Genomic DNA, 1153433 nt, shown 5'->3' with positions numbered 1-1153433 from the left:
CTGATACATAGCATGCTAACTGCTCTGATATCCCTGATACACTGCATGCTAACTGCTCTCATATCCCTAATACACTTCATGTTGACTGCGCTCATATTCCTTTTACAAAGCATGCGAACTGCCGTCATATGCCTTTTACACAGCATACTAAATTTTCTCATATCACTGATACACAGAGTGCTCACTGCTCTTATATCTCTGATACACGACATGCTAACTGCTCTGATATCCCTGATACACAGCATGCTAACTACTGTCATGTCCCCGATACATAGCATGCTAACTGCTCTCATTTCCCTAATACACAACATGATAACTGCTGTTATATGCCTGATACACAGCATGCTAACTGCTGTCATATCCCTGATACACCGCATGCTAACTGCTCTCATATCCCTAATACTCAGCATGCGAACTGCCCTCATATCCCTTTTACACAGCATACTAACTGCTCTCATATCGCTGATACACAGAGTGCTCACTGCTCTCATATCCCTGATACACAGCATGCTAACTGCTCTTATATACCTGATACACTGCATGGTAACAGCTCTCATATCCCTTTTATGCAGAATACTAATTGCTCTCCTATCCCAGATACACAGCATGCTAACTGCTCTCATATCCCTGATCCAAAACATAATAACTGCTCTCATATTCCTGATACAAAGCATATTAACTGCTCTTATATCCCTGAAGCACAGCATGCTAACTGCTCTCATATCACTTTTACACAGCATGCTAACTGGTCTCATAGCCCTCTTACACTGCATCATAACTGCTATCATATCCCTGATACACATCATGCTAACTGCTCTGATATCCCTGATACACAGCATGCCAACTGCTCTCATATCCCCGATACATAGCATGCTAACTGATCTCATTTCCCAAATACACAACATGCTAACTGCTGTTATATGCCTGATACACAGCATGCTAACTGCTGTCATATCCCTGATACACAGCATGCTAACTGCTCTCATATCCCTAATACACAGCATGTTTACTGCGCTCATATCCCTTTTACAAAGCATACTAACTGCTCTCATATCGATGATGCACAGCTTGCTAACTGCTCTTATATCCCAGTAACACAGCATGCTAACTCTTCTCATATACCAGATACACAGCATGCTAACGGCTCTCATATCCCTGATCCAAAGCATAATAACTGCTCTCATATCCCTGATACAAAGTATGCTAACTACTCTTATATCCCTGATACACAGCATGATAACTGCTCTTCTATCCCTGATACACAGCATGCTAACTGCTCTCATATCCTTGATACAAAGCATACTAACTGCTCTCATATCCGTAATACACTGCATGCTAACTGCTCTCATATCCCTGATACACAGCATGATAATTGCTCTCATTTCCCTAATACACAACATGCTAACTGCTGTCATATCCCTGATACACAGCATGCTAACTGCTCTCATATCCCTGATCCAAAGCATAATAACTGCTCTCATATCCCTGATACAAAGCATATTAACTGCTCTTATATCCTTGAAGCACAGCATGCTAACTGCTCTCATGTAACGTTTACACAGCATGCTAACTGGTCTATTATCCCTCTTACACTGCATACTAACTGCTATCATATCCCTGATACACAGCATGCTAGCTGCGCTGATATCACTGATACACAGCATGCTAACTGCTCTCATATCCCCGATACACAGCATGCTAACTGCTCTCATTGCCCTGACCCAAAGCATAATAACTGCTCTCATATCCCTGATACAAAGCATGCTAAGTGCTTTTATATCCCTGATACACAGCATGCTAACTGCTCTTCTATCCCTGATGTACAGCATGGTAACTGCTCTCAAATTACCGATACATAGCAGTCTAACAGCTCTCATATCCCTGATACAGAGCATACTACCTGCTCTCATATCCCTGATACAATGCATGCTAACTGCTGTCATATCCCCGAAGCATAGCATGCTAACTGCTCTCATTTCCCTAATACACATCATGCTAACTGCTGTTATATGCCTGATAAACAGCATGCTAACAGCTGTCATATCCCTGATACACAGCATGCTAACTACTCTCATATCCCTAATACACTTCATGTTTACTGCGCTCATATTCCTTTTACAAAGCATGCGAACTGCCCTCATATCCCTTTTACACAGCATACTAACTGCTCTCATATCCCTGATAAACAGAGTGCTCAATGGTCTTTTTTCCCTGATACACGGCATGCTAACTGCTCTCATATACCCGATATGCAGCATGCTAACTGCCCTCATATTCCCGAAACACTACATACCAACAGATCTCATACCACTCATACAAAGAATATTCACCGCTCTCATATCCCTGATACACAGCATGCTAACTGCACTTATATACCTGATACACTGCATGGTAACTGCTCTCATATCCCTTTTATGCAGAATACTAACTGCTCTCCTATCCCCGATACACAGCATGCTAACTGCTCTCATATCCCTGATACAAAGCATATTAACTGCTCTTATATCCCTGACGCACAGCATGCTAACTGCTCTCATATCACTTTTACACAACATGCTAACTGCTCCCATATCCCTGATACAAATCATGCTAACTTCTCTTATATCCCCGATACACAGCATGCTAACTGCTCTTATATACCTGATACGCAGCATGCTAACTGCTCTTCTATCCCTGATGTACAGCATGCTAACTGCTCTCAAATCCCTGATACACAGCATGCTAACTGCTCTCATATCCCCGATACACAGCATTATAACTGCTCTTATGTACCTGATGCACAGCATGTTAAATGCTTTTCTATCCCTGATGTGCAGCATGCTAACTGCTCTCATATTCCCGATACATAGCATGCTAACTGCTCTCATATCCCTCTTACACAGCATGCTAACTGCTCTCATATCCCTGATACACAGCAGGCTAATTGCACTCATTTCCCTAATACACAACATGCTAACTGCTGCTATATGCCTGATACACAGCATGCTAGCTGCTGTCATATCCCTGATACACAGCATGCTAACTGCTCTCATATCCCTAATACACAGCATGTTTACTGCGCTCATATTCCTTTTACACAGCATGCTAACTGCTCTCATATCCCTTTTACACAGCATGCTACCTGCTCTTATATCCCAGTGACACAGCATGCTAACTGTTCTCATATACCCGATACACAGCACGCTAATTGCTCTCATATCCCAGATCCGAAGCATAATAACTGCTCTCATATCCCTGATACAAAGCATATTAACTGCTCAAATATCCCTGATACACAGCATGCTAACAGGTCTCACATTTCCGATACATAGCATGCTAACTGCTCTCATAACCCTGATACACACCATGCTAACTGCTCTCATATTCTTGTTACACAGCATGCTAACTGCTCTCATATCCCTGATACACAGCATGCTAACGGCTCTCATATCTCTCTTACGCTGCATGCTAACTGCTCTCATATCCCTGATACATAGCATGCTAACTGCTCTGATATCCCTGATACACTGCATGCTAACTGCTCTCATATCCCTAATAAACTTCATGTTGACTGCGCTCATATTCCTTTTACAAAGCATGTGAACTGCCGTCATATGCCTTTCACACAGCATACTAACTTTTCTCATATCACTGATACACAGAGTGCTCACTGCTCTTATATCTCTGATACACGACATGCTAACTGCTCTGATATCCCTGATACATAGCATGCTAACTAATGTCATGACCCCGATACATAGCATGCTAACTGCTCTCATTTCCCTAATACACAACATGATAACTGCTGTTATATGCCTGATACACAGCATGCTAACTGTTGTCATATCCCTGATACACCGCATGCTAACTGCTCTCATATCCCTAATACTCAGCATGCGAACTGCCCTCATATCCCTTTTATACAGCATACTAACTGCTCTCATATCGCTGATACACAGAGTGCTCACTGCTCTTACATCTCTGATACACGGCATGCTAACTGCTCTCATATACCCGATATGCAGCATGCTAACTGCTCTCATATGCCCTATACACTGCATACCAACAGTTCTCATACCACTGATACACAGAATACTAACTGCTCTCATATCCCTGATACACAGCATGCTAACTGCTCTTATATACCTGATACACTGCATGGTAACTGCTCTCATATCCCTTTTATGCAGAATAATAACTGCTCTCCTATCCCAGATACACAGCATGCTAACTGCTCTCATATCCCTAATCCAAAACATAATAACTGCTCTCATATTCCTGATACAAAGCATATTAACTGCTCTTATATCCCTGAAGCACAGCATGCTAACTGCTCTCATATCACTTTTACACAGCATGCTAACTGGTCTCATAGCCCTCTTACACTGCATCATAACTGCTATCATATCCCGGATACACATCATGCTAACTGCTCTGATATCCCTGATACACAGCATGCTAACTGCTCTCATATCCCCGATACATAGCATGCTAACTGCTCTCATTTCCCAAATACACAACATGCTAACTGCTGTTATATGCCTGATACACAGCATGCTAACTGCTGTCATATCCCTGATACACAGCATGCTAACTGCTCTCATATCCCTAATAAACAGCATGTTTATTGCGCTCATATTCCTTTTACAAAGCATGCTAACTGCTCTCATATCCCTTTTACAAAGCATACTAACTGCTCTCATATCGATGATGCACAGCTTGCTAACTGCTCTTATATCCCAGTAACACAGCATGCTAACTGTTCTCATATACCCGATACACAGCATGCTAACGGCTCTCATATCCCTGACCCAAAGCATAATAACTGCTCTCATATCCCTGATACAAAGTATGCTAACTGCTCTTATATCCCTGATACACAGCATGATAACTGCTCTTCTATCCCTGATACACAGCATGCTAACTGCTCTCACATTTCCGATACATAGCAGGCTAACTGCTCTCATATCCCTGATACACAGCATGCTAACTGCTCTCATATTCTTGATACACAGCATGCTGACTGCTCTCATATCCCTGATAAACAGCAAGCTAACGGCACTCATATCTCTCTTACACTGCATGCTAACTGCTCTCATATCCCCGATACATTGCATGCTAACTGCTCTCATTTCCCTAATACACAACATGCTAACTGCTGTGATATGCCTGATTTTCAGCATGCTAACAGCTGTCATATCCCTGATACACAGCATGCTAACTGCTCTCGTATCCCTAAGACACTTCATGTTTACTGCGCTCATATTCCTTTTACAAAGCATGCGAACTGCCCTCATATCCCTTTTACACAGCATACTAACTGCTCTCATATCCCTGATACGCAGAGTGCTCACTGCTCTTATATCCCTGATACACGGCATGCTAACTTCTCTCATATACCCGATATGCAGCATGCTAACTGCCCTCATATTCCCGATACACTACATACCAACAGTTGTCATTCCACTGATACAAAGAATATTAACTGCTCTCACATCCCTGATACACAGCATGCTAACTGCTCTTATATACCTGATACACTGCATGGTAACTGCTCTCATATCCCTTTTATGCAGAATACTAACTGCTCTCCTATCCCCGATACACAGCATGCTAACTGCTCTCATATCCCTGATACAAAGCATATTAACTGCTCTTATATCCTTGACGCACAGCATGCTAACTGCTCTCATATCACTTTTACACAGCATGCTAACTGCTCCCATATCCCTGATACAAATCATGCTAACCTCTCTTATATTCCCGATACACAGCATGCTAACTGCTCTTATATACCTGATATGCAGCATGCTAACTGCTCTTCTATCCCTGATGTACAGCATGCTAACTGCTCTCAAATCCCTGATACACAGCATGCTAACTGCTCTCATATCCCCTATACACAGCATTAAAACGGCTCTTATGTACCTGATGCACAACATGCTAAATGCTTTTCTATCCCTGATGTACAGCATGCTAACTGCTCTCATATTCCCGATACATAGCATGCTAACTGCTCTCATATCCCTTTTACACAGCATTCTAACTGCTCTCATATCCCTGATACACAGCAGGCTAATTGCTCTCATTTCCCTAATACACAACATGCTAACTGCTGTTATATGCCTGATACACAGCATGCTAGCTGCTGTCATATCCCTGATACACAGCATCCTAACTGCTCTCATATCCCAAATACACAGCATGTTTACTGCGCTCATATTCCTTTTACACAGCATGCTAACTGCTCTCATATCCCTTTTAAACAGCATGCTACCTGCTCTTATATCCAAGTGACACAGCATGCTAACTGTTCTCATATACCCGATACACAGCACGCTAATTGCTCTCATATCCCAGATCCGAAGCATAATAACTGCTCTCATATCCCTGATACAAAGCATATTAACTGCTCAAATATCCCTGATACACAGCATGCTAACTGCTCTTCTATCCCTGATACACAGCATGTTAACAGCTCTCACATTTCTGATACACACCATGCTAACTGCTCTCATATTCTTGATACACAGCATGCTAACTGCTCTCATATCCCTGATACACAGCATGCTAACGGCTCTCATATCTCTCTTACGCTGCATGCTAACTGCTCTCATATCCCTGATACATAGCATGCTAACTGCTCTGATATCCCTGATACACTGCATGCTAACTTCTCTCATATCCCTAATACACTTCATGTTTACTGCGCTCATATTCCTTTTACAGAGCATGCGAACTGCCGTCATATGCCTTTTACACAGCATACTAACATTTCTCATATCACTGATACACAGAGTGCTCACTGCTCTTATATCCCTGATACACGGCATGCTAACTGCTCTGATATCCCTGATACACAGCATGCTAACTACTGTCATGTCCCCGATACATAGCATGCTAACTGCTCTCATTTCCCTAATACACAACATGATAACTGCTGTTATATGCCTGATACACAGCATGCTAACTGCTGTGATATCCCTGATACACAGCATGCTAACTGCTCTCATATCCCTAATACTCAGCATGCGAACTGCCCTCATATCCCTTTTACACAGCGTGCTAACTGCTCTCATATCGCTGATACACAGAGTGCTCACTCTTCTAACATCTCTGATAAACGGCATGCTAACTGCTCTCATATACACGATATGCAGCATGCTAACTGCTCTCATATACCCTATACACTGCATACCAACAGTTCTCATACCACTGATACACAGAATACTAACTGCTCTCATATCCCTGATACACAGCATGCTAACTGCTCTTATATACCTGATACACTGCATTGTAACTGCTCTCATATCCCTTTTATACAGAATACTAACTGCTCTCCTTTCCCAGGTACACAGCATGCTAACTCCTCTCATATCGCTGATCCAAAGCATATTAACTGCTCTCATATCCCTGATACAAAGCATAACTGCTCTTATATCCCTGAAGCACAGCATGCTAACTGCTCCCATATCACTTTTACACAGCATGCTAACTGGTCTCATATCCCTCTTACACTGCATCATAACTGCTATCATATCCCTGATACACATCATGCTAACTGCTCTGATATCCCTGATACACAGCATGCTAACTGCTCTCATATCACCGATACATAGCATGCTAACTGCTCTCATTTCCCAAATACACAACATGCTAACTGCTGTCATATCCCTGATACACAGCATGCTAACTGCTCTCATATCCCTAATACACAGCATGTTTACTGCGCTCATATTCCTTTTACAAAGCATGCTAACTGCTCTCATATCCCTTTTACAAAGCATACTAACTGCTCTCATATCGATGATGCACAGCTTGCTAACTGCTCTTATATCCCAGTAAAACAGCATGCTAACTGTTCTCATATACCCGATACACAGCATGCTAACGGCTCTCATATCCCTGATCCAAAGCATAATAACTGCTCTCACATCCCTGATACAAAGTATGCTAACTGCTCTAAAATCCCTGATACACAGCATGATAACTGCTCTTCTATCCCTGATACACAGCATGCTAACTGCTCTCACATTTCCGATACATAACAGGCTAACTGCTCTCATATCCCTGATACACAGCATGCTAACTGCTCTCATATTCTTGATACACAGCATGCTAACTGCTCTCATATCCCTGATACACAGCAAGCTAACGGCTCTCATATCTCTCTTAAACTGCATGCTAACTGCTCTCATTTCCCTGATACACAACATGCTAACTGCTGTTATATGCCTGATACACAGCATGCTAACAGCTGTCATATCCCTGATACACAGCATGCTAACTGCTCTCGTATCCCTAAGACACTTCATGTTTACTGCGCTCATATTCCTTTTACAAAGCATGCGAACTGCCCTCATATCCCTTTTACACAGCATACTAACTGCTCTCATATCCCTGATACACAGAGTGCTCACTGCTCTTATATCCCTGATACACGGCATGCTAACTGCTCTCATATACCCCATATGCAGCATGCTAACTGCTCTCATATACCCGATACATCGCATACCAACAGTTTTCATACCACTGATGCACAGAATACTAACTGCTCTCAAATCACTGATACAAAGCATGCTAACTGCTCTTATATACCTGATACACTGCATGGTAAATGCTCTCATATCCCTTCTTTGCAGAATACTAACTGCTCTCCTATCCCAGATACACAGCATGCTAACTGCTTTCATATCCCTGATCCAAAGCATAATAACTACTCTCATGTCCCTGATACAAAGCATATTAACTGCTCTTGTATCCCTGAAGCACAGCATGCTAACTGCTCTCATATCACTTTTACACAGCATGCTAACTGGTCTCATATCCCTTTTACACAGCATGCTAACTGCTCCCAAACCCCTAATACAAAGCATGCTAACTTCTCTTTTATCCCCGATACACAGCATGCTAACTGCTTTTATATACCTGATACACAGCATGCTAACTGCTCTTCTATCCCTTATGTACAGCAAGATAACTGCTCTCATTTCCCTGATACACAGCATGCTAACTGCTCTCATATCCCCGATACACAGCATTCTAACTGCTCTTATGTACCTGATACACAGCATGCTAACTGCTTTTCTAACCCTGATGTACAGCATGCTAACTGCTCTCATATTCCCGAAACATAACATGCTAACTGCTGTCATATGCCTTTTACACAGCATGCTAACTGTTCTCATATCCCTGATTCACAGCATACTAACTGCTCTCATATCATTGATACAAAGCATACTAACTGCTCTCATATCCGTAATACACCGCATGCTAACTGATCTCATATCCCTGATACACAGCATGCCAATTGCTCTCATTTCCCTATTACACAACATGCTAACTGCTGCGGTATGCCTGATACACTGCATTCTAACTGCTGTCATATCCCTGATACACAGCATGCTAACTGCTCTCATATCCCTAACACACAGCATGCTTACTGCGCTCATATTCTTTTTACAAAGCATGCTAACTGCTCTCAGATCCCTTTTACACAGCATACTAACTGCTCTCATATCCCTGATACACAGCATGCTAACTGGTCTTGTATCCCAGTAACACAGCATGATAACAGTTCTCATATACCCGATACACAGCATGCTAACTGCTCTCATATCCCTGATCCAAAGCATAATAACTGCTCTCATATCCCTGATACAAAGCATGCTAACTGCTCTCATATCCCGGATACACACCATGCTAACTGCTCTTCTATCCCTGATGCACAGCATGCTAACTGCTCTCATATCCCTAATACACTTCATGTTTACTGTGCTCATATTCCTTTTACAAAGCATGCGAACTGCCCTCATATCCCTTTTACACAGCATACTAACTGCTCTCATATCCCTGATACACAGAGTGCTCAATGCTCTTATATCCCTGATACAAGGCATGCTAACTGCTCTCATATACCCGATATGCAGCATGCTAACTGCTCTCATATTCCCGATACACTACATACCAACAGTGCTCATACCACTGATACAAAGAATACTAACTGCTCTCATATCCCTGATACACAGCATGCTAACTGCTCTTATACACCTGATACACTGCATGGTAACTGCTCTCATATCCCTTTTATGCAGAATACTAACTGCTCTCCTATCCCCGATACACAGCATGCTAACAGCTCTCATATCCCTGATACAAAGCATATTAACTGCTCTCATATCACTTTTACACAGCATGCTAACTGCTCCCATATCCCTGATACAAAGCACGCTAACTTCTCTTATATCCCCGATACACAGCATGCTAACTGCTCTTATATACCTGATACACAGCATGCTAACTGCTTTTCTATCCCTGATGTACAGCATGCTAACTGCTCTCATATTCCCGATACATAGAATGCTAACTGCTCTCATATCCCTTTTACACAGCATGCTAACTGTTCTCATATCCCTGATACACAGCATACTAACTGCTCTCATATCCTTGATACAAAGCATACTAACATTCTCTCATATCCGTAATACACCGCATGCTAACTGATCTCATAACCCTGATACACAGCATGCTAATTGCGCTCATTTCCCTAATACACAACATGCTAACTGCTGTTATATGCCTGATACACAGCATGCTAACTGCTGTCATATCCCTGATACACAGCATGCTAACTGCTCTCATATCCCTAATACACAGCATGTTTACTGCGCTCATATTCCTTTTACACAGCATGCTAACTGCTCTCATATCCCTTTTACACAGCATGCTACCTGCTCTTATATCCCAGTGACACAGCATGCTAACTGTTCACATATGCCCGATACACAGCATGCTAACTGCTCTCATATCCCTGATACAAAGCATGCTAACTGCTCTAATATCCCTGATACACAGCATGCTAACTGCTCTCACATTTCCGATACATAGCAGTGTAACTGCTCTCATATCCCTGATACACAGCATGCTAACTGCTCTCATATTCTTGATACAATGCATGCTAACTGCTCTCATATCACTGATACACAGCATGCTAACGGCTCTCATATCTCTCTTACACTGCATGCTAACTGCTCTCATATCCCTGATACACAGCATGCTACCTGCTCTTATATCCCAGTGACACAGCATGCTAACTGTTCTCATATACCCGATACACAGCATGCTAATTGCTCTCATATCCCAGATCCAAAGCACAATAACTACTCTCATATCCCTGATAAAAAGCATGCTAACTGCTCTAATATCCCTCATACACAGCATGCTAAAAGCTCTCCTATTCTTGATACACAGCATGCTAACTGCTCTCATATCCCTGATACACAGCATGCTAACGGCTCTCATATCTCTCTTACACTGCATGCTAACTGCTCTCATATCCCTGATACACAGCATGCTACCTGCTCTTATATCCCAGTGACACAGCATGCTAAATGTTCTCATATACCCGATACATAGCATGCTAATTGCTCTCATATCCCAGATCCAAAGGCTAACTGCTGTCATATCCCTGATACACAGCATGCTAACTGCTCTCATATCCCTAATACACAGCATGTTTACTGCGCTCATATCCCTTTTACAAAGCATACTAACTGCTCTCATATCGATGATGCACAGCTTGCTAACTGCTCTTATATCCCAGTAACACAGCATGCTAACTCTTCTCATATACCAGATACACAGCATGCTAACGGCTCTCATATCCCTGATCCAAAGCATAATAACTGCTCTCATATCCCTGATACAAAGTATGCTAACTACTCTTATATCCCTGATACACAGCATGATAACTGCTCTTCTATCCCTGATACACAGCATGCTAACTGCTCTCATATCCTTGATACAAAGCATACTAACTGCTCTCATATCCGTAATACACTGCATGCTAACTGCTCTCATATCCCTGATACACAGCATGATAATTGCTCTCATTTCCCTAATACACAACATGCTAACTGCTGTCATATCCCTGATACACAGCATGCTAACTGCTCTCATATCCCTGATCCAAAGCATAATAACTGCTCTCATATCCCTGATACAAAGCATATTAACTGCTCTTATATCCTTGAAGCACAGCATGCTAACTGCTCTCATGTAACGTTTACACAGCATGCTAACTGGTCTATTATCCCTCTTACACTGCATACTAACTGCTATCATATCCCTGATACACAGCATGCTAGCTGCGCTGATATCACTGATACACAGCATGCTAACTGCTCTCATATCCCCGATACACAGCATGCTAACTGCTCTCATTGCCCTGACCCAAAGCATAATAACTGCTCTCATATCCCTGATACAAAGCATGCTAAGTGCTTTTATATCCCTGATACACAGCATGCTAACTGCTCTTCTATCCCTGATGTACAGCATGGTAACTGCTCTCAAATTACCGATACATAGCAGTCTAACAGCTCTCATATCCCTGATACAGAGCATACTACCTGCTCTCATATCCCTGATACAATGCATGCTAACTGCTGTCATATCCCCGAAGCATAGCATGCTAACTGCTCTCATTTCCCTAATACACATCATGCTAACTGCTGTTATATGCCTGATAAACAGCATGCTAACAGCTGTCATATCCCTGATACACAGCATGCTAACTACTCTCATATCCCTAATACACTTCATGTTTACTGCGCTCATATTCCTTTTACAAAGCATGCGAACTGCCCTCATATCCCTTTTACACAGCATACTAACTGCTCTCATATCCCTGATAAACAGAGTGCTCAATGGTCTTTTTTCCCTGATACACGGCATGCTAACTGCTCTCATATACCCGATATGCAGCATGCTAACTGCCCTCATATTCCCGAAACACTACATACCAACAGATCTCATACCACTCATACAAAGAATATTCACCGCTCTCATATCCCTGATACACAGCATGCTAACTGCACTTATATACCTGATACACTGCATGGTAACTGCTCTCATATCCCTTTTATGCAGAATACTAACTGCTCTCCTATCCCCGATACACAGCATGCTAACTGCTCTCATATCCCTGATACAAAGCATATTAACTGCTCTTATATCCCTGACGCACAGCATGCTAACTGCTCTCATATCACTTTTACACAACATGCTAACTGCTCCCATATCCCTGATACAAATCATGCTAACTTCTCTTATATCCCCGATACACAGCATGCTAACTGCTCTTATATACCTGATACGCAGCATGCTAACTGCTCTTCTATCCCTGATGTACAGCATGCTAACTGCTCTCAAATCCCTGATACACAGCATGCTAACTGCTCTCATATCCCCGATACACAGCATTATAACTGCTCTTATGTACCTGATGCACAGCATGTTAAATGCTTTTCTATCCCTGATGTGCAGCATGCTAACTGCTCTCATATTCCCGATACATAGCATGCTAACTGCTCTCATATCCCTCTTACACAGCATGCTAACTGCTCTCATATCCCTGATACACAGCAGGCTAATTGCACTCATTTCCCTAATACACAACATGCTAACTGCTGCTATATGCCTGATACACAGCATGCTAGCTGCTGTCATATCCCTGATACACAGCATGCTAACTGCTCTCATATCCCTAATACACAGCATGTTTACTGCGCTCATATTCCTTTTACACAGCATGCTAACTGCTCTCATATCCCTTTTACACAGCATGCTACCTGCTCTTATATCCCAGTGACACAGCATGCTAACTGTTCTCATATACCCGATACACAGCACGCTAATTGCTCTCATATCCCAGATCCGAAGCATAATAACTGCTCTCATATCCCTGATACAAAGCATATTAACTGCTCAAATATCCCTGATACACAGCATGCTAACAGGTCTCACATTTCCGATACATAGCATGCTAACTGCTCTCATAACCCTGATACACACCATGCTAACTGCTCTCATATTCTTGTTACACAGCATGCTAACTGCTCTCATATCCCTGATACACAGCATGCTAACGGCTCTCATATCTCTCTTACGCTGCATGCTAACTGCTCTCATATCCCTGATACATAGCATGCTAACTGCTCTGATATCCCTGATACACTGCATGCTAACTGCTCTCATATCCCTAATAAACTTCATGTTGACTGCGCTCATATTCCTTTTACAAAGCATGTGAACTGCCGTCATATGCCTTTCACACAGCATACTAACTTTTCTCATATCACTGATACACAGAGTGCTCACTGCTCTTATATCTCTGATACACGACATGCTAACTGCTCTGATATCCCTGATACATAGCATGCTAACTAATGTCATGACCCCGATACATAGCATGCTAACTGCTCTCATTTCCCTAATACACAACATGATAACTGCTGTTATATGCCTGATACACAGCATGCTAACTGTTGTCATATCCCTGATACACCGCATGCTAACTGCTCTCATATCCCTAATACTCAGCATGCGAACTGCCCTCATATCCCTTTTATACAGCATACTAACTGCTCTCATATCGCTGATACACAGAGTGCTCACTGCTCTTACATCTCTGATACACGGCATGCTAACTGCTCTCATATACCCGATATGCAGCATGCTAACTGCTCTCATATGCCCTATACACTGCATACCAACAGTTCTCATACCACTGATACACAGAATACTAACTGCTCTCATATCCCTGATACACAGCATGCTAACTGCTCTTATATACCTGATACACTGCATGGTAACTGCTCTCATATCCCTTTTATGCAGAATAATAACTGCTCTCCTATCCCAGATACACAGCATGCTAACTGCTCTCATATCCCTAATCCAAAACATAATAACTGCTCTCATATTCCTGATACAAAGCATATTAACTGCTCTTATATCCCTGAAGCACAGCATGCTAACTGCTCTCATATCACTTTTACACAGCATGCTAACTGGTCTCATAGCCCTCTTACACTGCATCATAACTGCTATCATATCCCGGATACACATCATGCTAACTGCTCTGATATCCCTGATACACAGCATGCTAACTGCTCTCATATCCCCGATACATAGCATGCTAACTGCTCTCATTTCCCAAATACACAACATGCTAACTGCTGTTATATGCCTGATACACAGCATGCTAACTGCTGTCATATCCCTGATACACAGCATGCTAACTGCTCTCATATCCCTAATAAACAGCATGTTTATTGCGCTCATATTCCTTTTACAAAGCATGCTAACTGCTCTCATATCCCTTTTACAAAGCATACTAACTGCTCTCATATCGATGATGCACAGCTTGCTAACTGCTCTTATATCCCAGTAACACAGCATGCTAACTGTTCTCATATACCCGATACACAGCATGCTAACGGCTCTCATATCCCTGACCCAAAGCATAATAACTGCTCTCATATCCCTGATACAAAGTATGCTAACTGCTCTTATATCCCTGATACACAGCATGATAACTGCTCTTCTATCCCTGATACACAGCATGCTAACTGCTCTCACATTTCCGATACATAGCAGGCTAACTGCTCTCATATCCCTGATACACAGCATGCTAACTGCTCTCATATTCTTGATACACAGCATGCTGACTGCTCTCATATCCCTGATAAACAGCAAGCTAACGGCACTCATATCTCTCTTACACTGCATGCTAACTGCTCTCATATCCCCGATACATTGCATGCTAACTGCTCTCATTTCCCTAATACACAACATGCTAACTGCTGTGATATGCCTGATTTTCAGCATGCTAACAGCTGTCATATCCCTGATACACAGCATGCTAACTGCTCTCGTATCCCTAAGACACTTCATGTTTACTGCGCTCATATTCCTTTTACAAAGCATGCGAACTGCCCTCATATCCCTTTTACACAGCATACTAACTGCTCTCATATCCCTGATACGCAGAGTGCTCACTGCTCTTATATCCCTGATACACGGCATGCTAACTTCTCTCATATACCCGATATGCAGCATGCTAACTGCCCTCATATTCCGGATACACTACATACCAACAGTTGTCATTCCACTGATACAAAGAATATTAACTGCTCTCACATCCCTGATACACAGCATGCTAACTGCTCTTATATACCTGATACACTGCATGGTAACTGCTCTCATATCCCTTTTATGCAGAATACTAACTGCTCTCCTATCCCCGATACACAGCATGCTAACTGCTCTCATATCCCTGATACAAAGCATATTAACTGCTCTTATATCCTTGACGCACAGCATGCTAACTGCTCTCATATCACTTTTACACAGCATGCTAACTGCTCCCATATCCCTGATACAAATCATGCTAACCTCTCTTATATTCCCGATACACAGCATGCTAACTGCTCTTATATACCTGATATGCAGCATGCTAACTGCTCTTCTATCCCTGATGTACAGCATGCTAACTGCTCTCAAATCCCTGATACACAGCATGCTAACTGCTCTCATATCCCCTATACACAGCATTAAAACGGCTCTTATGTACCTGATGCACAACATGCTAAATGCTTTTCTATCCCTGATGTACAGCATGCTAACTGCTCTCATATTCCCGATACATAGCATGCTAACTGCTCTCATATCCCTTTTACACAGCATTCTAACTGCTCTCATATCCCTGATACACAGCAGGCTAATTGCTCTCATTTCCCTAATACACAACATGCTAACTGCTGTTATATGCCTGATACACAGCATGCTAGCTGCTGTCATATCCCTGATACACAGCATCCTAACTGCTCTCATATCCCAAATACACAGCATGTTTACTGCGCTCATATTCCTTTTACACAGCATGCTAACTGCTCTCATATCCCTTTTAAACAGCATGCTACCTGCTCTTATATCCAAGTGACACAGCATGCTAACTGTTCTCATATACCCGATACACAGCACGCTAATTGCTCTCATATCCCAGATCCGAAGCATAATAACTGCTCTCATATCCCTGATACAAAGCATATTAACTGCTCAAATATCCCTGATACACAGCATGCTAACTGCTCTTCTATCCCTGATACACAGCATGTTAACAGCTCTCACATTTCTGATACACACCATGCTAACTGCTCTCATATTCTTGATACACAGCATGCTAACTGCTCTCATATCCCTGATACACAGCATGCTAACGGCTCTCATATCTCTCTTACGCTGCATGCTAACTGCTCTCATATCCCTGATACATAGCATGCTAACTGCTCTGATATCCCTGATACACTGCATGCTAACTTCTCTCATATCCCTAATACACTTCATGTTTACTGCGCTCATATTCCTTTTACAGAGCATGCGAACTGCCGTCATATGCCTTTTACACAGCATACTAACATTTCTCATATCACTGATACACAGAGTGCTCACTGCTCTTATATCCCTGATACACGGCATGCTAACTGCTCTGATATCCCTGATACACAGCATGCTAACTACTGTCATGTCCCCGATACATAGCATGCTAACTGCTCTCATTTCCCTAATACACAACATGATAACTGCTGTTATATGCCTGATACACAGCATGCTAACTGCTGTGATATCCCTGATACACAGCATGCTAACTGCTCTCATATCCCTAATACTCAGCATGCGAACTGCCCTCATATCCCTTTTACACAGCGTGCTAACTGCTCTCATATCGCTGATACACAGAGTGCTCACTCTTCTAACATCTCTGATAAACGGCATGCTAACTGCTCTCATATACACGATATGCAGCATGCTAACTGCTCTCATATACCCTATACACTGCATACCAACAGTTCTCATACCACTGATACACAGAATACTAACTGCTCTCATATCCCTGATACACAGCATGCTAACTGCTCTTATATACCTGATACACTGCATTGTAACTGCTCTCATATCCCTTTTATACAGAATACTAACTGCTCTCCTTTCCCAGGTACACAGCATGCTAACTCCTCTCATATCGCTGATCCAAAGCATATTAACTGCTCTCATATCCCTGATACAAAGCATAACTGCTCTTATATCCCTGAAGCACAGCATGCTAACTGCTCCCATATCACTTTTACACAGCATGCTAACTGGTCTCATATCCCTCTTACACTGCATCATAACTGCTATCATATCCCTGATACACATCATGCTAACTGCTCTGATATCCCTGATACACAGCATGCTAACTGCTCTCATATCACCGATACATAGCATGCTAACTGCTCTCATTTCCCAAATACACAACATGCTAACTGCTGTCATATCCCTGATACACAGCATGCTAACTGCTCTCATATCCCTAATACACAGCATGTTTACTGCGCTCATATTCCTTTTACAAAGCATGCTAACTGCTCTCATATCCCTTTTACAAAGCATACTAACTGCTCTCATATCGATGATGCACAGCTTGCTAACTGCTCTTATATCCCAGTAAAACAGCATGCTAACTGTTCTCATATACCCGATACACAGCATGCTAACGGCTCTCATATCCCTGATCCAAAGCATAATAACTGCTCTCACATCCCTGATACAAAGTATGCTAACTGCTCTAAAATCCCTGATACACAGCATGATAACTGCTCTTCTATCCCTGATACACAGCATGCTAACTGCTCTCACATTTCCGATACATAACAGGCTAACTGCTCTCATATCCCTGATACACAGCATGCTAACTGCTCTCATATTCTTGATACACAGCATGCTAACTGCTCTCATATCCCTGATACACAGCAAGCTAACGGCTCTCATATCTCTCTTAAACTGCATGCTAACTGCTCTCATTTCCCTAATACACAACATGCTAACTGCTGTTGTATGCCTGATACACAGCATGCTAACAGCTGTCATATCCCTGATACACAGCATGCTAACTGCTTTCATATCCCTAATACACTTCATGTTTACTGCGCTCATATTCCATTTACAAAGCATGCGAACTGCCCTCATATCCCTTTTACACAGTATACTAACTGCTCTCATATCCCTGATACACAGAGTGTTCCCTGCTCTTATATCCCTGATACACGGTTTGCTAACAGCTCTCATATACCCGATATGCAGCATGCTAACTGCTCTCATATACCTGATACATCGCATACCAACAGTTTTCATACCACTGATGCACAGAATACTAACTGCTCTCAAATCACTGATACAAAGCATGCTAACTGCTCTTATATACCTGATACACTGCATGGTAAATGCTCTCATATCCCTTCTTTGCAGAATACTAACTGCTCTCCTATCCCAGATACACAGCATGCTAACTGCTTTCATATCCCTGATCCAAAGCATAATAACTACTCTCATGTCCCTGATACAAAGCATATTAACTGCTCTTGTATCCCTGAAGCACAGCATGCTAACTGCTCTCATATCACTTTTACACAGCATGCTAACTGGTCTCATATCCCTTTTACACAGCATGCTAACTGCTCCCAAACCCCTAATACAAAGCATGCTAACTTCTCTTTTATCCCCGATACACAGCATGCTAACTGCTTTTATATACCTGATACACAGCATGCTAACTGCTCTTCTATCCCTTATGTACAGCAAGATAACTGCTCTCATTTCCCTGATACACAGCATGCTAACTGCTCTCATATCCCCGATACACAGCATTCTAACTGCTCTTATGTACCTGATACACAGCATGCTAACTGCTTTTCTAACCCTGATGTACAGCATGCTAACTGCTCTCATATTCCCGATACATAACATGCTAACTGCTGTCATATGCCTTTTACACAGCATGCTAACTGTTCTCATATCCCTGATTCACAGCATACTAACTGCTCTCATATCATTGATACAAAGCATACTAACTGCTCTCATATCCGTAATACACCGCATGCTAACTGATCTCATATCCCTGATACACAGCATGCCAATTGCTCTCATTTCCCTATTACACAACATGCTAACTGCTGCGGTATGCCTGATACACTGCATTCTAACTGCTGTCATATCCCTGATACACAGCATGCTAACTGCTCTCATATCCCTAACACACAGCATGCTTACTGCGCTCATATTCTTTTTACAAAGCATGCTAACTGCTCTCAGATCCCTTTTACACAGCATACTAACTGCTCTCATATCCCTGATACACAGCATGCTAACTGGTCTTGTATCCCAGTAACACAGCATGATAACAGTTCTCATATACCCGATACACAGCATGCTAACTGCTCTCATATCCCTGATCCAAAGCATAATAACTGCTCTCATATCCCTGATACAAAGCATGCTAACTGCTCTCATATCCCGGATACACACCATGCTAACTGCTCTTCTATCCCTGATGCACAGCATGCTAACTGCTCTCATATCCCTAATACACTTCATGTTTACTGTGCTCATATTCCTTTTACAAAGCATGCGAACTGCCCTCATATCCCTTTTACACAGCATACTAACTGCTCTCATATCCCTGATACACAGAGTGCTCAATGCTCTTATATCCCTGATACAAGGCATGCTAACTGCTCTCATATACCCGATATGCAGCATGCTAACTGCTCTCATATTCCCGATACACTACATACCAACAGTGCTCATACCACTGATACAAAGAATACTAACTGCTCTCATATCCCTGATACACAGCATGCTAACTGCTCTTATACACCTGATACACTGCATGGTAACTGCTCTCATATCCCTTTTATGCAGAATACTAACTGCTCTCCTATCCCCGATACACAGCATGCTAACAGCTCTCATATCCCTGATACAAAGCATATTAACTGCTCTCATATCACTTTTACACAGCATGCTAACTGCTCCCATATCCCTGATACAAAGCACGCTAACTTCTCTTATATCCCCGATACACAGCATGCTAACTGCTCTTATATACCTGATACACAGCATGCTAACTGCTTTTCTATCCCTGATGTACAGCATGCTAACTGCTCTCATATTCCCGATACATAGAATGCTAACTGCTCTCATATCCCTTTTACACAGCATGCTAACTGTTCTCATATCCCTGATACACAGCATACTAACTGCTCTCATATCCTTGATACAAAGCATACTAACATTCTCTCATATCCGTAATACACCGCATGCTAACTGATCTCATAACCCTGATACACAGCATGCTAATTGCGCTCATTTCCCTAATACACAACATGCTAACTGCTGTTATATGCCTGATACACAGCATGCTAACTGCTGTCATATCCCTGATACACAGCATGCTAACTGCTCTCATATCCCTAATACACAGCATGTTTACTGCGCTCATATTCCTTTTACACAGCATGCTAACTGCTCTCATATCCCTTTTACACAGCATGCTACCTGCTCTTATATCCCAGTGACACAGCATGCTAACTGTTCACATATGCCCGATACACAGCATGCTAACTGCTCTCATATCCCTGATACAAAGCATGCTAACTGCTCTAATATCCCTGATACACAGCATGCTAACTGCTCTCACATTTCCGATACATAGCAGTGTAACTGCTCTCATATCCCTGATACACAGCATGCTAACTGCTCTCATATTCTTGATACAATGCATGCTAACTGCTCTCATATCACTGATACACAGCATGCTAACGGCTCTCATATCTCTCTTACACTGCATGCTAACTGCTCTCATATCCCTGATACACAGCATGCTACCTGCTCTTATATCCCAGTGACACAGCATGCTAACTGTTCTCATATACCCGATACACAGCATGCTAATTGCTCTCATATCCCAGATCCAAAGCACAATAACTACTCTCATATCCCTGATAAAAAGCATGCTAACTGCTCTAATATCCCTCATACACAGCATGCTAAAAGCTCTCCTATTCTTGATACACAGCATGCTAACTGCTCTCATATCCCTGATACACAGCATGCTAACGGCTCTCATATCTCTCTTACACTGCATGCTAACTGCTCTCATATCCCTGATACACAGCATGCTACCTGCTCTTATATCCCAGTGACACAGCATGCTAAATGTTCTCATATACCCGATACATAGCATGCTAATTGCTCTCATATCCCAGATCCAAAGGCTAACTGCTGTCATATCCCTGATACACAGCATGCTAACTGCTCTCATATCCCTAATACACAGCATGCGAACTGCCCTCATATCCCTTTTACACAGCATACTAACTGCTCTCATATCCCTGATACACAGAGTGCTCACTGCTCTTATATCCCTGATACACGGCATGCTAACTGCTCTCATATACCCGATATGCAGCATGCTAACTGCTCTCATATACCCTATACACTGCATACCAACAGTTCTCATACCACTGATAAACAGAATACTAACTGCTCTCATATCCCAGATACACAGCATGCTAACTGCTCTTATATACCTGATACACTGCATGGTAACTGCTCTCATGTCCCTTTTATGCAGAATACTAACTGCTCTCCTATCCCAGATACACAGCATGCTAACTGCTCTCATATCCCTGATCCAAAGCATAATAACTGCTCACATATCCCTAATACAAAGCATATTAACTGCTCTTATATCCCTGAAGCACAGCATGCTAACTGCTCTCATATCACATGTTACACAGCATGCTAACTGGTCTCATAACCCTCTTACACTGCATACTAACTGCTATTATATTTCTGATACACATCATGCTAACTGCTATGATATCCCTGATACACAGCATGCTAACTGCTCTCAAATCCCCGATACATAGCATGCTAAATGCTCTCATTTCCCAAATACACAACATGCTAACTGCTGTTATATGCCTGATACAGAGCATGCTAACTGCTGTCATATCCCTGATACACAGCATGCTAACTGCTCTCATATCCCTAATACACAGCATGCGAACTGCCCTCATATCCCCTGTAAACAGCATACTAACTGCTCTCATATCCCTGATAGACAGAGTGCTCACTGCTCTTATATATCTGATACACGGCATGCTAATTGCTCTCATATACCCGATATGCAGCATGCTAACTGCTCTCATATCCCTTTTACACAGCATGCTAACTGCTCTCATATCCCTGATACACAGCAGACTAATTGCTCTCATTTCTCTAATACACAACATGCTAACTGCTGTTATATGCCTGATACACAGCATGCAAGCTGCTGTCATATCCCTGATACACAGCATGCTAACTGCTCTCATATCCCTAATACACAGCATGTTTACTGCGCTCATATTCCTTTTACACAGCATGCTAACTGCTCTCATATAGCTTTTACACAGCATGCTACCTGCCCTTATATCCCAGTGACACAGCATGCTAACTGTTCTCATATACCCGATACACAGCATGCTAATTGCTCTCAAATCCCAGATCCGAAGCATAATAACTGCTCTCATATCCCTTATACAAAGCATGCTAACTGCTCAAATATCCCTGATACACAGCATGCTAACTGCTCTTCTATCCCTGATACACAGCATGCTAACAGCTCTCACATTTCCGATACATAGCAGGCTAACTGATCTCATATCCCTGATACACAGCATGCTAACTACTCTCATATTCTTGATATACAGCATGCTAACTGCTCTCATATCCCTGATACACAGCATGCTAACGGCTCTCATATCTCTCTTACGCTGCATGCTAACTGCTCTCATATCCCTGATACATAGCATGCTAACTGCTCTGATATCCCTGATACACTGCGTGCTAACTGCTCTCATATCCCTAATACACTTCATGTTTACTGCGCTCATATTCCTTTTCCAAAGCATGCGAACTGCCGTCATATCCCTTTTACACAGCATACTAACTTTTCTCATATCACTGATACACAGAGTGCTCACTGCTCTTATATCCCTGATACACGGCATGCTAACTGTTCTGATATCCCTGATACACAGCATGCTAACTACTGTCATGTCCCCGATACATAGCATGCTAACTGCTCTCATTTCCCTAATACATGACATGATAGCTGCTGTTATATGCTTGATACACAGCATGCTAACTGCTGTCATATCCCTGATACACAGGATGCTAACTGCTCTCATATCCCTAATACTCAGCATGCGAACTGCCCTCATATCCCTTTTACACAGCATACTAACTGCTCTCATATCCCTGATACACAGAGTGCTCACTGCTCTTATATCTCTGATACACGGCATGCTAACTGCTCTCATATACCCGATATGCAGCATGCTAACTGCTCTCATATCCCCTATACACTGCATACCAACAGTTCTCATACCACTGATACACAGAATACTAACTGCTCTCATATCCCTGATACACAGATGCGAACTGCTCTTATATACCTGATACACTGCATGGTAACTGCTCTCATATCCCTTTTATGCAGAATACTAACTGCTCTCCTATCCCAGATACACAGCATGCTATCTGCTCTCATATCCCTGATCCAAAGCATAATAACTGCTCACATATCCCTGATACAAAGCATATTAACTGCTCTTATATCCCTGAAGCACAGCGTGCTAACTGCTCTCATATCACTTTTACACAGCATGCTAACTGGTCTCATATCCCTCTTACACTGCATACTAACTGCTATCATATCCCTGATACACATCATGCTAACTGCTCTGATATCCCTGATACACAGCATGCTAACTGCTCTCATATCCCCGATACATAGCATGCTAACTGCTCTCATTTCCCAAATACACAACATGCTAACTGCTGTTATATGACTGATACACAGCATGCTACCTGCTGTCATATCCCTGATACACAGCATGCTAAGTGCTCTCATATCCCTAATACACAGCATGTTTACTGCGCTCATATTCCTTTTACAAAGCATGCTAACTGCTCTCATATCCCTTTTACAAAGCATACTAACTGCTCTCATATCGATGATGCACAGCTTGCTAACTGCTCTTATATCCCAGTAACACCGCATGCTAACTGTTCTCATATACCCGATACACAGCATGCTAACAGCTCTCATATCCCTGATCCAAAGCATAATAACTGCTCTCATATCCCTGATACAAAGTATGCTAACTGCTCTTATATCCCTGATACAGAGCATGATAACTGCTCTTCTATCCCTGATACACAGATGCTAACTGCTCTTATATACCTGATACACTGCATGGTAACTGCTCTCATATCCCTTTTATGCAGAATACTAACTGCTCTCCTATCCCAGATACACAGCATGCTATCTGCTCTCATATCCCTGATCCAAAGCATAATAACTGCTCACATATCCCTGATACAAAGCATATTAACTGCTCTTATATCCCTGAAGCACAGCATGCTAACTGATCTCATTTCACTTTTACACAGCATGCTAACTGGTCTCATATCCCTTTTACACAGCATGCTAACTGCTCCCAAACCCCTAATACAAAGCATGCTAACTTCTCTTATATCCCCGAGACACAGCATGCTAACTGCTTTTATATACCTCATACACAGCATGCTAACTGCTCTTCTATCCCTTAGGTACAGCATGATAACTGCTCTCATTTCCCTGATACACAGCATGCTAACTGCTCTCATATCCCCGATACACAGCCTTCTAACTGCTCTTATGAACCTGATACACAGCATGCTAACTGCTTTTCTATCCCTGATGTACAGCATGCTAACTGCTCTCATATTCCCGATACATAGCATGCTAACTGCTCTCATATCCCTGATTCACAGCATACTAACTGCTCTTATATCATTGATACAAAGCATACTAACTGCTCTCATATCCATAATACACCGCATGCTAACTGATCTCATATCCCTGATACACAGCATGCTAATAGCTCTCATTTCCCTAATACACAACATGCTAACTGCTGCTGTATGCCTGATACAAGACATGCTATTGCTGTCATATCCCTGATACACAGCATGCTAACTGCTCTCATATCCCTAATACACAGCATGTTTACTGCGCTCATATTCCTTTTACAAAGCATGCTAACTGCTCTCATATACCTTTTACACAGCATACTAACTGCTCTCATATCCCTTATACACAGCATGCTAACTGCTCTTATATCCCAGTAACACAGCATGATAACTGTTCTCATATACCCGATACACAGCATGCTAACTGCTCTCATATCCCTAATACACAGCATGTTTACTGCGCTTATATCCCTTTTACACAGCATACTAACTGCTCTCACATCACATTTACACAGCATGCTAACTGGTCTCATAACCCTCTTACACAGCATACTAACTGTTATTATATCCCTGATAAACATCATGCTAACTGCTATGATATCCCTGATACACAGCATGCTAACTGCTCTCATATCCCCGATACATAGCATGCTAACTGCTCTCATATCCCTGATACACAGAGTGCTCACTGCTCTTATATCTCTGATACACGGCATGCTAACTGCTCTCATATACCCGATATGCAGCATGCTCACTGCTCTCATATACCCTATACACTGCATACCAACAGTTCTCATACCACTGATACACAGAATACTAACTGCTCTCATATCCCAGATACACAGCATGCTAACTGCTCTTATATACCTGATACACTGCATGGTAACTGCTCTCATATCCCTTTTATGCAGAATACTAACTGCTCTCCTATCCCAGATACACAGCATGCTAACTGCTCTCATATCCCTGATACAAAGCATATTAACTGCTCTTATATCCCTGAAGCACAGAATGCTAACTGCTCTCATATCACTTTTACACAGCATGCTAACTGGTCTCATAACCCTCTTACACTGCATACTAACTGCTGTTATATCCCTGATACACATCATGCTAACTGCTCTGATATCCCTGATACACAGCATGATAAGAGCTCTCATATCCCCGATACATAGCATGCTAACTGCTCTCATTTCCCAAATACACAACATGCTAACTGCTGTTATATGCCTGATACACAGCATGCTACCTGCTGTCATATCCCTGATACACAGCATGCTAACTGCTCTCATATCCCTAATACACAGCATGTTTACTGCGCTCATATTCCTTTTACAAAGCATGCTAACTGCTCTCATATCCCTTTTACAAAGCATACTAACTGCGCTCATATCCCCCATACACAGCATGCTAACTGCGCTAATATACCTGATACAAAGCATGCTAACTGCTCTTCTATCCCTGATGTACAGCATGGTAACTGCTCTCACATTTCCGATACTTAGCAGTCTAACTGCTCTCATATCCCTGATACACTGCATGCTAACTGCTGTCATATCCCCGATACATAGCATGCTAACTGCTCTCATTTCCCTAATACACAACATGCTAACTGCTGTTATATGCCTGATAAACAGCATGCTAACAGCTGTCATATCCCTGATACACAGCATGCTAACTGCTCTCATATCCCTAATACACTTCATGTTTACTGAGCTCATATTCCTTTTACAAAGCATGCGAACTGCCCTCATATCCCTTTTACACAGCATACTAACTGCTCTCATATCCCTGATACACAGAGTGCTCACTGCTTTAATATCCCTGATACACGGCATGTTAACTGCTCTCATATACCCGATATGCAGTTTGCTAACTGCCCTCATATTCACGATACACTACATACCAACAGTTCTCATACCACTGATACAAAGAATATTCACCGCTCTCATATCCCTGATACACAGCATGCTAACTGCTCTTATATACCTGATACAATGCATGGTAACTGCTCTCACATCCCTAATACAAAGCATATTAACTGCTCTTATATCCCTGACGCACAGCATGCTAACTGCTCTCATATCACTTTTAAACAGCATGCTAACTGCTCCCACATCCCTGATACAAATCATGCTAACTTCTCTTATATCCCCGATACACAGCAGGCTAACTGCTCTTATATACCTGATACACAGCATGCTAACTGCTCTTCTATCCCTGATGTACAGCATGCTAATTGCTCTCAAATCCCTGACACACAGCATGCTAACTGCTCTCATATCCCCTATACACAGCATTATAACTGCTCTTATGTCCCTGATACACAGCATGCTAAATGCTTTTCTATCCCTGATGTACAGCATGCTAACTGCTCTCATATTCCCGATACATAGCATGCTAACTGCTCTCATATCCCTTTTACTCAGCATGCTAACTGCTCTCATATCCCTGATACACAGCAGGCTAATTGCACTCATTTCCCTAATACACAACATGCTAACTGCTGTTATATGCCTGATACACAGCATGCTAACTGCTGTCATATCCCTGATAAACAGCATGCTAACTGCTCTCATATCCCTAATACACAGCATGTTTACTGCGCTCATATTCCTTTTACACAGCATGCTAACTGCTCTCATATCCTTTTAAACAGCATGCTACCTGCCCTTATATGCCAGTGACACCGCATGCTAACTGTTCTCATATACCCGATACACAGCATGCTAATTGCTCTCAAATCCCAGATCCGAAGCATAATACCTGCTCTCATATCCCTTATACAAAGCATGCTAACTGCTCAAATATCCCTGATACACAGCATGTTAACTGCTCTTCTATCCCTGATACACAGCATGTTAACAGCTCTCACATTTCCGATACATAGCAGGCTAACTGCTCTCATATCCCTGATACACAGCATGCTAACTACTCTCATATTCTTGATATACAGCATGCTAACTGCTCTCATATCCCTAATACACAGCATGCTAACGGCTCTCATATCTCTCTTACGCTGCATGCTAACTGCTCTCATATCCCTGATACATAGCATGCTAACTGCTCTGATATCCCTGATACACTGCGTGCTAACTGCTCTCATATCCCTAATACACTTCATGTTTACTGCGCTCATATTCCTTTTACAAAGCATGCGAACTGCCGTCATATCCCTTTTACACAGCATACTAACCTTTCTCATATCACTGATACACAGAGTGCTCACTGCTCTTATATCCCTGATACACGGCATGCTAACTGCTCTGATATCCCTGATACACAGCATGCTAACTACTGTCATGTCCCCGATACATAGCATGCTAACTGCTCTCATTTCCCTAATACACGACATGATAGCTGCTGTTATATGCCTGATACACAGCATGCTAACTGCTGTCATATCCCTGATACACAGCATGCTAACTGCTCTCATATCCCTAATACTCAGCATGTGAACTGCCCTCATATCCCTTTTACACAGCATACTAACTGCTCTCATATCACGGATACACAGAGTGCTCACTGCTCTTATATCTCTGATACACGGCATGCTAACTGCTCTCATATACCCGATATGCAGCATGCTAACTGCTCTCATATTCCCTGTACACTGCATACCAACAATTCTCATACCACTGATACACAGAATACTAACTGCTCTCATATCCCTGATACACAGCATGCTAACTGCTATTATATACCTGATACACTGCATGGTAACTGCTCTCATATCACTTTTATGCAGAATACTAACTGTTCTCCTATCCCAGATACACAGCATGCTAACTGCTCTCATATCCCTGATCCAAAGCATAATAACTGCTCACATATCCCTGATACAAAGCATATTAACTGTTCTCATATCCCTGATTCACAGCATACTAACTGCTCTCATATCATTGATACAAAGCATACTAACTGCTCTCATATCCCTGATACACAGCATGCTAACTGCTCTCATATCCCCGATACATAGCACGCTAACTGCTCTCATTTCCCAAATACACAACATGCTATCTGCTGTTATATGACTGATACACAGCATGCTACCTGCTGTCATATCCCTGATACACAGCATGCTAAGTGCTCTCATATCCCTAATACACAGCATGTTTACTGCGCTCATATTCCTTTTACAAAGCAGGCTAACTGCTCTCATATCCCTGATACACAGCATGCTAACTACTCTCATATTCTTGATATACAGCATGCTAACTGCTCTCATATCCCTAATACACAGCATGCTAACGGCTCTCATATCTCTCTTACGCTGCATGCTAACTGCTCTCATATCCCTGATACATAGCATGCTAACTGCTCTGATATCCCTGATACACTGCGTGCTAACTGCTCTCATATCCCTAATACACTTCATGTTTACTGCGCTCATATTCCTTTTACAAAGCATGCGAACTGCCGTCATATCCCTTTTACACAGCATACTAACCTTTCTCATATCACTGATACACAGAGTGCTCACTGCTCTTATATCCCTGATACACGGCATGCTAACTGCTCTGATATCCCTGATACACAGCATGCTAACTACTGTCATGTCCCCGATACATAGCATGCTAACGGCTCTCATTTCCCTAATACACGACATGATAGCTGCTGTTATATGCCTGATACACAGCATGCTAACTGCTGTCATATCCCTGATACACAGCATGCTAACTGCTCTCATATCCCTAATACTCAGCATGTGAACTGCCCTCATATCCCTTTTACACAGCATACTAACTGCTCTCATATCACGGATACACAGAGTGCTCACTGCTCTTATATCTCTGATACACGGCATGCTAACTGCTCTCATATACCCGATATGCAGCATGCTAACTGCTCTCATATTCCCTGTACACTGCATACCAACAATTCTCATACCACTGATACACAGAATACTAACTGCTCTCATATCCCTGATACACAGCATGCTAACTGCTATTATATACCTGATACACTGCATGGTAACTGCTCTCATATCACTTTTATGCAGAATACTAACTGTTCTCCTATCCCAGATACACAGCATGCTAACTGCTCTCATATCCCTGATCCAAAGCATAATAACTGCTCACATATCCCTGATACAAAGCATATTAACTGTTCTCATATCCCTGATTCACAGCATACTAACTGCTCTCATATCATTGATACAAAGCATACTAACTGCTCTCATATCCCTGATACACAGCATGCTAACTGCTCTCATATCCCCGATACATAGCACGCTAACTGCTCTCATTTCCCAAATACACAACATGCTATCTGCTGTTATATGACTGATACACAGCATGCTACCTGCTGTCATATCCCTGATACACAGCATGCTAAGTGCTCTCATATCCCTAATACACAGCATGTTTACTGCGCTCATATTCCTTTTACAAAGCATGCTAACTGCTCTCATATCCCTTTTACAAAGCATACTAACTGCTCTCATATCGATGATGCACAGCTTGCTAACTGCTCTTATATCCCAGTAACACCGCATGCTAACTGTTCTCATATACCCGATACACAGCATGCTAACAGCTCTCATATCCCTGATCCAAAGCATAATAACTGCTCTCATATCCCTGATACAAAGTATGCTAACTGCTCTTATATCCCTGATACAGAGCATGATAACTGCTCTTCTATCCCTGATATACAGCATGCTAACTGCTCTCACATTTCCGCTACATAGCAGGCTAACTGCTCTCATATCCCTGATACACAGCATGCTAACGGCGCTCATATCTCTCTTACACTGCATGCTAACTGCTCTCATATCCCCGATACATAGCATGCTAACTGCTCTCATTTCCCTAATACACAACATGCTAACTGCTGTTATATGCCTGATACACAGCATGCTAACAGCTGTCATATCCCTGATACACAGTATGCTAACTGCTCTCGTATCCCTAATACACTTCATGTTTACTGCGCTCATATTCCTTTTACAAAGCATGCGAACTGCCGTCATATCCCTTTTACACAGCATACTAACTGCTCTCATATCCCTGACACACAGAGTGCTCACTGCTCTTATATCCCTGATACACGGCATGCTAACTGCTCTCATATACCCGATATGCAGCATGCTAACTGCTCTCATATACCCAATACATCGCATACCAACAGTTTTCATACCACTGATACACAGAATACTAACTGCTCTCATATCCCTGATACACAGCATGCTAACTGTTCTTATATACCTGATACATGGCATGGTAACTGCTCTCATATCCCTTTTATGCAGAATACTAACTGCTCTCCTATCCCCGATACACAGCATGCTAACTGCTCTCATGTCCATGATCCAAAGCATAATATCTACTCTCATATCCCTGATACAAAGCATATTAACTGCTCTTATATCCCTGAAGCACAGCATGCTAACTGCTCTCATTTCACTTTTACACAGCATGCTAACTGGTCTCATATCCCTTTTACACAGCATGCTAACTGCTCCCAAACCCCTAATACAAAGCATGCTAACTTCTCTTATATCCCGAGACACAGCATGCTAACTGCTTTTATTACCTGATACACAGCATGCTAACTGCTCTTCTATCCCTTAGGTACAGCATGATAACTGCTCTCATTTCCCTGATACACAGCATGCTAACTGCTCTCATATCCCCGATACACAGCCTTCTAACTGCTCTTATGAACCTGATACACAGCATGCTAACTGCTTTTCTATCCCTGATGTACAGCATGCTAACTGCTCTCATATTCCCGATACATAGCATGCTAACTGCTCTCATATCCCTGATTCACAGCATACTAACTGCTCTTATATCATTGATACAAAGCATACTAACTGCTCTCATATCCATAATACACCGCATGCTAACTGATCTCATATCCCTGATACACAGCATGCTAATTGCTCTCATTTCCCTAATACACAACATGCTAACTGCTGCTGTATGCCTGATACAAGACATGCTATTGCTGTCATATCCCTGATACACAGCATGCTAACTGCTCTCATAACCCTAATACACAGCATGTTTACTGCGCTCATATTCCTTTCACAAAGCATGCTAACTGCTCTCATATCCCTTTGACACAGCATACTAACTGCTCTCATATACCTGATACAGAGCATGCTAACTGCTCTTATATCCCAGTAAAACAGCATGATAACTGTTCTCATATACCCGATACACAGCATGCTAATTGCTCTCAAATCCCAGATCCGAAGCATAATACCTGCTCTCATATCCCTTATACAAAGCATGCTAACTGCTCAAATATCCCTGATACACAGCATGCTAACTGCTCTTCTATCCCTGATACACAGCATGTTAACAGCTCTCACATTTCCGATACATAGCAGGCTAACTGCTCTCATATCCCTGATACACAGCATGCTAACTACTCTCATATTCTTGATATACAGCATGCTAACTGCTCTCATATCCCTGATACACAGCATGCTAACGGCTCTCATATCTCTCTTACGCTGCATGCTAACTGCTCTCATATCCCTGATACATAGCATGCTAACTGCTCTGATATCCCTGATACACTGCGTGCTAACTGCTCTCATATCCCTAATACACTTCATGTTTACTGCGCTCATATTCCTTTTACAAAGCATGCGAACTGCCGTCATATCCCTTTTACACAGCATACTAACTTTTCTCATATCACTGATACACAGAGTGCTCACTGCTCTTATATCCCTGATACACGGCTTGCTAACTGCTCTGATATCCCTGATACACAGCATGCTAACTACTGTCATGTCCCTGATACACAGCATGCTAACTGCTCTCATATCCCTAATACTCAGCATGCGAACTGCCCTCATATCCCTTTTACACAGCATACTAACTGCTCTCATATCCCGGATACACAGAGTGCTCACTGCTCTTATATCTCTGATACACGGCATGCTAACTGCTCTCATATACCCGATATGCAGCATGCTAACTGCTCTCATATTCCCTATACACTGCATACCAACAGTTCTCATACCACTGATACACAGAATACTAACTGCTCTCATATCCCTGATACACAGCATGCTAACTGCTCTTATATACCTGATACACTGCATGGTAACTGCTCTCATATCCCTTTTATGCAGAATACTAACTGCTCTCCTATCCCAGATACACAGCATGCTAACTGCTCTCATATCCCTGATCCAAAGCATAATAACTGCTCACATATCCCTGATACAAAGCATATTAACTGTTCTCATATCCCTGATTCACAGCATACTAACTGCTCTCATATCATTGATACAAAGCATACTAACTGCTCTCATATCCCTGATACACAGCATGCTAACTGCTCTCATATTCCCTATACACTGCATACCAACAGTTCTCATACCACTGATACACAGAATACTAACTGCTCTCATATCCCTGATACACAGCATGCTAACTGCTCTTATATACCTGATACACTGCATGGTAACTGCTCTCATATCCCTTTTATGCGGAATACTAACTGCTCTCCTATCCCAGATACACAGCATGCTAACTGCTCTCATATCCCTGATCCAAAGCATAATAACTGCTCACATATCCCTGATACAAAGCATATTAACTGTTCTCATATCCCTGATTCACAGCATACTAACTGCTCTCATATCATTGATACAAAGCATACTAACTGCTCTCATATCCCTGATACACAGCATGCTAACTGCTCTCATATCCCCGATACATAGCACGCTAACTGCTCTCATTTCCCAAATACACAACATGCTAACTGCTGTTATATGACTGATACACAGCATGCTACCTGCTGTCATATCCCTGATACACAGCATGCTAAGTGCTCTCATATCCCTAATACACAGCATGTTTACTGCGCTTATATCCCTTTTACACAGCATACTAACTGCTCTCACATCACATTTACACAGCATGCTAACTGGTCTCATAACCCTCTTACACAGCATACTAACTGTTATTATGTCCCTGATAAACATCATGCTAACTGCTATGATATCCCTGATACACAGCATGCTAACTGCTCTCATATCCCCGATACATAGCATGCTAACTGCTCTCATATCCCTGATACACAGAGTGCTCACTGCTCTTATATCTCTGATACACGGCATGCTAACTGTTCTCATATACCCGATATGCAGCATGCTAACTGCTCTCATATACCCTATACACTGCATACCAACAGTTCTCATACCACTGATACACAGAATACTAACTGCTCTCATATCCCTGATACACAACATGCTAACTGCTCTTATATACCTGATACACTGCATGGTAACTGCTCTCATATCCCTTTTATGCTGAATACTAACTGCTCTCCTATCCCAGATACACAGCATGCTAACTGCTCTCATATCCCTGATCCAAAGCATATTAACTGCTCTCATATCCCTGATACAAAGCATATTAACTGCTCTTATATCCCTGAAGCACAGAATGCTAACTGCTCTCATATCACTTTTACACAGCATGCTAACTGGTCTCATAACCCTCTTACACTGCATACTAACTGCTATTATATCCCTGATACACATCATGCTAACTGCTCTGATATCCCTGATACACAGCAAGATAAGTGCTCTCATATCCCCGATACATAGCATGCTAACTGCTCTCATTTCCCAAATACACAACATGCTAACTGCTGTTATATGCCTGATACACAGCATGCTACCTGCTGACATATCCCTGATATACAGCATGCTAACTGCTCTCATATCCCTAATACACAGCATGTTTACTGCGCTCATACTCCTTTTACAAAGCATGCTAACTGCTCTCATATCCCTTTTACAAAGCATACTAACTGCGCTCATATCCCCGATACACAGCATGCTAACTGCGCTTATATACCTGATACAAAGCATGCTAACTGCTCTTCCATCCCTGATGTACAGCATGGTAACTGCTCTCACATTTCCGATACTTAGCAGTCTAACTGCTCTCATATCCCTGATACACTGCATGCTAACTGCTGTCATATCCCCGATACATAGCATGCTAACTGCTCTCATTTCCCTAATGCACAACATGCTAACTGCTGTTATATGCCTGAAAAACAGCATGCTAACAGCTGTCATATCCCTGATACACAGCATGCTAACTGCTCTCATATCCCTAAAACACTTCATGTTTACTGAGCTCATATTCCTTTTACAAAGCATGCGAACTGCCCTCATATCCCTTTTACACAGCATACTAACTGCTCTCATATCCCTGATACACAGAGTGCTCACTGCTCTTATATCCCTGATACACGGCATGCTAACTGCTCTCATATACCCGATATGCAGTTTGCTAACTGCCCTCATATTCCCGATACACTACATACCAACAGTTCTCATACCACTGATACAAAGAATATTAACTGCTCTCATATCCCTGATACACAGCATGCTAACTGCTCTTATATACCTGATACACTGCATGGTATCTGCTCTCACATCCCTAATACAAAGCATATTAACTGCTCTTATATCCCTGACACACAGCATGCTAACTGCTCTCCTATCACTTTTACACAGCATGCTAACTGCTCCCATATCCCTGATACAAATCATGCTAACTTCTCTTATATCCCCGATACACAGCAGGCTAACTGCTCTTATATACCTGATACACAGCATGCTAACTGCTCTCATATCCCCGATACAGAGCATTATAACTGCTCTTATGTACCTGATACACAGCATGCTAAACGCTTTTCTATCCCTGATGTACAGCATGCTAACTGCTCTTATATACCTGATACACTGCATGGCAACTGCTCTCATATCCCTTTTATGCAGAATACTAACTGCTCACCTATCCCCGATACACAGCATTCTAACTGCTCTCATATCCCTGATCCAAAGCATATTAACTGCTCTTATATCCCTGAAGCACAGCATGCTAACTGCTCTCATATCACTTTTACACAGCATGCTAACTGGTCTCATATCCCTTTTACACAGCATGCTAACTGCTCCCAAACCCCTAATACAAAGCATGCTAACTTCTCTTATATCCCCGAGACACAGCATGCTAACTGCTTTTATATACCAGATACACAGCATGCTAACTGCTCTTCTATCCCTTATGTACAGCATGATAACTGCTCTCATTTCCCTGATACACAGCATGCTAACTGCTCTCATATCCCCGATACACAGCCTTCTAACTGCTCTTATGAACCTGATACACAGCATGCTAACTGCTTTTCTATCCCTGATGTACAGCATGCTAACTGCTCTCATATTCCCGATACATAGCATGCTAACTGCTCTCATATCCCTGATTCACAGCATACTAACTGCTCTTATATCATTGATACAAAGCATACTAACTGCTCTCATATCCATAATACACCGCATGCTAACTGATCTCATATCCCTGATACACAGCATGCTAATTGCTCTCATTTCCCTAATACACAACATGCTAACTGCTGCTGTATGCCTGATACAAGACATGCTATTGCTGTCATATCCCTGATACACAGCATGCTAACTGCTCTCATATCCCTAATACACAGCATGTTTACTGCGCTCATATTCCTTTCACAAAGCATGCTAACTGCTCACATATCCCTTTTACACAGCATACTAACTGCTCTCATATCCCTGATACACAGCATGCTAACTGCTCTTATATCCCAGTAAAACAGCATGATAACTGTTCTCATATACCCGATACACAGCATGCTAACTGCTCTCATATCCCTAATACACAGCATGTTTACTGCGCTTATATCCCTTTTACACAGCATACTAACTGCTCTCACATCACATTTACACAGCATGCTAACTGGTCTCATAACCCTCTTACACAGCATACTAACTGTTATTATATCCCTGATAAACATCATGCTAACTGCTATGATATCCCTGATACACAGCATGCTAACTGCTCTCATATCCCCGATACATAGCATGCTAACTGCTCTCATATCCCTGATACACAGAGTGCTCACTGCTCTTATATCTCTGATACACGGCATGCTAACTGCTCTCATATACCCGATATGCAGCATGCTAACTGCTCTCATATACCCTATACACTGCATACCAACAGTTCTCATACCACTGATACACAGAATACTAACTGCTCTCATATCCCTGATACACAACATGCTAACTGCTCTTATATACCTGATACACTGCATGGTAACTGCTCTCATATCCCTTTTATGCAGAATACTAACTGCTCTCCTATCCCAGATACACAGCATGCTAACTGCTCTCATATCCCTGATCCAAAGCATATTAACTGCTCTCATATCCCTGATACAAAGCATATTAACTGCTCTTATATCCCTGAAGCACAGAATGCTAACTGCTCTCATATCACTTTTACACAGCATGCTAACTGGTCTCATAACCCTCTTACACTGCATACTAACTGCTATTATATCCCTGATACACATCATGCTAACTGCTCTGATATCCCTGATACACAGCAAGATAAGTGCTCTCATATCCCCGATACATAGCATGCTAACTGCTCTCATTTCCCAAATACACAACATGCTAACTGCTGTTATATGCCTGATACACAGCATGCTACCTGCTGTCATATCCCTGATATACAGCATGCTAACTGCTCTCATATCCCTAATACACAGCATGTTTACTGCGCTCATATTCCTTTTACAAAGCATGCTAACTGCTCTCATATCCCTTTTACAAAGCATACTAACTGCGCTCATATCCCCGATACACAGCATGCTAACTGCGCTTATATACCTGATACAAAGCATGCTAACTGCTCTTCCATCCCTGATGTACAGCATGGTAACTGCTCTTACATTTCCGATACTTAGCAGTCTAACTGCTCTCATATCCCTGATACACTGCATGCTAACTGCTGTCATATCCCCGATACATAGCCTGCTAACTGCTCTCATTTCCCTAATGCACAACATGCTAACTGCTGTTATATGCCTGAAAAACAGCATGCTAACAGCTGTCATATCCCTGATACACAGCATGCTAACTGCTCTCATATCCCTAAAACACTTCATGTTTACTGAGCTCATATTCCTTTTACAAAGCATGCGAACTGCCCTCATATCCCTTTTACACAGCATACTAACTGCTCTCATATCCCTGATACACAGAGTGCTCACTGCTCTTATATCCCTGATACACGGCATGCTAACTGCTCTCATATACCCGATATGCAGTTTGCTAACTGCCCTCATATTCCCGATACACTACATACCAACAGTTCTCATACCACTGATACAAAGAATATTAACTGCTCTCATATCCCTGATACACAGCATGCTAACTGCTCTTATATACCTGATACACTGCATGGTATCTGCTCTCACATCCCTAATACAAAGCATATTAACTGCTCTTATATCCCTGACACACAGCATGCTAACTGCTCTCCTATCACTTTTACACAGCATGCTAACTGCTCCCATATCCCTGATACAAATCATGCTAACTTCTCTTATATCCCCGATACACAGCAGGCTAACTGCTCTTATATACCTGATACACAGCATGCTAACTGCTCTCATATCCCCGATACAGAGCATTATAACTGCTCTTATGTACCTGATACACAGCATGCTAAACGCTTTTCTATCCCTGATGTACAGCATGCTAACTGCTCTTATATACCTGATACACTGCATGGTAACTGCTCTCATATCCCTTTTATGCAGAATACTAACTGCTCACCTATCCCCGATACACAGCATTCTAACTGCTCTCATATCCCTGATCCAAAGCATATTAACTGCTCTTATATCCCTGAAGCACAGCATGCTAACTGCTCTCATATCACTTTTACACAGCATGCTAACTGGTCTCATATCCCTTTTACACAGCATGCTAACTGCTCCCAAACCCCTAATACAAAGCATGCTAACTTCTCTTATATCCCCGAGACACAGCATGCTAACTGCTTTTAAATACCAGATACACAGCATGCTAACTGCTCTTCTATCCCTTATGTACAGCATGATAACTGCTCTCATTTCCCTGATACACAGCATGCTAACTGCTCTCATATCCCCGATACACAGCCTTCTAACTGCTCTTATGAACCTGATACACAGCATGCTAACTGCTTTTCTATCCCTGATGTACAGCATGCTAACTGCTCTCAAATCCCTGATACACAGAGTGCTCACTGCTCTTATATCTCTGATACACGGCATGCTAACTGCTCTCATATACCCGATATGCAGCATGCTAACTGCTCTCATATACCCTATACACTGCATACCAACAGTTCTCATACCACTGATACACAGAATACTAACTGCTCTCATATCCCAGATACACAGCATGCTAACTGCTCTTATATACCTGATACACTGCATGGTAACTGCTCTCATATCCCTTTTATGCAGAATACTAACTGCTCTCCTATCCCAGATACACAGCATGCTAACTGCTCTCATATCCCTGATCCAAAGCCTAATAACTGCTCTCATATCCCTGATACAAAGCAATATTAACTGCTCTTATATCCCTGAAGCACAGAATGCTAACTGCTCTCATATCACTTTTACACAGCATGCTAACTGCTCTCATATCCCTGATTCACAGCATACTAACTGCTCTTATATCATTGATACAAAGCATACTAACTGCTCTCATATCCATAATACACCGCATGCTAACTGATCTCATATCCCTGATACACAGCATGCTAATTGCTCTCATTTCCCTAATACACAACATGCTAACTGCTGCTGTATGCCTGATACAAGACATGCTATTGCTGTCATATCCCTGATACACAGCATGCTAACTGCTCTCATATCCCTAATACACAGCATGTTTACTGCGCTCATATTCCTTTTACAAAGCATGCTAACTGCTCACATATCCCTTTTACACAGCATACTAACTGCTCTCATATCCCTGATACACAGCATGCTAACTGCTCTTATATCCCAGTAACACAGCATGATAACTGTTCTCATATACCCGATACACAGCATGCTAACTGCTCTCATATCCCTAATACACAGCATGTTTACTGCGCTCATATCCCTTTTACACAGCATACTAACTGCTCTCACATCACTTTTACACAGCATGCTAACTGGTCTCATAACCCTCTTACACTGCATACTAACTGTTATTATATCCCTGATAAACATCATGCTAACTGCTACGATATCCCTGATACACAGCATGCTAACTGCTCTCATATCCCCAATGCATAGCATGCTAACTGCTCTCATAACCCTGATACACAGAGTGCTCACTGCTCTTATATCTCTGATACACGGCATGCTAACTGCTCTCATATACCCGATATGCAGCATGCTAACTGCTCTCATATACCCTATACACTGCATACCAACAGTTCTCATACCACTGATACACAGAATACTAACTGCTCTCATATCCCAGATACACAGCATGCTAACTGCTCTTATATACCTGATACACTGCATGGTAACTGCTCTCATATCGCTTTTATGCAGAATACTAACTGCTCTCCTATCCCCGATACACAGCATTCTAACTGCTCTCATATCCCTGATCCAAAGCATAATAACTGCTCTCATATCCCTGATACAAAGCATATTAACTGCTCTTATATCCCTGATGCTCAGCATGCTAACTGCTCTCATATCACTTTTACACAGCATGCTAACTGGTCTCATAACCCTCTTACACAGCATACTAACTGCTATTATGTCCCTGATACACATCATGCTAACTGCTCTGATATCCCTGATAAACAGCATGATAAGTGCTCTCAGATCCCCGATACATAGCATGCTAACTGCTCTCATTTCCCAAATACACAACATGCTAACTGCTGTTATATGCCTGATAAACAGCATGCTAACAGCTGTCATATCCCTGATACACAGCATGCTAAGTGCTCTCATATCCCTAATACACAGCATGTTTACTGCGCTCATATTCCTTTTACAAAGCATGCTAACTGCTCTCATATCCCTTTTACAAAGCATACTAACTGAGCTCATATCCCCCATACACAGCATGCTAACTGCGCTAATATACCTGATACAAAGCATGCTAACTGCTCTTCTATCCCTGATGTACAGCATGGTAACTGCTCTCACATTTCCGATACTTAGCAGTCTAACTGCTCTCATATCCCTGATACACTGCATGCTAACTGCTGTCATATCCCCGATACATAGCATGCTAACTGCTCTCATTTCCCTAATACACAACATGCTAACTGCTGTTATATGCCTGATAAACAGCATGCTAACAGCTGTCATATCCCTGATACACAGCATGCTAACTGCTCTCATATCCCTAATACACTTCATTTTTACTGAGCTCATATTCCTTTTACAAAGCATGCGAACTGCCCTCATATCCCTTTTACACAGCATACTAACTGCTCTCATATCCCTGATACACAGAGTGCTCACTGCTATTATATCCCTGATACACGGCATGTTAACTGCTCTCATATACCCGATATGCAGTTTGCTAACTGCCCTCATATTCCCGATACACTACATACCAACAGTTCTCATACCACTGATACAAAGAATATTCACCGCTCTCATATCCCTGATACACAGCATGCTAACTGCTCTTATATACCTGATACAATGCATGGTAACTGCTCTCACATCCCTAATACAAAGCATATTAACTGCTCTTATATCCCTGACGCACAGCATGCTAACTGCTCTCATATCACTTTTAAACAGCATGCTAACTGCTCCCATATCCCTGATACAAAACATGCTAACTTCTCTTATATCCCCGATACACAGCAGGCTAACTGCTCTTATATACCTGATACACAGCATGCTAACTGCTCTTCTATCCCTGATGTACAGCATGCTAATTGCTCTCAAATCCCTGACACACAACATGCTAATTGCTCTCATATCCCCGATACACAGCATTATAACTGCTCTTATGTCCCTGATACACAGCATGCTAAATGCTTTTCTATCCCTGATGTACAGCATGCTAACTGCTCTCATATTCCCGATACATAGCATGCTAACTGCTCTCATATCCCTTTTACTCAGCATGCTAACTACTCTCATATCCCTGATACACAGCAGGCTAATTGCTCTCACATTTCCGCTACATAGCATGCTAACTGCTCTCATTTCCCAAATACACAACATGCTAACTGCTGTTATATGCCTGATACACAGCATGCTACCTGCTGTCATATCCCTGATATACAGCATGCTAACTGCTCTCATATCCCTAATACACAGCATGTTTACTGCGCTCATATTCCTTTTACAAAGCATGCTAACTGCTCTCATATCCCTTTTACAAAGCATACTAACTGCGCTCATATCCCCGATACACAGCAGGCTAACTGCTCTTATATACCTGATACACAGCATGCTAACTGCTCTCATATCCCCGATACAGAGCATTATAACTGCTCTTATGTACCTGATACACAGCATGCTAAACGCTTTTCTATCCCTGATGTACAGCATGCTAACTGCTCTTATATACCTGATACACTGCATGGTAACTGCTCTCATATCCCTTTTATGCAGAATACTAACTGCTCACCTATCCCCGATACACAGCATTCTAACTGCTCTCATATCCCTGATCCAAAGCATATTAACTGCTCTTATATCCCTGAAGCACAGCATGCTAACTGCTCTCATATCACTTTTACACAGCATGCTAACTGGTCTCATATCCCTTTTACACAGCATGCTAACTGCTCCCAAACCCCTAATACAAAGCATGCTAACTTCTCTTATATCCCCGAGACACAGCATGCTAACTGCTTTTATATACCAGATACACAGCATGCTAACTGCTCTTCTATCCCTTATGTACAGCATGATAACTGCTCTCATTTCCCTGATACACAGCATGCTAACTGCTCTCATATCCCCGATACACAGCCTTCTAACTGCTCTTATGAACCTGATACACAGCATGCTAACTGCTTTTCTATCCCTGATGTACAGCATGCTAACTGCTCTCAAATCCCTGATACACAGAGTGCTCACTGCTCTTATATCTCTGATACACGGCATGCTAACTGCTCTCTTATACCCGATATGCAGCATGCTAACTGCTCTCATATACCCTATACACTACATACCAACAGTTCTCATACCACTGATACACAGAATACTAACTGCTCTCATATCCCAGATACACAGCATGCTAACTGCTCTTATATACCTGATACACTGCATGGTAACTGCTCTCATATCCCTTTTATGCAGAATACTAACTGCTCTCCTATCCCAGATACACAGCATGCTAACTGCTCTCATATCCCTGATCCAAAGCATAATAACTGCTCTCATATCCCTGATACAAAGCATATTAACTGCTCTTATATCCCTGAAGCACAGAATGCTAACTGCTCTCATATCACTTTTACACAGCATGCTAACTGGTCTCATAACCCTCTTACACTGCATACTAACTGCTATTATATCCCTGATACACATCATGCTAACTGCTCTGATATCCCTGATACACAGCATGATAAGTGCTCTCATATCGCCGATACATAGCATGCTAACTGCTCTCATTTCCCTAATGCACAACATGCTAACTGCTGTTATATGCCTGAAAAACAGCATGCTAACAGCTGTCATATCCCTGATACACAGCATGCTAACTGCTCTCATATCCCTAAAACACTTCATGTTTACTGAGCTCATATTCCTTTTACAAAGCATGCGAACTGCCCTCATATCCCTTTTACACAGCATACTAACTGCTCTCATATCCCTGATACACAGAGTGCTCACTGCTCTTATATCCCTGATACACGGCATGCTAACTGCTCTCATATACCCGATATGCAGTTTGCTAACTGCCCTCATATTCCCGATACACTACATACCAACAGTTCTCATACCACTGATACAAAGAATATTAACTGCTCTCATATCCCTGATACACAGCATGCTAACTGCTCTTATATACCTGATACACTGCATGGTATCTGCTCTCACATCCCTAATACAAAGCATATTAACTGCTCTTATATCCCTGACACACAGCATGCTAACTGCTCTCATATCACTTTTACACAGCATGCTAACTGCTCCCATATCCCTGATACAAATCATGCTAACTTCTCTTATATCCCCGATACACAGCAGGCTAACTGCTCTTATATACCTGATACACAGCATGCTAACTGCTCTCATATCCCCGATACAGAGCATTATAACTGCTCTTATGTACCTGATACACAGCATGCTAAACGCTTTTCTATCCCTGATGTACAGCATGCTAACTGCTCTTATATACCTGATACACTGCATGGTAACTGCTCTCATATCCCTTTTATGCAGAATACTAACTGCTCTCCTATCCCCGATACACAGCATTCTAACTGCTCTCATATCCCTGATCCAAAGCATATTAACTGCTCTTATATCCCTGAAGCACAGCATGCTAACTGCTCTCATATCACTTTTACACAGCATGCTAACTGGTCTCATATCCCTTTTACACAGCATGCTAACTGCTCCCAAACCCCTAATACAAAGCATGCTAACTTCTCTTATATCCCCGAGACACAGCATGCTAACTGCTTTTATATACCAGATACACAGCATGCTAACTGCTCTTCTATCCCTTATGTACAGCATGATAACTGCTCTCATTTCCCGGATACACAGCATGCTAACTGCTCTCATATCCCCGATACACAGCCTTCTAACTGCTCTTATGAACCTGATACACAGCATGCTAACTGCTTTTCTATCCCTGATGTACAGCATGCTAACTGCTCTCATATTCCCGATACATAGCATGCTAACTGCTCTCATATCCCTGATTCACAGCATACTAACTGCTCTTATATCATTGATACAAAGCATACTAACTGCTCTCATATCCATAATACACCGCATGCTAACTGATCTCATATCCCTGATACACAGCATGCTAATTGCTCTCATTTCCCTAATACACAACATGCTAACTGCTGCTGTATGCCTGATACAAGACATGCTAATTGCTCTCATTTCCCTAATACACAACATGCTAACTGCTGCTGTATGCCTGATACAAGACATGCTATTGCTGTCATATCCCTGATACACAGCATGCTAACTGCTCTCATATCCCTAATACACAGCATGTTTACTGCGCTCATATTCCTTTTACAAAGCATGCTAACTGCTCACATATCCCTTTTACACAGCATACTAACTGCTCTCATATCCCTGATACACAGCATGCTAACTGCTCTTATATCCCAGTAACACAGCATGATAACTGTTCTCATATACCCGATACACAGCATGCTAACTGCTCTCATATCCCTAATACACAGCATGTTTACTGCGCTCATATCCCTTTTACACAGCATACTAACTGCTCTCACATCACTTTTACACAGCATGCTAACTGGTCTCATAACCCTCTTACACTGCATACTAACTGTTATTATATCCCTGATAAACATCATGCTAACTGCTACGATATCCCTGATACACAGCATGCTAACTGCTCTCATATCCCCAATGCATAGCATGCTAACTGCTCTCATAACCCTGATACACAGAGTGCTCACTGCTCTTATATCTCTGATACACGGCATGCTAACTGCTCTCATATACCCGATATGCAGCATGCTAACTGCTCTCATATACCCTATACACTGCATACCAACAGTTCTCATACCACTGATACACAGAATACTAACTGCTCTCATATCCCAGATACACAGCATGCTAACTGCTCTTATATACCTGATACACTGCATGGTAACTGCTCTCATATCGCTTTTATGCAGAATACTAACTGCTCTCCTATCCCCGATACACAGCATTCTAACTGCTCTCATATCCCTGATCCAAAGCATAATAACTGCTCTCATATCCCTGATACAAAGCATATTAACTGCTCTTATATCCCTGATGCTCAGCATGCTAACTGCTCTCATATCACTTTTACACAGCATGCTAACTGGTCTCATAACCCTCTTACACAGCATACTAACTGCTATTATGTCCCTGATACACATCATGCTAACTGCTCTGATATCCCTGATAAACAGCATGATAAGTGCTCTCAGATCCCCGATACATAGCATGCTAACTGCTCTCATTTCCCAAATACACAACATGCTAACTGCTGTTATATGCCTGATAAACAGCATGCTAACAGCTGTCATATCCCTGATACACAGCATGCTAAGTGCTCTCATATCCCTAATACACAGCATGTTTACTGCGCTCATATTCCTTTTACAAAGCATGCTAACTGCTCTCATATCCCTTTTACAAAGCATACTAACTGAGCTCATATCCCCCATACACAGCATGCTAACTGCGCTAATATACCTGATACAAAGCATGCTAACTGCTCTTCTATCCCTGATGTACAGCATGGTAACTGCTCTCACATTTCCGATACTTAGCAGTCTAACTGCTCTCATATCCCTGATACACTGCATGCTAACTGCTGTCATATCCCCGATACATAGCATGCTAACTGCTCTCATTTCCCTAATACACAACATGCTAACTGCTGTTATATGCCTGATAAACAGCATGCTAACAGCTGTCATATCCCTGATACACAGCATGCTAACTGCTCTCATATCCCTAATACACTTCATTTTTACTGAGCTCATATTCCTTTTACAAAGCATGCGAACTGCCCTCATATCCCTTTTACACAGCATACTAACTGCTCTCATATCCCTGATACACAGAGTGCTCACTGCTATTATATCCCTGATACACGGCATGTTAACTGCTCTCATATACCCGATATGCAGTTTGCTAACTGCCCTCATATTCCCGATACACTACATACCAACAGTTCTCATACCACTGATACAAAGAATATTCACCGCTCTCATATCCCTGATACACAGCATGCTAACTGCTCTTATATACCTGATACAATGCATGGTAACTGCTCTCACATCCCTAATACAAAGCATATTAACTGCTCTTATATCCCTGACGCACAGCATGCTAACTGCTCTCATATCACTTTTAAACAGCATGCTAACTGCTCCCATATCCCTGATACAAAACATGCTAACTTCTCTTATATCCCCGATACACAGCAGGCTAACTGCTCTTATATACCTGATACACAGCATGCTAACTGCTCTTCTATCCCTGATGTACAGCATGCTAATTGCTCTCAAATCCCTGACACACAACATGCTAATTGCTCTCATATCCCCGATACACAGCATTATAACTGCTCTTATGTCCCTGATACACAGCATGCTAAATGCTTTTCTATCCCTGATGTACAGCATGCTAACTGCTCTCATATCCCTTTTACTCAGCATGCTAACTACTCTCATATCCCTGATACACAGCAGGCTAATTGCTCTCATTTCCCTAATACACAACATGCTAACTGCTGTTATATGCCTGATACACAGCATGCTAACTGCTGTCATATCCCTGATACACAGCATGCTAACTGCTCTCATATCCCTAATACACAGCATGTTTACTGCGCTCATATTCCTTTTACACAGCATGCTAACTGCTCTCATATCCCTTTTACACAGCATGCTACCTGCCCTTATATCCCAGTGACACCGCATGCTAACTGTTCTCATATACCCGATACACAGCATGCTAATTGCTCTCAAATCCCAGATCCGAAGCATAATAACTGCTCTCATATCCCTTATACAAAGCATGCTAACTGCTCAAATATCCCTGATACACAGCATGCTAACTGCTCTTCTATCCCTGATACACAGCATGTTAACAGCTCTCACATTTCCGATACATAGCAGGCTAACTGCTCTCATATCCCTGATACACAGCATGCTAACTACTCTCATATTCTTGATATACAGCATGCTAACTGCTCTCATATCCCTGATACACAGCATGCTAACGGCTCTCATATCTCTCTTACGCTGCATGCTAACTGCTCTCATATCCCTGATACATAGCATGCTAACTGCTCTGATATCCCTGATACACTGCGTGCTAACTGCTCTCATATCCCTAATACACTTCATGTTTACTGCGCTCATATTCCTTTAACAAAGCATGCGAACTGCCGTCATATCCCTTTTACACAGCATACTAACTTTTCTCATATCACTGATACACAGAGTGCTCACTGCTCTTATATCCCTGATACACGGCATGCTAACTGTTCTGATATCCCTGATACACAGCATGCTAACTACTGTCATGTCCCCGATACATAGCATGCTAACTGCTCTCATTTCCCTAATAAACGACATGATAGCTGCTGTTATATGCCTGATACAGAGCATGCTAACTGCTGTCATATCCCAGATACACAGCATGCTAACTGCTCTCATATCCCTAATACTCAGCATGCGAACTGCCCTCATATCCCTTTTACACAGCATACTAACTGCTCTCATATCCCTGATACACAGAGTGCTCACTGCTCTTATATCTCTGATACACGGCATGCTAACTGCTCTCATATACCCGATATGCAGCATGCTAACTGCTCTCATATACCCTATACACTGCATACCAACAGTTCTCATACCACTGATACACAGAATACTAACTGCTCTCATATCCCAGATACACAGCATGCTAACTGCTCTTATATACCTGATACACTGCATGGTAACTGCTCTCATATCGCTTTTATGCAGAATACTAACTGCTCTCCTATCCCCGATACACAGCATTCTAACTGCTCTCATATCCCTGATCCAAAGCACAATAACTGCTCTCATATCCCTGATACAAAGCATATTAACTGCTCTTATATCCCTGATGCTCAGCATGCTAACTGCTCTCATATCACTTTTACACAGCATGCTAACTGGTCTCATAACCCTCTTACACAGCATACTAACTGCTATTATGTCCCTGATACACATCATGCTAACTGCTCTGATATCCCTGATAAACAGCATGATAAGTGCTCTCAGATCCCCGATACATAGCATGCTAACTGCTCTCATTTCCCAAATACACAACATGCTAACTGCTGTTATATGCCTGATAAACAGCATGCTAACAGCTGTCATATCCCTGATACACAGCATGCTAAGTGCTCTCATATCCCTAATACACAGCATGTTTACTGCGCTCATATTCCTTTTACAAAGCATGCTAACTGCTCTCATATCCCTTTTACAAAGCATACTAACTGAGCTCATATCCCCCATACACAGCATGCTAACTGCGCTAATATACCTGATACAAAGCATGCTAACTGCTCTTCTATCCCTGATGTACAGCATGGTAACTGCTCTCACATTTCCGATACTTAGCAGTCTAACTGCTCTCATATCCCTGATACACTGCATGCTAACTGCTGTCATATCCCCGATACATAGCATGCTAACTGCTCTCATTTCCCTAATACACAACATGCTAACTGCTGTTATATGCCTGATAAACAGCATGCTAACAGCTGTCATATCCCTGATACACAGCATGCTAACTGCTCTCATATCCCTAATACACTTCATTTTTACTGAGCTCATATTCCTTTTACAAAGCATGCGAACTGCCCTCATATCCCTTTTACACAGCATACTAACTGCTCTCATATCCCTGATACACAGAGTGCTCACTGCTATTATATCCCTGATACACGGCATGTTAACTGCTCTCATATACCCGATATGCAGTTTGCTAACTGCCCTCATATTCCCGATACACTACATACCAACAGTTCTCATACCACTGATACAAAGAATATTCACCGCTCTCATATCCCTGATACACAGCATGCTAACTGCTCTTATATACCTGATACAATGCATGGTAACTGCTCTCACATCCCTAATACAAAGCATATTAACTGCTCTTATATCCCTGACGCACAGCATGCTAACTGCTCTCATATCACTTTTAAACAGCATGCTAACTGCTCCCATATCCCTGATACAAAACATGCTAACTTCTCTTATATCCCCGATACACAGCAGGCTAACTGCTCTTATATACCTGATACACAGCATGCTAACTGCTCTTCTATCCCTGATGTACAGCATTCTAATTGCTCTCAAATCCCTGACACACAACATGCTAATTGCTCTCATATCCCCGATACACAGCATTATAACTGCTCTTATGTCCCTGATACACAGCATGCTAAATGCTTTTCTATCCCTGATGTACAGCATGCTAACTGCTCTCATATTCCCGATACATAGCATGCTAACTGCTCTCATATCCCTTTTACTCAGCATGCTAACTACTCTCATATCCCTGATACACAGCAGGCTAATTGCTCTCATTTCCCTAATACACAACATGCTAACTGCTGTTATATGCCTGATACACAGCATGCTAACTGCTGTCATATCCCTGATACACAGCATGCTAACTGCTCTCATATCCCTAATACACAGCATGTTTACTGCGCTCATATTCCTTTTACACAGCATGCTAACTGCTCTCATATCCCTTTTACACAGCATGCTACCTGCCCTTATATCCCAGTGACACCGCATGCTAACTGTTCTCATATACCCGATACACAGCATGCTAATTGCTCTCAAATCCCAGATCCGAAGCATAATAACTGCTCTCATATCCCTTATACAAAGCATGCTAACTGCTCAAATATCCCTGATACACAGCATGCTAACTGCTCTTCTATCCCTGATACACAGCATGTTAACAGCTCTCACATTTCCGATACATAGCAGGCTAACTGCTCTCATATCCCTGATACACAGCATGCTAACTACTCTCATATTCTTGATATACAGCATGCTAACTGCTCTCATATCCCTGATACACAGCATGCTAACGGCTCTCATATCTCTCTTACGCTGCATGCTAACTGCTCTCATATCCCTGATACATAGCATGCTAACTGCTCTGATATCCCTGATACACTGCGTGCTAACTGCTCTCATATCCCTAATACACTTCATGTTTACTGCGCTCATATTCCTTTTACAAAGCATGCGAACTGCCGTCATATCCCTTTTACACAGCATATTAACTTTTCTCATATCACTGATACACAGAGTGCTCACTGCTCTTATATCCCTGATACACGGCATGCTAACTGTTCTGATATCCCTGATACACAGCATGCTAACTACTGTCATGTCCCCGATACATAGCATGCTAACTGCTCTCATTTCCCTAATACACGACATGATAGCTGCTGTTATATGCCTGATACACAGCATGCTAACTGCTGTCATATCCCAGATACACAGCATGCTAACTGCTCTCATATCCCTAATACTCAGCATGCGAACTGCCCTCATATCCTTTTTACACAGCATACTAACTGTTCTCATATCCCTGATACACAGAGTGCTCACTGCTCTTATATCTCTGATACACGGCATGCTAACTGCTCTCATATACCCGATATGCAGCATGCTAACTGCTCTCATATACCCTATACACTGCGTACCAACAGTTCTCATACCACTGATACACAGAATACTAACTGCTCTCATATCCCAGATACACAGCATGCTAACTGCTCTTATATACCTGATACACTGCATGGTAACTGCTCTCATATCGCTTTTATGCAGAATACTAACTGCTCTCCTATCCCCGATACACAGCATGCTAACTGCTCTCATATCCCTGATCCAAAGCATAATAACTGCTCTCATATCCCTGATACAAAGCATATTAACTGCTCTTATATCCCTGATGCTCAGCATGCTAACTGCTCTCATATCACTTTTACACAGCATGCTAACTGGTCTCATAACCCTCTTACACAGCATACTAACTGCTATTATGTCCCTGATACACATCATGCTAACTGCTCTGATATCCCTGATTAACAGCATGATAAGTGCTCTCATATCCCCGATACATAGCATGCTAACTGCTCTCATTTCCCAAATACACAACATGCTAACTGCTGTTATATGCCTGATAAACAGCATGCTAACTGCTGTCATATCCCTGATACACAGCATGCTAAGTGCTCTCATATCCCTAATACACAGCATGTTTACTGCGCTCATATTCCTTTTACAAAGCATGCTAACTGCTCTCATATCCCTTTTACAAAGCATACTAATGAGCTCATATCCCCAATACACAGCATGCTAACTGCGCTAATATACCTGATACAAAGCATGCTAACTGCTCTTCTATCCCTGATGTACAGCATGGTAACTGCTCTCACATTTCCGATACTTAGCAGTCTAACTGCTCTCATATCCCTGATACACTGCATGCTAACTGCTGTCATATCCCCGATACATAGCATGCTAACTGCTCTCATTTCCCTAATACACAACATGCTAACTGCTGTTATATGCCTGATAAACAGCATGCTAACAGCTGTCATATCCCTGATACACAGCATGCTAACTGCTCTCATATCCCTAATACACTTCATTTTTACTGAGCTCATATTCCTTTTACAAAGCATGCGAACTGCCCTCATATCCCTTTTACACAGCATACTAACTGCTCTCATATCCCTGATGCACAGAGTGCTCACTGCTATTATATCCCTGATACACGGCATGTTAACTGCTCTCGTATACCCGATATGCAGTTTGCTAACTGCCCTCATATTCCCGATACACTACATACCAACAGTTCTCATACCACTGATACAAAGAATATTCACCGCTCTCATATCCCTGATACACAGCATGCTAACTGCTCTTATATACCTGATACAATGCATGGTAACTGCTCTCACATCCCTAATACAAAGCATATTAACTGCTCTTATATCCCTGACGCACAGCATGCTAACTGCTCTCATATCACTTTTAAACAGCATGCTAACTGCTCCCATATCCCTGATACAAAACATGCTAACTTCTCTTATATCCCCGATACACAGCAGGCTAACTGCTCTTATATACCTGATACACAGCATGCTAACTGCTCTTCTATCCCTGATGTACAGCATGCTAATTGCTCTCAAATCCCTGACACACAACATGCTAATTGCTCTCATATCCCCGATACACAGCATTATAACTGCTCTTATGTCCCTGATACACAGCATGCTAAATGCTTTTCTATCCCTGATGTACAGCATGCTAACTGCTCTCATATTCCCGATACATAGCATGCTAACTGCTCTCATATCCCTTTTACTCAGCATGCTAACTACTCTCATATCCCTGATACACAGCAGGCTAATTGCTCTCATTTCCCTAATACACAACATGCTAACTGCTGTTATATGCCTGATACACAGCATGCTAACTGCTGTCATATCCCTGATACACAGCATGCTAACTGCTCTCATATCCCTAATACACAGCATGTTTATTGCGCTCATATTCCTTTTACACAGCATGCTAACTGCTCTCATATCCCTTTTACACAGCATGCTACCTGCCCTTATATCCCAGTGACACCGCATGCTAACTGTTCTCATATACCCGATACACAGCATGCTAATTGCTCTCAAATCCCAGATCCGAAGCATAATAACTGCTCTCATATCCCTTATACAAAGCATGCTAACTGCTCAAATATCCCTGATACACAGCATGCTAACTGCTCTTCTATCCCTGATACACAGCATGTTAACAGCTCTCACATTTCCGATACATAGCAGGCTAACTGCTCTCATATCCCTGATACACAGCATGCTAACTACTCTCATATTCTTGATATACAGCATGCTAACTGCTCTCATATCCCTGATACACAGCATGCTAACGGCTCTCATATCCCTCTTACGCTGCATGCTAACTGCTCTCATATCCCTGATACATAGCATGCTAACTGCTCTGATATCCCTGATACACTGCGTACTAACTGCTCTCATATCCCTAATACACTTCATGTTTACTGCGCTCATATTCCTTTTACAAAGCATGCGAACTGCCGTCATATCCCTTTTACACAGCATACTAACTTTTCTCATATCACTGATACACAGAGTGCTCACTGCTCTTATATCCCTGATACACGGCATGCTAACTGCTCTGATATCCCTGATACACAGCATGCTATCTACTGTCATGTCCACGATACATAGCATGCTAACTGCTCTCATTTCCCTAATACACGACATGATAGCTGCTGTTATATGCCTGATACACAGCATGCTAACTACTGTCATATCCCAGATACACAGCATGCTAACTGCTCTCATATCCCTAATACTCAGCATGTGAACTGCCCTCATATCCCTTTTACACAGCATACTAACTGCTCTCATATCCCTGATACACAGAGTGCTCACTGCTCTTATATCTCTGATACACGGCATGCTAACTGCTCTCATATACCCGATATGCAGCATGCTAACTGCTCTCATATTCCCTATACACTGCATACCAACAGTTCGCATACCACTGATACACAGAATACTAACTGCTCTCATATCCCTGATACACAGCATGCTAACTGCTCTTATATACCTGATACACTGCATGGTAACTGCTCTCATATCCCTTTTATGCAGAATACTAACTGCTCTCCTATCCCAGATACACAGCATGCTAACTGCTCTCATATCCCTGACCCAAAGCATAATAACTGCTCACATATCCCTGATACAAAGCATATTAACTGCTCTTATATCCCTGAAGCACAGCATGCTAACTGCTCTCATATCACTTTTACACAGCATGCTAACTGTTCTCATATCCCTGATTCACAGCATACTAACTGCTCTCATATCATTGATACAAAGCATACTAACTGCTCTCATATCCGTAATACACCGCATGCTAACTGATCTCATATCCCTAATACACAGCATGCTAATTGCTCTCATTTCCCTAATACACAACATGCTAACTGCTGTTATATGACTGATACACAGCATGCTACCAGCTGTCATATCCCTGATACACAGCATGCTAACTGCTCTCATATCCCTAATACACAGCATGTTTACTGCGCTCATATTCCTTTTACAAAGCATGCTAACTGCTCTCATATCCCTTTTACAAAGCATACTAACTGCTCTCATATCGATGATGCACAGCTTGCTAACTGCTCTTATATCCCAGTAACACCGCATGCTAACTGTTCTCATATACCCGAAACACAGCATGCTAACAGCTCTCATATCCCTGATACAAAGCATAATAACTGCTCTCATATCCCTGATACAAAGTATGCTAACTGCTCTTATATCCCTGATACAGAGCATGATAACTGCTCTTCTATCCCTGATATACAGCATGCTAACTGCTCTCACATTTCCGCTACATAGCAGGCTAACTGCTCTCATATCCCTGATACACAGCATGCTAACGGCGCTCATATCTCTCTTACACTGCATGCTAACTGCTCTCATATCCCCGATACATAGCATGCTAACTGCTCTCATTTCCCTAATACACAACATGCTAACTGCTGTTATATGCCTGATACACAGCATGCTAACAGCTGTCATATCCCTGATACACAGTATGCTAACTGCTCTCTTATCCCTAATACACTTCATGTTTACTGCGTTCATATTCCTTTTACAAAGCATGCGAACTGCCCTCATATCCCTTTTACACAGCATACTAACTGCTCTCATATCCCTGATAAACAGAGTGCTCACTGCTCTTATATCCCTGATACACGGCATGCTAACTGCTCTCATATACCCGATATGCAGCATGCTAACTGCTCTCATATACCCAATACATCGCATACCAACAGTTTTCATACCACTGATACACAGAATACTAACTGCTCTCATATCCCTGATACACAGCATGCTAACTGCTCTTATATACCTGATACATGGCATGGTAACTGCTCTCATATCGCTTTTATGCAGAATACTAACTGCTCTCCTATCCCCGATACACAGCATGCTAACTGCTCTCATATCCCTGATCCAAAGCATAATAACTACTCTCATATCCCTGATACAAAGCATATTAACTGTTCTTATATCCCTGAAGCACAGCATGCTAACTGCTCTCATATCACTTTTACACAGCATGCTAACTGGTCTCATATCCCTTTTACACAGCATGCTAACTGCTCCCAAACCCCTAATACAAAGCATGCTAACTTCTCTTATATCCCCGAGACACAGCATGCTAACTGCTTTTATATACCAGATACACAGCATGCTAACTGCTCTTCTATCCCTTATGTACAGCATGATAACTGCTCTCATTTCCCTGATACACAGCATGCTAACTCCTCTCATATCCCCGATACACAGCCTTCTAACTGCTCTTATGAACCTGATACACAGCATGCTAACTGCTTTTCTATCCCTGATGTACAGCATGCTAACTGCTCTCATATTCCCGATACATAGCATGCTAACTGCTCTCATATCCCTGATTCACAGCATACTAACTGCTCTTATATCATTGATACAAAGCATACTAACTGCTCTCATATCCATAATACACCGCACGCTAACTGATCTCATATCCCTGATACACAGCATGCTAATTGCTCTCATTTCCCTAATACACAACATGCTAACTGCTGCTGTATGCCTGATACAAGACATGCTATTGCTGTCATATCCCTGATACACAGCATGCTAACTGCTCTCATATCCCTAATACACAGCATGTTTACTGCGCTCATATTCCTTTTACAAAGCATGCTAACTGCTCTCATATCCTGTTTACACAGCATACTAACTGCTCTCATATCCCTGATACACAGCATGCTAACTGCTCTTATATCCCAGTAACACAGCATGATAACTGTTCTCATATACCCGATACACAGCATGCTAACTGCTCTCATATCCCTAATACACAGCATGTTTACTGCGCAAATATCCCTTTTACACAGCATACTAACTGCTCTCACATCACTTTTACACAGTATGCTAACTGGTCTCATAACCCTCTTACACTGCATACTAACTGTTATTATATCCCTGATAAACATCATGCTAACTGCTATGATATCCCTGATAAACAGCATGCTAACTGCCCTCATATCCCCGATACATAGCATGCTAACTGCTCTCATATCCCTGATACACAGAGTGCTCACCGCTCTTATATCTCTGATACACGGCATGCTAACTGCTCTCATATACCCGATATGCAGCATGCGAACTGCTCTCATATACCCTATGCACTGCATACCAACAGATCTCATACCACTGATACACAGAATACTAACTGCTCTCATATCCCAGATACACAGCATGCTAACTGCTCTTATATACCTGATTCACTGCATGGTAACTGCTCTCATATCCCTTTTATGCAGATTACTAACTGCTCTCCTATCCCAGATACACAGCATGCTAACTGCTCTCATATCCCTGATCCAAAGCATAATAACTGCTCTCATATCCCTGATACAAAGCATATTAACTGCTCTTATATCCCTGAAGCATAGCATGCTAACTGCTCTCATATCACTTTTACACAGCATGCTAACTGGTCTCATAACCCTCTTACACTGCATACTAACTGCTATTATATGCCTGATACACATCATGCTAACTGCTCTGATATCCCTGATACACAGCATGATAAGTGCTCTCATATCCCCGATACATAGCATGCTAACTGCTCTCATTTCCCAAATACACAACATGCTAACTGCTGTTATATGCCTGATACACAGCATGCTAACTTCTCTCATATCCCTGATACACAGAGTGCTCACTGCTCTTATATCTCTGATACACGGCATGCTAACTGCTCTCATATACCCGATATGCAGCATGCTAACTGCTCTCATATACCCTATACACTGCATACCAACAGTTCTCATACCACTGATACACAGAATACTAACTGCTCTCATATCCCAGATACACAGCATGCTAACTGCTCTTATATACCTGATACACTGCATGGTAACTGCTCTTATATCCCTTTTATGCAGAATACTAACTGCTCTCCTATCCCAGATACACAGCATGCTAACTGCTCTCATATCCCTGATCCAAAGCATAATAACTGCTCTCATATCCCTGATACAAAGCATATTAACTGCTCTTATATCCCTGAAGCACAGCATGCTAACTGCTCTCATATCACTTTTACACAGCATGCTAACTGGTCTCATAACCCTCTTACACTGCATACTAACTGCTATTATATCCCTGATACACATCATGCTAACTGCTCTGATATCCCTGATACACAGCATGATAAGTGCTCTCATATCCCCGATACATAGCATGCTAACTGCTCTCATTTCCCAAATACACAACATGCTAACTGCTGTTATATGCCTGATACACAGCATGCTAACTGCTGTCATATCCCTGATACACAGCATGCTAACTGCTCTCATCTCCCTATTACACAGCATGTTTACTGCGCTCATATTCCTTTTACAAAGCATGCTAACTGCTCTCATATCCCTTTTACAAAGCATACTAACTGCGCTCATATCCCCGATACACAGCATGCTAACTGCTCTTATATACCTGATACAAAGCATGCTAACTGCTCTTCTATCCCCGATGTACAGCATGCTAACTGCTCTCATATCCCTGATGCACAGCATGCTAACTGCTCTCATATCCCCGATACACAGCATTCTAATTGCTCTTATGTACCTGATACACAGCATGCTAACTGCTTTTCTATCCCTGATACACCGCCTAATAACTGCTCACATATCCTTGATACAAAGCCTACTAACTGCTCTCATATCCGTAATACACCGCATGCTAACTGCTCTCATATCCCTGATACACAGCATGCTAATTGCTCTCATTTCCCTAATACACAGCATGCTAACTGCTGTTATATGCCTCATACACAGCATGCTAACTGCTGTCATATCCGTGATACACAGCATGCTAACTGCTCTCATATCCCAAGTACACAGCATGTTTACTGCGCTCATATTCCTTTTACAAAGCATGCTAACTGCTCTCATATCGCTTTTACACAGCATACTAACTGCTCTCATATCCCTGATAAACAGCCTGCTAACTGCTCTTATATCCCAGTAACACAGCATGCTAACTGTTCACATATACCCGATACACAGCATGCTAACTGCGCTCATATCCCTAATACACAGCATGTTTACTGCACTCATATTCATTTTACAAAGCATGCTAGCTACTCTCATATCCCTTTTACACAGCAAACTAACTGCTCTCATATCCCTGATACACAGCATGCTAACTGCTCTCATATCCCAGTAACACCGCATGCTAAATGTTCTCATATACCCGATACACAGCATGCTAACTGCTCTCATATCCCTGATTCAAAGCATGCTAAATGCTCTCATATCCCTGATAAACAGCATGCTAACTGCTCTTCTATCCCTGATGCACAGCATGCTAACTGCTCTCACATTTCCCATACATCGCAGGCTAACTGCTCTCATATCCCTGATACACAGCATGCTAACTGCTCTCATATTCTTGATACACAGCATGCTAACTGCTCTCATATACCTGATACACAACATGCTAACGGCTCTCATATCTCTCTTACACTGCATGCTAACTGCTCTCATATCCCTGATACATAGCATGCTAACTGCTCTCATTTCCCTAATACACAACATGCTAACTGCTGTTATATGCCTGATACACAGCATCCTAACTGCTGTCATATCCCTGATACACAGCATGCTAACTGCTCTCATATCCCTAATACACAGCATGTTTACTGCGCTCATATTCCTTTTACAAAGCTTGTTAACTGCTCTCATATCCCTTTTACACAGCATACTAACTGCTCTCATATCCCTGCTACACAGCATGCTAACTGCTCTCATATCCCAGTAACACAGCATGCTAACTGTTCTCATATACCCGATACACAGCATGCTAACTGCTCTCATATCCCTGATCCAAAGCATAATAACTGCTTTCATATCCCTGATACACAGCATGCTAACTGCTCTTCTATCCATGATGCACAGCATGCTAACTGCTCTCATATCCCTAATACACTTCATGTTTACTGTGCTCATATTCCTTTTACAAAGCATGCGAACTGCCCTCATATCCCTTTTACACAGCATACTAACTGCTCTCATATCCCTGATACACAGAGTGCTCACTGCTCTTATATCCCTGATACACGGCATGCTAACTGCTCTCATATACCCGATATGCAGCATGCTAACTGCCCTCATATTCCCGATACACTACATACCAACAGTTCTCATACCACTGATACAAAGAATATTAACTGCTCTCATATCCCTGATACACAGCATGCTAACTGCTCTTATATACCTGATACACTGCATGGTAACTGCTCTCATATCCCTTTTATGCAGAATACTAACTGCTCTCCTATCCCCGATACACAGCATGCTAACTGCTCTCATATCCCTGATACAAAGCATATTAACTGCTCTTATGTCCCTGACGCACAGCATGCTACCTGCTCTCATATCACTTTTACACAGCAACTAACTGCTCCCATATCCCTGATACAAAGCATGCTAACTTCTCTTATATCCCCGATACACAGCATGCTAACTGCTCTTATATACCTGATACACTGCATGGTAACTGCTCTCATATCCCTTTTATGCAGAATTCTAACTGCTCTCCTATCCCAGATACACAGCATGCTAACTGCTCTCATATCCCTGATCCAAAGCATAATAACTGCTCTCATATCCCTGATACAAAGCATATTAACTGCTCTTATATCCCTGAAGCACAGTATGCTAACTGCTCTCATATCACTTTTACACAGCATGCTAACTGGTCTCATAACCCTCTTACACTGCATACTAACTGCTATTATATCCCTGATACACATCATGCTAACTGCTCTGATATCCCTGATACACAGCATGATAAGTGCTCTCATATCCCCGATACATAGCATGCTAACTGCTCTCATTTCCCAAATACACAACATGCTAACTGCTGTTATATGCCTGATACACAGCATGCTAATTGCTCTCAAATCCCGGATCCGAAGCATAATAACTGCTCTCATATCCCTTATACAAAGCATGCTAACTGCTCAACTATCCCTGATACACAGAATGCTAACTGCTCTTCTATCCCTGATACACAGCATGTTAACAGCTCTCACATTTCCGATACATAGCAGGCTAACTGCTCTCATATCCCTGATACACAGCATGCTAACTACTCTCATATTCTTGATATACAGCATGCTAACTGCTCTCATATCCCTGATACACAGCATGCTAACGGCTCTCATATCTTTCTTACGCTGCATGCTAACTGCTCTCATATCCCTGATAGATAGCATGCTAACTGCTCTGATATCCCTGATACACTGCGTGCTAACTGCTCTCGTATCCCTAATACACTTCATGTTTACTGCGCTCATATTCCTTTTACAAAGCATGCGAACTGCCGTCATATCCCTTTTACACAGCATACTAACTTTTCTCATATCACTGATACACAGAGTGCTCACTGCTCTTATATCCCTGATACACGGCATGCTAACTGCTCTGATATCCCTGATACACAGCATGCTAACTACTGTCATGTCCCCGATACATAGCATGCTAACTGCTCTCATTTCCCTAATACACGACATGATAACTGCTGTTATATGCCTGATACACAGCATGCTAACTGCTGTCATATCCCTGATACACAGCATGCTAACTGCTGTCATATCCCTAATACTCAGCATGCGAACTGCCCTCATATCCCTTTTACACAGCATACTAAGTGCTCTCATATCCCTGATAGACAGAGTGCTCACTGCTCTTATATCTCTGATACACGGCATGCTAACTGCTCTCATATATCCGATATGCAGCATGCTAACTGCTCTCATATTCCCTATACACTGCATACCAACAGTTCTCATACCACTGATACACAGAATACTAACTGCTCTCATATCCCTGATACACAGCATGCTAACTGCTCTTATATACCTGATACACTGCATGGTAACTGCTCTCATATCCCTTTTATGCAGAATACTAACTGCTCTCCTATCCCAGATACACAGCATGCTAACTGCTCTCATATCCCTGATCCAAAGCATAATAACTGCTCACATATCCTGATACAAATCATATTAACTGCTCTTATATCCCTGAAGCACAGCATGCTAACTGCTCTCATATCACTTTTACACAGCATGCTAACTGTTCTCATATCCCTGATTCACAGCATACTAACTGCTCTCATATCATTGATACAAAGCATACTAACTGCTCTCATATCCGTAATACACCGCATGCTAACTGATCTCATATCCCTAATACACAGCATGCTAATTGCTCTCATTTCCCTAATACACAACATGCTAACTGCTGTTATATGACTGATACACAGCATGCTACCTGCTGTCATATCCCTGATACACAGCATGCTAAGTGCTCTCATATCCCTAATACACAGCATGTTTACTGCGCTCATATTCCTTTTACAAAGCATGCTAACTGCTCTCATATCCCTTTTACAAAGCATACAAACTGCTCTCATATCGATGATGCACAGCTTGCTAACTGCTCTTATATCCCAGTAACACCGCATGCTAACTGTTCTCATATACCCGATACACAGCATGCTAACGGCTCTCATATCCCTGATCCAAAGCATAATAACTGCTCTCATATCCCTGATACAAAGTATGCTAACTGCTCTTATATCCCTGATACACAGCATGATAACTGCTCTTCTATCCCTGATATACAGCATGCTAACTGCTCTCACATTTCCGCTACATAGCAGGCTAACTGCTCTCATGTCCCTGATACACAGCATGCTAACGGCGCTCGTATCTCTCTTACACTGCATGCTAACTGCTCTCATATCCCCGATACATAGCATGCTAACTGCTCTCATTTCCCTAATACACAACATGCTAACTGCTGTTATATGCCTGATACACAGCATGCTAACAGCTGTCATATCCCTGATACACAGTATGCTAACTGCTCTCTTATCCCTAATACACTTCATGTTTACTGCGCTCATATTCCTTTTACAAAGCATGCGAACTGCCCTCATATCCCTTTTACACAGCATACTAACTGCTCTCATATCCCTGATAAACAGAGTGCTCACTGCTCTTATATCCCTGATACACGGCATGCTAACTGCTCTCATATACCCGATATGCAGCATGCTAACTGCTCTCATATACCCAATACATCGCATACCAACAGTTTTCATACCACTGATACACAGAATACTAACTGCTCTCATATCCCTGATACACAGCATGCCAACTGCTCTTATATACCTGATACATGGCATGGTAACTGCTCTCATATCCCTTTTATGCAGAATACTAACTGCTCTCCTATCCCCGATACACAGCATGCTAACTGCTCTCATATCCCTGATCCAAAGCATAATAACTACTCTCATTTCCCTGATACAAAGCATATTAACTGTTCTTATATCCCTGAAGCACAGCATGCTAACTGCTCTCATATCACTTTTACACAGCATGCTAACTGGTCTCATATCCCTTTTACACAGCATGCTAACTGCTCCCAAAACCCTAATACAAAGCATGCTAACTTCTCTTATATCCCCGAGACACAGCATGCTAACTGCTTTTATATACAAGATACACAGCATGCTAACTGCTCTTCTATCCCTTATGTACAGCATGATAACTGCTCTCATTTCCCTGATACACAGCATGCTAACTGCTCTCATATCGCCGATACACAGCCTTCTAACTGCTCTTATGAACCTGATACACAGCATGCTAACTGCTTTTCTATCCCTGATGTACAGCATGCTAACTGCTCTCATATTCCCGATACATAGCATGCTAACTGCTCTCATATCCCTGATTCACAGCATACTAACTGCTCTTATATCATTGATACAAAGCATACTAACTGCTCTCATATCCATAATACACCGCACGCTAACTGATCTCATATCCCTGATACACAGCATGCTAATTGCTCTCATTTCCCTAATACACAACATGCTAACTGCTGCTGTATGCCTGATACAAGACATGCTATTGCTGTCATATCCCTGATACACAGCATGCTAACTGCTCTCATATCCCTAATACACAGCATGTTTACTGCGCTCATATTCCTTTTACAAATCATGCTAACTGCTCTCATATCCCTGATACACAGCATGCTAACTGCTCTTATATCCCAGTAACACAGCATGATAAATGTTCTCATATACCCGATACACAGCATGCTAACTGCTCTCATATCCCTAATACACAGCATGTTTACTGCGCTCATATACCTTTTACACAGCATACTAACTGCTCTCACATCACTTTTACACAGCATGCTAACTGGTCTCATAACCCTCTTACACTGCATACTAACTGTTATTATATCCCTGATAAACATCATGCTAACTGCTATGATATCCCTGATAAACAGCATGCTAACTGCCCTCATATCCCCGATACATAGCATGCTAACTGCTCTCATATCCCTGATACACAGAGTGCTCACCGCTCTTATATCTCTGATACACGGCATGCTAACTGCTCTCATATACCCGATATGCAGCATGCTAACTGCTCTCATATACCCTATACACTGCATACCAACAGTTCTCATACCACTGATACACAGAATACTAACTGCTCTCATATCCCAGATACACAGCATGCTAACTGCTCTTATATACCTGATACACTGCATGGTAACTGCTCTCATATCCCTTTTATGCAGAATACTAACTGCTCTCCTATCCCAGATACACAGCATGCTAACTGCTCTCATATCCCTGATCCAAAGCATAATAACTGCTCTCATATCCCTGATACAAAGCATATTAACTGCTCTTATATCCCTGAAGCACAGCATGCTAACTGCTCTCATATCACTTTTACACAGCATGCTAACTGGTCTCATAACCCTCTTACACTGCATACTAACTGCTATTATATCCCTGATACACATCATGCTAACTGCTCTGATATCCCTGATACACAGCATGATAAGTGCTCTCATATCCCCGATACATAGCATGCTAACTGCTCTCATTTCCCAAATACACAACATGCTAACTGCTGTTATATGCCTGATACACAGCATGCTAAATGCTGTCATATCCCTGATACACAGCATGCTAACTGCTCTCATATCCCTAATACACAGCATGTTTACTGCGCTCATATTCCTTTTACAAAGCATGCTAACTGCTCTCATATCCCTTTTACAAAGCATACTAACTGCGCTCATATCCCCGATACACAGCATGCTAACTGCTCTTATATACCTGATACAAAGCATGCTAACTGCTCTTCTATCCCTGATGCACAGCATGCTAACTGCTCTCACATTTCCCATACATCGCAGGCTAACTGCTCTCATATCCCTGATACACAGCATGCTAACTGCTCTCATATTCTTGATACACAGCATGCTAACTGCTCTCATATCCCTGATACACAACATGCTAACGGCTCTCATATCTCTCTTACACTGCATTCTAACTGCTCTCATATCCCTGATACATAGCATGCTAACTGCTCTCATTTCCCTAATACACAACATGCTAACTGCTGTTATATGCCTGATACACAGCATCCTAACTGCTGTCATATCCCTGATACACAGCATGCTAACTGCTCTCATATCCCTAATACACAGCATGTTTACTGCGCTCATATTCCTTTTACAAAGCTTGTTAACTGCTCTCATATCCCTTTTACACAGCATACTAACTGCTCTCATATCCCTGCTACACAGCATGCTAACTGCTCTCATATCCCAGTAACACAGCATGCTAACTGTTCTCATATACCCGATACACAGCATGCTAACTGCTCTCATATCCCTGATCCAAAGCATAATAACTGCTTTCATATCCCTGATACACAGCATGCTAACTGCTCTTCTATCCATGATGCACAGCATGCTAACTGCTCTCATATCCCTAATACACTTCATGTTTACTGTGCTCATATTCCTTTTACAAAGCATGCGAACTGCCCTCATATCCCTTTTACACAGCATACTAACTGCTCTCATATCCCTGATACACAGAGTGCTCACTGCTCTTATATCCCTGATACACGGCATGCTAACTGCTCTCATATACCCGATATGCAGCATGCTAACTGCCCTCATATTCCCGATACACTACATACCAACAGTTCTCATACCACTGATACAAAGAATATTAACTGCTCTCATATCCCTGATACACAGCATGCTAACTGCTCTTATATACCTGATACACTGCATGGTAACTGCTCTCATATCCCTTTTATGCAGAACACTAACTGCTCTCCTATCCCCGATACACAGCATGCTAACTGCTCTCATATCCCTGATACAAAGCATATTAACTGCTCTTATATCCCTGATGCACAGCATGCTACCTGCTCTCATATCACTTTTACACAGCAACTAACTGCTCCCATATCCCTGATACAAAGCATGCTAACTTCTCTTATATCCCCGATACACAGCATGCTAACTGCTCTTATATACCTGATACACAGCATGCTAACTGCTCTTCTATCCCTGATGTACAGCATGCTAACTGCTCTCAAATCCATGATACACAGCATGCTAACTTCTCTCATATCCCCGATACACAGCATTATAACTGCTCTTATGTCCCTGATACACAGCATGCTAAATGCTTTTCTATCCCTGATGTACAGCATGCTAACTGCTCTCATATTCCCGATACATAGCATGCTAACTGCTCTCATATCCCTTTTACACAGCATGCTAACTGCTCTCATATCCCTGATACACAGCAGGCTAATTGCTCTCATTTCCCTAATACACAACATGCTAACTGCTGTTATATGCCTGATACACAGCATGCTAACTGCTGTCTTATCACTGATACACAGCATGCTAACTGCTCTCATATCCCTAATACACAGCATGTTTACTGCGCTCATATTCCTTTTACACAGCATGCTAACTGCTCTCATATCCCTTTTACACAGCATGCTAACTGCCCTTATATCCCAGTGACACAGCATGCTAACTGTTCTCATATACCCGAAACACAGCATGCTAATTGATCTCATATCCCAGATCCGAAGCATAATAACTGCTCTCATATCCCTGATACAAAGCATGCTAACTGCTCAAATATCCCTGATACACAGCATGCTAACTGCTCTTCTATCCCTGATACACAGCATGTTAACAGCTCTCACATTTCCGATTCATAGCAGGCTAACTGCTCTCATATCCCTGATACACAGCATGCTAACTGCTCTCATATTCTTGATACACAGCATGCTAACTGATCTCATATCCCTGATACACAGCATGCTAACGGCTCTCATATCTCTCTTACGCTGCATGCTAACTGCTCTCATATCCCTGATACATAGCATGCTAACTGCTCTGATATCCCTGATACACTGCATGTTAACTGCTCTCAAATCCCTAATACACTTCATGTTTACTGCGCTCATATTCCTTTTACAAAGCATGTGAACTGCCGTCATATCCCTTTTACACAGCATACTAACTTTTCTCATATCACTGATACACAGAGTGCTCACTGCTCTTATATCCCTGATACACGGCATGCTAACTGCTCTGATATCCCTGATACATAGCATGCTAACTGCTCTCCTTTCCGTAATACACAACATGCTAACTGCTGTTATATGCCTGATAAACAGCATGCTAACAGCTATCATATCCCTGATACACAGCATGCTAACTGCTCTCATATCCCTAATACACAGCATGTTTACTGCGCTCATATTCCTTTTACAAAGCATGCTAACTGCTCTCATATCCTGTTTACACAGCATACTAACTGCTCTCATATCCCTGATACACAGCATGCTAACTGCTCTTATATCCCAGTAACACAGCATGATAACTGTTCTCATATACCCGATACACAGCATGCTAACTGCTCTCATATCCCTAATACACAGCATGTTTACTGCGCAAATATCCCTTTTACACAGCATACTAACTGCTCTCACATCACTTTTACACAGCATGCTAACTGATCTCATAACCCTCTTACACTGCATACTAACTGTTATTATATCCCTGATAAACATCATGCTAACTGCTATGATATCCGTGAGAAACAGCATGCTAACTGCCCTCATATCCCCGATACATAGCATGCTAACTGCTCTCATATCCCTGATACACAGAGTGCTCACTGCTCTTATATCTCTGATACACGGCATGCTAACTGCTCTCATATACCCGATATGCAGCATGCTAACTGCTCTCATATACCCTATACACTGCATACCAACAGTTCTCATACCACTGATACACAGAATACTAACTGCTCTCATATCCCAGATACACAGCATGCTAACTGCTCTTATATACCTGATACACTGCATGGTAACTGCTCTCATATCCCTTTTATGCAGAATACTAACTGCTCTCCTATCCCAGATACACAGCATGCTAACTGCTCTCATATCCCTGATCCAAAGCATAATAACTGCTCTCATATCCCTGATACAAAGCATATTAACTGCTCTTATATCCCTGAAGCACAGCATGCTAACTGCTCTCATATCACTTTTACACAGCATGCTAACTGGTCTCATAACCCTCTTACACTGCATACTAACTGCTATTATATCCCTGATATACATCATGCTAACTGCTCTGATATCCCTGATACACAGCATGATAAGTGCTCTCATATCCCCGATACATAGCATGCTAACTGCTCTCATTTCCCAAATACACAACATGCTAACTGCTGTTATATGCCTGATACACAGCATGCTAACTGCTCTCATATCCCTAATACACAGCATGTTTACTGCGCTCATATTCCTTTTACAAAGCATGCTAACTGCTCTCATATCCCTTTTACAAAGCATACTAACTGCGCTCATATCCCCGATACACAGCATGCTAACTGCTCTTATATACCTGATACAAAGCATGCTAACTGCTCTTCTATCCCCGATGTACAGCATGCTAACTGCTCTCATATCCCTGATGCACAGCATGCTAACTGCTCTCATATCCCCGATACACAGCATTCTAACTGCTCTTATGTACCTGATACACAGCATGCTAACTGCTTTTCTATCCCTGATACACCGCCTAATAACTGCTCACATATCCTTGATACAAAGCCTACTAACTGCTCTCATATCCGTAATACACCGCATGCTAACTGCTCTCATATCCCTGATACACAGCATGCTAATTGCTCTCATTTCCCTAATATACAGCATGCTAACTGCTGTTATATGCCTCATACACAGCATGCTAACTGCTGTCATGTCCCTGATACACAGCATGCTAACTGCTCTCATATCCCAAGTACACAGCATGTTTACTGCGCTCATATTCCTTTTACAAAGCATGCTAACTGCTCTCATATCCCTTTTACACAGCATACTAACTGGTCTCATATCCCTGATAAACAGCCTGCTAACTGCTCTTATATCCCAGTAACACAGCATGCTAACTGGTCACATATACCCGATACACAGCATGCTAACTGCGCTCATATCCCTAATACACAGCATGTTTACTGCACTCATATTCATTTTACAAAGCATGCTAGCTGCTCTCATATCCCTTTTACACAGCAAACTAACTGCTCTCATATCCCTGATACACAGCATGCTAACTGCTCTCATATCCCAGTAACACCGCATGCTAAATGTTCTCATATACCCGATACACAGCATGCTAACTGCTCTCATATCCCTGATTCAAAGCATAATAACTGCTCTCATATCCCTGATACAAAGCATGCTAAATGCTCTCATATCCCTGATAAACAGCATGCTAACTGCTCTTCTATCCCTGATGCACAGCATGCTAACTGCTCTCACATTTCCCATACATCGCAGGCTAACTGCTGTCATATCCCTGATACACAGCATGTTAACTGCTCTCATATTCTTGATACACAGCATGCTAACTGCTCTCATATCCCGATACACAACATGTTAACGGTTCTCATATCTCTCTTACACTGCATGCTAACTGCTCTCATATCCCTGATACATAGCATGCTAACTGCTCTCATTTCCCTAATACACAACATGCTAACTGCTGTTATATGCCTGATACACAGCATCCTAACTGCTGTCATATCCCTGATACACAGCATGCTAACTGCTCTCATATCCCTAATACACAGCATGTTTACTGCGCTCATATTCCTTTTACAAAGCTTGTTAACTGCTCTCATATCCCTTTTACACAGCATACTAACTGCTCTCATATCCCAGTGACACAGCATGCTAACTGTTCTCATATACCCGAAACACAGCATGCTAATTGATCTCATATCCCAGATCCGAAGCATAATAACTGCTCTCATATCCCTGATACACAGCATGCTAACGGCTCTCATATCTCTCTTACGCTGCATGCTAACTGCTCTCATATCCCTGATACATAGCATGCTAACTGCTCTGATATCCCTGATACACTGCATGTTAACTGCTCTCAAATCCCTAATACACTTCATGTTTACTGCGCTCATATTCCTTTTACAAAGCATGTGAACTGCCGTCATATCCCTTTTACACAGCATACTAACTTTTCTCATATCACTGATACACAGAGTGCTCACTGCTCTTATATCCCTGATACACGGCATGCTAACTGCTCTGATATCCCTGATACATAGCATGCTAACTGCTCTCCTTTCCGTAATACACAACATGCTAACTGCTGTTATATGCCTGATAAACAGCATGCTAACAGCTATCATATCCCTGATACACAGCATGCTAACTGCTCTCATATCCCTAATACACAGCATGTTTACTGCGCTCATATTCCTTTTACAAAGCATGCTAACTGCTCTCATATCCTGTTTACACAGCATTCTAACTGCTCTCATATCCCTGATACACAGCATGCTAACTGCTCTTATATCCCAGTAACACAGCATGATAACTGTTCTCATATACCCGATACACAGCATGCTAACTGCTCTCATATCCCTAATACACAGCATGTTTACTGCGCTCATATCCCTTTTACACAGCATACTAACTGCTCTCACATCACTTTTACACAGCATGCTAACTGATCTCATAACCCTCTTACACTGCATACTAACTGTTATTATATCCCTGATAAACATCATGCTAACTGCTATGATATCCGTGATAAACAGCATGCTAACTGCCCTCATATCCCCGATACATAGCATGCTAACTGCTCTCATATCCCTGATACACAGAGTGCTCACTGCTCTTATATCTCTGATACACGGCATGCTAACTGCTCTCATATACCCGATATGCAGCATGCTAACTGCTCTCATATACCCTATACACTGCATACCAACAGTTCTCATACCACTGATACACAGAATACTAACTGCTCTCATATCCCAGATACACAGCATGCTAACTGCTCTTATATACCTGATACACTGCATGGTAACTGCTCTCATATCCCTTTTATGCAGAATACTAACTGCTCTCCTATCCCAGATACACAGCATGCTAACTGCTCTCATATCCCTGATCCAAAGCATAATAACTGCTCTCATATCCCTGATACAAAGCATATTAACTGCTCTTATATCCCTGAAGCACAGCATGCTAACTGCTCTCATATCACTTTTACACAGCATGCTAACTGGTCTCATAACCCTCTTACACTGCATACTAACTGCTATTATATCCCTGATACACATCATGCTAACTGCTCTGATATCCCTGATACACAGCATGATAAGTGCTCTCATATCCCCGATACATAGCATGCTAACTGCTCTCATTTCCCAAATACACAACATGCTAACTGCTGTTATATGCCTGATACACAGCATGCTAACTGCTCTCATATCCCTAATACACAGCATGTTTACTGCGCTCATATTCCTTTTACAAAGCATGCTAACTGCTCTCATATCCCTTTTACAAAGCATACTAACTGCGCTCATATCCCCGATACACAGCATGCTAACTGCTCTTATATACCTGATACAAAGCATGCTAACTGCTCTTCTATCCCCGATGTACAGCATGCTAACTGCTCTCATATCCCTGATGCACAGCATGCTAACTGCTCTCATATCCCCGATACACAGCATTCTAACTGCTCTTATGTACCTGATACACAGCATGCTAACTGCTTTTCTATCCCTGATACACCGCCTAATAACTGCTCACATATCCTTGATACAAAGCCTACTAACTGCTCTCATATCCGTAATACACCGCATGCTAACTGCTCTCATATCCCTGATACACAGCATGCTAATTGCTCTCATTTCCCTAATATACAGCATGCTAACTGCTGTTATATGCCTCATACACAGCATGCTAACTGCTGTCATGTCCCTGATACACAGCATGCTAACTGCTCTCATATCCCAAGTACACAGCATGTTTACTGCGCTCATATTCCTTTTACAAAGCATGCTAACTGCTCTCATATCCCTTTTACACAGCATACTAACTGGTCTCATATCCCTGATAAACAGCCTGCTAACTGCTCTTATATCCCAGTAACACAGCATGCTAACTGGTCACATATACCCGATACACAGCATGCTAACTGCGCTCATATCCCTAATACACAGCAAGTTTACTGCACTCATATTCATTTTACAAAGCATGCTAGCTGCTCTCATATCCCTTTTACACAGCAAACTAACTGCTCTCATATCCCTGATACACAGCATGCTAACTGCTCTCATATCCCAGTAACACCGCATGCTAAATGTTCTCATATACCCGATACACAGCATGCTAACTGCTCTCATATCCCTGATTCAAAGCATAATAACTGCTCTCATATCCCTGATACAAAGCATGCTAAATGCTCTCATATCCCTGATAAACAGCATGCTAACTGCTCTTCTATCCCTGATGCACAGCATGCTAACTGCTCTCACATTTCCCATACATCGCAGGCTAACTGCTCTCATATCCCTGATACACAGCATGCTAACTGCTCTCATATTCTTGATACACAGCATGCTAACTGCTCTCATATCCCGATACACAACATGCTAACGGCTCTCATATCTCTCTTACACTGCATGCTAACTGCTCTCATATCCCTGATACATAGCATGCTAACTGCTCTCATTTCCCTAATACACAACATGCTAACTGCTGTTATATGCCTGATACACAGCATCCTAACTGCTGTCATATCCCTGATACACAGCATGCTAACTGCTCTCATATCCCTAATACACAGCATGTTTAATGCGCTCATATTCCTTTTACAAAGCTTGTTAACTGCTCTCATATCCCTTTTACACAGCATACTAACTGCTCTCATATCCCTGCTACACAGCATGCTAACTGCTCTCATATCCCAGTAACACAGCATGCTAACTGTTCTCATATACCCGATACACAGCATGCTAAATGCTTTTCTAACCCTGATGTACAGCATGCTAACTGCTCTCATATTCCCGATACATAGCATGCTAACTGCTCTCATATCCCTTTTACACAGCATGCTAACTGCTCTCATATCCCTGATACACAGCAGGCTAATTGCTCTCATTTCCCTAATACACAACATGCTAACTGCTGTTATATGCCTGATACACAGCATGCTAACTGCTCTCATATCCCTGATACACAGCATGCTAACGGCTCTCATATCTCTCTTACGCTGCATGCTAACTGCTCTCATATCCCTGATACATAGCATGCTAACTGCTCTGATATCCCTGATACACTGCATGTTAACTGCTCTCAAATCCGTAATACACTTCATGTTTACTGCGCTCATATTCCTTTTACAAAGCATGTGAACTGCCGTCATATCCCTTTTACACAGCATACTAACTTTTCTCATATCACTGATACACAGAGTGCTCACTGCTCTTATATCCCTGATACACGGCATGCTAACTGCTCTGATATCGCTGATACATAGCATGCTAACTGCTCTCCTTTCCGTAATACACAACATGCTAACTGCTGTTATATGCCTGATAAACAGCATGCTAACAGCTATCATATCCCTGATACACAGCATGCTAACTGCTCTCATATCCCTAATACACAGCATGTTTACTGCGCTCATATTCCTTTTACAAAGCATGCTAACTGCTCTCATATCCTGTTTACACAGCATACTAACTGCTCTCATATCCCTGATACACAGCATGCTAACTGCTCTTATATCCCAGTAACACAGCATGATAACTGTTCTCATATACCCGATACACAGCATGCTAACTGCTCTCATATCCCTAATACACAGCATGTTTACTGCGCTCATATCCCTTTTACACAGCATACTAACTGCTCTCACATCACTTTTACACAGCATGCTAACTGATCTCATAACCCTCTTACACTGCATACTAACTGTTATTATATCCCTGATAAACATCATGCTAACTGCTATGATATCCGTGATAAACAGCATGCTAACTGCCCTCATATCCCCGATACATAGCATGCTAACTGCTCTCATATCCCTGATACACAGAGTGCTCACTGCTCTTATATCTCTGATACACGGCATGCTAACTGCTCTCATATACCCGATATGCAGCATGCTAACTGCTCTCATATACCCTATACACTGCATACCAACAGTTCTCATACCACTGATACACAGAATACTAACTGCTCTCATATCCCAGATACACAGCATGCTAACTGCTCTTATATACCTGATACACAGCATGGTAACTGCTCTCATATCCCTTTTATGCAGAATACTAACTGCTCTCCTATCCCAGATACACAGCATGCTAACTGCTCTCATATCCCTGATCCAAAGCATAATAACTGCTCTCATATCCCTGATACAAAGCATATTAACTGCTCTTATATCCCTGAAGCACAGCATGCTAACTGCTCTCATATCACTTTTACACAGCATGCTAACTGGTCTCATAACCCTCTTACACTGCATACTAACTGCTATTATATCCCTGATACACATCATGCTAACTGCTCTGATATCCCTGATACACAGCATGATAAGTGCTCTCATATCCCCGATACATAGCATGCTAACTGCACTCATTTCCCAAATACACAACATGCTAACTGCTGTTATATGCCTGATACACAGCATGCTAACTGCTCTCATATCCCTAATACACAGCATGTTTACTGCGCTCATATTCCTTTTACAAAGCATGCTAACTGCTCTCATATCCCTTTTACAAAGCATACTAACTGCGCTCATATCCCCGATACACAGCATGCTAACTGCTCTTATATACCTGATACAAAGCATGCTAACTGCTCTTCTATCCCCGATGTACAGCATGCTAACTGCTCTCATATCCCTGATGCACAGCATGCTAACTGCTCTCATATCCCCGATACACAGCATTCTAACTGCTCTTATGTACCTGATACACAGCATGCTAACTGCTTTTCTATCCCTGATACACCGCCTAATAACTGCTCACATATCCTTGATACAAAGCCTACTAACTGCTCTCATATCCGTAATACACCGCATGCTAACTGCTCTCATATCCCTGATACACAGCATGCTAATTGCTCTCATTTCCCTAATATACAGCATGCTAACTGCTGTTATATGCCTCATACACAGCATGCTAACTGCTGTCATGTCCCTGATACACAGCATGCTAACTGCTCTCATATCCCAAGTACACAGCATGTTTACTGCGCTCATATTCCTTTTACAAAGCATGCTAACTGCTCTCATATCCCTTTTACACAGCATACTAACTGCTCTCATATCCCTGATAAACAGCCTGCTAACTGCTCTTATATCCCAGTAACACAGCATGCTAACTGGTCACATATACCCGATACACAGCATGCTAACTGCGCTCATATCCCTAATACACAGCAAGTTTACTGCACTCATATTCATTTTACAAAGCATGCTAACTGCTCTCATATCCCTGATTCAAAGCATAATAACTGCTCTCATATCCCTGATACAAAGCATGCTAAATGCTCTCATATCCCTGATAAACAGCATGCTAACTGCTCTTCTATCACTGATGCACAGCATGCTAACTGCTCTCACATTTCCCATACATCGCAGGCTAACTGCTGTCATATCCCTGATACACAGCATGCTAACTGCTCTCATATTCTTGATACACAGCATGCTAACTGCTCTCATATCCCGATACACAACATGCTAACGGCTCTCATATCTCTCTTACACTGCATGCTAACTGCTCTCATATCCCTGATACATAGCATGCTAACTGCTCTCATTTCCCTAATACACAACATGCTAACTGCTGTTATATGCCTGATACACAGCATCCTAACTGCTGTCATATCCCTGATACACAGCATGCTAACTGCTCTCATATCCCTAATACACAGCATGTTTAATGCGCTCATATTCCTTTTACAAAGCTTGTTAACTGCTCTCATATCCCTTTTACACAGCATACTAACTGCTCTCATATCCCTGCTACACAGCATGCTAACTGCTCTCATATCCCAGTAACACAGCATGCTAACTGTTCTCATATACCCGATACACAGCATGCTAAATGCTTTTCTAACCCTGATGTACAGCATGCTAACTGCTCTCATATTCCCGATACATAGCATGCTAACTGCTCTCATATCCCTTTTACACAGCATGCTAACTGCTCTCATATCCCTGATACACAGCAGGCTAATTGCTCTCATTTCCCTAATACACAACATGCTAACTGCTGTTATATGCCTGATACACAGCATGCTAACTGCTGTCATATCCCTGGTACACAGCATGCTAACTGCTCTCATATCCCTAATACACAGCATGTTTACTGCGCTCATATTCCTTTTACACAGCATGCTAACTGCTCTCATATCCCTTTTACACAGCATGCTACCTGCCCTTATATCCCAGTGACACAGCATGCTAACTGTTCTCATATACCCGAAACACAGCATGCTAATTGATCTCATATCCCAGATCCGAAGCATAATAACTGCTCTCATATCCCTGATACAAAGCATGCTAACTGCTCTAATATCCCTGATACACAGCATGCTAACTGCTCTCACATTTCCGATACATAGCAGGCTAACTGCTCTCATATCCCTGATACACAGCATGCTAACTGCTCTCATATTCTTGATACACAGCATGCTAACTGCTCTCATATCCCTGATACACAGCATGCTAACGGCACTCATATCTCTCTTACGCTGCATGCTAACTGCTCTCATATCCCTGATACATAGCATGCTAACGGATCTGATATCCCTGATACACTGCATGATAACTGCTCTCATATCCCCGATACATAGCATGCTAACTGCTCTCATTTCCCTAATACACAACATGCTAACTGCTGTTATATGCCTGATACACAACTTGCTAACAGCTGTCATATCCCTGATATACAGCATGCTAACTGCTCTCATATCCCTAATACACTTCATGTTTACTGCGCTCATATGCCTTTTACAAAGCATGCGAACTGCCGTCATATCCCTTTTACACAGCATACTAACTTTTCTCATATCACTGATACACAGAGTGCTCACTGCTCTTATATCCCTGATACACGGCATGCAAACTGCTCTGATATCCCTGATACACAGCATGCTAACTACTGTCATATCCCCGATACATAGCATGCTAACTGCTCTCATTTCCCTAATAAACAACATGATAACTGCTGTTATATGCCTGATACACAGCATGCTAACTGCTGTCATATCCCTGATACACAGCATGCTAACTGCTCTCATATCCCTAATACACAGAGTGCTCACTGCTCTTATATCTCTGATACACGGCATGCTAACTGCTCTCATATACCCGATATGCAGCATGCTAACTGCTCTCATATACCCTATACACTGCATACCAACAGTTCTCATACCGCTGAAACACAGAATACTAACTGCTCTCATATCCCTGATACACAGCATGCTAACTGCTCTTATATACCTGATACACTGCATGGTAACTGCTCTCATTTCCCTTTTATGCAGAATACTAACTGCTCTCCTATCCCAGATACACAGCATGCTAACTGCTCTCATATCCCTGATCCAAAGCATAATAACTGCTCTCATATCCCTGATACAAAGCTATTAACTGCTCTTATATCCCTGAAGCACAGCATGCTAATTGCACTCATATCACTTTTACACAGCATGCTAACTGGTCTCATAACCCTCTTACACTGCATACTAACTGCTATTATATCCCTGATACACATCATGCTAACTGCTATGATTTCCCTGATACACAGCATGCTAACTGCTCTCATATCCCCGATACATAGCATGCTATCTGATCACATTTCCCAAATACACAACATGCTAACTGCTGTTATATGCCTGATACACAGCATGCTAACTGCTGTCATATCCCTGATACACAGCATGCTAACTGCTCTCATATTACTAATACACAGCCTGTTTACTGCGCTCATACTCCTTTTACAAAGCATGCTAACTGCTCTCATATCCCTTTTACAAAGCATACTAACTGCTCTCATATCCCTGATGCACAGCTTGCTAACTGCTCTTATATCCCAGTAACACAGCATGCTAACTGTTCTCATAAACCCGATACACAGCATGCTAACGGCTCTCATATCCCTGATCCAAAGCATAATAACTGCTCTCATAACCCTGATACAAAGTATGCTAACTGCTCTTATATCCCTGATACACAGCATGATAACTGCTCTTCTATCCCTGATACACAGCAGGCTAACTGCTCTCATATCCCTGATACACAGCATGCTAACTGCTCTCATATTCTTGATACACAGCAAGCTAACGGCTCTCATATCTCTCTTACACTGCATGCTAACTGCTCTCATATCCCCGATACATAGCATGCTAACTGCTCCCATTTCCCAAATACACAACATGCTAACTGCTGTTATATGCCTGATACACAGCATGCTAACAGCTGTCATATCCCTGATACACAGCATGCTAACTGCTCTCGTATCCCTAATACACTTCATGTTTACTGCGCTCATATTCCTTTTACAAAGCATGCGAACTGCCCTAATATCCCATTTACACAGCATACTAACTGCTCTCATATCCCTGATACACAGAGTGCTCACTGTTCTTGTATCCCTGATACACGGCATGCTAACTGCTCTCATATAACCGATATGCAGCATGCTAACTGCTCTCATATACCCGATACACAGCATGCTAACTGCTCTCATATCCCAGATACACAGCATAATAACTGCTCTCATATCCATGATGCACAGCATGCTAACTGCTCTCATATCCCTGATACACAGCATGCTAATTGCTCACATATCACTTTTATACAGCATACTAACTGCTCTCATATCCCTGATACACAGCATGCTAACTGCTCTCAAATCCCTTTTATACAGCATACTAACTGCTCTCATATCCCTGATACACAGCATGATATCTGCTCACATATCCCTTTTACACAGCATACTAACTGCTCTCATATCCCTGACACACACCATTCTAACTGTTCTCTTATCCCTGCTACACAGCATGCTAACTGCTCTTATATCGCTGATACACAGCATGCTAACTGCTCTCATATCACTGATACACAGCGTACTAACTGCTCTCATATCCCTGATACACAGCATGCCATCTGCTCTCATATCCCTTTTATATCGCTAATTAACTGCTCTCATATCCCTGATACACAGCATGCTAACTGCTCTCATATCCCTTTTACACAGCACACTAACTGCTCTCATATCCCTGACACACACCATTCTAACTGTTCTCTTATCCCTGCTACACAGCATGCTAACTGCTCTTATATCACTGATACACAGCATGATAACTGCTCTCATATCACTGATACCCAGCGTGCTAACTGCTCTCATATCCCTGATACACAGCATGCCATCTGCTCTCATATCCCTTTTATATCGCTAACTAACTGCTCTCATATCCCTGATACACAGCATGCTAACTGCTCTCATATCCCTTTTATACAGCATGCTAACTGTGCTCATATCTATGATCCACAGCACACTAACTGCTCTTATATCCCCGACACACAGCATGCTAAGTGCTCTTATATACCTGATACACAGCGCACTAACTGTTTTTATATCCCCGATACAAAGCATGCTAACTGCTCTTATATACCTGATAAACATCATACTAACTGCTCTTCTATCCCGGGTGCAGCATGCTAACAGCTCTCATATTCCCAATACACAGCATGCTAACTGCTCTTATAATCCTGGATACACAGCTTGCTAACTGCTCTCATATCCCTTTTACACAGCATACTAACTGCTCTCATATCCCTGACACACAGCATGCTAACTGCTCTCATATCCCCGTTACACAGCATGCTAACTGCTCTCACATCCCTTTCACACAACATGCTAACTGCTCTTCTATCACTGATGTACAGCATGCTAACTGCTCTCATATTCCCGATACACAGCATGCTAACTGCTCTGATATCACTGATACACATCATGCAAACTGGTCTCATATCTCTTGTACACAGCATGCTAACTGCTCTCATATTCCTGATAAACAGCATGCTAACTGCTCTTCTATCACTGATGTACAGCATGCTAACAGCTCTCATATTCCCGATACACAGCATGCTAACTGCTCTCATATCCCTGATACACAGCATGCTAACTGCTCTTGAAAGCCAGTAACACAGCATGCTAACTGCTATTATATCCCCGATACACAGCATGCTAACGGCTCTCATATCCCTGATCCAAAGCATTATAACTGCTTTCATATCCCTGATACAAAGCATACTAATTGCTCTTATATCTCTGATGCTCAGCATGCTAACTGCTCTCATATCACTTTTTCACCGCATGCTAACTGGTCTCATATCACTTTTACACAGCATGCTAACTGCTCTAATATCCCTGATACACAGCATGCTATCTGCTCTTATATACCTGATACACTGCATGCTAACTGCTCTCATACCCGTTTTACACAGCATACTAACTGCTCTCATATCCCTGATACACAGCATGCTAACTGCTTTTATATCCCGGTAACACAGCATGCTAACTGCTCTCATATCCCTGATCCAAAGCATAATAACTTCTCTCATATCCCTGATACAAAGGATGCTAACTGCTCTTATATCACTGATACACAGCGTGCAAACTGCTCTCATATCCCTGATACACGGCATGCCATCTGCTTTCATATCCCTTTCATATCGCTAACTAACTGCTCTCATATCCCTGATACACAGCATGCTAACTGCTCTCATAACCCTGATACACAGCATTCTAACTGCTCTCATATTCTTGATACACAGCATGCTAACTGCTCTCATATCCCTGATACACAGCATGCTAACGGCTCTCATATCTCTCTTACACTGCAAGCTCACTGCTCTCATATCCCCGAAACATAGCATGCTAACTGTTCTCATTTCCCTAATACACAACATGCTAACTGCTGTGATATGCCTGATACACAGCATGCTAACAGCTGTCGTATCCCTGATACACAGCATGCTAACTACTCTCATATCCCTCATACACTTCATGTTTACTGCGCTCATATTCCTTTTACAAAGCATGCGAACTGCACTCATATCCCTTTTACACAGCATACTAACTGCTCTCATATCCCTGTTACAAAGCATGTTATCTGCTCTCATATCACTTTTACACAGCATGCCAACTGCTCTCATATCCCTGATAGACAGCACGCTTACTGCTCTTATATCCCGGATACACAACTTGCTAACTGCTCTCATATCCCTTTTACATTACATACCATCTGTTCTCATATCACTGATAGACAACATGCTAACTGCTCTTATAAGCCGGTAACACAGCATGCTAACTGCTCTTATATCCCCGATACACAGCATGCTAACGGCTCTCATATCCCTGATCCAAAGCATTATAACTGCTCTCATATCCCTGATACAAAGCATACTAACTGCTCTTATATCTCTGAAGCTCAGCATGCTAAATTCTCTCATACCACTTTTACACCACATGCTAACTGGTCTCATATGCCTTTTACACAGCATATTAACAGCTATGATATCCCTGATACGCAGCATACTAACTGCTCTCATATCCCTGATACACAGCATGCTAACTGCTCTCATATCCCTTATACACAACATGCTAACTGCGTTTATATCCCTGATACACAGCATGCTAACTGCTGTCATATCCCTAATACACAGCATGCTAACTGCTCTCATATCCCTGATACACAGCATGCTAACTGCTCTCATATTCCTTTGACACAGCATGCTAACTGCTCTCATATCCCTTTTAACAGCATACTAACTGCTCTCATATCCCTGATACACAGCATGCTAACTGCTCTTATAATCCCGGATACACAGCTTGCTAACTGCTCTCATATCCCTTTTACACTGCATACCAACTGTTCGGATATCACTGATACACAGCATACTAACTGCTCGCTTATCCCTAATACACAGCATGCTAACTGCTCTTATATATCTGATACACGGCATGCTAACTGCTCTCAAATCCCTTTTACACAGCATACTAACGGCTCTCATATCCCTGATACACAGCATGCTAACTGCTCTTATATCCTGCTAACACAGCATGCTAACTGCTCTCATATCCCCGATATACGGCATGCTAACTGCTCTCATATCTCTGATCCAAAGCATAACTGCTGTCATATCACAGATACAAAGCAAACTAACTGCGCTCATATCCCTGATTCACAGCATGCTAACTGCTCTCATATCTTTGATACACAGCATGCTAAGTGCTCTCATATCCCTGATAAACAGCACGCTTACTGCTCTTATATCCCAGATACACAGCTTGCTAAATGCTCTCATATCCCTTTTACACTGCATACCAACTATTCACATATCACTGATACACAGCATACCAACTGCTCTCATATCCCTTATGCATAGCATGCTAACTGCTCTAATAAGCCGGTAACACAGCATGCTAACTGCTCTTATATCCCCGATACACAGGATGCTAACGGCTCTCATATCCCTGATCCAAAGTATTATAACTGCTCTCATATCCCTGATACAAAGCATACTAACTGCTCTTATATCTCTGAAGCTCAGCATGCTAAATTCTCTCATACCACTTTTACACCGCATGCTAACTGGTCTCATATGCCTTTTACACAGCATATTAACAGCTATGATATCCCTGATACGCAGCATACTAACTGGACTCATATCCCTGATACACAGCATGCTAACTGCTCTCATATCCCTTATACACAACATGCTAAATGAGGTTATATCCCTGATACACAGCATGCTAACTGCTGTCATATCCCTAATACACAGCATGCTAACTGCTCTCATATCCCTGATACACAGCATGCTAACTGCTCTCATATTCCTTTGACACAGCATGCTAACTGCTCTCATATCCCTTTTAACAGCATACTAACTGCTCTCATATCCCTGATACACAGCATGCTAACTGCTCTTATAATCCCGGATACACAGCTTGCTAACTGCTCTCATATCCCTTTTACACTGCATACCAACTGTTCGGATATCACTGATACACAGCATACTAACTGCTCGCTTATCCCTAATACACAGCATGCTAACTGCTCTTATATACCTGATACACGGCATGCTAACTGCTCTCAAATCCCTTTTACACAGCATACTAACGGCTCTCATATCCCTGATACACAGCATGCTAACTGCTCTTATATCCTGCTAACACAGCATGCTAACTGCTCTCATATCCCCGATATACGGCATGCTAACTGCTCTCATATCTCTGATCCAAAGCATAACTGCTCTCATATCACAGATACAAAGCAAACTAACTGCGCTCATATCCCTGATTCACAGCATGCTAACTGCTCTCATATCTTTGATACACAGCATGCTAACTGCTCTCATATCCCTGATAGACAGCACGCTTACTGCTCTTATATCCCAGATACACAGATTGCTAACTGCTCTCATATCCATTTAACACTGCATACCAACTATTCACATATCACTGATACACAGCATACTAACTGCTCTCATATCCCTTATGCACAGCATGCTAACTGCTCTAATAAGCCGGTAACACAGCATGCTAACTGCTCTTATATCCCCGATACACAGGATGCTAACGGCTCTCATATCCCTGATCCAAAGTATTATAACTGCTCTCATATCCCTGATACAAAGCAGACTAACTGCTCGTATATCTCTGATGCTCAGCATGCTAACTGCTCTCATATCACTTTTACACCGCGTGCTAACTGGTCTCATATCCCTTTTACACAGCATGCTAACTGCTCTAATATCCCTGATACACAGCATGCTATCTGCTCTTGTATACCTGATACACTGCATGCTAACAGCTCTCATACCCCTTTTACGCAGAATACTAACTGCTCTCATATCCCTGATACACATCATGCCAACTGCTCTTATATCCCGGTAACACAGCATGCTAACGGTTCTCATACCCCCAATACACACCATGCTAACTGCTCTTCTATCCCTGATGTACAGCATGCTAACAGCTCTCATATTCCCGATACACAGCATGCTAACTGCTCTCATATCCCTTTTACACAACATGCTAACTGCTCTTCTATCACTGATGTACAGCATGCTAACTGCTCTCATATTCCCGATACACAGCATGCTGACTGCACTCATATCCCTGATAAGCAGCATTCTAACTGCTCTGATATCACTGATACACAGCATGCTAACTGGTCTCATATCTCTTGAACACAGCATGCTAACTGCTCTTATAATCCCGGATACACAGCTTGCTAACTGCTCTCATATCCCTTTTACACTGCATACCAACTGTTCTGATATCACTGTTACACAGCATACTAACTGCTGGCCTATCCCTAATACACAGCATGCTAACTGCTCTTATATGCCTGATACACAGCATGCTAACTGCTCTCATATCCCTTTTACACAGCATACTAACTGCTCTCATATCCCTGATACACAGCATGCTAACTGCTCTTATATCCTGGTAACAAAGCATGCTAATTGCTCTCATATCCCCGATATACGGCATGCTAACTGCTCTCAGATCCCTGATCCATAGCATTATAACTGCTTTCATATCCCTGATACACAGCATGCTAACTGCTCTTAAAAGCCGGTAACACAGCATGCTAACTGCTCTTATATCCCCGATACACAGCATGCTAACGGCTCTCATATCCCTGATCCAAAGCATTATAACTGCTTTCATATCCCTGATACAAAGCATACTAACTGCTCTTATATCTCTGATGCTCAGCATGCTAACTGCTCTCAAATCACTTTTTCACCGCATGCTAACTGGTCTCATATCACTTTTACACAGCATGCTGACTGCTCCAATATCCCTGATACACAGCATGCTATCTGCTCTTATATACCTGATACACTGCATGCTAACTGCTCTCATACCCGTTTTACACAGCATACTAACTGCTCTCATATCCCTGATACACAGCATGCTAACTGCTTTTATATCACGGTAACACAGCATGCTAACTGTTCTCATATACCCGATACACAGCATGCAAACTACTCTCATATCCCTGATCCAAAGCATAATAACTGCTCTCATATCCCTGACACAAAGCATGCTAACTGCTCTTATATCCCTGATACACAGCATGCTAACTGCTCTCATATCCCTGATACATAGCATTCTAACTGCTCTCATATTCTTGATACACAGCATGCTAACAGCTCTCATATCCCTGATACACAGCATGCTAACGGCTCTCATATCTTTCTTACACTGCATGCTCACTGCTATCATATCCCCGAAACATAGCATGCTAACTGCTCTCATTTCCCTAATACACAACATGCTAACTGCTGTTATATGCCTGATACACAGCATGCTAACAGCGGTCATATCCCTGATACACAGCATGCTAACTACTCTCATATCCCTAATACACTTCATCTTTACTGCGCTCATATTCCTTTTACAAAGCATGCGAACTGCCCTCATATCCCTTTTACACAGCATACTAAGTGCTCTCATATCCCTGATACACAGAGAGCTCACTGGTCTTGTATCCCTGATACACGGCATGCTAACTGGTCTCATATAACCGATATGCAGCATGCTAACTACTCTCATATACCCGATACACAGCATGCTAACTGCTCTCATATCCCAGATACACAGCATAATAACAGATCTCATATCCATGATACACAGAATGCTAACTGCTCTCATATCCCTTTTACACAGCATGCTAACTCTTCTCATATCCCTGATACACAGCATACTAACTGCTCTCATAACCTTGATACAAAGCATACTAACTGCTCTCATATCCCTAATACACAGCATGCTAACTGCTCTCATATCCCTGATATACAGCATGCTAATTGCTCACATATCACTTTTATACAGCATACTAACTGCTCTCATATCCCTGATACACAGCATGCTAACTGCTCTCAAATCCCTTTTATACAGCATACTAACTGATCTCATATCCCTGATACACAGCATGCTAACTGCTCTCATTTCCCTCTTACACAGCATACTAACTGCTCTCATATCCCTGAGACACACCATTCTAACTGTTCTCTTATCCCTGATACACAGAATACTAACTGCTCGCATATCCCTGATACACAGCATGCTAACGGCTCTCATATCTCTCTTAAACTGCATGCTCACTGCTCTCATATCCCCGAAACATAGCATGCTAACTGCTCTCATTTCCCTAATACACAACATGCTAACTGCTGTTATATGCCTGATAGACAGCATGCTAACAGCTGTCATATCCCTGATACACAGCATGCTAACTGCTCTTATATCGCTGATACACAGCATGCTAACTGCTCTCATATCACTGATACACAGCGTGCCATCTGCTCTCATATTCCTGATACACAGCATGCCATCTGCTCTCATATCCCTGATACACAGCATGCTAACTGCTCTCAAACCCCTGATAACCAGCATTCTAACTGCTCTCATATTCTTGATACACAGCATGCTAACAGCTCTCATATCCCAGATACACAGCATGCTAACGGCTCTCATATCTCTCTTACACTGCATGCTCACTGCTCTCATATCCCCGAAACATAGCATGCTAACTGCTCTCATTTCCCTAATACACAACATGCTAACAGCTGTCATATCCCTGATACACATCATGCTAACTACTCTCATATACCTAATACACTTCATGTTTACTGCGCTCTTATTCCTTTGACAAAGCATGCGAACTGCCCTCATATCCCTTTTACACAGCAGACTAACTGCTCTCATATCCCTGATACACAGAGTGCTCACTGGTCTTGTATCCCTGATACACGGCATGCTAACTGCTCTCATATAACCGATATGCAGCATGCTAACTGCTCTCATATACCCGATACACTGCATGCTAACTGCTCTCATATGCCAGATACACAGCATAATAACTGCTCTCATATCCATGATACACAGAATGCTAACTGCTCTCATATACCTTTTACACAGCATGCTAACTCTTCTCATATCCCTGATACACAGCATACTAACTGCTCTCATAACCTTGATACAAAGCATACTAACTGCTCTCATATCCCTAATACACAGCATGCTAACTGCTCTCATATCCCTGATACACAGCATGCTAATTGCTCACATATCACTTTTATACAGCATACTAACTGCTCTCATATCCCTGATACACAGCATGCTACCTGCTCTCAAATCCCTTTTATACAGCATACTAACTGCTCTCATATTCCTGATACACAGCATGCTATCTGCTCTCATATCCCTTTTACACAGCATACTAACTGCTCTCATATCCCTGACACACACCATTCCAACTGTTCTATTATCCCTGCTACACAGCATGCTAACTGCTCTTATATCGCTGATACACAGCATGCTAACTGGTCTCATATCACTGATACACAGCGTGCTAACTGCTCTCATATCCCTGATACACAGCATGCTAACTGCTCTCATATCCCTGTTACACAGCACACTAACTGCTCTCATATCCTTGACACACACCATTCTAACTGTTCTCTTATCCCTGCTACACAGCATGCTAACTGCTCTTATATCGCTGTTACACAGCATGCTAACTGCTCTCATATCACTGATACACAGCGTGCTAACTGCTCTCATATCCCTGATACACAGCATGCCATCTGCTCTTATATCCCTTTTATATCGCTAACGAACTGCTCTCGTATCCCTGATACACAGCATGCTAACTGTGCTCATATCTATGATACACAGCACACTAACTGCTCTTATATCCCCGACACACAGCATGCTAAGTCCTCTTATATACCTGATACACAGCATGCTAACTGCTCTCATATCCCTTCTATATAGCTAACTAACTGCTCGCAAAACCCTGATACACAGCGCACTAACTGTTTTTATATCCCCAATACACAGCATGCTAACTGCTCTTATATACCTGATTCACATCATACTAACTGCTCTTCTATCCCTGGTACAGCATGCTAACAGCTCTCATATTCCCAATGCACAGCATGCTAACTGCTCTTATAATCCCGGATACACAGCTGGCTAACTGCTCTCATATCCCTTTTACACTGCATACCAACTGTACTGATATCACTGATACACAGCATACTAACTGCTCGCTTATCCCTAATACACAGCATGCTAACTGCTCTTATATACCTGATACACAGCATGCTAACTGCTCTCATATCCCTTTTACACAGCATACTAACGTCTCTCATATCCCTTTTACACAGCATACTAACGGCTCTCATATCCCTGATACACAGCATGCTAACTGCTCTTATATCCTGCTAACACAGCATGCTAACTGCTCTCATATCCCCGATATACGGCATGCTAACTGCTCTCATATCCCCGATATACGGCATGCTAACTGCTCTCATATCCCTGATCCAAAGCATAACTGCTCTCATATCACAGATACAAAGCAAACTAAATGCGCTCATATCCCTGATTCACAGCATGCTAACTGCTCTAATATCTTTGATACACAGCATGCTAACTGATCTCATATCCCTGTTACAAAGCATGTTATCTGCTCTCATATCACTTGTACACAGCATGCTAACTGCTCTCATATCCCTGATAGACAGAACGCTTACTGCTCTTATATCCCAGATACACAGTTTGCTAACTGCTCTCATATCCCTTTTACACTGCATACCAACAATTCACATATCACTGATACACAGCATAATAACTGCGCTCATATCCCTGATACACAGCATGCTAACTGCTCTCATATACCTGATACACAGCATGCTAACTGCTCTGATATAACCGATACACAGCATGCTAACGGCTCTCATATCCCTGATCCAAAGCATTATAACTGCTCTCATATCCCTGATACAAAGCATAATAACTGCTCTTATATCTCTGATGCTCAGCATGCTAAGTGCTCTCATATCACTTTTACACCGCATGCTAACTGGTCTCATATCCCTTTTACACAGCATACTAACTGCTCTAATATCCCTGATACACAGCATGCTATCTGCTCTCATATACCTGATACACTGCATGCTAACTGCTCTCATACCCCTTTTAAGCAGAATACTAACTGCTCTCATATCCGATACAAAGCATGCTAACTGCTCTTATAGCCCTGATGTAGAGTATGCTAACTGCTCTTCTATCCCTGATGCACAGAATGCTAACAGCTCTCATATTCCCGATACACAGCATGCTAACTGCTCTCATATCCCCGATACACAGCATGCTAACTGCTCTCATATCCCTTTCACACAACATGCTAACTGCTCTTCTGGCACTGATGTACAGCATGCTAACTGCTCTCACATTCCCGATACATAGCATGCTAACTGCTCTCATATCCCTGAGACACAGCATGCTAACTGCTCTCATATCCCTCTTACACTGCATACTAACTGCTCTCATATCCCTGATACACAGCATGCTAACTGCTCTCATATCCCTGATACACAGCATGCTAACTGCTCTTATATCCCTGATACACAGCATGCTAACGGCTCTAATATCCCTGATCCAAAGGATTATAACTGCTCTCATATCCCTGATACAGAGCATACTAACTGCTCTCATATCCATGATACACAAAATGCTAACTGCTCTCATATCCCTGATACACAGCATGCTATCTGCTCTTATATACCTGATACACTGCATGCTAACTGCTTTCATACCCCTTTTACGCAGAATACTAACTGCTCTCATATCCCTGATACACAGCATGCTAACTGCTCTTATATCCCGGTAACACAGCATGCTAACTGCTCTCATATACCCGATACAAAGCATGCTAACTGCTCTCATAACCCTGATCCGAAGCCTAATAACTGCTATCATATCCCTGATCCAAAGCATGCTCACTGCTCTTATATCCCTGATACACAGCATGCTAACTGCTCTTCTTTCCCTGATGTACAGCATGCTAACTGCTCTCACATTCCCGATACATAGCATGCTAACTGCTCTCATATCCCTGAGACACAGCATGCCAACTGCTCTCATATCCCTCTTACACTGCATACTAACTGCTCTCATATCCCTGATACACAGCATGCTAACTGCTCTCATATCCCTGATACAGAGCATGCTAACTGCTGTCATATCCCCGATACACAGCATGCTAACTGCTCTCATATCCCTGATCCAAAGCATAATAACTGCTCTCATATCCTTGATAAAAAGCATACTAACTGCTCTCATATCCCAGATACACAGAATACTAACTGATCTCATATCCCTGACACACAGCATGCTAACTGCTCTCATATCCCTTATACACAACATGCTAACTGCGGTTATATCGCTGATACACAGCATGCTAACTGCTGTCATATCCTTAATACACAGCATGCTAACTGCTCTCATATCCCTGATACACAGCATGCTAACTGCTCTCATATTCCTTTTACACAGCATGCTAACTGCTCTCATATCCCTTTTTAACAGCATACTAACTGCTCTCATATCCCTGATACAAAGCATGCTAACTGCTCTCATATCCCTGATACGCAGCATGCTAACTGCTCTCATATCCCTTTCGCACAACATACTAACTGCTCATCTATCCCTGGTACAGCACGCTAACAGCTCTTATATTCCCAATACACACCATGCTAACTGCTTTTATAATCCCAGATACACAGCTTGCTAACTGCTCTCATATCCCTGATCCAAAGCATAATAACTGCTCTCATATCCTTGATCCAAAGCATTATAACTGCTCTCATATCCCTGATACAAAGCATACTAACTGCTCTTATATCTCTGCTGCTCAGCATGCTAACTGCTCTCATATCACTTTTACACAGCATGCTAACTGGTCTCATATCCCTTTTACACAGCATGCTAACTGCTCTAATATCCCTGATACACAGCATGCTATCTGCTCTTATATACCTGATACACTGCATGCTAACTGCTCTCATCCCCCTTTTACGCAGAATACTAACTGCTCTCATATCCCTAATACACAGAATGCCAACTGCTCTTATATCCCGGTAACACAGCATGCTAACTGTTCTCATATACCCGATACACAGCATGCTAACTGCTCTTATAATCCCAGATACACAGCTTGCTAACTGCTCTCATATCCCTGATCCAAAGCATAATAACTGCTCTCATATCCTTGATCCAAAGCATTATAACTGCTCTCATATCCCTGATACAAAGCATACTAACTGCTCTTATATCTCTGCTGCTCAGCATGCTAACTGCTCTCATATCACTTTTACACCGCATGCTAACTGGTCTCATATCCCTTTTACACAGCATGCTAACTGCTCTAATATCCCTGATACACAGCATGCTATCTGCTCTTATATACCTGATACACTGCATGCTAACTGCTCTCATCCCCCTTTTACGCAGAATACTAACTGCTCTCATATCCCTAATACACAGCATGCCAACTGCTCTTATATCCCGGTAACACAGCATGCTAACTGTTCTCATATACCCAATACACAGCATGCTAACTGCTCTTCTATCCCTGATGTACAGCATGCTAACTGCTCTCACTTTTCCGATACATAGTAGGCTAACTGCTGTCATATCCCCAATACACAGCATGCTAACTGCTCTTCCATCCCTGATGTACAGCATGCTAACTGGTCTCATATTCAAGATACACAGCATGCTAACAGCTCTCATATCTCTGATAAAAAACATGCTAACTGCTCTCATATCCCATTCACACAACATGCTAACTGCTCTTCTATCCCTGATGTACAGCATGCTAACTGCTCTCATATTCCCGATACACAGCATGCTAACTGCTCTCATATCCTTGTTCCACAGCATGCTAACTGCTCTCATATCCCTGCTACACAGCATGCTAACTGGTCTCATATCTCTTGTACACAGCATGCTAACTGCTCTTATAATCCCGGATACACAGCTTGCTAACTGCTCTCATATCCCTTTTACACTGCATACCAACTGTTCTGATATCACTGATACACAGCATACTAACAGCTCGCTTATCCCTAATACACAGCATGCTAACTGCTCTTATAAACCTGATACACAGCATGCTAACTGCTCTCATATCCCTTTTATAAAAGCATACTAACTGCTCTCATATCCCTGATACACAGCATGCTAACTGCTCTTATATCCTGGTAACACAGCATGCTAACTGCTCTCATATCCCCGATATACGGCATGCTAACTGCTCTCATATCCCTGATCCAAAGCATAACTGCTCTCATATCACAGATACAAAGCAAACTAACTGCGCTCATATCCCTGATTCACAGCATGCTAACTGCTCTCATATCACTGATACACAGCATGCTAACTGCTCTTATATCGCTGATACACAGCATGCTAACTGGTCTCATATCACTGATACACAGCGTGCTAACTGCTCTCATATCCCTGATACACAGCATGCTAACTGCTCTCATATCCCTGTTACACAGCACACTAACTGCTCTCATATCCTTGACACACACCATTCTAACTGTTCTCTTATCCCTGCTACACAGCATGCTAACTGCTCTTATATCGCTGTTACACAGCATGCTAACTGCTCTCATATCACTGATACACAGCGTGCTAACTGCTCTCATATCCCTGATACACAGCATGCCATCTGCTCTTATATCCCTTTTATATCGCTAACGAACTGCTCTCGTATCCCTGATACACAGCATGCTAACTGTGCTCATATCTATGATACACAGCACACTAACTGCTCTTATATCCCCGACACACAGCATGCTAAGTCCTCTTATATACCTGATACACAGCATGCTAACTGCTCTCATATCCCTTCTATATAGCTAACTAACTGCTCGCAAAACCCTGATACACAGCGCACTAACTGTTTTTATATCCCCAATACACAGCATGCTAACTGCTCTTATATACCTGATTCACATCATACTAACTGCTCTTCTATCCCTGGTACAGCATGCTAACAGCTCTCATATTCCCAATGCACAGCATGCTAACTGCTCTTATAATCCCGGATACACAGCTGGCTAACTGCTCTCATATCCCTTTTACACTGCATACCAACTGTACTGATATCACTGATACACAGCATACTAACTGCTCGCTTATCCCTAATACACAGCATGCTAACTGCTCTTATATACCTGATACACAGCATGCTAACTGCTCTCATATCCCTTTTACACAGCATACTAACGTCTCTCATATCCCTTTTACACAGCATACTAACGGCTCTCATATCCCTGATACACAGCATGCTAACTGCTCTTATATCCTGCTAACACAGCATGCTAACTGCTCTCATATCCCCGATATACGGCATGCTAACTGCTCTCATATCCCCGATATACGGCATGCTAACTGCTCTCATATCCCTGATCCAAAGCATAACTGCTCTCATATCACAGATACAAAGCAAACTAAATGCGCTCATATCCCTGATTCACAGCATGCTAACTGCTCTAATATCTTTGATACACAGCATGCTAACTGATCTCATATCCCTGTTACAAAGCATGTTATCTGCTCTCATATCACTTGTACACAGCATGCTAACTGCTCTCATATCCCTGATAGACAGAACGCTTACTGCTCTTATATCCCAGATACACAGTTTGCTAACTGCTCTCATATCCCTTTTACACTGCATACCAACAATTCACATATCACTGATACACAGCATAATAACTGCGCTCATATCCCTGATACACAGCATGCTAACTGCTCTCATATACCTGATACACAGCATGCTAACTGCTCTGATATAACCGATACACAGCATGCTAACGGCTCTCATATCCCTGATCCAAAGCATTATAACTGCTCTCATATCCCTGATACAAAGCATAATAACTGCTCTTATATCTCTGATGCTCAGCATGCTAAGTGCTCTCATATCACTTTTACACCGCATGCTAACTGGTCTCATATCCCTTTTACACAGCATACTAACTGCTCTAATATCCCTGATACACAGCATGCTATCTGCTCTCATATACCTGATACACTGCATGCTAACTGCTCTCATACCCCTTTTAAGCAGAATACTAACTGCTCTCATATCCGATACAAAGCATGCTAACTGCTCTTATAGCCCTGATGTAGAGTATGCTAACTGCTCTTCTATCCCTGATGCACAGAATGCTAACAGCTCTCATATTCCCGATACACAGCATGCTAACTGCTCTCATATCCCCGATACACAGCATGCTAACTGCTCTCATATCCCTTTCACACAACATGCTAACTGCTCTTCTGGCACTGATGTACAGCATGCTAACTGCTCTCACATTCCCGATACATAGCATGCTAACTGCTCTCATATCCCTGAGACACAGCATGCTAACTGCTCTCATATCCCTCTTACACTGCATACTAACTGCTCTCATATCCCTGATACACAGCATGCTAACTGCTCTCATATCCCTGATACACAGCATGCTAACTGCTCTTATATCCCCGATACACAGCATGCTAACGGCTCTAATATCCCTGATCCAAAGCATTATAACTGCTCTCATATCCCTGATACAAAGAATACTAACTGCTCTTATATCACTGATACACAGCATGCTAACTGCTCTAATATCCCTGATACACAGCATGCTATCTGCTCTTATATACCTGATACACTGCATGCTAACTGCTTTCATACCCCTTTTACGCAGAATACTAACTGCTCTCATATCCCTGATACACAGCATGCTAACTGCTCTTATATCCCGGTAACACAGCATGCTAACTGCTCTCATATACCCGATACAAAGCATGCTAACTGCTCTCATAACCCTGATCCGAAGCCTAATAACTGCTATCATATCCCTGATCCAAAGCATGCTCACTGCTCTTATATCCCTGATACACAGCATGCTAACTGCTCTTCTTTCCCTGATGTACAGCATGCTAACTGCTCTCACATTCCCGATACATAGCATGCTAACTGCTCTCATATCCCTGAGACACAGCATGCCAACTGCTCTCATATCCCTCTTACACTGCATACTAACTGCTCTCATATCCCTGATACACAGCATGCTAACTGCTCTCATATCCCTGATACAGAGCATGCTAACTGCTGTCATATCCCCGATACACAGCATGCTAACTGCTCTCATATCCCTGATCCAAAGCATAATAACTGCTCTCATATCCTTGATACAAAGCATACTAACTGCTCTCATATCCCAGATACACAGCATACTAACTGCTCTCATATCCCTGACACACAGCATGCTAACTGCTCTCATATCCCTTATACACAACATGCTAACTGCGGTTATATCGCTGATACACAGCATGCTAACTGCTGTCATATCCTTAATACACAGCATGCTAACTGCTCTCATATCCCTGATACACAGCATGCTAACTGCTCTCATATTCCTTTTACACAGCATGCTAACTGCTCTCATATCCCTTTTTAACAGCATACTAACTGCTCTCATATCCCTGATACAAAGCATGCTAACTGCTCTCATATCCCTGATACGCAGCATGCTAACTGCTCTCATATCCCTTTCGCACAACATACTAACTGCTCATCTATCCCTGGTACAGCACGCTAACAGCTCTTATATTCCCAATACACACCATGCTAACTGCTTTTATAATCCCAGATACACAGCTTGCTAACTGCTCTCATATCCCTGATCCAAAGCATAATAACTGCTCTCATATCCTTGATCCAAAGCATTATAACTGCTCTCATATCCCTGATACAAAGCATACTAACTGCTCTTATATCTCTGCTGCTCAGCATGCTAACTGCTCTCATATCACTTTTACACAGCATGCTAACTGGTCTCATATCCCTTTTACACAGCATGCTAACTGCTCTAATATCCCTGATACACAGCATGCTATCTGCTCTTATATACCTGATACACTGCATGCTAACTGCTCTCATCCCCCTTTTACGCAGAATACTAACTGCTCTCATATCCCTAATACACAGAATGCCAACTGCTCTTATATCCCGGTAACACAGCATGCTAACTGTTCTCATATACCCGATACACAGCATGCTAACTGCTCTTATAATCCCAGATACACAGCTTGCTAACTGCTCTCATATCCCTGATCCAAAGCATAATAACTGCTCTCATATCCTTGATCCAAAGCATTATAACTGCTCTCATATCCCTGATACAAAGCATACTAACTGCTCTTATATCTCTGCTGCTCAGCATGCTAACTGCTCTCATATCACTTTTACACCGCATGCTAACTGGTCTCATATCCCTTTTACACAGCATGCTAACTGCTCTAATATCCCTGATACACAGCATGCTATCTGCTCTTATATACCTGATACACTGCATGCTAACTGCTCTCATCCCCCTTTTACGCAGAATACTAACTGCTCTCATATCCCTAATACACAGCATGCCAACTGCTCTTATATCCCGGTAACACAGCATGCTAACTGTTCTCATATACCCAATACACAGCATGCTAACTGCTCTTCTATCCCTGATGTACAGCATGCTAACTGCTCTCACTTTTCCGATACATAGTAGGCTAACTGCTGTCATATCCCCAATACACAGCATGCTAACTGCTTTTCAATCCCTGATGGACAGCATGCTAACAGCTCTCATATTCCCGATACACAGCATGCTAAATGCTCTCATATCCCCGAGACACAGCATGCTAACTGCTCTCATATCCCATTCACACAACATGCTAACTGCTCTTCTATCACTGATGTACAGCCTGCTAACTGCTCTCATATTCCCGATACACAGCATGCTAACTGCTCTCATATCCCTGATACGCAGCATGCTAACTGCTCTGATATCACTGATACACAGCATACTAACTGGTCTCATATCTCTTGTACACAGCATGCTAACTGCTCTTATAATCCCGGATACACAGCTTGCTAACTGCTCTCATATCCCTTTTACACTGCATACCAACTGTTCTGATATCACTGATACACAGCATACTAACAGCTCGCTTATCCCTAATACACAGCATGCTAACTGCTCTTATAAACCTGATACACAGCATGCTAACTGCTCTCATATCCCTTTTATAAAAGCATACTAACTGCTCTCATATCCCTGATACACAGCATGCTAACTGCTCTTATATCCTGGTAACACAGCATGCTAACTGCTCTCATATCCCCGATATACGGCATGCTAACTGCTCTCATATCCCTGATCCAAAGCATAACTGCTCTCATATCACAGATACAAAGCAAACTAACTGCGCTCATATCCCTGATTCACAGCATGCTAACTGCTCTCATATCACTGATACACAGCATGCTAACTGCTTTCATATCCCTGTTACAAAGCATGTTATCTGCTCTCATATCACTTTTACACAGCATGCTAACTGCTCTCATATCCCTGATACGCAGCATGCTAACTGCTCTCATATACCTTTCACACAACATACTAACTGCTCATCTATCCCTGGTACAGCATGCTAACAGCTCTCATATTCCCAATACACAGCATGCTAACTGCTCTCATATCCCTGATCCAAAGCATAACTGCTCTCATATCACAGATACAAAGCAAACTAACTGCGCTCATATCCCTTATTCACAGCATGCTAACTGCTCTCATATCACTGATACACAGCATGCTAACTGCTTTCATATCCCTGTTACAAAGCATGTTATCTGCTCTCATATCACTTTTAAACAGCATGCTAACTGCTCTCATATCCCTAATAAACAGCACGCTTACAATTCTGATATCCCGGATACACAGCTTGCTGACTGCTCTCATATCCCTTTTAAACTGCATACCAACTATTTTCATATCACTTATACACAGCATGCTAACTGCTCTCATATCCCCCATACACAGCATGATAACTGCTCTCATAACCCTGATCCAAAGCATAATAACTGCTCTCATATCCCTTATACACAACATGCTAACTGCGGTTATATCCCTGATACACAGCATGCTAGCTGCTGTCATATCCCTAATACACAGCATGCTAACTGCTCTCATATCCCTTATACACAACATGCTAACTGCGGTTATATCCCTGATACACAGCATGCTAGCTGCTGTCATATCCCTAATACACAGCATGCTAACTGCTCTCATATCCCTGATACACAGCATGCTAACTGCTCTCATATTCCTTTTACACAGCATGCTAACTGCTCTCATATCTCTTTTTAACAGCATACTAACTGCTCTCATATCCCTGATGCACAGCATGCTAACTGCTCTCATATCCCTGATACGCAGTATGCAAACTGCTCTCATATCCCTTTCACACAACATACTAACTGCTCTTCTATTCCTGGTACAGCATGCTAACAGCTCTCATATTCCCAATACACAGCATGCTAACTGCTCTCATATCCCTTTTACACTGCATACCAACTGTTCGGATATCACTGATACACAGCATACTAACTGCTCGCTTATCCCTAATAAACAGCATGCTTACTGCTCTTAGATACCTGATACACAGCATGCTAACTGCTCTCATATCACTGATACACAGCATGCTAACTGCACTCATATCCCTGATAGACAGCACGCTTACTACTCTTATATCCCTGATACACAGCTTGCTAACTGCTCTCATCTCCCTTTTAAACTGCATACCAACTATTCTCATGTCACTGATACACAGCATATTAACTGCTCTCATATCCCTGATACACAGCATGCTAACTGCTCTTATATCCCAGTAACACAGCATGCTAACTGCTCTTATATCCCCGCTACACAGCATGCTAACTGCTCTTATATCCCCGCTACACAGCATGCTAACGGCTCTAATATCCCTGATCCAAAGCATTATAACTGCTCTCATATCCCTGATACAAAGAATACTAACTGCTCTTATATCCCTGATACACAGCTTGCTAACTGCTCTCATCTCCCTTTTAAACTGCATACCAACTATTCTCATATCACTGATACACAGCATATTAACTGCTCTCATATCCCTGATACACAGCATGCTAACTGCTCTTATATCCCAGTAACACAGCATGCTAACTGCTCTTATATCCCCGATACACAGCATGCTAACGGCTCTAATATCCCTGATCCAAAGCATTATAACTGCTCTCATATCCCTGATACAAAGAATACTAACTGCTCTTATATCTCTGATACACAGCATGCTAACTGCTCTAATATCCCTGATACACAGCATGCTATCTGCTCTTATCTACCTGATACACTGCATGCTAACTGCTTTCATACCCCTTTTACGCAGAATACTAACTGCTCTCATATCCCTGATACACAGCATGCTAACTGCTCGTATATATCCCGGTAACACAGCATGCTAACTGCTCTCATATACCCGATACAAAGCATGCTAACTGCTATCATAACCCTGATCCGAAGCCTAATAACTGCTATCATATCCCTGATCCAAAGCATGCTCACTGCTCTTATATCCCTGATACACAGCAAGCTAACTGCTCTTCAATCCCTGATGTACAGCATGCTAACTGCTCTCACATTCCCGATACATAGCATGCTAACTGCTCTCATATCCCTGAGACACAGCATGCTAACTGCTCTCATATCCCTCTTACACTGCATACTAACTGCTCTCATATCCCTGATACACAGCATGCTAACTGCTCTCATATCCCTGATACACAGCATGCTAACTGCTCCTATATCCCCGATACACAGCATGCTAACGGCTCTAATATCCCTGATCCAAAGCATTATCACTGCTCTCATATCCCTGATACAAAGAATACTAACTGCTCTTATATCTCTGATACACAGCATGCTAACTGCTCTAATATCCCTGATACACAGCATGCTATCTGCTCTTATATACCTGATACACTGCATGCTAACTGCTTTCATACCCCTTTTACGCAGAATACTAACTGCTCTCATATCCCTGATACACAGCATGCTAACTGCTCTTATATCCCGGTAACACAGCATGCTAACTGCTCTCATATACCCGATACAAAGCATGCTAACTGCTCTCATAACCCTGATCCGAAGCCTAATAACTGCTATCATATCCCTGATCCAAAGCATGCTCACTGCTCTTATATCCCTGATACACAGCATGCTAACTGCTCTTCTATCCCTGATGTACAGCATGCTAACTGCTCTCACATTCCCGATACATAGCATGCTAACTGCTCTCATATCCCTGAGACACAGCTTGCCAACTGTTCTCATATCCCTCTTACACTGCATACTAACTGCTCTCATATCCCTGATACACAGCATGCTAACTGCTCTCATATCCCTGATACACAGCATGCTAACTGCTCTCATATCCCCGATACACAGCATTCTAACTGCTCTCATATCCCTGATCCAAAGCATAATAACTGCTCTCATATCCTTGATACAAAGCATACTAACTGCTCTCATATCCCAGATACACAGCATACTAACTGCTCTCATATCCCTGACACACAGCATGCTAACTGCTCTCATATCCCTTATACACAACATGCTAACTGCGGTTATATCGCTGATACACAGCATGCTAACTGCTGTCATATCCTTAATACACAGCATGCTAACTGCTCTCATATCCCTGATACACAGCATGCTAACTGCTCTCATATTCCTTTTACACAGCATGCTAACTGCTCTCATATCCCTTTTTAACAGCATACTAACTGCTCTCATATCCCTGATACAAAGCATGCTAACTGCTCTCATATCCGATACGCAGCATGCTAACTGCTCTCATATCAATTTCACACAACATACTAACTGCTCATCTATCCCTGGTACAGCACGCTAACAGCTCTCATATTCCCAATACACACCATGCTAACTGCTCTTATAATCCCAGATACACAGCTTGCTAACTGCTCTCATATCCCTGATCCAAAGCATAATAACTGCTCTCATATCCTTGATCCAAAGCATTATAACTGCTCTCATATCCCTGATACAAAGCATACTAACTGCTCTTATATCTCTGCTGCTCAGCATGCTAACTGCTCTCATATCACTTTTACACCGCATGCTAACTGGTCTCATATTCCTTTTACACAGCATGCTAACTGCTCTAATATCCCTGATACACAGCATGCTATCTGCTCTTATATACCTGATACACTGCATGCTAACTGCTCTCATCCCCCTTTTACGCAGAATACTAACTGCTCTCATATCCCTAATACACAGCATGCCAACTGCTCTTATATCCCGGTAACACAGCATGCTAACTGTTCTCATATACCCGATACACAGCATGCTAACTGCTCTTATAATCCCAGATACACAGCTTGCTAACTGCTCTCATATCCCTGATCCAAAGCATAATAACTGCTCTCATATCCTTGATCCAAAGCATTATAACTGCTCTCATATCCCTGATACAAAGCATACTAACTGCTCTTATATCTCTGCTGCTCAGCATGCTAACTGCTCTCATATCACTTTTACACCGCATGCTAACTGGTCTCATATCCCTTTTACACAGCATGCTAACTGCTCTAATATCCCTGATACACAGCATGCTATCTGCTCTTATATACCTGATACACTGCATGCTAACTGCTCTCATCCCCCTTTTACGCAGAATACTAACTGCTCTCATATCCCTAATACACAGCATGCCAACTGCTCTTATATCCCGGTAACACAGCATGCTAACTGTTCTCATATACCCGATACACAGCATGCTAACTGCTCTTCTATCCCTGATGTACAGCATGCTAACTGCTCTCACATTTCCGATACATAGTAGGCTAACTGCTGTCATATCCCCAATACACAGCATGCTAACTGCTCTTCAATCCCTGATGGACAGCATGCTAACAGCTCTCATATTCCCGATACACAGCATGATAAATGCTCTCATATCCCTGATACACAGCATGCTAACTGCTCTCATATCCCATTCACACAACATGCTAACTGCTCTTCTATCCTTGATGTACAGCATGCTAACTGCTCTCATATTCCCGATACACAGCATGCTAACTGCTCTCATATCCCTGTTCCACAGCATGCTAACTGCTCTGATATCACTGATACACAGCATACTAACTGGTCTCATATCTCTTGTACACAGCATGCTAACTGCTCTTATAATCCCGGATACACAGCTTGCTAACTGCTCTCATATCCCTTTTACACTGCATACCAACTGTTCTCATATCACTGATACACAGCATACTAACAGCTCGCTTATCCCTGATTGACAGCATGCTAACTGCTCTTATAAACCTGATACACAGCATGCTAACTGCTCTCATATCCCTTTTAAAAAGCATACTAACTGCTCTCATATCCCTGATACACAGCATGCTAACTGCTCTTATATCCTGGTAACACAGCATGCTAACTGCTCTCATATCCCCGATACACAGCATGCTAACTGCTCTCATATCCCTGATCCAAAGAATAATAATCGCTCTCATATCACAGATACAAAGCAAATTAACTGCGCTCATATCCCTGATTCACAGCATGCTAACTGCTCTCATATCACTGATACACAGCATGCTAACTAATTTCATATCCCTGTTACAAAGCATGTTATCTGCTCTCATATCACTTTTACACAGCATGCTAACAGCTCTCATATCCCTAATAAACAGCACGCTTACAATTCTGATATCCCGGATACACAGCTTGCTGACTGCTCTCATATCCCTTTTAAACTGCATACCAACTATTCTCATATCACTTATACACAGCATGCTAACTGCTCTCATATCCCCCATACACAGCATGCTAACTGCTCTCATAACCCTGATCCAAAGCATAATAACTGCTCTCATATCCCTTATACACAACATGCTAACTGCGGTTATATCCCTGATACACAGCATGCTAGCTGCTGTCATATCCCTAATACACAGCATGCTAACTGCTCTCATATCCCTTATACACAACATGCTAACTGCGGTTATATCGCTGATACACAGCATGCTAGCTGCTGTCATATCCCTAATACACAGCATGCTAACTGCTCTCATATCCCTGATACACAGCATGCTAACTGCTCTCATATTCCTTTTACACAGCATGCTAACTGCTCTCATATCTCTTTTTAACAGCATACTAACTGCTCTCATATCCCTGATGCACTGCATGCTAACTGCTCTCATATCCCTGATACGCAGTATGCAAACTGCTCTCATATCCCTTTCACACAACATACTAACTGCTCTTCTATTCCTGGTACAGCATGCTAACAGCTCTCATATTCCCAATACACAGCATGCTAACTGCTCTCATATCCCTTTTACACTGCATACCAACTGTTCGGATATCACTGATACACAGCATACTAACTGCTCGCTTATCCCTAATAAACAGAATGCTTACTGCTCTTAGATACCTGATACACAGCATGCTAACTGCTCTCATATCCCTTTTACACAGCATACTAACGGCTCGCATATCCCTGATACATAGCATGCTAACTGCTCTTATATCCTGGTAACACAGCATGCTAACTGCTCTCATATCCCCAATATACGGCATGCTAACTGCTCTCATATCCCTGATCCAAAGCATAACTGCTCTCATATCACAGATACAAAGCAAGCTAACTGCTTTCATATCCCTGATTCACAGCATGCTAACAGCTCTCATATCCCTGATAGACAGCATGCTTACTGCTCTTATATCCCAGATACACAGCTTGCTAACTGCTCTCATATCCCTTTTACACTGCATACCAACTATTCACATATCACTGATACACAGCATACTAAGTGCTCTCTTATCCCTTATACACAGCAAGCTCACTGTTCTAATAAGCCGGTAACACAGCATGCTAACTGTTCTTATATCCCCGATACACAGCATGCTAATGGCTCTCATATCCCTGATCCAAAGCATTATAACTGCTCTCATATCCCTGATACAAAGCATACTAACTGCTCTTATATCTCTGATGCTCAGCATGCTAACTGCTCTCATATCCCTTTCACACAACATACTAACTGCTCTTCTATTCCTGGTACAGCATGCTAACAGCTCTCATATTCCCAATACACAGCATGCTAACTGCTCTCATATCCCTTTTACACTGCATACCAACTGTTCGGATATCACTGATACACAGCATACTAACTGCTCGCTTATCCCTAATAAACAGCATGCTTACTGCTCTTAGATACCTGATACACAGCATGCTAACTGCTCTCATATCACTGATACACAGCATGCTAACTGCACTCATATCCCTGATAGACAGCACGCTTACTACTCTTATATCCCTGATACACAGCTTGCTAACTGCTCTCATCTCCCTTTTAAACTGCTTACCAACTATTCTCATGTCACTGATACACAGCATATTAACTGCTCTCATATCCCTGATACACAGCATGCTAACTGCTCTCATATCCCAGTAACACAGCATGCTAACTGCTCTCACATTCCCGATACATAGCATGCTAACTGCTCTCATATCCCTGAGACACAGCATGCTAACTGCTCTCATATCCCTCTTACACTGCATACTAACTGCTCTCATATCCCTGATACACAGCATGCTAACTGCTCTCATATCCCTGATACACAGCATGCTAACTGCTCTTATATCCCCGATACACAGCATGCTAACGGCTCTAATATCCCTGATCCAAAGCATTATAACTGCACTCATATCCCTGATACAAAGAATACTAACTGCTCTTATATCTCTGATACACAGCATGCTAACTGCTCTAATATCCTGATACACAGCATGCTATCTGCTCTTATATACCTGATACACTGCATGCTAACTGCTTTCATACCCCTTTTACGCAGAATACTAACTGCTCTCATATCCCTGATACACAGCATGCTAACTGCTCTTATATCCCGGTAACACAGCATGCTAACTGCTCTCATATACCCGATACAAAGCATGCTAACTGCTCTCATAACCCTGATCCGAAGCCTAATAACTGCTATCATATCCCTGATCCAAAGCATGCTCACTGCTCTTATATCCCTGATACACAGCATGCTAACTGCTCTTCTATCCCTGATGTACAGCATGCTAACTGCTCTCACATTCCCGATACATAGCATGCTAACTGCTCTCATATCCCTGAGACACAGCATGCCAACTGCTCTCATATCCCTCTTACACTGCATACTAACTGCTCTCATATCCCTGATACACAGCATGCTAACTGCTCTCATATCCCTGATACACAGCATGCTAACTGCTCTCATATCCCCGATACACAGCATGCTAACTGCTCTCATATCCCTGATCCAAAGCATAATAACTGCTCTCATATCCTTGATACAAAGCATACTAACTGCTCTCATATCCCAGATACACAGCATACTAACTGCTCTCATATCCCTGACACACAGCATGCTAACTGCTCTCATATCCCTTATACACAACATGCTAACTGCGGTTATATCGCTGATACACAGCATGCTAACTGCTGTCATATCCTTAATACACAGCATGCTAACTGCTCTCATATCCCTGATACACAGCATGCTAACTGCTCTCATATTCCTTTTACACAGCATGCTAACTGCTCTCATATCCCTTTTTAACAGCATACTAACTGCTCTCATATCCCTGATACAAAGCATGCTAACTGCTCTCATATCCCTGATACGCAGCATGCTAACTGCTCTCATATCCCTTTCACACAACATACTAACTGCTCATCTATCCCTGGTACAGCACGCTAACAGCTCTCATATTCCCAATACACACCATGCTAACTGCTCTTATAATCCCAGATACACAGCTTGCTAACTGCTCTCATATCCCTGATCCAAAGCATAATAACTGCTCTCATATCCTTGATCCAAAGCATTATAACTGCTCTCATATCCCTGATACAAAGCATACTAACTGCTCTTATATCTCTGCTGCTCAGCATGCTAACTGCTCTCATATCACTTTTACACCGCATGCTAACTGGTCTCATATCCCTTTTACACAGCATGCTAACTGCTCTAATATCCCTGATACACAGCATGCTATCTGCTCTTATATACCTGATACACTGCATGCTAACTGCTCTCATCCCCCTTTTACGCAGAATACTAACTGCTCTCATATCCCTAATACACAGCATGCCAACTGCTCTTATATCCCGGTAACACAGCATGCTAACTGTTCTCATATACCCGATACACAGCATGCTAACTGCTCTTATAATCCCAGATACACAGCTTGCTAACTGCTCTCATATCCCTGATCCAAAGCATAATAACTGCTCTCATATCCTTGATCCAAAGCATTATAACTGCTCTCATATCCCTGATAGAAAGCATACTAACTGCTCTTATATCTCTGCTGCTCAGCATGCTAACTGCTCTCATATCACTTTTACACCGCATGCTAACTGGTCTCATATCCCTTTTACACAGCATGCTAACTGCTCTAATATCCCTGATACACAGCATGCTATCTGCTCTTATATACCTGATACACTGCATGCTAACTGCTCTCATCCCCCTTTTACGCAGAATACTAACTGCTCTCATATCCCTAATACACAGCATGCCAACTGCTCTTATATCCCGGTAACACAGCATGCTAACTGTTCTCATATACCCAATACACAGCATGCTAACTGCTCTTCTATCCCTGATGTACAGCATGCTAACTGCTCTCACATTTCCGATACATAGTAGGCTAACTGCTGTCATATCCCCAATACACAGCATGCTAACTGCTCTTCAATCCCTGATGGACAGCATGCTAACAGCTCTCATATTCCCGATACACAGCATGCTAAATGCTCTCATATCCCCGATACACAGCATGCTAACTGCTCTCATATCCCATTCACACAACATGCTAACTGCTCTTCTATCACTGATGTACAGCCTGCTAACTGCTCTCATATTCCCGATACACAGCATGCTAACTGCTCTCATATCCCTGATACGCAGCATGCTAACTGCTCTGATATCACTGATACACAGCATACTAACTGGTCTCATATCTCTTGTACACAGCATGCTAACTGCTCTTATAATCCCGGATACACAGCTTGCTAACTGCTCTCATATCCCTTTTACACTGCATACCAACTGTTCTGATATCACTGATACACAGCATACTAACAGCTCGCTTATCCCTAATAAACAGCATGCTAACTGCTCTTATAAACCTGATACACAGCATGCTAACTGCTCTCATATCCCTTTTATAAAAGCATACTAACTGCTCTCATATCCCTGATACACAGCATGCTAACTGCTCTTATATCCTGGTAACACAGCATGCTAACTGCTCTCATATCCCCGATATACGGCATGCTAACTGCTCTCATATCCCTGATCCAAAGCATAACTGCTCTCATATCACAGATACAAAGCAAACTAACTGCGCTCATATCCCTGATTCACAGCATGCTAACTGCTCTCATATCACTGATACACAGCATGCTAACTAATTTCATATCCCTGTTACAAAGCATGTTATCTGCTCTCATATCACTTTTACACAGCATGCTAACAGCTCTCATATCCCTAATAAACAGCACGCTTACAATTCTGATATCCCGGATACACAGCTTGCTGACTGCTCTCATATCCCTTTTAAACTGCATACCAACTATTCTCATATCACTTATACACAGCATGCTAACTGCTCTCATATCCCCCATACACAGCATGCTAACTGCTCTCATAACCCTGATCCAAAGCATAATAACTACTCTCATATCCCTTATACACAACATGCTAACTGCGGTTATATCCCTGATACACAGCATGCTAGCTGCTGTCATATCCCTAATACACAGCATGCTAACTGCTCTCATATCCCTTATACACAACATGCTAACTGCGGTTATATCGCTGATACACAGCATGCTAGCTGCTGTCATATCCCTAATACACAGCATGCTAACTGCTCTCATATCCCTGATACACAGCATGCTAACTGCTCTCATATTCCTTTTACACAGCATGCTAACTGCTCTCATATCTCTTTTTAACAGCATACTAACTGCTCTCATATCCCTGATGCACTGCATGCTAACTGCTCTCATGTCCCTGATACGCAGTATGCAAACTGCTCTCATATCCCTTTCACACAACATACTAACTGCTCTTCTATTCCTGGTACAGCATGCTAACAGCTCGCATATTCCCAATACACAGCATGCTAACTGCTCTCATATCCCTTTTACACTGCATACCAACTGTTCGGATATCACTGATACACAGCATACTAACTGCTCGCTTATCCCTAATAAACAGCATGCTTACTGCTCTTAGATACCTGATACACAGCATGCTAACTGCTCTCATATCCCTTTTACACAGCATACTAACGGCTCGCATATCCCTGATACATAGCATGCTAACTGCTCTTATATCCTGGTAACACAGCATGCTAACTGCTCTCATATCCCCAATATACGGCATGCTAACTGCTCTCATATCCCTGATCCAAAGCATAACTGCTCTCATATCACAGATACAAAGCAAGCTAACTGCTTTCATATCCCTGATTCACAGCATGCTAACAGCTCTCATATCCCTGATAGACAGCATGCTTACTGCTCTTATATCCCAGATACACAGCTTGCTAACTGCTCTCATATCCCTTTTACACTGCATACCAACTATTCACATATCACTGATACACAGCATACTAAGTGCTCTCTTATCCCTTATACACAGCAAGCTCACTGTTCTAATAAGCCGGTAACACAGCATGCTAACTGTTCTTATATCCCCGATACACAGCATGCTAATGGCTCTCATATCCCTGATCCAAAGCATTATAACTGCTCTCATATCCCTGATACAAAGCATACTAACTGCTCTTATATCTCTGATGCTCAGCATGCTAACTGCTCTCATATCCCTTTCACACAACATACTAACTGCTCTTCTATTCCTGGTACAGCATGCTAACAGCTCTCATATTCCCAATACACAGCATGCTAACTGCTCTCATATCCCTTTTACACTGCATACCAACTGTTCGGATATCACTGATACACAGCATACTAACTGCTCGCTTATCCCTAATAAACAGCATGCTTACTGCTCTTAGATACCTGATACACAGCATGCTAACTGCTCTCATATCACTGATACACAGCATGCTAACTGCACTCATATCCCTGATAGACAGCACGCTTACTACTCTTATATCCCTGATACACAGCTTGCTAACTGCTCTCATCTCCCTTTTAAACTGCTTACCAACTATTCTCATGTCACTGATACACAGCATATTAACTGCTCTCATATCCCTGATACACAGCATACTAACTGCTCTCATATCCCTGATACACAGCATGCTAACTGCTCTCATATCCTTGATGCACAGCATGCTATCTGCTCTCATATCTCTGATACACAGCATGCTAACTGCTCTCATATCACTTTTACACAGGTTACTAACTGCTCTCATATCAATGATATACAGCATGATAACTGCTCTCATATCCCTGATACACATCATGCTAACTGCTCTTATATCCCCGATACACAGCATGCTAACGGCTCTAATATCCCTGATCCAAAGCATTATAACTGCACTCATATCCCTGATACAAAGAATACTAACTGCTCTTATATCTCTGATACACAGCATGCTAACTGCTCTAATATCCTGATACACAGCATGCTATCTGCTCTTATATACCTGATACACTGCATGCTAACTGCTTTCATACCCCTTTTACGCAGAATACTAACTGCTCTCATATCCCTGATACACAGCATGCTAACTGCTCTTATATCCCGGTAACACAGCATGCTAACTGCTCTCATATACCCGATACAAAGCATGCTAACTGCTCTCATAACCCTGATCCGAAGCCTAATAACTGCTATCATATCCCTGATCCAAAGCATGCTCACTGCTCTTATATCCCTGATACACAGCATGCTAACTGCTCTTCTATCCCTGATGTACAGCATGCTAACTGCTCTCACATTCCCGATACATAGCATGCTAACTGCTCTCATATCCCTGAGACACAGCATGCCAACTGCTCTCATATCCCTCTTACACTGCATACTAACTGCTCTCATATCCCTGATACACAGCATGCTAACTGCTCTCATATCCCTGATACACAGCATGCTAACTGCTCTCATATCCCCGATACACAGCATGCTAACTGCTCTCATATCCCTGATCCAAAGCATAATAACTGCTCTCATATCCTTGATACAAAGCATACTAACTGCTCTCATATCCCAGATACACAGCATACTAACTGCTCTCATATCCCTGACACACAGCATGCTAACTGCTCTCATATCCCTTATACACAACATGCTAACTGCGGTTATATCGCTGATACACAGCATGCTAACTGCTGTCATATCCTTAATACACAGCATGCTAACTGCTCTCATATCCCTGATACACAGCATGCTAACTGCTCTCATATTCCTTTTACACAGCATGCTAACTGCTCTCATATCCCTTTTTAACAGCATACTAACTGCTCTCATATCCCTGATACAAAGCATGCTAACTGCTCTCATATCCCTGATACGCAGCATGCTAACTGCTCTCATATCCCTTTCACACAACATACTAACTGCTCATCTATCCCTGGTACAGCACGCTAACAGCTCTCATATTCCCAATACACACCATGCTAACTGCTCTTATAATCCCAGATACACAGCTTGCTAACTGCTCTCATATCCCTGATCCAAAGCATAATAACTGCTCTCATATCCTTGATCCAAAGCATTATAACTGCTCTCATATCCCTGATACAAAGCATACTAACTGCTCTTATATCTCTGCTGCTCAGCATGCTAACTGCTCTCATATCACTTTTACACCGCATGCTAACTGGTCTCATATCCCTTTTACACAGCATGCTAACTGCTCTAATATCCCTGATACACAGCATGCTATCTGCTCTTATATACCTGATACACTGCATGCTAACTGCTCTCATCCCCCTTTTACGCAGAATACTAACTGCTCTCATATCCCTAATACACAGCATGCCAACTGCTCTTATATCCCGGTAACACAGCATGCTAACTGTTCTCATATACCCGATACACAGCATGCTAACTGCTCTTATAATCCCAGATACACAGCTTGCTAACTGCTCTCATATCCCTGATCCAAAGCATAATAACTGCTCTCATATCCTTGATCCAAAGCATTATAACTGCTCTCATATCCCTGATAGAAAGCATACTAACTGCTCTTATATCTCTGCTGCTCAGCATGCTAACTGCTCTCATATCACTTTTACACCGCATGCTAACTGGTCTCATATCCCTTTTACACAGCATGCTAACTGCTCTAATATCCCTGATACACAGCATGCTATCTGCTCTTATATACCTGATACACTGCATGCTAACTGCTCTCATCCCCCTTTTACGCAGAATACTAACTGCTCTCATATCCCTAATACACAGCATGCCAACTGCTCTTATATCCCGGTAACACAGCATGCTAACTGTTCTCATATACCCAATACACAGCATGCTAACTGCTCTTCTATCCCTGATGTACAGCATGCTAACTGCTCTCACATTTCCGATACATAGTAGGCTAACTGCTGTCATATCCCCAATACACAGCATGCTAACTGCTCTTCAATCCCTGATGGACAGCATGCTAACAGCTCTCATATTCCCGATACACAGCATGCTAAATGCTCTCATATCCCCGATACACAGCATGCTAACTGCTCTCATATCCCATTCACACAACATGCTAACTGCTCTTCTATCACTGATGTACAGCCTGCTAACTGCTCTCATATTCCCGATACACAGCATGCTAACTGCTCTCATATCCCTGATACGCAGCATGCTAACTGCTCTGATATCACTGATACACAGCATACTAACTGGTCTCATATCTCTTGTACACAGCATGCTAACTGCTCTTATAATCCCGGATACACAGCTTGCTAACTGCTCTCATATCCCTTTTACACTGCATACCAACTGTTCTGATATCACTGATACACAGCATACTAACAGCTCGCTTATCCCTAATAAACAGCATGCTAACTGCTCTTATAAACCTGATACACAGCATGCTAACTGCTCTCATATCCCTTTTATAAAAGCATACTAACTGCTCTCATATCCCTGATACACAGCATGCTAACTGCTCTTATATCCTGGTAACACAGCATGCTAACTGCTCTCATATCCCCGATATACGGCATGCTAACTGCTCTCATATCCCTGATCCAAAGCATAACTGCTCTCATATCACAGATACAAAGCAAACTAACTGCGCTCATATCCCTGATTCACAGCATGCTAACTGCTCTCATATCACTGATACACAGCATGCTAACTAATTTCATATCCCTGTTACAAAGCATGTTATCTGCTCTCATATCACTTTTACACAGCATGCTAACAGCTCTCATATCCCTAATAAACAGCACGCTTACAATTCTGATATCCCGGATACACAGCTTGCTGACTGCTCTCATATCCCTTTTAAACTGCATACCAACTATTCTCATATCACTTATACACAGCATGCTAACTGCTCTCATATCCCCCATACACAGCATGCTAACTGCTCTCATAACCCTGATCCAAAGCATAATAACTACTCTCATATCCCTTATACACAACATGCTAACTGCGGTTATATCCCTGATACACAGCATGCTAGCTGCTGTCATATCCCTAATACACAGCATGCTAACTGCTCTCATATCCCTTATACACAACATGCTAACTGCGGTTATATCGCTGATACACAGCATGCTAGCTGCTGTCATATCCCTAATACACAGCATGCTAACTGCTCTCATATCCCTGATACACAGCATGCTAACTGCTCTCATATTCCTTTTACACAGCATGCTAACTGCTCTCATATCTCTTTTTAACAGCATACTAACTGCTCTCATATCCCTGATGCACTGCATGCTAACTGCTCTCATGTCCCTGATACGCAGTATGCAAACTGCTCTCATATCCCTTTCACACAACATACTAACTGCTCTTCTATTCCTGGTACAGCATGCTAACAGCTCGCATATTCCCAATACACAGCATGCTAACTGCTCTCATATCCCTTTTACACTGCATACCAACTGTTCGGATATCACTGATACACAGCATACTAACTGCTCGCTTATCCCTAATAAACAGCATGCTTACTGCTCTTAGATACCTGATACACAGCATGCTAACTGCTCTCATATCCCTTTTACACAGCATACTAACGGCTCGCATATCCCTGATACATAGCATGCTAACTGCTCTTATATCCTGGTAACACAGCATGCTAACTGCTCTCATATCCCCAATATACGGCATGCTAACTGCTCTCATATCCCTGATCCAAAGCATAACTGCTCTCATATCACAGATACAAAGCAAGCTAACTGCTTTCATATCCCTGATTCACAGCATGCTAACAGCTCTCATATCCCTGATAGACAGCATGCTTACTGCTCTTATATCCCAGATACACAGCTTGCTAACTGCTCTCATATCCCTTTTACACTGCATACCAACTATTCACATATCACTGATACACAGCATACTAAGTGCTCTCTTATCCCTTATACACAGCAAGCTCACTGTTCTAATAAGCCGGTAACACAGCATGCTAACTGTTCTTATATCCCCGATACACAGCATGCTAATGGCTCTCATATCCCTGATCCAAAGCATTATAACTGCTCTCATATCCCTGATACAAAGCATACTAACTGCTCTTATATCTCTGATGCTCAGCATGCTAACTGCTCTCATATCACTTTTACACTGCATGCTAACTGGTCTCATATCCCTTTTACACAGCATGCTAACTGCTCTAATATCCCTGATACACAGCATGATATCTGCTCTTATATACCTGATACACTGCATGCTAACTGCTCTCATCCCCCTTTTACGCAGAATACTAACTGCTGTCATATCCCTGATACACAGCATGCCAACTGCTCTTATATCCCGGTAACACAGCTGCTAACTGTTCTCATATACCCGATACACAGCATGCTAACTGCTCTTCTATCCCTGATGTACAGCATGCTAACTGCTCTCACATTTCCGATACATAGCAGGCTAACTGCTGTCATATCCCCAATACACAGCATGCTAACTGCTCTTCAATCCCTGATGGACAGCATGCTAACAGCTCTCATATTCCCGATACACAGCATGCTAAATGCTCTCATATCCCCGATACACAGCATGCTAACTGCTCTCATATCCCTTTCACACAACATGCTAACTGCTCTTCTATCACTGATGTACAGCATGCTAACTGCTCTCATATTCCCGATACACAGCATGCGAACTGCTCTCATATCCCTGATACGCAGCATGCTAACTGGTCTCATATCTCTTGTACACAGCATGCTAACTGCTCTTATAATCCCGGATACACAGCTTGCAAACTGCTCTCATATCCCTTTTACACTGCTTACCAACTAATCACATATCACTGATACACAGCATACTAACTGCTTTCATATCCCTTATGCACAGCATGCTAACTGCTCTAATAAGATGGTAACACAGCAAGCTAACTGCTCTCATATCACTGATACACAGCATGCTAACTGCTCTCATATCCTTGATAGACAGCACGCTTACTACTCTTATAGCCCTGATACACAGCTTGCTAACTGCTCTCATCTCCCTTTTAAACTGCATACCAACTATTCTCATATCACTGATACACAGCATATTAACTGCTCTCATATCCCTGATACACAGCATGCCAACTGCTCTTATATCCCGGTAAGACAGCATGCTAACTGCTCTTATATCCCCGATACACAGCTTGCTAACGGCTCTAATATCCCTGATCCAAAGCATTATAACTGCTCTCATATCCCTGATACAAAGAATACTAACTGCTCTTATATCTCTGATACACAGCATGCTAACTGCTCTAATATCCCTGATACACAGCATGCTATCTGCTCTTATATACCTGATACACTGCATGCTAACTGCTTTCATACCCCTTTTACGCAGAATACTAACTGCTCTCATATCCCTGATACACAGCATGCTAACTGCTCTTATATCCCGGTAACACAGCATGCTAACTGCTCTCATATACCCGATACAAAGCATGCTAACTGCTCTCATAACCCTGATCCGAAGCCTAATAACTGCTATCATATCCCTGATCCAAAGCATGCTCACTGCTCTTATATCCCTGATACACAGCATGCTAACTGCTCTTCTATCCCTGATGTACAGCATGCTAACTGCTCTCACATTCCCGATACATAGCATGCTAACTGCTCTCATATCCCTGAGACACAGCATGCCAACTGCTCTCATATCCCTCTTACACTGCATACTAACTGCTCTCATATCCCTGATACACAGCATGCTAACTGCTCTCATATCCCTGATACACAGCATGCTAACTGCTCTCATATCCCCGATACACAGCATGCTAACTGCTCTCATATCCCTGATCCAAAGCATAATAACTGCTCTCATATCCTTGATACAAAGCATACTAACTGCTCTCATATCCCAGATACACAGCATACTAACTGCTCTCATATCCCTGACACACAGCATGCTAACTGCTCTCATATCCCTTATACACAACATGCTAACTGCGGTTATATCGCTGATACACAGCATGCTAACTGCTGTCATATCCTTAATACACAGCATGCTAACTGCTCTCATATCCCTGATACACAGCATGCTAACTGCTCTCATATTCCTTTTACACAGCATGCTAACTGCTCTCATATCCCTTTTTAACAGCATACTAACTGCTCTCATATCCCTGATACAAAGCATGCTAACTGCTCTCATATCCCTGATACGCAGCATGCTAACTGCTCTCATATCCCTTTCACACAACATACTAACTGCTCATCTATCCCTGGTACAGCACGCTAACAGCTCTCATATTCCCAATACACACCATGCTAACTGCTCTTATAATCCCAGATACACAGCTTGCTAACTGCTCTCATATCCCTGATCCAAAGCATAATAACTGCTCTCATATCCTTGATCCAAAGCATTATAACTGCTCTCATATCCCTGATACAAAGCATACTAACTGCTCTTATATCTCTGCTGCTCAGCATGCTAACTGCTCTCATATCACTTTTACACCGCATGCTAACTGGTCTCATATCCCTTTTACACAGCATACTAACTGCTCTAATATCCCTGATACACAGCATGCTATCTGCTCTTATATACCTGATACACTGCATGCTAACTGCTCTCATCCCCCTTTTACGCAGAATACTAACTGCTCTCATATCCCTAATACACAGCATGCCAACTGCTCTTATATCCCGGTAACACAGCATGCTAACTGTTCTCATATACCCGATACACAGCATGCTAACTGCTCTTATAATCCCAGATACACAGCTTGCTAACTGCTCTCATATCCCTGATCCAAAGCATAATAACTGCTCTCATATCCTTGATCCAAAGCATTATAACTGCTCTCATATCCCTGATAGAAAGCATACTAACTGCTCTTATATCTCTGCTGCTCAGCATGCTAACTGCTCTCATATCACTTTTACACCGCATGCTAACTGGTCTCATATCCCTTTTACACAGCATGCTAACTGCTCTAATATCCCTGATACACAGCATGCTATCTGCTCTTATATACCTGATACACTGCATGCTAACTGCTCTCATCCCCCTTTTACGCAGAATACTAACTGCTCTCATATCCCTAATACACAGCATGCCAACTGCTCTTATATCCCGGTAACACAGCATGCTAACTGTTCTCATATACCCAATACACAGCATGCTAACTGCTCTTCTATCCCTGATGTACAGCATGCTAACTGCTCTCACATTTCCGATACATAGTAGGCTAACTGCTGTCATATCCCCAATACACAGCATGCTAACTGCTCTTCAATCCCTGATGGACAGCATGCTAACAGCTCTCATATTCCCGATACACAGCATGCTAAATGCTCTCATATCCCCGATACACAGCATGCTAACTGCTCTCATATCCCATTCACACAACATGCTAACTGCTCTTCTATCACTGATGTACAGCCTGCTAACTGCTCTCATATTCCCGATACACAGCATGCTAACTGCTCTCATATCCCTGATACGCAGCATGCTAACTGCTCTGATATCACTGATACACAGCATACTAACTGGTCTCATATCTCTTGTACACAGCATGCTAACTGCTCTTATAATCCCGGATACACAGCTTGCTAACTGCTCTCATATCCCTTTTACACTGCATACCAACTGTTCTGATATCACTGATACACAGCATACTAACAGCTCGCTTATCCCTAATAAACAGCATGCTAACTGCTCTTATAAACCTGATACACAGCATGCTAACTGCTCTCATATCCCTTTTATAAAAGCATACTAACTGCTCTCATATCCCTGATACACAGCATGCTAACTGCTCTTATATCCTGGTAACACAGCATGCTAACTGCTCTCATATCCCCGATATACGGCATGCTAACTGCTCTCATATCCCTGATCCAAAGCATAACTGCTCTCATATCACAGATACAAAGCAAACTAACTGCGCTCATATCCCTGATTCACAGCATGCTAACTGCTCTCATATCACTGATACACAGCATGCTAACTAATTTCATATCCCTGTTACAAAGCATGTTATCTGCTCTCATATCACTTTTACACAGCATGCTAACAGCTCTCATATCCCTAATAAACAGCACGCTTACAATTCTGATATCCCGGATACACAGCTTGCTGACTGCTCTCATATCCCTTTTAAACTGCATACCAACTATTCTCATATCACTTATACACAGCATGCTAACTGCTCTCATATCCCCCATACACAGCATGCTAACTGCTCTCATAACCCTGATCCAAAGCATAATAACTACTCTCATATCCCTTATACACAACATGCTAACTGCGGTTATATCCCTGATACACAGCATGCTAGCTGCTGTCATATCCCTAATACACAGCATGCTAACTGCTCTCATATCCCTTATACACAACATGCTAACTGCGGTTATATCGCTGATACACAGCATGCTAGCTGCTGTCATATCCCTAATACACAGCATGCTAACTGCTCTCATATCCCTGATACACAGCATGCTAACTGCTCTCATATTCCTTTTACACAGCATGCTAACTGCTCTCATATCTCTTTTTAACAGCATACTAACTGCTCTCATATCCCTGATGCACTGCATGCTAACTGCTCTCATGTCCCTGATACGCAGTATGCAAACTGCTCTCATATCCCTTTCACACAACATACTAACTGCTCTTCTATTCCTGGTACAGCATGCTAACAGCTCGCATATTCCCAATACACAGCATGCTAACTGCTCTCATATCCCTTTTACACTGCATACCAACTGTTCGGATATCACTGATACACAGCATACTAACTGCTCGCTTATCCCTAATAAACAGCATGCTTACTGCTCTTAGATACCTGATACACAGCATGCTAACTGCTCTCATATCCCTTTTACACAGCATACTAACGGCTCGCATATCCCTGATACATAGCATGCTAACTGCTCTTATATCCTGGTAACACAGCATGCTAACTGCTCTCATATCCCCAATATACGGCATGCTAACTGCTCTCATATCCCTGATCCAAAGCATAACTGCTCTCATATCACAGATACAAAGCAAGCTAACTGCTTTCATATCCCTGATCCACAGCATGCTAACAGCTCTCATATCCCTGATAGACAGCATGCTTACTGCTCTTATATCCCAGATACACAGCTTGCTAACTGCTCTCATATCCCTTTTACACTGCATACCAACTATTCACATATCACTGATACACAGCATACTAAGTGCTCTCTTATCCCTTATACACAGCAAGCTCACTGTTCTAATAAGCCGGTAACACAGCATGCTAACTGTTCTTATATCCCCGATACACAGCATGCTAATGGCTCTCATATCCCTGATCCAAAGCATTATAACTGCTCTCATATCCCTGATACAAAGCATACTAACTGCTCTTATATCTCTGATGCTCAGCATGCTAACTGCTCTCATATCACTTTTACACTGCATGCTAACTGGTCTCATATCCCTTTTACACAGCATGCTAACTGCTCTAATATCCCTGATACACAGCATGATATCTGCTCTTATATACCTGATACACTGCATGCTAACTGCTCTCATCCCCCTTTTACGCAGAATACTAACTGCTGTCATATCCCTGATACACAGCATGCCAACTGCTCTTATATCCCGGTAACACAGCTGCTAACTGTTCTCATATACCCGATACACAGCATGCTAACTGCTCTTCTATCCCTGATGTACAGCATGCTAACTGCTCTCACATTTCCGATACATAGCAGGCTAACTGCTGTCATATCCCCAATACACAGCATGCTAACTGCTCTTCAATCCCTGATGGACAGCATGCTAACAGCTCTCATATTCCCGATACACAGCATGCTAAATGCTCTCATATCCCCGATACACAGCATGCTAACTGCTCTCATATCCCTTTCACACAACATGCTAACTGCTCTTCTATCACTGATGTACAGCATGCTAACTGCTCTCATATTCCCGATACACAGCATGCGAACTGCTCTCATATCCCTGATACGCAGCATGCTAACTGGTCTCATATCTCTTGTACACAGCATGCTAACTGCTCTTATAATCCCGGATACACAGCTTGCAAACTGCTCTCATATCCCTTTTACACTGCTTACCAACTAATCACATATCACTGATACACAGCATACTAACTGCTTTCATATCCCTTATGCACAGCATGCTAACTGCTCTAATAAGATGGTAACACAGCAAGCTAACTGCTCTCATATCACTGATACACAGCATGCTAACTGCTCTCATATCCTTGATAGACAGCACGCTTACTACTCTTATAGCCCTGATACACAGCTTGCTAACTGCTCTCATCTCCCTTTTAAACTGCATACCAACTATTCTCATATCACTGATACACAGCATATTAACTGCTCTCATATCCCTGATACACAGCATGCCAACTGCTCTTATATCCCGGTAAGACAGCATGCTAACTGCTCTTATATCCCCGATACACAGCTTGCTAACGGCTCTAATATCCCTGATCCAAAGCATTATAACTGCTCTCATATCCCTGATACAAAGAATACTAACTGCTCTTATATCTCTGATACACAGCATGCTAACTGCTCTAATATCCCTGATACACAGCATGCTATCTGCTCTTATATACCTGATACACTGCATGCTAACTGCTTTCATACCCCTTTTACGCAGAATACTAACTGCTCTCATATCCCTGATACACAGCATGCTAACTGCTCTTATATCCCGGTAACACAGCATGCTAACTGCTCTCATATACCCGATACAAAGCATGCTAACTGCTCTCATAACCCTGATCCGAAGCCTAATAACTGCTATCATATCCCTGATCCAAAGCATGCTCACTGCTCTTATATCCCTGATACACAGCATGCTAACTGCGCTTCTATCCCTGATGTACAGCATGCTAACTGCTCTCACATTCCCGATACATAGCATGCTAACTGCTCTCATATCCCTGAGACACAGCATGCCAACTGCTCTCATATCCCTCTTACACTGCATACTAACTGCTCTCATATCCCTGATACACAGCATGCTAACTGCTCTCATATCCCTGATACACAGCATGCTAACTGCTCTCATATCCCCGATACACAGCATGCTAACTGCTCTCATATCCCTGATCCAAAGCATAATAACTGCTCTCATATCCTTGATACAAAGCATACTAACTGCTCTCATATCCCAGATACACAGCATACTAACTGCTCTCATATCCCTGACACACAGCATGCTAACTGCTCTCATATCCCTTATACACAACATGCGAACTGCGGTTATATCGCTGATACACAGCATGCTAACTGCTGTCATATCCTTAATACACAGCATGCTAACTGCTCTCATATCCCTGATACACAGCATGCTAACTGCTCTCATATTCCTTTTACACAGCATGCTAACTGCTCTCATATCCCTTTTTAACAGCATACTAACTGCTCTCATATCCCTGATACAAAGCATGCTAACTGCTCTCATATCCCTGATACGCAGCATGCTAACTGCTCTCATATCCCTTTCGCACAACATACTAACTGCTCATCTATCCCTGGTACAGCACGCTAACAGCTCTCATATTCCCAATACACACCATGCTAACTGCTCTTATAATCCCAGATACACAGCTTGCTAACTGCTCTCATATCCCTGATCCAAAGCATAATAACTGCTCTCATATCCTTGATCCAAAGCATTATAACTGCTCTCATATCCCTGATACACAGCATGCTAATTGCTCACATATCACTTTTATACAGCATACTAACTGCTCTCATATCCCTGATACACAGCATGCTACCTGCTCTCAAATCCCTTTTATACAGCATACTAACTGCTCTCATATCCCTGATACACAGCATGCTAACTGCTCTTATATCCCGGTAACACAGCATGCTAACTGCTCTCATATACCCGATACAAAGCATGCTAACTGCTCTCATAACCCTGATCCGAAGCCTAATAACTGCTATCATATCCCTGATCCAAAGCATGCTCACTGCTCTTATATCCCTGATACACAGCATGCTAACTGCTCTTCTTTCCCTGATGTACAGCATGCTAACTGCTCTCACATTCCCGATACATAGAATGCTAACTGCTCTCATATCCCTGAGACACAGCATGCCAACTGCTCTCATATCCCTCTTACACTGCATACTAACTGCTCTCATATCCCTGATACACAGCATGCTAACTGCTCTCATATCCCTGATACAGAGCATGCTAACTGCTGTCATATCCCCGATACACAGCATGCTAACTGCTCTCATATCCCTGTTCCAAAGCATAATAACTGCTCTCATATCCCAGATACACAGCATACTAACTGCTCTCATATCCCTGATACACAGCATGCTAACTGCTCTCATATCCCTTATACACAACATGCTAACTGCGATTATGTCGCTGATACACAGCATGCCAACTGCTGTCATATCCTTAATACACAGCATGCTAACTGCTCTCATATCCCTGATACACAGCATGCTAACTGCTCTCATATTCCTTTTACACAACATGCTAACTGCTCTCATATCCCTTTTAAACTGCATACCAACTATTCTCATATCACTGATAAACAGCATATTAACTGCTCTCATATACCTGATACACAGCATGCTAACTGCTCTTATATCCCGGTAACACAGCATGCTAACTGCTCTTATATCCCCAATACACAGCATGCTAACGGCTCTAATATCCCTCATCCAAAGCATTATAACTGCTCTCATATCCCTGATACAAAGCATACTAACTGCTCTTATATCTCTGATACACAGCATGCTAACTACTCTAATATCCCTGATACACAGCATGCTATCTGCTCTTAAATACCTGATACACTGCATGCTAACTGCTTTCATACCCCTTTTACGCAGAATATTAACTGCTCTCATATCCCTGATACACAGCATGCTAACTGCTCTTATATCCGTGGTAACACAGCATGCTAACAGCTCTCATATTCCCAATACACAGCATGCTAACTTCTCTTATAATCCCGGATACACAGCTTGCTAACTGCTCTCATATCCCTTTTATACTGCATACCAACTGTTCGGATATCACTGATACACAGCATACAAACTGCTCGCTTATCCCTAATACACAGCATGCTAACTGCTCTTATATACCTGATACACAGCATGCTAACTGCTCTCATATCCCTGATAGACAGCACACTTACTACTCTTATATCGCGGATACACCGCTTGCTAACTGCTCTCATCTCCCTTTTAAACTGCATACCAACTATTCTCATATCACTGATACACAGCATATTAACTGCTCTCATATCCCTGATACACAGCATGCTAACGGCTCTTATATCCCGGTAACACAGCATGCTAACTGCTCTTAAATCCCTGATACAGAGCATGCTAACGGCTCTAATATCCCTGATCCAAGCGTTATAACTGCTCTCATATCCCTGATACAAAGCATACTAGCTGCTCTTATATCTCTGATACACAGCATGCTAACTGCTCTCATATCCCTGAGACACAGCATGCCAACTGCTCTCATATCCCTCTTACACTGCATACTAACTGCTCTCATATCCCTGATACACAGCATGCTAACTGCTCTCATATCCCTGATACAGAGCATGCTAACTGCTGTCATATCACCGATACACAGCATGCTAACTGCTCTCATATCCCTGATCCAAAGCATAATAACTGCTCTCATATCCTTGATACAAAGTATACTAACTGCTCTCATATCCCAGATACACAGCATACTAACTGCTCTCATATCCCTGACACACAGCATGCTAACTGCTCTCATATCCCTTATACACAACATGCTAACTGCGGTTATATCGCTGATACACAGCATGCTAACTGCTGTCATATCCTTAATACACAGCATGCTAACTGCTCTCATATCCCTGATACACAGCATGCTAACTGCTCTCATATTCCTTTTACACAGCATGCTAACTGCTCTCATATCCCTTTTTAACAGCATACTAACTGCTCTCATATCCCTGATACAAAGCATGCTAACTGCTCTCATATCCCTGATACGCAGCATGCTAACTGCTCTCATATCCCTTTCACACAACATAATAACTGCTCATCTATCCCTGGTACAGCACGCTAACAGCTCTCATATTCCCAATACATGCTAACTGCTTTTATAATCCCAGATACACAGCTTGCTAACTGCTCTCATATCCCTGATCCAAAGCATAATAACTGCTCTCATATCCTTGATACAAAGCATACTAACTGCTCTCATATCCCAGATACACAGCATACTAACTGCTGTCATATCCCTGATACACAGCATGCTAACTGCTCTCATATCCCTTATACACAACATGGTAACTGCGGTTATATCCCTGATACACAGCATGCTAACTGCTCTCATATCCCTAATACACAGCATGCTAACTGCTCTCATATCCCTGATACACAGCATGCTAACTGCTCTCATATCCCTGATACTCAGCATGCTAACTGCTCTCATATCCATTTCACACAACATACTAACTGCTCATCTATCCCTGGTACAGCATGCTAACAGCTCTCATATTCCCAATACACAGCATGCTAACTGCTCTCATATCCCTGATCCAAAGCATAACTGCTCTCATATCACAGATACAAAGCAAACTAACTGCGCTCATATCCCTGATTCACAGCATGCTAACTGCTCTCATATCTTTGATATACAGCATGCTAACTGCTCTCATATCCCTGATAGACAGCACGCTTACTGCTCTTATATCCCAGATACACAGCTTGCGAACTGCTCTCATATCCCTTTTACACTGCATACCAACTATTCACATATCACTGATACACAGCATACTAACTGCTCTCATATCCCTTATGCACAGCATGCTAACTGCTCTAATAAGATGGTAACACAGCATGCTAACTGCTCTCATATCACTGATACACAGCATGCTAACTGCACTCATATCCCTGATAGACAGCACGCTTACTACTCTTATATCCCTGATACACAGCTTGCTAATTGCTCTCATCTCCCTTTTAAACTGCATACCAACTATTCTCATATCACTGATACACAGCATATTAACTGCTCTCATATCCCTGATACACAGCATGCAAACTGCTCTTATGTCCCAGTAACACAGCATGCTAACTGCTCTTATATCCCCGATACACAGCATGCTAACGGCTCTAATATCCCTGATCCGAAGCATGATAACTGCTCTCATATCCCTGATACAAAGAATACTAACTGCTCTTATATCCCTGATACACAGCTTGCTAACTGCTCTCATCTCCCTTTTAAACTGCATACCAACTATTCTCATATCACTGATACACAGCATATTAACTGCTCTCATATCCCTGATACACAGCATGCTAACTGCTCTTATATCCCAGTCACACAGCATGCTAACTGCTCCTATATTCCCGATACACAGCATGCTAACGGCTCTAATATCCCTGATCCAAAGCATTATAACTGCTCTCATATCCCTGATACAAAGAATACTAAGTGCTCTTATATCTCTGATACACAGCATACTAACTGCTCTAATATCCCTGATACACAGCATGCTATCTGCTCTTATATACCTGATACACTGCATGCTAACTGCTTTCATATCCCTGATACGCAGCATGCTAACTGCTCTCATATCCCTGATACGCAGCATGCTAACTGCTCTCATATCCATTTCACACAACATACTAACTGCTCATCTATCCCTGGTACAGCATGCTAACAGCTCTCATATTCCCAATACACAGCATGCTAACTGCTCTCATATCCCTGATCCAAAGCATAACTGCTCTCATATCACAGATACAAAGCAAACTAACTGCGCTCATATCCCTGATTCACAGCATGCTAACTGCTCTCATATCACTGATACACAACATGCTAACTGCTCTCATATCCCTGTTACAAAGCATGTTATCTGCTTTCATATCACTTTTACACAGCATGCTAACTGCTCTCATATCCCTGATAGACAGCACGCTTACTGCTCTTATATCCCAGATACACAGCTTGCGAACTGCTCTCATATCCCTTTTACACTGCATACCAACTATTCACATATCACTGATACACAGCATACTAACTGCTCTCATATCCCTTATGCTCAGCATGCTAACTGCTCTAATAAGATGGTAACAAAGCATGCTAACTGCTCTCATATCACTGATACACAGCATGCTAACTGCTCTCATATCCCTGATAGACAGCACGCTTACTACTCTTATATCCCTGATACACAGCTTGCTAACTGTTCTCATCTCCCTTTTAAACTGCATACCAACTATTCTCATATCACTGATACACAGCATATTAACTGCTCTCATATCCCTGATACACAGCATGCTAACTGCTCTCATATCCCAGTAACACAGCATGCTAACTGCACTTATATCCCCGATACACAGCATGCTAACGGCTCTAATATCCCTGATCCAAAGCATTATAACTGCTCTCATATCCCTGATACAAAGAATACTAACTGCTCTTATATCCCTGATACACAGCTTGCTAACTGCTCTCATCTCCCTTTTAAACTGCATACCAACTATTCTCATATCACTGATACACAGCATATTAACTGCTCTCATATCCCTGATACACAGCATGCTAACTGCTCTTATATCCCAGTAACACAGCATGCTAACTGCTCCTATATCCCCGAAACACAGCATGCTAACGGCTCTAATATCCCTGATCCAAAGCATTATAACTGCTCTCATATCCCTGATACAAAGAATACTAACTGCTCTTATATCTCTGATACACAGCATGCTAACTGCTCTAATATCCCTGATACACAGCATGCTATCTGCTCTTATATACCTGATACACTGCATGCTAACTGCTTTCATACCCCTTTTACGCAGAATACTAACTGCTCTCATATCCCTGATACACAGCATGCTAACTGCTCGTATATATCCCGGTAACACAGCATGCTAACTGCTCTCATATACCCGATACAAAGCATGCTAACTGTTCTCATAACCCTGATCCGAAGCCTAATAACTGCTATCATATCCCTGATCCAAAGCATGCTCACTGCTCTTATATCCCTGATACACAGCAAGCTAACTGCTCTTCAATCCCTGATGTACAGCATGCTAACTGCTCTCACATTCCCGATACATAGCATGCTAACTGCTCTCATATCCCTGAGACACAGCATGCTAACTGCTCTCATATCCCTCTTACACTGCATACTAACTGCTCTCATATCCCTGATACACAGCATGCTAACTGCTCTCATATCCCTGATACACAGCATGCTAACTGCTCCTATATCCCCGATACACAGCATGCTAACGGCTCTAATATCCCTGATCCAAAGCATTATAACTGCTCTCATATCCCTGATACAAAGAATACTAACTGCTCTTATATCTCTGATACACAGCATGCTAACTGCTCTAATATCCCTGATACACAGCATGCTATCTGCTCTTATATACCTGATACACTGCATGCTAACTGCTTTCATACCCCTTTTACGCAGAATACTAACTGCTCTCATATCCCTGATACACAGCATGCTAACTGCTCGTATATATCCCGGTAACACAGCATGCTAACTGCTCTCATATACCCGATACAAAGCATGCTAACTGCTCTCATAACCCTGATCCGAAGCCTAATAACTGCTATCATATCCCTGATCCAAAGCATGCTCACTGCTCTTATATCGCTGATACACAGCATGCTAACAGCTCTTCTATCCCTGATGTACAGCATGCTAACTGCTCTCACATTCCCGATACATAGCATGCTAACTGCTCTCATATCCCTGAGACACAGCATGCCAACTGCTCTCATATCCCTCTTACACTGCATACTAACTGCTCTCATATCCCTGATACACAGCATGCTAACTGCTCTCATATCCCTGATACAGAGCATGCTTACTGCTGTCATATCCCCGATACACAGCATGCTAACTGCTCTCATATCCCTGATCCAAAGCATAATAACTGCTCTCATATCCTTGATACAAAGCATACTAACTGCTCTCATATCCCAGATACACAGCATACTAACTGCTCTCATATCCCTGACACACAGCATGCTAACTGCTCTCATATCCCTTATACACAACATGCTAACTGCGGTTATATCGCTGATACACAGCATGCTAACTGCTGTCATATCCTTAATACACAACATGCTAACTGCTCTCATATCCCTGATACACAGCATGCTAACTGCTGTCATATTCCTTTTACACAGCATGCTAACTGCTCTCATATCCCTTTTAAACTGCATACCAACTATTTTCATATCACTGATAAACAGCATATTAACTGCTCTCATATACCTGATACACAGCTTGCTAACTGCTCTTATATCCCGGTAAAACAGCATGCTAACTGCTCTTATATCCCCGATACACAGCATGCTAACGGCTCTAATATCCCTGATCCAAAGCGTTATAACTGCTCTCATATCCCTGATACAAAGCATACTAACTGCTCTTATATCTCTGATACACAGCATGCTAACTGATCTAATATCCCTGATACGCAGCATGCTATCTGCTCTTAAATACCTGATACACTGCATGCTAACTGCTTTCATACCCCTTTTATGCAGAATATTAACTGCTCTCATATCCCTGATACGCAGCATGCTAACTGCTCTCATATACCTTTCACACAACATACTAACTGCTCATCTATCCCTGGTACAGCATGCTAACAGCTCTCATATTCCCAATACACAGCATGCTAACTGCTCTTATAATCCCGGATACACAGCTTGCTAACTGCTCTCATATCCATTTTACACTGCACACCAACTGTTCGGATATCACTGATACACAGCATACAAACTGCTCGCTTATCCCTAATACACAGCATGCTAACTGCTCTTATATACCTGATACACAGCATGCTAACTGCTCTCATATCCCTGATAGACAGCACACTTACTACTCTTATATCCCGGAACACCGCTTGCTAACTGCTCTCATCTCCCTTTTAAACTGCATACCAACTATTCTCATATCACTGATACACAGCATATTAACTGCTCTCATATCCCTCATACACAGCATGCTAACTGCTCTTATATCCCGGTAACACAGCATGCTAACTGCTATTAAATCCCCGATACACAGCATGCTAACGGCTCTAATATCCCTGATCCAAAGCGTTATAACTGCTCTCATATCCCTGATACAAAGCATACTAACTGCTCTTATATCTCTGATACACAGCATGCTAACTGCTCTAATATCCCTGATACACAGCATGCTATCTGCTCTTATATGCCTGATAAACTGCATGCTAACTGCTTTCATACCCCTTTTACGCAGAATACTAACTGCTCTCATATCCCTGATACACAGCATGCTAACTGCTCTTATATCCCGGTAACACAGCATGCTAAATGCTCTCATATACCCGATACAAAGCATGCTAACTGCTCTCATATCCCTGATCCGAAGCGTAATAACTGCTCCCATATCCCTGATCCAAAGCATGCTCACTGCTCTTATATCCCTGATACACAGCATGCTAACTGCTCTTCTTTCCCTGATGTACAGCATGCTAACTGCTCTCACATTCCCGATACATAGCATGCTAACTGCTCTCATATCCCTGAGATACAGCATGCTAACTGCTCTCATATCCCTCTTACACTGCATACTAACTGCTCTCATATCCTTGATACACAGCATGCTAACTGCTCACATATCCCTGATACACAGCATGCTAACTGCTCTCATATCCCTGATCCAAAGCATAATAACTGCTCTCATATTCTTGATACAAAGCATACTAACTGCTCTCATATCCCAGATACACAGCATACTAACTGCTCTCATATCCCTGATACACAGCATGCTAACTGCTCTCATATCCCTTATACACAACATGCTAACTGCGGTTATATCCCTGATACACAGCATGCTAACTGCTGTCATATCCCTAATACACAGCATGCTAACTGCTCTCATATCCCTGATACACAGCATGCTAACGGCTCTCATAATCCTTTTACACAGCATGCTAACTGCTCTCATATCCCTTTTTAACAGCATACTAACTGCTCTCATATCCCTGATAAACAGCATGCTAACTGCTCTCATATCCCTGATATGCAGCATGCTAACTGCTCTCATATCCATTTCACACAACATACTAACTGCTCATCTATCCCTGGTACAGCATGCTAACAGCTCTCATATTACCAATACACAGCATGCTAACTGCTCTTATAATCCCGGATACACTGCTTGCTAACTGCTCTCATATCCCTCTTACACTGCATACCAACTGTTCAAATATCACTGATACACAGCATACTAACTGCTCGCTTATCCCTAATGCACAGCATGCTAACTGCACTTATATACCTGATACACAGCATGCTAACTGCTCTCATATCCCTTTTACACAGCATACTAACGGCTCTCATATCCCTGATGCACAGCATGCTAACTGCTCTTATATCCTGGTAGCAGAGCATGCTAACTGCTCTCATATCCCCGATATACGGCATGCTAACTGCTCTCATATCCCTGATCCAAAGCATAACTGCTCTCATATCACAGATACAAAGCAAACTAACTGCGCTCATATCCCTGATTCACAGCATGCTAATTGCTCTCATATCCCTGATACGCAGCATGCTAACTGCTCTCATATCCCTTTCACACACCATACTAATGCTCATCTATCCCTGGTAGAGCATGCTAACAGCTCTCATATTCCCAATACACAGCATGCTAACTGCTCTTATAATCCCGGATACACAGCTTGCTAACTGCTCTCATATCCCTTTTAAACTGCATACCAACAGTTCGGATATCACTGATACACAGCATACTAACTGCTCGCTTATCCCTAATACACAGCATGCTAACTGCTCTTATATACCAGATACACAGCATGCTAACTGCTCTCATATCCCTGATACCTAGCATGCTAAATGCTCTTATATCCCGGTAACACAGCATGCTAACTGCTCTTATATCCCCGATACACAGCATGCTAACGGCTCTAATATCCCTGATCCAAAGCATTATAACTGCTCTCTTATCCCTGATACAAAGAATACTAACTGCTCTTATATCTCTGATACACAGCATGCTAACTGCTCTAATATGCCTGATACACAGCATGCTATCTGCTCTTATATACCTGATACACTGCATGCTAACTGCTTTCATACCCCTTTTACGCAGAATACTAACTGCTCTCATATCCCTGATACACAGCATGCTAACTGCTCTTATATCCCGCTAACACAGCATGCTAACTGCTCTCATATACCCGATACAAAGCATGCTAACTGCTCTCATAACCCTGATCCGAAGCCTAATAACTGCTATCATATCCCTGATCCAAAGCATGCTCACTGCTCTTATATCCCTGATACACAGCATGCTAACTGCTCTTCTATCCCTGATGTACAGCATGCTAACTGCTCTCACATTCCCGATACATAGCATGCTAACTGCTCTCATATCCCTGAGACACAGCATGCCAACTGCTCTCATATCCCTCTTACACTGCATACTAACTGCTCTCATATCCCTGATACACAGCATGCTAACTGCTCTCATATCCCTGATACACAGCATGCTAACTGCTCTCATATCCCCGATACATAGCATGCTAACTGCTCTCATATCCCTGATCCAAAGCATAATAACTGCTCTCATATCCTTGATACAAAGCATACTAACTGCTCTCATATCCCAGATACACAGCATACTAACTGCTCTCATATCCCTGACACACAGCATGCTAACTGCTCTCATATCCCTTATACACAACATGCTAACTGCGGTTATATCGCTGATACACAGCATGCTAACTGCTGTCATATCCTTAATACACAGCATGCTAACTGCTCTCATATCCCTGAGACACAGCATGCTAACTGCTCTCATATTCCTTTTACACAGCATGCTAACTGCTCTCATATCCCTTTTTAACAGCATACTAACTGCTCTCATATCCCTGATACACAGCATGCTAACTGCTCTTATATCCCTGATACACAGCATGCTAACTGCTCTTCTATCCCTGATGTACAGCATGCTAACTGCTCTCAAATTCCCGATACATAGCATGCTAACTGCTCTCATATCCCTGATACACAGCATGCTAACGGCTCTCATAATCCTTTTACACAGCATGCTAACTGCTCTCATATCCCTTTTTAACAGCATACTAACTGCTCTCATATCCCTGATAAACAGCATGCTAACTGCTCTCATATCCCTGATATGCAGCATGCTAACTGCTCTCATATCCATTTCACACAACATACTAACTGCTCATCTATCCCTGGTACAGCATGCTAACAGCTCTCATATTACCAATACACAGCATGCTAACTGCTCTTATAATCCCGGATACACTGCTTGCTAACTGCTCTCATATCCCTCTTACACTGCATACCAACTGTTCAAATATCACTGATACACAGCATACTAACTGCTCGCTTATCCCTGATACACAGCATGCTAACTGCTCTTATATACCTGATACACAGCATGCTAACTGCTCTCATATCCCTTTTACACAGCATACTAACGGCTCTCATATCCCTGATGCACAGCATGCTAACTGCTCTTATATCCTGGTAGCAGAGCATGCTAACTGCTCTCATATCCCCGATATACGGCATGCTAACTGCTCTCATATCCCTGATCCAAAGCATAACTGCTCTCATATCACAGATACAAAGCAAACTAACTGCGCTCATATCCCTGATTCACAGCATGCTAACTGTTCTCATATCCCTGATACAGAGCATGCTAACTGCTCTCATATCCCTTTCACACACCATACTAATGCTCATCTATCCCTGGTAGAGCATGCTAACAGCTCTCATATTCCCAATACACAGCATGCTAACTGCTCTTATAATCCCGGATACACAGCTTGCTAACTGCTCTCATATCCCTTTTAAACTGCATACCAACAGTTCGGATATCACTGATACACAGCATACTAACTGCTCGCTTATCCCTAATACACAGCATGCTAACTGCTCTTATATACCAGATACACAGCATGCTAACTGCTCTCATATCCCTGATACCTAGCATGCTAAATGCTCTTATATCCCGGTAACACAGCATGCTAACTGCTCTTATATCCCCGATACACAGCATGCTAACGGCTCTAATATCCCTGATCCAAAGCATTATAACTGCTCTCTTATCCCTGATACAAAGAATACTAACTGCTCTTATATCTCTGATACACAGCATGCTAACTGCTCTAATATGCCTGATACACAGCATGCTATCTGCTCTTATATACCTGATACACTGCATGCTAACTGCTTTCATACCCCTTTTACGCAGAATACTAACTGCTCTCATATCCCTGATACACAGCATGCTAACTGCTCTTATATCCCGCTAACACAGCATGCTAACTGCTCTCATATACCCGATACAAAGCATGCTAACTGCTCTCATAACCCTGATCCGAAGCCTAATAACTGCTATCATATCCCTGATCCAAAGCATGCTCACTGCTCTTATATCCCTGATACACAGCATGCTAACTGCTCTTCTATCCCTGATGTACAGCATGCTAACTGCTCTCACATACCCGATACAAAGCATGCTAACTGCTCTCATATCCCTGAGACACAGCATGCCAACTGCTCTCATATCCCTCTTACACTGCATACTAACTGCTCTCATATCCCTGATACACAGCATGCTAACTGCTCTCATATCCCTGATACACAGCATGCTAACTGCTCTCATATCCCCGATACACAGCATGCTAACTGCTCTCATATCCCTGATCCAAAGCATAATAACTGCTCTCATATCCTTGATACAAAGCATACTAACTGCTCTCATATCCCAGGTACACAGCATACTAACTGCTCTCATATCCCTGACACACAGCATGCTAACTGCTCTCATATCCCTTATACACAACATGCTAACTGCGGTTATATCGCTGATACACAGCATGCTAACTGCTGTCATATCCTTAATACACAGCATGCTAACTGCTCTCATATCCCTGAGACACAGCATGCTAACTGCTCTCATATTCCTTTTACACAGCATGCTAACTGCTCTCATATCCCTTTTTAACAGCATACTAACTGCTCTCATATCCCTGATACAAAGCATGCTAACTGCTCTCATATCCCTGATACGCAGCATGCTAACTGCTCTCATATCCCTTTCACACAACATACTAACTGCTCATCTATCCCTGGTACAGCACGCTAACAGCTCTCATATTCCCAATACACAGCATGCTAACTGCTCTTATAATCCCAGATACACAGCTTGCTAACTGCTCTCATATCCCTGATCCAAAGCATAATAACTGCTCTCATATCCTTGATACAAAGCATACTAACTGCTCTCATATCCCAGATACACAGCATACTAACTGCTGTCATATCCCTGATACACAGCATGCTAACTGCTCTCATATCCCTTATACACAACATGCTAACTGCGGTTATATTCCTGATACACAGCATGCTAACTGCTCTCATATCCCTAATACACAGCATGCTAACTGCTCTCATATCCCTGATACACAGCATGCTAACTGCTCTCATATCCCTGATACGCAGCATGCTAACTGCTCTCATATCCATTTCACACAACATACTAACTGCTCATCTATCCCTGGTACAGCATGCTAACAGCTCTCATATTCCCAATACACAGCATGCTAACTGCTCTTATAATCCCGGATACACAGCTTGCTAACTGCTCTCATATACCTTTAACACTGCATACCAACTGTTCGGATATCACTGATACACAGCATACTAACTGCTCGCTTATCCCTAATACACAGCATGCTAACTGCTCTTATATACCTGATACACACCATGCTAACTGCTCTCATATCCCGGATACACAGCTTGCTAACTGCTCTCATATCCATTTTACACTGCATACCAACTGTTCAGATATCACTGATACACAGCATACTAACTGCTCGCTTATCCCTAATACACAGCATGCTAACTGCACTTATGTACCTGATACATAGCATACTAACTGCTCTCATATCCCTTTTACACAGCATACTAACGGCTCTCATATCTCTGATACACAGCATGCTAACTGCTCTTATATCCTGGTAACACAGCATGCTAACTGCTCTCATATCCCCGATATACAGCATGCTAACTGCTCTCATATCCCTGATCCAAAGCATAACTGCTCTCATATCACAGATACAAAGCAAACTAACTGCGCTCATATCCCTGATTCACAGCATGCTAACTGCTCTCATATCTTTGATATACAGCATGCTAACTGCTCTCATATCCCTGATAGACAGCACGCTTACTGCTCTTATATCCCAGATACACAGCTTGCGAACTGCTCTCATATCCCTTTTACACTGCATATCAACTATTCACATATCACTGATACACAGCATACTAACTGCTCTCATATCCCTTATGCACAGCATGCTAACTGCTCTATTAAGATGGTAACACAGCATGCTAACTGCTCTCATATCACTGATACACAGCATGCTAACTGCTCTCATATCCCTGTTAGACAGCACGCTTACTACTCTTATATCACTGATACACAGCTTGCTAACTGCTCTCATCTCCCTTTTAAACTGCATACCAACTATTCTCATATCACTGATACACAGCATACTAACTGCTCTCATATCCCTGATTCACAGCATGCTAACTGCTCTTATATCCCAGTAACACAGCATGCTAACTGCTCTTATATCCCCGATACACAGCATGCTAACGGCTCTAATATCCCTGATCCAAAGCATTATAACTGCCCTCATATCCCTGATACAAAGAATACTAACTGCTCTTATATCCCTGATACACAGCTTGCTAACTGCTCTCATCTCCCTTTTAAACTGCATACCAACTATTCTCATATCACTGATACACAGCATATTAACTGCTCTCATATCCCTGATACACAGGATGCTAACTGCTCTTATATCCCAGTAACACAGCATGCTAACTGCTCTTATATCCACGATACACAGCATGCTAACGGCTCTAATATCCCTGATCCAAAGCATTATAACTGCTCTCATATCCCTGATACAAAGAATACGAACGGCTCTTATATCTCTAATACACAGCATGCTATCTGCTCTTATATACCTGATACACTGCATGCTAACTGCTTTCATACCCCTTTAACGCAGAATACTAACTGCTCTCATATCCCTGAGACACAGCATGCTAACTGCTCTCATATCCCTCTTACACTGCATACTAACTGCTCTCATATCCCTGATACACAGCATGCTAACTGCTCTCATATCCCTGATACAAAGCATGCTAACTGCTCTCATATGCCTGATACGCAGCATGCTAAATGCTCTCATATCCCTTTCACACAACATACTAACTGCTCATCTATCCCTGGTACAGCACGCTAACAGCTCTCATATTCCCAATACACAGCATGCTAACTGCTCTTATAATCCCAGATACACAGCTTGCTAACTGCTCTCATATCCCTGATCCAAAGCATAATAACTGCTCTCATATCCTTGATACAAAGCATACTAACTGCTCTCATATCCCAGATACACAGCATACTAACTGCTGTCATATCCCTGATACACAGCATGCTAACTGCTCTCATATCCCTTATACACAACATGCTAACTGCGGTTATATCCCTGATACACAGCATGCTAACTGCTCTCATATCCCTAATACACAGCATGCTAACTGCTCTCATATCCCTGATACACAGCATGCTAACTGCTCTCATATCCCTGATACGCAGCATGCTAACTGCTCTCATATCCATTTCAGACAACATACTAACTGCTCATCTATCCCTGGTACAGCATGCTAACAGCTCTCATATTCCCAATACAAAGCATGCTAACTGCTCTTATAATCCCGGATACACATCTTGCTAACTGCTCTCATATCCCTTTAAAACTGCATACCAACTGTTCGGATATCACTGATACACAGCATACTAACTGCTCGCTTATCCCTAATACACAGCATGCTAACTGCTCTTATATACCTGATACACACCATGCTAACTGCTCTCATATCCCGGATACACAGCTTGCTAACTGCTCTCATATCCCTTTTACACTGCATACCAACTGTTCGGATATCACTGATACACAGCATACTAACTGCTCGCTTATCCCTAATACACAGCATGCTAACTGCACTTATGTACCTGATACATAGCATGCTAACTGCTCTCATATCCCTTTTACACAGCATACTATCTGCTTTCATATCCCTGATACACAGCATGCTAACTGCTCTCATATCCTGGTAACACAGCATGCTAACTGCTCTCATATCCCCGATATACAGCATGCTAACTGCTCTCATATCCCTGATCCAAAGCATAACTGCTCTCATATCACAGATACAAAGCAAACTAACTGCGCTCATATCCCTGATTCACAGCATGCTAACTGCTCTCATATCTTTGATACACAGCATGCTAACTGCTCTCATATCCCTGATAGACAGCACGCTTACTGCTCTTATATCCCAGATACACAGCTTGCGAACTGCTCTCATATCCCTTTTACACTGCATATCAACTATTCACATATCACTGATACACAGCATACTAACTGCTCTCATATCCCTTATGCACAGCATGCTAACTGCTCTAATAAGATGGTAACACAGAATGCTAACTGCTCTCATATCACTGATACACAGCATGCTAACTGCTCTCATATCCCTGTTAGACAGCACGCTTACTACTCTTATATCCCTGATACACAGCTTGCTAACTGCTCTCATCTCCCTTTTAAACTGCATACCAACTATTCTCATATCACTGATACACAGCATACTAACTGCTCTCATATCCCTGATTCACAGCATGCTAACTGCTCTTATATCCCAGTAACACAGCATGCTAACTGCTCTTATATCCCCGATACACAGCATGCTAACGGCTCTAATATCCCTGATCCAAATCATTATAACTGCTCTCATATCCCTGATACAAAGAATACTAACTGCTCTTATATCCCTGATACACAGCATGCTAACTGCTCTCATCTCCCTGTTAAACTGCATACCAACTATTCTCATATCACTGATACACAGCATATTAACTGCTCTCATATCCCTCATACACAGCATGCTAACTGCTCTTATATCCCAGTAACACAGCATGCTAACTGCTCTTATATCCCCGATACACAGCATGCTAACAGCTCTAATATCCCTGATCCAAAGCAATATAACTGCTCTCATATCCCTGATAAAAAGAATACTAACTGCTCTCATATCCCTGATACACAGCATGCTAACTGCTCTCATATCCCGGTAACACAGCATGCTAACTGCTCTCATATACCCGATACAAAGCATGCTAACTGCTCTCATAACCCTGATCCGAAGCCTAATAACTGCTATCATATCCCTGATCCAAAGCATGCTCACTGCTCTTATATCCCTGATACACAGCAAGCTAACTGCTCTTCTATCCCTGATGTACAGCATGCTAACTGCTCTCACATTCCCGATACATAGCATGCTAACTGCTCTCATATCCCTGAGACTCAGCATGCTAACTGCTCTCATATCCCTCTTACACTGCATACTAACTGCACTCATATCCCTGATACACAGCATGCTAACTGCTCTCATATCCCTGATACACAGCATGCTAACTGCTGTCATATCCCCGATACACAGCATGCTAACTGCTCTCATATCCCTGTTCCAAAGCATAATAACTTCTCTCAAATCCTTGATAAAAAGCATACTAACTGCTCTCATATCCCAGATACACAGCATACTAACTGCTCTCATATCCCTGACACACAGCATGCTAACTGCTCTCATATCCCTGACACACAGCATGCTAACTGCTCTCATATCCCTTATAAACAACATGCTAACTGCGGTTATATCGCTGATACACAGCATGCTAACTGCTGTCATATCCTTAATACACAGCATGCTAACTGCTCTCATATCCCTGATACACAGCATGCTAACTGCTCTCATATTCCTTTTACACAGCATGCTAACTGCTCTCATATCCATTTCAGACAACATACTAACTGCTCATCTATCCCTGGTACAGCATGCTAACAGCTCTCATATTCCCAATACACAGCATGCTAACTGCTCTTATAATCCCGGATACACATCTTGCTAACTGCTCTCATATCCCTTTAAAACTGCATACCAACTGTTCGGATATCACTGATACACAGCATACTAACTGCTCGCTTATCCCTAATACACAGCATGCTAACTGCTCTTATATACCTGATACACACCATGCTAACTGCTCTCATATCCCGGATACACAGCTTGCTAACTGCTCTCATATCCCTTTTACACTGCATACCAACTGTTCGGATATCACTGATACACAGCATACTAACTGCTCGCTTATCCCTAATACACAGCATGCTAACTGCACTTATGTACCTGATACATAGCATACTAACTGCTCTCATATCCCTTTTACACAGCATACTAACGGCTCTCATATCCCTGATACACAGCATGCTAACTGCTCTTATATCCTGGTAACACAGCATGCTAACTGCTCTCATATCCCCGATATACAGCATGCTAACTGCTCTCATATCCCTGATCCAAAGCATTATATGCGTTCTCATATCACAGATCTAAAGCAAACTAACTGCGCTCATATCCCTGATTCACAGCATGCTAACTGCTCTCATATCTTTGATACACAGCATGCTAACTGCTCTCATATCCCTGATAGACAGCACGCTTACTGCTCTTATATCCCAGATACACAGCTTGCGAACTGCTCTCATATCCCTTTTACACTGCATATCAACTATTCACATATCACTGATACACAGCATACTAACTGCCCTCATATCCCTTATGCACAGCATGCTAACTGCTCTAATAAGATGGTAACACAGAATGCTAACTGCTCTCATATCACTGATACACAGCATGCTAACTGCTCTCATATCCCTGTTAGACAGCACGCTTACTACTCTTATATCCCTGATACACAGCTTGCTAACTGCTCTCATCTCCCTTTTAAACTGCATACCAACTATTCTCATATCACTGATACACAGCATACTAACTGCTCTCATATCCCTGATTCACAGCATGCTAACTGCTCTTATATCCCAGTAACACAGCATGCTAACTGCTCTTATATCCCCGATACACAGCATGCTAACGGCTCTAATATCCCTGATCCAAATAATTATAACTGCTCTCATATCCCTGATACAAAGAATACTAACTGCTCTTATATCCCTGATACACAGCATGCTAACTGCTCTCATCTCCCTGTTAAACTGCATACCAACTATTCTCATATCACTGCTACACAGCATATTAACTGCTCTCATATCCCTCATACACAGCATGCTAACTGCTCTTATATCCCAGTAACACAGCATGCTAACTGCTCTTATATCCCCGATACACAGCATGCTAACAGCTCTAATATCCCTGATCCAAAGCAATATAACTGCTCTCATATCCCTGATAAAAAGAATACTAACTGCTCTCATATCCCTGATACACAGCATGCTAACTGCTCTCATATCCCGGTAACACAGCATGCTAACTGCTCTCATATACCCGATACAAAGCATGCTAACTGCTCTCATAACCCTGATCCGAAGCCTAATAACTGCTATCATATCCCTGATCCAAAGCATGCTCACTGCTCTTATATCCCTGATACACAGCAAGCTAACTGCTCTTCTATCCCTGATGTACAGCATGCTAACTGCTCTCACATTCCCGATACATAGCATGCTAACTGCTCTCATATCCCTGAGACTCAGCATGCTAACTGCTCTCATATCCCTCTTACACTGCATACTAACTGCACTCATATCCCTGATACACAGCATGCTAACTGCTCTCATATCCCTGATACAGAGCATGCTAACTGCTGTCATATCCCCGATACACAGCATGCTAACTGCTCTCATATCCCTGTTCCAAAGCATAATAACTTCTCTCAAATCCTTGATAAAAAGCATACTAACTGCTCTCATATCCCAGATACACAGCATACTAACTGCTCTCATATCCCTGACACACAGCATGCTAACTGCTCTCATATCCCTGACACACAGCATGCTAACTGCTCTCATATCCCTTATAAACAACATGCTAACTGCGGTTATATCGCTGATACACAGCATGCTAACTGCTGTCATATCCTTAATACACAGCATGCTAACTGCTCTCATATCCCTGATACACAGCATGCTAACTGCTCTCATATTCCTTTTACACAGCATGCTAACTGCTCTCATATCCATTTCAGACAACATACTAACTGCTCATCTATCCCTGGTACAGCATGCTAACAGCTCTCATATTCCCAATACACAGCATGCTAACTGCTCTTATAATCCCGGATACACATCTTGCTAACTGCTCTCATATCCCTTTAAAACTGCATACCAACTGTTCGGATATCACTGATACACAGCATACTAACTGCTCGCTTATCCCTAATACACAGCATGCTAACTGCTCTTATATACCTGATACACACCATGATAACTGCTCTCATATCCCGGATACACAGCTTGCTAACTGCTCTCATATCCCTTTTACACTGCATACCAACTGTTCGGATATCACTGATACACAGCATACTAACTGCTCGCTTATCCCTAATACACAGCATGCTAACTGCACTTATGTACCTGATACATAGCATACTAACTGCTCTCATATCCCTTTTACACAGCATACTAACGGCTCTCATATCCCTGATACACTGCATGCTAACTGCTCTTATATCCTGGTAACACAGCATGCTAACTGCTCTCATATCCCCGATATACAGCATGCTAACTGCTCTCATATCCCTGATCCAAAGCATAACTGCTCTCATATCACAGATACAAAGCAAACTAACTGCGCTCATATCCCTGATTCACAGCATGCTAACTGCTCTCATATCTTTGATACACAGCATGCTAACTGCTCTCATATCCCTGATAGACAGCACGCTTACTGCTCTTATATCCCAGATACACAGCTTGCGAACTGCTCTCATATCCCTTTTACACTGCATATCAACTATTCACATATCACTGATACACAGCATACTAACTGCCCTCATATCCCTTATGCACAGCATGCTAACTGCTCTAATAAGATGGTAACACAGAATGCTAACTGCTCTCATATCACTGATACACAGCATGCTAACTGCTCTCATATCCCTGTTAGACAGCACGCTTACTACTCTTATATCCCTGATACACAGCTTGCTAACTGCTCTCATCTCCCTTTTAAACTGCATACCAACTATTCTCATATCACTGATACACAGCATACTAACTGCTCTCATATCCCTGATTCACAGCATGCTAACTGCTCTTATATCCCAGTAACACAGCATGCTAACTGCTCTTATATCCCCGATACACAGCATGCTAACGGCTCTAATATCCCTGATCCAAATCATTATAACTGCTCTCATATCCCTGATACAAAGAATACTAACTGCTCTTATATCCCGGATACACAGCTTGCTAACTGCTCTCATCTCCCTGTTAAACTGCATACCAACTATTCTCATATCACTGCTACACAGCATATTAACTGCTCTCATATCCCTCATACACAGCATGCTAACTGCTCTTATATCCCCGATACACAGCATGCTAACAGCTCTAATATCCCTGATCCAAAGCAATATAACTGCTCTCATATCCCTGATAAAAAGAATACTAACTGCTCTCATATCCCTGATACACAGCATGCTAACTGCTCTCATATCCCGGTAACACAGCATGCTAACTGCTCTCATATACCCGATACAAAGCATGCTAACTGCTCTCATAACCCTGATCCGAAGCCTAATAACTGCTATCATATCCCTGATCCAAAGCATGCTCACTGCTCTTATATCCCTGATACACAGCAAGCTAACTGCTCTTCTATCCCTGATGTACAGCATGCTAACTGCTCTCACATTCCCGATACATAGCATGCTAACTGCTCTCATATCCCTGAGACACAGCATGCTAACTGCTCTCATATCCCAAATACACTGCATACTAACTGCACTCATATCCCTGATACACAGCATGCTAACTGCTCTCATATCCCTGATACAGAGCATGCTAACTGCTGTCATATCCCCGATACACAGCATGCTAACTGCTCTCATATCCCTGTTCCAAAGCATAATAACTTCTCTCAAATCCTTGATAAAAAGCATACTAACTGCTCTCATATCCCAGATACACAGCATACTAACTGCTCTCATATCCCTGACACACAGCATGCTAACTGCTCTCATATCCCTGACACACAGCATGCTAACTGCTCTCATATCCCTTATAAACAACATGCTAACTGCGGTTATATCGCTGATACACAGCATGCTAACTGCTGTCATATCCTTTATACACAGCATGCTAACTGCTCTCATATCCCTGATACACAGCATGCTAACTGCTCTCATATTCCTTTTACACAGCATGCTAACTGCTCTCATATCCCTTTTTAACAGCATACTAACTGCTCTCATATCCCTGATACAAAGCACGCTAACTGCTCTCATATCCCTGATACGCAGCATGCTAACTGCTCTCATAACCCTTTCACACAACATACTAACTGCTCATCTATCCCTGGTACAGCACGCTAACAGCTCTCATATTCCCAATACACAGCATGCTAACTGCTCTTATAATCCCAGATACACAGCTTGCTAACTGCTCTCATATCCCTGATCCAAAGCATAATAACTGCTCTCATATCCTTGATACAAAGCATACTAACTGCTCTCATATCCCAGATACACAGCATACTAACTGCTGTCATATCCCTGATACACAGCATGCTAACTGCTCTCATATCCCTTATACACAACATGCTAACTGCGGTTATATCCCTGATACACAGCATGCTAACTGCTCTCATATCCCTAATACACAGCATGCTAACTGCTCTCATATCCCTGATACACAGCATGCTAACTGCTCTCATATCCCTGATACGCAGCATGCTAACTGCTCTCATATCCATTTCACACAACATACTAACTGCTCATCTATCCCTGGTACAGCATGCTAACAGCTCTCATATTCCCAATACACAGCATGCTAACTGCTCTTATAATCCCGGATACACAGCTTGCTAACTGCTCTCATATCCATTTTACACTGCATACCAACTGTTCGGATATCACTGATACACAGCATACTAACTGCTCGCTTATCCCTAATACACAGCATGCTAACTGCTCTTATATACCTGATACACACCATGCTAACTGCTCTCATATCCCGGATACACAGCTTGCTAACTGCTCTCATATCCCTTTTACACTGCATACCAACTGTTCGGATATCACTGATACACAGCATACTAACTGCTCGCTTATCCCTGATACACAGCATGCTAACTGCTCTTATATCCCGGTAACACAGCATGCTAACTGCTCTCATATACCCGATACAAAGCATGCTAACTGCTCTCATAACCCTGATCCGAAGCCTAATAACTGCTATCATATCCCTGATCCAAAGCATGCTCACTGCTCTTATATCCCTGATACACAGCATGCTAACTGCTCTTCTATCCCTGATGTACAGCATGCTAACTGCTCTCACATTCCCGATACATAGCATGCTAACTGCTCTCATATCCCTGAGACACAGCATGCTAACTGCTCTCATATCCCTCTTACACTGCATACTAACTGCTCTCATATCCCTAATACACAGCATGCTAACTGCTCTCATATCCCTGATACACAGCATGATAACTGCTCTTATATCCCGGTAACACAGCATGCTAACTGCTCTCATATACCCGATACAAAGCACACTAACTGCTCTCATATTCCTGATCCGAAGCATAATAACTGCTCTCATACCCCTGATCAAAAGCATGCTCACTGCTCTTATATCCCTGATACACAGCATGCTAACTGATCTTCTATCCCTGATGTACAGCATGCTAACTGCTCTCACATTCCCGATATATAGCATGCTAACTGCTCTCATATCCCTGATCCAAGGCATAACTGCTCTCATCTCACAGATACAAAGCAAACTAACTGCTCTCATATCCCTGATTCACAGCATGCTAACTGCTCTCATATCATTGATACACAGCATGCTAACTGCTCTCATATCCCTGATACACAGCATGCTAACTGCTCTCATATCCACGATACACAGCATGCTAACTGCTCTCATATCCCTGACACACAGCATGCTAACTGCTCTCATATCCCTTATAAAAAACATGCTAACTGCGGTTATATCGCTGATACACAGCATGCTAACTGCTGTCATATCCTTAATACACAGCATGCTAACTGCTCTCATATCCCTGATACACAGCATGCTAACTGCTCTCATATTCCTTTTACACAGCATGCTAACTGCTCTCATATCCCTTTTTAACAGCATACTAACTGCTCTCATATCCCTGATACAAAGCACGCTAACTGCTCTCATATCCCTGATACGCAGCATGCTAACTGCTCTCATAACCCTTTCACACAACATACTAACTGCTCATCTATCCCTTAGACAGCACGCTAACAGCTCTCATATTCCCAATACACAGCATGCTAACTGCTCTTATAATCCCAGATACACAGCTTGCTAACTGCTCTCATATCCCTGATCCAAAGCATAATAACTGCTCTCATATCCTTGATACAAAGCATACTAACTGCTCTCATATCCCAGATACACAGCATACTAACTGCTGTCATATCCCTGATACACAGCATGCTAACTGCTCTCATATCCCTTATACACAACATGCTAACTGCGGTTATATCCCTGATACACAGCATGCTAACTGCTCTCATATCCCTAATACACAGCATGCTAACTGCTCTCATATCCCTGATACACAGCATGCTAACTGCTCTCATATCCCTGATACGCAGCATGCTAACTGCTCTCATATCCATTTCACACAACATACTAACTGCTCATCTATCCCTGGTACAGCATGCTAACAGCTTTCATATTCCCAATACACAGCATGCTAACTGCTCTTATAATCCCGGATACACAGCTTGCTAACTGCTCTCATATCCATTTTACAATGCATACCAACTGTTCGGATATCACTGATACACAGCATACTAACTGTTCGCTTATCCCTAATACACAGCATGCTAACTGCTCTTATATACCTGATACACACCATGCTAACTGCTCTCATATCCCGGATACACAGCTTGCTAACTGCTCTCATATCCCTTTTACACTGCATACCAACTGTTCGGATATCACTGATACACAGCATACTAACTGCTCGCTTATCCCTGATACACAGCATGCTAACTGCTCTTATATCCCGGTAACACAGCATGCTAACTGCTCTCATATACCCGATACAAAGCATGCTAACTGCTCTCATAACCCTGATCCGAAGCCTAATAACTGCTATCATATCCCTGATCCAAAGCATGCTCACTGCTCTTATATCCCTGATACACAGCATGCTAACTGCTCTTCTATCCCTGATGTACAGCATGCTAACTGCTCTCACATTCCCGATACATAGCATGCTAACTGCTCTCATATCCCTGAGACACAGCATGCTAACTGCTCTCATATCCCTCTTACACTGCATACTAACTGCTCTCATATCCCTGATACACAGCATGCTAACTGCTCTCATATCCCAGATACAGAGCATGCTAACTGCTGTCATATCCCCGATACACAGCATGCTAACTGCTCTCATATCCCTGTTCCAAAGCATAATAACTGCTCTCATATCCCAGATACACAGCATACTAACTGCTCTCATATCCCTGTTACATAGCATGCTAACTGCTCTCATATCCCTTATACACAACATGCTAACTGCGGTTATATCCCTGATACACAGCATGCTAACTGCTGTCATATCCTTAATACACAGCATGCTAACTGCTCTCATATCCCTGATACACAGCATGCTAACTGCTCTCATATTCCTTTTACACAGCATGCTAACTGCTCTCATATCCCTTTTTAACAGCCTACTAACTGCTCTCATATCCCTGATACAAAGCATGCTAACTGCTCTCATATCCCTGATACGCAGCATGCTAACTGCTCGCATATCCCTTTCACACAACATACTAACTGCTCATCAATCCCTGGTACAGCACGCTAACAGCTCTCATATTCCCAATACACAGCATGCTAACTGCTCTTATAATCCCAGATACACAGCATGCTAACTGCTCTTATATACCTGATACACAGCATGCTAACTGCTCTTATATCCCGGATACTCAGCTTGCTAACTGCTCTCATCTCCCTTTTAAACTGCATACCAACTATTCTCATATCACTGATACACAGCATATTAACTGCTCTCATATCCCTGATACACAGCATGCTAACTGCTCTTATATCACGGTAACACAGCATGCTAACTGCTCTTATATCCCCGATACACAGCATGCTAACGGCTCTAATATCCCTGATCCAAAGCGTTATAACTGCTCTCATATCCCTGATGCAAAGCATTCTAACTGCTCTTATATCTCTGATACACAGCATGCTAACTGCTCTAATATCCCTGATACACAGCATGCTATCTGCTCTTATATACCTGATACACTGCATGCTAACTGCTTTCATACCCCTTTTATGCAGAATACTAACTGCTCTCATATCCCGGTAACACAGCATGCTAACTGCTCTCATATACCCGATACAAAGCACACTAACTGCTCTCATATTCCTGATCCGAAGCATAATAACTGCTCTCATACCCCTGATCAAAAGCATGCTCACTGCTCTTATATCCCTGATACACAGCATGCTAACTGATCTTCTATCCCTGATGTACAGCATGCTAACTGCTCTCACATTCCCGATATATAGCATGCTAACTGCTCTCATATCCCTGATCCAAGGCATAACTGCTCTCATATCACAGATACAAAGCAAACTAACTGCTCTCATATCCCTGATTCACAGCATGCTAACTGCTCTCATATCATTGATACACAGCATGCTAACTGCTCTCATATCCCTGATACACAGCATGCTAACTGCTCTCATATCCACGATACACAGCTTGCTAACTGCTCTCATATCCCTGATCCAAAGCATAATAACTGCTCTCATATCCTTGATACAAAGCATACTAACTGCTCTCATATCCCAGATACACAGCATACTAACTGCTCTCATATCCCTGATACACAGCATGCTAACTGCTCTCATATCCCTTATACACAAAATGCTAACTGCGGTTATATCCCTGATACACAGCATGCTAACTGCTGTCATATCCTTAATACACAGCATGCTAACTGCTCTCATATCCCTGATACACAGCATGCTAACTGCTCTCATATTCCTTTTACACAGCATGCAAACTGCTCTCATATCCCTTTTTAACAGCATACTAACTGCTCTCATATCCCTGATACACAGCAAGCTAACTGCTCTCATATCCCCGAGACGCAGCATGCTAACTGCTCTCATATACCTTTCACACAACATACTAACTGCTCATCTAACCCTGGTACAGCATGCTAACAGCTCTCATATTCCCAATACACAGCATGCTAACTGCTCTTATAATCCCGGATACACAGCTTGCTAACTGCTCTCATATCCCTTTTACACTGCACACCAACAATTCGGATATCACTGAAACAGCATAATAACTGCTCGCTTATCCCTAATACACAGCATGCTAACTGCTCTTATATACCTGATCCACAGCCTGCTAACAGCTCTCATATCCCTGATAGACAGCACGCTTACTACTCTTATATCCCGGATGCACAGCTTGCTAACTGCTCTCATCTCCCTTTTAAACTGCATACAAACTATTCACATATCACTGATAAACAGCATATTAACTGCTCTCATATCCCTGACACACAGCATGCTAACGGCTCTTATATCCCGGTAACACAGCATGCTAACTGCTCTTATATCCCCGATACACAGCATGCTAACGGCTCTAATATCCCTGATCCAAAAAGTTATAACTGCTCTCATATCCCTGATACAAAGCATACTAACTGCTCTTATATCTCTGATACACAGCATGCTAACTGTTCTAATATCCCTGATACAAAGCATGCTATCTGCTCTTATATACTTGATACACTGCATGCTAACTGCTTTCATACCCCTTTTACGCAGAATACTAACTGCTCTCATATCCCTGATACACAGCATGCTAACTGCTCTTATATCCCGGTAACACAGCATGCTAACTGCTCTCATATACCCGATACAAAGCATGCTAACTGCTCTCATATCCCTGATCCGAAGTGTAATAACTGCTCTCATATCCCTGATCCAAAGCATGCTCACTGCTCTTATATCCCTGATACACAGCATGCTAACTGCTCTTCTATCCCTGATGTACAGCATGCTAACTGCTCTCAAATTCCCGATACATAGCATGCTAACTGCTCTCATATCTCTGAGACACAGCATGCTAACTGCTCTCATATTCCTTTTACACAGCATGCTAACTGCTCTCATATCCCTTTTTAACAGCATACTAACTGCTCTCATATCCCTGATACAAAGCATGCTAACTGCTCTCATATCCCTGATACGCAGCATGCTAACTGCTCTCATATCCCTTTCACACAACATACTAACTGCTCATCTATCCCTGGTACAGCACGCTAACAGCTCTCATATTCCCAATACACAGCATGCTAACTGCTCTTATAATCCCAGATACACAGCTTGCTAACTGCTCTCATATCCCTGATCCAAAGCATAATAACTGCTCTCATATCCTTGATACAAAGCATACTAACTGCTCTCATATCCCAGATACACAGCATACTAACTGCTGTCATATCCCTGATACACAGCATGCTAACTGCTCTCATATCCCTTATACACAACATGCTAACTGCGGTTATATCCCTGATACACAGCATGCTAACTGCTCTCATATCCCTGATACGCAGCATGCTAACTGCTCTCATATCCATTTCACACAACATACTAACTGCTCATCTATCCCTGGTACAGCATGCTAACAGCTCTCATATTCCCAATACACAGCATGCTAACTGCTGTTATAATCCCGGATACACAGCTTGCTAACTGCTCTCATCTCGCTTTTACACTGCATACCAACTGTTCGGATATCACTGATACACAGCATACTAACTGCTCGCTTATCCCTGATACACAGCATGCTAACTGCTCTTATATCCCGGTAACACAGCATGCTAACTGCTCTCATATACCCGATACAAAGCATGCTAACTGCTCTCATAACCCTGATCCGAAGCCTAATAACTGCTATCATATCCCTGATCCAAAGCATGCTCACTGCTCTTATATCCCTGATACACAGCATGCTAACTGCTCTTCTATCCCTGATGTACAGCATGCTAACTGCTCTCACATTACCGATACATAGCATGCTAACTGCTCTCATATCCCTGAGACACAGCATGCTAACTGCTCTCATATCCCTCTTACACTGCATACTAACTGCTCTCATATCCCTGATACACAGCATGCTAACTGCTCTCATATCCCTGATACAGAGCATGCTAACTGCTGTCATATCCCCGATACACAGCATGCTAACTGCTCTCATATCCCTGTTCCAAAGCATAATAACTGCTCTCATATCCCAGATACACAGCATACTAACTGCTCTCATATCCCTGTTACATAGCATGCTAACTGCTCTCATATCCCTTATACACAACATGCTAACTGCGGTTATATCCCTGATACACAGCATGCTAACTGCTGTCATATCCTTAATACACAGCATGCTAACTGCTCTCATATCCCTGATACACAGCATGCTAACTGCTCTCATATTCCTTTTACACAGCATGCTAACTGCTCTCATATCCCTTTTTAACAGCATACTAACTGCTCTCATATCCCTGATACAAAGCATGCTAACTGCTCTCATATCCCTGATACGCAGCATGCTAACTGCTCTCATATCCCTTTCACACAACATACTAACTGCTCATCAATCCCTGGTACAGCACGCTAACAGCTCTCATATTCCCAATACACAGCATGCTAACTGCTCTTATAATCCCAGATACACAGCTTGCTAACTGCTCTCATATCCCTTTTACACTGCACACCAACTGTTCGGATGTCACTGATACTCAGCATACTAACTGCTCGCTTATGCCTAATACACAGCATGCTAACTGCTCTTATATACCTGATACACAGCATGCTAACTGCTCTTATATCCCGGATACTCAGCTTGCTAACTGCTCTCATCTCCCTTTTAAACTGCATACCAACTATTCTCATATCACTGATACACAGCATATTAACTGCTCTCATATCCCTGATACACAGCATGCTAACTGCTCTAATATCCCTGATCCAAAGCGTTATAACTGCTCTCATATCCCTGATGCAAAGCATACTAACTGCTCTTATATCTCTGATACACAGCATGCTAACTGCTCTAATATCCCTGATACACAGCATGCTATCTGCTCTTATATACCTGATACACTGCATGCTAACTGCTTTCATACCCCTTTTATGCAGAATACTAACTGCTCTCATATCCCGGTAACACAGCATGCTAACTGCTCTCATATACCCGATACAAAGCACACTAACTGCTCTCATATTCCTGATCCGAAGCGTAATAACTGCTCTCATACCCCTGATCAAAAGCATGCTCACTGCTCTTATATCCCTGATACACAGCATGCTAACTGATCTTCTATCCCTGATGTACAGCATGCTAACTGCTCTCACATTCCCGATATATAGCATGCTAACTGCTCTCATATCCCTGATCCAAGGCATAACTGCTCTCATATCACAGATACAAAGCAAACTAACTGCTCTCATATCCCTGATTCACAGCATGCTAACTGCTTTCATATCATTGATACACAGCATGCTAACAGCTCTCATATCCCTGATACACAGCATGCTAACTGCTCTCATATCCACGATACACAGCATGCTAACTGCTCTCATATCCCTGACACACAGCATGCTAACTGCTCTCATATCCCTTATAAACAACATGCTAACTGCGGTTATATCGCTGATACACAGCATGCTAACTGCTGTCATATCCTTAATACACAGCATGCTAACTGCTCTCATATCCCTGATACACAGCATGCTAACTGCTCTCATATTCCTTTTACACAGCATGCTAACTGCTCTCATATCCCTTTTTAACAGCATACTAACTGCTCTCATATCCCTGATACAAAGCACGCTAACTGCTCTCATATCCCTGATACGCAGCATGCTAACTGCTCTCATAACCCTTTCACACAACATACTAACTGCTCATCTATCCCTGGTACAGCACGCTAACAGCTCTCATATTCCCAATACACAGCATGCTAACTGCTCTTATAATCCCAGATACACAGCTTGCTAACTGCTCTCATATCCCTGATCCAAAGCATAATAACTGCTCTCATATCCTTGATACAAAGCATACTAACTGCTCTCATATCCCAGATACACAGCATACTAACTGCTGTCATATCCCTGATACACAGCATGCTAACTGCTCTCATATCCCTTATACACAACATGCTAACTGCGGTTATATCCCTGATACACAGCATGCTAACTGCTCTCATATCCCTAATACACAGCATGCTAACTGCTCTCATATCCCTGATACACAGCATGCTAACTGCTCTCATATCCCTGATACGCAGCATGCTAACTGCTCTCATATCCATTTCACACAACATACTAACTGCTCATCTATCCCTGGTACAGCATGCTAACAGCTCTCATATTCCCAATACACAGCATGCTAACTGCTCTTATAATCCCGGATACACAGCTTGCTAACTGCTCTCATATCCATTTTACACTGCATACCAACTGTTCGGATATCACTGATACACAGCATACTAACTGTTCGCTTATCCCTAATACACAGCATGCTAACTGCTCTTATATACCTGATACACACCATGCTAACTGCTCTCATATCCCGGATACACAGCTTGCTAACTGCTCTCATATCCCTTTTACACTGCATACCAACTGTTCGGATATCACTGATACACAGCATACTAACTGCTCGCTTATCCCTGATACACAGCATGCTAACTGCTCTTATATCCCGGTAACACAGCATGCTAACTGCTCTCATATACCCGATACAAAGCATGCTAACTGCTCTCATAACCCTGATCCGAAGCCTAATAACTGCTATCATATCCCTGATCCAAAGCATGCTCACTGCTCTTATATCCCTGATACACAGCATGCTAACTGCTCTTCTATCCCTGATGTACAGCATGCTAACTGCTCTCACATTCCCGATACATAGCATGCTAACTGCTCTCATATCCCTGAGACACAGCATGCTAACTGCTCTCATATCCCTCTTACACTGCATACTAACTGCTCTCATATCCCTGATACACAGCATGCTAACTGCTCTCATATCCCTGATACAGAGCATGCTAACTGCTGTCATATCCCCGATACACAGCATGCTAACTGCTCTCATATCCCTGTTCCAAAGCATAATAACTGCTCTCATATCCCAGATACACAGCATACTAACTGCTCTCATATCCCTGTTACATAGCATGCTAACTGCTCTCATATCCCTTATACACAACATGCTAACTGCGGTTATATCCCTGATACACAGCATGCTAACTGCTGTCATATCCTTAATACACAGCATGCTAACTGCTCTCATATCCCTGATACACAGCATGCTAACTGCTCTCATATTCCTTTTACACAGCATGCTAACTGCTCTCATATCCCTTTTTAACAGCATACTAACTGCTCTCATATCCCTGATACAAAGCATGATAACTGCTCTCATATCCCTGATACGCAGCATGCTAACTGCTCTCATATCCCTTTCACACAACATACTAACTGCTCATCAATCCCTGGTACAGCACGCTAACAGCTCTCATATTCCCAATACACAGCATGCTAACTGCTCTAATAATCCCAGATACACAGCTTGCTAACTGCTCTCATATCCCTTTTACACTGCACACCAACTGTTCGGATATCACTGATACTCAGCATACTAACTGCTCGCTTATGCCTAATACACAGCATGCTAACAGCTCTTATATACCTGATACACAGCATGCTAACTGCTCTTATATCCCGGATACTCAGCTTGCTAACTGCTCTCATCTCCCTTTTAAACTGCATACCAACTATTCTCATATCACTGATACACAGAATATTAACTGCTCTCATATCCCTGATACACAGCATGCTAACTGCTCTTATATCACGGTAACACAGCATGCTAACTGCTCTTATATCCCCGATACACAGCATGCTAACGGCTCTAATATCCCTGATCCAAAGCGTTATAACTGCTCTCATATCCCTGATGCAAAGCATACTAACTGCTCTTATATCTCTGATACACAGCATGCTAACTGCTCTAATATCCCTGATACACAGCATGCTATCTGCTCTTATATACCTGATACACTGCATGCTAACTGCTTTCATACCCCTTTTATGCAGAATACTAACTGCTCTCATATCCCGGTAACACAGCATGCTAACTGCTCTCATATACCCGATACAAAGCACGCTAACTGCTCTCATATTCCTGATCCGAAGCGTAATAACTGCTCTCATACCCCTGATCAAAAGCATGCTCACTGCTCTTATATCCCTGATACACAGCATGCTAACTGATCTTCTATCCCTGATGTACAGCATGCTAACTGCTCTCACATTCCCGATATATAGCATGCTAACTGCTCTCATATCCCTGATCCAAGGCATAACTGCTCTCATATCACAGATACAAAGCAAACTAACTGCTCTCATATCCCTGATTCACAGCATGCTAACTGCTCTCATATCATTGATACACAGCATGCTAACTGCTCTCATATCCCTGATACACAGCATGCTAACTGCTCTCATATCCACGATACACAGCATGCTAACTGCTCTCATATCCCTGACACACAGCATGCTAACTGCTCTCATAGCCCTTATAAACAACATGCTAACTGCGGTTATATCGCTGATACACAGCATGCTAACTGCTCTCATATTCCTTTTACACAGCATGCTAACTGCTCTCATATCCCTTTTTAACAGCATACTAACTGCTCTCATATCCCTGATACAAAGCACGCTAACTGCTCTCATATCCCTGATACGCAGCATGCTAACTGCTCTCATAACCCTTTCACACAACATACTAACTGCTCATCTATCCCTGGTACAGCACGCTAACAGCTCTCATATTCCCAATACACAGCATGCTAACTGCTCTTATAATCCCAGATACACAGCTTGCTAACTGCTCTCATATCCCTGATCCAAAGCATAATAACTGCTCTCATATCCTTGATACAAAGCATACTAACTGCTCTCATATCCCAGATACACAGCATACTAACTGCTGTCATATCCCTGATACACAGCATGCTAACTGCTCTCATATCCCTTATACACAACATGCTAACTGCGGTTATATCCCTGATACACAGCATGCTAACTGCTCTCATATCCCTAATACACAGCATGCTAACTGCTCTCATATCCCTGATACACAGCATGCTAACTGCTCTCATATCCCTGATACGCAGCATGCTAACTGCTCTCATATCCATTTCACACAACATACTAACTGCTCATCTATCCCTGGTACAGCATGCTAACAGCTTTCATATTCCCAATACACAGCATGCTAACTGCTCTTATAATCCCGGATACACAGCTTGCTAACTGCTCTCATATCCATTTTACAATGCATACCAACTGTTCGGATATCACTGATACACAGCATACTAACTGTTCGCTTATCCCTAATACACAGCATGCTAACTGCTCTTATATACCTGATACACACCATGCTAACTGCTCTCATATCCCGGATACACAGCTTGCTAACTGCTCTCATATCCCTTTTACACTGCATACCAACTGTTCGGATATCACTGATACACAGCATACTAACTGCTCGCTTATCCCTGATACACAGCATGCTAACTGCTCTTATATCCCGGTAACACAGCATGCTAACTGCTCTCATATACCCGATACAAAGCATGCTAACTGCTCTCATAACCCTGATCCGAAGCCTAATAACTGCTATCATATCCCTGATCCAAAGCATGCTCACTGCTCTTATATCCCTGATACACAGCATGCTAACTGCTCTTCTATCCCTGATGTACAGCATGCTAACTGCTCTCACATTCCCGATACATAGCATGCTAACTGCTCTCATATCCCTGAGACACAGCATGCTAACTGCTCTCATATCCCTCTTACACTGCATACTAACTGCTTTCATATCCCTGATACACAGCATGCTAACTGCTCTCATATCCCTGATACAGAGCATGCTAACTGCTGTCATATCCCCGATACACAGCATGCTAACTGCTCTCATATCCCTGTTCCAAAGCATAATAACTGCTCTCATATCCCAGATACACAGCATACTAACTGCTCTCATATCCCTCTTACATAGCATGCTAACTGCTCTCATATCCCTTATACACAACATGCTAACTGCGGTTATATCCCTGATACACAGCATGCTAACTGCTGTCATATCCTTAATACACAGCATGCTAACTGCTCTCATATCCCTGATACACAGCATGCTAACTGCTCTCATATTCCTTTTACACAGCATGCTAACTGCTCTCATATCCCTTTTTAACAGCCTACTAACTGCTCTCATATCCCTGATACAAAGCATGCTAACTGCTCTCATATCCCTGATACGCAGCATGCTAACTGCTCGCATATCCCTTTCACACAACATACTAACTGCTCATCAATCCCTGGTACAGCACGCTAACAGCTCTCATATTCCCAATACACAGCATGCTAACTGCTCTTATAATCCCAGATACACAGCATGCTAACTGCTCTTATATACCTGATACACAGCATGCTAACTGCTCTTATATCCCGGATACTCAGCTTGCTAACTGCTCTCATCTCCCTTTTAAACTGCATACCAACTATTCTCATATCACTGATACACAGCATATTAACTGCTCTCATATCCCTGATACACAGCATGCTAACTGCTCTTATATCACGGTAACACAGCATGCTAACTGCTCTTATATCCCCGATACACAGCATGCTAACGGCTCTAATATCCCTGATCCAAAGCGTTATAACTGCTCTCATATCCCTGATGCAAAGCATTCTAACTGCTCTTATATCTCTGATACACAGCATGCTAACTGCTCTAATATCCCTGATACACAGCATGCTATCTGCTCTTATATACCTGATACACTGCATGCTAACTGCTTTCATACCCCTTTTATGCAGAATACTAACTGCTCTCATATCCCGGTAACACAGCATGCTAACTGCTCTCATATACCCGATACAAAGCACACTAACTGCTCTCATATTCCTGATCCGAAGCATAATAACTGCTCTCATACCCCTGATCAAAAGCATGCTCACTGCTCTTATATCCCTGATACACAGCATGCTAACTGATCTTCTATCCCTGATGTACAGCATGCTAACTGCTCTCACATTCCCGATATATAGCATGCTAACTGCTCTCATATCCCTGATCCAAGGCATAACTGCTCTCATATCACAGATACAAAGCAAACTAACTGCTCTCATATCCCTGATTCACAGCATGCTAACTGCTCTCATATCATTGATACACAGCATGCTAACTGCTCTCATATCCCTGATACACAGCATGCTAACTGCTCTCATATCCACGATACACAGCTTGCTAACTGCTCTCATATCCCTGATCCAAAGCATAATAACTGCTCTCATATCCTTGATACAAAGCATACTAACTGCTCTCATATCCCTGATACACAGCATACTAACTGCTCTCATATCCCTGATACACAGCATGCTAACTGCTCTCATATCCCTTATACACAAAATGCTAACTGCGGTTATATCCCTGATACACAGCATGCTAACTGCTGTCATATCCTTAATACACAGCATGCTAACTGCTCTCATATCCCTGATACACAGCATGCTAACTGCTCTCATATTCCTTTTACACAGCATGCAAACTGCTCTCATATCCCTTTTTAACAGCATACTAACTGCTCTCATATCCCTGATACACAGCAAGCTAACTGCTCTCATATCCCCGAGACGCAGCATGCTAACTGCTCTCATATACCTTTCACACAACATACTAACTGCTCATCTAACCCTGGTACAGCATGCTAACAGCTCTCATATTCCCAATACACAGCATGCTAACTGCTCTTATAATCCCGGATACACAGCTTGCTAACTGCTCTCATATCCCTTTTACACTGCACACCAACAATTCGGATATCACTGAAACAGCATAATAACTGCTCGCTTATCCCTAATACACAGCATGCTAACTGCTCTTATATACCTGATCCACAGCCTGCTAACAGCTCTCATATCCCTGATAGACAGCACGCTTACTACTCTTATATCCCGGATGCACAGCTTGCTAACTGCTCTCATCTCCCTTTTAAACTGCATACAAACTATTCACATATCACTGATAAACAGCATATTAACTGCTCTCATATCCCTGACACACAGCATGCTAACGGCTCTTATATCCCGGTAACACAGCATGCTAACTGCTCTTATATCCCCGATACACAGCATGCTAACGGCTCTAATATCCCTGATCCAAAAAGTTATAACTGCTCTCATATCCCTGATACAAAGCATACTAACTGCTCTTATATCTCTGATACACAGCATGCTAACTGTTCTAATATCCCTGATACAAAGCATGCTATCTGCTCTTATATACTTGATACACTGCATGCTAACTGCTTTCATACCCCTTTTACGCAGAATACTAACTGCTCTCATATCCCTGATACACAGCATGCTAACTGCTCTTATATCCCGGTAACACAGCATGCTAACTGCTCTCATATACCCGATACAAAGCATGCTAACTGCTCTCATATCCCTGATCCGAAGTGTAATAACTGCTCTCATATCCCTGATCCAAAGCATGCTCACTGCTCTTATATCCCTGATACACAGCATGCTAACTGCTCTTCTATCCCTGATGTACAGCATGCTAACTGCTCTCAAATTCCCGATACATAGCATGCTAACTGCTCTCATATCTCTGAGACACAGCATGCTAACTGCTCTCATATTCCTTTTACACAGCATGCTAACTGCTCTCATATCCCTTTTTAACAGCATACTAACTGCTCTCATATCCCTGATACAAAGCATGCTAACTGCTCTCATATCCCTGATACGCAGCATGCTAACTGCTCTCATATCCCTTTCACACAACATACTAACTGCTCATCTATCCCTGGTACAGCACGCTAACAGCTCTCATATTCCCAATACACAGCATGCTAACTGCTCTTATAATCCCAGATACACAGCTTGCTAACTGCTCTCATATCCCTGATCCAAAGCATAATAACTGCTCTCATATCCTTGATACAAAGCATACTAACTGCTCTCATATCCCAGATACACAGCATACTAACTGCTGTCATATCCCTGATACACAGCATGCTAACTGCTCTCATATCCCTTATACACAACATGCTAACTGCGGTTATATCCCTGATACACAGCATGCTAACTGCTCTCATATCCCTGATACGCAGCATGCTAACTGCTCTCATATCCATTTCACACAACATACTAACTGCTCATCTATCCCTGGTACAGCATGCTAACAGCTCTCATATTCCCAATACACAGCATGCTAACTGCTGTTATAATCCCGGATACACAGCTTGCTAACTGCTCTCATCTCGCTTTTACACTGCATACCAACTGTTCGGATATCACTGATACACAGCATACTAACTGCTCGCTTATCCCTGATACACAGCATGCTAACTGCTCTTATATCCCGGTAACACAGCATGCTAACTGCTCTCATATACCCGATACAAAGCATGCTAACTGCTCTCATAACCCTGATCCGAAGCCTAATAACTGCTATCATATCCCTGATCCAAAGCATGCTCACTGCTCTTATATCCCTGATACACAGCATGCTAACTGCTCTTCTATCCCTGATGTACAGCATGCTAACTGCTCTCACATTACCGATACATAGCATGCTAACTGCTCTCATATCCCTGAGACACAGCATGCTAACTGCTCTCATATCCCTCTTACACTGCATACTAACTGCTCTCATATCCCTGATACACAGCATGCTAACTGCTCTCATATCCCTGATACAGAGCATGCTAACTGCTGTCATATCCCCGATACACAGCATGCTAACTGCTCTCATATCCCTGTTCCAAAGCATAATAACTGCTCTCATATCCCAGATACACAGCATACTAACTGCTCTCATATCCCTGTTACATAGCATGCTAACTGCTCTCATATCCCTTATACACAACATGCTAACTGCGGTTATATCCCTGATACACAGCATGCTAACTGCTGTCATATCCTTAATACACAGCATGCTAACTGCTCTCATATCCCTGATACACAGCATGCTAACTGCTCTCATATTCCTTTTACACAGCATGCTAACTGCTCTCATATCCCTTTTTAACAGCATACTAACTGCTCTCATATCCCTGATACAAAGCATGCTAACTGCTCTCATATCCCTGATACGCAGCATGCTAACTGCTCTCATATCCCTTTCACACAACATACTAACTGCTCATCAATCCCTGGTACAGCACGCTAACAGCTCTCATATTCCCAATACACAGCATGCTAACTGCTCTTATAATCCCAGATACACAGCTTGCTAACTGCTCTCATATCCCTTTTACACTGCACACCAACTGTTCGGATGTCACTGATACTCAGCATACTAACTGCTCGCTTATGCCTAATACACAGCATGCTAACTGCTCTTATATACCTGATACACAGCATGCTAACTGCTCTTATATCCCGGATACTCAGCTTGCTAACTGCTCTCATCTCCCTTTTAAACTGCATACCAACTATTCTCATATCACTGATACACAGCATATTAACTGCTCTCATATCCCTGATACACAGCATGCTAACTGCTCTTATATCACGGTAACACAGCATGCTAACTGCTCTTATATCCCCGATACACAGCATGCTAACGGCTCTAATATCCCTGATCCAAAGCGTTATAACTGCTCTCATATCCCTGATGCAAAGCATACTAACTGCTCTTATATCTCTGATACACAGCATGCTAACTGCTCTAATATCCCTGATACACAGCATGCTATCTGCTCTTATATACCTGATACACTGCATGCTAACTGCTTTCATACCCCTTTTATGCAGAATACTAACTGCTCTCATATCCCGGTAACACAGCATGCTAACTGCTCTCATATACCCGATACAAAGCACACTAACTGCTCTCATATTCCTGATCCGAAGCGTAATAACTGCTCTCATACCCCTGATCAAAAGCATGCTCACTGCTCTTATATCCCTGATACACAGCATGCTAACTGATCTTCTATCCCTGATGTACAGCATGCTAACTGCTCTCACATTCCCGATATATAGCATGCTAACTGCTCTCATATCCCTGATCCAAGGCATAACTGCTCTCATATCACAGATACAAAGCAAACTAACTGCTCTCATATCCCTGATTCACAGCATGCTAACTGCTTTCATATCATTGATACACAGCATGCTAACTGCTCTCATATCCCTGATACACAGCATGCTAACTGCTCTCATATCCACGATACACAGCATGCTAACTGCTCTCATATCCCTGACACACATATGCTAACTGCTCTCATATCCCTTATAAACAACATGCTAACTGCGGTTATATCGCTGATACACAGCATGCTAACTGCTGTCATATCCTTAATACACAGCATGCTAACTGCTCTCATATCCCTGATACACAGCATGCTAACTGCTCTCATATTCCTTTTACACAGCATGCTAACTGCTCTCATATCCCTTTTTAACAGCATACTAACTGCTCTCATATCCCTGATACAAAGCACGCTAACTGCTCTCATATCCCTGATACGCAGCATGCTAACTGCTCTCATAACCCTTTCACACAACATACTAACTGCTCATCTATCCCTGGTACAGCACGCTAACAGCTCTCATATTCCCAATACACAGCATGCTAACTGCTCTTATAATCCCAGATACACAGCTTGCTAACTGCTCTCATATCCCTGATCCAAAGCATAATAACTGCTCTCATATCCTTGATACAAAGCATACTAACTGCTCTCATATCCCAGATACACAGCATACTAACTGCTGTCATATCCCTGATACACAGCATGCTAACTGCTCTCATATCCCTTATACACAACATGCTAACTGCGGTTATATCCCTGATACACAGCATGCTAACTGCTCTCATATCCCTAATACACAGCATGCTAACTGCTCTCATATCCCTGATACACAGCATGCTAACTGCTCTCATATCCCTGATACGCAGCATGCTAACTGCTCTCATATCCATTTCACACAACATACTAACTGCTCATCTATCCCTGGTACAGCATGCTAACAGCTCTCATATTCCCAATACACAGCATGCTAACTGCTCTTTTAATCCCGGATACACAGCTTGCTAACTGCTCTCATATCCATTTTACACTGCATACCAACTGTTCGGATATCACTGATACACAGCATACTAACTGTTCGCTTATCCCTAATACACAGCATGCTAACTGCTCTTATATACCTGATACACACCATGCTAACTGCTCTCATATCCCGGATACACAGCTTGCTAACTGCTCTCATATCCCTTTTACACTGCATACCAACTGTTCGGATATCACTGATACACAGCATACTAACTGCTCGCTTATCCCTGATACACAGCATGCTAACTGCTCTTATATCCCGGTAACACAGCATGCTAACTGCTCTCATATACCCGATACAAAGCATGCTAACTGCTCTCATAACCCTGATCCGAAGCCTAATAACTGCTATCATATCCCTGATCCAAAGCATGCTCACTGCTCTTATATCCCTGATACACAGCATGCTAACTGCTCTTCTATCCCTGATGTACAGCATGCTAACTGCTCTCACATTCCCGATACATAGCATGCTAACTGCTCTCATATCCCTGAGACACAGCATGCTAACTGCTCTCATATCCCTCTTACACTGCATACTAACTGCTCTCATATCCCTGATACACAGCATGCTAACTGCTCTCATATCCCTGATACAGAGCATGCTAACTGCTGTCATATCCCCGATACACAGCATGCTAACTGCTCTCATATCCCTGTTCCAAAGCATAATAACTGCTCTCATATCCCAGATACACAGCATACTAACTGCTCTCATATCCCTGTTACATAGCATGCTAACTGCTCTCATATCCCTTATACACAACATGCTAACTGCGGTTATATCCCTGATACACAGCATGCTAACTGCTGTCATATCCTTAATACACAGCATGCTAACTGCTCTCATATCCCTGATACACAGCATGCTAACTGCTCTCATATTCCTTTTACACAGCATGCTAACTGCTCTCATATCCCTTTTTAACAGCATACTAACTGCTCTCATATCCCTGATACAAAGCATGCTAACTGCTCTCATATCCCTGATACGCAGCATGCTAACTGCTCTCATATCCCTTTCACACAACATACTAACTGCTCATCAATCCCTGGTACAGCACGCTAACAGCTCTCATATTCCCAATACACAGCATGCTAACTGCTCTTATAATCCCAGATACACAGCTTGCTAACTGCTCTCATATCCCTTTTACACTGCACACCAACTGTTCGGATGTCACTGATACTCAGCATACTAACTGCTCGCTTATGCCTAATACACAGCATGCTAACTGCTCTTATATACCTGATACACAGCATGCTAACTGCTCTTATATCCCGGATACTCAGCTTGCTAACTGCTCTCATCTCCCTTTTAAACTGCATACCAACTATTCTCATATCACTGATACACAGCATATTAACTGCTCTCATATCCCTGATACACAGCATGCTAACTGCTCTTATATCACGGTAACACAGCATGCTAACTGCTCTTATATCCCCGATACACAGCATGCTAACGGCTCTAATATCCCTGATCCAAAGCGTTATAACTGCTCTCATATCCCTGATGCAAAGCATACTAACTGCTCTTATATCTCTGATACACAGCATGCTAACTGCTCTAATATCCCTGATACACAGCATGCTATCTGCTCTTATATACCTGATACACTGCATGCTAACTGCTTTCATACCCCTTTTATGCAGAATACTAACTGCTCTCATATCCCGGTAACACAGCATGCTAACTGCTCTCATATACCCGATACAAAGCACACTAACTGCTCTCATATTCCTGATCCGAAGCGTAATAACTGCTCTCATACCCCTGATCAAAAGCATGCTCACTGCTCTTATATCCCTGATACACAGCATGCTAACTGATCTTCTATCCCTGATGTACAGCATGCTAACTGCTCTCACATTCCCGATATATAGCATGCTAACTGCTCTCATATCCCTGATCCAAGGCATAACTGCTCTCATATCACAGATACAAAGCAAACTAACTGCTCTCATATCCCTGATTCACAGCATGCTAACTGCTTTCATATCATTGATACACAGCATGCTAACTGCTCTCATATCCCTGATACACAGCATGCTAACTGCTCTCATATCCACGATACACAGCATGCTAACTGCTCTCATATCCCTGACACACATATGCTAACTGCTCTCATATCCCTTATAAACAACATGCTAACTGCGGTTATATCGCTGATACACAGCATGCTAACTGCTGTCATATCCTTAATACACAGCATGCTAACTGCTCTCATATCCCTGATACACAGCATGCTAACTGCTCTCATATTCCTTTTACACAGCATGCTAACTGCTCTCATATCCCTTTTTAACAGCATACTAACTGCTCTCATATCCCTGATACAAAGCACGCTAACTGCTCTCATATCCCTGATACGCAGCATGCTAACTGCTCTCATAACCCTTTCACACAACATACTAACTGCTCATCTATCCCTGGTACAGCACGCTAACAGCTCTCATATTCCCAATACACAGCATGCTAACTGCTCTTATAATCCCAGATACACAGCTTGCTAACTGCTCTCATATCCCTGATCCAAAGCATAATAACTGCTCTCATATCCTTGATACAAAGCATACTAACTGCTCTCATATCCCAGATACACAGCATACTAACTGCTGTCATATCCCTGATACACAGCATGCTAACTGCTCTCATATCCCTTATACACAACATGCTAACTGCGGTTATATCCCTGATACACAGCATGCTAACTGCTCTCATATCCCTAATACACAGCATGCTAACTGCTCTCATATCCCTGATACACAGCATGCTAACTGCTCTCATATCCCTGATACGCAGCATGCTAACTGCTCTCATATCCATTTCACACAACATACTAACTGCTCATCTATCCCTGGTACAGCATGCTAACAGCTCTCATATTCCCAATACACAGCATGCTAACTGCTCTTTTAATCCCGGATACACAGCTTGCTAACTGCTCTCATATCCATTTTACACTGCATACCAACTGTTCGGATATCACTGATACACAGCATACTAACTGTTCGCTTATCCCTAATACACAGCATGCTAACTGCTCTTATATACCTGATACACACCATGCTAACTGCTCTCATATCCCGGATACACAGCTTGCTAACTGCTCTCATATCCCTTTTACACTGCATACCAACTGTTCGGATATCACTGATACACAGCATACTAACTGCTCGCTTATCCCTGATACACAGCATGCTAACTGCTCTTATATCCCGGTAACACAGCATGCTAACTGCTCTCATATACCCGATACAAAGCATGCTAACTGCTCTCATAACCCTGATCCGAAGCCTAATAACTGCTATCATATCCCTGATCCAAAGCATGCTCACTGCTCTTATATCCCTGATACACAGCATGCTAACTGCTCTTCTATCCCTGATGTACAGCATGCTAACTGCTCTCACATTCCCGATACATAGCATGCTAACTGCTCTCATATCCCTGAGACACAGCATGCTAACTGCTCTCATATCCCTCTTACACTGCATACTAACTGCTCTCATATCCCTGATACACAGCATGCTAACTGCTCTCATATCCCTGATACAGAGCATGCTAACTGCTGTCATATCCCCGATACACAGCATGCTAACTGCTCTCATATCCCTGTTCCAAAGCATAATAACTGCTCTCATATCCCAGATACACAGCATACTAACTGCTCTCATATCCCTGTTACATAGCATGCTAACTGCTCTCATATCCCTTATACACAACATGCTAACTGCGGTTATATCCCTGATACACAGCATGCTAACTGCTGTCATATCCTTAATACACAGCATGCTAACTGCTCTCATATCCCTGATACACAGCATGCTAACTGCTCTCATATTCCTTTTACACAGCATGCTAACTGCTCTCATATCCCTTTTTAACAGCATACTAACTGCTCTCATATCCCTGATACAAAGCATGATAACTGCTCTCATATCCCTGATACGCAGCATGCTAACTGCTCTCATATCCCTTTCACACAACATACTAACTGCTCATCAATCCCTGGTACAGCACGCTAACAGCTCTCATATTCCCAATACACAGCATGCTAACTGCTCTAATAATCCCAGATACACAGCTTGCTAACTGCTCTCACATCCCTTTTACACTGCACACCAACTGTTCGGATATCACTGATACTCAGCATACTAACTGCTCGCTTATGCCTAATACACAGCATGCTAACAGCTCTTATATACCTGATACACAGCATGCTAACTGCTCTTATATCCCGGATACTCAGCTTGCTAACTGCTCTCATCTCCCTTTTAAACTGCATACCAACTATTCTCATATCACTGATACACAGAATATTAACTGCTCTCATATCCCTGATACACAGCATGCTAACTGCTCTTATATCACGGTAACACAGCATGCTAACTGCTCTTATATCCCCGATACACAGCATGCTAACGGCTCTAATATCCCTGATCCAAAGCGTTATAACTGCTCTCATATCCCTGATGCAAAGCATACTAACTGCTCTTATATCTCTGATACACAGCATGCTAACTGCTCTAATATCCCTGATACACAGCATGCTATCTGCTCTTATATACCTGATACACTGCATGCTAACTGCTTTCATACCCCTTTTATGCAGAATACTAACTGCTCTCATATCCCGGTAACACAGCATGCTAACTGCTCTCATATACCCGATACAAAGCACGCTAACTGCTCTCATATTCCTGATCCGAAGCGTAATAACTGCTCTCATACCCCTGATCAAAAGCATGCTCACTGCTCTTATATCCCTGATACACAGCATGCTAACTGATCTTCTATCCCTGATGTACAGCATGCTAACTGCTCTCACATTCCCGATATATAGCATGCTAACTGCTCTCATATCCCTGATCCAAGGCATAACTGCTCTCATATCACAGATACAAAGCAAACTAACTGCTCTCATATCCCTGATTCACAGCATGCTAACTGCTCTCATATCATTGATACACAGCATGCTAACTGCTCTCATATCCCTGATACACAGCATGCTAACTGCTCTCATATCCACGATACACAGCATGCTAACTGCTCTCATATCCCTGACACACAGCATGCTAACTGCTCTCATAGCCCTTATAAACAACATGCTAACTGCGGTTATATCGCTGATACACAGCATGCTAACTGCTCTCATATTCCTTTTACACAGCATGCTAACTGCTCTCATATCCCTTTTTAACAGCATACTAACTGCTCTCATATCCCTGATACAAAGCACGCTAACTGCTCTCATATCCCTGATACGCAGCATGCTAACTGCTCTCATAACCCTTTCACACAACATACTAACTGCTCATCTATCCCTGGTACAGCACGCTAACAGCTCTCATATTCCCAATACACAGCATGCTAACTGCTCTTATAATCCCAGATACACAGCTTGCTAACTGCTCTCATATCCCTGATCCAAAGCATAATAACTGCTCTCATATCCTTGATACAAAGCATACTAACTGCTCTCATATCCCAGATACACAGCATACTAACTGCTCTCATATCCCTGATACACAGCATGCTAACTGCTCTCATATCCCTTATACACAAAATGCTAACTGCGGTTATATCCCTGATACACAGCATGCTAACTGCTGTCATATTCCTTTTACACAGCATGCTAACTGCTCTCATATCCCTTTTAAACTGCATACCAACTATTTTCATATCACTGATAAACAGCATATTAACTGCTCTCATATACCTGATACACAGCTTGCTAACTGCTCTTATATCCCGGTAAAACAGCATGCTAACTGCTCTTATATCCCCGATACACAGCATGCTAACGGCTCTAATATCCCTGATCCAAAGCGTTATAACTGCTCTCATATCCCTGATACAAAGCATACTAACTGCTCTTATATCTCTGATACACAGCATGCTAACTGATCTAATATCCCTGATACGCAGCATGCTATCTGCTCTTAAATACCTGATACACTGCATGCTAACTGCTTTCATACCCCTTTTATGCAGAATATTAACTGCTCTCATATCCCTGATACGCAGCATGCTAACTGCTCTCATATACCTTTCACACAACATACTAACTGCTCATCTATCCCTGGTACAGCATGCTAACAGCTCTCATATTCCCAATACACAGCATGCTAACTGCTCTTATAATCCCGGATACACAGCTTGCTAACTGCTCTCATATCCATTTTACACTGCACACCAACTGTTCGGATATCACTGATACACAGCATACAAACTGCTCGCTTATCCCTAATACACAGCATGCTAACTGCTCTTATATACCTGATACACAGCATGCTAACTGCTCTCATATCCCTGATAGACAGCACACTTACTACTCTTATATCCCGGAACACCGCTTGCTAACTGCTCTCATCTCCCTTTTAAACTGCATACCAACTATTCTCATATCACTGATACACAGCATATTAACTGCTCTCATATCCCTCATACACAGCATGCTAACTGCTCTTATATCCCGGTAACACAGCATGCTAACTGCTATTAAATCCCCGATACACAGCATGCTAACGGCTCTAATATCCCTGATCCAAAGCGTTATAACTGCTCTCATATCCCTGATACAAAGCATACTAACTGCTCTTATATCTCTGATACACAGCATGCTAACTGCTCTAATATCCCTGATACACAGCATGCTATCTGCTCTTATATGCCTGATAAACTGCATGCTAACTGCTTTCATACCCCTTTTACGCAGAATACTAACTGCTCTCATATCCCTGATACACAGCATGCTAACTGCTCTTATATCCCGGTAACACAGCATGCTAAATGCTCTCATATACCCGATACAAAGCATGCTAACTGCTCTCATATCCCTGATCCGAAGCGTAATAACTGCTCCCATATCCTGATCCAAAGCATGCTCACTGCTCTTATATCCCTGATACACAGCATGCTAACTGCTCTTCTTTCCCTGATGTACAGCATGCTAACTGCTCTCACATTCCCGATACATAGCATGCTAAATGCTCTCATATCCCTGAGATACAGCATGCTAACTGCTCTCATATCCCTCTTACACTGCATACTAACTGCTCTCATATCCTTGATACACAGCATGCTAACTGCTCACATATCCCTGATACACAGCATGCTAACTGCTCTCATATCCCTGATCCAAAGCATAATAACTGCTCTCATATTCTTGATACAAAGCATACTAACTGCTCTCATATCCCAGATACACAGCATACTAACTGCTCTCATATCCCTGATACACAGCATGCTAACTGCTCTCATATCCCTTATACACAACATGCTAACTGCGGTTATATCCCTGATACACAGCATGCTAACTGCTGTCATATCCCTAATACACAGCATGCTAACTGCTCTCATATCCCTGATACACAGCATGCTAACGGCTCTCATAATCCTTTTACACAGCATGCTAACTGCTCTCATATCCCTTTTTAACAGCATACTAACTGCTCTCATATCCCTGATAAACAGCATGCTAACTGCTCTCATATCCCTGATATGCAGCATGCTAACTGCTCTCATATCCATTTCACACAACATACTAACTGCTCATCTATCCCTGGTACAGCATGCTAACAGCTCTCATATTACCAATACACAGCATGCTAACTGCTCTTATAATCCCGGATACACTGCTTGCTAACTGCTCTCATATCCCTCTTACACTGCATACCAACTGTTCAAATATCACTGATACACAGCATACTAACTGCTCGCTTATCCCTAATGCACAGCATGCTAACTGCTCTTATATACCTGATACACAGCATGCTAACTGCTCTCATATCCCTTTTACACAGCATACTAACGGCTCTCATATCCCTGATGCACAGCATGCTAACTGCTCTTATATCCTGGTAGCAGAGCATGCTAACTGCTCTCATATCCCCGATATACGGCATGCTAACTGCTCTCATATCCCTGATCCAAAGCATAACTGCTCTCATATCACAGATACAAAGCAAACTAACTGCGCTCATATCCCTGATTCACAGCATGCTAATTGCTCTCATATCCCTGATACGCAGCATGCTAACTGCTCTCATATCCCTTTCACACAACATACTAATGCTCATCTATCCCTGGTAGAGCATGCTAACAGCTCTCATATTCCCAATACACAGCATGCTAACTGCTCTTATAATCCCGGATACACAGCTTGCTAACTGCTCTCATATCCCTTTTAAACTGCATACCAACAGTTCGGATATCACTGATACACAGCATACTAACTGCTCGCTTATCCCTAATACACAGCATGCTAACTGCTCTTATATACCAGATACACAGCATGCTAACTGCTCTCATATCCCTGATACCTAGCATGCTAAATGCTCTTATATCCCGGTAACACAGCATGCTAACTGCTCTTATATCCCCGATACACAGCATGCTAACGGCTCTAATATCCCTGATCCAAAGCATTATAACTGCTCTCTTATCCCTGATACAAAGAATACTAACTGCTCTTATATCTCTGATACACAGCATGCTAACTGCTCTAATATGCCTGATACACAGCATGCTATCTGCTCTTATATACCTGATACACTGCATGCTAACTGCTTTCATACCCCTTTTACGCAGAATACTAACTGCTCTCATATCCCTGATACACAGCATGCTAACTGCTCTTATATCCCGCTAACACAGCATGCTAACTGCTCTCATATACCCGATACAAAGCATGCTAACTGCTCTCATAACCCTGATCCGAAGCCTAATAACTGCTATCATATCCCTGATCCAAAGCATGCTAACTGCTCTCACATCCCTGATACACAGCATGCTAACTGCTCTTCTATCCCTGATGTACAGCATGCTAACTGCTCTCACATTCCCAATACATGGCATGCTAACAGCTCTCATATCCTTGATACATAGCATGCAAAGTGCTCTCATATCCCATTTACAAAGCATATTAACTGCTCTCATATCCCTGATCCACAGCATGCTAACTGCACTCATATCCCTGATACAGAGCATTCTAATTGCTTTCAGATCTCTGATCCACAGCTTGCCAACTGCTCTCATATCCCTGATCCAAAGCATAATAACTTCTCTCAAATCCTTGATAAAAAGCATACTAACTGCTCTCATATCCCAGATACACAGCATACTAACTGCTCTCATATCCCTGACACACAGCATGCTAACTGCTCTCATATCCCTGACACACAGCATGCTAACTGCTCTCATATCCCTTATAAACAACATGCTAACTGCGGTTATATCGCTGATACACAGCATGCTAACTGCTGTCATATCCTTAATACACAGCATGCTAACTGCTCTCATATCCCTGATACACAGCATGCTAACTGCTCTCATATTCCTTTTACACAGCATGCTAACTGCTCTCATATCCCTTTTTAACAGCATACTAACTGCTCTCATATCCCTGATACAAAGCACGCTAACTGCTCTCATATCCCTGATACGCAGCATGCTAACTGCTCTCATAACCCTTTCACACAACATACTAACTGCTCATCTATCCCTGGTACAGCACGCTAACAGCTCTCATATTCCCAATACACAGCATGCTAACTGCTCTTATAATCCCAGATACACAGCTTGCTAACTGCTCTCATATCCCTGATCCAAAGCATAATAACTGCTCTCATATCCTTGATACAAAGCATACTAACTGCTCTCATATCCCAGATACACAGCATACTAACTGCTGTCATATCCCTGATACACAGCATGCTAACTGCTCTCATATCCCTGATACACAGCATGCTAACTGCTCTTATATCCCTGATACACAGCATGCTAACTGCTCTCATATCCCCAGTACACAGCATGCTAACTGCTCTCATATCCCTGATACACAGCAAGCTAACTGCTCTCATATCCCTGATACGCAGCATGCTAACTGCTCTCATATCCATTTCAGACAACATACTAACTGCTCATCTATCCCTGGTACAGCATGCTAACAGCTCTCATATTCCCAATACACAGCATGCTAACTGCTCTTATAATCCCGGATACACAGCTTGCTAACTGCTCTCATATCCATTTTACACTGCATACCAACTGTTCGGATATCACTGATACACAGCATACTAACTGCTCGCTTATCCCTAATACACAGCATGCTAACTGCTCTTATATCCCTGATACACACCATGCTAACTGCTCTCATATCCCGGATACACAGCTTGCTAACTGCTCTCATATCCCTTTTACACTGCATACCAACTGTTCTCATATCACTGATACACAGCATACTAACTGCTCGCTTATCCCTGATACACAGCATGCTAACTGCTCTTATATCCCGGTAACACAGCATGCTAACTGCTCTCATATACCCGATACAAAGCATGCTAACTGCTCTCATAACCCTGATCCGAAGCCTAATAACTGCTATCATATCCCTGATCCAAAGCATGCTCACTGCTCTTATATCCCTGATACACAGCATGCTAACTGCTCTTCTATCCCTGATGTACAGCATGCTAACTGCTCTCACATTCCCGATACATAGCATGCTAACTGCTCTCATATCCCTGAGACACAGCATGCTAACTGCTCTCATATCCCTCTTACACTGCATACTAACTGCTCTCATATCCCTAATACACAGCATGCTAACTGCTCTCATATCCCTGATACACAGCATGATAACTGCTCTTATATCCCGGTAACACAGCATGCTAACTGCTCTCATATACCCGATACAAAGCACACTAACTGCTCTCATATTCCTGATCCGAAGCATAATAACTGCTCTCATACCCCTGATCAAAAGCATGCTCACTGCTCTTATATCCCTGATACACAGCATGCTAACTGATCTTCTATCCCTGATGTACAGCATGCTAACTGCTCTCACATTCCCGATATATAGCATGCTAACTGCTCTCATATCCCTGATCCAAGGCATAACTGCTCTCATATCACAGATACAAAGCAAACTAACTGCTCTCATATCCCTGATTCACAGCATGCTAACTGCTCTCATATCACTGATACACAGCATGCTAACTGCTCTCATATCCCTGTTCCACAGCATGCCAACTGCTCTCATATCACCGATACAGATTATGCTAACTGCTCTCATATCCCTGATACACAGCATGCTAACTGCTCTCATATCCCTTATACAAAACATGCTAACTGCGGTTATATCGCTGATACACAGGCATGCTAACTGCTGTCATATCCTTAATACACAGCATGCTAACTGCTCTCATATCCCTGATACACAGCATGCTAACTGCTCTCATATTCCTTTTACACAGCATGCTAACTGCTCTCATATCCCTTTTTAACAGCATACTAACTGCTCTCATATCCCTGATACAAAGCACGCTAACTGCTCTCATATCCCTGATACGCAGCATGCTAACTGCTCTCATAACCCTTTCACACAACATACTAACTGCTCATCTATCCCTTAGACAGCACGCTAACAGCTCTCATATTCCCAATACACAGCATGCTAACTGCTCTTATAATCCCAGATACACAGCTTGCTAACTGCTCTCATATCCCTGATCCAAAGCATAATAACTGCTCTCATATCCTTGATACAAAGCATACTAACTGCTCTCATATCCCAGATACACAGCATACTAACTGCTCTCATATCCCTTTTACACTGCATACCAACTGTTCGGATATCACTGATACACAGCATACTAACTGCTCGCTTATCCCTGATACACAGCATGCTAACTGCTCTTATATCCCGGTAACACAGCATGCTAACTGCTCTCATATACCCGATACAAAGCATGCTAACTGCTCTCATAACCCTGATCCGAAGCCTAATAACTGCTATCATATCCCTGATCCAAAGCATGCTCACTGCTCTTATATCCCTGATACACAGCATGCTAACTGCTCTTCTATCCCTGATGTACAGCATGCTAACTGCTCTCACATTCCCGATACATAGCTTGCTAACTGCTCTCATATCCCTGAGACACAGCATGCTAACTGCTCTCATATCCCTCTTACACTGCATACTAACTGCTCTCATATCCCTAATACACAGCATGCTAACTGCTCTCATATCCCTGATACACAGCATGATAACTGCTCTTATATCCCGGTAACACAGCATGCTAACTGCTCTCATATACCCGATACAAAGCACACTAACTGCTCTCATATTCCTGATCCGAAGCATAATAACTGCTCTCATACCCCTGATCAAAAGCATGCTCACTGCTCTTATATCCCTGATACACAGCATGCTAACTGATCTTCTATCCCTGATGTACAGCATGCTAACTGCTCTCACATTCCCGATATATAGCATGCTAACTGCTCTCATATCCCTGATCCAAGGCATAACTGCTCTCATATCACAGATACAAAGCAAACTAACTGCTCTCATATCCCTGATTCACAGCATGCTAACTGCTCTCATATCATTGATACACAGCATGCTAACTGCTCTCATATCCCTGATACACAGCATGCTAACTGCTCTCATATCCACGATACACAGCATGCTAACTGCTCTCATATCCCTGACACACAGCATGCTAACTGCTCTCATATCCCTTATAAAAAACATGCTAACTGCGGTTATATCGCTGATACACAGCATGCTAACTGCTGTCATATCCTTAATACACAGCATGCTAACTGCTCTCATATCCCTGATACACAGCATGCTAACTGCTCTCATATTCCTTTTACACAGCATGCTAACTGCTCTCATATCCCTTTTTAACAGCATACTAACTGCTCTCATATCCCTGATACAAAGCACGCTAACTGCTCTCATATCCCTGATACGCAGCATGCTAACTGCTCTCATAACCCTTTCACACAACATACTAACTGCTCATCTATCCCTTAGACAGCACGCTAACAGCTCTCATATTCCCAATACACAGCATGCTAACTGCTCTTATAATCCCAGATACACAGCTTGCTAACTGCTCTCATATCCCTGATCCAAAGCATAATAACTGCTCTCATATCCTTGATACAAAGCATACTAACTGCTCTCATATCCCAGATACACAGCATACTAACTGCTGTCATATCCCTGATACACAGCATGCTAACTGCTCTCATATCCCTTATACACAACATGCTAACTGCGGTTATATCCCTGATACACAGCATGCTAACTGCTCTCATATCCCTGATACACAGCATGCTAACTGCTCTCATATCCCTGATACACAGCATGCTAACTGCTCTCATATCCCTGATACGCAGCATGCTAACTGCTCTCATATCCATTTCACACAACATGCTAACTGCTCATGAATCCCTGTTGTACAGCATGCTAACTGCTTTCATATTCCCAATACACAGCATGCTAACTGCTCTTATAATCCCGGATACACAGCTTGCTAACTGCTCTCATATCCATTTTACAATGCATACCAACTGTTCGGATATCACTGATACACAGCATACTAACTGTTCGCTTATCCCTAATACACAGCATGCTAACTGCTCTTATATACCTGATACACAGTATGCTAATTGCACTCATATCCCTGATACACAGCTTGCTAACTGCTCTCATATCCCTTTTACACTGCATAACAACTGTTCTCATATCACTGATACACAGCATACTAACTGCTCGCTTATCCCTGATACACAGCATGCTAACTGCTCTTAAATCCGGTAACACAGCATGCTAACTGCTCTCATATACCCGATACAAAGCATGCTAACTGCTCTCATAACCCTGATCCGAAGCCTAATAACTGCTATCATATCCCTGATCCAAAGCATGCTCACTGCTCTTATATCCCTGATACACAGCATGCTAACTGCTCTTCTATCCCTGATGTACAGCATGCTAACTGCTCTCACATTCCCGATACATAGCATGCTAACTGCTCTCATATCCCTGAGACACAGCATGCTAACTGCTCTCATATCCCTCTTACACTGCATACTAACTGCTCTCATATCCCTGATACACAGCATGCTAACTGCTCTCATATCCCAGATACAGAGCATGCTAACTGCTGTCATATCCCCGATACACAGCATGCTAACTGCTCTCATATCCCTGTTCCAAAGCATAATAACTGCTCTCATATCCCAGATACACAGCATACTAACTGCTCTCATATCCCTGTTACATAGCATGCTAACTGCTCTCATATCCCTTATACACAACATGCTAACTGCGGTTATATCCCTGATACACAGCATGCTAACTGCTGTCATATCCTTAATACACAGCATGCTAACTGCTCTCATATCCCTGATACACAGCATGCTAACTGCTCTCATATTCCTTTTACACAGCATGCTAACTGCTCTCATATCCCTTTTTAACAGCCTACTAACTGCTCTCATATCCCTGATACAAAGCATGCTAACTGCTCTCATATCCCTGATACGCAGCATGCTAACTGCTCGCATATCCCTTTCACACAACATACTAACTGCTCATCAATCCCTGGTACAGCACGCTAACAGCTCTCATATTCCCAATACACAGCATGCTAACTGCTCTTATAATCCCAGATACACAGCATGCTAACTGCTCTTATATACCTGATACACAGCATGCTAACTGCTCTTATATCCCGGATACTCAGCTTGCTAACTGCTCTCATCTCCCTTTTAAACTGCATACCAACTATTCTCATATCACTGATACACAGCATATTAACTGCTCTCATATCCCTGATACACAGCATGCTAACTGCTCTTATATCACGGTAACACAGCATGCTAACTGCTCTTATATCCCCGATACACAGCATGCTAACGGCTCTAATATCCCTGATCCAAAGCGTTATAACTGCTCTCATATCCCTGATGCAAAGCATTCTAACTGCTCTTATATCTCTGATACACAGCATGCTAACTGCTCTAATATCCCTGATACACAGCATGCTATCTGCTCTTATATACCTGATACACTGCATGCTAACTGCTTTCATACCCCTTTTATGCAGAATACTAACTGCTCTCATATCCCGGTAACACAGCATGCTAACTGCTCTCATATACCCGATACAAAGCACACTAACTGCTCTCATATTCCTGATCCGAAGCATAATAACTGCTCTCATACCCCTGATCAAAAGCATGCTCACTGCTCTTATATCCCTGATACACAGCATGCTAACTGATCTTCTATCCCTGATGTACAGCATGCTAACTGCTCTCACATTCCCGATATATAGCATGCTAACTGCTCTCATATCCCTGATCCAAGGCATAACTGCTCTCATATCACAGATACAAAGCAAACTAACTGCTCTCATATCCCTGATTCACAGCATGCTAACTGCTCTCATATCATTGATACACAGCATGCTAACTGCTCTCATATCCCTGATACACAGCATGCTAACTGCTCTCATATCCACGATACACAGCTTGCTAACTGCTCTCATATCCCTGATCCAAAGCATAATAACTGCTCTCATATCCTTGATACAAAGCATACTAACTGCTCTCATATCCCAGATACACAGCATACTAACTGCTCTCATATCCCTGATACACAGCATGCTAACTGCTCTCATATCCCTTATACACAAAATGCTAACTGCGGTTATATCCCTGATACACAGCATGCTAACTGCTGTCATATCCTTAATACACAGCATGCTAACTGCTCTCATATCCCTGATACACAGCATGCTAACTGCTCTCATATTCCTTTTACACAGCATGCAAACTGCTCTCATATCCCTTTTTAACAGCATACTAACTGCTCTCATATCCCTGATACACAGCAAGCTAACTGCTCTCATATCCCCGAGACGCAGCATGCTAACTGCTCTCATATACCTTTCACACAACATACTAACTGCTCATCTAACCCTGGTACAGCATGCTAACAGCTCTCATATTCCCAATACACAGCATGCTAACTGCTCTTATAATCCCGGATACACAGCTTGCTAACTGCTCTCATATCCCTTTTACACTGCACACCAACAATTCGGATATCACTGAAACAGCATAATAACTGCTCGCTTATCCCTAATACACAGCATGCTAACTGCTCTTATATACCTGATCCACAGCCTGCTAACAGCTCTCATATCCCTGATAGACAGCACGCTTACTACTCTTATATCCCGGATGCACAGCTTGCTAACTGCTCTCATCTCCCTTTTAAACTGCATACAAACTATTCACATATCACTGATAAACAGCATATTAACTGCTCTCATATCCCTGACACACAGCATGCTAACGGCTCTTATATCCCGGTAACACAGCATGCTAACTGCTCTTATATCCCCGATACACAGCATGCTAACGGCTCTAATATCCCTGATCCAAAAAGTTATAACTGCTCTCATATCCCTGATACAAAGCATACTAACTGCTCTTATATCTCTGATACACAGCATGCTAACTGTTCTAATATCCCTGATACAAAGCATGCTATCTGCTCTTATATACTTGATACACTGCATGCTAACTGCTTTCATACCCCTTTTACGCAGAATACTAACTGCTCTCATATCCCTGATACACAGCATGCTAACTGCTCTTATATCCCGGTAACACAGCATGCTAACTGCTCTCATATACCCGATACAAAGCATGCTAACTGCTCTCATATCCCTGATCCGAAGTGTAATAACTGCTCTCATATCCCTGATCCAAAGCATGCTCACTGCTCTTATATCCCTGATACACAGCATGCTAACTGCTCTTCTATCCCTGATGTACAGCATGCTAACTGCTCTCAAATTCCCGATACATAGCATGCTAACTGCTCTCATATCTCTGAGACACAGCATGCTAACTGCTCTCATATTCCTTTTACACAGCATGCTAACTGCTCTCATATCCCTTTTTAACAGCATACTAACTGCTCTCATATCCCTGATACAAAGCATGCTAACTGCTCTCATATCCCTGATACGCAGCATGCTAACTGCTCTCATATCCCTTTCACACAACATACTAACTGCTCATCTATCCCTGGTACAGCACGCTAACAGCTCTCATATTCCCAATACACAGCATGCTAACTGCTCTTATAATCCCAGATACACAGCTTGCTAACTGCTCTCATATCCCTGATCCAAAGCATAATAACTGCTCTCATATCCTTGATACAAAGCATACTAACTGCTCTCATATCCCAGATACACAGCATACTAACTGCTGTCATATCCCTGATACACAGCATGCTAACTGCTCTCATATCCCTTATACACAACATGCTAACTGCGGTTATATCCCTGATACACAGCATGCTAACTGCTCTCATATCCCTGATACGCAGCATGCTAACTGCTCTCATATCCATTTCACACAACATACTAACTGCTCATCTATCCCTGGTACAGCATGCTAACAGCTCTCATATTCCCAATACACAGCATGCTAACTGCTGTTATAATCCCGGATACACAGCTTGCTAACTGCTCTCATCTCGCTTTTACACTGCATACCAACTGTTCGGATATCACTGATACACAGCATACTAACTGCTCGCTTATCCCTGATACACAGCATGCTAACTGCTCTTATATCCCGGTAACACAGCATGCTAACTGCTCTCATATACCCGATACAAAGCATGCTAACTGCTCTCATAACCCTGATCCGAAGCCTAATAACTGCTATCATATCCCTGATCCAAAGCATGCTCACTGCTCTTATATCCCTGATACACAGCATGCTAACTGCTCTTCTATCCCTGATGTACAGCATGCTAACTGCTCTCACATTACCGATACATAGCATGCTAACTGCTCTCATATCCCTGAGACACAGCATGCTAACTGCTCTCATATCCCTCTTACACTGCATACTAACTGCTCTCATATCCCTGATACACAGCATGCTAACTGCTCTCATATCCCTGATACAGAGCATGCTAACTGCTGTCATATCCCCGATACACAGCATGCTAACTGCTCTCATATCCCTGTTCCAAAGCATAATAACTGCTCTCATATCCCAGATACACAGCATACTAACTGCTCTCATATCCCTGTTACATAGCATGCTAACTGCTCTCATATCCCTTATACACAACATGCTAACTGCGGTTATATCCCTGATACACAGCATGCTAACTGCTGTCATATCCTTAATACACAGCATGCTAACTGCTCTCATATCCCTGATACACAGCATGCTAACTGCTCTCATATTCCTTTTACACAGCATGCTAACTGCTCTCATATCCCTTTTTAACAGCATACTAACTGCTCTCATATCCCTGATACAAAGCATGCTAACTGCTCTCATATCCCTGATACGCAGCATGCTAACTGCTCTCATATCCCTTTCACACAACATACTAACTGCTCATCAATCCCTGGTACAGCACGCTAACAGCTCTCATATTCCCAATACACAGCATGCTAACTGCTCTTATAATCCCAGATACACAGCTTGCTAACTGCTCTCATATCCCTTTTACACTGCACACCAACTGTTCGGATGTCACTGATACTCAGCATACTAACTGCTCGCTTATGCCTAATACACAGCATGCTAACTGCTCTTATATACCTGATACACAGCATGCTAACTGCTCTTATATCCCGGATACTCAGCTTGCTAACTGCTCTCATCTCCCTTTTAAACTGCATACCAACTATTCTCATATCACTGATACACAGCATATTAACTGCTCTCATATCCCTGATACACAGCATGCTAACTGCTCTTATATCACGGTAACACAGCATGCTAACTGCTCTTATATCCCCGATACACAGCATGCTAACGGCTCTAATATCCCTGATCCAAAGCGTTATAACTGCTCTCATATCCCTGATGCAAAGCATACTAACTGCTCTTATATCTCTGATACACAGCATGCTAACTGCTCTAATATCCCTGATACACAGCATGCTATCTGCTCTTATATACCTGATACACTGCATGCTAACTGCTTTCATACCCCTTTTATGCAGAATACTAACTGCTCTCATATCCCGGTAACACAGCATGCTAACTGCTCTCATATACCCGATACAAAGCACACTAACTGCTCTCATATTCCTGATCCGAAGCGTAATAACTGCTCTCATACCCCTGATCAAAAGCATGCTCACTGCTCTTATATCCCTGATACACAGCATGCTAACTGATCTTCTATCCCTGATGTACAGCATGCTAACTGCTCTCACATTCCCGATATATAGCATGCTAACTGCTCTCATATCCCTGATCCAAGGCATAACTGCTCTCATATCACAGATACAAAGCAAACTAACTGCTCTCATATCCCTGATTCACAGCATGCTAACTGCTTTCATATCATTGATACACAGCATGCTAACAGCTCTCATATCCCTGATACACAGCATGCTAACTGCTCTCATATCCACGATACACAGCATGCTAACTGCTCTCATATCCCTGACACACAGCATGCTAACTGCTCTCATATCCCTTATAAACAACATGCTAACTGCGGTTATATCGCTGATACACAGCATGCTAACTGCTGTCATATCCTTAATACACAGCATGCTAACTGCTCTCATATCCCTGATACACAGCATGCTAACTGCTCTCATATTCCTTTTACACAGCATGCTAACTGCTCTCATATCCCTTTTTAACAGCATACTAACTGCTCTCATATCCCTGATACAAAGCACGCTAACTGCTCTCATATCCCTGATACGCAGCATGCTAACTGCTCTCATAACCCTTTCACACAACATACTAACTGCTCATCTATCCCTGGTACAGCACGCTAACAGCTCTCATATTCCCAATACACAGCATGCTAACTGCTCTTATAATCCCAGATACACAGCTTGCTAACTGCTCTCATATCCCTGATCCAAAGCATAATAACTGCTCTCATATCCTTGATACAAAGCATACTAACTGCTCTCATATCCCAGATACACAGCATACTAACTGCTGTCATATCCCTGATACACAGCATGCTAACTGCTCTCATATCCCTTATACACAACATGCTAACTGCGGTTATATCCCTGATACACAGCATGCTAACTGCTCTCATATCCCTAATACACAGCATGCTAACTGCTCTCATATCCCTGATACACAGCATGCTAACTGCTCTCATATCCCTGATACGCAGCATGCTAACTGCTCTCATATCCATTTCACACAACATACTAACTGCTCATCTATCCCTGGTACAGCATGCTAACAGCTCTCATATTCCCAATACACAGCATGCTAACTGCTCTTATAATCCCGGATACACAGCTTGCTAACTGCTCTCATATCCATTTTACACTGCATACCAACTGTTCGGATATCACTGATACACAGCATACTAACTGTTCGCTTATCCCTAATACACAGCATGCTAACTGCTCTTATATACCTGATACACACCATGCTAACTGCTCTCATATCCCGGATACACAGCTTGCTAACTGCTCTCATATCCCTTTTACACTGCATACCAACTGTTCGGATATCACTGATACACAGCATACTAACTGCTCGCTTATCCCTGATACACAGCATGCTAACTGCTCTTATATCCCGGTAACACAGCATGCTAACTGCTCTCATATACCCGATACAAAGCATGCTAACTGCTCTCATAACCCTGATCCGAAGCCTAATAACTGCTATCATATCCCTGATCCAAAGCATGCTCACTGCTCTTATATCCCTGATACACAGCATGCTAACTGCTCTTCTATCCCTGATGTACAGCATGCTAACTGCTCTCACATTCCCGATACATAGCATGCTAACTGCTCTCATATCCCTGAGACACAGCATGCTAACTGCTCTCATATCCCTCTTACACTGCATACTAACTGCTCTCATATCCCTGATACACAGCATGCTAACTGCTCTCATATCCCTGATACAGAGCATGCTAACTGCTGTCATATCCCCGATACACAGCATGCTAACTGCTCTCATATCCCTGTTCCAAAGCATAATAACTGCTCTCATATCCCAGATACACAGCATACTAACTGCTCTCATATCCCTGTTACATAGCATGCTAACTGCTCTCATATCCCTTATACACAACATGCTAACTGCGGTTATATCCCTGATACACAGCATGCTAACTGCTGTCATATCCTTAATACACAGCATGCTAACTGCTCTCATATCCCTGATACACAGCATGCTAACTGCTCTCATATTCCTTTTACACAGCATGCTAACTGCTCTCATATCCCTTTTTAACAGCATACTAACTGCTCTCATATCCCTGATACAAAGCATGATAACTGCTCTCATATCCCTGATACGCAGCATGCTAACTGCTCTCATATCCCTTTCACACAACATACTAACTGCTCATCAATCCCTGGTACAGCACGCTAACAGCTCTCATATTCCCAATACACAGCATGCTAACTGCTCTAATAATCCCAGATACACAGCTTGCTAACTGCTCTCATATCCCTTTTACACTGCACACCAACTGTTCGGATATCACTGATACTCAGCATACTAACTGCTCGCTTATGCCTAATACACAGCATGCTAACAGCTCTTATATACCTGATACACAGCATGCTAACTGCTCTTATATCCCGGATACTCAGCTTGCTAACTGCTCTCATCTCCCTTTTAAACTGCATACCAACTATTCTCATATCACTGATACACAGAATATTAACTGCTCTCATATCCCTGATACACAGCATGCTAACTGCTCTTATATCACGGTAACACAGCATGCTAACTGCTCTTATATCCCCGATACACAGCATGCTAACGGCTCTAATATCCCTGATCCAAAGCGTTATAACTGCTCTCATATCCCTGATGCAAAGCATACTAACTGCTCTTATATCTCTGATACACAGCATGCTAACTGCTCTAATATCCCTGATACACAGCATGCTATCTGCTCTTATATACCTGATACACTGCATGCTAACTGCTTTCATACCCCTTTTATGCAGAATACTAACTGCTCTCATATCCCGGTAACACAGCATGCTAACTGCTCTCATATACCCGATACAAAGCACGCTAACTGCTCTCATATTCCTGATCCGAAGCGTAATAACTGCTCTCATACCCCTGATCAAAAGCATGCTCACTGCTCTTATATCCCTGATACACAGCATGCTAACTGATCTTCTATCCCTGATGTACAGCATGCTAACTGCTCTCACATTCCCGATATATAGCATGCTAACTGCTCTCATATCCCTGATCCAAGGCATAACTGCTCTCATATCACAGATACAAAGCAAACTAACTGCTCTCATATCCCTGATTCACAGCATGCTAACTGCTCTCATATCATTGATACACAGCATGCTAACTGCTCTCATATCCCTGATACACAGCATGCTAACTGCTCTCATATCCACGATACACAGCATGCTAACTGCTCTCATATCCCTGACACACAGCATGCTAACTGCTCTCATAGCCCTTATAAACAACATGCTAACTGCGGTTATATCGCTGATACACAGCATGCTAACTGCTCTCATATTCCTTTTACACAGCATGCTAACTGCTCTCATATCCCTTTTTAACAGCATACTAACTGCTCTCATATCCCTGATACAAAGCACGCTAACTGCTCTCATATCCCTGATACGCAGCATGCTAACTGCTCTCATAACCCTTTCACACAACATACTAACTGCTCATCTATCCCTGGTACAGCACGCTAACAGCTCTCATATTCCCAATACACAGCATGCTAACTGCTCTTATAATCCCAGATACACAGCTTGCTAACTGCTCTCATATCCCTGATCCAAAGCATAATAACTGCTCTCATATCCTTGATACAAAGCATACTAACTGCTCTCATATCCCAGATACACAGCATACTAACTGCTGTCATATCCCTGATACACAGCATGCTAACTGCTCTCATATCCCTTATACACAACATGCTAACTGCGGTTATATCCCTGATACACAGCATGCTAACTGCTCTCATATCCCTAATACACAGCATGCTAACTGCTCTCATATCCCTGATACACAGCATGCTAACTGCTCTCATATCCCTGATACGCAGCATGCTAACTGCTCTCATATCCATTTCACACAACATACTAACTGCTCATCTATCCCTGGTACAGCATGCTAACAGCTCTCATATTCCCAATACACAGCATGCTAACTGCTCTTATAATCCCGGATACACAGCTTGCTAACTGCTCTCATATCCATTTTACACTGCATACCAACTGTTCGGATATCACTGATACACAGCATACTAACTGCTCGCTTATCCCCAATACACAGCATGCTAACTGCTCTTATATACCTGGTACACACCATGCTAACTGCTCTCATATCCCGGATACACAGCTTGCTAACTGCTCTCATATCCCTTTTACACTGCATACCAACTGTTCGGATATCACTGATACACAGCATACTAACTGCTCGCTTATCCCTGATACACAGCATGCTAACTGCTCTTATATCCCGGTAACACAGCATGCTAACTGCTCTCATATACCCGATACAAAGCATGCTAACTGCTCTCATAACCCTGATCCGAAGCGTAATAACTGCTATCATATCCCTGATCCAAAGCATGCTCACTGCTCTTATATCCCTGATACACAGCATGCTAACTGCTCTTCTATCCCTGATGTACAGCATGCTAACTGCTCTCACATTCCCGATACATAGCATGCTAACTGCTCTCATATCCCTGAGACACAGCATGCTAACTGCTCTCATATCCCTCTTACATTGCATACTAACTGCTCTCATATCCCTGATACACAGCATGCTAACTGCTCTCATATCCCTGATACAGAGCATGCTAACTGCTGTCATATCCCCGATACACAGCATGCTAACTGCTCTCATATCCCTGTTCCAAAGCATAATAACTGCTCTCATATCCCAGATACACAGCATACTAACTGCTCTCATATCCCTGTTACATAGCATGCTAACTGCTCTCATATCCCTTATACACAACATGCTAACTGCGGTTATATCCCTGATACACAGCATGCTAAATGCTGTCATATCCTTAATACACAGCATGCTAACTGCTCTCATATCCCTGATACACAGCATGCTAACTGCTCTCATATTCCTTTTACACAGCATGCTAACTGCTCTCATATCCCTTTTTAACAGCATACTAACTGCTCTCATATCCCTGATACAAAGCATGCTAACTGCTCTCATATCCCTGATACGCAGCATGCTAACTGCTCTCATATCCCTTTCACACAACATACTAACTGCTCATCAATGCCTGGTACAGCACGCTAACAGCTCTCATATTCCCAATACACAGCATGCTAACTGCTCTTATAATCCCAGATACACAGCTTGCTAACTGCTCTCATATCCCTTTTACACTGCACACCAACTGTTCGGATATCACTGATACTCAGCATACTAACTGCTCGCTTATCCCTAATACACAGCATGCTAACTGCTCTTATATACCTGATACACAGCATGCTAACTGCTCTTATATCCCGGATACTCAGCTTGCTAACTGCTCTCATCTCCCTTTTAAACTGCATACCAACTATTCTCATATCACTGATACACAGCATATTAACTGCTCTCATATCCCTGATACACAGCATGCTAACTGCTCTTATATCACGGTAACACAGCATGCTAACTGATCTTATATCCCCGATACACAGCATGCTAACGGCTCTAATATCCCTGATCCAAAGCGTTATAACTGCTCTCATATCCCTGATGCAAAGCATACTAACTGCTCTTATATCTCTGATACACAGCATGCTAACTGCTCTAATATCCCTGATACACAGCATGCTATCTGCTCTTATATACCTGATACACAGCATGCTAACTGCTTTCATACCCCTTTTATGCAGAATACTAACTGCTCTCATATCCCGGTAACACAGCATGCTAACTGCTCTTATATCCCTGGTAACACAGCATGCTAACTGCTCTCATATACCCGATACAAAGCATGCTAACTGATCTCATATCCCAGATTCGAAGCGTAATAACTGCTCTCATATCCCTGATCCAAAGCATGCTCACAGCTCTTATATCCCTGATACACAGCATGCTAACTGCTCTTCTGTCCCTGATGTACAGCATGCTAACTGCTCTCACATTCCCGATACATAGAATGCTAACTGCTCTCATATCCCTGAGACACAGCATGCTAACTGCTCTCATATTCCTCTTACACTGCATACTAACTGCTCTCATATCCCTGATACACAGCATGCTAACTGCTCTCATATCCCTGATACACAGCATTCTAACTGCTCTCATATCCCCGATACACAGCAGGCTAACTTCTCTCATATCCCTGATCCAAAGCATATTAACTGCTCTCATATCCCTGATACACAGCATGCTAACTGCTCTCATAACCCAGGTACACAGCATACTAACTGCTCTCATATCCCTGATACACAGCATGCTAACTGCTCTCATATCCCTTATAAACAACATGCTAACTGCGGTTATATCCCTGATACACAGCATGCTAACTGCTGTCATATCCCACTACACAGCATGCTTACTGCTCTCATATCCCGGATACACAGCTTGCTAACTGCTCTCATATCCCTTTTAGACTGCATAACAACTGTTCGGATATCACTAATACACAGCATACTAACTGCTCGCTTATCCCTAATACACAGCATGCTAACTGCTCTTATGTACCTGATACACAGCATGCTAACTGCTCTCATATGACTTTTACACAGCTTACTAACGGCTCTCGTATCCCTGATACACAGCATGCTAACTGCTCTTATATCCTGTTAACACAGCATGCTAACTGCTCTCATATGCCCGATATACGGCATGCTAACTGCTCTCATATCCCTGATCCAAAGCATAACTGCTCTCATATCACAGATACAAAGCAAACTAACTGCGCTCATATCCCTGATTCACAGCATGCTAACTGCTTTCATATCTTTGATACACAGCATTCTAACTGCTCTCATATCCCTGATAGACAGCACGCTTACTGCTCTTATATCCCAGATACACAGCTTGCTAACTGCGCTCATATCCCTTTTACACTGCATACCAACTATTCACATATCACTGATACACAGCAAACTAACTGCTCTCATATCCCTTATGCGCAGCATGCTAACTGCTCTAATAAGCCGGTAACACAGCATGCTAACTGCTCTTATATCCCCGATGCACAGCAGGCTAACGGCTCTCATATCCCTGATCCAAAGCATTATAACTGCTTTCATATCCCTGATACAAAGCATACTAACTGCTCTTATATCTCTAATACACAGCATGCTAACTGCTATAATATCCCTGATACACAGCATGCTATCTGCTCTTAAATACCTGATACACTGCATGCTAACTGCTTTCATACCCCGTTTATGCAGAATATTAACTGCTCTCATATCCCTGATACACAGCATGCTAACTGCTCTTATATCCCGGTAACACAGCATGCTAACTGCTCTAGTATACCCGATACAAAGCATGCTAACTGCTCTCATATCCCTGATCCGAAGCGTAATAACTGCTCTCTCATCCCTGCTCCAAAGCATGCTCACTGCTCTTATAACCCTGATGCACAGAATGCTAACTGCTCTTCTACCCCTGATGTACAGCAGGCTAACTGCTCTCACATTCCCGATACATAGCATGCTAACTGCTCTCATATCCCTGAGACACAGCATGCTAACTGCTCTCATATCCCTCTTACACTGCATACTAACTGCTCTCATATCCCTGATACACAGCATGCTAACTGCTCTCATATCTCTGATACACAGCATTCTAACTGCTCTCATATCCCCGATACACAGCATGCTAACTTCTCACATATCCCTGATCCAAAGCATAATAACTGCTCTCATATCCTTGATACAAAGCATACTAACTGCTCTCATATCCCAGATACACAGCATACTAACTGCTCTCATATCCCTGATACACAGCATGCTAACTGCTCTCATATCCCTTATAAACAACATGCTAACTGCGGTTATATCCCTGATACACAGCATGCTAACTGCTGTCATATCCCGAATACACAGCATGCTTACTGCTCTCATATCCCGAATACACAGCTTGCTAACTGCTCTCATATCCCTTTTACACTGCATACCAACTGTTCGGATATCACTGATACACAGCATACTAACTGCTCGCTTATCCCTAATACACAGCATGCTAACTGCTCTTATATACCTGATACACAGCATGCTAACTGCTCTCATATCCCTATTACACAGCATACTAATGGCTCTCATATCACTGATACACAGCATGCTAACTGCTCTTATATGCTGGTAACACAGCGTGCTAACTGCTCTCATATGCCCGATATACGGCATGCTAACTGCTCTCATATCCCAGATCCAAAGCATAACTGCTCTCATATCACAGATACAAAGCAAACTAACTGCAATCATATCCCTGATTCACAGCATGCTAACTGCTCTCATATCTTTGATACACAGCATGCTAACTGCTCTCATATCCCTGATGGACAGCACGCTTACTGCTCTTATATCCCAGATACACAGCTTGATAACTGCGCTCATATCCCTTTTACACTGCATACCAACTATTCACATATCACTGATACACAGCATACTAACTGCTCTCATATCCCTTATGCACAGCATGCTAACTGCTCTAATAAGCCGGTAACACAGCATGCTAACTGCTCTTATATCCCCGATACACAGCATGCTAACGGCTCTCATATCCCTGATCCAAACCATTATAACTGCTTTCATATCCCTGATACAAAGCATACTAACTGCTCTTATATCTCTGATACACAGCATGCTAACTGCTCTAATATCCCTGATACACAGCATGCTATCTGCTCTTATAAAACTGATACACTGCACGCTAACTGCTTTCATACCCCTTTTACGCAGAATACTAACTGCGCTCATATCCCTGATACACAGCATGCTAACTGCTCTTATATCCCGGTAACACAGCATGCTAACTGCTCTCATATACCCGATACAAAGCATGCTAACTGCTCTCATAACCCTGATCCTAAGCGTAATAACTGCTCTCATATCCCTGATCCAAACCATGCTCACAGCTCTTATATCACGGATACACAGCATGCTAACTGCTTTTCTATCCCTGATGTACAGCGTGCTAACTGCTCTCACATTCCCGATACATAGCATGCTAACTGCTCTCATATCCCTGAGACACAGCATGCTAACTGCTCTCATATCCCTCTTAAACTGCATACTAACTGCTCTCATATCCCTGATACACAGAATGCTAACTGCTCTCATATCCCTGATACACAGCATGCTAACTGCTCTCATATCCCTGATCCAAAGCATAATAACTGCTCTCATATCCTTGATACAAAGCATACTAACTGCTCTCATATCCCAGATACACAGCATACTAACTGCTCTCATATCCCTGATACACAGCATGCTAAATGATCTCATATCCCTTGCACACAACATGCCAACTGCGGTTTATCCCTGATACACAGCATGCTAACTGCTGTAATATCCCTGATACACAGCATGCTAACTGCTCTCATATTCCTTTTGCACAGCATGCTAACTGCTCTCATATACCTTTTTAACAGCATACTAACTGCTCTCATATCCCTGATACACAGCATGCTAACTGCTCTCATATCCCTGATACGCAGCATGCTAACTGCTCTCATATCCCTTTCACACAACATACTAACTGCTCATCTATCCCTGGTACAGCATGCTAACAGCTCTCATATTCCCAATACACAGCATGCTAACTGCTCTTATAATCCCGGATACACTGCTTGCTAACTGCTCTCATATCCCTTTTACACTGCATACCAACTGTTCAGATATCACTGATACACAGCATACTAACTGCTCGCTTATCCCTAATACACAGCATGCTAACTGCTCTTATATACCTGATACACAGCACGCTAACTGCTCTCATATCCCTGACAGACAGCACGATTACAACTCTTATATCCCGGATACACAGCTTGCTAAATGCTCTCATCTCCCTTTTAAACTGCATACCAACTATTCTCATATCACTGATAGACAGCATATTAACAGCTCTCATATCCCTGATACACAGCATGCTAACTGCTCTTATATCCCGGTAACACAGCATGCTAACTGCTCTTATATCCCCGATACACAGCATGCTAACGGCTCTAATATTCCTCATCCAAAGCGTTATAACTGCTTTCATATCCCTGATACAAAGCATACTAACTGCTCTTATATATCTGATACACAGCATGCTAACTGCTCTAATATCCCTGATACACAGCATGCTATCTGCTCTTATATACCTGATACACGGCATGCTAACTGCTTTCATACCCCTTTTACGCAGAATACTAACTGCTCTTATATCCCGGTAACACAGCATGCTAACTGCTCTCATATACCCGATATAAAGCATGCTAACTGCTCTCATAAACACTGATCCGAAGCGTAATAACTGCTCTCATATCCCTGATCCAAAGCATGCTCACTGCTCATATATCCCTGATACACAGCATGCTAACTGCTCTTCTATCCCTGATGTACAGCATGCTAACTGCTCTCACATTCCCGATACATAGCATGCTAACTGCTCTCATATCCCTGAGACACAGCATGCTAACTGCTCTCATATCCCTCTTACACTGCATACTAACTGCTCTCATATCCCTGAAACACACCATGCTAACTGCTCTCATATCCCTGATACACAGCATGCTAACTGCTCTCATATCCCCGATACACAGCATGCTAACTGCCCTCATATCCCTGATCCAAAGCATAATAACTGCTCTCATATCCTTGATACAAAGCATACTAACTGCTCTCATATCCCAGATACACAGCATACTAACTGCTCTCATATCCCTGATACACAGCATGCTAACTGCTCTCATATCCCTTATACACAACATGCTAACTGCGGTTATATCCCTGATACACAGCATGCTAACTGCTATCATATCCCTAATACACAGCATGCTAACTGCTCTCATATCTCTTTCACACAACATACTAACTGCTCATCTATGCCTGGTACAGCATGCTAACAGCTCTCATATTCCCAATACACAGCATGCTAACTGCTCTTATAATCCCGGATACACAGCTTGCTAACTGCTCTCATATCCCTTTTACACTGCATACCAACTGTTCGGATATCACTGATACACAGCATACTAACTGCTCGCTTATCCCTAATACACGGCATGCTAACTGCTCTTATATACATGATACACAGCATGCTAACTGCTCTCATATCCCTGTTACAAAGCATGTTATCTTCTCTCATATCCTTTTACACTGCATACCAACTGTTCGGATATCACTGATACACAGCATACTAACTGCGCGCTTATCCCTAATACACTGCATGCTAACTGCTCTTATATACCTGATACAAAGCATACTAACTGCTCTTATATCTCTGATGCTCAGCATGCTAACTGCTCTCATATCACTTTTACACCGCATGCTAACTGGTCTCATATCCCTTTTACACAGCATGCTAACTGCTCTAATATCCCTGATACACAGCATGCTATCTGCTCTTATATAACTGAAACACTGCATGCTAACTGCTCTCATACAACTTTTACGCAGAATACTAACTGCTCTCATATCCCTGTTACACATCATGCCAACTGCTCTTATATCCCGGTAACACAGCATGCTAACGGTTCTCATATACCCGATACACAGCATGCTAACTGCTCTTCTATCCCTGATGGACAGCATGCTAACTGCTCTCACATTTCCTATACATAGCATGCTAACTGCTGTCATATCCCCAATACACAGCAAGCTAACTGCTCTTCTATCCCTGATGTAGAGCATGCTAACAGCTCTCATATTCCTGATACACAACATGCTAACTGCTCTCATATCCCCAATACACAGCATGCTAACTGCTCTCATATCCCTTTCACACAACATGCTAACTGCTCTTCTATCACTGATGTGCAGCATTCCAACTGCTCTCATATTCCCGATACACAGCATGCTAACTGCTCTCGTGTCCCTGATACGCAGCATGCTAACTGCTCTGATATCACTGATACACAGCATGCTAACTGGTCTCATATCTCTTCTACACAGCATGCTAACTGCTCATATAATCCTGGATACACAGCTTGCTAATTGCTCTCATATCCCTTTCACACTGCATACCAACTGTTCTGATATCACTGATACACAGCATACTAACTGCTCGCTTATCCCTAATACACAGCATGCTAACTGCTCTTATATACCTGATACAGAGCATGCTAACTGCTCTCATATCCCTTTTACACAGCATACTAACTGCTCTCATATCCCTGATACACAGCATGCTAACTGCTCTTATATCCTGGTAACACAGCATGCTAACTGCTCTCATATCCCAGATCCAAAGCATAACTGCTCTCATATCACAGATACAAAGCAAACTCACTGCGCTCATATCCCTGATTCACAGCATGCTAACTGCTCTCATATCACTAATACACAGCATGCTAACTGCTCTCATATCCCTGTTACAAAGCATGTTATATGCTCTCATATCCCTTTTACACAGCATGCCAACTGCTCTCATATCCCTGATAGACAGAACGCTTACTGCTCTTATATCACGGATACACAGCTTGCTAACTGCTCTCATATCCCGTTTAAATTGCATACCAACTATTCTCATATCACTGATACACAGCATAAAAACTGCTCTCATATCCCTGATGCACAGCATGCTAACTGCTCTTATATCCCGGTAACACAGCATGCTAACTGCTGTTGTATAACTGATACAAGCATGCTAACGGCTCTAATATCCCTGATCCAAAGCATTATAAATGCTCTCATATCCCTGATACAAAGCATACTAACTGCTCTTATTTCTCTGATGCTCAGCATGCTAACTGCTCTCATATCACATTTACACCGCATGCTAACTGGTCTCATATCCCTTTTACACAGCATGCTAACTGCTCTAATATCCCTGATACACAGCATGCTATCTGCTCTTATATACCTGATACACTGCATGCTAACTGCTCTCATACCCCTTTTACGCAGAATACTAACTGCTCTCATATCCCTGATACACAGCATGCTAACTGCTCTTATATCCCGGTAACACAGCATGCTAACTGCTCTCATATACACGATACACAGCATGCTGACTGCTCTCATATCCCTGATCCAAAGCATAATAACTGCTCTCATATCCCTGATCCAAAGCATGCTCACTGCTCTTATATCCCTGATGTAGAGCATGCTAACTGCTCTCACATTCCCGATACATAGCATGCTAACTGCTCTCATATCCCTGAGACACAGCATGCTAACTGCTCTCAAATCCCTCTGACACTGCATACTAACTGCTCTCATATCCCTGATACACAGCATGCTAACTGCTCTCATATCCCTGATCCAAAGCATAATAACTGCTCTCATATCCTTGATAAAAAGCATACTAACTGCTCTCATATCCCAGATACACAGCATACTAACTGCTCTCATATCCATAATACACAGCATGCTAACTGCTCTCATATCCCTGATACACAGCATGCTAACTGCTCTCATATTCCTTTTACACAGCATGCTAACTGCTCTCATATACCTTTTTAACAGCATACTAACTGCTCTCATATCCCTGATACACAGCATGCTAACTGCTCTCATATCCCTGATACGCAGCATGCTAACTGCTCTCATATACCTTTCACACAACATACTAACTGCTCATCTATCCCTGGTACAGCATGCTAACAGCTCTCATATTCCCAATACACAGCATGCTAACTGCTCTTATAATCCCGGATACACAGCTTGCTAACTGCTCTCATATCCCTTTTACACTGCATAACAACTGTTCGGATATCACTGATACACAGCATACTAACTGCTCACTTATCCCTAATACACAGCATGCTAACTGCTCTTATATACCTGATACACAGCACGCTAACTGCTCTCATATCCCTGACAGAAAGCACGCTTACAACTCTTATATCCCGGATACACAGCTTGCTAACTGCTCTCATCTCCCTTTTAAACTGCATACCAACTATTCTCATATCACTGACAGACAGCATATTAACAGCTCTCATATCCCTGATACACAGCATGCTAACTGCTCTTATATCCCGGTAACACAGCATGCTAACTGCTCTTATATCCCCGATACACAGCATGCTAACGGCTCTAATATCCCTCATCCAAAGCGTTATAACTGCTTTCATATCCCTGATACAAAGCAGACTAACTGCTCTTATATCTCTGATACACAGCATGCTAACTGCTCTAATATCCCTGATACACAGCATGCTATCTGCTCTTATATACCTGATACACTGCATGCTAACTGCTTTCATACCCCTTTTACACAGAATACTAACTGCTCTCATATCCCTGATACACAGCATGCTAACTGCTGTTATATCCCGGTAACACAGCATGCTAACTGCTCTCATATACCCGATACAAAGCATGCTAACTGCTCTCATAAACCCTGATCCGAAGCGTAATAACTGCTCTCATATCCCTGATCCAAAGCATGCTCACTGCTCTTATATCCCTGATACACAGCATGCTAACTGCTCTTCTATCCCTGATGTACAGCATGCTAACTGCTCTCACATTCCCGATACATAGCATGCTAAATGCTCTCATATCCCTGAGACACAGCATGCTAACTGCTCTCATATCCCTCTTACACTGCATACTAACTGCTCTCATATCCCTGAAACACAGCATGCTAACTGCTCTCATATCCCCGATGCACAGCATGCTAACTGCTCTCATATCCCTGATCCAAAGCATAGTAACTGCTCTTATATCCTTGATACAAAGCATACTAACTGCTCTCATATCCCAGATGCACAGCATACTAACTGCTCTCATATCCCTGATACACAGCATGCTAACTGCTCTCATATCCCTTATACACAACATGCTAACTGCGGTTATATCGCTGATACACAGCATGCTAACTGCTGTCATATCCCTAATACACAGCATGCTAACTGCTCTCATATCCCTGATACACAGCATGCTAACTGCTCTCATATTCCTTTTACACAGCATGCTAACTGCTCTCATATCCCTTTTTAATAGCATACTAACTGCTCTCATATCCCTGATACACAGCATGCTAACTGCTCTCATATCCCTGATACGCAGCATGCTAACTGCTCTCATATCTCTTTCACACAACATACTAACTGCTCATCTATGCCTGGTACAGCATGCTAACAGCTCTCATATTCCCAATACACAGCATGTTAACTGCTCTTATAATCCCGGATACACAGCTTGCTAACTGCTCTCATATCCCTTTTACACTGCATACCAACTGTTCGGATATCATTGATACACAGCATACTAACTGCTCGCTTATCCCTAATACACAGCATGCTAACTGCTCTTATATACATGATACACAGCATGCTAACTGCTCTCATATCCCTGTTACAAAGCATGTTATCTGCTCTCATATCCCTTTTACACTGCATACCAACTGTTCGGATATCACTGATACACAGCATACTAACTGCGCGCTTATCCCTAATACACTGCATGCTAACTGCTCTTATATACCTGATACAAAGCATACTAACTGCTCTCATATCTATGATGCTCAGCATGCTAACTGCTCTCATATCACTTTTACACCGCATGCTAACTGGTCTCTTATCCCTTTTACATAGCATGCTAACTGCTGTCATATCCCCAATACACAGCAAGCTAACTGCTCTTCTATCCCTGTTGTAGAGCATGCTAACCGCTCTCATATTCCCGATACACAACATGCTAACTGCTCTCATATCCCCGATACACAGCATGATAACTGCTCTCATATCCCTTTCACACAACATGCTAACTGCTCTTCTATCACTGATGTACAGCATTCCAACTGCTCTCATATTCCCGATACACAGCATGCTAACTGCTCTCGTATCCCTGATACGCAGCATGCTAACTACTCTGATATCACTGATACACAGCATGCTAACTGGTCTCATATCTCTTGTACACAGCATGCTAATTGCTCATATAATCCTGGATACACAGCTTGCTAACTGCTCTCATATCCCTTTCACACTGCATACCAACTGTTCTGATATCACTGATACACAGCATACTAACTGCTCGCTTATCCCTAATACACAGCATGCTAACTGCTCTCATATCCCTTTTACACAGCATACTAACTGCTCTCATATCCCTGATACACAGCATGCTAACTGCTCTCATATCCCTTTTTAACAGCATACTAACTGCTCTCATATCCCTGATACACAGCATGCTAACTGCTCTCATATCCCTGATACGCAGCATGCTAACTGCTCTCATATCCCTTTCACACAACATACTAACTGCTCATCTATCCCTGGTACAGCATGCTAACAGCTCTCATATTCCCAATACACAGCATGCTAACTGCTCTTATAATCCCGGATACACAGCTTGCTAACTGCTCTCATATCCCTTTTCCACTGCATACCAACTGTTCGGATATCACTGATACACAGCATACTAACTGCTCGCTTATCCCTAATACACAGCATGCTAACTGCTCTTATATCCCTGATACACAGCACGCTAACTGCTCTCATATCCCTGACAGACAGCACGATTACAACTCTTATATCCCGGATACACAGCTTGCTAAATGCTCTCATCTCCCTTTTAAACTGCATACCAACTATTCTCATATCACTGATAGACAGCATATTAACAGCTCTCATATCCCTGATACACAGCATGCTAACTGCTCTTATATCCCGGTAACACAGCATGCTAACTGCTCTTATATCCCCGATACACAGCATGCTAACGGCTCTAATATTCCTCATCCAAAGCGTTATAACTGCTTTCATATCCCTGATACAAAGCATACTAACTGCTCTTATATCTCTGATACACAGCATGCTAACTGCTCTAATATCCCTGATACACAGCATGCTATCTGCTCTTATATACCTGATACACTGCATGCTAACTGCTTTCATACCCCTTTTACGCAGAATACTAACTGCTCTCATATCCCGGATACACAGCATGCTAACTGCTCTTATATCCCGGTAACACAGCATGCTAACTGCTCTCATATACCCGATATAAAGCATGCTAACTGCTCTCATAAACACTGATCCGAAACGTAATAACTGCTCTCATATCCCTGATCCAAAGCATGCTCACTGCTCATATATCCCTGATACACAGCATGCTAACTGCTCTTATATCCCTGATGTACAGCATGCTAACTGCTCTCACATTCCCGATACATAGCATGCTAACTGCTCTCATATCCCTGAGACACAGCATGCTAACTGCTCTCATATCCCTCTTACACTGCATACTAACTGCTCTCATATCCCTGAAACACACCATGCTAACTGCTCTCATATCCCTGATACACAGCATGCTAACTGCTCTCATATCCCCGATACACAGCATGCTAACTGCTCTCATATCCCTGATCCAAAGCATAATAACTGCTCTCATATCCTTGATACAAAGCATACTAACTGCTCTCATATCCCAGATACACAGCATACTAACTGCTCTCATATCCCTGATACACAGCATGCTAACTGCTCTCATATCCCTTATACACAACATGCTAACTGCGGTTATATCCCTGATACACAGCATGCTAACTGCTATCATATCCCTAATACACAGCATGCTAACTGCTCTCATATCCCTGATACACAGCATGCTAACTGCTCTCATATCCCTGATACGCAGCATGCTAACTGCTCTCATATACCTTTCACACAACATACTAACTGCTCATCTATCCCTGGTACAGCATGCTAACAGCTCTCATATTCCCAATACACAGCATGCTAACTGCTCTTATAATCCCGAATACACAGCTTGCTAACTGCTCTCATATCCCTTTTACACTGCATACCAACTGTTCGGATATCACTGATACACAGCATACTAACTGCTCGCTTATCCCTAATACACAGCATGCTAACTGCTCTTATATACATGATACACAGCATGCTAACTGCTCTCATATCCCTGTTACAAAGCATGTTATCTTCTCTCATATCCTTTTACACTGCATACCAACTGTTCGGATATCACTGATACACAGCATACTAACTGCGCGCTTATCCCTAATACACTGCATGCTAACTGCTCTTATATACCTGATACAAAGCATACTAACTGCTCTTATATCTCTGATGCTCAGCATGCTAACTGCTCTCATATCACTTTTACACCGCATGCTAACTGGTCTCATATCCCTTTTACACAGCATGCTAACTGCTCTAATATCCCTGATACACAGCATGCTATCTGCTCTTATATAACTGATACACTGCATGCTAACTGCTCTCATACAACTTTTACGCAGAATACTAACTGCTCTCATATCCCTGTTACACATCATGCCAACTGCTCTTATATCCCGGTAACACAGCATGCTAACGGTTCTCATATAACCGATACACAGCATGCTAACTGCTCTTCTATCCCTGATGGACAGCATGCTAACTGCTCTCACATTTCCGATACATAGCATGCTAACTGCTGTCATATCCCCAATACACAGCAAGCTAACTGCTCTTCTATCCCTGATGTAGAGCATGCTAACAGCTCTCATATTCCTGATACACAACATGCTAACTGCTCTCATATCCCCAATACACAGCATGCTAACTGCTCTCATATCCCTTTCACACAACATGCTAACTGCTCTTCTATCACTGATGTGCAGCATTCAAACTGCTCTCATATTCCCGATACACAGCATGCTAACTGCTCTCGTATCCCTGATACGCAGCATGCTAACTGCTCTGATATCACTGATACACAGCATGCTAACTGGTCTCATATCTCTTCTACACAGCATGCTAACTGCTCATATAATCCTGGATACACAGCTTGCTAACTGCTCTCGTATCCCTTTCACACTGCATACCAACTGTTCTGATATCACTGATACACAGCATACTAACTGCTCGCTTACCCCTAATACACAGCATGCTAACTGCTCTTATATACCTGATACAGAGCATGCTAACTGCTCTCATATCCCTTTTACACAGCATACTAACTGCTCTCATATCCCTGATACACAGCATGCTAACTGCTCTTATATCCTGGTAACACAGCATGCTAACTGCTCTCATATCCCAGATCCAAAGCATAACTGCTCTCATATCACAGATACAAAGCAAACTCACTGCGCTCATATCCCTGATTCACAGCATGCTAACTGCTCTCATATCACTAATACACAGCATGCTAACTGCTCTCATATCCCTGTTACAAAGCATGTTATATGCTCTCATATCCCTTTTACACAGCATGCCAACTGCTCTCATATCCCTGATAGACAGCACGCTTACTGCTCTTATATCACGGATACACAGCTTGCTAACTGCTCTCATATCCCGTTTAAACTGCATACCAACTATTCTCATATCACTGATACACAGCATACAAACTGCTCTCATATCCCTGATACACAGCTTGCTAACTGCTCTTATATCCCGGTAACACAGCATGCTAACTGCTCTTATATAACTGATACAAGCATGCTAACGGCTCTAATATCCCTGATCCAAAGCATTATAAATGCTCTCATATCCCTGATACAAAGCATACTAACTGCTCTTATTTCTCTGATGCTCAGCATGCTAACTGCTCTCATATCACATTTACATCGCATGCTAACTGGTCTCATATCCCTTTTACACAGCATGCTAACTGCTCTAATATCCCTGATACACAGCATGCTATCTGCTCTTATATACCTGATACACTGCATGCTAACTGCTCTCATACCCCTTTTACGCAGAATACTAACTGCTCTCATATCCCTGATACACAGCATGCTAACTGCTCTTATATCCCGGTAACACAGCATGCTAACTGCTCTCATATACACGATACACAGCATGCTGACTGCTCTCATATCCCTGATCCAAAGCATAATAACTGCTCTCATATCCCTGATCCAAAGCATGCTCACTGCTCTTAAATCCCTGATGTACAGCATGCTAACTGCTCTCACATTCCCGATACATAGCATGCTAACTGCTCTCATATCCCTGAGACACAGCATGCTAACTGCTCTCATATCCCTCTGACAATGCATACTAACTGCTCTCATATCCCTGATACACAGCATGCTAACTGCTCTCATATCCCTGATCCAAAGCATAATAACTGCGCTCATATCCTTGATAAAAAGCATACTAACTGCTCTCATATCCCAGATACACAGCATACTAACTGCTCTCATATCCCTAATACACAGCATGCTAACTGCTCTCATATCCCTGATACACAGCATGCTAACTGCTCTCATATTCCTTTTACACAGCATGCTAACTGCTCTCATATCCCTTTTTAACAGCATACTAACTGCTCTCATATCCCTGATACACAGCATGCTAACTGCTCTCATATCCCTGATACGCAGCATGCTAACTGCTCTCATATCTCTTTCACACAACATACTAACTGCTCATTAATGCCTGGTACAGCATGCTAACAGCTCTCATATTCCCAATACACAGCATGCTAACTGCTCTTATAATCCCGGATACACAGCTTGCTAACTGCTCTCATATCCCTTTTACACTGCATACCAACTGTTCGGATATCACTGATACACAGCATACTAACTGCACGCTTATCCCTAATACACAGCATGCTAACTGTTCTTATATACATGATACACAGCATGCTAACTGCTCTCATATCCCTGTTACGAAGCATGTTATCTGCTCTCATATCCCTTTTACACTGCATACCAACTGTTCGGATATCACTGATACACAGCATACTAACTGCGCGCTTATCCCTAATACACTGCATGCTAACTGCTCTTATATACCTGATACAAAGCATACTAACTGCTCTTATATCTCTGATGCTCAGCATGCTAACTGCTCTCATATCACTTTTACACCGCATGCTAACTGGTCTCATATCCCTTTTACACAGCATGCTAACTGCTCTAATATCCCTGATACACAGCATGCTATCTGCTCTTATATAACTGATACACTGCATGCTAACTGCTCTCATACAACTTTTACGCAGAATACTAACTGCTCTCATATCCCTGTTACACATCATGCCAACTGCTCTTATATCCCGGTAACACAGCATGCTAACGGTTCTCATATACCCGATACACAGCATGCTAACTGCTCTTCTATCCCTGATGGACAGCATGCTAACTGCTCTCACATTTCCGATACATAGCATGCTAACTGCTGTCATATCCCCAATACACAGCAAGCTAACTGCTCTTCTATCCCTGATGTAGAGCATGCTAACAGCTCTCATATTCCTGATACACAACATGCTAACTGCTCTCATATCCCCAATACACAGCATGCTAAATGCTCTCATATCCCTTTCACACAACATGCTAACTGCTCTTCTATCACTGATGTGCAGCATTCCAACTGCTCTCATATTCCCGATACACAGCATGCTAACTGCTCTCGTGTCCCTGATACGCAGCATGCTAACTGCTCTGATATCAGTGATACACAGCATGCTAACTGGTCTCATATCTCTTGTACACAGCATGCTAACTGCTCATATAATCCTGGATACACAGCTTGCTAACTGCTCTCATATCCCTTTCACACTGCATACCAACTGTTCTGATATCACTGATACATAGCATACTAACTGCTCGCTTATCCCTAATACACAGCATGCTAACTGCTCTTATATAACTGATACAGAGCATGCTAACTGCTCTCATATCCCAGATCCAAAACATCATAACTGCTCTCATATCACAGATACAAAGCAAACTCACTGCGCTCATATCCCTGATTCACAGCATGCTAACTGCTCTCATATCACTAATACACAGCATGCTAACTGCTCTCATATCCCTGTTACAAAGCATGTTATATGCTCTCATATCCCTTTTACACAGCATGCCAACTGCTCTCATATCCCTGATAGACAGCACGCTTACTGCTCTTATATCACGGATACACAGCTTGCTAACTGCTCTCATATCCCGTTTAAACTGCATACCAACTATTCTCATATCACTGATACACAGCATACAAACTGCTCTCAGATCCCTGATACACAGCATGCTATCTGATACACAGATCCATGCTAACTGCTCTAATATCCCTGATACACAGCATGCTATCTGCTCTTATATACCTGATACACTGCATGCTAACTGCTCTCATACCCCTTTTACGCAGAATACTAACTGCTCTCATATCCCTGATACACAGCATGCTAACTGCTCTTATATCCCGGTAACACAGCATGCTAACTGCTCTCATATACACGATACACAGCATGCTGACTGCTCTCATATCCCTGATCCAAAGCATAATAACTGCTCTCATATCCCTGATCCAAAGCATGCTCACTGCTCTTATATCCCTGATGTACAGCATGCTAACTGCTCTCACATTCCCGATACATAGCATGCTAACTGCTCTCATATCCCTGAGACACAGCATGCTAACTGCTCTCATATCCCTCTGACACTGCATACTAACTGCTCTCATATCCCTGATACACAGCATGCTAACTGCTCTCATATCCCTGATCCAAAGCATAATAACTGCTCTCATATCCTTGATAAAAAGCATACTAACTGCTTTCATATCCCAGATACACAGCATACTAACTGCTCTCATATCCCTAATACACAGCATGCTAACTGCTCTCATATCCCTGATACACAGCATGCTAACTGCTCTCAGATTCCTTTTACACAGCATGCTAACTGCTCTCATATACCTTTTTAACAGCAGACTAACTGCTCTCATATCCCTGATACACAGCATGCTAACTGCTCTCATATCCCTGATACGCAGCATGCTAACTGCTCTCATATCCCTTTCACACAACATACTAACTGCTCATCTATCCCTGGTACAGCATGCTAACAGCTCTCATATTCCCAATACACAGCATGCTAACTGCTCTTATAATCCCAGATACACAGCTTGCTAACTGCTCTCATATCCCTTTTACACTGCATACCAACTGTTCGGATATCACTGATACACAGCATACTAACTGCTCGCTTATCCCTAATACACAGCATGCTAACTGCTCTTATATACCTGATACACAGCACGCTAACTGCTCTCATATCCCTGACAGACAGCACGCTTACAACTCTTATATCCCGGATACACAGCTTGCTAACTGCTCTCATCTCCCTTTTAAACTGCATACCAACTATTCTCATGTCACTGATAGACAGCATATTAACAGCTCTCATATCCCTGATACACAGCATGCTAACTGCTCTTATATCCCGGTAACACAGCATGCTAACTGCTCTTATATCCCCGATACACAGCATGCTAACGGCGCTAATATCCCTCATCCAAAGCGTTATAACTGCTTTCATATCCCTGATACAAAGCAGACTAACTGCTCTTATATCTCTGATACACAGCATGCTAACTGCTCTAATATCCCTGATAAACAGCATGCTATCTGCTCTTATATACCTGATACACTGCATGCTAACTGCTTTCATACCCCTTTTACGCAGAATACTAACTGCTCTCATATCCCTGATACACAGCATGCTAACTGCTCTTATATCCCGGTAACACAGCATGCTAACTGCTCTCATATACCCGATACAAAGCATGCTAACTGCTCTCATAAACCCTGATCCGAAGCGTAATAACTGCTCTCATATCCCTGATCCAAAGCATGCTCACTGCTCTTATATCCCTGATACACAGCATGCTAACTGCTCTTCTATCCCTGATGTACAGCATGCTAACTGCTCTCACATTCCCGATACATAGCATGCTAACTGCTCTCATATCCCTGAGACACAGCATGCTAACTGCTCTCATATCCCTCTTACACTGCATACTAACTGCTCTCATATCACTGAAACACAGCATGCTAACTGCTCTCATATCCCTGATACACAGCATGCTAACTGCTCTCATATCCCCGATACACAGCATGCTAACTGCTCTCATATCCCCGATGCACAGCATGCTAACTGCTCTCATATCCCTGATCCAAAGCATAATAACTGCTCTTATATCCTTGATACAAAGCATACTAACTGCTCTCATATCCCAGATGCACAGCATACTAACTGCTCTCATATCCCTGATACACAGCATGCTAACTGCTGTCATATCCCTAATACACAGCATGCTAACTGCTCTCATATCCCTGATACACAGCATGCTAACTGCTCTCATATTCCTTTTACACAGCATGCTAACTGCTCTCATATCCCTTTTTAACAGCATACTAACTGCTCTCATATGCCTGATACACAGCATGCTAACTGCTCTCATATCCCTGATACGCAGCATGCTAACTGCTCTCATATACCTTTCACACAACATACTAACTGCTCATCTATGCCTGGTACAGCATGCTAACAGCTCTCATATTCCCAATACACAGCATGCTAACTGCTCTTATAATCCCGGATACACAGCTTGCTAACTGCTCTCATATCCCTTTTACACTGCATACCAACTGTTCGGATATCATTGATACACAGCATACTAACTGCTCGCTTATCCCTAATACACAGCATGCTAACTGCTCTTATATACATGATACACAGCATGCTAACTGCTCTCATATCCCTGTTACAAAGCATGTTATCTGCTCTCATATCCCTTTTACACTGCATACCAACTGTTCGGATATCACTGATACACAGCATACTAACTGCGCGCTTATCCCTAATACACTGCATGCTAACTGCTCTTATATACCTGATACAAAGCATACTAACTGCTCTCATATCTATGATGCTCAGCATGCTAACTGCTCTCATATCACTTTTACACCGCATGCTAACTGGTCTCATATCCCTTTTACATAGCATGCTAACTGCTGTCATATCCCCAATACACAGCAAGCTAACTGCTCTTCTATCCCTGATGTAGAGCATGCTAACCGCTCTCATATTCCCGATACACAACATGCTAACTGCTCTCATATCCCCGATACACAGCATGCTAACTGCTCTCATATCCCTTTCACACAACATGCTAACTGCTCTTCTATCACTGATGTACAGCATTCCAACTGCTCTCATATTCCCGATACACAGCATGCTAACTGCTCTCGTATCCCTGATACGCAGCATGCTAACTACTCTGATATCACTGATACACAGCATGCTAACTGGTCTCATATCTCTTGTACACAGCATGCTAATTGCTCATATAATCCTGGATACACAGCTTGCTAACTGCTCTCATATCCCTTTCACACTGCATACCAACTGTTCTGATATCACTGATACACAGCATACTAACTGCTCGCTTATCCCTAATACACAGCATGCTAACTGCTCTCATATCCCTTTTACACAGCATACTAACTGCTCTCATATCCCTGATACACAGCATGCTAACTGCTCTCATATCCCTGATACGCAGCATGCTAACTGCTCTCATATCCCTTTCACACAACATACTAACTGCTCATCTATCCCTGGTACAGCATGCTAACAGCTCTCATATTCCCAATACACAGCATGCTAACTGCTCTTATAATCCCGGATACACAGCTTGCTAACTGCTCTCATATCCCTTTTACACTGCATACCAACTGTTCGGATATCACTGATACACAGCATACTAACTGCTCGCTTATCCCTAATACACAGCATGCTAACTGCTCTTATATACATGATACACAGCATGCTAACTGCTCTCATATCCCTGTTACAAAGCATGTTATCTTCTCTCATATCCTTTTACACTGCATACCAACTGTTCGGATATCACTGATACACAGCATACTAACTGCGCGCTTATCCCTAATACACTGCATGCTAACTGCTCTTATATACCTGATACAAAGCATACTAACTGCTCTTATATCTCTGATGCTCAGCATGCTAACTGCTCTCATATCACTTTTACACCGCATGCTAACTGGTCTCATATCCCTTTTACACAGCATGCTAACTGCTCTAATATCCCTGATACACAGCATGCTATCTGCTCTTATATAACTGATACACTGCATGCTAACTGCTCTCATACAACTTTTACGCAGAATACTAACTGCTCTCATATCCCTGTTACACATCATGCCAACTGCTCTTATATCCCGGTAACACAGCATGCTAACGGTTCTCATATACCCGATACACAGCATGCTAACTGCTCTTCTATCTCTGATGGACAGCATGCTAACTGCTCTCACATTTCCGATACATAGCATGCTAACTGCTGTCATATCCCCAATACACAGCAAGATAACTGCTCTTCTATCCCTGATGTAGAGCATGCTAACAGCTCTCATATTCCTGATACACAACATGCTAACTGCTCTCATATCCCCAATACACAGCATGCTAAATGCTCTCATATCCCTTTCACACAACATGCTAACTGCTCTTCTATCACTGATGTGCAGCATTCCAACTGCTCTCATATTCCAGATACACAGCATGCTAACTGCTCTCGTGTCCCTGATACGCAGCATGCTAACTGCTCTGATATCAGTGATACACAGCATGCTAACTGGTCTCATATCTCTTGTACACAGCATGCTAACTGCTCATATAATCCTGGATACACAGCTTGCTAACTGCTCTCATATCCCTTTCACACTGCATACCAACTGTTCTGATATCACTGATACATAGCATACTAACTGCTCGCTTATCCCTAATACACAGCATGCTAACTGCTCTTATATACCTGATACAGAGCATGCTAACTGCGCTCATATCCCTTTTACACAGCATACTAACTGCTCTCATATCCCTGATACACAGCATGCTAACTGCTCTTATATCCTGGTAACACAGCATGCTAACTGCTCTCATATCCCAGATCCAAAGCATAACTGCTCTCATATCACAGATACAAAGCAAACTCACTGCGCTCATATCCCTGATTCACAGCATGCTAACTGCTCTCATATCACTAATACACAGCATGCTAACTGCTCTCATATCCCTGTTACAAAGCATGTTATATGCTCTTATATCCCTTTTACACAGCATGCCAACTGCTCTCATATCCCTGATAGACAGCACGCTTACTGCTCTTATATCACGGATACACAGCTTGCTAACTGCTCTCATATCCCGTTTAAACTGCATACCAACTATTCTCATATCACTGATACACAGCATACAAACTGCTCTCAGATCCCTGATTCACAGCATGCTAACTGCTCTTATATCCCGGTAACACAGCATGCTAACTGCTCTTATATAACTGATACACAGCATGCTAACGGCTCTAATATCCCTGATCCAAAGCATTATAAATGCTCTCATATCCCTGATACAAAGCATACTAACTGCTCTTATTTCTCTGATGCTCAGCATGCTAACTGCTCTCATATCACATTTACACCGCATGCTAACTGGTCTCATATCCCTTTTACACAGCATGCTAACTGCTCTAATATCCCTGATACACAGCATGCTAACTGCTCTTATACCCCTTTTACGCAGAATACTAACTGCTCTCATATCCCTGATACACAGCATGCTAACTGCTCTTATATCCCGGTAACACAGCATGCTAACTGCTCTCATATACACGATACACAGCATGCTGACTGCTCTCATATCCCTGATCCAAAGCATAATAACTGCTCTCATATCCCTGATCCAAAGCATGCTCACTGCTCTTATATCCCTGATGTACAGCATGCTAACTGCTCTCACATTCCCGATACATAGCATGCTAACTGCTCTCATATCCCTGAGACACAGCATGCTAACTGCTCTCATATCCCTCTGACACTGCATACTATCTGCTCTCATATCCCTGATACACAGCATGCTAACTGCTCTCATATCCCTGATCCAAAGCATAATAACTGCTCTCATATCCTTGATAAAAAGCATACTAACTGCTCTCATATCCCAGATACACAGCATACTAACTGCTCTCATATCCCTAATACACAGCATGCTAACTGCTCTCATATCCCTGATACACAGCATGCTAACTGCTCTCATATTCCTTTTACACAGCATGCTAACTGCTCTCATATACCTTTTTAACAGCAGACTAACTGCTCTCATATCCCTGATACACAGCATGCTAACTGCTCTCATATCCCTGATACGCAGCATGCTAACTGCTCTCATATACCTTTCACACAACATACTAACTGCTCATCTATCCCTGGTACAGCATGCTAACAGCTCTCATATTCCCAATACACAGCATGCTAACTGCTCTTATAATCCCAGATACACAGCTTGCTAACTGCTCTCATATCCCTTTTACACTGCATACCAACTGTTCGGATATCACTGATACACAGCATACTAACTGCTCGCTTATCCCTAATACACAGCATGCTAACTGCTCTTATATACCTGATACACAGCACGCTAACTGCTCTCATATCCCTGACAGACAGCACGCTTACAACTCTTATATCCCGGATACACAGCTTGCTAACTGCTCTCATCTCCCTTTTAAACTGCATACCAACTATTCTCCTATCACTGATAGACAGCATATTAACAGCTCTCATATCCCTGATACACAGCATGCTAACTGCTCTTATATCCCGGTAACACAGCATGCTAACTCCTCTTATATCCCCGATACACAGCATGCTAACGGCTCTAATATCCCTCATCCAAAGCGTTATAACTGCTTTCATATCCCTGATACAAAGCAGACTAACTGCTCTTATATCTCTGATACACAGCATGCTAACTGCTCTAATATCCCTGATACACAGCATGCTATCTGCTCTTATATACCTGATACACTGCATGCTAACTGCTTTCATACCCCTTTTACGCAGAATACTAACTGCTCTCATATCCCTGATACACAGCATGCTAACTGCTCTTATATCCCGGTAAGACAGCATGCTAACTGCTCTCATATACCCGATACAAAGCATGCTAACTGCTCTCATAAACCCTGATCCGAAGCGTAATAACTGCTCTCATATCCCTGATCCAAAGCATGCTCACTGCTCTTATATCCCTGATACACAGCATGCTAACTGCTCTTCTATCCCTGATGTACAGCATGCTAACTGCTCTCACATTCCCGATACATAGCATGCTAACTGCTCTCATATCCCTGAGACACAGCATGCTAACTGCTCTCATATCCCTCTTACACTGCATACTAACTGCTCTCATATCACTGAAACACAGCATGCTAACTGCTCTCATATCCCTGATACACAGCATGCTAACTGCTCTCATATCCCCGATACACAGCATGCTAACTGCTCTCATATCCCCGATACACAGCATGCTAACTGCTCTCATATCCCTGATCCAAAGCATAATAACTGCTCTTATATCCTTGATACAAAGCATACTAACTGCTCTCATATCCCAGATGCACAGCATACTAACTGCTCTCATATCCCTGATACACAGCATGCTAACTGCTCTCATATCCCTGATACACAGCATGCTATCTGCTCTTATATAACTGATACACTGCATGCTAACTGCTCTCATACAACTTTTACGCAGAATACTAACTGCTCTCATATCCCTGTTACACATCATGCCAACTGCTCTTATATCCCGGTAACACAGCATGCTAACGGTTCTCATATACCCGATACACAGCATGCTAACTGCTCTTCTATCCCTGATGGACAGCATGCTAACTGCTCTCACATTTCCGATACATAGCATGCTAACTGCTGTCATATCCCCAATACACAGCAAGCTAACTGCTCTTCTATCCCTGATGTAGAGCATGCTAACAGCTCTCATATTCCTGATACACAACATGCTAACTGCTCTCATATCCCCAATACACAGCATGCTAAATGCTCTCATATCCCTTTCACACAACATGCTAACTGCTCTTCTATCACTGATGTGCAGCATTCCAACTGCTCTCATATTCCCGATACACAGCATGCTAACTGCTCTCGTGTCCCTGATACGCAGCATGCTAACTGCTCTGATATCAGTGATACACAGCATGCTAACTGGTCTCATATCTCTTGTACACAGCATGCTAACTGCTCATATAATCCTGGATACACAGCTTGCTAACTGCTCTCATATCCCTTTCACACTGCATACCAACTGTTCTGATATCACTGATACATAGCATACTAACTGCTCGCTTATCCCTAATACACAGCATGCTAACTGCTCTTATATACCTGATACAGAGCATGCTAACTGCTCTCATATCCCAGATCCAAAGCATCATAACTGCTCTCATATCACAGATACAAAGCAAACTCACTGCGCTCATATCCCTGATTCACAGCATGCTAACTGCTCTCATATCACTAATACACAGCATGCTAACTGCTCTCATATCCCTGTTACAAAGCATGTTATATGCTCTCATATCCCTTTTACACAGCATGCCAACTGCTCTCATATCCCTGATAGACAGCACGCTTACTGCTCTTATATCACGGATACAAAGCTTGCTAACTGCTCTCATATCCCGTTTAAACTGCATACCAACTATTCTCATATCACTGATACACAGCATACAAACTGCTCTCAGATCCCTGATACACAGCATGCTATCTGATACACAGATCCATGCTAACTGCTCTAATATCCCTGATACACAGCATGCTATCTGCTCTTATATACCTGATACACAGCATGCTAACTGCTCTCATACCCCTTTTACGCAGAATACTAACTGCTCTCATATCCCTGATACACAGCATGCTAACTGCTCTTATATCCCGGTAACACAGCATGCTAACTGCTCTCATATACACGATACACAGCATGCTGACTGCTCTCATATCCCTGATCCAAAGCATAATAACTGCTCTCATATCCCTGATCCAAAGCATGCTCACTGCTATTATATCCCTGATGTACAGCATGCTAACTGCTCTCACATTCCCGATACATAGCATGCTAACTGCTCTCATATCCCTGAGACACAGCATGCTAACTGCTCTCATATCCCTCTGACACTGCATACTAACTGCTCTCATATCCCTGATACACAGCATGCTAACTGCTCTCATATCCCTGATCCAAAGCATAATAACTGCTCTCATATCCTTGATAAAAAGCATACTAACTGCTCTCATATCCCAGATACACAGCATACTAACTGCTCTCATATCCCTAATACACAGCATGCTAACTGCTCTCATATCCCTGATACACAGCATGCTAACTGCTCTCATATTCCTTTTACACAGCATGCTAACTGCTCTCATATACCTTTTTAACAGCAGACTAACTGCTCTCATATCCCTGATACACAGCATGCTAACTGCTCTCATATCCCTGATACGCAGCATGCTAACTGCTCTCATATACCTTTCACACAACATACTAACTGCTCATCTATCCCTGGTACAGCATGCTAACAGCTCTCATATTCCCAATACACAGCATGCTAACTGCTCTTATAATCCCAGATACACAGCTTGCTAACTGCTCTCATATCCCTTTTACACTGCATACCAACTGTTCGGATATCACTGATACACAGCATACTAACTGCTCGCTTATCCCTAATACACAGCATGCTAACTGCTCTTATATACCTGATACACAGCACGCTAACTGCTCTCATATCCCTGACAGACAGCACGCTTACAACTCTTATATCCCGGATACACAGCTTGCTAACTGCTCTCATCTCCCTTTTAAACTGCATACCAACTATTCTCATATCACTGATAGACAGCATATTAACAGCTCTCATATCCCTGATACACAGCATGCTAACTGCTCTTATATCCCGGTAACACAGCATGCTAACTGCTCTTATATCCCCGATACACAGCATGCTAACGGTTCTAATATCCCTCATCCAAAGCGTTATAACTGCTTTCATATCCCTGATACAAAGCAGACTAACTGCTCTTATATCTCTGATACACAGCATGCTAACTGCTCTAATATCCCTGATAAACAGCATGCTATCTGCTCTTATATACCTGATACACTGCATCCTAACTGCTTTCATACCCCTTTTACGCAGAATACTAACTGCTCTCATATCCCTGATACACAGCATGCTAACTGCTCTTATATCCCGGTAACACAGCATGCTAACTGCTCTCATATACCCGATACAAAGCATGCTAACTGCTCTCATAAACCCTGATCCGAAGCGTAATAACTGCTCTCATATCCCTGATCCAAAGCATGCTCACTGCTCTTATATCCCTGATACACAGCATGCTAACTGCTCTTCTATCCCTGATGTACAGCATGCTAACTGCTCTCACATTCCCGATACATAGCAACCTAACTGCTCTCATATCCCTGAGACACAGCATGCTAACTGCTCTCATATCCCTCTTACACTGCATACTAACTGCTCTCATATCACTGAAACACAGCATGCTAACTGCTCTCATATCCCTGATACACAGCATGCTAACTGCTCTCATATCCCCGATACACAGCATGCTAACTGCTCTCATATCCCCGATGCACAGCATGCTAACTGCTCTCATATCCCTGATCCAAAGCATAATAACTGCTCTTATATCCTTGATACAAAGCATACTAACTGCTCTCATATCCCAGATGCACAGCATACTAACTGCTCTCATATCCCTGATACACAGCATGCTAACTGCTGTCATATCCCTAATACACAGCATGCTAACTGCTCTCATATCCCTGATACACAGCATGCTAACTGCTCTCATATTCCTTTTACACAGCATGCTAACTGCTCTCATATCCCTTTTTAACAGCATACTAACTGCTCTCATATGCCTGATACACAGCATGCTAACTGCTCTCATATCCCTGATACGCAGCATGCTAACTGCTCTCATATCTCTTTCACACAACATACTAACTGCTCATCTATGCCTGGTACAGCATGCTAACAGCTCTCATATTCCCAATACACAGCATGCTAACTGCTCTTATAATCCCGGATACACAGCTTGCTAACTGCTCTCATATCCCTTTTACACTGCATACCAACTGTTCGGATATCATTGATACACAGCATACTAACTGCTCGCTTATCCCTAATACACAGCATGCTAACTGCTCTTATATACATGATACACAGCATGCTAACTGCTCTCATATCCCTGTTACAAAGCATGTTATCTGCTCTCATATCCCTTTTACACTGCATACCAACTGTTCGGATATCACTGATACACAGCATACTAACTGCGCGCTTATCCCTAATACACTGCATGCTAACTGCTCTTATATACCTGATACAAAGCATACTAACTGCTCTCATATCTATGATGCTCAGCATGCTAACTGCTCTCATATCACTTTTACACCGCATGCTAACTGGTCTCATATCCCTTTTACATAGCATGCTAACTGCTGTCATATCCCCAATACACAGCAAGCTAACTGCTCTTCTATCCCTGATGTAGAGCATGCTAACCGCTCTCATATTCCCGATACACAACATGCTAACTGCTCTCATATCCCCGATACACAGCATGCTAACTGCTCTCATATCCCTTTCACACAACATGCTAACTGCTCTTCTATCACTGATGTACAGCATTCCAACTGCTCTCATATTCCCGATACACAGCATGCTAACTGCTCTCGTATCCCTGATACGCAGCATGCTAACTACTCTGATATCACTGATACACAGCATGCTAACTGGTCTCATATCTCTTGTACACAGCATGCTAATTGCTCATATAATCCTGGATACACAGCTTGCTAACTGCTCTCATATCCCTTTCACACTGCATACCAACTGTTCTGATATCACTGATACACAGCATACTAACTGCTCGCTTATCCCTAATACACAGCATGCTAACTGCTCTCATATCCCTTTTACACAGCATACTAACTGCTCTCATATCCCTGATACACAGCATGCTAACTGCTCTCATATCCCTGATACGCAGCATGCTAACTGCTCTCATATCCCTTTCACACAACATACTAACTGCTCATCTATCCCTGGTACAGCATGCTAACAGCTCTCATATTCCCAATACACAGCATGCTAACTGCTCTTATAATCCCGGATACACAGCTTGCTAACTGCTCTCATATCCCTTTTACACTGCATACCAACTGTTCGGATATCACTGATACACAGCATACTAACTGCTCGCTTATCCCTAATACACAGCATGCTAACTGCTCTTATATACATGATACACAGCATGCTAACTGCTCTCATATCCCTGTTACAAAGCATGTTATCTTCTCTCATATCCTTTTACACTGCATACCAACTGTTCGGATATCACTGATACACAGCATACTAACTGCGCGCTTATCCCTAATACACTGCATGCTAACTGCTCTTATATACCTGATACAAAGCATACTAACTGCTCTTATATCTCTGATGCTCAGCATGCTAACTGCTCTCATATCACTTTTACACCGCATGCTAACTGGTCTCATATCCCTTTTACACAGCATGCTAACTGCTCTAATATCCCTGATACACAGCATGCTATCTGCTCTTATATAACTGATACACTGCATGCTAACTGCTCTCATACAACTTTTACGCAGAATACTAACTGCTCTCATATCCCTGTTACACATCATGCCAACTGCTCTTATATCCCGGTAACACAGCATGCTAACGGTTCTCATATACCCGATACACAGCATGCTAACTGCTCTTCTATCTCTGATGGACAGCATGCTAACTGCTCTCACATTTCCGATACATAGCATGCTAACTGCTGTCATATCCCCAATACACAGCAAGCTAACTGCTCTTCTATCCCTGATGTAGAGCATGCTAACAGCTCTCATATTCCTGATACACAACATGCTAACTGCTCTCATATCCCCAATACACAGCATGCTAAATGCTCTCATATCCCTTTCACACAACATGCTAACTGCTCTTCTATCACTGATGTGCAGCATTCCAACTGCTCTCATATTCCCGATACACAGCATGCTAACTGCTCTCGTGTCCCTGATACGCAGCATGCTAACTGCTCTGATATCAGTGATACACAGCATGCTAACTGGTCTCATATCTCTTGTACACAGCATGCTAACTGCTCATATAATCCTGGATACACAGCTTGCTAACTGCTCTCATATCCCTTTCACACTGCATACCAACTGTTCTGATATCACTGATACATAGCATACTAACTGCTCGCTTATCCCTAATACACAGCATGCTAACTGCTCTTATATACCTGATACAGAGCATGCTAACTGCTCTCATATCCCTTTTACACAGCATACTAACTGCTCTCATATCCCTGATACACAGCATGCTAACTGCTCTTATATCCTGGTAACACAGCATGCTAACTGCTCTCATATCCCAGATCCAAAGCATAACTGCTCTCATATCACAGATACAAAGCAAACTCACTGCGCTCATATCCCTGATTCACAGCATGCTAACTGCTCTCATATCACTAATACACAGCATGCTAACTGCTCTCATATCCCTGTTACAAAGCATGTTATATGCTCTCATATCCCTTTTACACAGCATGCCAACTGCTCTCATATCCCTGATAGACAGCACGCTTACTGCTCTTATATCACGGATACACAGCTTGCTAACTGCTCTCATATCCCGTTTAAACTGCATACCAACTATTCTCATATCACTGATACACAGCATACAAACTGCTCTCAGATCCCTGATACACAGCATGCTAACTGATCTTATATCCCGGTAACACAGCATGCTAACTGCTCTTATATAACTGATACACAGCATGCTAACGGCTCTAATATCCCTGATCCAAAGCATTATAAATGCTCTCATATCCCTGATACAAAGCATACTAACTGCTCTTATTTCTCTGATGCTCAGCATGCTAACTGCTCTCATATCACATTTACACCGCATGCTAACTGGTCTCATATCCCTTTTACACAGCATGCTAACTGCTCTAATATCCCTGATACACAGCATGCTATCTGCTCTTATATACCTGATACACTGCATGCTAACTGCTCTCATACCCCTTTTACGCAGAATACTAACTGCTCTCATATCCCTGATACACAGCATGCTAACTGCTCTTATATCCCGGTAACACAGCATGCTAACTGCTCTCATATACACGATACACAGCATGCTGACTGCTCTCATATCCCTGATCCAAAGCATAATAACTGCTCTCATATCCCTGATCCAAAGCATGCTCACTGCTCTTATATCCCTGATGTACAGCATGCTAACTGCCCTCACATTCCCGATACATAGCATGCTAACTGCTCTCATATCCCTGAGACACAGCATGCTAACTGCTCTCATATCCCTCTGACACTGCATACTAACTGCTCTCATATCCCTGATACACAGCATGCTAACTGCTCTCATATCCCTGATCCAAAGCATAATAACTGCTCTCATATCCTTGATAAAAAGCATACTAACTGCTCTCATATCCCAGATACACAGCATACTAACTGCTCTCATATCCCTAATACACAGCATGCTAACTGCTCTCATATCCCTGATACACAGCATGCTAACTGCTCTCATATTCCTTTTACACAGCATGCTAACTGCTCTCATATACCTTTTTAACAGCAGACTAACTGCTCTCATATCCCTGATACACAGCATGCTAACTGCTCTCATATCCCTGATACGCAGCATGCTAACTGCTCTCATATACCTTTCACACAACATACTAACTGCTCATCTATCCCTGGTACAGCATGCTAACAGCTCTCATATTCCCAATACACAGCATGCTAACTGCTCTTATAATCCCAGATACACAGCTTGCTAACTGCTCTCATATCCCTTTTACACTGCATACCAACTGTTCGGATATCACTGATACACAGCATACTAACTGCTCACTTATCCCTAATACACAGCATGCTAACTGCTCTTATATACCTGATACACAGCACGCTAACTGCTCTCATATCCCTGACAGACAGCACGCTTACAACTCTTATATCCCGGATACACAGCTTGCTAACTGCTCTCATCTCCCTTTTAAACTGCATACCAACTATTCTCCTATCACTGATAGACAGCATATTAACAGCTCTCATATCCCTGATACACAGCATGCTAACTGCTCTTATATCCCGGTAACACAGCATGCTAACTGCTCTCATATACCCGATACAAAGCATGCTAACTGCTCTCATAAACCCTGATCCGAAGCGTAATAACTGCTCTCATATCCCTGATCCAAAGCATGCTCACTGCTCTTATATCCCTGATACACAGCATGCTAACTGCTCTTCTATCCCTGATGTACAGCATGCTAACTGCTCTCACATTCCCGATACATAGCAACCTAACTGCTCTCATATCCCTGAGACACAGCATGCTAACTGCTCTCATATCCCTCTTACACTGCATACTAACTGCTCTCATATCACTGAAACACAGCATGCTAACTGCTCTCATATCCCTGATACACAGCATGCTAACTGCTCTCATATCCCCGATACACAGCATGCTAACTGCTCTCATATCCCCGATGCACAGCATGCTAACTGCTCTCATATCCCTGATCCAAAGCATAATAACTGCTCTTATATCCTTGATACAAAGCATACTAACTGCTCTCATATCCCAGATGCACAGCATACTAACTGCTCTCATATCCCTGATACACAGCATGCTAACTGCTGTCATATCCCTAATACACAGCATGCTAACTGCTCTCATATCCCTGATACACAGCATGCTAACTGCTCTCATATTCCTTTTACACAGCATGCTAACTGCTCTCATATCCCTTTTTAACAGCATACTAACTGCTCTCATATGCCTGATACACAGCATGCTAACTGCTCTCATATCCCTGATACGCAGCATGCTAACTGCTCTCATATCTCTTTCACACAACATACTAACTGCTCATCTATGCCTGGTACAGCATGCTAACAGCTCTCATATTCCCAATACACAGCATGCTAACTGCTCTTATAATCCCGGATACACAGCTTGCCAGCTGCTCTCATATCCCTTTTACACTGCATACCAACTGTTCGGATATCATTGATACACAGCATACTAACTGCTCGCTTATCCCTAATACACAGCATGCTAACTGCTCTTATATACATGATACACAGCATGCTAACTGCTCTCATATCCCTGTTACAAAGCATGTTATCTGCTCTCATATCCCTTTTACACTGCATACCAACTGTTCGGATATCACTGATACACAGCATACTAACTGCGCGCTTATCCCTAATACACTGCATGCTAACTGCTCTTATATACCTGATACAAAGCATACTAACTGCTCTCATATCTATGATGCTCAGCATGCTAACTGCTCTCATATCACTTTTACACCGCATGCTAACTGGTCTCATATCCCTTTTACATAGCATGCTAACTGCTGTCATATCCCCAATACACAGCAAGCTAACTGCTCTTCTATCCCTGATGTAGAGCATGCTAACCGCTCTCATATTCCCGATACACAACATGCTAACTGCTCTCATATCCCCGATACACAGCATGCTAACTGCTCTCATATCCCTTTCACACAACATGCTAACTGCTCTTCTATCACTGATGTACAGCATTCCAACTGCTCTCATATTCCAGATACACAGCATGCTAACTGCTCTCGTATCCCTGATACGCAGCATGCTAACTACTCTGATATCACTGATACACAGCATGCTAACTGGTCTCATATCTCTTGTACACAGCATGCTAATTGCTCATATAATCCTGGATACACAGCTTGCTAACTGCTCTCATATCCCTTTCACACTGCATACCAACTGTTCTGATATCACTGATACACAGCATACTAACTGCTCGCTTATCCCTAATACACAGCATGCTAACTGCTCTCATATCCCTTTTACACAGCATACTAACTGCTCTCATATCCCTGATACACAGCATGCTAACTGCTCTCATATCCCTGATACGCAGCATGCTAACTGCTCTCATATCCCTTTCACACAACATACTAACTGCTCATCTATCCCTGGTACAGCATGCTAACAGCTCTCATATTCCCAATACACAGCATGCTAACTGCTCTTATAATCCCGGATACACAGCTTGCTAACTGCTCTCATATCCCTTTTACACTGCATACCAACTGTTCGGATATCACTGATACACAGCATACTAACTGCTCGCTTATCCCTAATACACAGCATGCTAACTGCTCTTATATACATGATACACAGCATGCTAACTGCTCTCATATCCCTGTTACAAAGCATGTTATCTTCTCTCATATCCTTTTACACTGCATACCAACTGTTCGGATATCACTGATACACAGCATACTAACTGCGCGCTTATCCCTAATACACTGCATGCTAACTGCTCTTATATACCTGATACAAAGCATACTAACTGCTCTTATATCTCTGATGCTCAGCATGCTAACTGCTCTCATATCACTTTTACACCGCATGCTAACTGGTCTCATATCCCTTTTACACAGCATGCTAACTGCTCTAATATCCCTGATACACAGCATGCTATCTGCTCTTATATAACTGATACACTGCATGCTAACTGCTCTCATACAACTTTTACGCAGAATACTAACTGCTCTCATATCCCTGTTACACATCATGCCAACTGCTCTTATATCCCGGTAACACAGCATGCTAACGGTTCTCATATACCCGATACACAGCATGCTAACTGCTCTTCTATCTCTGATGGACAGCATGCTAACTGCTCTCACATTTCCGATACATAGCATGCTAACTGCTGTCATATCCCCAATACACAGCAAGCTAACTGCTCTTCTATCCCTGATGTAGAGCATGCTAACAGCTCTCATATTCCTGATACACAACATGCTAACTGCTCTCATATCCCCAATACACAGCATGCTAAATGCTCTCATATCCCTTTCACACAACATGCTAACTGCTCTTCTATCACTGATGTGCAGCATTCCAACTGCTCTCATATTCCCGATACACAGCATGCTAACTGCTCTCGTGTCCCTGATACGCAGCATGCTAACTGCTCTGATATCAGTGATACACAGCATGCTAACTGGTCTCATATCTCTTGTACACAGCATGCTAACTGCTCATATAATCCTGGATACACAGCTTGCTAACTGCTCTCATATCCCTTTCACACTGCATACCAACTGTTCTGATATCACTGATACATAGCATACTAACTGCTCGCTTATCCCTAATACACAGCATGCTAACTGCTCTTATATACCTGATACAGAGCATGCTAACTGCTCTCATATCCCTTTTACACAGCATACTAACTGCTCTCATATCCCTGATACACAGCATGCTAACTGCTCTTATATCCTGGTAACACAGCATGCTAACTGCTCTCATATCCCAGATCCAAAGCATAACTGCTCTCATATCACAGATACAAAGCAAACTCACTGCGCTCATATCCCTGATTCACAGCATGCTAACTGCTCTCATATCACTAATACACAGCATGCTAACTGCTCTCATATCCCTGTTACAAAGCATGTTATATGCTCTCATATCCCTTTTACACAGCATGCCAACTGCTCTCATATCCCTGATAGACAGCACGCTTACTGCTCTTATATCACGGATACACAGCTTGCTAACTGCTCTCATATCCCGTTTAAACTGCATACCAACTATTCTCATATCACTGATACACAGCATACAAACTGCTCTCAGATCCCTGATACACAGCATGCTAACTGCTCTTATATCCCGGTAACACAGCATGCTAACTGCTCTTATATAACTGATACACAGCATGCTAACGGCTCTAATATCCCTGATCCAAAGCATTATAAATGCTCTCATATCCCTGATACAAAGCATACTAACTGCTCTTATTTCTCTGATGCTCAGCATGCTAACTGCTCTCATATCACCTTTACACCGCATGCTAACTGGTCTCATATCCCTTTTACACAGCATGCTAACTGCTCTAATATCCCTGATACACAGCATGCTATCTGCTCTTATATACCTGATACACTGCATGCTAACTGCTCTCATACCCCTTTTACGCAGAATACTAACTGCTCTCATATCCCTGATACACAGCATGCTAACTGCTCTTATATCCCGGTAACACAGCATGCTAACTGCTCTCATATACACGATACACAGCATGCTGACTGCTCTCATATCCCTGATCCAAAGCATAATAACTGCTCTCATATCCCTGATCCAAAGCATGCTCACTGCTCTTATATCCCTGATGTACAGCATGCTAACTGCTCTCACATTCCCGATACATAGCATGCAAACTGCTCTCATATCCCTGAGACACAGCATGCTAACTGCTCTCATATCCCTCTGACACTGCATACTAACTGCTCTCATATCCCTGATACACAGCATGCTAACTGCTCTCATATCCCTGATCCAAAGCATAATAACTGCTCTCATATCCTTGATAAAAAGCATACTAACTGCTCTCATATCCCAGATACACAGCATTCTAACTGCTCTCATATCCCTAATACACAGCATGCTAACTGCTCTCATATCCCTGATACACAGCATGCTAACTGCTCTCATATTCCTTTTACACAGCATGCTAACTGCTCTCATATACCTTTTTAACAGCAGACTAACTGCTCTCATATCCCTGATACACAGCATGCTAACTGCTCTCATATCCCTGATACGCAGCATGCTAACTGCTCTCATATACCTTTCACACAACATACTAACTGCTCATCTATCCCTGGTACAGCATGCTAAAGCTCTCATATTCCCAATACACAGCATGCTAACTGCTCTTATAATCCCAGATACACAGCTTGCTAACTGCTCTCATATCCCTTTTACACTGCATACCAACTGTTCGGATATCACTGATACACAGCATACTAACTGCTCGCTTATCCCTAATACACAGCATGCTAACTGCTCTTATATACCTGATACACAGCACGCTAACTGCTCTCATATCCCTGACAGACAGCACGCTTACAACTCTTATATCCCGGATACACAGCTTGCTAACTGCTCTCATCTCCCTTTTAAACTGCATACCAACTATTCTCCTATCACTGATAGACAGCATATTAACAGCTCTCATATCCCTGATACACAGCATGCTAACTGCTCTTATATCCCGGTAACACAGCATGCTAACTCCTCTTATATCCCCGATACACAGCATGCTAACGGCTCTAATATCCCTCATCCAAAGCGTTATAACTGCTTTCATATCCCTGATACAAAGCAGACTAACTGCTCTTATATCTCTGATACACAGCATGCTAACTGCTCTAATATCCCTGATATACAGCATGCTATCTGCTCTTATATACCTGATACACTGCATGCTAACTGCTTTCATACCCCTTTTACGCAGAATACTAACTGCTCTCATATCCCTGATACACAGCATGCTAACTGCTCTTATATCCCGGTAACACAGCATGCTAACTGCTCTCATATACCCGATACAAAGCATGCTAACTGCTCTCATAAACCCTGATCCGAAGCGTAATAACTGCTCTCATATCCCTGATCCAAAGCATGCTCACTGCTCTTATATCCCTGATACACAGCATGCTAACTGCTCTTCTATCCCTGATGTACAGCATGCTAACTGCTCTCACATTCCCGATACATAGCATGCTAACTGCTCTCATATCCCTGAGACACAGCATGCTAACTGCTCTCATATCCCTCTTACACTGCATACTAACTGCTCTCATACCACTGAAACACAGCATGCTAACTGCTCTCATATCCCTGATACACAGCATGCTAACTGCTCTCATATCCCCGATACACAGCATGCTAACTGCTCTCATATCCCCGATGCACAGCATGCTAACTGCTCTCATATCCCTGATCCAAAGCATAATAACTGCTCTTATATCCTTGATACAAAGCATACTAACTGCTCTCATATCCCAGATGCACAGCATACTAACTGCTCTCATATCCCTGATACACAGCATGCTAACTGCTGTCATATCCCTAATACACAGCATGCTAACTGCTCTCATATCCCTGATACACAGCATGCTAACTGCTCTCATATTCCTTTTACACAGCATGCTAACTGCTCTCATATCCCTTTTTAACAGCATACTAACTGCTCTCATATCCCTGATACACAGCATGCTAACTGCTCTCATATCCCTGATACGCAGCATGCTAACTGCTCTCATATACCTTTCACACAACATACTAACTGCTCATCTATGCCTGGTACAGCATGCTAACAGCTCTCATATTCCCAATACACAGCATGCTAACTGCTCTTATAATCCCGGATACACAGCTTGCTAACTGCTCTCATATCCCTTTTACACTGCATACCAACTGTTCGGATATCATTGATACACAGCATACTAACTGCTCGCTTATCCCTAATACACAGCATGCTAACTGCTCTTATATACATGATACACAGCATGCTAACTGCTCTCATATCCCTGTTACAAAGCATGTTATCTGCTCTCATATCCCTTTTACACTGCATACCAACTGTTCGGATATCACTGATACACAGCATACTAACTGCGCGCTTATCCCTAATACACTGCATGCTAACTGCTCTTATATACCTGATACAAAGCATACTAACTGCTCTCATATCTATGATGCTCAGCATGCTAACTGCTCTCATATCACTTTTACACCGCATGCTAACTGGTCTCATATCCCTTTTACATAGCATGCTAACTGCTGTCATATCCCCAATACACAGCAAGCTAACTGCTCTTCTATCCCTGATGTAGAGCATGCTAACCGCTCTCATATTCCCGATACACAACATGCTAACTGCTCTCATATCCCCAATACACAGCATGCTAACTGCTCTCATATCCCTTTCACACAACATGCTAACTGCTCTTCTATCACTGATGTACAGCATTCCAACTGCTCTCATATTCCCGATACACAGCATGCTAACTGCTCTCGTATCCCTGATACGCAGCATGCTAACTACTCTGATATCACTGATACACAGCATGCTAACTGGTCTCATATCTCTTGTACACAGCATGCTAATTGCTCATATAATCCTGGATACACAGCTTGCTAACTGCTCTCATATCCCTTTCACACTGCATACCAACTGTTCTGATATCACTGATACACAGCATACTAACTGCTCGCTTATCCCTAATACACAGCATGCTAACTGCTCTCATATCCCTTTTACACAGCTTACTAACTGCTCTCATAACCCTGATACACAGCATGCTAACTGCTCTCATATGCCTTTTTAACAGCATACTAACTGCTCTCATATCCCTGATACACAGCATGCTAACTGCTCTCATATCCCTGATACGCAGCATGCTAACTGCTCTCATATCCCTTTCACACAACATACTAACTGCTCATCTATCCCTGGTACAGCATGCTAACAGCTCTCATATTCCCAATACACAGCATGCTAACTGCTCTTATAATCCCGGATACACAGCTTGCTAACTGCTCTCATATCCCTTTTCCACTGCATACCAACTGTTCGGATATCACTGATACACAGCATACTAACTGCTCGCTTATCCCTAATACACAGCATGCTAACTGCTCTTATATACCTGATACACAGCACGCTAACTGCTCTCATATCCCTGACAGACAGCACGATTACAACTCTTATATCCCGGATACACAGCTTGCTAAATGCTCTCATCTCCCTTTTAAACTGCATACCAACTATTCTCATATCACTGATAGACAGCATATTAACAGCTCTCATATCCCTGATACACAGCATGCTAACTGCTCTTATATCCCGGTAACACAGCATGCTAACTGCTCTTATATCCCCGATACACAGCATGCTAACGGCTCTAATATTCCTCATCCAAAGTGTTATAACTGCTTTCATATCCCTGATACAAAGCATACTAACTGCTCTTATATCTCTGATACACAGCATGCTAACTGCTCTAATATCCCTGATACACAGCATGCTATCTGCTCTTATATACCTGATACACTGCATGCTAACTGCATTCATACCCCTTTTACGCAGAATACTAACTGCTCTCATATCCCTGATACACAGCATGCTAACTGCTCTTATATCCCGGTAACACAGCATGCTAACTGCTCTCATATACCCGATATAAAGCATGCTAACTGCTCTCATAAACACTGATCCGAAGCGTAATAACTGCTCTCATATCCCTGATCCAAAGCATGCTCACTGCACATATATCCCTGATACACAGCATGCTAACTGCTCTTATATCCCTGATGTACAGCATGCTAACTGCTCTCACATTCCCGATACATAGCATGCTAACTGCTCTCATATCCCTGAGACACAGCATGCTAACTGCTCTCATATCCCTCTTACACTGCATACTAACTGCTCTCATATCCCTGAAACACAGCATGGTAACTGCTCTCATATCCCTGATACACAGCATGCTAACTGCTCTCATATCCCCGATACACAGCATGCTAACTGCTCTCATATCCCTGATCCAAAGCATAATAACTGCTCTCATATCCTTGATACAAAGCATACTAACTGCTCTCATATCCCAGATACACAGCATACTAACTGCTCTCATATCCCTGAGACACAGCATGCTAACTGCTCTCATATCCCTCTTACACTGCATACTAACTGCTCTCATATCCCTGAAACACAGCATGCTAACTGCTCTCATATCCCTGATACACAGCATGCTAACTGCTCTCATATCCCCGATACACAGCATGCTAACTGCTCTCATATCCCTGATCCAAAGCATAATAACTGCTCTCATATCCTTGATACAAAGCATACTAACTGCTCTCATATCCCAGATACACAGCATACTAACTGCTCTCATATCCCTGATACACAGCATGCTAACTGCTCTCATATCCCTTATACACAACATGCTAACTGCGGTTATATCCCTGATACACAGCATGCTAACTGCTATCATATCCCTAATACACAGCATGCTAACTGCTCTCATATCCCTGATACACAGCATGCTAACTGCTCTCATATTCCTTTTACACAGCATGCTAACTGCTCTCATAAACCCTTTTTAACAGCATACTAACTGCTCTCATATCCCTGATACACAGCATGCTAACTGCTCTCATATCCCTGATACGCAGCATGCTAACTGCTCTCATATCTCTTTCACACAACATACTAACTGCTCATCTATGCCTGGTACAGCATGCTAACAGCTCTCATATTCCCAATACACAGCATGCTAACTGCTCTTATAATCCCGGATACACAGCTTGCTAACTGCTCTCATATCCCTTTTACACTGCATACCAACTGTTCGGATATCACTGATACACAGCATACTAACTGCTCGCTTATCCCTAATACACAGCATGCTAACTGCTCTTATATACATGATACACAGCATGCTAACTGCTCTCATATCCCTGTTACAAAGCATGTTATCTTCTCTCATATCCTTTTACACTGCATACCAACTTTTCGGATATCACTGATACACAGCATACTAACTGCGCGCTTATCCCTAATACACTGCATGCTAACTGCTCTTATATACCTGATACAAAGCATACTAACTGCTCTTATATCTCTGATGCTCAGCATGCTAACTGCTCTCATATCACTTTTACACCGCATGCTAACTGGTCTCATATCCCTTTTACACAGCATGCTAACTGCTCTAATATCCCTGATACACAGCATGCTATCTGCTCTTATATAACTGATACACTGCATGCTAACTGCTCTCATACAACTTTTACGCAGAATACTAACTGCTCTCATATCCCTGTTACACATCATGCCAACTGCTCTTATATCCCGGTAACACAGCATGCTAACGGTTCTCATATACCCGATACACAGCATGCTAACTGCTCTTCTATCCCTGATGGACAGCATGCTAACTGCTCTCACATTTCCGATACATAGCATGCTAACTGCTGTCATATCCCCAATACACAGCAAGCTAACTGCTCTTCTATCCCTGATGTAGAGCATGCTAACAGCTCTCATATTCCTGATACACAACATGCTAACTGCTCTCATATCCCCAATACACAGCAAGCTAAATGCTCTCATATCCCTTTCACACAACATGCTAACTGCTCTTCTATCACTGATGTGCAGCATTCCAACTGCTCTCATATTCCCGATACACAGCATGCTAACTGCTCTCGTGTCCCTGATACGCAGCATGCTAACTGCTCTGATATCAGTGATACACAGCATGCTAACTGGTCTCATATCTCTTGTACACAGCATGCTAACTGCTCATATAATCCTGGATACACAGCTTGCTAACTGCTCTCATATCCCTTTCACACTGCATACCAACTGTTCTGATATCACTGATACATAGCATACTAACTGCTCGCTTATCCCTAATACACAGCATGCTAACTGCTCTTATATACCTGATACAGAGCATGCTAACTGCTCTCATATCCCTTTTACACAGCATACTAACTGCTCTCATATCCCTGATACACAGCATGCTAACTGCTCTTATATCCTGGTAACACAGCATGCTAACTGCTCTCATATCCCAGATCCAAAGCATAACTGCTCTCATATCACAGATACAAAGCAAACTCACTGCGCTCATATCCCTGATTCACAGCATGCTAACTGCTCTCATATCACTAATACACAGCATGCTAACTGCTCTCATATCCCTGTTACAAAGCATGTTATATGCTCTCATATCACTTTTACACAGCATGCCAACTGCTCTCATATCCCTGATAGACAGCACGCTTACTGCTCTTATATCACGGATACACAGCTTGCTAACTGCTCTCATATCCCGTTTAAACTGCATACCAACTATTCTCATATCACTGATACACAGCATACAAACTGCTCTCAGATCCCTGATACACAGCATGCTAACTGCTCTTATATCCCGGTAACACAGCATGCTAACTGCTCTTATATAACTGATACAAGCATGCTAACGGCTCTAATATCCCTGATCCAAAGCATTATAAATGCTCTCATATCCCTGATACAAAGCATACTAACTGCTCTTATTTCTCTGATGCTCAGCATGCTAACTGCTCTCATATCACATTTACACCGCATGCTAACTGGTCTCATATCCCTTTTACACAGCATGCTAACTGCTCTAATATCCCTGATACACAGCATGCTATCTGCTCTTATATACCTGATACACTGCATGCTAACTGCTCTCATACCCCTTTTACGCAGAATACTAACTGCTCTCATATCCCTGATACACAGCATGCTAACTGCTCTTATATCCCGGTAACACAGCATGCTAACTGCTCTCATATACACGATACACAGCATGCTGACTCCTCTCATATCCCTGATCCAAAGCATAATAACTGCTCTCATATCCCTGATCCAAAGCATGCTCACTGCTCTTATATCCCTGATGTACAGCATGCTAACTGCTCTCACATTCCCGATACATAGCATGCTAACTGCTCTCATATCCCTGAGACACAGCATGCTAACTGCTCTCATATCCCTCTGACACTGCATACTAACTGCTCTCATATCCCTGATACACAGCATGCTAACTGCTCTCATATCCCTGATCCAAAGCATAATAACTGCTCTCATATCCTTGATAAAAAGCATACTAACTGCTCTCATATCCCAGATACACAGCATACTAACTGCTCTCATATCCCTAATACACAGCATGCTAACTGCTCTCATATCCCTGATACACAGCATGCTAACTGCTCTCATATTCCTTTTACACAGCATGCTAACTGCTCTCATATACCTTTGTAACAGCAGACTAACTGCTCTCATATCCCTGATACACAGCATGCTAACTGCTCTCATATCCCTGATACGCAGCATGCTAACTGCTCTCATATACCTTTCACACAACATACTAACTGCTCATCTATCCCTGGTACAGCATGCAAACAGCTCTCATATTCCCAATACACAGCATGCTAACTGCTCTTATAATCCCAGATACACAGCTTGCTAACTGCTCTCATATCCCTTTTACACTGCATACCAACTGTTCGGATATCACTGATACACAGCATACTAACTGCTCGCTTATCCCTAATACACAGCATGCTAACTGCTCTTATCTACCTGATACACAGCACGCTAACTGCTCTCATATCCCTGACAGACAGCACGCTTACAACTCTTATATCCCGGATACACAGCTTGCTAACTGCTCTCATCTCTCTTTTCAACTGCATACCAACTATTCTCCTATCACTGATAGACAGCATATTAACAGCTCTCATATCCCTGATACACAGCATGCTAACTGCTCTTATATCCCGGTAACACAGCATGCTAACTGCTCTTATATCCCCGATACACAGCATGCTAACGGCTCTAATATCCCTCATCCAAAGCGTTATAACTGCTTTCATATCCCTGATACAAAGCAGACTAATTTCTCTTATATCTCTGATACACAGCATGCTAACTGCTCTAATATCCCTGATACACAGCATGCTATCTGCTCTTATATACCTGATACACTGCATGCTAACTGCTTTCATACCCCTTTTACGCAGAATACTAACTGCTCTCATATCGCTGATACACAGCATGCTAACTGCTCTTATATCCCGGTAACACAGCATGCTAACTGCTCTCATATACCCGATACAAAGCATGCTAACTGCTCTCATAAACCCTGATCCGAAGCGTAATAACTGCTCTCATATCCCTGATCCAAAGCATGCTCACTGCTCTTATATCCCTGATACACAGCATGCTAACTGCTCTTCTATCCCTGATGTACAGCATGCTAACTGCTCTCACATTCCCGATACATAGCATGCTAACTGCTCTCATATCCCTGAGACACAGCATGCTAACTGCTCTCATATCCCTCTTACACTGCATACTAACTGCTCTCATATCACTGAAACACAGCATGCTAACTGCTCTAATATCCTTGATACACAGCATGCTAACTGCTCTCATATCCCCGATACACAGCATGCTAACTGCTCTCATATCCCCGATGCACAGCATGCTAACTGCTCTCATATCCCTGATCCAAAGCATAATAACTGCTCTTATATCCTTGATACAAAGCATACTAACTGCTCTCATATCCCAGATGCACAGCATACTAACTGCTCTCATATCCCTGATACACAGCATGCTAACTGCTGTCATATCCCTAATACACAGCATGCTAACTGCTCTCATATCCCTGATACACAGCATGCTAACTGCTCTCATATTCCTTTTACACAGCATGCTAACTGCTCTCATATCCCTTTTTAACAGCATACTAACTGCTCTCATATCCCTGATACACAGCATGCTAACTGCTCTCATATCCCTGATACGCAGCATGCTAACTGCTCTCATATCTCTTTCACACAACATACTAACTGCTCATCTATGCCTGGTACAGCATGCTAACAGCTCTCATATTCCCAATACACAGCATGCTAACTGCTCTTATAATCCCGGATACACAGCTTGCTAACTGCTCTCATATCCCTTTTACACTGCATACCAACTGTTCGGATATCATTGATACACAGCATACTAACTGCTCGCTTATCCCTAATACACAGCATGCTAACTGCTCTTATATACATGATACACAGCATGCTAACTGCTCTCATATCCCTGTTACAAAGCATGTTATCTGCTCTCATATCCCTTTTACACTGCATACCAACTGTTCGGATATCACTGATACACAGCATACTAACTGCGCGCTTATCCCTAATACACTGCATGCTAACTGCTCTTATATACCTGATACAAAGCATACTAACTGCTCTCATATCTATGATGCTCAGCATGCTAACTGCTCTCATATCACTTTTACACCGCATGCTAACTGGTCTCATATCCCTTTTACATAGCATGCTAACTGCTGTCATATCCCCAATACACAGCAAGCTAACTGCTCTTCTATCCCTGATGTAGAGCATGCTAACCGCTCTCATATTCCAGATACACAACATGCTAACTGCTCTCATATCCCCAATACACAGCATGCTAACTGCTCTCATATCCCTTTCACACAACATGCTAACTGCTCTTCTATCACTGATGTGCAGCATTCCAACTGCTCTCATATTCCCGATACACAGCATGCTAACTGCTCTCGTATCCCTGATACGCAGCATGCTAACTACTCTGATATCACTGATACACAGCATGCTAACTGGTCTCATATCTCTTGTACACAGCATGCTAATTGCTCATATAATCCTGGATACACAGCTTGCTAACTGCTCTCATATCCCTTTCACACTGCATACCAACTGTTCTGATATCACTGATACACAGCATACTAACTGCTCGCTTATCCCTAATACACAGCATGCTAACTGCTCTCATATCCCTTTTACACAGCATACTAACTGCTCTCATATCCCTGATACACAGCATGCTAACTGCACTCATATGCCTTTTTAACAGCATACTAACTGCTCTCATATCCCTGATACACAGCATGCTAACTGCTCTCATATCCCTGATACGCAGCATGCTAACTGCTCTCATATCCCTTTCACACAACATACTACCTGCTCATCTATCCCTGGTACAGCATGCTAACAGCTCTCATATTCCCAATACACAGCATGCTAACTGCTCTTATAATCCCGGATACACAGCTTGCTAACTGCTCTCATATCCCTTTTACACTGCATACCAACTGTTCGGATATCACTGATACACAGCATACTAACTGCTCGCTTATCCCTAATACACAGCATGCTAACTGCTCTTATATACCTGATACACAGCACGCTAACTGCTCTCATATCCCTGACAGACAGCACGATTACAACTCTTATATCCCGGATACACAGCTTGCTAAATGCTCTCATCTCCCTTTTAAACTGCATACCAACTATTCTCATATCACTGATAGAAAGCATATTAACAGCTCTCATATCCCTGATACACAGCATGCTAACTGCTCTTATATCCCGGTAACACAGCATGCTAACTGCTCTTATATCCCCGATACACAGCATGCTAACGGCTCTAATATTCCTCATCCAAAGCGTTATAACTGCTTTCATATCCCTGATACAAAGCATACTAACTGCTCTTATATCTCTGATACACAGCATGCTAATTGCTCTAATATCCCTGATACACAGCATGCTATCTGCTCTTATATACCTGATACATTGCATGCTAACTGCTTTCATACCCCTTTTACGCAGAATACTAACTGCTCTCATATCCCTGATACACAGCATGCTAACTGCTCTTATATCCCGGTAACACAGCATGCTAACTGCTCTCATATACCCGATATAAAGCATGCTAACTGCTCTCATAAACACTGAACCGAAGCGTAATAACTGCTCTCATATCCCTGATCCAAAGCATGCTCACTGCTCATATATCCCTGATACACAGCATGCTAACTGCTCTTATATCCCTGATGTACAGCATGCTAACTGCTCTCAAATTCCCGATACATAGCGTGCTAACTGCTCTTCTATCCCTGATGGACAGCATGCTAACTGCTCTCACATTTCCGAGACATAGCATGCTAACTGCTGTCATATCCCCAATACACAGCAAGCTAACTGCTCTTCTATCCATGATGTAGAGCATGCTAACAGCTCTCATATTCCCGATACACAACATGCTAACTGCTCTCATATCCCCAATACACAGCATGCTAACTGCTCTCATATCCCTTTCACACAACATGCTAACTGCTCTTCTATCACTGATGTGCAGCATTCCAACTGCTCTCATATTCCCGATACACAGCATGCTAACTGCTCTCGTGTCCCTGATACGCAGCATGCAAACTGCTCTGATATCACTGATACACAGCATGCTAACTGGTCTCATATCTCTTGTACACAGCATGCTAACTGCTCATATAATCCTGGATACACAGCTTGCTAACTGCTCTCATATCCCTTTCACACTGCATACCAACTGTTCTGATATCACTGATACACAGCATACTAACTGCTCGCTTATCCCTAATACACAGCATGCTAACTGCTCTTATATACCTGATACAGAGCATGCTAACTGCTCTCATATCCCTTTTACACAGCATACTAACTGCTCTCATATCCCTGATACACAGCATGCTAACTGCTCTTATATCCTGGTAACACAGCATGCTAACTGCTCTCATATCCCAGATCCAAAGCATAACTGCTCTCATATCACAGATACAAAGCAAACTCACTGCGCTCATATCCCTGATTCACAGCATGCTAACTGCTCTCATATCACTAATACACAGCATGCTAACTGCTCTCATATCCTTGTTACAAAGCATGTTATCTGCTCTCATATCCCTTTTACACAGCATGCCAACTGCTCTCATATCCCTGATAGACAGCACGCTTACTGCTCTTATATCACGGATACACAGCTTGCTAACTGCTCTCATATCCCGTTTAAACTGCATACCAACTATTCTCATATCACTGATACACAGCATACAAACTGCTCTCAGATCCCTGATACACAGCATGCTAACTGCTCTTATATCCCGGTAACACAGCATGCTAACTGCTCTTATATAACTGATACAAGCATGCTAACGGCTCTAATATCCCTGATCTAAAGCATTATAAATGCTCTCATATCCCTGATACAAAGCATACTAACTGCTCTTATTTCTCTGATGCTCAGCATGCTAACTGCTCTCATATCACATTTACACCGCATGCTAACTGGTCTCATATCCCTTTTACACAGCATGCTAACTGCTCTAATATCCCTGATACACAGCATGCTATCTGCTCTTATATTCCTTATACACTGCATGCTAACTGCTCTCATACCCCTTTTACGCAGAATACTAACTGCTCTCATATCCCTGATACACAGCATGCTAACTGCTCTTATATCCCGGTAACACAGCATGCTAACTGCTCTCATATACACGTTACACAGCATGCTGACTGCTCTCATATCCCTGATCCAAAGCATAATAACTGCTCTCATATCCCTGATCCAAAGCATGCTCACTGCTCTTATATCCCTGATGTACAGCATGCTAACTGCTCTCACATTCCCGATACATAGCATGATAACTGCTCTCATATCCCTGAGACACAGCATGCTAACTGCTCTCATATCCCTCTGACACTGCATACTAACTGCTCTCATATCCCTGATACACAGCATGCTAATTGCTCTCATATCCCTGATCCAAAGCATAATAACTGCTCTCATATCCTTGATAAAAAGCATACTAACTGCTCTCATATCCCAGATACACAGCATACTAACTGCTCTCATATCCCTAATACACAGCATGCTAACTGCTCTCATATCCCTGATACACAGCATGCTAACTGCTCTCATATTCCTTTTACACAGCATGCTAACTGCTCTCATATACCTTTTTAACAGCAGACTAACTGCTCTCATATCCCTGATACACAGCATGCTAACTGCTCTCATATCCCTGATACGCAGCATGCTAACTGCTCTCATATACCTTTCACACAACATACTAACTGCTCATCTATCCCTGGTACAGCATGCTAACAGCTCTCATATTCCCAATACACAGCATGCTTACTGCTCTTATAATCCCGGATATACAGCTTGCTAACTGCTCTCATATCCCTTTTACACTGCATACCAACTGTTCGGATATCACTGATACACAGCATACTAACTGCTCGCTTATCCCTAATACACAGCATGCTAACTGCTCTTATATACCTGATACACAGCACGCTAACTGCTCTCATATCCCTGACAGACAGCACGCTTACAACTCTTATATCCCGGATACACAGCTTGCTAACTGCTCTCATCTCCCTTTTAAACTGCATACCAACTATTCTCCTATCACTGATAGACAGCATATTAACAGCTCTCATATCCCTGATACACAGCATGCTAACTGCTCTTATATCCCGGTAACACAGCATGCTAACTGCTCTTATATCCCCGATACACAGCATGATAACGGCTCTAATATCCCTCATCCAAAGCGTTATAACTGCTTTCATATCCCTGATACAAAGCAGACTAACTGCTCTTATATCTCTGATACACAGCATGCTAACTGCTCTAATATCCCTGATACACAGCATGCTATCTGCTCTTATATACCTGATACACTGCATGCTAACTGCTTTCATACCCCTTTTACGCAGAATACTAACTGCTCTCATATCCCTGATACACAGCATGCTAACTGCTCTTATATCCCGGTAACACAGCATGCTAACTGCTCTCATATACCCGATACAAAGCATGCTAACTGCTCTCATAAACCCTGATCCGAAGCGTAATAACTGCTCTCATATCCCTGATCCAAAGCATGCTCACTGCTCTTATATCCCTGATACACAGCATGCTAACTGCTCTTCTATCCCTGATGTACAGCATGCTAACTGCTCTCACATTCCCGATACATAGCATGCTAACTGCTCTCATATCCCTGAGACACAGCATGCTAACTGCTCTCATATCCCTCTTACACTGCATACTAACTGCTCTCATATCACTTATAAACAGCATGCTAACTGCTCTCATATCCCTGATACACAGCATGCTAACTGCTCTCATATCCCCGATACACAGCATGCTAACTGCTCTCATATCCCTGATACTCAGCATGCTAACTGCTCTCATATCCCTGATCCAAAGCATAATAACTGCTCTTATATCCTTGATACAAAGCATACTAACTGCTCTCATATCCCTGATACACAGCATGCTAACTGCTCTCATATCCCTTATACACAACATGCTAACTGCGGTTATATCGCTGATACACAGCATGCTAACTGCTGTCATATCCCTAATACACAGCATGCTAACTGCTCTCATATTCCTTTTACACAGCATGCTAACTGCTCTCATATCCCTTTTTAACAGCATACTAACTGCTCTCATATCCCTGATACACAGCATGCTAACTGCTCTCATATCCCTGATACGCAGCATGCTAACTGCTCTCATATCTCTTTCACACAACATACTAACTGCTCATCTATGCCTGGTACAGCATGCTAACAGCTCTCATATTCCCAATACACAGCATGCTAACTGCTCTTATAATCCCGGATACACAGCTTGCTAACTGCTCTCATATCCCTTTTACACTGCATACCAACTGTTCGGATATCATTGATACACAGCATACTAACTGCTCGCTTATCCCTAATACACAGCATGCTAACTGCTCTTATATACATGATACACAGCATGCTAACTGCTCTCATATCCCTGTTACAAAGCATGTTATCTGCTCTCATATCCCTTTTACACTGCATACCAACTGTTCGGATATCACTGATACACAGCATACTAACTGCGCGCTTATCCCTAATACACTGCATGCTAACTGCTCTTATATACCTGATACAAAGCATACTAACTGCTCTCATATCTATGATGCTCAGCATGCTAACTGCTCTCATATCACTTTTACACCGCATGCTAACTGGTCTCATATCCCTTTTACATAGCATGCTTTCTGCTGACATATCCCCAATACACAGCAAGCTAACTGCTCTTCTATCCCTGATGTAGAGCATGCTAACCGCTCTCATATTCCCGATACACAACATGCTAACTGCTCTCATATCCCCGATACACAGCATGCTAACTGCTCTCATATCCCTTTCACACAACATGCTAACTGCTCTTCTATCACTGATGTACAGCATTCCAACTGCTCTCATATTCCCGATACACAGCATGCTAACTGCTCTCGTATCCCTGATACGCAGCATGCTAACTACTCTGATATCACTGATACACAGCATACTAACTGCTCGCTTATCCCTAATACACAGCATGCTAACTGCTCTCATATCCCTTTTACACAGCATACTAACTGCTCTCATATCCCTGATACACAGCATGCTAACTGCTCTCATATCCCTTTTTAACAGCATACTAACTGCTCTCATATCCCTGATACACAGCATGCTAACTGCTCTCATATCCCTGATACGCAGCATGCTAACTGCTCTCATATCCCTTTCACACAACATACTAACTGCTCATCTATCCCTGGTACAGCATGCTAACAGCTCTCATATTCCCAATACACAGCATGCTACCTGCTCTTATAATCCTGGATACACAGCTTGCTAACTACTCTCATATCCCTTTTACACTGCATACCAACTGTTCGGATATCACTGATACACAGCATACTAACTGCTCGCTTATCCCTAATACACAGCATGCTAACTGCTCTTATATACCTGATACACAGCACGCTAACTGCTCTCATATCCCTGACAGACAGCACGATTACAACTCTTATATCCCGGATACACAGCTTGCTAAATGCTCTCATCTCCCTTTTAAACTGCATACCAACTATTCTCATATCACTGATAGACAGCATATTAACAGCTCTCATATCCCTGATACACAGCATGCTAACTGCTCTTATATCCGGTAACACAGCATGCTAACTGCTCTTATATCCCCGATACACAGCATGCTAACGGCTCTAATATTCCTCATCCAAAGCGTTATAACTGCTTTCATATCCCTGATACAAAGCATACTAACTGCTCTTATATCTCTGATACACAGCATGCTAACTGCTCTAATATCCCTGATACACAGCATGCTATCTGCTCTTATATACCTGATACACTGCATGCTAACTGCTTTCATACCCCTTTTACGCAGAATACTAACTGCTCTCATATCCCTGATACACAGCATGCTAACTGCTCTTATATCCCGGTAACACAGCATGCTAACTGCTCTTATATACCCGATATAAAGCATGCTAACTGCTCTCATAAACACTGATCCGAAGCGTAATAACTGCTCTCATATCCCTGATCCAAAGCATGCTCACTGCTCATATATCCCTGATACACAGCATGCTAACTGCTCTTATATCCCTGATGTACAGCATGCTAACTGCTCTCACACTCCCTATACATAGCATGCTAACTGCTCTCATATCCCTGAGACACAGCATGCTAACTGCTCTCATATCCCTCTTACACTGCATACTAACTGCTCTCATATCCCTGAAACACAGCATGCTAACTGCTCTCATATCCCTGATACACAGCATGCTAACTGCTCTCATATCCCCGATACACAGCATGCTAACTGCTCTCATATCCCTGATCCAAAGCATAATAACTGCTCTCATATCCTTGATACAAAGCATACTAACTGCTCTCATATCCCAGATACACAGCATACTAACTGCTCTCATATCCCTGATACACAGCATGCTAACTGCTCTCATATCCCTTATACACAACATGCTAACTGCGGTTATATCCCTGATACACAGCATGCTAACTGCTATCATATCCCTAATACACAGCATGCTAACTGCTCTCATATCCCTGATACACAGCATGCTAACTGCTCTCATATTCCTTTTACACAGCATGCTAACTGCTCTCATATCCCTTTTTAACAGCATACTAACTGCTCTCATATCCCTGATACACAGCATGCTAACTGCTCTCATATCCCTGATACGCAGCATGCTAACTGCTCTCATATCTCTTTCACACAACATACTAACTGCTCATCTATGCCTGGTACAGCATGCTAACAGCTCTCATATTCCCAATACACAGCATGCTAACTGCTCTTATAATCCCGGATACACAGCTTGCTAACTGCTCTCATATCCCTTTTACACTGCATACCAACTGTTCGGATATCATTGATACACAGCATACTAACTGCTCGCTTATCCCTAATACACAGCATGCTAACTGCTCTTATATACATGATACACAGCATGCTAACTGCTCTCATATCCCTGTTACAAAGCATGTTATCTGCTCTCATATCCCTTTTACACTGCATACCAACTGTTCGGATATCACTGATACACAGCATACTAACTGCGCGATTATCCCTAATACACTGCATGCTAACTGCTCTTATATACCTGATACAAAGCATACTAACTGCTCTCATATCTATGATGCTCAGCATGCTAACTGCTCTCATATCACTTTTACACCGCATGCTAACTGGTCTCATATCCCTTTTACATAGCATGCTAACTGCTGTCATATCCCCAATACACAGCAAGCTAACTGCTCTTCTATCCCTGATGTAGAGCATGCTAACCGCTCTCATATTCCCGATACACAACATGCTAACTGCTCTCATATCCCCGATACACAGCATGCTAACTGCTCTCATATCCCTTTCACACAACATGCTAACTGCTCTTCTATCACTGATGTACAGCATTCCAACTGCTCTCATATTCCCGATACACAGCATGCTAACTGCTCTCGTATCCCTGATACGCAGCATGCTAACTACTCTGATATCACTGATACACAGCATGCTAACTGGTCTCATATCTCTTGTACACAGCATGCTAATTGCTCATATAATCCTGGATACACAGCTTGCTAACTGCTCTCATATCCCTTTCACACTGCATACCAACTGTTCTGATATCACTGATACACAGCATACTAACTGCTCGCTTATCCCTAATACACAGCATGCTAACTGCTCTCATATCCCTTTTACACAGCATACTAACTGCTCTCATATCCCTGATACACAGCATGCTAACTGCTCTTATATCCTGGTAACACAGCATGCTAACTGCTCTCATATCCCTGATCCAAAGCATAACTGCTCTCATATCACAGATATAAAGCAAACTCACTGCGCTCATATCCCTGATTCACAGCATGCGAACCGCTCTCATATCACTAATACACAGCATGCTAACTGCTCTCATATCCCTGTTACAAAGCATGTTATCTGCTCTCATATCACTTTTACACAGCATGCCAACTGCTCTCATATCCCTGATAGACAGCTCGCTTACTGCTCTTATATCACGGATACACAGCTTGCTAACTGCTCTCATATCCCGTTTAAACTGCATACCAACTATTCTCATATCACTGATACACAGCATACTAACTGCTCTCATATCCCTGATACACAGCATGCTAACTGCTCTTATATCCCGGTAACACAGCATGCTAACTGCTCTTATATAACCGATACAAGCATGCTAACGGCTCTAATATCCCTGATCCAAAGCATTATAACTGCTCTCATATCCCTGATACAAAGCATACTAACTGCTCTTATTTCTCTGATGCTCAGCATGCTAACTGCTCTCATATCACTTTTACACCGCATGCTAACTGGTCTCATATCCCTTTTACACAGCATGCTAACTGCTCTAATATCCCTGATACACAGCATGCTATCTGCTCTTATATACCTGATACACTGCATGCTAACTGCTGTCATACCCCTTTTACGCAGAATACTAACTGCTCTCATATCCCTGATACACAGCATGCTAACTGCCCTTATATCCCGGTAACACAGCATGCTAACTGCTCTCATATACACGAAACACAGCATGCTAACTGCTCGCATATCCCTGATCCAAAGCATAATAACTGCTCTCATATGCCTGATCCAAAGCATGCTCACTGCTCTTATATCACTAATGTACAGCATGCTAACTGCTCTCACATTCCCGATACATAGCATGCTAAATGCTCTCATATCCCTGAGACACAGCATGCTAACTGCTCTCATATCCCTCTGACACTGCCTACTAACTGCTCTCATATCCCTGATACACAGCATGCTAACTGCTCTCATATCCCTGATCCAAAGCATAATGACTGCTCTCATATCCTTGATACAAAGCATACTAACTGCTCTCATATCCCAGATACACAGCATACTAACTGCTATCATATCACTAATACACAGCATGCTAACTGCTCTCATATCCCTGTTACAAAGCATGTTATCTGCTCGCATATCACTTTTACACAGCATGCCAACTGCTCTCATATCCCTGATAGACAGTACGCTTACTGGTCTTATATCCCGGATACACAGCTTGCTAACTGCTCTCATATCCCGTTTAAACTGCATACCAACTATTCTCATATCACTGATACACAGCATACTAACTGCTCTCATATCCCTGATACACAGCATGCTAACTGCTCTTATATCCCGGTAACACAGCATGCTAACTGCTCTTATATAACCGATACACAGCACGCTAACGGCTCTAATATCCCTGATCCAAAGCATTATAACTGCTCGGATACACAGCTTGCTAACTGCTCTCATATCCCGTTTAAACTGCATACCAACTATTCTCATATCACTGATACACAGCATACTAACTGCTCTCATATCCCTGATACACAGCATGCTAACTGCTCTTATATCCCGGTAACACAGCATGCTAACTGCTCTTATATAACCTATACACAGCATGCTAACGGCTCTAATAACACTGATCCAAAGCATTATAACTGCTCTCATATCGCTGATACAAAGCATACTAACTGCTCTTATTTCTCTGATGCTCAGCATGCTAACTGCTCTCATATCACTTTAACACCGCATGCTAACTGGTCTCATATCCCTTTTACACAGCAAGCTAACAGCTCTAATATCCCTGATACACAGCATGCTAACTGCTCTTATATCCCGGTAACACAGCATGCTAACTGCTCTCATATACACGAAACACAGCATGCTAACTGCTCTCATATCCCTGATCCAAAGCATAATAACTGCTCTCATATCCCTGATCCAAAGCATGCTCACTGCTCTTATATCCCTAATGTACAGCATGATAACTGCTCTCACATTCCCGATACATAGCATGCTAACTGCTCTCCTACCCCTGAGACACAGCATGCTAACTGCTCTCATATCCCTCTGACACTGCATACTAACTGCTCCCATATCCCTGATACACAGCATGCTAACTGCTCTCATATCCCTGATCCAAAGCATAATAACTGCTCTCATATCCTTGATACAAAGCATACTAACTGCTCTCATATCCCAGATACACAGCATACTAACTGCTCTCATATCACTAATACACAGCATGCTAACTGCTCTCATATCCCTGTTACAAAGCATGTTATCTGCTCTCATATCACTTTTACACAGCATGCCAACTGCTCTCATATCCCTGATAGACAGTACGCTTACTGCTCTTATATCCCGGATACACAGCTTGCTAACTGCTCTTATATCCCGTTTAAACTGCATACCAACTATTCTCATATCACTGATACACAGCATACTAACTGCTCTCATATCCCTGATACACAGCATGCTAACTGCTCTTATATACAGGTAACACAGCATGCTAACTGCTCTTATATAACCGATACACAGCACGCTAACGGCTCTAATATCCCTGATCCAAAGCATTATAACTGCTCGGATACACAGCTTGCTAACTGCTCTCATATCCTGTTTAAACTGCATACCAACTATTCTCATATCCCTGATACACAGCATGCTAACTGCTCTTATATCCCGGTAACACAGCATGCTAACTGCTCTTATATAACCGATACACAGCATGCTAACGGCTCTAATATCCCTGATCCAAAGCATTATAACTGCTCTCATATCGCTGATACAAAGCATACTAACTGTTTTTATTTCTCTGATGCTCAGCATGCTAACTGCTCTCATATCACTTTTACACCGCATGCTAACTGGTCTCATATCCCTTTTACACAGCAAGCTAACAGCTCTAATATCCCTGATACACAGCATGCTATCTGCTCTTATATACCTGATACACTGCATGCTAACTGCTCTCATACCCCTTTTACGCAGAATACTAACTGCTCTCATATCCCTGATACACAGCATGCTAACTGCTCTTATATCCCGGTAACACAGCATGCTAACTGCTCTCATATACCCGATACACACCATGCTAACTGCTCTCATATCCCTCTGAAACTGCATACTAACTGCTCTCATATCCCTGATACACAGCATGCCAACTGCTCTCATATCCCTGATCCAAAGCATAATAACTGCTCTCATATCCTTGATACAAAGCATACTAACTGCACTCATATCCCAGATACACAGCATACTAACTGCTCTCATAGCCCTGATACACAGCATGCTAACTGCTCTCATATCCCTTATACACAACATGCTAACTGCGGTTGTATCCCTGATACACAGCATGCTAACTGCTCTCATATCCCGAATACACAGCATGCTAACTGCTCTCATATCCCTGATACAAAGCATGCTAACTGCTCTCATATCCCTGATACAGAGCATGCTAACTGCTCTCATATTCCTTTTACACAGCATGCTAACTGCTCTCATATCCCTTTTTAACAGCATACTAACTGCTCTCATATCCCTGATACACAGCATGCTAACTGCTCTCATATCCCTGATACGCAGCATGCTAACTGCTCTCATATCCCTTTCACACAACATACTAACTGCTCATCTATGCCTGGTACAGCATGCTAACAGCTCTCATATTCCCAATACACAGCATGCTAACGGCTCTTATAATCCCGGATACACAGCTAGCTAACTGCTCTCATATCCCTTTTACACTGCATACCAACTGTTCGGATATCATTGATACACAGCATACTAACTGCTCGCTTATCCCTAATACACAGCATGCTAACTGCTCTTATATACATGATACACAACATGCTAACTGCTCTCATATCCCTGTTACAAAGCATGTTATCTGCTCTCATATCCCTTTTACACTGCATACCAACTGTTCGGATATCACTGATACACAACATACTAACTGCGCGCTTATCCCTAATACACTGCATGCTAACTGCTCTTATATACCTGATACATAGCATACTAACTGCTCTTATATCTCTGATGCTCAGCATGCTAACTGCTCTCATATCACTTTTACACCGCATGCTAACTGGTCTCATATCCCTTTTACACAGCATGCTAACTGCTCTAATATCCTTGATACACAGCATGCTATCTGCTCATATATAACTGATACACTGCATGCTAACTGCTCTCATACCTCTTTTACGCAGAATACTAACTGCTCTCATATCCCTGTTACACATCACGCCAACTGCTCTTATATCCCGGTAACACAGCATGCTAACGGATCTCATATAACCCGATACACAGCATGCTAACTGCTCTTGTATCCCTGAAGCACAGCATGCTAACTGCTCTCACATTTCCGATACATAGCATGCTAACTGCTGTCATATCGCCACTACACAGCAAGCTAACTGCTCTTCTATCCCTGATGTAGAGCATGCTAACAGCTCTCATATTCCCGATACACAACATGCTAACTGCTCTCATATCCCCAATACACAGCATGCTAACTGCTCTCATATCCCTTTCACACAACATGCTAACTGCTCTTCTATCACTGATGTACAGCATTCATACTGCTCTCATATTCCCGATACACAGCATGCTAACTGCTCTAGTATCCCTGATACGCAGCATGCTAACTGCTCTGATATCACTGATACACAGCATGCTAACTGGTCTCATATCTCTTGTACACAGCATGCTAACTGCTCATATAATCCCGGATACACAGCTTGCTAACTGCTCTCATATCCCTTTCACACTGCATACCAACTGTTCTGATATCACTGATACACAGCAAACTAACTGCTCGCTTATCCCTAATACACAGCATGCTAACTGCTCTTATATACCTGATACACAGCATGCTAACTGCTCTCATATCCCTTTTACACAGCATACTAACTGCTCTCATATCCCTGATACACAGCATGCTAACTGCTCTTATATCCTGGTAACACAGCATGCTAACTGCTCTCATATCCCTGATCAAAAGCATAACTGCTCTCATATCACAGATACAAAGCAAACTCACTGCGCTCAAATCCCTGATTCACAGCATGCTAACTGCTCTCATATCACTAATACACAGCATGCTAACTGCTCTCATATCCCTGTTACAAAGCATGTTATCTGCTCTCATATCACTTTTACACAGCATGCCAACTGCTCTCATATCCCTGATAGACAGCACGCTTACTGCTCTTATATCCCGGATACACAGCTTGCTAACTGCTCTCATATCCCGTTAAAACTGCATACCAACTATTCTCATATCACTGATACACAGCATACTAACTGCTCTCATATCCCTGATACACAGCATGCTAACTGCTCTTATATCCCGGTAACACAGCATGCTAACTGCTCTTATATAACCGATACACAGAATGCTAACGGCTCTAATATCCCTGATCCAAAGCATTATAACTGCTCTCATATCCCTGATACAAAGCATACTAACTGCTCTTATTTCTCTGATGCTCAGCATGCTAACTGCTCTCATATCACTTTTACACCGCATGCTAACTGGTCTCATATCCCTTTTACACAGCATGCTAACTGCTCTAATATCCCTGATACACAGCATGCTATCTGCTCTTATATACCTGATACACTGCATGCTAACTGCTCTCATGCCCCTTTTACGCAGAATACTAACTGCTCTCATATCTCTGATACACAGCATGCTAACTGCTCTTATATCCCAGTAACACAGCATGCTAACTGCTCTCATATACACGATACACAGCATGCTAACTGCTCTCATATCCCTGATCCAAAGCATAATAACTGCTCTCATATCCCTGATCCAAAACATGCTCACTGCTCTTATATCCCTGATGTACAGCATGCTAACTGCTTTCACATTCCCGATACATAGCATGCTAACTGCTCTCATATCCCTGAGACACAGAATGCTAACTGCTCTCATATCCTTCTGACACTGCATACTAACTGCTCTCATATCCCTGATACACAGCATGCTAACTGCTCTCATATCCCTGATCCAAAGCCTAATAACTGCTCTCATATCCTTGATACAAAGCATACTAACTGCTCTCATATCCCAGATACACAGCATACTAACTGCTCTCATATCACTAATACACAGCAAGCTAACTGCTCTCATATCCCTGTTACAAAGCATGTTATCTGCTCTCATATCACTTTTACACAGCATGCCAACTGCTCCCATATCCCTGATAGACAGCACGCTTACTGCTCTTATATCCCGGATACACAGCTTGCTAACTGCTCTCATATCCCGTTTAAACTGCATACCAACTATTCTCATATCACTGATACACAGCATACTAACTGCTCTCATATCCCTGATACACAGCATGCTAACTGCTCTTATATCCCGGTAACACAGCATGCTAACTGCTCTTATATAACCGATACAAGCATGCTAACGGCTCTAATATCCCTGAGCCAAAGCTTTATAACTGCTCTCATATCCCTGATACAAAGCATACTAACTGCTCTTATTTCTCTGATGCTCAGCATGCTAACTGCTCTCATATCACTTTTACACCGCATGCTAACTGGTCTCATATCCCTTTTACACAGCATGCTAACTGCTCTAATATCCCTGATACACAGCATGCTATCTGCTCTTATATACCTGATACACTGCATGCTAACTGCTCTCATGCCCCTTTTATGCAGAATACTAACTGCTCTCATATCCCTGATACACAGCATGCTAACTGCTCTTATATCCCGGATACACAGCATGCTAACTGCTCTCATATACACGATACACAGCATGCTGACTGCTCTCATATCCCTGATCCAAAGCATAATAACTGCTCTCATATCCCTGATCCAAAGCATGCTCACTGTTCTTATATCCCTGATGTACAGCATGCTAACTGCTCTCACATTCCCGATACATAGCATGCTAACTGCTCTCATATCCCTGAGACACAGCATGCTAACTGCTCTCATATCCCTCTGACACTGCATACTAACTGCTCTCATATCCCTGATACACAGCATGCTAACTGCTCTCATATCCCTGATCCAAAGCATAATAACTGCAGTCATATCGTTGATACAAAGCATACTAACTGCTCTCATATCCCAGATACACAGCATACTAACTGCTCTCATATCACTAATACACAGCATGCTAACTGCTCTCATATCCCTGTTACAAAGCATGTTATCTGCTCTCATATCACTTTTACACAGCATGCCAACTGCTCTCATATCCCTGATAGACAGCAAGCTTACTGCTCTTATATCCCAGATACACAGCTTGCTAACTGCTCTCATATCCCGTTTAAACTGCATACCAACTATTCTCACATCACTGATACACAGCATACTAACTGCTCTCATATCCCTGATACAAAGCATGCTAACTGCTCTTATATCCCGGTAACACAGCATGCTAACTGCTCTCATATACCCGAAACAAAGCATGCTAACTGCTCTCATATCCCTGATCCAAAGCATAATAACTGCTCTCATATCCTTGATACAAAGCATACTAACTGCTCTCATATCCCAGATACACAGCATGCTAACTGCTCTCATATTCCTTTTACACAGCATGCTAACTGCTCTCATATCCCTTTTACACAGCATACTAACTGCTCTCATATCCCTGATACACTGCATGCTAACTGCTCTCATATCCCTGATACGCAGCATGCTAACTGCTCTCATATCCCTTTTACACTGCATACCAACTATTCACATATCACTGATACACAGCATAATAACTGCTCTCATATCCCTTATGCACAGCATGCTAACTGCACTAATAAGCCGGTAACACAGCATGCTAACTGCTCTTATATCCCCGATACACAGCATGCTAACGGCTCTCATATCCCTGATCCAAAGCATTATAACTACTCTCATATCCCTGATACAAAGCATACTAACTGCTCTTATATCTCTGATGCTCAGCATGCTAACTGCTCTCATATCACTTTTACACCGCATGCTAACTGGTCTCATATCCCTTTTACACAGCATGCTAACTGCTCTAATATCCCTGATACACAGCAGGCTATCTGCTCTTATATACCTGATACACTGCATGCTAACTGCTCTCATACCCCTTTTACACAGAATACTAACTGCTCTAATATCCCTGATACACAGCATGCTATCTGCTCTTATATAACTGACACACTGCATGCTAACTGCTCTCATACCCCTTTTACGCAGAATACTAACTGCTCTCATATCCCTGTTACACATCATGCCAACTGCTCTTATATCCCGGTAACACAGCATGCTAACGGTTCTCATATACCCGATACACAGCATGCTAACTGCTCTTCTATCCCTGATGGACAGCATGCTAACTGCTCTCACATTTCCGATACATAGCATGCTAACTGCTGTCATATCCCCAATACACAGCAAGCTAACTGCTCTTCTATCCCTGATGTAGAGCATGCTAACATCTCTCATATTCCAGATACACAACATGCTAACTGCTCTCACATCCCCAATACACAGCATGCTAACTGCTCTCATATCCCTCTCACACAACATGCTAACTGCTCTTCTTTCACTGATGTACAGCATTCTAACTGCTCTCATATTCCCGATACACAGCATGCTAACTGCTCTCGTATCCCTGATACGCAGCATGCTAACTGCTCTGATATCAGTGATACACAGCATGCTAACTGGTCTCATATCTCTTGTACACAGCATGCTAACTGCTCATATAATCCCGGATACACAGCTTGCTAACTGCTCTCATATCCCTTTCACACTGCATACCAACTGTTCTGATATCACTGATACACAGCATACTAACTGCGCGCTTATCCCTAATACACAGCATGCTAACTGCTCTTATATGCCTGATACACAGCATGCTAACTGCTCTCATATCCCTTTTACACAGCATACTAACTGCTCTCATATCCCTGATACACAGCATGCTAACTGCTCTCATATCACTAATACACAGCATGCTAACTGCTCTCATATCCCTGTTACAAAGCATGTTATCTGCTCTCATATCACTTTTACACAGCATGCCAACTGCTCTCATATCCCTGATAGACAGCACGCTTACTGCTCTTATATCCCGGATACACAGCTTGCTAACTGCTCTCATATCCCTTTTAAACTGCATACCAACTATTCTCATATCACTGATACACAGCATACTAACTGCTATCATATCCCTGATACACAGCATGCTAACTGCTCTTATATCCCGGTAACACAGCATGCTAACTGCTCTTATATAACCGATACAAGCATGCTAACGGCTCTAATATCCCTGAGCCAAAGCTTTATAACTGCTCTCATATCCCTGATACAAAGCATACTAACTGCTCTTATTTCTCTGATGCTCAGCATGCTAACTGCTCTCATATCACTTTTACACCGCATGCTAACTGGTCTCATATCCCTTTTACACAGCATGCTAACTGCTATCATATCCCTGATACACAGCATGCTAACTGCTCTTATATAGCTTATACACAGCATGCTAACTGCTCTCTTATTCCTTTTATGCAGCATACTAATTGCTCTCATATCCCTGATACACAGCATGCTAACTGCTCTTATATCCCGGATACACAGCATGCTAACTGCTCTCATATACACGATACACAGCATGCTGACTGCTCTCATATCCCTGATCCAAAGCATAATAACTGCTCTCATATCCCTGATCCAAAGCATGCTCACTGTTCTTATATCCCTGATGTACAGCATGCTAACTGCTCTCACATTCCCGATACATAGCATGCTAACTGCTCTCATATCCCTGAGACACAGCATGCTAACTGCTCTCATATCCCTCTGACACTGCATACTAACTGCTCTCATATCCCTGATACACAGCATGCTAACTGCTCTCATATCCCTGATCCAAAGCATAATAACTGCAGTCATATCGTTGATACAAAGCATACTAACTGCTCTCATATCCCAGATACACAGCATACTAACTGCTCTCATATCACTAATACACAGCATGCTAACTGCTCTCATATCCCTGTTACAAAGCATGTTATCTGCTCTCATATCACTTTTACACAGCATGCCAACTGCTCTCATATCCCTGATAGACAGCAAGCTTACTGCTCTTATATCCCAGATACACAGCTTGCTAACTGCTCTCATATCCCGTTTAAACTGCATACCAACTATTCTCACATCACTGATACACAGCATACTAACTGCTCTCATATCCCTGATACAAAGCATGCTAACTGCTCTTATATCCCGGTAACACAGCATGCTAACTGCTCTCATATACCCGAAACAAAGCATGCTAACTGCTCTCATATCCCTGATCCAAAGCATAATAACTGCTCTCATATCCTTGATACAAAGCATACTAACTGCTCTCATATCCCAGATACACAGCATGCTAACTGCTCTCATATTCCTTTTACACAGCATGCTAACTGCTCTCATATCCCTTTTTAACAGCATACTAACTGCTCTCATATCCCTGATACACAGCATGCTAACTGCTCTCATATCCCTGATACGCAGCATGCTAACTGCTCTCATATCCCTTTTACACTGCATACCAACTATTCACATATCACTGATACACAGCATAATAACTGCTCTCATATCCCTTATGCACAGCATGCTAACTGCTCTAATAAGCCGGTAACACAGCATGCTAACTGCTCTTATATCCCCGATACACAGCATGCTAACGGCTCTCATATCCCTGATCCAAAGCATTATAACTACTCTCATATCCCTGATACAAAGCATACTAACTGCTCTTATATCTCTGATGCTCAGCATGCTAACTGCTCTCATATCACTTTTACACCGCATGCTAACTGGTCTCATATCCCTTTTACACAGCATGCTAACTGCTCTAATATCCCTGATACACAGCAGGCTATCTGCTCTTATATACCTGATACACTGCATGCTAACTGCTCTCATACCCCTTTTACACAGAATACTAACTGCTCTAATATCCCTGATACACAGCATGCTATCTGCTCTTATATAACTGACACACTGCATGCTAACTGCTCTCATACCCCTTTTACGCAGAATACTAACTGCTCTCATATCCCTGTTACACATCATGCCAACTGCTCTTATATCCCGGTAACACAGCATGCTAACGGTTCTCATATACCCGATACACAGCATGCTAACTGCTCTTCTATCCCTGATGGACAGCATGCTAACCGCTCTCACATTTCCGATACATAGCATGCTAACTGCTGTCATATCCCCAATACACAGCAAGCTAACTGCTCTTCTATCCCTGATGTAGAGCATGCTAACATCTCTCATATCCCAGATACACAACATGCTAACTGCTCTCACATCCCCAATACACAGCATGCTAACTGCTCTCATATCCCTCTCACACAACATGCTAACTGCTCCTCTTTCACTGATGTACAGCATTCTAACTGCTCTCATATTCCCGGTACACAGCATGCTAACTGCTCATATAATCCCGGATACACAGCTTGCTAACTGCTCTCATATCCCTTTCACACTGCATACCAACTGTTCTGATATCACTGATACACAGCATACTAACTGCGCGCTTATCCCTAATACACAGCATGCTAACTGCTCTTATATGCCTGATACACAGCATGCTAACTGCTCTCATATCCCTTTTACACAGCATACTAACTGCTCTCATATCCCTGATACACAGCATGCTAACTGCTCTCATATCACTAATACACAGCATGCTAACTGCTCTCATATCCCTGTTACAAAGCATGTTATCTGCTCTCATATCACTTTTACACAGCATGCCAACTGCTCTCATATCCCTGATAGACAGCACGCTTACTGCTCTTATATCCCGGATACACAGCTTGCTAACTGCTCTCATATCCCGTTTAAACTGCATACCAACTATTCTCATATCACTGATACACAGCATACTAACTGCTCTCATATCCCTGATACACAGCATGCTAACTGCTCTTATATCCCGGTAACACAGCATGCTAACTGCTCTTATATAACCGATACAAGCATGCTAACGGCTCTAATATCCCTGAGCCAAAGCTTTATAACTGCTCTCATATCCCTGATACAAAGCATACTAACTGCTCTTATTTCTCTGATGCTCAGCATGCTAACTGCTCTCATATCACTTTTACACCGCATGCTAACTGGTCTCATATCCCTTTTACACAGCATGCTAACTGCTCTTATATCCTGGTAACACAGCATGCTAACTGCTCTCATATCCCTGATCAAAAGCATAACTGCTCTCATATCACAGATACAAAGCAAACTCACTGCGCTCAAATCCCTGATTCACAGCATGCTAACTGCTCTCATATCACTAATACACAGCATGCTAACTGCTCTCATATCCCTGTTACAAAGCATGTTATCTGCTCTCATATCACTTTTACACAGCATGCCAACTGCTCTCATATCCCTGATAGACAGCACGCTTACTGCTCTTATATCCCGGATACACAGCTTGCTAACTGCTCTCATATCCCGTTAAAACTGCATACCAACTATTCTCATATCACTGATACACAGCATACTAACTGCTCTCATATCCCTGATACACAGCATGCTAACTGCTCTTATATCCCGGTAACACAGCATGCTAACTGCTCTTATATAACCGATACACAGCATGCTAACGGCTCTAATATCCCTGATCCAAAGCATTATAACTGCTCTCATATCCCTGATACAAAGCATACTAACTGCTCTTATTTCTCTGATGCTCAGCATGCTAACTGCTCTCATATCACTTTTACACCGCATGCTAACTGGTCTCATATCCCTTTTACACAGCATGCTAACTGCTCTAATATCCCTGATACACAGCATGCTATCTGCTCTTATATACCTGATACACTGCATGCTAACTGCTCTCATGCCCCTTTTACGCAGAATACTAACTGCTCTCATATCTCTGATACACAGCATGCTAACTGCTCTTATATCCCGGTAACACAGCATGCTAACTGCTCTCATATACACGATACACAGCATGCTAACTGCTCTCATATCCCTGATCCAAAGCATAATAACTGCTCTCATATCCCTGATCCAAAACATGCTCACTGCTCTTATATCCCTGATGTACAGCATGCTAACTGCTCTCACATTCCCGATACATAGCATGCTAACTGCTCTCATATCCCTGAGACACAGAATGCTAACTGCTCTCATATCCTTCTGACACTGCATACTAACTGCTCTCATATCCCTGATACACAGCATGCTAACTGCTCTCATATCCCTGATCCAAAGCATAATAACTGCTCTCATATCCCTGTTACAAAGCATGTTATCTGCTCTCATATCACTTTTACACAGCATGCCAACTGCTCTCATATCCCTGATAGACAGCACGCTTACTGCTCTTATATCCCGGATACACAGCTTGCTAACTGCTCTCATATCCCGTTTAAACTGCATACCAACTATTCTCATATCACTGATACACAGCATACTAACTGCTTTCATATCCCTGATACACAGCATGCTAACTGCTCTTATATCCCTGTAACACAGCATGCTAACTGCTCTCATATACCCGATACAAAGCATGCTAAGTGCTCTCATATCCCTGATCCAAAGCATAATAACTGCTCTCATATCCCTGATCCAAAGCATGCTCACTGCTCTTATATCCCTGATGTACAGCATGCTAACTGCTCTCACATTCCCGATACATAGCATGCTAACTGCTCTCATATCCCTGAGACACAGCATGCTAACTGCTCTCATATCCCTCTTACACTGCATACTAACTGCTCTCATATCCCCGATACACAGCATGCTAACTGCTCTCATATCCCTGATCCAAAGCATAATAACTGCTCTCATATCCTTGATACAAAGCATACTAACTGCTCTCATATCCCAGATACACAGCATACTAACTGCTCTCATATCACTAATACACAGCATACTAACTGCTCTCATATCGCTGATACACAGCATGCTAACTGCTCTCATATCCCGTCTACACAACATGCTAACTGCGGTTATATTCCTGATACACAGCATGCTAACTCCTGTCATATCCCTAATACACAGCATGCTAACTGCTCTAATATCCCTGATACACAGCAGGCTATCTGCTCTTATATACCTGATACACTGCATGCTAACTGCTCTCATACCCCTTTTACGCAGAATACTAACTGCTCTAATATCCCTGATACACAGCATGCTATCTGATCTTATATAACTGACACACTGCATGCTAACTGCTCTCATACCCCTTTTACGCAGAATACTAACTGCTCTCATATCCCTGTTACACATCATGCCAACTGCTCTTATATCCCGGTAACACAGCATGCTAACGGTTCTCATATACCCGATACACAGCATGCTAACTGCTCTTCTATCCCTGATGGACAGCATGCTAACTGCTCTCACATTTCCGATACATAGCATGCTAACTGCTGTCATATCCCCAATACACAGCAAGTTAACTGCTCTTCTATCCCTGATGTAGAGCATGCTAACATCTCTCATATTCCAGATACACAACATGCTAACTACTCTCATATCCCCAATACACAGCATGCTAACTGCTCTCATATCCCTTTCACACAACATGCTAACTGCTCTTCTTTCACTGATGTACAGCATTCTAACTGCTCTCATATTCCCGATACACAGCATTCTAACTGCTCTCGTTTCCCTGATACGCAGCATGCTAACTGCTCTGATATCAGTGATACACAGCATGCTAACTGGTCTCATATCTCTTGTACACAGCATGCTAACTGCTCATATAATCCCAGATACACAGCTTGCTAACTGCTCTCATATCCCTTTCACACTGCATACCAACTGTTCTGATATCACTGATACACAGCATACTAACTGCGCGCTTATCCCTAATACACAGCATGCTAACTGCTCTTATATACCTGATACACAGCATGCTAACTGCTCTCATATCCCTTTTATACAGCATACTAACTGCTCTAATATCCCTGATACACAGCATTCTAACTGCTCTTATATCCTGGTAACACAGCATGCTAACTGCTCTCATACCCCTGATCCAAAGCATAGCTGATCTCATATCACAGATACAAAGCAAACTCACTGCGCTCATATCCCTGATTCACAGCATGCTAACTGCTCTCATATCACTAATACACAGCATGCTAACTGCTCTCATATCCCTGTTACAAAGCATGTTATCTGCTCTCATATCACTTTTACACAGCATGCCAACTGCTCCCATATCCCTGATAGACAGCACGCTTACTGCTCTTATATCCCGGATACACAGCTTGCTAACTGCTCTCATATCCCGTTTAAACTGCATACCAACTATTCTCATATCACTGATACACAGCATACTAACTGCTCTCATATCCCTGATACACAGCATGCTAACTGCTCTTATATCCCGGTAACACAGCATGCTAACTGCTCTTATATAACCGATACAAGCATGCTAACGGCTCTAATATCCCTGAGCCAAAGCTTTATAACTGCTCTCATATCCCTGATACAAAGCATACTAACTGCTCTTATTTCTCTGATGCTCAGCATGCTAACTGCTCTCATATCACTTTTACACCGCATGCTAACTGGTCTCATATCCCTTTTACACAGCATGCTAACTGCTCTAATATCCCTGATACACAGCATGCTATCTGCTCTTATATACCTGATACACTGCATGCTAACTGCTCTCATGCCCCTTTTATGCAGAATACTAACTGCTCTCATATCCCTGATACACAGCATGCTAACTGCTGTTATATCCCGGATACACAGCATGCTAACTGCTCTCATATACACGATACACAGCATGCTGACTGCTCTCATATCCCTGATCCAAAGCATAATAACTGCTCTCATATCCCTGATCCAAAGCATGCTCACTGTTCTTATATCCCTGATGTACAGCATGCTAACTGCTCTCACATTCCCGATACATAGCATGCTAACTGCTCTCATATCCCTGAGACACAGCATGCTAACTGCTCTCATATCCCTCTGACACTGCATACTAACAGCTCTCATATCCCTGATACACAGCATGCTAACTGCTCTCATATCCCTGATCCAAAGCATAATAACTGCTCTCATATCCTTGATACAAAGCATACTAACTGCTCTCATATCCCAGATACACAGCATACTAACTGCTCTCATATCACTAATACACAGCATACTAACTGCTCTCATATCCCTGATACACAGCATGCTAATTGCTCTCATATCCCTTATACACAACATGCTAACTGCGGTTATATCCCTGATACACAGCATGTTAACTGCTGTCATATCCCTAATTCACAGCATGCTAACTGCTCTCATATCCCTGATACACAGCATGCTAACTGCTCTCATATTCCTTTTACACAGCATGCTAACTGCTCTCATATCCCTTTTTAACAGCATACTAACTGCTCTCATATCCCTGATACACAGCATGCTAACTGGTCTCATATCCCTTTTACACAGCATGCTAACTGCTCTAATATCCCTGATACACAGCAGGCTATCTGCTCTTATATACCTGATACACTGCATGCTAACTGCTCTCATACCCCTTTTACACAGAATACTAACTGCTCTAATATCCCTGATACACAGCATGCTATCTGCTCTTATATAACTGACACACTGCATGCTAACTGCTCTCATACCCCTTTTACGCAGAATACTAACTGCTCTCATATCCCTGTTACACATCATGCCAACTGCTCTTATATCCCGGTAACACAGCATGCTAACGGTTCTCATATACCCGATACACAGCATGCTAACTGCTCTTCTATCCCTGATGGACAGCATGCTAACTGCTCTCACATTTCCGATACATAGCATGCTAACTGCTGTCATATCCCCAATACACAGCAAGCTAACTGCTCTTCTATCCCTGATGTAGAGCATGCTAACATCTCTCATATTCCAGATACACAACATGCTAACTGCTCTCATATCCCCAATACACAGCATGCTAACTGCTCTCATATCCCTTTCACACAACATGCTAACTGCTCTTCTTTCACTGATGTACAGCATTCTAACTGCTCTCATATTCCCGATACACAGCATGCTAACTGCTCTCGTATCCCTGATACGCAGCATGCTAACTGCTCTGATATCACTGATACACAGCATGCTAACTGGTCTCACATCTCTTGTACACAGCATGCTAACTGCTCATATAATCCCGGATACACAGCTTGCTAACTGCTCTCATATCCCTTTCACACTGCATACCAACTGTTCTGATATCACTGATACACAGCATACTAACTGCGCGCTTATCCCTAATACACAGCATGCTAACTGCTCTTATATGCCTGATACACAGCACGCTTACTGCTCTTATATCCCGGATACACAGCTTGCTAACTGCTCTCATATCCCGTTTAAACTGCATACCAACTATTCTCATATCACTGATACACAGCATACTAACTGCTCTCATATCCCTGATACACAGCATGCTAACTGCTCTTATATCCCGGTAACACAGCATGCTAACTGCTCTTATATAACCGATACAAGCATGCTAACGGCTCTAATATCCCTGAGCCAAAGCTTTATAACTGCTCTCATATCCCTGATACAAAGCATACTAACTGCTCTTATTTCTCTGATGCTCAGCATGCTAACTGCTCTCATATCACTTTTACACCGCATGCTAACTGGTCTCATATCCCTTTTACACAGCATGCTAACTGCTCTAATATCCCTGATACACAGCATGCTATCTGCTCTTATATACCTGATACACTGCATGCTAACTGCTCTCATGCCCCTTTTACGCAGAATACTAACTGCTCTCATATCCCTGATACACAGCATGCTAACTGCTCTTATATCCCGGATACACAGCATGCTAACTGCTCTCATATACACGATACACAGCATGCTAACTGCTCTCATATCCCTGATCCAAAGCATAATAACTGCTCTCATATCCCTGATCCAAAGCATGCTCACTGCTCTTATATCCCTGATGTACAGCAGGCTAACTGCTCTCACATTCCCGATACATAGCATGCTAACTGCTCTCATATCCCTGAGACACAGCATGCTAACTGCTCTCATATCCCTCTGACACTGCATACTAACTGCTCTCATATCCCTGATACACAGCATGCTAACTGCTCTCATATCCCTGATCCAAAGCATAATAACTGCACTCATATCCTTGATACAAAGCATACGAACTGCTCTCATATCCCAGATACACAGCATACTAACTGCTCTCATATCACTAATACACAGCATGCTAACTGCTCTCATATCCCTGTTACAAAGCATGTTATTTGCTCTCATATCACTTTTACACAGCATGCCAACTGCTCTCATATCCCTGATAGACAGCTCGCTTACTGCTCTTATATCCCGGATACACAGCTTGCTAACTGCTCTCATATCCCGTTTAAACTGCATACCAACTATTCTCATATCACTGATACACAGCATACTAACTGCTCTCATATCCCTGAGACACAGCATGCTAAATGCTCTCATATCCCTCTTACACTGCATACTAACTGCTCTCATATCCCCGATACACAGCATGCTAACTGCTCTCATATCCCTGATCCAAAGCATAATAACTGCTCTCATATCCTTGATACAAAGCACACTAACTGCTCTCATATCCCAGATACACAGCATACTAACCGCTCTCATATCACTAATACACAGCATACTAACTGCTCTCATATCCCTGATACACAGCATGCAAATTGCTCTCATATCCCTTATACACAACATGCTAACTGCGGTTATATCCCTGATACACAGCATGCTAACTGCTGTCATATCCCTAATTCACAGCATGCTAACTGCTCTCATATCCCTGATACACAGCATGTTAACTGCTCTCATATTCCTTTTACACAGCATGCTAACTGCTCTCATATCCCTTTTTAACAGCATACTAACTGCTCTCATATCCCTGATACACAGCATGCTAACTGGTCTCATATCCCTTTTACACAGCATGCTAACTGCTCTAATATCCCTGATACACAGCAGGCTTTCTGCTCTTATATACCTGATACACTGCATGCTAACTGCTCTCATACCCCTTTTACACAGAATACTAACTGCTCTAATATCCCTGATACACAGCATGCTATCTGCTCTTATATAACTGACACACTGCATGCTAACTGCTCTCATACCCCTTTTACGCAGAATACTAACTGCTCTCATATCCCTGTTACACATCATGCCAACTGCTCTTATATCCCGGTAACACAGCATGCTAACGGTTCTCATATACCCGATACACAGCATGCTAACTGCTCTTCTATCCCTGATGGACAGCATGCGAACTGCTCTCACATTTCCGATACATAGCATGCTAACTGCTGTCATATCCCCAATACATAGCAAGCTAACTGCTCTTCTATCCCTGATGTAGAGCATGCTAACATCTCTCATATTCCAGATACACAACATGTTAACTGCTCTCATATCCCCAATACACAGCATGCTAACTGCTCTCATATCCCTTTCACACAACATGCTAACTGCTCTTCTTTCACTGATGTACAGCATTCTAACTGCTCTCATATTCCCGATACACAGCATGCTAACTGCTCTCGTATCCCTGATACGCAGCATGCTAACTGCTCTGATATCAGTGATACACAGCATGCTAACTGGTCTCACATCTCTTGTACACAGCATGCTAACTGCTCATATAATCCCAGATACACAGCTTGCTAACTGCTCTCATATCCCTTTCACACTGCATACCAACTGTTCTGATATCACTGATACACAGCATACTAACTGCGCGCTTATCCCTAATACACAGCATGCTAACTGCTCTTATATGCCTGATACACAGCATGCTAACTGCTCTCATATCCCTTTTACACAGCATACTAACTGCTCTCATATCCCTGATACACAGCATGCTAACTGCTCTCATATCACTAATACACAGCATGCTAACTGCTCTCATATCCCTGTTACAAAGCATGTTATCTGCTCTCATATCACTTTTACACAGCATGCCAACTGCTCTCATATCCCTGATAGACAGCACGCTTACTGCTCTTATATCCCGGATACACAGCTTGCTAACTGCTCTCATATCCCGTTTAAACTGCATACCAACTATTCTCATATCACTGATACACAGCATACTAACTGCTCTCATATCCCTGATACACAGCATGCTAACTGCTCTTATATCCCGGTAACACAGCATGCTAACTGCTCTTATATAACCGATACAAGCATGCTAACGGCTCTAATATCCCTGAGCCAAAGCTTTATAACTGCTCTCATATCCCTGATACAAAGCATACTAACTGCTCTTATTTCTCTGATGCTCAGCATGCTAACTGCTCTCATATCACTTTTACACCGCATGCTAACTGGTCTCATATCCCTTTTACACAGCATGCTAACTGCTCTAATATCCCTGATACACAGCATGCTATCTGCTCTTATATACCTGATACACTGCATGCTAACTGCTCTCATGCCCCTTTTACGCAGAATACTAACTGCTCTCATATCCCTGATACACAGCATGCTAACTGCTCTTATATCCCGGATACACAGCATGCTAACTGCTCTCATATACACGATACACAGCATGCTAACTGCTCTCATATCCCTGATCCAAAGCATAATAACTGCTCTCATATCCCTGATCCAAAGCATGCTCACTGCTCTTATATCCCTGATGTACAGCAGGCTAACTGCTCTCACATTCCCGATACATAGCATGCTAACTGCTCTCATATCCCTGATACACAGCATGCTAACTGCTCTCATATCCCTGATCCAAAGCATAATAACTGCACTCATATCCTTGATACAAAGCATACGAACTGCTCTCAGATCCCAGATACACAGCATACTAACTGCTCTCATATCACTAATACACAGCATGCTAACTGCTCTCATATCCCTGTTACAAAGCATGTTATTTGCTCTCATATCACTTTTACACAGCATGCCAACGGCTCTCATATCCCTGATAGACAGCACGCTTACTGCTCTTATATCCCGGATACACAGCTTGCTAACTGCTCTCATATCCCGTTTAAACTGCATACCAACTATTCTCATATCACTGATACACAGCATACTAACTGCTCTCATATCCCTGATACACAGCATGCTAACTGCTCTTATATCCCGGTAACACAGCATGCTAACTGCTCTCATATACCCGAAACAAAGCATGCTAACTGCTCTCATATCCCTGATCCAAAGCATAATAACTGCTCTCATATCCCTGATCCAAAGCATGCTCACTGCTCTTATATCCCTGATGTACAGCATGCTAACTGCTCTCACATTCCCGATACATAGCATGCTAACTGCTCTCATATCCCTGAGACACAGCATGCTAAATGCTCTCATATCCCTCTTACACTGCATACTAACTGCTCTCATATCCCCGATACACAGCATGCTAACTGCTCTCATATCCCTGATCCAAAGCATAATAACTGCTCTCATATCCTTGATACAAAGCATACTAACTGCTCTCATATCCCAGATACACAGCATACTAACTGCTCTCATATCACTAATACACAGCATACTAACTGCTCTCATATCCCTGATACACAGCATGCTAATTGCTCTCATATCCCTTATACACAACATGCTAACTGCGGTTATATCCCTGATACACAGCATGCTAACTGCTGTCATATCCCTAATTCACAGCATGCTAACTGCTCTCATATCACTTTTACACCGCATGCTAAGTGGTCTCATATCCCTTTTACACAGCAAGCTAACTGCTCTAATATCCCTGATACACAGCAGGCTATCTGCTCTTATATACCTGATACAATGCATGCTAACTGCTCTCATACCCCATTTACGCAGAATACTAACTGCTCTAATATCCCTGATACACAGCATGCTATCTGCTCTTATATAACTGACACACTGCATGCTAACTGCTCTCATACCCCTTTTACGCAGAATACTAACTGCTCTCATATCCCTGTTACACATCATGCCAACTGTTCTTATATCCCGGTAACACAGCATGCTAACGGTTCTCATATAACCCGATACACAGCATGCTAACTGCTCTTCTATCCCTGATGGACAGCATGCTAACTGCTCTCACATTTCCGATACATAGCATGCTAACTGCTGTCATATCCCCAATACACAGCAAGCTAACTGCTCTTCTATCACTGATGTACAGCATTCTAACTGCTCTCATATTCCCGATACACAGCATGCTAACTGCTCTCATATCCCTGATACGCAGCATGCTAACTGCTCTGATATCACTGATACACAGCATGCTAACTTCTCTCTTATCCCTTTCACACAACATGCTAACTGCTCTTCTATCACTGATGTACAGCATGTTAACTGCTCTCATATTCCCGATACACAGCATGCTAACTGCTCTCATATCCCTGATACGCAGCATGCTAACTGCTCTGATATCACTGATACACAGCATGCTAACTGGTCTCGTATCTCTTGTACACAGCATGCTAACTGCTCTTATCATCCCGGATACACAGCTTGCTAACTGCTCTCATATCCCTTTTACACTGCATACCAACTGTTCTGGTATCACTGATACACAGCATACTAACTGCTCGCTTATCCCTAATACACAGCATGCTAACTGCTCTTATATACCTGGTACACAGCATGCTAACTGCTCTCATATCCCTTTTACACAGCATACTAACTGCTCTCATATCCCTGATACACAGCATGCTAACTGGTCTTATATCCTGGTAACACAGCATGCTAACTGCTCTCATATCCCCGATATACGGCATGCTAACAGCTCTCATATCCCTGAACCAAAGCATTATAACTACTCTCATATCCCTGATACAAAGCATACTAACTGCTCTTATATCTCTGATGCTCAGCATGCTAACTGTTCTCATATCACTTTTACACCGCATGCTAACTGGTCTCATATCCCTTTTACACAGCATGCTAACTGCTCTAATATCCCTGATACACAGCATGCTATCTGCTCTTATATACCTGATACACTGCATGCTAACTGCTCTCATACCCCTTTTACGCAGAATACTAACTGCTCTAATATCCCTGATACACAGCATGCTATCTGCTCTTATATAACTGACACACTGCATGCTAACTGCTCTCATACCCCTTTTACGCAGAATACTAACTGCTCTCATATCCCTGTTACACATCATGCCAACTGCTCTTATATCCCGGTAACACAGCATGCTAACGGTTCTCATATACCCGATACACAGCATGCTAACTGCTCTTCTATCCCTGATGGACAGCATGCTAACTGCTCTCACATTTCCAATACATAGCATGCTAACTGCTGTCATATCCCCAATACACAGCAAGCTAACTGCTCTTCTATCCCTGATGTAGAGCATGCTAACATCTCTCATATTCCAGATACACAACATGCTAACTGCTCTCATATCCCCAATACACAGCATGCTAACTGCTCTCATATCCCTTTCACACAACATGCTAACTGCTCTTCTTTCACTGATGTACAGCATTCTAACTGCTCTCATATTCCCGATACACAGCATGCTAACTGCTCTCGTATCCCTGATACGCAGCATGCTAACTGCTCTGATATCAGTGATACACAGCATGCTAACTGGTCTCATATCTCTTGTACACAGCATGCTAACTGCTCATATAATCCCGGATACACAGCTTGCTAACTGCTCTCATATCCCTTTCACACTGCATACCAACTGTTCTGATATCACTGATACACAGCATACTAACTGCGCGCTTATCCCTAATACACAGCATGCTAACTGCTCTTATATGCCTGATACACAGCATGCTAACTGCTCTCATATCCCTTTTACACAGCATACTAACTGCTCTCATATCCCTGATACACAGCATGCTAACTGCTCTTATATCCTGGTAACACAGCATGCTAACTGCTCTCATATCCCTGATCCAAAGCATAACTGCTCTCATATCACAGATACAAAGCAAACTCACTGCGCTCATATCCCTGATTCACAGCATGCTAACTGCTCTCATATCACTAATACACAGCATGCTAACTGCTCTCATATCCCTGTTACAAAGCATGTTATCTGCTCTCATATCATTTTTACACAGCATGCCAACTGCTCTCATATCCCTGATAGACAGCACGCTTACTGCTCTTATATCCCGGATACACAGCTTGCTAACTGCTCTCATATCCCGTTTAAACTGCTTACCAACTATTCTCATATCACTGATACACAGCATACTAACTGCTCTCATATCCCTGATACACAGCATGCTAACTGCTCTTATATCCCGGTAACACAGCATGCTAACTGCTCTTATATAACCGATACAAGCATGCTAACGGCTCTAATATCCCTGAGCCAAAGCTTTATAACTGCTCTCATATCCCTGATACAAAGCATACTAACTGCTCTTATTTCTCTGATGCTCAGCATGCTAACTGCTCTCATATCACTTTTACACCGCATGCTAACTGGTCTCATATCTCTTTTACGCAGAATACTAACTGCTCTCATATCCCTGATACACAGCATGCTAACTGCTCTTATATCCCGGTAACACAGCATGCTAACTGCTCTCATATACACGATACACAGCATGCTAACTGCTCTCATATCCCTGATCCAAAGCATAATAACTGCTCTCATATCCCTGATCCAAAGCATGCTCACTGCTCTTATATCCCTGATGTACAGCATGCTAACTGCTCTCACATTCCCGATACATACCATGCTAACTGCTCTCATATCCCTGAGACACAGCATGTTAACTGCTCTCATATCCCACTGACACTGCATACTAACTGCTCTCATATCCCTGATACACAGCATGCTAACTGCTCTCATATCCCTGATCCAAAGCATAATAACTGCGCTCATATCCTTGATACAAAGCATACTAACTGCTCTCATATCCCAGATACACAGCAGACTAACTGCTCTCATATCACTAATACACAGCATGCTAACTGCTCTCATATCCCTGTTACAAAGCATGTTATCTGCTCTCATATCACTTTTACACAGCATGCCAACTGCTCTCATATCCCTGATAGACAGCACGCTTACTGCTCTTATATCCCGGATACACAGCTTGCTAACTGCTCTCATATCCCGTTTAAACTGCATACCAACTATTCTCATATCACTGATACACAGCATACTAACTGCACTCATATCCCTGATACACAGCATGCTAACTGCTCTTATATCCCGGTAACACAGCATGCTAACTGCTCTTATATAACCGATACACAGCATGCTAACGGCTCTAATATCCCTGATCCAAAGCATTATAACTGCTCGGATACACAGCTTGCTAACTGCTCTCATATCCCGTTTAAACTGCATACCAACTATGCTCATATCACTGATACACAGCATACTAACTGCTCTCATATCCCTGATACACAGCATGCTAACTGCTCTTATATCCCAGTAACACAGCATGCTAACTGCTCTTATATAACCGATACACAGCATGCTAACGGCTCTAATATCCCTGAGCCAAAGCATTATAACTGCTCTCATATCCCTGATACAAAGCATACTAACTGCTCTTATTTCTCTGATGCTCAGCATGCTAACTGCTCTCATATCACTTTTACACCGCATGCTAACTGGTCTCATATCCCTTTTACACAGCATGCTAATTGCTCTAATATCCCTGATACACAGCATGCTATCTGCTCGTATATACCTGATACACTGCATGCTAACTGCTCTCATACCCCTTTTACGCAGAATACTAACTGCTCTCATATCCCTGATACACACCATGCTAACTGCTCTTATATCCCGGTAACACAGCATGCTAACTGCTCTCATATACCCGATACACAGCATGCTAACTGCTCTCATATCCCTGATCCAAAGCATAAAAACTGCTCTCATATCCCTGATCCAAAGCATGCTCACTGCTCTTATATCCCTGATGTACAGCATGCTAACTGCTCTTACATTCCCGATACATAGCATGATAACTGCTCTCATATCCCTGAGACCCAGCATGCTAACTGCTCTCATATCCCTCTGACACTGCATACTAACTGCTCTCATATCCCCGATACACTGCATGCTAACTGCTCTCATATCCCTGATCCAAAGCATAATAACTGCTCTCATATCCTTGATACAAAGCATACTAACTGCTCTCATATCCCAGATACACAGCATGCTAACTGCTCTCATATCACTAATACACAGCATACTAACTGCTCTCATATCCCTGATACACAGCATGCTAACTGCGGTTATATCCCTGATACACAGCATGCTAACTGCTGTCATATCCCTAATTCACAGCATGCTAACTGCTCTCATATCCATGATACACAGCATGCTAACTGCTGTCATATCCCTAATTCACAGCATGCTAACTGCTCTCATATCCATGATACACAGCATGCTAACTGCTCTCATATTCCTTTTACACAGCATGCTAACAGCTCTCATATCCCTTTTTAACAGCATACTAACTGCTCTCATATCCCTGATACACAGCATGCTAACTGCTCTCATATCCCTGATACGCAGCATGCTAACTGCTCTCATATCCCTTTTACACTGCTTACCAACTATTCACATATCACTGATACACAGCATACTAACTGCTCTCATATCCCTTATGCACAGCATGCTAACTGCTCTAATAAGCCGGTAACACAGCATGCTAACTGCTCTTATATCCCCGATACACAGCATGCTAACGGCTCTCATATCCCTGATCCAAAGCATTATAACTGCTCTCATATCCCTGATACAAAGCATATTAACTGCTCTTATATCTCTGATGCTCAGCATGCTAACTGCTCTCATATCACTTTTACACCGCATGCTAACTGATCTCATCTCCCTTTTACACAGCATGCTAACTGCTCTAATATCCCTGATACACAGCAGGCTATCTGCTCTTATATACCTGATACACTGCATGCTAACTGCTCTCATACTCCATTTACGCAGAATACTAACTGCTCTAATATCCCTGATACACAGCATGCTATCTGCTCTTATATAACTGACACACTGCATGCTAACTGCTCTCATACCCCTTTTACGCAGAATACTAACTGCTCTCATATCCCTGTTACACATCATGCCAACTGCTCTTATATCCCGGTAACACAGCATGCTAACGGTTCTCATATAACCCGATACACAGCATGCTAACTGCTCTTCTATCCCTGATGGACAGCATGCTAACTGCTCTCACATTTCCGATACATAGCATGCTAACTGCTGTCATATCCCCAATACACAGCAAGCTAACTGCTCTTCTATCCCTGATGTACAGCATTCTAACTGCTCTCATATTCCCGATACACAGCATGCTAACTGCTCTCATATCCCTTATACGCAGCATGCTAACTGCTCTGATATCACTGATACACAGCATGCTAACTTCTCTCATATCCCTTTCACACAACATGCTAACTGCTCTTCTATCACTGATGTACAGCATGCTAACTGCTCTCATATTCCCGATACACAGCATGCTAACTGCTCTCATATCCCTGATACGCAGCATGCTAACTGCTCTGATATCAGTGATACACAGCATGCTAACTGGTCTCATATCTCTTGTACACAGCATGCTAACTGCTCTTATCATCCCGGATACACAGCTTGCTAACTGCTCTCATATCCCTTTTACACTGCATACCAACTGTTCGGATATCACTGATACACAGCATACTAACTGCTCGCTTATCCCTAATACACAGCATGCTAACTGCTCTTATATACCTGATACACAGCATGCTAACTGCTCTCATATCCCTTTTACACAGCATACTAACTGCTCTCATATCCCTGATACACAGCATGCTAACTGCTCTTATATCCTGGTAACACAGCATGCTAACTGCTCTCATATCCCCGATATACGGCATGCTAACAGCTCTCATATCCCTGATCCAAAGCATAACTGCTCTCATATCACAGATACAAAGCAAACTAACTGCGCTCATATCCCTGATTCAGAGCATGCTAACTGCTCTCATATCACTAATACACAGCATGCTAACTGCTCTCATATCCCTGTTACAAAGCATGTTATCTGCTCTCATATCACTTTTGCACAACATGCCAACTGCTCTCATATCCCTGATAGACAGCACGCTTACTGCTCTTATATCCCGGATACACAGCTTGATAACTGCTCTCATATCCTGTTTAAACTGCATACCAACTATTCTCATTTCACTGATACACAGCATACTAACTCTTCTCATATCCCTGATACACAGCATGCTAACTGCTCTTATATCCCGGTAACACAGCATGCTAACTGCTCTTATATAACCGATACACAGCATGCTAACGGCTCTAATATCCCTGATCCAAAGCATTATAACTGCTCTCATATCCCTGATCCAAAGCATGCTCACTGCTCTTATATCCCTGATGTACAGCATGCTAACTGCTCTCACATTCCCGATACATAGCATGCTAACTGCTCTCATATCCCTGAGACAAAGCATGCTAACTGCTCTCATATCCCTCTGACACTGCATACTAACTGCTCTCATATCCCTGATACACAGCATGCTAACTGCTCTCATATCCCTGATCCAAAGCATAATAACTGCTCTCATATCCTTGATAAAAAGCATACTAACTGCTCTCATATCCCTGATACACAGAATGCTAACTGCTCTCATGTACCTGATACACAGCATACTAACTGCTCTCATATCCCAGATACACAGCATACTAACTGCTCTCATATCCCTGATACACAGCATGCTAACAGCTCTCATATCCCTAATACACAACATGCTAACTGCGATTATATCCTTGATACACAGCATTTAACTGCTCTCATATTCCTTTTACACAGCATGCTAACTGCTCTCATATCCCTTTTTCACAGCATACTGACTGCTCTCATATCCCTGATAAACAGCATGCTAACTGCTCTCATATCCCCGATACGCAGCATGCTAACTGCTCTCATATCCCTTTCACACAACATACTAACTGCTCTTCTATCCCTGGTACAGCATGCTAACAGCTCTCATATTCCCAATACACAGCATGCTAACTGCTCTTATAATCCCGGATACACAGCTTGCTAACTGCTCTCATATCCCTTTTACACTGCATACCAACTGTTCTGGTATCACTGATACACAGCATACTAACTGCTCGCTTATCCCTAATACACAGCATGCTAACTGCTCTTATATACCTGATACACAGCATGCTAACTGCTCTCATATTCCTTTTACACAGCATACTAACTGCTCTCATATCCCTGATACATAGCATGCTAACTGCTCTTATATCCTGGTAACACAGCATGCTAACTGCTCTCATATCCCCGATATACGGCATGCTCACTGCTCTCATTTCCCTGTTACAAAGCATGTTATCTGCTCTCATATCACTTTTACACAGCATACTAACTGCTCTCATATCCCTGATAGACAGCACGCTTACTGCTCTTATATCCCGGATACACAGCTTGCTAACTGCTCTCATATCCCTTTTAGACTGCATACCAAATGTTCTCATATCACTGATACACAGCATACTAACTGCTCTCATATCCCTGATACACAGCATGCTAACTGCTCTCATATCCCTGATACACAGCATGCTATCTGCTCTTATATCCCGGTAATACAGCATGCTAACTGCTCTTATATCCCCGATACACAGCATGCTAACGGCTCTAATATCCCTGAGCCAAAGCATTATAACTGCTCTCATATCCCTGATACAAAGCATACTAACTGCTCTTATTTCTCTGATGCTCAGCATGCTAACTGCTCTCATATCACTTTTACACCGCATGCTAACTGTTCTCATATCCCTTTTACACAGCATGCTAACTGCTCTAATATCCCTGATACACAGCATGCTATCTGCTCTTATATACCTTATACACTGCATGCTAACTGCTCTCATACCCCTTTTTCACCGAATACTAACTGCTCTCATATCCCTGATACACAGCATGCTAACTGCTCTTATATCCCGGTAACACAGCATGCTAACTGCTCTCATATCCCCGATCCAAAGCATAATAACTGCTCTCATATCCCTGATCCAAAGCATGCTCACTGCTCTTATATCCCTGATACACAGCATGCTAACTGCTCTTATATCCCTGATGTACAGCATGCTAACTGCTCTCACATTCCCGATACATAGCATGCTAACTGCTCTCATATCCCTGAGACACAGCATGCTAACTGCTCTCATATCCCTCTTACACTGCATACTAACTGCTCTCATATCCCCGATACACAGCATGCTAACTGCTCTCAAATCCCTGATACACAGCATGCTTACTGCTCTCATATCCCCGATACACAGCATGCTAACTGCTCTCATATCCCTGATCCAAAGCATAATAACTGCTCTCATATCCTTGATACAAAGCATACTAACTGCTCTCATATCCCAGATACACAGCATACTAACTGCTCTCATATCCCTGATACACAGCATGCTATCTGCTCTCATATCCCTAATACACATGCTAACTGCGATTATATCCCTGATACACAGCATGCTAACTGCTGTCATATCCCTGATACACAGCATGCTTACTTATCTTATATCCCTGATACACAGCATGCTAGCTGCTCTCATATTCCTTTTACACAGCATGCTAACTGCTCTCATATCCCTTTTTCACAGCATACTAACTGATCTCATATCCCTGATACACAGCATGCTAACTGCTCTCATATACCCGATACACAGCATTCTAACTGCTCTCATATACCCGATACACAGCATGCTAACTGCTCTCATATCCCTGATACACAGCATACTAACTGCTCTCATATCCATGATACACAGCATGCTAACTGCTCTCATATCCCTGTTACACAGCATGCAAACTGCTCTCATATCCCTGATACACAGCATACTAACTGCTCTTATATCCTTGATACACTGCATGCTAACTGCTCTCATATCCCTGATATACAGCATGCAAACTGCTCTCATATCCCTGATACATAGCATGCTGACTGCCCTTATATCCCTGATACACAACATGATAACTGCTCTCATATCCCTGACACACAGCATACTTACTGCTCTCATTTCCCTGTTACACAGCATACTAACTGCTCTCATGTCCCTTTTACACAGCATGCTAACTGTTCTTATATCCCTGATACACAGCATGCTAACTGCTCTCATATCCCTGATAGACAGCATGCTAACTGCTCTCTTATCCCTGATACACAGCATGCTAACTTCTCTTATATCCCTGATACACAGCATGCTAACTGCTTTCATCTCCCTGATACACAGCATTCTAACTGATCTCATCTCCCTGATACACAACATTCTAACTGCTCTCATATCCCTGATTCACATCATGCTAACTGCTCTCATATCCCTGAAACAAAGTGTGCTAGCTGCTCAGATCACTGATATACAGCCTGCTGGCTCTTGATATTTCTGAAACACATTATGCTTATTCCTCTCATATCCTTGATAATTAAACAGAATTGTGGCCATGTTGAATGTGGGAATAGAGGCACATATCCGCTGGATTTTAAGCACGAGTGTTCTGCCAAAGACCACCCCACCTGCATCGGGACACGTTTGGTCACAAGCACAAGAGGTTGCATATAGAATCATAGAATTGTTATCGCAGAAAAGGAGTCCATTTAGCCCATTGTGTCTGGGCTGTCTCTCTGCAAGTGTAACTCACCTAATGCCCCTCCCCTAACTTTTCCAGCCTTGATTGGGGCTCTGACTGCAACAGGGTTGGGGGTGTCGAGTGGGCAGGGGTTCAGGGTTGTATGTGCAAGGGCTGAGAAATTGGAGCACCTTAAGTAAAGTTCTTATTGCCATATGGCCCTTTTCCACCTTCTCCTCCATAGCTCACCTGAAATTCACTGCTAGCCAAGAGCCAGAGGATGATTTGCTGCATGGCAGTGAGCTGTCTACAGCTAAGACAAGGCTTTCCTCCATCCTGTGTAAAATGACAATCACAGAGTGCAGGCTATTAGTCTGGGCCATCATGCACTCGGGCACCTGCTGTGTTTGATTCTCCATGCGAGTGGCCACTCTTTACATGAAGGTGGACTTCAGCGTAACTTCCGTAGTTATCATTGTGCTCATGCTAGAGATGGATTTCTTCATTCTCTCTTCAATCTGCTCACTGCTTTTGGAAATGCTGTCAGTAGTTTACATATTTCCCATTGCTGTTCCGCAAATTTCCTTCTCATGGCTGGCACCCAAAGCTCAGCTGCTTCTCTCACAGGTTCCTCATGATGTGGCAGTTTAGCCATCTCTAATAAGGCGCGTGTACCTGGACTGGTGGAGAGTGCTCACATGATGATGGATCCTTTCCGTCCTCTGAAGGCTCCTTGGTTTGATCCCTCATGATCTCCTCCATTACCTTTGAAAGACCTTGAAAGAGGTGAAAGACAATGAGATATTGCTAATGTTAAGAAATGATATAAACTCATCATGGTGCAGATCATGACAGTTCAGTTATTGGAGATATCAATTCAACATGAGTTACAGTCAATTGCCAAGTGGCACTGCATCATCCAATGCTGTCAACAGGTCCCTGGGCTACTCTTTCTCACCATTGCCAACACACAGTGTGTGTGTCACCCTGCCAATGAAACAGCTAACCAGAGGAGGAGGCTCCAGGAATATCCCCATTCTCAATGATGATGGAGCCCGGCACATCAGTGCAAAAGGCAAGGCTGAAGCATTTACTACCAGCTTCAGCCGCAAGTGCCGAGTGGATGATCCATCTCAGCCTCCTGCAGATGTCCCCAGCATCACTGATGCCAATTTTCAGCCAATTCAATTCACTCCACGTGATATCAAGAAACGGCTGATGGCAATGGATACAACAAGGGCTGTGGGCCCTGATGACATGCCGGCAATAGTACCACTGCAGTACGAGCTTCACCTTGTTGAGCTTCTTGAGTGTTGTGGGAGCTGCATTCATTCAGGCAAGTGCAGAGTATTCCATCACACTCCTGACTTGTGCCTTATGGAAGGTGGATAGGCTTTGGGGAGTCAGGAGGTGAGTTATTCTCCACAGAATTCCCAGCTTCTGACATGTTCTTGTAGCCACAGTATTTATATGGCTGGTCCAGTTCAGTTTCAAAAACAGTTCCTCTGAAATGTCCTCCTTCTTCCTAAGGTTTTCCACCCATGGTGGTTGACAGGGCCTTCAACCGTGTCCAGCCCATCTCCCGTGCATCCGCCCTCACGCCTTCTCCTCCATGCCAGAAGCATGATAGGGTCCCCCTTGTCCTCACTTATCACCCCACCAGCCTCCGCATTCAAAGGATCATACTCCGCCATTTCTGCCAACTCCAGCATGATGCCACCACCAAACACATCTTCCCTTCACCACACTGCAGCGCCACCTCCCCACCCCCACCCCCCCCCCCCCCCCCCCCCCCCCCCCCCCCCCCCCCCGCCACCCCCCACCCCCATCGACCCCCCGGCGGCATTCCGTAGGGATCGTTCCCTCCGTGACAACCTGGTCTACTCCTCCATCACCCCCTACTCCCAAACCCCCTCCCACGGCATCTTCCCATGCAACTGCAGAAGATGCAACACCTGCCCCTTCACTTCCTCTCTCCTCACCGTCCAAGGGCCCAAACACTCCTTTCAAGTGCATTTCACTTGCACTTCTCTCAACTTAGTCTACTGCATTCGTTGCTCCCAATGCGGTTTCCTCTACATTGGAGAGACCAAACGCAGACTGGGTGACCGCTTTGCAGAACACCTTCAGTCTGTCCGCAACCATTACCCAGACCTCCCTATCACTTGCCATTTCAACACTCCACCCTGCTCTCATGCCCACATGTCTGTCCTTGGCTTGCTGCATTGTTCCATTGAAGCTCAACGCAAACTGGAGGAACAGCACCTCATCTTTCAACTAGGCACTTTACAGTCTTCTGGACTGAATATTGGGTTCAACAATTTTAGATCTTGAACTCTCTCCTCCATCCCCACCCCCTTTCCATTTCTTCCCCCTCCTTTTTGTTTTTTCCAATAATTTATATAGATTTTACTTTTCCCACCTATTTCCACTATTTTTAAATGTATTTCCACCCATTGTTTATCTCTACCTTTTAGTATTCCTTCACGCCACCTATCTGTACCTTGTCTGTCCTGCTTTCTACTCTTAATTAGCACAATTATTTAGATAATATCACCATCTTCAACACCTGTTTGTCCTTTTGTCTGTGACATCTTTTGGTTATCTCCACCTATTACTGGCTGCTTGTCCCAACAAGCCCCACCCCCCACCCCCTGCCCCCCCCAAACCAGCTTATATTTCACCTCTTTCCTATTTTTACTTAGTTCTGTTGAAGGGTAATGAGGACTCGAAACGTCAACTGTGTTCTTCTCCACCGATGCTGCCAGACCTGCTGAGTTTTTCCAGGTATTTCTGTTTCTGTTTTTGTTTTGGATTTCCAGCATCCGCAGTTCTTTGCATTTAAGATTGCTAAAGGTGTCTGGTTGTGGATACTGTGTCAAATAGATGGAGACAAACAGAGGATGTGTGTGTGTGTGTGTGTGTGTGTGTGTGGACTGGGTGTAAAAACAGATAGAGTCCAACAGAGGGAGTTTGTCACAGATATCAGTTTCTGTGACCAGCATGTAAAAACAGGTGGAGGAAACAGTTGGAATGCTAAAGGTATGGACTGTGTATAACCCAGAGGTCATCCAACAGAGGCATTTGCTAAAGCTGATTGTGTGAGTTGACCAGATGTAATGCAAGTAGAGATGAACAGAGGGAGATTGCAAAAGGTATCTGTGTCTGTCAGGGGTATAATACAGACAGAGTGCAGATCAGGGTTATTAAATGCATATTGATAGTGTATGGACAGATAGACTCCAAAAGAGTGTGATTTCAAAATGCATCTTTAAGGAAAGCCAGCACAGAATTGTTCAAAGAGAATTGTATTTAACTAAATTGTTTGAGCTTTGATAAGGTTACTGAGAGAATTGATGACGGTAATGCTGTTGATGTGGTGTACATGTACAGGTCAAGGGAAACATCCTTCCTGCATCCAACCTGTTGATCCCTGTAAGGATTTTATATGTTTCAATGGGACCACCTCTCATCCTTCTAAACTCTAGAAAATATGGGTCCTATCAGCAGGTATATCTTTCCTTAGGTAAGGAAACCAAAACTGAACACAACACTCCAGGTGCGGCCTCACCAAGGCTCCATATAATCACAGCAAGACCTCTTTACACCTGTACTCAAATCCTCTTGTAATAAAGGCCAGCAAACCATTGTCTTCCTAATTGCTTGCTGCACTTTTCAGTGACTTAGGAACAACAATATCCAGGTCCCTTTGGACATCAACACTTCCCAATCTCTCACCATTTAAGAAATACTCTGCACATCTATTTTTCCTACCAAAGTGGATAACTTCAATTTTTTCCACATTATATTCCATCTGCCATGTTCTTGCCCACTCAGCCTATCTAAATCCCCTTGAAACCTATTTGCATTCTCCTCACAACTCACATTCCCGCCTAGTTTTATGTCATCAGCAAAGTTGGAAATATTACATCCAAATTATTGATATAGTTTGTGAATAGCTGGGGCTCAACTACTGACCCTTGCAGTATCCACTAGTCAGAGCCTGCAACCTGAGAATGATCCATTTATTTTTCTGCCCATTAACCAATTCTCAATCCATGTCAGCATATTACTCCCAATCCCATGTGCTCTAATTTTGCTTACTCATCTCTTGTGTGGGACCTTATCAAAAGCCTTCTGAAAATCTAAATACATCACATCCCCTGGTTCCCTCTTATCTGTTCTACTAGTTACACCCTCAAAGAGCTCCAACTTTTTTGTCAAACATGATTTCCCTTTGTTGACTCTGCCCAAGCCTGTTGTTCTTTTGTAAGTGTTCAGTTGTCACATCCTTTAGAATAGATTCCAGAATTTTCCCTACTACTGATCTCAGGCTAACAGGTCTGTAGTTCCCCATTTGTTCTCTACCTCCTTTCTTAAATAGTGGGGTTACAGACAATGGTATGCTGGCCTTTATTACAAGAGGATTTGAGTACAGGAGTAAATTACAATATGTCCACTATCTCTACAGCCACCTCTTTCAACATTCTGGGATATAAATCATCAGATCCAGGGAACTTATCAACTTTCAGTCCAGCAATAGTTTTTGTTGAGATTCATTCCAAGCAGCAGGACTCTGTGCTCTATGGACCATTCCCAGGGATGCACACTGAGAGAAACATTACTGCAGCGAGAGGACTATCAGCTCAGTGAAAGACACTCTTTGGTCTGCCTGGAACTTGCTGGTCGTACAGTGCAGAGTTGTCCTCAATCGAGTGTTGCACATTGGCACATTCCAAGGCCCAGGACTACACACTGAGGGATGCACTGAAGCTTGGGGTAACCTCCACAGGGGCATAATAAGGAAAGGTTACTGTCTAAGGTCTTTCAGTTATAGTACACCAAAGGGCTGGTGTAGAACCCCTCAGGCCTGTCAAGAGTATTGAAATTGAATTGAGGCACCTCAGAGAGGAACATGCTGCATGAAAGAATGTTGAATTATATTGCATTTTATGTCATGTTTCAATTTAAAATGTTTTTACCTTCAGGCTGTATGCCTGATATTGAATGTATATTGTAAATATCAGGAGTATTGAAATTGTATTGAAATAGTTTGTCATGTACTTCCACAAATTTTATGAATAATTATTCATGTGTGTGAGTGTTTATGTAGCAGGGTAAAGACCATGATCAGGTTTCTCCCTGCATGTGTGCAAGTGTTTTTTTGGGTTTCATTTGTTTAACTGGGGGGTTTCAGTGAAGTCTTCAGTGCCTAATGTCGGAAACTTAAAGAGGTGATCGCTGCAACCAGTCGAGCCCAAACCACCCACTAGGGTGGCGGTGAAAGACAGCGAAGGAGGCGTTCCCATTGTCTGTGCCTTTTTCATTAAGAGAATTCTTTCGGAATCCTGTGGGTTCGAAGCTGCAGACATCTACTATCTGCAGGACTTCCCCAGCGCTGAATACTTTGACGTGATCTTCAAGAATGTTGGTGCCTGCATCAAGTTCCTGAAGGTGTTTGAGGAGAAGAGAAGGCTGCCACAGCTGAGAATCCTCAAGGTGGTGCTGCTCTTTACTCTGCCGTCACAACAGGATCACATAGTGACTGTGTACCTCTACTGTTCCTGTCAGCCATGTGCTCACCTTCTTTGTCAAGTAGGTCGACAAGTTAGGGAACTGCACCGAGGTCAAGGATTTGGACCAGCAAACAGCAGGTCAAGGTGACTCACAAGGTTGATAGTAAGGGAACAAACCTCCACCCTCTCTCCAGCTTCACTATCGGGGGAAGCCACGGCTACCTTGTCTACGCCTGGCAGCCCAAAGTTTGTCCTTCCTGCAGTATCTGCTCATGTGGCGGCCAACTGCAATACCGTCACCTGCAAGATCTGCAGTCAGGAAGGGCATCAGACAAAGGACTGCAAGCAGTCTAAGTGCTGCAACCTGTGTGGCAGGTCAGGCCATCTCTACAAGACCTGCCCCAAATGCTGCCTCACTACTGATGCACAGGTAGCAAAAAGCAAGGAGCGCCAAGCAGACAGAATGATGAATGTGAATAATGCCAAGGAGACTTGAAAGCCTCTTTCTTCTGTTGGCAGCACCTACAGAAGAACTGGCAAAGCTCCAGGGAGCTGGAAGAGGAGACACCCGAGCTCCAGAACATGAGAGACAACGAAGAGACCAACACACCCCGATTACAATCTCAAGGTGAAGAGCTCAGCGCAGCCCAGCTCCAGGAAGACAGGAGCAGGAAGGAGTTCAGCACAGCCCAGCTCCAGGAAGTCAGGAACAATGAAGAGCTCAGCGCAGCCCAGCTCCAGGAAGTCAGGTACAATGAAGAGCTCAGCGCAGCCCAGCTCCAGGAAGTTGGGAACAGTAAGAAGCTTGGTGCACACCAGCTCCAGGAAGTTGGGAGCCGTGACGAGCTTGGAACACCCCACTCCTGGAAGCTGGGAGTGATGAGAAGCTCGGCGCACCCCAGCTCCAGGAAGCTGGGAGCCATGAGGAGCTTGGCGCACCTGAGCTCCTGGAAGCTGGGAGCAGTAAAGAGCTCAGCTGATTCCAGCTCCAGGGAGCCAGGAGCCCTGATGAGCTTGGTGTACCCCAGCTCTGGGAAGCTGGGAGCAGTGAAGAGCTCAGCTCATCCCAGCTCCAGGAACGCAGGAGCAGCAAGGAGCTTCCTGATGGAAACAGTAAAGGATGCCAAGCTGCACGATATCTTCAGCAACCCTGCAGATGCAGCATAGCATAGATACACCTGGTTGTGGCCAGACAGGTCCATCTTTTCCAGGATAGACTTCCTGTCTGTATCCCGAGCATTCACAGTCAGGTTCACCAATGTCAACTTGGTGTTCTTCTCTGACCTTTGCCCCCTACTGGCTGACTGTCACTTATAGCAAGAGCAGGGGATTGGCAGGGGGACATGGAAGCTGAACGTGAAGCTGTTGACCCCCAGAGAACATTGAGAAAATGCAGGGATTATAAAGATTGGAAAACCATGAAACTCCTCATTGAGTCCCTGACATACAGTTGGGAAGCAATCAAGGAGAACATCAAGAGGTTTTTCATCCTCAAAGGTGTTCAGAAGGCTAGAAAGGAACAGAGCAAAATGTCCCAGCTCCAGAAAAGCCTGCAGAAGTTGCTCTGGCTGCAGTCGATGGGGGTCGATGTCAAGGAGGACCTCCAAAACGTGAAGAGCCAGCAAGCCTTGCTCTTTGCCTCGGAGACCTCTAAGATCATCTTCTGGTCCAGAGTCCACTCCATGGAGCAGGATGAGATGTGTACTCGTTTCTCCTTCCAGAAGGTGCACAGAGAGAGCTCTGTGATCAGCAGCATGAAGGAAGAAGATGGCTCAGTAAGGTCATCGCAGTCCAACATTTTGAGAGTCAGCAAATCCTTTTACGCCAGATTATATGATGTGAAGCCCACAGAGAGCACAGCCTCCCAGTTTTTCCTTTCCTCTATCATGGAGGTCTTAGATGACAGTACGCGGGAGAGTCTGGACAAATCACTAACTCTGGATGAGCTGACTAAGGCCCCAGAGTTGTATTTGGCTCTGTGGGACTGGATCAGCCCAGACCTGCTGTTTGAATGTGGACTGTAAAAATCTGTTCAAGGTCATCACCAATTGAGTGAGATCTGCTCTGGAGTTGGTGCACATTCGAGCTCCGGGAAGACTGGAAAATTGAATCACCCAGCACATTCCAGCTCCGGGAAGACAGGAACAGTGAAACACCCAGCACACTCCAATTCCGGGAAGAGAGGTGCAGTGAAATACCCAGCATCCTCCAGCTCCGGGAAGACAGCAACAGTGAAACACCCAGCACATTCCAGTTCCGGGAAGACAGGAGCAGTGAAATACCGAGCACCTTCCAATTATGGGAAGAGAGGAACAGTGAAACACCCAGCACATTCCAGCTCCGGGAAGACATGAGCAGTGAAAAACCCAGCACGTTCCAGCTCCAGGAAGACGGGAACAGTGAAACACCCAGCACATTCCAGTTCTGGGAACAAAGGAGCAGTGAATCAACCAGGACGTTCGAGCTCCGGGAAGACAGGAGCAGTGAAATGCAGCATATTCCAGTTCTGGGAACAAAGGAGCAGTGAATCAACCAGGACATTCCAGCTACGGGAAGACAGGAGCAGTGAAACACCGAGCACTTGCCAATTCCAGAAAGTCATGAGCAGTGAAACAAACAACACATTCCAGCTCCGGGAAGACAGGAACATTGAAATATCAAGCACATTCCAATTACGGGAAGACAGGAACAGTGAAACACCCAGCACTTTCCAGCACCGAGAAGACAGAAGCAACGAATCAGCCAGCAGATTCCAGTTCCGGGAAGAGAGGGATAGTGAAGCACCCAGCACATTCCTGCTCCGGGAAGACAGGAACAGTGAAACACCGAGCACAATCCAGCTTCGATAAGACGGGAGCAGTGAATCACCCAACAAAATCCAGCTCCGGGAATACAGGAGCAGTGAACCACCCAGCACACTTCAGCTCAGGGAAGACAGGAACAGTGAAACCCACTGCACATTCCAGCTCCGGGAAGACAGGAACAGTGAAACACTCAGCACATTCCAGCTCCGGGAAGACAGGAACAGTGACACACCAAGCAAATTCCAGTTCCACGAAGACAGGAACTTTGAATCACCCAGCACATTCCAGCTCTGAGAAGACAGTAGCAGTGAATCACCCAGCACACTCCAGTTCCAGGAAGACAGTAACAGTGAAACGCCCAGCACATTCCAGTTCTGGGTAGAAAGGAGTAGCTAATTGTGTACAATATTCCAGCTCCGGGAAGACGTGAACAGTGAAACACCCAGCACATTCCAGATCCAAGAAGAAAGGAACAGTGAATCACCCAGCACAATCCAGTTCCAGGAAGACAGGAACAGTGAAACGCCCAACACTTTCCAGCGCCAAGAAGACAGGAGCAACGAATCAGCCAGCACATTCCAGATCTGAGAAGACGAGAGCAATGAATCACCCGGCACATTCCAGTTCTGGGAAGGAAGGAGTAGCGAATCGCCTAGAATATTCCATGGCTAGGAAGACAGGAACAATGAAACACCCAGCACATTCCAGCTCCAGGAAGACAGGAACAGTGAAACCCACAGCACATTCCAGTTCCGAGAAGACAGGAACCGTGAAACGCCCAGCACTTTCCAGCGCCAAGAAGACAGGAGCAGCGAATCAGTCAGCACATTCCAGTTCCGGGAATACAGGAGTAGTGAAACGCCCAGCACATTCCAGATCCGAGAAGACAAGAGCAATAAATCACTCAGCACGTTCCAGCTCCGGGAACAAAGGAGCACTGAATCAGCCAGCAAACTCCAGCTCCGGGGAGACAGGATCAGTGAAACACCCAGCACACTCCAGCTCCGGGGAAACAGGATCAGTGAAACACCCAGCACACTCCAGCTTCAGGAAGACAGGAGCAGTGAATCACCGGCACATTCCAGTTCTGGGAAGAAAGGAGTAGCGAATCGCGTAGAATATTCCATGTCTAGGAAGACAGGAACAGTGAAACACCCAGCACATTCCAGTTCCAGGAGTACAGGAGGGGTGAAAATCCCAGCACACTCCAGCTTCAGGAAGACAGGAACGGTGAAAAACCCAGAACACTCCAGCTCCAGGAAGAGAGGAACAGTGAAACCCACAGCACATTCCAGCTCCGGCGAGACAGGAACAGTGAAACACCCAGCTCATTCCAGCTCCAGGAAGAACGGAACAGTGAGACACCCAGCACACTCCAGCTCCAGGGCGACAGGATCAGTGAAACACCCAGCACACTCCAGCTCCGGGGAGACAGGATCAGTGAAACACGCAGCACACTCCACTTCAGGGAAGACAGGCATAGTTAATCACCCAGTGCATTGCAACTCCGGGAAGACTGGAGTCGTGTTTCAGCCAGCACATTCCAGATTCTGGAAGACAGGATCAGTGAATCGTCCAGCACACACCAGTTCCGGGAGTACAGGAACAGTGAATCAGCCAGCACATTCCAGTTCCGGGAAGAAAGGAGTAGCTAATCGCCTAGAATATTCCAGCTCTGGGAAGATGGGAGCATTGAAACACCCAGCACATTCCAGCTCCGGGGAGACAGGAACAGTGTAACACCCAGCACATTCCAACTTGGCAATAATGGAACAGTGAAACACCCAGCACAATGCAGCTCCGGGGAGACAGGAGCAGTGAAACACCGAGCACACGCCAGCCCCGGGAAGCACAGAACAGCTAATCGCCCAGAACATTCCAGTTCCAAGAAGACTAGAGCAGTGAATCATCCAGCAAGTTCCGGTTCCGGGAAGAAAGTTCTGGGAAGAAAGGAGTAGCGAATCGCCTAGAATATTCCATGTCTAGGAAGACAGGAACAGTGAAACACCCAGCACATTCCAGTTCCGGGAAGACAGGAGCAGTGAAATACCGAGCACACTCCAGCTCCGGGGAGACAGGATCAGTGAAACACCCAGCACACTCCAGCTCCGGGGAGACAGGATCAGTGAATCACCCAGCACATTCCAGCTCTGGGGAGACAGGAACAGTGAAACAGCAAGCACATTCCAGCTCTGGGGAGACAGGAACAGTGAAACAGCAAGCACATTCCAGCTCCGGGGAGACAGGAACAGTGAAACACCCAGCACTTTCCAGCTCCGGGGAGACAGGAACAGTGTAACACCCAGCACATTCCAACTCAGCAATAATGGAACTGTGAAACACCCAGCACAATGCAGCTCTGGGGAGACAGGAGCAGTGAAACACCGAGCACACACCAGCTCCAGGAAGCACAGAACAGCTAATCGCCCAGCACATTCCAGTTCCAAGAAGACTGGAGCAGTGAATCATCCAGCAAGTTCCAGTTCCAGGAAGATAGGAACAGTGAAACACCCAGCACATTCCAGCTTCAGGAAGACAGGAACAGTGAATCACCCAGCACATTCCAGCTCCGACAAGACAGGAACAGTGATACAACCAGCACATTCCAGTTCCGGGAATACAGGAACAGTGAATCACCCAGCACATTCCAGCTCAGGGAAGACAGGAACAGTGTAACACCCAGCATGTTCCAGCTCCGGGGAACAGGAACAGTGAATCACCCAGCATTTTCCAGCTCCGGGAAGACAGGAACAGTAAATCACCCAGCAAGTTCCAATTCAGGGATGACGGGAACAGTGAAACTCCCAGAACATTCCAGCTCTGAGAAGACAGTAGCAGTGAATCACCCAGCACACTCCAGTTCCAGGAAGACAGGAGCGGTGAATCACACAGCATATTCCAGCTCCGGGAATACAGGAACAGTGAATCAGCCAGCACACTCCAGCTCCGGGAACACACGAGCAGTGAATCGGCCAGCACATTCCAACTCCGGGAACACAGGAGCAGTGAATCAGCCAGCACACTGCAGCTCCGAGTTGACAGGAATAGTGAAACACCCAGCACACTCCAGATCTGGGAAGGCCGGCATAGTTAATCACACAGCACATTGCAACTCCGGGAAGACTGGAGTAGTGTAACACCCAGCACATTCCAGTTCTACGGAGACAGGAACAGTGAAACACCCAGCACACTCCAGCTTCAGGAAGACAGGAGCAGTGAATCACCCGGCACATTCCAGTTCTGGGAAGAAAGGAGTAGCGAATCGCCGAGAATATTCCAGCTCTGGGAAGACATGAACAGTGAAACACCCAGCACACTCCAACTCAGGGAAGACAGGAACAGTGAAACACCCAGCACATTCCAGCTCCGGAAACACAGGAGCAGTGAATCAACCAGCACACTCCAACACCGGGCAGACAGGAACTTTGAATCACCCAGCACATTCCATTTCCGGGAATACAGGAGCAGTGAAACACTTAGCACACACCAGCTCAGGGAAGACAGGAACCATGAAACACCCAGCACACTCCAGCTCCGAGAAGACAGGAACAGTGAATCACCCAGCACATTCCAGCTCCGGCAAGACAGGAGCAGTGAAACAACCAGCACACTCCAGCTCCAGGTTAACAGGATCAGTGAATCATCCAGCAAGTTCCAGTTTAGGGATGACAGGAACAGTGAAACACCCAGCACACTCCAGCTCTGAGTAGACAGTAGCAGTGAATCACCTAGCACATTCCAGCACCAGGAAGTCAGGAGCAACGAATCAGCCAGCACATTCCAGTTCCGGGAAGACAGGAGCAGTGAATCACCCAGTTCCAGGAATACAGGAACAGTGAAACACCCAGCACCCTCCAGCTCCTGGAAGACAGGAGTAGTGTAACACCCAGCACATTCCAGCTCTGGGAAGACATGAGCTGTGTAACACCCAGCACACTCCAGCTCCTGGAACACCGGAACAGTTAATCAACCAGCACATTCCAGTTCCTGGAAGACAGGAGTAGTGTAACACCCAGCACATTCCAGCTTCAGGAATACCGGAGCAGTGAATCAACCAGCATTTTCCAGCTCCGGGAAGACAGCATCAGTGAATCACCCAGCACATTCCAGTTCCTGCAAGACCGGAACAGTTAATCACCCAGCACATTCCAGTTCCAGGAAGACAGGAGTAGTGTAACACCCAGCACATTCCAGCTCTGGGAAGACATGAGCTCTGTAAAACCCTGCACTTTCCAGCTTCGGGAAGACAGTAACAGTGAAAAACCCAGCTGCGTCCAATTCCAGGAAGACAGGAAATGTGGAACTTACAGCACGTTCCTGTTCCAGGAAGACAGGAGCAGTGAATCACCCAGCACATTCCACTTCCGGGAATACAGGAACATTGAAACACCCAGCACACTCCAACTCCAGGGAGACAGGAATTGTGTAACACCCAGCACATTCCAACAATGGGAAGACAGCAACAGTGAATCACCCAGCATATTCCAACTCTGGGACGTCTGGAACAGTGAAACACCCAGCACATTCCAGCACCGGGAAGACAGGAACAGTGAAACACCCAGCACATTCCAGTTCCAGGAAAAACCCAGCAGTATGCAGTTCCATGAAGACAAGAACAGGGAATCACCCAGCACATTCCAGCTCCCCCAAATCAGGAGCTGTGAAGCCCTCAGCACACACCAGCTCTGGGTAGACAGGAACAGTAAAACACCCAGCACATTCCAGTTACTGGAAGACAGGAACGTTGAGACACCCAGCACATTCCAGTTCCGGGAAGACAGGAAAAGTGAACCCAGCCCATTCCAGTTCCGGGAAGACAGGAACAGTGTAACAGGCAGCACATGCCAACTCGGGTATAATAGAACAGTGAAACATCCAGCACAATGCAGCTCCAGGGAGACAGGAACAGTGTAACACCCAGCACATTCCAACTCGGGAATAATGGAACAGTGAAACACCCAGCACAATGCAGCTCTGGGGAGACAGGAGCAGTGAAACACCGAGCACACGCCAACTCCGGGAAGCACAGAACAGCTAATCGCCCTGCACATTCCAGTTCCAAGAAGACTGGAGCAGTGAATCATCCAGCAAGTTCCGGTTCCGGGAAGACAGGAACAGTGAATCACCCAGCACATTCCAGCTTCAGGAAGACAGGAACAGCGAATCACCCAGCACATTCCAGCTCCGACAAGACAGGAACAGTGAAACAACCAGCACACTCCAGCTCCGGGATGACAGGATCAGTGAATCAACCAGCAAGTTCCAGTTCAGGGAAGACAGCAACAGTGAAACACCCAGCACACTCCAGATCTGGGGAGACCGGCATAGTTAATCAGCCAGCACATTCCAGATCCGAGAAGACGAGCAATGAATCACCCAGCACATTCCAGCTCCGGGAAGACAGGAACAGTGAATCGGCCAGCACATTCCAGCTCCGGGCACACAGGAGCAGTAAATCAGCCAGCACACTGCAGCTCCGAGTTGACAGGAATAGTGAAACACCCAGCACACTCCAGAAATGAGAAGGCCGGCATAGTTAATCACACAGCACATTGCAACTCTGGGAAGACTAGGGTACTGTAACACCCAGCACATTCCAGCTCTAGGGAGACAGGAACAGTGAAACACCCAGCACGTTCCAGTTCTGGGAAGAAAGGAGTAGAGAATCACCTAGAGTATTCCATGTCTAGGAAGACAGGAACAGTGAAATTCCCAGCACATTCCAGCTCCAAGAAGACAGGAGCAATAAATCAGCCAGCACGATCCTGTTCTGGAAGACAGGAACACTGAAGCACCCAGCACATTCCAGTTCCAGGAAGACAGGAATGGTGAAAAATCCAGAACACTCCAGCTCCAGGAACACAGGAACAGTGAAACCCACAGCACATTCCAGCTCCAGGGAGACCGGAACAGTGAATCACCCAGCACATTCCAGCTCCGGGGAGACAGGCAGAGTTAATCACCCAGTACATTGCAACTCCGGGAAGACTGGAGTAGTGTTTCAGCCAGCACATTCCAGATTCTGGAAGACTGGATCAGTGAATTGTCCAGCACACTCCAGTTCCGGGAATACAGGAACAGTGAATCACCCAGTACTTTCCAGCGCCGGGAAGACAGGAGCAACGAATCAGCCAGCACATTCCAGTTCCGGGAATACAGGAACAGTGAAACAGCCAGCACATTCCAGTTCTGGGAAGAAAGGAGTAGCTAATCGTCTAGAATATTCCAGTTCCGGGAAGACTGGAACAGTGAAACAGCCAGCACATTCCAGTTCCAGGAAGAAAGGAGTAGCGAATCGCCTAGAATATTCCAGCTCTAGGAGGACAGGAAAAGTGAAACACCCAGCACACTCCAACTCAGGGAAGACAGGAACAGTGAAACACCCAGCACATTTCAGCTCCGGAAACACAGGAGCAGTGAAACACCTAGCACACACCATCTCCGAGAAGACAGGAACAGTGAATAACCCAGCACATTCCAGTTCCGGCAAGACAGGAGCAGTGAAACAACCGGCACACTCCAGCTCCAGGATGACAGGATCAGTGAATCATCCAGCAAGTTCCAGTACAGGGATGTCGGGAACAGTGAAACACCCAGCACATTCCAGATCTGGGAAGACCGGCATAGTTAATCACACAGCACATTGCAACTCCGGGAAGACTGGAGTAGTGTAACACCCAGCACATTCCAGCTCTAGGGAGACAGGAACAGTGAAACACCCAGCACACTCCAGCTTCAGGAACACAGGAGCAGTGAATCACCCGGCACATTCCAGTTCTGGGAAGAAAGGAGTAGCGAATCGCCTAGAATATTCCATGTCTAGGAAGACAGGGACAGTGAAACACCCAGCACATTCCAGTTCCAGGAAGATAGGAGCAGTGAAAATCCCAGCACACTCCAGCTCCAGGAAGACAGGAACAGTGAAACACCCAGCACACTCCAGCTCCGGGATGACAGGATCAGTGAAACACCCAGCACACTCCAGCTCAGGGAAGATGGGCATAGTTAATCACCCAGTACATTGCAACTCCGGGAAGACTGGAGTAGTGTTTCAGCCAGCACATTTTAGATTCTGGAAGACAGGATCAGTGAATCGTCCAGCACACTTGAGTTCCAGGAATAAAGAAACAGTGAATCACCCAGCACTTTCCAGCGCCGGGAAGACAGGAGCAACGAATCAGCCAGCACATTCCATTTCCGGGAATACAGGAACAGTGAAACACCCAGCACATTCCAGTTCCAAGAAGAAAGGAGTAGTGAATCGCCTAGAATATTCCAGCTCTGGGAAGACAGGCACATTGAAACACCCAGCACACTCCAACTCAGGGAAGACAGGAACAGTGAAACACCGAGCTCATTCCAGCTTCAGGAAGACAGCAACAGTGAATCACCCAGCACATTCCAGCTCCGGCAAGACAGGAGCAGTGAAACAACCAGCATACTCCAGCTCCACGTTGACAGAATCAGTGAATCATCCAGCAAGTTCCAGTACAGGAATGACGGGAACAGTGAAATGCCCAGCACACTCCAGCTCTGAGAAGACAGTAGCAGTGAATCACCCAGCACATTCCAGCGCCAGGAAGTCAGGAGCAATGAATCAGCCAGCACATTCCAGTTCAGGGAAGACAGGAACAGTGCAACACCCAGCACATTCCAGCTTCAGGAAGATAGGAGCAGTGAATCACCCAGCATTTTCCAGCTCCGGGAAGACAGGAGCAGTGAATCACCCAGCACATTCCAGTTCCTGGAAGACCGGAACAGTTAATCACCCAGCACATTCCAGTTCCAGGAAGACAGGAGTAGTGTAACACCCAGCACATTCCAGCTCTGGGAAGACATGAACTGTGTAACACCCTGCACTTTCCAGCTCCGGGAAGACAGTAACAGTGAATCACACAGCACATTCCAGTTCCAGGAAGACAGGAGCAGTGAATCATCCAGCATATTCCAACTCTGGGAAGTCTGGAACAGTGAAACACCCAGCACGTTCCAGCTCCGGGAAGACAGGAACAGTGAAACACCCAGCACATTCCAGTTCCAGGAAGACAGGAACTGTGAAACACCCGGCAGTATGCAGTTCCATGAAGACAAGAACAGGGAATCACCCAGCACATTCCACCTCCCCCAAATCAGGAGCTGTGAAGCCCCCAGCACATACCAGCTCTGGGAAGACAGGAACAATAAAACACCCAGCACATTCCAGTTCCTGGAAGACAGGAACATTGAGACACCCAGCACATTCTAGTTCCGGGAAGACAGGAACAGTGAACCCAGCCCGTTCCAGTTCCGGGAAGACAGGAACAGCGAAACACCCAGCAGCATCCAGTTACTTGAAGACAGGAACAGTGGAACTCACAGCACATTCCTATTCCAGGAAGACAGGAGCAGTGAAACAACCAGCAAACTCCTACTCCGTGAAGACGGGAACAGTGAAACACCCAGCACATTCCATTTCTGGGAAGACAGGAACTCTGAATCACCCAGCATGTTTCAGCTCCGGGAAGACAGGAACAGCGAAAATCCTAGCACATTCCAGTTCCGGGAAGACAGGAACAGTGAAACACCGAGCACATTCCAGCGCTGAGAAGACAGGAACAGTGAAAATCCCAGCATGTTCCAGTTCCAGGAAGACAGGAGTAGTGTAACACCAGCACATTCCAGCTCTGGGAAGACATGAGCAGTGTAACACCCTGCACACTGCAGCTCCGTGATGACAGCAGCAGTGAATTACCCAGCACGTTCCTGTTCTGGGAAGACAGGAATCAGTGAATCGCCCAGCATATTCCAGCTGTGGGAATACATGAATAGTTAAACACCCAGTAAGTTCCAGTTCCCGGAAGACAGGAAAAGTGAAACAACCAGTACATTCATGTACTGGGAGGACAGGAGAGGTGTAACATGCAGCACATTCCAGTTCTAGGAAGACGGGAGCAGTGAAACACCCAGCACATTCCAGCTCCGGGGAGATAGGAACAGTGTAACACCCAGCACATTCCAACTCGGCAATAATGGAACAGTGAAACACCCAGCACAATGCAGCTCCGGGGAGACAGGAGCAGTGAAACACCGAACACACGCCAGCTCCGGGAAGCACAGAACAGCTAATCGCCCAGCACATTCCAGTTCCAAGAAGACTGGAGCAGTGAATCATCCAGCAAGTTCCGGTTCCAGGAAGACAGGAACAGTGAAACACCCAGCACGTTCCAGTTCCAGGAAGACAGGAGCAGTGAATCGTACTGCACATTCCAGCTTCAGGAAGACAGGAACGGTGAATCACCTAGCACATTCCAGCTCCGACAAGACAGGAGCAGTGAAACAACCAGCACACTCCAGCTCCAGGATGACAGGATCAGTGAATCACCCAGCAAGTTCCAGTTCAGGGAAGACGGGAACAGTGAATCACCCAGCACACTCCAGCACCGTGTAGACAGAAACAGTGAAACACCCAGCACACTCCAGATCCGGGAAGACTGGCATAGTTAATCACCCAGCACATTCCAGCTCCGGGAAGACAGGAACAGTGAAACACCCAGCACATTCCAGCTTCAGAAAGACAGGAGCAGTGAATCACCCAGCACACTCCAGTTCCAGGAATACAGGAACAATGAAGCACCCAGCACTTTCCTGCTCCGGGAAGACAGGAGCAATGAGTCAGCCAGCACGTTCCAGTTCCGGGAAGAGAGCAACAGTGACATACCCAGCATTCTCCAGCTGCAGGAAGACAGGAACAGTTAAATACCCAGAAAACTCCAGTTCTGGGAAGAGAGGAGCACTTAAACACCCAGCACACTCTAGCTCTTGGAAGCCGGGAACAATTCAATGCGCAGCGCTCTTCAACTCTGGGAAGACAGGACCAGCAACTTCCTAAAGGAGGAACAGAGTGTAAGACTGCTCCAACAGAGGGCAGCAGATACCTTGCTATTTGCAATACCACTACCCTCACCATCCATGTCACCCAGGTGTAACAACGCAAGCTGGGCTGTTCAGAATGGCTTTCTCTGACCTACAACCGTGAATGTGTTTGCAAATACTATGGGCATGCTGGAGCAAAACCAAGATCTGGTGCTATTGAAGACAACTGGATTGTTAAGCGACAAAATGCTTTAAAACAGTCCTTCAGATTGCTTCCATCAATATACATAGCATTAACTCAACTACACAACTTGTTTCACCATTGGGTTACCTTGCCAAGGTCAAAGCTGATGTGCTGTTTCTGAAGGAGTGTGAAATACTGCATCTTAGCTCCTACAGGCAATGGTCACAATGGTGATTCCATGGGCCATCAATCTTGTCAGCAGGAATTTCTTTCCGTTCTTCCAGCCTGGGTATTCCGCTATAGGAAGGCAACTTCAACTCCTGAAATTAAAGGGGATGGGCACCTCCTCATAGTGGAGTTAATGTAATAATGCCCCGCTCCAGTTAATCATCATGTAAGCTGTCATGAAGCTATTAATTTATATATTATTGGAAATTATTTTTCTTTTAAAAATAAAGGATTAGTCTGTGGTTGTGTCTTAATTGGATTAAAGCCAGCTAGTCTGTGTGCTTTGATGTATACTAGTTTTGAGATGTAAGGCAGGTAGGGTAAATTTGCATTTTGTTGAATAGAGCAGTCAAGAAGGGGAGTGAATTCTGGCACCCAGATGGCAGAGACCAAGCAAAATGTTCACATTACTAATAAAATTGCTGCTATGAAAGGGGTTTTATTGTTAGAAGAGATGGAGTACAAAGGGGCTGGTGATACAGTGGGGAGAATTTACTTTCAATGAGCTGTGTTAGGTATAACAGACAGCAGTTTTGTGTGTGCAGGGCAGAGAAGCAATGTAACATCAAAGCAGCTATAAGCCTACAACTGTCTGCACAGGAACCAAAGTGAGAGGAACCTCATTTTGAATTCCTAAGTTGAAAATGCTTTGCCTGGTGTTTTGGTTAAGTCTATGGATTGCTGTTGCCTTAATGGAGATTTGTCTGGAAATTTGTTAAAAGTTATGATAGTCGTAATTTGTAGCAATGTATATGTGTTTAATGTGCTGTAACTTCATAAAATGTTTCATTTAGTTTAACCTAAATCCTCTGAGAACTGATGGTCTGATTCCTGAATTTAGAGCTGCATCTCAAACATATCACTTAAAATATAGGTTATGACAGTTGTTTAAAGTTTCCCTCTGGGATTTTTAAATAACTCCCCTTTACCAACTGCTGGGTCATAACATATGCCCTGTCTCCAACTAGCGAGCTGCTGGCCATCCTTCATCAGCTCTGACAGTTGCTGGTGACATCCAGGCTGGTTGTTTTAGCTGGTGATTCAGCTGCATCATTGGCTGAACAATCAAAGCAGTGCCAATAGCAAACTGGATGCCACATCCATACCGTTGATAGAAACAGTAAAGATGCCTGACGATCTCAGCAACCCTGTAGAGGGAGCACTATGGTGAGTCTGTTGTTCTAGGATAGAATCCCTGCTTGTGTCCCGAACCTTCATGGTCAGATTCACCAATGTCAAGTTGGTGTTCTTCTCTGATCACTGCCTCCTCCTGACCAATTGTGACATACAAGAAGACCACAGGGATGGCAGGGATCATGGAAGTTGAACGTTGACCCTAGAAGGAAACTAGAAGGGTTCAAAATTGATAAGGGGAGGGGTTGGATAAACTGTCAGTACTTCAAGTTGACAAGACACCAGGACTGGATGAGGTGCATCCAAGGATGTTGAAGGAACCAAGAGTGTAAACTGCAAGGGCACTGGCCATAATCTTTCAGTCTTCCCTAGACTCAGGGGAGGTGCCAGAGGACTGCAGAATTGCAAACATTACACCCTCGTTCAAAAAATTATAAGGCTAAGCCCAGCAATTACAGACCAGTCAGTTTAACTTCAGTGGTCAAGAAGCTTTTAGAAACAATTATTCAGGGTTGAATTAGTAATCACATGGAAAAATGTGGGTTGCTTAGGAAGAGCCAGCATGGATTTCTAAAGGGAAAAACATGTTTAACTAACTTGCTGGAGTTTTTTGAAGAGGTGGCAGAGAGGGTTGATGAAGGTCATGCTGTTGATGTGGTGTACATGGACTTTCAAAAGGCATTTGATGCAGTGCTGCACAACAGAAGTTTGAGAAAAGTTACAGCTCATGGAATAAAAAGGACAGAAGCAATGTGGAAACAAAATTGGCTGAGTAATAGAAAACAGAGGGTAATGTCAATGTATATTTTTATGGCTGGAGGAAGGTTTTAAGTGGAGTTTCCCACAGGTCGCTATTGGAACCCTTGCTTTTCCTGTTATATATCAATTATCTAGTTCTTGGTGTGCAGGGGACAATTTCAAAGTCTGCAGATGATACAAAACTTGGAAGCATAGTAAACTGTGAGGAGGACAGCGTAGAACTTCAAAAGGACATTGACAAATTGGCGGAGTGGACAGACAAGTGGCGGATGAAGTTCAATGCGGAGAAGTGTGAGGTGATGCATTTTGGTAGGAAGAACATGGACAGACAATACAAAATAAGCGGTACAATTCTTAAGGGGGTGCAGGAGCAGAGGAACCTGGGTGTGTATGAGCATAGATCATTGAAGGTGGCAGTACAGGTGGAGAGAGCAGTTAATAAAGCATATGGGGCTTTATTAATAGGGGCATAGAGTACAAGAGCAAGGAGGTTATGCTGAGCTTATATATGACACTAGTTAGATCTCAGCTGGAGTATTGTGTACAGTTCTGGGTGTCACACTATAGGAAGGATGTGAACGCTTTGGAGAGAGTACAGAAGAGATTTACAAGAATGGTTGCAGGGATGAGAAACTTCAACTATGAAGATAGATTGGAGAGGTTGGGTCTGTTCTCCTTGGAGAGGAGAGGCTAACAGGAGATTTGATAGAAGTGTTAAAAATCATGAGTGGGCTGGATAGAGTAGGTATGGAGAAACTGTTCCCACTCGTAAAAGGATCAAGAACGAGAGGGCACAGATTTAAAGTGATTTGCAAAAGAAGCAAATGCGATGTGGGGAAAAGCTTTTCATACAGCGAGTTGTTCGAGTCTGAAATGTACTGCCTGAAAGGTTAGTGGAGGCAAGTTCAATCGAGGCATTCAAGAGGGCATTAGATGATTATTTAAATAGAAGTAATGTGCAGGGTTATAGAGAAGAGAAAAGGCAGAAGGATGGCGCTGAGCCATAATACTTATTCGGAATTCCAGCGCACGATGGCCGATTGGCCTCCTTCTGTGCCGTGACAATTCTGCGATTCTGAAAACATTGGCTGGAATTTTACAGCTCCCTCGTGATGAGAATGGGGCCATAAAATACGGCGAGCCATTCTAAACTCCATTGACTTCGGCTGGACCGTAAAATTCCACCGGCATAAAATTCCATCCATTAAGCAACTCGAATGGGATCACAAAGATTGGAGGACTGTGAAATCCTCTGAGTCTCTGACACACTGGTGGGAAGTGATCAAGGTAAACATCAAGAGTTCATTCTCAAAGGTGTTCAGAAGGTGAGAGAAATGCCCTGACTCCAGAAAAGTACTCAGAATCTTCTCTGGTTGCAGTTAATGGGGGTCAATGTCAGGGAGGACCTTCCAAGAGGCAAAGAGCCAACAAGCCTCACTCTTTGCCTCAGAGACCTCCAAATCATTTCCGGTCCAGAGTCCACTCCATGGAGCAGAATGAGACATACTCACGTACCTTATTCCAAAAAGTGCACAGAGAGAGCTCTGTGATCAATAGCTGAAGGAAGAAGATGGATGAGTAGCATCATCACAGTCTGACATACTAAGGATCAACAAATCATTTTATGCCAGATTGTATGACATGAAGCCCACAGACAGCACGCTTTCCCAGGCCTTCCCGTTCTCTATCAAAGAGATTTTAAAATGACAGCATGCAGCAGAGTCTGGATAAGGTGTTAACTTTGGACAAGCTGACAGATGATGTCAAGTTCTTTGTGACAAGTAAAATTTCGAGCAGCAACAGTTTATCTGCCAACTCTGTGGGACTCAATCAGCCCAGACCTGCTGGAAGTGTACGAGAGTATACTTCCGGCCGGCAGCATGTCAGAATCCATGAGCAAAGGTAACATTACCCTCATCTACAGGCGGAAGGGGGAAGAGGGAGGAAATCAGAAATTGGCAACCATTTCACTGCTTAATGTGGACTAAAGATTTGTGTTCAAGGTTATCACCAGTCAGGTCAAGTTTGCTCTGGAGTTGTGATCCACCCTGACCAGACCTGCACTGTAGCAGGCAGCAAGATCTCTGATAGCCTTGTGCTTCTCAGGGGTATGACCACTGATGTGCAGGTCTGTGGACGGATACTTCCTTTATCAGCTTGGACCAAGAGAAGGCCTTTAATGGAAGGTTGCACACTGACATAATGGCGCGGTGGGTAGCGCCCCTACCTCTGAGCTAGAAGCCGCGGGTTCAAGTTCCACTCCAGGACTTGGTGGCCACAGGAGGTTCATAACATGGCCAAACAGGTTGACTATCAACCTATAAATCCTTCCATCACACTCCAATGGTTCAACAGTAACAGCAGGTGAGATTCCTGATCAGCCATATGAAGGAAACAATATTGGAGCCTCTACCATCACTATCCATTGCTCCAGACTACAACATGCATGTGAAAGTGCTTGTTGCAACAGCAACTTGGACTCCCTGAGTGAACTGTAACACAACACCACCATAACACAATGGATGTGCTCTCCAAAATGGGGTTTGGGGAGCACAGTTTCAATCAATGGATGGAATCGCAAAGTTTTCTGATCAAGTCTGAAGTCAAGTAGAGCTGTTCTCTTTCCCCTGTTCAGTTTGTGTGCTGCATTGAACGGTTTGCTGAGTCCGTCAGGAAGGATTTGGGCATAAGAGGAGTGACAAACCCAGGAATTGGAGGCACTCAGGTCAAAATTCCCCTGTACATGGACGATGACACCATCTTCTGCTCAGATCCACTGTCAGTGCACAGAATGATGAACATGAAATGCAAGACATGGCATATGTATAATTTAAAGGACAGACCTTATTCAATGTGGACATTGAATAGAGAAGCTGTCCAAAATATTGGTTTAAAAAGAAAGTCACTGTATCCTCAAAATGGTAGTTGAACATCAGGTGACACTGTATGTGGATTCCATAATCCAGTCAAGGAACTGATTCACTGCCTTATATATACATTCAATGATCCAGCCTCCATTGCTTTCTGGGGAAGAGAATTACACAGGCTAATGACCCTCTGGGAGAAAGAAATTCTCCTTATGTCCATCCTAAATGGGAGACCTCGTATTCTTTAACTATGTCCCATAGCTCTAGTTTCTCCCACAAGTGGAAATATCTTCTCAGCATCCACCCTGTCAAGACCCTCAGGATCTTATATGTTTCAATAAAATCACCTCTCATTCTTCTAAACTGCAATGGATACAGGCCCAAACTTTACAACCTTTCCTCATAAGATAATCCCTTCACCACAGGAATCAGTGGAGTGAAACTTCTCCGAACTGCTTCCAGTACAATTATATCCTTTCTTAAGTCAGGAGACCAAAACTGTTCACAGTATTCTAGATCCAATCTCACCAATGCCCTGTACAGTTGTAGCAACACTTTCCTCCTTTTATAATCCATTTGCTTTGCAATAAACTACAACATTCCATTTGCCTTCCTATTCACTTGCTCTACCTGCATACCAGCTTTTTTTGATTTGTGTACCAGATCACCTAGAGCCCTCTGTACCTTAGAGTTCTGCAATATTTCTCAATTTAAACAATTTGCTGTTTTTCTATCCTTCCTGCCAAGGTGGACAAGATTACATTTTCCCACATTGTACACCATCTGCCAAATTTTTGCCCACTCACTGAATCTATCTAAATCTGCCTGTAGCCTCTTTATGCCCTCTTGACAACTTATTTTTCTACCTATCTAACATGAACCCACCTTATAAAAATGGCTGCCCAAACTTCAGATTTTTGGTCCAGGAGGACAGGCTGGAATAGGAATCGGGGTGGACTACCCCAGAACTAGTGAGGGGTCAGAGGCAGGCTGGCACAGGCTGGATGACTTGGGTGCAGATAAAAAGTCGGTCTTCAGAAAGGCCCATTCAATAGGTTGGTCATCAATGTTAAAGCCCCTGTGCCTCGGAGGAGACATCATTGTCTTGTCAGGTGAGTGTCCAAGCTGTAAATATTGTCCAACTGTTTGCTTACCCTGGAACGGATGGCCCATCATGGTCTTTCCCTCTGGGAGAATTGTCATTGTTGCTGCCTAATCAAAGTGTACTGTACTGAACCACTAAAAGCATGGAGTGGGTTCACAAGACACAACCATGGAGATGGCATTGCCCTGCCACCACTACCTGGAACAAATATGCCAAGACTCTGTGGGCAGATGAATGACGAGCAGAGCCATGATCATTATCACACACACTTGCCCTCTTGCCACCCATCTATCAGGATGTGACCACACTGTTGACCCTTGACCAGCTCGTTCACAGCTGCACACTGTCACCATATAACAGTGGGACTGAGGAGGCGGAAACCGGTAGGGCTGTCAGTGGTCATGGAGCACAGCATGTTACTTTGGAGTCACAGCCACAACATACATTGCACCAAGCATTTGTGTGGAGCCAGTTTCTCCACCACACCATTAACAGTAATCATTTTTGAGATGCTGAAAACGGTTAGTGCATGTGAGCACACAAAAGTGAATGAGAGTGTTGTTATCTGATTGGTTCACAAACATGCAAACATACCAGTTAGGAGCAGCAGTCGACCCTTTGGCTCCTCAAGCCTGCTCCACCATTCACTAAGATCATGGCTGATCTGAATGTGGCCTCAACTCCATATTGCGCCTACCCCCAATAACCTTTGACTCCATTGTTAGAAAAGAATCTATCTACCTTTGCCTTAAAAATATTCACTGACCTGGTCTTCACCACTCTCTGGAGAAGAGAGTCCCAAAGATTCACAATGCTCCAAGAGAAAACATTTATTCTCATCTCCATCTTAAATGGGAGACCCCTTATTTTAAAACTGCGTCCCCTAGTTCTAGTCGCTCCCACAAAAGGAAATAACCTTTCAGCATCCACCATGTCATATTCCAACAGGATCTTAAATGTTTCAATAAGATCATCCCTCTTCTTCTGAACTCCAATGCATACAGGCTCAGCCTGTCCAAACTTTCCTCATAGGATAACTCCCCCCATCCCAGGTATCTGTCGAGTGAACATTCTCTGAACAGCTTCCAACACATTTATTTCCTTTCTTAAATAAGGAGTACACAGTATTGTAGATGTGGTCTCACCAACACCCTCTACAACTGTAGCAAAACATCCCTACTTTTATATTCCATTCCCCTTGCAATAAACGACAACGTTCCGGTTTGCCTTCCTAATCCTTGCTGTATCTGCATACCAACTGTCCTGATGCATGTTCCAGGACACACAGATCCCTCTGTACCACTGAGCTCTGCAATCTGTCTCCATTTAAGTAGTATACCACTTTTCTATTCTTTCTGCCAAAGTTGTCAAGTTCACATTTTCTCACATTATACTCCATCTGCCAAATTCTTGCCCACTCACTTAACCTATCTATGTCCCTTTGCAGACACCTTATTTCTTCTTCACAACTTACTTTCCTATCTATCATTGTGTCATCAGCAAACTTAGTAACCGTACATTCAGTCCCTTTATCCAAACCATTGATATAAATTGTAAATAGTTGAGGCCCTAACACTGATACCTGTGGCACTCCACTCGTCACATCATGCCAGCCTGAAAAAGACATTTATTCCTATTCTTTCTTTCCTATTGGTTAACCAATCTTCTATCCATGCAAATATGTTACTCCCGACACCATGAGTTCTTCTTTTGCATATTAACCTTTGATGTGGCACCTTCAAATGCCTTCTGGAAATCGAAGTACAGCACATCCACAGGTTCCCGTTTATCCACGTTGCTTGTTACTTCCTCAAAGAACTCCAATAAATTAATTAAACATGATTTACCTTTCATAAAACCATATTGACTCTGCCTGATTGCATTGAGATTTTCTAAGTGCCCTACCGTAAACTCCTTAATAATAGATTCCAGCAATTTTCCTATGACAGATGTTAAGCTTGTAGTTTCCTGCTTTCTGTCTCCCTCCTTTCTTGAAGAATTTTTTCTTTCTTGAAGAACTATTTTCCAAACGAATGGGACCTTTCCAGAATCTAAGGAATTTTGAAAATTTAAAACCAATGCTTCCACTATCTCAGCAGTCACTTCATTTAAGATCCTATGATGAAATCCATCAGGACCTTGGGGACTTGTCAGCTTTTAATTCTAGTAATTTTCTCAGTGCTCTTTCTTTGGTGGTTGTAATTGTTTTAATGTTCCTCCCTCCTTTTCCCTCCTGATGCACAATTTTTTTGGAATGTTATTTGTATCCTCTGCAGTGAAGACAGATACAAAATATCTGTTCAATTCATCTGCTATTTCCTTATTTTCCATTATTAATTCCCCTGACTCACTTGCTAGAGGATGAACACCCACTTTACTTATTCTTTCCCTTTTTAAATATCTGTAGAAACTGTAGTTTTTATATTTCTAGCTAGCTTTCTCCCATACTCTAGTTTCTCCCTCCTTATTCAGCTTTTAGTCATTCTTTGCTGTTCTTTATATTCTGTCCAGTCTTCTGACCTGCCACGCACCTTTGCGGAATTATAAGCTTTTTTTTCAATTTGATACTATCTTTAGCTTAGTTAGCCACGAATGGTCTGACCTTCCCTTACAGCATTTCTTTTTCACTGGAATGTATCTTTTCTGAGTATTCTGAAACATCTTCTTAAATGTCTGCCATTGCATCGCTGCTGACCGATCCCTTAACCTAATTTCCCAGTTCACTTTAGCCAGCTCTGTCTTCAAACCCTCATAGTTGCCCTTATTTAAGTTTAAAATGCTACTCTTAGATCCCTCCTTTCTCCCTCAAACTGAATGTGAAGTTCAAAAATATCATGATCACTGCTACCTAGGAACACCTTCACTATGAGATCATTAATTAATCCTGTCTCGTTGCATATTACCAGATTTAGTATAGCCTGCTCTCTGGTTGATGCTAAAACATGCTGCTCTAAGGAACTGTCCTGAAAATACTCTATTAACTCACCATCCAGGCTACCTTTGCCAATCTGATTTGTCCAATCGATTTGTAGATTAAAATCACCCATGATTATTGCCAAATCTTTCTCACAAGCTCCCATTATTTTCTCCTTTATACCCCTCCCTATAATGTTAGGGTGGGGGGGGGGCGGGGCTATAAACTACTCCCACAAGTGGCTTCTTATCTTTACTATTTCTCATTTCTGCCCAAATAGACTGTAAATCTTGATCCCCAGAACTAAGGTCATCTCTTTATTGTACCAACGTCATCCTCAACTACCAGAGCTATTGCTCCACCTTTTCCTAGCTGGCTCCCTTCCTAAATGTCATGTACCCTTGAATATTCAGGCCCCAGCCTTTGTCATCCTGCAACCATGTCTTTGTAGTGGCTATCAGATCATACATATTTGTTTCTATTTGTGCTGTCAATTCATCTGTTTTGTTACAAATGCTACATGCTTTCAGATACAGAGCTTTTAATTCTGCCTTTCTGCTATTTTTGTAATCTCTTGCCTTATCTGCTGGTGCACTCTTAGGTTTGTACATTCTGACCCTTCCTGCCCCACTTTGATCATCATTTCCCTTATTTATACCTTGCTCTCTTGCCTTGTCTTCTCTATTTAATTTATCACATCTTCCCAAACTTGATCCTTCACCCACACTATTTAGTGTAAAACGCTCTCTACCACCTTAGCTCTACAGCTCACCAGAACACTGCTCCCAGCACGATTCAGATGAAGACTGTCCCAGTGGTACAGCTCCCACTTTCCCCAGTACTGGTGCCAGTGCCCCATGAATTGAAACCCAATCTTTGAGCCACGCATTTAACTCTTTAATCTGATTTACCCTATGCCAATTTTCTCGTGGCTCAGGTAGTAATCCAGAGATTATTACCTTTGAGATTCTGCTTTTTAATTTGGGCCCTAGCTGCTCATACTCCCTCAGCAGAATCTCTTTCCTAGTTCTACCTATGTTGTTAACTACGTGGTCCACGACCTCTGAATCCTCTCCCTCTCACTGCAAGTTCCTCTCCAGCCCAGAGCAGCTATCCTGAACCCTGCACTGGACAAGCAACACAGCCACCTGGACTCCTGCTTTTGGCTGCAAAGACCTATGGTTGTCCCCTACTACACAGGCCCCAATAGTACTACATTCCTAATTCCATCCCCCGCTCCCTTTTTTAGAATGGAGATCCCATCATTTGGGGCACTTTTTCCCGAGGCAGGTACAGCAAACTCGGAAATTTCCCAACTCCCGATACCCGACTCGGGAGTGAAAATCCAGGCCAATATTGACATCGAAGTCAAACGAGGTTTGCAGAGGAGCCTCATCTTGAGGAAGTAGGTGAAAGCCACACATTCTACTGGGTTGGCAAATCCAACAGACATACAGGCCTTTGCCATTCAATCTCAATTAACATTTAACTTGACTCACTTCCCAGGGTATCAAAGCCTGACTCAGGGTACTTTGAATAAGTCTTGCTAGAAAGCATTATACATCATTGATCCGCACCTATGCACCAACAAAGACATTCATGGACAAAGAAGCTCCTGCAATAATCTCAGCAAGCTCATCAGTGGAATACCACATCAGGACAGACACATCATCTTTGGTATTGGTACAGATTATAATACATGGAGGGGATCATTAGGACACCATGGCATTGGTGGAATACACTCCAATGGCCAGCTTCTTCTCTCTGAGTGCAGCAAGTTTGACCTCACCATCTCAAACACAATCTTCCAATAAACTGAAAACATGGACGCAGCACAGATCAAAACATTGGCACACATTGGACTACACTATTGTATGACAGGAAGATCTCAAGGACCAACACTCTACCTGCTGCCTTAGAGATGCTGAATGCTGGTCAGACCATGAGCTTGTCAGGAGTATCAAGTAATTGAAGATAACACCTAAAGTGACACAACACAGAGTCAAATCACAAAGGAAATTTGACGTAACTGTCCTAAAAGCCTTGGCCAAGAGACAGGAACTGGCATAAAAATTAACCACAGAGCTTGCTGGTATCTGAGAAGATAAAATAGATGTGGAAGATTCTTGGAAGAAGTTAAGGGGTGTCACCAATTGCACATCATCTAAGGGCCTTGGATTCATCAAACAAAAGCACCAAAGTTGGTTCAATATGATCAACCAACATCTAGTAAGATTATGTGTACATTGCTCCGAGATCCTACATATCTGACAAAGAAAAATCACCACCAGGGAAAATACCATCAAGCAAAACCCACGCTGCAGGCCAAACTAAGAGAGATGATGGGAGAACAAGGCTGCAGAGCATCAGGAATCTGCCAATAAATATGACCTGAAGACTCTCCATGAAGGCCTCCAATCTGTCCATGGTCCCAAAACCGATGGTACCACACCTGTTCTCTCAGCAGATGGCAATCAGCTCCTTACAAACAAACATGTGATTCTCTCTCATTGGGCAGAGCACTTTCCTAATCTCCTGAACTTAGGTGTCACTTCATCATTTCCACAGTATCACATTCTGGGCAAGCTTCCGCTCAATCCACCTCAAGTTGAAGTCACTATAAAGTAACTGTGAGTAAGTGTCCAGGAACCGATGGCATTCCACCTAAAGTGTTCCAGGTATGGAGGAGCTCACATGGTTAGGAAACTCGCCACCCTCTCCTGCTTAATCTGGAACCAGGGCATTGTGCCCCAAGATTACGAGGGTTGCTTCCATAACTCACATATACAAATGAAAGCAAGTCCCTCTGTGACAATCATTGTGATATTTCACTTCTCTCCACATTGAGAAAATTGTTGCAATGGTTATACTCAAAGGATTATCACTTATCTTAGACTCATTGTACCCGGAATCACAGTGTGGCTTTCATGCTGGGCAAGACGTGGTCAACATATTCTTTGTCATGCATTAAATTCAAGAAAAGTCCCCTGAACAGAACAAGGACCTCTACATGGTGTTCATTAATCTGACCAAGACCTTCAACATAGTAAACCAGGAAAGTCTATGGAAGGTAATGTACAAATATAGCTGCCCTGAGAAGATGATCAGGGTCATCCATTCACTTTATGATGGTATGAGGGCCAGTGTGATGCAGAATGGCATCTCATCAGATGCTTTTCCTGTCACCAATGGCACCACGCAAGGCTGTGTAATGGCTCCAGTTCTGTTGCCATCTACTTTTTGGCCATGCATTCAAAGATCTTGATATAGGAGTACAGATTGAGTTCAGTCCAGATGGTAACCTCTTCAATCTGCAAAGACTCAAGGCTGGCACAAAGAACACAGAAGAGCTACTAAGTGAACTCTTGTTTGCCAGCATAGTACATACTCCAGAGGGCATCCAATTGTTTGTTGCCTAAACCTCAGAACATTTTGGCCTTATAATAAATCTGACAAAACAGAAATTCTGTATAAACCTGCTTCTGGCTACAAACTCCAAGACCCCATAATCACAATCAACAATGTACTGCTGAAATTCTGCTACTTTGGGAGTATCCTCTCCAATAACATTGAATGATGAAATCACCCATCACCTGACAAAAGGAGGCTCAGCATCCAACAGGTACCCATAGGCTTTGGGAATAACTTGGAGTTTGTCTCAAAACTGAGATCAAAATCTGGCAGGCAGTGGTTCTCACATCATTTCTCTATGGCATGGACAGCCAACTGGCATCACATGAAGCAACTAGATGTATTCCACCTTCACTGCTTAAGATCTCCCGCAATATCAAATGGCAGGGCAAAATCCCAAACATGTAAGTTCTTGCATGGTCACATACCTGGCTTTGACAGCATGCTCATCAGAGCTCAGCTTCACTGGGCTGGTCATATGGTTCACATGGAGGAGTCCCGCATCCAAAGACAGTATCTATGGCCAGCTGAGCATGGGAACCCGGACCACAGAACATCCCAGACTTAGGTACAAAGACAATATGAAAGCCAATCTCAGAGCCTATTGCAGAGTAATGGGTTAATGGATATGTTAATAAGACCATGATGATATTAATTATGTAATTGTGACATCAGTAGTCAAATGACCGAGAGGCTCCAAAAGAGCTAGGTGCAGGATAGTCTGTGTCCTGAATACCATGTGCATACCCTGAGGTCTTTGTAAATAATTTAGAATAAATTGTTTGAAGTTCCACTATACCGACAATCTCAAGGGAATCTCAATCTCAAATGTAATAGGGAAGCACAGGTTCATCAAGGTTTGTAAGACTAGAATGCATGGCATGAGTAAAACCTCACTAAAGCTCGGCAACAGCATTGAAATATGGTGGCAGCCTGGAGGCCATAGCCTAGCAAACTGTGGCCACTGACCAGCAATCCATGAGTGGCGACTGGCGATAAAAGAAAATTGACTTCACAGCAATGAAGATCAGACCCAGCAAGAGGACTGTGAGAGATACATAATGTTGATAGCCAGTGAGCAGCCACTACCCCTTCCACAGCCTTTCCAACACATTGAGGGTCCACAGCAAGGACTCTGGAAGAGACAGTTTGAAAGGCACTGAACGGCTTTGGGGTTACCAGAGAAACCTCAAATGCCAGGTCGGTATACTTTTATATTCTGTGGGAGCTGTAGCTGTTGATGTTCTCATGTGACAAGGCATTGAGGAAACCTTGGCATCATACAATGAGGAGACGGAAGCTTTTGAGAAATATTTCAGCCCCAAAAAGAATTTGGTTATTGAAAGAGCAAAATTCAATCTGAGAACTCAAAGGCCAGGGGAGTCCATTGATCCCTTCGTTAATGATCTATATCGGTTAGCAAGTACCTGCAGTCATGGAGCCTTAAAACATGAATTGATTAGAGACCACATTATAGCCAGCATCCTTGACCACACACTGTCCAATTTGCTACAGTCCAAAGAGGGTTTGACCCTAGAGAATCTGAACAGATCGCAAAATTGCAAAATTGGGGTTTAACTTGGGGTGACACCGAGTCTTGGGAGGTGTTGGTTCAGTATGTAGGCCCAAGGTTGGGATCCCTAACCATTAAAAATCCCATGAAAAAGCTTGAAAAAACCATTGAAGGGGCAGGGAGAACTCTTCCATCTACAGTCAGGTGCTGCAGATGTGATGCGAAGTGCAACACTGCTCTGAAGGCTGCCCAGCAGGGGGAGCTGATTGCTTTCTCTCTGGCAGCAGTGGTCACTTTAAACAGTTTTGGATATTATAAACAACATTCAAGGGAAGAAACGTGGAACATATTCTGAGCCAGCTTGAAGTCCAAGAAATATGAGATATACCTCTCCAATCTGATGATTGCCTAAAGAGATGAAAGAAACCGATAAACAGTACTGGTCTGTGTATTTGAAAGTTCAAGGCTACAGAACAAAGTTTAAACTGGACACTGGAGCAGGAGTCTTGGTCTTATCAAACAGATTGAACTGCCTTCCAAATTGACTTAAATAAACCAAGTCAGAATGGTGAGTGGCTTGGTGGGGCACTTGCAGGTGGTGGTGTTCCCACATGTCTGCTGCCCTCATCCTTCTAGATGGCAGTGGTTGTGGGTTTGGAAGCTGCTGTCAAAGGAGGCTTGGTGAGTTCTTCCAGTGCACCTTGTACATTGTACACACTGCTGCTACTGTGCGTCGGTGGTGGAGAGAGTGAATGTTTGCGGAATGGGTTCCAGTCAAGTGGGCTGCTTTGTCCTGGGTGGTGTCCTGTTTCTTGAGCATTGTGGGAGCTGCACTCATCCAGGCAAGTGGGGAGTATTCCATCACACTTCTGACTTGTGCCTTATAGATGGTGGACAGGCTTTGAGGAGTCAGGAGGTGAGTTACTCATTGCACGATTCCTGGCCTCTGACCTGCTCTTGTAACCACAGTATTTATATAGCTAGTCCAGTTCAGTTTCTGGTCAATGGTGATCCCCAGGATATTGATAATGGGGAATTCAGTGATGGTAATGCCATTGAATATCAAGGGGCAATGGTTGGATTCTCTCTTGTTGGTTTAAGCTGGTTTAAGGTGTGTGTGTGTGGGGGGGGGGTGGAGAGAGAAATGGAGGGGGTTGGTGTGGTTGTAGGGACAAACAAGCAGTGATAGAAGCAGATCATCAAAAGATGTCACAAACAACAGAACAAAAGAACACATAGGAGTTAAAACTTGGTGATATTATCTAAACGAATGTGCTAATTAAGAATGGATGGTAGGGCACTCAAGGTATAACTCTAGTGGGGGTGGGGGGAGCATAAAAGATTTAAAAATATTTAAAATAATGGAAATAGGTGGGAAAAGAAAAATCTATATAATTTATTGGAAAAAAAACAAAAGGAAGGGGGAAACAGAAAGAGGGTGGGGATGGAGGAGGGAGCTCAAGACCTAAAGTTGTTGAATTCATATTCAGTCTGGAAGGCTGTAAAGTGCCTAGTCGGAAGATGAGGTGTTGTTCCTCCAGTTTGCGTTGGGCTTCACTGGAACAATGCAGCAAGCCGAGGACAGACATGTGGGCAAGAGAGCAGGGTGGAGTGTTAAAATGGCAAGCGACAGGGAGGTTTGGGTCATTCTTGCGGACAGACCGCAGGTGTTCTGCAAAGCGGTCACCCAGTTTACGTTTGGTCTCTCCAATGTAGTCTCCTCGCCCCCTTTCTGCTTGTTTGTCCCTACAACCACACCAACCCCCTCCACTTCTTTCTCTCTCTCTCTCTCTCTCCCCACACCCCCTCCCCACGCCCCCCCACACACACACACCTTAAACCAGCTTATATTCCACCTCTTTCTTGGACTCACTCAAGTTCTGTCGAAGGGTCATGAGGACTCGAAACGTCAACTCTTTTCTTCTCCGCCAATGCTGCCAGACCTGCTGAGTTTTTCCAGGTAATTCTGTTTTTGTTTTCCAAGCATGTCAATGTGGCTGTATCTGAACTGTCTCAGCTGCGGAGGAATGGTCACTTTATACAGGTTTCCCTAATGTGTGGCTACTTCCCTCCCCCCCCAGCATGTGCTTGTGAACCACCATCAAGTGCAGTGCAGCCTTTGTCCCCGCAAGTCACCTTAACCACTGTATAGACCTTGCCCTCCCCAACTTGCCTCAACCGCAGTGTAGCCCTTGCCCCAGCACCGCACTGTCAGCCAGCTGAGAAAAGGCAACTTGCCTGTGACCTCGCCTGAATGCACCGTGCCCCAACCTTGAGGTCCCATGGTCGTCACTTGCGAGTGCTACACAACATTACTGTGCACTCATCTCCGAGATCCTCTCGAAGTGTAGCTTGTCAGGTGTACACCTTATAAATGCTGTCATAAAACACCAATGTACCCAGATGATCCAGCGTGGAGGGATGATTCTGGTGGGCTGGCCTTATAATGATATGCAGATGTATTACAATGAGGTTCCGACGTCTGACGGCAGGAAACGTGGCTTACCATCGAATGGCGGAGCAGACAGATGTAAATGTATTTCACCACAACATGAAAATGATTTTTGGTTTCCTGCCAGGTTGTCTGCTCATGCCTGTCATAACGCCCGATGCCAGGGTAATGGAAAATTCTGCCAATTTATCTCTCTCCAGACCTTCTTTGCAAAGGCACATTCTCTTGCCCACCACAACTACCTCATGCGAAAAGTGCGGAGGAGGTGAGACTCCAGGCAGGTAGGAAGGATCTGATGGGGAGGACCTTTCTCACATCACGAGCCAAGCTAGGTCTTGGTGCTTGTTTGAACATTCTGGTGATGAGACATTCTGCTAAATGGTTTTGACAGTCTGCTCAGGGAACCACTGGACAGGATCCACCAACTCCTTTTCCCACGGGGCCTCTAGGACGTCACGTGCAGACCCAAGGGCAAGTCTAGTTAACAACACAAGTTGGCCCTTTAAAGAAAGTCCTGTAAACTGAACTGTTGGAACTGGAGATGGGAATCGACAAAGAAATGAGTTAAAACAGAATTACCTGGAAAAACTCAGCAGGTTTTTCTGAGTTTTTCTTGCTAATTCTGTTTTTGTTTTGGATTTCCAGCATCCGCATTTTTTTTGTTTTTATCTCTGAGTTAAAACAGGGCGGGGGAGTCGAGCGCTGTCTGTGGTGCTGAAACACTTGAATCGCGGAAATAAACTGCTGCACTCGTTCAGCTTACAAATATAAAACAAAAACCTTGGCCTCTATCTGTGCCTGAAGTACTTCGCTGAAATGAAGCTCGGCTCATGTGTTATTAAGCCACAGTTACACTAACTTGATTGCTGAGGTCTGGGCTTGGCAATCTCTGAAGTAACACGTAAATTAAATTCGAAGAGCGAATAAAAATCTTTTCTTCCGAAGCCCGGAGACCTGCAGCAATTCTCCGAACGCGATGTAAATGTGAAGCATTTGAAGGCAGGCCTGCCGAGCTGGAATTTCCTGTTTATCAGGCTTGTACATAGAAATGTCAATCAAATAAGTTGACTGAATTGTTCATAACTATGATGATGAGGAAACTTGCAAATGATGTATAGGTGGGACAGATTCTAAATCCCGCCAAAACTTATGCTGTGTCTCGCACAGGCAAAACTCCGGAATTGTAAGAGTCCTGTTGCTGTCAGATTACTTATAATACAGGTCTCAGATGTCAACGAAAAGAAAGGTTGGATAGGAATACTGGTTAAAAACTAGTTATCATCAGGAGGCAACGGTGCGAAAAGCAACGTTATAACTTGCATCGAAGAAAATTAAATCTGCAAAAATACTAATCCTTGGCATATAGGATACTAGAAAAGTGAATGACAAGTGAATTGTGATACTCATTACAGTTTTACAGGCAGCAGTAATTGACAATACACGCAGCCAGTGTTGTCTGTACTGAACCAGGATCACTTCTCAAAGCCGGGCAACACATCACCGTCTTATTCAGCTTTTGATTGTCGACACTCGAGAGAATTTTCCGCACAGAAAGTCTTCATTGGTTTCGTAAGAGCAGTGTTTCAGTATGGAATGCTTTAACCATTTCAATGCAAGGTGCTGTTTAAAAAGCTCAGACATGAGGGATTTTGATTTGACAGTGAACTATTTCGATGCGCCTCACTCTTAAGGAAACACAAACGTATAGTTTGAAACGAGTTGTAAACGTGCATCAATGCTTAAAATATGTTTTTACAGATTTTCTCCTGATGATAACAGCTACCGTTTAAATCTGCCAAACGTTATCAATATGCTTGTTTCCTTTCCAAAATATACTTGATTCATGCACTTTATAAAAGTACATTACATGACTGTTCAAAGTTGACATTATATAAAGTGCAAATCAAATCAGTTTTACCCAATACTGTATGTTACTCACTACGTATACAATTACAGTCAATACAGTCAAGGCTCCTCAGGCAGCACCTTCCAAACCCAGGGCTGCTACCAAATAGAAGGACAAGGATAACAGACACATGGGAACACCACCACCTGCAAGTTCCCCTCAAGCCACTCACCATCCTGACTTGGAAATATATCGCTGTTCCTTCAACGTCACAGGGTCAAAATCCTGGAACTCCCTTCCCAACAAGTGGGTGTACCTACACCACATGGACTGCAGTGGTTCAAGATGGCGGCTCACTATCACCTTCTCAGGGCAATAAATGCTGGCCTAGCCAGAGACGCCCACATCCCATGAAAGAATTTGTAAAAATCACAATACTCATTACATGTCAAACATACAGCCCAAGGGGTTTTTATCCAGTTGCAGCCCCTCGAGGTAAAATGCCTGAATGGTCCTTTCTTCATTGAGCCTATGTGGTAGAGGCCCCAGTCTTTAATATAGCTCTCAGCAGCTGGCTCTGGACCTTGGAATATGCCAGTCTGCAATGCTTGAACATGGACAGCAAGTTTCGGGCAGACCAAAGAGCACCTTTCACCAAGTTGATGGCCCTCTAGCTGCAGTTGATGTTTGTCTCAGTGTGCATTTGTGGGAACAGCCATAGAACACAGAGTCCTGCATTGCAGAACTGCCTGAGATGAACCTTGACAAAAACCACTGCATCTCTCTCCAGACCTTCTTTGTATGTTCCAGAAGGAGGTGGACAATGGTCTCTTGCCCACCACAGCAACCTCAAGGGAATGAGACTCCAATCATGCAGGAGGGATCTGATGGGGAGAGCTCTTCTCACTGCCAGCCAAGTTTGGTGCTTGTTTGAAAGTTCTGGCAATGAGGCATTCTGCCAAATAACCTTGACAGTCTGCTCAGGGAACTATCCAACATGATCCACCATCTCATTTCCCGCAGGCCTCGAGGATGTTACCTGTGGACCACTGTGGACTTGTGGTCAAAGATGTTTTTCTGCATAAACTTTTCCTTGAAGTACAGGTCCAACTGAATGAAGCATCCCACAGCAACATGGCCAGATCCATCCTTCACAACACCAGGGACAAGTAGAAGCTCAGCAAGTAGTGATAGTTGTAGACACTTGGTGTTTGGGTACCAAGGGTCTACACATAGCTTGCACACAAAGGTGGTCATCAGGATGAGGGCATGGGTATGCTTTCTCCCTCTTTGTCTAGAGATTTGTCCATCACATTCCTGCAGATACAGTCAAGTTTCAATCTCTGGAGGAAACAAAAGAATGGCTCAGGTGACTACCATGGCCCAGGAATGGAGTATGGGCCAAATCTGCACAAAGTACAGAAACATCGAGAGCTCCTTGCACCTGATGACTAGGTTCCTACTCACAATGGAGAAGGAGCATTGCTCCCACATGCCTAGTTTCTGTTTCACCAGAACTATTTTCTCCTTCCAGTTTTTGGTACATGCTCCAGCCCCTCTGAACCATATCCCAAGCACCCTCAGGTAGTAGGAGCATAGGAGCAGGAGGAGGCCATTCAGCTGGTCGAGCATGATATGCCATTCAATTAGATCATGGATAATCAGCTGCATCAATATCATTTTCCCATATCCTGTGATGTCATTAGTCTCTAGAAATATATCAATTTCTGTCTTGAACATGCTCAATGATTGAGCTTCCACAGCCCTCTGGGGTGGCGAATTCCAAAGATTCACCACCCTCTGAGTGAAAAAATTCCTCCTAATCTGTCTTAAATGACCTGCCCCTTATTCTGAGGTTGTGTCCCTTCGTTCTAGACCCACCAGCCAGGGAAAACATCCTTCCTGCATCTACCCTGACAAGCTCTGTAAGAATTTTGTATGCTTCAGTGAGGTCACCTCTCATTCTTATCAACTCTAGAGAATGCAGGCCCTGTCTCTACAATCTCTCCTCATAAGACAATCCCGCCATCCCAGGGATTAGTCTGGTGAACCTCCATTGCATTCCCTCTATGGCAAGTATATCTTTCCTTAAATAAGAAGACCAAAACTGTGCACAGTCCTCCAGATCTCCAGATGCGGCCCTAATGCTCTAAAACTGCAGCAAGACATCTTTACTCAAGTACTAAAATCTCCTTGTGATGAAGGCCAACATACCATTTGCCTTCATAATTGCTTGCTGCACCTACGTGCTAACTTTTAGTGACTCATGAAGACACCCAGGTCCCTTTGGACATCAACACTTCCCAATCTCTCGCCCTTTAAGAAAGTCTCCTGCCTTTCTGTTTTTTCTACCAAAGTAGAACTTCACACTTATTCATATTATAGTCCATCTGCCATGTTCAAGCCTGTCCAAGTTCCCTTGAAGCCTCCTTGATTCCTCCTCACAACTCCCACTCCCACCTAGTTTTGTGTCATCAACAAATTTGTAAATATTACATTTGTTCCCCAAATCCAAATCATTGATATAGATTGTGAACAGCTATGGTCCAGCACTGATCCTTGCAGTATCCCCCTAGTAGCAGCCTGCCAACCTGAGAATGATCCATTTATTCCTACTGTCTGTATATATTATATACAGATATTACCTGTAATATTACAGGTATTACTATATTACCTCCAATCCCATGTGCTCTAATTTTGTTTACTAACTTGTTGTGTGGGACCTCATCAAAAGCCTTTTGAATATCTCCTGAAAGCCTTCTGACAGCAAAGGATCAAACGTCCAGTTCCCAAAGAACATGACCTCACTCTTGCCATGATTTACTTTGGTTCCTGAGGCCAGTTTGAAATTCTCACAAATGCTTATCCGTCTGCACGCTGACAGCAGATCCAAGCAGAATACGCTGACACTGTCCTTTGACCTGAGTGCCTCTGCTCCTATGATTGTCACCCGTCTTATGACCACATCCTTCCTGATTGACACATTCAATACAACATGTGAATAGGACAGGGAAGAGAGGATAGCCCTGCCTGAATCCAGATTTGATCGAAAAACTTTCCAATTCCCACCGGTTGATTGAAACTGCACTACTGATGTTTTGTGTAGAGCAATTGGATCCAATTGCAGTTTCCTTATCCAAACCCCATTATGGAGAGCACATCCATCATGTAGTTGTACAATATTCTGTTAAAGGCCTTCTCCTGATCCAAGTTGATGAGACAAGCATTCACCCCCACTGCCCTGAACATAGGCGATTCCATCCCTGAGTAGTGAGAGGCTCTCAGAGATCTTCCTGTTAAGTAGAGTGCAGGTCTTAATTTAATCTGTATAAATTAAGATGCCCAAAGGTCATGATAAATAAAAGTTTTTTTCTAATTTTCCTGGAATAACTTGTACTATATTTCCAGAGAATTATCTTTTAACAGATAAATTTCTCAGAGCTACGGTGAACATTGTTACAAAAAATCCTCAAATGAAGTTTATAAACCAATTATCAATCCATATTGGTTTATGTCTGAAAAAATAGAAACACAAGATTTTTATGCCAAATCTTTGATTTTTAAGAATTTGACTCTGATTTATGAGATGTTGAGAGTTGGCATGTCTATATCTGCCTTCTGACTGATGGAAGTAGTTTTGCATGATAGTCTATTCTCTTACATTTCCTTGCCATTAGCATCCCTTCATTTGACTGAGTAAACTGGGATACATTGATTCAGGGACAATTCCCATTTACACATTTAAGTAGGTCACAGCACATTATGGTTTGAAGTTAGCTGTGGTCTTTCCTAAATTCAACATCAAGCAACCTCAGGAGAACATCTTTTATTCAATTTTTTTGGAGTTCAGCAAACAATCAGGAGAAACCTCAAACAAATAATTTAAACACACATCCAACCAACACACCAGAATGAACCATGTGACTATCTCTTCCCAAATAAGGTCAAGTGTTCAAACTTTTTGCAGCTATAAACCTATTGAGATTGAATGGGGCCTGGGGACTGGGTAATGTGGTTCCAGATGAAAAGAATGTGATAGAGTTCTACTTACAAAATCTCTATAAATAATTGATAGAAAATAAAGTAAAATCATTTCAAATAACGTATTTAATCTCACGCCATACCAATGTCCTGTTATTTCATTCACCATTGTATTTTGGGATGGGTGGATAATGTATCTTTGAAGTGGTGAATTTAAATAATGTAAGGGCTAAATAGCCAGCACCTTCTTCACCCAACTTAAGGGGCAATTTAAGCCCAAATTCCCTGTATATTCAGAATCAAATGTATTGATAGATTCCTGTTTGTGTTGTTATAACCAGGTGAGAAGGAGTGAACTAGCTCCCCTCCATTCAACCTCCTCAGTTGGTCACAACAAAGATTTATTTCTTTATCACAAGTATACACCATTTCCAAATCAAAATATATTTAACTATTTAAGCTGTGAGCAATAAGGAACCAATCAAATAAGGATTTTTTGAGTCAAAAAGCAAATTTATTAACCGCTAAACTGAGAAAATTAATAAAAATGCAACATCAAGCATTCAGCCTCATGCAATAATAAGGGCGCACACACACACACACACACACACACACACAAATGTAAACACATGGACACAAACACACATACATGCTCAAATGCAAAATACATGGACACACCCGCACACAGACACATACACACACACAAACACACACTCACACAGACACACAGACACACACACAGGTATCAGAAATAAGGGGAGTTAAAGTCTAATAAAAAAAAGGTAAAGAAGTGTCCTTTGATTGTCCTTGAGGCATAGATTTTAAATTTTGTAGCCAATTTAGATTAGCTGGTTTCTTGAATGTGGTCAGATATAGAAAATGATGCAATTATTACGAGACCTCAGTTTGCTGGTAGGTTCCTGGTAGAATTGGCTTCTTTTATTCCAAAAGAGAGAGCAGTCTTCAGGCTGTTTCCTCTGCTGAACACTTTCTGGACAATGCCTGTGTCACTTGCAATCTCTGTCTAGTGGCCAGGCAGCCTTGCCTTGAAATACTTCACCCATTGTGTATTTCCGAGAAGTTTTGGGTGTGTCTGTTTGTGAATGCCATTGTTTCAATAGCCAGTACTTTGCATTTTTTAATGTCTCTTCATTGGACACTTGTGAGTGTCGATCTGCGTCTGGAAACATCTCTCTTTTCACAATCTACTGAGGGTGATTGCTGGTTTCTCACCTTCATCTTGGAATGTGGCCTTGCATTTTTAAGCAATTGGTTCTGTCTCAGTTCAAATTGCAAAATTTACAGTCAGTTGAAAGTTGAAAAATCATAATTTCAAAAATAAAGGGGCATAGCCTCGAAACAGTATCCTGATCATTCACAGTTAGGCCAACTGTCACCTACAGGATGATTGGGGGTGGCAGAGGGGATCTGGAAGCTGAACTTGAGATTTTAAACTATAGAAATCATTGAGGAATTCAAAAGGGATTACAAAGGTTGGAGAACCATGAAAATGTTTTTGAGTCCCTGACGCACTGGTGGGAAGCAGCCAAGGTAAGCATCAAGAGACACTTCATACTCAAAGGTGTTCAGGAGGTGAGACAGAAACAAGGGCAAATGTCCTGACTCCAGAAAAGGATGCAGAACCTGTTCCTGCTGTAGTTGATGGGGTCAACGTCAAGAAGAATCTCCAGCAGCCCAGTCCCTAACCAAGCTGTTACAGTACAGCTACAACACTGGCATTTACCTGGCAATGTGGAAAGTTGTCCAGGTTAGCTCTGTCCATAAAAAACAGACAAATCCAACCTGGCCAATTACCATCAGTCTACCCTCAGTCATTAGCAAAATGATGAAGCATGTTGTCAACAGTGCTATCAAGTGGCACTTGCACAGCAACAACTTGCTTACTGACACTCAGTTTGGGTTCTGCTAGGGTCACTCAGCTCCTGACTTCATTACAGTATTGGTCCAAACATGGACAAAAGAGCTGAACTCCTGAGGTGAGGTGAAAGTGACTGCCCTAGACATCAACTCTGTGGGACTGGATCAGCCCAGATCTGCTGGTTGACAAGAGTATACTTCTGGCCAGCAACATGTCAGAATCCATGAGGAAAGGCATCATCACCCTCATCTACAAGCGATAGGGGTAGAGGGAGGAAATTAGAAATTAGCTTCTCATTTTGCTGCTCAATGTGAACTAAAGATATGTGTTCAAGGTCATCGCCAGTTGCTTCAAATCTGCTTTTACAGATTATTCCAATGTTTTAACCTGTTTTTAAAAAAGATCATTGCCACCTTGTAAGAAATACCCAAAAGTGTGGACAATAGTTTATTCCTTGAATGTCAGGTGATTGTTTTTGAACAGTTTCAGAGTGACTACTTAAGTCAGAAACTGTTCAGTGGCAGATATTACAAAATGAACAAAAACAAAAATACCTGGAAAAACTCAGCAGGTCTGACAGCATCTGCGGAGAGAGATACAGTTGACATTTCGAGTCCGTATGACCCTTCATCAGAACTAAGGCATAGAGAAATGAGATGAAATATAAGCTGGTAGAAGGAGTATTACAAAATGAAAGCTAACATAATGGTGATTACATTGTCTAACACGGACTTGTACCCATTGAAACATGGAAAATAGGAGCAAGAGTAGGTCATTCGGCCCTTCGAGCCTGCTCCACTATTCAATATTATCTGGCTGACCCTGTATCTCAATGCCATACTCCCACTCTCCCCCCCATACCCCTTGACATGTTTAGAGTACCAGAAATCTATTTCCTCCTTAACTATATTCAGTGACTTGGCCTCCACAGCCTTCTGCGGTAGAGAATTCCAAAGGCTCACCAACCTCTGAGTGAAGAGGTTTCTCCTCATCTCAGTTCTAAAGGGTCTACTCTGTATCCTGAGACTGTGACCCCTTGTTCTAGACACCCCCCCAGCCAAAGGAAACAAATCCCTGCATCAAGCCTGTTCATCCCTGTCAGAATGTTATACATTTTTCTCCTGCATGAGATCAGATTTTTTATAATTTGTTTAATCTCCAGTACAGCACTTCAGGTGTACTGCACTGTTGGAGGTGCCATCTTTCAGGTGAGAGGTTAAACTGAGACCCCATCTGACTACTTGTGTGTATGCGAAGGACCTCATGGCACTATTTTAAAGAAGAGCAGGGGAGTTATCCCTGGTATCCTGGACAATACTTATCCCCCAATCTAGATCATAAAAACTGATTATCTGCTCATTACCACATTGCTGCCTGTGGGACTTCGTTGTGCACAAAATTGGCTGCTGTGTTTTCCATATCACAACAGTGACAACGCTTCAAAAATACTTCATAAGCTGTGAAGTGCTTTGAGATGTCAGCTGGTCAAGTAGATTGCTTTCCAAATGCAAGCCTTTCTTTAACAATAGCATTACTTTAATTAAATTTACAGAACCGCAAAAAGTCAAAAATTGAAATGGCCAATTTTAAACTAACGTGGCAGATTGAAGTTGTTTCAAAATATTTGACAATAAATATTATGTCTGCACTCTGAACAGCAGCATCTTTTTTCTAAACATAATTTTCTGGTTCATATGCCAGGAATATTGGTAATGAACACTCTGGGCAACATGGCAGTTTACAAATGCTCAAACCGACCTCAAACCAACAAAAACACTTGCCAATCATGTGCAGGATTCCACTGGAGATAATGTAGGCTACCAGGACCAAAACTCTTGTCTCCAGCAAGAAAGCTGTTCTTCCAGTCCAGGAGTCTGACTGTGTTTACTGGGTTACAAGCATTTCACACCAAAGCAGAACATATTGACAAAAAGAGAAACAAGGGACGATGGGAGGTGACACCATCTTAAGACCTGCTGCACCAAGATGGACTCATTTCTCAAAACTCCAGAGTTTTCTGAACTCTCTTGGGCTCAATTTTGCTGATAAATTGTATTTTTAAATTTTATTATTTCATGGGATGTTGGCGTTGCTGGCTGGGCCAGCATTTATTGCCCATCCCTTATTGACCTTGAAAAGGTTGTGATGAACCAAGTTCTTGAAATGCTGTAGTCCATGTGGTCTCGGTGCACCCATCGTGCTGTTAAGAAGAGAGTTCCAGGATTTTTACCGAGCAACAGTGAAGGAATGGCAAAATAGTCCAAATCAGGATGGCGAGTGGCTTGGAGGGGAACTTGCAATTGGTGATGTTCCCACACATCTGCTGCCCTTTCCCTTTGAGATGGTAGAGGTCATGGGTTTGGAAGGCGCTGCTGAAGGAACCTTGCTGCATTGCTGCATTGCATCTTGTAGATGGTATACACTGCTGCCACCGTGAATCAGTGGTGGAGGGAGTGAATGCTTAAGGTGATGAACGGGGTGCCAATCAAACAGGCTGCTTTGTACTGGATGGTGTCGAGCATCTTGCGTGCTTTTAGAGGTGCACTTATCCAAGCAAGTGGAGAGTGTTCCATTAAACTCCTGATTTGTGCCCTGTAGATTGTGGACAGACTTTGGGGAGTCAGAAGGTGAGTTACTCTCTGCAGAATTCCCAGTCTCTGACCTGCTCTTGTAGCCACAGTATTTATTTGGCTAGTCCAGTTCAATTTCTGGTCAATAGTAACTCCAAATATGTTGATGTTGGGGGATTTAATGATGGTAAGACATTGAACATCAAGGGGCAATGGTTAGATGCTCTCTTATTGGAGATGGTGATTGCCTGGCGCTTGTGTGGCATGAATGTTACTTGTCACTTATCAGCCCCGGCCTGTATGCTGTCCAGGTCTAGCAGCATATGGACATGGACTGCTTCAGTATCTGAGCAATCGTGAATGGTGCTGAACAATGTGCATTCATTCGCGAACATCTCTACTTCTGACCTTATGATGAAGGGAAGCGTTGTATTATAGTGTTAGCCATTGTGCCTCATTGATGGGAGAGTCTTGAGATTTTAATGTTTAAACATGAGCTCTTTATTGGTAATCTTTAACTATTTACAGACCCCAGGTTAAATCTTGCATGGTGCTGTTGCCAGGCAGGTATGCTGCTTCTGGAGTTTTCTGTCTAGACTGTTCTCTGAGTCTATTATCATGTGACTCTGTACATCATACTGTGGGCAGTATTATTCTCCGGTCGCACCTTGTGGTACCGAGCACCTTTACATTACAATGGCATGCAGATGCACACAACATCATACAACGGGAAGGTCACTGATGAAGTAATGGAAGATGGTTGGGCCTAGGACACTACCCTGAGGAACTCCTGCAGTGATATCCTCGGAATGAGATGATTGACCTCCAGCAGCTACAACTATCTTTCTTTCTGCTAGGTATAGCTCCAACCAGTGGAGTGTTTTCCACTTGATTCCCATTGACTCCAGTTTTGCTAGGGCTCCTTGATGCCACACTCAGTCAAATTCTGCCTTCATGGCAAGGGCAGTCACTTTCTCCTCACCTCTGGGGTTTACCTCTTTTATCCATGAGTTCAGGAGCTGAGTGGCCTGGCAGAACCCAAACTGAGCGTCAATGAACAGTCATTGCTGAGTAAGTGCTGCTTGATAGCACTATTGATCGCTGTCCAGTACTTTGCTGATGATAGAGAGTGGACTGATGGGGCAGCAATTAGCCCGGTTGGATTTGTCCTGCTTTTTGTGTACAGGACATACCTGGTCAATTTTCCATATTGCTGGGTAGATGCCAGTGGTGTAGCTGTACTGGAACAGCTTGGCTAGGGTCGGGCAAGTTCTGGAGCACAAGTCTTCAGTACTATTGCCAGAATATTGTCAGGGCCCATAGCTTTTGCAGCAGCCCGTTTCTTGATATCACATGGAGTGAATAGAATAGGCTGAAGGCATGGCATCTGTGATGCTGAGTGTAGAGTAAAAGGTTAACATCAGAAGCACCTGATGTTGATATAACTATGAGGTAATACCACATGACTGAGTAACAGAGATCTGGAGGGAAGAGAAGTTCCAACCTCATGCAGAGTTCTTGAGATGTACATGGAGCTGTAAATAAATAATAATGATTTTAACAAACTGCAGTCTTAAGCAGTTTACTTTGGGAGAATAGAAGGACGAAAGGAACTAATTGAAGACCCAGCAAAAAAGTCAGAGCGTCATAGGTGCAGCAGATGCAAACTGAGACACAGACCCAGAATCTGGACAGCAGGCAAGAATCAACAACCAACACCAGTGAAGCAGCAGCTTGGTACAAGCATGGAATGCACACTACCACTCCCAGAATCTTTCTGGAGATCTGATGGCTCAAACAGGCTCAGAATTGGGCAACTAGGGTAAGAGATTTACCAGATATAGAAGCACTTCTGGTTTGCACAAAAAGGAACAAAGGATCAGGTTAGTACTTTATGCTATGCAGTTTGAGCTATTGCTGACAATGTAATAGTGAAGCAGGGAGTTGATGAGACTTCAAGTTCTTACGAGGAAGCCCTCCAAGCATTTGATTCATATTTCAATGTTCAAGAACTTATAATTTCTATAATAATTCTGTAATAATTCTATAAATTAATTATAGAAAGGACAAAATTTAACAAGTGAAAGCAAAGACCGGGCGAAAGCATGGATTTGTTCATCAACGATCTCTACAGGCTGGCAGAAAATTGAGACTGCAGAATACTGAGGGATGAATTGATTTGTGAAACTCTATCAGATGAAACTCTATCAGATTTCTTGCAAATGAGAGGAGATTAATTCTAATCAAGGCAGTACAAATCGCAAGGCAAACTGAGCTCAGAAAGCAATGGAAATGAGGCCATTCAGTTTATAAAACACAAAAGGAAAAGCGCACCAGAACAGAAGCCCATGAAATCAGGGAGAAGCGCACCAACCACCATCTTTAAATGCTCTCCATATGGCAGGAAGAACCTGCACAAGCCGGAAGAATGCCCAGCAGGGAAAGCAGAATGTCTCAACAAAAGGATATTTTAAAATTGTTTGCCGGTCTAAAACACAGGTAGTCTGCAAAAAGAAGGAAAAGATATTGAAGCTAAACCATGCACAAGAAGTGGAAGAACCACAGAAAATGAAATAACTTTCCTGGGGCAAGTAAATGAACCAGAAAATAAACATTGGAGCATTGAACTTGAAGTGGATTGACACCCCACAGAGTTTAAAATTAGACACAGGTGGGTGTTTTAATCTTACCTGACAAAGTAAAGTGGCTTAAGCATATTATACTGCAGTTAACATCCATCCAGTTACAAGGTCCAGATGGGACTACACTGATACTCAGGTCAGCACTTGCAAAATTAAAATACAAGGATCGAGAAATTATTGAACATCTGAGGAGAGCACAAGATGAGGACCCTGTGACAGGAAGTCAGCAGCATTTAGAGGAGAGTGTGAGAGGAGAACCCTGGGACAGGCAGTCAGCAGCACCTAGAGGAGAGTGTGAGAGGAGAACCCTGGAACTGGCAGTTAGCAGCACCTAGATAAGAGTGTGAGAAGAGGACCCCAAGCCTGGGGTGCACATTATTTTTAAAAGCAGGGGCTACTTACATTTAACAAAGAAACACAAGCAGTAGGGAAATAAAGTTAAGTCATGGCCAGGTAAAATAAAGTTGCATATGTAAACCAAAGTAAAATAAAGTTAATGCAAGAGAAGCAAATTGGGGCGGGGCGGTGGGGTGGGGGGGTGGTATGTTTAGACTAGATTGGCAGGGGGATAGGAACCTGAGGGCAGATTCAGAGCAGGGAACAGGAGACAGAGAATTAGTGAGTGAGTGACTCTAAAAGACAGAAGCAGCACAGATTAAAAAGTGTACAGCATAGGAATTTGGCAGTGTTAAAAGGTATATATGTAAATGAAAGGAGCATAGTAAATAAAGCCAATGAGCTGAGGGCACAGATAGACACATGACAGTATGATATCCGCTAGAACATAAACCTGGCTTAAGAAGGGCAAGAATGGCAGCTCAACATTCCAAGATATAGAGTTTTCAGGCAGGATAGGGAGGGGAATAAAAAAGGTGGGGCTGTAGCATTATTGGTTAAGGAATCAATTATAGCTGTGAGGAGGGATGATATACTAAATGAACCATCACATGAGGCCATATGGGTTGAACTCAGAAATAAAAATGGAGCAGCCATACTGCTAGGAGTGTACTATAGACCCCCAAATAGTGGATGGGAGATAGAAGAGCAAATATCTAGACAGATTTATGAGTGCAAAAACAATAGGGTTGTACTCGTTGGGGATTTCAACTACCCTAATTTCAATTGGGATACAAACATGTGAAGGGTACAAGTGCCACAAAATTCTTGAGTTGCATTCAAGAGAACTTTCTTAGCCAGCACATAACAAGACCAACGAGTGGGGGCACTATTCTAGATTTAGTCTTAGGAAAATGAAGCTGAGCAAGTGGGTGAAGTAGCAGTGGGGGGCCATTTTGGAGATAGTGACTATAAAGTAGTTAGATTTGGCATCATTATGGGAAAGGACAAAGATACAATAGGAGTAAAAGTTCTAAATTGGGGGAAGACAAATTTTACAAAGCTGAAAGGTGAGTTGATAAGAATGGTCTGGATACAGCTATTAGAAGGAAAAGCTGTGTCAAATCAGTGGGAGGCATTCAAAGGTGAGATCCTAAGGGCACAGTGTAAACATTTCCCCACAAAGAAAAAGGGTAGTACTGCCAAATCTAGAGCCCCTTGGTTATCTAGAAGCATACAGGCCAAGATAAAGCAGAAAAAGAAAGCTTATGACAGTCACAAAAGACTTAATGCTATAGAAAGCCTAGAGGAGTATAGAAAGTACAGGGTGAAGTAAAAATGGAAATTAGGAAAGCAAAGAGAGGATACAAAAAAATACTGGCAGGTAAAATTGAAGAAAATCCTAAGATGTTTTACCAGTACATTAAGCACCAGAGAATAACCAAGGAAAAGGTAGGGCCTGTCAGAGATATACATGGTAATGTGTGGGTTGATGCCAAAGATGTACGCAGGGTTCTCAATGAGTACTTTGTCTCTGTCTTCACCCAGGAGAAGGATGATGCAGACATTCTAGTTAAAGAGGAGGACTGTGACTGTGTCACTTGCCATTTTAGCACTCCACCCTGCTCTCTTGCCCACATAACTGTCATTGGTTTGCTGCATTGTTCCAGTGAAGCCCAATGCAAACAGGAGGAACAGCACCTCATCTTCTGACTAGGCACTGTACAGCCTTCCGGACTGAATATTGAATTCAACAACTTTAGATCTTGAACTCCCTCCTCCATCCCCACCCCCTTTCCGTTTCTTCCCCCTTCCTTTCGTTTTTTTCCAATAATTTATATAGATTTTTCTTTTCTCACCTATTTCCATTATTTTTAAATCTTTTATGCCCTGCTAGTCTTTCCACCCCACCCCCACTAGAGCTGTACCTTGAGTACCCTGCCATCCATTCTTAATTAGCACATTCATTTAGATAATTTCACCAACTTCAACACCTCTTTGTTCCTTTGTCTGTGACATCTTTTGATTATCTGCTCCTATCATTGCTTGCTTGTCCCTACAACCACAAACCCCCCCCACTTCTCTGCCCCGACCCCCACCCCCAACCTTAAACCAGCTTATATTTCACCCCTCTCCTATGTCCCACTCAGTATCTGTGGCAGCAGCAGCTAGTTTGGAGAGGATCCAGTTTGAATAAACAACCCTACTCAAAACTCCGTCTGTCAACAGATGCCACATAACCTAGAAAGCATTTACGGCTTTCTCCATTTTTGTACTCAGAGCTTAACTTGTGAGTAAAGGTTAAAAAAGGAGTAATTTTATTAGCATTGAGACTAAACAGAATTGAGTTTTCAAGATAATATAGGGATTTGGACAAGCTGATCCAGACAAATTATTCATTACGGCAAAAAGAGTTAAAATGCTATTGGGCATAAGGTAACAAGTGGAGAACTCAGTTGAAACACTTTAATACAAAAGTTTATTAGAATTATGGAAAAAAGTAACAATGGAAAGCCTTGAACATACTGTACAGACGACTTCAATAAGCGATTCATTATTGGAGAAGGGATGAAGGATTATGATGAGATGGCAGGTAGGTCTATCACAACTGTAGACTTATTGGGTTTTATTTAAAGTTAGATAAAGAGTAATGAAGGACATGCAACACCTAGATGTTTGAATGCAGTGTATCAGTGATGACAATGTATGTTGTGTTCAGAATTCAAAACATGACAAATTCCTAATCTTGGCTGTATTACTAGAAGGAGGTGTTAATCAGGATAAGTACTTCTTGCGAGTAAGAAACATCTCGAATGCAAGTCATGTGAGACTGCCTTTTCTCATCACTTACTTTATGCTGGGACAATCATTATCCAACTTTAGCAGAAATGCTGAAATGCAAACTACTGCCTGGCTGTTGCCTAGCAAATTGCCAATTGCTTTTACCATCAAACACTGTCAAAATTTAAAATATTAAAAAACTGTCATATATGAAGTAAAATAAAAAAAGGACAGTAGTATCGAGAAAGAGGTGGGATTTTTATTCCTGTCTTACTGTCTTTTATTATTAGCTGTTGAATGGTTAGACCTGAAACATTATCCTCTTCTTTGAAATGCTGATCAAATTCCTGTGTATCTTTAGTATTATAAAGCTAATGGACTTAAAAATCCTTCCATAGCAAGCTAATGTGATGCTAATGCAATAATTTTACACAATAAGGAAAATAGCATTTAATGATTCCATGCTGAAGGTAGGATAACATTAATTTCACCAGGGGTTCTATTGGAAAAATGTAACCAATCATCTAGTGCTGCATGTCTAAAATATCAGCTTTGAACTACCATTCTGGGCTCCATTACTTTATTTTAAAGTGTTTCTGAGATTAATCATTTTGTGGCTGAGATCATTTTATGTAACATGGCAAACCTAAGAGATGAGAACTAACAGGAGCATGATTGTAATCAAAAATTGTCATAACTCATAAGTAAGGAAGTCATAATCACCTCACAAGTGGAATTCCATTCCATGAAATTTCAAACATTGCATGATATGTTTAATTTATATGAATTACAAGTTTCAGTTAGTTACAAAGCATAATTATGAGTATGTTTTATGCACCCTGAGGAAGTCAGCTGAAATCACCATGCAATACCATTGAATGAAAAGTGTTGGAAATTCATGAAACTTCATTAAGGAATTTGTTAACTGTCCTTAATGAGACTCAAGTCATCAAATTCATATCTTGATTGTACATAATCCCCTTAAAACAATTATATCCAATTTGCATTATATCAGGACTGTTGAGATGTCAACATTTGTTCCAATGTTTAATATATGTATTCAGGTTATCAGGGCTGTGCTGAATTTTCAAATTCACTTTGAATTTTTAATAATATTGGAATTAAGCTTTGTTTATGTTTGAAATTTCCTTTTCATTCCTGTGTTAAGCAATGTTTGCATTGGGAGAATGTCAAAAGAAACTGTTTATTATAAAATTAGAACACAAAATTTGCTGGAAGTGTGGCAACTTCTGTGGAACAATTAGAGAGTAAATAGAAATTGTATACCTGGAATAATAGGGTATAACTATGCCAAGGTTATGCTGAAGGTTTATAATGTTGCATAAATGAGGAAAGATTCGAGGAATTCAAAAGATTAGTGGTGGGGGTTGGAGGCCAGGAAAAGTGGTACCTAATGTAAATTATTAAACGGCATATAGCATGGAGAATGTGAATACAGAATGTTATTCTAGGGTTAGTCAGGCAGTACTTAAAAGGACATGGATTTTAATGAACAAAATCTCAATTTAAAACAAAAAGAGAAAAAAATAAAATACTAATATTTGTGATGATCAATCAGGTTAATGTATTGGAGTCAAAATTGGAGGAGATCAAGCTGAAGTCGTGTGCCAGGCTAGATGAGATGAAGGGAGGGAGGGAGCGGTTCGATTGGTCTAGACTCAGGACCTTTCATTCCATTGAGTATGAAACGAGCTATGGCACAGTCTTTAAGCAATTGAGAATCTTCTTTAACAATAATGTTCAATTTAATCCATCACAAGACAGTTTGCCTGTTGCTCCTGCTGTCATGTCTGCACCTTTCCCAGTGGATTAGGGACTTGAAGAGTGTACCAGATAATGATGTGGAGCTGGGAGGAGTCAAGTGATTCTCCCTGTCGAGTGGAGCTAGAGGGAGTCCGGCCATTCCTCCCTCGCCTCCCCTTCAATTCCGGAGCTGATCCAGAGTAACAGCAGCAGAGAGAGAGCGGGAGACTCCACCTCCCCCCCCCCCCCCCACCACCCTTCCTTATCCCTCCATCCTTTTCCAGCGGCAGCGGCGGGGAGGAGCAGCCGAAGCGAGCCCAGCATCCAAGGTTCGAGGGCAGGTTGAGCAGCAGCTCCTGTCGGCTGGGGCGGATGGCGGAGCGGAGAGGCTGCGGGGAGAAGATGCTGAGAGGCCGGCTGTACTGGCTGGCCTGAGACCCCTCCCTGACAATAACAAGCAGAGAAGCGGCTTGTTTTCCTTGGGGACGGACTGGCTGATACTGAGGGGAAGATGTCGGCATCGCTGGGCCCCCGCGGTCCACGGCCACCCGCCGCGCCGCCCACCATGCCCGAGATGCCGGACCTGAGCCACTTAACTGAGGAGGAGAGGAGCATTATCATGGCCGTGCTGGAGAGGCAGCGAGAGGAGGAGGAAAAGGAAGAGGCGATGTTAAAGTAAGGAGAATGTTCACACATTTCATTTCTTCCCCCAGTGATGCAGAAGGTGTTTTACCGGTTTCTGACCCGCCCTCACATTTCTGCTGGTTATTTTATTTATAGACAATTTTTCAGCAGACCCCTTGCTTATTTGAAATGAATTTGATGAAACGAAAAGCCTGTAGTTGTTTTCTGTTCTGTTGTGATTACTTGTCAATCAACCTCCTTATTGTATGTGTTTTCATTGCTCTTAAAATTTTCTAACAGTTCTAGTTATAAAAACCTAAATGGACAATGAAGAACGATGAGAACAATACATTTCTATTCTGTGCTCTTAATTCCAATGATGTAGCTCAGGCCACGTCTGACAGGAACCCGCCTCTACCAGATGATTTTTTTTTTATAAAATGAGAGGCCTGATCCTAATGTAGATCTTGGACTTAACGAGTACAAACACTTATCCATCTCCGATTTCTTTGCTGTTCAGCTGTTACACACACAGCTTCCCACTACATTGTATTAGACTACAGTCTCTCTCATTACCTTCCACGGTCTGTTGGGCGGGGGTGGGGTGGGCTGGGGTTAAGGTGTGTGTTGAAGATACAATTATAAAACCGGTAGGCTGAACACATGGTTAGATTATTTAGTTTAAAAAAAAACTGTTTTGTCCCACTCTTCAGTTTTTTTTGTATAAGCATTTTTAATCAGCGACTTACATAATCAGTACATATACCAACAGAGTGATGCTGCATCACCAGCTTTGGTTATCTGCAAAACATAATAAGCATAAATATGAATTCAGTTTTCTGAATAATAATTTTGTAAAAGCTAATCCATAATTGGCTGCTGCATTGTGACTGAAATGACCTGTCAAAGTAAAAAACACTTGGATATGTTTAGCATGAAGCATTGAGGGCCCAAAGCAAAGACTGTCACAGGTGTAGCGTGCTTCATGACTGTATGTGGGTGTGGTTAACATCCGAGTATCTGATGTGCATTAATGTTTGCTGTGCTTTTTCTGTGTGCGCAGATTCTATGATATGTATGCTGCTAGGGACTTCAGGATTATGGTACTTAAATACTCAGTGTGTTATGCTAATATTTTGGAAGAACACAAATGTTCATTCAGTTTTCCCAAATGGTGTGGTAAAGTATAGGTAATTATACGGATGTTCTGAACCAGTGGACACACAACAAACAATAAGTGGAATGATTTTTATTTATTTTCCTGATGCTCTGATTTAATCTGTACTTTCTGAATGGTTGTTGTCATTTGAATAGCAAATTACATTTTCAGTTTGTGCATTTAATTCACATACTATGTATGTGTATATGTATGTGTGTATGTATATATATGTGTAAATATATATTACATATATATATGATTATATGCACAGATTATGGGAGGATTGCTGTTAATTTTAGCAGGAAACTACAATTGCTGACATTTTAAATGGAATACTGAAGTCTTTACCTCGCTCTTTAATTGATTAACTTTTGTGACACTTATATATGATGCTGTGAGCTGAGGGAACTCATTACTTTTCCCTCGTTAGATTGTTATGATTTCCTTTCACATTTAAAAAAATTGCTGCTCCTCAGCCTCACAGTGGTTTTAACTGTTACCTGTATGGAAGAGAACAGTGTGTTTAACAACATCCAGTCAAAATAGGTTTAGGTAAGTTTTTGTTTAGGTATTTATAAGGTATCCAGAAAAACGAGATTCCAACATGAGGATAATTTGAAATAACATATTGTAATGTCTAGGCATACATGTGTCGCTGTTTTGAAACTTGTGTTTAGATTTGATTTTGGAATTTAAGTTTGTGTTTTTAGTTTGCAAAGAACCATAGGCCTGGAAGTCTCATTGTAATCATTTTTAGGTTGGACATTTTAACATGGGTTCACGGTATGGCTGTGTAGAACTGCACAGTAGAACTCCATATTTAAGTCACATAACTTGCTCCATGGGTGGAATCTCATTGGTGACTTGACTTTCCTTCTCTCCCCAGCTCAGTTTATTTGCTAATCTTGCCATATATATCTGTGTGTTTGTGATGAAGTGGACTAACTAACCAGATCAGCAATGAGTGGGTAAAAACAGTACTGCTGTTTGTTTTTGAAAGACTTTGAAAGAGCCTGACCATAGCAGCAGACAAGTGAAAGAGATCAACCTCTTAGTCTGAATTTGCAATAACTGGATATGAACTGGTTGCAATTTTTGGTACAGGTGAAATACAATTTACTGGTTGTTATAAGTGAAACAAAATAAATGATTGTGCTGCAGGATACTTTTGGTTTATGATGTCCAAAAGTTATATTATTCATATCTCCCTCTCCTTTAGCTTTTTGTTTCAGACACTCCTCATTTGACTGACTGGCCTGGTGACAAGCTCTGAGTGCCAATACTGGTGATCTGTGATTATATAGCATGAGTGTTTTGTAGGTTAACAAATTCCATGATTTTATTTCATAGTTCTGCAGCAACTCCCATCGTTCACTTGATGATGCATTGTCCACATGCAGTTTTGTCATGGAGCCAGGAAAATCATAGGAACATCAGAAAAGAAAGAGGCCAGATAGGCTGTTGAGCCTCTTTCGCCATTCAATTAGATCATAGCTGATTTTCATCTTAACTCTATTTACCAGTCTTGGTTTCATATCTCTTAATACCCTCAGCACCAAAAACCTATCAATCTAATTTTTCACAATTTTCCAACTTGTATCACCTCAATATTGACCATGTGCTGTGTTCGGATGTGCCCCCCACCCCAGGTCATTTCCCCCCTCCCTCTGGCCTCTGGAACCTCACTGGGTTTAGGTTTGCACTCCTCGCTAAGACTCCAGGACCCAGACTTACCTCCGTATAGTTGGACTGCCTGTAGTCCCAGCAGTGGCCACCGCTCATGATTGGCCAGCAGTTCTCTAAGGCAGGACTTCCTACCAAGATAGGGGTGGAACTCTCACCTTAAAGCAATTAATGTTGCCCCCAGTGTTAAATTGCTGTGGGGTAGCCACTGGGATCATGGGTGGGCACCCTGCCCTGACTTTTAAGCTGGGCAAATGGGGAACAGGGTGCCCTGTAAATCCAGCCGTCATGGCATCATTTCCAAGTAAGATCCAATACCTTCAGGAAAGGGGTTCTGAGGGGGCGGCGGGAAAATAAATGTAAACTTTCCTTCCTGATTGGAGGTTCCTCTGTCTGATGAGGTGAATGAACTGAGACAGGCCATTTACTCTATGGACTGTCAGCTAATTTTCTGACTACATACATTTGGCACACAATTATTTTTCTATTGTCCTTACCAGTTTACATTTCTCTGTTGCCTACTTTCAGTGGATAACCAAATTGAGAGGAGAGAAAAATTGCATCCAAATCATTAATATTGGATATGAATGTCCCTGAAGCTCAAGCTGGTATTTTCAGATATTTTATGTAGGAGATGAGAACCAGGCGGGAATGTACTAATCCAGTATCACTGCAGCGCATGGGTATCTATAAGGACCCTTTATGCTAAAATGAATCCTATATGCTCCTAGTAGCATCTGTATTGGTTTATATTATGTGGGGTCAATTATGACAAGCTTTGTATTTATATTTGTTACTTTCTAGCAAAATGGAGATATAAAGCCCCTGGGGGCACACAACTCTTATTGATTTAGATAGAAGTTTGCTTGTTGTTTAGTACCCTGTCTGTGATAGCAACGTGGGTTTACAGCTCCATCAACTGATGGTCAGTTTTTATTCCAGCTGAGGTAAGATGCTTTGGGTCAGTAATGTATCTCAAGCAATGTATAAAAATCTCAATCAAAATGTTACTCTGCATATAGAGTGTTCCTTCCTGTACCTTCCATGCTTAAGAAAGTAATTAACCTGAGCTGAATTAAATGACTTGGTGTTTAATATGGTGCCAAATACAAGCAGCAATGTCGTATTTTGGAAAACAATTTCAATTAATCATACTCATTACCTCTGTACGTGTGCAACAGAGTTTGTAGAAGGTCAGAAATCCCTGAGCTCCCCCAAATCTGATTTTGATGTGTGCTTGAGCATTACCTTTTATATTCCATTGTGTAGCAAATGACATCATGAAATCCCAAAGAGCTAGGTTTAATAGATCCAAAGCTTAATTTGACCGACAGTGACAGGGACAATGATCTTTGGACAAAGGTGATGGGGGTGGCTAGGCTTAACAGATCTAAAGCTTAAATCATTACAAAATGTTACATTGGTTTTAATAAATTTTGAGCATTCAATTTTATTGTAACATTGGATAGTGTTTGGTTGCTGACCTTGTGGGTATTTGGCTGTTAATAGTTCACAATTACTGTTTTATGTTGGGAAGGGACAGCTTTTTTGGGACTCATTAAGATTCTTTTGCTCTTGTGATGTACTCCTTTAGATTGTAGTACACTGGAAAATATGAAATCAAGATACTCTTTGTCCCTCTGCTACTGGGAGACCTGCTGCTGCTAATTGCAAAGGATGGCAGTCAGTTAGTCTTGCTGCCCCTCCACTGTCTCCCACCTCATTTCTGCAGGATAAATAAGGTGGAAGCCTCGCTCTCCTTAAATATATTTGAATAAATAAGGGTGTCTCTTGCAACTTTCATGCTGTCTTGCTAAAAGACACTGTTTTCATGAGAATCCATGCTTCATTTGGCAAACTGGACTATGAATTTGGGCACTTTGGAACCCGGATTGAAAGTAGCCAGATTTACTGTGTGGGACTGTTAATAGTTGTAAAACATCCTATCAATGTCAATTGTATTTAAATCCAAGTTCATGAAGCTGAAGGGCAGTTCCATGATAGACTGCATTCCACTGTCTGTGGGCAAAACCTTCTCATGTTGAGGGTCCCAACGATGGAACTCATGTGCAGTCACGGTTGCCAGCTAATTAGATATGCAGTGGTGTGGGCCCCAGCCAATCATCTGGTAGAGATGGACAGGAAGTTGCTGTCCCCACTGTTACCTCATGGGGTCAAAGGTCCAGGTGCTAAGTTTGAATGATACTTTGATAGGCATTCCCCACTCCTTGCCATCCAGCAGCATCTGTCTGGTGTTTGTGAATTATTTGTAATCCCTGGGTTCTGCTGGCATGTACACAGCAGTGTTTCATGCAGGGACATCATTCTGGCTGGAATCTGGATGCAATGAGGGTGTCACAGGCCTCTCCGGTGCATTGCTCAATTACCTTTTCCTCTCTACCTTTGGTGATGTTTGACCCATCCCCCTTGACCAACTATCATTCACTCGTAGAGCTTCCCCTGTCACTGTTGGTCAGCACCCCCCCTCCCCCCTCTACCCCCCTACCCCAATACACTCACCCTACAATCCGTCATCCTTGACCTTTCCACTATCATCCTTGACCTCTCCTCTGTTACTTCCAACTCTCAGGACTTCAGCATTGACCTTATCTCTATAATGCTTGATCACTCCACAATCAAGCTTAACCTACTGTCTGCAGACATTGAATTTTCCTGTGTGGTCCAGTTTCCTCCCTCTGTCCCCCACAAGCCTTCGTAGGGCTGCCACCTTCCTCCCTCCTTCCCTCCTTCGATCAGCCATGCCTTTCACAGCAGCGAACCATTCTCAATGGATCAATGCCTCCTTCCCAGTTCATCAAAGTTCCCCACACAAGAAAAGCAGCTTCGACTCTGTTCAAATCTACCAAGAAGATTACCTCGCCTGCTACATGCCACCTTAACCAGTTGTGATTCTGAAGGCACGAGTTTCACGTTTGGTTCATACTTAATTTAAAAGGTACAATTTAATCTGGTGAAGCATTGAGCGTACATGAGGTGATTTATTAAAAATAGGTCCCCACCACTTGCTGTGGCGAAGCACGATCTGTCCTCAATCTGCCACCAATCTAATGACCAACTTTCATTCTGCTGTCGGAAGCTGACATTTGACTTCCCGCTCAGATAGATGCCCTTGCCTGCCTCATTCCCTGCTCATCGGAGCTTACAAGATTCTGCATTTAACCAACACTTAAAGCATCAATGTCCTATAACCCATTGGATAATTAACTTGACTGCAGCAGTGTTTTGATTAGCTCTTTAGTAAAATTGTTGTAATTGTTTGGGATGTGAATTAACATTAATCAAGAGGAATTTTCAATAAGTACTGAAATTCTGAAATTGATCAAAATATTCGTCTTCTCTCTATTTCCTGATAATATCAGATGAATTCCCCAAGTAGGTTCCATCTCATAATTTGTCAAAAGCTCAATTGATTTGGCAGTCATAGCCTTTACAGGGCAATAAGCTCCACACCCTCAAACCATTCATGTGAAGGGTTTTCTTTCTGCATTTGGTCTTAACAGGATTAGTTGTAATTTTAAGATTATGTTCCTTTTGTTCTGAATTCCCTGACTGGATGAAAGAGTGATTCCCTTTCTGCTCTTTAATTATTTCAAACATCTAAATTAGATTGCCCTTTTTATCTGTAGGGAATATAGTCCAAAATAACTGAATTCCTCAACATGACTATCGCTGGGACTTTCTGGCCTCGCTGCGGCGGGCTCCCCCACGGCAGATGTGGTGATCCATTCAAATCCTCGTTGATTTCATTGGAGCAGGAGGATCCTGCTGGTTGAGGGACTGGAAAATCCCACCTTGTGACTCTATGGATAAGTCCCTTCATGTCAGTTATTGTTAGGATGAATTTTCATTGGAAACCAAAGTCCGCATACCCTTTCTAAGGTGAGGTGACTAAAACTGAGCACAGTATTTCTGGTATTTCTTTGCTTTTGCATTCTGTACTGCATAATGAAAGCCAGTATGTTATTAGTCATTTTTATTTGTCTTTGCATATGTGAACTTGCTTTTCATCACTTATTTTCCCAGATAGTTCAATCCCTTTGTCCATAATCATCTTCTGTGCTTCCTCATGCAGCCTATATTTGGGTCCAAAGTAGAATCATAGAATGGTCATAGCACAGAAGGTCCATCATGTCCCTGCTGGTTCTCTGCAAGAGCAACTCAGGTAGTTTCACCCCTCACCATTCTTTCCCTGTAGCCCTGCAATTCTTTTCTCTTTGGGTAATTAACTAATTCTCTTTTGAATGCCATGATTGAATTTGCCTCCACCAGTCTCAAAGGTAATGCATTCCGGATTCTAAAAGCAGGCTGCATTAAAAAAAGTTTCCCCTCATGTCACCTTTAATTTTTTGTTTGCTATTCACCTTAAATCAGTGTCCTCTGATTCTCAATCCTTTGCCAATGGGAATATTAGTTTCTCCCTATCTACTTTGTCCAGACCTCTATCAAATCTCCTCGCAAGCTTTTCTAAGGGGAACAGCCCCAGTTTCTCCAATCTATCCACATAACTGAAGTTTTTTATCCCTGGAACCATTCCAGTAAAGTACCTCACATTGTTGCAATGAACTGCATGTGTCATTGTTCCACCCATTCAGGCAGCAGAGACTGTCTGTTAGTGGGCCTAACAAGTCAAAGCCTAAGTGCAAATGCAATTGTGTCACCTGGAAGGCCCCAGGGTGTATAGGGACTGGAGGCAGAATGGAATGGAATGTGATAAATATTTGTAGAAGATTTCCATAAGTAATGTAGATATAGGAACTTCGATTGGAAATGGTTGTCGGGAATTGTGTGTAGATGTAACATTTTTAATATATTACTCGTTGATGTCCAGTGTATTGCACATGTTAAGTCAGAAGATATGATGTCTCTCCTGTTGCTACTTATTTCAAATGCTGCTGTTTGCCTCTCTTTCCCTTCTCTTGTTTTCCTTCCCATAACTCATCTTTTGCCCTTTTAGCTCAGGGATCCATTTTCAAATAGATTAGTAACCACAGACTCCTATTTAGATTATAATACTGTATAATACTCATATTTTGTAAATGCCACAGATAAAGAATGTTTTAATAATGCTGTTAAGAAAACAGGGTATTTACTTACAGCTATCAATCAGATGGCTCTTCCTGCTTCTCCTTTCAGAATCTGTCTATTCTTGGTGCCATGTTTGACAAAGATCGTAAATCAAATTTTTCAGAAAAAGTGGATGGAATTTCAAAACGTAGCTTTCAAAAGCACCTGGAAAAATTCTGAGAAACAAGAATTAGATAAACTCAGAAATGTTGGAAACTCTCAGCAGGCCTGGCAGCATCTGTGGAGAGAGAACCAGAGCTAAAGTAAAGTAATGTTAACTCTGTTACTCTCTCCACAGATGCTGCTGGATCTGCTGAGTGTTTCCAACATATTTATTTTAATTTCAGATTTCTAGCACTTGCTGTATTTTGCCTTAGATTTACTCGCTCTGATAAAATATTGGCTGTGCAGAGTACTGGGAGGCTGACATCTCCTGGAATCATAGTGCCCCAATACAAGAGGCTGCAGCCTCTGCTAACATAAACCCTTGGGCAGGGCTTTTGACCAAAAAGCTCAGTTGTTTAAGCAGCGGCAGGCAATCCTGAGAGGCACCTGTCGGATGCAAGCAGTTCATGGCGTCCTGGCTGGTTGCCCACATCGTGCACCCATAAGGACAGCTACACTCAGTATGCACTTTCATATTATTGCAAGGACCCTTGGAAAGTCTCTCTGGACCCTAGTTTGAGGACCACATTTCTCACTGGCTTTTTCTTCCCTTTTGCTTTACCTTCATGTGGAAAGTGGTGGTTGTGTGGCAGAGAAAGGAGAATCCAATGCTTGCAGGCTGCACCTGAGGTGATTCTTGCCCACTCTGTCTTTCTTGCTCATCCTTTGTCCCTGCATTCTCTCCATTGTCCACCTTCCCCTCCTCTGTTCCTCTCTCGCCCTCCCTTTCGCTCCCACCCTTGTTTACAGCTCTTACTACTAACCATATTATTTAGAGATATTGTAAGGGAGGGGGTTAAGGATTATTTTCAGAGAAAACTTGGAAACTGTTACAAGGCTTTTTGTTATCTCACCAGTTAATTCCTTCTATTTCCAGGCTTATTGCTGCATTTCAGAGCTGGTAAAGTAGCAAGTTGGGGTAGATGATCCAGAACCAATGCTGTGTGAAGTTGTAAGATCTGATAGAAAAGAAAAATTGGAAACAGAAATATGTGAAATGAACAAGGGAGGCAATGAGGGGCTGATTGTATCAGTGAATCCAAAAGTGATTTGAGGCAAAGTAGATGTATGATGCTTCCTTGATAGTGGAGAGTTATTTTGGGCACTGGGTGAAAACAGGCACTCAGTGGGTACAATATAAATAATACTAGCCTGTTTGAAAGTCTGGATTTCGCACACAGTCTGGTCCTAATTGCTGATTCCCATAATTTGAACTTGTTTGGAGGTGCAAAATCAGAAACCTGCAGATTCAGCACCCAAGTGCTGATTGGATCCAGTTTCCATGGAGCAGTATATGTGGATTTTTCATAACCACTTCGACTGAGGATGTGGAGTATTCCAGCTGATCAATGTTTCAGGATTGCACAGAAGTTGAGGGAGAGACTGCACAGATTCTTGGATATGGCACTAGAGGTCCTGTGGAGTAGACCCAGAGGAGGAGGGATATCCTGCACCCATATTAGAGAAGCACATCACTTTGTTCTACTATCCCTGTCTCCTGCAGCAGCTAGAGCATGTTTGCTTGGTCTCATGTCCTCCTACCAGTCCAAGCCCTTCTCCAGGCCAAGAAGACCCCCTCGCTCCTGACCCCAGCAAGATGCCCATGAACAAGCATTCTCCTTAGGATTTGGGATTAGAATAGTTAGGTACTTGTTTGACTGGCACAGACTCAATGGGCCGAATGACCTTTTTCTGTGCTGTAGACCTCTGTGATTCTTTCTTTTGGTGACTCCTGTCCTATGCAATGTTATATGCACTTACTCTATTTAGCTGAAATCTGAAATAAACGTTGCTTGAGTCTTGGCATAGTGTTTTAGAAAGGCTCCGGATGTGTTTCAGCTGTCTTTTCCACAGCTCTAGCAGCAGCTGAACATAGGAACATAGAAAATAGGAGCAGGAGTAGACCACTCGGCCCCTTGAGTCTGCTCCACCGTTCAATTAGATCAAGGCTGATCTTGCACCACAACCCCATTTTTCCATACTATCCCCATCTCCCTTAATATCCAGAAATCTATTGATCACTGCTTTGAACATATTCAATGACTGAGCTTCCTTAGCACTCTGGGATAGAGAATTCCAAAGGCTTACCACCCTCTGAGTGAAGAATTCCTCCTCATCTCAGTCCTAAATGGCCTGCCTCTTATTCTGAGACTGTGTCCCCTGGTTCTAGACAGGTTCCTAGCCAGGGGAAACACCTGCATCTACCCTGTCGAGCCCAGTAAGGACTTTGAATGTTTCAATGAGATCACCTCTCAGGGACAGAAAGAGAAGACCTCTCCATCAAACCAAGCAAGCCTTGGTGGAGGTTGCAGAGGAGGTCAGTAGACATGGAGTCATGGAAAGAAGCTGGCTGCAGTGCCTCAAGTAGGTCAATGACTTCTCCACTCAAACCTTAATCTCCTTTGGGGGTTCCAGCAAATGGAGAAGTATAGCGGTCTGAATGTTCGAGAGGGAGAGCCGATCATGTCCGCGCCTGTAGGTAGAGGCTGCTGCATCTCCTGGGAAAGGGTTAGCTGCAGCTCTGTCTGGGAATGGGCGCCAAGGTCGCTTCAGAGTAGCCCACTGTCACATGTAAACCATTAGTTATAGATTTTGCAGTAACTGTGCAAAGTGATTAGGCATTATGTTTGATCTGGTATGGCCACTAACACCAATCTCCTGTGGCTCTGTGTGCTCATCATTTACACATTGCAGAAGCAACAGGTGCTTGTGATTGAGGGGGGTCTGGGTTTCCAGTAGAGTGAGTGGCTTTTGTCTGCTTGGATTATGGATCTTTACCTGGATGGATGATTGAATTGTTAAGGGTCAGTAGAAATGAATAAGTGCCTCCCTAGATCTCCAAGCGGGACTGCAACTCCTATTCTGCTTCCTCATCTGAGGATGTCCCATGCTCCACTATGGCTTTGGCAACCCAACCACAGGCAGCAGGTTGTGTAAAGCACAGCAGACTGTCCCAGTCCAGGAGATCCTTGCTGGGGCATAGTAAAGGGTGCCACCTGATCAATCCAAGCACCCGAATCTCATTTTGAGGAGGCCAGTGGTTTGCTGGATGGTTGCTCTGGTTGCAGAGTGGCTCACGTTATAATGTTCCTCTACCTCAGTCCTTCGGTTCCTCACTTGTGCCATCTTCAGTAAACCTTGTCGGCAAGTACCTTTCCTTGTAGGCATGCTGACTTGTGTTGTGGGGAGTGGGTGGGGTGGGCTGCGAAAACCATAGTGGAGAATGGGATATCCTCAGATGAGGAGAATGATAAGCATGCATAATAGCAGTTGCAGTCTCACTTGGAGGGTGTCAAGATTTAGGGAGGCCCTTCCACTCACACATTCCTATTGACAAGTCAACCATCCATCTACATAAAGCTCCACACTCCATGCAGACAAAAGCCACTCACTCTGCTGGAAACCCAGACCCTCTCAGGTGGGGGGCATGGGAAGCTGTTTCCCCTGGGAGTGCCAGAGAATGTAACCAATGTGATTGCTCTCAGGGTAATGAGCACACCTGCACCTTCCACTGAGGGTCATCATAGACCTGATTGAAGTTGAGGGAGTGAAATCTCTTCTGGTTGATGAAGGCTCCTGGCTGGTCTGCAGGAGCCTTGATGACCACATGCATATAGTCTATGAGACCTTGCACACGGGAAAATTCCACCATGGAGTCAAAAGCTCTGGCTTTTTCAGAGATACTGCCACTCTGACATCTGGAGGGAGCTCATCTGTTATCTGTACACCCTGACCACTGGGCATCCTTTGTGTTATAATGGTATAATAGCACCAATCACTCATTAGAGATTGTGCAAACACACTGGTGGGTGGGTTTATTAAGAACAGGCATATGTGAATATATATATACATGGATAGAAAGCTTGAGGACATCAGCAGCAGGCCTGTGTGTCTTCATCTTGAAGCCGAGGTGAAACTGAGGCTGGATCACATGACTCATTTCCTTAAAGTGATACCATGCTACTATCTCTTAAAGGCATATTACATCACCCCCCCCCTTTTTAAATATATTTACCCCTCCCCCCCTCCAAAGAAGTACTTACAATACATGTTCATGTTTAGTTACGATTACATAGGTGTAGGTGAATATATGAGTGTAAAGGTAATCTGCTGGTGTGCCCAGGTCTTGTAACGGTAACCTTGTCTGGAAATGTCTTTAATTGCTTATAGTGATCTGTGGGATTATCATTATTGGATGTTGTTCCTGGTTGCAATTTGGATCTTGGCCTTGTGCAGTAGGACTACATGGTGGTTGAAGAGCTGGAATGGGTTGGATTTGTCCTCGGTTACACCTCACTGTTGTGCCTTTGTGTGTAATGACTTCAAAGGACCTGGATTCCAAACAAATCCTTGTCACCTCGGCTGGTAACCATGTACCTTCTGTGAGAATCTGGATGAGAACTTGCTGTTCCAACTGTAAACTTGGCAATTCTGTGCCCACTTTTTATCATGCACGCTGGTCATCCTCTCTTGCAGCTTTAAATTTTGCTCTTTAGTTCCTGAGAGAGTAGAATGGGTAAGAGTAGGTAAATTGGTACGCACTGGCCTGCCAGACATGAGCTCTGCTGGTGATGGAATAGTTGCACGTAAAGGTATCGTTCTCAGATGTAACATTACAATGTGCAGATCTTGCCTGGTCTGCCATATTTGAGATTAGGGATTTCACTGTGCAAAACATTCGTTCAGCTAAGCTGTTAGATCAAGGGTAATGAAGAGAAGATGTAGTGTGATCGATGTTCTACTTCTCTCTCACATCGTGAAATGGCTTACCAATAAATTGTGGACCGTTATCCGAAATAATCTCTGTAGGCACACCAAATAAACTGAAAATAACTACATGACAGTTGTACTTGACATATTATGAAATTTTTGAATAATGGGACACTTGTTAGTCAACAATGATGATGAAGTCAGTGCCATGGACATCAAAGAGGCTGGATGTGATTTTGGATCAAGGATAGGTACGAACCTCGTGTGGAATCAGAAATTCTTTGTGTTGGCATTTGCTCTTGACATGCCTTGCACTTCTTGATGATGACTTCAATACCATTGTTCATATCTGGCCAGTAGATTGTCTCTCTTGCGGGAATTCTCATCCATCTATGTCCACGTTTGAGTGAGTGATGGCATCTATCTTTTCTACAAGATTGACAGTGTGAATCATGTGTCCCCCGCTTTTTGTCTCTTCATGCATATCATGACCTTGTTTGTCAGTCATCTCATGTATATGTTTCCGCCTGGATACCAGATGGTTATTCTTATTTCTTGAAGGTACCCATTGTGTATGGTCTGTTTGGATCAATGCATGGCTCTTTGTAGGTGCATCAGCCTTTGCTTTATTGCACTGCTGCATCTACATGCCTTGCAGAATTGGTGGAAAGCTGGACATTTCCTTGATGCATGCAGAAGGCCACACCTTCCACATGTCTTGCTAGGTTTGGGTGTTCTAGTGTTGTAATTGGTGTTGTAAACATTGTTGACCTGTGAGGATTGCTTCGTACTTGCATCCATTCTTGAGTAGCTCTTTGATGATATTCGCTTTGGGCTAGTGTAGCAGATCTTTCTGGAATGTTTCCATGAGAGTGGATGCGATCACCAGCTCTACAATTCTGTCTGCTAGCTCTGCGTTTCAAAAGTCACTACTTTTCTCTGTATCTGCTGACAAAGTGGTCTATGGGTTCTGTAGGTTTTTGTTGAAATGACATGAACTCTAGTCGATGAATATGGAAGTTTAACCTAATTCTGAACTGGTCTTCCAATGTAGTCCATATCTTATAGGGATCCTTTAGCTTTTCTGCTGTTAACACTGGTATGTTCAGCCTGTGTAAATCTTAATTCCCAATTACTAGGTGAATTTTTATGGCTTGCTTGTCTGGTTCAGATGCACCTGAATCGAGAAACTATAGCTCTGTATGCTGTTTAAACATTCTGAATTTGGATAGTAGGTCAACTGCGTCCCAATTCATAATTGGGGAATTTTGTGGGCTTTTTGACATTATCTCTTTGACCTTCTTTGTCCTATAGTGTCTGGGATGAGTGTTGCTGTAGCCGCTATTCTGAAGCTCCATTGTGATAATCTCAACCTTCTCTGATGGTTTTGTTTTTGTGTTTTTTTTTGTTTGACTCACTCTCGCTCACTATTCATCCAGCCCACATCCTGGTCACTCACTTTTCCTGACTGAGCCAACCCTGTGCTGGTCCTCTCGACATGCTGTCTCATTCACGGACCTGACGGACTATGTGCTGCAATCTCACCACAAGGGGTTTATCTGCTTACCAGCTCTTTATGGAGCGTTGTGTCTTCAAAACTTTTCAGTGCAGTCACCACGATTTGATATCAATGCGTTCTGATGACGCTACTCTGTTGCAGCCTGACCAGATCATCGAGGGTTGTCTCATGCCATTTAGCGTTATCTAAGACTGTTCACCATGTTATAACTGTGCTGAACCTTGTTGCCAGGCTGAGCACTACATCTTTTAGAAGGAATCACTGCTTTCACCATGCCTTGTGTGTTATAGTGGTATAAAGGCACCAAGTGCTCATAAGGTATTGTTCAAACATGTTGTCGGTTCATTTATTAAGCACAGGACTATGTGAACAGAAAGATGGTTAGAAAGTTTGAGGATATCAGTAAAAGAGCTGTGTATGTGTGTTCTGCTCTAGGTCAAAGTGAAATTGTGGCTGGAATACATGACACACTTCCCTGAAAATGATGGCATCCTGCTGTCCCTTAAAGGCATATTACAACACTGGGCAGCTGCATCTCTGCATTGGTCTATGCACCCAGTCCCTGCTGGGGCCTCTCTTGCTTCCCCATCATGAGGCTAACCCAGCAGATGGCCAGGAGGTATATGGTGTCAGTTTCCATTTGTCTGTTTCCCCGTTTCTCTCAGGTTTACCTCCTCACAGTGGGAACTGCCACCGGAATGCACAGTACCCATGTCACATGGGAGTCATGTCACAGGGCAAATGCTGCTTTAAGGGGCCACCCTTCCCGTACTTGCAGAAACCATGCTAGTCCGACCCCCTGACTCCCCTGAGGCCCCTACCAGGAGGACTAACCGTTCACAGGGCCCTCAAGCCAAAACTTGTGGGAAATCCACAAAATTCAATACTGATTTCTCAAAACCAACCAGTGATAGGTAAACCCAAGTCTCAAAATGTTTTGGGTTAGAGGCAGGGATTGTCATCAGTTCATGGAGGTAACGGTCCCAGTGTTGTGCATGTTTTTAATTACATCACACAAAAGAAATGATATAATATTTCTTTAAAGCCAATGACCCTTTCATATTAGTATTTAGAATATAAATAGGAAAAATATTTCCCACCCCTTATCTTGCCTTTCAATTCAATGAAAAGGCCTCAGAGCAGCTGATGAGTGCAGGCTTACCACCCTTTTGCACTCTTTCAATGCTGCTGAAGTTCTGACCCCATAGGTTCGCCACATACTGCTTGCAAAGTTCATCTGGAGGTTCTCGTAAAATCATCATCAAGTGTCTCCTCAGTGGCTTCTGATTGATCGTTTAGAGTTTGAGAGTTGAGCCATCATTCAACGCGCCAACTGCCCCTGATGAAATTACATTCCAGCATTCTGACATTGGGGGCTTGACCTGATGTCATCACCCCCAACTTCAGAGCCCCCCCCCCACACTTCCATCCCCATCGTCGTTTATTTAACAAAGGTAAAATTCCAGCCTTTCAGTGGCATTCAGTCCTTTACCAGGATAGTCTTGTGCTACTTGTGGGCATACCCTATATTGAAGCTTAAGACCCCATCTTGGCCACATCAGCGGCTCCCTAGTATCTAAAGCATCCCCCGGGGACTGGTTAGATAATGTCTTTTAAACTTAAATAGAAAAGGCAAATCTTTTCTTTAAGAACAACTTACAGTAAGCACATTTTTCCTAAATATTGTGCTTGTTCATTTTGGAGAGGACCAGTGATAATTGGTAAAGGAAATGTTTGGAGAAAATTTGAAGCTTAATACAGATGAGACTTTTGTACTTACCCACCCTAGGAGATGGGCTTGATAACCAGACCACCTCCTTCATGGTATTGCAGCGACTCCATCCTTCTGCAGCATTAATGCTCCCTGTAGCCTGTTTCACATAGCTGCTTGGGAGTCACATGGATGCTTGAAATATTTTAGGCTGTCAGTTTTAGTCTAATAATTGTGCACACAATACATGCTGGTTCCAAGTCTTCTCTAGAATCTCCTTTTGTGATTTACTCACTTTCCACTATGCCCTCTGGGTTCATAATTCTTTAATGGCAAGTATGTTCCTGGTCCAACACTGTTTGAGCTCATATCTGAGGGATGGACACCTGGCTGAGATTATAGAAGGCTGTTGCTCTCAATTAACTCCATATAGCAGATTGGTTCACTTCTGTCCCGAAGGCAGTATTACAATGAGGTAGAACTGGGTGGTTGGAGTTAAGAGTCAGTAGTTTGGATGTTCCACCAATAGTGGAAAAGCAGGGGACTGAGGGACGGAGGAACTTAAAACAATCGCAATTGCTAGAGAAGAAATATGAGGTAAACAAGTGGAGCTAAAGGCTGAGAAGTCCCCTGGACCTGATGGACTGCATCCTAGGACCTTAAAAGTAGCTGCTGCGGAGATAGTGGATGCATAGGTTGTAATCTTCCAAAATTCCCTAGTTTCAGGAGAGTCTCCAACAGATTGTGAATGTGACACCTCTGTTCAAGAAAGGAGGGAGACAGAAGACAGGAAACTATAGGCCAGTTAATCTAACATCTGACATTGGGAAAATGCTAGAATCCATTATTAAGGAGGTAATAGGACATTTAGAAAATCATAATACAATCCAGCAGAGTGAACATGGTTTTGTGAAGGGGAAATTGAGCTTGACTAATTTATTAGAGTTCTTTAAGACATAACAAGCATGGCGGATAAAGGGGTATATACGAACATTGTCATTGAGGGCTCAGAGGAGGCTATTCAGCCCATCAAGTCCATGTCGGCTCCCCACAGAGCAATCCAATCAGTCCCATACCCCTGCTTGTTCCCCATAGCTCTACAAGTTTTATTTCCTTAAAATACCAATCCAATTTCCTTCCAAAATCCTTATTTCCACTTCTACCACCCTCGCGGGCAGCGAATCCCAGGTCATCACCACTCGCTGTGTAAAAAAAGTTCCCTTCGCATTCCCCTGCACCTCTTGCCCAAAATCTTAAACCCCTGTCCCCTAGTTCGTACAGTTAGCTAATGGGAAGAGTTTTCTTTGCTCACCTTACATTTGAGCAAATGAATTAGGAGCAGGAGTAGGCCATTTGCCCCCTTGAGCCTGCTCCACCATTTGATAAGATCATGGCTGATCTGAATGTGGCCTGAACTCTAGTCTCCTATCTATCCCCTATATCCTTTGGATCCCTTGTCAATCAAGGATCTATTAAACTCAGCCTTTAAAATATTCAGTCTCCTGTAAGCTGTCAATCAAACTGGCAGGACTACTCCTGCAGGGTTGATTGTTCTCCATTCCTTCCTTCTGCTCATGGCAATAGGTTGGAGAAGTGTTTGAAGAGTTGGCCTTCTGTAGCCCTCAGATAGCAGATGACCAGCTATGTAAATCGCTTCCCAGCTCCCATTGTGGGTGGCACGACTTAGGTTTTGCTTTATTTATGTCATTTACTAATAACTGTTTAATTCCTTATTCCTTGCAAAGGTTTAGATATTTTGAAGCACTTTATTCATTTCTTACTCACTTTGTATAGGGCCAACGTTCACTTTGTTAACTTTTTTCTTTTTTAAATTATCTATAGATCTTACTATCTGTCTTTATATTTCTAGCTAGTTTTCTCTCCTATTCTAATTTTTCCCTCCTTATTAATCTTTTCTTCTAATATTGTTTTTTATATTCTGGCCAATCTTCTGACCTGCCACCTACCTTTGCACAATTGTGTGCTCTTACTTTAAGTTTGACACATCCTTTAACTTTTTTAGTTAACTGCGGATGGTGGATCCTCCCCTAGGAATTTTTATATCTCATTGGAATGTATGTATTCTGCTAAATCCGAAATACCCTCTTAAATGTCTGTCACTGCATCTCTATTGAACTATCCCTTAACCTAAATTGCCAATTCACTTTCACTAGCTCTGCCTTCATGCCTTCTTAATTGCCCTTAATTAATTTTAAAATACTAGACTTGGACCCATTCTTCTATCACTCAAACTGAATATTAAATCATATTATGATCATTGCTACCTAGGGGTTCCTTCACTATGATGCCATTAATTAATCCTATATCATTGCACAATAGCCTGCTCTGTGGCTAGCTCCAGAATGTGCTGATCTAAGAAATTATCCTGAAAACATCCTATGATTTCATCGTTTAGGCTACCTTTGCCCATCTGATTTTTCCATTCTATATGCAGATTAGAATCCCCCATGATAATTGCCATACCTTTCTGATAAGCTCCTATTAATTTTTTCCTTGATACCCCATCCTACCATGTGATTACTGTTTGGGGGCCTGTACACCACTCCCACAAATGACTTCTTGACTTTATCATTCCTCATCTCTACTCAAACCATTCCTATATTCTGGTTTGTTGAACTTAGGCCATCCCTCTCTATTGTGCTAATGTTGTCTTTAATTAACAGCGCCACTTTTCCCAACTTCTTTTCCCAACTTCCTAATTGTCACATAACCTTCAATATTCAGATCCCAAGCTATGTCATCCTGCAGCCATGTCTCTGTAATGTCTATTAGATAGTGCAAATAGAGATAAATAAGTACGATCAGTTCATCTTTTTTCTTCGAATACTACCTGCATTCAGGTACAGAGCTGTAATTATTGTCCTTTTATTATTTTTGTAACCCCTAGCCTTATCTGTTGATTTACTATTAGAATTGTACTCTCTGTACCCTCTGTCCCTTCCTGTCATGGTCAGTTTATCATTAATAGCAAAGCTGTCCTGCACAAGACACAGGTATATTCAATACAATCGTAGCAGTTGGAACAGAACTCATTTACTTGGCATGATTTCCCACTGCAGTTCCTGGTACCTGAAAGATGCCAGACAGTCTGCCTATAGTTATAGATGTGGATTGTGGAAAATAACTGGTGCACAGTGAGTGAGTTAATCATTTATTTCCTTTTTATATCTGTTGCTACAATTTCAGTAACAAGACTGCAGCAAGTTAGATATTTTGCATGTGCATGTGAGAGAAATTTGTTTAGTGGAAATTAGAATAGTGTTAAGCTTTTCAGGGTTGGTTTCAGTGAGATGAGAGTGGGAGTTCGATGAATAAATGCTGTAATATTTCATGTGGGTGTACTTGCCTAGTGCTGTGGTACAGAAGTGATGGTCGAGCTGCTTTATTGAGTGTGGTTTCCCAAATTGAGTGAATAATTTCAACTATACTGTCCTATAGAGATGCTGAGTGGCAGGCACACACTTTTCCACAAGTATTACTTTGTGCCTCACTTTGGACAGTTGTAGGCCAATTCTCGTGAGCAGGAAACTGAAGATAGTGTGTATAGTGAAGGAGGAGGGAGACTGATTAAAGCAGCACTTGATCACAGTGGGGGAGAAGAGAGAGGAGGGCGAGATTATGGAGGTGGAGTCTGATGGTGGGGCGGGTGGGGGGCGGTGGTAGAGGGAGCGGTGGTGAATGTGGGTGAGTTATCCCAAACCTGAGATATTCTGACCTCCTTCAAAGTGAATTGTGAACTTTGATTTGTGCTTCTCACAGGTATCAGCACTTGTCCTTTGTTTGTTAATTCAGAAATTTTGAAAGAGCAGGCACATTTAAGGAGTGATTACAACTTAAGCCTGAGATCTGATCCTTTTAATTAGAGGAAGGTAATTATCTAAGCTATGTAATGCTATTAAATATCACAGCCCACATAGCTGTATTGTGGAGGCTGGGGCTTGGGGGGTAAATTGAGTAAGTCTGGGATGAGGTTGGGAAGATGGGAAAGGCTTGGAGAGTATTGGGGTGTTGTGGAGGGGTGGAAGATTGTGAAGGCTGCGGGAATAGGGGACAGACCTTGGAATTGGAATATAGGAACTCAGGATGTAGGAGCAGGAGTAGGTTATTCAGCCCTTCAGCTCTGCCCCGCCATTCAATAAGATCATGGCTGATCTGACTGTGTTTCAACTCCACTTTCCTGTCTCTCCATAACCCATCCACACCCGCCCCCCTCAAATAACCCTTGACTACCTTGTCCATCAAAAATCGGTCTCACTCAGCCTTGAATATATTCAATGACCCAGCCTCCACTGCTCTCTGGGGAAGATGATTCCACAGACAAATGACTCTAAAAAAAAATTTCCTCACTTTATCTTAAATGAGAAACCTCTTATTTTTAAACTGTCTCCTAGTTCTAGTCTCCCACACAAGAGGAAACACCTTCGTGATATCCATCCTATGAGGTCCCCTCAGGATCTCAATTGTTTCAATAAGATCATCTCTCATTCATCTAATGGTCTTAGGGAAGGCTGGTATGGGAGGGAGGATGTGTGGAGATCAGAATGGCTGGGGAGTAGTATTGCCCAGTCACTCCACCATGCATCCTGGTAGGGTTTAACCCCCCGACCCCCTCCTGCACCCCGAACTACCATCGTGTTGCCCATTGTTGTCATGATAAAGCCAGTAGTTTTTCAAGCTTTTCTTTGTACTTGTATTTCTTTAGAACCTTATTGAACCTTACAGAATCTGTATTGTACCATACTGATAGTGTGGAGTTCAAAACTGCATAATAATTGAGATCTCATTAAGATTCTATATTGTTACAATCCTAGAACAGACTCCCAAGTTTTTGGTAAGATTTGGTTAGGGACCAGTAAGTTTTGTTCAAAGTTAACGAAGTTTGAGATTCCAGGTTTTTGTCAAGAAAACAAAGCCACAAGATTCCATTGGTTTTGAACAAACAAAAGTAAACTTTACATGGTCAGGAAGATAAAACAATTTACAATATCTATCTTATACTCTAACATTCAGGGCTAATATGAGTTACGTATGACTTAACAGCCAAACTGGTCAAACACACCACAATAAGTGGCAGATATGACCAAGAGAGAGTCCACAAACTTCTCAACAAACATAGTAAACACTGTGAATCAACACATCTCATTGAAACTGTGTCTCTCTGACGAGGTGCTCCAGTCTTCACCTTCAAAGATCTAACCTTGGAATTCTCTCCTAAAGTCGCTGCAGCCCGAATGGCCTCAACAACGGCCCACCTCACAAGGTTCCAATCTCATTTCCCAAGACTCTGTATCCCTGGATTCTTAGGTCTGCACTCCAGCACCAACTCACAAGCACAATATCAGCTCTTTGGCCGTACCAAGCAGAACACTACTACAAAGGGATACTTTCAGCCCCTGTGGCCTACAGCACAGAGTCACCAACCTTCTGCTACCTTCCTAGATTTTCAGGGCTTCTCCCAGGCCCTCTTTGATTGCCAGGGCTTCTCCTGAGTCCTCACCACTTAAAGTCTGCTAACCACAGCCCTTTTTCTGATTGGAGCCTCCTTCTTTGCTCCTCTTTCTTCTTAACTGGGACCTTTCATGACCCCTGTCTGGGACTTTTCTCCCAGGACCTCTTCCTGTCCCCTGCCTTGGACTCTTCCCTAAATATGGTGCCCTGCTCCTGTCACCTGATCTGGCTTTTGACAACGTTTCTTATATTCTTCTTTTCATGCAGGCACCTTGAGAACTTCAAAACCACTGCCAATCTGTGCATGTGCAGAAACTCTCAAGGAATGCTGGGAATTGCAGTTCCCAGCCTCCTGTTGGCTCGGTAAGTCTGGTTCTCATAACAATATAACTTCACATTAACATTTGGTTTTTGTATGTTATACTTTTTGCCATAAAACCTCATCTGTTGTCTTTTACAGCTTCAAGGGAGATGGATATTTTGCCAGGTTGGGCCCATTAAGCTTGGCACATTTATTGATGAGGCAGTTATAAAAAGAACATACTTAGCAAACAAGCAAAGTGTCAGTCATGGTTCAGTTGGTAGCATGCTTGCTTTGATTCAGAACGTTATGTGTTCAAGTCCCACTCCAGGACTTGAACACCAAAATCAAAGCTAACACTCCAGTGCAGGACCAAGGGAGTGTTGCATGATTGGAGATGTCATCTTTTGAATGAGACATTAAGCCAAGGTCCCATCTGCCCCCTCAGGTGGACATAAAAGAGCCAAAGACACTATTTTGAAGAAATAGTTATATGTTTGAGTTATATTCAGTGTCACTACTATTACATTATCACTACTATTTTTGGGAGTTTTCTGTACGCACGTTGGCTGCCCTGTTTCCTATATTACAACAGTATCTGCACTTCAACGGTACTTCATTGGCTTTCAAGTGCTTTGGGACCATCCGGTGGTCATGCAAGTCCCTAAATGTCTTCCTTTTTCCATATATAAGAACATTGGCACAGGAGTAAGATGTTCAGCCCCTTAATCCTGTTGTTCCATTCAGTTAGATCATAGTTAGTCTGGACCTGAACTTCATTTATCCACTTTTGCTTCACATTCCTTGACCTCCAAACAAGAATCTTGAAAATTTCATTTGACCCTCAACATCTGTGGCCTTTTGGGGAAGAAAGTTTCAGATTTTCACATCCCTTGTTGAATGTGACAGCTTAAGGATATGGCACAATCCATATGGATATAAGTTATTATAATAAGATCAACAAAGGAATAATTGGCAATGGCTGTCATAGTGCGGAAGAAAACAGCAAGCTGAGAGCTGCAAGTTAATGATTCTGGGAAATGTCATTATTCTGGTGGAGATATTTAAGATTTGAGGTGGACAAAATACACAAAAATTAACTGGAGATGCCAGGTAATCATTCCTTAACACAACATGCTTAGACGAGTGTGGCAGATACATTGGAGGAGTGACTTTGTGGGACATTAATGTATGTGAATTTATCTGAAATTTCTTTTTGCTGCATTAACATGGTTAAAACAATTAGGCTAATGCCAGTATGATACTTGGAAAAAAATAAATTTTAGACTCATGTTCAAGGGCCTTTATGCTCGTGGGACTTTGATAATTTCAGGGCCTTAGTTTTTAGCATTGGCAGACCACTTGTCATAGTTATTTTTGTCTTTTTATGGATGTGTGTGTCACTGGCTAGGCCACCTTTTTTTGCCGATCCTAATTGCCCTTAAGGTGGTGGTGAGCTGCTTTCTTGAATTGCTGTAGTTCATGTGGTGTAGGTACACCCGTAGTGCTGTTAGGCAGGGAGTTCCAGGATTTTGACTCAGCTACAGTGGAGGAATGGCAATATATTTCCAAGTCAGGATGATGGTTTGGAGAGAAACTTGCAGGTGGAGGTGTTTCCTTGCATCAGATGCACTTGTCCTTTGAGGTGGTAGAAGTTCCAGGTTTGGAAGGTGCTGTTGGGGGATCCTTGGTGAGTTGCTGCAGTGCATCTTGCAGATGGTGCACACTGCTGCCACTGTGTACCGGTGGTGGGGGAGCAAATGTTTAAGTTGGTGGATCGGGTGGAGCTCATGGTGTAGATGGTAACATATTAACATGGATAGAGGATTGGTCAGCTAACGGAACAGAGAGTAAGCATAAATGGAATATAGAAGTGGTGGCTTAGTAATAATATCACTATACTAGTAACCCAGAGGCCAAAGCTAATGTTCTGGGGACATGGGTTTAAATCCCACGATGGCAGCTGGTGGAATTTAATTCAACTAACACATCTGAAATTAAAATCTAGTCTCAATAATGGTGACCATTATTGCCTTCTTGAATTGCTGTAGTTCATGTGATTCAAGAAGTGACTCAGTTGTATCACATTGCTACAAAGCCTAAAAAAAAAGGAATAGAACTGAACAGACCACCCGGCACCGGAAACAACAAAGGCAAAGCCAGCCCTGTTGATCCTGCAATGTCCTCCTTAGTAAAATTTGAGGGCTTGTGCCAAACTTGGGAGAACTGTCTCATAGACTAGTCAAGCAACAGCCTGACATAGTCCTACTCATGGAATCATACCTTACAGATAATGTCCTAGACACCACCATCACCATCCCTGGGTATGTCCTGTCCCACCAGCAGGCACAGTGTTATACAGTCGGGAAGGAGTTGCCCTGGGAGTCCTCAACATTGACTGTGGACCCAATGAAGTTTCGTGGGATCAGGTCAAATGTGGACAAGAAAACCCCCTGCTGATTACCACCTACTGCTGCTCCTCCACCCCCAACACCCCTCCCTCAGCTGATCAATCGGTACCACACAATTTTGAACTCCAATTGGAAGAAGCACTGAGTGTGGAAAGGGCACTGAATGTACTCTGGGTGGGGGACTTTGATGTCCATCATCAAGAGTAGGTCAGTAGCACCACTACTGACCAAGCTGGCCAAGCCCTAAAGGGCACAGCTGTTAGATTGGGTCTGTGGCAGGTAGTGCTGGAACCAAAGAAGAGGGAAAAACCTTCTTGACCTCATCCTCACCAATCTACTTGTCGCAGAAGTACCTGTCCGTGACTGTATTGGGAGGAGAGACCACTGCACATTGCTTGTGGAGACGAAGTCCCATGTTCACGATGAGGATACCATCCATCGTGTTGTGTGGCTCTACCACTGTGCTGAATGGGATAGATTTCGAACAGATCTGGTGACTCAAAACTGGGCATCCATAAGGTGCTGTGGGCTATCAGCAGTAATTGAATTGTTTTCAGCCACAACCTGTAACCTTATGCCTGGTATACCTCCCACTCTACCATTACCATCAAGCCAGAGGATCAACCCTGGTTCAATGAAGAGTGCAGGAGGGCATACCAGGAGCAGCAGCAGACATACCTGAAAATGAGGTGTTAACCTGGTGAAGCTACAGCACAGGACAACTTGTATACCAAACAGTGGAAGCAGCAAGTGAGAGAGAGAGCTAAGCATCCCACAACCAACAGAACCGTTATAAGCTCTGCAGTCCTGTAACTTTGATTCATGAATGGTGGTGGGCAATTATGCAAATAACTGTAGGGGGAGGCTTCACAAATTTCCCCATTGTCAATGATGGAGGAGCCCAGCACATCAGTGCAAAAGATAAGGCAGAAGCATTTGTAGCCAGGTGGATAATCCACCTTGGACTCCTCCAGAGGTCCCCAGCGTCATAGATGTCAGTCTTCAGCCAATTCTAATTCACTCTATGTGATATCAAGGAACAGCTGAAGGCACTGGATAGTGCAAACGCTATGGGTCCTGACAACATTACAGCAATGATACTGAGGTCTTGCTCCAGAACTAGCCTGGCCCCTAGCCAAGCTGTTCCAGTGCAGCTACAACAGTGGCATCTACCCGGCAATGTGGAAAATTGCCTAGCCTGTCCTGTCCACAAAAAGCAGGACAAATCCAACCCGACCAATTACTCTCATCATCAGCAAAGTGATGGAAGGTGTCATAAACAGTGCTATCAAGCAGCACTTGCTTAGCAATAACCTACTCACTGACACTCAGTTTGGGTTTCGCCAAGTCCAATTGGCTCCTAACCTCATTACAGCCTTGATCCAAACATGGAGGTGAGGTGACCATTCCTTGACATTTAATGGCATTACCATCGCTGAATGCCCCACTATCAACATTCTGGGGCTTGCCATTGACCAGAAACTGAATTATGGCTACAAGGGCAGGTCAGAAGCTGGGAATCCTGTGGCGAGTAACTCATCTCCTGACTCCCCTAAGCCTGTCCACTATCTACAAGGCACAAGTTAGGAGTGTGATGGAATACTCTCTGCTTGCCTGGATGCGTGCACCTCCCACAACACTCAAGAAGCTTGACATCATCCAGGACAAAGCACCCTACTTGATTGGCACCCCATCCACAAACATTCACTCTCTCCACCAATACACAGTAGCAGCAGTGTGTACCATCAACAGGATGCACTGCAGTCACTCACTAATGGTCTTTCAACAACATCTTCCAAATCCGTGACGTCTACCACCTTGAAGGACAAGGGCAACAGATGCATGGGAATACCACCACCTGGAAGTTCCCCTCCAAGTCACTCAGCTTCCTGACTTGGAAATGTATCTCCATTCCTTCACTGTTGCCAAGTCAAAATCCTGGAACTCCCTCGCTAACAGCACTGTGGGTGTACCTACACCAATTGGACTGCAGCAGTTCAAGAAGGCAGCTCACTACCACCTTCTCATGGGCAATTAATTCTGGCCCAGCCAGTGATCCCCACATCCTTGAACGAACAAAAATAAAATGGCACATTTTTGGGCTGGCAAGATGTAACAAATTGAGTGCCACAGGGATCAGAGCTCGGGCTTCAACTCTTTACAATCTATATCAATGACTTGGATGATGGCATTGAACGTATGGTTGCTAAACTTGCAATAATAGTAATTTGGAAAGTAAGTTATGAAGAGGACTTGAGTCTGCAAAGGTATATAGTTAGGCTAAGTGAGTGGGCAAAAATTTGGCAGATGAAGTAAATTGTAGGAAAACGTGAGGGATCTGGTGTCCTAATGCATGAAACACAAAAGATTAGTATGCAGGTACAGCAGGTGATTAGGACTGCACATGGAATGTTGTTTATTGCAAGGGGAATGGAACATAACAGTGGGTGTATATAATAGCATTAAACTTAAGGAAAAAACATATAACTATGCAAAGATGAGTGGCAGGTCAGATGATTGGTCAGAACATAAAGAACAGCAAAGAATGACTAAAAGATTAATCAGGAGAAAAAAATAGAGTATGAGAGGAAGCTAGCTAGAAATGTAAAAATGAATAGCAAGAGTTTCTGCAGGTATTTAAACAGGAAAAGAGTAAGTAAAGTGAGTGTTGGTCCTTTAGAGAGTGAGAATGGAGAGTTAATAGTGGGTAATAGGAAAATGGCAGATGAAGTACGCAAGTATTTTGCTTCTGTCTTCACTATAGAGGTTACAAAAAGCATTCCAGTAATAGCTGTAAATCAGGAGGTGGAGGGGAGAGGGAAATTACAATCATTAGGGAAGCAGTGTTGAGCAAATTGATGGAGCTGCAGGCTGACAAGTCTCCGGTTCCAGATGGACTTCATTCTAGGGTCTTAAAAGAGGTGGCTAATGAGGTGGTAGATAACATTGGTGTTGATTTTCCAAAATTCGCTAGATTGTAGAAATATTTAATCAGACTGGAAATAACTCCTCTATTCAAGAGGGGATAGAGACAAGAAACTATAGGCGGGTTAGCTTGGCGTCTGTCGTGGGGAAGGTGTTAGAGTTGATCATTAAAGTGGTTCTAGTTGGGCACTTAGAAAACACAAGGTAATCAGGAAGAGTCAGCATTGTTTTGTGAAAGGGAAATCATATTTAATCAATTTATTGAGTTTTTTTGAAGAAGTAACATGTGCTGCGGATAAAGGGGAGCTGTAGACGTACTGTACTTGGATTTCCAGAAGGCATTTGATAAGGTACCACATCAAAGATTATTGCGGAAAATATCATGCTATGGGTGTAACATCTTAGCAAGGATAGAAGATTGGCTGGCAGAAAACGGAGAGTATGCATAATTGGGCCTTTTTCTGATTGGCAGGATCTGACTGGTGGAGTCCCGCAGGGGTCTGTGCTGGGGCTTCAACATTTTACAATTTACATCAATAACTTAGATGAGGGAAGCAAAGGCATGGTCGCTAAATTTGTAGGTGACACAAAGATAATTAGGAAAGTAGCTTGTGAAGAAGACATAGGGAGTTTGCAGACGGATATAGATAAGTCGAGTGACTGGGCAGAAATCTTGCAGATGGTGTATAAGGTGGGAAAATGTGAGGTTGTTCATTTTGGCAGGAAGAATAAAAAAGAGTATTACTTAAACAGAGAACGACTGCTGAATTCCGAGGTGCAGAGGAATCCAGGTGTTCTTGTGCATGAGTCACAAAAAGTTAGTATGCGGGTATAGCATGTAATCAAGAAGACTAATGGAATTCAGTACGAAAGGAATTGGACATAAAAGTAAGGATGTTATGCTTTAGTTATACAGGGCATTGATGAAACGACATCTCTCAAATTGTGTGCAGTTTTGGACTCCTTATTTAACAAAGGATGTAAATGCATTGGAGGTGGTTCAGAGGAGGTTTACTAGATTGAGACCTGGAGTGAGCAGGTTGTCTTATGAGGAAAGGGTGGACAGACTAGGCTTGTTTTCACTGGACTTTAGAAGAGTGAGGGGTGACTTGATTGAAGCATACAAGTTCCTGAATGGTCTTGACCAGGTGGATGTGGAAGGGATGTTTCCCCTTGTGGGGGAGCCTAGAACTAGGGGACACTATTTTAAAATTAGAAGTCACCCTTATAGGCAGAGATAAGGAGAATTTTTTTCTGAGGGTTATACGACTTTGGAATTCTTTGCTTCAGGCAGTGGAAGCAGGGTCACTGAATCTTTTTAAGGCAGAGTTAGATAGATTCTTATTCAACAAGGGAATCAATGGCTATCGGGGGTAGATGGGAATGTAGAACTCAACACAAACAGATCAGCCATGATCTGATTGAATGGCGAGCAGGCTCGAGGGGCCAAATGGCCTACTTCTGCTATTTCGTTATGTTTTGCTATGGTTGTATAGGGTATTGGTGAGGCCACATCTAGAGGACTGTGTACAGTTTTGGTCTTTTTTTTTTAAGAAAGAATATAGTTGCATCAGAAGCAGTTCAGAGAAGGTTCACTCGACTGATACCTGGGATGGGGGGCTTAACCTATGAGGAGAGGTTGAACAGGTTGGGTCTGCATTCATTGGAGTTTGGAAGAATGAGAGATGATATTGAAACATACATAAGATTCTGAAGGGACTTGACAGGGTGGATGCTGAAGGGATGTTTCCCCTTGTGGGAGAGACTAGAATGAGGGTACTCAGTTGAAAAATAAGTGGCCTCCCATTTAAGACAGAGATGAAAAGAATTTTTTTCTGAGGGTTGTTGAGTCTGGAACTCTCTTTCCCAAAGAGCAATGGATGCAGGGTCATTGGATGTTTTTAATGCTCAGTTTGATAGATTCTTGATTGACAAAGGAGTTAAAGGGGATAGTGGTAGGAAGCAAAGTGGAGCTCAGGCCACAATCAGATCAGCCATGATCTTATTGAATGGTGAAGCAGGCTCAAGGGGCTGAATGGCCTACTCCTGCTCCTATTTCATATGTTCATATGTATGAGTACTGATTAAGTGGGTTGCTGTGTCTGTTTGGTGTCAATATCTTGATGTTGTTGGAACTGCATTCATCCAAGCAAGTGGAGAATATTCCATCGCACTCCTGACTTGTGCCTTGTAGACGATGGACAGGTTTTGGGGAGTGAGTGGGTGAGTTACTCGCCGCAGAATTTCCAGCCTCTGACTAGTCTGCATTTGGTCTCCTCAGTGCAGAGAAAACCACAATGTGAACAGTGAAACAGTACACTTAATTGAAAGAAGTATAAAAATATAGCTGTTTCACATGGAAGGGGAGAAGGGAGGAGGTTTAAAAACTGGGAGAATGGAACAGAGTCCTTACAGGAAACAGTGTGTGAAGAAGTATAGCCATGTAGCTGTGGGAGTCTGTGGGTTTATAGTGAACAGAGACCGAGAAATCAAGGAAGAGTTGGAGCTGGACCAGGTGGAGATGAGAGATGATGGAAATTGGAAGCAAAGTTGATGAACTTTTCCAGTTCTGGATGAAAGCAGAAAGCAGGTACAATCATCAATGTACTGGAAAAAGAGTTGAGGGAGTGAGTCTTGTAGGATTGGCACAGGCAATTTTCCACACATCCCACAAAAAGGCAGGCATAGCTGGGATCCATTCATGTATCCTTAGCAACACCTTTTATTTGGAGGAATTGAGTGGAATTGAAGGAGGCGTTGCTCAATGTGAGAAGTTCAGCCAGGTAAACTGTTATCCAATCAGTGTACCTATCAATCTGTGGACTTAATCAGGAGTCTGAATGTACCTTATTTCTCTTATGCTGCACTTAAATGTGAAATACTTTGGAAATAAAAATCTTATTCATCCTGTTACAACATATCATAGTGAAATTGCAGATCTTCTATTAAAGCAGCTTGGGAAGGGATAGAACTGGGTCCAACCTTGCCATACTCCCACATTTCTTAACAGAGTCACACATCACAAGTATTGAGTTCCTAATCCAATAACCACAGTTTTAGCCTATGTCTATTTTAGGTACTCAAGTGAACACAACCTGCACACAGTTAAACACAATGAAGTATAATGAACAGAGTTGAATGGTGGGGATTACAAGGATAGATATGGTTTAGCTGTCGGAGGTGGAGAGAAAATTTGCAGAATTTTCCATTTGGGGAGAGAATACTTGGTGGGTATGCTTTGGGGATAGATTGGAGAGGGTGGGACTGTTCTCATTGGAAAGAAGGCAAAGAGATTTGATAGTGATATTCAAAATCATGAGGGGGCAGGACAGAGTAGATAAGGAGAAGCTGTTCCCGCTCGTAAAAGGATCAAGAACGAGAGGGCACAGATTTAAAGTGATCTGCAAAGGAAGCAAATGTGACATGAGACAAAACGTTTTCACACCAAAGAGTGGTTCGGGCCTGGAATTCACTGCCTAGAAGTGTGGTGGAGGCAAGTTCAACTGAAGCGTTCAAGAGAGAATTAGATGATTGTTTCTATTCAAATCATGTGCAGGGGTATGGGGAAAAGGCAGGACAATGGCACTAGGTCTTAATGTGCATTTAGAGAGCTGGTGTAGACACGATGGGTGGAATGGCCTTCTTTTGTGCTGTTAAAGTTCTGTGATTCGGTGGGTAAAATGACTTTTTCTCATTCCCTTAATTGTTTCAACTGAAAATGTAATTATTTTGAGCAAAATATGAAAGTTTAAATGAGAATTCAAGAGTTATCCAGAAAGCCAGAAATGTGGAGTACTTAGCATATCTCAATGCTGTGCATGATTTATCTTTTATAAAAGCACTTTCATTATATCATCTGCTATATGAGTGTAGGAAAGAAAGCTGCATCCCCAAGTTACAGACTGATCAAACCTGATGTAGACAAAAAGAAAGACTTACCTAGCACCAAGTAAAGACATACACCAACAAAGTGGCTAACTCTAACTTTCATTAGTAACATTTCCAATTTCGGAATGAGATGCAACATGTTGTATGGCCATGGTGGTTGCTTTGCACTGTGAGCAATTTTAGGTGTCCTGACTAACGGAGTAATAAATACTGTTAAGTATCTGCCACAGAGTTGATTGACAGGTATAGAGGTCACCCTTATTTATGAAAAATAATTAATTGTTTTTAAAACAATTCAATTAAAAAAAATCAGTGGATTTTAAAAGGCAAATCCAAAAAAAATTCTGGACCTGCATTGACTAAAAGTACTCTGAGAGATGTCCATGTTTGAACCAATGCTGCAGTGAGGTCAGGAGCTAAGTGATCCTAGCGGAACCCAAACTGAGCGTCAGTGAGCAGATTATTGCTGAGTAAATGCCCCTTGATAGTACAGTCAAGAACACCTTCCAGCACTTTACTGATGATCAAGGGTAGACTGATAATTGGCTGGGTTGGATTTGTCCTGCTTTTTGTGTATGGGACATACCTGGACAATTTTCCACATAGCCGGGTAGATGCCAGTGTTGTAGCTGTACTGGAACAGCTTGGCTAGGGGTGTGGCTAGCTTGGAATGTTGTCAGGGTCCACAGTCTTTAGCCATTTCTTGATGATATGTGGAGTGAATTGAATTGACTGAAGACTGGCATCTGTGATGGAGGAAGCCAAGATGGATTATCCACTCGTTGCAAATTCTTCAGCCTTAACTTTTGCACTGATGTGCTGGTCTCCCCCATAATTGAGGATGGGGATATTTGTGGAGCCTCCTCCTCCGGTGAGTTGTTCAATTGTCCACCACCATTCACGACTGGATGTGGCAGGACTACAGAGCTTAGATCTGATCTGTTGGTTGTGGGATCACTTTGAATAGTCACCAGCTACAAGAGGCTGAGAAAAAGGTATAAAAAGCTGGAGCTCCTTTCACCTTTGCACCAAATTCACAAGTTAGCACTCGTACCTCAAAAGTATTTTGTACTCAGCTCACTTTGTGCTTCCACACGCTGGGTCCTGCCAGTTTGTCTTTCCACCAGTCACCCAAAGTCCCATCTCTGCCCCATCCTCATCTCCCCTTCCTTTACACTTTCAATCCAGCTTGGCTCTGCCAGATTTCATGCTCCACCAATCAGCAAGCTCCCCATCGGTTTACAGACCCTAACGCCGCAGAACCAGTTATACTGTTCTGCTTGAATTGATGCAGAAGTTTTTTTTACTTCAAAAGAGAAGTGATTGTGTTCCTTGACTCCTTGGCACACCAAAGGTAAGATTTGTGAGACTGCTTTCAGGAATTTGTTCCACACTGCTTGAGCTTAATATTGCCTTTAACCTAACTTTTTTATACTAGGAAATGTGTTTAAAAAGCTTCCAGAACTTGCAGAGCTTCATCATCCATTGAGAGAAATGACCCGTAATGCAAGCCAGGTCTGCCAGCTCTAGATCATATTATTTTATTCATTTATGGGATGTGGGTGCTGCTGGCTAGGCCAGCATTTATTGCCCATCCCTATTGCCCTTGTGAAGGTGGTGGTGAGCTGCATTTCTGAAACACTTCAGTCCATGTGGTGTAGATACACCCTCAGTGCTGTTAGAGAGCGAGTTCCAGGATTTTGACCCAGCAACATTGAAGGAAGGGCAGTATATTTCCAAGTCAGGATGGTGGCTTGGTGGGGAACTTCCGGGTGGTGGTGTTTCCATTTGTCTGTTGCCCTTGTCTTTCTAGATGGTAGTGACCATGGTTTTGGAAAGTGCTGCCAATCAAGCGGGTGGATGGTGTTAAGCTTCTTGAGTATTGTTGGAGCTGCACTCATCCAGGCAAGTGGGGAGTATCCCATCACACTGTTGACTGGTGCCATGTAGATGGTGGACAGGTTTTGGGGAGTCAGCAGGTGAGTTAATTGCTGCAAGATTCCGAGCCTGTGACCTGCTGTTGGCTGTAATGAAGTCAGGAGTTGAGTGGCCCTGGTGGAACCCAAACTGGACATCCATGAGCAGGTTTTTGCTAAGTAAGTGCTGTTTGATAGCACTGTTGATGACCCCTTCCATCACTTTACTAATGATCAAGAATAGACTGATGAGGCGATATTTGGCCGGGTTTGGATTTGTCCTGCTTTTTACAGGACATACCTGGGCAATTTTCCACATTGCCGGGTAGATGCCAGAATTGTAGCTGTACTAGAACAGCTTGGTTAGGTGACCGGCAAGTTCTGGAACACAAGTCTCCAATAGTATTGCTGGGATGGCAGGATTGTTGTATGAGGAGAGATTAAGACAAGTAGGCCTGTATTCACTGGATTTTAGAAGAATGAGAGGCCATCTCATTGAAACGTATAAAATTCTGACAGGGATGGACAGACTGGATGCAGGGATGATATTTCCTCTGGCTGGGGGGGCCTAGGACAAGGGGTCACAATCAGGATACAGGATAGACCATTTAGGACTGAGATGAAGAGGAACTACTTCACTCAGAGGCTGGTGAACCTGTGGAATTTTCTACCACAGAAGGCAGTGGATCCCAGTGAATATATTTAAGAAGGAAATAGATTTCTGGACTCTAAAGGTGTCATGGAGTATGGGGAGAAAGTAGGAGTTGGCGTTGAGATAGAGGATTAGCCATGATCATATTGAATGGCGGGGCAGACTCAAAGGACCAAATGACCTACTCCTGCTACGATGTTTCTAATAAAGTCAGAGCCCATAGCCTTTACAGTATCCTGTGCCGTCAGTCATTTCTTGATATCATGTGGAGTGAATTGAATTGGCTGAAGACCAATCTGTGATGCTGGGGACCTCTGGAGGAGGCCAAGGTGGATCTTCTGGCTGAAGATTGTTGCAAATGCTTCAGTCTTATCTTTTGCACTAATGTGTTAGGCTCTCCCATCATTAAGGATGGGCATATAAGCGGAGCCTCCTCTTCCAGTGAGTTTAATTGTCCACCACCATTCACGACTGGATGTGCCAGGACAGCAGAGAATAGATCTGATCCGTTGGTTGTGGGATCGCTTAGCTCTGTCTGTTACTTGCTGCATATGCTGTTTGGCATGCAAGTAGTCCTGTATTGCAGCTTCCCCAGGTTGACACCTCATTTTTAGCTAAGCCTGGTGCTGCTGCTGACATGCCCTCCTGCACTCTTCATTAAACCAGGGTTGATCCCCTAGTTTGATGGTAATGGGAGAGTGGGGGATTTGCCAGGCCATGAATTCACAGATTGTATTTGAATACAATTCTGCTGTTGTTGGTGGCCCACAGGGACTCATGGATGCCCAGTCTTAAGTTGCTAGATCTGTTCGAAATCTATCCCATTTAGTGCAGTGGTAGTGCCCTACAACACGATGGAATGTGAAGATGGTACTTCATCTCCACAGGGTCTGAGGTGGTCACTCTTATCGATAGTGACATTGGCAGATACATCTGCGACAGGCAGGTTGGTGAGGATAAGGTCAAGTAGGTTTTTTCCCTCTTGTTGGTTCCCTCACCATCTGCTGTAGGCCCAGTTTAGCAGTTGCGCCCTTTCAGATTCGGCCGGCTTGGACTTTAGTGGTACGACTGAGTCACTCTTGGCGATGGATATTAAAGTTCCCCCATCCTGAGTACACTCTGCGCCCTTGCCACCCTCTGTGCTTCCTCCAGGTGGTGCTCAACATGGAGGAGCACTAGTTCATCTACTGAGGGGGGTAATCAGCAAATTTCCTTGCCCATATTTCACCTTATACTATGGAACTTCATGGGGTCCAGATGATGGCCTGAGTCAGTTCATTGTGTATCGCGTGACCACACCAACACTCGCCCTTTACAGACTGATGTTGAAAAACACTAAATGTTTCTTTTTAACTCAACTATTTTTGCCTCAAGTTGTGGGGCTTTCCAAGTTTCTTATTGAAATCAATCACAAAACCAAGAAGGACTTTGTTATGTGATGTGGGTAGATAGGAACTTTCTACATATGTTATGGTTCAGTGGGTTGGATATGCTTCTCTTAGCAATGAGACGGATCTCTGGCATTGTTAGGACCAGTTTCAACTTGCTATACAGCATTACTGATTAGTGTTGGAACTTACCGAGAAACATTGCATGAGAACTTTACTTTCTGGCATTTAAGCTTCCTTAGAGTCTGAGTTGGCTTAGTTATGTTGGTGATTTAATTACTTGGAGCACGTACTGCACTGTTGATAATTCATACAGCAGGGTACTGTTCTGTGTATTGGTAAATTACTGATCACAAGATGCTTTACAAACATAAAATGGAAGTATTTTCATGGTAGGTCATATTATACGGGCATTGATATCCAACTAAAACCTCTATGCCAACTCAAATATAACTGTATAATGTGAATAGAATCCAAGCTGGCTTGTGAAGTCAACACAAAGCTTTTCTTTCCTGAGAGAGTTTATTTGGTCTCATAGCTCTTCCCTCCACTAGTATCCCAGCTGTCCTCTATTTATATGTGCTCAAAGTACTTAACTAAACAGTGCCCTTCACCTATGTGTCTTAACATGCTATTAACGTATAATGCATAACTGCCCCATTAAATAACTTACCATATTCCAGTGAATAAGGGATATTTTTAAAAATCTAGGCTGTTTTTGCAAGTATGGTATTATTTGCAAGAGTTGATTCTACATGTGTTCACTCATACCAAAGAACGCGAATGAATCAACCTGAAATGTCCCAGGACACACTCCAAGTTGGTAACTCCATGGTATATCCCTGTAGTTTAAGCATTCTTTTTCCAAAAATATACTTTATTCATTAAATTTATAAGAGTATATTACATGACCGCTCAAAGTTGACATGACATAAGGCAGAAACCAAATCAGTTTCTTCCGATAGTTTATGTTGCTCATTCCATTTATGATTACAGTTAATATTTACAATGTTCATTATACATCAAACATATAGCCTGAGGACTTTTACCCAGCTTCTGGCCTCTTGGTGTACCATGGCAGGTGTATCTTTGACAGTGGCCTTTCCCCACTGTGCCTTTGCAGTGGCTGACCCAAGCTTCCGTGCATCCTTTATCTTGCTATGTGCCAGTCTGTAGTACTCATTCAGGGACAACTCTCTCCACTGGAAGACCAGCAGTTTTCAGGTAGACCAAAGAGCATCATCCACCAAATTGATGGCCCGTTAGATGTGGTTGATGTTTATCTTGGTGTGTATTTCCAGGAACAGCCCATATTGCACATAGTCACGGAGCTGTTTGGGGTGATCCTTGGTAAAAAGCCACTGCATCTCTTTCCAGACTTCTTTGCAGAGGCATGTTCCAGAAGGAGGTGGACAGTGGTCTCTTCCCTACCACTGCCCCCTCAAGGCAGAGGTAGTGAGACTCCAGCATGCAGGAAGGACCTGACAGGGAGGGCCCTTCTCAGCTCCAACCAAGCTATACCTTGGTGCTTGTTTGAAAGTTCTGATGAAGAGGCATTCTGCCAAATGACTTTGCCACTCTGTTCAGGGATCCAAGACTAAAAGGTTTCCCTTTTAGGGTGAAGATGAGGAGAATTTTTTTCTCTTAGAAACTTGTTAGGCTGTGGAACTCTCTTCCCCAGAAAGCAGTGGAGGCTGGGTCATTGAATTTATAGAAGGCTGGCTGATTTTTGATAGACAAAGGAATCAAGGATTATGGGGGACAGACAGGAAAGTGGAGTTGAGACCACAACCAGGTCAGCCTTATTGAATGGTGGACCAGGCTCGAAGGGCCAAATTATGTACTTCTGCTCCTAAGTCCTACGTTCCTATGAATCCACAATTGCACCCAACTCCTCTACACATATATCTGTAGTGCAGTTTCAGTCAATGGGTGGGAATCAAAAAGCATCCCAGCCAAATCTGAAGTCAGGGCAGGCTGTACTCTCTTCACCCCTCTTGTTTGTGTGCTGTGTCAGGCCTTTTGCAAGTCGATTAGGAAGGATTCAGGCATAACAGGGGTGAAAATCCCAGGCAGTGGAGGCACTCACAGGATCCACCATCTCCTTTCCCACAGGGCCTTGAGGACATTACAAGCGAACCACTGCCTGATGGAATTGTGGTCAGAGGTGTTTTTCTGCATAAACATTCCACGAGGGATAGGTGATATGGAATGGTTCAACTGAATGGAGTGTCCTGTGGCAACATGGTCAGACCCATCCTTCACAGCACCGGTGACAGGTAGAACGTCAGCATGTAGTGATACTTGGTGTTTACGTACTGAGGGTCTACGCACAGCTGCTGCTCACAAGGTGGCCATCAGGTTGAGGGTGATAATGAATATTTTCCCATTTATCTAGGTGTTAGTATATCGTATCCTTGTAGACAAGGTCTGTTTATAATCTCCAGATAATGCAGAAGATGGCTTGATGCAGAAGACCACCACAGTGCATGACTGGGGAATGGGCCAAATCTGTACAGCAACACAGAGAGCTCCTCACAACTGATGACCAGGTTCTTACTGGCAATGGAGAGGGAGTGTCGCTTCCACATGTCCAGTTTTTGTTTCATGGTGGCTACATGCTCCTTACAGTTTTTAGCGCAGTCCCCAGCCTCTCTGAACTATAACCCAGCACCTTCAGGCAGTCTGACCTGATGGTGAAGGGGACATAAGATTGGTTGACCCAGTTCCCAAAGAACATGGCCTTGCTCTTGCTACGATTTGCTTTCGCTCCTGAGGCCAGTTCTTACTGGCCACAGGTGTTCATCAGACTGGGAAGTGTGAGTGGATCCAAGCAGATGATGATGACATCATCCATGTACAGGGAGGCTTTGACCTGAGTGCCTCCACTGTCTGGGATTTTCACCCCTGTTATGGCTGAATCCTTCCTGATAGACTTGCAAAAGGCCTGACACTGCACACAAACGAGGGGTGAAGAGAGTACAGCCTGCCCTGACTTCAGATCCGTTCTGCTGAAGGGTCGTGAGGACTCGAAACGTCAACTCTTTTCTTCTCCGCCGATGCTGCCAGACCTGCTGAGTTTTTCCAGGTAATTCTGTTTTTGTTTCTGACTTCAGATTTGGCTGGGATGCTTTTTGATTCCCACCCATTGATTGAAACTGCACTACAGATGTATGTGTAGAGGAGTTGGGTGCAATTGTGGATTCATAGGAACGTAGGACTTAGGAGCAGAAGTACATAATTTGGCCCTTCGAGCCTGGTCCACCATTCAATAAGGCTGACCTGGTTGTGGTCTCAACTCCACTTTCCTGTCTGTCCCCCATAATCCTTGATTCCTTTGTCTATCAAAAATCAGCCAGCCTTCTATAAATTCAATGACCCAGCCTCCACTGCTTTCTGGGGAAGAGAGTTCCACAGCCTAACAAGTTTCTGAGAGAAAAGAATTCTCCTCATCTTCACCCTAAAAGGGAAACCTTTTAGTCTTAAAATGTGCCCTCTGGTTCTAGTCTCCCCCACAAGAGGAAGCATCCTCCCAGAATCCACCTTCTCAAACCCCTCAGGATCTTATATGTTTCAATAAGATCACCTCTCATTCTTCTAAAGTCCAATTGGTATAGGCCCAACTTGTTCCACGTATCTTGATCAGATAAGCCCTTTATCCCAGGAATGAGTCGAATGAGCCTTCTCTGAACTGCTTCTAAAGCAATTATATCCTTTCTAAAATAAACCAACCAAAACTGTACACAGTACTACAGAGATAAAAACAAAAAAACTGCAGATGCTGGAAATCCAAAACAAAAACAGAATTACCTGGAAAAACTCAGCAGGTCTGGCAGCATCGGCGGAGAAGAAAAGAGTTGACGTTTCGAGTCCTCACGACCCTTCGACAGAACTTTAGTTCGAGTCCAAGAAAGAGTTGAAATATAAGCAGGTTTAAGGTGTGTGTGTGGGGGGGCGGAGAGATAGAGAGAGAGAGAGGTGGAGGGGGGGGGTGGTGTGGTTGTAGGGACAAACAAGCAGTGATAGAAGCAGATCATCAAAAGATGTCAACGACAATAGTACAATAGAACACATAGGTGTTAAAGTTAAAGTTGGTGATATTATCTAAATGAATGTGCTAATTAAGAATGGATGGTAGGGCGCTCAAGGTATAGCTCTAGTGGGGGTGTTTTTTTTTGGTTTTTTTTATAATGGAAATAGGTGGGAAAAGGAAAATCTTTATAATTTATTGGAAAAAAAAGAAGGGGGAAACAGAAAGGGGGTGGGGATGGGGAAGGGAGCTCACGACCTAAAGTTGTTGAATTCAATATTCAGTCCGGAAGGCTGTAAAGTGCCTAGTCGGAAGATGAGGTGTTGTTCCTCCAGTTTGCGTTGGGCTTCACTGGAACAATGCAGCAAGCCAAGGACAGACATGTGGGCAAGAGAGCAGGGTGGAGTGTTAAAATGGCAAGCGACAGGGAGGTTTGGGTCATTCTTGCGGACAGACCGCAGGTGTTCTGCAAAGCGGTCACCCAGTTTACGTTTGGTCTCTCCAATGTAGAGGAGACCACATTGGGAGCAACGAATGCAGTAGACTAAGTTGGGGGAAATGCAAGTGAAATGCTGCTTCACTTGAAAGGAGTGTTTGGGTCCTTGGACGGTGAGGAGAGAGGAAGTGAAGGGGCAGGTGTTGCATCTTTTGCGTGGGCATGGGGTGGTGCCATAGGAGGGGGTTGAGGAGTAGGGGGTGATGGAGGAGTGGACCAGGGTGTCCCGGAGGGAGCGATCCCTACGGAATGCCGATAAGGGGGGTGAAGGGAAGATGAGTTTGGTGGTGGCATCATGCTGGAGTTGGCGGAAATGGCGGAGGATGATCCTTTGAATGCGGAGGCTGATGGGGTGATAAGTGAGGACAAGGGGGACCCTATCATGTTTCTGGGAGGGAGGAGAAGGCGTGAGGGCGGATGCGCGAGAGATGGGCCAGACACGGTTGAGGGCCCTGTCAGCGACCGTGGGTGGAAAACCTCGGTTAAGGAAGAAGGAGGACATGTCAGAGGAACTGTTTTTGAAGGTAGCATCATCGGAACAGATGCGACGGAGGCGAAGGAACTGAGAGAATGGGATGTAGTCCTTACAGGAAGCGGGGTGTGAGGAGCTGTAGTCGAGATAGCTGTGGGAGTCGGTGGGTTTGTAATGGATATTGGTGGACAGTCTATCACCAGAGATTGAGACAGAGAGGTCAAGGAAGGGAAGGGAAGTGTCAGAGATGGACCATGTGAAAATGATGGAGGGGTGGAGATTGGAAGCAAAATTAATAAATTTTTCCAAGTCCCGACGAGAGCACGAAGCGGCACTGAAGTAATCATCGATGTACCGGAGAAAGAGTTGTGGAAGGGGGCTGGAGTAGGACTGGAACAAGGAATGTTCCACATACCCCATAAAGAGACAGGCATAGCTGGGGCCCATGTGGGTACCCATAGCCACACCTTTTATTTGGAGGAAGTGAGAGGAGTTGAAGGAGAAATTGTTCAGCGTGAGAACAAGTTCAGCCAGACGGAGGAGAGTAGTGGTGGATGGGGATTGTTCGGGCCTCTGTTCGAGGAAGAAGCTAAGGGCCCTCAGACCATCCTGGTGGGGGATGGAGGTGTAGAGGGATTGGACGTCCATGGTGAAGAGGAAGCGGTTGGGGCCAGGGAACTGGAAATTGTTGATGTGACGTAAGGTGTCAGAGGAATCACGGATGTAGGTGGGAAGGGACTGGACAAGGGGAGAGAGGAGGGAGTCAATATAACGAGAAATGAGTTCTGTGGGGCAGGAGCAAGCTGAGACGATTGGTCTACCGGGGCAGTTCTGTTTGTGGATTTTGGGTAGGAGATAGAAGTGGGCCGTCCGAGGTTGGGCGACTATCAGGTTGGAAGCTGTGGAAGGGAGATCCCCAGAGGAGATGAGGTCAGTGACAGTCCTGGAAACAATGGCTTGATGTTCAGTGGAGGGGTCATGGTCCAGGGAGAGGTAGGAGGAAGTGTCTGCGAGTTGACGCTCAGCCTCCGCGAGGTAGAGGTCAGTGCGCCAGACAACAACAGCACCACCTAAAATCCTACCTAAAATCCATTAAAATCTTTTTGAAATGTCAATTACCCTTAAATTATTGGGTCCCAGACTTGGTCTCCTTGCAACCATATCTCTGTAATGGCTATCAGTTATACATATTTCTTTCTATCTGTGATAGCAACTCATTCATATTGTTGCAAATGCTGCACGTATTCAGACACAGCCTTTAACTCTGTCTTTTTACCATTTTTTTTCACCTTCTGGCCTTATCTACTGATGTGCTCTTAAGTTTCTACTCTCTTTCCCTTCCTGCCTTACTCAGGTTATCGTTATCCAAATTGCTACCTTGCTGTATTACCTTGTTGTTTCCCTTTGATTTACTACATCTCCTCTCACTTGGCCCCTCGCCCCCATTATTTAGTTTAAAGCCCTCTCTACCACCCTAGTTATATGAATCTCCAGGACACAGGTCCCAGCATGGTTCAGGTGAAGACTGTCCCAGTGGTGCAACTCACACTTTCCTCAGTACTGGTGCCAGTGCCCCATGAATCAAAACCCATTTCCCGCACACCAATCTTTAAGCCAAACATTCATCTCTCTAATTGTATGTACCCTATGCCAGTTTGCTTGCGGCTTAGGTATTACCAGCAATTATTACCTTTGAGTTTCTGCTTTTTAATTTAGCCCAGAGGTGCACATACTAAGTGGACTCCCTTTCCTAGTCCTTTCCATGTCGTTGGTACACACGTAGATGACAACCACTGGACCCTCCCCCTCCCACGGCAAGATCGCCTGCCCAGATGTCCTGAAATCTGGCACTGGGCAGACAGCACAACTTTCTGGACTCTACCCTGCTCATCCACCTATCCACTCTCAGCCATACAGGCTGTGAGACACTTGAACCTGCTGGACAATTGCAAGGGCTGAGGCTGCTCCACTTATATCTTCTCTATCACTATGCCTGCCTCGCTCATAGTTTACACTCTCCTGTCTCTGACCATGGACAAAATCAGATCACCCTATCCTAAGGGATGTGACTGCCTTCTGGAACAAAGAGTTCAGATCACTTTTCCCCCTCCTATAGATCAGCCTCCAGCTCATTGGCTCTGAGCCAAGCTCCTCAAGCTGCAGGCACTTTTTGCAGACGTATTTGCACTGGATCACACAGGTGTCCAGCATACCCCATGTAGTTCAGCCACAACACATCACCTGACATGCCATATTTATTATTTGTTAATTTATTTTCCTAATTAATTTATAATGAGTAAACCCTACTACTAATTAGCCTTACTACTGTCCGTAAACCTTACTACTAATAAAACCTTACAGTTACTATTAAATTATTTGAATCTTGAGAGATAAATGTTTAACATGTTTAATTTTGTTTTTAAAAAGGAAGTGAAGTTTTTCCTTCACTTCCTTTATAAAAACAAAATTAAACATGTTAAACATTTATCTCTCAAAATTCAAATAATTTAATAGTAACTGTAAGGTTTTATTAGTAGTAAGGTTTACGGACAGTAGTAAGGCTTATTAGTAGTAGGGTTTACTCATAATTTATTTTCCTAATTAATTTATAATCACCAACCAAACAATTACCTGTTATCTTATGACATCACACTTTGATTTTTCTCAGAACTTGGGTGGTCTGTTCTGGAGTTAGTCTGAGCTCCTAGCTGTTTTGTCTGGTCCACCATGTTCTCACCCTTGTCAGGAAAATATAATAATTTTCATAATGTTATTGAAATTTATTGTAAGTTAGGAATAGTGTGTGTCTGTGTGTGTCTTTGTGTGTGTGTGGGACTTAATTGAATTATAGACAGCTGATCTGAAGGCTTTGATGTATGAGAAGACCAGCTGGATTTGAAATGTTAAATAGGTAAACATGGTTGAAGTTGCAGAATGAGGTATAAAAGGAAAATCTGCATTTTTAGATAGACCTGACCAGTGAATTTCAAAGAGGTGGTAAGTTGTTACACCTAGCCAACAGAGGCTAAGCGAAATGGTGTGTTTATTTTTCCCAAAGCTTGCTCATAAAATTGGTACTATGAAAGATTTTTATTATTAGAAAGGTAAAGTCCAAAGACATATTGAAACAATGGGATTAAATTAAGAAAAGGAGAAACATGTATATAAGAGATGAGATTATATGTAAGGAAAGAAGGCAATCTAAGATCTAGCAAGCATGAAAAGCTTTCATACTCTAAACCTCAAGTTGCTGTCTACATGAACTGAAGTGAAGAAACTGCACTTTGAATTCAACTGTTTAGGCTATCGTGTTACTTTGCCTGGGTCTTTTAAAATCTGTGTTTTACTGTTGCCTTAATGGAGGTGTAACTGGGAGTTAGATTAACTAGGAGAGCTAGGAGATATCACAGTAGGAATTTGTAAACCTATGCATGTGCTTAAAATAATTTTTTAAAAATAAAGGTTTAATTTAGTTTTGTAAGAAACCTCTAAGACTCAATTGTCTTATTACTACTGAATTCAAGGTATGCATACAATACAAATTGTAAAATAGTTGTGGCAGTTGTTTCAAGTTTCCCTCTGGGATTTGAACAGCTCAGCATTTACCATCTGATGTCCTCTTGCGCTGATTTATCTGGTCCAAACACCATTTTGGAGAGCATATCTATCATGTACAAGTACAATATTCCATAAAACGCCATCCCCTAGTTCAAGCTGATGAGAGATGTCCATCCCTGTCCTGCATATAGGCGATCGTATCCCTGAGTAGCACGAGGCCATCTGAGATCATTCTGCAAGATAGAATGCAGATCTGATCAGGGTCGCTCACCAACCCCAGGACAGACTTGACCTGATTGACGACGACCTGGAACTTGTTAAGCAGTGAAATGGGGTTGCCAATTTCGATTTTCTTCCCCTTCCCCTCCCCCTTCTAGTCGAGGGTGATGATGCTTTTCCTCCTGGGTTCTGACATGCTTTCAGCCAAAAGCAATACTCTCATATATTTCCAGCAGGTCTGGGCCGCTGAGTCCCACAGAATTAAATACAACTCCTGTTGCTTTCAGGCATTTTACTCACCTCGAAGGACCTGATAGCCTTGGTCAGTTTGGCCAGAGTTAGCGGTTTGTTCAGACTCTCCTGCGTACTGTTGCCTGAGACCTCCGTGATAGAGGACAGGAAGGTCTGGGAGCCCGGGCTGTCTGTGGGTTTCACGTCATACAGTCCGGCATAAAAAAGGATTTGCTGATCCTCCACATGTTGGACTGCAATAATGTTACTGAGCCATTTTCTTTCTTCAGGTTGTGATCTCTCTCTCTCTCTCTCTCTCTCTCTCTCTCTGTCTAATTTTTGGAAGAAGAAGTAGTTTGATCCTGCTCCATGGAATGTACAGTTGTTCATAGATATCAGTATAATTTCAGCATGATGACCTCAGTGCTCAGGAATCATATACCAGGCGTCACTCAATGGCCATCCTAGTCAGCTGTGGCTCAGTAACAGCACTTTCACATCTGAGTCAGGAACTTGTGGGTTCAAGCTCCACTCCAGAAACCCTTTAGTATCTATGTTGGCAGAAGAGCAGGAACTTCACCTGGAGTCTTATCGCTCAAGTAATGTTCTAGGAACTAGAATATCTGGTCATTTATCTCATTGATGTTTGTGGGACTTTACTGTGCACAAATTTGTTGTTACATTTCTGTACGTTATATCATGACTGCACATCCAAAATATTTGATTGACTCTTGATTGACTCTAAAGTGCTTTAGGATGTCCTGTAGTCATAAAAAGAGCTATATAAATGCTTCCCCCCGCCCTACCCTTTTCTTTGGAAATCAAATGCAGAAACACTTCAGGACTTTCACACTTTCTCATGACAGTTGAAACTCCCCTAATGGCCTAATCTGCTTTTAATCTTTAACCTGTTTGTAAACAGAAACACCTCTGCTTTTTGCAAAGTAGAATCAATGTTTGGAATAGCAACTCTTTCACAATGGCAAGATGGGCTGAATGGCTGCCTTTGCTGTAAAATTCCATGATTCTATGAACAGAAAATAAAAAATTGCCAGCATTCAGTTTGGTATTTATAGGTCAGAAATTTTAGCCCCTCTAGATGCAGTGAAAATTTTAATCTAAACTGTCAATGCACTGTGGCATTGCAGATAGCAAATCAGAGACTATGACCCTGGTGCTGTTTCTCTCCTCTTTGTTCATACCTCTGAGCAGTTCTGCTTCCCTCTGTCTTTTGCTTCTTTTCCTTGCTTTTGAGTGGTAGGTGGTATGACATGGTTTGGAGAGGAAAGGAGCCACCAGTGGCTGCAGGCAGCATTTGTAGTGGGAGTTGCAGGGAATTTGGCACTAATGTGCTACCTTCCCATTCCCTTCTCCCATCACCCTTGCTTTCCCCACAGCATTCTCCCATTGTACCCATTGCCATCCCTTCTCCCACTGCATCCATTGCAATCCCTTCTTCCCACTACCCACATCCTTTTCCTAAAGTACCTCTTGTCTGCACATGGGAATGAATTGTGCATTGTGCTGCGTTTATTCCAAAGATGGCTTAGAGAGTTGTTAATAATAAGGGCCCTGGATCAACTTGTTTGCCTGCTAATTTGATTATTAATTGGCAGAAATCTTGTCTAAATGGGCTTTAATTTATTGAATTTGAACTGAAACTGGTGTTTTAAAAACACTTTTTGTTATTCATTCATGGGATGTTGTCTTCACTGGCTGGGCCAGCATTTAATGCCCATCCCTAGTTGCCCTTGAGAAGGTGATGGTGAGCTGCCTTCTTGAACTGCTGCAGCCCATGTCGCGTTGGTACATCCACAGTGCTGTTAGGGAGGGAGCTCCAGGATTTTGACCGAGTGGCAATGAAGGAACGGCGATATATTTCCCAGTCAGAATGGTGAGTGACTTCACAGAATCACAGATTTTCAGAATCACAGTGCAAAAGAGGCCCTATGGCCCATCGAGTCAGAGGAGAGCTTCCAGGTGGTGATGTTCCCATCTATCTGCTACCCTTGTCCTTCTAGGTGGTAGTGGTTGTGGGTTTGGAAGGTGCTGTCAAAGGAGCCTTGGTGAATTATGTAGATGGTAAACACTGCTGCTACTGTGCATTGGTGGTGGAGGGAGTGAAGGTTGGTGGATGGGGTGCCAATCAAGTGGGCTGCTTTGTTATGGACAGTGTCAAGCTTCTTGAGTGTTGTGGGAGCTGCACTCATCCAGGCTAGTGGGGAGTATTCCATCACACTCCTGACGTGTGCCTTGTAGATGGTGGACAGGCTTTGGGCATTCAGGAGGTGAGTTACTCGTTGCACGATTCCTAGCCTCCGACCTACCCTGGTAACCACAGTATTTATATGGCTAGTCCAGTTCAGTTTCTGGTAAATGTAACCCCCAGGATGTTGGTAGTGGGGGATTCAGTGATGGTAATGCCATTGAACATCAAGGGGCAATTGTTGGATTCTCTCTTATTGGTGATGATCATTGCCTGACACTTGTGTGGCGCAAATGTTTTTTGCCACTTGTCAGCCCAAGCATGGATATTGCCCAGGTCTTGCTGCATTTGGACATGGACTGTTTCAATATCTGAGGAGTCATGTATGGTGCTGAACATCGTTTGTGGTTTCTAAAAAGGCAGTTGTGGCTGCACAGTAAGGAGGGAACAGTATCTGGTACTCTCATTTGATTCTCATGTAACCCCATTGTGGGGTTGGAGTCATACCTAGCACAAAGGAAGATGGTTGTGGTTGTTGGAGGTCAATCATCTCAGCTCCAAGACATCACTGCAGGAGTTCCTCAGGGTAATGTCCTCGGCCCAACCATCTTCAGCTGCTTCATCAATGACTTTCCTTCCGTCAAAAGGTCAGAAATGGGGATGTTCGCTGATGACTGCACAATGTTCAGCACCATTCACGACTTTCCAGATACTGAAGCAGTCCGCGTCCATATGCAGTAAGACCTGGACAATATTCAAGCTTGGGTTGACGAGTGGCAAGTAACGTTCATGCCACAAAAGTGCCAGGCAATGACCATCTTCAGCAAGAGAGAATGTAACCATTGTCCCTTGACATTCAATGATGTTACCATCACTGTATCCCCCACTATCAACATCCTGGGGGTTACCATTGACTAGAAACTGAACTGGACTAGCCGTATAAATACTATGGCTACAAGAGCAGGTCAGAGGCTAGGAATCCTGTGGTGAGAAACTCACCTCCTGACTGCCAAAAGCCTGTCCACCATCTACAAGGCACAAGTTAGGAGTGTGATGGAATGTTCTCCACTTGCCTGAACGAGCGCAGCTCCAACAATACTCAAGAAGCTTGACACTATCCAGGACAAAGCAGCTGGCTTGATTGGCACCCCATCCACAAATATTCACTCCCTCCACCACTGACGCACAATAACAGCAGTGTGTACCATCTACAAAGTGCACTGCAGGAACTTACCAAGCCTCCTTGGACAGCACCTTCCTAACCCACGGCTACTTCCACCTGGAAGGACAAGGGCAGCAGACACATGGGAACACTACCGCCTGGAAGTTTCCCTCCAAGAACTCACCATCCTGATTTGGAAATATATCACCTTTCCTCCACTGTCACTGGGTCAAAATCCCAAACTTCCTCCCTCACAGCACTGTGGTTGTACCTACTCCACATGGACTGTAGAGGCTCAAGAAGGCAGCTTCACACCATCTCCTCCAGGGTAATTAGAGATGGACAATAAATGCCGGCCTAGTCAGTGATGCTCACATCCCATCAATGAATAAAAAAAGCAAGCATGAAAATGGGTTCAAAGCAGAAAAATGTTTGGGAAGCACTGTCGTATGGAAAAACGTAAAATCTCTCAGTGTTAAAGGCCTTTTGGATAAATGCACAAAGGATTTGTAACAAGGTAGATGTATTGATAGCACAAATAGAAATAAATAAGTATATGACAGCCATTACAGGGATGTGGTTGGAAGGTGATCAAGGCCAGGAACTGAATATTCAAGGGTATTTGACATTTGGAAAGGATTGGAAGAAAGAAAAAGGAGGTAGGGTAGCTCTGTTAATAAAGGATGAGATCAGTACTGTAGTCAGAAATGATCTTGGCTCAGAAGATCAAGATGTAGAATGAGTTTGAGTGCATAAAGAAATAGTAAGGGAAATAAGTCATTGGTGGAAGTAGTTTATAGACCCCCTAACAGTAGCTATACTCCAGGACAGAGTAAAAATCAAGAAATGATGGGGATTGATAGCAAGGTCCTGCAATAATCATGGGCAATTGTGATCATCACATAGATTGGATGAATCTCACTGGTAAAGGTCGCATTGAGGATAAGTTCATAGACTTGCGGCATGGGAATGTATAATGAGATAGGAGTAGTTAATGATCTCATAAAGGGTCCTTTAGGAAAGAATGATCCTTATATGAAGAATCATTATCATATGGGACTAAAGCTTGACATGGCCCCTGGAGCTGATGGCCTGCATCCTAGGGCCTTAAAAGATATGGCTACAGAAATAGTGGATGCATTGGTTGTAATCTTCTAAAATTCTCTAGATCCTGGAAAGGTCCCAGCAGATTGAGAAACTGCAAATGTAATGCTCCTATTGAGGAAAGAAGGGAAAGCAGAACTAGATAGAAAACAGGAAATTATAGGACAGTTAATGTATCATCTATCATGGTGTTAAATACTGGAATCCATTATTAAGGAAGTAGTAGCGGGTGTGAAGAAAATTCTAATGTAGTCAAGCAGAGTCAACGTGGTTCTACTAAAGGGAAATCGTGGTGGATGAACTGTAACCAATAGATGTTGTGCATTTGGATTTCAAAAAGGCATTCTATAGGTTGCTCTACAAGGTTAACAGTGCGGAAAGAGAGAATCAGGAGAGGTGCATCATTTTCAGATTGGCAAACTGTGGCTAGTGGGGTGACACAGGGATCAGTGCTGGTGCTCAACTAGTTACGATTTATCATTAACGACTTGGATGAATGGAGAGAGCATACTGTAGCCAAATTTGCAGGTGATACAAAGATAGGGAGGAAAACAAGTTGATAGGAGGTCACAGTCTGCAAAGGGGTACAGCGAGGTTAAGTGAGTGGGCAAAAAATAGGCAGGTGGTTTATAATGTGGGAAAATATGAGGTTGTCACTTTGGTAGGCAGAACAACAAAGCAAAACAAGTGGAGAGAGACTGCAGAATGCTGCAGTACAGAAGAACCTGGATGTCCTCACACATGAATCACAAAAGGTTAGCATGCAGGTACAGCAAGTAATTAGGAAGGCAAATGGAATGTTGGCCTTTGTTGCAAGGGGGAAGTCGGGAAGTCTTGCTACAACTGTACACGACATTGGTGAGACAGGACCTGAAGTACTGTGTACAGTTTTAGTTTCCTTATTTAAGGTGGGATATAATAGGGTTGGAGAGAGGTCAGAGAAGGTTCACTAGGTTGATTCCAGATAAAAGGGTTGCCTTTTGTGGAAAAGTTGAGCAGGATGGGCTGAATTTCGGACTCCAGCTCATCAGCTCTGAGCTGAAGTTCCTCGAGCTCTAGATGCTTCCTGTAGATGCGGTTGCTGTGGATCACACTGGGGTCCACCAGCTCTCACGTGCAAGAACTGTAACGATTACTTATAGTTATATTTAGTTTAATTAGTTATGCTCTAAATGGAATATAGTTCTTATACTTCCCAGATCCTTTTTATCTACTGATGCAGTTTTGAGAGAAAAAAACTTAAAACTCACCAACCAATCATCTACCTGCTCGCCTAATTAATGCCTTAAGATTTGAGCTACCTGGTCTCGTAGCCTGTCATTTCCTGTCTCAAATCACTCCTTGTCTTGTAAAAGATGAGAGTAGCACCTCTTCTCTCACTCACTAAATTTCCGAGTTCAGTACTGTGTCAAATCTGTGCTCCGTCAAGCTGGTCACTGTGCTGTTTACTCAGAAGCTGGGCTGTTCCCCTTGGAAAACGGAAAATTGAGAGATGGTTTGATGGAGGTGCTAAAACCAAGAGGAATCTGGACAGAGTAGATGGGGAGAAACTGTTTCTGTTAGAAACGTTGAGAACCAGAAGACACTGATTTAAGATGAATGGCAACAGAACCAAAGGAGGAAACACTCGTCCAGTATCGAGTGATCAGGGTTTGGAATGCGCTGCCTGAGAGTGTGATGGCAGCAGATTCATTCGTCGTTTTCAAAAGGGAATTGCATAATTACCCAAAGAGAAAAAAATGGCTGGACTGCAGGAGAAAGGTGGGGCAGTGAGATTAGGTGAGTTGCTCCTGCAGAGAGCCAGCACAGACATGACGGACTAAATGGCCTCCTGTGCTGTAACCATCCTCTGATTCCATTAACTTCACAATCTCAATATCTAGGGTGACCTAAGAGTTGAAAGACAAACCTTTCTCAATTGTATGGTAGAAGCAAGAATGTATCTTGGAGAAAATTTTTCTGTGCTTGTTGGCATGAGCGGACTATATGGCAGGAAGGCCAAAAATCGGTTTCACGATATTGTGAAACTTGTTTGCAATCATCTGCTCTGCCCATCAATGACAGAGCTGGCCATCGGGAACTTCATTTTAATGCATCTGCATATCATTTTAAGCCCTGCTAGCCGGAATCATCCCCCACCACGTGCCCATTTGGACACGTTGGCATGTTTCACAACAGCATTTATAAGGTGTGCACCTGGCAAGCTAAACTTTGAGGGGAACTCGGAGGTGAGTGCACGCTAACATTGCTTGCAAGGGTCATGTGTTGGACTTCAAGGTTGAGGCGAGGGCACAGGCAAGTCGCCTTTTCCCTGCTGGCTGTCAGTGCCATGCCGGCGCAAGGGCTAAACCGAGATTCGGGTGAGTTGGGGGGTCTGGGGCAAGGGCTGCATTGCTGTTGGGGCAGGCAAGGGCTGCCCTGCGGTTGAAGCTATTGCAGATGCACGTGCGGGGTTGGGGGGAGGGAAGCAGCCAGGCATTAGAGAAACCTTGTATAAAGTGACTATTCCTCCGCAGCTGAGACAGTTCAGATGCAGCCACATTGACATGCTTGGCGTCTGGCCTCTAGCTTATCTACCCACCCAAGCAATGTAGAGGCATGAATGTGCCACCAAGTGCCTGAGAGCTTTTCACCTTTCGGGCACAGACTGCAAACTAATAAGCGCTTTAGTGGGCTGCAGAACAGTTGGATGACTGCACATGTTGTACAGTCTCCTCACTAAAGCTGGCCATGGAGCAGTCATTGCTGGAGGCGCTCACAGCCCCTTGCAATGTCATCATCCTGGTTTGGACCAGTCTCCCCCATGGTTCAAGCTAATAGTGTAGCCTTGCACTGCAGGTTAGCAGAATGCCTGCCCTGACCTGAGAGCAGAGTATGCAGTCCAATGGGTGAAGCTGCTGCCAATTGGTCAGGTTGAGTGGGTCGGAGGGTGAGGTTTCCGGCAGCCATGCAGCGCACCAGACTCTGGCCATCCAAGTGGTGGCCAGCAAGCTCTGGAGTGCGTTAAGGTGTCTTCAGACTTAACCAAGGGAGGTTCTTAGTACACCCATGCTAACCTCTCTCTTTTATCCTGCAGGAGGAGTACATCAGGAGCATGGAGCCTGGAGACCAAGCTGCATGCCTCGTGGCTTACAGAGAGCGGAGATGAAGGAGAAGTATGACTGAGGCCGTTGGATGGACAGAGGGAGGAGCAGCACCCCCAAGTAGAAGGGGCAGCTGGGGCTCCCTTGCAAGCCGCCGAGGAGCCACAATGATCCATCGCTGGTCTAGCTAGACCCAGAGTCTATAGCTGCCGCCTTTCATTCCTGCAGATGACCAAAAACCAGTTTTGCCAAAGACAACATATGCCCAGGGAACTGGACGGTCACATCTGCCAGTTACTGCAGGATTTGGCACCATGGGGGCCATCCACTGCCAGTGGCCATGAAAGTGACCATGGCACTCAATTTCTACCACAGTGGGTCCTTTCAGGGCTTCACAGGTGACCTCTGTGGGATATTGCAAGCCTCCGCCCATAAATGTATCCAGGAAGTCATGGATGCCATTTTTGCAAAGGCACGCGACTTTGTGCATTTAACCCGGGACCAGGAAAGCAGGATGGAAGAGCGATTGGATTTGTCCAGATCGCAGGTAAAGTGTGCCACTGACTGCACTCACGTGGTGCTCAGATCTCTGTGGCAACAAGCGGTCAATTATGTCAACCACAAGGGCTTCTACTTGCTGAAAGTTCAGCTGGTGTGTGACCACCACAAGTGCATCCTACAGGTCTGTGCACGGTTCCCAGGGAGTGTCCACGACTCCTACATCCTCAATAGCTCTTGTCACGACTCACTGGGGATAATGTGCTGTAATATCAGCCCCACTGTTCCCCGAGCCATGACAAATGTGAAAAGTTTGACCAAGCCACCAGATTGTCCCAATTCTACCTAATTGTTTAATTTAGGTTAACAGAATACGAGCACCAGGTTTGTAAACTTAATAAGTAAATAACTGTTTATTGATCAAATTGTCTTTAACTAGTGGCAAAAGAAAGAAATAGAAGTGCTAACTTCTAACACTAACTTAAACCCTACCCCCTTCTTAAATCCCTATGTGTATATATACACACAAACACACGACACAACACACAAATCATAGATTTTAAGGGTGGGATAAAATGGTTCAATAGCACCAGTCCGGAGTTCAGGATTAGTTAGATGGGTTGGTTTTAATAGATGTCTTCCAAATTCCTTTCAGTTCTTGTTGATGACAGGAAGTGGTCTTCTAGCACTTTCAGTATTTAGATCACTGGTTGAGAACTTGCTTTTCAATGTCCCTAACAGTGATTTTCCCCTTTTCCTTTTTACAGGGGCTTCTTCAGAGAGAGAGCAGGTTATAGAGATATGAGCAAAGAGATTTTAGATTTTTTCTCTTTTCAGGCCAGGAGCTTTCTGCTGCACTACTACCACACAAAACCCTGGCCACCTGGTCAGGAGCCAATTAAAATGCTGTTGTTAGGCAGCTCCTTTGGTCCAGGACTCCTTTCTGGCACCAACCTATCTTTCATGACACACACTGCCTCAGGACTGCAACATTGTATATATCTTTCGTCCTGTTCCAGTGGGCATGTCCTTTAAACTGCAGCCATTGTAATTCTAATGCACAATCCAACAGAAAATAAAAAGATGTGTTCCTTACACTCTCAAATCCCTGACATCTTCCAGGGACAAGAGAGCCTGGACCCTGCAGAGTTGGCTCCTTGGAGACAAGGGCTACCAGCAGAGGATATGGCTGATGACACTCATGCGGCGGCCTCAGAGTGCAGCAGAGAAAAGATACAAGAAGTCTCATGCTGCAACTTGCACCTTGGTGGAGCAGACCATCGGAATGTTTCAGTGAGGTTCTGGTGCCTGGACCAATCTGGTGGAGCCCTGCAATATAGTCCACAGAGGATGTCACGCATCATCTTCACCTGCTGCACCCTTTACAACCTGGCGCTGCAACAGGAAGAGGAACTGGCTGAAGTGTAGATGGAGGAGCTGCACGTCTCCTCCAATGAGGAGGATGTTGATGGGGATAACGGGAAGATCCTCAAAGATGAGGATGACAGCAGTGAGTCCATTGCACTGGCCAGACGAGGCAGGCACGCTTGAGAGGCCTCATGGCAGCTAGATCCATGGAGGATGGTGATGACATGCAGTGAGGAGACACCATAGATCCTCACATTGCAAGTGTGAATGTGACCCCTGTCTGACTGGTGGCAGCACACCAATCCTCTGATAAGGCTCCTGTCATGGAGACAGTGGATGCCCATAGTCCCTACATTCCAAGAGGATGATGACGACATGCAGTGGAGACACTCTATAGATCCACATAGCGTGAATGTCTGACTCCTGTCCGGCTGATGGCAGCTTGTTTGCACTTTGTGAACAGAGTCACATCATAGGGATGCAGCGGGAAGACTTTTACTTCTCTGGATCCTATGGCATCCTTTGTGAGCTGATTCAGGACCAGACTGTCACTGGACACAGAAGCTGATGATTTGGGGGGGGCCCAACCACACCTCAAAGGTGCTGAGAGACACAGAGAATGAGGGACTCTGTGCCCCCGGCCCAGGACATTCTGGCAACAATGATGAGACCCATCGAGGTGCGGACATGGCTGATGTGTCCAGTGACAGTGAAGGCACACCATCAGTGTGCTGGGAGCGTTGCACAAAGCACGGAGAAGAGGTCCTGGACTGAGACACCTGTCTTTACCTTGTGCAGGAACAAAGGTTTCACATCTGAGTGTCACGAACTCTGCTCATCAGAACAAGGAGCCAGAGGCAGGGAGACATTGTTGAGAGTTTATTAACAATAGTGAACATTATGTACAAGTCATGAACACCTGTGCCCAGGCTGTGCAATTACATCTTCTTAACCTTCCTAACCCTGCCACTACATCTTGGTGGTGCTCCTACATCAACAGCGGAGGCCCTGTCAGTGGTGATCTTGACAGGTGTCCTCTGGAAGGTCTCGACCTGCTTTTGGGGTCTTGCTAGGTGGCAGCAGCACCCTTCTTAACCTATGAAGCTGGAGCTGCTTGGGTCACAGGAAGAGGGGATTTGAATGGGCTGGACACTCCCGGAGTTGTCTGGGTGGATGACCTTGGGGTGTGCACCTACTGATCTCCCTCCCTGTGGGTGACTGAGGGCCTCTGGCTGACTTTTTTAGGAAAAGGGGAAGCTGCATTGAGATCGAGCTGCCCCGCACCCCTCTTGCATTGACAATGTTGGAGGCCAACTATGGCATCAGTGATGGAGTTTAGCCCACGCAGCAATGCAGGGCCGATATCCTGAACCAAAGCCTCCATGGCCACCATGTGCCATGTGTTGGCATGCCGCTGCTATTGCCTCTGCCTGAAGGTGGACAGACTCCTCCATCATGCCTTCCAATCTGAGGAGTGCAGCTGACATCCCTTCCTGATGTTCCTGAGCTTGCAATTGCAGCCCCAGCAACTGAGATATGACCGAGTCCAGAGGTTCATCATCTTACTCGGACTCTGCAGATTTCTGGCCTCCAGCAGTCCTCCGAGTACCAGAAACCTGGGAAGTCCCTGCTGCCGTCTGCTGTGGATCAGATAGTGTAATGTGCTCACCAGGTTGTGAACCCAAGGCTACTCTCAGGCTAGATTCCATCGAGATGTGTGTCTCTGCGCTGGTGAAGGGTGTGGTTGAGCACTGTGATGGCTGTTCATTGAGGGTTTTATCAGATTCCTCTTCTGAGATGTCTTCAGGGCTTGAATCGAGGACCTGGGTCGTGGACTCCCTTGGCTCTTTCCCAGACGCGCTTGCGAAAGCAAGGAGAGATAATTAGTGCATGGCAGTAGCCTGTGAAATAGGACACACCATTCGCAGCATAGTTTTCTGATGGATGTTGCATTGCTGAGTCCTCACTTGCTTGAGTACTACCGACCTCACCCTCAGCACAGGAATGGTCCAGATCTTTGCTGGCCAGCTGTCTGACTCTATTTTCAAAGTCTGTGAGGACCTTGATTTCCGGCATTCCTCCACCAGTCTGTTATCTCGTCCTTCTGTTATGTGCCAGCTTGTTCTGCATGAATACAGATGGAGAGAGTGTAAGCAGGAAACGTGTTAGGCCAGATGGTAAGTATGCCTGGCATGTGAGTTGTGCCATGGATGGGATGAGGACGTGATTCGCAAGGGCAGATGAAGATGTGTGAGAGAGTGTAAATGTTGATGACCCTTGAACTGGCAGTGAGTGAGATCCCTGTGGGTCTGTGATGGGTTTGTGAGTGTGTGAGATGAGAGTGATGAGAAGAGTGACTTTCCCTGGCAGAACAGAGGAAATCATTCATACTTTTTCAGCACTGGTGGCTGCCCTCTTTTGCTGGGTGTTGGTGCTTGCCACTGCCTCCCCGGCTGGATTGGTGACCTTGCTTGCTGATCTCCGCCCACAGCAGGAGTAGAGGACATTGTGGTGGGCTTCCACTGCATCAGTAGGCACCCGAGGGAGGCATTGTTGCATCTGGGGGCAACATGATTCCTCCCTTTGGCAGCCATCAGTTTCCACCATCTTCCTATCCCTTGAAGAGTGCTAGCTCTTTGCAGGGGCAGCCTTTAAATATGGCACCTGGTTTACTGAAGGCCTGATGTAATGGCGGGGTGAGCAAATGAGAGGACCAGCGACCCGGCGTGTTTCCCAGGAATGCATGGTTAATGAGGTGGGATTGGGACGATACGGCCATGAAAACCTGCCATTGAGGCCAGCGCTCAAAATGTCCTTTTTTCTACCCTATACTGCACATAGTGCAAATCTGGCATGATTCCACACTCAGTCTTGGAATTTTACTGCTCGAATGTTTGCTATTTTATGTCAGAATTTGTACATTTTCTGAGTGGTGCATAAATACTAAAAAGTTGAAATTTGTAGGGTGGATAAGTCATTTGTCCGTTTGTTTTGATGAATCTTTCACTTGAGTCTGTATAAGTTGTTGATTAGCAAGCTATTGCTAAGTTAAGCCTAGCCAGGGAGTGGGACTAATTGGATAGCTCTTTTCAGGGGCCAGCATAGGCAGAATGAGCTGAATGAATCATAGACTGAGACCATTCTGAGTGTAAACTAGTTTCTCCTTAAGTAATAGACAACTTGGACATGTACACTGAGGAAAGTTCATGTTGTAGGACAGATCAGCTACATATGAACAAACAAACGTACAAATTAGTATCAGGAGTAGGCCACTGGGCCCCTCGTGCCTGCTCCACCATTTAATAAGATCATGGCTGATCTGATTGTAACCTCAACCCTACATTCCTGCCTACCCCTGATAACCTTTCATCCCCTTGTTAATCAAGAATCTATCTTGCTCTGCCTTAAAAATATTCAAAGACTCTGCTTTCACTGCCTTTTGAGGAAGAGAGTTCCAAAGACTCTCAGCCCTCTGGGAGAAAAAATTTCTCCTCATCTCTATCTTAAATGGACAACCCCTTATTTTTAAACAGTGACCCCTAGTTACCCAAATCCATTTGACAAATTCCCTTTCAGATTTTACGAATGTGGATTAAATGCTCACCTCCAAGATTTTGCTTTTGCCCAGTGATGATAAATTATTTTCCTTAGTCAGCCTTCAAAGCTAATTGATTTCAAACATGGCTTTGTTGTGTTATTGCTCATTTTTTAACCTTTTCCAATAGCTCTGAGTCCACTTCTTAAGATACTAACCAAAACTAAATACAAACCTTCCAAGTGTCATCTCACTAAAGCTTTGCTGTTTATTACATCTTAAATTTATGGGCTATGATTCTATATGTATAAATACATATTAGTTGCATTGGTATCTCCTACTATCAAACTCTCCACTGTTTTACAAATGAACAGACGTATCCTTAAAAATCAACAGATTTGGTTAAAAAAAAAAATCAGTTGTTTTTTTTTAAACATAAGCCAATATAGATTGACAGTGACTGATAAACCTTGTTAAATCCTGACAGGTCAGAGCTCTTGACAAAAACTATCTTACTGACTTATTTATGGTTAACCGCCATTAATTTATAGTAAGCAGGTGTCTTTTTTCCTCCTTTCTTAGTCTTGTGACACAATCCAGAATTAATGGATTTGTGCACACACACACACACACACAGACACACAGACACACAGACACACAGACACACAGACACACAGACACACAGACACACAGACACACAGACACACAGACACACAGACACACACACACACAGATGCACGCACACGTAGGTGTGCGCGCACACAAATGACACAAATGGACAGAGACACACAGGTGCGTACACATGACACAGACGCATGCACGCACTCATGAGCACATATGCATGCATGGGCGCACACACACACTTGCGCACTTTCTCTCGCGTGTGCGCACACTCGCACATGCTCTCTCTCGCATATGCACTAGCACAGGCACTTTCTCGTACACGCGCACACATTCCCTCGCATGCGTGCGCTCTCTTTCGCGCATGCTCTCTTGCTCGCCCTTTCTCTGTCTCTCAGGCTCTCTCTCACTGTCGCGTGCTCTCTCTCACTGTCGCGTGCTCTCTCTCACTGTCGCGTGCTCTCTCTCACTGACATGTGCACTCTTTCTCTCGGTCTCTCTCTGTTGGTCTCTCGGTCTCTCTCTGTTGGTCTCTCGTTCTCTCTCTGTTGGTCTCTCGGTCTCTCTCTGTTGGTCTCTCGTTCTCTCTCTGTTGGTCTCTCGGTCTCTCTCTGCTCTCTCGGTCTCTCTCTGCTCTCTCGGTCTCTCTCTGCTCTGTCGGTCTCTCTCTGCTCTGTCGGTCTCTCTCTGCTCTGTCGGTCTCTCTCTGCTCTGTCGGTCTCTCTCTGCTCTGTCGGTCTCTCTCTGCTCTGTCGGTCTCTCTCTGCTCTGTCGGTCTCTCTCTGCTCTGTCGGTCTCTCTCTGCTCTGTCGGTCTCTCTCTGCACTCTCGGTCTCTCTCTGCACTCTCGGTCTCTCTCTGCTCTGTCGGTCTCTCTCTGCTCTGTCGGTCTCTCTCTGCTCTGTCGGTCTCTCTCTGCTCTGTCGGTCTCTCTCTGCTCTGTCGGTCTCTCTCTGCTCTGTCGGTCTCTCTCTGCTCTGTCGGTCTCTCTCTGCTCTGTCGGTCTCTCTCTGCTCTGTCGGTCTCTCTCTGCTCTGTCGGTCTCTCTCTGCTCTGTCGGTCTCTCTCTGCTCTGTCGGTCTCTCTCTGCTCTGTCGGTCTCTCTCTGCTCTGTCGGTCTCTCTCTGCTCTGTCGGTCTCTCTCTGCTCTGTCGGTCTCTCTCTGCTCTGTCGGTCTCTCTCTGCTCTGTCGGTCTCTCTCTGCTCTGTCGGTCTCTCTCTGCTCTGTCGGTCTCTCTCTGCTCTGTCGGTCTCTCTCTGCTCTGTCGGTCTCTCTCTGCTCTGTCGGTCTCTCTCTGCTCTGTCGGTCTCTCTCTGCTCTGTCGGTCTGCAGCGCGCTCGCTCTGTCGGTCTGCAGCGCGCTCGCTCTGTCGGTCTGCAGCGCGCTCGCTCTGTCGGTCTGCAGCGCGCTCGCTCTGTCGGTCTGCAGCGCGCTCGCTCTGTCGGTCTGCAGCGCGCTCGCTCTGTCGGTCTGCAGCGCGCTCGCTCTGTCGGTCTGCAGCGCGCTCGCTCTGTCGGTCTGCAGCGCGCTCGCTCTGTCGGTCTGCAGCGCGCTCGCTCTGTCGGTCTGCAGCGCGCTCGCTCTGTCGGTCTGCAGCGCGCTCGCTCTGTCGGTCTGCAGCGCGCTCGCTCTGTCGGTCTGCAGCGCGCTCGCTCTCTGCGCGCGCTCGCTCTCTGCGCGCGCTCGCTCTCTGCGCGCGCTCGCTCTCTGCGCGCGCTCGCTCTCTGCGCGCGCTCGCTCTCTGCGCGCGCTCGCTCTCTGCGCGCGCTCGCTCTCTGCGCGCGCTCGCTCTCTGCGCGCGCTCGCGCTCGCGCCGTCTGTTGCGCGCGCTCGCGCTCGCGCCGTCTGTTGCGCGCGCTCGCGCTCGCGCCGTCTGTTGCGCGCGCTCGCGCTCGCGCCGTCTGTTGCGCGCGCTCGCGCTCGCGCCGTCTGTTGCGCGCGCTCGCGCTCGCGCCGTCTGTTGCGCGCGCTCGCGCTCGCGCCGTCTGTTGCGCGCGCTCGCGCTCGCGCCCGCTGTTGCGCGCGCTCGCGCTCGCGCCCGCTGTCTGTTGCGCGTGCTCTCGCTCGCTCCCGCTCTCTCACTCTCTCTGTCTCTCGCCATCTGGCTCGGGCGCTCTGGCTCTCTCCCGCTCTCTCTCTCTCTCTCTCGCCATCTGGCTCGGGCCCTCTGGCTCTCTCCCGCTCTCTCTCTCTCTCTCTCTCTCTCGCCATCTGGCTCGGGCGCTCTGGCTCTCTCCCGCTCTCTCTCTCTCTCTCTCTCTCTCGCCATCTGGCTCAGGCTCTCTGGCTCTCTCCCGCTCTTTCTCTCTCTCTCTCTCGCCATCTGGCTCGGGCGCTCTGGCTCTCTCCCGCTCTCTCTCTCTCTCTCGCCATCTGGCTCGGGCGCTCTGGCTCTCGCTCTCTCCATCTGGCTTGGGCGCTCTCGCTCTCTCGCTTGGGTGTTCGTACTCTCGCTCGCTCTTTCCCTCTCCCTTGCGCGCTCCCTTTCCCTCATGCACTCTCCCTCTCTCTCCGTCGCGCTCTCTCTCGCTCTCTCTCCCTCGCGCTCTCGCTCCCTCTCCCTCGCGCTCTCGCTCCCTCTCCCTCGCGCTCTCGCTCCCTCTCCCTCGCCCTCTCGCTCCCTCTCCCTCGCCCTCTCGCTCCCTCTCCCTCGCCCTCTCGCTCCCTCTCCCTCGCCCTCTCGCTCCCTCTCCCTCGCCCTCTCGCTCCCTCTCCCTCGCCCTCTCGCTCCCTCTCCCTCGCCCTCTCGCTCCCTCTCCCTCGCCCTCTCGCTCCCTCTCCCTCGCCCTCTCGCTCCCTCTCCCTCGCCCTCTCGCTCCCTCTCCCTCGCCCTCTCGCTCCCTCTCCCTCGCCCTCTCGCTCCCTCTCCCTCGCCCTCTCGCTCCCTCTCCCTCGCCCTCTCGCTCCCTCTCCCTCGCCCTCTCGCTCCCTCTCCCTCGCCCTCTCGCTCCCTCTCCCTCGCCCTCTCGCTCCCTCTCCCTCGCCCTCTCGCTCCCTCTCCCTCGCCCTCTCGCTCCCTCTCCCTCGCCCTCTCGCTCCCTCTCCCTCGCCCTCTCGCTCCCTCTCCCTCGCCCTCTCGCTCCCTCTCCCTCGCCCTCTCGCTCCCTCTCCCTCGCCCTCTCGCTCCCTCTCCCTCGCCCTCTCGCTCCCTCTCCCTCGCCCTCTCGCTCCCTCTCCCTCGCCCTCTCGCTCCCTCTCCCTCGCCCTCTCGCTCCCTCTCCCTCGCCCTCTCGCTCCCTCTCCCTCGCCCTCTCGCTCCCTCTCCCTCGCCCTCTCGCTCCCTCTCCCTCGCCCTCTCGCTCCCTCTCCCTCGCCCTCTCGCTCCCTCTCCCTCGCCCTCTCGCTCCCTCTCCCTCGCCCTCTCGCTCCCTCTCCCTCGCCCTCTCGCTCCCTCTCCCTCGCCCTCTCGCTCCCTCTCCCTCGCCCTCTCGCTCCCTCTCCCTCGCCCTCTCGCTCCCTCTCCCTCGCCCTCTCGCTCCCTCTCCCTCGCCCTCTCGCTCCCTCTCCCTCGCCCTCTCGCTCCCTCTCCCTCGCCCTCTCGCTCCCTCTCCCTCGCCCTCTCGCTCCCTCTCCCTCGCCCTCTCGCTCCCTCTCCCTCGCCCTCTCGCTCCCTCTCCCTCGCCCTCTCGCTCCCTCTCCCTCGCCCTCTCGCTCCCTCTCCCTCGCCCTCTCGCTCCCTCTCCCTCGCCCTCTCGCTCCCTCTCCCTCGCCCTCTCGCTCCCTCTCCCTCGCCCTCTCGCTCCCTCTCCCTCGCCCTCTCGCTCCCTCTCCCTCGCCCTCTCGCTCCCTCTCCCTCGCCCTCTCGCTCCCTCTCCCTCGCCCTCTCGCTCCCTCTCCCTCGCCCTCTCGCTCCCTCTCCCTCGCCCTCTCGCTCCCTCTCCCTCGCCCTCTCGCTCCCTCTCCCTCGCCCTCTCGCTCCCTCTCCCTCGCCCTCTCGCTCCCTCTTCCTCGTGCTCTCGCTCCCTATCCCTCTCCCTCTCCCTCTCCCTCTCCCTCGTGCTCTCGCCCCCTCTCGCTCGCGCGCGCGCTCCCCCGCCCCCTCTCGCTCGCGCGCGCGCTCCCCCGCCCCCTCTCGCTCGCGCGCGCGCTCCCCCGCCCCCTCTCGCTCGCGCGCGCGCTCCCCGCCCCCTCTCGCTCGCGCGCGCGCTGCCCCGCCCCCTCTCGCTCGCGCGCGCGCTGCCCCGCCCCCTCTCGCTCGCGCGCGCGCTGCCCCGCCCCCTCTCGCTCGCGCGCGCGCTGCCCCGCCCCCTCTCGCTCGCGCGCGCGCTCCCCCGCCCCCTCTCGCTCGCGCGCGCGCTCCCCCGCCCCCTCTCGCTCGCGCGCGCGCTCCCCCGCCCCCTCTCGCTCGCGCGCGCGCTCCCCCGCCCCCTCTCGCTCGCGCGCGCGCTCCCCCGCCCCCGCTCTCTCTGTTGCGCTCGCTCGCTCTCTCTGTTGCGCTCGCTCGCTCTCTCTGTTGCGCGCGCTCGCTCTCTCTGTTGCGCGCGCTGGCTCTCTCTGTTGCGCGCGCTCGCTCTCTCTGTTGCGCGCGCTCGCTCTCTCTGTTGCGCGCGCTCGCTCTCTCTGTTGCGCGCGCTCGCGCCGTCTGTTGCGCGCGCTCGCTCGCGCCGTCTGTTGCGCGCGCTCGCTCGCGCCGTCTGTTGCGCGCGCTCGCTCGCGCCGTCTGTTGCGCGCGCTCGCTCGCGCCGTCTGTTGCGCGCGCTCGCTCGCGCCGTCTGTTGCGCGCGCTCGCTCGCGCCGTCTGTTGCGCGCGCTCGCTCGCGCCGTCTGTTGCGCGCGCTCGCTCGCGCCGTCTGTTGCGCGCGCTCTCGCTCGCGCCCGCTGTCTGTTGCGCGCGCTCTCGCTCGCGCCCGCTGTCTGTTGCGCGCGCTCTCGCTCGCGCCCGCTGTCTGTTGCGCGCGCTCTCGCTCGCGCCCGCTGTCTGTTGCGCGCGCTCTCGCTCGCGCCCGCTGTCTGTTGCGCGCGCTCTCGCTCGCGCCCGCTGTCTGTTGCGCGCGCTCTCGCTCGCGCCCGCTGTCTGTTGCGCGCGCTCTCGCTCGCTTCCGCTGTCTGTTGCGCGCGCTCTCGCTCGCTCCCGCTCTCTCTCTCTCTCTCTCTCTCGCCATCTGGCTCGGGCGCTCTGGCTCTCTCCCGCTCTCTCTCTCTCTCTCTCTCTCGCCATCTGGCTCGGGCGCTCTGGCTCTGGCTCTCTCTATCTGGCTCGGGCGCTCTCGCTCTCTCGCTTGGGTGTTCGTACTCTCGCTCGCTCTTTCCCTCTCCCTTGCGCGCTCCCTTTCCCTCATGCACTCTCCCTCTCTCTCCCTCGCGCTCTCGCTCCCTCTCCTTCGCGCTCTCGCTCCCTCTCCCTCGCCCTCTCGCTCCCTCTCCCTCGCCCTCACGCTCCCTCTCCCTCGCCCTCTCGCTCCCTCTCCCTCGCCCTCTCGCTCCCTCTCCCTCGCCCTCTCGCTCCCTCTCCCTCGCCCTCTCGCTCCCTCTCCCTCGCCCTCTCGCTCCCTCTCCCTCGCCCTCTCGCTCCCTCTCCCTCGCCCTCTCGCTCCCTCTCCCTCGCGCTCTCGCTCCCTCTCCCTCGCGCTCTCGCTCCCTCTCCCTCGCGCTCTCGCTCCCTCTCCCTCGCGCTCTCGCTCCCTCTCCCTCGCGCTCTCGCTCCCTCTCCCTCGCGCTCTCGCTCCCTCTCCCTCGCGCTCTCGCTCCCTCTCCCTCGCGCTCTCGCTCCCTCTCCCTCGCGCTCGCGCTCCCTCTCCCTCGCGCTCGCGCTCCCTCTCCCTCGCGCTCGCGCTCCCTCTCCCTCGCGCTCGCGCTCCCTCTCCCTCGCGCTCGCGCTCCCTCTCCCTCGCGCTCGCGCTCCCTCTCCCTCGCGCTCGCGCTCCCTCTCCCTCGCGCTCGCGCTCCCTCTCCCTCGCGCTCGCGCTCCCTCTCCCTCGCGCTCCCTCGCGCTCCCTCTCCCTCGCGCTCCCTCGCGCTCCCTCTCCCTCGCGCTCTCGCTCCCTCTCCCTCGCGCTCTCGCTCCCTCTCCCTCGCGCTCTCGCTCCCTCTCCCTCGCGCTCTCGCTCCCTCTCCCTCGCGCTCTCGCTCCCTCTCCCTCGCGCTCTCGCTCCCTCTCCCTCGCGCTCTCGCTCCCTCTCCCTCGCGCTCTCGCTCCCGCTCCCTCGCGCTCTCGCTCCCGCTCCCTCGCACTCTCGCTCCCTCTCCCTCGCGCTCCCTCTCCCTCGCGCTCCCTCTCCCTCGCGCTCCCTCTCCCTCGCGCTCGCGCTCCCTCGCGCTCGCGCTCCCTCGCGCTCGCGCTCCCTCGCGCTCGCGCTCCCTCTCCCTCGCGCTCCCTCTCCCTCGCGCTCCCTCTCCCTCGCGCTCCCTCTCCCTCGCGCTCCCTCTCCCTCGCGCTCCCTCTCCCTCGCGCTCCCTCTCCCTCGCGCTCCCTCTCCCTCGCGCTCCCGCTCCCTCGCGCTCCCGCTCCCTCGCGCTCCCGCTCCCTCGCGCTCGCGCTCCCTCGCGCTCGCGCTCCCTCGCGCTCGCGCTCGCGCTCCCTCTCCCTCGCGCTCGCGCTCCCTCTCCCTCGCGCTCGCGCTCCCTCTCCCTCGCGCTCGCGCTCCCTCTCCCTCGCGCTCGCGCTCCCTCTCCCTCGCGCTCGCGCTCCCTCTCCCTCGCGCTCGCGCTCCCTCTCCCTCGCGCTCGCGCTCCCTCTCCCTCGCGCTCGCGCTCCCTCCCCCTCGCGCTCCCTCCCCCTCGCGCTCGCGCTCGCGCTCCCTCTCGCTCTCCCTCTCGCTCTCCCTCTCGCTCTCCCTCTCGCTCTCCCTCTCGCTCTCCCTCTCGCTCTCCCTCTCGCTCTCCCTCTCGCTCTCCCTCTCGCTCTCCCTCTCCCTCTCGCTCTCCCTCTCGCTCTCCCTCTCCCTCTCGCTCTCCCTCTCGCTCTCGCTCTCGCTCTCGCTCTCGCTCTCGCTCCCTCTCCCTCGCGCTCTCGCTCCCTCTTCCTCGTGCTCTCGCTCCCTCTCCCTCTCCCTCGTGCTCTCGCCCCCCTCGCTCGCGCGCGCGCTTCCCGCCCCCTCGCTCGCGCGCGCGCTCCCCGCCCCCTCTCGCTCGCGCGCGCGCTCCCCCGCCCCCTCTCGCTCGCGCGCGCGCTCCCCCGCCCCCTCTCGCTCGCGCGCGCGCTCCCCCGCCCCCTCTCGCTCGCGCGCGCGCTCCCCCGCCCCCTCTCGCTCGCGCGCGCGCTCCCCCGCCCCCTCTCGCTCGCGCGCGCGCTCCCCCGCCCCCTCTCGCTCGCGCGCGCGCTCCCCCGCCCCCCTCTCGCTCGCGCGCGCGCTCCCCCGCCCCCTCTCGCTCGCGCGCGCGCTCCCCCGCCCCCTCTCGCTCGCGCGCGCGCTCCCCCGCCCCCTCTCGCTCGCGCGCGCGCTCCCCCGCCCCCTCTCGCTCGCGCGCGCGCTCCCCCGCCCCCTCTCGCTCGCGCGCGCGCTCCCCCGCCCCCTCTCGCTCGCGCGCGCGCTCCCCCGCCCCCTCTCGCTCGCGCGCGCGCTCCCCCGCCCCCTCTCGCTCGCGCGCTCCCCCGCCCCCTCTCGCTCGCGCGCGCGCTCCCCCTCTCGCTCGCGCGCGCGCTCCCCCTCTCGCTCGCGCGCGCGCTCCCCCTCTCGCTCGCGCGCGCGCTCCCCCTCTCGCTCGCGCGCGCGCTCCCCCGCCCCCTCTCGCTCGCGCGCGCGCTCCCCCGCCCCCTCTCGCTCGCGCGCGCGCTCCCCCGCCCCCTCTCGCTCGCGCGCGCGCTCCCCCGCCCCCTCTCGCTCGCGCGCGCGCTCCCCCGCCCCCTCTCGCTCGCGCGCGCGCTCCCCCGCCCCCTCTCGCTCGCGCGCTCCCCCGCCCCCTCTCGCTCGCGCGCTCCCCCGCCCCCTCTCGCTCGCGCGCGCGCTCCCCCTCTCGCTCGCGCGCGCGCTCCCCCCTCTCGCTCGCGCGCGCGCTCCCCCTCTCGCTCGCGCGCGCGCTCCCCCTCTCGCTCGCGCGCGCGCTCCCCCTCTCGCTCGCGCGCGCGCTCCCCCTCTCGCTCGCGCGCGCGCTCCCCCTCTCGCTCGCGCGCGCTCTCCCTCGCCCCCTCTCGCCCCCTCTCGCCCCCTCTCGCCCCCTCTCCCGCCCCCCTCTCCCGCCCCCCCCTCTCCCGCCCCCCTCTCCCGCCCCCTCCCCCGCCCCCTCTCCCGCCCCCTCGCCCCCTCTCGCGCTCTCCCGCCCCCTCGCCCCCTCTCGCGCTCTCCCGCCCCCTCGCCCCCTCTCGCGCCCCCTCTCGCGCTCGCGCCCCCGCTCGCGCTCGCGCCCCCTCTCGCGCTCGCGCTCGCGCCCCCTCTCGCGCTCGCGCCCCCTCTCGCGCTCGCGCTCGCGCCCCCTCTCGCGCTCGCGCTCGCGCCCCCTCTCGCGCTCGCGCTCGCGCCCCCTCTCGCGCTCGCGCTCGCGCCCCCTCTCGCGCCCCCTCTCGCGCCCCCTCTCGCGCCCCCTCTCGCGCCCCCTCTCGCGCCCCCTCTCGCGCTCGCGCCCCCTCTCGCCTGCACGCGCTCTCTCTCTCGCCCTCGCACGCGCTCCCACTCGCTCTCTCGCTCCCCCACCCCCTCTCGCCCCCTCTCGCCCCCTCTCGCCCCCTCTCGCCCCCTCTCGCCCCCTCTCGCCCCCTCTCGCCCCCTCTCGCCCCCTCTCGCCCTCTCCCGCCCTCTCTCGCCCCCTCTCGCCCCCTCTCGCCCTCTCCCGCCCTCTCCCGCCCCCTCCCGCGCTCTCTCGCCCCCTCGCCCGCTCTCTCGCCCCCTCGCCCGCCCCCTCGCCCGCTCTCTCGCCCCCTCGCCCGCTCTCTCGCCCCCTCGCCCGCTCTCTCGCCCCCTCGCCCGCTCTCTCGCCCCCTCGCCCGCTCTCTCGCCCCCTCGCCCGCTCTCTCGCCCCCTCGCCCGCTCTCTCGCCCCCTCGCCCGCTCTCTCGCCCCCTCGCCCGCTCTCTCGCCCCCTCGCCCGCTCTCTCGCCCCCTCGCCCGCTCTCTCGCCCCCTCGCCCGCTCTCTCGCCCCCTCGCCCGCTCTCTCGCCCCCTCGCCCGCTCTCTCGCCCCCTCGCCCGCTCTCTCGCCCCCTCGCCCGCTCTCTCGCCCCCTCGCCCGCTCTCTCGCCCCCTCGCCCGCTCTCTCGCCCCCTCGCCCGCTCTCTCGCCCCCTCGCCCGCTCTCTCGCCCCCTCGCCCGCTCTCTCGCCCCCTCGCCCGCTCTCTCGCCCCCTCGCCCGCTCTCTCGCCCCCTCGCCCGCTCTCTCGCCCCCTCGCCCGCTCTCTCGCCCCCTCGCCCGCTCTCTCGCCCCCTCGCCCGCTCTCTCGCCCCCTCGCCCGCTCTCTCGCCCCCTCGCCCGCTCTCTCGCCCCCTCGCCCGCTCTCTCGCCCCCTCGCCCGCTCTCTCGCCCCCTCGCCCGCTCTCTCGCCCCCTCGCCCGCTCTCTCGCCCCCTCGCCCGCTCTCTCGCCCCCTCGCCCGCTCTCTCGCCCGCTCTCTCGCCCCCTCGCCCGCTCTCTCGCCCCCTCGCCCGCTCTCTCGCCCCCTCGCCCGCTCTCTCGCCCCCTCGCCCGCTCTCTCGCCCCCTCGCCCGCTCTCTCGCCCCCTCGCCCGCTCTCTCGCCCCCTCGCCCGCTCTCTCGCCCCCTCGCCCGCTCTCTCGCCCCCTCGCCCGCTCTCTCGCCCCCTCGCCCGCTCTCTCGCCCCCTCGCCCGCTCTCTCGCCCCCTCGCCCGCTCTCTCGCCCCCTCGCCCGCTCTCTCGCCCCCTCGCCCGCTCTCTCGCCCCCTCGCCCGCTCTCTCGCCCCCTCGCCCGCTCTCTCGCCCCCTCGCCCGCTCTCTCGCCCCCTCGCCCGCTCTCTCGCCCCCTCGCCCGCTCTCTCGCCCCCTCGCCCGCTCTCTCGCCCCCTCGCCCGCTCTCTCGCCCCCTCGCCCGCTCTCTCGCCCCCTCGCCCGCTCTCTCGCCCCCTCGCCCGCTCTCTCGCCCCCTCGCCCGCTCTCTCGCCCCCTCGCCCGCTCTCTCGCCCCCTCGCCCGCTCACTCGCCCCCTCGCCCGCTCTCTCGCCCCCTCGCCCGCTCTCTCGCCCCCTCGCCCGCTCTCTCGCCCCCTCGCCCGCTCTCTCGCCCCCTCGCCCGCTCTCGCGCCCCCTCGCCCGCTCTCGCGCCCCCTCTCGCGCTCGCGCCCCCTCTCGCGCTCGCGCTCCCTCTCTCGCTCGCGCTCCCTCTCTCGCTCGCGCTCCCTCTCTCGCTCGCGCTCCCTCTCTCGCTCGCGCTCCCTCTCTCGCTCGCGCTCTCTCCCTCGCTCGCGCTCTCTCCCTCGCTCTCTCGCGCGCGCTCTCTCCCTCGCTCTCTCGCGCGCCCTCTCTCCCTCGCTCTCTCGCGCGCCCTCTCTCCCTCGCTCTCTCGCGCGCCCTCTCTCCCTCGCTCTCTCGCGCGCCCTCTCTCCCTCGCTCTCTCGCGCGCCCTCTCTCCCTCGCTCTCTCGCGCGCCCTCTCTCCCTCGCTCTCTCGCGCGCCCTCTCTCCCTCGCTCTCTCGCGCGCCCTCTCTCCCTCGCTCTCTCGCGCGCCCTCTCTCCCTCGCTCTCTCGCGCGCCCTCTCTCCCTCGCTCTCTCGCGCGCCCTCTCTCCCTCGCTCTCTCGCGCGCCCTCTCTCCCTCGCTCTCTCGCGCGCCCTCTCTCCCTCGCTCTCTCGCGCGCCCTCTCTCCCTCGCTCTCTCGCGCGCCCTCTCTCCCTCGCTCTCTCGCGCGCCCTCTCTCCCTCGCTCTCTCGCGCGCCCTCTCTCCCTCGCTCTCTCGCGCGCCCTCTCTCCCTCGCTCTCTCGCGCGCGCCCTCTCTCCCTCGCTCTCTCGCGCGCGCCCTCTCTCCCTCGCTCTCTCGCGCGCGCCCTCTCTCCCTCGCTCTCTCGCGCGCGCCCTCTCTCCCTCGCTCTCTCGCGCGCGCCCTCTCGCCCCCTCTTGTGCTCGCGCCCTCTCGCCCCCTCTCGCGCCCTCGCCCCCTCTCGCCCCCTCTCACGCCCTCTCGCCCCCTCTCGCGCGCGCTCGCGCCCTCTCGCCCCCTCTTGCGCTCGCGCCCTCTCGCCCCCTCTTGCGCTCGCGCCCTCTCGCCCCTTCTTGCGCTCGCGCCCTCTCGCCCCCTCTTGCGCTCGCGCCCTCTCGTCCCCTCTTGCGCTCGCGCCCTCTCGCCCCCTCTTGCGCTCGCGCCCTCTCGCCCCCTCTTGCGCTCGCGCCCTCTCGCCCCCTCTTGCGCTCGCGCCCTCTCGCCCCCTCTTGCGCTCGCGCCCTCTCGCCCCCTCTTGCGCTCGCCCCCTCTCGCCCCCCTCTTGCGCTCGCGCCCTCTCGCCCCCCTCTTGCGCTCGCCCCCTCTCGCCCCCCTCTTGCGCTCGCCCCCTCTCGCCCCCTCTTGCGCTCGCCCCCTCTCGCCCCCTCTTGCGCTCGCCCCCTCTCGCCCCCTCTTGCGCTCGCCCCCTCTCGCCCCCTCTTGCGCTCGCCCCCTCTCGCCCCCTCTTGCGCTCGCCCCCTCTCGCCCCCTCTTGCGCTCGCCCCCTCTTGCGCTCGCCCCCTCTTGCGCTCGCCCCCTCTTGCGCTCGCCCCCTCTTGCGCTCGCCCCCTCTCGCGCTCGCCCCCTCTCGCGCTCGCCCCCTCTCGCGCTCGCCCCCTCTCGCGCTCGCCCCCTCTCGCGCTCGCCCCCTCTCGCGCTCGCCCCCTCTCGCGCTCGCCCCCTCTCGCGCTCGCCCCCTCTCGCGCTCGCCCCCTCTCGCGCTCGCCCCCTCTTGCGCTCGCCCCCTCTCGCGATCGCGCCCGCTCGCCCCCTCTCGCGATCGCGCCCTCTCGCCCCCTCTCGCGATCGCGCCCTCTCGCCCCCTCTCGCGATCGCGCCCTCTCGCCCCCTCTCGCGCCCGCGCCCTCTCGCCCTGGCCCGCTCTCGCCCCCTCGATCGCCCTCTCCGTCTGGCTCGGCCGCTCTCGCCCCCTCGATCGCCCTCTCCGTCTGGCTCGGCCGCTCTCGCCCCCTCGATCGCCCTCTCCGGCTGGCTCGGCCGCTCTCGCCCCCTCGATCGCCCTCTCCGTCTGGCTCGGCCGCTCTCGCCCCCTCGATCGCCCTCTCCGTCTGGCTCGGCCGCTCTCGCCCCCTCGATCGCCCTCTCCGTCTGGCTCGGCCGCTCTCGCCCCCTCGATCACTCTCTCTCGCTTGGGCTCTCTCTTGCTCGCTCTCAGTGTTCATCGCCAAGAGTGGCACTACTACTGACTGAGCTGGCTGGGTACTGAAGGACATAGCTGCTGAACTGGGTCTGTGGCAGGTGGTGATGGAATCAACAAGAGGGAACAACATACTTGATCTCATCCTCACCAACCTACCTGCTGCAGATGCATCTGTCCATGACAGTATGGGTAGAAGTGACCACCACACAGTCGTTTTGGAGACAAAGACACATCTACACGTTGAGGATACCCTCCATGTTGTATGGTACTACTATCGTGCTAAATGGGGAAAATTGCCCAGGTATGTCTTATACACAAAAAGCAGGACAAATCCAACCTGGCTAATTACCACCCTATCAGCCTACTCTCGATCATTAGCATAATGATGGAAGGGGTCATCAACAAGGCTATTAAGTGACGCTCGCTTAACAATAACCTGCTCACTGATGCGCAGTTTGGGTTCTGCCAGGGCCACTCAGCTGCTGACCTTATTACAGCCTTGGTTCAAACATGGGCAGAAGAGCTGAACCCCAGAGGTGAGTTGAGAGTGGCTCCCCTTGACATCAAGGCTGCATTTGACTGAGTGTGGCATCAAGGAAACTTAGCAAAACCAGAGTCAATGGGAATCAGGGGAAAAACTCTCCACTGGTTGGAGTCAATCCTAGCACAAAGGAAGGTGGTTGTGATTGTTGGAGGTCAATCACCTTAGCTCCAGGACATCCCTGCAGGAGTTCCTCAGGGTAGTGTCCTTGGCCCAACCAACTTCAGCTGCTTCATCAATGACCTTCTTTCCATCATAAGGTCAGAAGTGGGGATGTTCACTGATGATTGCACAATGTTAACCACCATTCGTGACTCCCCAGATATCGAAACAGTCCAAGTCCAAATGCAGCAGGACCTGGACAATATCCAGACTTGGGCTGACAAGTGGCAAGTAACATTTGTGCCACACAAGTGCCAGGCAATGACCATCTCCAACAAGAGAGAATCCAACTATTGCCCCTTGATGTTCAATGGCATTACCGTTGTTGAATCTCCCACTATCAACATCCTGGGAGTTACCATTTACCAGAAACTGAACTGGACTAGCCACATAAATACTGTGGCTGCAAGAGCAGGTCAGACGCTAGGAATCCTACAGAGAGTAACTCACCTGGCTTCCCAAAGCCTGTTCACCATCTACTAGGCACAAGTCAGGAGTGTGATGGAATACTCTCCACTTGCCTGGATGAGTGCAGCTCCTACAACACTTAAGCTTGACACCATACAGGACAAAGCAGCCTGCTTGATTGGCACCCCATTCACAAATATTCACTCCCTCCACGACCGACACACAGTAGCAGCAGTGTGTACCATCTACAAGATGCACTGCAGGAACTCACCAAGACTCCTTAGACAGCACCTTCCAAACCCATAACTACTATCACCTAGAAGGCCTAGTCCAGCAACACCCACATCCCATGAATGAAGTAAAAAAAAGATATATCTGGTTTGTCTAAAGCATTGCTGCTTGTAACTTCAGTGATATCGTTTTATTGTGCTGGTAAGGCAGTGGCAGTGCTCTATCTAATTTTTAAGTAATCAGAACCTCCGGCCATTCAGCCTTTAATTGCTTTTTAGTCACGGAGCTTTGCAAATTGTAGTCATCTTGCCAGTTTCAGGTTCAAATTGAGCAGAAAACGTTTTAAGATTGTTTTGCATCTGTAACAAGATATGACACTTGTAGCTTATTATCTGGATGCAGATGTACAACTTTTAAGGTATTAAATGGGTATATAATTTAAAAGGAAATAAAAATCTTCAGTGACATGTTACGTAAGGCACTCTATTAACTTTATTTAACTGCAATCTTTCTACTAACTTGGAGACGCATGGTGCATTTCCTTGGTTCAACTTGTTTACTGACATCAGTGAAGATGAACTGCTTTGTGAATCCATTTTAGTTATTTTTATTCATTTGAATTCAGCTAGTCCTTGCATTGGGAACCTGAGGACAAATTTGCAAAAGTCTCGAGACCATAACAGTGAAGCCCATTTTATCTGAGGAATGAAGAGGAGGTTTTAGATCAAGGCTTTGAGAGGGTAGCCACACTGATGAGAGATAGGGAGCAGGCAGTGGAGGAGGAAAGATGACAATCTTAAATTGTATGCCAACGTGTTTCACAACTGTACATAAGTGATGTGCACCTGGCGAGCTGCACTTTGCTTGGGACTTTGAGGTTTGTTTGCCATCCTTGCTTGGGGCAGCACTCAGTTATCAGCAACAAGCTTTGCAGGCAGCACCACATCACTTTTAGGGGGGCTCACAAATTGGTCTGTACCTACCAGACCAGCCGTAAGGTGGGAGTGGCTTCTTAACAGCTGCAGCGCTAGGGCTTGCTTGGGGAAGGGGTAAAAGTGGCCTCAGACAAGGGAAGAGGCTGCAGGATGTGGGCTGTAATGGGGAAGGCTGGTATTGCAGGGTGTGTGTGGGGGCACGTGTTGATCTGTGCAAATGGCCTCATGATGGTGAGAGCTGAGGAGGCAGTCTCCTGTGGAGGTGATGTCAGATGGAGGTGTGAGGGTGTGTGTGAGAGAGTGAGTGGTGATGTCTCTTGAGCTGGCAATGAGTGAGATGCCAGTGAATATGTGATGGGCTTTGAGTGTGTGAATTTAGAGTGATGGGATGGTTGCCACACCCTGGCTGCATGGATGAGAACATTCATCTGTTTTCTGCACTGGATGGACGACCTCTTCTGTGCAGTGTTGGCACTGACCACCTCTGCCACCGCCTCACAAGCCGGAGTGGTGAGACTGATGAGCCTCCTGTGGCCAGAGTGGGGATAAAGGACATCATGGCGGGTCTTCACGACATCTAGAAGGCATCCCAGGGATGTATCACTGATTCAGGGGGCTGCATTCTTCTTGGCTTTTGGGCCAAGTCTTCACCAGAAAAGTCCTCGGCTATAAGCACTGAGTGTGTGCATAGCTGCAATTTAAATATGGTGCCCTGCGTGAGGAAGCGGCAAGGTAACGGCATGGCGGGCAAATTGGAAGCCATCCATTAGTGAGATGGCGTGTTTCCTTTGGCTGCATAATTAATGAGATGGGAATGGAACGATACAACGTAAAAACCCGCCATAGCAACCGGCGGGTAAAACAACTTTTTTCCTCGCCCGCTACCACACTTTGTGCAAATCTGGGATGATTTTGCCCATTGTGTATTTGGATTCCCTAAAGGCTTTTGATGAGATGCCATCTAAAAGTTTACTGCACAAGATAAGACCATGCATGTTGGGGGTGATGTATTAGCATAGATAGAGGATTGGATAACTAACAGGAAACAGAGTTGGGATAAATGGGTCATTTTCAGGTTGGCAAACTGTGACTGGTGGATTGCTGCATGGATCAGTGCTGGGGCCTGAACTATTTACAATTTCTATTAATGACTTTCAAGGAGCCAATTGCATTGTCGCCAAATTTGCTGATGTTACAAAGATAGGTATGCGAGTAAGTTGTGAAGAGGATACAAAGAGTCTGATAAAGAACATAGATTAAGTGCGTACCTGGATTACTGTGTACAGTTCTTCTCTCCTTACTTAAGGAGAGATACACTTGCATTAAAAGCAGTTCGGAGGCTGGTTCCTGGATGAAGGGCTTGTCTTATGAGAAAAGGTTGAACCCCTATTCGTTGTAGTTTAGAAGGTATGTATAAGATTCTGAGGGGGATTGACAGGGTGGATGCTGAGATGATGTTCCCTCTCATGGGAGAATCTAGAACTAGGGAGCACAGTTTAAAAATAAGGGGCCTCCCATTTAAAGTGGAGATGAGGAGGAACTTCTTCTCTGAGGGTCTTTGGCATTCTTTGTCAAAAAGTGAAGAGTGGGCTATTGAAACAGAAACATAGAAAACAGAAGGAGTAGGTTATTCGGCCCTTTGAGCCTGCTCTGCCATTCAATATGATCATGGCTGGGGATCTCCTACCTCAATGCCATTCTCTCTCTCTCCCCATACCCCTTTAGAGTCTAGAAATATATTGCCTTCTTAAATATATTCAGCGACTTGGCCACCACAGCCTTCTGTGGTAGAGAATTCCACAGGTTTGCCACCCTCTACGTGAAGAAGTTTCTCCTTATCTCAGTCCTAAATAGCCTACTCCATATCCTGAGACTGTGATCACTTGTCCTAGACCCCCCAGCCAGAGGAAATATCATCCCTTCATCCAATATGTCCATCCCTGTCAGAATTTTATACATTTCAATGAGATCTCCTCTCATTCTTCTAAACTTTAATGAATACAGGCCTAGTTGACCCAATCTCTTCTTATACAACAGTCCTGCCATCCCAGGAATCAGTCTGGTGAACTTCTGCTGCATTCTCTCTATGGCAAGTATATCCTTTCTTGTGTAAAGAGACCAAAACCGCACACACAACTCCAGGTGTGACCTCACCAAGTCCCTGTATAGCTGCAATAAGGCATCCTTGCTCCTGTACTCAAGTCCTCTCGCAATGAAGGTCAACATACCATTTGCTTTGTTAACTGCTTGCTGCACCTGTATGCTTACTTTCAGTGATTTGTGTACAAGGACACCCAGGTCCCTTTGTACATCAACATTTCCCAATCTATTACTGTTTAAATAATACTCTGCCATTCTGTTTTTCCTATCAAAGTGGATAACTTCGTACTTATCTGCCATGTACTTGCCCACTCATTCAACTTGTCTAAATTGCCTTGAAGCCTCTTAACATCCTCCTCACCGCTCACATTCCCACCAAGTTTTGTATTGTATTCAATGCTGAATTTGACTGATTTTTGATTGACAAGGGAATCAAGATTGACAGGCAGGAAAGTGGAGTTAAAGCCACAATTAGATCAGTCATGATCTTATTGAATGGCAGAGCAGGCTCAGTGGGTTGAATGGCCTACTCTCCTCCTCTTTCTTATGTTCTAACTTCCTGGTTTGGGATATATTGCATCAACTTGAAAAGATTTTGCCAAGGGATGAAGAGCAACAAGTTATCATAGTCTAAATCAAAGCTATTGATGCAGTTAAAGAAAATGCTGAAGGTTTAGTAAGATGAATTCAGGAGTTTAGAAAACAAGTTTAAGAACAGGACATCACATGGAGAAATCCCAGGAATACTCACTCAGCCATGTGCTAAATTAGGGACGGAGAGGAAGATTAATGAAACCACGGGCTGGCCAGAGGGCTGGTTTCAGAAAGAGAGATTCCACTTTTCTTGGACATTGGCATCTGGGTAGATTGAGGCTGCTCTGTAAGGGTGAGCTACATCTGAACAGAAGTGCTGCTTATATAGTGACAAAACAAATGAACAGGGAAATGATGGGTTATTAAAATTAGAAGGGGAAATAGATGAGGATGCTACCCAACATTGCCCAACAAAAGTAGAAAGAGGAATATATGGAGTGGGGGAATTAAATCAAATGGACAAGTTATAAACAGAGAAAAATAAAGGCTCCTGTAAAAATCCACGGGTAAAAAAAGAACGGTGCTGAATAAAGAAAGTTAAGAAAGGAAGCAGCATGATATTATTTGTTAAAGTGGGAATGCATGTTGTAAAGAAAGTTGATGTTTATGAGCAAGGGGCACAGATAGTTAAAGATTAAAAATTGGGCTGTGCATTAGTTGGGATGTATTACAGATCTCCAGGGGAAGGAAATGGCAGGCAAATCTGCCATTGGATAAAATGGATGAGAAGGAATAATAAAATTATTGTTTTGGGAGATTTTAATCCCCATTTAGCAATTGGGAACAGAAGAAAATTAAGAAAAGGGAATTGAATTCCTATAACGCGTGCTGGGCTTCCTAAACCTGTATGTCAATAAGCAGACCAGAGCCATTGCTACACCTCATTATGAGTACCAAAGTAGATGAAATGAATAAGAGGCAACACATTGGGTGTAGTGGCCACAATAGGATATGGCTTAATATCTAACTAGGAAGTCCGGAAAGTCACCCTGCTCAGGCCTCGGTTGAGAGGCGAAGGGAGAACCTCCTTCAATGGTGTCCTTTTCGCATCAGGCACCCACTCCCTCCCCACAAGATCTGCTCCCTGCACCTGAGAGGTCAGGGTCACCCCCTGACCTCTCTATCAAAGCCCCCACCCTCTCAGATTGTGAGATCCCTCACAGTTACCTGGCCCTGGACTCTGGGACTTGGAACTTGAGGACTGTTTGTACTCCCAGTCCTGACCACTATACTGCTGAAGCAGTTAGAACTACTGAATGGCAGGCCAATCAGAGCGGCCAGCAGCTCTCTGAGGTGCGACTTTCTCCTGATTGAGGGGCGGAGGTCCTGTCTCCAGTTAATTAACACATTAAGTGGCTGCGGGCAGCCACTATCGGTGGGGATAACTCTTTGGGTGATGGGGCATGAAACCCTGCCATCTGAAAAATTCTGCCCCATGTTTCATGATTGAGAAAAAATAGTTAGAAATAATCAACAGCAATTTCAAAGGGGTTAGTTAGGCTTGCCAAACAGATTTTTTGAGAAGTTATTGGATGGATGGTCGATGGGTAATGCAGTGGATACAGTTAGTGTATATATAGACTATGGGAAAAACTTTGAAAAGGTACACAGAAGAGATTACTGGAGAAGAACATAAGATATGGAATTCAAGGATGAGATAGAAAAGTGGATTTAAAATAGGTTAGAAAGTAATAAACAGAGAGCAATAGTTAGGCGCAGATGTTCAGAGTGGCTGGAAGTGGGTGCGGCACCACACAGAGTTCAGTTCTTGGGACGCTTCTATTCACTGCGTACATTGATGATTTAGATATGTGCCTAGAGGGATTGGTGTCAAAATTTGCCAATGATACTGAAAATAAGATGTAAGTTAGTTAGAAGACTAAAGAAAGCAGCAAAGTATTACTGATAATATGGGAAAATAAGCTGAAGAGCGGTGGACCTAACTCAATGGCCTAAATTCAGGTTTTATGTGGCCCCCTAAGTCCACGCACCTTATTGGGAAAGGACAAATGAGGCATCCTTTGCTCATGACTGAAGCTGGTGTTAGGCACTTTGCCTATGCAAATAAAGGTCCTCATGCTTGCTCCAGGGCCATGCTGTAGCACTGATGTACCCCTTCTGGTGCTGGCTGTCAGGGTGTGTGGGGGGGGAAACTAACTCTAAAAATTACCTGCAATAAAAAGGTAACACACGAATAATAAATGTAATCTGGACTATTTTATCACTTGGAGGATAAATGCCAACATGAACTCTTGGATAAAATGTTCTGTTCCTGTGTTGTAGCATATTTCAATGCATAGATGCAATTTGCCATTTTGCCAGTTGTAACTACTGGTTGCAACTCTGCCAGAATTTCCAGATATCCTTCGACACATGGAATGCTAGGGGCATGTATGAAGGGGTCAAAAAGGCAACAAGTGCATCAGCAAAGAAAATGGCTCCATTGAAAATAAAGGCAGTGAAGGTCATCGCTGACTATAATAAACAATTGGAAAGATGGCCTGGAACACTACCTTGAGTTGTATTCTCGGGAGAGTACTGTCACCTAGAAAGCTGTAGACATGATAGACATGGGTAGGCTGGATGTCATACCCACAGTGGAGGAGCTTAGCAAAGGTATTGACTCACTTGCGATGTGCAAAACTCCAGGTGCTGATGCTATACTGCCTGAACTCATCAAGCGTGGGAAACCGGCACTCACACAGCATTTGCACCAACTTCTCTGTCTCTGCTGGAGGGAGGAGCCAGTGCCCCCGGAATTGCATGATGCCAAGATTGTGATCCTGTGCAAGATCAAGGACACCAGCAGTGATTGCAACAACTATTGAGGTATCTTCATGCTGAGCGTCGTGGGAGAAGTATTGCTTGCGTTGCCCTTGTCAGACTGCAGTTCCCGGCTGATGCACCTCCCCAAATCCCAGTTTCAGAACTGGAAGATCTACTATTGACATGATCTTCTCAGTCCAGCAGCAGTAAGAGAAATGTTATGAACAAAGGCGATCATCTATTGCCTTCATCGAAGACATTTGACCATGTGAGCAGAGGCGGTCCATTTTTTATTCTTTATTCTTTCAAGAGATGTGGGTGTTGCTGGCAAGGCCAGCATTTGTTGCCCATCCCTGATTGCCCTTGAGCTGAGGGCAGATAAGAGTCAACCACATTGCTGTGGGCCTGGAGTCACATGTAGGCCAGAGCAGGTAAGGATGGCAGATTTCCTTCCCTAAAGGACATTAGTGAATCAGATGGGTTTTTATAACAACTGATGACAGTTGTCATAGTCACCATTACTGAGACTGGCTTTACATTCCAGATTTCTTAACTGAATTCAGATTCCAACAGCTGCCATGGTGGATTTGAACCCATGAAGCCAGAGTATTTTCTTGACCTCTGGATTACTAGATCACTACACCATCATATCCCCCATTTGAGCTGCTAGAGAAAATTGATTGCCCAACAAAACTGCTCAATGTGACCTCTTTCCATGACAACGTAGTGGATAAGGTCAGCTATGACAGGGTAACATTGGAACCGTTTGAGATCCACAGTGGGGTCAAACAGGGTTGTGTTCTGGCAATGACACTCTTTGGCATATTCTTCTCTTGCTGTTGCCATGTATTTTCGGCTCACCTACTAAGGGTGCCTATATAGAGTTGCTGTAAGCTGACGATGCCGCACTAGTATTCCATACTTCAACAGCCTCTATTACTTCTGAAAAGAGCATCAGCGTCAGGAAGACAAATGTCATGGTCCAGTATGTTACCATACCACCATCTATCAGCATTGACAATGTGACTCTGGAGGTTGTTGATAGTTTCGCATATCCAGGCTCTAAGTCATCAGCAATCTGTCACTTGATGCTGATGTCAACACACACATTGCAAAACCTGCAGTTGTTACGTCCAAGCTGAGTAAGAGAGTGTGGAACAACAGCAACCTGACTGAGAACATCAACCTCCGAGTCTACCAAGCCTGTGCCCTCAGCACACTCCTCAACAGTGGTGAGATCTGGACAACATTTGCTAGGCAGGAGAAAAGGCTGAACAGTTTCCACCTTCGCTGTCTCAAATGTATTATAGTTATCTTTTGGCAGGACAAGGTGACCAACTCTCAGGTCCTGGAGTGTGCTAATTCCATCAGCATACAGTCATTGCTAAGCCAACGATATCTGCTGTGGCTTGGCCACGTTCATCGATCAATGATGGCTGTATACCTAAAGACCTTCTGCAACGTGAACTGGCCACTGGGTCTTGGCCTCCTGGGCACGCATACCGCTACTACAAGGATGTGATATGAAGATAGCAAACATTAACATTGACAACTGGGAGACAGTTGCTCATGGCTGTGACCTGTAGACGCTGGCTGTATGGAAGGGCATTGGAAGAGGTGAGCAGAAATGCAAAGCTCAGCTGGCCGAGAAGAAGAGTCAGAGAAAACAAAGACCATTGATTCAGGCTTCTTCTCAGCCCACTGTCTACCCTGGTGGCAAATGCAGCAGAGACTGCCTTGCTAGAATGGGGTTCCTAAGCCACACTGGTTGATGCTTGACACAGGGTTGACCAACAACACAAGAAACAGGAGCAGGAGTGGACCACATGGCCTGTTGAGCCTGTTCTGCCATTCAACATGATCATAGCTGATATGAGTTTCAACTCCACTTCCCTGCCTACTCCCATATCCCCTGAATCCCTGAGAAACCAAAAATCTGTCTATCTGAGCCTTAAACATATTCAGTGATAGAGCATCCATAACCCTTTGGGGTAGAAAATTCCAAAGATTCACAAATTTGAGTGAAGTAATTTCTCCTCCTAAATGATAGGCCTCTTATTCTGAGACTATGCCCCGTGTTTTAGATTCTCCAACTAGTGGAAACAATCCCTCAGCGTCTACCCTATCAAATCCCCTCAGAATCTTGTATGTTTCAATGAGGTCACCTCTCATTCTTCTCAACTCAAGGGATATAAACCCTGTTTATTCACGGTGTAAACCATTGTCTCACATGATGAAAGGCTGTCATTTGTCTGCCCTGTTTAAAGTATTTGTAGTTTCTTTGAAGATTCATTCCCAATACTCCTTTGTGTCATCTGCATATTGAAATACTCTAACTGCAGCAGATTTAAATGTTACATACAGAAGAAATCTGAGAACCAGCCTCTGGGGGATTCCACTGATCAATTACTGTTGCCACCCTCAGATCCTATTATTCAACCAATTAATAACCACAGTTTATAACTTCATCTTGGATTTCTTGAAATTTGACTCCAGCCATCAGCCATATCAAATGTTTGGAAAATTTAAGAGTGTTGAAATCCAGGTTCAGTGCACTGCCCGTGATTCCAACTCATTTTCTAAGATCTCAACTGTGAAGTTTCCATCTTTCATGCAGTCAGTAGATGAAGGGTTTTAAAAACTGAAACTTCTGGGGCTGGATGTTCTTCATTGGCTCAGGAATTGCAAGTTTGCAATTTGACGATATTGCGTTCCTGAGTTCTGAATGAACCTACATGCACATGATATTTTCACCCCAGGGAGTCGGGTGGGGCCATTGGCTCCCGGTGCAACTCTGAAATAAGAATGGAGATGTTCAGATGCCGAGGCAGGCAGGTTAGAAGGCTTTCCTGCACAGCTGTGTAAACAACCCCTGTGAAAACAAACACTCCAGAGCGCAATACAATAGAATATTTGAAGTTGCCTGTAAAGTTGGCTATCTGCTCTCTTGTTTAATTTATTCCAAAGGCTCAACAGTTGTACTTTCAATCAAAGAATTCAGATTCTTTTCAAAGGCTCAAGAGATGCCAATTCAATGTAAAAATCAAGGAACAGCCCAGATGAGGTATTAAAATCAGATTCTCAATACTGTTGAATGCAGAAAAGCACTTTGTCCCTCGGATAATGTACTGTAATGCGTGTGAACACTTACACAATGCAGGTCAATTTAATGGTTGCTTACCTTTTAAGGACAGAGCCCTGTGAACAATCATTGCATTAATAATGTACTTACATAGCATCTATTTATGACATTTGAAGTTGGGAAAAGCTTTTAAAATTACCTATTAAAACGCCTCCGACTCCACAACAGTTCCAATGTTCATGAACTGACTGACCTGACGTGACTCACACAGGCTTCAGGGATCTACATGCCTCACTGAAAATATTAATATTAGGGAAATTCATAATTGAGCAGGCATTTAAAAGGCTGAAGTAGACGTCACTTTGAGTGTACATCACGTCTCCACACACTGCAATTGTCACGCCAATCAAAATGCCAGCCTGCGGGAATCAGGTATCCCCCACTCTACCATTACTATCAAGCCACGGGATCAATCCTGGTTCAATGACGAGTTCAGGAGGGCATGTCAGGAGCAGCACCAGGCATACCTAAAAATGAGTGTCAACCTGGTGGAGCTGTAACCAGGACTATTTGTGTGCCAAACAGCATAAACAGTGTAATAGAAAGGGCTAAATGATCCCACAATCAATGAATCAGATCTAAGCTCTGCAGTCCTGCCTTATCCAGTCATGAATGATGGTGGGCAATTGAGCAACTCACTGGAGGAGGAGGCTCCACAAATATCCCCATCCTCAATGATGAAGGAGCCCAGCACATCAGTGCAGAAGATAAGGCTGAAGCATTTGCTACAATCTTCAGCCAGAAGTGCCAAGTGGATGATCCATCCTGGCCTCCTCCGGAGGTCCCCAGCATCGCAATACTAGTCTTCAACCAATTTGATTCACTCCACATGATATCAAGAAACAGCTGAGGGCATTGGATACTGCAAAGGCTATGGGCCCTGACAATATTCTGGCAATAGTACTGAAGACATGTGTTCCAGAACTTGCTGCACCCCTCGCCAAGCTGTTCCAGTACAATGACAACACTAGCATCTACCCGGCTGTGTGGAAAATTGCCCTAGTATGTCCTTTACACAAAATGCAGTCAGCATTGTTATGAAGCAGTCTGGGAAGAGTTTCCTGCAGTCAGCATCACGGTGAAGCAGTCACTTCAAAAAGTGGTGTCAGCACAAAGGTGAGAGCTGATTGATGAGTAGTGGGTAAGTGTTTTTCTCCAGTTTCTTAATTCAGTTTTTCTCCAGTTTAAAATAGATTAAGATAAGGAAAGGTAAGGATTCTAGTTTTTATTTAAAGTACAAAAATAATTTAACTTTTTTTATTGTATTTAACTTAAAGTAAGGGTATTTTTTTCAACTAGAGGCATGGCAGGGCAGCTAAGTCCTGTGATATGTACCGCCTGCAACATGTGGGAAGTCCTAGACACCCCTTGCGCTCTGACTGACCACGTATGCAGGAAATGTCATCAGCTGCAGCTACTTGAGCTCCGCGTTCGGGAGCTTGAGCAGCAGCTGGAGGCACTGAGTTGCATCCGCGAGGCTGAGAATTTCATAGATGTCACCCCACAGTTCATGGAAGTGCAGACAGAGTGGGAATGGGTGACCATCAGTCAGAAGAAAAGTGTCAGGCAGGTAGTTAGGAAATCCCCTGGGTGCATCTCGCTCAAGAACTATTTTTCTGTGTTGGAAAATGGTCAGAGTGATAGTTCCTCTGGGGGGGTGCAGCCATGCTCATGGCACTGAGTGGCTCAGATGCATGGGGTGGGGAGGCAGTGGAATAGAGAGGAAGAGCAATAGTGGTTGGAGACTTGATAGTAAGGGGAACAGACAGGCGTTTGTGCGACTGTAGATGTGTCTCCAGGATGGTATGTTGCCTTCCTGGTGCCGGGGTCAAGGATGTCACTGAACGGCTGCAGGGCATTCTAAAGGGGGAGGGCAAATAGACAGAGATCGTGGTACTTATTGGTACCAATGACATAGGTAGAAAGAGGGCTGAGATCCTGCAAGCAGAATTTAGGGAGCTAGGAAACAGATTAAAAAACCGGACACAGGACCTCAAAGGTAGTAATCTCTGGATTACTTCTGGTGCCATGCGCTAGTGAGTATGGAAATAGGGGGTTAGTCCAGATGAATGTGTGGCTGGAGAGATGGTGCAAGAGGGAGGGCTTTGATGGGCTTCTTTCAAGAAGGAAATAGGGAGAGTACAGGGCCAACATATTCCAGTAAAGATAAAGGTTGGGACCAACAGATCCAGGGAACCCTGGATTTCGAGGGATATACAAGATTGGATAAAGAGAAAAAGGGAGGCTTGTGGCAGATACCGAGGGCTCAAAACAGCGGAAGCCCTAGAGGAGTATAGAATGTGTAGGGGGAACTTAAAAAGGAAATTAGGAGAGAAAAAAGGGGGCTGGAAAAAAATTGTCAGGTGAAATTAAGGAAAATCCAAAGTTATTTTACAAGTACATTAAGAGTAAGAGGATAACTAGGGAAAGAGCAGGGCCCATTAAGGACCATAGTGGTAACTTGTGTGCGGAGCCAGAAGATGTAGGCAGGGCTCTAAATGAATACTTTAGCCAGAATTTTTCCGTCGGTGAGTTTGGGGCGGGGTCCACTCGCTGACGCGAAAATGACGCGGGATGACATTGGGGGGGGAGCCCTGATGTCATCCCACCCCATTTAAATACTCAGGAAGGTGGGTGGACTGAACAGCTGTGCACCTGCCGACCTGTCAATGGCCAATCGAGGCCATTGACAGGGTAGTTAAAACAATTAAAGACCCTGACCGTCCAACCTTAAGGCTGGCGGGCAGGCCAGGAGCCCCGGTGGGCTTCTGAAAAAACATGAAACCTCATCCACTGGTGGGATGAGGTTTCATGTCAGTTTTTAAAAACTTTAATAAACTTTGATATTTATTAACATGTTCCATCTTGTGTGACATTGTCACATGATGGGGACGTGCTAATAATTTTTTTATTTTTCTATTTTTTAAGTTTATAACACTTTCAGCGTTCTCCATGAGACAGCACTTAGTCTCAGGGAGGTGTGTGCTCTTTCGCGTGCATGCGTGAAAGATCGCATTTTGACAGTAGGCGAATTCCACCCTCCCACCCCGGCACAGGAAGCGCATAGTGTTTCCCATCGGGTGGCGGTGGGGCCCATTTCAGTGGCGGCGATCGGCTCCCCGCCCACCACCGAGCTGGTGGGGCCCGCCCGCCCATCAAGGGCAAAATTCTGCCCTTTGTGTTGGTTTTTGCAAGTAAGAGGGACAATGTGGGTATGGAAATCAGTCAGTAGGACTGTGATATAATGAAAGAAATTAGCATAGAAAGGGAAGAGGTTCTAAGTGGTCTGGCAAGCTTAAAAGTAGATAAATCTTCAGGCCTGGATGAAATATATCATGAAATGTTGAGTGAGGCGAGGGAGGAGATAGCAGGGGCACTGACAATAATTGTCAACACTTCTCTGGCCACAGGAGAGGTGCCAGAGGACTGGAGGACAGCCAATGTGGTACCGTTATTCAAGGAGGGAGGAAGGGATAAACCAGGGAACTACAGGCCAGTGAGTCTGACCTCAGTGCTTGGGAAACTATTGGAAGCAATTCTGAGGGACAGAATTAATCTACACTCAGAGAGGCAGGGATTAATCAAGGACCGTCAACATGGTTTTGTTAAGGGGACATCATGTCTGACCAATTTGATTGAATTTTTTGAGGAGGTGACCAGTTGTGTAGATGAATGCATTTGACATAGTCTACTTGGACTTCAGCAAGGCATTTGATAAGGTCCCGCTTGGGCGACTGATAACGAAGGTGATCCAAGGCAATTTGGCAAATTGGATCCAGAACTGGCTGAGTGGCAGGAAGTAGAGGGTGATGGTCGAGGGGTGTTTTTGTGACTGGATGCCTGTGCCAGTGAGGTTCCACAGGGATCGGTGTTGGGTCCCTTGCTGTTTGTGGTATATATAAATGATTTATACCTGCATGTAGGAGTGTTGATCAGTAAGTTCGTGGATGACACAAAAATTGGTAGGGTGGTAAATATTGAAGAGGATAGATTACAGGAGGATATAGATGGGCTGATCAGTGGCAAATGGAATTTAATCAGGATAAGTGTGAGGTGATGCACTTGGGCAGGACAAACAAGGCACAGGAATACACAATGAATGGTAGGACCCTGGGAAGTACCGAGGATTAGAGGGACCTTGGTGTGCATGTCCACCAGTCCCTTAAGATAGTGGGACAGGTGGATAAGGTGGTTAAGAAGGTATATAGGACACTTGCCTTTATTGGCTGAGGCATTGAATATAAGAGCAGGAAGGTTATGCTGGAACTGTATAAAACACTGGCTAGGCCACAGCTAGAGTATTGCGTGCAGTTCTGGAATTTGCATTATAGGAAGGATGTGATTGCACTAGGGAGAGTGCAGAGGAGATTTGTCGGGATGTTGCCTGGGCTGGAGAGTTTTAGTTATGAGACATTTGATAGACTGGGGTTATTTTCCCTATAGGAGATTGAGGGGGGACATGATTGAGGTGTATAAAATTATGAGCGGCATAGATAGGGTAGACAGGAAGGAACTTCTTCCCTTTGTGGAGGGATCAATAATCAGGGGGCATAGATTTAAGGTAAGGGGCAGGAGGTTTAGAGGGGATGTGAGGAAGAATTTTTTCACCCACAGGGTGGTGGGAATCTGGAACTCACTGTCTGAAAGGGTGGTAGAGACAGAAACCCTCATAACATTTAAGAAGTATTTGGATGTGCGCTTGCGATGCCATGGCATACAGGGCTATGGGCCTGGTGTTGGAAAATGAGATTAGAATAGTTAGGTACTTGTTTGACCGCCACAGACTCGATGATCTTCTGTGCTGTGGACCTTTTATGACTCTAAATCCAACCCAGCCAATTACCGCCACATCAGCCCACACTCGATCATCAGTAAAGTAATGAAAGGGTCATCAACAGTGCTATCATGTGGCACTTGCTTAGCAATAACCTGCTAATTAAGCGCAGTTTGGGTTCTGCCAGGGCCACACAGCGCTTGACCTCATTATAGCCTTGGTTTAAACATGACAAAAGAGCTGAACTCCTGGGGTGAGGTGAGAGTGACTGTCCTTGACATCAAGGCAGCATTTCACCGGGTGTGGCATCAAGGATCCCTAGCAAAACTGAAGTCAATGGGAATCGGGGAAGACTGTCCGCTGGTTGGAGGTCTACCTAGCACAAAGGTTGTGGTTGTTGGAGGTCAGTCATCTCAGCTCCAGGACATCACTGCAGGAGTTCCTCAGTATAGTGTCCTCAGCCCAACCATTTTCAGCTGCTTCATCAATGACCTGCCTTCCATCATAAGGTCAGAAGTGGGGATGTTCGCTAATGATTGCACAATGTTCAGCACCATTCGCAACTCCTCAGATACTGAAGCAGTCCATGTCCAAATGCAGCAAGACCTGGATAATATCCAGGCTTGGGCTGACAAGTGGCAAGTAACATTCGCCAGATGCCAGGCAATGACCATCTCCAACAAGAGAGAATCCAACCGTAGCCCCTTGCTGTTCAATGGCATTACCATCACTGAATCCCCCACTATCAACATCCTGGGGGTTACCATTGACCAGAAACTGAACTGGATTTGCCACATAAATACTGTGGCTACAAGAGCAAGTCAGAGGCTAGGAATTGTGACTCCCCAAAGACTGTCCACCATCTACAAGGCACAAGTCAGGAGTGTGATGGAATACTTCCACTGGCCTGGATGAATGCAACCCCAACAACACTCAAGAAACTTAACACTGTCCAGGACAAAGCAGCCCACTTGATTGGCACCACATCCACAAACATTCACTCCCTCCACCACTGACACACAGTAGCAGCAGTGTATACCATCTACAAGATGCACTGCAGTAATTCACCATGGCTCCTTAGGCAGCACCTTCCAAACCCATAGCCACTACCATCTGGATGGACAAGGGCAGTAGATAGATGGGAATACCACCACCTAGAAGTTCTGCTCCAAGTCATTCACCATCCTGACTTGGAAATATATCACCATTCCTTCACTGTCGCTGGGTCAAAATCCTGGAACTCCCTCCCTAACAGCACTGTGGGTGTTCGTACACCACATAGACTGCAGCAGTTCAAGAAGATGGCTCACCACCAGCTTCTGATGGGCAACTAGGGATGCGCAATAAATGCTGGCCAAGCCAGCCAAGTCCACATCCCATAAACTAATATTTTTTTTAAAATGGGAAGTTTGAATTTAAGGTCCCCCTGCTGCAATTTCCGGCCACCTGTGTGGATTTGTCCAATGTCAGGATGGCAAAAATCTAGCCTTGGTCACTTACCCATTATGGTTTTATCTGCCTTCAATTTTGGTGCTGTCTTGTGTTATCAGTCATAACCCTCCATCCTCCATCTGTTTATTTCAATCATTTCAAAAAATGCATCCTTTCTAACATCCTCGGAGTTTAAATATATATTGCACTATCTGACTTGTAATCCCATGTTTTTTATTTACTGTTTTAGGGGTGCTGCACAGTTTGCATTGTGTCCTTAATATTGAATTCCAGTATTTTTCCAATATGTTCACAGATAAGTGGCCTTATATTTCCTACTAACATGCTTTTGACTTTTTAAAGAATCAAATCCATTCTCTGGTAGTATGCTTGTGGGGTTCATTAGTGACAGTAAAATGCTTGTTTTTGTACTCTTTATTCTCCACCTATGATATTAAAACTCTCGAACGTTGCATTTGGAGCTGAGTTTAATGGACCTTTTTGCTGACCATTATTTTCTCCAGAGCCAATATTGGCATGTTATTTACTTGTCAATTACATGTTTGTGAATGCTATGAATCTGTTTTCCTATGATGGCAGTTTTTAGAGCTCCAAGAAAGTTGTCTTTCCATCTCATCCTTAAGCGGTCCTACATGTCTTTTAATGGCTTGCTTGCACAGCAAATATATACCAAGGAATTTCTTTCAAACTTTCTCCAGATTTCCAGAGAAGGTGAAATAAGAGAAGCAGAGAGAGGATATAAGAGCAGATGTCTTCTATGTCCACATAAAGTACCAGATAACAGGCTAGTTAATAAAGTTGAAGCTGATAGAATAGGTGGGTCAGTGTCAACTAGGATGAAAAAATGGCTTAGTGACAGAAAACAGTGGTTCTTGTTAAGTTGTTGTTTTCCACATTACAGGTTGGTAGATAGTGGTGTTATCCGAGGGTCAGTGTTAGAATCACCACTTTTTATTTTTTTTCATATATGTAAAGAGTATAAGTGTGGCAAATGAAAGAGTTGTGCTGATTAGGGATCAAAAAGGGTATTTATGCATGGAGACAGAGGGCATGGCTGACGTATTAAGTAATCTGATTGCATCTATCTTTACGAAGGAGGAAGATGCTTCCCAAGTCGTAGTGAAAGAGAAAGTGGTTGAGACACTGGATGAACTAAAAATTGAGAATCAGGAGGTAATAGAAAGGCTGACTGAACATAAAGTTGAAAAGTCACCAGGACTGATCAGATGCATCCAAGGATATTAAAATAATTAAGAATGGAAATTGAGGAGTTAATAGCTGTAATGTTCTAATCCTCCTTAGATACAAGGTTGCTGCTAAGGGACTGGAGAACTGCAGGTGTTCTGCTCTTGTTAAAATAAAGGATGTAAAGATAAACATAGCAACTATCGGCCAGTCAGTTTAACCTTGGTGGTGGGAAAGTTTCGAAAAATGGTAGCCCAGGGCAAAATTAAAAGTCACTTAGACAAATGTAGACTAATTAAGGAAAACCAGTATAGATTTGTTTGGGCTGGATGTACTGGGAAGTTTAGTCATGCTTAGGGTGGATAAGCCATCAGACCTGGATGGCTTATACCCTTGGTTGCTCAGGGACATGGGGGTGGAGATAGCAGAAGAGCCTGCCTTAATCTTCCAATCTTTGCTATATAAAGGGGAGGTGCCAAGCATTGGCAAATGTGACACCGTTATTCAAGGAAAAGAAAAGGTGTAAGGATGTTCTTAGTAACTACAGGCTGATGAGTTTTGCATTAGTGGTAGGTAATCAGGGAAAGCGTCAACAGGCAATTGGAGAGGTTTGACTCAATTAAGGAGAGCCAGCATGGATTTGTAAAAGGCAGATGGTGCTTGACAAATCTAATTGAATTTTTTTGAAGAGAGTACAATGGATGCTGTCTATATGGATTTTAAGCAAGCATTTGATAAAGTACCAGATAACAGGCTAGTTAATAAAGTTGAGGCTGATAGAATAAGTGGGTCAGTGTCAACTAGGATGAAAAAATGGTTTAGTGACAGAAAACAGTGGCTCTTGTTAAGTTGTTGTTTTCCACATTACAGGTTGGTAGATAGTGGTGTTCTCTGAGGGTCAGTGTTAGAATCACCACTTTTTATTTTTGATTTCATATTTGTAAAGTGCTGGACATTTTGGAAGGGCTGGAAGAAAGGAAACGGGGCTAAGGTAGCTCTGAGATCAGTACAGAAATAGAAATAATCTTTCTTTAGAAGATTGAGATGTAGATTCGGTTTGGGTGGAGATAAAGAAAAACAAAAAGAATTCCCTGGTGGGAGTAATTTATAGCTCCCCTGACAGTAGCTACACTGTAGAACAGAGTATAAATCAAGAAATAATGGTGGCTTGTAAGAAAGGTACTGCAATAATCATGGGTGATTTAAATATGTATATGCATTGGTCAAATTAAATTAGCAAAGGTAGCCTTAAGGATGAGATCATAGAGTGTATTCAGGACAGTTTCTTAGAACAATATCTTATGCAACCAACCAGGGAACAGGTTATCCTAGACCTGGTAATGTGTAATGAGACAGAATTAATAAATGATCTGATAGTAAAGGACCCTTGAGGCAAGCGTGATCATAAGTTTCTACAAGCATATGAAAAATAAGAGGGTAGCTAATGTGAACATTGATCCTATAGAGGATGAGATTGGGGAATTAATAATGGGAAACAAGGAAATAGCAGAGACTTTGAAAAAGTATTTTGTATCTGTCTTCACAGGAGAAGACACTAAAGGCATCACAAGAATAGTAGAAAATCAACTTTTAATTAAGAAAGCAGGAAAATTTATACCAGTTAGGCAAACATCTGTCTTTGGGAAAATGCTAGAATCCATTATTAAGGAGGTAGAAGCAGGATATTCAGAAAATCATTATACAATTAGACAGAGTCAACATGGTTTTGTGAAAGGGAAACTGAGTTTGACAAATTTATTAGAGTTCTTAGAGGATGTAATGAGTAGGGTGGATAACCATTGGATTTCCAAAAGACATTCAATAAGGTGTCACGTAAAATGTTACTGCAGAAGATAAAGGCTAATGGAGTTGAGGGTAATTATTAGCTATAATAATTATAATTATTATATTACCTTGGGTAAAAGCCATCAAACAGGAAACAGAGTTGGGATAAATGGATTATTTTCAGGTTGGCAAACTGTAACCAGTGTACTACCATAGTGATCAGTGCTGGGGCCTCAACTATTTACAATATATGTTAATGACTTGTATGAAGGGATGAGTGTATTGCAACCAAATTTGCTGATGATGCAAAGATAGGTAGGAAAATAAGTTGTGAGGAGATCACAAAGAGTCTGCAAAGGAATATAGATAGATTAAGTGAGTGGGTAAAAATTTGACAGAGCATAATGTCGGTAAATGTGAGGTGGTCAACCTTCGTGGAAATAATAGGGAAGCAGAATATTATTTAAATGGAGAGATGTTGTAGAACCCTGAGGTATGGAAGGATCTGGGTGTACTGGTACATGAATCAGGAGCAGTTAGTATGTAGGTACTGCAGGGATTTGGAAGGCAAATGGAATATTGGCCTTTATTGTAAGGGGAATTGAATATAAAAATACAGAAAATAAAAGCAAACTACTGTGAATGCTGGAAATCTGAAATAAAAACACAAAATGCTGGTAAAACTTAGCAGGTCTGGCAGCATCTTCGGAGAGAGAAACAGAGTTAACGTTTCAAGTGCATTTGACTCTTCAGAGCCATGCAGAAAGATTGAATAGGTTGGGCCTATACTCATTAGAGAAGAATGAGAGGATATCTTATTGAAAAATATAAGATTCTGAGGGGCTTTGACAAGGCAGATGCTGAGAGGGTGTATCCCCTTGTGGAGAATCTAGAATTGGGAGCACATTTTCAGAATTAGGAGTCCCTCATTTAAGATGGAGATGAGGAGCAATTTCTTCTCTGAGTGTCATTAATATTTGAAATTCTCCACCCCAGAGAGCAGTGGAAGCTGGGTCATTGAATATATTGAAGGCTGAGATTTTTGATCCACAAGAGAGTCAAGGGTTATGGGGGACAGGCAGGAAAGTAAAGTTAAGTCCACAATCAGGTTAACAACAATGTTATTGAATAGCAAAGCTGTCTCAAGGGGCCGCTGGCCTACTCCGACTCCTATTTATTAATTTCTTATATTGGAATTCGGAATGAAGTTACAACATTTGGCAGTGCTACCAAATTTGTAGGTATAGCAAACATTGAAGCTGATACTAGTCGACTAGCAAAGTACTGGTCATAGCATAAGGGATTCATGATCTTTATAGATGGCAAGACATATTGAGAGAGTGGCTGGCAAAACCTTTGGGATCTTGGGCTTCATAAATAGAAGTATTTGGTACAAAAGCAGGACATGTTATGCTGAACATTTATAAAGCTCTGGTTAGGCCAAAACTCGAGTATTGTCCAGTTCTGATCGCCAAACGTTAGGAAGGATTTGCAGGTCCTAGAGAGGGTGTAGAGGAGATTTACTGGAATGGTCCCAGGAATTAGGCATTTTAGTTACAAGGTTCGTTTGGAGAAGTTGGGTTTGTTCTCCTTTAAGCACAGGAGATTGAGGGGAGATTTGACAGAGGTTTACAAGATAATGATAGGTTTAGATAAGGTAAACAAAGAATAAATGTTCCCATTAGCTAATGGTATAAGGACTAGGAGATAAAGATTTAAGATTTTGGACAAGAGATGTAATGTAAGAAAGAGCTTTTGCACAGTGAGTGATAATGATCTGAAACTCGCTGACTACGAGGTGGTGGAAGCAGAGATGATTAATGACTTTGAATGGAAACCGTCTGGGTGCCAGACGGTAATAAACTTACAGCACTACTAGGATAGAATGGGGGATGTGACAGACTGGGTCGCTCGACAGAGAGCTGACATGGACTCAATGGGCCACATGGCCTCCTCCTGTGCTGTAATGACTTTTATGATTCTGCCTTCACATTTATAATGAAATACGTTAACTTGTCATGCTGAGAATACACCCTCCTGCTGTAATACCTACATTGGCGGTCAAGAATCTTTACATTGTGGCAAGTTTTATCAGCAGTTTTCATTAAGTGAAAATAGGGATTTGTAATGGAAATAAGTTGGCAGCATGGGTATACGGGATGTAAGATTTTTGATACATTATTTATCTAACAATATAATATAATTCAGTGGGCAGTGACCACCTGCTTTGCCTTTCTAAACCACCTCTTTCATTCCTGTTGTGATATCTATGGTATATGTTATGTGTAAAATTTAATAAACAGGATTCTCAGTGCAGTCATTAACTAACATCAGTATACATGCTTTTGTCAACTAACATTGATAGAGATACTGTCATTAATGAACATCAATACACTTGCAATCATTAACATCAGAATATGTACAAGTCGTCAACTAATGTCAGAACACTTTCGGTTACTATCTGGCATGAGTATAGGTGCAGGTATTAACCAACAGTACATGACCAGCCATCAACTCATATCAGTATGGATGTACTCATCAACTAACATTAGTATTCACGCAATTATTAGCTAGCTTAAGTAGACATATGTTCATTTAGTAGCATCAGTATACATGAAATCATTAATTAACATCAGTATATTTATACTTATAAACTTACAATTATTAACAGCAGTGCATGTGCTGCCATGCACCAACATCAGCACAGGTGTGATCATTGACTGTCAGTGCATGTGCAGTTGTCAACTAACGCCAGTATACGTGCGGTTACCAATTAACATCAGTACATGTGCAGTTATGACCTATCGAAATACTCACATTGATGAACTAATGTCAGCAATTATTAACTAACATTAACTAAAATTAACTAACATTAGTATACATACAGTTGCCTATTAACATTAATATACTTACACTCATCAACTAATATACTTGCAATAATTAACTAACATCAGTACTTATGCTGCAATTAAATAATATCAGTATATATGCAGCCATCTATTCGCATCACCATACCTGCTGTCAAGCACTAACATCAGTTCATGTCTGGTCATCAACTAATGTCAGTATGCATGCAGTTGTCAACTAAACATCAGTACATGTACAGTTTCTAACATCACTAGATGCCCAGTCATTAACTAACAGCACTATGGATGCAGTCATTAACAGATGTCAGTATACATGCTTTCTTTAACCAACGTGCTCACGTGCTGTCGTTAACTAACATTAATATAGGTGCAGTCAATAACTAACAAATATGCATGTAGTCATCTACTAAATTAGTAAACATGCAGTCGTTAACTAACATCTGTCCACATGCAGTCATTATCTAGAGGTAGACATGCAGTCATTAACTAACATTAGTATAGAAACTAGGAGCAGGAATAGGCTATTCGGCCCTTCGAGGCTGCTCTGCCATTCATTACGATCATGGCTGATCATCCAACTCAATAGCCTGCTCCTGCTTTCTCCCCATACCCTTTGATCCCTTTTGCCCCAAGAGCTATATCTAACTCCTTCTTGAAAACATACAATGTTTTGGTCTCAACTACTTTATGTAGTAATGAATTCCACAGGCTCACTACTCTCTGGGTGAAGAAATTTCTCCTCATCTCAGTCCTAAATGGTCTACTCCATATCCTCAGACTGTGACCCCTGGTTCTGGACTCCCCCACCTTCGGAAACATCCTTCTTGCATCTACCCTGTCTAGTCCTGTTAGAATTTTATAGGTTTCTATGAGATCTGCCTCATTCTTCTGAACTCCAGCGGTTATAATCCTAGTCGACTCAATCTCTCCTCATATGTCAGTCCCGCCATCCCAGGAATCAGTCGGGTAAGCCTTCGCTGCACTCCCTCGAAAGCAAGTACATCCTTCTTCAGATAAGGAGACCAAAACTGCACACAATATTCCAGATGTGGTCTCACCAAGGCCCTGTATAATTGGAGCAAGACATCCCTGTTCCTGTACTCGAATCCTTTGGCTATGAAGGCCAACATACCATTTGCCTTCTTTACCGCCTGCATGCTTACCTTCAGCGACTGGAGTACAAGGACACCCAGGTCTCGTTGCACATTCCCCTCTCAATTTATAGCCATTCAGATAATAATCTGCCTTCCTGTTTTTGCTACCAAAATGGATAACTTCACATTTATCCACATTATACTGCATCAGCCATGCATTTGCCCACTCACTCAGCTTGTCCAAATCACAGTGAAGCATCTCTGCATCCTCCTCACAGCTCACCCTCCCATCCAGCGTTGTGTCATCTACAAATTTGGAGATATTCCATTTAATTCTCTCATCGAAATCATTAATATATACATATAACTGGGATCCCAGCACTGATCCCTGCGGCACCCCACTAGTCACTGCCTGCCATTCAGAAAAAGACCTGTTTATTCCTACTCTTTGTTTCCTGTCTGCCAACCAGTTTTCTTTCCATCTCAATACACTACCCCCAATCCCATGCGTTTTAATTTTACACGCCAATCTCTTATGTGGGATTTTGGCAAAAGCCTTCTGAAAGTCCAAATAAACCACATCCACTGGATCCCCATCATCAACTCTACTAATTACATCCTCGAAAAATTCCAGTACATTTGTCAAGCATGATTTCCCTTTCATAAATCCATGCTGACTCTGTCCGATTCTGCCACTGTTTTCCATGTGCTCAGCTATTAAATCTTTTACAATGGAGTCTAGAATTTTCCCCACTACCGACGTCAGGCTGACTGGTCTATAATTCCCTGTTTTCTCTCTGCCTCCCTTTTTAAATAGTGGGGTTACATTAGCTATCCTCCAATCTGTAGAATCTCGGAAAATGACCACCAACGCATCCACTATTTCTAGAGTCACTTCCTTAAGCACTCTGGGATGTAGATTATCAGGCTCCCGGGATTTATCGGCCTTCAATCCCATCAATTTCCCCAACACCTTTTCCCTACTAATACTGATTTCTTTCAGTTCCTCCCTCTTACTAAACCCTGTGTTCCCCAACATTTCTGGTATGCTATTAGTGTCCTCCTTTGTGAAGACAGAACCAAAGTATGTATTTAGTTGGTCAGCCATTTCTTTGTTTCCCATTATAAATTCCCATGTTTCTGACTGTTAGGGACCTATATTTGTTTTCATCAATCTTCTTCTCTTCACATACCTGTAGAAACTTTTACAGTCAGTTTTTATATTTCCTGAAAGTTTACTTTCGTACTCTATTTTCCACTTCTTAATCAATCCCTTGGCCCTCCTTTGCTGAATTCTAAACTGCTCCCAATCCTTAGGTCTGTTGTTTTTTCTGGCCAATTTGTATGCCTCTTCCTAGTATCTAATACTATCTGTAATTTCACTTGTAAGCCATGGTTTGGTCACCTTTCCTGTTTTACTTCTGCACCAGACAGGAATAAACAGGTTTGCGGAACACCTGCAAACCTCCCTGTCGCTTGCCATTTAACACTCCACCCTGGTCTCTTGTCCACATGTCTGTCCTTGGCCTGCTGCATTGTTCCAGTGAAGCCCAGTGCAAACTGGAGGAACAGCACCTCATCTTCCGACTAGGCACTTTACAGCCTTCCGGACTGAATATTGAATTCAACAACTTTAGATCTTGAACTCCCTCTTCCATCCCCACCCCCTTTCTGTTTCTTCCCCCCTTCCTTTTGTTTTTTTCCAATAATTTATATAGATTTTTCTTTTCCCACCTATTTCCATTATTTTTAAATCTATACCTTTTATGCCCTGTTAGTCTTTCCACCCCACCCCCACTAGAGCTGTACCTTGTGTGTTCTGCCATCCATTCTTAATTAGCACATTTGTTTAGGTAATATCACCACCTTCAACACCTCTTTGTTCTTTTGTCTGTGACATCTTTTGATTGTCTGCTCCTATCACTGCTTGCTTGTCCCTCTAACCACACCCCCCCCCCTCTTCTCTCTGCACCCCCCCCCACCTTAAATCAGCTTATATTTCACCCATCTCCTAATATTACTCAGTTCTGTTGAAGGGTCAAGAGGACTCGAAATGTCGACTCTTTTCTTTTCCGCCGATGCTTCCAGACCTGAGTTTTTCCAGGTAATTCTGTTTTTGTTTTGGATTTCCAGTATCTGCAGTTTTTTGTTTTTATAGGAATAAACAATTGTTGCAGTTCACCCATGCACTCTTTGAATGTTTGTCATTGCCTATCCACCCTCATTCCTTTAAGTAATGTTTCCCAATCCATCATAGCCAACTCGGCCCTCATACCTTCGTAGTTTCCTTTATTAAGATTCAGGACGCAAGTCTCAGAATCAACTACATCATTCTCCATATGTGTACTAATTTACAGCGCAATGCAGTCATTCACTTATATGTGTACATGTGCAGATGTTAACTTTCAGTATATCTGCAGTTAATCAATTAATGCAGGTACAGTAATTAACTAATATCAGTCCACATGCTATCATCAACAAACATCAGTATGCATGCAGTCATTAACATGAGTGTCAGTGCAGTCATTAACTATTAGTACACATGCAGTCATCAAATAATGTCAAAATATGCATTCTCATCAATCAACATCAGTATACATGCAAAACTCTACTAACATCAGTACTAGTTCAGTCATCAACTATGAATACATATGCCATTGTTAACTAACCACCAAAGCACGGTAGAAACAGTGTGTACCATCTACAAGATGCACTGCAGGAATTCACCAAGGCTCCTTAGACAGCACCTTCCAAATCCACTATCATCTAGAAGGACAAGGGCAGCAGATAGATGGGAACATCACCACCTGGAAATTCTCCTCCAAGCCATTCACCATCCTGACTTGGAAATATATCACCATTCCTTCACTGTTGCTGGGTCAAAATCCTGGAACTCCCTTCCTCACAGCACTGTGGGTGTACCTACACCACAAGGACTGCAGCGGTTCAGGAATGCAGCTCACCACCACCTTCTCAAGGACCAACTAGGGATGGGCAATAAATGGCCCAGCCAGCGAAGCCCGCATCCCATGAATGAATTAAAAAATTTTCAATTATTAATAGCACTGCACATGCAGTCATTAACTAATATCACTATGACTATTGTCATCTATCGCTCTAGATAGTGAATTCCAAAGATTCACCCTTTGTTTGTAGTAATGTTTTCAAAAAATTATTTCATGGGATGTGGGCATAGCTGGCAAGAGCTGCATTTGTTGCCTATCCCAAATTGCCCTTGAACTGAGTGCCTTGCTAGGCCATTTCAGAGGACAGTTAAGAGTCAACCACATTGCTGTGGGTCCGGAGTCACATGCAAGCCAGTCTAGGTAAAGATGGCAGATTTCCTTTACTAAGTGAACCAGATGGGTTTTTACGACAATCAATGATAGTTTTATAGTTAACATAACTGAGACAAGTTTCCAATTCCTCAACTTTTTTATGAATTGAATTCCATGGTGGGATTTAAAGAGGGCATTAGCCTCTTGATTACTAGATCAGTGACATTACCATTGCCACCTTTTCCCCTTATTTCTCCTCACCTCAGTCCTAAATGGTCAGACCCTTAACCTGAGACTCTGCTGCTGTGTTTTAGATTCCATGACCAGCAGAAACAATCTCTCAGTATCTACCCTATCAAACCCTTCCAGAATCTTGCATGTTTCAAAGAGATCACCCCTCATTCTTCTAAACTCCAGAGAACATAGGCCCAATTTACTCAGCCTCTCATCCCAGGAATCAGTGGGCTTGCACACGAACAGGGGAGAGACCACATCCTGAGTGGGGCACAGCCAGAGTGGGTATTGGCAATTTGGTGCAAAGCGGGAATTCAGTGCACAGGGGACGAGATGCTCTTTGCATTTTTTCCTTGCTATCCAACTTCTTAAATCTTCAGAGCATGGGTCTTGCCCTGCTGCAGCAGTAGAGGCTACAAAGGAAAAGAATCACTGGTAAGTAGTGGGTAAGGTATTTACTACTTTAATCGCTTATAGTTTAAGGTCTTTTTGTGGTTTATAGATTATATATTCTACAGTAATGAGGATCAGGAAACAGGGGCCCTAGAGTAATTAATTTAAAAGGTTTAATTTAAAGGGATAAGTTATGGCAGGTGCGCTCAAAGCTGTGTTGCGCTCCTCATGCTCCATGTGGGAAGCCGGGGACATTTCCAGTGCCCGGGACCAGCAAGTGTGCAGGAAGTGTGTCCAGCTGCAGCTCCTGGGAGCTCGGGTTTCAGAGCTGGAACGGCAGCTGGGGACACTGTGGAGCATCTAGGAGTCTGAGAGCATCGTGGATAGCATGTTTAGAGAGGTGGTCACACCGAAGATGAAGGGACTTGAGGGAGGAAGGAAGGGAATAGGTGACCACCAGGCAGTCCAAGAGAAACAGGCATGTAATTCAGGAGTCCCCTGGGGTCCTCCTCGCAAATCAGTATTCCATTTTGGAGGCTGATAAGGGTGCTGGTTCCCCCAGGGAGTGAGGACAGAGCCAAGCTTCTGGCACCACAAGCAGCCTGTCTGTACAGGAGGGGAGGAAGAGAGGAAGAGCAATAGGGGATTCTATAGTCAGGGGAACAGATAGGAGCTACTGTGGCTGTCAGCGTGACTCCAGGATGGTATGTTGCCTCCCTGGTGCCAGGATCCGGGATGTCACTGAATGGCTGTTGGGCATCCTGAAGAGGGAGGGTGATAAGGCATAGGTCATGGTACATGTTGGTACCAATGACATAGGTAGAAAGAGGGATGAGGTCTTGCATCAAGAACTCAGGGAGTTAGGCAGTAGACTAAAAAGCAAGACCTCTCGGGTTGTAATCTCTAGATTACTCCCAGTGCCACGTGCTAGCGAGCTCAGAAATAAGAGAATAGTGCAGATGAATACGTGGCTTAAAAGTTGGTGCAGGAGGGAGAGTTTTAGATTCCTGGATCACTGGGACCGTTTCTGGGGAAGGCGGGATCTGTACAAGCAGCACGGTCTACATCTGAATCAGAGTGGGACTAACATTCTTGTGGGCGGGTTTGCTAGTGCTGTTGGGAGGAGTTTAAACTAATTCAGCAGGAGGAGGGGATACAGAATGTTAGCAGAATAGGGACACATCATAATACAGTAAAACAATCAAGCCAGGGGGGTGCAGCTGCAGTAAGCTTCAAGGGAGTAAGGCAAGGCTGTGGGCCTCTAAGATAAAAGCAAAAAACTGGATGCTGGAAATCCAAAACAAAAATAAAAATACCTGGAAAAACTCAGCAGGTCTGACATCATCTGCTGACAGGTACACAGTTAACGTTTCGAGTCCGTATGACTCTTCAACAGAACTAAGGAAAAATAGAAAATAGGAAATATAAGCTGGTTTAAGGGGGGGTGGGACAGGTAGAGCTGGATAGAGGGCCAGTGATAGGTGGAGATAGCCAGAAGATGCCATAGACAAAAGGACAAAGAGGTGTTGAAGGTGGTGATATTATACTCTCCTTTAATGCCAAGAGTATTACAGGTAAAAGGGATGGGTTAAGGGTGAGGATTGACACGTGGAATTGTGATATATTAGCCAACACTGAGATATGGTTGAGGGAAGGGCAGGATTGGCAGCTCAACATTCCGGGATATAGAATCTTCAGGCGAGACAGGGGAGCGTGTAAAAGAGGAGGAGGCATTGCATAATTAGTTAAGGGCTCAGTTACTGCAATAAGGAGAGATGATATCTTGGAGGGGGCATCAAATGAAACTTTGTGGGTCGAGCTTAGGAATAAAAAAGGGGCAGCCACATTGTTAGGTGTTTATTATAGACCCCCAGATAGTCAGCAGGAAATTGAGGATCAAATATGTGCATAATTTGTGGAGATGTGTAAAAACAAAAACAATAGGGTCAAAAACAATAGGATAATTATATTAGGTGATTTCAACTTCCCCTACATTAATTGGGATAGACATAATGTTAAGGGCTTGGATGGAGTGGTTTTCTTGAAATGTGTACAGGAGAACTTTTTAGGTCAACACGTAGAGGGTTCAACAAGGGACAGTGCATTGCTGGACTTAATTCTGGGGATTGAAGCTGGACAGGTGGTTGTGGGCGAGCATTTTAGCGATAGTGACCACAACATGGTACAATTGAAGTTTGTTATGGACAAAGAAATCAACAAGTTGCAAAAAAATGTTTTGGATTGCGGGAGAGCGGATTTTAGTAAAATAAGGCAGGATCTGGCCAAGGTAGAATGGGAACAATTACATGTGGGGAAATCTACAGAGGAACAGTGGGCGATGTTCAAAAAGGAAATAGGGAGGGTACAGGCTCAATATGTTCCCTCTAGGGTGATAAGGAATAACAAGCCAAAAGAACCATGGATGACTAGAGATATTCAGGTAATGATGAAAAGGAAAAGAGAGGCTTTTTTTTTTAGCAGGTACAAGGGAAGCAAATCAGCAGAGGCATTAGTGGAGTACAGACAGTGCAGGGTGGAGCTTAAGAAAGCAATTAGGAGAGCAAAGGGGGGATATGAGAAAGCTCTGGCTGGTAAAAGTAGGGAAAATCCCAAGATAATCTATAAGTATATCAACAGGAAGAGGATAACTAGGGAAAGAGTAGGGCCCGTAAGGCATCAAGGGGGCAATCTATGGCTGGAGCCAGAGCACATCTCTAGAGTGTTGAATGAATACTTCACATCTGTCTTCACCCTAGAGAATGAGGATGAAGGTATCGAACTCGGGGAGAGAGACTGCGAGGTTCTTAAGCAAATTGATATAGGGAGTGATAAGGTATTTGAGATGTTGGCAGGCTTAAAAGTGGACAACTCTCCAGGTCCAGATGATTTGTGTCCCAGACTGCTGAGGGAGGCAAGGGAGGAGATCGCAGGGTCTCTGACCCAAATTTTAGTTCTTCTCTGGCCACAGGAGAGGTGCCAGAGGACTGGAGAACAGCTAATGTGGTTACGCTATTTAAGGAGGTTTGTAGAGATAAGCCAGGGAGGCCAGTGCAGGCCAGTGAGTCTCACATCAGTCTCAGGGAAACAATTGGAGAAAGTTCTGAAGGATAGTATCTATCTCCACTTGGAGAGGCAAGGTTTGGTCAGGGATAGTCAGCATGGCTTTGTCAGAGGGAGGTCATGCCTAACAAATTTGATTGAATTTTTTGAGGAGGTGACCAGGTGTGTAGATGAGTGTAGTGCAGTTGATGTAGTTTATATGGATTTCAGCAAAGCCTTAGATAAGGTCCCACATGGGAGACTTATAAAAAAAGGCAAATGCACATGGGTTACAGGGTAATTTGATAGGGTGGATTCAAAATTGGCTTAGTTGTAGGAGGCAGAGGGTGATGACAGAAGGATGCTTTAGTGACTGGAAGCCAGTGTCCAGTGGGGTACCACAGGGGTCAGTGCTGGGTCCCCTCTTATTCGTTATTTATATAAACGACATAGATGACTATGTGGGGGGTAGGATTAGTAAGTTTGTGGATGACACAAAGATTGTTCGGGTGGTTAACAGTGAGGTTGAGTGTCTTGGGCTACAGGAAGATATAGACGGGATGGTCACATGGGCAGATAAGTGGCAGATGGAATTTAACCCTGAAAAGTGTGAGGTGATAGACTTTGGAAGGAGTAATTTGACAAGGAAGTATTCAATGAATAGTATGGTACTAGGAAGTTCTGAGGAACAAAAGGACCTTGGCGTGTGTTTCCATAGATCTTTGAAGGCAGAGGGGCATGTTAGTGGGGTGGTGAAAAGGGCATATGGCACACTTGCCTTTATCAATCGAGGCATAGATTACAAAAGTAGGGAGATCATGTTGGAGTTTTATAGAACCTTAGTGAGGTCACAGCTGGAGTACTGTGTGCAGTTCTGGTTGCCAATTATAGGAAGGATGTAATTGCACTGGAGGGGGTGCAGAGGAGATTCTCCAGGATGATGCTTGGGATGAAACATTTAAGTTATGAAGAGAGGTTGGATAGATTTGGATTGTTTTTGTTGGAGCAGAGAAGACTGAGGGGCAACCTGATTGAGGTGTACAAGATTATGAGGGGCATGGACAGGGTGGATAGGGAGCAGCTGTTCCCCTTAGTTGAAGGGTCAGTCACGAGGGACATAAGTTCAAGGCGACGGGCAGGAGGTTTAGTGGGATGTGAGGAAAAGCTTTTTTACCCAGAGGGTGGTGATGGTCTGGAATGCACTGCCTGGGAGGGTGGTGGAGGCAGGTTGCCTCACATCCTTTAAAAAGTACCTGGATGAGCACTTGGCACATCATAACATTCAAGGCTATGGGCCAAGTGCTGGTAAATGGGATTAGGTAGGCAGGTCCGGTGTTTCTTACATGTCGGTGCAGACTCGATGGGCCACTTCTGCACTGTGATTCAGTGATCAGCCCAGTGAACCTTCCCTGAACTGCTTTCAATGTAAGTAATATTCCTCCTTAAGTAAGCTGACCAAAACTGCGCACAATACTCTTGGTGTGGCTTCACCAATGTCCTGTAGAATTGCAGCAAGAATTCCCTACTTGTATACTCCATTACCCTTGCAATAAAGGCCAACATTCTGTTTGCCTTCCGTCTGGGTCAAAGGTCATCACACCTTTGAGTGCCGATTCAGTTTGCTTTTGAAATTGTTAATCATCTCCGCTTCTACCATCCTTGTAGGTTACAAGTTTCAAGTCATTTATTACTAACCTCTGTGTAAAAAGGGTTCTTCCTCACACATCCCTTGCATCTCTTCCACAAAACCTTAAATCTGTGATCCCCTAGTCCTTGTACCATAATCTAACAGAAAAACGTTTTCTTTGTTTACCTTACCTAAACCTGTCATAGTAGTATGCAGTATTATGTATAATTATATATAATCTTGTACACCTCCATCAAATCTTCCCTTAATTACTGTTGCTCCAAAGAGAACAATCTCAGCTTCTCCAACCTAACCTTGTCACTAAAATCCCCCATCCCTGGAACCATTCTGTAAATCTCCTTTGCATCCTCTCAAAGATCCTCACATTCTTCCTGAAGTGTGGTGACTCAGTACTCTAGCTGTGACATAATCAGAGTCTTATGAAGCTTCACTTCCCTGCTTTTGTACATAATGCCTCTACTCCTGAATCCCGAGACCCCATATGCTTAGCTAACCACTTTCTTAATCTGTGCACGTGGACCACAAGGTTTCTCTGCCCCTGCGCACTCCTTAGAACCGTGCCGTTCAGTTTGTTGGGGGGGTGGAGAGAAGTGGTGGGGGTGGTGTGGTTGTAGGGACATGGATGGGATGAGGTTTCATGAAGGTTTTATTAATTAAATAAAAATTTTTGAGAAAATTCATAAACATGTCCCTGTCACATGAGGGGACATGTATGAATAATTTTATCTTCTTTTTCCAACTTTACAACTGCACTTGGGGGAGAATTATCTCCCCGTCAGATGGGCCGGTCAGGAACGTGCGCGGGCAGGCACAGAGCTGATCGCCATACGCGATCGGCTGCGCACTTTTTTAATTGGCCCTCTCAGTGTGATGTGCGCCTGTAGCGGGTGGGGGGAGGAAGGAGAGTTGGGGCACATAGCAATCTCCCTGAGGCACGGAGATGCCTCGGTGATTAAGTGCAGTTGGAAAGTTGGGAAAATAGAGAAAAAATAAAATTATTCATACATGTCCCCTCACGTGACTGTGTCACATGAGCTAGGACATGTTTATCCATTTTCATAAAATTTTTAATTTAATTAATAAAACCTTCATGAAATCTCATCCCACCCGTGGATGAGGTTTCATACAAAACGTGAAGGCCGCTTTTGATTAATAGCCTTAACAGGCCTTTGACAGTTCGGCGGTCATGCTGCCGACTCCGGTGCTTGCCTGCCGAATGGAAGATCAGGATGACACGCGGTGACGTTGGGACGCATGCTCGACATCACTGCGCATCATTTTACGCGCCGGCATGCTCCCGCAGGCTGAAGAGAAAATTCTCCCCTTAATCTCCCTGAGGCATGGAGCTTCCTCGGAGATTGCTGTGCCCTTTCGCATGCATGCATGAAAGAGCGCAGGCCAGACTCTCCCTCCTCCCCCTGCCCACCTAGGTAGCGCTGAGCCCTACTGGCGGGCCGCTAAAATTGGCTCTGTGCCCACCCCTGAACTAGCCCTTCGACGGGGGGGATAGTTCTCCCCATGGAGTCGTGTATTGAACAGAAGGACGCCTTTCAGCCCATGTCATGTCAGCTATCTGTGGAGAAATCTGGTTAGTTTCGCTCCCTCACTCGATCCCCATAGTCCTGCAAGTTTATTTCATTCAAGTGCCCATCCCATTTCCATTTGAAACCGTTGTTTGTTTCCACTTCCACCATCCTCGTGGGCAATACGAGGATTCTTGTAAAGAAAGCTTTTGGCATACTGGTCTTCATAAATCAAAGTATTGAGTACAGGAGTTGGGATGTTATGGTGAGGTTGTATAAGACATTGGTGAGGCCAACTTTGGAGTATTGTGTGCAGTTCTGGTCACCTAACTACAGGAAGGATATGAGTAAGATTGACAGTGCAGAGAAGATTTACTAGGATGTGGCCGGGTCTTAAGGAGTTGAGTTACAGGGAAAGATTAAACAGGTTAGGACTTTATTCCTTGGAGCGTAGAAGAATGAGGGGAGATATGATAGAAGTTTACAAAATTATGAGGGGTATAGACAGAGTAAATGCAAGTAGGCTCTTTCCAATTAGATTAGGAGAGATAAACATGAGAGGACATGGCTTTAGGGTGAAAGGGGAAAGGTTTAGGGGGAATATTAGGGGGAACTTTTTCACTGATAGAGTGGTGAGAGTGTGGAACGGACTACCATCTGACGTGGTAAATGCGGGCTCACTCATAAGTTTTAAGAATAAATTGGATAGATACATGGTTGGAAGAGGTCTGGAGGGTTATGGACTAGATGCAGGTCAATGGGACTAGCGGAATAATATTTTGGCACAGACGAGAAGGGCCGAATGGCCTGTTTTCTGTGCTGTAGTGTTCTATGGTTCTAACAAGTTCCAGGTCATTACCACTCGCTGTGTAAAAATACTTCTTCCTCACGTTTTCCCCTTTATCTCTTGCCCAAAACTTTAAACCTGTGTCCCCTAGTCCTTGTATCCTTAGCTAATTATCCAAATCTGTCATAATCTTGTGCACCTCAATCAAATCTCCTCTCACTCTCATTTCCTCCAAGGAGAACAACCGCAGCTTCTCCAACTTAACGTGGTGACTAAAATCCCTCATCCCTGGAACCATCTAGATAAATCTCCTCTGCACCATCTCAAGGACCCTACATCCTTCCTAAAGTGTGGTGACCAGAACTGGACACATTAATCTAGTTGGGGCCTGAGCAGTTGTTGTGGCCCTGAGAGAGCTGAGGCTAATTGCATTCATCCATGGATAACCTGAAGAGTAAGTTTGCGACAGAACAATATCTCATTTTGTTGACGAAATGCTTGAAATTTGTACAATAGTGGTAGTAGTTATTTTTAAATAGCAAATACCAAAAAGATGTCCTGCCTATTGCACGTAATGTGGTATTTTTAAAAACTTAGGCCAGGTCTTGAAGTCTCCTTTGCTGCATAGAAATGAGCCGTGCATTGTGAGCCTGCGGGGCGGGGTCAGGGAAGGAACTTCCTACCGGGCAGCATGGATTGGGATCTGTGTGCAATTCTGCAGGTGCAAGTTGCTACGCTGTGCTATGTCAGTCCAGTCAGGGCAGGTGGAGGCTTGATGAAGAGCCTGTGTACAGTCTGGTAACACTTAACTATACCTGGCAAAATTCGATAACCAACACAGGAGCAAGGCTATACAAACTGTGTTAACATTTCGAGTCCGTGTGACTCTTCTTCAGCTCTGAAGAAGTCATACGGACTTGAAATGCTAACTTTGCCTTTCTCTCCACAGATGCTGTCAGACCTGCTGAGCTTTTCCAGCATTTTCTCTTTTTGTTTCAGATTTCCAGCATCCGCAGTATTTTGCTTTTATACAAACTCTGTTCAGCCTGATAACTGACACTCGAGAGTGGGGAATAGTGTCTGCAGACTTCCAGTTCACAAGTCAACTGTTTCCAGTAAATCACAACTGGCCATAGCTAAAGCCAGTTGACAAATCTGGTGCCAACTGATTTCCAGTTGGATTACCCAGTTGTTTTGGTTGCTCCCAGTGCACGCCGGCTATTCCCACTGGAGGCTGGTTAGACGCAGTTGCAGTCTTCGACCATTTTCAACTTACTTCTCCTTCAGAGCTTTATAAAGGTTCTACACAGCATGCCTGCTTTTGTACATATGTAGCTATTAACTAACATCGGTATAGTCCCAGACATCATGTAAAATCAATATCAACGATCATTCGAGGAAGGGGACATTGCTAATTCTGGTTCTGGGGGATGACTTGCGTTAAGTTGATCAGGTGTCAGTTGGGGAACATTTTGAGGACAGTGATCATTGTATCATAAGGTCTTGATTTAGCTATGGAAAAGGACAAGGAGCAATCTAGATGAAGAATAATTATTTGGGAGAGGATCACCTTCCATGGGGTGAGAATAGATCTGGCCCAGATAAATAAGGCTCAAAGACTGGCTGACAAAACTGTAACTGAACATAGAGCAATAGAGGTCTACAGCCCAGCAAATGACCCTTCAGCCCATTGAGTCTGCGCCAGTCAAACAAGTACCTAACAATGGGCTGTCTTTAAAGAGGAAATAATTTGGGTGTGGTCAAGGAACATTCCGACAAGGGGGAAAGGTAGGGCAAACAAATTCAGAGTTCCCTGAATGACAAAAGAGGTAAAGAACAAAATGTAGCTGAGAAAGGGTACATATGTCAGGTGGATAATGTAAGAACCAGGTTGAATATAGCCATTTCAGAAGGGAAGTGAGAATACAAATGAGGTAAGCAAGGAGAGAATATGAATAAGGGCTTGCAGCTAACATAAAAAGGAATCCATGGGCGGAATTTTACGTCCTCATCGTGGCAGGGGAGGGGTCATAAAACATAAGACTGGAAAATCCCGCCGGCGGAAGGGGCTGTAAAGTTCCACACCATAAGTCTTCTATAACCTGATAAATAGTAAAAGGGTGATATGAGTAGAAGTGGGGACAATTAGGAACCAAAAAGGGGATTAACACATGGAAGCAGGGTATTAAATGAAGACTTTGGCTAGGATTTTCCAAGTGGGCCCAGTCACGGGCGGGGCAGAGAATTTGGTGTGGCAGCCAAACGTCTGGGACCAGAAAATCCCTGCCTTTGCTTCGGTGTTTACCAAGGAAGAAGATGCTACCTGGGCCGTGGTGAAAGATGAGTTAGTTCAGACATTTGAAGGGTTTAAAATGAATAAGGAGGAGGTATTGGGATAGGCTGTCTGTACTTAAAGTTGATAACTCACCACTACCAGATCAGATGCATCCAAGGGTACTGAGGGAATTAAAAGTGGAAGTTGCAGAGGCACTGGCCATAATCTTCCAATCCTCCTTGCATTTGGGGCTGGTTTCAGAGGACTGAAGAATTGCAAATGTTACCTCCTTGTTCAAAAAAGGGAGTAAGGATAAGCCCAGCAACAATAGGTCCATCACCTTAACCTCTGTCGTGGGGAAGATTTTGAAAAGAGTAATATGGGACAAAATTAACAGTTACTTGGACAAACATGGGGTAATTAAGGAAAGAAGCCAGCATGAATTTGTTAAGGGAAAATCATGTTTTATTAACTTGCTTGAGTTTTTTGATGAGGTAACAAAGGGTTGATGAGGATTATTGTGCCGTATATGGACTCGTGGACAAGTGGCAGATAAAGTTCAATACAGAGAAGTGTGAAGTGATTGATTTTGGTAGGACGAATATGGAGAGATGATACCGTACTGCACCTATTTCTTTTCTAAAGGCTGCCCCTTGTTCAGTTACAGTTTTGCCTGCTAATCTTTGATTCCAATTTACCTGGGCCAGATCCATTCTTACCCTATTGAAGTTGGCTTTCCCCCAATTAATTATTCTTACTATGGATTGTTCTTTGTCCTTTTCCATAGCTTTATGATACACTGATCATTATCCCCTAAATGCTCCCCTACTGACACTTGATCCACTTGGCCCATCTCAGTGCCAAAAGCCAGGTACAGCAATGCCTCCTTTCTCTTTTGGGACTGGACATGTAACAGTTGTTGAGATTTTCCTGAACACTGTAGGAACTCTTGCTTATCTCTGCCCTTGACACTACTACAATTCCAGTCTACATTCAGATAATTAAAGCCCCCATTATAACTACTCTACAATTCTTGCCCTTCTCTGTAATTTCATCGCAAATTCATTCCTCTGCATCTTTCCTGCTTGTTGGTGGCCCATGGACTCCAATGACTAATGTAATTGTACCTTGTTTGTTCCTTAGCTCTAGCCAAATAGATTCTGTCCCTGAAGCCTCTGGGACACCCTCTTTCTCCAGCACAGCAATGCTCTCCTTAACCAATAAAGCTACCCCTCCCTCTTTTCTACCTTTCCTGAACACCTTGTATGAGGAATATTTAATAGCCAGTCCTGCCCTTCTTTGAGTTAGTCTCTGTTATAGCCTCAACTTTATATTTTCATGTGGCCATTTAAGCCTACAACTCACCAATCTTATTTACCACATTGCACATGCACATACATGCACTGGAACCCTAACTTAAACTTTATTACTATCCCTCTTATGCTGAACCCACTAATACCTTATATTTCCTCCTGCAGCCCTATCTGTCTCTCCCAGTATTCTTTGCACTTTGGTATTACCGTCTAGTATTACCTCCTGGTTCCCACACCCCTGCCAAGTTAGTTTAAACCCTGCCTAGTGGCACTAGTAAATCACTCGCAAGGAAGTTTGACCCTGTTCTATTTAGGTGCAACCTGTCTGGCCTGTACAGGTCCCATCTCCCCCAGAACTGATCCCAATGTTCCAAGAATCTAAAGCCCTCTGTCCTGCATCATTTCTCCAGCCAAGCATTCATCTTTTCTTTCCTCCTGTTTCTACACTCACTTGCACATGGTACTGGGAGTAATCCAGAGATTATTACTTTTGAGGTCCTGCTTGCCGATTTCCTGCCTAGTTCCCTAAATTCTGACTGCAGGATCACATCCCTCTTTCTGCCTATGTCGTTGGTGCCAATGTGGACCATGACTGCTCACTGGTCACCCTCCCCCTTCAGGGTGTTCTGTAGCCATTCTGTGACATCCTTGGCCCTGGCACCAAGGAGGCAACTTACTATCCTGGATTCACTTCTGTGGCCATAGAAATGCCTATTTGTTATCCTAACTATTGATTCTTCTATTACTGTTGTTCTTCCAGTCTTCTTTTTGCCCCCATGTGCAGCTGAGCCGGACATGGTGCCATGGACTTGGCTCTGGTTGCACTCCTCAGATGAACCATCGCTCTCATCAATATTCAGAACTGATCCTAACTTCCTGTTTGCATCTTGCAAAAATCCAGAGCTACTAACATGAATTGCCTTGTTTGTGAGCTGGGTAGAATTACAATTACAAGTGCCCAATTTGAGCTAAATTTACTTTGCTGCTCAACTATTTTCTGTAAAATGAGATGACTGATGGTAAGTAATATAATATGTCTGTTATGATAATCAATATTCCAATTTTTAAACATTTTTTCACAGAGTGTGGGTGTCGCTGGCTAGGCCACCATTTATTGCCCATCCCTAATTGCCCTTGAGAAGGTGGTGGTGAGCTGCCTTAGAACCATAAGAAGTTTCTGTGCCATAAATTTTCTATTTTTCTAAGGCAGCTCGCCACCACCTTCTCAAGGGCAATTAGGGATCGGCAATAAATGTTGGCCTAGACAACAACACCCACACCCTGTGAAAGATTTTAAAAAATAGCTGCAGGCTGCGTCAGTGGTGGAGGGAGTGAATGTTTGTGGATGTGGTGCCAATCAAACAGGCTGCTTTGTCCTGGATGTTGTCCAGCTTCTTGAGTGTTGTGGGAACTGTGCTCATCCAGGCAAGTGGGGAGTATTCCATCACACTCTTGACTTGTCAGATGGCAAATCTTGGGTATTGGAAAGCATCATATAGAAGGGGAGGATTAGAAGGGAAGAAAGGAGGAAGGGATTGAAAGCAAGTGGTCCATGGTTACAACATCTGCAGCTTGCACTTTGTACCGGATAGCAGGATGAGGATGAAGTGGGATTTGAGAAGGTACATGAGGCAGGAGGCTGGCATCATTGGTAGGTGGATGAGGGTGAGGTGGAACACTGACCATTAGACATGAATCCTGATTGTTGAGTGATGGGGCTATGGTTCATTGAGTAGTGTGAGAAGTTGGTGGTGCAGTGAGTGGGAGATTGAAGATGCCTTGACCTGTACTTAATCAGTGCTTTGAGGTCATTGACTATTTTTGTGGAACTGCTGCCAGACTCCAGAAACTGCCTTTGCTGATCATCTGCCCCATCCTCCCCACAGGATGTACCTCGAAGGTCTACTTGCCTCTTATAGAAACATAGGACAAAATCCTCCCTTCCCGCCATTAGCAGGGAGGGGGCGGAAGATATGGCAGCGAGTGAAAAATTGGTTTCCCAATGTCGGGAAATCAGGTTGGGATCGTTCCCTCCTGACGTTCATGGCGGGTTGATAGTGGGTCAGGTTTGCTGCAGAAGCTTGACAGGAACTCATTTTGCATTTTGTGCATGTCATTAAAAGCCCAACAGATTGGAATCATGCACCTCCGGCAACTCTTTCTCCCTACCAGCAAGAATTTACACCATTCTGTTACCTGACTGTACATTCATGGCATGCACCTAGAGAGGGAGAATAGAGAGGGAGAATTTGAAAACACTTACCTTAGAGTCGAAGCTGGCTGCACCACTGGAACTGACGGCAGGTGGTGCACGCAAAAGACACAATGCGGGGAGGTCCAGAGGAGATGAAGCGGGGAGGGTGCAACGCACATAGCTGGTGGGGGGGGGGAATGGTGTCCAGAGGAGAAGAAGGGGTGGGGGTGTGTGGGTGGAGTGAGAGGGAAGAAAGGCATGAAGGGTAAGAGGGAGGGAGGAAGGCATGAAGGGGAGGGAGCGAGGGAATTGGGGTGGGGCCAGAATGTTTCAGAGGGAGAAGTCAGTCGAATCAATGTTGGAATCCCGGGTGGAGAAATAGGGCTGCTGATGTTAGGAGGAGACCGTGACTTGAGAGGGGGAAGTGGGACGCGGTGTGGTGGAAGGGTCTGGGTGTGGCAGGTCTATTTCTCATCAGGGGGGTCAATGAGTGGGACAACGATGGTGACACGGATCATTAGACTGGGGAAGAACAGGGGGTGGCGTAGGAATGGGGACTCAGTGGGGCAGTAAGACATGTCCAAATTAACAGGATCAAGAGTGATGGGGGGGGGAGGGGCTCAAGGGTTATTGAGGGGAGAGTTGAGGTGATATTGAGAGGGTAGAGGGTAATGGGGGGGAAGTTGGTGGGTGACAGGGGAAGGGTAAAAGGAGGTGGAGATTGTTTGAAATGAAATATGCACCATCCTGAGACAGAGCTAACTCCAAACCAAGGCACCCTCGATGTCCAAATGCAAAACATCGAGGTCGGGATTGCGGGGGGGTGCAGGGTCTTCTCAGGTGGGTGGAGCTGAAGGTCAGCACAACTGGAAACTAAAGGGGAACCAAAATAAACATCTGGAGACTATGAGAGCTTTCTCATTTGCTATTCCTCACTGTCTGGTGAAGGCCACGTGGCAGCAGGTCTGGCCCAGAGGGTTCTCATTACAAAAAGACCCAGCAAGGTGTATAGCTGCTGTTCACTCTGGGCCATTGGCTCCAGTCAGAGTTAGGGAAGAAAGGAGGGACTGGGGAAGGGAAAGAGGGGGATGCTTACGAGGGGCACGCAGGTGAATGGCAGCCTAGCTCCGACTGCAAACCTTCATCCTTCCAGGGAATGGACCTGCCTGAGAAGGGCTCATATGGTTAGTCTTCCCATTGTGATAAGGCCTCTCTATAGTGTCTCAAGGACAGTGGAGGCAAGCGTAATAGTGTGAGTGGGAGGCCTCTTGCATATGGCCATCATCAGCCTTGTCAAATAGTGGTGTCTCCATGTGCAGCCATATATTAGGGGGAGAAAGAACCATCCTATGTCCCCCTTGGAAGGAGCGGAGGGCCTGCAACCATTAAAACAACAAGAAGCGAGAATGAATCCACGAGACTTCCACTAGGTGCAAGTTAACAGATAAGTGCCAAAACTATATAAAATGATTGTACCCCCATGCCACCAGTGTTAATTCAAAGCTTCTTAATTTTCTTAATTCTACCGCTATATCTAGGCGCATTCCTGGGAACCGCAGTAGAGATGGAGGCATGCTTGCTGACTACCATGCCCTGTTGTCTGTGATGATTTTGGCGGGTGTCCCCTGGAGGTTTGATGACTGGTGGGCCCCAGCCTGGTTTGGGTCTCCTGCTTAGGGGCAAGTGCACCCTTCTAAGCCTGAGCAGTTGGATCTGATGGGGTCAAGAGGGGATTGGGAGCACAAGGATACTTTTGGAGTGTCCTGGGTGGTTGCCCCCAGGCTGTTCCTCCTGTCTTTGGGTGCCCGAGGGCCTGTCCCTGACTCCTTGAGTGGAAGGGGGACCTGGAGGGAGGTTGAGATGCCCCACCCCCTCTCACGTAGCCCTGCAAAAGCTCACCCATGGCTAGAGCAATGGAGTGCATCCCTGGCAGAAACTGTGTGTTTTGCTGGACCAAGCTCTCCATGGCGTCTGCCACCCGCCCCATAGAGACTTTGCTGCACTCACATGCCAGAGCCATGATAATAGAGAGCAATTGGACACACTCCTCCACCCCTCGTGCCACTCTGTTGAGGGCCTCTGTCACCTCTGCCTGATGATCATCTGTGGCTCTTTGATACTCCAGCATCTTCTCCATGGCTGCTTCCAGAGGCTCAACATCTGACTCAGATTTAGAAGAGGCCTTTTCTCTAGGTCATCTGAGTGCCAGATACCTCGGCTGTCACTGCCTTCTCCTGCTGTGGACATGCATCTGTAAGGTGACCACCAGAGTGTGAGCCCAAGCCTAAACTAGACATATCACCCTCCGTGATGTATGCTGGTGAAGGATGCAGATGAACGCTGTGATGGCTGTGCAGGTGAGAAGTCGTCCTCATCCTCTTCCGAGGTGTCCTGGGGACTGAAGCTGAGTTCAGGTGTGGGGTCTGGGCTGAGTTCAGGTGTGGGGTCTGGCCTCACCTTCTTTTACTGGCACCTAGAATGGAGAGAAGAGAGAATGAGTGACTGCCTAGGCTGGCCGAAATGTGGCTGGCCCTCATCAATCACCTTGATTTTCCAAAGTTGCCTGGGATTTCCATGCTTTCTCACTGCATTCTTGGAGGAAACCTACCTCGCTGTTGGCACAGGCGTGCTCACAATCCTCCCTTGACAGCTCAACGGTCTGCTGTTCAAATGCAGTGAGGGACCTGAGCTCCTGTTTTCTCTCTCTCCCTCCTGTTGTGCGATGTCTTCTCCTGCATAAAGACCTATGTAGATAGATTGTCCGCACATCTGATCAAAGAGCAGGTCACAGACTGCTAATTCTGTGGCTAATAACTGACCTCATGACTCCCCAAGACCCGACCACCATGTGCATGGCACACATGAGGAATGTGATGGAATAATCCTTATTTACCTGGATGAGTGCAGCTCCTACAGCACTCAAAGCTGGATGACATCCAGGATAAAGCAGCCCGCTTGATTGGTTCCCCATTCAACACCCTCAACATTCACTCCCTGCACAGTGGCAGCAGTGTGTACCATGTACAAGATGCACTGCAGCAAGTCATCAAGACTCCCTTAACAGCACCTTCCCAACTCTGCGATCTCTACCAGCTAGAAGGACAAGGGCAGCAGATACATGGGAACAGAAGCGCCTGCAAGTTGCCCTGCACTTCACCCCGTGGCTGTGCCTTCACTGTGGCTGGGTGAAAATCCTGCAGCTGTCTCATTTACAGCACAGTACATGGACTGTAGGGGTTCAGTAAGGCAGCAGCCCACCATCTTTTTAAGGACATTTGGGGATGGGCAACAGAATTATTAGCCTTGCCATTGACGCCCAGGTCCCACGCGACAAATGTGCAACAAAAAGTGGTGAGGAGGTTTGGGAGGGTAGAAGGTTCGCTTACCCTAGCGGCACAGATTAGATCTTTGACCTGTTGCCTGCACTGCACAGTGGCCCTCTTCTGCACCCCATGGGTGCTGACCGCCCTGGCAACCACCTTCCAGATCAGCTTGGTCAGTGGGGCAGGCCTCCTGCGGCCAACCCTGGGGGAATAGCCTTTCCTGAGCTGCCTCGAGGAAACGATCGCTGAAGTGGGGAGCCACGACTTGTTGCCTTCTCCTGCTCATCCTTCCTGTTATTAATGAAGGCCTGTCCAGGTGCCTTTTAAATATGGTGCCCGGACACGATAGCTGGGCGGCTGACTTCCTGCCCACCCACCCCCACTCGACATGGACTGCGCTCATGCGTAACTAATGAGGCGGGGAGTGGATAGTTGTGCATAAAAGCCGCTCCATGGCGGGAGTCACTCTGACTTTCTCATCCTGTCACTGAATGTGTGGCAGGAAGGGACAATTCTGCCTATGATCTCTCTGCTCCTTTTGACATGTCTACGAACGTGGAGAGGCCTCTGTCTGGCCTATTACCAGCTTTCTTCCTTTCATCGGAACCTTCCTCAAACGTTCCAGTGCTGCTGTGGCCTGAGTGCACCTGCCCTTTAAGAGGGGCAGACTAGCTGTACGTCATGCTCATCACACATGCGCCTGGATCCTGTACTAGGCGTGGAGTCAGTCAGTAGCATGTCTCACTCTGGGCTACACTCCACAATCATTGAGAAGAACAGGAAGGATGAAGTTTGCATGCTGTCTGCATCACCTCAACTGGGCGTGAGGTCATCACACATCGTGATCTCCATGTCTGATGTTGGGTCGAATCAAATTCTCCCCCCCAGAGAATATAGAAGCCGAGAGGTGATGATGAATTCTTAGTTAGAGCACTGTGTGCAGTACTAGGCTTCACACTTTCAACAGGATATTGAGGATCAATACAGGGTACAATACAGATTCACTAAGATACTGCAAGGTGTGAGAAAATATAAAGAAATTCGAGAAATTGGATCTTTTTTGTTAGAAGACTACAGATTATGGGATGTAAACATAGAAGTGTTTGGAAAAAAATCTTAAGAATGGGCAGGGTGGTAAGCAGACTGTGTCCAGTGATTGAGGAGTCTAGAACAATGGCTGTTTCCATGTCGATTGCATGATGTGCATCCATTGATTTACAAACATTTCCTGCAGTGTGACGAACCAGGCTGGTCTGGAACACTTTATTAGAAACACTTCGAGAAAATGGGCGACATTGTAACTGAAATGTTATGGAATTGTATGTTGACATGTAAAGAGCAACGGCATATACCTAACAATTTCGGCACACACAAATGTTGAGATGTTTGGACTGTAATGTTTAAAGATTATTTACTAAAATGCTTATATAGTAACTGTTGCTTGAAGAAATGTAGTGACTGTAGCTTTAAGACTTATTGTACTGTGCAGTATCATGTGACAGTGTGAACAAATCAGCATGAAGTGTGTGGAACCTTAAGAATGGAATTTGTGTCTAGTTGTGGTACTTGATGGAAGCATGTATTTGCTGCTGAAGCCTTGTAAATAAAGTTGACTGTTTCTTATGAGAAACCTGTCTGGAAAATTAAGCCCATGACAGCTTCCGTAGATCTAAACAAGTTAATACATTACCTATCCAGCCCAGTACAAATGTTTATCTTGAACTCCATCAGCATATGTTTTAAAGTGAAATTATCCAAACAGATTTTCACTCTCTGAAGGCCTGTGTAGTCTCAACAAGCAAGACAATATCGAGCTTCCCCAATACAAGCTCTGTGACGACATTTAATCTTTTAAATTGAGTTTTGCTTGCCCCAAGATGCTGTCTTTAACCAACCAAGCATCTATAAAACCCTTGATAACCATTGCCTAGTTTATCAGCATCAGATGAACAAGATACTCGCTGAAAATATTCTTTGGGTAGATTTTCAAAGAACATACATCTTGACCATCGAGTTACTACCTGGAAAATATTCCAGTTAAGAATGCTTCCAGTGTTAAGCTCACTTTCTACAATTTAATGTATGTTTAATAGTGAGATGATTAGTCATGCTGTCTAGCCAATTGTGAATGGGGCAGATTCAGTTAACTTCAGTAATTACATATATCACAATGTTTCACAATCGGAGAACTCTGGCACTGCAAAGGCCTTGTTACAGCTGAATTATATAACATCGTATATTAGAGAATGCAGCAGTGTACTTTAGACTCTGCAAAAAATACTGTTCTGACTGAGGATGGGCGGACTGGACAAAAGCTGGCATACCACGAAGAATCAAGAGCAGACCAAACTCATGCTTGGAATGTTCTGGTTTTCTGAGGAGCACTGAGCTCAAAGGGTTAAGGTCGTACAACAAAATGGTTACATTTCTGTGGTGGTAGGAAATGCTACCTGCACAACACCACAGTCATTGCTTACATCAACTGGAAGGGTTTCTGTGCCCTCAACACCGAGTCTCATTCAACAGGGGAATGGGCTAGAGGTCAGCACACCTGATTTACAGTATCCTACATTTCTAGTGATTAATTTATTTCACCAGAAAATTGTGAGCACTGATTTCCACAAGTGATTCTTCTTCTGCCTGACTCTACGCTGAAAATATATCTTGACAGAATTTATCCAGTCATCCTGATGTGTCCATCCATTTTATGCATCTGATTATTTAATACAACAGCTTTTATTTTCCCGTTGCATTGCTTCACAGATGGAAACTGATCATCGCTACAATTAAGCACGTAAAACAAAAAGACGACATTTCTACAGGTGTCACAACCCCAGCACTATTTGTACAGGCGTTGCAGCCCCAGCACTGTTGTACAGGTGTCACAGCCCCAGCACTGTTTGTACAGGCGTCGCAGCCCCGGCACTGTTTGTACAGGCGTCGCAGCCCCAGCACTGTTTGTACAGGCGTCGCAGCCCCAGCACTGTTTGTACAGGCGTCGCAGCCCCAACACTTTTATATATAGTATGATACATGGGATGGATTTCTCAGCTTTATTCCAGGGAGCGGATTTCTCAGCCAATCAGTAGATATAATGCGCAGTAGGCAATCACTGGATGTATGGGGATGGTGGTGCGGTGGCCATGTTATGGGCATAGTAATCCAGAATCCCAAGTATCTGGGGATGAGAGTCCAAATGGCAGCTGGTGGAATTTAAATTCAATTAATTAACAAGTTTGGCATTAAAAGCTCATTTCAGTAATTGTGACCATAAAATCCAAGGGAAAGAATTCTGCCATCCTTATCCAGTCTGGCCGACATGTGACTCCAGACCCTCAGCAATGTAGTTAACACTTAACTGTTCTCTGAAATGGCCTAGCAAGTCACTCTGTTGTATCAAACCGCTACAGAAAAGTCAAAAAGGAATAAAACTTGTCCAACAACTATTGACCTAGGCACTAGAAATGACAAGCAATCATAGCTGACTGCAAAGTTCTCCTTCAGGGGGCTTGTGCCAAAATTGGGAGACCTGTCTCATAGACAAGTCAAGCAACAACCCTCAGTTGTTCCCTGATGTCTTTATTTATCCATTGGGTTCCACCAGTGTTTAGTTTATTCTTTCTTTAAGTGGGATATATTTTCCCTGCACTCTGTCAAACACCATTTTAAATGTTTCCCACTGTTCTCCCACATCGTTGTTTGCCACTATTATAGCCCATTTTATTTTCCTCAAGTTCTATTCTCAGCCCCTCAAAGTCAGCTTTTCTCCAGTCTATTAGCTATATTCAATATCATCATCTTTACATGCAGTATATTATGATCACTGTTGCCTAGATATTCCCCTATGTTTACTTCTTTTAGCTGTTCTGGTTCATTCCCCTTTAGTGCATCCAAAAGTGAACCTTCCCTTGATTGGGTTAGAAAGGAGTCTTGTACACATTGTAGGAACTCCATTCCCTTTCCCCTGGTATTAATTGGACAGAAAAAGTAGGTACATGAAATCCCCCATGATTATTATTCTATGTTTTTACTCAATTTCCTAATTTGTCTGCATAATCCTTCCACCCCCTCTCTTCCACTGCGAGGTGGTCTGTAGACAATACCTATTAGTGTAATTGATCTTTTACCATGTCTTATCTCTATCCATTGGATTCTATTTTTGTCTTTCTGATAGCTGAGTTCCTTTTTTTCTGCTGTCATTTATGTTATCCTGAGTAAGTACAACTACTCCACCTCCCTGCTTTCCCCCTCTATCTTTTCTAAATATATTATACAGTGCAATGTTTAATTCCTGATTTTTCATTAGCCATGTCTCAATAATCCTCACTATGTCTGGTTCCTCACAACACATGATTGCCTCCACCTCCCCTGTTTCATTATGGGCACTGTATGCATTGCTGTATAGATATTTTACTTCATTTTCAGTGGGATATCCTCTTACTTTATGTTTAACCAAGTGTTTAGATTGCTGCCCTATAATTCTATTTGTTCCTTTCCTTTCAATGTCCTCCTTTATTTTATTCTTTCCTATGTTCTCCTGTCCTGCTTTGTTTTTATTGAGGCTGCTTATATTTCCAGTAGATCCCTCCTCACTACCCCACCTTACTAGTTTAAAGCCATTTGCGACCTCCCTATTTACCCTTTGCACTAGGACATGGATCCCATCCCATTGGTATAGCTCCTTCCTGTCCCAGAACTGGTTCCAATATCCCATGGAAATGAACCCTTTTGAAAACGAACTCCTCTTTTCACTGCCAGCTCTTTAACCAATTTTCTCCTATGTCAATTTGCACATGGCTCAGGCAATTATCAGAGATTATGACCCTCCAAGCTGCATATTAATTTAGAGCCTAATTTCTCATTCCCTTTCAGCTGGACCTCCTCCTGTTCTTACCAATGTTGTTTGTTCCAAATGGACCTTGTCTCTAACCCCTCCCTTTCCAAGTTTCTCTCCAGCTGTTGTGTGGACATCCCTTACTCTGGGATTGACTAGGTAACACACCCTTTGGGATTCTTGTTCTTGCTGCAGAGGACTATTGAGTTTCCTCTTGCTACAACATTTCCATTCTGCTCTTGCCCCCCAGGACAGCCTCCTGAGCTACGGTGTCTTGGTCCACATTGTGACAGTCCTCCCTGCAGTCTTTCTCCTTGTCCTCACAGGTGGTGAGTATATTGTACCTGTTGGACATGACCAGTGTCTGCGGGACCTCTCCTCTCCTCTCCTAAATCCTGGCTATCCGGATCCAAAACAGTCATATCCTCCCTTTCCTGAACCTGTGTATTAAGGGGGTGGGTGTAACTATGTTCTGGATCAAATTGTCCAGAAACCGTCCCCTGATGCACTAAGTCTCTCCAGCTCTCTGCTACACAATGGGCTAAAAATGCTTTCATATCTGCTTACAGGCACAGGTGTCATGATTTGTTCTGCCCATGCCTGGTCCTGTTCACAGAATCACAGAATTGTTGCAGCACAGAAGGAGGCCATTTGGCCCATCGCATATGGACTATATCTCTGTGGGTGCAATTTATCTGGGGCCAATCCCCCGTTTTCTTCCCATAGCCCGGCACATTCTTCCTTTTCAGATAACAATCCAGTTTCCTTTTGAATGTCTTAATTGAACCACTCTCAGGCAGTGTTCCAGATCCTAACCACTCTGTGTAAGTGTTTCTTTTTGTCTCCATTGCTTCTTTTGCCAATTACATTAAATTTGTGCCCTCTTGTTCTTGATCCTTCCACCAATGGGAATTGTTTTTCCCTATCTACTCTGTCTAGATGCCTCATGATTTTGAATACTTCAATAAAATCTCTTCTTCGCCAAGGGAAACACTCCCAGTTGCTCCAAACTATCTTCATAACTGAAGTTCCACTTCTCTGGTACCATTCTCATGAACCTTTTCTGCACCGCTCTCTAATTCTAGTTGAGGCTAAACCAGTCTTCCAGACAAATTTAATTTAAATTCCTTGCCTTTATAGTGCATGCCCCTTTTAATAAAGTCGAGACTGCTGTGTGCTTTATTAATCGCACTGTCAACCTATTCTGCCACCATTAATGATTTATGCAAATATACACCCGGGTCCCTCTGCCCCTGAACCCACTTGAGAATTCTACCCTTTATTTTATATTGTTTCTTAATGTTCCACTAAAATAAGTCACTTCAAATTTCTTTGCATTAAATTTCATCTGTCAATTGTCCACCCATTCCACCAACTTATCTGCGACCTTTTGAAGCTCTACACTATCTCCCTCATAGTTCACAATGCTTCCTAGTTTTGCATCATCCACAAATTTTGAATTGATCCCTTGAACACCAAGACTGGGTCATAAATATATAACAGAAAGAGCAAGAGTCCCAGCACCAACCCCACTATAAACTCCAATCTGAAAAACATCCATTAACCACCAATCTCTGTTTCATATCACTCAGCCAATTTGTATCCATGTTGCTACTATTCCTTTTATTCCATGAGCTATAACTTTGCTTACAAGCCTGTTGTGTGGTATTTTATCAAATGCTTTCTGGAAGTCCATGTACACCACATCAACAGCATCACCTTCATCAATCCTCTCTGTTACCTCTTCAGAAATTCCAGCAAATTAATTAAACGCAATTTGCCTTGAACAAATCCATGATGGCTTTCTTTACTTAACTCGCATTGCCCAACTGACTATTGATTTGGTCCTGAATTATTTTTCCAGAAGCTTCCCCACCACCAAAGTTAAACTGACCGGCCTGTAGTTGTTGGGCTTGTCTTTACACCCTTTTTCGAACAAGGATGCAACATTTGCAATTCTCCAGCCCTCTGAAGCCATCCTCGAGTCTAAGGAAAACTGAAAAACTATGGCCAGTGATTCCACAACTTCCACTGTTATTTCCTTCAGTATCTTTTTATGCATCTCATCTGGTCCTGATGTCTTTTCAACTTTAAGCACAGACAGCCTATCTAGTGCCTCCTCCTTATCAATTTTAAACCCTTCATCTATCTTGGTAGCATCTTCTTCCTTGGTAAAGACAGATGCGAAGTATTTATTTAATACCTCAGCCATGCCTCCTGCCTCCATAGGTAAACCCCTTTTGGTCCCTATTCAGCCCCACTCCTCCTTTTACAACTATTTTACAATTTATATGCCTGTGGAAGACTTTGGGATTCCCTTTTATGTTAGCTGCCCATCTCTCAATGCTCCTTCTTTGCTTCTTTTGTGTTTGCTCATCTCCCCTCTGAAACTTCTATGTTCAGCCTGGTTCTTGGCTGTATTGTTCACCTGACATCTGTGATAAGCATACTTTTTCTTCTTCATCTTAATCTCTGTCTCTTTCATCATCCAGGTAGCTCTGGATTTGTTTGTCCTGCCTTTCCACTTGGTGGGAAATTATCTTCTGTGCCTGAACTATCTCCTCTTTAAAAGCAGCCCACAGTTCAGATACCATTTTGCCTGCCACCCTTTGATACCAATTGATCTGGGCCAGATCCATTCCTGCCCCATTGAAGGCGTATTTCCTCTAGAGGAAATACTGTTGAAATGCTGTTCTTTGGATTGTTCCTTGTGATAGAATAATCACTGTTCCCTAAATGTCCCCTATTGATCCTTGATCCACTTCGCCCACTTCATTCACAAGAACCAGATCCAAGGCAAATGCCTTCTTTCATGTTGAAGTGGAAACATACTGGTGTCAAAAATTCTCACTAGGAACTCTTGCCCCTCTCTGCCCTTTACACTACTATTATCCAAGTCTATGTTTGAATAGAGTCCCCCATTTTATTCTATAAATCTTGCACTTCTCTGAAATTGACTTGCAACTATGTTCCTCCACATCCATCCTACTAGTTGGTGGCTGAAAGACTACAATGAGCAATGTAGTTGCATCTATTTTGTTCCTTAGCTCTAGCCAAATAGATTCTGTCCTTGACCCCTCTGGGACATCCTCTTTCTCCAGTACTGCAATGTTCTCCTTAATACTGCCACCCCTTGCCCTTTCCTTCCTTTCCTTCTTTTCCTATCTTTCCTGAACAGCTTGTGTCCAGGAATATTTAACACCCAGTCCTGCCCTTCTTTGAGCCAGGTCTCTGTTTTAGTGACAATATTACCTTTCCACCTGGCAATCTACATTTATAACTCGGCAACCTTACTTACCACGCTCCTCACAGGATGCGTATTCAGCATAGGTTGGGTACATGATTAGTTGTTTAACTGTCCACTAGTCTGTGTGGACAATATCTTGGCTGGGACTGACAAGTGGCAAGTAACATTTGTGCTACACAAGTGCCAGACAATGACCATCTCCATCCAACAAGAGAGAATCTAACCATCACCCCTTGACATTCAATGGCATTACCATCACTGAATCCCCTATCAACATCCTGGGGGTTACCATTGAGCAGAAACTGAACTGGACTAGCCAATAAATACAGTAGCTACAAGAGCAAATCAGGGGCTAAGAATTCTGCAGTGAATAACTCACCTCCTGACTCCCCAAAGCTTGTCCACCATCTATAAGGCACAAGTCAGGAATGTGATGGAATGCTCTCCACTTGCTTGGATGAGTGCAGCTCTATCAACACTCAAGAAGCTTGACATCATCTAGGACAAAGCAGCCCATTTGATTGGCACCCCATCCACAAACATTCACTCCCTCCACCACTGACGCACAGTGGCAGCAGTGTGTACCATCTACAAGATGCACTGCAGGAACTCACCAAGGCTGCTTCGACAGCACCTTTCAGTCCCATAACATCTACCATCTAGAAGGGCAAGGGCAGCCAATGCATGAGAACGCCATCACCTGGAAATTCCCCTCCAAGCCACTCACCATCTTGACTTGGAAATATATCGCCATTCCTTCACTGTTGCTGGGTCAAAACCCTGGAACTCCCTCTCTAACAGCACCACACCACATGGACTGCAGTGGCTCAAGAAGGCAGCTCACCGCCACCTTCTCAAGGGCAGTTAGGAATGGGCAATATATGCTGGCCTTGTCAGCAATGCTCAAATTCTGTGAAAGAATTTTTAGAAAGCATGTGAGCTAGCATATGTTCAATCTCACCTTGAGCTCTTGAAGACCGTCTTAAACGGAATCTGCACTAAATGAGAAAAGGCTACTGCTGACTGTCAGTGCTGCAGAAAAAGGGAAGTAAACTGGAACTTCTTGCATTGCTCAATGCACCACCTCACCCATCAGCAGTCCCTTGCACTTTGGACATATTTCTAACATTCATATGCCCCAATAAAAGTAAAATGCTGGAGATCTGAAATAAAAACCAGAAAATGCTGGAAAAATTCAGCAGGCCTGACAGCATCTGTGGAGAGAGAAACTGAGTTAATGTTTCGAGTCCAATATCACTCTTCTATCCAACTCCCTTTCACAAGCCTTCCAAGCATGCCAGCCTCACACTGAGCTCTCACTGCTTCCACATACCTTCTGCTATTCAGCTTTGGTACACACATCAGCCAAACACAGTGCAGGGCACCCTCTTATATTCTTCTCTCTCTTGCAGAACAAGGTGGCTCACAGTAGAAGGGAGCACAGCTGAACCTGTGGGAGACGAGCTTCCCTGCATCTCCTGAGTCTGACAGAGGAGATGGTGCTGTGCATCATGGGGCAATCTGTGACAGAGCCCATGGCATCCAGCATCATCAAAAACATCCAGGATGTAGCTCTCTTATGCCCCTGTGCAACTCCCACTTCATTGGTTATCTTTGCATGAACTTTAGAGGTGGGTTTGGAGCTGTGATGCACACACAATTAGTCATTGGACATGTGTTTGCTGTAGACAGACCAGGGGGATAGGATAGCATACGGTCTCACTCCATGGAACTCAGATGAGAACTTTGATGGGAGGGCACACACTGATGAATGTGCACATTGAGGTTCATGTTGCATTGGTGGGCCTGCTAGAGGGCCTCCTGTCACTGTCAAGAAACATGGTGGGGCCCAGCTCCAACTTGGCACAGGACATCACGCGGCCCTTTGAGCCCATCCTTTTGAATATGAAAGTGGAAGCCAACTCCATGACAGCACTAGCAGACCCAGGCATGATGCCGCATCTGGTGGTCAATGTTTCAAACCCAGGTGAGTATCACTATTGCTATAATTTTAAAGGTCATTATGGTGTGAATATACAGTTAAAAAATTTGCATATGAGCCAATCAGCTGAATAGCATGCCTAGGAGGAATACAGTTCTCAACAATTAACTGCAACAGATTGAGCCATAGCAAGTGTGAAATGGCATATGTGCAATTCTCCAGATAAATAGATGTAAAAAAAAATGCGATGCATCAAAATGGAATAATGAGAACAGTCTTTCAAGGCACTGCAGCGTTCATAAATATGAACTATGTTCACCCAACATTACATCAAAATTATTGAGCAGAAGACTGTGTGATTTCCCACTTTATACTTTCATTTAGTAAGGATAAATGTAAAATAACCCATGTTTTTTATGGGATGTGGGCATCGCTGGAAAGACCAGCATACGTAGCCAATCCCTAATTGTCCTTAAAACTGAGTGACTTACTAGAGCAGTTTAGAGTCAACCACATTATTATAGACTTGGAGTCACATGTAAGCGAGACCAGGTAAGGACAGTAGATTCCTTTTCCTAAAGAGCATTAGACAACAAGATGGGTTTATAGGACAATTGCTGATAGTTTCATGGTCACCATTACTAAGACTAGCATTATATTCCAGGTATTATAATTTAATTCAAATCGCACCAGCTGCCATGTCAGGATTTGAACTCGTCCTCACAGCATTAGACTGGGCCTATAGATTAGTAGTCCGGTAACAGTACCACTAAGCCATCATCTCCTCCCTATGTTATAGGGATGGTGGAAGAAAACTACTGAAATCCCTGTTACCTTCCGAAGTGTCCAATCAGTTAATTTTTTGAGAGGAATATGCGAGTATATGTTTTAACCTTAAAATGTGTGGATGACTTGATTAGCCAGCAGCAAGCACTGTGTGGGTTTAAACAAAGAACGGTGATTGTTCATTTTAGCACTCACCCTGAAACCTAATACTACCCACCCACTCACAATCACATATACAAACACACTCAGGGAAGGTACAGTTGGAGAGAATAGTGCACTTTTACAAGTTAATGAAAAAAGGAATAGTTTATTATTCATGTGGCTGTCTTGTTTTAGAAGAAATGTGCTGCAGGCCTGATGGAAGGCTTTCTTCATACCCAAAGTATGATTTAGGTGAGTTGAACATCTGACATCAAATGTCAAAGTTGTTTGCAAGATGTTTTCAAAGTGATGGACTTTCTATAGGTCACAAAGTCAGTTTCTTGCAGTCTTGTTACTAGGTCTTTGATTAATTGTTTTGGTGGACCCAACTTGGAGATCTTATGATATTCCAACCTTCAGGTCCTTTTCAGGCACAGTCATTACTGCCTTTCTCTGTCTCTCTCTTACTGCAGACAGCGTTCCTTATTTAAAGATTCAAAAGGACAAACATGGCTGTTCCACTATGTTACTCCTCACAACATTGGTTTCTTTACCGAATATGGTGACATTGTTAGATTGATGAGCCACATCCTGCTTTATTGTTTCTGGATTACTGTCCAATTGATTAAGACACCCACCTTGATGAGTAAAGCAATTACATTCTTCATTTTTCAGAAGACCTATTCATTTCAGGAATGCCCTGAATGGTTTTCCAGCATATGCATAATTTACACCTTTAAATGGAATGCATTTTTGTCTGTCTTTAGGACATAGCCAGACGATAAGTCCATTCCTGGGTTCGTTCCTTGAATACACAGACCAGGTTATCTGACCCCTGGTGGCCATCTTTGTCAGAGCATGTTGTCCATTTTAAAAAGGAAGTGAATTCAGAGATTCTACATTGAATAAAGTTTGTATTTTAAAGTGTATGAATATGACATGCCTTTATATGGGCATGTCACATGGTAGTTTCGAAGAAGAACAGGCAAATTCTCCCCATTGTCCTGACCAATCCTTCAACTGACATCACTAAAACAGAATGTCTGGTTAAATAAGAACAAAGTACTGCAAATGCAGGAGATCTGACAGTACACCTGTGGATGGAGAAACTGTTATCTAGTTATTTATTTAACTGCTGTCAGTGGAACGTTGCCATAACACACCCATGTTGTTGCATTTCCGATATTAGAACAGTCCTTCAAAAGTACTTAATTAACTTTGGAAGATTCTGAGGATGTGAAAGATATAAAATATAAATGCAAGTCTAATTTTTATGAAGTAGGGGAAGAAGATTAGACAATGGACACACATGGTCAGAATTGTTGGCAGATGGTGGAGAGGAGACAAGCAATTTGGCGGAAGGGACAGAGAGAGGGAATATGGACTTAATGGCAGAGCTCTAAAGAGTGTGCAGCAATAGAGAGACCTGGGAGTGCATTTGTGTATATCATTGGGGTGCAGGACATATTGAGGTATTGAGTATAAAAGCAAGGAAGTTATGCTGAGCCTTTATAAAGCTCTGCTTAGGCTATAACTAGAATATTGCACCCAGTCCTGGTCAGCACACCTTAGGAAGGATGAGTGGGTCCTAGAGAGGGTGCAGAGGAGATTTACCAGAATGGTTCCAGGGATGAGGGATTTTAGCCACAGGGTTAGACTGGAGAAGCTGGGGTTGTTCTCCTTGGAGCAAAGTAGATTGAGGGGAGATTTGATAGAAGTGTACAAGAATATAGCAAGTTAGGATAATGTAGACAAAAAAATATTGTCCCCATTAGTTGTTTGTACAAGGACCAGGGAGGATAGATTTAAGGTTTTGGGCAAGAGTTGGAAGGCAAATGTCATGAAAAATGTTTTTATACAGTGAGTGGTAATGGCCTGGATCTTGCTGCCTAGGAGGTCGATGGAAATAGAAACTATCAGTGATGTCCAAAGAAAATTGGATGATCATTTGAAGGAAATAAATTTGCAGGGCTATAAAGATGGAACAGGGGAATGGGACTGTCTGACTGACAGAAAGCTGGCATGGACTCAGTGGGCCAAATGACCACCTCCTGTGTTGTAATGACAATTACAATTATTTATATAGTACTTTTCCCAATCACCAATCATCTCAAAGTCAAAATAGGTAGATTTGAAATGTTGTAATATCCAGATTTTCCCTTTCGTCTTTACACAATAGCATCAGCAGAAAAACTAAAGGTTTCAAGAAAAATCAGAAGCACATTTTCAATTGCAGAAATGATCTTCATTCCATTATCAACACTGATAACAGCAATGTTTTACAGCTGAACCAAGTCAAAGTGTACAATAACCATTGTTGCTGCAAGTGTTTAATGTGTGCCTAGACTGGCCAAGCTTGCTGCTTTCAATTAAATTTGTACTTTTGTGGACTCTAAATTTATCCAATCTCCTGAGAGAAGTAAATAACCACAGACAAAGCTTCCAAATATAATGAAGGAAAACTCTGGAATGTTATTTTTGCACTGGACACAATTCAATCCTGACATTTTCAAAAGACAACTTTCCAATGGTCTTACTAATTGGTGACCTAGCATTTGGTCATTTTATTCAGTGTTCAGACTTATAACTTTTAATCCCATTAATTTGTTCAGCATATTTTTGGTTTGTTGAATTTATTGAGATTAATCAATTAAATTATCCTCATTGGACATCACTTTGGAATTTTAACTGACTGATGCAAGCTTTATTATGCAATATAAATTTTCTGCGAAAGTTGGGGGGTAGTGGGAGGTGTCTATGCAACCATTTATGCAGCATGTCCTGGATAGACCAAAAGTAACAATGCAAAATTCAGTTGAAATACAGGTACATAATTTTTTGCTTTAATTCAATAAGATAGTTTCACATCTACCTCGTAACAAACTAAACTGTTTTTCATAATATGGAAAATTCTTCGTTGGTTTCGGTGTTAATCACTAAAATAAAAGCATAATTCAGCAGAAGAGACATCTCTTATTTAATTATTCGCATGTAGAAAACCTGATTTGATTAACAGGTATTTATTGCCTCCATAATTTGTATGTAAAAGAATTTAACCTTGTTTATAACACTGAACAAGTCCCTCAACTAGCTTCATTCTAAAATGTCTAGTGAATCTTCTGTTTACAAACAACTGGATGACAAAATCGTGTCATGATGTGATGTTGCTCACTTATCTTCCCTAACAAAAATGGTTGCCAAACATGTTTTCACATGCTCCTTTAAATTAGAGAGAAAACCTACAGACATTATGAGGAAAAGATAATTTTTTTCATTTACAAGAGAAATTTGTTGGTCCAGGAATAAGACAAGCAAGTACCATCCTTGGATAAACCACTTTAAACAGGACAACAGATACATCTTTGTTTAAATTGCTTTAAACATGACAAGCAGTAAACCCTTGGATAACCCAATTGGAGCTGTTTTTTCTTTACAGCAAAAAGATCAAAATTTATTTCAATTCCACAAATATCCAGTCCACAAAATACATATAACCTCCTCATTTCTCAGATTCCTGATTTTTTTTAAGAGGTTAAAATAGACTATTCCTTCTAGGTTTGGTTTGACTATTATTTTAATCATCAATCTGGAAAGCTCAGCAAACAAGACAGCGCAATATCCCACCTCTTCACCCCTTTGGCCGGAATTTTCCCTTCCAGAACTAAGTCCTGTGGTGGGGGCAGGAAGGTGGAGTGTTTACCGCCACGGAGGCTGCTGGAAATCCAAATCGTACTGCGCGATCCTGGTCTCATTAATTATGCAGTCGGGGGTTTCCTAACGTATTGTGCGGTGGAGCAGGCTGGATGGCGTGCGCCCTGCCCTCATGTCTGGGTGCCATATTTAAAAGGCGCCCGGACAGCAACCTACACAAAAGTGAAGATAGAAGACCCAGCTCCTGGAAGATCCTGAAGTCAGAAGATCCATGGTGTAGATCCTCCAGTCACCCACTGCTACACATGGTGTTCCAGGATTCAGTTGCTGGAGGCCTCCATCTTCCCTTCCGATCTGCACAAGCTTCCCATGGCCCCCTTCAGATAAGTGCCAGCGTGTACACACCACGTTGGTCAGACGTGTTCTGGACCAGCGTGAGTTCCCGATGGTGGCGTGGGTGATTGGACATGCAGGGCTGGGTGGGCAATTCCAGTTGGGCCTTCATCAGGATCCCATTAATGGGCTGCAAATCAATTTCACACTGGCCTCTGGCGGGAATGGCCACCCGCCCTAGTAGGCAGGAGAGCAAGTTCTGCCGTCATTTTACACTGGTCAGAAACTGATTTTTTAGCTCCTGCCGCATTATGTCCTCCCCCCACCATTAAATCTGCTGCAGTGTGGGCTGGAAAATTCCGTCCTCTGCTTTTAAAAACGATTAGTGAAGCTGTTTCCCAATCCTCCTTATGTAGGTGCAGGAAAGGAAACGAAACACCACTTTCTTCAACCAGCAAGTCTATTTATAGCAATTGAGGCAGCACCACTTGTTTACATTGAAACTACCACATTCGCTCTACAGAATGAGAGAGTGAAAATGTCTTCTTTCCCAAAGTAAATAACTGCACAGATTGTTGTCTTGTTTATCTCATTATCAGTGCCTTTGAACAGTGGAAGCTAGTAACGTTAGGAAGGAAGAGGCAGAAGAGTTACTTAGCTTCATAGTAGAGGTGTACTTCATTTAAATGAAGCAAAGAACTGACATGGAATGATTATTGCTGTGGCTGAAGTTAATGGCCCAGGGAGCGTTGCACCCTGTAGACAAGCTAGGGGACCCCGGAAGTCCCCACACAAGGACTGCACAGGAATTGCCCGGGAAGTTTCACCCTCCATTGGGAATTACCCTGAGCCTGGAGCCATCCAATACCCTGACTTAAATTGCAGACTTCGGATGATTCCAACTGTCTTAGCAGAATAGTTACCTGGGAAAGGTTAGAAGAATTAAAACCATTTTTAACTCCTGGGTAACTATACCATTGATCCCCCTGGATCCCATGACTCCCCACTAGGACCCCCTGATCACCCGAACACCCCTACCTACTCCCCAAACTCCGCGACTACCTTCCCGACCCTCTGGCTACTCCCCCATGCCGACTAACCCCCCCCCCCACAAAGATCCCTTTGACTACCCGACCGCTCCAACCCTTGACTACACCCCTACCCCTGACCACCTGACTAACATCCTCATGACCTGACTACCCCCTTACCCTTGACCACCTGATTAACATCCCCACAAAGACCTATTCACCCATCACCCCTTCTGCATTAGCTCCTGGGCAATCAATGTCTTGATTTAAAAATTCTCATCCTTGTCTTTTAATCCCTCCTTGGCCTGGTCCCTCCCTATCTCTGCAAACTCCTCCAGCCCTGTGCCTTCTGAATTATCTGCATGGCCCTACTTCTGGTCTGTTCAGCATCCCAGATTTTAATCATTTTAACATTGGTTGAATTTTAGTTGCCTTGGCCCTAATATTTGGAAATCTCATCACTCCCCAACACCTCTCCACATCTCTACCTCGCTTTCCTCCTTTAACACACTCCTTAAATCTCTATCTCTTTGACCAAGCTCTTTTGTCATTTGACCTAATATCTCCTAATGTAGCTCCTATGAATCACCTTGGAAGATTTGTTACGTTAAAGGTGCTATATCAATGTAGTTTATTGTTGTTATTGTACCAATGTTAGTTAATAACTACACATGTATCATTGTTAGTTAATGACTACATTTTACTGTTAGTAGATGACTGCAGGTATGCAGTTGTCAGTTAGTGGTGACAGGTATGTTATTGTTAGTTCTTGACTTAGATCACTGTACATATACTGATTTTAGTTAATGACTGTACTTTTTCTGATGTTGGTTGACACTGATTTTACTTAATGTCTGCAATTATACTGATTTTCGTTAATGCCTGCACATGTACTGCTGTTAGTTATTAATTGCACATGTACTGAAATTAGTTAATGACTGTGCATATTGATGTATACTAATGTTAGTTGATGACTGCACATATCTGGTATTAACTAATGACTGACTGAGCATGTACTAATTTTAGTTAATGACTAGAGTCATTGAATGATTATAGTACTGAAGGAGTTTATTTGGCTCATTGTGTCTGTGCCGGCTCTCTGCAAGAGCAACTTACCTAATCCCACTATCCCATCTTTTCCCAATAGCCGTGCAAATTTTTTCTCTTTAAATAATTCTCTTTTGAATGCCATGATTGAATGTACCTCCAATAAACTCTCAGGCTGTGCATTCCAGATCTGAACCACTCACTATGTAAAAGAATATAAGAAATAGGAGCAGGAAAATACCATATATCTCATCAAGTCTGCGTGGCCATTCAGAATGATCAAGGCTGTTCTTGTGGCTACAATTCCACTTGCCTGCCCGCTCCTCATATCCCTTGATTCCCTGAGAGAACAAAAATCTGTCTATCCCAGCATTAAATATATCCAATGATGGCAGCTGCACAACTCTGTTGGGTAGAGAATTCCAAAGATTCACAACCACTTGAATGAAGAAATTTCTGCTCATCTCAGGGACCTGAGTGTATATATACATAAATTATTGATGGTGTCAGGACAGGTTGAGAGCGCAGTTAATAAAGCATATAGCATCCTGGGCTTTATCAAGTACAAAAGCAAGGAAGTTATGGTGAGCATGTAGAAAACACTGGTTCAGTCTCAACTGGAGTATTGTATTCAGTTCTGGGCACCACACTTTAGGAAGGATGTGAAAGTGTGAGAGAGGGTAGTTCCAGTGATGGGTATCTTCAGTTATCTATAAAGATTGGAGAAGTGGGAACAATTTTCCTTGGAGAAGAGAACATTGAGAGGAGATTTGATAGAGGTATTCAAAATTATGAGGGATCTGGACAGAGTAGATGGGGAGAAACTGTTCCCATTGGTGGTAGGACCAAGAACCAGTGAGCACATATTTAAGATAATTGGTAAAAGAAGCAATGGAGAAATGAGGAAAATCGTTTTTACACAGTGAATGGTTAGGATCTGGAATGCACTGCCTGAGAGTGTGGTGGATACAGGGTCAATCGAGTGTTTAGGATCTGGAATACGCTGCCTGAGAGTGTGGTGGAGACAGGGTCAATTGAGTGGTTAGGATCTGGAATAAGCTGCCTGAGAGTGTGGTGGAGACAGGGTCAATCGAGTGTTTAGGATCTGGAATACGCTGCCTGAGAGTGTGGTGGAGACAGGGTCAATCGAGTGTTTAGGATCTGGAGTACGCTGCCTGAGAGTGTGGTGGAGACAGGGTCAATCGAGTGGTTAGGATCTGGAATACGCTGCCTGAGAGTGTGGGCGAGACAGGGTCAATCGAGTGGTTAGGATCTGGCATGCACTGCCTGAGAGTGTGGTGGAGACAGGGTCAATCGAGTGGTTAGGATCTGGCATGGACTGCCTGAGAGTGTGGTGGAGACAGGGTCAATCGAGTGGTTAGGATCTGGAATACACTATTGAGTATGTGGTGGAGGCAGGATCAATTGAGGCATTGCCTGGAAAGGAAAAATTTGCAGGGCCAAGAGGAAGAAGTGAATTGCTCGTTCAGAGGAACAACACAGACATGACATGCCGAATGGCCTCCTTTTGTGCTGTCACCATTCTATGATCCATTCCATTATTCTGTAGGAAGGTTTAGAAGCTATATAAGGATAAGTCAGAATGAAAATTAGATGAATTTTGAAGGCAGTAAAAAGATCTTTAAGCAAGAGCAAGTAGAGGGATCCAAAGAAGCTTTTTATGATGGTTTTAGATGTATTAAAGTATCTAAAAAAAAAATCAAACATGCATGTTTTTTTTATTCCTTCGCAGGATGTGGGTGTCATTGGCTAGGCCAGCATTTATTGCTTATCCCTAATTGCCCCTGAGAAGGTGGTGATGAGCTACATTCTTGAACTGCTGCAGTCCATGTGGTGTAGGTACACTCACAGTGCTGTCAGGGAGAGAGTTCCAGGATTTTGACCAAAGAAGGAACGGTGATATATTTCCAAGTCAGAATGGGATACGGCTTGGAGGGGAACTTGAAAGTGGTGGTGTTCTTGTCATTCTAGGTAGTAGAGGTCATGGGTTTGAAAGGTGCTGTCTAAGAGTCCTGGTGAGTTGCTGCACTGCATCTTGTAGATGGTACAAACTGCTGCCACTGTGTGCAAGCAGTAGAGGGAGTGGATGTTGAAGGTGGTGGATGGGATGTCAATCAAGCCAGCTGCTTTGTCCTGGATGGTGTCGAGCTTCTTGAGCATTGTTGGACCTGTACTCATCCACGCAAGTGGAGAGTATTCCATCACACTTCTGACTTGTGCCTTGTAGATGGTGGGCAGGCTTTGGAGAGTCAAGAGGTGAGGATTCCCAGCCTCTGACCTGCTCTTGTAGCCCAGGTGGAACCTAAATTGAGTATCAGTCAGCATGTTATTGCTGCTTAAGTGCTATTTGATAGCAGTGCTGATGATGGTGAGTGGACTGATAGGGCAATAATTGGGCAGGTTGGATTGTTCTCCATTCTGTGGACAGGACATACCTGGGCAATTTTCCACATTTCTGGGTAGATGCCAGTATTGTAACTCTACTGGAATAGCTTGGCTAGGGGTGTGGCTAGTTCTGGAGCACACTTTTTCAGTACTGCTGCTAAGATGTTGTCAGAGCCCATAACCTCTGTTTATCCAGTGACTCCAGCTGTTTCTTGCTATCACATGGAGTGAATCAAATTGGCTAAATATTGGCATCGGTGATTTTGGGAGCCTCCAGAGGAGGCCAAGATGGATAATTCACTCGGCATTTCTGGATGACGATGGTCGCAAATGCTTCAATCTTCTCGTTTGCACTGATATTCTGGTAGGTTCTCCCTCATTAAGGATTACGATGTCTATAAAGCCTCGTCCTCCTGTTAGTTACTTAATCGTTCACCACCATTCATGACTGGATGTTGAAGGACTGCAGAGCTTAGATCCGATCAGTTAGTTATGGGATCACTTAGCTCTATCGCATGCTGATTTATTAGATTTATTAGATTTCCCAAGGCGTTGCTCATGGTGAGTCAGAGGATTCCTTGATTTCATAGCCATTGGAATGTTTATGCCATGTAAGAGATAACATTAGGGCCACTGAATTACAATAACTGGATATCACTTTTTATTCTTTATTTAATAGTATTTTGGCATCTTTAATGCTGCTTTGGCGATTCAGTTCCACAGCTTGAACCAATATTCTGTGAAAATCAAAATTGAGTAACCTTTCCTAACCAGGTTTAGAGCTGAGTACACATTGCAAGATACCTCAATTGCAAATATACATTTGGTATCCAGCAGTACTGGGAAGGGGAATGAGCTTTTAGAGACAGATTTGCACTTTGGTAGTACTGTGGAATGGATTGGAGTTTAGAAAACTGGAACGGGGACATTGGTCGCACCGCAATCAGATAACAGGAGTTTGACGGCATGATCCATTGATTTGGAATGGCTGTAATAGGTGAAACCAGGGATTTGGCAGAGCTGTGGAAGCTGACCTGAGCTTTGCTTTGAGGTTTAAATTTGTTCTATTCTTGGTTGCGACAGTGAGGTGAGAAACAGGACAAAAGTCTGAAGAACGTAAGAAATAGGAGCAGATATAGGTCCTTTAGCTCCTTAAACCCATTCCACCATTCAATAACATGGCCGATCTGATTGCTGCCATATCCCCACTTTTCTGTCGGTCGCCACCCCGACACCCTCCCTCTGCGCATCCCATAACTGAAAAATCTGTCTAATTCAGCCTTACATATTTTCAATGACCCAGTATCCACTGCTCTTGGTGGGTGTACCTACGCCACATGGACTGCAGCAGTTCAAGGACACAGCTTACTATCATTTTCTCAAGGGCAATTAGGGATGGGCAATAAATGCTGACCTAGCCAGCAACACTCACATCCCATGAAAGAATAAAAAGGAAAGAGAATTCCAAAGATTAATGACCCTCTGAAAGAAAAAAAAAACATCTTAAATGGGAAGCCCCTTATTCTGTAACTGTGTCCCCTAGTTCTAGAATCCTCCATGAGGGGAAACATCCCCTCAGGATCTACCTTGTCAAGCCCTCTCGGAATCTTATATGTTTCAATAAGATCACTTCTTATTCTATTAAACTCCAATGAAAATAGGAGCAACCTGCTCAATCTTTCCTCAGAAGACAAACCCTTCATTCCAGGAATTGGTCTAGTGAAACTTCCCTGAACTGCTGTGAATGGCAATATATCCCCCCTTAAATAAGGAGGCCAAAACTGTCCTGTGCTCCTCCAGCATCCACAAAGAGAACCTGCACCTCCTCCATCCTGGCCTTGCTTTCTCCTCCTTTCCCCTGACCACAATTTCACCCTTCCCTCGGGCCCCTGATGCCTGTGAGCTTCCTCCTTATTTGTAATGTGGTACTGGAACTCAAATAGCTCGAGCTCCATGCCAGCACTGTCAGAGGTGCTTCCTGCCCACCTCACACTTGAGTCCGGAGTTAACCTTGGCAATTCAATTCTTTGGACAGAAGTTATTTTAGGGAATGTTTGCACTACACATTTTCACTTAATTTTTACACCAAGGTTTCAGGTACATTTTAACTGTAGCTGAAATCTGTAGGCATGGTTAATCCAGGCTTGTCCCTGGAGTTAAATGGAGCGACACTCTCTGAAAGAGGGTGACTCGTTGCACTGAGCTTTGGAGTCTTGGGGCCTTAAAACCAGAAGGCCTCTGCAAGTTTTGTACCAGCGTAAATCACTCTCACTATGGTGTAAACATAGCAGACAACAGAGCTCCATTACACTTCAGGAATTTCACAATCTATTCCAGTGCCCATTTGTTGTGATCCAGATCCTAGCCATTCTCCAAACCAGAGGCAAAAAGTATCAATCAGATTGTTTTCCATGAGGCAGCCCTTGCTGGTCCTTTTCCTAGATCCCTCAGGATTGGTTTAATTAGTTTTTATTGAAATGAATTGATTTACAGCACTCAGTGCTTGATGCATTACCTGCCATTTTACATTATTTAATATTTAAGATCATAGGCCAGAATTTTGTCGGCGGATCTTTAAAAATGGCGGGTGGGACCCGGATGCAGAAATCCCACCCACCCCCCTCCCCCCTTTTTGGACAGTTCCAATTTTTGCTGATAGGGTAGGGGATCCGGGATATGAATCACACAAAAGAGAAACCTGAACTCAGCAAGGCCATTTGAACTCAGTGCAGATTTTAAGCAGACCCCATTTTGGCTGTTGTAAAGGCCTTAACTCATAGCATGGAAGTCACAAATTTATGGAATAGATGTAAATATTCTTGAAGGGCAGATAAGGTCTATTTAACTGTCATGATCTGAAGCTTGTTTTAAATCCTCCGTTCTTTAATCTGTTTTAAAAAAAACCTGAATGCAGTGGTCACTGATTGTTTAAAAAAATGTCTATTGGGCTGCTTTTATTGACAGGCCAGCTGGTGTTGCATCTGTTTGAACAGTTTAATGGAGTACAAAAATAAAAATACCTGGAAAAACTCAGCAGGTCTGGCAGCATCTACGGAGAGGAACACAGTTAATGTTTTGAGTCCATATGACTCTTCAACAGAACGGTTTAATAGAGTGCTTTGTTGACATTTCCTTAAGGGCTTGCTACATATTCCTAATGTCATAGTTCATGTGTTTTAAAAGTATCGCTTTTTTGTTTTAAGAATTGAACTTTAAATGTATATTCAGTGACAAGCACTGGTAAACATCTTGAGGCTGGCAAACCATACAGACTTAAGATAATTACGATTCAAAAGGTATCTTGTGTCACAGCTGAAAGGGTGAGAGTCATAAGATGGCAGTTGGGCTTACTTAACTAAAGGACTGGAGACATGACATCTGGAATTATTCCATTAGAGATAAAAAATCAGAATTGAGGAAAGCTTTGGAATTAAAAGGTAGTTCATTTGCATTTTTATCCGAAACTAGCTGTGTGTGTCACATCGCATGGAGATGGGGGGCAGGAGCTGAGTGTGATTCATTGATTTTGAGCTTATCTCTGTGCATTCCATTAGTGAATAGTCAGCTGCAAGACTTGCTGAGAGAAGCAGTTATAAGACTATGCCAGCTTTGGCCTAATGTAGCTTATAGCTCCTTGGATGTAGAGAGATAAAGCCAGACCTACACCTGAAGTAGCATAGATGCTGGATCTATTATCTATGACTCAGCCTGCGATTAGGAGCTGGTATTCAGTGTAAGATAAAATTGGAAAAGGGAAAAATGACTGGGAAATTTGTTTAACTCAGAGCTAAAAGAAGAAATCTACAGTATTCGTCTCAGTGAAAAGCAACTGGCCTTGTTTCAGTTGGAGTTCTGGATTACAGTATGATTACAGTTTGAAACCATAGCAGTAGGCTAATGGAAACCCACAGTGTATTTTGATGTATGAAGCCACTGCACAGGAGTCAAAGGGAGGCCTGTGCTTGAGCTGTGGAAGCCAGAGTCATGAGGTCAGTAAAGAAATTGGAGGGTCAAGTAAGCAAATGCTGATGGAGGGACCCCATGGAATCTTGATGAATAGCTTAAAGACTGAAAAGAAATCAGAGTGAATTCTTGGGAGCAGTGTATACTTTTTGAGTTGGTCCCAAGGAAAGTAAATTAACTTTCAAGGTTTTGTAAGAAATGGGTACTCTTGGGAAATAAAAAGTAGAACTGAGTTTATAGCATAAGTCTTTATAAGCTATAGTGTTAAGTTAATAGAGTTTAATTCTTTTACATGTACAATAAGATTTGTTTTTGTTAAAAAATATGAAGTTGCTGGGTGATTTGATTTCTTCCTCAAATGTTAATAATCCCTAACCAATCATAACATCATGAATGCTTGGCTGAGTTTCAAAAGCTAAAATCATCTCAGCACGGGGTTCTGAGTTCACAGTTGATTGACAGATTAAAGAAGCCAATAAAGGATTATGGGGTATGAACAGATGTTTGTTGTTGTAAGAGATTAACCATTTGAGATTTAAAAGCTTTGATGCTTTCATGAATGGGATCACAGAATGGTTACGGTGAAGAAGGAGGCCATTCGACCATTGTGTCTGCACCACTCCCCTGAGCATTTTAACTTGGTGCCAATCTCCTGATTTTTTTCCCGCCTGTATAGTGAGAACTGTATTAGATTTGAGACTTTTTTTTTCCATTTCCACATGGCTCCTGAGGTTTGCCCATTGTGCATACCTGGTGAGTTTTGGCAGTGTGCTGGCCTTGTGGGAGCATGAATTAGCATTGAGTTGGCATGGAGGATGTGAGCAGTCACAGGGTGGATGCCGGGTGACGGGGTGAGAGGGTGGCAACTTAAGGCCCTATAATCTTTTGAAACAACTGGAACTAAATCCCAGAGAACTGAGGCCATCCAGCCACCCTGTCTTGGCCTTTGCCTGCCCCCATGTCCTCTTAGCAATTGCTTCTGGAGTTGGTGGGCCTGACTCTATCCTGCAGCCATTCCTTTAGATTGAAAATCTTGTAATTCGGGGCACTTATTACCAGGGTGGCTGCAGGGAGTCTAGGCATTTATAGACTCGAGCTACCTGCTTCAGTAGCCAAAACCCAGTCCTATGTGCTAGGTGATAAAATGAAATGAATAGATTGCCAATAGATTTGCTCATGGTGACTAGGGACGTTATTAACAACTTGTATTTATATAGTACCTTTAAAGCGTGGCCACTAATGGTGGAGCATTTAGAATTGAAGATTCTCCAAGGCAAAAATTAGAAGAGCGCAGATGTCTTGGAGTGTTGTGGGGATGGAGGAGACACAAAGATACGGAGGGATTTTAAATCAAGGATGAGAATTTTAAAATCAAGACTTGATTGACTGGGAGCCTGTATAGTCCAGCAAGCACAGTGGGTGATGGGTGAATGGGACATGGTGCATGCTAAGACATGGGAGCAAAGTTTTGGATGACTTCAAGTTTCAATGTGGAGACCAACCAGGACTGTGTTGGAAAAGTTGCTCTAGAGGCACGCATGAAGGTTTCAGCAGCAGGTGAGCTGAGACAGGGGTAATGTCAGAGGTGGAAACTGTCACTCTTAGTGATGATGTGAACATGTGGTTGGAAGCTCAGCTCAGGATTGAATATGGCACCAATGTTGCAATCAGACTAGTTTAGTTTCAGACTGTTGCTAGGGAGAGGAATGAAGTTGGTAGCTAGGGAACGGAGCTTGGAACAAGGATTGAAAACAATGGCATCTTCAACTTTCCAATATTTCCCAATTTCTGCTCACCCGATACTGGATGGTGGAAGAGTAGTCTGAAAGTTTAGCAATGGTCTGCTAAATATTGGACGGTTGTGATATAGTTAATCTCTCATAGCTTTGCTCACTAAAATAATAAAATTCTCTCTGTATCTGTCTAATTGTTTGTTATCTTGTATTTTCCACTTCTCCTCACTCTCCTTGCTCCCCTCAGTTTAGTTATCACAAACTTTTCTCAATGTGGTGCCTTGTTTCCCTCACTCTTCCTGTAATTCTCTCCTCTCTTCTCCCTCTTCTGTCTCCAATGTCTGCCTTGTTCACGTAATGTTCCTTTCCTGATGTGCTCAGTACTTATTTGTTAGCTTTTGCAAAATTGAATGTACACAAACCAATGAACACAAACTCAACTGGGGTCGGTTCTGGGCAGAGGCTGTTGGAGAGGTGCTGCATTATGGACATTTGGAAGACAAAGTGGTGTGAGGGTCAGATGAGAAAGGGCTGGTGGAAGACTGTTGTCAGCAAAAAGTAACGATTTAGAGGTGGAGTGTGAGACAGAGGGGCTGCAATTTGGAGCAAGTAGAGAGCTGGCCCTGGGAATTATTGTGGAGAATGAGATTATGCTGTGGGACCTGGGAAGATTTTGGGGATGCTTTGGGGAAACAGTTCAGGACACGTGATTGGGCACCAAGTACAGCCAAGTCTAGAGCACTAGCCCAGGTTTGGTGGTGGCCATATTCAATATAGATAGAGCACAGGAGTGCAATAAAGGTGAAGGGGGAAATAGGGCTGAGTGAGATCAGAGATGGTCACTGCAGTGAGACATTGAGAAGGAACAGCGGAAGAGGCTGTGAAAGTGGTTTTTAGATGGGAATGTTCCAGAGGTGTTGCAAGGGTGTAAGCTTGAACAAAATATAAAGAAAAACTCTCAGGAGAGATGAAGCATTAGTGTTCAGCTGGACACGAGAGGAACTTGAAATCTGCTGTTGGAACAAAGACCATACAGTGATTCTAGCACTTGCATAACTATAAACCTTTCTTGGAAATAAGTATTTGTGAAGAGAAACACATTTTCAATGACATGTAAAAAAATATTATGGCGAGGACTGTGGATAATATATGGATGAGGTCAGGGTCTATGAATTTCTGTATGCTTCACTTAGCCATGGTCGTGTATATTTGGCATGAATCAGTACCCGAAGTTTCAGTGTATTTCAGGTAACTATATCCATCTCAGTAACAATTCATCTAATAATGTGATGTCTAGATAGCCTTATATATGCTCACCTCTCCACATGTACAGTGACTCTACTTCTGTCCATTCAAAATGGAGAAATTACTCCACTTTTAATATGACCAATATTAAACAGAAGAGCACTTTTGCATTTTGCTTTCACAGCCCACTCCACCCCCACAAATCCTGCCTGATTCCTTCGCCACCTGTCAGTTTCCTCCTCCGTGTATCTTTATTCAACTTCATACTGTATTTGTGATGCTGCAGTTGCAGCAAACCTTCTGAATTGATTATTTTTTAATAGGCCTCTTTGTATGTTACTATTAACCAAGATGGCAACTCAAAGCAATCTCAGAAAATTCTGCTAGTGATTACATTGGTAAAATTCTACTACTTTCCAGTTTTGAAACTTTCAAACTAAAACCTGGTTATTTAACTACTTGTTTTTCTTTGGATGCTTATTCTTTCTACATTGGGAGTCACCAATCCAATTGGATCATTCTTGTCAGTCAGCTACTTTAATAGTTAAGTCAGCATTTCAGTTAATCACTACTCCCTATTCAGTAGATGTGTGACACCATCACACAGGGTCACAGATTCAGAAGAAGGGGTCAGCTGTTTAGGTTGAAAGCAAAATATTGGACTTTACATGACTGTTCAAAGTTGACATTACATAATGGACTTCTTTAAATTTTATCAATGAAGTAGATTTTTGGGGAAATAAAGTCAGTCAAAGTACTACCTCATGTTATGCCAATTAGCTTCTTCCATTCATCAAATCGAATGGAGAACCAACCCTTGAAAGAGAAGCTTGTGATTAAAGGTAATGGCTATGATCTCTTCAAAGTTAACAACCCATTTTGTTGTTGATAGAATCTCACAACTTGTGAAGCCCAGTCTGGCTTGAGCCAGTTGGATTTCTGTTGAAAAATGCCTCATGGCATTTGGGCATTTTCCCTTTAAATACTGTTTCTGCCAACTGAAAACATGGTTAAAAGCTCAACTTAGACAAAAAACATATTTTTGGTCCTGAGTTGTTTTATTATTCTTTCATGAATGGGCAGCGTCTGTTACCCATCCCTAATTCCCCTTGAACTGAGTGGTTTGCAAGACCATTTCAGAGGGCAGCTAAGAGTCATAGAATCAAAGAAAGCTTATGACACGGAAAGAGACCAATTGACTCATTGGGTGGGATTTTCCAGTCCCACCAGCGGTGGGCATTGTTGTGGGAGGGATGGGAAAATTTGGAGAGCCCGATGGCTCGAATTACACCGAGAATTCGTCTTCTGAAAGCTCTGTGGCCGGTGACAATGTATGGCTGTGAAAGCTGGACCATCAAATAAGAGCATTAGGAATGGAAGGACTCAGCCAGATATTGCGTGTGTCATGGACAGACAAGCGGACAAATGATTGGCTGCTTGAGAAAGCTGGTGTTAAGAGGAACTTGTTTGAGGCAGTGATATCAGGAATGCTCATGGATTTTGGACACGTGATGTGAACAGGAAGGGTGTGTTTGGAAAAAGAGATAATGCAAAGAAAAGCACCTAGGAAACATAACAAGGAAGACCCAAGATGGCATGGATGGATAATATGAGAATGTGGAATGGCCTCTCTCTGGGACAGGCAGTAAGGGCAGCGGAGAATAGAAATCAGTGGAGAGAGGTTGTTCATCGACAAGACACTAACCCCAGAGTAAGAAAATTCTCATCAAGGAATAATCTTATTGGCAAAAAAGGCAATCATAAACTCAGAATGAAAAATAACAAGATAAATGACAGATTGGGCAAAAAAGTTTAATTGTTAACATTCCACTAGTTGGGACATGGTACAATACACAAGTTCAATGCATGTTGATCTGTCTTTCCATGGTTCCCAGGACTTCTGGGGTCTTCTCTTCTTGGTTCCTTGTACCTGGTCTCTTTACTCATGACAATTTGAGCTTTTAATCTAGTCAACTTAACTTAAAGCTGCAAGGGATTTGTATGTATGTTTAAGACATAACCATAGTGAATCCTTTTCTCTCTCACTTTCTCTCTATGGTGGAGATAGTTTTCTAACAAAGACTCTTTGCTATTAGCTCTAACACTGGATTCTAATACTGATCTGGATTCTTATGACACCCCCCCCCCCCCCCCCCCCCCCCCCGCCCCCAACAATCTATGACAATTAGCAGTTGACTGGCAATATTTCCACATAAGTGCTAACTTCCTAGCAAGTGCTCTACTATTATTATGATCCTAGTTGATGTTAATACTGGACAAGTCAGATCCCAGATTGAAAGCTGGCATGGTCGGGGAGGCGATGGCATAGTGTTATTGTCGCTGGACTAGTAACCCTGTGTTCTATTCCCCCCACGGCAGATGAATTTTTATTGAATTTGAATTCAACAAAAAAAATCTGGAATTAAACGCCTAATGATCACGATGGAACTGTTGTCGATTGTTGTAAAAACCCATCTGGTTCACTAACACCCTTTAGGGAAGGAAATTGGTCTTCCTTACCTGGTCTGGCCAACACTTGACTCCAGACCCACAGCAATGTGGTTGACTCTTAAATGCCCTCTGAAATGGCCTAGCAAGTCACTCAGTTGTAACAAACCGCTACAAAGTCACAAAAAAGGAATGAAACTGGACGGACCACCCAGCATCGACCTAGGAAACGGCAATGGCAATCTCAGCCCTGTTGACCCTGCAAAGTTCTCCTTACTAACATCTGGGGGCAAGTGCCAAAACTAGGAAAGCTGCCTCACAGACTAGTAAAGCAACAGCCTGACAGTCTCACGGAATCATAGCTTACAGATAAAGTCCCAGACACACCATCACCGTCCCTGGGTATGACCGGCCCCACTGGCAGGACAGACCCAGCAGAGGTGGCAGCACAGTGGTGTACAGTTGGGAGGGAGTTGCCCTGGGAGTCCTCAACAACGACCCCGGACCCCAGGAAGTACTCGAACACAATCTGTAAACCCATCGCCCGGCATATCACCCACTCTACCATTAGCACCGAGCCAGGGGATCAGCACTGGTTCAATGAAGTGTGCAGGAGGGCATGTCAGGAGCTGCATCAGGCATACCTAAAAATGAGGTGTCAACCTGGTGAAACTATAACATAGGACTACTTGCATGCCAAACAACATAAGCAGCAAGTGATAGCTAAGTGATCCCACAACCAATGGATCAGATCTAAATTTTGCAGTCCTGCCACATCCAGTCGTGAATGGCGGTAGACAATTAAACAACTCACTGGAGGAGGAGGCCCCACAGATATCCCCATTTTCAATGATGGAGGAGCCCAGCACATCAGTGTAAAAGATAAAGCTACAATCTTCAGCCAGAAGTGTTGAGTGGATGATCCATTTCGGCCTCCTCCGGAGATCCCCAACATCATAGATGCCAATCTTTAGCCAATTTGATTCACTCCACATGATATCAAGAAACGGCTGAAAGCAGCTAATACTGCAAAGGCTATGGGCTTTGACAAAATTCTGGCAATAGTACTGAATACATAACTTGCCGCTCCCCTAGCCAAGCTGTTCCAGTACAGCTACAACACTGGCATCTACCCGGCTATGTGGAAAATTGCCCAGGTATGTCCTGTACACAAAAAGCAGGACAAATCCAACCCGGCCAATTACCGCCCCATCAGTCTACTCTCCATCATCAGTAAAGTAATGGAAGGGGTCAACAGCAGTGCTATCAAGCGGCACTTGCTTCACAATAGCCTGCTCACTGATGCCCAATTTGAATTCTGCTCGGGCCACTCAACTCCTGACCTCAGTGTAGCCTTGGTTCAAACATGGACAAAAGAGCTGAACTCCTGAGGTGAGGTGAGAGTGACTGCCCTTGACCTCAAGGCCGTATTTGACAGAGTGTGGCATCAAGGAGTCCTAGCAAAACTGGAGTCAATGGGACCAGGGGAAACCTCTCCACTGGTTGGAGTCATACCTAGCACAAAGGAAGATGGTTGTGGTTGTTGGAGGCCAGTCATCTCAGCACTAGGACATCACTGCAGGAATTCCTCAGGGCCGTGTCCTAGGCCCAACCATCTTCAGCTGCTTCATCAATGACCTTCCTTCCATCATAATGTCAGAAGTGGGGATGTTCACTGATGATTGTAAAATGCTCTGTGTCATTCACGACTCCTCAGATACTGAAGCAGTCGATGTACAAATGCAGGAAGAGCTGGACAATATCCAGGCTTGGGCTGACAAGTGGCAAGTAATATTTGTGCCATACAAGAGTCAGGCAATGACCATCTCCAACAAGAGAGAATCCAACCATCGCCCCTTCATGTTCAATGGCATTACCATTACTGAATCGCCCACTATCAACATTCTGGGGGTTACTATTGACCAGAAACTGAACTGGACTAGCCATATAAATACTGTGGCTACAAGAGCAGGTCAGAGGATAGGAATCGTGCAATGAGTAACCCACCTCCTGACTCCCCAAAGTCTGTCCACCATCTACAAGGCACAAGTCAGGAATGTGATGGAATACTTCCCACTTGCCTGGATGAGTGCAGCTCCCACAACAATCAAGAAACTTGACATCACCCGGGACAAAGCAGCTCACTTGATTGGCACTACATCCACAAACATTCTTTCCCTCTGTCACCGATGCACAGTAGCAGCAGTGTGTACCATCCACAAGATGCACTGCAGGAATTCACCAAGGCTCCTTGGACAGCACCTTCCAAACCCACCACCACTGCCACCTAGAAGGGCAAGGGAAGCAGATAGATGGGAACACCACCACCTGGAAGTTCCCCTCCAAGCCACTCACCATCCTGTTTTGGATTTATATCACTGTTCCTCCTCTGTCGCTGGGTCAAAATCCTGGAACTCCCTCTCTACAGCACTGTGGGTGTACCTGCACCACATGGACTGCAGCGGTTCAAGAAGGCAGCTCACCACCACCTAATCAAGGGCAACTAGGGATGGGCAATAACTGCTGGCCCAGCCAGTGAAGCCCACATCCCATGAATGAATAAAAAAAAATTGTTTTCTGTTAGAAACCATGAGGAAAGTTACTGAACAAATCCACAGGAGTCTGCTGATGAACTTTTAACGTAATGAATGAAACATTTATTAAACAAGAAAAATGAACCATGTTACACCAGACAAAAAGGTTGGAAAGATCTCAATATAAGAATATAATTCAAATACTAACAATTCCTTCAACCCAGCTATATCTTTACAGACATATGGAAATTAGGAAAGATAATACAATTGACCACATCTATCTAATACTCAAATATTCAGGGTAAGTATGAGGTACATGTGAATAACAAGTGAACTGTGGTCAGACACACTACACTCCAAAATAAATAACAGATGTGACCAAAGCTGTTTTCATAGGTTTCTCAATGACCCACCCAGATGTTTGTCACATCGTGAGCCAACCAATCTCACTGAAACTTTGTCTTTCTCACAAGGTTTTCCAATCTCCACATTTGAAGATGTCACCTTGAAATTCTCTTCAATTGTCGCTCCCCCTCAGATGGCTTCAACAAGAGTCCGCCTCCAGGGTCTATTCTTGCCTTCTGAGATTCCTTTCCCTGGATCTCCAAATACACTCAAGCTTCACCTTCCAAGCACAATTTCAGATCTTCGGCCATGCCAAGCCGACTGTCACTGCTCCAAAAGGCCTGGAATAAGGAGCCACCAACCTTCGGCTACCTCATCGGATCTTCAGGATTTCTGTCAAGCCCCCGCTTCGCTTCAAGTCTGCTCTTCTTAGCTCTCTCAGAGCCTATTCATCTGTTCCTTCCTTTTAACTTGGCTTCTCAGCACCAATGTTTGATTCCTGTCTTTGTCCCTGGCTGGGATTTTCCTCCCCTGGTCCCTTTCCCATGTCCTCCCTGGGACACCTTCTCTGGAATAGTGCTCCAGTTCAGGTTACCTGACCTGCAGTTTTCAAGTCTTTGCTTCTTTTCTGCGCAGGTCTGTGTTTCGGCCTAAAGATGGTAAAAGACAGCAACTGTGCATGTGTGGCCACTTCCCGGTTGGCGCCTGTGCAAAGGATCCGAGGCCTGCTGGGAACTCATTCCTAGCCAGCAGTCTTGGATTAAGTATTTGCGTTTTATCACACTACAAACCCCTATTTTTTTCTCCTTACAAGTGCCCCCAATGCCACAAAGCGTCCCGAGATAAAAGCTCTGGCAAGTGCAAAAACCCTATTGATACTTCCCTATTTTTATTACCTACTTTTATTTTGCAGGCAGACTTTGCCACATCCAGCCCAAGCATGTCCACCTGTGTCAACACACCTAACAACCTCTAATCAAATATTGCAAACTATGACCAATGTGAAGTGTTCCTGGCTTCCTCACAATTTTAACTTTCACCTTTTCGACCGAAGATTCATCTTCAGACCATTCTTCTAGCCAATCAGTATTACAGTCTTAGCTTCTGTTCACTGCGAATGCTAGACTCATTGGAGCCCAAATATGAAAAATGTGTCCTAACTGTAACTCCATGGGCAGAATTTTGCCCTTGGCAGGTGGTGCTCAATGGGGGCGGGCGCAGGCAGTCGGGAAGCCAATCGGCACCGCACCGCGATTTCACGCTGGTGGGCCAATTAAGGTGCTGCCTGTGCTGGGCGGGCGGGGGGTGGGTTTTGGGGTGGGGGGTGGGGGGGGCAGTGCGAGTGGGCTGAGCACGAACTTTGCACATACACACGAGTGCGCACTGCATAATCTCCCTGAAGCACGGAGCTGCCTTAGGGAGCTGAAGAGATATGAAAAAAAAATCTTAAAAAATGTAATAAAACATGTCCCCTTGTAACTGTCACATGTTGTTAATGAAAAATTAAAGTTTTTATTTTTATTTGCTTTTGGAAACCTCATCCCGCCCGTGGATGGGCAACGAAAAATTTAATTTAAGTGATTACTTAAAAGCCTTAACTGGCCTTTTAGTTGTTGGTGGGCGCAGTGCCAGCTCTGGCGCGTGCCCACTGACCGAACTATCGCGCGACTGCGTATTGATGTCAGCACACTTGGCTGACATCAGCGCACATCATTTCATGCTCGAGTGGATCGGGTGTGTGCCCACCCACTGAGCGCAAATTCCTGCCCCATGTGTTCTTTCTTTTAGCTATATTACAGTACTTTGTCACTTGGAGTGTGGCACCTAGCGGGTGGCAGGGGTCTGGGACACAATGCCTGAAAGGGTAATAGAGGCAGAAACTCTCAGGTCATTCAAAACGTGTCTGGACATGCACCTGAACTCCCATAACCTCCAGAACTATGGACCATTTTCTAGCAAATGGGATTAGGCTGAGTAGCTCATTTTTCGGCCGGTGCAGACACCATGAGCTGGTTGTCCTCCTGTGCTATAAATCTTTCTAAATTTTCTAAATCTCTGAAAAGGAGGAATGTGAAGGGATGTGAGGAGAGGGTGGAGGTGTGGCAGTCCATGAATTTCTCCTTAGGAGAGCCAGCATCAACATGATGGGTCAAGTGACCTCCTTCTGTGCTGTAATGATTCCATGATTCTAAATTAACTCTCTTAACATTTTAATAATACGTACAAATTAAGACTTTTCATCACTTAATGTACAGTACAATTTGATAACTTAATTCTTACTAATTACACAAATGTGCCAATGAAGTGAACTCATGAGGTGTATTCCACCTCATCCTGTCTCCCACCAGAAAGTTTAAAAGTACATATCTGGTTTTTCACTTGTTTGTCTTGGTGTGAAATTCACTACCATTTCTCAAGCCTACAAGTAAAAATTGCAGTCACGTCCTGACATACTTAAGCGAAAAAATACGACTAGTTTTGTTTGGCGTCATTGTTGCCAGTAGGAAAAATCCCAGCAGGTTAGGTCCTAACAGTTCCAAGGCAAGTCACTGAACTGGGGAATTTTAATTGCTTACCTGGTTTAGCCTGGCGGGGAGGGTTTAAAATCGTGCCTTTTTCAAGTTTAAACAGTTTGGGTTAGCATGGGATTAAGGGCAAAATTGATCCAAATTGCTCATCCTCAATTTCTTGAAACTGTATTGATCTTGCTAGTAAATTGGTAAAATGTTTGTTGTCAATCTGCAGAATATAAATTTATGATTGAAAAATAATATTTTGATTAAAACGCTATCACAGTACTTCTCATTGGTGCTCTTGTTATACTTATAGCCTTCATCAGACATGTCTGTGGAAAATCTATGGTCTTCCTTTCATTTATTTTGTGATTCTCAGTTTGATGGAAATTCATGGGGAAGGAAACACTTCCTCATTTCAGGCACCCACTGCTGATGTTAACTACACCTAACAAGGCAGTTGCAGACTTAAATTCATTTGGATCAGATATAATGTGCCTAGTCCTGTACTAATTCTATACTATTTTCCACACCAGGCATCCTGTGGCATCTCTTACCGAGACTGGTACTTATCCTGTCAATTAGAGTCAAACTAGGGCAGTTTAATGCTGTGGGTTTGTGCTCACAAGTAACTGGCTTGAGTCTGTTAAAACCCATTTTACACAGGATTCTTACTGTCAGCAGCAAGAGAGAAGACTTTAATTCTATCATGCCAGATTTGAACTCCTATCCAAGAAGTGAAAGGGCAGTTGGTTAACCCACTGCAGCATCCAATTTCCTTCCCATCATGCCTTGACATACATATTGCAATTATTATCCTATACCTTAATAGTTTTACAAGCTTTCTGTATGCATAGTTTAACTTAATAATGGCTCATTAGTCTGTTTCTTGGAAACACCCACATACTGTAGCCCGCAGATCAGTATTCCTGTTAATTATGTAGCCCCATCTTAGCTGACAGTAAAAAGTCATCCACTCTTTTGCTTCCGCCATAACTTCTCATGAACATGTTTACAATCAAAGGCAAACAGTTCTCAAAAATATTTGCAATGTCCTACAGTAACACTGACTCATTGTGTATTAAAAATAAAGCAGTAGCGAGATGTGCCAGATCTGTTCATATGCAGTGATTAGATCCTCCAAAGTAACCCTCTTCATAATAGTCAAAAGATTGATTGGGGATCAATTTTCATAAGGAGTTCAGAATACATGAGTGATGTCCAATTTGAGCATAAATTCTATTTGTTCAGCCTCAGCAAGGTTTAGAATTAAATTCATTACTGGTTGATTTGATTTCTGTTCCTTACAGTCTGAAATGTCATTGTGAAAAACCAGCATTCCTTTCCCCAGAGTCAGGAATAAAAAGGTAAGATTCAGGGCATGGCTGTCATTACTCTTCCCTGTGTGACATTTGCTTTTCTCACAGCAGCCATCCATGCAGCTGCCAAAGATAATGCACACTCTTCTCATCTTACCATCTGTGACCAACGGTGAACACTTCTGTTTGTGTCCTGCTGCCCTGGTTATCTCTTATGGATTTACTCATACTGTCCTGAATGATGGGTAGTCTTTTTGTCACTGATTAGCTGGTAGCTGGACTGAAACAGTCTAATAGCATTTGACTTGACACTCAAGAAAGAGTGCAAGCTATGATTTCTGTAGCTTGGCTTTGAATGATGCCTCCTATCACATGTACCATCTATTGTCATAAGGCTTTATTTTTAAATCTCAGCTTGTTTTTGGAATTTTGTGCCCTTTCCTTGCCTCTTGTAGTATCTTCAGAATATCATTTGGTTTGAAATCAGAATTGGAATCTGTACATTCAATAATATACGTACTTCTCTTTGAGCTTCAAATGTGGTTTGCTTGTTGTAACTTAACTCCCTCATAGAGAATAGTGTGAAATAGTGGAAGGATTCACAAGCTGTGCAACAGTCTCATGTGGTATGACCTGAATGCTTCTCCAATGATCTTAACCATCTTCATATTAGCTGACAGGATGTTAATCATATATGGTGGGGGTGTTTTATGGTCTCCTACTACCCATATAATGACTAGGGTGGGAGGCACCTACACACTCTAGACATGAATAGCCCACTGGATGCCCATCTAGAATTCAGGGTTGGAGCTCAGCCCATGAAGTACTACTGATTCAGAGGCAGGTACCCACAAATAAATCAAAGGTTTACTCCCCCTGTTATTGTGATGTACCTTCAGTCAATTCCACTTACCATTCATTTCAGAAGAATTGTGTTTTCGAGATTGACCTCCTTGACAATATATGGACACTCACTTTTCCTCTTACTATCCTCAACCTATGGCTAACACAACTTTTTGCTCTATGCCTGATCTGAAGCTCCTTGTGTTGTATTGGTGAAAACATTTACAAGAACAGATTTATGAACAATCCATTGTGAGAGGGGGAAAAAAAAGAAAGATAACTAAATAAATAGTGCTAGGATCATTCCTAATATGGCAACACATCAAGGGTGTGTGTATACAACTTAACATTTGATAAAATTAAGCTCTTCTTTAGTAAGGAGGAGAAATGGAAAATTTAGAGAATCATTCAATTTAGAGATTTAAACCAATTAGAAAGGTGCATGGAAGGGCTAATTGTACATGGTGTGTGGGAGATGTACTGAAAGTGTTTTCTTTCTCTGTGATGTCTTATGCTTGGCTTTTTCAGATAGTTAAGTATCTAGCTATTCAAAGTGCTGAGAAAAGCAGAAAGCTTAGCTAGAATATCGAGGGGATCAGTTCAAGTTGGACCAATGGAAGCTCAAACTAATTGTTTTTAAATCTCAATAATTGCATAATTCCTGTTCTTGACTCAAATGAATAATTACTTGCAGTTAGGAATCATAGTTCAGACTATTATCACCAATTCCTGGGTGATCTTGCCCATCCTTCTTTGATAGGCATCCCCTAATTGTGCATACGCTGGGGGTGTGGGTGGAACTTGTGTTACGTGTTTGGCTTAGCACAAGCACAAATTGCCTGTTAAGATGTAACCATTTTAATGTCTGTAATCCACTGGGCTAACAGCTGTAAAGTGAGAATAAAGATTAAAATGTGTAGAAAACCAGGAGATAAATTTAAACTATTTTTTTTTCCTTTTGGCACAACTTCCAAGTTTTACAGAATAATAAAGTGCTACAGAAAGACAGTATGGCATATAAATGGCACAATTTTACAAAGTATGGTTGAGCAGAGAGACCTTGGTGTCTGTAAACAGAAATCTATATTCATTAAGGTGGCAGGACATGTTGAGAAGCTGGTTTAAAAAAAGCATATGTGTTACTTGCATTCCCAAGCATTTGTATTACTTGCATTTATAAATAGAGGAATAGAATGCAAAAGCCAAAAGTTCATGCTTGAACTTTATAATTCAGTGGTTCAGCTAGAGCAATCCGAACAATTCTGTGCACTAAGCTTTAGGAAAATGTAAAGGTTTTAGAAAGGGTAGGGAGGAGATTTACCAGGGATTAGAGACTTCAGTTATGAGGAGAGGATGGAAAAGTTAGGACTGTTCTTGGAACAGAGGTTAAGAAGTGACTGATCGAGGTTTTCAATATAATGAGGATTTAATAGTGTTATGATCTCTGTAAAGACTGATAACATTTAAAAAGATATTTAAACTTCCAGGTAACTGACTGAAAGGATCACCCGCCAAGATTTTGAGTTTCATGACTTTTACTGTAACACAAACTAAAAGCAATATTGACTAATCATTGTTTAAGTGTACTCTAAACTACTACTCTCTCTCTCCATCTCTCTCCCCTTCTCCTGGAACCAGTCCAAAGTGATTCTTGGCTCCCATGGACTTGCCTCCTTTCTTATCATTTCTGAGCCGGGTAACTCTTACTCCCAGAACTGACTTTTGTGATGAGGGACACATTGGAGATTCTTCCCTTCAGCTAAAGCTAGACGAATCTTCCAGCCCCATTCAAGTCCTCATGATACCAGTCTCTTCAATCTGAGTGTGAGCTCCCATCTGTATTCTTGTGTGGTGAACCATAGAGGTTTGCTGTGTCTATCTCCCACTCTCCTTTGGTTCAATGCAGGCTGACTGAGGTTCAATGATATTTTATTAGAACATTGATCCTATAACGGCTTCCAATGGACTCTTCCCCCACTTAAAGCTCATTTCCATGCCAATGTGAATCACATGGGCCTTGCATCCAGGTAGAAATGCTGATATGCTCTCCTTTAGATCCCTACCTCTATTCTATTTTGGAATTCAATAGACAGTAAAATAACCATTTTAACCAGACATTTTTAACACTTCCCTTTGATTTGAAAACCAACAATCTACCCACTGTCATCAGAGCTGCACGGGTCATTGTTTACAGGCATGAACACCTTGCACCTTCTTCCCAGTAAAGCAACCTTTAACATCCAAGCCATTCAAGTTTGCTGAATTTGGAACAGGTCACATGACACCCTCCATTTCTATATTTTACCTTAAATTAAAGACACAATCCCAAAAAGCAATGTTATATAACCTTACATTTGTAACACCTCCCCAAAAGGATGCCCAACAACAAAAGGATGAATTTTCAAAAACACTATCCAAAATATAACAACTTATAATATTCTACACATTTTAACACCTAATGATCTACATACAGTATAAGTAGTATTCTCCCCCACTCCAGGCTGTCATGTTTTGCCATTTCCTCTTGGCAGCATCAAATTCAGTGCTAACTTTGTTCAACTACTCTCACAAAAAGCAATGGCTTCATCCTCCTGAAGTTTTAAGATTCACAGCATGAATTCATCCTTGCAGTTCCACGGTATCAGATTTAGTTACAGCTAAATCATTTTGTCTTAAAGCAATGCCTCCCTTTGTTTTTCTGTTAAACCTGGAACGCTGCTATATTTTGCTTTGACATCTCTGGGTTAGTGTCTGCAGTCAGGCTTCATTCAGGCAGCTCCAATTCTTTTCCAGGTTTCTTTAAATCTTTATTGTCAGTTTGAGGTTACAATAGCCAGACTTTTCCAGCCCCCACCACGGTGGGTTCTCCCAAGCTGTGGCCGGCAAGCCATCCGTTCACATTGGCAGAACTGAAAGATTCTGCCGGTGTAAGGGGCTGGAAAATTCCTCCCCAATGTCTTTTTAATCTCAGAAGTCAGGTTTTGACTCTTTGGGCAGCTCTCGAGTCAAACCATTGTTCTTTGCAACAGATTAAGAGACAGGCATGTGATTTTCCAACTCCATTGATCTTGTTGATACATCGACACAATGGAACAGTTAAAACATTTCCGTCAATGCCCTAAATCAATACACTTTTATTGAGTGAACTTCCTGGAGAGAAATTCACTTCTTTTGCTAAAATCAGGAATTGAGCCAACCCTGTGTCTCTGAGAATTATTATCTTTTTGGCCACTTTATCAGCCAAAAACTAAGTTACTTCATCCTCAAATATAAAACTCCCTTAATCTTTTATATTCTGATTTATACCACTGTAAATACATTGGACGATTTTAGTTTGCCAGAAGCTTTATCCACTGGTACAGCATTTCCTTAAATGACACGAGACACACCTTCACACGCTGCTGGTTTAGCTTTTAATTTCTAGGAATCTGCTTTTACATGCTGTTTATACCGGGATGGGAGGAATGCGTGTATGATCCAGCCCCACTACTCCACAGGCCGTACCATTAATTTAAAAGTTTAATTTTCTCACCAAAATAGCCAATCGTCTATTTCCCTGACTCGTGCCCAGAATAAAGAACCAAGCTTCTTTCAAAAAACTTAGAACGGCTGTTTATTCTAAAATGAAACTTCTTTTTAACAATTGCAAGTACTAGTTAACACACAATTGTAATCGGGAGGTATAACTATCTATTTCTTCCTAAAGATTTCTCCCCTAGCACACACACACAGACAAATAAAGGACAAATAGATAGAATCTCTCTGCAGAGTTAGGCTTTAGAGGATGGGCATTATAAAATAAATGATAAAGGTCACAGGGTCTCGAAGCTGTTGACCTGGAGTTCCCTTGTGCGAAGATGGGCCGCTAGCCCCACTGGACGTCTAGAAGTTCTCACCAACTGGTCTCAGTTTTGCAGGCCCAAATGCAGACCAGTTACACTCTGATGAGGGTTCTCTGGCTACAGGTTGATAGCCACACATAATTTCAGGCAAGGTAAAGAGAGAGAGCCAGTTATGGTAGCCTTCCTTCTTCAAGTGGTTCCCTAGCAAGACTGCTTTCAAAACCAGCAGGTTCACAGTTTAAGCTTTTTTCTCTCTGCCATGTGATTTCCAGCAAGTTACTAGCCTTTCATCTTCTTCAGTTTTTTCTTCCATCAATTGAAGTGATTGCAGCTCTAAAAAAACAACCAGATCTTCAAGTGCCATAAAGGTAAGGTGATTTCTTGGAAGAGGCCTACTTGTTGACAGTTCCAAGGTGAATTTACGACCTTTTTGAAAAAAATCCCAGGTCAGCATCCAAATGTACAGATATTGTCATGAGGTGATGGCATAGTGGTATTCTTGCAGGACTAGTAATCCAGAGACCCAGGGTAATGTTCTGGGGACCCAGGTTCAAATCCTGCCAAAGGCTGATGGAATTGAAAGTCTAAACTCTATCGAGTTCACTAATGTCCTTTAAGGAAGGAAATCTATTGTCCTTACCTGGTCTGGCCTACATGTGACTCCAGACCTTGACTCTTAAATGCCATCTGAAATAGCCTAGGAAGTCACTCAGTTACAAAGCCTCAAAAAAAAGGAAGGAAACCAGACGGTCCACCCAGCATCGACCAAGGCACCAGCAACAACACTGACAAAATCAGTCCTGTCGACTGTTCAAAGTCCTCCTTACAAACATCTGGGGGTTTGTGCCAAAATTGGGAGAGCTGTCTCACAGACTAGTCAAGCAACAGCCTGACATAGTCATACTCTCAGAATCAAATCTTACAGATCATGTCCTAGACACCGCCACCTCCCACCAGCAGGACAGACCCAGCAGAGGTGGCGGCACTGTGGTGTACAGTCGGGAGGGGGTTGCCCTGGGAGTCCTCAACATCGACTCCAGACCCATGAAACCTCGTGGCATCAGGATAAACATGGGCAAGGAAACCTCCTGCTGATTACCACGTACTGCCCTCCCTCAGTTGATAAATCAGTGCTCCTCCATGTTGAACACAATTTGGAGGAAGCACGGAGAGTGGGAAGAGTGCAGAATATACTCTGGCTGGGGAGTCTTCGATGTCCATCACCAAGAGTGGCTCGGTAGCACCATGACTGATTGAGCTGACCAAGTCCAAAAAGACTGCTAGACTGGGTTTGTGGCAGGGGGTGAGGGAACCAACAAGACAGATACACATACTTGACCTCAGCCTTACCAGCCTGTCTGCCACAGATGCATCTGTCCATGACAGTATCGGTAGGAGTGACCACCGCACAGTCATTGTGGAGACTAAGTCCTACCTTCACATTGAGGATACCCTCCATAGTGTTGTGTGGTACCATCACCAAGCTAAACGGCATAGGTTTCGAATGGATCTAGCAACGCGACTGGGCATCCATGAGGCACTGTGGACCATCAGCAGCAGCAGAATTTTTACTCAAACACAATCTGTAACTCCATGGTCCGGTGTATTCCCCACTGTACCATTACCATTAAGCCAGGGAGTCTATCACTCTTCGATGAAAAGTGCAGGAGGGCATGCCAGGAGCAGCACCAGGCTTACGTAAGGATGACTTGTCAACCTGATGAAGCAATAATAATTGCGTGCCAAACAGCATACGCAGCAAATGATAGGCAGAGCTAAGCGATCCCACAACCTACAGATCAGATCTAAGCTCTGCAGTCCTGCCACATCCAGTCATGAATGGTGGTGGACAATTAAACAACTCACTAGAGAAGGAGGCTCAACAAATATCCCCATCCTGAATGATGGAGGAGCCCAGCACATCAGTGTAAAAGATAAGGCTGACGCATTTACTACAACCTTCAGCCAGAAGTGCTGAGTGGCTAATCCATCTCTGCCTCCTCCAGAGGTCCCTAGTATCACAGATACCAGTCTTCAGCAAATTCAATTCACTCCACGTGATTTCAAGAAGCGGCTGAAGGCACTGGATAGTGCAGAGGCCATGGGCCCTGACAATATTCCGGCAATAATACTGAGGACTTGTGCTCCAGAACTTGCCATGCCCCTGAACCAAGCTGTTCCAGTCCAGCTACAACACTGGCATCTACCCTGCTATGTGGAAAATTGCCCAGGTATGTCCTGTACACAAAAAGCAGGACAAATCCAACTCAGCCAATTACCGCTTCATCAGTCCACTCTCGATCATTAGTAAAGTAATGGTAGGGGTCATCAACAGTGCTATCAAGCAGCACTTGCTTAGCAATAGCCTGCCCACTGATGCCCAGTTTGGGTTTCACCGGGGCCACTCAGCTCCTGATCTCATTACAGCCTAGGTTCAACCATGGACACGAGCTGAGCTCCCAAGGTGAGGTGTGACTGCCCTTGATATCAAGGCAGCTTGACAGAGTGTGGCATCAAGGAGCCCGAGCTAAACTGGAGTCTATGGGAATCAGGGGGAAAGCTATCCGCTGGTTGGAGTCATACCTATCATAAAGGAAGATGGTTGTGATTGTTGGATGTCAAGTCATCTCAGCATCAGGACATCACCACAGGAGTTTCTCAGGGTAGTGTCCTCGGCCCAACCATCTTCAGCTGCTTCATCAATTGCCTTCCTTCATCATAAGGTCAGAATTGGGGATGTTCGCTGATGATTGCACAATGTTCAGCACCATTCACGACGACTTAGATACTGAAGCAGTCTGTGCCCAAAAACAGCAAGACCTGGACAATATCCAGGCTTGGGTTGGCAAGTAACATTCGTGCCACAGAAGTGCCAGGCAATGACCATCTCTAACAAGAGAGAATCTAACCATTGCCCCTTGATGTTCATTGGGATTACCATCACTAAATCTCCCACTATCAACATTCTGGGGTTGCCATTGACCAGAAACTGAACTGGACTAGCCATATGAATACTGTGGCTACAATAGTAGATCGGGGGCTAGGAATCCTGCACCAAGTAACTCACCTCCTGGCTCCCCAAAGCCTGTCCACCATCTACAAGGCACAAGTCAGGAGTGTGATGGAATACTCCCCACTTGCCTGGATGAGTGCAGCTCTAACAACACTCAAGAAGCTTGACACCATCCAGGACAAAGCAGCCTGCTTGATTGGCACCACATCCACAAACATACAGTCCCTCCACCACTGATGCACAGTAGCAGCAGTGTGTACCATCTACAAGATGCACTGCAGGAATTCACCAAGGTTCCTTAGATAGCAACTTCCAAACCATGACCACTACCATCTAGAAGGACAAGGGCAGCAGACATATGGGAACATCACCAGCTGGAAATTCCCCTCCAAGCTACTCCTTGTCCTGACTTGGAAATATATCACCATTCCTTCAGTGTTGCTGGGTCAAAATCCTGGAACTTGCTCCCTAACAGCTCTGTGGGTGTACCTACACCACATGGACTGCAGCAGTTCAAGAAGGCGGCTCACAACCACCTTCTCAAGAGCCACTAGGGATGGGCAATACATGCTGGCCTAGCCAGCGGTGCCCACATTCCCATAATGCCTTATTTTATGGCAAAAGTATCCTGTTGGTTCCCTTAAATAATACTTGACAGATGCATCGTCTTTTCATTTCTGTCATCCCCCTCATGATAATTAGTGTCCTGTTCATTATCACTTCTCTTATTTTTCCAGTTTCTGCGTGGGTTTGCAAAAGAGTGTTTGCTGCCACCTCTGTGCGATAGTTGATCACATCCTCCAAAACAACAATTTCCCTTATTTTAGAAACTTTACTATCTTTTATGTGGGACCTCATTCTGAAAGGGATGCTGTTTTAAAATTTTCCATTAACAGCACTTCTCTTCGGTTTTGAAAGTGTTGCACAAGTTTATCTTCAAGATCTTCCGTCCATAGCCTCCAACCTCGAACAGCCCACTTCTACTTCCTTCCCAAAATTCATAAACTGGCGCTTTCGACCCATTGTTTCATCCTGTTCCTGACCCACTGAACTCAATTCTTCCTATCTTGACTCTATACCCCTCGTATAGTCTTTTCCCACCTACATTTGTGATTTTTCTGATGTTCTGTCACATCAACAGTTTCCAGTTTCCTGGCCCTAACCACCTCCTCTTCACTATGGACATCCAGTCCCTCTACACCTCCATCCCCCACTAGGACAGTTTCAGAGCTCTCCACTTCTTTCTTGAATGGAGGCCCAACCAGCCCCCACCCACCTTCACCCTCCTTCCCCCTGACTGAACTTGTTCTCAATCTGAACAACTTCTCCTTGAACCCCACTTACTTCCTCCAAATAATGGTTGTTCCTATGCATACCTGCATGGGTCCTATCTATATGGGGTATGTGGAACATTGATTATTCCAGTCCTACTCGGCCCCCTCCATCATTTCTTTTTCCAGTACATTGGTGCCACTGCCTGTTCCTGCCATGAACTGGAAAATTTGATTGAGTTTGTTTCCAATTTCCATCCATCTCTCACCTTCACCTGGTCCATTTCTGACTCTTTCCTTGCTTGACTTCTCTGTCTCCATTTCTGGGGTCAGACTATCAATATTAACTTCAAAACCACTGACTCTCACACTTACCTTGACTACACTTCCTCACATCACGCTTCATGTAAGGATTCCATTCCGTCCCCCAGTTTCTCCCTATCCGTTGTATCTTTTGTGATGATGCAATCTTCCACACCAGCCCATCTGACATATCTTCCTCTTTCTTCAGTCAAGGATTCCCACCCAGTGTGGGTGACAGAGCTTTTCACCTTGTCCAATCCATTTACTGCACTTTTCTCCTAGAACCATGATGGGGTACCCCTTGTCCTCATCTTCCACCCCACTAGCCTCAGTATTCAGCGGATAATCCTGCACCATTTTCACCAGTGCGATGCCAGCACAAATCACATCTTCCCCTTTCATCATTCTGAAACCTGCGACTCCCTGGTCCACTCCTCAGTCACCCCTTCCCTTCCATATGGCACCTTTCCGCATAAGTGCAGGAGATGTAACACCTGTCCTATCACCTCTCCCCTTCTCACCATCCAAGGCCACAAACACTCCTCCCAAGTGAAACAGTGATTTATTTGTACTTCTTTAAAAACATACACTTTCAATATTCTTGATGTGGTGGTCTCTACGTTGGAAAGATGAAACCTAGACTGCGTGACTGCTTTGTGGAATACCTCCGGTCAATCCAAAGCATGACCCCGACCTTCCTGCTGCTTGCCATTTTAATTTTCCACCTTGCTCCCACTCTGACCTTTCTGTCCTTGGCCTGCTGCAGTGTTCCAATGAAGCTGAATGAAAGCTTAAGGAGCAGCACCTTATCTTTCGTCTCAGCACTCTACAGCCTTCTCAATATTGAGTTCAACAACTTTCGATTATAATCTCTGCCTCCATCTTGTTCTTTGCGTTTTTGTTTTTATTTTGCTGGCTTGGTTCTTTCTTCATTGCTTAATGTCACGTTCAGATGCCTGCTATATTGCCATTCGCATCTCACCTGGGCATAACCTTCATACTTCAACTATACCCATTATATTCTCTTTGGTTTTGTATCATGAAAATAGGGATGTGTTGTTGCAACTGTACAAGGCATCGGTGAGACCGCCCCTGGAGTATTGTGCAGAGTTTTGGTCCCCTTATTTGAGGAAGGATGTAGTTGCGCTGGAGGCAGTTCAGAGAAGGTTCACGAGATTGATTCCAGAGATAGGGGGCTTGTCTTATGAGGAGCGAATAAGCAGTTTAGGCTTATACTCACTAGAGTTTAGAAGGATGAGAGGAGATCTAATTGAAGTACATATGATGCTAAAGGGGATAGCCAAAGTAGACGTGGAGCGGATGTTTCCCCTTATGGGGCATTCTAGAATGGGAGGCCATAGTATTAAGCTAAGGATTTAAATCAGAAATGAGGAGGAATTACTTTTCTCAAAGATAAAAACAAAAAACTGTGGATGCTGGAAATCCAAAACAAATACAGAAACAAAAATACCTGGAAAAACTCAGCAGGTCTGGCAGCATCGGCGGAGAAGAGTACAGTTGACTTTTCGAGTCCTCTTGACCCTTCAACTGAACTAAGTAAAAATAGGAGAGGGGTGAAATATAAGCTGGTTTAAGGGGGCGGGGGGGGGGGAGAGGAGAAGTGGGGGTGGTTGTTGGGACAAGCAAACAGTGATAGGAGGAGATAACCAAAATGTGTCACGGACAAAAGAACAAAGAGGTGTTGAAGGCAGTGATATTATCTAAAAGAATGTGCTAATTAAGAGTGGATAGCAGGACAAGCAAGGTACATCTAGCTCTAGTGGGGGTGGGGTGAAATAAGACTAAAAGGGCATAAAAGGTATAGATATATTGTGGGTGGAATATATTTAAAAATAATGGAAATAGGTGGGAAAAGAAAAATCTATATAAATTTTTGGAAAACCAAAAAGAAAAGGGGGTGGGGATGGAGAAGGGAGTTCAAGATCTAAAATTGTTGAACTCAATATTCAGTCCGGAAGGCTATAAAGTGCCTAGTCAGAAGATGAGGTGCTGTTCCTCCAGTTTGCGTTGAGCTTCACTGGAACAATGCAGCAGGCCAAGGGCAGACAGGTGGGCAAGAGAGCAGGGTGGAGTGTTAAAACGGCAAGCGACAGGGAGGTCTGGGTGATGCTTGCAGACAGACCGAAGATGTTCTGCAAAGTGGTCACCCAGTCTGCGTTTGGTCTCTCCAATGTAGAGGAAACCGCATTTGGAGCAACGAATGCAGTAGACTAAGTTGAGGGAAGTGCAAGTAAAATGCTGCTTCACTTGAAAGGAGTGTTTGGGCCCTTGGACGGTGAGGAGAGAGGAAGTAAAGGGGCAGGTGTTGCATGTCTTGCATTCACATGGGGAGGTGCCATAGGAGGGGGTTGAGGAGTGGAACAGGGTGTCACGGAGGGAACGATCACTACGGAATGCCACCGGGGCTGGGGGGGTGAAGGGAAGATGTTTGGTGGTGGCATCATGCTGGAGTTGGCGGAAATGGCGGCGGATGATCCTTTGAATGCAGAGGCTGGTGGGGTGATAAGTGAGGACAAGGGGGACCCTATCATGTTTCTGGGAGGGAGGAGAAGGCATGAGGGCGGATGCGCGGGAGATGGGTCGGACATGGTTGAGGGCCCTGTCAACTACCGTGGGTGGAAAACCTTGGTTAAGGAAGAAGGAGGACATGTCAGAGGAACTGTTTTTGAAGGTAGCATCATCAGAACAGATGCGACAGAGGCGAAGGAACTGAGAGAATAGGATGGAATCCTTACAGGAAGCGGGTGTGAAGAGCTGTAGTCGAAGTAGCTGTGGGAGTCTTGTAATGGATATTGGTGGACAGTCTATCACCAGAGATTGAGACAGAGAGGTCAAGGAAGGGAAGGGAAGTGTCAGAGATGGACCATGTGAAAATGATGGAGGGGTGGAGATTGGAAGCAAAATTAATAAATTTTTCCAAGTCCCGACGAGAGCATGAAGCCGCACCGAAGTAATCATCAATGTACCGGTGAAAGAGTTGTGGGAGGGGCTGGAGTAGGACTGGAACAAGTCCACATACCCCATGAAGAGACAGGCATAGCTGGGGCCCATGCGGGTACCCATAGCTACACCTTTTATATGGAGGAAGTGAGAGGAGTTAAAGGAGAAATTGTTCAGTGAGAGAACAAGTTCAGCCAGACGGAGAAGAGTAGTGGTGGATGTGGATTGTTTGGGCCTCTGTTCGAGGAAGAAGCAGAGAGCCCTTAGACCATCCTGGTGGGGGATGGAGGTGCAGAGGCATTGGACGTCCATGGTGAAGAGGAGGCAGTTGGGGCCAGGGAACTGGAAATTGTTGATGTGACGTGAGGTGTCAGAGGAATCACGGATGTAGGTGGGAAGGGACTGGACAAGGGGAGAGAGAATGGAGTCAAGACAGCAAGAAATGAGTTCCGTGGGACAGGAACAGGCTGACACGATTGGTCTGCTGGGACAGTCCTGTTTGTGGATTTTGGTAGGAGGTAGAAGCGGGCCGTCCGAGGTTGGGCGACTATCAGGTTGGAAGCTGTGGGAGGAAGATCTCCAGAGGAGATGAATCAGTGACAGTCCTGGAAACAATGGCTTGATGTGCAGTGGTGGGGTCATGGTCCAGGGAGAGGTAGGAGGAAGTGTCTGTGAGTTGATGCTCAGCCTCCGTGAGGTAGAGGTCCGTGCACCAGACAACAACAGCACCACCCTTGTCAGCGGGTTTGATGACAATGTTAAGGTTGGGTCAACAATTTCACACGTCACATCAACAATTTCCAGTTCCCTGGACCCAAGCCTCCTCTTTACCATGGACGTCCAATCCCTGTACACCTCCATGCTGCACCGGGATGGTCTGAGGGCTCTCTGCTTCTTCCTCGAACAGAGGCCCGAACAATCCCCATCCACCACTACTCTCCTCCGTCTGGCTGAACTTGTTCTCACACTGAACAATTTCTCCTTTAACTCCTCTCACTTCCTCCAAATAAAAGGTGTGACTATGGGTACCCGCATAGGCCCCAGCTATGTCTCTTTATGGGGTATGTGGAACATTCCTTGTTCCAGTCCTACTCCGGCCCCCTCCCACAACACTTTCTACAGTACGTTGATGATTACTTCGATGCTGCTTCATGCTCTCGTTGGGACCTGGAAAAATTTATTAATTTTGCTTCCAATCTCCACCCCTCCATCATTTTCACATGGTCCATCTCTGACACTTCCCTTTCCTTCCTTGACCTCTCTGTCTCAATTTCTGGTGATAGACTGTCCACCAATATCCATTACAAGACTCCCACAGCTACCTCGAGTACGTCTCCTCACACTCCGCTTCCTGTAAGGTCTCCATCCCATTCTCTCAGTTCCTTCGCCTTCGTTTCATCTGTTCTGATGATGCTACCTTCAAAAACAGTTCCTCCTTCTTCCTTAACTGAGGTTTCCCACCCACGGTAGTCGACAGGGCCCTCAACCGTGTCCGGCCCATCTCCCACGCATCCGCCCTCACGCCTTCTCCTCCCTCTCAGAAACATGATAGGTTCCCCCTTGTCCTCACTTATCACCCCACCAGCGTCCGCATTCAAAGGATCATCCTCCGCCATTTCCGCCAACTCCAGCATGATGCCACCACCAAACACATCTTCCCTTCACCCCCCCGCCGGTGGCATTCCGTTGTGATCATTCCCTCCGTGACACCCTGGTCCACTCCTCAACCCCCTCCTATGGCACCTCCCCATGTGAATGCAAGATATGCAACACCTGCCCTTTACTTCCTCTCTCCTCACCGTCCAAGGGCCCAAACACTCCTTTCAAGTGAAGCAGCATTTTACTTGCACTTCCCTCAACTTAGTCTACTGCATTCATTGCTCCCAATACGGTTTCCTCTACATTGGAGAGACCAAACGCAGACTGGGTGACCGCTTTGCAGAACATCTTCAGTCTGTCCGCAAGCATCACCCAGACCTCCCTGTCGCTTGCCATTTTAACACTCCACCCTGCTCTCTTGCCCACTTGTCTGTCCTTGGCCTGCTGCATTGTTCCAGTGAAGAAGCTCAACGCAAACTGGAGGAACAGCACCTCATCTTCCGACTAGGCACTTTATAGCCTTCCGGACTGAATATTGAGTTCAACAATTTTAGATCTTGAACTCCCTCCTCCATCCCCACCCCCTTTCCGTTTCTTGCCCCTCCTTTTTGTTTTTTCCAATAATTTATATAGATTTTTCTTTTCCCATCTATTTCCATTATTTTTAAATGTATTCCACCCAGGATTTATCCATACCTTTTATGCCCTTTTAGTCTTATTTCACCCCACCCCCACTAGAGTTATCTGTACCTTGCTTGTCCTGCTATCCACTCTTAATTAGCACATTCTTTTAGATAATATCACCACCTTCAACACCTCTTTGTTCTTTTGGCTGTGACATCTTTTGGTTATCTACTCCTATCACTGCTTGCTTGTCCCAACAACCACCACCACCCCCCCCCCCTTAAACCAGCTTACATTTCACCCTTCTCCTATTTTCACTTAGTTCCGTTGAAGGGTCATGAGGACTCGAAACGTCAACTGTACTCTTCTCCGCTGATGCTGCCAGACCTGCTGAATTTTTCCAGGTATTTCTGTTTCTGTTTTTGTTTTATTTTTCTCAAAGGGCTGTGAATCTGTGGAATTCACTACCTCAGAGTGCAGTGGATGCCAGGACGCTGAATAAATTTAAGGAGATAGACAGATTTTTAATTCGTAATGGGTTGAAAGATTATGGGGAGAGGGTGGGAAATTGGAGTTGAGGCTGAAATGAGATCAGCCATGATCGTAATGAATGGCGAGGCAGGCTCGAGGGGCTGAATTGCCTACTCCTGCTCCTAGTTCTTTTGTTCTTATGAAATCTTTTGTTAATTTATCTCTTCAGTCCTCCATGCTATCACAGACCTTCCCTTTTCATCTTCCTGCGTCCTCCCCCTTCTACTGACTTAAAAACTCTTCTGTTTCTACCTTCTGTAGTCAGGGAAAGGTCATTGAACTGAAACATTAACTCTGTTTCTCTCCACAGATACTGCCTGACCTGCTGAATATTTCCAGCACTCTTTGTTTTTATTGACTAAATACTATTTCAGCAGGCAGCTTATGCTCTCAACTACAGAAAAAATGGCCCATTTAAAATTTAAAATAACAAAAATTTCCCTCCATGTTTATTTATTTTTTATTCATTTGTGGAATGGGGGAAGCCCTGGGGTTGGGAAAGAGGAGGTCGGGGAGGCTAATGTGGAGTGGGATTTTTGGGAAGGAAGGGAACATGCACGTTCACGAGGACATCCCCGAAGGAAAAGGGCTATGGCCGGTAGGTCATAGAGGGGAGGTGAAAGGTGATGCCAGTGGGGTCAACTGTGTTGGGTTAAAGGAAATGGATGTCTGGAGGAGTGTAAAGGACGGGGGAGTGAAACTAAAACTGAATTAGCACCATGCTGTCCAAAGCAGAAGTGAAATGAGAGTTGTGGTGGGCGAGATCGGATGCTGCATGGGAGTTTGATCATTGGGTGGGCGGAGATGCAGGTCAGCTCAGATGGACAACTGAAAGTGAACCCCAGCAGGCAATGCTCAGGACAGTGGGATGACTGTGATATGGGAAGGATCTGTGTGCTGGGGAGAGTGTTTGCATGAGTCTCCGAAAGGCCCTGCCACACACACACTTCTCCCTCCAAAATCACTCGTTAGCCTGCTGCTCCCTCTGCGGTGACAGAGGATGAGGTTGAGGGGGTCACAGGCAAAGGGGACTCGGAGGGAGAGGACAGCCTCTGAGATTCCTGAGTGGAAGACACAGGGGTGTCCAGCTGCTGCTCCCCCTCCCTTCGCGTGCCCAGGGGCCCCGGACTGACTCCTTGAGGGGAAGGAGCACCTGGAGGGACGGCAAGGTGCCACATTTTCCTCGCTCATTGCCACTGCAGGAACTCGCCCATGGCTCCTGAGATGGAGTGCAGGTCTATGTGCATCTCCACGTTCCCCTGGACCAGGGTCTCCATGGCATCCACTATCCTCCCCGTGGAGACCTTCATACACACAGATGTGGGCACCACTTCAGAAAACAGGCGGACGCACTCCTCCGACTTGCGAGCCACTCTGTTGAAGCTTTCCAACAGTTCTGCATGATGCTCCCATGCCCTCTGTTGACTTTTCAGGATGAGTTGGAAGGCCTAATCCAGAGGCTTGTCATCTGACTTGGACCTCACAGATGCCTCTTCCCCTGCAGTGCTCCAAGTGCCAGGGAGCTCGGCTGAGCCTGCCTTCTCCTGCTGTGGACACGTGTCCATGTGGTGACCTCTGGATTGTAAACCTGAGGCTGCTTTAAATCTAGGTCCCACCGAGGTGCGTGCCTTTTGCGCTGGTGGAGGGCATGGGTAAGCACTGTGACGGTCTTCCAGGCTGCTTATTTCCAGCTCTTCAATGGAGGAGGTGTCCTCTTGGCTGGAGTTGAGGACGTGGATGGAGGTGAGGGACTGGCTGGCTGAGGGTGTCGGTCGCTTGGCAGAGCTCCCAGTGAACCACAGTAGAGATAATTAGTGCATGACAGCAGAGTCAAAAGCAAGAGAGAGAGCACTACAGTTGCGTTGAGAGAGGAATGGTGGGGTGCAGGATCCTTACGAGGGTGTTTGCCATTGATCTCACCATCACCGTAGGCACGGTCCACATCTTCACCAGTCAGTGCGATGACACGCTCCTCAAAGTAAGTGAGGGGCCTAATGTAGGCCACTCCACTCCCCAGTCTGGGATCTCTCTCTGCTGATGTAAGCAAGCTTTTCCTGCATGGAAACAGATGGAGAGAATGTGAGCAGGATACATGGCACTGCATGGAATGTTTGTCTGGTGAGCGGAGCCATGGACAGGATGAGGATGCGAGTTCCAGAGGATATGAGCCTGAGGAGATGTGAGGGTGTGTGTGAGAGTTAGTGTTGTTGTCGCTTGAGGTGTGAGATCCCTCTGGATGTGTGATGGGTTCGTGAGTGTGTGAGTTGAGAGTGATGAGAAGAATGACTTACCCTGGCCAAACTGATCAGACCATTTATCCTGTAGCAGCACTGGGTGGCTATCCTCTTCTGCAGGCCAATGGTGCTGACCGCTGCTGCCCCACCTCCTATGCTGGATTGGTGATGCAGCTGTCTCTCCTGCGGCCAGAATGGGGTCAGAGGACACCACGATGAGCCTCCATGGTGTTCAAAAGGCACTCGAGGGACGCATCACTAAACTTGGGGTCTGCGGTTTTCTTACTTTTTGGGACCATGTCTTTCATACAACAGTCGTGGGTTGGAAACACTGAGAGGTGTGTGTGCGGCTGGACTTTAAATATGATGCTTGGCATGATGAAGGTGCGAGATGATGGCATGTCGGGTGAATGAGAGCCTGCCTGTGATTTAAATGGTGTGTTTCCTGGGAATGTATTATTAATGTGATTGCTTTGGGATGATACGGTGTGAAAAGCTGCCATTGCGGTCAGTGGGCAAAACGTCGTTTTACTGCTGCACTGAATGCAAATCTGGGACGATTCCGCCCTGGGGCCAACCTGCCTTAATGCACTGAAGTTTGTTTTGATTGTTAATAATTTGCTTAATAGCAGATACTAAAGAAAGATATGTAAATTTACTCAGTTAACTTCATTCACTCATCTTTTCAATTTCAGAGAATTAAAACAGAGGCAGGGTTTAAGGTGGACAGAGGAAGATTTATTTAAGGAGGAAACTTTTATTGAATTAGGCAGCACTGATATTGCTGATAGCTGAAATATTTAGAAGAGGGAAACAACAGTCGAGACAAATTGTTGCTTAAGAGATTGAAAACAGGCTTTTGAAACTATTAATCAATACAGCAGACACGTCAGATCCATCAATTACACTGTACTGTACTTGGAACTCAATAATGAATAGTATACAAGGTTAGGAAACTGTTCCTTTGATCTGTTCCTGTAAGCAGATATAAAGCTGCAAACTTACAGGGCTACTAGGAAAGATTGGAGTAAAAGGACTGACTGGATTTGCTCTGTAGAGAGCTAGCATAGACTCAATGAACTGAATGACCTCCTTGTGTATCATAATGACGCTATGACAACAGGGCACTTCCAGAACCAACAATCTGCTTAGCCCATCTTAGGTTCACTATATTGTCATTTGCATCATAGAATCATACAGCATAGAAAGAGGCCTTTCAGTTCATAGTGTCTTTAAGAGCCATTAGATTAGTCCCACTCCCCTATGCTTTCTTCATGGTTCTACATATTTCTGCCATCTTGCATCGCACATTGGCACATACCAAATACCATCAAACAAGTAGCACCACCTTGAGAAGCAAGCCCAATTTGTTTTGCATTTCCCAAGTCACCATTAACTGCTGTCAGTTGACATTGTGCCCTTAGAAGGAATGTCCCTCTTTTATTAACAAAATGGTTTGTTGCGTCCTTAGTGTCCAGATAACATGTGATTACCAGCAATATAACTTTCTGAAAGTGGCTGTTTACTTTCCGGGAAATGTTCATGTTGCATATATCTTGTAAATTCAGATTCATAATGTTCAAGACAAAAACTATAGTTGGCTTCTAGGAGAGTTTTTCCTGCTCAGAAATGGCCAGTGACAATTTGGCAAAACCCTTGGATTCCACAAAAATTCCGCATGTGTGAAGCAGATATTGGTCTCAGAACATTTTTCATCTCCTGGATGACCCTGGCTGCTCTGCAGTATGAGCTGAAGTGACTTGGCATTATCCGTGCGGTGCGATATTACCAGTAGAGGAGACATATAAATGCTTCGGTACAGGAGCTTCAAGACAGGTCTAGAAAGAGGTTGAGGGGGAACATGAATCCTATCAGCAAATCACCTGGTGGCCTAAGCAGCAGAGGCTCAAATGCCTTTACACAGCCATTTTTGTGGGTAGACAGAAAGAATGGAGATCATTGTACCTCTAGAGAAGCCCCGTATTGACAACTTGGAGAGAAGAATAGCTAACACCACAGTGTGCAAATACCTAGGCATTATAGAACAAAGTTTGGAATGCCTTGCCAACTGAAGATGGAGAACCACCGTATATTTAAGTTGCCTTCTTAGCTACAAGTAGGTATGTTTGTTCTTATCAAGCAATTTTTTATTCTGTAATAACCTCATTCACTTTCATGCTCCACCCCCAGCAATGTATTAGCAAAAATTCAGGTTTATTAGAAACTAGTCATGCCAACATTGTTAGGACTAGAAGTCTCTGTACTTTTGGCATTTCTACCTGTTGAAGATAACTGCCTCTTATTGCGACTACCAGGTCTTCTTTTACCTTGATAGATTTTTCTAGTTTAGCATTCTTACTTTTGAATCATCAGCCCAGATTTTTGTGGAGTCATGGAGACTCTGTTGACCTTTAAAAATGGCAGGTGGGACTCAGATTCAGAAGTCCCACCCTCATTTCTGGCAGATCCCATTCTCCCATTTTGGGGAGTTTCTCCCGAGGTGGGTGTGGCAAGCCAGGAAATTTTGCAACTCATGCTACCCACTTGGGAAACGAAAATCCAGGCTATCTTTATCCTTTTATATTTTTGCATTGAACATCATTCAGTTATAGCTGTCATGAAGGTAATTATCCACTTCTTCTGTCCTGACTGTCTAACAATGGCTTGTAAATGCCCAGAATCTGTGGAGTTAGTTCATTTCTGATGCTGCTAAGTGTGCTCATTGGCACTAATATTCATTGCTCCTGAGCTTTAATTTTCCAACACTTACTGCAAATGTAATGCCACTGGATATATTGAGGATCTATGAAGGCTGACACAGCACAATCCACACATTTGAGGATTGTCTGCGTATAGTGTTATCCTGAATTCTAACGCCAAACGCTCACAAGAATCAAACCCTTCTTACTTATTTCACACATGTTAATTTTAGGGGAATAGCACACTGAGGCTAAACTCCACAGTCTTCTTGTCTTTCACTCTTTGAGGCCTCCATCTACCCTCAGCTAGAATTAAAGCATGCACTATTTCAAGGAAGCACAGGGGAATTCTCTCTGAACAATACTCATTCTGAACAGCAATCCCTGATCAATATATCACTGAAGCAGATTATCCAACTATTTATACCATTTCTTTTTGCGGGACTTTTTGAATTGACTGCAGTATTTCCGACATTACGATAACGAGACAATTGAGAACATACTTCGGCAAAATACTGTGGATGCTTGAAATCTGAGATATAAACAGAAAGTGCTGGAAGTACTTAACAGCCCTAGCCAAGCAGCATCTGTGGAAAGAGAAAGAAAGTTAACCAGTTTGAAATATTAACTACTTTCTCTCTCCAAAGATGCTGTTTGGCCTGCTGAGTCTTTCCAGCATTTTCCGTTTATACTTCAAAAAGTATTTGGTTGTTTAAATTCTTTTGGATGTCCTGAGAATGTGACAAGTGTTATGTCAATGCAAGCCTTTTTCATATTCCACTGGTTTCTCACTGCTCAGGATTGAGCTCTCAATACTCGACTGAGATTTATACCAGCTTACTGTACTCAGTTGATCAACTGCCATGGGAAAAGAAAGTTAGATAACACCTAATTATAGTCCCATTGTAACCCATTACTATCTCAAACCAGCTCACAGTTAATGCACATAATAAACAATCAAACAGCTTCTAGTAATAAGCAAGTAAAATGAAAAATTAAACTCAAATTACAGTCAGTCATATAGAAAATATTCAATTCTCAATCACATCTACTGAGGTTAAACCTCCAGGCTCTTTTGGCCTCACAATTTACTGGCCACTTGCAGCTCGAGAGCACACAATCCATGTTTGACACTTTAGTGTAGTAATAAGGGTATTGTTCAAGTCTTTCAGAGACATGAAATGGCGCTGTTGTTCAGGTAGAAATATTTTTTTTTCCTGGTGCTATTCAGAGGCTAAGGAGGTCTGTAGTATTCTGACCTATGTTCTTCCTCACCCAATATCACCAATTAAAATCCTTGGCCATTCATCTTGCCCATTGTTTATGAGACCTTGAGCTGATTGACTGCTGCATTTGTCTACATAAAAAGAGCACTTCACTGTGACTTTTGCTATGAGTCATCATGATCTGATACACAGGGATTTAACCCGGCTCTATTTACTGTCAATAATTAATGAACATGGGCCCGAATTTTCTGGCCCTGTTGGCATTGGATGTCATGGCGGGCGCAGGGTGGGGGCATAATATGACGAGAAGGCCAAAAATCAGTTTCACACTGGCGTGAAAACACAACTGGATCATCTGATGGTGTTCACCATGGCAGAACGCGAATCCTGCTGGAGGCTGATCCCGGTAATGGGATGCAAAGTAAGGCCTGACCGGAATCATCCCCTCATGCCTAATTTACTGTTACACCGATAGGAAAACACGCTAATCCCGAACACCTCTGACAAGATTGACATGCAGAAGTTGGGACTTACCGGTAGGGCCTTGCTCAGATCGCGTTCATTTGAAGACCAGAAGATGCTGGAGTCCTACAGCTACCATACCCTGGAGGAACATGTGCATCGCATGCTGGGTGGATTCTCATAGACATGGCTTTGCCATGAAGCAGCTCACAGAAGGTGGAAGATCTCCGTTGATGTCTGGGGTCTGCTTCGGCTGCTATGGGTGATCAGCGTGGGGTTGGGGGAGAGGAAGGTCCAGCTGTTAGTGTGAGAGAAAGGTGTACTGGCAGGTGTGGGATTGGAGGGGGGAGATGAAGGGGTTGGCGATGGGGGTGGGGGGGGTGGGGGTGGGTGTTGAGGTTGGAATTGGGATTGGGTAGGAGGGAGTATGGTGGAGGTGGGCGTAATGGGGAGAATGCGGCAGGAGTTTGGAGGGGGGGAAGGTGTCTTCGGGGAGAAGGGAGGAAGGGTGGAGGATGGAGTAAAAGCGGTGGAGGGGTTAAGGGGTGGGGGGATGTCCAGGTGAACGTGCAAGGCATGGGTCTGTGGAGTCAATGACTGCCTCCTGGGGAGTGAACTGAGGGTAGGCCTGGTAGCAGGGAAAGGTAAGAATGAGAGGGAGCAGAGGGAGCTCGAAGGGTGGGAGGGTGTGTGTTGGTAGTGATAGAAGGGGCAGCAAGGGTGGTTGATGAGGACCAGGAGGCAGACACGAATCCTGGAGTGGGAAGGAGGAGGGTGGGGAGGTCAATGTGGGTGTTATGACCACAGCCGGTGTTAATTGCTGCACAAACCAAATCCCAGAGGGAAACTTAACTTACGGGCCGCAACCCTTTTTTGTATTCTGAAAATGAGAAGGTGTACGATCTCAGCCCTTAGAGGTCCAGTAACACTTCGGGTTTTTAAAAAGAATTAAAAGTAAAAGTTTTATTAACAAAAAATAAAAGAAAACTTAAGCACACAACGTTACATTTATACAATGAAGGTTAGTCTTACAAAACATTCCCCCAAAAACTCTTCACATGGTCAAAGCCACAAGTAACCACTTTCCAGGCAACACTCCCTTTTAGATGTTTAAATATGAAATCCAGTAATATTACACAAGGCAAACTGCAGTAGCTTCAATAAAAGTATACCACGTGATCTTTACCCGCATCCACCCTGTGGTGGAATCCACTTCAGAATAAAACTGCTTGCTACAGCCCAAGACATTTCTGTCTTGAGTGGATGGGTGACACAAATTGCATCATCTCCCAGCCCAGCACTCCAGCTATCTCAACAGTTCAAACAGCTCCAGCCATCTCCAGCTCAACAGTGAAAAACCAGCTATCCATAGTAACTCTAATATACCTGTTTTCCTTTTCATCTCAGTCCCATTGTTCCCACACCCCACTTGAAACTCAAACCCTTCCAAATATAAGATATTTTATGTTTCCACCTTGTCTTTGCTTTTGGGTCAATAAAATATAATATCCTCATTACTTGTTTGTCTATGAACTTCTGCAAGATGCAAATATTTTCCTTGCAACCTGACTCCCCTTTGATATTCAAACAGCCTCTCAACTTATCTAAAAACGCAAATGTTAGATCTAACCTATTTACTTGTACCCCAACCTAATGCCGCTATCCTTTTCATGTTTCCAAACTCCCAGACAACCTGACTCTTATCAAACTCTTGCCCAGCTAAAATAAATCTCACACACACACAGACACAGACACCCAGCCTTCTTTACAGAATAACACAATATTCCCCAAAATTAAAAAAAAAAATCCATTCTCACGGTGGGATTCTCGGGGAGGTAGAGAATGTGCACATTTACCTGGACATTCTGGAAAGACGAGAGCTCAGGTTGGTAGGTGACGGTGGAGAGATAGAAGGTGAGGCCGATGGGGGGGTCGACAGTGATAGGGGAAGGACATGCGTGACTGGAGGAGGGGAGAGGACAGGGAAGCTCATCAGAAATTGAACGACTACCATGGCTGTCAAAATCAAAAGTGAGCGGAGCCTAATGTTGGACGGGCACAGGTACTGCATGGGAGTGCAATCAGTGGGTGGGCAGAGAGGCAAATCAGCTCAGGTGGACAATTGAAAGAGAAACCCAACAGGTAGCATTAAAAATGCTCGGGACTGTAAGATGAGCAAGATGGAGGAAGGCTCCACGTGTGGGGGAGAGTGCTTGCATGTGGCCCTGCCACATACACACACTTCTCCGTCCAGAATCACTCGAGGTCTGGCTACATGCAGCTGAACTGCTAGTGGGGGGTGGGAGGAGTGCAGCTGGAGGATTCACAAAGCCTGTTTATGAAGCTGAAAGACAACATTACACATTGTTCAGTGAAAGTGAATATATCTTGAGAGTATAAAGTGCAACCACTTGTGATCAGAATTTCTTAACTTTTCTAGGCCTACCACTTCTTCTAGGTGCTGCCCTGACATCTGCAGCAGGGGTGAAGAGAGCCTGTGCAATGTTTGGCCCAGTGTCTCTGATGACTTTTCCACGCGTCTACTGGAGAGCTGAGGCCTTGAGGGCCCTGGCTTGCTTTGGCTGTCCTCCTGTGGGCCAGCTGCTCCCTCTGTGGTGTTGAAGGACAAGATTGATGGGGTCATAGGCAAAGGGGTCTCGGAGAGAGCAGACAGCCTCTGAGATTTCTGAGTGGATGACCCAGGGGTGTCCAGCTGAGGCTTCTCCTCTCTTTGGATGCCTCAGGACCCCGGCCTGAGTCCTCAAGGGGTAGTAGCACCTGGAGGGATGTCGAGGTGCCCAGTTTCCCTCTCGCATTGCTATTGCAGGAACTCACTCATGGCTACTGCAATGGGGTGCAGGTCTGTGTGCATCTCACGTTCTGCTCGACCAGGGTCTCCATAGTGTCAACCACCTTTCCCGTGGAGACTCCATATGCACAAATGTGGGCACCACTTCATCCGTGAGTAGGCGGACACACTCCTCGGACTTGCGTGCTACTCTGTTGAGGGCTTCCAACAGCTCTGTGTGATGTTCCCCTGCCTTTTGCTGACTCACCTTGAGGAGTTGTAAGACCAAATCCAGAGGCTTGTCATCTGACTCAGACTTCACAGATGCCTCTTCCCTAGCATTCTCCAGCAATTATTTACAATATATATTAATGACTTGGATGAGGGAAGTTAATGTACTATCGCCAAGTTTGCAGGTGACACAAAAATGGGTGGAAGGCAAGTGGTGAGGATGACACAGAGTCCACAGAGGGATATGAACAGGTTAAGTGACTGGGCAGAAACTTGGCAGATGGAATGTAATGTGGGAAAATGTGAGGTTATGCACTTTGGCAGGAAGAATAGAGGAGCTGAGTATTATTTAAATGGAGAAAGACTGCAGAAAGCTGCAGCACAGAGGAATTTGGGGGTCCTTATGCATGAATCCCAAAATAACTAGCATACATGTTCAGCAGGTAATAGGAATGTTGGCTTTTATTTCAAAGGGAATGGAGTATAAAAATAGGAAAGTCTTGCTAAAACTATACAATATATACTATACAAAACCAAACAGAGACCACACCTAGAATACTGTGAACAGTTTGGTCCCCATATCTAAGGAAAGATATACTGGCATTGGAGGCAGTCCAGAGAAGATTCACTAGGTTGATCCTGGGTATGGAGGAATTTTCTTATGAGGAGAGGTTGAGTATGTTGGGCTTGGAGTTTAGAAGAATGAGAGGCAACCTTATTGAAAAACGTATAAGATTTTTAGAGGGCTTGACATGGTAGATGCTGAGAGGTTGTTTGCCCTTGTGTGAGAGTCTAGGACCAGGGGGCATAACCTCAGAGTCAGAGGGTCACCCATTTAAGAGGAGGAATTTATTCTCTCAAAGGGTAGTGAATCTGTGGAATTCTTTATCGCCGTGGGTTGGAGAGGCTGAGTTGTTAAGTATATTTAAGGCTGAGATAGGCAGATTTTTAATCAGTAAGGGAATCAGGGTTATGGGGAAAAGGCAGGAAAGTGGATTTGAGGATTATCAGATCAACCATGATCTCATTGAAAGGCAGAGCAGACTCCGATGGACTGAATGGCCTACTTCTGCTCCTACGTCTTATAATCTTGTGGCAGTCTTCCGAGTGCTAGGGAGCTTGGCTGAACCTGCCTCCTCCTGATGCGGACATATATCCCTGCGGTGACCACCAGATTGTGAACCCAAACCTGTTCTAGATCTAGGTCCCACCAAGTTGTGTGTCTCTGCACTGGTGGAGGGTGTGGGTAAGCACTGGGATGGGTCTTCCAGGCTGCTTATTTCCAGCTTTTCAATGGAAATGTCCTTGTGGCTGGAGGTGAGGACGTGGACGGAGCTGAGGAACGCTGACGGAGCTGAGGAACGCTGACTGACGGTGACGTTCTTTGGCAGAGCTCCCTGTGAACCAAAGTAGAGATAATTATTGCATGGCAGCAGAGTCATAAGCAGGAGAGAGAGAGCACTCAGTTGTGATGAGAGAGGGATGTTGTGGTGCAGGATTCTCATGTGAGTATTCGCTGCCAATCTCACCAGCTATGGGCCTCGTCTTCACCAGTCAGTGCTATGGCATGCTGCTCAAAGTGAGTGAGGGGCCTAATGTGTCTGCAACCTCTCCCTGTTATTGTGAGCCAGCTTCTCCTGCATGAAAACAGATGGAGAGAATGTGAGCAGGAGACATGGCACTGCATGGAATGCTTGTGTGGTGAACGGAGCCATGGATGGGATGAGGACCCGAGCTCCAGAGAATAAGAGTCTGATGGAGATGTGAAGGTGTGTGTGAGAGTTAGTGGAGTTATCCATTGAGATGTGAGATCCCTGTAGATGTGTGATGGGTTTGAGAGTTTGTGAATTCAGAGTGATGAGGTGGTTGACTTACCCTGGCAGAACGGATTAGAGGATTCATCCTCTACCTCCACTGGATGGCTGACCTCCTCTGTGCTCCAGTGGCACTGATCGCCACTGCCACCACCTCCCAGGCTGGACTGGTGACTCTGGTGGACCTCCTGTGGCCAGAGCAGGGGTAGAGGACATTGCAGTGGCTTCCACTGTGTCCAGCAGGAGAGGCATCACTAAATTTGGGGGCTGTCATCTTCCTGGCTTTCAGGGCCATCTGTCACCTGGAGCAGTCCTAGTCTGTAGACATGAAACAGGCTGTGCTCTGGTGCGTTTTAAATATGATGCCCGGAGCATGGAAGCGCCGAGTCACAGCCCTCCCGCCAGCGATCTGGAGTGTTTCCTTATTAATGAGCCTGGGGATGGGATGATACAGCATGAAGCCCGCCATTGTGGTCAGCAGGTAAAACAGTGTTTTCATGCCCGCTACCGCCCTTAGCACAAATCTGGGATGATTCCACCCATGGAGTTTCAGACGCAAAGAGCAATGAAGTTCATGTCAATAGCTGGCTTTCTATAAATGCAAGATGTGATGATTGCACACACATCACCATCAAAGCACCATTGCAGGAGGTGCACAGATACATAATAGAAAATGATTTCAGTCCATCAACATGCAGCTTGTGTGAGGCCACAAAAAGGTTTTCCTCCACCTTTTGAGCATGATTCCCTGGAAGCCGCCATGACTCATTCATCTTGAAGGAGTCAAATTTGCCACAACGTTTCAAGCCTAGACTCCAGGTCTGTGGCTGACCATTGGGGGCAAAGATGACCCATTGAGGAGGTGGTTTCTTGCCTCCTTGTGCCAACCAGAGATGCTACTAGAACAGCATTATAACACCAGTCACTTTCAGACCAGGGCACTCATCGAGCAGGCTACAGACCCTTTGAAAATGCGTTTCTGATACCTTGACCGTTTGGGAGGAGCATAGAAACATCGGATTTAGGAACAGGAGTAGGCCATTGGGCCCATCCAGCCTGCTATGCCAATCATTGAATCATGGCTGATCTGAATATAACCTCAACCCTACATTCCTGTCTACCCCCAATAACCTTTCATCTCCTTGCTAAGCAAGAATCTATCCACCTCTACTTTAAAAATATTCAAAGACTCTGCTTCCACTGCCTTTTGAGGAAGAAATTTCCAAATTTCCTCATCTTTGTCTTAAATGAGCAACCCTTTATTTTTAAACAGTGACCCCTAGTTCTAGATTCTCCCACAAGAGGAAACATCCTCTCCACATCCACCCTGTCAAGACCCCTCAGGATCTTAAAAGTTTCAGTCAAGTTACCTCTTACTCTTCAAATGTCTCTGGATACAGTCAGAGACATCTGTGCCATGTTGGAGACAGACCTCTTACTCTTCTAAACTCCAGTGGATACAAGCCTAACCTGTCCAACATTTCCTCATAAGACAACCCACCATTCCAGGTTGTAGTCTAGTAAACCTTCTCTGATCTGTTTCCAACTCAATTTCATGCTTTTTATAAAAAAGTATTCGGCTTAATCGCAAAGTAAATAACCTCACACTTCCTTTTGTTAAACTGCATCTGCTACCTTGTTAATACCAGTTACAATATGACAACTTGAAAATGCCCTTTTCATTTCTAGTTTCTTGTTGTGACCGGCATGGGAGGAGTGCGCAGTTTCTATAGCCCTACAACTCCACAGGTCGCAGCAATAGTGCAAATGCTAAATTCACTCACCCAAAATGGCCAGTTGTTTACCTTCAGTACTGCTAGACCCAGAACAAGAGACTTCAACCAAGCTGCTTTCAATAAACTCAAAATAACTGATTTATTATGAAACAAAACTTATTTTTTAAAAATAAGCTGCAAAACTGGTTAACATACAATATGTAATTCAGAAGTACAATTTACCCCTTTTAAAATACCAACACACACAGAAAACAAAGGACAAGACAAATAAGGTCTTTGCAGAGGTTGGCTCTGCGTAAGGTAACACTTCATGATAGCGTATAAAGTTAGAAAATGTCTTTTTTATTCATTCACAGGGATGTAGGCTTTGCTGGCTGGGCCAGCATTTATTGCCTATCCCTAGTTGCCCTTGAGAAAGTGGTGGTGAGCTACTTTCTTGAACCACTGTAGTCCATGTGGTGTAGGTACACCCACAGTGCTGTTAGGAAGGGAGTTCCAGGATTTTGACCCAGCGACAGTGAAGGAACAGCGATATATTTACAAGTTAGGATGGTGAATGGCTTAGAGGGGAACTTCCAGTTGGTGGTGTTCCCATCTATCTGCTAAGCTTCTCCTTCGAGATGGCAGTGGTCATGGGTTTGGAAGGTGCTATCTAAGGAGCCTTGGTGAATTCCTGCAGTATATCAAGTTAAAGGTACACACTGCTGCTACTGTGCGTCAGTGGCGGAGTGAGTGAATGTTTGTGGATGTGGTGCCAATCAAGCGGGCTGATTTGTCCTGGATGGTGTCCAGCTTATTCAGTGTTGTGGGAGCTGCACTCATCCAGGCAAATGGAGCTTATTCCATCACACTCCTGACTTGTGCCTTGTAGGTGGCGGATAGGCTTTGAGGTGTCAGGAGGTGAGTTTCTTGTCGCACGATTCCTAGCCTCTGATCTGCTCTTGTAGCCATAGTATTTATATGGCTAGTCCAGTTCCATTTCTGGTCAATGGTAACTGATGCTGTTAATTTGGTGTTCCTGCGTGTGAAGTTGGAGCTCTGGTGTTATGGCACAGCAGATGGCAAATGCTGAGCTGCTCAAATCCCAGAGGGAAATTTGAAACAGCTGCCACAACTGTTTTTGCAATTTGTATTTTACTTTGAAATGCGTGCCTTGAATTTTATGTAATTTTATCTACACTACTTTCATCTGCACTGCTTACTGCCTATCTTTGTGACGTCAACAAATTTGAATATGTGGCTTTTAATCTTGCCATCTAAGTCATTAAACATATGTGGAATAGTTGAGGCCCAACACACTGGTCAACATTCTGCTAATTAGAGTATTTGCCCCTATCCTTCCTCTCTGTCTCTTGCTGCAGAGCCAATGTGCTTACCAGTACCATAAGTGTCAACTTTAGCTAACAGTCTCTAATGTGGGCCTTTATCAAGTGCCTTCTGGAAATCCATAAAAATAATATCCATAGATATTCCCTGGTTGACTACTTCTTCAATAAATTCAGTCAGGTTTGTCAGATGTGACCGACCCTTCACAAATCCATGCTGGCTCTCTCTGGTCACCCTATCCTTAATTTTAAAGTCTAGCAATTGCCTGACAACAAGCGTTAGGCCAGCAGGTTTATAATTCCCTGGTTTCTCTCACTTTTTAAAAAAAATAGCGTACTATAATGCATAATTTTCCAGTCGAGAGGAATGGTTCCTGAATCGAGAGAATTTTGGAAGCTTATAGTTAGGGCAGCTGAATTTTTTTTGCCTGCTTCCTTAATAACTCTAGGATGGAAACCATTTGTTGCTGGGGATTTGTCCGTCTTTAGTGCCATTATTTTCTTCTTCTTTCCTGTTATTTTGACTATTGCTGAGAAAAGACATTTTGTCGAAGTTTTTTGTCTTGCACTCATCAGGACAATCGCAAGAATACCAATGTCAGGGGAAGGAACAACTTATACTGTATGAGAAGAAAGTGCTGATTGGTTGGCAAGTGGACTCTGACTGGTAGAGGCATTGCCATGGTGAATGCCACCAGTTAATGGTGACTGACAGTTAACTGCCAAGAATTGTTTGAAATTTAAACCAGGCAGATTGACTCTGGTCAAGGTGTGGCCCTGAGGAATGAACCAGCGAATGGCTATCACTTATTATGTTTAGCTGAAACAGGTGCAATGTGTGTACATTTTCTTTCTGTCTGCAAAGCACAGGGCCCTGTGTATTAATATATGTAGTGTCCACACCACGAGTCTCACTGACAATCCTAAATTGGTTGTCAGTGCAATTCTTAGCACACTGAGGATTATTTAACAAATGTTATCCAATTGTGGTATCACATCAAATGTTGGACATGGTATTTTGAGTTCCGCAAGCATGGGCTGGTTGGGTATGGTCTGTACTTTGCCTGTTGCGAACAGCTAAAGGGATAGGTTGTTTGATATGATCCGCCAGTTGTTGGGATGTACGGCCTACATACCTAACATCACACTGGCAGTGATATTCATATAAAGCATAAATTATTTGTGTTGTTACTGCATAATAGCAATGTGAAACAGCTAGCTTCACTTGTTGCTCAAATTTTTGAGATACCTTGTCCTTCCAGGGTAATCTGAGGTAGACTGGGCACTTTTCAGAGCCAAAGGTGACGACCTTAGGCCTGTTCATGAGTTTGCGTGATATAGAGTGCAAAATGATCTGATCAAGGTAGCAATTATCCCGCAGGATGTCTTTGATGTGCCCTATTTCAGCTTCAAGCTTGCATGTTGAACAAATGGTTTTGGCCCTATTTACAAGGTTGCTGATAAGGCCAATCTTATGAAGTATGGAACTGTAAGAATCCCAACACATGTAGTGACCAGTGAAGGTAGGCTTGTGGTAGACCATGGTAGAGAACACCCTGGCAGATTTCAAAACTAGTATGTCATGGAAAGGGGGTTATCTGACTGATCCAATTCAAAGGTTAATTTGAGAGCAGGATGGAGCCTGTTAAGATATGCAAGGAAATTGTCACATGCTGCTATGGATTTAAATATAGCAATATATTATCCACATATCAGAAATATGTAAGTGTAGGAGGCTAGGTATCATTCCATCGAAGACTTATTTCTTATGGGACCCAACAACAATGTTTGCGAGAGCTGGGCCTAGAGGTAACACCATCTATTTGAGCATACGTTAAAGCTGAACTCAACTGCATGAGTTGCCAAGTTTATAAGCTCAATGAATACTTATTCACTTAATGATGTTAGGACTAGATCACCATTATATAGTACAGCAGTTCAAATACCTGTGGCTTCCTTAAGTGGAACATTGGTGAATAGACTAGCAATGTCAAATGAGCACATGGTCACAGCATTGCTTTCGACATGCAAGTCCTGTATGGTCTTCACAAATGTGAAGGAACCTATCACCGTGTATCTGGAAAGCTTGCTCAAAACTGGTTGTAAAAACACGCCCAACCATTTGGCCAATTCATGCTGTGCAGAACCAGTCATAGATAAGATAGGGCGTTATTTTCCTTATGTTAATTGTGGCGACTCTCTGTGCCTGATTCAATATTAGTTTCTTCTACTTGAAACACACCATCCTAATTATTTTTCCTTTCTGCATTCTGCTGAATTTAAGATAAGGCATACCATTTACTCCAACTCATTGTTTCTCAGGATCTCAGAACTGAGAAACACTTCACTATCTTCAGTCACACTTCCTCCTTATAATCTTGACATCACCTACTCACTACTTCCTAATTTGCCTTTTGCTCTCCTCATTGTGGATTTTTACCCTTCGCCTAGACGTCTGGGAAAGAGCCTGTAAAATCACACTCAGTAGCAAACTGAAATGAGCATTTTTTAAGCTATAACACCACAATTAGTTTATTTTTAAATGTACCTACAAAGTGATGTGATCTCATTATAAGAAATGTTGTGATTGGTTTTGGGAATGTTTATCACGTGTGTCACTTTTTTTTTTAAACGAACTTGCAGGATACACATGGATTTAGAATTCATGCTCACCCTTCTGACTCCAGCTTCTACCAGCTTATTACCTGTATCTTCTTTAGCTAATTTTATACAGTTGCACATAGCCATGGCTTTGAATCTTTGGATTTCCTGGTAAACTAAGGGATAAAAGTGCGTGTGAAAAGCTAATTAGTTAAAACACTGGAGGAGGTAAAACCTTATTTATAAAAAAAACTGCAACTCATTATTCTTTTATAAGTAATTACCTTCAAATACATTCAAATTAACAAAGTGCTTTGTACTTTACAGTTGACATTTGCTCGTTTTAAACCAATTCAGCCAGCAGGAGACAAATCCTTAAATATTCCTCTTCTTTTTTCATTCATCAAACACATAGTGAAATGCACACATTTATAAAATTATGCAAATTTATAAAGTATTCTGATCAGAGGGTAGTCTGTGAACTGGCATCCAACCCTTGCAACCTACCGTGATAGGCAAAACACCAAGGATTTTCAGAAGCTATCTGATTAAGTGCCGCATAATAGAGTTGCTGGCTATGTTGGAGCCCATGGGCTTAAGGGGGCATTGGCAGCATGGTACAAAATTGGCTCAGAGATCGAAAGCTGAAAGTAGTCATCAATGGTTGTTTTTCAGACTGGCGGAATATATATAGTGTGTTTCCAGGGATTGGCATTCGGACACCTCTTTTTGTTATATGTTGATGATCTGGACTTGGGGACGCAGGGCATACTTTCAAAGTTTGCATATGAAATGTAGTAACAATAAAGAAGATAATAGAATTTAGGTGGATATAGACAGACTGGCGAAATAGGCACACACGGCAAATGAAATTTAATGCACAGAAGTATGAAGTGATAAATTTTTGAAGGAAATATAAAAAGTGGCAATATAAATTGGAATCAAAGAGGGAGGCCATTTGACAAATTGCACCTATGCCAGCTCTATCCGATTGGCCCTACTTGCCTGTTAATTGTCACTTGAGCCCTTATAAGGAGAGACAGACTTAAACTGTGATTATCGAGTTAGGAGGTAAATGCTTGCAATGTATAATTTTATACATAAATACAGAAGTGTGTAAAGATTGGCTCCAGTTCTATCCTTCGCCAACTGGCTTTCTGGAATAGAACATCTGCTCCTCTTCTCTCACAGCTCTGTATTTTTTTCTTTTCCTGTATTTATTCAATTCCCTTTTGAAAGTTGCTACTGAATCTGGTGCCATCACTCTTTAAGGCATTACATTCCAAATCACAACAAACTGTGTTTAAAAGAAAATCCTGCTGCTATCTGTATTTTTCTTGCCCATCACCTTAAACCTATGCCCTCCGATTACAGACACTATTACCACGAGAAACTATTACTATGGAAGTTGTAACAATGCACTTAGAAAAGCATAGTATGATTAAAACAAGTCAACATAGTTTTACAAATGTATTTATTAGTGTTTTGAGGATTCAAGTAGTGGCGCAATAAAAGGGAACCAGTAGATGTAGTATACTTGGATTTCAAAAAGGCACTTGATAAGGTGCCACACAGAATAAGGGCTCATGAAGTTTGGGGTGATATATTAGCACAAATAGAGGATTGGTTAATGGATATGAAGTAGAGAGTAGGAATAAATGGGGCATTTTCAAGTTGGCAGGCAGTGAATAGTGGAATGCCATAAGGATCTGTGCTGGCATCTCAGCTACTTACAATCTATATTAATGGGCAGAATTTTCCCCCCGTCGAGGGGGAAGTTCAGGAGCAGGCATGAGGCTGCCCAATTGGGGGTGGCCACCATCTTACGTGGGCGGGCCAACTAAGGCCCCCCCAGTGTGACGTCCACAAGGAAGCGCTATGCACTCCCCGTGCGGGCAGGGGGAGGATTCCCTGAGCCGAGAGTGTGCTCCTACGCACATGCGCACGAAAGAGCGCACTCATCTCCCTGAGGTTAAATTCTGCCTCCGGGAGATCAGCTCCACAATAAAAAATCTTAAAAGCAGAAAAATAAAATTTCCCTGACATGTCCCCTCACTGTCACATGAGTTGGGACATGTCCATCACTTTTAAATACACTTTTATTAAATTTTTAAAAACCTACATGAAACCTCATCCCTCCCGTGGACAGCTGACTCGTCTGAGCCCCCGTTGACCTGAAAATTGAAATGCGGCAGGGTGATGTCGGGAGTTCTGCCCGACGTCATCCCGTGTCATTTTACGCGTCGGCGAGTGGGCCCTGCCTCCCCGCTCGCCGACCGGGAAATCCTGGCCAATTAGATGAAAAGACAGCGAGTAATGTATCTTAGTTAATTGATGATACAAAGCAAGGTGGGAGTTCCAGCTGTGAGGAGGACACAAAGAGGTTGCGAAGAGATATAGACAGGTTAAATGGTGGGCAACAAGATGGCAGGTGGAGTGTAATGTGGGGTAGTGTGAGGTTACTCACTTTGATCGTAAGAGTAGAAAAACAGAACATTTTTTAAAAGGTGTGAAACTTATTGATGTAGTCGTTTGGTAGTACAGAACTTGAGTATTGCTAAAAAAAGAGACATGCTATCAAAGTTTTTCATCTTCTATGCATTAGGACAGATTCACAAGAATAACAATTCTAAAGGAAGCAATAATTTATACTGCATGAGACAAGAGTGCTGATTGGTTGACAATCAGAGTTCACTTGCCAATCAAGCAACAATCTCTTTTCATGCAGTATAAATTGTTGCTCCTTTTAGAATTGGTATTCTTGTGAATCTGTTCTGATGAGTACAAGGTGAAAAGCTTCAACAGCATGTGTCTTTTTTAAGCAATTCTCAAATGTTGATGTGCAGGGAGACTTGGGTATACTCAAACAAGGAACAAAAATGTTAGCACGCAGATACAGGGAGCAATTGGGAAAGCAAATGACATGTTGGCTTTAATTGCAAGAGGATTGGAGAACAAGAATAAAGAAGCCTTACTATAATTCTGCAGGTGAGACCACACCTGGAGTGTCTGTGTGCAATTGTGAGCTCCACATTTAAAGAAGGATATATTTGTATTGGAGGCAGCACAGCAAAGGTTTTCTGGTTTGGTAACAAGGGTGAGATTGTTGTCCTATTATGCAAGGTTGAGTAAATTGGGTGCATATTCCCTGGAATTTAGAAGAATGAGAGGTGTTATTGAAACATACAAGATTATGAAGGATAAAAACAAAAAAAACTGCGGATGGCTGGAAATCCAATACAAAAACAGAATTACCTGGAAAAACTCAGCAGGTCTGGCAGCATCGGCGGAGAAGAAAAGAGTTGACGTTTCGAGTCCTCATGACGCTTCGACAGAACTTAAGTTCGAGTCCAAGAAAGAGTTGAAATATAGGCTGGTTTAAGGCGTGTGTGGGGGGCGGGGGGGAGAGAGAGAGAGAGAGAGAACTTCTTTCTCAGAAACAGATCTCAGAAACTTTCAAAACATCGATCTTGGTCTCTTGTCTATCTATAGGCGGGTGTCAGATATGTTTTAATTTCTATAAAAAGATTGATTCATTTTTCTGATAGGGAACAGCACATTATACAGTTCAAAACATGACAGGTTGGAAATGAGTTGGGGAGACTGCTTACTTTGCACATCCTGTTCCTTCATATTATGACATTATAGACCCCTCAGTTTATGTGTTGCAATGGGTCCAATTTAGTCCTAATGTCTCTGCTTCTCAGTATTAAGTCATGATATATCTTTGATTTATCTTGGCTTAAATGCTGTTTTTTAAGCTGGTGATTATGAAAAACAATAACTAAATATATCAGCTCTCTAACATCTGAAAAAGCATTGCTCTATTCCTTTTTGTCACTTTTTTATATTAATTTTCTTCATCAACAAATAGACATCAACAATTTGATTGTTTGGATGCAGAGAAGGAACTACAATTTTCAAACCCTCCCACAATCTACAGTTTTAATCCAAAGTTTAATGTCACTGAACCACCACAAACTGATGTACTTTGTCTTCTCTTGCACTCTTTTCAGCCATGGTGTGACTGGTGCTTAACTCTTCAGCAAACCTGCACTTTTTTTTGAGTGGAATTTATCTGTTAACCTGAAATGGAGAACCCGAATCAAACTGTTGCCTTGGAATTACCTGTCCATTATGAAGTAAATATTACATAGGTGGTAATTCACTGAAAGGTACCAAAAGACTCAGCACAATGGAAAAAATCCTTGGAAAATCCAGCAATGATTATAAATACTTTGCAGAAGTTTCTGGGCTCCGTTGACACCTGAACACTGGCACTTGCTCATATTTTTTATTTTTATTCTCCTTTATAGAAATATTGGAAAATCCATTAGTGTGGGCAGCATCAGCTCAAGAGGCAATTTGATTCCTTGTTGGAGAAGGGTTATTAAGGGATATGAGAGCAGGCAGGGTTAGTCATGTGTCAGATGTGGCCCAATTGTTTGCACTCTTGCCTCTGAGATTCCTTGATGCTATTTTGTAGAAGAGGTGGGGGGGTGGGAAAGCTTGCTGTGCACAAATTTGCTGATGCATTTCCTACTTTACAACAATGATTATGCTTCAGAAGTGTTTCAATGGCTGTAAAGCACTTTGGGATGTCCAGTGGTCATCAAAGACAACATATAAATGCTAATGTCTTTTAAGATTATAGGTCAGGTTTATTGGTCCTAATGACCTTTTTCTGTTCAGATACAAAACTATTCTTTGAAGAATAGTACATGAAAAGGGTGTCTAAGTTGTTGTACAATATATTAATAAAACAGTGGTTTGATTGATTAACAAGGTAACACGACCTCATTATGACAGGTGGGTATTTGATGTGCAATTTGTGACTTGCAACCAAATATCTTCACTAAAAATAAAGCTGCAGAGAGATTCGTACTGGTGAGGTACCTTTTTACTTCAAAAAAAATCTGACTCATATTTTAGCCTCTCTAGCTTCAAGGTTATCTTGTAATACCAAATGGTTGGGAACATCATTCAGCTTCTACATTTTGAGGGAATGTTAAAAGCACAGGTAACATTTTAGGCAAGATGCTGGATAAAAACCAGAGTTGAACCTGTGGCGTCTGAAGGGAGTTTGCTCTTCGAGTTTCACATTGTTCTAGGATTGAATCTGTCCGAGATTTGTTTTTGAAGAAACTGATTTTCCTGTTCTGTGGCCAACCATGTTGGTCTCCTACAAGCAACAAATAGATGAAAATTAGATGCCCATAAAGGAACTGTTCAAATTTTGTACCCTTTTACTTCAGTACACCGTCTCCATGGAATACAGGATACCCAGGTTCCTCCATGCTTCTAGTGTTATATTGATGTTACTATGGTAATTACAAATACACTATTCTACAGACTCTTCCTCCTTCCATCTCACATTCTAACTCTTGCATGCTCCAAAACTACAGCAGGCTCATTACCGCCTGTTGTTCACCTGGGAGTGCTTGTTTTCCCAACACCATGCAGGAGCCAGAGGAATGTGATGCTGGGTCTCTGCAGCCTTTGCATTGCCTGGGATTTCCAGAAACTCTGCAGGAGAAATGCAAACATTGAAATAATATGGAAATACGATAGGATTTCACCAACACACCTCCTGTCTCATTTACTTGGGTCTCCACTTTATTAAGACACAAATGTAAGAGTAGCCCCTGACCTTGCTCCCAGCTTGCACAGCTCCTCCAGTTTGAGCAGAGTCAGGATGCAAACTAGTGTCCCAGTCCTAAAACCACTAGGATGTACTTCAGGTGTGTAGGCTTGTTGGCTACTGTATTTGAAGCTTGTATGCCCGTGTACAGAGGGCATTTAAGAGTCAACCACATTGTTGTGGGTCTGGAGTCACATGTAGGCCAGACCAGGGTAAGGACGGCAGATTTCCTTCCCTAAAGGTTTTTAGTGAACCAGATAGATTTTTACTACAATTGGCAATGATTTCATGGTTATCAGATTGCCAGATTTTTACTGAATTCATTTCAGCATCATTTGGTTTTCCTCCTTCATTCCATGCTTCAGGCCTCTGCTATGGGAACATCACATTGTGGGTGTATTTTGTCTGATCTGTGGCCACGTGGAGAAGGGGTTGAAAAATTAGCCCTTCCCGTTGATAGGGCTATATTTTCTGTTTTTACGGATGGAGGTGATAATTGTCTTTTTTTGTTTGCGCTGCTAACAAGATGGCAGAAACACATAATTTTAAAATATGCAATTTGGACCGTGGGAAAATAAAACAGCTAACTATATAATAATGCCCCTTTCACAATTCGCAGGCAGCTGGTGTAAATATCGAAATGTTTGTAGAGTGTGTGTGATATTTGTGGAAAGTAACCGAGTAGCAAACTTGAAAGCCAGTTCATCTTTGAGGGCTTGCATGAAACAGAAAGCTCTTATTGCCACAGGAGGGCAGTTCAAAATATGCAAGCCACATAGACAACAAATGGCACAAAAATATTCTGTAAATTGCAGCAGAGGACATGGAGATGGAGGAGCTCACAGTTAAAGATATCTTCAAAAAAGAATTCTGCACGAGCAGAGAAATGTCAAAAAGGATAGTAATGGCAAATGAAAACCATTCATGAACCCATGTGTTCATTCTTAAAGCTACATCACACAATTTGGCACTTAAAGGGATGCCAACTTTAAAAACTTTCTTAACAACATACCCCAAATTTCAAGAATCACCTCAATAATACATACATTTTATGACTTATTGTCACTAAGCTTATATACAGTACAATTTGATAAATTAAACCTTATTAATTACACAAGTGTGCCAATGAGGGGAAGTCTAATAACTGTCACGACCATGTAAAAGGCATTCCTTAAAGTGGTCCATGAGATAAGAATTTGTGTGCCCCTTTTTAATTTATGAATGGTTCAATTTAAACATAATCCAGCAGACAAGCTTTAGTCTTAAACAAGATAAGGGTACAAGAACTGCTGATGAAGGTTCCTTAGGTAAAAGTGATAAAGTTAGTAACAAAAATACAGATACAAAGATTAAAAGCAGATACTTAGATACAAAGATTAAAAGCAAATACTTAGAGAGACTGATTTGAAATCTCATCTTTGAGATATCATTGCAGACCTGTTGCTTGAGTTCCTCCTTTCCGAAGTGAAGAAGACGAAACATGAGGTTTTGTTTTGCAGCTGTGATGGCTTCTGCAGCTGACCAGTCGTGGAGGCGGTGACATAATGGTATTGTCACTGACTAGCATTCCAGAGACTCAGGATAATGCTCTGGGGACCTGGGTTTGAATTCCACCACAGCAGATGGTGAAATTTGAATTCAATAAAAATCTGGAATTCTGATGATGACCATGAAACCATTGCCAATTGAAGTAAAAATCTATCTGGTTCACTAATATCCTTGAGGGAATGAAATCTGCCTTCCTTACCTGGTCTGGCCTACATGTGACTCCAGACCCACAACAATGTGGTTGACTCTTAAATGCCCTCTGTACAAGGGCAATTGGTGATGCGCAATAAATGCTGGTCTAGCCAGTGACGCCCATATCCCATGAATGAATAAATAAAAAGTCGATGTTTGCCTTCTTTTAGATTGATTGAACAAGTAGGACAGATCCTGGGAGTGAGTGAAGGTTCCTGTTTTCACTTCTACAGTACTGCAGATGGTGGCTCTTGGTAGTGGCTCTTCGAACAGCAGTCCATAAGCTGTTTCTGATAAGTTTCCTCAGTGTCTTCTTGTTGAAAAATAGTTTCTGTTTCAGGGTGCTTTCTTCACGATGTTCAAGATGGTTCTGCACACAAGAATGGCCGCTTACAGTTCACTGTCTTTATACAGTTCAAAATCTAAAATGGCTGCTATCCCATACTGTCGAATCACGCTTCCATGTTAGGTATTGGGTTGGTTTATTGAACGTAGTCCCATCCATTACCATTTTAGCTGAGGTAATTAACCTTTTAAATGTCTCAGCCATTAACTTAAACGGTTCCTATTCTCCCAGGTATGAGGAGATTGGAAAGAGCTATTCCAGGGAGAACACAATGAGTTTCTGTTTACCCTTGGGGAAATGCGAATGGAATTTCAAATATCTTCACATGTCTGGATATGTCTACCCTATAATCCACTTGGAGTTTCTGGAAGCTTGACCATGTTGCAGTTGAAAAGATCAGGTGACTTTTAGCAGCCATCTCTAAGGCTTCTTGTGTCCATTTAAAAAGAAAGAATAGCTGTAGTTTTACAAATTCTATTGCATCACAACTACACATTCATGACATACCATTCTTGCTGTAATGTGGTGACCAGAACTGTAAACAGTACTCTAACTGCAATTGATCTAGTTTTTTATACATTCGAGCATAACCTTCATTTTTTTCAAAAATATACTTTATTGATAAAATCTATAGAAATGCATTAGATGACCGTTCGACTTTGACATTACATAAAGTAAAAACCAAATTAGTTTCATCCAAATCTGTATGTTACTCACTACATTTAAAATTACAGTCAATATTCACAATGTTCATGACATTTCATACATACAACCAATGCGGTCTCCTCTACACAGCAGAGACTAAATGCGGACTGGGTGACCGTTTTGCGGAACATCTTTGCTCAGTTGGCAGGCATGACTAGACCTTCCTGTCTTTTACCATTTCGACACACCGTCTTGCTCTCATGCCCAGGTGTCCGTCCTTGGCCTGCTGCAATGTTCCAGTGAATCCCACTGCAAACAATCTCATCTTCCGATTAGGCACTTTATAGCCTTCTGAACTTAACACTGAGTTCAACAACTTCAGACCATGAAGTCTCTCCTCCATCTTTACCCGTTTTTTAATGCAATGTTTTTATTTTTTTTATTTATTTAATCCTTTTTCATAAATACCACCCACCCCACCACTGCACCAGAGGGCCATCTATCACTTGTTTTTGTGTTGTGCTTTCACAAACTGCTGATTCTTGTTCTGCTATTAACACATTCTGCAATCTTACCTTTATTCCACTATCAGCACCTTCTTTAGTCTTTAACATTACCATTAACACTCCCATTGTCTTGTGTCCATGACATCTTTTTCAATCTTTCCTGAGTTCCCACCTATCCCTGACCTTCTATTTTGCTCCACCTGCTCCACCCTCTCTTAAAAAGTATAAAATTCATCACATTTTTACTTCACTTTAGCTCTAAAGAAGAGTCACATGGACTAGAAACTTTAACACTGTTTCTCTCTCCACAGTTGCTGCCAGAGTTGCTGAGTTTTTCCAGCATTTTCTGTTTTTATTTCAAATTTTCAGCATCTGCAATATTTTGCTTTTATACCACCTAAGGGTTTTTTCACTGTTTCCAGCTCCTCAGTGTATGATTCCTGAAGGGCCTTAGACAATGACCTTTCCCCATTGTATCTTTGCAGCAGCTGTCTCAAGCTTTAGTGTGTGCCTCAGCCCCTGGAATGTGCCTGTCTGCAACAATCAGTCATGGACAACTCTTCACACTCAAAGAGCAACAGGTTTTGGGTAGGCCAAAGAGCACCTTTCACTGAGTTGATGGTTCTCCAGCCACAGTTGATGTTGACAGTCCTGTGTCACAGAGCTGCTCGGGATGAACCTCCACAAAAGCACTGCATCTTTTTTCAGATCTGCTTTGCAAAGGCACATTCCAGAAGGAGGTGGATGATGGTCTCTTCCCTATTGCAGACACCTCAATGGCTAAGTGTGAAGGGGGTGAGACTCCAGGTGTGTAGGAAGGATCTGACAGCAAGGGCCCTTCTCACCATCAGCCAAGCTTGGTGCTTAATTGAAAGTTCTGGTGATGTGGCATTCTGCCAAGTGACAGTCTGCTCAGGGAACCATCTGATAGGATCCACCATCTTCTTTTCCCACTAGGCCACAAGGACATTACCTACAGACCACTGCCTGATGGACTTGTGGTCAAAGTTGTTCTTCTGCATAAACTTCTCCATGATAGATAGTTGATTCAGCAGCCTCCAACTGAATGAACATCTGCAGCAACACGGCCACACTCGTACTCCGCAACACTTCTCACACTTCTGGTAGATCTTACAATGCTTTCCCTAACACATAGCCTCATTCTCCCATATACATGTTTTTCCCTTTTAATGTAAATTCCATAATTTCCTTTGGAATTTTACCTTTCTCATGGTATAAATCTTTTCATGGTACTAATATTGTTGTAATGTTTGGGAAAAATAAACGCACTGCTTGGCCCAGCTTCTCCAGATAGGTCTAAACATCCTACCATCTCTTTGAAATTCAAAGTGCCCTGATTTATATAAAAAATGCAAATTCCCCTCACCTTACATTCTAAGACTTCAGCCCTGATTACGTATTTAGCATTTCAAACCTAGCTTCTTTTGATGAGTCAAAGCCTCCAGACCAGCTGTCTCCAATTCAATTAAATCCCACATCCCCCCCTCCCCACACACACAGAGAACTATCCAAACCTCAATATTAACCTACTTTTACAATAAATTCACAACAATATTATGAGAATTATTATACTTTCATGACAAAGAGGCAACTTGATTGAAACATATAAGATCCTGAGGGGGAGGTCCTGACAGGGTGGATGTGGGAGAATCTAGAACTAGGGGTCACGGTTTAAAAACAAAGAGGGTTTCATTTAAAATGGAGATGAGGTGAAAATTTTTCTCTGAGGGTCGTTAGTCTTTGGAACTCTCTTCCTGAAAATGTGGTGGAGGCAGAGTCTTTGAATATTTTTAAGGCAGAGGTGGATAGATTCTTGGTAAGCAAGGGGATGATGGATTATCGGGGTAAGCGGGATGCAGATTTGAGGTTACTATCAGATCAGCCATGGTCTTATTAAATGGCGAAGCAGGCTGAAGGAGTCAAAAGGCCTACTTCTCCTTGTTTGTATGTTCATATACCAACAGGGAGCCGGTGGCTTCTGCTGGTACCATGCCTACCTGAGGCCTTGGATCAAGGGGGGACCCAGGCACAAGTGAGTGCCACCTCCCTCCATCCAATGCCAGGTCCCATGATCAGACACTGAGTGCCTTTGAACAAGAGACCCCCCGCTTCTCCAGGAGCCTGCAATTTGCTTATCATGCTCCTGGTATGGCCAGCACCCTGCTTGCCGCTGGATGAGCATTGGGTTGAGGTTCATAAATGGACATTAGTTGGCCATTTAAAGGTGGCAGGGTCGGAAGGCCATCCATGGGCTGTTACTCCACAGTAATTGGGGTGGAGGTTGAACAGTGGCAGGGTCCCTGCCTCCCATCCACCCACCTGAGTTAATGCCCCTGAGCACCAACAGATGCACGATTCTGTCTGTTATCTATTTTCCAAATTTTGTTTCCTCAGCCTTCCATTATTACTTTCTAATTTTATGTTTTCTATTTCCAGCTTTGTTTCTTTCCCCTTTGAATCAATGTTCAGGTTCTGATCTCCCTGTCAAGTTACCTCAAACTCTCCCCAAAAGCACCAAGAGTTTGAAGAACAGTGGATTTATTTTGGAGGGGTACAGTTTTGCAGATATTGAAGGGTTTTACATTCCAACTAGCTTGTATCATTTCAATTCTATCTTCTGTGATTTTGTCAATAACAAATCAGAGTTTCATACACACTGATTATAATAAACCAAATGGGTAAATGTATGAATGTCATTCGAGGGTTACATTTCTTCAGCCTTTCATTTTGAAATAACATTAATTTCCTTCAACTGAATTATACTATGATGCACATCAGATTTGAAGAACTAAAGAGGAACAATCATTCTGAAAGATGGAGAAGAACATTTCAGAACACATAGTAGCACATGTGTAACATTGCAAGACGAGCAGCAGTAATAATAGCTGAAGACAGCCTGGTAGGCACAAGTTCATGGCAAGTGGACCATCTGGAATTGTTACTAAATGCAGTGCACCACAGCGGTGTCAGCTCCCCAAACCCCTTAGGAATCATGCATGTTGAGACTGCAGTTCACTAGGGATACAATCATTCAGTTGTGTCGTCTCATGAAACCGGACCCAAAATCAAGAAGTAACATACAACAGCGCTACCAGTTACAAAAACAAAAAATCATCAGAGTCATACATACTCGAAACGTTAACTCTTGTCTTCCCCTCCACAGATGCTTTCAGATCTGCTGAGTTTTTCCAGCAATTTCTGTTTTTGTTTCAGATTTCCAACATCCGCAGTATTTTGCTTTTATCTTAGTGCTACCAGTTAAACTGAAATTGTCTGCCAAACTAAACTCCACACCATTGGCTCCTTTCAGGTACCAGCAAAAGAATTCAGAATGGTCAGTCAGGATTGCATTGTCTGCTGCTCAAAGAGCTAACAGGTGCCACATTTTGGCCTCCATCTGCATACAGGATGTTCAGCACCAGGGTACAGGAGCTGCTGCAGAAGCAGATCCAGTCACTTTGTCTTCCAGTTTTGTTCTCCCTTACCTGTCCTCAAGTTTTACTCCTGAGTAATAATTCTACTGGGGCCAGTGGTCCCTTTAATAATTTGCCACCATAGTCCTTATTCATTAACAGTACAAGTTGGTAAATTGTCTCATTGCTAAACCCAGTTTTGTCCTAAAAGTCACCCACTTACTGACTGAATCAAGCTCTCTGGGTCAGGTGTGATACATTAAATACAGAGTGAAGTTCATCTCTGCTGCCTCAATATTGTTCCTTAACCCAAATCTTAAAGAAAACTTTCTTAATGCACCAGTCTGAATTTTCCCACTTTCTTTCAGAGACATTTCTTTAATGGCTCTGAATAAAATTGCCTATTTCATGACAATTCACAAACCAAGGGGAGAAGGTGGCATAGTGGTAATCCAGTAAATTAGAGGCTAGTAATCCAGAGACCGAGGCTAATGGGTTCAAATCCCACCACAGCAGCTGGTAGAGTTTGAATTCAGTGGATAAATCTGGAATATTAAGTTAGCTTATGTTATGATGACCATGAAACTATCATCAATTGTTGTAAAAAAACCCATCTGGTTCACTAATGCCCTTTAGGGAAGGAAATCTGCCATCCTTACCTGGTCTGGTCTACATGTGACTCCAGACCCACAGCAAAGTGGTTGACTCTTTACTGCCCTGTGAAAAGACCTAGTAAGCCACTCAGTTCAAGGGCAATAAATGCTTGTCTTGCCAGTGACCCTCACATCCCATGAAAGATTAAAGAAAAAAGAACTGTGCTACGGCTGACCAAATGTATTCCACACAAACATTACCAAGCTGATTCTAGGATTCCTAATTGCTAGTTTCACTGATCATGGTTTTGATGACTAAGTTGGTCAATCTTCCACCTTGCACCCTCTGTGAAGTTAAACTCATCCAAAGCTCTGCTGCCCATATCCTAACTCCACCAAGTTTTTTTCTATTTTTTACAATTAATTGCCCATCCCTAATTGCCCTTGAACTGAGTGGCTTGTTAGGCCATTTCAGGAGACGGTTAAAAGTCAACCACATTTCTGGAGCCGGACTGGGTAAGGACAGCAGATTTCCTTCCCTAAAGGACATGAGTGAACCAGATGGATTTTCCCTACATCCTACTCTTCATTCACCTCTTGATGATCTACACTGGCTTTCTGTCCAGCAATGCCATGATTTGAAAGTTCTCATCCTTGGTTTTAAATCTCTCCATGGTCCCACCCCTCTGTATATTTGTAACATTCTCCAGCCCTATTGCAAGGAGACCAGAGTACAAGACCATGGAAGTCATGCTATAATTGTACAGGGCTTTGGTGAGACCACACCTGGAGTACTGTGTTCAGCTTCGATCTCCAGGGAATTGAGGGATATGGGGAGTGGGTGGGAAAATAGCGTCAAGGCAGAAGGTTAACCATGATGCTACTGAGTGGTCGAGCAGGCTCGAGGGACCGTATCATGTGATCCTGCTCCTTTTTACTATGTTCTTACGTAATTCTAGAATTTAGCGTTTCTCCATTACTGGCCTCTATGGCATCCTGATTCCCTTCATCCCACCATTGGTGCCTGTGCTTTTAGCTGCCTCATCCAGTTACTCTGGAATTTTCTCCCTGAACTTCTCTTCCTCTGTATCTTTCTCCTCTCCTGTAAGATGCTTCTTAGAACCTACCTCTTTGACCAGCTTTGGACCACTTGTCCTAGTATCTCCATATGTGGTTCAGTGCCAGATATTGTCTGATAATCGCTCTTATGAAGTGCCTCAGGGAATTTCACTATGTTCAAGGTGCTTTATAAATGTAAACTGTTGTATTGTTTCTCCATTTTTTTGCCTTTGCTAATTAAAACCTCTTTTTAAAAATTTCTGTCACTATTTTCTCTAGTACAATGCAGCTTCTTGGCCTGAATTTCTCATTCATCAGGCGCGTGTGATCAGCAGGCCTGGAACCGGGCGGGAAATGGGTCTCCAGCCTAGATCAGCCCCTGACTGTAATTTCACATTGGTTAACCATTTAACAGCCAGCCAGTGTGAAACGTGCACTGAGAAATGCTCAGCACTGCCAGTGGGGGTGGGAAGAGGGCAGGTGCTGACCTAACTGAGGGTGTGGGTGAGCGTTCCTAGTCAACTCCCTGAAGGCAGACAGCTGCCCCAGGGAGCTGCAGACCTCCACAGAATAAAGGAAACAACAAAAATGCTGCCAAAATATGTCCATGCAGCACAATCAAGCATCTGAAAGCATACCTCATAAAAAACCAGTCCCCAGATATCTCTTTTTATTTTACTTCCCCACGGAGATTTCATCCTGCCCTGGACTGAGGTTTGAGCTGAAATGTGATTGCCGCCTGGGGGAATGGCCCATCCGCCAACTTTAATTGTGGACCGGTCATGTAAAATCGCTGTTAATTGCATTGTTAAAGGGTTGAATTGCCCACTTAATGGTCGGCGGGCATCTTTCCGACTGCTGCACGCACCTGCTGAGTGAAATATCGTGCACACGCGCGATGACTTCAGGACGCTTACCCAACTTCAGCTCGCACTATTTCACGTCCATTCGGATCAGGCCCACCTGCAGGACATAAAATTCTGGTCCTTGTGTAGCATTCAGATATCACAGCCAACAGGTAAACTATCATGCCTTTAGTTTGGACTGCATTGACACCCAAGTCCTAGCAATGAAATAACAGTTTCCCAAACCATTACATCACTCTGTCCCCAGCCTTCATTAGAAGATAAATCACTCCAACACTTCTTGTGACTAAATGACTAATTGTGCCTGTTTTGCCAGTAATTCAATTTGTAGAAGTATGATTATACAAATGTTTTCAGTCTGGATGGGTTTTTTTTCCCTGGCACAGGCACAATGGGCCTTCTGCACTATGAATCTTTCTATGTTTTTGAATGGATTCAGAAACAGTGAGCAGAATTTTGCCTTTGGCGGGCGGGTTTGGCGAGGGTGTGGGGGAGGTGTGTGTCAGGAAGCTGACCACCACCCACGATCAGCACTACACCGTGATTTCACGCTGGCAGGCCCGCCCAGCATGAAACGCAAGCAGCAGCACTCAGCGCTGCCTGTGGGGGTGAAGAGCAAAATTTGCGCATGTGTGCAAGTGTGCATTTTATAATCTCCTTGAGGCACAGAGCAGCCTCAGGGAGATGAAGTGTTGTTAAAAAAGAAAATAAAGAAAACAAAAATGTGACACTGTCCACATGAACAGGGACATGTTATTAATTCAATTGTGGAACATTTATTTTATCTTAATTTGCTTTTGAAACCCTCATCTCACCCACGGATGAGTTTTCCAAAAAAATGCAAAGGCCGCTTGGCCTTTTTGCCTACCTGCCGACTGTTGGGTTGGACGTGCAGCGAAAAATTGATTATTTAATGGCCTTAACAGGTCTTTTTATTGTTGGCAGGCGTGCTGCCGGCCCTGGTGCATGACTGCGCATTGACGTTGGCACACTTGGCATGTCATTTCACGTTCGGGCCCACCCACTGAACGAAAATTTCTGCCCAGTATAATGGCAATTGAGATTATGTCAATTGAGATGATCATGATGTGTAAATTTTTGATGGGAGTCTTCTAATTAATTAAAACAGTCACCAAATGCATGGAATTTGGTCCTTCACCTTTGTTTCACAAAAGCATAAAATCTGCGTGGAATAAGGACTCAAAATTATGGCCAACATGACTGCCGTGCCTGAGCTTTTCTTCTGTAATGCATTGGGCCAGTATGCCTCTTTTTGTGATAATGATTTATGTTTCTTACAAAACTTTTGCTAAATGCAGAACATCAGTGAGTTGGTAATGATATTCTGTTTGATATTTGCAATTAATGTATTTGCATCATTTCATTTTCAAGGAGGTGCTAGCATATTTATAAAATAAACCGTTTAAACCCCTGATTTTTATATCACAAGTTGTGCTTTCAACTCCAAAACCTTTTGTAAGAAAGTATTTTTTTCTTTTTCTTGTTGACATTTATCATGACATTTGACATCCTCCTTGACATTTTATCAGTTGGTTTGACTCTCACTTTATTTCAATGGACAGTGAATTTGCTGTACAACTTTACACTATTTGCCAGAGGGACATAGTCTCCTCAGGTTACTGAAACATCTTTCCAAAAAGTAAGATTTTTTTAACTAGAATGTCCTGTTTTTGTACATTTTAATCTGATCTCCCTTATACTCTGTAAATTTTAAAGGTAAAGTAGTTTTTGTTTTAGTGAGGTTGTCCCAGCATACCTCACCCAGTTTTATTTGTAACTACAGTTGAATTGAAAGATTTGAACACAGGTGAAGCTTTATAATTGAATTGCAAAATCAGAGCAATCTGTACTTTTTTAAAATCACACTTGTTTTTGAGTCTGTAACTAAGGACAATATTTCTGTTTCTAAGCTGTGCTCCTGGAATATTGCACTAATTTGAAAGCAGATCTACCCCCTGCAGACTCCCTGAAGATCCTGATATAGTTCCATCAAAGAAAGGTTAATCCTCAATCAGTTAATTCATCATTAACACACCATCTGTGGCTGTACTCCATTTTACTGACCCCAGCTTCTGAATTAGTACACTTTGTATTGAATTTCAAGTTCTTTGCTCAAGAAGCTGAACTTGTTTGTTCTCATGTAATTCACTCCTTAAAATGCTTAATACAATCCTTTTCTGTAACTTGAGATTCCTCTGAGAAGCCATGAAGATTATTTCTGGAATGTTGAGACCAACACAGCTAAAGTAGCTTCCTGTGCTATCACATATTGAATCTCCTTATGTCTACAGGGAAAATATCCTCCCCAAAGAACACTACCGGCTAACAGCACTCCCATTGGCACAGGACCTCAAAAAAATACACATAGTCACCTGAAATCCTAAACAAACACACAATTACCTGGAAAAACTCAGCAGGTCTGGCAGCATCGGTGGAGAAGAAAAGAGTTGACGTTTCGAGTCCTCATGACCCTTCAACAGAACTGAATGAATATTAGGAGAGGGGTGAAATATAAGCTGGCTTAAGGTGGATGGATGGATGGGTGGGGGGTGGGGGGAGAGAAGTGGGGGGCGGTGGATGGACGGATGGGTGGGGGGTGGGGGGAGAGAAGTGGGAGGCGGTGGTTGTAGGGACAAGCAAGCAGTGAAAGGAGCAGATAATCAAAATATGTCACAGACAGAAGAACAAAGAGGTGGTGAAGGTGGTGATATTATCTAAACGAATGTGCTAATTAAGAATGGATGGCAGGACACTCAAGGTACAGCTCTAGTGTGGGGTGGAAAGACTAGCAGGGCATAAAAGATATAGATTTAAAAATAATGGAAATAGGTGGGAAAAGAAAAATCTATATAAATTATTGGAAAAAACAAAAGTAAGGGGGAAGAAACGGAAAGGGGGTGGGGATAGAGGAGGGAGTTCAAGATCTAAAGTTGTTGAATTCAGTATTCAGTCCGGAAGGCTGTAAAGTGCCTCGTCGGAAGATGAGGTGCTGTTCCTCCAGTTTGTGTTGGACTTCACTGGAATAATGCAGCAAGCCAAGGACAGACATGTGGGCAAGAGAGCAGGGTGGAGTGTTAAAATGGCAAGCGACAGAGAGGTTTGGGTCTTTCTTGCGGACAGACCACAGGTGTTCTGCAAAGCGGTCGCCCAGTTTACGCTTGGTCTCTCCAATGCAGAGGAGACTGCATTGGGAGCAACGAATGCAGTAGACTAAGTTAGGAGAAATGCAAGTGAAATGCTGCTTCACTTGAAAGGAGTGTTTGGACCCTTGGTCGGTGAGGAGAGAGGAAGTGAAGGGGCAGGTGTTGCATCTTTTGCGTGGGCATGGGGAGGTGCCATAGGAGGAGGTTGAGGAGTAGGGGGTGATGGAGGAGTGGACCAGGGTGTGCCGGAGGGAACGATCCCTACGGAATGCCACTGGGGGGGGGTGGGTGAAGGGAAGATGTGTTTGGTGGTGGCATCATGCTGGAGTTGGCGGAAATGGCGGAGGATGATCCTTTGAATGCAGAGGCTGGTGGGGTGATAAGTGAGGACAAGGGGGACCCTATCATGCTTCTGGGAGGGAGGAGAAGGCATGAGGGCGGATGCGTGGGAGATGGGCCGGACACGGTTGAGGGCCCTGTCAACGACCGTGGGTGGAAAACCTCGGTTAAGGAAGAAGGAGGACATGTCAGAGGAACTGTTTTTGAAGATGCGACGGATTTTATCTCACCTGAAATCCTTTAGACCCCATTGGAACACACACACACACACACACTCACTCCACACCCTACAAACTGATGACAGCCCTGCCTCTCAATGGCACAACTACGGGTTGACTGCAAACATCAACAACCACAACCTGATTGTAGTATATTGCAAGATCTGAGCATCTTTTTACACTGCCCTCTCTGTTGGGAGGTGCAAAAAACGTTAGTTCAATAATGGTTGCCTGCATGTGTTAGCCTTATTCAGTGCAACATGCAACAGAAAGATAATGATGAGGAAGGGATGGAATTTTCTTTCACACTTCATTGAGAAATTAAGGAATAAAGAAAATTTTGACTTATTTTTGGAACTCCTAAAGTTTCTTTGGAGAAAGGAGAGCTCTTCTACCATGCACTCCCCATATACTTCAGCGCATCCAAAATACTACTACCCATGTCCTATCCTGAACCAAGAACTGCTCAGCTGTCATCCTCATTGATGATCTACATTGGCAACATATGGATTTTAAAATTCTCGTCCTTGTGTTCAAAGCCCTTCATGGCCTCTTTAACTCTGGGCCTCCCCCAGTTCTACAACTCTCTGAGATAGATGCATGAATTGAAAGATTGCCCTGTGTGCATTTCTTGTCAGCACAGTATGTGATTAAAACAATGGCACTGAAGACATTCTAGGGCACAATGGGGCAATTCAACCCTAGCACAGAGAACTAGCGTAATTATGGACGAAGGTTACACATTTTAGTGATAGCGACCACAACATGGTACAGTTTAAGTTTGTTATGGACAAAGAAATAGATAAGTTGCAACAAATTGATTTGGATTAGGGGAGGGTGGATTTTAGTAAAATAAGGCAGGATCTGGCCAAGGTAGACTGGGAACAGCTACTTGTGGGGAAATCTACAGAGGAGCAGTGGGGGGCATTCAAAAAGGAAATGGGGAGGGTACATGCTCAACATGTTCCCTCTAGGGTGATAGGAAGGAGTAACAAGCACAGAGAACCATAGATGACCAAAGATATTCAGGTTACAATGAGAAGGAAAAGGGAGGCTTTTAGCAGGTACAAGAGAAGCAAATCAGCAGAGGCATTAGTAGAGTACAGAGAGTGCAGGGTGGAGCTTAAGAAAGCAATTAGGGCATATGAGAAAGCTCTGGTTGGTAAAAGTAAGGAAATTCCCAAGATATTCTATAAGAATATCAATGGGAAGAGGATCACCAGGGAAAGAGTAGGGACCAAGAGGGCAATCTATGGGTGGAGCCAGAGGATATCGCTCAAGTGTTGAATGAATACTTCACATCCATCTTCACCCAAGAGAACGAGGATGAAGGTATCAAATTCGGGGAGAGAGACTGAGAGCTTCTTGAGCAAATTGATATAGGGAGTGACAAGGTATTGGCAGGCTTAAAAGTGGACAAATCTCCAGGTCCAGATGATTTGCATCACAGATTGCTGAGGGAGGTACGGGAGGAGTTCACAGGGGCTCTGACCCAAATTTTTAATTCCTCTCTGGTCACAGGGGAGGTGCCAGAGCACTGGAGAACAGCTAATGTGGTTCTGCTATTTAAGAAGGGTTGTAGAGAGAAGCCAGGGAACTACAGGCCAGTGAGTCTCACTTCAGTCGTAGGGAAACTATTGGAGAAAATTCTGAAGGAGAGAATCTATCTCCACTTGGAGAGGCAAGGTTTGATCAGGGATAGTCAGCATGGCTTTGTCAGAGGGAGGCCTAACAAATTTGACTCAATTTTTTGAGGAGGTGACCAGGTGTGTAGATGAGTGTAGTGCAGTTGATGTCGTTTATATGGATTTTGGCAAAGCCTTTGACAAGGTCCCACGTGGGAGACTTATAAAGAAGGCAAATGCAAATGGGATACAGGATAAGTTGATAAGGTGGATTCAAAATTGGCTTAGTTGTAGAAGACAGAGGGCGATGACAGAAGGATGCTTTAGTGACTGGAAGCCAGTGTCCATTGGTGTACCACAGGGATCAGTGCTGGGTCCCCGATTATTTGTCATTTATATAAATGACATAGATGACCATGTGGGGGGTAGGATAAGTAAGTTTGCGGATGGCACAAAGATTGGCTGGGTGGTTAACAGTGAGGTTGAGTGTGTTGGGCTACAGGAAGATATAGACGGGATGGGCAGATAAGTGGCAGATGGAATTTAACCCTGAAAAGTGTGAGGTGATACACTTTGGACGGAGTAATTTGTCAAGGAAGTATTCAATGAACGGCATGACACTAGGAAGTTCTGAGGAACAAAGGGACCTTGGCATGTATGTCCATAGATCTCTGAAGGCAGAAGGGCATGTTAGTGGGGTGGTGAAAAGGGCATATGGGACACTTGCCTTTATCAATCAAGGCATAGATTACAAAAGTAGGGAGGTCATGTTGGAGTTGTATAGAACCTTGGTGAGGCCACAGCTGGAGTACTGTGTGCAGTTCTGGTCACCATATTATAGGAAGGATGTGATTGCACTGGAGGGGGTGCAGAGGAGATTCACCAGAATGTTGCCTGGGATGAAACATTTAACTTATGAAGAGAGGTTGGATGGACTTGGGTTGTTTTCATTGGAGCAGGGAAGACTGAGGGCCGATCTGATTGAGGTGTACAAGGTTATGAGGGGCATGGATAGGGAGCAGCTGTTCCCCTTAGTTGAAGGGTCAGTCACAAGGGGACATAATATCAAGGTGAGGGGCAGGAGGTTTAGGGGGAATGTGAGGAAAAACGTTTTTACCCAGAGGGTAGTGACGATCTGGAATGCACTGCCTGGGAGGGTGTTGGAGACGGGTTGCCTCACATCCTTTAAAAAGTACCTGGATGAACATTTGGCACGTCATGGCATTCAGGGCTATGGGCCCAGTGCTGGTAAATGGGATTAGGTAGGTAGGTCAGCTGTTTCTCATGTGTCGGTTCAGCCTCTTCTGCACTGTGTGATTCTGTGATTTGACTGAAAGTGAATGAAATTGGAGATGAGGATAAAGTAAATGTTTTCCTCACCATGATGGGTCCAGAAACTTTTGAGGTGGTGTCCAACCATTGTTATCCATGAGATCCCAGTACTATGCACTATTCTGGAAGTAATGAGATTCTGGACTCATTATGGCACAACTAAGAATGCGATTACATTGAGAGCTGCAATCCATAAAAGAAAGATTGCCAAGTGAGGTTGTTGCAGATACATTCTTGCATTAAAGAAACTCTCTCCTCACTGTGGGTATGGTACAAACTTAGAAATCAACCTTAGAGACACGTTTGTTGGAGGCTTAAAGGACAATAAAATCCAGGCCAAGCTTTTGAGTAAAGGCAATAAGCTGGCATGAAAGGAGGCCTGTGATGAGCCCACAGCAATGGAAATGGCAGAAAGAGAGGGTTGCAAATTGTAAGGAAGTTCTTTTCCTTAGGTGGCAGGGGAGGTCCACCGGAGTTCAGCCAGACCCAGGCCGCGGCAAGTTCACAGTCTCAGAGTCAGAAATTTGGATGTTACCATGGTAGCCACCAGCCATTTAAATGCCACCATTTCCAGTTAAGCCTGTGTGAAAATCAGTCAGATCCAGATTGCATGAAGGAGTAAAGGAACAGTAACGCTCCAGATCATGGTGAAGCTCCAGGTCACAGCCACGCACCAGATTGAGGTTGTGGTAGATCTAAAGCTAGTTCAGGAGTCTGGGAATTCTCATATGATAGATGTGGAAACAGAAGTTGCTGTTATCGATCAGGAAGATCAAGAGTTGTGCTCAGTCAGAGAGCAAGAAAAACAGCACATGGAAGATGAGTGTAACAGGGCTGAAGATAAAATTCCAGTACCCACAGTCAAAATGAAAGTCAGACATTCACAACTCACTTTCATCATTGATACAGCTGCAGCCGTGTCTCAGGAGAATACAAGAAGTCTCAAGTCACATTCCCTTACTTGAAACTGGTGCGAAACTAACTAGCTATTTCAATAACAGTATTCCAGTGTTTGATGAAGTTAGTGTTGGAATACAATGATGTATCATGTGACTTGCCATTGATAGCAGTATGAGGGAATAGCATCTCTCTGATGGGAAGGAATTGGCTTAAGAAAATACAGTTAAACTGGGCCCAATTATTTATAGTAGGGAATCAGTAAGAGTATGTCTGACATTGAGCAAATATTAAGTGAGCATAAAGTGGTCTTTGAGCTAGGAAGACCAAAGGATAAAATTAGGCATCACAATGCTGAAGTCAAGATAAAGGACAACGTACAGCTGACATTTCGCAAAGCTAGGCCTGTGCCTTATGCACAGTGAGAATCAGGGAGTAAAGAGCTGGATAGACAGTGACAAAACAGAAGGTGAAGAGCAGTAAAAGGGCCTATGTGGGCCATTGTAGTCATTCAAAAAGCAGACAGGTTCACCTCAGATTTATGGAGATTATAAACAAACTGTAAAATAAGATGATACTTATCCACTGCCTACCAGTGAAGATTTGTTTTCTAATTTAGCCAATGGAAAGGTGTTCAGTAAGATAGATTTGTCAAATGCCTATTTACAATTAGAATTTACTGACAAGAACAAGGGACTGCTAACCATTCACAAAGGGTTGTACCAGTATGAAAAGTTACCACTTGGAGTGTCTGTTGCTCCTGCAGCATTCCAGAGCATCATGCATCAGGTACCAATTGGGACGAAATGAGCGTGCTGCTTCTTAGATGACATTCTGATTAGGATTAAGGCAGAGAATAAACATGTTGTAAGGTTCAGTGAAGTCCTAAGTCATACTCAAGTATGGCATCAAAACTGAAAAGCGCAAGTGTTGCATCATGGCATCAAGTGGATTATACCTGGGTCACCAAACAGGCGGTGAAGGTATCCACTCAGTTCAGGGGAAGCTTGAGGAGATTTTGAAAGCAAAGAGATCAGAGAACAAAGAACAACTTGGAACATTCATAGGGATTGTTGTCTATTATTCTAAGTTCATCCCTGACTTAGGAAACACATTCGCTCTACTATATCAACAGCTCAAAGATGGAATAGATTGGGAATGATGTGTAGAGTGTCAGAAAGCATTTGAATAAATGAAGAAAGTACTAATTAATTTTTTGACCCATTATAATCCCAAGAAACAATGGGTTTTAGCATGTGATGCCTTCTCACAGGAGCTACTTGTGGTGTTATCTCACATAATGGAAGACGGTGTGGAGAAGCCTGTGGAATATGCTTCACGTACTTCAACAAAGTCAGAACAAAATTACTCAAGTTGAGAAATAGACATGAGTAATCATATATGGTGTTATTAAGTCCCACAAATACTTGTACAGTAGGAAGTTCACTTTTTTAACTGAACACCAAGCTCATATGATTATTTTTGGTCCAAAGAAGAAAAATACCATCCCTAGCAGGAGCATGGCTTCAGAGATGGGCATTGATTTTGATCACTCATTGGTATAATATAAAATATAGCAAGTCAGCAAATCATGCAATTGTGCATGTTCTTTCAAGATTTCCTCTGAAAACGTATTCATTTCTAGCCATTGAGTTACTTTACATACACAAATGACATGCCAAAGTATGCCAGAAAAATTAGTGAAGAAACTCGCAAGAATGTAGTGCTCAGTAAAGTGCTCAATTATGTCACGAATGGCTTGGCTAAAGAGTGTGATTGATGAGAAGTTGCAGGAAATGAACTGGGGGTAGGTCAAGGCTGTGGTTCATGAGTCATTATTCCGCCAAGGTTCAGAGAGAGATTGTTAGAAGAACTTCATCAAGAGTGCACATGGATAGTCTGTATGAAAGCAGTGGCAAGAAACTGTTTTTGGTAACCAAAGGTAGATAGAGATATTGAAAAGTTGTGAAGTGTGCCTCAGAATGAGAAATGATCCAGCCAAAGTTCCTTTCATTCCATGGTCAAACACAAGAAAACAGTGGGAACAAATAAATTGCTTTGAAGCGGAAGATAAACAGTGCAATGTGTTGATCGATAGCCATGGCAAATGGTTACCTTACGTCTTTGCCCAATACTCAAGTGCCAAAACTGCTGAGGTTTTCAGAAGTTGATTTGCAAATTTATGGGTTGCCAGAGATGGTAGTGTCATGTAAGGGTCCACCGTTTACATCGGAAGAGTTATAAATATTTCAAAGTGGTTGTGCAGAAATATTTTCTGGGTGACTTGCTAGGCAATAATTTCCACATTTTTCTTTGGCATAGGCTAGGCAATTTTCTGTTCTCTAACGGAATAACCCCACAGTCTACAACAGTTGCTCACTTTACCTGCATTTAAACACACTCCTAGGACAAGCTTTAGTTTGCTTAAGCCCCTCATCAGTGGCAATGTGAAGAGAAAAGCAAGACAAAATGAAGATGAATCATGATACTCAAGGCATGAAACTTAGCGAGTTCAGTGCTGGTCTGAGGGAGATGGTGATAAATCACTGAGGTGATAAGAAGTATGTGATCGAAGTTGCTGTAAAGAAGTGTAAATGTAAAGGTGCATTCACATACCTTGTGAAGATTAGAGAAAGACTTTGTCCGTGTGATGTAGATCATTTGCTTGAAAGAGGAAACCTGACAATTGGAGATCATGAGCAACCTCCTACAGTACAAATTCCTCGCACAGCTCAGTGATAGTCGCAAAGAAATTGGAAGTTTGCCAATATCACAGAATCCATTGGTAGAACAAAGTGAGCCAGGGTCTTTGATTAAGACAAATCAATCCATGTCACAATCCCAAACATTAAGTAGCGATGGTATTCAAAGTCATAGTTTAGATTTGGCATGGTCAGAGGTGTTGAGAGAACAGAGTCAAGTTAGTGGAAATGGAAGGAAATATGCAGCAGAAAGAGAAAAAAGCCAGATAGGTTAATTGAAAGTATGTTGGAAGGAAGAAGATGGCCTGTTCATTACTTCTTGTCAAATTAAAATATTTTTGTTAAACACATACTGGTGTTAAGGAAAAGCATTTTTTTCTTTACATGTAAATTACTCTGGCAGCACCAATCATATATGTTTTAATTGAAGTTACAGTAAAAACAAATATGCAAAACAACTTGTTAAATTTCAGGTATTGCTGATGTTGGTTTAGCCATCTAGTATTCTGGGAGCTTATACAATCATGCGAAAATACAAGTTAGGAGCAGGAGTAGGCCATTTGGCCCGTCAAGCCTGTTCCGCCATTCAGTATGATCATGGCTGATCTGATTGTGGCTGAACGTCCACCTTGATACCCTTTGACTCCTTTGTTAATCACGAATCTATCTACATCTGCATTAAAAATATTCAATAATCCTGCCTGTACCACTCTCAGGGGAAGAGAGTTCCACAGACTCATGACCCGCAGAGAAAAATATTCTCCTCATCTCCATCTTTATTGTTAAACTGTGTCCCTATTTCTGGTCTCCCCCACAAGGGAAAACATCCTTTCAGCATCCACTCTGTCAAGACCCCTCAACATCTTAAATGTTTTAATAAGATCACCTCATTTTTTTTTTAATTAATTGATGGGTTGTGGATGTTGCTGGCTAGGCCAGCATGTATTGCCTATCCCTAATTGCCCTTGAAAAGGTGCTGGTGAGCTGCCTTCTTGAACCGCTACAGTCCATGTGGTATAGGTCTTCTAAACTCCAATGGATACAGGCCCAAGCTGTCCACCCTTCCCTCATAAAATAATCCCCTCATTCCAGGAATAAGTGAAGTGAACCTTCTCTGAACTGCTTCGAATGCAATTCTGTCCTTTCTTAAGTAAGGAGACCAAAACTGTTCACAGTACTCTAGGTGTGGTCTCATCAACAATCTGTACAACTATGGCAGATTATCCCTACTTTTATATTTCATTCCATTTGCCTTCCTAAAGACTCATTGTACCTGTAAGCTAATTTTTTGTGATTTGTGTACCAGGATAACCAGCTGCCTCTGTACCTCAGAGTTCTGCAATCTTTCTCCATTTAAATAATTTGCTGCTTTTCTATTCTTCCTTCCAAAGTGGACAAGTTCACATTTTCCCACATTATACTCCATTTGCTGCTTTTTTGTGCACTCACCTAACCTATTTATATCCCTTTCCAGACCCGTTATGTCCTCTTCACAACTTACTTTCCTACCGATTTTTGTGTTATCAGCAAATTTAGCAAATTATGCATTCAGTCCCTTCATCCAAGTCATTGATATAAATTGTAAGTAATTGACGTAAGTAGCTGTGACACTCCACTCATCACATCTTGCCAACATGAAAATGACCCATACTCACTGCTTCCTGTTAGCTAATCAATCTTCTATCCATGCTAATATGTTACTCCGTACACCATGAGCTTGATTTTGTGTAGTAACCTTTGATGTGGAGGCCAGGCCATTGAGTGTATTTAAGACTGAGATAGATAGGTTCTTGATTGGTATGGGGAGAAGGTGGGAGAATGGGGTTGAGAAACTTATTAGCCATGATTGAATGGTGGAGCAATCTCGATGGGCCGAATGGCCTAATTTCTGCTCCTATGTCTTATGGTCTTATATGGCACCTTGTCAAATGCCTTCTTGAAATCTAAGTGCAGCACATCTGCAGGTTCCCCTTTATCCATGTTGCTGGTTACTTCCTCAAAGGACCCTAATAACTCAGTCAAACACGATTTCACTTTCACAAAAGCACGTTGATTCTGCCTGATCACATTCAGATTTTCTAAGTGCCCTGCTATAACCTCCTTAATAATAGATTCCAGCAATTTCCCTATGACAGATGTTAAGCTGACTAGCCTGTAGTTTCCTGCTTTCTGTCTCCCTCCTTTCTTGAAGAGAGGTGTCACATTCACTATTTTCCAATATGATGAGACCTTTCCAGAATCTTGGGAGTATTGGAAAATCTAAACCAATGCTTTTACTACTCAGCGGCCATGTCTTTTAATACCCTACGATGAAGTCCATCAGACCTGGGGACTGTCAGCTTTTAGTTCTAATAATTTTCTCAGTTATCTTTCCCTGGTGATTATAATTGTTTTACGTTCTCCTTCCCTTTCACCTCTTGATTCCCAATTATTTCTGGAATGTTATTCCTTTCCTCTACAGTGAACACAGATGCAAAATATCTGTTCAATTCATCTGTCATTTCCTTATCTTCCATTATTAATTTCCCTGTCTCATTCTCTGGAGAATGAACACTCACTCTACTTATTCTTTTCTTTTTTAAATACCTGTAGAAACTATAATGTTTTTATATTTCTCTTGTACTTAAGTTTCTCCCTCCTTATTTTTCATTTAGTATCCTTTTCTGTTTTCTATATTCTGTCCAATTTTCTGACCTGCCCATAATCTTGGTGGAATTGCATGCTTTTTCTTTCAATTGATACAATTGCATGTTTTTTTTTCAATTGATACTATCTTTAACTTCCATAGTTAGCCATGGCTGGTGCATCCTTTTCCGAGAGTATTTCTTTCTCACTGAATGTATCTTTACTGAGTGTTATGAAATGTCTGCCACTGCATTTCCACTGACTGATCTGTTAACCTAATTTCCCAGTTTGCTTTAGCCAGCTCTGTCCTCATGCCCTCGTAATTGTCTTTATTTACATTTAAAACACTATTCTTACACCCACTCTTCTCCCCCTCAAACTGAATGTCACTAGTATTAGACCCATTCATTGCTCCATTAAACTGAATGTCAAATCCGATCATGCTATGATCCACGGGCAGGATGAGGTTTTGATGTTAATTAAAATTAAAATAATTTTTAGAATTAATTTTCAACATGTCCTCGCTCATGTCAGAGTCCCATGAGGGGACATGTTTTCCTGTTTTGTAAAACTTTATTTTTAATGTGAAAAATCTTCAGCTCCCTGAAGCAGCTCTGTGCCTTCAGGGAGTTTTCACTGAGCGCACCAGTGCGCATGTGCTGACTTGTTCACTCGCCCTCCTCCCCCCAACAACTCTGGCAGCGCTGAGCTTATCAGCGCATGTTTCACGCTCGATGGCCGTTAATTGGTCAACCAGCATGAAATCACGGTTGGGGCCTGATCGCGGGCGGCGGTCCATTGTGTGGCTGTTCTTGGATCCAACAGCAATGTAAAAATTCTGCCCAAAGTTCCTATAGCTTCAGACACTCACTGCAGTTTGGTTTGGATCACATTGGTGTCCAAGAGTTCCCACATTCTGCATGCGGAACACATCTTTGTTGCTATCTTTGCTTTAATTAATTTATTATTTTTCTTAATTAAATTATAATTAATAAACATTACTGCTCATGAAAAGCTTTACCACAGCTAGTAAATCTTACTAATCTCACAGAATCAAAGAGTTTTAATGGCACAGAAGGAGGCCATTCAGCCCATCGTGTCTGCAGTAATGAAACCTTAATATTACCAATAAATTACACAGGTTTTCAAGGATAATTGTGCTAAACATACACCAACCAATGTCACATTTGGATTTTTTTTCAGAAAGCAGTTGGCCAAGAGACCAGCCTCACTGGGTCTCTCCCTCTCTTGCCAGATCCCTTCCTTTGTCGCCAGGTCCTTCCCTCTCCCGCCTAGTCCCTCCCTCTCCCGCCAGGCCTCTCACCCTCCCTCTACTGCTGGGCTTCTCCGTCTCCCTCGTCCGCTCCCACCAGGCCTCCCCGTCTCCCACCGGTCCTCTCGCTCTCTGTTTCCATTTCCCTCTCCCGCCGGGCCTCGCCCTCTCCCTCTCTCACCGGGCCTCGCCCTCTCCCTCTCCTGCCGGGCCTCGGCCTCTCCCTCCGCGCCTCTCCCTCTCAGGGCCTTTCCTACTCTCTTCCTCTCCCCCTCCCCTTCCGAGTTCCCCCTCCTCCTACCCCTCCCCCTCTCCCGCTGGGCCTGCCCCTCTCCCGCGGGGCCTCTCCCTCTCCCGCCAGGCCTCTCCCTCTCCCTCTTCTTCACCCGCCGGGCCTCGGCCTCTCCCGCAGGGCCTTTCCCTCCCTCTTCCTCTCACCATCTCTCTCTCCCTCTCCCACCCTATTGGGTCTCCCCCTCCCCCTCCCCTTCCGGGTTCCCCCTCCTCCCCCCCCACTCCCGTCGGGCCATTTCCTCTCCCTCTCCCGCCGGGCCTCTTCCTTTCCCCCTCCATCTCCCTCTCCCAACGGGCCTCTCCCTCCTCCCCTCTCCCTCTCCCTCTGCTGCCAGACCTCTAATCCTCCCCTTCCCCCTCCGGGCCTCCCCCTTCCCTTCTGCTTCCCCTTCACCTCCCCCTCCCCCTTCATCTCTCTTCCCCCTCCCCCCCCATCCGCCCCTTTCCATTCCCCATCCCCCTCCCCTCTCCTCCCCTCCTCTTCCCCTCTCCCTGCCCTTTCACCTCACTTCCCTGCCCTTCCCTTTCCCTTTCCCCTCCCCCTCCACTTCCCCTGCCCCTTCCCACGCCGGGTCTCACCACCCCCCTCCCCTGCCGCCCCTCCGCAGCCAGGCCTCCCTCTCCCCCTTCATCTTTCACGCTTGGGCCCCCCCACTCCCAGTCCCCCCACTCCCAGTCCCCCCACTCCTTTCAACCCCTCCCCTTTCCCTCTCTCCCTTCACCTTCCCCATCCCCTTCCCCCTATCCTTTCCCCTCCCCTTCCCCCTATCCTTTCCCCTCCCTTCCCCATGCCGGGCTTCACCTTCCCTTCCCTCCCTCTTCTCTCCCTGCCCCCTCCCTCTCCCCGTCCTGCTCCCTCCCTCTCTCCCTCCTACCCCTCTCCCTCCCTCTCGTTGGGTCTCTCGCTCATGCCTGGGTCTCTCCCTCGCTGGGTCTCTCCCTGTCGCTGGGCCTCTCCCTGTCGCTGGGCCTCTCCCTGTCGCTGGGCCTCTCCCTCTTGCTTGGGTCTCTCCCTCTTTCCTCCCTGCACTTGTACTCTATGCCCCTATTAATAAAGCCTAGGATACCATATGCTTTATTAACCATGCTTTCAACCTGTCCTGCCAACTTCAATGACTTATGCACATATACACCTAGGACCCTCTGTTCCTGCACCTCCTTTTGAACTGTACCCTTTATTTTATTTGGTCTCTGCATGTTCTTCTACCAAAATTAATCACTTCACATTTCTCCACATTGAACTTCATTTGCCACTTGTCTGCCAATTCCACCAACCTGTCTATGTCCTTTTGAAGCTCTACACTATCTTCCTCACAGTTCACAATGCTTCCAAGTTTCCTATCATGCACAGGTCTTGAAATTGTGCCTTGTATACCAAGGTTCAGGTCATTAATGTATAACAGAAGAGCAAGGGTCCCAACACTGACCCCTGGGGAATTCCACTACAAACCTTCCTCCAGCATTGAAAATATTACTGTCTAATTCCTGTTATAACTTTTCTCACAAGTCTGTTTTGCGGCACTGTATCAAACTCCTTCTGCAAGTCCATGTACACCACATCAACAGCATTGCCCTCACTAGCCCTCTCTGTTACCTCATCAAAATATTCCAAGTTAAAGATGATTTTTCCTTAATAAATCCACGCTGGCTTTCCTTAATTAACCCATATTTGCCCATGTGCCTATTAATTTTGTCCCAAATTATTGTTTCTAGAGGTTTCCCCACCACCAAATTTAAAGTGACAGACCTGTTGTTGCTGGGCTCATCTTTAAATCCTGTTTTGAACAAGGATGCAACATTTGCAATTCTCCAGTCCTCTGGCACCACCCCTGAGTCTAAGGAAGGCTGAAAAATTATGGCCAGTCCCTCTGCAAGTTCCATTCTCAGTTCCCTTAGCAACCTTGGATGTATCTCATCTGGTTCCTTTCAACTTTAACTACAGTCTATCCAATACCCCTTCCTTACCAATTTTAAACCCTTCTAGCGTTTGAATTACTATCTCGTTCACCATGGTCTGGGTAGCTTCTTCTTTCTTGGTAAGAACAGATGCAAAGTATTCAATTAATACCTCAGCTGTGCCCTCTGCCTCGATGTGTAAATCCCCTTTTTGGTCCCTAACTGGCTCCATTCCTCTTTGTACCACCTTTTTACTTTTTATATGCTTATTGAAGCCTTTTGGATTCCCTTTTATGTTAGCTGTCACTTTTCATACTCCCTCTTTGCTTCTCTTATTTGCTTTTTTACTTCCCCTCTGAACCTTCTATACTCAACCTGATTCTCAATTGTGTTTTCTACCTGACATGAGTCATAAGCACACATTTTCTTTATTTTCATTTTTGTCTCTTTCGTCATCTAGAGCGCTCAGGATTTGTTTGTCCTACCTTTTCCTTTTGAGGGAATACCCCTTGACTGCACCCGAATAATCTCTTCTTTGAGGATAGCCCATTGTTCAGCTACTCTTTATCCTGTCAATATTTGACTCCAATTTATTTGGCTCAGATCTGTTCTTTCCCTGTTGAAGTTGGCTTTCACCCAATTAATTATTCTTAATGTGATTTTTCTTTGTCTTTATCCATAGTCATCTTAAACCTTATGATACAATGATCACTGTCCCCTAAATGTTATCCTATTGACACTTGACAGTTGAGCATGTGCTAGTCTTACCCAGTGCAATGCACAGCCCTGGTAACTGAGCCAAGTGATGAAGTTCCAGGTTTCAACCTTCTACAGAAAATCTGGACAACCTTCAACTGCTTAAGGCTTGGTCAGGAAAGATGTGACCACTGTAGTATAAAGGGTTAATAGCTAGAGTGCATCATTAGTGATGTCAGATCACATGTAACAGGAACCTGAGGGAAGAAGCTTCTGATGGAGTCCTGCTAAAGGCTGTCTCTGTAAATAGTGTATAAATAGTAAATGGTCAATCAATGCTCACGAGTTTGCAACAGCATGGTTTCCAGCTCTCTTCTATCAAAGATGTCCACAGCCCGGTTGTGAGAGTAATACATGGTAGCAACGGTCTGCAAACCGTTTGCTAAGGTTCTCAGTTGTTGTTAATAAAGGAGGGAAAACTGAAGGCCATTAAACCTGCAGAGCACACTCGAGAAACGCCCACAGCAGTAAGCAGAGTAGCTAATCACCATCAGCATCACATGAAGTACACAGAGCTATGTAGAAAGTCTTACCACTGCCCGAGCCCCTGAACCTTTTGGAAGGCCTTGACCAAAGGGAACACTGGAGAAACCAGGCATCAGTAATTCAGTTATACTCTGGACTGTCTCTGTACCCGCTCGTAACCAGCTAAGGATCAGGTCAGCGTTATCCTTAATGTAATCGGCAGCTGTGCCAATGACATTGTAAGAAGACGGTGTTGATGAAGAAACTCCTAAATATGTAGAAGTAATCAAAGTCTTTGATTCCTACTTTAGCTGAGGGTGCAATATTATAATAAACTGGGAAAAATTCAACTGGCGCAGCCAGGAACCTGGAGAGAATATTGATTCTTTTATAAATGATCTCTATTGCTTAGCAAATAACTATGAATATGGGACTTAAAGAGATGAGCTTATCAGAGATCACATTATAATAGGGTGATAGATGAAGCATTGTCAGACGTCTTGCAATCTAGAGAAGATCTGACTTCTCCAAGGCAGTACTTTTAACCAGTCAGGCTTGACCTCACAAGCAAAACAGGCTATTCATCCGGGATGATGAGGAGCCTTCCTGGGGGCAGATCACTGGCCTGGTCCAATTTGTGAACCATAGGGCTATCAGCACAACTGCTAGAGACCAGAGCCAGGATGAAGGATCACTTCTGCCATCAGTGCCATTGTTTCATGTCGGCGTTGTGATGGGAAAAATCCTCATCGGAATGAACCTTGCCCAACTATTAATGCCAAGAGCCGCATCTGCTGCAAGAGGAAACATTATAAAATGGTTTGCAGCAGCAGCCGGAAACTTCCATCTTCAGCTCAAAAATTTAAAAACCAACCATTCCAATCTGCAAGTGTCCAAGCAACAGAGGATAGTGAAGAACAAGATGGAGTCTTCTTAGCTGAAGTGACAGAGCCACAAGAAGATTTCTGATATGCAGGTATCATGGTCGAAAGCCGGAAGACAAATTTTAAACTGGACACAGGATTAGAAATGACCATTCTTTCTAATACCGCATCATGGCTGAAGTCTGAATTTCTCCAGTCATCCACCACTCAACTTGACGGCGCAAGAGGTATTCCACTCAAGGTGTGAGGAGAGATGACTGCTATATTTCGTTATAATGATATAGAGCTCACTGATACTCTATGAGTAATTCTTAATCAACATTGTTCCTTGTTGAGCGGAGAAACTTGTTTAGATTTACATCTTCTTGATTCACTAGAAGAAACTTCACTAGGAACACTCTGAATCAGTCTTCATAGCAAACCTCAATCCCTATGACCACAGGAGGACATCGTAAATCTTTCATTTCTCTTTCAGGAGAGACTAGATGAAATGGGAGACAGTGCACCAAGGATAAAGATAACCAGCTGCAAGATAACATTCTGGACCTTAATTTGCTCTTTCGGGTAAGTGTGGAAGAGGCTGATAACCAAGATGCCACTGATATTGGTGATTTGTCACAGGGGGAGGTCCTGGACCTTGGTTTACTTTGAAGACAGAGTAGATGTTGACGATGACAGCCCAGATATCTCTGTTGAGGAAGATCAGCATATTATTAAAGACGGTGTTAAAAATGCAAACCTGTCTGTTCATTCTGCTGAAGACACCGATGACATACAACAACAACCTAATGCAGCAACTGTTTTGTACGATGAAGAATCAAGACTAGAAGTTCTTACTATTGACATTGTAACTATTGTAGAACAAACCCCCTGCTATCTCTGATAAAAACAAAAAAACTGCAGATGCTGGAAATCCAAAACAAAAACAGAAACAGAAATACCTGGAAAAACGCAGCAGGTCTGGCAGCATCGCTGCAGACCTTTTTAACACCATAGGTGAACAAGAAAGTATAATTTTTCTGTTTTTGCATGTTTCTTTCACTGCCAATGCTGGTGACAACCCACATTCTGATGAAGTTCCAGAGATGTTAATGCCAGCTGAGGAGCAAACTCACACAGAAGAGAGTGTGCAAGTTGAACCAATGCCTAGAGAACAATAAATCCCTTTAGTATTAGCAGGAGTGTAGTATAAGGGTCTGGCACATGGAGAGTTAATGTGGGACTACATAAGGTAGTGCCCAAATAGTGATGTAAGAGAACACGTGACCCGCATCTAGGGTGCCAGTGCATTGTTGGACAGAGCTGTGTATAAAAGCAAGCATGGAGACAGCTCCTAGTTTGGACATATATATTTAGTTTCTAGTAGTTTAAGAATATTTACTGTTGAACTACCTAAGACTACGAATGCCTTAATAAGACCTACCAAACAATGCCAAACAGCTTACAACATGGAAGCAGTGAATGGAACAACTCAAAACCCTCGCAGAGACTGCAGAAGAAAATTAAAATCCAAGAAAATTGAAGGAAAAATCAAAGAAGCATTCTGACCTGAAGAAAAGCTCAAGAAACGAAGGTAAATTGCCAGGGTAAAGCTCCAAAGAAATGCTTGGAAGCTGAAGGCAGAAATTAAATTCCTCATTGCAACAGAAGACTTCTTTGAATCCTGGAGAAGTCTTGACCATGGAAGAAAAAGTCCGAAAGGAACTGGATGCTTAGGCAAAGTTGTTAAACTTACATAAGAGATCCACTGATAACTCTGCATCAAATACAACTGAACTTATCAGAGTAGTTGCTGAGCTGAATAAAAAGACCCATCAGCTTGAAAAACAACTGGAAAATAAGAGAGTAATCAACTTTGGGTAAAATTGTGAAACAGGTGAGAATGACTGTACCATCTTTGATAAGTAAGCGACAAGGTGCATCAGAGCAAACCGCATGTGGGAAGAAAAATAAAGTACACACCACAGATGAGCTGAGAGTTTGTTCGCCCCCTAAAGAATGGGATAAACCAACCTAATTCTATCATTACAATTGGGGAATCAACAAAGAGTGATTCAATGCCAAAGAATGGAAAAAGAGGATTAGAAGATACCCGGATGCCAGAACAACCTACAATTCACAAAATTTACCTGCAGCGATAGAGCCTACCACTCCTCCGACAGTAGTGAAAACAAATGTGAAAGGGTTATAAGGTCTCTAGATTGCCTGAACCTATGAACATCAAGACCTGAGCAGTGGGAGGGGAGAGATGGGGTAGTAATAATGATGTAAGTACATGGAGCAAACTGGGATAACTTGTAAGTACATTGGATAAAGTCTTGGAGGGAGGTGTAGGTTAAGGCTCTGGCACATAAAGGGTTTATGTGGGACTGTGTACAGTATCACCCACACAGTAATGTAAGAGAACACAAGACCCACACCTAGGGGTCAGTGGAGTGTTGGACAGAGGCGTGTGTAGAAGCAAGCTTGGAGACAGCTCCTAGCTTGGACCTTTACTGTACCTATGTATGTAGTTTTAGTGGTTATAAATATTTACTGTTCAACTACCTAAGAGTATGAAAGCTTAATAAGACCTACCGACTTACACCCAACTCCTTACAACAGGATAATCATTTTTTTCTTTGGAATATTCTTCGTCTTTTTCTTCGTCCGACTGATTCATTCATGGATGAGGCATTATTTAATACGTTGTTCATTGCAGCAGTAGAAGTTCATAGACCATTTACAGCTGTACAGATTTTCACAGGAGCTGAATGAGCTTCATTCTTTCAAGTAAGAGCAGCCAACAGTCCAACCTTTCCCCAAAGTACCAAAAAGAAGGGAAAGAAAAAGAAAAAAAAAGGAAAATCACTGTTGATCGCCTTTATACTGCAGATCAGAAGCAGAAATCTCTGTCTGCATAGGTTGGTGCCTTCCAAGGAGAAGGTTATGTGGAGCACACATCCTACAAGTCCAGAGAGCCGAGGACGCAGTTGGAGATTTATGCCACCGGCACAAGAGACTGTAAGGGTGGAGGGAGGCTATAAATATAGGATGTGTAAATAGTTAATGTTAATGAGTCAAACGAAAGACTTGGGGGAAGGTGTAGTATAAAGCTATTATGCTAAAAGCTAGAGTGCATCATCAGTGATGTCAGATCACATGTAACTGGAACCTGAGGGAGGAAGGTTCTAATGGAGTCCTGCTCAAGTTTGCTGCTGTAAATAGTCACTGAACATTCACTAGCTTGCAGCAGCATGGTTTCCAGCTCTCTTCTATCCAGAACCTAGTTGTGATAATAATACAAGGTGGAATCTGAGGAACAGCTCAAATTGTGGTTGTAGACATTCAAGTTAGTAAACTGAAGTTCTGCCATGAGAGATCTATTCCTGGTGGCACCACAACCATTCACATTGTGTCAGTTGAAGCCATTGAATGGATTATTAACCTCAACATCAAACTATAACTTCTTTCGCAGCCATACAAATAAAAAAATCTGGATAATTTGATATTGCTGAACATGTTGACTGAACCCTTGCTCTGGAAGAGATCCTGGCATGCTTACTGAAGCAATTAATTCTTGTCGTCTTCATGTTGTCTTTCCTGCTAGTAGCACAGATTGTTTATAAGTTTAAAGGTTGCAAAACCAAAACAGAGCAACATCCCATATCACCTACTGATAGGAACCTCATTATCTCTGAAAATTGAGGGAAGAACAAACTTTTTTTTATATGGTGCCTTTCATGGGATATCCCAAAGCTTTTCAGTCACTTAATTACTTGTGAAGTCTAGTCACTGTTGTAATATAGGGAATAAGTACACTATTATGCAAATTTCACCTAGGATTTAGGATGATATTGGGAATGGTCTAAATTGGTGGAAAGATGTCTTGCCTGGATCTGCTACTACTGCAGCTTGACAGAAATTTCTAACCCACAACTTCAGCGAGTGCAACAGTTAACTAGTTCTTGTGAGAACCTGCTTGATTTCAACTTGGCATCTCACCTCACTCTTGAGGCTGAGGTGGGAAACTTGTGCATCAAACCTGCACCCTACTATTTGATGATGTTATAACACACTGTACTTTGAGAGCCTGTTTGATGACTGGTAGATGTCCATCTCAAAGACCTCCAATTAGCGAGTTCTACATTCTCACCACATTCCTGTTGCATGTTTTGGTGACTATATTACATTGGTGGCTAAGTCTCACAATGCGGTCATTCTTGCTCTGTCCAGTTGCACGTGGTGGATTTGGTATCCTCCCTTCCTCTACCCCACAAGATGGCTTCCAGATCCCAGGGGGTAGTATCTGGGAGGGATTTGACTTGACTGAGGACTGTCATCGATTGAGAGATGCTGCGGACCTCAGGAGGAGGCCGAGATGGATCATCCACTTCTGGCTGAAGATGGTTGCATTTACCTTTGCGCTGATGTGTTAGTCTCCCCCATCATTGAGGATGGGGATGTTAATGAAGCCTCCTCCTCCCATGAGTTGTTTAATTGTCCACCATCATTCATGACCAGATGTGGCATGAGTGTGGAGCTTAGATTTGATCTGTTGGTTGTGGAATATAACGTTCATTCATGAATGTAGCATGAATATAACATTCTTTCATGAATGTAGCATGAATATAACATTCATTCCCAACAGTTTCAATTCTACACTTGATAGTCTCATGGCCCCAGCACTTTCAATCTCTTCCAGAACCAAATTCCAATTTGTTAAAGATGCTATACCAAGTTTTAACTGCCAGAGTGTGAATCTGATTCACACCTCCTGCTACTCCAAGAGGGGACAAATAGTCATTTTGACAATTTTGTACTTTTTGACAATAAGTACGGTTTCCAGCCTACAGTAGTTTTGTCTTCCCACAGCACAACTACACTGTTAGTTAAAAGGGCAGGTAAATAGTTTGCTCTCAGGGTTATATCTGAATGTGGTCACGAGGTGGTCGTTGACATCAATACAAGGTTAGGATTCTGATTATGCAACACTGATTATGTCAGTGCCTTCCATGGCAATGTGGGCGATATAAGTAGTCTTCATTTGGTGAATCATAGGTGTCAACCCAAACCCAAATTAATCTCCATCTAAAAATAATCTCAACATCTGCATCTACAGTTTCTGGAATCTGTTAACGTCATGGCCCTTAGAACTGAAAGAACTTTTACATACGCTAAGTAAACTGGCAGCCCTGTTTTACATAGCACCCGAAATTTTGTTTCCAGTGGATGGGCTTTAATACAGATTGCTAATTCATTATTGGCCGTTTGTTGAGGAAGTTAAAAATTTTGATCAATGATTAACTCATCTTTTAATTTTTATTCCACTGATAGCAAACACAGGCTGCAATCTTCTGCTCTCACTGATCTGCCCTCACTCTCAAGCTTGGAGGCAGGAAGGGCATTTACATAGGCAGGATGGTGGCGTACCAGAATCTCACCGCCTTCCCTCCTCTGGCAGAATTAAGTTCTGGACCGTAAGGTCCATGGTCTACACTACTGAGCCACTGCCAATTCAGGTCCTAAAGTGGCCAAATTAATCACCATGCTCATCCCACTGCCACTATTAAACCAGCTGCAGATGAGCCTGTCAACATGCAGCAACTGTAACAGTTAAAACTGTGAGGCCAGTTTGTCACCTCTGGGTTTCGGGTGGGGGGGAAGGGAAATCCTTTGATCAAAGACACTCGGTGCCTGACCGAGGGATGGTCTTTGGGATGGGGTGGGGGAGTGGGGGGATGCCGCTCCCCTGCCATTGCTGCCAAATCCCTGCACCCCTCTCCCCACGGTCGCCACCTCACAAAACCCTACTCCCCCCCCCCCAATTTCTTAACCTATGACAGAAACAGAAATACCTGGAAAAACTCAGCAGGTCTGGCAGCATCGGCGGAGAAGAGCACAGATGACGTTTCGAGTCCTCATGACCCTTCAGCAGAATTGAACGTTACTTTAACTTGTGGCCTGGCTCGCTCCACGATCCTGGGACTCCGATACTTGTCCTTCCAGCAGCAGCCACAGCCTTCCCAGTGGCGCTGCAGAGCACAAGAGCCTTTGGCCTCTGATTGCCTGGTAGCTCTTGATAGGCAAGACGTCCCCCACCCCGGGACCCCGGACCCCTGATTCCAGGGAAAGACCCACCGTTGGCCTTGTCACTGCCTGATTGACTTGTGGTTCGGCAGGCCTTCCTGATTAGAGGGAGCACGGGTCTTTAACTGGCTCTCCAGCGGCAGACAGGACCCCCAACACCTCAACTAGATTCAGTAGATTCGATCTACAGTTTTAACAGCGAAGATAACACTGGAGTGAAACTCCTATGATTGATAATCCCGGTGGAAATAGCACAGATACAGAACAAGATTCTGTTTGTACTTGTGCCAGCCTTTTTCCTTGAGTTATTGACAGGAGGAACTTTACCACACACTAGTTTGTCTTCAAGGGTCAATCCTGTTATTGTCATTTGGTTTTCTATGAAACCAACATGTCTTTGAAGGCAGAATCCACAAATACTGCAAATTATTCCATCCAAAGAATCCAGTAGGGTGGGGGGGCGGGGGGGTGGGGTGGTGGTGGGGTTAGATGATTGTTCCTGCATCAGCCAACATGAATCTCACATGACATGGGACCACTGGTCTTTTCAATTTTTATGAAACTCAAAAATATAGTAAACAGCGAGGGTATAGTAACAGATTTCAGGAAGTGTTAAAAAACCTCAAACTCTTTTCAGTGATTGCTTGTGGTTCAGGGTCGAGTGTATTGTCCAAGTGTAAGTATACAACACACACAAAAATACGGTAATTATTAAGGTTGCACGATAAAGGGCCGTAGCTTCTGATAGAGTGGCAATTGAGTCAGATTACCACTCCATTTGAAATGATGTCCCTGGAAATCCAGGTGATCCTTTCTTGCCCAGCCTTCCAACTCAGGCCGGCAAGATCTGGCTAGTGCAGCTCACCCCCGGGGCCTACCATCGAGGGCAGCTCAGTCACAGGTAAGTAAGTCACACCCCTTTATTACAGCATTAGCTGCTGTAAACCAGGTAAGTTTGGCCCTGTCAGGTTTAAAGGTCTTTGACAAACCAGGAGATGAGAAGTGTATAAGGTAAGTAGGTAGGGTTTGGAGGTGGGTGAGGTGGGGGGTTGGTGTGGGGGTCAGCTTGGGACTGGGAAGTGGGTGGGAGGAGGTCAGTAGTCAGCCCAGTTGGGGTGTGGTGGGGATGTCTTGAGTCGGGCCTGGAGTGGAGGTAGTTGGGGGGGCAGGTCGGGAGTCAGGTATCAGTCCTGGAGGGGTTGGGGAGGGTGAAAAGCTGGATGGAGGTTCTGTGGAGGGGTGGTGGGGAGCTCCATGGGGTTTCACGGGAAGATGTTGAAGACTCGTGGGGGTTTGGGTGAGTTGGAGGAAATTCCGTGGGGGTGGTCAGGGGTGTAGTCAGGAAATGGTAGTGGAGGGATGGGGGCAGTCCCATTCAGTGTTGGGGGAGTCCCGTGGGGCGGTGGAGGGCAAGTCCCGTGGAGGGTGGGGGGAGTTCTGTGGGAGGTTGGGGTGTGTCAGTACAATAGTTACCCAGAATCTAGAAGTGGTTTTAATTATTCTAACTTTTTCTGGGTAACACAGGCTGAACCATCCGAAGTTTGTGATTTAAATCGCATATTTGGATGGTTCCAGTGAAGGGCCATTGCCCAAAGGAAGTTTGAACTTCCTGGGCATTTGCTGTGTAATCCTTACTTGGGGACTTCTGGCGGCGGGGGGGGGTGGTGTAGACGGGGGGTTGTCTCCAACACATCTTTGGGGCACCCCCCAGATTCGCTGCCCTGGAGCTCAGAAGTTATGGCCCAAACTCATACAACATGGTTTCCTGCATATCCAAGGTGATCAAGTTTGGTTTCTGTAGACTAGACTTCCGACTGTCCTGACATTGTAACAAAAAAAAGCTCATATCTTGTTCTTATGTCTTCCCCTTAATGTGAGTCATCTCACATGAAGTGTGGTTCCTTCCCACCTACGGGAAAGGAGATGGTGGATCACATTGGATGGTTCTCTGAGCAGACTGCCAAAGTTATTTGGTAGGATGCCTCATTGCCAGAGCTTTCAAACAAGCACCAAGCTTGGCTGACGGTGAGAAGGGCTCTCCCTGTCAGATCCTCCTGTATGACTGGCGTCTCATTCCCTACGCACATCACTGTCTAGGTGGCTGTGGTGGGCAAGAGACCATTGCCCACCTCCTTCTGGAATGTGCCTTTGAAAGAAAGTCTGGAAAAGGATGCAGTGTTTTTTGACGAGGTTTATCCTGAGCAGCTACATGACGCAGGACTCTCTGCTCGATGGTCTGTTCCCAGGGCCGCACACCGAGACAAATACCAATTGCAGCTGGAAAATCATCAACTCGGTGAAAGACACACTTTGGTCCACCTGAAACCTGTTGGTCTTCCAGTGCGAAGAGTTGTCCTTGACCGAGTGTTGCAGACTGGCAAATTCCAAGGTCCAGAACTATGTGCTAAGGGATGCACAAACGCTTGGAGCAGCCGCCTCAGAGGTGCAATGGGAAAAGGCCGTGGTCTAAGACCTTTCAGCTATAGTGCCCCAAGGCGCTGGAAACCATGAAAAACCCTTGGACTGAATGTTTGACGTAGAGTGACTATGTATATTTTTGGGAAATAAGACCTTGATAGTTTGACTGTTAGTCAGATTAAATTCCTATCTCCTGTCTGGAAATAAAAAGGGACAGAAATTGCATCTCAGATAGATAACGTGATGGCTGGCTGACTGTACGGAAACTCCATTGAGCCAGCTGACCTCTGACGTTTACACAAATCCTGATATGATAATCATATTATTAACTTTGTTGGGAACCTAAACAATTTCCAACTAGAGGACAGAAACAGAAACATGGAAGATGAAATTTAAACTGGAAAAATGTGAAGTGATACATTTGGACATTAAAAAAATCAGGGTAACAATAAGCAATAACTGATTTTAAATAGGCCATTTAATGTAATGAAACATCCCAAAGCACTTCACAGGATGTTATGAAACAAAATATAGCGTTGAGTCACCTAAGGAGATATCAGATGACCAATAGCTTGGTTAAGGGGTAGGATTTAGAAAGTGGGTGGAATTGTTCCAGTTTTGCACTAAGTGCGGTAGCAGGCAGGAAAAAGGACGTTTTACCTGCCGATCGCAATAGTGGCTTTTCATGCCGTATCATGTCAATCCCACCTCATTAATCATGCATTCCCAGGAAACACACCATTTCAAAGGTGGGTGGGCTCTCATTTGCTCACCACGCCATCACCTTTCCGCATCTTCACACTGGGTGCCATATGTAAAGTGCAGCTGTGCACACACCTCTCAGTGCTCCCAGCGCAGGACTGCTGCACAGAAGACATGGCCCCAAAAGGCAAGAAGCCTGCAGCCTCCTGATTCAGTGATGCGTCCCTGGAACACCTGTTGGTCGCCACGGAGGCCCGCCATGATGTCCTTTACCTTCCCTCTGGCCGCAGGACGTCCTGCAATCTCACCATTCTGGCTTGGTAGGTGATGACAGTGGTGATCAGTGCCAATGCTGCACAAAAGAGGTTGGCCATCTAGTGCAGAAAGAGGATGAATGATCTCATCCGTACTGTCAGGGTAAGGTAACCATCTCATCCCTCTCAACTCACACACTCACAAGGCCATCACACATTCACTGGCATCTCGCTCACTGCCCGTCAAATGACATCAATCACTCTCTCTCACAGCCTCACATCTCCATCTGCCTCATCTCCTCTGGAGACTGCCTCCTCAGCCCTCACTATCTTGCGGTCACTTGCACATTTCAACATGTGCCCCTGTACATCCTGGGATACCCCCTTCCCCAGTACAGCCCTCACCCTGCAGCCTCTTCCCTTGTCTGAGGCCACTTCTCCCCCTTCCCCAAGCAAGCGCTAGCCCTGCAACTGTTGAAAAGATACCCCCACCTTACAGCTGGTCTGGTAGGTATAGACCTTCCCGTGAGCCCGCTAAAAGTAATGTGCTGTCTGTGAATCCTGGTGTTGATGACCGTGACTGCTGCCCAAAGCTAGGTAGGCAAACAAACTTGAAGTCCTGTGCGAAGTGCATGTCACTTATGTACAGTTGTAAAACACATTAGTGTGCAATCATGCTGACGTGCCTGAATGATCAAGCATGGGGAGATGGTTCCGGTGAGCTGGGCTTATAATCATATGCAGTTGTATTACAACGAGGTTCCCGGCATCCGACAGTGGGAAACGTGGCCCGCCATTGACGGGCAGAGCGTACGATTGCAAATTGGTTTCGCAATGCTGTGAAACTGATTTTTGGCTTGCTCGCCATATTGTCCTCTCACGCTGCCGAACACGCCAGCTGCCAACGGGCACGGAAAATTCTGCCCAGTGTCTTAAAGGTAGTCAGTAATGGGGAAGCATAGGGAAGGCTTTCAAGAACTTAGGGCCTAAGCAACTGCTGGCACAGCCACCAGTGGTGGAGCAGTTATTGGGAATGCAAAAGGAGTCCAGAATGAGAGGAGCATAGATATCTCGGAGTGTTATGGGGTTGAATGAGGTTAGAGAGATAGGGAGTGGCTAGGCTATGGAGGATTTGAAAACAAGAATGAAAATCTTAAAGTCAAGGTGTTGCTTGATCAGGAACTAATATTGGTCAGCAAGCACAGAGCTAATAGGGGAATAGAATCACAGAATTATTATAGCACAGAAAGAGGCTATTTGGCCCATTGCATCTGCACTGGCAAGCCATAGGAGCAATTTACTTAGTGCCACTCCCCTGCCTTCTCTCCGTAGTCTGGAATTTTTCAGACACCAATCCATTCTCTTTTAAATGCATCGATTGAAACTGCCTCCACCAAACTCTCAGGCATTGCATTCAAAATGTTAACCAGTCGCTGCGTGAAAAAGTTTTTTCTCATGTCACCATTGCTTCTTTTGTTAATCCCCTTAAATCTGTGCCCCTTTTTCTGAATCCTTCCACCAGTGGGAACATTTTTTCCCACTCTACTCTGATTTTGAATACTTCATCAAATTTCCTCTCAACCTTCTCCTCTCATAGGAACTGGAGTAGGCCATTTGGCCTGTCAAGCCTTTACTCCTGTACTCAAATCCCCTTGCAATGAAGGCCAACATATTATTTGCCTTCCTAATTGCTTGTTGCACCTGAATGCTAGCTTTTAGTGACTCATGAACAAGGACACCCAAGTTCCTTTGGACATCTGCACTTCCCAACTTCTCACCATTTAAGAAATATTCTGCTTTCTGTTTTTTCTACCAAAATGATTGACCACATTTATTTGCATTATATTCCATCTGCCATGTTCTAACCCATTCACTTAGCCTGTCCAAGTCCTACTGAAACCTCCTTGCATCCTCCTCACAGCTTACATTCCCACCCAGGTGTCCTCAGCAAATTTGGAAATATTACAAATGGTTCGCACATCCAAATCATTGATATAGATTGTGAACAGCTGTGGAATTATCACTAATCCTTGCGATACGCCACTAATAACAGCCTACCATGCTGAGAATGATCCGTTTATTCCTACTCTCTGCTTTCTGTCTGAAAACCAATTCTCAATCGATACTCGTATATTTCGCCCATGTGTTCTAATTTTATTTACTAACCTGTGTGGGATCTTATCAAGAGCCTTCTGAAAATCCGAATACACCACATGCACTGATTCTCCTTCATCTATGTTCCAAGTAACATCCTTAAAAAACTCCCAACAAGTTTGTCAAACATGATCTTCCTTTCATAAATCCATGTTGACTTTGCACAATTTTAACATTCTTTTCCAAATATCCATTTATCACAAACTTTATAATATATTCTGACATTTTTCCTATTAATGACAACAAACTAACAGGGTTTGTAGTTCTCTATTCTCCCGCTTCCTCCCTTCTTAAATACTTGGGTATTTAACCTTTCCAGAATCTAAAGAATTCTGAAAGATAACCACCAATGCATCCACTATCTCACTAGCCAACTCTTTCATCACTCTGGGATGAAGCTTGTCTGGTCAAGGGAGTTTATCTTCAATACAGTTAACGTTTTAAGTACTACCTCTTTACTAATACTAATTTAGTTTAGTTCCTCACTTTCACAAGTTCCTTGATGGCCTAGTATTTCTGGGAGATTTTCTGTATCCTCTTCCATGAAGACAGATGCAAAATAATTGTTCAGTTTTTCCACCATTTCCCTGTTCTCCATTATAAATTCTCCCACCTCTGCCTGTAATAGACACACATTTGTCCTTGCTAATCTTTTCCTTTCACGTACCTAAAGAAGCTTTTACAGTGTGCCTTTATGTTCCTCGCTTGTTTGCATTTGTATTCTCTTTCTCCTTTCTTAATCAGTTTCTTGGTCCTCCTTTGCTCTAAATTACTCCCAATCCTCAGGTTTACCACTTTTTCTGGCAACCTCATAAGCCACATCCTTTGACTTAATGCAATATTTAACTTCTTTTGTTAACCACAATTGATTTACCTTACCCTTTGGGTGTTTGTGTCTTAGAGGAATGTATATCTGTTGTAGACCATAGAACCATAGAAAGGTTATGGTGCAGAAAGAGGCCATTCAGCCCATCATGTCTGCACCAGCCAAAAAAAGAGAAAAGGAAACTAGCCATTCATTTTAATCCCACCTTCCAACACCTGGTCCTTAGCCTTACAGGTTACAACACTTCAGATGCAAATTGAGGTACCTTTTAAATGACTTGAGAGTTTTAGCCTCAACCACCAATTTAGGCAGTGAATTTCAGATGCCCACCCAAGTTTTACCTTATGTCCCCTCTAATCCTGCTATCAGTCACCTTAAATCTATACTCTCTAGTAAGTGACACCTCAGCTAGAGGAAACAAGTCTTTCCTGTTTACCCTATCCAGGCCCCTTTTAATTTTGTACACCTCAATCAGGTCACCCCTCAGCCCCCTCTGTTCTAAGGAAAATAACCCTAGCCTATTGAATGTCTCCTCATAGCTGCAATTTTCAAGTCCTGGCAACATTCTTGTACATGTCCTCTGCACTGTCTCCAGAGCCATAATGTCCTTCCTATAATGTGGTCATCAGAAATGTACACAAAATTCCAGCTGTGGCCTAACCAGACTTTTATACAGTTCCATCATTACATCCCTGCCTTTGTATTCAATGCCTCATCCAATAAAAGAAAGCGTTCCATATGCTTTCATTCTACTTTATTCACCTGTCCTGTGGGACCTGTGGACGTGCATTCAACAGTCTCACTTCTTCAACCCCTCTCAATATCCTCCCATTTTTTTGAGTATTCCATTACTTTGTTTTCCCTCCCCAGATGCATTACTTCACACTTTTCTGGATTGAATTCCATTTGCCATTTTTCTGCCCACTCAGCCAAACCATTGTTATCATTCTGGAGACAACAGCTATCCTCTTCACTATCAACTACACTGCCAATTTTTGTGTCATCTGCAAATTTCCCAATCATGCCACCCATATTTAAGTCCAAATCATTAATATATACAACAAACAGCAAGGGCCCCAACACTGAGCCCTGTGGAACACCACCGCTTTCCACTCGCAACAACATCCATCGACCTTTGTTTCCTATTGCTGAGTCAATTTTGGATCCAACCTGCCCTTTTCCCCAGTATCCCATGGGATCTCACTTTCCTGACCATTCTGTCATGTGGGACCTTGTCAAATGCCTTACTGAAATCCATTTAGACAAAATCAACTGCACCATCCTCATCAACCGTCCTTGTTAATCCCTCAAAAAATTCTGTTAAGTTAGGAAGACACGATCTTCTCCTAACAAAACCATGCTGACTATCCCTGATCAATCCGTGCGTTTCTAAGTGACAGTTTATCCTGTCTCTCAGAATTGGTTCCAATAATTTTCTCACCACCGGACTCAGACTGACCAGCACATCAGCGCAGCCTCCTGTCCAGAGTTGTTCACAAGCTTCTTCAACAAGGAAGAGGAGAGCTTGTTAATGGTAGTCTTGTGAAATGTTCTGAGAATGTGCCTGTCGTGGTCTAATGGTCAGTTTGCAGTGTTTATAATATGTAAGAATTGGAAAGTTAAGGGTGAAATAATAGCGATGAATTGTGTGTGTGAAAGCAAGAAGATGTAGTGAAGTGTGGGGCTGTGATTGTAAAAGAGGGAAGGTAGATGGGTTGGGGGTCAATATTGTAAATACTGAACTCAGAAGGTGAATATAGAGGAAGAAGGTTGTTATTTCCTTGACAACTCTAATGAGATCATTTTGGTAGCATTACAGTTATGTCTTTGGAACTAAACACCTGGCATTGATCTACTCTGTGATGTCTTCCCACAGGTTATGAAGGTGTTGTCTGGAGGGCTTTGTGCTCCTGGAAGAATAAAATGTCCCATTTCCCCTCACCACCTACATCAGAGCCTCCAACACAGTATCAGAGAAATAAAAACAGAAAATGCTTGAAATACTCAGCAGGTCAGGCAACATCTGTGGAGAAAGAAATAGAGTTAATGCTTCAGGTCGGTGATTCTTGATCAGTTAGTTAGTATCTTCTAGCCATTTTTCTCTTCAGAAACTTTCCTTGCTCTTTACAGCCAGAGATTGCCTCCCCTTTAAAAGGGCCCAGCTGCTTCTAAATGATGTGAGAGATGCCTGATTTCCAGCCCCTGCAAACAGCCAATGAATCTTCTTAGGCAGTCCTTCAGGATTAAGGATGACTTGCTTCTATTCTCGTTCAATGGTTTCTGATATAGTTGAAAGGTGCAATGCACTTTCTGCGGACTCTGCCGCAAGCGGGGCAGGTGGTGCTTGGTGGGTTGGGTAGCAAATGAATAGCACAGGTAGCATAGTTGTATGCTGAAATCATTATAATGAGCTGCCAGCACCAGTTTCAAATGGCTGGTGTGATCATATGTATAGTTGGTTTATGCAGTTAGTCAGATGTGATCAACTTGATATCTAGTTCTAACTCTAAATTGTTTAAATTTGCTTAAACTACTCTCTATCAACCTATCTATTGCTTTGCATCTGTGTATCATAAAATATTTCAGTTCAAATGTGTTATACTTGCATAAAATCAATATTGAAGGTGTAAGTGTGGTGGTGGAAGCCTGTACCTGAGATCTGTCAACAGAGACAGCATTATTAGAAAGATTGAGAGCTGATATTGTGGCCACGGTATGTTCTTTTTCTAAAAGGGACCCATTTTACACAAGTGGGTGTCTGTGAACTCACTGCTGTTTTACATAGTAAGCCTTATATGATAGATGACTCACCAACTAACTCATGGAAAACAGGCTTATTCTTTACAGAAAGCACCCAAAGTACTCATACATCTCTTGCAGTCGCGACTGTTCATGCTATAATTCTGTTGTAGATGGTTGGGATTTGACTTTCTGTCCACCCTTGTTCCCATTGTTCTTGTCCCAGAACAGTTCCAGAACAGCTGAAGCATGTTTCAGTATAAAAGCTGTTAATTAGAACAGTGACCTCAGTGTACATTCTTGCCATTCCAGTGTCAAATGTACTGATGCTATGGTAGAATTAAATTATTAAAGCTAAAATTATGATTTTACTAATGACCTTTATGTGTGGTCATATGGGACTGGTGCATTAAAATGAATAGACGAATTGATTGAACAATTATTTTTCCACCTGAGCTTACAATTTCCCACGGTGAGTTTGCAATTTATTGCAGTGCTCAGGAGGCATGCTACTGCAACTGAACCATCAGCTCGCTGCACTTATTGACAGCAAAATGACTCATGCTGTCAAGTGAGCTGTATCCCCACAAATGCTCCATACTCAAATATTTCTTTGTGGGTTACATAAATACTGATATTAAATGTCACTGTTTTAACCCACTGACAGATATTTTCGTAGCTTGCAGTCAGCATTTGCTGAGACACACCCTGAGAGTTACTGCTGCTTCTAAAACATATGAACTTGTGAACATACGAGCAAGGAGCACAAGTAGGCCATTCAGCCCCTCTAGCCTGCTCTGCCATTTAATGATCTGATAGTAACTTCAAATCTGCATCCCGCCTACCCCCGATAATCTATCACTCCCTTGTTTAACAAGAATGGTCCACTTCTGCCTTAAAAATATTCAAAGACTCTGCTTCCACCACCTTCTCAGGAAGAGAGTTCCAAAGACTCACGACCCTCTGAGATAAAAAATTTCACCTCATCTACATTTTAAGTGGGTGACCCCTTATTTTTAAACAGTGAGCCCACCCCCCCTCCCTCCCCTCCCACCACCACCCGGTTCTAGATTCTCCCACCAGAGGAAGCATTGTCTCAACATCAACCCTGTCAAGACCCCTCAGGATCTTATATGTTTCAATCAAATCGTCTCTTATTCGTCTAAATTCCAGCGGATACAGGCCTAGTCTGTCCAACCTTTTCTCATAAGACAACCTGCTCATTCCAGGCATTAGCCTGGTAAACCTTCTCTGAACTACTTCCAACACATTTACATCCTTCCTTAAGTAAGGTGATCACTACTGTTCACAGTACTCCAGATGTAGTTCCACTAGTGCCCTGTATAACTGAAGCATAACCTCCCTATTTTTGTATTCAATTACCCTCACAATAAATGATAACATTCCATTAGCTTTCCTACTTACGTGCTGTACCTGCATACTAACCTTTTGTGATTCATGCACTAAGACACCCTCTGCATCTCAGAGCTCTGCAATCTCTCACCATTTAGATAATAAGTTTCTCTTTTGTTCTTTCTGCCAAAATGGACAATTTCACATTTTCCCACATTATACTGCATTTGCCAGGTCTTTGCCCACTCAATTAGCCTATCTATATCTTTTTGTACTCTCCTCGTGTCCTCTTCACAACTTACTTTTCTACCTATCTTTGTGTCACCAGCAAATTTAGTAACCATCCCATCCATCCCTTCATTCAAGTCATTTATATAAATTGTAAAAGTTGAGGTCCCAGCACTGATCCCTGTGGCACACCACATGTCACATCCTGCCAACCAGAAAACCCATTTATGCAAACTCTTTGGTTCCTGTTAGTTAACTAATCTTTTATCTATGCCAATATGTTACCCCCAAGCCATGAACTTTTATTTTCCGCAATAACATTTGATGTGGCACTTTATCAAATGCCTTCTGGAAATCCAAGTACAGTATATCCACTGGTTCCCTTTTATCCACAGCACATGTTGCTTGCTTAAAGAACTCCAATAAGCTGGTAGAAACATAGAAAATAGAAGCAGGAGTAGGTTATTTGGCCCTTCAAGCCTGCCCCACCATTCAATATGGTCATGGCTGATCCTCTATCTCAACACCATTCTCCTGCTCTCTCCCCATACCCCTCGACGCCTTGAGAGTCTAGAAATCTACCTATTTCCTTCTTATATATATATTCAGTGACTTGGCCTCCACAGCCTTCCGTGGTAGAGAATTCCACAGGTGCACCACCCTCTAAACGAAGACGTTTCTCCTCATCTCAGTCTAAATGGCCTACCCTGTATCCTGATTTCCTTTTCACAAAGCCATGTTGACTCTGCCTGATTACCTTGAACTTATTCAAGTGCCCTGCTATAGCTTCTAACATTTTACCTATGTTAAGCTAACTGGCCTATAGTTTCCTGCTCTCCCTCCCTTTTTGAATAATGGGGCTACATTTGCTATCTTCCAGTCTAATGGGATCCTCCTTGAATCTAGGGAGGTTCGGAAAATTAAAACCAATGCATCAACTATCTCACTAGACGTTTCTTTTAAGACCCTGGGATAAAGTCCATCAGGACCTGGGCAACTCCAGGAACTTACTCAGTATCACTTCTCTAGTGATTGTAATTTTCCTGAGTTCCTCCTACCTTTCCATTTCTTGATTTATTGCTGCCTCTGGGGTGTTACTTGTATCCTCTATAGTAAAGACTGATGCAAAATACCTGTTCAATTTATCTGCCATTTCCTTGCTTTCCATTATCAATTCTCCAGAATCACTTTCTATAGGACCAGTGCTTACTTTGTTAACTTATTTCTTTTTAAAATATTTATCGCAGCTCTTACTATCTGTTTATATATTTTTGGCTAGCTTGCTCTCGTACTCTAATTTTTCCCCTCATTAATCTTTAAGTCATCCTTTGCTGTTCCTCATATTCTGTCCAATCTTTTGACCTTCCACCTATCTTTGCACAATTATATGCTTCTTCTTTAAGTTTGATACTATATTTAACCTTTCTAGTTAACCACAGATAGTGTGTCCATCCCTTGGACTTTTACTTACTCTTTGGAATGTATCTATTCTGTGTATTCTGAAATATCCCCTTAAATGTTAGCCATTGCATCTCTATTGACCTAGCCCTTAACCAAATGTGACAATTCACTTTAGCCAGCTCTACTTTCATGCCCTCATAATTGCCCTTATTTAAGTTTAAAAACATAGTTTCGGACCCACACGTCTCTCCCTCAAACTGAATGTAAAATTCAGTCACATTATGGTCCCTGCTACCTAGGAGTGCCTTCACTATGAGATCATTATTTAATCCCATTTCATTGCACAATACCAGGTCTAGTGTAGCTTGCTTTCTGGTTGACTTGAGAACATGCTGTTCCATGAACCTACCCCAGAAACATTCTATGAACTCCTCATCAAGGTTATGTCTACCCACCTGACCTTTCCAGTCTACATGCAGATTAAAATCACCCATGATTCTGGCTGTTCCTTTCTGACAAGCACCCATTAGATCTTCCTTTATGCTCCATCCTACTATGTGGTTACTATTAGGGAGCCTGTACACATTTCCCACAAGTGACTTCTTGCCTTCACTATTTTGCATCTCTACCCAAACTGTTTCCACATTGTGGTTTCCTGAACTTAGATCATCCCTCTCTCTTATGCTAATACCATCATTAACTAACAAAGCCACCCCTCCACCTTTTCCTAACTCCCTGTCCTTCCTAAATATCCTATACCCTTTAATATTCAGGTCCCAATCCACATCGTCTTCAGCCATGTTGCTGTAATGAGTATCAGATCGTACTTATTTATTTCTGTGTGCACTCTCAGTTCATCTGTTTCATTTCAAATGTTTTGTACATTCTGATACAAAGCTTTTAGTATGATCCTTTTATTCTTTTTATAACCTCTAGTCTCATCTGTTGATTTACTGTCAGATTTGTACTCTCTATCCCTTCCTGTCATGGTTTTTCATTTCCTGTGATAATACCTTTCTCTTTTGCTTTGTCTCAATCCTTGGATTTATCACATCTTCCCAAATCTTACCCCTACTATTTATTTTACTACTTCCCTAGTTATGTGGTTCGCAAGAACACCGGTCCCAGCATGGTTCAGGTGTGGACTATCCCAACGGTACAGATCCCACTTTCCCCAGTATTGATGCCAGTGCCCCACGAACTGGAACCCACTTCTCCCACATCAGTCTTTGAGTCACGCATTCAACTCCCTAATTTTATTTCCCCTATGTCAACTTGCACGTGGCTCAGATAATAATCCAGAGATTATGACTTTTGAAGTTCTGCTTCTTAATTTGATACCAAGCTCCTTATATTGACTTTGTAGAACCTCCTCCTTTGTCCTGCCTATGTTGTTGGCACCAACATGGACCACGACGACTGGGTCCTCCCCCTCCCACTGCAAGTTCCTCTCCAGCCCTGGGCAGGTGTCCCGAACCTTGGCACCGGGCAAGCAACACAGCCATCTGGACTCACGCTCTTTGTTGCAGAGAACGGTGTCTATCCCTTTGACTACACTGTCCCCTACTACCATTACATGCCTTGGAACTCTCCCCACTTGAATGGCATTCTGTACCACGGTGCCATGGCCAGTTAGCTCACCACCTGCAACTCCCACTCTCATCCAAACAAGCTGACGAACCTCAAACCTTTTGGATAATTGCAAGGGCTAAGGCTCCTGCATGCCTGTGCTCTGGGTCCCCTTGCCTGCCTCATTTGCAGTCACACCCTCCTGTCCCTGAACTCTGACCAATTCAGAAGACCCTATCATAAGGGATGTGACTGCCTCCTGGAATAAAGTGTTAAAGTAACTTTCCCCCCCGATATGCCGCAGTGTCTGTAGCACATCCTGCAGCTCAATAACTTGGAGCTGAAGTTCCTGCAACTGCAAACACTTACTGCAGATGTGTTTGTCCTGGATCATACCAGTATCCAGGAGCCCCCACATCCTGCAATCACAGCACATAACCTGCCCTACCATCTCCAATATGTGTTAATTAATTAATAATTGTTAATTAATTATAATTAATAAAATCTGCACCTCCCAATAGGTTTTGGCAATGTCAGTAAACTTTACAATACTGATAAAACTAATAATACCTGTTACTGGTTTACCTGCACCTTCTGCTGCACCAATGTGGAAACCAAACACTGGAGGCTGAGAAAGAGTAGAAGAAAAAGGTACCTCTGCCCTGCCCTTCTCCCAAACTCGCCATTCAGCGCACTTTACTTCTTGAAGTCAACCTTACCTAAAGCACCACTTTCCCTCTATGCACCGAATTCCCAATTGAACCAACTTCCCAAATATACTTACTCGGTCTCTGTCTCACTCAGGCTGGTCTGCCCTCACTGACGTGCACCTCTTACTGCAGGAGGAGGAAGGGGTACGTTGGTGTTCTGTCCCAGTTTAGACTGTGGTGTAACAATCAAGGATAGATACAGCATAGTAATTTTTATATCAAGTGAACTGCTGAGTTACTAGCATGCAAAACATATGTGATGCACCTTTCACATCTGAAGGATTTCTCTGGTCGTGTAGTTGGTCACCACTGGACTTGATGTGTTTTATGCCCTTCCTGATGGATGATGAACAATCCGAATGTTTGGAAAAAAAACTTAAATGATACACTTACAGCTTTTTCAGGTAGAAACATAGCTTTCACCCTTAAGGAATTTGTAACTGTGTTTTATTACAGTTGCTGCATGAAGGCTGCATGAAAGCAACAACCTAGGCCTCAACAGACGCACACACATACACAGTGAGTGTGGTCCTTAACACACACATAAGAAAAGTACAGCACAGGAACAGGCCTTTCGGCTCTCCAAGCCTGCGCCGATCAAATTGCCTGTCAAACTAAAACATTTTGCACTTCAGGGGTCCTTATCCCTCTATTCCAATCCTATTCATGTATTTATCAAGCTGCCTCTTAAACACCACTATCGTACCTGCTTCCACCACCTCCTCTGGCAGCGAATTCCAGACACTCACTACCTTCTGTGTAAAAAACTTGCCCTGCACATCTCCTCTAAAGTTTTCTCCTCTCACCATTAATCCATGTCCCCTAGTAATTGACTCTTCCACCCTGGGAAAAAGCTTCTGTCCATGCCACTCATAATTTTGTAAACTTCTATCAAGTCGCCCCTCAATCTCCGTCGCTCTAGTTAGAACAATCTGAGTTTCCTCCAACCTCTCCTCATAGCTAATAACCTCCAGACCAGGCAGCATCCTGATAAACCTCCTCTGCACCCTCTCCAATGCCTCCATATCCTTCTGGTAATGTGGTGACCAGAGTTGCATGCAGTATTCCAAATGTGGCCTAAGCAAGGTTCTATACAGCTGCAGCATGATTTCCCAGCTTTTATACTCAATATCCCTGCCGATGAAGGCAAGCATGCCATATGCCTTCCTGACTACATTATCCACCTGCGTTGCCACTTTCAGTGACCTGTGGACCTGTACACCCAGATTGCTCTGCCTGTCGATGCACTTACTGTATAATTCCTACCTGTATTAGACCTTCCAAAATGCATTACCTCACATTTGTCTGGATTAAACTCCATCTGCCATTTCTCCACCCAAGTCTCCAACCGATCTATACCCCGTTGTATCCTTTGACAATCCTCTTCACTATCTGCAACTCTTCCAACCTTAGTGTCATCTGCAAACTTACTAATTAGCCCAGTTACATTTTCCTCCAAATCATTTACGTTTACTACAAACAGCAAAGGTCCCAGCACTGATCCCTGTGGAACACCACTAGTCACAGCTGTCCATTCAGAAAAGCACCCTTCACCTGCTACCCTCTGTCTTCTATGACCAAGCCAATTCTGTATCCATCTCGCCAGCTCACCTCTGATCCCATGCGACTTTACCTTCTGTACCAGTCTGCCATGAGGGACCTTGTCAAAGGCGTTACTGAAATCCATGTGGATAACATCCATTGCCCTTCCATTGTCGATCATTTTTGTCACTTCCTCGAAAAAGTCGATCAAGTTAGTGAGACATGACCTTCCCTTCACAAAACCATGCTGCCTCTCACTAATACACCCATTTGCTTCCAAATGGTAGTAAATCCTATACGAAGAATCTTCTCCAATAATTTCCCTACCACTGACGTAAGGCTCACCAGCCTGTTATTTCCTGGATTATCCCTGCTACCCTTCTTAAACAATGGAACAACAATGGCCATACTCCAGTCCTGTGGGACCCCACCCGTAGCCAGTGAGGATACAAAGATTTCTGTCAAGGCCCCAGCAATCTCCTCCCTTGCCTCCCTCAGTACTCTGGGGTAGATGCCATCTGGCCCTGGGGTCCTATCCACCTCAATATTCTTCAAGATGCCTAACACCTCTTTTTTGATCTCAACATGATCCAGGCTATCTACACACTCTTCCCTAGACAAATCGACCGCTAAGTCCTTCTCTTTGGTGAATACTGTTGAGAAGAACTCAGTTAGTATCTCCCCCATTTTTTCTGGCTCCACACACAGATTCCCACCTCTGTCCCTCAGTGGGCCCATCCTTTCCCTGGCTACCCTCTTGCTTTTTACATATATATGAAAGGCCTTGAGATTTATTTAATCCTGGTTGCCAATGACTTTTCATGACCCCTTTTAGCCCTCCTGACTCCTTGCTTAAGTTTCTTCCTACTTTCTTTATATTCTCCACAGGCTTCATCTGTTCCCAGCTTTCTAGCCGTTATGAATGCTTCCCTTTTCTTTTTGACTAATCTCACAATATCCTTCGTTATCCAAGGTTCCTGAAACTTGCCATGCTTATCCTTCATCCTAGCAGGAACGTGCCGGTCCTGAATTCCTATCAACTGACGTTTGAAAGTCCCCCACATGTCAGTTGTTGATTTGCCCTCAAACATCCACCTCCAGTTGAGATTCCCCAGTTCCTGCCTAATATTGTTATAATTAGCCTTCCCCAATTAAGCACCTTAACCCGAAGACTCCTGTTATCCTTATCCACCAGTACCTTGAAACATACTGAGTAACCATGTTGTAGATTGAAGATCTGCTGTGATTGGTTGTGTTCCATTCCAATAACTTAGATATTTTGTTTATCTCCTGGTGAATTTCTCTATTTCAACGTCATCAAATGGAAGCTCCAAGCTTCTCATTGGCTTTAAATTTGCTGACCAAGACCGTTGATACTCAGACCATTGCTGCCGCACAATGGAATACAGCAGGTTGAGGCTTGGCCTAAATAGCCAAGTGGTTATGGTACTGGGTTTGTAACCCTAAGATTAAGAGATCAAGAGTTCAAATCTCACAATGGCAAACTATGAAACAATGTAACTTCATCTGAAACAGATGGAAACAGGTTTACTCAAAAGAGTATCAAGAGTTCAAATCTCACAATGGCAAACTATGAAACAATGTAACTTCATCTGAAACAGATGGAAACAGGTTTACTCAAAAGAGTATCAAGAGTTCACATCTCACAATGGCAAACTTTGAAAAACAATGTAACTTCATCTGAATAGGAACAGATGGAAACGTGTTTGTACTCGAAAGAGTTACAAAAAACCCAAATCCCTTACCTGCTCCATAGCTCTGAGTCTCTCACCATTAAAAATCAAGAGTTCAAATCTCACAATGGCAAACTATGAAACAATATAACTTCATCTGAATAGGAACAGATGGAAACGGGTTTGTACTCGAAAGAGTTACAGCAGGTTGAGAATCACAAGGAAGGGTTTTAATGAGTGGTGTCACCTGTTGCAGTCAAATTCATCCCCAGACATTGCCTATGCAGGTCACACAATGCTAAACTGCTATGCCTTTGAATCATTTCAAGTGCTTTTGGTAACAAGATCCACATTAATTAATCTATGAAGCAAGTGACTGATGCCTTGTTTGTTTGTCCATTCTCCTTGGTAACAGCAGAGGCGTGATAATGAAAGACTTTAACTACCCATAAAATGAGTGGTGCAGCAATTGGCTTAAGCAGAGAAAAGAGGAGGAATTTCTGAAGCATGCTCAGTAAAACTTTCTTGATCAGGATGTTGCCTGCACATCAATTAAGGAGGCATTTCTGGATCAGGTCCTGGGGCATGAAGTGTGTTGAGTGGAGAATGTCACAGTGGGAGAGCATCTCAGGAGCAGTGATCATAATATTGTAAGATTTAGATTAGTTAGGAGATGGAAATGGAGCAATCTAGAAACAAAAATACTTAACTGGAGTAGGGCTAATTTCAATGAATTCAGTTGGGATCTGGCCCAGATAAATCGGAATCAAAGGCTGGTAGACAGAAATATAATGGAGCAATGAACAGCATTTAAAGAGGAGATGATTTGGCTCTAGTTCAGGTACATTCCCAGGAGGGCAAAGGAAGAGCAACCAAAGCCAGAGCTACCTGGATGATGAAGGAGCTAGAGAATGAGATGAAAGAGAGATAGCAGCTTGATAATAAATGGAAAAATCAGGCTGAATGTAAAATATACAGAGGATAAGAGAAAAAGAAAATAAGAAAGGCAAAGAGATGGCATGAGAATAGATTGGTGGCGAACGTGTAAGGGAATCCAAAGGCCTTCTATTAACAGTAACGTGCTTGATGGCGAGTGCTGGAGCTGATTAAGGACCAAATTGGAGATTTATTGGTGGAGGCAGACAGCACAGCTGAGGTATTGATTGAATACTTTGCATCATGGTTTGCAAAAGAAAAGAACTTCGTCAAATTACAGTAAACAAGCATCTTGCCAAGACAGGATAACAGGGGATAAAAAGGAGGCACTAGAGTGGAGTCAAACACACTCTTATACCGCCACATCATGCAGCATTGAATGGTGCTGCAGAAAGAAGTGTACAGATTGTTCAGAGGCCTTTGTAGAAGTATTTTCTAGGTGACAGGTAAACAGCAAATTCCAAGTTTCTCTTCAACACAGGCTAGACAATTTTCAAAATATCCCCACAGCCTACAACAGGTTGCTCGTCTTACCTGTGTTTAAACACACTCCTTGGACAGGGTTAGTTTGTTTAAGCCTGACATCAGTCGCAAAGTTAAGATAAAAAGAAGACAAAACGAAGATGAGTCATGATACTTGAGACATGAAACTCAAGAGAGTTTAATGCTGCTCAGAAGGCCATGGTGAAAAGTCACTGAGGTGGTAAGGCGAAGCATGTGATATAAAGATGTGGGGTGCATTCACATGGCTAGTGAAGATTGGAGGGAGACTCTGCTAGTATTTGCTTGAAAGAGGAAATCTGACAAAGGGAGAGTATGAGGAACCTCTGAACAAATTCTTCCCACAGCTCAAAGAGAAAGTCAGAAAGAAACTGAAAGTTTGCAGGTATCATGGAATCCACTGTTAGACCAAAGTGAGCCAGGGTCTTTGATTAAAACAAATAAATGCCAATCATTAAGTGGAGATGGTATTCAAATTGAAAGTTCAGATTTGACACTGGCAGAGAAGTTGAGAAAGCGGAGTCAAGCTTTTGTGGGGAGTTGGTCGTGTACTGATAATGTCATTGGACTAGTAATCCAAATGGTCTGAGGAACACCTCAGCAACAAGTGGAATTTAAATTCAATTAATGAATCTGGAATATAAAGCCAGTCTCAGTAACGGTGACCATGAAACTATTGTCGATTGTCATAAAAACCCATCTGGTTCACTAATGCCCTTTAGTTGATCTGGACTACATGTGACTCCAGACCCACAGTAATGTGGTTACTCTTAACTGCCTTCTTAAATGGCCTAGGAAGCGTCTCATTCAATGACGGGGCAATGTGGGTGGGTTGGTTGGGTATACAGGCGGGGGTTGCTAGTTGGGTTCTTTCGGAACTGCCAACTACGGAGTTCAGGTGAGGTGTTCAGTTACACTGGCTAATCTCGGAGTTAATCTTGGAGGTCTTCACAAGTGTAACATTTCCTGGGTAAGTAGCTGGGGTAAGTCCCATGTGATTGGCCCAAGTCTTTGATAATGAGCTCAGGCTCAGGGAGATTTGTGCAGTGTCCAGGGCAGCACAAATCAGCCCTTTGGAGGTTTAGACATCCCGAGCAATTACAGCACGGGTGCACACGTCAGGACATCAGCAGGGTCCTGATGCATAACACAGACTTATCTTCAGATTCCACTGCTCTGGACATCAGAAGATTTGGGCCATTTTACTCTGGGAACCTACCTGCATGTACCATTTTACATTTTAATAGAAATGTTTTTTTAAGTGGAGAGAGAGCATAGTATATCATAAGATCCGAGCATTTTATTATACTGCCCTCTCTGTTGGGGAGATGTACTTAAAGTAAGTTCAGTAATGGCTGCCTGCAATAGAACATGTCTTACCTAGTGCAATACACAACAACAACTAGAGAATTGCATTCGGTTCTGGTCACCACACTTTAGAAAGGACATGAGAGGGTGCAGAGAGTATTTACCAGAGTGGTTTCAGCGATGAGAGATTTTAGCTATCAGGTTGGTTTGGAGAAGACACTCTTTCCATTTGCTGCAGAAAATAACCAGAGGACACAAATTTAAGGTGATTTGCAGACAAACTAGAGGTGACATGAGGTAATACCTTTTTTATGTAACAGGATATTGAATGCATTGGCTGCCTGACAGGGTGAATACAGACAGGTTCAAGAGTGATCTTCATAGGGAATTGGATAAATACTTGAAGGAGAAAAATCATGGCAGGGACAAAGGGAAAGAGTGAAGGTATGGGACCTAGTGGATTGCTCTTCGAAAGCTGACACAGACTCAGTGGGCTGAATGGCCTCCTTCTGTGCTGTATGATTTAATGGTTTTATAAGAGTGTTTTGTAAGTTAACTGAAATACCTGGAAGTCCTGGACCTTATTTGTTCCATTTAACATATCATTACCAATGTGAATCAAAACAGAATTCATCCTTTTTTTTATTCATTCATGGGATGTGGGTATCGCTGGCTAGGCCAGCATTTATTGCCCATCCTTAATTACTGTTGAGAAGGTGGCGGTGAGCTGCCTTCTTGAACCACTGCAGTCCAGCTCATTTTTGACAATTATCATTGAATTACACAAGTCAATGTTTGCTCCCAGGTAGTTGTCACAATGTCTTCATTTTAAGGTGGTTATTGCCCAATAATATTTCAGACATATGTCCCATCATGTCTCTGTACAGTCAAGAATATCCTCTGGAGACATGGCTTAATGCACCTGTTACTTATCCAATCTATACAGAGGTAAATCAGATGCACCCAGGTAGTTATTGGGCACATTGTTAGCACATTGAGGCTATGTTTCAGATGTCTGAGTAAGTTTCATGGCCTCCTGTAGTCGTCAGTGGCAGCTGTCCTTCGATTCGAAGATGATGTCTACTCTGGGTCATGGGTTGCTGCCATGGATCTCCATGTGATTGAACAGGCTGATTTTGACCCACGGATCTTTGGGCACATGGGCAGGATGTCTCATGAGTTTGTGGGATACAGAGTGCAGGATTTGCTTCCTTTTCTTTCCTTCTCTGCTGCCGCTCTGTCTCATCATTAAGATGAGTGAGACCTGGACTGTGTATCAGTGACATGTATGAACGCTAGAGAAATTCCACCAGCAATGTCTCCACCGCATCCTCTGGATTCAATGGGAGGACCGCCAAACAAACAGTTTGAGCTTGATGGACAGGTTGTCGCCATTCTGAACGATTGGTTGCAAGCTCCTCCCAGTCATTAATATCAATGCTGCTGTGTCCCAAAGAGAGCTTCAGAATGACTGTGAAATATTTTCTTTGTCCTCTCCTAGAATGTTGGCCATTTGAGAGTTTAAAAGAACAGAACCTGGAGTGGAGACACTTTTTGACACAGTGTCAAAGTTGATTTTACAGGAGTTTTTCCTGAATACTTGTGGAGCTGGCTTCAAGAAGGACATTAACATTTGTTTGATGATACTCCTATTGAATCTGGATGATGTGATGGAGACATTGTTCATGGAATTTCTCTAGCACCCTCATGTGTCACTGATACACAGTCCAGGTCTCACTGCAGCACAGGAGCGTGGTGATGACAACTGCTCTGTACACTAGGACTTCTGTTGATTTGCGGAGGCCTTTGTTGTCAGACACTTGCTGTCATAGTTTGTAGAAGGCTGAGTTGGCACAGCTGATCCAGTATTGGATCTCCTCATCAATGGCGGTATTTTTAGAGAGATGGCTGCCAAGGTATGGGAAGTACTCAACATGTTCCAGAGTCTCTCCTTCACCATTTTTGAGAAGTAGAACATTTGGATCACCAGGTGTGGGTTGAGATATGAGTTTTGTTTTGACAACATTGAAGGACATGCTGAGTTTTGTGAATGTAGGATTGAAGAGATTGAGAGTGGGTTGTAAGCCTGGTGCAGAGTGGGCATCGACACTGCAGTCATCCGCAAACTGTAGATCATGTATGTCTATGGTCGCCAGTTTAGTTTTGACATGGAGGCGACTGAGGTTAGAGTTTGCTATCTATATAATACTGACACCAGAGGGCAGTTGATATTTGATAAGTTGAATCGCCAGTATCAAGTAGACCTGATCCGTATTTTGAAGGCATCTGTTTCAGATTTCCCACTCAATGCAGTTGCAGTCATATCATCATGAAGCAATTGCAAGATTATGATGAAGTTTCTTGGACATCCCAATATTTAGAGTACAGTCCGCAGAGCCTTGCAATTTACTGAGTCAAATGCTTTGGTCAGGTCGATGAATGCATTGAAGAGTCCTTGACCTTGGTCTCAATATTTTTCTTGGATTTGTCTGGCAACGAAGATCATGTTGGAGGTTCTTCTGGAAGGTCTAAAGGCAAATTGTATCTCTGGGAAGATTTCCTCAGCCACCGGAAGTATGGTCTCTTAGGCTACCTCTTTCCGCCTCTTGCCCTTTATCTTCCGGATTTGCTTTTTAGCCTTGAACTATTAGAACAATGCCTTTTTTTCTCTGTGATCTTAGGTTGTTTTGCCAGGTAATGAAGGCTGATCGTTTTTGTTCCAGGAGGTCACATATTTCAGCAGCATTTACATTGAACCAGTTCTGGTGGTGATGATGTTCGAACCCAATAATCTGGGCACATGAGTCTAGTACAGCTGACTTTGTTTGATCCCACTGTTTGGAAATTAAGTTGAAAGTGTGAAGATTTTTCAGATTGGTCATGAGCTGCACTTCGAATTCTTCTCTTTGATTGGGCTGCTTGAGAGCCGAGATCTTCTTTCTCTTGGACTTTTGAGCCTTGTGATGTCTTGGTGCGAGGTGGATATTTGTTACCCCATTGAACAAGTTGATGATCTGTCCAGCAAACATCAGTGCATGGATCGAGTGATACAGATATCACCTAGATCTTTGACCCGACCAATGATATAATCCAGGAGGTGCCAGTGCTTTGATCTAGGATGCCTCCATGTGGTCTCATATTTGTCCTTCTGGTGGAAGAGGGTGTTTGCTATGATGAGGCCATGCTGAGCATACTTTGCCATCAGGAGGGTGCCACTTGCTTTGGCTTTTCTCACCCATTTTTCCCAATGATTCCATTCCAGACATCAGATTCACAGTCAACCCTGGCATTAAAGTCCCCCAGATGGAGGATCTTTTCTTTTGGGATGGCATTGATGACTTTATCAAGGGCAGAATAGAACTTTTCCTTAACATCTTCATTAGGGTAAAGAGTCGGGGCATAAGCGCTGATGACGGTGGCATTTTGATTATAGCTGAGCTGTGTTAATAGGATCCAAGCCAGTTGGTGAAGCAGAAACTAAGACACAGAGCTTTTCTTTATTGAGAGAGTTTATTGAATTGTTCAGTCTCACAGCTCTCCTCCAGGACAAACCAGTGTCCCAGCTATCCCCTGTTTATATGTGTTCAAAGGTAATTAATACCGTCAGCTGTTTCTCTTAACCTTAACAATGTAATTGGCATTTACAAACCTTAACAATGTAATTTGACAACATGTTAATAAGCTGTAAGTGAAGTGCCATGGGTATTTCATTTACATGATTGTGGGGTTCTGGCAATGCATCCAAAATCCTATTTCAGATGGCAGAACCAACTCTGTAGACACGGGGATTGCCATCAACCTTTCCTTTCCAGAAGTTGTAACCCCTTACTGGTTCCTTCAGCTGCTTATGGAAGTTGGTCTCACAGAGGGTGGCAATGTCAATTTGGAGCCTTGATAACTCATGTGATACGATTGCAGTTCTTCTTGAGATTATCCATTAGTGTTCTAACATTCCAAATTTCAATTTGCTGTAGTAGAACCCAACTAAGGTTCAATGGATTCGGTAGTGTGTTAGATATAGCTCTTGGGGCGAAATGGATCAAAGGGTTTGGGGAGAAAGCAGCAGCAGGCTATTGAGTTAGATGATCAGCCATGATCATAATGAATGGCAGAGGAGGTTCGAAGGGCTGAATGGCCTACTCCTGCTCCTAGTTTCTATATTCTGAGCACATCGGTCTGAACAGGTTCATTATGAAGGTGCTGAAGGAGGATTGCATGCAGACTTGAAAGGAGAGCAGCAAAATACATTTCCAAAGACACAAAGGCTCATTTCCATCTTCTGTTCGAGAGGGTTAAGAAAGAGTGAAAATCCTGCCAGAAAGGTTGTGCAAATAATACCCATTTCTCCAGTGTAAGATCAAGTGCATAGTTATTCACAGAACGAGGTGCAGACTCAGATGAGTCCAGGTTAGGCACAACTGTTGCAAGAGGAATATACGTAAATTGAATTTAAAGAGATTCTGTAAACTAAAGACGTGTATCACCATAGTTTGTTCAGACAAAGTCAACATGATTTTACACAAGGAAAATCGTGTTTGACAAATTTATTGCAGTTTTTTGGATGCAGCCAGTAGGGTAGATGAAGGGGAACTTGTAGATGTAGCATACCTGCATTTCCAAAACACATTTGGAAAGGCGCCACACAAAAAGTTAATAGGCAAGATTTTGCTTTGAAATTGGGCGTAATATCTCAGCAGGTACAGAGCTTTGATTAATGGACAGGGAACAAAGAGTAGGGATAAATGAGGCATTTTTAAGTTGGCAGGCTGACTAGTGCAGTGCCGCAGGGTCAGTGCTGGGACCTCAACTACTTACAAACTATATTAATGACTTAGGTGAAGAAACATAGAGTAAAGTGTCTAAGTTTGCTGGTGATACAATGCTAGGTGCAAATGTAAGCTGTGAGGAGAGCACAGAGAGGCTGCAAAATGATACACACAGGTTAAATGAATGGGCAATAAGGTAACAGATGGAATATAATGTGAAGAAGTGAGGTTATTCACTTTGGCCATAAGAATAGAAAAGCAGAATATTTTTTAAAAGGTGTGAAACTTATGTGCTGACATGGTGGATGACGTGTGCCAGGCAGATCAAATCCATGGGGGAAACTTGACCACATGGTCACAGCTGTTTTGTAATTTGTATTTTATTTTGAAATGTGTGCCCTGAATTCAGAAGTAATAAGACTACTGCAACTTCATAGGTTTTTAGGAAACTAAATTAAACATTTATTAACAAAATAAAAGATTTTAAGCACATACATAGGTCTACAAGTTACTACTATAATAACTTCTAAAACCCTAAGTAACCTGGCTCCCAGTTATACCTCCGTTAAGGCAACAGTAAAAAGAAATAGATTTAACAAACTCAGGCAAAGCACACGATATTCTGGACAGTGAAATTCAAAGCGAGTTTTCTCAGCTTTGGTTCCTGTAGATGGCAAATTTATGCACAGACGTTGGAGGCTTTTCACACTCGTGTTAGGTCTTAGAATTCCTTCTCCCCTTACACATAACTTCATCTCCTTTATACATGTTTCTCCCTTTTTAATACAAATTCCATTGTTCCCATATGTTTTTGTAACTTTTCTCATAATGCAAATCTTTTCATAGTGCTAATTTTATCAGCAACCTTTGGGAAAAATAAACACACTGTTTGGCTTAGCTCCTTCTGGCTAGGTGTAACATATTACCATCTCTTTGAAATTCAAAATAAACTAATTTATCTAAAAATGCAAATGTCCCTTAGGCTGTTAAAATTGCTATGTGGTTCTATGTACATGGGAAGATTCCAGGTTTGTTTTCAGTCATGGCCATCAAATTAAGGAGATCCAGCACCGATTTTTGAAAGGCAGATGATGTTTGAATAACCTAATTGAATATTTTGATGAAGTAAGTAACAAGGTTGATGAAGAGAATGCAGTGGATGGCGTCTGTATGGATTTTCTGAAAGTATTTGACAAAATTCCACATAAAAGGCTGGTTAACAAAAGTGAGACTCTTGGAAAATGGAAGGGTCAGTGCCAGCTTATATATAAAAAAAACTGCCTTAACGACAGAAGACAATGAAACTGGAAGATGTTAGCAGTGCTGTTCCCCTGACAGGGGAGAGACTGTGATCATGGGCCTACCAGGACGAGCGGAAGTTTGCGGTTTTTATGGGTTTCATTTATTTTTGGGGGTGTTTCAGTGGAATTGAGTGGTCGAAAATATAACTGAAGTAAATGAATCAGCCTAATTTCCCAGTGTTTACAATGGATATTTTTAGCTGGACAATATTTATCTTTTTCTTTTCCAAACACCTTAAAGCCAACTTCAAGAAACCATGGGCCAAATCTTTCGTAGAGTAGAAATCCGACATTGATTGTTGGATTGACACCCTGCTCCTATTTAGGGACATTTAGTCCGGTGGTCAGGTGACAGGGTGGGGTAGTTGGGGCAGCAGGGGGTGCTTGGGGGGGGTGATGGTTTAGTCGGACTGTTGGAGGGTAGTTGGGAGGTGGAGAGGGTAATCAGGTGGTCAGGGGGACAGTTGGGTGTAGGGGCAGGTAGTTAGGCTTTCGGGATATAGTTGGGTCGTGGGGGTAAGAAGGTGGTCGGGTGGGGTATTTGGGGTTCCAGTAGAGTGTCATGGGGTCAGTAGTAGTTACCGAGGAGTTAGAATTTTTAACTTTTCATGGGATCATAGAGGTCTACAGCACAGAAAAAGGCCCTTTGCCCATCGAGCCTGTGCCGGTCAAACAAGTACCTAACTATTCTAATCCCATTTTCCAGCTCTAAGCCCATAGCCTTGTATAGCATGGCATCGCAAGTGCACATCCAAATGCTTCTTAAATGTTATGAGGGTTTCTGCCTCTACCACCCTTTCAGGCAGTGAATTCCAGATTGCCACCACCCTCTGGGTGAAAAAATTATTCCTCACATCCCCTCTAAACCCCCTTCCTCTTGCCTTAAATCTATGCCCCCTGGTTATTGATCCCTCCACCAAGGGGAAAAGTTCCTTCCTGTCTACCTTATCTATGCCCCTCATAATTTTATACACCTCAATCATGTGCCCCCACAATCTCCTTTGCTCCAGGGAAAATAACCCCAGTCTATCCAATCTCTCCTCATAACTAAAACTCTCCAGCCCAGGCAACATCCTGGTAAATCTCTTCTGCCCTCTTTCTAGTGCAATCACATCCTTCCTATAATACAGATTCCAGAACTGCACACAATACCCTAGCTGTGGCCTAACCAGCATTTTTATATAGTTCCAGCATAACCTCCCAATCTTATATTCTATGCCTCGACTAATAAAGGCAAGTATCCCATATGCCTTCTTAACCACCTTATCTACCTGTCCCGCTACCTTAAGGGACTGGTGGACATGCACACCAAGGTCCCTCTGATCCCAGGGTCCTACCTCTCATCGTGTATTCCTGTGCCTTGTTTGTCCTGGCCAAATGCATCACCTCGCACTTATACAAATTAAATTCCATTTGCCACTGATCAGCTCATCCGACCAGCCTGTCTATATCGTCCCGTAATCTAAGGCTATCCCCCTCACTATTTACCACCCCGCCAATTTTCATGTCATCTACGAACTTACTGATCAACCCTCCTACATTCAAGCCTAAATATCTACCACAAACAGCAAAAGGCCCAATACCGATCCCTGTGGAACCCCAGGGTGACACAGGCATCCAATCGCAAAAACACCCCTCGACCATCACCCTCTGCTTCCTGCCACTCAGCCAATTCTGGATCCAATTTGCCAAATTGCTTTGGATCCCATGGGCTCTGATCTTCGTTATCAGTCTCCCATGCAGGACCTTATCAAAAGCCTTGCTGAAGTCCAAGTAGACTACGTCAAATGCATTGCCCTCATCTACACACCGGGTCACCTCTTCACCTCTTAGAAACCAAAATGATGTTTCAGCACCAGAACCAGAGAATTTCAAAAAACTTCAATCAATTTGGTCAGACATAACCTCCCCTTAACAAAACCATGCTGTCTGTCTCCTGCCTCTCTGAGTGTAGATTAATTCTGTCCTTCAGAATTGCTTCCAATAGTTTCCCTACCACTGAGGTTAGACTCACTGGCCTGTAGTTCCCTGGTTTATCCCTTCCTCCCTCCTTGAATAACGGTACCACCTTGTCCAGTGGCCAGAGAGGTATTGAAAACTATTGCCAGGGTATTTCCTGGATAACCATACTGTTAAATAAATCAGAACCATCCAAGGTCTCCGACTCTAACTCAGAGTTTTGGAGGATTCCAGATGCAGGGGAATTGTCCATTGGAAATTGAAGCTTCCTGGGTAATTCCTGTGTAGTCTGTGTGTGGGGAATTCCAAAGGGATCCCAGCACATCTTCCGGGGTACCTCTGGGATCTAACCATCTGGAGACCGGAAGATCTAGGCCAACATTTTTAAGTAACATTAAACCACTTTCCATAACATCGGAGACAGTTTGGGTCTGATTTAAACTCTGTGCAAGTTGAAAACCTGAAGCCAAGGGTCAGTAATGTACTTTGTAAAATTAAACAGATATTCAATACTCCTGAGAGACAGGAAGAAACTGCAAATAATTTTCCCATAGCCGTCAAGTGGGTTAAGTGGAGTTCATGAAGGGCAGGTTGCATGTAATCTGTGATAAGAACAGAATAATACATTATGTGGCATTTTCTCCTGTATTCGAAAGCATTGCAATTTTTCCCCAAATAAAATGTTTTTCAATTTAGTCCATATTTCAGTGAAATGATGAAATTAAAGTCTGTGACTTAGAAACCAAAATGATGTTTCAGCACCAGAACCAGAGAAGGGCTACATTTGGTGATAAATAAGTCACTCCGATCAGAACTCAGTATTAAGCCTAAACATTTGCCTGAAGGTGTTTCAGGAAGGAGGATTGTTTTCCAATGAATTTGAATAACAGGGTGCCTTTCAAAAGAATGATGCGTCCTATTATAATGATGAGTGTTGTTATTTGGAAGTGATTGAGATGTACAGTAGAGCAATAAACAAGGATGTCATTTGAACAGGAAATGCTTGGCAAGTAAGGCAGAGTTAGTTATGTTTCTCTTTGCCCAGATGCTGTCTGACCTGCTGAGCATTTCCATCATTTTCTGGTTTGATTTCAGGCATTAACAGTATTTTGCTTTGATAAATGTGCCATTCAGTGACATTCCTGTGAATACACCTACGAACAAATCTTGATTTATGTTCTGTCCTTTTGGTCACAGATTGCCAAATTAACTTCTTTAATAGTAATAAGTTTGGTCATTTTTTGTTGAATTTAAAAATGTTTTTTCAGGATGGTGATTTCAAATACTGAGAGTTGAAACTGGGGTATAATGGTCATTTTATTGAGAAAATGCAGTATCCTAATGGATCCGTACTGTTACCAATAGAACAGATGGATGTACAAAAATTACCTGCACACTTACCAATTAATAATAGATATTTTATAAAATAAAGAAATGAATTCATAATGAAAGGAAAAGCCGCATTACAGAACAAAAAAATTGATTAGAGATGCCCCCGGCATAAAACACAGGAGGGAAAAAGATAATCGTGTTCTGTGTCGTCAAACGTGGCACCTTAATTCCAGTTATTTTTGTAACAGCTCATGCATTGGTTTTTTTTACCGGTGAGGTGTCTTCAGAGACAGTTTATACAATGCCTTAATCTTAATACAGATTTCACATTTAGAAAATCATAGAGAAAACGTGACCAATGGAATGTACAATTGGAACGAGTTGATGTTACAGGCAATACCCCAAAGCAGTTTCTGTCAAATCTGCCTTTGTTTTTCATCCTCTGGTTTGTGGAAACCCTTATCCAACACAAAGAGCTGATTTGTAATCAAGAGATTGTGCTTGAGGCTCTGCTGTGTACATGCTGAAATGATAGGTATGGGATGAGTGGGCAGCTGGCTGTCATTGATCACTAGTCATTCATAAAACAAACTGCAGAACTGAGAGGAGGAGCCAGAATGAACAAACTTTGAGGCCATTTACAAGAAATCTCGATTTGCATAATATTAAGTGATTATAGAGGCTGTGCAGCTGGTGCAGAATGAGTGTAATGAGGACATATATGATAAATCAGCACGTAATTAAAAAGCATGGCATTGGGGTCTGAAGCAATGTTTTTTATGGTTATGAATTAAACATAGTAATTATATAATGACTGTCCTTTCTGTTACTGTAAATCACCCACCCTTGTAAGGATACAGTGCATTTATTTTAACATAAAAAACATAGGGTTTATAATTAGAAGTCAGGCAAACAAGGAGTCAGTGGTCTGGATAGTTTGTGTACTTTCCCAACAGCAGGATAGTCACAAATTAAAAACCATAGCTGCTTCTGCCTGTGATAGGGAATGCATTTGGGCAGGCTGTTAACAATCACCCCCTACTCCTCAACCCCCTCCTATGGCACCACTCCATGCCCACGCAAAAGATGCAACACCTGCCCCTTCACTTCCTCTCTCCTCACCATCCAAGGGCCCAAACACTCCTTTCAAGTGAAGCAGCATTTCACTTGCATTTCCCCCAACTTAGTCTACTGCATTCGTTGCTCCCAATGTGTTCTCCTTTACATTGGAGAGACCAAACGTAAACTGGGGGACCGCTTTGCAGAACACCTGCAGTCTGTCCGCAAGAGTGACCCAAACCTCCCCGTCGCTTGCCATTTTAACACTCCACCCTGCTCTCTTGCCCACATGTCTGTCCTTGGCTTGCTGCATTGTTCCAGTGAAGCACAACGCAAACTGGAGGAACAACACCTCATCTTCCGACTAGGCACTTTACAGCCTTCCGGACTGAATATTGAATTCAACAACTTTAGGTCGTGAGCTCCCTCCCCCATCCCCACCCCCTTTCTGTTTCCCCCTTCCTTTTTTTTCCAATAAATTATATAGATTTTTCTTTTCCCACCTATTTCCATTATTTTTAAATATCTTAAAATCTTTTATGCTCTCCCCACCCCCACTAGAGCTATACCTTGAGTGCCCTACCATCCATTCTTAATTAGCACATTCGTTTAGATAATATCACCAACTTTAACACCTGTGTTCTTTTGTTCTATTGTTGTTGACATCTTTTGATGATCTGCTTCTATCACTGCTTGTTTGTCCCTACAACCACACACCCCCTCCACTTCTCTCTCTCTCTCTCTCTCCCCCCCCCCCCCCCCCCCCCCCCCCCCCCCCCCCCCCCCCCCACCCACGCACCTTAAACCAGCTTATATTTCAACTCTTTCTTGGACTCGAACTCAAGTTCTGTCGAAGGGTCATGAGGACTCGAAACGTCAACTCTTTTCTTCTCCGCCGATGCTGCCAGACCTGCTGAGTTTTTCCAGGTAATTCTGTTTTTGTTTTGGATTTCCAGCATCCGCAGTTTTTTTGTTTTTATGTTAAAAGAAGCACTTTGTGGCACTGTGTCATAGAATTGCAGAATGGCACAGCACAGAAAGAGACCATTCGGCTCATTATACGTGTGACAGCTCTTTGAATGAACCATCCAATCAGTCCTATTCTCCTGTTATTTCCCATAGCCTTGTACCATTTCTCCTTCAAGAATTTATCCAAACCCTTTGGAGAGTTATGACTAAATCTGCTTCTACCACCCTCTCAGGCAGCTTTCGCTGCATGAAAAAAATTCACATGTTGGGTCTGATTCTTTTACCATTTACCTTAAATCTCTGCCCTCTGGTTACTAATCCTACTGCCACGGGAAGCAGTTTCACTTTATTTGTTCTTGGTGTCACTAGTTGAGCTAGTATTTATTGCCCATCCCTAATTGCCCTTGAGAAAGAGGTGATAAACTGTCTTCAATCTCTCCAGTCCATGTCTTATAGGTACACCCCACAGTGCAGTTAGGGAGTGAATTCCTGGAATGGCGATATAATTCCAAGTCAGGATGGTATGTGACTTGGAGGGGAATATGCAGGTGGTGGAGCTCCCATGCATCTGCTGCCCTTGTCCTTCCAGGTGGGAGAGTGTATGTCAGTGATGGAGCGAGTACAATGTGCAGGGGGACGGAGGAAAGGCAGGGCAATGGCACTAGGTCAAAATGCTCATTTGGAGATCTGGTGCAGATGCGATGCCGAATGGCCTCCTTCTCTGCCATTAAGATTCTGTGATGTTTGTGGCTGGGCTGCCAATCAAGCTTACTGCTTTGTCCTGGCTTGTGTCCAGCTTCTTGAGTGTTGCTGGAGCTGCACTCATCCTGGCAAGTGGAGAGTATTCCATCACACTCCTGACTTTTTTTTATTCATTCATGGGATGTTGGCATTGCTGGATCAGCCAGCATTTATTGCCTATCCCTAATTTCCCTTGAGAAGGCGGTGGTGAGCTGCCTTCTTGAACTGCTGCAGCTTGTGTCTTGTAGAAGGTGGACAGGCTTCGGGGAGTCAGGAGGTGACTTACCACAGGATTTCCAGTCTCTGACCTGCTCTTGTAGCCACAGTATTTATATGGCTACTCCAGTTCAGTTTCCAGTCAATGGAAAATGCCAGGATGTTGATAGCGGGAGATTCGGTGATGGTAATGCAATTGAATATCAAGGGGAGATGGTTAGATTCTCTTTTGTTGGAGATTGACATTGCCTGGCACGAATGTTACATTACCACTTATCAGCCCATGCCTGAATATTGTCCACACCTTGCTGCATTTGGACATGGACTGCTTCAGTATCTGAGGAGTTGCGAATGGTGCTGAACAATGTGAAAACATCAGCGAACATCCCCACTTCTGACCTTATGATGGAAGGAAGATCATTGATGAAGCAGCTGAAGGTGGTTGGGCCTAGGCCACCACCCTGAGGAACTCTTGCAGTGATGTCCTGGAGCTGAAATGACTGACCTTCAACAATCACAACCTTTGTGCAAGGTATGACTCCAACTACTGGAGAGTTTTCCTCCTGATTCCCATTGACTCCAGTTTTGCCACATGATGCCACACAAAGGTCAGTTGCAGCCTTGAAGTCAAGCGCAGTCACTCTCACCTCACCTCCTTGTTTGGACCAAGGCTGTAATGAGTCAGGAGCTGAGTTGCCCTGGCGGAATCCAAACTAAGGGTCAGTGAGCAGGTTACTGCTTAGTAAGTACCACTTGATAGTGCTGTTGATAATACTTTCCATCACTTTACTGATGATTGAGAGTAGACTGATGGGATGGTAATTGCCCGGTTGGATTTGCCCTGCTTTTTGTGTACAGGACATACCTGGGCAATTTTCCACATTGCTGGTAGATGCCAGTGTTGTAGCTGTACTGGAATAGCTTGGCTAGGGGCGCGGCAAATTCTGGAGCACAAGACTTCAGTATTATTGCCGGAATATTGTCAGGGCCCATAGCCTTTGTGGTATCCAGTGCCTTCAGCCGTTTCTTGATATCATGTAGAGTGAATCGAATTGGCTGAAGACTGGCATCTGTGATGCTGGGGACCTCCGAGATGAAGATTGTGCAAATGCTTCAGCCTTATCTTTTGCGCTGATGTGCTGGGCTCCCCCATCATTGAAGGTGGGGATATTTGTGGAGCCTCATCCTCCAGTCAGTCGTTTAATTGTCCACCACCATTCACGACAAGTTGTGGCAGGACTGCAGAGCTTAGATCTGAACCGTTGGTTGTGGAATCACTTAGCCCTGTTTATCACTTGCTGCTTCCACTGTTTGGCACGCAAGTAGTCCTGTATTGTAGCTTCACCAGGTTGACACCTGATTTCTAGGTATGCCTGGTGCTGCACTTGACGTGCCCTCCTGCATTCTTCATTGAACCAGGGTTGATCCCCTGGCTTGATGGCAATCAAGAATCAATGGGAATCATAGAGTGGAGGCTATGTCAGGCCATGAGGTTACAGATTGTGTTCAAGTACATTCTGCTGCAGCTGGTGGCCCACAGAGCCTCAGGGATGCCCAGATTTGAGTTGCTAGTTTTGTTACAAGTATTTCTTTTTTATTTATTCATGGGATGTGGGCTTTGCTGGCTGGGCTAGCATTTATTGCCCATTCCTAATTGCCCTCAAGAAGGTGATGGTGAGCTGCCTTCTTGAACCGCTGCAGTCTATGTGGTGTAGGTACACCCACAGTGCTCTTAGGAAGGGAGTTCCAGGATTTTGGCACAGCGACAATGAAGGAACAGTGATATATTTACAAGTCAGGAAGGGGAGTGGCTTGGAGGGGAACTTCCAGGTGGCGGTGTTCCCATCTATCTGCTGCCCTTGTCCTTCTAGATGGTAGTGTCCATGGGTTTGGAAGGTTCTGTCGAAGGAGCTTGGTGAATTACTGAACTGCCTCTTGCAGATGGTACACACTGCTGTCACTGTGCGTCGGTGGTGGAGAGGGTGAATGTTTGTGGATGAGGTGCCAATCAAGCGGGCTGCTTTGTGTTGAGTCTTGAGTGTTGTGGGAGCTGCACTCATCCAGACAAGTGGGGAGTATTCCATCACACTCCTGACATGTGTCTTGTAGATGATGGAACAGGCTTTGGGGAGTCCGAAGGCGAGTTACCCGCTGCAAGATTCCCAACCTGCTCATGGAGCCATGGTATTTATATGGCTAGTCCAGTTCAGTTTTTGGTCAATGGTAACCCCCAGGATGTTGACAGTGGAAGATTCAATGATGGTAATTGAATGTCAAGGGGCAATGGTTAGATTCTCTCTTGTTGGAGATGGTCCTTGCTTGACACTTGTGTGGCGCGAATATTACTTGTCAGCTCAAGACTGGATATTGTCATGGTCTTGCTGCATTTGCACCTGGACAACTTCAGTACCTGAGGAGTCGCGAATGGTACTGAACATTATACAATCATCAGCGAACATCCCCACTTCAGACCTTATGATGGAAGGAAGGTCATTAATGAAGCAGCTGAAGATGGTTGGGCCTAGGACACTACCCTGAGGAACTCCTGCATTGATATCCTGGAACTGAGCGATTGCTCTCCAGCAATGGTAGCTATCTTCCTTAGTGCTAAGTATCAGTCCAACTAGTGGAGAGTTTTCCCCCTGATTCCCATTGACTCTAGTTTTGCTGCTTGATGCCACCCTCAGTCAAATGCTGCCTTGATGCCAAGGGCAGTCACTCTCACCTCACCTCGGGAGTTCAGCTCTTTTGTCCATGTTTGAACCAAGGCTGTAAAGAGGTCAGGAGCTAAGTGGCCTTGGCGGAACCCAAACTGAGCATCAGGGAACACGTTATTGCTAAGCAAGTGCCTTTTTATAGTACTATTGGTGATCCATTCAATCACTTTACTGAAGATTGAGAGTAGACTGATGATTGGTCGGGTTGGATTTGTCCTGCGTTTTGCGTACAGGGCATACCTGGGCAATTTTCCACATTGCTGGGTAGATGCCAGTGTTGTAGCTGTACTGGAACAGCTTAGCTAGGGGTGTGGCAAGTTCTGGAGCACAGCTCTTCAGTATTGTTGCCGGAATATTGTCAGGGCCCATAGCCTTTGCAGTATCCAGTGCCTTCAGCTGTTTTTTGTTATCACGTGGAGTGAATTATCACGTGGAGTGGCTGAAAACTGATGCTGGAGACCTCAGGAGGAGGCTGAGATGGATCATCCACTCGGCAATCCTGGCTGAAGATAGTTGCGAACACTTCAGCCATATCTTTTACATTGAAGGGCTGAGCTTCCCCATCATTGAGGATGGGGGCTATTTGTGGAGCCTCCTCCTCTATCCCATTTAGCACAATGATGGTGACACATAACGTAATGGAGGGTATCCTCAATGTGAAGATGGGACTTGATCTCCACAGGGACTGTGCCGTGGTCACTCCTACTGATACTGCCACGGACAGAACAAAGAACAAAGAAAAGTACAGCACAGGAACAGGCCCTTCGGCCCTCCAAGCCTGCGCCGATCATATTGCCTGTCAAACTAAAACATTTTGCACTTCCGGGGTCCGTATCGCTCTATTCCCATCCTATTCACGTATTTGTCAAGCTGCCTCTTAAACACCACTATCGTACCTGCTTCCACCACCTCCTCTGGCAGCGAATTCCAGACACTCACTACCCTCTGTATAAAAAACTTGCCCCGCACATCTCCTCTAAAGTTTTATCCTCTCACCTTAAATGAATGTCCCTTTATGACTCTCCACCCTGGGAAAAAGCTTCTGACTATCTACTCTGTCCATGCCACTCATAATTTTGTAAACTTCTATCAAGTCGCCCCTCAGTCTCTGTCGCTCTAGTGAGAACAATCCGAGTTTCTCCAACCTCTCCTCATAGCTAATAACCTCCAGACTAGGCAGCATTCTCTGCACCCTCTCCAACACCTCCATATCCTTCTGGTAATGTGGCGATCAGAATTGCACGCAGTATTCCAAGTGTGGCCTAACCAAGGTTTTATACAGCTGCAGCATGACTTCCCAGATTTTATACTCAATACCCCTGCCAATGAAGGCAAGCATGCCATATGCCTTCCTGACTACCTTATCCACCTGCGTTGCCACTTTCAGTGACCTGTGGACCTGTACACCAAGATTCCTCTGCCCGTCAATGCACTTAAGAGTTCTGCCATTTACTGTTTAATTCCTACCTGTATTAGACCTTCCAAAATGCATTACCTCGCATTTGTCCAGGTTAAGCTCCATCTGCCATTTCTCCGCTCAAGTCTCCAACCGATCTATATCCCATTATATCCTTTGACAGTCCTCCTCACTATCTGCAACTCTTCCAACCTTAGTGTCATCTGCAAACTTACTAATTAGCCCAGTTACATTTTCCTCCAAATCATTTACGTATACTACAAACAGCAAAGGTCCCAGCACTGATCCCTGCGGAACACCACTAGTCACAGCTCTCCATTCAGAAAAGCACCCTTCCACTGCTACCCTCTGTCTTCTATGACCAAGCCAATTCTGTATCCATCTCGCCAGCTCACCTCTGATCCCATGCGACTTTACCTTCTGTACCAGTCTGCCATGAGGGACCTTGTCAAAGGCGTTACTGAAATCCATGTAGATAACATCCACTGCCCTTCCATTGTCAATCATTTTTGTCACTTCCTCGAAAAACTCAATCCAATTAGTGAGACATGACCTCCCCTTCACAAAACCATGCTGCCTCTCACTAATACGCCCATTTGCACGTCCGAGGCCCGTATCCCTCTATTCCCGTTCTATTCATGTATTAAGCTGCCTCTTAAACTATCATACCTGCTTCCACCACCTCCTCTGGCAGTGAATTCAGATTCATCTACAACAGGTAGATTGGCAAGGATGAGGTCAAGTAGATTTTTTCATCTTGTTCCCTCACCAGCTGTTGCAGACCCAGTCTAGCAGCTACGTCCTTTAGGACTCAGCCAGCTTGGTCTGCAATGGTGCTACTGAGCCACTCTTGGTGATGAACATTGATGGCCCCCCCCAGAGTACATTCTGTGCCCTTGCCATCCTGAGTCTTCCTCCAATTGTTGTTCAATATTGAGTACTGATTCACCAGCAGAGGGTGGAAGGTGGTACATTGAAATCTACAGGAGACTTCCTTGCCCATGTTTGACCTGATTCCAAAAGACTTCATCGTGTCCAGAGTTAATGTTGAGAATTCCCAGGGCAACTCTCTGGCAACAGTGTACCCCTGTGCCGCCAACTGTGATGGGTCTGTCTGGGTGATGGTGGTGTGTGGGACATTGTAAGGCATGATTCCGTTATTATGACTATATCAGGCTGTTGCTTGACTGGTATGTGAGACAGCTCTCCCAGTTTTGGCACTGGCCCCAGATGTTAGTAAGGAAGACTTTGCAGGGGCGACAGGGCTGAGATTCCTGTTGTCGTTTCCAGTGCCTAGGCCGATGCTGGGTGGTCCATCCAATTTTATTTCTTTTGGTAGGCTTTGTCGCGGTTCAATACAACCGAGTGGCTTGCTAGGCCATTTCAGAGGGCATTCAAGTGTCAATCCATTGCTGTGGGCCTGGAGTCACATGTAGGCCAGATCGGGTTAGGACGGTAGATTTCCTTCCCGAAAGTACATTAGTGAACCAGATGGGTTTTTACGACAATCGACAATGGTTTCACGGTCACCATTACTGAGACTAGTTTTTAATTCCAGATTTAGTTGAAGGGTCAGTCACAAGGGTACACAAGCTCGAGGTGAGGGGCAGGAGGTTTAGGGGGTATGTGAGGAAAAACCTTTTTACCTGGAGGGTGGTGACAGTCTGGAATGCACTGCCTGGGAGGGTGGTGGATGCGGGTTGCCTCACATCCTTTAAAAAGTAACATTCAAGGCAATGGGCCAAGTGCTGGTGGGTCGGGTGTTTCTCACGTGTCAGTGCAGACTCGATGGGCTCGAAGGAGTCTGCACTGTGGGATTCTGTGATTTTGATTTATTCATTGAATTTAAATTCCACCAGCTACTGTGGTAGGATTCGAACCTGCCACTATCTCCCCCATGAATCATAGTGAATCATGTCATTTTATTCCAGGAGAAACTAGACCTGCATATGAGGGAGAAGGGAATAGAGGGTTATGATAGTAGATTGGGATGAGAAAAGATTGGAGGAGACTCAAGTGGATCATTAACACCAGTAAGGACTGCCTGTTTCTGTGCTGTATATCCCATACAGTCCTACGTAAATGAGAATCTGTTGATTTTTATTTTAGTCTTGAAAATTTTAACTAACCTAGCACCCTTAACTGTTTGAGACAGAGAGCTCCAGATTTCCACTATCCCTTGTGTGAAAAAGTGCTTCCTGACTTCATTCCTGAATGATTTAGCTCTTGTTTTAATGTTATGGTAAATTGTGGATTGTAATTTAAAATAACTGTGTCTTGCATATGTTATGATCTCCATAGAGACTGATAATGTTTAAAAATTAATTTGAACTTCCAGTTAATAGTTGAAAAGGATGACGTGACAAGATTTCATGTCTTAAGATTTTCACTGTTACAAGCCACTAAAAACTATTTTTGGAGGAAACTTTTAATTTAAACTATATTGGGGAACATTCATCATTTTTATCTGTTGCACATTTCACTCTCCACAGAGTTATCGTCCTTGTAGCAACTGTCCACAATCTCATCCAGCTGCCAGTAGGTGCACATCTTCCCATTTCACTGGGTAGTAACATCGAGTGACCATCTCCAGGTGCTTCTCTCTGGGTAATAACGTTGAATGACTATCTCCAGGTGCGTCTCTCTGAGTAGTAACATTGAGTGACCATCTCCAGGTGCTTCTCTCTGGGTAATAACGTCGAGTGACCTTCTCCAGGTGCTTCTCTCTGGGTAATAACGTCGAGTGACCATCTCCAGGTGCTTATCTCTGGATAGTAACATGGAGTGACCACCTCCAGGTGCTTATCTCTGGGTAATAACATCGAGTGACCATCTCCAGGTGCTTCACGCTGGGTAGTAACATCGAGTGACCATCTCCAGGTGCTTCTTGCTGGGTAATAACGTCGAGTGACCATCTCCAGGTGCTTCCTGCTGGGTAGTAACATTGAGTGACCATCTCCAGGTGCTTCTCGCTGGGTAATAACGTCGAGTGACCATCTCCAGGTGCTTCTCTCTGGGTAGTAACATGGAGTGACCACCTGCAGGTGCTTATCTCTGGGTAATAACATCGAGTGACCATGTCCAGGTGCTTCTCGCTGGGTAGTAACATCGAGTGACCATCTCCAGGTGCTTCTCACTGGGTAGTAACATTGAGTGACCATCTCCAGGTGCTTCTCGCTGGGTAGTAACATCGAGTGACCATCTCCAGGTGCTTTCCTTAGTTTTTGGAGAGTTTCCAAAATCCACTACCAGCAGCAATGCCTGCTCTGATGATCCCTGGCCAGCTGGGAGGAATCCCCTAGATTCCTTAGATGGTTGCAGAATGTGTGCCTTCGATTAAAGACTGCCTCCCTCCCACACCCATCTTTGGTAGCTTGCAAAAGCCTGTAGTCTCTTCTCTCTGCTAACCACACCAACTGCTTTCCTTTTCCTCTCTCTCTTTTCTCATCTGCCCAAAAGCTTGGTGCCGGCAAGTCTATTTGCTGTTAGCATAGCTGTCCCTGCCCTTTGTTCTCAGCTGTGAGAATGTCACACCTCTATCAGCCAGTTCCTGCACCAAGGCAAGCTTGTTGTCAGACAGAATTAGGAGCAGTCTCATGACCCCTTCATTTTAACCTAGGATTCAAGGCAGAGCCCAAAACATAAGCATCTTATAAACCTCAAAGTTATAAGACATATTGTTATAAGGCCTTGTGATGTTCAGAAAAAAAATAACTACTTATAGACTTCCCTTGATTGACCTGAGTCCATTTTGTCAATTTACTTGGGCACTTACTCAATTTAAAGACAAAAAAACTGCGGATGCTGGAAATCCAAAACAAAAACAGAATTACCTGGAAAAACTCAGCAGGTCTGGCAGCATCGGCGGAGATGCTCCAGGGTGGGAGGCCTAACGCCTGATCCCCGGTGGGCGGGTAAGGTGGAGTATTTGTAAATAGGGGTTAAGTAAACCTAAGAATTGTCTGGCACTTTGATTAGTTATTCTACTCTGTTTAACCATTTGTTAGTGTTACTTAAAGTTGGTTACAATTATGTTAACTTAATTACGGCTTTTTCCTTTGTTAATGTAAATAAGTAATTAATAAAGTAGCACACATCAGATGATGTAATTCAGGGTAGGTCTTCGGACCACTAACTTTGTGACCGGCTTCCTGGTTTCTTCGCTACCTAAGTGGCAAACATCCACGCTTGCCAAATTTTAAATTCGGGCTGAAAATCAAGACCAAGCGACCTAGAGCTCCGTTTCCATCTGATCCGCGGCCCTTGGCGGCGACTTTTTCGCCGCCCCTGGCTGTGGTTTCCTGGAGTTAAGACACAACGTGGAGACCTGCTGAGTTTTTCCAGGTAATTCTGTTTTTGTTTTTACTTACTCAATTTATCCAGGTATTTTCTCTGAACTTACCATGGTTTTTCCCTGAATTTACCCAGGTATTTTCTCTGAATTTATCTTGGGTATTTTCTCTGAATATACCCAGCTATTTTCTCTGAATTTATCCTGCTTATTTTCTCTGAATTTACCCGGGTATTTTCCCTGAATTTACCCCAATTGAAGAAATCTGAATTTTTTAATCCACTGTGAAAACAGCCTTAAAAGGCCTTTGTATTAAATATGCATATTAATGAACACATGATGAATACGGTACTTAGATAATTCTACATGGTATTTATGATATTTCAATCTTCATAGACCTACTGCTTTTCAAATTCTCCCCATAGAACAATTCCATTGTTTATTTTCTTCATAAAGGGCCAATGCCTTCACACCTGGCTGTGCACCACCTGTTGCATGCTGTGTTCACCTGTTACACGCAGTCTGTGTTCTTTAAGCACAAGAGCACTGGGAATTGAGACATGGTGATTTGGCCTTTGCAAATTGTTTCGTGCAGTATATTCACCGTCCTTTCACAGCACACATAATATTTTCTCTTTGCTATTGAAGAGCATTCCTCTTTAGTATTTCTCTGCATTGATACAGCTTTTGTTTAAGTTTGTGCATATTCACCTGGACATTCTGCCAGTCCTCCAAAAGTTATAAGACATCCTTTACATTTCCAGTAATATTTTGCCACCTTCTGCATGTGTTGAACCTTGCCTTCTGTCATCAAAAATGTGCTCACTTTGTCCACATCAATTCACCAGTATGTCCAGAGCCCGAGCGCGACAAGATGTGAGTGCCTACTTTGAAATTTGATTCAGGTGAGTTTGATGCAGAGAGGGAAGGGAGCTGTTTTTTTTTTCACCTTTTCTTTCAGCCTCCAGAAGCTGATGCGTGTTCATGGCTTTAATCATGTGAGGAGGTAGGTGATTGGTGAGTTTTTAAGTATTTATCCCTTTAAATAGGGGTAGTTGTTTAAACTAGTACTGGGGAGATATAAGCAATGCTTTACGTTTATAGCTTAACTAGTTAAACTACTTGGTATAACTAGATATTTTGAAACTCGAAACCTAATTATTTAAATTGAATACAGTGGGATGGCAGGGCTGGTGATGTGTTGCAGTTATAGCATGTGAGAGCTGGTGGACCCCAGTGTGATTCACGGCAACCCCATCTACTGGAAGCATCTGCAGCTCGAGGAGCTTCAGCTCAGAGCTGATGAGCTGGAGTCTGAACTTTGCATGTTGCAATGATTCAGGGAGGGGGAAAGTTACCTGGACACTTTACTCCAGGAGGCATTTCTTAGGCTAGGCGCTCCTGATTTCTTCTGTGGTCAAGGATAGGAAAGTGTGACTATGAGTGAAGCAGGCATGGGGACCCAGAAGGTATCAATGGAGGAAGAGCCCTAGTCCTTGCAATTGTCCAAAAGGTTTGATATTCTTGCAACTTGTGTGGATGAGAGCAGGGATTGCAAGGAGGATGAACAAACTGATCACAGCACAGTGGTACAGGGAGTACAAGTTGGGGGAATAACAATAAATGTAATTGTAGTAGGAGCAATATATATAATGGGATATAGACTGTTCTCTGCAGCTGAGAGCATGAGTCCCGAAGGCTGTGTTGCCTGCCCAGTGCCAAAGGAGATTTCCTCATTGTTGGAGAGAAACTTGGATTGGGAGGGGAAGGATCCAGTTGTAGTGGTTTACATGGGTACCAACAACATAGGATGAGGAATGTGAGCAGCTAGGGACTAAATTTAAAAGCAGAGCCACAAAGGTAATAATCTCTGGATTACTAGCTGAGCCACAAACAATCGGCATAGGATAAATAAGATTAGAGAGTTGACAGGTTGGTGTTGGAGAACTGGGTTTCGATTCATGGGTCACCAGTACTAGGAAAAGAGGAAGCTGTACCATTGGGATGGCATATGCTTGACTGGGGCCAAAGTCCTGATGGACCATATAACTAGGGCTGAAGAAAAGGCTTTAGACAAAGTAGAGGGGAAAAGGATTCATGTGAGTGGAGATTTGAAAAATTAAAGCGAAAGGACAAGACAATAGTGCAGGGTAGCGATGTGGGTGATGATACCCCGAGTGTGACAGGAAGGGACAGAGCGTACAAATGTAAGAGTAAATCAGTTTAAAAAAAAAGTTCAAAGCAGAGAATTGTGATAAAAAGACAAAATTAAAGGATCTTTATCTGAGTGCATCCATAACAAGATGGATGAATTGATAGCGCAGATAGAATTAGATCACTACGATACGATAGTCATTACAGAGGTGAAGTTGCAAAGTGACCACTGCTGGGACCTGAATATTCAAAGGTATTTGATACTTCAGAAAGACAGGAAAAAAGGAAAAGGATCTGGGGTAGTTCTGTTAATAAACCATGAGATCAGTACAATACAATTTGGGACCAACATCCTTGCTGGGAGGTTTGCTAGTGCTGTTCGGGAGGGTTTAAACTAACTTTGCAGAGGGATGGGATCCTGAGAGGAGGTTCAGCAGGGGGAGATGAGCTCAGAAGAGAGAGCAAGTGAGTCTGGAAGGCATAGAAATTATAGGCCTGTTAAGGCACAAGGGAGTTTGGCAAGGTTGGATGGTATTTATTTTAATCCAAGGAGTCTAACAGATAAGGCAGATGAGTTGAAGGCATGAATTAACACAAGGAAGTATGAAATCATTGCTGTCACAAAGGCATAGTTGAGAGAGGGACAGGATTGGCAGCTCAATATTCCAGGATATAGGATCTTCAGGCGAGACAGGGAAGGAGGTAAAAGAGGAGGGGTTTTCGCAGTATTGATCAAGGAATCAATTACAGCAGTAAGGAGGGATGACATCTTAGAAGCATCTTCAAATGAAGCCATATGGATAGAACTTAAAAACAAAAAAGGACCAATCACATTGCTGAGAGTGTACTATAGGCACCCAAACAGTCAGAGAGAAATAGAAGAGCAGGTATGTAGGCAAATTTCAGAGAAGGGTAAAAATAATAGGATAGTAATAGTGGGGGATTTCAATTTCCCCAACATTAACTGGGCTAGTCATAGTGTGGTTTAGAGGGAGTAGAATTCTTAAAATGCATCCAGGAGAGCTTTTTAAGCCAGTATGTAGAAGGTCCTAGAAGAGAGGGGGTGGTCCTGGACTTAATTTTAGGGAATGAAGCCGGGCAAGTGGTAGAGATATCAGTGGGGGAACATTTTGCAGGTAGTGATCATAACTCAGTTAGATTCAAGGTTGTTATGGAAAAGGACAAGGATGGGCCAGAAATCAGAATTCTAAATTGGGGGAAGGCCGATTTTAATAAGATCAGATACAATTTGGCTATAGTGGACTGGGGCTTTTAGGTAAATCTACTTTTTACTACTTTTAGGTAAAGCTGCATCAGAGCAGTAGGACTCATTCAAGAAGGAAATAGGGAGAGTACTGGGCCAGCATATTCCAGTAAAAATAAAGGATAGGACCAACAAATCTGGGGAACTCTGGATGTCAAGGGATATATAGGATTGGATAAAGAGGAAAAGGGAGATTTATGGCAGATACCAAGGGCTTAAAAAGAACAGAAGCCCTAGAGGAGTATAGAATGTGTAGGGGGGAACTTAAAAAGGAAATTAGGAGAGCAAAAAGGGGGCATGAAAAAACATTGGCAGGTAAAATAAAGGAAAATCCAAAGTTATTTTACAAGTACATTAAGAGTAAGAGGATAACTAGGGAAAGAGTAGGGCCCATTAATGATCATAGTGGTAATTTGTGTGTAGAGCCGGAAGACGTAGGTAGGGTTCTAAATGAATACTTTGTGTCAGTGTTCACACGTGAGAGGGATGATATGGGTATGGAAATCAGGCAGAATGACTGTGATATAATGAAAGAAATTAGCATACAAAGGGCGGAGGTTCTAAGTAGTCTGGCAGGCTTAAAAGTAGATCAATCACCGCCCAGGCGAAATGTATCCCAGGCTGTTGAGTGAGGCAAGGGAGGAGATGGCGGGGCGCTGGCAATAGTTTTCAATACCTCTCTGGCCACAGGAGAGATGCCAGAGGACTGGAGGTTAGCCAATGTGGTACCGTTATTCAAGAAGGGAGGAAGGGATAAACCAGGGAACTACAGGTCAATCAGTCTAACCTCAGTGGCGGGGAAACTATTGGAAGCAATTCTGAAGGACATAATTAATCTACACTTGGAGAGGCCGGAATTAATCAAAGACAGGCATGGTTTTGTTAAGGGGAGGTCATGTCTGACCAATTTGATTGAATTTTTTGAAGAGGTGACCAGGTGTGTAGATGAGGGTGATGCATTTGATGTAGTCTACTTGGACTTCAGCAAGGCTTTTGATAAGGTCCCACATGGGAGATTGATAACGAAGGTAAGAGCCCACGGGATCCAAGGCAATTTGGCAAATTGGATCCAGAACTGGCTGAGTGGCAGGAAGCAGAGGGTGATGGTCGAGGGGTGTTTTTGTGACTGGATGCCTGTGTCACCCTGGGGTTCCACAGGGATCGGTGTTGGGCCTTTTGCTGTTTGTGGTATATATAAACGATTTAGGCTTGAATGTAGGAGGGTTGATCAGTAAGTTTGCAGATGACATGAAAATTGGTGGGGTGATAACAGGAGGATATTGAGGAACTGGTGAGATGGGCTGATCAGTGGCAAATGGAATTTAATCCGGATAAGCACTTGGCCTGGATAAACAAGGCACAGGTATACACGGTGAATGGTAGGACCCTGGGAAGTACCGAGGATCAGAGGGACCTTACTGCGTGTGTCCACCAGTCCCTTCAGGTAGCGGGACAGGTAGGTAAGGTGTTTGAGAAGGCATATGGGATACTTGCCTTTAATAGCTGAGGCATAGAACATAAGAGCAGGGAGGTTATGCTGGAACCGTATAAAACGCTGGTTAGGCCATAGCTAGAGTATTGTGTGCAGTTCTGGAATCTGCATTATAGGAAGGATGTGATTGCACTAGAGAGAGGGCAGAGGAGATTTACCAGGATGTTGCTTGGGCTGGAGAGCTTTAGTTATGAGGAAAGATTTGATAGACTGGGGTTATTTTCCCTGGAGCAGAGGAGATTGAGGGGGGACATGATTGAGGTGTATAAAATTACGAGGGGCATAGATAGGGTAGACAGGAAGGAACTTTTCCCCTTGGTGAAGGGATCAATAATCAGGGGGAATAGATTTAAGGAAGGAGGTTTAGAGGGGATGTGAGGAAGAATTTTTCACCCAGAGGGTGGTGGGAATCTGGAACTTACTGCCTGAAAGGGTGGTAGAGGCAGAAACCCTCATAACATTTAAGAAGTATTTGGGATGTGCACTTGCGATGCCATGGCATACAAGGCTATGGGCCTGGTGCTGGAAAATGGGATCAGAACAGTTAGGTACTTGTTTGACCGGGGCAGACTCGATGGGCCGAAGGGCCTTTTTCTGTGCTGTAGACCTCTATGACTGTGTGACTCTGATAGTGAGAAATGATCTTGGTTTGGGGGATCAAAATTTGGAATCAGTTTGGGTGGAGATAAGAAATGAGAAGGGAAAGAATGGAGTGGTTTATAGGCTTGAATTTTCTCAAGCTCCCAGATCACATTGGTGTCCACCAGTTCCCACCTGCTATACATCACCAGTGCTGCCATCATTATTATCTGCTATTTAATTAATTAGGTTCCAATTTTAGAAATATCACTCAACTTTTATATATAGTTATATTAAGTAGTTTAATTAGTTAAGCTATAAATTTAATGCAATAGTTGTATCTCCCCAATACCAGTTTAAACTACACCCCCTCACCCCCATGTTTAGAGGGATAAAATTTTCAAACTCACTAACAAATCACCTACCAGCTGATCTATTTAATGCCTTTGAATGCTCACCAGCTACTGGAAGCTGAAAAAAGATATAAAACCAGCAACTCCTTCCCCTGCTGCACCAAATTCCCAAGTTTGCACTCATTCCTTGTTGCATTCAGACCTTGTTGTCTTCACTCTGTTCCCCCAATAACTGAGTGGCCACTTTACTTGTAAATGAACCCTGACCAAATGCCCCATTCCCTGTAGCCCTACCGACCCTCTTATAGAATCATAGAATGGTGACACCACAGAAGGAGGTTATTCAGACCATTTTGTATTTAGTGGGCTCTCTGAAGGAGCAATTCATCTACTGCCATCCCACCTCCTACCTTTTCTCTGATGCCTGAAAGTTTTCCTTTTCAGATAATAATCCAATTCCGTTTTGAAAGCCTCAATTGACCCTGCATCCACCACAATCTTAGGCAGTGCACTCTCGATCGTAACCACTCGTTGCGTAAAAAGACGTTTTTCCTCATGTCGCCATTGCTTCTTTTGCCAATTACCTTAAATTTGTACCCTCTGGTTCTCAATCCTTTCACCAAGGGGAACAGTTTCTCCTTATCTACTCTGTTCAAACCCCTCATGATTTTGAATACCTCTATCAAATGTTCCCTCAACATTCTCTTTCCCAAGCAAAACAGCTGCAACTTCTCCAATCTATCTATGTAACTGAAATTCCTCATCTCTGGAACCATCCTTGTGAATCTTTTTTGCATGGTCTTGAATGCCTTCACATCCTTCCTAAAGCGTGCTGCTCAGAACTGGACACAACACTCCAGTTGAGGCCATTCTATTCAGGTTTAACATACTTTTATACTCTGTGTCCCTATTGCTAAAGCCCAGAATACTGTTTACTTTATTACCGTCTCTCTCAACCTGTCCTGCCACCTTCAAGATTTATGCACATATACCTCCAGGCCCCAATGCTTCTTCACCCCCTTTGGAATTGTACCCTTTGTTTCATTTGTCTATCCATGTTCTTCCTGCCAAAATGAATCACTTCACATTCATCTGCATTAAATTTCATCTGCCACTTATTAGTAAATTTTGAAGTTATTCCCTGTACACCAAGGTTTAGGTCATTAATATATATCAGGAAGAGCCAGGGTACCAAAACTAACCCCTGGGAAACTTTGCTATAAACCTTCTTCCATTCTGAAAAATATCTGATCATTGCTACTTTTTGTTTCCTGTCACTCAGTCAATTTTGTATCCATGTTGCTACTGTCCCCTCTATTTCATCAGCTATAACTTTGCTCACAAGTCTGTTGTGTGACACTGTGTCAAATGTCTTTTGGAAGCCCATGTACACCACATCAATAGCATTGCCTTCATCAACCCTCTGTTATTTCATCAAAAAGCTCCAGGAAGTATAGTTAAACATGATTTTCCCTTATTAGATCCATTTACTTTGCTCAAGTCAATTGCATTTGTCCATGCGACTATTAATTTTTACTCAAATTATTGTTTCTCGAAGTTTCCCCACCACCAAAGTTAAACTGACTGGCCTGTAGTTGCCGGGCTTACTTGTACACCCTTTTTTTGAACAAATGTGTAACAACTGCAATTCTCCAGTCCTCTGGCACCAATCCTGGGTTTAAGGAAGCTTGGGAAGTTATGGCCAATGCCTCCACAATTTCCACACACACTTTTCTTGTATCATTGGATCCATCTCATCTGGTGCTGGTGCCTTATCGACTTTAAATACAGACAGCCTATCTAGTACCTCCTCCTTATCAATTTTAAATCCTTCAGTGCCTGAACTACCTCCTGTTGCACCATGACCTGGGCAGCATCTTCTTCATTGATTACGACTGATACAAAGTATTCATTTAATACCTCAGCCGTGCCCCCTGCCTCCATTTGTAAATCCCCAGGGTGACACCCAAGGGCAGCTATACTGGCTTCCCACTGTGTAACTGCCTCCCCTCAGCTGTTCTGAAACTGACAGTCTGAATTGTAGGGAGAGTGGGATTCCTGTCCGCCCCTCTTCCCACACTGCACATTGTTGCTGGCACCGGGAAATCGCCATATCGCCCAATGCTGATTTTCTCAGGGCCCTCCTGTCTTCAGGAGGAGCTCCAAAAATTCCACCCCATGGGGCTTACTTTTCTGAATTGCGTGCTCCAACTGGCCCACATCTTCCCGATTTTGCAGTGGTGTCAATGTCTATTTTAGTTGGATCATTGGCCACTGTCAAAACCGACAATCAGTCAGCCTCCAGCTGTTCCTGTACTCACATTGTCTGAAAATCAGTCGGCTGTGGCTCAGTTGGTAACTCATCTTGCTTTTGATTCACATGGTTAGTGTTCAAGTCCCACTCAAGGACTTGAGCACAAAAATCAAGGCTGACACTCTAGTGCAGTACTAAGCATGTGCTGTACTGTTGGAGGTGCTTTCTTTCAGATGAGACGTTAAACCGAAGCCCCATCTGCCTGCTCGGATGGGTGTAAAAGATCCCACAACACTTTTCGAAGAAGAACGCAGGAGTTATGCTTTGGCGAGTATTTATCACTTAATCAGCTGACAGTGTGTGCCATCACTATTCATGTCTCTTAAGTTACAATAAATCCTATTTTTCTACAAATCAAGGAATCCTCATTTTTTAGTCTGCATAAAAGATAAGAACAAGACTTCTTAACAAAAGTTGTCAGTAATTCTCCCATGACTTTGTCACAGAAGGGTGAAGCATTCAGCATCACATGTTAGCACTTTGATCGCATTTCAAGCCATGATATAGATTTTAATTGTAGTGCAACCACAGTTTTGCAACTAAAATAAATGCCCTCTTTGTGGTTATATATTTATATTGGATATTTGTACCCTGCAGGAATTTTCAACCCAAATGCTTTGGGCTGGAGTTGCAGCCCAGTTCTGTACCTGTATCTAAAATATACTAGATCCTTCTGTTTCATGGTCCCACAGATTTGGAGCACCTAAGTTACATGGAATTAACACTTGTGATAGAAAGTATCCCTTTTCAAGGCTGCAGGGGCCTTTCATCTGAAAAGAATGAAGGAATCATCTTCCTTGGTGGTATTTTAGGGAGAGTTTAGTTGTCAGCGGTCAGCACACATGTTAGCAGATGTTTACTGTTCCTTCTCCTTAGCTACTGTCCCTCTCTCCTTCAAATCTGGTTCCCTCAAATAAAATCTCACCCTTGACTTCTCCATCCTTTGCAAACTACTGCCCAATCTTCAACCTCCTTTTCCTTTCCAAAGTCCTTGAACATGTCATCACCTCCCAAATATATTCCCATCTTTCCCTGAACTCCAAGTTTGAATCCTCTAATTAGGTTTCAGCCCTTGCCATGGTACTGAAACAGCTCATATGGAAGTCACAAATTATATCTTATCTTCCTGTGACAAAGGTAAACCATCACTCCTGGCCCTTTTCAACCTGCCTGCAGCCTGTGATACAGTTGACCACAAAATCCTCTTCCAATGCCATTCTACTGTCATTCAGTTGGGTGGGACTGCTCTCAGTTGATTCCATTCTGAACTATCTAATCGTAGCCAGAGTATCATCTGCAATGATTTGTCTTCCTGTTCCTGTTCCTACGTCCTGTGTCCCCCACCAAAGATTTATTCTTGGATCCCTCTTAATTCTCACCTACATGTTTAGTGTCATCATCTGAAAGCATGTCAGGCTCCATACATGCTAACCTCATCACCACCTCTCTCGATGACTCCACTGTTGCTAAATGATCAGGTTGTTTGTCCAACATCCAGAACTCAATAAGCAGAAGTTTACTACAGCTGAATGTTAGGAGGAGAACGTCGTCAACAACAACATATATTTATATAGCATCTTTGACATAATTAATCTTCCCAGGGTGCTTCACAGGAGCATTAGAAAAGTATGACACTGAGTCACATTGGAGATATTAGGTCAAATGACCAAAGGCTTGGACAACGAAGTACATTTTAAGGAGCCTCTTAAAAGAGGAAAGTGAGGTGGAGAGTTGTTGGAAGGAAATTCCAGAGCTTGGGGCCAATGCAACTGAAGGCAGGGCCAGAAATGTTGGAGCGATAATACTTGGGAAAGCGCCAAAGGCCAGAATTAGAGAAATGCATTGAAATAGTCAAGTCTAGATGTCACAAAGAGATAAATGAGGCTTTCAGAAGCAGGTGAGGCTGAGACAGGGGTGGAGTTGGACGATGTTGCGGAGATGGATGTGAGTGGTTTTCATGTTGACATGGGTTTGAGGTCAGAAGCCATCTCGGGTTCAAGTATGACACCAAGGTTGTGAATAGTCTGGTTCAGCTTCAGGTTGTTGCCAGGGAGAAGGTTGGTATCAGTTGCTAAGGAGCAGAGTTTGTGACGCGCTCTGAAGACTTTATTACCTCTAAGCTTGACTATTCCAACAGATTCCCATGTGGTCTCCCACATTCTACCATCTGTAAATTTGAGGTCATCCAAAACTTTGCTGCCTGTGTTTTAACTCACAGCAAGTCCTGTTCCCCTGTGCTCACTAACCTACATTGGCTCCTGGTCAAGTAACATATTGATATTAAAATTCTAATCCTTATTTTTAAGTCCTTCCATGGTCTTGTCTCTCCCTATTTTATAACCTCCTCCAATCTCACAACCCTCTGAGATCTCTGTGCTTATCTAAATCTGGCTTCTTGGGCATCCTTGATTTGAATCACTACATTGTTAGCAGCTATGCACTCAGCTGCCTTGGCCCTAAACTCTGGAGTTCCCACCCTTAACCTTTCTGACTTTGTACCTCTCTTCCTTAAAGACATCCCTTAAAATCTAGCTTTTAACCAAGCTTTTGACCATCTGCTCTAATACCTCCTTATGTGTTTCGAGGTAATATAATGTTTTCTAATGCCCCGTGAAGCACTTTGAGATGTTGTTCTGTATAATCTGTTAACAATCTGAATTGAATATATTCTGGCAATTATGTCATCTTAGTGACAAGCTAAGTTAACACATTTCATATTTCATCTTGCGCTATCTTGAATTGTAAATTGAAATTTAAACAAACTAATTTATTTTGAAGTAACAATAATTGTACAATTTCCCGAATTGATTGTACTGTTAGAGTTTGAAAGGCCATTACTTCTTAGATTAGTATGATTGGCTATTAAAGGGAAAATTCGTTAGTGAGGGTCAATGTGAGGGTGATCAATTACATCCTGTTATTGATGTAGGTTAATGGCAGCTTTTCATAAAGGCAGGAATGGTAATGAACTTTACTTGGTTATTTTAATTGACATTGACAAGAAATTGCCAGAAACGACATCTCATTATGGATAAAAGTCAGAACTACAGAAAAATGGATGTTTTAGGATATCAGTTGAAAGTGAATAGGTGCATAAATTGGAATAGATAGTTCTGATTCTTTGTTCTTTTGGTGTGCTGAACCTGAGCAGCAATGTGCTCAGAATAGTTAATGTCCATCTTGTTCCAGGGATGGATTTCCTCAGCACATTTATGGTATTGGAATATGTTATGGGTCAAATATCAATGAATGTTACTAAAGCTCTATTATTTAAATTATTTGCTTGCCAAACTGCTGAAATTCTACAAAGCTCAGTGTTGCAGGTGAATAAAGTCGGATAGTGATGCTGTGGGCTGATATATCTATCGTCGGTGGCAGTTGAACAGTGATCTGGGAATGATGCATTATATGGAATGAGCCATTATAACATCTAGGGACATATATAACATATATAACATCAGAGTTTGTGATTTGTGGATGAGCAATGGCTGAGAAATCCTGGCAGGTTGCCCTGCTGCTAGTGTCAGGTACAGCACAGGAGCTTGAAATACCAAACATAATGTCTATAACATTGGTGGTGTGCATTGGAACTGCCGGTGAAAATGGGACTGAGTTACACTCTATACTTTTATAGCTGAAAACAGTAAACAAAATCCTGGTATCTCCATTGAACAATATCATGTGATAGAATACCCTAGCCTGCCAAATTGCCTGATCTGACCACAGGATCTTGCTGTACATCATGTTTACCATGGCACACTGCTGGGCCAAAAAAAAAACAATAGGATTACAGTAAGAAATCAGGGGTTCACTAAAGAATTAGTTTCCATTTAGTATTATTGTGAATTACTGTTTCTGTGTAGTACTACAGCATTGTGGCATTTAGTCCAGGTATTTAACAAGATTAAGGTGATATTAACATGCCTAGTACTATGTTCCATTGAAGCATTAGCAGTTCGAATCATATACTTCAGCTACTAGACCCTGTGATCTTTCCTTTCTGTCTCATGCAATTGAGATACCTTGTGTATCACAATATACCACCATGTGAACTCCTGGGAGAAGTGAAAAACCAGATAAAAACCCAGGCCAACTGGAAGAAATAATCTGGGAAATTCCTCTATGACCCATCCAGACAATCAAAACTAGTCTAGGAGATCACTCTGGTCCTAAATCCCTGAAGTAACTACTTTTGTAAGGGATGTTCTTTGCCCCAACCAGGAACAGATCCAGCTCTCACTTGAAAGAACTGAGTCAGCAGAGTTCAACCCCATTCATCCAATCATCAAGGGACAGGTATCCAAGGTAAAATCTCCACTTGTCCATCACATTGACTTGAGCTGACTTGAGCTCATCTTGCAGCCTATCTAATGTTTGGTGCCATTCTTTAACACCTACCATACACTTGTCCAGATTCTCCTTGGCTTTTATCTATTTATCCCCGTTCCTGGTTGCAAAGAAATTGCTTTTGAAAAGAGAAAAACAATCTTCTGACAAGAGATCACAATTCTATGCCTGCTAATTATATAAGATTATTAAAACTACTGTTTCTTACAGTACTTCACCTTGAGAAGGGAATATCCTTATTGACTTCTCACACTGATTTTTGGTAAACCTAGCTATTTCTAAACTAGAAGCTAATTTTCCTAAATTTATTTTAATCATTTTTAAAATTTATTCATGGGATGTGGGCTTCGCTGGCTGGGCCAGCATTTATTGCCCATCCCTAGTTGCCCTTGAGAAGGTGATGATGAGCTGCCTTCTTGAACTGCTGCAGTCCATGTGGTGCAGGTACACCCACAGTGCTATTAGGAAAGGAGTTCCAGGAATTTGACCCAGTGAGAGTGAACGAACGGCGATACATTTCTCAGTCAGGATGGTGAGTGACTTGGAGGAGAACTTCCAGGTGGTGGTGTTCCCAACTATCTGCTGCCCTTGTCCTTTGAGATGGTAGTGGTCATGGGTTTGGAAGGTGCTGTCGAAGGAGCCTTGGTGAATTACTTAAGTGCCTGTTGTAGATGGTGCCCACTGCTGCTACTGTGCGTCAGTGATGGAGGGAGTGAATGTCTGTGGATGGGTGCCAATCACGCAGGCTGCTTTGTCCTGGATGGTGTTGAGCTTTTTGAGTGTTGTGGGAGCTGCACTCATCCAGGCAAGTGGGGAGTATTCCATCACACTCCTGACTTGTGCATTGTAGATGGTGGACAGGCTTTGGGGAGTCAGGAGATGGGTTACTTGTCGCACTATTCCTAGCCTCTGACCTGCTCCTGTAGCCATGGTATTAATATGGCTAGTTCAGTTCAGTTTCTGATTGATGGTAACCCCCAGGATGTTGATAGTGGGGGGAATCAGTGATGGTAACGACATTGAACATCAAGGGGTGATGGTTGGATTCTCTCTTGTTGGAATTGGTCATTGTATGGCATGAATGTTACTAGCCATTTGTTAACCCAAGCCTGGACATTGTCCAGGTCTTGCTGCATTTGGACATTGACTGCTTCAGTAGCTGAAGAGTCACGAAAGGTGTTGAATATTGTGCAGTTTCATGATTGGATACAGTAGATAACATACTAAAGTTACTAGAATTACAAGAATTGAGCCACCACCAAGAATAACTATCGACTTGAATTGGCATTCCCCCCTTGCAAATCACCCCCCTCAATGATATTTCTTATTATTTTGCAGGAATGCCATTAATTCTAAGTTATTACCATATAAGTACATACAATTAAAGCAACAGATTTTGCATGGACTTAAGATTTGCCATCTCTCCCTTTATCCATATCCATCTTGCCTTCAGTTGCCCAAATCCAAATCCCATACACTTTAATTTTACTCCCTTTGTCCATTACCAGTGTGTTTCATTCTATCTTGAATGTCTTAAAGTCAGTTTCCCAATGGAGTATGTGTCAATTCCTTGATGATTTAAAGAAAATGGTTTCACATGTTTGGGACTCATTCTGCACTGCAGATTCACTTGCATTTTCACATGTTAGTTACTTCACATTGTTATGATCCCCAAAGACCTCACCTGTTCTGGCCTGCATGTGACTCCAGATCCACAGCAAGGTGGTTGACTCTTAAATGCCCTTTGAAATAGCCTAGCAGGCCACTCAGTTGTATTAAACCCCAACAAAGTCAAAAAGAAGTGATTCATGTAATTCTAGTAGCTTTAGTATTTTGTCTATGGTATGCACCTGGCATCAACCTAGGCATGGAAAGGGCAACAGCAAACACAGCCCTTTTGACCCTGCAAAATCCTTCTTACAAACATCTGAGGCTTGTGCCAAAATTGGGAGAGCTATCCCACAGACTAGTCAAGCAAAAGCCTGACAGATTCATACTCACGGAATTGTAACTAACAGACAATGTCCCAGACACCATCGCTGGGTATGTTCAGTTTCACCAGTTGGTCAGGACTGGCACAGTGGTGTACAGTCGGGAGGGGGTTGCCCTGGGAGTCTTAACATTGACTCAGGACCCCGTGAAGTCCCATGGCATCAGGTCAAACATGGGCAAGGAAACCTTCTGCTGATTGTCACCCACCCCTCAGCTGATGAGTCAGTACTCCTCCTTGTTGAACACCACTTGGAGGAAGCATTGAAGATTGTAAGGGCGCAGAATGTGCTCTGGGTGGGGGACTTCAATGTCCTTCAACAAGAGTGGCTGGCAATACTATTACTGACCGAGCACTAAAGGACATAGCTGCTAGACTGGGTCTGTGGCAGGTGGTGAGGGAACCAACAAGAGAGAAAAACATACTTGACCTCATCCTCAATCACCTGCATCTGTCCATAACAGTATCAGTAGGAGTGACCACCACAAAGTCCTGTGGAGACAAAGTCTCATTTTCATATTGAGGATACCCTCCATTATGTTGTGGGGCACGACTTCTAGATGAGATAGATTTCAAAGAGCTCAAGCAACTCAAGGCTGGGCATTCAAAAGGCGCTGTGGGCCATCAGCAGCAGCGGAATTGTATGCAACCACAATCTGTAACCTCTTGCTCGGCATATCTTCCACTCTACCATTAGCATCAAACCAGAGGATCAATCCTGGTTCAATGAGGAGAGCAGAAGCGCATGCCAGGAGCATCAGCAGGTACATCTAAAAATGAGGTGTCAACCTGGTGAAGCTATAACACAGGACTACTTGCGTGCCAAACAGCGGAAGCAGCATCTGACAGACTAAGCTAAGCGATCCCACAACTAACAGATCAGACCCAAGCTCTGCAGTCCTGCCACATCTAGTTGTGGATGGTGGTGGACAATTAAACAATTAACAGGAGGAGGAGGCTCCATAAATATCCCCATCCTCAATGATGGGAGAGCCCAGCACATCAGTGCAAAAGACAAGGCTGAAGCATTTGCAACCATCTTCAGCCACAAGTACTAGATGGATGATCCATCTCGGACTCCTCCAGAGGTCCCCAGCATTATAGATGCCAGTCTTTGGCCAATTCAATTTAATTCCACATGCTATCAAGAAATGGCTAAAGACACTGGATACTGTAAAGGCTGTGGGCCCTGACAACATTCCAGCAATAGTACTGAAGACTTGTGTTCCAGAACTAGCTGTGTCCCTAGCCAAGCTATTCCAGTACAGCTACAGTACTGGCATCTATCTGGCTATGCGGAAAATTGCCCAGGTATATGTCCTGTACACAAAAAGCAGGACAAATCCAACCTGGCTAATTACTGACCCATCAGTCTACTCTCTGTCATCAGTAAAGTGATGGAATGTTGATAGCGCTATCAAACGACACTTGCTTAGCCATAACCTGCTCACTGACACTCAGTTTGAGTTCCGCCTGGAACACTCAGCTCCTGACCTCATCACAGCCTTGGTCCAAACATGGACAAAAAGGATGAGCTCCAGACGTGAGGTGAGAGTGACTGTCCTTGACATTAAGGAGCCTGAGCAAAATGGAAGTCAATGGGAATCAAGAGGAAAATTCTCCACTGGTTGAAGTAATATCAAGCAAGAAGGAAGATGATTGTAGTTGGTGAAGGTCAATCATCTCAGTTCCAGGACATCACTGCAGGAGTTCCTCAGGGTAGTGTCCTAGGCCCAACCAGCTTTTAGACAACTTATACTTTAAACTACAGAACAGAATTTTTAAACAGAACCAAAAAAATCCACTACCAGGTATACGTTACACTATCCTCCAATTCTTCTGGAACCATATCACAATGATTGAGGATTTATATCTGATCTTTCCTTTCCCAGCCTGGAAACTTTTAACATCAGCACTGCCTGAAAACTTGAGCTTTGCTGGTCACTTATTACTCTAGCTAAAGCTAGACATATCTTCCAGAATCATTTTAACTCTTCACAAATTTGGTCTTTTGGATTCAAATGTGGACTCCCAACCACGTTCCTGTGCAGTGATCCACACTAACTCCCCATCTCTGGCTGCTATCTCTCTCTCCCAGATATGGCAGACTACCAGTGTCTGTGAGTTTTCAGGAATATCTTAGAAACCCTTCCCCTCTTGAAGCTCATCTCTATGGTAATGTGAATCACATGGGTCTTGTATCCAGGTGTAAATGCTGATTAGCTATTCTGGAGTTGCTAACTCTCCTTAATCTTGGAAGTAAGTGGACAGTTTAAAGCATAACCATTTACAACCCAATATTCTCAGTGCTCTTCTGGAATTTTGGAAACTCACAGTATACCCTCTAGTAGCATTCCGGCTGCTGTAATTGTCTTCAAGGAGTTTTCCTTGCACATTCTTCCCAGGAAAGCAATCTGGGCCCCCTTTAATCTCTAACAATCAAACTACCCAGGCTTGCTGTCAGGCAGACTTCAAAGCAGGTCACATGACCCCCTTAATTTCACCTTCAATTAAGGATATAGTCCCAAAACATAACAATCTTATAAATCTCATAATTGTAACATCATGTGACAAATCACATCTGCACATTCAGACCGGAATCCCAATATCATGACACAGTCCCATCCGATACAAGTCATTCTTGGACTTTCAGGAGATCTTTCAGAAGATCAAAGTGGAGGATGGGTGAGTGCCTGTCTGGAGATCTTTGCTTATTTGCCTCCTGCATGGTCCCAATGTCTTGGGTCGTGGCTGGACTATCAAATACAGTTATATCTCCAAGTGAAAGCTATGAATTTACTGGTCTCTACATTTTCCTTCCAGCAGAATGCACATCAATACTAGATCGATATTTCTATTGAACTACCATTTGGCGGTGTGATTTTCCTATCTATCTCCTGTCTTCAGTCACTTCCTCTCACTCAATTTTACATATCCCGATAGTTACCATCCTATCTCATTCATGAACACTGGAGAAACTTTACTGTTGAATACAATATTCTCATAATATCTTTAAAAAAGAAATCAAATACTCCCATTTGATTCCAGGTATTCACATTGTTTGGTTCTTTGTTCATTATTTAGATGGCCTTTTACTACTTAAGAATAAGTTGTTATATGGTTCCTGTTGTTTTCTCATTTTGGACTTATCCGAAATTCAAGTAACAATGTTGTGGGCTAACAATAAACGTTTAATTTATTTCTCTTCAGAAGAAATATTATTTCTTGAAACTCAGAAAGCACCTAGACTGCTTGTTATCAGGTTTTTTAAAAAATGATTATCTCCTTAAATTTCACGCAGATTTTCCCTTTGAATGCTTGAAATAGCAATTCATAACAATTTATTTTATCAATCTTAATTTCAGAAACAATTATGCCCATGCTTAGTGATTTTATGTGGTACTTTTACATCAGAGACAGAAGTGCTTGCAATCAGTTTAAAGGTAACTTCCATCTCTCCCCTTCTCAAGTCCTTTGTTTCAGAATGGCCTGAATGTTTAAGGCCGTTTTTAAAGGGCAAAGTTTTTAGCCCAAGTTATCACCATGCTATACTTCAGTTTTCAAAACTGATGGATTTCCTGCTGCACCATAAATATTTATGCAAACCTGAACACCATCATCGCCCGTTTAAAAAGAACATAAATAATCAATTGTGGCTTTGATCAAGATCCCAACAATCACATCTGTCAATTTTGAAACTTAAAATTTAATAATGCCCAATGTATAAATTTACATTTAACAATACATAAGTTATATGGTAAATTAAGATAAAACACTGGCAGCAGAAAGGATTAATCATGTCAATGTCTTATTTATTAAATTGTTCAGGCTTAATGGCAATCACATTGTTAAACAGGTGATGGATATTTGTATGATGTATCAGATTGGTGCAGCGGAAGCGAGCTGGGCCCATAACCCAGAGGTCGATGGATCGAAACCATTCTCTGCTATTTACGTTTGCACAATGTTTCTGCGTAGTGGTTATCATGCTCGCTTCACATGTGAACGGTCCCTGGTTCGAAACTAGGCAGTAACACAATATAAATGAGGAAAGCTGGGATACTGGTGGGTTGGAGTAGTGTTGATTGTGAACTAAGTCAATAAATTCTCTCCAGCAAAGAAAGCTGTTGTGTCTTAGTTTTGACTTCACCAACTGATGTGGATCCAGTTAACATTGGTAGCAGAGAATGTTGACCTAAAGGTGAATATTGGAAACTAAGATACCTTTTCATACTTTTGAGAAGAATGGTTGAAACCAAGTGTAAAGTATCAAGGTATGATTTTCGACCATTGTTTTGTGAAGCGGACCCTTATGACCAATTTTAAGAATGAAGTGGATATAGAGACCCAGGTTACATCCCCTCCAAAGAAAAAGCAAGGTATGGACTTGGCATTTTCACCCCCCATCAGAAGCAGGATCAGGTGTAAACTATTTTCAGAGCTAGAGGCTCATCATTTGGACACTGAGGAATGTTTGAATAATCTCTTAAAATTTATGGACAAAATATGTAAGAAAGATGATCTGTTAAATGCTTATGATGCATGGTCAGATTTTAATAAATTTAGAAGGATGAATGGTTATTCCATAGAGGAATATATCATGGAATTTAACAGGTTATATGGCAGATTGCAGAAATTCTATTTGGAGATCCCTAATTCAGTGCTTGCCTTCAGATTGTTGGATTGTGTTAAAGTGTTGAGCATGGATAGGCTCCCGGTCTTAAATTTTCAGAAAGAAATTCGCTTTTGGGACAGATGTCTGAAGTTTTAAAAAATTTCTGGGGAAACATTCCTTTCCAGCCACTCTCCTGACACCAATGGGACATTCAGCATTAACACAAAAGATGGAGGATTCAAAGCTGGCAGCATTTTGAGACCATTTAGATATGGAGCACAAGCATCAATATGAAAGAAGAGCCACAAACAAAAGAAATGAGGTTAGAGGCCCCTTTGGTAGCTCTAAAGGACAACAGGAATTGGGTAACTGTGGCAGGAGGATGAGCCCCAGCAATAACCGAGAAATGGTCAGCAGGTGCTTCAGATATGACTCAAAACATTATTATGTGTTGATTTGTCCAAAATGGAATAACAGGGTTTTTGAAATGACACATGACAAGGAAGGATTGGAGGGGAAGATGGTAATACTGATCAGTCAGAAGGAATTGCACAAGACCATCAGAAACACTGTTTAAGCCAGGGGCCATGGTATGTTACAAAAGAGAAGGACAGAAAGAATGGAAAGGACCTGGTAAGGTTTTTGGCAGTTTTGGAAAAAACAGTAATTTTACCACATGGCAATCAAAATATTAGGTTGCACTCCTTGAGGCTAATTGGCACTGATTATACATTTACAGAACTTGAACAGGGAATAGAAAGTGAAGAAGCACCATGCATTTCACCAATGTATATGTTGGCAGTTATGAGGGGCATATTACGGCAGATAAAGGGATGACTGAATATGAACAAAGTGATACTGAAGTACAGGTTAAGGCTATTTATCCCAAAGGACAACCACCCAAAGTTGGCATGAGAGTAATGTATATGCCAGTAGGGGCCAGTGAATGGAGGGATGCCATTATTATCAGGAGAGCAAGATAAACCTCTGGCAAATACAAACATTGGCTGAATGTGCAGGATGAGGGACAGGAGGTAAGACCCATGGACTGGCAAAATGGAATAAAGATGTGGAAGGGCAGAAAATGCAGCGTGAGTTCTGAAAATGGATTGGAAAGTGGTAATGGCCTTTGGAAAAGATCATGGACTTGTGAAAGGAGCCCTGGTCATAAGAGGGAGGGATCTTGTAACAGTGGCCCAGAAAGAGAGAGGAGGGTGAGTAGAAGTCGTAATTTGACAAGAACACGGAGCATAGAGCAGGCTAGGAATCCCATTAGAAGTACACGTCCTCATGATCGAGAAGTTTTAGTAGCTGCTAACAAATTAGAAGATAAGTTGATAAAAGATACCAAACAAAAGGAGTTGGAAAGAATTTGGTGTATACACTGTAATACCATACAGGGAACAGCCGGCCTCAGCGCACAGGTGGATACGCACAGAAAAGGTACTTCCTGATGACACGTATAACGCTAAAGCCAGACTAGTGAATCGGGGTTATGGAGAAAGACTTGGTGATCAAGATGTCGGAGTGGACTCCCCTACTTCAGGAAAAGTGAGCTCTTTTACATTCCCAGGAACATGTAGCTAAATCAATTGATATAAAGGCTGCATTTTTGCATGCAAATTTCAAAGGGGAAGTGTTTTTGAAACTACCTAAAGGAATTGGCAACATGAGAAAGAAAATTGAGGAAATTGAACAACTGTATTTATGGGTTGTCTGATGCGTCAGGGGTACGATATTTCTCAGTTAGGTCCATCCTATTGAAAACAGGCAGTATTCAGCTAAAGGCAAACCCAGCAATGTTCTATTAGTATCGCGAGGAGAAATTAGCAGGCATCTTTACAATGCATGTTGAAGATTTTCCGTTGGGAGGTTCTGCAGAATTTGAGCAATGGATGACAAACAAAATAAAGAAGGAATTCAGGGCTGGAAGTCAAGCTTTGGAGGCCCTTTAAATATATAGGGTTAGACATTAAGCAGAATAAGCCTGGAGTGACCTTGAATCAACAGTCTTAGGAAACGTCAAATGCATCCCAATAAATTGGACCAGGTCCTCACAAAAAGAGGACCTTGCATTAAAGGAAGAAATAGACCAATTAAGAAGTTTGATTGGACAGTTGAACTGGTTGTGCACCCAGACTAGACCCAATGCTGGAAATCCAAAACAAAAACAGAATTACCTGGAAAAACTCAGCAGGTCTGGCAGCATCGGCGGAGAAGAAAAGAGTTGACGTTTCGAGTCCTCATGACCCTTCGACAGAACTTGAGTTCGAGTCCAAGAAAGAGTTGAAATATAAGCTGGTTTAAGGTGTGTGAGGGGGGCGGAGAGAGAGAGAGAGAGAGAAGTGGAGGGGGGTGTGGTTGTAGGGACAAACAAGCAGTGATAGAAGCAGATCATCAAAAGATGTCAACAACAATAGAACAAAAGAACACATAGGTGTTAAAGTTGGTGATATTATCTAAACGAATGTGCTAATTAAGAATGGATGGTAGGGAACCCAAGGTATAGCTCTAATGGGGGTGGGGAGAGTATAAAAGATTTTAACATATTTAAAAATAATGGAAATAGGTGGGAAAAAAAATCTATATAATTTATTGGAAAAAAAAGGAAGGGGGAAACAGAAAGGGGGTGGGGATGGGGGAGGGAGCTCAAGACTACAACTCTTTCTCCGGTACATCGATGATTACTTCGATGCCGCTTCATGCTCTCGTCGGGACTTGGAAAAATTTATTAATTTTGCTTCCAATCTCCACCCCTCCATCATTTTCACGTGGTCCATCTCTGACACTTCCCTTCCCTTCCTTGACCTCTCTGTCTCAATCTCTGGTGATAGACTGTCCACCAATATCCATTACAAACCCACCGACTCCCACAGCTACCTCGACTACAGCTCCTCACACCCCGCTTCCTGTAAGGACTCCATCCCATTCTCTCAGTTCCTTCGCCTCCGTCGCATCTGTTCCAATGATGCTACCTTCAAAAACAGTTCCTCTGACATGTCCTCCTTCTTCCTTAACCGAGGTTTTCCACCCACGGTCGTTGACAGGGCCCTCAACCGTGTCCGGCCCATCTCCCGCGCATCCACCCTCACGCCTTCTCCTCCCTCCCAGAAACATGATAGGGTCCCCCTTGTCCTCACTTATCACCCCACCAGCCTCCGCATTCAAAGGATCATCCTCCGCCATTTCCGCCAACTCCAGCATGATGCCACCACCAAACACATCTTCCCTGGCGGCATTCCGTAGGGATCGCTCCCTCCGGGACACCCTGGTCCACTCCTCCATCACCCCCTACTCCTCAACCCCCTCCTATGGCACCACCCCATGCCCACGCAAAAGATGCAACACCTGCCCCTTCACTTCCTCTCTCCTCACCGTCCAAGGACCCAAACACTCCTTTCAAGTGAAGCAGCATTTCACTTGCATTTCCCCCAACTTAGTCTACTGCATTCGTTGCTCCCAGTGTGGTCTCCTCTACTGGGCGACCGCTTTGCAGAACACCTGCGGTCTGTCCACAAGAATGACCCAAACCTCCCTGTCGCTTGCCATTTTAACACTCCACCCTGCTCTCTTGCCCACATGTCTGTCCTTGGCTTGCTGCATTGTTCCAGTGAAGCCCAACGCAAACTGGAGGAACAACACCTCATCTTCCGACTAGGCACTTTACAGCCTTCCGGACTGAATATTGAATTCAACAACTTTAGGTCTTGAGCTCCCTCCCCCATCCCCACCCCCTTTCTGTTTCCCCCTTCCTTTTTTTTCCAATAAATTATATAGATTTTTCTTTTCCCAACTATTTCCATTATTTTTAAATATTTTAAAATCTTTTATACTCTCCCCACCCCCATTAGAGCTATACCTTGGGTTCCCTACCATCCATTCTTAATTAGCACATTCGTTTAGATAATATTACCAACTTTAACACCTATGTGTTCTTTTGTTCTATTGTTGTTGACATCTTTTGATGATCTGCTTCTATCACTGCTTGTTTGTTCCTACAACCACACCCCCCACCCCTCCACTTCTCTCTCTCCCGCTCTCTCTCCGCCCCCCCCACACACCTTAAACCAGCTTATATTTCAACTCTTTCTTGGACTCGAACTCAAGTTCTGTCGAAGGGTCATGAGGACTCGAAACGTCAACTCTTTTCTTCTCCGCCGATGCTGCCAGACCTGCTGAGTTTTTCCAGGTAATTCTGTTTTTGTTTTAGATTTCCAGCATCCGCAGTTTTTTTGTTTTTACCGATGCTGGTTATGATGTGTTGGAGCTGAGTTCTATGAAACAAGCTACAGTTGAAGTTCTGAGAGCAAATAAAACATTAAAGAAATTAAATTCAGAAAGATTCACACTTCAGTTTTGAGCCTTGGGTGATCCATAATATATGAGGCTAGTTATTTTTTAGCAATGCTTCATATGCCAATCTTCCAGATGGATATTTTAGCACAGCAGGGATTATCATGTTCTTGGTGGGAAAGAATAATAAATGTCCATTGGTCTGGGAAACAAAGAATATAGAAAAGGTAGTTAAAAGCCCCTTAGCTTTTTTTTATTCTTTCAAGGGATGTGAGCGTCGCTGACCAGGCCAGCATTTATTTCCCATCCCGAATTGCCCTTGAGAAGGTGGTGCTGAGTCGCCCCTTAAACCACTGCAGTCCATGTGGTGTAGGTACACCCATAGTGCATTTAGGGAGGGAGTTCCAAGACTTTGACTCAGTGACGATGAAGGAACAGCGATATATTTCCAAGTCAGGATGGTTTGTGTCTTGGAGGGTAACTTCCAGGGCGGTGTTCCCAAGTGTCCGCTACTCTTGTCCTTCTAGATGGTGGAGGTCATGGGTTTGGAAGGTGCTGCTTAAGGAGCCTTGGTGAGTTCCTGAAGTGCATCTGGTAGATGGTACACACTGCTGCCACTGTTTATCAGTGGTGGAGGGAGTGAATGCCTGTGGATGAGATGCCAATCAAGCAGGCTGCTTTGTCCTGGACGATGTCAAACTTCTTGAGTGTTGTTGGAGCTGCACTCATCCAGACAAGTGGGAGGGTATTCCATCACACTCCTGGCTTGTGCCTTGTAGATGTGGACAGGCATTGGCGAGGCAGGAGGTGAGTTACTCACTGCAGGATTCCAAGCATCTGAGCTATTCTTGTAGCCACAGTATTTATATGGTTATTCCAGTTTCATTTCTGGTCAGTGGTAACCCCCCAGGATCTTGACAGTGGGGGATCCGGCGATGGTAATGCCATTGAATGCCAAGGTGCTGAAACACTGGCATTTGTAGAAGCAGTAGATATGGGGGCTTACTTATATACAGAAAGAAATCCTATACAAGGGGTAATTTAAGAAAAACTTGCCGATAGAAAGCTATGTGGATAGCCACTCTCTTTGGGACGATGTGCATTTGACCAAGGGTGTCACTGAAAACAGGCTGAGGATTGACCTTGCTAACATAAAGGAAATGTTGGAAAGAAGAGAGATTTCCAAAATAAAATGGGTGGATACAAGTCACCAATTGTCAGACTGTTTTACAAAGAGAGGTGCTTGCTCCAAGATGTACAAGAAGAGAGACACCTTGTGTTATTCTGTAGAAACGGAAAGCTATATTTTCTATGATTGCTTTGTAATTATTTAAACGTGGCAAAGAAGAAAAAAATAAAGGGGAAAATGGGATATATTATTGATTGGCTGTAATATGTGAGACATGGAAGATGGAAAAATACAAATATATTTTGTTTTTTCAATTAGCCTGTCTTATTAATTACATTGTTATTTTTTAATGGCAATTACATTGTTGAACTGGTGATGGATACTTGTACACCTATAAATGGGGATGGCTGGGACACTGCTGAGTTGCAATAGCATTGAAAGTGAACTCCGTCAATAAACTTTCTCCAGCAAAGAGAATTTTAGGTTTAACTTTACCAACTGGCATGGATGCCGTTAACAAAACTTGTTGCTTGTTTGCAAGGGGGTGGGGGAAACACAATTGCATCATTTTTAAACTTTTCTTTTAAATCTTCCTGACTGAAAATGAACCAAATTCAGATTTTTTTCACCTATTCCTCAGATGCCTTTCTCAATGCCTGTAATAAAAATAAAGCTACATTTCACAGTTAAATAAAACCTTAAATCTTGCAGACTTTAACTATAGAAAAAGTGGCAGGATATTTCTCTTAGCTCTTTTATTTATCCTTTTACTCCCTTAAACCAATTTTCAATTTCTGATGTTTTCTACTTTGTTATCATTTGTCATCCGTTTCTGTTTTAAATGTAGATAAGTCAAGTGAGTGGGCAAAAATTTTCAGATGGAGTATAAAGAGGAAAAGTGTGAGGTTGCCCACTTTGGCAGGAAGAATAGAAAAGCAGAATATTGTTTAAATGGTGAGAAACAGCAGAATGCTGAAATACAGAGGGACCTAGGTGTCCTCTTACTTGAATCACAAAAAGTTAGCATGCGTGTACAGCAAGTAATTAGGAAGGTAAATGTAATTTTGCCTTTTATTGTAAGGGGAATGGAATATAAAAGTTGGGAAGTCTTGCTACAACTGTAGAGGATATTGTTAAGACAACGCCTAGAGTACTGTGTACAGTTCTGGTCTCCATATTTAAGGAGAGATATACGTGCATTGGAAGCAGTCCAGAGAAGATTCATGAGGTTGATTCCTGGAATGAAGGGCTCAGATGAGGAGACATTGAGCAAGTGGAGCCTATAGTCATTGGAATTTAGAAGAATAAAAGGTGATCTTACTGAAACGTAAAAGATTCTGAGGGGACTTGATAGGGTAGTTGCTGCCTATTGGCTTAGTGATGGACATTTCAGTGATATCCAGCATTGTTTCCTCCGTGGGGCTATCACATGCAGAGGTGCCTGTCCCCCTCCAGTTAACTTTTGGTACTTCCAGCAATGCGCCACCTTGTCCTGCTAGAGAGAGAAGTGTGTCAACAAGTGTCAGGCAATCTTTTGGATGATGTGGCTGTCATGGTTGAAAAGTTGGAAGTATGTGCAAGCATGAATTAAGGGTTTGAGTCTTGTAGCAGTGCTAAGTGTGTGAGGATGAGGTGAGGCTTCATGTGAGATATGAGTGATGGAGGGTGTTGCAAGGTGAGTGGTGGAGTGTGTGATGCAGTGTCTGAAGCTAGTGGTGCTCTTGGTGGGATATGACATTTTACGATGTATTCACTGACCTTGGCTACTCAGGTGAGGTCACTTAATTTCTTACAGCATTGCATCCTGATCCTTGGCACTTGACTTCTGGCATTGATCTCCATGGCTATCTGCTCTGCGGTGTCTTCTCAATATGTACCTGGAAGGCATCCAGCTCCTTCCGGATGCAGGACATCTCCCTTTCTACATCCTCCACCAAAACCTACGGTGCAGCTTTGGAAAACCTTGGAACCCATGTCTGCCATTTTGTGTCACTCCTCAGTTCCGACCTCCACACCTGTTTTCAGGGGCTATCCAATTTAGCTTATATTATGTCTGTCAAATTTGACTGAATTTCTTCAGGTAACTGAGAAGATTGATCAAGATATTGCAATCGATTTTGTATAGAACGTTTAGAAGGCATTTGACAAAACGCTATACAGGAGGCTTAACAAAAAGATGGAACCCATGAAATTGAGGGGAAAGTAGAACTTGGATATAAAATTGGCTTAGTGATAGGAAGCAGGAGATGGTGGTGGATGAATGTTGTTTTGGACTGGTAGGTGGATTCGGTGCTATTTTTCAAGGATCAGTTTTGGATTCTTTATTCTTCTCAGTTTATTTATAAATAGCTAAGGCTGAGAAGCAGCATTAGGGAAAGAATTTTATGTCCTGTGGATGGGCACAGGCCCAACCTGATCGGGCATAAAATCGTGCCAGAAGATGTCAGGCGAGCATCCCAACATCATCGCACACTTGCACAAAATTGGAAGCATTCCCGCCAACAGTTCAGAGGGCAATTAAGCCCATTAATGGCGCAATTGTCTCAGATTTTTCGTGGTCGGTCTAACTTTACGGTTGGAGGATGGGCGAATCGGCCAGGTGGTCTTCGCATTTTTCATCAAACCTCATCCGAGGGTGGGAGGAAATCTGTGTGATGCAATAAAATAAAAATCAATTTCTGTGAACAGCATTTTATCAGCTATATTTTCAGGTGATTAATTGGGCATTTTTTCCATTTTCAAAACCTTTATTTTAGCTGTTTCAGGTCTCGAGCTCCCTGAGGCAGCTATCTGCCTTGAGAGAGCTTTCTCGCAGTGCTCACCCCCGCCTGTGGAAACATCATCACCTGCCCTCTTCTTGCCCCACCCCTGCAGTGCTGAGCTTTTCAGCGCACTTTTCATGCTGGCTGGCGGCTAATTAGCCAGCCAGCATGAAATTGTGGTCAGCAGTCTATCGCAGTCGGAGGCCCGTTTCCCAACCATTCCCAATCGAGTGCGCCTGCCAAAGGTAAAATTCAGGCCATGAAGTTTGCAGATGATATGAAACCTGGAAAGTAGTAAATAATGATGAGGATGATCATAGGCTTCGAAATGACGTCGACAGGATGGTGAAATGGACAGAAGTATAACAGATGGAGTTCAATGTGGAGAAGTGTGAAGTGGTGAACTTCAAAAGAAAGACTTGCATTTATGTCGTGCCTTTCCTCAGGACATCCCAAAATTCTTTACAGTCAATGAAGTATTTGTTGAAGGAGAGTCACTACTTTAATGCAGGCAATGCAGCAGCCATTTTGCACACAGCAAGGTCTCTCAAACAGCAATGTGATAATGTCCAGATAATGCATTTTTGGGATGTTGATTGAGGGATAAATTTGCTCAGAACACTAGGGACAACTCCCCTGCTCTTTTTTCAAATTTGTGCCATTGTCCACCTGAGAACAGATGGCATTTCCAACAGTACAACACTCCCATTTTACTGCACTGGAGTCTCCACTTCTGATTTTTTTTTTGTGCTCAAGCATTGAAGTCGGTCCTTTAGCCCACCATCATCTGACTCAGAGGTAAGAGTACAACCAACAGAGCCAGAGCTGACACCAGAACTACAGTATTGTGAACAATTCTGGGCCCCACACTTCAGGAAGAATGTAAAGGCTTTCGAAAGGAAACAGAGGAGGTTTACCAGGATGGTACCAGTTATGAGGAGAATGTGGAAAAGTTTGTTGTGTTCTTCTTGGAACAGAGAAGGTTAAGAGGTGACTGATTCAAGGTTTTGAGGTGATAAGATGTTTTGATAGAGATAAAATATTCCCTCTGCTGTTTGGGTCAGTAGTGAAACCACTGGCCAAAGATCTATAGGGGAGATGAGGAGAATTTTTTTCCACTCAAGGGTTGTTAGGATCTGAAATGCTTGGCCTGAAAATGTGGTAAAAATTGATTCCATCAGTAATTTGGAAAGTGAGTTTGACACCATATAATCTGCTCATGATGACTTGAGAAAGTACTGTTTAGTGCCACTGATGCTGTGACAGACTCAACTAAGATTAATACTTAATATCCATGTACTGCGAGTGCACTTCCACTGTCCCTATGAGCCATTCTCGTGTTTTTATTTTTGTTGTGAAATATGCAAATCTGAAAAAAATTGCAAATGCTGGAAATCTGAAATAAGAACAGAGAAAGGTGGAAATGGCACAGCAGTGAGCACCTGAAAAGGTAAGGTCAATTAGTGTTTTGTGGGAGGTGCTTTATCAGGGCTAGTTTTAGAGAGTTGTACCCAAAAGCATGAATCTCTCTTTGTCTTCCAGACGTTAATCTATCTGCTGGAGATTCCCAGCATTCTGACTTATAAAATACATCACTTACAATCTACTTTTGGGGATATGTTGGACTATTCTCATCCTGAGCACTGCCTTTTGTTTTTAAATTGTGATCATTTAAATATCTTCCTAGGAGAAGCATCCTGTTTTAGTAGACAGGATTCTATTCTCTAATTGTTTCTCCCTCTGATATGTTTACAATTAAGGAGTGAGTTTCTCAGGAAATAAAGCGACAAAAGGGTGAGAGAGCTAGCTGATTGCATGCGCCATGTAAGGGTGATAGATTGGAGACAAGGCTATAACACAATAGCACTAATTTGGTCCCTTTCAGCTTGGCTCCCCACCAAAAATAATGAAGTGTGCAGGAGTGCAATCCTCCTAATTATTTCTGATCTCCATGGTTTCCAGTGCTTGCCATAAGGTTTTGTGGTTTCCCTCTGGCCGTGTCCTGTTTTCATTATAGGACATGGCAACAACCCAAAGCAAGTCGACATATGAGAAGTGCATGTGACTTACACCTCCTGCTGATGACAAGTGCATCCTATCAACAAGGCACTTCCTAGTTCTCAGCACATAAATGGCAGTTCTGGAACAATCATGTGTTTTCTGCACTTCCACTAGGTGAAAATCCTCATTTGTCCCAATCTATTAGGATAAATAAATGGGACTGACTCTCTAATGCTAGGGCTTTCAAGCTGGGAAGCTAGTTTCAAAACTATCCCAGACAGATGGGATGAAATCTTTTCTCTTTTCTACAATGGGGAAGAGCTGGAGTGATGATTCTGTGCACACATCTGTCCTCCTTTCCTCACCAGGTAAGAGGAGGGAAAGCAAAGAAAGTCTTCAGTGTTTCCCAGAGCGTCAGCTAATTGTGTCAACAATTGGTCAGCTGTCTTGTTATGCAAGCTTTAAAATATTGCCCAGTCCCATGGCTTTGCTTACTTGGACTGCCATTTCACTGCTAGTATTTATACACAAAGAATTTCAAGAAATCCTGTTTACACTTTCAGTAGTTGGAAATCATTGTCTATCACTTAGGAAATATGTTTGAGGACGTGAGGCTTTATAACTGTGAGAAAGTGAAGGTTTGTGGAGTAATCATAAAATCAGGGAATGATACCATTTGGTCCATCATGCCTGTGCTAGCTCTTTGGAAAAATATCCAAAGTGTCTTTTTCCCTGAAGCTCTGTAACTTTTAACCGTTCAAGAATTGACCTACTTGTCTTTTGAAAATTATTACTGAATCTGCTTCCACCCTTTCAAGCAGTTCATCCAGATCACAGTAACTCACTGAATTAAAGAATGTTTCCTTGTATCATCTCTGATCTTTTGGCAATCACCTCTAGTTATCAACCCTTCTACCACTGCAAACTATTTCTCATTATTTACACTATCAAAACCATAATGGGGCACTTTCCAATATAGTTGGCCTTTAATCCTGATCCACCTACAGAAGGGCTGTGTCTTTGATTATGTTGTTCACACCCAAAAATCTGAATAATCAAAAATAATTTTGTCAATTGACATCGAATTTAAGGGTCCACACTCTATTACCCATTCCACACCACCGGCAGATATACTTAATAAGAACCTTACCTAGTCCAAGTTGCTGCATCCCTTCTATGCCAGTCTATGCCAATTTTCCTAAATAACTAATGGTCAAAAAGCACATGGTAACAGCAACTCAGTCTCTCGCTTCTTTCCTGTGCTTAAGAGTCTTTTCTCTTGGTTTTCTGTATCAAGTCTGCCTCTTGCCCTCTACCTTGAAACCTGCCTCAGCCTGTTCATCACCAGCCAACACTCTTTCATGTTCTCAAATCTGCTTCATCCCTTTAGTTCCTGGCACCGCTCTTATAGGCCTCATTGTGACAATCTTCAAAGCTTAATTTTGTCTCACTGCCCTTTTCATGATCTGCTCACTATGCTCAAACCAGCTGCTCAAGCATTCAAAGTGTTTGAAAGATACATCTGTCAGCCTGCTCAGCCTGAGTGCATTTTTTTGGGCTCTACTCTTCTGATTCGGCACTTTGTTATTTTCTTACCTTGTCTTTTTTATTTATTAGGACGTGGACATTGATGGCTAGGCCAGTATTTATTGCCCATCCCTAATTACCCTTGAGAAGGTGGTGGTGAGCTGCCTTCTTGAACCGCTGCAGTCTATGTGGTGTAGGTACATAACATTCTGTGATGCACCCACAGCGCTGTTAGGGAGGAAGCTCCAGGATTTTGACCCAGCGATAGTGAAGGAACAGCAATATATTTCCAAGTCAGGATGGTGAGTGGCTTGGAGGGGAACTTCCAGGTGGTGGTGTTCCCATAGATCTGCTGCCCTTGTCCTTCTAGATGGTAGTGGTCGTGGGTTTGGAAAGTGCTGTTGAAGGAGCCTTGGTGAGTTCTGCAGTGCATCTTGTAGATGGTACACACTGCTGCTACTGTGCGTCGATGGTGGAGGGAATGAATGTTTGTGGATGGGGTGCCAGTTGAGTGGCTACTTTATCCTGGATGCTGTCCAGCTTCTTCAATATTGTTGGAGCTGCACTCATCCAGGAAAGTGGGGAGTATTCCATTACACTTCTGACTTGTGCCAGGTGGACAGGCTTTGGGGAGTCAGGAGATGAGTTACTCAGGACAGAATTCCAAGCCTCTGACTTGTCCCGTAGCCATAGTATTTATATGGCTAGTCCAGTCCAGGTCAACGGTAACCCTCAGGATGTCGATAGTGGGGGATTCAGTGATGGTGAGAGATAGGTAGATTCTTCTCTTATTGGAGATGGTAATCGTCTGGCACTTGTGTGGTACGAATATTACTTGCCACTTAACAGTCCAAGCCTGAATGCTGTCCAGATCTTGCTGCACATGGTCATGGACCTGTGGAGTCGCAAATAGAAACATCGGACTTTGGACCAGGAATGGGCCATTCAGCCCTTTGAGCCTGCTCTGCCATTCAAAAGATCATGACTGATCTGGTTGTGGCCTCAACTCCACTTTTCTGTCTGCCCTCATAACTTTTGACCCCCATGTCTATCAAAACTCTATCTAACTCAGCCTTGAATATAATCAATGACGCAGCCTCCAGTGCTCTCTGGGGAAGGAAATTCCACAAACTAATGACCTTTTGAAGGAAAAATTTCTCCTAATCTTTATCTTAAACGGTAGACTTCTTATTCTTAAATAGTGTCCCCTGGTTCCAGTCTCTCACACAATTGGAAACATCCTCCCAGTATCTACCCTATCAAATCCCCTCAGGATCTTATATGTTTCAATAAGATCACTTCTCCAATGGGTATAGGCCCAACCTGTTCAACCTTTCTTCATAAGAACATATGAATGTACAAATTGGGAGCAGGAATACGCCACTCGGCCTTCAGGTCTGCTCCGCCATTCAATGAGATCATGGCTAATCATGATTGTAACCTCAACTCCATGTTTTCACCTACCCTGATAACCTTTCACCCCCTTGCTTATCAAGAATCTATCTACTTCTGCCTAAAAAATATTCAAAGACTGCTTTCACTGCCTTTTAAGGAAGAAAGTTCCAAAGACTCATGACCATGTGCGAGAAAAAAATCTCCTCATCTCTGTCCCAAATAGGTGGTTCCTTATTTTTAAACAGTGACTCCTAGTTTTAGGGTCTCCCACAAGAGGAAACATTGTCTCCACATTCACCCTCTCAAGATCCCTCAGGATCTTATATGTTTCAGTCAAATCACCTCTTACTCTTCTAAACTCCAGCAGACATAAACCTAGCTTGTCCAAACTTTCCTCAAAAGACAACTGCCCAATCCAGATATTAGTTTAGTAAACCTTCTTTGAACTGTTTCCAATGCATTTCCATCTTTCTTTAAATAAGGGGGCAATACTGTATATAGGACTCCAGATGTGGTCTCATCAATGGTCTGTATAACTGAAGCATAATGTCCCTACTTTTGTATTCAATTCCCATTGCAATAAATGATAACATTCTATTAGCTTTCCTAATTATTTGCTGGACCTGCATACTAGCCTTTTGTGATTCATGCACTGGGACACCTAGATCCCTCTTCAATCTCTCACCATTTAGATAACATGCTTCTTAAAATTTTTCCTGCCAAAATGGACAATTCCACACTTTCCCACATTATACTCCATTTGCCAGATCTTTGCCCACTCACTTAACCTACCTATGTCACTTTGTAGCCTCCTTGTGTCCTCTTTACATCTTACTTTCCTACATATCTTCTTGTCAGCAAATTTAGCAACCATACTTTTGGTCCCTTCATCTAAGTCATTTATATAAATTGTAAAAGTTGAGGTCCCAGTGCTGATCGCTGTGGCACACCACTAGTTATGTATTGCCAACTGGAAAAGGACCCATATATCCTACTGTCTCGAGTCTGTATGACTCTTCTTCAGAGCTCTGAAGAAGGCCTTGCAACATTAACTTTTTTTCAGTATTTTCTGTTTTTGTTTCAGATTTCCAGCATCCGCAGTATTTTGCTTTTATGTCTACTGTTTCCTGTTCGCTTGCAAATCTTCTATCCATGCCAATATCCTACACAATAACCTTTGATGTGGCATATTATCAAATGCCTTCTGGAAATCTAAATACAGTACATCCACTGGTTCCCCTTTATCTGCACTAAGGACTCCACTAAGTTAGATAAACATGATTTCCCTTTCCAAAACCATGTTGACTCTGCCTGGTTACCCTGGTTTTATCCAAGTGCCCTACAGCTTTAACGTCTTTAAGAATAGATTCTAACATATTCCCTATGACAGACATTAAGCTAATTGACCGATAGTTTCCTGTTTTCTGACTCTCTCCCTTTTTGAAGAAAGGAGCTATATCTGCTATCTTCCAATCTAATGGGACCTTCCCCAAATCTTGGGAATTTTGGAAAATCAAAACCAACACATCAACTATTTCTTTTAACTTATAACTTCTTTTAAGACTGTAAGGTGACGTTCATCAGGAGCTGGGGACTTGGTCAGCCAGTAGCTCCAACAATTTTCTCAGTACCGCTTCCCTGGTAATTGTACTTTTCCTGAATTTCTCCCTCCCTTCCATTTCTTGATTTATAGCTTTTTCTGGGATGTTACTTGTATCCTTTATAGTGAAGACTTATGCAAAATACCAGTTCAATTCACCTGCCATCTCCTTGTTTTCCATTATTAGTTCCCCAGAATCACTTTCTATAGGATCAATGCTTAATTTGTAAACTCTTTTCTTGTTTAAATATCTATAGAATTTCTTGCTATCTGCCTTTATATTTATAGCTAGCCTTCTCTCCTTTTTTCCTGCTTATCTTTTAGTCATTCTTTGCTGTTTTTTTTATGTTCTGTGCAATCTTCTGACCTGCCAGCCATGTTTGTGCAATTATATGCTTTTTCTTTAAGTTTGATACTATCTTTAATATTTTAGTTAACTCCGGATGGTGGGGCCCCCCCCCACCTTGGAATTTTTCTTTCTTGTTGGAATGTATCTATTCTGTATATTCTGAAATATCCCCTTAAATGTCTGCTATTACGTCTCTGTTGACCTATCCCTTAACCTAATTTGCCAGTTCTCTTTAGCTGTGCTTTTGTTCCCTCATGATTACCCTTATTTAAGCTTAAAATATTCATCTGGGACCCAATCTTCTCTCCCTCAAAATGAATGTAAAATTCAATATATTAAGATCGCTGCTCCCTTTTGGGGGGGGGGGCCTTCATTATGAGGTCATTAATTTATCCTATCTCATTCAATCTCCTCATTCGAGGAATGAACCGAGTGAACCTTCCCTGAACCACTTCTAATGCATTTTTTTTTCAAATAAGGAGACCAAAACTGTACACAGTATTCCAGCTATGAAATTAACATTGTGCAATCATCCGTGAACATCTCCACTTCTGACCTTATGATGGAGGGGAGATCATTGATGAAACAGCTGAAGTTTGTTGGGCCCAGGACACTACCTTGAGGAACTCCTGCAGTGACGTCCTGGGACTGAGATGATTGGCCTTTAACAACCACAACCACCTTACTTGGTGTTAGGTATGACTCCCACCAGTGGAGAGTTTCCCCCTGATTCCCATTGACTTTGATTTTGCTGGTCTCTTTGGTGCCACATTGAAAATGCCTGAAAAGGCCTTGAGGCAAGGCTGTTGGTTGTCCATAACCAGTGTTGCTTTCTTGGCATTCACGGGCTCCAACCTTGGCAGCGATTTTGAGTTAGACAGAAGGTATAATTTTCGCTTTATGAGCTCAAAATCCTACACCCAACAGAGTCGTAACTGATCTGCAAGCAAAGGTTCAATCCCGCAAATGTAATGGTTACACATCCATTTGCAGTTCTTCTGAACAGATAAGGCAAAGAGCACTGGCCATGACATTGCCATGAATTCACATTCATGCCCATTTGTCCTCCTGCCAACAAGAAGCTTCCAGAATCTTTATTCAACCACATTCCACATACAATTCAAACCCCACTGAGGAGCTTAAAAGCCAAGAGCAGGCAATAGCAAGTGAACACTCAGCACGATTCTGTCTGATAGATCATATGGATTCCTCAAAACCGTTGTTACTTCTCCAGGTGCCATTGTTGAAGGCAGGGACAGCAGCAAACTTTAAATGGAATATTTTATAAGGAAAAAACTTTAAGAAGCAGCATTTTGAGAAAGGTAATGGAAATGTACATGGCTCACACATTATGATGTTGGAGAGTGCTTTCAATGGGACATCAGTGCAACTATGTAAGGAAGAAATGCATTGTGGCCATTTTTAATCAGTCTGTTGTATAAGCACCATGCCTGCCATTCTCTTTCTCTGACTACCGATTTTACTTGCTGCTGTAAATGACAAATGACAAATAATAGGGGACTGAGCACAGATCCCTGTGGTATGCCACTGGACACTCGCTTCCAGTCACTAAAGCTACTTCAATTTAACTAACTCTGATATCATTCTCTTGTAACTGCCATTTGCGTTTAAGACACTAGACTTAGACCCACACTTCTCACCCTCCATCTGAATGTGAAATTCTATCGCAATTTGATCACTGTTGGCTAGAGGCTCCTCTACTATGAGGTCATGAATTAATCCTTTCTCATTGCACATTAGCAGGTCCAAAATAGCATGCTTTACAGGTAGCCCTAGGATGTACTGCTCTAAGAAATTGTCTCGAATACAGTCTATGAACTGCTATTCCAGGCTAGCTTTACCAACCTACATAAAGATTAAAATCATGATTATGATTATTGCAGTACCCGTCTTTAAAAAAAAAACATTATTTCTTCTTATATACTCTGTCCTACCGTGTAGCTACTGTTAGAGGGCCTGAAAACTACTCTCACCATTGATTTCTTGTCTTTGCTATTTCTTAACTTTATCAAACTGATTCTACATCTTGATCTTCTGAACTAAGGTCACCTCTCACTACTGTACTAATATCAGCATTACCTAACAGTGCTACCCCTAGTTTCCTGTCCTTCTGAAATGTCATATACATTTCAATATTCGAGTCCAGCTTGGGTCACTTTGCATCCACACCTCTGAAATGGCTATCAAGTCACACATAATTATCTACTTGTGCTATGAATTCATCCATTTTGTTATAAATGTTGTGTGCATTCAGAAACAGAGCCTTTAATTCTGACTTGTTACCATTCTTTCAGACCCTGGCGTTATCTACTAGTGCACTCTTAAGTGTATATGCTCTGTCCCTTCCTGTCACACTCTGGTTATTGTTACCCCTATTGCTACCCTGCTGTGGCCCATTCTCTTTAATTTAGCACATTTTCCCTCACATTATCACCCCCCCCCCCCCGCCCACTATTTACATTAAAGCCCTCTCTATTATCTCTAAAGCCCTAATTATATGACGTCCCAGCATGGTTCAGGTGAAAACTGTCCCATAGGTACAGCTCTAACTTTCCCCAGTGCTGGTGCCAGCGCCCATTTCTGCCACAACAATCTTTGAACCATGTATTTCACTCCCTAATCTTATTTATCCTATGCCAATTTGCTAATGGCTCAGGTAGTAATCTAGAGATGATAACCTTTATGGTTCTGCTTTTTATTCTAGCTGCAAGCTGCTCACAATCCCCAGGCAGAACTTCTTTTCTAGTCCTATCTATGTTGTTGGTATCCGTGTGCAACACGACAACTGGATCCTCCCCTTCCCACTGCAAATTCCTTTCCAGTCCTGAGCAGATGTCTTGAATCCTGGCAGGGAACACAGCCTTCTGGACTCATGCTCTCAACTGTGTCTATCTCTGACTATACTGTCCTCTACTATCCCCTCCTGTGTGTGGTTTCCCAGTGACTACAGCCTGCAAGGTGAAACGCTACTTGAGCTTCCAACGAAGACACTTCAGATGGTGGTGGTTGGTGGCATTAAGGAGCTCTGGGCCCTAAGGGCCTGCCTGTGGATTGCCATACCTGTGTGTAGAGTATAATGTGTCCGATATGAGATAGAGGCACGTTAAGATTGTAGTAGTGGTGGATGTTTTATTCTGAGGAGAAAGAAGTACAATGAATCATGGTGGAGTGATACTACCAGAGTGCCAGGAAGTGGGAGAGGGGAGTATTGTGAGCAGTGAGACAGTATTTGGTGGAGTTGTAAGCCGAATGTAAGGGAGCAGTATTTTTACCTTGACAACTCTAATGAGGTCATTGAACTTTTTAGGGCATTGCAACTATAACCTTGGAAGTAATCTCCAGACATTGAATTCCTCAACAACCATTTTCCATGGTATTGTGGCCCAGAGGACTTTCTGTAACTGTGCCTCACCCCTGGCTGGGAAGATGATCTCCCACTGTCTGTCCTCTTCCTGCACCAGGTTGTCCAAGGCAGTATCAGAGAATTTGAAGCCCCTACAGCCATTTCTCTCCTTCCAAGTGTCCTCTGTTGTCTGCAGCCAGAGTGAACCTCCCCTTTAAGGGGTACTGGCTGTCTTGAAGTGCTTTCAGAGATGTGCTTCTCATCTGCTGCACACCTGACTAATGATAGAGGGCAGGCAGCACACACATTACATGTTCCCTGGGACAACATTACAAGCACAGGCAATGCACATCCATACATCCATTTTTGAGTGCAATCAGATTTCTAGGTCATGTTGTCTCACACTGAATTAATGACGAGTCTCAGTTGTTTTGGAGCAATGGCAGGAAAAATAATTTTGCTTCAGTCTGATGCCGTGCACATTCAATTGTACAAGTGCTTCACAGGGGCATTAAAATGTTAATTCCAAAAAAGGACAGAAAAGGAAAGGACCTAAATAGTGCCTTTTGCAGCTCAAAACATCCCAAAGTGCTTTACAGCCAATAAATTCCTCGTGTAATGTCAGAAATGTAGTGGCTAATTTGTGTACAGCAAGATCCCAAGGACAGCAATAAAGATAATAAGCAGATAATATGGTTTAGCTGCTGATTGAAAGTTAAATATTGACCAGGAGAACACTCCCTTGCGCTTCTTTCAACTGTGGCTTGGGGTCTTTTACATCAACCTGAAGACGTTTTAACATCTCATCCACAAGATGTTTCTGCAGCCTATATCATATCCCATATGATAAAAATGCCAGTTCCCTGAGGCCTCTTTATGAACTAAACATGTAAGTTCTGGAATGTTTCTTGATGCACTTCTCTGAAATCCCTCAGTGCAATAGCATCCTTTTGTCGATTAAGGATAAAGGACCAGGTAAAAGAATGTTAAGTGCTCGGTTAATGTCTTTATAATTTTTTGTGTTAAAATGGAAAAAAGTACTGGGGTTTTTGAGCCTTCAGACAATGGCTAGCTTATTATTGGGTCATTATGCCCTGTTATATCTGTAGGAGAAATGCTCTGATTGTGACGCTAGGTATTTTAAGGCTAAAATTGATGCAGGGCAAGAACAACTCAAAGGGTAGCAATAAGATGTTTAATTGTTTTGGAATGTTAACCTAAGGAACAAATAGAAAATTACAAGTGAAGCATGCAAGTCAAAAAATGAATCAGTTGCCTCTTATACAGCAGTTTACAGCAGTTGTTTAAATTGTACAAACAAAATGGTTGAGAAATAATAGTGTTTAAGCCTTGTGTGTCAGCCATGGCAAGTTCCCATAAGGGAAAAACAGTTTGGACCAGTATTCTTATTTCCAAGTTTTTACTGTTTTTCATTCTGGGTTGATATTACACTTGCCTCTAAATCTCCAGGTTCAAGTCCCACTCCTGATCTTGAGTCCAAAATATCAAAGCTGAAACTCCAGTGTAATATTGAAGGGAGCACTGCACTGTCCGAGGTGCCGTCTTTTAGATGAGGCATTAAATGGAGGCCCCATCTGCGTGCGCAGGTGGATGAATAATCCTGTGGCACTATTTTGAAGAAGAGTAAGGGAGTTATCCCCGGTGTTCTGGCCAATATTGATCGCTCAATCAACATGATAAAAAACAGATTGTCTGATCATTATAATATTGCATGTTGTCGGAACTTGCTGTGCACAAACTGATTGCTGTGATTCCTACCTTACAATGGTGACTACATTTCAAAAGTGTTTCATTCGCTGTAAATTGCTTTGAGATATCCGGTGGTTGTGAAAAGCACTACATCAATGCAAGTCTTTTCTCTTAAGTTGAGTGAAAGCTAAGCTTCATGCCCTCTATATAGCTACTATTAAAAATGTTATAGCAGGGCACTTAGAAAAATTCAAGGCAATCAGGCAGAGTCAACATGGTTTTGTAAAAGTGTAATCATGTTTAACCAATTTATTGGAGTTCTTTGAAGGAGTCACATGTGCTGTGGATAAAGGGGAACTGGTAGATTTACGGTACTTAGATTTCCAGAAGGCATTTGATAAAGTTCCACAGTTATTACTAGAAAATAAAAGTTCATAATGTAGTGGGTATCATGTTGGCATAGATAGAAGATTGGTTAGCTAACAGGAAGCAGATAGTTGGCATAAATGGATCTTTTTCTGGTTGGCAGGATGTAATAAGAGGTGTGCCACGGGGATCAATGCTGGGGCTTCAACTTTTTACAATTTATATAAATGACTTGGATGAAGGAATGGTTGCTAAATTTGCTGACAACACAAAGATATTTAGGAAAGTAAATTTGAAGAGGAGTTAAGGAGGCTACAAAGTGACATAGATAGGTTAAGTGAGTGGGCAAAGATCTGGCAAATGGAGTATAATGTGGGCAAATGTGAAATCGGTCATTTTGACAGGAAGAATAAAAAGGAAGCTTATTATCAAAACGGTGAGAGATTGCAGAGCTCTGAGTTTCAGAGGGATCTGGACATCCGAGTGCATGAATCACAAAGAGGTTATTATGCAGGTAAAGCAGGTAATTAGGAAAGCTAATAGAATGTTATCATTTATTGTGAGGGGAATTGATGACAAAAGTAGGGAGGTTATGTTTCAGTTATACAGGGCACTGGTGAGACTACATCTGGAGTATTGTGTACAGTACTGGTCTCCTTATTTTAAAAAAGATGTAAATGTGTTAGAAGCAGTTCAAAGAAGGTTTACTAAACTAATACCAGGAATGGGCGGGTTGCCTTATGAGGAAAGGCTGGACAGATTAGGCTTGTATCCACTGGGGTTTAGAAGAGTGGGAGGTGACTTAATTAAAATCTTAATGATCCTGAGGGGTCTTGACAGGGTGGATGTGGAGAGGATGTTTCCTCTTGTGGGAGAATCTAGAACTAGGTCACTGTTTAAAAATAAGAGGGTCACTCATTTAAGACAGAGATGAGGAGAATTTTTTTTCTCAAGGTTGTGAGTCTTTGGAACTCTCTTCCTCAAAAGGTGGTGGAAGCAGAGTCTTTGAATATTTTAAGGCAGAAGTGGATAGATTCTTGATTAACAAGGGGATGAAAGGTTAATGTTATCGGGGGTAGGAAGGGATGTGGGTTTGAGGTTACATTCTGATCAGCCATGATCTTATTGAATGACAGAGCAGGCTTGAGGGGCCGAGTGGCCTACTCCTCCTAATTTGTATGTATACTGTGGTACCCTGCTCCTGTCAACTAGCTGTGTGGGTTAGGCAAGAAAGAATGTATGCAATAATTTCTTACAAAATGTGAAAATGGAGAGTGAGAGTTTTGAAGTGAACAGATGGCCTGATTTCTCAGCTCTTTGGAAGAGATGTTCAGAGCCTTTCCACTTGCCAGACAACAATTTCTTTAAAAAAACCCATCTTAACTTTCCTCCAATGCAGCCCATAGACAGACAGAAAGTTCCAGCTGGAACTCATCGGTCGCCACCTGCAGAAGATGAATCTCCCTGGCTTCTCTGTAAGATTTATAGAATAAAAAATGACACAGACTGGTGCATACCAGTTAGATACTAGTTCCACCAGTTTTACTAGTTATATCACTGGCAGATTGATGCATTGCCACAGGTGGGCAAGGAAAAAAAATTGAGTCAACCATTGACTGAATTGATTACTTTCCACCAATTGGAGGAGCCAGAATGCTGCATAACAGGAACATAGAAAATTGGAGCAGGAGTAGGCCATTTGTCCCTTCGAGCCTGCTCTGCCATTCAGTATGATCATGGCTGACCTTCTGTCTCAATGCCATACTCCCGTGCTCTCCCCATGCCCCTTGTTGCATTTAGAGTCCAGAAAGCTATCTATTTCTTTCTTAAGTATATTCAGTGACTTGTCCTCCACAGCCATCTGTGGTAGAGAATTCCACCAATTCACCACCCTCTGAATGAAGAATCTTCTCCTAATCTCAGTCCTAAATGGTCTACCCTGTATCCTAAGATTGTGAACCCTTGGCCTAGACCTCCCAGCCAGAGGAAATATCATCACTTCATCAAACATGATTTCCCTTTCATAAATCCATGTTGACTTTCTCTAATTCCGTTGATATTTTCTAAGTGTCCTGTTATCACATCCTTTATAATAGACTCTAGCATTTTCCTTACTACTGATGTTAGGTTAACTGGTCTGTAATTCACTGTTTTCTCCCTCCTTTTTTAAATAGTGGGGTTACATTTGTCACCCTCCAATTTACCGGGATTGTTCCAGAATCTACAGAATTTTGGAAGATGACAACCAACGCATCCACTATTTCCATGGCCACCTCCTTTCGTACCCTAGGATGTAGATCATCGGGCCCTGAGAATTTATCGGCTTTTAGTCTCGTTAATTTTTCCAGCACTACTGTTTTAGTGATGCTAATTTCCTTCAATTTCTCCTTTTCGCTAGACCCTTGGTTCCTAGCAATTCTGGGAAGTTATTTGTGTCCTCCATGAAGACAGATCTAAAGTAATTATTTAATATTTTTTGCCATTTCCTTGTTCTCTATTATAAATTCCCCCATTTCAAACTGTAAAGGGCCTACATTTGTCTTCATTAATCCTTTTTTTACATACTTATAGAAGCTTTTACAGTCTGCTTTTATGTTCCTTGCAAGTTTTCTCTCATACTGTACTTTTCCCTTCTTAATCAATCTTTTGGTCCCCCTTTGCTGAATTGTAATCTGCTCCCAATCCTTAGGCTTGCTACTTTTTCTAGCAACTTTATATGACTCCTCTTTGATTCTAATACTGCCCTTAATTTCTTTTGTTAGCTATGGTTGGGCTGCTTTTCCTGTTCTGCACCAGAAAGGAATGTATAACTGTTACAATGTATACATTTGTTCCTTAAATACTAGCCATTGTCTATCCACCTTTCAATGAAGTTTCCCAATCTATCTAATTCAAACTTATGCCTCATATCTTCGTAGTTTCCTTTGTTAAGATTTATGACCCTAGTTTCAGATCGGACTACTTCATTTTTCATCCTAATGAAGAATCATGTCACTGTTCCCTAAAGGAACAACACGATTATGAATTAAACCCTTCTCATTGCACAACAGCAAATATAGGATAGCCTGTTCCCTAGTTGGTTCCTTGACGTACTGATCTAAAAAAACATCTCCTACAAATTCCAGGAATTCATCTCCACAGTATTATTGCTAATTTGTTTTGCCCAGTCTGTATGTTGATTAAGGTCACCCACGATTACTTGTTACATGGAGCTCTAATTTCCTGTTTAATGCCATCCTCTACCTTATCGCTACTGTTTGGAGGCCTATAGACTATTCCCACTAATGTTTTCCGCCCCTTGATGCTTTGTAGCTTCACCCAGAATGATTCTAGATTTTCTAAACCAATTGCTGCTCTCCCTATCGCATTGATTTCATCCTTAACTAACAAGGCCACCCCACCTCCTTTTCCTTTTTGCCTGTCTGTCCTAAATATCGAGTACCCTTGGATATTCAGTTCCCAGCTTTGGTCAACCTGTAGCCATTTCTCCTTAACCACAATCATAACGTACTCGTTTACATCATTTTTCACTGTTAATTCTTTATTGTGAATGCTCTGTGCATTCAGATACAGTGTGTTTATACTTGTCTTTTTAACATTTTTACACATCTTTGTTTTACCATGAGCCCATTTGCTGCTAGCCCTCGTTCCCTCTGCCTTCCACTTTTGCTTTCAACTTTTTTGTCTTTCATTCCTATCTTTGTTTTCCTCTCTTGCTTATCCCCGCTCAGGTTCCCACCCCCCTGCCAATCTAGTTTAAACCCTCCCCACAGTACTAGCAAATACCCCTGCGAGGATATTTGTCCTAGTCTTGCTGGGGTGCAACCCATCAAGTTTATACAGGTCCTATCTTCCCAGAATCAGTCCTAATGCCTCAGGAATCTAATGCTACAGATGCTACACCATCACTCCAGTCATGTATGCATCTGGTCTATTTTCCTATTCCTGATCTTGTTAGCATGTGGCACTGGGAGTAATCCTGAGATTACTAACTTTGAGGTCCTGATTCTTAATTTATTTCCTAGCTCCCTCCATTCTGCTTTCAGGACCTCATCCCTCTTTTTACCTGTGTTGTTGGTACCAATATGGACCACAACCTCTGGCTGTTCACGCTCCCTTTCAGAATGTCCTGCAACCGCTCAGTGACATCATTGACCCTGGCACCAGTGCAATCACATCCTTCCTATATTGTGGTGACCAGTACTGCTCACAGTGCTCCAGATGTGGCCTAACTAATGCTTTATATAGCTCCATCATAACCTCCCTGCTCTTGTATTCAACACCTTGACTAATAAAGGCAAGTATCCCATCTTAACCACCTTATCTACCTGTCCTACTGCCTTCAAGGATCTATGGACATGGACACCACAGTCTCTCTGATTCTCTGTACTTCCTAGAGCCCTACCATTCATTGTCTATTCCATTGCCTTGTTAGTCCTCCCAAAATGCATCACCTCACACTTTTCAGGATTAAATTCCATTTGCCACTGTTCTGTCCATCTGACCAGCCCGTCTATATCATCCTGTAGTCTAAGGCTTTCCTCCTCGCTATTTACCACACCACCAATTTTTGTGTCATCTGTGAACATACTGATTATATCTCCTACATTCATGTCTAGATCATTAATGTACACTATAAACAGCAAGGGGCCCAGCACTGAACCCTGCGGTATGCCACTGGACACAGGCTTCCAGTCACAAAAATAGCCTTTGACCATCACCCTCTGTCTCCTGCCACTAAGCCAATTTTGGATTCAATTTGCCAAATTGCCGTGGATCTCATGGGCTTCTTGACAGTCTCCCATGTGAGACCTTGTCAAAAGCCTTACTGAAGTCCATGTAGACTACTTCAACTGCACTAGCCTCATCTACACACCTAGTCATCTCCTCTCAAAATTCAATCAAATTTGTTAGACATTATCTCCCCCTGACAATGCTAACTATCCTTGATTAATCCTTGCCTCTCCAGGTGGAGATTAATTCTGTACCTCAGAATTTTTTCCAAAGGTTTCCCTACCACTGATGTTGGATTCATTGACCTATAGTTCCCTGGTTTATCCCTACCACCCTTCTTGAATAATGGCACCATATTAGCTGCCCTCCAGTCCTCTGGCATCTCTCCTGTGGCCAGGGAGGATTTGAAAATGAATGTTAGGGCCCCTGCAATCTCCTCCCTTACCTCACATAGCAGCCTGGTATACATCTCATCTCGGCCTTGAGAATTATCCACTTTTAAGCCCACTGAAACCGCTAATACCTCCTCCCTTTCAATGCTAATTTGTTCAAGTATATTACAGTCCCCCTCCCTGATTTCTATATCTACATCATCCTTCTCAATAGTGAACACAGATACAAAGTACTCATGTAAACCTCACTTATGTCTTCCAGCGCCTCTCTCAGATTGCCTCTTTAGTCTGTAATAGGCCCTACTCTTTCCATCATTATCCTCTTGCCGCTAATATACTTACAAAACACCTTTGGATTTTCCTTTATTTTACCTGCCAGTGTTTTTTCATAACCCCTCTTTGCTCTCTTAATTTCTTTTTTAAGTAACCCCCTGCACTTTCTATGCTCCTCTAGGGCTTCCATTGTTTTGAACCCTCAGTATCTACCATAAGCTTCCCTATTTTACTTGGTGAAATCCTGTACATTCCTCGACATCCAGAGTTCTCTGGGCTTGTTGGTCCCACCCTTCACCTTTATTGGAACCTGTTGGCCCTGCGCTCTCACTATTTCCTTTTTGAATGAGTCCCACTGCTCTGATGTAGATTTTCCTACAAGTAGCTGCTCCCAGTCCACTTTGGCCAGACCCTGTCTTATATTAACATCGGCCTTCCTCCAATTCAGAACCTTTATTTCTGGTCCATCTTTGTCCTTTTCCATAACTACCTTAAATCTTACGGAGTTATGGTCACTATCACTGAAATGCTCCCCCACTGACACTTCTTCCACTTGCCCGACTTCGTTCCCTAAAACTAGGTCCAGCACTGCCCCTCTCTTGTCGAGCTTTCTGTATTGGGGGACTGAAAGGGAAAGTAAATTAGTGAAGATAGGAGTGATATATGAACAGGCCTTATTACACGGTAGGGTATAGGTAGCAAAGTTCTGGATGAGCAGAAGTTTACAGAAGATGGAGGATGGGGGGCCAGCCAGGAGAGTATTGAAATAGTTAAGCCTGGCAGTGAGAAGGGCATGGATGACATTTTCAACACATGGGCTGAGATGAGTGATATTACAGAGTTGGAGGTAAGTAGTAATTGTGGTTATGAGGGTATGGGGTTATAGCTCGGCTAAACATTGAATAGGATGCTGAGCTTGTAAATAGGCTAACTGAGCTGGAGACAGTAGCTGCGGTGTTTGTGGGGGCGTGGATATTATGACAGGACCCTAAGAAAATGACTTTGATCTTGAAAATATTTTGCTAGAGAAAATTCTTGGGACATTGGAATCACTTCTTGGGGAGACGAGACTTGCACAGGCCAGACAGGTTGCACCTGAATAAAACAGGGACAAATTTCCTTGCAGGGTGTTTTGCTAGTGCTATTGGGAAAGGTTTAAACTAACTTGAGAAAGGTTTAAACTAACCAAGGGGTAATATTAGAGAGAAATACCAAGGTGCACAGAATACTGGGAGAAACAAATAGCACTTGAGTAGGAAACAGTAAGCATTAGGTGGAGTCAGAGTAAGACAAAATGTAATAAAGTCTAATTTAGGGTTTGCTGTGCACGTCTGTGAATGCATGGAATGTTGTAAATAAGATGTGTGAGCCGCAGGCTGTAGTTGAGGTAATGGATACCTGGCTCTAAGAAGAGCAGGGCTGGGTATCAAATATTCCTGAATACAAAATGTTTGGGAAAGATAGGTTAGAGATATTGGATGAGATAAAAATAGGGTAAGCTATTAAAAAAATGGCAATGCTCAAAATAGAAAAGTCACCCAGTCCAGATGGATGCATCCTAGATTACTGAGACAAGTAAGTATGGAAATTGCCAAGGCTATGGGCCCAATTTTTGAATTTTCCTTTGATATGGGAGCAGTGCCTGAAGACTGGAAGATTGTAAATGTTAGACCCACTCAACTAAGGGAAAAGGGATAAACATAGTCATAGGCCTATTAGCCAATGAGGCAGAGAAACTTCTAGAGACAATCTTCTGAGAAAAAAATCAATTGTCATTGGAAGAATGTGAGTTAATAAATGATATCCAACATGGATTATTTAAAAGTAAATCATGTCTGTTAAATGGTCGAGCTCTTAGGTAATAGAATTGATAAAGGTGGTGCCGTTAATATTGTGTATATAGCATTTCAAAAAGCATTTGATGAAGTAGCTCATTATAGACTGTAAGTAAACTTGAAGCTCACTATATATTAATAACTTACATGAAGGAATATATCTTAAGTTTTCCAAAGTCTCTAAGTTAGGTGACTTAGTAAATTGTGTAGACAGAAGCAGAAAGTTGCAAAGGTACATTGATAGATTAAGTGCATTGGCAGAAGTGGGGTATGGAGTTTACTTTGCACCGAAGATTAATAGATTGGAGGATCTTTGAAATGGCACAAAACTAGGAACTGTCAATGAGCAGAGAGATCAGGAGTCCAAATACAGAAACCACTAAAAGCTAATGGACACGTAAAATAAATAATTTAATAAACTAATGTAATGTTGGTCTTTATCTGAAAAGGTATGGAAGTTATGTTAATTATTCAAAGCTCTGCTTAAACTCCACCTGGAATGTCCAGTTCAGTGCCTCAGGAGGAATATATTGGACTTGGAGTAGATGCAACACAGTCAGCAGAATGATATTTGGGTTATTAATGAGATCAGGTTGCATAGACCAGGCTTGTATTCCTTTGAGTATAGAACATTAAGGAGGGGAGGGGTGTGGGGATATAATTGAATAACTGAGGTGATTAGGTGATTAAAGAATTTGACAGGGTAGATGGAGAGAAAGTACAGGTGGGATTTTCTGGTCATCAGTGGTGGGTGGGATGGGAAAATGTGGAGAAGGGCCAAAAGTTAGTTTCCCACTAGCATAAAAATAGATCACAATTTTCTGCTCCCAACATCCATGGCGAGTCAGTTTGCCTGTTGTGCCATGTCGGGAACCTCATTTGAATGCATTTGAATATCATGAATACTCATTAAAGAGGCAGCTTGTCAGAACCACACCCCCACTTCAGATCAAATGACCACACTGGCGGCTAATTTGGCCAGCATGATTCACGACCGGATAGATATAAGTGACTTGCACCTGGCGAGCACCACCTTGCTCGTGACCTTGAGACATGATCGTCTACCTTTCATTGCGCTGTGCTCTCTGCTGCTCTGATTCCGTGCCAAGGCTGCACAGGCAAGATCAGCAGGAACTCAAGGGAGGTTCAGAACCAAGGCTTACCGTGCGAGACCAGTGAGAAGGCAAGGAGGGTGGAAGGGGCTAGAGAGCAAAGGCTTCAACTGGAGAAGTGGTGGTGGGGGGGCGGGAGGTTGATGATTGGGGATGAGAGCATACAGACACATGACTGCGGGCGTGGGGGAGAAATTAGTCAGGGCCGCAAAACAGAGATAGCCCTGGACAGTTGTGCCACAATTTCGTGGGCTGTGTTTAGCACCCCTGCCCTGGTGCCAGTCCTGGAAGGGGGGGTACTGTTAGTCCTGTGTCAGTCATGCCCAGCATGGTGCCCAGAGCATGTTCAGTCCCTCGCTCATGTCAGTTCTGGGGGCTGGTGGCTTGATACTGGGCCGCAGATGGCACAGTCACAGTCAGGGGAGACATCTTCAGCCTGTAGATGGGGAACAGGTTATGTGGGGTTGGGGGCGCTTGATGGTCTTATGGGGAGGGGTGGGTCTCTGTAATGGGCCTCAAGATGGGAGGTGTCAAATCTGCATAGGGCATTGGGACATCGATGTCAAAACGTTGCTCAGGGGTGAGGACAAGGATATCGATCACTGTAAAGAGGATCAAGGATTAAAGGGAGAGGAAGGAGAGTGACTGGAGGGAGGGAAATCTGAACATGATGCTCATCTAGCACAATGGGAGGGATTTTGAAGGTCACTGGAGGGTGGGGACTGGAAGCTGGACTGGTAGTAATACATCAGCACCACCATTTTTCAAACTGATCTAATGAAAATGAAGCAATGAAGCAATGAAAAACATTGCCAGAGGAGGGCTATCAGGCCTTGTGGGAGGAGTTACACATCTGGGCCAATTGAACTAATTTCTGCTGAGACTCCCCCGACTAACCCCAAGAGACTGCCCCTACCCCAAGGGACGACAACCCCCAGCAAGAACTTTCAAACGGCATTCCCCCACCCCCCACCAGGCCAGACTCTGACCCGCACCCAGTCCTCAGGCCCGACCAAACCTGATGCTTGAGCGGCATCACTGAACACAATAAATTGAAATTCCTTGGATCACTCAAAGATAGAACTTTAAGCAAATACCTATATCTTTAATTTTTTGAATGTCTTGCTTGCCCCTAAAATGTCCTTTGGCTGTTTCATTACAGTACTCAGTTATAAGACATCAAAGCTTGCATGCAGTCTTGCCTGTGTGCCCAGCCAATTCAATTATCCAACTAGACTCCGCAGCTGCTCCATCTTAGCTTTGGAAGCATCTGCATCTTTTTGTCAGGACTTGGCACAATTGACTGTGATAGAGTTAGTACTTTCTAAGTAAGATTGTTGACCTATATTGCCTTACTTCCACCCCAAAGGCTCTAGAAGCCTGACTCCCAATATTAAATTCTCTTCTAATCCCATCAGTAATATTTTTTTCATTAGTGCCACCCCATACGAAGTCATCAACATACATCGTAAAGATGCCCAACAGTTTTCTATCATGGCACCAATAAAACATGGCAGGATCCGCTTTCAGTTGGAGACAGCCCAACTTTAACAAAACTGACCTAAACTGAAAACTGGAAGCATTGTTCAAATCATAGACATACTTACTTAACTTCCAAAGTTTTCCTTCTACATCTGGCATAAGGAGTTTGCAGAAATATTTGCCTCTAGTGGGGATCCCCCTGCAGAAATGCAACTTTTTTGTCTATTGACTTACATTCAAGAAAACATTGCTAAAAGGACCAAAAAAAAAGAAAATTCCTTTCCCACTGTGGGCGAGTCTGCTCTGGCTTCTTTATTTCCTAAACATTCTCCAAAACCCTAAGCCTTATAAGCTTCATCCTGTAGGACCTCTTCTGTGCAGCTCCATCTATGTGATAATGCTGGCTTACCTCTATCCTGAACTTCTGAATACAAGCCAGACTCTCTCCAACTATCTAACTCTCTCTCTTTATCCTCCCGCATGGCTTTATCTCCTAATTTGCTGGCATCTACATAAACATCTTGATCATGGGGACTTTGTTGGGATTGTGCCACATTGTCCATTCCACTGGGTCTTGTCTAGTCAAACTTCAACCATTACTCATCTATTGAAGTCTTTCTGAGCTGTTAGATCCCTTGAAAACACAATGTGAGGCCCTTTCCATCGCAAGTGAATGTTTCCTCAACCAGGACTCATTGTCCGACCCATTACTGGAACTTGAGCTAGACTTTCTTATGTTCCATTCTCGCACTCTATTTTCTATTGTTGCACCCCATTTTCCCAGCCAATGGCCCTTATCCCTTCTTCATTGTCCTGGACATTCAACCAATTTTTATATTTTGTAGTAGATTTCCTTGCTGGTCCCATTATTGTTGCACCCATCCAGTTATTCGATCCTTCTGGATCATACGACACGTGGGAACCCAATTTGGACATTTGGCCTCTAGATAAAATAGCCTTTCACTGTTCATCATGACCAGTTTCTCTACTGGCATCTAACCGCTGAGCTGGCCCTACTCCGCACAATATATGGGTATGTAATGCACAAGATGCTTCATCATCCTCTATCAAAATTGTCAGTATTTATTATACTGAATTTATAATTAATTCTGATGACCTGTGAAAATTTGCTTTTATTGTTCAATTCATATGTTTGATAATGGTGGGCAAGATTCTAGAAACAATTATTCAGGATAGAATTAGTTGTCACATGGAAAAATATGGGTTGATAAGGAAGATTCAGCATGGATTTCTGAAGAGGAAATTGTATTTAACTAACTTGCTAGAGTTTTTTGAAGAGGTAACAGAAAAAAGTGATGAGGGTAATGCTGTTGATGGAGTTTGAAAAGGCATTTGACACAGTGCCACACAACAGACATCTGAGAAAAGTTATTACTCATGGAATAAAAGGGACAGTAGCAACATGGATACAAAATTGGCTGTGAAAAAGAAAGTAGAGAGTAATGGTCAATGGATATTTTCGAGCTGGAGGAAGGTTTGTAGTGGAGTTCCCCAGGGGTCAGTATTGGGACCCTTGCTTTTCCTGATATATATTAATTATGTAGATTTTGGTGTGCAGGGGAGAATTTCAATTGCGAAGCTTGGGAGTGTTGTAAACTATGAGGATGACAGTACAGAACTTCAAAAGGACATAGACAAATTGGTGGAGTGGGCGGATAGGTGGTAGATGAAGTTCAATTTGGAGAAGTGTGAGGTGAAGCATTCTGGTAGCAAGAACATGGACAGACAATATAAAAATAAGGGGTGAAATTTTAAAGGGGGTGCAGGAGCAGAAAGACCTGGGTGTATATGTGCATGAATCATTGAAGGTGGCAGGGCAGGTAGAGAGAGCAGTTAATAAAGCATATAGTATCCTGGGCTTTATTAATAGGGGCACAGAGTACACAAGCAGGGACGTTATGCTGAATTTATATAAGACACTAGTTAGACCTCAGCTGGAGTATTGTGTACAATTCTGGGAGTCACATTATAAGAAGAATGCAAACACATTGGAGAGAGTGCAGAAGAGTTTTACAAGCATGGTTCCAGAGATGAGAAACTTCACTTACGAAGATAGATTGGAGAGGTTGGGAATGTTCTCCCTGGAGATAAGAAGGCCAGGAGGAGATTTGATAGAGATGTTCAAAATCATGAGGGGGCTTGTCAAAGTAAATAGGGAGAAGCTGTTCCTGCTCATAAAAGGATCAAGAACAAGAGGGCATATTTAAGGTGATTGGCAAAAGAAGCAAATGTGGCGTGAGAAAACTTTTCCACACGAGTGGCTCAGGTCTGGAATGCACTGCCTTGGAAGTGTGGTGGAGGTAGGTTCAATCGAGACATTCAAGAGGACATTAGATGATTATTTGAATAGAAACAATGTGCAGGGGTACGGGAAAAAGGCAGGGCAATGGCATTAGGTCATAATGCTCATTTGGAGAGCTGGTGCAGACACGATGGGCCGAATGGCCTCCTCCAGTGCTGTTAAGATTCTGTGATAGTCACTGTTTTCCCTCACGTCCTATAACTTTCCCAGGGCCTTCCCATCCTCTATGCCCCTCTCTCTTGTATTAAGCCAGATCACTGGAAATAACGTTTACCTAATGGCCCGATACGATGTTGCAACACTCTGAGTTCTTTCTGAAAGTTCAGCCTTGCTGAATTCTTTCCTGCCTGCATGTAATGCATTCAAGTGGGCAGAGAAAATAGAACTAGTGGTAGTTCCTTCTAGGGCAGGGGGACTATCTGACAGCACTGAAGGCAATTTTGGATTCCTTCTATACACCTATTTGTACAGGCTATACCCCCCTACAACCATTTGCAAAGAATTTTTTACATGCACTGCCCATGCCAGTGCCATTTGCAACTTGCAAGTCGGTTAGTCGGCCAGTATCTAAAGCAACATCTCATCAATTACTGCATGATTCCTCTCACATAAACCATTGCTGAATGGGCTCTCAGCCACAGTGTTCATGACTACAATATTCAAATTCTCACATGTCCTGAAATTCATCATTTGCAAATTCTCCTCCATTATCCATCAAAAGTTTCATTGGTGTTCCTTGTCCAGTAGCAACCCATTTTTCCATGACCTTTTCTACAATGGTCTCTTTGTCCCTGACATTTATTATCGTAGATAGGCTGGATCCAATTGCCTTATTCACCAAGTAACAAAAAGTACCTCGATGCTTGTTCCATACATACCTTTAGGTCCATTGCCAGTTATGAAATTCTTGGGCCAGAGGAAGACTTACAACAGGACATGTTGGTGTCCTCTGGAATTTGACAGAAATGTCACATTGAGATGTAACTTGCTCAATAAGAGTTTCATATTCCCTACTCCAGCATCCCGCAGCAGAGCTTGTTTTTTCTGTAACAAAGGCTGTGTGAATTTTCTATGTAATTTCCAATAATTCTTTTCCATCAGCCAGACTTTAATTCTGTGAAACCAACAATGCTGCCTGGACTTCTCGATGAGGAACATCTGGTTTCCTCAGTGGTATGCAGTGACACCCTGAGCAAAGTGAAATGTAAATCCACGACTTTCCTGAATACAAACGCTTTGTCATTTTCTGTATCCAGTTTCATCTGCACTTTTCTCATTGAGGACTTGCTCAAAAATAGAAGTTATCTCACTAGACACCACATCAGAGCTAATGAAGAGACTTATTCCAGCATGGTATTGACGGGGGTTCTCTCTTTCTAAAGACTTGAGTGTATTGTCATTCTCAAACTTAAATCAGGTGGAGATTTCATATTTTTTAGACAAAGAAGATCAACATAAGGTTTGAGATTCCAAATAGTAGCTGAGCCAATCCACCCCACACACTAGATAGAGGTATAACCGCTATCCAACGCCGCATAGTTGTATGAACTGGTGACCAAAACCCTCACCCCCGGACTCAGGGCCCCCATCCCTTTAGGCCAGTCATCCTCATCGTTCTCCGAATCAGAACTGTCCATATCATGTGTTACCTCAAAGAATTTTGTGCTTTGGACAATTCACTGTGTAATGATATTTGTAATCACGATGAAAAACACCCATTAATCATTCCACATGCATTCCAAGGGTTTATATGCCAACGATTGCCATCCCAGTCCTGTTTTCTGTCTTGATCCTCAAATTGGCTAAAAGTGCAACGCTCCTCAGACTGCCTATCAGCAACTCCATCTCCCCATTGACACCTGCGTCCAGTATTCAGGCGACCTCGAAACTCAGTAATCATGGAGTCCTCCATTCTTTGCATCACTGCCTGTTTGTGACCTGATAGTGGTTGGAAACAATTGCTTTCCCAAAATTTTATTTTAGGGCAGCAGCCATTTGTCTGAAAGAGACTGTGCTCCATGAAATTGAACCCCCATCAGTACCAGAAGTCTGTCCAAATATGAAACCTGTGCACAATCCAGCAACTTGAATGCAAGCACAAACTCAGGGATTTCCAGGTCAAACTTTGTCAATCTCTTACACAACCTATCAAAGTCCAGACTCTTGGAATTTAACCCTGAAAAGTGTGAGGTGATACACTTTGGAAGGAGTAATTTGACAAGGAAGCATTCAATGAACAGCATGGCACTAGGAAGTTCTGAGGAACAAAGGGACCTTGGTGTGTGTGTCTATAGATCTCTGAAGGCGGAGGGGCATGTTAATGGGGTGGTGAAAAAGGCATATGAGACACCTGCCTTTATCAATCAAGGCATAGATTACAAAAGTAAGGAGTTTTATAGAACCTTGATGAAGCCACAGCTGGAGTACTGTGTGCAGTTCTGGTCACCACATTATAGGAAGGATGTGATTGCACTGGAGGGGGTGCAGAGGAGATTCACCAGGATGTTGCCTGGGATGAAACATTTAAGTTTTGAAGAGAGGTTGGATAGACTTGGGTTGTTTTTGTTGGAGCAGCGAAGACTCAGGGGCAACCTGATCGAGATGTACAAGATTATGAGGGGCATGGACAGGGTGGATAGGGAGCAGCTGTTCCCCTTAGTTGAAGGGTCAGTCACGAGGGGACACAAGTTCAAGGTGAGGGGCAGGAATGGGGATGTGAGGAAAAACTATTTTACCCAGAGGGTGGTGACGGTCTGGAATGCGCTGCCTGGGAGGGTGGTGGAGGCGGGTTGCCTCACATCCTTTAAAAAGTACCTAGATGAGTACTTAGCACATCATAACATTCAAGACTGTGGGGCATGTGCTGGTACATGGGATTAGGTAGGTAGGTCAGGGATTTCTCACGTGTCGGTGCAGACTCGATGGGCCGAAGGGCCTCTTCTGCACTGTGTGGTCCTGCAATTCTTCCATGGACTGATTGTCCATCTTCTTAACTTCATCAAAAGATCACCATGTTTCATAGGCCTCCAACAGATCATCATTCTGGTAAATCCTATCCATAATTTGTAATAGAAGAGTTAATCCCTCTTCAGTGTCCTAGACCAGAATTTTCAGACCCTGTTGGCATTGGGCATCATGGCAAGTGGGGGAGAATAATATGACGAGAAGGTCAAAAATCGCTTTGATACAGCTGTGAAACCAGTTTGCGATTGTCCGCCCCACCCAATGGTGGGCCCTGTTTCTCACAGCCGCATGTCGGAAATGTTATTTTAATACATTTTCATCTATTTATAAGCCCTGCTCACCAGAATTATCCCCTCCCCCACCAACGTCAAATTTACTGCCTATGTCAGTGTGATTTCAGGACGGCATGCTTCACAACTGCCTTTAAAAGACATGCACCTGGCGACCTGAACTTCAAGGGGAAACCAGGTGAGTGTACAGCCTTCTCCGGCACTTGTAGTATCATCCCTAGGACATCAACAAAGAGGTGCCACACATTTAAGGGGGGTACAGGCAAGCTGCTTTTTCCTGGCTGGCTTTCAGTGTGGTGCTGGGGCAAGGGCTCCAGTGTGGGTCAGGCCGGTGGGGGCTTTGGGGTCAGGGCAGCACAAACAGACTGATGGAAATACTCAAGCACATGATGGGTTGGGGGGGGTGCGGGGTTGAGGGGGGGGGGCGGGGGGGGGGGGGGGGTGCGGCGGTGGGTTGAGGGAAGCAGCCACGCACTTGGAAAAGCTTGTAAAAAGTGAGCAATCTTCCGCAGCTGAGACTGTTCAGCAGCAGCTCCATTGAAATGTTTGGAGTCGGGTCTCTCAAGCTTTTCTGCCCACTCAAGCAATGCAAAAGCGTGAAAGTGCCACCAAATGGTCCAGGACATTTCACCCCTCAGGCACAGACTGCAAGTTAATGTGTGTTTTAGGGGGCAGCAGAGCAATTGGCCGCCTGGGCAAGTTGTAGAATCCCTTTGTGAAAGGTGGTCATGGTGCAGTCACCGGTGGAGGCGCTCACAGCCCCTTGCAGTGTCTTGATTAAAGTTTGAACCTTTCAATCCAATGGCTGAAACTGTTCCCAATCAGCCTAATGGAGTGGGGCAGAGGTGGATGTGTTTTCGGACAGCCAATGAGTACCCTACATTCTGGTCATCCAAGTGGTGGCCAGGAGTCTCCTGCATGTCTTCAAACTTAACCAAGAGAGGTCCTTAGGACACACATGCTGACCCATGCATCTCTCGCTTTGATCCTGCAGGAGAACATCGGGATCATGGAGCCTGGTGATTTAGAGGTATGCTGCAAGGCTTAAAGAGACCAGAGAAGAAGAGAGTGGTGGGGATGCCTGGCTTGGCAGTGAGCCATCACTCATAGATGCCTCACTGGACCCAGGATCTATAGACAGCACCTGTCATTCCTGCAGATGACTGAGAACCAGTGTCGCCGAAGACTGCACATGTCTAGGCAATTGCTTGGTCACATCTGCCACCTGCTGCAGGGTTTGGTACCACAGGGACATGGAGGGCATCCACTGCCAGTGACTGCGGTGCTCAATCTTTATGCCAGTGACTCCTTGGACTCCACAGGTGACCTGTGCAGGATCTCGCAAGCATCCATGTACAGGTATATCAGAAGGTCATGGACACCATCTTTGCGAAGGCTCAGAACTTTGTGCATTTCAATCGGGATCAGGAAAGCCAGAAGCAAGAGCACTGAGATTTGTGCAGATCTCGGGTTTTCCACAAGTGCAGGGTGCCATCGACTGTACTCAAGTAACGCTTAGATCTTAATGGCAACAAGCAGTCAACAACGTCAACCTCAAGGGCTTCCATTCAATGAATTTTCAGCTGATGGCAAGATGGATACAGAATTGGCTTGGTCATAGAAGACAGAGGGTAGCAGTGGAAGGGTGCTTTTCTGAATGGAGAGCTGTGACTAGTGGTGTTCCGCAGGGATCAGTGCTGGGACCTTTGCTGTTTGTAGTAAACATAAATGATTTGGAGGAAAATGTAACTGGGCTAATTAGTAAGTTTGCAGACAACACTAAGGTTGGGTAGTGGTTGCAGATAGTGAAGAGGATGGTCAAAGGATACAACAGGATATAGATCGGTTGGAGACTTGGGCGGAGAAATGGCAAATGGAGTTTAATCTGGATAAATGTGAGGTAATGCATTTTGGAAGGTCTAATAGAGGCAGGAATTATACAGTAAATGGCAGAACCCTTAAGTGCATCGACGGGCAGAGGGATCTGGGTGTACAGGTCCACAGGTCACTGAAAGTGGCAACGCAGGTGGATAAGGTAGTCAGGAAGGCATATGGCATGCTTGTCTTCATTGGCAGGGGTATTGAGTATAAAAGCTGGGAAGTCATGCTGTAGCTGAATAGAACCTTGGTTAGGCCACACTTGGAATATTGTGTGCAATTCTGGTCACCATATTACCAGAATGATATGGAGGCATTGGAGAGGGTGCAGAAGAGGTTTACCAGGATGCTGCCTGGTCTGGAGGTTATTAGTTATGAGGAGAGGTTGGAAAAACTCGGATTGTTCTCACTAGAGCGACGGAGATTGGGGGGCAACTTGATAGAAGTTTACAAAATTATAAGTGGCATGGACAGAGTAAACAGTCAGAAGCTTTTTCCCAGGGTGGAAGAGTCAATTACTGGGGGACATAGATTTAAGGTGAGAGGAAAAGAACTATAGAGGAGATGTGCGGGGCAAGTTTTTACACAGAGGGTAATGAGTGTCTGGAATTCGCTGCCAGAGGAGGTGGTGGAAGCAGGTACGATAGTGGTGTTTAAGAGGCAGCTTGACAAATACATGAATAGGATGGGAATAGAGGGAAACGGACCCCGGAAGTGCAAAATGTTTAAGTTGACGGGCAATATGATCGGCACAGGCTTGGAGGGCCGAAGGGCCTGTTCCTGTGCTGTACTTTTCTTTGTTCTTTGTTCTGATGTGTGACCACCACAAACTTCTACAGGTCTGTGCATGGTTCCCAGGGAGCATCCTACATCCTCAGTATGTCTCAGATTCCTGACATCTTCCAGGGTCCACAGAGGCTGCAGGGTTGACTCCTTGGGACAAGGGCTACCCACAGAGGACGTGGCTGATGACGCCTGCATGGCAGCCTCAGACTGCAGCAGAGTGACAGTATAATGAGGCTTTTGCTGTGACCCGGACTTTGAGGGAGCAAACGATAGGCATTTCGAAAATGAGGTCCGTCCTCGACAGGTCCGGTTGAGCACTGTAATACAGTCTCCAGAGGGTGTTGTGCAAAATTGTCACTTGCTGCGTGCTCCATAACCTGGCAGTGCAACGGTGGAGGACCTAACTGGGGAGGAGATGGAGCTGTACATATCCTTTGAAGAGGAGGATGTCAAAGGGGATGACGATGAAGACGTCCTTTAAGGCGAGGATGCTGGTGATGAGGCCGTCGCACTGTCCAGGTGAGGCAGACATGTTCGGGAGGCCCTCATACCTGCAAGATTCATGGAGGGTGATGATGAGATGCAGTGAGAACAGTCCTGACATCCTCACCTTGCATTAGTGAACGGCAAAATACTGTGGTTGCTGGAAATCTGAAAAAAAAACAAAACAAATGCTGGAAAAACTCAGCAGGCCTGGCAACATCTGTGGAGAGAAAGACAGAGTTTCGAGTCCAATACGATTTGTTTTTGTTGCATTAGTGAACGTCTGACTGCTGTGTGGCTGATGGCAGTGCAGATACCCTCAGTGCTTAGGATCATGTCATGGAGAAGCAGGGGAGGCCCTAATTGTCATTAGATTTCAGGAGGATAATGACGACATGCAGTGAGGACACTCCATAGACCTTCACATAGACTCTATGAATGTCTGACTCCTGTCTGGCTGAGGGAAGCTCAATTGTGCTCTGTGATCAGGGGCATATCATGGAGATGCAGCCGTGAAACTTTAAATGCACCTAATCCTTTGTCAGCCTTCAGCACCTGAGCCCTTCAGGAGCATGGTGTCACTGGTCGCAGATACTGAAAAGATGGGGGGGGCCAGCTCCACCTTAAAGGTGCTGAGAGCACTCAGAGAGATTGAGAGAACTCTGTGACACCTGCCCACTACATTCTGGCAGCAATGACAAGCATCATCGAGGTGCAGGCATTAGTAATGTGTCCAGGGAGTGTGAGGCCAGACCATCACTTTGGTCTGAAGGTTACACACTGTACAATGCACAGGGAAGAGGCCCAGGACTGAGACACCTGCCTTTATCTTATGCAGGAACCAAGGTTTCACATCTGAGTGACACGAACACTGCTCATCAGAACAAGGAGCCATAGGCAGGGAGACATTCTTGAGAGTTTACTTACAATAGTGAACATTATGTACAAGTGATTAACACCCATGCCTAGGCTGTGCAACTAATTCTTCTTAACCTTCCTATCCCTGCTGCTACGTCTAGGTCCTCCCCCAACATCCACAGCGGAGGCAGCCTGCTGACCACCACTGTCTGTGATGAGCTTTGCTGATGCCCTCTGGAGGCCGAGATCTGGAGGCCCTGGGCTCCTTTCGGGGTCCTGCTGTGTGGCAGTGGCACCCTCCTCGGCCTGTGGAGCTGGAGCTGCTGGGATCACAGCAAGTGGGGAATCGGATGGGCCAGACACTCCTAGAGTCACCTGGGTGGATGGCCCCAGGGTGACCATCTGCTGATCCTCCACCCTATGGGTGCCCGAGGGCCCCTGGCTGACTCCTTGAGGAGAAGGGGAAGCTAGAGTGAGATCAAGCTGACCCATACCTCTCTCGTGTTGACACTGTTGGAGGCCAACTATGGCGTCAGTGATGGGGTTCAGCCCGTGCTGCAGTGCAGGAGTGATGTCCTGGACCAAGGTGTCCATGGCGGCCGCGATCCTACCAGCGTTAACCTCAGTGCATTGGCATGCCGGCGCTATCACCTCAGGCTAAAGGCAGACAGATTCCTCCATCATACCTTGCAATCTGAGGATGCAGTGGACATCTCTTCCTGATTATCCTGAGCTTGCGTTTGCAGCTCCAGCAACTGAGGTATGATCGAGTCCAGAGGCTCCTCATCTAACTCGGACTCAGCAGATTTATGGCCTCCAGCAGTCCTCCAAGTGCTGGAAATCTGGGAGACCCTGCCACCTCCTGCTGTGGATCAAGACCCTGCCACCTCCTGCTCACCAGATTGTGATCCTGAGGTTACTCTAAAACTAGGTCCCACCAAGGTGTGTGTCTCTACGCTGGTGGAAGGTGTGGGTGAGCACTGTGATGAGACTTCAATTATGCTGTCATCAGATTCTTCTTCCAAGTTGTCTTCGGGGCTTGAGTTGAGGTCCTGAGTCGTGGACCCCCTCGGCTGCTTCGCAGATGTGCCTGCAAAAGCAGGGAGAGATAATTAATGCATGGCAAGGGAATGTGGATCAGGACACATCACTCACAGCATGGTTGCCTGATGGTTGTCACACTGCTGGATCCTCACTTGGTTGAGAACAGGACAGGTCCAGATCCTCACCGGCCAGCTAGATTATTCTATTTTCAACGTCTGTGAGGAACTCTATGTCAGGCATTCCTCCACCAGTGTGCGACCTCTCCCTTTTGTTGTGTGCCAGCTTGTCTTGCATGAAGACAGTTGGAGAGAATGTAAGCAGAATGCCTGCCAGGCCAGACGAGGAGGATGCCTGGCATGTGTGGGTGCTGAATGGTGCCATGGACGGGATGAGGACATGATCTGCAGGGCAGGTGAGGATGTGTGTGAGACAGTGAATGGTGATGTTGCTTGAACTGGCAGTGAGTGAGAGATCCCTGTGGAGTGTGATGGGTTCGTGAGTGTGTGAATTGAGAGTGATGAGAAGAGTGATTTACCCTTGTGGAACGGAGGAGATCATTGATCCTCTTTTGGCACTGCCTGGCTATCTTCTTTTGCAAGGCTTTGGTGCTGACGGCCACCTCCTATGCTGGATTTGTCACCTTGCTTGCTGCTCTTCGCCCAGTTTGGGTTTGGAGGACTTCACGGCGGGCTTCCACTGCATCCAGAAGGTGCTTGAGGAAGGCATCACTAAATTTGAGGACAGCATGTTTCCTCCCTTTGGCAGCCATAACTTTGCAGCAGCTTCCAATCCCTTAGAGCTAGCTCTGTGCAGGGGTGCCCCTTAAATATGGCGCCCTGATTACTGAAAGCCTGAGGTAATGGCGAGCGAATCAGAGGCTACCCTGCCAGCAAACCAGCATGTTTCCTGGGAATGCGTTATCAATGAGGCGGGATGCAGTGGGAAGTGGACAATACAGCGCGAAAACCCGCCATTGTGGCCGGAGGGTAAAATGTCCTTTTTCCTGCCGGCTACTGCACATTGTGTAAATCTGGGCCGATGCCGCCCCAAGTCACCCGCATCCAATTCCGAAAATACTTTACTCCTAATCTTACGTTTTCCTGGTAGCCACAAAGCCAAAGCCATACCTTGCCTCCCCTTGGACAACGAGATAACCTGAGTCCACATTTCTACCTCATTTTTTCACTCCTAATACAGTTCAGACTCCGAAATAACTGGTAGATAATCAAAGCTTTGGGTCTCAGTTCACACCAGAGGCTGCAGTGAGCATTACTTTTGTCAATAGTGAGACAAAAAGCCCTTATTCAGCTTCCAGCCTCCACAGATCAATATGACTTCTCTGCTACCATGTTAATTCGGTGAACATGGATCTGGCGAAGGAAGAAGCTGAAGCTCGTCTGTCTTCAACAGAGGTTTATTCGCAAAACCCAGTATAAGTGTAGACTACTTATCCCTTTCACACAGCTTTTCCCCCACACAAGTTGTTATATTGGTTGTTATATAAGTGCCCCTTAATCTTTCCCCAGTTAGTATCAGCTGCTTTAATCACACCTAGCGCAGGCACTCAATTGTCACAGCATTTGAAACATTAACAAGCTCCCCTCCTCCGTCCCCATTCTCTCTTCCCTCCCCGATTGTAATGAACTTGATGCACCAGACAGGTTTCTTACCTGAAACAGATAACTTTATAACAGAACAAAAGCAGAATTACCTGGAAAAACTCAGCAGGTCTGGCAGCATCGGCGGAGAAGTAAAGAGTTGACGTTTCGAGTCCTCATGACCCTTCAACAGAACTTTATAACAGCTCTTTCAGAAGCTACATACTTGAATCAGGTCCATGACTAGAAATCTCCACCCCTCGGGCTCAATTGTCCAAACAATCACAAGACCCCCCTTAAAATCAGTAGGAATGGTCATACCTTCAATCACTACATTTCCACCCCCTTTAGTGTTTTTTTACATTTCCTATTTAAACTCATGAATTTCTGAAATTCCGCACTAGTGAAGACAGTGCCGTTATCCAAAACAATGACTTTCGGTAGGCCATGTAGGCTGAAACATTGGTGCAGCTTCTCAATAGTTGTGCTCAATGTCAGTGATCTAACTTCATACACATCCATCCACTTAGAATGCACATCTATGATCAATAAAAACATGGTACCTAAAAATGGACCTACATAATACCATGGATGCAGTGGAGCTGAAACAGGCATCTTCTGTTGTTGCTGACATTGGTGACAGTGCTTGACCATGTTTTCAATGTCACTGTCAATGCCTGGCCACCAGACATAGATGAAGATGCTTACGTGAACTTTCAATATGTCTGGTTGTGCACTGAAGCTCTGTCAAGCATGGTTCTCTTCCCTGCGAAGGGACAACGAATCTTGATCCCCACAACAAGATTCCATCTTGACAACTTAACTCTGCTTCTCGGGCATGGAATGGTCTCATCTCTACAGACACTGGTGAATTTGACCACCCTTGCAATACAAGGTCTCGGACTTTTGACAAAATTGTATCCCTGTTTGTCCAGTTCCTTATTTGCTTCATGCACACAGGCAAGGAGTCTAAGAAATTCAGTACAAGCACAACTTCTTCTTGTGGCACTGGAGCATGTACAATGCTATCTGGTGATGGGAGATGACTGAGTGCATCCGCATTTGCAATATGCAAGCCAGGATGGTGGATTAAGGTATACTCATACATAGATAATATCAATGCCCAACGTTGAATTCTTGCTGAGGCCATCGGCAGAATGGCTTTATCCTTACCAACAGCTAGAGCTGGACAGCATCTAGAGGGTATGTAACCATCAACACGCACAAGGGCTTGTATCAATATATGCGCCTACCCTTTGGTGTATCATCTGCATGTGCGATTTTCCAAAGGGCTGTGGAAAGCCTATTGAAAGGACTTCCCCCGGATAGTTGTGTACCTGGATGGTGTCTTGACCACAGGGTCACCGGAAGCCGAACATTTGGCCAGCCTAGAAGAGGTTTTAAGAATATTTTTGGAAGCTGGTGTAAGATTGAAGAAAGAGAAATGTACTTTCCAAATGCCAGAAATCACTTGCTTGGGTCACCGAGTGGATGCCACAAGAAGAAGTTGTGCTTGTACTGAATTTCTTGGACTCCTCGCCTCTATGCACGAAGCAAATAAGGAATTGGACAAACAGGGGTCCAATTTTGTCAAAACTCTGAGACCTTGTATTGCAAGGGTAGTCGAATTCACCAGTGTCTGAAGAGATGAGACCATTCCATGCCCAAGAAACAGAGTTAAGTTGTCAATTTGGAATCTTGTTGTGGGGATCAAGATTCATTGTCCCTTCGCAGGGAAGAGAACCATGCTTGACAGAGCTTCTGAGCACAACCAGGCACATCCATTAGTTGGTTATGGCCTGACACTGTGCTGAAATGTTGTCCATGCAGATACTGATGGAATTTCTTCACTCCAAATATCACTGATAAATCTTGCTTTTCAAGTTGTGAATAACCCTTCTCGGCTGCACAGAGGGTTCTGGAGACATTGCCGATTGGCCCTTCAGAACTATCTTCCACCCTGTGTGACAACACAGCTCCCACGTCATAAGGAGGCACGTCAAAGGTTAATAATTCTTCTGATGGGTCATAATGTACCGAAAAACATGCTGAGTGTAATAGCTTCTTAACTTTCACAAAGGCTTCTTGTTGCAAATTCCATGACCAGCAATGGTTCTTTTTCAATCGTAAGTGTAAAGGGGCTACCACTGTTGATATGTTTGACAAGAAGCAACTATATAATAAGTTATGCCCAAAAAAGACTTGTTCAGTGACATTGGTGGAAAGGTGTCTCTTTGATTGCCCTGACTTTCACCTCCACTGAATGCAACCCCATGGCATCCACTCGGTGACCCAAGCAAGTGATTTCTGGTACTTGGAAAGTACACTTCTCTTTCTTCAATCTTACACCAGCTTCCAAAAATATTCTTAAAACCTCTTCTAGGCTGGCCAAATGTTCGGCTTCCGGTGACCCTGTGGTCAAGACATCATCCAGGTACATTACCACCCGGGGAAGTCCTTGCAATAGGCTATCCACGGTCCTTTGGAAAATCGCACATGCAGATGATACACCAAAGGGTAGGTGCATATATTGATACAGGCCTTTGTGCGTGTTGATGGTTCCATACCCTCTAGATGCTGTCCAGCTCTAGCTGTTGGTATGCATGGCTCATGTCCAGTTTGGTATAGGATTTGCTTCCAGCTAGCTTTACATACAAATCTTCGATCCTCGAGATAGTTAAGCTGCCTTGTTCACAATTAATTTGTTGTACTCAAATGCAAATACTTTGACCAGGTTTCATCACAGGGACGATGGGGGCTGCCTATTCTGAAACTTGGACTGACTGGATGATGCCTAGCTTCTCTAAGTGGCACAATTCTGCATCACCTTCTCCTTTGGGGCAGAAGGCACAGGTCTGACCTTAAAGAATTTGGGTGTCGCCGCCGAATCAACATGTATTTTTGCTTGCTAGCCTTTTATCTTTCTCAATTCATCACAAAATACACGGTCGTGTTTCCTTAGCAATTCAGGAACTCGTCCTGTTCTCACTTGAAATATTTCAGACCAGCTGAGTTTAATTTTTTGTAACCAGTCTCATCCCAGAAGATTTGGTCCTTTGCCTGTCACTATGATCATTGGAAGCTGGGCTGACTGTTGCCTTTGGGACATAGATACTGTGGTGATGCCTTTTACCTGTATTGACCCTCCATTGTATGTCTTCAGTTGAGTTGTGATTTGCTCCAGATTCAGTGGCACTGTACCTTCATTTAGATATTTAAATCTGTGTTCTCCCAACACTCTGGCTGAGGCTCGTGTGTCAACCTCCATGGCTAGAGGCCTCCCATTCACGCGATGGGTGACAGTTATTAGTTCAGTTTTTACTGCTTTGACATTGTACAGGGAATAGATATCAGCATCAGCAGCTTCTGGTTCTGTTATATTGTGCACTTCAGTCATCTTGGTCTGCTGCCTTATGGGCTGTCTCGATTTCACCCTGCATTGCTTTATTACATGCGCTTTTTGTGGCATTCTGCCTCTTTTAAATCTGCAGGTTTCTGGTACATGTTTACCCCTACACCTGCAGCAGATTAATTTCTGAATCACTGCTGAAATGCTTCCACTAGGCCTTTTCATTTCTCACACAGCAGAGACTGTCTTCGCGCCATGTCCGGCAGTAGGCTTTGGCTCCAACTGAAGAACAGTGCCATGTTGCACACTCTGTAAATCCTGCGAGTCTCTTGCAGCACTTTGCATTGATAACGCTATTTCCGTGGCACGCTTCAAATCGATATTAACTTCTGTGCGTGAACAACGCTGAATGGCATCATCATGAACTCCACAAACTAATCGGTCCCGCAATATGTCATTGAGTGTGGTTCTGAAGTTGCAGTGCTCAGTCAACTGCTTGAACTTCGCTATGTAAGTTGCCAGATGTAATGAACTTGATGTACCAAACAGGTTTCTTACCTGAAACAAATAACTTTATTTACAGAACTCTTTTAGAAGCTATGTGCTTGAAACAGGTCAATGACTAGGAAAGCTTTACCCCCAGGATTACCCACACTTAGAGCTCATTCGTCTGAACAATCACGTGACCTCCTAAAGGCAGTGGGAAAGGTTATACCTTTGATCACTACACCAATACATTGGGTAAAGGCAAACTAACTGGATTCCTGGCTTCAATCCAGGATCTCTGCTGGGTAGTCAATCCAGCAAAAGGAAGGAAATGCAAAGCTGTTGAATGCTGGGGAGTCTGTCACCTTGGGAGTCACAAAATGAAAATACAGAATAGGGAAGCCACACAGACCAACCAGCTGATCTTCCCTTAAAACTTCTGATTCTCCCTTGTCCTCATATAAGTGCTTCTGAAGTAACTTGAGTTGTTCCTGCAGTTGGGTGAGGTCACAGCCATGCTTCACTGTTGTGCTCCCTATAGCCAAGAGGCCTAAATTCAATATTCTAGCACTTCAAATCATTTCAAAAAGCTCATGTTTGTTGAACCGTATGAATCAGTGACCTCACTCATTTAAACTCATTTCTCTGCTTGATCATGGTTAGATCTGAATATTTTGCTTTTTCATAGATGTTTTATTGAAAATTTCAAAAAGGCTCAATTAGCTGATTAAGATATCTTTGCAGAGTTCAAAAAGACTCTTTACCTCTAGATGGTCTGTGGTGCCAAGATTCAATAAATGTCAGCAGTAACAGCTGCACCCTACGGCAACTTCCTTATTTCCCCGTTTTCTCCTGCATTTCAATACACTCTCAATTCATTCAGAGATGACAGTAACACATTCATTTTTAATTGTTATTTACAGGCCTCCAAAATTAGTAGTGTTGAAGATTGTTCATTTCATTTATTTTTAAAAAAGATAATTAGAATTTTGATAAAATTGGAGAAAGTTGAAATTATAAATTGGCCCTTTACAATCATTTTTTTGTCTTTTCTCCTTTATACTTTTTCAAACTGACAGTTGTTTGTGTGCAGCAGTCTGTAATTGTCTGTGTCTGTACCCCTTAGACTTGTGTTGTATCTGTTTATTTCATGTGCTGTTTGAGATCTGTAGGACACTAGTGTGCAACCGCAATCGGGGTATCCTGATTTAAAAGAAGAAAATTCAAAGTTGTTGTATTCTCATCGTGGTTTTAAGATCCAGTGGTGCATTATATGAAACCTGAACCCAAAATAATATTTGTATTTGGATATAGTTGTAAATATCTTGCTATGTACACTGTGCATTCTGTTGCATGTAGTATTTTTAAATTGTTCTTTGTTGCATTTTGGAGTGCATTAGATTAATTTCCTCAAATGAAATTAAGCTATTAGTCTAGAAAACAATCCTGTCCTTATGTAGCGGATATGTCATAAATTAAATTGAGCATAGAAACTACGTATTTGTATTAAAGCTAGACAGCACAAGGGATAATTTTTCTTTGGCCCAATGCAACGAATGCAGTATATCCTGTATCAAGAGATAACATGGGCTAAAATAATAATACAACGTATGACTTTTATAGCTTGCCCCAGTGGAACGAATTGCCAACAAACCAGTCGAAGAGACTCAGCAAGATGTATTCCTCTCCAGATCTGGATCAGTATGTTGTGTTTTATCCATTCTTCATTTTACAAACTTATATTCATTAAACTATTGTGCAAACGATATATAAGAAACTTAAAAGCAAACAACTGAAATGTAATTAATCTTGTTACTGATTGAATTATTAATTTAATTATTTAACTATTTGTTCTGCTATTTGTTTAACACAAAGCCTTCAAGTGAAGCATTAATTTTGACCTATTTAGTTGATAAATTATTGGCGTAAATTATTAACATATTGGCATTAAAGTCACTGTGATTTGTTATTCTGATTGTAGATTTATTCAATATTTACAGATTGTTTAGTCATCCATTCATTTTCATTTCAGTAGAATGGCACATATTGCATATTTTAATGGGTCTTACATGATTCTACATGACCAGTTATTGCTGGACTCTTGCTGTGCATCTATGAACTTCCAGGATCTGAACAAGGCTTTCTCAGAATTGACTAGAATACAATAACCAGGCTTAACTAATGGAAAACAAAACTTGATGAATCCACTTATGAGCTCTGTTGTTAGTGCTACATATTGGTGAAGATATGTGGAGAAAACATGTCAAAATTTAATTAGGCTGTTATAATGAGAGGACCAGGTAAACTGTATTACCTGAGTCGTGATTAGTTAGAAGACTACACTTTGGAAGAAGTCTTTAGGCTAAGGTGTAATCGAATTTGGTAATGTTGTTCCAAACTCCTGAACAGTATAGGCACAGGAGAAAAGAATATTTGAAGTTTACTTCTACAATAAATAATGTAAAGGAAAATGATAATAGAGAACAAAAGGAAAAAAAGATAAAATCCAAGCTGAATTTTTAAAACATCATATTGAAAAGCATGTTGTTTGCTAATATTATGACATTATTCCTGACATGAGTAACTTTATAACTATAATATTAACTGAGATTAACTGCTTCAATGAAAAAAATTAAGTATTTTAAAACAAAGGATTTCCCCTTTCGGGCAAGAATTGGAAATCCGGCCATTTCCCACCATCATAATCCCGTCTCCTGAGTGGATGTGCACATGCACAGCTTTTTCATGCTACAGAGTTGTGGCAGGCTGGAATCAGGACTGCCAACTCCTGAAGCACGGCTGAAGTGGAAACTGAAGTGGATAGATGCAAGGCAGACTGATTAGAAGACCCACTTCTGTTTGCTGGGACATTGGCCGAATTCTGTAGATGTGCATAACTCTAACCCTAATCCTCACACACTTTAGCACATTCACCCCCCCCACCCCCCCGCACCTCCCCCCCACTGCCACCGTATCCCTTCCATATGGCCCACGCCATCCTTATCCCATATGCTCCTTCACCCCCTCATCTTCTTCAAGCCAATTCACCCATTTCCATACACCTCACCATTTCCACTCGCCCAATATCCAATCTGTACAGAACTCTTGACTCCTATAGGAACATAGGAAAGTTTTTGAGATGCTTATAAAACTGTACAGATAAAGAAAATGTCATTCAAAAACCACTTCAAAAATCCTTTATCCTATTAAGTAGTCATAAAACTGTCAAGATAACAAACTCCCAGTCCCCTTGATAACTGTTTCAACATCCCCTGCTGAAATGAATCAACTTGTGAGGTTTGCGACACAGCCAGACATTCAAAATGGTATTCCATTGCATAACTGTATCAACAAAACCTCCAGTAATGAATACATTAAAGCCTTTGAAATCAAGTTTTAAAGTAGCGGATCAGATATCTGAGCTGTGATGCAATGAAATGATTAAATCACAGTCAAATCTGACTATCACTATCATTCCATGCAGAAGAGCACTTTATCCATTGGATGAAGCACTCTAATGCATCCGAACTCTCTTCCACTTTCACAATGCTGGTCAATTTAATAGTCACTAATGTTTTAAGAACAAAGCCCCATCATCAATCACTGTATTAAAAATATATTTAACTGATACAGCATTACATTATTTTTACATGGAGTTTTCAAAACCTTTTGAACTTAGCAATCAAAAGGCTCCTGACTCCATGCTAAGGATCCCTGATGGTTCATGACACCTCTGTGCTGGCGTGAACCATGTTGCCTTCAGAAGCCAACCTGACTTCATCACAATTGTTAGGAGTCAAAAGTGCCCAATTCTGCAATGCAGCTGGTAAGATTGGGACTGTTGTGTTCGGGCTCATGACCCTCTCCATTTCCCATGCCCTTTAACAGTGCCAGTGATGGGAGTATGAGGCGGTGGATGGAGTGCGGAGCGAGTCGGGTGTTTTGTCGTGGATGGTGTTGAGCTTTTTGAGCGTTGTTGGAGCAGCGCTCATTCAAGCAAGTGGAGACTAACATATACTGAACTGGAGGCAACCATTATTGAACTAACTTTATATACACCTCACCAACAAAGAGGGCAATATAGCAAAATGCTCAGACCTTGCAATACTACACTCCCTCCCCGCTTTAAAAATAAAATTTATACGTTAAAACATACAATAGTAGATGTACATAAGTTCCCAGAAGAAAAATGACTAAACCAACATTTATAATACCTGAAACTTGGATGCGATTCTTGTTTTTCTACTGTAATCACAAACAAAACACATATATAATTAATACTACCAGAGTAATTTACATGTAAAAAAAAGTTTTCCCTTAACACTGTTATGTGTTTAACAAAAGTATTATCATTTGATAAGTAATGAAAAATACAACTCTTTTATTCTTCCTTCTAATGTACATTCAATTAACCTATCCAGCTTCTCTCTCTTTCTGTCTGGATATCTCCTTCCTTTTCCATTAGCTTGACTCCATTCTCTCAACATCTCTGACCGTCAAATCTGTTTTTGACTTTGATCACCATCTCCACTTAATGACAGGGACTGGGACATTATTGATTTGTCTTAATCAAAGACCTTGGCTCACTTTGTTCTACCAGTGGATTCTCTGAGACCAGCAAAATTTCAGTTATTTTGTGATGTTCACTTTGGGCTGTAGGAAGAATTTGGACTGTAGGAGATTTCTTATACTCTCCCTTTGTCAGATTTCCTCTTTCAAGCAAATGACCTACATCACAATGACAGAGTCTCCCTGCGGTCTTCACTAGATATGTGAAAGCACCGCATCTCTTTATAACAACTCCAATCACATGCTTCTTTTTACCACATCAGTGACTTTTCACCATGACCTTTTGAGCAGCATACCTGGTGTATCATAGCTCACCTTTGTTTTGTCTTGCTTTTCTCCTACTTTGCTATTCATGAAAGGCTTAAGTAAACTAAACCTTGTCCTAAGAGCGTGTTTAAACAATAACTCGTAAAGCGAGCAGCCTGTTGTAGACTGTGGGGTCATTCTGTAAGAGAACAGAAAATTGTCTAACCTGTGTTGAAGAGAAACTTGGAAATTACTGTTTAGCTGTCACCTAGCAAATACTTCTGCAAAGGCCTCTGAACAACCTGTACACTTATTTCTGCAGCACCATTTGATGCTGTACTATATGGTAGTATTAGGGTTTGTTTGACTCCATTCTCACACAGTAATATTTCAAACACATCTGATGTAACATGTGGACTATTATCTGGAACCTCTGGCTATTCATAAATTGCAAATCAGGTTCTCAAAACATGAATAGTTTTGGCACTTCAAAATACAATGCTAATGCTAAAATCATTGATGGATATACATCAAATATTTAAAGTCGTCTTCACTGGATTCTATATTAGAAGTAAGACTATGGGCGAAATTGTCCCAGATTTACACTAAGTGCAGTAGCAGACAGGGAAAATTATGTTTTACCTTCCAGACACAATGGCGGCTTTTCATGCTGTGTTGTCCACTTCCCGCCTTGTTAATTATGCAGCCACAAGAAACACACCGTCTCGCTGGCGGGCAGCCTCTGAATAGCCCACCACACTGTTATTACACCGGTTCCTCACTCCGGGTGCTGTATCTAAACTGCAGCCATGTACACAGTTCTCAATGCTTGCAGTCCATGACTGCTCCAGTGAAGACATGGCCCTGAAAGCCAAGAAGAGTTCAGTGACTCGTCACTGGAATGGCTTTTGGAGGCCTGCCATGATGCCCTCCATCCTCCACTCTGGCCACAGGAGATCCAGCAATCGCACCATTCTGGCTTGGGAGCCAGTGGCAGTGGTGGTCAGTGCCAACACTGCACAGAAGAGGTTGGCCATCCAGTGCAGAACGAGGATGAATGATGTCATCCGTGCCATTAGGGTAAGGCAACCATCTCATAACTCTCAACTCACAAGGCCATCACACATTCACTGGTATCTCAGCCATTGCCTGCTCAAAGGACATCACCACCCACCCTCTCACACAAAATAGTTCTCATCCTGCAGCCTCTTCCCTTGCCTGATGCCTTGTCTCTCCTTCCCCAAACAAGCCCTGACCCAGCAGCCACTGAAAAGCCACCCCCAACTTACGGATGATCTAGTAGGTAGAGACCTGCCCGTGAGCCTCCCGAAAAGTGATGTGGTGGTGCCTGCAAAGCCTGGCGCTGATGACTGTGCCCAAAATAAGGTAGACAAACAAACCTTGAAGTCCCGAGCGAAGTGCAGCTCACCTGGTGCATGTCGCTTATGTACATTTGTGAAACACATTGGCGTGATTGCCAGGATGGTCCACTGGAGGGGGTGATGATTCTGGCGAACTGGGTTTATAATCATAATCAGATGTATTAAAATGACGTTCCCGATGTCTGGCGATGGGAAATGCGGCCTGCCATTGATGGGTGGAGCAGACGATTGAAAACCGGTTTCACTATACCTTGAAACTGATTTTTTGGCCATCCTGCCATATTGTCTACTCACACCCGCCATGACAGCTGACGCCAAGGAGAATGGAAAATTCCGGCCTATGTTTTTCGTCTTTTTGTAGTCATTAACTTTACAACGTACTTATGCACTTTAAAGTGTTGAATGGTTCTTTAATAAACTTGTAAATAAGCTAGTAGAGCATAATGTCTTTTGTAGTCTTCTGCATGCAATTTAAGAACCCACCTCTCTTGTATTTTCTGGAAGTGAGAAAATGCAATTCTTTGAAGGGACCACCAAACCCTTATAATAACTGGGTAATATCCGTAGCCAAGCAGTTCCAGCACAGCTACAACACTGGCATTTACCCTCCAATATAGAAAATTGCCCAGATATGTCCTGTATACAAAAAGCAGGACAAATCCAACACGGCCAATTACCGCCCCATCAGTCTACTCTCTATCATCAGTAAAGCGATGGAAGGGTTCATCAATGTGCCTAGAAGTGGCACCTACTTATCAATAATGCTCAGTTTGGGTTCTGCCAGGGACACTCAGCTCCTGACCTCATTACAGCCTTGGTTCAAACATGGACAAAAGAGCTGAAGTCCAGAAGTGAGGTGAGAGTGACTACCCTTGACTTCAAGGCAGCATTTGACAGAGTGTGGCATCAAGGAGCCGAAGCAAAATTGGAGTCAATGGGAACCGGGGGAAAACACTCTACTGGTTGGAGACATACCTAGCACAAAGGAAGATGGTTGTGGTTGTGGAGGTCAGTCATCTCAGCTCCAGGACATCAATGCCAGAGTTCCTCAGAGTAGATTCCTCGGCCCACTCATCTTTAGCTGCTCCCTTCCTTCCCTCATAAGGTCAGAAGTAGGGATGTTCACTGATGATTGCACAATATTCAGCACCATTCATGACTCCTTAGATACTGAAGCAGTCCATGTCCAAATGCAGCAAGATCTGGACAATATCCAGGCTTAGGCTGACAAGTGGCAAGTAACATTCATGCCACACAAGTGCCAGGCAAAGGTCATCTCCAACAAGAGAGAATCTAACCATTGTCCTGTGACATTCAATGGCATTACCATTGCTGAATCCCCCACTATCAATATCCTGGAGGTTACCATTGACCAGAAACTGAACTGGACTAGCCATGTAAGTACTTTGGCTGCAAGAGCAGGTCAGAGGCTAGTTATCCTGCAATGAGTAACTCACCTCCTGACTCCCCAAAACCTGTCCACCATCTACAAGGCACGTGTCCGGAGGTGATGGAATACTCTCCACTTGCTTGGATGAGTGCTGCTCCAACAATACTCGAGAAGCTTGACACCATCCAGGACAAAGCAGCCCATTTGATTGGCACCACATCCACAAAGGTTCACTCCCTCCACCACCGACGCATAGCAACAGAATGTGTGTCGTCTACAAGATGCACATCAGGAACTCACCAAGGCTCCTTAGACAGCACCTTCCAAACCCACAACCACTACCATCTAGAATGACAAGAGCAGCAGACAAACGAGAACACCACCACTTGGAAGTTCCCCTCCAAGTCACACGCCATCCTGACTTGGAACTATATAGCTATTCCTTCACTGTTGCTGGGTCAAAATCCTGGAACTTCCTTCCTAACAGCACTGTGGGTGTACCTACACCACATGGACTGCAGCTGTTCAAGAAGGCAGCTCACCACCACCCTCTCAAGGCGATTGGGGATGGGCAATAAATGCCCAGCCAGCAACAGCCACATACCATGAATGAATAACACAAGAAAAGTACAATTTAGCTGACAAATTATTGAACAGGCTATCTGGAAGAAGGTAATATCACTTGATAGTTATCTTCCTTGAGGGAGAGGAGTTCACTTTCTCAGACCCAAAATAAGTGTCTGTGTGAAGTGACTGTATTGAACTCAAGTGAGAATGCTCCCGATCTAAGGTAGCCCCCAAATGGGGTTAGAGTTATAATTCTTGTCAGGCTGGCCTCCATCACTGAGAGATTGGTGACTCATATGAAGAGCTCTCAGTCTGTGGATGTGGAGATGCACACATACGCCTGCATGCCATCACATTGTCTTTGACCTCGAGGCTGCATTGGCAAGGCGAGAGGAGGACAAGGCTCCTGTCGAAGGGGCATGAGGACTCGAAACGTCAACTCTTTTCTTCTCCGCCGATGCTGCCAGACCTGCTGAGTTTTTCCAGGTAATTCTGTTTTTGTTTTTGTCCTGGAGTCTCTGTCTGGTACTCATCCTTTGCAGGTTAACAGGGTGGTACAAATGTGCATCACAAGGGAGGAAGTGTAGCTGCCTTTTGTATCTGAGGGCTCCTCTCAGGGCGATCTGAGTGTGGACAGTAGCTCTGCAGGCCCTCTGCCAGTCACACCAATGGTTTGAGTAGCCACAATGACAGTGGAGGCTTCTGTAGCCCTCAGGCAGCCAGAGGATAGCCGCCAAGGTCATCCCAGGCTATCGGGCTGAATGGTCAGCAGCCTGACAACACTACAGCTGGCAGTGAAGGGGAGCATCCTGTAGGAGTGCTGAAAGAAGATTTAAGTCAACACTCTAGATGCACTTGTTCTACACAGGTGAATAGATAATTAATGGATGGACTTGTCCCAGATTTGCACAAAGTGTGGTAGCGGGCAGGTAAAATGACGTTTTACCAGCTGGCTGCAATGGCAGCTTTTCACACTGTATCATCCCAAACCCACCGCATTCCCGGGATATATGTTTCAATGGTGGGTGGGCTCCGATTCTCCTGCCACACCGTCACCTCACCGCTTCATGCCAGGCATCATGTTTAAAGTACGGCCGTGCTCAGTGCTTCCAGCCCAGAACTGCAGCAAAGAAGACATGGCTCCGAAAGGCAAGAAGACTGCAGCCCTGGAGCACCTTTTGGATGCTGTGGAGGCTGCTGTGATGTCCTTTACCCCCACCCTGGTCCAGGAGGGGCAGCAATGCTATCACTCCGGCTCGGCAGGCAATGGCAGCAGTGACCAGTGCCAATGCTGCACAGAAGAGGTTGGCCATCCAGTGCAGATAGAGGGTGAATGATCTCATCGTGCAGCCAGGATATGGCAACCATCTCATCAATCTAAACTCTCACACTCAAGCCCATCACACATTCACTGGCATCTCACTCACTGCCAGCTCAGGAGACATCACCACCCATTCTTACACACATACCCTCACATGTCCATCTGGCCCTATCTCCTCTGGAGATTGCCTCCTCCGCCGTCACCATCTTGAGGCCACTTGCACAGGTCAACATATGCCGCTACCCCCCCCAAACACACCCTGGAATACCCTCCTTCCCCAGTACAGTATAGTCCTGTAGGGTCATCCCTTGCAAGACCTAGCCTAGCAGGGGTGGGGGAATGAGCCTGATGAGCTGGCCTTATAATGATATGCAGATGTATTACAATGAGATTCCTGGTGTCCGATGGTGAGAAATGCAGCCCACCATCGATGGGCTGAGTGAACGATCGCAAACTGGTTTCACAACATTGTAAAACCAATTTTTGGCCTTCTCGCCATATTGTCCACTCACGCCATGGCACACGCCAGATACCAGTGGGCACAGAAAATCCCAGCCATTGCTTGTGTGTGCCAATAGCTCTAATAAAGATGTGATTTTTTTTCTCAACGTTTCCCTCCATTGTTGGAGACCCTCCGTCAGTGCAGGAGGCTCATCCCGAGGGCTGTCTGGGAGGGACTATGGCGTGTGTGGTTGTCTTTATGACTATGAAGAAACGCTAGCAGTCAGCACTAGATGAAGGAGCCACAGCTGAGGGAAGTGACAACACTGGAGGTTGAAGGTGTTATTTGGCAGGGGAGGTGTTGTAGGAATCACAGAGTCACAAAATCACAGAATTTTAACACTGCAGAAGGAGGTCATTTAGCCCATCGTGCCTGCACCGGCTCTCCGAATGAGCAATTTACTTAGCACCATACTCTTGCCTTCTCCCTGTAACCCTGCACATTCTTCCTTTTCTGATAACCAGTCTAATTCCCTTTTGAATGCTTCAATTGAAACTGCCTCCATCACACTCTCAGTGGACAGTGCATTCCAGACCTTAAATCTGTGCCCTTTGGTTCTTGATCCTTTCATGAGTGGGAACAGTTTCTCCCTATCTAGTCTCTCTAGACCCCTCATGATTTTGAACATCTTCATCAAACCTTCTCTTAGCCTTCTCTCCTCCAAGGAAAGCAGTCCTAACCTCTCCAGTCTATCTTCATAATTGAAGTTCCTCATCCCTAAAACCATTCTTGTGAATCTTTCCTGCACTCTCTGCAATGCCTTCACAGCCTTCATAAAGTGTGTCGCCCAGAACTGGATTCAATACTCCAGCTGAGGCTGAACTTTTATCTAACCTCCTTTCTCTTGTACTCTAAGTCCCTATTAATAAAGCCTTGGAAACTGTATGCTTTATTAACAGCTCTCTCAACCTGTCCTGCCACCTTCAATGCTTGTATACATCCAGGCCCCTCTACTCCTGCACCCCATTTAGAGTTGTAGTCTTTATTTGATATTGCCCCTCCATGTTCTCCCTGCCAAAAGGCATCACCTCACATTTCTTTGCTTTGAACTTCATTTACCCTTTGTCTGCACATTCCACCAACTTATCTATGCTCTTTTCAAGTTCTACACTATCCTCTTTACAGTTCACAACACTTCCAAGTTCCGTATCAACCGCAAACCTAGACGCCAACATCTAGGTCATTAACATATATATCAGGAAAAGCAAGGGTCCCAACACTTACCCCTGGGGAACTCCACGACAAACCTTCCTCCAGAGTGAAAAACATCTATTAACCACTATTCCCTATTTCCTGGTGCTCAGACAATTTCGTATCTATGTTGTCTTTTGGAAGTCTGTGTACACCACACCAACATCATTATCCTCATCGACTCTGTCTGTTATCTCATCAAAAAACTCTAGCAAGTTAGTTAAACATGATTATCCTTAACAAATCCATGCTGGCTTTCCTTAATTAGCCCACGTTTGTCCATGCGACTATTAATTTTGTCCCAGATTATTGCTTCTAAAAGTTCTCTTACCACCAAAGTTAAACTGACTGGTCTATAGTTGCTTTTTTGAACATGGGTGTAACGTTTGCAATTCTGTTCTCTGGCACCACCCCTAGTATAAGGAAGACTGAAAGATTATGACCAATGCCTATGCAATTTCCACTCTCACCTCCCTCAGTATAGTATCCTGGATCCGAACTTTTCACTCGCTGTGCCTGGGAGCAGTTGGGAAACGGGCCCCCAACCATGATCGACCACCAACTGCAATTTCGTGCTGTCTAGCCAATTAACGGCCAGCCAGCATGCAATGTGCGCTGAGAAAGGCTCAGCACAGCCGGTGGGGGTGGGACGAGGACAGGTGCCAACGTCGCTACAGGTGCTGGTGAGCACTTCCACTGCTCCCTGAAGGCAGACAGCTGCCTCAGGGAGCTGCAGACCTCCACAGAATAAACAAAACAACAAAAATGCTGCAAAATATGTCCATGCAGCACAATCAAGAATCTGAAAGCATACCTCATTAAAAAAACAGTCCCCAGATTTCTCTTTTTATTTTATTTGGAGATTTCACCCCGCCATGGATCGAGGTTTGAGCAAAAATGTAAAGGGCGCCCGATTGGCCCATCCACCAACCATAAAAGTTGGGGGGCAACAAAAAGTAACTTTCAATTGCCTCCTTAAAGGGCTTATTTGCATATTTAATTGTCGGCGGGTATGCAGCAGTTAGAAGCGCGCCTGCTGATCTAAAGATTTCTCGCATGTGGGATTATGTTGGGTCGCTCGCCTGACCTCATCTCATGCTATTTCACGTCTGCTGCGTGCACCCACCTGTGAGGCGTAAAATTCTGCCTCTGGTGTTTTATCAACTTTAAGCACTGACAGCCTGTCCAATACCTCTTGCTCATCAATTTTAAACCCTTCTAATGTCTGAATTACTGCCTCTTTCACCCTTATTCAAAAAGGGAGGTAGACAAAAAACAGGTAACAATAGGCCAGTTAGCTTAACGTCTTTTATTGGGAAAATGTTAGAGTCTATTATAAAGGATGTAATAGCAGAGCATTTAGAAATACATAATCTAATCAAGCAGATTCAGCATAACTTCATGAAGGTGAAATCATGCCTGACAAATTTATTAGAATTCTTTGAGGAGGTAACAAGTAGGATAGACAAAGGGGAACCAGTAGGTGTAATATATTTAGATTTCCAAAAGCCGTTCAATAAGGTAGTGCACGTGAGGCTACTTAATAAGACAAGAGCCCGTGGTGTTGGGGGTAGTATATTAGCATGGATAGAGGACTGGCTAACTGATAAGAAGACAGAGAGTTGGGATAAGGGGGGCATTTTCAGGATGGCAACCTGTATCTAGTGGAGTGCCACAGGGATCAGTCTGGGGCCACAATTGTTTACAATATATATTAATGACTTGGATGAGGAAAGTGAATGTACTATCGCCAAGTTCACAGATGACACAAAAATGGGTGGGAAGGTAAGTGGTGGGGATGACACAAAGAGTCTACAGAGGGATATAGTGGTTAAGTGAGTGGGAAAACACTTGGCAGATGGAATATAATGTGGGAAAATGTGAGGTTATGCACTTTGGCAGGAAGAATAGGGCAGTTGAATATTACTTAAATGGAGAAAGACTGCAGAAGGCTGCAACACAGAGGGATTTGGGGGTCCTTGTGCATGAATCACAAAAAGCTAACATACAAGTTCAAGAGGTAATAGAAAAAGCAAATAGAATGTTGGCCTTTATTTCAAAGGGAATAGAGTATAAAAATAGGGAAGTCTTGCTAAAACTATACAAGGCACTGGTTAGAACAGACCTAGAATACTGTGGACAGTTTGGTCCCCTTATCTAAGGAAAGGCATACTAGCATTAGAGGCAATCCAGAGAAGGTTCACTAGGTTGATCCTGGGCATTGAGGGATTTTCTTACGAGGAGAGGTTGAGTAGGTTGGGCCTGGACTCATTGGAGTTTAGAAGAATGAGAGGTGATCACATTGAAACACATTAGATTCTTAGGGGGCTTGACAGGGTAGATGCTGAGAGGTTGTTTCCCCTTGTGGGAGAGTCTAGGACCAGAGGGCATAATCTCAGAGTAAGGGGTTGCCCACTTAAGACAGAGATGAGGAGGAATTTCTTCTTTCAGGGAGTAGTGAATCTGGAATTATTTACCGCAGAGGGCTGTAGATGCTGAGTTGGTAAGCATATTCAAGGCTGAGAGACAGATTTTTAATCAGTCAGGGAGTCAAAGGAATCAAGGGTTATGGGGAAAAGGCAGGAAAGTGGAGTTGAGGAATATCAGATCAGCTTTGATCTCATTGAATGATGGAGTGGACTCGATGGGCCAAATGGCCTACTTCTGCTACATCTTGTGGTCTTATGGGGTCTTTTGGCATCATATCTCAGCTATGCCCTCTGCCTCAATGCATAAATACCCTTTTAAGTCCCTAATCAGCCACACTCCTCCTTCTACCACTCTTTTACTCTTTATATTCCTATTGAAGACTTTGGGATCCCCTTTTATCATAGCTATCTGTCCCTTTTATCATACCTGTCTGTCCCTTATCATACTCCCTCTTTGCTTCTCTTGTTTGGTTTTTCACATCCCCTCTGAAACTTCTACATTCAGATTTGTTCTCCATTGTGCTTTCTACCTGACAGGAAAAAATATCTGAATTGTGTATGTTTGAGTGTCACCCGTACTTCCCTTTTACCCACGCCACGGCACTATTCATATACCCTCTCGTACATAGTGAGGATGCTGCAGCTGGGTGACAGCTTCCTTGTCTAAGGCTTCCTTTTTCATATTCCGCTAAATCCTCAGAGGCCAGGTCCACGCCACCTCTGCAGCACCAGGTTGTGTAAAGCATAACAGACCATTGTGATCAGTGAGACTGTCACTGGGGATAATTGAAGTGCCCCACCAGAATGATCCAGGCATCTGAAACTCATCCTCAGGACGGTTATGGTCTGCTCAAAGGTGGCTTGGTTTGTCGTGTGGCTGATGTTGTATTTCTCCTGTGCTCTGTCCTTGGGTTACTGGAATCAGTAACCTTCTCTTTAGTGGGTAGTCCTCGTTGCCAAGATTCCATCCTTGAAGGAGTGCCCAGGGAGTGAAAAGCTGTGGCACCAGGGATCTCCTGGGTATGTAAACATTGTGACTGCTCCCAGGGGAACATGGAGCCATCTGCAGGGTCCACTGGCAGTGGTCAGAGACAAGTCGAATGTTGATGGAATGAAAACCCTTCTGGTTGATGAAGGCCCTTGGTTGGTCTGCAGGAGCCTTGACGACCACATGTGTGCATCTGAGACCTTGCACACGGGGGATTCCAGCCATGGAGTCACTGGCTTGCTTGGCCTTTCTGTCCACATTGATTGTAAACTTTATGTATTGATTGACCCTCCTGAAGAGAGCAACTGTCATTACATTGCTGCAGTGATGTGTGACTGATTGTGAGTTGCTGCACATGTCTCCAGTGGGCCCCTAGAATGAAACTGAGATGTAGAAATTCAGGGTCAGAGTGACCTAGAGAGCCATTGGCATCAGATGATCACCAATCCCAATGGGCTCAGCTTGTCAGTCACTGTGGCACGAAGATCAGTGACGACCTCTCAGGGAAGGCGCAGTCTTCAATAACAATGCCCCTCCAACATACAAAGTTAGCTCATCCTCTGCCTGTACACCTTTGCTACATGGCCCTTTAATCTCTGTGCTGGCCCCTGCTTGCAGTCCCCTCTGCGACCTTCTCCAACTTCCCCATCACAAGGCCTATCCTGCAGGAGTCCTTGAGGTTGCTGCTGTCTGTGTTCATGTGGCTGATCTCCCACCCTCTCAGGGTCTCCTCCTTGCTGAAGAATCCACTTCTCTTATTCCCACTTTATTGTTTCCAATAATTCCTTTCCCTGACTTATACCCTCTCTTACTAAAGTTGAAAAGGAATCTTCAAATCCACAAGGCTACTTCTCCTCCTCTTCCAGTTCCCCTATCCTTCCTCAGGACTTTATAACCTAATCTCAGTAATGACCATGGTAATGCTCACCACGTCATTACCTCTAAGCTGACATGAACTCTGATTTTAGTAATTTTTTGAATCACTAAATTATAACTTTTTCAGGCGTGTGTCACAAAGTACTGGGGAAAGGTAGATTGTGAGCTGGGGATGGGAAGAGTGAACTGGGGACCAGGGGAGAGTGAATTGAGGAAGAGGGGAGAGTGTAAACTGGGGGAAGGGGGGAGAGTGAACTGGGGAAGGGGGGGAGAGTGAACTAGGGATGGTGGAAGAAAGTGAACTAGGATGTGCTGTTTTCCTCTGTCTCTTCCTATTGCACTGTCTATTGCTTAAGTGCCTTTAAATCACCCCAGAGGAATGATGATACTGTCCCTTTAAGAACAGTTAATGACATTGTCTCTTTAAGACCACAGGAAATTCATAAAGAAATATCCCATCCCATCCAGTTCACTCTGTCCCTGTCCCCAGTTCCCATTGAGTCTGTAGGTTGATTTTCATACACATCACAGATACTTGTTGCAATCAGAAATTTTATTCTGAATTTACAAGTCTGATATTTTCAACATGCCCACCAAATATTGGCATGGTCACTAAAAGCATTGGTGTTACAGATGGTGATTCTGCTTTCACCGGCTGTAACGCTGACTATCACTGAAACTATCATTCCCAAGCCTGCTGTGTGTTGACTGGGCTAGCTGGAGAATTGTGCCAATGCTTTCTGCAAGCGGTTAAGCTCAGTAGCTGTGGGGTGGTGTAGTTATACCATTCAATAAGTTGCTGTGAAAATATGGGGACTATAATATTCTTGGTGTCGCTGCACTAATGCAGAAAGTTCAGAGTCTGCCAAAGTTAGGAAAACTTTCCATTGGAACACATCATACTGTAGCTACATCTTACCACGAGGTTGTACAAGAGAGAGCAAGATCATCTGATTTTACATCACTTCCTGTGATATGTAGACAGTATCTGATTAGCTTAGTACACAGTTAGAATTAACCTCTTATACTACATCTCCCTCCCGCCAAGTCTCTGATTTCCATTCCGATATTGTGAAGATCAAATAAACCACAACTTTAATTCTGGTATGTTGCAGTCCTTAATCTTATTTCCTTCACTTAGGTCTTCTTCTCCATTCCTTTTTTTATAAGGATAACCGGTATGGTAGTTTCACAAATCTACCAGAACTCTTCTCCTTTGGAGCAGGTTGAGTTCTGTGGATGGTCCCTCAGGCTCTATTGAGCAGGAAGGGAATTGGTAGATAACTCAGGTTCACCAGTCTGCTGATCATCTGGATTGGTGGATGAATGCAGCGTCTCTGGCCAGTTTGATTGGGTAGGTGACTGTTTCCACGGGGTAGGAAGCTGTTTCTATATGGCATGCTGTGCATGTCTGCACTGTACCATGCTCTGTTTGGTTGAGGTAGGACTGTGGAAGTAGTGTCTGTTCAACCACTTGTCCATAGCGAGCTTGGTCTCAGATCCAAACTGGCTTTCCTGGTTGGGCATCTGGAAGGCTGTGTGCTTTGTGGTGATTGTTATAGTTCCACATCTGGCTGGAACAATATTCATCCTGTTTCTCCCTCACTTTTCCCCAAGTCGTCAGCTTGTACTCGTGGCATGAGTGTGTGGGAGAGTATGTCACCTTGTTCAGGTCTTGTCACTGGGTTATGGGACAAAGCATCCAATGTATTCTACTGTTTTCCTAGAAAATAGCCTGTTATCATCCTCAGTCTGAATCATTGGACTGATGGAGGCATTTTAGAATTTAAAAATGACACTAAGGGTTTGTGGTTTTCTCCATCTTGGAGACCAAGAACATAATCTGTGAACTTTTCATAAGCCCATGTAGCAGTTAATGCTTCTTTCTCTATCACTGCATATCCCTGTTCAGTCTCTGTCGATGAATGGGACGTGTAGTAAATTGGTCTACACTTTCCATCCATCTATATCTGAAACAGTACAGTTCCCAATCCTGTAGAAGATGTTTATGATAGTGGGTAGCTCTGGGTCATAATGAGCTAAAATATCAAGTGATATCAGCATCTCTTTGATTTTCTCATAAAACCTCTGTTGTGCTTCCTACATAACAACTGGCGTGGTGGTTCATTGATGACAGCTAGGTTGGGCAGGAACTTTTTGACTTGGTTTACCATACCCATCAATCTCTGAAGCTCAGTCACATTCCAGGGAGCTGGAAACTCCTTGATTGCTCTTGTCTTCTGTGATCAACTCTGACACTGAACGGATCCACAGTATTCCCAAGGAACTTGGCAGTTGGCTGTGAGAATTTGCATTTGTTGTTGAGCCTAAGTCCTGCTTCCTGTAGACGTTACAGCGTGGCTTGCGCTCTAGTGTCATGTTCTGTCTGAGTGGATCCATGGATCAGGACATCATCCATGTGACATACGACTCCATCCAGTCCTTCTAGGATACTTGACATTGTCCTCTGGAAAATTTCTGGCGATGATGTGTTGCCAAAGGATAATCTGTTAAAGCCACACCTCCCAAATAGAGTGATGAAGGGTTCTGAGCATCAAGGGGTAGTTTCCAGAAACCACTGTTTGCATCCAGCTTGTGAAGATTGAAGGCTTTCCCAATTTTACTAAGCTCTCTGCCACTGATGACATAAGGTGAACTTTGCGTTCAACTGCTTTGTTCAGCTGTGTAAGATCTACACAAATTCTGATCATCCATTGGTTTTGGCACTGGGGTCATCCCTGAACTCCAGCTTGTTGGTTCTGTCACAGCTGAAACGACCCCTGGCTTCAACATAGAGTCAATTTCCTTCTGTACCTTTGGTAAGAATGGATGAAGAACCTTTCTGGGTGTAAACTGGCACACTGGTCTTGTTTCAGGCTGTAGAGTGATGTGGTATGCTGTTTTCAACTTTCCTAGTCCTGTGGACAGCCATGGAAATTCAGTTCTGAAGCTTTTAGGCCAATCTTCTCAGCTTTCCAGTTCCTCTACTCTGGAAATCAGATGTAAGTTGGTATAGTTTCCTACTTAACAGCGAACAACTCTGGTTCAGGATCACATTTAATGTTTTAGTGATTTTTCTCTCTCTATATTGGAGGGTTGCATTCAGTTCTCCTGTGACCTTGATTCTATACCTCCTGGCCTGTGTAGTTTTTTCCATGATGGCTAAAGAGAATTTTTCTCCAACCCTTGCTCAGCATCAGAAAGAACCAAAGCTGCTGCGCCTGTGTCGAATGTAAAGTGTGTCTTGTTTCCCTCTACTAGGATGTCAGCACTCCAGTAGCTTCCACATGGTTCCTGAATCTCTTCAAGGAAAGACATCTCAATATCATGGATATCGCCTATTTCATGGATCTTGCCATCTTTCAAAGGCTTCCCTTTGTGCATATTCTGTATAGGCTTCTTGCTACAGCACACAGCCTGGAAGTGACCTTTCTTTCTGCATAAATGACATTCGGCCTCTCCGACATGGCAATTTTCAGTCAGCTGGGTCTGTTGATAATTTCAGTTATTTGGGGCTATATGCTTCCCCTGTCTCCTCAAATCATCGATTGATTTTGCTTCCTGACCTCAGCTGATCTGCACAGTTAGATTGCCTTTGCTAGAGTGAGATCATCTCTCGACTGCAGCTCAACAATGGTATTCTTTCTGAGATTGAAGTAAGTATCAAGTGCTTTGATTACTTCCTTGTAAGTGGCTTTGTCTTCAATGATTCCCTTCCTGATGAGGGTTTCATCTGCACAGCCACCCATCAAATATAACAGCGTATTGACCTGCCCACTGTTCAGCTTCACAATGAGGCTCAACGCAGTGTGATATCTAGCAAATCTCCAGAGCCAGTTCAGCCATGCCTTTGTTTGGTTGAGGCCTGTGACCTGTTTAAAGCTTTCCACAAATTGCAGAGACACCCCCCATAACTGTTCTTTCATTCACTGCCATCTCATAATATTCTTGGTATTGTTGTGTGAACAGAGTCTGTTGAGGTAAAGGAAAACACTAACTTACTAACACATCTTACTGTGGCTACGTCTTACCATAGGGTTGTACAAGAGAGAGCAAGATCATATGATAACTTTGTGTGATGGTGTACGTAGTATCTGCTTAGCATATTACACAGAAGTAATTCTTTTATATGACAGATAAGGAGTTTTATAGTTTATTATGTTAATTAGTTCAGTAGCTCTGTGCTTTCATATGGACTAGATCTATGCTCAATTTATGTTTCTAGAAATAACCCACTAGGAATATGTAAGGCTGTGAGAGTGCTTGCATGGAAACTTTCCTGGTACACAGTGTGCAAGAACACTGGGTTGATTCCCTGGAATTCAGCTTTGCCATTGAGATTTTGTATGGAATTTTGTTGATAGGATGGTGGCATGTACCGGCGGCTGGCAGCCAGCGGGATTTTCCATCAATTTTAGGTCAGGCAGTCTTAGCACACATCTGCCAAGCCAGCCAGAGGGCTGGCAGCCTCAGCAGCCCAATCCCAAGAACTGACAAACCAATGCTAGGGCCAGTAAATACGTGACAGCATCAGGAACGGGGATCATTGCTTAGGCAGACTTGAGACCTGCTGCATTCCATTAGGCAGAGAAAAAAATAAAATATTTTATCCAAGTGATGGAGGGGAAACCCCTCCAGGGACGTAGCAGGGGCTGCGGGGGTTGCCCTTCTTGCCCGCAGCCCCCTCTTTCCTTTAAAAACAATTCACCTGGGCTGCTGCTGGAAGTTGCCTCCATTCTGTTGGTGGCCTCTTCATGCAGCGGATCAGCCATTGCAAAATGATAATAGCCTGGTAAAAATTGGGTGCCCAACCTCCTTGGGGCAGGCGGCCTGCCCAACCCTGTACTCATCATCGGTAAAATTGCCTGACAGCGGGACATAGCCGGGGAACTAGTTCAACGGAGCTCCCTGTGATGTTACTGGTCCCTCTGCCTCCCTTCCTGCCTCCTGGGGTTCGATGAAGTTCTGCCCTCATATACTAGGCAGAATTTAATGCCCTCCCCTGAGCTGAGTCTGGAGATGGGGGAGGCATTCTATTGGGCTAAATGGTGTGGAGTGGTGACTCTGACCCCCCTCCCCCTCTCTGGTCCGGTAAAGCTTATATGCTGAGTAGCAATTACAGCTTGGAGAACTTGTCAGCTTCATCCTCCAGCCATTCAAATCAATGATGGGAATTTCCATGGACAATGTCCCAAATATCATTCCTGGGACTGGAATACTCATTCATAAAATCTGCTTCCCACTTATTTGAAGTTGATTTTTTTTTTACATATATAGGATTTTTCAGTTTGCTCCATTGATTCTACTGCTCAATTAAAATTAGTAGACCATTCAATTCTTTGTGCCAACAAATGACTTTGAATTATCAGGACTGTTTTATTATTTCTCGTTATTATTTTGCTCCCAGAGATGCTGACTTAAGGTGGATATCAAGGCTCATGTATCCCTCCTGTGTGAATCATGCTGCGGCCCCTTTCCCCTTCCAGCAAAAACTGGATCTGTCAGGAATGGTGGGCGGGTCTTTCTCAGCCTGGTCCCACCTACCATTTTGGAAGCTCCACTGAGCCCTCAGGGTTCCTCGAAAATCCAGGCTTAAATGCCCACCAGTGCCTTCTACAAGCTGCATTTTCCATATATAAACTTTGACAGCAATTTGTCAATGGGTTATTTAACATCAGGGCATCACAGTTGGTCTAACCAGTGTCCTTACTTAGCACAGAACAGGAGTGAAAACTTAGACAAGTCAAGAGCTATTTGCCATACCTGAAACACCTGGGTATTCCCAATATTTATTTCTTTTTGATAATAAGGAAATTCATTGACTAATTCCCCATGGTTCTGGTCAACTTTAATTGTTAAATCTAGAAATAATGCAGAATTATTAAATTTCCTCTCCAAAGTCCTCAAGGATTACCTCCAAAATCCATGCCTATCTTTCCCAGAACTCCATGTTTAAATCCTTCCAACCAGGTTTCTGCCCTTTTCCCCATTACTGAAAGAGCTCTTATCATAGTCTTCTCAAGACCCCCAAACAGTCAGAGGAAGAGAAAATATTTAGGTTAATCTCTGAGAAGTGCAATAACAGTAGGATAGCAATAGCAGGGTTTTTTAATTCCCTCAGTATTAACTGGGATAGTTTTAGTGTGAAAGCAATGGAGGGAACAGAATTCTTAAGGCATATTTAGGAGAACTTTTTTGGCCAGTAGCAAGTCCAATGAGAGAGGTATTGGATTTAGTTTTAGGAAATGAAGCTGGGCAGGTGGAAGGAGTGACACTGGAAGAGCATTTTGGTGGCAGTGATCATAATTCAGTTAGTTTTAACATAATTATGGAAAAGAACAAAGATAGCACAGGAGTTAATGTTTCAAATTGGGGCAAGGCCTATTTCGTTAAGCTGAGGAGTGATTTAGCATATGTAATTGAAGGTAAGTCAATATCAGAGCAGTGGGAGCCATTGACAGAGAGGATTCAAGGGATTCAGAGAAAACATGTTCCTACAAAGAAAAAGATGGCCAAATCTAAAGCCCCCTGGATATCAAAGATCTTACAGGGTACAATAATAATAGAAAAGGAAAGCTTATGTCAGACACCAGGAACTTAATATTACAGAAAGCGGAGAGGAGTATTGAAAGAGGAGGGGTGAAATTAAAAAGGAAAGCAAAATGAGGGCATGAAAGAATATTGGCAAGCAAAAACAAGGAGAACCCAAAGGTGTTTTATCAATACATTAAGAGTAAGAGGATAGCATTAAGGATAGCAGGACAGGTGATGTGTCAAGGCTGCAGCATTTTGGAGCTCCTGGATGCCGGTGTGATCCAGGTAAACACATTTGCAGTAAGTGTTTGCAGTTCGAAGAGCTTCAATCAGAGTCATTGAGCTGGAGGCTGACCTGCAGACACTGCAACACATCAAGGAAGGGGAAAGTCACCTGGATGTTTCGTACAAGGAGGCAGTCACAAACCTGAGGATAGGGTCTTCTGATTTGGTCAGAGGTCAGGGACAGGAGGGTATGTTTGCGAGTGAGGCAGGTAAGGGGATCAGAGAGCAGGAGTGCGAACCTTTGCAATTGCCCAGTAGGTTTGAGATTCTCTCAGCTTGTTTGGATGAGAGCAGGGGCTGCAGGGTAGATGAGCTGACTGACCATGGCACTGTGGAAGCCATCCAAGTGGGGGGAGCAAAAAGGCATGCAGTTGTAGTAGGGGATAGTATAGCGAGAGGGATTGACATAGTTCTCTGCAGCAAGGAGTAAGAGTGCAGATGGCTGTGTTGCCTGCTCAGTGCCCAGGTTCAGGACACCTGCTCAGGGCTGGAGAGGAACTTGCAGTAGGAGAACAACATCCTGCTGTTGTGGTCCATGTAAGTGCCAACGACATAGGTAGAACTAGGAAAAAGGTTCTGCATAAAGATAATGAGGAGCTAGGCACTAAATTAAAAAGCACAACCTTAAAAGTAATAATCTCTAAAACATAGACATGCAACATAGAAAATAGGAGCAGGAGTAGGCCATTCGGCCCTTCGAACCTGCTCCGCCATTCATTATGATCATGACTGATCATCCAACTCAATAGGCTGCTCGCGCTTTCTCTCCATATCCTTTGATCCCTTTCACCCCAAGAGCTATACCTAACTCCTTCCTGAGAACATACAATGTTTTGGCCTCAACTTTCTGTGGTAGGGAATTCCACAGGCTCACCACTGTCTGAGTGAAGACATTTCTCCTCATCTCAGTCCTAAATGGCCTACCCCGTATCCTCAGACTGTGACCCCTGGTTCTGGACTCCCCCACCATCAGGAACATCCTTCCTGCAACTACCCTGTCTAGTCCTGTTAGAATTTTATAGGTTTCTATGAGATCCCCCCTCATTCTTCTGAACTCCAGCGAAATATAATTCTAAGCGACTCAATCTCTGCTCATATTGTCAGTCCCGCCATCCCAGGAATCAGTCTGGTAAACCTTCGCTGCACTTCCTCTATAGCAAGAACATCCTTCCTCAGATAAGGAGACTAAAACTGCAACAGTATTCTAGGTGTGGTCTCACCAAGGCCCTGTATAATTGCAGCAAGGCACCCCTGCTCCTGTACTCGAATCCTCTGGCTTTGAAGGCCAACATACCATTTTCCTTCTTTACTGCCTGCTGCACCTGCATGCTTACCTTCAGCGACTGGAATACAAGGACACCCAGGTCTCGTTGCACTTCCCCTCTCTCAATTTATAGCCATTCAGATAATAATCTGCCTTTCTGTTTTTGCTACCAAAATGGATAACCTCACGTTTATCCACATTATACTGCTTCTGCCATGCGTTTGCCCGCTCACTCAGCTTGTCCAAATCACACTGAAGCATTTCTGCATCCTCCTCATAGTTTTTCTCCCACCCAGCTTTGTGTCATCTGCAACTTTGGAGATATTACATTTAATTCTCTCATTTAAATCATTAATATATATTGTGAATAACTGGGGTTCCAGCACCGATCCCTGCTGTACCCCACTAGTCACTGCCTGCCATTCGGAAAAAGACCCGTTTATTCCTACTCTTTGTTTTCTGTCTGCCAACCAGTTTTCTATCCATCTCAATACACTACCCCCAATCCCATGCGCTTTAATTTTACACGCCAATATCTTATGTGCGACTTTGTCGAAAGCCTTCTGAAAATCCAAATAAACCACATCCACTGGCTCCCCCTCATCAACTCTGCTAGTTACATCCTCGAAAAATTCCAGTAGATTTGTCAAGCATGATTTACCTTTTGTCAACCCATGCTGACTCTGTCCGATTCTGCCATTGTTTTCCAAGTGCTCAGCTATTAAATCTTTTATAATGGACTCTAGAATTTTTTCCACTACCAACGTCAGGCTGACAGGTCTAAAATTCCGTTTTCTCTCTAACTCCCTTTTTAAATAGTGGGGTTACATTAACTATCCTCCAATCTGTAGGGACTGTTCGACTGTGCACGTGCTGCCCACAATACACTCCACCTCGCGGATGTTCCACAGTGTCCCCAGCCGCCGCTCCAGCTCCAAAACCCGAGCTTCCAGGAGCTGCAGCTGGAGACACTTCCTGCACACATGCAGGCCCCAGGGATTGGAAATGTTCCCAGCTTCCCACATAGAGTAGGAGGAGCACACCACGGCTTTGAGCTCTCTTGCCATGATTTACCCCTTCAAATTAAATTAAACCTTTTGGAAGATACTTAATATCAAATAATATCAATTACTCAGGGCCCTTCTCCCCTGCTCCTCACTGTTACAGAATATAGCCCTCACAAATGATGAACCACAAAATAAGACCTTAAAAACTATAAGCGATAAACGTAGTAAATACTTACCTGACCGTACTCATGGTACTCAAAGGATCACCTCGTTCCCTCCTCACCAAATTCCCTCAGTCACCAAACTCCAACTTAAGCAGTCTACTGCAACCCAGAGCAGCACTCCAGTACAGACAAGATTATTAGCTGAGCCAAATGCAAATTGGCATAAGGTATGTAATGTAGGGAAGTGAATGTGTGTCTCAAAAACTAGTATAGGAGAATTAGTTCTGGTTTGTTGGGCATTGGCACAATGTTAGAGGGGCGGCTCTTTAATTCAAGGTTGGAATTAGCACAATAGAGAAGGATAACCTAATTTCAGGAAACCAGGATGTGGAAACAGTTTGGATAGAGATGAAATATGATAAAGGCAAGAAGTCTTTTGTGGGAGTGGTGTACAGGCCCTAACAGTAACCATATGGCAGGGCAGGGTATAAAGGAAGAAAATAATGGGAGCTTGTCAGAAAGGTATGGCGATAATCATGGGGGATTTTAATTTACATATAGACTCATAAAATCAGGTGAGTATAGGGAGCCTAGATGAGGAATTCATAGAATGTTCTAGGGCTAGCTTCTTGGAACAGCACGCTTTGGCAGCAACCAGAGAGCAGGCTGTACAAGGCTTGGTATTGTGCAACAAGATAGAGTTAATTATGATATCATAGTGAAGGCACCTCCAGGCAGTATCGATCATAGGATGATTTTAAACTTAAATAAAGGCAATTATGAGGGCATGAAAGCAGAGCTAGCTAAAGTGAACTGGCAAATGAGACTGAGGGATAGGTCAATAGAGATGCAGTGGTAGATATTTCAGGGGATATTCCAGGGTACACAGAATAGCTACATTCCAATGAGAAAGAAAAATTCCAAGAGGAGGACTCACCGTCCGTGGTTAACAAAAAAGGTTAAAGATAGTCTCAAACTTAAAGTAAAAATGTATCTTTGTGCAAAGACGGGTGGCAGGTCAGAAGATTGAAAAGAGTGTAAAAACCAGCAAAGAATGACTAAAAAATTGATAAGGAAGGAAAAAGTGAAGTACAAGAGAAAGTTAGCTAGAAATATAAGGACAAACAGTAAGAGTTTCTATAGATATTTCAAAAAGATAAGAGTTAACGATGTGAGCATTGGTCCTATAGGAACTGAGTCTGGGGAATTAATAATGGAAAACCAGGAGATGGTAGGTATTTTATATCGGTCTTCACCAAAGGGATTACATGAAACATCCCAGAAGTAGCTGTAAATCAGGAAATGGAAGGGAGGAACTCAAGAAAATTACAATCATCAGGAAAGATGAACAACTTGTTCAGGGACTATGGGCTGACAAGTCCCTGGGTCCTGATGGATTTTGAAGAAGTGGCTAGTGAGATAGTCGATGCATTGGTTTGAAAGAAAATGGGTATCAAAGGTGCTCTGAAACTCAGCAATTGTCGTGTTAACTGCAAATGGAGGGAACTGAGATTGTTGGGATGAGGTTTCATGTCTGTTTAAAAATTCTTTAATAAAGTTTTTGTCACATTTATTAACATGTCCCCTCTCGTGTGACATTGTCGTGTGCAGAGGGATCAGTGTGTCCAAGTGCATGAAACGCGAAGGTTAGTTTGCAGGTACAGCAAGTAATTAGGAAAGCTGATAGAATGTTTATTGCGAGGAGAATTGAATACAAAAGTAGGGAGGTTATGCCTCAGTTATTGGTGAGACCATATCTGGAGTATTCTGTACAATCTTATTTAAGGAAGGATGTAAGTGCATTGGAAGCAGTTCAGAGAAGTTTACTAGACTAATACCTGGAATGAGTGAATAACCTTATGAGGAAAGGTTAGGCTTGAGACCATTGGAGTTTAGAAGAGTAAGAGCTGACTTGATCCTGAGGGCTATTGACAGGGTGGATGTGGAGAGGGTGTTTCCTCTTGTGGGAGAACCTAGAACTAGGAGTTATGGTTTAAAAATAAGGGGCCACCATTCAAGACAGATGAGGAGAAACTTTTTTCTGAATGTTATGAGTCTTTTGAACTCTCCTTCAAAAAGATGGTGGTAGCAGAGTCTAAATATTTTTAAGGCAAACGTAGCTAGATTCTTGATAAGCAAGGGGGTGAAAGGTTATCAGGGTATGTGGGAATGTGGAGTTGAGTTCCAGCCAGATCAGCCATGATCATAATGACAGAGCAAGCTTGAGGGGTGAATGACCTACTCCTGCTCCTAATTTGTATGTTCATCTGTTCATATGTAAATAAGGAGTAGGGACCATAAAAGACCAAAAAGATAACCCAAGCGTGGAGGCAGAGGATATGAGTATGGCTCTTAATGAATACTTTGCAGCTGTCTTCATAAAAGTGAGAGACAATGCAGAAATTGTAGTTAAGGAGGAGAAGTTTGAAATATTGGATATGATAAGTGGGAAGAGAGGAAGTATTAAGGGATCCTTAGCACCCTTAAGGTGGATAAATCACAGCGCCAGATGAAATGTACCCCAGGCTGTTAAAAGAAGCCAGGGAGGAAATTGTGATGGGCTGACCATCATTTTCCAATCCTCAATGGATGCAGATGAGGTGCAGAGGATTGCTAATGTTATACCTTTGTTTAAAAAGGGAGCAAGGTATAGACTGAATAATTACAGGCCAGTCAGTCTGATCTCGGTAGTGGGCAAATTATTGGAATCAATTCTGAGGGACAGAATAAACTGTCACTTAGAAAGGCATGGATTAATCAAGGACAGAGGGCATGGATTTGTTAAGGGAAGGTCTTGTCTGACTAATTTGAGTGATTTTTTTGCAGCAGTAACAAGGAGGACTAATGAGGGTAGTGTAGTTGATGTGGTCCACATGGATTTTAGCAAGGCTTTTCACAAGATCCCACATGGCAGACTGGTTAAGAAAGTAAAAGCCTATGAGATCCAGGGGAATGTAGCAAGCTAGATACAAAATTGGATCAGTGACAGAAAACAACAGGTAATTATTGATAGATGTTTTTTGTGACTGGAAGGCTGCTTCTAGTGGGGTTCCGCAAGGCTCAGTACTACTTCCCCTGTTTTTTGTGGTGAATACTAATGATTTGGACTTAAATGCAGGGGTAATAATCAAGAGGTTTACAGACAACACAAAAATTGGCCGCGCACAGTGAAGAGGATTCCTGCAGACTGCAGGAAGTTACCAATGGGCTGGTCAGGTGAGCAGAAAAGTGAATTCAACCCAGAGAAGTGTGAGCTGATGTATTTGGGGAGGTCAAACAAAGCAAAAGGTTACACAATAAATGGGAGGATACTGAGAGGTAAAAAGGAAGTGAGAGACCGCGGAATGAATGTCCAAAGTTGATAAGGCGGTTAAGAAGGCATATGGGATCCTTTTCTTTATTAGCTGAGGCATAGATCAGGGAAATTATGCTGGATAAAGGCAAAATAGCCAGTACCACCATCATTAACACCCTTTTGGCCATTTGTTTATGACATCTTTTGCAATATCTCCTTGGCCTCCACCTATCGCTGACCTTCTATCCAGCTTCACCTGTTCCACCCCCACCGAAAACAGTATATATTTCACCACATTTCTATTTCCCTTTAGCTCTGAAGAAGAGTCATACAAACTCGAAATGTTAACTCCGTCTTTCCCTCCATAGACGCTGTCAGACCTGCTGAGATTTTCCATCATTTTTTGTTTTTGCTTGAGATTATGCTGGAACTATATAAAATATTAGGTCTGGTCACCTCATTACAGAAAGGATGTAATTGCACTAGAGAGGGTATAGATTTACGAGGATGTTGCCAGAATTGGAAAATTGCAGCTATGAGGACATAGCTTCCTTGCGGACATCATGCTGAGGCCCACCCACATAAAATGGCGGTGTGCTCCCGATCGGGGGCATTGATCGGAGGCATGCCTCCACGTACTCACTCCTAAACTTCCCCCCACTAACGGGGAAAATTCTGAAAGGGCAGTAAGATGCGGAAACCCTCAACTTATTTAAGAGGTGTCTAGATGTGCACCTGAAGTGCCATAACCTGCAGGGCTATGGACTGAATGCTCAAAAGTGGGATTAGGCTGGGTGGCTCATTTTTCAGTTGGTGCAGACACGATGGGCCAAGTGGCTTCTTTCTGTGCCGTAAACTTTCTATGATTCTAAAGTCACAAATGACATCCTGTGTGATTGTGAGAAAGGTAAGCTTCCCCTCCTCATCCTTCTGCAAACTTTCACAGGGTTGACCACTCCATCCTCCTCCACCACCTTTGTTTTATTCATTTCTGATATGTAGGCATCGCTGGCTGGGCCAGCATTTAATGCCCATCCCTGATTGTCCTTGGGAAGGTGGTGCTGAGCTGCTGCCTTGAACCACTGCAGTCCATGTGGTGTAGGTACACCACAGTGCTGTTAGGAAGGGAGTTCTAGGATTTTGACTCAGTGACAGTGAAGGAACGGAAAATATATTTCCAAGTCAGGATGGCGTGTGGTTTTGAGGACACTTTCCAGGTGGTGGTATTCCCATCCACCTGCTGCTCTTGTTCTTCTAGATGGTAATGGTTGTGGGTTTGGAAGGTGTTGTCTAAGGAGGTTTGGTGAACTCATGCAACGGATCTTGTGGATGGTGCACACTGCTGCTACTGTGTGTCGGTGGTGGAGGCAGCAAATGTTTGTGGATGAGGTGCCAATCAATCGGACTGCTTTGTCCTGGATGGTGTTAAGTTTCTTGAGTGTTGTTGGAACTGCACTCACCCAGCAAGTGGGGAGTATTCCATCACACTCCTGACTTGTGCCTTGTAGAAGGCGGACAGGCTTTGGGGAGTCAAGAGGTGAGTTACTCGCTGCAGGATTCATGGCCTCTGACCTGCTCTCGTAGCCACAGTATTTATATGGCTAGTCCAATTCAGTTTCTGGTCAATGGTAAGCCCCAGGTTGTGGATAGTGGGGGATTCAGTGATGGTAATACCATTCAGTGTCAAGGGACGATGGTTAGATTCTCTTTTGTTGGAGATGGTCATTGCCTGGCACTTATGTGGTGCAATGTTACTTGCCACTTGTCAGACCAAGCCTGGAAATTGTCCAAGTCTTGCTGCATTTGCACCTGGACCGCTTCAGTATCTGAGGAGTCGCGAATGGTGCTGAACATTGTGCAATCATCAGCGAACATCCCCACTTCAGACCTTATGATGGAAGGAAGTTCATTGATGAAGCAGCTGAAGATAGTTGGGCCTAGGACACTACCCTGAGGAACTCCTGCAGTGATGTCCTGGGACACTGGACATCACTGTCTAACTTCCCCACTGTCGTCCAGCTTGGTGGGACTGCTCTCACCTAGTTCCATTTTTATCTATCTGATCTTATACAGAGAATCATTTGTAATGGCTTCTCTTCCTGTTCCCGCATTGTTACCTTACCATTCCCCCAAGAATCTATCCTTGGCCTCCTCTTATTCTACATACTGCCCCTTGGTGACATCATCTGAGGACAGTGTCAGTTATCACATGTACGCTGATGACACCCAACTCTACCTCACCACTCTCAACTCCTCCACTGTTGCTAAATTATCAGACCGCTTACCTGCCATCCAGTACTGGATGAGTGGGAACCTTCCTCCAGGTGAATATTGGGAAGACTGAAATCATAACTTTTGGTCTCCACTCCAAAGTGTGCTCAAGCTGTTGACTCTATTCCTCACTCTGGCAACAGTCTAAGACTGAACTAATCTCTTTGCAACCTTGGTGTCACATTTGACCATGAGATGAGCTCCCCAACTCATATTTGTGCCATCATCTTTTACTGCCTATTTCAGCCCCCATAATACATTTGACTTTGCCCTGTCTCAGCAAATCTGCTGCTGAAACCCTCATTCATGCCTTTGTTACCTCCAGACTTGTTCCGATGCACTCCTGGCTGGTCTCCCACATTCTATCCCCTGAAAACTTGAGGTTGTCCAAATCTTTGCTGCCTGTGTCTTAACTCGCTGCAAATCCCGTTCACCTATTACCACAGTGCTCTCTGAACTACCTGGGCTCTCGGTCAAACAAATGTCTTGATTTTCAAATTCTCATCCTCGTTTTCAAGTCCCTCCATGGCCTGGCCCTTCCCTACCTCTGGAATCCGTTCCAGCCCCGCCAGACCCTCTGAGATATCTCCGTTCTTCCAATTCTGGCATCTTGAGCATCTCTGATTTGAATTGCTCTATTTCAGGTGGCCGCACCTTCAGTTGCCTAGGCCCTAAGCTCTGGAATGCCCTCTCTAATTCTCTCCAGCTCTCTATGTCGCTTTGCTCTTTTAACAATTTCTTTCAAGCCTACCTGTTTGACCAAGCTTTTGATCATCTGACCTAATATCTCCATGTGTGGCTCAGTGTCACATTTTGTTTTATAACACTCCTGGGAAGCAACTTGGGACGTTTCGTTATGTTAAAGACGCTGTAAGATTATAAGTTGTTGTTGTTGAAGTTGTGATCATGAGCCTGTTAAGGATAGCATCCAGTGTGTGTGATCAGCTCAGTGCGATGTAAAAACAAACAATAATTTTTCTGTTGACAAATCTAAATGCCTTGTTCACTGAGTAATGTTAAAAAATTGTTAACAAAGGACAGTTGATGACAACTAACTGATTAAACCAATCCATCTGCCATTACATACTTAGAGTTGACACAAAATATTTCATCATGCCACTTATTTTTATGTAAGTAAGCCCCAGTACAATAACAATGACAGCACTGTGCAGCGTGTATGTGGTAACCTGTATACCAGCTACTGACATCTTCATTTATTTTTACGTGGAAGTTAAATCCTAGTATTTCTCCACTTTCTGCAACTCAAATTTTATTAGACAATGATCAATTATTGCTGAGCTAAGAAAATCTGCTTCTTGGCCTCAGCCTGAGGGGAGGTAGTTTTTAAATCATGGATAGAGTTCTTGATTTGGTGTCACAGAATCACACAGTGCAGAAGAGGCCCTTCGGCCCATCACGTCTGCAACGACATTTGAGAAACACCTGACTACCTACCTAATCCCATTTACCAGCACTTGGCCCACAGCCTTGAATGTTATGACGTGCCAAGTGCTTATCCAGGTACTTTTTAAAGGATGTGAGGCAACCCGCCTCCCAGGCAGCGCATTCCAGACCATCACCACCTTCTGAATAAAAAAGTTTTTCCTCACATCCCCCCTAAACCTCCTGCTCCTCATCTTGAAATTATGTCCCCTCGTGACTGACCCTTCAACTAAGGGGAGCAGCAGCTCACTATCCACCCTGTCCATGCCCCTCATAATCTTGTACACCTTGATCAGGTCACCCCTCAGTCTTCTCTTCTCCAACGAAAACAACCCGTCTATCCAACCTCCCTTTATGACTTAAATGTTTCATACGAGCCTTCTGTCATCACCGACATTTCCTACAACTAAACCAATTTTGAATCCACCTTATCAAATTACCCTGTATCCTATGTGCATTTGCCTTCTTTATAAGTCTCCCACGTGGCACCTTGTCAAAGGCTTTGCTGAAATCCATATAAGCTACATCAACTGAAGCACCCTCATCTACACACCTGGTCATCTCCTCAAAAAATTCAATCAAATTTGTTAGGCATGACCTCCCTCTGACAAAGCCATGCTGACTATCCCTGATCAAACCTTTCTTCTCCAAGTGGGGATAGAATCTCTCCTTCAGAATTTTCTCCAATAGTTTCCCTACCACTGACGTGAGACTCACTGATCTGTAGTTCCCTGGTTTATCTCTACAACCCTTCTTAAATAGTGGAACCACATTAGCTGTTCTCCAGTCCTCTGGCACCTCCCCCGTAGCCAGAGAGGAATTAAAAATTTGGGTCAGAGCCCCTGCGATCACCTCCCTTGCCTCCATCAGCAGCCTGGGACACAAGTCATCCAGACCTAGAGATTTGTCCACTTTTAAGCCTGCCAACACCTCCAATACTTTGTCACTCCCTATATCAATTTGCTCAAGAACCTCGCAATCTCTCTCCCCGATTTCCATCCCTTCATCCTCATTCTCTTGGGTGAAGATGGATGTGAAGTATTTGTTCAACACTCTAGCAATGTCCTCTGGCTCCCCCCATAGATTGCCCCCTTGGTCCCTAATGGACCCTACTCTTTCCCTGGTTATCCTCTTCCCTTTGATATTCTTATAGAAAATCTTGGGATTTTCCCTCCTTTTAACAGCAAGAGCTTTCTCATATCCCCCTTTGCTCTCCTAATTGTTTTCTTAAGCTCCACCCTGCACTTTCTGTACTCCACTAATGTTTCTGCTGACTTGCTTCCCTTGTACCTGCTAAAAGCCCCTCTTTTCCTTCTCAGCGTATCGAGTGCTTGTGTCAGAGCTGCATATCAGTGTTATGAAGCTCGTGGTTTAACTTCACCTTACTCTGAGCAAGTTTCACTCAAACCAGTACCAGATATTTTATGGCCCTATATCTATTTGCGTTGTATTTCCAGACTGAATTCTCTAAAAGATATATAGTTAGCAGTCTCAGTGGGGAATCTTGCTCGTGCCAAAGGCACATTGGACAAGCTGATATTGAGGTAAATGTGCCCAGTTTGCAGCCTTCCCAATTTTCTGGTCATTAATAATGAGAATATTGGGTGAAGTGTGATTCAGAAAAGTTATCTGGCCTGGATGTGATAAGTCACAGGTTGCTGACGGAACATACGAATTAGGAGCAGGAGTAGGTCACTTGGCCCCTCTAGCCTGCTCTGCCATTCAATAAGACCATGGCTGATCTGACTGTAACCTCCCACCTACCCCGATGACCGTTCACCCCCTTGTTTATCAAGAATCTATCTGCCTCTACCTTAAAAATATTCAAAGGCTCTGTTTCCACTGCCTTTTGAGGAAGAGTTCCAAAGACTCACTACCCTCTGAGAGATAAGAATTCTTCTCAACTTGTCTTAAAGAGCGACCCCTTATTTTTACTCAGTGGCCCCTAGTTTTAAATTCTCCCACAAGAGGAAATGTCCTCTCCACATCCACCCTGTCAGTACCCCTCAGGATCTTGGAGGTTTCAGTGAAGTCGCCTCTTACTCTCCTGAACTCCAGTGGATATAACCTTTCCTCAGTAGACAACCTGGTATTACCTGGTAATACCATTCCTGGTATTAGTCTACTAAACCCTTTCTGAACTGCTTCTAACACATTTACATCTTTCTTTAAATAAGGAGAACAATACTGCACACAATACTCCAGATGTGGATTCACCAGTGCCTTGTACGTCTGAAGCATAACCTCCCTACCTTTGTAATCAATTCCCCTCACAATAAATGGTAACATTCTATTAGCTTTCCTAATTACCTGCAGTACCTTCATACTAACCTCTTGTGATTCATGCACTAGGATACCCAGATCCCTCTGAATCTCAGAGCTCTGCAATCCCTCACCATTTAGATAATATGCTTCTTTTTTATTCCTCCTGCCAAAATGGACCATTTCACAATTTCTTACATTATACTCCATTTGCCAGATCTTTGCCCAATCACTTAACCTATCTATGTCCTTATGTCCTCTTCACAACTTATTTTCCTACCTATCTAAGTAAAGGTGGAAATATGGCAGGATTGAAGTGTTACATACACCTTGTTCAAAAAGGGGAGTGGGATAAACCTAGCAACTTCAGCCAGTCAGCCTAATATGGGAAAACATTGAGAGAACATAATCCTGGGACATAATTAATCTTCACCTGAAAGAACATGGTGACAGCCTACATGGATTTGTTAAAAGCAAATTATGGCTGACAAACTTAATTGCATTTTGCAATGAGATACAGAAAGGATTGATGAAAATTATTCAGTTAACGCACATGAACTTTCAGGAGACATTTGATTAAGTATCACATAGTTCAATTTTTTGTAAAATTAAAGCCCATGGGATTGGAAGGACAATGGTTGCACAGGTACAAAGTTGGCTAAGAGTCAGAAAGCAGCATGTAGTGCTGAACAGTTGTTTATCAGAATGGAGGAAAGTATATAGTGGTGTCTCCAGCTTGGCATTGAGATCGTTGCTGTTTTTGATAGATCTTAATGGACTGGACTTGTGTAATGGCATAATTTCAAAGTTTGCAGCTGATCCAAAGCTTGGAAACCTAGTAAACAGTAAGGAATGAATGGACTATTTGGGAGGATATGGACTGGTAAAATAGACAAGCAAATGACAGATTGGATTTAATATAGAGCAATGGGAAGTAAATCATTTTGGAAGGAAAAATGAGGAGAGGAAATATGAACTAAATGATATAATTTTAAAAGGTTCTGCAAGAAAAGAGAAACCTGGGGGTATTTGCATGCAAATCATTGACAGTGGCAGGACAGGTTAATAAGGCTTTTAAAAATACATATGGAATGCTGTGCTTTATAAATAGAGAAATTAAGTACGAAAGTAAGGGAATCTTGGTGAATCTTTACAAATCACTGATTTGGCCTCAAGTGGAGTACTGTGTTCAGTTCTGGGTACCTTACTTTAGGAAGGATGTCAAGCCCTTGGAGAGGGTACTGAGGAGATTTACTAGATTAATACCAGGGAGGAGGGAACTTTGTTATGTGGAGAAATTGAAGGAGCTGGGATTATTCTGCTTATAACAGAGAAGGTTAAGGGAAGTTTTAATTAATTTGTTCAAAATTATCAGGGTTTTTGATGGAGTAGATAGGAAGAAACTGTTTTCCACAGGTCGAGGGCCAGTAACTAATGGATAAAGGCTTAAGATAGTTGTCAAAAAATCTAGACAGAAACTAAGCAATTTTTTTTATGCAGTGAGCTGTTTTGATATGGAATGGGCTGTTTGAAAGGGTGATGGAAGCAGATTCAATGGGAACTTTGAAAGGGAATTTGATGAATACTTGGAGGTTAAAATGTTGCAGGGCTAAGGGAAAACAGCAAGAGTGGGACTAATTGAATGAGTTGGAACAAGCACAATGGGCCAAGCGGCCTGTTTCTGCATTTTTCGATAATGGGAGTCTTGAAAGTACAACCTAAAGGGTATCCTTGAGGGAATTATTTAGTGCATATTGAGAATCAAATTGAACACTGCAACCTGTCCATTCAGACTGTTTTGTGTGTGAAGCTTTGATATATTTGTTTGCTGCTCTAATTCGAGGATATCACTTGTTTTGGTGTTGCCTTTTATCCCACTTCATACCTTTGTACAGCATTAGTTTTACACATTAGAGCACATGGGTTGGAACTGTAACATGGACAGATGAGAGATACTATCTGTTACAGTCACAGACTGACATACACAGATAGATACAGAGGTTCAAACAGGCTTACCAAGTATGCCGCAGCATTGCATCCTTTAACTTTTGTTATCATTGTATATTTGAGTAGATAGCTGGAGAGCTAGTGCATAAATCAAAAGTAACTTCAGAATCTATTTTGCATGAGGCTTGTTCAGTCTTCTGAAAGGACATCAGGTTTTGAGTCCCTGAGGTAGTCAGTGTAATCCTATATACAGTGGTATATATACACCTATATATATATATATATATATCCAGTGGTATATATCCTATATACACCCTTTTATATATAGAACAGATAATATTATTTCATTATAGAAAATATATTGGTTAAATTAAGGAAGTAAAAGTGATCCAGTGAAGATTATGTGACATTTAGCTCACTTAATATTCACTACAGCTGTTTAAATGTTTAAAGTAATCTAAAAGCCTGTAACTAAGACGAGAATACACAGGAAGCTGTGCCAATATCCATTAATGTCAACAGATTGAGACAAGCATCAGACCTGTATGTAGAACATTAACCATGATAATTCATATCATTGTATTTGGAAATGTGGAAAGGTGAGAGACTTTATCATTATTAACAGTATGCAATGTCACTTTGAATTTATGAATTTCTGTTAGAATTGCTGAAAACTGGGTGCCATTGAGCTGTACAGCTCAGAACACCCAGGTCTGGCCTTTGGTCAATGTGTAGTTAACTGATGGCAGTAGGTTACGAAGTAACTCGGAAGTGTAACTCGTACATCAAGTAGGTGCACTATTATTGTTGTCATCAATTGTTGTAAGCATAGATGCACAGTTAGAAACAGATGCTCACGTAGGTTCATAGGAACTTGAGGAATTGGGTGGGATTTTCTATTCCGGCATTAGGTCCCGTAGCAGGGGTGGGAACAGGGATTGTTTTCCACCACGGAGGCTGGTGGGAATTTGTGCCATATCATGTGATGCCGGCCTCAGTATTCAGTTGGGGGTTTCCCAACGTTTTTTGCGGCAGGGTGGGCTGGAATGCCTTGTACCACGCCATCATATCAGGCACCGTATTTCAAAGGTGCCCGGACATCAACTGACCCACCGTTAAAGAAAGAAGATGGACCTCTGAACATCGAAGCTGGACCTTCTGAAACACTCTGAGGATGGAAGATCCACCTGCTAGATGCTCCTTCCATCCACTGCTGCTTATTCCAGGGTGCACAGTCATTGGAAGCCTCCATCCTGATTTCCACAGGCTGCCCCAGGCCACCTTCAGGTAAGTCCCGACATCTTCACCCCGCATTGATTCAGATGTGTTCTAGACTGGCATGATTTCCCTCTGGCGGCTTGGACGATTCGGCGGGAGGGATGAATACGGTTGGGCCTTTCACACTGGCCTCTGGCAGGAATGCTGACCTGCCATGTCAAGCAGGAGCACAAGTTCCCACCACCATTTTACGCCAGCGGGAAAGTGACTTTTCAACTCCGACCACATTGTCTCCACCCCATCCAGCCCCCCATGCCGGCCGCCATTAAACCCGCCGCTGTGGGTTCTAGACAATTCTGTCCATTGAGTCCTTTCACCTCTGTCTGGAAATAATTTTTACAAAGAGTTTAGCTTTTAATTAGTATCAGGGTGTTTGGGTCAGGGAATGAGAAAAGTCAGGCCTGATTCTGCCCCTGATTGTTATTCCATCCTTTTTGCAACTGTGGAGGTGTGGAATTTGGGGATGACTAAATCAGTTTTGTCTGCTCTACTTCCCCAGTCAAATATACTTCCAACACTTGCTATCAGGGCAAACATGAAGAATGTCACTAGAGGTGAGGCATTGGAGGATGGCTGTTCCATGTACAGATATTAGACACGGGCCAGGATTTTTGGGATGATGGGGCCATCCGAGGAGTCAGTAGAGAACTCACCAAGTGAGTTCCATCCGACATCACCCTGCATCATTTTACGCATCAGCAAGTGGGCCTCGCCCCCGCTTGCCGACCAGAAGATCCTGCCCTAAGTCCCGGGAGTTTAGGACCAGGTAAATTTAGGTGTGGGAGGTGAGTACCAGAGGGAAGAGGGAGGTGGGGGTATTGGTGGAGAGGCCAGGGGAGGAGGGAGGACCTACAGGAGCCAGTCTTTTTGTGGGGAGCACTTGATTTTAAAAGGAGGCTGCTGATGGAAGCCCAACCTCCCCACTGACTGATGCCTGAATGCAGTCACTTTACAGGCTTCCCTCCCCTGCCCCTGAACTCCTTCTGGCAGCCTGAAAATTGAAGCTGGGCAGGAAATAGCCCTTAAGTGGTCAATAATTGGCCACCTAAAGACCTCAATTGGGACACGGGGTGAGTGGGCCAGCCTAGGCCTCACTCATCCCAGTGTAAAATTGTAGAGAGGTCGGGGCAGACAGGAGCCTGGTGGGCAGGCCATCTGAGAAATTTTGGGGCCGTCTACACACCTACCACAGGGGAAAGTAAAATTCTGCCCACAGTCTTAAGGGAGAGCAAACTGAATAAAAGCACTGTTAAAAATTAGATAGGGAGAAACTGTTCCCATTGGTAGTAGGATGGAGAATCAGTGGACACCAATTTAAGATGAACAGCAAAAGAACCAATGGCAACATGGCCTTATTATACAGTGAGGGCTTAGGACCTGGAGTGCACTGCTGGAGATTGTGGTGGAGGCAGATACAATTGTGGCTTTCAAAAGAGAATTGAGTAATTATCCATAGAGAAAACAAATTGTGAGGCTATGGGGAATGGGCAGGAGAGTGGGATTAGGTGTAGCTGCTGTAACCATTCTCTGATTTTATGTTACAGGAGCAAATAAATTTTGGACAATATCTTGGGCAAAACAATGGCTGATGGGCTTTAATATGGAGGATGTGACAGGGTATTGTTTCCCAGGGATCTACTCTGTGCCTCACTTTTTAACTATGTTTACTAATGATAAAGGAATAGAGTTGTATATCCATGTTTGTAGCTGACACTAAGTTAGGAGGGATTGGAAGTAGTCCAGCTAGGAACAGAAAGTTGCAAAAGGACTTAGACAGATTGAGTGAGTCGTCAAGGCTTTCGCAATTGGAGTTCATTGTGGGTATGTGTGTGGTTATCCACTTTAGACAAGAAAGATAAATTGGAGTATTTCCTAAATGGCAAGAAAGTAGCAACTGCAGAAGTGCTATGAGAGTTGGGGTTCTAGTACACAAATCATTAACAACTTGTGAACATGTAAAAGCATAAGTAATCAAAAAGGTTAAAGGCATTTTGTTCTTTATTTGATGTGCGCTGGCTTACAAAGAACTGAAAGTGACTTTACAGTTGTGCAGAGCTCTAACCAGTCCTCAGATAGGGCAGAATTTTCTGTTTTCGAAGCTAAGTGCGGTGGGTGGGTGAGTTCTGTGGCGTGTTTCCCGCTGGTCAGAGTGGTGGGAAATCACGCCTCATTTTACACTCAGAAGCTTGTTAATTATGCATAGGCAAGTATCTCTCCGAATCACCTGGTGACTCGGGAACTGGCTTGTCCGCCCCGCCGGTACCAAATGGGATCGAAGGTCCATATTTAAATGTCACCTGAGCACACACAATCACTCTCTCCAGCCCAGCTGTCTTGCAGGAGACCCACAGAGATGGCGAACAGCAGGAAGAAGGCTGCACCCCACTTCCACAACAATGCCCTCCAGGCCTTGATCAGAGGAGTTCAGCAACACTGGGATATCCTCTACTCCAGGGATGGCTCAAAGAAGCATACCAGCCTCACTCCTCTGGCCTGGGAGGCTGATGCAAAGCAGGTCACTGCGGCTGGCCATCATCCCCGGAGTGTGATCCAGTGTAGGAAGAGGATGAATGATCTCATCCACTCCTCCAGGTTAAATCATCCTTCAGCTCCCTCCAATATCAAATTCTCATCATGGCATCATGCACTCAAACGGTACTCTCTTCAGGGATCTCATGAATGGGGGTAAATATCAGCACCGAGTCTCTGCATCTGCCACCTATCCGCCTACTCCACCAACGGGTCTCTGTCCTTTGAAGTTCCACACTGTCCTCCTCGCAGTTTACAACACTCCCAAGCATTGTACCATCTGCAAACTGGTCATCTCCCGTTGCCTTCATTTTACTCAAACAGCAAGAGCTTCCACAGGTATATAAAAAGAGAGTAGCTAAAGCGAGCGTGAGAGAGGATGTAACTGGAGAATTGATAACGGGGAAGTGGCAGATAATTTAAATCAATATTTTGCATCGGTTTTCATGGTGGAGGACACTATAAACATTCCAAAGATATCAGATAAGCAAGGAGCTAATGGGAGGAAAGATCTTGTAACAGTGTCTATCATGAGGGACAAAGTATTTGACAAGTTAATGGGACTAAAGCCAAACAAGTCACCAGGACCTGATGGCTTGCATGCAAGGGTTTTAAAGGAAGTGGCTGCAGAAATAGATGAGGCAGTGGTTGAAATATTCCAGAATTCACTGAATTCCGGGAGGGTCCCAGCGGATTGAAAAACTGTTAATGTAACGCCCCTGTTCAAGAAAGGAGGTAGACAAAAAGCAGGAAACTATAGGCCAGTCAGCCTAACATCTGTTGTTGGGAAAAATGTAAGAGTCCATTATTAGGGAAGAAATAGCAGGACATTTAGAAAAGCTTAATGCATTCAAATAGTGTCAGCATGGTTTTCTGAAAGGGAAATCATGTTTGAAATATTTGCTAGAGTTCTTTGAGGATATAACTAGCAGATTTGATAAAGTGTATTTGGATTTCCAGAAGATATTCGATAAGGTGCCACATGAAAGGTTATTGCACAAGATAACAGCTCATGGTATTGGGGGTAATGTATTAGCATGGATTGAGGATTGGTTAACACACAGAACACAGAGAATCAGGATTAATGGGTCTTTTTCAGGTTGGAAAGACGTAACTAGTGAAGTGCCACAAGGATCAGTCCTAGGGCCTCAATTATTTACTATCTATATTAATGACTTGGAGGAGTGTAATATATCCAAATTTGCTGACGATACAAAAATAGATGGGAGGGCATGTTGTGATGAAGACGTAATGAATCTGCAAGGGGATATAGATAGGTTGAGTGAGTGGGCAAAAACTTGGCAGATGGAGTTTAATGTAGGAAAGTGAGAGGTCATGCACTTTGGTAGGAAAAATCTAAAGGCAGACTATTATTTAAATAGAGAGAGACTCCAAAAAGTGCAGCACAGAGGGATCTGGGCATTCTTGTGCATGAAACACAAAATGTTAGCATGTAGGTGAAGCAAATAATTATGAAGGCAAATGGAATTTTGGCCTGTATTGCTAGGGGGTTGGAGTTTAAAAATAGGGAAGTCTTGGTACAACTGTACAGGGTGTTGGTGAGGCTGCACCTAGAGTACTGTGTACAGTTTTGGTCCCCGTATTTCAGAAAGGATATATTGGCATAGGAGGCAGTTCAAAAGAGATTCTCTAGGCTGATTCCTGGGATGAAGGGGTTGACTTATCAAGAATGGCTGAACAGGTTAGGCCTTTATTTATTAGAGTTTAGAAGAATTGAAATGTACAGGATTCTGAGGGGTAAAAACAAAAAAACTGCGGATGCTGGAAACCCGAAACAAAAACAAAAACAGAATTACCTGGAAAAACTCAGCAGGTCTGGCAGCATCGGCGGAGAAGAAAAGAGTTGACGTTTCGAGTCCTCATGACCCTTCGACAGAACTTGAGTTCGAGTCCAAGAAAGAGTTGAAATATAAGCTGGTTTAAGGTGTGTGTGTGGGGGGCAGAGAGAGAGAGAGAAGTGGAGTGGGGGTGTGGTTGTAAGGACAAACAAGCAGTGATAGAAGCAGATAATCAAAAGATGTCAACAACAATAGAACAAAAGAACACATAGGTGTTAAAGTTAAAGTTGGTGATATTATCTAAACGAATGTGCTAATTAAGAATGGATGGAAGGGCACTCAAGGTATAGCTTTAGTGGGGGTGGGGAGAGCATAAAAGATTTAAAAAAATTTTAAAAAATAATGGAAATAGTTGGGAAAAGGAAAATCTATATAATTTATTGGGAAAAAAAGGAAGGGGGAAACAGAAAGGGAGTGGGGATGGGGGATGGAGCTCACGACCTAAAGTTGTTGAATTCAATATTCAGTCCGGAAGGCTGTAAAGTGCCTAGTCGGAAGATGAGTTGTTGTTCCTCCAGTTTGCGTTGGGCTTCACTGGAACAATGCAGCAAGCCAAGGACAGACATGTGGGCAAGAGGGCTGGGTGGAGTGTTAAAATGGCAAGCGACAGGGAGGTTTGGGTCATTTTTGCGGACAGACCGCAGGTGTTCTGCAAAGCGGTCGCCCAGTTTACGTTTGGTCTCTCCAATGTAGAGGAGACCACATTGGGAGCAACGAATGCATAGACTAGTCAACTCGCAGACACTTCCTCCTACCTCTCCCTGGACCATGACTCCACCACTGAACATCAAGCCATTGTTTCCAGGACTGTCACTGACCTCATCTCCTCTGGGGATCTCCCTCCCACAGCTTCCAACCTGATAGTCGCCCAACCTCGGACGGCCCGCTTCTATCTCCTACCCAAAATCCACAAACAGAACTGCCCCGGTAGACCGATCGTCTCAGCTTGCTCCTGCCCCACAGAACTCATTTCTCGTTATATTGACTCCCTTCTCTCTCCCCTTGTCCAGTCCCTTCCCACCTACACCCGTGATTCCTCTGACACCTTACGTCACATCAACAATTTCCAGTTCCCTGGCCCCAACCGCTTCCTCTTCACCATGGACGTCTAATCGCTCTACACCTCCATCCCCCACCAGGATGGTCTGAGGGCCCTTAGCTTCTTCCTCGAACAGAGGCCCGAACAATCCCCATCCATCACTACTCTCCTCCATCTGGCTGAACTTGTTCTCACGCTGAACAATTTCTCCTTCAACTCCTCTCACTTCCTCCAAATAAAAGGTGTGGCTATGGGTACCCACATGGGCCCCAGCTATGCCTGTCTCTTTATGGGGTATGTGGAACATTCCTTGTTCCAGTCCTACTCCGGCCCCCTTCCACAACTCTTTCTCCGGTACATCGATGATTTCTTCGGTGCCGCTTCATGCTCTCGTCGGGACTTGGAAAAATTTATTAATTTTGCTTTCAATCTCCACCCCTCCATCATTTTCACGTGGTCCATCTCTGACACTTCCCTTCCCTTCCTTGACCTCTCTGTCTCAATCTCTGGTGATAGACTGTCCACCAATATCCATTACAAACCCACCGACTCCCACAGCAAACTCGACTACAGCTCCTCACACCCCGCTTCCTGTAAGGACTCCATCCCATTCTCTCAGTTCCTTCGCCTCCGTCGCATCTGTTCCGATGATGTTACCTTCAAAAACAGTTCCTCTGACATGTCCTCCTTCTTCCTTAACCGAGGTTTTCCACCCACGGTCGTTGACAGAGCCCTCAACCGTGTCCGGCCCATCTCCCGCACATCCGCCCTCACGCCTTCTCCTCCCTCCCAGAAACATGATAGGGTCCCCCTTGTCCTCACTTATCACCCCACCAGCCTCCGCATTCAAAGGATCATCCTCCGCCATTTCCGCCAACTCCAGCATGATGCCACCACCAAACGCATCTTCCCTTCACCCCCACTATCAGCATTCCGTAGGGATCACTCCCTCCGGGACACCCTGGTCCACTCCTCCATCACCCCCTACTCCTCAACCCTCTCCTATGGCACCACCCCATGCCCACGCAAAAGATGCAACACCTGCCCTTCACTTCCTCTCTCCTCACCGTCCAAGGACCCAAACACTCCTTTCAAGTGAAGCAGCATTTCACTTGCATTTCCCCCAACTTAGTCTACTGCATTCGTTGCTCCCAATGTGGTCTCCTCTACATTGGAGAGACCAAACGTAAACTGGGTGACCGCTTTGCAGAACACCTGCGGTCTGTCCGCAAGAATGACCCAAACCTCCCTGTTGCTTGCCATTTTAACACTCCACCCTGCTCTCTTGCCCACGTGTCTGTCCTTGGCTTGCTGCATTGTTCCAGTGAAGCCCAACGCAAACTGGAGGAACAACACCTCATCTTCCAACTAGGCACTTTACAGCCTTCCGGACTGAATATTGAATTCAACAACTTTAGGTCGTGAGCTCCATCCCCCATCCCCACCCCCTTTCTGTTTCCCCCTTCCTTCTTTTTTCCAATAAATTATATAGATTTTCCTTTTCCCACCTATTTCCATTATTTTTAAAATTTTTAAAAATCTTTTATGCTCTCCCCACCCCCACTAGAGCTATACCTTGAGTGCCCTACCATCCATTCTTAATTAGCACATTCGTTTAGATAATATCACCAACTTTAACTTTAACACCTATGTGTTCTATTGTTGTTGACATCTTTTGATGATCAGCTTCTATCACTGCTTGTTTGTCCTTACAACCACACCCCCACTCCACTTCTCTCTCTCTCTCTCTCTCCGCCCCCCACACACACACCTTAAACCAGCTTATATTTCAACTCTTTCTTGGACTCGAACTCAAGATCTGTCGAAGGGTCATGAGGACTCGAAACGTCAACTCTTTTCTTCTCCGCCGATGCTGCCAGACCTGCTGAGTTTTTCCAGGAAATTCTCTTTTTGTTTTTGTTGAGGATTCTGAGGGGGCTTGACAGGATAGATGTCGAGAAGATGTTTCCACTAGTAGGGGAATCTCGAACTAGGGGGCATAGTTACAGAATAAGGGGACACTCATTTAAAACTCAGATGCGAAGGAATTTTTCTCTCAGAGAGTAGTCAATGTTTGGAATTCTCTATTTCAGAGAGTTGTGGAGGCTAGATCACTGAAAGTATTTAAACAGAGGGTAGATAGATTTTTGAAATATCGGGGAGTTGAGGGTTATGAGGAGCTGGCACAAAAGAGGAGTTGAGATCTGGGGCAGATCAGCCATGATCTAATTAAATGGCGGGGCAGGCTTGAGGGGCCGAATGGCCTACTCTGCTCCTATTGCTTTTTTCTTATGTACTCCTCCCGGAATCTGGTGGCAACTAAAGTGACACAGGCACATCTTCCAAGTCGTGCTTCCTCAAGGGTCTCATGTCAATGGCCTCACCCTCATCAGGTCCCTGGCCCTCCTGATCTTCATCCTCCAAGAAGCTCTCATCCTCCTCCATTTCTCCCTCTGGCAAGGGATCACCCTTTTGCAGTGCCAGATTGTGAAGGACGCAACACACAATGCTGATGCAGAAGACCCTATCTGGAGAGTGCTGCAGAGCCCCTCCTGAGCGGTCCAAACATCAGAAGTGCATCTTCAGGATAACAATGGTCTGCTCAATGGTGGATCATGTTGAGCTATGCATCACGTTGTGTCTCTCCTCTGAGGCACTCTGAGGATGTCGCACGGGTATCATGAGCCATCATCTGAGCAGGTACCCCTCAAGCCCTAGCAGCCAGCCGTGTAATCACTGAGGCCCTTCGAATATGTGAGGCACCTGGCAGTGACTCAGGATGTATTAGTCATGGGAACTCCCAAGAGACCTGGCACAAACATGCATGATATTTTTCTGATGATTACACACCTGTTGAATATTGATGGAGTGGGACCCTTTGTGGTTGCTAAACATCAAAGGCACATGGTTGCAGTCGAATGCACCCTTCACTCTTGGGAAGCCTGAGATAGCTGCAAAGCCATTGAATCTAGCAGCCTGGTTAACCTCATCATGTGTAAGCCTGACATATTGATGAGCTTTATTGTAGAGGGTATCTGTGACGTCCTTGATGCATCTATGTGTTGCAGACGGCGAGATGCCACACAGGTCCCCGTGGATCGCTGGAACCGCAGGCAAAGAAACTGAGCACTGTGGTGACCTTCAAGGCCACTGGCAGGGGATAGCCTCCCGCTCCATGGTGTGTTAGTACCTCACGAAGAAAGTGGTAAATGTGATTCACCAGAGTTCGGGGCAAGCACAGACATGTGTCGCATAGTCTCTCACTCATCTGCAGATAGGAGAGTCTTCTTTGGCAGACCCTTGGTTGAGTGAGTTGCCACTGTGGTCTGGGACCCGATCCTCGTTGTTTCTGAGGCTCCCCTGGTCCTCAGGCAGGGCCTCCTCCTGAAGCTGTGCTCAGCAGGGGGTGAGGGGGTGAGGTACTTGAAGCTCTCTTTGTGGATGGGGCATGGTCTTCTCTGAAGGTGACAGTGCACACAGTCTCTAAATGGGGCGGGGAGCGGTGGGCCGGTGGTGAGGTCCACATGGAGCATGGGCACGTCAACGGTGATGGGTTCAGTGATTGGAGAGAATATTCAAGCTGGGGAGCAAAGTCTTTGCATATCCGATTGGCATGTAAATAATCTGGAAAATAACTAGGAAGTTGTTTCACTCAGAGGGCCTGGAATACAATACCTGGTGAAAGCAGAATTTATAATCGATTTAAAAGGACATGAACGAGAATTTGGAAAATAATACATTAAAATGAAAAACATAGGGTCTAAGTGAAAGCTGTTTCACAGAGCTCACACAGATAGCATGACTGAATGGCCTTGCCCTGTGCTCTGGACTTGTGTAATTGTACAATAATGTAAATTACTGTGAATTACTTCTAAATACTAAGAGTGCTGTAGGTGTGAATGTGACAGTGGTGTTCAGTAACACTTTGTGAATGCTGCTAATTAATATTTAAGGCTCCCACTATCAGTTAGAGGATATTGTATTTCAGCACCAGGTATGTTATTGTCTGACCTTATCTAAAGTACATTACACAATAAACGCTCAGTATAAAACAGGCTACCAAAACACAATGCAGGGGGATGGCGATTATTTTCAAAATGAGACAATTTTCTCATATTTTAGCCTGATATTGCTGAGTCTGCCCACTCGCTGCTCAATCTCCATCGATTCCTATATGTCACACCCTCTGTCATTCAATTCATAGGGTTACATGCTCACCATCATCCAACTGTGCCGCTAGTTCCTCGGGGCAAACACGCTCCTAATTTGATTTGCAATGCTTTAAGACTCACCTTGTCAGGTCTAGCCTTATTTACATCATTATTTGCAACTTTAAGTGCACTATGAGTAGGGATGACACCACTGATTGGAGAGGAAATCCTGTGTAATATTGTTCTTGTTAGTTTGTTTGCCCTCTTCAGGGATGTTCTGAGGATGCCACTAAAGTGTTTCTGTTGTCCTTCTGGGAGTCTCCTGCCATGGCTAAGTTCTGAATAGAGCAGTTGTTCAGGAGTCTAGATTCAGATATACGAATGACATGTCCTGCCCAGCGGAGCTGATTTGAATGATTAGCTCTTCGATGCTGGGCATGATGACATGGGAGAGAGGACACTGCTGTTGGGCTGCCTTTCTTGCCACCCAATTTGGAGGATCTTGCAAAGGCACCACTGGTGGCACTTCTCCAGTGCTTTCAGGAGCCTGCTGTAGGTTGTTCTAGTCTCAGAAGTAAATAGGAGTGCAAGGGTCACAGTAAACCATGACCATAGTCTCGGGTTTGAGCTCCTGGTCCTTAAATATTCTTTTCCTTAGTCAGCTGAAAGCTGAGCTGGCACATTGGAGATCATGATGAATTTCACCATGGGAAATCCTGGCTTGTGACCAACCAAAATGGAGAAGGCTTATTTGGGAAGACACCAAACACATAGAGAGACTTCATGAGGAATGTGAGGAGGTGAAGTCAAGGCATTGAAGGAAGCATACAGACCTCTAAACAAACTGCCTACCCAACCTGTTAAGCGTCACGTGCCCTGAATGTGGCAGAGTCTGCATGGAAACATAGAAAATAGGCACAGGAGAAGGTCATTTGACCCTTCGAGCCTGCATTGATATTCAGTATGATCATGGCTGATCCTCTATCTCAACAGCATACTCCTGCGCACTCTCCATATCCCTTGCCCCTTGACGCCTTTAGAGTCCAGAAATCTATCTATTTCCTTCTTAAATATATTCAGTGACTTGGCCTCCACGGCTTTTGGTGGTAGAGAATTCCACAGGTTCAGCACGTTCTGACTGAAGGAGTTTCTCCTCACCTCAGTCCTAAATGGTCTACCCCGTATCCTGAGACTGTGATACCTTGTCCTAGACCTCACCCCCAGCCAGAGGAAACATCGTCACTGCATCACGTCTGTCCATCTTTGTCGGAATTTTATATGTTTCCCTCTCATTCTGTCTCATTCTTCTAAACCCCAGTCAAGGTAGGCCCAATCTCTCCTCATATTACATTCCTGCTATTCGAGGAATCAGTCTGGTGAACCTTTGCTGCACTCCCTCTATGGCAAGTATATCCTTTCTGAGATAAGGAGACCAAAACTGCACACAATACTCCAGGTGTGGTCTCACCAAAGCTTTTTACAGCTGCAGAAAGATATCCTTGCTCCTGTACTCAAATACTCTTGCAATGAAGGACAACATACCATTTGCCTTCTTAACTGCCTGCTGCACCTGCATGCTTGCCTTCAGTGATTGGTGTACATGGATACCCAGGTCCCTTTGTACATCAACATTTCCTAATCTATCACGATGTAAATAATACTCTGCCATTCTGTTTTCCCTATCAAAGTGGTTAACTTCATGCTTTTCCATGTTATACTGTATCTGCCATGTATTTGCCCACTCACTCAACCTATCCAAATTGCATCGAAGCCTCTGAACACCCTCCTCACTTCTCTCATTCCCACCAAGCTTTGTATCGTCAGCAAACTTGGAAACATTACATTTGTTCCCTTAACTAAATCATTAATATATATTGTGAATAGCTGGGGCCCAAGCACTGATCCTTGCGGTACCCCACTAGCCATAGTCTGCCATTCCAAAAAAGAGCCGTTTATTCCTATTCTCTGTTTCCTGTCTGCTAACCAATTCTTAATCCATGCCAATATATTACCCCCAATCCCATTTGCACTAAACTCTTATGTGAGACTTTATCAAAAGCTCCCTGAAAATCCAAATACAGCACATCCACTAATTCTCCCTTGTCTATCCTGTTAGTTACGTCCTCAAAAAACTCCAGTAGTTTGTCAAACATGATTTCCCTTTCATAAATTCATGTTGACTTTGTCTAATCCAGTTGATATTTTCTACATGTCCTGTTATCACATCCTTTATAATAGACTCTAGCACTTATCCTACTACTGGTCTGTAACTCACTGTTTTCTCCCTCCCTCCATTTTTTAAATAGTGGGATTACATTTGCTACCCTCCAATCTGCCAGGACTGTTCCAAAATCTACAGAATTTTGGAAGATGACAACCATGCATCCACAATTTCCATGCCCACTTCCATTAGTACCCTGGGATGTAGATTATTGGGCCCTGGAGATTTATTGGCTTTCAGTCCCATTAATTTCTCCAGCACTATTGTTTTAGTAATACTAATTTCCTTTAATTCCTCCTCACTAGACCCTTGATTCCTTAATATTTCTGGCAAGTTATTTGTGTCTTCCTCCGTGGTGACAGAACTAAAGTAGCTATTTAATTGCTCTGCCATTTCCTTGTTCTCTATTATAAATTCTCCCGTTTTGGATTGTAAGGGACCTACATTTGTCTTCACTAATCTTTTTCTTTCTACATACTTAGAGAAGCTTTTATAGTCTGCTTTAATGTTCCTTGCAAGTTTGCTCTCCCACTCTTAATTTCCCCCTCTTCATCAATATTTTGCTCCTCCTTTGCTGACTTCTGAACTGCTCCCATTCCTCAAGCTTGCTACTTTTTCTAGCAACTTTACATGATTCCTCTTTTGATCTAATACTATTCTTAATATCTCTTGTTAGCCATGGTTGGGCCACTTTTCCTGTTGTGTTTTTGCGCCAGAAAGGAATGTATAACTATTGCATTGCATACATTAGCCATTGTCTTGATGATGGAATATAATGTTAGTTTATGCACTTTGGCAGGAAGAATAGAGGAGCTGAGTATTATTTAAATTGAGAAAGGCTGCAGAAAGCTTCAGCACAGCGGGATTTGGGGGTCCTTGTGCATCAATCACAAAAAGCTAGCATACGAGTTCAGCAGGTAATAGAAAAGGCAAATTGAATGTTGGCCTTTATTTCAAAGGGAATGGAGTATAAAAATAGGGAAATCTTGCTTAAACTATACAAGGCACCGGTTAGAACACACCTAAAATACTGTGAACAGTTTGGTCCCCTTATCTAAGGAAAGATATACTGGCATTGGAGGCAATCCAGAGAAGGTTCACTAGGTTGATCCCGGGCATTGAGGGATTTTCTTAAGAGGAGAGGTTGAGTAGGTTGGGCCTGTACTCATTGGAGTTTAGAACAATGAGAGATGACCTTTTTGAAACATACGAGATTCTTAAGAGGCTTGACAGGGTAGCTGCTGAGAGGTTGTTTCTCCTTGTTGGGAGAGTCTAGGACCAGAGGGCATAATCTCAGAGTAAGGCATCGCCCATGTAAGATAGAGATGAGGAGGAATTTATTCTCTCAGGGGGCAGTGAATCTGTGGAATTCTTTACCACAGAGGGCTATAGATGCTGAGTTGTTAATTATATTCAAGGCTGAGATGGACAGATTTTTAATCAGTCATGGAATCAAGGGTTAAGGCAGGAAAGTGCAGAAAGTAGAGTCATGATCTCATTGAATGGTGGAGTAGACTCGATGGACCGAATGGCCGACTTCTCTTATGTATTATGATCTTATGGTCTATCCACTGTCGTGCCTTTTAATGAAGTTCCCCAATCTATCTTAGCCAACTCACATCTCATACTTTCGTAGTTTCCTTTAAAATTTAGGAACCTAGTTTCAGATCGGACTGCTTCGCTTTCCATCCTAATGAAGAATTATATCATGTTATGGTCATGGTTCCCTAAAGGGCACAACAAGATTATTAATTAACCCCTTCTCATTGCACAATACTAAATCTAAGATAGCCTGTTCCCTAGTCTGTTCCTCGACACACTGGTCTAAAACACCACCTCGTGTGTTCTAACCGGTGCCTTGTATAGTTTAAGCAAGATTTCCCTATTTTTATACTCCATTCCCTTTGAAATAAAGGCCAACATTCAATTTGCCTTTTCTATTACCTGCTGAACTTGTATGCTAGCTTTTTGTGATTGATGCACAAGGACCCCCAAATCCCGCTGTGCTGCAGCTTTCTGCAGCCTTTCTCAATTTAACTAATATTCAGCTCCTCTATTCTTCCTGCCAAAGTGCATAAACTAACAGTATATTCCATCACCATTATATTCCATCACCACCACCTCCAGGAATTCATTCGCCAGTGTTATTGCTAATTTAGTTGGGAATTTTCTCCCCGTTGGAGGGGCAGGGCAGGAGTGGGCGCTGGCTGGCGTGCAGCCAGTCGCCGCCCGCAATCGGTTCCATGCCACCATTTTATGTGGGCGGGCCAATTAAGGCCCACCCAGCGTGAGGCACACTTGGAAGTGCTGAGCGCTGCCTGTGCGGATGGGGGGAATACGCTGAGTCGGGGCCTGCATTGTTTCGCACAGAAGAGCGCAGAAATCTCCCGGAGACACAGAGCTGCCTCAGGAAGGTTAGTTTGATTTTTAAAAATTTAAATAAAGGAAGAAAAAAAAATTAAGATATATCCCCTCATGTGACAGTGTCACATGAGCTGGGACATGTCTATGAATTTTATTAAAAATTTTTATTGAAGTTTAAAAACCTTCATGAAACCTCATCCCGCCTGTGGATGAGGTTTCAAGATGAATGAGGAGGCCATCTGGGCTCTTTGCCTGCCTGCCAATCCTAAGGTTGGACAGGCAGCTCCATTAAGTGTTTTAATTAGTTTTTAAATGGCCTTAATAGTCCTTTGACTGTTTGGCGGGTGCGCAGCCGACTCCAGGGCACATCCGCCGAACTGAAGATCTGAATGATCCGCGGTGATGTCGGGACGCACGCCCGACGTCGCCATACGTCATTTTACGTGTCAGCGAGCGTGGCCCGCCCCCACAAGCTGATCGAAGATTCTGGCCCATATGTAGATTAAAGTCACTGTAGCACCCTTGTTACATGGATCTCTAATTTCCTGTTTAATGCCACCCCCTACCTTATCACTACTGTTTGGAGGTCTATAGACAACTCCAACTAATGTTTTCTGTCCAATCTTGCTTCTTATTTTCTTTAGACTTGTCTTTTTAACATTTTTACACTTTTTCTTGTACAATGGTCCTATTTCTTGCTAACCCTTGTTTCCTCTGCCTCGCACTTTTGCTTTCTATTTTTCTGTCGTTCGTTCCTCTTTGGGTAGAATGCTTAGCTTGGCATGTGGACATGCGCCTGACCCACTTGAGTGTAAAATAGCGCATGATGATGCCGGGTGAGCACCCTGACATCATCCCGCGCCCGCGCGAAATTTTGGTCAGTGGGCACATGCAAAAGTCAGAAGCACGCCCGCTGACAATTAAGAGGGCAATTAAGCCCATTAATTAAGCCTATTGTTCATCATTTATATAAACGACATAGATGTCTATGTGGGGGGGTAGGATTTGCGGATGACACAAGGATTGGCCGGGTGGTTAACAGTGAGGTTGACTGTCTTGGGCAACAGGAAGATATTGACGGGATGGTCAAATGAGCAGATAAGTGGCAGATGGAATTTAACCCTGAAAAGTGTGAGGTGATACACTTTGGAAAGAGTAATTTGACAAGGAAGTATTCAATGAACAGCATGACACTAGGAAACAAAAACAGAATTACCTAGAAAAACTCAGCAGGTCTGGCAGCATCGGCGGAGAAGAAAATAGTTGACGTTTCAAGTCCTCATGACCCTTCGACAGAACTTGAGTTCGAGTCCAAGAAAGAGTTGAAATATAAGCTGGTTTACGGTGTGTGTGTGAGGGGCGGAGAGAGAGAGAGAGAGAGAAGTGGAGGGGGTTGGTGTGGTTGTAGGGACAAACAAGCAGTGATAGAAGCAGATCATCAAAAGATGTCACCAACAAAAGAACACATAGGTGTTAAAGTTGGTGATATTATCTAAACGAATGTGCTAATTAAGAATGGATGGTAGGGCACTCAAGGTATAGCTCTAGTGGGGGTGGGGAGAGCATAAAAGATTTTAAAATATTTAAAAATAATGGAAATAGGTGGGAAAAGAAAAATCTATATAATTTATTGGAAAAAAAAACAAAAGGAAGGGGGAAGCAGAAAGGGGTGGGGATGGGGGAGGGAGCTCAAGACCTAAAGTTGTTGAATTCAATATTCAGTCCGGAAGGCTGTAAAGTGCCTAGTCGGAAGATGAGGTGTTGTTCCTCCAGTTTGCGTTGGGCTTCACTGGAACAATGCAGCAAGCCAAGGACAGACATGTGGGCAAGAGAGCAGGGTGGAGTGTTAAAATGGCAAGCGACAGGGAGGTTTGGGTCATTCTTGCGGACAGACCGCAGGTGTTCTGCAAAGCGGTCGCCCAGTTTACGTTTGGTCTTTCCAATGTAGAGGAGACCACATTGGGAGCAACGAATGCAGTAGACTAAGTTGGGGGAAATGCAAGTGAAATGCTGCTTCACTTGAAAGGAGTGTTTGGGCCCTTGGACGGTGAGGAGAGAGGAAGTGAAGGGGCAGGTGTTGCATCTTTTACGTGGGCATGGGGTGGTGCCATAGGAGTGGGTTGAGGAGTAGGGGGTGATGGTGGAGTGGACCAGGGTGTCCCGGAGGGAGTGATCCCTACGGAATGCCGATAGGGGAGGTGAAGGGAAGATGTGTTTGGTGGTGGCATCATGCTGGAGTTGGCGGAAATGGTGGCGGATGATCCTTTGAATGCGGAAGCTGGTGGGGTGATAAGTGAGGACATGGGGGACCCTATCATGTTTCTGGGAGGGAGGAGAAGTCATGAGGGCGGATGCGCGGGAGATGGGCCGGACACGGTTGAGGGCCCTGTCAACGACCGTGGGTGGAAAACCTCGGTTAAGGAAGAAGGAGGACATGTCAGAGGAACTGTTTTTGAAGGTAGCATCATCGGAACAGATGCGACGGAGCTGAAGGAACTGAGAAAATGGGATGGAGTCCTTACAGGAAGCGGGGTGTGAGGAGCTGTAGTCGAGGTAGCTGTGGGAGTCGGTGGGTTTGTAATGGATATTGGTGGACAGTCTATCACCAGAGATTGAGACAGAGAGGTCAAGGAAGGGAAGGGAAGTGTCAGAGATGGACCACGTGAAAATGATGGAAGGGTGGAGATTGGAAGCAAAATTAATAAATTTTTCCAAGTCCCGACGAAAGCATGAAGCGGCACTGAAGTAATCATCGATGTACCGGAGAAAGAGTTGTGGAAGGGGGCCGGAGTAGGACTGGAACAAGGAATGTTCCACATACCCCATAATGAGACAGGCATAGCTGGGGCCCATGTGGGTACCCATAGCCACACCTTTTATTTGGAGGAAGTGAGAGGAGTTGAAGGAGAAATTGTTCAGCGTGAGAACAAGTTCAGCCAGACGGAGGAGAGTAGTGGTGGATGGGGATTGTTCGGGCCTCTGTTCGCGGAAGAAGCTAAGGGCCCTCAGACCATCCTGTTGGGGGATGGAGGTGTAGAGGGATTGGACGTCCATGGTGAAGAGGAAGCGGTTGGGGCCAGGGAACTGGAAATTGTTGATGTGACGTAAGGTGTCAGAGGAATCACGATGTAGGTGGGAAGGGACTGGACAAGGGGAGAGAGGAGGGAGTCAAGATAACGAGAAATGAGTTCTGTGGGGCAGGAGCAAGCTGAGACGTTTGGTCTACCGGGGCAGTTCTGTTTGTGGCTTTTGGGTAGGAGATGACACTAGGAAGTTCTGAGGAACAAAGGGACCTTGGCGTGTGTGTCCATAGATCTCTGAAGGCAGAGGGGCATGTTAGTGGGGTGGTGAAAAAGGCATATGGGACACCTGCCTTTAATATTCGAGGCATAGATTACAAAAGTATGGAGGTCATGTTGGAGTTGTATAGAACCTTGGTGAGTCCACAGCTGGAGTACTGTGTGCAGTTCTGGTCGCCACATTATAGGAAGGATGTGATTGCACTGGAGGGGTTGCAGAGGAGATTCACCAGGATGTTGCTTGGGATGAAACATTTAAGTTATGAGGAGAGGTTGGATAGACTTGGGTTGTTTTCGCTGGAGCAGGGAAGACTGAAGGGTGATCTGATAGAGGTGTACAAGATTATGAGGGGCATGGACAGGGTGGATAGGGAGCAGCTGTTCCCCTTAGTTGAAGGGTCAGTTACAAGGGGGCATAAGTTCAAGGTGAGGGGCAGGAGGTTTAGGGGGGATGTGAGGAAAAACATTTTTACCCAGAGGGTGGTGACGGTCTGGAATGCGCTTTCTGGGAGGGTGGTGGAGGCGGGTTGCCTCACATCCTTTAAAAAGTACCTGGATGAGCACTCGGCACATTAGAACATTCAAATCTATGGGCCAAGTGCTGGTAAATGGGATTAGGTAGGTTGGTCAGGTGTCTCTCACGTGTCGGTGCAGACCGGATGGGCCAAAGAGCCTCTTCTGCACTGTGATTTTATGAAAATTCCAATTAACTGCAATTTTTCATGGTCTGTCCAACCTTACATTTCACGGATGGGTGAATCTGCCAAGGCAGACTTTATATTTTTGATGAAACCACATCCAAGGGCAGGATGAAGTTTCGTTATTAAATTAAGAAATAAAAATGTTTGGATCATAACCTATATGTTCAGGTGACTGATTCTAATATGTGGACATTTTTTTCTGGATTTTAAAACCTTTATTGATTGCCTTTAAATTCCTCAGCTTCCTCAGGCAGCTCTCTGCCTTCAGGGAGCTTTCATTCCGTGCTCGCACTTAGGTTGGCGCCTGGCCTCCTCCTGTCCTCGCCCCGGTAGCACTGAGCATTTCAATGTGTGCTTCATGCTGGCAGGCCATTAATTAGTGGTTCACTCCCCTGCCGCTCCCGGGCCCACCACTTGCATGCGCCCGCTGAGCTAAAGATCCTGTCCTTTCATTTGCTCTCTTGTGTCTCCCCACTCAGGTTCCCATCCTCCTGCCAGCCTAGTTTAAACTCTTCCTCGCAGTATTGGTGAATACCCCTGCAAGCATTTTGGTCCCAATCTTGCTGGGGTGCAACCTGTTCAGCTCATACAGCTCCCATCTTCCCCAGAACCAGTCCCAATGCCTCATGAATCTAAATCCCTCCTTTCTACGCCATCTCTCCAGCCATACGTTCATCTGGTCTATTCTCCTATTCCTGATCTCGCTAGCACATGGCACTGAGAGTAATCTTGAGATTGCTACCTTTGAGGTCCTGCTTTTTAATTTATTTTCTAGCTCCCCATATTCTGCTTTCAGGACCTCATCCCACTTTTTAACTATGTCGTTGATACCGATATGGACCACAACCTCTGGCTGTTCACCCTCCCTCGTCAGAATGTCCGGCAGCTGCTCAGTGACATAATTGACCCTGGCACCATACCATCCTGATGTCTCATCTACAGCCACAGAAATGTCTATCTGTTACCCTTACGATAAAATCCCCTATCACTATTGCTCTCCTACGCCTTTTTCCTCCCCACTCTGTGCAGCTGAGCCTCCCTTGGTGTCACAGACTTGACTCTTTTTGCATTTCCCTGAGAAACCACCTCCCCCAGCAGTATCTGTTGGAGAGGGAGATGGACAAAGGGACTCCTGCATTACCTGCTTAGTGCTTTTACTCTAGTGGTCCCCTGTGCACTCTAACTGTGGTGTGACCATCTCACTGTACATGCTATCCACAAAGATCGCATCCTTGCCGGTGCTCCACAGTGAATCCAACCATAGCTCCAGCTCTGAAACATGGATTTCAAGTAGCTGCAGCTGAAGAAATGCATCCTGCACATGTAGTCGCCCTGGACACTGGAAGTGCCCTGACTTTCCACATCGCACAGGAGGAGCATTCCACTTGGCTGAGCTGCCCTGCCATGACTTACCCTTAAATTGCTTCCTTTACTTTTACTTAACTCTAGTCTAGAGAATATTAAGGACAGAAGAAATACTCACCAGGTCCTACTTACCACTCTTCTCTTACTGAGGCAAGGTAGAAAATGAAAGGATCCCTCCTTCCCTCTTCAGCGAACTCCCTCTCTCACCAAACTCCAATCAAAGCACTGTAATACAGCCCAAAGCAGCACTCCAGTGCAGACAAAACAGCATTGTAAAAGGCTTGCTTTTATGCTGTCAGAATCTAGCTTCTGAAAACTTATTTAAGCCAGTTAACTAATCAGCTAGCTGCAGCTGCAAGCAGAGCCTGTATAACCTCTATTTTAAAGCTGGACTAAAACTCTCCTTCTCCCAACCCAAAAGCAAGTTTTAGCTAGTTGCTAAATTAAAGAAAGATTACACTTTAGATAGAAATTAACCCTTAAAAGTCCCTCCCTCACCAAACTGCAACTGAAGCACTCTAATGCAGCCCAAAGCAACACACCAGTGCAGACTACAGATCGCCCATTGAACTTAACAGCCATCTCAGAACCCATCGAACTGGAGTGGAAACAAATCACCCTTGATCCTAAGAGGGAGTTACTTTCTATACACGAGATCACATCCATTTTTTTCTGGGTTGCTCCCTCCTTTTGTTTTAATCCCCAAAATACTCCCATCACATTCCCCCTTTCACTGCTCCCATTATTCCCACATTATCTCTTTCTCCAGACTGTGCCTGTATGTATCATCCTTGACTAATACAGCCAATATCACAGAAATTTCATTCCAAGGAACATTAAGTAATTTACTCCCCTCAGAATTCACAACACAAGAACAGTATTATTTAAGGTGTCCGTCTTGCTCTGAGAGGAACAGAAGGAAGGTCATTCCATTGCTTGAGCCTGTTCTACCATTAATATCCTTGTCTAACAAAAAAACCTAATCCTAACCCTAACACTAACACAGACACTGACCTTGAGCCTGTTCTGCCATTAATATTCTTGTCTAACAAAAATATGTAAATTTCAATTTTGTAATTTTCAACTGACCCCAGCTTCAACAGCTTTTTAGGAGGAGCATGTTCCAGATTTCAGCTACCCTTTATCAAGGAGTACTTCCTGACATCACCCCTGAATGGTCCAGCTCTCATTTTAAGGTCATGCCCCCTTGTCCTGGACTCACCCACCAGAGGAAATAGTTTCTTCATTGCTTACCCATCGAATTCTCTACTCACCTTAAGCACCTCAATTAGATCATCCTTTAACCTACCATAGAGAAGAGACTACAAGCCTAGTCTGTGCAACCTGTCTTCATAATTTAACTCTTTTGGCCAAGAATTATTCTGATGAATCTGCACTGCATCCCCGACAGAGTCAATGTACCTTCCTTCAGGTGTGGTACCCAGAATTGAAAACAGTTACTCAAGACAGGAAAGAACCACAGATTTGTCCAGCTCTATTTAACTTCCACCGCTTTGTATTTCAGCTTTCTTATCAAAGATAACCATTCCAATCATGTTCTTAATTAATTCTTGTACCTGTCCACTACTTTTTAGCTCTCTGGCTGGAATCTTCCATTCTGAAGTCTAAGTTTTGTGGTGACAGTGGAAGTGAGGGGACACGGAGGGTGTGGTGGTGGGATGGCTGACCATGCACCATCTTGCGCTGTTCAGCTCATTACATTTGCATCCATGAGAAGCCAGCCGAATCTCATGGCGGAGCTGGGCAGGAAGTCATTGCCCCACTGTCACCTTATTGGAAGTCACTGCCCTGCTGTCACCTTATTGGGTCGAAGGTCCTGGCGACATAGATAAAGAGCACCCGGACAGTTATTCACTCACTGCAGGCCAGGAGCTTCATATTCTCCAGATCAGTTAGTATGTCGCAAAGAAGACAAGTGAGGCCCCACGGTTCAGTGAAACCTCCCTGCAGATCCCCCTCCAGGCTAACCAGGAAAGGCAGGAAGTCCTGTTTCCCAGAAGGCCCTCCCATCTGACCACAAGGGCCTGTGCAGAGATCGCAGTGGAGATTAGAGCCCATGGGGCCCACAGGACAACAGCCCTGCAGTGCAGGAAGAGGACAAATGATCTGCTGCATTTGGCCAGGATAAGTGTACTACTCACTGCAAACTGACACTCAGAAGGGTATCAGGCAGTGTAAGTGTGCAAATGCATGGGGACGTCAGACAGGAGGTTTGGGTTGTAGCACTCACCAATGGATGGGACATGTGAACTGAATGTATGCCAGTCACTTCATGTTGTCAATCTTCTGTCAGTTGCAGGACATCCAGCTGGTTAATCACTTGGAAGGGCTCAGCAGCTGGTACAGGCTGCATGCTCCTGAACTGCTCGTGTAACCACTGGAGTGACAATCAATCCTTCTGTCTGTGCGCAGGACAAGAACTCGCACAACAGAAGGGAGCGGGCCAAGAGGCGACCTGCCTGACATCCAAATTCGAGGAGGGGTCACAGAACTAGCTGAGGAGGAGTAGGACCAGGTCTGTGCTGAAGGTGAGACAGGATTCCCCCAGGAAGCCAGTGAGGATGCCTCCAGTCTGCAGTTGTCAGATGCACCCACAGAGAAAAGGGAGCCTGCCTGGGCATCCACTAAATCTTTCTATTCTCCATTCCAGAAAAGGGGGAGGCCAACAAGGGAGACCAGCCACAGCTCATCTCCAAACCCACCTCTGAGGATGATGCCTCAGAGGATGCACCCTCACATGCACCCTCCACCAACACAGAAACACTCACCTCATTCTAGAATAGGCGCGGGGTCACAATCACTGACGGGGTCCACAGCTGGCGGAGGAAGTAACAGCCGAGGTCTTTGACACTGGAGGACTGCTGGAAACCAGGCCTCTGCTCACCCCCATGCAGATGACGAGCCTCTAGACTGGGCACTAAGAGACGTGCTGGAGATGCAGAGACAGGCAGGGGAACATCAGGCAGAGATGCCAGAGGCCACATGCAGGTTGGACCAAAGGCTGTAGGAGTCCATCCACATTCTGCCTGCTGTCGTGGCTCCTTTGCTGACACCATGGAAATGGTGGCAGTCTCCTTGGAGACCCAGGTCCAGCAGAGTGCACAGTGGCTGCCAGATATGCTCTTGGGCCTGCACTCATTCACTCTAACCATGGCTGCGTTGTAGCAGTGGCTAGGTTAAGGAGACATCCCGCTAGGTGCCCCTTCTCCTTAAGGAGCCAGGAGGTGCTGTCAGGCACCCCGGAGGCTTTGGACACTCCAAGGCTGCTCACCAGGTGCACGCCATTTATATATAGTCATAAAAGTGAACATTCAAATTTCTCGCTGGAGGGGAACTTAACTTGGAAGATGAACTTAATTCCGCGAGCTGGCCTTTTAATGAGCATGCATGAGATGCTAATGAATGCGAAAGGGCTTCCCGACATTGTTCGCCGGGAAGCGCGACCCATCTTTAGCTCGCTTTTTAAGCCCCTATCCTGCCGTCGGGAAACTGATTTTTGGCCTCCCACAAATTAAGTTCCCCCGGCTGCCACACTTCCCACTGCTAGTGGGACCAAAAGATTCCCCCCTGTGTGTCTCATCTCAATGTGAATGATCACACGTTTTCAATATTTGCACTCTACAAAGCTGGAATTATTCAGTGCTGGGGTTCATTTCTAGAGATGTGAAAGCATCATCCAGAAATCATTAGAACCAAGCTTTATGTAAAAAAAATCTAAAAACAAGAGAAGTTCAAATATTGTACATTTTAAACAAAAACTGAATATGCAGTATGAGCTAAAAATATTAGCTTTTATATCCTGACTGACCTTCTCTGTATTCACAACATTTAAAACCATATGGTAAAGATTTGGCTTTAGCATTTTGACTCGTAGCTCATATTGACAATTGAGGTGCTGTAAGCAGAGCATGGAAATTATTTGCGGTGTCCTAATTAATATTTACCCCTCAAACAATATCACTAAAACAGATTATCCGCTCATTTATCTCAATGCTATTTGCAGGGCCTTGTGTGCAAACCGGTTGTTGCATTTCTAACCTTTCAAAAGTAATTCATTAGTTAGTAAGTGCTTTTGGACGTTTTGAGGTCATGAAAGGTTTTATATAAATACAAGTTTTCTCTTCATTTTATAAATTAAAATAAATACCATTTTCCATTTACATCATCATTGAATCAGTGAATAATTTTTTTCCTACTTTGCCTGCTCTTGTTTGTGAACTGTTGCTTGGTAATTGAGTTTTTAATTAACTAGAGAAAACGGATGTTTGATTATCATGTGCAAACACCATATGTGAAGCTGTGTGATTCTGTCACTATCTTTGAAAGATGCATAAAATTGTGTATTTGTTCACATATATATAAACCACAGCTTTTGCAAACACAAATTAGAGTTGTTTCCACAAGAAAGCAAAGTGAAAGGCGAAAGCTCGTTGCTGAGGTCAGAATGCGTGGAAGAGAAAATGAGTTTGGCTGCGAAATAGCAATTGGACCAAGATGCAAATAGCAGCACAATGATGCGAATATCATTGAAATAATTGGGTGCAAATCGACATGCGTAAAGAGGGAAATGATGAGAAAAGACAGCAGCAGCCTAACACACAAATAGTTTGATGATGAGAAGGTGGGATTTCTCTCTGTTGAGGCAGTGAAATGTCAAAGGAACATGTTTAGGAGGAAAAAGGAGAACTCCCCAAGTACAGGAATCAAATTGTTGTAGCAACACAGGAAGCTATTTTGCCCCTCGAATGTGTTGCACTATTTGATGTGGTCATGGCTGATATGTGACCTAACTCCATATACGTACCTATGTCCATATCCCTTAAAGCTTTATCATAACAAAAATCTATCAATCACAGATTTAACATTTATATTTGATCTTTGCGGTTTGCAGAAGAGAATTCCAAACTTCGACCAATCTGCCTGAAGAAGTGTTTCCTAATTTCATTCTTGAAAGATTTGGCTCTAATGATTTGACTCTGCCCCCTAGTCCTGGACTCCCCAGACAGTGGTAATGATTTTTATCTGTTGCCTTCACTATCTTGAAAACTTCACCTCTTAACCTTCTAAATTCCAAGGAATGCTATGTTTGTGGGTCCTGATCCCACTGTCAGGAAATGTAGGTTGCAAACCCACACATGCTGATGTCAGACCTCAAGGGTGATTTCTGAGGAGGTGATCAGTTAAGTGGTTGCTTTTGGGAGCCCCATCCAATGTAGGGCAGAGCCTCGAGGCTGGAGGGCAAATAGAAGGCCATCCAACACAGGAAACTCAGCAACTGCAACATGAGAAGTGGGAGCTGCCACTGTAGGTAGGTGAATGGGAGAATGCATCAAGTTGGAGGCACTTTCTGAGGACTTTTCAAGAAGTTGAAAAATGAAGAGAGGAAACAGCTGCCAGATTGCTCCTTTGGAAGGGAAACCCCGCCACATGGTGGCCATCTCGATATGTCAGCTGCGTGGTTTGGTGTGGGTTGTTATAAAATGGAGCACTGGCCCCCTGAGTCTGTTGTCAGGAGGTTGTCCCTGTTCATCAGCCACTGCAGGGATCCCACTGAACAATTCCAGTCAGCCTCAGAACATTGGCCCCAATTAGTCCTTTAATTGCCTGAATAGGTTACCCCCTACTCTATGGGCAGATTTCTTTAAGCTCAGCAATGATGTCCTTCCTTTACCATTGACTGGACAAATCCTTGATACCAGCTGCAACAATGTTATAAACAAAATAGATTCACTGCATACACTGCTTGCAATAAATAATTTGTGACACTTAATTCAAACTATTTCATGTTTCAGTCAATCTTAAACACTACTTGTTTTACTATGTTAGTGATGTATATCTTCTAACAGTCAAATTTCTATAGACCTTTCACTCACTGATATTATCAATGTGTTTCAATATGTATATAGCCTGACAGTATTTTGTGATCAAGGGAACTAGCATTAATTATCAAACTGCCATTGAGGCCAGAAAAATGGAAGTTGTGCATGTGAATTTTTTGTTTATTCTTTCATGGGATGTGGATGTCGCTGGGCTGGGCCAGCATTTGTTGCCTATCCCTAATTGCTCTTGGGAAGGTGGTAGTGAGCTGCCTTCTTGAACTGCTGCAGTCCATGTGGTGTAGGCACAGCTAGAGTGCAGAAGGAATGGCAATATAGTTCTAAGTCAGGATGGTGTGTGACTTGGAAGGAACTTACAGTTGGTGGTGTTTCCATCTGTCTGCTGCCCTTGTGCTTCTAGGTGGTAGAGGTCATGGGTTTGGAAGGTGCTGCCTAAGCAGCCTTGGTGAGTTGCTGCAGTGCATCTTGCAGATGGTGTACACTGCTACCACAGTGTGTTGTTGGTGGAGGGAGTGAATGTTTGTAGATGGGGTGCCAATCAAGCTGGCTGCTTTATCCTGGATGATGTCAAGCTTCTTGAGTGTTGTTGGAGTCACACCCATACAGGCAAATGGAGAGTATTCAGTCACAGTCTTGACTTGTGCCTTGTAGATGGTGGACAGGCTTTGGGGAGTCAGGAGGTGCATTACTGAGCTGTTCTTGTAACCACAGTATTTATATGGTTAGTCCAGTTCAGTTTCTGGTCAATGGTAACCCCCCAGGATGTTGATAGTAGGGGATTCAACGATGATGCTGTTGAATGTCAAGGGGCAATGGTTAGATTCTCCTTTATTGAAGATGGTCATTGCCTGGCACTTGTGTGGCATGAATGTCACTTGCCACTTATTACCTTAATCTGAATGTTGTCCAGGTCTTGCTGCATGTGGACACAGGCTGCTTCAGTATCTGAGGAGTTGCAAATGGTGCTGAACGTTTGTATTCATCAGTGAACAACTGCACTTCTGACCATATCATGGAGGGAAGGTCATTGATTGGCTTCCAACAACCACAATCATCTTCCTTTGTGCGAGGCATGACTCCAACCAGCGGAGAGTTTCCCCAACTTCCCATTGGCTCCAGTTTTGCTAGGGCTCCTTGATGCCACACTTGGTCAAATGCGGCCTTGATGTCAAGGGCAGTCACACTCACCTCACCTCTGGAGGTCAGCTCGTTTGTCCATTTTTGAACTAAGGCCGTAATGCAGTCAGGAGCTGAGTGACCCTTGGGAAACTCAAACTGAGCATCAGTAAGCAGGTTATTGCGAAGCATGTGAAACTTAATAGCACTGTTGATGGCCCCTTCCATCACTTTACTGATGATTAAGGGTAGACTGATGGGGTGGGTTGGATTTGTCCTGCTTTTTGTGTACAGGACATACCTGAGTAATTTTCCACATTGCCAGTAGATGCCAGTATTGTAGCGGTACTGGAACAGCTTGGCTAGGGGCGCGGCAAGTTCAGAGCACAAGTCTTCAGTACTATTGCTAGAATATTGTCAGGGCCCATAGTCTTTGCAGTATCAAGTGCCTTCTGGCTGAAGACTGGAGCAAATGCTTCAGCCTTATCTTTTACACTGATGTGCTGGGCTCCTCCATCATTGAGGATAGGGATATTTGTGGTGCCCCCTCCTGCAGTGAGTTGTTTAATTGTCTATCACCATTCACGACTGGATATGGTAGGACTGCAGAGCTTAGATCTGATCCGTTGTTTGTGGGACCACTCAGCACTGAATGGTGCATATGGTTGTGAATTGTCGTTAATTATACTCCATTAGCCACCAGCATGTCTTCCTGAGGTTCACTCATATAGAAAACAATGACTGATTATTGTTTTTTTTTTGACATTTTTGGGGCTCTGGTCATTTTTGCCTTAATTTTCTTCTAATGTTTCATGCTATAAATAACTGAAAAATGCTTATTTTAAATTGACAGTTAAAAGTGATTTAAAAGACCCTTTAGATTTTCTTAATTTGTCATTTTTCTGAAAGCATTTGACAGCTGAATGTAACCATCTTTATTTTGAAATCTCCTTCCAAAGAGTTTCAGGGGTTTAACCTGTTTAGGAGTTTAGCACGATATTGATGCCTTTCATTTCAGCAACCATTTCCACCCAGTCAGGTTTAAAATTCATGATTTAACTCTGACACGTTCCTACACCTATCCAATAAATCTGTATGGGCAGAATTTTTCTCTCGTCGAGTGGGCATGCGTCTGACCCGAATGGGAGAAAAATACCGTATGATGACGTCTGGCGAGCATCCCAACGTGAGCGAGCACTCATGCAACATTTTGGTCGGCAGGCACAATTCACGTTGGCTGGCCGTTAACTGGCCAGCCAGCATGAAATTGCAGTTGGGACCCAATAGCGGGCGCCGGTTTGTTGTGTGGCCGCTCCCAGGCCCACCTGCCACACCGACCTGACGAGAGGAAAATCCTCCCCTATGTGTCTGCAGAATTTTCTGACCATATTTAAAAGTGGTGCACCACACATAACTAATAAAAGTGAATATGTATTTCCTTGCTAAGGTCAAATCAATAGATAAACCATGTTTTTTATGTAATAAACAAAGGCTGGCAATGGAATTACTTTTCCTTTTTCAATTCAAGATTAACAAAAAAAGGACTTGCATTTATATAGCACCTTTCATGACCTGAGGACCTTCACAGCTAGAGAGTTATTTTTGAACTCAGCCACTATTACAATGGAAGGAAATGTCAATTTCACACCATGAGAAAATGAACAGATAATCTGTGACTGGTGGTTGAGGAATAAATGTTAGCCTGACAACCAGGAGAATTCCTTTCTCTTCTTTCAGTAGTAACCATGGAATCTTTTACACCTACCTTTATTTAACACATTTTGAGGAGCATTCCCTCAGTCCTGCTCTGAAGGGTCAGCCTAGATTTATATGTCATCAAGTCTCCGGAATGGAGCTTGAATCCTCAGGAGATGGGGATGGTGAACAAAGAAATAATGGTTTGTGATTAGATGGAGTCCAGGAGATGATTACATTTCAGAAGTGAGAATGGTTTAAAAAAAGGAGGCAATATTGAGAGATATAAAGGAAATGATTGTGAAATGTGGATATGAGGAGGTGGGAAAGCAAAGAACACCTGACCAAGTTGAGAAGGCTCCAGAGGTGCAACCCAAGTCAGGTACTGTATAATGTTAGATAGAGAGCTCCCTCGACCTCTACATGAAAGCACAGTCACTCCTGCAGAGTGACAGTTCAATTTCTGCATCAGATTTCTTTGTGGTCTCTTTCCTATTGGATGAGAAGGAACAATCTAGAGCCAATTATTTCCAAATTATGTCCTGTTGATTGAATCTACGACAACAGATTGATCCAGCTGTCTGAACTCATTTCTCTGTGGACCATGGCAGGTATTAGAGAGTTGATATTTACCAGTTATGTTTAAACCTAGGTCCCACAGTTAAAAAAGAAAAACATGACTCCCGTTTTGCAGCCTGCCTGGAGGTGGGGGTGGGACAGGTCGAGCCACTTTTCCATGCATGTTGTAGTCTGGAGCTATGAATGCTGATGGTAGAGGCCCCAATGTTCTTTCCATCACATGGCTGACCAGGAATCTCGCCCACACTTACCACCTGGACTCGAAACGTAACTCTGTTTCTCTCTCCACAGATGCTGCTAGATCTGCTGAACTTTTCCAGCATTTTCTGTTTTTATTATGGTCTACATGTCTGATTGGCTACTTTGGACACTGACCATCCAGAATGACAGGTTACTCAGCCAATGAGCCCTGGACCCCAGAGCAGGGGCCTCGGTGATTGACACTGTCTGTACCCACCACTCCCCGATCCTGCTGAAGACCTGTGTTGCAGAGCTTGCTGTGCCCCTAGCCAAGCTGTTCCAAAACTGGCACCTCCCTGCCAATGTGGAAAATTGCCCAGGTATGTCCTGTACCCAAAAAGCAGGACAAATCCAACCCGGCCAATCACCGGCCCATCAGCCTATTCTCGTTTATCCGTAAAGTGATGGAAGGGGTCATCAACAGTGCTATCAAGTGACATTTACTCAGCAATAACTTGTTCACTGACGCCCAGTTTGGGTTCCGCCGGGGCCACTCATTACAGTCTTGGTATAAGAGCTGAACTCAAGAGGTGAGGTGAGAGTGCCCTTGACATCAAGGCAGCATTTGACCGAGTTTGGCATCAAGGATCCGTAGCAAAACTGGAGTCAATGAGAATCAGGGGAAACCCCTCTGCTGGTTGGAGTTATGCCTAGCACAAAGGGAAGATGGTTGTGGTTGTTGGTGTTCAATCATCTCAGTTCCAGGACATCACTGCAGGAGTTCATCAGGGTAGTGTCCTAGGCCCAACCATCTTCAGCTGCTTCATCAATGACCTTCCCTCCATGATAAGGTCGGAGGTGGGGATGTTCGCTGATGATTGCACAATGTTCAGCACCATTTGCGACTCCAAGCAGTCCATGTCCGAATGCAGCAAGACCTGGACAATATTCAGGCTTGGGCTGATAAGTGGCAAGTAACATTCATACACACAAGCGCCAGATAATAACCATCTCCATTAAGAGAGAATCTAACCATCTCCCCTTTGACATTCAATGGCATTATTATTGCTGAATTCCCCCACTATCAACATTTCCTGGGAGTTACCATTGATCAGAAACTGAACTAGACCCGCCATATAAATACTGTGGCTACAAGAGCAGGTCAGAGGCTAGGAATCCTGCGGCGAGTAACTCACTACCTGACTCCCCAAAGCTGTCCACTATCTACAAGGCACAAGTCAGGAGTGTGATGGAATACTCCCCACTTGCTTGGATGAGTGCAGCACCCACAACACTCGAGAAGCTCGACACTGTCCAGGCCACATGATTGGCACCCCAGCCACTATAACTTCTAATGAAGCACCTTGGGATTTTTTGTTACATGCAAGGTGATATATAAATGCAAGCTGTTATTGAAGAAATGAACATGTGCAGAGGTATTGCTTAGTTTAGTTTGCCATTGCTTTGGATTTGTTGGAAAGTTTAATCTATCAGTCTTTGATATAACATACTTAAATGGCTCACCACAAATGTGGACAATCATGTCAAACATTTTAATTTACAATGTTTCACTGACAATAATATACTTTTTCTGTTGGTCTTAATGGTGATATGGCAGGGATTGTCTATTGATCTTCACCGCAGAGGAGAACACGCCAGTAATTATTTCAAATGATTGATTGTGAAGCTCTCATATTCTTACTACAGAAGGAAATCAGATTGCCTTATTGGGAGAAGACTGGAGTGAGTTTAACTACCAGCACACGCTTGTTCTCCTGAGTAGCCTGGTTCTGGGCTGTACATTCTGGGCTAGATTTTTGCAGCGTGGGACTGATTATTGTGTGGCCTGCACTGGAACTTTTGGGTTCCTGTGTGGTCATACAGCTTAAAGGGAATATTGAACATTCCGAATTACTGGCAAAAACAACTCTGGCACTGAAAGTTTAATCATAGTGTGTAGAGCCCCATTCCTTCAGAATTTAGTTAATGTTGAAATTTTCAAAGGATGTTTCTGTCTGTCTCTTCTCACTCTCTCAGTTTTTTAAGCCCATCTTTCTTCCTCTGTGTTTATTTTGCTTTCTATGCATAATTTACATCTAATTTCTACATCCTGGTTTAGACTCTGCTTGAATCAGTGGGCTATCGTGTTCCCCACCCATCTGACTAAAAAGTCAGTCAGGAGCCTGCCCATGAGAAAACCACTGCCCTGCAGCCATTTGATGCTCAGCAGGGCGTTACTTGGCCCAGGGCAAGATTTCGGCCCCCATCTGAGGGATTGGCTAACAGCTTTGTAGTCCTGATAGTGCTAGGTTCATGCAGTGGCCACTGATGGGACTACAGGCAATCCCTGAAGAAGAGGAGGCTATGGAGGCAGGACTGAGGTCAAGTTTAGGGCACCGGTGGTCCCTAGCTGGCAGGCCCCAGAAAGGGAGGAGTGGGGGTTAAGGGGGCTGGATTTGCAGGGTCGGGGCTGGGGAGGGCTAAGGGAGACCCGTATGACTTTGAATGGAAGTGCTCGCAATGGATCTAATGTTCCCCCAAAAGTAGGTTCTGCTCACCCTCTTGGCGTGGGCCTCCCTTGCCAAAGGGGTGGGTGAGGCACTTAAGTGGCCATTGATTGGCCTCAATAGGCCCGAGGGCAGGCGAGCCACCCAACTCTTCTACCGTCCCTGTCTCATCCCAAAGAGGAGGCAGGCAGGAAGGTGGTGGGCAGGCCCCTCCCATCTTCAAACACACCAAAGGGGGAGCATAAAATCCAACACAGTGAGGTCCTAAGCTTGTTGGTCAAAGAGCCTTTGCTGTTGCTTTTTCTGCTCTGTCTCTCACTTTGTCCCTTTATCTGCCTCTGACTCTCTGTCCCTCTCTCCCTCTTGCTCTGCCTCACTCTCTCTCCCCCTCCTCTCTCTCTCTGTCTCTCTCTATGTCTCTGTCTGTCACTCTCTATGGTTCACCAGGCAGCTGTGATCCTCGCACTCTTACATGCTTTGGAGACTTGGACGACCGACAACAGGCACCTCAAAGCACTGGGGAAATACCACCAGCAGTAGCTTCACAAGATCCTCCAAATCAAGTGGCAAGAAAGGCAGCCCAACAGCAGTATCCTCTCCCATGTCATCATGCCCAGCATCGAGGTGCTAATCATTCAAAACCAGCTCCGCTGGCCAGGACATGTCATTTGTACGCCTGACACCAGACTCCCAAACAACTGCTCTACTCAGAACTCAGCTGTGGCAGGAGGCTCCCAGGAGGACAACAGAAACACTTGTCATTTACTGGAAGGGGAATGAAATATAAAAGTAGGGAGGTTTTACTGTAGCTGTCCAGGGCCATGGTGAGACCACATCGGAAGTACTGTGTACACTTTTGGTCGTCTTACTTAAGAAAGGATATAAGTGCATTAGAAGCAGTTTAGAGAAGGTTCACTAGATTCATTACAGGGATGAAGAGGTTATCCTATGAGGAAAGGTTGAACAGAATGGGCCAATACCCATTGGAGTTTAGTAGATTGAATGGTGATCTTATTGAAACATATAAGACCCTGAAGAGACTTGATATGGTGGATGCTGATATGATATTTCCCCTTTTGGGGGAGACTAGAACTAAGGAACATCAGTCACTGAGTCATCGGGTGGAGTTTAATGCAGGTGATGGGGTCTCGTCCATCAACTCCAGAGCCAACAAGAGTCCTACATCGCTTCTGTTGGGGAAGACTCACTGTGTTAAGTTCCAGTCAGGCACTTAACTGGCCATCTGCCAAATGTTTGCCCATTCGCTTGGCCTATCTATGTGGCTCTTCAAACTCATGCCCTTTTCACAATTTACTGTTTTTGTAAAAGGATATTTTAGTTAAAAAGAAGTGCTCTATAAAAACCCTGCCAATACGGTGTGCTAATTCCCGGCGTATTGTAGAAAAAGAATAAAGGTACCTTCCGGTTTTACACAGGAAGCTGGGGTTCAGAAGCAGATAGGTGTGTGTACTTTGCAATCCAAGTTATTAAGAAGTGACAAAACACTTCACTTTCCTACCTATCTTTCTGTCATCATTAAACTGTGATAATAATTGGACAGATGAGGTGGGTAAAAGGGATAAGGGAATGGAGTATCTACAATGTATACAGGACTCCTTTCTAATTCAATCTGTAAAAAGCACAACAAGCAAGATTTGTTATTGGATCTAGTAATGAGCAATGAACCAGAGCAGATAAGAGAAGTGAAAGTAGGGGAACATCTAGATAATAACAGCCACTTGAAGATGTTGATAGAAAAGGACATAAGTATGAGGGAAACCACATGAACAGGTTAGAGAAAAACATTTTTGTGGGATCCGTGGGATCAAGGAACATGGGAGCAGAAATCCCACCCCCAGTGAGCTGCCAGCCTGTCACTGCCACCAGGAGAGTGGTGGTAGTTGCTGGCAGTGCACCTACCAGAGGCCCAGAATCAGAGAGGGATCCAGGCCATAGGTGAGGGAGGATGGTATGGGAATGGCTGGGCAAGGGGAGGGGGGGAGTGGAGTGGTTGGACAGGGGGAGACATGGGGGTGCGGATGGATGAAAGAGCAGGGGTTGGCTCTCAACATGCCCTCCTCCTTCCTGGTGCCAGTTCCCTCGATCAGGCACGGAGTGCTTGACAATAAGGGAAACAACCCCAGAACAGGGTTTGCTTCTTGGGATTCCCGCATGGTGACTGTCCTGCCCCCTGCTGGTTGAGTGTCACTGGCAGTGAGATGAGGCCCTTAAGTGGACATTAATTGCCCACTTAAGGGCCTCAATCGAGTTGGAGGGGGACGGCTGTCCACGAACCTTCCCTCTCTGGACTTAATCGGGGAAGAGGTGGAAAGGCGACAGGTTCCCCACCCATATTCTCCCACCTAAATAAATATCCCACCCAATTCCTAACTCGCCTCAGGGAAAGGCATTTAATTCTGCCCATTGAGTCATTTACCTCACCAAGAGGCCATGCAGCCTCCCCACACAGCAATCCAATCAGTCCCATTCCACCACTCAATCCCCATAGTCCTGCAGGTTTATTTCCTTCAAGTGCCCATCCCATTTCCTTTTGAAACCATTGTTTGCTTCCGCTTGTACCATCCTTGTGGGCAGCGAGTTCCAGGTCGTTACCACTCACTGTGTAAAATAGTTCCTCCTCACATTCCCCCTGCACCAGTTGCCCAAAACCTTAATCTGTGTTCACTAATCTTTGTACAGACAGCTAACGGGAACAGCCTTTCTTTGTCTCTACTAATGAAACCCAAAATGTTGTTCTCCTTGGAGCAAAGAGAGATTGAGGGGAGATTTAATAGAGATGTACAAGATGTACCTGTCATAATCTTGTACATCTCTATTAAATCTCCCCTCAATCTCTCTTTGCTCCAAGGAGAACAACCCCAGCTTCTTCTAACTTTGAAACTAAAATCCCTCATCCCTGGAACCATTCTGGTAAACCTGCTCTGCACCCTCTCAAGGACTCTCACACCCTTCCCAAAGTGTGGTGACCAGAACAGGACACAATCTCTGAGTTAGGGCCTAACTGAATGCTCAGCATAATTTCCCTGCTTTTGTACTTGATGTCTCTACTAATGAAACCCAAAATGCCATATGCTTTGCTAACCAATCTCTCAATAGGTCACCTTCAAAGTTTGATGCACATGAACCCCCAGCTGCCTGCACTTCTTTAGAACTGTGCCATTAAGCCTATATTGCCTCACTTTCTCTCTTTTGTCAAAATACATCACCTCATGCTTCTCTATTTCATCTGCCACTTGTCTGCCCATTTTGCGAGCATATCCATGCCCTGTCGCAGCGGAGGTGAATGAATAAAAAAAAGGCAGTTAGCATCATCTTCACTGTTTGCCTCTTGTCCTTGGTATCATCGGCAAATTTGGAAATTCTACCCTGTATTCCAAGATCCAAGTTATTTGCATATCACATAAAAGCAATGGTCCTAGTACTGACCCTTGTCTACCATTGACTACCATCCTCCAGCCTGAAAAATTACCATTTACCATAACCTGCTGTTTTCTCTCCTTAAGCCAGTAGAACACCCTCCTATTCCATGAGCCTGAATTTTGTCAACTAGTCTTTTATATGGTACTTTGTTGAACACTTTCTTAAAATCCATTTAGATAACATCCACCACATTCCCTTCATCAACCTTCTCTGTTACTTCATTAAAAAATTCAATTAGATTAGTCAAACATGATCTCCCTTTACAAATCTGTGCTGCTTTCCCAACACAAACCTCTCCAAATGCCTGTTGATATTTTCCCTGATTATTGTTACTCATACCTTAACCACCATTGATGTTACTAAGAATATCCTTTCACCCTTTTTTTGAATAAGGGTGTCACAATTGCCACTCTCCAATTCTCCAGACCTTCCCCATATTTGGGAAAGATTGGAAAATTATGACAAGCCCTTCCACAATCTCTACTCCCACTTCCTTCAGCAAGCTGAGATGCAAGCCACCCGATCTTGTGATTTATGCACTCTAAGCATAGCCAGCCTTTTCAGTACCCCCTCCCTTTCAATTTACATCCTATCTTTAGCTTCTTCTATCTCTGCTCCTAATGATATTTTGTCAGATTCCAATTCTCTTTATACTGATACAAAATACTTATTAAGTATTCTAGCCTTATTTAAGATTCCTGCTGTGTAATTCTATTTGTCCCTTTCCCGTCAACATCCTCCTTTACTTCATTCTTTCCTATGTTTTCCTGTCTTGTTTTGTTTACACGTAGGCTGTTTACATTTTTTGTGGATACCCCCCCCACCCCCTACTCCCTACCCCCTACCCCCTTACTAGTTTTAAGCATTTGCCACCTCCCTATTCACCCTTTCCACTAGGACACAGGACCTATCGTCGTTCAGTTGGAGCCTAACCCATTGGTATAGCTCTTTCCTGTCCCAGAACTGGTTCCAGTGCCTTTTCAATCTGCTGAACACAGTAGCCAGCAAACTCTGCTGCTGAACTCTCAAGGAGCACAGAACTTCATCAGATATGTGGGGATCTTGTCAGCAACATAATGTCAGTGTTGTTTCATGAATGTGATTAGTAATAATTGTCAGTGCAGACTTTACATTACTGTTGGTAATTAATGTTTTTAATTGTCTAATTATTGGTTTCATTGTAGCTTATTTAGCTTGCAGTTAATGTGCTATTCAGGTTACATTGAAAGGATTATGAAATAATGAGTCACGGGTTTGCAAGCACCCAGCAGTATGTTTTCTACGCTACAATGGATAGTCAACACTTGAATGCAACGACAAGATGAAGACTCATACCAAAATGCTAATTTGTTCAGACACCTTGGCCGGAATTTTGCAGCCCCTCGGGCCGGCGGGTTCTTCCAGTCCCGCCGAAGTGAACAGAGATTTCAATGGCTCACTGGCCAGAAAATCCGGCCCTTCTCTTTATTTTGCTGATCAATTAACTGCAACCTGGACAATGAATACCACATTCAGTAATCTGGGCCGGGGAGTGGTGGGGGATAACTCTAGATATTGTCAGTTAGCAAAAGTTGACTTGTGAGATGATTACCATGAGGGCTGAGTTTGTTGTTGAGAAGCGACAGTGCTATTTCCCCGTAGGGCAATTCGAATTCAGCTAAAGGGAACAATATTACTTGTGCAGACTTGCTTTGTGCTACAATATGATCAACACTGATGTATTATGTGATGCTACTTGAAATGTTCTGTACTTCGCACAGTAAACTGCAGTTCATACACAGGACATACTTCCAGATAACTTGTATTTCACTGCCCTTGCTGCTGCCTGTCCACGAGGTGGCAGTAGTATATAGAATTATACACTTTAAACAATGACCATATGTGTTCTAAATACTTACATACTGTTCAGACTTTGCACAGTCAGCTCCACCAAAATATTTAGTCTTACATGAGTGTGACAAAAGACCCAGGTACCAAAAAGTCTGAAATCATTTGTCTCTCCCTCAAGTTCCATTCTGTATCTCTTTTTTATATATTGTCCTCTTCTTGTTATCGCTTTCAACTCATCAGCTCACCCTTGCCTCCTTTCTGTCTAATTTTTCACAACTGTCCCTTCTGCATCTTTTACTTCCTTTCCTTTCTCTGCTCCTTCCCTGCAGTTTGTCTGTCTCTACTCCATCTCTTCTCTTTGTGTGTGTGTCTTTATTTTATGTGTGCTCTCTCTTCCCTTGAGACTTTCTCACCTACCCTTATATCATTCCCTTGTTTGTCTCTCCTCCATCTTTTTCGATCTCCTCTCTTCTCTTTCCCTTTGCTCTTAATTCTCTCCATATTTCTCTGTGGTGTGTGTGCTCTCTATTTCCCTCTTTCATGGTCTCCAGTGCAGTACTGAGGGAGTGCTGCCCTGTTGGAACTGCCTCCTTCCAAATGAAACATTAAACCAGGTGAACATCAAAAATTCCATGGCACTATTTCGAAGAAGAGCAACAGAGTTTTCCCCATTGTCCTGCCAATATTTAATCCTCCAATCAACATCACAAAAAGGGTTATCTAGTTATTATTACGTTGCTGTTTGTGGGATCTTGCTGTGCACATAAATTAGCTGCTGTGTTTCCTACTCATTGTACCAGTGACCACATTTCAGAAGCTTTTCATTGGCTGCAAAGTGCTTTGAGCCACCGAGAGATTGTGAAATGTGCTAAAAAATACAAATCTTTCTTTCTTTCTCTTGTGCTGTCAGAGCTTTTCAGGGTGAGAGATGGAGAAGTTTTCCAGAGTTTAGGGCTTAGGCAACTGAAGGCCTGACCACCAATGGTAACACAAAGGAGCTGGGGAGATGCAGAAGAAACCAGAGTTGAAGGAATGCAGGTTTCTCAGAGGGATATTTAAAATTACATAGAATATACAGCAAGGAAACAGGCCATTCGGCAACTAGTCTGTGCTGGTGTGTGTTCTTTTGCAAGAGTCTCCTCCCATTCCATCTACCCCATCTCAGCCTTCCAACAAATTTTCTAGTTCCTTTCCTTCGTGCACTTGTCTGCTTTCCTTTTGAAAGCATTTAAGATATTTGTCTCACTGATGTTCCGTGTTCACAATTTCCACATTCTAACCACACAGTGAGTTAAGAAATTTTTCCTTATCTGCTGTTGAATTTATTAGTTACAACCTTGTCATTTTTACCCATAGTTTTGGATTCTTCCAGTGGAAACATCTCCCACATCCACCCTGTCCACCTCATTCATAATCCTAAAGACCCATATCAGATCTGCATTAAAGGAAAAATCTTAACCTGTTCAAACTTTCCAGATAACTAATTACTTAATTGTAGTACCATCTCTGGAGATATTTTTTGCATTTTCTCCAATGCTTCTGTGCCTTGTTTACGGTATGAAGATCAGAGCTACGCACTGCACTCTCTAAGTGTGGCCTGACCGGGGTCCTATACAAATTTAACAAAATGTCACTGCTATTGAATTTGATACCTCTAGAATAAATCTGTATATGTATAGAACACCTTTCACAACCTCAGGATATCCCAGTGTTTCACAGTATATGAAGTACTGTCGAAGTGTAGTTATTTTTGTAATGTAATGAAATGAACTGCAACGTAATGAGCTCAAGGGAAATGTTCCCCTCTGCAGGGTCCCAGCACAAAGCCGTGTCCACCAGGAGCAGCAATCAATGACACTCCACCAGATTTCATTAATGTGAGGTTATCCGTTTTGGTAGCAAAAACAGGAAGGCAGACTAATTTCTCCTACAAAGAGATAACACATCCTCTAAACATTGCCCACTGAGGTTCTAGGGTAGAAAGTTACACAATAACTATATTTTAGGAGTAAACTCTACCTGTTCCAGAACCAGTCGAGCAAGCTTCGTTGGATTAGCTATACTTCTGACACCAGCAACTGCTCCTGTATCAAGGCTTCTTCCACAAACGTGGAGTGTTATTCCCTCAAAATATTATTTATAAACTCCATGATTTTTAAATTGTTTTTTTTAATGGCATTTGAATTCCCACTTTAGTCCCACCTGTATATCCCAATTTTTATTTTTATTTCTGTAAAATAATTCTGATGTGATTATAATCCATGCTTTTCACTTCTGAGTTTGCTGTCTATGAAAACTGGTTGTTCAGCCAATCAACTGTTGCTGGACACCAGATGGTGCCAGATACAAAGTCACATCAGAATAAAGGAAATCAACCATTCAGAGCCAGTTCCATCTTTATGGTCAGATTTTTTCGTGCTTAGTAGCGAGCACTATTCTTTCATCACTCACCACAAATTCCAGACCAATACTACTTTACCAAGTAACATTCAAGGAAAAAGGGCAACTAAGATATTGACATAGCTTTTCACACTCTGCAGCATGTTACAAAAAGGAAAAACTTAAATGAACAAAACTGAATAGAAAATCATATTCCAGAGCATTGCAAAGGAACAAAGTACATAAAAGGAAAGGAGGGTGAACACTTTCAGGAAATCAAGAATCAGCAGTTTTTTTTAAAAAGAGCTAATGATAAACATTGAAGTACTTTGAGGGTATTTTGGAAAGATGTAATTTAATGGATGTAAGTTTACAACCATCACATTTTTCTTTTGAATGTGGCACAATTATGAGGTTTGTAAGATTATGTTTTGTGACTGCATCCTTAATTTAAGGTAAAATGAAAGGGGTCATGTGATTCTGGCATCGGCCTGACAGCAAGCCTGGGTGGTTTGATTGTTAGAGATTAGAAAGGGTCTAGATTGTTTTATTGGGAAGAAATTGTGAGATGTTTATGCTTGGAGACATTGGCATCAGCCTGCGTACTAACAATGGATAGACTGTGGGTCTCCAAAGTCCAAGAAAAGTTTTGAGAATATCGGGTTGTAAAGAATTGTCCTTTAAACTGTCCATTTAATTCCAAGGTGAAAGGGAGCTAGGCTCTCAAGGTAACTAATCATCATTTCTGGATACAAAGCCAATGTGATTCACATTGCCGTGGTGATGGGCTTTGAGATGGGAAGGGTACAGAGGGAAGCCATTGTGATATTGGGTTACAGGTTTTCCTAAAATATCACTGAATATCGCAGACAGGTTAGTCTGTCAGGGTCCAGGAGAGAGAGAAAGAGAAGTTAGAGGACGCAAGTTTCTTTGGTTCACCATGCAGGAATGTGGGTGGGAGCTCACGTTCAGATTGAAGAGACCAAACCATGAGGAGTTAAAATGAGGCTGGAAGATTCATCTAGCTTTAGCTAGAGGGAGAAGTCGCCAGAAGAACAGAAGTGAACCCTTGGGGGCTAAGAGTCACTTTTGACTGATTTTGGGAGAATTAGATGTCTACTTAAAGGACAGTGTAACGTATACCTGTGGAGTTTGGTTTTTTGCTTGTGCTAGATTAACAAGGGGGTATTCTGTGGTTTAAAGTGAGTGTGCAAATGCATGGCAGAAGCAGTATAATGTGGATAAATGTGAGGTTATCCATTTTGGTAGCAAAAACAGGAAGGCAGATTATTATCTGAATGGCTATACATTGAGAGAGGGGAATGTGCAACGAGACCTGGGTGTCCTTATACACCAGTCGCTGAAGGTAAGCATGCAGATGCAGCAGGCGGTAAAGAGGCAAATGGTATGTTGGCTTTCATAGCCAGAGGATTCGAGTACAGGAGCAGGGATGTCTTGCTGCATTTGTAGAGGGCCTTGGTCAGACCACACCTGGAATATTGTGTGCAGTTTTGGTCTCCTTATCTGAGGAAGGATGTACTTGCTATAGAGGGAGTGTAGCGAAAGTTTACCAGACTGATTCCTGGGATGGTGGGACTGACACATGAGGAGAGATTGAGTCGATTAGGATTATATCCGCTGGAGTTCAGAAGAATGAGGGGGGATCTCATAGAAACCTATAAAATTCTAACAAGACTAGATAGGGTAGATGCAGGAAGGATGTTCCCGATGGTGGGGGAGTCCAGAACCAGGGGTCACAGTCTGAGGATATGGTGTAGACCATTTAGGACTGAGATGAGGAGAAATTTCTTCACCCAGAGAGTGGTGAGCCTGTGGAATTCGTTACCACAGAAAGTAGTTGAGACCAAAACATTTTATGCTTTCAAGAAGGAGTTAGATATAGCTCTTGGGGCGAAAGGGATCAAAGGATATGGGGAGAAAGCAGGAGCAGGCTATTGAGTTGGATGATCAGCCATGATCATAATGAATGTCAGAGCAGGCTCGAGGGGCCAAAAGGCCTACTCCTGTTCCTAGTTTCTATGTTTCTATGTAAACGTTGCTTGCAAAGATAGTGCTCAGTTAATAGAGCTTTTAGTCTTTCATTATAGTAAATGTCTTAAAACTTAAATCTTTTGTGTCATTCTTTCAATTATTAATTGGAAGTTCAAATTTCTTTTGAAAGTTATCAGTTTCCACAGGGATTGTTACAGATGCTAAATAATAAGTAATACATTTCCACAACTGACTTTATTGCAAATTTCTAACATTTTACTTTTTGTTTCTATTCACATGAAACTGACACCACTAAGAATATCTTTCCAGATTGGAAACAAATTCTTGAAATCCTCAGAACCTCTAGGTGATGAGAATCTTTGGGATTGATTGTAGCAAACTGAACAAACAGGGAATGAGGGACAAAGGCTGCAGATTTTTAGCAAAACATTAGGGACATTTACAAATTATTTTTTACAAAAAGATAGTACTTGTCAAATATCTCACACAATTATTGTGTGATATCCCTTTAAATATTCAGCACTAGATTCTCCTCTTGGGAAAATTCAGGCAATAAGACTAGAGTGGAAGAACACTTTCTTGTTGGGATGTAATGGGCGGAGGGTGTGACTATGCCACATAAGACAAGCATGGCTATCACTACATGTACAATAGGGACTGAAATCAAAGGGCTCACTTTATTTTGTTTACCTTCCCCACAGGCGATTACATCAACAATTTGAGAGCTACAAGGAACAGGTACGAAAAATAGGTGATGAAGCACGTCGTTACCAGGGGGAGCACAAGGATGATGCTCCAACCTGTGGGATCTGCCTCAAAACCAAGTTTGCCGATGGCTGTGGCCATATCTGCTCTTACTGCCAGACCAAATTTTGTGCCCGGTGTGGTGGTCGGGTTACTCTTCGCTCAAATAACGTGAGTACACTCAGCAATGTCTGATCAAGGACCTACTCACCATTTATCCTTGTTTATCTGACTGCACTATCATTGCTTCATGATCTTGGATAGTTCCTATGTTAGGGAGCAAGGTACAAAGCTGTTCCTTCATTTGAACGTGGTCTAACTTAATGGAATATATTTTCCTCCATTTGTAATGCAAGTGAATATGTTTGTTTCCCTGCTTTATACTCCCACTAACCATTTTCTAATATTAGCAAGCTGAGGAAATACTATGTTCACAATGTATTATTTGGTCTCCTCCATACACCAATGGATAGATTTTGTCAGGGCTATATTATTGTGTTGTTGGGTTGGAGTAGTTTCAAGAGCTCCCGAAGACTGTTAACTACAAAGGCTTTATTGTAACATTTAGTGTAACACTCCCTTACTAGCTTCTTTCCATGCTGCTTCCTCCTAGAGTCTCTAAGGTCACACATATGTCACTTCCTTCTGTGACATCACAGACTATTGCAGTTAACCCTTTATGGGACTTAGTCTAACATACTCTATTATACTACATCCCCCAAGTGTCTAATCAGACTTCAGCGTTCTCTGATGTTCCTGGAATCCCAAGGTTTCAGTCTCCTAGTCATTTCAGTGTTTTGAAGTCTCATAGGAAATGTGGCCTCCTTTTGCTCTCTTAGGTAAATGTTGTTTTTATTCCTCTCTCCATGTTCTCTTCTTGTTCTCTCTTTTCTTTCCTCCCTCTATTTTTTTGAGATTCTCACCTCTTACACTGATAAGCGTTCCAGTGCCCTCACTAGTCTACTGTACCTCATTCTCCTCTCATCTGTAGGCCTTCTCATTCTGCTACTGGTCCTCTGGTTGATGTTGAACAGAATTTGAACTAGTAGATGGTTCTTTTGATTCCTGTCTGTGAATTGTGCATGTGATACATCTGGATATCATTTCTTCCAGTGACTTTGAGAGACACGGCCACCAAACCGAATACTGTGCTCTTGCTCTGCACCTGGTAATACCGAAATGACCTTGATGTAGGCATTGTAAGATCTCAAGTCTCAATGCTCTTGGGATTACTATTCCATCACCGTATATCAGTAAATCCTCAATCACTGTCAGATGTGCTCATTGCTCAAAATATAGTCTCAGGATCGGACTATGTGGTATATATGTTGGCCATCGTTTAATGCAAAATTCTCTGATCTGCTTACATTCCTTATCTGATATTTGAGCTTCTTTGATTTCACTCAATCTTTGTGTAATTGCGGTAATGTGTGGACTGTCATAATAACAAACTCCTCGACTTCTTCCACAAATTCAATATCGCTTTTTTCTGGATTCCCTGTTTAGCAATGCGTGATAATGTGTCTGCTGTATAATGTGTATACTGTATAAGTATAAAACTTAATCAATCTTAATTTAAACCTTTGAACTCTTGACGGCATTGCTACAAACTCTTTCGAATTCAATAGTGTGACTAAAGCTTTATGGTGCATTTCTACCATAGACTAATATGTAGTTAGCAAATTTCTCGCATGTCTATGTGGCTGCTAATGCTTCCTTTTTGATTACTGCGTATCTCTTCTCTGTATCTGTAAATGACAGTAATAGATCAGTCTGCGTTTTCCATCTGTACCTGAAAATGTCCTGCACCCAATCCGGCAGATCATAATATGCAAATATCTCTGAAGACATCAACCTCTCCTTGATTTTGTTGAATCATTTCTGATGTGCTTCTTCCAAACAACATTAATTGTTGTGGCATAAACAACTGGCCTAGTGGCTCACTGAATTCTGTGAAGATTTTTTAAAATAAATTTTACCACTTGATTCACCATTCCCATAAACCTTTGCAATCCCACAATGTTCCTTGGAGCTGGAAATTCTTTTATGACTCTGGTATTCAGGCAAAAGGTATGTGTCCAGATGTTTTTTAAATAGACAAAAGCCTTTGAGACAGTAGCTTACTGGTGGATTCGCTGTGGCAATAAGAATGCATCAAGGGCTTGGCTGAGAGCCCAGACATCCATTAGTATGTAGAAACACCTGAGCGCCAGGGAAAACATTGCTTGATTGACAGCTTTGGCTCGATAATTTTTGCTGTCAATTGCACAATGTTTATTTGCACAAGGCTAAGAGTGCCTGCAGTTTTTGCTGTTGATACTTTAAAGGTTCTGGATGATTGACACTTTTATTGGGATATAGTGAAAGGACTTTTCAACATAGTGGAAAGTAAATGGAATTGAATGACTGATTTTTTAAAGAGTTTTTTATTCCACATACTATTGTCTACATAGGGTACATTGGTTCTATACAATTTATAGTGGGTGAACAGACACGGGAGTGCCATAGCTTGGATTAGGGGACATGAGGGGCTATGGGACATTGGTGGGGGCAGGTTTGAATTTACCTTTCAAAAGGTTCCCTCATGTAGATTATGGCTCATAACACCACTAAGGTGCTGTGAACCATGACTCTTTGAAAAGCTGGCCCAACTCCAGTAAAATTGCAGAGTACTAGGACATGCCTATGCCTGCAATGGAGCCAACCAAGTCGGGAGTGCCAGGTGTGGGCTCATGATCTGAACCAACCCACATACTTAAAAGTCACTCCCAAAAATCAGAAAACCCAGGAATGGGGTTGGAATTCCAGAATTGGGATCCACCCACCATTTTTAGAGGGCTTCCAGTCATCCCGACGTAGTAAAAATTCAGGCCTATGACTCCTTTGCTCTTTGGTGCACTCCTTCAAACTGTCATTACATACAGCAGTCTAAAATGAGAGTGATCCACACAAAAACCCCTGAGCTTCCTGCCTCTTCCCACTCTTCTGGAGATTTTACTCTGTCCCCTAACTCTATCAGGACATGGAATTACTGGAATAGCTGCATTGCCAGTTCATGACTGAACACAAGAGCATAGGAATTAGGAGCAGGAGTATGTCATTTGACCCTCGAACCTGCTCCAAGATCCGATAAGATCATGGGCTGATCTGATTGTGGTTTCAACTCCACTTTCCTGTCTATCCGCCATAGCTCTTGATTCCCTTGTCGATCAAAAATCTGTTCAACTCAGCCTTGAATATATTCAATGACCCAGCCTCCATGTGTCTCTGGGGAAGAGAATTCCAGACGCTAGTGACCCTCTGAGAGAAGGAAATTCTCCTCATGTCAGTCTTAAATGGCAGACCCCTAATTTTTAAACAGGTACAGCAAGTGATTAGGAAGGGAAATGAAATGTTGGAATTTATTGCAATCAGAATCGAGTATAAAGGTAGGGAGCTGTTGATACAATTGCACAAGGACTTAATAAGGCCTTATCTGGTGTACTGTGTACAGTTTTGGTCTCCTACTTAAGAAATTATATAATTGTAATAGAAGCAGTTCAGAGAAGGTTCACTTGATGGATTTCTAGTTCTAGACACCCCCACAAGAGGATACATCCTATCAAGTTCTCTCAAGATCTTATATGTTTCAATAAGATCACCTCTCACTCTTCTAAACTCCAGTGGACGCAGGTCCAACCTTTCCAACATTTCTTTGTTAGCTAACTCTTTCATCCCAGAAATCCATCAAGTGAACCTTCTCTGAACTGCTTCTATTACAATTATATAATTTCTTAAGTAGGAGACCAAAACTGTACACAGTACACCAGATAAGGCCTTATTAAGTCCTTGTGCAATTGTATCAACAGCTCCCTACCTTTATACTTGATTCTGATTGCAATAAATTCCAACATTTCATTTCCCTTCCTAATCACTTGCTGTACCTGCATATTAACTTTTTGTAATTCAAGCACCAAGACACTTAGATCACTCTGTACCTCAGAGTTCTGCAGTATCTCTCCATTTAAATAATATTCTGCTTACCTATTCTTAACGCCAAAGTGGACAAGTTCACATTTTCTCACATTGTACTCCATATGCGAAATTTTTGCCTAGTCACTTAGCCTATCTATATACCTTTGTAGACTCCTTACCTCCTCTTGACAACTTACTTTCCCACTTACCTTTTTGTCATCAGTAAATTTAGCTACTATGCATTTAGCACCTTCATTCAAGTCATTGACATAGGTTGTAAATAGTTGAGGCCCCAGCACTGATCCATGTGGCACATGGATCAGTTACAGCTTCCTAACCTGAAAATGACCCATTTATCCCTACTATCTGCTTCCTGTTAGTTAACCAATCCTCTATCTATGCTAATATGGTACCCACTACACCATGAGCTCTTATTTTGTGTCGTAACCTTTGACATAGCACCTTATCAAATGTCTTTTGGAAATTCAAGTACACCACATCTTTGGCTTCCCCTTTATCGATCTTGCTTGTTCTTTCCTCAAAGAACTCAAATTTGTCACACATGATTAAACCACCTTGACTCTGCCTGATTGTATAATGATTTTCTAAACGTCCTGCTGTTACCTCCTTAATAATGGATTCTAACATTTTCCCTTTAGCAGATGTTAGACCAGCTTTTCTTCTTTCTGAATAGAGGTGTTAAATTAGTGATTTTGCAATCTGCTGGGACCTTTCCAGAATGTAGGGCATTTTGGAAGATCACAACTAATGCATCCACTATCTCTGCAACCACTTCTTTTAAAACCTTAGGATGCAGGCCATCAGGTCCATGGGACTTGTCAACCTTTAGTTTTAAGTTTCTCCCCACTTTGTATTTCTAGCTTTTCAAGTACTTGGGGTTGTTTTTTTGTGTTTTCTACTGCGATGACAGACAAAAAATACCCGTTCAATACATCCGCCTTTTTCCCATTATTAATTCCCCAGCCTCACCCTGTAAGGGACTAATATTCTCTTTAGTTACTCTTCCTTTTTAAATACTTGCTGAAGCTTTTACTGTCTGTTTATGTATTTCCACCAGGCTTTCTCTCATACTCATAATTTCTCCTTTTTTGTAGTCATTCTTTGCTGGTTTTTAAAATCCGTCCAATCTTCTGACCTAGTACTTACTTCACAGCATTGTACACTTTTTTCTTTCAATTTGATACTATTCTTAACTTCCTTAACAGATGGTGCATCCTTCTCATAGAGCCTTTGTTTCTCAATAGAATATATCTTTGCTGAGAGTTAAGAAATATCTCCTCAAAGAATTGTCTGTCACTGCTTCTCCACTGCCCTATCTTTTAATCTATTTTCTCAGTTCACATTAGCTAACTCTGTCTTCATTGTAATTGCCTTTATCTAAGTTTACGAAACTGGTGTTAGAAGCACACTTCACATCCTCAACTGAATGTGAAATTCTATCATACTGTGATAATTGTTGCCTGAAGCCTCCTTTACAATGAAGTAATTAATTAATCCTGACTCATTGCACATTACTAGGTCTAAAATACTTACTCCCTGGGTGGTACTAAAATGTACTAGATGGAAGCACTTAACAATTAGCTCTACCCAGGGTCATAGGTAGGGTCACTGACATGCCAGAGAGCAATGTGAGTTCTATCACTCACCAATTACAAGGTTACCCTTGAATTTGTTTCTCTTCATCAACATCATGAACACTTTTGCAAACAATCGTGACATTTTCAACCTACCTCGACCTTGAAGGCTCTGTACCTGTCACACCCGCCGTCATCTCCTTTTGCTGTGACCTTTATATAATGTCTGACATCTCCCAGATTCCAGGTTCTGGGAAAATGTATTTCTAGCAGCAGTCATTCCATACTCATCTCTTGTTTCACACTGAAGTACAAGTTTCAACCTTTACTGCACAATGGATGCTGTAATGCAGGCTTAACTTAATCCATGTTTCTAGAACCAATTGTTTCTTGTACTGTTGCAAGAACACAATAGTCATCCCAAACAATGATACAAAGATGATTCTTAGAATCCATTCCATGCTGTTTCTGCCGAACAAGTTTGTACATTATTTGACTTGGGGTGGTGGGGGGGAGAAATAATCTTGTGTGAATAACATGGCTTGACCAGATCTAGCATTAAGAATAACTACTGAAAGTTAGATTGGCAGTTTTTCTAGACACTAAAATAAATATTTTGATGCCTCTGTTAAATAATTAACACTTTCCTTTACATAGTATATCCATTGTGATTTCCGCACGTTCACCCAGTTATATAGATAACAAGAAATTGCAGGCTTATATATCAAAACTGTTTCTCATGGAGATTAGAGTTCATCACAACCACTAACAAAAGACAATAATAAGGAAGTTTCTGGAGTATAGAAGATAAATTAAAGGGATGGCTCACATGTTAAGCTCCCATTTTTTAATGGTGTATGGAGGATGCCTCTTTTAACAATACTGGTTAGAAAATTCAATAAGAGTGTTTTGATTCAGCGTCTATTTGAAGTGCTGGTAGTTCAGACATACATTATAAATGTCATCTGTTGCATTTCTCTTCCATTGTCAGTTTGGTTTCGTTAGGAGTGATTTTCTCATCATATTGCTTATCAAGAACAAAACATTGTGTCCTGTTTGGTTCTGTTGAAATTGCCTATGAAAGTGTGCTTTTATAAAATTGTTATGGCTCTTTCCAGTCTTTTGATTAACACTTGCCTACCTTTCTTCCTCTCTTTTCTTGTTTTCCTTTCTTTTCACTATGCTTCCTTGGATGCTCTCTCTAAAAGGAGGACAAAGTGGTTAGATTTCATGCTTTTTCTATCTTAGTTCTTTTTTCTATTGTTAACAAAATAGGAATGTAAATGGTAAAAGTGACTAACTGGAATGTGTTTAAAGGAAATTAAATGTGTAGTTATTAAAGTCCCAAGAATACACTCTTGCTAAGAAATGTTTGTTTATTTGTAATGGGGGTCAACAGCTTCCTTGCTCTAATTTTTTTTTAATTCATTTTATGGGATGTAGACTTCACTGGCTGGGCCAGCATTTATTGCCCATCCCTAAGATGGTGGTGGCACCTTCTTTAACCTCTGCAGTTCATGTGGTGTAGGTACATCCACAGTGCTGTTAGGGAGGGAGCTCCAGGATTTTGATCCAGCGACAGTAAAGGAACGACAATATATTTCCAAGTCAGGATGGTGAGTGACTTGGAAGGGAACTTCCAGGTGGTGGTGTTCCCATGTGTCTGCTGCCCTTGTCCTCCTTATGCTGATCATTGTGAGGGTGTTAGTGTTGGAAACTGGATTACTTTCGTAATTCAGACATTCATCAAGAGCTTTGAGGTCAGGTATAATTTTCACTTTAGTACTGTTGTCCCATATCCATTGACTGAAACTGTCCAAGCATATTTCACATTGGACCCTTACAGTTAGCAGCCATTTTCCAGCTATCTCAGCTAGATTTGAGCTCACATCTCCGAGTTGGACAATGTTAATAACTCGCTACACCATCCTGTTCATTCTTAATGCTTTAATTACTTGCCCTGCTTTATTGCTGTTTCATCTGGTAAAGTTACAAACAGATTTTTCTTCTTAGGATGCCTGGATTTTTTAACTTCATTCACAGGATCTGGACACTATTGGCAAGACTAGCATTTGTTGCCTATCACCAATTGCCTTTGAGAAAGTTGCCTTCTTACATGTAAGATTCTGAGGAGGCTTGATAGGATAAGTGCTGAGAGGATGTTGCCTCTCTTGGAGGTGTCTAAAACTAAGGGGTACAATGTCAGAATAGGGTGGCTCCCATTTAAGACGAAGATGTGGTGGAATTTCTTCACTCAGAGGGTTGTTAATGCTTGGAATTCCCAACCCCAGAGAGCAGTGGAGGCTGGCCATTGAATATATTCAAGCCTGAGTTAGAAATATTTTTGATCTACAAGGGAGTCATGGGCTTCCAGACAGGAAGGTGGAGTTAAGGCCATAATCAGATCATCCATGATCTTATTGAATAGTGGAGTAGGCTTGAAGGGTATTGTGGCCTACTCGTAATTCTTAAAACTAACTGGCTTTCTAGGCCATTTCAGAGGGCAATTGAGAGAGAACACATTGCTGTGGGTCTGGAGTCACATATAGACCAGACCAGGTAAGGACAGCAGATATCCTTCCTTCAAATAAATTAGTAAACCAATTGGGTTTTTGCAACAATCCAATAGTTTACAGACAAGCAGACTGACAAAAAGGGTGAAAACATCACTTCTGCCCACTGGCATTGATTCCAGATTTATTTAATTAACATTTAATTAACCTTACATAACATTGATTCTTAAAAGACACTCATAAGAAAAGCATTGAGAGGCAGCCTGATGGTGCTGCACATGTTGGTGCATTGTGATACTTTAATTCATTGATAGGAAGTGGCTTCGTCTTCATAACTGGCCCATTTGAAGAGCTCTTTGTCTGTTCTGGGTCCATTTGTAGCAATTTCCGGAGAATAATGTAGAATAGTGAGCAGCTGGAGCAGTTTTATGCCATATTTGCAATTGGACAGATTATGTTGAGGAATAAAATAAGAAATGTGAAGACAAAGAAAATAAATTACAAAACAGAGGACAATAATTTTTTTGAAAAGAATATTTACAACAACGGCAACTTAGATAGAACCATTAAGGTAACAAAATATTACAAGGCTTCACAGAAGCATTCTGAAACAAAATATTACACCAAGCCATAAGGCGATGATTTAATATCAAATAAGTAGGTGGAGGAATGGCTTAAAGTTGAAGAGTGAGGTAGTGAGACGGAGAGAATTAGGGAGGGAATTCCAGAGCTTAGTACCTGGGCAGCTGATGGAGGAAGGGGGTGATGACAGCAGATTTGAAGAAGACAGGAACAGAAGCTGAGGAGATATTAGCTAGCATGGAAGTCAGAAAGGGAAGTTGGATAGTCAGTAGTTTAGTGTGAATAGGATCACGTGAACAAGATGAGCTCAGAGAGGACATGAAGGGAGAAAGGAAGGGAAGTAGAGAAAGGCACGGGGCTAGGACAGGGAAATTTTAGAGAAGATTTGTCCAATTGGACTCGGGGAAAGGGGGGCAGCTGATCATATGGTATCAATCTTGGTGAGAAAGAAATCCATGAGCTCCTCATAGTTGTTGCTAGAGGTTTGGGTAGAGGAGATGTGGGGGTGTCGGAGGGGTGGGGGGGCGGTGGTGGTGGGATGGGATGGTGGGTGGAGTGGTGGAGGGAGGGGTGGTGGGTTTAAGAGGACAGCTTGCAGTACATCCTGGAGGGAAAAATTCTGAAGTGTAACATTTTATATGGAACATATATATAAAATTTACTGCAACATAATATATGCCAAAAGTATACTTAGCAGGAGCAAATGTTAAAACTTCAGGTAATGTTCTTAAAGTACTATATAGCCCAATGTGGCACGGACGGAATTTATGTGTTTTTTTTAATATCTGTGATCAGTGTATTTTATGTGTGTAGGGTGTGTGTATTTTCTTACCCTCACAGTGATTGTCCCAATTTAAATAATTCCAGCAGCAAGCTTTTTGTGAGTTTAAAAATAAAGAAGGTTATTTATTAGCCCACACTTGCCTGGAGGTTTTTATAAAAAAATGCAATGTCTCACTCGCTTGCTACACAAAATATCACTCACACAAACATTAGATACAGATGAAGAAAAAAGCATATGGTTACAAAGTATAATTGTCCCAGTCTCTCATTCTGGGCTGGCCTGTGGTTTCTTAGATGAGTTGATGTTTTTAGCTGAAGTGAAGATCTTTTAAGTAGAGGATTCTCGGTATGCTGTGAGGCTTCTTGTAGTTGGATTTCCAGGAGGGTGGTTCTCAGGTGAACTTGAAGTTGGAACAGGTTAGGGAGGGTCCTGCTTCCACTTTCAAAGCATTGCCGTTTAATATTTTGGCTGTGTAGTTGACGTGCAGTTGGTTTGCTGGCTGTCTGATGGATTTGGATGTAACTCTGTCTCTGCAAGCAGTATTACCTGTTTTAAAGGCAGGCAAAATATGTGGCTGTGCTCATCATTTGATTTGTACAAGTTCAAAAATCCTTTGCCCAAAGCAAGGTGGGGTGTTGAATACACATCCTGTGTTGTCGTTTGACACTTTGAAATTCATCCCCCATTCTTTGGATGAGAAACCATCCTCATACAATAGAGGATCAATGAGATCCCTTGCACATTCATCTAACACACATTGAGCCTGTATGTTTCTTTTGTTCATGGTAAAACAGAGAGATAAGGGGGCTGGAATGCTAAAGATATGTTGTTGATAGTCCACCCTTAAACAAAGAGGTGTGTGAATCTTCCAGCTGGCTATGAACGTCCATATTTAATCAGGTATTTGAGACTTAGGACTGTCTGGAGCCCAAAATGCCAAGGATCACATGATTTGCAGTGGCCATTTTAATAGACTGCTTGGTACAAAATTGTTACGTATTGCCTGATAGTTCATAATATACTGGAGCATGACAAATGAGATGATGAAGCAGCATTTCTCTCAAGAAAGCTGCATTTCATTTGCTAAAGCTTTGATTTTAATACGCAAGTAAGGACACTGAATGATCAACAACTATAGCTGGGAAATCCCTCTGCCAGATTTCCTACACACCTAAATGGAGTCTCTGCCTTACTTCCTTCAAAGACTTGCTGTTGGATTAGCTGAAGAATTTCCTGGTGTGAATGTGTTTATGAGGCAGTTGGATGGGTTTGTGGTTGAAGGTTATGTGAGGTTGAGGACCATCCTTGTTGAAGTAAATTACGACAGGAAGAAATGTTTATGCTCTTCAGTTCTTGCTGTGGATGCAGATACAAGGTAACACATGGACCTCAGATTTTTGTGGCGCTGCTCTTGCTCCACTATTATAACTTAGCTGGTATTACACCAGAAATACCATTTACATTAGCATTCATCCCACACAAATGCCAGGCAATGAGAGAACCTAGCCTATGCCCCTTGACATTCAATGGCATTACCATCACTAAATCCCCTTCTATCAACATCCTGGGGGTTACCATTGACCAGAAACTGAACTGGACTTGACATGTAAATACTGTGGCTACAAGAGTAGGTCAGAAGCTGGGAATCCTGTGGTGTGTAACTCACCTCCTGACTCCCCAGAGCCTGTCCACAATCTACATGGCACAAGTAAGGAGTGTGATGGAATACTCCTGACTTGTCTGGATGAGTGCACCTCCAACAATACTCAAGAAACTTGGCACCACCCAGGACAAAGCAGACCGCTTGATGGGCACCATCTTCAACATTAACTTCCCTTATCTCCATTGCACAGTAGCAGCAGTGTGTGCCATCTACAAGATGCACTGCAGCAATTCACCAAGTCTCCTTAGCACCTTCCAAACCCATGACCCCTACCACCTAGAAGGACAAGGGCAACAGACGCATGGGAACACCACCAACTGGAAGTTCCCCTCCAAGCCACTCCCCATCCTAGCTTGGAAATATATCACTGTTCCTTTACTATTGCAGGGCCAAAATCTTGGAACTTTCGTCCTAATAGCACTGTGGGTACACCTACACCACATGGACTGCAGCAGCTCAAGAAGGCAGCTCACCGCCACCTTCTGAAGGGCAATTAGGGATGGGCAATAAATGGTGGTCTAGCCTATGGCACCCACAGCCATGAAGAATAAATGAAGAAAATACACATGTACATGAGGTTTCCACCACAATTCCAGTGAAGGCATTCCAGCAGATCAGCTCCAGCTTTAAGGAAATTTCTGGTCATGTTCTCCAGTGAAATGGCTGAAAGTGTGGCATGAACTGGAAGAGCAGAGTATGTAACTATATGTGAATTGTTTAAATAAGGCATCGCTCTGAGATCTGTCTGGTCTATTTTTGTAACAGGTAAATCATGTCAATGCTGTTTGTTTCAGCTATTTGTTTACATTTTCTGAAAAAATTGAATTCTTTATGCAGTGTGGGCCATGTGTGAGCGTATGAGAGTTGTGCAAATGTATATACAGACATTTGGCAGTGATTCAAGGCAATCAGATGTTGGAGAGGCTGAACAAAAACAGGGTCAAAACCTAGGCTTGGAATTCAAGTGTTTCATAGGAATATAAAAGTAGTTGATGACCATTAAGCCCCTCGAGCCAGTTCTGCCACTCAATTTTATCATGGTTGTTCAGTATATTAACTCCAGAGAATCATAGGACAATGCAGGTGAGAAGGAGGCCATTTGGTGGATGGAATGTACACCCATTTTTTTACACAGCAATTTAGTTAATCTCACTCCTCATCGCTGCAATTTTCTCTCCTTCAAGTATTTATCCAATTTCCTTTTGAAAGTTACAATTAAATATGTATCCACCACCCTATCATTCAGTGCATTCAACATCCACCACCCTATCATACAGTAGATACAACATCCACCACTTAATCATACAGTGCATTCAACATCCACCACCGTCATACAGTGTATAAAACATCCACTGTCCTATCATACAGTGCATTCAACATCCACCGCCCTATCATACAGTGTATACAACATCCACCACTTAATCATACAGTGCATTCAACATCCACCACCCTGTAATAAAGTGTATAAAACATCCACCACCCTGCCATACATTGTATACAACATCCACCGCCCTATCATACAGTGCATTCAACATCGACCACCCTATCATACAATGCATTCAACATCCACCACCCTGTCATACAGTGTATTCAACATCCACCACCCTATCATACAGCATAGAGCTTAGGAATCAAAGAGGGGCAGCCACATTGTTAGGTGTTTATTATAGACCCCCAGATAGTCAGCGGGAAATTTAGGAGCAAAAATGTGCACAATTTACAGAGGTGTGTAAAGACAATAACAATAGGGTAATTATATAAGATGATTTCAACTTTCCCAACATTCATTGGGATAGACATTGTGTTAAGGGCTTGGATGGAGTGGATTTCTTGAAATTTGTACAGGAGAACCTTTTAGGTCAATACATAGAGGGTCTAACAAGGGACGGCACAGTGCTGGACCTAATTCTGGGGAATGAAGCCAGACAGGTGGCTGAGGTGGTGGTTGGGGAGCATTTTAGTGATAGCGACCGTAACATGGCACAATTTAAGCTTGTTATGGACAAAGAAATAGACAAGTTGCAAAAAAATGTTTTGGATTGTGGGAGAGCGGATTTTAGTAAAATAAGGCAGGATCTGGCCAAGGTAGGCTGGGAACAGCTACTTGTGGGGAAATCTACAGAAGAGCAGTGGGGGGGTGTTCAGAAAGGAAATGGGAAGGGTACAGGCTCAACATGTTCCCTCTAGGGTGATAGGAAGGAGTAACAAGCCCAGGGAACCATGGATGACCAGAGATATTCAGGATACGATGAGAAGGAAAAGAGAGGCTTTTAGCAGGTACAAGGGAAGCAAATCGCAATACATTCAAAGATTTGCACTCCAAAGATCCAGATCTCTCTGTTCCTGTACTGCCTTTTACCATTTGGCTTGCATGTTTCCCCACGTTCTTCCACCACCTCACACCTTTCTGCATTGATAAATATCTGCCTAGACTCCATATCTCTTTATACCCTTGGGTAGCAAAAATCAATCTCGGATTTAAAATTATTAATTCAGCAGGCAGCCTGGATTTTTATGCTTTAATTCCCAGTTCAGCCCACCTGCCTCAGGACAAAATGCCCGCAAAGGCAGGATTTTCATTGCTGGAGTTGGGCAAGTCGACGATGCAAAAGATTTGAAGGCAGCCGTGGGAGCTGGCAGGTGTGGAAGCGAGCCATTTAAAAGGCCCACCTTGATACTGTGGGACTTTGTCTCAGTTAAAATAAAAGCAGAAAGGCCATCCAGCCCTCACCCCCCACACTCCTTCATCCTCCCCATGCCATCCATGCCACTCCCTATGGCCATTCATGCCCCCATGCCAAGCTATGACACTTCTATACCCATTGACTCACTTTACACTGTTTAGAACCAATGAACCATATAGTGATCGTATGATATGTGAAAAAAGCGTTTAAATAAAGTATTTTCAATGGATGAAATGTGAGGTCATCCACTTTGGAACAGAAAAGTATAGAAAAAACTACTTTCCAAATGGTGAAAAACTATGAACAATAAATGTTCAAAAAGACTTGGGAATCCAGGTGCATAAATTATTAAAATGGAATGCTGAGATTTATATCTGGAGGAAGAGAATAACAGGGAGTAGAAGTCCCCTTTATCCCCTTCATTATCTGTAAAGGAAGTGTGCAGGCGAAGGTGGGGGAATGGCACTAGGTGAGTTGTCCCTTGAGAGAGCTGGTGCAGACCTGGTAAGGCTTTCTTCCATGCTGCAACAATTCTGTGAATTCGTCTTTCAGCTGTACAAAGCACTAGTTTGAACACATCTTGAGCACTGTGAATGGTACTGAGCACCACATCTTACGAAGGATATATTGATCTTGAAGGGAATGCAGTGTTGATACCTGGACCCCAAGGGTTGAGCTACAAGAAGACATTAAACAAGAATTCAGATGATTTAAGGGATGATTAATCAAAGTTTTCAAGAAATTGAGAGAAACAGATTGAGTAGATAGAGAGAAATTATTTCAGCTAGTTGGGAGCCTAGGATCAGGGGGGTAGTTTAAAAAATGAGAGTCAGACCTTTCAGGAGTGAAATTAGGGAATGCTTCAACGCAGGGTGGTAGAAGTTTGAAATGCTTTTCCACATACAACAAGTAATAAACTGAAATTCATTGATTTTTATGAGGCGAAGGTAGTAAGGGCACTGAGCCCTTTCCTCTTCCTGATTTTCATGGATGTTCTAACTGAGCAAGAGGGATGCAAAGTGCCATGGTTAATGATGTTTGCAGTGACATTGAGCTATTAGATGGGGGTGATGAGTGTTTTTCTAAGTACTACTGAGAAAAACACGAAGATAGGGGTAGACCAGAGACCCAATTTATGGGCTGTCAGTTGGAGCTTAGGGAAGAAGATCAGGGTGAAGGCATAAAGATTCTAGGTGAAGTCCTGGAGAAAGTGAATACCTGGGCTCAGTGATGGGAGTATGGAAATGGAAGTGAAGCAATGGATTAACTCGGTTGGAGTAATTGGAAGAAGTGCAGTGAAGTTCAGTGTGATTATTGCTGAAACTGAAAGGAAGAATCTACAAGACAGTTGTGAGATCGGCCTTGGTATTTCATAAAGAAACCTGGGCAACATCAAGAAGAGAGGAGCAATGACTGGATACTAATGAGATATGGAATCTGAGATGAATGTGTGAAATGTTGAAAAAGGACAAGATCAGGAACCAGCACGTCAGAGGGGTCAGTGAAGATTGTGGGAGCATTGAAGAGAGTAGCCAAGAAAAGATCGAAATGGTATGGTCACCTGTTGTGGAGAGAGAGAGAGAGAGTGATGAACCATGGTGAGGTGAGCGATTAAGATGGGACTGTCAGGAGGAAGGAGAAGGGGAAGGCCTAAGACCAGATGGAAAGATGCAGAAGTGAGAGACTTAAAGCAGAGAAATTGGAAGAAGAATGGCTAACTGACAGGAGGAGGTGGAGACCCCAAGTGAAAAGGAAGAAACTGAAAGATGATGATGATATGGGACAAAAGCTGATTTTTAGAGTGAGGTCAAAAATCAGTCAGAGCTCACTGAATGGCAGAACAGGCTTAAGGAGTGAAACGGTTACTCCTGTTGCTACGCATATTCACAATTCATGTTCAATGTTCAACCTGGTTTCCTCATGCTGAAGATAGTAGACAATGCTGAGATTGGTAGAGTTATACTGAGGTTAATAGACTCTCACTGAGCTGAGTAGATTTTCACTGAATTTAGTAAACTGTCACAGAGGTTGGTAAACTGTCACAGAGGTTGGTACACTGTCACTGAGATACTCCTCAATTACTGAAGCAGCTTATACCTGGCCGCAGCAAGACCTGGACAACATTCAGACTTGGGCTGATAAGTGATAAATAATGTATTTGCTCATTTAAAAGTCTCATTTTTGAGACCAATCTTTTAGACAAAATGTTAAGGGGTCAACTTTTAATCGAGAATGTTTTTGAGGGGCTTACTCTCAACTAAAACACAACCGCCTACCTAACATGGCTCTCAAAAGAATCCATAAGTTAATAGGGGAAGTGGTATCCACACCAGCCATTTATTCTCTTTCTCTCTCTCTCTCTATCTTTCTCTCTTGACCCCCAACCCCTCCCTCTCTCTCTCTCTCTTTATCTCTCCCTTCCTCTCTCCCTCTCTCTCTGGTTTTTATTAAGGAGCCTCTCTCATGTGCCCACCCCCTCCACCACCCCCCATACCCCCAACCCCAAACTCAACACCCAGGGAGAGGTGGTCACATTGGCTGGGCCTGTGCTTTCAAGGCTGTTTTGGGGGTCAGCAGATGGGAAGGGCACGGAGTTTGAAAATGTCACGTTGTTGGTCCCAAGACCTTGACCTGGGTCTTGATGTAGGGACTGTGCTCACAAGGACTCGATTGGCAAGGCCCAAGTCCCTCCTCCCTTCCCTAGTGAGGCTGATGGTAATGGTTAAAGACTTGGGCATTAATTTATTTAATGTTCACTCAAAATTGGCCTTTGCATCCTGTTTCCATATGCAGTGTTTATTTCTCTTCTCTGATCTGTCAATTTCTCCCTCCCCAAAAATATCAGAATTGACATTCTTCCTGCCTTAATTAACAATGAAGTCCTGGAGGAATTATGGTAAGTGGGATAGTTTTAATGCATAATGAATTGAGGTTTTTGATGTCATTATAGAGATTATAATTTGGTTCTGAAATTTTGGGGTTTTGATCCCTGAAAGAGTAGGGTTGAATTTTATACCAAGTATATGAAAATTTTTAGGCAAGTGGGAGAGCCTTTCACATGAGATTGCTTTTTATACCAGTTATATACAGTAGCATTTGTGCAACACAAGTGCCAGACAATGACCATCTCCAACAAGAGAGAATCTAACCATCTCCCTTTGATATTCAATGGCATTACCAATACTGAATCCCCCACTATCAAAATCCTGGGGGTTACCATTGATCAGTAACTGAACTGCACCAGCCATATAAATACAAATGCTAGTCAAAGACTGGGAATTCTGCAGTGAGTAACTCGGTTCCTGACTCTCCAAAGCCTGTCTACCATCTACAAGGCATAAGCTCGGCTGACAGTGCCAAATCAGTTCTGGCTGGTACTAAGCTGAGAGGTAATTACAGGAGGGAGGGTAGCAGGTGGCATGGCAAGTGTACGCTGCAGTTGTTCTGTGGACCCAGATGAAGCCCTGCTACTCTTTCTGATTCTACACAAGATAACATTGGCAAACATTTGGAACCTTCTTGTTTGAGTAACTTCCAGCGGCCTTTAAGAAACACTGTTCAGATAGATCAAGAGCTGGAAAGTATAGTTAGTTAGGTGTCCAGGTCTGAAATGGGCACAGGAGTCTCACTTCAAGTTTTAAATGAGAATGACAATCATTTCAGGCAACCCATGGCCATCTATAGAAAGGCCCTTGGAATTTTCAGTGATGGCCATGACATGTAGATAGGGCGCGAGCCTCTGTCTGTAACCTGGGGCAACATTTTGCAAGGTAACTAAGCAAGGATATATAATGGCAGAGTTACACATTCGAGTTTAGTGGGGCAGAAACTAAATTTCCCAAGTACAGAACAAGTTGTGTGTATCTGGAGGAACTGCCTTTTTTATTTTTTCATAGGGTGTGGTCAATGCTGGCTAGGCCAAACATTTATTGCCCATCCCTAATTACCCTTGAGAATGTGGTGGTGAGCTGCCTCCTTGAACCCCTGCAGTCCATGTGGTGTAGGTACACCCGCAGTGCTGTTAGGGAGGGAGTTCCAGGATTTTGACCAAGCGACAATGAAGGAACAGCAATATATTTCCAAGTCAGGATGATTTGTGGTTTGGAGGGAAACTTCCAGGTGGTGGTGTTCCCATCTGCCTGTTGCCCTTGTCTTTCTAGATGGTAGTAGTTTGTGGGTTTCAAAGGTGCTGTCTAAGGAGGTTAGTGAATTCCTGCAGTGCATCTTGTGGGAGATAGTGTTGTGGGAGATGCACTCAACCAGAAAAGTGGGGAGTATTCCATCATGCTCCTGACTTATGCCTTGTAGATGGTGGACAGTCTTTGCAGGAGCCAGGAGGTGAGTTACTCGCTGCAGGATTCCTCACCTCTGACGTGCTCTTGTAGCCACAGTATTTATATGGCTAGTCCAGTTCAGTTTCTGGTCAATGGTAACCCCCAGGATGTTGATAGTGGGGAATTCAGTGATGGGAATGACATTAAATGTCAAGGGGAGGTGGTTGGATTCTCTCTTATTGGAGATGGTCTTTGCTTTGGCACTTGTGTGGTGCGAATGTTATTTGCCACTTGTCATTTGCATTTGGACATGGACTACTTCAGTATCTGAGAAGTCGCGAATGGTGGACATTGTGCAATCATCAGCGAACCTCCACACTTTTGACCTTATGATGGAAAGAGGGTCATTGATGAAGCAGCTGAAGCTGTTTGGGTCGAGGACACTACCCTGGAGAACTCCTGCAACAATGTCTCAGGACTGGAATGACTGACCTCCAACAACCAAAACCGTCTTCCTTTATGCAAGGTGTGACTACAACCAGCGGAGATTTTTCCCCCTGACCCCCATTGATTCCAGTTTGCTAGGGCTCCTTGATGCCGCACTCAGTCACATGTGGCCTTGATGTCAAGGGCAGTCACTCTCACCTCACCTCGGGAGTTCAGCTGTTTTGTCCATGCTTGAATCAAGGTTGCAATGAGGTCAGGAGATGAGTAGCCTTGGCGGAACTCAAACTGGGCATCAGTGAGCAGGTTATTGCTAAGCAAGGGCCGCTTGATAGCACTGTTGATGACGACCCTTCCATCATTTTGCCATTGGTAAAGAGTAGACTGATGGGGAGACAATTGGCCAGGCTGGATTTGTCCTGCTCTTTATGTACACGACATATCTGGGCGGATTTCCACATTGCTAGATAGATGCCAGTGTTGTAGCTGTACTGGAATAGCTTGGCTAGGAGCGCGGCATGTTCTGGAGTACAAACCTTCAGTACTATATCCAGAATATTGTTGGGGCCCATAGCCTTTGCAGTATCTAGTGCCTTCAGCCATCTCTTGATATCATGTGGAGTGAATTGAATTAGCTGAATCAAACTGGTATGCTGGGACCTCCAGAGGAGGCCGAGGTGAATCATCCACTTGGCACTTCAGGCTGAAGATTGTTGTAAATGCTTCAACCTTATCTTTTGCACTGACGTGCTGGGATCCTCCACCATTGAGGACAGGGATATTTATGGACCCTCCTCCTCCAGTGAGTCGTTTAATTGTCCACCACCATTCAGGACTGGATGTGGCAGGACTGCAGAGTTTAGATCTGGTCTGTTGGTTGTGGGATCGCTTAGCCCCGTCATTCACTTGTTGCTTATGCTGTTAGGCACGCAAGCAGTCCTGTGTTATAGCTTCACCAGATTGACACCTCATTTTTAGGTGTGCCTGGTGCTGCTCCTGGCATGCCCTCCTGAACTCTTCATTGAACCAGGCTTGATCCCCTGGTTTGATGGTAATGGTAGTGTGAGGGATATGCTGGACCATGAGGTTACAGATTGTGTTTGAGTACAATTCTGCTGCTGCTGATGGCCCACAGTGCCTCATGGTTGCTCAGCTTTGAGTTGCTAGATCTGTTCAAAATCTATCCCATTTAGCATGGTGGTAGTGCCACACAACACGATCAAGGGTATCCTCAATGCAAAGACAGGACTTCATCTCCACAAGCTCTGTGCGGTGGTCACTCCTCCCTTTTCCATGAGGCATCATGGGGTCCAAAGTCAATATTGAGAATTCCCATGGTAGCTCCTTCCCGTCTGTACCATTGTGTCGCTACCTCTGGTGGGTCATCCTGATGGTGATACTTGATGGCCTCCTCCTCTTCTCTATGCTCTAATAAGCCCCCAGAAAAATGTCGAGGTATACTTAGTAAACAATGACAATATAAATGCAGCAAATTGATAAGACCATGAGTATTTTCAGGGAATTTATAATATAATATCTCCTTGGTCTGATTTTTACTTGTGGTGAGAAAAATGCATTTCACTGCACACTGAGTGATGCTTTCAAAAGTCATTTTGGTGCCAAAGGTATTATAAAATCTTTCCAAGAAGTTTCACTGGCAGGCTGTTTAGCTTGTGATTTTTTCAGAGCTGATTCTGAATGTTGGCAGGGCAACTGAGTTTTATATTCATATTTCACAGAAGTTAAAGAGTATGAGAAATAAACAGCAGAGGCATGTAAAATCTCAGAGTGAGAGAACTGACACCCCTGCCTGCTAGCCATCCCTATTTGGTCACCTGTAGAGAGCACAATTTACTGAGATGCTTATACTGATTGTAACAATGATCATACAAAATAGAAGGAGCAATGTGAACCTTAAAATTTTAGATATTGATTTATAACATTGTGGATTGTGAGCAATGATCTGATGTTGACCTGTTTTTAAAGGTTCGGTGAAGGTCAGAGGTGAAATATTTTGTTTCTCATGATTCCACAATAAAATGTGAAATTGGAATAAGCAGCCATGTGCAAACAAAACAAAGTTTAATGTTTAGGACTCTATACATCTCCAAATAAATCAAGCCTTGTTGCTGAGAAGACATATCACAGGCGTGAATCTGTAACCAACCACTCATAGTAGTGTGTGTTGGAGCCCCACATAATTGAATCCTTCGATGAGGTCCTAGAGAATGTTTATCAAGGTCGAGCACTGAATGTTGTACATATGGACTTTTGGATGGCATTTAAGGGCCGTAGGAAGGCTTATTAAATGCAGTCAGTAAGGGTAAATGACAGTATGGATATGGAATTGGCTCAGTGAAAAGCAAAGCGTGCTGGTCGATAGATGTATTTTAGTCTGAAGTGGTTTACAGATTCAAGCGTCAGTTTTTTATCCATTTGTCTTTTATAAATGACCCACAGCAGATGGTGGAATTTAAATTCAGTTACTAAATCTGGAATAAAGAGCTAGTCTCAGTAATGGTGACTATGAAATCATTGTCGATTGTTGTAAAAAACCATCTAGTTCATTAATGCCCTTTAGGGAAGGAAATCTGTTGTCCTTACCTGATTTGGCCTACATGTGACTCCAGACCCACAGCAATGTGCTCTTAACTACACTCTGAAATGGCCTAGCAAGCCACTCAGGCCTGAAATAGCCATACTCACAGAATTATACCTTACAGACAATGTCCCAGACACCACCATTGCCATTCCACCATACAGGGAGGGTATTGCCCTGGGAGTCCTCAACATTAACTCTGGACCCTATGAAGTCTCGTGGCAACAGGTCAAACATGGGCAAGGAAACCTCCTGATGATTACCACGTACTTGCGCTCCCTCCGTTGATGAATCAGTGCTATTTCATGTTGAACATCAATTGGAAGAAGCACTGAGGGTGGCAAGGACACAGAATGTACTCTGAGTGGGAGACTGAAGAGTGCAGGAGGGCATGCCAGGAGCAGCACCAAGTATACCAAAAAAATGACATGTCAATCTGGTGATGATATAATACAGGACTACTTGCATGCAAAACTGTGGAAGTAGCATGTAATAGACAGACCTAAGCGATCCCACAATCAAAGGGTCAGATCTAAGCTCTGCAGTCCTGCCACATCCAGTCGTGAATGGTGGTGGACAGTTAAACAACTCACCGGAGGAGGAGGCTCCATAAATAACCCCATCCTCAATGATGGGGGAGCCCAGCATATTAGTGCAAAGGACAAGGGTGAAGCATTTGTAACCGACTTCAGCCAGAAGTGCCGAGATGGATCATCCCCCGGAGGTACCCAGCATCACAGATGCCAGTCTTCAGCCAATTCCACATGATTATCAAGAAATGGCTGAAGGCACTGGATACTGCAAAGGCTATGGGCCCTGACAATATTCCGGCAATAGTACTGAAGACTTGTGGTCCAGAATTTGCTGCGCCCCTAGCCAAGCTGTTCCAGTACAGCTACAACCCTGGCATCTACCCAGCAATGTGGAAAATTGCTCACGTATGTCCTGTACACAAAAAGCAGGACAAATCAAACACAGCCAATTATCGCGCCATCAGTCTACTCTCCATTTTCAGCAAAGTGATGGAAGGTGTCGCGACCGTGCTATCAAGCAACACTTACTCAGCAATAACTGACACTCAGTTTGGGTTCCGCCAGGATCACTCAGCTTCTGTCCCCATTACAGCCTTGGTTCAAACATGGACAAAAGAGCTGAACTCCTGAGGTGAGGTGAGGTGAGAGTGACTGCCCTTGATATCAAGACAGCATTTGACAGTGTGTGATATCAAGGAGCCCTAGTAACACTGGAGTCAATGGGGATCGGGGCAAAACTTTCCACTGTCTGGAGTCATACCTAGCACAAAGGGAAGATGGTTATGGTTGTTGGAGGTCAATCATCTCAGTTCACTGTTGGAGTTCCTCAGGGTGGGGTCCTAGGCCCAACTATCTTCAGCTGCTTCATCAATGACCTTCCTTCGATCATAAGGTCAGAAGTGGGAATGTTCGCTGATGATTGCACAATGTTCAGCACCATTCGCAACTCCTCAGATACTGAAACAGTCCATGTCCAAATGCAGCAAGACCTGGACAATATCCAGGCTTGAGCTGACAAGTGGTAAGTAACATTCATGCCAAACAAGTGTCAGGCAATGACCATCTCAAGCAAGGGAGAATCTAACCATTTTCCCTTGATATACAATGGCATTACCATCACTGAATCTCTCACTATCAACACCCTGGGGGTTACCAGAACTGAACTGGACTAACCAAATAAACACTGTGGCTACAAGAGTAGGTCAGAGGCTGTTAATTCTGTGGAGAGTAACTCACCTCCTGACTCCCCAAAGCCTATCCACCATCTACAAAGCACAAGTCAGGAGTGTGATGGCATTCTCTCTACTTGCCTGGATGAGCACAGCTCCAAAAACACTCAAGAAGCTTGACACCATCCAGGCCAAAGCAGCCCGCTTGATTGGCACCACATCCACGAACATCCACTCACACCACCACTGACGCACATTAGCAGCAGTGTGTACCGTCTACAAGATGCACTGCAGAAACTCCTGAGACAGCACCTTCCAAACCCACAATCTCTACTGTGTAGAAGGACAGGGGCAGCAGAAACATGGAAACACCACCACCTGGAAGTTCCTCTCCAAGCCACTCACCATCCTGATTTGGAAATATATTGCCGTTCCTTCACTGTTGCTGGGTCAAAATCCTAGAACTGCCTCCCTAGCGGCACTGTGGGTGTACCTACATGACATGAACTGCAGCATTTCCAGAAGGCAGCTCACCACCACCTTCTCAAGGGCTATTAGGGAAGGGCAATAAAAATCCTGGGCTAGCCACTGATGCCCACATCCCGTAAATGAATAAAATATGGGTGAAGGGAACAGCATTCTATAGTTGGCTGATAATGCAAAATTTTGCAATGTTGTAGGTAGTGATGGTGATAGTTATTGGCTTCGGGATGGGAATAGGTAGAAATCTGACTTGGAAATATATTGCCGTTCCTTCGCTGTAGCTGGGTCAAAATCCTGGAACTTTCTCCCTAACAGCACTGTGGATGTACCTACATCAGATGGACTGCAGATGTTCAAGAAGGCAGCTCGCCAGCACCTTCTCAATGGAAATTAAATGGGCATTAAATGCTGGCCTAGCCAGCGACACCCACATCCCATGAATGAATAAAAAAAAAGATGGAGTTAAATCTGAAGAAGTGTGAAATTATGCATTTTGAGAGGGAATTATAGCAACATTTGGAAAAGTGTGATTGAGCAGCGAAACATTCAAACATATGAATTAGGAGCAGGAGTAGGCCACTCAACCCCTTGAGCCTGCTCCGCCATTCAATTAAATCATGGCTGATCTAACTGTAACCTCAACCCCACTTTCCTGCCTACACCAATAAGCTTTCACCCCCTTGTTAATGAATAATCTATCTAGCTCTGCTTTAAAAACATTCAAAGACTCAGCTTCCACCAACTTTTGAGGAAGAGAGCTCCAAAGATTCTCAGCGCTCTGAGAGAAATAATTTCTCCTCATCTCTGTCTTAAATAAGCGACCCTTTATTTTTAAACAGTGAACCCTAGCTCTAGATTCTCTCATAAGAGGAAACATCCTCTTTGCATCCACCCTGTCAAGACACCTCAGGATGTTAAAGGTTTTGATCAAGTCACTTTTACTGTACACTCTATAATATTTCTGTTTGCATTATCAGTCCATCTGTTTTATTTAGAAAGCTATCTGCATTTAGATACAGAGCCTTTAGTTTTGTCTTTTTATTATTTTTGTAGCGTCTAGCCTTATCTACTGATTTATTCTTAGATTTGTACTCTCAGTCCCTTCCTGCCGTGATCTCTTTATCACTTTCTGCCTTAATCCCCTTCTCTCTTGCCTTGTCTCTACTCTTTGGCTTGCCACATGTTCCCAAATTTGATTCCCATCCCCCACTCAGTTTAAAACCCTCTTTATTTCCCTAGTTTTTCAGCTCGTGAGGACATCAGCCCCAGCATGGTCCAGGTGTAGACCGTCCCAACAGTATTGCCCCCACTTTCTCCAGTACTGGTGCCAGTGCCCCACAAAGCAAAACCCACTTCTCCCATACCAGTCTTTAAGTCACACATTCATTTCTCTAATCCTCTTTGTCCTATGCCAATTTGCACGTGGCTCAGGTAATAATCCAGAAATTATTACCTTTGGGGTTCTGCTTCTTAATTTGGTGCCTAGCTCCTCATACTGACTATGCAGATTCTCCTTCCTGAAGCTGCCTTTGTCATTGTTACCTACACGGACCACAACCTTAGTATCCATGTACACAAATCTTTACAGATGGTAGAGCAAGTTGAAATGTTAAAAAGCTCATGGGTTATCTGTGTTTATCAACAGTGGAATAGGATATAAAGCAAAGCTAGAACTGTATTCATCACTGACTAGGCTGCAGTTGGAATAATGTGGATAATTCTGGGCACCACGCTTCAGGAAAGTTGTAAAGCTGTAAGAAAGGGTACAGTCATGTTTTAGTGCCTGTAGTTATGTTAGTAGGAATGAGGGAATCCAGTTATCAGGAGAGGTTGGAAAATTTGGCAGTTTTCTCCTTGGAATAGAGAAGGTTAAGTGGTGACCATATCGAGGTTTTCAAGATGATCGGAGACTTTGAAGTAGATGGAGGGAAACTATTCCCTAAGGTGAGTGGGCTGATAACCAGAGATCATAAATTAAAAATCACAGGCAAATGACCTAGAGGGGAGATGAAGAGAAATATTTGCCGTGATAGAACCATAGAAAATTCACGGTGCAGAGAGAGGCCATTCAGCCCATTGTGTCTGCGCCAGCCAAAAAGGGAAGAGAAAAAAACTAGCCACTCATTTTTAATCCTTCTTGCCAGCACCTGGTCTGTAGCCTTGCAGGTTACAGTGCTTCAGGTGCAGATCTAGGTACCTTTAAAATGAGTTGAGCGTTTCAGCCTCAACCACCAATTTAGGCAGTGAATCCGGACGCCCACCACCCTCTGGTTTAAAAGATTTTCCTCATGTCCCCTTTAATCCTTCCACCAATCACCTTAAATCTATGCCCCCTGGTAATTGACCTCTCCGCTAGGGGAAACAAATCTTTCCTGTCTCTCCTATCTATTCCCCTCATAATTTTGTACACTTCAATTAGGTCACCCCTCAGCCTCCTCTGTTCTATGGAAGACAACCTTGGCCTATCAAATCTTTCCTCATAGCTGTAACATTCTTGTAAATCTCCTCTGCATTCTCTGCAGACCAATTATGTCTTTCCTAAAATGTGGTCACCAGAAATATACACAAAATTCCAGCTGTGGCCTAACCAGCGTTTTATACAGTTCCATCATTACATCCCTACTTTCATATTCAATATCTCATCCAATAAAGGAAAGCATTCTATATGCTTTCATTATCAGCTTATCCACCTGTCTTGCTACCTTCAGGAACCTGTGGACATGCACTCCGAGGTCTCTCACTTCCTCAACCCCTCAATATTCTCCTGTTTATTGAGCATTCCATTGCTTTGATTGCCCTCCCCAAATGCATTACCTAACACTTTTCTGGACTGAATTCCATTTGCCATTTTTCCACCCACTCAACCAAACCATTGATATAATTCTGGAGACAATAGCTATCCTCTTCACTATCAACTACACAGTGAATTCTTGTGTCATCTGCAAATTCCCAATCATGCCTCCCACATTTAAGTCTAAATCATCTTTATATACAACAAACAGCAAGGGCCGCAACACTGAGCCCTGTGGAGGTTCTGCAGCTTTGAGGTTTGGCAGTCACAACAGGCAGTGCCTTCTGGGTTGGATTGATTTAAAAAAAAAATTCTGGTCACAGCTGATAGACTTGTCCTGTGAAGAGGATGGCCAGTGTTGCAGCTGTGGCCTGCTATAAGCTGTGGCATTGGTGGAGGGGTGAGGGTAGGAGACCAGCAGGCAGCCTCCAGGTACCTGCTGGACTTAGCCTCAGTGGGAGGCCCATCCGCCGCTGGGAAGATCCTGCTGGCATCCCCAGTCAGCTACAAATGGGCAGAAATTATTCAATTTGGATACTACTCATTTCTCGATGGGAAGCCTATGCCAGTGATGACTTGTCACCAGGGAGATCTCTGGAGGTACAAATGCCTCAGTCCACTGACCTGCCTTTAATATTTCTCCCAGTCCTAACCCTAGTCCTGCCTTCAAGGCAACACCACCCCCCCCCCCCCCCCCCCCCAACCACCACCCCCACCCCCCCACCCCGCACTAGCTGGACTGTGAAAATTTTGCCCATTAAGAACCAACACAGGAGTGACAGGCTGAATGGCTTCCCTCTAAAGGGCATTAAGGGTTATGGAACCAAGGCGGGGAGATGGAATTAAGAAACAGGTAAGCCAACATCTAATTGAATGGTAGAACAGACTCGAAGGGCTGACTGAGCTATTGCTGTTCAAATGTAACATACAACTGTTCTCCCAGCTTAATGATGCTGAACTGTGGCCCTTGCAATTAAGGAATATTGCATATTTGGAAAGTTGGAAATTGAAATAACACGACTGCACTGCAATCTTTAAATAAAGTGCTGAACATCATTGCACAATTGCATCAGTAACCCTACCTTTTATGGGTACGTATGATTTATGAAGTGGGAATCTACCACAAAGTGTAGATATATTATGGAATGTTTTTTCCAGACTGAAGTACAAAGTCATTATATACATCAAAGATTTATTATGTCACCAGTGTCCTTTCTTTATCAAAGAAGTCAAAAACAACTTGTAGTATCTTTAACATAGTCAGAGGTTCCAAGACACTTGACAGGATTGTTATCAAGCCAAACTTGACATCAAGCCAAATAAAGATGGCTACTTGGTCAAAGAGTTTGAAGATGTGTTTTAAAGGAAGAAAGTGATGTAGAGAGGTTTAGGGAGGTAATTCCAGAGCTTGGGGACAAGGCAGCTGACATCACTATCCGCTAATGGTGGAGTAATTAAAACCAGGGATGCTGAACAGGCCAGAATGAGAGGAGCACAGATATCTCCAAGGCTTATGTGGCTGGAGGAGATTACAGAGAAAAGGGGCAGTATCTTGTGCACTCACTGGTGGCGAGCTTGGAGACGGGAAGGGTATGTAATTAGGCAGAATGGTGGCATGCTGGAGCCCTGCTGCCTCAACTATGGTCGATACTCCTGTCCGCCACCAATTGCAGCTCTTAAATGGCCAATTGATCATGCAAGGGGCTTACCCTGCTGCCACTGGTGTAACCCAGTGGTGGGCAGGCCACTGTCAACATGTGTGCCAGCTTGCCACCTCTGATAGGGAAGTGTCCCTCAATCAAAAGCACTCAGGGCCTGACTGAGGGACCGGACATCGGGAAAGAGGGGACCTGCTGCAAGCCAGCCCCTTGCCCTTGCTGAAGAACCCCTACACCCCTCTTCCCGTTGCCCCCACCCATTAACCCCCCACTTCCCCCAGTACTTAATTGTGGCCAAGGTGTTTTTTCATTCATGGGATGTGGGCATCGCTGGCTAGGCCAGCATTTATTGCCCATCCATAATTGCTCCGCAATCCTGGGACTCTGATACCTGACCTTCCGGCAGCAGCCACGGCCTCCTCAGTGGCACTGCTGAACTCAAGAGCTGCTGGCCTCTGACTGGCTGGCATCTCTTGGTAGGTGAGACCTCTGCCCCAGGGGTCATGATTCCAGGGGAAGGCTAACAGTCTGATTGGCATGTGGTTTAGCGAACATTCTCAAAAAGAGCCACCTCCGACACCTCAAAAAAATTCTGCTGAGTGAGGGACCAGACAATGGAGGGATTTGAAAACAAGGATGAGAACTTTAAAATTAAGGCGTTGCTTGATTGGGAGACAGTGTAGGTCAGAGAGCACAGAGGTGAGGGGTGAACAGGACAGAGTGCAGGTTGAGACATGGACACAGAGCTTTGGGTGATCTCAAGTTTATGGTGGGGTAGAAGTAAGAGGCTGGCCAGGAGAGCATTAAAATAGTCAAGTCATGAATCAGGTTTTCACTCATAGATCTGCTGAGGGGAGGCAGAGTCAGTTGATGTTACCTAGGTTAAAATAGACTGTCTTAATGATGGCATGGATGTATGATCAGAAGCTCATCTCAGGTTCAAACATGACACTGAGGTTTGTCAGGAAGAGAGATGGAGCTGGTGGTGAGGCAATGGAGCTTGTGATGGCTCCAATGGCTTGAGCCTTTCCATATTCAGTTCGATATTCATCCAGTACTGAATGCCACATAAGCAGTCTGATAATTTTGAGACAGTGAAGGGGTCAAGAAAGTTGTTGGTGAAGTATAGCTGGGTATCATCAGTGTACATGTGGAAAATAGCCCTGTGTTTTTGGATGATATCACTGAAAAGCAGCGTGTGGGTGAGAAATAGGTGGGGACCAAGGGTAGATCCTTGGGGGACACCAGAAATAAAGGTCTGGGAACAGGAAGAGAAGCCATTGCTGGTTATTTTCTGGCTCTGACTAGATAGATAAGAATGGAACCAGGAGAGAGCAGTCCCACCCAGCTGGACAACAGTGGAGAGACATTGGAGGAGGTTGGTGTGGACAACATATTCAAGGACTTTGGAGAGGAAAGGGAGATTGGATAAGGGGTGGTGGTTTGCAAGGACAAAGCTTAAGGATTGATTTTTTGATTTGAGGAGGGGGCTGAATATGGCAAATATAAAGAAGAGAGAGAGACAGAACATGAGGAGAGGGAACCAGTTACAATATTGGCTAACATGGGGACTAGGAAGGGAAATTTAGTGGGAATAGGACTGAGGGAGCAGGAGGTGGGTCTCATGGACAAGATGAGCTCAGACAGGGCATGAGGGGAGATAGAAGGGAAAGTAGAAAAGTTCAGAACCAAGGTAGGATTGTTCTAGAGGAGGGTTAAGGAAAGGGAAGGAAGCAACAGAGGGAGCTGATTCGATGATCAATCTTAATGACAAAGAAATCTATGAGCTGCCCATGAGGGTGGTGGAAGCAGTGATGATCAAAAATTTCAAAAGGAAATCGGAGGGTACTTAAGGGAAATAAACTTTCAGGATTACGAAGATAGATCAGGGGAAAGGGACTGATTGGATTGCTCTGCAGAGAACCATTATGGACTCAATGGACCGAATGGCTGCCTTTTGTGCTGTAATCACTCTGACTCAATATGGATTTAAGGAAGGTGTTTGACAAAGTACAACATAAAAGGCTAGTTGCAAAATTGTGCCTCATAGAACAGGAGGGGCACTGTCAGTTTGGATAAAATATCAGGTTAAGGACGGAAAATAGAGAGTTGTGGTAAATGCAACTTCAAAATACTGCAGATGCTGGAAATCTGAAATAAAAACCAGAAAATTCAAACATACAAACATATGAATTAGGAGCAGGAGTAGGCCACTTGGCACCTCGAGCCTGCTTCACCATTTAATAAGATCATGGCTGGCTTGATTGAAACTTCAGCTGCAGATTTTTGCCTACCCCAATAACCTTTCACCCCTTGTTAATCAAGAATCTATCTAGCTCTGCCTTAAATATGTACAAAGACTCTGCTTTCACCGACATTTGAGGAAGAGAGTTCCAAAGACTCACAACCCTCTGAAAGGAAAAATTGCTCTTCATCTCTGTCCTAAATGGGCAACCCCTTATTTTGAAACAGTGACCCCAAGTTTTGGATTCTACCACAAGAGGAAACATCCTCTTCACATCCACCCTGTCAAGACCCCTCAGGATCTTATAAGTTTCAATCAAGCCACTTCTTGCTCTTCTAAACTCTAGTGGATACAAGCCTAGCCTGTCCAACTTTTCTCCATAAGGCAACCCACCCATTCCTGGTATTATTCCAGTAAACCTTCTCTGAACTGCTCCCAATGCATTTACATCCTGCCTTAAGTAAGGAGACCAGAACTGTACACAATACTCTGGATGTGGTCTCACCAATGCCCTGAATAACTGAAGCGTAGCCTCTATACTTTTGTATAGTATACTCTATACTTTCCCCTCACAATAATCTAAACATTCTATTATTTGATGTACCTGCACACTAGCCTTTTTTGATTCATGCACCAGGACACCCAGATCCCTCTGCATCTCAGAGCTCTGCTTTAGCATTATTTAGATAATGCTTCTTTTTTATTCTTCCTGCCAAAATGGGCAATTTCACATTTTCCCACATTATACTGCATTTGCCAGATCTTGGCCCACTTACTTAATCCATCGATACCTCTTTGTGGCTTCCTTGTGTCCTCTTCACATCTTACTTTCCTATCTATCTTTGTGTCATCACCAAAATTAATAACCATACCTTTGGTCTCTTCATCCAAGTCATTTATATTAATTGTAAAAAGTTGAAGTCCCAGCATTGATCTCTGAGATACATCACTCATTACATCTTGCCAACCAGAAAATGTTTCCTGTTAGATAGCCAATCTTCTATCCATATCAATATGTTACCCCCTACACAATGAGCTTTTACTTTCCACAATAACTTTTGATGTGGCACTTCATCAAATGCCTTCAGAAAATCTAAATATAGTACATCCACCGGTTCCCCTTTATGCACAGCATATATTACTTCTTCAAAGAATTCCAACAAATTGATTAAATATGATTTCCCTTTCATAAAACCATGTTGACAATGCCTGATTACCTTGAATTTATCTCAGTGCCCTGCTATAATGCCTTTAATAATAGCTTCTAACATTTTCCCTATGACAGATGTTAAGCTAACTTTCCTGCTTTCTGTCTCCCACCTTTTTTGAATAAAGGAGTTATAGACGCTATTTTCCAATCAAGTGGAACCTTCCCCAAATCTAGAGAATTTTGGAAAATTGAAACCAATGCATCAGCTATCTCACTAGCCACTTCTTTGAAATCTATCAGGACCCAGGGACTTGTCAGCCTGCAACTCCAACAATTTGCTCAGTACCACTTTCCTGGTGATTGCAATTTTCTTGAGTTCCTCCCTCCCTTCCAATTCCTGATTTGTAGCTATTTCTGGGATGCTACTTGTATCCTCTATAGTGAAGACCGATGCAAAGTACTAGTTCAATTCATTTGCCGTCTCCTTATTTTCCATTATTAATTCCCCTTACTCACTTTCTATGGGACGAACACTCACTTGGCAAACTCTTTTCTTTTTTAAATATCTATGGGCATTCTTACTATCAGTCTTTATATTTCTAGCTATCTTTCTCTCCTACTCTTAATTTTTCTCTCCTTATTAATCTTTTAGTCAATCTTTGTTTCTTTTTAAATTTCTGTCCCAGCTTCTGACCTGCCACCAGTCTTTGTGCAATTATATACTTTTTCTTTAAGTTTGATACTATCTTTAACTGTTTTAGTTAACCACAGATGGTGGGTCCTCCCTTTGGAATTTTTCTTTCTCGTTGGAATGTATCTTCTGTGTATTCTGAAATACCCCCTTAAATGCCTGCCACTGCACCTCTATTGACGTATGCCTTAAGTTGCTGGTCCACTTTAGCTAACTGTGTTTTCGTGCCCTCTTAATTTCCCTTAATCACGTTTAAAATACTAGTTTTAGACCCACTCTTCTCTCCCTCAACCTGAATGTAAAGTTCAATCATATTATGATCACTGCTACCTTCATTATGAGGACATTAATTAATCCTATCTTGTTGCACAATACATGTTCTAATCTAGCCTGCTGTCTGTCTGGCTCCAGGTCATGCCACCTAAGAAACTATCCCGAAAACATTCTGTTAATTCCTCTTCTAGGCTACTTTTGCCCATTTGATTTTACTAGTCTATATGTGCATTAAAATCCCCCATGATAATTGTCATACCTTTCTGACAAGCTCCCATTATTTCTTCCTTTATACCCAGTCCTACCATATGGTTACTGTTAGGGAGCATCACTCCTACAAGTGACTTCTTACTTTTATCATTCCTCATCTCCATCATCCTGTGCTTCCACATCCTGATTTCCTGAATTTCTGTCATCCTTCCCTATTCTGCTAAAATCATCATTAATTAACAGAACCACCCTCTACCTTTTCCCAGCTTGCTGTCCTTCCTAAATGTCATATTCCCTTGAATATTCAGGTCTCAAACTATGTCATCGTGCAGCCATGTCTTTGTAATGGCTCTCAGACCATATTTATTTATCTCTATTTGCACTATCAGTCCAATAGTTTTGTTTCGAATGTCATGTGCATCTAGATACAGAGCTTTTAGTTTTGAACTTTTATTATTTTTGTAACCTCTAGCCTTATCTGCCGATTTGCTCTTAGATTTGTACCCTCTGTCCCTCCATGTCACTGCCTGTTTATCATTTCCCAATTTAATTCCTTTTTCTCTTGTCTTGTCTCTACTCTTTGATTTGCCACATCTTCCCAAATTTAATCCTTTGCCCCCACTATTTAGTTTAAAACCCTCTCTACTTCCCGAACTATGCGGTTTGCTAGAACCCTGGTCTCAGCAAGGTTCAGGGGTAGAATGCTCCAAAGGTACAGCACGCATTTTCCCCAATACTGGTGCCAGTGCTCCATGAACCAGAACCCACTTCTTCCACACTAGTCTTTCAGCCATGCATTTCTCTCTCATCTTATTCGCCCCATGCCAATTTGCAGGTGCCTCAGGTAATAATCCAGAAGTTATTACCTTTGAAATTCTGCTCCTTAATTTGGTGCCCAGAACCTCATACTGACTATGCAGAGCCTCTTTCCTTGTCCTACCTTTGTCATTGGTACCTACATGAACCACAACTACTGGATCCTCCTCCTCCCTCTCTAGGTTACTTTCCAGCCCTGAGCTGATATCCTGAACTTTGACACTGGGAAGGCAACAAAGCCTTATGTACTCTCGGCCTTTGCTGTGGAGAGCAGTGTCAATCCCCCTCCCTATACTGTCTCATTCTACCTCTACATTCCTGTTTTCTCCCCCTGTTTGAATGGCTTCCTGTACCATGGTGCCATGGCCAGTCTTCTCATCCACCCTGCAGACCTTGCTTTTGCCCACACAGGTTGCAAGTACCTCAAACCTATTTGACAATTGCAAAGTCTGAGGCTCAGCTCCTCCACTACTGTCTGCATGGTCCCTTTACCTGTCTCACGCACAGTCACATCCTCCTGTCCTTCAGCACTGGCCAAAACGAGTGACCCTATTCTAAAGGGTATGTTGTGCTGTGTCTGCAGTTCACCTTCTAGATCAATAATCCTGATCCAGCAATCCACTAGCTGCTTACACTTCCTGCAGATGTATTTGACCTGGATCGCACACTGCAACACACCTGCCTTAGCATTGTTACTTATGTTTTTTGTTAATTTAATTGCTAACTTCATTAACTTAATTTTAAAGTTTCAGTTCTTTTTTATTCATACATCTACTTAACTCCAGTGTCCCTAAGCTAGCCATTAACACACTGTCCCCTACATCAAGCACTTAACAGCCAAACGACTTACTAGTTTCCTGTGATGTTACAGTTGTTTTTTTCACTCAGTTTCTTCAAGTTGAGCACATGCTGCTTCATGGGCTCTCTCTCTACCTCTCTGAGCTCCCACTGCTTTATGGGCTCTCTCTCTTTCTGAACTCTGTGCTGCTTTATGGGTTCTCTTTCCGAACTCTGCACTGCTTTAAGGACTGGCAATACTCAGCAGGTCCTGCAGATTTTTGTGGCAGCAGAGTTAATGGGCCAGATTTTTATGGTTGACTCAGGAATCGTGAGTTGGGCCATTTCCTGGTGTCAACCCATACTCGCGTGTTATTTTCCTTCAGGGAGTTTGGGTTGGAATGAGGCTAGAGCCTCCGCCTCCTGAAGCAAGCCTGAGTGGATCTGTTCACTGTGGTATTGGCTCAGTTCTATTCATGACTGTTAGGCCCCCTATCCTTCACCCCCTCACCCTCACCCACCCACAGGCCCCTACCAACAGGGGGAGAGATAGTAGGTTGGGTCCCCCTTTTTTCATCCCTTGACTGAGCTTAGACACTGTGTTTTAAAGAAGAATTGTTTTAACCCCTTGAATGCTATGACTCTTAAGAACAACCTCCAAAGGCAGGTTTTTCCATGGGTCTTAAAAAAATAAATGTTTATTTCTCAACACCCAAATATATTTGCAATAGCACCCACTCTTACACACGCACACGCACGCAAGAAAAGTTGATTACAAATGAGGTAGGAAGCACTTAGGTTTTTAAAATGTCTTCAGAGATGGAAGCTTGAAACGTTTCAGGCCTTATGATTAATTCCCTTTTGCTTCACTAAGAAATACAGGTTGGAAATTTCTGGAAATGAATTTGAAGTGGTTTACTACTTAGCAGCAGGTTTCTGGCTTTGCTCCAGCTGAGCCCCTTTAGCAATGATCTCGCTTGGCTCTTCAAACCAGTAGGTAAAAGGCTAGCCCCACTTCTCATATAAAAGCAAAATACTGCAGATTCTGGAGATCTGAAATAAAACAGAATGTGCTGGAAAAGCCTAACAGGTTTGGCAGCATCTGTGGAGAGAGAGAGAAAGAGTTAACATTTCAAGTCCAATATGAGTCATCTTTGGAACTCAAGAGAGGGAGAAATGTAACAGGGTTTATGAATTGAAAAGGGGGGAGGGTCAGGTGGAACAAAAGGGAAGGTCAAGGCTAGGTTAGAGAATAGGGGGAGATTAAATACCAAAGATGTCATGGAACAATAGGCAAAAGGAGTGGTAATGGCTTTAGTAAAGAAACATAGTACAGGTTCAGAGTAGGTGTTAACAGCAAAATAAAGGTCAACTCTTTCTGAAAGCAAAGCCATGGGAATGAGATACAAACTAGCACTTGGAGGAAAAATCAAAATGGAGGACAGGGTTCATGGTCTGAAGTTGCTGAACTAAGTGTTGAGTATGAAAGGCTGTAAAGTGCCCAGTCAGAAGATGAGGTGCTGTTCCTCCAACTTGAGTTGGACTTCACTGGAACATTGCAGCAGGCCGAGGGCAGAAATGTGAGCATGAGAGCAAGGTGGTAAATTTAATTGTAAATGACTGAAAGATTGAGGTCATGTTTGCGGACTGAGTGGAGATGTTCTGCAAAGCAGTCACCCAGCTGGCATCTGGTCTCCGCAATATAGAGAAGATAGAGGCCAGGCTTTTCCGTGCCTGCCGGCGTCAGGTGTGTTCAGTGGCAAAAAGGCCAAAAATGGGTTTCACGATGTTGTGATTGTCCACGCAGCCTGTTGATGGCAGGTTGCGTTCCCCACCATCGGACATCAGGAACTTCATTGTAATACATCAGCATATGATTATAAGGCCAGCCCGCTAGACTCATCCCTGCCCCGGTGGATTGTCCGCCCACGTTGGCGAGAAAACATGCCAACATGTTTCACAGCAGCATATATAAGGAGTGCACTTAACGAACTTCGCTTCAAGGACTTATTTTATCCGTCTGCCACAGCACCTCTTGGTGCTTGGTGCAAATTTTGGTGTGAGGACAGTATGCTAAATTAAAAGTAGTATAAGTCAATTGCTTCTTCACCTAGTGTTTGGGGCCTTGGATGGTGAGGAGAGAGGAGGTAAAGGCGTGGGTATTGTACCTCCTCCAATTGCATGGGAAGCTGCTGTGGGGGTGAGGTGAGATGTGTGGTGTGAAAGAGGAGTGGACCAGGGTCTTGTGGAGGGAACAGCCTTTTGGTGGGGGTGAGGAGAAGATGTATTTGGTGGTAGCATCGCACTGGAGTTGGCAGAAATGGAGGAGGATGATCGCTTGAAAATGGAGGATGATGGGGTGGAAAGTGAGGACAAGGGGAACCGTATCATTGTTCTGGGGCGGTGGGGAAGGGGTGAGTTCAGAAGTGCGGGAAATGGGTCGGACATAGTTGAGGCCCCTGCCAACTAAAGTCTGGTGGGGGGAATCCTATGTTCACGAAATAAGATGACGTGTCAGAAGTGCCATTGAGGAAGGTAGTATCATCAGAACAGGTACGATGGCAGCAGAGAAACTCAGAGAATTAAATGGTGTACTTACAGGAAGCAGAGTGTGAGGAAGTGTGGTCAAGGTAGCTTTGGGAGACAGTGAGCACCCACTCACACACGCACAAGAAAAGGTGATTACAAATGAGATAGCATAAGCATAGGCTTTCAAAAAATCCAGAAGTTCACTGTTATACCTGAGTCTTTCGAGATGGAAACTTGAAATGTTACAGGCCTGTTGATTCCACCTTGCTTCACTGAAGAAATGGAGTTTTGAAATTTCTGATAACGAATTTGCAGTGGCTTACTACTAGGTTTTTGGCTTTGCTCCAGTCAAGATGCGGTTGTAGCAAAGATCTGGTGTAGTGAAGATCTAGCTTGGTTCCTCAAATCTGTAGGTAAAATGCTGGCCCTGCTTCTCTGTCTGTTAGTGGATTCCTTTGCTAGGCTGGGTCTCCTCTTTCTGAATTTCCTCAACTCACAGGCTGACTGACTGACCGAGACTGCTCCCAAAGTTTGTGTTAATAAGTATTCCTTTTCACAAACTGTCTTCTATCAGGTGATTATAGTATCTGTTTTCCCTATTTTCGCACAAGTCTGATGACTTGAACATTGACACACAGTAGGGTTTGAGTTTCAGCCATTTATATCTCCTTGTGATTGAATGTGTTTCACCTCGCCACCATTCTATGGAGTTCCATTCTGCAGCCAAGAAGTCTACAGGGCCATTGTGCACTAGTTTCCGCAGGTATTCAGACAATAGTGTCCAATAGGTCCACAGTTCTCTAGCCTTGTGTGGTTTCATGTATATTGGCAGATAGGAAGGGAGGTCACCTGACCCATCAACTCCATTTTGTTTCAAATAGATTGTCCATTCTCCATTTTGCTTTTAAAACTAAAGTGTTAATTTTCCATAAATCCACAGATATAACTGCATGGGCATGATACATCCATAGCTCCCATGTCTCTTCCAGGTCCTGTCCATGAACCTACCTGTCAAAAGGCTCCCCACTCCTCCACAGGCTTCCTCAAAGTCCAATGACTGCCTGACCTGATGTGTTTTACACAGGTTTCAAGAACTCAACCATTTCACTGAAGATCTAAAGCTTGGGGAAATTCAAAAATGAGGCAGGCAGGTTGAGCCCAACATCACTTTGAGTGTCAGGTCGCAACCCACAGTGTTTTGTGTGCTGGTCAAAATGGTGGCCAGAGGGAATTGGCTGGGAAATTTCAATTTCCAGTCTCCCTTGACTTCATTTTCGGCTACATGAGATACAGATATGCTCCGCATTAGGATTGGAAAAGTCCGGCTCAATATTTCAGGTCGACTAAAAATTGTGACCTGAAACACAGACACTGCCTGACTGCTGAGTATTTCAGTTTTCCAGCATCTGTAGTATTTTGCTTTTGCCTATTTCTATACTCTATTTTAGCTGCCCCTACAGCCACCTGCCACCAGTTTCAAGTCACACCTTGTGAATGTGCACACCCTGCTGGTGGATCAGCTCACGCACAAACTCCTCAATGCTGGCGGAGACGATAAGAGGATATGGAATGATGGATTCACGTGGAGGACACACGCAAATCCAGGAGAGCTGGCTTTCAACTGACACATCACAAATGCATCCAGCTACAGGCACAAAGCTTAGTGCCTTCTGTGCTCAGAAGATTAAAATCGGAATATGTTTTTTATAAATGCATTATTTATAAAGTTACATTCTCCAATTTCACAGCTTAACTGGGTGGTTCTGCAGGTGAACAAATGAGAATTATGGCTAAGATTAATAAAGTAGATGAAGAAAACCAAGAATATGCTAAGCTCAACACTTGCTCTATTTCTGCTCTGGTGCTTCAGATTTTGCTGAATTTGGATTAATGGCGAGGCACTCACTTCTGAACATGAGTGCTAATCTCCAGAATTTATCCATTTCATTGATCTGCAATTCTGATCAGAGACACTGAGAAACCTTCATTTCAGCAAATTAAATTTTTGTGAATTTCGTTTAACTCTGCCCTGCCTGTTCAAATTTGCTCACAATTCTTTAAGCAGCAGTAATTTAGTTAGTGTTATTATCATAGGCACACATTTTCCCTTCAAAATTTCTCCTGTGAGTAATTAATAGCAAGTGTTACTGATTCTCTTGTTCTTTCAGTGACTGTTACAGGCAAGTAACAGAAGGCACATTTACTCAGAGATTAACTTGATGCATGACCCCAAATGCTGCAAAATTGAAGATGGCTTCAGTGAGGTCTAACAGACTTTTCGTGATAGTTTCGGGAACTAATCAAAGGGTCTGTAGGTGAGCACAGAAGAATGCAAGTTACATATACATAATGCCTTACATGTACAGATGTCTCAGGCACTCCAGAAGTGTAACCAAATGGAATTAAATAAAGGTTGAGCCAAAGGAGATATTAACAAGACTGATCAAAAACTTTAAAAAGGAAGTGAATTTTAAGGAAGGTCCTGAGGCTTAGGGATGAATCTAGACCATGGAGCCTGGGCAGCTGTAGGTGAATCCACGAGTGGTGAGGCAAAGAGGGGTGAAAATAGTGGAAATATTCAAGATGGTCAGACAGCGTTTGTGGAGAGAGAAGCAAAGTTAATGGTTGTAATATTTCATAGGAACCTGAAAAGCTAAAGATGTGAAGGCTTTAAGGAAGCAGAGACAGGGAAAAGGGCGGGTGTCAGAAAGTGAACTGAACTAGCTATATAAATACTGTGGCTACAAGAGCAGGTCAGAGGCAAGGAATCGTGTGACGAGTAACTCACCTCTTGACTCCTCAAAGCCTGTTCACTGTCTACAAGGCACAAGTCAGTAATGTGATGAAATATTCCCCAGTTGCCTGGATGAGTGCAGCTCCCACATCATTCAGAAAACTTGGTACCATCCAGGACAAAGCAGCCCGTTTGATTGGCACCCAATCCACCAACATTCACTCCCTCCACTACTGATGCACAGTAACAGCAGTGTGTACAATCTACAAGATGCACTGCAGGAATTCATCATAACTCCTTCGATAGCATCCTCCAAACCCACAACCACTACCATCTAGAAGGACAAGGGCAGCAGATACATGGGAACACCACCACCTCAAAGTTCCTCTCCAAGCTACACACTATTCTGACTTGGAAATATATCACCGTTCCTTCACTGTCGCTGGATCAAAGTCCTGGAACTCCCTTCCTAACAGCACTCTGAGTGTAGCTACATCGCATGGACTGCAGCGGTTCAAGAAGGTAGCTCACCACCACCTTCTCTAAGGGCAATTAGGGATGGGCAATAAATGCTGTCCTAACCAACGACGCCCATATCCCATAAATGCATAAACAAAAAGTTGCTGAAGGAACCTAGAGTGGAGATAGCAGAAGTTCTGACCACAATCTCTCAATCCTCCTTTTATATAGGAGTAGTGCCAGGGGACTGAAGGATGCCAAATGTCACACTAGTTCAAAGAAGGGGAGAGGGATAGATCTGGTAACTACAAACCTATCAGTGTAATGTTAACGGTGGAAAAACTACTGGAGACCACTGTTTAAAGCAAAATTAATTCTCATTTGGAATAGTAAGGGTTAATAGGCAGCATGGAACTGTTAAAGTAAATCAAGTCTGACTAACCTGATTGAGTTCTCTGATGAAGGTAGTGAAGTAGATGTTGTACATACAGATTTTCAAATGACATTTGATTAAGTGCCACATACAGACTTATTTGGAAATTGCAACTCTTGAGCTTAAAGGGACAATGGTAACTTGGGTATCTAATTGACCAAGGAATAGGAGGCAGAGGTGATGAATATGGCAATGGGGTCTACCCAGGGTCAGAATTAGAATAATTGCTTTTCTTGTAGCATATTATTGACCTGGGCTTGTGTACAATGGGTGTAATTTTGAAGTTTGCTGATAGTATAAAACTTGGTAAAATATTGTGAGCCCGAAAGTAGCAGACTTCAATAGAAGATTGAAGACTGGTAAAACAGGCAGACACATGGTAGATACAATTTAATATGAATTAGTGTGAAGTGATACACTTTGACAAGAACAATATGAGGCGGGTGTATGTGCCACTTTGTGGGGGGTTGCAAGAGTTGACTAACCATATTCACAAATCCTTGAAGGTGTCAGGATGAGTTGGTTAAGTAAACACATGGGATACTCGGCTTTGTGAATCGGGGCTCCTCCTCCAGGAACCATGCCCTAAGAGGGCATTGGCGACCATGAACCATGGACCATGGATTTGTCCATGGTTATGCTTGGCAAAGTACTGCAGTGGTTTGCCATTGCCTTTTGCAATATGGCTGACCAGAAAACTCTCCCACTCTTACCACCTGCCATCAGGCATAATGGAAGAATTTACAGGCTGATAATTAACCTGTTTGGCCATGTTATGAACTCACCTTCCATGGTCATCAAGTCCTGAAGTCAGACTTGAACCTGGAGCTTCTGGCCCAAAGATAGGGATGCTAGCCCACTGCACTACAAGACCTCATGGTGAACGGGGACATTGAACATAAAAATAAGGAATTTATGCTACCAATTTACAAGTCACTTGTTAGGCCTCAGTTGAAGTGTGTGCCCAGTTCTGGGCTCCACACTTAAGCATGTCAAGGCCTTTGGGAGGACCAGAGGAGATTTACTAGAATGAACTCCAGTTATATGGAGAGATTGGAGGGTCTGGGATTGTTCTCCTTGGAGCTAAGAAGGTTAAGGGGAGACCAAAGAAAGGTGTTCAAGATCATGAGGGGGTTTAGATATAGGCAGTAAGGTGAAAATGTTTCCTCTGGAATTTGGGTCACTACTGAGACATTTAAAATAATTTATAGTAAATCTAGAGGGGAAACAAGAGGAAGAGGAAGAGCAAGGGGAAGGTCACCGCGTAGAAATCAGGACACCTCACTTATTTTGTCCTTTTATATTTCACACAGAGGGCTGTTAAGCTCTGGATTGCACTACCTGAAAGGGTGATGGAATCAGATTCCACAAGAACTTGCAGAAAACAATTGGACATGTCGGGTTATGAACATACAAACAAAGAGTAGGGACCCCACAAACCTGTTCTGCCATTTAATAAGATCATAGCTGATCTGATAGTAATCACAAATCTGCATCCTGCCTACCCCTGATAATCTATCACCCCTTACTTACTGGAATCTATCCACCTCTGCCTTAAAAATATTCAAAGACTCTGCTTCCACCACCTTTTCAGGAAGAGAGTTCCAAAGACTCACAACCCTCCGAGAGAAAAAATTTCACCTGATCTCCATTTTAAATGGGCAACCCTTATTTTTAAACAGTGACCCCTAGTTCTAGATTCTCCCACATGAGGAAACATCCTCTCCACATCCACCCTGTCCAAGACCCCTCAGGATCTTATATGTTTCAGTCAAGTCGCGTCTTACTCTTCTAAACTCCAGCGGATACAAGCCTGACCAGTCCAGCCTTTCCTCATAAGACAACCTGCCCATTCCAGGTATTAGGTTGGTAAACCTTCTCTTACCTGCTTCCAATGCATTTACATCTTTCCTTAAATAAGATGACCAATACTGTACACAGTACTCTAGGTGTGGTCTCACTTAGTGCTCTGTGTAAGGGGAAAAGAGCAGGGATGTAGAATTAAATGGAACAGCTCTTTCAAAGAGCTAACACAGACATGATGTGCCGAATGGCCCTTTCTGTGCTGTAAGATTCTGTGATTCTAAGCAGATGATTTCCCTGTGATTGCTCCTGGTCAGGAGCAGCGGACTGGGCAATCAGTTCCAATAGCAACGAAATGTTGAGGCAGAAAACTGAAAAAAAATCACGAGAGAAATGTTCCTTGTCCATGCATGAGATGTGGCCTTCAAAGATATCTTTAGTGGCCAGTATTCCTAAATGAGTTGCCATAATGCTTGAGACAGACTATGTAACAATCACAATCCATGCTCTCATTCATTCTACACACTTTCAGACCCCCAGCAAGGGGAAAGTCACCATGTAGAAATCAGGACCCTTCACTTATTTTTTCCTCTTAATTTTCAGGGTAGCTGAGGCCAAATTAATAATGTTCATACTACTCCCCTAACTGACACAAGGTAACTCAGCACAACACAAGGGTTGAACCTGGGACCTTTCTGATCTAAAACAAAAACAAAAATACCTGGAAATCATTTTGTCTGTGACATCTTTTGGTTATCTCCACCTATCACTGGCCCTCTATCCAGCTCTTCTTGTCCCCCCCCCCCATTAAACCAGCTTATATTTCACCTCTTTTCTATTTTTCCTTAGTTCTGTTGGAGAGTCATACAGACTCAAAATGTTAACTGTGCTCCTCTCCACAGATGCTGCCAGACCTGCTGAGTTTTTCCAGGTATTTTTGTTTTTTGTTTTAGATTTCCAGCATCCGCAGTTTTTTGCTTTTACCTTTCTGATCTATATGGGTAAGCTGCTCATTAAATTAACTCACCAAGGGACTTTCCACATATATACTTTAACATCAATTTCTGTGCCTGATTGCTTTTCATTTGTAAAATGGTTAATTCACTTTTTTTCAAATTTATATTCCTAATGTGTTTTCTAATAATGGTGCATTTTAAATTACATCAGATCAACTCGAGTAAAGGCATTTAATAATCCTCCAGAGATAAGGATTTTTGAAAACATTTTCATCATTCATTGTACTGCATTTGGATGATGCTTTATGTGAAAGTTTAAAACCAAATTAGATCCTCTTAATCCTTCAGCAGAGCATTTTTGTTGATATCCTGACATCTGCGGATTGTTACGCTAAGTTTGGATTCATTTGGACTGAATCCAAATAATTGCAATAAAGCTCAGGCGCTCGGGTGTATATCAAGCTCACAGAAATAATTATTTTCTTTGACTCTGAGGATTAGTTTATGCTGAATGTTTTTGAGTTGACTTTGTTTAGACAGCATTGTTACTGCTGAACCAGTCCCTTCGAACCACGGGGATGAAAGGTTAAGTTATGGTATTGTTTGGAGTTGCTATGTGAGTATAAGTATAGGCATTATTATAAATTTTGTGTACTGTGGGTGCAGATACCCCGGGATGGCAAATACATCGGTTGTGCTGCAGATTTTGAGTAGTTACGAGGGGGACAATTTTGCTGCCTTAACATGCAATGAAAAAATGATGTGATTGCTGAGGAAACCAAAATGATAGATTGCACCATGTATATTAGTGAACTTTCAATCAGCTTCTACCATTGATTTTGCTAATCAGGGAAACAATTCCTACCTTAAATAATAGAATTCATATCTGGGGAGGATTAAGATAAGTATATTTCTTGAAGTCAAGTTGAAAATTGCATTTGGCAAATTCCTAATCCCATCCTAACCAGAAGGAAAGAGAATATGTCTCTGCATCCAGGTTAAATTGGAAAGCAATTCACTTCCGAATCTGTCAGTGCCTATCATGACAGACAGGTAACAGGGATCAGGAATCGATTTGCCTGACCAGCTTCTGACTCTAAAGATGACTGTGTTGCAAAGCAAGAGTTAAAATTTTTCATGATGGGGTAAGAAAGAAAATGAAAATTTGAAAGTAAAAAGATAGGTTACGATGTCAGATTTGAAATATGTTAATAAGCATGACTAAGAATGTTGCAAGTCTGTATTTTTGCTCTAAAGCTTTATTATGTTTTGTACTAGGATTGGGTTGAAATACATCAAGAAATGTTACCTCCACTCAAAGTCATTCAGACATTTATTCCTTGTCTTTGGTTGGAAACTATTTATTTCCTTTTCATTCATTTGTCTATTGCTGCTGTTTACTTCATCCTCAAGTATTATCTGAAAGAATCTCTCTGGCTTTTTTAGACTGGCAGAAATTTTCCAACAGTGGCACTTAGATTGGATCTTGCTAATGAGTGATGCTTGTCAATTGCTGCTGATTATCTGTTTTACTCATACTCTCAATGAAGTTGATCCATTTTGGGTACAGCATTCTACACAGGTGTGGATTTATCTGAAAGGAATCAAAAGAAACACAGTAGGCCTGAGTTTGCTGTCAAAATAACAATGAGGCCAATGGTGTGTGAATGCTTAAATGCCACAGCAAATTCAGGCGACAAGTAGATTCACAATTAAGTACAGATATCCAAAAGTGGTTGTTCCCACCGTGAGCCTCATGAAAAGACAATTTGCCGACTGCCTCACCATTGACATGCATTTCATGGCATGAAGTTGCTGCATTTTGGATGATAAATAGAATCTCAACCAGCTGCAGATATTTAGGGCTAGTAATTACAAGAATCAGTACACTTAATGGTGTAATTAGTGTCAATGACTGCCAATCAACCTCGAGCACCGAAAATTAACCATTACAGGTCATTGATTCAGTTTTTAAGTTAGGGAACACCAAAGAAAAACACTCAGGAGCTACTGGAGGTAAAACAAAAAAAAACGAAAAGCAGCACCTCCTTGCCCATTTGCATCAAATTCCCACTTTCACCAAATTCCTGATGTAGCACTGTGTTTACGTGGCACACCGATTCAGACAACCTTTTCGGCTGACTCAGTTAACTGCTCCTGACGGGCAGTTTCTGATAACTAGGTATCTTAACGAGCTTGCAGTTTCATTTACCTTTTTAAAGTCTTAACTCAAATTCTAAATGTTAAATAACTTTCAGTTTAAGAAATACTCACGAGAGAGATTTCATTTGCACTAAATTTTTGACTTTAGCATGCTGCTTACAAAGCAGCCCTTTTACAAAACTTGGTGTACCACACTCTGCAATTGCAAATTGCCCAGTGCCCTGCTTCAACCAAATCTGCCCTATTAAAATGGTAAACAGTCCAAGGAGAAATTCTAGGTAAACTCGGGGAGAGAGATGGCAGCATCGGCGGAGAAAAAAAAAGTTGACATTTCGAGTCCTCATAACCTTCAACAGAACTGAGTGAAATTATTTCCTTATTTCACCCCTCTCCTAATTTTACTCAGTTCTGTTCAAGGGTCATGAGGACTCGAAACGTCAACTTTTTTCTTCTCCGCCGATGCTGCCAGACCTGCTGAGATTTTCCAGGTAATTCTGTTTTTGTTTTGGATTTCCAGCATCCACAGTTTTTTGCTTTTTCTCGGGGAGAGAGATTATGAGGCTCTTGAGCAAATTAATATAGGGACTAACAAGGTATTGGAGGTGTTGGCAGGCTTAAAAGTGGCTAACTCTCCAGGCCCAGATGATTTGCGTCCCAGACTGCTGAGGGAGGCAAGGGAGGAGATCGCAGGGACTCTGACCCAAATTTTTAATTCCTCTCTGGCCACAAGGGAGGTGCCAGAGGACTGGAGAACAGCGAATGTTCCGCTATTTAAGAAGGGTTGTAGGGATAAGCCAGGGAACTACAGACCAGTGAGTCTCACGTCAGTGGTAGGGAAACTATTGGAGAAAATTCTGAAGGAGAGAATCTATCTCCACTTGGAGAGGAAAGGTTTGATCAGGGATAGTCAGCATGCCTTTGTCAGAGGGAGGTCATGCCTAACAAATTTGATTGAATTTTTTGAGGAGGTGACCAGGTGTGTAGATGAGGCGAGTGCAGTTTATGTAGTTTATATGGATTTCAGCAAAGCCTTTGACAAGGTCCCACATGGGAGACTTGTAAAGAAGGCAAATACACATGGGATACAGGGTAATTTGATAAGGTGGATTCAAAATTGGCTTAATTGTAGGAGACAGAGGGTGATGACAGAAGGCTGCTTAAGTGACTGGAAGCCAGTGTCCAGTGGCGTACCACAGGGATCAGTTCTGGGTCCCCTATTATTCGTCATTTACATTAACGACATAGATCACTATGTTGGGGGTAGGATTAGTAAGCTTGCGGATGACACAAAGATTGTCCTGGTGGTTAACAGTGAGGTTGAGTGTCTTAGGCTACAGGAAGATGGGATGGTCAAATGGGAAGATAAGTGGCAGATGGAATTTAACCCTGAAAAGTGTGAGGTGATACACTTTGGAAGGAGTAAAACGGCATGACACTAGGAAGTTCTGAGGAACAAAGGGACCTTGGCATGTGTGTCCATAGATCTCTGAAGGCGGAGGGGCATGTTAGTGGGGTGGTGAAAAAGGCATATGGGACACTTGCCTTTATCAATCGAGGCATAGATTACAAAAGTAGGGAAGTCATGTTAGAACAAAAATAAAAATAGCTGGAAATACCCAGCAGGTCTGACAGCATCTGCGGAGAGGAATACAGTTAACGTTTCGAGTCCGTATGACTCTTCATCAGAACTGAAGAAAAATAGAAATGAGGTGAAATATGAGGTTGAGGGGGGTGGGCCAGGTAGAGCTGGATAGAGGGCCAGTGATAGGTGGAGGCAAAGAAGAGATTGCCAAAAATGTCATAGACAAAAGGACAAAGGGGTGTTGAAGGTGGTGATATTAGCTAAGACAGGTGCTAATTAAGGGTAGAAAGCAAGATGAGCAAGGTACAGATAGCCCTAGTGGGGGTGGGGTGGGGGGAAGGGAAATAGGCTAAAAGGTGGAGATGAAACAATAGATGGGAATACATTTAAAATAATGGAAATAGGTGGGAAAAGAAAAATATGTTTAAAAAATATAAATAATTAGAAAAAGGGGGATTGGAAAGGGGGTGGGGATGGAGGAGAGAGTTCATGATCTGAAGTTGTTGAACTCAATATTAAGTCCGGCAGGCTGTAAAGCGCCGACTTGGAAGATGAGGTGCTGTTCCTCCAGTTTGCGCTGAGCTTCATTGCAACATTGCAGCAGGCCATGGACGGACATGTGGGCATGAGAATCGGGTGGTGTGTTGAAATGGCAAACGACAGGGAGGCCTGGGTCATGCTTGCAGACAGACCGAAGGTGTTCCGCAAAGCGGTCACTCAGACTGTGTTTGGTCTCTCTAATGTAGAGGAGACCGCATTGGGAGCTGCTCATACAGTAGACTAAATTGAGGGAAGTGCAAGTGCAGTGCTGCTTCACTTGAAAGGAATGTTTGGGCCCTTGGACAGTGAGGAGGGGGCAAGTAAAAGGGCAGGTGTTGCACCTTCTGCGGTTGCATGGGAAGGTGCCGTGGGAGACGGTTGAGGTGCAGGGGGTGATGGAGGAGTGAACCAGGGTGTCCCGGATGGAATGATCCCTGCGGAATGCTGCCAGGGAGCGTGAAGGAAAGGTGTGTTTGGTGGTGGCATCATGCTGGAGTTGGCGGAAATGGCGGAGGATGATACTTTGAATGTGGAGGCTGGTGGGGTGATAAATGAGGACAAGGGGGACACTATCATGGTTCTGGGAGGGAGAGGAAGGTGTGAGGGCGGATGTGCGGGAGATGGCCGGACATGGTTGAGGGCCCTGTCAACCACCATGGGTGGAAAAGCTTGGTTAAGTAAGAAGGAAGACATGTCAGAGGAACCGTTTTGGAAAGTGGCATCATCCAAACAGATGCGACGGAGGTGAAGGATCTGAGAGAATGGGATGGAGTCCTTACAGGAAGCGGGTTGTGAGGAGCTGTAGTCAAGGTAGCTGTGGGAGTCGGTAGGTTTATAATGGATATTGGTGGACAGTCTATCACCAGAAATTGAGACAGAGAGGTCAAGGAAGCGAAGGGAAGTGTCAGAGATGGACCATGTGAAAATGATGGAGGGGTAGAAATTGGAAGCAAAATTAATAAACTTTTTCAGGTCCAGACAAGAGCATGAAGCGGCACCGAAGCAGTCATCGATGTACCGGAGAAAGAGTTGTGGGGGGCGCCGGAGTAGGACTGGAACAAGGAATGTTCCACGTACCCCAAAAAGAGACAGGCATAACTGGGGCCCATACGGTTACCCATAGCCACACCTTTTATTTGGAGGAAGTGAGAGGAGTTTAAGGAGAAATTGTTCAGAGAGAGAACAAGTTTAGCCAGATGGAGGAGGATGGTGGTGGAAGGGGATTGTTCGGGCCCCTGTTCAAGGAAGAAGCGGAGAGCCCTCGGACCATCCCCGGTGGGGGCTGGAGGTGTAGAAGGATTGGACATCCCTGGTGCAGAGGAGGCGGTTGGGGCCAGAGAACTGGAAATTGTTGATATGCTATAGGGCATCAGAGGAATGGCAGATGTAAGTGGGAAGAGACTGGACAGGGGGAGAGAGCATGGAGCCAAGATAGCAAGAAATGAATTCCGTGGGTCAGGAACAGGCTGGCATGATCGGTCTGTTGGGACGGTTCTGTTTGTGGATTTTGGGGAGGAGGTAGAAACGGGCTGTCCGAGGTTGGGAGACTATGAGATTGGAAGCTGTGGAGGGAAGATCTCCAGAGGAGATGAGGTCAGTGACAGTGCTGGAAACAATGGCTTGATGTTCAGTGGTGGGGTCATGGTCCAGGGGGAGGTAGAAGGAAGTGCCTGCGAGTTGACGCTCAGCCTCTGCGATGTCGAGGTCAGTGCGCCAGACAACAACAGCACCACCCTTGTCAGCGGGTTTGATGACTAAGTCAGGGTTGGACCTGAGAGAACGGAGTGCGGCAAATTCAGAAAGAGACAAGTTAGAGTGGATGAAAAGAGTAGAGAAATTGAGACAACTGATGTCATGCTGACAATTCTCAATGAAAAGATCAAGAGAAGGTAAGAATCCAGAGGAGGGGTCCAGGTGGAGGGAGAATATTGGAGATGGGTAAAAGGATCCGTTGAACTGGGAGAGGACTCCTGCCCAAAAAAGTGAGCCCGGAGACGAAGATGGCGGAAGAAGAGTTCAGCATCATGCCGAGCCCGAAATTCATTGAGGTGAGGGCGTAAGGGTATGAAACTAAGTCCTTTGCTGAGCACTGAACATTCAGTATCAGAGAGGGGAAGGTCAGGGGGTATAGCGAATACACGGCTGGGGCTGGGATTGGAAGACGGGATGAGGACAAAGGGACAGGCAGGGGTGGAGGGTCCTAGATAGGTGTTGGTGTCAATGAGTTGTTGGAGCTTGTGTTCCTTTGCACTTGAAAGAAAGAGACAAAGTTTCTTGTTGAGGCGTCGGATGAGATGAAGAATAAAATGAAACGAGGGGCAAGGACAGCTTAGAGATAGGGTGAGTCGGTACTGCTGGAGGGAGAGATCGCGTGTGTTCATATGGCAGCACATGGCACTGAGTGTGGCTCTCAGGATGCGATGAGAACAGCAGGGCATTGTATGTCCCAGAGATACCTGTAATCCTGGGTGGTTTCAAAACACAAGGGATGGAACTTCAGTTGGAATCCACGTGGGATGAGTCGGAGATGGAGATAGTCACTGAGGAAGGAAATATGGCTGTGAAAGTGAGTTTTAGTAAACACCTTGTCAAACACCAGGGGAGAAATGGAAAGCAATGAAGGTGAACCGGGAAAAAGAGGCAAGCAGAAATCCTGTCGGAGAGAAGAGCAGTACTTCTTCAAGGTAGGCATTCCTGGAAGAGAAGTGGCAGTCAATTAAACACTGAGATGAAAGCAAAATACTGCGAATGCTGGAAGTCTGGAACAAAAATAAAAATAGCTAGAAAAACTCAGCAGGTCTGACAGCATCTATGGAGAGGAACACAGTTAATGTTTTGAGTCCGTATGACTCTTCATCAGAACTGAAGAAAAATAGAAATGAGGTGAACTATAAGCTGGTTGAGGGGGGTGGGACAGGTAGAGCTGGATAGAGGGCCAAGAACAGATTGCCAAAGATGTCATTGACAAAAGGACAAAAGGGTGTTGACGGTGGTGATATTAGCTAAGAAAGGTGCTAATGGTAACGTTAAGGGTAGAAAGCAGATGAGCAAAAGACAGATAGCCCTAGTGGGGGTGGGATGGGGGATCGAAATAGGCTAAAAGGTGGAGATAAAACAATAGATGGGAATACATTTAAAAATAGGTCATGTTGGAGTTGTATAGAATCTTGGTGAGGCGACAGCTGGAGTACTGTGTGCAGTTCTAGTCGCCACATTATAGGAAGGATGTGATTGCACTGGAGTGGGAGATTCACAAGGATGTTGCCTGGGATGAAACATTTAAGTTATGAAGAGAGGCTGGATAGACTTGGATTGTTTTCTTTGGAGCAGAGAAGACTAAGGGGCAACCTGACCAAGATTATGAGGGGCATGGACAGGGTGGATGGGGAGTAGCAGTATCCCTTAGTTGAAGGGTCAGTCACGAGGAGACACAAGTTCAAGGTGAGGGGCAGGAGGTTTAGAGGGGGATGTGAGGAAAAACTTTTTTACCCAGAGGATGGTGGAGGCGGGTTTCCTCACATCCTTTGAAAATTATCTGGATGAGCACTTGGCACATCATAACATTTAAGGCTATGGGGCAAGTGCTGGTAACTGGGATTAGGTAGGTAGGTCAGGTGTTTCTCATGTATCAGTGCAGACTCGATGGGCTGAAGGGCCTCTTCTGCACTGTGCAATTCTGTGATTCTACGAATTGACATCCATAAACTAGAATAAGAACAGATGTAAGGAGCTGGCATTACAGAAAATAATCAAAGGTTCTGATGCATAAGTGAACGCATTGACTAAGGTTCCCGGGATGAAGAACTGTAGCTATAAGTATAGATTGGAGAGGTTGGGACTTTTTACCTTGGAGAAAAGAAGGCTGAAAGGAGGCTTGATGGAGGTATTCAAGATCCTGAGGGTTTTGGACAGGGTAAGTCGTGAGAAACTGTTCTCACTCAAGAGAACATCAAGAACTAGAGGGCACAGATCCAGAATAATTGGCAAAAGGAGTAAATGTGCTGTGAGGACTTTTTTTTCATCCAGATGTTAGGTAGAGACTGGAACGAACTTGCTGAGAGGGTGATGGAGGCTGGTTCGATTGAGATATACAAAAGGCAATTGAATTGCTACCGGAAAATAAAGAATGTGCATGGTTATGGGGATAAGTCAGGGGAATGGGACTGGGTGGTGCAAATACTCTTTCAGAGAGCCAGTGCAGACTTGATGAGCCAAATGGACTCCTTCTGCACTGTAAAGATTCTGTTATACTGTGAAGAGACTAAATGCTGAGTAGGACTGAAGCTTGCTTATATTATAAGGGCTCTGCACTGAAGTACAGTCATTAATTCAGGAATTTTCTGAGGTGCATGGTGATTCTCTCAAGGTGGAATTGCTGAAGAACAACACTGGCATAATCCATGGGTGAGTTCACATGGAGCTCAGTTTGCTCATGTAAGCTGTGAGGAGAACACAGGCTGCAAAGAAACAGGTTAAATGAGTGGGCAACGTGGTGTCAGATGGAGTATAATGTGGGGAAGTGTGAAGTTATTCACTTTGGTTGTAAGAATAGAAAAGCAGAATATTTTTTAAAAGATGAGAAACTTAAATGTTGATGTTGAGAGAGACTTGGGCGTGCTTGTACAAGAAACACAAAGTTAGCATGCAGGTACTGTTAGGAAAGCAAATAACATGTTGGCCTTCATTGCAAGGAGATTAGAGTGTAGGAATAAGGAAGCTTTGCTATAGTTGTACGGGGCTTTGGTGAAACCACATCGGGAATACTGTGTGCAGTTATGGACTCCACGTTAAAGGAAGGATACTTGCATTGGAGGTGGTACAGCAAAAGTTCAGTAGATTAATCCCTGGGATGTGATTTTTTTTCCTATGATGGTAGGCTGAGAAAATTGGGCCTGTATTCTCAAGTTTAAAAGAATGTGAGGTGATCTCATTGAAACATACAAGATTCTGAAAGGGCTTAGAAGGTAGAGAGTGAGAGGTTTCTTCTGCTGAATGGGGAACATAAACGGGCAGAGTCTCTGGATAAGGGGCTGATCATTTAGGACCCAGGTAAGGAGAAATTGCTTTGCTCAAAGGGTTGTGAATATTTGGAATTCTCTACCCAAGAGGGTTGTGGATGCTGCATCGTCGAATACAATCAAGGCTGGAATAAACAGATTTTTGGTGCCTCAGGAAATCAAGGGATATGGGGAGGGTCAGGAAAGTGAAGTTGAAGTCCAAGATCAGCCATGAATGTATTGACTGGAAGAGCAGGCTCAATGGGCCATATGGTCTACTGCTCCTATCTCTTGTGTTTTTGTGTTGACACCCTCCTACACTTACGGTTTGAAGATAGTGTGGGTCGAGCTGAAGGTGTGGTGAGAAATCATAACAAATTTTACCCAGAGCATTAGACTTCTACCATGTTCACTTCAAACCTAACAATCTCATGTTAACTATATTTTGAGACTCTGGGCGGAATCATCCCAGATTTGTACCTAGTGTGGGAAAAAGGACATTTTACCCACTGGCCGCAATTGTGGGTATTTGCGCTGTATGGTCCAATCCTTCCTCATTAATCGTGCATTCCCAGGAAACACGGTTTTGCTGGCGGATGGCCTCTAGTTCGCCTGCCATGCTGTCACCTCAGTGCTTCATCACATTGGGTGCTATATTTAAAGTGCAGGCATGTGCACGTCTCTCAGTGCTTCCAGCCCAGACTGCTGCAAAGGCAAGAAGACTGCAGCCCCACGATTCAGTGTTGTATCCTGGAACGCTTTCTGGACATCGTTGGAGCCAGCTGCAATGTCCTCTACCCCCCTATCTGGCTGTGGGAGGTCTAGCAGTGTCACCACTCCAGCTTGGGAATCAGTGGCAGTGGTGATCAGTGACAACACTGCACAGAAGAGGTTCACCATCCAGTGCAGAAAGAGGATGAATGATCTCATCTGTGCCGCCAGGGGAATGCAACCATCTCATCACTCTAAACTCTTACACTCACAAGGCCATCACACATTCACTGGCATCTCACTCACTGCCAGCTCAAGGCACATCACCACTCACTCTCACACACACGCCCTCACATCTCCATCTGGCCTCATCTCATCTGGAGCCCTCATCCTCTTGCGGCCAGTTGCACAGATCAACATGTATCCTCACACACACCCTGGGATACTCCCCTTCCCCAATACAGCCCTCACTCTGCAGCCTCTTCCCTTGCCTGAAGTCACTCTCCCTCTTCCCCAAACAAGCCCTAGCCCTGCAGCTGTTGAAAAGCCACCCCCACATTGTGGTCTGGTAGGTAGAGACCTGCCCATGAACCTCACTAAAAATGATGTGGTGCTGCCTGTAAAGCCTGGTGTTGATGAGTGTGAGTGCTGCCCGAAGCAAGGTAGGCAAACAAACCTCGAAGTCCCGGGTGGAGTGCAGCTCGCCGGGGGGAAGTCACTTATGTACAGTTGTGAAACACGTCAGTGTGCCTGGATGATCCAGCGTGGAGGGGATGATTCCAGCGAGCTGGGCTTGTAATGAGATGCAGGCAATGAAGTTCCTGACGTGCGGCAGCTGGGAATGTGGCCTGCCACTTATGGGCGGAGCAGACAATCGCAAACTGGTTTCATGATGGCGTGAAACCGATTTTTGGCCCTCCCGCCATATTGTCCACTCGCCCCTGCCATGATGCCCGACGCTAGCGGGCACCGAAAATTCCACCCAATGAATTTTATTTTGCATAAACTAGCACCATTTCAGATTAGTGTCACCAACACTCATTTTTTAAGTACGTTTTTGGGATGTGGGGGAATGTCAGCAAATGTGATGGGATGCTTTTTGAACAGCTATTGTCCTTGTGGATCATAATGCATCAATTTAACTGTTAGATGGAATTAAGATTACTCCCCAGCATCAATATCCCTGATCCTGTTTTTTTTTGTTGATATCTTCCAACATTAAGTATTGATGTTGTCAGGAGAGGAACTGGTTGGGAGAAGTTACTGGATATGAACAGAACAGCTTTTTTATTAGTCTGTAGCCTTTGACATGGTTGGCCTCACCATCTAGCTGCAACATTTCTTCTCCATTGCCCAGTAAGGTGGCGCTCCACTTGTCTGGTTTCATCCTTATTTATCCATTTATAGCCAAATAACTCTCACTGCAGACTTCTCTTTGCAAGACTCTTAAATAGGGAGTTTCACTTCCCTCTAAGGTTCGGATCCCGTAATAAGTATCATTGGCACGGAACAATATTGAATACAATTTCCGCCTTACGTGGAAAACCTTTATTAACCCATTAAGCAATAGTATATACTTACACCCCTTACTTAGTAGGACCCTCATGCCGGAGCTCATTCCCAGGTGTTCAGTTTGCTGAACAAGTTCTTCTGCATAACTTCCCATGACTGACCAAGTCACCCTTCCTGGCTGCAGCAACAATGAGAGCTGAGGCTTTATACCTCTTTCTATGTCCCTTGACATATAAGGAAATGTCTTAAATCGAATTGGGTTATCAATCCCACCTTGGCCATGCAAAGACTACTTGCACGTGGTCATTTCCTGCTCTCAGCAGGAGCTGTCCCCAGGTACCTGCCAGCAATGGATCTGATTTCTGTATCATGATAAGACAGAAAGATTGCCATTCACACATACCTGAGAAACCATTGTCTAGGTCAGTATCTGTAGACAGGGTTGGCAATAGCCACAGTGGCATGTCCTGACATGTCTGTGTGTGTATGCCCCTGTTCAGTTAACACTGTCTTTATTTTTTAAAAGGTTCAGCATAGGCCTTAGTGATGATGGCCAGAATTTTATGGCTGACGTGTGGGAGGCGGAGCCTGCATGTTAGCGCTTAAAATGTCACACGAGCGTGCCGATGTCAGCGTGCGGCATAGCGATATTTCGGTCGGGAGGCACACTCAGCAACGGGGCACTCGTCTGCCATTAATTAAAGGCCTCATTAAGGCCCTTAACTTGCCAATTGTCCAGGATTTTGAGGGGCCTGTGTGAACTTCGGGTCGGTGCACAGGCCTAACAGGCAGGCGGGTAGGAGATTTTTTAATAAAGCTCATGCACTGGCGGGATATGTGGACTCATAGGGGTTGTTCATGTTTTCCACTAAGTTTTAATTGTAGAAAGTGTTTTAAAGTTGCCTGTTTGATTGTTAGCAGTTCTCATCGATTTCCAAGAGCTTTTTGTGTGCTTTGAAACCAGCCTGCAGACAGTAATCTTTCTCGGGCCTGCAGCTTTCCAGAGGCCTCCATTTAGCCTCGGGGTATGGGTTCCGACATCTCCGCTGGAGGCAGCTCCCCTGAGGAGGAAGGGAGGGATAGAATAAGGAGACCAGGACTGGACAATCAGCCTCCAGGGGAGCCACCTTTGGGAGGCCAGGCGCAGGCACAAGAGGCGCAGGCCCAAGAGGTTGTCCAAGGTGCAAGGGGCCGCAGAAGACGCCACTATCCTGCTGCCAGGGTATACAGGCAGCGAAACAGCTACCTCAATTTGACTGAAGTGCAGTGCTGAAGGATGCTCCGACTCTCAAGGGAGACAGTCAACTATATCTGTCAGATGATTGGCCCTGAGATATCTCCTAACTGTGTGGGTGGATACCCCATGCCAGTGGCTCTGAAGCTCACTTCTTTGCCTCTGGCTCCTTCCAAGGCTCGGTGGGTGATCTTTGCGGTGTCTCCCAATCAGCTGTCCACACTTGTGTCAAGCAGGTTGCAGACGCTCTGTTCCGATGGGTATTGACTTTCATCCATTTCCGCTGCAACCAGGCAAGTCAGGCACAGCGAGCCAGAGGCTTCACGGCCATTGCTGGCTTCCCCCATGTCCAGGGTGTTATTGACTGCCCACATGTGGCCTTCAAGGCGCCAGCAGGTGAGCTCGGTGCCTTCGTCAACAGAAGGGTTTCCACTCCATGAACGTGCAGATAGTGTGTGATCACAGGATGCAGATTCTACAAGTCTGTGCAAGGTACCCAGGCAGCTCCCACGACGCCTACATCCTCAGACACTCCCAGTGCTGGGGCTCTTCAGTGCTCCGGCCCGGCTGGATGGTTGGCTGCTGGGTAACAAGGGCTATCCCCTGTGAAGGTGGCTCATGACGCTTCTCCGCCGTCCAAGAACAGAAGCTGAGCAGCGGTACAATAGGAGCCAGGGCACCACAAGAGCTGTGGTGGAGAGAGCCATCGGTCTTCTCAAGATGCACTTCCGTTGCCTGGTCCACTCAGGGGGCGCACTCCAGTACCCCCCAGATCGCTTCTCTCTGATAGTGGTAGCATGCTGCGCTCTGCACAATCTTGCGCTGGAAAGGAGAGATGCAATTGACGATGAAGACCTTGACGCCCTGGATGAGGCTGCACATGATGAATCCAGCAGTGCCTCAGAGGATGAGGGGCAGCACGCCGACCCGCTATTACACCAAGGAGGCAGAGACCAGGGACAATTTAATCCAAAGAACCTTCAGTTAGCTCCACACACATGGATCAGCAGGAGCAGCATTGCCTGGCAGTTCCACATGTGGCACTTGGTGCTACATCTTCTACCTTATCAGCTGCAACTAAGGGCTTAGTACAGAAACATCAATGTCCACTCAAACGCTCATGATATTTCTGTGAAAAAAACAAATGCAGCACAAAGGAAACACCCTCAGCCATAGTCAGAAAAGTGGACTTTATTATGTCCAAAAAAAGTACACAGACTTCTCCATTCCAATAAGAAGAATTTTATTCCCTATTCTAAGGCCAACACAAACTCACCAGTGACATACCCATGGAGTGCTTAAGGTGCCTTATGCTTATGTTTGCGGGTGCTATGTCTTGGTGCCGCCCCATCACTTAGAGTGGCTTGTGAGACAGCCTGCTGACTCTGCTGTCCTGTTGGCCTCGATGAACTGGCCCGTGGAGCCTGTGATGGCCCCGCCTGGGAGAGAGTGGCCAGTTTCAGAACCTCCCCAGTTGTCGCAGCCTCAACGGAAGCAACGTTGACTGGCAGAGGGGCGGAGGAGCTGCTGCCCTCATCCGGAGTGCCCTAAGAGGAGTTCACAGCGATGACGAGCAGCTGCTGTGCCAACGTGAGGTCCCTTTCGACCTCCCTACTCACCACAGATACATGGGCATCGAGCACCGGCGCTTGGTGCCAACAACATCTCCCACATTGGGAATGACCACCTGTGGCCAGTACCGCTGTGAGGGCTTGCAGGTCAGAGCGTATCCCAATCAGAAGAATTTCCATCCGATTGAGCCCCCTCTCCATGAGAGTCGCCAATCTCTCAGTGGAGGAAGCCTGAAACTCTGCCCTGAGGTTCATGCCTTCACATGCACTCTGCCTGGACTCCTCTGTCTCAGAGACCAGCTGAAGCATGCCCTCATGCAACCCTGCCAGATGCAAACACGCTTCCTGCCGCTTGTACTGCAGCTGTTGCATTGGGCACAACTCCAGAGACACATCATCAGTGCCGGACTCAGCATGTGCCTCGTCCTCTGCAGCCCTCCGGCTGCTGGCGCCATCGGCACTCTCTGCCCCTACCATCTCCTCCAGCGATTGTGATGTGCCCTCTCCACTGTGACCCGGGACACTAGCTAATGGTAAAGTCCCCACCGAGGTGTAAGTGTCTGTGCTAGTGCCTGACTGGCTGAAATGATGTGCTGCGAGTTGCACATGTTGGCCCTCAGGTGTGGAGGGGGGGCTGCGGTGTCTATGGGCGTGGCAATCTGGTGGTGATGCTGAAATTAACAACAAGGACAGTGCATCAATTAGCGTACAGTCAGTTCAGCCTTTCATCCCTTTCCCCCCCAGCCTCATAAGTTGCTCCCACTTCAAGACCCTAATGAGACGAACATTGGTGGGGTGGAAAAGAGTCAAGAGGAGCCCTAACCATTAAACGCACATGCAGACAGGTTGGTCAGATGGCCTCAGGAATGCCACATGGCTTGTTATGTACCATAGGAGTGGGGAGAGTGCAGAGGTACCTGACCTGGATGCACGCTGGCCTGGATAGTTGTGGGGCTGAGGAAATATCGCAAACAGTTGCGACATTTGCTGTGGATCACAGGAGATTGACAGGTCACATTATTGACCTTCATATCGTTAGGAGGGGTATAGACCGGGTGGGCAGAAGGCAACATTTCCCCTTGGCACAGGGATGAGTAACGTGGTGGCATTTATCTAAGTTGAGTGCCATGAGGTTCACAGCTGAGGTGCTGAGGACCTTTTGGACAGAGTAATGTGGGGCGCACTGGCTGAAAGGGTGGTGGAGGTCCCAAACCTCCTAAGATGCACAAAGTCTTTGGCTGTGCAGCAGCAATGCCATGACATGTTAGACCATGGTGATAGTGGTCACAAATGGGATAAGTTGACTTTGGAAGGTGCTGGAGATTCAAATCGTCAAGCGGACAAGGGACCTTTGTGTATGACCCACACGTCAGAGCGTCTCAGTCTTTGAATGAGCAGTGTTGCAGCATTAATGATTGCAGCAACCATCAGTGGTTTGGATGGTGGGCAGACAGAGCGGATGGGACTGTGGACCTCAAATACCTGCCCGCTGGACCCCACCCTGGCCGCCCTCGGCCGCCTGACCTCCTGCCTCCTCCCCAGCTCCGTGGCCTGCTCTTCAAAAGTTGTCAGGCGCTGGAGGAGGGCACACCCACCTCCAGTCCTCTGGCGCTCCCATGAATTGTGCTGAATTTTTGCCTGCAAAGCAGAAGAGGATTTATTGGGGCTGGTTGCTCATGTACTCTGCACGCGCACACCGCACCCCAACCACAGTGGTCCATCTGAGGCCTCCAGCGGCTCCTGTCCACACTACTGGTGATCAGTCCCCAAAAGGTAGTACGGCTGGTCCCAACCCCCTCCCCCAGTGGACACCTTGGACACATTTGGCGTCCATCACTTTGAATAGCACACGGGTCTTAGCACCCACGGCAAGGAGGCGCAACTAGGTGTGGCGCTGATGCCAGCAGATGGCATTGGCCACAACACACTGAGGGTCCCCTTGCAACATCTCATCACCATCAATATGACATGTGTTGGAGTTCTGAGTATGTGTCTAGCGGCCTCCCTGCAGGTTGCCCCCAGACTACTCAAATGCCACAAACACCAACATATGCTGTGTGGAGAACCCATCTTCTCCTCAACCAAGGCTGATGTAAGCATGGTCAGTACCTGTTTGCCCACCCAGCGTGCACCAAATGCCCTATGCAGTAACAACAGCAAGACGTGTGGTGCTCAAAGGCTAAGGCTACCTTCTGGGTCAAATGGCCAAGACAGACATGGTACTCACCCATCCAGAGCACAGCAAATCATTGAATCTTTTTCTGCACTGGATGCCAGTGCGCCACACATCATCATGGGCACTGACAGCGTCACCCACCTCCTCCCACGCCTGGCTGGTGACATGGGGGGGCCCTCCTCCCATCCTCCAGATAAAGCAGGTGCCGATGGATAGACACCCCTTGGAGAAGGACAGCAAGGCATGCATCGGAAAATTGGGGGGCACAATGGTCCCCCGCTGGCCTCTCCTGCAGCCTGCCCCCCTCCTCCTGCTCATGCTCTTGTGCATGCAGACCTCCCTCCCTCCCTCCCTCTCTCCGAGTGGCCATGGTGCACTGCCTTAAGCAGGCTGCCTGGCCACTCATTATATACAGGCTGCCTGTTCCCCATTGGAACTGGCAGTCTGAGGCCGCCCGCCCTGCGACTATTTTCCCATTCTCCATGGAAGTCGCTTACCTGCTGGACGGGCCTTAATTGGCCTGCCCGCGGAAAATGCCTGTTTTGCCAGCGGCAATTGGCCATCCGCCCGCCACCGAGTCGGTCGGGCCCGCCCGACCAGCAAATGGAAAACTCTGCCCAATGTCTTTGGTCAGAATTCTTCTCCCATTGTCCCGATGTCTTCCGCACTTAATGTTCCTACCAGCTGCTGTTCAGTTCTGCACGCTGGTCTACACCACAACTGGTTACATTTCACTCACAAGCAGAAATATATAAGACATATTAAAAATGCCTTGCAGCATAACAGGAATACACAATATCAAAATGTCTTACATCTTCCTGCTCCCACACGGATATCTCTGGTGTCCCCCAAACATCTATCCTCAGCCCCTCCTATTTTTCACCAACATGCTGCCCCTCAGTGACAAACACAATGCCAGGTTCCACATATACGCTGATGACACTCAGCTCTACCCAACCACCATCTCTGTAAACCCCTCCACTGCTTTTGAATTGTCCAACATTTAATACTGGATGAGCAGAAATTTCCTCCAGCTAAATATTGGGACAATGGAATCCATTCTCTTCAGTCTCCACCACAAACTCTGCTCCCTAGCCACCAACTCCATCCCTCTCGTTGACCACTGGCTGAGGTGTTTTCAATCTTAGTGTGATATTTTGACACTGGAATCACTTTGAAGCAGACCGAAAGGAGTGTGAAGCACATCAGGATCACTGAAGCAGTCCTGGATGAATGTGAAGCACGTCAGGATCACTGAGAAGCATATTGGGATGAATGTGAAGCACATCAGGATCACTGTGAAGCAGATCGGGAGGAATGTGAAGCACATCAGGATCACTGTGAAGCAGATCGGGAGGAATGTGCAGCACGTCAGGATCATTGTGAAGCAGACCGGGAGGAGGATGAAGCACGTCAGGATCACTGAAGCAGTCTGGGAGGAATGTGAAGCATGTCAGGATCACTGAAGCAGATCGGGAGGAATGTGAAGCACATCAGGATCACTGTGAAGCAGATCAGGAGGAATGTGAAGCATGTCAGGATCGCTGTGAAGCATATCGGGAGGAACATGAAGCACATCAGGATCACTGTGAAGCAGATCGGGAGGAATGTGAAGCATGTCAGGAGGAATGTGAAGCATGTCAGGATTATTGTGAAGCAGACCGGGAGGAGGATAAAGCACGCCAGGATCACTGTGAAGCAGACCGGGTGGAGGGTGAAGCACATATGGATCACTGTGAAGCAGACTGGGAAGAATGTGAAGCATGTCAGGATCACTGTGAAGCAGAACGGGTGGAGTGTGAAGCACGGCAAGATCATTGTGAAGCAGACCAGTATTCAGCCCTGATCCATTGTCACTGTGCAGACTGATGAGCATTTGCAACCTGTTCAAATGGGCCTTGCGAGCCACAGTAAATCACGGCAAGAGCGATGCCATGTTCTTTGGGAACTGGTCTGACCCATCCTTTATTCCCTTCACCATCAGGTCAGACCGCCGGAAGGTGCTGGGGATGTGGTTCAGAGGTGCTGGGGCATGCGCAAAAAAAACTGGGAGATGTGTGTAGCCATGATAAAAGGAAAAACAACAATTGGGAGCAACACCATCTCTCCATTGCAGTTAAGAATCTGGTCATCAGGTGGGAGGTGTTCTGTTGTTGTATGTGGTGCAGTTCTGGCCCATAGCCTACTCCCACACTATCGTGATCAGCCAGGCCATCTTCTGCTATATCTGGAGATCAAAAATGGTCCATATCCAATAGGACATGATGTAAAACCTTCTAGATAAAGGTGATGAGCACCCACATCACTGTAATCTGATGGCCATCTGCATGTGTAGCTGCATCAAGCTGTCTGTAGACCATTGGTAGGGAAACACCAAGTGTCACTATGTGCTGAGGTCCTACCTGCCTGCAGTTTTGCGAAGAATGAGTCTGGCCAAGTCTGGCGAAGAATGAGTCTTAGCAACATGCTAAGGAACGCTCCATTCAGCTGGACTGTGCCATACCAGCTGTCCTTTGTAGAAAAAAATATCTTTGACCACACATTGATCTGCACTAATGTCCTCGAGGTCCTGTGGGAAAAGGACATGGTGGATCTTGTTGGATAGTCCCATGAACGACTGTCAAAGTCATTTGGCAGAATGCACCTTTGCCAGAGCTTTCAAACAAGCATCAAAACTAGCCTGATTGGTGGTGAGAAGGGCCCCCATCATGTCAGATCCTTCTTGCACACCTGAAGTCTCATCCCCTCTACACGATGCTGTGGGGGGGAAGAGACTGTTGTCCGCCTTCTTCTGGAACAGCCCTTTGAAAAGAAGGCCTGGGAAAGGATGCAGTGGTTTTTGTCGCAGTTCATCCTGAACAATTGCTTGATGTGGGACTCTATGCTCTACGGGCTGTTCCCAGGGACACACACCAAGATAAAATCAGCTGTGGCTGGAGGACCATCAACCCTTTAGTCTGCCAAAAACTTGCTCATCTTCTAGTGCAAAGAGTTGACCATAACCCTGTCCTGCAGACATTCCAAGGTCCAGGACTACGTGCTGAGGGCTGCTGTCAAGAGGCGACATGGGGAAAGGCTGCCAGCTAAGGCCTTTCAGCCAGAGTACACCGTGGGGCCGGAAACTAGGTAAAACTTGGGCTGTATGTTTGACACATAATAAATCTTTTAAACATTACCTGTAATTGTAAATGTAGACATTAACAAAGTATTGGAAGAAATGGATGTGTTTTGCACCTTTTGTAATGTCAAATTTGAACAGTCACGTGATGTACTTTATAAATTTTATGGATAAAGTATATTTCTGGAAAAAAAGAGAGAAAAAATGATCAAACTGTGACATCACAGCCGTGGGTTGATTGGCTAGTAAGCGTATTAACTTTGTTACCCTTTCTCTAAAGTTAGGGAATTCATCTAAGAAGCTGGAAAATTAAAAAGTCCATATTTTGAGGGGATAACAAGGGCAAAATAAAACATTTACTTCCCTATATTTCAGTGAAACAAGAAGAAACATAAGTAGCTGGTGAGCTTTCATTTTTTTTTAAGTAGTAAGTTTTATTACCTAATAGAGGAATAGCAGTGCAGCTCTGATCCCTGGAATGCACATCCTGCTCCATGTGTAAACTCCATATGCTACCCGTGTCCTTGATAACCATATGTGCCGCAAGTCTCATCGGCTGTAGCAGTTCAAACTCTGGGTTTTGGAGTTTGAGCAGCAGTTAGCATGATTGCAGTGCATTCTCAAGGTTGAGAGCTTTGTGGGTAGCACGTTTATGGATGTGGTCACCCTGTAGCTTAATAGTATGCAGGGAGAGAAGGAATGGGTAACCAGCATGTATCTAGGATCACCATGTGTAAGAAGTATTTCCAAGTCGAGCTCAGGATTTCTGAACTTGAGGAGCAGCTGGAGTGACTGCAGAGCATCAGGGAGGATAAGAATTTCCTGGATTATATGTTTCAGGAGGTAGTCACCCCACAGGCAGGAAGAGGTCAGGGTAGTTGGTGGGTGACCATCAGGAAGAGTGAGAAGAAGTGGCTAGCACATGGATCTTTGGGTGTGTGCCATTCTCAAACAGAAACTCAGAATTAGAGACTGCTAGGAATGATGGTAACTTGAAGGAGTGCAGCGCAGACAATGGCACCAATAGGCAAGGGACTGTATAGGAGGGAACAGCAAAGCCAGGAGACGTAGTTGTGACAGGAAATTCCATAATTAGGGGAAACAGACAAATATCTTTGTAGCTGTCATCGTGAGTCCTACATGGTGTGTTAACTCCCTGATACCAGGGTAGAGGACATCATGGAGCTGGTGCATATATTTTACAGGGGAAGGGGGTTAGGCAGAAGTTGTGGTGCACATTAGGCCCAAATTTTCCCTCCCCAAGTTGGGAACGCAGAGTCAGGAAGATTCCTAGCTGCTGTACCCTACTTCTCCAAAGAACTCTGGCAGCTTTAGACCTTTTCCTGAAGTCATTTTTTGGACATCCCAGTTATGAAAATTGGATGTGTTTGAAGGCAACTGAACTTTTACACAAGTAGCTGCCTCCATGAACCATGGAAATGCAAGCTACAATTGACCCATATTTTCCTGCCCCCCCTCCATCCCGACTGAGAATGTGTGGGTACCCAGATTGAGGATGGCACTTCCGGAATCAGGTTTCTGGCACCATTTTGACTAGGTCAGAGACCCTCTCCATTTTTACGAAAATTCAGGCCATTGATAAGGCAGAGATTGAAGGACAGGTTTTTAGGAGCTCGGAAGGAGGTGAAAAAGTGGGATTATTCTGGTGCCACATGCTAGCCAACATAGAAATAGGGAGGGTCAATGTATGGCTTAAATCATGATGCAGGAGGAAGGCTTCAAATTCTTGGGGTATGGGACCAGTTCTGGGGCAGGAGGCACCTATCCAAAACAGAGGGGTTGTACCTCGACACAGGACTGGGGCCAATGTCCTAGCAGGAGGTTCAATGGTATGGTAGGGGTGGAGGGGTGGGTTTATGCTAAATTAGCAGGGGGGGTGCGTGTACTGGCACATAGAAGTTAGAAAGAGTAATAAGGTGCATAAAGTGAGGGAGTTGGACAATACTATAGAAGGAAGTTGACAGGCAATATCAGTGCAGGCTTGGAGGGCCGAGGGGTCTGTTCCTATGCTGAATTTTCTGTTTTTTGAAGGAAGTAGTACTTTTTTAGATAGAAGCAGACTAAGAAGCTCTACGAGGAATACAAAGACAGGATTACAATACATTTATGTAAACACACAAAGTGAGGTGAATAAGGTTGGTGAGCTACAAGCAGAAACAATAGTATGGAAATAACAGAGATGTAGTTTAAAAATGTGATATACAATGACAGAAAGTGCTCTGAAAGATAGCGAAGGAAACAAGTGCAGTGCGGTTGCCGTACTGATTAGGGAAGAGATTGTTGTGTTGGAAAGAATAGTGTCCTTGAGGGTGCAAATGCAGAGTCCATTTGGTTAGAGCTGAGAAGCAAAAAATGTAAGATTGCCCTACAGTGGGTATTCATTTGGCCTCCAAATAGTGAGAGAGAGAGATATAAAAGAGCAAATATGCAGGATTATCACCAAGATGTATATAGAATAGTGTAGAATGGTGATACTGGGGGAATTTGATTACCCAAATATTGATTAACGCAATGTTAGAGTAATGGGTAAGGAGAGGGAGGAATTTATGAAATTTGTTCAGGAGAACTTCCTTGATCAGTATGTTCTCAGTCCAACCAGAAAGGAGGCAATGCTGGACCAAGTGGACTGTGGGAGAACATTTGGGTAATAATGATCATTGTATCATAAGATTTAGATTAGTAATGGAGAAGAGCAAGAATTTATCTAATATAGAACTTTTAAATTGGAAGAGGGCTGATTTCAATGGGATGAGAGGGATCTAGCCACGGTAAAATGGAACCAGAGAGTGACAAGTAAAACTGTACTGGAACAATGGGTCATCTTTAAAGAAGAGATATTTCAGGTACAGATTGGGCACATTCCAACAAGGATGAAAGATAAGGGACCCAAAAACAGGGCTTCTTTGGGTGATGAGGGAAAAAGCGATTATGATGAAACAAAAAAGAAAGGTGTATGATACATGTCAGGTGAATTCTTCAAGTGAGAATCAGGTCAGATATAATAGGCTGAGAGGGGAAGTGAAGAGGAAAATAAGACTGGCAAAGAGAGAGTATGAGAATTGAATGGCAGTCAACACAAAATGGAACCCAAAAATCTTCTAACGGCATGTAAATAGTAAATGGCTTAAAAGAGGTGGAGTGGGTCCTATTAAGGATGGCGAGGGTGATATATGCTTAGAGGCATAGGGCAAGGTGAGTATACTTACTGGGTTGTTTGTGTCAGTGCTTACTGAAGAGGAAGAGGACTCTGACAAAATATTGGTAGAAGCAGGGATGGTGCGAAAATCGAGAGGGAGGAGAGACTGGCTAAGCTTATGGTAGACAAGTCACCTGGTCCAGACAGCTTGCACCCCACATTACAAAAGGACCTGGGGAAGGAGATAGCAGAAGGGCTTGCCTTGGTCTTCTAAGCTTCCCTAGATACGGGGGAGGTGTTAGAGGATTGGAGAGTGGCAAATGTGACACCCTTATTCGAGAAATGGGGTGAGGATATTCTTAATAACAATAGGCCAGTTAGTTTAACATCAGTGGTGGGTAAAGATTTGGAATGCCTAATCAGGGAAAAAAAATTCAACAGGCAAGGAGGGATTTGAATTAATTAAGGAGAGCCAGCATGGATTTGTAAAAGGCAGATCGTGCTTGACAAATCTAATTAATTTTTTTGATGAAGTAACAGAGAAAGTTGATGAAGGGAATGCGATGGAAGTTGTCTGTATGTATTTTGAGAAAGTTTTTGACAAAGTACCACAGAAAAGACTGATTAACAAAATTCAGGCTCATGAAATAAGAGGGTCAGTGTCCATTGGATAAAAGAAACTTAGTTAAGGACAGAAAGCAGCGAGTCATGGTAAATGATTATTTTGCAGCCTGGAGGATGGTAGACAGTGGCGATCCACACGGGTCAGTGCTAGGACCACAGCATTTTTCCTAAATATGGAGTTGGGTTGTTTGGTTTGAAATGAGAAACAATAAAGGCAAAAAGTCACTTGCGGAAGTGGTGTACAGGCCTCCTAATTGTAATTACTCAGTAGAACAGAGTAATGGGAGCTTGTCAGAGAGGTACAGCGATAATCATGAGGAATTTTAATTAACAGACAGACTGGAAAAATCAGATAGGCAAAGGTAGCCTGGATGAGGAGTTCATTGAATGTTTTTAGGATAGTTTTTTGGAACAGCACCTTATGGAGCCAACCAGAGAGCAGACTATATACCAGAGACCTGGTACTTTGTAACAGGATGGGATTAATTTAATATAAATTGTAAAAATTTGAGGCCCCAGCACTGATCCCTGTGGCAAACCACTGTTACAACCTGCTAACCAGACAAAGACCCATTTATGCCTACTCTCTGTTTCCTGTCAGCTAGCCAATCTTCTATTCATGCCAAGATGTTAGCCCCTACACCATGAGCTTTTATTTTCTGCAATAGCCTTTGATGTGGCACCTGGTCAAATGCCTTCAAATCTAAATACATTACATCCACTGGTTCCCCTTTTTCCACAGCATATACTAATTCTTCAAAGAATTCCAATAAATTGGTTAAACATGATTTCCCTTTCACAAAACCATGTTGACTCTGCCCTTGATATTTTACAATTTGTGGAGGAATGGACAAGTGGAATGGTTGCTAAATTTGCTGACGACGCAAAGATAGGAAGGATAGCAAGTTGTGAAGAGGACGTAAAGAGGCTACAAGGTGACATAAATTCTGAGTGTGCAAAGATCTGGCAAATGGAGTTTAATGTATGCAAGTGTGAAATTGTCCATTTTGGCACTGTTATGGACCAGAGGGGGATTAACTTAAATGGCCCTGATTTCTCCACTCTCTACCCGTCTGTAAACAGAAAGATGTTTTTGATTTCTGATTTCCTCATTTATAAGTAGTGGCGTATTTCCCCCAACCCTTCAGTTTTGGAACTATCCAATCCTCTATCCCGAACCCCACATCAAACTCAAGATTAGATAAAATAAGAAGTTTGGTTTATTTTAAACACACAGAAAACACGGGAAAGGGTTTCGCAATGTCTGCTCCTTTTTGCATTCATACAATAAAAGAGGAATAAGGGAAAGAAAGGGCTTCAGGGCAAAGACCACATTAAAAATAAGAGTTATGGTTTCTCATGAGTCCAGAGTCCAGAATCAAAAGTCCAGTGGTGTATTCCTTCATAGGTTAGCAGGCTGAAACTGTTGCAAGGTGTTCCGACTTTTCAGAAGTGAAGACTTCCACAATGCAAGATGGTACATAGAGATGAATGAGTCTTGAAGACACAGACACAGACGGTCCAAGGTTCCAGTATTCACAATGCAGATGAGGACAAGGCCGTTGACCTGGACAGAGCTCTTCCTATGCTATCTGTTGGATGGTAAATTGGTAGACAGAGGCAGGCTGCTAGCCTGGAGTCCTGTTTCTCTTCAGAGGTCAAACGGGGACTGAAGCTAAAATTCAAGAGTTGTATAATTAAATGAATTCAAACAGCTCAAGTTTTGGCCATGTGACAGTGTGGTTTCAGACCAAGCTATTCAGCTAATGAGGTGCTTGGTTGAAAACCGTTGTGTTTTGGAGCAACTAACGCTGAGGCTATTAGCACAACATTGATGATTAAGCTCTATAGCTCTACCTTTGTCCATAGCTGGCTGGTACGGAGTTATCGTCAACAAATCCTTTGTGTTGACTTAGCTGGGATGTTTATACAAAGAAGCCACATTCCAGGATGATAAGGTAGTCTTTGTCCATTGGAACAGCTTAGAATCTTCCAGAAACCAGCATGTGATCTGCTGCAGCCATTTTTATCAGCCCAGCATTTGTTAATTTTGTAAAACAGAAAAAAATAATTTTATAGAGTAGCCAGGCTGATTTAGAGAGATATATATTTTTCTTCCTGTCTCCTGGACAGGATAGGCAGGAAGAATAAAAGGAAGCTTATTATCTAAATGGTGAGAGATTGCAGAGCCCTGAGATTCAGAGGCACATGGGCGTCCTAGGGCATGAATTGCAAAAGGCTAGTATGCAGGTACAGCAAGTAATTAGGAAAGCTAATAGAATGTTATTGTTTGTTGTGAGGGGAATACAAAAGTGGGAAGGCTACACTTCAGTTGTACAGGGCACTAGTGAGACCATATCTGAAGTACTGTGTACAGTAGTAGTCTCCTCATTTAAGAAAAGATGTGAATGCACTAGAAGCATTCATTACTAGACTAATACCAGCAATGGGTGGGTTGACTTGTGAGGAAAGTTTGGATAGGTTAGGCTTGTATCCACTGGAATTTAGAAGAGTAAGAGGCGACTTGATCGAAACCTTTAAGATCCTGAGGGGCCTTGACAGATTGGATGTGGAGATGATGTGGGAGAATCTAGAACTAGAGGTCATGGTTTAGAAATAAGGGGTTGCTCATTTAAGACAGAGTCGAGGAAATTTATTTTTTCTGAAGGTAGCGAGTGTTCAGAACTCTATTCCTCAAAAGGCAGTGGAAGCAGTGTCTTTGAATATTTTTAAGGCAGTGTAGATTCTTGATTAACAAGGGGTTGAAAGGTTATCAGGGGTAAGCAGGACATTCATGTTCGTATGTTTGTATAGATCTTAGAACACGGATAAGATTTCAAAATTTGCCAATGATATCAAACATTGAAGAGTGGCAGACAGTGAGAATGAAACAAACCACCTGCAACGGGACATAGATCGGCGAGCAGAATGGGCAGACAAGTGGCAGATGGAATTTAATAGAGCAGAGTGTGAGGTGATGCTTTTTGGCAGAAGGTAAAGGAAGAGGCAATAGACTTGGCATAATTGCAAAGAGTGTGCAGGGACAGAGGGTCCTGGGGCATGGTTCATGTGCATGGATCTTTGAAGGTGGAAGGACATATTGAGAGAGAGTGATCAGTGAACCATATGGGATCTTGGGATTCATAAATAGAGGCATCTAGTACAAAAGCATGGAACTGCTGAATTTTTATAAAGCTTTGGTTAGGCCCCAAGTGGAGTATTGTGTCCAGTTGTGGTCACCACATGTTAGGAAGTATGTGAGGATTCTTGAGTGTGTGCAGAGGAGATTTATCAGGGATGAGGGATTTTGCTTACAAAGTTAGGTTGAAAAGGCTGGGGTTGCTCACCTTGGAGCAAAGGAGATTGAAGTGGAGTTTGATAGAGATACAAGATTATGACTAGCTTGGATAAGGAGACAAGGAAAAACTATTCCCATTAAATGATAATACAAGGACTAGATGCCAGAGATTGAAGGTTTTGGGCAAGAGATGCAGGGGGAATATGGAGAAGAACCTTTTTACCCAGTGAGTGGTAATGACCTGGAACTCGCTGCCTATGAGGGTGGCGAATATGGAAACAATCAATGATTTCAAAAGAAAATTGGATGAAAATTTGAAGGAAATAAGCTTGCAGGGCTATGCGGATTAAGCAGGGGAATAAGACTGACTGAATTGCTCCACGGCAGTCAGCATGGACTCGAAAGGCTGAATTATCTCCCTCAGTGTCCTAAATGATCCCGTGATGGGGTAGTTGAGAAGGAACAAACAGGTAGTTCAAGAGACCTTGCGGCCCTTCTAATGCAGGAGTTCTCACTCTCCAACCAGTATTCAGCTCTGAATACTGATGAAAGTAATGGTTCATCAGGAGAGTGCAGCCAGGGCCAAGTTCATGGTACCACGAGTGGCTCAGCTGTACAGGGGGGCATGAAGAAGATTGAAAACCAATAGTGATAGAAGATTCAATAGTTAGAGGATCAGACAGGCATATCTGCAACCACAGACATGAATCCAGGATAGTACCAACAACATAGGTATAAAGCTAGAATTTAGGGAGCTAGCAAGCAGGACCTCAAAAGTAGTAATCTATGGATTACTCCCAGTACTACGTGCAGGTGAGTATAGGACAATAAAGCAGATGAATGTACGATTGGAGGGATGGTGCAGGAGAGAGGTCTTTAGACTCCTGGGTAATTGGGATCAGTTCTGGGGGAAATAGGACCTGTACAAGCCTGGCGGGTTGCACCTGAATAGAGTTGGGACCAAATTCCTTGCAGAGCGCTTTGCTAGTGCTATTGGAGAGGGTTTAAACTAAATTAACAGGGATGCGCAAACCAGGAGGTAACACTAGATAGGAATACCAAGGTGCACAGAGTATTGGGACAGATAAATAATACAAGATGTAGGAAATAGTAAGCTATTAGGTAGAAACAGAAATACCTGGAAAAACTCAGCAGGTCTGGCAGCATTGGCGGAGAAGAGTACAGTTGACGTTTCGAGTCCTCATGACCAAGTGTTTTTGTTTTGGATTTCCAGCATCCGCAGTTCTTTGCTTTTAAGCTATTAGGTAGATTCAACATAATAAGGAAAGTGGTGGTGATGTGGTACAGTTCACTCAAGGAGCCCAAGTTGCTGTAACAACTTTTTGTACTTTTTGTTTGTACACTGTACCCTTGAGCCATTGATAGTGATGATAGAGGCTCCAACTTTCTTTCAGTCACATGGCTAATGGGAACCTCTCCCACTCTTACCGCCTGCCATTGGCTTATGTTGGAAGGATTTGTAGGCTGCAAAAAATGATGTTGTGGTTATAACAGAGGCCTGGCTTAAAGAAAGGCAGGACTGGATGTTAAATGTTCCTGGGTACAAGGTGTTCACAAAAGATAGGATAGGAAGAAAAGGAGGAGGGGTGGTGGTAATGATTAAGGAGAGTATTACAGTGCTGGAGAGAGAGGATGTCCCAAAGGAGTCAAGGACAGAATCTATTTGACTAGAGTTAAGGAGCAAAAAGGGTGTGATTACATTGCTCAGTGTGGTCTATAGACCACCAACTAGTGTGAAAGATATCGAGGAACAAATATGCAGGGAAATTACAGAGAAGTGCAAGAGTTATAAAGTAGTTATAATGGGGGAATTTATAAACCTGAATATAGACCAGGATAGTAAAAGAATTCCTAGAGTGTGCTCAGGAGCATTTTTTACTGCAGTATGCTTCCAGTCCAATGAGAAAGGAAGCACTGTTGGTTCTTCGGAATGAGGTGGGACAAATAGATCAAGTGTCAGTAGGGGAACAGTTAGGGGACAGTGATCATTGTATGTTCAGGTTTAGGATAGCTATGGAAAAAGACGAGGAACAATCCAGAGTAAGAATAATTAACTGGGGGAAAGCCAACTTTAAGTGGGGTAAGAATGGATCTGGTCATTTGTTAAATTGGAATCAAAGATTAGCAGGTAAAACTGTAACTGAACAAAGGGCTGCCTTTAGAGAGGAGATAGTTTGGGTGCAGTCAAGTATGATTATGACAGAAGTCAGGTGGATAATAGAACTGAGAACCTGGCCAAATATAGAAGATTCGAAGGGGAATTGAAAGTGCAAATAGGAGAATCAAGGAGAGAGTATGCGAATACACTGGCAACTAACATACAAGGGAATCCAAAATTAATCTATAGGTAGGGATCAAAAATGGGATTTACATCTGGAGGCAGAGGTAATAGCTGAGATATTGAATTTGCATCAGTCGTAACCAAGGAAGAAGCTGCTGCCCAGGTCATGGTGCAGGAGGAGGTAGTTCAGGCACTTGAAGGATTTAAACTTAATAAGGATATTGGATAGACTGACTTAAAGTTGGTAAAGCACCAGAATTGGATGAGATGCATCGAAGGGTACTGAGGGCCATAATTTTCCAATCTTAGACTCAAGGGTGGTGCCAGAGGACTGGAGAATTGCAAAGAAATCCTATTGTTCAAGAAGTGTGTAAAGATAAGCCCAGCAACACACAAGCTGTCCATTTAACCCCAGTGGTGGTGAGGCTTCAAAAAATTATGATTAAGGACAAAGCTAATAGTCACTTGAGAAAATACGGCTTAATTAAGGAAGGCCAGAATAGATTTGTTAAGGGTAAAGGTAAATTTTGTTTAACTGACTTGTTTGACATTTAAGATAATTAGCAAAAGAAGTAATGGTGACGTGAGATAAAACTTTTTTGTATGGAGTGGTTAGGATTTGGAATGCAGTGCCTGAGACTGTGCTGGAGGCAGGTTCAATCGAGTAGTTAGGATTTAGAATGCACTGCCTGAGAGTGCTGGAGGCTGGGTCAATTGAAGCACTCAAGAGGCAATTGGATTATTATCTGAAAAGGAAGAATGTGCAGTGCTATGGGAAAAAGGCAGGGATGTGGATTAGGCAAATTACTCCTGCAGAGGATCAGCACAGACATGACAGGCCGAAAGGCCTCCTTCTGTGCTGGAACTATGCTGTGATTCTAGGATTTGATCCTGAGATGGGCCTCGGATGACGTATCCATTACGGTACCAAGACAACCTGTCTCCGTAACAGCCACCTGACTCTATCCCAGCCTCAGCTCATTTGCTGCTGAAAATCTCATTCACACCTGAGTTACCTGTAGACTTTGCAATGGTCAGCCTCACATCTACCACCCGAACAAACTTCATCTCAACCAAAACTCTGCTGCCCGTGTCCTAATTTATGCCAAGTTCCATTCACCCTTCACCACATGCACACTGACTCACACTGCCAATACTTCAATCTTAATATTCTCATCCTTATTTTCAAATCCCCCCATAGTCTCTTCCTTCCCAATCTCTGTAATCTCTTCCAGCCCTATAACCCTTTGCGCTCCTCCAGTTGTGGCCTCTTGTGCATCCCTGCTTTTCATCACTCGACCACTATAGTCTGTGCCTTCAGCTGCCTAGGCCCTAATCGCTGGAGTTCCCTTCTTAAATCTCTCTACCTCCTCTTGCCTCCTTTAAGATGCTCCTTAGAACCTACTTCTTTGAGCAAGCCTTTGGTAAACCATCCTAATAGGTAGCTTGGATCATAGTTATGTGAAATGCCTTGGGACATTTTGGTGCATTAATGGTAGTAGATAAATGGAAGTTGTTGTTGTTGTGTGACAGTGTAAGAGCACATAAATGCTATTAGTTATGAGAGTGAAATTGGTTTAATTTGTACTTTAATTTGTTGTGTCAGCTGTAACTCAGTTGGTAGCACTCTTGTCTCGATGTCAGATGGTTATGGGTTCAAGTCTCACTCCAGGATTTGGGTACAAATATCGAGGCTGACACTCTAGTGCAGTACTGAGGGAGAGCTGCACTGTCAGAAGTACCATGTTTCAGATGGATTATAACCAAGGCACTCTGTGCCCTCTCAGGTGGATGCAAATAAACTCCTGATGCTATTTTGAAGTAGAGCGGGGAAGTTACTCCTGGTGACCCAGCCAATGTTTATCCCTCTGTCACCACAAATCAGATTATCTGTTCATTATCACATTGCTGTTTGTGGGAGTTTGCTGTGTGCAAATTTGCTGCTGCATTTCCTACATTATAAAAGCAACTACACTTCCAAAGTACTTCATGAGCTTTAAAATACTTTGAGACATCAGGTGGTTATGGAAAGTGTTATATAAAGGCAAGATTTTCTCTACTGAGTGTTTCTAATTTGGATTTGGGGGGATTAATTTAAATCATGGATAGTCTAATACTGATTGTGTTTATATTTATGCTGCAGAAGGAATGTGTATTAAGTGGTAGTAACTAATATAAACAGTTCCTACAGAGTGAAGCAGATAAGTGACAGTCACTTCTAACCTTTGTGAGGTCATCCAGCCATCCCACGTTATACAGCTGGAGGAATGTAACTGATTTCCATTGGGTCCACTAATTCTAGGCCAGATTGTACTCAATATCGACACGTACAGGGTTTTCTTCAGTTTTAGGAAAATTGAAGTATTGAAGTCCACAGCCACCATCATCATCAGTGCAATACATTTAAGGGTGAACTATTGTTTTATTTTTATTGGTAGAAGGGCCACATTGCCCATAGAAGCATAGAAAATAGGAGCAGGAGTAGGCCATTCGGCCGTCTGAGCCTGCTCTGCCATTCATCATGATCACGGCTGATCATCCAACTCAATAACCTGCTCCCACTTTTTCCCCATATCCTTTGATCTTTTTTGCCCCAAGAGCTATATCTAACTCCTTCTTGAAAACATATAATGTTTTGGCCTCAACTACTTTCTGTGGTAGCGAATTCCACAGGCTCACCACCCTGGGTGAAGAAATTTCTCCTCATCTCAGTCCTAAATGGCCTATCCCGTATCCTCAGACTGTGACCCCTGGTTCTGGACTTCCCCACCATCGGGAACATCCTTCCTGCATCTACCCTATCTAGTCCTGTTAGAATTTTATAGGTTTCTATGACATCCCCCCTCATTCTTCTGAACTCCAGCAAATATAATCCTAATCGACTCAATCTCTCCTCATATGTCAGTCCCGCCATCCCAGGAATCAGTTGGGTAAACCTTTGCTGCACTCCTTCTATGGCAAGTACATCCTTCCTCAGATAAGGAGACCAAAACTGCACATAACATTCCAGGTGTGGTCTGACCAATTGCAGCAAGACATCCCTGTTCATGTACTTGAATCCTCTGGCTATGAAGGCCAACATACCATTTGCTTTCTTTACTACCTGCTGCACCTGCATGCTTACCTTCAGCGACTGGTGTACATCTCATTGTACATTCCCCTCTCTCAATTTATAGCCATCTGCCTTCCTGTTTTTGCAACCAAAATGGATAACCTCACATTTATCCACATTAAACTGTATCTGCTATGCATTTGTCCACTCACTCAGCTTGTCCAAATCACACTGAAACATCTCTTCATCCTCCTCACAGCTCACCCTCCCACCCAGCTTTGTGTCATCTGCAAATTTGGAGATATCACATTTAATTCTCTCATTCAAAAGGCTGTGGCAGAAAGAGCCGGAAAATTCACTACTCCCCGAGCCAGGGTGATGAGATGAACTGGAGCTCCCTAATTGCTGCTCCAGTTGAGACCAGCTCACACAGTGCAGACCAGAGATGAAACTGAGGGTATTCAGACCTCACACTGAACCAGCAACTTCACTCAGCCAAATATTATATTGTCATCATCGATAGCTACTTTTAATCAAATGCTTAAATGGAAAAAAAATTGAGATTAAAGTGAGAATACACATGGATCATCATCATGTTAACAGAAACCAATATTGAACCTGACAACTTGACTCCAGCATGCAGATTTAGAGTTGAGTTATTTTGTTGTGTAAAATGATAAGCAAGCAGACATTGAAGATTTTGGATGGAAGAATTGGAGGCCTGGTGAATTAATTCCTTTTCTTGTCTTTGACCAGGTAATGTGGGTATGCAATTTATGTCGTAAACAGCAGGAAATTCTCACAAAATCAGGAGCGTGGTTCTTTGGAAGTGGAACAGCACAGCCCCCCAACCAGGATGGGACCCTGAGTGACACAGCTACAGGGGCTGGTTCTGATGCACCCAGGGAAAAGAAAGCAAGACTGCAGGAGCGTTCACGATCCCAGACCCCTTTAAGTACAGCAGGAGCAACACAAGAGACTACACCACCCGACAAGACTCGGGTGTCTGAACTTACTTGGCAAGAAATGGGTTTTGAACAGAAGCAATCTTCAGCAAGATCTCGGAGCGAACCCCCGAGAGACAGGTAACCTGAATTGCTGTAAAACCGATTTATTTTCATGCTGGTTTGAAACTAAGTCAGTAAGATGTTACAGCTGGTGAGGTGTTTCAAAACTTTTTCTCTATGCCAAGTTGCTAGTCTTGAAATATGATTTTAACTTCTCCTTGGCCCTTCATTGCTATCAAAATTCTCTTACTTTTATGAATACCAAAGTTTGCCTTGAGGTTTTAGATCTTTTGCTAAGAAGGACATAACATGAACTCATAGAAATAAGGACCTTCAAGAATATATGAAACTATTTATTGATTTCAGTTATCCCTTACAGTAACTATGATTTAATAGTCCTTGCTTAAGAAACAACCTGTGACTGAATGTCACCTTAGGGATCATTTTTATCCCTGAGATTTTCTAACTCATTACAAGGCTACCATTTGATCATTAAATGCAACTTAATAGAATGTGGTGTGACCAATAGAAAATGGGTAATAGAGTCATTATGACACAGGAGATGGCAAAATAGCACATCCAGTCTTTGCCAGTTCACTGCAGAGCAATCCAGTCAGTCCCATTTCCTTGCTCGATCACCGTAGCTCTGCAAGTTTATTTCCTTCAAGAGCCCATCAAATTTCCTTTTGAAATCATTCATAATTTCCACTTCGACCATCCTCAGGTCATTATCACTCACTGCGTAAAAATGTTCTTTCCCACATTCCCCCTCACCTCTTGCCCAAAACCATAAATCTGTGCCCTTACGCCATCAGTTAATGGAAAAAGCATTTTTTTTGGTCTACCTTATCTAAACCTGTCATAATCTTGCACACCTCTATCACATCTCTCAATCTCCTTTGCTCTAAGGAGAATAAGCCTAGCTTCCCCAACCTAACCTTATAGCTAAAATTCCTAATCTCTGGAACCATTCTGGTAAATCTCCTCTGTGCACTCTCAAGGATCCTCACATCCTTCCTAAAGTGTAGTGACCAGAACTGAACACAATAATCTAGTTGTGGCCAAATCAGAACTTTATAAAGTACAACGTCCCCGCTTTTGTATTTAATACTGCTCTTCATAAGCCCAAGATCCAATATGCTCTGCAACTCACTCTCTCGATGCCTTGCGGCCTCCCAAGTGCTAAGCACAAGTACCCCCAGGTCATTCTCTGCCTGTACATTCTTTAGAACTGTGCCATTAAGCCTATATTGCCTCTCCCTATCTCTTCTGCCAAAATGAATCGCCTCACACTTATGTATATCAAATTCCATTTGCCACTTGTCTGCCCATTCTGCTAGCCTATCTATATCCTGTTGTAACAAAAACAAAAATAAAAATACTTGGAAAAATTCAGCAGGTCTGACAGCATCTGCGGAAAGGAATACAGTTAACGTTTCGAATCCGTATGACTCTTCAACAGAACTAAGGAAAAATAGAAGAGAGGTGAAATATAAGCTGGTTTAAGGGGGGCTGAGACAAGTAGAGCTGGATAGAGGGCCAGTGTTCGGTGGAGATTGCCAAAAGATGTCATAGACAAAAAGACAAAGAGGTGTTGATGGTGGTGATATTAGCTGAGAAATGTGCTAATAGGTGACATTAAGTGTAGAAAGCAGGACGAGGTGTCAACACCTCTTTGTCCTTTTGTCTATGACATCTTTTGGCAATCTCTACCTATCACTGGCCCTCTATCCAACTCTACTTGTCCGACCCCCACCACCTTAAACCAGCTTATATTTCACCTCTCTTCTATTTTTCCTTAGTTCTGTTGAAGAGTCATACGGACTTGAAGCGTTAACTGTGTTCCTCTCCGCAGATGCTGTCAGACCTGCTGAGTTTTTCCAGGTATTTTTATTTTTGTTTTGGATTTCCAGCATTTGCAGTTTTTTGCTTTTATGTCCTGTTGTAGTCGATTAGTACCAATCTCACTTTTTGCTACTTCTCCAAGAATGGAATAATTGGAAAATTTTGAAATTTTACTCTGTATTCCAATAACCAAGTTATTTAAATGTATCAAAAAAAAACAGTGGTCCGAGTACAGGTGTGGGGGGGCACCACTGACTGCCATCCTCCTGTCTGAAAAACAACCATTTCCAACAACTCGCTGTTTACTGTCCTTAAGCCAATTTCCTATCCTAGCTGACACTGACTCTCTTATTCCATGAATCTCAACTTTATTAACCAGCCTTTACTGCGGTACTTTGTCAAACACTTACTTTAAAATTTTTTTCATTCATGGCATTTGGCCTTCATTGGCTAGGCCAGCATTTATTGCCCATCCCTAGTAGCCCTTGAGAAGGTGGTGGTGAGCTGCCTTCTTGAACCGCTGCAGTCCATGTGGTGTAGGTACACCCACAGTGCTGTTCGGAAGGGAGTTCCAGGATTTTGACGCAGCGGCAGTGAAGGAATGGTGATATATTCCCAAGTCAGGATGGTGAGTGACTTGGATGGAATTTCAAGTTAGCAGTGTTCCCATGTACCTGCTGCTCTTGTCCCTCTATATGGTAGTGGTTGTGGGTTTGGAAGGTGCTGTCCAAGAAGCCTTGGTGAATTCCTGCAGTGTATCTTGTCGATGGTACACACTGCTGCTACTGTGCGTCAGTTGTGAAGGGAGTGAACGTTTGTGGATGTGATGCCAAAGAACTGGTCTGCTTTGCCCTGGATGGTCTCAACTGTCTTGAGTGTTGTGGTAGCCGCACTCAACCAGGCAAGTGGGGAATATTCCATCACACTCCTGACTTGTGCTTTTTAGATGGTGGGCAGGCTTTGGGGAGTCAGGAGGTGAGTTAATCATTGCAGTATCCCTAGCCTCTGATCTGCTCTTGTAGCCACATTATTTAAATAGCTAGTCCAGTTCAGTTTCTGGTCAATGGTAACCCCCTGGATATTGATAGTGGGGGATTCAGTGATGGTACTGCCATTGAATGTCAAGGGGTGATGGTTGGATTCTCTCTTGTTGGAGATGGTCATTGCCTGAAACTTGTGTGGCACAAATGTTACTTGCTACTTGTATCTGAGGAGTGGCGAATGGTGCTGAACATTGTACAATCATCAGTGAAAATCCCCACTTCTGACCTTATGATTGAGGGAAGGTCATTGATCAAGCAGCTGATGATGGTTGGGCCTAGGACACTATACTGAGGAACTCCTGCAGTGATGTCCTGAAGTTGAGATGACTGATGCCCAACAACCACAACCATCTTCCTTTTTGTGCTAGGTATGACTCCAACTGGCAGAGAGTTTTCCACCTTATTCCAAGATTGGCTTGGTGGTTAACAGTGAGTTTGAGTGTCTTGGGCTACAGGAAGATATAGATGGGATGGTCAAATGAGCAGATAAGTGGCAGATGGAATTTAACCCTGAAAAGTGTGAGGTGATGCACTTTGGAAGGAGTAATTTGACAAGGAAGTATTCAATGAATGGCATGGCACTAGGAAGTTCTGAGGATGGTGTGTGTGTCCATAGATCTCTGAAGGTAGAGGGGCATGTCCGTGGGGTGGTGAAAAAGGCATATGGGACACTTGCCTTTATCAATTGAGGCATAGATTACAAAAGTAGGGAGATTATGTTGGAGTTGTATAGAACCTTGGTGAGGCCATAGCTGGAGTACTGTGTGCAGTTCTGGTCGTCACATTATAGGAAGGATGTGATTTCACTGGAGGGGGTGCAGACGAGATTCACCAGGATGTTGCTTGGGATGAAACATTTAAGTTATAAAGAGAGGTTGGATAGACTTGGGTTGTTTTCATTGGAGCAGAAGGGCGACCTGATCGAGGTGTACAAGATTATGAGGGGCATGGACAGGGTGGATAGGGAGCAGTTGTTCCCCTTAGTTGAAGGGTCAGTCACGAGGGGGCACAAGTTCAAGGTGAGGGGCAGGAAGTTTAGGGGGGATGTGAGGAAAAGCTTTTTTACCCAGAGGGTGGTGATGGTCTGGAATGCGCATCCTGGGAGGGTGTTGGAGGCTGGTTGCCTCACATCCTTTAAAAAATAGCTGGATGAGCATATCATAACATACAAGGCTATGGACCAAGTGCTGGTAAACGGGATTAGTTAGGTAGGTCAGGTGTTTTTCACGTGTCGGTGCGGACTCCATTGGCCGAACGGCCTCTTCTGCACTGTGAGATTCTAGATTCTGTACTTCCCATTGACTCTAGTTTTGCTAGGACTCCTTGATGCCACACTCAGTCAAATGCAGCCTTGATGTCAAGGGCAGTCACTCTCACCTCACCTTGGGAGTTCAGTTCTTCTGTCCATGTTTGGACCAAGGCTCGAATGAAGTCAGGAGCTGAGTGGCTCTGGTGGAATCCAAACTGGGTGTCAGGTTATTGCTAAGCAAGTGCCACTTGAAAATACTATTGATGACCCCTTCTATTACTTTATGGTTGATCGAAAGTAGACTGTTGGGGTGGTAAATGGCTGGGTTGGATTTATCCTTTTTGTGTACAGCACATATTTGGCCAATTTACCATATTCCCGTGTAGATGATAGTGTTGTAAAACAAAAACAGAATTACCTGGGAAAACTCAGCAGGTCTGGCAGCATCGGCGGAGAAGAAAAGAGTTGACGTTTCGAGTCCTCATGACCCTTCGACAGAACTTGAGTTCGAGTCCAGGAAAGAGCTGAAATATAAGCTGGTTTAAGGTGTGTGTGTGGGGGGCGGAGAGATAGAGAGACAGAGAGGTGGAGGGGGTTGGTGTGGTTGTAGCGACAAACAAGCAGTGATAGAAGCAGAATATCAAAAGATGTCAACAACAATAGTACAATAGAACACATAGGTGTTAAAGATAAAGTTGGTGATATTATCTAAACGAATGTGCTAATTAAGAATGGATGGTAGGGCACTCAAGGTATAGCTCTAGTGGGTTTTTTTTTTTTTATTTTATATAATGGAAATAGGTGGGAAAAGGAAAATCTTTATAATTTATTGGGAAAAAAAAAAAAGAGAAGGGGGAAACAGAAAGGGGGTGGGGATGGGGGAGGGGACTCACGACCTAAAGTTGTTGAATTCAATATTCAGTCCGGAAGGCTGTAAAGTCCCTAGTCGGAAGATGAGGTGTTGTTCCTCCAGTTTGCGTTGGGCTTCACTGGAACAATGCAGCAAGCCAAGGACAGACATGTGGGCAAGAGAGCAGGGTGGAGTGTTAAAATGGCAAGCGACAGGGAGGTTTGGGTCATTCTTGCGGACAGACCGCAGGTGTTCTGCAAACACCTGCGGTCTGTCCGCAAGAATGACCCAAACCTCCCTGTCGCTTGCCATTTTAACACTCCACCCTGCTCTCTTGCCCACATGTCTGTCCTTGGCTTGCTGCATTGTTCCAGTGAAGCCCAACGCAAACTGGAGGAACAACACCTCATCTTCCGACTAGGGACTTTACAGCCTTCCGGACTGAATATTGAATTCAACAACTTTAGGTCGTGAGTCCCCTCCCCCATCCCCACCCCCTTTCTGTTTCCCCCTTCTCTTTTTTTTTTTTTCCCAATAAATTATAAAGATTTTCCTTTTCCCACCTATTTCCATTATATAAAATAAAAAAAAAAAAAAAACCCACTAGAGCTATACCTTGAGTGCCCTACCATCCATTCTTAATTAGCACATTCGTTTAGATAATATCACCAACTTTATCTTTAACACCTATGTGTTCTATTGTACTATTGTTGTTGACATCTTTTGATATTCTGCTTCTATCACTGCTTGTTTGTCGCTACAACCACACCAACCCCCTCCACCTCTCTGTCTCTCTATCTCTCCGCCCCCCACACACACACCTTAAACCAGCTTATATTTCAGCTCTTTCCTGGACTCGAACTCAAGTTCTGTCGAAGGGTCATGAGGACTCGAAACGTCAACTCTTTTCTTCTCCGCCGATGCTGCCAGACCTGCTGAGTTTTCCCAGGTAATTCTGTTTTTGTTTTGGATTTCCAGCATCCGCAGTTTTTTTGTTTTTATGATAGTGTTGTAGTTGTACTGGAACAGCTTGGCTATGGATGCGACAAGTTCTGAAACACAAGTCTTCAGTACTATTGCCGGAATATTCGCACTATTCAGTGCCTTCAGCCGTTTCTTAATATCACTTGGAATGAATTGAATTGGTTGAAGACAGACATCTGTGATGCTGGGGACCTCAGGAGGAGGCCAAGATGGATCATCCACTCAGCACTTCTGCCTGAAGATTGGAGCAAATGCTTCAATATTATCTTTTGCACTGATCTGCTGGGCTGCTCCATCATTAAGGATGGGGGTATTTGTGGAGCCTCTTCCTGCAGTGAGTTGTTTAATTGTCCACCACCATTCACGACTGGATGTGGCAGGACTGCAGAGATGAGATCTGACCCGTTGACTGTGGAATTGCTTAGCTCCGTCTATCACTTTCTGCTTACGCTGCTCAGGCAGCTGGAGACACTTACTACACATGTCATTTCCCCCAAAACACATGGGGCGGAATTTTCTGCCTGTCGGACTGGTGGGCCCGACCCAATCTCCGGCAGGCAGGGAGACAATCCCCGCCAGCAAAGCAGGCCCCCTGCCATTTTACGTGGACGGGCCAATCTGGCGGGAAGCGCTATGTGCTTCCTGTGCAGGCGGGGGGGATTCCCCAAAAGCGAGTGTGCTCTTTTGTGCATGAGCACGAAAGAGCACACATCTCCCTGAGGCTAAGTGCAGCCTCAGGGAGATCGCTTACACTTTGAAAAAGATTAAAAATAGAAAAAAAAAATCCTTAATATGTGAATGTCACCTGAGATGGGACATGTTCATAAATTACATTAAAACTTTATTAAACTTTTCAGAACCCAGCATGAAACCTCATCCCGTCGATGGATGAGGTTTCATGTTTTTTCTATTTGCCTTTGGGGCTCCTGGCCTGCTCACCAACCTTAAGGTTGGATGGGCAGGTCCTTTAATTGTTTAAATGATCCTGTCAATGGCCTCAATTGGCTATTGACAGGTTGGTGGGCGCATAGCTAATTTTGCTGTGGCCCCACCTTCCTGAAAATTTAAATGAGGTGGGATGACATCGAGGGTTCCGCCCAACGTCTTCCCGCGTCATTTTATGCGTCAGCGAGCGGGCCCCACCCCCTGCTCACCAACAGCAAAATCCAGCCCATGAAGTGTCTGGAAGTTTCCACGTGGTACAGGAATTGCAAGTGTGATCTAAAAATGATCTCCTCTCCCTCTTTTAGAATCTAGTTAGTACCTATTTTCAAGTACATATTTCAACACAGCTGATAATGTGAAGGATATTATCCTTACTTTTCATAGTTTTTTAAATGGTTCCCATATGATCATGAAGGAAAATTGGAGAAAAATAGCTGTTTTTGCCTCCTGGCGTTTGTTTTGACTCAATATTCTGAGTACCATTAAGCACAGTAAAGAACTGTACTGTGTGCAATGAGCACATTTATTTATTAAAGAGAGAAAGATGACTCAGTTTTATTGACTTGGACCTTTTATCACACGGAAAGTATTTTAAAAGTATAGTTTAGGTGTATCGAACATAACTCATTCTCAGGTTTTTAATGCTGAATTGACTTCTTGCAGGCTTTCCTGTATACTCTACTTCAAACCAATAGACATTGAGTTGCAAACAATGTTAACCACATCATTTTTTGTGTACAAAATTAATATTTTCTGTTTAATTAAGAAAAGGGGACAAACCCCATTTTGCAGGACACCCTCAAGACTCAAGAAAGGTCAGAGGTGAGATACATCAAGAAGTAATATTGAAGTGACAAAGAGCTTGCAATTTCAAAGATTATAGATACTAGGGTCGATATAGGAAGAGGAAAAAGTTTTCAAAAACCTTTTGGAGAAATATGTTTTTTTGAGGTCAGCTGTGGGGATTTAGGGAACTGTTTTCTAGTAAGCAGGAGCATGGCAACTAAAATACCGACCAAAATGTTGCCAGGGAGGAGGATGTTCAGAGGTGTACATGCAGTTCAGAGAAGGTTTACTAAACTAATTGGGTGGGTTGTCTTATGAGGGAAAGTTGGACAGGTTAGGCTCGTATCCACAGGAGTTCGGGGGACTTGATTGAAACATAAGATCCTGAGGGGTCTTGACAGGGTGAATGTGGAGAAGATGTTTCCTCTTGTGGGAGAACCTAGAACCAGGGGTCACTAATTGAAAATAAGGGGTCTCCCATTTCAGACAGGGATGAGAAGAATTTTTTTCTCTCAGAGGGTGGCGAGTCTTTGGAACTCTCTTCCTCAAAAGGCTTTTTGAGTATTTTTAAGGCAGAGGTGGTTAGGTGCTTGATAAACGAGAGAGTGACAGGTTATCAGGGTAGGCAGGAATGTGAAGTTGAGGTTAAAATCAGATCGGCCATAACCTTATGGAATGTGGAGCAGGCTCGAGGGGCCGAGTGGCCTACTCCTGCTCCTAATGCATATGTTAGTATGTATGTATGGAGAACGAGGGGGAAAGTGTCAAAAGAATAAAATTTGTTGAAATACTGAGAAAAGCGGAATTGGAGAAACTTGGGCTGAGCACTGAATGGGTGTCATATCGGCAATGTATGTGTGACTCCTGCCTTTGTGCTAGGTGTCCTGTTGTTGTAGCTCGCCAGCTTTCTACTGCTGAAAAATCATTAGGATGCTCCCCACAGTCAGCTGGCAGGCAAGGTGGGGCACCTGAAAATATTTTGAAGGACTGGAGAAGGACTTCTGGGCCAGAAATTTACATTCGGCCTGTGGGCGTGCACCCAACATGCACGGACGTAATGTGACGCGTGATGACAGGCATGCATCCTGACGTCATCCCGCACTTGCGCAATATTTTGTTCAGCGGGTGCGCACCGGAGTTGGCTGCATGCCCACCGATAATTGAAAGACCCATTAAGGCCGTTAACGAGCTAATTCACTTGAAATTTACACCGCCCGTCCAACCTGATGGTTGGCGGGCAGGTGAAAAGGCCAAGCGGCCTTTACATTTTTAAGGAAAACTCATCCACGAGTAGGATGAGGTTTTCTAAAGCTAATACAAATGAAATAAAACCTTTATTTTGAAATTAAAAACATGACCCATTTCATGTGACACATGAGGGGACATGTTTCATTAAACTTTTACTGTCTTTATTTTTTTTTAAAAAGCACTTCAATCTCCCTGAGGCAACTCTGTGCCTCAGGGAGATTGAAGCACTCTTTGGCAGGCAACTGCGCAGTAGGCCTGCTCTCCTTCCTCCCCCTGCCCACACAGGTAGTGCTCAGCGCTGCCGCTTGCGATCCACACTGGGCGGGCCTTAATTGGTCTGCTTCACGACCGCCCTCTCCCGCTCCTGCCGAGCCCGGGAAAAATTCTGGCCCTGTTCGTTCAATGGGACAACTGAGAACTTTCAAACTCTGAGAACTGTATATCAACTCCCCAGCTTTAGGGGAATGGAAGAGAACAATGAGGGGAGAAAACCTAAAAAGAAGATTTAAAATGTGAATATATAGGGCAGAATTTTGCCCTAGGTTGGCGGGCGGGCAGCCGAACTCTGCCACCAAAGTGGGCCATGCCGCCATTTTAAGTGGGCGGGCCAATTAAGGCCCATCCAGCGGCCTGCCCGACAGGAAGCACTATGCGCTTCCTGTGCGGGGGAAGGGGATTCCCCATCTGTCAAAGTGCCCTATTTCACACATGCACACAAAAGAGTGCACTGCTCCCTGAGACTAAGTGCTGTCTCAGGGAGATCACTGACAGTGCTTTAAAGTCTCAAAATAGAAAAATAAAAAAATATTAACATGTCCCCCTTATGTGACAATGTCACATGAGATGGACATGTTACTAAAGCTCACATAAAGTTTATTTAAGATTTTTAAAACGGACATGAAACCTCATCCCGTCAGTGGGGCTCCTGGCCTGTCCGCCAGCCTTAATTATCTTGTCAATGGCCTCAATTGACCATTGACAGGTCGGCGGGCGAACAGCTGATTTCGCTGTCTGGCCGCCTTCCTGAACATTTAAATGGGGTGGAGTGACATTGGGGGTTCTTCCCGATGTCATTCCGTGTCATTTTCCCGTCGGCAAGGGGCCCCGCCCCCAAATTGCTGATGGGAAAATTCAGGCCATAATTTATATGGGCAAATGCTAATGCTGATGTAAGTTTTAAATCACAAATCGGTACCAGAGTTGCACAATGGAAATTAAACCTATTTGACGTTGCATGTCAGGGAAGCAAATGTAAGGTTCTCATTAATCCCAAGGAGAAATCTCATTGTGGATTTATAATAGATGATTACATAAGAGTTGAACAACCTTTCCAGCTTTATGAGGTTATGGTCTGTAATCTGTCAATTCAAAACGTTTCTTCACATTGAGTTCACTTTTTTAATGCAAAAAAATGCAGCTGTTGTTCTTTCCCTGAGATTTAACAAACATGACAACAAATTGATTCTCATTTGGTTAATGAAACTCATGTAAATATATTAGATAGCTTTCCAGTTCTCTGAAAGGCTTCTATAAGATTACAGTTAACATTTAGAATGGCCCTTCTCAGCTGAAAGACTGTCACGTTGATACTACTATCACCATTGCTCCTCTGAACTTCCCCATCTTTCTTTTGAGTCTCATTCTCACTTCAGCCTTTGATTCATCTCAACCACTAACAACAAGTTGCATTTATATAGCACCCTTAACTTTAGTGAAACACACAAAATTATGAATTAGGAGCAGGAATAGGCCACTCGGCCCCTCGAGCTTGCTCCGCCATTCAATAAGATCATGGCAGATCTGAATGCATCCTCAACCCCACATTCCTACCTAACCTCAATAACCTTTCACCCCCTTGTTAATCAAAAATGTATCGACCTCTGCCTTTAAAATATTCAAAATCACTGCTTCCATTGCCTTTTGAGGAAGAGGGTTCCAGAGACACATAACCCCCTGAGTAATTATTTTTTTCCTCGTCTCTGTCTTAAATGGGAGACCACTTATCTTTAAACAGTGACCGCCAGTTCTAGATTCTCCCACAAGAGGAAACAGCCTCTCCACGTTCATCCTTCAATACACCTCAGGATCTCAAAGGTTTCAATTAAGTTATCTCTTCTAAGTTCCAGTGCATACAAGCCTAACCTGCCCAACTTTTCCTCATAATACAACCCACCCGTTCCTGTTATTACTCCAGTAAACTTTTTCTGAACTGCTTCTAACACATTTCCGTCTTTCTTTAAATAAGGGGACTAGTACTGAACACAATACTCCAGATGTGGTCTCACCAATGCCCTATATAACTGAAGCATAACCTCCCTAATTTTGTAATCAATTCCCCTCACAATGAATGATAACATTCTATTAGCTTTCCTAATTACCTGCTGTATCTGCAAACTAACCTTTTGTGAATCATGCACTCGGACATCCAGATCCCTCTGCACCTCAGAGCTCTGCAACCTCTCACTAGTTAGATAACAAGCTTCCTTTTTATTCTTCCTGCCAAAATGTACAATTTCACATTTTCCTACATTATACTCCATTTGCCAGATCTTTTGTCCACTCACTTAACCTATCTAAGTCACTTTGTAGCCTCCTTACGTCCTCTTCACAATTTACTTTCCTACCTATCTTTGAGTCATCAACAAATTTAGCAACCATTCCTTCAGTCCCTTAATTCAAATCATTTATATAAATTGTAAAAAGTTGAGGCCCCAGCACTGATCCCTGTGGCACACCATTTGTTACATCCTGCCAGTTTATGCCAACTCTCCATTTCCTGTTAGCCAGCCAATCTTCTATCCATTCACTGTATAAGGGGCCCCTTGCTGACGGGAAAATGACACGGGATGACGTCGGGAGGAACCCCCAACGACATCCCACCCCATTTAAATGTTCAGAAAGGCGGCCCGACAGCGAAATCAGCTGTTCGCCAGCCGACCTGTCAATGGTCAATTGAGGCCATTGACAAAATAATTAAATTTGTTATTTTTCAATCTAATGGAACCTTCCCCGAATCTAGGGAATTTTGGAAAATTTAAACCATTGCATCAACTATCTCACTAGCCACTTCTTTCAAGACCCTAGGGTGAAATCCATCTGGATCTGGAGATTTGTCAGCCCGCGGGCTCAACAATTTGCTCAATGCCACTTCACTGATAATTGTAATTTTCCCGAGTTCCTCCCTCCCTTCCGTTTCCTGATTTGCAGCTATTTCCGAGATGTTACTTGTGTCCTCTATAGTGAAGACCAAGCAAAATACCTGTTTAATTCATCTGCCATCTCCCTACTCACCATTATCAATTCCCCAGGTGCACCCTTTAGGACGAATGCTCACTTTGTTAATTCTTTTCTTATTTAAATATCTATAAGAGCTCTTACTATCTGTCTTTATATTACTAGCTAACTTTCTAATTTTTCTCTCCTTATTAGTCTTTTTATCATTTTTGCTGTTCTTTATATTCTTTCTAATCTTCTGACCTGCCACCCGTCTTTGCGTATTTATATGCTTTTTCTTTAAATTTGATACTGTTTTTAACTTTTTTATTTAACCGCGGATGGGGGGCCCACCCCTTAGAATCTCTCTCTCATTGGAATGCATATATTCTGTGTGTTCTGAAATATCCCTTTAAATGTCTGCCATTGAACTTCTATTGACCTATCCCTTGACCTCATTTGCCAGTTCACTTTAGCTGGCTCTGCTTGCATGCCTTCATAATTGCCCTTATTTAAGTTTAAAACACGAGTCTTGGATGCACTCGTTTCTCCCTCAAAATGAATGTAAAATTAAATCATATTATGATCGCTGTTACCCAGGGGTGCCTTCACCAGAAGGTTATCAATTAATCGTATCTCGTTGCACAACACCAGGTCTAGTATAGCCTGCTCTCTGGTTGGCTCTAAAACATGCTGTTCTAAGAAACTCTCTTGAAAACATTCCATGAACTCCTCATCTACGCCACCTTTGCCCATCTGATTTTTCCAGTCCCTATTAGATTAAAATCCCCCATGATTATTGCTGTACCTTTCTCACAAGCCCCCATTATCTCCCCTCTTATACTAGTGTGTAGTTACGATTAGGGGACCTGTACACCAGTCCCACAAGTGACTTCTTGTCTTTATCATTTCTCATCTCAACCCAAACCGTTTTTACATCCTGGTTTCCTGAACTTGGGTCATCTCTCTCCAATACGCTAATACCACTTGGGAAACATCCCAAGCTCCTTCACAGGATCATTATCAAACAAACTTTGACACTGAACTAAGGATATATTAAATCAGGATCAAAAGCTTGGTGAAAGAGGTGAAAACAAAGGAAGAATATAAGAACATTGGAACAGGAGGAGGCCATTCAATCCCCAAAAATGGCTTTTTCTGCCATTCATTTAGATCATGACAGTTTCTCTTGGTCTGAAGCCATTAATGCTCTTGATAAACACCTTATATATCTCAGTTTTTAAATGTTCTATTCACCAAGCCTCAACAGCATTAACCTGAATGGCCTTACTCTAATTTTAAGGTTTCGCCCTCTTGTTCTGGACTATCTGACAAGAAGAAATTGATTCTCTTTCTCTCTATCCCTTCATCTTCTTTAATCAACTTAAAAATCTCAATTAGTTCATCCCTTAATCTTCTATATTCAAGGGAATATAAACCTAGTCTGTGCAACCTGTCCTCAAAAATGTACCTTTAACGCCTGGCATCTGTGAAGCTACATTGCACCCACTCCAAGGCCACTCTATCTTTGCTGAGGTGTGATGCCCAGATCTGATAACAGGACTGCAAATAGGTTCTAAGGTGAGCTCTGTACAGTTGTCACATCATTTCCATGCTGTCAAATTCCAGTCTATCTGTGATAAAGGCCAACATTCCATTAGCTTTTTAATTATTTGTGTACCTCTTGTAGTTTTGTGATTTCTGACTGAGCTGCTGGAATCTCACTTCGAAACCATTGTTCCGAGCTTCGCCCCATTCAAAATACTCCCTATTTTTCTTAGTTACAAACTGGATAACATCATGGTGGCAGTGGTGTAGTGATATTGTCACTGAGCTAGTTATCCAGAGACCCATGGTAAGGCTCTGCGGACCTGGGTTTGAATCCCACCACGGCAGATACTGAATTCAATAAAAATCTGGAATTAAAAGGTTTTATGCTCACTGATGCCCAGTGAAACCAATCCAGTTTGGATTCGGCCAGAGCCACTCAGCTCCTGACCTCATTATAGCCTTGGTTAAAACATGGACAAAAGAGTTGAATTCCCAACCCGCATTTGTCCAAATGTAGCATCTAGGAGCCCTAGCAAAACTGGAGTCAATGGGAATCAGAAAATGGGAAAACTGTCTGCTAGCTGGAGTCATACCTAGCATAAAGGAAGATGATTGTGGTTGTTAGAGGTTAATCACCTCAGCTCCAGGACATCACTGCAGGAGTTCCTCAGGGTAGTGTCCTCAGCCCAACCATTTTCAGCTGCTTCATCAATGACCTTCCTTCCATCATAAGGTCAGAAGTGGGGATGTTCGCTGATGATTGCACATTGTTCAGCACCATTCACAACTCCTCAGGTACTGAAGCATTCCATGTCCAAAAGCAGCAAGACCTAGACAACATCCCGGCTTGGGCTGACAAGTGGTAAGTAACATTCACGCCATACAAGTGTCAGGCAATGACTATCTCCAATGAGAGAGAATCTAACCAACACCCCTTGACATTCAAAGGCATTACCATCACTGAATCACCCATTTTCCAAAATTCACTAGTTTCTGGAAAAGTGCCATCAGACTGAGGAAGGAGAGGTTGAGAGGCAGAGACATTCGTTAAGAAAATTAGGTTGAGTTTAGGGCTTGGGCCGCTGCAAGCCTGGCCTCCTGTAGAGGATCAGAGTAATTGGGAATGTAGAAGTGATCAGAATTGGAAGAATGCAGAAAAGTCAGAGTAAGGGGAGGGGTTGTAGGCCTGTAGGAGGTTTCAGAAATAGGGAAGGATGGGGTCATGGAGGGTTTCAAATGCAATGGAGGGAACTTTAATCTCCCCGTGGCCGGCAGGATACTGAGAAGTTAACTTGTTGAAAATCGCAAGTGCAACCCCAGCCTGTTTCAGAGAGACAAAAGAATATCTTTCACCGAGTTGATGATCTTCCAGCCACAGTTGATGTTTATCTCGGTGTGGTTTCCTAGGAACAGCCCATAGAGCACAGAGAAAAATCACCTCATCTTTCTCCAGACCTCCTTTGCAAAGGTACATTCCGGAAGGTGGTAGACACTGGTCTCTTCTCCATTGCAGGTACTTCGAGCGTCACGTGTGGAAGTGTTCAGATTCTGGATGTTCAAGAAGGATCTGACAGGGAGGGCCTTTCTCACCACCAGCCTAGCTACATCTTGGTGCTTGTTTGAAAGTGCTGATGATGAGGCATTCTGCCAAATGGCTTTGATAGTCTGTTCGGGGAACCATCTGACAGGATCCACCATCTCCTTTTCCCGCAGGGTCCCTAGGATGTTATGTGTGGACCACTGCCTGATGGACTTCTGGTCAAAGGCGTTTTTCTGTTTAAACCTTTCCACAAGGGACGGCACAGTCCAACTGAATGCGGCAGTGTGGCCAGACCCATCCTTCACAACACCGAGGACATGTAGAACCTCAGCACATAGTGATGCTTGGCGTTTGTGTATTGAAGATCTTTGGACAGCTTAGTGCAGCCACACACAAAGGTGGCCATCAGGATGGGGGTGATGTTGGGCACATTTCCCTTTTCGTCTAGAGGTTTGTACATTACATCTCTGCGAACACAGTCCATTCACAATCTGCAGATAAAGCGGAAGATGGCCCAGGTGATTGCCGTGGCACAGGTGTGGGATATGGCTCAGACCTGCACCACGTACAGCAACATGAAGAGCACCTTACACCTGATGACCAGATTCTTCATGACAATGGAGGGGGATTTTGCGCGTTTTTGTTTTACCGCGGCAACATGCTCCTTCCAGGTTTTTGCAGTCACCCCTGCCCCTCTGAACTACATCGCAGCACCTTCAGGCCGTCTGACCTGACAGTCAAGGGGACAAAGGATCGAGTGGCCCAGTTCCCAAAGAACATGGCCTCGTTCTTGCCATGAGTTACTTTGGCTCCCAAGGCCCATCATCAGTCTGCGCAGTGACAGTGGATTCAAGCAGAAGATGGTGATGTTGTCATTGCTGGGGACTCAAGAAATCAGAATCCAGCAAGGTAATTGGGATCTGATGGGAGTAACTGTTCTGGGCTTCATTGAATACACACCTGGGTAACCATCACCCAATTTCCCAGCTGTGGGATACATAGGAGCAGAGTAAAGTCATTTACCTTCAAACCTGCTCCATTACATCATGGCTGATCCGTACCGCAATTGAATCCAAGTCTATTTCAGCTTCCCTCCAATTTAGCACCAGGTTTCTGTGGGGAGATTTTATGGAGGTGTCGGGTTCTTGCCTGCCAGCTGGAAAGCCACTGATTGACTGCATTGCTTCCTCCAGTGAGATCCACCAGTATTAAATGCCTCTCAGGGGGCCATTGGCTGGTTTTCCCTGTGATTGAGGACCCTGGGGATCAAAGTCCCACTCACCAAGATGCTGGTGAATCAGTGTCTGGCAGCTCTTTTGCTCAGCAGCATCACCATGGATGCAGTAGCTACTGCAGAAAATACACCCACTGAAGGCCCAGGATTGCAAGTCAAACCAGGCCACAGTGGCAGGAGAGATTTCATGGGTGGTGGTCACAGGAGAGGGGATGTAGAGGGGTTGACAGCAAGGGCAGGGTGTGGTACCTTCCCAATGTCGGGACACTTGACTTGGCACTGAGTGCTTTGAAGGAGGGACATTGCCTCGCCCACCTCCCCCACCCCCTCGCCCAGGAGGTGACAAGCAGCCAACATAGGTTTGCTTGCTGTGCCCGCCATGGGATGAGGCCATTAAGCAGTCATTTGATGGGCACTGAAGGGCCTCAGTCGGTGGCGGGGCTGGAATTCTGACCACAGGCCATCCTGCCCTCGATTTACTTTTGGTGGAGGGTGGGGTGCTGACACACCATCCTCCTGTCTGATTAAATGCCCTCCCAGCCTCCAAACACACCACGAAAGAAGCTATAAAATTCTGCTTTAAGGTTAGGTTCTGCCTTGAATTATTAGATTTTACATTGGGTCAGGAGGGCCTAATTTATATGTGCTATAGTTACAGAAAAATCTGTGAACCTTGTTCATTTCAGATTTATTTTGTAGATGTTCTAATGTAGATTTGACTTAGTTTCTCACACTTGTATTGTTATTACTGGACTTTGCATCTGTCATCACCAGCTGCCTTTACTTTGCTTTTTAATCGTCTCAACTTTACAGAAATCTTCAAATAAAACATTTGGTGCAAAATAGTTACACATTGATAATGATCCTCTTTGCAGGAAGAAGAGTTCATCAGTTTCAGAACTGAATGGAAAAGGACCGAAAGGTGAACGGAAACGCACACCAAAGGCATCCCTTCAGCAAGGTGAGAGGCCAGTTGATGAAAGGGAGCATAGAGAACGGCGAGAAAGCCGACGCTTAGAGAAAGGTCGTTCACAGGACTATCAAGACATGGGTGAGAACTTAGAGGTGGAAAACTTTGCAGATGAGGAAAAACAAAGGATTGAAGAGGAATATCAGAATCGATATAAAAGTGACCCTAACCTGGCAAGGTATCCAGTTAAACCTCAGCCTGAGGAACAACAGATGCGAATTCATGCTAAAGCGTCTAGAGCAAGACATGAAAGAAGGCACAGTGATGTATCACTGCCCCACACCGAGGCTGAGGAAGGTCAGGTGACAGAGGACTTATTGTCAAGAAGGACTCAGCAACAGGAGGTAAAAGAGCGGAAATCCCCAGTTGAAAAAACTGCAGATGTACAAATGGTTGGTTCGAAGCAGCAGCATTTGAGCCCACCAACATCTAGACGGAGCCCAGTTCCTACAGAACACTTGGAGGTAAAGGATTATGACACCTACAAGAAGCACTTGGATCCCAGTTCTGCTGTGGTTCGAACAAAGCGAGACAGAAATGAAGCAATGCTGCGTAATGATTCGCTTAGTTCTGACCAGTCAGAATCAATCAGACCACCTCCACCAAAACCACACAGAATGAAAAAAGTTGGAAAGAAAAGACAAATGTCAGTCAGTAGCTCTGAGGAAGAGGGCGCATCAACACCAGAATATACCAGCTGTGAAGATGTGGAAATTGAAAGTGAAAGCGTCAGTGAGAAAGGTAAGCACTGTCATTTTCTATTACCATAATAATTTCTCTCTCTGAATATAGATGTGATATTAACAGCAAAGCTGAAAACCACGAAAAATAACACTTTAATAAACTGGGACAGATACACTGGGACAGATACACCAAGAAAAACACTGGGGACAGATGCACAGGATTGGTGTACCAGGAAAAACACTGAGGCCATATGCACCAGGACAGATGCACCGATAAAACACGGGACAGATGCACTGGGGCAGATGCACAGGGATAAAGACCTTAGACTGATGCGTGGGAGATAGATGCACTGGGAAAAAGACTGGGGGACAGGTGCACAGGGCAGATACACTGGGGAAAACACTGGGGACAGGTGCACCAGAAAAAACATGGATAGGTGCACTGGGACAGATGCACCAGGAAAAACACGGGCGACAAATGCACTGGGGAAAAACATGAGGGACAGGTGCACTGGGACAGATGCACCAGGAAAATCATGGTGGGGCAGATGCACTGGGAAAAACACTGGGGACAGATGCACTGGGAAAAACACTGGGGGCAGATGCACTGGGAAAAACATGGGGGGGGCAGATGCACTGGGAAAAACATGGAGGGGGGCAGATGCACTGGGAAAAACACTGGGGACAGATGCACTGGGAAAAACACTGGGGACAGATGCACTGGGAAAAACACTGAGGAGGATGCACTGGGGACAAATGCACCGGGAAAAACACTGGGGACAGATGCATCGGGAAAAACATTGGGGGCAGATGCACTGGGGACAGATGCACTGGGACAGATGAACTGGGAAAAACACTGGGGACAGATGCACCAGGAAAAACATGGAGGGGCAGATGCATTGGGAACAACTTGGGGGGGCAGATGCAGCGGGAAAAACACTGAGGACAGATGCACAGGGAAAAACAGGGTTGGGGGGGTGGGGGGCTAGATGCATGAGAGACAGATACACTGGGGAAAATACTGGGGACGAATGCACTGGGAAAAACACTGGGGACAGATGCACTGGGATAGATGCACCAGGAAAAACACTGGGGACCGATATACTGGGAAAAACACTGGGGACAGATGCACTGGGCAAAAAGCTTGGGACAGATGCACCGGGCAAAACACTGGGGACAGATGCACCGGGTAAAACACTGGGGACAGATGCACCGGGTAAAACACGGGACAGATGCACTGGGCAAAACACTGGGGACAGATGCACCGGGCAAAACACTGGGGACAGATGCACCAGGAAAAACACTGGAGACAGATGCACCGGGAATAACATGGGGGGCACATGCACTTGGAAAAACATGGGGGGCACATGCACTTGGAAAAACATGGGGGACAGACGCAATGGGAAAAACATCGAAGATAGATGCACTGGGAAAAAAACTGGGGACAGATGCACCGTGAAAAACATGAGGGACAGATGCTCTTGGAAAAAACATGGGGGACAGATGCACTGGGGACAGATGCACTGGGAAAAACGTGGGAGGGCAGATGCACCTGGGAAAACATGGGGGACAGATGCACTGGGAAAAACACTGAGGAGGATGCACTGGGGACAGACGCACAGGGAAAAACACTGGGGACAGATGCATCGGGAAAAACATGGGGGGCAGATGCACTGGGGACAGATGCACCAGGAAAAACATGGGGGGGCAGATGCATTGGGAAAAACACTGGGGACAGATGCACCGGGAAAAACACTGGGGACAGAGGCACCAGGAAAAACTTGGGGGACAGATGCACTGGGAAAAACATGGGGGACAGATGCACTGGGAAAAACATGGGTGACAGATGCACTGGGAAAAACACTGGGGACAGATGCACCGGGCAAAACGCGTGGGACAGATGACCCAGAAAAAACATGTGGGGTACATGCTTTGGGAAAAACACAGGGAGCAGATGAATTGGGAAAAACACTGGGGACAGATGCACTGGGAAAAACACTGGGGACAGATGCACTGGGAAAAACGCTGGGAACAGATGGACCAGGAAAAACATGGGGGATAGATGCACCGGGAAAAACATGGCAGGGCAGTTACACTGGGAAAAACATGGGGGACAGATGCACCAGGATAAACACTGGGGAACAGATGCACCGAGAAAAACACTGAGGACAGATGCACAGGGAAAAATGGCGGGGGGGGCTAGATGCATGAGAGACAGATACACTGGGAAAAATACTGGGGATGAATGCACTGGGGACCGATGCACTGGGAAAAACACTGGGGACAGATGCACTGGGATAGATGCACCAGGAAAAACACTGGGGACCGATGTACTGGGAAAAATACTTGGGACAGATGCACTGGGCAAAACACTGGGCACAGATGCACCGGGCAAAACGCTTGGGAAAGATGCACCGGGTAAAACACTGGGGACAGATACACTGGGCAAAACGCTGGGGTCAGATGCACTGGGCAAAACACTGGGGTCAGATGCATCGGGCAAAACACTGGGGACAGATGCACTGGGCAAAACACTGGGGACAGATGCACCGAGAAAAATACTGAGGACAGATGCACAGGGAAAAATGGTGGGGGGGCTAGATGCATGGGAGACAGATACACTGGGAAAAATACTGGGGACGAATGCACTGGGGACCGATGCACTGGGAAAAACACTGGGGACAGATGCACTGGGATAGATGCACCAGGAAAAACACTGGGGACCGATGTACTGGGAAAAACACTTGGGACAGATGCACTGGGCAAAACACTGGGGACAGATGCACTGGGCAAAACACTGGGGACAGATGCACCGAGAAAAACACTGAGGACAGATGCACAGGGAAAATTGGTGGGGGGGCTAGATGCATGGGAGACAGATACACTGGGAAAAATACTGGGGACGAATGCACTGGGGACCGATGCACTGGGAAAAACACTGGGGACAGATGCACTGGGATAGATGCACCAGGAAAAACACTGGGGACCGATGTACTGGGAAAAACACTTGGGACAGATGCACTGGGCAAAACACTGGGGACAGATGCACCGGGCAAAACGCTTGGGACAGATGCACCGGGCAAAACGATTGGGACAGATGCACCGGGCAAAACGCTGGGGACAGATGCACTGGGCAAAACACTGGGGTCAGATGCACCGGGCAAAACACTGGGGACAGATGCACCAGGCAAAACACTGGGGACAGATGCACTGGGCAAAACACTGGGGTCAGATGCACTGGGCAAAACACTGGGGACAGATGCACCGGGCAGAACACTGGGGACAGATGCACTGGGCAAAACACTGGGGACAGATGCACCAGGCAAAACACTGGAGACAAATGCACTGGGACAGATGCACCAGGAAAAACACTGGGAACAGATGCAGCGGGAAAAATGCAGGGAACAGATGCAGCGGGAAAAATGCGGGGAACAGATGCAGCGGGAAAAATGTGGGGAACAGATGCAGCGGGAAAACCACGGGGAACAGATGCACCGAGAAAAACACGGGGAACAGATGCACCGAGAAAAACACTGAGGACAGATGCACAGGGAAAAACGGTGGGGGGGCGGGGTGGGGCTAGATGCATGAGAGACAGATACACTGGGGAAAATACTGGGGACGAATGCACTGGGGACAGATGCACTGGGATAGATGCACCAGGAAAAACACTGGGGACCGATATACTGGGAAAAACACTGGGGACAGATGCACTGGGCAAAAAGCTTGGGACAGATGCGCCGGGCAAAACACTGGGGACAGATGCACCGGGTAAAACACTGGGGACAGATGCACTGGGCAAAACACTGGGGACCGATGCACCGGGCAAAGCACTGGGGACAGATGCACCAGGAAAAACACTGGAGACAGATGCGCCGGGAATAACATGGGGGGGCACATGCACTTGGAAAAACATGGGGGGCACATGCACTTGGAAAAACATGGGGGACAGACGCAATGGGAAAAACATCGAGAACAGATGCACTGGGAAAAAAACTGGGGACAGATGCACCGTGAAAAACATGAGGGACAGATGCTCTTGGAAAAAACATAGGGGACAGATGCACTGGGGACAGATGCACTGGGAAAAACATGGGAGGGCAGATGCACCTGGGAAAACATGGGGGACAGATGCACTGGGAAAAAACATGGGGGACAGATGCACTGGGAAAAACACTGGGGACAGATGCACATGGGACAGATGTGCTGAGAAAAACACTAGATACATGAGCCTAATATATAGAACTCTATCTGAAGCGACTGTTCTTCTCCTTCATGAAGAATATTCTGAGCACAAAAATATCCTTGTGTGTTTAATCTGTAATTCAGTGTTTATGTTCCTCCTCAATTTTGTTTATGTGCTAAAGTTTTTATATTTCTAACGAACAATATAGTGCAAGAATTAAGAATAAAAAATGAACTGGGCGAAAAATAGATTGAGATTGCATTTCAAAAAGGAACGATCTTAGGTGAGGAAAGCACTTAGCATTTTGTAAATTGGAAACTTGGGATTATACTAAACAACATCTTGTAATTAATCAGTCAGGAAATTTATAGTTTGCTCATTTGCAGTTCATATGAGTCCTTGCATAGCACACAATTATTTTTCTTCCAATTATGTTTGAAATGGAGCAGCTCCAAGATTACTAACAACTGTTAAATAAGTCTGATTTGCTTCCCTGCTAAAAATAATTTAATATCATTGACAAGAGGACAGACAAATGACCTACTTCCTGAACCACTGGCAGAATGCTCTTGGGCCAACTCCCACGAGGTAAGTCCCAATGGCGCACGATGGATTGCCATCCAATATTGCCTCATTGCTGTAAACTGACAAGTTTTTGAAGGTGTCAGGCAAATTCAGAATGTTATATAGAAATATGCAACCCTAGCTTTATTACAGAGGCAGAGTACAAACACAGGGAAGTTATGCTCTGAACTGTTTATAAATCATTGGTTTGGCCTCACCTGGGGTAATTGTAATCAGTTCTGGGAATCACTTTAGGAAGAGCGTCAAGGCCTTACAGCAGGTGTAGCGAAGATTTCCCAGGGGTGAGCGACTTCAGCTAGGTGGAGACGTGTGGAACTGCTAATGTAATACTATGATTGATAATTCATCAGTTAAGCCAGATGGCATGTTGTCAGTATTAGCTTAGTGGTAGTCAGTAGAGGTACTTCATTGCATTATTGAGGGAGTGCTACATTGTTAAGGGAAATATTCAAGATGTCATCTTTCAGATGATGCATTAAATGGAGAGTTCACCTACTTCTTCAAATGGATGTAAACGATCCCAAGGCATGATGGGCCAAATGGCCTCTTGACTGTGCCGTACTGCCTTTATGACTGTAAATCGCTATTTGAAGAGGAGCAGGGTAATTCTAAAGGGGTCCTAGTCAACATTTGTCCCTTAGCAACACCACTGGAAACACACCAACTAGTCGATTATCTCATTGCTGCCTGTAGGACCTTACACTAGTGAGTTGACTGCTACATTTGCATTCATATCAGATTAACTATATTTCAAAATGAATTATCTGTGAAATGCTTTTCAATATCCTGAACACGTGGACAGCACTTTATACATACAAGTTTTTCTTTCTCATGTTAGTAAGGCAAGCATGAGTTTTACCTTAAGGGAATTGTTTAAGTAATATTCAACAGATTAAGTTATATCCAATATATTTACACTCTATGCTACATCGATCATTAATATTCAGTATCAATGCTAATATGAATCTATAAATGTTGAAAACATTCTGAAAATTTGCACATCCTTTCCAACTTACTGTTTTTTTTCAAAAATGGGTTGTGTACCTGCTAGATTGAGACTGTTGTCCACTTCCCATCCCAAGATTAGGAGCAAGGAAAATGGGTTGATTTTCATTTCCCTAAATGTCTGCAACATACATCACTTCAAACTCTTGATCTTCAGTGACAGTTGATATGGAGGTAGCATCTGTGCAAGAGCAGCAAATCTTTGCCAATATTGGATTCCTTGACCTGTACACACCCAAAATACAGACATACCCTGCAATAAATGTGTTGATAAGGACTCCCAATGCTCGTCACAAGAGATCAGCTCTTAACATTAGACTGGCTGTCTCAGATTCATAAAGTTCACGTCCTATTTACTTCCAAATGTGCTTGTGTTTTTTCAGTAACAAATCTCTTTATTGATGAATCTGCAATTGGAAATCTCTGGTGCAGACCACAGCTCATAGTAAGTGCTAACAGGAGAATTGTGGGACCCTTACTGTCTGTATGAATTTTTTAACCAGTGCTTTCTGCGAGCACCCGACCAGGGAATCAATCTAAACGAGGTGATCAGAGGAAGTCAGAGCAGGGCCGAGGCTTTGATTCTGTGTTGAGTAAATCCCCTCCTGGCTCCCCAAAGCCTGTCCACCATTTACAAGGCACAAGTCAGGAGTGTGATAGAATAGTCCCCTCTTGCCTGGACAAGTACAGCTCCCACAACATTCAAGAAGCTTGACACCATCCAGAAAAGCAGCCCATTTGATTGGCACCCCATCCATCACCTCAAACATTCACTCCCCCCCATCACTGATGAACAGTAGCAGCAGTGTGTACCATCTACAAGATGCACTGCAGAAACTCACCAAGGCTCCTTCGACACCACCTTCCAAACCCACAACCACTACCATCTAGAAGGACAAGGGCAGCAGATGCTTGGGAACCCTGCCACCCGCAAGTTCCCCTCGAAGCCACCCACCATCCTGACTTGGAAATATATCACTGTTCCTTCACTGTTGCTGGGTCAAAATCCTGGAACTCCCTCCCTAACAGCACTGTGGATGTACCTACACCACATGGACTGCAGCAGTTCAAGAAAGCAGCTCACCACCACCTTCTCAAGGGCAACTAGGGATGGGCAATAAATTCTGGCCTAGCCAGTGATACCCACATCCCTGAAAGAATGAAAAGAAAATCATGATAAAAGCAAAATACTGTGGATGCTAGAAATCTAAAACAAAAACAGAAAACGCTGAAAAAACTCAGCAGGTCTAGCAGCATCTGTGGAGAGTAAAACAGAGTTAATGTTTTGAGTCCGTGTGACTCTTCTACAGAAGAGAAAATCAATTTGTGCTGCATTGAAAGTTGTGTTATTGAATTCATATTTATTTTTACTTCATGACCCATATGAAAGTAGTTTCCCTGGAGGTATTTATCCACAAAGCAGGTCCATAAAAAAAAACATAAATATGTTTGCCACTGACCTGATCAATCAAATCAAAATAACAATCATTTTCATGTCATTTAAACTTCTAAGTTCTGAGTTGTCCTTAGAATTAAGATCATTGAGCTAAGCATCTCTAATTAACTGTTTATTCTGTGAACCATGGGGTTCATAGAGGGTTAAAGATTGAGGAGGAGTATAAGATTATTGGTCTTTCTCATTCTTTGAATAAACTTCATCCTTCAGGTACAAAACTCAGTCCTTCCCTCTTGTACTGGAATGTTTACAATTGTACATTTATGAGCAGGGAAATTGTGCTTAATTGAGACTTCTCTGTGAAAGAATCTCACTTGAGGTTTTTGCTCAGTACCTATGGGGGATGATCATTTGATTTGTGAGTCTATGTGAGAAGAGTCTTTCGCACGCAGCATTCCATGTTTTCCCCCATTTGAATAGTGCTGTATTCATTAGCACATAAAGCAAGATATACAGAGGACACCTTTTGCAACTTAACCTTCCCTCCAAGGCAAGGTGCGGATGTTTGCTGATGATTGCACGCTGTTCAGTACCATCTGCAACTTCTCAGATACTAAAGCAGTCCATGTTCAAATGGAACAAGACCTGGAAAACATTCAGGCTCAGGCTGATAAGTGGCAAGTAGTATTTAAACTACACAAGTACCAGGCAATGACCTTATCCAAAAAAGAGAATCTAACCTTCCGCCCCTTGGCATTACCATCACTGAATCCTCCACTATCAACATCGTGGGGGTTACCATTGACCAGAAACTGAACTGGATCAACTATAAAAGACTGTGTTACAAGAGTTGGTCAGAGGCTGGAAATTTTGTGGTGAGTTACTCACCTCCTCATTTTCCAAAGCCTGTGGCCATCTGGCCCCTCAAGCCCTCTGTGCCATTCAATAAGATCATGGCTGATCTGATGGTGGCCTTAACTCAACTTTCCTGTCTGCATCCATAACCTTTGCCTCTCTTGTCAATCAAAAACCTAACCCAGCCTTGCATATATTCAAAGACCCTGCCTCCACTGCTCTCTGGGGAAGACAATTCCACAGACGAATGAACCCCTGAAATAGAAAAAAAACTTCTCCTCATCTCAGTCTTAAATATTATTTTTAATTTTTAAATGGTGCCCCCTAATTCAAGTCTCCCCCACCTCTCATTCTTCCAAACTACAGTGGTAAAGGCCCAACCTGTCTAACCTTTCCTCATTAGACAATCCCTTTATCCCAGTAATCAGTCGACTGAACCTTCTCTGAACTGCTTCTAGTGCAGTTATACCCTCTCTGAAGTAAGGAGACCATAACTGTACACAGTCCTCAAGATGTGGTCTAACTAAGGTCCTGTACAACTGTAGAAAAACACCTCCACTTTTATACTCGATTCACCTTGCAATAAATGCCAGCCTTCCATTCGCCTTCTAATCACTTGCTGTACCTGCATACTAACTGTTCTTGATTCATGTACCAGGACAGGCAGATCCCTCTGTACCTCAGTGTATGATGGTATACAGTCGGGAGGGAGTTGCCCTGGGAGTCCTCAACATCGACTCTGGACCCCATGAAGTCGCATGGCATCAGGTCAAACATGGGCAAGGAAACCTCCTGCTGATTACCACATACCGCCCTCCCTCAGCTGATGAATCAGTGCTCCTTCATGTTGAACACCACTTGGAGGAAGCACTGAGGGTGGCAAGGGCGCAGAATGTACTCTGGTTGGGAGGACTCCAATGTCCATCACCAAGAGTAGCACCACGACTGACCGAGCTGGCCGAGTCCTAAAGGACACAGTTGCTAGACAGGGTCTGCAGCAGGTGGTATGGGAGCCAACAAAAGGGAAAAACATACTTAAACACATCCTCACCAACCTGCCTGCCGCAGATGCATTTGTCCATAACAGTATTGGTCGGAGTCAACACCGCACAGTCCATGTGGAAACGAAGTCCCATCTTCACATTGAGGGTACCCTCCACCGTGTTGTGTGGCACTATTGCCATACTAAATGGGATAGATTTCGAACAGATCTAGCAACTCAAGACTGGGCAACTATGAGGCACTGTGGGCCATCAGCAGCAGCAGAATTGTACTCAAACACAATCTGTAACCACATGGCCCGGCATAATCCTCATTCTACCATTACCATCAAGCCAGGGGATCAACCCTGGTTCAGTGAAGAATGCAGGAGGGCTGGCCAAGAGTAGCACCAGGCATACCTAAAAATGAGATGTCAACCTGGTGAAGCTTTAACACTTGCATGCCGAACAGCATAAGCAGCAAGTGAGAGACAGAGCTAAACGATCCCACAACAGATGGATCAGATCGAAGCTCTGCAGTCCTGCCACATCCAGTCGTGAATGATGGTGCGCAATTAAACTCACTGGGGGAGGAGGCTCCACAAATATCCCCATACTCAATGATGGAGGAGCCCAGGACATCCGTGCAAGAGATAAGACTGAAGCATTTGCTACAATCTTCAGCTGGAAGTGCTGAGTGGATGATCCATCTCGGCCTCTTCTGGAGGCGCCCAGCATCACAGATCTTCAGCCAGTTCAATTCACTCCACGGAATATCAAGAAACGGCTGAAGGCACTGGATACTGCAAAGGCTGTGTATGGGCCCTGACAACATTCAGGCAATAATACTGAAGACTTGTGCTCCAGAACTTGCCGTGCCCCTAGCCAAGCCGTTCCAGTACAGCTACAACACTGGCATTTACCCGGCTATGTGGACAATTGCCCAGGTATGTCCTGTACACAAAAAACAGGACAAACTGAACCTGGCCACTTAACACCCCATCAGTCTACTCTCGATCATCAATAAAGTAATGGAAGGGTCATCAACAGTGCTATCAAGTGGCACCTGCTTAACAATAACCTGCTCACTGACGCCCAGTTTGGATTCCACCAGAGCCAATCAGCTCCTGACCTCATAACAGCCTTGGTTCAAACATGGACAAAAGAACTGAACTCCCAAAGTAAGGTGAGAGTTTTACTCCCAAAGTAAGGTGAGAGTGACTGCCCTTGACATCAAGGCTGCATTTGACCAAGTGTGGCATCAAGGAGCCCTAGCAAAACTGGAGTCAATGGGAATCAGGGAAAACTCTCTACTGGTTAGAGTCATACCTAGCACAAAGGAAGATGGTTGTGGTTGTTGGAGGTAAATCATCTCAGTTCCAGGACATCACTGCAGGAGTTCCTCAGGGTAGTGCCCAAGGCCCAACCATTTTCAGTTGCTTCATCAATGACCTTCCTTCCATCATAAGGTCAGAAGTGGGGACGTTCGCTGATGATTGCACAATGTTCAGCACCATTCATGATTCCTCAGATACTGATGCAATCCATGTCCAAGTGTAGCAAGACCTGGGTCTTGTGCTGACAAGTGGCAACATTCATAAGTGCCAGGCAATGACCACCTCCAAAAAGAGAGAATCTAACCATCGTCCCTTGATGTTCAATGGCATTACCATCACTGAATCCCCCACTATCAAAATCCTGGGGGTTATCATTGACCAGAAACTGAGCAGGACTTGCCATGTAAATACTGTGGTTACAAGAGCAGGTCAGAGGCTAGGAATCCTGCGACAAATAACTCACCTCTCCAAAGCCTGTCCATCATCTACAAAGTACAAGTCAGGATTGTGTTGGAATACTCCCCACTTGCCTGGATGAGTGCAGCTCCAACAACACTCAAGAAGCTGAACATCATCCAGGACAAAGCAGCTCGCTTGATTGACACCCCATCCATAAACATTCACTCCTTCCACTATCAACGCACAATAGCAGCAGTGTGTACCATCTACAAGATGCACTGCAGGAATTCTCCAAGGCTCCTTTGACAGCACCTTCCAAATCCACAACCACTACCACCTAGACGGGCAAGGGCAGCAGATAGATGGGAACACCACCACCCGGATGTTCCCCTCCAAGTCACTCACCATCCTGACGTGAAAATATATTGCCATTCCTTCAGTGTCGCTGGGTCAAAATCCTGGAACCCCTTCTCTAACAGCACTGTGGGTGTATCTACACCATGAGCTGCAGCGATTCAAGAAGTCCAGCTTCTCAAAGGCAACTATGGATGGGCAGTAAATGCTGACACAGCCAGCAAAACCCACATCCTGTGAATGAATAAAAAAAAATTCTGCAATCTCTCTCCATGAAATAATTTGCTGCTTTTCTATTCTTCCTGCCAAAGTGGACAAGTTCACATTTTCCCACATTATACTCCATCTGCCAAATTTTTGTGTACTCACTTTAGCTCTTGCCCTCACTTGTCATCTTCACAACTTACTTTCTGACCTATCTTTGTGTAATCAGTAAGTTAGCGACTATACGTTGTGTTCCTTAATCCAAGTCATTGATATAAATTGTAAATAGTGACCCCTCTGGCACTACACTCATCGCATCTTGCCAACCTGAAAAAGAGCTATTTATGCCTACTTTCTGCTTCCTGTTAGTTAACTAGTCCTTGCTAATATGTTACCTCCTACACCATGAGCTCTTATATTGTGTAATTACCTTTGATGTGGCACTTTGTCAAATGTCTTCTGGAAATCTAAGTACAGCACATCCATTGGTTCCCCTTTATCCATGTTGCCAGTTACCTCCTCAAAGAACTAAATTAGTCAAACTTGGTTTCCCTTTTCAGAAAGCCATGTTGCCTCAGGCTGATACGTTGAGATTTCCTAAGTACCTAGCTATAATCCCTTTTTAATAGATTCCAGCATTTTTCCAATGACTGATATTAAGCTAACTGGCCTGTTCAATGACCAAGCATCCATTGCTCTCTGGGGCAGGGAATTCCGAAGACTAATGACCTTCTGAGAGAAGAAATTCCTCCTCATCTCCATCTTACATGGGAGTCTCCCTTATTTTGAAACTGTGCCCCCTAGTTATAGATTACCCCATGAGGGGAAACATCATCTCAGCATTCATCCTATCAATCCCCCTCAGAATCTTATGTTTCAATAAGATCACCTATCATTCTTCTAAACTCCAATAAGCATAGACCCAACCTTCTCAGCCTTTCCTTACAAGACAACCCCTTCATCTCGGGAATCAACCTAGTGAACTTGCACTGAACTGCCTTTAAAGTAAGTATATATCTCCTTAAATAAAGGAGGCCAAAACTGGTGTGGTCTCACCAATGCCCTGAAATCCAAATACACTACATCTTCAGATTCCCCTTTATCCACCCTGCTTGTTACATACGTTATGACCCGATTAGGGGCCAGTTACTTTTTATAAAGTAAATGAAATTTGAAATCCCAGCTACTTGCTAAGAGAATAAAGCCACAAGATTCCACAGTTTTAAATAAATAGAAGAGACCTTATGATACAACAGTCAACAAAACAAATAGTGAGTACTATGTGTCTCATATTCTAAAATCCAGAATTAACATGAGGTAAGCTTGCATTAACAAACTGTAGCCTAATGCACCACAAACTGCACAATAAACGGTAGACACAAGGAAGACAGATCCCACAAATTTCTCAGCAACCTATCCAGAGATCAGAGACCACTGAGTATCACAAAGATCCTTTAAATTTTGTCTTCGTTATGAGGGATTTCAGCTAATCTCCTTCAAGGATACAGCCTCTGATTTCCTTCAACAGCAGCTTCAACTCAACCTGGAAGCCCTCTTGTTTCTTCTGCCTGCAATGAGTTGTCAGACTCATACTCAGCTCCCAGTTCCACAGTCTCTTTTCCTGAGACCACATCCCATGGGACTCACAAGGCTGCACCTAAATCACCAGCACGACTCTGGCACTCTAGCTGACAACTGCTGCTCACAAGCTTTTCTTTGCCTTGACTGCCAGCTTTACAGAGCAGACAGCTTCACTTCAGTTTCACTGAACTTTCCTGGGCTTCTCTGAGCCTCAACTCCCCAGCAGCACAGAGCTATTAACTATTCCTGACTAACCATCTGCTGGGCTCCCGCAGCTGCTCTGAGACATGCACTGCTGCACTCCTGCTTCTCCAGCCTGGACCAATCTTGTCACACGAGCTCAGTTTTTGTGCCAACCTCTGGGCCCATGGGCGGGACTTTGCAATGCACACCTGGTCAGGTGAGCAACTTTTCTCACTGCACAACACGTGGGCACACTGCTGATCTGTCTCCTGACATTCTTCAATCAGGTATACAATAAAAGCAAAATACTGCAGATGCTGGAAATGTGGAATAGAAACAGGAAATACTGGAAAAACTGGCAGCATCTGTGTAGAAATAAATAGCGTTAATGTTTTGAGCCCATGTGACTCTTCTTCAGAGCTAAAGGGTGGGAGAAATGTGATGTGAGAGGGGCTGGAGCAGGTGAAGCAAAATAGGTCAGGAATACTTTGGAGCTCAGGAGAGATTATGACAAAGATGTTATGGACACAAGACAAAGAGAGTGGTAATGGTAGCATTAAAGACTAAACCAGGTGTTAATAGTGTCATAAAGGTCAGATAGCAGAATGTGTTAATAGCAGAACAAAGGTCAACACTTTCTGGAAGCAAAACATGAGAACAAGTTACAGATTGGCCCTGTGAGGGGTGGGGGTGCAGGGAGGGGAGGAGAGGGTGGAAAAACAAAAATGGAGGACAGAGTTCATGGTTTGACATTGTCAAACTCAATATTAAGGCCAGAAGACTATAAAGCACCTAATCAGAAGTGAGGTGCTGGCCCTCCTGTTTGCGTTGGGCTTCACTGGAACATTGTAGCAGGTTGAGGACAGAAACGTGAGCATGAGAGCAAGATGATGAATTGAAACGGCAAGCGACAGGAGGTCCTGACAATATTCAGGCAATAGCACTGAAGACTCCAGAACTTATCATGTCCCTAGCCAAGATGTTCCAGTACAACTACCCAGCAATGTAGAAAATTGCCTGGGTATATCCTGTTCTAAAAAAGGACAAATTCAACCTGGCCAATTACTGTCCCATCAGTCTACTCTCGAAGTAATGACAAAGCGATCAAACGGCACTTGGTCAACAATAACCTGATGCTCAGTTTGGGTTCTGCCGGTGTCCCTGAGCTTCTGGCCTCATTACAGCCTTGGTTCAAACACAGACAAAAGATTTGAACTCCAGAGGTGAGGTGAGCGTGTCTGCCCTTGACGTCAAGGCTGCATTTGACTGAGTGTGGCATCAAGGAGCCCTAGCAAAACTGGAGTCAGTGGGAATCTGGGAGAAAACTCTCTGCTGGTTGGAGTCATACCTAGCACAAAGGAAGATGGTTGTGGTTGTTAGAGGTCAATCATCTCAGTTCCAGGACATCACTGCAGAAGTTCCTCAGTGTAGTGTCCTTGGCCCAAACATCTTCAGCTGCTTTATTAAAGACTTTCTCCCCATCAAATACATGGATTTAAATAAGGCTTTTGACAAGGTCCCTCATGGCAGCCTGGTAGGAAGGTAAAGTCACACGGGATCAGAGGTGAGCTGGCAAGATGGATACAGAATAGGCTTGGTCATAGAAGACAGAGGGTAGCAGTGGAAGGGTGCTTTTCTGAATGGAGAGCTGTGACTAATGGTGTTCCGCAGGGATCAGTGCTGGGACCTTTGCTGTTTGTAGTATAAATAAATGATTTGGAGGAAAGTGTAACTGAGCTAATTAGTAAGTTTGCAGACGACACTAAGGTTGGAGGAGTTGCAGATAGTGAAGAGGATTGTCAAAGGATACAACGGGATATAGATCAATTGGAGACTTGGGCAGAGAAATGGCAGGTGGAGTTTAATCTGGACAAATGCGAGGTAATGTATTTTGGAAGGTCTAATACAGGTAGGATTTATACAGTAAATGGCAGAACCCTTAAGTGCATCGATGGGCAGAGGGATCTGGGTGTTAAGGTCCACAGGTCACTGAAAGTGGATAAGGTAGTCAGAAAGGCATATGGCATACTTGCCTTCATTGGCAGAGGTATTGAGTATAAAAGCTGGGAAGTCATGCTGCAGCTGTATAGAATCTTGGTTAGGCCACACTTGGAATATTGCATGCAATTCTGGTTGCCACATTACCAGAAAGATATGGAGGCGTTGTAGAGGGTGCAGAGGAAGTTTACCAGGATGCTGCCTGGTCTGGAGGTTATTAGCTATGAGGAGAGGTTGGAGAAACTCGGATTGTTCTCACTGGAGCGAAAGAGGTTGAAGGGTGACTTGATAAAAATTTACAAAATTATGAGTGGCATGGACAGAATAGATAGTCAGAAGCTTTTTCCCAGGGTGGAGAGTCAATTACTAGGGGACATAGATTTAAGATGAGAGGAGAAAACTTTAGCGGAGATGTGCGGGGCAAGTATTTTACGCAGAGGGTTGTGAGTGTCTGGAATTCGTTGCCCGAGGTGGTGGAGGAAGCAGGTATGATAGTGGTGTTTAAGAGGCAGCTTGACAAATACATGAATAGGATGGGAATAGAGGGATACGGACCCCGGAAGTGCAAAATGTTTTAGTTTGACAGGCAATATGATCGGTGCAGGCTTGGAGGGCCCAAGGGCCTTTTCCTGTGCTATACTTTTCTTTGTTCTTTGTTCCTTGTTCTTTGATTGGCACACATCCATAAACATTCATGTCCTGCACCACTGACACACGTACGCAGCAGTGCGTACCATCTGCAAGATGCACAGCAGGAATTCACCAAGGCTCCTTAGACAGCACCTTCCAAACCCACGACCACTACCATCTAGAAGGACAAGGGCAGCAGACACACGGGAACACCATCACCTGTAAGTTCCCTTCCAAGTCACTCACCAGCCTGATTTGGAAATATATCGCCATTCCTTCACTGTCACTGGGTGAAAATCCTGGAACTCCCTTCCTAACATGACTGTGGATGTACTACATCGCATGGACTGCAGCAGTTCAAGAAGGCAGCTCACCACCACCTTCTCAAGGGCAACTAGGCCTGGGCAATAAATGTTGGCCCAGCCAGCGAAGCTCACATCCCATGAATGAATAATAAAACAAAAATCCCCAATCAATATTGCTCTCCCACTCTTTCTTCCCCACCTCTCTGCAGCTGAGCCACTTGTGGTGCCATGGATTTGCTGCACATGTTAGTGGCAAGTGATGGTAATGTCGTTGAAGGTTACGAGGAGATGGGTAGGTTCTCGCCTTTTGAACCACAGCAGTCCATGTGATGTAGGTACACCCATAGTGGTGTTAGAGATGGGAGTTCCAGGATATTGGCCCAGTGACAGTGAAGGAAGGGCGATCTGATTCTAAGTCAGGATGGTGAGTGGTTTGGAGGGGAATTTTCAGGCGGTGGTGTTCCCATGCATCTGCTGCCCTTGTCCTAGGTGATGGAGGTCGTGGGTTTGCAAGGTGTTGTCGAAGGAACCTTGGTGAGTTCCTGCAATGTATCTTGTAGATGGTTTACACTGCTGCCACTGAGAGTCGGTTGTGGAAGGAAAAAAATTTTAAGGTGGTGAATGGGGTGCATCAAGCAGACTGCTTTGTCCTGGAGGTCATTAAGCTTCTTGAGTGTTCATGAAGCTGCACTCATCACGACAAGTGGAGAGTATTCCATCATACTCCTGACTTGCGCTTCTGTTATGGGGAAAATGCTGGAATCCGTTATCAAGGAAGTAGTAGCAGGATGTGTAGAAAATCATAATATAATCAAGCAGAGTCAACATGGTTTTGTGAAAGATAAATTATGTTTGACAAATTTATTTATCTGTGAGGAAATCAATATTGTTGGATTCTTCTGAGAGTTTTCAGGCAGAGGCTGGGCCCTTATTGAAGGATCTATGCAAGCATGACCTTGGCCTCCTGTCGCTTGCCATTTCAATTCATCATCTTGCTCTCATGCTCACGTTTCTGTCCTCAACCTGCTACACTGTTCCAGTGAAGCACAACGCAAACAGGAGGGCCAGCACCTCACTTCTGATTAGGTGCTTTACAGTATTCTGGCCTTAATATTGAGTTTGACAATGTCAAACCATGAACTCTGTCCTCCATTTTTGTTTTTCCACCCTCTCCTCCCCTCCCTGCACCCCCACCCCTCACAGGGCCAATCTGTAACTTGTTCTCATGTTTTGCTTTCTGGGGACAAGCTTATTATTCAATCCCCTGGCAGACAGCATTTCCCAGAGGGTCGACCCTTCCATACAGTTGATCTTTATATATTACTCCACTTAGGAAAGGGCCTCTTGTGCAATTCAGCTAAATCAGCACACAATGTGGTTAAACCTCATAATTTGAAGCACTGACCGGAGCACGTTTTCATACAATGTTCATGCAGGACATTATGAGTTCAAGGGCAATTAGTGCCCATCCCTCATTGCTCTTGAGCTGCGTGGCTTGCTTGGCCATTTCAGAGGGCATTGTGAGTCAACCACAGGTAAAGGATGGCAGATTTACTTCCTTATGGGTTTTTACAACAATTGATGGTAGTTTCATGGTCACCATTACTTAGACTATAATTTTTAATTTTTATAATTCCAGATCTTATTAATTGAATTGACTTGAACCCAAGTCCCCAGAACATTAATCTCAGCCTCTGGATTACCAGTCCTCTGACTTTACCACTATGCCACTGGGAGTAATTGGTTTGGTTATGAGTTGTAACTTCTCTGTATTTAAATGCTTTATTTAAGACACATGCAGCATCCAAGGAACTTGTCACCAAAATGCCACAAAGTGGGCGGGAGGTGTTTTATCTTATTAAGCATTATAAATGATTATACACTTATGAAGAATTAGACTTCTATATGCTTGCAAAAGGTACTCAGTTATACCCCGGGAGAAAATTAGCCTCTTTTATGCAATGACAGAAACTTGCTGCATTACACTTACAGAAGATAATCCTATTATATCCTGTTAAAAGATTTATCCAAATATGCATTTAAGGTGCTATGAACCTATTATTATACATTTATGTAGGTGACAGAGAATTCCTCTATTATTATGCTGAGCAGAAACAGCTTTCCATAGAATTGTATGGAGAATAGTTTGATGCTTAGCACATTTCACAGGTACATATTGTAATTAAGCAGAAAACTGGCGATTTTCGTATTTATTTTCTTTTCTTGTATATGCGGAGGATTGTTCATGATGGCACTTCAAGTACAGCATAATAACAAGGAATGAAACTGGGGTGAAATTGCCATCAATGGCTTCTCTTCCCATCCCCTCACTATTACCTCTAGTGTCACCAATGATTCATCCTTGGCTCCTTCCTTTTTCTCATCAACGTGCTGCCCCTCAGTGACATCATTCGAATGCACATTGTTACTTTTCACATGTACGCTGATGACACACAGCTCTACCTCACCACCGCCTCCCCCGACTCTCCCACTGTTTTGAAATTGTTAGACCGCTTATTGGACATGAAGTACTAGAGGAGAAGAAATATTAGGAAGACTGAAGCCATTATTTTTTGTCCCTGCTACAAACTCCATTAGCCACCAACTACATCCCTCTCTCTGGCAACAGTCTGAAGCTGAACCAGACTTTTCACAATCTTGGTGTCATATTTGACCCTGAAATGAGCTTTCAACCACATATCTGCCACATCACTAAGAGGCTTATTTCCACCTCCATTACATCACCTGACCCCATTTCAGCTCATCTGCTTCTGAAACTCTTATCCATGTGTTTGTTACCTCCAAACTTGACCATCCTGACTGCTCTCCCATACTCTGCCTTCCATAAATTTGAGGTCATCCAAAGCTCTGCTGCCCATGTCCTATGTTCTAAACAGTTCCAGCCCCACAACCCTCCAAGATATCTCTGCTCCACTAATTCTGGCCTCTTGAGCATCTTTGATTTTAATCGCTCCACCATCAGTAGAGACACCTTCAGCTGCCTGGGCTTTAAGCTTTAGAATTCCCTCCCTAAACCTCTTTGTCTCTCCAACTTGCTTTCCTCCTTTAAAACACTTCTTAAAGCATACCTTTCGACAAAGCTTTCGGTCATCTGACCTAACATTTCCTTCTGTAGCTTGGTGTCATCTGCTGTATTAAAATATCAAAGTACCATAGGACATTTTGCTATCACTCAAACAGAATCCCAACATTGTTACAGTACAATAGGAAGCCATTCAGCCCATCATGTCTTCACCAGCTCTCTGAATGAGCAATTCACTTAGGTGCCATTCTCCCACCTTTTCCCCGTAACCCTGCACATTCTCTCTTTTCAGATAACAATCTAATTCCCTTTTGAATACTTCAATTGAACCTACCTCCACCACCCTCTCAGGCAGTGAATTCCAGACCCTAACCACTCTCAGTGTGAAAAAGTTTCTCCTCACGTCGTTTCTGCTTTTATCAATTATTTTAAATCTGTGCTCTCAATTTTGATCCTTTCATGAGTGGGAACAGTTTCTCCCTATGTACTTTGTCCAAACCTCTCATTATTTTGAATACGTTTATCAAATCTCCTCTCTTCTCCAAGGAAAACAGTCTCAAACTCTCCAATCTGTTTTCATAACTGAAGGTCTTCATCCCAGGATCCATTCTCATGAATCCTTTCTGCACTGTCTCCAATGTCTTCACATCTTATCTGAAGTGCAGTGCCCAGAACTAGATGCAATACTTTAACTGAGGTTGAACTCGTGTCTTACACAAGTTCAACATAATTTCCTTGCTCTTGTAATCTATGTCCTTATTAATAAAGCCCAGGATACTGTATGTTTTATTAACTGCTCTCTCAACCTGTCTTGCCACCTTCAGTGACTTATGCACATGTACACCCAAGTCCCTCTGCTCCTGCACCACCTTTAGAGTTGTACCCTTAATTTTATAATGTCTCTCCATGTTCTTCTGACCAAATGAATCACTTACTCACAGTTCACAGTGCTTCCGAGTGTTTAAATTGTTTCCTGTAAACTAAGTGTACACTACAGTCATTAAGATACATCAGGAAAAGCAGGGGCCCCAACACTGACCCCTGGGGATCTCCACCACAGACCTTCCTTCAATTCAAAAAAATCCATTCACCACTATCCATTCACTACTACTCTCTGTTTCTTGTTACTCAGCCAAAGTTGTCTCCATTTTGCTACTGCCCCTTTTATCCCTTGAGCTATAACTTTGCTCAGAAGTCTGTTATGCGACACTGTATCAAATGCTTTTGGAAGTCCATGTACACCACACCACCAGCATTACTCTCATTAACCCTCTCTGTTGCCTCATCAAAAAGCACCAGCAAAACATGATTTTCCCTTAAGGAATTTATGCTGGCTTTCCTTACTTAACCCACATTTATCCATGTGACTATTAATTTTGATCTGAATTATTGTTACTAGAAGCTTTCCTATCACTGAAGTTAAACTGACTGGCCGGTAGTTGCTGAGCTTTTCTTCACACCCTTTCTTGAGCAAGTGTGTAACATTTGCAATTCTCCAGTCCTCTGGCACCATCCTGGTGTCTAAAGAAGACTGGAAAATTATGGCCAGTACCTCTGCAATTTCCACTATCGCTTCCCACAGTATCCTTGGATGCATCTCATTTGGTCTGGTGTCTTATCAACTTTGTATGGACAGCCTATTCAATGCCTCCTCCTTACAAATTTTCTATCTTCTAGGGCATTAATTACCTCCTCTTTCACCGTGGCCTGGGTAGTATCTTCTTCCTTGGTAAAGGCAGACGTTATGTTAACAATGCTATAATCAGTTGTTAATGTTGGTAGGAAACATCTCATGATAAGATTTAAAGCTGAAACACTGCTTGATGGTGAGGATCAAAACTGTGGTAAACACTGCATGGCAACAATCAATAAATCAATCATAACCTTGGTGTTTGGCCGGTATTTAACCAGTACATAAATATGTAAAATATTGACAGTCTGCCCTGGATAATATGGTCAAATAGTGTGTTCAATCAGTTTGTTTATTTGCACCTTACTATTAATAAATAACAATTCAAGGTCACAATAGAGATACACTGATATGTTTACTAAAAGGAATAGAAGAACATTTTCAAAGGCTTAACCAACTTATTTTAATTATGGATTTGCTACAATAAATTATTCAGAAACAAGGTAAAGCCACAGACATGAAAAGTAAAAGACTTGGCCAAATAGGGAGAATCATAACAAACATTGACTTGCTTTTTTTAGTTTGCTTCAAGATCAATTTATTTCCCCTTTGGGCCAAAATGGTGATGTAAGTTCAGTGGGCAGAGTTTGTGCTTGTCTTATACCGCCAGCTCTGGCTTACCCCATTTTTCAAGGTCAGAGTCAGTTGAGTAATTTGCGGGTTTCTGGCATTGCCAGGTTGTCTGCCTTGGGTGATGGCTCAGTACCAGCAGCAGTGTACATTAAATCTTACTGCAAAACATCCAGCCATATTTACCTGTTTGAATTATGGTGGGAAACAGCATCAGGTGGCAGGAGTGGAAGAACACTTCCATGTCCAATTTTCTTTCCACTACCCCTAACTTACAGAAAATTAGACAGAATATGGCTTTGAAAAAAAAAGATGAAAGTGATCCGTTTCTTTGACATTGTTCCTTTGATGGGGGGACAAAGACCCAGCATCAGATCTGATTGAGGAAGAGAGCAACAGGGGTGAAAGAGATTTTAAATTGTATGGTGATTAATGTCCATAAATAAAAAGGTTGGTGAGCTGCCAGCACAAATTGCTACATAAGATTATGACATGGTCACATTCACAGATGCAATTCTAACAAAGCCAAGAATAGGTTCTTAATATTCCTGGTTACCAAGCATTCAGGAATGATAGAGAAGGAACGAGAAGAGGGAATGTGGTTGTATTAATTAAAGATGATCCTGTTCTAATTAAAAATGATTTACTGGATGGTTTTAGGACTGAATCTATTTGGCTTGAGTCAAGGAACAGAGTGGGGGCTGTTGGATGGCTGAGTGTTCCTTTACAGAGCTCCAAACAGTAAGCTGTGTAACAGATACAGAGCAGTAATATTAGGAGATAAAAACAAAAACAAAAAACTGTGGGTGCTGGAAATACAAAACAAAAACAGAATTACCTGGAAAAACTCAGCAGGTCTGGCAGCATCGGCGGAGAAGAAAAGAGTTGACGTTTCGAGTCCTCATGACCCTTCGACAGAACTTCTGTCGAAGGGTCTTGAGGACTCGAAACGTCAACTCTTTTCTTCTCCGCCGATGCTGCCAGACCTGCTGAGTAATATTAGGAGACTTGAATTCCCCTAATATAGACTGGGAAAACCTTAGTGTTAAGGATAGGGAAGGAGAGGAACTCCTGAAATGTGAACAAAAGAACTCATCAGTGACAAGAAGATAATTCAGTTTAAAGTAATTCATGGAAGAGACCAGAAAGTATCAAGGGTAAAAATGTTCAGCTGGGGAATTGCTACTTTCAGGGATTGGAGAAGGAACCCAGCTCAGGGAGATTGGCAAAGGCAATTTCAGAGTAAAGCATTAACAGAGGAATGGAGGACATTCAGCAAAGTGATAGTTCAGATACAAACTCAGAATAGTGTGGTTCATCAGCGATAAGGTTGAGCATATTAAGGACCCAAAGGGTAATCTTCATGTCAAGGCAGAGAGGACAAGGCTAAAGTGTTAAGCGAATACTTTGCAACAATTGTTTTTCTCTGTGGCTTTTACAAGACTTGTCAAACTGAAGAAATGACCTGTAACATCACTAATGTTATAGTCAAAGCACAGCAAAACAGTGTTTGTGATGAAATAGCAGCCACTCCCTTGCAGCATCTGAATTGTTGTGCCCAGAAAAGTGTCCGGTGTCTCATCAATGTCCAGACTCACTCGCCCAATGTTGAATCAATTAAGTAATTATTTAATTTTGTAATCCATTATTTTAAATCAGTGAAGTGAGAAAACAGGGAGAATTAAGTCATCACAGATCCAGGAAATTATGTTTTGCTCATTAAGAATTCTCCTGAAAGTTCCATAAATTTGGTGAACACTGACCTAAATTTTGATGGAGCAGGGGTATACGCTCAACCTTTTTACTGATGAACCACTTACTATTCCGAGTTTGTATCTGAACTATCTCTTTGCTGAATGTCCTCCATTCCTCTGTTAATGCTTTACTCTGAAATTGCCTTTTCCAATCTCCCTGTGCTGGGTTCCTTCTTCAATCCCTGAAATTAGCAATTTCCCAGTTGAACATTTTCACTCTTGATACTTTCTGGTCTCTTCCCAGAATTACTTTAAACTGAATTATCTTCTTGTCACTGATAAGTTCTTCTGTACACATTTCAGGAGTTCCTCTCCTTCCCTACCCTTAACACTAAGGTTTTCCCAGTCTATATTATTGTGATGTAACGCATTAGTTACACCTTTCCCCTTATCTTCAGCTTGAACATTTTATCCTAGAATCACAGAATAGTTACAGCACAGAAGGAGGCCATTCAGCCTGTCATTTCTGTGCCAGCTCTCTGCAAGAGCAAGTAACCGAGCGCCACTTTCATTGCCTTTCCCTGGAGCCCTGCAAACTTTTCCCCTTCTGATATTTTCCCAATTCTCTTTTGAAAGCATCAGTTAACTCTGCCTCTTCCACACTCAATGGCAGTGCATTCCAGTTCCTAACCCCCTCACTGCATGAAAATGTTTTTCCTCATGTTGCTTCTTTTGCCAATTACTTTAAACCTGTGTCCTCTGGTGCCCTCCACCAATGGGAACAGTTTCTCTGTATTCTTTCCAGACCATTCATGATTTTGAATACCTCTACCAAATCTGCTCTCAACATTCTTTTCTCCAAGGAGAACAGTCCCAACTTCACCAACTTATCTACGTAACTGAAGTTCCTAATGCCTGGAACTATTCTCGTGAATCTTTTCTGCACTCTCTCTAATACCTTCATATCCTTCCTAAAGTATGGTGTCCAGAACTGGACACAATACTGCAGCTGAGGCTGAACCAGTATTTTATACAGGTTTACCATAATACTTTTATACTCTATGACCCTATTTATAAAATTTAGGATATCATATGCTTTATTAAGTGAGTTAAACACTAGTTACCCTGAACAAATCTATGCTGGCTTTCCTCAATTAATTTGGCTTTGCCCAAGAGAATTTTTAATTTTGTCCCGAATTATCGTTTCTAGAAGTTTCTGCACCACTGAGATTAAACTGACTGGCCCATAGTTGTTGGGCTTATCCTTAAACCCTTTTTTCCGACAAGGTTGTAATATTTGCTGCAAATTGTGGGACCTCTGGAACTTTCATGAACGATGGAACCAACAACCTATCTCCTTGACCAAAGAAGGTTTAAGGATTGAGCGAGAACAAGAGAAATGATTGAGAAAGAGGGTAAACTATAGTTAAACAAAGACCAGAATGACAAATAGAGAGGCAACACAGATTGGATTGAGGGGAAGAAAAAAGAGACAAAAGAAAGAAGAAAAATTATACATTTCAAATTTTCAAAATCTTTCACAACAATTGACTTGCTGAAGGAATTAGTCTCTCCGCAGTTACAGTTGTTATCTTTGGATGTTGACTGACATTGCAGAGACATAAATCTCCTCATTAAAAAGCTACTAACATTGTAAAATATCATCCCTAACTTTCTACAAAGAGCTTGATTGCTAATTAATGTACAAGTACAGCAATTTCTCAGGAGGCTGGTGTTAATTGTACATGAATTGTAATTGATTCTTTGCAGGTGGAGAGTGTAGTTTGAGGTTTAACTTTAGCACATTTAACGAGATGCTTACTGAAACTTTGTGTGGTTGAGTTAGGAGGTTTATGCTTGTGATGTTTCACTCTGTAAATAAATATAAGACTGAGCAGAAATTGGAACCTGCATCATCCTTCTCCAGCTTTCTTTCTGGAGTATAACTGTTGAAGTCAAGCTGGTTTTCAGGAGGCGAATGGGACAGTACTGCTAAACATCCAGCAATTTGTCACATTTGTATTTCATGCCATATCCCCCTCCTCCCCTCGCCACAAGTTGCTGGACAGTTTATGGATTAATAACAGGAAGCAGATTAAACATATTTTGTCAGCAAATTCTGACCTTTTGGGCAGAATTTAATGCTCCCCCCCACCCCCACTCAAGGAGACGAGGGTGATGGGAGCTGGGAGGTGGAGTGTCCATTGCCTTCCTGACCCCCCCCCTTCTAAGTCAGGGGTGGGGAATTTCAAGGATAGCCTTCCTGCCAGGAGGCCAGTTGAGGCCCTTAAGTGGCTAGTCAGTGATCACTATTAAGGGTCTCATCCCATTGCCATTAATTTAATACCAGTAGGAGAGGGCTGGGCATGATGTGCCCTGGAAAACCTGGCAAACAGCGGCTCTCCAGATCAGACACCCTGTAACCCACAGAAGGCCCATGTGGCAATGTTGAAATATCCTCCCTGCTCCCCACAATGATCATCTCCACCTTCATCGGGGCCAGCCTGCATTGCCCCGGTGAGCCTGACTCACTCACCTGTCTTCTGGGGCTTCCAGCACTGCTGCTGCTCCAGGACGGTGGGGCTCCCAGCGGCACTGCTGTGACTGAAGAGCTGCAATTCCTCTGATTGGCCAGCAGCACTTTGAGGCAGGCTCTTTGCTTCCAAGGGTACAGGAACACCAATGACAGGCAGCAGACAGCTTGATAGGCATTGAAGTCCACTGGAGCTTCTGATTACGGCCCTGGAGGGTTTCCATGACTTTCTGGCAGTGCAGCCATTAAATTCAGCCCATTATTTCTCTCCCATAAACTTAACGTCAAGAGAAGTTTGATTGGTTGAATGCCTTAACGCTCAGATGCTTCTTCCCGACACATATGTATCACTGAAAAAAGAAACATACTGTCAAAGCTTTTTGTCTTGAACTCATTGGGACAAATGCAAGAAGAACAAAGAACAAAGAAAAGTACAGCACAGGAACAGGCCCTTCGGCCCTCCAAGCCTGCGCCGATCATATTGCCTGTCAACTAAAACATTTTGCACTTCCGGGGTCCGTATCCCTCTAATCCCATCCTATTCATGTATTTATCAAGCTGCCTCTTAAACACCACTATCGTACCTGCTTCCACCACCTCCTCTGGCAGCGAATTCCAGACACTCACTACCCTCTGCGTAAAAAACGTGCCCCGCACATCTCCTCTATAGTTTTCTCCTCTCACCTTAAATCTACATCCCCTCGTAATTGACTCTTCCACCCTGGGAAAAAGCTTCTGACTATCTACTCTGTCCATGCCACTCATAATTTTGTAAACTTCTATCAAGTCGCCCCTCAATCTCCGTCGCTCTCATGAGAACAATCCGAGTTTCTCCAACCTCTCCTCATAGCTAATAACCTCTAGACCAGGCAGCATCCTGGTAAACCTCCTCTGCACCCTCTCCAACGCCTCCATATCCTTCTGGTAATGTGGCGACCAGAATTGCACGCAATATTCCAAGTGTGGCCTAACCAAGTTTCTATACAACTGCAGCATGACTTCCCAGCTTTTATACTCAATACCCCTGCCAATGAAGGCAAGCATGCCATATGCCTTCCTGACAAATTTCAAAGGGAACAATAATTTCTATTTCATTAGAAAAAAGGCGCTCGTTGGTTTGAAAGTGGTGTCTGGCCGAGGCATTGCCTTGGAGTACGCACCAGGGAACAATTGCCCACCAAGCTTTTGTTTAAATTCAAAAAAGGCAGGTCAACTCTGCTTAATTGGTCAAGGCATTGCTGGGGAAATGCGCCAGGGCACCATTGTTGCCCATGATTTTTAATTGAAAAAGGTGCAATGCACGGACATTTTGTTTACAGTGCATTGGTCCCTGCATATGAATATATGTGGCTCCTAGCAGGCATAAGTGAGCCACTTTGCACGACTGACTAATAATCTTAAAATTGGTTTTCAATTTAATTCTCAGCACGATCAGTTGGTAAGTGCTGTCCAGTCGCGGAATCACATCTAATGTTGGACACTATGTTTTGAGTTTTGCAAGCACGGGCTAATTGTGTACAGTCAGTACTTTGTGAACAGCCGATGGGCCGTGTTGTTTGATACGATCCACCATTTATTGGAATGTACGGCCTGCATACTTGGCATCACACCGGCACTGAAATTCATATACCACATTACTCATTTGTGTCTTTTTGGCTTGAAGGCAGCATCCTGTTAGTGGTGAATACCACACGTGTTGCTACTGCATAGTAGCAGCATGAAATGGTTAGCTTCACATGTTGCTCTAATTTTTGAGACCTTGCAGGGTATTTTGAGTGAGACTGGGCACTTTTCAGGACCTAAAGTGACAGCCTTGGGCCTATTCATGAGTTTGTGTGATATACAGTGAGCAATTTTTAAAAAAATTCATTCATGGGATGTGGCGTCACTGGCTGGGCCAGCATTTATTGCCCATCCCTACTTCCCCTTGAGAGGGTGGTGGTGAGCTGCCTTCTTGAACTACTGCAATCCTTCTGGTGTGGGTACACCCACAGTGCTGTTAGGAAGGGAGTTCCAGCATTTTGACCCAGTGACAGTGAAGGAATAGCAATATATTTCCAAGTCAGGATGGTGTGTGGCTTGAGGGGAACTCCCAGCTGGTGGTGTTCTCATCTATCTGCTGCCCTTGTCCTTCTAGATGGTAGTGGTTTTGGGTTTGGGAGTTGCTGTTGAAGGAGCCTTGGTGAATTCCTGCAGTGCATCCTGTAGATGGTATACACTGTTGATACTGTGGGCCGGTGGTGGAGGGAGTGAATGTTTATGGATGAGGTACCAATCAAGTGGACAGCTTTGTCCTGGATGGTGTCAAGCTTCCTGAGTGTTGTGGGGGATGTACTCAACCAGGCAAGTGGGGAGTAGTCCATCACGCTCCTGACTTGTGCCTTGAAAATGGTGGACAGGCTTTGGAGACTCAGGAGATGAGTTAACCATTGCAGGATTCCGAGCTTCAGACCTGCTCTTGTAGCCACAGTATTTATATGGCTAGTCCAGTTCAGTTTCTGGTCAATGGTAACCCTCCAGTTTGTTGATAGTGGGGTATTCAGTGATGGTAATGTCTTTGAACGTCAAGGGACGATGGTTAGATTCTCTCTTGTTGGAGATGGTCATCGCTTGACACTTGTGTGGCGCAAATGTTACTTGCCACTTATCAGCCCAAGCCTGGATATTGTCCAGGTCTTGCTGCATTTGGACATGGACTGCTTCAGTATCTGAGGAGTTGCAAATGGTGCTGAACATTGTGCAATCATCAGTGACCATCCCCACCTTATGATGGAAGGAAGGTCATTGATGAAGCAGCTGAAGATGGTTGGGTCGAGGACACAACCCTGAGGAACTCCTACAGTGATGTCCTGCAGCTGGGATGACTGACCTCCATTAACCGCAAGCATCTTTTTGGCTAGGTATGACTCCAACCATTTTTCCCCTGATTCCCTTGACTCCAGTTTTGCTAGGGCTCCTTGATGCCACACTCGGTCAAATGCAGCCTTGATGTCAAGGACAGTCACTGTCACTTCACCTCTGGAGTTCAGCTATTTTGTCCAAGTTTGAACCAAGACTGCAATGAGGTCAGGAGCTGAGTGGCCCTGGCAGAACCCAAACTAAGTGTCAGTGAGCAGGTTATTGCTAAGCAAGTGCCGCTTGATAGCACTGTTGATGACCCTTCCATTACTTCACTGATGATGGAGAGTAGACTGATGGGGCTGTAATTGGCCGGGTTGGATTTGTCCTGCTTTGTGTGTAAGGGCATACCTGGACAATTTTCCACATAGCTGGGTAGTGCCAGTGTGTAGCTGTACTGGAACAGTTTGGTTAGGGGCACGGCAAGTTCTGGAGCACACGTCTTCAGTACTATTGCCGGAGTATTGTCAGAGCCCACAGCCTCTGCAGTATCCAGTGCCTTCAGCTGTTCCTTGATGTAACATGGAGTGAATTGAATTGGCTGAAGACAGGCATCTGTGGAATTGGGGACCGCCGGAGGAGGCCGAGATGGAACATCCACTCGGCACTTCTGGCTGAAGATTGTTGTGAATGCTTCAGCCTTATCTTTTGCATTGCTGTGCTGGGCTCCCCCATCATTGGGGATGTGGATATTTGTGGAGCCTCCTCCTCCGGTGAGTTGTTTAGTTGTCCACTTCCATTCACAACTGGATGTGGCAGGACTGCCGAGCTTAGATCTGATCCGTTGGATGTGGAATCCCTTAGTTCTGTCTATCAATTGCTGCTTCCGCTGTTTGGCAGTTCTGTGTTGTAGCTTCATCAGGTTGACACCCCATTTTCAGGTATGCCTGGTGCTTCTCCTGGCATGCTCTCCTGCACTTTTCATTGAACCAGGAATGATCCCCTGGCTTGATGGTAATGGTAGAGTGAGAGTTATGCCAGGCCATGAGGTTACAGATTGTGTTTGAGTACAATTCTGCTGCTGCTGATGGCCCACAGCGCTTCATGGATGCCCAATCTTGTGACACTACAGTGGTAATGCCACACAACTGATAAAAGGCATCCTCAATGTGAAAGTGGGACTTCATCTCCACAACAACTGTGCGGTGGTCACTTCTACTGACACTGACATGGACAGATGCATCTGCGGCAAGCAGGTTGGTGAGGATGAGGTCAAGTATGTTTTTCCCTCTTGTTGGTTCCCTCACCACCTGCCGCAGATCTAGCCTAGCAGCTATGCCCTTTAGGGCTTTGCCAGTTCGGTCAGTAGTTGTGCTACCGAGCTACTTTTGGTGATGAATATTAATGCCCCCCACTCAGAGCACATTCTGTGCCCTTGCCACCCTCAGTGCATCCGCCAAGTGGTGTTCAACATGGAGGAGCACTGATTCTTCAATTGAGAGAGGGCAGAATGTGGTTATCAACAGGAGGTTTCCTTGCCCATGTTTGACCTAATGCCATGAGACTTCATGGTGCCTGGGGTTGATATTGAGGAATCTCAGGGTAACTCCCTCCGACTGTATATCACTGTGATGCCACCTCTGCTGAGCCTGTCCTGCCAGTGGGACAGGAATGGTAATGGTGGTGTTTGAGACATTATCTGTAAGATATTATTCCGTGAGGTTGTAGCTCGACTAGTCTGCTGTCCCACTAGCCTGCAGATGTTAGTAAGGAGGTCTTTGCATGGTCAACAGGGCTAAGTTTGCAGTTATTGTTTCCGGTGCCTATGTCGATGCCGGGTGGTCCGTCCAGTTTCATTCATTTTTTGTGACTTTGTTGTGGTTTCATACAACTGAGTGGCTTGCTAGTCCATTTCAGAGGGCATTTAAGAGTCAACCACATTACTGTGGGTCTGGAGTCATGTGTAGGCCGGAACAGGCTAGGGCAGCAGATTTCCTTCCCTAAGGGGCATGAGGGAACCGGATGGTTTTTTATAACATCAACAATGGTTTCATGGTCATTGTTAATTCCAGATTTTTATTGAATTCCACCATCTGCTGTGGCGGGATTCAATCCAGGTCCCCAGAGCATTACCCTGGGTCTCTGGATTACGAGTCCAGCGACAATACTACTACACCATCACCTCCCCCAAATGAGCTAATTGGGGTTGCCATTACCTCACAGGATGACTTTGATTGCCCTATTTTAGCATCAAGCGTCACGTATAACTATTGTTATTTGTGAGGTGAATTTAGTTGTCCGCCTCCTGAAATGTGCCTTTGAAAGAAGGTCTGGAAAGAGATGCATCCTGAGCAGCTCTGTGATGCAGGACTCTGTGCTCCATGGGCTGTTCCCAGGGATGCACACCAATATAAGTATCAACTACGGTTGAAGGGTCATCAACTCAGTGAAAAACGCCTTTTGGTCTGAACTGAAACTTGTTGGTTTTCCAGTGAAAACAGTTGTCCACAACTGAGTGTTGCAGACTGGTATATTCCAGAGTTCAGGACTATGTAAGGAGGGATGCATTAAAGCTTGGGGCAGCTGTCACAGAGGTACAATGTGGAAAGGCTGCTGCCTATAACTGTAGAAAAGGCATCCTATAGGTTTTCAGACTTACTAACCACAGCCTGACACAGCGGAAACAGGGCACATCAACTGTCTTCTCCCAAACAGAGCTTCTGTAAGTAACCCGGAGACATCAACAATTGTCAATTCTTCCTAAAAAGGACACTTCACGCTTTAGATTAATAATAAAGAAAGACTCTTGACACCACCCACTATTTCAGCCACAGTGCACCTGGAAATTGTGTAAAACCTCTCGGGCTGTATATTTGGCATGTAATGTGAATGGTAAATATTAACTGTAATTGTAAATGTAGTGAGTAACATAGAGAATTGGAAGAAACTGATTTGGTTTTGCATTTTAAGTAATGTCAACTTTAAACAGTCATGTAATGTACTTTTATAAATTTTATGAATAAAGTATATCTTTGGAAAAATATTTTTTCTTTGCTCTGTGTTTGGATAGTGGGATACAGTGACCCTGATTTTGACTTCTTGTTTTAAAACAAAATATGTATAATATAAATGAACGCTACTGGGAATTGCACTATTAAATGGTAACAATAGCTACAGCAATGCTGTTGATTGGACTGATGCTTGAGGTTGTGCAGACTATGATATCCTTGAAGCTGGTTCAATAAAAATTAATATAATCACCTGTGTTGTATGGACCGCAGAACAGGCAGAGTTGACAACTTTCTCTTCCTTAGGCAGTTATTAGTCAGACTTACCAAACCATTACCAGTTTGCTCAGTGAGGTTGAATTCAGCACATGCAGAGCCAATATGGATTACTCTGATAATAAATGACTCTAATGTTCTGCAGAATTTTAATCTGATGACTACAGCATTTTCGATCTTGTCATGTGATGTTGCTGCTGTGGTAATTCGAGAGTGTAGCCAGTGAATGCAGTCTGTGCTTTTGACAAAAGAATGGCAAAGAGATTTCTGTTGCCATAATTACACCAGCATCAGAACTGAACCTTCCCTTGGAGATCAGGTTGCACAGTGAGCACTGTCGTTGGGACTAAGCACCATGTTGTGATCGCGTGCAGTGATATGTTTGCTGGATTTCTACAGATTCTCCTTAACACTTTACACTCAGGGACAGGTAAAAAAGAACAGCGTGCTAATGTCTTGGAATGCAATTCCAAATAGGCCATTTGCATTGTTTTTTTAAACCTGTTTTTCTCATTTGCATGTTAATTAAAACTCTAGTTGCAGATCTAAAAATGTTTGCAGTGACTGACCTTGCTCGTGACTTTTTAAAAGCATGCCTTGTTTGAAATAGTGTGTGGCATCAAGAGCATTATTAATTCTAAAGTGTGAAGTGATCTTTTTCGGAAGAATTGACAATTGTTGATGTCTCCGGATTACTTACAGAAGCTCTGTTTGGGAGAAGACAGTTGATATGCCCTGTTTCCCCCGTGTCATGCTGTGGTTAGCAACTCTGGAAACCAATAGGATGCCTTTTCTACAGTTTTTAGATAAGAATGCTTTGAGTGACCTGACTTTTCCATTATTCTTAAAAGAATCTGGTTTCACTTAAAGGCTTTATTATTCAGCTGTGAGTGATTTCAATTCTAAGATAAGAAGAGTTGCTTGTCCGTGCCTTCAGCTTCCCATTTCATTATGATCAAATATACCAAACCAAACTTCAGCTAGACATTGTTTAAATCCTCTTCTAGTCAACAGCTGGGACAGGCTGGGCCTAAAGCAAGATGGTGGATTTTGATTTGTGATTTTAAATTAAACCAAGTCATGTAACTGTAGACAAAACACTATTAGTGTGTTTTTTTTAATTGTTTCTGACCTTTGGTCAATGTCATGCATTGTTTTGCAGCCAATCTGTAGGCAAATGACTTGCTTGTAGATCTTTGACATTGCCAGAATGTAGATGGTGAATAAACGCAGTCCTTTGTCATTGTTCTGATTTCCCTTACATTTACTGACTACTTAACACCTATTCAATGACATGGAGGAAATCCAGAATTCTCTCTATTTAAGGTATACCTATGTTCATTTAATTTAGCAGGAACAATAAAGCTCCATGTTAAGCCAAGTTGGGGAATAGGATTTTTGCAATGTAATTGGGACTGTTTGTTATATTTATATCATCAGCTGTTAGTCAATAAAAACCCAAGAAAAACTTTGAAAGAATATATTTTGTCATTTCAAAAACATGGTGTGATAAAGAGCATTATTTATATATGCACTAGAATTTTAACATTAACTTGTTTCTCTCTATGGGTAGTTAAGACTTTGAGTTCTATTTCTGATGGCAACGTTGAATGTTCTCTGTTTTTTCTTTGAAATTTAGAGATGATCAGAAATTTTAATGTTCATTTTGCTTTGAGTAAAATACTGAAAGTATATCTGAGCCAGAACAACTCTAACTTCAGGATGATAATCCACATTGCTCTGCAAATCATTCCTCTATTTCACAGTTGTCACTTGATTCAAGCAATTGCACATTGCTTCTATATATGTTGAAGACATTCAAATATATGCAGACAAACCCCTTAAGTGCAACTGGGGTTATTTTCTGCTAAAGCAAATGACAGCACACTGGATTGGGTGGGAGGTTGCTGTGATTTGTTAAATTCTCTTGTGTGGTTAGCATTTGATAATAAAGTCCAATTGAGGCAACTCTGCTCTAATTGTTTGAAGGGGATGTGTCAGTGAGTATGCCAGAATGGCTGTGCAGAAACTGATATGCTTAAAGATCACAGGTTTGTTTACAAACAATTGAGAATTGTTAATGATGAACACTGTATTCACCTGATGTCTCACTAATCCAATTGGCATTAATGGCTGGCTGCCTAATACTGCATTTCCTCATTCTTTTAAATCAATAGCACATTAAGCATCACAGAATTGTTATAAGTACAGAAGGAAGCTATTTGGCCCATCGTGTTTGCACTGGCTCTCTGAATGAGCGTTTCACCGAGTGCCATTTTCTTGCCTTCTCCCTGTAACCCTGTATATTCTTCCTTTGGATAGAGTAGTCCCTTTAGAAGCATAGTCAGTAACTCATTTTGCAAATTTTGAGGAAAGTGCCTGTTAAAAGCGTATTTGCATGGGCTGAAGCATACTGGAGCGATTAATTATACCACATGTTTACAGTGTGAGTCAGTGAGTTTTTTTAAAATGTCAAGTGTGGCTTAATACAAAAGGACAGAGTGGTAATATAGGAGATGCATATCAATTTTAGAATATAGTTTCATAGTTAACAACTTTAGTGACTAAAGAAAACGATCAAGAAATACTTTGTGGAAAAATGTATTTTAATTTCTCCCAGAATATTTCACAAACTTATGGTTAATTTAAGTTTCCACTCACTTTAATTAGAAACTGGGCAATGCACAATCTGGTCAGACCAAGACTGTCACAGTGTCAACACAATTACAGGGATACCAGCACTGTCACATGCTCAACACTATTACAGTGATACCAGCACTGTCACAGTGTCAAAACTATTACAGCGAAACCAGCACTGTCACATGCTCAACACTATTACAGTGATGCCAGCACTATCACAGTCAACACTATTACAGTATTACCTGGAAAAATTCAGCAGGTCTGGCAGCATCGGCAGAGAAGAAAAGAGTCGACGTTTCGAGTTCTGCTGAAGGGTCATGAGGACTCGAAACGTCAACTCTTTTCTTCTCCCCCGATGCTGCCAGACCTGCTGAGTTTTTCCAGGTAATTCTGTTTTTGTTTTGGATTTCCAGCATCTGCAGTTTTTTGTTTTTAACACTATTACAGTGATGGCAGCACTGTCACAGTGTCAACACTATTACAGTGATGCCAGAACTGTCACAGTGTCAAAACTATTACAGCGATACCAGCACTATCACAGTGTCAACACTATTACAGTGATAGCAGCACTGTCACAGTTTTAACATTATTACAGTGATGCCAGCACTGTCAGTGTCAAAACTATTACAGTGATACCAGCACTGTCACAGTGATACCAGCACTGCCAGTATCAACACTATTACAGTGATACCAGCACTGTCCGTATCAACACTATTACAGTGATGCCAGGCCTGTCAGTGTCAACACTGTTACAGTGACACCAGCACTATCACAGTGTCAAAACTATTACAGTAATACCAGCACTGTCACTGTGTCAACACTATCAGTGATACTGGCACTGTCACAGTGACACAAGCACTGTTGGAGTGTCAAGACTATTACAGCAATACCAGCACTGTCACAGTGTCAAAATTATTACAGCAATACCAGCACTGTCACATGCTCAACACTATTACAGCTATCCCAGCACTGTCACAGTGATACGAGCACTGTGGCGTGTCAAGACTATTTTAGTAATAAAAGCACCATCACAGTGTCAACACTATCACAGCGATACAAGCACTGTCAGTGTCAACACTGTTAGAGATAGCAGCACTGTCACAGTGTCAACACTATTATAGCGATAACTTTCACAGTGTCCACACTATTACAGTGATATCAACACTGTCACAGTGTCAATGCTATTATAGTGATACCAGCACTGTCAACACTATTGCATTGGCAATCTCAGCCCTGTCGACCCTGCAAAGTCCTCCTTACTGGGGACCAGTGCCAAAATTTGGAGAACTGTCATAAGGACATAGGGAAGAATTTGGGGGAAGTGCAGGAGCGGGCGCTTGCAGGCGCAACTCCAATCAGCGCCCCAATTGGATGCATGCTTCCATTTTATGTGGACGGGCCAGTTAAGGCCCGCCCAGAGTGACGTCCGCCAGGAAGCACTATGTGGCAGGGGGATTCCCTAAGCTGAGAGTGCGCTGTTTCGTGCATGTGCGCGAAAGAGAGCACTCATCTCCCTGAGGGGAGATTGGCGCCAAATTCAAAAATGGTCAATGCACAAACATAAAATTTCCCTGACGTTCCCTCACGTGACACTGTCAGATGAGTTGGGACATGTCCATCACTTTTATTCAAACTTGTATTACATTTTTAAAAATCTTCATGGAACCTCATCCCAACTGTGGATGAGGTTTCGTGCTTTTTCCAATGCCCGCCAGGGCTCCTGGCCTGCCTGCCAACCTTAAGGTTGGACGGGCAGGTCCATCAATTACTTGAATTACTTTTTAAATGACCTCAGTTGGCCATTGACAAGTCTGCAGCCGCACAGCTGATTCAGCTGCGCCCCTGCTAACCTGAAAATTGAAATGACGCGGGGTGACATCGGGAGTTCCTCCCAATGTCATCCCATGTCATTTTATGTGTTGATGACGGGACCTGCTCGCCGACCTCAATATCCTGGCCATAACAACTTGGAGCAGGAGTAGGCAATTCAGCTCCTGGAGCCCGCCCTGCCATTCAATACAATCATGGCTGATCTCATTTTGGCCTCACACCAATTTCCCGCCCTCTCCCCATAACCTTTCAACCCATTACTAATTAAAAATCTGTCATCTCCCCCTTAAAATTATTCAGCGTCCTGGCATCCACTGCACGCTGAGGTAGCAAATTCCACAGATTCACAACCCTTTGAGAAAAGTAATTCCTCCTCATCTCTAATTTAAATCTACTGGCCCTTAGTCTAAAACTATGGCCTCTCGTTCTAGAATGCCCCAGAAGGGGAAACATCCGCTCCACGTCTACTTTGTCTATCCCCTTTAGCATCATATATACCTCCTCTCATCCTTCTAATCTCCAGCGAGTTTAGGCCTAAACTGCTCAATCTCTCCTCATAAGGCAAGCCCTGCATCTCTGGAATCAATCTAGTGAAACTCCTCTGAACCCCCTCCAATACAACTACGTCCTTCCTCAAGTAAGGGGACCAAAACTGTGCACGGTACTCCAGGTGCGGTCTCACCAACGCCTTGTACAGTTGCAACAACACTTCCCTATTTTTATACTCTATTCCTTTAGCAATAAATGCCAAAATTTCATTTGCCTTCCTTATTACCTGCTATACCTGCATACTAGCTTTCAGCGATTCATGCAAAAGGACACCCAGATCCCTCTGCACTGAAGCATTTTGAAGTTTCTCTCCATTTAAATAATAAGTCACCTTTTTATTCTTCCGATCAAAATAGATAACCTCACACTTATCCATGTTAAACTCCATCTGTGAAATTTTGGCCCATTCACCTAACCTGTCCATATCCAATTGTAAATTTCTTATTTCTTCATTGCAACTTACTTTCCCACCTATTTTGGTGTCATCTGCAAATTTAGCTATAGTACCTTCTATCCCTGAATCCAATCATTAATATAGATTGTAAATAGTTGGGGCCCAAAGACCTAACGCTGTGGCACCCCACAGCTTGCCATCCAGAAAAAGACCCATTTATCCCGACTCTCTGCTTTCTGTTGGTTAGCCAATCCTCTGTCCAAGCTAATATATTACCCCTAACTCCGTGTGATCTTATCTTGTGTATTAATCTTTTGTGCGGCACCCTAACAAAGGCCTTCTGGAAGTCCAGATATACTACATCTACAGGATCCCCATTATCCACTTTGCTTGTCACATCTTCAAAGAACTCCAGCAAATTAGTCAAACATGATTTAATCTTCATAAAACCATGCTGACTCTGCATTTTGACTTTCCAAATGCCCCATTACTACTTCCTTAATAATGGATTCCAACAATTTCCCAATGACAGACGTTAAAATAACTGTTCCATAGTTTCCTACTTTCTGCCTCCTCCCCTCCTTTGAATAAGAGCATTATATTAGCATTTTTCCAATCCACTGGAACCTTTTCAGAATCTAGGGAACTTTGGAATATTATAGCCAATGCATCCACTATCTCCACTGCCACTTCTTTTAAGACCCTGGGATGTAGGCCTTCAGGTCCTAGGGACTTGTTACCCTTTAATCCCAATAGTTTGCTCAGTACTTTTTCTCTAGTGATGGTGATTATTCTAAGTTCCTCCTTCTCTATACCCTCTGCACTACCTGTTACTATTGGGGTGGTACTAGTGTCCTCCACCGTGAAAACTGAGGCAAAATATTGATTAAGCGTCTCTGCCATTTCTGCGTTCCCCACTATTAACTCCCCAGGCTCATCCTCCAAGGGACCAACATTCACTTTAGCTACTCTCTTTCCTTTTATATACTTGTAGAAGCTTTTGCTATCAGTTTTTATATTCTGTGCTAGTTTTCTTTCATAATTTACCTTTGCTCTTTTTATTATTTTTTTAGTAACCCTTTGTTGATCTTTAAAAATTTCCCAATCTTCCAGCCTGCCACTGACCTTTGCAAATTGGTATGCCTTAGTTTTTGCCTTTATGTTATCTTTAACATCCTTGCTTAGCCATGGATGCTTTTTCCCCCTCTTACCATCTTTCTTCCTCATTGGGATATATTTTACTTGGGAGGAATTGAAGATCTCCTTAAATATCTGCCATGTTCATTAACTGTCCTACCTTGTAGTCTTCCTGCCCAGTCCACTAGGGCCAAATCTTCCCTCATACCTATGTAGTTACCTTTGTTTAACTCCAGAACACTTGTGTGGGACTCAAGTTTCTCACTCTTAAACTGAACTTGAAATTCTAGCATGCTATGATCACTCTTCCTTAGAGGATCCTTTACCATGAGATCATTAATTAATCCCATCTCAATACACGAAAACAAATTCAGAATAGCCTCCTCCCTGGTTGGTTCCACAACATATTGCTCCAAGAAACAATCTCTAATACACTTTATGAACTCTCCCTCAAGGCTACCCTTGCCAATTTGATTAGTCCAGTCTATATCCTTTTAAAATCACCCATGATTATTGCCGTGCCTTTCTAATATGCTCCCAGTATTTCCTGGTTTATGCTGTGCCCTACTGCTGAACTACTGTTGGGGACCTATAGATTACTCCCACTAGGGACTTCTTTCCCTTGCTATTTCTTATTTCTACCCTGACTGACTCTACGTCTTGCTCTCCAGTGCTTATCTCATTACTCACAATAGCACTGATCTCTTCCTTTACTAACAAAGCTACACCACCTCCTTTTCCTTCCTGCCTATCCTTCTGAAACACTGAGTACCCTTGGATATTCAACTCCCAAACCTGTTCTCCCTGTAACCACGTCTCAGTAATTGCCATCAAATCATACCTATCGATCTCTATTTGCGCTGTTAACTCATTAGTTTTATTCCGAATGCTACGTGCATTCATACACAAAGCCTTTAAGTTTGCCCTATTGTCAATTTTTCCTACTCTTATATCATTCTTTGGTGCAATATGGCTAAATTATTACCAAAAAGGTAATAATCTCTGGATTACTACCTGAACCATGAGCTAATTGGCACAGGGTCAATAAGATTAAAGAGGTAAATGCATGGCTCTTAATCTTTACCTCTTTAATCTTATTGACCCTGTGCCAATTAGCTCGTGGTTCAGGTAGTAATCCAGAGATTATTACCTTTTTGGTAATAATTTAGCCCCTAGCTGCTTGTATTCCCTCAACAGAACCTCTTTCCTTCTTCTGCCTATATTGTTGGTACCTACGCGGACCACGACAACTGGATCTTTCCCCTCCCACTCCAAGTTCCTCTGCAGCCCAGATGAGATATCCTTAACCCTGGCACCAGGTAGGCAACACAGCCTTTGGGACTCTCGATCCTGGCTACAGAGAACAGTATCTATTCCCCTAACTATACTATCCCCGATTACACTTCTACACTTCTCTTTTCTCCCCTGACTTGATTGGTTCCCTATACCACGGTGCTATGGTCAGTTTGCTCATCCTCCCTACACTCTCCGCTCTCGTCCATACAAGAATCTCGAACCTGTTGGATAAGGGCATGGGATGAGGCTCCTGCGGTGCTACTTTCTGGATCCCTTTACCTGCCTCACTCATAGTCACACCTCCTGTCCCTGACCACTAGCCGAATTTAAGGTAGTTAATCTAAGGGGTGTGACTGTCTCCTGACAGCGTCCAGGTAACTCTCCCCCTCCCTGATGTGTCGCAGTGTCCGAAGCTCAGACTCCAGCTCATCAACTCTGAGCCGGAGTTCCTCGAGAAACCAACATTTGCTACAGATGTGGTCACTAGGAACCACAATGGGGTCTACCAGCTCTCACCTCATGCAGCTATAACACATCGCCTGGCCCTGCATCTCTATTTTACTTAATTAGCTTTTCAATTTGTTTTTAAATTTCCTACCGGTCTTTAGTTTATCAATCTGTAAAATATTTCTCCTATTTACCTTTAAACTGAAAGCAAGTTAGATTAGAGATTCAAAATACACTTTTTAAAATCAACTGGAACTCGCTCTCTCTGCTGTGTTGAAGCTGAAGTGTTAGGCCTCCAATCCTGGGCACCAGTAGTCACCCTTAATCTGAAATCAACTTAGAATAAAAACAAAAAAACTGCGGATGCTGGAAATCCAAAACAAAAACAGAATTACCTGGAAAAACTCAGCAGTTCTGTCGAAGGGTCATGAGGACTCGAAACGTCAACTCTTTTCAACTTAGAATAGGTCGTTCAAGCTAACAGTTACTTACCAACCAATCAACTTACGGTTTCCCTGTGATGTCACTCTTTGCTATTTTTCACTCGGCGCTGGTGACTGCAAGGGACACTCTTCCCAGACTGCTTCACGGCAATGGTGACTGCAGGGGACACTCTTCCCAGACTGCTTCACGGAAATGGTGACTGTGGAGGACACTCTTCGCAGGCTGCTTCCCGGCGACGGCTGTGGAGGATACTCTTCCCAGACTGCTTCATGGTGACGGTGACTGCAGAGGACACTCTTCCCAGGCTGATTCATAGTGCCGGCGAATGTAGAGGACACTCTTTCCAGGCTGCTTCACGGCGATGGTGACTGCAGAGAACACTCTTCCCAGACTGCTTCATGGCGACGGTGACTGCGGAGGACACTCTTCCCAGACTGCTTCACGGCGACGGTGATGGTGACTGTAGGGGACACTCTTCCCAGCCTGCTTCACGGCGACCGTGACTGCGGAGGACACTCTTCCCAGGCTGCTTCACAGCGACAGTGACTGCCCAGGACACCCTACCCAGACTGCTTCACGGCAACGGTGACTGCAGAGGACACTCTTCCCAGGCTGCTTCATGGCAACGGGTGGCTGCAGAGGACATTCTTCCCAGACTGCTTCACGGTGACTGTGGAGGACACTCTTCCCAGACTGCTTCACGGCGATGGTGACTGCAGAGGACACTCTCCCCAGGCTGCTTCACAGCGATGGTGACTACGGAGGACACTCTTCCCAGACTGTCTTTTAGATTAATCAAGCAACAGCCTGACATAGTCATCCTCATGGAATCATACCTCACAGATAATGTCCCAGACGCTGCCATCACCATCCCTGGGTATGCCCTGCCCAACCAGAAGGACAGGCCCAGCAGAAGTGGCAGCACAGTGGTAGACAGTCAGGAGGGAGTTGCCCTGGGAGTCCTCAACATCAACTCTGGACTACATGAAGTCTCATGGCAACACTTCAAACATGGACAAGGAAGCCTCCTGCTGATTACCACATTCAGCCCTCTCTCAGCTGATGAATTTGTGCTCCTCCATGTCGAACACCAGTTGGAGGAAGGACTGGGGGTGGCAAGGACATAGAGTGTCCTTTGGGTGGGGGACTTCAATGTCCACTGGCAAGTGTGTCTTGGTAGCACCAGTACTGACTGAGCTGGCCAAGTCCTAAATGACATTGTTGCTAGACTGTGTCTGTGGCAGGTGGTGGGGGAGCCAATAAGAGGGAAAAGCATACTTGACTTCATCCTCACCGAACTGCCTGCTGCAAATGCATCTGTCCATGACAGTATCGGTAGGAGTGACCACTGTACAGTCCATTGTGGAAATGAAGTCCCGCCTTCACATTGAGGATTCCCTCATCGTGTAGTGTGGCTCTACCACCATGCTAAATGGAATATATTTCGAACAGATCTAGCAACTCAAGACTGGGCATCCGTCAGCAGCAGCAGAATTGTACTCAACCACAATTGTAACCTCATGGCCCATCTTAACCCCACTCTACCATTACCATCAAGCCAGGGGATCAACCCTAGTTCAATGAAGAGTGCAGGAGGGCATGCCAGGAGCAGCACCAAGTACACCTAAAAATAAGGTGTCAACCTGGTGAACGTATAACACAGGACTACTTGCGTGCCAAACAGAATAAGCAGCAAGTGATAGACAGGGCTAAGCAATCCCATAACCACCGGATCAGATCTAAGCTCTGCAGTCCTGCCACATCCAGTCGTGAATGGGGGTGGACAATTAAACAACTCACTGGAGGAGGAGGCCCCACAAATATCCCCATCCTCAATGATGGAGGAGCCCAGCACATCAGTGTAAAAGATAAAGTTGAAGCATTTGCTACAATCTTCAGGCAGAAGTGCTGAGTGGATGATCCATCTCAGCCTCCTCCTGAGGCCCCCAGCATCTCAGATGCCAGTCTTCAACCAATTCAATTCACTCCAGGTGATGTCAAGAAACGGCTGAAGGCACGGGATACTGCAAAGCCTATGGGCCCTGACAATATTCCAACAATAGTACTTGTGCTCCAGAACTTGCCGTGCGCCTAGCCAAACTGTTCCAATACAGCTATAACACTGGCATCTACCCCGCTATGTGGAAAATTGCCCAGGGAAAAAGCAGGACGAATCCAACCCAGCCAGTTACAGCCCTATCAGTCTACTCTCCATCATCAGGAAATTAATGGAACAGGTCATCAACAGTGCTATCAAGCGGCACTTACTTAGCAATAACCTGCTCACTGATGTGCAGTTTGGGTTCCACCAAGGCCACTCAGCTCCTGACCTCATTACAGCCTTGGTTCTAGCATGGACAAAAGAGCTGAATTCCCGAGCTGAGGTGAGTGTGACTGCCCTTGACATCAAGGCTGCATTTGACAGAGTGTGGCATCAAGGAGCCCTAGTAAAACTGGCGTCAATGGGAATTAGGGGGAAAACTCTCCGTTTGTTGGAGTCACACTTTGCATAAAGGAAGATGGTTGTTGAAGGCAATCATTTCAGTTCTAGGCCACCACTGCTGGAGTTCCTCAAGGTAGTGTCCGCAACCCAATGATGTTCAGGTCAGGAGTGGGGATGTTTGCTGATGAATGTTCAGCATCATTCGCGACTCCTCAGATACTGAAGCATTCCATGTCCAAATGCAGCAGGACCTGGACAATACCCAGGCTTGGGCTGACAAGTGGCAAGTAAAATTTGTGCCACACAAGTGTCAGGCAATGACCATCTCCAACAAGAGAGAATTTAACCATCACCCCATGGCATTCAATGGCATTACTATCACTGATTTCCCACTATCAACCTCCTGGGGATTACCATTGACCAGAAACTGAACTGGACTGGCCCTATAAATACTGCGGCTACAAGAGCAGGTCAGAGGCTAGGAATTGTGCAATGAGTAACTCACCTCCTGACTCCTGCAAAGACTGTCCACCATATACAAGGTACAAGTCAGGAGTTTGACAGAATACTCCCCACTTGCCTGGATGAGTGCAGTTCCCACGTGTTGTGAAGTGTCAACACTATTACATTGAGACCAGCACTGTCACAGTGTTAACACTATTACAGTAATACCAGCACTGTCACAGTGTTAACACTATTACAGTAATACCAGCACAGGCACAGTGTCAACACTATTGCAGTAATACCAGCACTGTTGCAGTGTCAACACTATTACAGTAATACCGGCACTGTCGCAGTTTCAACACTAATACAGTAATACCAGCACTGTTGCAGGCTCAACACTTTCACAGTGATACCAGCACTATCACAGTGTAATGAAAAGCAATTTACAGCCACAAATTGCTTACGGGCATATTGAACGTTTTAAGGAAGATGAGTGTGTTTTTAAAGGAATACGTGTAAGCACACTGAGCCAAAGTAAATAATATAAAGGGACCGCTTTCTGGAAAATTCCTATATGGATTATACTGACAGACCTGTCCTGAGAGAACCTGGAATGTCGCACCTGAAAAGGTGTCATGGTCTTCTTCAAGAAGAGAGACTGAAAAGGGAGATAGGAAAGATGCAAAAGACTGAACTTTAATCTCCTGTGGTTGCAGAGACAAAAGAATGATGACCATGATGTCTCAGCAGTTATCTAAAATCCATCTCCTGTAGGTTTGCATCTCAGAATATGTAAATTGGCTGGAGATGAAAGAAAACAGACATTGGGCACAAGACATGGTTTTTTTTCCGCTTACAAGAATACATGGACAAAAATGGGTTAAGAAGCTAGCTGCAGAGCAGGACATGGGTGCTGGTGTGCTGTGTGTGAGAGACAGAAATAAGAGCAACTAGTCATCCCTGCACTTGCAGATGGAGTCTCTCTTTCTCTCTCTCTTTTCTCGCTCTGTCTCTTGTTCTTGCACGCTCGGTCTCTCTCGCTCGCTTGCTCTTTCTCGCTCGCTCGTTCTCAATGCAGGGCTCAGCAGAGCCACAATCAAAAAGGAAATAGGACAGATTTCCAGCCAAGCTGCAGAACGAAGTGTCTCTAAACCAACGGCGAAACTGCCAAAGTCAGCTCTACCAGGATCACCCAACTTAACAGCCACAACATTTCACCATCTACACCTCACAGACAAACCAAAGACTGATTCATATATCTTTTTTAACTTTTATTTGGACTCTTAACTTCCCATTTCTGATCTGTGTGTAAGTGTGTTGCGTTTTTATTATTTTTCTCAGATTTTAATAACTAATAAACTTACTCCTTCTTTGACGCAAGAAAGCTTGGTTAAACTGGCTCCTTTTAAAAAATAAATACATTTGGACTGGGAAAAGGTACCCATGGGGAAAAGGATCCCTTTTAAATTAACCTTGTTGTGACCAACTGAGGGGGTTGAATAAAGAGGTTGAACCAGCTTATTACTCCTCACCCGGGAACATAACAAATTGGGGTTCCATTCGGGAAGTCAACAAATTAGGGGATTCCCAGCACTGTCAGTGTCGACATTATTACTGCAGTCCCATCACTGACAGTGTCAACACTATTACAGCAATCCCAGCATTGTCACAGTGTCAACCCTATTACAGTGATACCAGGACTGTCGCAGTGTTAAAATTATTACAGCGATACCAACACTGTTGCAGTGTCAGCACTATTACAGTGATACTAGCACTGTCACAATGTCAACACTCTTATTTGCAATCCCAGCACTGTCGCAGTGTCAACAGTATTACAGCAATCCCAGCGCTCTGTGTCAACACTGTTACACGGATACCAGCACTGTCACAGCGTCAACACTATTACAGTGATACCAGCACTGTCACAGTGTCAACACTATTTCAGTGATACCAGGACTGTCACAGTGTCAACACTGTTACTAGCAATCCCAGCATTGTCGCAGTGTCAACAGTATTACAGCAGTCCCAGTACTCTCAGTGGCGACACCATTACAGTGATACCAGCACTGTCACAGTGTCAACACTCTGACTAGCAATCGCAGCACTGTCAGTGTCAACAGTATTACGGCAATCCCAGCGTTCTCAGTGTCAACATTATTACAGTGATACCAGCACTGTCGCAGTGTCAACTAGATTTCAGTCCAACTCATTTTTGGTAGGGTGCAGCATTTCCATGATGATATATGATTGAGGTTGAGAATGGTGCTCCTTTAATGGTTTACAAAGGCAGCAGTGCTGAGTGATAGTATAGATTTCACATTGCTTTCTGGGCAGTAAAGGAGAGCACACATACATTCCAGAGCTCCATTCACTGCTGTCCAAATGCCAGTCTAATTTTCATTATTGTCAGTGTCCCACTGGGTCAGTTAAGTATTTAACATTTAAACGTTTCTTTGGACCATTTGCAATTGTAACCAGTGTGTGTGGACTTTACCACTAACAAAATGCAGTATCATATGAACTTAATGACTGTACCAGAAGCCTGCAGATTCAGATACCATTCCATAATTTGTATTATCTAAACTGATTCTTGTGAATTGCTTTTGAGGGGCTGCTGTATTGTTGGAGGTAGATCAGCATCTCTCTGTTTGGTTTATGTCATGGGATTCTGTATCAATGGTTTATGGCATGGGATTCTTTTTATCAATGCAAGTCTTTGATTTATAATTCACTTGCACAGTGTTGCTCACAGTAGGTCTGAGGTTACACTATTTTATGACAATAGTGTGATTCTGTTTACGGGTAATATCAGGGCAGTGAATCACAGTAGCTGAAGAAATGAATTTATATTTTTATTGAATGGATGGCATCCTGGAATTTTTCCTACCTTGGTGAAGTAACTGAACAACAACTGCAGCTGTATGTTTAGCCTAATAAGACATCCCAAAGTGCTTCGCAAGAACGTTATAAAATGAAGTATGACACCAAACCACATAAGGAGTTATTAGGTCAGATGACCAAAAGCTTGGTCAAAGAAGTAGGTTTTAAAAAGTGTCTTCAAGGAGGAAAGCAAGGTAGAGAGGCATAGGGAGATCTTCCAAAGTTTGGGTCCTAGCCAACCGAAAGCATGGGCACCAATGATGGAGCGAATAAAATTGGAGATGCATAAGTGGCCAGAATTAGAGGAGTACAGATATCTCGGAGGGTTGTGGGGCAGGGGGAGTGAGGACATGGAGAGGTCTTGAAAAACAAGGATAGGACTTTTAAAATCAAGACATTTAACTGATGCTGGTGGGACAAGTGACAACAATTGAAGTTGGGTATCCAAGGCCTGATATTCCCTGATCCCTGCGACACCAGAAGGAATGCAGTGGAACGGAAGGTTGACTGCTGGCTGCTAAGCTCATTGACCCTGTTTCAAGCCATAAGGATGATATTATTATCGTCATCATACTGTGTGATACCTGAATGGAAAATTAAAGGGGTGAAGAGGGACCCAAGGCCCTTAACAAGTTGGAGTTGAAATTTTCAACACTTTTATAATCTTATGCTCCGGGGGGACATCATCAAGTCATGGACTGACATGGCACAGAGTGAGGCCATTTAGCCCATCTTTTCTGTGCCAGCTTGTTGGAAGAGCCACCCTATTAGTACCACTCCCCTGTTAATTCCCCAAGTATTTATCCAGTTGCTTTTTGACGGTTACTGTTGGATCTACTTCAACCAGCCTTCAGTCGGTGCAATCCAGGTCAGAGCGACATGCTGTGGAATTTCTCTCGCTTCCTCATCTCCCATCTGGTTCTCCTGTCAATCACCTTAAATCTGTGTCCACTTGTTACTGACCCTTCTGCCACTGGAAGCAGTTTCTCCTTATTTACTCTGTCAAAACCCCTCATAATTTTGAAAACCTCCTAAACTTCATTAGTCTTGTCCACATTACTGCTGTCCTTCTCCCTGCTACCATCCTAGTAGATCTCCTCTATATCCTATGAGAACAAGCCTTTGATATCCTTGCTAAAGTGTAGTGCTCATAATTGGCTTCAGTGCCCCTACCAACGGTCACGAATGCTTTTTATGGCCTTGTCCTGCACATTTAAAGACTTGTATACATACTTAATAGCGATCTCTGTTCCAACACACCCTAAAAAATTGTACCGTTTAATTTATTGTGCCCCTCCCCATTTTTCCTTCCAAAATGTATCATTTCACACTTCATTGTGTTAAATTTCAGCTGCCATGTGTCTGCCTCTCTCCATCCAAAGTATTCTCCTGATTATTTATTCCTTTTCTGAGGTTTGTGGCATCTGCTAGCTTTGAAATTATACCCTGTATACCTAAATTCAGGTTTTTAACATATATATGAAATAGAGTGGTGTTCTCCTGGAGGGGCACCACTGCATATCTATCAACAGTCCGAAAACCCACTGTTCATCATACTTTCCACTTTCTGTTCCTTCACCAATTTTGTATCCATGCTGTTGCTGTGAGCTTCAATTTTGCTAACAAGTCTGTGTTACTTTATAAAATGCCTTTTTAAAATCCAAATAGACAACATCTACCCTACTACCTTTACCAGCTCTCTCCATTACTTCATCAAAGACTTCATTCAAACATGATTTTCATTCATTAACTCTTACTTTCCTTCCTACCAATTAGTTTTGCCCTGGATTATTGTCTTTAAAGGTTTTGCCAGCATTCACCTTAGGCTGACTGGTCTAGTTGCCCTCTGCCCTGTTTTGAACAAGAATTTAACATAAAAGGGAAGACCAAAACTCTTTAATAAACATATAAATGGTAAAAAGATAGTCCCCAGCAGAGTGGACCCATTCTACACCTTGTGGAAACAGAGGGTAGGGCTGAGGTACTTAATGAGCACTTTGTATCTGTCATTACTAAAGAAGGCAAGGCTGTTAATGTCACAGTAAAGCAGTAGAGATATTGGGTGGTATTTATCTGTGGTGTGCCATTCCTGACGGTGGAACCGGAAGTGGGTGGCACTTCCGCTCTCGTGTCAGGAGCTGGTTCCCACATGATTTTAATTAAAATTTAAAGTGCCAGTGACGTTAATGGGAGACGTGCAGTCACGTGGTGGAGCCACAGCTGGCTATTCGTGGGAGCATCCACTGTCAACCTGGGCTGGAGCCTCATAGAGCTCTGGGAGCTGCCAATTACTCAAAATGTATGAGTCAAGAGAGCTCTCTGGAAAATGAACACAGCCATGAATGATTTTTTGCCTGTGGTCACAGCCCTTGCAATTCACAAATGCCGCTGGCTGGACCCAGGGAGCTCTAGTAGCCACATGAGAACTGTCGGTGACCCTTTGCGCTCTAGGGAAGTGAGCGATGAGCTTGAAGCTCAATGCCCTTGCTGCCTGGATGTCCTCACCTGTAGAGAAATTAATGAATTGATTGACATGATACAAGAGGGCATTGGTCACCTCCTTTCTGCACCTGTACATGGCAGCCTCTGATAAACCATAGATGTTGCCCCTGGAGCCCTGGAAAGCACCAGTGGCGAAAGAAATTGAATGTCGCAGTCACCTTGAGGGCCACTGGCTTGGGGTTCCCGCTGAATCCATGTGGCTGCAGGTCTTGCTGAACGGTCCCGTATATTACAGTGACCATTTCCCGGATGCCTCCATTATCTCAGGCATTGTCTCTCTGACATCTACATGTACTTAGTTCTTGTTCTGAGGATGTGGTGACATGCCTGTGCCCATTTTCTCCAATGCCTTCCCTGATTGGCTGCACCCTGATCAACCCCCCTTCTGGTGCTGCCTGCTGCTGGCATTGCAGACTCTGATGTTGACCGGCAAGAGCCCTTCTATATCACATCCTCTCCTCCATGACCCTGATTCCCCACTCTGTCCTCCCTTAGAACCCTTTTCTACCCCTCCATGCCCACTCACTGGAGCGCATCCCACCCTCCCCCTCCCCCCCACTCACTGGAGCTCACCCCGACTCACCCATGCTGGTCCAGAGCCTCCATGAAAGCTGCCGTCCTCCTTCTCCCCTCCCTTATGCCACAGAGTTCAACAAGGAGAACTGCTGACTCAGACACAGCTGCACCAAGCTGACTGGCGCACGTCACTTTTAGATGAACGTGAACTGGGTGCAGTGAAATTCCCGTGCACCACTGACTTAATCTTGAAGGCAGGATGTAATTACAAAACATTGTAATAGAACAAGTATTTGTGGCTTGCAAATGTATTATGAGTAGAAGCCCACCACTGTGTGCGCGAAACCTGACCTGCCACTGCTGTTGATTATTAAATCATCATTCTGCACTTCAACAAGCCATCAGGAAAACCAAATTTTGGCTCCCGTCAAATTAAGTTACACAGCCACCATGTTTTCCGTTCTTACAGGCCTCATAAAATATTACTCGTTGGATGAGCTAAAAATAGACAAACAGGACACATTAGGAGCAAAGGACACTGAGGGAAGATACAAGATTATATCAGGTTTGGATAAGGTACACATATAAATCTGTTCCTATTATACGATGGTATAAGAACTAGGGGACAGAGATTTAAAGTTTTGGGCAAGAGGTGAAGGGGGACGTAAGGAGGAACAATTTTACACAGCAAGTGGTAATGACCTGGAGCACTCTGCCCTTGAGGGTGGTGGAAGCAGAAACAAACAATGATTTCAAATTTGATTCAACATTGAATGGGCAGTTGAGAGAAATAAACTTGCAGGATGACAGGGATAGAATGGGGGACTGGGACTGACTGGACTGCTCGACAGAGAGCTGGCATGTACTCGAGGGACCAAATGGCCTCCTTCTATACCATAATGATTCTATAACTTCAAATTTTGGATGTGCTGCAGACCTCTAGCCTACTCCCTTTTCAGTGAAAATTGAAGTTTATAGTTAGAGCCTCTGCAATTTAATTGAGGCTTACTGCAAGAAATTGTTGGCATCAGTTGGCAGATTGAGATCCTACCCTATCACACCTGCAGCAGCTATACAGCTGGTGCAGAATATACAGGCTGAGGTGAACAACTTCCAATTTTCAAGATCAGGAAAAGCAATGGCAAAATTATTTAAATAAATTAAATTACCCACCAAGGTGAAAGGTAGAAAGATCAGGGGACAGAAGTTAAATTGTTAGGAGTTGCAAGTAAAAAGATGAGCTGGAGGAGAGACGTTTCTTCAAAGTGTAAGAAAATTGGAGAAAGAATTGAGTTTAAGAAACAATCAGCTGTTTTCCCAGCCATAGAGGATTGGAAAGTGTGCTGCAAAAACAAGTAGGAAAGGTTGCTTTATCAAAGAATTATAGACATCTTGAGACAGGTGTTTTTGTTTATTAATAATTCTGATGTTCTGGCTATGCTTTACAGCTGTGCTCTTTCCCTTCTAAGGTGATTTAGATTACTATTGGTTGGACCCAGTCACATGGCATAGCAGTGAGACCTTACATATCAGCTCGGTAAGAAAACATCAATTTTTTAATATTCATTATATCAAGTTCTTTCCCATTTCTTTCGGATGTACAGTTAGAATGCTGTTACGAACAATGACAGTACAGCTAATATTAAATAACGGCGGTTTAAGCAGAGACTAATTTTTAGCAAGCAGTGCCATTGGGATTATTTTACAAGCAGTTATATAAAGTTAGGAATGCACAAAATGCTGTTAACAGTCAGTGTAATCTGAATATAATTAGTGACATTACAGTCAGTAAGGTGCTAAGATTGATCACATTTTGTGTTTGGGTGGGAGTGGGGGTGCAGTTGATGCGTACGCAACTGCTAAAGTTGAGCAGTGTCTGTGTGGACGTTAAGATTGATAGATTTTTTTTGTTCATTCATGGGATGTGGAAATCGCTGGCCAGGCCAGAGTTTATTTCCCATCCTTAATTGCCCATGAGAAGGTGGTGGTGAGCTGCCTTCTTGAACCGCTGCGGTCCATGTGGTGTAAGTACACCCACAGTGCTGTTCGGGAGGGAGTTCTAGGATTTTGACCCAGTGACAGTGAAGGAACGGCGATATATTTCCCAGTCTGGATGGTGACTAGCTTGGAGGGGTACTTCCAGGTTGTGGTGTTCCCATGTACCTGCTGCCCTTGTCCTTCTGGGTGGTAGTGGTTGTGGGTTTGGAAGTTGCTGTTGAAGGAATGTTGATGAGCTGCTGAAGTGAATATTGTAGGTGGTACACACTGCTGCTTCTGTGCATCGGTGGTAGAGGGAGTGAATGTTTGTGGATGTGGTGCCAATCAAGTGGGCTGCGTTGTCCTGGATGGTGTCAAGCTCTTGAGTGTGGTGGGAGCTGCACTCAACCAGGCAAATGGGGAATATTCCATCACACTCCTGAGTTGTACCTTGTAGATGGTGGACAGGCTTTGGGGAGTCAGGAGGTGAGTTACTCGCTGCTGAATTCCAAGTCTCTAACCTGACCAGTTCTTGCAGCTCCATATGGCTGGTTTAATTCAGTTTCTGGTCAATGATGACTTGTTTGGAAGGTAACGGTAAGGGATTTAGTGATAGTAATGTCGTTGAAAGGTTAAGAGGAGACAGTCAGATTTTCTTTTGTTGGAGACGGCCATTGCCTGACACTTGTGTGGTGTGAATGTTACTTGCCATTTGTCAGCCTCAGCCTGGATATTGTCCAGGTCTTGCTGCATTTAGACATGGACTGCTTCAGTATCTGAGGAGTCACGAATGGTGCTGAACATTGTGCAATCATCAGCGAACATTCCCACTTCTGACCTTATGATGGAGGGATGGTCATTGATGAAGCAGCTGAAGATGGCTGGGCCGAGGACACTACCCTGAGGAACTCCTGCAGCGATGTCCTGGAGCTGAGATGATTGACCTCCAACAACCACAACCATTTTCTTTTATGGCAGGTATGACTCCAACCAATGCAAAATTTTCCCTGGGCCCAATGCGTAAAATGATGTGGGAATACGTCGGGTGTGCATCCCGGCATCACCCCGCATCATTTTGATTTTCAACGGCCTTTTAAGGCCATTAAAAAACTAATTAACCTGATTGATGGACCTGCCTGTCCAACATTAAGGTTGGCGGGCAGGCCGGGAGCCCTGGTGGGCCTCAGAAAAAGCATGAAACCTCATCCATGGGCGGGATGAGGTTTCATGAGGGTTTTTAAATTTTTATCAAATGTTTAAATAAAAGTTATGGACATGTCCCAACTCGTGTGACAGTGTCACATGTTTATTACCTTTATTTCAACTTCTAAATCAGAGCTGATCTCCCTGAAGCAGCACATAGCCTCAGGGAGATCTGTGCGCTCTTTTGCACGCATGCGTGAAAGAGCGCACTCCCGTCCTCGGGAATCCCCCCCCCACCTGCACAGGGAGCGCATAGCGCTTCCTGCCATACATCACGCTGGGCGGGCCTTAATTGGCCCATCCACATAAAATGGCGGCGCAGCCCTGACCAGGGGCGCTGATCGGAAGCCCACTCACTCTTGCCCGCTCCCACATTCCCCGCCCAATGGAGGGAAAATGTTGCCCCTGATTCCCATTGACTGCAGTTTTGCTAGGGATCCTTGATGCCACACTTGGTCAAATGCTGCCTTGATGTCACAGGCAGTCACTCTCACCTCTTGAACTTAGCCCTTTTGCCCATGTTTGAACCAAGTATGAAATGAAGTCTGGAACCATGTGACCTGGCAAATCCAAATTGAGCACTGATGAGAAGGTTATTACTGAGTAAGTGCAGCTGGACAGCACTGTTGATCACCCCTTCCATCACTTTGCTGATCATTGAGGGTAGACTGATGGGGCCGGGTTGGATTTGTCCTGCTTTTTGTGGACAGGATATGCCTGGGCAATTTTCCACATAGGTGGGTAGATATCAGTGTTATAGCTGTATTGGAACAGCTTGGCTAGGGGCCTGGCTAATTCTTGAGTCCAAATCTTCAGTACTACATCCGGGATGTAATGACAAATCCAACGAGAGGAGATGCAATTCTACACCTAGTCTTGGGGAACGAAGAAGGGCAAGTGGGTGAAGTGACAGTTGGCAACCATATTGGGGACAGTGATCACAATTCAGTTAGATTTAGCATTACCACGAAAAGGACAGAGATAAGGCAGGAGTAAAAGTGTTGAACTGGGGGAAGGCAAATTTTGCAGAAATGAGAATGGACTTGGCTGAAGTGGACTGGACAGCACTGCTGGAGGATAAAACAGTGGAAAACCAGTGGGAAGCACTAAAAAGGGAGATCCTAATTCTACAAAGTAGACATTTCCCCTACAAAAATAAGAGTGGTACGGCCAAATCTAGACCTCCCTAGAGGAATACAGGGGAATATCAAACAGAGAAAAAAAGCGTACGATAGGCACAAAGAACTAAGCACTGCAGATAGCCTAGACGAATATAGGAAGTGCAGGGACAAAGTAAAAAAGGAAATAAGGAAATCAAAGAGAGGGCATGAAAAAAGATTAGCAAGTAAAGTTAAAGATAACCCAAAGATGTTTTACCAATACATTAATGCTAAAAGGTTAGTTAAGGAAAAAGTGGGACCTATCAGAGATGAAGATGCAAACTTGTGTGTAGATGCAGAGGTTGTGGGAAGGGTTTTGAATGAATATTCTGTCTCCGTGTTTACAAAGGAAAGGGAGGATGTAGATATAGTAGTCCAGGAGGAACACTGCGAGATATTGGAAGGGATTGTCATAAAGAGAGGAAGTACTCGAAGGGTTGAAACCCTTGAAAGTTGATAAGTCACCAGGGCCAGATGGATTGTTCCGAGGCTGCTGAAGAAAGTCAGGGAGGAGATAGCAGATGCTCTGAGGATGATTTTCCAATCTTCACTAGATGCAGAGGAGGTACCGGAGGACTGGAGAAATGCAAATGTAGTTCCATTGTTTAAAAAGGGATCAAAGGAAATGCCAAACAATTATAGGCCAATTAGTCTTACATCGGTGGTGAGCAAATTAGTAGAATCAATCCTCAGAGATAGGATTAATTGTCTTGTGGAAAGGCATGGACTAGTCAGGGATGGTCAGCATGGATTTATTAAAGGAAGGTCCTGCCTCACAAAGTTGATTGAATTCTTTGAGGAAATGAAAGAAGGGTTGATGAAGGTAATGCAGTGGATGTTGTGTACATGGATATTAGCAAGGCATTTGACAAGGTCCCACATGGCAGATTGGTCAGGAAAGTAAAAGCCCATGAGATTCAGTGTAATGTGGCAAACTGGATAAAAGGTTGGCTTTGTAACAAAAAGCAAAGGGTAATGGTCGATGGATGCCCTTGCGAATGGAAAGTTGTCTCGAGTGGTGTTCCACAGAGCTCGGTGTTGAGACCCTTCCTGTTTGTGTTGTATATTAACAATTTAGACGTGAACATGAGGGGCACGATTGGGAAATTTACAGATGACACAAAGATTGGCCGAGTAGTGGATAGTGTAGAGGATAGCCATAATCTCCAAAACGATATAGCTGGGTTGGTGGAGTGGGTGGTAAAGTGGCAGATGGATTTTAACATAGAGAAGTGTGAGGTCATACATTTAGGGAGGTCAAACAGTTACAGGGGTTACACAATAAATGGGAATATACTAAGAGGAGTAGATGAAGTGAGAGATCTTGGCATACAAGTACACAGGTCCCTGAAGGCAGCAGTTCAAGTAGACAAGGTTGTAAAGAAAGCATTTGGAATGCTCTCCTTCATTGGCAGAGGTATAGAATATAAAAGTAAGGATATAATGTTGGAATTGTATAAAACACTGTTGAGGCCGCAACTGGAGTATTGCGTGCAGTTCTGGTCATCACATTACAGGAAGGAAGTAATAGCTCTGGAGAGAGTGCAGAGGAGGTTTACAAGAATGTTGCCAGGGTTAGAAAAGTGTAGCTACGAGGAGAGATTGGATAGGTTGGGTTTATTTTCCTTAGAACAAAGAAGGCTGAGAGGTGACTTGATTGAGGTATACAAAATTATGAGGGGAATCGATAGAGTGGACAGGATAAAATTGTTTCCCTTGATGGAGAATTCTAGAACCAGGGGACATTGATTCAAGATAAGTGGCAGAAGGTGTAGGGGGACATAAGGAAGAACTTCTTTATGCAGAGGGTAGTCTGGAATTTGCTGCCCAAGTTGGTGGTAGAGGCATAAACTTTAAACTATTTTAAAAAGTACCTGGATCTGCACCTAAAGTGCTGTAAGCTGCAGGACTATGGGCTGGATGCAGGAAGGTGGGATTAGAAAGGGCACCTGGGTGTCCTCGGTCTGGCATGGACAAGATGGGCTGAATGGCCTCCTTCTGTGCTGTAACTTTTCTATGGTTCAATGTAGTTTCAGTGTCTTCAGCTGTTTCTGGATATCATATGGAGTGAATTGAATTAGCTGTAGACTAGCATCTGTGATGCTGTGAGAAGCTCTAGACCCAGTCTTAACAGGCAAGCAGTGGATGGGTTTGGGTTGGATGCCTGTCGCACACACAGCCTGATTTGGCTGTATTTATTTACAATAAGGTGGGATGCAAAACTCGTGTCTAACCCCAAACTGCCCTATCCACTGAAGGCAGACTAGGGTAAGATACCTGATAGGAGAGGATGAATAAGCAGGGTCTCTTTTCTCTTGAGAGATGACCTAATCGAGATCTTTAACATTCTGAAAGGGTTTGATAGAGTGGATGCAGAGAGAATGCTTCCTCTTGTGGGCAAGAGCAGAACTAAAGGGTGTCAATACAAAATAGTCACCAAGAAATCCAATAGAGAATTCAGAAGAAACTTCTTCACCAAAAGAGAACGTGGAACTTGCTACCACAGGGAGTGGCTGTAATGAATTGTATAGATACAATTAATGGAAACTAGACAAGTAAGTGAGGGAGAAGGGAGTTGATGGTTCGGCTGATGGATTTAGATGAGGAAAGATGGTAGGAGGCTTCAGTGGAGCATAAGCACCAGCATGGACTGGTTGGGCTGAATGGCCTGTTTCTGTGCCCTATATCCTATGTATTCCTATGACAGATCTGTCTCTGTGCTACCTCCTGGAACAGCAGGTGTTGTGAATTGTCGTCATTTATCTCTTGTGTTAAAGAAGGTTGGCCCAGATCATGCGGTCAATGTTGATGCTGAGCGCATTGACACTGTTTACAAGACTTCTGCTACTTGACCCTTTCACAATTTTTCAGCTGTATCTTCAAACCCCGGCTGAGGCATTGAAGGGTCAGTCATTCCCATAGAAGATTGTTGGGTGGAAGGGATGGAAGAAGGGAGGGTGCAATCCCTTTTCATGACTGTAGCTGCCGTACTTGGTTAAGTGTTCTTTTTTTAAAAGGCCCAAATCTTTCAGTAAATGAATTAGTGAGTGGGTAGTCAGGTAGTCAGGGGGGTAGTCAGGTGGGGGTGGTAGTCGGCTGGTCAGGGATTAGTCGGGTTTGGTCGGGGATATAGTCAGGTGCTTGGGTGGGTAGCTGAGTGTTCCAGGGGCATGGGGAGGCACGGGAGCGAGTGTTAGTCAGGTTGGGTCAGGCAGGGTTGTTGGGTGATTGGGGAGGTAATTGGGGGTTGGTTGTGGTGCTCAGTAAAGATATGCTGGCTGCTCACTGAGTTAGATGAGGTATTAACCAGCGTATCATTTCCTGGGTAAATATAGAGGTAAGTCCTGTGTATCTGGTCCAAGTCACTGACTCTCATCTCATTGTTGGAAACTTTTGCGGAAGTTCCAGGCAGTGGAAATCAGCCCTTTGGAAGTTTCAACTTTCCAGACAATTACAGCAACTCAGAGTCAGGATTTATGCAGGGTCCTAATGCATATCTCCCAACTTACGTCCCATTTCTGACCATTAGGAGGCTGGATGATTTGGGCCAATATGTCTCTGTTTTCTGGTTTCTGATTTAATCAATGCCTTCTAATTGACAGCATCCTGTTACATGGCAACCATCCAAAGAAGGAGATCGTCTAATTGGACGCATTATTTTAAACAAGAGAACAAGTATGCCGAAAGAGTCGGGAGCTCTGCTTGGGTTGAAAGTGAGTCCTTCAAAATGGTATCTCTGTACAACCCATCAGTAAAATGCAGTTGGATTCTCAATGGTGAGCACTCATAGAAACTAGGAGCAAGGGTAGGTCCTTCGGCCCTTCCAGCCTGCTCTGCCATTCAATATGATCATGGCTGATCCCCTATCTCAACATCATATTCCTGCTTTCTCTCCATAACCTTTGATGCCCCTACTTAATATCCAAAAAATCATCAATTTCTTTCTTGAATATACTCAGTGACCCGGCCTCCACAGCATTCTGTGGTAGAGAATTCCACAAGTTGACCACCCTCTGAGTGAAGAAATTTTTCCTTGCCCCATATCCCCAACCAGGGGAAACATCCTCCCTGCATCCAGTCTGTCTAGCCTTGTTAGAATTTTATATGTTTCAATCAGATCCCCTCTCATTCTTCTAAACTCTAGTGAATACAGGCCCAGTCGAACCAACCTCTCCTCATACGACAGTCCTGCCATCCCCAGTATCAGCCTAGTGAACCTTCACTGCAATCCCTCTCTAGCAAGTATATCCTTTCTTAGGTAGGGAGTCCAAAACTGTATGCAATACTCCAGGTGTGGTCTCCCCAAGGCCTTGTATAACTGCTGTAAGACACCCCTACTTCTGAACTCAAATCCTCTCACAATGAAGGCCAACATACCATTTGCCTTCCTAATTGCTTGCTGCACCTGCGTGTTTACTTTCAATGACTGGTGAACAAAGGCACCCAGATCCCTTTGTACGTCCACAATTCCCAATATATCACCATTTAAGTAATACTCTGCCTTTCTGTTTTTCACACCGAAGCGTATAACTTCACAATTGTTCATTTTATACTGCATCTGCCATGTGTTTGCCCACGCACACAACTTGTCTAAATCGTCCTGAAGCCTCCTTGCATCCTCCTCAAAATTCACAACCTGCCCAGTTTTGTGTTGTCAGCAAACTTGGAAATATTGCATTTGGTTTCCTCATTCAAGTTATTTATATATATTGTGAAAAGCTGGGGCCCAAGGACTGATCCCTACGGTGCACCACTAGTCACCACCTGCCATCTGGAAAAAGATCCATTTATTTCCACTCTCTATTTCTGGACTGTCAACCAATTTTCAGTCCATGCCAGCATGTTACTCCCTATTCCATGTGCTTCAATTTTGCCCACTAGCCTCTTTTGTGGGACTTTATCAAAAGCCTTCTTGAAATCCAAATACACCATATCTACTGGTTCTCCCTTATCTATTCTATTAATTCCATCCTCAAAAAACTCCAGCAGATTAGTTAAGCATGATTTCCCTTTCCTAAACCCATGCTGACTTTGTCTAATCCCATTAATGCTTTCCAAGTGTTCTGTTAGCACGTCTTTTATAATAGACTCTAGCATTTTCCCCACTGCTGATGTTAGGCTGACTGGTCTGTAATTCTCTGTGTTTTCTCTCCCTCCTTTTTTAAATAGTGGGGTTACATTTGCCACCCTCCAAATAGTAGGAACTGCTCCGGAGTCTATAGAATTATGGAAGATGACCACCAATGCATCCAATATTTCCAGGGCTACTTTCTTTAGTACTCTGGGATGTAGATTATCAGGCCCTGGGGATTTTTCAGCTTTTAACTCCATTAATTTCTCTAGCACCATTCTTTTTACTAATACCAGTTTTCTTCAATTCCTCTTTCTCACTAGACCCTTTGTTCCCTAACATTTCTGGGAAATTATTTGTGTCCTCTACTGTGAAGACAGAACCAAAATATGTGTTCAATTCTTCTGCCATTTCATTGTTCCCCATTAAAATTCCCTCTGCTTCTGACTGTAAGGGATCTACATTTGTTTTTGCCAATCTTTTTCTCTTCACATATTTATAGAAGCTTTTACAGTCAGTGTTTATGTTCCCTGCAAGTTTACTCTCATACTCCATTTTCCCCCTCTCGATCAATCTTTTTTTTTCACTTTGGCTGAATCCTTAACTGCTCCCAATCCTCAGGCTTGCTGCTTTTTCTGGCAATTTATATGTCTCCTCTTTGGATCTTATACTATCCCTCATTTATTTTGTAATCCATAGTTGAACTACCTTTCCTATTTGAATTTTTACGCCAAACAGGAATGAATAATTGTTGGAATTCCTGCATACGTTCCTTAAATATTAGCCATTGCCTATCCACCATCAACCCTTTTAGTAAGGTTCCCCAATCCATCATTGCCAACTCGCACCTCATACCCTCATTGTTCCCTTTATTTTGATTCAGGACCCTAGTTTCAGATTCAACTTCTTCAATCTCCATCTTAATGGACAATTCTATCATTTTATGGTCTCATCCCTCAGGAATTAACAGAGTTGTTAATTAATCCTTTCTCATTGCACAATACCCAGTCTAAGATAGCCTGCTGTCTAGTTGGTTCCTCAATGTATTGGTCTAAAAAAAATCACATACACATACCATTAAATCCTCCTCCACAGTATTATTGCTAGTTTGGTTTGTTCAATCTATATGTAGATTAAAGTCACCCATGGTTACAGTTGTACCCTTATTGCATGCATCTCTAATTTCCTGTTTAATGCCTTCCATTACATCTCCATTACTGTTTGAGGACCAATAGACAACCCCCACCAATGCTTTCTGTCCCTTGGGCCAGAATCTTCAGGTCGGCGTGTGGGGGCGGGTCCTGCTCACTGACATGTAAAATGACGCAGGGTGACATTGGGCATGCGTCCCGATGGCACTGCATGTCATTCTGATTTTCAGTTCGGCGGATGCACACTGGAGTTGCCTGCACACCTGCCAAACTGTCAAAGGCCTATTAAGGCCATTTGAATATTAATTAAAATACTTAATGAAGGTTCCCGTCCCACCTTAAGGTTGGCAGGCAGGCGAAGAGCCCAGGCGACCTTTGCATTTATCATGAAATCTCATCCACAGGCGGAATGAGGTTTCATGAAGTGTTTATAAATTGAATAAAACCTTTTATTAAAATTCATTGACATGCCCCAGCTCATGACACTGTCACATGAGGGGCATGTCTTAAAAATATATTTTTTTCTTTATTTAAATTTTTCTAAATCAAAACTAATGTCCCTGAGGCAGCTCCATGCCTCAGCGAGATTTCTGCGCTCTTTCGCGCATATGCATGAAAAAGCGCAGGCCCCGACCCTCCCTTCTTCCCCTGCCCACACAGGGAGTGCTCACGAAAAATAGCAGTGCGGATGGCAATCAGCTGCGCGCCCACCTGCGCCTGGTCCCATAGGACCCCTGACGGGGAGAAAATTCCTCCCTTGGTGTTTCTTATCTCCACCCAAACAGATTCCATATCATGATTTTCCGAGCCAATATCCTTCCTCACTATTGCATTGATTTCCTCCTTTACTAACAATGCTACCCAACCTCCTTTCCCTATTTGTCTGTCTTTACTGAATATTGAATACTCCTGGATGTTCAGTTCCCATCCTTGGTAACCCTGCAGCCATGTCTCTGTAATTGCAACTATATCATAACCGTTTATATCTATTTGTGCTGTTAATTCATCTACCTTATTGCGAATGTGCCGCACAATAAGATGCAATGCCTTTAGACTTGTCTATTTAACCTTGTTAATAATCTTAACTATTTTTGCACTATGACCCCATTTGTTTATCGCCCTTGTTCTTTCAACTTTTCCACTTTTGCTTCTTACTTCCATTTCTATCCTTGTTTCCCCCTCCTCTGTCTCCCTGCTCAGGTTCCCATCCCCCTGTCATTCTAGTTTAAACCCTCCCCAACAACACTACCAAACACCAACACACACACACACACACCCCTGCCCCCCCGCGCCCCCCCAACCCCGAAGACATTGGTCCCAATCCTGCGCAGATGCAACCCGTCGTGTTTGTTCTGGTCCCACCTTCTTCAGAACCGCTCCCAATGTCCCCGTTGAATCCCTCACCACTACACCATCTCTTCAGCCAAGGATTCATCCGATCTATTCTGTTATTTCTACTCTCCCCAACACGTAGCACTGGTAGTAATCCTGAGATTACTACCTTTGAGATCCTACTTTTTAATTTATGTCCTAACTCCCTACATTCAGCTTGTAGGACCTCATCCCTTTTTTTAACCTATGTTGTTGGTAACAATATGTACCACGACCACTGGCTGTTCACCCTCCCCTTTCACAATGCCCTGCAGCCTCTCTGAGACATCCTTGACCCTGGCACCAGGGAGGCAACAAACTATCCAGGAGTCTCTTTTGTGGCCGCAGAAACACCTGCCTGTTCCCCTTACTATTGAATCCCCTATCACTATAGCCCTGCGACTCTTCTTCCTCCCCTCTTGTGCAGCAGGGCCACCCATGGTTCCATGGACTTGGCTCCTGCTGCTTTCCCCCGAGAAGTCGACTCCCCCAGCAGTATCCAAAACAGTATACCTGTGACAAAGGGGGATGGCCACAAGGGACTCCTGCACTCCCTGCCTTCCTCTACCCTGCCTGGTGGTCACCCATCCTCTTTCTGCCTGTTCTGTCTTTACCTGTAGTGTGACCACCTCACTGAACAATCTCAGCATCACGGATGCTCCACAATGACCCCACCCGTGGCTCCAGCTCCGAAATGCGGTTATCCAGTAGCTGCAGCTGGACACACTTCCTGCACACATGGCAGCCAGTGACGCTGGAAGTGTCCGTGACTTCCCACATAGCGCAGGAGGAGCATATCACGGGTGCGAGCACTGCTGTCATGACTTCCCTTTAGATTAAGCTTATTAATTACTCCCTTTAAAGAATACTAACTATGCTAGGGGTCTTATTCAATTCCAAACACTCCCACTACGGTCCAAAGTCCTCACATTTTGTTTAAGCTAATAGACTGCAGCAGTTTAATGAGTAAAAAAAGTAGTAGAAGTACTCACCTGACCCTATTATCAATCAGCTGCCTCCCCGTGTCACGTCATTTTTTGAATCGTGACATTACTTTGAACTCCACCGCCTGAAGGTCCTGAGGGTATGCCTCTCCGGTCTTGGCCTCTGTTTTTTGCGCCCTTTTATACCGGTCTCGTTGGCTTCTCCTTTCCAGTCTAAAACTCACCTTCCTCCAACCCTAACAGCAACTTTTAGTTAATTGCTAAATTAAAGAAAGATTAGACTTTAGATAGAACTTAACCCTTAAACTCCCTCAGTCACCAATGTCCAATTGAAGCTTTCTAAGCTTTCTATTGCAGCCAAACACAGTGCTTCCTGTGCAGACAAAAGGGAAGATGAACATTGTTCATGATAAATTTATACTCAAGTCTGTGCAAAGTATTTACTGGGTTCCATCAACTTGCATGCCGCAGGTTACTTGTTGAATCTAAGGAATGTGCTGTTGACTGAATGTTTCTCAGCACAATGTGATTGAAATGACTTGTGCCCTGTCATTAGTTGAGGTTACTCGAGACACACGTTTTGTTTCAACTTATTAACAAATTGCAAACGATGTGGTATAGATGCGATAAATGAGCAATGGACCATGTCTTAACTACGGTTCAATTTTGTAGGTTTTGCAGTTTCATACACAGCTTACTCCTGGTAACTCAGGCACTAATTTGAATTATTGGATTGTTATGAACCAGAACCAGACCCTCAGATTTATGTTATGATCTGGCTAGAAGTAGACAAAGTTTGAGTATTTGCCGAGAAAATAAAGCCACACGATTCCATGGTTCTTGAACAAACAAAATAAGCTTTACAACACAAGGTCAGAAAAGTAAAACAATTTACAATAAGAATATAAGAAATAGGAACAATAGTAGGCCTGCTCTGCCATTCAATAAGATCATGGCTGATTTTGTGATTTGAGCTGCACATTCCCATCTAACCCCGATAACCTTTGATTCCCTTGCCTAACAAGAATCTATCTACTTTTGCCTTAAATATATTCAATGACCCTGCCTCCACCACCTTCTGAGGCAGAGAATTTCAAAGTCACACAGCCCTCTGAGAGGCAAAATTTCTCCTCATCTCTGTCCTAAAAGGGCCCCTAACTTTAAAACAGTGCCCCCCTAGTTCTGGGCTCACCCACAAGAGGAAACATCCTTTCGACGTCAACCTTGTCAAGGCTGTTCAGAGTCTTGTAAACATCAATCAAATCACACCTCACTCTTCTAAACTCCAGTGGAAGCATAGCATCCATTAGCCTTTTTAATTACTTGCTGTAGTTCTATATTAACTTTTTCTGACTTATGTACTAGAACACCTAGATCCCGCGGCACTTCAGAATTATGCAGCCGTACTCCATTTAAGTAATACTCTTTTTTTTTGTTCTTCCTGCCAAAGTGAACAACTTCACATTTTCCCACATTAAAGTCCATTTGCCAGATCTTTGCCCACTCACTCAACCTATCTATATCCACCTGCAACCACCTCATGTCCTCTTCACAACATACTTTCCTACCTATCTTTGTGTCATCGACAAATTTAGCTATCATGTCTTCGCTCCCCTCATCTAAGTCAATATCTATCTTATACTCTAACATTCAGAATTAACATGAGGTGAATATACAATAACACGCAAACTGTGGTCAAACCCAACTCATAAATGGCAGATGCAACCAAGGCAGATCTCTCAGATTTCTCAGCAAACCACCCAGACATCAGTGTTCACTGTGAATCACCCAATCTTCTTAAAAACTCTGCCTCCCTTATGAGAAATTGCAAGTCTTCACTCTTCCCTTTCGAAGATTTGTCCTTGGAATTCTCTCCAAGAGTTGCTCTGACTCGGACTGTCTCAATGACTGCTCACCTCTCAGGGATTCAATCATGCGTCCCGAGGCTACATTTCCTTGGCTCCCCGAGTCTGCACTCCAGCACCATGGACAAACTGCAGCTCTTCAGCCATGCCAAGCAGAACACCACTGTTCCGAAGGATTATCTTTGCCTCAACACAGAGTCATCAACATTTTGCTGCCTTTTCAGCTCTCCAGGGCTTCTCCTAAGCCCTCACTGCCAGAAGCCTGCCAGCCCAGCTCCTCAAAGATAACAGTAGCACTTTAGCTGCATGGAGATTCTTCTCCTGCTCCTGACCCTCTCTGACTAAAACCTGACTGACCCTTGAACTGCTCTTCACTGAGTCTTGAACTGATCTGGGTAACTTATCAAAACACTCCAAGAGGGTCCTACCCTTGTTGCTAGGTAGGATCAAACATAGGGAGTATTGAAACATCCTTTGCCTTGAATGTTACAGACTCTACAGATGTTAGCTTACAAAGCACTCAGGGACAAAATTACAATGATTTCTTGACAATTTTTGTCTTGGGAGGAAGAAAGCTTCACCATAGTGAAGGTTTCTTTACAGTGGCTTTGAACATCCAAGTTCTTATCATCATAAACCTTTTGACAAATAGCTTATTACATAATATATAGGTAACCTTTTCAATTTTCACAATTTACACATCTCACAATAACAAAGTTATACAGGCTTAACCTAAACAAAATCAAGTACATGTGATAAACAGGGTTAGCAGGATTCAAACATTATAGAAAACAAAAACAGAATTACCTGGAAAAACTCAGCAGGTCTGGCAGCATCGGCGGAGAAGAAAAGAGTTGACGTTTCGAGTCCTCATGACCCTTCGACAGAACTTGAGTTCGAGTCCAGGAAAGAGCTGAAATATAAGCTGGTTTAAGGTGTGTGTGTGGGGGGCGGAGAGATAGAGAGACAGAGAGGTGGAGGGGGTTGGTGTGGTTGTAGCGACAAACAAGCAGTGATAGAAGCAGATCATCAAAAGATGTCAACAACAATAGTACAATAGAACACATAGGTGTTAAAGTTAAAGTTGGTGATATTATCTAAACGAATGTGCTAATTAAGAATGGATGGTAGGGCACTCACGGTATAGCTCTAGTGGGTTTTTTTTTTTATATAATGGAAATAGGTGGGAAAAGGAAAATCTTTATAATTTATTGGGAAAAAAAAAAGAAGGGGGAAACAGAAAGGGGGTGGGGATGGGGGAGGGGACTCACGACCTAAAGTTGTTGAATTCAATATTCAGTCCGGAAGGCTGTAAAGTCCCTAGTCGGAAGATGAGGTGTTGTTCCTCCAGTTTGCGTTGGGCTTCACTGGAACAATGCAGCAAGCCAAGGACAGACATGTGGGCAAGAGAGCAGGGTGGAGTGTTAAAATGGCAAGCGACAGGGAGGTTTGGGTCATTCTTGCGGACAGACCGCAGGTGTTCTGCAAAGCGGTCGCCCAGTTTACGTTTGGTCTCTCCAATGTAGAGGAGACCACATTGGGAGCAACGAATGCAGTAGACTAAGTTGGGGGAAATGCAAGTGAAATGCTGCTTCACTTGAAAGGAGTGTTTGGGTCCTTGGACGGTGAGGAGAGAGGAAGTGAAGGGGCAGGTGTTGCATCTTTTGCGTGGGCAAGGGGTTGTGCCATAGGAGGGGGTTGAGGAGTAGGGGGTGATGGAGGAGTGGACCAGGGTGTCCCGGTCACTCCTGGTCCACTCCTCCATCACCCCCTACTCCTCAACCCCCTCCTATGGCACAACCCCTTGCCCACGCAAAAGATGCAACACCTGCCCCTTCACTTCCTCTCTCCTCACCGTCCAAGGACCCAAACACTCCTTTCAAGTGAAGCAGCATTTCACTTGCATTTCCCCCAACTTAGTCTACTGCATTCGTTGCTCCCAATGTGGTCTCCTCTACATTGGAGAGACCAAACGTAAACTGGGCGACCGCTTTGCAGAACACCTGCGGTCTGTCCGCAAGAATGACCCAAACCTCCCTGTCGCTTGCCATTTTAACACTCCACCCTGCTCTCTTGCCCACATGTCTGTCCTTGGCTTGCTGCATTGTTCCAGTGAAGCCCAACGCAAACTGGAGGAACAACACCTCATCTTCCGACTAGGGACTTTACAGCCTTCCGGACTGAATATTGAATTCAACAACTTTAGGTCGTGAGTCCCCTCCCCCATCCCCACCCCCTTTCTGTTTCCCCCTTCTTTTTTTTTTCCCAATAAATTATAAAGATTTTCCTTTTCCCACCTATTTCCATTATATAAAAAAAAACCCACTAGAGCTATACCTTGAGTGCCCTACCATCCATTCTTAATTAGCACATTCGTTTAGATAATATCACCAACTTTAACTTTAACACCTATGTGTTCTATTGTACTATTGTTGTTGACATCTTTTGATGATCTGCTTCTATCACTGCTTGTTTGTCGCTACAACCACACCAACCCCCTCCACCTCTCTGTCTCTCTATCTCTCCGCCCCCCACACACACACCTTAAACCAGCTTATATTTCAGCTCTTTCCTGGACTCGAACTCAAGTTCTGTCGAAGGGTCATGAGGACTCGAAACGTCAACTCTTTTCTTCTCCGCCGATGCTGCCAGACCTGCTGAGTTTTTCCAGGTAATTCTGTTTTTGTTTTGGATTTCCAGCATCCGCAGTTTTTTTGTTTTTTTCAAACATTATAGTATTATCATAACTCAGAACCTTTCTTTACTCATACACCCTTTCTTTAAACTCTGGACAGAACATCAGTAATTAAGTGGGCTTTTCCCATAGTTTTTTCATGGTCCGCCAAAAGGTATGAAGGCACATTAAGGTTTTCTTTAGAAGCACCTTGACCAGCTTGAATTTCTATTTTGTGACATGGGTTTTCAACCTTGCTGGTGTAACTGCAAACCAATACTCTGGTGGTCTTCCACTCTTCAAATATGGATGCATATTAGTCATTTTGTACGATACCAATGTCTTTTGCATAGGTTGCTCAACTTTAATACATAAGAACATGGAGTTTTTCTCACTCTTCTCTGTTGACGGAAACATGCCTTCAATGGGTCTTTCAGTTTGCTACAGAGACCATATATGTCTGATTGATAACCAGCTTCAGAATGATCTTCCTCACTCATTTCTTCATAAAAGATTTTTTCATTTAATTGTTTTGATCAACACTGGAAGAATAAACTGGCACCGAGGGAGTTTTTCTCCCTTGACTCAAGTCATTTTTTAGTTTATCTGAGAGATGTGCTATAGCCTTCTACACATATTTGTTGTCAGAGAATATGAATAACAATTCAGAGAAGCTTCACTTGGCTCATTCCTGCAACGAGGACTTATCTTATGAAGAAAGGTTGATCAGGTTGGGTCTATACCCATTGGTAATCTTATTGAAACATATAGGATGCTGAGGGGATCCTGAGGGTGGATACTGGGAGGATGTTTCCACTTCTGGGAAAACTAGAACCGTGGACACAACTTAAAAATGAGAGGTCTCCCATTAAAGACAGAGCTGAGGAGAAATTTATTCTCTCAAAGAATTGTTAGTTTGTGGAATCCTGTTCTCCAGAGAGCAATGGGGGCTGGGTCATTGAATTTATTCAAGGCTGGGTTCGATAGATTTTTGATAGGCAAGGAAGTCAAAGGTTATGGGGGGCAGACGGGAAGTGGAGTTGAGACCACGACCAGATCAGTCATGATCTGATTGAATGTTGGAGCAGGCTTGAACAGCCAAATGGCCTACTCTTGCTCCAAAGTCCTATGTTCTTCTTGCTAACACATGAAAAAATGAATCTTCATCTGCACTTCTTTCACAATTTGCATCCAAGTATGTATTTTTTTGCTTATTTTCCAATTTGTCCAAGTTTATTATCTTTTCAACCACATTATCTTTTCATTCCTTATTGTCTTTTCATTCAGCTCAGCAGCTGCTCTAGTGAGTTCAGTTGCCTTTGTTTCAGATTCATCTATAGAACCTTTATACAAGCTTAACAACTTAACATGGACATTCACTTCATTTCAGAGTCCTTCTTCCACGGTCGCTGACTGCTCCTTAGACTCTTCCAATTTACTCCTTAGATCCTCAATGTTTCTTAAAATTTTCCTTATCTACTTTTAAAATCTTGATCTGCTCTTCCATTTCGCACATCCCATCCTGTTCTCCAGATTGCCTTAGAGTTCAAAAATCTCATTGCTCTTTCCATGACCAAGTTTCAGCACTTCATCAGTCTTGGTTTTTAATTCTGCATTCATCTGCTGTTAGCTCTGAGGAGTTGTGTTGGCAGGTTCCAGGTAGTGAGGGCTCAGGAGAAGCCCTGGAGAGCTGTAAAGGCAGAGGATCTGGAGCTCCATATGGTGGGCTGCGGTGTTCTGCTCATTAATCATTCAGCTTGTGAATCAGAACAATCTGTTCTGATTCATCAGCAATTCCTTTTCCTATTCAAAGCATTTTTCACTATTCTTAATAGAGACTTCTGATACTTGAAGTTCTAAGTTTCAAGTTTTAAGTGAAGATTTGTCTTTGTTGAATTTGCCTCTACAAGTTTATCATTTAGACATTTTAAGTCCTCATTCTAGTGTTCTACTCCCTGTGACCAATGCTTGTGTTCTCAGCAGTTCTCGCTTTACACGAGCAAACTCATCTTTCGCGCGTGAAAGTTAGTTCTCTAAACTGATCAGTTTTTCCTTAGCAGAGCCAAGTTCCCGATGCTGCCTCGTGGACAAAACTTCAGTTCTTCAGCCGTGCCAAGCAGAATGCCACTGCTCCAAAGGGTTTGCCCCAACAGCCTGCAGCACGAAGCCCCAGATCTTCTGTCTTTTCAGCTCTTCAGGGCTTCTCCTGAGCCCTCACTACCTGCAGCCTGCCAACACAACTCCTCAGAGCTAACAGCAGCACTTTAGCTGCATCGAACTTCTTCTCCTGCTCCTGATTCTGACTAAAAACTGACTGAACCTTGAACTGCTCTTCACTGACCCTTGAACTGCAAGGCAAGCACTCCAAGAGGGTCCCACCCTTGTTACTAGGCAGGATCAAATGTAACATGTATTGGAATATCCTGTGCCCTGAATGTTACAATCTCCACAGGTGCTAGCTTACCAAACACAATGGGATGAAAACAAAATTGATATCAAGACAACTTAGTGTAGCCAATCAGCAAAACACAGATTGGAAATCAAACCTGGAGTTCCACTGGTTTGGATGTCTCAGTATCTCACTAGATTGTGCACTAATAAAATAAACTATAGGGAGATCCTTTCACATTCAGCTATATCATGTGGTAGTGCCAAAATATGACTGGTATTGTTTGCAGTGCAACACCAAATAGCTCCTTACTGTACACAGTAAATGTGATTATTGAGATTAAGTACTGTGAATGAATGGTGTTTCCCTTTAATCACATTGAAACAGTGATCAGTTTCTAGCTGCGAGTTAATGTGACATTCTTGTCATCCAGGTGGTTGGTGGAAAGATAACAGAAACAGGACGACTCGGGGCCTTCATCACCAAAGTAAAAAAAGGCAGTTTAGCTGATGTTGTTGGCCATTTGAGAGCTGGTAAGTAAACGTTCTGCAATCTACATTCAAGATAAGCACTGTAAAATTAATTATTCTATGCTGTGACATTCTGTATTATTTCTTGACCTCCAGTGAACACATACACTAATCTCAGGGCTTGGAAGTTTTTGGTTGTGTAGAGCACGTACTGGTCAATTCTATAAATAAAGGAAACTTGAAAAGATTTCCTGTTTGTGCTGTTGCAAAACCCTGAATGTGTTTTCAAGAATGTACATTGTTACGGTATCCAGAGGAAATCCTCCCTTCTGATCTGTTTCTTGTTGTCAGAGGATACAAAGTAGTTGAGATTGAGGATTATCATTTGGAGAAAGGAAAGAAAGATTTTCACAACCTCAGGACTTGCAAAAGTGCTTTACAGCCAATTTTAAGTGTGATCACTGTTATAAAGAGGAAGATAGGGACATAGGACTTAGGAGTAAGCTATTTTGCCTTTCAAGCCTGCTCCACCATTCAATAAAATCATGGCTGACCTGGTTGTGGTCTCAACTACACTTTCCTGTCTGTCCCCCATAGCCCTCGACTCCCTTGCCTATCAAAAATCTATGTAATTCAGCCTTGAATGAATTCATTGATCCACCCTCCACTGCTTTCTGGGAAAGAGAACTCCATAGAATAATGACCTCTGAGAGAAACAAATTCTTCTCATTCCCATCTTAAAAGGGTGACATCTTATTTTTAAACTGTGTTCCCACAAAAGGAAACAATCTCCTGGTATCCACCCTGTCAAATCCCCTCAGGATCTTTTGATGTTTCAGCAAGATCACCTCTCATTCTTCCAAACCCCAATGGGCATAGGTCCAATGTATTCAACTTTTCTTCATAAGACAAGCCCCTTCCTTCATCCCCGGTCAAATGAACCATCCCTGAACTGCTTCTCATGCAGTTATATCCCTTTTCGAATAAGGAAGCCAAACTCGACACAGTATTCCAGATGTAGTCTCACCAAGGTCCTATATAGCTGCAATAAATCTTCTCTACTTTTATATTCCATTCCCCTTGAAATAAATACCAACATTTCATTTGCCTTCCTAATCACTTGCTGCACCTGCATACCAACTCTTTGTGATTCACATACCAGGACACCCAGATCCCTCTGTACCACATTGTTCTGCAGTCTCTCTCCATTTAAATAGTATGCTGTTTTCTATTATACCTGCCAAAGTGGGCAAGTTTACATTTACCCACATTAAACTCCACCTGCTAAACTTTTGTCCACTCACTTAACCTGCCTATGTCCCTTTGTGGACTTTTTATCTCCTCTTGACAGCTTACTTTCCTATCTATCTTGGTGTCATCAGCAAATTTAGCTACAATACATTTGCTCCCTTCATCCAAGTCATTGATATAGATAGTAAATAGTTGAGGTCACAGCACTGATCCCTGTGGCACTCCACTATTTACAGCTTGCCAACCCGAAAAACATCAATTTATCCTTACTCTCTGCAATCCTTTATCCAGGCGAATGTGTTATAGCCTACACCATGACTTCTTATTTTATGAGGTAACCTTTGATGTGGCAACTTATCAAATGCCTTTTGGAAATCAAGCTTCCCCTTTATCCACCTTCCTTGTTACTTCCTCAAAGAAATCTAATGGATTAGTTAAACACAACTTCCCTTTCACTAAACCATGTTGACTCTGCTTGATTCCATTATGATTTTCTAAGTTTCCTGCTATAACCTCCTTTATAACAGATTCTAGGAATCTATCTAACATCTATGACAGATGTTAGGCTAACTGGTCTATATTCTCTTGCTTTCTGTCTCTTTCCTTTCTTGAATAAAGGTGTTACATTAGCTATTTTCCAATCCATTTGGACCCTTCCAGAATCTAAGGAATTTTGGAAGATCATAACCAATGCGTCTACTATTTCTATTCCTCTTTAGGTTTGATGAAGAGTCATATGGACTCAAAACGTTAACTCTGTCTTCCTCTCCACAGATGCTGTTAGACCTGCTGAGTTTTTCCAGCAATTTTTGTTTTTGTTTCAGATATCCAGCATCCACAGTATTTTGCTTTTATCCTAGCATCTACTAACTCTCCAGCCACTTCTTTTAAAACCCTAGGATGCAGGTTATCAAGTCCTGGGGACTTTAGGTCTAAAAGTTTTCCCAGCACCTTTTCCCTGGTGATGGTGATTGTTTATGTTCCTCCTCCACTTTCACCTCTTGATTTTTAAGTATCTTTGGGAAGTTTTCTAAGTTTTCTGCAATGAAGACAGACACAAAATACCTGTTCAACGCCTCTGCCATTTCCTTGTTTTCCATTCTCAATTCCCCAGACTCGCCCTCTGGAGGACCAGCAATCATTTTAGTTACTCTTTTCCTATTTAAATACTTAAATAACTCTTACTATCTGATATTATATTTCTAGATAGCTTTCTCTCATACTCTACATTCTCCCCCTTTATTATTTTTTAGTCATTCTTTGCTGGTTCTTAAAAGCTGTCCAATTCTCTGAACTACCAATAATCTTTGCAGATTTGTACAGTGTTTCTTTCAATTTAATACTGTCCTTATCTCCTCATTTAACCATGGACGATGCATCCTTCCCCTAGAGTCTTTCTTTCACTAGGATAAATTTTCGCTGAGAGCTATTAAATATCTCTTTATAAGTTTGCCACTGCATTTCTATTGTCCTACCTTTTAACTGAGTTTGCTAATTCACTTTGGCCAACTCTGCTTTCATAACCTTACATTTACCTTTATTTAAGTTTAGTTGTGAGTGTTAAGTCTTAGACCCACACTTCTCACTGTCAAACTGGATGTGAAATTCTATCATGTTATGATTGCTGTTGCCTAGAGGCTCCTTTACTATAAGGTTATATATTAATCTCGTCTCATTACCAAGTCTAGGATAGCCTGCTTCCTGGTTGGCACTGGAACATACTGCTGTAAGAAATTGTCCTGAAAACACTCTATGAACTCAGTTTTCAGGCTATCTTTGCCAATCTGATTCTCCCAATCTACGTGTAGATTAAGATAATTATTTCTTATACATCCTATTTATTTCTTCCTATATGCTCTGTCCTAAAGTGTAACTACTGTTTGGGTGCCTATAAACTATTCCCACAAGTGACCCAAACTGATTCTACATCTTGTTGGAGAAACTCAGAAGGTCTAATAGCATCTATGGAGAGAAAAACAGAGTTAACATTTTGAGCCCATATTCTTCTTTTAGCTCTGAAGACATTAACTCTTTATGGGGGGATGCAGCGGGTGGGTTTCGTAGCTTGGGGAAGTTAAAGCTAACATAAGGTGGAAAACAATTGCGTTGTTGCCCAGCAAGGGTCCAGAGACAGAGGCCTATAGAGAGACAGGGAGAAACAGAAAGCAGTTTTAGTTCAGTTGATTTGTGGGTGCCCCAGGATGAAGACAGAAAGGTCCCAGAACAAAGAAGAAAGTTCCCAAAACCAGGGAGTGGGCATTCAATAGAGAATTAGACTGTCACCTGAAAAGGAAGAATGTGTATGATTAGGGGGAGAAGGCTGGGAAATGGTATTAGGTTGGTCATTCAGAGAGGAACTGCAGGCACAATGGGCCAAATGGCCTCCTTCTGTGCAGTATCAAATCTGAGATTCTGTAACTCACAAGAACACTGGTCCCAGTTCAGGTGAAGACCATCTCAATGATACAGCCCCCACTTACTCCAGAACTGATGCCAGTGCCCCATGAATCGCAACCTATTTCTCCCACACCAGTCTTTGAAGCACACGTTCATCTCTCTAACCTTACTCACCTTTGAGGTTCTGCTTTTTCGTTTAGCTCCTGGCTGTCCATACTCACTGAGTAGAACCTCTTTCCTTGTCCTATATATGTTGTTGGTACCTACCTGAACCACGACAATTGGATCTCCCTCCCCCCACCCACAATGCAAATTCCTCTCTAGCCCAGAGCAAATGCCCTGAACCCTGGCACTGTGCCAGCAACATAGCTGCCTGGACTTTCGGTCTCAGCTGCAGAGAACTGTGTCTCTCGCCCTGACTATACAATGGTACCATGGTCAGTTTGCTCATCCACCCTGCAGCTCCTGTTTTCATACAGGCTGCAAGAACCTTGGACCTGTTGGACAGTTGCAAAGGCTAAGGTTTCTCCACTTCTGTCTTCTCAATCCTGTTACCTGTCTCACTTGCAGTCACACCCTCCTGTCCCCGATCACAGACCAAATCAGACAACCCTATCCTAAGGGGTGTGACCACCTTCTGGACACTTTCAGGCAACTTTCCCTCTTCCTGATGCATCACAGTGTCTATAGCTTGGCCTCCATCTCAGTGATTCTGAGCTGAAGCTCCTGGAGCTGCAGATACTAACTGCAGGCGTGTTTGTCGTGGATCACACTGGTGTCCGTCCACAATACCCCACATACTGCAGCTTCAACACATCTCCTGCCTTGCCAACCTTATTATGCGTTGACTAGTTTATTTCTCTTAATTCTGTAATTAATAAACCCATTAATAATAATCTTTATTATCACGAGTAAACCTTACAATTATTAATAAATTACGCAAGTTTCAGAAGAGAAGTGAGAAAATTACTAGACAACCAATTACTTACCTGTTTCACTATGACGTCTCACTTTGATTTTCTCAGAACATGGCCAGTCCACTCTGAAGCCACAGACTGGCCCCTAGCTCTTTTAAATGATTTCCCACTCTCTCTCTCTTTCTCTCTCTCTTTTCATACTCTTTTAAATGGTGTCCCACTCTCTCTCTCTTTTCATGCTCTTTTAAATGGTGTCCCTCTCTCTCTCTCTCTCTCTCTTTTCATACTCTTTTAAATGGTCTCCCACACTCTTTCTCTTTTCATGCTCTCTTAAATGATGTCCCACTCTCTCTCTCTTTTCATACTCTTTTAAGTGGCCTCCCACACTCACTCTCTCTCTTTTCATACTCTTTTAAATGGTGTTTCACACTCACTCCCTCTTTTCATACTCTTAAATGATGTCCCACTCTCTGTCTCTGTGCTCTTTTAAATTGTATCAGCTCTCTCTTTCTCTCTCTCCCTTTTCACACTCTATTAATTGGTGTCCTACCCTCTCCCTGTGCCCTTTTACATTGTGTCCCTCTCTCTTTCTCTTCGCGCTCTTTTAAATGGTGTCCCCAGGAAGCCAGAAGAAATGTTTTTATACAGACAGTTATTGGAACATGCACCTTACCACAAGTGACAATTGAAGCAGACTGTAACCTCATGAGATATTTTGAGTGACAGTAAAAGATTGCTTTCATTCGGTTGGGAAATCAGTAACAAACTGCTGTAAACTTAGTCGGCAGTTAGCAGAGCATGTAGAACTTTATCGGTATGCTCTACTATAATTGGAAGAAGAGATTATAACAATAACTTATATTTATTTAGCTCATTAAACCTAAAAAAGTTCCCAAAATGCTTCATTGTGGCATACTTAGACAAAAAGTCATGTAAAGCCAAAGGAGGAGATGTTAGGAATGGTAGCAAAATATTTGATCTGAGGGATGGATTTTCAAGGATGTTTTAATGGAGGAGATAGAAAGGCTGAGGGGTTAAAGAAGAATTCCAGAGGGTGAAGCTTAGATGGCAGAATGCTGAGCTCGAGGTGAGCTATAGGGCATGAGCAGGTTACAGAGAATGAAGAGGGACAAAGCCATGAAAGTATTTAAACAGGGGATGAGACTTTTAAGTTGAAGGTGTTGGGGGTACAGGTGTGAAGGTGTGTGAGAATTGGTGTGATACAGGATACAAGCAAGATTTGGAAGAGCTGAAGCCTATGATGGGGACAGGATTGGAAGCTAGCCAGGAGAACAGTGGAATAGTTGAGTTGGATGAGAGTTCCAGTAGCAGAACAGCTAAGGCAAAGGAGAGGCAGGTGATGTTACAGAATGAGAGTGGGGAAATGAATAACATCATTTTAAATAGAACCAAATAAGTATTTAAATTGGTAACTGAAAGAAATATGGGAGTGTGAAGAGAAGTGGATTGAGAGAGGATTGCTCCAGCTGGACTGGCCAAGCCACAATAAAGCAAATGGGTCTTTGTGTGTGCTTTTTGCATATGATTCCAATGACTGAATAAAATGAAAATTGTGGACGCTAAACACTGAGGAGCATTTTATTAAGGAGGAATAAACATCTATAAAATGTCCCATAATTCATCAACATCTAAAGTTACACTGAAACTGGTGCAGGAAGTAGCCTCTGGAATTACCAGCAGCAATGTTGTATAGCCAAGATCAGTTCGTACTCTCTTAACCTGTGACTCTGCCAAGTTCTACATCTATGATATATTAACTGTGTAGGTTATAAACTCGTTGGACTGAAGTTAATGCCACCGGTGGTGGAACCCAATGACAGTGGCTGGAAAGCCGGGGACAACTCGGGGTCTTGGCCATTTCCAGGAGACCTGACACAAGTCAGTGACTGGCAGTTAGCTTCCTGGCCTTGGGGCTTAAGTCCCTTTAATGGCAGAGATCCTGCCAGCCAATAAGAAGGCCGAGAACTCTTTAATCCCAGCAGCAACACTGGGAGCAGTGGTCACTGCTGGTATTCCAGTGCGGCTGGACTGGTGACCATGGAGGAGGCCCTGGATTCCAGGTAAGAGGGAGGAAGGGAGCCGTTGCTGAGGAGAGTGAGGGGTTTCTCCAAGGGGGCGATCCTTGCCTTTGGCATCTTCCATGGGCCACAGGGAAGCTGATCGGGAGGGTCCCCCCACCCCCCTCCCAAGCCAGCAAGGAGGCCGCTAGCATTTACTGGGTGCTCTACCAATGCAGTGGACAGTGACCATAAAACATAGGAGCAGAAATTAGGCCAATCGGCCCATCGAGTCTGCTCCGCCATTCAATCATGGCTGATAAGTTTCTCAAACCCCATTCTCCCGCCTTCTCCCCGTAACCTTTGATCCCCTTACTAATCAAGAACCTATCCAGCTCAGTCGTAAATACACTCAATGACCTGGACTCCACAGACTTCTGTAGCAATGAATTCCATAGATTCACCACTCTCTGGCTAAAGAAGTTTCTCCTCATCTCTGTTCTAAAAGGTCTTCCCTTTACTCCAAAGCTGTGCCCTCAGGTCCTAGTCTCTCCTACTAATGGAAACATCTTCCCCACGTCCACTCTATCCAGGCCTTTCAGTATTCTGTAAGTTTCAATCAGATTCTTCCTTCATCCTTCTAAACTCCATCGCGTTTAGACCCAGAGTCCTCAAATGTTCCTCATATGTTAAGCCTTTCATTCCTGGGATCATCCTCGTGAACCTCCTCTGTACCCTCTCCAGGGCCACACATCCTTCCACTATGAGCAAACAAGCAGCAAAACATTGCTTGAAACAAACCGTAAAGCACATAACCAGAAACAGACTTACAATTTATAAAATGGCCCCTGTTTCATTATAAAGACATAAGGCACAGGATAATCATTTAGATGAAAGTAGAGCATATGCTTAAATTATTCACACATCTGTATTATAGTGGATAATATAGTAGATACGAGGCCCAAAATTGCTCACAATATTCTAAATGTGATCTGACCAGAGCCTTATAAAGCCTTAGCAGCACATCCCTGCTTTTATATTCTAGTCCTTTTGAAATAAATGCCAACATTGCATTTGCCTTCCTAACTACCGACTCAACCTGCAAGTTAACCTTAAGAGAATCCTGGACTAGGATTCCCAAGTGCCTTTGCACTCCAGATTTCTGAATTCTCTCCCCATTTAGAAAATAGTCCATGCCTCTATTCTTCCTACTAAAGTGCATGACCTCACGCTTGCCCAAGTTGTATTCCATCTGCCACTTCTTTGCCCATTCTCCTAACCTGTCCAAATCCTTCTGCAGCCTCCCCGCCTCCTCAAACTGCCTGTCCCTCCACCTATTTTTGTATCATCTGCAAACTTAGCCAGGATACCCTCAGTTCCTTCATCTAGATCATTAATGTATAAAGTGAAAAATTGTGGTCCCAACACGACCCCTGTGGAACTCCACCGGCCGCCATCCTGAGAAGGACCTCCTTATCCCCACTCTCTGCCTCCTGCCAGAAAGCCAATCTTCTATCCATGCTAGTAGCTTGCCTCTAACGCCATGGGCTCTTATCTTACTGAGCAGCCTCCTGTGCGGCACCTTGTCAAAGGCCTTCTGGAAGTCCAAGTAGATAACATCCAAGTAGATAATGGCTCTCCTTTGTCTAACCTACTCGTTACCTCCTCAAAGAATTCTAACAGATTTGTCAGGCATGACCTCCCTTTGATGAAACCATGCTGACTTTGCCCGATTTTACCATGCACTTCCAAGTATTCTGAAATCTCATCCTTAATAATGGACTCTAAAATCTTACCAACGACCGAGGTCAGGCTAATCGGCCTGTAATTTCCCATCTTTTGCCTCACTTCCTTCTTAAACAGGGGGGTTACATTAGCGATTTTCCAGTCCTCTGGGACCCTCCCTGACTCCAGTGATTCCTGAACGATCACCACTAACGCGTCCACTATCTCTTCAGCTATCTCCTTCAGAACTCTGGGGTGTAATCCATCTGGTCCAGGTGATTTATCCACCTTCAGACCTTTCAGCACCTTCTCCTTGGTAATGGCCACCATACTCACCTCTGCCCCCTGACTCTCTTGAACTTTGGGGATGTCACTCCTGTCTTCTACTGTGAAGACTGACGCAAAGTACCTATTCAGTTCCTCCAACATTTCTTTGTTCCCCACTACTACTTCTCCAGCGTCATTTTCCAGTGGCCGAATGTCCACTTTTGCCTCTCTCTTACCTTTTATATATCTAAAAAAGCTCTTGCAATCTTCTTTTATATTACTGGCTAGTTTACCCTCATATTTAATCTTCTCCCTTCTTATTTATTTTTTAATTGTCCTCTGTTGGTCTTTGTAGGCTTCCCAATCCTCTGGTTTCCCACTGCTCTTCGCCGCATTGTATGCTTTCTCTTTAGCTATTATGCTGTCCCTGACTTCCCTTGTCAGCCATGATTGCCTCGTCCTCCCTTTAGTATGCTTCTTCTTCCTAGGGATGAATTTTTGCTGTGTCTCCCAAATTACTCCCAGAAACTCCTGCCATTACTGTTCCACTGTCTTTCCTGCTAGGCTCATCTCCCAGTCAATTCTGGCCAGCTCCTCCCTCATGCCTCTGTAGTTGCCTTTATTCAAATTGAATTGCCATTACATCTGATTCCAGCTTTTTCCTCTCAAATTGCAGGGTAAATTCTATCATATTATGGACGCTTCCTCCTAAGGGTTCCTTCACCTTAAGCTCCCCTATCAAATCTGCCTCATTACACATCACTAAATTTAGAATTGCCTGTTCCCTAGTGGGCTCCACCACAAGCTGCTCCAAAAAGCCATCTCGTAGACGTTCCACAAATTCCTTTTCTTGGGATCCACTACCAACCTGATTTTCCCAGTCTACCTGCATATTGAAATCCCCCATGATCACTGTAACCTTGCCTTTCTTACACACTTTTTCTACCTCCTGGTGTATCTTGTGCCCCACATCCTGACTACTGCTCGGAAGCCTGTACATAACTCCCGTTATGGTATTTTTACCTTTGCGGTTCCTCAACTCTACCCACACGGATTCTACATCATCTGACCCTATATTATTTCTTGCTATCGATTTAATTTCATTTCTTACTAACAAAGCACCCCCACCCCCTCTGCCAACCTGCCTATCTTTTCGATAGGATGTATATCCTTTGATATTTAGCTCCCAGTCCTGATCCCCTTGCAGCCATGTTTCCGTAATGCTCACCACATCATACCTGTCAATTTCAATCTGCGCCACAAGCTCATTTACCTTATTTTGTATACTGTATGCATTCGGATACAACACCTTCAATCCTGTATTTCTCATCCCCTTTCTCATTGTCATCCCTTTATCTGATGTGCTTGAAGTTAGATTCCTAGCCCTTCCTTTCCAAACACTCTGTCCTATTTTGTGTTCTGGAGACTTTAATAGCCTCTCCTGGGCTCTCCTTTCTTTTCAGTTTTTTCATAATTTTCCATGAAGTTGAATCCACCCACTCTACATGCTAACCTGCTGCTTTGTTTCCCATTAGTCATACTTCTTGGAGTTTTACCCTTCCCCCCTCCCTTCTATTTTAAAGTCCTGTTGACCACCCTACTTACCCTTTTTGCTAGAACATTGGTCCCAGATCGGTTCAGGTGGAGACCGTCCCAACGGTACAGATCCCTCCTGTTCCAGTACTGATGCCTGTGCCCCAGGAAATGGAACCCCTCTTTCCCGCACCACTCCTTTGGCCATGTGTTTTCTTCCCTTATTCTCGCGTGCCTATGCCAATTTGCATGTGGCTCAGGTAGTAATCCGGAGATTATAACCCTTAAGGACCTGTTCTTTAATTTAGTTCCCAGTTCCTGATAATCCCCAAACAGGTCCTCTTTCCTAGTCTTCCCTATGTTATTTGTCTCAATGTGGACCACAACAACTGGATCCTCCCCCTCCCTCTCCAATATCCTTTCAAGCCGGTCAGAGATGTCCCTCACCCTGGCACCGGGCAGGCAACATACTATGCGGGACTCTTGATCCTGCTTACAAAGGAAGCTATCAATTCCCCTAATTATAGAATCCCCTCCAACTACCACTTGTCTTTTTGCTCTCCCCTCTTGAATGGCCTCCTGTGCCACGGTGCCGTGGTCAGCTGGCTCATCCTCCCTACAGCCCTCTTCCTCATTCACACAGGGAGCAAGTACCTCGTACCTGTTGGACAAGGTCAAGAGCTGAGGCTCCTCTGTTCCTGAACACAGGATCCATCTACCTGCCTCACTTGCAGTCATACCCTGCTGACCCTGACCACTGACCAGACTTGAGGTACTTAATCTACCGGGTGTGACTGTCTCCTGATACAAAGCGACCAGGTAACTCTCCCCCTCCCGGATGTGCCACAGCGTCCGGAGCTCAGACTCCAGCTCATCATTTCTGAGCCGGAGTTCCTCCAGCAACCAACACTTGCTGCAGATGTGGTCACTGCGGCTCGAAATGGGATCTGCCAGCTCCCACATCATACAGCTATGGCACATCACCTGCCTAGCCATCTCTACTTATATAACTAATTTATTAATTGGCTTTGCAGTGTTTTTTTTTTCAAATTTGGTGCAGATTTCCTACTAACCAATCAGGTCACAGCTTTCCTGTGACATCACTTTTTCAGTTTTGGCTTCAGTTACTCTGTGCCCTGAGGTCACTGCTCCGGTGCTCCTCCCTGGAGACAAGGTCGCGAATCCCCAAGGTAAGCTAGATTTATATTCACCGCTCCAGTGCTCCTCCTTCAGAGTCTGCTCCCAGGATTACTCACTAATCAGCTGCTTTTTCTTTAAAATCCACTTCCAGAAGAGTGTCCCTCGCTGGTCTGGTGCACTCCTGAAGGCACTGCCTCTTCCTCTTTTTTTTTAGGTTTGAGGAGGACGGAGGGATGGAAACGCTGCAGCAATGAAATGTTTGGGACTATTCTGTTCTTTGACAGTGGGTCCTCCTCGATTCCCTCCTGTGTCATGGTGGCTGCGATGACTTCTCCCAGAATGCTTCAGTCACTTCTCACCAGCGCCCTCTGTTGGATGCTCTTCCTCCTGTTGAGTGCAAGAGTCCTTCTCCTCGGTTCCCTCCTGAGTCGCTGTGGCTGCAATGACTTCTCCCACAATGCTTCAGTCACCTCTCACCAGCACCCTCTGCATAAGGTCCTTAAGTTGCCATCAATTGTCCTCCAGGTGGGAATGGCCACTCTTGAGCTTCCCTGTACCTGACTGTATTATAGGGAGTCGGGAATTATGGGTCCTGCACCTTTCCCTTCCCTGCAACCTCAAAGGCCATCCCAAAGCACTTCACAGGAGCCTTATAAAAGAAAATATGACACCAAACCAGATGAGGAATGGCCAAAAGCTCCATTAAAGAAGTAGGTTTTAAGGAATGTCTTAAAGGAGAAAAGCGAGGTGGTGAGGCGGAGTGGTTTAGGGAAGGAATTCCAGAACTGAATGCACAGCCACCAATGGTGGGGTAATTAAAATTGAAGCTGCATAAGAGGCCAGAATTAGATGAATGCAGAGATCTCAGGTGGACATGGGACTGGAGGGGGAGAGGCCATGGAGGGATTCGAAAACAAAGATGAGAATTTTTAAATTGAAACATTTCTTGACCGAGAACCACTGTAGGTCAGTGAACAGGGGTGATGGGTGAACATGCTTGCATGATTCAGGGCAGGGACAGGAGAGTTTTGGATGTCTTCAAATTCTCGGGGGGTGCAATGTGGGAGGCTGGCCATTAGCACGATGAGATAGTCAAATCCAAAACTGTAGGTTGATGTGCCAAGCAATAATTCTCCAAAGAGTGTTTGCATACTTTCTAGTAACCATAGTGGCACACATCTGGATCTCGGGCTGAACATAGTGTGCTCCTATGGCAGTGTTTTTACATGGTATGGAAATAGAATTTCACTGTTGTCTTTTATCATACACTTGGTCAATTCCAATTATCCAGCTTTCTGCCCCTTGAATTCTGTTTTTCCAATGACAACACAGAAGTCATCACAGTATCTCATGTACTTCCATAGTTCTTGCACACGCACAGTTAGTGTGTATCACAGTTAGTGCATGCTGTAAGGTATCTATTGTAAAATGTATCGATTATTACTAGTGTTCGGTGAGATATGTGAAATATCAGAATGTTATTTTTATTGCAAAGTATTATTCAGTGTGAAAATGTATGAAAGTAAAGTTTTCAGAAAATGTAGAATAATTTTGAAACTTTTATTCCAGGTGATGAAGTTCTTGAATGGAATGGTAAACCATTACCAGGAGCTACAAATGAAGAAGTTTACAATATCATTTTGGAATCAAAGTCAGAACTTCAAGTTGAAATAGTTGTTTCAAGGCCAATTGGGTAAGGTTTGCAATCTTGTCTTGTGGCCCAAGTAAACTTCCTCGGCTTGGAACAGACACTTCTCTCGTTTTAAACGTACCCCACTTGTGTAAAGTGTTTGAGCATCTCTTCTAGATTTGCTAAGTGTTCATCGCCGGTCAGTCCCATTACTAATAAGTCATCCAAGTAAATGATAACATGAGGCAACCCTTGGAATAAGTTTTCCAATATTCTTTGGAAGATAGCAGACATTGAGGAGAATCCAAAGAGTAGATGTGTATATTGATACAATCCTCAGTGTATACTAATGTACTAATTCCCTAGAGTCATTTTCCAATTCTACCTGCTGGTAGGTAAGACTCATGTCTAATTTCGAATATGTAGTGTCCCTTGCCAACTTCGAATACAATTCCTCAATCTTGGGTATCGGGTGTCTATGAAGTTTGGCCAACTTATTGGCAGTTAGCTCATAGTCACCGCATAAACGCACTTTGGTCCAGCTTCAGTACAGGTACGATAGGTGCCGCCCACTCAGAAAATTGCATTTGTTATAGGACACCCAATTTTTCCAGTCTGTTCAGTTTGATTTCAACCTTGACCCATAGAGCATAAGGGACTGGTCTGGTTCTTATAAATCTGGGGGTTGCATTTGGGTCTGCTTGGATTCTGGCCTGTAGCCTTTGAATCCTTCCTAACTCAGCATTGAAAATGGAAGCATACTTTTTAAACAATTCCTGTAAGCCTTTCGTTGTAATTTGAAAAATTTCGGCCCATTTCAATTTCATCTTTTTGAGCCAGTTGTAGCCTATTAAGCTGGGGCCCTGTCCAGCCACCACGATCAAGGGCAACCTTTCAGACTGATCTCCATACGTCACCGAGACTTGACATAACCCTTTCAGTCTTATTTCTTCAACCGTGTATGTTCTCAGTGTCTGATACTTCCAATCTTAAAGGATGGGTTCCTTTATTCAAGTATCTGAATGTCTGTTCTCCAATGACAGACATCGACACTTCAGTATCAACTTCTATCTTAACAGGTTGTTCATTGACTATAATGACTACTTGGATTGGCTCGGTTCTACCCACTTTCAGGTTATATAATGAATGGATGTCTGATTCTATTTCTTCTGGTTCTTCCATGAGACATATTTCATGATTTCTCCCTTTGTCTTTAAAATGTTGTCTCAGCCTATCTCTGCAGACCATAGCGGTGGCACAAAAAGCATTTGATTTGTTTGAATTTTCACTTGCCCACTGGATGCATTTCTCTCATTCATTTTGTGGGTTTTCACTGTGGTATTGCTGTTTTTTACTGATCTGTACATAGGGGCGTTTCCTGCCTCTCTTTGGGGTCCAATGTTTTTGTGCCTTTTGTTGCCGGCCTGTCCTGCCCTACCAGATGGATGGCGCCATTTTGTGCATCTCTTATAGCTTCTGAATTTCTAACATCACTCTCCATGGCTGTGGCTAATTCTAATGCCTCGCTGTAGTCTAGATTAGCTTCGGCTAGCAAACGCCTTTGAATAGTATCGTCTCCAATCCCTCATACCAGTCAGTCTCTCAACATATCACTAATGGACGTTCCGAATTCGCAATGTTTAGTTAATACCTTTAAAACGGCAACAGAGTCAGCTATTGTCTCCCCTGGAAGCCTATTCCTTGAATTGAAGTTGAAGCGCTGTATAGTGACTGAGGCCTTTGGTCTCAAATGGTTTTGTACAATTTTTATTAACTTGTCGAAAGTCTTCAAGTCAGGGGTGTTAGGTGATGTGAGGCTGTGGATCAGCCTGTACATTTTGCTCCAGCATGTGGACAAAAGAATCGCCCTCTTCTTTTACTCCCCCGCAATGTTGTTAACAGTAAAAAGAACGCAAGGCGTTCAACATACTGAGACCAATCATCTGAAATGGAGTCAAATGGATCGACACACCTGAAATGGGACATTGTGAATGACTGCAAAGGGACTGCACTTCCGATGGGCTTCCCAGTTAATGACAAATTCAGGTGTTTTGCTTACCGCAGCTTTCTTGACTGCCCTCGATCGATTCGTCATTTGCCTTCCACAGAGTTGCTCTCTCTCTGGGGTCTCTTATAATTCTCTGTCCATGGCTATTTTTCTGGCATGCACCTCTTTAAATGTAAGACCGCTTTAAGAGCAGTCACCATTTTTCTTTCAACTCCATCTCTGCAGCTGCCAGCTTTTCTGTGCTGTGTTTCACACTCTTCTTGAGTTTTGGCGATATTCCCACGTTCGCAATTCTGCAGGATTATTTTCTTTTCTCTTTTTTTCAAATTGAAAACTGCAGCACTGCTTTCTGCTCTGATTGCCATCTATTTTTCTTCATAAGTAGAGATTCTCTTTGTAATATTTTGCTCATCTGTCTTGTGGATTCTCACTCAGGGGTCTTACAATTTTACTATTTTCAACCTCATCACCAGTTTTATGTCTTGAGTCTGTGAGTTCGCTAGTCAAGTAAATTCGAATGACACGCCTTCATATACACTTATTAGTTGATGCTCGCTATCAATAACGGAGAGAGACTGACATAAGAACAAATAGTGATTGTTTATTGCAACAGAAGGCAGAGCACTAAATCCTTGCGAGCTCCCACAGCCAAGACCAGCTCCAGACTTACAGTGAACCAGAAGCCTAAACTGTCCATGGATTGGTCAGTACTGTCACATGGTTAGTCCAGTGCATTCTCTCAAAGGTACATCGTACTCAACTTTACTATACTCAGTCTGCTTCTCTTCCCTGGTACGAGCCCTCCTACAGGTTAAATCATTTTGCAGAGCTTGCTGACTCTAGTGAGACTTTGACTTCGCTGAGTTAACCATCGTGCTTTGTGTTTTGAGCCCACAGTGTAGTTCAGTACAGATCTTTAGATATATCTTCATTCTGGGTTCTTCTTATAACTTGATCTCCCATGTTACCATCATGAGGCAGACTCCACAAACAGGGTTACACCATAACTGCTGTACATAAATTAATATAAAAGAAATGAAGAGATTGTTACACAGTTAACAAGTGATTGTACATTAAAAGTAAATAATATGTTGGCTAAAAAAGAGTAGTTCAGAATGAGGATCTGACTGGTTGAGGATGGGTTTGGAGTACACATGCCTAAATGCATTTGGCATGCTAAGTAAGGTTTGTGAAGCTGTAGACAAATAATAACAATGCAGAGTTCCCTTGACAATGGATGTTGAAGTTAAAAGGAAACAGTGAAACAAAGCTTATGACAAATTGAAAAGCTGCACAATGTGGATGCTGGAAATCTGAAATAAAGGCAGAAAATGTTGGAAATACTGAGCAGGTCAGGCAGCTTCTGTGGAGAGAAACAGAGTTCATGTTTCAAGTCAATTACCTTTTCTCCGAACTTGGAAAAGCTTGAGATGTAATAGATTTTGAGCCAGGACTGGGTAGGAGAAGGACAAAAGGAAGGCCTGTGAAGGGGAGCAAACAGGAGAGATTGAATGACAGAAGAGTTGTCTTTCAGGGTTAAATTGTGATGAGTCAAGAAAAGAAACAAAGAAAAAAAAGATGTGCCTAGAGCAGGTATGCTACTGTAAGAAATGAAAGAGAAAAACTGAAACAAGCAAAGAAAAGGAAACAAAATGGGGAACAGAGTTAACAAATGGTTGAACTCTGTTTTGGGTCTGGAAGGCTGTAAAGTGCCAAACTGAAAGATGAGGTGCAGTTTCTCAATCTCCCTTCCAGCATTTTCTGTTGTTATTTCAGCTGAAGATAAGTGTCAGGTTTGTGTTAGTAGAGAGTCAAGCTGAATACAAAAGGAGGTGAGAGGAGCAACAAGTCTCATTTTTATTAGGAACACAAGAATAGGAGTGGACTATTTAGCCCCTTGAGCCCTTTCTGCCATTTAGTGAAATTATGTTTCTTCTGCGGTCCAACTCTATCTCCCTACCTTTGTGCCATATTTTAATATCTTTGGTTAACAAAATTCTCAGAATTAAAACTGACATTTGAACGAGCATCAGTTGGCATTTGTGGAAGAGATTTCCAAACATAAGGTAATAACACTTCGGGTGAAATTTTCTATTTTTGAAGCTAAGTGTGGTGGCAGGCGGGCTTGGTGGTGTATTTTCCGCTGCTCAGAACGACAGGAAATTGTGCTCGATTCCGCACTGGGAAGCTCACTAATTATGCACAGGCAAATATCTCTTTGAAGCACCTTGCAGGTCGAGAGCTGATTCATCTGCCCGACGATTAGCTGGCAGGGTCGAAGGTCTGAGCACCATATTTAAACACCACGGGAGCACTCACATCTTACTCTCTCCAGCCCACCTGTCTCCAGGACACATGTAGAGATATCTTCCACCCAGAAGAAAGCGGCTGCAAGCCTCAACATGAAGGCAGGACATCAGAGGAATGCAGGTGCATAAGGTTGTCCTCTATCCCAGGGAAGGTTCTGGGAAACACACTAGCATGACTCATCTCCACAGCTTTGGAGGCCATCGCAAGGGATGTCAGTGCATCCACTGCACCGCACCCGCAGCGGGATCCAGTGTAGGAAGAGGGTGAATGATCTTATGCACTCCGCCAGGGTAAGTCATCCTTCAGCTCCCTCCAACATCAAACTCTCATCATGGCATCATGCACTGAATGGGGTACTCCTTTCAGCGATCTTGCACAACCATTAGTGGGGGACACATATCACTACTGATTGACTAACAGAACTTTTCACATTACCACCGCCCCATCTAACATGCTGCTCTCACTCCATCCTCAGCCCTTCCTGGGGAGAGCCCACCACACACAGGCGGCCTGTTTCTTTCCCAAACTCTGCTCCATCCCTTCTCATCACTTTCTTTTGTCTTCATCCAGGGCAAGCTTGCCCACAACAGGCGGGAAAGAACGCAGACCGATGGCAGGGAGCAGGTGTGGGGGAAAGAGCTGACATCATTGCCCTTGATGAGCTTGAGGAGGCTGCAACCAAGATCCCTGGGGAGGACAGGGATCGCTCTAGTGGGGAAAGGGAGATCAGATTGTCTCAGCAACCGAGTACGGATCACACCTCCGTGTGTTCATCACATCCTGGCATTCACAGTGAGTGACATGCAATCTTATATTCCTCATGCTCATCAACTAAAACTCCATTCTCTATCTTATAGGCACCAGCAGATCGAGGCCTGCTCAGGTCCCAGCCCTTAAACCATATCCGAAGAGGAAGCTGAGGAAGAACTATCATTGTGCTCACCCACACCCTTCACCAGTGCAGAGACACATAACTCTAGATTAGGCTCGGGGTCACCTACTGAAGAACACCTCACTGACGCATCCCTGCAGCAGTCGGAGGCATGGACAACCCTGGTCTCTGGCACTCAGACGGCTGGTGGGGACTAGCCAACTACTGAGTCCAGGTCAGATGATGAGCTTCTGGAAGCAGCTGCCAACTCAATGCTGGAGATGCAACAACCGGCAGCAGAACGTCAGGCAGAGATTCGGATTCACTTAGCAGACTAAAGCGAACGATTGACGAGTCAGTCTGCATTTTGTCTGATGTTGTGACTCCGCCTTGACGTCACTGTGGGAAGGCTGGTGACAACTATGAACACCTTGGTCCAGCAGGTTTTGCTAGATTTGTGCTGGGCTGTGCAATCCATGGCCACACACCCTGATGAGCACCATAAAGTTGTAGGCAACGTGGGGACAAGGCACCTTGACCTCCCTCCGGGTGCACCATTCCTTGCAGGAGTCAGGGCAGAGCCCTCAGGGACCCACAGAGAGGATTAGCGTCAGCTGGACACCCCGGAGGCCTCCTCTGGTCACAGTGCCCTCGGCCTGTGACTTCATCCACTCCAGGTGCTCAGGCTGCCGAGGGCGCATCTGCCCCTGAGCAGGTGACCCCAACCAGGCCTCAGGTCACCAGAGGACATCCGCCAAAGTCATGGCAGACATCAGGACGTAGCAGTTAGCTGGCTGCCTCCACCTCTGCTGCGGATGTCGGGGCTGCATCCAGGCGTAGCAGTAGGGTAAGGAAAATTAAGAAATATTGAATTCATCTTTGGGTCACAGGTGTGCAACCCACTGTAAAAATATTGCACTTTTGTTAATACATTTGATGCTTATGGAAATGGCTTAGTCAACTGAAAGCATTGTGAATATGTAAACTCTAATTTCAAGGTTTATCCATCCTCCCACTCAATGCTGGCCTCCCTCTGTGCGATTCACATTCACGTGATTATAGACTTATAAATGGTTACAGCACAGGAGGCCGTTCAGCCCATCAAGTCCATGCCAGTCAACAAAGATCTGACAACACCAGTCCCATTTTCCAGTGCTTGGCCCAAAGCCCTGGAGGCTATGGCAACGCAAGTGAAAATCTAAATACTTCTTAAATGTTACAAGAGCTTCTGACTCAACCACCGTTTCAGGCAGTGAGTTCCTGGTTCCCACCACCCTCTGGGTGAAAAAACTTCTCCTCAACTCCCCTCCTAGCCTTCTACCTTTCACCTTAAATCTATGCCCCCTGACCCCTCCACTAATGGAAAAAGTGCCTTCCTATCCACTCTATCTATGCCCCTCATAATCTTATACCCCTCTATCAGGTCCCCTCTCAACCTTCACTGCTCCAAGGAAAACAACCCCAGCCTATCCAATCTTTCCTCATAGCTCAGACCTCCAGCCCAGGGGGCATCCTGGTAAATGTCCTCTGCACCCTCTCCAGTGCATTCACATCCGTCCTATAATGTAGTGACCAGAACTGCACGCACTACTCCAGTTGTGATCTAACCAGCATTTTATACAGTTCCAGCATAACCTCCCTGCTCTTGTATTCTATGGGCAGAATTTTGCTTTCGGATGGTGGGCGGGCCCCACCGTTTTGGCAGCGGGCAGGCAGCCAAACTCCGCCGCTGAATCGAGGCCGGCTGCCATTTTGAGTGGGCGGGCCAATTAAAGCGCACTGCTCCCTGAGGCAAAGTCCTGTCTCAGGGAGATTAGTGAAAGGTAAGTAAACTCTAAAAATAGAGACATTTAAAAATTATTAACGTGTCCCCCTCATGTGACAATGTCACACGATATGGGACACGTTGATAACAAACTCATTAAATTTATTAAATTTTTACAAAACGCCAGTGGATGAAGTTTCATTAATAATCTACAGGCCGCTGGGGCTCCTGGTCTGCCCGCCAGCCTTAAGGTTGGTCAGGCTGGGCACTTAACTATCTTAATGAACCTGTCAATGGCCTTAATTGGCCATTGACAGGTCGGCCGGCGGATAGCTGATTTCGCTGTCCACTCATCTTCCTTAAGATTGCTCCCGACGTCATCCCGCGTCATTTTCCCCTCGGCGAGCGGGCCCCTTGGTCTATCCCTTCCTCCCTTTTTTAATAATGGGACAACATTAGCAGTCCTCCAGTTCTCAGGCAGCTCACCTGTGGCCAGAAAGGATTTGAAAATTACTGACAGGGCCCCTGATATATCTTCCCTTGCTTCCCTCAACAGCCTGGGATACATCTCATCTGGGCCTGTGGATTTATGCACTGATGTCAACCTCAGGGAAGATAGTCTCTGCACCATTGTGTGATGTCAGGGAGAAATGTTAAAATCTTTATTCGAAGTATGTGATTTAGGTGCTTCTAACCCTTCTCCCTCAGGAAAGACCATTGTGTGAGGGCAGCACATCAGCTTTGAGTGATTAGCATCAGTTGTGTGTCCTCAGTGATGGTGGAAAAGGTCAAGACATAGAAGGGAAGAGATCCCTAACCATGTCCTCATTTCACTGCTCGCTGTGGTTTCTTAATTATGTGGCGAGGACTGCTTCAAGTCACTTCTCACATCGCTCTCATTGTTGAGTGGACTCTCAGTTCCCAGAGTGAGCGCATACAAAGGGCATCGCGGACCTTTGTGGAGATCATGGCCTGGTGATCATGAGGCCAGAGGGTACAAGTGTCAATGCTGGACTCATTCTTGAATCGATTGTTTGGAAATCCCTTGAGATGAAACGGAATGGCAATGAGGGCCAGGAGGACTATGGCCATCTCTCCTTGCCTTCACTTTACTCCTCTGGAATCTAGCAGCGATTAAATTGCCACTGGCACATCTCCCACGTCTTGCTTCTTCTATGGTGTCATCACGTTCAAACTGACCCTTGGGGTTCCTGGGCCTCCTGATTTTCAACCTCCGAAGAGCTCACATCCTCTTCCATTTCATCCTCTGGCAAGGGATCACCTTTTTACAGTGCTAGGCTGTGAAGGGAGCAGCACACAGTGATGAAAGAGGAAACCCTGTCCGGGGGTGTATTGTACTGAGCCACCTGAGCGGTCCAAGCATCTGAAGCACACCTTCAGAAGCCCTATCGTCTGCTCTATGAGGGAGAGTGTGGACCTTTGCATAGCATTGTACCTCTCCTCGGAATGACTTTGAGGGCGACGCACCAGTGTCATCGGCCAGCGTTTCAGTGGGTGGCCCTTATCCCCAAGCAGCCATCCCTGCAGACGTACAGGCCCTTTGAATATCTCAGGCACCTGAGAGTGACTCAGGATGTAGGAGTCATGGCAACTCCCAGGGTACCTGGCGCAAATGTGCATTATGTGCTTTTCACACACCAGTTGTACGTCGATGGAATGGTGGCCTTTGGGGTTTATAAACATTAGGGGCTGCTGCCACAGAGCCCTTAAAGCAACATGTGTATCGTCGATTGCATCCCGCACTCTTGGGAAGCTTGAGATAGCTGCAAAGTGGGAAAATCTCTCAGCCTGGCTCTCTTCATCCAGAGTAAACCTAACATAATGATGTACCTGCTGTAAAAGGCATCTGTGACCTTGATGCATCAATGAGTTGCAGACTGCAAAGTGCTGCGCAGGTCCCCTGTGGATCCCTGGAATGACCCACAGGCAAAGAAATTGAGTGCGGTGGTCACTTTTAAAGCCATTGGCAGGGGATAGTCTCCCACTCCATGGGGCATTAAGTCTTCACGAAGAATGTGGCATATGTGATCTACCACAGCTCAGGACGAGCACAGGCATGCCTGGCTCAGTGCTCCAGTCTCTGTTCTGGCATTTTAATGAACAAGAAGCTGCTGATGATTAATGACTGGATGCCCTTTGGCCCTTCAGGACTACCAATCCTGGACAGCATGTGACAAGCCAATGCCATATCTGCTGCATCTGTGCCTCCTTACTGATTGCCTGCATTCCCCAAATTCACATTATGATGTGTTAATGCTGATATGCTGCGAATGTGATGTAAGTCATGACTTTGGAATATCCCTGTTAAAGCGCTGATAAATGCTTTGGCTTCCAATGGCTTTCTTCGCAAGGAGCTCTTCCTTCTTTCTCTCTGATAAGACTCCAGGTCATTCTTGCAACACCAACACATTAGAGGGTTCCCCCAGAAAGGGCCCCTTAGTCCAGCAATGTACTCCTCTCATGCTGCTTCAGACCCCTCCCCTCCAAATTTATTTAAACTTTTGATTTATAACTGCCCCAATGACTCCAAAAGAGCAAGATGGTAATTCTGCACTGTTATTTCAAAACGTGCTTTGATGCTCCCCTTCCCACTCTCCATGTCCCAGGAATCTACCTGGGACCTCATGATGTGAAGGTAGAGCTCCCATCCGTTGTTTTAAAGCCTCCCTCAGTAAGACTGGATCTGTTGTTTTTGTGGTGGACATTCCTACCCTTCCCCCTGAGCCTATCACTACTTATGTGCCCATACCCCATGTCGACCTGTACCCCTCCCCATTTAGAGGCTGTGTACACATTCAGCTACTGAGGTACACTCCACTCACCCCCACAACTGCTGCAACCCCCCCCACCACCTGGCCACCCTAGAAAAGCTTCACATACTCGCCACCCCTCCCCCTCTTTATTATGTGCTCCTCAAATTCAGGCTGCAGATGCCTCCCATGACCACCAACATCCCATCTGCAGCCCTGTACAGAGACAGACAAGCCCATGGACAGCGACTGTGAGCCTGCTCTGCACACCAAGCATTGCGTTATTCCTACAGAGCACACAGCCCTTGCCTATTCGCTGGAGCAGGAGTGCACCATGTTCCCAGTGGTTACTCTTGCAGCAATGCCCGCTGTACCCCATGACTTTTTCCACTGTCTGACTGTGGACGATGAGGTCCACACAGCCCCAGGACTCTCTCTACTCTGGTTGCTGACTGCAAGCACCAGACCATGGACTTTGCCTTTCACAATAAGTTCCCCATTGCCCTCAGGACTGATGACTACGCTGTCCACTGTCTCCCTTCCAAACCTCTGCCACACCACCCCCTGAACTTAAGAGTCTGCATTCGACCCATCCCTCCCCTGGCACAGTAACACCCCCCTTTCCTATTCTAGAGACTGTGTATACCCCCTCTCATTCATACTTGTGTTATCCCTTTCACCCCATTGTTTCAGTTACCTTTGCCATGCTCCAGCTTCCCACCCCTCAGTCTAACCTTTGCCTCCCATTGTTCCCCCTCCTCCACCTTCTTGAAAAGCCTTCCTGCCCTTTGCCTTCCATTGTGTCCTCTTCGCCCCCTCAACATCTTGTGAAGCCTTCCTTCACCATTGCTCCCCCTGTGCTCACTCTTCCCCATCACCCCCCAAAACCCTTCCCCGGTTGAAATGCTGGTTTCTGAATGCTCAGCCCTGTATGAGTACCGCAGCACAATGCTGTCCTTCTAGACAATGATGGCACCCACTGGTAGCCAACCACCCCTACACCCTTGCCCGTCCCCTTCCCATCCCAACCATCCTGCTCGCAATACTGGTCAGTGTTTGAAAATTGAGCCCTGCTTGAGTACCACTGCACAGTCGTGTCCTTGTGACTAAGGAAGCAAGCATCATGAGCAGATCAACCCTCCAGCTCCAGCAGTGTGACATTCCAGTGACAACACAACGAGACTGGCACAGCACTATTGAAGGTCGGCTCTTTAAGTTGCTCTCACCTCAAAGTTGTGAGTGAAGTGAAGTCCACCAGCTGCACGCCACCCTTTTTCAATGGGATTCAGACAAATGTGATTTCCTGCTGGTGTGACACAATATTGGAAGGTGGCACGTAATTCTGGTGAGAAGTTAATTTAATGAACATTCATAAGATGGTAATGAATGCAGGTAGTGTTCACGCCACCGCTCAGCAGGATCCTCAACATGCCATTAATCCGCCATCAGAAGATTTGCAAACTATCTTTACGCCTGTCATGTGTCTAATTTTTTGGGTCCCACCATGAAACCTGATGTGGGCAGGAAGGGAAAATTCTGCCCTTTGTGTGTAGAAGTGTTTCCTAATTTCACTCCTGAAAACTCTGGCTCTAATTATTAGTCTATGCCCCCTAGTCATGGACTCCCCAACCAGTGGAAACAGTTTCTATCTACTCTGTCGGTTCCCCTTAATATCATGATAACTTGGATCAAATCACCCCTCAACCTTGTAGATTCCAGGCAATGCAACCTGAGTTTATGAAGACTTTGAAGAAGAGTCATACTGACTCGACACACTAACTCTGTTTTTCTCTCCACGAGTTTTTCCAGCATTTTCTGTTTTTGTTTCAGATTTCCAGCATCAGCAGTATTTTGCTTTCATCTGAGTTTATGTAATTTCTCCTTGGAATCTAACCCTGGTTCCAGGTAACATTCTGGTAAATCTAAGCTGCACTCCCTCCAAGGGTAAATGTTATTTTATTCATTCCTGGGATGTGGGCATCACTGGCTAGAGCAGTATTTATTACCCCTCCCTAATTGCCCTTGAGAAGATGGTGGTGAGTGGTCTTCTTGAAGCACTGGAGTCCACGTGGTGTAGGTACATCCACAGTGCTGTTAGCAAGGGAGTTCCAGGATTTTGACCCAGCGACAGTGAAGGGATGGCGATATATTTCCAAGTCAGGATGGTGAGTGGCTTGGAGGGGAACTTCCAGGTGGTGGTGTTTCCATCTATCTGCTACCCTTGTCCTTCTAGGTGGTATTGATCATGGATTAGAAAGTGCTGCCTAAGAAATCTTGGTGAATTCCTGCCATGCATCTTGTAGCTGGTCCACACTGCTGCCACTGTGTGTCGGTGGCGAAGGAAGTGAATGTTTAAGTTGGTGGTGGGGGTGCTAGTCAAGCAAATTGTTTTCTCCTGGATGGTGTTGAGCTTCTTGAGTGTTGTGGGAGCTGCACTCATCCAGGCAAGTAGGGAGTATTCCATCACACTCCTGACTTGTGCTTTGTAGATGGTGGTCAGGCTTTAGGGAGGCAGGAGGTGAGTTACTCGCCTCTGACCTGCTCTTGTAGCCACAATATTTATATGGCTGGTCCAGTTCAGTTTCTGGTCAATGGTAACCCCCAGGATGTTGATAGTGGGAGATTCAGCAATGGTAACATAATTGAATGTCAACGCGATGGTTAGGTTCTCTCTTGTTTGAAGTGGTTATTGCCTGGCACTTGTGTAGCAAGAATGTTACTTGCTACTTAACAGCTCAAACCTGAATGTTGTCCACATCTTGCTGCATATGGACATGACTTCTTCAGTATCTGAGGAGTCACGAATGGTGCTGATCATTGTGCAATCAGTGAACATCCTCACTTCTGACCTTCTGATGGAGGGAAGGTCATTGATGAAGCAGCTTATGGTGGTTGGGCTCAGGACACTACCCTGAGGAACTCCTGCAGTGATGTCGTGGAGCTGAGATGATTCACCTCCAACAGCCACAACCACCTTGCTTTGTGCTAGGTATGACTCCAACCAGCGGAGAGTTTTGCCCTGCTTCCCGTTGACTTAAATTATGCTAGGGCTCCATCAAGGAGTGTGTGTGGCATTAAGCCACACTCAGTCAAATGCTGTCTTGATGTCAAGGGCAGTCACCCTCACCTCACCTCTGGAATTCAACTCTTTTGTCCATATTTGGACCAAGACTGTAATGAGGCATGGAACCAAGTGGCCCTGGTGGAACCCAAACTAAGCATCAGTCAACAGGTTATTGTTGAATAAATGCCGCTTGATACCACTGTCTATGACACTTTCCATCACCTTGTGAATGATCATGAGTAGACTGACGGAGCAGTAATTTGGCTGGATTGGATTTGTCCTGCTTTTCATGGACATAGCTGGGCAATTTTCCACATTGTCAAGTAGATATCAAAGTAATAGTAGAAAACCTTGGCTAGGAGCACAAGTCTGGAATGTTGTCAAAGGCCATAGCCATTGTATTATCCAGTGCTTTCAGCTCTTTCTTTGTCACGTAGAGTGAATCGAATTGGCTAAAGACTGGCATCTGTAATGTGGGGATCTCAGGTGGAGACTGAGATGAATCGTTCACTCAGCACATCTGGCTGAAGATTGTTGCAAATGCTTTAGCCTTTTTTTGCACTAATGTGCTGGGCTCCTCCATCATTGAGGATGGGGATGTTTGTGGAGCCTCCTCCTCTAGTGAGTTGTTTAATTGTCCACCACCATTTACAACTGGATGTGGCAGGACTGCAGAGCTTAGATCTGATCCATTGTCTGCGGGATGGCTTAGCTCAGTCTATCACTTGCTGCTTCCCCTCTTTAGCGTGCATGTAATCCTGTGTTTACTGTGTTTCACTAGTCTGGCACCTCATTTTTAGCTAAGCCTGTTGCTGCTCCTGGCATGTTCTGTTGCACTCCTCATTGAACCAGAATTGATTCCATAGCTTGATTGTAATGGTTATTGATAATTGATATTTCTGTGGAGGTTTGGTACTACTGAGTGGCTTACTGAGCCATTTCAGATGATAGTTAAGAGTCAACCACACTGAATAAGGAATGCGGATTTCCTTTCCTAAAGGACATTGTGAACCAGATGGGGTTTTACGACAGTCATCATGGTCATCATCACTGATACTTGCTTTTTATTCCAGATGTATTAATAAGTTGAGTTTAAATTCCTGCAGTTCCCATGGTGGGATTTGAGCTAAAGTCTCTGGATCATTAGTCTGAGCCTCTGAATTAGTAATGCAGTAACATTTCCACGTATAGTCAATCGGTAGTACAGAATTTGAGTATTGCTGAAAAAGACAGATGTTGAAGCTTTTTGTCTTGCACTCATCCGGACACTCGCAAGAACACCAATATAAGAGGAAGAGAACAATTTATACTGTACGTGAAGAGAGTGCTGATCGGTTGGCATGTGTCGTTGCCATGGAGAATGTATCACTGACAGTGACTGACAGTTAACTGCCAAGCATTGTTTGAAATTTAAACTGGGCAGCTTGACCCTGATTGGTCAAGGCGCGCCCTGAGGAGTGTGTCAGCAAATGGCTGACACTGTACCTATTTCAGCTAAACAGAATAAATGTGTGTGTTATTTCTGTCTACAAAGAATAGGGCCCTGTAGATTAATGTATATCGCTTCCAGTGTACACCAATGCACCACACTATGAGCCTGACTGACAATATTAAATTGGTTGTCAGCGTAATTCTTAACACATTGAGGATTACTCAGCAAATGTTGTCCAATCGTGGAATCGCATCAAATGTTGGACACTGTATTTTGAGTTTTGCAAGCAATGGCTGGTTGGGTATGGTCTGTACCCTCCCTGTTGTGAACAGCGGCTGGGACATGCTGTTTGATACAATCCGCCAGTCTTTGGGATGTATGGCCTATATACCTAGCATCAGTGTATCCCTTCCAAACTGCTTTCCAGCCAATGAAGTGTTGTTGAAGTGTCGTCTCTGTTGTAAGAAATACAGTAGCCAATTTGCACACGGCAAGAATGAGCAGGTGATTTGTTTTTGTAATGGTCGTTGAAGGATTTATATTGGTCTGGGCGCGCAAGATAACTCTTTTACCCTTCTTTCAAATCGTGCCATGAGATTTTTTACCTCCACTTCGGGTGAATTATGAAGCCTGTATTCAAAGACTCATCCGAAAGATGCATCGCTGTCAATGCAGCACTCCCTCGGTACTGCACTAGAGTCTCAAGTGAGATTCAAGTCTCTGGAGTGGAGCTTGAACCCACTGACTCGGAGGTGAGTGCTACCACAGAGTCATGGCTGACAACAACATCAGAGTGTGGTGGAATGTTGATGCCTACCCAGTTGTTCCCAGCTGACCATCTTGGCTTTGGGATATACTGGGTGAAGGCCAAAAACCTTTCCACCAGAAGGAAGAGTGTGAATCTTCTCTGGTAATAGTAGCACAACAAAGGTGGCGGCTTGGCAGTCATCTCCAGTCTTGGCTGGGGAATGGAGCACAAGACAGAGAGAAAGAGAATTCACCAAAACAAAATATCCTACCATAATCTAAAAGAATAACTATGGCAAAGGACAAAGATGGACCAGAAATAAAGTTCTCAACTGGGGAAAAGCTTATGTTATGAAGCTGAGATTGTGATTTTGCTGAAGTGAACTGGAAACTAAGATACTTTAGTGCCGGATCAGTGGGAGGCATTGAGCATAACACCATAAAACATAGGAGCAGAAGTAGGCCATTCTGCCCATGAGTCTGCTCCGCCATTCAATGAGATCGTGGCTGATCTGATAATCCTCAATTCCACTTTCCTGCATTTCCTCTATAACCCTTGATTCCCTTAATGAATATCCTTAATGACCCAGCCTCTACAGCCCTCTGTGGTAAAGAATTCCACAGATTCACTACCCTCTGAGAGAAGAAATTCCTCCTCCTCTCTGTCTTAAATGGGTAACCCCTAACTGTGAGATTATGCCAAAGGGTGGGATGAACAAACCCAGAGCCCCTTGGATGTTAAGAGGCTTAAAGTAGGGGATAACGAAAAGGAAAAGGAAGCTTAATACCGTAGAAAACCTGGAGAAGAATAAAAAATGTTGCAGTGAAATTAACAAGGAAATTCGGAAAGCAAAGAGGGGGCATGAAAAAATATTGACAAGTAAAACCAAAGAAGACCCAAAGATTTTTTTCATAAATATAAATAGAGTAAGAGGATAGCAACAGAAAGAGCTGGAGTAATTAGAGATGATTAGGGAAGCTGTTTATGGAGGCGGAGGACGTGGGTATGATTCTTAATGAATACTGTGCCCCAGTTTTCACAGAAGAGAAGGACGATACGAACATTGTAATCAGGCTGGAGGAATGTGAAATGAACAAAATGAGGAAGTATTAAGGTGTTTAACATCTTTGAAAGTGGATAAATCCCCAGTCCTGGATTAAATGTGTCCTAGGCTGTTATCGGGAAACAAGGGAAGAAGTAGCAGAGGCTCTGGCAATAATTTTCCAATCCTCTCTTGCTCCAGGTGTGGTGCCAGAGGATTGGAGAACAGCTAATGTTGTACCACTGTTTAATAAGGGATAGATCGAGTAACTAGAGGCTAGACAGCCTAACCTGAAGCGGAAAAATTTTTGGAAAAGATTCTGAGATACAGGATAAATCTTCATTCAGAATGACAGGGATCAATCAAATACAGTCAGCTGGAGTTCTTAAGAGAAGGTCCTGTCTGACTAATTTGAATTTTTTGAGGAGGTTGATCAGGGGGATGCAGTCTATATATTAGATAGTTAGAAGCTTTTTCCCAGGGTGGAAGCCAATTACAAGGGGACATAGATTTAAGGTGAGAGGAGAAAACTATAGAGGAGATGTGCGGGGCATGTTTTTTACGCAGAGGGTAGTGAGTGTCTGGAATTCGCTGCCAGAGGAGGTGGTGGAAGCAGGTATGATAGTGGTGTTTAAGAGGCAGCTTGACAAATACATGTATTGGATGGGAATAGAAGGATACAGACCCTGGAAGTGCAAAATGTTTTAGTTTACAGGCAATATGATCGGCACAGGCTTGAGGGCCGAAGGGCCTGATCCTGTGCTGTACTTTTCTTTATTCTGTGTTCTTTATATGAATTTTAGCAACTCTATTGATAAGGTCCCACATCACAGATTGATCATGCAAGTAAAAACTCATGGGATGCAAGGCAAGTTGGATCCAAAATTGGCTCAATGGCAGGAATCAATGGGTAATGATAGATGGGTGCTTTTGTGCCTGGCATGCGGTTTCCAGAGCGGTTTCACAGGTCTCAGGACTAGATTCCTTGCTTTTTGTCAAGGAACAGTCATATAGTAATCATGGGCTATAGCTTCACAGACGTGAGTTCAACTCTCGCTACAGCAGGGGATTTTAAATCCAATCAATAAATAAATCTGGAAATAAATGTTAGTCTCACTAATAATGATTATGAAGTCACAAAACCCCACCCGATTCACCAGTTTTCTTTAGGGAAGGAAATCTATCATCTTGACTTGCTCTGGCCTACATGTGATGTGACTCCAGACTTTCAGCAATGGGGTTGACTCTTAACTGCCTGCTGAAGCACTTGGTTGTATCACATCACTACAAAAAAAAAAGCACTGTGTGGGTACCTGCTACACTGCACAGAGTGCAGTGGCTCAAGAAGGTGACTTAACACTTTCTCTCACGAGCAATTAGGGAAGAGCAATAAACACTGGTCATACCTACAACTTTTATGTCTCAAGAACAAATTTAAAAAAACTCAGTGATTGGACTTACATTTAGGGACATGATTAAGAAATTTCCAGATATTGGCTGTGTAGTTGTAAATCGAGAAGAAAGCTGTATACTGTCGGAAAATATCAGTGAACTAGTCAGGAATACTGGCAAATGGAGTTCAATCCAGAGAAGTGGGAAGTAAAGCATTTGGGGAAGACTAACAAGGCAAGAGAACAAGAGAATACACAATAAATATTGAGAAGTGTAGAGGAATAGAGGCACATGGGGTGGGGGGTGGGGGGGGGGGGTACGGCATGCCCACAGATCCCTGATGATGGCTGGACTGATAGATAAGATGGTCAAGAAGGCATATGGCAGATTTGCCTTTATTAACTGAGGCATAGAGCTGGAAGGTGATGCTGGAACTGCATAAAACACCAGTTCGACCTCAGCTGTGTGTAGTTCTGGCTACGGCATGATAGGAAAGATGTGATTGCACTAGAGAGATTTACACAGTTGCCTGGACTGGATAATTTTTGTTATGTGGAAAGATTGGACAAGATTGGTGTTGCTTTCTTTGGAACAGAGAAGGTTGAGGGGTGAACTAATTGAAGTGTCTAAAATTATGAGGGGTCTAGATGGACTGGATAGGAAGGGTAGGATGATTGACCACTTGCGATCTTGCACTGTGCAGCTCATTACATGTCCATCCACAAGGAGCTCAGCGATTCTCACAGGGACAGTCAGGAAGTCGCCGTCCCCACCGTTACCTCAAGGCGTTGCCGGTCCAGGTGCCATATTTAAAGGGCACCTGGGCAGCCTGCAGTATCCCTTCCACCCTTGCCCGGCCTCTGCTCCACCCTTCCCCACTAACCCCTCCTCCCTTCCTTGGTCACCCTTCATGCAACTTGCACTGTCACCACCTGGTCTCAGGTATTGGCTGATATTTACAGACGCTCCTCAAAGAGGACAATGCAGTGGCAAATCACTGTTAATCGTGGAAGAAATCTACCTCACCATGTGCACGCCACTTCTCTACAGTCATAAAAGTGAACGTTCTCGTTGCTCGCTGGCAGGGAACTTAATTTGGAGAGGGAATTTAATTCTGGTGAGCTGGCCTTTTAAGGGGTGTGCATGAATGAGCAGTTTCGAGAACATAATTACTAAAGTTCATCCTGCTGTCGGGAAATTGGTTTTAAGCCTCACGCCAAATTAAGTTCCCCCCACTCAGCAAACTTCCTGCTGCTGAAGGGAATGGGAGATTCTGTTCACTGAGTCGTACTGGTGAGATTCTGTTTTCAACAGATAATCTGAGATGATTATCTAGCAATATAGTTACAGTATATTTGGACTGAAGTGTTGATAATCTTAGCAGAGATTTTATTTGAGCATGAGAATGAAAACAACAACAGTAACAAAGACAAAAAATGTTGGAAAAACTCAGCAGGTCTAACAGCATCTGTGGAGAGAAAGACGGAGTTAATATTTCGAGTCCGTATGACTCTTCCTCAGAACTAAAGAGAAGTAAAAATGTGATGATCCTGTCGGAGGGAAGAGAAAGAAAACAATGTTTGTGTTCCCATAGTGTTTATTAATTAATCCAGGATTGTTATGAAGTTAATTAATTTTTTTTATAGTTTTTGACATTTTTTGACATTGGCATTTGATAAAACGTAAATTGAAATACAATCCAGTTCATTGTTCAGTTTCTAATTTTTTTTCAAAAAATACTTAATTGAGCAGTTTCATTTTCACTATCAATTTTTACACTTCAAGATTCTTTTGTCAGTTGCATCCCAAAAATTCTCTCAGACGAATGTGTAAGATTTACCAGTGAGTAATGGAGTTTGATGTTATCCTGTGTGTTTCAACTGTCCCATTAAAACAGAAACCATTCTTACCTCCTCCATTGCCTGCACAGCATTCCGAATATCAGGAGAAATTAGAAAAGCTGCCATTTGTAACTTGCTTGTAATGCAGGCAGATGTCATCAGCACAAACTCAACGAGACAAAATGTACCCTCTTATTGGTGTCTTTTTTCACCTTCACTTTCCATTCTTGGTCTTTGTCATAGTCTCACTTGCATTCTTTTATTGGCATATTATAGTCCGTGCTCTTTCCAACTTGCTCCTGAATGCCTTTTCTTGGTGCAAGGAGTCTTCTCTTAAGACAATGCTCATCTTTTCTCAGGTATTCTTTCTCAGGCTCTCAGGACTGTGGATCTCATTTGTTCTTAGTTTTAATTTCCTCTTAAAACTTTAAAGTTTTTTAAAAGTCAAGCATGGTATCACGTAAACATTACTTACTAATTGATCACCTTTTCAATCTTGGTGGTGTCCCATCTTTAGCTAAGTGCAAAACCTAAGTACTGAAGTTTGAGAAACTGGTTTTCAGAACTGACTTTTGTCAGAGCTGGGTGATGTTTTTCTGAGATTAGGTGATAAAGTGGTATAAAAATTCCAAACTTCCCAGGTGACGTTAGTTGTATGAGGCAACGTTATCATAATATTGAGAGAAACCAATGAGTTTGTACTTTGATAACACTCTCATGCCTCCAGTTTCATGCCTCCTTTCTTCATTGCCTCAAAATCCTGCAGCCCTCCGTCATTTAAGAATTCAAAGCCTTTTTAAATACTGCAATTAGCACATGGGATTACAGTGGGCGGAATTTTCCATCTCCGCTGGGCATGAGTGGACAATATGACAGGAAGGCCAAAAATCGGTTTCATGACGTTGTGAAACCAGTTTGCGATCGTCTGCTCCACCTGTCAATGGCGGGCCTCGTTTCCTGTTGCCCCATGTTGGGAACATAATTTTAATACATCTGCTTATAAGTTCTGCTTGCGAGAATCATCCCCCCACGCTGGATCATCTGGGCATGTTGGTGTGTTTCACAACTGTACCTAAGTGACGTGCATCTGGCAAGCTGCACTTCACTCGGCGGGACTTCGAGGTTTGTTTGCCTACCTTGCTTCGGGCAGCACTCACGGTCATCAGCGTCAGGATTCGCAGGCAGCACCACATCACTTCCAGAGGGGCTCACGGGCAGGTGTCTATCTACCAGACCAGCTGTAAGGCAGGGGTGGCTTTTCAACGGCTGCAGGTCTGGGGCTTGCTTGGGGAAGGGGAGAAGTGGCCTCAGGCAAGGGAAGAGGCTGCAGGACAATGGCTGTACTGGGGAAGGGGGTATCCCAGGGTGTCTGTGGGGGCACATGTTAGCAAATGGCCTCAAGATGGTGAGGGCTGAGGAGGCAGTCTCCAGAGGAGTTGAGGCCAAATGGAGATGTGAGGGTGTGTATGAGACAGTGAGTGGTGATGTGCCTTGAGCTGGCAGTGAGTGAGATGCCAGTGAATGTGTGATGGCTTTGAGTGTGAGTTTAGAGTGATGAGATTGTTGCCTTACCCTGGAGGCATGGATGAGATCATTAAACTGTTTTCTGCACTGAATGGCCGACCTCTTGTGTGCAGCATTGGCACGGACCACCTTTGCCATCGCCTCCCAAGCCAGAGTGGTAAGACTGGTGGACCTCCTGCAGCCAGAGTGGGGGTAGAGGACATCGCGGCCGGCTTCCACAATATCCAGAAGGCATCCCAAGGATGTCTCACTGGATCAGGGGGCTGCATACTTCTTGGCTTTTAGGGCCAACTTTTCACTGGAGAGTCCTGGGCGACAAGCATTGAGAAGTGTGTGCGAAGCTGCAGTTTAAATATGGCGCCCTATGTCAGGAACTCGTGAGGTAACGGCATGGTGGGCAAATCAGAGGCCGCCTGCCAACAGGACGGTGGGCTTCCTCTGACTGCCTAATTAATGAGGCAGAAATAGGATGGTACAGCGTGAGAAGCCACCATTACTGCCGGTGGGTAAAACGTGCTTTATCCTGCCCGCTACTGCACTGAGTGCAAATCTAGGATGATTCCGCCCATTAGCTAACTCAACACAAACTGGGTAGTGAAGCAAGACTTTCTTCATCTGAACAAGCTCAGTATTATGCCATCTGAAAATAAGTAGCCCTGTGAAAAGATAACCAACCTCACCTCTCAAATTTTCTACAGGCATAGCAAAATGCGTAAATTATGTTGAACTGACTTAGCTGTAGGACTGGCAAGTGGGAGCTCAGAGTCTGGAGATAGGCTAGTGGCAGCTCAGAGCCAGGTCTATCTCACCACTACCTCTCAACCCCTCTGCTGTCTCGTCCATTGCTTGCCCAACATTCAACCTTGGATGAACTAAGTTGCCTTCCAGCTAAACAATGGGAAGACTGAAGCTATTGTCTTTAGTCTCCACCACAAACACTGCCGTCTCCCTCCTCTGTCATTGACTCACACTTATTCCATCTCCCTCCTTTCTCACTGTCTCACACTCAATCCATCTCCCTCCTTTCTCACTGAAAAATGCTGATTCCATCTCCCTTCTTTCTCACTGCCTCACACTCTTCCCCTCTCCTTCCTTTCTCACTGTCTCACACTCCTTTCATCTCCCTCCTTTCTCACTGTCTCACACTCATTCCACCTCCCTCCTTTCTCACTATCTCACACTCATTCCATCTCCCTCCTTTCTCACTGTTTCACACTCCTTCCATCTCCCTCCTTTCTCGCAGTCTCACACTCCTTCCACCTCCCTCCTTTCTCGCAGTCTTACACTCCTTCCACCTCCCTCCTTTCTTGCTGACTCATACTCATTCCATCTCCCTCCTTTCTCACGGTCTCACACTCATTCCATCTCCCTGCTTTCTCACTGTCTCACACTCATTCCAGCCCCTTCCTCTGTCACTGTCTCAGGCTGAACCAACTGCTTGCAACCTCAGCATCATATTTGACTCTAAACTGAATGTCTGATTCCACATAGCTTCTATTACAAATTTGCCTATTTTATCCTCCCTAATACTGCCCTACTGCTCAAACAGTCAGCTGGACTTTTTTTTTCTTCTGACGCCTATTCTAACAATCTCTGGCCAGACTCGCATCTTCCACTCTCCATAAATTTGAGCTCACCCAAAACTCTCATACCCGTATCCTAATCCACACCAAAGTCCCAGTCACCCATCACCTCATTGCAATTTAACATTTTTTGATCCTTGTTTTTAAATTCCTTCATCCCCTCACCCCTCTATATCTGTGTAACTCTAATGATGCTATGGTGGTAATGTCACCGATCTAGTAATCCAGAGGCCCAGGCTAATCCTTTGGGGTCAGGGGTTCAAATCCCACCATGGGAGCTGCTGGAATTTAAATACAATTAATAAAATCTGGAATTGAAAGCTAGACTCAGTAACGGTGACCATTAATGGTCCATTTACAACCATTGTTGTAAGAACCCATCTGGTTCTCTAATGTGCTTTTGGGGAATGAAATCTGCTGTCCTTACCTGGTCTGGCCTACATGTGACTCCAGTCAACTATGTGGTTGACTTTTAACTGCCCTCTGAACTGGCCTAGCAAGCCAAAGGCATTTAGGGATGGACAACAAATGCTAGCCTTGCCAGTGATGCCTGATCACAGGAAAGAATTTTTAAAAAGCCTTACAACCCTCAAGAACTCAATGTTCCTCCAATTCTGGATTTTTGTGCATCCCCCATTTATTTTTTCCCACTTTTTTAATGGTTGGGTCTTCAGCTATCTTGGCCCTAAACTTGGAAAGACTTTTTACCCTTCTCTTTCCTTCGTTAAGATGCTCCTTAAAACCAATCTCTTTGGCTGAACCTTTAGTTACCTGTCATACTACCTCTTTCCAGTAAAGCGCCTTGAGGGTGTTTACTCCATGAAAGGTGCTACATAAATTCAGGTTGATGTTGTTGTTAGTCTTGTGGCAGCTCCGAGATGCATGAATGGTAACTCAGAGCTGTGTGAGATGAGAGGATGATGTTGTGGCCTCACATGCTGATTGAAAATCCATGATTTGCAAACACCCCAGCACTGAACTCAAGTGTCTCTTAGGAAGTGTATTTTCAGTTTCTAACATCCAACTGGCTCCCAATTCTTATGCAAAAATTGTTGTTTTAGTTGTTAATTGAAAGATGTGCATGCATTACATATAAATATGTAACATCTGTAGAGACACAACCCCAAACATAATGTGCATAAAAAAAGAAAACTTCTCAAAAAAGCAAGGCATTTTTGCATGGTTATTTTTCCAGTTGCAAATATTTCATTTAATATCTGCCGAAGTTCCTAACCTCAGTGACAATGATCCCCAATAGTAATTGTACAAAACAAAAACAGAATTACCTGGAAAAACTCAGCAGGTCTGGCAGCATCGGCGGAGAAGAAAAGAGTTGACGTTTCGAGTCCTCATGACCCTTCGACAGAACTTGAGTTCGGGTCCAAGAAAGAGTTGAAATATAAGCTGGTTTAAGGTGTGTGTGTGGGGGGCGGAGAGAGAGAGAGAGAAGTGGAGGGGGGGTGTGTGGTTGTAGGGACAAATAAGCAGTGATAGAAGCAGATCATCAAAAGATGTCAACAACAATAGAACAAAAGAACACATAGGTGTTAAAGTTGGTGATATTATCTAAACGAATGTGCTAATTAAGAATGGATGGTAGGGCACTCAAGGTATAGCTCTAGTGTCCCTACAACCACACCCCCCCTCCACTTCTCTCTCTCTCTCTCTCTCCGCCCCCCACACACACACCTTAAACCAGCTTATATTTCAACTCTTTCTTGGACTCGAACTCAAGTTCTGTCGAAGGGTCATGAGGACTCGAAACATCAACTCTTTTCTTCTCAGCCGATGCTGCCAGACCTGCTGAGTTTTTTCAAGTAATTCTGTTTTTGTTTCGGATTTCCAGCATCCGCAGTTTTTTTGTTTTTATCCCAATAGTAATTGTGTTCTTTGTCCCTTAAGAAGCTTACTACAGAATGGTTTAAGTACTCAGCATATCTGCAGTTCTCCTCGCCTTTCATTTCATTTGTACTTGTAATTTACTCACTTATCATTCTCTCAGATATTATCTGGTGCATTGTTTCTTTTTCTTTATTTATTGCATGGCCAGCATTTATTGCCCATCCCTAACTGCCCTTGAGAACCTGTCCTGCCCCTTTCTGAGGGTATGTGTTTGCCGTCTCACGTTTTAGTTATACATTCAATCATAGGTTGCCTCTTGTATTGGAGCTGAGTTGGAAGATAGTTTGCCAATAACTATTGTAATGAAAGAGTATGCCTGATATCCTGGCAATGGGTTAAAGGGACGTTTGCTTTTGAGTAATCCTGATGGCATTTTTGTCTTGGTGAAATGATGATTGGGTTTAATGTTTTTATATAATGATGTTACGCATTTGCAAATAATTGCAAAACAATTGCCAAAGAGATTTTTTTACAAATATATGGCTCCTTTAATATCTTTCTGTGGTGTTGTATGTTTTTAATCCCACCAAAGCTGATTAACAAGAACAATATAGATGATGCGTCTTTGGTGTCACATTTTTAGTTGTGATTATGATTCATCTTTACGTCATGTCCCCCATGCAATGTTATTATTTTTGCTCATTTGTGATCATTATTTTGTTATTTTCGCTCAGCGTTTCCCAAACCTTTTCCCAGCGTCACCTCATTTTAATGCTTCAGATCTGTTGTGACCCAAGAGTTGTTGAGCAGAGGGGCTGGGGTGGCACAAAAGTAACGTATGTCAGCAGCACTTTTAATGTTAAAGCGCCGAAAAGCGGGAACGGGAGGGACGGGGAGGGGAAGCGGCAGCGGGAGAGTGGGGGTGGGGAAGGGGCAGCGGGAGGGTCAGGGAGGGGAAGGGGCAGCGGGAGGATCGGGGAGCGAATGGGGCAGCGGGAGGGTCGGGAAGGGGAAGGGGCAGTGGGAGGGACGGGGAGGGGCAGCGGAAGCAGGAGGATTGGGGAGGGGGAGGGGCCGCGTGGAGGTTGTGGGAGGGGAAGGGACGTCGGGAGGGTTGGGGGAGGGGAAGGGGCATGGGAGCGTTGGGGGAGGGGAAGGGGCAGCGGGAGGGTGGGGGAGGGGAAAGGGCAGCGGGTAGGTTGGGGGATGGGAAAGGGTAGCGGGAGGGAGGGGAAGGGGTAGCGGGAGGGAGGGGAAGCGGCAGCGGGAGGGTGGGGAGGGGAAGGGGCAGTGGGAGGGGAAGCAGCAGCGGGAGGGTGGGGAGGGGAAGGGGTAGCGGCAGGGAGGGGAAGCGGCAGCGGGAAGGTGGGGAGGGGAAGGGGTAGCGGGAGGGAGGGGAAGCGGCAGCGGGAGGGTGGGGGAGGGGAAATGGGAGGGCCGGGGAGGATCACGGAGGGGGGTCAGCGGGAGGATCATGGAGAGGGAGGGGCAGCGGGGGGATCGGGGAGGGGGAGGGTCAGCGGGAAGATCGGGGAGGGGAAGCGGGAGGGTAGGAGAGGGAAAAGGGGAGGGTCGGGGAGGGGAAGCAGGAGGGTCGGAGAGGGAGAGTGAAAGGGGGAGGGGCAGTGGGAGTAATGATTCAGAAGTATTTTCAGGTTTTTGTAATGCTCCAGAGAGTTTCTTTTTAATTATTCAGATATAAAATTCTTGAGTATAACGCATTTTGTTATCCCTGATATTGAGGAATATTAATTTATATGAAAATAAGTACAATTCCAGACAATATTTGAAGCTGTGATTCTATGAACATAACCATTTATCGTATTTTTCTTGGCATTTAATTATCGACTTAAGGTAAACCACTTGCTGACATGTTTCAGTTTCATTCCAAATTATGATCGTCAAAGCTGCAGGTAAAACAAGCACATGAGGAGTTCACAAGTTATGTGTTCTGAGGCTGCTTCCTCCACCACCCACTCATCATATCCCCACCCACCCTCTCATCACTCCCCACCCCACCCTCTCATCACTCCCCACCCCGCCCTCTCATCACTCCCCATCTCGCCCTCTCATCACTCCCCAACCCGCCCTCTCATCATATCCCCACCCACCCTCTCATCACTCCCCACCCCGCCCTCTCATCACTCCCCACCTCGCCGTCTCATCACTCCCCACCTCGCCCTCTCATCACTCCCCACCTCGCCCTGTCATCACTCCCCACCCCGCCCTCTCATCACTCCCCACCACGCCCTCTCATCACTCCCCACCACGCCCTCTCATCACTCCCCACCCCGCCCTCTCATCACTCCCCACCCCGCCCTCTCATCACTCCCCTCCCCACCCTCCCATCACTCCCCTCCCATCACTCCCCTCTTATCACTCCCCTCCCATCACTCCCCTCTCATCACTCCCCTCCCATCACTCCCCTCTCATCAGTCCCCTCTCATCACTCCCCTCCCATCACTCCCCTCTCATCACTCCCCTCCCCACCCTCCCATCACTCCCCTCCCATCACTCCCCTCTTATCACTCCCCTCCCATCACTCCCCTCTCATCACTCCCCTCTCATCAGTCCCCTCTCATCACTCCCCTCCCATCACTCCCCTCCCATCACTCCCTTCCCCACCCTCTCCACTCCCCTCCCTCACCCTCTCATCACTCCCCTCCCCCACCATCTCGTTACTCCCCTCCCCCACTCTCTCATCACCTCTCTCCACCACCATTTCCTCACCCCCCTCACCCGCACTCTCCTCACACCCGCCCCTACTTCTCATCAGACCCCTCACCAACCCTCTCATCACTCCCCAGCTCGCCCTCTCATCACTCCCCTCCCTCGCCCTCTCATCACTCCCCTCCCTCGCCCTCTCATCACTCCCCTCCCCACCATCTCATCACTCCCCACCTCGCCCTCTCATCACTCCCCACCCCGCCCTCTCATCACTCCCCACCTCGCTCTCTCATCACTCCCCACCCCGCCCTCTCATCACTCCCCACCTCGCCCTGTCATCACTCCCCACCACGCCCTCTCATCACTCCCCACCCCGCCCTCTCATCACTACCCACCCCGCCCTCTCATCACTCCCCACCTCGCCCTGTCATCACTCCCCACCACGCCCTCTCATCACTCCCCTCCCCACCCTCCCATCACTCCCCTCCCATCACTCCCCTCTCATCACTCCCCTCCCATCACTCCCCTCCCATCACTCCCCTCCCCACCCTCCCTTCCCCACCCTCTTATCACTGCCCTCCCCCACCATATCATCATTCCCCTCGCCCACCATCTCATCGCTCCCCTCCCCCGCTCTCTCCACTCCCCTCCCCGCCCTCTCATCACTCCTTTCCCCGCCCTCTCCACTCCCCTCCCTCACCCTCTCATCACTCCCCTCCCCCACCATCTCGTTACTCCCCTCCCCCACTCTCTCATCACCCCTCTCCACCACCATTTCCTCACCCCCCTCACCCGCACTCTCCTCACACCCGCCCCTACCTTCTCATCAGACCCCTCCCCAACCCACTCATCACTCCCCAGCTCGTCCTCTCATCACTCCCCTCCCTCGGCCTCTCATCACTCCCCTCCCTCGCCCTCTCATCACTCCCCTCCCCACCATCTCATCACTCCCCACCCCCACCCTCTCATAATTCCCCTCCCCCGCCCTCTCATCGCTCCCCTCCCCTGCCCTCTCCACTCCCCTCCCCCGCCATCTCATCACTCCATTCCTTCAACCTCTCATCATTCCCCTCCCCCACCTTCTCATCATTCCCCTCCCCACCCTCTCATCACTCCCCTCCCCCACCCTCTTATCACTCCCCTCCCCCACCCTCTCATCGCTCCCCTCCTCCACCCTCTCATCGCTCCCCTCCCCCACCCTCTTATCAATCCCCTCCCCCACACTCCCATGACTCCCCTCCCCACAATCTCATTACTCCCCTCCTCACACTCTCCACACTCCCCTCCCCCACTGTCGCATCACCCCTCTCCACCACCATTTCCTCACCCCCCCTCCCCCGCACTCTCCTCACACCCTCCCCTATCTTCTCATCAGACCCCTCCCCAAACCTCTCATCACTCCCCTCCCTGCCCTCTCCTCACTCCCATCCAAGCCCTCCCCTCACTCCCCTCCCCTAACTACCCTCCCCACCCTCTAATCACTCTTCTCCCCGCCCTCTTATCACACCCTCCCCACCCTCTCATCACTCTCCTCCCCCACCCTCTCTTCACTCTCCTCCCCCACCCGCTCAACACTCCCCTCCCCCACCCTCTCATCACTCCCCGCCCCTCCCTCTCATCACTCCCCTCCCACACCCTCTCATCACTCCCCTCCCACACCCTCTCATCACTCCCCTCCCCCACGCTCCCATCAATCACCTCCCCCACCCTCTCATCACTCCCCTCCTCCCCCTCTCATCACTCCCCTCCCCCACCCTCTCCTCACTCCCCTCTCTCATCACACCTGTCCCCCACCCTCCCAACACAACCATTTCCTACCCTCTTATCACATCCCTCCCCCAATCGCTCATCACACCCCTCGACCACCGTCTCATCATTACCCTCCCAACCTCACATCACACCCCTCCCCCACCCTCTTATCGCACCCCTCCCCACCCTCTCATCACTCCCCTCACCCAACCTCTCATCACTCCCCTCCTCCCCCTCTCATCACTCCCCTCCCCCACCCTCTCCTCACTCCCCTCCCCCAACCTCTCATTACTCCCCTCCCCACACTCTCCACACTCCCCTTCCCCACTCTCTCATCACCCCTCTCCACCACCATTTCCTCACCCCCCTCACCCACACTCTCCTCACACCCTCCCCTACCTTCTCATCAGATGCCTCCCCAACCCTCTTATCAATCCCCACCTCGTCCTCTCATCACTCCCCTCGCTGTCCTCTCATCATTCCCCTCCCTCACCCTCTTATCACTCCCCTCCCATCACTATCCTCTCATCACACGCCTCCCCTACCCTCTCATCACTCCCCTCCCCCACCGTCTCATCGCTCCCTCCCCCGCCATCTCCGCTCCCCTCCCCGCCCTCTCATCACTCCCCTCCCCCAAACTCTCATCACTCCCCTCCCCCACCCACTCATCACTCCCTTCCCCCACACTCTCATCACTCCCCTCCCCCACCCACTCATCATTCCCCTCCTGCACCCTCTCATCATTTCCCTCCCCCACCGTCAAATCGCTCCCCTCCCCCGCCCTCGCCACTCTCCTTCCCGCCCTCTCATGACTCCCCTCCCCCACCCTCTCATCACTCCCCTCCCCACAATCTCGTTACTCCCCTCCCCCACCCTCTCATAACTCCCCTCCCCCACCCTCTCATCACTCCCCTCACTCACCCTCTCATCACCCCTCTCCACCACCATTTCCTCATCCTCCTCCCCTGCACTCTCCTCACACCCTCCCCTACCTTCTCATCAGACCCTTCCCCAACCCTCTCATCGCTTCCCACCCTGCCCTCTCTTCATTCCCCTCCCCTCACTACCCTCCCCACCCTTATTCACTCCGCTTCCCGCCCTCTCATCGTTCCCCTCCCTCACCCTCTCATCACTCCCCCCCCAACCATCTCATCACTCCCCTCCCCCAACCTCTCATCACTCCGCTCCCCCACCCTCTCAACACTCCCCTACTCCCCCTCTCATCACTCCCCTCCTCCCCCTCTCATCACTCCCCTCCCCCACCCTCTCACCATACCCCTCCACCACCCTCTCCTCACTCCCCTCCCCCACCCTCTCATCACTCTCCTCCCCCACCCTCTCATCACTCCCCAACCCACCCGCTTATCACTGCCCTCCCCCACCCTCTTATCACTCCCCTCCCCGCCCTCCCCTCACACCCATCCAAGCCCTCTCATCACTCCCCTCCCCTCTCTGCCCTCACTACCCTCCACGACCTCTAATCACTCCTCTCCCCGCCCTCTCATCACAGCCCACACCCACCCTCTCATCACTCCCCTCCCCCAACCTCATCTTTCCCCTCCCCCACCCTCTCATCACTCTTCTCCCCGCCCTCTGATCACACCCCTCCCCCACCCTCTCATCATTCCCCTCCTCCACCCTCTCATCACTCCCCTCCCCACCCTCTCATCTCCCCACCCTCTCATCAGCCCCCCCCCCCACCTAATCATCACCTCTCTCCCATGCCCTTTCCTCACCCGTCCTCCTCCACCCTCTTCTCACCCCCTCCCGAACCCTCTCCTCACTCCCTCCTAAACCCTCTCCTCACTCCCATTCCTCCATGCCCTCATCATACCCCTCTGGCACCCTCTCATCACTCCCATCCCCCACCCTCTCATCACTCCCATCCCCCACCCTTTCATCACTCCCATTCCCCACCCTCTCATCATTATCCTCCCCCACCCACTCATCACTCCCCTCCTCCACCCTCTCATCACCCCCTCCGCCGCCCAATCATCAGGCCCCTCCCCCGCTCTTTCCTCACCCCCCTCCTCCACCTTCTCCTCAACCCCTCCCAAACCCTCTCCTCACTCCCATCCCCCATGCCCTCATCATATCCCTCACCCACCCTCTCATCACTCCCATCCACCACCCTCTCATCACTCCCATCCCCCACCCTCTCATCACTCCCAACCCCACCCTCTCATAATTATCCTCCCCCACCCACTCATCACTCCCCTCCTCCACCCACTCATCACCCCCTCCCGAACCCTCTCCTCACCCCCTCCCGAACCCTCTCCTCATGCCCATCCCCCATGCCCTCATCATACCCCTCCCCCACCCTCTCATCACAACCATTTCCTACCCTCTTATCACACCCCTCCCCCAATCGCTCATCACACCCCTCGACCACCGTCTCATCATTACCCTCCCCAACCTCACATCACACCCCTTCCCAACCCTCATCACTCCCCTCACCCAACCTCTCAACACTTCCCTCCTCCCCTTCTCATCACTCCCCTCTCATCACTCCCCTCCCCCACCATCTCATCACACCCCTCCCCGACTTTCCTCACCCCCCTCCACCACCGTCTCATCATTCCCTGCCCCCACACTCTCATCACTCCCCCCATCCAACCTCTCATCACACCCCTCCCCCACCCTCTTATCACACCCCTCCCCACCCTCTCATCACTCCCCTCACCCAACCTCAACCCTCCCCTCCTCCTCCTTTCATCACTTCCCTCCCCCAACTTCACATCACACCCCTCCCCCAATCTCTCAACACTCCGCTCCCCACCCTCTCATCACTGCCCTCCCCAACCTCACATCACACCCCTCCCCCACACTCTGATCACACCCCTCCCCACCCTCTCCTCACTCCCCTCCCCCAATATCTCAACTCTCCGCTCCCCACCCTCTGATCACACCCCTCCCCACCCTCTCCTCACTCGCCTCCCCCAATATCTCAACACTCCGCTCCCCACCCTCTAATTACTCCCCTCCACCAACCTCTCAACACTCCCCTCCTCCCCCTCTCATCACACCCCTCCCCACCCTCTCATCATTCCCCTCCCCCACCCTTTCATCACTCCCCTCCCCCACCCTCTCATCACTCCCCTCCTCCACCCTCTCATCACCCCCTCCCCGCCCAATCATCAGACCCCTCCCCCGCCCTTCCCTCATCCCCTCCTCCACACTCTCCTCACCCCCTCCCGGACCATCTCCTCACGCCCATCCCCCATGCCCTCATCACACCCCTCCCCCACCCTCTCATCAGACACCTCCCCACTCTCTCATCACCACCATTTCCTACCCTTTCATCACATCCCTCCCCCAATCGTTCATCACACCCCTCGACCACCGTCTCATCATTACCCTCCCCAACCTCACATCACACCCCTCCCCCACCCTTTTATCACACCCCTCCCCACCCTCTCATCACTCCCCTCACCCAACCTATCAACACTCCCCTCCTCCCCCACTCATCACTCCCCTCCCCACCCTCTCATCACTCCCGTCCCCCAATCTCTCAGCATTCCCCTCACCACCCTCTCATCACTCCACTCCCAACCCTCTCATCACCCCCTCCCAACCCTCTCATCACTCCCCTCCCCACCCTCTCATCACTCCCCTCCCCACCCTCTCATCACTCCCCTCCCCACCCTCTCATCACTCCCATCCCCCACCCTCTCATCATTATCCTCCCCCACCCACTCATCACTTCCCTCCTCCACCCTCTCATCACCCCCCTCCGCCGCCCAATCATCAGGCCCCTCCCATGCCCTTTCCTCGCCCGCCCTCCTCCACCCTCTCCTCACCCCCTCCCGAACCCTCTCCTCACTCCCTCCTGAACCCTCTCCTCACTTCCATTCCCCCATGCCCTCATCATACCCCTCCCGCACCCTCTCATCACTACCCTCCGGCACCCTCTCATCACTCCCATCCCCCACCCTCTCATCACTCCCCTCCTCCACCCACTCATCACCCCCTCCCGAACCCTCTCCTCACCCCCTCCCGAACCCTCTCCTCACGCCCATTCCCCATGCCCTCATCACACCCCTCCAGCACCCTCTTATCACTATCCTCCCCACCCTCTTATCACTCCCCTCAACCAACCTCTCATCACACCCCTCCCTCACCCTCTTATCACTCCCCTCCCCCACCGTCTCATCACCCCCTCCCGTCCCTCCCCTCACTATGCTCTCCGCCCTCTAGTAACTCCTCTCCCCGCCCTCTCATCACACCCCTCACCCACCCTCTTATCACACCCCTCCCCTACGCCCTTATCACTCCCCTCCCCAACCCTCTCATCACAACCCTCCCTGCTCTCTCCTCACTCCCATCCAAGCCCTCTCATCGTTCCCCCTCCCTCCCATCACTACCCTCCCCGCCCTCTAATCTCTCCCCTCCCTCACCCTCTCATCACTCCCCTTCCCCAACCTCTCCTCATTCCCCTCCCCCAACCTCTCATCATTCCCCTCCCCCAACCTCTCATCACTCCCCACCCACACACTCTCCTCATTCCCCTCCCCACCCTCTCATCACTCCACTCCCACACCCTCTCATCACTCCCCTCCTCCACCCTCTCATCACTCCCCTCCCCCACCCTCTCATCACTCCCCACCCCACCCTCTCATCACTCCCCTCCCACACCCTCTCATCACTCCCTTCCTCCACCCTCTCATCACCCACCCTCCCCGCCCAATCATCAGGCCCCTCCCCGCCCTTTCCTCCCCCCCTCCTCCACCCTCTGCTCACCCCCTCCCGAACCCTCTCCTCACTCCCTCCTGAACCGTCTCCTCACTCCCATCCCCGATGCCCTCATCATACCCCTTCCCCACCCTCTCATCAGACACCTCCCCACCCTCTCATCACAACCATTTCCTACCCTCTTATCACACCCCACCCCCAATCGCACACCACACCCCTCCCCCACCGTCTCATCACTCCCCTCCCCCAATATCTCAACACTCCGCTCCCCACCCTCTAATCACTCCCCTCCACCAACCTCTCAACACTCCCCTCCTCCCCCTCATCACACCCCTCCCCACCCTCTCATCACTCCCCTCCCCCAATTTGTCAGCACTCCGCTCCCCACCTCTCATCACTCCCCCCCAACCTCACATCACACCCCTCCCCCACCCAATCATCACCCCTCTCCCACGCCCTTTCCTCATCCCCCCTCCTCCACCCTCTCCTCACCCCCTCCTGAACCCTCTCCTCACTCCCATTCCTCCATGCCCTCATCATACCCCTCCGGCATCCTCTCATCACTCCCATCCCCCACCCTCTCATCACTCCCATCCCCCACTCTCTCATCATTCCCCTCCCTCACCCTCTCATCATTCCCCTCCCCCACCCTCTCATCATTATCCTCCCCCACCCATTCATCACTCCCCTCCTCCACTTTCTCATCACCCCCTCCGCTGCCCAATCATCAGCCCCCTCCCCCGCCCTTTCCTCACCCCCCTCCTCCACCATCTCCTCACCCCCTTCCACACCCTCTCCTCACTCATCCCCCATGCCCTCATCATACCGCTCCCCCACCCTCTCATCACTTCCCTCCCCCACTCTCTCACCCCTTCCCTCCCCAACCCTCTCATCACTACACACCCCACCCTCTCATCACATACCGCCCCAACTCTCCTCACACCCCTCCACCACCCTCTCCTCACTCCCCTACCCTGCACTCTCATCACTCCCCTCCCCCAACCTCTTATCACACCCCTCCCCCACCCTCTTTTCACTCCCCTCCCCCACCCTCATCACACCCCTCCCAAACCCTCTCATCACTCCTATGACCTACCCACTCAACACTCCACCAACTGCTCATAACACCTCTCCACCACACTCTCATCACACACCTCCACCACACTCTCATCACACACCTCCACCACACTCTCATCACTCCCCTCCGGCACCCTCTCATCACTCCCCTCCCCCACCCTCTCATCACTTCCCTCCCGCGCACTCTCCTCACACTCCTCCCCCACCCTCTAATCACTCCCCTCCCCCACCCTCTCATCACTCCCCTCCCCCACCCTCTCATCACTCCTCTCCCCCACCCTCTCATCACACCATTCCCCCACCCTCTCATCACTCCTCTCCCCCACCCCCTCATCACACCCCTCCCCCAACCTCTCATCATTCCCCTCCCTCATCCTCTCATCACTCCACTCCTCCACCCTCTCATTACACCCCTCCCCCAACCTCTCATCATTCCCCTCCCTCACCCTCTCATCACTCCTCTCCTCCACCCTCTCATCACTCCCCACCCCCACACCCTCCTCATTCCCCTCCACACTCTCTCCTCACTCCCCTACCCCAACCCCACCCCGCCTCTCATCACTCCCCACCCCGCCCTCTCATCAGTCCCTGCCCACAATCCCATCACTCCCCTCCCCCACCCTCTGATCACTCCCCTCTCCGCCCTCCCATCACTCCGCTCCCCACAATCTCATGACTCCCCTCCCCACAATCTCGTTACTCCCCACCCCACTCTCTCCACACACCCCTTCCCCACTCTCTCATCACCCCTCTCCACCACCATTTCCTCACCCCCCTCACCCGCACTCTCCTCACACCCTCCCCTACCTTCTCATCAGACCCTTCCCCAACCCTCTCATCACTCCCCACCTCGTCCTCTCATCACTCCGCACCTCGCCCTCTCATTACTCCCCACCTCGCCCTCTAATCACCCTTCTCCCCGCCCTCTTATCACACCCTCCCCACCCTCTCATCCCTCTCCTCCCCCACCCTCTCATCACTGTCCTCCCCCACCCTCTCAACACTCCCCTCCCCCACCCTCTCAACACTCCCCTCCCCCACCCTCTCATCACTCCCCTCCCCACCCTCTCATCACTCCCCTCCCCACCCTCTCACCACTCCCCTACGCCACCCTCTCATCACTCCCCTGCTCCATCCTCTCATCACTCCCCTCCCCCACCCTCTCATCACTCCCCTCCCACACCCTGTCATCACACCCCTCCCCTGCCCTTTCCTTACCCCCTCCCACACCCTCTCCTCCGCCCTCCCAAACCCTCTCCTCATGCCCATCCCCCATGCCCTCATCACTCCCCTCCCCCAACCTCTCATCACTCCCCTCCCCACACTCCCCTTCCCCACTCTCTCATCACCCCTCTCCACCACCATTTCCTCACCCCCCTCACCCGCACTCTCCTCACACCCTCCCCTACCTTCTCATCAGACCCTTCCCCAACCCTCTCATCACTCCCCACCTCGTCCTCTCATCACTCCGCACCTTGCCCTCTCATTACTCTCCACCTCGTCCTCTCATCACTCCCCTCGCCGTCCTCTCATCATTCCCCTCCCTACCCTCTTTTCACTCCCCTCCCATCACTATCCTCTCATCACACGCCTCCCCCACCCTCCCATCACTCCCCTCCCCTAACCTCTCATCACTCCCCTCCCCCACCCACTCATCACTCCCCTCCCCCAACTTCTCATCACTCCCCTCCCCCACCCTCTCATCATTCCCCTCCCCCACCATCTAATCGCTCCCCTCTCCCACCCTCTCCACACCCGTCCCCGCCCTCTCCACTCCCCTTCCCGCCCTCTCATGACGCCCCACCCCCACCCTCTCATCACCCCCCTCCCCCACCCTCTCATCACTCCACCCCCAACTTCACATCACACCCCTCCCCCACCCAATCATCACCCCTCTCCCACGCCCTTTCCTCATCCCCCCTCCTCCACCCTCTCCTCACCCCCTCCTGAACCCTCTCCTCACTCCCATTCCTCCATGCCCTCATCATACCCCTCCGGCATCCTCTCATCACTCCCATCCCCCACCCTCTCATCACTCCCATCCCCCACTCTCTCATCATTCCCCTCCCTCACCCTCTCATCATTCCCCTCCCCCACCATCTCATCATTATCCTCCCCCACCCACTCATCACTCCCCTCCCCCAACTTCTCATCACTCCCCTCCCCCACCCTCTCATCATTCCCCTCCCCCACCATCTAATCGCTCCCCTCCCCCACCCTCTTCACACCCGTCCCCGCCCTCTCCACTCCCCTTCCCGCCCTCTCATGACGCCCCACCCCCACCCTCTCATCACCCCCCTCCCCCACCCTCTCATCACTCCCCTCCCCCACCCTCTCATCACTCCCCTCCCCACACCCTCCTCACTCCCTTCCCCACTCTCTCATCACCCCTCTCCACCACTCTCCTCACACCCTCCCCTACCTTCTCATCAGACCCCTCCCCAACCCTCTCATCGCTCCCCACCCTGCCCTCTCATCATTCCCCTCCCCTCCCTCCCCTCACTACCCTCTAATCACTCCTCTCCCCGCCCTCTTATCGTTCCCCTCCCCCACCCTCTCATCACTACCCCCCCAACCTCTCAACACTCCCCTCCTCTCCCTCTCATCACTCCCCTCCCCCACCCTCTCATCTTACCCCTCTCTTCACTCCCCTCCCCCAACCTCTCAACACTCCCCTCCTCCTCCTCTCATCGCTCCCCTCCCCACCCTCTCATCATACCCCTCCACCACCCTCTCCTCACTCCCCTTCCCCACCCTCTCATCACACCCCTCCCCCCCCTCTCATCACTCTCCTCCCCCACCCTCTTAACACTCCCCTCCCCCACCCTCTTATCACTCCCCTCCCTGCCCTCTCCTCACACCCATCCAAGCCCTCTCATCACTCCCCTCCATTCCCTCCCCTCACTACCCTCCCCGCCCTCTAATCACTCCCCTCCACCCCCTCTCATCACTCCCCTCCCCCACCTTCTCATCACTCCCCTCCTCCACCCTCTCATCACTCCCCTCCCACACCCTCTCATCACTCCCCTCCCCACCCTCTCATCACCCCCCTCCCCCGCCCTTTCCTCACCCCCTCCTCCATCCTCTCCTCACCCCCTCCCGAACCCTCTCCTCACGCCCAACCCCCATGCCCTCATCATACCCCTCTCCCACCCCCTCATCAGACACCTCCCCATTCTCTCATCACAACCATTTCCTACCCTCTCATCACATCCCTCCCCCAATCGTTCATCACACCCCTCGACCACCGTCTCATCGTTACCCTCCCCAACCTCAGATCACACCCCTCCCTCAATCTCTCAGCACTCCCCTCCCCACCCTCTCATTACTCCCCTCCCCACCCTCTCATCACTCCCATCCCCCACCCTCTCATCACCCCCTCCCAAACCCTCTCCTCACTGCCATCCCCCATGCCCTCATCATACCCCTCCCCCACCCTCTCATCACTCCCATCCCCCACCCTCTCATCATTATCCTCCCCCACCCACTCATCACTCCCCTCCTCCAGCCACTCATCATCCCCCTCCGCCGCCCAATCATCTGCTCCCTCCCCCACCCTTTCCTCACCCCCCTCCTCCACCCTCTCCTCACCCCCTCCCGAACCCTCTCCTCACGCCCATCCCCCATGCCCTCATCACACCCCTCCCCCACCCTTTCATCAGACACCTCCCCACTCTCTCATCACAACCATTTCCTACCCTCTTATCACACCCCACCCCCAATCGTTCATCACACCCCTCGACCACCGTCTCATCATTACCCTCCCCAACCTCACATCACACCCCTTCCCCACTCTCTTATCACACCCCTCCCCACCCTCTCATCACTCCTCTCACCCAACCTCAACACTCCCCTCCTCCTCCTCTCATCACTTCCCTCCCCCAACCTCACATCACTCACATCCCCCACCCTCTTATCACTCCCCTCACCCAACCTCTCAACACTCCCCTCCCCCAGCCTCTCCTCATTTCCCTCCCCCACCCTCTCATCACACCCGTCCCCAACTCTTCTCACACCCCTCCACTACCCTCTCATCACTTCCCTCCCCCACTCTCTTATCATTCCCCTCCCCCACCCTCTCATCACCCCCTCCCCTCCCTCCTCTCACTACCCTCCCCGCCCTCTCATCACTCACTTCCCCCACCCTCTCCTCATTCCCCTCCCCCAACCTCTCATCATTCCCCTCCCCCAACCTCTCATCACTCCCCACCCCCACACTCTCCTCATTCCCCTCCCCACTCTCTCATCACTCCCCTCCCCCACCCTCTCATCGCTCCTCTCCCCGACCTCTCATTGCTCCTCTCTCTCACCCTCTGATCACTCCCCTCCCCCGCTCTCCCATCACTCCCCTGCCCCACCATCTCATCACTCCCCTCCCCCGCCCTCCCATGATTCCCCTCCCCAGAATCTCGTTACTAACCTCCCCACCTCTCCTCACTCCCCTCCCCATCCTCTCATCACTCTTTTCCCCGCCCTCTGATCACACCCCTCCCCCACCCTCTCATCACTCCCCTCCCCCACCCTCTCATCACTCTTCTCCCCGCCCTCACACCACACCCCTACCCCACCCATACATCATTCCCCTCCCCCAACCTCTCATCACTCCCCTCCCCAACCATCTCATCACTCCCCTCCCCCACCCTCTCATCACTCCCCTCCCACACCCTCTCATCACTCCCCTCCTCCACCCTCTCATCACTCCCCTCCCCCACCCTCTCATCACCCCCCTCCCCGCCCAATCATCAGCCCCCTCCCCCGCCCTTTCCTCACCCCCTCCTCCACCCTCTCCTTACCCCCTCCCGAACCCTTTCCTCACTCCCTCCAGAACCCTCTCCTCACGCCCATCCCCCATGCCCTCACACCTCTCCCCCACCCTCTCATCAGACACCTCCCCACCCTCTCATCACAACCATTTCCTACCCTCTTATCACATCCCTCCCCCAATCGCACATCACACCCCTTGACCACCGTCTCATCATTACCCTCCCCAACCTCACATCACACCCCTCCCCCACTCTCTTATCACACCCCTCCCCACCCTCTCATCACTGCCCTCTCCAACCTCACATCACACCCCTCCCCCACTCTCTTATCACACCCCTCCCCACCCTCTCATCACACCTCTCCCCACCCTCTCATCACTCCCCTCCCCCAACCTCTCATCACACCCCTCCCCACCCTCTCATCACATCCCTCCCCCAATTTGTCAGCACTCCGCTCCCCACCCTCTTATCACTACCCCCCAACCTTACATCAGCCCCCTCCCCCACCCAATCGTCACCCCTCTCCCATGCCCTTTCCTCACCCCCCTCCTCCACCCTCTTCTCACCCCCTCCCGAACCCTCTCCTCACTCCCTCCTGATCCCTCTGCTCACTCCCATTCCTCCATGCCCTCATCATACCCCTCCCGCACCCTCTCATCACTACCCTCCAGCACCCTCTCATCACTCCCATCCCCCACCCTCTCATCACTCCCATCACCCACCCTCTCATCACTCCCATCCCCCACGCTCTCATCATTCCCCTCCTCCACCCTCTCCTCACCCCCTCCCAAACCCTCTCCTCACTCATCCCCCATGCCCTCACCATATCCCTCCCCCACCCTCTCATCACTTCCCTCCCCCACCCTCTCATCACTACACACCCCACCCTCTCATCACTACACACCCCACCCTCTCATCACATCCCTCCACCACCCTCTCCTAACTCCCCTCCCCTACACTCTCATCACTCCCCTCCCCCAACCTCTTTTCACACCGTCCCCCACCCACTTTTCACTCCCCTCCCCCACCCTCTTATCACACCCTGCCGAACCCTCTCATCACTCCTATGACCAACCCACTCAACACTCCACCAACCGCTCATAACACCTCTCCCCCACCCTCTCATCACACCTCTCCACCACACTCTCATCACACACCTCCACCACACTCTCATCACTCCCCTCCGGCACCCTCTCATCACACACCTCCACCACCCTCTCATCACTCCCCTCCGGCACCCTCTCATCACTCCTCTCCCCCACCCTCTCATCACTTCCCTCCCCCACACTCTCATCACTCCCCTCCCCCACCCTCTCCACTCCCCTCCCCGCCCTCTCATCACTCCCGGCCCCCACACTCTCCTCACTCCCCTGCCCCAACCCCACCCCGACCTCACATTCACTCCCCACCCCGCCCTCTCATCAGTCCCCTCCCCACAATCTCATCAGTCCCCTCCCCCACCCTCTCATCACTCCCCTCCCCCACCCTCTCATCACACCCCTCCACCACCCACTCATCACACCCTCCCCCTCTTATTCCCATGCCCTTCCCTCTCAGCATTCGTCTTCCCCACCCTCTCATCACTCCCCTCCCCCACCCTCTCATCACTCCCCTCCCCCACCCTCTCATCACTCCCCTCCCCCTCCCCCGCCCTTTCACCACTCCCCTCCCCCACCCTCTCATCACTCCCCCCCCAACACTCTCATCACACCCCTCCCCCACCCTCTCATCACACACCTCCCCCACCCTCTCCACTGCTCTCCCCACCCTCTCATCACTCCCCGCCCACACACTCTCCTCATTCCCCTCCCCCACCCTCTCCTCACTCCCCTCCCCCAACCCCACCCCAACCTCACATCACTCCCCACACCGCCCTCTCATCACTCCCCTCCCCGCCCTCTCATCACACCCCTCCCCCACCCTCTCATCACTCCCCTCCCCCCCTCCACTCCCCTCCCCGCCCTCTCATCACTCACCCTCCCCACCCTCTCCACTCCCCTCCCCGCCTTCTCATTATTCACCCTCCCCACCCTCATCACTCACTCTCCCCGCCCTCTCATCACACCCTCCCCCTCTCATCATTCCCATGCCCTACCCTCTCAACATTCGTCTTCCCCACACCCTCATCACACCCCTCCCCCTCCGTCTCATCACAACCCTCCCCCATCCTCTCATCACTCCCCTCCCCCACCCTCTCATCACACACCTATCTGCCCTCTCATCACTCCACTCCCCCACCCTCTCATCACTCCCCTCCCCCTCCCCCACCCTCTCATCACTCCCCTCTCCCGCCCTCTCATCACACCCCTCCACCACCATCTCCTCACTCCCCTCCCCCAACCTCTCATCACTCCCCTCCCCCATCATCATTCCCCTCCCCACTTATCACTCCCTTCCCTCGCATCACACCCCTCCCCCAACCACTCAATGCACCCCTAACTGACCCTCTCACCACACTCTTCTTCCATCCTAACAATACAGCCCTCCCCCACGCCCTACCCTCTCATCACACCCCTCCCGCACCCTCTCATCACTCCTCTCCCCCACCCTCTCATCACACCCCTCCCCCAACCTCTCATCATTCCCCTCCCTCACCCTCTCATCACTCCTCTCCTCCACCCTCTCATCACTCCCCACCCCCATACTCTCCTCATTCCCCTCCACGCTCTCTCCTCACTCCCCTACCCCAACCCCACCCCGCCTCTCATCACTCCCCACCCCGCCCTCTCATCAGTCCCCGCCCACAATCCCATCACTCCCCTCCCCCACCCTCTGAACACTCCCCTCTCCACCCTCCCATCACTCCGCTCCCCACAATCTCATGACTCCCCTCCCCACAATCTCGTTACTCCCCTCCCCACACTCTCCACACTCCCCTTCCCCACTCTCTCATCACCCCTCTCCACCACCATTTCCTCACCCCTCTCACCCGCACTCTCCTCACACCCTCCCCTACCTTCTCATCAGACCCTTCCCCAACCCTCTCATCACTCCCCACCTCGTCCTCTCATCACTCCGCACCTCGCCCTCTCATTACTCCCCACCTCGCCCTCTAATCACCCTTCTCCCCGCCCTCTTATCACACCCTCCCCACCCTCTCATCCCTCTCCTCCCCCACCCTCTCATCACTGTCCTCCCCCACCCTCTCAACACTCCCCTCCCCCACCCTCTCAACACTCCCCTCCCCCACCCTCTCATCACTCCCCGCCCCACCCTCTCATCACTCCCCTCCCCCACCCTCTCATCACTCCCCTATGCCACCCTCTCATCACTCCCCTGCTCCATCCTCTCATCACTCCCCTCCCCCACGCTCTCATCACTCCCCTCCCCCACCCTCTCAACGCTCCCCTCCCACACGCTGTCATCACACCCCTCCCCTGCCCTTTCCTTACCCCCTCCTACACCCTCTCCTCCGCCCTCCCAAACCCTCTCCTCATGCCCATCCCCCATGCCCTCATCACTCCCCTCCCCCAACCTCTCATCACTCCCCTCCCCACACTCTCCACACTCCCCTTCCCCACTCTCTCATCACCCCTCTCCACCACCATTTCCTCACCCCCCCCTCACCCGCACTCTCCTCACACCCTCCCCTACCTTCTCATCAGACCCTTCCCCAACCATCTCATCACTCCCCACCTCGTCCTCTCATCACTCCGCACCTTGCCCTCTCATTACTCTCCACCTCGTCCTCTCATCACTCCCCTCGCCGTCCTCTCATCATTCCCCTCCCTCGACCTCTCGTCATTCCCCTCCCTACCCTCTTTTCACTCCCCTCCCATCACTATCCTCTCATCACACGCCTCCCCCACCCTCTCATCACTCCCCTCCCCTAACCTCTCATCACTCCCCTCCCCCACCCACTCATCACTCCCCTCCCCCAACCTCTCATCACTCCCCTCCCCCACCCTCTCATCATTCCCCTCCCCCACCATCTAATCGCTCCCCTCTCCCACCCTCTCCACACCCGTCCCCGCCCTCTCCACTCCCCTTCCCGCCCTCTCATGACGCCCCACCCCCACCCTCTCATCATCCCCCTCCCCCACCCTCTCATCACTCCCCTCCCCCACCCTCTCATCACTCCCCTCCCCACACCCTCCACACTCCCTTCCCCACTCTCTCATCACCCCTCTCCACCACTCTCCTCACGCCCTCCCCTACCTTCTCATCAGACCCCTCCCCAACCCTCTCATCGCTCCCCACCCTGCCCTCTCATCATTCCCCTCCCCTCCCTCCCCTCACTACCCTCTAATCACTCCTCTCCCCGCCCTCTTATCGTTCCCCTCCCCCACCCTCTCATCACTACCACCCCAACCTCTCAACACTCCCCTCCTCCCTCTCATCACTCCCCTCCCCCACCCTCTCATCTTACCCCTCTCTTCACTCCCCTCCCCCAACCTCTCAACAATCCCCTCCTCCCCCTCTCATCGCTCCCCTCCCCACCCTCTCATCATACCCCTCCACCACCCTCTCCTCACTCCCCTTCCCCACCCTCTCATCACACCCCTCCCCCACCCTCTCATCACTCTCCTCCCCCACCCTCATAACACTCCCCTCCCCCACCCTCTTATCACTCCCCTCCCTGCCCTCTCCTCACACCCATCCAAGCCCTCTCATCACTCCCCTCCATTCCCTCCCCTCACTACCCTCCCCACCCTCTAATCACTCCCCTCCACCCCCTCTCATCACTCTCCTCCCCAACCCTCTCATCACTTCCCTCCCCCACCCTCTCATCACTCCCCTCCCCCACCCTCTCATCACTCCCCTCCTGCACGCTCTCATCACTCCCCTCCCCCACCCTCTCATCACTCCCCTCCTCCACCCTCTCATCACTCCCCTCCCACACCCTCTCATCACTCCCTTCCCACACCCTCTCATTACTCCCCTGCCCACCCTCTCATCACCCCCCTCCCCCGCCCTTTCCTCACCCCCTCCTCCATACTCTCCTCACCCCCTCCCGAACCCTCTCCTCACGCCCATCCCCCATGCCCTCATCATACCCCTCTCCCACCCGCTCATCAGACACCTCCCCATTCTCTCATCACAACCATTTCCTACCCTCTCATCACATCTCTCCCCCAATCGTTCATCACACCCCTTGACCACCGTCTCATCGTTATCCTCCCCAACCTCACATCACACCCCTCCCCCACCCTTTTATCACACCCCTCCCTCAATCTCTCAGCACTCCCCTCCCCACCCTCTCATTACTCCCCTCCCCACCCTCTCATTACTCCCCTCCGCACCCTCTCATCACTCCCCTCCCCACCCTCTCATCACTCCTATCCCCCACCCTCTCATCACTCCCATCCCCCACCCTCTCATCACCCCCTCCCAAACCCTCTCCTCACTGCCATCCCCCATGCCCTCATCATACCCCTCCCCCACCCTCTCATCACTCCCATCCCCCACCCTCTCATCATTATCCTCCCCCACCCACTCATCACTCCCCTCCTCCAGCCACTCATCATCCCCCTCCGCCGCCCAATCATCTGCTCCCTCCCCCGCCCTTTCCTCACCCCCCTCCCCCACCCTCTCATCACTCCCCTCCCCCACCCTCTCCTCACGCCCATCCCCCATGCCCTCATCACACCCCTCCCCCACCCTTTCATCAGACACCTCCCCACTCTCTCATCACAACCATTTCCTACCCTCTTATCACACCCCACCCTCAATCGTTCATCACACCCCTCGACCACCGTCTCATCATTACCCTCCCCAACCTCACATCACACCCCTTCCCCACTCTCTTATCACACCCCTCCCCACCCTCTCATCACTCCTCTCACCCAACCTCAACACTCCCCTCCTCCTCCTCTCATCACTTCCCTCCCCCAACCTCACATCACTCACATCCCCCACCCTCTTATCACTCCCCTCACCCAACCTCTCAACACTCCCCTCCCCCAGCCTCTCCTCATTTCCCTCCCCCACCCTCTCATCACACCCGTCCCCAACTCTTCTCACACCCCTCCACTACCCTCTCATCACTTCCCTCCCCCACTCTCTTATCACTCCCCTCCCCCACCCTCTCATCACCCCCTCCCCTCCCTCCTCTCACTACCCTCCCCGCCTTCTCATCACTCACTTCCCCCACCCTCTCCTCATTCCCCTCCCCCAACCTCTCATCATTCCCCTCCCCCAACCTCTCATCACTCCCCTCCCCAACCATCTCATCACTCCCCTCCCCCACCCTCTCATCACTCCCCACCCCACCCTCTCATCACTCCCCTCCTACACCCTCTCATCACTCCCCTCCCCCAGCCTCTCATCACCCCCCTCCCCCCCAATCATCAACCCCCTCCCCCGCCCTTTTCTCACCCCCTCCTCCACCCTCTCCTTACCCCCTCCCGAACCCTTTCCTCACTCCCTCCAGAACCCTCTCCTCACGCCCATCCCCCATGCCCTCACACCTCTCCCCCACCCTCTCATCAGACACCTCCCCACCCTCTCATCACAACCATTTCCTACCCTCTTATCACATCCCTCCCCCAATCGCACATCACACCCCTCCCCACCCTCTCATCACTGCCCTCTCCAACCTCACATCACACCCCTCCCCCACTCTTATCACACCCCTCCCCACCCTCTCATCACTCCCCTCCCCACCCTCTCATCACTCCCCTCCCCCAACCTCTCATCACTCCCCTCCCCCAACCTCTCATCACACCCCTCCCCACCCTCTCATCACACCCCTCCCCCAATTTGTCAGCACTCCGCTCCCCATCCTCTTATCACTACCCCCCAACCTTACATCAGCCCCCTCCCCCACCCAATCGTCACCCCTCTCCCATGCCCTTTCCTCACCCCCCCCTCCACCATCTTCTCACCCCCTCCCGAACCCTCTCCTCACTCCCTCCTGATCCCTCTGCTCCCTCCCATTCCTCCATGCCCTCATCATACCCCTCCCGCACCCTCTCATCACTACCCTCCAGCACCCTCTCATCACTCCCATCCCCCACCCTCTCATCACTCCCATCACCCACCCTCTCATCACTCCCATCCCCCACGCTCTCATCATTCCCCTCCTCCACCCTCTCATCACCCCCTCCGCCGCCCAATCATCAGCCCCCTCCCCTGCCCTTTCCTCACCATCATCCTCCACCCTCTCCTCACCCCCTCCCAAACCCTCTCCTCACTCATCCCCCATGCCCTCACCATTTCCCTCCCCCACCCTCTCATCACTTCCCTCCCCCACCCTCTCATCACTACACACCCCACCCTCTCATCACTACACACCCCACCCTCTCATCACATCCCTCCACCACCCTCTCCTAGCTCCCCTCCCCTACACTCTCATCACTCCCCTCCCCCAACCTCTTATCACACCGTCCCCCACCCACTTTTCACTCCCCTCCCCCACCCTCTTATCACACCCTGCCGAACCCTCTCATCACTCCTATGACCTACCCACTCAACACTCCACCAACCGCTCATAACACCTCTCCCCCACCCTCTCATCACACCTCTCCACCACACTCTCATCACACACCTCCACCACACTCTCATCACTCCCCTCCGGCACCCTCTCATCACACACCTCCACCACCCTCTCATCACTCCCCTCCGGCACCCTCTCATCACTCCTCTCCCCCACCCTCTCATCACTTCCCTCCCCCACACTCTCATCACTCCCCTCCCCCACCCTCTCCACTCCCCTCCCCGCCCTCTCATCACTCCCGGCCCCCACACTCTCCTCACTCCCCTGCCCCAACCCCACCCCGACCTCACATTCACTCCCCACCCCGCCCTCTCATCAGTCCCCTCCCCACAATCTCATCACTCCCCTCCCCCACCCTCTCATCACTCCCCTCCCCCACCCTCTCATCACTCCCCTCCCCCACCCTCTCATCACACCCCTCCACCACCCACTCATCACACCCTCCCCCTCTTATCATTCCCATGCCCTTCCCTCTCAGCATTCGTCTTCCCCACCCTCTCATCACACCCCACCCCCTCCGTCTCATCCCACCCCTCCCCCACTCTCTCATCACACACCTATCCGCCCTCTCATCACTCCCCTCCCCCACCCTCTCATCACTCCTCTCCCCCTCCCCCGCCCTTTCACCACTCCCCTCCCCCACCCTCTCATCACTCCCCGCCCACACACTCTCCTCATTCCCCTCCCCCACCCTCTCCTCACTCCCCTCCCCCAACCCCACCCCAACCTCACATCACTCCCCACCCCGCCCTCTCATCACTCCCCTCCCCGCCCTCTCATCACACCCCTCCCCCACCCTCTCATCACTCCCCTCCCCCCTCCACTCCCCTCCCCGCCCTCTCATCACTCACCCTCCCCACCCTCTCCACTCCCCTCCCCGCCTTCTCATTATTCACCCTCCCCACCCTCATCACTCACCCTCCCCGCCCTCTCATCACACCCTCCCCCTCTCATCATTCCCATGCCCTACCCTCTCAACATTCGTCTTCCCCACACCCTCATCACACCCCTCCCCCTCCGTCTCATCACAACCCTCCCCCATCCTCTCATCACTCCCCTCCCCCACCCTCTCATCACACACCTATCTGCCCTCTCATCACTCCACTCCCCCACCCTCTCATCACTCCCCTCCCCCTCCCCCACCCTCTCATCACTCCCCTCTCCCGCCCTCTCATCACACCCCTCCACCACCATCTCCTCACTCCCCTCCCCCAACCTCTCATCACTCCCCTCCCCCATCATCATTCCCCTCCCCACTTATCACTCCCTTCCCTCGCATCACACCCCTCCCCCAACCACTCAATGCACCCCTACCTGACCCTCTCACCACACTCTTCTTCCATCCTAGCACTACAGCCCTCCCCCACGCCCTACCCTTTCAACACTCCCTTCCACCAATCTCTCATCACTCCCCTCCCCCACACTCTCATCACACCCCTCCCCCACCCACACATCACTCCCCTCCCCCACCCTCTCATCACTCCCCTCCGGCACCCTCTCATCACTCCCCTCCCCACCCTCTCATCACTTCCCCCTCCAACACTCTCATCACACCCCTGCCCTACCCTCTCATCACACACCTCCTCCACACTCTCATCACTCCCCTCCCCCACCCTCTCCACTGCCCTCCCCACCTTCTCATCACTCCCCTCCCCCACACTCTCCTCATTCCCCTCCCCCACCCTCTCCTCATTCCCCTCCCCCAACCCCACCCCGCCCTCTCATCACTTCCCTCCCCACCCTCTCATCACTCCCCTCCCCACAATCTCATCACTCCCCTCCCCCACCCTCTCATCACACCCCTCCACCACCTTCTCATCACACCCTCCTCCTCTCATCATTCCCATGCCCCACCCTCTCAACATTCGTCTCCCCCACCCTCTCATCACACCCCTCCCCCTCCGTCTCATCACTCCCCTCCCCCACCCTCATATCACTCCCCTCCCCTCCCCCACCCTCTCATCACTCCCCTCCCCCACCCTCTCATCACTTCCCCCCCCAACACTCTCATCACGCCCCTCCCCTACCCTCTCATCACACACCTCCACCACACTCTCATCACTCCCCTCCCCCACCTTCTCCACTGCCCTCCCCACCCTCTCATCACTCCCCGCCCCCACACTCTCCTTATTCCCCTCCCCCACCCTTTCCTCACTCCCCTCCCCCAACCCCACCCCGCCCTCTCATCACTCCCCTCCCCGCCCTCTCATCACTCCCCTCCCCGCCCTCTCATCACTCCCCTCCCCACAATCTCATCACTCCCCTCCCCCACCCTCTCATCACTCCCCTCCCCGCCCTCTCATCACTCCCCTCCCCACAATCTCATCACACCTCTCCCCCACCTTTTCATCACTCCCCTCTTCCACCCTCTCATCACTCCCCTCTTCCACCCTCTCACCACTCCCCCACCCTGTCATCACTCCCCTCCCCCACCCTCTCATCACACCCCTCCACCACCCTCTCTTCACACTACTTCCCCTCTAATCGCAACCCTGCTCCACCTTTTCATCCCTCCCCTCCCCCACCCTCTCATCATTCCCCTCCCCTACCCTCCCATCATTCCCCTCCCCACCCTCTCTTCACTGCCCGCCCCACCCTCTCTTCACTACCCTCCCCCACCCTCATGTCACTCGCCTCCTCCACTCTCTCATCACTGCCCTCCCCATCATCACTCACTTCCCCATCCTCACATCACTCCCCTCCCCACTTATCCCTCCCTTCCCTCCCATCACACCCCTCCCCCACCCTCCCATCACACCCCTCCACCACCCACTCATCGCACCCCTACCTGACCCTTCACCACACTCTTCCACCCTAGCACCACACCCCTCCCCCACCCTCTTATCACACCACACCCCCTTTCATCACTGACCTCCCCCACCCTGTCATGACTCTCCCACTCCACGTTTTCACCACACCCCTCCCCACCCTCTTTTCCCTCCCCTCCCCGCCCTCGCATTGCGCCACTCCCAACTGATCACACCCTTACCCCACCCTCTCATCGCTCCCCATCCCCTCCCTCTCATCATTCCTCTCCCCTCCCTCTCAATACACCCCTCCCCCACCCTCTCAGCACAAACGCCCACCCTCTCCTCATTCCCTTCCCCCACCTTCTGATCACACCCCTCCCTCGCCCTCTCAGCGCACCCCTACCTCGCCCTCTCACCGCACCCCTCCCTCGCCCTCTCACCGCCCTCTTCCCCCACCCCCACATCAAATCCCTCCCACTCTCATTAAACCTCTCCCCCACGCCCTCATCACCCCCTCCCCCACTTACTGCTTCTCCAATTGGGATTTACGGTAAGGCTGTGTCGTGGGATGAATCTCATCATTGGACCTCAGAGCCTTTCCATGGCCACAATGCCTGTGTTGGAACTTGTGACCCCCAACTTTTGCCACCCACTGTTTGGGAAGCCTTGTTTAGCTTCTTCTCAAGTGATGTTGCATTCCTTTGTCAGAATGTGGAAGCAGAAATTAATATATTTCCCCCTAGACTAGAGCACCGCCTCCTGGGCTCCCCAAACCATTATCTTGAATCTTGAATCAGACATCGTAGTTACCAGTTGACAGCCAGTTAACTGGATTTACACTGCCTGTTCTCATTTTCTTCCTGACTGGAGCTATTCTCTCCTTCTAATGGAGCTGGGAACTGTTCACATGGTTGATGGCAGTTGAAATTCTACTGCCCCTTTCCAGCACAGCATGTTCGAAGATTAGTGTCATCACAGCGGCACTTTGTATGAACCTAACTGCAGCTTCACACTTAATAAGTTCAAATCTCTTTTAAGTAAGCTTGCCTCTCCGGTCATAGATGGTACCTGTATGTAGAGGCAACACTGAAGTTGATGTGATCCAGTTTGATGAAGAATGTTTGCCACAGGCTTTTAAAAATCAAACTGTTGCAAATTAACTTGAATTCTGATTAAATTTGATTTATTTCTTAATTATTTCTGTGTTTGTATAAAATGGATTACATTGTACCGATTACATTAGCAGAGGCACTAGCTTCAAAGGTTTACTGATTCTGACAATCGGTCAGTAATTCAGATCTGCCGTAGATATATTTGTAACCTCAGCAGTGATGTCAGTTGTGCCTGTAAGCAGATCTCATCCCTCTTGCCTACACTGCTCAACATCTATTTATAGAATAACCAGTATTGATCAGGATGTACAACACATCTCTTTGACATACAACTGGCAACTGCTCCAAAACTATTACTTTCCTCAAATTTTCAAAAGTGACACTTGGTGAAATAGGAATCATTTGAAGCCATGTTATTTGCAGATAACAAGTGAGGATCAGTTCTGATCAGTTTCACTTGATTAATTCATTCAGTTTGACTTGTCTTTAATACAAAATAATGAACATTATTGCTTCCCCACATCAGTGAATCACCTTGCTTGGCTTAAACAAGCCAGCTTCCAACAACCTTGCTGAATGTTTATAAGCCTGCTGACCAAGGCATATCCTTGCAGCTTTTGGTTTAAAAGATACCTCTTTTTCTTGTTTTTCTGTCACATTTCGAGGTGTCTGACTGCCACCACAATGAGATCTTGGTGTGATAGACGCTTAAAAATGGTAATTATTTATTCACTAAATTTTGCTTTACAGGAGCATTTTTGACATGATATGCGAGGTCCCTCTGTGGTAGAAACTAACAAGCCCTAGAGGCAGCCAAATTTGGCATTATTCCCGTTGAGTTCAAATGGAAAGTGTTCTCAAAACAAGTGTGAATGGTTGGTGTAAATGAAACCCCTTTCTGAGTTAGGTAAAGCTAAAGCTGATTAGTTATGTTTTTAGCTTATATTACCAAGGTCTCACCTTGATGACAAAGTCTGAAATATGACACTCTCTCTGTGTGAGCCACATGAGAAAAAGCTAGGACCGGATTTTCACACTGAGGTGCTAGCTCGAGTTGGGAAATCTCCCCAACTTGGCAGGCCCGCCTCGGTTTAACATACCCAATCAACACAGTTTTCATTATGGGGGTCGGGTACAGGATAGAGTCAGGTTTGCTGATCCCAGGTGGCCACAGGAGCGGGCGAGTGCTGAAACTGGTTGGTTAAAATGTCTGCCTCATCCTAGTTGTGTTAAAAGCAGTTAGACTCTCTAATCCTCACCCTTCATGTCCCCTCACTGTCCACTCACTCCCCATAACCCCTCCACAGCCTCCATGCCAACTCAATGCCAAATCATGACCCCCACTCCCACCTCCATGGTCCTTCATGCTCCCATGCCACCTGCAGAACCACTCACCCAATATCCACCATTGGTGTACATCAGGAGCCATGTAGAGATGAAATAAAATAAACTTCTAACAAACTAAGAGAGCTCTCACTCTACACACTTGATGCTGAAAAACACTCCTATTTCTGAAGTCTGTTCAAACCTTTTAAATCTCAAGTGTTTAATCTCTTGTAAAAACAAGCAAACCCACTTCATACCCCACTTCAAAGCAGCTAATCCTTTAATACTCTTTAAGCTGCCAATCAGACTGTAAACTCAGAACCCTCTGCTGAGATAGGTTCAGGTTTTGAAACTCAGCTAAATGCATAATTATATTATATAATAATACCCTATAGGAAAATGTCAACAAATACTGCACGAGCAGATGCTTCACCAGCTGCCCCGTCAATCAAAACAATCCAGCAGAGGTTTTTTTTTAACAATTACTGATGCCAGCCTGTTAAAAGTGGGAGATTTAAAAAAAAATCAGATCATGATAGTTGAACAGACTCTATCCACCCCTCAAATGCTTTTATGTCTACTGCATGAATTCATGATTCCCACACTGCAGGTTAAGGACCTTGCAACAGCCAAATGGGGTCTTTTTGAGCTCAGCGCTAAGTTCAAATGGCTTTGCTGAGTTCGGGTTTCCCTCCTGTGTGAACCATGGCCTGCTCCCTTTCCCCTACAGACAAAAGTGGGATCTGTCGGAAATGGAAGAGGGATTCCACATCCAGGTTCTGCTGCCATTTTTAAAGGTCCACAGGGTCTTTCTGGCTGTACGAAAATCCAGCATCTATAATTAGACAAACCTTGGCTTGGGCCTGTAAACTGGGATTTCAATTCAATTGGTATGAGGCATTTTTCAATTACCAGACCAGGCTAACAAACTGCATATTATTTACAATCTTTAGAGATTTTTCAGATTCAGACTCATTTATATGATTTAGGCAGACCTCATTGAGTAGCTGGTTTGCAAAAGAGTGGAAATCTCTCTTAGTTGTAGTGGAGAATGGGCTCCAGAACAGACCAAGGCAAGATAAGATTTATTTTAAAAAAGATTGAAAATCATAGTCAAAGTACCTTTTTGAAGAATTTTAACTTTAAATCACTGTCTGTTCGTTATAGTATAGCAGGGAGGCACGACATGCCAAGTAGCCAGAAATGCTATGGTATGGCTGAGGTCAGAGTCTGATATTTTCCAATCATAACTTTCTAGCATCATTTCCTGTGAGCCACAACACTCTACTCACCAGGGTCATACCATGAAATCAATCTCATAACTGCATCAACATCTTTCTTTGATGGAATAACCTCCAAGCACTGCTCAAACAAAATATTAAGACAAATTTAGCAGAATCAGATGAAAGTGTCAAAGTGAACCTCCTTTCTTCTTAACTGGCTGATTCTTAAAAGAGTGAGAATCCCTGTTTAAGGTATGAGTATTGAACAGACCCTTCCTGGTGATGTTTAAAACAATTTCTTGAAAATGTGTAAATATCACGTAGATGGTAGAATTTTGAAATGTCTGAATTTGAATTTCATTTAACTCCTTTACATTTTCTATTTCCTATTGAAATACTTCTTGGGAAAAACATACTTCAAAACAAATATGAGACACAATCATTTGCTGTGGTTAATATTGTTAATATGAAATACTTATAAAATATGAAGTATTTTAACTGGATTATTTTTGTTGGAAATGTCACATTGCCTGTTGAAATAAGATTGTTATTTTTTTTCTGTCTATAGTGATATACCTAGAATCCCAGAGAGTTCCCATCCTCCTTTGGAGTCTAGTAAGTACTTAAAGGAAAAGGAAAGATTTGGAATTTTAATCTCTGAGTTTCTGCTTTTTATTAGTTCTGTTTATTGCCCCTAGATTGCCCCTGCTGCATATAGGAACAATCTCACTTAACATTACATGCCTACCGATAAATTATCTTCCTACAATTTGAAATAAAGGAATAAACAAAATAGAATTGTCGGCTTCTAGAGTTTGGCAAAATAGTTCCAGTTCTCAAGAGTTCATTTTATCCAGGCTCGTGTCCTTGCTGGACATGGGTTAATGTTAGTTAGAGAGGCACATTTGTTATTGTTGAGTTTGAATTATCCCAAGTCTTCACTAGGTTAACAGAAGAGGAACTCTCTCCATTATTCATTGCTGAATATTGATTGATGAAAGACGTTGTACAATTCTTGAGCTTTATGCTAGTAGGATTCCTGATATGGGAACAGAGGTACACAAAATAATAACCTGCACATGGTTATCAAATGGTTCATCTGGGTCCACAGCATTGACACATGTCAAATATTCGCATCGTTAATATAAAAACAAAAAAACTGCGGATGCTGAAAATCCAAAACAAAAACAGAATTACCTGGAAAAACTCAGCAGGTCTGGCAGCATCGGCGGAGAAGAAAAGAGTTGACGTTTCGAGTCCTCATGACCCTTCGACAGAACTTGCGTTCTGTCGAAGGGTCATGAGGACTCGAAACGTCAACTCTTTTCTTCTCCGCCGATGCTGCCAGACCTGCTGAGCTTTTCCAGGTAATTCTGTTTTTGATTCGCATCATTCCCTGGGGTATTCCCCTCAAACTCTGCTACCTAACCTTTAGACTGTAATTTCCTGATGTTTTTAAATTCCTTTGCACTTAACTAAAGGTTGAGATATCCAAAAATATTGGCTGATCAACTATATTGATGATTTATTTAGGAATTCTTTTGACTCTTCAATATAATGGAGTTTTTGTAATTGCTACTAAAATTGAACAGTTTCTCCAGGTTTCAATGTTGGACACTACACAAAGTTTAAATCAGATACACCAGCAATAGAGAGAAACAGATTGGAAAGAATTAGTAGAGAGTGAGTGAAGTGAGAACAATTGAAGTTGAAAGAAGGATAAGCACAGATGTTGATGGACACACTGATGTCTTGTTCAAAAATTCCAATCCATGGGTTTGTGTTGGTAAAATGTTATGGATACATTTTTTCCCTCTAATTCCCATGGGAAGAATTTTACCTTGCCCCACCCCATGAGCTCACTCCATCCCACAGCTCACCCCATCCTACAACCCCACCACACTCCTCACCTCAATGCGCCTCACAACCCTGCCCCACCCCATTACACCCTACAGCCCACCCCACCCAACAACCCACCCTGCTGCACCTCATTCACATGCCTCACAACCCCACCCAGCCCATCCCCACTCCCTGCCCCACAATCCCACCCCACCCCACCATCCCCCACTCCACAATCCCACCCTTCCCTGCCCATCAACCCCATCCCTGCCCCACAACCCTCCACCAATCTCCGCCCCACAATCCCACCCCACAACTTCCCTCACTAACCCCTGCCCTACAGCCCCTCATCCACCTCAAGGGTGGGATGAAAAATAGACCTCAAGACAAAGAAATGCCACAAAGAGGGTGACCAAATTCTTGGACAAGGAGATGAGTTTCCCAAAACTCTTTCAAGTTAGAGAAGGAGGTGGAGGAATGCAGGAGTTTAGGGAGATAATTTTAGGACTGAGGTGACTGAGGTACGACCAATAATGTTGGGCAGATGGAAGGACAGGGATGCACAAGAGGCTGCAGTAAAAGGAACAAAAGAGTTTGGGGAGGAATTCAAAGGTGCAGGAATGACAGGTAAAGTGGGTCAGGGCTAAAACGGGATTTAAACACAACAATGAGTATCTTGTTCTTAAACTATTGGGGAACCAGTAGGCGAACAAGGGCAAGTGTGTCTGATGAACGTGCTAGAGTGAGGGAGGATGGTAAGGACCTGTGAAAGAGAGTTAAGAGTAAATTAGGCCCCTGTATCTTGCTGTTTTCTTCTGCCTAATACTGTTTTTAAATTTCTTTGAGAACAATATTGAACTCAAATTTTACATAAAAATCATTGTTACATTGGCAACTTTAAAAAAAATTATTTTCTCCCTCCACACACAACAAGGTTGGTTTCTGCTGTGGACTAATACTCATTAGGGGTTGTATTAACGCTACCCCAAATTCATTTCATATAGGACCCTTACATCAAAAAGATGAAGGAAACTTCCATCCAATTATTCTGGGCAGAATTTAATTCCAGGTCCAGGAGATGAAAGATTACTGTCTAACCTACTGCATTAACAAGTTTCCAAGATTTATTTTACTTCAGTTGTACAAAATACTAAGTTATGGCTAGCTGATAAATGATATTCTGAGAGGCAAATCAGAGCTCGCTTGTGGGGTTAAGACATTAATTTTCTGCAGTGTGCTGAAACTTGTAGGATTTATTCACAAGAATATTAATATTCATAGGACTTTGAAATACAGAATTCAGCAAATATAATAAATGCAGATTTATATTTACATTAGCAATGCAATATTTTTATGTATGACATATACCTGCATGTAATAACAGTAATGTGTTGAGTAAATTATGTTTTACTATTTACAGGTTCAAGTTCCTTTGAGTCACAGAAGATGGAACGGCCATGCATTTCTGTCATTTCTCCGACTAGCCCTGGAGCACTGAAAGATGCCCCTCAGGTTCTACCTGGACAGCTTTCAGTGAGTGAATTAATTAAACAAGCAGCAATAAACAAATTTGTTCGGAGGAAGGCTGCCTCCTTTTGTCATGTTTATGTACTTGAGTAAAACATTTTCATAAATGAAGCAAAAAATGTGACTGGGCAGCACTTCTTCTTTCTCATTTGGTCATTTAATAATCACTTGGATGGAACATTAGGCAGGGTCCTTTACAGGTGTCCTGTTCCCAAGGCTGGTTTTTTCCTCTTCACCCAATGCCCAAGCACAAAGAGAAAAATCTCTTCCATGATTGCTCATTTTTCTTCATGTATCTTGTTACAAAAATAATTTATTCTGTTTACTCAGTATACAAAGTTACCCACAAGTACATGGAGTGAATAGGTGATTAAATGCTGGTAAACTGTACATGATATTGACTTTGTTATAAGCCATATTACAGGTATAAGTGGGTGACAGACTTGTCCATGTATAAGCCTTTTTGAAGCTTCTCCATATGCCTGTTTCGTCCTGAGATTATCTCCTATCCTTAATACAAAATTATTTAAATTTCAAAGCAAAGAGTAAACTTATGTACAGGTGAACACATGGCTCAGAATGACGAATAAGGAGAAGTGAAGCTAGAGACAGATCATTACCATATAAGCAACAATAATTTGTATTTATTGATATAACGTATATCTGGAGTAATGTGGCTGTAAACAAATACCCAAATAGAGAAAAAGGCTTGGCCAACGAGCACCATTCCTATCAAAATGTTATCTTCTTGTTACTGCACAACAATTATACTTGTTTTCTTTTAATGGTGAATTCTTCTAATGTCAAAACATCATACAGATTCTTCCTTGGTTTTCATTACTTCAGCAACATAAACATTAAAAATTACAGGATGTTTACTTCACTGTGATATTATACAGTTGGAATAGAAAGGGGGAAAGGGGACAAGCTGGCAAAACAAAAAGAGGATAATACCCCAGAGGTCTCGATGGTATACATCCATTTGCAGTTCAAGAGATTAGGGAGGAGATAGGGCTCCTAGCACTAGGTCATAGAAAAGTTCTGTAAAATAGGCGATTGTGTCAGAAGACACACAGATTGTGTGTTGTAATCTTGTTCTGATACAAACAGGGAGTGGAACTAAACAAGGTCAGCTTAGACCCAGTGATAGAAAAGTTACTGGATTCTACATAAAAGGAAGTGATCGAGACAGAAAATACAATAAAAAGTAGTCAGTCTGGATTCCTAAAGGCTAAATCATGTTTTAACGACCTGATAAAATTCATTTGAAGAGGTGACAGAAAGATTAGACAAAGGCAACGCAGGAGATATCATAAACTTAGATTTTAAAAATTCTTTGTTAAGGTTTACATGGTAGGCTCCAAGGTTAGAGCAAAAGGACAAATAGCTGAATGGATAACAAACTGTCCTTTCTGTGATCTCTTTTGCCAATGTCTGAATGTTTATTTGGACAAGATTAAGAGGTGGGGAGTGTTTGACGCCTCTGTTATTGATACTTTAATAGTTTGTCTGATTGACACTTGGAATGTAGTGAGAGCAGATATTTTTGTCAAAGAAATTTTTGAATGGGTGTTTTTTTCTCAGCTGTTCCACACTTGTTATTGTCATTATCCAGCTCATTGGTTATGTACATAGTGCATATTGGGTGAATGGGCATGGAAGAGGCATTGAGTTGGCAGAAGGATATGAAGGGCCATGGGGAGTGGCTGGGGGGGTTGGGTGCAGCATGGGCTTACCTTTCAAACCCGTTACACTCCTTGTCGAGACTCTGCAATTCTCTTCCGTTTTCCTGGGTAATGGAGCTTTTAAAATCAGCATTGGCTCCTGATTGCTGTCCTCTGACCCCTGCTAGAAAATCTATTCATGAGGATATCAAGTGAAAAATGAATTAGTGTGTGTGCCAGCTCATGAAACATATTCGCTTAGGCAGCTTACCAGAGGACTGCTGGAGCCTTAGTAAGAGGCAGCAAGTTGGAGAGGAGGGGCAGGATTGGAGAAAGGACAATTGTCCTAAAATTACACCATGGGAAATAGCATACCTGTCTGCCATTGTTCTGTCTGCCACTGGAGTCATCAACCTATTAAAAAGAAGTTTTAACATGCTGACTAAACTAGAAAATGTGTGAAATGTGCATAAGCTGGTATCCCACAGCTTAATATCAGAACCATTCATGCTGGGTCTGATGCTTGGTGATCTGTCATGAGTACTGGGTCTGATTCTTGGTGATCTGTCATTAGTGCTGGGTCTGATACTTGGTGATCTATCATTAGTGCTGGGTCTGATACTTGGTGATCTGTCATTAGTGCTGGGTCTGATACTTGGTGATCTGTCATTCATGCTGGGTCTGATATTTGGTGATCTGTCATTACAGAATCACAGAATCAGAATTACAGAATCACACAGTGCAGAAAAGGCCCTTCGGCCCATCAAGTCTGCACCGACATATGAGAAACACCTGACCTACCTACCTAATCCCATTTACCAGCACTTGGCCCATAGCTTTGAATGTTATGACGTGCCAAGTGCTCATCCCAGTACTTTTTAAAGGATGTGAGACAACCCACCTCCAACACCCTCCCAGGCAGCGCATTCTAGACCGTCACCATCCTCGTGGTAAAAAGGTTTTTTCTCACATCCCCCTAAACCTCCTGCCCCTATCCTTGAACTTGGGTCCCATTGTGACTGACCCTTCAACTAAGGGGAACAGCTGCTCTCTATCCACCCTGTCCATGCCCCTCATAATCTTGTACACCTCGATCAGGTCGCCCTTCAGTCTTCCCTGCTCCAACGAAAACAACCCATGTCTATCCAACCTCTCTTCATAACTTAAATGTTTCATCCCAGGCAACATCCTGGTGAATATCCTCTGCACCCCCTCCAGTGCAATCACATCCTTTCTATAATGTGGCGACCAGAATGCACACAGTACACCAGTTGTGGCCTCACCAAGGTTCTATACAACTCCAACATGACCTCCCTACTTTTGTAATCTATGCCTCAATTGATAAAGGCAATTGTCCCATATGCCATTTTCACCACCCCACTAACATGCCCCTCCGGCTTTAGAGACCTATGGACTCTCAGGCCAAGGTCCCTTTGTTCCTCAGAACTTCCTAGTGTCATGCTGTTCATTAAATACTTCCTTGTCAAATTACTCTTTCCAAAGTTTATCACCTCACACTTTTCAGCGTTAAATTCCATCTGCCTATTTGACCATCCCGTCTATACCTTCCTGTAGCCCAAGACAGTCAACCTCACTGTTAACCACCCGGCCAATCTGTGTCATCCGCAAACTTACTAATCCTACCTCCCACATAGTCATCTATGTCGTTTATATTAGTGACGAATAATAGAGGACCCAGCACTGACCCCTGCGGTAGGTCACTGGACACTGGCTTCCAGTCACTTAAGCATCCTTCTGTCATCACCCTCTGTCTCCTACAACTAGGCCAATTTTGAATCCACCTTATTAAATTCCCCTGTATCCCATGTGCATTTGCCTTCTTTATAAGTCTCCCATGTGGGTCCTTGTCAATGACTTTGCTGAAATCCATATAAATGACATCAACTGCACTACCCTCATCTACACACCTGGTCACCTCCTCAAAAACTTCAATCAAATTTGTTAGGCATGACCTCCCTCTGACAAAGCCATGCTGACTATCCCTGATCAAACCTTGCCTCTCCAAGTGGAGATAGATTCTCTCCTTCAGAACTTTGTCCAGTAGTTTCCCTACCACTGACATGAGACTCATTGGCCTGTAGTTCCCTGGCTTATCTCTACAACACTTATTAAATAGCGGAACCACATTAGCTGTTCTCTAGTCTTCTGGCACCTCCCCTGTGCCAGAGAGGAATTAAAAATTTGGGTCAGAGTCCCTGCGATCTCCTCCCTTGCCTCCCTCAGCAATCTGGGACACAAATCATCCAGACCTGGAGATTTATCCACTTTTAAACCTGCCAACACCTCCAAAACTTTGTCACTCCCTATATCAATTTGCTCAAGAACCTTGCAGTCTCTCTCCCCGGGTTCCATACCTTCATCCTCATTCTCTTGGGTGAAGGCGGATGTGATTCATCATCCAATCTGGCTGGGTCTGATGTTTGGTGATCTGTCATTAATGCTGGCTGTGATATTTGGTGATCTGTCATTAGTGCTGGTTTTGATATTTGGCGATCTGTCATTCCTGATTGGTCTGATATAGAACAAAGAACAAAGAAAAGTACAGCACAGGAACAGGCCCTTCGGCCTTCCAAGCCAGCGCCGATCATATTGCCCGTCAACTAAAACATTTTGCACTTCCGGGGTCCGTATCACTCTATTCCCATTCTATTCATATATTTGTCAAACTGCCTCTTAAACACCACTATCGTACCTGCTTCCACCACCTCCTCTGGCAGCGAATTCCAGACATTCACTACCCTATGCGTAAAAAACTTGCCCGGCACACCATCTTTATAGTTTTCTCCTCTCACTTTAAATCTATGTCCCCTAGTAGTTGACTTTTCCACCCTGGGAAACAGCTTCTGACTATCTACTCTGTCCATGCCACTCATAATTTTGTAAACTTCTGTCAAGTTGCCCCTCAATCTCTATCGCTCTAGTGAGAACAATCCGAGTTTCTCCAACATCTCCTCATAGCTAATAACCTCTAGACCAGGCAGCATCCTGGTAAACTTCCTCTGCACCCTCTCCAACGTCTGCATATCCTTCTGGTAATGTGGCGATCAGAATTGCACGCAATATTCCAAGTGTGGCCTAAGCAAGGTTCTATACAGCTGCAGCATGACTTCCCAGCTTTTATACTCAATACCCCTGCCAGTGAAGGCAAGCATGCTAATTGCCTTCCTGACTACCTTATCCACCTGCGTTGCCACTTTCAGTGATCTGTGGACCTGTACACCCAGATCCCTCTGCCCGTCGATGCATTTAAGGGTTCTGCCATTTACTGTATAATTCCTGCCTCTATTAGACCTTCCAAAATGCATTACCTCGCATTTGTCTGGATTAAACTCCATCTGCCATTTCTTCGCCCAAGTCTCCAACCGATCTATATCTCGTTGTATCCTTTGACAATCCTCTTCACTATCTGCAACTCCTCCAACCTTAGTGTCGTCTGCAAACTTACTAATTAGCCCAGTTACATTTTCCTCCAAATCATTTATGTATACCACAAACAGCAAAGGTCCCAGCACTAGTCCCAGCTCTGCATTCAGAAAAGCACCCTTCCACTGCTACCCTCTGTCTTCTATGACCAAGCCTATTCTGTATCCATCTTGCCAGCTCACGTCTGATCCTGTGTGACTTTACCTTCTGTACCAGTCTGCCATGAGGGACTTTGTCAAAGGCCTTACTATAACATCCACTGCCCTTCCATCATTGATCATCTTTGTCACTTCCCCGAAAAACTCGATCAAGTTAGTGAGACATGATCTCCCATATTTGGTGATCTGTCATGAGTGCTGGGTCTGATACTTGGTGACCTGTCATGAGCGCTGGATCTGATATTTGGTGATGTCATGGGCGCTGGGCCTGATACTTGGTGATCTGTCATGAGTGCTGGGTCTGATATTTGGTGATGTCATGAGTGCTGGGTCTGATACTTGGTGATCTGTCATTAGTGCTGGGTCTGATACTTGGTGATCTGCCCTAATTGAAGCTCAGGTATTTTCCCTCGGATAGAATAATTTTTGCGTTTTCAAATCTGTATAACTGGAGATTTTTGGAATTGTGATTAATTCACATTAGTCGAGTGGATGAAGAGACATGCCCGTAGACAATTCCTTTTCTTCTGGGAAAACCTTTTTTTGAATGATTCCTAATAATTACTTTCTATTAATTATGTTCTCAGAATGAAAGTCTGTTCAGCAAGAACATATATTTGTACAACCATTTCCACATTGAAAACACAGCTTCTCTTGTCTCAAGCTATCTGACATTGACTGGAAGTTTAACTGCTCATTTGCTGTGTGATGTTGTTTAAACACTGCTATTTCCACAATATGCCTGGGGCTTATTGAATGCATTGTTTTTACAGGTGAAACTCTGGTATGATAAAGTCGGCCACCAGCTGATAGTTAATGTGTTACAAGCCACGGAACTTCCTTCCCGAGGAGATGCTCGGCCCAGGAATCCCTATGTAAAAATGTACTTCCTTCCAGATCGAAGGTGAACATCAAAAACCACTTTTTTCACAATTCTCTCTGATTTCATTTTGCATCTCTTTGTTTTGCTGGGCAGTAGGAATGAACATCCTAATAATTGCAGAGAAGTCCACGTTCGCATTCTAACTAGTTCCAAACAAAGAATGGTTGGTGCAAAATCAAGGAATTATTTGTTGTAAATGATGAGGTAATTAGACATATGCATGGACTGTCAATCGACCACCAAGTAACACTTATTGCTGTTATGTCACCAGTTACTCAGTACCATGTCAGATCTGCAGTTACTTATGGAACCATAGTCATTTACCACACAAAAGTAGGCCATTCGGCCTATTGAGTCTATGTTAACTCTCCATGGAACAATCCAGTCAGTATCACTACTTGTAGCCTTGTACCTTCATTTCCCTCAAGTGCCCATTAGTTTCCTTTTGAAATCATTGATGTTGATTCTTCCACTACCCTCGTGCCAATGAGTTCCAGGTCATTACCTCTTGCTGCTTACAATAGTTCTTCCTCACGTTTCCCCTTCATCTCTTGTCTAAAACCATAAATCTGTGTCCCCCGCCGTCCTTCTACCATCAGCCAATGGGAACAGCTTTTCTTTGTCTGTCTTATCTAAAACTGCCATGACCTCTATCAAATCTCCCCTCAATCTCCTTTGCTCCACGGTGAACAACCCTAGCTTCTGCGACCTAACCTTATAGCTAAAATCTCTCATCCCTGGATCCATTCATGTAAATTTCCTCTCAAGGACTCTCGTAAACTTCCTAAAGTGTTGTGACCCAGAACTGGACATAATACTCCATTTGTTGCCTAGCCAGAGTTTTATAAAGGTTCAGCATGACTTCCCTGCACTGATATTCAGTTCCTCTGTTTATGAAGCTTACATGCTTTAATCACACTGACAGGAAGTGATTGCTGATAATTAATCGACTGCTGCTAACATTCCTCCCTGACTAAATCTTTAAGGACTTTGACTGTATTACTCCTCTCAGCACCAGCATTGTTAATGATGGCAAAGTGAAAAATATAAACACGCAGAATCAAAGAATTGTTACGGTGTGGAAGGAGGCCATTTAGCCCATCATGTCTGCACCAGCTCTCTTGAGTGTTTTAACTTAGTGCCAATCTCCTGCCTTTCCCCTGTAACCCTGCACAATGTTTCTATTTAGTTAATCATCTAATGCCTTCTTGAATGCCTCAGTTGAACCTGCCTCCACCACACTTCCAGGCAGTGCATTCCAAACCCTAACTACTTGCTGTGTGAAAAAGTTCTTTTTTGCCTCACATTTGTTTCTTTGCAAAACACTTTAAATCTGTGCCCTCTGATTTTCAATCCGTTTATGAGCGGTAACAGTTTCTCCCTATCTGCTCTGTCCAAGCCCCTCATTATTTTGCAATCTCCTCTCAGCCTTCTCCTCTCCAAGGAAAACAATCTCAAGTTCTCCAATCTTTCCTCATAACTGAAGTGTCTCATCCTTGGTTCCATTCTCGTAAACCTCTTCTGCACCCTCTCCAATGCATTCACATCCTTCCTATAGTGTTGCGCCCAGAACTGTACACAATACTCCAGCTGAGGTCCAACCAATGTCTTATATAAGTTCATCATAACCTCCCTGCTTTTGTATTCTGTGCCCTATTAATGAAGCCTAGAATATTGTATGCTTTAGAAACAGCTCTCTCTACCTGTCCTACCACCTTTAATGACTTATGTACATACACACCCAGGTCTCTCTGCTCCTGCACACCCTTTAGAATGGTATCCTTTATTTTATATTGTCTCTCCATATTCTTTGCACCAAAGTGCATCACCTCACACTTCTCCACATTGAATGTCATCTGCCCACTCCACTAATGTGTCAATGTTCTTTTGAAGTTCTACATTGTCCTCCTCACAGTTTACAATTCTCCCAAGTTTTGTGTCGTCCACAAACTTTGAAATTGTCCCCCACACACCAAGATCTAGATCATTTATATATATCAGGAAGAGCAAGAGTCCCGATACTGACCCCTGGGGAACTCCACTACAAAGCTTCCTCCAGCCCGAAAAATATCCATTAACCATTACTCTCTGACTCCCATCCCGCAACCAATTTTGTATCCATGATGCTACTGCCCCTTTTATTCCATGATCTATAACTTTCCTCACAAGTCTGTTGAGTGGCACAGTATTGAATGCCTTTTGGAACCCATAAACACCACTTCATCGGCCTTGCCCTCATCAACCATCTCTGATACCTCTTCCAAAAACTCCAGTAAATTAATTATACACGATTTCCTTTAACAAATCCATGCTGACTCTTTAGAATCATTCCAATTTTTTCCATGTGACTGTTAATTCTATCCAAAATAATTATTTCCAGAAGGTTCCCACTACCAAAATTACTGGTCTGTAATTGTAGGGCAGATCTTTACAACCTTTTTTGAACAAGGGTGTAATGTTTGCAATTTTCTAGGCCTCCGGCACCTCTCCCAAATTCAGGGACCATTGAAAAATTATTGCTAGTGCCTCTGCAACTTCCATTCTCACTTCCTTCAATACTCTTGGATGCATCTCATCCGGTCCCGGTGCCTTATCAACTTTAAGTACCAACAGCTTATCCAATACCTCCTCCTGATCAATTTTAGACCCTTCTAGTGACTGAGTTTCCTCCTCTGTCACTATTGCCTGGGTAACATCTGTCTTGTGGGTAAAGATAGATGCAAAGTGTTAATTTAAAACCTCAACCATGCCTCTTGCCTCTATGTGTAAATCCCCTTTCTGGTCCCTCATAGGCCCTATTCCTCCTTTGCCCACCTTTTTACTATTGATGTGCTTTTAGAATACTTTGGGATTTCTTCTTATGTTAGCTGCCAGTCTTTTTTCATAATTCCTCTTTGCTTTTTGTATTTGCTTTTTCACATTCCTTCTGATCCTTCTGTATTCAGTTTGGTTCTCAATCGTATTTGCTACCTGACACTTGTCGTAAGTACACTTTTTCTTCTTTAACTTAAATTCTCTCTCCTTTGCCATCCAGGGAGCTCTGGATTTGTTTTTTACTACCTTTCCCTTTTGAGGGAACATACCTTGACTGCGCCCAAGCCATCCCCTCTTTGAGGTAGCCCATTGTTCAGCTACTGTTTTTCCCACCAACCTTTGGCTCCAGTCTATCTAGCCTAATTCTGTTCTTGCCCCACTCTCTGCCTGTTGATTATTCTTACTCTGGATTGACCAATGTCATTTTCCACCGTCATCTTAAACCTTATGAAATACTGCTCACTGTTCCCTAAATGTTTCCCACTGTCACTTTATCTACTTGGCCCACCTCATTCCCAAGAACGAGGTCTAGCAGTGCCTCCTTTCTTGTTGGACTGGACACATACTGCTGCAGGAAATTCCCTGAATGCAACCTAGGAATGCTTGTCCCTCACTCCCCCTTACACTACCACTATCCCAATATATATATGGGTAATTAAAGTCTCTCATTATAACAACTCTATGATGTTTACATCTCCCTGTAATTGCCTTGCAGATTTGTTCCTCTGTGTCCTCCCCCTTAGCTGATGGTCTATATATTACACCAAGCTATGTAATTGCACCCTTCTTATTCCTTAGCTCCAGCCAAATCAATTCTGTCCTTGAATCCTCTTACACATCCTCTTTCTCCAGTACTGCAATACTCTCCTTAACCAAAAATGCCACCCCTCCTCCATTTTTCCTTTTCCTATCTTTTCTGAACACTTTGTAACCAGGAATATTTAACATCCAGATCTGCCCTTCCTTAAGCCTGGTCTCCGTTATCAGCACAACATCATAATCCCACAAGGCAATCTGTGTCTGTAACTCCCCAATTTTATTAACTATACTCCATGCATTCACATACATGCAGTATAACCCTGATTTAGACTTCATCACTTACTCCCTTACTCCGACTCCATCTATAAACTTACTATTCTTTATTTTAGTGCTATCTGCCTCTCCCAACATTCCATGCAATATTACTTTCTAATATTCTCTCCTGGTTCCCATACCCTTGCTGAGTTAGTTTAAGCCACCCCCAACAACACTAGCAAGGAACTCAGTCCTGGCTCTGTTCAGATGCAACCCATCCGGCTCTTACAGGTGCCACCTCCCCCAGAGCCAGTTCCAGTGTCCCAGGAATCTAAAGCCCTCCCTCCTGCACCATCTTTTCAGCCACACATTCATCTGTCTTATCTTCCTATTCCTGTAGTCACTGGCACGTGGCACTGGGAGTAATCCAGAGATTACTATTTTTGAAGTCCTGCTTGCTAATATTCTACCTCTCTCCCTAAGTTCCGATTGCAGGACCACATCCCCCTTCCTACCTATATCATTAACACCAATGTGGACCACAACCTCTAGCTATTCGCCCTCCCCCACAAGAATGTCCTGCAGCCATTATGTGACATCCTTGACCCTAGCATCAGGGAGGCAACAAACCAATCTAGAGTCACATTGACGGCCACAGAAACACTTGTCTGCTCCCCTAACTAAGGAATCCCTGATCAGTACTGCCCTTCCGCTCTTCTTCCTCCCCTCCTGTACAGCTGGGCCATCCATGGTGCCTTGTGCTTGGCTCTTGCTGCACTCCTCCAAAGATCCATCACCCTCACCAATATCCAGAATGGAAAACCGGTTAGTGATCAGGATCTCTGGAAACTCCTGCATTACCTGCCTGTTTCTCTTGGATTGCCCAGAGGTCACTCATTCCCTATCTGCCTGTTTGCCCTGAACTTGCATCCGATGAGACTGAAAAGGACTGAGAGCGGCACCAGTCACCAAGAATTGGATGTTATGGTCTCACATTAGATCACCAGCGTCTACATCTGCAATCTGATTAGTTCTACTCCCTCTGGTTCTTTCCCCATATCCCCCCAAAAAATTTCATCTTTCAAGTGTTTATCCAATTCCATTCTGAAAACTGCAATTGATTGTGTCCACCGCCCAATCCGGTGGTGGATTCCAAATCCAAACCACTCATGTCAAAATATTTCTTCTGATGTCATTTCTGGTTCTTTTGCCAATCACCTTAAATCTGCGTGTTCTGGTTATTGACCCTTCAGCCATTGAAAGTTGCTTTTCTTTATTTACTCTGTCAAAACCCTGCATGATTTGAAACATCTCTGCCAAAGCCTTCTCTGTTCAAAAAACAATCCCAATTTCTCTAGTCTATCCCTGAATGACCCCTCATCTCGAGTAACTTGCTTCGATAAGCTCTTTTTAACTACTGTATCAGTTTAACAGCTGCTTCAACTCATCCTGTCACCTATTTTTGCAGGTGAAATTAATTGAATAAATCTGGGAAAAGCAAGTTTCAGCATTGGTGACCTATCAGATTTTCATAAAAACCAACCTATTCACTCATGTTCTTTAAGAAAGGAAACAAGGATATGTCCTGTGTGTGACTCCAGACCCACAGCAATTTTTTTGACTCTTAACTGCCCTCAGAAATGACCCAACAAGCCACTCCATTGCTGCCATAACATTCTCAGGCAATTATGAAAGGTGAGTAGGTGAGGGCTTTTCCAGCAACATCCTCATCCCATAAATGTTCTCTGACACATGGCCAGTAATATTCACTTCATTGAATAATTCATCAAAAATACATTTCCTCATACTTGGTATGTGATCACTCCAAAACACCCAGAATAAAGACACTAGGTTGTTTTCCCACCTGTGCTTGACTGAAACTGATGGATGTGGAACATGAGAACATTACTTAGGTTCAGCTTTGGGATGGGGAGGATCCCTTAGTCCAGATGTTGGATTAAAAGGATCCTTTAGTCCAGATGTTGCATGGAGAGGATCCTTTAGTCCAGTTGTGGGATTGGGAGGATCCTTCCATTCAGCTGTGGGATGAGGAAGATCCTTTCATCCAACTGTGGGATGAGGAGGACCTTGTAGTCTAACTGTGGCATGGGGAGGGTCCCTTCATCCAGTTGTTGGATTGAAAGGATCCTTTAGTCCAGATGTTGCATGGAGAGGTTACTTTAGTCCATCTGTGGGAAGGGGAGGATCCTTTAGTCAAGTTGTGGAGTGAGGAGAATACTTTCACACAGCTGTGGAACTGGGAGGATCCTTCCGTTCAGCTGTGGGATGAGGAGGATCCTTTCGTCCAAATGTAGGATGGGGAGGATCCTTTAGTCCAGCTGTGGGATGGGGGAAGTCCGTTAGTCTAGCTGCGGGATGAGGAGGATTCTTTAGTCCAGCTGTGGGATGAGGAGGATCCTTTCATCCAGCTGTAGGCTGAGGCGGATCCTTTAGTTCAAATGTAGGATGGGGAGGATCCTTTAGTCCAGCCGTTGGATGGAGGAATCCTTTAGTCCAGTTGTGGGATGAGGAGGATCCTTCAGTCCAGCTGTGGGAACGGGAGGACCCTTCAGTCCAGCTGTTGGATGAGGCAGGTCCTTTAGTCCAGCTATTGGATGTGAGGATATTTTCGTCCAGCTGTGGGATGGGGAGGATTTTTTAGTCCAGCAGTGAGATGGGTAGGATCTTTTAGTTCCGCTGTTGGATGGGGAGGATCATTTTCTCTGACTGATGGATTGAAAGGATCCTTTAGTACAGCTGTGGGATGGGGAGGATCCTTTCATCCAGTTGTGGGATGGTGAGGATCCTTTAGTCCAGCTGTGGGATGGGGAGGATCCTTTATTCCAGCTGTTGGATGGGGAGGATCCTTTAGTCCTGCTGTTGGATTGGGAGGATCCTTTGTTCCAGATGTTGGGTGGGGAAGATAATTTTGTCCAGATGTGGGATGGGGAGGATCCTTTTGTCCAGCTGTTGGATTCAGAGGATCCTTTAGTCTAGCTGTCAGATGGGGAGGATCCTTTCATCCAGCTGTAGGATGAGGAGGATCCTTTTTTCCAGCTGTGGGATGGGGAGGATGCTTTAGTCCAGCTGTGGGATGGGGAGGATCCTTTACTCCATCTGTGGTTTGGGAGGATCCTTTAGTACATCTGTGGGATGGGAGGATCCTTTAGTCCAGCTGTGGGATGGGGAGGATCCTTTTGTCTGGCTGTGGGATGTGGGGGATCATTTATTTCAGCTCTTGGTTGGCTAGGATCCTGTATTCCTGCTGTTGGATGGGGAGGATCATTCATTCCAGCTGCTGGATTCACAGGATCCTTTAGTCCAGCTGTCGTATGGGGAGATTCCTTGCATCCATCTGTGGAATGGGGAGGATCCTTTAGTCCAACTGTGGGATGAGGAGGATCCTTACATACAGCTGAGGGTTGGGGAGGACCCTTAGTCCAGCTGAGGGATGGAATGGACTCTTTAGTCCAGCTGTGGCATTGGAGGATCCTTTAGTCCAGTTGTTGAATGGTGGAGATCCCTTCCTCCAACTGTGGGATGGGGAGGATCCTTTAGTGCAGCTGTGAGATGGGGACGATCCTTTAATCCCGATGTTGGATGAAGAAGATAGATTTGTCCAGCTGTTGGATGAGGAAGTTCCTTTAGTCCCACTGTGGGATGGGGAGGATCCTTTAGTCCAGCTGTTGGATTGAGCGGTTCCTTTAATTCAGTTATTTGATGGGGTAGAAACCTTTAGTCCAGCCTTAGGTTGGGGAGGATCCTTTAGTCCAGCTGTGAGATGGGGAGGATCCTTTAATGCACTTGTGGGACGGGTAGGATCCTTTGGTCCGGCTTTGGGATGGGGAGGATCCTTTACTCCAGTTGTTGGATGGGGAGGATCATTTTGTCAAGATGTGGGATGGGGAGGATCATTTTCTTCAGCTGTTGGATTCAGAGGATCCTTTAGTTTAGCTGTCAGAAGTGGAGGATCCTTTCATCCAGCTGTGGAATGGGGATGATCCTGTAGTCCAGCTGTGGGATCAGGAGGATCCTTTCATCCAACTGTGGGATGGGGAGGATCCTTTAGTCCGTCTGTGGGATCAGGAGGATCCTTTGGTCCAGCTGTGGGATGGGAAACAACCTTTAGTCCAGTTGTGGGAAGGGGCGGATCCTTTGTCCATCTGTGGGATGAGGAGGATCTTTCAGTCCAGCTGTTTGATGGGGATGAAACTTTAGTCCAGCTGTGGGATGGTGAGGATCATTTCGTCCAGCTGTGGAATGAGGAGTATTCCTTATTCCAGCTGCTGGATGGGGAGGATCCTTTAGTCCAGCTGTGGGATGGTGAGGATCTTTTAGTCCAGTTGTGGGATGGGGAGGATTCTTAAATCCATCTTTTAGATTGAGAGGATCCTTTAGTGCACTTGTGGGATGGGGAGGATCCTTTCATCCAGATGTTGGATGGGGAGGATCCTTTATACCAGATGTTGGATGGGGACGATCATTTTGTCCAGCTGTGGAATGGGGAGGACCGTTTAGTCCAACTATGGGATAGGAAGGACCTTTTAGTCCAGCTGTGGCATTGGGTGGATCCTTTAGTCCAGATGTTGAATGGTGGGGATCCTTCCCTCCAACTGTGGGATGACAATGATCCTTTAATCTGTCTGTGGGAGGATGAGGACCCTTTAGTCCAGCTCTGAGATGGGGAGGAAGCTTTAGTCCAGCTTTGGGATGGAGAGGATCTTTTGCCCAATTGTAGGATTAGGAGGATCTTTCAGTCCAGCTGAGGGATGTGGAAGATTTCTTTCGTCCAGCTGTGGGATGGGAAGGATCCCTTGGTCCAGCCTTGGGATGGGGAGGATCCTTTAGTCCAGCTGTTGGATGGGGAGGATCCTTCAGTCCAACTGTTGGATGGGGAGGATCCTTTCATTCAGCTGTGGGAAGTGGAGGATCCTTTGTCCATCTGTGAGATTGGCAGGATCCTTCAGTCCAGCTGAGGCATGGGGAGGATTTCTTAAGTCCAGCTGTGGGACGAGGAGGATCCCTTAGTCCAGCCTTGGGATGGGGAGGATCCTTTATTCCATATGTTGGATGAGGAGGATAGATTTGTCCAGCTGTTGGATTGGAAGGATCATTTAATCCAGTTGTGGGATGGGGAGGATTCTTTCCTCCGGCTGATGGATTGAAAGTTCCTTTAGTCCAGCTTTTGGATGGGGAGGATCCTTTAATGCACTTGTGGGATGGGGAGGATCATTTCGTCCAGCTGTGGGATGGGGAGGACCTTTTGCCCAATTGTGGGATTAGGAGGATCTTTCAGTCCAGCTGAGGGATGTGGAATATTTCTTTCATCCAGCTGTGGGATGGGAAGGATCCCTTGGTCCAGCCTTGGGATGGGGAGGATCCTTTTGTTCAGCTGTTGGATTCAGAGGATCCTTTAGTCTAGCTGTTGGAAGTGGAGGGTCCTTTCACCCAGCTGTTGGATGGGGAGGATCCTTTCATCCAACTGTGGGAAGGAGAGCATGCTTTGTCCATTTGTAAGACTAATAGGATCTTCCAGTCCAGCCGAGGGATGGGGAGGATTTCTTTTGTCCTGCTGTGGGATGAGAAGGATCCCTTAGTCCAGCTTTGGGGTGGGGAGGATCCTTTAATCCAGATGTTGGATGAGGAGGATAGTTTTGTCCAGATGTTGGGTTGAGAGGATCCTTTAACCCAGCTGTTGTATTGAGAGGTTCCTTTGGTCCAGCTGTTGGACTGGAAGGATCCTTTATTCCAACTGTTGGATGGGGAAGATCCTTTCATCCAGCTGTGGGATGAGGAGGACCTTTTAGCCCAGCTATGGGATTAGGATGACCTTTAGTCCAGCAGTGGGGTGGGGAGGATCCTTTCGTTCAGCAGTTGGATTGAGAGGATACTTCAGTCCAGCTGTGGGATGAGGAGGATCCTTTAGTCCAGCTGTGGGGTGGGGAGGATCCTATAGTCCATCTGTGGGATGAGGAAGATCATTTGTCCATCAGTGGGATGAGGAGGATCCTTTAGTCCAGCTGTGGGGTGGGGATGATCCTTTAGTCCAGCTGCGGGGTGGGGAGGATCCTCTCGTCCAGCAGTTGGATTGAGAGGATCCTTTAGTCCAGCTGTGGGGTGGGGAGTATCCTTTCGGCCAGCTGTGAGATGAAGAGGATCTTTTAGTCCAGCTGTGTGATGAGGTGGATCATTTAGTCCAGCTGTTGATTGAGAGGATTCTTTAGTTGATCTGTGGGGTGAGGAGGACCATTCAGTCCAGCAGTGGGGTAGCGAGGATCCTTTAGTCCAGCGGTTGGATTGAGAAGATCAGTTAGTCCAGCTGTGGGATAAGGAGGATCCTTTAGTCCAGATGTTGGATGAGGAGGATAGTTTTGTCCAGCTGTTGGATGGGGAGGATTATTTAGTCCATTTGTGGGATGAGGAGGATCCTTTAGTCCCGCAGCTGGATTTAGATAATCCTTTAGTCCAGCTGAGGGATAAGGATGATCCTTTAGTCCAGCAGTGGGATGGTGAGGATCTTTTCATCCAGCTGTGGGCTGGGGAGGATCCTTTCATTACAGCTGTTGGATCGAGAGCATCCTTTAGTACACTCGTGGGATGGGGAGGGCCTTTTATTCCAGCTGTTGGATAGGGAGGATCCTTTCGTCCATCTGTGGGATGAGGAGGATCCTTTTGTCCAGCTGTGGGATGAGAAGGACCCTTTATCCAGCTGTGGGATGGGGAGGATCCTTTATTCCAGCTGTTGAATGGTGGGGATCCTTTCCTCTAGCTGTGGGAGGGGAGGATCCTTTCATCCATCTGTGGGATGAGGAGGATCCTTTAGTCCAACCATGGGATGGGGAGAATCCTTTATTCCAGCTGTGGGATGGAGAGGATCCTTTATTCCAGCTGTGGGATGGGGAGGATCCTTTATTCCAGCTGTTGAATGGGGAGAATCCTTTATTCCAGCTGTGGGATGGAGAGGATCCTTTATTCCAGCTGTGGGATGGGGAGGATCCTTTATTCCAGCTGTTGAATGGGGAGGATCCTTTATTCCAGCTGTTGGATGGGGAGGATCATTTTGTCCAGCGGCTGTATTCAGATGAACATTTAGTCCCGTTGTGGGATGGGGAGGATCCTATCATCCAGCTGCATAATGGGGAGGATCCTCTTTTCCAGCTGTGGGATGAGGAGGATCCTTTAGTCCAGCTGTGGGATGAGGAGGATCCTTTAGTACAGCTGTAGGATGGGGAAGATTCCTTAGTCCATCTATGGGATGGGGAGGATTCCTCAGCCCACCTGTGAGATGAGGTGGATCCTTAAATCGAGCTGTTGGGTGGGGTGGATCCTTAATCCACTAGTTGGACTGAGAGGATACTTTAGTCCATCTGTGGGATGAAGAGGATCCTTTTGTCCTACTGTGAGGTGGGGAGGATCCTTAATCCAGCTGTGGGGTGGGGAGGATCCTTTCGTCCAGCAGTTGGATTGAGAGGATCCTTTAGTCCAGCTGTGGAATGAGGAGGATCCTTTAGTCCAGCTATGGGGTGGGGAGGATCCTTTCACCCAGCTGTGAGATGAAGAGGATCTTTTAGTCCATCTGTGTGATGAGGTGGATCATTTAGTCCAGCTGTTGATTGAGAGGATTCTTTAGTTGATCTGTGGATTGAGGAGGACCATTCAGTCCAGGTGTGGGGTAGTGAGGATCCTTTAGTCCAGTGGTTGGATTGAGAAGATCATTTAGTCCAGCTGTGGGATGAGGAGTTTCCTTTAGTCCAACTATGTGATGGGGAGGATCCTTTAATCCAGTTGTGGGGTGGGGAGGTTCAGTCCATCCTTGGGATGAGGAGGATCATTTAATCCGGATGTTGGATGAGGAGGATAGTTTTGTCCAGCTGTTGGATGGGGAGGATTATTTAGTCCATCTATGGGATGAGGAGGATCCTTTAGTCTAGCAGCTGGATTCAGATGATCCTTTAGGCCAGCTGAGGGATGAGGAGGATCCTTTTGTCCAGTAGTTTGATGGATGGATTCTTTTATCCAGCTGTTGGATGAGGAGGATCCTTTAGCCCAGCTGTGGGATGGTGAGGATCATTTCATCCAGCTGTGGGATGGGAAGGACCCTTTATCCAGCTGTGGGGTGGGGAGGATCCTTTATTCCAGCTGTTGAATGGTGGGGATCCTTTCCTCTAGCTGTGGGAGGGCAGGATCCTTTCATCCATCTGTGGGATGAGGAGGATCCTTTATTCCAGCTGTGGGATGGGGAGAATCCTTTATTCCAGCTGTGGGATGGGGAGGATCCTTTATTCCAGCTGTTGAATGGGGAGGATCCTTTATTCCAGCTGTTGAATGGGGAGGATCCTTCATTCCAGCTGTTGGATGGGGAGGATCATTTTGTCCAGCGGCTGTATTCAGATGATCATTTAGTCCATCTGTGGGATGAGGAGGATCATTTCATCCAGCTATGGTATGGGAAGGACCTTTTAGTCCAGCTGTGGCATTGGGAGGATCCTTTAGTCCAGTTGTTGAATGGTGGGGATCCTTTCCTCGAGCTGTGGGAGGGGAGGATCCTTTCGTCCATCTGTGGGATGAGGAGGATCCTTTAGTCCAGCTATGGGATGGGGAGGATCCTTTAGTCCAGCTGTGGGATGGGGAGGATTACTTAGTCCATCTGTGGGATGGGGAGGATTCCTTAGTCCATATGTGGGATGAGGTGGGTCCTTTAGTCGAGCTGTGGGGTGGGGTGGATCCTTAATCCACTAGTTGGATTGAGAGGATCCTTTAGTCCATCTGTGGAATGAAGAGGATCCTTTTGTCCCACTGTGAGGTGGGGAGGATCCTTAATCCAGCTATGCGGTGGGGAGGATCCTATAGTCCAGCTGTGGCCTGGGGGGTTCCTTTGCTCCAGCTGTGGGATTAGGAGGATCCTTTTGTCCAGCTGTGGGATGAGGAGGATCCTTTAGTCCAGCTGTGGGATGGGGAAGATTCCTTAGTCCGTCTGTGGGATGGGGAGGATTCCTTAGTCCACCTGTGGGATGAGGTGGATCCTTAAATCGAGCTGTTGGGTGGGATGGATTCTTAATCCACTAGTTAGATTGAGAGGATACTTTAGTCCATCTGTGGGATGAAGAGGATCCTTTTGTCCTACTGTGAGTTGGGGAGGATCCTTAATCCAGCTGTGGGGTGGGGAGGATCCTTTCATCCAGCAGTTGGATTGAGAGGATCCTTTAGTCCAGCTGTGGAATGAGGAGGATCCTTTTGTCTAGCTATGGGGTGGGGAGGATCCTTTCGCCCAGCTGTGAGATGAAGAGGATCTTTTAGTCCATCTGTGTGATGAGGTGGATCATTTAGTCCAGCTGTTGATTGAGAGGATTCTTTAGTTGATCTGTGGGTTGAGGAGGACCATTCAGTCCAGGTGTGGGGTAGTGAGGATCCTTTAGTCCAGTGGTTGGATTGAGAAGATCATTTAGTCCAGCTGTGGGATGAAGAGGATCCTTTAGTCCAGCTATGTGGTGGGGAGGATCCTTTAGTCCAGCTGTGGGGTGGGGAGGTTCCTTCACTCCATCCTTGGGATGAGGAGGATCCTTTAATCCGGATGTTGGATGAGGAGGATAGTTTTGTCCAGCTGTTGGATGGGGAGGATTATTTAGTCCAGCTGAGGGATGAGGAGGATCCTTTTGTCCAGCAGTTTGATGGGGGGATCCTTTTATCCAGCTGTTGGATGAGGAGGATCCTTTAGTCCAGCTGTGGGATGGTGAGGATCATTTCATTCAGCTGTGGGATGGGAAGGACCCTTTATCCAGCTGTGGGGTGGGGAGGATCCTTTATTCCAGCTGTTGAATGGTGGGGATCCTTTCCTCGAGCTGTGGGAGGGCAGGATCCTTTCATCCATCTGTGAGATGAGGAGGATCCTTTATTCCAGCTGTGGGATGGAGAGAATCCTTTATTCCAGCTGTGGGATGGGGAGGATCCTTTATTCCAGCTGTTGAATGGGGAGGATCCTTTATTCCAGCTGTTGAATGGGGAGGATTATTTATTCCAGCTGTTGGATGGGGAGGATCATTTTGTCCAGCGGCTGTATTCAGATGATCATTTAGTCCATTTGTGGGATGAGGAGAATCCTTTCGTCCAGCTGCAGAATGGGGAGTATCCTTTATTCCATCTGTGGGATGAGGAGGATCATTTCATCCAGCTATTGGATGGGAAGGACCGTTTAGTCCAGCTGTTGAATGGTGTGGATCCTTTCCTCGAGCAGTGGGAGGGGAGGATCCTTTCGTCCATCTGTAGGATGAGGAAGATCCTTTAGTCCAGCTGTGGGATGGTGAGGATCCTTTAGTCCAGCTGTGGGATGGGGAGGATTCCTTAGTCCATCTGTGGGATGGGGAGGATTCCTTAGTCCATCTGTGGGAAGAGGTGGATCCTTTAGTCGAGCTGTGGGGTGGGGTGGATCCTTAATCCACTAGTTGGATTGAGAGGATCCTTTAGTCCATCTGTGGAATGAAGAGGATCCTTTTGTCCCACTGTGAGGTGGGGAGGATCCTTAATCCAGCTATGCGGTGGGGAGGACCCTTTAGTCCAGCTGTGGGATAATGACGACCCTTTAGTCCAGCTGTGAGATGAGGAGGATCCTTTTGTCCAGCTGTAGTGTGGGGAGGATCCATTTGTCTATCTCTGGGATGGGGGTGGTCTTTTAGTCCAGCTGTGGGATATGGAAGGATCCTTTAGTCCAGCTGTGTGATGAGGAGGATCTTTCAGCCCAGCGGTTGAATGGGGAATGTCTTTTAGCCCAACTTTGGGATGGGGAGTATCATTTCGTCCAGTTGTGTGATGTGGAGGATTCTTCAGTCCAGTTGTTGGGCTGTGAGGATTCTTTAGTCCAGCTGTGGGATCAGGAGGATCCTTTGTTTTAACTGTAAGATGGGGAGATCCTTCAGTCCAGCGGTTGGATGGTGACTTCAGACAGTTCTGATTTAACTATCTGGATAGTTATCCAGGAATTGTTCGACAGAACAGAACCTAGCCTACTTCTTGGGAACAATCCAACTGACACCCACCCTCCCCTCATTCACAAAATGACCCCCTCCACCCAACTACCCAGCATCTGGATCTCACTGGCCCCCATCATTTGACTATCCATTCCTTCACCTGGCTATATCCGACCCAACTCCACTACCAGACACTCCCAATCTCCCTGACGCTGCACCCCCCCCCCCTCCCCCCGCCACACACGGACACCACAACAGCCCTGACAGCCCCCCACCCCGACACCAGCCCCCCCGACAACCCCCAACCTCGACACCAGCCCCCCCGACACCCCCCCCACCCAACAACACCCCCGCACACCAACACCACTACCGCCTCGACACCCCCACGCTGACACCCACGTGACAACACCACCCACCCAACACCACCCCCCTAACACTACCCCTCCGACACCACTGCCCCCCAACACCACCCCCCCAAAACCACTGCCGCCCCAACACCACTGCCCCCCCAATGCCACCCCCCCCAACACCACCACCCCCCAACACCACCGCCCCCCCCGACACCCCTCCCCCCACTGACACCACAACCCCATTCGACACCACCCACCCAGACACCCCCCCACCACCCCCGACTCCGCCCCCCCCCCGACTCCACCTCCCCCCCCCCCCAATACCGCCACCCCCGACACCCACCCCCGCGACATTACCCCTCTGGACCAAATCTGAGTAGGCCCTGACCAGACAACTGCTCCCAACCCCCACTGACCCAAGTTTCCACCCTACCCACGTGTCACCATGCCCATGCCCAGCTTCCACCCTTTCACCCTATCCTTTCACCCACCTGCCCCCCTTACTCAGTGGCTTCTCAAAGAATCTTTTGGACATTGAAATGCTTTACTTACAGAAATCGACAGATCGCGCAGGAAACCGAGGGTGTGGATTCTCTCTGCTACTCCCTCTGAGGTTCCCTGCACTGACTACAGGATCCTTCATTGGAATGTTGTCCTGAAATATCAGAGTTCGCTCAGTATACATTTTTTTTGTTTGATTAGGATCAGCAATAAGGGTAATAACGGAAGATGTTTTTAAAACCTGGATCTACGTGTTTGTAGGATGTGGAATTGATCAGGCTTTAGACCCGTAGCATGAAAAGGCTGCAACTGGTGGGCACCTTTCTGTTACTTCTCTCATTTGTATGAATTTGCATGAAATAAATGATGGGTTGGCTTGTTCACACCAGTTTTGGAAATAGCCCCTTGTCTATTATACTGGCGCAAAATTGCCCTCCAGTTAAATATTGGGAAGACTGAAGCCATTGTATGCGGCCACATTCCAAACTCTGTTCCCTAATATCCAAGTCCGTCTCTCTCCTTGGCAATAGTCTGAGATTAAACCAGTCTGTTCACAACCTTGTCATCAAAGATCTTCTGACCTCATACTCGTGCTATCACTAAAATCTCCAATTTCCACTTCTGTAACACTGCCTAACTTCTCCCTTGTCTTATTCCTGTTTTCATTGTAGGCTTGGCAATTGCTATGCATTCTTAGCTGGTCTCCCATATTCAACCCTTTGTAAACTTGATGCTATCTAATACTCTGCTGCCCATGACTTAACTTAAATCAAGGGTGGATTTTTTACAGCCCTGTCCCAGAGGGGGCGAGACCGTAAAATGCAGCAACACGTTCAAATGTCCATTAACTTCGGTGGCACCATAAAATCCCACCAGCAGAAGGTGCTGCAAAATTCCACCCTAAGTCCCATAGGGAATGGTATTACCCCTGAGCTCGCTGACCCATCTCGTCCAAGATATTTATGCTCCTGTAAATCTGGCCTCTTGTGGGATTGGGATCAAATTTGCAAATTTCATTGGCATCTAAGGAGTACACAATACTAGGTAATCTTGCTTCACAAAGGATTATGTAGGATATACGGTGCAGAAACAGTCCATACCGGTGTTTATGTTAAGTCCAATAATTGTGGGCTGAGGAGGAATGAGTCTGAAGCTCACCTGAACCTTAAAACTGGTTTATTTCCAAAACAGCAAAGTAAAGTCACAAACTCTCCCAGTTCCTCCCAGACACACAGAATGAACTGGTTTTCTACTCTTTCGATGATTCCCTAATCGATCCCCAATTGGGAACAGATATGTTTAATTGCCAACTTAAAGCATGTATTCTATTGCAGCACAATTTCTACATTAACAGTCTTTGATCCACTCTGGCCTCCTCCCGTCTTTCCTCATCTAAATCTATCACTATAACCCTCTATTCCCTTCTCCCTCATAGTCTAGTTTCCTTTAGGGCTTTAAACTAAATTGAGGGTGGGGCTGGGGGGGCGCGGGGGTGGAGAAGGTTCTGGAGCGGCGATATGTATGCTTACAAAGCAAAAGGATATGGCAGCATTGCAGGGCAGCTATTTAGGTAATGATACCCAGAGTGTGACAGGTAGGAACAGAGTGTACAAACATAAAAAAAAGCAGCAAATCGTGTCAAAGGGAAAAAATGTGGTAAAAAGGCCATATTAATGGATCTTCACTTAAAAGCACATCGTATTCAGAACAAAATAAATGATTTAACAGCACATATAGAGGTTAATTGGTATGGTCTTATAGCCATTAGGGAGACATGGTTACAACGAGATCAAAGCTGGGAATTGAATATTCAGAGGTATGAGACTTTTCAAAAGGACAGGCAGGAAGGGAAGAATGGTGGGGCAGCTTTGTTAGTACAAGATGGAATAAGTACAATAGCAAGAAATGATCTTGGATCGGAAGATGCAGAATCCACATGGGTGGAAGTAAGAAATAACAAGGGGAAGAAGACACTGGTGGGAGTAGTCTATAGGCCCCCTAACAATAGTTATACTGTAGGACAGACAATAAATCAAGAGATAATGAGGGCATGTAAAAAAGGCAGGACATTAATCATGGGTGACTTTAATCATCATGTAGATTAGGAACATCAAACTGACAGAGATATCCATGAACAAGAATTCACAGAGTGTATTTGGGACAGTTTCCTAGAACAAATGTTGTGGATCCAACCAGGAATTAGGCTATTTTGGAGCTGGTAATGTGTAATGAGGCAGGTTTAATAAATGATCTCAGAGTAAAAGACACCCCTAGGAAACAGTGACCATAACATGGTTGAATTTAGCATTCAGTTTGAATGAGAAATTTGGGTTGTAAACAACTGTGTTAAACTTAAAGGTGGGTCAAGCAAGATTTTTCCTTTTGAAATCCATGCTGCCTATCAGTATTATATTTCTCATTTCTAGGTGTTCTTCAAGTCACTCCTTGAAGGATTCCATTGTTTTTCTGACCACTGATGCTAAACTGAATGGTCCATAGTTCCCTTAATATGTTTTGTCCCCGTTCCTAAATATAGGAATTCCCAGTCCTTTGCCACTACACCTTTTTCTAATGAATTATTAAATAGGTGTAGCAATAAATCTGATATCTGTTGCCTGGATTTTTAAAAAATATATGGATGCAGTTGATCTGGACCTGGGATTTTATTTTGTTTGTTATTTAATTTCCTCAGTATATCCCTTTTTTATTTAAATACATTTACATAATTGTTCATCAATCATTCAATTTCAGGTCTACATTCTCTACCAAGCAAAACAATTATTTCATATTTCTGTCATCTCTCTATCGTTACTTGTGGTTTTATCCTGTCTATCCTTTAATGAACCTATTCCCACCAGTGTCCTTCATTTTTACCTTTGCACTTGTAAAATATTTTACTATTTTGAAGTGTATAATATTATGATCACTGATGCCTAGATGTTCCCCTACTTTTACTTCTCTCATCTGCTCTGTTTCATTCCCAATTACTAGATCCTCTCGTGAATCTTCCCTTGTTGAACTTTTACATCTTATATTAGAAATGAATCCTGTACACTTTGTAAGAACTCCCTTACCTACCTCTTCTGTCCAATTAATATCAGGGTAATTGAAATCTTCCATGATTATCATTCTGTTTTTAACTCAATTCCATAATTTGTCTGTATATTTCTTCCTCCATCTCCCTTCTACTATTCGGTGGTCTGTAGATGACACCAATTCATGTGATTGATCCTTTAATATCTTTTACCCCTATCATCAAGACTCTATTTTTGCCTTGGAACTCTAATAATGTTTTCCCTAACAAGTGCAACCACTCCACCTCCCTGTTTTCCCTTTCTACCTTTTCTAAATATGTTATATCCTGCAGTGTTTAATTTCCAGTTCTGATTTCTTCGCAGCCACATCTCAATAATCCCTACTATGCTGGTTTCTATGTCAATTTGCATGTGGCTAGGGAAATAATCCAGAGATTATTATCCTTGAGGCCCTGCTTTTTAATTTACAGTATAACTCCTGATCCTCCTTCAGCATGAGTCTAAGCCAGAGATTTGTGATAGGGATATCTCCTCTGCAACATGTTTACCTGGGACAACCTCTCCATCCACAACTCCCGTATTCTGCAGCCCAGACACACAGCCAGCTCTGCCATATCATAGAAATGCCTTGTTTTATTATTAATTAAAGCCTTCAATCATACACAGGTCCAATGTTGTCACACAGTAAGGACCCCACCCCATTTATGTGGGCCTTGTCTGTCCTGATTTCCATCTTTGAATGCTAACAGTACAATTATTGGAGTGGGAAAACCCAGGGTAAAACCACAAGGAAGGTTAAAAAAAGCTTTTTCTTTGAAAGAGCATAATATGGTCCTGAGTTTTCCATTCCCTCTTCTTTCTGAGGTTTGCAATGAGAAATCTTGTTAATATACAATGTACATCTCAGGGCATAGAGCACAGCGAACAGATCATTTGGCCCTTTAAGTCCTCAGAATTGTCTGAGCTGGTAACCATATGGTGTGTTTGGAAGTGCAGGGAATGTAATGTACGTGGACTTTAGAAAAGCTTTTGCCAAGTTTGGAATGGGAGATTACGAGAGGAGATTAATGGGTATGGAATCTGCAGGAGAACAAACTGGATTCAAAAATGGTTAAGAGAGAGTTGAGACGGTTTTTCATTGTGGTTGGAAGCTGGGTTCAGTTCCTGGGCACTTCTGTTCCATGTATATGCCAATGATTTTGATACATACTTGGTGGAAGTGGTGTTGAAATTAGCAGATTATGTTAAATATGTAAAATCAAGGGAAAATAATTAGGAGTTTGCTAAAATAGGGAATGCCCTTAAAGTAATGAATGGAAATCATTGACAGTAAGGTAGGTTTATATTTTGATTAAAAAAAACAATAGTTGTGTGCTAGGTTCTGTGCTGTGGAACAGAAGATGAATTTCACCTTGCACATTCTTTCTTTTCAGATAGAATTCCAATCTCCTTTTGAACAGCTCGATCAAATCTGCCTCCACCACCCTCTCAGGAAGTTTGTTCCACACTCCAACCACCCTCTGGGTGAAAAAATATTTCCTCTCATCACTTTTACTCCTTTTGCCAATTATTTTGAATCTATGTCCTCTAGATGTTCTTGATGTTCTCTTGATTGGGAACAGTTTATCACTATTTACCCTGTCCTTACCCCTCAGGGTCTTGAATCTTGTCCCAGAGTCCACCATCACCATCCCTTGGCATATCCTGTCCCACCGGCAGGACCGACCCAGCAGAGGTAGGGGCACAGTGGCAGGAGGAACGGCTCTGGACCCCATGAAGTCTTATAGCATCAGGTCAAACATGGACAAGGAAACCTCCTGCAGATTATCATGTACCGTCCTCCCTCAGCTGATGAATCAGTGCTCCTTCATGTTGAACACCACTTGGAGGAAGCATTGAGGGTGGCAAGGGCACAGAATGTACTGTGGATGGGGAACTTCAATGTCCATCACTCAGTAGCACCATTACTGATTGAGCTGGCCGAGTCCTAAATGACATAGCTGCTGGACTGGGTCTGCAGCAGGTGGTGAGGGAACCAACAAAAGAGAAAAACATACTTGACCTCTTCCTCACCAACCTGCCTGCCGCAGATGCATCTGTCCATGACAGTATCAGTAGGAGTGACCACCGCACAGTTGTTGTGGAGATGAAGTCCCACTTTCACATTGAGGATACCCTCCATTGTGTTGTGTGGCACTACCACTGTGCTAAATGGGATAGGTTTTGAACAGATCTGGCAACTCAAGATTGGGTATCCATGTGGCGCTGTGGACCATCAGCAGCAGCAGAATTGAACTCAAACACAATCTGTAACTTCATGGCCCAGCATATTCCCGAATCCACCATCACCATCAAGCCAGGGGATCAACCCTGGTTCACTGAAGAGTAAGGGAGGGCATGCCAGGAGCAGCACCAGCCATGCCTAAAAATGAGATGTCAATCTGGTGAAGCCATAACAGAGAACTACTTGCATGTCAAACAACATTAGCAGCAAGTGATAGACAGAGCTAAGCGATCTCTCAACCAATGGATCAGATCTAAGCTCTGCAACCCTGCCACATCCAGCCATGAATGATGGTGGACAATTAACCAACTCACTGGAGAGGGAGGCTGCACAAATACCCCATCCTCAATGATGGGGGAGCCCAACACATCAGTGCAAAAGATAAAGCTGAAGCATTTGCCACAACCTTCAGCCAGAAGTGCTGAGTGGATGATCCATCTCAGCCTCCTCCAAAGGTCCCCAACATCACGGATGCCAGTCTTCAGCCAATTCAATTCATGCCTTGTGATTTCAAGGCACTGGATACTGCAAAGGCTGTGGGTCCTGATAATATTCCAGCAATAACACTGATGACTTGTGCTCCAGAACTTGCCGCGCCTCTAGCCAAGCTGTTCCAGTACAGCTACAACACTGGCATCTACCTGCTATGTGGAAAATTGCCCAGATATGTCCTGTACATAAAAAGCAGGACAAATCCAACCCAGCCAACTACTGCCCCATCAGTCTACTCTCCATCATCAGTACAGTGACGGAAAGGGTCGTCAACAGTGTTGTCAAGCGGCACTCGCTTAGCAATAATCTGCTCACTGACACTCAGCTTGGGTTCTGCCAGTGCCACTCAGCTCCTGACCTCATCACAGCCTTGGTTCAAACATGGACAAAAGAGCTGAACCCCCAGGTGAGATGAGAGTGACTGCCCTTGACATCAAGGCCACATTTGACCGAGTGTGGCATCAAGGAGCCCTAGCAAAACTGGAGTCAATGAGAATCAGGGGAAAACTCTCCACTGGTTGGAGTCATACCTAGCACAAAGGAAGATGGTAATGGTTGTTGGAGATCAGTCATCTCAGATCCAGGACATCACTGCAGGAGTTCCTCAGGATAGTGTCTTAAGCCCAACCATCTTCAGCTGCTTCATCAAAGACCTTCCTTCCATCAAAAGGTCAGAAGTAGGATGTTCGCTGATGATTGCATAATATTCAGCATCATTCATGACTCCTCAGATACTGAAGCAGTCAATATCCAAATGAAGGAAGTTCTGGACAATATCCAGGCTGGGGCTGGCAAGTGGCACACAAGTGTCAGGCAATGACCATCTCCAACAAGAGAGAACTGAACCATCGCCCCTTGATGGTCAGTGACATTGCCATCACTGAATCCCCCAATATCAACATCCTGGGGGTTACCATTGACCAGAAACTGAATTGGACGAACCATATAAATACTGTGGCTAGAAGAGCAGGTCAGAGGCTAGGAATCATGCATAGAGTAACTCACCTCCTGACTCTCCAAAGCCTGTCCACCATCTTAAAGGCACAAATCAGGACTGTGATGGAATATTCTGCACTTGCTGGATGAGTGCAGCTCCCACAACACTCCAGAAGCTTGACACCATCCAGGACAAAGCAGTCTGCTTGATTGGCACCACATCCACAAACATTCACTCCCACCACCACCGACACACAGTAGCAGCAGTGTGTACAATCTACAAAATGTACAGCAGAAATTCACCAAGGCTCCTTAGGCAGCACCTTCTAAACCAATGACTGTACCATCTGGAAGGACAAGGGCAGCAGATAGATGGAAACACCACCACCTGGATGTTCCTCTCCAAGTCACTCACCATCCTGACTTGGAAATATACCAGCCGTTCCTTCACTGTGCTGGGTCAAAATCCTGGAACTCCCTCCCTAACAGCAATGTGGGTGTACCTATACCACGTCAGCAGTTCAAGAAGGCAGATCATCACCACCTTCTCAAGGGCAATTAGGGATGGGCAATAAATGCTAGCCAGTGATGTCCACATCTCGTGAATGAATAAAAAAAATCTCTATTAGGTGTCCTCTCAGCCTTCTTTTCTCCAAGGAAAAGAGTCCCAACCTCTCCAATCTATCCTCAAAGATATTCTCTTCATCCCGGGAATCATTCTTGTGAACCTCCTCTGTGCTCTCTCCAATGCCTTCACATCCTTCCTCAAGTTTGGCGCCCAGAGCTGGACGCAGTACTCCAGATGAGGCCTCACTGCTGTCTTATACAGGTTCAACATGACCTCCTTACTCTTGTACTCAATGCCCCTGTTAATAAAGATTGAGATACTATATGCTTTATTAACTGCTCTCTCAACATGCCCTGCCATCTTCAAAGACTTTTATATGTATACACCGAGGTCCCTCTGTTCCTGCATCTCCTTGGCTGTCCCTTTATTTTATACTGTCCCTCCATATCTTTCCTGTCGAAACGAATCACCTCACACTTCTCTGCATTGAACTTCATCTGCCCCTTGTCATCCCAATCCACCAACAATCTGTCCTTTTGAAGCTCAGGACTCTCCCCATCATAGTTGATAACATTTCCAATCTTTGTATCATCTGCAAATTTTGAAATCCTGTCCTGCACACCACAGCCTGTATCATTAATATATTTCAGGAAGAACAAGGATCCCAACACTGACCCCTGGTGAACTCCACTATAAACCTTCCTCCAATCTGAAAAACAACCATTAACCACTACTCTCTGTTTCCTGTCACTTAGCCAGTTTCTATCCAAGTGCCTACTTTCCCTTTTATTCCACGAGCTAGAATTTTGCTCACAAGTCTGCTGTGTGGCGCTGTATCAACTGTCTTTTGAAAATCCATATACACCACATCATCAGCATTGTTCTTAACTATCTTCTCTGTTACCTCCTCAAAAACTCCAGCAAGTTAGTTGAACCTGATTTTCCCTTAATGAATCCATGCTAGCTTTCCTTAATTATCCTGCACTTGTCTAAGTGACGATTGATTTTGTTCTGAACTATAGTTTTCAGAAGTTTCCCTTCCACTGAGGTCAAACTGACTGGTCTGTAGTTACCGGCTTTATCCTTGCACCCATCTTTGAACAGGGGTGTAACATTCACAATTCTCCAGCCCTCTGGCACCTCCCCTGTGTCTAAGGAAGACTGGAAGATTATCACGAGTGCCTCTGCAATTTCCACTCTCACTTCCCTCAGTACAATCATGTTATGAGGGGAATAGATAGAGTGGACAGGATAAAATTGTTTCCCTTGGTGGAGAATTCTAGAACCAGGGGACATAGATTCAAGATAAGTGGCAGAAGGTGTAGGTGGGACATGAGGAAGAACTTTTTTATGCAGAGGGTAGTGGATGTCTGGAATTCACTGTCCAAGTTGGTGGTAGAGGCAGAAACTCTAAACTCTTTTAAAAAGTACCAGGATCTGCACCTTAAGTGCTGTAAGCCGCGGGGCTATGGGCCGGATGCAGGAAGGTCAGATTAGAAAGGGCACCTGGGTGTCCTCGGGCTGGCATGGGCAAGATGGGCTGAATGGCCTCCTTCTGTGCTGTAACTTTTCTATGGTTCTGTTGTACGCTTGGATGCATCTTATCCGGTCCTGGTACCTTATCTACTTTAAGTAAAGATAGCCTTTCTAAAACCTCCTCCTCCTCAATTGTAAATTCTTCTGGTGTACCAGTTAGCTCCTCTCTCACCTCGGCCTGGGTAGCATCTTCTTCCTTTGAATAGCTAGATACAAAGTACTTGTTTAATACTTCCGCTATTTCTCCAGCCTCCACGTGCAAATCCCTTTTTTTGTCCCTGATCGGCCCCACTCTTTCTTTACCACCCTTTTATTATTTACATGCTTACAAAAGACATTGGGATTCCCTTTTATGTTCATTGCCAGCCTCCTTTCATACTCTCTCCTTGCTTTTCTTATTAGTTTCTTCACTTCCCCTCTGGTTCTTCTATATTCAGCCTGATTCTCCATCGTGTTTTCTACCTGACATCTGTTGTACACATACTTCTTCCTTTTCAGCTTTGCTTCTATTTCTCTCATCATCCAGGGTACTCTGGGTTTGTGTGTCCAACCTTTCCCCTTCAAGGGAATATACCTTGATAGTGCCTGCAATACTTTTTCTTTGAAGATAGCCCATTGGTCAGCTACTGTCTTTTCTGCCAACATTTGATTCCCACTCACTCAACTCAGATGCATTCTCATCCCATTGAAGTTGGCCATCCCCCAATTAATTATCCCTGCTCTGGATTGTTCCTTGTCCTTTTCCATGGCCAACCTAAATCTTATGATACAATGGTCACTGTACCCTAAATGCCCTCCCACTGATATTTGATCCACTTGGGCCAACTCATTCCCCAGAACCAGGCCCAACGGTGCATGTCCTCTTGTTGGACTGGAAAAATACTGCTGCAGAAAATTATCTTGAACACATTCCTGGAAGTCTCGCCCCTCTTGTCCCTTTGCACTATTCCTATCCCAGTCTATATCTGGATAATTGAAGTCCCCATTATAATTAGTCTATAATTCTTACAAATTTTATTCTCTACATCCTCTCCACTAGTTGGTAGAGGTAGAGGTTCAAAGGCAGCACCTCAGGTTCATATGGCCAGGAAAATACGCTAATGGAATTCTAGATTTTATTACATCAGGTTTACAGATTGAAAGTAATTTGCAAAAGAAGCACGAGTGATATGAGAAAAATCTTTTACATGCAGGGAGTGAATAAGGTCTGGAATATACTGTCTGAGAGTGTGGAGGAAGGATGTGCAGGGTTCCGGAGAGAAGGCAAGAGGATGTTGCGAAAGGAATTGCTCATTTGGAGAGCAGACACAATAGGCCAAATGGCCTCCTTCCAACACTGTAAAAATTCTGTGATTCTGTGAGGTATAGAATATAAAAGCCAAGAGGTAGCGATGAGCTGATATGCAATCCCAACGAGAATTTAGTTAGAGAACCGTGTGCAACATTAGGCATCACATACTTTAGGAAGGATGTGAATGCATTGGAGAGAGTGCAGAGAAGTCTCCCAAAAATGGTTCCAGAAATGAGGAACTTCAGTTATGAGAATAGATTGGAGAAGTTGGGACTGTTTTCCTTGGAGAAGAGAAGACTGAGAGGAGACTTGATGGAGGTATTCAAAATCATGAGGGGCCCGGACAGAGTAGGTAGGGAGAAATTGTTTCCGCTTGTGTAAGGATTGAGAATAAGAGGGCACAGATTTAAGGTAATTGACAAAAGAAATGAAGAAAATGAAAAAAAAAACTTTTTCACACACAGATGTGTTAAGGTCTGGAATGCATCACCTGAAAGCGTGGTGGAGGCATATTCAATTGAAGCTTTCAAAAGGGAATTAAACTGTTATCTGAAAAGGAAGAATGTGCAGGGTTACAGGAAGAAGGTGGGAGAATGGCACTAAGTGAATTGCTCATTCGGAGAGCTGGTGCAGACAGAATGGGCTGAATGGCCTCCCTCTGTGCTGCAACAGTTCCGTGATTCTGTGCTGTGGACAGGATATGGCACAATGTAGATTCACTCAGATACATCCTTGTATGAGGACATATAAATATAAAGAAGACTTGCAAAGCTAAATTGTTATTTCATTTGAACAACCAAGAGAGGTGACATGATTGATTAAGTGCTCAAAATTATAAAAGTTTGGAGCTTGTTAGACTGAAGCAGGCTGCTTCCAGTAGTTGAAGAGGCAAGCATGAGAGGCCATAGGTACAAGAAGTAGGCAAGAAGTTTAGAAGAGAGTGCAGGAGAAGCTTCTTTGCAGAGTTTTGAAGCTGTAGAATTCACTTCCAGGGTTACTTGTCAAGGCCGTTGTTCCCTGTAAGCTGCACGCATGCACAGCCACACAGAAACCTAGAAAATACTGTGCAGGCTGCTCACAAGTTGTCCACTTTAAGATTTCACACAAAAAAAATGAAAGGTGCTAGCTGTGGGAATGAATCGGCTGTGCACAATGAACAAAATTTAGAAGGTACCTTAACTGAAACAAAAATATGAACATTGAACTTGAGGTTGGATAGGTGGATCACAGCAAAGGGAATTTGGGAACAAAGTGAATATGTCATTAGTACTTTAAGCTCATGTGAAAAATAAATGCCACCAAGGATTGATTGGGCCAGATGGGCTGTTTCTGTGCATTTCTATTTAGAAGTCTGTTTTGACATTTTTCTCTATGTGAGACACCTACTTTCAACCTACTATTCTGCTAGCTTCTCATACACTTTAAAATTCTTGTTTCTCACTATTTAATTTCCTTTTAAAATAATATATAGACTTTGCTTCAACCACAGTTAGTTGTAGAGGATTCCACTATCTATATGTGCATTATATAAATAATTTCTTTCTACTGAGCCCTTTAATTCTCCCTATAAGTAACATTGGGCTTTTTTGTTCACCAGTAGAGATAAGCGCAACCTTGTTTTTATGATAACCTGTTGTAATCTGGAATCCCTAGTATAGGTTGGAGTGTCTTACCCAGCTATCATCATCTGGGGGTACAGGCATTTCTAAAGTTTAGCTTCCATTCATTTATATATATTTCGTAGTTAATACTTAACAGACCTTCACATTTTGACTCAGTATTTACCCGACAAAGAGGCAGCAGTGCTAAAACTGCAGGCCCATAACATTTTAACAGGAAGAAGTAGTAAATAAGATGAATGAGGGCTGAATTGTCAGTTCATGGTGGTGGAGGGCAGCTGGGTGGTTGAATGTAAATCACTTAAATGGGTAAAAATGGTTTCAATCTCCCATCCAAAATACAGAAACACTCTTTTATTTTGGAAACCTTCATGACAACATATTGCAAATTCAGACCAGTTCCTATATTAACACAATAGTGTGTTTACTTTGCTACAGAATTATTTATTTGATACACTATAAAAATAAGTAAATATAAAGCAGTCTGTTGTTTTGATTGTTGGTTACTCAGTGGAGGTGAAAACTAAGACTATTCATAAAAGGAAGTCAACTGGAATGTGAAATAATTGAACTGTATATTTTAATGGTCAGCGACAAGAGTAAACGGAGGACCAAAACAATCAAGAGAAGTTTAGAGCCAAAATGGAACCAAACATTTGTCTATTCTCATGTACATCGGAGAGACTTTCGAGAACGGATGTTAGAAATCACGCTGTGGGATCAACCTCGAGTACAAGAAGAAGAAAGTGAATTTCTTGGAGAGGTAAAAAATACACCTTAACATGTTACAATTTCTGCTATAAAAATAATCCAAGCATCAGTCAGGCATTTAGATAAATGTCTGACTGGAGAACATTGAATAGGAATTAGTATCCAGCTTCATAATATTTACATGGCATGGTCTTCATCCAGGCATTGGGAATCAGGGCATTGGAGGTATCCCTCAGATAACGATCTTTACCTAGGCTTACAGCAAGAATAAATTAGAGATACTTCTATGACATTTCTTGTGCTAAGGTCCGAGTCTTTTCATGAGGAGATATTATCGTCCACAAAGTAGGTGCGGGTCCTCGGAGATTTACCGTTGGTTTTTGAACAACTTTTATTTACAGCTGCTTGTGTGTGAACATTGAGGATCAATGTCAGGTTATCTAGTATAAGTATAACTATCCTCAGCCTTTTAAAGAAATTCAACTTGGACACATAGGCCTGGATTTTCATTCCTAAGGTGAGTGTGCCAAGATGGGAAATCTCCCGGCTTGCTGCATCCACCTTGGGCAGGGGGATCTTCATTCCTGGAGGGCATGCATAGGATGGAGTCGGGCCTGCCTTTCCCCCCGGACACAGGTTGGAGATGGCAACAGGGGCTTCTGAGTGCAAAGAAGGGCTGATTAAAAGGCTCACTCAGTTCCTGGGGCTTCATCCTATTTGTTTTCTTTAACATTAGGCCTTCTAGGTGTCACCCCTCACACCCCTTCACTTCCCACCCACTGCCCATGCCCATACATACCAACTCATGTGAATCCATATCCCCCAACCACCCCCATGGAACTTTATAGCCCCTATGCCAACTTACTGCCAACTCAAGCTCCCCTACCACCCTTTTCCCTTACAACCTCCATGCCAACTAACCCATTGTCTGCCACGGGCAGACTTCAGGAGCCATGCTGAGATGAAATGAAACAAAGTTCTAAATATCTATTATAGACTTCACAATATAAAAAAACTCTCATTTATGAAAGTTCCATTCAATACATTAAAATCCCCTCAAGTATTTAGTCCCTTATAAAAACAAACATTTGTATTCACAACCCCATATCAAAGACAGTTAATCCTTGAATAACTTCTTTGAGCTATCAATAAAACAGTGAACTTACAACCCCCCACTGTGTTAATGATAGGTTTTTGAAAGCTGTCAAGCATTGGTCATTCTATAATAAGAGCACTTAGGTTTTTGTCAACAAACAGCAATTGAAACCACGAGAACAGATTTTTATTTACTCTCTCAGATAGAGACTGGCATTTTTTTTATTTTTAAAGGACAGGGGTTTTAAATAACTTGGCAGTTTGGCAGTTTTGTGTACCTTATCTGCCCTTCAAGAACATTTATATCTACTCTAAAAAGTTATAACTCCCACACTGCGGGATAAGTCCTTGCTCCAGCAAAAATAGGGTCTAATTGAACTCAGCACTGAGCTCAGCTGACCCTGCTGAGTTCGACTTTCCCTCACATGGAAGTCACTTACAGCCCCCAGTCTCCTTCTCTTGTTAGAATGCCAGATATGGTGGCGGGATTTCTGGACCTGGAGTTTGTCCACCATTTTGGATGTACCACAGGCTCTCTATGTCTCTGTAGAAATTTAAGCCATAAAGTCCACTCCTGACCTGGCTGTGTATTTTTTAAACCTGATAGTTACACTGCTGCTGTTCTATTATAGTTTGGGCTCCAGATGTTACTCAGGGTATCAGAACAAATTCCTGGTCAAAGAGCTGAGGACACATGCCCTAATAATATGATATACATTAGTAAAGTACTTGATAGCATTCCCCATCACCTGGTGATGATTATATATAATATATATATCTTATATATATAAATTATTTATATACAAACACACACTCAAGATGATGATCGAGTTCAGAGGGAGACTTCAGAAGCTCCCTCCACAAAGCCACATTATGATTGTTAAATTAAATTGAATTGAGAACATTGATTTAGTAATTTATGATAGGAAATAATGACACAAAAACCTGATGATGGCAAGTAGATAAGGAAAAGTAAAGGAAGTCTGTATTTATAAAGCTTCTGAATATCTCAAAGTGTTTTACAGCTGATTAAGTAGTGTTTGAAATGGAGTCGCTATTGTAATGCAGAAAACACAGCAGCTGACTTATAAACAGCAAACTTATAATGAGCTTAAAATTTGTTTTTGTGATGTTGATTAAGGGATGAATATTGGCCAGGACACCAGGTATACTTTTCTTGTTCCTTTTCAAAAGGGTATCTTGGGATCTTTTACCTCCGCTTCCACTGATTTAACATCTCATTTGACCAGAGTGACCAACTCTGGGCAAAAAAAGGGACACTTTGCCATAGTTGGTACTGATGATACTGCCTGGTCTGGAGGTTATTAGCTATGAGGAGAGGTTGGAGAAACTCAGATTGTTCTCACTAGAGCGACAGAGATTGAGAGGTGACTTGATAGAAGTTTACAAAATTATGAGTGACATGGACAGAGTAGATAGAAGCTTTTTCCCCAGGTGGAAGAGTTAATTACTAGGGGACATAGATTTAAGGTGAGAGGAGAAAACTATAGAGGAGATGTGCGGGGCAAGTTTTTTACGCAGAGGGTAGTGAGTGTCTGGAATTCGCTGTCAGAGGAGATGGTGGAAGCAGGTACGATAGTGGTGTTTAAGAGGCAGCTTGACAAATACATGAATAGGATAGGAATAGAGGGATACGGACCCCAGAAGTGCCAAATGTTTTAGTTTGACAGGCAATATGATCGGCGCAGGCTTGGAGGCTATTCCTGTGCTGTACTTTTCTTTGTTCTTTGATACCGTGGGAGAAGGTGGGGTGGGGTGTGAGGAGGTGCTGGAAATGGGTGTGGGGAGGGCTACTGGTGTCACCATGGGAGCAAGAGGAGGTTGAGGGCTGGCAAGACCGTGGGACCACACGGGGGAGGAGTGTGTGGAATCATTGGCTCGTGCATGAGGCTGCCAGCACACCCTGAATCTCATACTGCTGCCGCTGTTGGGACTGCACCCACCCCGGACACCTGCTGGATAGTCCCAGGTCTGAACCACATTCCTGCTGAAGCTGAACAGCTCTGAGGAGAGTGCTAGCCAGTGCTCCCTCTGCTCCCTCATGGCTGTGTGGGCTAGGGTCTGCACATGTGCTGCAGCAGAGTGTGCATACGCAGATACAAAGGATGCACATACTGAAGAAATCTGGGATAAATCGCATCCCAAAAAAGCCTGACCCGGAATACAGGACAGAAAGCCAAATTACGGGACAGTCTGGTAAAATCTGGGACACTTGGTCACCCTGCATTTGGCAGACAGCAGCTCCAACAGTGCAGTATTCCCTCCGTACTACACTGGAATGGCAGCCTAGATTTCTGTGCTCCAAGTCCTGGAATGGGACTTGAACTTTATGGAGCAGAGATGAGAGTGCTATCCACTGAGCAGCAGTGGAGCTGGGTAGTGGGTGCAGCTGACCATCACCATACATGTTCAGAGGAAAGTCCTGGTAAAAGGATAAGTAGCCTTTTGGTATTGATAGTTTTGTTGGCTATCAGGCTACCAAAAATGAGATTGATAATCTACTTTTAGTTTCATTGATTATCTTCCATGGCCTGATTTTTCTATGATTTCAGCAGTTCAATCCCTATAAATGAGTAGCCCTATCTGTCAAACTTATCATTCGTATCCTCCATCCTACTCCTAATTAGATATTTATCCGGATTTCTTCCAGTTGTTCTCTGCACCATTTTAGGATGATATAGATGATATTGTTTTACTTTTGCAGATCCTTATAGAGCTGGAGACAGCATTGCTTGATGATGAACCACACTGGTACAAACTTCAGACACATGATGTATCATCACTACCTCTGCCTCAGCCATCACCCTACATGCCGCGGCGGCATGTACATGGAGAGAGTCCTAGTAAAAGGCTACAAAGTAGGTTATTGGTAATTATAATTTTTTCACTATCTGGCTAAATTCTGAAGTAAACTTGCAGCATAACAGATACCCATTCTTTTATTGATTGTGAATTAAGTTGACTGTAATGTATGTTTGAAACCACTGTGTAAAATAGAATGTCAGACAAACATGCTGAGTGCATGTCCATGTGTGTGATTTATATTTTACATGTAGACTGTCCTCAGAATGGGGCGTTCTCTTTCCAAGTCGGGAATATTATTTTAATTCATTTCTTGCAATGTTTTAAGAACTGTTAAACAAAGGGACTCAAGGCATTCAACCCTTAACATTATGCAGTTGGGTAACACATCCAAACACTTATTTTGTTCATCTGTAGTTCCTCTCTTGGCTATTTTAGCAGTGGATCTAACCTATTTAAAATAATTGGGTTAAAGTTCTGTTAAAGAACAGAGCGAGGAATTTCAGACAAACATGCTGAGTGCATGTCCATGTGTGTGATTTCAGAGCCAAGTTAATAAATCCTATGTTCAGTTTGTTAATTTAGAATGCTAGCTTTTAACTTAGTACCAAAATCAAGTGCTGGATAAATATAAATTCCATATATTGAGCCAGTAAGTACAAAAAGTTCAATTGTCAGTGTTAAGGCTTCTTTTTAAACATTGCATGCTATATTCTTATTTTCTTAACTTTTTCCATTAATCACCCATGTAGAATCTTAAGATTTTCTGAAAATCCAAGCATATATCAAGCTGATTGTTGACCATGTGAAAGAGACCTGTTATTTAACCATGAGGCCCCTTTCCTGAAGCCCTGCTTACTCTCCTGTGCTTTATCCAATAAGGCACAACTGATCAACCTGCCTCCACACAGTTTCCAGTTGTTCACTTTATACTAAAAGCATTAGTTTGGCACTTTCCTTTCCTCAGGAATCTGACCAGTTTACCAAAAATATCAATTAATTCTGATTTTAGCCCCCATCTTCATTAAGGCTTGTGGATGCAAGATGCTGGGACCATGTAGTTTGCCTTTTTTAAGATCATCTGACCATTTTATACCCATTAATCTAGCCCCTCTACTGGTATGCCTGAACTTCATCTCTCAACATTAAGGTATGTTACTGTCTTAAAACATAATCCAGGCTGTAATACAAAATACATTATTTTTACTTAAGGTAGCTATAGTGTTCAAGGCCATTAGTACTCAGATGTGAAAAATAGGGAGCAGGCTGGACATCAGAATATAGCACACAATTTGGACTGAAGTGCTGATGTAACAAATGCTTTAACCATATCAACACTGAAATTTATTTGCCTGCTTGTTACTGAAGAAGTACATCCCTACTCTATACTGCTGGTCGAGTGTGAGTATGCTGAGAGCCAGCTTGTCTGAAGTTGTTCTGCTTGACAGTATCCAAGGTTCAGAATGAAGTATTTCACAAATGCCATGGGGAAAAATTTTCCTCCCCGTTGGGGATTGTGCAGGGACGGGCAGGGGTGGGGGCAAGGGTGGAGGTGGGCATGAACCCGATTGGTGCCCCCGTTCGGGGCCGTGCTGCCACTTTATGTGGGCGGGCCAATTAAGGCCCGCTCATCGTGATGCTCGCCCGGAAGTGTTCTGCGCTCCCTATGTGGGTGAGGGGGGAATTCCCTGTTTCCTGCGTTCTTTCACGCATGCGCACGGAAGAGCTCCCTGAGGCACAGAGATGGCTCAGGGAGATTAGTTTGACATGTGTATTTTTAAATAAAGGAGAAAAAAAAAACTTTTAAAACATGTCCCCTCATGTGACACTGTTCACATGAGCTGGGACATGTCAAAGAATTAATATAAACATTTTTATTAGATTTTAAAACCGTGGATAAGGTTTCATGAAAAATGCGAAGGCTGCCTGGGCTCTTCGCCTGCCCACCAACCTTAAGGTTGGATGGGCAGCTCATTTAATTGAGTTAATTAGGTTTAAAATGGCCTTAATAGGCCATTGACAGTTCGGTGGACTGAAAATCTAAATGACGTGCGGTGACGTTGGGACGCCCGCCCGATGTCACCACACATCATTTTATGTGTCGACAAGCGGGCCCCGCCCCCACTCACTGACCGGAGAATTCAGCCCATGGAATACAGTGGGAGGAGTCAATAAAGTCAAGATTGTAGCCATGAGTATAAAGAGTCCATTCACAATTCCACCCTAAGTAACTAACCAAGAAAATGTTCTTCTAGTCTCTGAGAACAAATGCTAATAATTGGAAATCAACAGAAAGATACTGAAAATGCACAGCACATCAGTCAGCAACTGAAAGAAAAAGATTAATATTCAAATCTCCCAAAAGCATTGACCTCTCTTTCTATCACTGACTTGCTCTGTGCTTCTTGCCCTGTTTGTTTTCACATGGGTGACAGAGGCTGATCCCAAACTAAATGAAAGCGCCCCAATTGTATTTTATTTTTAAAAATGTTACAGGCTGTGACTTCAAGGCATTAATCAAATTAATTACTTAGTGCAAGCTGCTGCTGCAAGCACTATCAAAATAATAATGGTGGTTACCAAGCAAAAAGAAAATCCAGCTGAAGAACTTGATCTGAAGAAATGACCAATGTTTGACTCATTCAGCGCCAGTGTCAGCGTGTTGTAGGTTTGGCATTTAAACCATCAGTCACTTGGAACCAGCCCAAAAATCACCAACACAAAGATTTTCAAGCTGTTAGGGTGAATTTTACATGTGTGCAGTCCTGTCACAGAGCCTTGCTCGCTGCAACTGCATAGTCAGAATTTTTGTGTACATCCTCCACAGTTTTCAGTTGATTAATAGATGGAAGATCATGAGGTATGCATGATTATAATATGTGTACAATTTCCCAGTATACACCCCCAAAGGGTTCGGCTCCACACCATCTGTGGTGTTTGTGTAATTTGTCTGTTATGTTCATAGTTTAATTCTTGTTCTTGCTTTGCACACTGAGAGAAAAGTACCCTGATTAGTTAATGGCTTAACTATTAGCCGCTCTGTATAAACTGAAATATCCTTTTTGTTGCAGGGAGAACAATAAAAATTGTGTTGTTAAAAATATAGATTCATTCACATTTTTTTAATTTTCTAGGTTGCTTGTTTTCTGGCTCACCTATATATTATAAATAAAGTATTTCTGATTTAAGATTATACCATAAGTTTTATTGAGCCCACACGCATAGCTGTTTTGTCTGTTTGTTCCATCATTACCCAGGATCTCATCGAATCAGTGATAGTGACATCTCAGATTATGATGTTGATGATGGTATTGGAGTGGTCTTGTCAGGTGGGTGGGTGGCAGAACATACCCTAATCTATGAATGCTATTCGCATTTAGAAATTGCTTTTGGTGTGGGGCTCTAGCAGGAGGCCAGGAACATTTCCAAGAGCAGATACCATCCATCTGCCAGCTATCACAAATATTAAAATTAGCTGTACAAAGGCATAACTTAGTTGGTTGAGATTCACCAATAGTTATTAGTAATTATATTTATTCTGCATATCATACTTACTCAGAATTTATCTGACTCTTTGAAGATGAAGTGTATTTCACTGTTTAAAAACATCTTTGAAGGTGCACAAATAGTTATTGATTGTCTGGCATGATGCATAATTTTGCTGAACACATTTGAAGTTTATATTTTAGATTACTAAGTCTCAAAGCAAAACATAACATAAAATATTTTGGTCCAAGATTTTATGATTAACTTGGATGGATAAAAGCAGATCATATAATATGAAATTAACACCATTTTTATAAGGCACAGATAGATTCTGAAAGAAATTCAGCTAGACTGTCTCAAAACTGCAAACATGATGTTTAACACAGTCCCTTACATAAATCATGTGAACTATACAAAAATTAACGATTGCGTTTCTGTTATTGAGGTTTATATGTAAGAAACAACTCAGCCATTTTTGTTCTTTGTAGGCATAGTGCTCATCACAGAATTTGGCTGAAAATTTGCAAGGCTCTGCTTGAGATGTGGCAACTTGCTAGACAGGGGTCTGCTTTGGTGATGGGACTATAGCTCTAATTCTGTGATTTACGCTCCCGTTCTGTGAGATTCCATATCAGGAGCAAAGCCTTGCAAAATGACCTTGTGAAGTAAAAATGCCACTGGACACAATGACCTAGAATAACTTAGAATGGTAGGTGCAGCTAAATTGATCTTGTTTAAGAAATTCTGAAGTTTAAGATATGATTGATTAGACTTTTTGATTTCGGGGTTATGTTTTATCTTATCTTGCATTTGGCGCAGCTCTGAGCAAAGTCAAAAATGCTTGTAATAAAACCGTCAATCTAATTTAGTTTTATTTTGGAAAGCAATTGAAGGAAATAAAAAAAATGTTTACTACTAGCATTTTCTGCATCTTCATTCCCCTTTCACCACAAAATTCATTCAACCATTTGTACACAAGTTAGAAGGTAATTCCCTACAATGATGGCACCCACATGTCAGGACAGTGAGAAATATGGCTATATGCCTCAAATCAAAATAACAGTGTTGAAGTTTCTGAATAATTTTAGGTTATCAGTTGGATGTAATTTATTAGGTTAAAGCGTAAAATCATAATGCTTGACTACAATTCTGGAATTACATTCTGTATAATGTGTTAAAGAACATAAAAATTACACAAAAAGAGATATGCTGTTTTTCACTGACCATTTCTTTTTTTCATTCATTCCAATTTTAAGGATTTTTGTTTAGTTTTACCCTGCCGCCCCACTCCACAGACTGTTCTGTAGGTAGTCATTGGGAGGTGCACAGCAGCAGTGCTGTTTTTCCACCACTGCAATGGCAAAGAACTTTGATTGTGATCAGCACCTCACTGTAGAACAGGAGTGCAAATTAAAGATCCATCAGGTAAAAGATTGTGGATAAAGCCTGCATCCTGCATTCAGAGGGGGTGACATTTAACAACAAGAAAATACAAGTAAAACCTAACTTTTCACCCTATCCCTTATTCTTTCAGTCTCTCGAAAACTATAGAAATGTTTTTGAACTCATATGTGCAGCCTGACTCAGTGGCCTTTCTTGATAACTTATTCTGCAACTTTGTTACCATTTGTGTAAATATATTATCATAGATTTTCTAATTCCCAATACTTTAATACCAATGGTAGATTTATTTTCGAATAAAACCAACTGGAAAATTTAAACTATCCAGTCTGACTTCAGTTTTTACATCTTTCTGACTTGTGTTGCTTGTCATACCAACCTTTTGGCATGCACAACAATTTGGATCAACTCTATGCATTTCCTTTATCATTCTGAAAACCTCAAAGCCTTCTCTCTGCGAAAAAGAAAACAAGCTTTGAACTCTGAGGAGAATTTTCTCCCTGTCGGGCGGGCCAGTCGGGAACGGGCGCGGGCGGGTATGGAGCCAATCTATTTAAAAATGGATTGCGCCGCCAATTTACGTGGGCATGCCAGTTAAGGCCCAGCCAGCATGACACACACCCGGAAGCACTGAGAGCTCCCTGTGCAGGCGAGGGGGAGGGAGAGTCGGGGCCTGCAGTCTTTCGCACATGCACGCGAAAGAGCGCAGAAATCTCCCTGAGGCACACAGATGCCTCAGGGAGTTTAATTTTATCATGAATCATTGAAAAAAAGAAAAATAAATTATTCAAACACGTCCCATAATGTGACGTGTTTATGAATTATGAAAAAATTTTTTATTTCAATAATAAATCCTTCATGAAACCTCATCCCGCCCGTGGATGAGGTTTAATGAAAAATGCAAAGGTCGCCTGGGCTCTTTGCCTGTCCGCCAACCTTAAGGTTGGACGGCAGCCCTGACAAGTACTTCAATTAGTTTATTAATGGCCTCAACAAGCCTTTGACAGTTCGGCGGGCACGCAGCCGACTCTCATCGAACGAAAGATCCGAATGACGTGCGATGACATCAGGACGCAGGCCCGACGTCACCGCGCGTCATTTTACGCGCTGCATACCAAATAGAAGATTCTGCCCTCTATGTTGCATGTTGTTACATAAGAACAATTTTTTTCAATCGGAAGGCAAAGGGCTAGTGAATGAGTCTGGGAAACAGAGGGAACAAAAAATAGAAAATAAAAAGAGACTTTAGCCATGCTCAAGAGTATATACTTAAATGCAAGGACTATGGCAAATAAAGCAGAAGAGCTGAGGGCACAGATGTGGCAATATAATATCATAGCTATAACAGAAACATGGCTTGAAGAGGGACAGGAATGGCGGCTCAACATTCCTGGTTACAAGATTTTCAGACAAGATAGAGGACAGAATTTTACAGCCCTATTTCAGCGGGGTCGGGGCCGTAAAATGCGCCGGGCCATTATAAATCCCATTGAGGACAGCGGGAATGTAAAATCCCACTGTCGTAAAATTCTGCCCAGAGAGGGGGATAAAAAAGGAGGGGGATTTTGGCAATTTTGGTGTGGTAAGAAACAATTACAGCTGTGAGGAAGGATGAAATGTTAGAACAATCTTCAAATGAGGCCATATGGATTGAGCTAAGGAACAAATAAGGGGCACTCACACTACTGGGAATGTACTATAGACCCCAAACAGTCAGAGGGAGAGATAAGGGCAAATTTGTGAGCAAATTTGTAGGCAAATCTCTGAGAAGTGGAAAAACAATAGAGCAGTAATAGAAGGGGATTTTAACTATCCCAATATTAACTGGGATAGTTTTAGTGTGAAAGGAATAGAGGGAACAGAATTCTTAAGGTGCATTCAGGAGAACTTTTTTGGCCAGTATATAGCAAGTCCAATGAGACAAAATATGGCTCTGGACTTAGTTTTAGGAAATGAAGCTGGGCAGGTGGAAGGAGTGACAGTGGGAAAGAATTTTGATGGTAGCGATCATAATTCAGTTAGTTTTAACATAATTATGGAAAAGGACAAAGATAAAACAGGAGTTAAAGTTCTAAATTGAGGCAAGGCCAATTTTACTAAAAGTTGAGAAGTGATTTAGCAAAAGTGGACTGAAAACAGCTACTTGAAGGTAAATCAGTGTCAGAGCAGTGGGGGACATTCAAAGGGGAGGTTCAAGGGGCTCAGAGTAAAGTTTGCAGAAAGAAAAAGGGTGAGACGGCCAAACCTAGAGCCACCTGGAGGCCACAGAGCTTACAGGGTAAGATAAGGCAGAAAAGGAAAGTTTATGTCAGACACTGAGAACTCAATAGTACAGAAACCTGAGAGGATTATAGAAAGAGGAGGAGTGAAATCAAAAAGAAAATTAGGACAGTAAAGAGAGGGCATGAATGAATATTGGCAAGTGAAATCAAGATAAATCCAAAGATGTTTTATCAATATATTAAGAGTAAGAGGATAACTAAGGAAAGAGCAAGACCAAAAAGGCAACCTATGTGTAGAAGCAGAGGATTTGGGTATGTTTCTTAATGAATACTTTATGTCTGCCTTCACAAAAGAGAGGGGCAATGTAGACATTGTACTTAAGGAGGAGGAATTTGAAGCACTGGATGTGATAAACATAGGGAGAGAGGAAGTATTAAGGGGATTAGCATCCTTACGTACCCTAGGCTGTTAAAAGAAGCCAGGGAGGAAATAGTGAATGCTTTGAGCATCATTTTCTAATCCTCACTGGGTACAGGTGAGATGCTAGAGGATTGGAGGTCTGCTAACGTTGTACCTTTGTTTAAAAATGGAGTGAAGGATGGACTGACTGAGTCCCTCAGTACTAGGCAAATTATTGGAATCATTTCTGAGAGACAGGATAAACTGTCATTCAGAAAAACATGGAATAATCAACGACAGTCAACATGGATTTATTAGGGAAGATCGTGTCTGACTAACTTGAATGAATTTTTGGGGAAAGTAACAAGGAGGATTGTTGAGGGTAGTGTAGTTGATGTGGTTTGCATGTGTTTTAGCAAGGCTTTTGACAAGGTGCTACATGGAAGACTGATTAAAATAAATAAAAGCCCATGCAATCCAGGGGAATTTTTAAAAATATTCATTCATGGGATGTGGGCTTCGCTAGCTGGGCCAGCATTTAATGTCCATCCCGAGATGCCCTTGAGAAGGTGCTAGTGAGATTCCTTCTTGAATTGCTGCAGTCCATGTGGTGGAGGTACACCCAGAGTGCTGTTAGGAAGGGAGTTCCAGGATTTTGACCCAGCAGCAATGAAGAAACGGTGATATATTTCCAAGTCAAGATGGTGAGTGCCTTGGAGGGGAATTTCCAGATGCTGGTGTTTCCATCTATCTGTTGCCCTTGTCCTTCTAGATGGTAGTGGTCATGGGTTTGGAAGGTGCTGTTGAAGGAGCCTTGGTGAACATAGCAAGTTGGATACAAAATTGGCTCAGTGACAGAAAACAAAGGGTAATGGTTGATGGATGTTTTTGTGACTGGAGGACTGTTTCCAAATGGCCTTCTTCTGGGCTGTAATGATTCTATGATTATAACTGAGGTCTCAGGTCAGTTAATAGTAAATTATTAAATATTAGGAACTGGTTAAAAAATCCAATGCTCAAACCTTAAAGAGAAATTTAGAAAGAGCGAAGAAATCATTTAAGAAACCCTTGATTTTGATTTTGACTACTGTAGAAGTTGCTTTGCAATACACCCAGATATGCATTCCAGTTGGAGCCTGACCGGCCTGGAGAGCTTTGATTTGGCCTGGATAGAGTAAACTTTGTATTTTCATTGACATTCCCATTGTCTTGGGCCCAAGCTGGTCAATCCCACTGCTGTCTGATCCAAGAAAGTCACTTTTATTTTCTACTTTAAGTTAATTTAATACATCACACTCCATGTAAAACAGATAAAATTTTTTAAAATAAATTGCATTGTATAGTAGTTTAGGACTCTAGTTAAACAACAGAAAGGCTAGTTAGTGATGGAATCTGTAGTCATGATCTAATCTTAGTCTCAAACATCATACAGTGTAATAAAACTCTTCCTGTAGCTTACCTGTAATATACAGGGTTGCTTACACAAATAGACCATCACACAGTAAGAGTAATCATATTCTTTATGAAGCAGATGACATTTGGATAGTTTTCAATAAACACTTGGATCCACTTATTCCCTAACTGCCTTCCTGCTTGAGCTCCACAGGTGAACTGCTGTAGAGCAGCACATGCCCTTAGACACAAGATTTCTGAGCGATTGCAACCTGCATGGCTTCGCTTTACCTAACATAGCTGTTTGCATGGCCTCTGGACTTGCCCGTGTGAAGCGAAAGCTGGTGCCCTTCCAATTATTTTTAATCATAATAGTACATATTAAACGTACATCATACAACTATAGCAGTCCGTAACACTTTATTTTGGTTCCAGGCTGTTTTAATGCTCATGGTTTGCATGCATTTCAAGGAGTGCCTCATAATTAAAAGTCAGAAAAGTGATGAACAAAAAGGGAGGTTGAATGGAATCATACTTTTAAGTTCTTGTTCCATTAAAGTTTGGCTTTATAGTTGCAACTAATTGACTAATGTTCTTGCTAACAAACATTAATACTTCCATTGTATTTTTATTTTTGGCATCTTAACCAACAGGTTATAGGGCTAGCAGTAGAGAAAGTAGATCAAGCACACTAACTGTCCCAGATCAGCAGAGAACCCCACACCATCGTTCACGTTCTGTCTCTCCTCATCGTGGTGACGACCAGGGCAGGACCCGGTCACGTTTACCCAGTGTCCCACTACAGAGGTGTGTTTTCATTCTTCACAATGTTTGTTTTATTTTATTAAATGTTGGGCAGAAAGTTGTTAATGTTTAATTTCAATTAGATGATTTGTTTTGATTGAAAACTGGCAATTTCTTGCATGGAATTTCAGGGGGAAAAGGCAAACTTTGTTTATCGATATTGGGTTTCGTGCTTTACAATTTTTCATCGAGATGAATCATTTTCTAAACAACATTTCCACATGTAATATAGTTTTGACAATCCTCTTCATTCATAGGAGTTTGGATGAAATCCATCAAAGTCGACGGTCTCGTTCCCCCACTCGGTACCAAGATGCCTCCCGTAGTCCAGTTGAACGCAGGCCGAGGGACATAAACAGTTATTATACATATGAAAGAGACAGGTACAGTGTTCAGCAAAGTTACTCCATTCTCCTGTTGTTTCTGTTTGGTATTTTGACACAAACTTTAAATGCAAATTTATTGGTGTTATTTTCTTTCTGGTGTTTGAAAGTAATCCCATTGATCAAAAACTCCACTTCTGCAATAATACTTTGAAAAACAATTAAGTTATAATGTTCATGAATCATTTAATAGCTGAATTCTACCATGGTCATTTCAACTCTGTACTTTTGTCTCAGCTTGTTGTAAGCTCCAATACACCATTAGACATATTTTCCAATTCTCCACTCCCCTGTGTTCTTGCGCCGTTAAATCAAGATTCAACACACAATGTTGAAGAATTTGCTGGGAAAATAACAGTGAGTTGAATGCACATACCATTACGGGCTGTATTTTGCAGCTGCCTGGGGACAGGTTGGCAAGAGGAGGGCACCATGACTTTACCAGTGGTAGGGGAGGCATCAGGAGGCCTTGCCCACTTGTGGGCAATTGAGGCTTTTAAATTAATAGTCACTGAAGGACTAAATGCTACTGCTGCTGAAATTAAACCAGTGCTGGGAGAGGCCCAAGCCAAGCTTTCACTGCACCAGCTGGTAGCAGGCATGGTTGGAGGGACATCCTTAACAGGGCCCCTGGGCCCATTAGGCCTAAGGTCTTCCCTCCCCACCGATTCCTACCCCCCCCACCTCACCATGGCCAGTCAACCTCAGCCCCCCTTGCCCTCATCTGGGTCTTCGAGCCTGCCCCTGCTGAAACCCATCCCCCAGTTAGCTTTAACCTGGGACCCTTGGCTCCTTGCCATTCCAAGAATGGCTACCACTCCCAATGGCAGTGCTGGGAGCAGGAGCTGTCGGCCATTTGATTGGCAGGACTACTTGCCCAGGTGAGGGGGGAGGTCTCATCTGAAACTAATTATCATCTGTTAAACTGCCATGGAGCAATTTAGCAAAAAGTGTGGGGAGTGGCAAGCTTGCCTCCAGCATTTTTGATGAGGGGCCGGGCACCCAACACACTGAAATGCAGCCCTACGAGCATGTAAGGAAACACAGCAGTTTGTAATGAGAAAGATATGACAATGTGAATTGCCGTAAATTGCTGGATGATTTGGGCCACTCTGTGGTTAGGATCCAGAAAAAAGAAACTAAAGCTTCCACATGAGTTTCAGAAAAATATTGTGAAATCAAAGTAAGCATCTGCAAAGAATTAGGGCTGGTATTTAATAGCATTAGGACCAATTGGAACAGTGCAGCTGCACGCCTGCTCCAAGAGGCATTTTTATGAAGATTTTCCAACATTTCTGTCCTTTTAATTTCTCCCTTAATCCAATCTTGCTCTCCCTCTCTCTCTTTCTCTTCATAGATCGAATTTGACTCCAACTCGCCTGATATCCTTCTTCATTGTCCCAGTTTCTTTCTCAACCTTCATTCTCATTAGCTCAGGAGGTAGAAAATTGGTGCAGTTATTCACCAAGTTCCCAGTTTCCCATTGACTTCACATTTTGTGGGGTGAATGTAGTACAGCATCTGAATCAAGTAACTTAAAGTGCTGGCAATTTGTGCCAACGTTGAACAGAAAAGTGAAACAGAAAACAGGAAAGATTCCAGTTCCATACACTGCAATATGTCCAACTCCCTCTCCAGCGAATATTGAGCCCAATTCCACATGCTGTGATCTGTCCCATTCCCCTTCCAGTGAATACTGAGCCAACAGCACACAATGCGATCTGTCCCGTACACCCTCCAGTGCCTCCTGATTCCATCTCCACACACGGCGATCTGTCCCTCTTCCTCTCCAGTGAACCCTGGTTCCATTTCCACACACTGTGATCTGTCCTTCTCCCTCTCCAGTGAACCCTGATCCCAGTTCCACACACTGCGAGTTGCCCCTCTCCAGTGAATCCTGAGCCCAGTTCCACACACTGCGATCTGTCCCTTCTCCTCTCAAGCGAATTATGAGCCCAGTTCCACAAGTTGAGATCTGCCCCTCTCCATCCCCGGTGAATGCTGATCCCAGTTGCACAGACTGCGATATGTCCAACTCCCTCTCCAGTGAATACTGTGCTCAGTTCCATACACTGCGATCTATCCCTCTACCCTCCATTGAATATTAAGCCCAATTCCACACTCTGTGATCTGTCCCACTCCCCCTCCATTGAATACTGAGCCAACAGCACATACTGTGATCTGTCCCGTACCCCCTCGAGTGCATCCTGATTCCATCTCCAAAAATTGCCATCTGTCCCTCTCCCTCTCCAGTGAACCCTGATCCCAGCTCCACACACCGCGATCTGCCCCTCTCGAATGAACACAGAGGTCAGTTCCAAACCCTGTGATCTGCCCCTTTCCCTCTCCAGAGAATCCTGATTCCCGCTATACACACTGCGATCTGGCCCTGTCCCTTTCAAGTGAATCCTGATTCCGGTTCCATACACTGCAACCTGTCTCTTTCCCTCTCCACATTCCATCTTCACAGACTGCGATCTGTCCCTTTTATTCTCTTGAGAATCCTGATACCATCTCCACACACTATGATCCATCACTCTCCCTCTCCAATGAATCCTGATTCTATCTCCACAGACTGCGATCTGTCCCTCTCCCCCTCCAGTGAATCCTGATTCCTGTTCCACACACTGCGATCTGCCGCTCTCCAATGATTACTGAGCCAAGCCACATGCACCTGTTTCTCTCCCTCTCCAGTGAATACTGAGCCCAGGTCCACAGACTGCGATCTGCCCCTCTCCATTGAATCCTGATTCCGGCCCCACACACTGCGATCTGTCCCAATCCCTCTCCAGTGAATCCTGATTCCAGCTCCACGCACTGCGATGTGTCCCTCTCCCTCTCCCTCTTCAGTGAATCATGATTGCAGTTCCACATACTGCAACCTGTCCCACTCCCTCTCCAGTGAATCCTGATTCCATCTCCACAGACCGCGATCTGCCACCCTCCCTTTCCAGTGAATTCTGATTCCAGCTCATAACACTGTGATCTGTCCCACTCCATCTCCAATGAATCTTGATTCCAGCTACACACACTGTGATCTGTCTCTCTCCCTCTCCAGTGAATCCTGATTCCATCTCCACAAATTGTGACCTGTCCCTCTCCCTCTCCAGTGAATCCACATTCCATCTCCACAGACCGCGATCTGTCCCCTTCATTCTCCTGAGAATCCTGATACCATCTCCACACACTGTGATCCATTGCTCTCCCTCTCCAGTGAATCCTGATTCTATCTCCACAGACTGCGATCTGTCCCTCTCCCCATCCAGTGAATCCTGATTCCTGCTCCACAGACTGCAATCTGGCCCTCTCCCTTTCTATTGAATCCTGATTACATCTCCACACACTGCAATCTGTCCCACTCCCTCTCCAGTGAACCCTGATCCCAGTTCCACACACTTTGCCCTGTGCCTCACCCTCTCCAGGAAATTCTGATTCCAATTTCATACACTACGATGTGTCTGTCTCCCTCTCCAGTGAACACTGAGCCCAGTTCCACACACTGCCCCCTTCCCCTCTCCAATAAATACTGAGCCCTGCAGCACACACTGTGACCTGTCCCTCTCCCTCTCCAGGGAATTGTGGTTCAATTTCCACACACTGCCACCTGACTCCCACCCTCTCCAGTGAACGCTGAGCCCAGTTCGACATTTCGTGACCTTCCCACGTCTCCGGTGAATATTGAGCCCAGTTCCACACACTGCGATCTGTCCCACTCCCTCTCCAGTGAATCCTGATTCCAGCTCCACACACAGATCTATCCCTCTCCCTCTGCAGTGAATCCTGATTACAGCTCCACACACTGCAACCTGTGCCTCTCCCTCTCCAGTATAACCTGATCCCAGTTCCACACAATGCGCTTTTCCCCTCTCCAATGAATACTGAGCCCTACTGAGCCCTGCAGTACACACTGTGACCTGTCCCACTCCCTCTCCAGTGAATCCTGATTCCATCTCCACACACTGCAATCTGTCCCTCTCCCTCCAGTGAATACTGATTCTAGCTCCACACACTGCGACCTGTCCCTTTCCCGCTCCAGTGAACCATGATCCCAGTTCCAAACACTGCGATCTGCTCATGTCCAATGAACACAGAGCCCAGCAGCACACACTGTGACCTGTCCCTCACCCTCTCCAGGGAATCCTGATTCCATTTCCACACACTGTGACCTGTCTCCATCCCTCTCCAGTGAACACTGAGCCCAGTGTCACATAACGTGACCAGCCTCCCTCTCCAGTGAATCCTGATTGCATCTCCATACACTACGATCTGTCCCAGTCACTCTCCAATGAATAATGAGCCCAGTTCCACACACTGCAACCTGTCCCTCTCCACCTCCAGGGATTTGTGATTCCATTTCCACACACTGCGACCTGTCTCTCATCCTCTTCAGTGAACCCTGAGCCCAGTTCAACACATGCGACCTGTCCCTCTCCCTCTCCAGTGAATCCTGATTCCAGCTCCACACATTGCGATCTGCCCATCTCCGATGAATACTGAGCCCTGCAGCACGCACTGCGGCCTATCCCTCTCGAGGGAATTGTGTTTTAGTTTCCACACACTGCTATCTGCCCTTCTCAACCTTCAATGCATATTGAGTCCAGTTCCACACACTGCCATCAGCCCCCCTCCGCCTCCAGTGAATGCTGAGCCCAGTTCCAGACACTGCAATCCGTCCATCTCACACTCCAGTGAAAACCGAGCCCAGTTTCGCCCACTGTGATCAATCCCTCTTTTGAGCAAATTGTGATTCCAGTTCCACACACTGTGATCTGTCCCCCTACAGTGAATTCTGAGCCCAGTTCAGCACACTGCACCTGTCCCCTCCAGTGTTTGCTGATCCTAGCTCCACACAGTGCAATCTGTCCTATTACCTTGCCAGTGAATGCTGAGCCCAGTTCCACACATTGCGATCTGCCTCTCCCCCTCTCCAGTGAATACTGAGCCCAGTTCGACACACTGTGATTTGTCCCTCTCCCTTGCCAGTGAATCATGAGCCCAGTTCCATACACTGTGATCTGTCCCTCTCCCTCTTTTGTGAATACTGAGCCGAGCTCCTCACACTGCAATCTGCCTCCAGTGAATACTGAGCACAGTTGCACACACTGCGATCTGTCCCTCTCCCCCTCTGGTGAATATGGAGCCGTAGTCTAGGCACTGGGACCAAAGCATGGAAAGTAATGTTAATTAATGAAGTTAATATGATCTAAGATATTAATGAGATTTACCTCTGTGAACCAGAAAGTGTTTTTGGTTTTATCATTGGCACTGCAATTTGGTGGTTTCAGTAGTTGCAGTGCCTCGACTGCTGTATTCCTTCCTCTGCCTTCTGAGGTGCTCTTCCACTGATGATCTTTCGGTGTTGCCATAGTCTAGTCCACCTGCATCTCAGAAAGCATCCTGTCAGTGTTTCATTCTGCTCTGGCCTTAGGTGAATTGTGCTGACACTTTGAGATTGGTGTATCCTTTCATCAATCTTATTATTAACCTCCCTCCCAGGGCTAGCAGCATATGGTGCTGCCTCTCTGCTGGCAAAGTGCCTTCAAAACCCTGGTCTAGACTTTTTGGCAGTGTGCAGATGCTGCTGGTGAGCATGTTGGTATTCAGAGATTCCAAGCCACTGCTGGCATTGAGGGGATTCACTACACTGCTCCAAAGAATGCTCAGAAATTTAAGGGAATATTTGATCTTTGAAAGGGCTTGTGGCACCATGACATAGCTGTTACAGTTGGACTGCCCCACCCTCTGTGCCACTATAGATAGTATGCTTGGTGCAACTGCTAGTGGAGGTGGAAGGCCCAGGAAGTTAGCTGGAACCATAAAGGTTTAGGAACTGAAGCTATTCAGTCCCAGGGGCCTGTTCCACCATCCAATTGGATCATGCCATCATGCTTAGATGGTTTTAATCTAGCCGAGAACATGAGAAAACAGGATAGAAATATTTACGAAAAGCTGATCTGCAGTGGATGGAATGGAGGGAATCTCATGCAGAATCTAGAATAAAAATTAAAAAACAGAGCTTCAAATGTAGCAATCTTAGGCTTACTCCCAGTCCATCTGTTGGTGAGTACAGAAACAGGAAGATAGTGCATCTGTGACTGGGCAAGTGGTGCAGGAGGGAGGGTTTCAGATTCCCGGGGCATCGACCCTGGCTCTGGGGAAGAGACCCTTGCACAAGATTGAAAGGTCGCACCTTAACCCAGTCGGGAACAATGTTCTCACTGAGAGATTCACTAGTACTGTTGGGGAGCTTTTAAACTAGTTTGGCAGGGGAAATGGGACTAAAAAATGGTAAAAAGTAGCAGGAAGATCAGATATGTCCAGGATCAGTCTTGAGGAAAATAACACAAGTGATGAAGAGGGTATTAAGTTGTGTATCCCATAAGGTTGGTGAATTGCAGGACAGGTTAGTTCACGGGTTTATGATCTGGTTACATTAACAGAGACTTGATTAAAACAAGACCAGGAATGGGTAGTTATTATTATTATTATTGTTCCTGGTTATCAAGCATTCAGGAATGATAGAAAAGGAATGAGAAGAGGGAATTTGGTGGTATTAATTAAAGATGATCCCATTCTAATTAGAAAGGATTTACTGGATGATTTTAGGACTAAATCTATTTGACTTGAGTTAAGGAACAGAGGGTGGGGGGCTGTTGGATTGCTGAATGCTCCTTGACAGATTTCCAAACAGTAAGCTGTGTAACAGATACAGAGCAGTAGTATTAGGAGACTTGAATTCCCCTAATACAGATTTGGCAAACCATAGTGGTAAGGGTAGGGAAGGAGAGGAACTCTTGAAATGTGTACAGAAGAACTTTCTTGATCAATATGCCTCCAGTCCCACAAGGAATGATCTGATTCTGGGAAATGAAGTAGGGCCAGAGGAGTGTGGTTACAATCAGAGATCATCAACTAACAGTGACAGCAAGATAGTTCAGTTTAAAGTAATTCTGGGAAGAGACCAGAAAATAATAAAGGTAAAAATGTTCAACTGGGAAGAGCTAATTTCAGTGATTGAAGAAGGAACCTAGCATAGGGAGATTGGAAAAGGCAATTTCAGAGTAAAGCATTAACAGAGCAATGGAGGACATTCAGCAAAGAGACAGTTCAGATACAAACTTGGAACATTGATTTGAAGGGAAATGTTGAAAGAGTACCATTCCTGGTAGGAAGAATAGAAAGCCAAAACATTTTCAAACGGTGGGAAACTATGACAAGTTAATGTTCAGAGAGATTTGAGTGTCCTTGTATTTGAAACACAGAAAGCTAACATGCAGTTAGTACTGTGTACTGAGTACTGTGTATTGAGTACTGTGTACTGAGTACAGCAGACTGTGTACTGTGTACTGAATACTGAGTACTTATTACTGCGTACTGTTTCCTGAGTGCAGTGTACTGAGTGCTGTGTACAGTGTACTGAGTACTGTGTACTTATCATTATATACTGTGCACTGAGTATTGTGTACTGAGTATGGTGCAACTAGTACTGTGTGCTTTCTATTGAGTACTGTGTATTGAGCATTGTGTACTGAGTACTATGTACTGTGTACTGAATATTGAGTACAGTGTACTGAGTACAGTGTACTGCGTACTGAGTACTATGTGCTGAGTACTATCTGCTGAGTACTGTGTACTGAGAACAGTGTACTGAATACTGAGAACAGTGTACTGAGTATTGTGCACTGAGTACTGAGTGTATAGTACTATGTATTGAGTACTGTGTACAGGGTACTGTGCACTGAGTACTATATTCTGTGTACTGTGTTCTGTGTACTGTGTTCTGTGTACTGAGCACTGTGCATTGAGTACTGTGTACTGCATACTGTATGCTGAGTATTGAGCGGTGAGTGCCGTGTACTGAGTACTGTGCACTGAGTATTGTGTTCTGTGCATTTGAGTACTGAGTACTGAGCACTAAGTAGTGAATACTGTGTACCGTGTACTCTATACTGAGAGCTGAGTGCTCTGTATTGAGTGCTGTCGACTGAGTGTTTAGTGCTGTGTACTGAGTGCCGTGTACCGGGTGCCGTGTGCCGTGTGCCGAGTGCCATGTGCTGTGTGCCGAGTGCCATGTACCGAGTTCCGTGTACCGAGTAATGTGTACTGGTTAACATATACTGGGTAACATGTAATGAATACTGGGTACTGTGTGCTGAGTACTGTGCACTGAGTAGAGTGTACTATGTACTGTGTACTGTGTACTATGTGCTGAGCACTGTGTACTGAGTACTGAGAATGGTGTACTGTACACTGACTATCGTGTTCTATGCACTGAGTACTGAGTGATCTGTACTGTGTGCTTAGTATCGTATACTGAGTATCGTGCACTGAGTATCATGCACTGAGCGCTGTGCACTGAGCGCTGTGCACTGAGCGGTGTGCACTGAGTGCTGTGCACTGGGTAAGGTCCACTGGGTAAGGTGCATGGAGTGCGGTGTACTGAGTGCGGTGTACTGAGTGCTGTGTACTGAGCGCTGTGTACTGAACGCTGTGTACTGAGCGCTGTGCACTGAGCGCTGTGCACTGAGCACTGTGCATTGAGCGCTGTGCACTGGGTAATGTCCACTGGGTAATGTCCACTGGGTAACGTCCACTGGGTAACGTGCACTGCATAATATGTACTGAGTACAGTGCACCTAGTACTATGTGCTGTGTATTGAGTACTGTGTATTGAGTAGTGAGTACTGTGTACTGCGTACTGAGTACTATGTGCTGAGTACTGTGTTCTATGCAGTGTGTACTAAGTGATGTGTACTGTGCACTTAGTAATATATACTGAGTATTGTGTCCTGAGTACTGTGCACTGAGTACTGTGTTCTGTGCATTCGAGTACTGAGTAGTGAGTACTGTGTATTCTATACTGAATGCTGAGTGGTCTGTATTGAATGCTGAGTGCTGTCTCCTGAGTGCTTAGTGCTGTGCACTGAGTGCTGTGTACTGGGTAATGTGTACTGGGTAATGGGTAATGAATAATATGTACTGAGAACAGTGTACTGATTACCGTGTACTGATTACCGTGTACCAGGTACTGAGTATTGTGTACTGAGTACGATGCACGTGGTATTATGTGCTGTCTATTGAGTACTGTGTGTTTAGTATTGTGTACTGAGCATTGTGTGCTGGGTAGAGTGCTCCTAGTACTATGTGCTGTGTATTGAGTATTGTGTATTGAGTATTATGTACTGAGTAGCGTGTACTGATTACTGTGTACTGTGTAATGAATACTATGTACTGCGTACTATGTACTGCATACTGAGTATTATGTGTTTAGTACTGTGTACTGAGTATTGAGAATGGTGTACTGTGCACTGCGTACTGAGTAGTGAGTCATGTGTATTGTGTACTTTATATTATATACTGAATACTGAGTATTGTGTACTGAGTGCGGTATACTGAATGGTATATATTGAGTGCTGTATATTGAGTGCTGTATATTGAGTGCAGTATATTGATTGCAGTATATTGATTGCAGTATACTGAATGCTGTGCACTGAGTGCTGTGCAGTGAGTAATGTGCACTGAGTAGTGGGTAGTGAGTACAGTCTCCTGGGTAATGTGTACTGGGTAAAGTGTAATGAATACTATGCTGAATACAGTGCACTGAGTACTGTGCACTGAGTGCTGTATACTGAATATTGTGCACTGACTATTGTGCACTGAGTACTGTGTATTGAGTATTGTGTACTGAATACTGAGTATTGTGTACTGAGTACTGTGCGCCTACTACTATGTGGTGGGTATTGAGTACTGTGTACTGAGTAGTGTGTACTGAGTACGGTGCACCGACTACTATGTGCTGTGTATTGAGTACTGTGTACTGAGTATTGTGTACTGAGCATTGTGTGCTGGGTAGAGTGTTCCTAGTACTATGTGCTGTGTATTGAGTATTGTGTATTGAGTATTATGTACAGAGTGGCGTGTACTGATTACTGTGTACTGTGTAATGAATACTATGTAGTGAGTCCTATGTGCTGAGTATTGAGCACTGTGTGCTGAGTAATGTGCACTGAACACTGAGTAGAGTGTACCGCGTACTGATTACTATGTGCTGAGAACTGTGAACTGAGTACTGAGAATGGTGTACTGTGCACTGAGTACTGAGTGATGTGTACTGTGTGCTTAGTATTATATATTGAGTATTGTGTACTGAGTGTTGTATACTGAGTATTGTGTACTGAGTGCTGTATACTGAGTACTGTGCACTGAGTACTTTGTACTGAGTACTTTGTACTGAGTACAGTGTACTAAGTAGTGAGTACTATGTACGTGGCACTGTGTACTGCGTACAAAGTACTGAGTGCTGTGTATTGACTGCTGTGCACTGAGTACTCTGTCCTTAGTATTATATAGAGTATTGTGTACTGAGTGCTGTATACTGAGTATTGTGTGCTGAGTACAGTGTACTGAGCACTGCGTACTTAGTATTGAGTACTGAGTACTCTGTACTGATTATTGTGTCCTGAGTAATGTGTACTGAGTACTATTTATTGAGCACTGACTACTGTGTACTGTGCACTGAGCATTGAGCATTGTGTTCTGACTGTTGTGTGCTGAGTGCTGTATACTGAGTGCTCTATACTGTGTACTGAGTACTGTGCACTGTGTGCTGTGTACTGAGTACTGAGTATTATGTACTGAATACTGAGTATTGTGTACTGAGTATTATGTTCTGAGTATTGTGTACTGAGTATTGTCTACTGTGTAGGGTGTACTAATTACTGTGTACTGTCTAATGAATACTATGTACTGTGTACAGAGTACTGACTATTATCTGCTGAGTACTGTCAAATGAGTACTGAGAATGGTGTACTGTGCACTGAGTACTGAGTGATGTGTACTGTGTGCTTAGTATTATATATTGAGTATTGTGTACTGAGTATTGTGTACTGAGTACAGTATACTGAGTACTGTGTACTGAGTACTGTGTACTTAGTATTATATACTGAGTATTGTGTACTGAGTATTGTGTATTTAGTACTGTATACTGAGTACTGTGCACTGAGTACTTTGCACTGAGTACAGTGTACTGAGTACTGTGTACTGAGTATTGTGTACTGAGTACGGTGCACCTAGTATTTGGTGCTGTCTATTGTGTATTGTGTACTGAGTAGTGTGTACTGATTACTGTGTAATGAATACTATGTAGTGTGTCCTATGTGCTGCGTACTGAGTACTATGTGCTGAGTACTGTGTAGCTAGTACTGAAAATGTACTGCTCACTGACCACTGAGTAGTGAGTGATGTGTACTGTGTACTTTGTATTATATACTGAGTGCTGTGTACTGAGTGTTGTATACTGAGTACTGTGCACTGAGTACTATGCACTGTGTGCTGTGTACTGAGTACTGAGTATTGTGTACTGAATACTGAGTATTGTGTACTGAGTATTATGTACTGAGTATTGTGTACTGAGTATTGTCTACTGTATAGGGTGTACTGATTACTGTGTACTGTGTGCTGTGTACTGAATATTGTGTACTGAGTATTGTGTACTGAATACTAAGTATTGTGTACTTTGTATTGTGTACTGAGTATTGTGTACTGTGTGTTGTGTACTGATTACTGTGTACTGTCTAATGAATACTATGTACTGAGTACTGTGTACTGAGTACTGAGTACTGTGTACTATATACAGAGAACTGAGTACTGAGCACTGTGTACTGAGTAGTGAATAGTGAGTACTGTGTACTGAGTACTGAGCACTGTGTACTATGTACTGAGTACTATGTACTGAGTACTGAGCACTGTGTACTGAGTACAGTGTACTGAGTACTCAGCACTGTGTACTGAGTACAGTGTACAGTGTACAGTGTACTGACTACTCAGCACTGAGCACTGTGTACTGAGTACTGTGTACTGAGAACTTAGTAGTGAGTTGTGAGTACTGAGTACTGTGTACTGAGTAGTGAGTTGTGAGTTCTGTGTACTGAGTACTGAGTAGTGAGTTGTGAGTACTGTGTACTGAGTAGTGAGTTGTGAGTACGGTGTACTGCGTACTGAGTATTGAGTACTGTGTACTGAGTAGTGAGTTGTCAGAACTGTGTACTGAGTACTAAGCACTGAGTTCTCTGTACTGAGTTGTGAGTAGTGTGTACTGAGTATTGAGTACTGTGTACTGAGTGCTGTGTACTGGGTAGTGAGTTGTGAGTACTGTGTACTGAGTACTGAGTACTGTATACTGAGTATTGAGTAGTGAGTACTGTGTACTGAGCACTGAGCTGTGTGTACTGAGTATTGAGTACTTTGTACTGAGTAATGAGTACTGTGTACTGAGTACTGAGCACTGAGTTCTGTGTACTGAGTAGTGAGTACTGTGTACTGAGCACTGAGCACTGTGTACTGAGTAGGGAGTAGTGAGTACTGTGTACTGAGTGCTGAGCACTGAGCACTGAGTACTGAGTACTGAGTGCTGAGCACTGTGTACTGAGTACTGAGTACTGAGTACTGAGCACTGAGCACTGTGTACTGAGTACTGAGTACTGAGTACTGAGCACTGAGCACTGTGTACTGAGTAGAGAGTTGTGAGTGCTGAGTGCTGAGAGCTGAGTGCTGAGTACTGTGTACTGAGTAGTGAGTAGTGTGTACTGAGTAGTGAGTACTGTGTACTGAGTACTGAGCACTGAGCACTGTGTACTGAGTACAAAGAACTGAGGACTGAGGACAGTGTACTGAGTACTGAGCACTGTGTACTGAGTTCTGTTTACTGTGTCCTGAGTTCTGAGCACTGAGCACTGTGTACTGAGTAGTAGGTACTTAGTACTGAGCACTGTGCACTGTGTACTGAGTACTGTGTACTGAGTACTGAGCACTGAGCACTGTGTACTGAGTACTGAGCACTGTGTACTGTGTACTGAGTACTGTGTACTTAGTACAGAGAACTGAACACTGAGCACTGTGTACTGAGTAGGGAGTACTATGTGCTGAGTACTGAGCACTGTGTAACGAGTACTGAGTACTGAGCACTGAGCACTGTGTACTGAGTACTGAGCACTGAGCACTGTGTACTGACTACTGAGCACTGAGCACTGAATAATGAGTAGTGAGTACCGAATACTGAGTACTGAGTACTGTGTACTGAGTACTGTGTACTGAGTACTGTGTACTGATTACTGTGTACTGATTACTGTGTACTGAGTACTGAGTACTGAGTACTGAGTACTGTGTACTGAGTAGTGAGCACTGAGCACTGTGTACTGAGTACTGAGCACTGTGTACTGTGTACTGAGTACTGTGTAATTAGTACAGAGAACTGAACAATGAGCACTGTGTACTGATTAGGGAGTACTGTGTGCTGAGTACTGAGTACTGAGCACTGTGTGCTGAGTACTGAGTACTGAGTACTGAGTACTGAGCACTGAGCACTGTGTACTGAGTACTGTGTACTGAGTACTGTGTACTGAGTACTGTGTACTGATTACTGTGTACTGAGTACTGAGTACTGAGTACTGTGTACTGAGTAGTGAGTAGCGAGTAGTGAGTACTGTGTACTGAGTACTGAGTACTGAGCACTGAGTACTGAGTAGGGAATAGTGAGTACTGTGTACTGAGTGCTGAGCACTGAGCACTGAGTACTGAGCGCTGAGTAGTGAGTAGTGACTACTGTGTACTGACTACTGAGCACTGAGCACTGTGTACTGAGTAGGGAGTAGTGAGTACTGTGTACTTAGTACTGAGTACTGAGCACTGTGTACTGAGTACTGAGTACTGAGTACTGAGCACTGTGTACTGAGTACTGAGTACTGAGTACTGAGTACTGAGCACTGTGTACTGAGTACTGAGTACTGAGCACTGCGCACTTTGTACTGACCGCTGTGTACTGAGCACTGAGCACTGTGTACTGAGTAGAGAGTTGTGAGTACTGTGTACTGAATACTGAGTACTGAGCACTGTGTACTGAGTACTGAGTACTGAGCACTGCGCACTGTGTACTGAGCGCTGTGTACTGAGTACTGAGTACTGAGCACTGCGCACTGTGTACTGAGCGCTGTGTACCGAGCACTGAGCACTGTGTACTGAGTACTGAGTACTGTGTGCTGAGTAGAGAATTGTGAGTGCTGAGTACTGAGTACTGAGCACTGAGTACTGAGTAGGGAATAGTGAGTACTGTGTACTGAGTGCTGAGCACTGAGCACTGAGTACTGAGCGCTGAGTAGTGAGTAGTGACTACTGTGTACTGACTACTGAGCACTGAGCACTGTGTACTGAGTAGGGAGTAGTGAGTACTGTGTACTTAGTACTGAGTACTGAGCACTGTGTACTGAGTACTGAGTACTGAGCACTGTGTACTGAGTACTGAGTACTGAGTACTGAGCACTGTGTACTGAGTACTGAGTACTGAGCACTGCGCACTTTGTACTGACCGCTGTGTACTGAGCACAGAGCACTGTGTACTGAGTAGAGAGTTGTGAGTACTGTGTACTGAATACTGAGTACTGAGCACTGTGTACTGAGTACTGAGTACTGAGCACTGCGCACTGTGTACTGAGCGCTGTGTACTGAGTACTGAGTACTGAGCACTGCGCACTGTACTGAGCGCTGTGTACCGAGCACTGAGCACTGTGTACTGAGTACTGTGTGCTGAGTAGAGAATTGTGAGTGCTGAGTGCTGAGTGCTGAGTGCTGAGTGATGAGTGCTGAGTGCTGAGTACTGTGTACTGTGTACTGAGTAGTGAGTACAGTGTACTGAGTACTGAGCACTGAGCACTGTGTACTGAGTACAAAGAACTGAGGACTGAGCACAGTGTACTGAGTACTGATCACTGAGCACTGAGCACTGTGTACTGAGTACTGAGCACTGAGTAGTGAGTAGTGAGTACCGAATATCGAGCACAGAGTACCGAGTACCGAGTACCGAGTACCGAGCACCGAGTACCGAGCACCGAGCACTGAGCACTGTGCACTGAGGACTGAGTACTGAGCACTGTGTACTGAGTACTGTGTACTGTGTACTGAGTACTGAGCACTGTGTACTGAGTAGTGAGTGGAGAGTACTGTGTACTGAGTACTGTGTACTGAGTATTGAGTATTGAGTACTGTGTACTGAGTATTGAGTACTGTGTACTGAGTACTGAGCGCTGAGTTCTGTGTACTGAGTAGTGAGTACTGTGTACTGAGCACTGAGCACTGTGTACTGAGTAGGGAGTACTGAGTACTGTGTACTGAGCACTGAGCACTGAGTACTGAGTACTGAGTGCTGAGCACTGTGTACTGAGTACTGAGTACTGAGCACTGAGCACCGTGTACTGAGCACTGAGCACCGTGTACTGAGTACTGAGCACTGTGTACCGTGTACTGAGTGCTGAGCACAGCACTGAGTACTGTGTACTGAGTGCTGAGCACTGTGTACTGAGTACTGAGTACTGAGCACTGAGCATGAGCACTATGTACTGAGTAGAGACTTGTGAGTGCTGAGTGCTGAGTGCTGAGTGCTGAGTGCTGAGTGCTGAGTGCTGAGTGCTGAGTGCTGAGAGCTGAGTGCTGTGTACTGAGTAGTGTGTACTGAGTAGTGAGTACTGTGTACTGAGTACAAAGAACTGAGCACTGAGCACTGTGTACTGAGTACAAAGAACTGAGGACTGAGGACAGTGTACTGAGTACTGAGCACTGTGTGCTGAGTTCTGTTTACTGTGTCCTGAGTTCTGTGCACTGAGCACTGTGTACTGAGTAGTAGGTACTTAGTACTGAGCACTGTGCACTGTGTACTGAGTACTGAGTACTGAGTACTGAGCACTGAGCACTGTGTGCTGAGTACTGAGTACTGAGCACTGTGTAATGAGTACTGAGTACTGAGTACTGAGCACTGTGTACTGAGCACTGAGCACTGAGCACTGAGCACTGAGCACTGTGTACTGACTACTGAGCACTGAGCACTGAATAGTGAGTAGTGAGTACCGAATACCGAGTACCGAGTACTGAGTACAGTGTACTGAGTACTGAGCACTGGGCACTGTGTACTGAGTACTGAGTACTGAGCACTGTGTACTGAGTAGTGAGTAGAGAGTACTGTCTACTGAGCACTGTGTACTGAGTACTGAGTACTGAGCACCGAGCTCTGTGTACTGAGTACTGAGTACTGAGTACTGAGTACTGAGTACTGAGTACTGAGCACTGAGCACTGTGTACTGAGTACTGAGCACTGAGCACTGTGTACTGAGTACTGAGCACTGAGCACTGTGTACTGAGTACTGAGTACTGAGCACTGAGCACTGAGCACTGTGTACTGAGTACTGTGTACTGAGCACTGTGTACTGAGTACTGAGTACTGAGTACTGAGTACTGAGTACTGAGTACTGAGTACTGAGCACTGAGCACTGTGTACTGAGTACTGTGTACTGAGTACTGAGCACTGAGCACTGTGTACTGAGTAGTGAGTGGAGAGTACTGTGTACTGAGTACTGTGTACTGTGTACTGAGTACTGAGCACTGTGTACTGAGTAGTGAGTGGAGAGTACTGTGTACTGAGTACTGTGTACTGAGTATTGAGTATTGAGTACTGTGTACTGAGTAATGAGTACTGTGTACTGAGTACTGAGCACTGTGTACTGAGTACTGAGCACTGAGCACTGTGTACTGATTACTCAGCACTGAGCACTGAGCACTGAGTACTGAGCACTGAGCACTGAGCACTGTGTACTGAGTACTGAGCACTGAGCACTGTGTACTGAGTATGAGTACTGTGTACTAACTACTGAGTACTGAGCACAGCACTGTGTACTGAGTACTGAGCACTGAGCACTGTGTACTGATTACTGAGCACTGAGTACTGTGTACTGAGCACTGAGCACTGTGTACTGAGTACTGTGTACTGAGTACTGAGTACTGAGTACTGAGCACTGAGTACTGAGTACTGAGTACTGAGTACTGAGTACTGAGTACTGAGCCCTGAGCACTGTGTACTGAGTACTGAGTACTGAGCACTGAGCACTGTGTACTGATTACTGAGTACTGATTACTGAGTACTGAGCACTGTGTACTGAGTACTGAGTACAGAACACTGTGCACTGTGTACTGAGTACTGTGTACTGAGTACTGAGTACTGAGTACTGAGCACTGAGCACTGAGCACTGTGTACTGAGTACTGAGCACTGAGTACTGAGCACTGAGTACTGAGTACAGAGCACTGAGCACTGTGTACTGAGTACTGAGCACTGTGTACTGAGTACTGAGCACTGTGTACTGAGTACTGAGCACTGAGCACTGTGTACTGAGTACTGTGTACTGAGTACTGAGTACTGAGTAGTGAGTACTGAGCACTGAGCACTGTGTACTGAGCACTGAGCACTGTGTACTGAGTACTGAGTACTGTGTACTGAGTACTGAGCACTGAGCACTGTGTACTGAGTACTGAGCACTGAGCACTGTGTACTGAGCACTGAGCACTGAGCACTGAGTACTGTGTACTGAGTACTGAGTACTGAGTACTGAGCACTGAGCACTGTGTACTGGGTACTGAGCACTGAGCACTGTTTACTGATTACTGAGCACTGAGCACTGAGTACTGAGCACTGAGCACTGTGTACTGAGCACTGTGTACTGAGTACTGAGTACTGTGTACTGACTACTGAGTACTGAGCACTGAGCACTGTGTACTGAGTACTGAGCACTGAGCACTGTGTACTGAGTACTGTGTACTGAGTACTGAGCACTGAGCACTGTGTACTGAGTACTGAACACTGTGCACTGTGTACTGAACACTGAGCACTGTGTACTGAGCACTGAGCACTGTGTACTGAGCACTGAGCACTGTGTACTGAGCACTGAGCACTGTGTACTGAGCACTGAGCACTGTGTACTGAGTACTGTGTACTGAGTACTGAGTACTGAGCCCTGAGCACTGTGTACTGAGTACTGAGCACTGTGTACTGATTACTCAGTGCTGATTACTGAGTACTGAGCACTGTGTACTGAGTACTGAGTACTGAGTACTGAACACTGTGCACTGCGTAATGAGTACTGTGTACTGTGTACTGAGTACTGAGCACTGAGCACTGAGCACTGAGTACTGAGCACTGAGTACTGAGCACTGACCACTGTGTACTGAGTACTGTGTACTAACTACTGAGTACTGAGTACTGAGCACTGAGCACTGTGTTCTGAGTACTGAGCACTGAGCACTGAGTACTGAGTACTGAGCACTGAGCACTGTGTACTGAGCACTGAGCACTGTGTACTGAGTACTGTGTACTGAGTACTGAGCACTGAGCACTGTGTACTGAGTACTGAACACTGTGCACTGTGTACTGAACACTGAGCACTGTGTACTGAACACTGAGCACTGTGTACTGAGCACTGAGCACTGTGTACTGAGCACTGAGCACTGTGTACTGAGCACTGAGCACTGTGTACTGAGCACTGAGCACTGTGTACTGAGTACTGTGTACTGAGTACTGAGTACTGAGCCCTGAGCACTGTGTACTGAGTACTGAGCACTGTGTACTGATTACTCAGTGCTGATTACTGAGTACTGAGCACTGTGTACTGAGTACTGAGTGCTGAGTACTGAACACTGTGCACTGCGTAATGAGTACTGTGTACTGTGTACTGAGTACTGAGCACTGAGCACTGAGCACTGAGTACTGAGCACTGAGTACTGAGCACTGACCACTGTGTACGGAGTACTGAGTACTGTGTACTAACTACTGAGTACTGAGCACTGAGCACTGTGTTCTGAGTACTGAGCACTGAGCACTGAGTACTGAGTACTGAGCACTGAGCAATGTGTACTGAGCACTGAGCACTGTGTACTGAGTACTGTGTACCGAGTACTGAGTACTGAGTACTGAGCACTGAGCACTGTGTACTGAGTACTGAGCACTGAGCACTGTGTACTGATTACTCAGCACTGAGCACTGAGCACTGAGTACTGAGTACTGAGCACTGAGCACTGTGTACTGAGTATGAGTACTGTGTACTAACTACTGAGTACTGAGCACTGAGCACTGTGTACTGAGTACTGAGCACTGAGCACTGTGTACTGATTACTGAGCACTGTGTACTGAGCACTGAGCACTGTGTACTGAGTACTGTGTACTGAGTACTGAGTATTGAGTACTGAGTATTGAGTACTGAGCACTGAGTACTGAGTACTGAGTACTGAGCCCTGAGCACTGTGTACTGAGTACTGAGTACTGAGCACTGAGCACTGTGTACTGATTACTGAGTACTGATTACTGAGTACTGAGCACTGTGTACTGAGTACTGAGTACGGAACACTGTGCACTGTGCACTGAGTACTGTGTACTGTGTACTGAGTACTGAGTACTGAGCACTGAGCACTGAACACTGTGTACTGAGCACTGAGCACTGAGCACTGAGTACTGTGTACTGAGTACTGAGCACTGAGAACTGTGTACTGAGTACTGAGCACTGAGCACTGTGTACTGAGCACTGAGCACAGTGTACTGAGTACTTTGTACTGAGTACTTTGTACTGAGTACTGAGTACTGAGTAGTGAGTACTGAGCACTGATCACTGAGTACTGAGCACTGAGCACTGAGTACTGAGCACTGTGTACTGAGTACTGAGTACTGTGTACTGAGTACTGAGCACTGAGCACTGTGTACTGAGTACTGAACACTGAGCACTGTGTTTTGAGCACTGAGCACTGAGCACTGAGTACTGTGTACTGAGTACTGAGTACTGAGTACTGAGTACTGAGCACTGAGCACTGTGTACTGGGTGCTGAGCACTGAGCACTGTTTACTGATTACTGAGCACTGAGCACTGAGTACTGAGCACTGAGCACTGTGTACTGAGCACTGTGTACTGAGTACTGAGTACTGTGTACTGACTACTGAGTACTGAGCACTGAGCACTGTGTACTGAGTACTGAGCACTGAGCACTGTGTACTGAGTACTGAGCACTGAGCACTGTGTACTGAGTACTGTGTACTGAGGACTGAGCACTGAGCACTGTGTACTGAGTACTGTGTACTGAGTACTGAGCACTGAGCACTGTGTACTGAGCACTGAGCACTGTGTACTGAGTACTGAGCACTGAGCACTGTGTACTGAGTACTGAGCACTGAGCACTGTGTACTGAGTACTGTGTACTGAGTACTGAGTACTGAGCCCTGAGCACTGTGTACTGAGTACTGAGCACTGTGTACTGATTACTCAGTGCTGATTACTGAGTACTGAGCACTGTGTACTGAGTACTGAGTACTGAGTACTGAACACTGTGCACTGCGTAATGAGTACTGTGTACTGTGTACTGAGTACTGAGCACTGAGCACTGAGCACTGAGCACTGAGCACTGAGTACTGAGCACTGACCACTGTGTACTGAGTACTGTGTACTAACTACTGAGTACTGAGTACTGAGCACTGAGCACTGTGTTCTGAGTACTGAGCACTGAGCACTGAGTACTGAGTACTGAGCACTGAGCACTGAGCACTGTGTACTGAGCACTGAGCACTGTGTACTGAGTACTGTGTACTGAGTACTGAGCACTGAGCACTGTGTACTGAGTACTGAACACTGTGCACTGTGTACTGAACACTGAGCACTGTGTACTGAGCACTGAGCACTGTGTACTGAGCACTGAGCACTGTGTACTGAGCACTGAGCACTGTGTACTGAGCACTGAGCACTGTGTACTGAGTACTGTGTACTGAGTACTGAGTACTGAGCCCTGAGCACTGTGTACTGAGTACTGAGCACTGTGTACTGATTACTCAGTGCTGATTACTGAGTACTGAGCACTGTGTACTGAGTACTGAGTGCTGAGTACTGAACACTGTGCACTGCGTAATGAGTACTGTGTACTGTGTACTGAGTACTGAGCACTGAGCACTGAGTACTGAGCACTGAGTACTGAGCACTGACCACTGTGTACTGAGTACTGAGTACTGTGTACTAACTACTGAGTACTGAGCACTGAGCACTGTGTTCTGAGTACTGAGCACTGAGCACTGAGTACTGAGTACTGAGCACTGAGCACTGTGTACTGAGCACTGAGCACTGAGCACTGTGTACTGAGTACTGTGTACCGAGTACTGAGTACTGAGTACTGAGTACTGAGTACTGAGTACTGAGCACTGAGCACTGTGTACTGAGTACTGAGCACTGAGCACTGTGTACTGATTACTCAGCACTGAGCACTGAGCACTGAGTACTGAGTACTGAGCACTGAGCACTGTGTACTGAGTATGAGTACTGTGTACTAACTACTGAGTACTGAGCACTGAGCACTGTGTACTGAGTACTGAGCACTGAGCACTGTGTACTGATTACTGAGCACTGTGTACTGAGCACTGAGCACTGTGTACTGAGTACTGTGTACTGAGTACTGAGTATTGAGTACTGAGTATTGAGTACTGAGCACTGAGTACTGAGTACTGAGCCCTGAGCACTGTGTACTGAGTACTGAGTACTGAGCACTGAGCACTGTGTACTGATTACTGAGTACTGATTACTGAGTACTGAGTACTGAGCACTGTGTACTGAGTACTGAGTACGGAACACTGTGCACTGTGCACTGAGTACTGTGTACTGTGTACTGAGTACTGAGTACTGAGCACTGAGCACTGAACACTGTGTACTGAGCACTGAGCACTGAGCACTGAGTACTGTGTACTGAGTACTGAGCACTGAGAACTGTGTACTGAGTACTCAGCACTGTGTACTGAGTACTGAGCACTGAGCACTGTGTACTGAGCACTGAGCACAGTGTACTGAGTACTTTGTACTGAGTACTTTGTACTGAGTACTGAGTACTGAGTAGTGAGTACTGAGCACTGAGCACTGAGTACTGAGCACTGAGCACTGAGTACTGAGCACTGTGTACTGAGTACTGAGTACTGAGTACTGTGTACTGAGTACTGAGCACTGAGCACTGTGTACTGAGTACTGAACACTGAGCACTGTGTTTTGAGCACTGAGCACTGAGCACTGTGTACTGAGTACTGTGTACTGAGTACTGAGTACTGAGTACTGAGCACTGAGCACTGTGTACTGGGTACTGAGCACTGAGCACTGTTTACTGATTACTGAGCACTGAGCACTGAGTACTGAGCACTGAGCACTGTGTACTGAGCACTGTGTACTGAGTACTGAGTACTGTGTACTGACTACTGAGTACTGAGTACTGAGTACTGTGTACTGACTACTGAGTACTGAGCACTGAGCACTGAGCACTGTGTACTGAGTACTGAGCACTGAGCACTGTGTACTGAGTACTGTGTACTGAGGACTGAGCACTGAGCACTGTGTACTGAGTACTGTGTACTGAGTACTGAGCACTGAGCACTGTGTACTGAGCACTGAGGACTGTGTACTGAGTACTGTGTACTGAGTACTGAGTACTGAGCACTTAGCACTGTGTACTGAGTACTGAGTACTGAGTACTGAGCTCTGGGCACTGTGTACTGAGTACTGAGCACTGAGCACTGTGTACAGATTACTCAGTGCTGATTACTGAGTACTGAGCACTGTGTACTGAGTACTGAGTACTGAGTACTGAACACTGTGCACTGCGTAATGAGCACTGTGTACTGTGTACTGAGTACTGAGCACTGAGCACTGAGCACTGAGTACTGAGCACTGAGTACTGAGCACTGAGCACTGTGTAATGAGTACTGAGTACTGTGTACTGACTACTGAGTACTGAGCACTGAGCACTGTGTACTGAGTACTGAGCACTGAGCACTGTGTACTGTGTACTGAGCACTGAGCACTGAGTATTGAGTACTGAGCACTGAGCACTGAGTACTGAGTACTGAGTACTGAGCACTGTGTACTGAGTACTGAGTACTGTGTACTGTGTACTGAGTACTGAGTACTGAGTACTGAGTACTGTGTACTGAGTACTGAGCACTGAGCACTGAGCACTGAGCACTGAGCACTGTGTACTGAGCACTGAGCACTGTGTACTGAGCACTGAGCACTGTGTACTGAGTACTGTGTACCGAGTACTGAGTACTGAGTACTGAGCACTGTGTACTGAGTACTGAGCACTGAGCACTGTGTACTGAGTATGAGTACTGTGTACTAACTACTGAGTACTGAGCACTGAGCACTGTGTACTGAGTACTGAGTACTGAGCACTGAGCACTGTGTACTGATTACTGAGCACTGAGTACTGTGTACTGAGCACTGAGCACTGTGTACTGAGTACTGTGTACTGAGTACTGAGCACTGAGTACTGAGTACTGAGTACTGAGTACTGAGCCCTGAGCACTGTGTACTGAGTACTGTGTACTGAGTACTGAGCACTGAGCACTGTGCACTGAGCACTGAGCACTGTGTACTGTGTACTGTGTACTGAGTACTGTGTACTGAGTACTGAGTACTGAGTACTGAGTACTGAGCACTGAGCACTGCGTGCTGAGTGCTGAGTACTGAGCACTGAGCACTGTGTACTGAGTACTGATTACTGAGTACTGAGCACTGAGCACTGTGTTCTGAGTACTGAGTACTGAGCACTGTGTACTGAGTACTGAGTACTGAGTACTGAGCCCTGAGCACTGTGTACTGAGTACTGTGTACTGAGTACTGAGCACTGAGCACTGAGCACTGTGCACTGAGCACTGAGCACTGTGTACTGTGTACTGTGTACTGAGTACTGTGTACTGAGTACTGAGTACTGAGCACTGAGCACTGCGTGCTGAGTGCTGAGTACTGAGCACTGATCACTGTGTACTGAGTACTGATTACTGAGTACTGAGCACTGAGCACTCTGTTCTGAGTACTGAGCACTGTGTACTGAGTACTGAGTACTGAGTACGGAGCACTGAGCACTGTGTACTGAGTACTGAGCACTGAGCACTCTGTACTGAGTAGTGAGTACTGAATAGTGAGCACTGTGTACTGAGTACTGATTACTGAGTGCTGTGTACTGAGCACTGAGCACTGAGCGCTGTGTACTGAGTACTGAGTACTGAGTACTGAGCACTGAGCACTGAGCACTATGTACTGATAACTGAGCACTGAGCACTGTGTACTGAGTACTGAGTACTGAGCTCTGTGCACTGTGTAATGAGTACTGAGTACTGTGCACTGAGTTCTGAGCACTGTGCACTGAGTACTGAGCACTGAGCACTGTGTACTGAGTACTGAGTACTGAGCTCTGTGCACTGTGTTATGAGTACTGAGTACTGAGTACTGTGCACTGAGTACTGAGCTCTGAGCACTGTGTACTGTGTACTGAGTACTGAGTACTGAGTACTGAGCACTGAGCACGGTGTACTGAGTACTGAGTACTGAGTACTGTGTACTGACTACTGAGTACTGAGCACTGAGCACTGTGTACTGAGTACTGAGCACTGAGCACTGTGTACTGAGTATGGAGCACTGAGCACTGTGTACTGATTACTCAGCACGGAGCACTGAGTACTGAGTAATGAGCACTGTGTACTGAGCACTGAGCACTGTGTACTGAGTACTGAGTACTGTGTACTAACTACTGAGTACTGAGCACTGAGCACTGTGTACTGAGTACTGAGCACTGAGCACTGTGTACTGAGTACTGAGTACGGAACACTGTGCACTGTGTACAGAGTACTGTGTACTGAGTACTGTGTACTGAGTACTGAGTACTGAGTACTGTGTACTCTGCACTGTGTACTGATTACTGAGCTCTGAGCACTGTGTACTGAGCACTGAGCACTGTGTACTGTGTACTGAGTACTGTAGTACTGAGTACTGAGCACTGTGTACTGTGTACTGAGTACTGAGTACTGAGCCCTGAGCCCTGAGCCCTGAGCACTGAGCACTGAGCACTGTGTACTGATTACTGAGTACTGATTACTGAGTTTTGAGCACTGTGTACTGAGTACTGAGTACGGAACACTGTGCACTGTGTACAGAGTACTGTGTACTGAGTACTGAGTACTGAGTACTGAGCAGTGAGCACTGTGTACTGAGTACTGAGCACTGTGTACTGAGTACTGAGCACTGAGCACTGTGTACTGAGCACTGAGCACTGTGTACTGTGTACTGAGTACTGAGTACTGAGCACTAAGCACTGAGTACTGAGCACTGAGCACTGTGTACTGAGTACTGAGTTCTGTGTACTGAGTACTGAGCACTGAGCATTGTGTACTGAGTACTGAGCACTGAGCACTGTGTACTGAGCACTGAGCACTGAGCACTGAGCACTGTGTACTGAGTACTGTGTACTGAGTACTGAGTACTGAGTACTGAGCACTGAGCACTGTGTACTGAGTACTGAGTACTGAGTACTGAGTACTGAGCACTGTGTACTGATTACTGAGCACTGAGTACTGAGCACTGAGTACTGAGCACTGAGCACTGTGTACTGAGTACCTGGCACTGTGTACTGAGCACTGAGCACTGTGTACTGTGTACTGAGTACTGAGTACTGAGTACTGAGCACTGTGTACAGATTACTGAGCACTGAGTACTGAGCACTGAGCACTGTGTACTGAGTACCTGGCACTGTGTACTGAGTACTGAGTACTGTGTACTGACTACTGAGTACTGAGCACTGAGCACTGTGTACTGAGTACTGAGCACTGAGCACTGAGCACTGTGTACTGAGTACTGTGTACTGAGTACTGAGCACTGAGTACTGTGCACTGAGTACTGAGCTCTGAGCACTGTGTACTGAGTACTGAGTACTGAGCACGGAGCACTGTGTACTGAGTACTGAGTACTGTGTACTGACTACTGAGTACTGAGCACTGAGCACTGTGTACTGAGTACTGAGCACTGAGCACTGTGTACTGAGTACTGAGCAATGAGCACTGTGTACTGAGCACTGAGCACTGTGTACTGAGTACTGTGTACCGAGTACTGAGTACTGAGTACTGAGCACTGAGCACTGAGCACTGAGCACTGTGTACTGAGTACTGAGCACTGAGCACTGTGTACTGATTACTCAGCACTGAGCACTGAGTACTGAGTAATGAGCACTGAGCACTGTGTACTGAGCACTGAGCACTGTGTACTGAGTACTGAGTACTGTGTACTAACGACTGAGTACTGAGCACTGAGCACTGTGTACTGAGTACTGAGTACTGAGCACTGAGCACTGTGTACTGAGTACTGAGTACTGAGTACTGTGTACTGAGTACTGAGCACTGAGCACTGTGTACTTATTACTGAGCTCTGAGCACTGTGTACTGAGCACTGAGCACTGTGTACTGTGTACTGTGTACTGAGTACTGAGTACTGAGTACTGACCACTGTGTACTGTGTACTGAGCACTGAGTACTGAGCACTGAGTACTGAGCACTGAGTACTGAGTTCTGAGTACTGAGTTCTGAGTACTGAGCACTGAGTACTGAGCACTGAGTACTGAGTAATGAGTACTGAGCCCTGAGCCCTGAGCACTGTGTACTGAGTACTGAGTACTGAGCACTGAGCACTGTGTACTGATTACTGAGTACTGATTACTGAGTTTTGAGCACTGTGTACTGAGTACTGAGTATGGAACACTGTGCACTGTGTACAGAGTACTGTGTACTGTGTACTGAGTACTGAGTACTGAGCAGTGAGCACTGAGCACTGTGTACTGAGTACTGAGCACTGTGTACTGAGTACTGAGCACTGAGCACTGTGTACTGAGCACTGAGCACTGTGTACTGAGTACTGTGTACTGAGTACTGAGTACTGAGTACTGAGCACTGAGCACTGAGTACTGAGCACTGAGCACTGTGTACTGAGTACTGAGTACTGTGTACTGAGTACTGAGCACTGAGCACTGTGTACTGAGTACTGTGTACTGAGTACTGAGTACTGAGCACTGAGCACTGTGCACTGAGTACTGAGTACTGAGCACTGTGTACTGATTACTGAGCACTGAGTACTGAGCACTGTGTACTGAGTACTGAGCAGTGTGTACTGAGTACTGAGTACTGTGTACTGACTACTGAGTATTGAGCACTGAGCATGAGCACTGTGTACTGAGTACTGAGCACTGAGCACTGTGTACTGAGTACTGTGTACTGAGTACTGAGCACTGAGCACTGTGTACTGAGTACTGAGCACTGAGCACTGTGTACTGAGCACTGAGCACTGTGTACTGAGTACTGTGTACTGACTACTGAGTACTGAGCACTGAGCACTGTGTACTGAGTACTGAGCACTGAGCACTGTGTACTGAGTACTGTGTACTGAGTACTGAGCACTGAGCACTGTGTACTGAGTACTGAGTACTGAGCACTGTGTACTGAGCACTGAGCACTGTGTACTGAGTACTGAGTACTGAGTACTGTGTACTGAGTACTGAGTACTGAGCACTTAGCACTGTGTATTGAGTACTGAGTACTGAGCCCTGAGCACTGTGTACTGAGTACTGAGCACTGAGCACTGTGTACTGATTACTGAGTGCTGCTTACTGAGTACTGAGCACTGTGTACTGAGTACTGAGTACTGAGTACTGAACACTGTGCACTGTGTAATGTGTACTGTGTACTCTGTACTGAGTACTGAGCACTGAGCACTGAGCACTGAGTACTGAGCACTGAGTACTGAGCACTGAGCACTGTGTACTGAGCACTGAGCACTGAGCACTGTGTACTGAGTACTGTGTACTGAGTACTGAGTACTGAGCACTGAGCACTGTGTACTGAGTACTGAGCACTGTGTACTGATTACTGAGCACTGAGTACTGAGCACTGAGCACTGTGTACTGAGTACTGAGCACTGTGTACTGAGTACTGAGTACTGTGTACTGACTACTGAGTACTGAGCACTGAGCACTGTGTACTGAGTACTGAGCCCTGAGCACTGTGTACTGAGTACTGTGTACTGAGTACTGAGCACTGAGCACTGTGTACTGAGTACAGAGCACTGAGCACTGTGTACTGAGCACTGAGCACTGTGTACTGAGTACTGTGTACTGTCTACTGAGTACTGAGCACTGAGCACTGTGTACTGAGTACTGAGCACTGAGCACTGAGTACTGAGCACTGTGCACTGTGTACTGAGTACTGAGTACTGAGCACTGTGTACTGAGCACTGAGCACTGTGTACTGAGTACTGTGTACTGAGTACTGTGTACTGAGTACTGAGTACTGAGCACTTAGCACTGTGTATTGAGTACTGAGTACTGAGCTCTGAGCACTGTGTACTGAGTACTGAGCACTGAGCACTGTGTACTGATTACTGAGTGCTGATTACTGAGTACTGAGCACTGTGTACTGAGTACTGAGTACTGAACACTGTGCACTGTGTAATGAGTACTGTGTACTCTGTACTGAGTACTGAGCACTGAGCACTGAGCACTGAGTACTGAGCACTGAGTACTGAGCACTGAGCACTGTGTACTGAGTACTGAGCACTGAGCACTGTGTACTGAGTACTGAACACAGAGCACTGAGTACTGAGTACTGAGCACTGAGCACTGTGTACTGAGTACTGAGCACTGTGTACTGAGTACTGAGCACTGAGCACTGTGTACTGAGTACTGAGCACTGAGCACTGAGCACTGTGTACTGAGTACTGAGCACTGAGCACTGTGTACTGAGTACTGAACACAGAGCACTGAGTACTGAGCACTGAGCACTGTGTACTGAGTACTGAGCACTGTGTACTGAGTACTGAGCACTGAGCACTGTGTACTGAGTACTGTGTACTGAGTACTGAGTACTGAGTACTGAGTACTGAGCACTGAGCACTGTGTACTGGGTACTGAGCACTGAGCACTGTTTACTGATTACTGAGCACTGAGCACTGAGTACTGAGCACTGAGCACTGTGTACTGAGCACTGTGTACTGAGTACTGAGTACTGTGTACTGACTACTGAGTACTGAGCACTGAGCACTGTGTACTGAGTACTGAGCACTGAGCACTGTGTACTGAGTACTGTGTACTGAGGACTGAGCACTGAGCACTGTGTACTGAGTACTGTGTACTGAGTACTGAGCACTGAGCACTGTGTACTGAGCACTGAGCACTGTGTACTGAGTACTGAGCACTGAGCACTGTGTACTGAGTACTGAGCACTGAGCACTGTGTACTGAGTACTGTGTACTGAGTACTGAGTACTGAGCCCTGAGCACTGTGTACTGAGTACTGAGCACTGTGTACTGATTACTCAGTGCTGATTACTGAGTACTGAGCACTGTGTACTGAGTACTGAGTACTGAGTACTGAACACTGTGCACTGCGTAATGAGTACTGTGTACTGTGTACTGAGTACTGAGCACTGAGCACTGAGCACTGAGTACTGAGCACTGAGTACTGAGCACTGACCACTGTGTACTGAGTACTGTGTACTAACTACTGAGTACTGAGTACTGAGCACTGAGCACTGTGTTCTGAGTACTGAGCACTGAGCACTGAGTACTGAGTACTGAGCACTGAGCACTGTGTACTGAGCACTGAGCACTGTGTACTGAGTACTGAGCACTGAGCACTGAGCACTGAGTACTGAGTACTGAGTACTGAGCACTGAGCACTGTGTACTGAGCACTGAGCACTGTGTACTGAGTACTGTGTACTGAGTACTGAGCACTGAGCACTGTGTACTGAGTACTGAACACTGTGCACTGTGTACTGAACACTGAGCACTGTGTACTGAGCACTGAGCACTGTGTGCTGAGCACTGAGCACTGTGTACTGAGCACTGAGCACTGTGTACTGAGCACTGAGCACTGTGTACTGAGTACTGTGTACTGAGTACTGAGTACTGAGTACTGAGCCCTGAGCACTGTGTACTGAGTACTGAGCACTGTGTACTGATTACTCAGTGCTGATTACTGAGTACTGAGCACTGTGTACTGAGTACTGAGTGCTGAGTACTGAACACTGTGCACTGCGTAATGAGTACTGTGTACTGTGTACTGAGTACTGAGCACTGAGCACTGAGCACTGAGTACTGAGCACTGAGTACTGAGCACTGACCACTGTGTACTGAGTACTGAGTACTGTGTACTAACTACTGAGTACTGAGCACTGAGCACTGTGTTCTGAGTACTGAGCACTGAGCACTGAGTACTGAGTACTGAGCACTGAGCACTGTGTACTGAGCACTGAGCACTGTGTACTGAGTACTGTGTACCGAGTACTGAGTACTGAGTACTGAGTACTGAGTACTGAGTACTGAGCACTGAGCACTGTGTACTGAGTACTGAGCACTGAGCACTGTGTACTGATTACTCAGCACTGAGCACTGAGCACTGAGTACTGAGTACTGAGCACTGAGCACTGTGTACTGAGTATGAGTACTGTGTACTAACTACTGAGTACTGAGCACTGAGCACTGTGTACTGAGTACTGAGCACTGAGCACTGTGTACTGATTACTGAGCACTGTGTACTGAGCACTGAGCACTGTGTACTGAGTACTGTGTACTGAGTACTGAGTATTGAATACTGAGTATTGAGTACTGAGCACTGAGTACTGAGTACTGAGCCCTGAGCACTGTGTACTGAGTACTGAGTACTGAGCACTGAGCACTGTGTACTGATTACTGAGTACTGATTACTGAGTACTGAGCACTGAGTACTGAGTACTGAGCACTGAGCACTGAACACTGTGTACTGAGCACTGAGCACTGAGCACTGAGTACTGTGTACTGAGTACTGAGCACTGAGAACTGTGTACTGAGTACTGAGCACTGTGTACTGAGTACTGAGCACTGAGCACTGTGTACTGAGCACTGAGCACAGTGTACTGAGTACTTTGTACTGAGTACTTTGTACTGAGTACTGAGTACTGAGTAGTGAGTACTGAGCACTGAGCACTGAGTACTGAGCACTGTGTACTGAGTACTGAGTACTGTGTACTGAGTACTGAGCACTGAGCACTGTGTACTGAGTACTGAACACTGAGCACTGTGTTTTGAGCACTGAGCACTGAGCACTGTGTACTGAGTACTGTGTACTGAGTACTGAGTACTGAGTACTGAGCACTGAGCACTGTGTACTGGGTACTGAGCACTGAGCACTGTTTACTGATTACTGAGCACTGAGCACTGAGTACTGAGCACTGAGCACTGTGTACTGAGCACTGTGTACTGAGTACTGAGTACTGTGTACTGACTACTGAGTACTGAGCACTCAGCACTGTGTACTGAGTACTGAGCACTGAGCACTGTGTACTGAGTACTGTGTACTGAGGACTGAGCACTGAGCACTGTGTACTGAGTACTGTGTACTGAGTACTGAGCACTGAGCACTGTGTACTGAGCACTGAGCACTGTGTACTGAGTACTGTGTACTGAGTACTGAGTACTGAGCACTTAGCACTGTGTACTGAGTACTGAGTACTGAGTACTGAGCTCTGGGCACTGTGTACTGAGTACTGAGCACTGAGCACTGTGTACAGATTACTCAGTGCTGATTACTGAGTACTGAGCACTGTGTACTGAGTACTGAGTACTGAGTACTGAACACTGTGCACTGCGTAATGAGCACTGTGTACTGTGTACTGAGTACTGAGCACTGAGCACTGAGCACTGAGTACTGAGCACTGAGTACTGAGCACTGAGCACTGTGTAATGAGTACTGAGTACTGTGTACTGACTACTGAGTACTGAGCACTGAGCACTGTGTACTGAGTACTGAGCACTGAGCACTGTGTACTGTGTACTGAGCACTGAGCACTGAGTATTGAGTACTGAGCACTGAGCACTGAGTACTGAGTACTGAGTACTGAGCACTGTGTACTGAGTACTGAGTACTGTGTACTGTGTACTGAGTACTGAGTACTGAGTACTGTGTACTGAGTACTGAGCACTGAGCACTGAGCACTGAGCACTGTGTACTGAGCACTGAGCACTGTGTACAGAGCACTGAGCACTGTGTACTGAGTACTGTGTACCGAGTACTGAGTACTGAGTACTGAGCACTGTGTACTGAGTACTGAGCACTGAGCACTGTGTACTGAGTATGAGTACTGTGTACTAACTACTGAGTACTGAGCACTGAGCACTGTGTACTGAGTACTGAGCACTGAGCACTGTGTACTGATTACTGAGCACTGAATACTGTGTACTGAGCACTGAGCACTGTGTACTGAGTACTGTGTACTGAGTACTGAGTACTGAGTACTGAGTACTGAGTACTGAGCACTGAGTACTGAGTACTGAGTACTGAGCCCTGAGCACTGTGTACTGAGTACTGTGTACTGAGTACTGAGCACTGAGCACTGTGCACTGAGCACTGAGCACTGTGTACTGTGTACTGTGTACTGTGTACTGAGTACTGTGTACTGAGTACTGAGCACTGAGCACTGCGTGCTGAGTACTGTGTACTGAGTACTGAGTACTGAGTACTGAGCACTGAGCACTGCGTGCTGAGTGCTGAGTACTGAGCACTGAGCACTGTGTACTGAGTACTGATTACTGAGTACTGAGCACTGAGCACTGTGTTCTGAGTACTGAGCACTGTGTACTGAGTACTGAGTACTGAGTACTGAGCCCTGAGCACTGTGTACTGAGTACTGTGTACTGAGTACTGAGCACTGAGCACTGTGCACTGAGCACTGAGCACTGTGTACTGTGTACTGTGTACTGAGTACTGTGTACTGAGTACTGAGTACTGAGCACTGAGCACTGCGTGCTGAGTGCTGAGTACTGAGCACTGATCACTGTGTACTGAGTACTGATTACTGAGTACTGAGCACTGAGCACTCTGTTCTGAGTACTGAGCACTGTGTACTGAGTACTGAGTACTGAGTACGGAGCACTGAGCACTGTGTACTGAGTACTGAGCACTGAGCACTCTGTACTGAGTAGTGAGTACTGAATAGTGAGCACTGTGTACTGAGTACTGATTACTGAGTGCTGTGTACTGAGCACTGAGCGCTGTGTACTGAGTACTGAGTACTGAGTACTGAGCACTGAGCACTGAGCACTATGTACTGATAACTGAGCACTGAGCACTGTGTACTGAGTACTGAGTACTGAGCTCTGTGCACTGTGTAATGAGTACTGAGTACTGTGCACTGAGTTCTGAGCACTGTGCACTGAGTACTGAGCACTGAGCACTGTGTACTGAGTACTGAGTACTGAGCTCTGTGCACTGTGTTATGAGTACTGAGTACTGAGTACTGTGCACTGAGTACTGAGCTCTGAGCACTGTGTACTGTGTACTGAGTACTGAGTACTGAGTACTGAGTACTGAGCACTGAGCACTGTGTACTGAGTACTGAGTACTGAGTACTGTGTACTGACTACTGAGTACTGAGCACTGAGCACTGTGTACTGAGTACTGAGCACTGAGCACTGTGTACTGAGTATGGAGCACTGAGCACTGTGTACTGATTACTCAGCACGGAGCACTGAGTACTGAGTAATGAGCACTGTGTACTGAGCACTGAGCACTGTGTACTGAGTACTGAGTACTGTGTACTAACTACTGAGTACTGAGCACTGAGCACTGTGTACTGAGTACTGAGCACTGAGCACTGTGTACTGAGTACTGAGCACTGAGCACTGTGTACTGAGTACTGAGTACTGAGTACTGTGTACTGAGCACTGTGTACTGATTACTGAGCTCTGAGCACTGTGTACTGAGCACTGAGCACTGTGTACTGTGTACTGAGTACTGTAGTACTGAGTACTGAGCACTGTGTACTGTGTACTGAGTACTGAGCACTGAGTACTGAGTACTGAGTACTGAGTACTGAGCACTGAGTACTGAGTACTGAGTACTGAGTACTGAGCCCTGAGCCCTGAGCCCTGAGCACTGAGCACTGAGCACTGTGTACTGATTACTGAGTACTGATTACTGAGTTTTGAGCACTGTGTACTGAGTACTGAGTACGGAACACTGTGCACTGTGTACAGAGTACTGTGTACTGAGTACTGAGTACTGAGTACTGAGCAGTGAGTACTGTGTACTGAGTACTGAGCACTGTGTACTGAGTACTGAGCACTGAGCACTGTGTACTGAGCACTGAGCACTGTGTACTGTGTACTGAGTACTGAGTACTGAGCACTAAGCACTGAGTACTGAGCACTGAGCACTGTGTACTGAGTACTGAGTTCTGTGTACTGAGTACTGAGCACTGAGCATTGTGTACTGAGTACTGAGCACTGAGCACTGTGTACTGAGCACTGAGCACTGAGCACTGAGCACTGTGTACTGAGTACTGTGTACTGAGTACTGTGTACTGAGTACTGAGTACTGAGTACTGAGCACTGAGCACTGAGCACTGTGTACTGAGTACTGAGTACTGAGTACTGAGCACTGTGTACTGATTACTGAGCACTGAGTACTGAGCACTGAGTACTGAGCACTGAGCACTGTGTACTGAGTACCTGGCACTGTGTACTGAGCACTGAGCACTGTGTACTGTGTACTGAGTACTGAGCACTGTGTACTGAGTACTGAGTACTGATTACTGAGCACTGAGTACTGAGCACTGAGCACTGTGTACTGAGTACTGAGCACTGAGCACTGTGTACTGAGTACTGAGCACTGAGCACTGTGTACTGAGCACTGAGCACTGTGTACTGAGTACTGTGTACCGAGTACTGAGTACTGAGTACTGAGTACTGAGCACTGAGCACTGAGCACTGAGCACTGTGTACTGAGTACTGAGCACTGAGCACTGTGTACTGATTACTCAGCACTGAGCACTGAGTACTGAGTAATGAGCACTGAGCACTGTGTACTGAGCACTGAGCACTGTGTACTGAGTACTGAGTACTGTGTACTAACGACTGAGTACTGAGCACTGAGCACTGTGTACTGAGTACTGAGTACTGAGTACTGAGCACTGAGCACTGTGTACTGAGTACTGAGTACTGAGTACTGTGTACTGAGTACTGAGCACTGAGCACTGTGTACTTATTACTGAGCTCTGAGCACTGTGTACTGAGCACTGAGCACTGTGTACTGTGTACTGTGTACTGAGTACTGAGTACTGAGTACTGACCACTGTGTACTGTGTACTGAGTACTGAGTACTGAGCACTGAGTACTGAGCACTGAGTACTGAGTTCTGAGTACTGAGCACTGAGTACTGAGCACTGAGTACTGAGTACTGAGTACTGAGTACTGAGCCCTGAGCCCTGAGCACTGTGTACTGAGTACTGAGTACTGAGCACTGAGCACTGTGTACTGATTACTGAGTACTGATTACTGAGTTTTGAGCACTGTGTACTGAGTACTGAGTACGGAACACTGTGCACTGTGTACAGAGTACTGTGTACTGTGTACTGAGTACTGAGTACTGAGCAGTGAGCACTGAGCACTGTGTACTGAGTACTGAGCACTGTGTACTGAGTACTGAGCACTGAGCACTGTGTACTGAGCACTGAGCACTGTGTACTGAGTACTGTGTACTGAGTACTGAGTACTGAGCACTGAGCACTGAGTACTGAGCACTGAGCACTGTGTACTGAGTACTGAGTACTGTGTACTGAGTACTGAGCACTGAGCACTGTGTACTGAGTACTGTGTACTGAGTACTGAGTACTGAGCACTGAGCACTGTGCACTGAGTACTGAGCACTGTGTACTGATTACTGAGCACTGAGTACTGAGCACTGTGTACTGAGTACTGAGCAGTGTGTACTGAGTACTGAGTACTGTGTACTGACTACTGAGTACTGAGCACTGAGCATGAGCACTGTGTACTGAGTACTGAGCACTGAGCACTGTGTACTGAGTACTGTGTACTGAGTACTGAGCACTGAGCACTGTGTACTGAGTACTGAGCACTGAGCACTGTGTATTTAGCACTGAGCACTGTGTACTGAGTACTGTGTACTGACTACTGAGTACTGAGCACTGAGCACTGTGTACTGAGTACTGAGCACTGAGCACTGTGTACTGAGTACTGTGTACTGAGTACTGAGCACTGAGCACTGTGTACTGAGTACTGAGTACTGAGCACTGTGTACTGAGCACTGAGCACTGTGTACTGAGTACTGAGTACTGAGCACTTAGCACTGTGTATTGAGTACTGAGTACTGAGCCCTGAGCACTGTGTACTGAGTACTGAGCACTGAGCACTCTGTACTGATTACTGAGTGCTGATTACTGAGTACTGAGCACTGTGTACTGAGTACTGAGTACTGAGTACTGAACACTGTGCACTGTGTAATGTGTACTGTGTACTCTGTACTGAGTACTGAGCACTGAGCACTGAGCACTGAGTACTGAGCACTGAGTACTGAGCACTGAGCACTGTGTACTGAGCACTGAGCACTGAGCACTGTGTACTGAGTACTGTGTACTGAGTACTGAGTACTGAGCACTGAGCACTGTGTACTGAGTACTGAGCACTGTGTACTGATTACTGAGCACTGAGTACTGAGCACTGAGCACTGTGTACTGAGTACTGAGCACTGTGTACTGAGTACTGAGTACTGTGTACTGACTACTGAGTACTGAGCACTGAGCACTGTGTACTGAGTACTGAGCCCTGAGCACTGTGTACTGAGTACTGTGTACTGAGCACTGAGCACTGTGTACTGAGTACAGAGCACTGAGCACTGTGTTCTGAGCACTGAGCACTGTGTACTGAGTACTGTGTACTGTCTACTGAGTACTGAGCACTGAGCACTGTGTACTGAGTACTGAGCACTGAGCACTGAGTACTGAGCACTGAGCACTGTGTACTGAGTACTGAGTACTGAGCACTGTGTACTGAGCACTGAGCACTGTGTACTGAGTACTGTGTACTGAGTACTGTGTACTGAGTACTGAGTACTGAGCACTTAGCACTGTGTATTGAGTACTGAGTACTGAGCTCTGAGCACTGTGTACTGAGTACTGAGCACTGAGCACTGTGTACTGATTACTGAGTGCTGATTACTGAGTACTGAGCACTGTGTACTGAGTACTGAGTACTGAACACTGTGCACTGTGTAATGAGTACTGTGTACTCTGTACTGAGTACTGAGCACTGAGCACTGAGTACTGAGCACTGAGTACTGAGCACTGAGCACTGTGTACTGAGTACTGAGCACTGAGCACTGTGTACTGAGTACTGAACGCAGAGCACTGAGTACTGAGTACTGAGCACTGAGCACTGTGTACTGAGTACTGAGCACTGTGTACTGAGTACTGAGCACTGAGCACTGTGTACTGAGTACTGAGCACTGAGCACTGTGTACTGAGCACTGAGCACTGAGCACTGACCACTGTGTACTGAGTACTGAGTACTGAGTACTGAGTACTGAGCACTGTGTACTGAGTACTGAGCACTGTGTACTGATTACTGAGCACTGAGTACTGAGCACTGAGCACTGTGTACTGGGTACTCAGCACTGAGCACTGTGTACTGAGTACTGAGGACTGTGTACTGGGTACTGAGTACTGAGCACTGAGCACTGTGTACTGAGTACTGTGTACTGACTACTGAGTACTGAGCACTGAGCACTGTGTACTGAGTACTGAGCACTGAGCACTGTGTACTGAGCACTGAGCACTGTGTACTGAGTACTGTGTACTGACTACTGAGTACTGAGCACTGAGCACTGTTTACTGAGTACTGAGCACTGAGCACTGTGTACTGAGTACTGTGTACTGAGTACTGAGCACTGAGCACTGTGTACTGAGTACTGAGCACTGTGCACTGAGCACTGTGTACTGAGTACTGTGTACTGAGTACTGAATACTGAGCACTTAGCACTGTGTACTGAGTACTGAGCCCTGTGCACTGTGTACTGAGTACTGAGCCCTGAGCACTGGGTACTGAGTACTGAGTACTGAGTACTGAGCACTGTGTGCTGTGTACTGAGTACTGAGCACTGAGTACTGAGTACTGAGTACTGAGCACTGAGTACTGAGTACTGAGTACTGAGTACTGAGCCCTGAGCCCTGAGCACTGTGTACTGAGTACTGAGTACTGAGCACTGAGCACTGTGTACTGATTACTGAGTACTGATTACTGAGTTTTGAGCACTGTGTACTGAGTACTGAGTACGGAACACTGTGCACTGTGTAGAGAGTACTGTGTGCTGTGTACTGAGTACTGAGTACTGAGTACTGAGCAGTGAGCACTGAGCACTGTGTACTGAGTACTGAGCACTGTGTACTGAGTACTGAGCACTGAGCACTGTGTACTGAGCACTGAGCACTGTGTACTGAGTACTGTGTACTGAGTACTGAGTACTGAGTACTGAGCACTGAGCACTGAGTACTGAGCACTGAGCACTGTGTACTGAGTACTGAGTACTGTGTACTGAGTACTGAGTACTGAGTACTGAGTACTGAGCACTGAGCACTGTGTACTGAGTACTGAGCACTGAGCACTGAGTACTGTGTACTGAGTACTGAGTACTGAGCACTGAGCACTGTGTACTGAGTACTGAGCACTGTGTACTGATTACTGAGCACTGAGGACTGAGCACTGAGCACTGAGCACTGTGTACTGAGTACTGAGCACTGTGTACTGAGTACTGTGTACTGACTACTGAGTACTGAGCACTGAGCACTGTGTACTGTGTACTGAGTACTGTGTACTGAGTACTGAGCACTGAGCGCTGTGTACTGAGTACTGAGCACTGAGCACTGTGTACTGAGCACTGAGCACTGTGTACTGAGTACTGTGTACTGACTACTGAGTACTGAGCACTGAGCACTGTGTACTGAGTACTGAATACTGAGCACTGAGCACTGTGTACTGAGTACTGAGCACTGAGCACTGTGTACTGAGCACTGTGTACTGAGTACTGAGTACTGAGTACTGAACACTGTGCACTGTGTAATGAGTACTGTGTACTCTGTACTGAGTACTGAGCACTGAGCACTGAGTACTGAGCACTGAGTACTGAGCACTGAGCACTGTGTAATGAGTACGGAGTACTGTGTACTGACTACTGAGTACTGAGCACTGAGCACTGTGTACTGAGTACTGAGCACTGAGCACTGTGTACTGAGTACTGAACACAGAGCACTGAGTACTGAGTACTGAGCACTGAGCACTGTGTACTGAGTACTGAGCACTGTGTACTGAGTACTGAGCACTGAGCACTGTGTACTGAGTACTGAGCACTGAGCACTGTGTACTGAGTACTGAGCACTGTGTACTGAGTACTGAGCACTGAGCACTGTGTACTGAGTACTGAGCACTGAGCACTGTGTACTGAGTACTGAGCACTGTGTACTGATTACTGAGCACTGAGTACTGAGCACTGAGCACTGTGTACTGAGTACTGAGCACTGTGTACTGAGTACTGAGTACAGTGTACTGACTACTGAGTACTGAGCACTGAGCACTGTGTACTGAGTGCTGAGCACTGAGCACTGTGTACTGAGTACTGTGTACTGAGTACTGAGTACTGAGCACTGAGCACTGAGTACTGAGCACTGAGTACTGAGTACTGAGTACTGAGCACTGAGTACTGAGTACTGAGTACTGAGTACTGAGCCCTGAGCCCTGAGCACTGTGTACTGAGTACTGAGTACTGAGTACTGAGCACTGAGCACTGTGTACTGATTACTGAGTACTGATTACTGAGTTTTGAGCACTGTGTACTGAGTACTGAGTACGGAACACTGTGCACTGTGTACAGAGTACTGTGTACTGTGTACTGAGTACTGAGTACTGAGTACTGAGTACTGAGCAGTGAGCACTGAGCACTGTGTACTGAGTACTGAGCACTGTGTACTGAGTACTGAGCACTGAGCACTGTGTACTGAGCACTGAGCACTGTGTACTGAGTACTGTGTACTGAGTACTGAGTACTGAGCACTGAGCACTGAGTACTGAGCACTGAGCACTGTGTACTGAGTACTGAGTACTGTGTACTGAGTACTGAGCACTGAGCACTGTGTACTGAGTACTGAGCACTGAGCACTGTGAACTGAGCACTTAGCACTGAGCACTGTGTACTGAGTACTGAGTACTGAGTACTGAGTACTGAGCACTGAGCACTGTGTACTGAGTACTGAGCACTGTGTACTGATTACTGAGCACTGAGTACTGAGCACTGAGCACTGTGTACTGAGCACTGAGCACTGTGTACTGAGTACTGAGCACTGTGTACTGAGTACTGAGTACTGTGTACTGACTACTGAGTACTGAGCACTGAGCACTGTGTACTGAGTACTGAGCACTGAGCACTGTGTACTGAGTACTGTGTACTGAGTACTGTGTACTGACTACTGAGTACTGAGCACTGAGCACTGTGTACTGAGTACTGAGCACTGAGCACTGTGTACTGAGTACTGTGTACTGAGTACTGAGCACTGAGCACTGTGTACTGAGTACTGAGTACTGAGCACTGTGTACTGAGCACTGAGCACTGAGCACTGTGTACTGAGTACTGAGTACTGAGCACTGTGTACTGAGTACTGAGTACTGTGTACTGACTACTGAGTACTGAGCACTGAGCACTGTGTACTGAGCACTGAGCACTGTGTACTGAGTACTGAGAACTGAGTACTGAGCACTGAGCACTGTGTACTGAGTACTGAGCACTGAGCACTGTGTACTGAGCACTGAGCACTGTGTACTGAGCACTGAGCACTGACTACTGAGTACTGAGCACTGAGCACTGTGTACTGAGTACTGAGCACTGAGCACTGTGTACTGAGTACTGTGTACTGAGTACTGAGCACTGAGCACTGTGTACTGAGTACTGAGTACTGAGCACTGTGTACTGAGCACTGAGCACTGTGTACTGAGTACTGTGTACTGAGTACTGAGTACTGAGCACTTAGCACTGTGTATTGAGTACTGAGTACTGAGCCCTGAGCACTGTGTACTGAGTACTGAGCACTGAGCACTGTGTACTGATTACTGAGTGCTGATTACTGAGTACTGAGCACTGTGTACTGAGTACTGAGTACTGAGTACTGAACACTGTGCACTGTGTAATGAGTACTGTGTACTCTGTACTGAGTACTGAGCACTGAGCACTGAGTACTGAGCACTGAGTACTGAGCACTGTGTAATGAGTACTGAGTACTGTGTACTGACTACTGAGTACTGAGCACTGAGCACTGTGTACTGAGTACTGAGCACTGAGCACTGTGTACTGAATACTGAACACAGAGCACTGAGTACTGAGCACTGAGCACTGTGTACTGAGTACTGAGCACTGTGTACTGAGTACTGAGCACTGAGCACTGTGTACTGAGTACTGAGCACTGAGCACTGTGTACTGAGCTCTGAGCACTGAGCACTGTGTACTGAGTACTGTGTACTGAGTACTGAGTACTGAGTACTGAGCACTGTGTACTGAGTACTGAGCACTGTGTACTGATTACTGAGCACTGAGTACTGAGCACTGAGCACTGTGTACTGAGTACTGAGCACTGTGTACTGAGTACTGAGTACTGTGTACTGACTACTGAGTACTGAGCACTGATCACTGTGTACTGAGTACTGAGCACTGAGCACTGTGTACTGAGTACTCTGTACTGAGTACTGAGTACTGAGCACTGAGCACTGTGTACTGAGTACTGTCTACTGACTACTGAGTACTGAGCACTGAGCTCTGTGTACTGAGTACTGAGTACTGAGCACTGAGCACTGTGTACTGAGCACTGAGCACTGTGTACTGAGTACTGTGTACTGACTACTGAGTACTGAGCACTGAGCACTGTTTACTGAGTACTGAGTACTGAGCACTGAGCACTGTGTACTGAGTACTGAGCACTGTGCACTGAGCACTGTGTACTGAGTACTGTGTACTGAGTACTGAATACTGAGCACTTAGCACTGTGTACTGAGTACTGAGCCCTGAGCACTGTGTAATGAGTACTGAGCACTGAGCACTGTGTACTGAGTACTGAGCACTGTGTACTGATTACTGAGCACTGAGTACTGAGCACTGTGTACTGAGTACTGAGCACTGTGTACTGAGTACTGAGTCCTGTGTACTGACTACTGAGTACTGAGCACTGAGCACTGAGCACTGTGTACTGAGTACTGAGCACTGAGCACTGTGTACTGAGTACTGAGTACTGAGTACTGAGTACTGAGCTCTGTGTACTGAGTACTGTGTACTGACTACTGAGTACTGAGCACTGAGCACTGTGTACTGAGTACTGAGCACTGAGCACTGTGTACTGAGTACTGTGTACTGAGTGCTGAGCACTGAGCACTGTGTACTGAGTACTGAGTACTGAATACTGAGTACTGAGTACTGAGCACTGTGTACTGAGCACTGAGCACAGTGTACTGAGTACTGTGTACTGAGTACTGAGTACTGAGTACTGAGCACTTAGCACTGTGTATTGAGTACTGAGTACTGAGCCCGGAGCACTGTGTACTGAGTACTGAGCACTGTGTACTGATTACTGAGTGCTGATTACTGAGTACTGAGCACTGTGTACTGAGTACTGAGTACTGAGTACTGAACACTGTGCACTGTGTAATGAGTATTGTGTACTCTGTACTGAGTACTGAGCACTGAGCACTGAGCACTGAGTACTGAGCACTGTGTACTGAGTACTGAGCACTGTGTACTGAGTAATGAGTCCTGTGTCCTGACTACTGAGCACTGAGCACTGTTTACTGAGTACTGAGCACTGAGCACTGTGTACTGAGTACTGTGTACTGAGTACTGAGTACTGAGCACTGAGCACTGTGTACTGAGTACTGAGCACTGTGCACTGAGCACTGTGTACTGAGTACTGTGTACTGAGTACTGAATACTGAGCACTTAGCACTGTGTACTGAGTACTGAGCCCTGAGCACTGTGTACTGAGTACTGAGCACTGAGCACTGTGTACTGATTACTGAGTGCTGATTACTGAGTACTGAGCACTGAGCACTGAGCACTGAGTACTGAGCACTGAGTACTGAGCACTGAGTACTGAGCACTGTGTAATGAGTACTGAGTGCTGTGTACTGACTACTGAGTACTGACCACTGTGTACTGAGTACTGAGCACTGAGCACTGTGTACTGAGTACTGAACACAGAGCACTGAGTACTGAGTACTGAGTACTGAGCACTGAGCACTGTGTACTGAGTACTGAGTACTGTGTACTGAGTACTGAGTACTGAGCACTGTCTACTGAGTACTGAGTACTGAGCACTGTGTACTGAGCACTGTGTACTGAGCACTGAGCACTGTGTACTGAGTACTGTGTACTGAGTACTGAGTACTGAGCACTCAGCATTGTGTACTGAGTACTGAATACTGAGCACTGAGCACTGTGTACTGAGCACTGAGTACTGAGCACTGTGTACTAATTGCTGAGTACTGAGCACTGAGCACTGTGGACTGAGTACTGAGTGCTGAGTACTGAAGATTGTGCACTTTGTACTGAGTACTGTGTACTGCGTACTGAGTACTGAGCACTGAGCACTGACTACTGAGTACTGAGGACTGAGCACTGTGTACTGAGTTCTGAGCACTGAGCACTGTGTACTGAGTACTGAGCTCTGAGCACTGTGTACTGAGTACTGAGTACTGAGTACTGAGTACTTAGCACTGAGCACTGCGTGCTGAGTGCTGAGTACTGAGCACTGAGCACTGTGTACTGAGTACTGAGCACTAAGCACTGAGCGCTGTGTACGGAGTACCGAGCACTGAGCACGGTGTACTGAGTACTGAGTAATGATTACTGAGTACTGAGCACTGGGCACTGTGTACTGATAACTGAGCACTGAGCACTGTGTACTGAGTACTGAGTACTGAGTACTGAGCTCTGTGCACTGTGTAATGAGTACTGAGTACTGAGTACTGTGTACTGAGTACTGATTACTGAGCACTGAGCACTGTGTACTGATTACTGAGTACTGAGTACTGAGCACTGAGCACTGTGTACTGAGTACTGAGTACTGAGTACTGTGTACTGAGTACTGAATACTGTGTACTGCGTTCTGAGTACTGAGCACTGTGTACTGAGTAGTGAGTAGAGAACACTCTGTACTGAGTACTGAGCACTCAGCACTGTGTACTGAGTACTGTGTACTGAGTACAGAGTACTGAGTACTGAGCACTGTGTACTGAGTAGTGAGTAGAGAGCACTGTGTACTGAGTACTGAGCACTGTGTACTGAGTACTGTGTACTGAGTACTGTGTTCTGAGAACTGAGTACTCTGTACTGAAAGCTGTGTACTGAGTACTGTGTACTGAGTACTGTGCACTGAGTACTGTGTACTGAGTACTGAGTACTGAGCACTGAGCACTGTTTATTGACTACTGAGCCCTGAGCACTGAGTGCTGTGTGCTGAGTGCTGAGTACTGTGTACTGAGTACTGAGCACTGAGCACTGTGTACTGAGTACAAAGAACTGAGGACTGAGCACTGTGCACTGTGTACTGAGTACTGTGTACTGAGTACTGTGTACTGAGAACTGAGTACTCTGTACTGAGTACTCTGTACTGAGTACTCTGTACTGAGTACGGTGTACTGAGTACTGTGTACTGAGTACTGAGTTCTGAGTACAGAGCACTGAGCACTGTGTACTGACTACTGAGCACTGAGCACTGAGCACTGAGCACTGTGTGCTGAGTGCTGAGTACTGTGTACTGAGTGCAAAGAACTGAGGACTGAGCACTGTGTACTGAGTACTGAGCACTGTGTACTGAATTCTGTTTACTGTGTCCTGAGTTCTGAGCAGTGAGCACTGTGTACTGAGTACTGAGCACTGTGTACTGAGCACTGTGTACTGAGTACTGTGTACTGAGTACTGTGTTCTGAGAACTGAGTACTCTGTACTGAAAACTGTGTACTGAAAACTGTGTACTGAGTACTGTGTACTGAGTACTGTGTACTGAGTACTGTGTACTGAGTACTGAGCACTGAGCACTGTTTATTGACTACTGAGCCCTGAGCACTGAGTGCTGTGTGCTGAGTGCTGAGTACTGTGTACTGAGCACTGAGCACTGAGCACTGTGTACTGAGTACAAAGAACTGAGGACTGAGCACTGTGTTCTGAGTACTGAGCACTGAGCACTGTGTACTGAGTACAAAGAACTGAGGACTGAGCACTGTGTTCTGAGTACTGAGCACTGAGCACTGCGTACTGAGTACTGTGTACTGAGTACTGTGTACTGAGAACTGAGTACTCTGTACTGAGTACTCTACTGAGTACTCTGTACTGAGTACGGTGTACTGAGTACGGTGTACTGAGTACTGAGTTCTGAGTACAGAGCACTGAGCACTGTGTACTGACTACTGAGCACTGAGCACTGAGCACTGAGTGCTGAGTACTGTGTACTGAGTACAAAGAACTGAGGACTGAGCACTGTGTACTGAGTACTGAGCACTGTGTACTGAATTCTGTTTACGGTGTCCTGAGTTCTGAGCACTGAGCACTGTGTACTGAGTAGTGGGTACTTAGTACTGAGCACTGTGCACTGTCTACTGAGTACTGAGTACTGAGCACTGAGTACTGAGCACTGAGCACTGAGCACTGAGTACTGAGTACTGAGTAGTGAGTAGTGAGTAGAGAGTACTGAGCACTGTGTACTGTGTACTGAGTACTGTGTACTGAGTACTGAGCATTGTGTACTGAGTACTGATTACTGACTACTGAGCACTGAGCACTGAGTACTGAGTACTGAGTAGTGAGTAGTGAGTACCGAATACCGAATACCGAGTACCGAGTACTGAGTACTGAGCACTGAGCACTGAGCACTGAGAACTGTGTACTGAGGACTGAGTACTGAGCACTGTGTACTGAGTACTGTGCACTGAGTACTGAGCACTGTGTACTGAGTAGTGAGTAGAGAGTACTGTGTACTGAGTACTGTGTACTGAGTACTGAGCACTGTGTACTGAGTAGTGAGTAGAGAGCACTGAGCACTGAGCACTGAGCACTGAGCACTGTGTACTGAGTACTGAGCACTGAGCACTGTGTACTGAGCAGTGAGCACTGTGTACTGAGTACTGAGTACTGAGCACTGAGCACTGTGTACTGAGTACTGAGTACTGAGTACTGAGTACTGAGTACTGAGTACTGAGCACTGTGTACTGAGTACTGAGCACTGAGCACTGTGTACTGAGTACTGAGTACTGAGTACTGAGTACTGAACACTGAGCACTGTGTACTGAGTACTGAGTACTGAGTACTGTTTATTGATTACTGAGTACTGAGCACTGAGCACTGAGCACTGCGTACTGAGCACTGAGCACTGTGTGCTGAGTACTGAGTACTGAGTACTGAGCACTGAGCACTGAGCACTGTGTACTGTGTACTGAGTACTGAGTGCTGAGTACTGAGCACTGTGTACTGAGTACGGAGCACTGAGCACTGAGCACTGAGTACTGACTACTGAGTACTGAGTACTGAGCACTGTGTACTGAGTACGGAGCACTGAGCATTGTGTACTGTGTACTGAGTACAGTGTACTGAACCCTGAGCACTGAGCACTGTGTACTGAGTACTGAGTACTGAGAACTGAGTACTGAGCACTGAGCACTGTATACTGAGTACTGAGTACTGAGTACTGAGTACTGAGCACTGAGTACTGAGTACTGAGTACTGAGTACTGAGCACTGTGTACTGAGTATTGAGCACTGAGCACTGAGCACTGAGCACTGAGCACTGAGCACTGTGTACTGAGTACTGAGTACTGAGTACTGAGTACTGAGTACTGAGCACTGTGTAATGAGTTGTGAGTAGAGAGCACTGTGTACTGAGTACTGAGTACTGAGCACTGAGCACTGTGAACTGAGTACTCAGCACTGAGCACTGTGTTCTGAGTACTGAGTACTGAGCACTGAGCACTGTGTACTGTGTACTGAGTACTGAGTACTGTGTACTGAGAACTGAGTACTCTGTACTGAGTACTCTACTGAGTACTCTGTACTGAGTACGGTGTACTGAGTACTGTGTACTGAGTACTGAGTTCTGAGCACTGAGCACTGAGCACTGAGTGCTGAGTACTGTGTACTGAGTACAAAGAACTGAGGACTGAGCACTGTGTACTGAGTACTGAGCACTGTGTACTGAATTCTGTTTACGGTGTCCTGAGTTCTGAGCACTGAGCACTGTGTACTGAGTAGTGGGTACTTAGTACTGAGCACTGTGCACTGTCTACTGAGTACTGAGCACTGAGTACTGAGTACTGAGCACTGAGCACTGAGTACTGAGTACTGAGTAGTGAGTAGTGAGTAGAGAGTACTGAGCACTGTGTACTGTGTACTGAGTACTGTGTACTGAGTACTGAGCATTGTGTACTGAGTACTGATTACTGACTACTGAGCACTGAGCACTGAGTACTGAGTACTGAGTAGTGAGTAGTGAGTACCGAATACCGAATACCGAGTACCGAGTACTGAGTACTGAGCACTGAGCACTGAGTACTGTGTACTGAGTACTGTGTACTGAGTACTGAGCACTGTGTACTGAGTAGTGAGTAGAGAGCACTGTGTACTGAGTACTGAGTACTGTGTACTCAGTACTGAGTACTGAGCACTGAGCACTGAGCACTGTGTACTGAGTACTGAGCACTGAGCACTGTGTACTGAGCAGTGAGCACTGTGTACTGAGTACTGAGTACTGAGCACTGAGCACTGTGTACTGAGTACTGAGTACTGAATACTGAGTACTGAGTACTGAGTACTGAGCACTGAGCACTGTGTACTGAGTACTGAGCACTGAGCACTGTGTACTGAGTACTGAGTACTGAGTACTGAGCACTGAGCACTGTGTACTGAGTACTGAGTACTGTTTATTGATTACTGAGTACTGAGCACTGAGCACTGCGTACTGAGCACTGAGCACTGAGCACTGAGCACTGAGTACTGACTACTGAGTACTGAGTACTGAGCACTGTGTACTGAGTACGGAGCACTGAGCATTGTGTACTGAGTACTGAGTACTGAGTACTGAGCACTGAGCACTGAGCACTGTGTACTGAGTACTGAGTACTGAGTGCTGAGTACTGAGCACTGTGTACTGAGTACGGAGCACTGAGCACTGAGCACTGAGCACTGAGTACTGACTACTGAGTACTGAGTACTGAGCACTGTGTACTGAGTACGGAGCACTGAGCATTGTGTACTGAGTACTGAGTACAGTGTACTGAACCCTGAGCACTGAGCACTGTGTACTGAGTACTGAGTACTGAGAACTGAGTACTGAGCACTGAGCACTGTATACTGAGTACTGAGTACTGAGTACTGAGTACTGAGTACTGAGCACTGAGCACTGAGTACTGTGTACTGAGTATTGAGCACTGAGCACTGTGTACTGAGTACTGAGTACTGAGTACTGAGTACTGAGCACTGTGTAATGAGTTGTGAGTAGAGAGCACTGTGTACTGAGTACTGAGTACTGAGCACTGAGCACTGTGAACTGAGTACTCAGCACTGAGCACTGTGTTCTGAGTACTGAGCACTGTGTACTGAGCACTGAGCACTGTGTACTGAGTACTGTGTACTGCGTACTGAGTACTGAGCACTGTATACTGAGTACTGAGTACTGAGTACTGAGCACTGTGTAATGAGTTGTGAGTAGAGAGCACTGTGTACTGAGTACTGAGTACTGAGCACTGAGCACTGTGAACTGAGTACTCAGCACTGAGCATTGTGTACTGAGTACTGAGCACTGAGCACTGAGCACTGTGTACTGAGTACTGTGTACTGAGTACTGAGCACTGAGCACTGAGCACTGTATACTGATTACTGAGTACTGAGTACTGAGCACTGAGCACTGAGCACTGTGTACTGAGTACTGAGCACTGAGTACTGAGTACTGAGTACTGAGCACTGAGCACTGTGTACTGTGTACTGAGTACTGAGTACTGAGTACTGAGCACTGAGCACTGAGCACTGTGTACTGAGTACTGAGCACTGAGCACTGAGCACTGTTACTAAGTACTGTGTACTGAGTACTGAGTACTGAGCACTGAGCACTGTGTACTGAGCACTGAGCACTGTGTACTGAGCACTGAGCACTGAGCACTGTGTACTGAGTACTGAGCACTGAGCACTGTGTACTGAGCAGTGAGCACTGTTTACTGAGTACTGAGTACTGAGTACTGTGTACTGAGTACTGAGCACTGAGCACTGTGTACTGAGTACTGAGCACTGAGCACTGTGTACTGAGTACTGAGTACTGTGTATTGACTACTGAGTACTGAGCACTGAGCACTGTGTACTGAGCACTGAGCACTGTGTACTGAGTACTGAGCACTGAGCACTGAGCACTGAGTACTGAGTACTGAGCACTGAGCACTGTGTACTGAGTACTGAGTACTGTGTACTGAGTACTGAGCACTGAGCACTGAGCACTGAGCACTGTGTACTGAGTACTGAGCACTGAGCACTGTGTACTGAGCACTGAGCACTGAGCACTGAGCACTGTGTACTGAGTACTGAGTACTGTGTACTGAATGCTGAGTACTGAGCACTGAGCACTGTGTACTGAGTACTGAGTACTGAGTACTGAAGACTGTGCACTGTGTACTGAGTACTGTGTACTGCGTACTGCGTTTTGAGTACTGAGCACTGAGCACTGAGCACTGAGTACTGAGTACTGAGCACTGAGCACTGTGTACTGAGTACTGAGCACTGAGCACTGTGTACTGAGTACTGAGTACTGAGCACTGAGCACTGTGTACTGTGTACTGTGTACTGTGTACTGAGCACTGAGCACTGAGCACTGAGTACTGAGCACTGAGCACTGAGCACTGTTACTAAGTACTGTGTACTGAGTACTGAGTACTGAGTACTGAGCACTGTGTACTGAGTACTGAGAACTGAGCACTGAGCACTGTGTACTGTGTACTGAGCACTGACCACTGTGTACTGAGTACTGAGCACTGAGCACTGTGTACTGAGCACTGAGCACTGTTACTGTGTACTGAGTACTGAGTACTGAGTACTGAGTACTGAGTACTGAGCACTGAGCACTGTGTACTGAGTACTGAGTACTGAGTACTGAGCACTGAGCATTGTGTACTGTGTACTGTGTACTGAGCACTGAGCACTGAGCACTGAGTACTGAGTACTGAGCACTGAGCACTGTGTACTGAGTACTGAGTACTGAGTACTGAGCACTGAGCACTGTGTACTGATAACTGAGCACTGAGCACTGAGCACTGTGTACTGAGTAATTAGTACTGAGCACTGAGCACTGTGTACTGAGTACTGTGTACTGAGTACTGAGTACTGAGTACTGAGCACTGTGTACTGAGCACTGAGCACTGAGCACTGTGTACTGATTGCTGAGTACTGAGCACTGAGCACTGTGTACTGAGTACTGAGTACTGAGTACTGAAGACTGTGCACTGTGTACTGAGCACTGAGCACTGTGTACTGTGTACTGTGTACTGAGTACTGAGTACTGAGTACTGAGTACTGAGTACTGAGCACTGTGTACTGTGTACTGAGTGCTGAGTACTGAGTACTGAGCACTGAGTACTGAGTACTGAGTACTGAGTACTGAGCCTGAGCCCTGAGCTCTGTGTACTTAGTACTGAGTACTGAGTACTGAGCACTGAGCACTGTGTACTGATTACTGAGTACTGATTACTGAGTTTTGAGCACTGTGTACTGAGTACTGAGTACGGAACACTGTGCACTGTGTACTGAGTACTGAGTACTGTGTACTGTGTACTGAGTACTGAGTATCGAGCACTGAGCACTAAGCACTGTGTACTGAGTACTGAGCACTGTGTACTGAGTACTGAGCACTGAGCAGTGTGTACTGAGCACTGAGCACTGTGTACTGAGTACTGTGTACTGAGTACTGAGTACTGAGCACTGAGCACTGAGTACTGAGCACAGAGCACTGTGTACTGAGTACTGAGTACTGTGTACTGAGTACTGAGTACTGAGTACTGAGTACTGAGTACTGAGCACTGAGCACTGTGTACTGAGTACTGAGCACTGAGCACTGTGTACTGAGCACTGAGCACTGAGCACTGTGTACTGAGTACTGTGTACTGAGTACTGTGTACTGAGTACTGAGTACTGAGTACTGAGTACTGAACACTGAGCACTGTGTACTGAGTACTGAGCACTGAGCACTGTGTACTGATTACTGAGCACTGAGTACTGAGCACTGAGCACTGTGTACTGAGTACTGAGCACTGTGGACTGAGTACTGTGTACTGACTACTGAGTACTGAGTACTGAGCACTGTGTACTGAGCACTGTGTACTGAGTACTGAGTACTGAGTACTGAGTACTGAGTACTGAGTACTGAGTACTGAGCACTGTGTACTGAGTACTGTGTACTGAGTACTGAAGACTGTGCACTGTGTACTGAGTACTGTGTACTGTGTACTGCGTTTTGAGTACTGAGCACTGAGCACTGAGTACTGAGTATTGAGCACTGAGCACTGTGTACTGAGCACTGAGCACTGTGAACTGAATACTGAGTACTGAGTACTGACTACTGAGTACTGAGGACTGAGCACTGTGTACTGAGTTCTGAGCACTGAGCACTGTGTACTGAGTACTGAGCTCTGAGCACTGTGTACTGAGTACTGTGTACTGAGTACTGAGTACTGAGCACTGAGCACTGCGTTCTGAGTGCTGAGTACTGAGCACTGAGCACTGTGTACTGAGTACTGAGTACTGAGCACTGAGCACATTGTTCTGAGTACTGAGCACTGAGCACTGTGTACTGAGTACTGAGTAATGAGTACTGAGTACGGAGCACTGAGCACTGAGCACTGTGTACTGAGTACTGAGCACTGAGCACTCCGTACTGAGTAGTGAGGACTGAATAGTGAGCACTGTGTACTGAGTACTGATTACTGAGTGCTGTGTACTGAGCACTGAGCACTGAGCGCTGTGTACTGAGTACTGTGTACTGAGCACTGAGCACTGTGTACTGAGTACCGAGCACTGAGCACGGTGTACTGAGTACTGAGTACTGAGTACTGAGCACTGAGCACTGTGTACTGATAACTGAGCACTGAGCACTGTGTACTGAGTACTGAGTACTGAGCTCTGTGCACTTTGTAATGAGTACTGAGTACTGTGTATTGAGTACTGAGTACTGAGCTCTGAGCACTGTGTACTGAGTACTGAGTACTCAGCACTGAGCACTGTGTACTGAGTACTGAGTACTGTGTACTGACTACTGAGTACTGAGCACTGAGCACTGTATACTGAGTACTGAGCACTGTGTACTGAGTACTGAGTACTGAGCACTGAGCACTGAGTACTGAGTACTGAGCCCTGAGCACTGTGTACTGAGTACTGAGTACTGAGTACTGAGTACTGAGTACTGTGTACTGAGTACTGAGCACTGAGCACTGTGTAGTGAGTACTGAGCACTGAGCACTGTGTACTGAGCACTGAGCACTGTGTACAGAGTACTGTGTACCGAGTACTGAGTACTGAGTACTGCGCACTGAGCACTGTGTACTGAGTACTGAGCACTGAGCACTGTGTACTGATTACTAAGCACTGAGCACTGTGTACTGAGTACTGAGCACTGAGCACTGTGTACAGAGTACTGTGTACCGAGTACTGAGTACTGAGTACTGAGTACTGAGCACTGAGCACTGTGTACTGAGTACTGAGCACTGAGCACTGTGTACTGATTACTAAGCACTGAGCACTGTGTACTGAGTACTGAGCACTGAGCATTGTGTACTGAGTACTGTGTACTAACTACTCAGTACTGAGCACTGAGCACTGTGTACTGAGTACTGAGCACTGAACACTGTGTACTGAGTATTGAGTACTGAGTACTGTGCACTGAGTACTGAGCACTGAGCACTGTGTACTGAGCACTGAGTACTGAGCACTGTGTACTGATTGCTGAGTACTGAGCACTGAGCACTGTGGACTGAGTACTGAGTACTGAGTACTGAGTACTGAAGACTGTGCACTGTGTACTGAGTACTGTGTACTGCGTACTGAGTACTGAGCACTGAGCACTGAGTACTGAGTACTGAGTACTGAGCACTGTGTACTGAGTACTGAGTACTGAGTACTGAGTACTGACTACTGAGTACTGAGGACTGAGCACTGTGTACTGAGTTCTGAGCACTGAGCACTGTGTGCTGAGTACTGAGCTCTGAGCACTGTGTACTGAGTACTGTGTACTGTGTACTGAGTACTGAGTACTGAGTACTGAGCACTGAGCACTGCGTGCTGAGAACTGAGAACTGAGCACTGTGTACTGAGTACTGAGCACTGAGCACTGTGTACTGAGTACTGAGCACTGAGCACTGTGTACTGATAACTGAGCACTGAGCACTGTGTACTGAGTACTGAGTACTGAGCTCTGTGCACTGTGTAATGAGTACTGTGTACTGAGTACTGAGTACTGAGCACTGAGCACTGAGCACTGTGTACTGATTACTGAGTACTGAGTACTGAGTACTGAATACTGAGCACTGAGCACTGTGTACTGAGTACTGTGTACTGAGTACTGAGCACTGTGTAATGAGTTGTGAGTAGAGAGCACTGTGTACTGAGTACTGAGTAGTGAGTAGTGAGTACCGAATACCGAGTACCGAGTACTGAGCACTGAGTACTGAGCACTGAGCACTGAGCACTGAGAACTGTGTACTGAGGACTGAGTACTGAGTACTGAGTACTGAGCACTGAGCACTGAGTACTGAGCACTGAGTACTGAGTACTGAGTAGTGAGTAGTGAGTAGAGAGTACTGAGCACTGCGTACTGTGTACTGAGTACTGAGTACTGAGTACTGAGTACTGAGTACTGAGTACTGAGTACTGAGTACTGAGCACTGTGTACTGAGTAGTGAGTAGAGAGCACTGTGTACTGAGTACTGAGCAATGTGTACTGAGTACTGTGCACTCTGTACTGAACACTGTGTACTGAGTAGTGAGTAGAGAGTACTGTGTACTGAGTACTGTGTACTGAGTACTGAGCACTGCATACTGAGTAGTGAGTAGAGAGCACTGTGTACTGAGTACTGAGTACTGTGTACTGAGTACTGAGTACTGAGTACTGAGTACTGAGTACTGAGCACTGAGCACTGAAAACTGTGTACTGAGTACTGAGCACTGTGTACTGAGCAGTGAGCACTGTTTACTGAGTACTGAGCACTGAGCACTGTGTACTGAGTACTGAGCACTGAGCACTGTGTACTGAGTACTGAGTACTGAGCACTGAGCACTGAGCACTGTGTACTGAGTACTGAGTACTGAGTACTGTTTACTGATTACTGATTACTGAGTACTGAGCACTGAGCACTGAGCACTGCGTACTGAGCACTGAGCACTGTGTGCTGAGTACTGAGTACTGAGTACTGAGTACTGAGCACTGAGCACTGTGTACTGAGTACTGAGTACTGAGTACTGAGTACTGAGCACTGTGTACGGAGCACTGAGCACTGAGCACTGAGCACTGAGCACTGAGCACTGAGTACTGAGCACTGTGTACTGAGTACGGAGCACTGAGCACTGTGTACTGCGTGCTGAGTACAGTGTACTGAGCCCTGATCACTGAGCACTGTGTACTGAGTACTGAGTACTGAGTACTGAGTACTGAGCACTGAGCACTGAGTACTGAGTACTGAGCACTGAGCACTGAGCACTGTGTACTGAGTATTGAGCACTGAGCACTGTGTACTGAGTACTGAGCACTGAGCACTGTGTAATGAGTTGTGAGTAGAGAGCACTGTGTACTGAGTACTGAGTACTGAGCACTGAGCACTGTGAACTGAGTACTCAGCACTGAGCACTGTGTACTGATTACTGAGTGCTGATTACTGAGTACTGAGCACTGTGTACTGAGTACTGAGTCTTGAGTACTGAACACTGTGCACTGTGTAATGAGTACTGTGTACTGAGTACTGAGTACTGAGCACTGAGCGCTGAGCACTGAGTACTGAGCACTGAGTACTGAGCACTGAGCACTGAGCACTGTGTACTGAGTACTGAGTACTGAGTACTGTGTACTGACTACTGAGTACTGAGCACTGAGCACTGTGTACTGAGTACTGTGTACTGACTACTGAGTACTGAGCACTGAGCACTGTGTACTGAGCACTGAGCACTGTGTACTGAGTACTGAGCAATGTGTACTGAGTACTGTGCACTCTGTACTGAACACTGTGTACTGAGTAGTGAGTAGAGAGTACTGTGTACTGAGTACTGAGTACTGTGTACTGAGTACTGAGTACTGAGTACTGAGTACTGAGTACTGAGCACTGAGCACTGAAAACTGTGTACTGAGTACTGAGCACTGAGCACTGTGTACTGAGCAGTGAGCACTGTTTACTGAGTACTGAGCACTGAGCACTGTGTACTGAGTACTGAGCACTGAGCACTGTGTACTGAGTACTGAGTACTGAGCACTGAGCACTGAGCACTGTGTACTGAGTACTGAGTACTGAGTACTGTTTACTGATTACTGATTACTGAGTACTGAGCACTGAGCACTGAGCACTGCGTACTGAGCACTGAGCACTGTGTGCTGAGTACTGAGTACTGAGTACTGAGTACTGAGTACTGAGTACTGAGCACTGAGCACTGTGTACTGAGTACTGAGTACTGAGTACTGAGTACTGAGTACTGAGTACTGAGCACTGTGTACGGAGCACTGAGCACTGAGCACTGAGCACTGAGCACTGAGCACTGAGTACTGAGCACTGTGTACTGAGTACGGAGCACTGAGCACTGTGTACTGCGTGCTGAGTACAGTGTACTGAGCCCTGATCACTGAGCACTGTGTACTGAGTACTGAGTACTGAGTACTGAGTACTGAGCACTGAGCACTGAGTACTGAGTACTGAGCACTGAGCACTGAGCACTGTGTACTGGGTATTGAGCACTGAGCACTGTGTACTGAGTACTGAGCACTGAGCACTGTGTAATGAGTTGTGAGTAGAGAGCACTGTGTACTGAGTACTGAGTACTGAGCACTGAGCACTGTGAACTGAGTACTCAGCACTGAGCACTGTGTACTGATTACTGAGTGCTGATTACTGAGTACTGAGCACTGTGTACTGAGTACTGAGTCTTGAGTACTGAACACTGTGCACTGTGTAATGAGTACTGTGTACTGAGTACTGAGTACTGAGCACTGAGCGCTGAGCACTGAGTACTGAGCACTGAGTACTGAGCACTGAGCACTGAGCACTGTGTACTGAGTACTGAGTACTGAGTACTGTGTACTGACTACTGAGTACTGAGCACTGAGCACTGTGTACTGAGTACTGTGTACTGACTACTGAGTACTGAGCACTGAGCACTGTGTACTGAGCACTGAGCACTGTGTACTGAGTACTGAGCACTGAGCACTGAGTACTTAGTACTGAGCACTGAGCACTGTGTACTGTGTACTGAGTACTGTGTACTGAGTACTGAGCACTGAGCGCTGTGTACTGAGTACTGAGCACTGAGCACTGTGTACTGAGCACTGAGCACTGTGTACTGAGTACTGTGTACTGACTACTGAGTACTGAGCACTGAGCACTGTGTACTGAGTACTGAATACTGAGCACTGAGCACTGTGTACTGAGTACTGAGCACTGAGCACTGTGTACTGAGCACTGTGTACTGAGTACTGAGTACTGAGTACTGAACACTGTGCACTGTGTAATGAGTACTGTGTACTCTGTACTGAGTACTGAGCACTGAGCACTGAGTACTGAGCACTGAGTACTGAGCACTGAGCACTGTGTAATGAGTACGGAGTACTGTGTACTGACTACTGAGTACTGAGCACTGAGCACTGTGTACTGAGTACTGAGCACTGAGCACTGTGTACTGAGTACTGAACACAGAGCACTGAGTACTGAGTACTGAGCACTGAGCACTGTGTACTGAGTACTGAGCACTGTGTACTGAGTACTGAGCACTGAGCACTGTGTACTGAGTACTGAGCACTGAGCACTGTGTACTGAGTACTGAGCACTGTGTACTGAGTACTGAGCACTGAGCACTGTGTACTGAGTACTGAGCACTGAGCACTGTGTACTGAGTACTGAGCACTGTGTACTGATTACTGAGCACTGAGTACTGAGCACTGAGCACTGTGTACTGAGTACTGAGCACTGTGTACTGAGTACTGAGTACAGTGTACTGACTACTGAGTACTGAGCACTGAGCACTGTGTACTGAGTGCTGAGCACTGAGCACTGTGTACTGAGTACTGTGTACTGAGTACTGAGTACTGAGCACTGAGCACTGAGTACTGAGCACTGAGTACTGAGTACTGAGTACTGAGCACTGAGTACTGAGTACTGAGTACTGAGTACTGAGCCCTGAGCCCTGAGCACTGTGTACTGAGTACTGAGTACTGAGTACTGAGTACTGAGTACTGAGCACTGAGCACTGTGTACTGATTACTGAGTACTGATTACTGAGTTTTGAGCACTGTGTACTGAGTACTGAGTACGGAACACTGTGCACTGTGTACAGAGTACTGTGTACTGTGTACTGAGTACTGAGTACTGAGTACTGAGTACTGAGCAGTGAGCACTGAGCACTGTGTACTGAGTACTGAGCACTGTGTACTGAGTACTGAGCACTGAGCACTGTGTACTGAGCACTGAGCACTGTGTACTGAGTACTGTGTACTGAGTACTGAGTACTGAGCACTGAGCACTGAGTACTGAGCACTGAGCACTGTGTACTGAGTACTGAGTACTGTGTACTGAGTACTGAGCACTGAGCACTGTGTACTGAGTACTGAGCACTGAGCACTGTGAACTGAGCACTTAGCACTGAGCACTGTGTACTGAGTACTGAGTACTGAGTACTGAGTACTGAGCACTGAGCACTGTGTACTGAGTACTGAGCACTGTGTACTGATTACTGAGCACTGAGTACTGAGCACTGAGCACTGTGTACTGAGCACTGAGCACTGTGTACTGAGTACTGAGCACTGTGTACTGAGTACTGAGTACTGTGTACTGACTACTGAGTACTGAGCACTGAGCACTGTGTACTGAGTACTGAGCACTGAGCACTGTGTACTGAGTACTGTGTACTGAGTACTGTGTACTGACTACTGAGTACTGAGCACTGAGCACTGTGTACTGAGTACTGAGCACTGAGCACTGTGTACTGAGTACTGTGTACTGAGTACTGAGCACTGAGCACTGTGTACTGAGTACTGAGTACTGAGCACTGTGTACTGAGCACTGAGCACTGAGCACTGTGTACTGAGTACTGAGTACTGAGCACTGTGTACTGAGTACTGAGTACTGTGTACTGACTACTGAGTACTGAGCACTGAGCACTGTGTACTGAGCACTGAGCACTGTGTACTGAGTACTGAGAACTGAGTACTGAGCACTGAGCACTGTGTACTGAGTACTGAGCACTGAGCACTGTGTACTGAGCACTGAGCACTGTGTACTGAGCACTGAGCACTGACTACTGAGTACTGAGCACTGAGCACTGTGTACTGAGTACTGAGCACTGAGCACTGTGTACTGAGTACTGTGTACTGAGTACTGAGCACTGAGCACTGTGTACTGAGTACTGAGTACTGAGCACTGTGTACTGAGCACTGAGCACTGTGTACTGAGTACTGTGTACTGAGTACTGAGTACTGAGCACTTAGCACTGTGTATTGAGTACTGAGTACTGAGCCCTGAGCACTGTGTACTGAGTACTGAGCACTGAGCACTGTGTACTGATTACTGAGTGCTGATTACTGAGTACTGAGCACTGTGTACTGAGTACTGAGTACTGAGTACTGAACACTGTGCACTGTGTAATGAGTACTGTGTACTCTGTACTGAGTACTGAGCACTGAGCACTGAGTACTGAGCACTGAGTACTGAGCACTGTGTAATGAGTACTGAGTACTGTGTACTGACTACTGAGTACTGAGCACTGAGCACTGTGTACTGAGTACTGAGCACTGAGCACTGTGTACTGAATACTGAACACAGAGCACTGAGTACTGAGCACTGAGCACTGTGTACTGAGTACTGAGCACTGTGTACTGAGTACTGAGCACTGAGCACTGTGTACTGAGTACTGAGCACTGAGCACTGTGTACTGAGCTCTGAGCACTGAGCACTGTGTACTGAGTACTGTGTACTGAGTACTGAGTACTGAGTACTGAGCACTGTGTACTGAGTACTGAGCACTGTGTACTGATTACTGAGCACTGAGTACTGAGCACTGAGCACTGTGTACTGAGTACTGAGCACTGTGTACTGAGTACTGAGTACTGTGTACTGACTACTGAGTACTGAGCACTGATCACTGTGTACTGAGTACTGAGCACTGAGCACTGTGTACTGAGTACTCTGTACTGAGTACTGAGTACTGAGCACTGAGCACTGTGTACTGAGTACTGTCTACTGACTACTGAGTACTGAGCACTGAGCTCTGTGTACTGAGTACTGAGTACTGAGCACTGAGCACTGTGTACTGAGCACTGAGCACTGTGTACTGAGTACTGTGTACTGACTACTGAGTACTGAGCACTGAGCACTGTTTACTGAGTACTGAGTACTGAGCACTGAGCACTGTGTACTGAGTACTGAGCACTGTGCACTGAGCACTGTGTACTGAGTACTGTGTACTGAGTACTGAATACTGAGCACTTAGCACTGTGTACTGAGTACTGAGCCCTGAGCACTGTGTAATGAGTACTGAGCACTGAGCACTGTGTACTGAGTACTGAGCACTGTGTACTGATTACTGAGCACTGAGTACTGAGCACTGTGTACTGAGTACTGAGCACTGTGTACTGAGTACTGAGTCCTGTGTACTGACTACTGAGTACTGAGCACTGAGCACTGAGCACTGTGTACTGAGTACTGAGCACTGAGCACTGTGTACTGAGTACTGAGTACTGAGTACTGAGTACTGAGCTCTGTGTACTGAGTACTGTGTACTGACTACTGAGTACTGAGCACTGAGCACTGTGTACTGAGTACTGAGCACTGAGCACTGTGTACTGAGTACTGTGTACTGAGTGCTGAGCACTGAGCACTGTGTACTGAGTACTGAGTACTGAATACTGAGTACTGAGTACTGAGCACTGTGTACTGAGCACTGAGCACAGTGTACTGAGTACTGTGTACTGAGTACTGAGTACTGAGTACTGAGCACTTAGCACTGTGTATTGAGTACTGAGTACTGAGCCCGGAGCACTGTGTACTGAGTACTGAGCACTGTGTACTGATTACTGAGTGCTGATTACTGAGTACTGAGCACTGTGTACTGAGTACTGAGTACTGAGTACTGAACACTGTGCACTGTGTAATGAGTACTGTGTACTCTGTACTGAGTACTGAGCACTGAGCACTGAGCACTGAGTACTGAGCACTGTGTACTGAGTACTGAGCACTGTGTACTGAGTAATGAGTCCTGTGTCCTGACTACTGAGCACTGAGCACTGTTTACTGAGTACTGAGCACTGAGCACTGTGTACTGAGTACTGTGTACTGAGTACTGAGTACTGAGCACTGAGCACTGTGTACTGAGTACTGAGCACTGTGCACTGAGCACTGTGTACTGAGTACTGTGTACTGAGTACTGAATACTGAGCACTTAGCACTGTGTACTGAGTACTGAGCCCTGAGCACTGTGTACTGAGTACTGAGCACTGAGCACTGTGTACTGATTACTGAGTGCTGATTACTGAGTACTGAGCACTGAGCACTGAGCACTGAGTACTGAGCACTGAGTACTGAGCACTGAGTACTGAGCACTGTGTAATGAGTACTGAGTGCTGTGTACTGACTACTGAGTACTGACCACTGTGTACTGAGTACTGAGCACTGAGCACTGTGTACTGAGTACTGAACACAGAGCACTGAGTACTGAGTACTGAGTACTGAGCACTGAGCACTGTGTACTGAGTACTGAGTACTGTGGACTGAGTACTGAGTACTGAGCACTGTCTACTGAGTACTGAGTACTGAGTACTGAGCACTGTGTACTGAGCACTGTGTACTGAGCACTGAGCACTGTGTACTGAGTACTGTGTACTGAGTACTGAGTACTGAGCACTCAGCATTGTGTACTGAGTACTGAATACTGAGCACTGAGCACTGTGTACTGAGCACTGAGTACTGAGCACTGTGTACTAATTGCTGAGTACTGAGCACTGAGCACTGTGGACTGAGTACTGAGTGCTGAGTACTGAAGATTGTGCACTTTGTACTGAGTACTGTGTACTGCGTACTGAGTACTGAGCACTGAGCACTGACTACTGAGTACTGAGGACTGAGCACTGTGTACTGAGTTCTGAGCACTGAGCACTGTGTACTGAGTACTGAGCTCTGAGCACTGTGTACTGAGTACTGAGTACTGAGTACTGAGTACTTAGCACTGAGCACTGCGTGCTGAGTGCTGAGTACTGAGCACTGAGCACTGTGTACTGAGTACTGAGCACTAAGCACTGAGCGCTGTGTACGGAGTACCGTACCGAGCACTGAGCACGGTGTACTGAGTACTGAGTAATGATTACTGAGTACTGAGCACTGGGCACTGTGTACTGATAACTGAGCACTGAGCACTGTGTACTGAGTACTGAGTACTGAGTACTGAGCTCTGTGCACTGTGTAATGAGTACTGAGTACTGAGTACTGTGTACTGAGTACTGATTACTGAGCACTGAGCACTGTGTACTGATTACTGAGTACTGAGTACTGAGCACTGAGCACTGTGTACTGAGTACTGAGTACTGAGTACTGTGTACTGAGTACTGAATACTGTGTACTGCGTTCTGAGTACTGAGCACTGTGTACTGAGTAGTGAGTAGAGAACACTCTGTACTGAGTACTGAGCACTCAGCACTGTGTACTGAGTACTGTGTACTGAGTACAGAGTACTGAGTACTGAGCACTGTGTACTGAGTAGTGAGTAGAGAGCACTGTGTACTGAGTACTGAGCACTGTGTACTGAGTACTGTGTACTGAGTACTGTGTTCTGAGAACTGAGTACTCTGTACTGAAAGCTGTGTACTGAGTACTGTGTACTGAGTACTGTGCACTGAGTACTGTGTACTGAGTACTGAGTACTGAGCACTGAGCACTGTTTATTGACTACTGAGCCCTGAGCACTGAGTGCTGTGTGCTGAGTGCTGAGTACTGTGTACTGAGTACTGAGCACTGAGCACTGTGTACTGAGTACAAAGAACTGAGGACTGAGCACTGTGCACTGTGTACTGAGTACTGTGTACTGAGTACTGTGTACTGAGAACTGAGTACTCTGTACTGAGTACTCTGTACTGAGTACTCTGTACTGAGTACGGTGTACTGAGTACTGTGTACTGAGTACTGAGTTCTGAGTACAGAGCACTGAGCACTGTGTACTGACTACTGAGCACTGAGCACTGAGCACTGAGCACTGTGTGCTGAGTGCTGAGTACTGTGTACTGAGTGCAAAGAACTGAGGACTGAGCACTGTGTACTGAGTACTGAGCACTGTGTACTGAATTCTGTTTACTGTGTCCTGAGTTCTGAGCAGTGAGCACTGTGTACTGAGTACTGAGCACTGTGTACTGAGCACTGTGTACTGAGTACTGTGTACTGAGTACTGTGTTCTGAGAACTGAGTACTCTGTACTGAAAACTGTGTACTGAAAACTGTGTACTGAGTACTGTGTACTGAGTACTGTGTACTGAGTACTGTGTACTGAGTACTGAGCACTGAGCACTGTTTATTGACTACTGAGCCCTGAGCACTGAGTGCTGTGTGCTGAGTGCTGAGTACTGTGTACTGAGCACTGAGCACTGAGCACTGTGTACTGAGTACAAAGAACTGAGGACTGAGCACTGTGTTCTGAGTACTGAGCACTGAGCACTGTGTACTGAGTACAAAGAACTGAGGACTGAGCACTGTGTTCTGAGTACTGAGCACTGAGCACTGCGTACTGAGTACTGTGTACTGAGTACTGTGTACTGAGAACTGAGTACTCTGTACTGAGTACTCTACTGAGTACTCTGTACTGAGTACGGTGTACTGAGTACGGTGTACTGAGTACTGAGTTCTGAGTACAGAGCACTGAGCACTGTGTACTGACTACTGAGCACTGAGCACTGAGCACTGAGTGCTGAGTACTGTGTACTGAGTACAAAGAACTGAGGACTGAGCACTGTGTACTGAGTACTGAGCACTGTGTACTGAATTCTGTTTACGGTGTCCTGAGTTCTGAGCACTGAGCACTGTGTACTGAGTAGTGGGTACTTAGTACTGAGCACTGTGCACTGTCTACTGAGTACTGAGTACTGAGCACTGAGTACTGAGCACTGAGCACTGAGCACTGAGTACTGAGTACTGAGTAGTGAGTAGTGAGTAGAGAGTACTGAGCACTGTGTACTGTGTACTGAGTACTGTGTACTGAGTACTGAGCATTGTGTACTGAGTACTGATTACTGACTACTGAGCACTGAGCACTGAGTACTGAGTACTGAGTAGTGAGTAGTGAGTACCGAATACCGAATACCGAGTACCGAGTACTGAGTACTGAGCACTGAGCACTGAGCACTGAGAACTGTGTACTGAGGACTGAGTACTGAGCACTGTGTACTGAGTACTGTGCACTGAGTACTGAGCACTGTGTACTGAGTAGTGAGTAGAGAGTACTGTGTACTGAGTACTGTGTACTGAGTACTGAGCACTGTGTACTGAGTAGTGAGTAGAGAGCACTGAGCACTGAGCACTGAGCACTGTGTACTGAGTACTGAGCACTGAGCACTGTGTACTGAGCAGTGAGCACTGTGTACTGAGTACTGAGTACTGAGCACTGAGCACTGTGTACTGAGTACTGAGTACTGAGTACTGAGTACTGAGTACTGAGTACTGAGCACTGTGTACTGAGTACTGAGCACTGAGCACTGTGTACTGAGTACTGAGTACTGAGTACTGAGTACTGAACACTGAGCACTGTGTACTGAGTACTGAGTACTGAGTACTGTTTATTGATTACTGAGTACTGAGCACTGAGCACTGAGCACTGCGTACTGAGCACTGAGCACTGTGTGCTGAGTACTGAGTACTGAGTACTGAGCACTGAGCACTGAGCACTGTGTACTGTGTACTGAGTACTGAGTGCTGAGTACTGAGCACTGTGTACTGAGTACGGAGCACTGAGCACTGAGCACTGAGTACTGACTACTGAGTACTGAGTACTGAGCACTGTGTACTGAGTACGGAGCACTGAGCACTGAGCACTGAGTACTGACTACTGAGTACTGAGTACTGAGCACTGTGTACTGAGTACGGAGCACTGAGCATTGTGTACTGTGTACTGAGTACAGTGTACTGAACCCTGAGCACTGAGCACTGTGTACTGAGTACTGAGTACTGAGAACTGAGTACTGAGCACTGAGCACTGTATACTGAGTACTGAGTACTGAGTACTGAGTACTGAGCACTGAGTACTGAGTACTGAGTACTGAGTACTGAGCACTGTGTACTGAGTATTGAGCACTGAGCACTGAGCACTGAGCACTGAGCACTGTGTACTGAGTACTGAGTACTGAGTACTGAGTACTGAGTACTGAGCACTGTGTAATGAGTTGTGAGTAGAGAGCACTGTGTACTGAGTACTGAGTACTGAGCACTGAGCACTGTGAACTGAGTACTCAGCACTGAGCACTGTGTTCTGAGTACTGAGTACTGAGCACTGAGCACTGTGTACTGTGTACTGAGTACTGAGTACTGTGTACTGAGAACTGAGTACTCTGTACTGAGTACTCTACTGAGTACTCTGTACTGAGTACGGTGTACTGAGTACTGTGTACTGAGTACTGAGTTCTGAGCACTGAGCACTGAGCACTGAGTGCTGAGTACTGTGTACTGAGTACAAAGAACTGAGGACTGAGCACTGTGTACTGAGTACTGAGCACTGTGTACTGAATTCTGTTTACGGTGTCCTGAGTTCTGAGCACTGAGCACTGTGTACTGAGTAGTGGGTACTTAGTACTGAGCACTGTGCACTGTCTACTGAGTACTGAGCACTGAGTACTGAGTACTGAGCACTGAGCACTGAGTACTGAGTACTGAGTAGTGAGTAGTGAGTAGAGAGTACTGAGCACTGTGTACTGTGTACTGAGTACTGTGTACTGAGTACTGAGCATTGTGTACTGAGTACTGATTACTGACTACTGAGCACTGAGCACTGAGTACTGAGTACTGAGTAGTGAGTAGTGAGTACCGAATACCGAATACCGAGTACCGAGTACTGAGTACTGAGCACTGAGCACTGAGTACTGTGTACTGAGTACTGTGTACTGAGTACTGAGCACTGTGTACTGAGTAGTGAGTAGAGAGCACTGTGTACTGAGTACTGAGTACTGTGTACTCAGTACTGAGTACTGAGCACTGAGCACTGAGCACTGTGTACTGAGTACTGAGCACTGAGCACTGTGTACTGAGCAGTGAGCACTGTGTACTGAGTACTGAGTACTGAGCACTGAGCACTGTGTACTGAGTACTGAGTACTGAATACTGAGTACTGAGTACTGAGTACTGAGCACTGAGCACTGTGTACTGAGTACTGAGCACTGAGCACTGTGTACTGAGTACTGAGTACTGAGTACTGAGCACTGAGCACTGTGTACTGAGTACTGAGTACTGTTTATTGATTACTGAGTACTGAGCACTGAGCACTGCGTACTGAGCACTGAGCACTGAGCACTGAGCACTGAGTACTGACTACTGAGTACTGAGTACTGAGCACTGTGTACTGAGTACGGAGCACTGAGCATTGTGTACTGAGTACTGAGTACTGAGTACTGAGCACTGAGCACTGAGCACTGTGTACTGAGTACTGAGTACTGAGTGCTGAGTACTGAGCACTGTGTACTGAGTACGGAGCACTGAGCACTGAGCACTGAGCACTGAGTACTGACTACTGAGTACTGAGTACTGAGCACTGTGTACTGAGTACGGAGCACTGAGCATTGTGTACTGAGTACTGAGTACAGTGTACTGAACCCTGAGCACTGAGCACTGTGTACTGAGTACTGAGTACTGAGAACTGAGTACTGAGCACTGAGCACTGTATACTGAGTACTGAGTACTGAGTACTGAGTACTGAGTACTGAGCACTGAGCACTGAGTACTGTGTACTGAGTATTGAGCACTGAGCACTGTGTACTGAGTACTGAGTACTGAGTACTGAGTACTGAGCACTGTGTAATGAGTTGTGAGTAGAGAGCACTGTGTACTGAGTACTGAGTACTGAGCACTGAGCACTGTGAACTGAGTACTCAGCACTGAGCACTGTGTTCTGAGTACTGAGCACTGTGTACTGAGCACTGAGCACTGTGTACTGAGTACTGTGTACTGCGTACTGAGTACTGAGCACTGTATACTGAGTACTGAGTACTGAGTACTGAGCACTGTGTAATGAGTTGTGAGTAGAGAGCACTGTGTACTGAGTACTGAGTACTGAGCACTGAGCACTGTGAACTGAGTACTCAGCACTGAGCATTGTGTACTGAGTACTGAGCACTGAGCACTGAGCACTGTGTACTGAGTACTGTGTACTGAGTACTGAGCACTGAGCACTGAGCACTGTATACTGATTACTGAGTACTGAGTACTGAGCACTGAGCACTGAGCACTGTGTACTGAGTACTGAGCACTGAGTACTGAGTACTGAGTACTGAGCACTGAGCACTGTGTACTGTGTACTGAGTACTGAGTACTGAGTACTGAGCACTGAGCACTGAGCACTGTGTACTGAGTACTGAGCACTGAGCACTGAGCACTGTTACTAAGTACTGTGTACTGAGTACTGAGTACTGAGCACTGAGCACTGTGTACTGAGCACTGAGCACTGTGTACTGAGCACTGAGCACTGAGCACTGTGTACTGAGTACTGAGCACTGAGCACTGTGTACTGAGCAGTGAGCACTGTTTACTGAGTACTGAGTACTGAGTACTGTGTACTGAGTACTGAGCACTGAGCACTGTGTACTGAGTACTGAGCACTGAGCACTGTGTACTGAGTACTGAGTACTGTGTATTGACTACTGAGTACTGAGCACTGAGCACTGTGTACTGAGCACTGAGCACTGTGTACTGAGTACTGAGCACTGAGCACTGAGCACTGAGTACTGAGTACTGAGCACTGAGCACTGTGTACTGAGTACTGAGTACTGTGTACTGAGTACTGAGCACTGAGCACTGAGCACTGAGCACTGTGTACTGAGTACTGAGCACTGAGCACTGTGTACTGAGCACTGAGCACTGAGCACTGAGCACTGTGTACTGAGTACTGAGTACTGTGTACTGAATGCTGAGTACTGAGCACTGAGCACTGTGTACTGAGTACTGAGTACTGAGTACTGAAGACTGTGCACTGTGTACTGAGTACTGTGTACTGCGTACTGCGTTTTGAGTACTGAGCACTGAGCACTGAGCACTGAGTACTGAGTACTGAGCACTGAGCACTGTGTACTGAGTACTGAGCACTGAGCACTGTGTACTGAGTACTGAGTACTGAGCACTGAGCACTGTGTACTGTGTACTGTGTACTGTGTACTGAGCACTGAGCACTGAGCACTGAGTACTGAGCACTGAGCACTGAGCACTGTTACTAAGTACTGTGTACTGAGTACTGAGTACTGAGTACTGAGCACTGTGTACTGAGTACTGAGAACTGAGCACTGAGCACTGTGTACTGTGTACTGAGCACTGACCACTGTGTACTGAGTACTGAGCACTGAGCACTGTGTACTGAGCACTGAGCACTGTTACTGTGTACTGAGTACTGAGTACTGAGTACTGAGTACTGAGTACTGAGCACTGAGCACTGTGTACTGAGTACTGAGTACTGAGTACTGAGCACTGAGCATTGTGTACTGTGTACTGTGTACTGAGCACTGAGCACTGAGCACTGAGTACTGAGTACTGAGCACTGAGCACTGTGTACTGAGTACTGAGTACTGAGTACTGAGCACTGAGCACTGTGTACTGATAACTGAGCACTGAGCACTGAGCACTGTGTACTGAGTAATTAGTACTGAGCACTGAGCACTGTGTACTGAGTACTGTGTACTGAGTACTGAGTACTGAGTACTGAGCACTGTGTACTGAGCACTGAGCACTGAGCACTGTGTACTGATTGCTGAGTACTGAGCACTGAGCACTGTGTACTGAGTACTGAGTACTGAGTACTGAAGACTGTGCACTGTGTACTGAGCACTGAGCACTGTGTACTGTGTACTGTGTACTGAGTACTGAGTACTGAGTACTGAGTACTGAGTACTGAGCACTGTGTACTGTGTACTGAGTGCTGAGTACTGAGTACTGAGCACTGAGTACTGAGTACTGAGTACTGAGTACTGAGCCTGAGCCCTGAGCTCTGTGTACTTAGTACTGAGTACTGAGTACTGAGCACTGAGCACTGTGTACTGATTACTGAGTACTGATTACTGAGTTTTGAGCACTGTGTACTGAGTACTGAGTACGGAACACTGTGCACTGTGTACTGAGTACTGAGTACTGTGTACTGTGTACTGAGTACTGAGTATCGAGCACTGAGCACTAAGCACTGTGTACTGAGTACTGAGCACTGTGTACTGAGTACTGAGCACTGAGCAGTGTGTACTGAGCACTGAGCACTGTGTACTGAGTACTGTGTACTGAGTACTGAGTACTGAGCACTGAGCACTGAGTACTGAGCACAGAGCACTGTGTACTGAGTACTGAGTACTGTGTACTGAGTACTGAGTACTGAGTACTGAGTACTGAGTACTGAGCACTGAGCACTGTGTACTGAGTACTGAGCACTGAGCACTGTGTACTGAGCACTGAGCACTGAGCACTGTGTACTGAGTACTGTGTACTGAGTACTGTGTACTGAGTACTGAGTACTGAGTACTGAGTACTGAACACTGAGCACTGTGTACTGAGTACTGAGCACTGAGCACTGTGTACTGATTACTGAGCACTGAGTACTGAGCACTGAGCACTGTGTACTGAGTACTGAGCACTGTGGACTGAGTACTGTGTACTGACTACTGAGTACTGAGTACTGAGCACTGTGTACTGAGCACTGTGTACTGAGTACTGAGTACTGAGTACTGAGTACTGAGTACTGAGTACTGAGTACTGAGTACTGAGCACTGTGTACTGAGTACTGTGTACTGAGTACTGAAGACTGTGCACTGTGTACTGAGTACTGTGTACTGTGTACTGCGTTTTGAGTACTGAGCACTGAGCACTGAGTACTGAGTATTGAGCACTGAGCACTGTGTACTGAGCACTGAGCACTGTGAACTGAATACTGAGTACTGAGTACTGACTACTGAGTACTGAGGACTGAGCACTGTGTACTGAGTTCTGAGCACTGAGCACTGTGTACTGAGTACTGAGCTCTGAGCACTGTGTACTGAGTACTGTGTACTGAGTACTGAGTACTGAGCACTGAGCACTGCGTGCTGAGTGCTGAGTACTGAGCACTGAGCACTGTGTACTGAGTACTGAGTACTGAGCACTGAGCACATTGTTCTGAGTACTGAGCACTGAGCACTGTGTACTGAGTACTGAGTAATGAGTACTGAGTACGGAGCACTGAGCACTGAGCACTGTGTACTGAGTACTGAGCACTGAGCACTCCGTACTGAGTAGTGAGGACTGAATAGTGAGCACTGTGTACTGAGTACTGATTACTGAGTGCTGTGTACTGAGCACTGAGCACTGAGCGCTGTGTACTGAGTACTGTGTACTGAGCACTGAGCACTGTGTACTGAGTACCGAGCACTGAGCACGGTGTACTGAGTACTGAGTACTGAGTACTGAGCACTGAGCACTGTGTACTGATAACTGAGCACTGAGCACTGTGTACTGAGTACTGAGTACTGAGCTCTGTGCACTTTGTAATGAGTACTGAGTACTGTGTATTGAGTACTGAGTACTGAGCTCTGAGCACTGAGTACTGAGTACTGAGTACTCAGCACTGAGCACTGTGTACTGAGTACTGAGTACTGTGTACTGACTACTGAGTACTGAGCACTGAGCACTGTATACTGAGTACTGAGCACTGTGTACTGAGTACTGAGTACTGAGCACTGAGCACTGAGTACTGAGTACTGAGCCCTGAGCACTGTGTACTGAGTACTGAGTACTGAGTACTGAGTACTGAGTACTGTGTACTGAGTACTGAGCACTGAGCACTGTGTAGTGAGTACTGAGCACTGAGCACTGTGTACTGAGCACTGAGCACTGTGTACAGAGTACTGTGTACCGAGTACTGAGTACTGAGTACTGAGCACTGAGCACTGTGTACTGAGTACTGAGCACTGAGCACTGTGTACTGATTACTAAGCACTGAGCACTGTGTACTGAGTACTGAGCACTGAGCACTGTGTACAGAGTACTGTGTACCGAGTACTGAGTACTGAGTACTGAGTACTGAGCACTGAGCACTGTGTACTGAGTACTGAGCACTGAGCACTGTGTACTGATTACTAAGCACTGAGCACTGTGTACTGAGTACTGAGCACTGAGCATTGTGTACTGAGTACTGTGTACTAACTACTCAGTACTGAGCACTGAGCACTGTGTACTGAGTACTGAGCACTGAACACTGTGTACTGAGTATTGAGTACTGAGTACTGTGCACTGAGTACTGAGCACTGAGCACTGTGTACTGAGCACTGAGTACTGAGCACTGTGTACTGATTGCTGAGTACTGAGCACTGAGCACTGTGGACTGAGTACTGAGTACTGAGTACTGAGTACTGAAGACTGTGCACTGTGTACTGAGTACTGTGTACTGCGTACTGAGTACTGAGCACTGAGCACTGAGTACTGAGTACTGAGTACTGAGCACTGTGTACTGAGTACTGAGTACTGAGTACTGAGTACTGACTACTGAGTACTGAGGACTGAGCACTGTGTACTGAGTTCTGAGCACTGAGCACTGTGTGCTGAGTACTGAGCTCTGAGCACTGTGTACTGAGTACTGTGTACTGTGTACTGAGTACTGAGTACTGAGTACTGAGCACTGAGCACTGCGTGCTGAGTACTGAGCACTGAGCACTGTGTACTGAGTACTGAGCACTGAGCACTGTGTACTGAGTACTGAGCACTGAGCACTGTGTACTGATAACTGAGCACTGAGCACTGTGTACTGAGTACTGAGTACTGAGCTCTGTGCACTGTGTAATGAGTACTGTGTACTGAGTACTGAGTACTGAGCACTGAGCACTGAGCACTGTGTACTGATTACTGAGTACTGAGTACTGAGTACTGAATACTGAGCACTGAGCACTGTGTACTGAGTACTGTGTACTGAGTACTGAGCACTGTGTAATGAGTTGTGAGTAGAGAGCACTGTGTACTGAGTACTGAGTAGTGAGTAGTGAGTACCGAATACCGAGTACCGAGTACTGAGCACTGAGTACTGAGCACTGAGCACTGAGCACTGAGAACTGTGTACTGAGTACTGAGTACTGTGTACTGAGTACTGAGCACTGAGCACTGAGTACTGAGCACTGAGTACTGAGTACTGAGTAGTGAGTAGTGAGTAGAGAGTACTGAGCACTGCGTACTGTGTACTGAGTACTGAGTACTGAGTACTGAGTACTGAGTACTGAGTACTGAGTACTGAGCACTGTGTACTGAGTAGTGAGTAGAGAGCACTGTGTACTGAGTACTGAGCAATGTGTACTGAGTACTGTGCACTCTGTACTGAACACTGTGTACTGAGTAGTGAGTAGAGAGTACTGTGTACTGAGTACTGTGTACTGAGTACTGAGCACTGCATACTGAGTAGTGAGTAGAGAGCACTGTGTACTGAGTACTGAGTACTGTGTACTGAGTACTGAGTACTGAGTACTGAGTACTGAGTACTGAGCACTGAGCACTGAAAACTGTGTACTGAGTACTGAGCACTGTGTACTGAGCAGTGAGCACTGTTTACTGAGTACTGAGCACTGAGCACTGTGTACTGAGTACTGAGCACTGAGCACTGTGTACTGAGTACTGAGTACTGAGCACTGAGCACTGAGCACTGTGTACTGAGTACTGAGTACTGAGTACTGTTTACTGATTACTGATTACTGAGTACTGAGCACTGAGCACTGAGCACTGCGTACTGAGCACTGAGCACTGTGTGCTGAGTACTGAGTACTGAGTACTGAGTACTGAGCACTGAGCACTGTGTACTGAGTACTGAGTACTGAGTACTGAGTACTGAGCACTGTGTACGGAGCACTGAGCACTGAGCACTGAGCACTGAGCACTGAGCACTGAGTACTGAGCACTGTGTACTGAGTACGGAGCACTGAGCACTGTGTACTGCGTGCTGAGTACAGTGTACTGAGCCCTGATCACTGAGCACTGTGTACTGAGTACTGAGTACTGAGTACTGAGTACTGAGCACTGAGCACTGAGTACTGAGTACTGAGCACTGAGCACTGAGCACTGTGTACTGAGTATTGAGCACTGAGCACTGTGTACTGAGTACTGAGCACTGAGCACTGTGTAATGAGTTGTGAGTAGAGAGCACTGTGTACTGAGTACTGAGTACTGAGCACTGAGCACTGTGAACTGAGTACTCAGCACTGAGCACTGTGTACTGATTACTGAGTGCTGATTACTGAGTACTGAGCACTGTGTACTGAGTACTGAGTCTTGAGTACTGAACACTGTGCACTGTGTAATGAGTACTGTGTACTGAGTACTGAGTACTGAGCACTGAGCGCTGAGCACTGAGTACTGAGCACTGAGTACTGAGCACTGAGCACTGAGCACTGTGTACTGAGTACTGAGTACTGAGTACTGTGTACTGACTACTGAGTACTGAGCACTGAGCACTGTGTACTGAGTACTGTGTACTGACTACTGAGTACTGAGCACTGAGCACTGTGTACTGAGCACTGAGCACTGTGTACTGAGTACTGAGCAATGTGTACTGAGTACTGTGCACTCTGTACTGAACACTGTGTACTGAGTAGTGAGTAGAGAGTACTGTGTACTGAGTACTGAGTACTGTGTACTGAGTACTGAGTACTGAGTACTGAGTACTGAGTACTGAGCACTGAGCACTGAAAACTGTGTACTGAGTACTGAGCACTGAGCACTGTGTACTGAGCAGTGAGCACTGTTTACTGAGTACTGAGCACTGAGCACTGTGTACTGAGTACTGAGCACTGAGCACTGTGTACTGAGTACTGAGTACTGAGCACTGAGCACTGAGCACTGTGTACTGAGTACTGAGTACTGAGTACTGTTTACTGATTACTGATTACTGAGTACTGAGCACTGAGCACTGAGCACTGCGTACTGAGCACTGAGCACTGTGTGCTGAGTACTGAGTACTGAGTACTGAGTACTGAGTACTGAGTACTGAGCACTGAGCACTGTGTACTGAGTACTGAGTACTGAGTACTGAGTACTGAGTACTGAGTACTGAGCACTGTGTACGGAGCACTGAGCACTGAGCACTGAGCACTGAGCACTGAGCACTGAGTACTGAGCACTGTGTACTGAGTACGGAGCACTGAGCACTGTGTACTGCGTGCTGAGTACAGTGTACTGAGCCCTGATCACTGAGCACTGTGTACTGAGTACTGAGTACTGAGTACTGAGTACTGAGCACTGAGCACTGAGTACTGAGTACTGAGCACTGAGCACTGAGCACTGTGTACTGGGTATTGAGCACTGAGCACTGTGTACTGAGTACTGAGCACTGAGCACTGTGTAATGAGTTGTGAGTAGAGAGCACTGTGTACTGAGTACTGAGTACTGAGCACTGAGCACTGTGAACTGAGTACTCAGCACTGAGCACTGTGTACTGATTACTGAGTGCTGATTACTGAGTACTGAGCACTGTGTACTGAGTACTGAGTCTTGAGTACTGAACACTGTGCACTGTGTAATGAGTACTGTGTACTGAGTACTGAGTACTGAGTACTGAGCACTGAGCGCTGAGCACTGAGTACTGAGCACTGAGTACTGAGCACTGAGCACTGAGCACTGTGTACTGAGTACTGAGTACTGAGTACTGTGCACTGACTACTGAGTACTGAGCACTGAGCACTGTGTACTGAGTACTGTGTACTGACTACTGAGTACTGAGCACTGAGCACTGTGTACTGAGCACTGAGCACTGTGTACTGAGTACTGAGCACTGAGCACTGAGTACTTAGTACTGAGCACTGAGCACTGTGTACTGAGTACTGAGTACTGTGTACTGAGTACTGAGCACTGAGCACTGTGTACTGAGTACTGAGCACTGAGCACTGTGTACTGAGTACTGAGTACTGTGTATTGACTACTGAGTACTGAGCACTGAGCACTGTGTACTGAGCACTGAGCACTGTGTACTGAGTACTGAGCACTGAGCACTGAGCACTGAGTACTGAGTACTGAGCACTGAGCACTGTGTACTGAGTACTGAGTACTGTGTACTGAGTACTGAGCACTGAGCACTGAGCACTGAGCACTGTGTACTGAGTACTGAGCACTGAGCACTGTGTACTGAGCACTGAGCACTGAGCACTGAGCACTGTGTACTGAGTACTGAGTACTGTGTACTGAATGCTGAGTACTGAGCACTGAGCACTGTGTACTGAGTACTGAGTACTGAGTACTGAAGACTGTGCACTGTGTACTGAGTACTGTGTACTGCGTACTGCGTTTTGAGTACTGAGCACTGAGCACTGAGCACTGAGTACTGAGTACTGAGCACTGAGCACTGTGTACTGAGTACTGAGCACTGAGCACTGTGTACTAAGTACTGAGTAATGAGTACTGACTACTGAGTACTGAGGACTGAGGACTGAGCACTGTGTACTGAGTTCTGAGCACTGAGCACTGTGTACTGAGTACTGTGTACTGAGTACTGAGTACTGAGTACTGAGCACTGAGCACTGCGTGCTGAGTGCTGAGTACTGCGCACTGAGCACTGAGCACTGTGTACTGAGTACTGAGTACTGAGTACTGAGCACTGAGCACTGTGTTCTGAGTACTGAGCACTGTGTACTGAGTACTGAGTACTGAGTACGGAGCACTGAGCACTGTGTACTGAGTACTGAGCACTGAGCACTCTGTACTGAGTAGTGTGTACTGAATAGTGAGCACTGTGTACTGAGTACTGATTACTGAGTGCTGTGTACTGAGCACTGAGCACTGAGCGCTGTGTACTGAGTACTGAGTACTGAGCACTGAGCACTGTGTACTGAGTACCCAGCACTGAGCCCGGTGTACTGAGTACTGAGTACTGAGTACTGAGTACTGAGCACTGAGCACTGTGTACTGATAACTGAGCACTGAGCACTGTGTACTGAGTACTGAGTACTGAGCTCTGTGCACTGTGTAATGAGTACTGAGTACTGTGTATTGAGTACTGAGTACTGAGCTCTGAGCACTGTGTACTGAGCACTGAGTACTCAGCACTGAGCACTGTGTACTGAGTACTGAGCACTGAGCACTGTGTACTGAGTACTGAGCACCGAGCACTGTGTACTGAGTACTGAGTACTGAGTACTGTGTATTGTGTACTGAGTACTGTGTACTGAGTACTGAGCACTGAGCATTGTGTAGTGAGTACTGAGCACTGAGCACTGTGTACTGAGCACTGAGCACTGAGCACTGAGCACTGTGTACTGAGTACTGTGTACCGAGTACTGAGTACTGAGCACTGAGCACTGTGTACTGAGTACTGAGCACTGAGCACTGTGTACTGAGTACTGAGCACCGAGCACTGTGTACTGAGTACTGAGTACTGAGTACTGTGTATTGTGTACTGAGTACTGTGTACTGAGTACTGAGCACTGAGCATTGTGTAGTGAGTACTGAGCACTGAGCACTGTGTACTGAGCACTGAGCACTGAGCACTGAGCACTGTGTACTGAGTACTGTGTACTGAGTACTGAGCACTGTGTAATGAGTTGTGAGTAGAGAGCACTGTGTACTGAGTACTGAGTAGTGAGTAGTGAGTACCGAATACCGAGTACCGAGTACTGAGCACTGAGTACTGAGCACTGAGCACTGAGCACTGAGAACTGTGTACTGAGTACTGAGTACTGTGTACTGAGTACTGAGCACTGAGCACTGAGTACTGAGCACTGAGTACTGAGTACTGAGTAGTGAGTAGTGAGTAGAGAGTACTGAGCACTGCGTACTGTGTACTGAGTACTGAGTACTGAGTACTGAGTACTGAGTACTGAGTACTGAGTACTGAGCACTGTGTACTGAGTAGTGAGTAGAGAGCACTGTGTACTGAGTACTGAGCAATGTGTACTGAGTACTGTGCACTCTGTACTGAACACTGTGTACTGAGTAGTGAGTAGAGAGTACTGTGTACTGAGTACTGTGTACTGAGTACTGAGCACTGCATACTGAGTAGTGAGTAGAGAGCACTGTGTACTGAGTACTGAGTACTGTGTACTGAGTACTGAGTACTGAGTACTGAGTACTGAGTACTGAGCACTGAGCACTGAAAACTGTGTACTGAGTACTGAGCACTGTGTACTGAGCAGTGAGCACTGTTTACTGAGTACTGAGCACTGAGCACTGTGTACTGAGTACTGAGCACTGAGCACTGTGTACTGAGTACTGAGTACTGAGCACTGAGCACTGAGCACTGTGTACTGAGTACTGAGTACTGAGTACTGTTTACTGATTACTGATTACTGAGTACTGAGCACTGAGCACTGAGCACTGCGTACTGAGCACTGAGCACTGTGTGCTGAGTACTGAGTACTGAGTACTGAGTACTGAGCACTGAGCACTGTGTACTGAGTACTGAGTACTGAGTACTGAGTACTGAGCACTGTGTACGGAGCACTGAGCACTGAGCACTGAGCACTGAGCACTGAGCACTGAGTACTGAGCACTGTGTACTGAGTACGGAGCACTGAGCACTGTGTACTGCGTGCTGAGTACAGTGTACTGAGCCCTGATCACTGAGCACTGTGTACTGAGTACTGAGTACTGAGTACTGAGTACTGAGCACTGAGCACTGAGTACTGAGTACTGAGCACTGAGCACTGAGCACTGTGTACTGAGTATTGAGCACTGAGCACTGTGTACTGAGTACTGAGCACTGAGCACTGTGTAATGAGTTGTGAGTAGAGAGCACTGTGTACTGAGTACTGAGTACTGAGCACTGAGCACTGTGAACTGAGTACTCAGCACTGAGCACTGTGTACTGATTACTGAGTGCTGATTACTGAGTACTGAGCACTGTGTACTGAGTACTGAGTCTTGAGTACTGAACACTGTGCACTGTGTAATGAGTACTGTGTACTGAGTACTGAGTACTGAGCACTGAGCGCTGAGCACTGAGTACTGAGCACTGAGTACTGAGCACTGAGCACTGAGCACTGTGTACTGAGTACTGAGTACTGAGTACTGTGTACTGACTACTGAGTACTGAGCACTGAGCACTGTGTACTGAGTACTGTGTACTGACTACTGAGTACTGAGCACTGAGCACTGTGTACTGAGCACTGAGCACTGTGTACTGAGTACTGAGCAATGTGTACTGAGTACTGTGCACTCTGTACTGAACACTGTGTACTGAGTAGTGAGTAGAGAGTACTGTGTACTGAGTACTGAGTACTGTGTACTGAGTACTGAGTACTGAGTACTGAGTACTGAGTACTGAGCACTGAGCACTGAAAACTGTGTACTGAGTACTGAGCACTGAGCACTGTGTACTGAGCAGTGAGCACTGTTTACTGAGTACTGAGCACTGAGCACTGTGTACTGAGTACTGAGCACTGAGCACTGTGTACTGAGTACTGAGTACTGAGCACTGAGCACTGAGCACTGTGTACTGAGTACTGAGTACTGAGTACTGTTTACTGATTACTGATTACTGAGTACTGAGCACTGAGCACTGAGCACTGCGTACTGAGCACTGAGCACTGTGTGCTGAGTACTGAGTACTGAGTACTGAGTACTGAGTACTGAGTACTGAGCACTGAGCACTGTGTACTGAGTACTGAGTACTGAGTACTGAGTACTGAGTACTGAGTACTGAGTACTGAGTACTGAGCACTGTGTACGGAGCACTGAGCACTGAGCACTGAGCACTGAGCACTGAGCACTGAGTACTGAGCACTGTGTACTGAGTACGGAGCACTGAGCACTGTGTACTGCGTGCTGAGTACAGTGTACTGAGCCCTGATCACTGAGCACTGTGTACTGAGTACTGAGTACTGAGTACTGAGTACTGAGCACTGAGCACTGAGTACTGAGTACTGAGCACTGAGCACTGAGCACTGTGTACTGGGTATTGAGCACTGAGCACTGTGTACTGAGTACTGAGCACTGAGCACTGTGTAATGAGTTGTGAGTAGAGAGCACTGTGTACTGAGTACTGAGTACTGAGCACTGAGCACTGTGAACTGAGTACTCAGCACTGAGCACTGTGTACTGATTACTGAGTGCTGATTACTGAGTACTGAGCACTGTGTACTGAGTACTGAGTCTTGAGTACTGAACACTGTGCACTGTGTAATGAGTACTGTGTACTGAGTACTGAGTACTGAGTACTGAGCACTGAGCGCTGAGCACTGAGTACTGAGCACTGAGTACTGAGCACTGAGCACTGAGCACTGTGTACTGAGTACTGAGTACTGAGTACTGTGCACTGACTACTGAGTACTGAGCACTGAGCACTGTGTACTGAGTACTGTGTACTGACTACTGAGTACTGAGCACTGAGCACTGTGTACTGAGCACTGAGCACTGTGTACTGAGTACTGAGCACTGAGCACTGAGTACTTAGTACTGAGCACTGAGCACTGTGTACTGAGTACTGAGTACTGTGTACTGAGTACTGAGCACTGAGCACTGTGTACTGAGTACTGAGCACTGAGCACTGTGTACTGAGTACTGAGTACTGTGTATTGACTACTGAGTACTGAGCACTGAGCACTGTGTACTGAGCACTGAGCACTGTGTACTGAGTACTGAGCACTGAGCACTGAGCACTGAGTACTGAGTACTGAGCACTGAGCACTGTGTACTGAGTACTGAGTACTGTGTACTGAGTACTGAGCACTGAGCACTGAGCACTGAGCACTGTGTACTGAGTACTGAGCACTGAGCACTGTGTACTGAGCACTGAGCACTGAGCACTGAGCACTGTGTACTGAGTACTGAGTACTGTGTACTGAATGCTGAGTACTGAGCACTGAGCACTGTGTACTGAGTACTGAGTACTGAGTACTGAAGACTGTGCACTGTGTACTGAGTACTGTGTACTGCGTACTGCGTTTTGAGTACTGAGCACTGAGCACTGAGCACTGAGTACTGAGTACTGAGCACTGAGCACTGTGTACTGAGTACTGAGCACTGAGCACTGTGTACTAAGTACTGAGTAATGAGTACTGACTACTGAGTACTGAGGACTGAGGACTGAGCACTGTGTACTGAGTTCTGAGCACTGAGCACTGTGTACTGAGTACTGTGTACTGAGTACTGAGTACTGAGTACTGAGCACTGAGCACTGCGTGCTGAGTGCTGAGTACTGCGCACTGAGCACTGAGCACTGTGTACTGAGTACTGAGTACTGAGTACTGAGCACTGAGCACTGTGTTCTGAGTACTGAGCACTGTGTACTGAGTACTGAGTACTGAGTACGGAGCACTGAGCACTGTGTACTGAGTACTGAGCACTGAGCACTCTGTACTGAGTAGTGTGTACTGAATAGTGAGCACTGTGTACTGAGTACTGATTACTGAGTGCTGTGTACTGAGCACTGAGCACTGAGCGCTGTGTACTGAGTACTGAGTACTGAGCACTGAGCACTGTGTACTGAGTACCCAGCACTGAGCCCGGTGTACTGAGTACTGAGTACTGAGTACTGAGTACTGAGCACTGAGCACTGTGTACTGATAACTGAGCACTGAGCACTGTGTACTGAGTACTGAGTACTGAGCTCTGTGCACTGTGTAATGAGTACTGAGTACTGTGTATTGAGTACTGAGTACTGAGCTCTGAGCACTGTGTACTGAGCACTGAGTACTCAGCACTGAGCACTGTGTACTGAGTACTGAGCACTGAGCACTGTGTACTGAGTACTGAGCACCGAGCACTGTGTACTGAGTACTGAGTACTGAGTACTGTGTATTGTGTACTGAGTACTGTGTACTGAGTACTGAGCACTGAGCATTGTGTAGTGAGTACTGAGCACTGAGCACTGTGTACTGAGCACTGAGCACTGAGCACTGAGCACTGTGTACTGAGTACTGTGTACCGAGTACTGAGTACTGAGCACTGAGCACTGTGTACTGATTACTAAGCACTGAGCACTGAGTACTGAGTACTGAGCACTGAGCACTGAGCACTGTGTACTGAGTACTGAGCACTGAGCACTGAGCACTGTGTACTGAGTACTGAGTACTGTGTACTAACTACTGAGAACTGAGCACTGAGCACTGTGTACTGAGTACTGAGCACTGAGCACTGTGTACTGAGTACTGAGTACTGAGTACTGTGTATTGAGTACTGAGCACTGAGCACTGTGTACTGATTACTGAGCACTGAGCACTGTGTACTGAGCACTGAGCACTGTGTACTGAGCACTGAGTACTGAGTACTGAGCACTGAGTACTGAGTACTGAGTACTGAGCCCTGAGCACTGTGTACTGAGTACTGAATACTGAGTACTGAGCACTGAGCACTGAGCACTGTGTACTGATTACTGAGTACTGATTACTGAGTACTGAGCACTGTGTACTGAGTACTGAGTACGGAACACTGTGCACTGTGTACTCAGTACTGTGTAGTGTGTGCTGAGTACTGAGTACTGAGCACTGAGCACTGTGTACTGAGTACTGAGTACTGAGCACTGAGCACTGAGCACTGAGTACTGTGTACTGAGTACTGAGCACTGAGCACTGTGTACTGAGTACTGAGCACTGTGTACTGAGTACTGAGCACTGAGCACTGTGTACTGAGCACTGAGCACTGTGTACTGAGTACTGTGTACTGAGTACTGAGTACTGAGTACTGAGTACTGAGCACTGAGCACTGAGTACTGAGCACTGAGCACTGTGTACTGAGTACTGTGTACTGTGTACTGAGTACTGAGCACTGAGCACTGTGTAGTGAGTACTGAGCACTGAGCACTGTGTACTGAGCACTGAGCACTGTGTACTGAGTACTGTGTACCGAGTACTGAGTACTGAGTACAGATTACTGAGCACTGAGCACTATGTACTGAGTACTGAGCACTGAGCACTGTGTACTGATTACTAAGCACTGAGCACTGAGTACTGAGTACTGAGTACTGAGTACTGAGCACTGAGCACTGAGCACTGTGTACTGAGTACTGAGCACTGAGCACTGTGTACTGAGTACTGAGTACTGTGTACTAACTACTGAGAACTGAGCACTGAGCACTGTGTACTGAGTACTGAGCACTGAGCACTGAGCACTGTGTACTGAGTACTGAGTACTGAGTACTGTGTACTGAGTACTGTGTACTGAGTACTGTGTACTGAGTACTGAGCACTGAGCACTGTGTACTGATTACTGAGCACTGAGCACTGTGTACTGAGCACTGAGCACTGTGTACTGAGCACTGAGTACTGAGTACTGAGCACTGAGTACTGAGTACTGAGTACTGAGCCCTGAGCCCTGAGCACTGTGTACTGAGTACTGAATACTGAGTACTGAGCACTGAGCACTGAGCACTGTGTACTGATTACTGAGTACTGATTACTGAGTACTGAGCACTGTGTACTGAGTACTGAGTACGGAACACTGTGCACTGTGTACTCAGTACTGTGTAGTGTGTGCTGAGTACTGAGTACTGAGCACTGAGCACTGTGTACTGAGTACTGAGTACTGAGCACTGAGCACTGAGCACTGAGTACTGTGTACTGAGTACTGAGCACTGAGCACTGTGTACTGAGTACTGAGCACTGTGTACTGAGTACTGAGCACTGAGCACTGTGTACTGAGCACTGAGCACTGTGTACTGAGTACTGTGTACTGAGTACTGAGTACTGAGTACTGAGCACTGAGCACTGAGTACTGAGCACTGAGCACTGTGTACTGAGTACTGTGTACTGTGTACTGAGTACTGAGCACTGAGCACTGTGTAGTGAGTACTGAGCACTGAGCACTGTGTACTGAGCACTGACCACTGTGTACTGAGTACTGTGTACCGAGTACTGAGTACTGAGTACAGATTACTGAGCACTGAGCACTGTGTACTGAGTACTGAGCACTGAGCACTGTGTACTGATTACTAAGCACTGAGCACTGAGTACTGAGTACTGAGTACTGAGTACTGAGCACTGAGCACTGAGCACTGTGTACTGAGTACTGAGCACTGAGCACTGTGTACTGAGTACTGAGTACTGTGTACTAACTACTGAGAACTGAGCACTGAGCACTGTGTACTGAGTACTGAGCACTGAGCACTGAGCACTGTGTACTGAGTACTGAGTACTGAGTACTGTGTACTGAGTACTGTGTACTGAGTACTGAGTACTGAGCACTGAGCACTGAGCACTGTGTACTGATTACTGAGCACTGAGCATTGTGTACTGAGCACTGAGCACTGAGCACTGTGTACTGAGTACTGTGTACTGAGTACTGTGTACTGAGTACTGAGTACTGAGCACTGAGTACTGAGTACTGAGTACTGAGTACTGAGCCCTGAGTACTGTGTACTGTGTACTGAATACTGAGTACTGAGCACTGAGCACTGAGCACTGTGTACTGATTACTGATTACTGAGTACTGATTACTGAGTACTGAGCACTGTGTACTGAGTACTGAGTACGGAACACTGTGCACTGTGTACTCAGTACTGTGTACTGTGTGCTGAGTACTGAGTACTGAGCACTGAGCACTGTGTACTGAGTACTGAGCACTGAGCACTGAGCACTGAGTACTGTGTACTGAGTACTGAGCACTGAGCACTGTGTACTGAGTACTGAGCACTGTGTACTGAGTACTGAGCACTGAGCACTGTGTACTGAGCACTGAGCACTGTGTACTGTGTACTGAGTACTGAGCACTGAGCACTGAGTACTGAGCACTGAGCACTGTGTACTGAGTACTGTGTGCTGAGTACTGAGTACTGAGCACTGAGCACTGTGTACTGAGTACTGAGCACTGAGCACTGAGCACTGAGTACTGTGTACTGTGTACTGATTACTGAGTGCTGATTACTGAGTACTGAGCACTGTGTACTGAGTACTGAGTCTTGAGTACTGAACACTGTGCACTGTGTAATGAGTACTGTGTACTGAGTACTGAGCACTGAGCACTGTGTACTGAGTACTGAGCACTGTGTACTGAGTACTGAGCACTGAGCACTGTGTACTGAGTACTGAGTACTGTGTACTGAATACTGAGTACTGAGTACTGAGTACTGAGCACTGAGCACTGTGTACTGAGCACTGAGCACTGTGTACTGAGTACTGAGTACTGAGCACTGAGCACTGAGTACTGAGCACTGAGTACTGAGCACTGAGCACTGTGTACTGAGTACTGTGTACTGAGTACTGAGTACTGAGCACTGAGCACTGAGTACTGAGCACTGAGTACTGAGTACTGAGCACTGAGCACTGTGTACTGAGTACTGTGTACTGAGTACTGAGCACTGAGCACTGTGTACTGAGCACTGTGTACTGAGCACTGAGCACTGAGCACTGTGTACTGAGTACTGTGTACTGAGTACTGAGTACTGAGCACTGAGCACTGAGTACTGAGTACTGAGTACTGAGCACTGAGTACTGAGTACTGAGCACTGAGCACTGTGTACTGAGTACTGAGTACTGAGCACTGAGCACTGTGTACTGAGTACTGAGCACTGAGCACTGTGTACTGAGCACTGAGCACTGTGTACTGAGTACTGAGCACTGAGCACTGTGTACTGAGCACTGAGCACTGAGCACTGTGTACTGAGTACTGTGTACTGAGTACTGAGCACTGAGCACTGTGTACTGATTACTGAGCACTGAGCACTGAGTACTGAGCACTGAGCACTGTGTACTGAGCACTGAGCACTGAGCACTGTGTACTGAGTACTGAGTACTGTGTACTGAGTACTGAGTTTGAGCACCGTGTACTGAGTACTGAGCACTGAGCACTGTGTACTGAGCACTGAGCACTGTGTACTGAGTACTGTGTACTGAGTACTGGGTACTTAGCACTGTGTACTGAGTACTGAGTACTGAGCCCTGAGCACTGTGTACTGAGTACTGAGCACTGAGCACTGTGTACTGATTACTGAGTGCTGATTACTGAGTACTGAGCACTGTGTACTGAGTACTGAGTCTTGAGTACTGAACACTGTGCACTGTGTAATGAGTACTGTGTACTGAGTACTGAGCACTGAGCACTGAGTACTGAGCACTAAGTACTGAGCACTGAGCACTGAGCACTGTGTACTGAGTACTGAGTACTGTGTACTGACTACTGAGTACTGAGCACTGAGCACTGTGTACTGAGCACTGAGCACTGTGTACTGAGTACTGAGCACTGAGCACTGAGTACTGAGTACTGAGCACTGAGCACTGTGTACTGAGTACTGAGTACTGAGTACTGAGTACTGTGTACTGAGTACTGAGCACTGAGCAGTGTGTACTGAGTACTGAGCACTGAGCACTGTGTACTGAGTACTGAGTACTGTGTACTGAATACTGAGTACTGAGTACTGAGTACTGAGCACTGAGCACTGTGTACTGAGCACTGAGCACTGTGTACTGAGTACTGAGTACTGAGCACTGAGCACTGAGTACTGAGTACTGAGTACTGAGCACTGAGCACTGTGTACTGAGTACTGAGTACTGTGTATTGAGTACTGAGCACTGAGCACTGTGTACTGAGTACTGAGCACTGAGCACTGTGTACTGAGTACTGTGTACTGAGTACTGAGTACTGAGTACTGAGCACTGAGCACTGAGCACTGCATGCTGAGTGCTGAGTACTGAGCACTGAGCACTGTGTACTGAGTACTGAGTACTGAGTACTGAGCACTGAGCACTGTGTTCTGAGTACTGAGCACTGAGCACTGTGTACTGAGTACTGAGTACGGAGCACTGAGTGCTGTGTACTGAGTACTGAGCACTGAGCACTGTGTACTGAGTAGTGAGTACTGAATAGTGAGCAATGTGTACTGAGTACTGATTACTGAGTGCTGTGTACTGAGCACTGAGCCCTGAGCGCTGTGTACTGAGTACCGAGCACTGAGCACGGTGTACTGAGTACTGAGTACTGAGTACTGAGTACTGAGCACTGAGCACTGTGTACTGATAACTGAGCACTGAGCACTGTGTACTGAGTACTGAGTACTGAGCTCCGTGCACTGTGTAATGAGTACTGAGCACTGTGTACTGACTACTGAGTACTGAGCACTGAGCACTGTGTACTGAGCACTGAGCACTGTGTACTGGTACTGTGTACTGAGTACTGATTACTGAGTACTGAGCACTGAGCACTGAGTACTGAGCACTGAGCACTGTGTACTGAGTACTGTGTACTGAGTACTGAGCACTGAGCACTGTGTACTGAGTACTGAGCACTGAGCACTGTGTACTGAGCACTGAGCACGGAGCACTGTGTACTGAGTACTGTGTACTGAGTACTGAGCACTGAGCACTGTGTACTGATTACTGAGCACTGAGCACTGAGTACTGAGCACTGAGCACTGTGTACTGAGTACTGAGCACTGTGTACTGAGTACTGAGCACTGTGTACTGAGTACTGAGTACTGTGTACTGACTACTGAGCACTGAGCACTGAGCACTGTGTACTGAGTACTGAGCACTGAGCACTGTGTACTGAGCACTGAGCACTGTGTACTGAGTACTGTGTACTGAGTACTGAGTACTTAGCACTGTGTACTCAGTACTGAGTACTGAGCCCTGAGCACTGTGTACTGAGTACTGAGCACTGAGCACTGTGTACTGATTACTGAGTGCTGATTACTGAGTACTGAGCACTGTGTACTGAGTACTGAGTCTTGAGTACTGAACACTGTGCACTGTGTAATGAGTACTGTGTACTGAGTACTGAGCACTGAGCGCTGAGCACTGAGTACTGAGCACTGAGTACTGAGCACTGAGCACTGTGTACTGAGTACTGAGCACTGAGCACTGAGTACTGAGCACTGAGCACTGTGTACTGAGTACTGAGTACTGAGCACTGAGCACTGTGTACTGAGCACTGAGCACTGAGCACTGTGTACTGAGTACTGTGTACTGAGTACTGAGCACTGAGCACTGTGTACTGATTACTGAGCACTGAGCACTGAGTACTGAGCACTGAGCACTGTGTACTGAGCACTGAGCACTGTGTACTGAGTACTGTGTACTGAGTACTGAGTTTGAGCACCGTGTACTGAGTACTGAGCACTGAGCACTGTGTACTGAGCACTGAGCACTGTGTACTGAGTACTGTGTACTGAGTACTGGGTACTTAGCACTGTGTACTGAGTACTGAGTACTGAGCCCTGAGCACTGTGTACTGAGTACTGAGCACTGAGCACTGTGTACTGATTACTGAGTGCTGATTACTGAGTACTGAGCACTGTGTACTGAGTACTGAGTCTTGAGTACTGAACACTGTGCACTGTGTAATGAGTACTGTGTACTGAGTACTGAGCACTGAGCACTGAGTACTGAGCACTAAGTACTGAGCACTGAGCACTGAGCACTGTGTACTGAGTACTGAGTACTGTGTACTGACTACTGAGTACTGAGCACTGAGCACTGTGTACTGAGCACTGAGCACTGTGTACTGAGTACTGAGCACTGAGCACTGAGTACTGAGTACTGAGCACTGAGCACTGTGTACTGAGTACTGAGTACTGAGTACTGACTACTGAGTACTGAGCACTGAGCACTGTGTACTGAGCACTGAGCACTGTGTACTGAGTACTGAGCACTGAGCACTGAGTACTGAGTACTGAGCACTGAGCACTGTGTACTGAGTACTGAGTACTGAGTACTGTGTACTGAGTACTGAGCACTGAGCAGTGTGTACTGAGTACTGAGCACTGAGCACTGTGTACTGAGTACTGAGTACTGTGTACTGAATACTGAGTACTGAGTACTGAGTACTGAGTACTGAGCACTGAGCACTGTGTACTGAGCACTGAGCACTGTGTACTGAGTACTGAGTACTGAGCACTGAGCACTGAGTACTGAGTACTGAGTACTGAGCACTGAGCACTGTGTACTGAGTACTGAGTACTGTGTATTGAGTACTGAGCACTGAGCACTGTGTACTGAGTACTGAGCACTGAGCACTGTGTACTGAGTACTGTGTACTGAGTACTGAGTACTGAGTACTGAGCACTGAGCACTGAGCACTGCATGCTGAGTGCTGAGTACTGAGCACTGAGCACTGTGTACTGAGTACTGAGTACTGAGTACTGAGCACTGAGCACTGTGTTCTGAGTACTGAGCACTGAGCACTGTGTACTGAGTACTGAGTACGGAGCACTGAGTGCTGTGTACTGAGTACTGAGCACTGAGCACTGTGTACTGAGTAGTGAGTACTGAATAGTGAGCAATGTGTACTGAGTACTGATTACTGAGTGCTGTGTACTGAGCACTGAGCCCTGAGCGCTGTGTACTGAGTACCGAGCACTGAGCACGGTGTACTGAGTACTGAGTACTGAGTACTGAGTACTGAGCACTGAGCACTGTGTACTGATAACTGAGCACTGAGCACTGTGTACTGAGTACTGAGTACTGAGCTCCGTGCACTGTGTAATGAGTACTGAGCACTGTGTACTGACTACTGAGTACTGAGCACTGAGCACTGTGTACTGAGCACTGAGCACTGTGTACTGGTACTGTGTACTGAGTACTGATTACTGAGTACTGAGCACTGAGCACTGAGTACTGAGCACTGAGCACTGTGTACTGAGTACTGTGTACTGAGTACTGAGCACTGAGCACTGTGTACTGAGTACTGAGCACTGAGCACTGTGTACTGAGCACTGAGCACGGAGCACTGTGTACTGAGTACTGTGTACTGAGTACTGAGCACTGAGCACTGTGTACTGATTACTGAGCACTGAGCACTGAGTACTGAGCACTGAGCACTGTGTACTGAGTACTGAGCACTGTGTACTGAGTACTGAGCACTGTGTACTGAGTACTGAGTACTGTGTACTGACTACTGAGCACTGAGCACTGAGCACTGTGTACTGAGTACTGAGTACTGAGCACTGAGCACTGTGTACTGAGCACTGAGCACTGTGTACTGAGTACTGTGTACTGAGTACTGAGTACTTAGCACTGTGTACTCAGTACTGAGTACTGAGCCCTGAGCACTGTGTACTGAGTACTGAGCACTGAGCACTGTGTACTGATTACTGAGTGCTGATTACTGAGTACTGAGCACTGTGTACTGAGTACTGAGTCTTGAGTACTGAACACTGTGCACTGTGTAATGAGTACTGTGTACTGAGTACTGAGCACTGAGCGCTGAGCACTGAGTACTGAGCACTGAGTACTGAGCACTGAGCACTGAGCACTGTGTACTGAGTACTGAGTACTGTGTACTGACTACTGAGTACTGAGCACTGAGCACTGTGTACTGTGTACTGAGTACTGAGTACTGTGTACTGACTACTGAGTACTGAGCACTGAGCACTGTGTACTGAGCACTGAGCACTGAGCACTGTGTACTGAGTACTGAGCACTGAGCACTGAGTACTTAGTACTTAGTACTGAGCACTGAGCACTGAGCACTGTGTACTGAGTACTGAGTACTGTGTACTGAGTACTGAGCACTGAGCACTGTGTACTGAGTACTGAGCACTGAGCACTGTGTACTGAGTACTGTGTACTGATTGCTGAGTACTGAGCACTGAGCACTGTGTACTGAGTACTGAGTACTGAAGACTGTGCACTGTGTACTGTGTACTGTGTACTGCGTACTGCGTTTTGAGTACTGAGCACTGAGCACTGAGTACTGAGTACTGAGCACTGAGCACTGTGTACTGAGTACTGAGCACTGAGCACTGTGTACTAAGTACTGAGTACTGAGTACTGGCTACTGAGTACTGAGGACTGAGCACTGTGTACTGAGTTCTGAGCACTGAGCACTGTGTACTGAGTACTGTGTACTGAGTACTGTGTACTGAGTACTGAGTACTGAAGACTGTGCACTGTGTACTGAGTACTGTGTACTGCGTACTGAGTACTGAGCACTGAGCACTGAGTACTGAGTACTGAGTACTGAGCACTGTGTACTGAGTACTGAGTACTGAGTACTGAGTACTGAGTACTGAGTACTGAGGACTGAGCACTGTGTACTGAGTTCTGAGCACTGAGCACTGTGTGCTGAGTACTGAGCTCTGAGCACTGTGTACTGAGTACTGTGTACTGTGTACTGAGTACTGAGTACTGAGTACTGAGCACTGAGCACTGCGTGCTGAGTACTGAGCACTGAGCACTGTGTACTGAGTACTGAGCACTGAGCACTGTGTACTGAGTACTGAGCACTGAGCACTGTGTACTGATAACTGAGCACTGAGCACTGTGTACTGAGTACTGAGTACTGAGCTCTGTGCACTGTGTAATGAGTACTGTGTACTGAGTACTGAGTACTGAGTACTGAGCACTGAGCACTGAGCACTGTGTACTGATTACTGAGTACTGAGTACTGAATACTGAGCACTGAGCACTGTGTACTGAGCACTGTGTACTGAGTACTGAGTACTGTGTACTGAGTACTGAGCACTGTGTAATGAGTTGTGAGTAGAGAGCACTGTGTACTGAGTACTGAGTAGTGAGTAGTGAGTACCGAATACCGAGTACCGAGTACTGAGCACTGAGTACTGAGCACTGAGCACTGAGCACTGAGAACTGTGTACTGAGGACTGAGTACTGAGTACTGAGTACTGAGCACTGAGCACTGAGTACTGAGCACTGAGTACTGAGTACTGAGTACTGAGTAGTGAGTAGTGAGTAGAGAGTACTGAGCACTGCGTACTGTGTACTGAGTACTGAGTACTGAGTACTGAGTACTGAGTACTGAGTACTGAGCACTGTGTACTGAGTAGTGAGTAGAGAGCACTGTGTACTGAGTACTGAGCAATGTGTACTGAGTACTGTGCACTCTGTACTGAACACTGTGTACTGAGTAGTGAGTAGAGAGTACTGTGTACTGAGTACTGTGTACTGAGTACTGAGCACTGCATACTGAGTAGTGAGTAGAGAGCACTGTGTACTGAGTACTGAGTACTGAGTACTGTGTACTGAGTACTGAGTACTGAGTACTGAGTACTGAGTACTGAGCACTGAGCACTGAAAACTGTGTACTGAGTACTGAGCACTGTGTACTGAGCAGTGAGCACTGTTTACTGAGTACTGAGCACTGAGCACTGTGTACTGAGTACTGAGCACTGAGCACTGTGTACTGAGTACTGAGTACTGAGCACTGAGCACTGAGCACTGTGTACTGAGTACTGAGTACTGTTTACTGATTACTGATTACTGAGTACTGAGCACTGAGCACTGAGCACTGCGTACTGAGCACTGAGCACTGTGTGCTGAGTACTGAGTACTGAGTACTGAGTACTGAGTACTGAGCACTGAGCACTGTGTACTGAGTACTGAGTACTGAGTACTGAGTACTGAGCACTGTGTACGGAGCACTGAGCACTGAGCACTGAGCACTGAGCACTGAGCACTGAGTACTGAGCACTGTGTACTGAGTACGGAGCACTGAGCACTGTGTACTGCGTGCTGAGTACAGTGTACTGAGCCCTGATCACTGAGCACTGTGTACTGAGTACTGAGTACTGAGTACTGAGTACTGAGCACTGAGCACTGAGTACTGAGTACTGAGCACTGAGCACTGAGCACTGTGTACTGAGTATTGAGCACTGAGCACTGTGTACTGAGTACTGAGCACTGAGCACTGTGTAATGAGTTGTGAGTAGAGAGCACTGTGTACTGAGTACTGAGTACTGAGCACTGAGCACTGTGAACTGAGTACTCAGCACTGAGCACTGTGTACTGATTACTGAGTGCTGATTACTGAGTACTGAGCACTGTGTACTGAGTACTGAGTCTTGAGTACTGAACACTGTGCACTGTGTAATGAGTACTGTGTACTGAGTACTGAGTACTGAGCACTGAGCGCTGAGCACTGAGTACTGAGCACTGAGTACTGAGCACTGAGCACTGAGCACTGAGCACTGTGTACTGAGTACTGAGTACTGAGTACTGAGCACTGAGCACTGTGTACTGAGCACTGAGCACTGTGTACTGAGTACTGAGCAATGTGTACTGAGTACTGTGCACTCTGTACTGAACACTGTGTACTGAGTAGTGAGTAGAGAGTACTGTGTACTGAGTACTGTGTACTGAGTACTGAGCACTGTGTACTGAGTAGTGAGTAGAGAGCACTGTGTACTGAGTACTGAGTACTGTGTACTGAGTACTGAGTACTGAGTACTGAGTACTGAGTACTGAGCACTGAGCACTGAAAACTGTGTACTGAGTACTGAGCACTGAGCACTGTGTACTGAGCAGTGAGCACTGTTTACTGAGTACTGAGCACTGAGCACTGTGTACTGAGTACTGAGCACTGAGCACTGTGTACTGAGTACTGAGTACTGAGCACTGAGCACTGAGCACTGTGTACTGAGTACTGAGTACTGAGTACTGTTTACTGATTACTGATTACTGAGTACTGAGCACTGAGCACTGAGCACTGCGTACTGAGCACTGAGCACTGTGTGCTGAGTACTGAGTACTGAGTACTGAGTACTGAGTACTGAGCACTGAGCACTGTGTACTGAGTACTGAGTACTGAGTACTGAGTACTGAGTACTGAGCACTGTGTACGGAGCACTGAGCACTGAGCACTGAGCACTGAGCACTGAGCACTGAGTACTGAGCACTGTGTACTGAGTACGGAGCACTGAGCACTGTGTACTGCGTGCTGAGTACAGTGTACTGAGCCCTGATCACTGAGCACTGTGTACTGAGTACTGAGTACTGAGTACTGAGTACTGAGTACTGAGCACTGAGCACTGAGTACTGAGTACTGAGCACTGAGCACTGAGCACTGTGTACTGGGTATTGAGCACTGAGCACTGTGTACTGAGTACTGAGCACTGAGCACTGTGTAATGAGTTGTGAGTAGAGAGCACTGTGTACTGAGTACTGAGTACTGAGCACTGAGCACTGTGAACTGAGTACTCAGCACTGAGCACTGTGTACTGATTACTGAGTGCTGATTACTGAGTACTGAGCACTGTGTACTGAGTACTGAGTCTTGAGTACTGAACACTGTGCACTGTGTAATGAGTACTGTGTACTGAGTACTGAGTACTGAGCACTGAGCGCTGAGCACTGAGTACTGAGCACTGAGTACTGAGCACTGAGCACTGAGCACTGTGTACTGAGTACTGAGTACTGAGTACTGTGTACTGACTACTGAGTACTGAGCACTGAGCACTGTGTACTGAGTACTGTGTACTGACTACTGAGTACTGAGCACTGAGCACTGTGTACTGAGCACTGAGCACTGTGTACTGAGTACTGAGCACTGAGCACTGAGTACTTAGTACTGAGCACTGAGCACTGTGTACTGAGTACTGAGTACTGTGTACTGAGTACTGAGCACTGAGCACTGTGTACTGAGTACTGAGCACTGAGCACTGTGTACTGAGTACTGAGTACTGTGTATTGACTACTGAGTACTGAGCACTGAGCACTGTGTACTGAGCACTGAGCACTGTGTACTGAGTACTGAGTACTGAGCACTGAGCACTGAGCACTGAGTACTGAGTACTGAGCACTGAGCACTGTGTACTGAGTACTGAGTACTGTGTACTGAGTACTGAGCACTGAGCACTGAGCACTGAGCACTGTGTACTGAGTACTGAGCACTGAGCACTGTGTACTGAGCACTGAGCACTGAGCACTGAGCACTGTGTACTGAGTACTGAGTACTGTGTACTGAATGCTGAGTACTGAGCACTGAGCACTGTGTACTGAGTACTGAGTACTGAGTACTGAAGACTGTGCACTGTGTACTGAGTACTGTGTACTGCGTACTGCGTTTTGAGTACTGAGCACTGAGCACTGAGCACTGAGTACTGAGTACTGAGTACTGAGCACTGAGCACTGTGTACTGAGTACTGAGCACTGAGCACTGTGTACTAAGTACTGAGTAATGAGTACTGACTACTGAGTACTGAGGACTGAGGACTGAGCACTGTGTACTGAGTTCTGAGCACTGAGCACTGTGTACTGAGTACTGTGTACTGAGTACTGAGTACTGAGTACTGAGCACTGAGCACTGCGTGCTGAGTGCTGAGTACTGCGCACTGAGCACTGAGCACTGTGTACTGAGTACTGAGTACTGAGTACTGAGCACTGAGCACTGTGTTCTGAGTACTGAGCACTGTGTACTGAGTACTGAGTACTGAGTACGGAGCACTGAGCACTGTGTACTGAGTACTGAGCACTGAGCACTCTGTACTGAGTAGTGTGTACTGAATAGTGAGCACTGTGTACTGAGTACTGATTACTGAGTGCTGTGTACTGAGCACTGAGCACTGAGCGCTGTGTACTGAGTACTGAGTACTGAGCACTGAGCACTGTGTACTGAGTACCCAGCACTGAGCCCGGTGTACTGAGTACTGAGTACTGAGTACTGAGTACTGAGCACTGAGCACTGTGTACTGATAACTGAGCACTGAGCACTGTGTACTGAGTACTGAGTACTGAGCTCTGTGCACTGTGTAATGAGTACTGAGTACTGTGTATTGAGTACTGAGTACTGAGCTCTGAGCACTGTGTACTGAGTACTGAGTACTCAGCACTGAGCACTGTGTACTGAGTACTGAGCACTGAGCACTGTGTACTGAGTACTGAGCACCGAGCACTGTGTACTGAGTACTGAGTACTGAGTACTGTGTATTGTGTACTGAGTACTGTGTACTGAGTACTGAGCACTGAGCATTGTGTAGTGAGTACTGAGCACTGAGCACTGTGTACTGAGCACTGAGCACTGAGCACTGAGCACTGTGTACTGAGTACTGTGTACCGAGTACTGAGTACTGAGCACTGAGCACTGTGTACTGATTACTAAGCACTGAGCACTGAGTACTGAGTACTGAGCACTGAGCACTGAGCACTGTGTACTGAGTACTGAGCACTGAGCGCTGTGTACTGAGTACTGAGTACTGTGTACTAACTACTGAGAACTGAGCACTGAGCACTGTGTACTGAGTACTGAGCACTGAGCACTGTGTACTGAGTACTGAGTACTGAGTACTGTGTATTGAGTACTGAGCACTGAGCACTGTGTACTGATTACTGAGCACTGAGCACTGTGTACTGAGCACTGAGCACTGTGTACTGAGCACTGAGTACTGAGTACTGAGCACTGAGTACTGAGTACTGAGTACTGAGCCCTGAGCACTGTGTACTGAGTACTGAATACTGAGTACTGAGCACTGAGCACTGAGCACTGTGTACTGAGTACTGAGTACTGATTACTGAGTACTGAGCACTGTGTACTGAGTACTGAGTACGGAACACTGTGCACTGTGTACTCAGTACTGTGTAGTGTGTGCTGAGTACTGAGTACTGAGCACTGAGCACTGTGTACTGAGTACTGAGTACTGAGCACTGAGCACTGAGCACTGAGTACTGTGTACTGAGTACTGAGCACTGAGCACTGTGTACTGAGTACTGAGCACTGTGTACTGAGTACTGAGCACTGAGCACTGTGTACTGAGCACTGAGCACTGTGTACTGAGTACTGTGTACTGAGTACTGAGTACTGAGTACTGAGTACTGAGCACTGAGCACTGAGTACTGAGCACTGAGCACTGTGTACTGAGTACTGTGTACTGTGTACTGAGTACTGAGCACTGAGCACTGTGTAGTGAGTACTGAGCACTGAGCACTGTGTACTGAGCACTGAGCACTGTGTACTGAGTACTGTGTACCGAGTACTGAGTACTGAGTACAGATTACTGAGCACTGAGCACTATGTACTGAGTACTGAGCACTGAGCACTGTGTACTGATTACTAAGCACTGAGCACTGAGTACTGAGTACTGAGTACTGAGTACTGAGCACTGAGCACTGAGCACTGTGTACTGAGTACTGAGCACTGAGCACTGTGTACTGAGTACTGAGTACTGTGTACTAACTACTGAGAACTGAGCACTGAGCACTGTGTACTGAGTACTGAGCACTGAGCACTGAGCACTGTGTACTGAGTACTGAGTACTGAGTACTGTGTACTGAGTACTGTGTACTGAGTACTGTGTACTGAGTACTGAGCACTGAGCACTGTGTACTGATTACTGAGCACTGAGCACTGTGTACTGAGCACTGAGCACTGTGTACTGAGCACTGAGTACTGAGTACTGAGCACTGAGTACTGAGTACTGAGTACTGAGCCCTGAGCACTGTGTACTGAGTACTGAATACTGAGTACTGAGCACTGAGCACTGAGCACTGTGTACTGATTACTGAGTACTGATTACTGAGTACTGAGCACTGTGTACTGAGTACTGAGTACGGAACACTGTGCACTGTGTACTCAGTACTGTGTAGTGTGTGCTGAGTACTGAGTACTGAGCACTGAGCACTGTGTACTGAGTACTGAGTACTGAGCACTGAGCACTGAGCACTGAGTACTGTGTACTGAGTACTGAGCACTGAGCACTGTGTACTGAGTACTGAGCACTGTGTACTGAGTACTGAGCACTGAGCACTGTGTACTGAGCACTGAGCACTGCGTACTGAGTACTGTGTACTGAGTACTGAGTACTGAGTACTGAGTACTGAGCACTGAGCACTGAGTACTGAGCACTGAGCACTGTGTACTGAGTACTGTGTACTGTGTACTGAGTACTGAGCACTGAGCACTGTGTAGTGAGTACTGAGCACTGAGCACTGTGTACTGAGCACTGAGCACTGTGTACTGAGTACTGTGTACCGAGTACTGAGTACTGAGTACAGATTACTGAGCACTGAGCACTGTGTACTGAGTACTGAGCACTGAGCACTGTGTACTGATTACTAAGCACTGAGCACTGAGTACTGAGTACTGAGTACTGAGTACTGAGTACTGAGCACTGAGCACTGAGCACTGTGTACTGAGTACTGAGCACTGAGCACTGTGTACTGAGTACTGAGTACTGTGTACTAACTACTGAGAACTGAGCACTGAGCACTGTGTACTGAGTACTGAGCACTGAGCACTGAGCACTGTGTACTGAGTACTGAGTACTGAGTACTGTGTACTGAGTACTGTGTACTGAGTACTGAGTACTGAGCACTGAGCACTGAGCACTGTGTACTGATTACTGAGCACTGAGCATTGTGTACTGAGCACTGAGCACTGAGCACTGTGTACTGAGTACTGTGTACTGAGTACTGTGTACTGAGTACTGAATACTGAGCACTGAGTACTGAGTACTGAGTACTGAGTACTGAGCCCTGAGCACTGTGTACTGTGTACTGAATACTGAGTACTGAGCACTGAGCACTGAGCACTGTGTACTGATTACTGATTACTGAGTACTGATTACTGAGTACTGAGCACTGTGTACTGAGTACTGAGTACGGAACACTGTGCACTGTGTACTCAGTACTGTGTACTGTGTGCTGAGTACTGAGTACTGAGCACTGAGCACTGTGTACTGAGTACTGAGCACTGAGCACTGAGCACTGAGTACTGTGTACTGAGTACTGAGCACTGAGCACTGTGTACTGAGTACTGAGCACTGTGTACTGAGTACTGAGCACTGAGCACTGTGTACTGAGCACTGAGCACTGTGTACTGTGTACTGAGTACTGAGCACTGAGCACTGAGTACTGAGCACTGAGCACTGTGTACTGAGTACTGTGTGCTGAGTACTGAGTACTGAGCACTGAGCACTGTGTACTGAGTACTGAGCACTGAGCACTGAGCACTGAGTACTGTGTACTGAGTACTGAGCACTGAGCACTGTGTACTGAGTACTGAGCACTGTGTACTGATTACTGAGTGCTGATTACTGAGTACTGAGCACTGTGTACTGAGTACTGAGTCTTGAGTACTGAACACTGTGCACTGTGTAATGAGTACTGTGTACTGAGTACTGAGCACTGAGCACTGTGTACTGAGTACTGAGCACTGTGTACTGAGTACTGAGCACTGAGCACTGTGTACTGAGTACTGAGTACTGTGTACTGAATACTGAGTACTGAGTACTGAGTACTGAGCACTGAGCACTGTGTACTGAGCACTGAGCACTGTGTACTGAGTACTGAGTACTGAGCACTGAGCACTGAGTACTGAGCACTGAGTACTGAGCACTGAGCACTGTGTACTGAGTACTGTGTACTGAGTACTGAGTACTGAGTACTGAGCACTGAGCACTGAGTACTGAGCACTGAGTACTGAGTACTGAGCACTGAGCACTGTGTACTGAGTACTGTGTACTGAGTACTGAGCACTGAGCACTGTGTACTGAGCACTGTGTACTGAGCACTGAGCACTGAGCACTGTGTACTGAGTACTGTGTACTGAGTACTGAGCACTGAGCACTGAGCACTGAGTACTGAGTACTGAGCACTGAGTACTGAGTACTGAGCACTGAGCACTGTGTACTGAGTACTGAGTACTGAGCACTGAGCACTGTGTACTGAGTACTGAGCACTGAGCACTGTGTACTGAGCACTGAGCACTGTGTACTGAGTACTGAGCACTGAGCACTGTGTACTGAGCACTGAGCACTGAGCACTGTGTACTGAGTACTGTGTACTGAGTACTGAGCACTGAGCACTGTGTACTGATTACTGAGCACTGAGCACTGAGTACTGAGCACTGAGCACTGTGTACTGAGCACTGAGCACTGTGTACTGAGTACTGTGTACTGAGTACTGAGTTTGAGCACCGTGTACTGAGTACTGAGCACTGAGCACTGTGTACTGAGCACTGAGCACTGTGTACTGAGTACTGTGTACTGAGTACTGGGTACTTAGCACTGAGTACTGAGTACTGAGCCCTGAGCACTGTGTACTGAGTACTGAGCACTGAGCACTGTGTACTGATTACTGAGTGCTGATTACTGAGTACTGAGCACTGTGTACTGAGTACTGAGTCTTGAGTACTGAACACTGTGCACTGTGTAATGAGTACTGTGTACTGAGTACTGAGCACTGAGCACTGAGTACTGAGCACTAAGTACTGAGCACTGAGCACTGAGCACTGTGTACTGAGTACTGAGTACTGTGTACTGACTACTGAGTACTGAGCACTGAGCACTGTGTACTGAGCACTGAGCACTGTGTACTGAGTACTGAGCACTGAGCACTGAGTACTGAGTACTGAGCACTGTGTACTGAGTACTGAGTACTGAGTACTGAGTACTGACTACTGAGTACTGAGCACTGAGCACTGTGTACTGAGCACTGAGCACTGTGTACTGAGTACTGAGCACTGAGCACTGAGTACTGAGTACTGAGCACTGAGCACTGTGTACTGAGTACTGAGTACTGAGTACTGTGTACTGAGTACTGAGCACTGAGCAGTGTGTACTGAGTACTGAGCACTGAGCACTGTGTACTGAGTACTGAGTACTGTGTACTGAATACTGAGTACTGAGTACTGAGCACTGAGCACTGTGTACTGAGCACTGAGCACTGTGTACTGAGTACTGAGTACTGAGCACTGAGCACTGAGTACTGAGTACTGAGTACTGAGCACTGAGCACTGTGTACTGAGTACTGAGTACTGTGTATTGAGTACTGAGCACTGAGCACTGTGTACTGAGTACTGAGCACTGAGCACTGTGTACTGAGTACTGTGTACTGAGTACTGAGTACTGAGTACTGAGCACTGAGCACTGAGCACTGCATGCTGAGTGCTGAGTACTGAGCACTGAGCACTGTGTACTGAGTACTGAGTACTGAGTACTGAGCACTGAGCACTGTGTTCTGAGTACTGAGCACTGAGCACTGTGTACTGAGTACTGAGTACGGAGCACTGAGTGCTGTGTACTGAGTACTGAGCACTGAGCACTGTGTACTGAGTAGTGAGTACTGAATAGTGAGCAATGTGTACTGAGTACTGATTACTGAGTGCTGTGTACTGAGCACTGAGCCCTGAGCGCTGTGTACTGAGTACCGAGCACTGAGCACGGTGTACTGAGTACTGAGTACTGAGTACTGAGTACTGAGCACTGAGCACTGTGTACTGATAACTGAGCACTGAGCACTGTGTACTGAGTACTGAGTACTGAGCTCCGTGCACTGTGTAATGAGTACTGAGCACTGTGTACTGACTACTGAGTACTGAGCACTGAGCACTGTGTACTGAGCACTGAGCACTGTGTACTGGTACTGTGTACTGAGTACTGATTACTGAGTACTGAGCACTGAGCAATGAGTACTGAGCACTGAGCACTGTGTACTGAGTACTGTGTACTGAGTACTGAGCACTGAGCACTGTGTACTGAGTACTGAGCACTGAGCACTGTGTACTGAGCACTGAGCACGGAGCACTGTGTACTGAGTACTGTGTACTGAGTACTGAGCACTGAGCACTGTGTACTGATTACTGAGCACTGAGCACTGAGTACTGAGCACTGAGCACTGTGTACTGAGTACTGAGCACTGTGTACTGAGTACTGAGCACTGTGTACTGAGTACTGAGTACTGTGTACTGACTACTGAGCACTGAGCACTGAGAACTGTGTACTGAGTACTGAGCACTGAGCACTGTGTACTGAGCACTGAGCACTGTGTACTGAGTACTGTGTACTGAGTACTGAGTACTTAGCACTGTGTACTCAGTACTGAGTACTGAGCCCTGAGCACTGTGTACTGAGTACTGAGCACTGAGCACTGTGTACTGATTACTGAGTGCTGATTACTGAGTACTGAGCACTGTGTACTGAGTACTGAGTCTTGAGTACTGAACACTGTGCACTGTGTAATGAGTACTGTGTACTGAGTACTGAGCACTGAGCGCTGAGCACTGAGTACTGAGCACTGAGTACTGAGCACTGAGCACTGAGCACTGTGTACTGAGTACTGAGTACTGTGTACTGACTACTGAGTACTGAGCACTGAGCACTGTGTACTGTGTACTGAGTACTGAGTACTGTGTACTGACTACTGAGTACTGAGCACTGAGCACTGTGTACTGAGCACTGAGCACTGAGCACTGTGTACTGAGTACTGAGCACTGAGTACTTAGTACTTAGTACTGAGCACTGAGCACTGAGCACTGTGTACTGAGTACTGAGTACTGAGTACTGTGTACTGAGTACTGAGCACTGAGCACTGAGCACTGTGTACTGAGTACTGAGCACTGAGCACTGTGTACTGAGTACTGTGTACTGATTGCTGAGTACTGAGCACTGAGCACTGTGTACTGAGTACTGAGTACTGAAGACTGTGCACTGTGTACTGTGTACTGTGTACTGCGTACTGCGTTTTGAGTACTGAGCACTGAGCACTGAGTACTGAGTACTGAGCACTGAGCACTGTGTACTGAGTACTGAGCACTGAGCACTGTGTACTAAGTACTGAGTACTGAGTACTGGCTACTGAGTACTGAGGACTGAGCACTGTGTACTGAGTTCTGAGCACTGAGCACTGTGTACTGAGTACTGTGTACTGAGTACTGTGTACTGAGTACTGAGTACTGAGCACTGAGCACTGAGCACTGCGTGCTGAGTGCTGAGTACTGCGCACTGAGCACTGTGTACGGAGTACTGAGTACTGAGCACTGAGCACTGTGTTCTGAGTACTGAGCACTGTGTACTGAGTACTGAGTACTGAGTACGGAGCACTGAGCACTGTGTACTGAGTACTGAGCACTGAGCACTCTATGCTGAGTAGTGTGTACTGAATAGTGAGCACTGTGTACTGAGTACTGATTACTGAGTGCTGTGTACTGAGCACTGAGCACTGAGCACTGAGCGCTGTGTACTGAGTACTGAGTACTGAGCACTGAGCACTGTGTACTGAGTACCCAGCACTGAGCACGGTGTACTGAGTACTGAGTACTGAGTACTGAGCACTGAGCACTGTGTACTGAGCACTGAGCACTGAGCACTGAGCACTGTGTACTGAGTACTGTGTACCGAGTACTGAGTACTGAGCACTGAGCACTGTGTACTGATTACTAAGCACTGAGCACTGAGTACTGAGTACTGTGTACTAACTACTGATAACTGAGCACTGAGCACTGTGTACTGAGTACTGAGCACTGAGCACTGTGTACTGAGTACTGAGTACTGAGTACTGAGTACTGAGTACTGTGTACTGAGTACTGAGCACTGAGCACTGTGTACTGATTACTGAGCACTGAGCACTGTGTACTGAGCACTGAGCACTGTGTACTGAGTACTGAGTACTGAGTACTGAGTACTGTGTACTGAGTACTGAGCACTGAGCACTGTGTACTGATTACTGAGCACTGAGCACTGTGTACTGAGCACTGAGCACTGTGTACTGAGTACTGAGTACTGAGCCCTGAGCACTGTGTACTGAGTACTGAATACTGAGTACTGAGCACTGAGCACTGAGCACTGTGTACTGATTACTGAGTACTGATTACTGAGTACTGAGCACTGTGTACTGAGTACTGAGTACGGAACACTGTGCACTGTGTACTCAGTACTGTGTAGTGTGTGCTGAGTACTGAGTACTGAGTACTGAGCACTGAGCACTGTGTACTGAGTACTGAGTACTGAGCACTGAGCACTGAGCACTGAGTACTGTGTACTGAGTACTGAGCACTGAGCACTGTGTACTGAGTACTGAGCACTGTGTACTGAGTACTGAGCACTGAGCACTGTGTACTGAGCACTGAGCACTGTGTACTGAGTACTGTGTACTGAGTACTGAGTACTGAGTACTGAGTACTGAGCACTGAGCACTGAGTACTGAGCACTGAGCACTGTGTACTGAGTACTGTGTACTGTGTACTGAGTACTGAGCACTGAGCACTGTGTAGTGAGTACTGAGCACTGAGCACTGTGTACTGAGCACTGAGCACTGTGTACTGAGTACTGTGTACCGAGTACTGAGTACTGAGTACAGATTACTGAGCACTGAGCACTGTGTACTGAGTACTGAGCACTGAGCACTGTGTACTGATTACTAAGCACTGAGCACTGAGTACTGAGTACTGAGTACTGAGTACTGAGCACTGAGCACTGAGCACTGAGCACTGTGTACTGAGTACTGAGCACTGAGCACTGTGTACTGAGTACTGAGTACTGTGTACTAACTACTGAGAACTGAGCACTGAGCACTGTGTACTGAGTACTGAGCACTGAGCACTGAGCACTGAGCACTGAGCACTGTGTACTGAGTACTGTGTACTGAGTACTGTGTACTGAGTACTGAGCACTGAGCACTGAGCACTGTGTACTGATTACTGAGCACTGAGCATTGTGTACTGAGCACTGAGCACTGAGCACTGTGTACTGAGTACTGTGTACTGAGTACTGTGTACTGAGTACTGAGTACTGAGTACTGAGCACTGAGTACTGAGTACTGAGTACTGAGTACTGAGTACTGAGTACTGAGCCCTGAGCATTGTGTACTGTGTACTGAATACTGAGTACTGAGCACTGAGCACTGAGCACTGTGTACTGATTACTGATTACTGAGTACTGATTACTGAGTACTGAGTACTGAGCACTGTGTACTGAGTACTGAGTACGGAACACTGTGCACTGTGTACTCAGTACTGTGTACTGTGTGCTGAGTACTGAGTACTGAGCACTGAGCACTGTGTACTGAGTACTGAGCACTGAGCACTGAGCACTGAGTACTGTGTACTGAGCACTGAGCACTGTGTACTGAGTACTGAGCACTGTGTACTGAGTACTGAGCACTGAGCACTGTGTACTGAGCACTGAGCACTGTGTACTGTGTACTGAGTACTGTGTACTGAGTACTGAGTACTGAGTACTGAGCAATGAGCACTGAGTACTGAGCACTGAGCACTGTGTACTGAGTACTGTGTACTGAGTACTGAGCACTGAGCACTGAGTACTGAGCACTGAGTACTGAGTACTGAGCACTGAGCACTGTGTACTGAGTACTGTGTACTGAGTACTGAGCACTGAGCACTGTGTACTGAGCACTGTGTACTGAGCACTGAGCACTGAGCACTGAGCACTGTGTACTGAGTACTGTGTACTGAGTACTGAGTACTGAGTACTGAGTACTGAGTACTGAGCACTGAGCACTGAGTACTGAGCACTGAGTACTGAGCACTGTGCACTGTGTACTGAGTACTGTGTACTGAGTACTGAGCACTGAGCACTGTGTACTGAGTACTGAGTACTGAGCACTGAGCACTGTGTACTGAGCACTGAGCACTGAGCACTGTGTACTGAGTACTGTGTACTGAGTACTGAGCACTGAGCACTGTGTACTGATTACTGAGCACTGAGCACTGAGTACTGAGCACTGAGCACTGTGTACTGAGCACTGAGCACTGTGTACTGAGTACTGTGTACTGAGTACTGAGTTTGAGCACCGTGTACTGAGTACTGAGCACTGAGCACTGTGTACTGAGCACTGAGCACTGTGTACTGAGTACTGTGTACTGAGTACTGGGTACTTAGCACTGTGTACTGAGTACTGAGCCCTGAGCACTGTGTACTGAGTACTGAGCACTGAGCACTGTGTACTGATTACTGAGTGCTGATTACTGAGTACTGAGCACTGAGTACTGAGTACTGAGCACTGAGCACTGTGTACTGAGTACTGTGTACTGAGTACTGAGCACTGAGCACTGTGTACTGAGCACTGTGTACTGAGCACTGAGCACTGAGCACTGAGCACTGTGTACTGAGTACTGTGTACTGAGTACTGAGTACTGAGTACTGAGTACTGAGTACTGAGCACTGAGCACTGAGTACTGAGCACTGAGTACTGAGCACTGTGCACTGTGTACTGAGTACTGTGTACTGAGTACTGAGCACTGAGCACTGTGTACTGAGTACTGAGTACTGAGCACTGAGCACTGTGTACTGAGCACTGAGCACTGTGTACTGAGTACTGTGTACTGAGTACTGAGCACTGAGCACTGTGTACTGATTACTGAGCACTGAGCACTGAGTACTGAGCACTGAGCACTGTGTACTGAGCACTGAGCACTGTGTACTGAGTACTGTGTACTGAGTACTGAGTTTGAGCACCGTGTACTGAGTACTGAGCACTGAGCACTGTGTACTGAGCACTGAGCACTGTGTACTGAGTACTGTGTACTGAGTACTGGGTACTTAGCACTGTGTACTGAGTACTGAGTACTGAGCCCTGAGCACTGTGTACTGAGTACTGAGCACTGAGCACTGTGTACTGATTACTGAGTGCTGATTACTGAGTACTGAGCACTGTGTACTGAGTACTGAGTCTTGAGTACTGAACACTGTGCACTGTGTAATGAGTACTGTGTACTGAGTACTGAGCACTGAGCACTGAGTACTGAGCACTAAGTACTGAGCACTGAGCACTGAGCACTGTGTACTGAGTACTGAGTACTGTGTACTGACTACTGAGTACTGAGCACTGAGCACTGTGTACTGAGCACTGAGCACTGTGTACTGAGTACTGAGCACTGAGCACTGAGTACTGAGTACTGAGCACTGAGCACTGTGTACTGAGTACTGAGTACTGAGTACTGTGTACTGAGTACTGAGCACTGAGCAGTGTGTACTGAGTACTGAGCACTGAGCACTGTGTACTGAGTACTGTGTACTGAATACTGAGTACTGAGCACTGAGCACTGTGTACTGAGCACTGAGCACTGTGTACTGAGTACTGAGTACTGAGCACTGAGCACTGAGCACTGAGTACTGAGTACTGAGTACTGAGCACTGAGCACTGTGTACTGAGTACTGAGTACTGTGTATTGAGTACTGAGCACTGAGCACTGTGTACTGAGTACTGAGCACTGAGCACTGTGTACTGAGCACTGAGCACTGAGCACTGTGTACTGAGTACTGTGTACTGAGTACTGAGCACTGAGCACTGAGCACTGTGTACTGAGTAATGAGTACTGAGCACTGAGCACTGTGTACTGAGCACTGAGCACTGAGCACTGTGTACTGATTGCTGAGTACTGAGCACTGAGCACTGTGGACTGAGTACTGAGTACTGAAGACTGTGCACTGTGTACTGAGTACTGTGTACTGCGTACTGCGTACTGCGTACTGAGTACTGAGCACTGAGCACTGAGTACTGCGTACTGAGCACTGAGCACTGTGTAGTGAGTACTGAGCACTGAGCACTGTGTACTGAATACTGAGTACTGACTACTGAGTTCTGAGGACTGATCACTGTGTACTGAGTTCTGAGCACTGAGCACTGTGTACTGAGTACTGAGCTCTGAGCACTGTGTACTGAGTACTGTGTACTGAGTACTGAGTACTGAGTACTGAGTACTGAGTACTGAGCACTGAGCACTGAGCACTGAGTGCTGTGTACTGAGTACTGAGCACTGAGCACTGTGTACTGAGTAGTGAGTACTGAATAGTGAGCAATGTGTACTGAGTACTGATTACTGAGTGCTGTGTACTGAGCACTGAGCCCTGAGCGCTGTGTACTGAGTACCGAGCACTGAGCACGGTGTACTGAGTACTGAGTACTGAGTACTGAGTACTGAGCACTGAGCACTGTGTACTGATAACTGAGCACTGAGCACTGTGTACTGAGTACTGAGTACTGAGCTCCGTGCACTGTGTAATGAGTACTGAGTACTGTGTACTGACTACTGAGTACTGAGCACTGAGCACTGTGTACTGAGCACTGAGCACTGTGTACTGGTACTGTGTAATGAGTACTGATTACTGAGTACTGAGCACTGAGCACTGAGTACTGAGCACTGAGCACTGTGTACTGAGTACTGTGTACTGAGTACTGAGCACTGAGCACTGTGTACTGAGTACTGAGCACTGAGCACTGTGTACTGAGCACTGAGCACGGAGCACTGTGTACTGAGTACTGTGTACTGAGTACTGAGCACTGAGCACTGTGTACTGATTACTGAGCACTGAGCACTGAGTACTGAGTACTGAGTACTGTGTACTGACTACTGAGCACTGAGCACTGAGCACTGTGTACTGAGTACTGAGCACTGAGCACTGTGTACTGAGCACTGAGCACTGTGTACTGAGCACTGAGCACTGTGTACTGAGTACTGTGTACTGAGTACTGAGTACTTAGCACTGTGTACTCAGTACTGAGTACTGAGCCCTGAGCACTGTGTACTGAGTACTGAGCACTGAGCACTGTGTACTGATTACTGAGTGCTGATTACTGAGTACTGAGCACTGTGTACTGAGTACTGAGTCTTGAGTACTGAACACTGTGCACTGTGTAATGAGTACTGTGTACTGAGTACTGAGCACTGAGCGCTGAGCACTGTGTACTGAGTACTGTGTACTGACTACTGAGTACTGAGCACTGAGCACTGTGTACTGTGTACTGAGTACTGAGTACTGTGTACTGACTACTGAGTACTGAGCACTGAGCACTGTGTACTGAGCACTGAGCACTGAGCACTGTGTACTGAGTACTGAACACTGAGCACTGAGTACTTAGTACTGAGCACTGAGCACTGAGCACTGTGTACTGAGTACTGAGTACTGTGTACTGAGTACTGAGCACTGAGCACTGTGTACTGAGTACTGACCACTGAGCACTGTGTACTGAGTACTGTGTACTGATTGCTGAGTACTGAGCACTGAGCACTGTGTACTGAGTACTGACTACTGAAGACTGTGCACTGTGTACTGTGTACTGTGTACTGCGTACTGCGTTTTGAGTACTGAGCACTGAGCACTGAGTACTGAGTACTGAGGACTGAGCACTGTGTACTGAGTTCTGAGCACTGAGCACTGTGTACTGAGTACTGAGCTCTGAGCACTGTGTACTGAGTACTGTGTACTGAGTACTGTGTACTGAGTACTGAGTACTGAGCACTGAGCACTGAGCACTGCGTGCTGAGTGCTGAGTACTGCGCACTGAGCACTGTGTACGGAGTACTGAGTACTGAGCACTGAGCACTGTTTTCTGAGTACTGAGCACTGTGTACTGAGTACTGAGTACTGAGTACGGAGCACTGAGCACTGTGTACTGAGTACTGAGCACTGAGCACTCTATGCTGAGTAGTGTGTACTGAATAGTGAGCACTGTGTACTGAGTACTGATTACTGAGTGCTGTGTACTGAGCACTGAGCACTGAGCGCTGTGTACTGAGTACTGAGTACTGAGCACTGAGCACTGTGTACTGAGTACCCAGCACTGAGCACGGTGTACTGAGTACTGAGTACTGAGTACTGAGCACTGAGCACTGTGTACAGATAACTGAGCACTGAGCACTGTGTACTGAGTACTGAGTACTGAGCTCTGTGCACTGTGTAATGAGTACTGAGTACTGTGTATTGAGTACTGAGTACTGAGCTCTGAGCACTGTGTACTGAGTACTGAGTACTCAGCACTGAGCACTGTGTACTGAGTACTGAGTACTGAGTACTGTGTACTGATTACTGAGTACTGAGCACTGAGCACTGTGTGCTGAGTACTGAGCACTGAGCACTGTGTACTGAGTACTGAGCACTGAGCACTGAGCACTGAGTACTGAGTACTGAGCACTGAGCACTGTGTACTGAGTACTCAGCACTGAGCACTGTGTACTGAGTACTGAGTACTGTGTGCTGACTACTGAGTACTGAGCACTGAGCACTGTGTACTGAGTACTGAGTACTGAGCACTGAGCACTGTGTACTGAGTACTGAGCACTGAGCACTGAGCACTGAGTACTGAGCACTGAGCACTGAGCACTGTGTACTGAGTACTGAGTACTGTGTACTGTGTACTGAGTACTGAGCACTGAGCACTGTGTAGTGAGTACTGAGCACTGAGCACTGTGTACTGAGCACTGAGTACTGTGTACCGAGTACTGAGTACTGAGTACTGAGCACTGAGCACTGTGTACTGAGTACTGAGCACTGTGTACTGAGTACTGTGTACTGAGTACTGAGTACTGAGTACTGAGCACTGAGTACTGAGTACTGAGCCCTGAGCACTGTGTACTGAGTACTGAATACTGAGTACAGAGCACTGAGCACTGAGCACTGTGTACTGATTACTGAGTACTGATTACTGAGTACTGAGTACGGAACACTGTGCACTGTGTACTCAGTACTGTGTACTGTGTGCTGAGTACTGAGTACTGAGCACTGTGTACTGAGCACTGTGTACTGAGTACTGAGCACTGAGCACTGAGCACTGAGTACTGTGTACTGAGTACTGAGCACTGAGCACTGTGTACTGAGTACTGAGCACTGTGTACTGAGTACTGAGCACTGAGCACTGTGTACTGAGCACTGAGCCCTGTGTACTGAGTACTGTGTACTGAGTACTGAGTACTGAGTACTGAGCACTGAGCACTGAGTACTGAGCACTGAGCACTGTGTACTGAGTACTGAGCACTGAGCACTGTGTACTGAGTACTGTGTACTGAGTACTGAGCACTGAGCACTGTGTACTGAGTACTGAGTACTGAGCACTGAGCACTGTGTACTGAGCACTGTGTACTGAGTACTGTGTACTGAGTACTGTGTACTGAGTACTGAGTACTGAGTACTGAGTACTGAGTACTGAGTACTGCGCACTGTGTACTGATTACTGAGCAAAAAGCACTGAGTACTGAGCACTGAGCACTGTGTACTGAGTACTGAGCACTGAGCACTGTGTACTGTGTACTGTGTACTGAGTACTGAGTTTGAGCACCGTGTACTGAGTACTGAGCACTGAGCACTGTGTACTGAGCACTGAGCACTGTGTACTGAGTACTGTGTACTGAGTACTGTGTACTGAGTACTGGGTACTTAGCACTGTGTACTGAGTACTGAGCCCTGAGCACTGTGTACTGAGTACTGAGCACTGAGCACTGTGTACTGATTACTGAGTGCTGATTACTGAGTACTGAGCATTGTGTACTGAGTACTGAGTCTTGAGTACTGAACACTTGCAATGTGTAATGAGTACTGTGTACTGAGTACTGAGCACTGAGCACTGAGCACTGAGTACTGAGCACTGAGTACTGAGCACTGAGCACTGAGCACTGTGTACTCAGTACTGAGTACTGTGTACTGACTACTGAGTACTGAGCACTGAGCACTGTGTACTGAGCACTGAGCACTGTGTACTGAGTACTGAGCACTGAGCACTGAGTACTGAGTACTGAGCACTGAGCACTGTGTACTGAGTACTGAGTACTGTGTACTGAGTACTGAGCACTGAGCACTGTGTACTGAGTACTGAGTACTGAGTACTGAGTACTGTGTACTGACTACTGAGTACTGAGCACTGAGCACTGTGTACTGAGCACTGAGCACTGTGTACTGAGTACTGAGTACTGAGCACTGAGCACTGAGTACTGAGTACTGAGCACTGTGTACTGAGTACTGAGCGCTGAGCACTCTGTACTGAGTAGTGAGTACTGAATAGTGAGCAATGTGTACTGAGTACTGATTACTGAGTGCTGTGTACTGAGCACTGAGTTCTGAGCGCTGTGTACTGAGTACCGAGCACTGAGCACGGTGTACTGAGTACTGAGTACTGAGTACTGAGCACTGAGCACTGTGTACTGATAACTGAGCACTGAGCACTGTGTACTGAGTACTGAGTACTGAGCTCCGTGCACTGTGTAATGAGTACTGAGTACTGTGTACTGAGCACTGAGCACTGTGTACTGAGTACTGAGCACTGAGCACTGTGTACTGAGTACTGAGTACTGTGTACTGAGTACTGAGCACTGAGCACTGTATACTGAGTACTGAGCACTGAGCACTGTGTACTGAGCACTGAGCACTGTGTACTGAGTTCTGAGCACTGAGCACTGTGTACTGAGTACTGAGCTCTGAGCACTGTGTACTGAGTACTGTGTACTGAGTACTGTGTACTGAGTACTGAGTACTGAGCACTGAGCACTGAGCACTGCGTGCTGAGTGCTGAGTACTGCGCACTGAGCACTGTGTACGGAGTACTGAGTACTGAGCACTGAGCACTGTTCTGAGTACTGAGCACTGTGTACTGAGTACTGAGTACTGAGTACGGAGCACTGAGCACTGTGTACTGAGTACTGAGCACTGAGCACTCTATACTGAGTAGTGTGTACTGAATAGTGAGCACTGTGTACTGAGTACTGATTACTGAGTGCTGTGTACTGAGCACTGAGCACTGAGCGCTGTGTACTGAGTACTGAGTACTGAGCACTGAGCACTGTGTACTGAGTACCCAGCACTGAGCACGGTGTACTGAGTACTGAGTACTGAGTACTGAGTACTGTGCACTGAGCACTGTGTACAGATAACTGAGCACTGAGCACTGTGTACTGAGTACTGAGTACTGAGCTCTGTGCACTGTGTAATGAGTACTGAGTACTGTGTATTGAGTACTGAGTACTGAGCTCTGAGCACTGTGTACTGAGTACTGAGTACTCAGCACTGAGCACTGTGTACTGAGTACTGAGTACTGAGTACAGTGTACTGACTACTGAGTACTGAGCACTGAGCACTGTGTGCTGAGTACTGAGCACTGAGCACTGTGTACTGAGTACTGAGCACTGAGCACTGAGCACTGAGTACTGAGTACTGAGCACTGAGCACTGTGTACTGAGTACTCAGCACTGAGCACTGTGTACTGAGTACTGAGTACTGAGTACTGTGTACTGACTACTGAGTACTGAGCACTGAGCACTGTGTACTGAGTACTGAGCACTGAGCACTGTGTACTGAGTACTGAGCACTGAGCACTGAGCACTGAGTACTGAGCACTGAGCACTGTGTACTGAGTACTGAGTACTGAGTACTGAGTACTGAGTACTGTGTACTGTGTACTGAGTACTGAGTACTGTGTACTGAGTACTGAGCACTGAGCACTGAGCACTGTGTACTGAGCACTGAGCACTGTGTACTGAGTACTGAGCACTGTGTACTGAGTACTGAGTACTGAGTACTGAGCACTGAGTACTGAGCCCTGAGCACTGTGTACTGTGTACTCAGTATTCAGTACTGAGCACTGAGCACTGAGCACTGAGCACTGAGCACTGTGTACTGATTACTGAGTACTGATTACTGAGTACTGAGCACTGTGTACTGAGTACTGTGTACGGAACACTGTGCACTGTGTACTCAGTACTGTGTACTGTGTACTGAGTACTGAGCACTGAGCACTGTGTACTGAGTACTGAGCACTGTGTACTGAGCACTGAGCACTGTGTACTGAGTACTGTGTACTGAGTACTGAGTACTGAGTACTGAGTACTGAGTACTGAGCACTGAGCACTGAGTACTGAGCACTGAGCACTGTGTACTGAGTACTGTGTACTGAGTACTGAGCACTGAGCACTGTGTACTGAATACTGAGCACTGAGCACTGTGTACTGAGCACTGAGCACTGAGCACTGTGTACTGAGTACTGTGTACTGAGTACTGAGTACTGAGTACTGAGTACTGAGTACTGAGTACTGAACACTGTGTACTGATTACTGAGCAAAAAGCACTGAGTACTGAGCACTGAGCACTGTGTACTGAGTACTGAGCACTGAGCACTGTGTACTGAGTACTATGTACTGAGTACTGAGTTTGAGCACCGTGTACTGAGTACTGAGCACTGAGCACTGTGTACTGAGCACTGAGCACTGTGTACTGAGTACTGTGTACTGAGTACTGGGTACTTAGCACTGTGTACTGATTACTGAGCCCTGAGCACTGTGTACTGAGTACTGAGCACTGAGCACTGTGTACTGATTACTGAGTGCTGATTACTGAGTACTGAGCATTGTGTACTGAGTACTGAGTCTTGAGTACTGAACACTTGCAATGTGTAATGAGTACTGTGTACAGAGTACTGAGCACTGAGCACTGAGCACTGAGTACTGAGCACTGAGTACTGAGCACTGAGCACTGAGCACTGTGTACTCAGTACTGAGTACTGTGTATTGACTACTGAGTACTGAGCACTGAGCACTGTGTACTGAGCACTGAGCACTGTGTACTGAGTACTGAGCACTGAGTACTGAGCACTGAGTACTGAGCACTGAGCACTGAGCACTGTGTACTCAGTACTGAGTACTGTGTACTGACTACTGAGTACTGAGCACTGAGCACTGTGTACTGAGCACTGAGCACTGTGTACTGAGTACTGAGCACTGAGTACTGTGTACTGAGTACTGAGCACTGAGCACTGTGTACTGAGTACAGAGCACTGAGCACTGTGTACTGAGTACTGAGTACTGAGTACTGTGTACTGACTACTGAGTACTGAGCACTGAGCACTGTGTACTGAGCACTGAGCACTGTGTACTGAGTACTGAGTACTGAGCACTGAGCACTGAGTACTGAGTACTGAGTACTGAGCACTGAGCACTGTGTACTGAGTACTGAGCGCTGAGCACTCTGTACTGAGTAGTGAGTACTGAATAGTGAGCAATGTGTACTGAGTACTGATTACTGAGTGCTGTGTACTGAGCACTGAGTTCTGAGCGCTGTGTACTGAGTACCGAGCACTGAGCACGGTGTACTGAGTACTGAGTACTGAGTACTGAGCACTGAGCACTGTGTACTGATAACTGAGCACTGAGCACTGTGTACTGAGTACTGAGTACTGAGCTCCGTGCACTGTGTAATGAGTACTGAGTACTGTGTACTGAGCACTGAGCACTGTGTACTGAGTACTGAGCACTGAGCACTGTGTACTGAGTACTGAGTACTGTGTACTGAGTACTGAGCACTGAGCACTGTATACTGAGTACTGAGCACTGAGCACTGAGCACTGTGTACTGAGCACTGAGCACTGTGTACTGAGCACTGAGCACTGAGCACTGTGTACTGATTGCTGAGTACTGAGCACTGAGCACTGTGGACTGAGTACTGAGTACTGAGTACTGAGTACTGACGTCTGTGCACTGTGTACTGAGTACTGTGTACTGCGTACTGCGTACTGAGTACTGAGCACTGAGCACCGAGTACTGAGCACTGAGCACTGAGCACTGTGTAGTGAGTACTGAGCACTGAGCACTGTGTACTGAGTACTGAGTACTGACTACTGAGTACTGAGGACTGAGCACTGTGTACTGAGTTCTGAGCACTGAGCACTGTGTACTGAGTGCTGAGCTCTGAGCACTGTGTACTGAATACTGTGTACTGAGTACTGAGTACTGAGCACTGAGCACTGCGTGCTGAGTGCTGAGTATTGAGCACTGAGCACTGTGTACTGAGTACTGAGTACTGAGCACTGAGCACTGAGCACTGAGCACTGTGTTCTGAGTACTGAGCACTGAGCACTGTGTACTGAGTACTGAGTACGGAGCACTGAGTGGTGTGTACTGAGTACTGAGCACTGAGCACTCTGTACTGAGTAGTGAGTACTGAATAGTGAGCAATGTGTACTGAGTACTGATTACTGAGTGCTGTGTACTGAGCACTGAGTTCTGAGCGCTGTGTACTGAGTACCGAGCACTGAGCACGGTGTACTGAGTACTGAGTACTGAGTACTGAGTACTGAGCACTGAGCACTGTGTACTGATAACTGAGCACTGAGCACTGTGTACTGAGTACTGAGTACTGAGCTCCGTGCACTGTGTAATGAGTACTGAGTACTGAGTACTGTGTACTGAGCACTGAGCACTGTGTACTGAGTACTGAGTACTGAGCACTGAGCACTGTGTACTGAGCACTGTGTACTGAGTACTGAGCACTGAGCACTGTGTACTGAGTACTTTGTACTGAGTACTGAGTACTGGGCACTGAGCACTGTGTACTGAGCACTGAGCACTGAGCACTGAGCACTGTGTACTGTGTACTGATTGCTGAGTACTGAGCACTGAGCACTGTGGACTGAGTACTGAGTACTGAGTACTGAAGACTGTGCACTGTGTACTGAGTACTGTGTACTGCGTACTGCGTACTGAGTACTGTGCACTGAGCACTGAGTACTGAGTACTGAGCACTGAGCACTGTGTAGTGAGTACTGAGCACTGAGCACTGTGTACTGAGTACTGAGTACTGAGTACTGACTACTGAGTACTGAGGACTGAGCACTGTGTACTGAGTTCTGAGCACTGAGCACTGTGTACTGAGTACTGAGCTCTGAGCACTGTGTACTGAGTACTGTGTACTGAGTACTGAGTACTGAGTACTGAGCACTGAGCGCTGCGTGCTGAGTGCTGAGTACTGAGCACTGAGCACTGTGTACTGAGTACTGAGTACTGAGTACTGAGCACTGAGCACTGTGTTCTGAGTACTGAGCACTGAGCACTGTGTACTGAGTACTGAGTACGGAGCACTGAGTGCTGTGTACTGAGTACTGAGCACTGAGCACTCTGTACTGAGTAGTGAGTAATGAATAGTGAGCAATGTGTACTGAGTACTGATTACTGAGTGCTGTGTACTGAGCACTGAGCCCTGAGCGCTGTGTACTGAGTACCGAGCACTGAGCACGGTGTACTGAGTACTGAGTACTGAGTACTAAGTACTGAGCACTGAGCACTGTGTACTGATAACTGAGCACTGAGCACTGTGTACTGAGTACTGAGTACTGAGCTCCGTGCACTGTGTAATGAGTACTGAGTACTGTGTACTGAGTACTGAGTACTGAGCACTGAGCACTGTGTACTGAGTACTGAGTACTGTGTACTAACTACTGAGAACTGAGCACTGAGCACTGTGTACTGAGTACTGAGCACTGAGCACTGTGTACTGAGTACTGAGCACTGAGTACTGAGTACTGTTTACTGAGTACTGAGCCCTGAGCACTGTGTACTGATTACTGAGCACTGAGCACTGTGTACTGATTACTGAGTACTGAGTACTGAGTACTGAGCACTGTGTACTGAGTACTGAGTACGGAACACTGTGCACTGTGTACTCAGTACTGTGTACTGTGTACTGAGTACTGAGTACTGAGTACTGAGCACTGAGAACTGAGCACTGTGTACTGAGCACTGAGCACTGAGCACTGAGTACTGTGTACTGAGTACTGAGCACTGAGCACTGTGTACTGAGTACTGAGCACTGTGTACTGAGTACTGAGCACTGAGCACTGTGTACTGAGCACTGAGCAATTTGTACTGTGTACTGAGTACTGAGCACTGAGTACTGAGCACTGAGCACTGTGTACTGAGTACTGAGCACTGAGCACTGTGTACTGAGTACTGAGCACTGAGCACTGTGTACTGAGCACTGAGCACTGAGCACTGTGTACTGAGTACTGTGTACTGAGTACTGAGTACTGAGTACTGAGCACTGAGCACTGTGTACTGATTACTGAGCACTGAGCACTGAGTACTGAGTACTGAGCACTGAGCACTGAGTACTGAGCACTGAGCACTGTGTACTGAGTACTGAGCACTGTGTACTGAGTACTGAGTACTGTGTACTGACTACTGAGTACTGAGCACTGAGCACTGCGTACTGAGTACTGAGCACTGAGCACTGTGTACTGAGTACTGTGTACTGAGTACTGAGCACCGTGTACTGAGTACTGAGCACTGAGCACTGTGTACTGAGCACTGAGCACTGTGTACTGTGTACTGAGTACTGAGTACTTAGCACTGTGTACTGAGTACTTAGTACTGAGCCCTGAGCACTGTGTACTGAGTACTGAGCACTGAGAATTGTGTACTGATTACTGGGTGCTGATTACTGAGTACTGAGCACTGTGTACTGAGTACTGAGTCCTGAGTACTGAACACTGTGCATTGTGTAATGAGCACTGTGTACTGAGTACTGAGCACTGAGCACTGAGCACTGAGTACTGAGCACTGAGTACTGAGCACTGAGCACTGTGCACTGTGTACTGAGTACTGAGTACTGTGTACCGACTACTGAGTACTGAGCACTGAGCACTGTGTACTGAGCACTGAGCACTGTGTACTGAGTACTGAGCACTGAGCACTGAGTACTGAGCACTGAGCACTGTGTACTGAGTACTGAGTACTGAGTACTGTGTACTGAGTACTGAGCACTGAGCACTGTGTACTGAGTACTGAGCACTGAGCACTGTGTACTGACTACTGAGTACTGTGTACTGACTACTGAGTACTGAGCACTGAGCACTGTGTACTGAGCACTGAGCACTGTGTACTGAGTACTGAGCACTGAGCACTGAGCACTGAGTACTGAGTGCTGAGCACTGAGCACTGAGCACTGTGTACTGAGTACTGAGTACTGTGTACGGAGTACTGAGCACTGAGCACTGTGTACTGAGTACTGAGTACTGAGCACTGAGCACTGTGTTCTGAGTACTGAGCACTGAGCACTGTGTACTGAGTACTGAGTACTGTGTACCGACTACTGAGTACTGAGCACTGAGCACTGTGTACTGAGCACTGAGCACTGAGCACTGTGTACTGAGTACTGAGCACTGAGCACTGAGTACTGAGCACTGAGCACTGTGTACTGAGTACTGAGTACTGAGTACTGAGCACTGAGCACTGTGTACTGAGTACTGAGCACTGAGCACTGTGTACTGACTACTGAGTACTGTGTACTGACTACTGAGTACTGAGCACTGAGCACTGTGTACTGAGTACTGAGTACTGTGTACGGAGTACTGAGCATTGAGCACTGTGTACTGAGTACTGAGTACTGAGCACTGAGCACTGTGTTCTGAGTACTGAGCACTGAGCACTGTGTACTGAGTACTGAGTACGGAGCACTGAGTGCTGTGTACTGAGTACTGAGCACTGAGCACTCTGTACTGAGTAGTGAGTACTGAATAGTGAGCAATGTGTACTGAGTACTGATTACTGAGTTCTGTGTACTGAACACTGAGCCCTGAGCGCTGTGTACTTAGTACCGAGCACTGAGCACGGTGTACTGAGTACTGAGTACTGAGTACTGAGTACTGAGCACTGAGCACTGTGTACTGATAACTGAGCACTGAGCACTGTGTACTGAGTACTGAGTACTGAGCTCTGTGCACTGTGTAATGAGTACTGAGTACTGTGTACTGAATACTGAGTACTGAGCACTGAGCACTGTGAACTGAGTACTCAGCACTGAGCACTGTGCACTGATTACTGAGTACTGATTACTGAGTACTGAGCACTGTGTACTGAGTACTGAGTACGGAACACTGTGCACTGTGTACTCAGTACTGTGTACTGTGTACTGAGTACTGAGTACTGAGTACTGAGCACTGAGCACTGAGCACTGTGTACTGAGTACTGAGCACTGAGCACTGAGCACTGAGTACTGTGTACTGTGTACTGAGTACTGTGTACTGAGTACTGAGCACTGAGCACTGTGTACTGAGTACTGAGCACTGAGCACTGTGTACTGAGCACTGAGCACTTTGTACTGTGTACTGAGTACTGAGCACTGAGCACTGTGTATGAGTACTGAGCACTGAGCACTGTGTACTGAGCACTGAGCACTGTGTACTGAGCACTGAGCACTGAGTACTGTGTACTGAGTACTGAGTACTGAGCACTGAGCACTGTGTACTGATTACTGAGCACTGAGCACAGAGTACGGAGCACTGAACACTGTGTACTGAGTACTGAGCACTGTGTACTGAATACTGTGTACTGTGTACTGACTACTGAGTACTGAGCACTGAGCACTGCCTACTGAGTACTGAGCACTGAGCACTGTGTACTGAGTACTGTGTACTGAGTACTGAGCACTGAGCACCGTGTACTGAGTACTGAGCACTGAGCACTCTGTACTGAGCACTGAGCACTGTGTACTGAGTACTGTGTACTGAGTACTGAGTACTTAGCACTGTGTACTGAGTACTTAGTACTGAGCCCTGAGCACTGTGTACTGAGTATTGAGCACTGAGCACTGTGTACTGATTACTGAGTGCTGATTACTGAGTACTGAGCACTGTGTACTGAGTACTGAGTCCTGAGTACTGAACACTGTGCACTGTGTAATGAGTACTGTGTACTGAGTACTGAGCACTGAGCACTGAGCACTGAGTACTGAGCACTGAGTACTGAGTACTGAGCACTGAGCACTGTGTACTGAGTACTGAGTACTGAGTACTGTGTACTGACTACTGAGTACTGAGCACTGAGCACTGTGTACTGAGCACTGAGCACTGTGTACTGAGTACTGAGTACTGAGCACTGAGTACTGAGCACTGAGTACTGAGTACTGAGCACTGAGCACTGTGTACTGAGTACTGAGTACTGAGTACTGTGTACTGACTACTGAGTACTGAGCACTGAGCACTGTGTACTGAGCACTGAGCACTGTGTACTGAGTACTGAGTACTGAGCACTGAGTACTGAGTACTGAGCACTGAACACTGTGTACTGAGTACTGAGCACTGAGCACTGAGCACTGTGTACTGAGTACTGAGTACTGTGTACTGACTACTGAGTACTGAGCACTGAGCACTGTGTACTGAGCACTGAGCACTGTGTACTGAGTACTGAGCACTGAGCACTGAGCACTGAGTACTGAGTACTGAGTACTGAGCACTGAGCACTGTTTACTGAGTACTGAGTACTGTGTACTGAGTACTGAGCACTGAGCACTGTGTACTGAGTACTGAGCACTGAGCACTGTGTACTGAGCACTGAGCACTGTGTACTGAGTACTGTGTACTGAGTACTGAGTACTGATCACTGAGCACTGTGTACTGAGTACTGAGCACTGAGCACTGTGTACTGAGCACTGAGCACTGTGTACTGATTGCTGAGTACTGAGCACTGAGCACTGTGGACTGAGTACTGAGTACTGAGTACTGAAGACTGTGCACTGTGTACTGAGTACTGTGTACTGCGTACTGCGTACTGAGTACTGAGCACTGAGCACTGAGCACTGAGCACTGAGTACTGAGTACTGAGCACTGAGCACTGTGTAGTGAGTACTGAGCACTGAGCACTGTGTACTGAGTACTGAGTACTGAGTACTGAGTACTGACTACTGAGTACTGAGGACTGAGCACTGTGTACTGAGTTCTGAGCACTGAGCACTGTGTACTGAGTACTGTGTACTGAGTACTGAGTACTGACTACTGAGTACTGTGTACTGACTACTGAGTACTGAGCACTGAGCACTGTGTACTGAGCACTGAGCACTGTGTACTGAGTACTGAGCACTGAGCACTGAGTACTGAGTGCTGAGCACTGAGCACTGAGCACTGTGTACTGAGTACTGAGTACTGTGTACGGAGTACTGAGCACTGAGCACTGTGTACTGAGCACTGAGCACTGTGTACTGAGTACTGAGTACTGAGCACTGAGCACTGTGTTCTGAGTACTGAGCACTGAGCACTGTGTACTGAGTACTGAGTACGGAGCACTGAGTGCTGTGTACTGAGTACTGAGCACTGAGCACTCTGTACTGAGTATTGAGTACTGAATAGTGAGCAATGTGTATTGAGTACTGATTACTGAGTTCTGTGTACTGAACACTGAGCCCTGAGCGCTGTGTACTTAGTACCGAGCACTGAGCACGGTGTACTGAGTACTGAGTACTGAGTACTGAGTACTGAGTACTGAGCACTGAGCACTGTGTACTGATAACTGAGCACTGAGCACTGTGTACTGAGTACTGAGTACTGAGCTCTGTGCACTGTGTAATGAGTACTGAGTACTGTGTACTGAATACTGAGTACTGAGCACTGAGCACTGTGTACTGAGTACTGAGTACTGTGTACTAACTACTGAGAACTGAGCACTGAGCACTGTGTACTGAGTACTGAGCACTGAGCACTGTGTACTGAGTACTGAGTACTGAGCACTGAGTACTGAGTACTGAGTACTGAGTACTGAGTACTGAGTACTGTGCCCTGAGCACTGTGTACTGAGTACTGAGCACTGAGCACTGTGCACTGATTACTGAGTACTGATTACTGAGTACTGAGCACTGTGTACTGAGTACTGAGTACGGAACACTGTGCACTGTGTACTCAGTACTGTGTACTGTGTACTGAGTACTGAGTACTGAGTACTGAGCACTGAGCACTGAGCACTGAGTACTGTGTACTGAGTACTGAGCACTGAGCACTGTGTACTGAGTACTGAGCACTGTGTACTGAGTACTGAGCACTGAGCACTGTGTACTGAGTACTGTGTACTGAGCACTGTGTACTGAGCACTGAGCACTTTGTACTGTGTACTGAGTACTGAGCACTGAGCACTGAGTACTGAGCACTGAGCACTGTGTACTGAGTACTGTGTACTGAGTACTGAGCACTGAGCACTGTGTATGAGTACTGAGCACTGAGCACTGTGTACTGAGCACTGAGCACTGAGTACTGTGTACTGAGTACTGAGTACTGAGTACTGAGTACTGAGCACTGAGCACTGTGTACTGATTACTGAGCACTGAGCACTGAGTACGGAGCACTGAACACTGTGTACTGAGTACTGAGCACTGTGTACTGAATACTGAGTACTGTGTACTGACTACTGAGTACTGAGCACTGAGCACTGCCTACTGAGTACTGAGCACTGAGCACTGTGTACTGAGTACTGTGTACTGAGTACTGAGCACTGAGCACCGTGTACTGAGTACTGAGCACTGAGCACTCTGTACTGAGCACTGAGCACTGTGTACTGAGTACTGTGTACTGAGTACTGAGTACTTAGCACTGTGTACTGAGTACTTAGTACTGAGCCCTGAGCACTGTGTACTGAGTATTGAGCACTGAGCACTGTGTACTGATTACTGAGTGCTGATTACTGAGTACTGAGCACTGTGTACTGAGTACTGAGTCCTGAGTACTGAACACTGTGCACTGTGTAATGAGTACTGTGTACTGAGTACTGAGCACTGAGCACTGAGCACTGAGTACTGAGCACTGAGTACTGAGCACTGAGCACTGAGCACTGTGTACTGAGTACTGAGTACTGAGTACTGTGTACTGACTACTGAGTACTGAGCACTGAGCACTGTGTACTGAGCACTGAGCACTGTGTACTGAGTACTGAGTACTGAGCACTGAGTACTGAGTACTGAGCACTGAACACTGTGTACTGAGTACTGAGCACTGAGCACTGTGTACTGAGTACTGAGTACTGCGTACTGACTGCTGAGTACTGAGCACTGAGCACTGTGTACTGAGCACTGAGCACTGTGTACTGAGTACTGAGCACTGAGCACTGAGCACTGAGTACTGAGTACTGAGTACTGAGCACTGAGCACTGTTTACTGAGTACTGAGTACTGTGTACTGAGTACTGAGCACTGAGCACTGTGTACTGAGTACTGAGCACTGAGCACTGTGTACTGAGCACTGAGCACTGTGTACTGAGTACTGTGTACTGAGTACTGAGTACTGATCACTGAGCACTGTGTACTGAGTACTGAGCACTGAGCACTGTGTACTGAGCACTGAGCACTGTGTACTGATTGCTGAGTACTGAGCACTGAGCACTGTGGACTGAGTACTGAGTACTGAGTACTGAAGACTGTGCACTGTGTACTGAGTACTGTGTACTGCGTACTGCGTACTGAGTACTGAGCACTGAGCACTGAGCACTGAGTACTGAGTACTGAGTACTGAGCACTGAGCACTGTGTAGTGAGTACTGAGCACTGAGCACTGTGTACTGAGTACTGAGTACTGAGTACTGACTACTGAGTACTGAGTACTGAGTACTGACTACTGAGTACTGAGGACTGAGCACTGTGTACTGAGTTCTGAGCACTGAGCACTGTGTACTGAGTACTGTGTACTGAGTACTGAGTACTGTGTACTGAGTACTGAGTACTGAGTACTGAACACTGAGCACTGCGTGCTGTGTGCTGAGTACTGAGCACTGAGCACTGTATACTGAGTACTGAGTACTGAGCACTGAGCACTGTGTTCTGAGTACTTAGCACTGAGCACTGTGTACTGAGTACTGAGTACTGATTACGGAGCACTGAGTGCTGTGTACTGAGTACTGAGCACTGAGCACTCTGTACTGAGTAGTGAGTACTGAATAGTGAGCAATGTGTACTGAGTACTGATTACTGAGTGCTGTGTACTGAGCACTGAGCCCTGAGCGCTGTGTACTTAGTACCGAGCACTGAGCACGGTGTACTGAGTACTGAGTACTGAGTACTGAGCACTGAGCACTGTGTACTGATAACTGAGCACTGAGCACTGTGTACTGAGTACTGAGTACTGAGCTCTGTGCACTGTGTAATGAGTACTGAGTGCTGTGTACTGAGCACTGAGCCCTGAGCGCTGTGTACTGAGTACTGAGCACTGTGTACTGAGTACTGAGCACTGAGCACTGTGTACTGAGCACTGAGCAATTTGTACTGTGTACTGAGTACTGAGCACTGAGTACTGAGCACTGAGCACTGTGTACTGAGTACTGAGCACTGAGCACTGTGTACTGAGTACTGAGCACTGAGCACTGTGTACTGAGCACTGAGCACTGAGCACTGTGTACTGAGTACTGTGTACTGAGTACTGAGTACTGAGTACTGAGCACTGAGCACTGTGTACTGATTACTGAGCACTGAGCACTGAGTACTGAGCACTGAGCACTGAGTACTGAGCACTGAGCACTGTGTACTGAGTACTGAGCACTGTGTACTGAGTACTGAGTACTGTGTACTGACTACTGAGTACTGAGCACTGAGCACTGCGTACTGAGTACTGAGCACTGAGCACTGTGTACTGAGTACTGTGTACTGAGTACTGAGCACCGTGTACTGAGTACTGAGCACTGAGCACTGTGTACTGAGCACTGAGCACTGTGTACTGTGTACTGAGTACTGAGTACTTAGCACTGTGTACTGAGTACTTAGTACTGAGCCCTGAGCACTGTGTACTGAGTACTGAGCACTGAGAATTGTGTACTGATTACTGGGTGCTGATTACTGAGTACTGAGCACTGTGTACTGAGTACTGAGTCCTGAGTACTGAACACTGTGCATTGTGTAATGAGCACTGTGTACTGAGTACTGAGCACTGAGCACTGAGCACTGAGTACTGAGCACTGAGTACTGAGCACTGAGCACTGTGCACTGTGTACTGAGTACTGAGTACTGTGTACCGACTACTGAGTACTGAGCACTGAGCACTGTGTACTGAGTACTGAGCACTGAGCACTGTGTACTGAGTACTGAGCACTGAGCACTGTGTACTGACTACTGAGTACTGTGTACTGACTACTGAGTACTGAGCACTGAGCACTGTGTACTGAGCACTGAGCACTGTGTACTGAGTACTGAGCACTGAGCACTGTGTACTGAGTACTGAGCACTGAGCACTGTGTACTGAGTACTGTGTACTGAGTACTGAGTACTGAGCCCTGAGCACTGTGTACTGAGTACTGTGTACTGAGTACTGAGCACTGAGCACTGAGCACTGTGTACTGATTACTGAGCACTGAGCACTGAGTACTGAGCACTGAGCACTGAGTACTGAGCACTGAGCACTGTGTACTGAGTACTGAGCACTGTGTACTGAGTACTGAGTACTGTGTACTGACTACTGAGTACTGAGCACTGCGTACTGAGTACTGAGCACTGAGCACTGTGTACTGAGTACTGTGTACTGAGTACTGAGCACCGTGTACTGAGTACTGAGCACTGAGCACTGTGTACTGAGCACTGAGCACTGTGTACTGTGTACTGAGTACTGAGTACTTAGCACTGTGTACTGAGTACTTAGTACTGAGCCCTGAGCACTGTGTACTGAGTACTGAGCACTGAGAATTGTGTACTGATTACTGGGTGCTGATTACTGAGTACGGAGCACTGTGTACTGAGTACTGAGTCCTGAGTACTGAACACTGTGCATTGTGTAATGAGCACTGTGTACTGAGTACTGAGCACTGAGCACTGAGCACTGAGTACTGAGCACTGAGTACTGAGCACTGAGCACTGTGCACTGTGTACTGAGTACTGAGTACTGTGTACCGACTACTGAGTACTGAGCACTGAGCACTGTGTACTGAGCACTGAGCACTGAGCACTGTGTACTGAGTACTGAGCACTGAGCACTGAGTACTGAGCACTGAGCACTGTGTACTGAGTACTGAGTACTGAGTACTGTGTACTGAGTACTGAGCACTGAGCACTGTGTACTGAGTACTGAGCACTGAGCACTGTGTACTGACTACTGAGTACTGTGTACTGACTACTGAGTACTGAGCACTGAGCACTGTGTACTGAGCACTGAGCACTGTGTACTGAGTACTGAGCACTGAGCACTGAGTACTGAGTGCTGAGCACTGAGCACTGAGCACTGTGTACTGAGTACTGAGTACTGAGTACTGTGTACGGAGTACTGAGCACTGAGCACTGCGTACTGAGTACTGAGTACTGAGCACTGAGCACTGTGTTCTGAGTACTGAGCACTGAGCACTGTGTACTGAGTACTGAGTACTGTGTACCAACTACTGAGTACTGAGCACTGAGCACTGTGTACTGAGCACTGAGCACTGAGCACTGTGTACTGAGTACTGAGCACTGAGCACTGAGTACTGAGCACTGAGCACTGTGTACTGAGTACTGAGTACTGAGTACTGTGTACTGAGTACTGAGCACTGAGCACTGTGTACTGAGTACTGAGCACTGAGCACTGTGTACTGACTACTGAGTACTGTGTACTGAGTACTGAGTACTGAGCACTGAGCACTGTGTACTGAGTACTGAGTACTGTGTACGGAGTACTGAGCATTGAGCACTGTGTACTGAGTACTGAGTACTGAGCACTGAGCACTGTGTTCTGAGTACTGAGCACTGAGCACTGTGTACTGAGTACTGAGTACGGAGCACTGAGTGCTGTGTACTGAGTACTGAGCACTGAGCACTCTGTACTGAGTAGTGAGTACTGAATAGTGAGCAATGTGTACTGAGTACTGATTACTGAGTTCTGTGTACTGAACACTGAGCCCTGAGCGCTGTGTACTTAGTACCGAGCACTGAGCACGGTGTACTGAGTACTGAGTACTGAGTACTGAGTACTGAGCACTGAGCACTGTGTACTGATAACTGAGCACTGAGCACTGTGTACTGAGTACTGAGTACTGAGCTCTGTGCACTGTGTAATGAGTACTGAGTACTGTGTACTGAATACTGAGTACTGAGCACTGAGCACTGTGAACTGAGTACTCAGCACTGAGCACTGTGCACTGATTACTGAGTACTGATTACTGAGTACTGAGCACTGTGTACTGAGTACTGAGTACGGAACACTGTGCACTGTGTACTCAGTACTGTGTACTGTGTACTGAGTACTGAGTACTGAGTACTGAGCACTGAGCACTGTGTACTGAGTACTGAGCACTGAGCACTGAGCACTGAGTACTGTGTACTGTGTACTGAGTACTGAGCACTGAGCACTGAGCACTGTGTACTGAGTACTGAGCACTGTGTACTGAGTACTGAGCACTGAGCACTGTGTACTGAGTACTGAGCACTGAGCACTGTGTACTGAGCACTGAGCACTTTGTACTGTGTACTGAGTACTGAGTACTGAGCACTGAGCACTGAGTACTGAGCACTGAGCACTGTGTACTGAGTACTGTGTACTGAGTACTGAGCACTGAGCACTGTGTATGAGTACTGAGCACTGAGCACTGTGTACTGAGCACTGAGCACTGAGTACTGTGTACTGAGTACTGAGTACTGAGCACTGAGCACTGTGTACTGATTACTGAGCACTGAGCACTGAGTACGGAGCACTGAACACTGTGTACTGAGTACTGAGCACTGTGTACTGAATACTGTGTACTGTGTACTGACTACTGAGTACTGAGCACTGAGCACTGCCTACTGAGTACTGAGCACTGAGCACTGTGTACTGAGTACTGTGTACTGAGTACTGAGCACTGAGCACCGTGTACTGAGTACTGAGCACTGAGCACTCTGTACTGAGCACTGAGCACTGTGTACTGAGTACTGTGTACTGAGTACTGAGTACTTAGCACTGTGTACTGAGTACTTAGTACTGAGCCCTGAGCACTGTGTACTGAGTATTGAGCACTGAGCACTGTGTACTGATTACTGAGTGCTGATTACTGAGTACTGAGCACTGTGTACTGAGTACTGAGTCCTGAGTACTGAACACTGTGCACTGTGTAATGAGTACTGTGTACTGAGTACTGAGCACTGAGCACTGAGCACTGAGTACTGAGCACTGAGTACTGAGTACTGAGCACTGAGCACTGTGTACTGAGTACTGAGTACTGAGTACTGTGTACTGACTACTGAGTACTGAGCACTGTGTACTGAGCACTGAGCACTGTGTACTGAGTACTGAGTACTGAGCACTGAGTACTGAGTACTGAGCACTGAACACTGTGTACTGAGTACTGAGCACTGAGCACTGTGTACTGAGTACTGAGTACTGTGTACTGACTACTGAGTACTGAGCACTGAGCACTGTGTACTGAGCACTGAGCACTGTGTACTGAGTACTGAACACTGAGCACTGAGCACTGAGTACTGAGTACTGAGTACTGAGCACTGAGCACTGTTTACTGAGTACTGAGTACTGTGTACTGAGTACTGAGCACTGAGCACTGTGTACTGAGTACTGAGCACTGAGCACTGTGTACTGAGCACTGAGCACTGTGTACTGAGTACTGTGTACTGAGTACTGAGTACTGATCACTGAGCACTGTGTACTGAGTACTGAGTACTGAGCACTGAGCACTGTGTACTGAGCACTGAGCACTGTGTACTGATTGCTGAGTACTGAGCACTGAGCACTGTGGACTGAGTACTGAGTACTGAGTACTGAAGACTGTGCACTGTGTACTGAGTACTGTGTACTGCGTACTCCGTACTGAGTACTGAGCACTGAGCACTGAGCACTGAGTACTGAGTACTGAGCACTGAGCACTGTGTAGTGAGTACTGAGCACTGAGCACTGTGTACTGAGTACTGAGTACTGAGTACTGAGTACTGACTACTGAGTACTGAGGACTGAGCACTGTGTACTGAGTTCTGAGCACTGAGCACTGTGTACTGAGTACTGTGTACTGAGTACTGAGTACTGAGTACTGAGTACTGAGTACTGAGTACTGTGTACTGAGTACTGAGCACTGAGCACTGTGTACTGAGTACTGAGCACTGAGCACTGTGTACTGACTACTGAGTACTGTGTACTGACTACTGAGTACTGAGCACTGAGCACTGTGTACTGAGCACTGAGCACTGTGTACTGAGTACTGAGCACTGAGCACTGAGTACTGAGTGCTGAGCACTGAGCACTGAGCACTGTGTACTGAGTACTGAGTACTGTGTACGGAGTACTGAGCACTGAGCACTGTGTACTGAGTACTGAGTACTGAGCACTGAGCACTGTGTTCTGAGTACTGAGTACTGAGCACTGTGTACTGAGTACTGAGTACGGAGCACTGAGTGCTGTGTACTGAGTACTGAGCACTGAGCACTCTGTACTGAGTAGTGAGTACTGAATAGTGAGCAATGTGTATTGAGTACTGAGTACTGAGTTCTGTGTACTGAACACTGAGCCCTGAGCGCTGTGTACTTAGTACCGAGCACTGAGCACGGTGTACTGAGTACTGAGTACTGAGTACTGAGTACTGAGCACTGAGCACTGTGTACTGATAACTGAGCACTGAGCACTGTGTACTGAGTACTGAGTACTGAGCTCTGTGCACTGTGTAATGAGTACTGAGTACTGTGTACTGAATACTGAGTACTGAGCACTGAGCACTGTGTACTGAGTACTGAGTACTGTGTACTAACTACTGAGAACTGAGCACTGAGCACTGTGTACTGAGCACTGAGCACTGTGTACTGAGTACTGAGTACTGAGCACTGAGTACTGAGTACTGAGTACTGAGTACTGAGTACTGTGCCCTGAGCACTGTGTACTGAGTACTGAGCACTGAGCACTGTGCACTGATTACTGAGTACTGATTACTGAGTACTGAGCACTGTGTACTGAGTACTGAGTACGGAACACTGTGCACTGTGTACTCAGTACTGTGTACTGTGTACTGAGTACTGAGTACTGAGTACTGAGTACTGAGCACTGAGCACTGTGTACTGAGCACTGAGCACTGAGCACTGAGTACTGTGTACTGAGTACTGAGCACTGAGCACTGTGTACTGAGTACTGAGCACTGTGTACTGAGTACTGAGCACTGAGCACTGTGTACTGAGTACTGAGCACTGAGCACTGAGCACTGTGTACTGAGTACTGAGCACTGAGCACTGTGCACTGATTACTGAGTACTGATTACTGAGTACTGAGCACTGTGTACTGAGTACTGAGTACGGAACACTGTGCACTGTGTACTCAGTACTGTGTACTGTGTACTGAGTACTGAGTACTGAGTACTGAGCACTGAGCACTGTGTACTGAGCACTGAGCACTGAGCACTGAGTACTGTGTACTGAGTACTGAGCACTGAGCACTGTGTACTGAGTACTGAGCACTGTGTACTGAGTACTGAGCACTGAGCACTGTGTACTGAGTACTGAGCACTGAGCACTGTGTACTGAGCACTGAGCACTTTGTACTGTGTACTGAGTACTGAGCACTGAGCACTGAGTACTGAGCACTGTGTACTGAGTACTGAGCACTGAGCACTGTGTATGAGTACTGAGCACTGAGCACTGTGTACTGAGCACTGTGTACTGAGCACTGAGCACTGAGTACTGTGTACTGAGTACTGAGTACTGAGTACTGAGTACTGAGTACTGAGTACTGAGTACTGAGCACTGAGCACTGTGTACTGATTACTGAGCACTGAGCACTGAGTACGGAGCACTGAACACTGTGTACTGAGTACTGAGCACTGTGTACTGAATACTGAGTACTGTGTACTGACTACTGAGTACTGAGCACTGAGCACTGCCTACTGAGTACTGAGCACTGAGCACTGTGTACTGAGTACTGTGTACTGAGTACTGAGCACTGAGCACCGTGTACTGAGTACTGAGCACTGAGCACTCTGTACTGAGCACTGAGCACTGTGTACTGAGTACTGTGTACTGAGTACTGAGTACTTAGCACTGTGTACTGAGTACTTAGTACTGAGCCCTGAGCACTGTGTACTGAGTATTGAGCACTGAGCACTGTGTACTGATTACTGAGTGCTGATTACTGAGTACTGAGCACTGTGTACTGAGTACTGAGTCCTGAGTACTGAACACTGTGCACTGTGTAATGAGTACTGTGTACTGAGTACTGAGCACTGAGCACTGAGCACTGAGTACTGAGCACTGAGTACTGAGCACTGAGCACTGAGCACTGTGTACTGAGTACTGAGTACTGAGTACTGAGTACTGTGTACTGACTACTGAGTACTGAGCACTGAGCACTGTGTACTGAGCACTGAGCACTGTGTACTGAGTACTGAGTACTGAGCACTGAGTACTGAGTACTGAGCACTGAACACTGTGTACTGAGTACTGAGCACTGAGCACTGTGTACTGAGTACTGAGTACTGCGTACTGACTGCTGAGTACTGAGCACTCAGCACTGTGTACTGAGCACTGAGCACTGTGTACTGAGTACTGAGCACTGAGCACTGAGCACTGAGTACTGAGTACTGAGTACTGCGCACTGAGCACTGTTTACTGAGTACTGAGTACTGTGTACTGAGTACTGAGCACTGAGCACTGTGTACTGAGTACTGAGCACTGAGCACTGTGTACTGAGCACTGAGCACTGTGTACTGAGTACTGTGTACTGAGTACTGAGTACTGATCACTGAGCACTGTGTACTGAGTACTGAGCACTGAGCACTGTGTACTGAGCACTGAGCACTGTGTACTGATTGCTGAGTACTGAGCACTGAGCACTGTGGACTGAGTACTGAGTACTGAGTACTGAAGACTGTGCACTGTGTACTGAGTACTGTGTACTGCGTACTGCGTACTGAGTACTGAGCACTGAGCACTGAGCACTGAGTACTGAGTACTGAGTACTGAGCACTGAGCACTGTGTAGTGAGTACTGAGCACTGAGCACTGTGTACTGAGTACTGAGTACTGACTACTGAGTACTGAGGACTGAGCACTGTGTACTGAGTTCTGAGCACTGAGCACTGTGTACTGAGTACTGTGTACTGAGTACTGAGTACTGTGTACTGAGTACTGAGTACTGAGTACTGAACACTGAGCACTGCGTGCTGTGTGCTGAGTACTGAGCACTGAGCACTGTATACTGAGTACTGAGTACTGAGCACTGAGCACTGTGTTCTGAGTACTTAGCACTGAGCACTGTGTACTGAGTACTGAGTACTGATTACGGAGCACTGAGTGCTGTGTACTGAGTACTGAGCACTGAGCACTCTGTACTGAGTAGTGAGTACTGAATAGTGAGCAATGTGTACTGAGTACTGATTACTGAGTGCTGTGTACAGAGCACTGAGCCCTGAGCGCTGTGTACTTAGTACCGAGCACTGAGCACGGTGTACTGAGTACTGAGTACTGAGTACTGAGCACTGAGCACTGTGTACTGATAACTGAGCACTGAGCACTGTGTACTGAGTACTGAGTACTGAGCTCTGTGCACTGAGTAATGAGTACTGAGTGCTGTGTACTGAGCACTGAGCCCTGAGCGCTGTGTACTGAGTACCGAGCACTGAGCACGGTGTCCTGAGTACTGAGTACTGAGTACTGAGTACTGAGTACTGAGCACTGAGCACTGTGTACTGATAACTGAGCACTGAGCACTGTGTACTGAGTACTGAGTACTGAGCTCTGTGCACTGTGTAATGAGTACTGAGTACTGAGTACTGTGTACTGAGTACTGAGTACTGAGTACTGAGCACTGAGCACTGTGTACTGAGTACTGTGTACTGTGTACTAACTACTGTGAACTGAGCACTGAGCACTGTGTACTGAGTACTGAGCACTGAGCACTGTGTACTGATTACTGAGTACTGAGTACTGAGTACTGAGCACTGAGCACTGTGTACTGATTACTGAGCACTGAGCACTGAGTACTGAGCACTGAGCACTGTGTACTGAGTACTGAGCACTGTGTACTGAGTACTGAGTACTGTGTACTGACTACTGAGTACTGAGCACTGAGCACTGCGTACTGAGTACTGAGCACTGAGTACTGTGTACTGAGTACTGAGCACTGAGCAACGTGTACTGAGTACTGAGTACTGAGTACTGAGCACTGAGCACTGTGTACTGAGCACTGTGTACTGAGCACTGAGCACTGTGTACTGAGTACTGAGTACTGAGTACTGAGCACTGTGTACTGAGTACTGAGTACGGAACACTGTGCACTGTGTACTCAGTACTGTGTACTGTGTACTGAGGACTGAGTACTGAGCACTGAGCACTGAGCACTGAGCACTGAGAACTGAGCACTGAGTACTGAGCACTGAGCACTGTGCACTGTGTACTGAGTACTGAGTACTGTGTACCGACTACTGAGTACTGAGCACTGAGCACTGTGTACTGAGCACTGAGCACTGATCACTGTGTACTGAGTACTGAGCACTGAGCACTGAGTACTGAGTACTGAGTACTGAGTACTGAGCACTGAGCACTGTGTACTGAGTACTGAGTACTGAGTACTGAGTACTGAGTACTGAGTACTGTGTACTGAGTACTGAGCACTGAGCACTGTGTACTGAGTACTGAGCACTGAGCACTGAGCACTGTGTACTGACTACTGAGTACTGTGTACTGACTACTGAGTACTGAGCACTGTGTACTGAGCACTGAGCACTGTGTACTGAGTACTGAGCACTGAGCACTGAGCACTGAGTACTGAGTGCTGAGCACTGAGCACTGAGCACTGTGTACTGAGTACTGAGTACTGTGTACTGAGTACTGAGCACTGAGCACTGTGTACTGAGTACTGAGTACTGAGCACTGAGCACTGTGTTCTGAGTACTGAGCACTGAGCACTGTGTACTGAGTACTGATTACTGAGTACGGAGCACTGAGTGCTGTGTACTGAGTACTGAGCACTGAGCACTCTGTACTGAGTAATGAGTACTGAATAGTGAGCAATGTGTACTGAGTACTGATTGCTGAGTTCTGTGTACTGAGCACTGAGCCCTGAGCGCTGTGTACTTAGTACCGAGCACTGAGCACGGTGTACTGAGTACTGAGTACTGAGTACTGAGCACTGAGCACTGTGTACTGATAACTGAGCACTGAGCACTGTGTACTGAGTACTGAGTACTGAGCTCTGTGCACTGTGTAATGAGTACTGAGTACTGAGTACTGTGTACTGAATACTGAGTACTGAGCACTGAGCACTGTGTACTGAGTACTGAGTACTGTGTACTAACTACTGAGAACTGAGCACTGTGTACTGAGTACTGAGCACTGAGCACTGTGTACTGAGTACTGAGCACTGAGTACTGAGTACTGAGTACTGTGCCCTGAGCACTGTGTACTGAGTACTGAGCACTGAGCACTGTGCACTGATTACTGAGTACTGAGCACTGTGTACTGAGTACTGAGTACGGAACACTGTGCACTGTGTACTCAGTACTGTGTACTGTGTACTGAGTACTGAGTACTGAGTACTGAGTACTGAGCACTGTGTACTGAGTACTGAGCACTGAGCACTGAGCACTGTGTACTGAGTACTGAACACTGTGTACTGAGCACTGAGCACTCTGTACTGAGTACTGAGCACTGAGCACTGTGTACTGAGCACTGAGCACTTTGTACTGTGTACTGAGTACTGAGTACTGAGTACTGAGCACTGAGCACTGAGTACTGAGCACTGAGCACTGTGTACTGAGTACTGTGTACTGAGTACTGAGAACTGAGCACTGTGTACTGAGTACTGAGCACTGAGCACTGTGTACTGAGCACTGAGCACTGAGCACTGAGCACTGAGCACTGAGCACTGAGCACTGTGTACTGAGCACTGAGCACTTTGTACTGTGTACTGAGTACTGAGTACTGAGCACTGAGCACTGAGTACTGAGCACTGAGCACTGTGTACTGAGTACTGTGTACTGAGTACTGGGAACTGAGCACTGTGTACTGAGTACTGAGCACTGAGCACTGTGTACTGAGCACTGAGCACTGAGCACTGTGTACTGAGTACTGTGTACTGAGTACTGTGTACTGAGTACTGAGTACTGAGTACTGAGTACTGAGTACTGAGTACTGAGCACTGAGCACTGTGTACTGATTACTGAGCACTGTGCACTGAGTACGGAGCACTGAACACTGTGTACTGAGTACTGAGCACTGAGCACTGTGTACTGAGTACTGAGTACTGTGCACTGAGCACTGCCTACTGAGTACTGAGCACTGAGCACTGTGTACTGAGCACTGTGTACTGAGTACTGTGTACTGAGTACTGAGCACTGAGCACCGTGTACTGAGTACTGAGCACTGAGCACTCTGTACTGAGCACTGAGCACTGTGTACTGAGTACTGTGTACTGAGTACTGAGTACTTAGCACTGTGTACTGAGTACTTAGTACTGAGCCCTGAGCACTGTGTACTGAGTATTGAGCACTGAGCACTGTGTACTGATTACTGAGTGCTGATTACTGAGTACTGAGCACTGTGTACTGAGTACTGAGTCCTGAGTACTGAACACTGTGCACTGTGTAATGAGTACTGTGTACTGAGTACTGAGCACTGAGCACTGAGCACTGAGCACTGAGTACTGAGCACTGAGTATTGAGCACTGAGTACTGAGCACTGAGCACTGAGCACTGAGCACTGTGTACTGAGTACTGAGTACTGAGTACTGTGTACTGACTACTGAGTACTGAGTACTGAGTACTGAGCACTGAACACTGTGTACTGAGTACTGAGCACTGAGCACTGTGTACTGAGTAGTGAGTACTGTGTACTGACTACTGAGTACTGAGCACTGAGCACTGTGTACTGAGCACTGAGCACTGTGTACTGAGTACTGAGCACTGAGCACTGAGTACTGAGTACTGAGTACTGAGCACTGTTTACTGAGTACTGAGTACTGTGTACTGAGTACTGAGCACTGAGCACTGTGTACTGAGTACTGAGCACTGAGCACTGTGTACTGAGCACTGAGCACTGTGTACTGAGTACTGTGTACTGAGTACTGAGTACTGATCACTGAGCACTGTGTACTGAGTACTGAGCACTGAGCACTGTGTACTGAGCACTGATCACTGTGTACTGATTGCTGAGTACTGAGCACTGAGCACTGTGGACTGAGTACTGAGTACTGAAGACTGCGCACTGTGTACTGAGTACTGTGTACTGCGTACTGCGTGCTGAGTACTGAGCACTGAGCACTGAGCACTGAGTACTGAGTACTGAGCACTGAGCACTGTGTAGTGAGTACTGAGCACTGAGCACTGAGCACTGTGTACTGAGTACTGAGTACTGAGTACTGACTACTGAGTACTGAGGACTGAGCACTGTGTACTGAGTTCTGAGCACTGAGCACCTTGTACTGAGTACTGTGTACTGAGTACTGAGTACTGTGTACTGAGTACTGAGTACTGAGTACTGAGCACTGAGCACTGCGTGCTGAGTGCTGAGTACTGAGCACTGAGCACTGTATACTGAGTACTGAGTACTGAGCACTGAGCACTGTGTTCTGAGTACTTAGCACTGAGCACTGTGTACTGAGTACTGAGTACTGATTACGGAGCACTGAGTGCTGTGTACTGAGTACTGAGCACTGAGCACTCTGTACTGAGTAGTGAGTACTGAATAGTGAGCAATGTGTACTGAGTACTGATTACTGAGTGCTGTGTACTGAGCACTGAGCCCTGAGCGCTGTGTACTTAGTACCGAGCACTGAGCACGGTGTACTGAGTACTGAGTACTGAGCACTGAGCACTGTGTACTGATAACTGAGCACTGAGCACTGTGTACTGAGTACTGAGTACTGAGCTCTGTGCACTGAGTAATGAGTACTGAGTGCTGTGTACTGAGCACTGAGCCCTGAGCGCTGTGTACTGAGTACCGAGCACTGAGCACGGTGTACTGAGTACTGAGTACTGAGTACTGAGTACTGAGCACTGAGCACTGTGTACTGATAACTGAGCACTGAGCACTGTGTACTGAGTATTCAGTACTGAGCTCTGTGCACTGTGTAATGAGTACTGAGTACTGTGTACTGAGTACTGAGTACTGAGTACTGAGTACTGAGCACTGAGCACTGAGCACTGTGTACTGAGTACTGAGCACTGAGCACTGTGTACTGAGTACTGAGCACTGTGTACTGAGTACTGAGCACTGTGTACTGAGTACTGAGCACTGAGCACTGTGTACTGAGCACTGAGCACTGTGTACTGAGTACTGAGCACTGTGTACTGAGTACTGAGCACTGTGTACTGAGTTCTGAGTACTGAGTACTGACTACTGAGTACTGAGCACTGAGCCCTGCGTACTGAGTACTGAGCACTGAGCACTGTGTACTGAGTACTGAGTACTGAGCACTGTGCACTGTGTACTGAGTACTGAGTACTGAGCACTGAGCCTTGTGTACTGAGCACTGAGCACTGTGTACTGAGTACTGAGTACTGAGCACTGAGCACTGTGTACTGTGTACTGAGTACTGAGCACTGTGTATTGAGTAGTGAGTACTGAGTACTGAGTACTGAGCACTGAGCACTGTGTACTGAGTACTGAGTACTGAGTACTGAGTACTGTGTACTGAACACTGAGCACTGAGTACTGAGCACTGAGTACTGAGCACTGAGCACTGAGCCCTGAGCACAGTTTACTGAGTACCGAGTACCGAGTACTGAGTACTGAGCACTGAGCATTGTGTACTGAGTACTGAGTACTGTGCACTGAGTACTGAGCACTGAGCACTGAGCATTGTGTACTGAGTACTGAGTACTGAGTACTGAGCACTGAGCATTGTGTACTGAGTACTGAGTACTGAGTACTGTGTACTGAGTACTGAGTACTGAGCACTGAGCACTGAGCACTGTGTACTGAGTACTGAGTACTGAGTACTGAGTACTGAGCACTGTGCACTGAGCACTGAGCACTGTGTACTGAGCTCTGAGCACTGTGTACTGAGTACTGAGCACTGAGCACTGAGCACTGTGTACTGAGTACACAGTGCTCAGTGCTCAGTACTCAGTACACAGTGCTCAGTGCTCAGTGCTCAGTACTCAGTACACAGTGCTCAGTGCTCAGTACTGAGTACTGAGTACTGAGCACTGAGCTCTGTGTACTGTTTACTGAGTACTGAGTACTGAGCACTGAGCACTGTGTACTGAGTACTGAGCACTGAGCTCTGTGTACTGTGTACTGAGTACTGAGTACTGAGCACTGTGCACTGTGTACTGAGTACTGAGCACTGAGCTCTGTGTACTGAGTACTGAGCACTGAGCTCTGTGTACTGAGTACTGAGCACTGAGCACTGTGTACTGAGTACTGTGTACTGAGTACTGTGTACTGAGTACTGAGTACTGAGCTCTGAGCACTGTGTTCTGAGTACTGCGTCCTGAGTACTGAGCACTGAGCATTGTGTACTGAGTACTGAGTACTGTGTACTGCGTACTGAGTACTGAGTACTGCGTACTGTGTACTGCGTACTGAGTACTGATCACTGTGTACTGAGTAGTGAGTAGAGATCACTGTGTACTGAGTGCTGAGTACTGAGTGCTGAGTACTGAGTGCTGAGTACTGAGTACTGAGCACTCTGCACTGTGTACAGAGTACTGTGTACTGAGTTCTGTGTACTGAGTACTGAGTACTGAGCACTGAGCACTGTGTACTGAGTACTGAGCACTGAGCTCTGTGTACTGTGTACTGAGTACTGAGTACTGAGCACTGAGCACTGTGTAATGAGTACTGAGCTCTGAGCACTGTGTACTGAGCACTGAGCACTGTGTACTGAGCTCTGAGCTCTGAGCACTGTGTACTGAGTACTGAGCACTGAGCACTGAGCACTGAGCACTGTGTACTGAGTACTGAGCACTGAGAACTGTGTACTGTGTACTGAGTACTGAGCACTGAGCTCTGTGTACTGAGTACTGAGTACTGAGCACTGAGCACTGTGTACTGAGTACTGAGTACTGAGTACTGAGCACTGAGCTCTGTGTACTGTGTACTGAGTACTGAGTACTGAGCACTGAGCACTGAGCACTGTGTACTGAGTAGTGAGCACTGAGCACTGTGTACTGAGTACTGAGCACTGAGCACTGTGTACTGAGTACTGAGTACTGTGCACTGAGTACTGTGCACTGAGTACTGTGCACTGAGTACTGTGCACTGAGTACTGTGTACTGTGTACTGAGTACTGAGTACTGAGTACTGAGCGCTGAGCACTGTGTACTGACTACTGTGCACTGAGCACTGTGTACTGAGTACTGTGCACTGAGTACTGAGTACTGAGCACTGAGCTCTGTGTACTGAGTACTGAGTACTGAGCACTGAGCACTGTGTACTGAGTACTGAGTACTGAGTACTGAGCACTGAGCTCTGTGTACTGTGTACTGAGTACTGAGTACTGAGCACTGAGCACTGAGCACTGTGTACTGAGTAGTGAGCACTGAGCACTGTGTACTGAGTACTGAGCACTGAGCACTGTGTACTGAGTACTGAGTACTGTGCACTGAGTACTGTGCACTGAGTACTGTGCACTGAGTACTGTGTACTGTGTACTGAGTACTGAGTACTGAGTACTGAGCGCTGAGCACTGTGTACTGACTACTGTGCACTGAGCACTGTGTACTGAGTACTGTGCACTGAGTACTGAGTACTGAGCGCTGAGCACTGTGTACTGACTACTGAGCACTGAGCACTGAGTACTGTGTGCTGTGTGCTGAGTACTGTGTACTGAGTACAAATAACTGAGGACTGAGCACTGTGTACTGAGTACTGAGCACTGTGTACTGAATTCTGTTTACTGTGTCCTGAGTTCTGAGTACTGAGCACTGTGTACTGAGTAGTGAGTAGAAAGCACTGTGTTTTGACTACTGAGTACTGAGCACTGAGCACTGTGTACTGAGCTCTGAGCACTGTCTACTGAGCACTGAGCACTGAGCACTGTGTACTGAGTACTGAGTACTGAGCACTGAGCACTGAGCACTGTGTTCTGAGTATTGAGCACTGACCACTGTGTACTGAGTACTGAGTACTGAGCACTGGGCACTGTGTACTGAATACTGAGTACTGTGTATTGTATACTGAATACTGAGCACTGTGCACTGAGCACTGCGTACTGAGCACTGAGCATTGTGTACTGAGTACTGAGTACTGAGCACTGAGCACTGTGGACTGAGTTTTGATCACTGAGCACTGTGTACTGAGTACTGAGTACTGTGTAATGAGCACTGAGCACTGTGTACTGAGTACTGAGCACTGTGTATTGAGTACTGAGTACTGAGTACTGAGCACTGAGCACTGTGTACTGAGTACTGAGTACTGAGTACTGAGCACTGAGCACTGTGTACTGTGTACTGAGTACTGAGTACTGAGTACTGTGTGCTGAGTACTGAGCACTGAGCACTGAGCACTGTGTACTGAGTACTGAGCACTGAGCATTGTGTACTGAGCACTGAGCACTGTGTACTGAGTACTGAGGACTGAGTACTGAGCACTGTGTACTGAGTACTGAGCACTGAGCACTGAGCACTGTGTACTGAGTACTGAGCACTGAGCACTGTGTACTGAGTACTGAGCACTGAACACTGAGCCCTGTCTACTGAGTACTGTATACTGCGTACTCCGTACTGAGCTCTGAGTACTGAGTACTGAGTATTGAGTACTGAGCACTGAGCACTGTGTTCTGAGTACCGAGTACTGAACACTGAGCTCTGTGTACTGTGTACTGAGTACTGAGTACCGAGCACTGAGCACTGAGCACTGTGTACTGAGTACTGAGCACTGAGCACTGAGCACTGTGTACTGAGTACTGAGTACTGAGCACTGAGCGCTGTGTGCTGAGTACTGAGCACTGAGCATTGAGCACTGTGTACTGAGTACTGAGCAGTGAGCACTGAGCACTGAGCACTGAGCACTGTGTACTGAGTACTGAGTACTGCGCTCTGAGCACTGTGTAATGAGTACTGAGTACAGTGTACTGAGTACTGAGTACTGAGCACTGAGCACTGTGTACTGAGTACTGAGCACTGAGCACTGTGTACTGAGTACTGAGCACTGAGCACTGTGTACTGAGTAGTGAGTACTGAGTACTGAGTACTGAGCACTGAGCACTGAGCACTGTGTACTGAGTACTGAGTACTGCGTACGGAGTACTGAGTACTGAGCACTGAGCAATGTGTACTGAGTACAGAGCACAGAGCACTGTGTACTGAGTACTGAGTACTCTGTACTGAGTACTGAGTACTGTGTACTGCGTACTGCGTACTGAGTACTGCGTACTGCGTACTGAGTACTGAGTACTGAGCACTGTGTACTGAGTAGTGAGTAGAGATCACTGTGTACTGAGTACTGAGTACTGTGTACTGAGCAATGTGCACTGTGTACTGAGTACTGTGTACTGAGTACTTAGTACTGAGCACTGTGTACTGAGTAGTGAGTAGAGATCACTGTGTACTGTGTACTGAGCACTGAGCACTGTGTACTGAGTACTGTGTTCTGAGTACTGTGTACTGAGAACTGAGTACCGTGTACTGAGTACTGTGTACTGAGTACAGTGTACTGAGTACTGAGCACTGAATACTGAGTACTGAGCAGTGAGCACTGTGTACTGAGTACTGAGTGCTGAGTACTGTGTACTGAGTACTGAGCACTGAGCACTGTTTACTGAGTTCTGAGCACTGAGCACTGTGTACTGAGCACTGAGTACTGTGTACTGAATACTGAGTACTGTGTACTGAGTACTGAGTACTGGGCACTGAGCATTGTGTACTGAGTACTGAGTACTGAGCTCTGTGTACTGAGTTCTGAGCACTGTGCACTGTGTACTGAGTACTGAGTACTGAGCACTGAGCACTGTGTACTTAGTACTGAGTACTGAACACTGAGCACTGAGTACCTAGCACTGTGTACTGCGTACTGAGTACTGAGTACTGAGTACTGAGTACTGAGTACTGAGCACTGAGCATTGTGTACTGAGTACTGAGCACTGTGTACTGAGTACTGAGTACTGAGCACAGAGCACTGTGTACTGAGTACTGAGTAATGAGCACTGTGTACTGAGTACTGAGCACTGAGCACTGTGTACTGAGTACTGAGTACTTAGTACTGATTACTGAGCACTGAGCACTGTTTACTGAGTACTGAGCACTGAGCACTGTGTACTGAGCACTGAGCACTGTGTACTGAGTACTGAGTACTTAGTACTGATTACTGAGCACTGAGCACTGTTTACTGAGTACTGAGCACTGTGTACTGAATACTGAGTACTGTGTACTGAGTACTGAGCACTGAGCATTGTGTACTGAGTACTGAGCTCTGTGTACTGAGTACTGAGCACTGAGCACTGTGTACTGAGTACTGAGTACTGAGCACTGTGTACTGAGCACTGAGCACTGTGTACTGAGTACTGAGTACTTAGTACTGATTACTGAGCACTGAGCACTGTTTACTGAGTACTGAGCACTGTGTACTGAATACTGAGTACTGTGTACTGAGTACTGAGCACTGAGCATTGTGTACTGAGTACTGAGTACTGAGCTCTGTGTACTGAGTACTGAGCACTGAGCACTGTGTACTGAGTACTGAGTACTGAGCACTGTGTACTGAGCACTGAGCACTGTGTACTGAATACTGAGTACTGTGTACTGAGTACTGAGCACTGAGCATTGTGTACTGAGTACTGAGTACTGAGCTCTGTGTACTGAGTACTGAGCACTGAGCACTGAGCACTGTGTACTGAGTACTGAGTACTGAGCACTGAGCACTGTGTACTGAGTACTGAGTTCTGAACACTGAGCACTGTCTACTGAGTACTGTGTACTGCGTACTGCGTACTGAGTACTGAGTACTGAGCACTGAGTACTGAGTACTGAGCACTGAGCACTGTGTACTGAGTAGCTAGCACTGTGTACTGAGTACTGAGTACTGTGTACTGAGTACTGAGTACTGAGTACTGAGTACTGAGTACTGAGCACTGAGCACTGTGTACTGAGCACTGTGTACTGAGTGCTGAGTGCTGAGTGCTGAGTACTGAGTACTGAGTACTGAGCACTGAGCACTGAGCACTGTGTAATGTGTACTGAGTACTGAGTAATGAGCACTGTGTACTGAGTACTGAGTACTGAGTACTGAGTACTGAGTA

At 44.7% G+C, this 1153433-nt stretch overlaps 1 protein-coding gene across 1 annotated transcript; it reads left to right on the top strand.

Moving 5' to 3' along the window:
- Window positions 1–325284: 325284 nt before the first annotated feature.
- On the top strand, window positions 325285–1013965 carry rims1b (regulating synaptic membrane exocytosis 1b). Its single transcript, XM_041187360.1, has 19 exons — window positions 325285–325448; window positions 731801–732014; window positions 738601–738612; window positions 807439–807767; window positions 825053–825888; window positions 858183–858239; window positions 876472–876539; window positions 882945–883055; window positions 895241–895340; window positions 908095–908218; window positions 961714–961760; window positions 964405–964517; window positions 970551–970681; window positions 998653–998824; window positions 1002593–1002746; window positions 1005948–1006019; window positions 1012245–1012398; window positions 1012653–1012825; window positions 1013901–1013965. Exons 1-19 carry the CDS (start codon window positions 325285–325287, stop codon window positions 1013963–1013965), a joined length of 3096 nt encoding a protein of 1031 aa, XP_041043294.1.
- The last annotated feature ends 139468 nt before the right edge of the window (window positions 1013966–1153433 follow it).

The sequence above is a fragment of the Carcharodon carcharias genome, chromosome 5 (assembly GCF_017639515.1).
Source record: "Carcharodon carcharias isolate sCarCar2 chromosome 5, sCarCar2.pri, whole genome shotgun sequence".
Taxonomy (NCBI): Eukaryota; Metazoa; Chordata; class Chondrichthyes; order Lamniformes; family Lamnidae; genus Carcharodon; species Carcharodon carcharias.
This window is presented reverse-complemented; position numbering and strand designations above follow the sequence as displayed.

Coding starts and splice junctions, on each gene's coding strand:
- rims1b (XM_041187360.1), top strand. CDS start 325,285: ATGTCGGCATCGCTGGGCCCCCGCGGTCCACGGCCACCCGCCGCGCCG. Junction 858,240..876,471: donor TTCCCCCGTGTCATGCTGTG/GTTAGCAACTCT, acceptor TTCCCTTCTAAG/GTGATTTAGATTACTATTGG. Junction 961,761..964,404: donor CCATCCTCCTTTGGAGTCTA/GTAAGTACTTAA, acceptor TACTATTTACAG/GTTCAAGTTCCTTTGAGTCA.